This window comes from Chanodichthys erythropterus, chromosome 2 (genome assembly GCF_024489055.1).
Source record: "Chanodichthys erythropterus isolate Z2021 chromosome 2, ASM2448905v1, whole genome shotgun sequence".
NCBI lineage: Eukaryota > Metazoa > Chordata > Actinopteri > Cypriniformes > Xenocyprididae > Chanodichthys > Chanodichthys erythropterus.
The window spans coordinates 10,390,001-11,412,500 of NC_090222.1; the positions used below are offsets into that span (position 1 = coordinate 10,390,001).

A 1,022,500-nucleotide genomic window follows, 5' to 3' on the forward strand; every position below is an offset into this window, starting at 1 on the left:
TCTTGGTGCTTGCACACAATAACATACATATAGCATGGCCAGTTTATCTTGTTGTTTACTCAAGTAGTTTATCTGCTTTGCCCACAGAATCCGAAATCTGCATAACCCAGCCAAGAAGTTTAAGGTGGAGGCCAATGCAAATCAACTGTACCTTACTGGCACTGTGGTACTGCACAAAGATGTCAACATCGTAGTAGTGGAGGGAGGTGGGTGAATATGATTGGGAAATCTCTATTAAATGGGCTGCTTGATTATTGCAAAAATTATTATTGAAATCACAATTATTTAACATGATTATTGGTAGGTGATATGAAAGTCTTATTTCATGATATGTGTAATTTTAGATTAGAGACCATTATAAATACATTTATCGTTCTTACATTCACCACCAGAATGTCCACCTTTACAACTGAATACAAATACAAATTAAATATAAATAATGCTTTAGGTTTTTCAAGATGTACTAACAGTGGTATTTAGATGAGTAATGGCCTACAACAGAAACTGAATAAAGTAATCAAATGTAAAATAACACTGCTGTATACATTAAATATAGACTAATCCTTATTACAACTACAAAAGTTATTCATTCAAGCGCAGTGAATGATTTTATCTTTGTCTTTTGTTGTTTGATTAACATTAATCAAATCTCTGTGTGTAACTTTGTGTTGCCGTCTTGACCAGGTCTCTCTGGATGAAGAGATAGCAATATCTCAGTGGGAATCTCCTGGATAAATAAAGGATAAATAAATAGAATAAATTAATTAATTAATGACTGCAGCAGATTTATTAGGCTGCTATCACTTCCAATATACTGTTCCAACATACGGATCCAATATACTGTTGCACATGCATTTTCTTAAATGTTTACAATCACTTAACACATAACCAACTGTCTTAACGAGGATACTCACTAAAATATAATTTCGCAGTTTTGTGTGCAAGCTCTTTGGCTGCACTTACACTGGCACAAAAATGTTTATCTTCTGCTCACATCTGACACAGATCGGAATTAGTTGCACACATGTAAACACAAAAATCCACACAATCCAATTTTTTCGCATCAGATCTGAGTCACTTCCAAATGTGGTTTTAAATCCGATACATATCCGATCTCTGGACACGTGACCTACGTCTAAACACACATATCCGATTCCCATTGGAATTTCAAGACATCACAAGGCGAGGGCGACACTTTTGCTCTTTAAAAGGAAGTATAATGTTGTATTATGAAGCAGACGTGCTTGTATGCACTGGCACTGAAAATTCGCAGCTTTATTATTGAGGTGGGAACTTAATATGTCTAACAAAAGAAATTGTGCGCACACACATACATTCAGCAGCTGAATTTCAACCTTTGCCCGGTTAATTTAAAAGAGACCGCTGTGTTGTTTTTCTTATAAGACGAAAGCTTCAGTGTAGCTACTCTCCCTCGCTTGTGTGCGCTCTCTCCCTAGCTCGCTCCAATTCATTAAAAAAAAATGGAATTCTAAAACTGATAACTGTTTGTAAGATATATATATATATATATATATGCGCTGCATCCATGACACTGACAGCTGTTAACTTATCCATTCTGACAGGTAGCTAATCATGGCCACTCGACATGAAATATATAAATTTTAATAGCACGGCCATTCAAAACCCGAGGGTCTACCATGTGCATGTAAAACTATCAATGACAATCATTTTGGGGCAGGAAGCAATGTAAACACAGATATCGGATACCAGTCGCACCTAAATTCACTGTAAACACACTTGCCAAAAAAATCGGATATGGTCAAAAGATTGGATCTTTGCATTAAGACTTGCAGTGTAAATGCAGCGTTTGACCATTTAGGCGTGTATCCGAAGCACACAGTAGGCTATACACTGCTTATGTGCATTTCGATTATTCTCGGAGCACACGCATAGAAAGCTGCCAAGGGAACATTATCTCTTTTGCGGCTTCATGCACTTGTATTAACACTGTTTAATATCAAGCATGTCCCACAGTTTAGCAACAGTAGACTGCATTTTACAACACTTATTTATTCGGCTGATTTGGATGTTAAGTTTGGCTTAAGAAGGAATGAAATCGCACTGCTGTGAAGGAAAGGATAGGATGGTGGCTGGATGGAATGCAGCAGCGCCACAATAATCGTTTTACCTCGAGTATCTTGTTTTCATAGTTGTTGGAAAATCTATTACAATTAGTCGCACAGCCCCTAATCTCTATGGATGTTTTTTTTTTTTTATTATTTTCAGAATCATTATTTATCCCTTAATTGACTCCTTCCTTCTTGTAGGACCCAAGTCACAGAAGAAGTTTAAACGTCTGATGTTGAATAGGATCAAATGGGATGAGCCGAATTCCAAAAGAGATGGTAAAGGAAAATATGAAGACCAAACATTTATAATCAACCTTTTATGAGCTGTGATTCGGAGTTGACCCTCCATGTTTTTTTGTTTTTTTTTAAAGAGCCTCAGGATTCAGATGATGAGGGTTCCAGGAAGAATAATAAATGCACCTTGGTTTGGGAGGTAAATGCATACCCTTTTCATTCTTCTGAAAAGAACATTTACCAAAAATCATTCATTTACTCTCATTACTCACTCTTTGTAATAGAAACTATTTTTTGCCGTTTCATTCAAGTCAAGTCACCTTTATTTATGTAAGTTTATTTAAGTCTATGGTGACAGCAGCTACAACTACCAGAGGATGGCCAACAAAACACTCTCAGAAGGTTCACAACAAATTTACAATATGTCTGGGATATGTGGTGCTGTTAGCCGTTTTAACAGTCGTCAGAACTACAAATTTATTTGATCCCAAAGGAGTTAGATCGGCAGAATTATTGGCTTCATTCAGAAAGGACCACACCACTGGCAGCCAAACAGCAATGCACAACATTAATAACTGCTGGGACTGTAATTTACATAACATTATAATTGTATACAATATTGTATTAAAATATTGTGATTTCTAGTTGCTGTGTTTCGGCGTGTTATTACAGGATTAACAAATTCACAACACGAGCTGACTACATTACTTAGTTCAAGTACATGCGTGCATGATTTTGTGCAAATATAAGTTGTAATTTTATGTCTATCTTGTATAAATATATATGAATTACCCTATATAGGATGTGTTCCTTTTGAGTTAATTAACCTTCTAGCAAAGTGCTTCATTTTACGGGTGTTCACTCAGCGCGTGCAGCTCAAATAATACTGTTATCAAAATGAGATGATTTGAGAAAAAAAATCTGTTATTGTTTGTGATCCTTATTAATCAAACTATGCGTTGCTGAATATAATACGAGAACTAGTTATTAAAAATAATGCATTCATTTAAAAAAAAAAAAATTTAAGTTTTAATATTACTCTGTAAACATTTTAACGACTTAATCATTGCTGTTTGAGCTGCGCACGCTGAAGTTGAAGAGAATAAAAACTCATAAACTGAAAGTTAATTACCTCAACAGAACACATCCTATATAAAATAATTCAGATATTTATACAAAATGAAAATAATACTACAACTAGTATTTTCACAAAATCACACATATATGAACTTGAAGTAAGGTCATGGAACTCCGAAACACAGCAAATAAGCCCAAATAATTCACAACGTTATGTTACAAGTATATACGATTATAATATAATTTATAAGAAGACAGTCCCAATCATATTAATATTTTGTCTTTTTGAGCGTTCGCGCTAAAGCTATATGATCATCAGCTCTGTGGGTTATTAACCTCATCGAAACACATCCTTTATGAGAATAATCAGATATTTATACTTCATAAAATTAATATTACAAGTTTTATCTGCACAAAATGATGCGAATGCACAAGTGAAGTTTGAACAAGTTAATCAATGTTTAACTCCAGTAGACACGCTCTTCCCACAACAACACGCTGAAATAACAACATAGAGAATTCACAACATTTTATTACAATAGTGTTCTCGTTATAAAGTTATGTAAATTACAGTCCCAGAAGTTATTAATGTTGTGCGTTGCTGTTTGGCTGCCAGTGGTGTGGTCCTTTCTGAATGAAGCCAATAATTCCGCTAATCTAACTCCTTTGGGATCAAATAAATTTGCAGTTCTGACGACTGTTAAAACTGCTAACAGCACCACATATCCCAGACATATTGTAAATTTGTTGTGACCCTTATGAAAGTGTTTTGTTGGCCTTCCTTTGGTAGTTTTAGCTGCTGTCACCATAGACTTAAACAGAGCGTGCAGCTGTGACCGGACACAAATATGGCGGCGGGCATAGCGGAAGTGATGTATTTGAAACCCATGGATAGTGTTTTATACAATACAGATTTTCAGAGCAGCTTTACATCAATAAACAGCAAAAATAATTAACAATGTTGACCATTTCATGGTTTTATAGCTATATAAGTAGACACTGTAATATGAAGTAATACAAAGTAATACGTTTTTCTTCTTATTAACCCTTTGTGTACTTAAATGTATCAATTTTATTCCTCAGGGTACAGCAAAGGAACGTAGCTACGGGGAGGTTAAGTTTAAGCAGTGTCCAACGGAAAGCATGGCTAGGGAACATTTTAAGAAGCATGGCACCGAGCATTACTGGGACTTGGCTCTGAGTCAGAGTGTTCTGGAGACAACTGACGACTGAGATATAGACTGAACTCTGAAGAACAACAACAGAGGACGCAGTGGCATGTGGACCTTGTACGCTTTTTTTTTTTTTTTTTTTTTTTTTTTTTTTGAGAGGGAGAGGGAGAGAGAGCGAGAGAAAGGTGGGATAGACTTTGGCAGAGGCAAACATGTATATGTAAATATAGTTTGAGTGTGTAAAAGGATGATTGTGTTTTGCATACCTGCAGTACAGGTGTGAAACAATGCAAGACTTCAGAATGAGCTAGGATGTTAACCCCTATGCGCACTGCTGCAAAATTTTACAGTGGTGGCAGTTTGAACAAGGGTGGACACTGGTTTTGTATCTCTTGTAACAGTTTTATAGTGTAGGCTGTGCCGTCTTTGATCACATGTTATTTCTACCTTGGATCCATCTTGTTTGAATGCAGCATCATGTGCTCTCACCATTTTGATGCAGTCTTTTCAGTAAGTAAGCCTCACTCCTGAAATAAGTTAAATGACACTGTGTAGTTTGTTACTGATTGACCAACATGTTTGAGTGCAGATTCTAGAGCATTGGTTTCAGTATAACACAAAAGTGTTGATTTTAGTATGGCTGAAGAATGGAGAAGTTTCTTTATTTTGATTCAAATGTCCAATAGAAAGTAACAGAACACATGGCAATTTACATTTATGGCACATTTATTTTTCATGCTTATTTTTCCCCCCAATTTCATGTCAAGAAATCAAATGCAAAAAGTGCAACCAACCAAATGTTGATCATTAAAGCTTAGACAAAAAAAGAAAGTTCTTGTTTGTTTGCTGAGAGATTTACTTCATTTTATATATAACATAATTTCAACAAATTTAAAAGACACCAATTTTAATAAAGAATACCACCTGTGATTTTTGATTTGCACAGCCACAGTTTATTGTATTATCTCATCATTATCATTTTATCATTGTATTATCATTCCCCAACAGACCAAGCATTCCTGTAGAATGGTGCATACAACAAATTCATAAGGACAATTTGTAAATAGTAAATACGCTTCTGCTATCCAAGTGGTCAGGTTTAGGGCTTAAAACCAATTCCACCAGTAGTGGGCAAGCACTTTCTCAGTGCAAATATGTATATCAGAGTCCATGAGAAGTATAATCGAGACCTTGTATGTTTTTACAACAGAAATTATATTTGTTGTGATTGCCCTTTAGTAGATGGAGGAAACCCAACCGTTATATAGTGATTTGTTCAGATTAATATTCAGCATTAACAAGCTCAAGTGTTCATGTACATCCAGGCTAGACATCCTGGCAGTTCTATTAAACCACTCATACTGTCTCTTCTGGACCCAGTTGTGATCACATAACTGCTAGTTTAAAGCACTTCCAGAATTCTTGCACTGACTGTAGTGAATTTGTGCAGATACTTAAAACTTACATGTACACTCACAGACTAACACTCCAGCACACTTTGTCCCCACTAGAGACTCTGCCATTCTGCGATTGGTCAAACATGAAGTCTGTTGCTGGGAATTGGTTTGGTTGTAAAGCCAGAGGATGCATAGGTTTTTCTAGCATTAAAGTCACTATGAAATCAAAATTGACAATTCTTATTTTTTATGGAATATTACAGATTTGATTATAAATTGTTTATCCATGCAATTAAATTCATGAGCTTGTATAATCTTTAATCAAAACTTCCCCTTCCTCTTGAAACAACATCACTTCTCTTCTCTGATGACATGTTTAATGGTTCAGAACGAGACAACCTGTCACTCACATGAGATCACAGCAAGAGCAAACGACAATGACCAACAATGAATTCCCGATGGACAAAATCAAGTCATGCCCTATGTTTTTTGTTGTTCGGGAAGTAGTTTCACTCATACAAACCCCAATTCCAATGAAGATGGGACACTGTGTAAAACGTAAATAAAAATAATTGCAAATAATTTAGGTATTTCATCATCTACAGTCCATAATTTTATCAAAAGATTCAGAGAATCCAGAGAAATCTCTGCCTGTAAGCGGCAAGGCCATAAAATAACACTGAATGCCCGTGACTGCATTAAAAACAGACATCATTCTGTAAAGGATATTGCCATGTGGGCTCAGGAACACTTCGGAAAACCATTGTTAACACAGACCAACAGTTAACACAGTTCGTCACAACATCTACAAGTGCAAGTTAAAACTCTACCATGCAAAGTGAAAGGCATACATCAACAACACCCAGAAACACCACCGGCTTCTCTGGGCCCAAGCTCATCTGAGATGGACTGATGCAAAGTGTCAAAGTGTGCTGTGATCTGACGAGTTCACATTTTAAATTGTTTTTGGAAATCATGGACATTGTGTCCTCTGGGCTAAAGAGAAAAAGGATCATCCAGATTGTTATCAGTGCAAAGTTCAAAAGCCACCATCTGTGATTTTATGGGGGTGTGTTAGTGCCCATGGCCATAGGTAACTTGCACTTTTGTGAAGGCACCATTAATGCTGAAAAGTACATACAGGTTTTGGTGCAAAATATGCTGTCATTCAAGCAATGCCTTTTTCAGGGACTTCCCTGCTTCCCTGCCTGCAGTCCGGACCTGTCTCCCATTGAAAATATGTGGTGCATTATGAAGCCCAAAATACGACAATGCAGACCCTGGACTGTTGAGCTACTGAAGTTCTACATCAAGCAAGAATGGGAAAGAATTCCACTTACAAAGCTTCAACAATTAGTGTCCTCAGTTCCCAAATGCTTTAAAGCCATTAAGTGTTGTTAAAAGGAAGGTGATGTAACACAGTGGTAAAAATACTCCTGCCAGCGCTTTCAGAATGTGTTGCAGGCATCATATTCAAAATGAGTGAATATTTGGAATCTATTAAAGCTCTCTGGGTTCCAGCAAAATCAGCAACTAGATCAGGGGTGCAAAACTCCTGGAGAGCCACAGCCCTGCAGAGTTTAGTTCCAACCCTGCTCCAACACGCTTCCCAGATAGCAAGCAACCATTCAAAAAATGTTAAGTCAATGTTGATGCATCAATGCCAATTGCATTGATGAATTAATGTTAAATTTTCAAAAAAAACAAAAAACATTCTAAGTTGTTGATACTATATCACTGCTGTCATTATTAAAATAAACAAACATAATCATTGGGTAATATTGTTGAATCAATGGTCTCCCTTGACCAGGTCTCCCTGGAAGAAGAGTTTATGATATCTCAATGGGATTTTCCTGGATAAATAAAGGATAAATAAATGGTACAGTGTAATGTTGTAATCACTTTTGTTCAAACATTGAAAATACAACTGAAATATTGTCAACATTAAACAATGTTGCCATCTGAAACAACATTACACTTCTAACTACACTTCAATGGAACATCAACAAATTCCATTTTTTTACAGTTTAACAATGACAAAAAGACAAAAGATCATTCTTTAAAAAGGACAAAAGTCTACAACCTTATATATAATTTTCAGGAATCATGTCCAACGGTTCAACTTTTAAAACTCTGGCTTACATTAGACTACTGCCTTTTTTCCTTTTGGTTCTCTGAAATCTGAAAAAGAAAGTAGGATGTTGCCAGAGTATGTCAATTTAGTTGTCATGCTACATTCAGGAACGTTAATATGTTAAACAATATTATTCACTTTTTTTGTTTCAATTGCTCAACACAAAAACTTTCTAACTATGATGTAAATATTATTACATTGTTTGTTTATTTATTTATTCTATTCAAAATTAATGCTTCCATATCTTTCTTCCAATTCTACAATTAACATTTGTAAATGGAAGCACTATGGAAAGGTTGTTCAATCTTTTAAGCTGAGTTTATCTCCAATCATAATTAAACACACCTGAACCAGCTTATTAAGGTCTTTAGGATCACCAAAAACTTCCCAGCAGGTGCGTTGGAGATGAACACTGCACCTCGGGCAATTACTCAGGACTTAACTATGAACCACGAATATGTGGTATTATATGTTATTGATATAACATTAATCTATAAACTATATCTCAGCTCATTTTTCCATGAATCTATAGCATTCAAGTGACAACTTTATCCTGTAAAATAACAGTGCTGAGTTATTTTTTTATTTTTTTTTTTTCAATTATAATTTCTTTAAAGCTGCAGATTCACCTTATTTAGAAATAAGTCTCTTTAAATTTCACAACATAACATTTTGTGATTATTTCAGCGGGAACAGGCTAAACTAAATGGGGATCTGTTACATTCCTCATATTTAATACTAATTCAGGAATATGAATGATAACCTGATGAAGTAATAATGCCTAAACCAAACTCCTAGTTGATTACAACAAATCGAGTAAAGCACTTGAAAATGCCCATTGTGGTTTGAAAATGCCCGACTGATACCCCACTGGGTAACACCTAGCATTCCACTGATACATACTTTTGTGAGCTGCTTTGAAACAATCGGTACTGTATAAAGCGTTATATAAATAACGCTGACTTAACTGACTTAACTTGATCTTGTGGTCATCAACAACAAATCAATGTTAGTCCAGTATTTCTGTCACCAACCATGTGTCCTGCAGCTTTCATCAAAATTTCAATTCTGATACTTTAAACATTGAAATGTCAATCTTAACCAAAATTATGATTTGGATGAAAACTCAGCATTAAATCAGTGTCACCTTGTTATCTGGGATACTTGATAGGTTTTCAAATAATCCTAAAAGGCTTGATTAGATGGATCAGGTGCATTTACTGTAATTAGGGTTAAAGTTAGTAACTGAGTTTTGTACCCCTGAACTATGTAACCGCAGGAACCTTATTTGTAGAAACCCCCATCCTTAAATAACATGACCCAGGTATTTTACCTCACTTTGGAAGAAGCAGCACTTCTCCAAATTGGCTTTCACTCTTTCTATCTGTAAAAAGGACAGCAAATACTCCAGGGCCCATTTATCAATAGTGTGCACAAACATAAGTTTTTTGTTGTTGTTGTTGTTTCACACAAAGCACCAACTTGTACATATACAGTGAGGAAAATAAGTATTTGAACACCCTGCTATTTTGCAAGTTCTCCCACTTAGAAATCATGGAGGGGTCTGAAATTGTCATCATAGGTGCATATCCACTGTGAGAGACATAATCTAAAAAAAAAATCCAGAAATCACAATGTATGATTTTTTAACTATTTATTTGTATGATACAGCTGCAAATAAGTATTTGAACACCTGAGAAAATCAATGTTAATATTTGGTACAGTAGCCTTTGTTTGCAATTACAGAGGTCAAACGTTTCCTGTAGTTTTTCACCATCTTCAATGCTCTAACTGTGGGAAGGAGGTTGTTCCCCAAAATCTCGCAATACATGGCCCCGGTCATCCTCTCCTTAATACAGTGCAGTCGTCCTGTCCCATGTGCAGAAAAACACCCCCAAAGCATGATGCTACCACCCTCATGCTTCACAGTAGGGATGGTGTTCTTGGGATGGTACTCATCATTCTTTTTCCTCCAAACACGTTTAGTGGAATTATGACCAAAAAGTTCTATTTTGGTCTCATCTGACCACATGACTTTCTCTCATGACTCCTGTGGCTCATCCAAATGGTCATTGGCAAACTTAAGACGGGCCTGGACATGTGCTGGTTTAAGCAGGGGAACCTTCCGTGCCATGCATGATTTCAAACCATGACGACTTAGTGTATTACCAACAGTAACCTTGGAAACGGTGGTCCCAGCTCTTTTCAGGTCATTGACCAGCTCCTCCTGTGTAGTTCTGGGCTGATTTCTCACCTTTCTTAGGATCATTGAGACCCCACGAGGTGAAATCTTACATGGAGCCCCAGTCCGAGGGAGATTGACAGTCATGTTTAGCTTCTTCCATTTTCTAATGGTTGCTCCAACAGTGGACCTTTTTTCACCAAGCTGCTTTGCAATTTCCCCATAGCCCTTTCCAGCCTTGTGGAGGTGTACAATTTTGTCTCTAGTGTCTTTGGACAGCTCTTTGGTCTTGGCCATGTTAGTAGTTGGATTCTTACTGATTGTATGGGATGGACAGGTGTCTTTATGCAGCTAACGACCTCAAACAAGTGCATCTAATTTAGGATAATAAATGGAGTGGAGGTGGACATTTTAAAGGCAGACTAACAGGTCTTTGAGGGTCAGAATTCTAGCTGATAGACAGGTGTTCAAATACTTATTTGCAGCTGTATCATACAAATAAATAGTTAAAAAATCATACATGGTCATTTCTGGATTTTTTTTTTTTAGATTATGTCTCTCACAAAGACCAAATTTAATGCAATTAAATTCAAATAGGCTGAAAGGGGTATAGAAAGTTGTCTTGCTCCTATCATTCTCAGCCAATGGCACCTAGTTATGCCCATTAGCTATAGATCCAGGGTAAAAAACCACCTGTCCTCAGACAGAGCAACTAGGAATCCTGGTGCATTCTGCTAATCACAGTCAGAGGGAGGAATATGTTTATACCTTTGTTATATAGGCACATTATTAACTAAGGGTATTTTATGAGCTATAAGTTAAGTACATCACAAATCTCCCTCATGAGATACAAACACTATGGAATATTTATACTGCAGATCCCTTACCTGTAAAACTCTGAATGATTGACGTTGTCTGTTCTGTCTACCTGCCTAACTCAGTACCCCTACAGGTAAACTAATGACTTATAAAATACAGTGGGAATAGATTGAATGGGAATTGGCTGTAGTTTAGCAGGACCCTTTTTTTTTTTTTTGACTGCTATAGAAGGATATATTTCAGATATCCTGAGTTGGGGGGCTATTCAGGCTAGATATTTTTAAACTTTGTAGCTATGTCTGCAGCACTGGATGTACTTAGATAGATATATTATTTTCACTTCAAATAAAATGCTACAGCTTTTAATTTTTCACCATCCAATGACAATTCTGAAAGTACACGTGACAGGGCCCTACTTTTGCAATAGTAACAAATGCAACTTTAACAAGCATTTACAAGTATGAAGATACAAATTCCGATGTATAGATGTGTAATTGTCAGCCTTTGCTTTCTGCAACAGACTGAAGTCACCTCGTATATAACATGCAGTTGCTTTCTGCTAGCCGTCTGCTAGCCGCCTCACGTCACAGAAATCAAATAATTCACAGCACATATATTATCACATAGAGACTGTGTCTGTATCTCGAACTAGTAAATACAAAAAACTTCCGAAACCTTTTAAGGGTAAAAATTTAATTGATGTTCAAAAAATGAAAATCACAGATAAATCAGATAAACAAATGATAAAGCTTGGGTTACTGAATATTAGATCTATTTCTTCAAAAGCACTTATTATAAATGAAATTATCACAGACAATAAACTAGACCTGCTGTGTTTGACAGAAACCTGGCTAAAACCAGACGATTACATTACTTTAAATGAATCTAGTCCTCAAGGTTATGATTATCGACACAATCCTCGACAGAAAGGCAAAGGGGGAGGTGTTGCTGTAATTTATAGTAATATATTCAGAATCACTCAAAAGAATTTCAAATATAATTCCTTTGAAGTGATGGTGCTTTATGTAACATTATGTAAGTTGACATTTGTGCTGGCTACTGTATACAGGCCACCAGGGCACCATACTGACTTTATCAAAGAATTTGCTGATTTTCTATCAGAGTTAGTACTGGCTGCGGATAAAGTCCTTGTTGTTGGTGATTTTAATATCCATGTAGATAATAATAAAGACACATTTGGATTGGCATTTGCAGACATTTTAAACTCTATTGGAGTTAGACAACACGTGTCAGGACCCACTCATTGTCGTAATCATACCCTAGATCTAATACTGTCGCATGGAATTGATATTGATGCTGTTGAAATTCTACAGCAGAGCGATGATATATCAGACATTATCTAGTTTCGTGTATAATACAATTAGCCAAGGCTGCAAAACCACCACCCAGCCATAAATATTGTAGAACCATCACGTCTACCACTAAAGATTGCTTTATAAATAATCTCCCAGAGCAGTTTCATCGCCATAGTATACCTGACAACTTAGAAGAACTCGATGCTGCAACAGAAACTATTGGCTCTCTCTTTTCCAGCACATTAGATGCAGTCGCTCCTTTACGTCTAAAGAAGATTAAGGAAACTAATCCAACGCCGTGGTATGAAAACAAAACTAGAAGTTTTTCGCCTTTCGTGGAAAGAAAAAATGATTGAGTACAGAACGGCTATAAGAAATGCTAGATCTACTTATTTTTCAAATCTCTTAATAGAAAACAAACATAATCCTAGGTATTTATTTGACACAGTGGCTAAATTAACTAGAAACAGAGATTCAACTGCTGACGTTTCCATAGAGCACAGCAGTAATGACTTTATGAACTTATTTACTTGCAAGATTGATAATATTAGAGAGAAAATTAAAAACATGCAACCGTCTACAGTTTCGCTTCAGACAGTGCACTGTAGTGTCCCTGAGGTAAAACTAGAATCATTTGCCACTATAGGAGAAGAAGAATTATCTAAACTTATAAAATCATCAAAATCAACAACATGTATGTTAGACCCAATGCTGACTAAACTACTGAAAGAAATGCTTCCAGAGGTCGTAGGTCCACTTCTTGATATAATTAATTCATCTTTAACACTAGGATACGTGCCAAAAACCTTTAAGCAGGCTATTATTAAACCTCTTATTAAAAAACCTCAACTAGATCCGAGAGATTTAGTAAATTACAGGCCAATCTCGAATCTACCTTTTCTGTCAAAGATACTAGAAAAGGCAGTTTCAACACAACTGTGTTCCTTTTTAGAAAGAAATGGAATCTGTGAGGATTTCCAGTCAGGATTTAGACCATACCATAGTACTGAGACTGCTCTCGTTAGAGTTACAAACGATCTACTCTTATCATCCGATCGTGGCTGTGTTTCTCTATTAGTGTTATTAGATCTCAGTGCTGCTTTTGACACTATCAGTCATAACATTCTTTTAAAAAGACTTGAAAACTATATTGGCATTAGTGGAATTGCTTTGGCATGGTTCAAATCGTACTTATCTGACCGTTATCAGTCTGTAGTAGTTAATGAAGAGATGTCGTATCGATCACAGGTTAAATATGGAGTACCACAAGGCTCAGTACTAGGACCGTTGCTTTTCACTCTGTACATGCTGCCCTTAGGAGAGATAATTAGGAAGCATGGTGTTAGTTTTCACTGCTACGCTGACGATACTCAGCTCTATATTTCCTCGCGCCCTGACGAACCTACAAATTCACAAAACTAACAGAATGCATAGCTGACATTAAAAACTGGATGACAAGAAATTTCTTATTATTAAATTCAGAAAAAACTGATATCCTAATCTTTGGACCAAAAACTTCCTCACGAAAAAACCTTGAATACTCTCTAACACTTGACGGGTGCTCCATTAAATCTTCGTCCTCAGTTAGGAACCTGGGTGTGCTCTTTGATACCAATCTTTCATTTGAAAGTCATGTTTCTAGTATCTGTAAAACCGCCTTCTTCCATCTAAAAAATATATCTAAATTACGACATATGCTCTCAATGACAAATGCGGAACAGCTGGTTCATGCATTCATGACCTCAAGACTAGATTATTGTAACGCTCTACTGGGTGGTTGTTCTGCTCGGCTTTTAAACAAACTACAGTTGGTCCAAAATGCGGCAGCTAGAGTTCTTACTAGAACCAGAAAGTATAACCATATTAGCCCAGTTCTGTCAACATTACATTGGCTCCCTATTAAACATTGTATAGATTTTAAAATCTTGCTACTTACTTATAAAGCTCTAAATGGTTTAGCTCCCCAGTACCTAAGTGAGCTCTTAATGCATTATAGTCCTTCACGTTTATTGCGATCTCAGAATTCAGGCCAGTTGATAATACCCAGAATATCAAAATCAACTGAAGGCGGCAGATCCTTTTCCTATTTAGCACCTAAACTCTGGAACAATCTTCCTAGCATTGTTCGGGAAGCAGACACACTCTGTCAGTTTAAATCTAGACTAAAAACACATCTCTTTGCTCTTGCATACACATAACACATTATCAATACATTAACATTTTTCAAATCCGTTAAAGGATTGTTACACTGCAATAATTAGGTCGGCCAGAACCGAGAACATTTCCTATAACACTAGATATACCTGTACATCAGAATAAGAATGGCATCTACGCTGTCTCTCTGCTTATCCTGAGGTTTGCCGGGTGCTGGATCCAGGCTGTATCCAGATCAGATGGAGAACCCGTGTCTGGACCTGACTACAACGTAGCCCAGGAGACAATGGGCCTACAGACCCAGTTCTGGCTGCATCTATAATTCAGATTTTTAATCCCCTTATCCGCTTACATATATTTATATATAATCTATTTTTAATCTCTATAATAAAAATGTATAATTCAGATTTTGATCTCCATATCCATTTACATATATTATATATATCTTCCAAGGGGTTTTTTCCCTCCTAGGACTTTTTTCCCAGTGCTAGCACGCTGGGTTTTTCTCCTAGTGGGTTTTTTCCACCCCTGGGAGTCAGCCGACATTGGCTTAATGTAGCACCATCTTGTATATGTTACATATTACCACGCTTGGTTGTACAGCTTATTTTTAACCACTTCCCTTTTTCTGTGCTTCTAATATGTAAAGCTGCTTTGAACAATTACCAATTGTAAAAGCGCTATATAAATAAATTTGACTTGACTTGCTTTCAGCTAATAAAGGAAAAATACAGCAGTTTTCTGGTGTTATCATTGGTTTGGGCAGTCTTCAGCACTTAAACCCGGTAACATAGTACACCTTGGTGAGCTCAGATGCACTGTTTGAACAAGCAAAGAGAAGATACCTTCCAGGACAAGGCTGAGAATGTGGACCCTAAGGAACAAAACATTCATTTTTATAGTGTGTACTTAACTACTGGCAAATCAGCCCTGTTGTCCAATAGTATCTGTTGTCGGCACCGCCTGCAAATAACTGGATATGAGGTACTGTCTAAAGACTTGTCTAGAGGGAACTTCCAAAGACGGTTCAGATGTCATGTAACAGAGATACACTTTAATGTCATTAATATATTAAAAATTTTAATATACAGTATATTAATGTATACAGTTTGTGTGTTCATTGAGCATTACTGATTATTATTGTAAAGCTAATGTCAGTAAGTTAGTTTTTATTTGTTATTTATTGTGTGCAACATCTTAGTATAATAATAGTATTATCTGCTAATACCATAACATTAAATCTGATTGGTTTGCATTGGTGACGTCATATGCAAATTATATGCGGACCGTGAGACCTGCACTTGGACCATTGTGCGGACCACTGGGAAAAAAGTTTGAGAACCACTGATGTATATATATTATGTGGTCATTGTAAATGAGTGCTCTTGAGGACAAATGGTGAAGTTGCATTTCTGTTTTTTTCCCCTCCCAAAACTGATTTTTAATATTAATATTAAAATACAATATAAAATAAAATAATAGTATACATTTTTCCCCCTCATTATACTCTTTGTTTGTTTTGTTTTTTTCTCATTGATGTTTACACCACGTTGTAGATTAATTCCGAGGTTGCTATGTCCGTGTATTATAAATACAGCGGCAGAAGAACATCTCTGACGTCGGCCTTTTTTTTAAAATTCGTTCTTAAACATGGGTAGCTCCGATATTTGGGATTGTTAGCGCACGTTGATGCTAAGAGCATTATATGCATGCCTGTCAATCAACATTAGAGCGCCACTCTCAGGCTGAATAACGCAAGGATGTTAGACCTCTTCAAAGGTGTGTCTGCATGTGCTCAGCGATTAGAATATAACGCTTTCAAAATGTTTGTCATTAACTAAAGCTAAGACCCGGAATCTGCCCTACCTAAAGTTACGGGCAGGATCCGCTACTGATGCTTGGCTTCTCCTTGTTTGTTGTTTGTTTGGCGAGATCTGGCAACACTAGTTTCACAGCCGTCAAAAGCTATTTGGACCCAGGGTTGCCAGGTTTTAACAACAAAACCCTCCCAATTGCTACTCAAATCTAGCCCAAAACTAGCCCAGTCGTGTTTCAGGGGGGTCCCATGGCAAAAATCGCGTTTTTGGCGGGGTTTCTCTATTAAAATTAGAATCCCAGGGGCTAAATATCATGTTATTTGGGGTCGCTTCAGCCCGCGGACATGAAAAACATCCCGCAGCAACAGTGTAAAAGTAGCTCAATTCCGCGGGAAAACCGCGGACTTGGCAACACTGTTTGCACCCCATATTATGCCTAAATTCAACTCCATTATTATACTCCAAGTATATTAACGTATATCCCATTCATTTCACATTGTAAATTACATGTTATTTTATAAAGTGATGAACTTTGTATGAAATATCAACGTACAATAATTTAATTTTTTTTATGAAACCATGCCACTTTTTATTCAGGCGTCTACAGCGGGCAACTGGGGCCCTTGTGGGGTCCTCAGTCAACGTGCTGTGGAACGTTTGTATGCGCAATGAACTGATGGGCTTGTTTTGGTTGCACGTTTTTATATATTTGGAGGGACGTGTACAATTCCGCTGATATTATTGATGATGATGCCGGGGGAGAACCAGGCCAAAGCCGGAGGAATCGCCTCTGAAGCAACTTCTGGCACTTGTCAAAACTGTACTGTTTTAAATCAGGTGAGAAGTTTATTCCTCAAACTAACATTCTGTCAAGTAGTTATTTGTTTGCTTAATTGTTTACCCCAGTAATGATGGTCATGCCATGAGAATTAATAACTAATAATTAACCACATGAAGGTTGAGTGGATCAATACGTTATATATGTTGTTATATTACATCTGTCTTAGTCACTGTTGATTTTAATATACAGTCACATCGTATGAATGTGATTTCCAGTTAGTGGCACGCAATTGATTACTTGCTATTAACTTTTTAATTTGGTATTTAATGCTGGTACCAGTGTCGTGCTTTATTTTTTTGATGAATTGCCTTATTCGTGGTTCTGGCTGGTCATTACAAGTAAAGATGATGCTATATCTACATTTTCCAGAGCTTAGATGAATATGTGGCTGCTTTGTTAACTCTCAAGCAGAAGATCGTCGACACAGAGTGAGTGCATTATTTATTACTATTGTTTTTAATTATATTCAATTATATTGCATCATTCAAGATGTTTACCTTACAGCTAAATTTGCATGGCATCATTTCAGTACTTGCAAGGCAGCAAAAGAATTGTATGATAGTATGAATATTCTGACTTTGGTTTTTCTGCAGCATCAGTGCTGCTCTGTTGTCATGACACTCAGCATATTGTTTTCTGCCTATTAAAAATAGAAAATGTTCAATTTAGTATGCAAATAGATGCGAAACCCAGTTACTGAATTACTATGCCAATATTGCAGTGACATTTGAACATTGATCATTCAGTGGCAGAGCCATCATGTGGTTCATGTAACTCTCAATAGTTCTGTTCAATGCAAGATTCCCAAATTTTAACCCTTAAATGCATACCTCGGGTCTTTAGTGACCCAGGACGTCATTCACTACCCTCCTCCTCGTTCATTTTTTTAAAGTTAGGCATCAACCTTCTTGGTATTCTTCAATCAATTCATTATAAAGAATATAACAAGAAAAAAATCATAAAATTATAAAAGAATGCCTATTTTTGTATTCATTTTTGTAAAAATTGTATAGGGTCGCAAACGACCCGAGGTGTGTATGAGTGTACATATATTTTTTTCTGCACGACAATAATTGCATCTTAGATGACAGAATAAGTGCAATTCACCTTTATTCCACAAGGTGGCAATGTCTGATACACAATGCTGAAGTGACGACTCATTTAGACAGAAAACGAAATAATAAGAAAAACATAAAAAGGCTCAGCGTCACTGGATGGATCTGGTGAAGCTGTTAGCGAACGAAATATTGATTTTGAAGATGTTGAAAATTATATAGTTCTGAGAATGTTTAAGATCGCGAATGGGCTCATATTCCCCTGTATACCTGTGTCCCCTGAACACAATGTAGAAAACTGCGGTCTCTAGTCGCCACAAGCTCCAAAAACAGCAACAAAAACAAACTTGTGCAGTCTGGACCACGAAACATAATAAACAGTGCTCCAGCCAATAACCGACAAGAATGATTTGGGGGTGGAGTTTTGGGGATAGTGCACGTGCACATGAAGGGGGGTGTGTAGAAGAGAAGCATAAAGAGGGAAGTTCGAATTATGTGATCTTGATATGGCTGACACACGACCAAAGAGACGACGTTCTAATGAACACGTGGAAAATAAAAGAGAAAAAAGGAGAAGGAACGCGGAAAGTCCCGAATTTACATAGGAAAAGCCTTTGAAAGGTGGCGAGAACTCCGGCGGCAGAAGGGCTTCCAATCCGCGTTCATGACTGTTTCAGGAAGCACGGAGGGGAGGGGGAGGAAGAGGAGGATGAGGGAGGGTCTAGCTAGCCTCTGTTTTGTTTGACAACACTTCGAACGTCAACAGGAAGTTACTCCACCCAGGATCGCGTAGAGCACCTTTAATGTACAAAGAGTTTGAATTGAACATGTTTGTTAAATGTCCAAATTTAGTAATGGCAATTGAATTGCAAAAGTTATGTTAGGGTTAGGGGGTTTAAATGTTTAGAATGTTTAAAGAAATATATTTACATGACTTTTTTTGTAAGTAATGTAACTAATAATCAGGTTATTGCTTAATGGCAAACATGAACATGTTACTTGCTGACACTGTCAAATAAAACTATAACAGTATTGTCTTCTAGTAACTTTCACATTTTTATTTCAGCCGTCTCTTGGGTGAATACAAAGAGAAGTGTGATGATATCCTTTTTAAAGCTATATAGACAATAACATTGTTCTTGATTTTGGCGTGCTGTCTGTTGCTTTACTGATTCATTTTATTGTAGATTTGATTGTAGTTGTTGGGTACCTGTTTCATGCAACATCTCATGAGCAAGAGTACTGTTTGAATGTGAATATATTTGCCCAGTTCATTTTCCCCCTTATCCAACAAAATTGGTTACACAAAAACATAAAGTAAGTGTCAAACTTTTCAAGTTTACAAGCTTTTGTATTTGACTATATCAATGGCATATATCCTTTTCTGGTTCCTTAAAAATATTACTCTGGGTAATTTAATTATTCCGTTCAAGCTCCAATATGGGATTTCCATTTCCTATTCCATGAGTGCTAGTGAAACGTTCAAACCTGAAGTGAGAAAAAACACAGATACTCCAACTCTAAAAAGAAACTATGCTTGACAATCGCACTCTGCTACCCACTCTGTATCACTCACATACACTGGTCAGGAGCAGTGAACACAAAACTTGAAAATTAACATTTTTCTGAATCAATTTTTGTTTTCCTTGACAAAAAGTCACAGCTTCAGAAATCACAGAGGTAAGACCTTATTTTCTTTTCACTACAATTGTGTGTAATAGATTTACTTTTAGGAGACCTTTATTTTAAGTAGCTTATCAAAGTGATTTACAGTACACATTTACAAGGCTGTTACCAGAACAGGTGACTGAGAATACGCCATGCATGTGCACTGATTCCTCAGTATATGGCATACCCCTAATGACTGCAAAGACATTTTATTTATGTTGCAACTAAAGTAATGCAAAGCTAAAATGCTGCTCTACAAGTACATATATGCTCAGTTGCTACAGAAAAGTTCCTTAATACAAGCACAGGTAATTTGCCATGCAGTATAACATTTAGTAATTTAGTAACATAGGAGTTTTATAATGTGCACAATAGCCTAATTTTCTACAAAATAAAGGTGGTTGTGATTTAAGTATGTTGACCAACTAAATGTGTATTTGAAGAATGCCTTTGAAACATGGTGATGTGTTTTTCACAGAGAAAGCAGCAAACTGCACAGACAGCTGGATGAGGTGCTACTGAAGCTTGAGCCCTTGGAGAAACAAACAGTGGAGTATGAACAGATGAAGACAGAGCTGGAGAAAGTTAAGGTTTGTGTTCAACCACCCAAATGTCTTGCCTTCACTAGAGTTCATAATTCTAATATTTCAGTAATCACTACCAATTCTAGTGAAATTCCCTGATTCTCGTTGCCAAGTTCAATACAGGTTAAAAACTCCCCCCTTTATTTAAAAAGATAAATATTAATATAAACTAGGGCTGTCAACATTAACGCATGCAATTATTTTTAAATCCTTAAAATAATTTAACGCAAATAATACATATGAATTACTGAAGCACGTGAAATTGCATCATTAACAGTTTGTCATGCAGTTAGATCTTAGAAGTTGGGAGTTTATCACACTGAGCATCTACAATACCTGTAACCCTGGTAGACGCAAATTTCTATTCTAAATCTTCAACCTGATTCCGCTTCTCTATTTGCGATCAGATCATTTTTAGCCCCTAAACTGTAAATTTCAGTCCAGTGATCCAGTAAGCCAGTTCATTCAAACAATTAGTAAAAAAAACTGTGCTAATCTAAAGAAAATCAGGCTGATTACAGCAGAGATGGTAGATGGAATAGAGACTTGAGTTGTGTTGTCAGTGAATTATTCATTCCAGTGTGTTTCGATTTAATACACGACCTCTGTCATATTCTGTCATTGTTTCTGAAGAGCGTGAGCGCTCACGCATCGCGCTGTGTGATATAGGCCTTCAGACTGAACGGAACATCAAAACATCCCAATGCTGTATGGCCAGATGATATGCAAACTACGTTTCTAGGCTGGATAAAGCAAACCAGCATCTCGCTAGTAAAGTTTTGATGGATGAGGATTGCAATCAAGGTAAAAATGATTACGCTGACGTACAGGAATCGTACAGTAAACGTGCGTGAGTCCATCAAATTGATAAGCATATATTGTATGTGCTCTCTCGACGCACTGATTGCACATTGTATTTATGCACAGACACATTTCAGCACATTCACATTGTTTCCACACACAATCAGGATAATGTTTTTATTGGTGTATGTTGCTGTGTTTAGTATTTCTGAATGGAATCGTGTACTGTAGTAGGCATATGCAGTCAGGTCAAGGCAGTTATTTTTTGGCATCTCCATTTGGTTCTGTTTATTATTGAAACTTGACATGTCTAAAATATAAACAAGCTCAAAAAAGCTTTTTGCCGTTACACTGTACACATACTGTACGCTGAGTTCTGAAATTATTTTTTTTGTGCAATGTTTATTTTTTCATGGGTGCTTTGGTGTGTATAAATTTATGAATTAAATGGACTCATTTGTTTTGTTTTTGGTTGTTTGGTTTCCTTTTGGAGCCTCTAAGTCAGTGGTCTCAAACTTAATTCCTGGAGGGCCACAGCTCTGCACAGTTTAGCTCCAAACAGCTCCAACTCACACCTGCTTGGAAGTTTCTAGTAATCTTGAAGATCTTGATTAGCTGTATCAGGTGTGTTTGATTAGGGTTGGACCAAAACTGTGCAGAGCTGTGGCCCTCCAGGAATTGAGTTTGAGACTAGGGCTGCACGATTAATCGCATGCTATTCTCATGCGCATTTCGTCAGTAAAGCCGGTTCCCTGATTACCGCTAAATCGCCATCACCTGCTTTCAAATGAAGCGGCATTTAATAGACAGAGCCGTAGATCACTGAAAAGCCACGCAATATCGCGTTCATATCGCAGATGAATCGCCTGCGATAATGAACGCGATATTGCGTGGCTTGTCTGTGAACTACGGCTCTGTCTATTAAAAGGCGCTCCGTTTAAAAGCAGGTGATGGCGATTTAGCGGTAATCAGGGAACCGGCTTTACTGACGAAATGCGCGTGAGAATAGCATGCGATTAATCGTGCAGCCCTATTTGAGACCACTGCTCTAAGTGTTTCCATGCATTTTTAGACGTGACCTTTCTTTAGTGAAGCACTGTGGAGAGCCGCTTCTGGGATGCTTCTGAAACGTGCCGTGACGTCTGGTGTAAACACAAGCATTGAGTAGCGTGACTGCAGACGTGTGCAGTGTAAGTTAGGGGTTATATTTTGCTGAAACTTCATCGTCGTGAAGAGCGCAGTTCATGTGAACATGTGAAAGGCCACTATAGCTGCATCACCATTTCTCCAACTACGGGCTTGGCCACGGGTCAAATAGAAAATGCGCACTGCATTAATTGCACATTAATAAAATCAGTGCCGTTAAAATTAATTTGTTACAGCAACTCGGCTACGAAGTGGTAGGCCATGTAAAATCAGAGAGCGCGGTCAGCGCATGATGAAGTCACCAACTTTCTACAGACCTCCAAAGTTTGTGTGGCCTTCAGATTAGCTCAAGAACAGTGGGTAGAGAGCTTCATGGAATTGGGTTTCCATGGCTGAGCTGCTGCATCCAAGCCTTACATCACCAAGTGCAATGCAAAGTGTCGGATGCAGTGGTGTAAAGCACGCCGCCATTGGACTCTGGAGCAGTGGAGACGTGTTCTCTGGAGTGACGAATCATGCTTCTCTGTCTGGCAATTCAATGGATAAGCCTGGGTTTGGCTGTTGCCAGGAGAACGGTACTTGCCTGACTGCATTGTGCCAAGTGTATTGTTTGGTGGTAGGGGGGATTATGGTGTGGGGTTGTTTTTCAGGGGTTGGGCTTGGCCCCTTAGTTCCAGTGAAAGGAGCACTTAATGCTTCAGCATAGACATTTTGAACAATTGCATGCTCCCAGCATTTTGGGAACAGTTTGGGGATGACCATAAAGGTCCATAAAGACAAGGATGAGTGAGTTTGGTGTGGAGGAACTTGACTGGCCTCTACAGAGTCCTGACCTCAACCCGATAGAACACCTTTGGGATGAATTAGAGTGGAGACTGTGAGCCAGGCCTTCTCACCAATATCACCCGCCTGACCTCACAAATGCGCTTCAAGAAGAATGGTCAAAAATTCCCATAAACACACTCTTAACACTAGAAGTCCCAGAGAGCAGCCATTTGGCTTTTCTACCTATAAAACCCGCAGGACAGCCGATGGGCTGGAAGTCTTTAGGCTAATATCCTTAATCAGCTGTGAACAGTTGCTTTTGTTATGTAAACAATGTGGGGCCATGCTGAGCCACTTCAAGGAAACTTGTGTTTCACTTTGCCATCTTAGGGAGAAATCAACACATGTTTTTTTTTTTTTTCCTTTGTTGCTGAGATCTATTGATAAAAATAGTACAAAATAAAATAAAGAAACCAACCATTTGTACACATATTTACAAATAATATTAAAAAGTGAGTGAGTACATTCCAGCAATCACTCACAATCCTGGCACTGCCTGGCAATATATTATAAATACATTTTGTATATATTCATTATATATTAATCTTATATTTGAAATACATCATAAGTCCATTTTTAAAAGTGTTTGAAAGATGGGTTCAAGTGTACTACAAGTGGTAACTAAATACATTTTTCTATACAGAGATAGTATGTTAAAAGCACATTTTAGTTCAAATTCATGGAGTCTCAAAATAGCACAGTTGAGTACACTTAGATGTTCTTAAGATTATCTTAAGAAGTACTAAAGAAGAGCTTTTAGTATATTAAGTACAAAATAAGTGCATGGAAATAGAGCACTGTACATTATGGAAGTGTAAAAGTGTACTAAAATAAAGTGTATTTTACTGCACTTTTTTTTTCCACCTGGGTAGACACTCCAACACTTTCCGTTTGCATTAAGATTATTTTTATTACCACACTGGCAGATACTGATCATTTTACTTAAGTAAAATGCACTTTAGATCCCCCCAGGAAACAAGACTAAATATCATATATAATTTTCTCATATAGAAAATCCATCTTGATTTAAGATTTTTTTTAATTTTACTTGAAATAGGATAAAAAAATACTTAGTATGAAAAGCATTTTTGCAGTATGAATGAGTGAGTTAACTTTTTAAACATCACTTGCACTCCCTCATTTCAGGGTTAACATACTCAGAGTTTTCACTTAACCTCCTTTCTGAAACCGGCCCATGGTCAATCAAGTTCTCTGCTTTTAGCAGCCCTCCCTCCCCCACACATACAAACAAGCCACCAGCAACCATTCACACACACACCCCCAACCCCCCTGCAGATTGCTCAGGTAATGACCATATTTACACATGAATTGATGCTAATGATAGCCAAAAGACTAGCCAGTTAGCATCCACTTGGCTAAAGGAGGGTTACAAATCTCTGGGACTTCTAGTGTTAAACCTTGTGGAAAGCCTTCCCAGAAGAGTTGAGGCTGTTATAGCTGCAAAGGGTGGGCCAACTCCATATTAAACCCTACGGAATAAAAATGGGTTGTCATTAAAATTCATGTGCACGTAAAGGCATGCGTCCCAAAACCTTTGGCAATATAGTGTACATATTCCTAATATTGTGTTGGTCCCCCTTTTGCTGCCAAAACAGCCCTGACCCATTCAGGCATGGACTCCACTAGATCCCTGAAGGTGTGCTGTGGTATCTTGCACCAAGATATTAGCAGCAGATCCTTTAAGTCCTGTAAGTTGCGAAGTGGGGCGTCCATGAATCTGACTTGTTTGTTCAGCACATCCCACAGATGCTTAATTGGATTTTGATCTTGGGAATTTGGAGGCCAAGTCAACACCTCAAACTCGTTGTTGTGCTCCTCAATCCATTCCTGAACTATTTTTGCTTGGTGGCAGGGTGCATTATCCTGCTGAAAGAGGCCACCACCACCAGAGAATACAGTTTCCATGAAAGGGTGTACATGGTCTGCAACAATGCTTCGGTAGGTGGTATGTGTCAAAGTAACGTCCACATGGATGGCAGGACCCAAGTTTCCAAGCAGAACTTTGCCCAAAGCATCACACTGCCTCAACCAGCTAGCCTTCTTCCTATAGTGCCATGTGTTCCCCAGGTGAGCGATGCACACGCTCCCGGCCATCCACGTGATGTAAAAACAAACAAAAAAAGTGATTTATCAGACCAAACCACCTACTTCCATTGCTCCGTGGTCCAGTTCTGATGCTAACATGCCTACTGTTGGCGCTTTTGGTGATTGACTGGTCAGCTTGGGCACCCTGACTAGTCTGCGGCTATGTAGCCCCTATACGCAACAAACTGCTATGCACTGTGTATTCTGACACCTTTTTATCAGAACCAGCATTCTTTTTTTTTGAATAATTTGAGCTACAGTAGCTTGTCTTTTGGATCGGACCACAAGGGTCAGCCTTCTCTTCCCATGTGCATCAATGAGCCTTGGCCACCGATGACCCTGTCACTGGTTCACCACTGTTCTATTCTTGGACCACTTTTGATAGATACTGACCACTGCAGACCGGGAACACCCCACAAGAGCTGCAGTTTGGAGATGCTCTGACCCAGTCATTTAGCCATCACAATTTGGCCCTTGTCAAACTTGCTCAAATCCTTACGCTTGCCCATTTTTCCATCTTCTAACAGCTTTTGAGGACAAAATGTTCACTTGATGCCCAATATCCCACCCACTAACAGATATCAGTGTTATTCACTTTACCTGTCAGTGGTCATAATGCTATGCCTGATTGGTGTGTATATATATATATATATATATATAATAAATACTTATTTCGGGTTGACAAGATTTCTCGTCGAGGTGAAAAGCTGTCTCATGATATTGCCATGACAGAGTGTGAGGGTGAAATTAGGATAGAATATGCCACTGCTATATTTACATTACGTTCGTTTTGGTTTTTATATAAATAAAAATTTTTTTTTACTTCGGTTGGATAACTGTCGCTTCAGTTCCATCCAGCTCATCCAACACAAGCTCATCGTAATTAGTGCAGCAGGAATCAGAGTTCAATGTTCACTTGATGAGAGTAAATGAAAAGATGACTGACAAGACCATGGCAGAGGACTCGTTGAACAACAAAGCCTGAGCGTCTGACAAATGTCTTATCTTGTAGAATGCATGCTCAGCACCACCGCTCCCTATTCACAGAGTATGCGCAATTGCGAACATGATTTCAGTACCCCACATTTTGAAATCCGCTCCCTGATGCATGCAAATACCTCCCAGTATGAAAACTATCTTAGGCTGGGCTGTGTAGTTGTAACCATCTCTCAGCTCTGTATCATGCTTGAAGAAAAAATTGGTCTCTATTTGATGACTTTGACTATGGTTGCACTTATTGTTTTCTCCTTAAGACTGAGAGAAAACTGTTATTCATTTTTATTTGTGCTGTTTTTATTTCTATGATCAGTTTGTGGAAAGGTTCAGTTAGGAGGTCAAAAGTTGTAGTAGCTCATAAATGATGTACAGTTCTAAGGTCTGAAGAGACTCCTATGAAATCATGCAGGAGAAAAACCAGTCAGTTGAGTTTGTGGCAAAACCTTTTTACAGTGTTTATTTTCTTTTACTGCATACTTCATACTCAGAAAGTACAACTGAAATGACATTCATTACAAGATGATTAGTTAAAACATTTTTCAAATGCACTTGCAGGCTATTTTTCTAAAAATACTGTGTAAAAATCTTGTTCTCGTGAACTCTGTCTCGTGTCTCGTCTCGTGATCTAACTGTCTCGTCACACCCCTGTATAAATATTAAGCAGGCTTGCTGTGATAGTCGTTGTTACCAATGTTACACAGTGTTCGGCTGTACACTAATTACTTGCCCACTGCCCCACTGTCATTTTGCTTTTTTTATAGAAATAAAAACCATTTAGTTCAGTTGGACAATGAACACTACAATTATAAACTAAAATTGTCACTTCACTTTTGTAAAAAATATAAAGCAAAACATTAAATGTGCAAAAAAAGTAAGCTACTAGCATTTGTCAATTTGCAGCAGCAGCAGTATCGTTTAATTGCCTAGTCTCACACATCCCTAGCCAAAAAAAAAAAGTTTCGCATTTTCTCGATCTCTCTCATGAGTAACGTTTTTTTTTTTTTATTATTATTGAATTAAAGCCCCGAATAGGGATGGGCATATCAAGCAAATAATATTCGATAATCGTTGGGAATTATTCAATTATTATTTGAAAATCACACCCCTCCCCCGCAAACACACACTCATGTATAGGCTACACACACATAAACGGCGAGAGAGTGGGGGAGAGACCATTCACGCTCAATCTTTTTTTCACAGCCATTCATAAAGGTGTGGAGCAGAGCGAGTGTTTTCAATTAATTCCCAAGTTGAGCTTCCATATGAATTAACTGAAAACACTTGCGCTAGTGGACATACACCATTATGAACTTGTTCGGCTAACGCTGAATTGAGCAGACACGTTTAGTTTTTAATTGTAATGTTTTTTTTCTTACTGAACTAAATGATGGTGCCACGGTGATGATACTCATGTTGCGGCTGAACACTGACTATCGCAGCAAGCCATAATGATTTTAGGCTGCCTAAAGGCGTTATAACATATTGTGAACAGCCTGAATGACGGCACTTATATGAACATTAATTTTAATGTCTCTTTTATGTCACGCAAGTCTAAAGTGTGCATATGAGACAATGTGTTCTTCTGTTGTCTGAGAGTTGATTAACAGCTTTTAGGTGTGCACCACTCTCTGGTTGCATGAATGTGTCACCACCGCATCAGCAGCGAAAGCATGGGGAATTTTTTAAAGACTATAATATTCGATAGATTCGAAGACACAGCATATTCAATATTCTAGAATTAAATTGACTAATCGAATACTCGGAAAATGTGACATCCCTAGCCCTGATATACTTGCGGTGAAGTTATTTCACTCTTTGCTTAGAAGTAAAAAAAAAAAAAAATTTGAAAAACTTTTTACAGCTCTATAGTGGTGAGAAAAGTGGTTAAAGGGGACCTATTATGCAAAATTTACTTTTTGGTAGACATAAACCCTATAATGATAAAAATCCAACCACTCCTTTTTTTTTTTTTTTTTTTTTTTTTTTTAATCCCCATAAATCATAAGCAGTTTCTCAGAACAAGCCATTTCCAGATCCCTGGCAGTGTGTCACATTAGACACAGGCCTCGTCAACGAATGTTGACAGACACTGCCGTTTTAACATAGAACCGCCCTGAGTGAGTTCACAGCAAGTTTGCAGAGTCCGCTATTGCTGCACTGACGAGAATGTCTCCCAAGCATTTTAGATGTTCTGTAGCTGGTTGGATTAATCCGCATAGCTCTCTCCATTTACTCACTAAATCTGAGCCGCTGAAGACGAGGTGGATTAATTTTGTTTTAGAAGAAAATGCTCCCTCAACTCAACCGAAATTCATTTATGTCTGTGCAAATAATTTCACACAGGATTGCTTTGTGAGCGAATGTCAATACAAATGGACAATACAAAACAATGGTTGTGCTAAAAATGCGTTACTCATGGATGGATCAGTAAACTGTTTGTGATCCATCTTACAGCCTCCAGAGTGATACTGGATATGGCATTAATGAAGGTGAGAGCACTTCATTACAGTTCATCTGAATTGATTTACAAATATAAAGTTCACCAGTTTATTAAGCACTACCCAGAAAGGCATAAGGTCTTTATAAATTTGTTTACTGTTAGTTGTAATGAGTGTTTCTGTGTAATTTACTGTGTATGTTGATGATAATGCAAGGGAGAGAGGGAGAGTGTTTATAGATAATATTTTAATGCAAACTTGCACTGTTTTATTAAGCTCTTACAATGATTTTCTAGAGTGAAAACAGTAGGGCTGAAACGATTCGAGTTACTCGATTAACTCGATTACAAAAATTCCTCAAGGCAAAAACTCTGCCTTGAAGCCTCGTTTAATTGCTATGACGCACACTATACACGCAGGGATCTGATTCACACGGACCGTTGTTCAGTGTTCTGGAAGCACACCATAGCATGTGACATTTTGAATTTAGTTGCCGCGATGGCGGAGAGTAAAGATAGATATGTTTAGCTTTGATGTTTTTAAGTAGTAAACGTATTCACGTTCAATTGTAAGAGAGTATAGCCTAAAAAAAAAAGAACCCCTTCTCACACACCCACACACACACACACACACACACACACACGCATGCACCCTCATCTCTCTGTATTGTTGTCTAACTGTATTGTTATATAATTGTTGGCACTGGCACTTATAAACACTAAATAGGTAAAAATTGCAATAAATAGGCTTAGTTTTTGGGCTTCCGCTCTGGCGGGCGTACGAATGGCAGCATAGATAAACGAGCTCCCGACTACAAAGTTGATTAACCCTACATACCTAACTTGAAATTGGGAAAAAACTGAATTCAATAAGAACAGGGTATTGTTAGGCATAAAAGATGCCCAAAAAGCAAAAGAAAAGTACGTTGAATAATACTGATCGACCTGTGGAAGATGAAGACATATCGTCGCAAGCTAGTTGGAACATGGAGGATGACGTGCAACAGGACGCTAAAGAGAAAGACTATAATGCCAAGTGCGCCCAAATACTGAAGGAACTACGCGATTTTAGAAAAGATAATAAAGAACAACTTCATGCGGTGAGAGAAGATTTGAACAGTATTGTTAAAAGAATGGAAGAGGCAGAGGAACGGATCGACTCGGTGGAGACCCGATTGCAAACATCGGAGGAACTGCTAATGGAGTTAGCAAAACGTCAAGCTGAAGTTGATGGATTAAGAGGGGCGCTCAAGGCGTGACAATGTCAGAATATACGGGGTGATTTAGGGCGCCGAGGACAACGCCCTATCGATAATTAGCTTTGTGGAGTCTTTACTCGAGAAAGGCTTGGCTCTCCCCTCGCCAACAGCGCTGGGAATTGAGAGGGCGCTTCGCGCACTGGCCGCTAAGCCTCCCGATGGAGCTCCGCCTAGATCATTCGTGGTCAAGTTTGCAAGGTACCATACAAAGGAGGATATAATTAAACGAGCATGGCAAGCGAAAGGGTTTGAATTCCAAGGAAAAAGGGTTCACCTAGACAACGATTACGCCCCAGAGGTACAGAGGAAACAAAGAGAATACGCAGCAGCAAAGGCGGCGTTACGGGAGAATACCATCCGATTCCAGACGCCCTTCCCGGCCAAGTTGAGAGTACACTACAGCGGCGGGACAATGACTTACAACTCGGCACAGGAGGCAACGGAGGATATGGTGAAGAGGGGGTTGCAGGTGAATTTAATTAAAAATCCCGTCTCCATCATGGAAAGAGTAAAACAGCAGACTTGGCGAACAAGCGGCGAAAAGGGGAGAGAAGACGTTATGCAGGATTAGTTCACTTTTAAATAAACTTTTGCTTATAATTTACTCACCCCCATGTCATCCAAGATGTCAATGTCCTTCTTTCTTCAGTCGAAAAGAAATTAAGATTTTTGATGAAAACATTTCAGGATTTTTCTCCATATAATGGGCTTGAATGGGCACCAGACCGTTCAATGTCCTAAAGACAGTTTCAGTGCAGCTTCAAAGGGCTTTAAACTATACCAGACGATACCAGACGATGAATAAGGGTCTTATCTAGCGAAACGATCAGTCATTTTAAAAAAAATTAAAAACGTTTACGTTTTATAAGCACAAATGTTCGCCTTGCTTTGTTCTCGGATGAGCGTTCGTGACGTCACGTAATACGCAATTACGTTGAAAAGGTCACGCATGACATAGGCGGAAGTACAGATTCGGTGTTTACAACTTGAACATGCAAATACTAACCCTGAGTCTCGATCAGCTCCCTAGTTACCTAGGTCGTGAATCAGTATGAAAGTGAATGTGGCTGATTCCCTGATCAGTGCCCTGACTACTGAACTAGGGAGCTGATTGAGACACACGCCGTTTACAAAAACAAGGTAAAACAACTAATGGTTCTTCCATCCTGTGTTGTCAGTACCATCAGACTGTCATACCCTTCTCCATCAGAACAAAAACACCTCTAAAGGGGGTCGCACACCGGACGCGCGAGCTCAATTTTGACTCGACTCCTGATAGAAGAGCTGCACAATGGGAGTGTTTTACGTCAACAGGGAAACATTAAATATGCTTTAATATTTCGCACTGATGTTAGTGTACATGGACAAATGGCACAACAAAGCAAAAAGAAAGAAAAGGCTACGTTTATTATACATTTTTAGACTTTATTCAAGCTGTTAAACTAAGAATGTAAAACTGATGCATCTTGCAGCACAGGGTGAAGTCAGTATGTACATTAATGGGAAATATAATATACATTTAATTAGGGCTGTCGCGGTTAAGGAATTTCCCTTGCGGTATTTTTGAGTGGCTCAATAGCGCGATATGCGGTATTACCGCCATATATAATATAATATAATATAATATAATATAATATAATATAATATAATATAATATAATATAATATAATATAATATATGAGAGAGAGAGAGGGAGAGAGAGAGAGATAATCAAGGAACTTTGCTGCCGTTCCATGGCTGCAGCAGTGCAATGATATTACGCAGCGCCCGTGAGCCCCTGCTTGCACAGGGAACGTGCCTTGCAACCATGGAGACGTTTGTGAGAGACACTGCGTAATATCATTGCACTGCTGCAGCCATGGTACGGCAGCAAAGTTCCTTGATTATTACGCCTGAATGAGAGTATAGTTCCTAGCCATATCAGCCTAGAAAATCGCAACTTTTCATTTTCTGTCGGTCTTAGTACACGATTTAACTACAGAAGAGTCAAGTTTTAAATAGGAAAAATATCAAAACTCTTTGGTCATTTTTGAGCGCGATGCCAACGGTCTAATCAGATTCAATGAACTATGCTAAGCTATGCTAAAAGTGGTACCGCCAGAACCGGAGATTGGCTGAATGGATTCGAAAACGGTAAAACTCAACTGTTTAACTCTAGGGGAGTTGGAAAATGAGCCTATTTTCAAAAAAAGTGGCGTGTTCCTTTTAACGGGTGTGCGGCTTGTGATGTTAAGTATACAGGAGGATATTATACACAAGAGAATCTATGCAGAGTATTAAACCGATTTAAAGCTATGACTTTTAATGTAAATGGATTGGGCAACCCCATTAAGAAGCAAAATCATGACTAAATTGAAAAAAGAGGAAATAGAAGTAGCTTTACTTCAAGAAATCCACTTGTCACAATCTGAATATGATAAACTTAAGAAATGGAGATTTAAGCAATTTTCATCATCATGCTCTCAATGTTCTAAAAGAGGGGTGGTAACATTAATATCTAATAAGCTACATTTTGAGTGTATACAAGAAATAAGGGATCGAGAGGGTAGATTTGTTTTGATTAAAGGATTTTTACAGAGAACCATGGTTACGATTATTAATGTGTATGCCCCACCCTTTTGGAGTGGAAATTTTACAAACATATCTTTGAATTGATTACGGTGGAGGCAGAGGGCACTTTGATCCTGGGGGGAGATTTGAACATTAGACTTAATCCCTCCTTAGATTCATCTAATCCTCGCATATTTAGGCAAAATAGAACAACAACAAAAAGTGAAGTTAATGATGAAAGATTTGGGGCTTCAGGATGTTTGGAGAAAGGTGAATCCGTCAAAAAGGGACTTTACTTTTCTCTCAACCACATTCTTGTTATTCCAGGCTTGATTATTTTTTTATGTTTCAGAAAGATTTTTTATAGAGTGTTAAATTGTAAAATAGGAGTAATGGACTTGTCGGATCATACCCCAGTATATTTGGAAACAATTCTAAGTGAAGAAAAAAGAGAAACCTCTTTGAGGCTGAATACAAGTATTTTACATCCTATGAGGGAACAAATTAGAGAGGATATAAAAAATTATATGGATGAAAATGATAATGGGGAAGTTTCTCCTATAATTTTGTGGGATGCGCTAAAATCGGTCTTAAGGGGGAAGATTATTGGATATAGCGCTAATTTGAAAAAGAAAAGGAATGAACATTTAAAGAGACTACAGGATCAGTTAAAGGTGCTGGAAGATAGACACAAAATTACTTTGAATACAAACTTGAAAATAGAAATGAATAAAAAAAAAGAATGAAATGAATAATTCTTTCAAGTGAAATAAAGAAAAAAAATGACATTTTTAAGGCAGAGTTACTACGAAGCTGGAGGCAAAGCATCCAGACTATTGGCTTATAAACTAAAGAAACAAGAATTAGAAAATACCATTCACAAAATAAGAGATCCCCAAATAATATAGTTTGTAAACTGGACACTATCCAACAGGCCTTTTTTGTTATTTTACAGCCAATTGTACGCTCAACCCAAAGTGGATGAAAAATGTCAGATTTTCTCGATAAAATAATTTTTTACCAGAACAAATTTTTGACCTCAGAAATAACAGAATTGGAAATTAAAAAAGCGATTTCGAACTCTAAATCTAATAAAGCACCAGATGGCTTCCCCTCGGAATGGTATAAGGAGATAAAAGATCTCTTGATTACGATTTTGAAAACCTCTTTTAATTATGTCTTGACAACTGGAATAATACCTCCCTCATGGAATGAAGCATCTGTTTCCGTGTTAGCTAAAGATGGAAGGGATAGTTTGGAGTGTGGAAGCTATCGCCCTATTTGTGTGCTTAATCAATATTATAAAATATTTACACATATTTCTAAAAGACTTGAAATATTCTTCCTCAGATAGTAAGCTTAGATCAAACCGGTTTTATTAAACAGCGACAGACACAGGATAATATTCGTCGAGCATTGCATATAATTGATCATGTAGTTAAAAATCAAAGTAAGATGTTATTGATAAGCCTCGATGCAGAAAAGGCATTTGATCGGGTTAATTGGACATGCTTGTACAAAGTATTAGAAAAATTCGGGTTCCACCAATCATTCATAGAAATAATTCAAGCCCTAAATAAATCTCCAAAAGCGAGAATTAAAGTCAATGGAGCTCTATCAAAACCATTTGAATTAGAAAGAGGAGCGAGGCAGGGGTGTTCAATAAGTCTGTTATGCTTCGCTATTTTTATTGAGGCTTTAAGCCAAGGAGTTATTCAGAACAGTAATATCACAGGAGTAAAGATGTTTGGTCAAGAACATAAAATCTCGCTCTTCGCAGATGACGTTTTAATTTACCTGACAAATCCAGATTCCTCTTTATTTAACCTATTATCTTATTTGGATTCATTTAGCGCTGCTTCTGGATACAAAATCAATATTCCTAAAACTCAGATTTTTTGTTTTAATTACAAGCCCAGTCAGATAGTATCCTCTAAATTCCAGTTAAATTGGGACTTGGATTATATAAAATATCTAGGGGTGAATATACCAAAAGATTTATCAAAACTTTATGATGTAAACCTGAAGCCCCTATGCCAGAAAATAAATAAGGATATTAGGAGATGGGATTTACTTCCAATTTTGAGCTTTGAATCACGCATTGATACGGTTAAAATGAATATTTTGCCAAGGCTGCTATATTTGTTTCAAACACTTCCAATCGCTATTACCGATAAGTAGTTCAAAGACTGGGACAAATTAATCTAAAAATGTGTTTGGCAAGGTAAACAGTCCAGGTTAAAGCAAAGGATAAGGGGGTCTGTCTCTGCCCTGTTTTAAAGACTATTACACATCAGCCCAGTTGAGGACCCTGATATGTTGGTGCAACATAGATTACCATGCTAGATGGAAAGAAATAGAATTAAACATGTCTAGTGATCGTCCAATTCAGTCTATACTTGGAGACAAAAAAATAATTAAGGAGCAGATCGAAAGAGTCAATCAGTGGATTTCTTTACCCTTAAAACTCTGGTTAAGATTTATAAATAAAAACAACTGGCAAGAAGAGATTAAAGTATTGAGATGGGTGGCTCATGACCCTGATTTTTTTTACCCAATAAATTAGATGGAACATATAAAGGCTGGCCTGGGCTAGGCATAACGTCCTATAGTGCATTTTTCAGTAAAGGGTCTATAAGAGACTTTCAGTCAATCAAGAGACAATATCAGGTAGATAACAATGACTTTTTTAGATTTTTGCAAGCCCGTCATCACATACAAGGTTTCATGACAAGAGAGAAAAATGTCTTTGATTTACCTATTCTTAAGATTTTCATCAAGGTCTAAAATTGCTTTCGAGGATTTACAAGGACCTCCAAGAGTTAAAAAATAAAAATACGGTTAGTATTAAACAAAAATGGGAAAGGGATTCAAATCTCTCAATATCTGATGACATTTGGTCAAAACACTGTGAATTTCAATGGAAAATCACAGTTCAAATACATGGAGGTGTTTTGGATGGAAGAGCCTGTGCATATGTTATTACTCCCGCACAAAGCTCTCATTACAAGGGCACCTCAAGTTGTTGGAGAAACTGCGGGGCCCAGGGGGCGAGCCATTTTGACTTGTTTTGGTCATGCCCATTGTTAAAGAATTTCTGGACTACAATCCAGGCTGAGTTGTGCTCTATCTTCAAAATGCAAATGACATTTAATTGGGACAAACTATTATTTGGCTTTTTGTACACAGTAGACACGAATAAAGAGACCAAACGTATATTTGGTATGTTGAGTTTAGCAGCACGGAATGCTATCACAACGAAATGGTTGACTCCAAATCCCCCAACATTATGCTGAGTTCAGACTGCATGATTTTAGCCCCCGATTTTGGCTCGCCGACAGGTTTTGAGAAATCGCCGACAAATGCCCGAAATCACTGTCACTCGCGTGAACGAGCACCGATTTGCCTATCACGCAGTGTGAATGAGCAAAGACGCGAAAACTACATCGGCGATGACCGACAGCCAATGAGAGAGCAAGATACAGAGCAGCGGGGGAGTTCGGGGAGGAGTTATAGACCACAATATCAGCAAGCATGGCTTCATTCACATAAACATTACAATTCTATCAAATGGAAACAAAACACAAACATTTGCTTGACCATCCGCAACAGCAGCACATTGAAAAGTTATGTATTTATAGGCTAGTGACAATGCCCCAAATTTTTGAGATACCCCTACCGAAGGTAGAACTAAACCCAACAATGTTTTTCCTCATCTCTAAGGTGTCCCATATATGAAATGGATTCTTGGCTAAAAATATTTCACTGCTAAGATTGTTAAATTAACAGATATTGTTATACACCCCAAAACCAAAAAAAAGGACTAAAATATAGCCTGTCCGTATGGGAATTAAGGCATATAAACTAGTGCAGATCAATCACACAAGCTCTGAGAGCTTTGAAACTTGACATGTTTGTAGTCAGGAAGTTGATTAAACTACTAGAAAAGACTGGATGTGAATAACTTGATGTATGGAATAAATAGAGACATATAAACACATACCTAAAATAAGCGGACATGCAAAAATTGAATATTTATGCAGAATGTTTTCATTTACTTTGTGTTTGCTTTGCCAGATATTATCATAGAAACACATATGATGACTTGTTGGAAAGGTGGGGTTGTGCTGAATCCAACAATATCAAATATGTAAATATAGCATGACAAATCAGGGTGTTCTGTCACTCAATGTATGATGTGTCCAAAATGAAAGAACACTGGACAAAATAGTCTCAAGTCCAAATCAAGTCCAAGTCCACATTATGAGTGGTGAGAAGAATGTTGAGAAATTCATTGTTACTGCAAAGTATGTTACATTAGGTAAGTGCTGATCTATATTTATGATACATTTAATAATTATACATTTCATAAGGCACAGTATACTATACAATTCATATGAAACACAGATCCAATTGAATCAGGTTAACTCTGGAATGAAACACCTTTATTAAAATATGAATATCCACTTGAATTTTGTTTTGGTCATTACTGAATAATGGAAAATAATATTGTTAGCTTTTGTCTGTCCAGACCAGCAGTGGGCAGATGAGCCTACACTACTTACTTCACCCCATTGGTGTGATCTTTAAGTAAATAAGAACAAGATATTAGATATATTTTAGTTTTTGATTGGTCTAGTGAGTTGACTACTGTTAGGCTAATGGTAGGATCCAGCTAGCTACTTGAATGTCTTTATTGATATCTTCATAACCAGACAAGTAAATCATTACAAATATTATGTCAAATGAAAAGGCTGACCTAGCCTAATACAAGTAGCTAAATAGCTAGTTGTAGCAACTGCTTAGCCTAGCTAAAAAAAATACTTAGCCCTCTGACTAATGTTGCATGTGTAATTCAACTTGATTTGCATTTCAATGAAAATTCTGAAATTTATATCATTTTTCCTTTTCACTAGTCTCTTGAATTATGGAGAATGTCTTACAGACAATGGATCCAAAGCTTTGTATAATTTGTGGGAAACATTTTGAAAAGGGCAAGAAAAAAGATCCCTATGTCCAAAACCCCAAAGTAGAAGGCCTCCAATGCATACTTGCCCTTGCTCAGCAGAGAGATGATGTCCATAAAACTCTGGCTTCATATACAGATGACATACTTTCTTCCAAAATCAAAGTTTAATATCATATATCATGTAAAGTGAACTACTGCAGTAAGACAAAATCAGTGAGCAGCAGCAAGTTGCAATTGTTGAGTGTGAGAGCACATCTGCACCAAGAAGGCTGAGTAGGGCTGATACAACATCATTTAAAATACGGAAAGATTGTTTCATTTGTGGGAAGGCCAACCCTAGACCAGAACCTCTGATAGCCATTTCGACTGGTACAGGCGCAAGTACCAGAGACAAGGTCCTTCGGGCAGCTTCTGAAAGGCTTGATGAAGATGTACATCTTCGAATTCTTTCATGTCCAGATCTCTTTGTATATGATGCCAAATACCATAAAATGTGCCTTGCACACTACATCTCTGAAAGAAATATAGCAGCTGCCATATGAAGAAAAGAATCAGAAAAGCAGACCAATGTCAATGACAAAGCCTTTATTAAGCTCACTGAAAACATTGATAAAACAGTATTGTCCAAATATATGAAAGTGAGGACTCTCAACTCTTTGACTGATAGCTATGATAAAATACTAAAGACCATTGCTGTGGAAGAAGATGTGTCCATAGTTCAACACAAGAAATATAGATCCTGGAAACTAAGGGAAAAGCTGATACAGCATTACAAAGACAGGCTTGTATTTGTTCCACGTCCAGGACAGTCAGATCTGATCTGCTCAGATAGTATGACCATAGGTTGTGGACTGAGGGAAGCTGTTAAACTCACAGAAATAACAGTAGACTGTGAGACAACACTTTCACAGACAAGTCAGAGTCTTTCCAAAATCCAAATATTACACAGAGCTGCAGACATATTGAGGAAAAGCATGGAGCAGTTAGAGCACGACAGTCAGGTGGTGTCTACATCCCAACTGGCCTCACTGGAGTCATTGAACATGGAATTGTTGATGCAGCCATCGACAACTTTGACCAAAATGAAGACACCCTGGATGGGAAGCGTACAACTCATGCTATGGCGTCTGGCAAAATCAAAAAGAACAAAGAGCTTCCGGAAGCCAGAGAAAAGAAACCAGTGTGTAACCTTCAAGGATATGAAAACATCAGTTGGAGTCAGCATATCTATAAAGGTTCACATGGACTCAGATGTGCTTTTTCGAAGATTACTGGCTGTCTCCAAGCAAAGAGAGGTGTCCATGGAGACTGTGATGTCTCACGAACTTGTAGCTGTCCCACCCTTTTTGTTTTATGATGATGGAAGCATGAGGAAAACAACAAAAGCTGACCTGGCCAAGACACTTGAGGCTGTTGTTGAAGAGACGCAGCAGCTGCCAAATGTTAAAGAACCATCAGGATATATCATTGATGGCATGGCTCTTCTACAGAGTCTCAATGATTCAGCCTTTCAAACGTTCAATGACCTGGGTGAGTGTGTCTGGAAAAAGATCACAACTTTAATGGGAAAGGAAGGTAACAGCTGTGTCGTTCTAGTGTTTGATAGATATGACCACCAACACTCAGTCAAAGATCTTGAAAGACAAAGAAGAGGCACCATTCACACCAGCAGCACAAACACATATCATCACAGGGAAAACAAGTGTTCCAAACTACAGAAAATACCTCAGGATCAGCAGAAACAAGGCTGCTCTATGTAACTTTGTCAGCACCTACATCGCCAGTACTGGGCCAACGAGAATTTCTTTAGGGAACACGATCATCTTGGCAGGTGGCTTTGAAAATGGTCAGGAGGTTAAGAGGGTTAGCAAGTCAGGCTTTGACTCCTTGAAAGATCTTTACAGTGACCAGGAGGAGGCTGACACAAGGCTGGTGTTACATGCAATAAACCTTACAGTCACATTCTCGTCTAATTGTCAAATGTGATGATACAGATGTACTAGTTTTGCTTCTGTACTATTCAAGCAATAGGATGTTTGGATCCTTAGCAGTGTTTATGTACTCTGGACATGGCCTTAAGGAAAGATTCGTCCCTATCTGTTCGATCACTCAGAAGCTTGAATTAGTGCTTTGTGAGTGTTTACCTGCATGCCATGCCCTCACGGGTTGTGACACCACAGTTTGTACAGAATTGGGAAGGCCACTGCCCTCACAAGACTGAAGACCCATCTTTGTGAGTTACAGGAAATTACCAAATTTGGTCTCTCTGGTAGCCTGGAAGAGGCTTTGCCTGTGGCAAGAAGGTATGCCCTCCTCCTGTATGGCCAAAAGAAAAAGGTGGATGGGCATCCTTGCACCAACCTGGATGAGCTTAGCTTACGCTAGCATCTACCACAGATTTGTCAGCAGCAAATCTACCCCAACAGAAGATGCCTTCCAGCAACATGTCCTGAGAGCCTTGTACCAAACAGCAGTGTGGCATCACAGCCACCTGGCCAAACCTCTGGAACCCAGTTGGCAGAGGATGAAGGCTCAGAGAAGATGAGTGCATTGAACCTGTGATGTTCCAGAAGGCACTAGCACCTAAAGAAGTCAGAGACATCACCCACCTCTACTGTAAAGATGGAAACTGCAACAATGCCACAAAATGCCAGTGTCTTTCAGTGGGCTTGACCTGCACAGAGTTTTGCTCTTGCCCTTTCCCAGACTGTCCAAATATGACCCACTTTGTCACTGATGACAATGTGGATGAGTGACAGTGGTGTGTTGCAGTTGTAAAATCATGGGGGCTGACCTCAGAATGGCTACCAAAATCAGTTCATGTTCCAAATGGTTGCTGCTAGGAAAAAAAAAAAAAAAAAAGCCTCAGAAGACAGGGCTCATTCCACCACAGAGTGTTTGTTTAGTTAGATTGCCATTTGTTTGATTTAAGACAGTAATTTAATTTGTATTGTGTGAAGTTAAGTTATAGTTTTATTAAAAGGCTCATTAAGGTCAAACTGCAATCCTGACTTCTGGTCTCCTGTTTGTGCTATGGTAAGGTGTTATCTTTCGATTTCAATCTTTGTTTCCATATAGTACAAGGTGCCATATGAAATATTTCATAATTAGATGTATCATTTGAATTTCTCAACATTCTTCTCACCACTGATAATGGGCTTTGGACTAAATTATGTCAGTGTTCCATTTTCATTCATTTTGGACATCTCATACATTGAGTGACAGAACACCCTGATTTGTCATGCTATATTTACATATTTGGTATTGTTGGATTCAGCACAACCCCACCTTTCCAACAAGTAATGAAATATGTTTCTATGATAATCCCTGGCAAAGCAACCACAAAGTCAATGAAAACAGTTTGCATAGATATTCAATTTGTGCATGTCCGCTTATTTTATGTATGTGTTTATATGTCCCTATTTATTCCATACATCAAGTTATTCACATCCAGTCTTTTCTAGTAGTTAAATCAACTTCCTGACTACAAACATGTCAAGTTTCAAAGCTCTCAGAGCTTGTGTGATTGATCTGCACTAGTTTATATGCCTTAACTCCCATATGGACAGGCTATATTTTAGTCCTTTTTTGGTTTTGGGGTGTATAACAATATCTGTTAATTTAACAATCTTAGCAGTAAAATATTTTTAGCCAAGAATCCATTTCATATATGGGACACCTTAGAGATGAGGAAAAACATTGTTGGCTTTAGTTCTACCTCCGGTAGGGGTATCTCAAAAACTAAAGCACTTTTTGACCATTTGTCACTAGCCTATTACCTCCAACTCTTGTTGCAGAACACACAATCCACAGTCTCCCCAACCATAGCCTCCTCCATATTTTTCTTTTCTTTTTCTTATATTCGCTGCAAATCAGTGCACAGGCAACTCGTATTGCAAGCTTCTTGCGGGCTACCGTTTTTAATAATAATAATAATAACGGTCCTGCACCAGTGTTAATTTCGTTGACGAATAATTTTCGTCAACGACATTTTTTCACGGACGAAAACGAGACAATGACTAAATAAAATGCGTTTTGAATTACTAAAACAATGACTAAAATCTACTCTAATTTTCGTCAACGAATAAAAACGATTTGGGAAGATATCCAGTCAGAACTGCTGTCCTGTGTGGAAGATGCGCACATTTGAATTATGTGCTGATCTAACCGCGGGAAACGCGACGCTGTTGCGTGCTCTACAGGTTCGTGCAGCAGCACATCTGACTGATGCGCAATTAATGAATAGCGCACATTTATGCCATGCGATTCCTTATGAGCTGATGTTGATGAATTATGACTGTTTACTACACTATGTTTATATGGTAGCATGTTTTTTACCCAAAAATGCATATTTATCTCCCTCATGAGCAGCTTGCTACAGTGCATACTGCAGACATTTCAGAATAAGAGTCACGGTGTATTTCGGGATGGTTTATACTTATTATTTTTTTCCTGGTCATTATTGTTATTTTTATTAAAAAATAAACTGTATTTAATTTAATTTCTGTTTAATTCATAGTAAACCACTGTATCTTCTGTCACAGGAAGGAAAGACTAAGAACATTATTTGACACATTATTCAATATATTTTACAAGTATAAGGGTTATTATTAACTAAACCTAAAACCAAAGAAATCTTCATAACTTGAAATAAACATTAACTGAAATAAAAGATAAATATATAAAAATGTAAATTTAATAGTTTCTAAGCTTTAGCATAACATGAGGTATTAAAATAAACAAAAAATAAAAAGTTATAGACATTTAAAAGCAAAAACTAAAAGACATAAACACAAAAAATTACTAAAACTTTTAACTAAAATTACAATGAAAGCAGGAAAAACTAAAAATCAAATCTAATAAATTTTTTTAAATGAAATCTATATAGTAGCCTACCTCAATGATAAGTGTGTCAATCCCTGAAAAGTACTGAATTTTGCTCTTTCACGTGTTTTTGCACTTGAACGGTCAAAACGGGAATATCAGATGTGCCTATATCAGTGTATTGGATCTGTGGAAGCATTTTTATTGGAAATGCTTAATGCTTACAATTTAACTAAATTAGATTTTATTCGACTAATTGTACTGTAGGTTTAGTCGACTAAAACTAGACTAAAACTAAAACAATTTCCGAAGACTAAAATATGACTAAAACTAAATGGCATTTTAGTCAAAAGACTATGACTAAAACTAAATCAAAATTTGCTGTCAAAATTAACACTGTCCTGCACGCGTGATATCGTGTTGTTTCCTTGTCACATCTCACATGTGTTTGGTTGTGAAACGTAGTTTGCATGCCAGATAGAGTTGTTGGTGATTCTTCCTATTGTAAAGTCATGCAGTGTGAAACCTTCTGTCGCCGATCCATCGTGCAGTTTGAACACAGCAGCGACTGAATGCTGGCCAAGATAGTCATGCAGTGTGAAAAGAACAGTGACCCGACTGCTTTGAAAATCGTGCAGTCTGAACTCTGCTTAAGATGACTGGCATCATATTGTATATGCAATATTTAACATGGAGAGGATTACTTTTCAGAAAAGGCTTCAAAAAGTCTATTTTGACAACATGTGGAAGAAATGGAGAGTTTATATTCTGCATAGAAGACCAGATTTGGTGTGATTCAGTGCTTTTCCTGTAACTGTATCAGTGTAACCCTGTAATATGTACACCCTATGTTTATTTGTTCATTTTGTTTGTTATATTCACATGTAAAATCCTTGAAAAAAACTGAATAAAAAAAAAAGGCTTAGTTTTGCAGCCAAATGTTAGAGTTGGAACCAATACCTGTTTTATTTTTTTTATTTTTTCAGAAATAAAAGCCAAATGCTTGATCATTTTACAGCCACATCATTTTCGCTATGCATTATTTGTTTTGGTTGTTTAAAAGGAAAAAAATCAATCGATTAAGTGCTAGATTAATCGATTACAAAAAGAATCGATAGCTGCAGCCCTAGAAAACAGACGCTTCATGTGAAGTATTCTATGAAGACGATTCTTGTGTGAAGTACAATAAACGTTATAAAAAAAAATTAAAGTGGCAATTTTAACATGCTATAAAAAATTATCTGTGGGGTATTTTGAGTTAAAACTTAACATACACACTCTGGGGACATCAGAGACTTATTTTACATCCTGTAAAATGTGGAAAAATACGTCCACTTTAAGAAAGCATCTGATCACCACGGACCAATGGTAGCTTGAAGGTGTTTACCAGACAACTTTTTGGAAAGTTTGCTTTGGCAAGCTACTTCCTAAAACGAACTCCAAACAAACTTTCTTTTAGCCTAATATTGTTCGAAACTAATGTCACTGTACACTGTTTGTTCTGTGCTTTTGCTTGAAGTATATCTGGGCCTTTAATGGCTCGTTTTCCCCACCCGCAGTACCTTTACTTGATAGGCGTGGTGTATGCCGGAAAGTAGCGATTGACGTCATTTTTGCGCAAAGAAACATGCGACATTGTAAACGACAGTGGAGGACATACAGCAGATCTTGTTCTTGCTTCTCTGCATGTGGTTGTTTGTTTGCTGCGCGCCAACGTTGTTGCAACGTTATTGTTTCAACTATATTTAAAAAATGGCGCCTCTTGTGTTGTCATTTCCCTTGTAGCACGCACAATCAACGTTCCTCAGTGAGTCACCCTTTAAGTACCAAACTACTGTGCTAGGTACCCCAACGCAAGGGTCCCAAAAAAGTCTTATTAAAGCTAACTAACTGGACTGGAAATACGCTATTTCTCTAAATATACTAATTTCTCTTGTCTTTTTGCTTCTTTATACAACAGGCTGAATTGAAATTGTATCAGCAGAGATGTGAAGATTTCGACAGACTGAGAGCTGAAAGTGCTCAGACACTTTCCCTGTAAGACCACTGTCTGCTGTAGTATCACTGTTAATTAGTTGCTCTTGTGGTGATGTTTTCTTCTCACAGTATTTATCCTTCTCTATTCCCAGGAAAGAAAAAGCTGAAGAATCCTTAAGACAAGCAGAGGGTACATGCATCACAAATTATTTTAGGATAAGATTAGAACAGGGCCTAGATGTCAAGAATGCTGATCATATTAATAAAAAACCAGATGATCAAAACTGAAACCAGCCTTTACTGTGATGAAAAAATAATGATTTGTACACTCATTTACACAATTCCTGGAACATATTTATGTTGCCCATAAACTTGTAATTGTACCATTTTCACAGACACTGTGCAAAGGCAAAACCTAGAGAATGAGAAGCTCAAAACAGAAAAGAAGTCACTGAAGGAGGATCTACAGAAAACTCAGGTTAGGTTCTTTGAAGTTACCTCTGTGATTAAAGCATTGGTCAGTTCAAACAAAAGCTGTGCATTGTTTTTCTGATTTTTAATAATGGTATTAAAGTGGAATACTGCTTCTTAATGCAAGTTAATGTATCAGTACCACCTTAGATTGGCTCTAAAATAGCAGTTAATGGTAACACTTTACAATACGTTTAATTTGTTAACATTAGTTAATGTATTAAATAACATGAACTAACCATGAGCAATACATTTGTTTCTGTATTTGTTAATCTTTAACGTTAGTTAATAAAAATACAGCTGTTCATAGTTTGTTCGTTACTTCACAGTGCATTAACAAATGTTAACAAATACAGGTCTTGATTTAAATAATGTATTAGTAAATGTTGAAATTAACATAAAAAAAGATAAATAAATGCTTTCGAAGTGCAGTTCATTATTAATTCATGTTAACTAATGAACCTTATTGGAAAGTGTTACTGAGTTAATATACCGTTTATTTTTTTTATTTTTATTTATTTATTTTTTTTCTGATCCATTTTTGGGTTTCTTTATTTCAAGGATTCCCTCAAAAAATATGTTCAAACTGCTGAGGAACATGAGAATCTCAAGTTTGAGAATGCCAAGACACTGATTATGTAAGTCCATTCAGACTGTTATAGACATATTTGTAATTGTTCACAAATCACAATGACAAATGCTTGAGTCCATTTGTTATTGATGTATACTTTAAAAGGATAGTTCACCCAAAAATAAATGAATCCCATGATTTACTCACCCTCAAGCCATCCTAGGTGTATATGACTATCTTCTTTCAGACAAACACAATCAAGAGTTATTTAGGGGGTTAATAAAGGCCTTCTGAAGCAAAGCGATGGGTTTTTGTAAGAAATATTCCATATTTAAAACTTTATATACTAATAATTGGTTTCTGGCAATGGCCATACGAGAGTCTAGTTCCGGCAGAACCCCCGAGACCCAATGCATGACATATTGACGAACGTGGAATCACAGAAAGATGGAGAAAAACACCAGTCGTGAATTAAGTCTAAAACAAGAATTTAATTTTTAAAGAGAAATGTTAAAGGATTTCAGTATAAGAGAAGAGGAGCTTCAGTTTGTTGCCCAGCCCTTTTTTTTTTCTTTTTTTTTTGAACCGTGAGAGGAGTCTACTCTCAGCCAGTTATTATAGTTTGTAAAGTTTTAAATATGGATATTTTTCCTACAAAAGCCCATCACGTTGCTTCAATAAGCCTTAATTAACCCCCTGGAGCTTTGATTATGGATGGATGTACTTTTTGGGCTTCAAAATCTTGAGCCCCATTTACTCCCATTATAAAGCTTAGAAGAGCCAGGATATTTTTTTAATATTGTGATTGTGTTTGTCTGAAAGAAGATGGTCATATACAGCTAGGATGGCTTGAGGGTGAAGTAAATCATGGGATAATTTTCATTTTTGGGTATACTAACCCTTTAAAGGGTTAGTTCACTCAAAAATGAAAATTCTGTCATTTATTACTTACCCTCATTCTGTTCCACACCCGTAAGACCTTTGTTAATCTTTAGAACACAAATTAAGATATTTTAGTTGAAATCCTATAGCCCCGTGAGGCCTCCATAGGGAGCAATGGACACTTCCTCTCTCAAGATCCATAAAGGTACTAAAAACATATTTAAATTGGTTCATGTGAGTACAGTGGTTTAATATTAATATTATAAAGCGACGAGAATATTTTTGGAGTGCCAAAAAAAACTAAATAACAACCTACTTAGTGATGGCCGATTTCAAAACACTGCTTCATGAAGCATCGGAGCACAGATGAATCAGTGTGTCGAATCTGCTGTTCAGAGCGCTAAAGTCACATGATTTCGGCCGTTGGCAGTTTGACACGCAATCTGAATCACGGAGCTATCGGATTTCATCTAAAATATCTTAATTTGTGTTCTGAAGATTAACGAAGGTCTTATGGGTGTGGAACGGCATGAGGGTAAGTAATAAATTACAGAATTTTCATTTTTGGGTGAACTAACCCTTTAAGTTTTTGTTAGTGTTGAATTGAACATGGTAGAATTGATCTTCAGAGAGAAAAAAAGATTGAATGCATGTTTTTTTTCTTCTACTTCTAGGAAAGGAAACCTTGAGAATGAAGTTTTGGTGCTGAAAGGTTTGTGTTAGTGATCTGATACATTAATCATATTAAGCTGCATGAATGAAATTTTAATTCTGCTTTATTTTTAATTAATTTGTTTAACTTATCTGAATATGGACTATCACAGCATATTAACACAATATTGGATTATTTTCTAATCTTCTTACCTATGTTCCAGTAAATGGTTTTGTGCACGGTATAGATTGGAGATAAAACCTGAACTGTTTATTTGTACACAGAGATAAAATTTCAACAAGAGAATGAAATTGATGTTGTAAACAATGAGAAGAGAAGACTTGAAGAAATGCTGTACACAACACAGGTTCAAATTTTGCTAAAATTATTTTTTATCCTCTAGTGAAATATAAAGTAAAAGGCAAGCCATAATCATTCATTCTGTTTATTTTTGTTATTTGTTTCTTTACTGTTTTCAGCAAAGGCTGAACCAACTTGAGAAGGAGTTCAACAAAGGTATGAGTTGTGCATATGTATATCTAGTACGTACACTTAGTATATTATTTGTTTTCAGTCATTAAAATAAAATTATTTTTATCTTAGAAAAAAAGAGTGTGTCTTCTCAAACAGATGCGGAGAAACTAATTGATAAAGGTATGGGTTGTTTAAAACTGTTAGACTCTCCATTGTTCAATTAAATGCTTGGATATTTAAAAGAAAACATCTGGAATGCATGGCAATTGATAATGTTTCCTTTTCAGGCAAAGTCAGAATGCTGCTGGAAGAGCTCTGGCATTGTGTGGAAACTTCATCCAAAATGCAAGAAAATTTGTTCAACGATGGTAATCATTTTTGTTGATTGAGCAAAATTTTACATTGCTGAAATGTATCCATTATCAAGTCACCAAACTTAATTCTGATGAAGAGGCAATGCATATTTCTTTTACAGGAGAAGAGGCAACACCCTTGAAAAGCGAACTTACAAGAATACCTTCTCAGCCACTGTTTAACAGTCCTTTAGGAAGACAGATTTCCCATCCATCTCCAGGGAATCCCAGTCCAGAAACTCGGTTGCAATCTTCAAAACACTCCTCACCTAAATCACCTCCAGCTATCAGTAGGCCTAAATCATCACCTCAAAATTTGAAAAAGCAGAATAAAGAACAACAGTTCAGTACACCAAGTAGAAAGAGGAAAGTAAGTTCAGATGGGCTTGAAGATGTGAACACTTGGACTGATGATGCTAATAGATCTTTGCTAAACGAAATGACGGATCGAGACTTCTTACATGAAGATTACTGTATGGATTTGCATGACATTAAAGAGTGGTTCAAGCCTTTGCCCACAGCTTTATCACCTGTGCATAGCCCCTCAATAGAGCTGGTAAGTGAACATTTACATTTCAATTACATTGTAATGCTCAAGTGATTAAATTGCAGTGCCATTACTGTGGTTTTTCAGATATGTGGAGTCTTGGTCTTTGACTTGGCAAATATTAAAATACATCTGAGTTGAATTTGACTTTACTTCAATTAACTATTTGTGACTATGCTTGGGCTTGAGATGATAACTTCTAACAAATAATGCCTTCTGAGACTTTCTATTGAGATCAGTTTAGATAAGTTGAGAAAGCATCAAATGTGCATTGTCGAGAAAAAAATATATGTGAAGTTTCATACCAACACCTACACCAGATTTATTTTCAGCCCACAGAAATTGTGCTGTAGAAATTCACAATACAAGTCATTTGTAATTAACTGAAATACTGACAAAAAATGTGTCATCTCAAATGTATTGGTATCCATGGAGATTCAACAATCAACAGTTGTTGTTGCCTAAGGCAGTTAAAGTGCCCCTATTATGGATTTTTGAAAATTACCTTTAATGTAGAGTGTAACAGCTCTGAGTGAATGAAAACATCTTGCAAAGTTTTAAATTGTATTGCCCGCCCACTTATTGTGCACGCAGACGCCAGGGAAAATATTTTTTTCAACAATACCACAGTAGTACAATCTTTTGTTGTGTTCTGTTTTTTTTTTTTTACTGACCACTGCTTCTCAAACCCTTGGAGAGGTTAGCACAGGATTCACAAAACGATTGGTCTTAAAATATAGGTCAGTGCCAAGTTTATTTGGACCAGCTTGCTCCTCTGAATCTCAACCTGTAAGTATGATTAATAATTGATGTTTGTTTTCTAGCAATCATTCAAAATTCGTAGTTTTGTATGTTATGTTGTGTAACGTACACCTCAGTCTGTCTCCTGTTAAGCGGCTAACTCGTGTTTCTGTAGTTCTGCTATTCAGATGTGGGTCCAATATTGTCTAAAAATGAGTCGATTAATGCAGCTTGTCTGTCTTATTATTTGGGGTAATGATCAAGGATGGAGCACGACTTTCGTTTACAAAGTCTAATGCATTATCAGTGCATTATTCACATTTGTGCTTGGCTAACGTGGGAGGTTACAACATACAAAGCAAACTGCTTTTTCCCTCTGTTTTTATTATTATAGTAGAGTGGAGCGTTCTCTGTATTGTAATAGGATGTTAAGATGCTAGTCCACACTCTTAACTAGTTCAAGTATTATCACTGTAAACTGTAAACACCCATTGTAATGTCAAACAATGATATAGCCATTTTTCTTTGTTAATAGTTATGAGGAAAAAGTCTGTACACATCTGGCCTAAATGTTTATCTTATGTTGGAGGTTTTCAGCCTCGCTTGGCATTCTGACATAGCTCCTACTGGAGCACCTACATAAAGTATAACAGTGACGCTGCTATCATGTCTTATAAATAACTAAGGTGACACTTACCATATAGAAACGTCCTACTCCAGTCATGATTGTGAATCAGTTTCTTGTTGATCGACTACTTCAGCCGTTTCATCGTCAGACTTTGGCTCTAATTGATATGGTAAAATCAATGCTATCTTTTCTGTCCATACATTGTATACAATGTCTTGCGAACTGATAGCTGTCATTCAGTTATGGCAATGGGCATGTGGTGTGTGCAGTAGACCAATCACAAAGGATTGGGCCATCTGTCCAATCAGAGCAGTGTGGGCTCACGGAAAGGAGGGGTTTAGAGAGACTGATTCATTGAACTGCTTCAAACAAATCGTTTACCAATCTTTGGTGAACTATGGTGAAAAAAATTTATATTATGAGAAAAAAAAGTGGTTTTGACCTTGCATGCTTGTAAACCTTTTGTAGGAGACTCCCAAAACAATATTAGGAACCTCAAAAAAAGCATAATTGGGGCACTTTAAAAACTTTTAATACTAGCTCGTAAAATGTAATTGTAATAATGTTCCTGTATGGCCTGTAGTAGTTAAGAGGTGTAGTATAACACTTTTAATTTGTTCTTTCAGGTCAGTGTGAATGACAACCAACCAGTGTCCGATACTGAACAGGAATATCAATTAAATAATGGAAAACCAGAAGCACTGTCAAGCTTACAAGAAGATATTCTTCAAAACAACGCACAATTAGATCCCTCATATATTGAGAAGTCATTGCTAAAAGAAGTGGAAGAATCCTCTGTAATTTTGTCCCCAAACACTCATGCAAGATTAGCTGTGTCTGTTGATAATTTAGATCTTGAAAGCCCTTTGTCTGACAGCCAACACATGGAGGTAGAGTATGTGTTTGAAGTAACACATGGCTGTGAGGCCAACACTCAGAATCAAACTGCAAAGCCAGGTATAGAATATGGACACACTGTGGAAAGTTCCTTAGAAAGTGACACCACACAAACTGTGGTAGAGCTTCCACTGATGAATCAGAATGGTGACAGAACACAATTGGAGGATACAAAAATCACGAATAATCTTAAAAATATGTTGGAAAACTCAGATCCTCAGCAGGATATAAAATCTGAGATAGACAACAATTCTATTGAATCTGCAGAAAGCAAAACTCAGGTACAGCCCAACGTGACATTGGAAGCTAATGTCAAGAGCGTTTCAACACTTGATGTGAATAATAGTAAGTTAGACAGTATTGACAATAAGGAATCAAAGAGTTCTGTACCACTAGAAATTAAGTCTAAAGCAGATATATCAACGCATGACATTCATAACAGAATAGCTGACAAGGCTGGTCAGTCTGAAGATGTTGCTGAGGATAATGGTTCAATGCCTGCAGAAGATCAAAAAAGTTTGGATGCAGGAGAAAATGGAAGTGCATCCCCTTTAGGACCCTTAAAGGCTGAAGAATCATCATCAGAAGATGAAGGATTTTTTGGTTTGAAGAGAAAGGTTAGGGGTGTTCACTCAAGATCAGAAGGAAGAATCTCCTCAGAAGAATTGGACAGTGTTTCTGTGAATAAGCAGTTTTCCACTGCAAAGCAAATGTCCAGAGATGAGCCTCAGGAATTGCTTTCTGAGAATGGAGCACTATCTCACTCTGGACTTTCCACAGTAATCATGCATTCTGAGGATGAAAGAGATGCTGAACAGCCAGAAAAGGACAAAACAGTTCAAAATTTGTGTAAGTTACAGAGTCAAGAAAATAACCCTAAGGATGGTAAAGACAATGATTCTGTGATCCCAAGAAAAACATCAGAGCAAATAAATAATGCATCTCAGCAGGCCGAGGAGATGTCAACTGATGCCTATAGCCCTGGTGTCTCAAATTTGGTCAGTGATGTTTATAACCACAAGGAAACATCAGGAGATTCTGCAGTGGGTAGTCTTGAGGATACCAGCGCACCATGCCAGAGTACTCTGGATCCAGAATATGCTACCTTTGAAAAAGGTGAAAATATTTCACTTGTTCCAGGTCTCCACACCAATATTCATATTACACCAACCTCATGTTTATCTCTTGGAAGGGTTCGAACAGAGATGGGTCCACCCCTCCCTCCAGTTGTTATGCCACTGACTGCTACTCCTCCAAGGTTTGGAAAAGGTCATACTCCTTTAAAGCCTACCTCAGTATCCTCAGGATTACCAACAGATGGACCAAAGTCTCCTAAGATGATATTGTCAGTGCCTGTTATTGATTCATCTCTTCCAGTTGCCTCAAAAATGTCTCCATGCTTGACCACTCCATCGCCGTCTTGTGGAGTTCCCTCCTCACCACTTCAGTTTGGATCAGCAACTCCAAAACATGCTGTTCCAGTCCCTGGAAGACTCCCATCATCTGCCTTATCCTCCTCTCCTCCTGCTGCTTCTCAGGAAAATTCCATGCAAATGCTGGATACTATGTATCCCGACCTCTCTGCACGAGCCCGCACGTTAAACATACTCCGTGGGAATGTAAACCTGAACCGAGCTGGCAACGAGAATGGTACCTCCCCTCCGTCTGTTAACCAGATATCAGGAAATAAAACAATCAGTTCTTCATCTACTGCCTTTACCAAAACAGAGCAGAAGCCAAAAAAGACAGGAGTGAACATGCTTTTGCCAAAGAGTGCTAAAAGACTCAGACTTGATAACTGCTCTCCTGCTCCTCCTGGTGTTGCTTTACCTGCAGAACAAGATCAAACGGTTATTAAAACGGAGTCTCTCCAATCTCACCAAGAAGTACAAAGCAATCAACAGAAAATTGAGAAAAAGCCAGATAACACAATTGACAAAAATTGTCAGATCTCAGAAGCACTGGCCAAAGTTGGAATGTCCTGTTTTGATGTTTTGCCTGTTGTTAAGAGTCATGTGTTCCTTGGAAGAATATCTCAGGTGCCAATTTTGACTGATGAAGAAAAGGCTGTAATTGCTGATTTCTGTGTAAATCAGGTATGCTTTGTGCAATTCGGATGTTTTTTCTAGGCAATGCAGTTTTGAGGACATTGATGCACACCTTTGCATTTTTTCCCTGTTTCTTTAGTCTTCAGCAGAAAAGCTGATGTCTGCCATCTTGACTAAACTAAAGACTGAGAGGAGCATTCTGAGTTGTGAAAATATACAAGCTCTGTGTAGAGTCTACACTGGGATATGTCGCCAGATAGGGGACTATCAGAAAGCCCATGCCTTTGCATACAACATCCTTAAAGAGGGTGAGTTTACAGCAACTTTTCCCATTATTTTTATATTTATATGGTATGTTTATTAAACGTATAATTTTAGTTGTCAAGCCTTTATGTCAGAGGTTCTCAACTCTGGTCCTCAAGGTCCATTTTCCTTGCAGAGTTTAGCTCCAACTCAAAAACTCATCTTCCTATACCTTTCTAGTAATCATGAAGACCTTTAGGGTTGGAGCAAAACTCTGCAGGAAAGTGGACCTTGAGGGCCACCGTTGAGAACCTCTGCTTTAAGTGTTGGTATTACTAAACTTCAGTAGACTTTCAGAGACATGGCATGTCTCCATTTTCAAGTTGTTGATTCAATCTGGATTCTTTACTCAGATTTTCCTGATGCCTCCAAGCTAATTTTGTTCATGGTCACAACATGGCCAAGTGTTCTTTTCCATGAGACCTCCTTGTGCAAAGCCATTCATACAGTTGCCAATCTTAAATCAGAAGAAGAAATTTTGGATTATCTAACTAAATATCTACACTGGGATAAGGTATGCTTCATTGTCCATTCTTTTGCTTGCAAGCTCTGATGGCTAGAGCTAACAAACTTCCATGATTCATTCCATTACCAGTATTTATTACAAAACCTATAGATTCTGTAACTTCCTGACCATGATATTTTTTTTCCTCTGGGCATTATATATATAAAGAAAGGGCACACAACAGTATAATTGTGTACCTTTCAATTCAGTGCATGAAACTAATCATTTAAATAATTTAAGTTGCATTTTAACTGTTGTCCCTAATATTTCCTAGAGTCCTCCTGATGACATCCATAAATTGATCAGCGACACACTGAAGGCACTTCAGGAAGACAAAGCTTTGACATTCCAGAAGCAAGATCGTCATGGTCACGACCTTTGCCCAACTGCTTGGGAATATATATATACCTTGGATCTCTTGTGTACACATATGAAGTGGAAGTGGACGCATGATTATGTTATTGGGTATATTTATTAACCAAGTACAGAATGTTAAATAATTTAAAAGAATGGATAATCACTATATTCTTAATAATATAGAGAGGATAATTAATATGTTTATCATGACTATTTTTTAATTAAACAGCAAAGAGCTATGGCCCATTATGAACACTTGGGTGACACAGTCAAGGCTTCAGCAATCCCCAATCCGTGATGTTTGTGTAGCAGCTGTTTTGCGATTGATTGGTAAGTTATTGAATTTGCATGAAGTGATTAATGCTGAAAGTACTACTTTAATTTAAAGTAATATTAAAATATATTTTTTATTATTTATTTTAATATTATAAAATTAAAATTAAAGTAATGAATTAAATCTAATTAATTATTATACAAAATATTTAATAGTATTTCATAATATTTCATTCTCCTTTTTTTATTTTTGCTTGATGGTTCATTTTATAACAGCACTACAGGTCAAAATGTCATTAACAGTGGCATAAAGTCTCACAAATCACAGCCTTTTAAAAGATTTGTTGAAACAAGATTTGTTTTTTTTTCTTTTGTTTATCATTTTTCTTCTGTATTTCTCCAGGACGACTTGGTCAGTTAGGAATGAAGCAGATGCTTTCCAAATCTGTCCAAAACGTTGCAAAAGCTATAAACCTCTTTGGAAAACACGGGATAACAGAAGGTACTGGACTTCTATTAATAAAGCACAACAGTAATAGCAAATTAAAGATATTTTAATAAAACAATGGCTTACCTAAGTTATGTTTTGAAGTTGTGTATAAATCTACAGCCTTAGGGTTAACAACCCCACACCATGCATCACAATACAACCATTTGTTATATGATTGTAGGTGTGCCCAAGGAGGTGCAGTTGTCTGCTGTCTATGCCATTTATGACCTGGCACCCTGCAACCCAAAAGATGCACTGGAGGCTCTGGCATCATGGAGAAGTGAAACCACACAGCCAGTACCCTCTGCAGTGACCAGCTGCATCACTCAGATCGGCTCCTTTTGTCGTCGGATTAAATCCTGATTTTTTTTTTTAAACAACACATAAGCTGTGACTGTTCTCTGGTTTTGCTCTGTGACCTGACAGAATGTGTGTTCATTGGTTACAGAAAAAACAGAAATGATGCCATTCTTGTACATTTGTGTATATTATGTATGTAGATTAAAGATATTATGTTTATACCATAAAGAACATTTGTATTTAACTTGAAAATGTGTTTTTGACTTTTGTTTTGTCAGCATGAATATACAAAAAAAAAAAACATGGAAAGATTGTATGTTTTTTTTTTGTTTTTTTTTGTTACAAATGCTTTTGTGCTTGGAATATCATATTCTTGATATATCTGTTTTTGTCCTGATCTGATTTGACACAAGACTGTGCTTCCTTTTGTAATGTACCCTTTTTTAATTTTAGTTCTGATCATTTTCCTTGCAGGTTTTGATTAAAAAAAAATAGTAAGAGAACCTTTCCTAAAAATTTCAGTGAGTATAGAAGTGTTTTGGTTAATAACAGACTGAAGGTAAATCTAGTTGACAAAGCATCTGTGTTATCTTTCACAGACTTGACTTACAATTTCAACTGCAATATACTGGAATCAGTAAGCTGTGGTGGTTATCACTACGGTCCAACAATACATTTGAAATCTTTTTAAGACATTTCTTTAAAGCCGCTATTATATTCGCTACTTTGAATCTCCCCACTGGAGACTCACTTAAGTTATATTGCAGGCTGAGCCACAATTTTTGCCTTTGGTCTCATAATTTTGTCATGCTAGGCTGCTTTAATTTCATTAATACTGGTTAACATAAATACCATGACCTTTTATAACCGTAAAATTAAGGCTACGTGCTAAGCCCTGTGACAAAATATTATGGCAAAATCACTTTTTAATATTTAAAAAAATATACATTTTATATTTTAAGATTGTAAGCAATTCACCAAACTGCAAAACCTAGAAAATGCTTGCATCGCTTTTTTTCATAAGGTTGGATAAATGGGTGGGGAAAAGGGGGTGTGTTACGCTTCCAGAAAGAGTTTAAATTCCCAGAGACATGCGCACTCCAGTCGAGATTCCCTGTGCGCCATATTGGAATGATCTGGATTCAACAGTTCGCTAATAAACAGCTTACGCAGTGGAACTATCTCGGTTTCTTTTAGTATTTCCCGGGATTTTTAAACTAATACTCGGTGTCTCACACATTCACGTCTTGTCTTGTAACTCTCGAAGACGCCTGTCTGCCCAGAGGCGAGAGAGTGTTTGTAAAATTTGTAACGGCGAAGTTGGATGGATCCCCGGGTGGCTTGGATTCAGCCCGAACAGAAAGGACCTGCCAACGCTTTATGGATGCGCGTATGGGAAACCTCGCAAAGGCGAAACCACTGTCACACGCTGCGGGTGAACACACCTGCGTTGGCGGCCGGTTTCATAAAGCAGTTAACGTTGGTTCCCACCAACACAGTTGTAAAACCTATTAACAATTGCACCAATCAGCCTTGTAATGATGGTGGTGCCATGAGATCTCCTTACGCATGTTCTGATCCTGCACCTCCGTATGTCACCCCTGTTGAGGTCAACGGTTGTGATTCTTTATCACCTTTATCTTCAGGAGATTCCGAAAGTGACAGTCCGACATTAGATTCGTCATCTACTACTGGTGACGGTATGAGCGCAAATCCAGCCAAACTTCACTTTAACTTCACTGAACATATCCACAATGTCAATAATTGTTTACAACAACAGCATTATCAGCGGCTACAGACTCAAATAATGATCGATAACCAGCTTAAAAACCATGCAGGACTAAGGAGACATGACAATAAAGCGAGCACATATGGACTGAACTACTTTCTGTCCCACTCTAATGACCGTTATTTAAGTGGGACCCCATGGGCAACCAGAAGATACAGTCTAGGTATTAATGGGTAAGAGCACTTTCATCAATATTGGTGACACTTTTCATTGTAGTTTATGACTTTTTATCTTTTATTATTATTATTATTATTTATTGGTTAAATATTAGTAGGTTGGAAAACTTTGTCAGTTAGTTGTGCATGGGCCTTTGCTAAATAAAACTTATTTAAGCTCTAGGTAAGTAAGTGAGTAACCTTTTGGTCTGTGTTAAATGAGCCAACAAGTCCAGAGTAATGTGACAAGGAGCCAGACAAACAAATAAGCAAGCAGAAAGTCCATAATTTTGGGACTGAATGCATTTAGGATAATAACATTTACAAGGAAAACTTTTTTTTTTTTTTTGTGCCACATTGTTGTGCAATCAAAGCTTTTGATCGTTGCCCTTTGCCTCAAAAATGGCATCCCTGATGCAGGTCTGGGAGGTTTAGAGGGTCACAGGGTTTCAGAGCATCAAAACTGATAACTGAATAAATCTTATTTATTCACCCTCATGTTCCAAACACAATTCACAGTGGAACACAAAAAGGTTATGTTTGAAGAATGTCCTGGCCACTCTTTCCATATTCTTGATATATATGCCCTAGCTCTCAATGTGAGCTTTTGGTTTCATAAATGGAGTGCTCTTTTGAGTCAGCTTTTTCAGCAATATTAATTGATCCAGTTCACAAAAATGGTCTTAAAGTCCACGTGAAACTGAACTTGCGATCAACTGTACTTATTTCCGGGTAAAACTGAATATTGATCAATGAAAAAAGTCCTCATATTCCTTACAATCTCTGTGTGGTTAAAAGATGTTCTGGCCAAGCCATCAAACTGATGTAATCAGAGAAGGAAAGTCATTCCAGAGATTAAACAAATTTTCAGATTTAATTTGAAGATTTCATATATATTATATTATATTATATTATATATATATATATTTTTTTGTGGATTTACTTGAATTGGTGAATTGTTCATGACCAGACTAATAATATCCACTAACAAAATAAATGGAGTCAATTTTGATTTGATGTGGAATTTAATAATTTGTTCACGATCCGGCTCTCAAGTTCATAATATGCCTAAATGAGTGTTTACATGCATAAAGTCTGTTATTACAATAACTGCTAAAGACACAAAAGTGACATTCACATTTAAATTCACTTAGTTAGCATTGTACTCTTAACCCTTATACAAGTTGTTGAGTAAGCTTTATCCCACACCTTTCCATTACTTAAGTTATCTGGTCTTTTCCATGCACATGTACACTCTATAAAAACCTATACGAATGTCACTTATTCATTAAGGCACTTATTAATTGTTTTCTGGCAGAAATATATTTTGGTCCCGTTCCAATACCCACACTTGCGGTCTTTGCACTTGACCACTTGACTACTTACATGATGTATTTCCTGTATTTGGTCCAGGTGTTAAAGTGGGCATGAAGACTGCAAGTGTGTGCAGAAATTTAGATTTCCTGATGTAAGAAATTTACAACATTGTTGTAAAAATGCATATTTTTACAGAGCTTTATTTACACTTTTACTCTTATTTTAATTTTCAGTACTTTAAATTTTAGCAGTCTCTATGTAATAGGCAACACAATTTAGTAATTGTGGTGCTTCTAATTATTATATGATAAAATGCAGTTGCAAATGTTTTACAAAATACACAAACTTAACAGTGCACCAATAAAGTGTGCAACACTTTACATTTTGCTGCTGAATTAAATGCAATAACTAATTTAACTTTACTTGTAGAGTTTTCCTTGATATTATGCAATTTCGGGACACGAGTTCCTACAATGAATTATAGTATTTGCCCTCAAATACTGCTCTGAAGTGTGGATTTGGTGTGCAGTAAGGACACTGTCTCAAGTCAGAAATGCCAGAAAAGTTCAGTCTTGCGCATTTACTTCCTGGGACAGGACCTTTCTCTCACCCATGCTGTCATGCATATTATGAGCTCTGATACACATAAGATAAAGATATATATATATATTTTTTTTTTTAAGGGAAACCTGGGACAGACATATTTCTGTACTAATGCTGTATACATTTTCTGAGATTTTTACCTGGTGTCTGTTCATACAGCTCTAGTTTCATGTTATTCATAGGTCTTCAATAGGAAGCAAGTTGTTTTAAGGATTGTGATGTTTATCCTCCCCAGCCTGCATGAGGAGATTGTGGATTTTTATAATTTCATGTCCCCACGCCCAGAAGAGGAAGCAATGAGGAGAGATGTTGTCAATCGTATTGAAGCTGTAATCAAAAATCTGTGGCCTACAGCAAAGGTGAGTCCAGACCCAGAAGAGAGTACAAGTTGCTGTTTGACATTGGCGGTTTAAAAAAAAAAAAAAAAAAAAATTATATTTTAAAAAATAAATTATATTTTCCCCCATGCGGCTCTGACATTGACAATTCATCTTCAAGGCGACAAACAGATAGATGGCAAACACAAAGATTCATTAAAGGTCTAAAAAGACTAAAGGTCCTCTTCTGTTCAGACATTTAGACAACCCCTACCTCAGAAAACTAAGTCATTGAAGTGTGCTAGAAAAGGTGACCATGTTTCATAAATAACTTTTTGAAACTTGGGCAGTGAATTTGCTATTTTAAAGCTTTTAAAAGTGTTTTAAAGAGAACCTGCAATTTAATCTTAAGAAGAAGAGTGAACATTCAGTCTTTGCTTTCTAAAAAGTTCTCTTTTCTTTTGAGTGTCTGTCAAAGATTGCAGTGTAAACCGCACATAATAGTCGATTGCCAGGTCTTTTTTAAATGCCATTTCATCTTTCAGGTTGAAATATTTGGCAGCTTCAGTACAGGACTCTATCTTCCTACCAGGTATTGTATATGGTTGTTTACATATGTTTGAACTTGCAGTGATAAATGGAATTATTTTATTGTTATTGTGTGATTGTGTTCCTAATTGCAATATGTAGTGATATTGACCTGGTGGTGTTTGGAAAATGGGAACAACCACCTTTGCAACAGCTGGACCAGGCACTCAGGCAGAATAACGTTGCTGAGCCCTTCTCCATTAAGCTACTTGACAAGGCTACGGTTAGTCATTATCAACCTTGTTCTTCTGTGAGCACCTCAAGGTCAAAGTCTTTGCCATTTTAAAAGAAGTGTCTTTTTTTTCTTTTCTTTTTTTCTTTTTGTGCAAAAAAGTTGCTGAGTTCAGACTGAAACGATAAGGGACCTATTAAATGTTTGTGTTGTACTGCATAGTTGCGCTCTTAATAAATTGCACCTTTTTTTTTCTTTGTTTTTGGGTTGTTTACTGCTGACTAGAAAAAATAACCGTAATAATTCCAATACTAAAAATAATCTTCTTCCTAAGAAGAATCAATTTAGTAATCAGAGTCTTTTTCTGTACAGGTACCAATAATTAAGCTGACTGATAGAGAGACAGATGTGAAGGTAGACATCAGTTTTAATGTCGTAACTGGTGTCAAAGCAGCACGGTTTATTAAGGATCATCTTAAGGTGAGAGATTTGGTGCTGTAGAACTGAAAGCATGTACTGTAGTCACTAAATCCTGTATTAAGAACTGATTTGCATTAATATTGAATGTCTTAACCTGGCCACATATGAAAATATAAATATTTGTGATTGAACATACTATGTGCTGCAATTCTTTTATTTCCTTTTTAAATGTAGAAATACTCTGTGTTGCCATACCTGATCTTTGTGCTGAAGCAGTTTCTGCTTCAGAGAGATTTGAACGAGGTGTTTACGGGTGGTATCAGTTCCTACAGCCTCATTTTAATGGCCATCAGCTTCCTGCAGGTGAGGCAGCAAGAAAAGTTGATCGGTATCTTCGTGTTGTAATTTTGCGCATACCCCTTTTCCAGACGGTTTTTCTGTACTGCTAATTGATATACCATTTATCCTCATTTTGCATTGAGCCATTTGTCTGTAATATTATAATGGTATTTATATAGCATCCCTTGGGAAACCTGACGTTCTTGATCCGATATACAAAATTGATTGATTTGGTCATTAAATTGTTAGAATTAACAGACATTGCCTTTTGGTGTTTTTCAGCTCCATCCCAGAGTAGACTGCAGAGCTTCTAATATTAATTTGGGCATCCTACTCATCGAGTTCTTCGAATTGTATGGACGGCATTTTAACTATCTGAAAACAGGCATCCGTGTGAAGGATGGAGGAGCATATCTGGCCAAAGAGGAGATCATGAAGGTCATGGAGAAAAGATACAGACCTTCAATGCTCTGTATTGAAGACCCAAACTTACCAGGTACGAGGACAAACCACCATAGATTAACCAGGTTTATCCCCTTGCAATGAAGTAAACTAGTCAGTCAAATTTACTGACTGATTCTTGATGTTTAAGATGTGACAATCAAAAATGCAGTTTTGTGCTTGAAGGGGCACAGAGTACAGCTACAGAATGGCCAAAAAAATCATAGTTTGAAAAGCTGTATTAATGCTTAGATTTGATGATTAAACTAACAGTAAGCTTTTTAATTAAGGATTTTCTGTATGTTAGGAAATGATGTTGGCCGGAGCTCTTACGGTGCCATGCAGGTGAAAGAGGTGTTTAACTATGCATACCTCATCTTGAGTCATGCTGTATCTCCACTATCGCGCTCCTACCCCAACAGAAATATGGAAAGGTAAGTCCCAGATGAGTAAGATGATAAAGGAAAATGGCAGCCACAATCATTTTTAGCCAATGACATTTACAACAAAGACTTAAAGGGTTACTTGACCCAAAAAAGGAAATATGTCATGATTTACTCAACCTTATGCTATTCCCATTGTTACATTTCATCTTCGGAACTCAATTTAAGATATTCTTAATGAAACCTGAGATTTCTGTCCCTCCATTGAATTTCCCTTCTACCAAAATTTTGTCTCTTCATATTTTATAAGGAAATCTTAAAGGGTTAGTTCACCCAAAAATAAAAAAATATCATTTATTACTCACCCTCATGTCATTCTACACCTGTAAGACCTTCATTCATCTTTGGAACACAAATTAAGATATTTTGGTTAAATCCGATGGCTCAGCGAGGCCTGCATAGCCAGCAATGACACGTCCTCTTTCAAGATCCATAAAGGTACTAAAAGCACATTTAAAACAGTTCATGTGAGTTCAGTGGTTCTATCTTAATATTATAGAGTGATGAGAATACTTTTTGTGCACCAAAAAAACAAAATGATGATTTTTCAACAATATAGTGATGGGTAATTTCAAAACACTGCTTCGGAGCTTTACAAATCGAATTAGTGATTCGGATCTCCTATCAAACGGATAAACTGCTGAAATCACGTGACTTTGGCACTCATAGTCACTGATTTGATTCGTAAAGCTCTGAAGCAGTGTTTTGAAATCGGCCCATATAGATATTGTTGAAGTCGTTATTTAGTTTTTTTGGTGCACAAAAAGTATTCTTGACGCTTTATAATATTAAGATAGAACCAGAGAACTGTTTTAAATATGTTTTTAGTACCTTTATGGATCTTGAGAGCGGAAGTGTCATTGCTGGCTGTGCAGGCCTCACTGGAGCCATCAGATTTAATCAAAATATCTTAATTTGTTTTCCGAAGATAAATGAAGGTCTTACGGGTGTAGAATGACATGAGGGTGAGTAATAAATTACATCATTTTCATTTTTGGGTGAACTAACCCTTTAAAAGAAATCCATACGAATTGTGATTTAATCCAAGTCTTCTGAAGACACTTTATATGATGAACCGATTTAATTTAGCCATTTATTTACATAAGTATTGAATAATGCACATAAAGCACAAAATACGTTAAACACAGAAGCTTCCATTTACCATATTTGGTGTGCTCCAAGTATGTGCATCTATTTGGGTGTGGTACAACATAAGAGTGAGTAATTGATTACAATTTATTTTTGAACTATCCCTTTCACTTGTTTTGAATGTTAACGTGTAATCAGATAGGTTAAAGAATTATTACCATCATATTGTAAATATATAACTACAAATGTTCAATATCTTATTTCCCTTCAGAAATTAGTTTTTGGTTCTTTAACATGATGAACTTTTCCGTGCATTGAAGTCTGTCAGCCTCAATTTGTTGGAGAAATAATTTTTTACACTTTCAATCTTAAGCACATTGGGACGCATCATTAAAGTGACCCCGGAAGTAATTAACTACAGGCAGTGGATCATTCAGCAGTGGGGAAACAGACACAATGCCAAAATTATTGACATTAAAAGTAAGATATAAAATATTTTTAAAATATTTTGTGGAAAGTATGCTTTCCTTTTTTCGTGATTTTGACAATGTTTCTGGTCATTTTAGTCCAGAATGGTGTAGAAGACTTGGAACAGACCTCAAGTGAGGAGCAACAGAGAGACTCCTCATCCCCACACAGTGCAGACTCACCTGTGTCCCTATCTATCCTTCCGCAGCATTCTTCATCATCTTCCTCATCTTCGTCTGTGTCCTCGCTGTCTGGGAGTGACATTGTAAGCTCCTGTTGTAGTTTCTTGACCGTACAAGACAACTTATTAAAGGCACACTTCTGCATTAAATCCATTGAGTCAACCTGTACAAAACCATAAAGTTTGCTGTTATTTACATTGGCTTTGTAATCTGTCATTTAAGATTTAGTTGTCTTTTCGTTCTCTCTCTCTCTCCACCTCCACCCCTCTCTCAGGATTCTGACACACCTTGCAAAGCTTCAGTTCTTCATGATGCATCTGGAACTTTCCTGTACTCCAGAAGTCAGGTAAGGCCAACATTCCACTGATTTTTATTCAATTTGCAGAGTCATTAGAGAATGAAAGGGAGTCAATGGCTGCGTCCGAAAGCTTAGGCAGCTGACTTGTTGTCTTGCTTCCCTATCAGGCAATGCAGACAGTGTTTGTGAATGAAGGCACCTCACGAAACTGGGGCCGTATTCACAAAACATTTTATCTTACCACTAAGAGTTCTCCTAAATAGCAGTAAAAGTTCTTAGGTAAGAGTTTCCTCTTAGAACCTCTTCACAAAGCTGCTGAGAATAGCTTTTACGAAGGAATGGAGAGAAATCTTAAGCTAAGAGAAAGGACGTGGTTGACCTTGTTGCTATGGATGTCAACATGCTTAATAAATATGCACACAGTGATTGGCTGATAGGTATGGGTCTCTGTCAGTGATTTAATCATAGAAATATTGTAGAACAAGGTGTACTGTGTTGGCATATTCAATTAAAGATTTTAAAATAAAAATGTTAACAAATAAAATGTTTAAAATAAAAATGTTAAAATGTTTTAAACTGCAGGCTAAGTGTCACTATGTCCTAGTGTTCTGACAAAATACATTTTTGCTTGTTTTAAGTTGGCCAGTGGAATTCCAGTTGTAGTCGTAGTTACTCGTGCACCGTTTTGTATTCACTCTTCCTGTTTCAGTCACACCCATTACCCAGCAAACAATGTATGGATGTACAGGTATGTTTGACTATGTGGGACTACAACTTGTTATTTTGCATAGACTTGCTCCTGGATGAAAATACTGGTATTAAATTACCGGTTATACTGGTATTAAATTACTGGTATTAATAGTAAAGTTAAATTGAATTTATTGACAGTCCTACTTTAATTTTTATCAATCAACTTGGGTTGTTTGTGTTGCCTTAAGTATTGATAAATGCTTACAGCAGGCTGGTATCATACTCAACCTACTTAAAATACTAATTTCTTGTTTCAGAATGGCCAGAGGTTCAAGGGGCCTCCACACACTGATTGTTTAGAGCGTAACACCATGCCTGGACATCATCCTCAGTATGGCCGTAACAGCTGGCGTCGGCATCGAAGGGACACTGTTCCCATGAGCCTCAGCAGATAGTGCCAATCACTTGTCCACCACTTCCACTTCTGCCCAAGACAAAGATAGTGGTTTTATAGGTCAAAGGTAACATTTCTGCTTAAGATGGGCGCTGACTGAAATTGCACTTTTAATTTCTTTAGTCCAGTGCTTTTCCTGTGACTACACATTTAAATGTTTATTTCATTTTTTTTTTTTTTTTGTATGATAATGTCTTATACCTTTAGTTATTTTTTCATCTCTTGCTACTGCTTTGCAGAATATTTTTGATAACATAAGTCTTGTTGCAGCACCGCTAGGCTGTGATTGCTTTTGTATTGTAAATCTTTACGTAAAATACTATCTTTGTGCAATATATTTTTTAAATTTGATTTTAGTTCAATTTTAATTTTCTTGAATTGAATGTAAATTGACATTACACTATGGATCACATGTGGTATTTTAGAATGTTCAAATCCATATCACAACCAGTTTTATTGTTGGGATTGTGGTTTTGTGCATATTAAAATCTTGTGTGTACTACATACTACTTGCTCATTTGTTGGCCTTTCAGACATGCACTTAAGCTTGTGCCAGCAAATGGGTTTAGTGTTTGATTATTTACTCTGTATCAAAATCATCTCCCCTCTCAGACTTGTATACTGACATTCATGGTGAATGACTTGAATATGCACTGTCTTAGGTTAACCAATTAGTATTCTTTGTTGGTTGGTTGTTTGTTTGTTTGTTTTTTTGAAAGATCTGATAAAGGACATACTATTTTTTTTTTTTTTTTTTTTTTACAATTTAATGGGTTTTTAATTGGTTCCATATTTACTTGCATTTGGCATCTTTTCCCCACCCTCAGATGCATGTAACAGTCTAAATGTAGTCCTCTTGGACTTTTTATTCTGCCACCAGATGGCGACTCTACACCCACAAAGTATCTCTTATTTTATTTATTTATTTATTTTTGCCGTGAATCTCTCCATGCTTGTACAAAACATTTCACGCAAAATATTTTTTGTTCCATAACACCTTTCGACAAGATTTGGCACTTGATACATTCTTGCATTAAACCTGATCATAGTTTCTAAGGCCTCTCTGATTAAAACAAACTCCCATTTTCAGTATGATCCCAAAGCCAACTCTTAATTTTGCTATATGCTCTGAAAATGCTGGAGGTTTGAGCTCCAGAGAGGTTTATTGTTACATGTGTCTTGAAAGGGGAGAAATTTGTACCATTGCAGTGATTTAAATCAAGAAATCAAACACTAAAGGATCTACAAAGAGAGTCCTCTCACCTGAATACAGGTGATGTTTGAATGTAATGTATGATGTGTTAAGTTTAACACTTTTTTTTTTTTCCAATATACATTTTTATGTATGTTTTGTACTCGAGTTATTTTTAAAATAAACATCTTAAACTGCTGGTGTGTTCTTTATGCCCCTTTTCTGATTGGGGTTCAAGCACGTAGCACTGAAACTCTATGGTAATTGTTAAAATTTCCAAGGATCAGCATTCTTCCCTAAAAATGATCAGGCAGACTTGAAACTTTGATCACCAAGGCTCGCCCCAATCGGCCTGACAGGGCGCTACAGCAGTGAAAAGTACGAAATTGCTCATAACTCATAAACCGTTAGGCATAGGCTCAAGTGTCATATATTCAAATATATTCTATTGAATCCTTGGCTCAAGATGGTCAAAGTGCATGACTAATTTGATCATTGTGAGTCTTTCTAGTCCTAGGTTTTTGGCCCAATCGGAACCAAACCAGTGCAGCAAGATTCTCTGGAGCCTGATTGTCAATTTTCAAAGAAATTTAAGTTTAGATTCAAGGGTCTCTAAGGGCTGACAAAATGTTTGAAGTGGACTGAGCCACTTTTACTAAAATGGCTATAACTTGTGAACGGAATGAAATCTTTTCACCAAACTCAGAACACATGTAAGAGCTCATTCACGTAAAAAAAGAGACTGTCCACTTGGTGGCGTTATAACATGGAAGAAAAAATTAAAAATGGCTTCACCTGCAGAACCCTAAGTCTGACTTGAAAATAGGCATGCAGTGTCTTTGTCCTAGTTTCCGTTTTAAAAACTTTTATGGACATCGGGCTATAGCTGGCACTTTAACTGTTACAAAGGTGAAAAAAGCTTTTAAAAACCATGTATTTCCTTAATAAACTGCCTGTACTTGCTGTAAATAGTCTTTTCCATCCAAGCAATTATATGCTTGCTGCATAAAGTATGCTTAAAGGCCTTAAAGCGCTTGAACCCTGATTATTGCAAACACACGCACACAAACGTTATGCAAACTGTTCTCATCTCAGTTGCTATCTCAATACAGTTATATTAAGACAGTTCTAAGGCTGTGTGTATGGTCAACACCTTTAAGGACTGCCCGCTGAATGCCTATAAAATACCATGCATAGCTCCCTTAGTCAGACTGCAGCTACCAACAGCACATGTTCTCAATAAAGAATTTTGCTGTAGATATAACCAAGTCTCCTGGGGCCCGTTTCAATAAGGAGGTTCAACCAACTCGGAGTTAAAACTTGAACTCTGAGTTGACTTACCCTGAAACGGAAAACCCAGAATTTCACTTGACCTGCTTTCTGAAATGGGCCCCTGGTCTTCACTTCTGAGATTTCCAACATCATCAATGAACAACATTGATTTTGTTTATTTAGCAATTCAAGCACAAGCACATATGCATTCATTTAAATAAATATGCAAGTAATTTAAAGAGGTTTTAGAGTATGTAACTTCAACTTTTCATGTATTTTTAAAATAATTATGAGAGTGGTGCCCTTATTTTCCTTTGAGTAGCATCCCTGAAAATATCTGTGCACTGCCCACACATGAGAAAAGTACAAAGTAGTATCTATATATAGTCAAACCAAAAATTATCTAGATATTTCTTATATATTTTTACTAGTGGGTGCAGGACACTATAGTTCATTTATGTAAGTGAGGATAGCAAAATAAAGTAAACTGTGATATATTACCCAAAAATTCTTCATACAGTGGAATACCAGTAAAATTGATAAAAATTTGGAACCATAAATTATTCAGACACTTTGAACTGACCATGTTTTGCTTAAGTGTTATCTGACATAATCAAGATTATTTTTTTCTGACAGTTTAACCCTGAGATTTTGTCATATTTTATTACCATTTTTTTAAACTATATTGAATAAACTGTATTAATGAATGAAAAGTTCAAGGTGTCTAATACTGCAAAAGTGTAATATAGCCTACAGTCAAACCAAAATTTATTCAACTTAACACTAGAAGTCCCAGAGAGCAGCCATTTGGCTTTTCTACCTATAAAACCCGCAGGACAGCCGATGGGCTGGAAGTCTTTAGGCTAATATCCTTAATCAGCTGTGAACAGTTGCTTTTGTTATGTAAACAATGTGGGGCCATGCTGAGCCACTTCAAGGAAACTTGTGTTTCACTTTGCCATCTTAGGGAGAAATCAACACATGTTTTTTTTTTTTTTCCTTTGTTGCTGAGATCTATTGATAAAAATAGTACAAAATAAAATAAAGAAACCAACCATTTGTACACATATTTACAAATAATATTAAAAAGTGAGTGAGTACATTCCAGCAATCACTCACAATCCTGGCACTGCCTGGCAATATATTATAAATACATTTTGTATATATTCATTATATATTAATCTTATATTTGAAATACATCATAAGTCCATTTTTAAAAGTGTTTGAAAGATGGGTTCAAGTGTACTACAAGTGGTAACTAAATACATTTTTCTATACAGAGATAGTATGTTAAAAGCACATTTTAGTTCAAATTCATGGAGTCTCAAAATAGCACAGTTGAGTACACTTAGATGTTCTTAAGATTATCTTAAGAAGTACTAAAGAAGAGCTTTTAGTATATTAAGTACAAAATAAGTGCATGGAAATAGAGCACTGTACATTATGGAAGTGTAAAAGTGTACTAAAATAAAGTGTATTTTACTGCACTTTTTTTTTTCACCTGGGTAGACACTCCAACACTTTCCGTTTGCATTAAGATTATTTTTATTACCACACTGGCAGATACTGATCATTTTACTTAAGTAAAATGCACTTTAGATCCCCCCAGGAAACAAGACTAAATATCATATATAATTTTCTCATATAGAAAATCCATCTTGATTTAAGATTTTTTTTAATTTTACTTGAAATAGGATAAAAAAATACTTAGTATGAAAAGCATTTTTGCAGTATGAATGAGTGAGTTAACTTTTTAAACATCACTTGCACTCCCTCATTTCAGGGTTAACATACTCAGAGTTTTCACTTAACCTCCTTTCTGAAACCGGCCCATGGTCAATCAAGTTCTCTGCTTTTAGCAGCCCTCCCTCCCCCACACATACAAACAAGCCACCAGCAACCATTCACACACACACCCCCAACCCCCCTGCAGATTGCTCAGGTAATGACCATATTTACACATGAATTGATGCTAATGATAGCCAAAAGACTAGCCAGTTAGCATCCACTTGGCTAAAGGAGGGTTACAAATCTCTGGGACTTCTAGTGTTAAATGCCTGAAATGACAAAAAAAAAATATATATATATAAAAAAAAAATAATAATTGTTTATATAAATGATTAAAGTCAATTGAGTGATTCTATAGTCCCCTATGACCCATATACAGAAATTTCCATGTCTACATACATTCCTTCTACATTCCTTCTACATACCGCATTGTCTGTGAACCACACAGAGGCGCTCTTGCTCTGCAGTTTGAAGCATTGCTCATTCCATGCAACTGAGAACACTTTGAGTTCTTTCCTTCATCAATGTGGCCTCAAGCCACTTTCATTTCATTTTATTAAAAATACTCTTAATCATCTGTCATAGGGAAGTTACCTAAATAATAGGTTAAAGCATTGCATGTCCATCCTCATTTACATCTGTTTACCTCTGAGTCTTATTCTTTATTCTGTAATTTTACTAAAAGCCATGCTGAGCCTGTTAATTGAGACACAGCCATTGAATGTTGCCTTTAAAAAATTTGGCCTATATTACAAAACTTCACAAGGTAATCCAATCAAACATCAGTCAGGCCAAAGCACAGACAGTCTGCTAGTGTCATAGTGCTGTCTCCTCTGCCTGGAAGCATTAATCTCAAGTCTATTATTAGCTCTCTTTACACTGAATAATTAAGCATATTAAAAACTTGTTCTGTGAAACAGTAAGACATGACTACTTTCCAATAAACGTTTTTCTAGGAAAAAACAAGTTTTCTAGTTTGTGAATAAGGGAAAAAATGCATTGTCAGTGTATTAATTGTATGCATCAGTTGTTAATTAGATATTTAGATGTGGGCATTGCACTCTAAAGTGGAGACACATTTCTGGGGTTCTCAGAAGCGAAGTCATGGCTGGGTAAGCATCTGTTGTGGTGAACAGAAGCTGCAACAAATTATATATATGGTCATATAATTAGAATATCGTGAAAAAGTTAATTTTTTTATTGTAAATTATTTTTAAAAATTATTATTTAATTTTTTTCAAATTTTGATGATTAGAGCGTACAGCTCATTAAAGTCCAAAATCCAGTATCTCAAAATATTAGAATATTTCCTAAGATCAATCAAAAAATGGATTTTAAAAATAGAAAAGTTCAAGTTCTTTAAAGTATGTTCATTTGTACACTCAATACTTGGTTGGCAGCACATATTACAGCAAATTACTTGCTCCAGCACAAATTACTACATCAGTGAAGTGTGGCATGGAAGTGATCAGCCTGTGGCACTGCTGAGGCACTATTGAGCCTTCAGATCAGCTGTATATTGTTGGATCGACTGTTTCTCATCTTTCTCTTGAAAATATCAGGGGTCAGGCATGTTGGCTGGCCAATAAAACACAGTAATATCATGGTCAGCAAACCACTTGGAAGTGTTTTTTGCACTGTGGGCAGGTGCTAAAGTCCTGCTGCAAAAGGAAATCAGCATCTCCATAAAGCTTGTCAGCAGATGGAAGCATAAAGTGCTCCAAAATCTCTTGGAAGATGGCTGCATTGACTTTGCACTTGATAAAACACAATGGACCAACACCAGCAGATGTCACGTTCCCCCCAAATCATTACTAACTTCAGAAACTTCCCACTAGACTTCAAGCAGCTTGGATTCTGTGCTTCTCCAGTCTTCATTCAGACTCTGGGACCATGATTTCAACATGAAATGCAAAATGTACTTATCTGAAAAGAGGACTTTTGACCACTGTTCACTATCCAGTTCTTTTTCTCCTTAGCCCAGGTAAGAAGCTTCTGACGTTGTTTCTGTTTCAGAAGTGGCTTGGTAGTCCTTTTCCTGAAGATGTCTGAGTGTGGTGACTCTTGATGTGCTGACTCTGGCTTCATTTGACTCATTGTGAAGCTCTCCCAAGTGTCTGAATCGGCTTTACTTGACAGTATTCTCAAGCTTGTCGTCCCTGTTGCTTGTGCACCTTTGCCTACCCAATTTCTTCCTTCTAGTCAACTTTGCATTTAATATGCTTTGGTACATCACTCTGTAAACAGCCACCACATTCAGTAATGACCATCTGTGACTTACTCTCTTTGTGGAGGGTGTTAATGATTGTCTCCTGGACCATTGCAAAGTCAGCAGTCCTCCCCATTAGTGTGGTTTAAAAGAACAAGAGATACCCAGAATTTATACTGTAGGGATGGTCATTTAATGAAACTCAAATGTAAATATTCTAATATTTTGAGATACTGGATTTTGGACTTTCATTAGCTCTACACTCTAATCAACAAAACTTAAAAAAAAAAAGAACTTTTTCACGATATTCTAATTATATGACCAGCACCTGTAATATATATTATGTGTATGTGTATGTGTATGTGTATGTGTATGTGTATGTGTGTGTGTATGTGTGTGTAGTTTCACAATAGCGTTTCTATGACTTTTCCAAAAGAACTTTCCAGAAGGCACTCCCTCAGGTGTTGTATTAAACACACACAGAGCTTAGACCAGTTTTCTGTAATACCATATAATATACATACACAGCTAGGCCTACTTCAAGGTTGGTTGAGCAGGATGTTTCCCCAAAACATAAATTGTACTTTTCTCTCAGTGAGAGGTACAGAATCATTATTCTTGAGTGTCTGAAGATAAAAAGGAAAATAAATGCTTTATACGCTGAAGGAATCATTTAAATAATTTAATATTTAGAAGGATAAATATTGATTAATAACTTGATTATAAACCACTCAAAAGATATATATTGAAGTGGCAGTGAATTCCAGAATCCACCCCTTTCATCGCCAACTGGCAACTCAAGGTTTTGAAATACTGTTAAGTAAATTGGCAGTGGGCGGAATCACACGGACCAAATCAAAAAAAGACATTCTGACACGGAACACGCATTTCAAAGTAGAATAACTGGCTGTAGCAATTTTTATTTATTATTATTATTATTATTATTATTATTATAGAAAGTATTTGAACTTAGCATGTTTCCTAAATCTTAGCAAACATACTATAGTATTTGTATGCTTCAGTACAGTCAAAAAATGTAAAACAACACCTATAATAATTGCACGGGAAACAGAGTGTTATGATACAGACGGCACGGAGACAGAAGTAAAAGCAGGTATAGTGGTTTCTTAGAGAATCAGCAATGAGCAGGTGAGTAAATGGAAGATGGAGGGTTTCAATGAGAAGGTAGAGATTTGATACTGTCCTTGTAATTGCAGATGGAGTTGGTAGTCGAGGAGATGGAGTATGGTGGACGAGGAACACTCACACACACGGAAGGAGGAACACAGGAGGAGGACTGGAGACAACGGGGCGATAGGGATCGCTGGTAGCAGGTAAGTAGCAGGTAAGTTGCTGGTGGAGTCCTTGAGGTTCGCATACATGAGTCTGTACAACAAACGAGACCAGACAACTGGTGTGTGTGTGAGTGTGGGTTAAATAGTGCAGGTGATTGAGTGACTGATGATGTGCAGGTGTTGACGATCAGAACTCTGGTGATTGAGTTCGTGGATACTGACGGGAGGTGGAGCCTGACGTGTCTGTGACACAGAGATCCGATAAATTATTCAGATACAGAAGCCACTTGATGTTGACAAGTGTAATTGCACCATGTCCTGATTGGCTGATGATCTGAACTGCTTGATCAGATTGCGGTGATCACATTATAATGCCAAGTTTTAAATGCAACCAGAAAAGTCTGGTAACAATGTGCAACAAAATGGATTGTGAAAACATTATTAATTATTGTTATTATTATTACTATTATTATTATTTTATTTTTTTTATTGCTAAACATCTTAAAGATTCCACAAGAGGTATGCTAACATATGAGCACTGTAGATATTTATGTGCATATCTCAATGGATTAGAGTAGGCTACAAGGCATGGTGACAACGCACCTTCAGGTGCTTTATCATTGTTGCCCATGTTATCTTTGGAAACATAAAAAAATGAGTCATCAACACAAACTGTTCATGCAAACCCAAGCAAAGGATCTATTATGTTTAAATGCAACATTTACAAAAACATTAGGCTTAATTAGTCAAATGTACCCAAAATACAGAAACAAGAAACAATGAATTAGCTGAAATGTATGCCTTCCAAGAACAGCTTTCTCTTTGTATTCTGAATGCAGCTTCCCTTGTCCTCGCTTCCTGAACAAGCTAAGTTAGCTGTACCTGAATGGCTTTCTATTCAATGATGCATTACATTTTCTAGTCCCATACATGATAAATCTATTCATTCTTTGTTAATCTTTCATTGAAGGGATTATGAGTCACAGTCGGACTTGGGCTACATGGAGGAGTAATGGAGTAAACCCACTTATAAAACAATTTTTCAGGCTTTAATTCAAATTATGTAGGTTACATTACTTGAGCATTAATGTGGTTCTTTTTTGGAAGTTTGTTCAAAAGGCTGTCTATATACGGGGTTCTTTTTATAACGTTTATGCTTGTAATAATAATGTTGGCTTATTTTATAATGGAAAGAGCTGTCACTTGCATTAACAACATGACAAATGTAGTGAGCTACATCAGCTATCAGATGCCTGATTCAAAAGACATGAATATCAAGCGTAGCTTCAGTTCTGGCAGGTCACGTCAGTCTAGTTCGCATCAGGTGACTCCCAGGTAACTCACATCTATCTATAGGAATACAACACCTATCACAGCATCCATTTATATGCTTCTCAGTATTATCAACAGCTAATGCATTTCTCAGGAGCTACTTACCCTCCTCCATCCCCAGCTCCTCCTCTCTTCAGTCAGGATTCGGCCTTCTGATTCCCCTGAATCAGACTAATTTTTGAAATGTGTACATGTTAAATTTTTGACATTAATGGTATCTGCACATCTTGGTTCTGTTCTGTTAACCCTAGGGGGGTTATTGCTGCTCTCCCTGCTCTTATCCATGCTAGGCTGCATGGATGTGCAGGGAATTATTGCACAGAACCATACCGACAATACAAACTGCAATTATCAACCATATCTGACGATAGTGGTCCTGACAGAATTTACTTTCAGTGAATAATGACCTCTCTTCTCTCATATTTAAGGAAATAACAGTAAGCTCTGGGCACACAGCTGTTCCATGGGAGTTTTGGAGGGAATATTTGCCATTTACTTTTGTTTACATTCAGTCTTACAATCTTACTCTTAAGATAACCCTCATTTTTTTACTTCTCAGGATGGGAGCAGAGCCTCATCAAGCCCAGTAATGACACATGCACAATACATGTAATTTCAAGTCAAGTCAAGTCAAGTCACCTACATTTATATAGCGCTTTTTACAATGCAGATTGTATCAAAGCAGCTTTACATTGATAACTGGTACATAATTTTTGCTGAACAGCAGCTCTTCAAGAATAGTGTCAATGCAGGCAGATCAAAGCACTGTTGAATAAATGTCAAGAATACTGCTGAATATCAAATGTCAAGTCAAATGTGAAGTGTCCCCAACTAAGCAAGCCAAAGGTGACAGCGGCAAGGAACCCAAACTCCAACAGGTGACATCAGGTGGCAAACAAATGGCAAATAGGTGTTGAAATGGAGAAAAAAACCTTGGGAGAAACCAGGCTTAGTCAGGGGGCCAGTTCTCCTCTGGCGAACAGTGCTTTCTTACGAATCAGGTTACTATCATAAATCTGATAGGATCGCAACATTCAAAGTCTTTATTTCAGTTCCATCCAGTTGAGGATGACTCAAGACTCTGAGCTCTATGAGTTTGTCCTTTTTGCTTTTATTTTCGAAATATTCTTGCTGGTATTGATGGAACACTGTGACTTTTATAGAAAGCATGAGCATAATTCAACAGGTCACCTAAATTCTATGTTTAATTAGTGGAGCTTGTTAAGGCAAGCAACTCCATTATATTTAGCATAATTTGCTGCTCATAGCATTTGAACATCTATAACCATCTTTATGTTTTTAATTTCATTGTTGGTCATGAATGAAACCTATAAACTCTTAACACCTTAGCAACTGCATACCCTGGTAACTACTGTTCCACCCACATTTTTTTTTTCTTTTCATATAAGGTACAGAGTCCCTACAACATAACATCAAAATAAGTGTAGCAACATTTCCCCCCAAGTGCACATTGATTTATATGTATAAGATATACATAGGCTTTTATCACATGATGTAGATTAAATTGAGAATTTCACAAGATACCGCATGAAGGCACGGTCTGTGCTATCATGTGCAGAATGAGTGTGAGTTGACTTCAAAGGTGTTTTTCAGTTGATGTTGCTCTGTTGCTCTATACAGTGCCTGTATAGATTTTCCATTTCCCAGAGGAAATCTAATGAGGGAAGTTTACATTTGAACAAAATCAGAGAAGCATAGTCAGCAAATCAGTAAGCTTGACAGGGTGGTTTAGAAACTTGAACATGTCTGTGTAAGAACTGTGGCGGTCTATAACCTTGCTGTGATGATAGCTTACATTTTTGTTCTTTTGCTTAGTGTGAGAGTACATGCAACAAGAAAAGCCATTCAGCAAAAAGATGTAATTACATAAACCTAAAGAATGAACTCTAATTTTGCAGTCTAAGTTATACATCTTTTAAATCAAGTAGCCTAATTTACTGAAGAGTTTCTCTAATTTGTTTAGAGCATGTGTCAATTACAAGGTCCGCGGGCCAAACACATGATTTACTAATTCGTTCCCTTGATTTATTAAATCGTGCGCACAGGTGGTGAGTAAAACTGCTTCAAATGTCTGTTTTTTTGGCAATAGGCGCCTAAGTGCATATAATGTAAATAACACAAATGTAGTGAATTCATAAATTCATTATTCATCATTCACTATAGGTTCATTATAGTGATTGAAAAATTATCCAGGGATAATGCGATGGTGTATTGTGTGTGTTTAAATACATTTGTTTTGCTGACCATTGATAGCTTCAGCTTACTCAGTGAATCTTCTACAGTCATCAAAGTTCTGAGAATGACAAAAATATACATTTTCACAAAGTGTGCTGCTTCAGTGTTTTTAGATCTTTTTGTCAAATATTATATGGTATACTAAAGTATAATTCCAAGCATTTCAGAAGTGTCAAAGGCTTTCATTGACAATTACATTAAGTTTATGTAAAGAGTCAATATTTGCAGTTTTTCAAGACCTCTGCAATTTGCCCTGGCATGCCATTCTTTATCCATGGCTGTGTTCTTATGCAAAATTGTGAGTGAGCCCACTCCCTTGGCTGAGAAGCAACCCCACACATGAATGGTCTCAGATGTGAGTGCATCTGCACGTACAGTGAGGCAAAGTCTTTTGGAGGATGGCTTGGTGTCAAGAAGGGCAGCAAAGAAGCCACTTCTCTCAAGGAAAAACATTAGGGACAGACTGATATTCTGCAAAAGATACAGGGATTGGACTGCTGAGGACTGGGGTAAAGTCATTTTCTCTGATGAATCCCCTTTCCAGTTATTTGGGGCATTCAGAAAAAAGCTTGTCCGGAGAAGAAAAAGTGAGTGCTACCATCAGTCCTGTGTCATGCCAACAGCAAATCATTCTGAGACCATTCATGTGTGGGGTTGCTTCTCAGCTAAGGGAGTAGGCTCACTCACAATTTTGTCTAACAACACAGCCATAAATAAAGAATGGTACAAAAACATCCTCCGAGAGCAACTTCTTCCAACCACCCAAGAACAGCTCAACAAGTGAGCTAGTGCTGCTTGCCTTGTTATCATTGTAATAGAAAAAAGTTATGAAGATGTGGTCTACATCAATATCCAGAAATTTAAGGGAAGATTATTTCGATATGAGACATGATGCATAGTAGATTACATTAAATAGTGGTTTCATCATAAAGCAAGCATTTAAACCATATTCAAGGCAAAATACAATATACAAAACACACTAGTAATATAAAAGAGAAAAGTCAATTTCATCAGCATTTATCAAGTTCCAGTATCTCTTGTGTCATATGGTACTTCTCACGTATGATGCTGTCCACTCTCCCTCCAAAGAGTCTCTTTGATGTTCAAGAAAAGTGTCATTCACTTTCCTGGCTAGCATAGAAGTGAGAGTTTATAATGACTTGTTGGAGATCGTTTTCTCTTAGAGCCTTGCCAGAAAGTTCTACTTGGGCCCTTACTTTGATGTTACCTATTGATTCCTCAGTGAGGGTGGGGGAGTTTAAGGTGGGACACAGCTCTTAGTCCTGTCGGACGCTACAGACATGATTGACCTGAACTCAAACTTGGGTCCTACCACTCCACACCACAACAGGCAAAGGTGAAAGGAATTTGTATAATTAGCCTTTGCCAACAATACGGGCTATTTTCACTTACCATAATTTATCAGATACATTGTTCTTTCCCTTTCCTACTGGTCAAAAATGTTTGATATAGTGTTATTGGCAGTTTTTAAGCCCAGCACCTGGGTGAAATTAACATAGAAATAAGTTACATGTTATATGGTCAAAATCAATTAACCTAACCACCAGAAAGTACAACAAAAAAGCTTATTTAATACTTTTCAGCAGAGACAGTAGTCCATAATGCCATGTGTAACCCGTTCCTGTGTTCCTTGACATCAATGGTCAAAGTGCACCATGTTAAATGCTGACCATTTAAAATCTAGCAAATATGGCACATTTTGACATCAATTTCTTTCTTCTTCTTCTTCTTCTTTTTTTTTTTTTTTTTCTCAGAGTGAGCTTAAACAAGCCATTGATGTCAATCCTGCTTCAAGCCTATGCACCTTGTCCATTCTAGAGCCAGTGCCTGTCATCTAGTCTTGGAGCCAGCACTTGCCAAACTGACTATCCTGGAGTTAATCTCTACCACCACTTAATTGCCCACCTCTAAACCCCTTCCTCCACCACTGGTTCTGTTTGGCTTGATGGACTCCCTGATTCTACCCAGAGTCCTTGCCTTTTCTATCCAGGGTCCTTGCCTTTTCTCTTCCACTGGTTCTGTCATAGAACTGGCCCTACCTCTTGGCCTTCTATACCACCTGGACTTTTTTTAGGTGTTGATTGTGGATGCCAGGATCCACACATTCCTGTGTTTCTTCCTGTCTTTAACATGCTCATGGATTTTGAGGCTATCTGGTTTAGATACCCGTTTTCTCTTGTGTATATCTTTGGTTTAATATAGTTCTTTGTCAGTTCATGTTTAATGTAGTAGTGTTTTACCTGCTAGTTAGCTGTAGCATTTGTGGTTCTGTTTGGATTATACCTTCTTAATTGTTCTTATGTGATAAAGGCCTGCGCTTAGATCCACACCCCAACTTCTTGCAACAGTTGCACATAGTAACTGAAAGTACACATTTTTTGTATGAAAGTGACAAATCTGCCTTTGCATTCACTCCTGGTGAAGAGAGAGATCAGTGGAAAGAGGAACAACAAGCTGATTGGTAGTCTAATACAAAATGGACACGAGGAGCAAACTTCTTCAATGGAAAAAAGTCAGTATAGTTTTATTTTTTCAACCGTTCTTTTGGTGACTGTGAGAGAGAAAGAGGTGAAGGAAATGGACAAGAGAGAAATTGGTAAATGATATCAGTTACAGTCCTGAAAATTACAAACACATTGATATACAGTATAATGTTTAGACTTATGTAAGCAACAATCATTACATAACATGTCAAATTTGAAGTATCCAAAGAAAACCTTTGTTTTCTGATCTTCTTTTGCTGCCTGCATGGTGAAAGCCTGCTGGGGAACCAAATTATCCTTCATGGGGTCATTATTGTTATAGGTATTTGCTATAACATAAAAAAAAAAAAAAAAAAAAAAAAAATATATATATATATATATATATATATATATATATATTCAGGTGCACTTTAAACTGATCCACAGACCTTTTTCATTGTGTAAAAAAATGTAAATACACCTCTACCTCTCTTAAAAACTGACAAAAAAGCACGCATGGTTTTACATATTTTCCAGGCTATAGTATTTGTTATGTAACTGCATATGAGAAGAACATAATACCTACTGCAAATGACTGTTTTTCATTGATTTAATAAGAAAAATGGAAATATACCCACACACAAAATTAAATTTTTAAATTAGGGTATCACATAGCTTTGTGTATTGTTTGCTTAGCAACATGCTAACATCATAATTAATGGATCTATTTCACAGAGTTTAGAATCTTGTTTTTAAAATATGTCAGTCTTTCTATTTTTGACAAATTTATATTTGCTTCATTCATTTAGCAGGCATTGTAAAACCAATAAATCATCCATTATGATCTGCCAAACGTCTAACATGGTAATGCTATTTATAGACTTGCTGTTCCATAGACTTTTTTGAGATGCAACTACTTGCTAACTCTTCACATTATTTTCTGTTACTGTTGTCTTTTAGACATCTAGTTGTTTATTTTATTATTTGTGTCTTGTTTATTTTATTGTTTGTGTCACTTGAGAGACATTTCTGACGTTGAGAAGTGTGAAAACAGTACATGCTTTGTAGAGAAAAAAAATCTTGCGGGCTGTCTTTGTTCATGTAAAGGAGCAGGCAGGTGCAAGGAAATGATTTTCCTGTCATGCTGTCAGCAAGCCGGCCAGCTTGGGATCTTCTCTCTGAATGTTTATTTTCACTGAAAACTCAGATGCAGTGTTTGTGACTTAAAGTTGGAAAAAAAAACTAAGCAACCCAAGTCAACCTAAGCATGGATACACAAAATTCATACATTTTTAAATTTTCCTGTCATTGAAACCTTCCCACATAGAGTGAGAAAAATGTTAAGGGTAATAGGTATGTAAATCACACAGATGATCTGTTTCATGTTTGACAGTATATGTGAATATAAAGCAGGCATAGACAGAGATAAAACTGGCTGTAATGTGCTCCTTTTTCTATAAGCTTGCTGGGGGATCTAGGAGTGACAGGTAATTGGAACAGTGCATAATTAATTTTTCTATAATGAGATTTCTTTCATTCTTGAGTGTCAAATTGAGGAGAAAGTGTTGTTGTCAGAGAAGTGTCCATAAATTGATTCATTTGCTGTGGATAACAGAACATGGCTATTAACAAATAGAATACATCAGAATTCTTGGCGACTGCTTCAACCCAGGCAGGAATTATTACAAATACTAAATAATTTCCAATAATAAATAAGTTTTTGTTGTCTCAAAAATATAGAATGTAGTAATGTATTCAATAAGTATCTTACATTTTCCTGTTGCGAGCTACTCATAATGTAATAAAGTGTAGGAAACATAATAAAATCTTTTGTTTTGAGAATTTGAGAATCTGATTACATTGCTCTGTCATTATGTTATAGTAATAATAATAATAATAATAATAATAATTTGTTACATTTATATAGCGCTTTTCTGGGTACTCAAAGTGCTTTACATATGGAAGGGGGGGATCTCCTCAACCACCACCAATGTGCAGAATCCACCTGGATGAAGCGATGGCAGCCATATTGCGCCAGAACGCCCACCACACACCAGCTTATTGGTGGAGAGAAGACAGAGTGATGAAGCTAATCAGTATATGGGATGATTATGAGGTCATGATGGACAGAGGCCAATGGGCAAATTTGGCCAGGATGCAGGGTTTTTTAATGACCACAGAGATTCAGGACCACGGCTTAACATCTCATCCGAAGGATGGTCCTTTTTTTGACAGTATAGTGTTCCCATCACTATACTGGGGCGTTAGGACCCACACAGACCACAGGGTGAGCACCCCCTGCTGGCCTCACTAACACCTCTTCCAGCAGCAACCTAGGTCTCCCATCCAGGTACTAACCCAGCTTCTGTCTTGGGCTACAGGGTAATATGGCTGCTGGTGGTATGAGTTTGCTACAACACCAGATGGAACTGCAAAAATGATTTCTATAAACATAGCTTCTAAACATACTTCACTAAAGCCGCGCACACACTTAATGATTGTAAGGCCGATTATGAATGTAAATTGATACTTATTGCGTTCAGTCTGCGATTACTGTCGGTGTTCAAATTCCATGTGTAATTATATAAATCTGCTTCAGTCGCAGGAAACAATCACTGTATGTTAAGCACAGTCTTAGAATGTTTAAGCTAGTCATTAAATGTGTGCCCGGCTTAACATCCTTGTCTTCTCCTAAAAAACTTCTGCTTCAGAACTTCTTAATGGCACAGGTGCAAGTGTTTGCTTTCACTTAATTAAGAATAGAATCCTAGTGTAAACAGGATAGTAAGATTGTAAGAAATAGTAAGATTTGTATGGTATGCTGTTCTGAATTTAGCCTTTGTTTTAGAAAGAAATTACCCTTGTTACACCTCCCTTGCCTCATACATGGCATTGTGAAGTCTGTATAGGAATGAGACACAAAAGCATGATATCATATAACATTAACATTTCAAACAGTGGAAAATATGTATGATATAGTATCTTAGTTTAATATTACTCTTGATAAGTTACTCTTGATAAGACACGTGCAATCAAAGGAGTCTAACGTGGCCACTCGTTTAAACTTGAAATCACATAGTGTACATTTAGAACCATAATAACATTCTAACACCATATCATTTCACAACGTACTAGTTTGGCACTGTAATGTGGGGTTAACACCGCAAAAGCAGTGCTAACCTTGCTCTGCATGGTTTCATAACCCCCCAAAAAACATTGACCCCGCTTCTAAATTACAAGTGTGAAACGTTCCTTTACCCAGAGTTAAAAGCGATGTTTAGAATGATGATAACCCGGGGTTAAGTGCAGTGTGAATAGCCCTAAAGAGTGTAACTAGCAGGTTGTGTCTATTCAGGACTGCAGGCAACTGGTACAAAAATGTTTTACAGAACAGTTTACAGTGTCCAAAGATGTGCAAACAAGTTGTGTTCCTCTGAGACTCCATGCACCAGCTTAGCAGCTTCCATTTAGATGAATATGAGTGTACATGGATATCTGTCCAGACAAAAATAATAACACTGGTTGAGCCAGAAAAAAAAATACACTCATCAACTTTAATGATAAGCAAAAGTGTAAGGAAACTGATTGGAACAGGTGTTACAGTGAAATAACCTCTTGTGACATGACACTGTCTAAGGCACTAAACCTCTCACACAGGACTCAAGTCGTAAAATCACAATAGCTGCAATCTTTAAATTAGCAGACTCAAGGAATCTACTTAATATGTATCTCCACAGATCTTTAAAAATAACATACTGAATAAAGAATAATGGGCAGTGATGAGGTTGATCAATATGTGCCTGTTGTGTTATATTGTAAGAATGATTCTCTAAGGACAAGATGGCTTTCTACTTTCCTGTCACTGTCTTATCCATATTTTTTATTTATTTACCCTCGCTTTCTAGCTCTGCTCCAAAACCTGGCTCCCTAGCTGTCTACTACCTACATACAGCTTCATTTTCACCATCATGGAACCTCATAAGTTAATGATCAGGAATGTTCTGCAAATGCAACTCAAATAGTGCACCACACAACTAGTGAATTGGTTCTTTCAGGTAGTTCATGTAAGTGAACTGTTTAAAAAAGAAACAATTCACCAATCTCTGTCTGTGCAGAAATCCCAGTGCATCAAGTTTGCTTTTTTTTTTCTTGTGAAATATTTAGGTAAATGATGCTCTTGATGAAGTTTTGAAATGACATTATACATTTTTGTTTTTGTAAATGTGTAAATGTTTCTATTCTGTCACCGAAATCAAGTCCCATTTATTCAAAACCATAACTGAGCCAGAAGCTCTGTCCAAGGGAATGGACAGAAATCTGACCAAGTTAAAAAAGGCTATTGGAGTCCAGTGGTCTGCAACAGTGCACCTGAGCACTGCAAATTGTAAAAATATATAGCTAAATATTCATTTCAACCAGTGCTCTGTTCTCACTGTCACAGGCTGTTCACACTGTCACTCCAAATCTGATTATTTGTGTATTCCACAGGAATCTGATCTAAAATGATTGATTGTCCACATTGTGTATCACAACTGTTCAGATCCAATTTGTGTGTCCCATGCTGCTCTTTCATTTTCTGGAATATCTGCATTGGTTTCTATGGCAATGACATTGCGTTACAGACAAGATATCTCATTTACAACATGACAATGTGTAGCCACTGTGCAGGACTACTGCGTCTTCTGAGGCAGCGGCAGAAACGTAGGAGGCTGGTATGTGTGGCTTTATTCTGTGCTGTTTTCTCCGTCAGTTTCAAGACGTGTTTCCTATATATTGTCATTTTCTGCTCGTCCAACACACAGCATGTTTTCTATAACAGTGTCTGCTGTTTACATTTTACTTGGTGTGAGAAAGTCACCAAACCACATGTTTGGTGCTCAATCTGATCAGAGCAGTCAGACTGATTTCCAGAAATGTGATTTGAATAGGATTTCAAACATATGAATTTTTTGCCATACACATTTGATAAATCTGATCGGATTTGGACTAACAGTCTGAACATAGCCTAAGTATCCCTATACTGTTTTATTTACCCAGAAACTGCTCTAGAATTAAGAGAGAGAGAGAGCGCAGCCAGAACAAATTGGATTGAAACACAAATTGATTCAGACCATTTTTACAGACTTGTTTGGCCAATTTACTGAAAAGCACCAACTGAAAATAATTATTCATTTTGTGAATGATTAATTGGCATAGCTAGGTCTGATACAGGACACACATCATAATTGCTGAAATATAAGGGAAAATGCTCTCAGGTCAATCAGAATGTTCACACAACAGAACAGAAAAAACAAAACAAACAAACAAAAGGTATTCCTAAAAACAAAAATATGTGTCAATTTTTTGGTTATCAGTAAGTAAACATTTTGTATATCTGGCTGGTAAACATTTTATTTTTATCTGACCTCACCCTACTTGAAATCATGAGTAGCTTGGCAAGCTGAAGTTTTAAAGGGTATTAGGATATTACATTGTTGTTTGGCTAATGACACAATAGCCTACTCTAATAAGCATTTCACGAGTGCGTTTCCTCATAGAATCTTTAAGCTTATAAGGTTAAGTGTATTTGGCTTGCTGTCCGCTGTGGAGGGGCTCAAGAAAGCAGCTTCAACTCGAGCTTGGATATACACCCCAGGGACTACTAGTGCCTAGAAGAGGAATACAATAGATGACATGCCTAAATTATGCGGTGGAGTTGGGGAGGTGGAGGGATATCGAAACAACTGATGCCAGTAGCTTCTTATATGCTCTGGTCGTAGTTGAAAGATTAGGGTTCCCTCCTCTTGAAATTATGTTTAAATTTCACTAATTGATTTTTTTTTTTTTTTGGTTTAGATCATTTCATCTGGCATTTTCAATGTTGGGAATATCACATGATGTAGATGACAAGAACTGCCCAATAGTTTACAATAGGGGTTTACATCTAGGATACAAAAATGAACAGATCATTTTAAACAAACTGAAACAAATAATAGCAATCACAATTTGTTTTGGACAGCACTCTTTCTCCACACTTGTAACCAATGGGTTGTTTGCACATGACGTCACAGCAGCAGCGCTAATGAGTCTGGAGGGCAGGGAGTGATGTTTCTAGGAATCCTATCAAAAACTCAAAATTCGCATGTTTTGCGACGTTTATGGTTGCTCAAATCGATAAAATCGAGAACCCAGAAGGCGTGTATAGCGTTTACATAACTTATACCATTTTTTATAACTTATTTCGTTTTTTAACTTTAAAAGGTGTCGCCTTTTAGCGTTTTGCGTCTGCTGATACTTAAATGAATATGGCTGCTTACCTTTTTGACTTGGTTAAATATTCACATTCTTCATGCTATCGTTTGCAGGGAGGAGAAGATATTTTATCCTATTTAATTATAATTTGGTATTTTCACTTCAGTTTTGTAGTTTTCTGTTCACAATGTTGATCTGGTTACTATGAGTCACGCGCTGCTGCTTCAGCCACCTTATGGTAGAAAATGTCCAAATAAAATAAATGTGTTCAACAAACTGACAGAAGTCGATCCATTTATTTGTTGGAAGCGTGCAAATGTAACTAGTTTTAATGTTGTTTTTGTAAATATTCACTTTCCCATATTACGGAGGAGAATCGGAGGGTTATGTTCAGGACATTTATTTCAACAAATGACAACCAAAATCAAACCCATAGAAGCTCGTGAACAGTTTTGAAGTGGCTGTGTGCAAGTTATAATCATTCACAAGCCGAGTGATCTCTAAAACATAATGTTAATTATTACACAAAAACCAAATACAAAACTCAGCAAAGTATGTGATTATTTTGAGTGAAAGGCAGTGGGTTTATTATGACATTATTACATTTGCTAGTCGTCTTTCCTCGCCTTCTCAACCAAGCGAAAATTGTATTTCCGTCCATTTTTTTCCACGAACGATATCGTGAGTTCCTATTACAATTCTCGATTCAGCATAAATGACCTACAATGGCGAATTTTTTCACAATCACAACAGAAAAAATACAAAAATACAATACAAAATACTGCTCTAACTTCACTAGCAGTAGGCAGCGCAGAACCCAGACTGAACGGCGTGACGGCAATTCACATCTTCTATATCTGCCTCCTCGATGGCAGGAAAGTCTTTTAATTCAGCGGAAAAGTCGCTCTTCTTCATAACATAAGGATTGCGTCCAACATATGTTGTGATTTTCTGTTTATACCTTTCTAAACCAGCAAAGAAAGGACTTTTCCCCATCTCTTCCATTCTAATTTTCACTGCTTGCCCTCCACCTGAATTTCGCGCGTCACCAGAACCACGTGATTGCAAACAACCTATTCTTGCCATCTGTCATGAGTGACCTTCAGAGGTGTCAAGTAACGAAGTACAAATACCTTTCGGGTATCTACTTTACTGGAGTAATTATTTTTTCAGCCGACTTTTTACTACTCCTTACATTTTCACGCAATTATCTGTACTTTCTACTCCCATTTTAAAAATAGCCTCGTTACTCCTGTTTCATTTCGGCTTGTTTTCATTCCGGCTTGGAAAAAAAAAAAAATATTCAGATATCGCGCCATCCGGATAGAGTGTATTTGATTGTGGTTGGATGAGAAGTATAAACATATACCATTCTGACACCCTATTGGTTTGTACGCGATCCATCACACCTGCACATTACACGTCACACTCCAGCAAGGTGGAGGACATTGTTGGGGGTCGTTACTCAAAAACGATTATTTCTTAATTTGCGGAGGACGAAGAGAAAGCACCCGTTTATAGCCTAAATGAGCCAGTAGTGGAGAAATAATAACTTTTAAGCTAGGTAACGTTAGTTCAGTAGAGAGACGTTTGAATAAATTAGCATATTCACCGGTTTTTAACCTTTTTTTTTTTTTTTAGCGCGACCCTTTTTATTTGTGTTCGGTGAAGTGGAACAGTGCTCTTGCTGAATGGCACGGAATTGCACTACAGACTATTGTACCTTTTTATATGTTTTTTTTTTAACTGTATTTTATTTTTTTATAACAAACAAGCTGCGATGTCACGTTTCCAGTGCTTTGTTGTGTGTGGGTGCGTGTGTGCGTGAGGCGCGGGCGCGATTAGTCTTTGCAGGGGACTTGCCTCATCGTCATGGCAACGGTTCGTTAACAGGTCAGATTACGTCAGAGTTTGTTGCAGTTTGTTGGATGCTTAGACGACCAAATAAACGCCGATTAAACATGTTCAGTCAAAACAGACTCCGACCAACGCCAACAGGGTTATCACCTATCCAACAAACTCCAACAGACGAGTTTGTTGGCGTTTGTCGGTGCGGTGTGAACTGTAACAGCTGAAAACTACCCGCATTTGGCGGGTGTTAATGTCAAGCCCTGATTGTTACTAAGCCTGCCCTGGGTATACCAAAACTACCCGTATGTTTTTTTTGTCCGTTGCCCTCACAGATTCCTGAAGTTAAGCTTAGATGTACATTTGCATTCCAGTAAAGGTCATTGATGACTGAAGTTTGACTTTTTGCACCATTACAATACTTATAAGCAACTAGTCATCATATCTTCCACTCCACGAAACACATGGACTCAGTAGTAAATGTGGTGCTCTAATCTATTTGCATTGTACTAAAATGCATTAATTTTCAATGGGCATATATGCAGCTGAAACGGGTAGCCTAGTGCATCCCAAATTTTTCATTAACATTTTAATATAACATTAGTCATTATGGCCTTTAGAAAAATGTTTTTTTTGAGGAGGTGGAGTGCACAACAGGCCCCTGTGGCACGGCCTAAGCTTTTGTCCTTAATGGCATTTTTTTCCCTACATTACTTTTACTTTTATACTTTAAGTAGTTTTGAAACTAGAGTAAAAAGCTTGAGTTGATACTTCAATTTCTACAGAAGTATTTTTAAATCCTAGTATCTATACTTGAGTAATGAATGTGAATACTTTGGACACCAGTGGTGACCTTCCCAAAGTGCTTACGTCATGCGAGAAGTCATGAACTCAACCTCATAGCAGAACTGGACTAAGGCGAGCATTTGTACTACATTTGACTGCGATGTGACAAATTTTTTAGTTAAAAAGTATATCTTTTTTTTTTTCTGAAAATGACTGATCATTTCACTAGAGAAGACCTTTTTTTGTCAGCTGGGGTCATGTGGAGCTCTTTGAAGCTGCCTGTTATGGGCCCAATTGGCCTAGGGGAGGATCGCAACAGAAATATATGGTTGGTGGGGAATGAATGTGCAACAGCAGATAAAACGGTCTCCAGGCCCAGAATGGCTACAATAACCCCAACAACCATGGTAAATTGCAGCAAAAGAGAGTAGTTTTTATTCAACAAAAGAATAATGAAAAGGGTATTGTTATGGATGCTGGTGCTTTAAAGATGAAACGTTCCCAGAGATCCACAACAATGAGTATTTATTTACAAAACGAAGGAGAGCAGCAACACAACATCACATATGACAACATTAAGAAGAGACAAGGAGAGAAGGGAGTGAGTCCATATAAATAGGGAGTGCTGACGAGGGAGTCCAGATGTAGATGGTCAGTGATGATGGGGAGATGACGAGGGAAGTGAGTGCAGGTGTGGAGAAGAGGAGGAACATGGGAAATGAAGTCCGGGGAACAAGGGATCTGTGACAGGTATTAGCTTCAGAAGGGGGCAAGGCCAAAATAACAAAGATAAAGCTAACTCCTCCATAACACAGACACAGTCAAATCATTTACATAATGACCAGTACAATCTACCAAGAGCAGTGCAAATTAGCGTTGGGTCGCAAAATAGGCAGAGCTAATGCTCATCAGGTGCAGGTCGACACAGGAGCAACTTGTTACATGTAATATATGGATAACGGCTTCCTCTGGCATTCCAAAAAAATTAATACGAGTGGAAAATATATTTGCCCTTCTACCATGCGTTCTCTGTTCTTTGCGGTATCTCCTAGCAGCAGCAATTGCAGCCATGTCGCAAAATGGGTTAAGACATACTTTTTTGGGCATTAAATAATGGCGCAAATTGACTAGCTCAAGCATAACTAAATTGCGTTGCATTTAAATACTCTCCTCCCATAAATTTTGCGTCTGAAAGTGAAACTCCCACAAATGCATATGCAACAAGGTCAGCCGCAAAAACAACTCAGTCCAAGCCTTTTCAGCGCTAATTTTTCACTGCGTGTCTTTAGTAAATCCTGACAGTAGTTTTTTAAAACCAAAGTGGGTTTGCGTCGGCGCAAGCTGTTAGTAAATATGGCCCTTAGGCTCTGGACGTAACATAAATATGGATTTTGGACCATCAAATCTGGTCTACGTTGGGCACCATTCACTTGCATTAGATGAAGAAACCTCCTAAACCATAATTTTTCTTCAGTTGAGGAAAGAAAGTCATATATATCTTGGATGGTCTTGGGGTGAGTGAAGGATTTTTGGAGTGAACTATGTCTTTAAGCTTGTTGCCTTTTGGTTGAAATTGTGTCTGCATGTGATGCCTTAAAGTACCCCTGTAGTCAATAAGTGAATACCTTAAAACTCATCTTTGATCACTAAAATTACACATTTAAACATTTTTTTCCTGTAAAAAAAAATTTCTTCATGAATGAAAATAGCTAAAATGTAACTCTACACCATTGCTTGATTTAGTATAAGCGGATCTGTGAAATATAAGCCCTGCCTCCACACACTTACAGATCAACTGGGGATCATGTTATCTGGGGACATGCACAACAGTTTTTGAAGTGTCAAAGTGGAAGTTGCAAAGGCAGTCAATGGAAGGAAATCTGACAGCATTCTGTCATCAAAAATATCTCAATTTGTCTTCCAAAGAAGACCGAAAGTCTTACGGGCGTGGAATGATATGAGGGTGAGTAATTAATGACAGAATTTTCATTTTGGAGTGAACAAACCCTATAATGTGTTTTAATTTTGCGACACACAGTCCATGCCCACATTATTTTGTTACATTTGTTTCAATGGAATTCGTACATTAAATAAAGTATTTACACTGTGTTTTTGCAGTGTGTGTGTATTTGAAGATTATTTTTATGATGCCTAGTTTGTGGCCTAATTTAAAGGTAATTTAATGGCATTCATGCCATATCATAATTACTGTAATCACGAGATTCTAGCTCGTAAAAAGATTCTGGCTCGTAAAAAGCGTTCACGTCCTCGTAGACGCCCTCGTAATTTTGTTAATTTTCTTAAAGCTCCCAAGTGTACCATGTGGCCGCTGTACCAACTGACCACTGTGGATTCACTTAGGCGCTGATCGTGGTGCCATAGAAACGCATAATTCCTAGTCCAAGTGTTGTCATCTCAAGATTACGGTAATTACGTGGTGGCGTGAATGCAGCATAAGTTGAGCAGCAATATTGCTGTGGTTAAAGGGACATGTCAAGCATTAATTAATTAATTTATTTTAATGTTGCTGTGGAATTTGTTAAAGCATAAAGCATACAGGACACTCCATAAATATTCCTAAAGAGTGGTAAGAAGTGATAAGCCATAGCTATGCAAATATAATTTAGTGACATACAGGTGATCCAGTGAATTACCCAACAGCATTTATTTAAGGGAATGTTCTACAAACGTATACATTAGCTAACAGGTATTAAAGCAATAATAACAAAAGAAAAAAAAAAGGAGGCAGGATAAATGCACTACATGCATGCAGGGCAGCTGTATTTGCCAACTGTGGAAGATTTGCCAACTGTCGAAGGTCTGCCCACACAATCCCAATGGTACCACCTTCCACATTCTGTACATTCAATCTAAGGAAAGAAGAACAAACAATAGAATAAGTTACATGTTAATGAAGAACAGTTACTTGTGTGTTTTGCAATGTATATGTATAAATTGTTCTAACCCATTGGTCAGTTTGGCCTTCATGCCAATATGCTTCTCTCCACATGAATGACAGAGCTGTGAAAGGTCATCTATAATATGTAGAGGGAGTCATATCATGCCCTGAAAAATGTATAAATCAATGTAGTCTAAGCTATAAAAATGTAAAGGATTCTGTGGCGACCAGGGCGGGCGAGAGCCGTGAGGGAACGGCACGAGGCCGGTGACGCAAGTGATAACGAGCATCACCTGGGAGGCGCACCGGCCTTGAGTCTCTCACGGAGGAGCTCCAGGAGCATAAAAGTAGGAGCAACGACTGTGAAGGACGAGAGAGGACCAGGCCTGGACTTTATGTTATGTTTTATTATGTTTGTGTGGAGTTGGTGGGCCTGGGTTTATTTGTGTTTGTGCCATTGTATTGTGAATTGATTGGGTAGTGGTGGGCTAAGGTGAAGAACTTTCAGACACTGACTGGTGGAGCTTATTGGGGCTGACAGACCCTTTGTGAAAATAAGAGAAGGAGGACTGGCAGGAGATGGAAGAGTGGCAGGACATAGTGGGCTGGCCGGAGGAGCAGGAGGACAGGCAGGAGATGGAAGAGTGGCAGGACATGGTGGACTGGCCAGAGGAGCAGGGGAGGAACAGAAGGCCTGGCAGGAGATGGAAAAGTGGCATGACATGGTGGACTGGCCGGAGGAGCAGGAGGACTGGCAGGAGATGGAAGTGTGGCAGGAGCAGGAGGACGGGCAGGAGATGGAAGAGTGGCAGGACATGGTGGACTGGCCAGAGGAGCAGGGGAGGAACAGAAGGCCTGGCAGGAGATGGAAGAGTGGCAGGACAAAGAGGACTAGCTGGAGGAGGAGGAGTGAGAGGAGTTGATGGGATCCATTTTTTTGGAATGTGAGGCTTGGGCTCCTCATACTTTATGTGATCCACGATGAATTTCATTTTTTTTTCCTTTCGTTGAAACCACATCAACATTTTTTTCTTTGATTTTAACAATAGTAAATGGACCAAGCATGTCTGGGTTCATTTTTCTACCCTTTCTGTTCTCCTCTCTCACATTCCTCACCAACACTTTATCCCCAGCCATGAAGTTGTCCTCCTGCCCTCTTTCCATCTTTCAATTCTATACTTTTTTCCTGACTAATTGTGATGTTCTGTTTTACTGCTTCCATTGCCTCAGAGAGCTGCTCACTTGCAACCATGGCTTCCACCTTTCCATGAAAGATCTAAGTAAGATCTAAGTAATTATTCACATGTTTCAAGATCAAATGTCATTAGAAAAACAAAGTACACAAATAACTAACCTCATAATCCTTTGGTACCTGACATGGATACCGTGCCTTTTTCCCAATATTAAATAGTAGGGTAAACTTTGTTATAAGTTGTTTTTTGTTCTTAGCGTGAACATTGTTGCATTTAGATGCAGGTGCCACATTGAAGGATTTTTCCCAACCATTTTTGTCAGGCTTCTGGACATTAGCAATTAAAATAAATTATGAAAATCATAAATAGAGAAAATCAATGTTCAAAAACTACTGAAAACGTATGTATATGTAAATTACCTTTGAATTGTGCCATGCATTCTCTCAACAGGGCCATTTGTCTTTGGATGATAGGGAGAACACAGACTCCTGTTAATGCCTAGTGTTACATGTGCCCTGGATATGAACTCCATTTCCCACAATCCCCCACCTAGAAACCAATCATGCACTCACACCTGTTTCCTATCAGTGACCCTTTATAAGCTGCACTCACACACACACTCATTGCTAAGTATTGTTTAGCCTTGTTTTCGACCTTGTCTCCTTGTCTCCTTGTCTCCTTGTCTCCTTGTCTCCTTGTCTCCTTGTCTCCTTGTCTCCTTGTCTCCTTGTCTCCTTGTCTCCTTGTCTCCTTGTCTGTGTTTTTGACCCTGGACTGTTTCTTTGTTTGATGATCGTTTGCTGCCTGCCTTGACCATAGCTTGTGTTTGGATTACTCTCTTGCCTTGCCTTCTTGTTACTGTTTGCTGGTGTTTGACCTACTGCCTGTACGACTACGCTCATATTAATAAAGCCTGCATGTGGATCTCCAACTCTGTCGTCCCATCCGCTACGTTACACCTAGTATCACACAGGCTAAAATTGACCTTTTAAGAAAAAAAAAAAAAGCATTTTCAGATATTTATTATGGTCATATCCATTTATTTTGACTTGATTTGTGTTGAACCAACCTTGATGACAAACTCTCTTAATTAATCTGTTAAAAGGCACTTCGGTGCTCCAAATTTGTAAAAAAAAAAAAAAAAAAAAAAAAAAATCATGACTAAGGCTATTACATATTAAAAGTTTGTTATATTTGCATTTTTGTGCATACAACTATAGGATTGTAAGCCATCTTCTCCTTTATTTTCCTAGTCTGAGGACACTGAGCTATCTGAAAGAAGAGAGGAGGGCCATGACCATTTTAATTGAGTTGTGTTTAATTGAGTGTGGTAAAAAACTAATATATTTATAACAATTAACTTACCCACTTGCGGATGTCTTGTTCCATGTCAGGAATTATAAGAATTATGGCATTTGTTAGTTTTCTCCACTCCACAATGTCCACCAAGAGGGCCTGCATGGAATTCCATAAAGATATTGTGTGCCTCCTTGGGTGAGAGGACAACTTTAGCTAAATGCTGACTCTTGTCCTTTTTTCTCCTGCAGATGTAATGCAGCTCTCCATCTAATGTAATCATGTTATATTAGTAAATAAAGGTCACAGTTGGATTACCTTTTTATTGTGAAACAAATTTAACACACCATTACCATTCATTGTGAAATTTTCATATCTTCTGTTTATATAATTGTGCTCCTTTCTTGAGCAGCTATCAGGATATTGGTTATCCTGTAAAATGTTTTTTTTTTTTATTTCTTTGACATCTATTTGCTGTGACTGTATATGTCCTAACATCAAAGACACCAGTTACATCAATGACACTTAATTTATAGACCTTTTCATCTGTTCCTAATTGTTAGCAGACATGAGCAACTGAAAGCACATGATGTGCTGAATTAGGAAAGCAAATATGTTAATGAGATTGGTGCCAGTCAAATGAAGAGAACTGGCATAATTCCAATTTATATTACATAAAAAGAGGCCCACACCCATTAAATTTTATTAATAAAACTGATAGACCATTGTGTCATATTTTTTAGTTAAAAGAGGTCAGCAAAAAAGTAAACAATAAATCATTTCCTATTCTAATAGTTGTTTTGGAGAGGGGCATGGTATTCATGTGAGGTGACAAATGATTAGAGGTTAGTGATGTATGTGAATATGAGCCATAGAGAATATTAGCAATATTTGTAATAATTGTCATCATCACTATATGTTCTGCTTATTTCAGTTATGAAATTTGTGGTTGCCAGTCAGAGTTTTGCACAGGACTTTAATACAAAAGGCAGTGGAAGCTGGAAAAAGAGCCCAGAAGCCAGTAAGGAATAGCATGGTTTATTTTTATTTGTTAAATATGTGTTAAACACTTTATGATGTCACTTTGAAATTGAAATCATGTCATAAATGTGCCACATATAACTCTTATGAGTTGTGGAAAAATGCTGTTCTGTGTTCATCATGAAGAGTTTGACTTTGAATCCTGCACAGCTCATCACATTTCTACTGTCAGTAAGACAAGCAGTGTGGCGAGAGACCAGTGTGTAGTGCGTAAAATGAAAAGCAAGAATCCTGAACTCAGAGAATTTACTGAAGACAAAGTGTTCTCTACATGTCCAATGCAAGACATTGGATTTACAACATTCAAGTTCATGCTCCAGACTGAACATAATGTACAAAATATTACTATTTAAGCAAATATCAAATTCATTTATTTTAAATGATTATATGATTCTAAGAAGATGCATCATTACATATAGAATTGTTCTAAACAGAGTTCTCTTTTGTTATTTTAATCATTTGGAAAAAATAAAACTTCATTTGAAACAATGTGATCTTAATTCAGCCAATACAAAATGTTGATTTCAGATCAGTCAAAAATCCAGGATGAAAGTTTGCAACCAGAATGAACATTCCTGGAGTTCATTAACATAGTCACACACCTTGTATAATTCCATATAAGCCATGCAATCATAATATTAAAAGAACAAGAATTCTTCCATCTTCAAGTTTGAATTTTATCAAGACGTCTTAGCTTCATTCAACTAGAACAAAAACAAGAGGATAGAGGAATAATTTGTTCACCAGTCAAGCAGAGCAGATTCAAAATTAGTTTTTGTTGTTGTTTGTTTTGTTCTAAATAAATCTGTTGAAAATGTTTCAAGTTCATGAGATAGTTACCTTCATGACCCAAAAAGCATAGCTGCTTAATGTTCAGGGAAAAGGATACAGAGGCGTCAGAGGTTGTACAAGCAAGAGATCTAAGATAATAAAATCAGCAGAGTAAAAAAAAAAGTGTTTTCATATAAATATAATAAATCAATTCTAAAGTTATATATTCAAATCAATAAATACAACTTGTTGAAAAAAATGACTTTGCAATTCATGTTTCCTTTAAGTAGCCTACTGCTACTTTAACTTGCTAAATCTGTTGTTATTTGTGATAAGAACACATGACAACACACTAAAGACACAATATGATACATTAATGTTGATACATTAATGTTGATACATTAATGTTGTATGTATCAGAATTTTAATGCGTTTTATGTATCACTCTTTACAACATCGGACACATAACAATAATTAATATGATTAGTCTTTTGCTTGACTAGGTTATAAAACAGCTAATAATGTGTTGCTAATGTTACACAAACCATGTTCTCGTTTGCCATCTTAGTCTGCCTAAAAATCAGTATCCTTAGAAATGCTTTGAACAACTTAGAATGTCAGAAAGGCATGTAGTTCATCATAACATCGTAATATACATCATATACATAATTCGTCCGCTATTTTGTTAACACGATTTTTCATATCAACAAAAAAAAATATACAGGGATAACCTGGCTTCTCTTGAGACTCCCCTGCTTCAGAGCATAGTTAATGATATGCTAAAGCCCTTTTATTCTTTCAGTCTGATGTTTTGTTATGAAAGCTTGACATTGTGAGGAAGAGGAAGAAGCCACATGGCCCTATGGCCAGATTGTACCAATGATGTGACATAATGGAACAGCTGCAGTGCTGCTAACAGACTCCTGACTGCAACTCCAGTCACCCTCATTAATACACTCTCTATTATCGACAGTGTCTCTGGGCCAGTCTGCAGTTCAACGATTTGTCGGATTCACCATTTCGCTCTCTGTCTCTTATTGCTGTGCTGCTGGTAAGATAAACCCCTAAGGTAGCTCATTTGCAAATCTATTCTCAACAAAGCAAACGTGCACACGCACTCTGTTTTCCACTTTGAAGTTTTTTTTTCTTTTATCTATTATAAGACATTTTGTCTATCTCTTTCACTCTATTTTTTCACACATTCTGTGTGTATGATTACTAAGTTGTGCAACATCAAATAGTTTAAAAGGATGACTAAGAGGTAACTCAGATTTATATGCACAATGGTAACAAAAATTCCTAGAAATAATTTGTCATTCATCTTTTTTAAGCCTCATGAGTAGCTCTTGTGATCCTTGTGTTGAGTCTATCAAGTCTTGATTATGGTTGAATATATTTAAAAAATGTAATGTAAGAAGATGATATGTCACTGAAAAAAAATTAATTATTTACTCTGATGATTAAACATAACATGTATAAAATGTCAAACATGTATATGAATGTTGCAACTGTAATGCTTGATGCAGGGAAGAGCAGATGCAAGTGACAGGAGGGGACAAGACTGGGGACTGGTTCTGTGGCAAACAGGTCAATTAGTAAATCCTCCAGTGCCAGTTCCAGGATGGACATGGGGCAAAGCTCTAGCTCCATGAAGGACTATTCGGGGATGGACAACTCGAACACAGGCAATAAGTAACTATAGTGATGAACACAAACACAGGGATGGTGAATGCTGAAACAGAAGAGCAAAACCATATCAAAATAAGAGTCTCCACACACACACACACCCACCCACCCACCCACCCACAATTTGGCTTGCTGTCCACTGAGGAGGGGCTCGATGAAGCATCTTCAACTCGAGCTCTGATACACCCCCCAAAAAGTGCAGAATAAATTTGGGACAGCAAGTTGGATGGTTGAAAATGCTTAAGGATTTAATGTATATGGGATACCCAGATGCTTAATGCTTGTTACCCCCCCAAAATGAGCGAAAGATTAAAGCGACATGAAGAATAGAGTTGAGGTGAGGAGTGGCACTAGTGTTTCCTATGCCGGAACACAAGGTGGTTGTGATTAATTGGCCTGGAGTCATGAATGAATACTGCTGCGGCAGTGATATTTAATGAGGTTCCTGTGGGAGCTGGGCTGGAACGCGTCGCCCTACTATGTCCACCATGTGGAGCTATGAGCAGGCTTCTGCTGCGGAAATGTTATTTAAGGAACTCTGTCGGGAGCTTGCGTTTATTGCTGCTGTGTGAGTTTGACTAGGATGCATCTCGCCGCTGCACTGCTGCGGCAGTGACTTCTAAAATTACTCCTGCGGGAGTGTTTTTTGGGACTGGAGGTTTGAGTACGTGGTTGGAGAACGTCCCGCCGCAACGTCTGCAACATGGGGGCCCATGAATTCAGAAGTACATGGGGCCCCCAGCTGCCAACAGGGGGGAAGGAGGTTCTCGTCCCAAAAGGGAAAACGGGCCACTGATATCCAGAGCGAACCTGCCTGCCGTAGAAAAAGGGAGCCTACGGTATATAGATAAAACGCAGAGCTACCGTCCTTCCAAGGTGGTTTGGATCACATAAGGACATGAGGGCCCACTGCAATCCTTATGGGACATACGATCCTTGGTACCTCCAGTCCGCTTGTTCAGATAGGAGGGCCCACACTGTGATCCGAACGGGAGAGCCTCCATGGTTAAGAACATGAAGAATCACACTGCGATTCAGAAAGGGAGAGCCCCCACGGCGCCTGAACGGAAGCTCACACTGCGATTCGACCGGGAGAGCTCCCGCTGCGTTTCGAAGGAGAGAGCCCCCGATAAAATAAACGGGAAGCTCACTCTGCAAGTCGAACGGGAGAGCCCACACTGCAAGTCGAACGGGAGAGCCTGCACAGTATCTGGACGGGGGAGCCCACACAGCAATTCGAATGGGAAAGCCCACTCCAGGAGTGGTAGCTAACACACATCCGAAAAGGGAGAGCTCTCACTGCATCCAGATGAATATGAGCCCTGCGGGGCTTGGTAAGCGGGGAGATGCAAAAATAGTAGGGAGAAGCGGTCCAGACTCAGAAAGATGCTAGTGTTTGTGATGTAGAACTGATCGAACATATGTTGTTTTAAAGGCGGGGCATCGACCAATCATTTTAATTTGGTGTTCGGATAGGCCCCTCTGGGCTGCTGTGATGGCTGCACCTTTGCAGAAAGATAAGAAAAATGGATGGTTACAAGGTTGTCTGGTGTTTGGCTGAGGGGGATTGGTTTTGTAAACCTTTGATGAGGAGGGATATCTGGGGACTTGAAGAGTCGGGGCACTGTTGGCCATGGATGAACTTGGAGAGCAATGTATGCCACTGAGGTAGATTTTGATTGTTCCTGAATTAAATTGGTATGATGGAGGTAAGAGATGAAGGATACTGAAAGGAGGGAAAACTCCTGGAAAGCTCTGTGGAAGTTTTTTGAAGGAACTCCAAGCTGTCCAGTAGGTTTGGAGTGTTCTGAGAGAAACGGCTTGCAGTATGGTATTTGTGGATGCGTTATGAAGAGGTCTTGAGGGAATGGACCAGACGAATGAGAGTTCTGAATCAGGAGGAATTGAAGTTGATTGGAGTCTGCTTCCAGAGCCAATGTTCTAAATTTGAAAAAGAAGATAAAACATCTGTGATTTTATTTTGGTGACCTGGGATATGTTCATCTATGATGATGAACTGGTAACAGGCGGAAATTCTAAGGGGCAATTAACAATTCGGAACCCCATAGATTGGCTGTTACTACTATGGGATACAGGTTTATGAGAATGATTGCTTGGTCTATGTTGTGGTGGTGGAGAATTCATCTAATTTGGTTACTCCAATTGGGCTTATGCGGAATAAGGTGGAGAATCAAAATGGGCCGATCATGAATCTGGAATCTAGTTCTTTTTGATGAGGCCTTCCACTATATCAGGTCCAGCTGTTGCAGATTATAAGTTATTGCAGATCAAGCTGGAGTCAGGTATACTTTCCAGACTGCGGCTGAAATGTTCTGTCAGGCCTGAAAAAAGAACTGGTTGGAAATTGTCTGGATGGTGTCCATTTCACTAACTAACTGGGAAATGATTGAAGAAGAGAGAGGCTGCTCACTTAGCTGCAAAGCTTGAGGTAGATATAAAAATGACTGCTCCAAAGGAAGAAGATCAAATGTCTGCACCTGATGGAATTAGGGAACAGTTATGGGTTGAGAATGTTGGTTGTTCCATGTTAACTGCGTTGGGAGGAGCTGGAAGAGGGACTGCTGTTGCGAGAGAATGGGCTGGCAAGCGGCTCAGACCTGAAGAAGTGTTTGGTGTTGGAAAAAGATGGATGCTGGGAGGAGGGCTCCATTACTGACTAGTGTCCAAGATGGCTGAAGTGAGAGAAAGGGGTTGGTGGGCAAAAAGAGTGTTGAGATCATTTGCGGAGACAACCTCATGCTAGGATCTGTGCCAAGAACAATGTTAGAGGAAATTGGGGAACAGAAGGGAGGGGAGGAATGAGGTAAGTTGTAAACGGATAGAGGGTGAGGGATGACTAGCGGAGGCAGCCTCACGCTAGGATCCGCTTCCTGGGTGAGCAAGAAGTAACCATCTGCGAGGGCATCCTGGCGCATGGGTTTATCATGATGAAGATTGAAAAAGAACTGAAAAAGCAGAAGTAATTAGTGATGTTACATATGAAACTGAAGCTTCAAATCTCATATCGAATACACAGCTCAATTATAATGAATGCATATGTTTTCAGAGGAGCGGTGATAAATGAAAGACGTCTCAACTATCTTTCCAGTCACATGAATGCCGTGCGTTTCAGAATGTTGAACCCAGACCACTACTCTACAGGTTTACGGAATTTAAAGTTCATTTACTAATATATATATATAACATTACAGTACATTACATTACATGATCGTACATTCTGCCATAAAGACAGTATAAAACCCTATCATAATTAGAGCATGATTTACTTGCATCAAACTCTGTTAGTATTTTTATTGTTATATTTAAGTTTATTGCAACACATTAGTATGGAAAATATATTATCAGAAATCTACACGTTTAACATTGCCAGGCTTTAATTTGCTTAATGGAATGACTGAGCTGTACATCTATATTCTTTGGCTGCACTGGCTGGTTTATGGCTGCTGTAAATGTATTTATTTTTAAAAGCTTCAAGATTCAAGAGGCTTCATTTCATAATCCATAGAAAAAAGTAAAGTACGGGAGACAGGAGTAAGTTTGGATAGTTCTTGCCTGAGGAGTGTAGCTGCATATGGGAAGAGCTGGAAAAGCGGGACTGTTTTTGCGGCAGCTGTTGTTGATCGGGCGGAAAAACGGCGGACGAGGAAGTGCGTGCGGCGGCAACGGACTGTGGATTAGCGTGCTGTAAATGTTTATGTTCAGGACATCAGGTCAGAAGAGAAACTTCTGAGTCTTGCTTTTATGATGCTGAAGTGTTTGTTGGAACTGTTGTTAGAACTAAAGAAGATCGTAGAGTTTAGCTTTTGATGATCTGCGGGAGAAATTAATTCCAGAGCTGGAGAGGACTTGACGTAGGCTGTTGGCGGACCATTTGAAATGGGTAGAATCAGTGTATTAGCGGCGGTAGAATGAAGAGATGAAGTCTGTGAAGAAGACAGATGAGGCGCAGTTAAACGGGCGATCCTGAGCGTGGAGGAGAGAGTGGCTATCCGCAGCGTGGTCTGTATGAGCACTCAGAAAGAGCATCCGTGTTTGGATCTGTGAGATCCGATCTTACGCGAGATGTGACTGTTGGTGTCTCGGGGAAAGTTCGTCGTCTGAAGGGGGATGGTGGAATTTCCGTGGTGTTGGACATTGTTCAGTACGGCACTACCGGATGCTGAAACAGCTGAGACTGAAGAGAGGTAAGCAGCTGCTTATATGCTCTGGCTGTTGATTGGAAGATTAGATGGGCTCGCTCCTCCCTAAATTACGTTTAGGAACTTCACTTAATATAGAGGCCTCCCTTTGCAGCTCTAACAGCTTCTACTCTTCTGGGAAGGCTTTCCACAAGATTTTGGAGTGTTTCTGTATTTTTTTTTTTTTTTTTTTTTTTGATCCAGTAGAGCATTTGTGAGGTCAGGCACTGATGTTGGATGAAAAGGCCTGGCTCATAATTTATTTTCCAGTTCATTCCAAAGGTGTTTGATGGGGTTTAGGTCAGGGCTTTCTGTGGGCCAGTCAAGTTCTTCCACACCAAACTCATCCAACCATGTCTTTATGAAGCTTGCTTTGTGCACTGTGGCACAGCCATGCTGGAGTAGAAAAGGGCCTTCCCCAATCTGTTCCCACAAATTTGGAAGAATAGCATTGTACAAAATGTCTTGGGATGCTGAAGCATTAGGATTTCCCTTCACAGGAAGTAAGAGGCCTGCCCAACCCCAGAAAAACAGCCCCATTCTATTGTAAAGATAAACAATTATTAAATTAGTTAATTTTCTCTATAAAGCAGTTCTGTAGAAAACAATGATGTCATCATCCAGCACAGTTCAGTTCTCATCCAATAGTGTTAGTGTGTTACATGTGCCCTGGGTCCATGTTCATCAACTTGGTCATATGAACTCCATTTCCCACAATCCCCCACCTAGGAACCAATCATGCACTCACACCTGTTTCCCATCAGTGACCCTTTATAAGCTGCACTCACACTCACACTCACACACACACACACACACACATTGCTGAGTATTGTTTAGCCTTTATCTGACCTTGCCACAGTGTTTCATTGTCCTTGCCTTTGTTTTTGACCCTGGACTGTTTTCCTTGTTTGATGATTGTTTGTTGCCTGTCTTGACCATTGCCTTTTATGAGCGTAGTCTTACAGGCAGAGGTCAAACACCAGCAAACAGAAACAAAAGAGTAATCCAAAACATTCCACCTTTCTTCAATGGTTTTCTCTGTTGTTTCTGAGATCCATTCTGCTTTTTCCTTTTTTTCTGGGTCAAGGCTTTGAAAATATAGATGATTATTATCATTGTTTTGTCTTCAAGGATGGCAAACCGGCTCCTCAGAGTGAAGCCAAATTCTCTCTTTATGAGAGGGTGTTAAAGTTTTGATGTTTCAAAGCATTCTCTTCAGTTTTCACCTTTTCAGCTTTGCAATAAGGTCACTGTGGTCACTGCAATGTATGTGTTTTGCATCACCAGTACATCTTTCAGAGAATGCCTCCATATGTACATATGTACGCTGAAAATCTTCACTGTATGTACATGTATAATAAAATGAAATTACAAAACCCTTTCTCTTTTTGTTAAATGTCAGTAATGATCAATATCCATTATTAAAGTATAAGTATAAAGTAGCCTATAAGAACCTATACAATAAGAAATAAAGACAAGCAAACAATTCAGTCAAATGTACAAAGTACAACTATCTCAGGGGGGACTAAATGCCATTAGGTGGGAAAAACTGTAATTTGCACTACTGCCAGCTCAAAATAAATGAAAAGAACCCTAGCATTGGGTTTTTGTTGCTTTTTCCTGTTGTACCGAACTCGTATCGAACCATGACCCCAAAACCGAGGTCTAAGTACTAAACCGTGGCTTGTACCTTTACACACCTAATGGCTAATCCTCCTTGATGGTTATTATCCTGTCTCCATAACCCGATTATGGTTTCTCCTGTGTTGAGTTTCTGTTTTCCAGCGTCAGTCCAACTTGATTCTATAAAAGATTGTAACGAATAATTTCACTCACTGCTTTGCCAACTTTCCAGTTTGGAACAGTTTGTACATTCTAGCAACCAATTCTGATGTGAGATCTGGGTGTCAAATATTCTGCTATCAGGGTGGGGGCTTCCTCTTGGCTTTGACCCCAGCCCTTCATTGGTCCATTTATCTGGTCTGTTTCATTTTGATATCCATTGTTATTCCATTGCAGCTCAGATATCCGTTGCAGCTCAGTGTGGACAGCAAAATTACCTGAGCCTGATAAAGTAGTATTTATATATAGAATATATTCATGGATTAATGTCATTGCAACCAAATTAGTCATGACTTTACAATACGGAATTTCACAATAAAAATGTGTTATTAGCTTTACAATAAAAAGCTTATTAAATAATTACAGTTTTAAGGACTCAACATTTCATAAAATGATAATTGACAAATTCCTTAAGGATCATCCTTCTGCAGATGTGTATTGTGTAATTCAAAAATCAGTTGTCCTCTGTGGGTGATGTCCTGCAATATACACAGTACCCAAGTGAACAGTTATTTTTCATCATAATTGTTACTATATATAGTGTATTTTAACATGGTAACCGGGACTAGGACCAACGCAAGGTTTAAAAAATTAAATAAATAAATTTTGAGGTTAACTAACAAAATTTTATTAAACATAACAATGTTATTAATGTGTTATTAAAATGTGTAGTTGAAATAAAAACAAGATCAGTTCAAAACCTAAAGTAGCAGAGCAAATACAGTAGCAATAAATTCATAGAAGATTAATGGCAACCTTTGTGATAGACTGGACTTGGCTCACTGCTTTAAGCTTTTGAATTGATTGATTAAATTTGAAACACTGTTTCTCCTTTCACAAATTAAGTTTATATATAAGTTTATATATCTTATATGTCTCAGTCTATAGTGATTGTATGGCATCTCCACTATAAAGCCCAGTGGTCCTGAGAACCTTTGGAAGTATTAAATATTCAGCACTGCAGAGACTGATACCACAGATAAGTGCCTTCAGTGGTAGTTAGGCACAACATCCTGTTTAGCAGCAGGAGAGTCCACCAGCCTGACATGTAAAGTAAAAACTTGTGTGAACAGCTGGGTTCCAATATTTGTCCAAATGGTATCCACATCATTCAGCATAGGCACAATGAAAAACACACATCAAATGAAAGAGAAAATTCCTTTCACTCCTGTCTCCTCTAGAGACATTGCCTCAAAAGGCTAGTCAAAAGACAGATTTTTGGAGCATGATTTGAGCTTTTTTCCCCAGAGCAATCATTTAATGGACAGCAGTGATAGCTCACCCCAAAAATAAAATTTTACCCATTCCTCCACATCCTCATACATACCTCTGCTTCAACAACCCCAACATCCGTTAATGCCCTGATGCCCCAGATCGTCATGCACACTTCGCAACACTTGTTCCTTAAAACACCCTGGCAACAACAGTTGCTGGCAGCTCTCCTCAGAAGGGACATCTACTACTCGATACAGCAACCCATTTCGTTCTTTTATGAGGCTCCACTGTTTCAGAAAGCATTTCATAGACCTAGACAGAGATTCCAGGTGAACTGGTTTCTTTTTCCTATCCCAGAACCCTCGAAACACCCGCAGAAGTCAAGTCAAGTCAAGTCAAGTCAAATTTATTTATATAGCGCTTTTACAATTGGTAATTGTTCAAAGTAGCTTTACAAATTAGAAGCACAGAAAAAAGGGAAGTGGTTAAAAATAAGCTGTACAAACAAGCGTGGTAATATGTAACATATACAAGATGGTGCTACATTAAGCCAATGTCGGCTGACTCCCAGGGGTGGAAAAAAACCCCTAGGAGAAAAACCCAGCGTGCTAGCACTGGGAAAAAAGTCCTAGGAGGGAAAAAAACCCTTGGAAGATATATATAATATATGTAAATGGATATGGAGATCAAAATCTGAATTATACATTTTTATTATAGAGATTAAAAATAGATTATATATAAATATATGTAAGCGGATACGGGGATTAAAAATCTGAATTATAGATGCAGCCAGAACTGGAACTGTAGGCCCATTGTCTCCTGGGCTACGTTGTAGTCAGGTCCAGACACTGGTTCTCCATCTGATCTGGATACGGCCTGGATCTAGCACCCGGCAAACCTCAGGATAAGCAGAGAGACAGATATTAGCGTAGATGCCATTCTTATTCTGATGTACAGGTATATCTAGTGTTATAGGAAATGTTCTCGGTTCCGGCCGACCTAATTATTGCAGCGTAACAATCCTTTAACGGATTTGAAAAATGTTAATGTATTGATAATGTGTTATGTGTATGCAAGAGCAAAGAGATGTGTTTTTAGTCTAGATTTAAACTGACAGAGTGTGTCTGCTTCCCGAACAATGCTAGGAAGATTGTTCCAGAGTTTAGGTGCTAAATAGGAAAAGGATCTGCCGCCTTCAGTTGATTTTGATATTCTGGGTATTATCAACTGGCCTGAATTCTGAGATCGCAATAAACGTGAAGGACTATAATGCATTAAGAGCTCACTTAGGTACTGGGGAGCTAAACCATTTAGAGCTTTATAAATAAGTAGCAAGATTTTAAAATCTATACGATGTTTAATAGGGAGCCAATGTAATGTTGACAGAACCTTGGAGAGAAGTGATAGCTTCTTCTCCAGCCTCCAACACACTAATTTACCTCAACCTGCTGCATTCAACACCCTTCAATGCAAGTTCTGGTTCCAAGGTGGTACCTCGCCTTATCACAACGTAAATTGCTACACACTCATTCCAGTCAGCATCTGGATCAGGTTCAGGCTCCCCTGCAAACTCCTGCCTAGACAGAGCATCAGCTGCAGCGTTACTCTTGCCGGGTCTGTACTTCACCTCGAAGTTGAATACCGACAGCTGTGCTACCCCTCTGTTCGATGGCTCCTAACTTGGCAGTTTGCAAGTGACAGATTATTATCCGTAATCACCTAGAACCAAGACCCAATTAAGTAGCCACAAAATTTCTCAACTACAGCCCACTTAAGAGCCAGTAGCTCGAGCTTCATGCTACTGTAATTATGATCATTTCGCTCTGCATTACGCAACCTACGGCGTATGCAATGACCCTCTTCTCGTCACCCTGTTTCTGGTACAGGACGGCTCCTAAGCCATTCTGGCTTGCATCGGTTTTGAGAATGAAAGGACAAGTGAAGTCTGCGAAACCAAGCACATTCAGCAGACCACAGAGTGCTAAAGTGACGACCACTCCTTACACACCTGCCTTCACTCAAGCAAGCATTTACTAGTCATGTAAGGGTCCATCAACCCTCGATGAACTTCGTATAATAGCTGCAATATATATATATATATATATATATATATATATATATATATATATATATATATATATATATAAATTCTCTCATCACATCTGACTGAGACCACTAGAACTGTCATTTGTTTTTATTTCAAATGTAAGGCACACATTACTCTCTCTGCATGACTCTTTCAGAAAGAGAGAGTAACTAATGCATTTAAAATGAAAACAAATCTATGCTAAAAAATCTGTATCAGTACCATTGTGCCTGGTTATTTGGTTAAAATCTGGATATGGAAAATAGAATAGTTTAGAAGAGGTATTAGTTCATTCTGGTTCTCAAACCTGATTGGCTGGGAGGTCTTTCCAGCCATGCAATAGTCTACCAATATTGCCACAGGAACCATTTATAGGTTCTATAAAAATATGGTGGGCTTGCTCGTCTGCTATGACACTCACTCTGAGAATGCTGACAGAGGAGTGATTCAAATGGTGTTGAATCATAGACTGGGTAAACCCAGCCTGATCTGCTGGTGATTTGATTTCGCTCGGCAACTCAGTCTGGAAACCCGTACATTCATTTCTACTTCTTCTATTACACTTTTGCGGGAACCAATAACAGACTGGCTTATCCACCTTGCTCGCTATTGGCGGATATAAAACGATAACGATAGAGAAGCGACGGCAAGCACGATTGTCAATCCAATTCCTTTTAACCTCTTGACGATGCTGAATGACTTCTTTAGTTTAGCAAACAAATCGCTCAAGTGGGTGTAAATACCACTCACTTTCATGTTTTTTTTTTTTTTTTTTGCACAACCTGCAAAAATTGCTCAATGCCATTGCTGCTTCTGCAAACCGCTGATCAATGCTACAAACCAAACTAAACCTGTCTGGAGTTTTCGTGTCACTCTGCAAAGTGTCACCCAGATCGTTGATCTGATTGGTTGAAGGACTATCCAATTGCGTGAATAATGCTCGTTGATCACGCCTCTTGTGCAGTAGAAACATACATACAGACTCACCAGACCAATGTTCAATTTTAAATTGAGCTTGGTCTGGTGATAGCCAGAGAAGTTGAATCACTCCTCTGTCAGTATTCTCAGAGCGAGTGGACGAGCAAACCCACCATATTTTTATAGATACTACTGTTATTTTGTAATGTAATGTAGTGTTAAGAGTTTTTTAGACAAGAATGTAGTTGTAAACATAGGGCCTATTTGAAAATTTGTTTAGATACTTTCGGAGATGTGACCTCCAGGCCGTCAGCGACCGTTCAGCACTGATGTACGCGCAGAGAACAGCTTCATCTCAGCCAGTCGAATTTGCCACTGGCTCTTATGTAGATAGCGTTTAAACATGAGGTATAATTAATTTTGGGTATATCAAAGGGGCAATCTTTGGTCTTATTACAGTTTTTCTCAATTGCTAACATACAATTCATGAAACAATTCACCATTTTCTCACAACTATGAACACAATCTCATAACTTGTGCAAACATCAAACTTCCATGTCAAAATCAAATATTTCAGTCAAAAACTTCAGTCAAACTTTGGCCTCAGATAACACACAAAACCTGCAAATACACATACTACTTTCCTGCTGTCACAGACACGTCAGGTTCCAACCTCCACCAATCACAACGCACGCCATCTCCCGAGTACTGATCACCGCCACCTGCACCTCATTATCTCACTCATCATCACCAGTATAAAGCACACACACACACAGCACTACTTGTCCGGTCTCGTTCGCATATACACAGTGTAATGCTTACCTCAAGGACTACTCTTCATATACTTACCTGTCTCCAGCGTGTCTCCTTCCCATTGTGTTCCTCGTCTGCTGTGTGTGTGTGTGTGTTTACACCAACTCCATTGTTCTCCAGCGATCTCCAGTCTTCAGCATTACTCCAACTACAAAAGAAAGGACAGTAATTATCTCATTCATATCTACTCCACGAATTCCAAGTATCTGTTCACTCACCTGTTTCATCCATTTGCTCTGCTGTGGTTAAATAAACTCTACATTACCTATTATGTCCGTGTCCGTCTCCAGTGTACTGTAACACCTGCCCAGCGAACACTAGTGAGATCAATTCATAACACTGTAGCAAAAATATCTTATTGGTATTCAAAAATAATTTGGCAGCTCAGTATCTCAGTATCTCAGCTCAGTATTACAGTATACAACATAAATGAAAGAGTGCAGATAGAATAAAATGCAACAATGAGTCAAGTCAAGTCACCTTTATTTATATAGCGCTTTTTACAATGCAGATTGTGTCAAAGCAGCTTTACAGTGATAACTGGCAAATAATTTTGGCTGCACAGCAGCTCTAGAAGAAAGTGGTATCATTGTCCAGCTTAAATAAATTCAGTATTGATTCATTCCATTGTAATAATCAATAGTTATTAAATTAGTTAATTTATCTATATATCAGCACTGGAGAAAACAGTGATGTCATTGTCCAGTGCAGTTCAGTTTACATACAATGGTGTCAATGCAGGCAGATCAAATACATTGTTGAAAATCAAGTGTCCCCAACGAAGCAAGCCAAAGGCGAAGGCGACAGCAGCAAGAAACTCAAACTCCAATAGGTGTCAAAAATAGAGAAACTAAATCTTGGAACAAACCAGGCTCAATCAGGGGGCCAGTTCTCCTCTGGCCAACAGTGAACAGTGCATGATTATGATTCAGGCAGCATTACAGTTCACAAGTCCAATTGGGATCGCAACAGTTAAAATATTTAATCCAGTTCCATCTAGTTGAAGATCATATTCATCCTGCCGGTATGGGACGGATTGTTGGGAATCTGTGCCACTGGCTGCCGTGTTGGTGAGGCCTTCACAGGGGATTATCTAGTTGACACAATCTCTGCTGACACTTCAGGGATGTGTTGAGGTCGTGTCTAGGCGCAGGTCCTCCATCTGATCTGGATACGACCCGGATCCGGCTGATTAAGGTAAACCTCAGGATAAACAGAGAGACTAATATTAGTGTAGATGCCATTCTTCTTCTGATGTGACGAGTACATTGGGCGTTATAGGAAGCATTCCTGGTTCCGGCTGACCTAATTTATGCAGCCTAACAACCCTTTAACAGATGTAAAAATATAAATTGATGTGTTATGTGTATGCCAGGTTAAAGAGATGCGTTTTTAGTCTATATTTAAACTGACAGAGTGTGTCTGCTTCCCGAACAATGCTAGGAAGATTGTTCCAAAGTTTAGGTATAGAAGAAATAGAAATAGGGTAAAGAAGAAATTTAGAAATAGAAGAAGGATCTTCCACTTACTGTTGATTTTAATATTCTAGGTATTATCAACTGGTCAGAATTTTGAGATCGCAATAGACACGAAGGACTATAATACGTTAAGAGCTCGATCATGTTACGGATGCTGGTAGAGATGAGGCTGATACGGATTTCCACAATACGAATGATACGTTTATTCAACAGAAAGCAGGAAACACCAAACATACATCTTAACAAAACAGAGAACGGACCAGGAGTGAAGGGAGTGAGTGCAATATATGGGGAGTGCTGACAATAGAGTCCAGGTGCAGGTGATGAGTGACGATGAGGAGCTGACGAGGGAAGTGAGTGCAGGTGTGGAGAACAGGAGGATTCTGGGAAATGGAGTCCAGGGAAACAAGGGATCTGTAACAGTACCTCCCCCTCCCGGTAGGCGCGTCCTCGCGCCGTAGATGTAACAACCGGGAGGGGGGCGGGCGCCCTGGAGACCTCAAACCGGAGCAGGGGGATGAGTAGACTGGAGTGGAGGTCTCCAGGGCGGGCTCAAAAGCCATGGCGGGTCAGGGGTTGAAGGCAGCCATGGCGGGTCAGGAGCCGAAGGCAGCCATGGCGGGTCAGGAGCCGAAGGCAGCCATGGCGGGTCAGGTGCAGCGGGCAGACATGCAGCGGGCATACATGGCGGGTCAGGTGCAGCGGGCAGCCATGGCGGGTCAGGAGCCGAAGCCTTCGAGGCGTTGAGCCCAGGCGTCGCTGAAGGACTGGCGGGTGATGGCGGAACCGAAGGCTCCGCCGACCGAAGCGCAGCCGGGACTCCAGAAGGCCGCAGTAGAAGCAGTAGGACAGCCAACAAAAAGAACACCGGGGGGAGTGAGGAAGCCAACTGAAACTGAGGGACGGAGTGACGGAGCGGAGACGGAGGAGTGTAGTCCAGAGGGAAGGGCAGGCTGACGAGTGCACAAGGTGTGAGTGGAGGCAGGATGGATACTGGTGACGCTGGTGGACTGATGGGTAACGGTGGAGCAGAGGGAGGTTGGAGCCGGGGTGTAGGTAATCGCCCAGAGGTCCGAGGTGGAGATCTGGGCGAGGGGGCTGGAGGTGAAGGTTCCGTGTAAACATAACTGGATGGAGGTGGGAGAGGGAGGCAGGGAGGGAAAACAGTCTTTGGGCTGGAGGGTTCAGACACACAGTTCATAGGAGCAGCTGGCTCGGCGGCGGAGACTGGCGCTGCTGGCTCGGCGGCGGAGACTGGCGCTGCTGGCTCGGCGGCGGAGACTGGCGCTGTTCGCTCGGCGGCGGAGACTGGCGCTGTTCGCTCGGCGGCGGAGACTGGAGAACTTGGCTCGGCGGCGGAGACTGGAGAACTTGGCTCGGCGGCGGAGACTGGAGAACTTGGCTCGGCGGCGGAGACTGGAGAACTTGGCTCGGCGGCGGAGACTGGAGAACTTGGCTCGGCGGCGGAGACTGGAGAACTTGGCTCGGCGGCGGAGACTGGAGAACTTGGCTCGGCGGCGGAGACTGGAGAACTTGGCTCGGCGGCGGAGACTGGAGAACTTTGCTCGGCGGCGGAGACTGGAGAACTTTGCTCGGCGGCGGAGACTGGAGAACTTTGCTCGGCGGCGGAGACTGGAGAACTTTGCTCGGCGGCGGAGACTGGAGAACTTGGCTCGGCGGCGGAGACTGGAGAACTTGGCTCGGCGGCGGAGACTGGAGAACTTGGCTCGGCCCAAAAGTCTATAAGCCAGGCCGCATGACTGGGCGGCTTGTGTGAGGCTGGAAGATGGGTACTATCCATCCCCTCATATCCAATTAAAATCCCCACAGGCACTGGAGCTGGCTCTGTGGGGACTGGAGCGGGCTCTGGAGATACTGGAGCGGGCTCTGGAGATACTGGAGCGGGCTCTGGAGACACTGGAGCGGGCTCTGGAGACACTGGAGCGGGCTCTGGAGACACTGGAGCGGGCTCTGGAGACACTGGAGCGGGCTCTGGAGATACTGGAGCGGGCTCTGGAGATACTGGAGCGGGCTCTGGAGATACTGGAGCGGGCTCTGGAGACATTGGGGCCGCTTTCTTCCTCCTCCTCCGCTTACTGGGCCCAGTAGCGGAATATGGGTCCAGCCTGGGGCAGGCAGGGAGTTTGCTGGAGGGGTATGCGGAGGAAGCCGGAGGTTGACTGACTGGCCCGGCCAACCGTGTTTCTGGATGGACTGGACGACAACACTGATCCTGAACCTCTTCTACTAAGAATTTGGAGCCATTCAACCACAAAATTAAATTGATAGTATCGCTTAAGGAGAAACAAAAAACAGGTTCATCAAAACGGATAGTGTCGTCATCCAATCCATCCAAAAACAAGGAGATCAACTGAGCATCAGGCCAGTCAGACAAGAAAGCAAGCTCCACGAACTCCTCCACATACCTCTCCAGCGAACGACCCACCTGTAGGAGCCCGATGAGGCGATCGCCGGTTGTCAGGAGAGTGAGAGGCGCTGGAGGAGCAGGAGCCAGGGAGCTGGTGGAAGTCTCCATTTTTTTTTTTTAGTGGAAAATCCGGTCGTTTGGGGTCCGTTCTTCTGTTACGGATGCTGGTAGAGATGAGGCTGATACGGATTTCCACAATACGAATGATACGTTTATTCAACAGAAAGCAGGAAACACCAAACATACATCTTAACAAAACAGAGAACGGACCAGGAGTGAAGGGAGTGAGTGCAATATATGGGGAGTGCTGACAATAGAGTCCAGGTGCAGGTGATGAGTGACGATGAGGAGCTGACGAGGGTAGTGAGTGCAGGTGTGGAGAACAGGAGGATTCTGGGAAATGGAGTCCAGGGAAACAAGGGATCTGTAACAGATCAGGTCTATACGATGTTTAACTTTAGGAAAAAATATTTTCATTTCACTACCGTAAAGTGATCTTACAGGAGATGAAAGTACATGAAGTAGTTGATCTTACAAGAAGAAGAAAAGTTCAAAAACCAAAGAACTAAATATGAAATGTGTATGCAATACAGTACAGTATACTGTCAATTACAGTAATACATAATTAAATAAATAAATTCACCATCCTCTGAACCTTCAGCCAAATTACATTACAGTATACAATACTATAGCAGTTTCTTAGTCTTCTGACAAAAGGCTTTCTCTACCTTCCTTAGGCAGTCTTCTCTCAGTTCTGCAAAAATACAGGAAATTAAAAAAATAAAATAAAATAAAATAAAAAAATAAACGGCTACATATAAATTTGACAGTCTTAATGATGTACATGTGCTACAGTTTACAAGACACAGAATAGTGAAATTTCTTTCATACAAAGTACTGTATGTGTAAGTAGTATAAAACCCTGTCAATGATTCTAAGATGCAATTGCTAAAGCACATTCACCTGTGCACCTGTTTATATTATCCCGATATCCCCAGATTCTGATTGGTGTGTTATCCTTTTTGCTGCTGAATGTTTACTGATCAATAAATGTGTGCTATTTGAGTTTACATAGTGACACTTGAGTTAGTTATACTATGTGTTTGTGTGTTGGTGAAACCACTGTAAAATAATACCATTTTTGTGTAGAGTTTTGTAGCAATCATTAAGAAAATTGGAATGTGTGTGAAAACAAGTGAAACACGTTTATAGTTTTGAGAAAAGTGTCTTTGTTTTGAGAATTGAATAATTGGTTTGGGGAATGAATCAGTTATAGTGTGTTAGCAATTGAGAAAAACTGTAATCTATTACTTGTTCCAGAGCTAATAGATTTGGCTCAAGGGCTATATTAAGTTTCATAACTTTATATTTACATTGAAATGAAATCCTGTAAAATTACTAACTAGTGTCAGGGTTCTGGTGTGTTTTAGTCAACACACACAAGGAAGTGCAGATACAAAGTCTTTAATCAAAACTCAGGAGACAACAGGAGAATAAAACAGAGGAGATAACTAGAGAATCAAACTAGCATGAACACACTCTAAATAAAGACAATACAGGACAAAGAACTAGAAGATTAACAGGAAACGCAACACAATGAAACCTTAATGAAAAGAGAACATACATGTGACAACCAGAGCACTGCTTTTGTACATTTGACTGAACTGTTTGCTTGTGTTTATTTCCTATTTTACTTCTTATACTGTCATAATGGCTATTGTTGTTAGTTTAAATATTATTGTTCAATAAATAATTGTGGCGACCAGGGCGGGCGAGAGCCGTGAGGGAACGGCGCGAGGCCGGTGACGCGAGTGTTAATGAGCTTTATGGGAGGCGCACCGGCCTTGAGTCCCTCACGGAGGAGCTCCGGGAGCATAAAAAGGAGGAGCGACTACTGTGAAGGACCAGGCCTGGACTTTATTTTATGGTTTATTATGTTTGTGTGGCCGGCAGACGTCCACGAGGGTCTGCCGGCATTACTTTCGTTTCGTTTCGTTAAAGTTTTGTTGAATGTTCGCCGGTTCATAGATGTGGGAAGAAGAAGGCGGCGTTCCCTCACGGCTCTCGCCCGCCCTGGTCGCCACAATAATATTTTATATTAGTAACATTCCATAATTTTTGGTATTGAGAGTCTGTTAGTGATTTCAACTTCAGTGAAAGTCTTTATGAGTGAGTGAGTCAGTCACTCAGTGGCAAAGATTGAAACAAGGAAACAAGAACATTGTTTTTAATTTAAACAGCATCTTACAAGACGCAACTGACAAATGTATTGACTATCACTGTCATGGGAATGTCTTAAATGTTAAAAGGACAAAGACAAAGATATCACTTTCCTCAGCAGACAATCAAACTGATTTTGTGATTATGAATATAAGATTGACCTGAAGAATGTCAGCTAGATGCGGGTAATATACACTCGCTCAGGCGATCTCTCTCTCATAATACTCTACATAAGTTTTAATTAAGTGACTCAACGTTCCTTCGCTACTAGTTCTAAAGTAACGTTGTAGAATTAGTAGCGGAGGCTTGGTCTCAACTGTTAAACTGTCAACTTGAGATTTGAGTCTGTGATTGAAGGAAGTAGTTCCTCACAAAAAAGGGTTTTTAAAGACAATCCGTTGTCGATTCTTATTTATTTACACACGTGTGTCATTGAACTATTGTAAAAATGCAATATCACACCCGTAGCCATATGGCTCTATATAAGCAGGGCTGTGATTACCTGCGGCACAGCCCTGCTCATATAGAGCGATATCACACAACTTTCATATCAAAATGAATATGAAGTATATCCCCCAAGAACATTAAAGCAAATAAAATGGCCATCCTGGCAGCCAAACAGTAGTTATAATAACACCAACAATATAATCAAATACATCTGTCTTAATATTAAAAGTATGAAGATTAATAAAAATAAATAAACATTTACCCCTATTCATGATCAGAATTTTTATTTTTTGTTTATTCTATTTTCCTAAACATTTTATCATAAGTTTTTATGTTACATGTTCCTTTTTTTATGTCATGCCATATTTCACTGGTGCCTCATCTTGCAAAAACAGACACCCCTGAGTATTACACTACTTCACAGTTCATGAGAACTTTATTGCAAATGATTCCAAGAAACCCATTCAGACACTCCCTGAGTGCATGCAATGATAGTTGCTTTGGTGATTTCTCAGTTTTAAGCACATCAGTAATCAATAAACACATAAATTATGGCATGCTGGGTAGCTTGTAGCTGAAGGTTTTTTTCTACCAATATATTTTACTATTGTTATTGACTGTTTTTTTTTTTCTTCCTCTTTGTGTTTAGTCCACAGGGTAATCTTTAACTTCCAGCATAAGCAACTGCAGCTGTGAAAGGTTAATAGCATTTCCAAAGACAGCTCCATCTACATAGATGAGTCATAAAAGTTTAGACAAACCACCTGGTGCTGAGTAGTGAACTATGACCATGGAGACTTGAAAAACAAATCACTATTGATTGGAATAGAATTAACCAGTGATCATTCCTTTATTTAGATATTGAATAATTCAAAGAGCTACATCTTATTTTGTATGCTCATATACACCACACCTTTGATCTGAAAAAAAAAGAAAAAAAAAAAAAAAGAAATCAAGGATTAGTTATGGAGATCAGTGTACAGCATATTAATCTCTGAGTGTTCTCATTCACAATGCCAGTTAATGTACATGAAAGTACATGTGCTGTAATTTATTTTTATGTTACATTTGTAATCTATAGGGTACAGTGCCTTACCCATTTTTAGTTTGCAACCTAGTTTGAGTCTGTCAATTTTAAAATCAGGGAAACTGATATTTCCTAGTTATGAATCTCTCTATGACATAGAGAAATACATAAGAGTGTCATGACACCGGGTTCTCCCTCTCCCACAACATGCTGCTCACTCTCCATGAAGTTATGATCACTCACACCTGATCACTCAATCCTGCCCTGCAATTTAAACTGATCAACTGCACACCTTACCCCCCAGAACCAGAAGAGGAACTTATGCAAGTGGACTGACTCCTTTCGGTCAACCCCATACAGTATGTACAACATTGATACTCACTATACCATCTCATTTCTAGTTCAGAAGGCCCCACAGCCAACATTATTCTGGGGCATCCTTGGCAGCAACACCACTCTCCCTGGCTCCCATGGTCTGGTGAGGTGCTAGCATGGATCTGTTTTCAGGAGTGTTTGCATCTAGTTTTATCTTTTATGCTGCTAGCTACACACTGCAAAGTTTCTGGATTGAAAACCGTAAATAAAGGAAATTTTTGACAGTGATAACCATAGCGATGGACATTCCTTTTGTGTTAATTTAGGGAAAAGCAGTAAGTGGTCACTATGACTAGATTATTATTTAATTTTTTTTAACTAGGGTTTATTTTTCAGTAAACAATTTGTATGTCACTATAGCTGTTCTGTTTAGATCATGTCTTTATCATGTCATTTCGGAGAGCAAATGAAAAAATTTTTTTTATATATTTTGATTATCGTCAACATTTGTAAAAATACTGAGATATTGAAATATACATTTTAGCTATATTATCCAGCACTATACCCAAGTCAGTACAGAGCCTTTAACAAGAGCTTAGTGAAGTTCACCAAGCTGGACACGGAGCGCTGACAACCTTGTTCAGATATGTTGAACCTGGTTCATCATTATCTGTATTGACAATATACTCATTTACACCCAGAATGAGAACGAACGTTTGTTTTTTTGTTTTTTAGGGGTGGGTTATGCAGGAGGGAGGTGAATGGAGCTGTGATCAGGCTGTAGTTACCAACTAATTGTCAATAGAGGTTTGCAAATCCTAGGAATTGTTGGAGTTCCATTTCTTTCCCCTCTCAAGACTGATGTTATAGCCAAGAAACTGGATCAAACAGACGATGCTCCCGCAGCCTTTCAAGTACCACCTCCACATGTTGATGACAAAAAAACAACAACAGAACTTTGACATTGGCTATTGGGAGTTTCTTGCAATCAAGTCAAAGTTTGGCTCTAGGCTCTGTTCTTCACATGGTTTGACTTCATAATCTCATATTGTCAAGGAACTAAAAAGAGATGGATGCCCTGTCTCATCTCCACTCTCCTGAGTATCCTTTCCCTGAGCCTAAGACCATCCTTCCTCTGGCAGTGGACCCTGATCAAATCTCAGAAGCCATCATACGCCCTCCGACACACCCTTATGTATTCCATCCACTCCTACCTGGGCTCTGGTCACCCTGGCACTCATCAGTATATCTATGTGGCGACCAGGGCGGGCGAGAGCCGTGAGGGAATGGCGCGAGGCCGGTGACATGAGTGTTAATGAGCTTCACCTGGGAGGCGCACCGGCCTTGAGTCCCTCACGGAGGAGCTCCGGGAGCATAAAAAGGAGGAGCGACTACCGTGAAGGACGAGAGAGGACCAGGCCTGGACTTTATTTTATGGTTTATTATGTTTGTGTGGCCGGCAGACGTCCGCGAGGGTCTGCCGGCATTACTTTCGTTTTGTTCTTTGTTTATTTTGAATTAAAGTTTTGTTGAATGTTCGCCAGTTCCCGCCTCCTTCTTCCCACATCTATGAACCTCGTTACAATCTCATTCCTCCAAAATTGCTACTAGTGGCCCCACATGTCCCAGGAAGTCCCACCTAGAGATGGTTTTCATCATCAAACTCCCTGCATCACATGAATTCACCTATGTCCTTGATGTTGTGGATCATGATGTTGTGTCCCTCCTCCAACCAGCCACCAGACTGATCCCTTATAGTGCATCCTCTGCTTCCAACCACCCATTTCCCTGATCAGGAGAGCCATCAGAGGTTCCAGCTATAATCCATTGGTTCAAAGAAGAAAGAGGGTCTGGGACTCATGTCCCTCATATCCATCTGACTCTCATCATTAATAAAGGTGCTGTATGTATTTTTTGACTCTACTAAAGCATAAAAATAACATAGTATGTTTGCAGATATTTAGGAAACATGCTAAGGTCACATAATTGTTTCTCTGAAAAACAAAGCTATACAGACAGTTATTCTGTAACATTTTAGAATGCTGATCCTTCATTAATGAATAACTACACAGGAACAAATGAGTAATAATACATTATTAACACTCAAGTAACTACTATTAACTAACAAGAAACTCTGATTAATGAATTGGTAAGAGTGTGCAGATGAATGTGGTAGTTCACTATTAGCTAATAAGTAACTACTGTTTTTTTCATATCTCACAGAGAACAACTAGGAACTAATATATACAGGTTCAGAATTAACATGAATGATGCATAATGTATAATTAATTCTAAAGTAAAAATGGACATTTAAAAATGGATGTGTGTAATTTACATTGTACAACATTGTAGTCAAGTTATGTTTACCACAGTCTTTATTTTACGCATAAATCGAAAACCCCATAAAACCCTATAAGAAAATCTCAAAGGAACCAGCAGCAGGCGAATTAGTCTTCTGGGTTCTGATGTCATAACTGCACCACTCTATGAAGAACGCTAGGTTTGAAGGACTTCAAAAAACAGCCTATGATGATGGGCTGTCAATCGCTGAGATAAGGTGCAGTTTGCCTTGTGGTTTCATTGCTTATGCTTTAAATTTGATCATTTCTATAAGCTACAGAATATGTGGAAGACTGAATCGATGAATGACTAATATCATAATAAAAATGTAATAATATAATATTCTGAAATAGTGACAGTAAATATGGGGGAACCCCAACTGGTTCCCCCTTCAAAAATACTAAATGCATGATGCCCTTCTTTCCTGTATTATCACCTACCGTAAATAAACCCTGCAATTATGCTCATCTTCCATGCCTGTGTCTGTTGAACTCTGACAACAGGCTGTTACTACTATAATGTTCAACAGTTATTGACACATACTAGCATTTGATAGAGACAGATGGTATGCAGTCAGGCTTGGGCCTGATTCAGGGAGAAGGACGCCCCTGCCATGCAGACCCCATCAGGGAGATAGAGGGTATGGCACTAAGGGGACGCTGGGTACACCGTTGAGCCTTTTGGAGATGTTGTGGGCTTCAATCAACGAAACGTCGATGAAGCAGGGTGCCCACCTGATGACCCCAATGACATACCTTATCCTTCTTCTGTTTTTTTTTTCTTTCCCTCACTCCATACTGACAGTTTCTATCAAGAGTTTCCTACTTAAGGGATTGAAACATCTAGTTCTATTAGCTTTACTGTCTTTCATGAAACTGAAAGTTCAGGTCCTGGTTACATCATGCATCTTCTAGATTATTTTTATTATGTATTTGTTGTTTGTATTAGCATTGTTCCTGTAACTCTGTAAATGGTCAAGAATTGTGCCAGCAAAGCTAGAGTCGTGGGTTTGATTCTCATGGAACTTAAATACTAAAATATATGACATGAATGCACTGTAAGTTGCTTTTAAGCATTTGTAAGATTAATAAATATTTAATTATTATGGTTAATACCAATGACTTAAATTTAAACCTGGAAAAAGATACATGTGCTAGTCAGTGTGAACCTTCTCTGTGAGTCATATGGTCACATTAACATATTCCCAGTGATTAAAAAAAAAAATGGCTAGAGCATATGCTGTAAATTATGGTCTGTCTTTGAACAGAAATCCTGAATAATAAAAAATGTTTTTAATTAGATTTTATTTCAGCTATTGATTAAAATGAGTCACACATTAATATTGCAATTATACAGTGTTGCAGTGAAACAGCAGTATAAAATAAAAAACCACAAAGCTGCGTGAGTGTAAGTATATTTATCTCTGTAAGCCTGCAAAGGCCGACCCGACAAAAGATGAGTAGACATGATCATGAGTGTAATGATCCTCTAATCATGATATTTTTATTTTTTTACATTTTTTTTCAAAGCTTGGGTTTTTCCTATATACTAAATGGGCTGTGTTTTGCATAGTTTAAAGAGCTAGTTCAAAAATAAAAATTCTGTCATCATTTACTCACTCTTGTGTCATTCAACTACCACATTGACGCTTCCAAAAGTTTACAAAGATATTATAAAACTAATCCATATGAAATCCAAATTTTCAATTCATATGGATTAGTTTTATGATCTCTTTACAACCTTTTTGAAGCTTCAAAGTGGTAGTTGCGTAGACTGTCAATGGAGGGACAGAAATATCTCTGATTTATTAAACATATGTTCATTTGTGAAGTCTTATGGGTTTGGAACGACATGAGGGTGAGTAAATGATGACAGAATTTTCATTTTTGGGTGAACTAACCCAGATAGCACTATAGTGTTTGTCCTGATGTGGGCCGGATCTGGGCCGACACTATGTTGCTGTCTGGGAAGCCTTTAGTAGTAGGTGAAAGTTTACTGTCAGACACTGAGGGGCAGTTAGTCACTTATATTCATGGTCTGGGCAGCTTCCTGTTAGAGCATAGGGCAGCATATTCAGTCATGTTTCACTTGCAATGCAAAAGCTGTTACAGATCCCTAGTTCCCCTGGACTCCATTTCCCAAGATCCTCCTGTTCTCCACACCTGCACTCACTTCCCTCGTCATCTCCCCATCATCACGGATCACCTGCACCTGGACTCTATTATCTGCACTCCCTTTATATTGCACTCACTCCATTCACTCCTTGTCGGTTCTCTGTGATGTTAAGTGTATGTTTGGTGCCTCCTGCCTTGTTTAAGTAAAGAAGTATATGTATTGTGGAAATCCGTATCTGCCTCGTCTCTCTACACCAGTACACGTAACAAAAGCATCTCAACAAACATTATTACTAGGACCGAACTTGCCTACCCCTGACCAATATTTTATGTTTTAAAGTCATGCACCCTCTAGCTGGCTGTCCTGTTGTCTTTAGGGGTGCAACTTTAGTAAATTAACCTTTGGGCTGTATTTCAGGGAAGTGACAAATGACCTATATAGGCGTATTGGTAAGAGAATATGTTGGTTTTCTCTCTTTCTCTCTCTCTCTGACTAACAGGAACATGGAACGATTCCTACTGTATTCAGCAATTTTGTGTTCCTCAAGTAAGATGTCTATGATTTTAGCATATTTGTTTACTAACTCTTTATATTTTATTTTAGATAAATGAACCCAATTATATTTTCTGTGTCTGTGTGTTGATATCTATGTGAACTGTGCAAACCCTTTGGTCATTAAGCTCATGCAATTGAATGAGGGTCGACGTGACACCAAATTCTGAGAAGACAAGCAGCCCCCAGCTATGCTGCAATCACAGTGATTGACTGTGTCATTAGTACATGTCGGGTTTTCTAAACCCTGACATTCTTATTAACATTCAGACAGTTCTCACTATGCTCCTTAGTAAAACAAATTACTCAGACCTAAGTTGCACAAAACAATAGCTGAAGTTTTAAATTTTATGAATTTTGTAATCAGAGAACCACAAGTTTTCCAGTTTATAATATGAATATCCATTAAACAGAATTCAGAAACACCCATCCAAAGAATCAATGATAACTGACTCTTTGAAATCATCTACTTGCACCGTCTTACCTTCAAGTGAGAAGATTTTTTTTTTTTTATAAATATTGTTTTATTTTTTCCTCTCCAAAATGCATATTTCCAACTCATAAACAAAGATGGCAGTACATTTATAGGCTCTTAAACTGGTGTACATTTGCATGATTTGCAATGATTTTTCTGTCCCCAGCATGCAGAGACCTTTTGGAAGGTCTCCATCTGAGCCTTTTTTTAAAGATTCTATTTATAAATGGCAGGTTGTCTGAGAAGAAGAAAAGGACACTTATTGACTGTGACTTCTTTGTGGTATTCTTTCTCTTGTACTTGTTGCAAAGCTCACCAGTATGACAACCACCTTAAAGTATAAACAAAGAAGCTGGGCGAAGGAAGAAAGCTGGATCTAGAAGCTGTCTAGGGAGATGGGGGTGGAGGTGGTAGAGAAGAAGGAGTACTGTATGGAAAAGACAAGTGAAATTAATCTATGCCTCTAATGCAAAAGAGTTCAGAGCTGTAGTTTGTGTCATCCTAGGTAGTTTTATTGTTTTATTTGTGTATAAATTTGTAATTTGTAATTCACACACCACAATACAGTAAACTCCTAGTAATTTTAGCAGATTTGCATCTTAAAACATCAAGAAAATCATTCTCCCAGACTATCTAAGCAGGCTGTACAACTCCTGGTCTAGGCTTTTGTTATCTCTAGACTAGACTATGGTCTTTTAATCTGCCTTGCTGCATGCAGAAAGCAGATCTCTGCAAATGATCCAGAATGTAAATGCAAGTTCTTCAGCACAAGAGTACTTATTACACCTCTCTTTGTCTTGCTTCACTAGTTGCCAGTGGCATTTCAAGGCACAGATGCTTGAATTAAGACTATCCATTGTACCATCCTCTGTACCCTCCTCCTCTCACGTGCAAATCTACATTGCCTCCGGAAGTCTGCAGTCAGTGAGTGAGTGGTGTCTCATGATGGTACCAAAATAAATTACTCTCCCAAACTTCCAATGTTTTTTTTTTTTGTTTGTTTTTTTTTACAATACTTTTATTGTGCATTTTGGAGCTTGGCAGCATAAACTACTATCCATGTCCTTGTATGTAAAACAGACACTTTGACATTATACCTTAGAACTTAGTTTGTGTTCCACAGAAGAAGAAAATATAATGCAGGGCTTAACTTGAGAATCAGTAAATAATAATAAAAAATATTCCTTTAATTTGATGTACCAATAAACCTGGCACATCATCTTGATAAAAAACTCTTTCCACCCCTCCATCTGTGTCTGGCCTTTCTCGCTCTGTCTTTCTCATTCACATTTGCTTTCTCCTTCTCTCCTTGCCTCAATCCAGACCCTCCCTCTCCCCATTTTCTCTCTCTCTTTTTCTCCCTCGCACATACATACTCGCACACGCACACACACTGCCTCCTTTCACTCTCACTCTGCCAGTCTGCAGTTCAACATGTTGCCTGCGCAATGCTGCGCTCCACAGTGGAAGCCATCCTGCCGGTGTACCGGCCGCGCACCACAGCCCGAGCGTCAGTGCTCCATCTGAAGGACCTGTGTGAGGAGGAGCGCGACCCTCACAAACCCCAGCCACCGTCCGACAGAGAGGAACAGCACGACAGCTCCATGTGGAGGGAGGCCATGCGTAAGCGGAGCTACTTGCTGGAGAGGGGCTCCCGGACAGGAGGAGATGTAACAGGAGGAGGAGGTGTGCGTGGCCAGGGACAGAGGTCCCCAGACTGGCTGTATGACTCGTACTATCTTATGAGCCAGCAGCACCCACTTATTGTTTTTCTGCTCCTCATTGTGATGGGTGCCTGCCTGGCTCTGTTGGCTGTCTTCTTCGCCTCTGGGCTGGTGAGTGTTTGGAGACTGGGGGGAAGGTGACTGGGAGAAAGGCAGAAAACAGTATTTACATGTAGGTTGGTTGAGGGAGAGAGCTCTGTTGATACTGTACTGAGCAAGTGACACAGGAAGGGGTATATAACTTATAATTTGCTTATTTCTTTAAGGGTTTTCAAAACAGTTAACAATACTTCTGCAAGCCCACATCTGAAATGTTTTGCACAATGTGTATCAGAAAATACTTTTTTCTGTGTCCAAAAACATAACACTTTAGAGGAAGTTCCAGCCAATCAGCTATGTTTGTACTGATTGCTGGAACCATATGTCTCTGTTTACCTTATGCAGTATGTAATCTCTCTCTTCAAAGCATCATTTCTGTGATTCATGTGAAAGTCATAAAGAAGCAGCAGGGAGTAATCAATGTTTGGAAGGAAAGGAAACACGTTTGGAAAATCATGGGTCATGGGTAATTAAGCAGAACAGATTAAGTAGAAACTATTAACCTGTCAACAGTAAAGCTGTTTGCATTTTTGACTCATATTCAGTCTAGCTCAGCTGAAGCAAAATGGAAATCCCTGAATTCAAACCTATTGTTTAATAACATTCTCTATAATGCTTTTAATGAGTTCTTAACCATTAGCTGTGTAATTTGTATTTTATGGAAAACAGAAGAAAAATGTTAGCTTCTTTTGGTTGAATTAGGTTTTATGTGCAGACAGATGTTTGAGTTTTGTGCTAATACCTCATAATATCAACATTAATTCATTTCAAGTGTTTGAAATTTCAGAAGATTCTATAATTGCCACTTGTAGATGAAGCAGAAAGGGATCATGGAACCGAGGAGAAATAGCAGCTGTAGTGTTGTCAGGATGTCTGAATCATAGTTTTGTACATATATTGCTGGCTCACATGCTAAAACAGTTTACACAGGTTTTCCCAGAAGTTTTGAGGTATTTCCATCACCATTTGATTGCCTGAACTAAAAGCAGAATTCATGTGGACAGGATACATGAGCAGGGTGCAGCCATGCTGTCCAAAATTTCTGTTTGCTTTTCCTTCAATTTTAAGGCCAAATAAATTTTAAAATATCTATAAATCTATAGGAAAATATAAGTGGTATATATTTCACACGATTAAGTCAGCTCTAATGCATTAGGGAGATCAGGGAGTGAATAAGTAAGCGACATTTCACAGTATGACATCAACCTCTGTGTAGATACACACTCTCAGTGCGTGCGCTACTTTCTCTCTTGTGTTTTGACTGCCTGACCTAAATCTCACATCACAGTGGCTGTTGAGCCCGCCTTGGGTTGCCGCAATGCTCTCTGTGACTCCCATGGTTGCACATATCACACGTACCGATTGTGAAAAAAGCCTTGGAGCACGATTGCACTCTCAGGGCATTTTTTTTTTATAATTTTACTCTAAAACCCTGACGTTTTGCTCCCCCCATGACCTGTTTTCACTCAGCCTCACACATCCGATAAGTGGCCACAGGGCTAACGTTCCCCCTGCATGCTTTGTGGCATTTAGTAGAAGACCTTGCTTGTGGGTTTTGGCAATTGCAGGCTTGTTCTGTGTCCTCTATGATAAAATAGATAGGACTGTGCTACCATAACATCTTGATGTTGTAATGGGGAGCCTACATCTACCTTGATAGAATTTCCCTCCAATTTTTATCAGGGTTTCCATTTCTTATGCATTTCTGAAAGCTGGTTGGCATCAATTATGCATGAGTCTTAGGCAGTTTTCCCATGCTATTAGTGGTTTTGTGTGTTCTGGCTATGAGTACTTCAATGCTGGATTTGGCGGCAACAGTGGGGATTATAGAAAAGAGAAGAAAATGTTGTCGCTGTGAAAAAGCCAGACGAGACACCATCAAAATCACACCATGTCATATCTAGCCTGACACCCTGACTTTTAACAATGATCATTTTAGAGGAGTGTCGATATAGTGGTGACAGCAGAGGTTTAGTGTTGCTCTTAAGTGAGAAAATGATTGCAGAAAATGCTGCTGATAATCAGGCTGTTTCTTGCTGTCTTACTTTGTGACTGTAATTATAATGCTATGGGGTGACAAGGCTTTTCACAGATATCCTGGGCTCTTTAAACACTGAAACCTTAACAGGCTACTGATTAGAGCTTGAATCCATTTAGATGTTTCATGTGTACTGCTGTTTCATTTTGAGAATGTTGAGTCACATTTTGGTGAGCTGTAGACAATAGTGCTGTTCCAAAACCCGAGCTTCTGGAGACAACATTGCATGGTATTTTGATCTACGCACAATGTTTATTCCAAATGATAGGAAACTTAATTATGCTGCCACCTTGTTTTAGTCAGACAGCAAGACAGCATCCCATGTATCCCAGAATGCATTGCAACAAGCTTGTGAAAAAAAAAAAAAATCTTGTTGACAGACAAGGTAAAAACAAAAATCAATATTATAAATGAATGCATATTGCATTCAATACCGAATAATCCCTACAAAATATAAAACAATTGTTTAGTATAATTAAAAGTGGATTTGTTTATCAATAGTGTGTATGTGTGTGTGTGTGTGTTATGTAGAGATGTACAATGTATTTTTATTCTAATTATTACAGGAACAGCTGAAATCTGCCATGCTGGTTTCTATAGTTCCATGAAGTTTTGCATGACTTCTCTCCATTAGGGGACTAAAAAAATTTACATATTATAATATTATAATTTCACTCATCACATCCCCCCCCCCACCCCCCTTTTTTTCCCCTTTGCGGGTCCTGCTGATAGAAGTGAGAACTGTTAATGGGGCAGTGGGGGGCCCTTACCAGACCTGACCAGCCAGGGAACATCTGGGACAAACCATCTGCATTTTCGTTGGATAGACCAACCCAATGTTTCACCACAAAATGGAAAGCCTGAAGGGCTAGGAACCACCTGGTGACCCTGGCGTTGATGTCCTTTGCCTTAGCCATTCACTGAAGGGGCATGGTCTGTCACCAGCGTAAAGGATCTCCTTCTTGTCCACGGCATACCGTGTTTCCGGTGGGATGAGTTTCCTACTAATGTATGTCACTGGATGTTCAGATGCTGAACGCCTCTTTGGCCTCATGGCTCCAATGTATTTTGTCTGGCTGGCCCTTCTTGGTCAGGTCTGTAAGGGGACTGCTGAAGGCTGTTTTCTGTTTTCCTACTCAGAGGTACTTGCCAATAGCCCTTGGAAAGGTCCAGGGTGGAGATGTAACGCGCCTTTCCCAGCCTCTCGATGAGCTCATCCACTCTGGGCATGGGGTAGCTGTCGAACTGCGAGACTTCGTTTAGCTTCCTGAAATCGTTACAAAAACGGAAAATCCCATCTGGCTTAGGGACCGTGATGATCGTGCTGGACCAGGGGCTATTGGATGATTCAATTACTTGTAGTTGGATAATTTTCTTCACCTCATCCTCAATGGCCTGCAGTGAGATTCAGGGACTCTGTAGGGCCGTTGCCGGACAAGGACCTGGGAGGTGTCCGTATCTGATGACCAGGGATTCCAGCTCCTTCCACTGGGCCCCGCAAGATGACTGCCGAGATCTATTATGGGATCATTGACTTCGGCTATCAGGGCAATTGGGGAAGCTTCTCCAACCCATCGTTTCAGGAGACTGATGTGGCATAGTTGTTCCTTCTTCCTCCTCCTGGGCTGACGCAGCCGGTAATTCACGGGTCCCATCCACTCGACAATGGTGAAAGGGCCCAGCCAGGTAGCTAAGAACTTGCAGGCAGAGTTGGAGACCAGGACAAGGACTTTATCACCAGGCTGGAATTCCCTTGGCTGTGCTGGCCGATCGTACAAAAGTTGTTGGGCATGCTGGGACTCAACGAGATGTTGTTTAATGAGGGGCATCACTCTCTCGATGCGGTCTCTCATGTTGTGTATATGCTCAGTGAGGGAATGGTGAGGGGAAGGTTGTTGTTCCCAAGCTTCTTTAGCTACAAGAGTCCCCTGGGCTGATGGCCAAACAAAAGTTCAAACGGGGTTAACCCTGTTGAGGCCTGAGGTACCTCTCTGATCCCGAACAGCACACGTGGCAGTCACGCCCATCCTCGGCAACCACCCTCTTCAGCATCTGCTTCAAGGTTTTGTTAAAATGCTCAACAAGCCCATCAGTCTGAGGGTGGCAGACAGAGGTCCAAAGATGTTTTGCCTTCAAAAGATGGCATAGATCGGCCATGACCTTTGAGATGAAGGGTGTGACCTGGTCTGTGAATATCTCTGTAGGGATCCCTACCGGGCTACACAGCAGAAACAGTTCCTGAGCTATAGACACCTAGGTTGCTCGCCGAAGGGGAATGGCCTCCGGATAGCAGGTGCATAGTCCACAATGACCAGAACATGTTTGTGTCCTTGAGCAGATTTAGGCAGCGGCCCTTCCAAGTCCAAGCCAATACGGGTAAGTAGGGATCAAGGGGGCTGGAGCTAGTTTCTTTGGAGCAGTTCTCTGACAGGCTTAGCAGGCTTGGCAAAAGCGACGAACATCCATATTCATACCCGGCCAGTGGAATCGGTCCCAGAGACGTTGAAGGGTATTTTCTGCAGCTAGATATCCAGCCATAGGATGAGAATGGGCTAGTGTCATCAGCAGGTCTGTCTTTCCTTTTGGCAGAACCAGAAATTTTCTTCGCCCTGCCCGATCACCACACAGTACAACATGCCATTTTTTATTACAAAGTGCGGGGATAGGTGAGGTGGGGTAGGCATTAATTTCCATCCACTATTCTGACCTGGTTCCAGCAGTGCTTTAGGCGGTCATCCTCTCGCTGATCCCTACCCAGGGATCCTGAAAGCCTGAAAGATCCTGAAAGCTCCACTGCCTCCACGAGTTCAGCCAGTGTGGTGGGGTTGGTTAGTCCCACAGCTCGGCATTGAGGGCAGGGAAGGGAACAACCGATCCACGGTGACTCTTTCTACTACCTCTGCAGCTGTAGCTTGGTTGGGCAGCAGCCAATGCTTAATAAGTCGAGCAAGCTGTGTGGCCTGAATGTGCATAGGGACACAAGGCTCAAAAGTCCATTCATGCACTTTCTGTGTGGCACAGACTGAAGACAGCCCCACACAGCCGAGGATTTCCTTCTTCAGCACAGCAAAATCATTTGCCTGGTCCGTTGGGAGGGAAAAATAGATCCGCTGTGGCTCTAATACGAGCAGCGGAGCAAGAAGTTGTGCCCACTCGGTTGTTATCACCTCGAAATTGTGGAGGAATGCCTCAACATCATCCTGATCCGACATTTTAGGGAGGATTTGCCTCGCTGAAGATCGTCTTTCCAGCGGTTGTCTCTGCTTGTAAACGGACCAGCTCTTCAGCTATATGTGTCTGGCTTGCCACCAGCATCTCTGACAACTACTGCTGTGGAACCGATACCTCTGGAAGGTGTCTGATAATGTCTCCCACGCTGGGGGAAGCCTCTGTGGGGGCTTCAAGTCGCAGTTCTCCGGAGTGCATTCTCCACCAATGTAGCAGGTTCCTGAAGGGAAAGAGGAGAACAGACAGAAGAAAATCAGTTCAGCCCGGAGGTTGTATTTATTTACAAGTGAGCAAGTGCAAGGAAAGTAGACCAGCGGATGCTTGACAGTAATCCTCAGGTCCATATCTCCGTAAAGTAGTGCCTCTTTTAGTGTTTCCAGTATGAGTGTCTTTGTGATCCAGGTGAGTGAAGGAGAAAGTCAGCTGAGCAGACAGTGTTCTGCCTGTTTGGAGGTCTGCTGGAGGAGAGTCCGTAACACCAACCTCCTGTTAATCGCTCTCTGGCAAAGAAACACAAGTATTAGGTTAATTTGAGAGAAGAATCTCTACCTCTTCTGTCTCCACATGCGTTTTTATCACTGTCCTGCAGATTCTTCAGTTTTCCAGCATCTTTTGTATATCTGAACCCTTTCTAGCAGTGACTTTATAATTTTGAGATCCATCTTTTCACACTGAGGACAACTGAGGAACTCAAACACAACTATTAAAAAAGGTTCAAACATTAACTGATGCTCCAGAAACAAACACGATGTATTAAGAGTCGGGGGGTGAAAATTTTTTGAATTTGAAGATCAATGTAAATTGTACTTAATTTGTCTTCCGGGAAACATGCAAGTATCTTCTGTTGCTTCCAAAGGGCAGTGCTAAATGGAAAAAAGAGAAAGATAAAAAAAATAAAATAAAAATAAGACAAATTTGGACATCTTCCTCCTGTTCAAAAGTTTTCACTCCCCCAGGTCTTAATGCATTGTTTCCTTCTGGAGCATCAGTGAATGTTTGAACCTTTTTTAATAGTTGTGTTTGAGCTCCTCAGTTGTCCTCGGTGTGAAAAGATGAATCTCAAAATCATAAAGTCACTATTGGAAAGGGTTCAAATATGCAAAAAATGCTTGAAAACTGAAGAATCTGCAGGACCTGGAGGATTTTTTCTGAAGAACATTGGGCAGTTTTACTGTTCAGGACAAACAAGGGACTTATGAACAACCATCACAAAACAAAAAAAAAAAACAGCCGTAGATCATCCAGGTAACGACACAGTATTAAGAACCAGTGGTTCACAAACTTTTGAACGGGGCTATTTTAATAAAATAATTTTTTTTTCTTGTCGACTATATATAAACTTCTTTTATTTAAAATATCAAAACAGAACCAAACATAGCATCAATCCAAAAGATAAAAAAAACAAACAAAACATTTAGCCACATGCCCTTCATGCATACTTTGTTGAGTGTTTATAGGGTTAAAAAGTTACAGCTTTTACCATATTCAAAAAACCCTGCATTGACATTGGAATGTTCACGTGTTTATGTGTATGTAACTCAACTAATGGACACCTAAATGGCTAAAAGACAGAACAGTCACTGTCAAATTACCAACCCAAATAAATGCTTTTAGCTGTAGTACTGTTAAGAGAGGATGCTATTAGACAGACACAACCCTAATTCTGTGTTGTCAGTAAGGTCTGTGCTATATTGGATAAATATCTAAAACAAACTTAAGTGCAGAACTCAAGTCACTGATGAATACGGTTACTTATATCTGACTGTATTACTGTCAGGTCCATATCTTTCATTAGAAGTCTGCATAGCTTCAGTTTTATTGCAACTGGTTTAACAAAGAATCCACCAACAAAGTGAAATTATCCTAACAAACAAGTAATGCTCTACTGAGTCACATAGTTGCTCTACTGAGTCACATAGTTGAAAATAAACAAACACTTTAATAACATTAGGATCCTTTGGAAGGTAATGTTATTTTTCGTCTAGTGTCCATGTAACACGTGAGTGGGCTGGGTTAAAGAGGCAATGATGAGGCTGTCTTTGCTGGCAGTCTTGTGCCGATGTATTCATTTCTATTATGCATTAAAAATCCGGAAGTAGAAAATAAGTTTTGGCAGCTTGGTTTCAATAAAAGTTTTTGGAGTAACAAGGATGTTTTAAGTTCTGAAACTAAGGCCTTTTTTGCACTAATAACGATAACTTTAAAAATAACAATAACGATATTAGCGTCCACACCAATGCACAATATCATTCTGTTTATAACCGTACTGCAAACCTTACATCATTTTTCAACCCAGGGACATTGAAAAAACTATATTTGCTTCTTGCATGTTTCATGACAGTTTCAAAGTTTCATGTCCTGTAAGTTGTGCTAAAAGCATGTTCAGTTTTATCCGTGTTGTGGGGCAACCTCAAATCTTATTCTGAATTAAAAAATGAGGACAAACAAAACAAAACAAAAACAAAAACAAAAAACAAAATAAATATGAGAACATATGATAAATAGTACTGTATTTTTTTTTTTACATTTTCTAATTGTATTTAATATTCTCACTTTCAGCCCTGCCAGAAATTTGCATAGCACCAACACAGCCCCTCCCCCCAAAAAATAATTCCTAATGATGTTTTATTTTTTACTCACAGTGTAATTTTAATTAAATATAAGAAAGTAATTGAAAAAAATAAAATAAATCAAAGTTTAGTAAATGTTTTAATGTGCCTATAAACAATGATTTTGATGGGGGAGGAGTCTACTGACCCTATGCTGGGAGTGTGATTGATTGATTGACACGCACAGGCGAATCCGGCGTTATGATTTGTCCGACAAAGCAGTCAGGAAAGTTAATAGATTACCGTCAGTGTTGAAAACTTGACTTGAACTTGAAAAATGGTGTGTACTGACGTCTTTATGCGGTTGAAACAACATTCCTGATGTTCATTTATGTGTATTTAATGCTATAATAAATGAACTATTAGGAAGATATGATCGGTTCACGAGCCACTTGAACTGAGGCACTACAGCAATCTGTCACACCGCGTGAACCGGAAGTTGCAAACGACTTTTCTCCAGTGCTGTGACGTATTTCCAAGTGAAACGGAATATTGAATAGAGGGCAGAGTTTTATTTTAGCGCTCCTCCTCTCCATCTCTCGCTCATAGCAGACTAACGGTCGGAGGGGAGTCTATGTTTACAACCCAAGCCGTCAAACTGATGTCATCTGAGAAGGGGCACCGTTGCAGAGGGGAGGAGCATTTTCAGATTTTGATTAAATATTACGAAGCCAAACAATTTTTTTGTGTGGATTGACTTTCACGGATGAATTGTTCACCACAAAACTAGCAATTTGAGCTAACAAAATAAATAAGGTCAATTTTGATTTCATGTGTACTTTAAAGCAGCATGGGCTGGCGCTCTCAAAACGGTAATTAACGTAACATTTCTTTGAAAATTACACAATTTGAAATGTGAGACTTTGTTTTATATCAAAAGTAACCTGCTCTGTCTTGTCTGTCGATGCATTGTCACTCAGTGTCCTCTTTGCTCCGCGATTTAGTCTTGTGAATGGTCAATTGGACCGAATTCTGTAAACTTATTGCTTATAGCAAGCTTATAGCACGCAATTCCGAAAAGTCAGGATGAGAAATGTAAACTTGTAGTTGGGAGAAAAAAAGAATTCTGAGATAAAAAGTTGCATTTAATATACCATGCTATCAGGAAGCTGAGGCAGGTGACGGCGGTGAGTAAATTGAGTTACCACTCCCACTTCTGGTAGTTTTACCAAGATTTCTTATCCCGTGCGAACTGGCAATTATTATTATTATTATTACAGACGTCTTATGGTAAAATTACATTACTCTAGCTACCCTTGTACAACTAATCGCATCCGAATACATAAGTCTCCTGAGATTAAAGAGAACAACCACTGAGCAATGAAATATTCCTATAATGTAAATAGAGATTGCAACATGACAACAAGGCTGTAACCATGTCATGAACATTGGTGGGGACCATTTTTTAAAAATTATTTCTATAAAGCATAAAGAAATAGATAATTGAAGTAAAACTATTTTAAACTATTTGCAAATAATATTGGCATTAAAATTTACTCGCATGTACTTTTATTTGTAGCCTATGCCTATATGTCAAAACATAAAACGTTTCTGTCACACTCATGAATTACATTTCTAATTATTGGGCCATTTCTAATTATTGGGGGTGGGGGACTTGTCTACGGCCCTGCAAGGCAATAAAAAGATGTTCTGTTTCTTCCACCACATTCTCAGTTTTGACTCAGTTTCTCTCAGATATTTCTCAGGTCTCATTACTTTTATTTCTCCTAAGGACTTTTAGGAGAAACATCTGAAATGCTGTTGATAGTAAAATGAGAGATATATGAGAATCACAACTAAGTCTCCTGAGCTGAGGAGTATTTTTTCCCTCTGGCGGTCACGGCACGACAGTACAATTAAAAGTTAATTTTGGAAAAATACTTAGTAAAAATCTTTATATTAAAGGTACAATCTGTGATATTTTTTCCGCTAGAGGTCGCTAGAAGCCTATTCAAAACAAAGGCGTAGTTTGATGACGCAAAGTTTTAGAGCGGAAACTTGGGACATGTGGTCTCCATCTCAACGGACGGTGCAAAAGAATAGAGATTGGAGTCTGGAAGAACTCATGTTCGTGATTGCGATTATTAACGTTACTGTAGTATGAAGCAGAGCAGGAGCGAGTGTTGCGGGAGCTGAACGAGGAGCTGGAGCGATTGATCAACACACGCCTCACGAGTAGCGGGACTTTTATTATGACACATTCGCCGGCGCCGCTTCCGCTTTTCCGGTCATGAGTTTACGGGAGCTGTCCTTGTCGATAGAACCAGCGGCAGATGGTAAACAGTAATTATGTTCCATAAATAATTAACACAATCCACCATAAAACGTGCAAGAAGTAAATAAGGAACTGCTTGAAACAAGCTAACTTAGTGGTTTGCTGGACGCTAGACTCCACTTCCGCATTTGTCCACGGCACTGTTGTCATGTGGTTTCTACGTCAGTAAAGGCGTTAACAAAGGTAACTGCGTCATTGACAGTCGACTGCACTGCCCCGTGTCACTGTTTAGAATGGGAATTTCTCATGATTTACAAGTAATTGAAAACATTAGAGATAATATTAGTAATCAGCTGGACAAAATATATAACACTAGCCTAGTGGTTTTTGGATATTTTACTGCAAAAATTTTACATATTGTACCTTTAACTGGCTTTCTGTTAATAGACACAGTGGATGACAACTGTCTGTGGTCTACCATTGGTTTACATAATTGACAGTTTATTGTTAAGTGATTAATATACACCAAAACAAAAGATAACATGTAGGCCTTCATCTCAGAAAACACATTATTATTATTTTTGTCTTTCATTACATAATGGACTCAGACAAGCTCAGCAAAGATTAGTTTTCCATCAGTTTTTTTCATGAATTGGAATGTGCGCAAAGGGTTGAGGGTAATTTAAGGACGTGAAGGATACACTTGATGCATCTTTCAAAATGAGCTGAATGAAGGACACAAAATGAAGGCTGCCTTCAAAGGATTATTCAAATTAAAACTGCCTTCAGTGGTGTTTGATGACGTGGCTGTGGAGATAAGCAGCCTTCCGATTGAGAAGCACCCCTTGCTTTCTCCTGTCCACTGTCAATCCCACAACTCAACGCTGGAGCATGAAGTCCCATAGGAATGAGTTGAAAATGTTCGACATGTCATCAAGCTCTGTCAAAGGGCCTCTCAATTTAAAGAAGTAGATTAGTGTTTGATTATGGATGGAACTAAACTCTGCAAGAATTGTTGAAACCTATTTCAGGAGATGCTTTTATCCAAAGCAACTTGATGTCAGTAATACAAGCTAAAGCAGTAAATGCAAAAGAGACCACATTGAAGTCGTGTTACCATACCAAATTTCAGTACAGTGTAGCAATGCTGGAACAAGTGCATTACAGACTTAAGTAAGTAATCATTATTAGGTAACACTTTGCAATAAGGTTCATTTGTTGCATTAGCTAACATGAACTAACCATGAGCAATAAATTTGTTACTGTATTTGTTAATCTTTGTTAACGCTAGTTAATAAAAACCCAGCTGTTCATAGTTTGTTCACGTTAGTTCACAGTGCATTAACTAATGTTAACAAATACAACTCTTGAATTTGATAATGTATTAGTAAATGTTGAAATTAACATTAACAAAGATTAATAAATGCTGTTGAAGTGCAATTCATTATTAGTTCATTTTAACTAATGCATTTAACCAATGAACCTTATTGTAAAATGTTACCTATTATTATTACTTACAACCTACATTTAATATACTTAATGTGTAATTATTTTGTGGTGCTGCTTATAATTATTATACATTATATTTGTTGTTATAACCACTGTGTATTGTTAAAAGTAACAGGGACACTGTGTATCCTATAGAGGAAACAAATTAACCAGCAAAGGTCACTGAAAGGTCACTGCTCAGTCCCTCAGTTTCACAGCAGAATCTGTAGGGTTTTGGGTTGACAGGCAGTCTGTAGTTTATCTGATCAACTATTATCTAGTGGCTGTCATGCAGGTGCAGTTGGAAGGCGCAGTTAAAGGTCTTTTTGTAACACTGCAATCTCTCTGCAGGATATCGAGGATCACATCGCCTTTGTAATCACTGTCCCCACTGCGCTGGCTATTTTCCTCACTATCTTTGTTCTGGTCTGCATCGAGTCTGTCTTCAAGAAGCTGCTCCATGTTTTCTCCTTGGTGATCTGGGCCTGCCTGGTTGCCATGGGTTACCTCTTTATGTTTTTTGGAGGAATCATCTGTCCCTGGGATCAGGTAAGACAACTGTGTTATCGGCACCCTAAGGTTGTTTTCATTCATGGGCCTTTTACCTGATGTATCTCAAATGGTGTATTCTTGAGAACCATTGGGAAAGAGTAACACTAGAGTGACTGGAGGGAGAAATAATACAATACTTTAGTCAAAAAGGAAGGGGTATGTGTACTGGTGTATAAGACAGACCCAAGTGAGCAAATGAAAATCTGATTTAGAGTCACCTTTACTAGGCAATTTAGCCTTTGTCAAGACAGCTGCTTTCCTGTGATGAATAAAAATGATTTTAGGATAGAGATCTAGAGAATTCTTATTCAAAATGAAAGAAATCCAGAAAGATAAGGGTGGTTCTGCAACTACGGGCATTTTTAAGTCCCAGTAGTGAAATTTAAGGTTTATGTTACAATTTGTCATCTAAAGCTTCATAAATGTAAACACACAGTGTCATTACGCACCTTGACTTAAAAAATAATGAATGAATAATATGATTTAATTAAAAATTATGAAGCATTTATAGGTCCAAACACCATTTTTGCTCATGTCCCACACCTGTGGTTTCAGTGTTGAGATGTGTAAAATTAGCTAATTCTTTTACAATATGACATTATTTCAAATGAATTGGTTTCATATAAATGTTACTTTACACCATCTTAAAAGTTATTTTTTGTTTACTAATCATTAATATTTTTTCCCCATCTAAATACACCTGTCCCACACTTTTGAGTCCTTACTGCAACACTGAGAAAAGACTCTTAATATGACATTTGTTCAAAGCCAAACAAATCTAGTTTCTATGGAAACAGAAGTTAGCATGTGAGCACATGGCTTACAGACTGGGCCCACCCCCATTAGGTCACACACAAGATCCAGAAAACTAAGATAAAAGTAAAGTAAAGTATTTATTATGTGTCCTTAACATTCAGCTTAGTAATTGTGTATTTTGAACTACATTTTAAAAATTAATTTATATTACTGTTGAATACATGTATATGTGGTGCTAAAAGTGTGATGTATCAGACCTTGCTAACTGCTAGTTATCAGAAATATTAGCAAAAATGTGATTTCTGCAACATGTCTTTACTGCAGCATTTTTAGGTGTTGCGGTGAAGACCTTGCGTTTCGGTAGAGACAAATTCAAGTTAAACTCTAATATAAATATAAACATGCCATTTTTGCAACCCTAGATAATACCAAATTCATCTAATAAGATGACAGAAATGCAGTGACGTAATGAGAAATGACCCTAACAGATATGAATAGTTATGGAAAAAGAGCATTAAAAAAAAAACAGATAAACTTACAAATCAGAAAAGAAGACAGTGGAGGATTAACAAAAGAAACCAGAGGACAAAACAAAATACTGAAGGCCTCAAATTAGTTTGTTATTATAATATAAGTTCATAAAAGTATTAGTTTTTGAAACAAGAAAATCAGTTTAACCCAGTCTATCCTGCAATACCTCTACAGTAACCCATTGTTAAGGTTACATTATTAACATGCGTCATTAATATTGTGTCCTTACCGACACAAGCTGTCATTATCACAGCAATGATTTATTTTAATTATTAATCAGACTGTTTGCAAAACATATTTTAACCATTCACTAGAGATGATTTACACATTAAAATTACAATATTTGTCATAAAAAGTGAAATATTTTATCTTTGGCGTGTATTAAAACAATTGGTATCTAAGGTTAGCATAAAAATTTTCCATGGCATAAAGAATATCATAAAATCCCCTATTATTATTATTATTATTATATCTGTATTTACAAAAATGGACAAATCTTCAAAAAGTAACTATGTAAATGTATTAAATTATTATAGAAATTAAAAAAGAAAAGTGTATAAGATTACCGTTATTGTAATGTTGCAGATAAGGACATTTTGTAAGAAGAAGAGATGAAAACCATAAAACCTGTCAGTCTTATAATAAGAGTGGGTGGGAACTTGAACAATAAGAGTGTAAAACACTTCCACAGACAAATCCAAATTAAACCCTGCGGCTCGTGACGACACATTGATGTTCTAAGACGCGAAACGATCAGTTTGTGCAAGAAACCAAACAGTATTTATATCATTTTTTACCTCTAAAACACTTTTTTTTTTAAAATTAGGAGTGTCAAAAGTGCTTGTAGTTGCAGAAACACCCATATACAGAAAATAATTCAGTGGAGAACAGGGAAGGGAAAAAAAGTTATTTATTTATTTACATTATTTTGGGGGGGCTAAATTTCATATCAGCAATACTATATCACCCCTAATACCAACTCGCATGCATATGACTGCAGCTTATTTTGTATAAACCCTGAAACTCTTCTGATCAGTCAATATTGGGAAGCAAGAAATGGCATGTCGAAATCTTTTATTAATTTATTTACTGAATCTATTCTACTATGTCATATAATATGTGTAATGTCAAAGCAATTATAACCCATTATATTTTTTTCTTTTATCTTTGAATTATGATTGACCATGTCAAACGTCCAAATGCATGTCCAATCCCTGTTAAAACATATTATTATGTCAAAGGTGTAAACTTTTTACTTGACACGCACATCTTACAGACTTCTAATATAAAATGTGAATTATTCAGCTTTCTCCTCTCCTTCTAATGATGATTATATAAAGTTTATGTGTGCAACTCCCATGGCAGCTGAGCCACCCGCATGTTTGACCTGCATGTCCAGTGAGGATAATTGTGTTCAACATTAATCAAAATGCTGCAAATGTGTGACTAGACCTGGGAATTCATATAGTAATCAGAAGTCTGCCCTAGCTATTCTAAACTTTCCTATTAAGGACGAACAATTTACTCCTTAAGGAAATAAACAGTTGCCATTAAATGGAGAACATAAGCAGCTAATGACTTGCTGTATTAAAATAATACCCATTGTTTGTCACTGACATATTGTATCTCTGGAGTGGGCGGCATATGGGGAAAGACAAACAAGGCAGATGTCAGACGTGTAGGGAGGAATGACTTCCTGTGTGAGTCAATATCTCTGCTTGGTTCCAGATTAAGGGCTGATAGGGCAGTTCTCAGTACATAGACCCTATGTGAATTCACTAAACAGCAGTTGCACCACTTAAAGGGATACTCCACCGTTTTTTCATATTAAACTATGTTATTCCCTTAACTAAGACGAGTTGATACATACCTCTCTCGTCTCAGTGCGTGCACTAAATCGCTCTGTCTTGCGGCAAAACTTTGTTAGCACTTAGCTTAGCCCAGTTCATCCAATAGGGGCCAAGCAGAGAAGCTACCAAACACCTCCACGTTTTCCCTATTTAAATACAGTTACTCGAGTAGTGTAACTCGACCTAGGACGGTGACACAAAACAAAACGTTGCGCTTTTCTAAGCGTGTAAAATGGATAACTATATTGTATGGCGGAATACCATAGCAAGTGCTCGGGAGCACTTTGACTTGGCGCAGTAATATCTTCACTCGTGAAAAGTCCCCCGCTCCCTCTCCTGTAAAAGTCACGTTGGTTCTATTGACGGAAATGAGAGGGAGGAGGAGAGAGAGCGGGGGCCGGTGAGAGGACTTTTCACGAGTGAAGATATTACTGCGCCAAGTCAAAGTGCTCCCGAGCACTTGCTATGGTATTCCGCCATACAATATAGTTTAATATGAAAAAACGGTGGAATATCCCTTTAAAATATTTCTGCAAAAGTGTGTAATACTCACTAACTACTTACAATTCAGCTTAATTAGCTGCTGAAGACACTATAGTGCTGTGCCATGAGTATTTAAAATTCTTGATGCATAGGTTGTTTGCAGTCACCTGGTTCTGGTGATGCGCAAAGTTCGGGTGGAGGGCAATAAGTGAAAATTAGAATGGAAGAGATGGAGAAAAGTCTGTGAAAAATGTCGCGATTGTAGGTCATTTATGCTGAATCTAGAATTGCAACAGGAACTCACATCATCGTTCAGGGAAGAAAATGGACGGTGTAAAACCTTTTCTATGTGTAAAAACACTAAGGGAAGCAGGTTGATGGGAAGACGCCTTATAGCAAATCTAATAATGTCACTCATTAAACCCACTCAATAAAATAATCGCATAGCTGAGTGTTTTTGAAAGTTTTGTATTTTGATTTGGTTTAATAATTAACATTACATTTTTTTTTTTACAATGAAGACCTCCTGATTCATTCACTGTACAAACACACGCACACATGTTTCCAGTACAAACACAACATTTTACTGTTTGCATTTCTATGCTCACATACAAACCTCAGATAGGAATTTTTCTGACAAAATTAAATAACATTTTAACCAGAAAATAACATAAAAGCCATAAACTTTGATTATCCATATCAGCAATATAAACAACACAGGTATGAGGCTGGACAATGGATTAAGTGGGGGCTGTGGTTAACTATCAGAAGTAATGGAAAAACAAGCCAAAATGAAGAAGCAGCCGGTGAGAAGCAGCAGTCTTGCAGCCCAGTTACTGGTCTTTCATTGGGAGCATCAACCTGTGTCTTCTCTCCTTAAGAGTAGCAAACCTGTTGATAATTTTATCATGATCCAATTGCTCAACAACATCTTTCTCGATGGCCATAACTGCCAGCTGATGGAGCCTGCTCTGACCCATTGTTCTCCTTAGCCAGTTGCGGAGACGGCGAAGAGCACTGAAAGACCTCTCGCACGAACAGCTGCTAACAGGTACAGTGAGGGCAACCTGGATGACAGATTTCAGTGATGGAAACATTTCAGAATCCAGCAGGTTATAAAGTGAAACCATGTCCTGTGGAGCTGCACCAGCTTACTTTTTACGTGTCAAAAAGTGCCTTGCTACCATGACTTCATCTGTTTTTAAATCAATGTTGTAATGGTGTGCTAGTTCTTCCAAATGTGACTCAGACAGGAAGTTTTCAGACACTGGACTGCATGCTTGCAGTACCTGCAATACCTTGAAGCAATAATTTGAATCAACAAATACACAAATGAGAATTTGCATATTTTTGTTTTCAACCCCACTGCAGTTGCTGTATTGATGGCAGAGAGGCAATCAATGATGGCAGGCAGATTTTCAAGCACAGCATTCACTGAGTGAAGCTGGCACGCCCACCGTGTGTTGGACAGCTGCACCAGTTCACATGGTTGCAATCCTAATTTTGCTTGTGCTTCTATAAACTTGTGGTGGCTGACCAGGGAAACACTAAAAAATGAATACAAACTTTCCAGCAGGCTAAAGAACTCTGCGGCCTCAGTAATCCCTCTGCAGGTGTGGCACAAGACAAGATTCAACTCATGGGCATAACAGTGAACATATATAGCCTCAGGGTGCTTCTCCCTGAAAAGAGACCGAACACCTCCAGCTGCTCCACTCATAACTGCTGCTCCATCGTATGTCTGAGCAACACACTTTAACTGAGCAATTCCTTCTTCTTGTAATTTTCTTTCTAATGCCTCAGTTATTGACTTTGCGTCGAAACTTCTCAGCTCTGTCAGGGACAGGAATCTCTCTTTAATTGTTCCCTCAGTGACATACCTCACACAAATTGCTAGCTGTTCTGTGTGTCCATCTCTGGCCTTGTCCGCCATAATGGCAAACATTTTTGACTCATGCATTTCTTTGATAAAAGTTGCTGTCACCTCTTTCGAGCAGCACTCTATCATTTCATTCTGACTGACAGGGGAGAGGTATTTGCTGTTTGATGGGGCAGTGTAATGCTGCCAGAAAGGATCAAACTTCTGCAAAAGCCCCATGCATTCCAAGAAGTTGCCCTTATTATGACTTTCTGCTGTTTCATCATTACCCCTTAATGGTAGCCCTTGCTTCCCCAACATGCAGGTCACAGCCACAATACGTCGCATATACTCCCTTCTTTGTCTAATTTCATCAGCATTTGCTGCTTCAATCTGCTGTATACACTTCCCTGTAATGCACTAGCCTTGTAACTTTTCCAGGAGACAATACAATCCTTGTGTGACTGAGTCCCCTCATGTTTGTGAAATGCTTTGAGTGCCTTTTTCCATTTTTTGTATCCACTACTCACAAATACATCATGCTTCAAGTTTTTACCAAAGACACGGCAAGCAAAGCAGTAGGCAGAATCTGTCTTCTGTGAGTACTCAAGCCAAGCAAAAGTTTGAAACCAGCTTGGGTGGAATGATCTTTTTTGTAAGCCAAAGTTCTCCTGGGGATAATAGTGTAGTTTTGGGCCTGTGTCCTTTTCACACTGATCTAAAGGTGCAGCTGCTGTCTGTGCTTCATCTGACATTTGTTTCTCTGTATGTCTGTCCTCTCTCTCCTGACTCATGTCCTCCTCTTCTTCATGCTCTCTCTGTCCCTGTACTGTGACAATCACGTAAATATAGTTTGGTAACTAAAGGAATCTTAAGTTCATTTGTATTTATTAACTGACCAGACAAATTATCCAAAACAACTGTTCACTTTCTCACCTCGATCATGATCTTGCCCTTTCTCTGATGTGCCTTCATCAATCTTCTCTGCCTCCACTTCATTCACTTTTTGCACTGACTTTTCTGAGAAACCAAAAAAATTATTTCAGTTCAGTTGACTGAAAGACAGTTAATAATTTCTTGTTGAGTGTCAATAATGTCAGTAGTCAGGACATTTGTGTTTATCCTTTGACGATACCACTGCTTTTTCTTATAAAATGTACAAGGAAATTGGCAGACAATTAAAACAATGTCAGGGTTCAATGACTGAAATGAATCCTGGGAACACAGTGGTATTGTGTGTGTGAGAGGCTGTCTACGTTCTATTCTCACCTGACTGTTGCTCATTTGCAGACCTACTCCCGCACGACAAGAAAAAATGTTGTATATCCATCTACAATGAAATATAAATTATTTTAGTTTTTTAGCTTTTTAGCCTTTATAATCAACAATACGGTTGGATATTCATAAAGTCACCCCATGAAAATTGATGTCATTTTAAGTATTTTAACTAACCAGCTAATATTCATTAAGAATATAGACAAACCATATATTAATGTAATTGTCTATTGGCAATATGATTAATCTGTTCTATATTTATTTCTATTTATTAAAAATAACAACATGAATCAATTTGCCACTTCTATAAATCAAGTACAAATCTAGTATAAATAAAATCAAGAAAATCAAAAATCCTTTTACTCTACGCTTACTCTAATTTATGTATCATGACACTCCTCCTGATTCATTATTACTTAATACAAAACTATATTTAATAATACAAAACAAAATAACTCCACATTCTCTCTCTGGGCCATCTAGTGCTTTCAGACAATGATGTGTGTCATTTCTGTGCATGGCTGCATAATGTAATGTCAAAATACATTATAATATGTCTGTAATTGTAAATTACGACAAGTAAATTAAGATAAATCATGATCGTTTTCTGAATCTAAAGTATGTTTTCATGGGTGTTAATCACTTCATTTTTGTAGGAATAAAAAACAACTATCACACAAGGGCTGAAGGTGAAAGCAGCGAAACGTATTGGTATTGGATGAGAAACCGAGCCGTCCCGTGTGCTCCCAATGCTCCAATAACATTACATTATGTAATGCGTTGCCACGCTGTGGGGAACGTCACACGTGACTCGGTGTCTGAAAAACCAACTATCCAACAACTCCAATGCTCATTGGCCGGCGACAGCCTATGACGTCATAGGGGCGCGACCCGGAAGTATAAAAGCGCGCCCGCGGGAGCAGTCATTATCTTTTCGTCTTTCAGGGACTGCCTGTGTCTTGCCACTGTCCGTTTCTCTAATTCAAACTGTGATTATCTCAAACTATGTCTGAGGGCAAAAGTTTTAGGAAGTGTGCGGATCCTTGTCCGAGGTTTCTGACCCCGGAGGATCCTCACACCCTATGTGTGTTATGTCTGGGAGAAGAGCACGCACGGTCGGCGGTTGAGAACACTGGCTGTGAGCTGTGTGAGCGTTTTCCCATGAGAATGCTCCGTTCCTGCCTGACGCTCTTCTCGAGGGGAGAGACGTCTGCACCTGTGCCCGGTGGATCTGGTCCTGCTCGTGCTGAGGCCGAGCGGTGGCTGCATTCATGGGGGTCACAGGTGGAGCTCGCTGCTAAGTTTGAGAGAGGTGTCACGGTCTCTCAACCTCAAGCGGCGGCTGGCGGGGATGAGCTTCTGGATGACGATGATGCCATCTCCTTGACATCATCGGATCCAGGAGCGAGTGCTCTTCTGGCTGAGAGCCCCCGAGAGCAGGAGATGGCTTTGGAAGAGGGAGAAGTGACTGAGGTTGCTTCTTTCCCTTCCAAGCCTCCCTGTCCAGCATATGTGGAATTATTGGAGGTTGTGGAACGCGCTGCAGGCAGGCTGCAGCTGCCGTGGCAGCGCGTCAGGAAAGAGCCCGTTCGTGGCAGATTGGACGAACGGTTTCTATCCGACCACAACCCTATAATTCCTGCGAGCCTTCCATTCCTTCCTGACCTACATGTTGAGGTGGGGAGGGCATGGAAGAACCCATACTTGGCCAGGATTCATTTGCATCAGCGGGGGAATTTCGCTGATGTGGAGGAATTGGGCCAGCATGGGTATGTGTCGATGCCCCCCATTGACGAGACGTTTGCCAACTATCTCGTCACGGGTAGCGCGCCGACACTGAAAGCTCCGGTTCTGCCGTCTAAACCCCTTAAGATGACATCTCGTTTGAACGGCAGAGCATATGCTGCTGCGGGTCAGGCTGGTGCTGCTTTGCACACAATGGCGGTGTTGCAAGCGTACCAGGCTGACCTGCTGAAGGACCTGGATCAGGGGCAGGGTTTGTCCCCTGATGCGGTGGCTGAGCTTCGCCAAACTACGGATTTGGCTCTCCGTGCCACTAAGCAAATGGCCGCCTCGATTGGAAGATCGATGGCGGCTATGGTGGCTACAGAGAGGCACCTTTGGTTGACCATGGCGGACATCGGGGAGAAAGAGAAGGGCTCTCTCCTCGATGCCCCGGTCTCGCCATCTGAACTTTTCGGCGGTTCCGTTGAGACGGTCGTTGGAAAGTTTAGGGAGGCGAGGGCGCGCTCAGCAGCGTTTAAGAGTTTCATACCACTCAGGTCCGATTCTGGGCCCAGACAACCGGGAGGCTCTGGTCCGCCTCGAGCCGAGGCTCAGAGGCAGGGTCAGAGATCCAGGGTCGCCGCTCGAGCACCTCCTCCACCTCGGAGTAGGTCTCAGAAGCGGCGGGATGCGAAGAAAAGGAGAGGTGATCTGAGGGAGGTGATCGATTGGTGGCGTGATCAACGCCGCTGATTGCTCTCCTCTCTGGGCGAGGGAGGATTTGGTACTTTCCTTCGCCCCTTTTCTTCGTCCTCCCGGGATATGTTTTTAATTTTAATCTGTGCACGTTCAGGATAACACCTTTGAACAGTCAGGCCGGTGGCCGGCCCATGATGAAACTTTTTCTGAAGGCCGCCTTCTGGCTTGATAGTGATAAGGTTCGTAGGCTTATGGAACCTGGGATATCATTCTTCTACTATGAAAGAACGTGGAAGGAATCTCTGGTCTTCGAGCCGTGGGAAGGTAAGACGAGGTCGGATTTAATCGCTTAAATGTTCGACCTTATTTTTATTCCTGTATTGTTTCCTGAATGTGTAACAGTAATTATGTAATGGGGGTTTTTGGGCAAAAAACTGGAGTGTTGAGACTGACTGAGCGAGCCACAGAATGGCTGCTGTTCAGTTTTCTCTCTGTATGTTCTGCCGTTCGACTGTTGTCAGTATAGTTTGAGCTGGCGCTCATCACTTCAGTTTATGCGTTTGTGGCGTTCCTAACTGGCCGCCCAGCGCGATGGCTGTGATCTTTGCTGTATTTCTTATCTGAATTTCGAGGTAGAGATCAGGCTTATTATAGCGCCTGTTATTTTGAATAGGCCTGTATGTTTTTGGCCAGGCTAGAACTAAGTGTATGTATGGTGTATGTATAATTAATTCCCATATGTATTTTAGTTTTGGCCTTCTCCTGAGGGAGTGGCTGAATTTTTTGCCCAGATTATCCCATTGCTTATGTAGGTGCAACGATGAGTATAACAGCTAGGTTTTTAGACTGCTTTGTTAGAGACCTGATGCTGTTTCTCAGGTGGTAGGCCCTTATCTTTGCGTAGATAAGTTTATGCTATTAATGTTGCTAGGCCCCACTCTCTAGAACATTCATGCTGAGAGGAAAAAATATTTTCTTCCGAGCCACTTGATATTTTCAAGTTTGAGTTGACTATGCCAGCATTTTAGCTCTGTCCTCTAAGGCTTGGAACAGATTTGAGAATCTGTAGCAATGATTTTATTTTTTCTCTCTGTCAAATGGCGTGTATTTCAAAGTTTCCTTTGAGTTCTAGACGCTTGCCCTACATTTGGTATGTGAGCTTGATATGCTGCCACAGGTTGGCACCCGCTTATGATAGTAGGCCTTCTAAAAAGCAGCCTCTATGTAAGTGTTTGGTGAATCCTTTCCCCAGTGTTACTGAGTGCATTACCTGTTGGATTGCATACTCAGGGTAGCTAGATCACTTTTTGAGAAAAGTTAGTATCTGTCAGCTCCCTTTCAGTTATCTGTTTATCAGCTATATTGCATATAACGGTGATTGTAGGCTAGACTGTTCAGCCTCCTTCTAGTTAGCAATAGTTTTATACTGCTGTGTAATAGATTTCAGTCTGCTCACATACTGTTTTTTGGTTTTACATTGCTTCAGGCCCTGCAGCATGTTGTTTGAGGTAGCAGGCTCAACTAGCCTCCCTTAAGCCATGTTGGTTGTGTATGGTTCCCTTTAGTCACAGAACTTAGGGTACTTTGCCTGTTTGGAAAGTGTAGCCTAGCACAGGTAGCAGTTAGCTTCCCATAGTTTATTGGGTTAGAGCTGGTTCCCTGTAGCTTGGTTCCCTGGAAATTCACGAACTGAAGCCACGTGTCATTGAATCGGCAGGCCCCTTCAGGCCTCCTTTTTAGTTTACGTGTTGGCACAGATTGTGTTTTTCTGTGCGGCTCTGGATGAGATGTCAGTAGTGAAACCTTACTGAGGTTTGGTTTAACCTATTGTTGCCTCTGAGTCGATGATTCTAGTTGAGCTAAGAGCCACCTAGCGCTTAGGTTAGATCTTTGTGCTCCTGGAAACGGCCACGAGACTTAAGCCATGTGTCCTGAAGGATGCTAAGCCTGCGGGCCGCCTTTATTGGACATACTGGTGTTTGTTTTGGGTGTATTTCTCCCTGAGAACTAGTCATATACACTTTTGCTGGCCAGGGGCCCAAGTGGTAGATTCAACCCCCTCTTTTGCGGGTTGTTTACCTGGCTTGGGACCTAAACACTACCACGAGCTGATGCCACGTGTTTGTTGAGGTTATAGGCCTTCCAGGCCTTCCTTAATACGTGTTGGCGTACGCTGTACTCCTCTTGTTTAAAGAGTAAAAAGTGTTTTTTACTGAGTACACTGCTTGTCGGTTTGTGTTGGGTGGATTATTTAGGAGCACTGTGCAGCTTTCCCACAGCTGCCATGGAAGTTATCTGTCTCTGTACGTTAGACAGGTTTTCAGAAAGGCGTTTTACTAAAACGGGTCGTTTCTGGAGTATACTTCTGTTGTCATGTTGTAAGTCCCTCCCGGGCCTCCATGATTATATGCTCTTGGCATAGTCTACCTGTTAGGTGAGCTCTGCGCTTCCCCCTTGGGGTTGAGTTTGGTAATAGTGCTTAGCTCCCTAAGCTGGTTATGATGGTTAGGCCTTCATCAGGCCCCATCTTTAGAATCAGCCCTAGGCTGGTTTGTGCTCCCCTTTTGCAGGGTTTTCAGCGCACAGCCTCCTCAGTGCGTTAATTAAGCACTGGGTAGATCCTAGGTGAGCGGATTATCTCCCCTCGATATGAGGGTTCATAGCATTCAGCTGAGTTCTGCTCTCCAGGATGCCCGTCTCTACGCGTGGGTCTGAGCTGGTTTCTGCATTTTTGCAGTCACTCTTACCTATTTTCTTCTTCAAGAATGCATTCTAGAGGCTCTGTATTCAGACAGGGTTGGCCTGGGCTGAGTCTGTTCCCATATAAGACCGGCTCGGCCTCCCTGGTGGCAATGAGGGTGACCCCGTTCCCCTCAAGAGTGGCTGGCCGAGGTTCCCTTTGGTTCCTTGGCCACATTCCCTTAAAGGGACCACTTTTTCCTTCGGGAAAGTGGGTCCCGGATGCCTTAGCGATTTCTTTAGGCTCTATTTTTTGAGAGAAAAAGGTAGTAGCCTTTTGGAAGTTCAGCTTGGGCTGTTGGCCAAAGGGAATGCTGTCACTGACAGCCTGGTGTGACCCGAGGGGGAGTTGCTGGGCAGTTTGAGAACTGCCTTGAGGTCTTTGCCTCAGCCATACTTTTTTGGCAGGCACTCTCCTTAAGCATGGCGGCGTTGGTATATCATTCCCCAAAGCGTTGCAACGCAGAGTTGAGTTCCCTTCGAAAGGGAACGTCTCAGGTTACGTATGTAACCATGGTTCCCTGAGACAGGGAACAAGACTCTGCGTTCCTTTGCCATGCTTCAGGCGGCCTGCTGGGCAGTCCCTTCAAGACGATGGATAATGACTGCTCCCGCGGGCGCGCTTTTATACTTCCGGGTCGCGCCCCATGACGTCATAGGCTGTCGCCGGCCAATGAGCATTGGAGTTGTTGGATAGTTGGTTTTTCAGACACCGAGTCACGTGTGACTTTCCCCAAAGCGTGGCAACGCAGAGTCTCGTTCCCTGTCTCAGGGAACCATGGTTACATACGTAACCTGAGACGTTTTTTTTTAAAGGGGACTGAAGCGATCAAAAATTTATTAATCAAATATTTTTTTAGGGGGGCTGGGCAGAAGTTTAGTGACTTCAAACCTGTTCACGAGCTTCTAAGGGTTTGATTTTGGTTGTCATTTGTTGAAATAAATACAAAAAAATTCAGTGTGTCATTGTCTGTCCGCTGAATGTGACCCTCTGATTCTCCTCTGTGGCCATATGGGAAAGTGAATATTTACAAAGACAACATTAAAAAAACTACAGTTACATTTACACCCTTTCAAAGAAATGGATCGACTTCTGTCAGCTTGTTGAACATATCTTTTTTTATTTGGACATTTTCTACCATATGATGGCTGAAGCAGCAGCGTGTGACACTGTTTTCACGGTAAACAGATCAACATTGTGAACGGAATTCTACAAAACTTAAGTGAAAACACCAAATTATCATGCAATGGGATAAAATAGCTTCTCTTCCCTGCAAATGATAGCATGAAGAATGTGAATATTTAACCAAGTCAAAACCAAAAAAGGTAAGCAGCTATCCATATTTATTTCAGTATCAGCAGATGCAAAACGTTATTAAAGGCGACAACTTTTAAAGTTTTTTTTAAAGGCGACAACTTTTAAACTTTTAAAACTTTTTTAAAAAAATAAGTTACGTAAACAATCAAAGCTCCTTCTGGTTTCTTGGTTTGATCGATTTTAAGCAACCATAAATGATGCAAAACATTGATAACATTGGATGTTTTTTCAGAACATTTTTTTTTTTTACAGATAATGAATGGTAAAACAAAGAGCCAATCACCCAGCTAACAAAAATATGTTTTAAGACCTTTTTGCTAATGTTCCCAATCCCATTAAGTTATGAAAATGTTATTTGTGAATGTTTTCTGAAGGTTCAAAATGTTCAGTTTTTGTAAATGTTTGAAAAATGTTTTTTCCATTCTGCAAACATTTTGGGAAAGTTACTTTTAAATGTTCTTTGAACATTCTGAAATGAGTTAACATTAAAAAAAAAAAAAAAAAAAAGTTAGACAAATGTCCAACTAAAACGTTTTAGAAAAAAAAAAAATCTATGTTTGAACAATGTCATGAACAATGTATAAATGTTGTTTTTTTGTGCTTTGATTTTGAGAGCATTATTAAAGTCCAAATAACTTTGAACAAATGTTATGTTAATGCTACTGAAAGTTCATAAATTTGAGAGAACCTTGCCAGATCATTAGCCAAAGTTCTGAGAACGTTCCCGGTTACCTGGGCCAATCAGAATTCACTCGACATTAAAGTGGCAGATGACATAACTGCAGTGCACGCTTACAATAAACAGAACTTTATGCATGTTGGTGTGGATGGACACTAATATAGTTATCTTTATAGTTATAGGTGTTCTTGGTATTTTACATGTTGTCCTAGGCAGGTATAACAAAGCCACATGCAGTAAAATGTATCTCCTACTATGCTGCGTTCACATTAACTGTGATAAAATCACAGAGGATTCGTCTCTGAGCTAGTGGCTTCTAGGGGGTCTTACTCAACTGTGGTATCCAACTATATCAGTCTGCAGATGGCTCTCTGTTCTCCCATTGGTAGTTGGCTCATCGGTTTAGTGCTTATTAGCATGAAGTTCTGCTCTGCTCAATTTTTGCATTACCAACAGTTACTTCTGCTTGTTGCCTGACTCACATTGAAAATGAATGATTTCCTGTTGCTTTGTTGTGTTATTCGCTGGCAGTGTGAACCCCCTTTTACTCTTCAAATATGTATATTAAACTGTTAATGTTATGATGGGAGACTCAGGCAGGGGATCCAAATGCAGCGTTTTATTAAAGTTAGAGTGGTCGTACAGGCAGAGTCAATCAGGAGCAAACAGGAACAGCAAGGGACAGGCAGGGTCGTAGTCAGGGAACAGGCAGTAGATCAAAAGGCAGGCAGATATCGATCACAGTCCAGATAACAATACACAGGTCAAAGGCAGATGGCAGAGAATCATAAACAGGGAACAGGCAGGATCAGAAACAAGCAGGCAGACATGATATAAACGCTCGGAATTACAACAACAGTTAACAATACTTTGCGGTGAGGTGGTGTGTGTGGTGTCAGTGTAGTGTGCTAGGCTGTATGTGGCAACAGGTGATTGGTGTGGAGTGAACATGTGACTGACAGAGAGGATTGCATGAAGTGTAGTCCGGGAACTGACAGGAGCAGATGATGATCATGACAATTAAATTAATTGTGGAAGTTTAGATATTTTATAAGAAATCCCTCAAGTTCCATAAGGAAGACTATAGTAATTATCCTGTCTAAGCATTTTAGCTGAGAGAGTTTACAAACACAAAAACTGTTCTGATTGGCTGTGTTTTGTTATTGGTTGTGACACACTCAATTTTTGTGTTTAATAAGGACAGGCAAATTATTTGTCACTGGAATCTTGTCACATTGTTTCTGGTTAGGTTTTTCACAAAATTCACTGCTTTTTAGCTGTCACAATTAATGTGGCTCTATTACTGCCTGTGGAAAGCAGAACAAATTGTGGACATTTTTTAGTGATCATTGCAGCAGTAATTCATGAAGTGATGGAGAACAGCATTATAACTGGGCATATATCCCAAAACGCAGTGCAGACAAGCACACTTTCAGCATTGTAAAGAGTTGACGCAGGTACCAATGGTGGAGTGACACTGCACTGTAAAAAATGAATGTGATTTTAACAGTAAAATATTGTAAAAACACTACGGGAAAAAAAATTGTAAATAGGTTAACAGTAAGTTCCCGTATTATATATACAGGGATATACCAGACATTTATGCAATTTTCACAGTAAAATGCTGTACATTTTACAATTATTATAAGTAAAAAAGACAAAATCAATGTATAATTTAGTCAAAATCTGTAAACTGATGTTCCCACAATTCCCTGTGTGACACTCCACATTTGAAAGTATTTTGTTTAAATAATCATGTTTCTTAATAGTTTTTGTTATCAGTCATGTACATTAGGGTTTTATGTTACATCTTCTGTTGTTTAATGAATGTTTATTGCATAATGTAAGTGTTGTGGGTTACCATGATGGTGTTTTGCGTTTGCGTGAATGACTCTTTGCACCTTCTTTATATTAGTATATATACTTCAGCTTGTGGAAAAGCTGCATGTGATGAAATCTGATTCTTCATGTGGCTTTCTATTTTACCACCTGCATTATTATGATGCTTGACAGTATATGTTAAAGGTACAAAACATATTTTAGTAGTAATGTGCATTGTTGACTTTACTGGTTTACATTCAAATTCTCTTATATTACAGATTTATACTGTACATTTTACAGTTTGTTCTGTAAATGTTTACACAGTTTTTCTGTATTTTTTACAAAATTATTCTGGGAACCACAACTGCCAAATTTTTTTTGTAAAAACTACGGAATTTTTTTTTTTTTTTTTTTTTACAGTGTGTATAGTACTAATAAAGTGCGCCATGTCACTGTAGTCTGCTGGATCCTGCACAACCTACATGTCTCTGATTTTATCTAGTGTAGAGTGTCAGTGTTCTTGATTATGTCTATGTTAAGCGAGAAACACTTTTGTTATTATACAAAATGTAAAGTAAAAAGTGTCAATTTTTTTTTTTTTTTTTTGCTATTCAGTCCCTCTTCCCTAAACTAATGGAATTGGCTGAGTCAGTTTTGCTGTAACTTGTTTTTGGCTATGCACATCTTGGCATCTAAAACAAATGCATTCAACTACAGTATGTATACATGGAGGTGGTTACAAATCCAGTTTCAGCTTTAATCTCAAAAAGTTCTGCTCTCTGGGACAGTCTGCTGCAGCACAGTAAACTTTAAAATGTATGAACGCACATTTTCTGCGATCTCTTGGCACAACAGCCAACTGCCAGTGCCAGCTGCTGCTGGAATCCTTTATGCACCCCAGTGATGGTGGAAAGCATGAATCCAGACAACATTTCTGCACATAATGGCTCCTCCCAGGTGTCAGCTCACAGCAGTGCACACATTTTTGATAATTACACCTGAAATTGCATCTGAAATGCCAAGTGGAATCATGGATCTATTCTGCGCTTTCTTTTGTCTAAGCTCCCTTCATCCTAAGTCAGATGCGGTGAAGACAGGTCACTGAAAGGACTCCCCTCTCACTCAATTAAAATAACTGCCACTAATGTTTGGTAACCGTGGTATTAGTTAATGTTGCAGAGGGCATTTAATTTCCCTAAGAAATGAGATGACAAGCCAAAAGGCAGGTAATTAATTAGGTTCTTTTGTAGGGAGGTGACAATGAAAAACAATAAATCAAATGACGATTAAAAGGTTGCTGCTGAATCTACATTCTATTTCATTTAGATTACAAAGCTCATTAAGATGTTTGGATGCTCTCCTATCTCTGCCGTTTGGAAACATTGCCATTGTTGTTAGCCTATGATCCCGCCGAGGCTGAAATGCATAGTCATTTCCCAGTGACATTACTTAACAAAGTTAACAAATGTTAGTTTAAAGACTCATGAAATGCCTTGATAAGCACAGTTTTCTTTCATGTATTTACTTCTTTTTACTTCTTGCAGTGGAAAAATTTGGATATCCTCATTGCAAGATGCATCATCAAATATTTTTGTTCCGCTTTTGTAGTAGATGGCTTTAATTTATTTAATTTAGGAGTAGCCTCCACTACAGTAGCATAAAGATAGTACTAAAGCTAACACACTGGACTGGTCCTCAAAAGAAACTCAAAGTTTTAATTGTATGGTGTATTTAAAAGCTTTGGCTTGATTCTGCTGTTGTTGTGTGTATGATATGCCACAGCTAAAAATACTAGCCTATAACTAATACAAATTTAAAAAATTATTAAGGACAAGAAGTAAACAAAGATACAAATGACATAAACAGTGCTTTTCAGGTAGGTCGATTAGTAGATTAGGCTGCTGTCACTTAATGCATGGATCCAATATACTGATACTGTAACACATGGGTTGTCTTTCTCAACTCTTTACATAAGCTGTAACCAAGTATGTTTACTGAATTACTCACTGAGAAAACATCCCAAACTGTGTGCGAGTAACTTGTGTGTGAATATTTAAATTTGCAAGGCTCAAACTTTAGTGACAATACAATACTGGCCCATCAACTGTCCTGAACGTCGTTCACATTTGCACTGGAATAATATTATCACAGGACCTCAGTGTTCTGTGAAATATGGTAGGTCATTTGCGGGGAAAATTTTACTAATTACAGACAACCTCTGCAGTTATTACAAATGACTAAAGATCACCAGGTAAAACTAATCCTGTGTGAATGGGGCCTAATACTCACTTAATATTCAACAATATTACTGATCTGCCTGCATTTACACCATTGTATGAGAACTGAACTGAGCTGGACGATGACATCACTGTTTTCCCCAGAGCTGCTGTATAGATAAATTAACTAAATGAATAACTAATGACTTTTACAATGAAAATGAATGACTACTGGACTTACTTGATCTGGGCAATGTCACTACTTTCTTCTAGAGCTGCTGTACACCTAAAATTATGTTCCTGCTATCACTGAAAAACTGCTTTGAAACAATCTGCACTGTAAAAAGTGCTATGTAAATAAAGGTGATTTGAATAGTCCCTGTAAATGTTTAAAATACCTTACAACCCTATGAGAAACATTTAGGCCGGGTTTCGCAGACATGGCTTAGATTAAGCCAAGATTAGGCCTTAGTTTAATTTGGACATTTAAGTGGCTTTTATAAATGGGCCTTAAACAACAACAACAACAACAACAACGAAAAACATTACTGTTGTGCATCATATTCTCGTTGCTTTATAATATTAAGGTTGAACCACTGTAGTCAAGTTGACTATTTTAATGTTTTTACTACTTTTCTGGACCTTGAATGTGGTAACTTCGTTGGTTTCAATGGAGGATAAAAAAACTCTTACAGGTGTGAAACGACATGAGTGTGAGTACTTAATGACAGAAATTTCATTTTTCCGTGAATTAAAAACCCTTAAAGCCTTGTCTGTGGAACTGCGCATTACTGTCCGAATAGGGCTTAACACCATACACTCACTTTATCACAAACACCACGGTGAAGGTTTTATGTTAATCCATCCATCCCATATCGATAATCATTTTTCCTTTGGAAAAAAAAAATCACCTGTTAAAACTTTTCTCCACTGATCTGAGGTGGTTTTTTGCCACATACTGGCAAAGAGTAAAATGTCTGTTTTAACCCAAAGGTTGACTGACAAGTGAGTAGGCATTCTTTCACTGTTGTTCGGGTGCATGAAGACAAATTTTCGTTTACACTACAAAGCAATTTGGTCATGTGTTTTATTGACTTCCTCTGTGTTTTAAGAGATCTGATCACAAGACCACGTTTACAGCTTTATTTGGCACTGAACACTTCGGATGAGCCGAGGCGAATGTTAATACCAAGTTTGATCAGGGTCCAAGAGTTAAACTTTTCACAGTCCTTGATTCACCAACCAACAAAGTCTCTAGTGTACCCCAGAGCTGAGCTGCTGCTGTTTTAAATGCAGAGAAGCTTTTACGTCATCTGAGTCGTGCTGGCTGCAGGGAAAAGAAAAGAGTTACGGATTATCCTCCATCACAGTAAGGCTTGATACTCTGCCACAGTCTACAATAATTATTTTAAGAGTCTGCTGTATATGTTCTCAATAAATTGCTTAGGATAACTTCTCAAAAAGCCTCTCAGATAATGTATTATATGTATTACAGTATATGTATAAAATAACAATTGTGTTGTAGATTTAGATTATATAAATGGCACACAATATTCCATCCAATGGTAAATGTAATAACTTTATTCATTAAATATCCATTTTTTCATTAAATTGGTTCCCAGTCTCTGATTGTCTATTTCACTTTAGTTTGATTAGGAATAGCAATTAGGAATAATCCAATCAGAAAAAGCTGATTATGTAGAAGGGATGTATATTATTCTTACACTCTAAAAAATGCTGGGTTAAAAACAACCCAAATTGGGTTGAAAATGGACAAACCCAGCGATTGGGTTGTTTTAACCCATCTGTTGGGTTAAATGTTTGCCCAACCTGCTGGGTAGTTTTATTTAACCCAACTATTGTTTGAAAATGACTATGTGGCTGACTTAAAATGAATCTAAAATTAAATTAAAATGTTCATTTATTAAACATATTAATAAATGTTAATTTTGTTGGGTTCATTTTAAGTAAGCAGTACTGTAATTTTTAAACAGTAGTTGAGTTAAGTAAAGCTACCCAGCAGGTTGGGCAAACATTTAACCCAACTGCTGGGTTTGTCCATTTTCAACCCAACATGGGTTGTTTTTAACCCAGCATTTTTTAGAGTGTAAAGACCTAAAATGATGGTCTCTACCTTGTATCATTAGTACTTTCATACATCACTCAATCCACTTATTTGCAATTTATAAATTGCTTTAATCAGGAACAAACACATTTCATCCTATTTTTATTCAAGGCAGCTAATATGACAAGCCTCATCCACATGTTCAATACCATGACGGTTTTACAGACAGATCTTATTGAGAATCTGCCCCAGTCTTAATAAGTAGATTCTACAGACAATAGTCTGGATGGAAAAATCAATACTTACTTAGTTATATGTCAAGCACTAAAATCACAGGCAGAAAGACAAGACCTATCGATGATATGGTACATAAAAGAGTGCTCTTGCTTTGACCTAAAGGAGTATCCAGCCTCACTAACACTGACACACTAATCTCATACAAGTATAAAATGTATGGTTTACTCTCTCTGTGCAGAAAATAACTACCCTGTGTTGATGTTTAGTCCTTGTGCACTGCTTTTCCCTTCACTCTGTTTCTGAGCGTCAAAGTGGTAACTAGGAAACCTTCTAAGTAAAGGTCAAGATACTGGTCACGTGTGCCTGAGCAAGGGTGATGTGCTTTCCATCAAACAGGCTCTTGTATGCATATTCCTTGGAGCTTTATGGCTGTTGACATCTGCTTCATTATTTGGTTGGTTTTGTAGAAAACAAGCCATTTCCTGAACAAGATTTGGCAGATGACCAAAGCTACCCTGAAGATTTCAATTAAACCACAGGAACTGCATTTTAGTTTATAACTGTTGTAGGTCAGGAAAGGAGGTTTGGGGGTTTCCAGTGGAAGCTGAGGACATTAATATAGTGCGATTATAAAAATCTCATTAAGTCAGTCCTGGAAGTCCTGGAAACACACAGTTTTCCTCCATCTTCATGGTTTGCATAAATGGAGTTGTATGTGGTGAAGAGAGATGTTTCTCAGCAGGGGATGTCATATAGTGTTGTTAATGTCTTGAGATTGGCTGAGGCAACTAGTACCGTCTAGTCTCTTAATGGCTAATCACGTTATCTCTGTGTGAGGTTCATGAGATGTTTGGTAGAGTAACAGATATCATTTGGAGATAATTGTATAACCTAGAAGTAAAAAAAAAAAAAGGCACTTGTAGAGAGAAGCGCCAATATTAGCTGTGGCCAACAGACCACTATTACTGAAAATGAAACAACTATAATATCACACATGAAATGTCACATTTACATTAAGCATTTGACAGATGCCTTTATCTAAAGCAACTTACATTGAAGGTATACATTTTACTTTATTTCATGCATTCAAATAATATACATTTTAGTTTGTGCATTACCTGGGAATCAAACCACTGACCTTGTTGTTGCTAGCACAATGCTCTACTGTTTGAGCTACAGGAATGCAATCCTGCTATGAGGTGAGATAAATTTAAAACTATCAGAAGCAACTGATGTGAATTATTTGCACACAATAATTAAGGGTGCAAATAGTGAATGAAATTAAGATTGAAGTGCCAATACTGAAATGTCAATTTCACTCTATTCTTTAGGTCATTATAGATGTAATTAATTTTTGATGGATTTTCATAGGTTAGGATTGAAAGCTTGGGACAAGGGTAATTCATTTATATAATGATCAACCTAGTAGGACATAAAAGTGCCTGTAGTTGAAGAAAGATCCATGTATAGCAGTTATTCCTTTGAGGTTTCTAAATGAATTGGAATTACTTCTTTAGTTTGAGCATCACTATAATAAACAGCTGTTCTCAGAAGTGCATTGAAAACCTCCCGCAGATTCACTAGGCAGCCCACAGGTCAAACGGAGCGTAATTCAGATTGACATTAACTCTTGATTGCTGCCGTCATTACCTTATTGTGAGCCTGTTTCAATGAACACAGCTGTAGACGCTATACTGTCTGACTCTGCAAGCCACACATGGCAAAATAATAAAATTTGAATATCTTTTCAAGAGTAATGTATATTTCTTCATAAAAATGCCTGACTTCAATCGCTGTGATGATTCCTGATACAAATTAGTTCAGTGCAGATGCTGTGTGAAAAGACTATGCCCAGACAAAGGAAACAGTAAGTAATTTTATATGCTGGCCCAGTAGAACCTGTATGATTGTGTTTTGTGAGGAACTGAACCCAGTCTTTATGTATTATCGAATATCTAATTAATTTAACTGGAAAGTTTTCCATGACATCTAATAATTTTGGGGTGAGCGTCTGAACATGATGAATCATGGGTTACTCTTAAGGTGATGATACAAGGGGCAACTTTTTGAGCATTGTTTGCCGAGCGATGTTGTTGTGGGCACTTTCCCATTGTTAATGGGCAACAAATTTCTCTCTGGATATCCATATCCATATATTAACAAGGGGAAAGTGCCCAAGCAACATCTTCTATCTGGTGAATCAGATTAGATTTGTTGCCCATTCTCAAATCAGATTAGATTTGTTGCCCATTCTCAATGGGAAAGTGCCCAAGCAACATCTTTCGGCAACATTACTCAAAAAGTTGCCCTGTATCATCACCTTTCAGGGCTCTAGAGTGCAACCTAATTTCTCAGTGGTGCGACAAAAAAAAAAAATCTGAGGTTGCACTGGTGCGACCAGCCATTCGAGGGAAAAAAAAAAGTCTCTGCGACTCTGAAAGTCTCCCTTTGGTTCAACAACAGACACACATTAGGCCCATAGCGTGGTCTAAACCAATCAGAGATAGTGAAGGGCGGACCCCCCCTCTGATTGGCCATGGTCCAGATATTTCTGTACCTGTGTGTTATGACTGAGAATAAAGATGATGAGATGTTTCCTCAGTGATGGCATTTACTTGTATCTTTTTATGTTAAACACACTTATTCACAACAGGTTGGTCATGGTAATGAATCTACTTCCTTTTGTGTTGCAAATAATTAATTTATAACTATATGCAAAGTTTCCTTAAACATTTCTCATTCTTTTTCTCACTATCAGTGAATAAAACATGAATGCAGTTGAGTATACTCGTACCAAAACAAGGTGAAAATCATATTAAAGGTGCTCTAAGCGATCCTTGTTGACGTTGGAAGTGTTGTCAAACAAAACAGAGGCTAGCTAGACCCTCCCTCCTCCTCCTCCTCCCCCTCCCCTCCGTGCTTCCTGAAACAGTCATGAACGTGCATTTGAAATGGAAGTAGCTTGCGTATTGGCTGGAGCACTGTTTATTATGTTTTGTGGTCCAGACTGCACCAGTTTGTTTTGGAGCTTGTGGCGACTACAGAGACCGCATTTTTTGTGTGTTCAGGGGACAGGCAGCTAGCGGATAGTGAAAAGATGTTTGCTGTATGTGACAAAAAATGTTTTGGCCTAAAAACATGTGACATCGCTTAGAGCACCTTTAACGTGACACAGCCATGCTTTAGGCCCGGCTACCATGTGCAAACTTAATGAAACTTTTACTCTTTTTCAACTAATACATACACATGTCCTCAACATTCAAACTTGTTTTCGAACTGCATTATAATCACTTTAGTGGTCCAAAACCTGAGAATAAACAGAGAGAAATAACCACGAGATGATGAGACGTTTCCTCAGTGATGGCATTTACTCATATGAGCAGCTCACGCGATCTCACCTGAGAATGTTTGCCTGTATGGAGAAACTCTTGTGATACCGTCTGAGAAAGCGAGACATGAGCAATCGATATCAGATTAATGGATCTACTACAGACATTACTATAACGTAATTACTATTAACAGCAAAAGAAGAACTTGATTCATCCAAATGAATATAATAATTTGTAGGAATAAAATGTAGTCTTCCTCTCCATAGACCAGTGTATACAGATGGATCTAAGACAGAGAATGGTGTGTCTGCAGCAGCAGTGTTTGGTCAAAATATTTTTAATATCTGTATTCCAAGCGAAAGATAAATTTTTACTGCTGAAGCTTGTGCATTGCTCCTGGCTTTAGAACAAGCAGATAGAACACAACAACGAAAATGTTTAATTTGCACAGATTCTAAATCTTGCCTCCAAACTCTTGAATCTTTTAAAATCCTATAATCCATCCTATAATAGTGAAGATAATAACAAAACTTTTATTTTTAAAGGAAAAATATTTTGATATTATTTGCTGCTGGATTCCAGGTCATATGGGACTATTTTATAATGAACAGGCAGATGCTGCAGCAAAGAAAGCCCTCTCTTTGAGAATTACAGACTGTCAAATTCCTCCATTCGATCTCAAACCTGTGCTAAACTTGTATATATATATCAAAAATGGCAAATGGAATAGAACAGTTGTGTTAATAATAAGTTACATGAAGTTAATCCAATCATACATGAAAACTGTTTTGTAAATTTCATTTTTGAGCGTAGACATGATCAGACTGTTTACACAAGGTCAAGTTATGTTTATTTATTTATTTATTTATTTTTAATGTTGTTCTTGCCCTGCTGATATGGCAATTAAAATAAATAAACAAACAAACAAACTCAGACTAACGGCTCTTTTTTATAAACATTACATACATTACAAAATAAAACAATGAAACGATTAATTAATTGACTACTTCCCCGTTCCATTTTCATTTCTTTTAACCACAAACAATGTTAAAACGAAAGTTACTTTGTATATTGAACAGAACTATGACCGTATTAACTGTCCCAATGTTAATCACTGCTGAATAGTGATGAATACTATGAATATTATGAATACTTAGTGTGATAAATACTATGAATACTATACACAGGGCCGCATTAAGACTACAAGGGGCCCCTGGGCTTTACCTCTTGAGGGGGCCCTTCATCCACCAGCACTATTACCTACATTCAGGGGTTAAATTGGGCCGGGGCCGTCCGGGGCTGAGCCCTGGCACATAGGCTTACGAGGGCTCGGCATACGCTTGTCCGGGACTGCGGGACAAGTGGAGTTTTTGAAGTGAAAGAGAATTTTACTTGCCTGACCAGATAAGTAGCTTGATTAAAATGTCAATAACAACCAAAACGCGAGAATGATTAATCTAGCTTAGTGGATGTACTGGCGGTGATATTGCGCTGTTGAGGATCATGTAACCTCTTGAGGAGAATTCAAAACAAATGAGCTCTGTTCACACAAAGAAACTCAGTTATCATGTTGCAATAAAAATTCAATGGGGTTTAGCTTGCTATTTACGACATATGATAAAGTTAAGCATCACACGACCGAAAGTGCTGAATTCCTGAATATCACCTCGATTGAAATTGACACTAATTTCATACAACAATTCAATAAACAAGTAGTTAATATCAATCACTTACGTTTTAGATGCAATATGCCTGTTTTTTGTTCTGTTGTAGCAGCGAAAATAGTTCCAAACAAAGCAGAAGCAGCGCATCTCGCAGCTGCGCTCAGCCGTTTTGAATGATTCAGCCTTTTGAACAAATCGGTTGGGTGAAGATTCAATCGCCCATTCATAAACAACTGCTTCATTCTTGATTCAGAGTGAATCGTTTGAATAAATGACTCAGTGGCTCACTCATTAAGACGGTCACTTGTCGCCATCTACTGGCGGTTTAATTTCATGTTTAAAAGTATAAATTTCCCACCAACATTTCTTATTTGTTTATTCAAAAATATTTAAAGAATCTCATAACATTATTGAACGCAGTTGTACTTTTTCAGTGTAAATTATTTAATTTGGTAACAGCCCTAGTGTCTTACTATTTTAATTTATCAAATGTAAGAATATGAAATAAAAGATAAAAGATTTGCATAGTAATACAATTTTTTATTTTTTTTCCAGACAAGCTACTTTTTTACTCTGACAAGTAAATTACCAATTTAGTTGTCCAAAGGACAAGCACGAACCCAGGCTTAATGTCGAGCACTGTATTTTGTATTTATATTCTGTTCTTTAATGGTAGCATCACTTATATTTAATACTGACACAAAGGAGAAGGCACAGGCCTACAGAAATATTTTATTGTCATCAGATGTAGCTTTCACACTACCAGCATCTATAGAATGATTTTGATCAGCATTTTATTGTTCATAGCAGAGGGCTCTCTCAACTTGTTATATTTTACAGTTTGTCAAATGATACGATTTTGAAGTCTTTGCATACACATGCACCACTCGAAAGCCTGAAACCACAGAGCCCCCCCACATAACAAATCCCAATTTAACCCCTGCCTACATTCACTCAATCTTCTTAATCACAAAGTGCAAGTTATCAGCCTTTTATTTTGCATGAATAAATGCCATTACCAAAACATCCAAATCTATTGGTCTGTTATAAAATATAAATATCACTGCATGAACTACATATTGGCACATAGTCTGAACTATTTGTACAGGCTACTCATTTCGAAGGCTGCATCCTCCAGAGGTCGCATTTGAAGGCTGTATACGTCATTGAGGCCGGCTCATTTAAGAAAAACAACCGTTGGATTGCAAAGTAAGAAAGAAAATACAGCATTTTGCACCTCATGAGGAATAACCATCAATTTTATTATGGTTACTTTTCTTAAATAAGACATCCTTAATGATGTATGCAGCCCTTCAAATGCGAGCTCTGGAGGACGCAGCCTCTGAAACGAGATGCAGATTCGAACAGTAACAAAGGCGCCAGTTTTACCATTTCAATTCCAGTGTGAGTCCTTGTCTTTTGGAAGTGCATGCAAAGTGGATTTGCTTTTGCACCGTAAAGATGTCATGTCAACATGTCAACAACACAAACCAAACTCTTCCAGTCTCAGCTTTTTGAAGTCTCAGTCTTCCAGTCTCAGTGTTTGAAGGCGGGCCAAAATAGATGTTGTTCACGAGCAACCGGCTGCCATTACACAAATTTTTACATTGTTATGTAGGTTTGTAACAGGAAGTGAGACTGGAATTGCTCATTTCGGCAGTTCAGAATCAATTAATTCTTTAAGGCAAAAATTAGGCTACTTTTTTATCCTGTACTTTGATCTTTAAAACAATGTGACAAAAACACACGCAAGTTCTACCCAAATGTTTAATGTCATGATTGTTACCATCTATTTGCATTAGTTTATATCCAGCTGGTTGCTTTTATTGATTCGTTATGCAGCAAAGTTGCATAATTAAAACTAGTGTCATGAGAAAGCAAACTGTATCGTCATGCAGCAGACATATCTAAACAAATCAGAAATGCATTTGATTTCAGTTCTCTGCAGGGTTCAGTGAGTGAAGGGGCGCACATCGGTCGAGAAGCGTAGCGACGCACCACGTCTTTAAAATTCGAACACATTGTTTTCTTTGGGGCTGTTCACACAGAACGCGCTTTTCTGCGTTACTTTTTCTTTGTTTTTCTATGTAAACATGCGCTAGAAGGACGTGCAGAACCGCTGCGCTCGCGTCTTGATGCATGACATGGCGATCTAAAGCCATGAATCAGTTCAGCTTAAAAAAAGTTTTAAAAAGCGTCTCGAGACCTTGCGGTTTCCCCCATTCCACTGCCCGCGTCTCGCGTTTTTCAAAGCAAAAACGCGTTGTGTACGCACACAGGCAGCGCCACTGGGTCTGTCCGCGTTGTCCAGATACTGATAGCCTACTTAGTTGCTTGCTGACGCAGCGCGTCGTATGAACTTCACGCGCAGAACAGCACATGTATTCATATCAAAGCGATGTTAAAGCGACAGTCATCACATTAGAAAATGCGGTTATATTTTTTCCGGCATCACCGGGGCCCTCCCTCACCCGGGGCCCTGGGCTTAAGCCCAGGTAAGCCCGTGCATTAATGCGGCCCAGACTATACATTACATGTGTATGTTTGAAAATGCGTGTGCTGCAGTCAGACAGAGAGAGGTGAGTGGCAACGATTGACAACTTTTTCGTTAACAATGTTAAGTTAAGGCCTGATCCATCCGAATCATAACCAATGCTCTGACATGCAGCCATCAACCTCCCAGTCAGGTTATGTCAAGTCCTGGCCCGGAGACGGCATTAGATAATGAGCCACATACACTCGGACTCGATCGTATGTGGCTCATAAGTAATTATATAATATAATAAATATAATATAATATAATATAATATAATATAATATAATATAATATAATATAATGTAGCCTAATATAATATAATATAGAGAGAGAGAGACAGTCCCTCCAGAAAAACGCGGGATTTTTTTGTGATTGTTGTGGGCTAAAATGCTTGATTATGCGGCACGTTTTGTTAAAAAATGCGATGGAATATGCGGGATATTTTTGCAATTTTATGCGATGAAATTGCGGGAACTTGCAAAAACTGCGGTTTGATGAAAAACAGAAAAAAATAAAAAGTGATTCCCCCAACACCCTGTTCTCACTAGGCTACTACTTTAATGTAAAGAGTAATTTCCTATTACTTCCTATGATAAGCAAGCATACTAAATCACAGAATATTTAAGTTTTATTTCAGACCTTAATTAACACATGGCTCAAACTTAACATTGAGTCAAACGTTCTGTAGCTTTACAAAAGGAATATGAGTTTGTAGAAATGCGCTATATAAAATAAACGTATTATTATTAATATCCAACAACTTCTATAAAAATGAATAAATAAAATATTTTTAAAAATGTGCGCTTCTTCCTGCCTGCTTCCGCTGCTGCTTTAACCATCCTTGGCGGTGGCAAAGTGAAAGTGGTTTTCCAGCATCAACACTGAGTTGCACGGAATGCAAAATATTTTGCCCCCACTGTCATGTAACACACCGGGAAACTGCTTTGCGCGGTCTTTTGCGCTTATTTTTATTGGCAAATGAGAATGATTTGTGTGCTTCATCATGGTTTCATGGTTTGCAGATGATGTTCACGTCGCGTAATTACGTCACTTCACAAGGTTCCCATGGCAATAGGGGGAAAATAATGGCGCTTTACTAGTGTGAAGTAAACGCAACATTTTTCAACTTTCTGCTAAGATATATGTGACTTTTTTGAAACGAAAATGCAGGGATTATGAAATCATGCTAGCCCCGCATATATTTTGCTTGCTGAATTCGGCAATTTATGCGGCGAAAGTGCGGCGTATTTGAAAAAATGTGACCCCCGCATAAATATGCGGACTTTGGCTGATTATGCATGAAATCAGGCGATCGCATAATCGCGTTTTTCTGGAGGGACTGGAGAGAGAGAGAGATATAGATATATATAGATTTAGATATTTAGATCTTTTTATTCCCCGATCTACATCAGCATCAGGGAATAACGTTAAAATCTCGTTCACTGGAGAGAAAGCTTCTTACATGTAGCCTACACAGGGAAAGTAATGGTAAAAACACTGAATTGACACTGATATAAATGCAGCTTTTGTGTCTTTGTCAGCTTTTCTGCATCTATACTGGCCCTGATGATCATCACACATTCACTAACCGCTTGCTCCATTTCTGCAAATCTGTTTTTATGAATGAATTATGACTTAATAGCCCTTGCTCTGGTCTTCGTAAACAGCCGCTAGTGGCACCTGCTGGTGAATCATGCATCGGCACGCTTTTCCTGCAGTTCCTGGATGTGAAATGTTGAATTTTCTGCTGAATTTGAACCACAAATTTGAACCAGCGAATTTGTAAAGTGAAATAAAATGGACCAAAAATTGCTAGTCGAATATTATAGGTTGTATTTTTAAACAATGAATATTTTGGAAGTGAAATCTGAAAGGTGAATATAAATTACTGAATTTTTATAATGAAAATGTGTGTGAAATGTTTTGAATTTAAATATTCTTAGCTTAAATATAAGACCATGTTGAATTTCAGCCCATAAAAATGCAAGCCTTAAAAATACAATGCATCAAAATGCAGGCACAGTTATGCATTTTTTTTTTTCTATTAGTGCAATTCAACAAGCTTTTTATTTCAAAAACATTTGGCATTAATTTACTTCCATAAGTTCTCCTCTGGCTAACGAATAAACACCTTTTTTAATGAACACAGTTAGTGATGCTCCGATTGGTCGGCCACCGATCATGATCGGCCGATATTGGCTAAAAATAGCTTGATCGGTGAACCCCAAAAGTGCCGATCAAAAAAGCCGATCATGTGACGTAAATTACTCGCGCGACTTTTTCACACGTGCATGCAGGGCGCACAGATACACAACAGCAGAGCGGAGCTTGTCAGTGGCAACATGAGTTCTCCCGTCTGGAAGTTTTTCAAAGTGTCCAATAAAGACGTAGTTAGCCGTTTGCAATGTATGTCGTGATGAAATCCCTCGAGGTGGAAGCAAGCAACGTCATTTTAACACCACTAACATGATTAGGCATCTTAGAAAACGGCATACAACTGAATATGCAGAGTATGAGAAACTAAACCAGCCGAAGCCAACAACATCCCCATCCCTCAACCAGCCGACTGTGAGTGATGCATTTAAACGACGTGATAATAACAGAAAAAAAACTTGCCATAGTTTTGTCCTTTGTGGCATTAGCCAGTTTTGGTGTAACAAGTTTTACATATAGCTGCCAATTATTAAATGTAGGCTAATCAGTGTTTTAAGAGGCTACATCCCATTAAGCTGATCTGATGTGTGTTGGTCTGCCTAACCCCTCTTTGTTTGGAATAATTTTATGTTACTCTGCCTTATTTGGGAAAGATGGCCTACAGTAGCCTTAAGTTATTTCATTTTTGGTAATCGGTGATCTGCCCCAAAAATGCTCTAAACACCTGCTGACTATAAACACAGTGATTATGATTGAGCATCACAAATCAGAAATCAGATTGTGGATCGGTAGCATTCAGATATTTCATCCAGTTCCTTTTGCTTGAAGATCGGATTCATCATGCCAATATTGAGATGAAGCTGGTCATAAGTCTGTGCAGAGGACTTGTCTGGATCTTGTGGTCTTTGCTTAGCCTCAAATATCTCTCCAAAGTGGATTTAATGTGCGTTATGGGCACTGAGCTTTGCCGTTTTTCAGACCTGGGACATGTGTACTTACTTTCAGTTTCATACATTTGCTCTCAAGTGACCAAGTGTGGGAATTGGGACAGGCCCTTTGTGCAGGGACTACCTATGTAATGGTATGTTGTAACTAGAATTATTGTCACTGGACTGTTTTGTTTTTTATATTGTTGAAAAACAATGTTTAGTTTTCTGGATTGGGTCAAGGGATCTAAAATATATTGACAAAATGGTAAACATTTAACAAGATATCGATATGTTTATGACATATATTTATGAAATTCATAAATATTTTACCTTTCTATAGCTCTATTCTCTATAGATGCTATCAGTACATCCAGTACATAAGTTTCAGCATCTACCCAAATGTACAAAAAAATGTTTTTGTACCTGCAAATGTTACTTATGGATGTCTTCTTATAAATAATTAGAACAGGCTGGCCTGTGTGTAGGTCTTTGTGTGCTAGCCCTGGTGTCCATGGTGTTTCCCTGACTATTTCCTAAGATGCTGTGATAAGCTTTGAACAACAAGATGAGATTGAGATGAGATCCCTTAATTGATTGAAGGAAACAGTCACAAAATATTTACAGCATGCCCCGATTTTTGAAAATTACCTTTCATTTAGTGTGTAACATAGCTCTAAGTGAATTAAAATATCCTGCAAAGTTTTAAATATGAAAGTACACCGTCTCTCAAAAGTAAGAGTTACACGAGTCATTTGTAAAACAAATCCCAAGCCGTTTCGTTGTGACGTCACAACGAAACATTAGCATATTGTCCGCCCACTTATTGCGTGCGCAGACGCCAGGGAAAATTACTTTTTTCAACAATACCACAGCAGTACAATCTTTTGTGTTGCCGTGATTTTACTGACAAAAAAACTTAAATTAAAATTTAACGCAGGATTCACAAAACGCTTGGTCTTAAAATATGGATCAATGCCCAGTTTATTTGGACCAGCTTGCTCCTCTGAATCTCAACCTGTAAGTATGATTAATAATTGTTTATATTTTCTAGCAATCGTTCAAAATTCATAGTTTTGTATTTTATGTTGTCTGTAAGTCTGTAAGTCTGTATGTCTCCTGCTAACCGGCTATCTGTCTTATTACTTGGAGTAATGATCAAGGACGTAGCACGACCTTTGTTTACAAAGTGTAATGCATTATCAGCTATTCATGTTCGTGCTCGGCTAACACGGGAGTTTACAACATAGTTGTGGGATCAGTTCACTTGCATAACTGTAAAACAAACAGTTTCTTCCTCTGTGTTTTTATTATTACAGTAGAGTGGAGCTCTATCTGTATTGTAATAGGATGTTAATAGATGCTAGTCCGTGCTAACTAGTATTCTCTCTGTAAACCGTAAACACCCATTGTAATGTCAAACAATGATATAGCCATTTTGTACTTTGTTAATAGTTAAGACAAATGTCAAATGACAAAAGTCTATGTACACATCTGGCCAAAATGTTTATCTTATGTTTTCAGCTTCACTTGGCGTTCTGATTCTGGCAGTTACACCTACATAAAGTACAACAATGACGCTGCTATCACATCTTATAAATAAAGCAAACTAAGGTGACACTAACCATAGAAAAACGTCCTACTCCAGTCGTGATTGCGAATCAGTTTCTGGTTGATCAACTACTTCAGACGTTTCATCGTCTAATTGATACGGTAAAATCGATGCTATCTTTTCTGTCCATACATTGTATAAAATGTCTTGCGAATTGATAGCTGTCATTCACTGCGGTGCGCGCAGTAGACCCATCACAAAGGACTGGGCCATCTGACCAATCTGCAGTGTAGGCTCATGGAAAGGAGGTTCTTCGAACTGCTTCTAATGAATCGTTTACAAAACATTGAGAACTGAGTTAAAATTAAATGTATATTATGAGAAAACGAAAGTGTTTTTTGACCTTGCATGCATGTAAACCTGTTGTAGGAGACTCCCAAAACAATATTAGGAACCTTAAAAAAGGCATAATAGGGCACATTAAAATACTCCTACCAACATTCTTGGGTCTGTCGTACAAAATGCAGGTGATTGTACAATAATTGGAAAACCATATTTAGATTTTTCCATGTGAAAATGCCATGAGAAAAAAGTACACACAAAAAAAAACTTTTTTAGTTGTGATAACGCAATGACACATGCTAAATTGTGCTGACCAAATTTTTGGCCAGGCTGTCATACAATGACATTTTAAACGCATGGAGAAAAAAAAAAAAAAATTGATAAATGATTCTGTTATAGTTAGGCCTCCATTAATGTTATGGCTATCAGCCCGATAATAAAATTAGGCTTATATATTAAAGCTGATAAATAATGGATTATTTGCTTCAGCTGAGAGACTTCAGATGCGCACTGTTGTCCATTATTGTTTTGAATTGATTGAAATATTATTGAAATAACTTTGAAAAGGGAAATACAGTGAACTGCAATATGTGCAGCGCAAGTCTGCTATATAGGCAACATGCGCAGCTCAAATAGCAATGCACAACATTAATAAGTATGATTGGGACTGTCATATACATAACATTATAATGAGACATTATTGTAATAAAACTTAGCAAATTCTTTGGGTTTAGTTCAGCGTCGGCACCACAAGAGGCACCACTGTGCCCCCTTACCTCTTCCCCATCCAAGCATTTGCATTATTTAGGCATTATTTTATTTCTCACACTTTAGATTAGAGTCCAATTCTCACTATTAACTAACTACAACTTTTGCTCTTGTCATTAATTACTCACCCTCATGTCGTCCCTAACCCGTATGACCTTCATTGATCTTCGGAACACAAATTTAAGATATTTTTGATGAAATCCGAGAGCTGTCTGACTTCTCTATAGACAGCAATTTTACTACCACTGTCAAGGTCCAGAAAGGTACTAAAGACATTGTTAAAATAGTCCACGTGACTATTATGACTTTATTCAATAATCTCTTTTCTTCCATGTCAGTCTCCTATGCAGTTGATGTAGTAAACACTGTGCAGCGCTTCCATGCTCTACGTCAGAACGCCGATGTAACAAGGTTAGTAGATGTGGGAAGAAGGAGGCAGGAACCGGCGAACATTCAAACAAAATTTAATCCCAAAATAAACAAAGAACAAAACGAAAGTAATGCACAAACACACAAACACACAAATCCACACAAACATAATAAAACATAAAATAAAGTCCAGGCCTGGTCCTCTCTCGTCCTTCACGGTAGTCGCTCCTCCTTTTATGCTCCCGGAGCTCCTCCGTGAGGGACTCAAGACCGGTGCGCCTCCCAGGTGAAGCTCATTAACACTCGCGCCACCGGCCTCGCGCCGTTCCCTCACGGCTCTCGCCCGCCCTGGTCGCCACAGCCGACTCATTAAGGTTTTGAATATTAAAAATATATATAATATTTTCCTCATATTTTGATCATTTGATCAAACTTAGAGGTCATAAAAAGGGTCAAAAACAAATGTACAAGGTTTGAAGTCTTATCTGGTTTGTAACAGGAAATGTTGCCCACATTTTAAAACAGAGCAGGCACGATCTTGCATCTCTAAATATTACCCACCAATATGATGCAGAGCTGGACTGGGCCTTCTCTATTTGTACAAAACACCATTTTCATTTTATGTTTAAATCAAATGGATCCCTTATCCTGAGCCCACAAAGACCTCTCTGTCTCCCTGAAGTGGGAAAGGGGCTTATCTGCTGAGGCCAGGCCAGCACCCCTGCAGAAAGGAGGGTTCAGGGAAGGCTCTCTACTTACAAATGGCTACAGCCAACCAGAGCAAAGTTGAAATCAGGACACAGACATGTGTGGACATCAGCCAACACTGAGCATTCAATTAAGTCTATTTCTTAATTTCAATTGTTTATCTAAGCTATCTAAGCTAATAATTTTTGCTGAGTATTTCTTCTGTTGGACAGTTCAGCTCACATATTTCCTTTAGGGAAGTGTAGTTAACAACATTCATTAGTGAATAATAGGGCTGCAAGATTTATCGCACAATATGAAAAATAACATTGAACTTAAATTTGATTATTGCTCCAAATGCTAATCCATCTGAAAGCACTTGAGTTTGAGTCACTTATAACGTACATTTGAAAAAGCAACATGCGTCAAACATCTTTCCAGACATGTGAAGCATTTATTAATATCTTGTCCAACAAAAGACAACATTTAATAACGTTTTTACTCCAAACTCACGTAACGGAAGTTGAGCATCCTTCTGTGAGATGATGTGGCTTCTTACACAGAATAAGGCAGTTGTGTGTTTATTAGTCATGTTTAATCAATCAGAGCATTTCAATCTTCTGTTTATTCAGCTACAGCGATATGACGTGTGTTTTCTGGCAAGAGTGCCATCTGACTTTCAGATGGAGAAGCATTTAATACTGATCACAGAAACGTACAGCTCTGACAAGCTGCGCATAAAATAATCACAGTCTTTGCCAAATTGTGTGTTTTAATCACAATAAATCATGCAGCTCTAACCAGAGTAAAGCAAAGTTAGTAGACTCCTTTATTCAAAGCGACCTACATCTAATACACTTCATCAGTACAAATGGGAAATGACCTTGGCATTTGTTAATGCCATGCTCTAAAGCTTCAGGATCTATTGCTAATGATGGAGTGGAATTATCTTTTTTATCATAGTGACTGTATTGTGTATCACAGTTAGAGGTGTGGAATATAATAGTTTTTGAGATGCATCTTCATGACCTGACCGAATCTGCATGAATGATGCATAAAAATAAAAGAATCAACTTTTTTTTTTTTTTTTTTTTTTTAAGTCATATTCTGTATGCTGAACTGTTTTATTGTAAATTATTAGTTATTGTCTAATGTTTGCAGATAGGAGACATGGCAGAGGGAGAGAATCAGCCGGTGCTTAAAAATGCTCCTAACTTCTTAAAAGTGGATTTGGGCACATTTGTACAGTCTACACATACATACAGTAGATAAGGTGAAACATGCATGAATGAGAAAACAAACTGCAGGACTAAAACAAAACGAATGCAGCAATAATCATTTGCAAAAACTGGATCCAATGAAGTGACATTCTCCTACCAGCTGGAAAATAAATACAAAAGCTGTAAGAGAAAGAGTTTGTAAGTGTGTATTATTTATAAAAGAATTGGAGGACGAGATGCATTGAGAATCATTTATAATCAAAAGTTAATCACTGAATCTTAATTGGTTAAATTGTGAACATTCACACCTCTAATCACAGTTGTTATTTTTATTTATTTTGCTGAAAATTCAACACAAAAATTACTTATACAATAATAACAATGTGGTCATATGTACTTTAATAATTCAGTGAATTAAGGAATTAAATATTTAAGTACATATCACTTGATTATTTTCTCTTTGTGTTATGTTGGGTGGATGCCAACCAAAAGATCTATAAATATCAAGAATACCCAGATTACAGACCTCTCATTAGCCAGCTGTACATACGCATAAATCTGCGTTATTCAGAGAAACCTCACAGCTGAAGCTATAAGGCAGCTTTTCTTACTCTTTCACTATATATGATGATAATATATTTAAGATTAAATTAAATCGTATTATTTATTAATTTTAAAGTATAATATAACATAATATAGTATAGTATGGTATAGTAGAGTATAGTATAATATAGCATAATAAAATAATAATTGTGTTAAGATAAAGTATAACTTCTTAAGGCTGCACAGAGAAAGGGCTTTTTGCATACATGTGGTTTCAGTTGTTCCTACAATTTTTCATATATTAAGAATTAATTTTAGTACAAACATTTTTTGGTGAATCATGATTTGCTCATGAAAATGCTCGTACGCAGATTTCACTTAGTGAATGAGACCACTTGTCTTTTGGCAGACAGCTTTGATCTGGGTGGTATGAATGTTTTTACCAGCTGAAAAACAGATATTCAGACAGGATGTCTGTAATTTGTTTTATGGACCTGCTGCTAGTTATTATGATGAGATAATACAAGACACCGTCGAAAATGGCTGTCCAGAAATGGATCAAAAGTGCGACCATTTAAGTGGTCATATGTACTGGCACAGTTCCCAGGATACTCAGTTTTATGGCTGTATTACTGTTCAGAATAAAGGTTACTCTATCTGTGCCTTCTTTTTTCAATCCCCATTTGCCCTGCAACATAATTGAGTTACCAGTGTTAGATTTCAGGGCTCTAAAGTAGCCCACAGACCAAAACAAATTACATCTAAATTTTAAATGATTACTGCAGCTCATTACCAAACCTAATGGAAACTACTGGTTAAGAAAATTGCGTACTGGGCATAAAACAAGACGTTGTGGCATTATAAATATGTGCTGCTTACTCAATGTAAATCTACATAAAAAAGGAGGTTGTCTATTGATGACAATAATCAGAAACATGTGCCCATCCAAGTTGATTGCAACTTCCAAAAGTTGCAGTTGCAGAAATCACCCGTTCACATCTAAATTTGGTCAGTCCCGTCGAGTCTACCTTCTGCAGATTGTGTTTTAAAGGCATAATTTACTCCAACATTATTTACCTACTTTGATGTCACTTGAAATTATGAAATTCTGTCTCATCAAAAGAAAAAAATAACACATAAAAAACTTTAACAATAAAGTAAAATAAATAAATCTTGTTTGTTATACGTCATACTCAAGGTACATATAATTTCATATCAGTTTCTCTGATCCGTTGCACCCAAGATTTTGCATATGTAGTGCTTTGCATTCCACTGTAAAGATGCCAAAAAAACACCATTTAGCACTTTTACTGCATCATAACCCATTGCTTTCAGTGTGAAACCTTTGCCATCAATATATGTTATATGTTTGGGTATGCTTTTCAATTTGAATAGCTGCAAATTTTTTTGTTACATTACACTATTATATTGTTTTTTTTTTTTTTTTTTGTTTTTTAGCACCTAACCTGACCCCAGCTCTAGATCTTAACAGTAAAAATAGTCACAATCATTTATTCAATAAACTTCAAAAATTACAAATGTTTCAAGGCCAATATAACAATATGCAAATCCTTCACAAATTAAAAAAAATTGCCACCATGTTATGCCCGCTTTAATGTGAAATGCCATTGGCTCTTGTGTGTCTTAAAACCTGTTATGATATGCTAAAGTTGAGATTTATCTTTTGAATTATGTGGCTGCGTTTACTCTGACACACAAGGCATTGATACTGTTGATATCAGGAACAGTGTATTGATATCAGGAACAGTGTATTGATGCAGTAGGTTCCCATTGAAAACAGAGGGTTACCAGCTATTTTGGCAAACATACACTATAGGGTGCTTTCTGCTTCTGTATAGTGACATGCATTTCTCTTGGACATGCACAATAACAAATGGCTTGAGAGCGAGAACGGATTGTTTGAAAATGTGAGAGCTTGCAAAAAAAACAAGAACAGTCTGACCCACAATATAATTCTAATTGCAGCGTCCACAGCTGCCATCAGTACACCCAAACTGAATGCTAACTAGCTGAGTGGGAAACACACAGATGAGCCAAAAATCTTTTGCCTACCTGCCTAATATGCTGTTGGTCCTCCGTGTGCTACCAAAACAGCACCAACCCGCTGAGGCATGGACTCTGCAAGAACCCGAAGGGTGTCCTATAGTATCTGGCACCAAGACGTTAGCAGCAGATCCTTGAAGTGCAGAGTGTGATGTTGTGACACATTCCTCCCATAACCATCATGAAATGGTTCAAAATTTAAAATTTTGTGTAACTTGTGCCATAGTAGGCCTTTTGAGCCAATAGTTTTTCCTTTTTCTCTCGCTTTCTGTGGATCACCTGCAGAATATTTCTCCAGTGGAATTTGCAAATTTAATTTGTACAGCTGGTATATTTTAGTGCCAAAGTACAGCAGTCTGCTCGATCCTGGAGATCCGTCTGCTGAACTTTAGCTCAAAGAAAGTGCAGTTTGAGAATAAACCTTCAGAAAAGTGTTTTGTTGCCGAGGCAACAGACTGTAGTCCTGTTGTGGAACTGAACTCATGCACTGCACAAGCACAACTGTATACTGCTTGTATCTAGTCATTTTGTCTATGTCTGAATCAGTGCAGGACAAGGCAAGACATTTCTGTAGGTCTGTTTTACAAACTTTGGGTTCTAATGGCAGCTACTTCAGCAGTGGTACCATTGGGTTTACTTCATTTGAGACAGTGGTGGGTCAGCAGTCAGAGAATTTGGACTGTTAGCATCTCACTATGTAATAAGGGTTACACACAGATGCTTTTGGGTCCTGTTGATTCAACCCAAGTTTTTCACTCATTGTGTTTTGCGTCTGTCACTTGAAGACAATGGCTCTGTTTACATGCACCCAAATAATCCATTTGTAATAGGGTTGATGGCTCAATTGGATTGAAAAACATTCATGTAAACACCCTAATCGATCTGATTGAGCTCGATCCAAATGAAATTTTGATCGGATTGGAAGTGGTGGTTTATTCCTTTTCTAATCTGATCCAACAGCAAAAAATGACCATGTAAACGCTTGAATCCGACTACTTTCTTAATTGTATTCAGAAGTCTCCGGGGCACATGCGCAGTGCAATGTTGACACATTATGTAGTGCGCACGTTCATGTTCACGTTCACGTCTTTAGTTGTAAAATCGTTGCTGATTTATGAATGCCAACAGAGCAAAAATAATGATGAGCTCTGTTGGTGTCACGGTCATGGTTGTCTCCGCAAGTGTGATTGATATGACGTCACACGCAGAGCATGTTCGCAAAATTTTTAATCGGAATGTACATAAAACACATATAAATGGATATTTGAATCAGATTACAATGTTTAGAGTACATGTAAACTGATCTGCAATCGGATTCAGTTTATTCAGATTGATGAAAGTTGGTGCATGTAAACATAGCCAATGATGACAGACGCCTCATTAGTAGGACACAGTTTTAACAGGTTGTTAACCCAGTTTTGTGGGTTAACTTGGCATTCAAACTCACTATACTAGAAGTGTTGCTCCTTCTCAGGCGTTATATAATGGTGCATCTTTGGAAGACATTTGTGTGTTGTCAGATCTGTCAGATTTTATAATCTGGACATAGACTTGGCTTCCCAGATTTTATCTGTTTGAACAGGTGTCAGGTTTATATTCTTCTATTAGTGTGTGCATATTTTCATGGGCTGATAAACTGTCACTTTGCTGTCACTTTGTAGTATGTTATAGTGTTAGTGTTTCTATAGCAGCAGCTACTAATGCAGCATAGAGTGAATCCATGAAAGGGAATGTCTTGATTACTTATGCTACCCTGGTTTCCTGAGTAGGGAATGAGACGCTGCATAGCTCTGCCATACTCTTTTGTTACTGCTGTGATTCCTTTGTAGAAAAATATGAGAAGTTATATATGACAGCTTCATAAACTTTTCCTATTCAAAAAAAAGAAAAAAAAACTTTCTTTATTTGAAGAATTTGTTTTGTGACACGTTGGTAGATTTGTCATGTGCATTTAGTCCTGTAAAGTGAGTGTAGATATTGAACTACATGAAATATAGGTATGATTTTCTTATTTGATATATTACGCCCACATAAGCTTTTCCTCTCAATGTTTAGGAAAAGTTGTTACAGTTTCCTTTCAATATTTCACTTGTACTGCATCTGCTAGATGCGGTGGGGAAAACTCCTTTTCTCCGATTACTGAAGCCTTATTAAATCACTTCAGTGAAACTGCACGAAGACTGGTTTGTGTGTATGTAATAAAACAAACCAACGACTGCACTGTGGAGCTGCGCGAGCCTATGACGAAGCAGCCCGCCGAAATGTGTGGGGCATCTGGCTATATAAACGGGCGCTTTGCATAGGATCTGATTCATTCTCCTTCAGCGATGATGCTCACTTCTCTTTGCTGGAACTTCAAGAATTGAAGCCGACTCGCCGTTCTCAAGCAATGGATCAAGCTGAAATTCTCTTCCCATTCTCGCCAGATTGATCGCCGCTCTCCCTGCAAGCTGATCATCGCGCCAAGTTTAGGCTAGTTTAACAGAGCATATTTCTGAGCAAATTTACCTGAGGCATTTTTTCAAATGTCGCGCCGCTCATGGTGCTCCTGCAGGGCACCCCTGCATGCTGATGACGGGCACAGTGAGTGCGTTTCATGTCTGGGGAAATCCCACACATAAACTGCACTCACTGAGATGAACTGCTCTCAATGCGAGCATGAGTCTCACCTCTCTGCGCTCGTGGATCACTTTGTTTTCAGAAAGTGGCTCCGCCCCTCAACCAGGAGCCTGTGAGGAAAAAACAGTGCACCTCTGCCCACCCACCACCATCGGGTGGAAGTCGAAAGTCGCCCACCCTTCTAAGCCGTGTAGGATGACCTCGGCTCTCGCCAGATGTGCATACACCTCTGCCGCTCAGGCAGCCTCTGCTCTTCACTTCATGGCCGTGTTGCAGGTCTTCCAGGCCAAGCTCCTCCGCTCCATGGACGAGTCTGGAACTTACCGCTTTCAGAGAGCTGTGCAACGCGACTGACTTGGCCCTGTGCGCCACGAAAGCCATGGTCCAGGCTATCGGCAGGTCAGTGGCCAGTTTAGTGGTGCTGGAGCTGTCTATTTTGGGACAATGCAACAAGTTCCACTATAGACATGTGGGATGTGATGGGCGGACACCTGGAATGCTACGACCCAATGACATCACCACAGCAAGAAAGGCAGGGATTAGTAATCCCCTCCCCAGTGGGAAGGAATAAAGGCTTTCCCAAGTGAACAAATACTTCTGAGTTCTGAGTTTCTGACCTGTCGAGGGAAGAACAACAGCACGACCAAGGTTATACTCTTGCGAGTAAATCTTTCACCGCACAGACCTTCGAGCAGCCCAACTGCTTTAGCAGAGGACATTGGCTCCTGACCTGCATAACTCAAGTACCTCCATCCTACAGAAGATCCTGCGGACCGACCACCATTTGACCTACAGTTCTCTCGATTACACAAAGACCTCCAGGAACTGTTGGAAAGCAATCCAGTCTCTCCCCCTGCAAACGGAAGGATACCAGTGGAAGACTTTTCCTATCGCCGGACTGATTACCCGACCAAATGAAACATAAATATAAGCTAACCAAACCTTTTCTCAAAGGCCTTGGCATTAGGTTGTTGCTATATGAGATTGCTATTTGTGTAGAGACTGTTTATCTAGGGTCAGCGTATACAAATCGATACATCAGACACGTTATTTGTATTCGTAGTAAATGCTTATTTACTATTCCAGAAAGACCACAATTGACTCCCTCATAGACTGCTAATTACCAATTAATTGCTTCGTCCAATCCATTGCTCATGTACTTGGCATTCAGTTTGTTAAAGTCCATTTGTGTAGTAGTTTGTAGTTTCTGCTTGATTATTGATTCAATTTTCTTAGTCATTTTCCTTAGTAGTATTTAGTGAGTGTGATATTTTACTCTTGTATATCTTTTTGTTAATAAATTCATTTTTATTGCAAACTGTATCATTCTTGTGTTCAGTCAACAATCTTCCATGATTGTTCTTTATTGTCAAGGTGAGAGTCCTTGGCTGGTGCCCCGAAATATAGGACTCATTATTTATATTAATCATCATACAAAATATTAATATTAATATTTAAGACTATAAATAACTACATTTGTGGTGCCCTCGTGTGTGGCTAGTCCAAAATCACTACAGTGATAACTATGGTTCAGTTAGCCCATGTTGATAGATGCTACAGGCCAGTGGTGGCTAACATCGGCCCTGGAGAGCCACAGTCATGCAGAGTTTTGCTCCAGTCCTAATCAAACATACCTGAACAAGCTAATCAAGGTCTTAAGGGTTATTATAAAGCTACAGGCAGGTGACTTTTATTAGGTTTGGAGCAAAAAGTCTGCAGGACTGTAGCCCTCCAGGACCAACATTGGCCACCCCTGCTATAGGCTAATATTTATTTGGACAAAAAACATTTAGAAGTAGTGTTTAGTCATGAAATGTGTGACAAAATAATATATTTTAAATAATCAACATACAAATATATAAGTAAATTATAGATGTTTTGAAAGTCTTTTCCCTGTGTTCTACCTTTCATGTCACAGCTCAGGATATGCACCAGCCAAGAAACTGTCATTGGTATAACTCTCTTGTCTCTCCATGTATTGACATCTCTTTGGTGACAGTTCTAATTACTGATATATAATTAAGATCAGTCATTCTAACACACTAAAAACAGAATATATTACCTATACATATTCCTTAGTGTAGTGGTACAGTTAATAATTTATCACACAGGTACTTATTTAATGACCTACAGTAGAGAAAAAGTTATTGTTTACTTCAAACACAAGATGGAGGTAGTGCGAAACGTGTCCTGGTAAATGTTAAACAGTTCAGAACCTCTGTAAGATGAAAACATTATTATTATTATTATTATTATTATTTTATTATTATATGAGGCATGTTAGCATATAATTTTATAATATTGTTTAACTGCACTGTAATAGTAATTTACGTTCTCTTTACAGGAAAATGAAAAATATGGGAACGCTCAGAGCTTGTGATAGCATCTTGAATTATAGTACACGTTCCCCTAAAAACAAAGAAAAAAAAGAAAAATCTGATTAGATATACTCATTTGAAGAAGCATTAAATATCCTTCCCACTTTAAAAATCCTAGAAGAGAGGTCCATTTCACAAAAAGAAAAAAAAAATAAGAAGATGAAAGTCAGTATAATCACTCAGTCAGTATAATATACTCTTTTACTCAGTCAGTATAATCAAACATTTTGTATAAAGAAAAAATATTGTTCCTAGAAGGATGGTTTTTCCAACATTCATAAGTGACCACTAGTGATGTTTATAATCAATTTTCTTCTCCATTAATCTGTGAACTTTCTGTTAATTAAAATTCAGCAGCTTATCAAATATTGATATACTTGATATATTCTCACTATTCAGCTACTGCTTTGCAATATACATCAATGCCACATCAGATGTTAATGATGTGTGATAAGCAAAATAATTACGATGAATGATGAAGTAAAAAGTATCAGGGGAATTACTTGACCTGGAATACCAATAAGACAAAAAAAAAAAAAGTAGACAAATACATGCTAATCAGGCATGTTAAAAACTTTTGGTAACACTTTACAATAAGGTTGTATTTGGTAACATCAGGTAATGCATTAATTAACATTAAATAACAATGAACAAACCACTCTGCCTCGCTGCTCAGAGTGGTTTGCATCTGTAACTCAGTATAGCTTTGTTTTGAATCTCTTACTTTTATTCATTGTTGCTTATATTATTATTACCTTATATATAATATTGCCTACCACATTAATCTGACGTCGCTAGCTTGTAATCTTTGAATCTAAATCAATGTTACAACGCGTTTGCATCTCGCTAGCTTGTTAATAGCTAGTGTCATCAGTCTCTCGTGCACTCCTTTTTCAAACGCGTTCATCAAACAGCTGTGGTGACTCGGAGTCATGTCATCCTCTCCTAGCATTGTTACCTGTTCCATTTGTCACATGTTCAGCATAGCTCTCTGTCAGCTACGAGGGATTTACATGTCATAAATAATAAGAAATAGTCAGACTGACAGAGAGAATCTCAGAATTGGAGACACGCATCCAAACTTTAATCGAGGGTAGTAAGAATGCAAGGGCTTCAGATACTGTTTTGGATGCGACTAGCTTAGTGAACTCTGTACGTTGTTCTGTTCCGGCTGTAGAGTCCGCGCAGCAGGGCACTTGAGCGATTCTATTACACGGAACGTGAAAATAGAAACACCAGCCACCATAGTCACATGTTTGCCGACATCAAAGCAAATTTAAAAGTGTTGGCTAATGCTAATTGTAAATACTCTAAAATTATTATTCAAGTCGGCACTAATGATGTTCGACTTCGCCAGTCAGAGATCACTAAAATTAACATTACAGAGGTGTGTGAACTTGCAAGTACAATGTCAGGAGAAGTAATTTGCTTTGGTCCCTGTTCCTGTTCGTCGGAGTGATGAGATAGTTAGCAGATTATCATCACTCAATGGCTGGCTGTCTAAGTGGTGTCCACAAAATAATATAGGTTTCATAGACAATTGGAAAAGTTTTTGGGGCAGACCTGACCTGTTGAAAAGAGATGGTATTCATCCCTCTTGGGATGGTGCTGCTCTTCTCTCTAGTAATATGGCACATAGTCTTGGAACTGAAACATGACAAACTGGGGCCCAAGTCAGGAAGCAGACAGACTGGCTAAACCGACCGTCTGCTAGCTGCCTCACGTTACAGGAGTCCGATAATTCCCAACACATAGAAACTCTTACACCCAGATATTATCACATAGAGACTGTGTCTGTACCCCAAATTAGTAAAAACAAAAAAAAACTTCCAAACCCATTTAATGGTTAAAATTTAATTGATGTTCAACAAATAAAAAATAGAGATAATAATGATAAACAAATGATAAAACTTGGGTTGTTAAATATTAGATCCCTTTCTTCAAAATCACTTATTGTAAATGATATTATCACGGACAATAATCTAGATGTGCTGTGTTTGACGGAAACTTGGCTAAAACTTTAAATGAGTGTAGGCATTAAAACTTTGGCTAAAACTTTAAATGAGTCTAGGCACTTGGCATTACTTTAAATGAGTCTAGCCCTCAAGGTTATGATTATCAACGCAATCCCCGTCAGAAAGGCAAAGGGGGTGGTGTTGCTGTCCATGCATATCCATGTAGATAATAAAAATAAACTCATTGGGATTGGCATTTGCAGACATTCTAAACTCTATTGGTGTTAGACGTGTCAGGTCCCACTCATTGTCGTAATCATACTTTATATCTAATATTGTCACATGGAATCGATATTGATGCTGTTGAAATTCTGCGGCAGAGTGACGACATCTCAGATCATTATCTAGTCTCGTGTATACTACATTTAGTCAAGGCAGCTAAACTGCCAACTGCCCTGCCATAAATACGGTAGAACCATCACTTCTACCACTAAAGATCGCTTTGTAAATAAAAATTTTGTGGACAGAGAGAATGATTGAGTACAGAAAGGCCTTAAAAACTGCTAGAGCAGCCTATTTTTCAAAACTTTAAGAAGAAAATAAACACAACCCTAGGTATTTATTTGATACAGTGGCTAAATTAACAAGAAATAAAGCTTCAGCTTCTGATGTTTCCAAAGAGCACAGCAGTAATGACTTTATGAACTTCTTTACTTGCAAGATTTATAATATTAGAGAAAAAATTATAACCATGCAATCGTCTACTACAGTATCGCGTCATACAGTGCATTGTCGTGTCCCTGAGGAAAAATTCAATTCATTTACTGCTTTAGGAGAGGAAGGATTGTCTAAACTTGTTAAATCATCAAAATCAACATGTATGTTAGACCCTATACCGACTAAGCTATTGAAAGAGATGCTTCCAGAGGCCATAGATCCTCTTCTTAATATTGTCAATTCATCTTTATCGCTAGGACCGTCCATGCCAGCGTGATGAATACGATCAACTGGATGGAACTGAAATAAATACTTGATGTTGCGATCCTCTCGGACTAATGATAGCATCCTGAGTCATAACAAAGCACTGTTCGCCAGAGGAGAACTGCCCCCCCGACTAAGCCTGGTTTCTCCCAAGGTTTTTTTCTCCATTTTAACACCTACTTGCCACTTGTTTGGCACCTGATGTCACCTGTTGGAGTTTGGCTTCCTTGCCACTGTTGCCTTTGGCTTGCTTAGTTGGGGACACTTGACATTTGACTTGACATTTGATATTCAACAGTCCTTTGATCTGCTTGCATTGACACTATTCTTTAAGAGCTGCTTTGCAGCCAAAATAATGTAGCAGTTATCAATGTATATAATATATAAATATATAAATAAAGGTGACTTGACTTGACTTGAACACCACCTGTATTGTAATGTGTATGTATAGTCTGTTTTGGTTTCATTTTCACTGTATTCTGTTCCTGTTTTGCCTGAGATTCTAGTTAGTGTCCCCGGCTGTTAATTAGATTCCACATACCTGTTTTCTGTTCACCTTGATTACGTTCCCCATGTATAAGCACTGAGTTTCATTCTGTTCCTTTGTCTGGCATCGTCTGAGTTTTACGTGGTGGTTTATTATTCCTAGTGTTCTCCTACTACATGCTCCCTGTGTGGATTCATTATTAAATACTGTCTTTTGTAACTCATTGTGTGCTCACTCATACAGCCACAGTTTGTGACATGTATACAGTTAATCTTTGTTTTAATTTCCCAAAATATAAGCTTTATAAAATGTACAAAATGAACACATTTGAACAAAAAGTGGCAAAACAATCTTGAAATAAATGCAATAATTTACACAGTGAACTTGGTAATTATTCATGTAATATGGTCTTGTGTTTAAGCACTAGACACCTGACCTGTTATGCGTTTCCCATACAAAGATGTAACTTGCTGATTAACTATAGTATGATGCATTGTTGGAGAAATAGTTGTGACCGTTTCCCTTAACTGTAGTAATAAGGTCACACCTCTATCGTTTGAACCAGGGCAGCGTTTCCTAAAAGCATTGTAAGCTTAAGTTGATCGTAGCTCCATTGCCACCAATGGAGCTACGATCAACTTAGGCATACAGTGCTTTTGGGAAACTCTACCCAGGTTGGTTCAACAATATAGGACTGTCATTAATGATGTCACGCAAGTGCTAGAGTAATAACTTCAGCTTACTAATCGATTCAAGATCAGAAACAGAAAGCCATTCATTTTTTTTAATCATGTTTACATGCAGTATGTAACTAGCATATTCCCATAGCTCATAGCATAATGTGGGGCATTCAGTCAGCAGCTTTCTCTACTGTAATTCTATCCACAAATTTGCAATGCTGTTTGGAGCTGGTTTTAGGAAATGACAAATCATTCAACCTAGATTTTAGTAATCACAGAACTTGAATGGTTGTTTTACATAATGTACGGCACCATTAAGCTAAATGTGGGGGTGGGGGGATGGTGGGGGTTACAGCTGTCCCCTTTCAAATCGAGCACTGGCTATGACTACATTTTTTTGCTGATTTGAGCATCCAGCCTGATACAACAGACATTAGCTCAATGTTTTGCTCAATTTGTTTGTTTGACCAATGGCAGATGTAGTGTTCATGAGACCTGTTTGAAAAACAGTGGTTTTAATTGGGCAGTTTGATGCTAGTGGCAAAGGCAAAAAAGTACACACTTCAACTTTCATGAAGTTTTATTGCTTTAAGGAGAAAATATACATGTAGTCATCATAAAAAAATATTTCACTGGTTTTGAAAGCTTTTAGAATCTAGCAAGATTAATGCTCTTCCCAACATTTATTTGTCTTAAAACCACATAATTTTACAAATAATTTGCAGTTTGATGGCATTCATCATTGGATTGGACTTTGGATTTTGTTCAGCTTACAGCCAAATGAAATGTCAAGATCGTCGTATCACAAAATTACAATTCAATTACAATTCTTTATCGATTAACTTGATGTTAGTGAAGGTGGGATAGGCGGAATCACGCTGAATGACACACAACAGAAGCGTTCTGTCGCTCGCTTGATCAGTTCTCCTTGCACCTGAATAGTCAAATACACGCACACACAGATGTCAAAATGCCAATTGTGTGGAGTATCTCGTGTGAATACAGTCGGTTATGGCTTAAGAGGACGTAAACAGGTGGGTAATAACTTGATATGTGTCAGTATATTACGTGCATGCATTCAGCAACCCAATTAAATACCTGTCTGTCATTAATGTTAATCAAAAAAACAAAAGATGTTAAATGTATACATGTTAAATAAACCTACTGCATCAGATGTTTTTTTTTAAATTTACTATTGTTTTTGTAATTTGCTTTGTTCTTTTATATAGGCTAACAAAAATAACTTCTCATATTAGCCTATGCTCATATAAGTAATAAAATAATTAATCTAGTTGTCAACACATCAAATACATGAATAATTTATGCACCAATCAACAGAAGAATAAATAATAATAATAATAAAAAAAAAAAAAAAAAACACCAGCCCAAAAAACAGTTTCCCTTTTTTCCCTATTTCATAATTCTTCTTATGTTGAGCTGGCCTGTGCTCTCCATATAGAACTGGCATAATGACACAGCCTGACCGTGTAAAACACACTGCAACGAAAAATAAAATACAGTACTGGGTTTCATAACTCAGGTGATAATTGTTTCCCAGTGAAAAGACCATTGATTGTGGCAAGTAAACAATAAACGTCATGACAAAACTGTTAATGATTGTACGCAGGGCTCTCTTCTTCTGTGGATGTACATTACTTTTTCCAGAAGGATTGGTTTTCCTCAGAGCTTGAAAAACGATGACATCACAGAAACCAATGACAGGCAGGGAAATTAACAAAGGTGTACACCCTAAAACAGTGAAATAGATCCAGGAACTGGAGGCTGCGAGTGATCTAAAACCAATTATATAAACAACCAGATTATAACAGAGATTATCTTCCAAATCAAGGCACTTCTCTTGTTGGTCATGTAGATGATGGGATGAACCACAGCAAAATAATAATCTCCACAGACACAAGCCATGAAAAGAGGTCTGCCAGATACGGTTAGTGAATACATGAAGTTACAAAACCATTCAAATTGTATGTTGTGCCAGACCATGTAATTAAAGACACTAAATGGGAGGATGCTTAGGTAAGAAAGATCAATAAAGGTCAGATTAAACACAAAGAAGTCATTAGAGAGGTTTTGTCGGTGTCTTTGACAAAGTTCCTGAAGTACCATTGGACAATGGCTGGGAAACCAAGGAGTAAGCAAACAACAGAGAAACCTGACCAGAACAGAGGACCAATAGGCTGTTCAGTGCAAAAATAGTCCTTGGTGACATTTGAAATATCTGATGAATTCTGAATGGATGATAATATCTCTGCCAGCATTTTTAGCATACAAATGTCTTGTTTATTTCCCGAGCTGAATGGAGAACATCCCAGTGAGACTTATTGTGTTATTGTAAAAGTTTTAATAACCATTACTGTGTCCAATACCTTTTAAAACTGCACTGCACTGAGATTTAATCTACAATGCTGTTTTAGTTAGCATGAATTTGTAGATTAAAGGCTACTAAATTGTCTGATCTTAACTCATTTGTGTCATCATATTTCAACATTTTATATGTAAAGAAATTACATTTTTGTCTTGCCTCAAAGAAGCCAACTTGTAATTGAGAGACCATGAAAAGCAACAAGCTTTGGTTGTGAGGAATATGTGTCACAGGTGTGTACATTATTCAAATCCCTTCTAAAGTTTTGAATATGTAGTTGCTAAATCAAAAAAAAAACAAAACAAAAAAAAAAACTGTCAACTGTACTACATACAAGTAATTATACTATTCCAGCCAATCAATCAATCAATCAATCAATCAATCAATCAATCAATCAATCAATCAATCAATCAATCAATCAATCAATCAATCAATCAATCAATCAATCAATCAATCAATCAATCAATCAATCAATCAATCAATCAATCTACAAGTTCATAATTAATATCATTAATGCATAATGTATAATTAATTCTAAAGTGAAGGTAATGGTAACCCACTAGTAATTACGTAAGTGTCACTACATCATTCAGAAGAAATGATTATTTGGATCAGTATTCTAAAGCGAAAAACATGATAACTCCCTAGTAATTACTGGAGTCATTGCAAGCTTTCAATGTTTTTGTAAGGTTTTGGATAGTAATTCCTTCCGATGGATTTGGTAACACTTGAGTCATTTCTAGTGGGTTTCCATGATCTTCAATTTAGAATACTGATATAAATAATTAGTAATTCCTTTAGAAGGATGTAGTAACACTTGAGTCATTACTATCCAAAACTTTACAAAACCCTCAAAAGCTTACAATGACTTCAGTCAATATTAGGGAGTTATCATGTTTCTCACTTTAGAATACTGATGCAAATAATTAGAAATTCCTTCTGAAGGGTTTGGTAATATTTGAGTCATTACTAATGGGTTACCATGATCTTCACTTTAGAATTAATTGTATTTTTGCATTAGTCACATTAAGTATGAACCTGTATATAGTAGTTCTTAGTAGTCCTCTGGGAGGTATATATATAAAAGAAAAAAAAAGTATTTCTTGATTAGCTAATAGTGAACTACCTCATTCAACTGAACACTATTAATTACTAATTCATTAATCAGAGTTTCATGTTAGTTAATAGTAGTAAGAATGTTAATAGTGTGTTACTCATTTGTTCCTAGTTATTCATTAATGACAGAACAGTAGTCTAAAGTGTTACCAGAATATCTTCTCTTACACAAAAAAAAAACAAGAAAAAAACAAACAAACAAACAAAAAACAACGGTAATGTAACGAAGGGGGGCTCATGGTAAGATCCATTTGCAGCTTTATTGAAGTTAGAGTGGTCGTACAGGCAGGGTCAGACAGGAGCAAACAGGAATCACAAGGAACAGGCAGAATCGTGGTCAAAATACAGGCAATGGTCAAAGGCAGGCAGATATCAATCACAGAACAGGATAACAAGGCAAGGGTCAAAGACAGGAAGACAGGAACAGACAGGAAAACAGGATAATGCTTGGAATTGACACACATGGTAATCAAGACTTCGCGATTGGATGGTGTGAATGAGAGTCCTTTTATAGTCCAGGTAACAAGCTGCAGCTGGGTGTGGTGATTAGTGAGGAGTGTGTACATGGCTTTATGTGGCGACAGGTGATTGGTGTGGAGTGAACATTTGACTGGCAGGGAGGATTGTGGGAAGTGTAGTCCGGGAACTGACAGGAGCAGACTGTGATCATGACAGGTAACACTTTGTTTTACCTTATATAACCCAGTATTTTCTTACATAACTATTCTTCAAGTTAAGTTTTTTTTTTATTTATGTATTTATTTTTTTTATTGAACTTCAAGTTCAAGTATATTTTCCAAGTACTTTGTGTATTAAGTATACTAATATCAGTATATTTTAATGTGTACTATGTGTACTAAACTTTGCATTGTTATGGCTTTTCATGTTATTGCTCCCTTAAGATGAATCACTTGTTGTATTCCTCATTTGTAAGTCACTTGAAAGTGTCTGCTATATAAGTACATTTAAATGTAAATGCACTGTGGTGAACTTCCAACATGTTGCTAAGTAAACAAGACATAAATATCATGACTCTGCTCAAATTTAATTTGAATTCTCCTAGCAGGTAAAATGGAGAAACCTTTTTTTGTACCATAACATTTTGTATTTTTATTTAGGTCTACCCAGAAATAAATATTATCTTTTTTTTTCCCTTTTCAGTTGATCTTATTGTGGTTAATAAGACACTATACTGTGTTTTTTTCTACTGTAGCATAAATTAGGATAATGGTTTATGATAAATGAAGTTGTTGCAAACACTTTATTTAGATGTATATATGTCACAAAATCGGTATTGTATTTGTACAGTATAAGAGTCAACACATAACATATATTATAATTTGTAATGTACACAATTCCAATGTATAACAACAAATGTCTATCTTCAAGTAATTTGGCTATTAACCCCCAAATGACGATTTGTACATTCATTATTTTCCGACAAATTCAGTAATGACTATGACTATAATTGTAAGACCATAAAGATAGACTAGGAAAATCTATTTCCATTCCATTTTCATCTCCTCATTTTTATTTTTGCTACAATATGTTGTATGTTGAGCTGACCTATGCTCTCCAGATACAGAAATGGCATAATGACACCTCCAGAGACAGTGGAACATATTGCAATAAAGATTAAAATGCAGTAGTACATATCAAAACGTATTGGTAAATTGTGTCCAAATGAAAAGATAAGTACTGGTGGCAAGTAAGCAGTGAAAGTCAAGATAAAACTGTTAATGATGGTACGCAGGGCTCTCTTCTTTTGTGGATGTATATTACTTTTCCCAGAAGGATCGGGTTTTCTCAAAGCTTGTAAAACTGATACATCACAAAAACCAATCACAGGTAGGGAAATAAAAAGAGGTGTAGATGTAAAAGTAGTGGTAAAAATCCAAGGATATATGACCAAAAGGAGTCCAAAACAAATGATAAACAGCCAGATTGTCACTGCAATTACCTTCCTGATAATGGCAGTTCTCCTGCTGTTGATGTAGATGATGGGATGAACCACAGCAAAATAATAATCTCCACAAACACAAGCCATGAAAAGAGGTCTCCCACATATGGGTAGTGAATATGTGAAATTATTAAAGAATTCAAATTCTGAGTTGTGCAACAGCATGTAGTTATAGACACTGAAAGGCAAGCAAATTAGGAAAACAAGATCAATGATCGTCAGATTAAACACAAAGAAGTCATTAGTAGAAATGTTTTGTCGATGTCTTTGACAAAGTTTCCGAAGTACAACGACACTGGCGAAGATTCCCAGAAGAACACAAAATGCAGAGAGTCCTGACCACAACATGGGAACTGTAAGGTGGTCACCGCAAAGCGTAAAATAGTTCCTGGTTCCATTTGAGAAATCTAAAACATAGTGATGTAAAGATAACATCTCTAAATGCATTTTAACATAGGAATCACACGATCTGCATGAAGAAAGAAAGAACTCAGTGAGACATTTGAAGTTAGACTGATCTGCTGAGGACGATTAAATCTACTATACAGTATTTAATTTATTTATCTTACCTCAGTGATGTCTATAATAACTAAGAGATGCGACGAGAGGCAACAAGTCTCAGTCATGAACAAGGGCTGAGAGGTCTTACTTGTACACATGTATCCCTTGACTGTGAAGTTTTAAATATGGTGCAATATAACACCAGAAAAACAAACACTGCTCTGTCATCACTGAAACAAAAGTACACAGCACTGGAGGAGAAAAGGTCTAACACATCAATGTTATCTAATGACAGTTCACAATGCCTGTATTTCTATCTATCTATCTATCTATCTATCTATCTATCTATCTATCTATCTATCTATCTATCTATCTATCTATCTATCTATCTATCTATCTATCTATCTATCTATCTATCTATCTATCTATCTATCTATCTATCTATCTATCTATCTATCTATCTATCTATCTATCTATCTATCTATCTATCTATCTATCTATCTAATCTACACTGTAAACCCTAATGCTCAAAATGCTTAATTCGTTTGAGTAGGACAAACTTAAATTAAACAAAGCATGCTGGGAATTAGAAATCTGCTGCAACTAAAACAGTTTAGTTTACTTGAAATATGTCAGTGCTGTGAACTCAAAAGTAAAAGAAAGTTTTAAATACTCATAACTGTTAATTTAACTGAACTAATTTCAAGTAAACTAAACTGTTTTAGTTGCAGCAGATTTCTAATTCCCAGCATGCTTTGCATCAGACTGTCTAAATGTTGAAATAAAGTGTTATTTTGTGTGTTTTTGCATAAGATTAACATAGGGAGACATAAGTTAGTGTTTAATGTTGTGTTATGTTGGGATTGACAGGGGGTTCTGTTATGTTAGTTTTGTAGGGTTACCATTCTGGTGAAGAGTAGACCGTGTGGTTAGGTTGAGGATGGGCTGCAAAACTTTTAAGACCACATATACTGTATGTTGTTTGATTATATACATGCAAGTATATATTGACAGTCTCTTTGATAATTATAATAGCATGTGTTTTTTGCTAACTAACATTTAACCAAGATTTGAATGTGATGTTTATGTAAATTAACTATATGTACTTGAGTAGGGCGAGGCTGAGAACTGTGGGAGCGAAGGAATGCCAGTGATGTGATTGTTAATGAGAGACACCTGTGCACCACACTAGCATTGCTCCACTTCCATGGCTCTCGGCCCCGCCCCACTTGTCACAAAAAAATTAAGTTCTACTAACTTAAAAAAAAAATAAGTAAGTTAACTTAAATGTTTTGAGGTAATAAGTTTCCTCAAATGTTTTGAGTATTCTGAACTTATTGAGTTTTACAGTGTATCTATCTATCTATCTATCTATCTATCTATCTATCTATCTATCTATCTATCTATCTATCTATCTATCTATCTATCTATCTATCCATCTATCCATCCATCCATCCATCCATCCATCCATCCATCCATCCATCCATCCATCCATCCATCCATCCATCCATCCATCCATCCATCCATCCATCCATCCATCCATCCATCCATCCATCCAATTGACAGTTCAAGAAGGAAACTTTTTATTCTGCAAACCATAGTTTTATTTCCCTAAAATGAAGGGGAGAAATACAATAGTGTGACCTACAGGTTATTTAATCTGTTTATATATTTACAGTTTTTAACATTTAAATAAATTTTAAGGGGTTGTGAAACACTAAAACACTTTTTAGATATGTTACTAGATATGTATGAGTTACACATATAAGACAAGAAGACAGTCATGTCATGGATTATTTTTATTTTTGAGTTTGGAAAACTATTATTATTATTATTATTATTATATTATGGACTGTTTTCTTCCGGGTTTAAAATCAATATTGGGGTGAGCATAACATGGTTGTATAGTATATGCTGTGGCCCTTGAGACTTGAGGAAACCTGCTTTAGTGCAACAGATGAAAGGTGACGCATTGTAACGTGTAGTGCTGGCTGCTTATAGGGGCTTTCGCACTGAATAGTTGTAGGAACTAGCCACTAGTTCCCGAGAATTAATTTCTCCCCCAGGTCATGATCCTGGTTGCATTTGCACCGGCAATATGAGGTCTTTCAGAACTCTGAAGTGGATGACAGTGGCGTCTTTAAGCGCGACATTTACAAACGCTAAAAACCAGTGGATGGAGGATGCCGTGATCGGAGCTGTGTTTGTTGTGTGTTGTGGGATTCGTGATAATGGAGATGGAATGTAAATGCATAATTTACGCGACTGAAAGAGCACAAAGTGGGGCTAAGAGACGACATCTCCTAAGACAACTTTCAGTGTTACATATCATTGAGGCGGAGAAAAGAACATAACCCTGCAGACAACAGGTATATGCCGTTATCGCTGTTTTCCATGTTCATGAAGTAAATGTGTTTACATGGCTTTTTAAAATTGCCGGTGTTTGACATGCGTTTGACCAATCAATGTACACTTATGTCACGGATAGTTCCTATAGTGTTGGTTTAGACCCTACTCTGAAGTAGGAGCTAATTTATTTCCCCCAAAAGGAGTTCCTAGAACTAAAATCGTTTCTAGTTTCTGTGGTGCGAACACTGCAAAATCCAGGTAATTCAGCCAATAGTTCTAAGAAATATGAAAATGTGCCAGTAATGTGACAGTACAATTATTTTGAATTTGTTGAGTGGAAAAATAAAAAACAGTGTTTTTACAATTTATAATCTATAGTGAATTACTTTTTGAGTACCTAATCCTATTCACAGGTGTACATGAATGTTTTATGATAATCCTAGTTCTGTCATGACAACTCTCAGAGTGTTTGGCATGGTAATAGTTATGACAGTGTTGATATGTTTGGTCTTGGGATAATAGATCTGCTACGCTGCTGCTGCTGTTATTGCTGCTGCAGAGCAAGTACGAGACTGTGAATAAGTAAGATATGCTGCTGCTGTACAATTTAGTGAAGGTGGAGGGTTTCTGAGCAAGCTGCAACTGCTGCAGCAAATGCCAAATAAGCATTTAAAGATTCAGGAGCGAGCTCATTGGCTACTGATACAGCAGGAGCCAGTTAGCTGTGCTCTATAGAGAATGATGTGATTGCAAGCAGATTTAGTTAATGACCTATTAGCCTGCACCATCTAGGGTTTCATGATAGAACTTTGTATTTTTTAGTATGCCGGTGTCACTGGAGGCTTTGTATAAACAAAATGACTTTATATAATCATAGTTAAACCAACACAATGGAACTCTAAACAACATATCAATCATCAGTCTTGACAACTTGTCACCCACAAAACAGAGAACAAGAGACTGATAATGCTCTACTGAACTCAATTCAACACTGCATAACACTATCAACAAAATCACAATTATAGGGGAAACCAGAGTGAGTTGTCATTCTTTTTTTTTTACTCTAGTGAATATGTTAATACTCCAGGCAGGGTTTTATTTTATTTTATTTATTTCATTTCATTTCATTTCATTTCATTTCATATAGGCACATATCTGAGTCCTGCCTACAAAATAGGGTTAGGGTTTACATTTTTTATTGACCTGGAAGAAGCTCAATGAGCATATGCTGTAGTAGGTCATGTTATGTGTTTAGTTGTTTAAAGGTTTTTCAGCCAAATTTAGCACAAAGCAAAACACACAATTTCAAAGCTTTATTTTGGCCAGTTGATATGAAACTTAATCAATCACAAATAAAAGTACAACTTTTATAACTAACACCTGACATAACCAAAAATAACCACATTTTTTTTTTTTTTCCGTAATGTTTTACTGTCTCTTGTTCTGTTTATTACAGGTGTCATTCTTCTTGTTCATCATCTTTATTGTATACACCATGCTTCCCTTCTCCATGAGAGATGCTATCATAGCCAGCGTGCTCACCGCATCCTCTCACACTGTTGTCCTCAGTGTCTGCCTCTCCTCTACAGTCGACCATGTGGAGCCCCTGGTGTGGCAGGTGAGCGCTCTCCCGTCTGTCTTGCTATGTGCGTGCCAAGAGCTGTGAGCTTTACACTGTGAGCCAACTGCTTAAGTTTGCCTTGTCGGTTGAGACCATTGCCAGTTGCTGCTTGCATGTAATTGTGATAGTGTGTCTGTGAGAACAATTACGTATATGCTTCAGCTAGTGATGCTTTTTGTTAATAAATTGGATGCCTATTGTCATATTGATAAATTAATTTTAAACAACTCTGGGTGTCTTGATAATATGATTGATATTCATATATAATTCATGCAAATTACAGTATCAGTCTTAATTAAGGTGACCAGACTTCTGAAATAAAAAAAGGGACATAAGATAATTTCTAGTTCAGTGGTAAATGTAAGGGTTAAAAAACTAGGACAATTTTAGTTACTACACTGAATGCTGTAAATAAATGTCAAACAAAATTAAATTGATGATAATTTGCATCATCTAAATAATGCAAGTACTTTCTCTCTTTATTGCATGACATTTGTGCAAATATGAGGCCTTTTTTTTTTTTACATATACATTTTTCATACACAAACATGATCCTCAGTGAACTTTAGACACAAAGGTAAAGTTGATCTAATTATGTCATTTTAAAGTTTTTTTGTGAAACTTTTAACAATTAATTTAAAATTACACTTATTTAACAATATACATATGAAATGTATATTGAATTAGATATTATTTTAGTGTGAGTGCTCCAGCTGAGGAAGGCCATCCAAAACATTGAGTGTCCCCAGAAAACGAGGACATCTGTTGACCCAAGACTAAATATAACTATCTCTATCTGTAAATATTAGATGAGACTGACTTGGTATAATGTTCCTTATTTAGGCATTATCATATGCTAAAAATCAAAGTCATTTTGTTTCAATCTCTTCTTATTTTCCTTGTCGTGAACCACATTACACATAAAATCCAGAAAACTAACTTGCTCCCATCTTCAAATAAACACATAAACAAGCAAATATGACCTCTCAGTAAAAGCCAATTTCTGTAAAGTGCACACAATAGTATAATGTATTTTAAATTTTGTGTAAAAGGTCAACATTTATATGAACAGTAACCCTTAATGAACCCTTAATGAATTTTCCATTTCCATTGTCCTTTTACTGTCTAAGACTGTCTCACTATTGCCAAATACTGTTTCTACTCCTTATTTCTCATACAGTCTTGATTTCTTTCCCTCCCTTTCATGCAATGTCTTTTGGTCCTGGGTAGAGAGAGTGTTGAAAGCTGTGCATTCTGTAACATTTGGAATGCCCCAGGCACAAGACTGAAAGGCACTTTGGCAAACTGCTGCTAGGCATCTTTGGGAAAGAAAAAAAAAAAAAAAAACAGTTAGCAGCGAGAAAAACATTAGCATGCCTCCGAAGTAGCAGTTTTGTGCATATCATGTGAACTTGTGGGGAGTGGGGACTGAAGTCCAATGTATAAAAAAACAATAAAACCTTTATTAGGATTATTACTATTACACGCACATATATAAACAAAATAATAGTAATAATAATAATAAACAAATTGTGTGATCTGTTTTTCAGCAACAACTCAGCTTAAATTAAAGTTTGAAAAAATGTTAATAATAATAATAATAAGCAAATCAACAGTAGTAGCAAATAAATTATTCTGAAAATAGGTTTACTGCATTGTTAAAGTTGTAGAAATGGAAACCATAAATTTGGTTGTGTTGTAACTTCTTTTAATAAATGTGACATTAATATGAACAAACAAACAAATGAACAAATAGAATTTTTTTTTTTTTTTTTTTGAGTTTAAATTCTTAAGTGGAAGTTGAACGCATTCACTGGACAATGTTTTCTGTTTTCTGAAATAGAGAAAAAGTGTGACTCTGTCCTTCTCTGTGAGGTATTAGTACACCAACAGTGAGAGAACAGATTTTTGCCTCTTTGGGCACCAGGGTGGAAAGGCTCTCATAGAACTGTGCTAGAATCTCTGCAGCATGTGTGATCTTTCTGCCTACTCTTCCAGTCAGCATCTCAATCACTGTACCTAAAGCCACATTTGGCGTTATAGCTAATTGCAAGAGGAAAGTGTCACATTACCTAATATTTTCCCATCCCAGCTCTTAAACAGAGATATACATGAACAACATCTCTTGTTCAGTTTCATTTATTAAAATAAGGTAAAGCAATACAATTTTTAAACATTTTGTCACAACTTGTAATTTCATCAAAATATATTTAATAGTGAAATTTACTCAATCCATTTGTGTTGAGACTACATAAATAAATTTTTGTTGGCATAACTAACTGGGCAGTGGATCTGTAGTTTCCAGCATGCTTTTCAAGGGACTGCATTAGGACAGTTTTCGCTTTCGCTCCCGTGGCGTCTGTCGTTGCTATGCAACCATGAACTGTGCTCTGCAAGATGACGAGGAAGTATCAGCAAAGGATTAATTGATTTCTAGCCCTTGCATTAGCTTTACTAGATATATTTATGGAGATGAGGAATAAAACCCGGCCAAGCTTTTGATGTTGTTACGGAAAGGCCAAAGCTGATCAGTTGGTTCTTGTCACATGACCTGCGGTGCACTTGAGGCATTCTGAAAAGCATATAGGTGCGCTTGGAAACATTTGAAATAACGAACATTTGAAATAGCATACCTACATTTGAAATAACGAACTGTGAACTCTAACCCAGCCGCGAGTCCTAAAGCACCAGATACAGCTTAGCAATAGGAGCGTCTCACACTCAGGTACAAAAACAGTTTCAGCCTACTGGTTATAGCCTAAATGTGGCAAGAATAAAAGATAAAAATATTACTCTTTTTTTTTCTCTCCATAAAAAAAAAATATTGGAATTGGAATCCAGAATCGATAAGAACCGGATTTGGTAAGCAGAACCGGAATCGGAATCCTTAAAATTAAAAAAAATTACCCCAAAATTTAAATTATTCCATGATTTATTCACCCTAAAGCCCTCCTAGGTGCATATGACTATCTTCTTTCAGACAGACACAATCAGAGTCACTTCAGAAGTCACTCTTTTGACATAACTTGATGTGTACGGCCATTTGCCGGAAGTTAGTTAATTTCGTTTATAAAGTTTTAAATATGGATATTCAAGGCTTCAGAAAGCCTTTATTAACCCCTTGGAGCTGTATGAATTACTTTTATGATGGATGGATGTACTTTTTTGGGCTTCAAAATCGTGATCACCATTCACTACCACTATATAGCTTGGAAGAGCCAGGATATTTTTTAATTTAACTTGTGTTTGTCTGAAAGAAGATAGTCATATACACCTAGGATGGCTAGGGTGAGTAATTAATGGGATAATTTTAATTTTTGGGTGAACTATCCCTTTAATGTTCAGTAATGTTGGACATTTAGAAGAATTTCTGTAATGTATTTGAATTTTGTGGTTAACTTTCTGCCGAGGAGCGGTGCTTGTGCTTGCTTAGGCTGTGGGCAGCTATACACTGCAAAATTTTTCGTTGTAAATTTACAGTAAATAATTGGATAAATTTTGCATGACTTTCACAGTAAGGATTACAGCAATATACTGTGAAATATACTCACAGCAATTTACTGTAATTTTATATCTGTGATATTACAATGCATTGTTGTAAAAGCACAACTGTATACTGTAACTTCACAGCTTCAATGATAAAGCAATTACTGTGATATTACAGTACATTACTGGGGAATTACAATCTTTTGCTGTACATCATTACAACAAGGCCCTGTACTTTTACAGTGTGTACTGTGAAAGTAATGTACAAGTTGACAATAATTTACTGTGAATTTACAATCATTGTACAATTAACCCCCTCCCCCCAACAAACAACTCTGAGGTAAAGTCAACGTTAGCCCAATGGCATATTTATTAACAAATAAATATTTTTCAATGTACAGCAGATGCCAAGAACTTCAAGAGTTCAAGAAATTAAACTTTCTAGTCATAAAAGCCATCTTAAAATGCAGAAAATGCAGAGAAATTGTGCAAACTTGCAATTCAACTACCTGTTCAAAATTCAACTATTCAACTAGCTGTGTCACAATAACAGTAATGGACAGGATGGGAATGATGCCTTCATGGCAAGATAAGAGAGCAAGGGAGAGAGTGATGAAGGAATGTCGTAAAGGGGTCAGGCGCTCCTCTCAGTCTCAAACATTATAATGAGTCCACACGCAACAGCATTGTGTAAAAATCTTGTAGTGCAAAGTTGTCTTGAAAAATTACAAAAAGAACAAGGCTACTCAAAACTGAGCCTGACAACTACCGCTGTAAAAAAAAAAAAACTATGATGCCCACTCAAAGTCAAAAAGTTTCCTCAAAAGGGTGCTCACTTGAGGGTTCATTGTTGTCCGCTTCTTGGTCTTTGAGCCTCTTTCAGGATTGATGCCCAGGAAGCACCTGTTAATAAGCAAAGATAGTTTCAGTTTTAAATAGACTTGCAGTATGTATTGCAGACAGCATTTATCAAGGTGTGCTTTTTGCTGTGCTTTTTCCCTACATCAAACCCTAATAGATTTATAATCCAAACTTGTTAGATCTTACTCTCACCATAATTGTTTTTTGCCATTTTTAGCCAAGGTGCCTCAGGTTAGGTTTGCATCGAAGATCCAGCGGCAGGATACTCAAGGTTGAATACGTAATAGCTGCTGAAGAAAGCAACTACTCCGTGTAAAAAGAAAGGGTGTGGGCCCATCACGACATGTCCCTCGATGGATATAAGCCATCCAGACGGCTTCATCATGTCACCTGAAATGAACAGATACAACATTATGTGTTATGAGCACTTTGCGATCTGCTTAAGAGACAAAGGGCTATACAAATGTAATTCTTATTATAATTAATATTATTTATTGTGGTCATGTAGATTTCTAGAATGAAAACAAAATAATGAGTTAGAAATGTTGATACTAGATCAAAGTAACATTACCTTGAATGATCAAGCAGGGGTTGCCGGGGAGTTCTGCAGTATTGACGTTCACAGCAGTGGCACATGGCTGTAACATAGTTAATACACAATAGCATGGATTTAGGATGAAGGATAAATATTGTTCATTGGTCAGAGGTAGTAAATCATGCAAGGTAAATGTTGATAATGTAATCATTTTGCATTTTAAATATTTGAATAAAAAATCTTACATCAACTTCAAGCATCAAGCTCTCTTTTGGCTCTTTGAAGTACAACATTAGGAGCAGCAGGATGCAGACAGCCTTGTCAGAGTCTGGATCATAGCAGGCCAGAACATCACAGATCTTGGGGTTGGGGTTGCACAGTAATCCAGGATGGTCTGTCCTCATCTGTTTTGTGTGCTGAACATAGTTACACACATTCTCAGACACATGGTCACAGCCAACAAATTTACAGTTGAACATTGTGGTGCATGTTAACTAGTCACCTACCTAATCTTTTTCTCCTCACTCTTAGCCTGACACTGAACAGGATAGTTAGCCTCCCCCTCTGATGACCTGGAAAGAAAAAGGAGAAATTACACAAAGGCAACCAACAATAAGAATTTCAGTTTGAATGCAGATTATGATCATTGATCGTAATTTAATTTTAGCCATATGTCAAAAATTATAGTGGTATATATTGTTTTTTTTGTAGCACTTTGAGATTGCTCTCTCAATGTAAAGTGCATTTTAAACTTTTACAATTATTATTCATTCATATCAGGACAAGTGGGAACCCCAGTGTTAAAACCCTCCCGTTGTCGAACACGACTTACTCCAGTTAGCTCAGTCATGTTGTAATTAGGATATCCGCTGGAAAAATATTTTTTCATGGACCGTTATTAAAGTTAAACAGCTAACGGTTAGCCCTGCTAATCTATGATAACCTTGACTAATTACAAAAATGTGCACACATAAATAGTAATGTTTGTCCCATCATTGGTTTTATAAACTTTACAAACACCAGATTTGTTTAAACGGTGATAGTGACATGCAAAATTATAGCGAAACTCTCGTCATTACTAACATTACTACTATTAGCAAAAGCTGTGAGAGAACTTTCAACAATTCCGGGCACTTGCTAACAAAATGTTAACTGTTGTAACGTTAACTAGGATATCCGCTGGAAAAAAAAAAAAATTAATGGACCGTTTGAATCACTAAGTTATTAAAGTTAAAAAGCTAACGGTTAGCCCTGCTAATCTATGATAACCTTGACTAATTACAGAAATGTGCACGCATAGATTGTAATGTTTGTCCCATCATTGGTTTTATAAACGGTGATAGTAACATGAAAAATTATAGCGAAACTCTCGTCATTACTATTAGCAAATGCTGTGAGAGAACTTTCAACAATTCTGGGCACTTGCTAACAAAATGTGAACTGTGTCATGCGATAAACGTTTATTTGAAAGTAAATATTATAATTATATTAAAATAACATGGGTGTAAGTGATGCAAACTCACCTTCTCATTCAGCCCGGAATAGAAGAGGGACACGACGGCGCCTTCAGTTCAAAACCAAACAGTTCGGTTATGTCATGTGACTTCCCAGTGCATATTTCAATACAATATTTCACTGTAATAATACTGTTTAATGCTGTGAAATCCTTAATTTTTTTCACTGTGTTGCTGTGATACTACAGACCTTGTTGTGATATAACAGCAGGTTTTAGATTGCAAGATTTTACTGTAAAATAAGAGTTAAATGCTGTAAAATCCAAGGAAACTGTAGTTTTTACAGGTATTCATTGGGATATTACAGGGAAACTTAATTACAACAAGTTACTGTAAAATAATACTGTTAATTATTGTGAAATGCTGGTAATTTCTAACAGTGTATGATAGTTATGGTATGAGTTTAGTTGCTTTACTCAGTGGGTAATAACCATATGTCAGTACTGACACCAGTTTTTTATTTAGTATACATTGAATATAATGATGGATGAGAAATAGTTTTGTTCAATAAATTTAACTTAAATTAAGGAAAACTTTTCCACACAATTTGTTTAGGTTGGCACAATAGGAATGATAAACATGCAAACTATTTTAAGTTCATAGAACACAAACTATTTTTTTTTATATATATTTTTTTTATATTTCTTTTGGTACTAAATATTTAGGTTCAGTGAAACACTTGTACCCCTATCCACACATGGTAGAATGAGTGTTTAGGGCATAGAATCAGTCAAAGTTGTCTGTTAAAAAATTACAGATTTGATTAGGAAATCTCTTTCATAATTCATCAGAGGGCTTTGGTGAAACAGGGTGGACTTCTGTTCTAAGCATACTTTCTAATTTCATCATGATTCATGAAATCTGTGCTCAAAGATATCATAGACTTTAATATTAGCACACAGGCCACATAGACTACTTTAAGATGTTTTTATTTTTTTGTGTGTGTGTGTGTCATTTTTGAAGCTTGACAGCCTTGCTTTCACTGCATGAAAGAGAGAGAACATCTTCAAAACTTTTTGTTTTTGTGATTCACGTACAGTAACCAAGAAAGCGCAAAGTATACTTCTTTTTTATGCATATAGCATATACAGTTAAGCTTGTAGCCTTTCAAACTGTATAATTTATTCAATAGTGAGCATGAATGCTACGGAGCCCCTAAAGGGGACGTGGTGGTGGAAAAAAATTGGGATGGGAGGACATTTTTTTTTTTTAAATCTTTTGCATTCCCTCGCAAAACTTTTGTGTTCCCGCACAAAGATATATATGTGTTCCCTCACAAAGATATTATCGATAATATATTATCAGTTAATATGATTGTAAATAGCTGCATTTGTGTTTAAACAACGTTTAGCTCAGGATTTACTGATCTGGGAAGTTCGAATCTGTGAATATATTACCAATCAGGGACGTGCACAGGGGGGTTGCTCAGGTTGCCCGGGCAACTGCCCATATGCCCTTCTCGACTCACGTTGCCCTTCCGAGGTGGAAAAAAATAAATAAAACAATCGTACAATGGATGCAGAATTTCACGTAGGCCTAGATAAAATAAATAAATAAATAAAAAAAATTCGCAAAGCCTCATTCACTTCCATATTCGGGCACCCGTCCGAAAGTGAAAGTCAGTAGGGGAAGGGCAAACTCTGTTTAAGTGGCTGCAGCACTGCACGCGACCGGCACCTGAGCTGAGCCTGCATGAGCGGCACTAGAAGGAGATTGTTGCGGTTGTCGAGTGAGACGACTTAAGGGCCTTTCACACAGGACGCGGTATGAAACCCATTCATTTCAATGGCTTGCGCTGCGCGAGGAAGGCGTCGGCCAAAGCGCAAGGGCAGCGCAGCGCAGCACAGCTTCCGCGCACGCCGCGGTCAAAGTTCAAAATAGTTCAACTTTTGCCGCAGCGCTCTGTGACGATTACCCGCGCGGCCAGTAGAAACGGAGCATCTAAACAATCGGAAAGGAAAATGGATGAACAGCTATTTACTGAGTTGTAATTTCCAGAGCTATACAATACAAGTTTGCTGGTCGTATAGTGACATCGGGAGAAAAGCTGTGTCATGGAGACATGACAGACACTGTCAAGAGCTGCTCTCTTTCTTCTTCTTACAAGCAGGGCTATTGCTATTGCTCACTTCTTAGCACGGCCCGGGACATATACTTTACTGCTGACCGAAAGGTGGAACAACAATCAAATGACTATGTATAAAACTCCCGCTACATGTTTGGAAAACTCCGCCTACTGTGCTCTGGCCAGCCCAGCGGCTGCGCAGCCCATGCCGCGTCCTGTGTGAAAGGGCCTTTAACATGGTCGGAAAGGTGAGTAAGGTTATAATCGTTAACGAAAACGAACGAAAAAAAAGAAAACTAGGTGGGAAAAAACATTGTCGTTAACTGAAATAAAAATAAAATAGAGGCATTACAAAAAAACGATAACTAACCAAAACTGTAATGTGTGTTTGGGAAAACTATTTAAAATAAAATAAAATTATAGATTAAATGTCCTTAGTTTTCGTCTTTGTCAATGTCTTTCATAGAGCAAACGTTCAGCTGCATTTCATTTCCCTGCGTCTCTCACTCAAGCGTCTCTCTCACATACTCGCGCGCGCACAGCCCCTCCCCTCCGTGCACACCGCGCCTCCATGAGAACGAGTATTGGAAGCAAGTTCGCGAAATTTGGTATCTCGTGAAAACCTTTACACAATCACACATTAAAAAGTGGTATACAAATATTTTTAATTCTGAATATAATTGTTTTCAGTGTGTTAATGTCGACCCGAGAAGCGATTGGGGAGTGCCCTTTTTTTTAGGTCAGAGCAACTGCCCCTCAAAATTCCTGTGCACGTCCCTGTTACCAATAAAAATGTCTTTGTATTATTTTAAACTAAAGTTGCGGCTATCTCATAACCCCCTCAAACAAGGGCACGCAGGTGTCTGTGGCCGTTGCTGTCTCCGGTATTTTGTTGTTGTTCCGTCTCTTTAGTTTCATTTTCTACTGTGAAACAAATGCCCGGGCCATAATTAATTACAAGGTCAAAATTCACATAGCTGAAAGTCTGCTAGACTGTTTTAATACTGGGAATGTCCAATTTATCCATCTTTACAAGCTCAGAATCACAGAAAGAATGCCTGAATACCTGGATTTCTGACCTCTCAACATTTTCCAAATCTGATAAGTTTTTTGAAACCTTTTATTTTGTATGATGCCTTCAGGTGCTGAATTAGAATGACAGTTTTGTCTGTATTGTGTTACAGAGTTGTGATAGTTTTCTGTCTCAGTGATGCTCATGGTGATTTGATTGGATCTGATCTTGGTGTCACTGGCTGAAAAGCATGGTTAAATTTCATTGTGGTTTAGCGTTTCCCCGTGGGGCGCTCAGCAAATAACATCTTATGCACTTTAGTGTGTAATGAGGATGGTAGAGCCCCAGGTTTAAATGGGTGTTGGATGGGAGGACAGCAATACAATCCAAATGATGAATGGGTTGATGCAATTTTAACTGAATGGATACTGCAGAATGCCCATTTAATTTAATTGCAAATAATTATTTGACCCTCTCCATTTTCAATTCCTTTGACCTACACGCAGAAATACATACACTTCTCATACACTTGCAGCAATAAGGAACAGTGATATGTTGGGACCTTCTCAGATTTGTGAGCCAAGTGGATTTTAAATTCAATCTGCATCTTTCATAATTAAGTTGAACAGTAATTGTAGATAAAAATGTTACAACTCTTACAACAAATTAACAAACCAATATGGCTTTATTAGGTATATTGCATTGCTGCACAACTTAAAGGGGTCATGAATTGTATGTGCAACATATTTTGAGTCTCTTTCACACTGGTAAGAAAAAAACCAAGGTGGTATCGCCGGCGTGACTGCCGACCCAAGGGAGTTGATGCAGTTTTGTTTGACATTTAAAAGAGTTTGTTTTGTTGGTCTTTGTGGTTACTGAAGAGTGGTGCTCGTGGTTATTTTGTAAGTAGCTACAAGAAGATATACATTACTTTGATTCTGTGAGTAATGACTATGTTAATGTAATATTTCGCATGTTCATCAAATTTACATGCTAAATAATTCATATTACATCTTAAATACTGTCAAAATAATTGTAATTTTAACTGTTAAAGACTGTAAAATGCTACAGTGAAAATGTCTCGGGTTACGATGGTAACCCTGGTTCCCTGAAAACAGGGAATGAAACACTGCGTCCTGAGACACTATTGGGAAACGCCTCAACGTGACTGATGTCTGAAGCACGTTTAATCATGGCAATCATATTGGCCGGCGACAGACTATGATGTTACTACTAGCATGACCAGGAAGTATATAAGGTGCACCTAGAGAACATGTCATTCACTTCTTCGTCTGAAGGGATTGTGCAGGCAGCCCAGAAGCATAGCACATGGCACAGTCGTAACCCAAGACATTCCCTTTTGAAAGGGAACTCGCACTGCATCCTGAGACACTATTGGGGAACGAAATACCCATGCCGCCATGCTGAGGGGAGTGCATGCCAGTAATGGGAGTTTCTACTGAAGTGCCAGAGCCACCCCCCTTCTCGTCACAGTCTAGACTGTCAGTGACAGTACTCCCTACAGCCACTCCCCGAGTTATAAACTCAATGAAAATGTACCTTTGCAGAGTAAACAGAAGGACTTGGTCATGGCTGTTCAAGGCTTGGAACCAAAATCTCCATTCTCTTTTGAAAAGAGGTTTCCTTAAGGGAATATGGCCATGGGTAGAAAGACCCTGGACAGTCACTATTAGGGGGTCATACGTCAACCCCCAGAGCCACCAGGGATGCTAGCTAGCCAACAACCTGTCTGTTTCTTTAAACAGAGTCTCACAATAAAGAGACTGGCCTCCTGGGGAGCACGACTCAGCATACCAACCCTTGCAAATGAGGGGAGTTACAACGCCCATCCCAATGAGGTTTCCCAGGATCAGGAGTCCCAAAGCACTTTGGAGGCTGGGTACTCTACATAAGACACTAGAGAGGGTCCTCCAGCTCTATTAAAAAGAGATGATGTACCAGGGAGGTTGCAGAAAGCCCTTGACCTTTAGACCAGCCTCAGGGAGCATGTACCCTTCGGAACAACCCTCTAAACAAGGGTAGTACTGATAAAGATCAACTGAAAGGAAATATTACCCAAGCTCTAAGGCTACTTCCCAAGGAGGCTCCTGGGGGGCCTACAACATGATCTCAGTCTGCAAAGCTACAGTATAGGGAACCAGGTTACTAAAGTGCTAGACACCTAGCTCTACATGAAGGGACTGCTGTCGAGGAGGCCCAGAAAGGGCCAACCACGAATTTAGCTTCAAGCATCTTACATAGAACCCATTGGCTTGGAATACTCTCATATAGCCCCAAGCTCAACATAAGGACCCTTAAACCAAGGGGAGTACATATCTCACACAACCAGACTATCAAGGAAGCCTTAGATAGGCCCAGTACTCAAGAATTGTCATGGGCATGAGCTTGGGGCCAATGCTTAACACTCTGAGGTCTGAGGTATCGCCGGCGATACCACCGCGTTTTTTTTCTTACCAGTGTGAAAGAGACTCAAAATACTCTGTTAATGTTGCACATACAATTAAGAGTTATACACCATTTTAACACTCTGAGGTCTGAGGGTATCGCCGGCGATACCACCGCGTTTTTTTTCTTACCAGTGTGAAAGAGACTCAAAATACTCTGTTAATGTTGCACATACAATTAAGAGTTATACACCATTTTAATCTGTGGAATATCTTCTTTTATTTGTGTACACTCAGAGTAAAAACAAAATGTGCTTTTTGTAAAATAAAGAAAACTAACATGATGCATGATCTCTCGTCTCCCTCTGAAGGAAGTCCAATCTGATAGTTCTCAGAAAATGAACTGTAACTTAGTGAATACTAATCACAAAAAAATTAGACTTATATCTAAAAAAAAAACGTTGAAATGTCAGGTTTTAAATCGTGTAAGTAAAATCGAAAACAAACATTCTGTGTTTATGTAATCTGTATGAAAAGAGAGCCATGTCAGAAATCCGTGATTCAGCTCAATATCCACTAATGCGGCCACGCCCACAGAGGAAACGCTATTCAGACGCAAATTCTGAGTCAATACATGCATTCATCATCTCAATTGTGTATTTATTGTCTTGAAAAGTGTTTTGAATAGCCATAGTTAGCGACCTCTGTCCTCTGTTAGTTCGGTTAGTTCCTGTATTGCCTATTCTTCTTTAGTGCTCAGGCATTTGTGGACTAAAGGTGTACAGAGCGCCCTCCGGCTGCAAGTATGAATTGAAAATACAGTATCCAGCACTCATAGTAATGACAATAAATCCTGAATAGATATTACTCTTCTGTATAGAAAATTGACAAACACATGAGAATCCATCAATATTTCTCCAAATGTGCATGCTTTTAAGCTAAAAGCCTATATGAAATGCCATAGAGGTAACATAATTGTTCAGACAATTTGCATCACAGAAATACATTATATTTTAAAGAATATAATAGAATACCATTATTTCAAATTGTAATAATTGTAGTAGATGTCCCAAAAAGGGACCGGTAGAAGGGGCGCGCACGCGCTAAGCAGTTCAGTAAAAACCAGTCTATCGCATCAGCTGTGTGTGTCGTGGATTTATTACTACATGGTGTCAGAAGATTTGATATAGTAATAAAGGGACACTGGGCGAACACGTCCGATATTCTTCCGATGCCCGAGAAACGTTTACAGATTACAAAGAACTTTGCATTGTTTACATCATGACTGAGAACGAAGCGCCAGCTCGCGTACACACGGAGAGTTTTCATGTCAGCGCTCCTGATAAATTCGATTGTACCGATGGCAAAGATTGGCCGAGATGGATCAGACGTTTCCGAAGATATCGTGTTGCGTCAGGATTGAACAAGAGAGATGACGAATTCCAGGTCAATACTCTAATTTACTTTATGGGTGATGAAGCAGAGGATATTTTAAATGCTTCCACTTTAAATGCAGAAGAAAAGCTCAACTACACAGCAGTGGAGAACGGTTTCAATAGCCACATTGTGGGGAAACATAACGTCATCTTCAAGAGAGCTAAGTTTAATATGCATAAACAAAAACCTGGCGAGTCTGCGGATAGCTTTATAACGGCCATCCATAAGCTAGCAGAACATTGTAATTTTGGACTTTTGAAAGACAAATTAATACGTGATCGCATTGTCGTGGGGATAAGAGACAGAACAGAAATATGCCCAGGTGGAGAAAGAGGCATTGGCAGTAGCATGGGCTTGTGAAAGGCTCAGCTCATACCTGATTGGCCTTAATTTCACTATAGAGACGGACCACAAGCCATTGTTGGCACTTTTGGGGACAAAGGCATTGGATGACTTGCCTCCTAGGGTTCAAAGATTCCGTCTAAGACTTCTGAGATACTCATACAACATAGTTCATGTCCCAGGCAAGGCATTGGTCACGGCTGATGCACTGTCAAGAGCCCCAATAGTCAGAGAACTATTAAGTGAAGAAAAGGAGCTGGAAAGAGAAACACAGGTTTTTGTAGATGCAGTACAACACTACTTGCCAGCTTCAAAGTTAAAACTACAACAAATAGCAGAGGGAAAACAAGATGACACGATCTGCAGGCAGCTGATTGAGCATTGTAAGATGGGGTGGCCAAGACAGGAGGAACTAAAAAAAGACATAAATCCCTACTGGATCCATCAAAGTGAGCTGCACATTGCAAATGGCCTCTTGATGAAGGGCCAAAGAGTGGTAATCCCAGAGAAAATGCAGACAGAAATGTTAGCCCGGTTGCACGAGGGACATATGGGTATATCCAAGTGCAGGGCTCGAGCACAGCAGTCAGTGTGGTGGCTGGGCCTAAGTAGCCAAATTGTTAAAATGGTTGCGCAATGTGAGATATGTTTGAGACATCAACCCCAGCACACTGAACCTATGATACCATCCCCATTACCCAGACTGTCCTGGCAAAAACTTGGGGCTGATCTGTTCTTCCAGAAGGGCACAACCTACCTTCTTGTCATCGACTACTTCTCAAGGTACATTGAAATTGAGAAGATGCCCATCACTACAGCTAAAGGTGTAATACAAGCACTGAGAGGCCTGAGCTGAAACCAGGACAAGCAGTATGGATCTCTAAATTGCAACAACCAGCAACTGTGCTTGGCAAGGCAAATACACCAAGGTCCTACATAGTTCAGGCAGAAACAGAGGAACTTAGGAGAAACAGAGCCCACCTTCATGCTCAACCAGAGCTCTCTGTGCCAGCACCAGAGGTCTCAGGGTCACAAAGGGACACTACAACAGTTCAACCAGAGCTCTCTGTCGGAATGCCAGAGACTGCAGTGCCTAGGAGAGAAACTGAGGTGGAACAGGTGCCTGAAACAGCATGCACAGAGAGAGTACACCTTGAGAAAAAGAGAGAGCCTACAAGAAGACAAGTGAACCCACCAAAGTGGCTTAGAGACTATGTTCCCTGAGCCAATCATAAGGATGTCAAAAGAAGAAAAAAAAAAGTGCACTTGTATTCTAACATGTTTACTTGTTCTCAGAAGATATGTTTACAGAGATGTTCAAAAGTTAATGTTGCCCCTGAGGAGGGGAGATGTAGTAGATGTCCCAAAAAGGGACCGGTAGAAGGGGTGCGCACGTGCTAAGCAGTTCAGTAAAAACCAGTCTATCACATCAGCTGTGTGTGTCATGGATTTATTACTACAATAATATTTCACAGTATTGCTGTTTTTTCTGTATGTTTGATTTACACCATGATGAGATTCACATGATCACAGAGGGTTTTTTCACAGCCTACCTGACTGAAAGGCCTCATTAATATGCAAGTCATTTCAGGTCATTATTATGTGATTCTTTTGTCTTCTCAGGTGAGAATCACCCATTATACACGAGGATTCATGCCTCCACGCATACTGTGTTTCTTGACCAAAGATGTTTTAGAACATTTAAATCTCTCTATTGTTTTATATGAACAAGCAGGCAGCAAAAACTCTAGTCTACAACCTCAAATACCCAGAAGTCTTGTGAACAAAGATTTAATATATATTTTTTGGCTTTATTTCAGTGACTTAAGTTTTTTGTTTTTTCAATAACTACGCATAAACGTTATTCCTTCAAAAACACAAACATGTTCCTCACATATTATTGTAGCCTAGTTTGTGCTGAATACAGTGTAATGACACTTTTTCCATTAATATGTTTATGCAGTGGTGTATAAAGTACTCGAAAACCATACTTGAGTAAAAGTATAGTTATCTTACCAGAAAATGACTTTGGTAGAAGTCAAAGTCACTGTTTAGAATGTTACTTGAGTAAAAGTTTTAAAGTATGTGATATTATTTGTACTTAAGTACGAAAAGTATTTTTTTTATATATTAAACGTACTTAAGTATTGAAAGTAAAAGTATAAGTAAATGTAAAATACAAAAGGAGCAAAAAATATTAAAAATTGTTCTATACACAGTTTGAGCAGCAAGATTGTGTTCAGTTTTAAATCTTTCTTACATTTTGTTTCTTTGAATTTAAAAAATGCTAAATGTTTATTGTGTTTTTTAAATATAAAAAATACTAATATATTAATTATACATTGATCGTTCATGTTAATTCATAGTGCATTATAACTAATGTAAGAGACAACTTTAAAATGTAAAAATGTAAATGATGAAATTAACAATGAACAATACTTTTATAAACCTTTAATTTAGAAATGGACTCTAATTGTAAAGTGTTACCATTTCATAACAGCCATGCTTAAAACTTACCATCTTTACACACAAAATATAGCATGGGTCTATTATATGTACACATTATTTGCCTCTATTTTAGAAAACTTGATGATGATCTAATCAAAATATGTGTTACAGTGCCAATACAAATAACAAATCGAATACATTTCTGATAAATATTTCTGTCGCTGCATGATGATGATACAGTTTAAATATGCAACTTCGCTGGATAACGAATGCATAACAGCGAACAAATGGATATGATGCAAATGAATGGTAACAATCGTGACATTAAACAGTTGGTATTTTTGTCACATTAGTAGTACCTCAAGCGGTTAAAACAATGTTAGCCTCGACGGAGAACATACTACTGTTCTCCACTAATGCAGCATCTAACTAATTACTTTATAATAATATGAAAACATGTACTGTAGTGTACACTGTATAACATACCGTTTTGTTGTTCGTTTTAAATCCGTTTTTGAAGTGTCCCGCTCTGTGTAGCGCGCAGCCTCACGTCACGTGTCAAAACAAACTATACGAGGCATCAGTAATAGTTTTTATTTTGCCTCTAGAGGCCGCTCTCATACTGTATAATGACAGCGCACTCTTCTCTGCCGCTCCAGCAACGGATGCAACCTGTATAATGAAATCAACCGCGGTTGTGCGAGCACTTGCTTGCAGTCTGTGTTCTTCCAACTTTATTTTGTAGTAAGTAACGAAAATGCTTTGGGAAAATGTATCGGAGTAAAAGTATACATTTTATTTAGGAAATGTAGTGGAGTAAAAGTAAAAGTTGACAGAAATATAAAGACTCAAGTAAAGTACAGATTCTCTCAAAAAATACTTAAGTACTGTAACGAAGTATTATTACTTCGTTACATTACACCACTGTGTTTATGAACAACAAAACGAGGCTGTGAAGGACAGATGTACAGTGTTTACAATGGCACACCGTGTATAAAGGTCCTAGATTGCTATTTTTACAACTCTCTACTTTTAAAACTGCTATATGGATTTTTTGGCTGCTGTTTTTTTTCCCCCTTTTTTTCGGAAAGACATTTCATCTGTATGTAGTTAAACAACAGTACTATCCATTGAACGTGCTGTGTTTTATTCTTCACAGCCTCATTTTCATGCTTGTCAAGAATTAAATATGGCGCTACTCTGACTAATGTCAATAACCAGTGTTGAATGTATGAATGCAATGGCAGGAGTTTTGTTCAGCACGACTCTAGCGAATACTCTCATAATCAAGAAAGTGACACAATCCAAATATGAGGTTAATTATGCAGTTTAGATGGTTTCAATGATTATAACAGGAGTTTTGGCCAAATAACAGAACTCATGCTGAACTAAAGTGATTGACAGCTCCAGTGCCTAATGAGAGCATTTTTTTACATTTAATGCTATATTTTTAATACATTTTATACTTTATAATTTAATGCTACTAAAAGGAAAAATGTACATATGACTGTTTAATTGATGGTTTTATTTTGCTGATATGAAAGAAATAAACAGCACAAATACACATACTTACATATCAAAAAAATAATTTATTACAGATCAGGCTTCAGAATGAACATTTACGTACATGTTGTGGAATCATAGTCATGTCCATCTTTCACTAATAGTATGTTTGCAAAACTTGTGTTCAACTGTGCTATAAATAATTATGCCATACTGACATGATCAGGCATTGCAGTGACAATGTTCTTCCACAACTAAGAACAACACAATATTTGTAAAACTTAGCAGGCATCTAAATCTATTTTTATTTTTATAATCTATATTTCTCAGATTAGTGTTACAGTAGCATTTTGCAGTTGTGTTAAGTAACGTCTAATGTGATCCAAAAGCTCCTGTCTGTCTTAAGTTTTAATCCTTAGAATAAATCTAAGCTCTGGATCTACGAATAAACTATCAGTCATTTGCACTGTGCCTGTAAATAATTCTGCACTTAAGAGTGTTGCTGTCACAAGCATTTTTGGCTATGTCAGTTATATTAAAATAATAATCGTCATGTATGTTGTTAAAAGTAGATACATTTTTATAGAGGTCATAGGTCACTGAGTTCATGTATCACTATTGTGTCTCTAGGTAAACCACTTCACTGTGAAAAGCTCCAGAGAAGCTGTGAAGTGTATTGTACAGAAGTGCTAAATGATGAATAACTTAGTTGGCTATTTATCTTTTTAATCTTTTCTGCCATGTAAACCAACAATCGCTTGCATCGGTGGCCAAGATTCTAATTAGTATTGTGAGAACAGCATTAGCATAATGTAATGACTTGCACATAATAGTAATGATGGTGTGTTTAAAATGCAGTTGGAGTATACAGGTGACAAAAAATGAGAGTCAGGATGTTCTGGTTGGTGTGATCTTTAGTAAGATTCTTTACCAAAACCATTACTTGTTACCATTATAAGTGATTGTTTATTTGGTTCAGTATGGGTGTTGGTGAAAATAATTTCATGATATGTCCTGTATATGAATTCATCTTACTGTGAAAGCTTTGCATTATCAAGAGATGTCCAATGTCTAGACTATCGTTAACTAGAATAAACCAGTCTGGAAAATGTATAAAGTAATCATATTACTAATTTTTTATAATTTTATATTCACACCTCACACACATCTAGTTTGGTTTTCAAATATGTTCTTAAAGATTTGACTCACTGTCCACACTGATCAAATATGCTTAGACACTGTTATCAATGTCATACTGTACCTTGTGAGTTCAACTCCATGATATTGTAGACAGAGCAGAAGCAATTTTCTTTTCCCCACAATGATATTAGTTCTTAGCTGTTGTATAAGAAGTTGTTGTATTAACATCATGCTGATGCTTACATCATCACCACCATAGCAACCATTGTAAATAGTGAAATTGACAACACTGTCTAAACATATTTGTTCAGTGTGGACAGCCATTCAAATCTTAAAAAAAACATATTTGAACATGAAATTAGAGAAACTAGTGATATGATTACTTTATCCATTTTCCACCTCATTTCCTACAGTAAACAACAACTACAACAAGAGCTGTTGTCATTGTGGGAAAAAAAGAATAACTTTTGCTTCTGCTGTGTCTATAATAACATGGAGTTGAACTCACAAGGTACATGAAGGAACAGAGCAACAGCAACTGACTCATTCATTCATTTACTATTCACTACTCTGTGTCACGTCATGTCTCATAGTTCGCTGAAAGAGGAAAGAGAAAATGTGACTCGCTGTGTCCCAAATAAGAAGAAAAAAAAAAACCTACTTGATCAAACTTTGATCAGAAAAGAAAAAAAAAATCAGTAGATGTCACACACTTGTTACGTGTATACAGGGAAGGAAAAGCAGCTTTCCTTTTTTATTGGGAATCTAATGTCTAATTGAGGAAATGTTCAAACAGGCTGCCATAGTATGAATCTGACAACAGTGATTTACCATGCTATAAAATACAACACCAACCAGTACATCCTGACTAATTTTTTCCTCACCTATACTCTAACTGCATATTAAACATCATTACTACTATATGCAAGTCATTATATTATGTTAATACAGTGCTCACAATACTAATTAGAATCTTAGCTACCAATGCAAGGTTTATGTGGCAGCAATTGACAGCTGATTAAATCCCATCCATCCATCCATCCATCCATCCATCCATCCATCCATCCATCCATCCATCCATCCATCCATCCATCCATCCATCCATCCATCCATCCATCCATCCATCCATCCATCCATCCATCCATCCATCCATCCATCCATCCATCCATCCATCCATCCAAAACAATGTGACCTCATGAGTATGTATTTTATATAAATATTTACTTACTGTATGCTTGCATATACAATAAAACATACAATTTTGACATGGAATTAATTGGTTGATACAATTGTATTTATGATAATTGAGATTTCTCAATATACTGTGACTCAAAGTAATGACCATAAAATATGCCAAAAACGTAACATAAAATAATCATAAAAGTAATCCATTTTTATTTGTGCACTGTAATCCAATTTTCAGAATGCATATGAAGTTTATTTAACAATTTTGGGAGGAACACATTCAGATAATCCAACAAATCAGCATGAGAGGAAGCCTATATATATATGTAGCCTTCTCTCAGCTCTGTTCCACAAGTTTTCCAGCATCCCTCCACCACCCCAACTCCTCACTCTCGGCTGGTTCCTATCCCAGCCAGGGATATCGCGGGGAGTACTCCGGGTTTGGGCCAAATTTCGAGCTCGAGCCCTCCCCTCACACAACATACTAAATATGCATACTTTTTAGCCTGTCTGATTATATATGCGTGTAAAGTAATGAAATTATTATTTTGTTAGGAACAGACCCAAATTCAAGCCTAAATTCAAAGATCGTCAAATCAATTTTAAGGAGCTAAAAGGTTTGACTTCCGGGGCGCAACGCTGCTCGTGCGACTCGTGACACAGGCTCCTGTTGTTTGTTTGTTTTGTTTGATTAGTTTGAGTTTGTTTGTGTGTTTCGTTCCGTTTCGTTAATTTATAAGCTGTATGTGAGATGGATAATTTTTTGGCAGTTCTGGGCCTTGTGGTGTTTATTTCTCAACCGATAATGGCCTTGTGGACAATGCCGACTGGAGTAAGCATATCGCCACCTGTGAAAAATCTGGTGTATCCGCGTGGACTTCTGATGGATCTGCGATTGCATGCTGTTGCACCATCAACGGATTCAGAACTTTTCAAAAGTGTCCCAAAGTGTCTTCTGGTTGACTACAGATGGAGAAAGACTGGCATGAAGCGACGGAAAAGGGGCTCGAGAGGACGAATAATTAAAAGACTGCGGAGAAGAGGTAGTAGATTGCCCTTGCCGGCCATGATCTTATCAAATGTTAGATCCTCCGCATTGATCAAGTATGATGAGGATTATCGACGCACAAGCCTGTTTACAGAGACATGGCTGTCCCAGGAAACAATGGATTTTAATTTAGATGGATTTACTTTTATTCGGTTTGACCGCGACACTATAAAAACTCAGAAAACGATTGGTGGGGGTCTTTGTATGGCTGTGAACAACAGGTGGGCAACGAACTTTACGATGAGAGAAACCGATTGTTCAAAACATTATGAAATGACGGTGGTTTCCTTTCGCCCTCATTATCTCCCCCGCGAATTTACCCAAATAACAGTGATATTGGTGTACGTCCCAGGTCCTGATTTTACGTTGGCTGCCGAAAGTATTGCTGACACTTTCAATAATATTGTAAGCAGAGTTGGAGATCAGCCAGTGTTTCTGCTTGGTGATTTTAATCGTTGTGACGTCACTACACTTCTGCCGAACTTGGAGCAGTATGTCACGTCTGTTACCAGGTTGGATAAAACATTGGACTTGTGCTTTGGAAATATACAAGGCGCCTACATCTCCAAGGCACGTCCACCTCTCAGTCGATCTGACCACAATACCGTTCTGCTCTTACCTCGTTATAGACAAAAATTAAAAACTGAAAAAGTGCAAACTAGGACTATTCAGGTATGGGATTTTGAATCTACTGAAACACTAAAGGGTTGTTTTGAAGCTACAAATTGGGATGTATTTTCTAAGGACTGTGAAAGTGATGTAGATATGCTTAATGCTTCAATATCTGGGTATGTTGATTTTTGTGTAGACACTGTAATTCCGGTGAAATGTGTGAGATGTTACCCTAACAATAAGCCCTGGGTTACAAAAGATCTTAAACATTGTTTAAATCTTAAAAAAATAGCTTTCTTAAATGGTGATGAATTTGGTTTTAAACTCTTACAGAAAGAATTAAAACAAAAAATTAAGGTAGCTAAACAGGAATATAAACGCAAGGTTGAGGAAAAGTTTACAATGGGTAATGCACAGATGGCCTGGCATGGTTTAAATATCATGATGGGGAGAAATCAGAAGAAACACAATATCCAGTGCCCTGATCCTGTCTGTTTTGCTAATGAATTGAACCAATTTTATGCTCGTTTTAATAACAGTTTTTTAGATGAGCACTGGACTCCTACAGAGCATCCTGATTTACCACACATGACAATTAAGGAACAAAATGTGGAGAAGGTTTTAATGCAGGTTAAACCAAAAAAGACATCTGGGCCAGATGGAATAAAGGGCAAGGTATTGAGAGAATGTGCAGTTCAGCTGAAGGGGGTGTTGACACAACTCCTTTAGCTGTCTCTTGATTTGGGCGTTGTTCCGCAGGCCTGGAAGGAATGCACCATCATCCCTTTACCAAAAAAGGCACATGCTAAGCAGCTTGTGGACTACAGGCCAGTGGCTTTAACATCTGTGCTCTGTAAAGGCATGGAGAGAGTAGTTTGTCAGCAACTCTCACAAATAGTGTCTGGTAAACTTGATCCGTTGCAATTTGCTTATCGAACTGGACGTGGAGTTGAGGATGCCACTCTTACTCTGTTGGACAGGGCGGTAAAGCATCTGGATTCGGCAAATTCATGGGTCAGGATTTTATTTATGGACTTTTCTTCAGCTTTTAAAACAGTGAACATAAACACACTTTTAAGGCGTCTGGAGGAATTATAAGTGCATCAAACCTTGATTTTATGGATTAACAGTTTCTTACAGGATCGCCCCCAACATGTCCTGGTGAATGGTAGAAAGTCTGGAAATGTGGTTTTGAAAACTGGTCTCCCACAGGGATGTGTTTTATCCCCAATTCTTTTCTCAATTTACACAAATGAGATAACCTGTTATGATGAAAATTTGATGCTCTTAAAATATGAAGATGACATGGCACTAGTGGGATGTGTGAAGGATACCCAATCACTGGACAGTTATTTTAACTTTGTTAATGCCTTTGCATCGTGGACTGAGCAGAGTTCCTTGCAGCTTAATATAAATAAAACTAAGGAAATGTGTTGTGGGGTTAGCAATGCATGTACACTTTTTAAACTTTTGACAATTAATGGTGAGGTAGTTGAACAGGTGGGATCTTTTAAATATCTGGGTACAGAGATTGACTCCCAGTTTATGTTTGGGAAACATTCAGATAGTGTCTTTAAGAAGGCTTACCAACGTCTAGGCTTACTGAGGAAACTGAGAAGTTTAAACATTGAAAAAGACATTTTGATAGTTGTGTATAAATCTCTTTTTGAGTCTGTGCTCACTTTTAACATGGTGTCCTGGTTTAGTTCTATCTCTGTTAAATGTAAGAACAAACTTTTAAGGATTATAAATATTGCTGGTAAAACTATTGGAGCAAAGCAAGTATCTCTGTCTGACCTTTATACTGTTGCAGTAAAAAGAAAGACTTCCGCCATTTTGGCAGATACATCTCATCCACTTAATAGTTCATTTGCAGTACTTCCATCAGGTAGACGGTACAAAGTACCCCTGATTAAAAAGGCCAAGTATAAGAAGACCTTTGTACCGACAGCCACTGATATTTTAAATAGGATTGTAAGATGAGTTGTTGTTGTTGTTGTTGTTGTTGTGAAGTTTTTAAATTATTGTTTGTCCTGTTGTTGTGTTAATGTTTTTTGTTGTTGAGCCTTGTCTGAAGACAATTTTTTTTTGTACCCCTGTGGGGCTAGACAATAAAGCTTTTGAATTGAATTGAATTGAATCCTGCAATGGTTACAAATTCAGATTTTGCCACATTAAAGGTCCCGTTCTTCGTGATCCCATGTTTCAAACTTTAGTTAGTGTGTAATGTTGTTGTTAGAGTATAAATAAAATCTGTAAAATTTTAAAGCTCGAAGTTCAATGCCAAGCGAGATATTTTATTTAACAGAAGTCGCCTACATCAAATGGCCAGTTTGGACTACATCCCTCTACTTCCTTCTTTAACCCTTAGGGGACTAAGCCCTTTTTGGTCTGTTTTCTCTATTTTTACATTTCGGCTTATAAACCATATGTAATGATGATGGACCACCATGTATTTGGTATGGATTCAGAAGACCCTAAGCTATAATAAGCATGCATGCAATATGTTTATAAAGGAAGTATGAGTGAAAAATTGTACAATAAACTAGAGAATTTCAAAAACGAAAATGAGATTTTTCTCATTTATTACTGAAAATCCTACCTCAAACAACAATAGTGAAAAGTTTTTGACCCAAAAATATATTTTTCAAACCCTTTGCTTGACAGAAATGGGTTAATGTTCAATCAAATGTGTAAAGAACAGTTAAATAATTAACTTTATTTACAAACAGTCCTAGGCGTTTTTTTATTTTTGGGACTAAGCCCTTTTTGGTCTGTTTTCTCTATTTTTACATTTGGGCTTATAAATCATATGTAAAGGAGATGGAACACCCTGTGTTTGGTATCTATGGATTCAGAAGACCCTAAGCTACCATAAGCATGCATGTAATGTGTTTAGAAAGGAAGTATGAGTGAAAGAAAATGTACAGTAAACTAGAGAATTTCAAAAACGAAAATTAGATTTTTGTCATTTATTACTGAAAATCACACATCACAGAATATAGAACAAAAAAAATATATTTTTCAAACTCTTTGCTTGACAGAAATGTGTTATTGTTTAATCAAATGTGTAAAGAACAATTAAATAATTAACTTTTTTTACAAACAGTCCTAGGCATGCCGGTGTAAAAGCTGTCTGCTCCAGATTTCTCCTCGTCACTTTCCAGTAATTGTTCCAGAGCTTGTTCTGCCGTAAATCTTTTACTGCTTGCCATTTTGATAAAACAATTCTGTAATAATGCTATATCTCTCTCTAATTTATCTCTTTGTGCTCACTAATACTCAGATCGCTCTCTGTAACACTCCGATCGCTTTCTGCTTTCTCCACCTGATGCTGATTCTCCGATCGCTTATTGATTACACCCGGCTGCCGGTCTTTTACTATAGGCCAGCGAGCTTTTACAAGGCTACAGCAGAGCTACAGAGTCCTCTGAATGGCTAGAATACATCATGGTAACCTTCCTCTGATTGGGTTAGAAAATATTCCTCCCAGCGGCAATTTTTACATTGGTTGTTGCGTGTTGAATCTGCCTAACATAATCGTTTTCATTGGCCTGTTTACGCAGTGGTATTGCGCAATAACGGAAGCGCGTTTAATATACAAACTGGATACCGCTGTTTTCAGTGGAATCTGAGGAAGACGGAAAAAAAGCATCTCTCTAGCATTAATAGTTTTTGAGATAACTACACATTTGTAAAAGTATGCCATTTTGGGCGGTACCGCCCAATCCGTCCCTCAAGGGTTAATGACGTCACTAAAACAGTTTTTTGACTAACCTCCGCCCACAGGAATACACAAAAAAGGGGGCGTGGTCTTGTTGCGCTCCCACAGAGAAGAGCAAGAGTTGCGTTTTTAGAGTGTGTTTGTCGCCATGTCGTCGAAACGGTGTTATTTTCATCCCGCAGTCCAATCACCTTTGTTTGGCCTTCCCAGGGACGCTGTACTTAGAGATCAATGGTTACAATTTATGTTTAACTCGGTTCCCGAAAATTATAATTGTGGTATCCATACTGCAATAGTTAATGTTGGACTGCAGTGCACATAATGGCCACAAGAGGGGACTATGTTTATGTATATGGCTGTTTTCCATATGAGGTACTCTTCTGAGTGAGTGCTAACGTTGTACATTTTCTGTCGCTGCTTGTGGAGATTAAAGAGTTCAGTCTCTCGGGAATTATTGTCTTTTGTGTTCATTCGGCACAACACCACAATAATCCACATGTAAAACTACGTGCAGCACACGTTATGGTAACAGGCGTGACCTTTCCGGGCAAGGAGCGCTAAGCTGCTGTCGAATCACAACACAGGAACTGCTGGCACAATCAGAACTCGTTACGTATTTTTGAAGGAGGGACTTCATAGAACAAGGAAGTCATCAGCCCGTTTTTATGACGGTGGAAACAGCGGTATACAGATAAGTAAATTATTTGAAAAATACTGTGTTTTTTTTTTACACGCGAAACATGAACACATGTTATATTGCACACTATAAACACAATCAAAGCTTCAAAAAAACACGAAAAACGGGACCTTTAAGAAGCGTTACGGCGCTTGTGTAAATCCTATACATCAGTGATATCAAATGCTCATTGACTCTTAAACACTTTATCACCGGTTGTGACTTGAATTAAATATGCACACCTTTGCAGAGTGCATCAGGAGTTTCAGCAATTAACAACTTAATTTCTGCTCTGTACCTCACACACAAATATTGTATACCACCATACAAACACATTGTTATTTGGAGTATTTTGGTACTACTTTTTAAAATTTATTTAGCAATATAAATTATGGTGATTACACTTATGTAACACAGTTCGTAAATGGGAAGAAGGAGGCGGGAACCGGCGAACATTCAACAAAACTTTAATCCAAAATAAACAAAGAACAAAAACGAAAGTAATGCCGGCAGACCCTCGCGGACGTCTGCCGGCCACACAAACATAATAAAACATAAAATAATATCCAGGCCTGGTCCTCTCTCGTCCTCCACAGTAGTCGCTCCTCCTTTTATGCTCATGGAGCTCCTCTGTGAGGGACTCAAGGCCGGTGCGCCTCCCAGGTGAAGCTCATTAACACTCGCGCCACTGGCCTCGCGCCGTTCCCTCACGGCTCTCGCCCGCCCTGGTCGCCACATACCCCCATCGCCCCTCGCAGGCCGGGGGGGTACTCCCGAGACTGCGCTCTACTCCCCCCCGGGGCCTGCCGCTTGGTCCTCAGCCTGCCGAGAGGCTCTTCTTCGCGGTGCCATGCGGTGGCACTGGACGCTCGGTGGACGGCCCGATCCTCGACCGCCTCCTGGCGGCCGGCGATGGCTCCTCCGACTGAGGGCAGCCGGCAGCGAGTCCCCCGTCCCCTGCTCCTCCCCTTCCTGCTCCGGCCCACGGCAGACGGCGGCGACTCCTCCGCTCCCTCCAGATCCAGGACGGCAGCCACCCCACCTCGTCCCAGGAGCACGGCATCCGGGTCTCCGTCCCACCTTTCACAAGGCTCCAGCACCACCGCCTCGGGCAGCCTCTCGCGGTCTTCACTTCCGCGCTGCCCGAACTCCGCAGCACCGCGATCCCCCTCAGCAGCGAGGGCTCTCCGACAGCATGTCCCTCCTTCCTCCTGGGTTTCGGCACCAATGTAATGAGGTTAGTAGATGTGGGAAGAAGGAGGCGGGAACCGGCGAACATTCAACAAAACTTTAATATAAAATAAACAAACAAAACGAAAGTAATGCCACACAAACATAATAAAACATAAAATAAAGTCCAGGCCTGGTCCTCTCTCGTCCTCCACGGTCGTCGCTCCTCCTTTTATGCTTCCGGAGCTCCTCCGTGAGACTCAAGGCCGGTGCGCCTCCCAGGTGATGCTTGTTATCACTTGCGTCACCGGCCTCGCGCCGTTCCCTCACGGCTCTCGCCCGCCCTGGTCGCCACAACTTACATTTTGTAAAAAAAAAGAAAAAAAAAAAAATCTTTATAAATTTTTTAATTATCTTTAAAAAAATATCTTTATAAAGTATATTTTTAAGAAGTGGTCATTCTTGTGTTTGGAGGTAGGATTGGGATTAGTTAGCTCAAAAATGTTAATTGCCTGTTTCAAATTTAACCCCTATTATGTTTTTATATTATTTTTATACTTTGTATACAAATTGTTTAGGTTTGGGAGTAGAGTTAAGAGATCTAAATCGTAAATATGTAAGTATATAAATGGTAAAAATTACAAATATATTTATACGTTTCTATACCCGTAATAATGTAATAATGCACTTTTTAGATATTGCTGATACATCCATATAGAATGTTTCAGTATCTATTCAAATGTGCAAACACTCAGCATGATTTTAAAAACAACACATTCCAGCACCACATCACCTCTTATTTAACAAACGATTGAATTGATTCCCTGCTGGTCAACTGGAGATGTTTCATTTGTATTAGTTAATTCCATGCCATGAAATGTTTCAAAAAGTGGTGGGGACATGTCCCACCCACAAATTACTCCTATGTTGTTTGTTTTGTTTTAGCATGTTGCTTATTAGAAGGTTTATCTTAAATATATTTTCCACAATAATAGACTGGTCTGGGGGGAAAATTCTCCATGAACAGTTATGTAGAAAAAATAAATGTAAAAAAAGGCATCAGAATTTCTGTTTCATTCAAAAGGATTAAATATATTACTTCACAGGCATCCATCCATCCAGTAAAGAATTTTCTCTCTCCAAGCCAAGTGGGTAATATGCTAATGCCGTGATTTAATGCTAATGCACTCTTCAGAGTGACACACTCACACTTGGGAAGTGTACACATACTTTGACCTGCTTGTAGATGTTATTAAACTTTGCTTCCTTCGAGTTCCACTTGTCCAGATTATTTAACACAAGGGATGAAGCCATGCTGGCCATAGAGTGCTGCAGTCTGTGCTTCTTCAGATTACTATATCAAGATCACAAATTGAGTTTTGTTTCACCTAGACAGCACTGAGATTAAATGGAGAGCAAACACAGTGCCTGGCTTCTGTTTTTTTTTTTTTTTTTTTTTTTATAATTTTCAAGATCTGCCAAAACCTTTATTCAAAATTCAAGAGATCTACTTATGAACTCAAACAAACAACGAAGAAAAAAAAAAAAAAAAAGATTGTAAACCACAGATTTAATGCGCTGTGAAAACGTCTCAGGTTACAGATGTAACCCTGGTTCCCTGAGTAGGGAACGAGACGCTGCGTGGAACGCATTGGGAACCTTCTGCGTGATATTGTCACTGAAGCACTCATGGAGTGGAGTGGAGCCAACATCAATGTTGTAAAACCTGACAAATGTGTGCTGGCATGACCATCCAACTGCATCACATTTATCATTGATAGATACTCCCGACATCAAAGCTTTTGATGCAGCCATACCTCTGGTAGAATGGGCACGAACATTAAATGGAGAAGGCCCCCTTTTCTAGGGGACCCATAACAGACAAACAGCTGATCTGATTTACACCACAGGGCAGCTCTGTGGACGTAAGCATCCAAAGCCCTTACTGGGCAGAGCAGATTCAATTTTTCCTGATCCGATGACTCGAAGGGAGGAGGATAAAAGGCCTGGAGCCCAATGGGACCTGGAACATTGGTAGGGACCTTTGGGTCCATTCCTGTAGCGAATTCAAGATATGAAGGAGCAACAGAAAATGCTTGTAAATCTCCTATCCTCTTCGAAGAAGTGATAGCCAGTAGTAAAATGGTTTTCAGAGTGAGGAACCTCTCAGGAACCTCCTCTAGTGGTTCAAAGGGAGCCTCATCTAGCCCTTGTAAAACCACGGCCAAGTCCCAGGCCGGAACCCTTGTGCACACTGGAGGCCTCAACCTCAATGTGCCACGGAGGAAGCGTGTGACGAGGGGGTCTCGACCTACCTAGGAATACCCCTCAAGAGGAGCATGATAGGCTGAGATAACCGCAACATAAACCTTCAAGGTTGAAGGAGATAAGCCAGAGAATTTCTCCTGGAGGAATCTTAGCACGGAGCTAATAGAGGCCCATAGCTTCCACAGTTCTGGGCGGGGATGTATTATCGTGCCGCCCGCTTGTGACAGGAGGTCCTGTCTGAGGGGAAGCTCCATCGGGGAGCCATCTAGTAGGGACACTAAGTCCGAAAACCATATCCTGGTTGGCCAGAAGGGGGCTACCAGTATTAGGCTGGCCCCTTCCTGGCGTACTTTCTCCAGAACTCCTGGGAGCAGAGCGATCGGGAGAAATGCGTACAGACGCAGCCTTTGCCCTTCTGTACCATAGCATCCAGACCCAGAGGTGCTGGATGTGTGAGGGAGTACCAGAGAGGACACTGGGTTAACTCTCCCAAAGCAAATAGGTCGACTTCCGCTCAACCAAAGTTTTTCCTTAGGAGATCCACCCCCTCTGGATGGAGTCTCCACTCCCCAGGCCTCGGCCCCTGCCTCGACAGGGCATCTGCTCCCACATTTTGATACCATGGGATGTAAGCTGCCCTCAGCGAGTGCAGATTCCCTTGGGACCATAGGAGGACCCCCCTGATGGTTTATATATGCGACCACTGACATGTTGTTCGTGCGGACCAACACATGGTGGCCTCTCAGGTCCGGGAGGAAGTGTCTCAATGCTAGAAACACCGCCATCATCTCCAGCCGATTTATGTGCCAGGAGAGCTGATGGTCCTCCCATAGACCCTGAGCTGAGCGACCACTCATGATCGCCCCCCAGCCCATGAGGGAAGCATCTGTCGTAAGCATTACACGACGACCATAAGTCCCCAACACAGGTCCCTGGGACAGGAACCAGGGATTTTTCCACATGGCCAGAGCACGAAGGCATCGCCACGTGACTTTGATGATGCAAAAAGGATTGGAGAAAACCCCCTGGTCCTGAGCCACCACTGTAAGGGTCTCATGTGCAGAAGGCCAAAAGATATCACGTTGGACGCAGGTGCCATCAGACCCAGCAGATTCTGGAACTGCTTTACAGTGAGTGACTGGTCTAACTTCAGAATGGAACTCACACGAGCAGGAGACAGATGTGCCTACATCGTGGTGGAGTCCCAGACTACACCTAGATAATTGGTAGTCTGAGCCGGAACTAGCACACTCTTTTTGGCATTGAGACAGTGAGACAGAACAACATCTCAATGTTGAACTGCCAGTTGCTCTGATTGAGCTAAAATCAACCAATCATCATTGTAATTCAGTACGCGGATGCCCTGGAGTCTCAACAGAATGAAAGGCCGAACGGAAGAACCCTGTATTGGTAAGCTTCGCCCCCGAAAGCAAACCTGAGGAACTTCCTGTGAGAAGGATGGATGGACACATGAAAGTATGCATCTTTCAGGTCTATTGCCACAAACCAGTCCTCAGACCTGATCTGTGGAATAATATGTTTGAGTGTAAGCATCTTGAACTTGAGCTTTTGTATTGAGCGATTTAACACACGTAAATCTATGATAGGACGTAGTCCCCCATCCTTCTTTGGAACAATGAAGTAGCGGCTGTAAAAGCCTGACAGCTTGCTGGGAGGAGCTCCTTTTCGCAAGAGTGTCATATCCTCTTGTTCCATAACCAGAGACTGCTCGGGGGTCACCACAGTGGGAAGGACCCCGTTGAATCTGGGCGGGCGAGACCTGAACTGAATTCTGTAACCCTTTTCCGTGGCCACCAAGGCTGCCATAGACCGACCGATTTCTTTGGCCCTCTCTTTGGTGGCACGGAGAGCCAGGTCAGTTGCCATCCAACCGTACTGTTTCAGCCCCACAATGTTGCTGTAGACCGAAGTCTGGGGGCTGAAAACGCGATACTGCACTGGCCTTCTCCACGACCTCGACACCTCGGTGTGGAGGTTGGGGAAGAAAGGCAAACCCCGACGCTGGGGTAGTGACCCGAGCGGGGAGAAAGTGCTCATCCAGCTTGCTTTTCAGTCTCGCTTCTGCCCGCTCTGCTGGCCAATCAATCTTTAATTTGGCCACAGCATTGGTCACTACCTCCAGGAGCTCCTCGTATGCTGGGGAAGAGGATGGCGGTTCCTCTTCCCCAGTCTCGATGCTCACCACATCAACCTCCTCGGAGGAAGAGAGCTGAAGCATCAGTGCCTCTCTCTGGGGGGAAGAAACCGCTACGCGTGCTTCCACCGCCTGAGAAGAGACACTGGGGCTGGCAGGTAAAGGGCAAGATAAGGCTGGGCCCGTCTCAACTCCCTCTGCCAGCTCCATTTGCGAACCCCATGAATGAAGTCGGCGCTGTGCCTTGGCAACATCCTCTTTATTATTAAAGAGTGCCCGGTGTGATCGCAACACTCTGAGGGTGAGCTTCTCACAATGAACACAGACAGCTCCCTCGAGAGCGTGAGAGTGTACACATTGTTTGTATCGTCTGCCTTCCGCCATTTTTCAACGTGTCTTATTTCTCACAATATATATATATATATATATATATATATGTATATGTTTGTGTGGTGTACTGAAACTCTTGTTCTCAGACGAAGAGATCTTCTCTTTGTGGCAATATAGCGAGACAAACAACACCAAATAAGACACACAAGATAACATAGAGTGCTTGCTGAAGACACAGAAGCTAGCGTTCTCTGCATCCGGGTATGCTTTATAGTTTCCTGGTCCGTGACGCCACCTGCCTCTGACGTCTCGCTACGCGATTGGTTTGATACATGAGTGCTTCAGTGACAACATCACGCAGAAGGTTCCCAGTGCATTCCGCGCAGCGTTGACAGTTCCCACGAAAGGGAACTGAGGTCAAGTCAAGTCACCTTTATTTATATAGCGCTTTTTAAATTTTTTACTTTTTAGATTGTGTCAAAGCAGAAGTCACACAGAACAGAGCGAAATATTATTTCACATTAAGATGAGTAAACTGTTTAATAAATGTGACTGAAAACATAATGTCATTGATATAACAACATAAGTGTTGATAGTGTTGTAGGCTACACTTCAGCCAAGGGATCGATTGCTCCTGTCTGCCTTGCTGCTGGTGTTTGCGTCTCCGCATAGCTTTGTTTTCTCTTACTTTTATTGAGTCTCTTACTTTTATTCATTGTTGCTTATATTATTATTGCCTACCACATTAATCTGACGTCACTAGCCTGTAATCTTTGAATCTAAATCGCTGTTACAACCCGTTTGGATCTCGCTTGTTAAATTGTCATCAGTCTCGCGCGCTCCTTTTCAACGCGTTCATCAAACAGCTGCGGTAACTCGGATCAGTCTACAGTGGTAACTCGGATCAGTCTACAAACACGGTGAGTCATGTCATCCTTTCCCACTGTTATCTCCTGTTCAGTTTGTCACATGTTTAGTGTAGCTCTCTCTGTCAGCGACGAGGGATTTACATGTCATAAATGTAGGGAAATAGTCAGGCTGACAGAGAGAATCTCAGAATTAGAGACACGCATCCAAACTTTAATCGAGGATAGTAAGAATGCAGGGGCTTCAGATGTTTGACAGAAACCTGGCTAAAACCAGACGATTACATTACTTTAAATGAGTCTAGTCCTCAGGATTATGATTATCGACACAATCCTCGACAGAAAGGAAAAGGGGGAGGTGTTGCTGTAATTTATAGTAATATTTACAGTATCAGCCAGAAGTCTTTCAAATATAATTCCTTCGAAGTGATGGTGCTTTACTTAACATTATGTAAGTTGACATTTGTGTTGGCTACTGTATACAGGCCACCAGGACACCATACAGACTTTATCAAAGAGATTGCCGATTTTCTATCAGAATTAGTACTAGCTGCAGATAAAGTCCTTGTTGTTGGTGATTTTAATATCCATGTAGATAATAAAAAAGACTCATTAGGATTGGCATTTATAGACATTCTAAACTCTATTGGTGTTAGACAACACGTATCGGGACCCACTCATTGTCGTAATCATACTTTAGATCTAATATTGTCACATGGAATCGATATTGATGCCGTTGAAATTCTGCAAAGTGACGACATCTCAGATCATTATCTAGTCTCGTGTATACTACATTTAGTCAAAGAGGGTAAACTAAAATAAATATGGTAGAACCATCACTTCTACCACTAAAGATTGCTTTATAAATAATCTTCCTGATCAGTTTCATCGCCTTAGCATACCAGACAGCTTAGAAGACCTCGATATTGCAACAGAAACTATTGCCTCTGTCTTTTCCAGCACATTAGACTCAGTTGCTCCTTTGCATTTAAAAAAGATTAATTAAATTAATCCAACACCATGGTACAATGAGCACACTCTGGCCCTAAAAACAGCAGTTAGAAAAATGGAGCGCAGCTGGAAGAAAACAAAACTAGAAGTATTTCGCATTTCGTGGAGAGAGAACAGTACAGAAAGGCCTTAAAAACTGCTAGATCTGCCTGTTTTTCAAAACTTTTAGAAGAACATAAATACAAACCTAGGTATTTATTTGATAAAGTGGCTAAAATAACAAGAAATAAAGCTTCAATTTCTGATGTTTCCAAAGAGCTATCTCAAATCTCACTTTTCTGTCAAAAATACTAGAAAAGGCAGTTTCATCACAACTATGTTCCTTTTTAGAAAGAAATAGTATCTGTGAAGATTTCCAGTCAGGATTTAGACCATACCATAGTACTGAGACTGCTCTCATTAGAGTTACTAATGATTTGCTCTTATCATCAGATCGTGGTTGTATCTCTCTGTTAGTGTTACTGGATCTTAGTGCTGCATTTGACACTATCGATCACAATATTCTTCTAAACAGACTCGAAAACTATGTTGGCATTAGTGGAATTGCATTGGCATGGTTCAAATCATACTTATCTGACCGTTATCAGTTTGTAGTAGTAAACGATGAGATGTCATATCAATCACAAGTTAAATATGGAGTACAGCAAGGCTCAGTACTAGGACTGTTGCTTTTTACTCTGTACATGCTACCGTTGGGAGATATCATTAGGGAGCATGGCATTAGTTTTCATTGTTACGCTGATGATACTCAGCTCTATATTTCTTCACGCCCTGACGAAAATCACCAATTCGCTAAATTAATAGAATGTATAGCTGATATAAAAAACTGGATGACCAGTAATTTCCTACTACTAAATTCAGGAAAAACAGAGATTTTAATTTTTGGACCAAAAACGTCTTCACGCAATAATCTAGAATACTGTCTAACACTTGATGGCTGCTCTGTTAAGTCTTCGTCGTCAGTTAGGAACCTGAGTGTGCTCTTTGATACCAATTTTCATTTGAAGGCCATGTTACTAGCATCTGTAAAACTGCATTCTTCCATCTTAAAAATATATCTAAACTACGACATATGCTTTCAATGAAGAATGCAGAACAGTTAGTTCATGCGGTCATGACCTCAAGGCTAGATTACTGTAACGCTCTACTGGGTGGTTGTTCCTCCCGCTTGATAAATAAACTACAGCTCGTACAAAATGCAGCAGCTAGAGTTCTTTCTAGAACAAGGAAGTATGACCATATTAGCCCAGTTCTGTCATCACTGCATTGGCTTCCTGTTAAACATCGTATAGATTTTAAAATCTTGCTAATTACTTACAAAGCACTAAATGGTTTAGCTCCCCAGTACCTAAGTGAGCTCTTAATACATTATAGTCCTTCATGTTTATTGCGATCTCAGAATTTAGGCCAGCTGATAATACCTAGAATATCAAAATCAACTGCAGGCGGTAGATCCTTCTCCTATTTGGCACCTAAACTCTGGAACAATCTTCCTAGCATTGTTCGAGATGCAGACACACTCTGTCAGTTTAAATCTAGACTAAAAACGCATGGCATACACATAACACATTATCAGTTTATATTTTTAAATCCGTTAAAGGATTATTAGGCTGCATAAATTAAGTCAGCCGGAACCGGGAACACTTCCTATAACACCAGATGTACTCGTTACATCAGAAAAAGAATGGCATCTACGCTAATATTAGTCTTTCTGTTTATCCCGAGGTATACCGTAGTCAACCGGATCTGGGCCGTATCCAGCTGAGACCATGGACCGGTGCCATGACACGACCACAACGCAGCCCTGTATCAGTATCAGCAGAGATCGAGTCAACTGGATCATCCATTGTGAAGGCCTCATCGACATGACAGCCAGTAGCACAGTTCCTCAACAGATCGTCCATACCGGCGTGATGAATACGATCCTCAACTGGATGGAACTGAAATAAATACTTTGATTGTTGCGATCCTATAAGACTTATGATAGCAACCTGATTGTAACAAAGCACTGTTCGCCAGAGGAGAACTGGCCCCCCGACTAAGCCTGGTTTCTCCCAAGGTTTTTTTTTCCTTCATTTTAACACCTATTTGCCACTTGTTTGCCACCTGATGTCACCTGATGGAGTTTGGGTTCCTTGCCGCTGTCGCCTTTGGCTTGCTTAGTTGGGGACACTTGACATTTGATATTCAATAGTATTCTTGACATTTATTCAACAGTGCTTCTGATCTGCCTGCACTGACACTATTATTTAAGAGCTGCTGTGCACGCTACCAGTTATGTACCAGTTATCAATGTAAAGCTGCTTTGACACAATCTGCATTGTAAAAAGCGCTATATAAATAAAGGAGACTTGACTTGACTTCATTTATAAATAATTTATGTTTTAGTGCTGTCAATGCGTCAATATTGTAGATTTCAGTGTCTTTGGAAACGCAAGTAAATGTAAGTGTGGTAGAAACACACTTTACGTAAAAATACATATGAATACTCATGATATCACATGGCTCTTCCCTTCTGTAAGTTTGTTGTCCTCTTGATCTTAACATTTCTTGAAATTGTATGTGTCTGTGTAAACATCTGTGAAAAGGCAGAGAGCACAGGTGCTTAATGAGCCTCAAGCTGAAATCCATGTGCTTTTCAGGATTAACCACAATCTGGGCATGTTTGCTTAGATTACAAAATAAAAAGCTTTAGTGTGGTGTGAAAATTGAGGCATGACCTCAGAGTTGTTTATTGATTTTGTAAAAGGTATTAGGAAAGCTTAAGGAAGCAGCAATGCCTTTTTACTTGCCTATGTTATGAGTCAGATTCTGGAGCTAAATGCAATCCCTAGAAAGCCATAACATCTAGCAAAACTATGGGAAGTAAATGGCAATGTAATAGCATTACTAACGCTAATAACACTATTCACATTAAATTAAACGGTCCTATATCATACTGTGAGGTCATGAAAATTCAATCTTAATGACATTCAGTAGCACTGCTTCTGATTTAGTCCTTTTAATGAGTTTCAAAATCCACTCAAAGCATATTCCCACATGCTAGCTGAGATAATCTGATTATAGTATTTAACTGATAGATAGGTAGACTCTGTCTCTCTTGCATCATTACCGCTGAGTTGATCTCAGCACTTACAATGAAACAGTTTATTTTTCTTTGTGTCCTTTTACTTAACCCTCTGGGCAACAGGTGTCTGCGATCACTTGCATTTTCCCCTGATATCAGTGGAAAGAACTTAAAATACTCTATAATTTCTGTCCCCATCACCTCAATAAACAAATCATCAAGCTTTGCCAGGTTACTCTACTTTTCATTGAGTTTGAAAGAAGAAGTTTTTTTTGCTCTGTAATATAAAACATAATACAATATAAAAGTAATATGATTTTTTACACTGTAATATGATTAATGTTACAGTCTAAGAATGTTTAGGCTAGTATTTACTGTGAAATACTGTTTGCAAATATTAGCTCAAACATAGATGTTTATGTGATAAACAATAATAATTTACTTTCTAAAAAAAACATGTTTTTGTACTTTTTGTATTTACCATGCATAAACACCATTTTCTCAAAACTACAAACTTTTGCATACATGATGCTCACATTGAAGCATAGTTTGTGCTGAATACAGCTTAGTCAGACTTTAGCAATGAAAATGTTATAAGTAACTGAAAGAAACACAAATGTCAGAGCATGTCAAAACATCTCCACAGCCAAGATAGCACCTCAGACCCAAGAGGGTTAAATATTTTCATCACGTGCCATTATTTCAATGCTATGACGTTCCCACAAGTTAATACTGTATGTCCATTTCGGGTCAACGTACATCAGAAATAGAATGGAGCATCTGTCTTCCTTTCAGTGACTCGTTGTGTTGTACCACACCACATTCAGTGTAGACGGCCCAGTTTAATGAGTTCTGTTGGTTTTTAATCAGTAGGAATGACTTCTCATTAAAACAATATGGTTAATGAGTGATAACAATACAGACAATTTTAGTAATTCTCTTTATGCTCTGCTAAAGACTTTTACTCATGAATAAGGCAAATGGCATATTTGCAATATGTTAACTGGAAGGGATATGAACAGAATTACTTTTAAAATGGGCTTTTATCTAGGTTTGACAGCCATATTTATCTGGTTTTATCTGAGTACAGATAGAGATACAAATAATTTTTCCATGGCTGCACAACCCTAATGGTTTCCCTCCCTTCTGCTGATTGTAAATCTTAGGACCTGATTGTGTTTAAAAGCTTAGATTTAAGTAATATTATGTTTTCAAACCAACATGAACATGAAATTGTGTCTAAAGAAATTAACAGTTTTTGTTTATTTGTGTGTTCATTTTTCTTTTCTTTTTTCTTTTTTAGCAGAAATATGTTTGAGATTTGTGATTGTCAGGTTTTTACTCCCTTCAAACTAAAATTGTCACTGTTTCATTACATCATTGTTGAAAAAACACTCTTATCAGAATAATTTCTGTTAAGCTTGTGTATATTTTTTGTTGAAGCTGTTAACTTTATAAGCAATATCTCATGGGGTTTTTTCCTTTGTGTTTTATATAATGAACACTAGAAGGTGCTCTAGGCATATGCTTTCCTTGATTGGTTGTCTGTGGATAGAAATGTATTGTCGTTGAAAACAAAAGTAAAAGAGTGACACACATTCCATGCATTTTACTAAATGAGAGTTCTGTGTCTTTATTAAAATCAACACATTTTTTTTTTTTCTCTTTCAACTAGCCGCGACCCACCTGCAATTACTTGGAATGTTATTTTGTATTACTTGGCCGGCCCAACCCAGCAGATTATCTGATGCGGATATAACCGCGATCCGAGCGGCTCCGTTTGAGGCCAGCAATCAGTAGGGCCAGAGTGAAAGCGATCTTTTGGGCACAGAACTCCATTTTCTGCAGTGGGGATGGGTGGAGCAGTTCGAGAAATGACACAGGACGGGAAGCCGCAATGGTAAAGGGGTATCTGAACATGTTACTGTCTGTCTGAGTTTTTTCAACACTCAACAGCCGGAGGCGGAACAAAATTTGACGGATGCGGCATCTATACTGGATCACTTCTCTTAGGTCTTGCTTCTTTTTCCTCATCTCGCACCTCCTGCGTGACTTTCTCTTCAGCAGAGGAGGGGCATGAGCCACAATGCTGGCCTTCTTGCCCTGTCTTTGATCCTCAGACCGAGACGGGTGAGGCCCCCTTGTCTGTTTGGGTGTAAACTTGGACCGGCGCGGTATATAGATTTTAAAACTGGCCGAGCGAACTTGCCGACCGCCACCTCAGTAGATGTGCCAAACAATTTAGAGGACGAAACTGGCGCATCGAGAAGAAAGCCCTTCTCTTTCTCGCCGATGCTGGCCAGGTTCACCCACAGGTGTCTCTCCATGTCCACCATTGCAGCCATCAATCTACCGATCTAGGCAGCTGTCTGTTTAGTGGCCCTGAGAGAGAGGTCTGGCAACTGCCTCAGGGGAAGGACCCTGACTCTGGTCCAAGTCTTTCAACAAGTCAGACTTACCAGGCTGACTTGTTGAAAGACTTGGACCAGGGTCAGGGTCCTTCCCCTGAGGCAGTTGCCAGACCTCTGCCAAGCACTGCCATAGTGTCCAATGCAGCCCCTGCCTGACCCGCTGCCGAGTATTGTACGCCCAAGTGAGATGTTGTCTTATGGGGCTTGGATGGCAGGGCCAGAGCTTTCAAAGTCGATGTTTACCCCAGTGAGAGATAGCTCGCAAACATCTCATCAATAGGGGGCACTACTAGCTAGATAGAAGAGGCCCACGGGAGAGCCTACAACTCCAAGCTACACTCTGTTCAAGCCATAATAAATCGCTTTCTTACTGTACTTCAAACAAAACCATCCCTAAAGAAAAAGATGAGGATGACATGTTCTCTAGGCGGCCTTTTTGAACCTCACGGTCACACTAGTAGTGACATCAAAGGCTGTCGCCGACCAATACAATTGTTGCGTTTTAACGCGTGCTTCAGACACCGCTCAAACGGAGTCATTACGCATTAACGTCCTAGGATGCAGTGCTAGTTCCCATTTGAAAGGGAACTGTTATGTTTGCTCTTGAAATGTGACAGTGAAAACAAAAATAGCATTTCTTCTTTAACACTCTGAGGTCTGAGGTATCGCCGGCGATACCACCGCGTTTTTTTTTCTTACCAGTGTGAAAGAGACTCAAAATACTCTGTCAATGTTGCACATACAATTAAGAGTTATACACCATTTTAATCTGTTGAATATCTTCTTTTATTTGTGTACACTCAGAGTAAAAACAAAATGTTGTGCTTTTTGTAAAATAAAGAAAACTAACCTGAAGCGTGATCTGTCATCTCCCTCTGAACAAAGTCCAATCTGATAGTTCTCAGAAAATGAACTGTAACTTAGTGAATACTAATGACACAAAAATGAGACTTATGTCTAAAAAACTTTGAAATGTCAGGTTTTACATTGTTTAGGTCAAATCAAAAACAAATATTCTCTGTTTATGTAATCTGTATGAAAAAAGAGCCATGTCAGAAGTCCATGATTCAGCTCATTATCTGCTAATGCGGCCACGCCCACGGAACGAGCGCTATTCAGACGCAAATTCAGTCAATACATGCTTACATAGTCTCAATCGTGTATTTATTGTCTTGAAAAGTGTTTTGAATAGCCATAGTTAGCGATCTCTGGCCTCTGTTAGTTCAGTTCCTGGAGAGTCACATGACCTGTTCTTCTTTAGATTAATTTGTGGACTAAATGTGCAGAGAGCGCCCTCCGGCTGCAAGTATGAATTGAAAACACAGTATCCAGCGCTCATAATGATGGTGATATTACTCCTCTGTATAAAAAATTGACAAACATATGAGAATCCATCAAGATTTTTCCAAATGTGCATGCTTTTAAGCTAAAAGCCTATATGAAATGCCATAGAGGTAACATAATTGTTCAGACACTTTGCATCACAGAAATACAATATATTTTAAAGAATATAATAGAATACCATTATTTTAAATTGTAATAATATTTCACAGTATTGCTGTTTTTTCTGTATGTTTGATATACACCATATGATGAGCTTGAGACATGATCACAGGAGCTGATTATTATGCAAGTCATTTCAGGTCATTATTATGTGATTCTTTTGTCTTCTCAGGTGAGAATCACCCATTATTCATGATGATTCATGCCTCCACACATACTGTGTTTCTTGACAAAAAGTGTCTTACATATTGTTTTACATGAACAAGCAGGCAGCATAATTTTTACATCATTCTGAAGTAAAAACTCTAGTCTACAACCTCCAATACCCAGAAGTTTTGTGAACACATATGTAATTTTTTTGTCCTTATTTCAGTGACTTAAGTTTTTTGTTTTTTCAATAATCACGCATAAACGTTATTCCTTCAAAAATACAAACGTGTACATACAGTACATATTTCTCACATATTATTGTAGCCTAGTTTGTGCTGAATACAGTGTAATGACACTTTTTTCCATTAATATGTTTATGAACAACTGAAAAAATGTCAAAACTTCTCCAGGGCCCTGAAAATCCTCAGACCCCAGAGGGTTAAGGGTGACAGTTCTATGGAGTTTGATGTGGTAATATATTTCTGTTTTGTTTTTTTTGTTATCACTTTTACAGTTTATCATCAAGTGGAATAACTGGTTCCATTACACTCACTCTTTCTTTTAATACACAGTCGAATCTTTACATTTTAGACCACATTAGTATCTATTTATTTAAATAGATTAATTTTCCATCCATCAGTCAGAAAGCATCTGTTCTGGATGTAATCCCACTCATGTCAGAATAATAAGAAGCTTCGCTACCTCTCTGAAAGCAATGAATCATCCATGATTTATTCATAGGCAGCTGGTGAATGTTGTACATCTTTTACAAATAAATTATAACAGTGTTTGTTTAGTACAGCTCACTGGCCTTCTCGCATGCCTGCAGATAACATATGGACATCAATATGCTGTATGAAACTTCTCACAAATGTGTTTTGATTTGTTCAAAAGAGTGTTTGAAAATAAAGCCTTGCTGTGGTTAGCCACTGTTAAAATTAAGTCTGTTCACCAGTTAAATATCCAATGATTTTTGCTTAAACTGCTTTGATTTGTTACAGATTGGACATAAGCTTGAATAACTTGTTAGCATTTTTAAAGAAATAAATGTGTAGTTTACAATTTTAAGATTTTATATAAGCATCTTACATGTCCAATTAAAAGTCCACATTAATATACCCTCAACCATTAGAGTCAAGGGACGCAATGAATATAGTTCTGAAATTTCTAAACATACCAGGTGGGCTTAGAATAGTACTGGCATCATCATCTTCCTCATCTAACTCATCTTCACAAACTAAGAAGAAAAATTGCAACTATTTGTTAATTTATTGTCACATATTCACTTGTGTTACTTACTACACTCCACCTTGCTGAATAGTCATGTTTATAACATAGTAATAGAGTTTTTAGGTAATTTTAATGGTAGTTAATGGTTATATTCAAATGAATCTGCCACAGAAAATAGTTGCCAGTGCATTGAGGTTTGTATTAAAGTGATTAAAGTGAAATCTCTAACAAAAATGGAGCAAAACGAGAGCTCCCTCCTTTTTTAAATTCACTGGCATAGGCTTGAAATTTTTGTTGGTTTATTAAAAAAAAAAGAAAAAAAAAAAAGGACAAAATAAAATAAATGTGGGATTTGAAGCCAGGACATTCTACAACAGTAGAGAAAAACATGAACAAAAACATGACACAAAACCGATTGTGTCTTGTTGTCTAAACTACTAACAGTACAAATTTTCCCCCTCACCTATACCCACAAAAGATTTCTATTTTATCTTTCTGAAAAGAAAAGAAAAGAAAAGAAAAGAAAAGAAAAGAAAAGAAAAGAAAAGAAAAGAAAAGAAAAGAAAAGAAAAAATAAATACAATGCAACAAAGAAGTAATTCAGAATCACATTCAGATAAATTGATTTGATTTTGTGTAATTTTAAAAATGCAAGTAATAGAATATTCTGTTTTCTTGAATCAATTGTGTATGATGTTGTGCTTTCTGACACTGTGGCTGGCTCTTTACTTTCATTCCATCCATGTCAGTTGCTGATGCCTTTTGAAGTTTTCACGGTTCCAAGTGTGACATCCAAGATGAGTTTGAGACTCTTTCTATAGCGACCCAAATGAAATGGATGTCCAAGAGCAATTAAAAAAAAAAAAAAAAAAAAAATCTCATGGAGCTAAGCCTTTGATGCACTGTTCTCATCCAACTGTTAAATAGTAAGATTTAAAAAGATGAAGGAACCGAAGAACTTTACCACTGGGGTGGTAATTGAACAAGGAAGTATGAAAGAGCAGTGAGAAAAAAGAGGTGTGAACACTAACAGTAGGAAATATTGGGGACTTAAGCACTTCTCTCTGCTGCTAATACTGACTACAATAACGAAAGTCCTCTCCCTGCTGAACATTTGATTGGGTTAGCAGAGCTCTTGTCAAAAATTATTCTCCAAGAGCTTTTTGAAACTGGAATGGAAAATCGAAGGAGCTATAGTGTTGTATTAGAAGTGCATACATAAGCTGGTGTCAATTAAATATTTTTTGACTGGAAATTGATTCCTTTGCACAATCCTGCTCCACTGTTCAAAAGGACATGGTTACTGTGCATTGCTTTTATTGCCTTAGATTGAAATCAGAACGTTTTTTTTTCTCATATATGTGTTTGTATAGAGTGAAGTTCAATAATCTGAGACTTGCATCTCTTAAATTTTGTATTTAAAAAAAAACAAAAAAATTATATCATCAGTATAACAATTTCAGAAATATATATATATATATATATATATATATATATATATATATATATATATATATATATATATATATATATATTTTTTTTTTTTTTTTTTTTTTAATTACATCTATTGTAAACATGTAAAAATCTGATTGTCCAAGTTTTTTGAAAAAATGTTCCAATTAAAGATCATTTTGTGTGCATTAATGGAAGCAAGAAAATCTGACCTTCAGTCTTAATTCATCTTGGTAGAAGTCAAATTTGACAAACAAACAAATAAAAAAATAGTGCAGATTTGTAAATTCTTGTGGTATCATCCTAAAATATGTTCAATTGTTCATTTTTATTTATTTTTTCATTTCTCTAGATCCTGGCAAATATCATAATTTTCATATGTGGGAACCTGGCAGGAGCATACCATAAACACCTGATGGAATTGGCGCTAAAGCAGACATATCAAGACACCTGCAACTGTATAAAATCCCCCATCAAACTGGAGTTTGAGAAGCGTCAGCAGGTTCAGTATCAATCTTGGTTTACTTTCCATCAGTTCTGAAGTCATGATTTATCAGCTGGTAATGACTGAAATTGAAAGGCCTGCCAAACAGTCTCAAAAGCTGAGATATTCCATATTTCCTTTGGCAAACCACTGAATGCTGATGGTGACTTAACATTGAGGAATTCAGGAGTGACCTGTGTCTAATACTGGAATACCGGAAAGCTTTTGTGTTATGTGCCAGATTGCTGAGAGAATGACAGAACGAGATTAGATTAGTGTAAAAATAATAGTCCCTCAAACTCCTATGACGTATCAAACAAACTTAATGTTTAACATGCACATTTTTGCAGATGTATTTATATATTTGAAAGTTCATTATATGTGTATATTGTACATTGCATGAAAGCTAAATGTTAAGTTTATTATGGCTTATTTTGTAAAGTGAATCAGAGTATATGGATGTAATTTTCCTTTTGACAATTCCTAGTTAGCCGTATTAAGAAGTTTTTACAGTGTTTTCATGTAACTTCAGGAAGAATGACTGATGACTGGGAAACTTGTTGGGAAACCAGTAAATTAAAATATCTATTATACTAAAAATAATTTCATATTAAACATTTAAAACTCCAGAAAAACTTTGGAAGAAATCAGTCCAGACCAACTTTATCTCTAAATTCACTGGAAATTAGACCATATAGGTTTCAATGCCCCAGGTGACATTTTTTGATCAGATTCAGATTTTCTTTTTTAAATAATGTATTTATGTATTTATTTTAGGACTACTGTCAAATGATTGCACCACCACCTAATCAGTTTTCAGTGAAAATTAATTAGTATGTTCAGTCTGAACTCAATCCTGCTCTGTAACCTGACACAATCATAGCAATCCTAACATATTTAATACTAATTATACAGCTATGTGGAAAAGGGATTTTGGATCAAATCTGATTAATGGGCAGCTACTGTACTCGGCACAACGCTGCAGACTTGGTCTTAAATGGCAATGTGTAGACTCATAGGAAGGCCACCAGGGATAAGGGTGCTATTTGAGATAGGACTGCAAAAACAAACCAAAGTGGTGTTGATACTGACAGCAATTTGCAGTAACAAAGTGACCAGAAATCATTAATTTTCAAATGCTGAATTCTGATATCAGCAGCCACTAGCGATGTGAAAAATGTTGAACTTTATGCAAATATGCAGTAACCAATGAGAGGACAATGCAGTAAAGCTGATTTACAGGGACAGTTCACACAAAAATTTATATTTTGTGATCATTTACTCACCCTTGTGTTGTTCCAAACCTGTATGAGTTTTTTTCTTCTTTTGAACACAAAAGAAGATATTTTAATCCTCTGGAGTCTGAGGCTGATTTGGGGCCTGGAAAAGTTTTGACATGCCCTGACATTTGTGTTTTTTTCATAAACATATTAATGGAAAAAGTGTCATTACACTGTATTCAGCACAAACTAGGCTACCATAATATGTGAGGAACATGTATGTACATGTTTGTATTTTTGAAGGAATAACGTTTATGCGTGGTTATTGAAAAAACAAAAAACTTAAGTCACTGAAATAAGGACAAATAAAAGTATATTAAATCTGTGTTCACAAGACTTCTGGGTATTGGAGGTTGTAGACGAGAGTTTTTGCTTCAGAATTATGTAAAAATTATGCCGCCTACTCCTTCATATAAAACAATATATTGATTTAGTTTTTGTAAAACACTTTTTGTCAAGAAACACAGTATGCGTGGAGACGTGAATCATCATGAATAATGGGTCATAATTTGGCATCATGTCTCAGCTCATCATAAACAGAATGTTGGTGATGGTAGCCCCACCCCCACCACCACACACACACACACACACACTTTGGATGTCAGTGGCTATTGCAGTAGATCCTAGATTCATCATATAACACATTAATTAATGGAAAAATAAATAAATATATATATATATATATATATATATATATATATATATATATATATATATATATATATATATATATATATATATAATGATGCATTTGTCACAGCACAAATTAATTTGTATGTCTTTTATGTAGATCAACTCTTTGACTACCAATATTCTTTATAATATCTTCTTTTGTGTTCAACAGAAGAAAGAAACGTTTACAAAAGGTTGTACAGGTTTGGAATAACATGAGGGTAAGTGATGACAAAATTTTAAGATTAGATTAGATTTACACATCTTTTATCAGTTATATCACAATGTTTTTGAATTTGATTTGTTGCCTAGACTTTCACCCATAATTACTTTGTCTATATGTTTGACATTAAGTTCTCCATAGGTTCCCTTTAAAATACTGCAAACATTTATGGTCTCCTTCTCTCAGCCCAGTTGTACCGAATGGAAACCAGGACACTTCTGTGATGTTGGCTTTCAGCTCCCAGTTTAGACAGGGCCACAAAGGCAGATGGTGTGACTGAAACCCACTGCTGTCTCTGTGAAGTCTAAAAGCTGCTGCTGGTGTATTGGCTGTCTTCCATCAGACTGTGTGCTCTGCAAGAGGTCAAACATTGCCTCTCTGCTCTTCTCTGGATTAACCTCTTAAGAATATCCTCTCAGGCTGTGGGTGATGAATTGTGCTTTCCACAGCTCAGTGGTCTCTGCTACCACTGCAGCATTTTGTGCTGTTGTTGTTATTGCAGTAGATCCTAGATTCATCGTATAGCACATTAATTAGTGGGAAAAAAAATGGATAATGATGCATTTGTCACAGCGCAAATGAATTTATATGGCTTTTATGTAGATGCTAATAAAATTATCAGGATTTTAAAATGATTTTTATAAGTTCATTATGGTTGATTAGGGGAAATGTACCAGACCTATTGGGCAATTAACCTTCTCTTGCGTGTAGCAGTCAAGCTATCATAAGCTTTCATAATGACCCTCCAGACCATCCCTGTTAGATCTAATTAAACTCATTCACACTTTGTGCCTAGTGGGGAAATCGTATACAATCTCAAAATGAATGTGGTAATCTTGGTTTTACCTTTTCAAAAAAGTCTGCCGTAACCCAATTATATCAATCCCAGAAGAATATCACATTACAGATGCCTCTGAATCGTGGATTTTCACATCTCCTGTGAAAAAGTGTGAGCTAAAGTATAATTTGCTTTATGAGATCCAGGAGGGAAGGCTAATATAGCAGAACTAATGTGCAGCAGGATCTTTCTCGGCTGCGTAAATGTGGATTAACCACCCCAAAGATTTGGTATTGCTTAATATTAATTTTTAATGCTGCATTATAAAAGTTATAGAGTTTATTTATTGTTATAGATACTATTGTACGCAGCAGACGAACATTAACGTTCCAAAACTTCAAAACCTGTTGAGATGCCTCTCTGCCTATTGTACATACACTGAACAATGGTAACCTAAAAATGGTAACATCTAAATGAACTGGTTTGGTTTTATTTAAATCTAAAAAATATTATTTAGCATTAATGAATCAACCTAAATACATTCATTTATACCAACAAAACAGTTTTAATAGGTTAAATCGGATAAAAATTGCTCTTTATGGTAACAATTGCACTTTTTATGTTAACAAAATCTATTGACCAGAAAGTCTTAACAGGTATCATAACAAAGTTATGTACCTTTTGGAATAACCTTCATGTTGGGAACATGCCTACTGCCTTTAAATGATGCAGCTTTCCAGGTTATTGAACAGATCATACTATAGGCTAAATAACACATCATGCATTTTTATCACTTATTCCTTTTCAGTCCATTTTTTTTTTAGAAGACTGTGAGCAGTCTTTTATGTAATGTAAGTTTTTATATCACAGTCAAGTCTCTGCTGCACATATTGAAGGGTCAAGCCAGACAAGAGTCTATGAGATATAATTATCTCACTTCCCCGGTGTGGTGTTTTTTGCTATAGGAACGTCTGTTGCTGTCTCTGCTTCCTGCTCACATTGCCCGAGTGATGAAAGCTGAAATAATACAGAGACTACAGGGGCCGAAGTTTGGTCAGGTGGAAAACACCAACAACTTCCATAATTTATATGTACAACGTCACACCAACGTCAGGTACGTCACCCCATACCACAAAATGAGAATTTCTCACTACAGTCACACTCATGAATTATGATGAAGTACAATAACCCTAATCATGAAGTTGGAGCAACAGACATTATCTGCAGTATTGCTTTGTCCACAGACAAATCTACCTAATGTCTTGATAAAAGAAACATACACTGTACATACTGTACAAATAGCTATTTCAAAATAAACAAATCTCTTAAAATTAATTACAGTATGTTTGCTTGGGTTTCCTTTCCCTATGTATAGATAAAACTATATCAAAATGATTCCAGTTCGCATATATCTGTGGAAACGACTAATTTTTCTGTTTTATGTGGGCCAGACAAGTAATTTGGCAATGTCACTTTCTAAAAAAAGACTAAGCATCTGCACATACACATTCAAATGCACAAATCTATAGACAAAACACGTAAATGAACAGCAAGAATGCATTAAAAATCTTGTTCTGTTTTCAGTTAAAAAGGTGTCATTTACGAGTAATCAAACAAATTACTGTTTCCCCCATTACAATGCAGTTATCGTTGCTGACAGTAAAATGTGGCATTACTATAATTGAGCTCACTGAAACGGTTTCATCTTAGTAGGCTCTTTCTCAGTCATAGGACTTGCAAAGTTTTTAGTACAGGTTAGTCACAATACACAAATACAATTTTAAACTGATAATAATGTACAATGCTCTGTGTGTGTCTGAATCAGAGCATACGAGTGGAACGCAAGCTCAAACCAGAATACCCTTTGTGACATGCTGGATCGAAAATATGTGAAATACGTTTTTTTCTAGTCGACTAGTAGTTGTTCATTTAAGCCATTAGTTGACTAATCATATTTATATTAATTTAATTTCTTAAAATACAGGAGAGAATAAACCATAATAATGAGCGTTTATAGGCTATATAGCACTCAAGCACACACATAAAGCTTGCCGTTAAGAACTGGCAAAAGTAATGATTGTGAATGTGACAAAAAAGCAAGGAGACATTTTAATTGTTTATTAATGAACTAATGTTTCTGAGTCAGTGTCAGCTGAGTAGATGAAGCTGACATTGTTGACTCTCATCATCTCCGCATGGACAAGCTTAGAGAGAGAATGCACAATTCATTCGGATTACATAATCAGAGAGTAGCCTATTTCTTTTCATTTTGAATTATTTCATTTAAAAGTAAAAATTTCAAGCTTTCTATAGATATATTTCTCATTTCTGTGAGGCAAGCAGCCTATACACTGAGTTTTGGTTCATTTAGCCTATAAGATGCATGTAATGTATAGATTTGTTTCATGTTCTTGTTTCATGTCTTTTTTTTTTTTTTTTCATGTTGCCTGTCTGTGTCATGCTTCCCTTGCTCCTCATGTGCTCCCTTAGTCAATGTGTCATGTGCTGATTGGTTGTTTATGGTCATGTGGTTTCTCAGTTCTGTTCTGTCATTGGTTGCCTTGTTCCTTGTGTCACTTGCTCATTGGTTGTCTTAGTCATGTGTTCACTAAGTTCATGTATTTAAAGCCATTAGGTGTGTTCGAGCTCATGCATCGCCGCACAGACCGATCGGCGGCTGACTTGAAGCAGTGCATGCCGGTAAGAAATTTTGTCTGACTTGAGACAGCGCCGACACCATGTGACTGTGACGTATGGCTTCAACGTACCACGAGAACGATTCGAGATCAGCCGCCTGAGGCAGCCAGCGCAGTTTCTAAAGAGGAGCTGCACAAGCTCTGATGACGACACAGCTGTTTCACGATTGGCCGGATTCACCGCATGACAACGATCACGTGTGTTTCGTGTTTATTGTCACGCCTTCAGTTCCAGTAATGCTCAAAAATCTGTATTTTTCTATAACAGTTAAAGCTTTTTTCATGTAGTCGTGAAGTTATATGGTGTCATGTTTATCAAAATAAAACTGATCAATAACGTAGATCCCACTACATTGGCATTTAAATAATATATGCTTATGTTGAACTTTATTCTTGTAAAAACAGACGCTGTAAGCAGTACATAAAGTATTGAATGAAAACGTCTCTGAAACATCAGTGTATTAGTCAAATATTGCATTTATTTCACTCGCAGCGCGAGCGTCACTACGGGAAGCAGAAAGTATCCGACTTCATGTCTCCGTTTTCAGCTCCTCCCTGACTGCACGCGGATACTCTCGCCGATCGGTTGCATCCGGCCGCAGCCGATGTCGAACACACCTATTGTCGAACACACCTATTGTCTTCCATGTTACTTTGTCATGTATTGATAATGTAACCCTGCTGTTGGTGAGTGTCACTTTCAAGTCTGCTCATTGTCAATCTGCTCAACAAGTCTGCTTATGTTGAAGTTGGTTGCTTTGTTTGTTTGCTCACTATTGGATTAATAATCTGCACATGGGTTCATCAACTCGCCTTCAGAGGACTTAATCGTTACAGAATACACAACCAACAATATGAACCCAGCAGTTTCTCTGCTTTTGCGCCTCCGCCAAGGAAACAAGGCCATAGAGGACTATGTTCAAGACTTTTGTGAACTTGCTCACCTTGTGGATTTTAACGATGTTGCTCTAAAAGACATTTTTCTTTTTGGGTTAAATTAACCTGTTCGTTCACGGCTTCCAGGGGAATATACAGACCATGCCCTTCTGTTAATTGGATCCTCATTTACTGTAGGAATTGCGGAAGAGGAGCCCCGCAATTCTACAGCATCCACCACACCAGAGTTTTTCCACACCCCGACCATCATGTTTGGGTTTATTCATGCCACACCAGGGCCTGTTCACGCCATGCCTGCCAAGCCAGGGCCTATTCATGCCATGCCTGCCACGCTAGAGTCTGTTCACAACATGGTTGCCATACCAGAGTCCTTGATCAAGATGGCCACCACACCTGTGTCTTCAGACAAGATGGCCACTCCGCCTGTGTTTTCAGACAAGATGGCCGCCCCGCCAGTGTCTTCAGACAAGATGACCGCTATGCCAGAGTTTCTTCACGTTATGCCTGCCAGTCTAGAGACTTTTCACATCATGCCTTCCCAGCCAGAGACTGTTCATGCCATGCCTGCCCAGCCAGAGGCTGTTCACATCATGCCGGTCAAGTCTGAACCTGTTCACACTGTGCCTGCCACGCCTGAGCCCTCAGCCGAGATGGCTGCTCTAGAATGTGCAGCACTTACAATTGTAAGCTATCCTGTGTGTATAGGCCACACACACGCCTCCACACCAGAGCATCTCCACATCATGGCCCATGTCTGCCAGTGCACCAGGACCCTCTGCTCCACATCCCAGGTCCGCCAGTGCACGAGGACCCTCTTCTCCATGGCCCAGGTCTGCCAGTGCACCAGGACCCTCTGCTCCATGGTCCAGGTCCGCCAGCGCACCAGGACCCTCTGCTCCACTGCCCAGGTCCGCCCACGGCCCAGGACTGCCTCTGCTCCACGGCCCACTGGCGGACCTAGTTATAGTTACTAGTTACTTTTCACAAATAGTAACTGAGTTAGTAACTGAGTTACATCATTATAAAAGTAACTAATTACCAGGGAAAGTAATCATTGCATTACTTTTTATTTATTTATTTTCAAATATGTCAAATAACTTGGATGCCCCCAATATTAAGTATGTTAAATGAATGAAATGGACACTAAATAGAAGAATTTATTTTTTTATTTTTATAAAACACTGTACACTAATCCACACTATTTTAATGTTGCTGTGGGACAATGTGAGAGACGCCTATCAAATTCAATACATTATTGTAAAAATTACTTTATTACTATAGTGGAACAATAAAACACAATAGATGGTTTAGAACTTTTAATGTTTATTGCACAGACCACAACTAGCCAACAAATAAGTCTAAAAATAAATTATGCTTCATCCGACTTGACTCATGATTCGCTCTTGCTCACAACATGAAATTTCTCTGTACTGTACTATACATGTAGCCATTAAAGAAACGTATTTAGTTTCATATTTATGTTTAGACAGGCCTATTATAATGTTATTTTTTTAATTTCATCTATTTGATTATGAAAAATGAACAGCATGAATAAGACAGGATACATCATAAGAGGCACAATATATCAGAAGACATAAAATGGGTCAGACATGATTTTGACATTGACATTCTTTCCCTGGTAATTAGTTACTTTTATAATGATGTAACTTAGCTACTAACTCAGTTACTATTTGTGAGAAGTAACTAGTAACTATAACTAATTACTTTTTTAAAGTAACGTGCCCAACACTGTTACTAATTAACTATTTTTACAATGGAGTGATTAAATAAAAAACCTATCTAGCTCGATAATAACTTTTTCCTAGAACTGCTGTAAAGCCAAAACAATCTCTGTCCATTAATTTTCCTATTATCACTGTGAAACTGCTTTGAAACAATCTGTATCGTGAAAAGCGTTATATAAATGAAGATGACTTGACTTGACGACATTCTGTAGTTGTTATTAAAAATTGATGCAGGTTTGAGCTCTTTGACTGTGCTGAATAATGAGCAGAATAATTTTCATCACTTCTGCTTGTACTGTATGTCATTGAACTTTATTTGCTCCACCTACCATCTTTTTAGAATGGTGGACTTAATTTTCTAATGAAGTATCATGTCCATTCAAGTTCCAATGTCTTACATTACATTTTACAAAAGTCTTTAAAGGACTTTCTTATTTAACATGACATTTTTGAGTATCAGAATTCTTGCCGTTTATTTCTTAAGCTTTTATTCCCTGTGCAAAAGAAGTATTAGCAGGACATCTCTTCTATGTTTGTAATGCACTAACATGAAAAGGTCAGAGATTAAAAAGAATACAAAATAATTTGTATAGCACAAAGCCTGAGAAACACATTCTGAGTGTCCTGTTCTCGCTGTGGTTCATTCACATGAAGTAATTAAACATTTTCAGATGCATGTAAATATAAATCTTAAGTATCTATGTCATTTTCCTTTCCTGTGTCACACAAGTGTATATTCTCTTACAGTATTTTGTATGCTGATATTGTTGGATTTACCCGCTTGGCCAGCGATTGCTCACCTGGAGAGCTGGTCCATATGCTGAATGAACTATTTGGCAAATTTGATCAAATTGCCAAGGTAAACTGAATCTGAAAATGAGTCACTTCAGTCCAGTAAGAGACATGTGCTTTATACTTGTACTTGATACAGATGCTAAGAACTTTACCATTTCATTCTGGAATGGAAAAAAATTACTTACTACAACTCAAACCAAATGTTGCAGATTAATTACCAAAAGTTGCTCTTATCAATATGTTTTCTGACTGTTGAAGTCTTTGATTGTTTCTGTGTTTCAGGAAAATGAATGTATGAGAATCAAAATCCTAGGGGACTGTTATTACTGTGTATCTGGCCTTCCAGAGTCTTTGCCAAATCATGCCAAAAACTGTGTGAAGATGGGACTTGACATGTGTGAAGCTATCAAGTAAGTTCAGCCCCACAAGTCTGCTTTCAGTGGTTCTCAGCTGGTGTTGTTAATATTAATTTAACATTTGATCCAGTACTTTCCAAATCTCACTTCTGCTGTTTATGCATTTTTGACATATTTTTGGGCTTATGTAGTTCATGGTCATTTTCATACATTTTACATGCTTATTTAGAAATTGTACAAAAACAAATTTGTTTTCTTTGATTTTTACAATAAATATTGTTGGTACTTGAAGATTCTTTGCCTCTGATTAGCTTGAAAACATCTGTCCTAGTTTCATTATAAATTCTGCAAATCTGTTCACGCTTTATCTCTGAAAAACAGCACTGTGAACACCTGGCTGTATTGCACATTACCACAGGAGATTACAAAATATATAATTTAAATCATCATTCTATTTCTATTTACTTGTAACTCCAATTTGCATAAAATTAAAAGCTTTTCATTATACAATAAATAGACTAGGTTTTAAGCAAACTGTGTGCATACTTGTTCTATTACTATGACAGCTTTTAGGCAGAGTCAGTCCAGCAGCAAAGCTTCTATTCCAGTCCTATAATCCTCAACGCAGAGGGGCTGATTGGTCTCGGCCCAGTGCTGCTGTGAAGGACATGATACCTGGCTGTCCTGATAATGAGTTGGAGGCCTCAGAGGTCAGACTGTGGAAAATGACTGGTGCTCAGTCTAGACGAGAGAGCTGTCTTTCTCTTATCTCTACCTGTTCTGCAGAAGCCTGGAAGAATGAAATCTCTCTATTAGTAGTTGCAGGCAAAGTGGTGGAAAATATGCTGTAAATTCCTGTTAAAGGGACAAACTGATTGCAGGGAAACTTGCCACAATTCCAATGTCAATGTATAATCAACCGAAAAAAAAGAAGTTAATAAAATTCTATACTGTATGTTTTGAATGCTCAATCTAAGACACTGTGTAGACTCACTAAAGTTTTCATCATCTTAAACCAAGGGCTAATAATTATTTTACAGATCAGCACCATTTTAAAGGAATAATTCACAAAAAAAAAATGAAAATTATGTTATTTAATTACTCTCATGTCTTTCCAAACCATATGATTTTTTATTTCTTCTGTTCCCTGCTGAAAACATTCTTTAATAAATTTACAAAATCATATAGTGTTAAATTCAGACTAGCACTTAGATTCCTTATAGATCTTATCCTCTTTTGTAACTCTTACCCCCGGTTTCACAGACAAGGCTTAAGCTAGTCCTAGACTAAAATGCATGTTTGAGCTGTTTTAACTGAAAGAAACTTGCACTGACATATCTTAAAATATGTCAGTGCCATTGTTTTGTCCCAGAATTTCAGTGAATAACAATGTAAATTTTAATCTGTCCCTACATGAAGCAATTGTACCACTTGAAGACATGTGCTGCATCCCAATTCGCATACTATCCATACTAAATAATATTTGAGATTAGAGTTATGTGTCCCAAATTGTTGTTTGTTGAAATGAGTATTCCAAAGATACCCAGATGGTTAGAATACGAAGTGCAGATCCATGTACATTCTAACAGCTAATATTGCCCACAACCCATTGCTCGTTGGCAAGGATTGGATTAGAACTGCAAACACAAATAAAAAGTGTTCAAAAACTACAAACATGGCTGATGCATGAAGGTTAAAGCTGCAGTCCTTAAGTTTTGCCTCTTTGTCTATCTCTGTTTGAAACCTGCAATTGCAGTTATCTGCAGAATTATCATCTTTACATGGGTTGTGCCTCAGCACGACTCCTCAGCATGAATGAATCTAATGTTTGCTGTCAGTCACCGCACCGGTGTGGATACTGTACTTCGGAATCTCAGATTGTAGTCTTGATGTATGACCAAAGTAAGAATTTTCACCAGAAAATGTCATCTGAACAAGTAACATGTCTGCCACTTTTGTTCTGACCAACTGAGGGGGAAAAAAGAATTATAAATTGCGCAGATGATTGACAGTTTAAACGGTGACAGGATACACATAACTAGCAACAGAGCTGCCCGTTAAAGACACAATTATGACGAAGCAGTATGTCCCAAAGCTTGCCTAATCTCTTGCTACAACCCAAAAGTATGTACTTTTTCTTCACAAAAACATACTTTTAGGGCATAGTATAAGTAGGTGAAATGGGACACAGCAATGGAAAATAACATAAAATACATAGGGACTAATTTTGTTGTGCTTTTATAGTGCTTTTTTCGAGCTTGACATCCTCAGTGTCCTACTCACATTTGTTGTATGGAAAAGAGCAGCTAGGACATTCTGTTAAATGTCTCTTTTTGTGCTCCACGGAAGAAAGAAAGTCATGGGTTAGGAACAACAGGATGAGTAAATGAGTCATTTTCAACAGGATCATGCTCACCACTTTTGATGCATCTTGTGAATTGGTGTGACAAAAACGATCAAAAGATCTTGCCTTTTAAAAGGTCATAGCTATGTCTCTTGTCTAAATGTGTTTCTAATCATGTTAAAGCATAAGGTTAAATCAATGCTCTGATGTGTGATGGGATGTGTTTTTTTCTTCTTCCTTTTCTATACAGGAAAGTGCGAGATGCCACAGGAGTGGACATTAACATGCGAGTGGGCGTTCACTCTGGAAACGTTCTCTGCGGCGTGATTGGCCTCCAGAAATGGCAATATGATGTCTGGTCTCATGATGTGACTTTAGCTAATCACATGGAAGCAGGTGGTGTACCTGGGTAAGCCGATGTGGGATTTTTATGTAATTGTATGCTTAATTTCTGCTGTTAATCATAATTATAATATGCATTTTTAGTTTGTAGAAGATGTACAATTGTTAAAAATCTGGTGAGAAAACAATAGTAATCGCAAGTTCTTGATGAATAGACGAGTCCACATCACCTCGGTGACCCTTGAGCACTTGAACGGGTCATATAAGGTTGAAGATGGAGATGGCCAGGAACGTGATCCTTATCTAAAAGAGCATGGAGTTGTAACTTACTTAGTGATCAACCCAAAGGTATGAAAAACTCTAAAGAAATGAACAGTCGCTTTTGTTAAAGCCCTCTTTCAAAACTTTATTGCTAGTGCTGCTGTCCTCTTACAAACACTTGTGTCAGTACATATTATGTTGCTAAGTTGTCCAAAGTACTTACTAAATACAATTGAGTAGGTTTGAGTAAGATTTTCTAGACTGTGGTCTGTTTCTGTGGACTGTTTTTCCAGGGAGAGAGAAAGAGTCCTCAACACCACTATAGACCCAGACACACCATAGACGGGGCTAAAATGAGAGCTTCAGTGAGGATGACCAGATACCTGGAGTCCTGGGGTGCAGCCAAGCCTTTCGCCAACCTTCACCACCGAGACAGCATGACCAATGAGAACGGAAAAATCAACACCGCTGTGAGTCTCTCTGTGAGACACTTTTTTTTTTTTTTTTTTTTTTTTTACTAAGGCCTAGATTTTTTAGTGGAGACCCAACATAGTCTTTATCAGTAATTGCTTATTGTACAAAAGTAAATAAAATGTCCTTAAATCATTTTTAAAATGACCACTGACAATTTTGAAAGCAGAAGTTTGATTTACCTTGATTTATCTTTTGATGTTAACATCAAAGACTGTCTGTATAACAAAACTCTACAGTATTTTGGCAGCAATCATTTGTATTAACCATATTATCTAGAAGCAGGTACATTTGCTGCCAAAATACTGTATTTTGATTAGACAGACATCCTTTGATGTTAGGAACATAAGAGGTTTTACTATTCTAACTATGCACGATTATATAGTTAATTATATTATTTTAATTTTTGCATATTTTTTCTCCATTTTTGGTTCAAGACCCACCAGGTCAGAACCACCATTTTACATTACATTATTTATTTAAATACATATACAATGCATTTCTTAGGGTGTGTTCACACTTGTAGTTTGGTTTGTTCATTTGGTTAATAAATAAATAAATAAAAACATTTAGTCCTGGTCCGATTAGCGTTCAGATTGGAAATTTTATCACCGAACCAAAAGATACCTAACCTAAAGGCATAGGGATACGTTCACAACCTGATTGATTGGATTTTATGATGTATTGCCTATTTTGAGATGGAACATGTGTGTGCGTAGCTTGCATATGATGGTATTTTGGCCAGCTGGGAACCCGTGAAGAGCTTATAAAATGTGTAAAAGGGTCAAAACAGCGGCGGGAATCCCTCCGTCATACACACAAACGATCTGCTGCGTGGAAACGCGCGACAATGACGAGAAAAAACGATATGCGTGAGGATTCTGTCCTTTTTAGGGTCTCGTTCCTTTTTTTGGTTCGTTCACATGTCCTTGGTCCATGTTGCGTTCATATATCATTCGAACCGCACCAGAGTTCGTTTGGTAGCAGACCGAGACCCATCTTTTCAGTGGTCTCGGTCCACTTGTTTGGTGCGCACCAGGGTTTGGATGGCAGTGTTCACACATGTTCAAATGAACCGCACTAACATAGCAATCTCACCAGGGTTCATTTTAATTGAACCAAACATGACAAGTGTGAAAACACCCTTAAATTCTGGCACAATTGTGGCAATTATAACTTATTTGCATAATTATTAATTAAATCAAATAAATAAACAATGTAAAGCAGTCACAAGAAACTTTTGTTTTTGTGTCTTTTGTTATTTTATTGAGATGTCCCTACTGCTAAGATTACTCACCACCTACTCCTTTCTTATTAACAGGATGTCCCCATGGGCCAGTACCACTTTAAGAGACGTTCAGAGAGGTGATTTAAGTTCTGTATCATGTTCCAACAATCACATTATTCGAGCCTACTTAAAGGCAGTTAGGCTACAGAAAAACCTAGTGAGCTGCCAAATACTGTATGTATGACACATGATGCTGCCTTAGAAACAAGGCAGCATCATTTAGATGCCTACCTACTAGAACCTGCATTCATATGAAACCATAAAATGCTACCTTCATAGACATGTTTTGAATTTTGTAATAGATTGTAAATATATACAGTACGAGCAATATGTATAAAATGGTAAAGATATTTTTTTATATATCATAATTTATGAATGCATGAAAAAGAGCCATTTATAAGTCAGTGTCCTCTTCAGAACAAAATCTCAGAAGAAGCGTTTTGAGGAGGAACTCAATGAGAGGATGATTCGAACTTTCGATGGCATCACTTCTCAAAAGTAGGTCATCTCATATCTCAGCTGTATTTATCCCTGATGTTTAATGTTCCAGTTCTTTGTGGGTTGGTTTTATCTATCTATATCTTTTTTATTATTATTATTTCCATAGACAATGGCTTAAATCAGAGGACATTCAGAGAATATCCTTGTTTTTCCACAATAAAACATTGGAAAAAGAGGTAAGCATTGATACTTTGCAAGCCAATGTTTACCTGCAGTGTAGTCATTCATAGTTCATCAATAATACTTCACCATATCAATAATTGAAATACAAACCTGTTTTCACTGTCATTTCATTGTCTGTTTTCACCCACAATGAGACAGAATGAGATGAATCAGTCAACTAAATTAAAAAAGACAGAAGAGTTAGATGCTCTATGACAACAGTGTGTCTATTCCCTTCAGTATAGAGCAACGACCCTGCCGGCCTTCAAATATTACATCACCTGTGCCTGCTTGATATTCTTCTGCATTTTCATCGTGCAGATCCTGGTCCTGCCAAAGTATGTTCATTCATCCTCTGCACATGTTTCACCGTGCATGGCAACACAAGAAAATGTCTAAAGAGAAAAGGGTTTAAACAATGCATAAATATAAATTTGTTTAACAATGAATTCTTCATTTTTCTTAACTTTTGTTTCTTTCTAGTGCAGAAAGCCTTTATTTAAGGTTTATTTGTTGTGAATTAGACCTGTCAGGGTAAATTTGTTGAATTTGAGTTGGAGATGTCAGAGTGAATTTGTGAGCGAGAACACCTGTTCTCACTCTCTTCCGTTTGTGATTTAAGACATCATGTGCTCTCTGTCAATTTCAGAACTGCAGTATTGGGAATATCATTTGGAATGTCCTTCTTAATTCTGTCTGTGATTCTGCTCATTTGCTTCACTGGCCATTTCTTGGTAAGTGCCAATAGAGTGTTTATTTTGTTAATAATGTCAACACGGTTTTAGCAAGAGTTGACTCATTCATTTCACACAAGACAATTACATTAAGTTAGGTACATAAAATTACAATTTCACATGCTGTTTGTTCATTTTAGAAGAAATACATTTGTCTGCTACTGTTTGGAGCATTCATTTAAAAGAATATACTTAAGTGCGAACTGAATGTAATGTTTTTGGGCACTCAACACTGCATGTTGTTTACAATGAAATGAAATGTTGTTAGTTAAACTTAAGAGGGCTTATTATTAAGTAGTACATCATTAGTACATTATATATAAAAAAATGCGTTTGAATCGTGTTTATTCTCCACCATGACCATGCGATAACCTTGCGTCAGATGAGGATGTTATACAGATTTCCTAAGGCATACCACAATAATACAATTCATCCCACCACATAATTTAGTACTGCAGCAATGTAATATATGTTCTATTGTATATTTAAATAATTGTATATAATAAATTATACTGAAATATTAGTTTAGACTTTCTTTCTAATCATCTTTTGAATTCTATGAATAAAAGATTTGACTTATTTTATCTGTATTATTTACATTTGTGTTGACCAACACTAGCATTGCAATAAGACTGCCTCCGCCTCTTGGCTCTGGATCCTTAGATCCTCTGGAATCATCGCCAACAAGCCCTGGCCACGCATCACCCTCACCATGGCGACCACAGCCCTCATCCTGATCATGGCTGTCTTCAATATGGTATGTCAACCACAATGATACAGGAAATTTCATATGAATACTTTTGTGCTTATGGTCATACAAATAAGACACTGAGATGCTTCCTAATTGGATCACACACATTACATTAGGGGCATTGACCACAGGAGTCTGACATGCGTTATTGCGGAGTTTCTTGGCAGAGATCTGTGTCCATCTGCGCTCTGACTGTAGAGAGCAGTTTGGCCTCCAGTTTTGGCCATTCCATTTGTGGCATATGTCACTGTTTGTAAACAAACATGAAACAAATTTGTCATTGCTAATCTTGTATTTTTCTGTCATATAGGTGGGGGGAAAAAAATTCTCAGAATTTTGTAATAAACTATGATTTGTCCTATACAGATATACCTTTCAAAAAAACAAATAACATTTTATTACATCTGAATCAGTTGATTAAATACATTAATTTATTTTTCATTTTATAATTAGGAGCAAATAAAGTCACAAATCACGACCGAAATTGTGAACATTGCTGACTTATGTATATATAAAATATATATTTGTAGTATGTTTGCCATTGGGATTTGAAAAACATAATTAAGATTCTACAATCTTAAGATTTTTCATTTCCATATAATATAATTGAAATGAACAGCAGGTTGCTTTAATGTTGCATAAATGTTCAAAACAAAAAGCATTCATAATATTTCAATTATTTCTTCCAGTTCTTTGTAGAAGACAACCTAACTTCCACAGATGCTGTTTATAATACATCAAATGAGACACTTCTTCAGCCTGATGGGCATCGCCTACCTTACCTGGACAAGAACACATTCTACCTTCCTGTGAGTTGACTATAGTGCTCTGTCTTTGTTAGCATCTTAAATAAAATCAAACCTCTTTGTCAAGCTCTTCTGATGCACCTCCAAACTGTTTACAAAATATTTAGATACACTCAAAAAATATTTTTTGTTACTTGCTCAGTTTACTTAAAATAATTTAATACAATACAGCTCTTGACACAATGACTTAATTTAGTTTGTGGATGCTTTGCATGGAGGGTAAATGTGGAAACTTAAGTGTGGTTTTATGTGTTTTTGAGCAAGATGAGAAAAGTGAGACTTGTTTTATTAGAATTTTTGTTATGTTTAGCTGTGGTGGTTACCATTGTGGTGAAGACTGGAGCTTGTGCTTAGTTTGAGAATGAGTATATTAGGTAGTACGTACAATTTATTTTTTTCTTCTCCCCAACGATTATACACATTTATGGCCAAAAGTATTGTCAGTGACACTAATTTTGTGTTTTGCAAAGTTTGCTGCTTCAGTATTTGTAGATTTTTTCACGTTTCAGTGCAGTACTGGAAAACAATGATAAACATTTCATAAGTCTTAAAGACTTATGACAAAACATGGTCTTTTGACAAAAACATTCAATATATGCAAATAGTCAATATTAAGAGCAGTGGTTCCCAAACCTGTCCTGGAGGACCCCCAGCACTGCACATTTTGGAGTTTGCACAGTCTCTCTCATCTAACACACCTGATTCAACTCATCAGCTCATTAATAGAGAAAGCAAGACCTGAAGTAGGTGTGTCAGATAAGGGTGACATACACAATGTGCAATGCTGGGGGTCCCTCAGGAAAGGTTTGGGAACCACTGATTTTGAGTGTTGACCCTTCTTCTTCATAACCTCAGCAGTTCACTCTGGCATACTGGAGATCAGCTTCTTTGCCAAAGCCTGACTGATGGTGATCTTCTTGCCTTATTAGTGCTCAGAGTTGTGGACTTCTGCTTATCCAGTCGCCTTTTGAGAATCGATCACATGTTCTCAATACGCTCTAAAACAGGGGTTCCCAATCACATTCCTGGAGCCTCCCCAACACTGCACATTTTGCATCAGAGAAAATAACGTCGCACCAATCTTCTGCTGTCCAATGCTTCCTGTTTCTTCCTGCAGAATTTCAGTCTATCCTCGATGTTTTTCTTGGAGAGAAATGGATTCTTTGCTGCCCCTCTTGAAACCAGGTCATTGTCCAAAAGTTTTGATCTCACTGTGCAGATGCTCTCATACCTTCCTACTGCCAATACTGAGCAAGGTCTGCACTGGTGGTAACACGATTCTATGACCAACTCCTCAGGAGGAGATGGTCCTGGCACTTGCTGGACACTCTGGGACATTCTGAATCCTCCTTCGCTGCAGTTGAACCTCTCTCCTTGAAGTTCTTGATGATCCAGTAAATGGTTCTTTCAGGTGCAGTATTCTTTGCAGCAATATCCTGGCATGTGAGTCCATTTTGATGCAAAGCAATTATGGCTGCACATCTTTCTTTGGAGGTAACCATTGATAACATGATGATTGGGAACACTTATTTTATAACAATCAGTCTGCTCTTATAATCCAGTCAGAATGATAGAGTGATTTCACCTGACAAGTCCTTGTTCACACTTTCCCATGTGCTGATGATATGATTAGTGAAATGATGGCTGCATCCGAAAATTTAGGCAGCTGACTTGTTGCTGACAAGCAATAATTTTGCAATTATTTAAAATGCATATGACCTCTCTGCACAATAATCTAAAACTGAAGTAGCAAACTGCTAAACACAACATTTGTATCACTACCAATACTTTGGGCCATGGTTGTACATAACACACATACAATAACATGCATTGTGTAATAGCTAGTTACTAGCTAACTACAAGGTTTCATTTGAGTTACTTAGACATGTCAAATTGTAGTTTACTCAGGCCAGTTTTTGCTAAACTAGGTAGTTTACATTTTAATTTGAATAAAACCTATTCCCAACATGTGGAATAACTGTCAACAAATTAATTTCAGCCAAAGAGTTATCTTTTAAGCACATACTGTACTCTATTTTTTTCCTATGCCATGGAAAACTATTCCGTGTGGAGGTCATTTTGCTTGTTGTTATAGGATTAATGCAGCTTAACACAGTTTTTCAAATAGGGATTTAATTACCTAATTACACAGTACTGAAATCGTTCTAATATGGCTTCTCTCTCTCTCTTTTTAAAATTTAAAATTTTGTTTCATACATTTTGGAAATAAGTTTTTACTGGTACTAATACACACTGCAGTTAAAATCTGGCAGATTTTGTGCAAAAGCAGTTTTCAAAGTATTACATAAGTGTTTACTATTTATTAAAATGCAAAGCTTTTTTTGTGGATAGATAGCATCTGGTTATATTTTTGATTTAAATATAGTTTGTTTAATAAGAACATAAGTGTTGTTGTTGTTGGTGATGTTTTTTGTTTGTTTGTTTGTTTGTTTTTACAGTAACAATACAATGTTTATGATTTCTGTATTTTTCTGCCATTAGTATTTTATCTACAGTTGCATTCTGGGTCTGATCTCCTGCTCAGTGTTTCTGAGGATCAACTATGAGCTGAAGATGCTCATCATGCTGACAGCCGTGGTGCTTTACAACATCATCATACTTCAAACACATGCATCCCTGCTGGATGAGTACAGCAAGTTCCTCTACAAAACAGAAATCCAGGAAAGGTGATAGCTTGTTAAATACACTTGGTATATGTATAATGGGGTTCTTTCAGGTCTATCCTTTTTTTTAGGTCAGTCATGTTCTTCCACACCAGGCTCAGTAAACCATTTGTTTAGGATTTTGCTTTGTGCACAGGGGCATTGTCAAGCTGAAACAGAAAACATTTCTCCTCAAACTGTTAGAAGTACACAGTTATCCAGATGTCATAGTATATTCATTTGTTTTCAGTGAATTTCCCTGGGGCCTATGGAGCCCCTAAAGGGACACTGAATTATTGTGTGCTCACGAGAAACTTTCGCATGCGCTCGAGAAGCTTTTTGCATGCTCTCAAGAAAGTATTACAGTCTCTGGATTATGTATACTAGGCCTATAACCTATTTCCTTTGTGCACCACTGCCATTTTATTATAAAGAAAACAAGAGTATAGATGTGCATTAATTATTAAAGATCTATTTGCTCAAATTTTGTCTTTCTTTAGGGAAGTATACCTCCTATACCATGGCCAGTTTTAAATCCAAAATCTGAGCACCTTTTACTGTGTCAATCTGTTTTTATGGACCTTTGAACTTGGCAAATGCTCACAGCCCTATTGAGGCCTAGGGGCCCATTAGGTAGAAGGAAGTGTCCAGATACAGTACTTTTGGCCATGTAATGTAGAATGTATGTTGCATACCATAATAATTGTACCAACATGAAATCTGGCATATTGAGTAATATATTGTGTAAAATATTGTTTTGTTGTTGTTTTTTACTGTAAGTTAATGTTGTCACTTGTTAAATCTGATCTGATATAGTAATCATAGGTAACCAGTAACCATGTGTATACCTCAAACTATCATAATTTTTAGTGTAAAGCAATTCATACAATTATCTAAAATCTCTTGATGTTTAGGTTCTTTGTCCCAAAACTAGTCTGACAAAATGGATTTGCTTCACGCACTACAGTTTTCTGAGGATTATAGATTTTGTTCTAGAAATCAGAGATGGATGTTGAAAAGACATCACTGTGAACCAGCACAGACACTTCCTGTTAATTGACAGCTGGGGTGGACATGGTCTGCTGGCCATCCTGGGCTGTAGATAGCATGATTTGTTACAAAAAAAAAAAACAACAAAAAAAAAACAGTGATGCTGACAATCCTTATATCTCTGTCTCTCTGTCTCTCGTCAAAACAAGGCCAGGAGTTCTGAAAGACTTGAAAACAATGGGCTCTGTGTCTCTCTTTATATTCTTCGTCACCCTGCTTGTTCTAGCTAGACAGGTGAGTGTTCGTTTTATAAGCCAAATCATTCATGAATTACAACAGCTGGTGAAATAGGAATCATGATGTTAAACATTTATTTGCATATTGAATGTATGTACATTTTAAATGCACTTTCCAGTGTTGAGCCACAATTCAGAATTGAAGAACTAGCTTCCTTTCTCACAGAAAATAAGGTGCCCAATTTGAGGGATTGTACAATTCACAGTTAGTACTTTAAAACAACAGCAATTATAATGTTTATTGTAATATTCCATATGTTGATGAAATGTAATGACATATTCTTACAGCAGTTATGAATTTCTTTGAATTCTATTTCAATTCTACTTTCCAATTTAGCACATTCACATTTGAGTTACAGTTCTACATCCTGAATATAAAAGTATAAACAAAGAATGAAATGCTACATGTGGTTGAGGAAGGCAGACAAATTGGGCAAAGATATCTGTTTTTTGCCATAGCTTCTAAAGGATTTTAGCCAAGAGAGACAATGCAGTAAAACAAATGTACCACAGGCAATAAGTGTTATTAAGAACATTGCAAAATTATATGCAAAAGTTATTTAAAAGTTGCTATTGATAATACCCAGAATGAACATTCTTCTGCCAAGTAATGCAGGTAAACAGTGTAAGTTAACTGTAGGCTATTAACTTGCTGCAGTAATATAAAAGGTTCGGCCATGGGTATGTGTTTATCTGTAGCTTTAAATATGGCTCATACAATGTAATTTTAGAGCCATTATTATTCATTCCATAAAATATTATACTCCATTCTATTCTCCTGACACAGTTTAAATATGGTAGTCCTTTGTAAAGCAAAATTTGAAATTCATACAGAAATAACAATGTATAAAACACTGCTTCATTATTCCTTGCTGCTGCTAGAGATTGTTGATATTAGTAAGAGGGGCATTGTCCTACAAGTAAATATTTTTGTAACACGGTTCGTAAATGTGGGAAGGAGGAGGCGGGAACCGCCGAACGTTCAAACAAAAATCTTTAATATAATAAACAAAGAACAAAACACAAACATAATAAAACATACAATAATGTCCATGCCTGGTCCTCTCTCGTCCTTCACTGTCATCGCTCCTCCTTTTATGCTCCCGGAGCTCCTCCGTGAGAGACTCAAGGCCGGTGCGCCTCCCAGGTGATGCTCGTTATCACTATTCACCGGCCTCGCGCCGTTTTTTTATTAAATGTATCACAATTTATCACACAGAACTGACACTGATTTCATGGGTGTTTCAGTACATGTAGTTCATTAGTATTACATGTAATATACAGCGTGACCAAACATATAGTCAAAACTTGTTAGTTACATTTTTGTTTGTTTGGGTGGTGGTGTGATAGTAAAAACAGGAGATGGACAGATTGATATTCAGGGCCACTCTCTTCAGGGTGTTTGTCCATCCTCTCTCATTCATGTAATTTCAGACAAGCGTGTTGATTTAATCCACTTCTTTATTAGTCTGTTTATTACCTTCATGTGGCTTATGTTACAAAGCGATCACAGATCCCACTCCATTTATTAAAAGAAAAAGAGTGCAGTTTTCTATACCTACTTGCAATACATTTTAAGAACCCTTAGGGTTGAATCGTGGTGCTCTTAAACCAGACAAATAAATGTAACTATAATTAATGTGTTGTTTTATTTATAGTTTATATAATATGTGGTCACTGTATGAAGCTTGTTCTCCTTGTTGATCAGTGTGACAGTAGCATTTTGCAGGAAAACATACCCTTTATTTACCATGTATATCTGCATTAATTGGTTTTAAATAAAACATAAGCAATGCTACATTTTTCTTATTTAAACACACTGTGTAGACATTTACAGTGCAGGTTGGAAAAAAAAAATGTGAGTTCATACTCTAATGACTAGTATGAACAGTATGTTAGATAAACTCAACTTTGCAGGATTGGTTACTGGATTGATATGAAACATGGGAGACAGTAATAATGGTATAATTTAAAACTTTATTTATAGTTTATATTCATTATTATTAGAAGTAATCCTCCAAGAAATGAAAGCCAATGAAGACTAGGTACAAAAATATATTTCAAAGTAGTGACTAATTCCAAGAACATATACATTAGTGGCAAAAGGCAAACTCCAGTATATAATTATTTAATAATGTGTTTGATTTGTATTATGTAAAACAAAAAAAGCTAATTGAATACAATGTAATCAGTTATTAATATTTTTATTTAAAGGATTAGTTCACTTTCAAATAAATATTTTCCTGATAATTTACTCGCCCCCATGTCATCCAAGATGTTTATGTCTTTCTTTCTTCAGTCGAAAATAAATTAAAGTTTTTAGTGAAAACATTCCAGGATTTTTCTCCATATAGTGGACTTTAGTGGAACCCAAACAGTTGAAGGTCAAAATTACAGTTTCCCAGATGATAAATAAGGGTCTTATCTAGAGAAACCATCGCTATCGCAATAATTATATACGTTTTAACAATAAATGCTCATCTTGAACTAGCTATGGAAAATGAGCAGTGGTTTCTCTAGATAAGACCCTTTATTTACCTTCAACCATTTGCGCTCCATTGAAGTCCACTATATGGAGAAAAATCCTGGAATGTTTTCATCAAAAACTTTAATTTCTTTTCGAGTGAAGAAAGAAAGACATGAACATCTTGGATGACATGGGGGTGAGTAAATTATCAGGAAATTTTCATTTGAAAGTGAACTAATCCTTTAAGGGAGACCTTGTTTTTGATTACAGCAGGCATTCTCCTAGGCATTAACTCACTAATCTTTGTGGATGTGTTATGCTTAACTTCTTTCCAATCCTCCTTAAGTTTTTCCCAAAGTTAAGATTCATTGGAAGATTTGCATGACTTATCACAATTCAGGTTCATAATTTCCCAAAGGTTTTCAAGGTCAGGTGACTAACATTTGCTCTCCAAACAGATCCTTCATACTTGGCTACATTGTATTCAACAGGATTCCCAAGAATTAGTCCATTTTCAACGTGCCAGCAACTTTTGCATTTGGTATTAAAACACTCCAGTCATCCCCTACAAACATACCTGAAACCAAATTTTTACTTGTCGGACTGCAGAACATAGCTCCAATCTTCCACACTCCAGTCCTTATTTTCTTTGGCAAATGCAAGTTGTATTTTGCAGTAGATAAAACTAATAAATGGTTTCTTTACTGGTACACAACCTCTCAATCCAACCTCTTGTAGCCGTTGGATTACAGTCCAAGATGAAATTTGAGGTTGGAGGTCCCGTGCAGGAGTTTAGAAGCTGTTTTGAGGATGCGATTTTCATCTTCCTGTCAAAATGCTTACTAGTCTTCCTTGACCATTCTCAACACATTACTATCTGCATGGTACTGGTGTCACTGCTTTGAAATAATTCTGTGTACATTGTGACCATTCACATGTGAGCAACATCCAAAACCAACTGACCAGATTTAGCCATTTCAACAATGTCTTACAGCTCCTTCCATCTGGCCATTTTCACTTAAACCCACAAAATAACATCTAATAATATAGCTAACACTTCTCACATCATCATTTATTGATTTATATGCTGAGAATAATGAGTGCAAGATTGGTATGACCACTTGGCCAAAAATGACGACAATTCGCTATGTCTCATTGCGTCATTTGAAATTGAAAAGTGGAATACGTACTTTAGTTTTACACTCCAGGCACAACTTCACAACATCCATACAAAATATTTAACAAAAATTCAATATAAAGTTTGAGTAAAGTATTTTACACAATATAAAGTTTGAATAAAAAATTTCTTAGGTTGGACTTCACTTTTTGCTACTACTGTATCATGTGCAATGAATAAGAAAGTGTGAAATACACAAAATAGGCGGAGGGCCTGATCTTCCAGAATTATGGATAGGATCCAGAAAGGGAGTTCTGACCTTGCTAAAATCATTTAAGTAAATTTTTTTCCTCATTAATGTACACACAGCACCCCATATTGACAGAAAAACAGAATTGTTGACATTTTTGCAGATTTATTAAAAAAGAAAAACTGAAATATCACATGGTCCTAAGTATTCAGACCCTTTGCTCAGTATTTAGTAGAAGTACCCTTTTATATGTATATATATATGTATATATATATATATATATATATATATATATAAATATATATATATATCTATATATTTTGGGGTGTGTGTGGGTGTGGTTGTGTGTGTGTGTGTCTGTGTGTGTGTGTGTGTACGTGTACGTGTACGTGTACGTGTACGTGTACAATTCTATTTTGTAATTTTACATTAACAATGTAATGTTCTATTTATCAAAACCAAGTCAATCTCAAGTTAGTCTTTTAAGCATTCTTTCTACATTCATTCCAAAATAATAACTAAAGGCAATAATAATTTAAACAATATATTTTATTTGTGTATTGATGTTTTTCTTTTTAATTGTCAACTTAGGCTATTTTGGATCATCAGTCATGCTCCATAAACACTGTCTGTCACAGACACGAAGATGTATTTTTAATTTCACCAAGCTGATTACACTAAAAAAAATAAAAAAAAAAAAATAAAAACGCAGTCATTGTGCTTTCAGTCCATTGTTACAAATGATTTCGGTTTCTGTTCTTTGGATTTTCTGCTCAAAGAATCTAGACAACATGCACTTGCTGTTTCCACACTTTATTATGCAGCACAACCATTTTTAACTGGGATATTAATAAGAGGGTTTCATCAGCACAACATTTCTTGAGGATAATGTGACACTGAAGACTGGAGTGATGGCTGCTGAAAATGGAGCTTTGTCTTTACAGAAAAAAATAACATTGAGATATACAGTATCTCACAAATATGAGTACACCCCTCACATTTCAGCAACCATTTGCTACTGGATGTTAGACACATAGCGCTCTCTACCTTCCGCTTGAGGATGCTCCACAAGTGCTCAATAGGGTTCAGGTCTGGAGACATACTTGGCCATTCCATCACCTTCAGCTTCCTCAACGAGGCAGTTGTCATCTTGGCGGTGTGTTTGAGCCTGAGGTCGTTATTATGTTGGAAAACTGCCGGAGGACAGTAAATCTATACTGCTATATAATCAGAACATTGACTACTCTAAAATATATCCAAGTTTCATTTCTATAGTATTGTCCCTTGAGAAGATATACTAAAATGGTTGCTGAAATGTGAGGGATGTACTCACTTTTGTGAGATACTGTACTACAATAGAAAACAGGTCCTTTAAAAAGTTAATAATATTTCACAGTATTACTCTTTTTGACTGTAATTTTGATCAAACAAACCCAGCCTTGGTGAATATAAGAATCTTCTTCCAAAAAACAAAGAAACAAAATGCACCGTTGATGAGATTGATGGGGCCTGCTCATGTTTCAAATGCATTATTGTGTATATGTATGTGAGTGTTGTGTGTTGAGAATAAATATAAAATATAGATGCTCTGTGTGGTGTTTGTAACTGAAATAGCGCTGTGACCTCCAGTCTCTTTACCTCTGTGTCCTCTTGTAACAGAATGAATATTACTGTAGGTTGGATTTCCTGTGGAAGAACAAATTCAAGAAGGAATGTGAGGAGATAGAGACCATGGAGAATCTCAATCGCGTTCTGCTGGAGAATGTTCTGCCAGCCCATGTAGCAGAGCACTTCCTGGCCAGGAACTGGAAGAACGAGGTGAGAATGTAGATGGAAAGAACAACTTAAGATCTGGACTGTACTGCAATTTATATACTGTTTGTATTAGGAGGTATGCATCCAAATTTATAACATGTTGAAAATAGTCTGAGATTCTGTACTTCAAAGGTACCACAATACTATAGTAAATCAGGAAAAAATAGGACTTCTTACAGTGCAAAGTTGTACTATGTCCTAATACCTTCATACATCATGCTTAAAAGTACATACTTGACCAGCGTAAACAAACTTGTGATATGATTAAAAGCACATCCAACTATAACTTGAATTTAGATGCATAGTGCTTGACAACTGCCAGGAGTTGTTTTCTTCTAATGCTTTGAAAGAAAATAGGTTGAGATTACACTTTTGAAAGTCACTTTTGAATTACAGTTTGAAAGTCAGTCTTCATACCCTGAGCTTCCTTTTCCTCTGTGAATGACAGGATCTGTATCACCAATCATATGACCTGGTATGTGTGATGTTTGCTTCTATCCCGGACTTCAAAGAGTTCTACACAGAATCAGACGTAAACAAGGAGGGTCTTGAGTGCCTCAGACTACTCAACGAGATCATTGCAGACTTTGATGAGGTAACGTATCGCTTCATGTATTTTGTAGAAAAAAAAGCTCCTTTTTTACTCTTGAACTTTTTCCCATTGAAGTGTACTTTGAACTTACTGTCGTGTGTAAAGTCTGCTTGTTTGCTATGGAATTGCATTCGCCCATGAAATTCATATTATGTCAAAAAAAGAAATGTTATTACCATGATGTAGTCCTTTTTCTCAAAGCAGTTGTGATGGTTTGTTTGATGTTAACTCTGCTATGGTTATGTTGTCCTTCCTGTGTAGTTGCTCTCGAAGCCAAAGTTCAGTGGAGTGGAGAAGATAAAGACCATTGGAAGCACATATATGGCAGCCACTGGGCTTAATGCCAGCCCGGGGCCAGAATATACACAGGTATCAGGAATGTATAGAATCAGCCAATAAATAGTCTTGACTTTGACTCCAAAATTTTACAAGAATTAAAAGAAAATTATATTAGATATGCGAAGAAAGTCGTTCATTGTTTGGTAACACTTTATTTCGATAGTCCACTTTAGACATTCTACTAAATATAAGTAACTTTGGAACTACATGTCAACTGCCAGTAATTAGAGTATTAGTAGGCTGTCTACTTAATATCTGCTAACACTTTAAATTGATGGTCCCCCTAACAGACATTCTACTAACTATAAGTAACTTTGCAAGTGCATGTCATTTTATTCTATTATAGGGTTAGTTCACCTAAAAATTAAAATAATGTAATTTATTACTCAGCCTCATGTAGTTCTACACCCATAAGGCCTTCATTCATCTTGGGAACACAAATTAACTTATTTTTGATTAAATCCGATGGCTCAGTGAGGTCTCTATAGACACTAATGTCATTTAACTTCTCAAGATCCAGAAAGGTACTCAAAACTTATTTAAAACAGCTCATGTGAGTTCAGTGGTTCAATCTCAATATTATAAAGCGACAAGAGAACTTTTTGTGCGCCAAAATAATGACTTTTCAATGTTATCTAGTGATGGGCGATTTCAAAACACTGCTTCGTATCTTTTGTTTTGAATCAGTGATTCGGATCGTGTGTCAAAATGCCAAACTGCTGAAATCATAGAATCATAGAATATGTTTGAATCATAGAATATGTTTTGAGTACCTTTCTGGATCTTGAGAAGTTCAGTGACATTGCTGTCTATAGAGGCCTCACTGAGCCATCGGATTTAATCAAAATTAACTTAACTTGTGTTCCGAAGATGAGCGAAGGCCTTACAGGTGTGGAACGGCATGAGGGTAAGTGATAAATTACATTATTTTCATTTTTGGGTGAACTAACCCTTTACCCCTAACAGTCTACTAATACTCTAATGAGAGTTAGTTGACATGCAGTTGCAAAGTTACTTATAGTTAGTAGAATGACTAAAGTGGACTATCGCAATAAAGTGTAACTCCCATTGTTTTTGCTGTTCATGTTTGTAGGAGCATGACCGGCAGTACATGCACATTGGTACCATGGTGGAGTTTGCCTTTGCACTGGTGGGGAAGCTTGATGTCATCAATAAACATTCCTTCAATGACTTCAAACTCAGAGTTGGTGAGTGAAAACAAAAAAATATGATTATTTGTCTAAAAATGCTGTTTTAAGTGCCTTTAGGTGTCTTTATGCAATATATTATGTATTATTTTAAAAGAGACAAATAATATTGTCTCTTCGTTTCAATTGGACAGCAATGCATTGAGTTTTAAACAAATGTTTTCAATATCATTAGGATATATAAAAATGAATGTAATATTTAATGATCTATTAGCATTTTGAAGAATGCAGATTTATTTGCAAACTTATATAAAACTCTATTAAACTGTGTGAATATCTATGCATATTTTAGTCTATTGAACCATTTTCACAGATTTAAATCTGAGACCTAAAGAAGGATTATTATTTTTTATCCTCTGGTGGACAACATTAGTATTACAGCCTTCATCTATCATTCCTATTGATATAAATGGCGAACCTTTTAATAACTTTTCGTCAGGGGCATCACTAGATGGTGGATACTCAATTTTGTGCAAATCAGACAACAACAGCCAATATAGGACAAGTTCAGTTGATTTTTTTTTTTTTAGGGAAAAAAGACAAAACAAAAAGGATGACGATGACAGTGATCCAAAACACACATCTAAATCAACAAAAGAATGGCTTCAGCAAAAAAAAAATAATAATAATAATAATGGACCAGTCAGAGCCCAAACCTAAATCCTATAGAAAATCTATCTACGTTCAACACGTATGCACATAGTTATTCCACATTTATATGCTTCTGCCTGTTAAAAGTTACATAGAAATGCTGCTGTGAGCATGTAAGATATGCTGCTGCATAAACAGATATACATAAATCCCATAGCAGATCTTGGCAGGTGGAGCTGGGGGAGGTAGAGGGTTTCAGAGGAACAGCACACTGCAGAACTAGCTTACAGCAAATAATGAACCAGACTGTTTAAATGTTGATCAAGCAATCTCATTGGCTGTAGGATCAGCAGAGGCCAATCAGCTTGTGCCATGTGGCAGTGATGCAGTTGCTTGCAGATTGCATCTAAAGGACCTATCAGCCTGCGCCCTCTAGAGTTTCGTGAACTAGATGTCATTCACAGTAACCTGTATTTAATCATCCAACTGCAGGTATTAATCATGGACCTGTGATAGCTGGGGTGATCGGAGCTCAGAAACCGCAGTATGACATCTGGGGCAACACAGTGAATGTCGCAAGCAGAATGGACAGCACAGGAGTGCTGGGAAAAATACAAGTAAGATAAGATGTTTTTTAATCTACCTTATTTGTGAAATTTATAAAATATACACAACCTTATATTACTTCTTGTTTATTTACAATCTTTAATGTGCCTCAAGTCCTTTTAATAGATATTTGATTAGAGGTAAAGTAACTCTCCATGTAAAACCAGTGTGATTCTAGATAGAAAAATTGCTCATGCTTTGAACAATGTGCAATGACTCATTAATCCATTTAATTCCTTTGTGTGCATGTGTGTGTATTTGCAGGTTACAGAAGAGACGAGTGTTATCTTGCACACTTTAGGCTACATGTGCACATGCAGAGGAATTATAAATGTGAAAGGGAAAGGAGAGCTCAAAACATACTTCGTCCACACTGAGATGAGCCGGTCTTTATCCCAGGGGAATGTAATGCCATGAATCATAGCATCACATGAGCAATGAACTGTAGACATCCACAAACAGGAATAAAAGAGACGTTTGTAAATAATTGTGCCTAGTCTTTAGATGCACGAAACATTGGATGTATTGAAGGTGATACCATTTCTACCGTATCTCATAGACAAGGTCTGAGCACAGGGTACTGTAAATATGGTAGCAATTATTTTGTAAGAAAATCAAATATAACAAAAAGTGTTTTGATGTTTTATCACCATTCTTTTTCTTTTGTAAAAACTTCATTAAACTTTATATGTACTTGTCTTTCTGAGGGCATCTTTATTTTTATGATTGACATTAAGGGTTTTTGATATACTGTAGGGCAGATAAGCTAGTACTTTTCTGTGTTGCGTCACTGACATGCTGTGCATGATATGTGTGACATATTTACACCATTGGCGTATAGATGTAGCTTTGGACAGTAGCGCCATATCCCTATGAAAGTTGTGAATGTAATATAGTATTCTATGTTTGTATGTCTGTGTCATGTTTTCATTCATAATGAATATTTCCCTTTATGTATTTCATTAACATAAGGTGCACTGTGTAGTTGCACCTTCTATGTGAAATGGTGCTGGAACACTGCCGTCAAGTCCTGAGAAGTGTTTGTACATTTTCTCTATTGCATAATTGTCCCAAGTGGATAAAATATCAGCTGTCAGTTGTAGTTGGATAAATGAAGGAGGTCTTAAAGTGGCCGTATCTTTGGCTCTAAACTGCGCACAATAACTTTTTCATTTTAGAAGTTAAGACAGAAAATGGATGGATCTTGTTAATCTAAGTGGGGTCACAGGGAACTCAAACCATAAGCAGGGAAACACCCTGGACAGATGTCAGGACAGTCCATCACAGGAATTGTGGGGGAAACTGGAGTACCCATGCCAACACAGAAAGGTCCCCTGGCTCAGCCAGGACTCAAACCAAGGACCTCTTTGCTGTGAGATGACAAGATGTTGGCTTAAAATGATTTTATGAAATTAAATTTCAATGATAAGATAAAGAGCTGTACAATACCATTTCTTTCAAGAGTTTTTATTAAAATCAAACTTTTAAAATGTCTGTTACAAAGATTAAAAACAGCATACACAGAAAATGTCACATTTCTGTATTCTATTTTCCTGGGGACAGTTCCACAAAGCTTTAGTAACTTGAACCAAGCAGCTGTGATCACAATGATGTCTCTGAATCATTTCCTGTCTCTGACATTTCAAATTTATAGAGTTTAGAAAACTATGCTTTATTTTTAAAGATGGACAAAATTAGATTCTTTATAATTATGCATTCGAGATGTAGATTTCCATCAGGTCCACTAATTTGTTCCACTTTGAATGATATTTTTGTACGCTGCTTTAGAGTTCATATAACGTCTAATAATAGTAATTATATGTTGCTTTAGATATATTTTAAAAAAGCATTTTCATTTTAAATGAATACATAGATTTTTCTTGTTGTGGACCTGTAGACATTTACTTGCACATTGATATATTAGCTATTTTTATTTCATTCAGCTAGTTTAATTACAATGATCTCATGCTGTTTAAGTTTAGATTTTTTTATATTGTTCATAAAATTCTATTCATCATAAGCTAAGTCGATCATGTTCCCATGAGAAGACAATCACATTGTCTTCATGTGACAATGTAATTTCTTGAGAAATAATTAAAAATGTATTTGAATTTGTCAACTTGCAATCAATCCAATAACCCAATTATGAGTTAATTCAACTTTTTGGCTCTCAAACATGATTTATGTTTTCTGTTAGAATGACATTTGACACAAAAAATAATTTCAGTGACTGAATAATCTTATACTCTCTTAAGTACTTATTTTGAAGTACTTTGGGAGTGCTAAAAAAAAAAGTATGCTCTATATAGTATGAATGTGTGTGACAAGAATGTAATCTGGACACACTATATTCGCCATGTTGTCATTATCATATAACATCAGTTGCATCACTTCGCTGGCATTCCTAAATTCTCTCCTGCTGCCTCATGGGATAGTAAAGTGCCCATTATATGCACACTTCAGAATTTCGTCTGAACTGAAGTAGTTGGTCATTTGAGTACTTTTTGTCTACTCTTTTTTTTTATTTTTTTTATACTGTGAATTAGGACATACTTTTTTGTCACATACTGATTTTCGCCTTAAGTATGTGATTTTGGATGCAGCCATGTCTCTTTAGCAGAGATTAAAAATAACTCCGAATCTTTTCTCATTTTCTGACATTAGTTTTACACCTGTTATACGGCATCCCAGAATAAATGGTGTTTGCTGAAGAGGATGAAAATGGTCTTAGGTGAACTCTTCCACAGCTCAAACCTTGACTTGTACACACAAGACTGTTTACTGTAGGACAAGCATGAATACGCTTCAGCTGGGCTGTTAATCAGCAGGCTTACGTTTGGCCTTTAATCCACAGGTTCATGCATTTAAATACGAGACACAGCAGATGGTCTTGAGAGGCACTCAGAAAACCATATGACGATGTACAACTTGACAATATTTATGATGGTTTAGGTGTCAAGGCTCCTGCTGTGATTCTTAGAAACCTTATGTATGGTTCTATAGAGAGCTGTACATGTTCTAATCAGGTGATCAGGGTAAAGTAAAAATACCAAAAAAAAAAAAAAAAAAATGATCAGAAAGCCATCAGTGGACTTTTGTGTATAATAATTTTAAAAGATGATTATTGGTCACACTTTGAATTAGGGTCCAATTCTCACTATTAACTAAATATTAACTATGTCTTTTGCCTCAAATTCATAATTACTGCTTACTATATTAATACTGTTAATAATTACTGTTAGTAAGGTAGTTGTTGAATTTAGGAATTGGGTAGGATTAAGGGATGCAGAATATGGTCTTGAGGAATAAGGCATTAATATGCTTTATAAGTAAATAAGACGACAATATTCTGTAATATGCATGCTAATAAGCAACTAGTTCATAGTAAGAATTAACCCTAAACTAGTGTGATCTGATTATTTGACATCACACAGGAGGGCCACTCCTCTCAGGATCCAGTATTCTGGAGGGTGACTGGTTCTCAGGTCAACAGCTGCGATGTAGTTCAGGTCTGTTCGAACAGGTTTCTTATATATTGGACTTGAATACAAGCGAGCATCTTTGACACCTGAGAAAAGATAACGATTAGGTTCATATACAAAATGAATGCAATGGCTCCACGCTTTTACTACAAACACATCTATGGAAGCTTGTTTCTACCATGGAATGAAAAGTAAGGTAATTGCTACTTTTTCCATCTCACAATTCTGACTCATTTTTCTCAACTTTTTTTCTCAGTATTGCAAGTTTAATGTCACAATTCGAACTTTATAACTCACAATTGCAGAAAAAAAAAGTCATAATTGTGAGTTCACACTAGCATTCTACTATTTTAGCCAGATATAGTTAGAAGGTATACTGTATACTGGTTATAGGTAGGATTATTCTTCAACCAACAATTGTATATTGTAAAGGAATCATATAGTTGATGTGAACTATAATGTTGGTCCACAAAAGGGTACCACACAACATGCCACCTTTTTTAGTTTTCATCTCTTCCTTGTTATTTCTGATGGAACTTCAGAAGGTTATCCATTTGTTTTAAATTGCAGTTTTATTTGAAAGGGAAACATTTAAAATAAAGGAGTAGAACAACAAAATGCTAAGACAAACAGCAAACATTTGGTAAAGTATTGAAGGATACTTAAAGAGATTCCAAGGTTTATAATGGTTATGAATGGTAATAAAAAAAAGAAAAGAAAAAGAAGAAAGAATCGATTTGACTGCTGGGGGTTAATAAAGTTAACTTCCGCAACGTAGTACACAATGCCATGACATTCTACACATATTACATTTTACTTTATAAGGTTTTAAAGGGGAGGGTCAATGCTATTTCATGCATTCTGACTTATTTACACTGGCCATGTTTAGCATGAGAATGCAACTCTTTAACAAAGTTTCAAAACACGAGTTGGATGTATTTCTGTGCCAAATACACTCCTTCTGGTTTCGGAGAGTTTTTTTCAAGTATGGCCTTCCCTTTTCTACTTACGAAAAAAAATGAAACTGGTGCCGCGTTCGTTTCGTAAGTAGAATAGGGAAGGCATAGGACATACAGCGTAAGCGTTTTGGAGAATGCAGAAAGCGGAAGCACGTACAAGCTGTTAATTTGTGTATATACAGCATATACAGTTGTATTTTTTTTAAAGAAAATGACCAATCGTTTCACTAGTTAAGACCATTATTCCTCATCCGGTATCGTTTGAACCCCTTTGAAGCTGCACTGAAACCAGAAGTGCACTATAAGGACAATAATCCTGGAATGTTTTCATCAAAATCCTTAATTTCTTTTCAACTGACGAAAAAAAGACATGAAAATCTTGGATGACATGGGGGTGAGTAAATTATCACAAAAACTTTATTTAAAAGTGGTCTAATCCTTTAAACAAATGCATTGATTCTCTTCAGAAGGCCTTTATTAACCCCCTGGAGTTGTATGGAGTCTTTTTTTTTTTTTTTTTGTGTCTTCAGAATTTGAATTACCTTTCACAACCATTATAAACCTTGGAGGACTAAGGATATTTTTTAAATATATCTCTGTGTTTGTCTGAAAGAAGATAGTCATATACACCTAGGATGGCTTGAGGTGATTTTTGGGCTAACTGTCCCTTTAAAGCATTATCAAAGTATTCTATTTATATATAAAACTCACCATTGTTCTCTGCATACATCCTGACCACAGGCATCATCTCAAACAGTACTTTGGGTTTGGAATCAATGAGCTTGCAATTCCTGCGGTCCCATCCAGCCCCTTCCAGGTAGAGGCCATAGACATACACCCCCTCTGAAGGAGGCTGTGTGATGTCATCCTTCATCCATTTAGTAACTTCATTACACAGAACCATACGGTCCAACGCCCACCCCTTGTTAGCACGAGTGATCTCCTGTCAAATTAGTGATATGATTAATGTGTAGATCTGCTTGTAACAGAATAGAATAGAATAGAACTGAAAAGAATTATATATGTATATGTGTATGTGTGTAAGTAATTCAATACAATTCACACAAAATGTGTTGCAATTCCACTCAAACCAGATTAAACATGCCTCCCCTGCCCTTCAATTAAAGCAACAAATCCATGCAGATTGCATGAAACAAGGTTCTTTTAATGTATTGGAACAGTAAAGACAAAATTGCTCTGTTAGCTATGCTGTGTATATATATATATATATATATATATATAAAAATAATGAAGCATTTTTAGCTCTGACTGATATGAAGCATCTGGGTTCTTTCCCTAAGTGTATTCTCAGATCTGCAGGTGCTGGCACAGAAACACAGCTGAGAACAGAAAACAGGATTCTTTTAATTAATATTGGGCACACATCCTGTTTCATGCAAGCTGTTTACCCCCAAGACATTAGCCAGAATGCACACCACTGCGCTGTTCCCTCACAGCCCAAAACACTTCTAAACTCACTATTATTGATTCCTTTAGGGATAACATACATGTTTGAGTGGCAGATGAGTTTCCAAATGCATGTTTATGGAACGTTTAACACAGATGTCTGGCATAACGTTATCATATTTGGTGTAAAACATCAATAAAATTCAAACAGTATGCATCAATATTCAGTTTAATCCAGTAAATCCTGACATACAAAATAACAACCAGGGGCCATATTCACAAAACATCTTAAGGCTAAAAGTAGCTCCTAACTTGTCGATTTAGGAGAAACTCCTAAAATAAGGACTGACACGCCCATTATTTTTAAAAGTCCTAAATTTTTGCTCTAAGAGTATTTCACAAAGCATTTTAGTGCTAAAACTAGCTCCTAAGTCTGTGAAAAGTTAGGAGTAGTCAAGAGGACTCCTAAGTCACTATAAGACCAAATCACAAACACCCAAAGACACTGTACACCATTGAGGCAATAGCAATAAAGCCTTGGGTGCTAAACCTTTTCTTCATAAATGCAATACATTTTGATTTATAGATTTAAATTTATGATGAGACGCCAAAAATCTTTAACAAATAAATATTGTTTGATTACCTGTGGCAGTCGTTTTCATGAGTTCATATTTACAAATAATTGAATAGAGTAAAAAAATAAATAAAAATAAATTTATTTGGTGAGCTGTCCAAGGGGATCGTGGGCTCCGAGCTTGGAATTTAGCCCAAACCCAAAGTTCTCCCTGTAACCCCAGCCGAGAGGGAGGGACAGGTTGGCAGAGGGATGCAGAAAACTGTCAAAGTAACTATAGGCGAGTCGGCTCTCATCTGTGTATATATTCCTCCTCTCGAGATGATTAGAAAGACCGTTTGAATGTGTTTCTCCCAAACATAATTTGTCGCTTGAATTCTGCATTCTCTTGAGTTGAGATGCAGACATCCAAGAGGTGGACAATTGACTGTATATACTAGTTTAATTAGTGACACTTAGCCTACATTTTAAAACCTTTATTTGAATATGGCAACATTTTTATTAAAAAAAAATATTTGTTTGAATAGGGCAACATTTGTATTTTAAAACCTTTATTTTAATATGGAAAGTGACAGCTCATTCTACAATATTTCTATGATTAAATCGCTGACTCCTCCCCCATCAGCCAATCACTGTGTGTATACTCCATAGCAACGAGGTCAACCCCGCCCTTACTCTTAGCTTAAGACTTAAGTCTTTTCCTTAGTAAAAGTTTGTCTCAGCACTTTTGTGAATAGGTTTTAAGAGAAAACTCTTAGCTAAGAACTTTTAATGCTATTTTGGAAAAAACTCTTAGTAGTAAGATGTTTTGTGAATACAGCCCCAGATTTTTTAAAAATGGAACAGTTTATTGAGCCTTTAGACAAAATATTTGTAAAAAATCTTTAAAATATTTTTAATATTAGGTTTGACATGGCTCATATAGTATGATATTGTGAACATCACACTCGAGGGGGGGGGAAATATTCAGAGGCCCAAACTGAGCAATTAGTGCAGTTGCTGATATTTATATGGCCAAAAAGTAAAATAAAATTCTGAGAGCTGATAATCAGTTTTGGGGGTAATTTTTTTCACATACAAGTTACTTTATTTCACATTTATTGACTGACAGCTCTCCTGTCCCCATGTTGAGAGAAATAAAGTCCACAGGTGTTGTGTGCACTGTGTAAACATGATGGATTTCTAGGCCCTTTTTGGTGTTGTGCTAAATATTTGTATTAAGATGTCTTGTCATTGAAAACCAGCGTTCACACTCTTTTATTCGCGTCTCATTCATCATGTCAGCATTCTGCTGTAGTTCTGCTGATAAAAGCATCGCCCGTGGCTTTAAATGGGATTTTCTGTGGCATGTTGCTATGCGAAGGATTAATGATGCATAACAGTCACACCTGTTATCTGTTGTCCTGGATTGATTAACAAAAAACGTGTCGTAAATTTATGTGTTCTTTCAGATAAGCCATGTAATACACTTTATGTATTTAATCTCACTTTATTAACCAATGTTTTTGCTGCTGACCTTCAATGATCTAATTCAACCATACTAATAAGCAAAAATGACTTTAGATTAGATTTAGAAATAAGAGTGTTGATCTTTCTTCTCCTGTATCCTATTCTTTAATCCAGAATGGCAGCAAAGCTGAAAGGTTTGTTTGAGCTGTGTGTGTGTGTGTGGGGGGGGGGACATAATGATTAAGAGATGTATGTACAAATAAAAGTTCCTCAAAATCATAATTTACGGCAAAACCACATTTGATATATAATTTTAACATGTATTTTCGAAAACATGATTTATGGATAATCAAATAATTGTTTATAAAAGTGTTTCTTGAAATATTGCTAACAGTATAAAAAGGATTTTTATGTTTTTCAGCAGGCATGTTAGATAGTGCACAACAGGTTGTTGCAGCAAAGTTTTGATCAAGTTGATAATATGAAGGCTTTAGAAATGTGCATGTTAAATATAGATATAAAGACACTCTAGGCGTTATAGGGTTAAAATCTACCTCATAAAGGACGCAATTAAAACTTGTTGTAGAGGAAAACAGATCAGATCAGCAGATCAGGAGGGAAATGAGTACAAGTATACATTTAGCAGAAATGTTCATGTGATAGTTACCCACCTGTCTCATAGCTGTCAGGAAGCCCTGTGGGTTGAAGAAGCCTGTCATCCAAAAACAGTTGGGTCGTCCCTCAAAAATCCACGAGTGGAACTGCCGGTTACGCTCCAGCAACTCTGTGAACCAAAACCCCAATGTGGTAGAAGCCCAGGAGGCCTGCATACAGACACAGACACACACATAGGCAGAAAGTCAGCTGAGCAGAACCACAGTTAACACGTACAAAGATAGAGTGACACTTAGCAAATCCAGATCTTTCAGAGATGCTTGAGGCATATGGCTCACAGTTGAACTCGACACACACAAATACACACAATATAAGGTTTTCACCCTGCTATGGGCTAAGCACTAAAAACCACCATAAAGTAGATCAAAGAGATCTTTGTGTGAAGATTTTAATGTCAAATATGTCTTTACCCGAAAGTTAATGATTATGACAATGACAGAGGGAAAGATTTTTAGTGAATAACAACTTAAATGTCTGTCTGTACAGCACAGAATGCTGTTGTATGGCTTCAGAAGACTTGAAATATAGACTACTTTTATAGGATTACTTTTATGGTGCTTTTATTGTGATGTTTTTGTCCTTTTTGCCATGAAAAAAGTATAAACATTCCTCAAAATTTCCCTTTTTGTGTTCCAAGGAAAATGTTTCATATGTTTAGCTTGAGACAAAAAGACCATGGATACGCTTTTGGTATGCCTACACAGTGTGAAAGTACAAAACAGGGCATATACACGAACAAACAAATGCAACAGGCACTTTAAATTCACACGTAAACGCATGTGTGCACATGCAGGGTAAGTTACAGCCTGATTGCTATTCAGGAGGCATTTTCAATTAGCACATGATTTGCTCAGCTTGAGTAGCATATGAAAAGCAGAGTTAAATAGAGCTGTTGTGCTGCAGTTGAAATGATGAGGTGTTTGAGAAATTTGAGCCCAACACCTCTGGGTTTGATGTTTCACATTCAAGATGATGCACTGGTCCTTAGATCCAATAACCATTTCAATTACAGCTCATAAAAGCTTAACAATACAGTTTACAGGACAATCATTACAATACATAATTTCATAAACTAAAGGGAACATAAACGGGAACATAAGTACAAATACTGTGTTGATTTCAAGATGTTATTTATAAAACACATATAAATAGCTTTTATGATCTAATAGTATTAAAATGATGTGTAGAAGTCATTGCTTTTTTTTGAGAAAGAATGTCCAGAAAAATTAATTTCATTAATGTCATTCAGAGTAACCAATATAAAGAGACCATTTTGGATCGAGTCAATATCATGTGACAGAATATGTCAACATTTATACACACGCAAAGGACCAAATGGTTGTGAAGCAACCATGGAAAATGTAATATTTTAAAAACTCGTACTAAATATAAAATGTTTGATTGTCCTTTTGCTAGCTAGCAAACTAGCTAGCTAGATATCAGCTTGTTAGCATTGTTTGAAAATATCGTCATTCGGTATAACCAAAAGTGTTATTTTGGTTAAACCGAATGACTTTTTTGGTGACAAATTTTGTCCATCTGGAAAAAAAAAAAAAAAATGACAAAAGCAGTGTTAATTGATTATAAAAACCACATAATCTCATTGTTAACACTTAATACAACTTCAAAATTAATTATATCTCCATTAGTTTTTTTTTGTTTTTTACACTTTTAAAAACCTTATAAGTCAATGACCCATATACACCATGACTGCACATTAATAAAATTATATAATCTGGTAATTGAACTTGAATGAACTAATTCTTGCGGCTTTCTCTTAAAGTACAGATGCTATGTGCAAATGTCATAATCTAATATATCGGGCAAATCATTATATTGAACTTCCTCACATAACAAATTTATGGGCCATATGAAATCTGTTGAATTTTTTTCCAAATGAATGCATACAATGTAACAATTTAATTAATCTTTTAAAATGTAAAATTTAAAATGCCACAAAATTTGAACAATTTCTTTAATTTTGGGCAAGCAAAGTCTGCACTCTTCACAGTTTAAATTAAAACATGGATGAAATATTGTGAGATAATGTGATATTTCTTGAAAACAATGTTTTAATAAACTGTATTGATATTATTGTTGTCATTATTTTGAGACGTACAATAGTAATATTTATTTCATAATTTCTTTGAGTTAAACAAAACATTTATTTTGGCAGGTTGTTGTGAAGACCTTTGAGTTTCTGTGTGTATCTGGTGATTGTTTTATCAAATTAAATGGTAAAAAAAAATCTTTTGAAGTGAAGTTCATGTGAAGTGTCCTCATATAGTGAAACGGCAGACGCTGAAAGCACCTGAAGCATCATGCGTCCTTGAGAATGTGTAGTAGTCAAAACTGTGCCGCTCATTCACACATGCAAAACATGCATATTTAAATGGGATCATATTTAAATAGCAGTTTAATATTCACAGACACTGGTCCATATCATAATTTGATTAAGTGTATGGTCATACTTCATCCAAATTGAGGGTTTTTTTGTTCTTTATGTTTATATAAAACCAAGACTGATCACTAAATTTATCATCTTTCTATTTGGAAACTTGGTTACAGCAGTGAGTGAAAATAACAAGTTGAATGACCTCAGCAGTTGACTGCTTCTAGTACCCAAAACTGGAGAGATATTTCTCTGGTGCATAAGTATTACACATCACATATGTTATTCTAGAGTGATATCCATCATAAGAAAGCAGATGAAAGATGCTTACAATAGCACTCAATCCCAGTTATTTCTATTTCAGTCACAGTAGCATACACACACACACACACACAAGTGTGTACTACACAGGGAACATTTAATCATGTTGTAGCAATTTCAGTTAAAGGTTTAGTTCACCTGAAAAATGAAAATTCTGCCATTAATTACTCACCCTTATGTTGGTCCAAACCCGTAAGACTTTCGTCCATCTTCGGAATGCAAATTAATAACTTTTTAATGAAATCTCAGAGCTTTCTGTCCATCTATAGATAGTCTACACAATTGCAACTTTGACGCTTCAAAAAGTTCATAAAGAAATCGTAAAACTAATCCATATGAATTGGTTTAGTCCTAATTTTCTGACTCGATCATTTATATGACGAACAGAATTAATTTAAGCTTTTACTAATATAAACATTGATCAGAGAACATAAACAGAAGCTCAAGTGAACCTGAATGACCCATGAAAACAAACCTCTTGCAGAAGCTCAAATGTGCTGCGTAACACACACGAATGAACCTCACTGGTTATGCAGCATAGCATGTTTGAGCTTCCGGAAGAGGTTTGTTCTTGCATGTTTGGTTGACTTCTGTTTACGTTTGCTGATCATAGTATTTATGTGAGTAAAAGCCTTAATTAGATCTGTTCATTATCTGTTCACAGCAGTCTAGTCTCTTCAGAAAATTTGGACTCCACCGCTCATTTCATGTTGATTAGTTTTCAGATCACTTTATGAACTTTTTGAAGCGTCAAAAGTTGCAATTACGTAGGCTGTCTATGGAGGGACAGCTCTCAGATTACATCAAAAAGATCTTCATTTGTGTTCCAAAGATGAGTGAAAGTCTTAACCAAGGAAATAATTGCACATTAAATCGGGACATTCATAGCTACACTAGCTATTTTGGCTCGTAACTCATTATTTAAAAAAGGTTTTTGGTGTGTACATTGTATGTCCAATAAATTTCACACATAAAAGGCAGTCAATGGCCTCTAACCTTTTTCCAGCGTGCAGGTATTCGGGCGTCATACATGCAGTCCAGCGCGTCTCGAAGGTTCTCGCTCATTATGATGGTTCCATCGATGGCCAGCTTCAGGTCACTCAGCGTGTTCCTGACCAGAACAATCACTCTCTGCATGCGATCAATCTCCTGCCGCAGGAAAATGTTCATGGGCTGGAGGGGACCCATGCTCATCAATCTCTCTCTGACCTGGATAAATAAAGAAATTTTAATGAATAATGAAGATATAGCTTTACTGCTTCACCAGCATGATCTACACTCCCAAACTGGCTCTTTTAAATGACAAAAGTGCTTTTTTATACCACATATTTGGAAAACTTATCCAGTTATAAAATTCTTCTCTATCAATTACATGATTTCCTGCTACCGTGATCAACAGAAAATGTACACAAACACTCTTTTCAATGAAATTCAGTTTACTGTCAGCTTTGTGTTGTGATAGCTTAAATGTAAAGAGCATCATGACATAATTGGCAACACATTTTACATCTGGTTAAACAGGACGGTAGACGCAGAAGGCACAAAGTTATTTACATGTAGAAAGTCGTTCTTTTTCTATTGTTAATAATAGTTTCAAAATTGCCAGAAAGCAGGGCATGGGTTTTATATATTTTAGAAAAGATCATGATTGAGACAAATCTGCTTCTCTGCAGTCTGCTGTGAGAGATAATGAAAACAAAAAGCCAATGTGAACCCTAAGGCACATTTTTTTCCCTGCTGCTTGTTAATTGGCGGATAATCAGAGGGGAGTAGCAGCCAATTACTCCCTATATGTTTCATAAGCACCTGCAGATGGGTTTTAGAACATTTGTAAGTTCCAAAAAAAGACAAATGCATTAGTGCAGACAGTCTGTGACCTCACCACCATCCGTCAACCCTGAGAATGTCCCCTCAGGACTCAAACTCCAGACAGTAAAGGCCATTTGCTCCCATTGGGCTCTGAGTTCTCTCTATCATCTATACAAAATTTTGCAGCATCACTGTTGCCCAGTCTGAAGCTTTACCTCGAATGGTACAAAATCTGGAGGCAGTTTCTCCAGCATGTCATCTGCTAGCCGACCCACAATCGCCTCCCTGGTCTCTCCCCCTCCGCTGGAGCTGTCTTTTGGTTGGATACTCAGGATAGTGTCTAGTACATCCTTGGCGAGTTTGCTTTGGTAGGTGATGTCTGCATTTGGGTGGAGGCCGAACACCTCAGGGGTGTCATATGTGGGGAGACACTTCACAAGACAAAAAAGAAAAGAATTCTTAGACCTAGTTAAAGGAATGTTCTGGGTTCAGTATGAGTTAAGATGTTGCTTACAGAGCCACATTGGTTACCAAAGAGTATTTTTTTTATTTGTAAAAAAAAGTAGTTAAAGCAAAAGCACATTGGTATGAACATTAACACAATTGTCAAGACCATGTAAAGCTGGTAAACTTTTATCATTCACACAAGGATACAAGAAAAGGAATGGGAATCAAAATTTAAATAGGTGAAAAATATGTTCAGAATAACTAGTTAATCCACCTAAAAGTGTTTAAAAGGACAATTAAGCTCTATACACATTTTTTTTAAATGAATAATTCAAGTATTTTAAACATGTATAAGCTCCACATTTCTCCTTTAAAAATCACCAAAGTCTACCATTTACTTCTTGTATAAGAGTCAAAAATTTCTGTGGTCAACAAACATGTCACAAATGCGTTTGTGCTTAACTTGTATTAAATTCAAAATATTCCTTTAAAATGTATCCACAGAGACATGATTCAGTAATGCATGCAAAATCTTAATCATAGTCATAAAGTCTGGTCATATTCCATTGAGGACATGGACACTAAATCAGAGTTGTATTTTCTAAGACCAAAAAAGCTCCAAAAGGATTAAAAAAAAAAAAAAAAAAGAAAGAAAAAGAAAACTTTGACCCCCTGTAACCTTCCATTCTCTCTATTATTTAATGTTTTTGCTGCAGCAAACTGCAGTCCTCACTCTGCAAACCTTTCATTTCTGATTTCTGTAATAGTACTTATAAACCAATTGTGTTAAATACACAATAATCACACAATAACTAGGTTTATCATCAATAAATCCAATTAGTTTCAATCAAATTCATTAGAACTAACGGCATTTTGACTTGTTCCACACCTATTTAAACCTTTAAACAGATTAAATTAAATTCATATTTAAATGACTCCAAGCCATTATAATAATTTCATTTTGAAGATATGTTTATCTAAATAAAATCAAATAGATGCAATTACTTAAACTATGCTAACTTTTGAGTGTATGAAGGTCCATTTTTGGATTCTTAATTTAAATAATAAAGAGATACGCGTCTTGTGATCAATTTTCACACGATATCAACAACCATTATGAGAGCTCACTCACATTAGTTTGGAAAGCATCTTGCATCAGTTTTAATAAATGGATGAATGTTTTCCCACATCTCTCTTCCCTTTTGAAGAGCAATCATCATTAAAGATGTTTATTAGTTGATTAACACATGCATACGGCATTGTGTACCAGCAATACAAGTCATCTCGCATTATACATTCATTCATCATAATATTCATTCAACAAAAGCTTCCTGTAAACAACATGTGCTTAGAGATTTTATACTGAACATCTGAATGCTAGTGGGACACACATTTTTTTTTTTCTCCCTTCATTCTTTTTTGAAGCAAAACATCTTACATGTTTCTTCGGGAGCTTTTGTGTGTGGTTTCATACACTAATGATGATAAGCTCATTGCGTGTTATATAATGAACAATGCTGTGGCGTGTATGATGTGAGTGCACAGACCAGCTCTTACAACCATGTCTGAGAAAATCTTCCTGCTGTGAGTTGGGGCTAAAAACATCCATCACAATCAGCTCAGACAGAATAAAGATCAGCCGTACTCTGCCGGCAGCTGTACTATTTCTCTCATGAGGACGCCACTGCTTTACATGACTCACTGGCATTAATGTACAACAGGAATAAGGCCAGTGAGAGGCTGGTTATGTTCCTCTTGGCACCAGAAAGAATATTATAGTGTATAAATAGAGGTAGTGTATATATGAAGCTTTGATAGAGCTGTACTATTTTCATGACTGATGAATAAGCTTTATTCACTGTGTTTGTTACGTTACGGATGATTAAAGATGGGCCATTTTTTGTTGTTCTCATTGTTTTTATTCTGTAAGTATAAAAATGCAAACATTTTTTTTTTACTTTTCTTTTGGTCTTCTACTTTTTGTCAGCATACACAAACTGTGCCAGATGCGACTTGGGTCATGAATATTAATTACTATGTTATGTTCACCCCAACTCATTTGCTGAAAGGGGGATGTATAGTGGTACCATTTACTGTCTGCACATTTGTCAGAGACTTCTGAGAGAGAGGAAAATAAGAACTTGCACTAAAGCTGAAATTAACACCTTTGTAAAGAAAATGAACTTGAAATGTACATTAAAAGCTTATTATTGTAAATGTAATTCAGCTTATGCACTTCTATCAAAAAGGTACTTTGCATTATGCAAAGCTGCTGCATAATTTATCTCTTGAGGAGTTGCAGTAAATTTGTTTCTGTTTGGAGCAATTTGTAACATTACCTGACATAATTTTAGTATTTTAATGTTGTTGTTGTTGTTGTTTAAACTAAGGATTAGTACTCAGTATTGGCTGATATTATTGTAAATGTTTATTGGAGTCACACAACTGTGGATCTTAACCAGGTAACAGCCCACAGTGTTGTAATACACCATTGTCTATCTGCCAACACAGTCTCACCTCAATTTCTCACCTCCATCTAAAGTGACAAAACCTGTAGAACAAATAGTACCGACTCCAAAGAGAGAGACTGAGCAGTTTCATTGAAACATTTTATCTCACCTGAACATATTGGAGATACTGGTCCACACTATTGCATCTGGGGATGCAGTAGCCTTTGTAGAAGTGGAAATCGGGGCTGAACATGTTCTCATTGAACCACACCTTCGCAAATGTGTTCAAGAGGCGCTTGTCATAGTCATCAGTCACCCTACCGCCATACTGGATCTCGCCGATCATGTATCGTACAGTGTTCCAGGATACGCCCTGTAAAAATACTCATTCAAATTAAAATGCCAGGTGCTGAGTCAATTTGGCAACTTTTTGCATAGACCCTTGACAAAGATGACACAGTAAATCATAAACAATAACTTTATGTAAAAGGACCTTCTCACAGAGGTGGAAAAGGTTATGTTCATGTAATACTTCAATAATAAAGCAGTGGAAAGACATAACACAAATCCAATTTAAAATGACTCCCAAGTCCTATGTTGCTTTAAGTTTATGTGGCATAATTAAAGGTGTATAATTATAGAACCGATTAGCTGAAATAAACATTACAAAAATTTTCTGAAATAAGCTGATGATGTATTTGGCTGATTTCATTTTGCTAATTATTAAGATCTAGGAACACAGCTGCTCTACAATGCAACTCTCACCTTCTTGATGTCCATATCATCCAGGTGATTCTGGACAAACTGTATGGTTGCATTGAAATCTGCCTGGTTGAACTCATATGGGATGTTCCAACCCAAAGGTCCATATTTTCTCCTCTCTTGGACAGTGGAATGGAGGAATGCCACCCCATACAACATGGGCCTCCACTGTACCATGTTACTCACATCTAGAAGATCCTGACTGATACCTGGAAGAAATTATTAAGCATTACCATTTTTTAAGATATTGATTTTTTTTTCATGATCTTATAATGAGGCTCCTAATAATAATAATAATAATAATAATAATCATCATCATCTAGTCCAGATTTCTATAGTTTCATTAATGTTTCAAATCTATTAGTAGCTTCAAGTGATGGTACAATCTTTCATCAGGCAGAATAAACAAAAACAAAAAAACACCCGAGACAGCCTGAGGTTGACATGGAATCAAGTCCATATGGAAAACTGACAGCTGAATAAAGACTAAATATCCAGAGAGGCCAGGCTCACCTCCATAAGTCCTTTTAAGTCCGGCTTTCAGTCCCTGTGGAGGCTCATTGGTGAATTTGATTGACATTTGCAGGAGAGTGATAGGAAAGTGTTTGTGGACCTCAGTGGTCATCCACAGTCTGAAGGTATCATGAACGCTGTCTGTCTCTGTGATTGTATCCATCAGTTCGTCCATAAAATCTAGACCCAAATGACAGTTTTGAAGTAAAGCCCAGCCTCCCTAATAGGAAAAAGAGGAGTATAAAAAAAGTAAGATTTTGTTTTAGGGAAAGTTCTCAGGTATATAGACTTTACTAAGAACAAATATAGATAAGAAGGCCATAAAATGGAATTGCAAAAATTATTATTATTATTATTATTTATTTTATTTTTTTCAAAACATGCATCCCAAATTCTCCCCTGTCTGCCATTAGTGGAATAGACAAATATTGTGGCTCCAAAATCACAGCATTGGCTGAGCTAATGTTGCTGTATTTTTCTGTGTCAGAATACACAAACAAACAAACAAACAAACAAACAAACAAACAAACAAACAAAACACAGAGTCATAGTGTTCACACTTGGAGAATCAAACCATGAATGGCTTACTTATTGCTGTCTCTGCATATTAAGCTGAGATAGAAGTATTTTAACATTAAAAATGGTTGAATATAAACATACATTAGCCATGGAGTGCTGCAGAAGTTTGCGTGCATGAACTTCCTGCCCCTGACCCATGGAGACATAACGAGTCTCAATTCTCTGTCGTTTGCCCAGGGCGATGATAGAGTCTGTTGGGTCTGAACCCATGGACAGGAAGCAGATGAGAGGAGTGCGGGGGTCTGACTCCTCCCAGGTCTTCTCCAGGTCCAGAATCACTCCCTCAGCATATCTCTCCCCCATTGAGTGCATGATGTACTTTCGTGCCTTTCAATTACACATGGGAAAACAAGTAATTAGCCTGATACAATTAAAAATCAAGTCATATTTTCATAGCACTTTATACAATACAGATTGTTTCAAAGCAGCTTCACATAGTAGCAGTGTACACAAACAGGGAAATATAAAATCAAACAATTATGAAATTATTTCAATTTCAGCTGTAAAATAGCTGTAAGGCAGCTCTACCAAAGACAATATACTCCAGCTCAATCCAGCTTTTGTTTTCATCTGATAGTATAAGTGCAAAACTGATATTTCTAAATGTTAATTTTCTTTTTTAAGCCACAACTGAGCAAGCTAGGTGGAAAGGAACCAGCTGATTGTAGTAGAGAAAACCAGGCTCAGAAAGGGGACCAGTTGTAGCCTTGCCTAAATGATGGATATCCAGAGAGTAAAGAAATACTACACACATACACAAGTGTTACATCCACCGGCTGGACCTTCTGCCTGTTACATGGATTATCATTTTTGATTGCCCCAAAAAAATAGACTACAAGAATGAAATATTTTTGGGATGAAATATGCAATGTGAGAATTTTCATGACAAATTTAAAAACAATTTTATGGCTTCACTGGATCCACTAGCTTTAAAAATGGGTTCATTCATACCTGAGCGATGGTTCTATCTGGACACCAGGATCGAATAAGGAGCAGCCGCCTAAAACAGTCCAGAGCCTGGTCATATGCATTTGGGATTGGTTCTTCCTCTGGTGCCTCTCGATCAAACCAGCTCTTCCACTGTTTCTCATGACGCCCAATCTGTTAATATTTGTGTATACAAAAGTGAGTGAATCTGGTACTACTTTGGACAGTTGACATGAAATCATTTTGGGAAGCTGTCATGTTCTATGGGGTGCTACAATTAATCTCACTTTTTAGTTATATTTTAATTTATAAAAGAACAAATAACATTTGCTTTATAAATATTTTATGAATTCATATTATTTAATGTCCCACATATGACCTTAAAAATTAAAATCATCATTTAGCCTATTACTTTTTAGTGTATTATCTGTATGATGTTCTACTCTGAACACAAAATATTGTTGAAGAATGTTAGTAGTCCATTTGACTTCCATTGTTTGAACCAAAAAATAGACACTGAACCATTTCTCAAAATATCTTCTTTTATGTTACACAGATGAAAGTCATACAGGTTTGGAACGACATGAGCATGAGTAATGATGACAAACTTTAATTTTGGGTTAACTAAACCTTTAATATATATCATATAGCATCTAAAATGAAGTGGTTTTTAATTAAATTATTCGTCAAAAACATCTTTGTTGTGTCTTATCAAAGACTAAACATGGTGACACTGGGAAAGCATGGATTTCTGGTGTGTCATGATTGTGAAATGAAATCTTGTGTGTGGATTAACAGTATTTCTGTAGTTGCAGTGTTCTGGAAATGGTTAATTAAACAAAAGGCTTTTAATCTGGTTTCTTTCCACCACAAGTAATTGATTTAGAGTTTGCCAAAGTGAGCTCATTTCACACTGCACTGAGCATGAAGTTCCCCTGTGCAGTCATGGCCTGCCAATCAGCCGTCAGAGTGAGTGGTCGTGAATGCATTTGTGCCTGTGTATGTGTGTGTAGACCAGATGAATCAAATATTGACATGTTTACTGCAAAGAGGGAGCAGTGAAGGATTTAATGAGGAAGGGGAGCTCAAAGCGACAGATACTGTATGTGTGTGTATGTGTTCCATGTGTCTGATCCTTTAAGAAACCATGTGTGTATAAGTATCTGACCACACACCTGATCTAGAATGTCAGAGAACTGCCACAGTTTGCTCAGCTCCACCAGGTTGAGCCATGTTATGTCCAGGATCCACTTTGCAGCTTTGGGTGGACAGGCTTTCAGGTCCAACGAAGCACCTCCTGGGTGGCATCAAAAAAAACATATCACATGAAGTGCTGCCTTGTCTTTATTATGAAAGCAGAATCATGAATTTTGCACCAGAGTGTAGGAGATTTGAGAATTTCTTAGTTATATTTATGTTTCTTATTAGCTTTTATTTTTTGAAGATCTTATTGCATGTTGATGAATATGTTTAGAATCAAATACTAACTAACTTACTACTGCTCAATTTTAGCTGTATACAACACTTAGAATTAATTGTTAATATTGTTAAAAGTTATATTCTCATAATATGCTCCAGAAAGAGTTAGTCACTTGGGTCTTGGGCCAAACCAAGTCCATCCCTCTGCCTAATTCCTAAGACCTTGAGTAGGTTCAAGACCTTGAGTAGGTCTCTGTGATTCTATATAGAATAGCAGATTTGCTTAAATGTTTTTAAAAATTTCCAAATTGTCAAAATGGGAGAGTGTAAAAGCTGGCATTTGCCTGACATGAACACTGTTTTGACTTGGTTTAAAGCATGTAGTCAGACAAAAGATGCAATACGTCATGGATGTAGTCACAAAATCAGCTCTTCTTTCGAAGTCCAGTGTCAAAGGGGTCATGTCTAGTTGCATCTAAGACTGTTGTTAATGCCAGATGGAAATATTGCCCCGGTGTTATCTTTTTCTGAGTGTAGTTGCTACAAAAAGGAAGCATCTTGTACTTTCTAATCACGGAGACGAGCATGGTGAACGTGATGTATCAGACATTTTTTCATTTGTTCAATAATTTGGTTTCACTTTATTTTGATGGTCCCTTTAATACATTCTGTTGACTAAGTATTGTTGCACATACATGTCAACTAACTCTCACTAGCGTGTTAGAGTATAATACACAGGAAAATAGGCGAAATTCACAGAATAAGAGAAAAAAAAATTTGTTTCAGCTTTGGATGTGAGAATCAGAATGCAAAAAATATAGTCTTCATTTTTATAGAATACTGTCATTGAAGACGCCCTTTGAAGCTAAACTGAGACATTTATGTTGCAAGTCAGAGACTGGGCTGATGAAACCTGCAATGATTAGTCTACTATTAAAGCATGAATTTGAGGTAAACGGTACATAATATCCACATACAGTATGCAGTTCATAGGGGACACACATAGTCATATTAATATTTAAACCTATAACATTGTACATAACTTTTAAACATTTTTTTTTATCTCACAATTCTTTTATATCTCCCAGTTCAGACTTTATAACCTGCAATTGTGAGTTTATATCATGTATGCATTTAATTTCATTATATTTTACCATAAGACCAGCAGAGAAGTGAATTGTGCAGCTCTCTCGCGAGAAGTAAATCAAACTGACACTCTTACGGTGTACATTTTAGGACATCCTCAGACCTCAAACAAACGAAATTTCAGACTGAAAGTCTTCAGGTCTCAGGTGATTATGTCAGGTGTCAGGTCTTGTACAATTAGGCATCAGACGAAACAGCCTCAGACTAAAAGGCATCAGACGAAACGGACTCAGATAAAAAAGCATCGGATGAAACCGTCTAAGACTAAAAGGCATCATCCTTTTAAAGGCATTGGATGAAACGACTTAAAAGGAAGCATATTGCCCCGCCTCAATGTGACATCACATGTACGCAGTTTTCAAACACTAAGTCAGGGGTATCCAAACTCAGTCCTGGAGGGCCACTATCCTGCAGAGTTTAGCTCCTACCCCAATTAAACACACCTGAACCAGCTAATCAAGGTCTAATTATGCATACTAGAAATTTAGCGAGGTGTGTTGAGGAAATTTGGAGCTAAACTCTGCAGGACAGTGGCCCTCCAGGACCGAGCTTTCCCTTAATTTTCATAAGGGAAATAAAAAAAATAAAATAAAATATCAAGATATTAGACTGTGTTGTTATAAGCACAGCTGATTTGTGTACAGAGGTTACCAAGGAAACGGCTTCATTTCTGCTGTTCCAGTGCTACTGTCAGAGAGTCGATTACATTTTTAATCAGTTCACTGTTTTTCTGCATGTGGCACACTTTCAGGTCCACAATTAATTGCAAACTCTGGATCAAACCGGAGTTGACGGAGAATGTTTATACTGAAAGTTGTGAGTCCTTTTAAACCTGATCGGAACCAGGTTGGATTTATATGGATGTGTCGCCTCTAAACCTACTCTGAGTTTGTTCAACTAGCTTAATGCAACAGGCCTCTGTTGTCTGTGCCTCCGGTGTTCCTAATTGTAGTTCTCTTGTCTATTGTCGTTTGTTGTTATAGTGGCCATTTATTGAGTTTTGGGTGGAGTCTTGCCTTGTTTTGAATATCTTTAACTGAAATATTGACTAGCCATTTTTGTAAGTAATAAAATCTCTTATTTTCTTGTAGTCATGTCAAGTCACCTTTATTTTTATAGTACTTTTTACAATGCAGATTGTGTCAAAGCAGGAAAATAATTTTGGCTGCACAGCAGCTCTAGAAGAAAATGATGTCATTGTTCAGCTTAAGTAAGTTTAGTATTGATTCATCTTGTCTGTTTTGCAAATAAAATATCTTGTGATGATCTCAAGAAAAGCTCATGTATTATAGGGAAAAAGCAAGACAAACTATAGGGCAGCAAAGAGACGGATCTCACGAGAGTGCATTAAAGAGCAGAATGGTATTAACTGGCTTGATGTGCACTGCCAGCACAGGGAATCAAATCGACCTTCTGGGTAATCGGCCACTTCTCTGACCGCAAGGCTACCTGATCTCTCAGTGATTAAATTTTTGGATCTGATGCTTTTACGAAGCAAAACCACATGAACCAGAATGATAATCATATAGTAGTTCATCAATCTACAGACTAACCAAGGACTCCTCATGAACAACATGTACAAATCACAAATTGCAAAGAGCCATTAAATATGATTTTGGACAGCATGTTTGTTACCAAGGGGAAAAAAAAAAAAAAAAAAATTCACAAAAGCTTCTAATGGCAAAACCACAGTCTGTTCTCTTCATAGTCTCTTTTATTGTGCTTTTAATTTGAGATCTCAGTGTAACCAAGTATATAATTCATAAATTACCATTGCTTGTTGCTGTATATATGAATTTGTTCTTGACCGTGTGTTAATGAGTGTGTTAATGAATTAGTTAAGAAATTCTGGGTCCAATACAAGTTACACTGACAGCATCTGTGGCAAGCTATCGTTGACCACACAGAATAATTTCTACTCATTTCTAAGTAAAACCAAAAAAAAAAAAAAAAAGTTGTTTAAAATGACATACTTATGCAAGTCATTCCATAAGAAAAGCCGATTGTTAGAGCACTTATAAAAATAATTTTGTACAAAAATATGTGCAAAGATAACAGTAGAATATCAAGAGTAGACCATCACAATAAAGTGCAACTAACTAAGTAACTTTACAACTACATGTCAACTAACTCTCATTAAAGTATTAGTAGACTGTTAGGTTAGGGTTCAGATTAGTAGAATAAGAGAATCTTCAGAATGACAGTAAATTCACTAAACATCAAGTCACCTAATATATTGAAAAATTATATAATAAAGCTTTTCAAAGCAGCTTCAATAGAGCTTTAATAAGCATGAAAATAAACAGTGATGCAGACTGCATCAAGACAAATTCAAATGTGAGTCCTCCTCTGGCCAAGTGAACAGACAGAGTGTGATTTATTCCAGGCTGCATCACAAGTCAGTTTGTAGACTGATGGCATTCAAAATGTTTCATCCAGCTCCTTTTACTAAAAAATACATTACGCCAACATTTGGTGTGGGGACATGGATGGTCATTGATAGACCAATGTTGTGATCCCAAACCTTCTTATTATTATTTTAATTAAAGCACAAATTCAGTAATTTATCACTGATATTCCTACCTTCCCCTTTTTACATTTTATGTTTGAGCAAACTATTTAAAAAATGTAAGAACATGAACATTAACTGTTTATTTGTTTTTGTTTGTTTCACAGTTTTTGCTCATTTCCTGTCAAGGTGGTTTATCAATACTAAAACATTTCCTGCCAGACTTCTTTGCACATGAAAAACACCGTCCCAAACTTTACAGATTTGTGAGACATCATCTTGGCCAGAACTGGCAAGGAAAACATTCTTGATTATTGATATAGTTGCAAAGTTACTTATAGTTAGTAGAATGTTAAATTAATTCTTGAAATTTCCATAACTTAAAGGAACACTCCACTTTTTTGCAGCAGTGCAATGATATTACGCAGCGCCCGTGAGCCCCTGCTTGCACAGGGAACGTGCTCACGGGCGCTGCGTAATATCATTGCACTGCTGCAGCCATGGAACGGCAGCAAAGTTCCTTGATTATTACGCCTGAATGAGAGTATAGTTCCTAGCCATATCAGCCTAGAAAATCGCAACTTTTTATTTTCCGTCGGTCTTAGTACACGATTTAACTACAGAAGAGTCAAGTTTTAAATAGGAAAAATATCAAAACTCTTTGGTTATTTTTAAGCGTAATGCTAACGGTCTAATCAGATTCAATGAACTATGCTAAGCTATGCTAAAAGTGGTACCGCCAGAACCGGAGATCGGCTGAATGGATTCGAAAACGGTAAAACTCAACTGTTTAACTCTAGGGGAGTTGGAAAATGAGCCTATTTTCAAAAAAAGTGGAGTGTTCCTTTAAAGGACTATTTAGAAATATTGTTAACATTTCGACACCTACTTCAGAGAGGTCCATATTCATCTATATTATTCGTTCATGTCTTTATGTTTGCTAGATTTACATGGTCACAACAGGAGTTAAAATATTTTATATAACATTTCCTAGTATGTGATTCTCACCTCAATCTCATGTTAGAGTGTAATGTTTAAAGTCTTGTGGCTTTTGAAATATGGTGTATGTTATATTGTACTGAACCTGGAACATTCCTTCAAAAAATGCACATATTAATCTATATTAATGCACAGTATGTCTCAATTCATGCAAGTATGCAACACAATGTACTGCATTAGCCTTACATAATACGTACTGGCTGTCAATCTCACAACGGTGTCACAAGGCACCTCTGTGTTTCTTTCATAGCACACTAATAGATGTAGAAGCCTGGCTCTGATGTGTTCCTGCTGCTCAGTTCTGACTAAACCTGGCACTCCAACAGACTGCCTTAAAACCTGCCTGTACCCTATTAATAATGGATATATAATAATAAAAAATGAGACAGTGTTTGAACTTGTTATATATATTCAGGAATGTTAGTAAGACAAATGGATTATTCTCTTATTGGAGAACTTAGAAAATAAAGAAACTAAAAGGTGGAGGAGACCAGGTCAAAAAAACAAAAAACAAAACAAAAAAAAGAGACAGAGAGAATGACTTGTGGGAATCAGGTTGGTTTCTGACCTTTAATAAGGGTCAGGAACTCCTCGTGTTTGACCCTGTTGCTCTGCATGTCGATCTTGAGAGTGAGCAGCAGGGTGAACAGGAACTTATGTTCTTCATACAAACCCCGAGCTGCGTACCTGTGCACCTCGAAGGTCATGTACTCGATGATGTTAGCGATCCGCTTGCTTGTAATTGGACTCTTTGAGGACCTACTCCCCAAGAAAAAGACACAAGGTTGCAATTTATGTAGAAGCTTATTTACTGCACTTTCACATCTCACATGGAAAATATGATCAACAGGCATTAGTTTATAAAACCAATATCATTTAAATTTACATTTTAACATCACCCAAATTAATATTCCATGTTGGGGCTTATGTAGCCACAATATCGGCTTGAGGTATGGGCCCTAAATGGGTTTGTCCACAGGCTCCATATCGGCCCCATCTGAATTAGCCCATATGAATTTCATATAAAGTCTGACTAGGGTTAATTCAGAACCGACATTTAACAATTGGACAAAACCATTTGGGGCCCATACCTTAAAGGATTATTTCATTTTCAAATGAAAATCACCCCAAGCTTTACTCACCCTCAAGCCATCCTAGGTGTATTTGACTTTCTTTTTTCTGATGAACACAATCGGAGAAATATTAATAAATATCCTGATGCATCCAAGCTTTGTAATGGCAGTAAGCTTTACCAAATGAGCATGAGCTGAAGAAAATGTCTCCATCCACATCCATCCATCATAAACATATTTCACACGGCTCAGGAGGGGTTAATAAAGGCCTTTTGAAGCAAAGCAATGCGTTTGTCCAAAAAAAAAATTTATATATCTAGTTGTCAAAAGTACTGACTTCGGTACCTAGTTGGTACTGAAATTTTAAAAACGTGATGCTTTGAGCACTGTTGAGTGGATACGTACACTTCTGATTTGCCATTAGCTCATTGGATATGTCTGTGATAGGCTTCAATGATCAACGCTGTAAAAACTTTGTAAATTGTCATCAATGAAGCTCTTCACCAAGCACTTACACAGATATACACAGGAGCATTTACAAACCCAATTCCAAAAAAGTTGGGGCACTGTACAAATTGTGAATAAAAACAGAATGCAATAATGTGGAAGTTTCAAATTTCAATATTTTATTCAGATTACAACATAGATGACATATCAAATGTTTAAACTGAGAAAATGTATAATTTTAAGGGAAAAATAAGTTTCATGGCATCAACACATCTCAAAAAAGTTGGGACAAGGCCATGTTTACCACTGTGTGGCATCCCCTCTTCTTTTTATAACAGTCTGCAATCGTCTGGGGACTGAGGAGACAAGTTGCTCAAGTTTAGGAATAGGAATGTTGTCCCATTCTTGCCTAATACAGGCTTTTAGTTGCTCAACTGTCTTCGGTCTTCTTTGTCGCATCTTCCTCTTTATGATGCGCCAAATGTTTTCTATGGGTGAAAGATCTGGACTGCAGGCTGGCCATTTCAGTACCCATATCCTTCTACGCAGCCATGATGTTGTAATTGATGCAGTATGTGGTCTGGCATTGTCATGTTGGAAAATGCAAGGTCTTCCCTGAAAGAGACGACGTCTGAATGGGAGCATATGTTTTTCTAGAACTTGGATACACCTTTCAGCACTGATGGTGCCTTTCCAGATGTGTGAGCTGCCCATGCCACACGCACTCATGCAACCCCATACCATCAGAGATGCAGGCTTCTGAACTGAGCGCTGATAACAACTTGGGTTGTCCTTGTCCTCTTTAGTCCGGATGACATGGCGTCCCAGTTTTCCAAAAAGAACTTCAAATTTTGATTTGTCTGACCACAGAACAGTTTTCCACTTTGCCACAGTCCATTTTAAATGAGCCTTGGCCCAGAGAAAATGCCTGCGTTTCTGGATCATGTTTAGATATGGCTTCTTTTTTGACCTATAGAGTTTTAGCCGGCGAATGGCGCGGTGGATTGTGTTCAATGTTTTCTGGAAGTATTCCTGAGCCCATGTTGTGATTTCCATTACAGTAGCATTCCTGTATGTGATGCAGTGCCGTCTAAGGGCCCGAAGATCAAGGGCATCCAGTATGGTTTTCCGGCCGTGACCCTTACGCACAGAGATAGTTCCAGATTCTCTGAAACTTTGGATGATATTATGCACTGTAGATGATGATAACTCTGAGAAACTCCTTTCTGATATTGCTCCACTATTTTTCACCGCAGCATTGGTGGAATTGGTGATCTTCTGCCCATCTTGACTTCTGAGAGACACTGCCACTCTGAGAGGCTAAATTGCCAATTGACCTAATAAGTTGCAAATTGGTCCTCCAGCTGTTCCTTATATGTACATTTAACTTTTCCGGCCTCTTATTGCTACCTGCCCCAACTTTTTTGGAAAGTGTAGCTCTCATGAAATCCAAAATGAGCCAATATTTGGCATGACATTTAAAAATGTCTCACTTTCAACATTTGATATGTTATATTTTATTCACAATAGAATATAGATAAGTTTATGAGATTTGTAAATTATTGCATTCCTTTTTTATTCACAATTTGTACAGTGTCCCAACATTTTTGGAATCGGGTTTGTAGAAGCAGCTGACTAATCGCAGACCAGTCCATTGATAGACGCCTGCTTTCAAATGCTCCCGCTTTCAAATTCAAACACCTCCGTATGCTTTCAAATGCTGCCATGTATTGATCATTGTAGCCTGTCAAAGATATATCCGATGAGCATGCGAACACACTGGCCAATCAGAGATGTTTACGAATCCACTCAACAGCGCTCAAAGCATCACACTTTTTAAAATTTCAGTATCGATAGTACTTTTGACAACTCTACCGGCTTTCCCTATTTTACGAAGAAAACTCTAGCAGTTCAAAACGCTTACACTACTTCCTATGCCTTCCCTATTCAACTTACAAAAAAAGTGTAACTGACGTGATGCCAGTTTACACTTTCTGAGTAACTTGAATACAGAAGGTAGTCTGGCGGAAGCTAGATATTTGACTTCATAACTTGTTAAATATGGATTTTTTTCACTTCAGAAGGCCTTTTTTAACCCCTTAAGCCTTTTCTAATCCTTTAAGCCTACACTGGCCCCATCATGAAATGTTGGCTGGGTGAAGAAGACTGAAAAACATGCCATTTTGTCTTTAAAAAAAAATTAAAAAATGAGGTATAAAATAATAAATGAGTTTTACTTTGCCAAGGACAAGTCGAACAAGCCCAGGAACTGGCGCAGGGAGCTCTGATACATCACATTCACCATGCTCATCTCTGTGATCAGAAAGTACAAGATGCTTCCTCTTGTGGCAACTACACTCAGAAAAAAAAGAGATAGATATATTTACATCTGGTATTAACAGTACTCTCAGATGCAACTAGACATGACCCCTTTGCCATTGGACTTCAAGGGAAGAGTATCATTACGGTACACTACACGGTACATTATAACATATTACTTATCCAATTTGGAACCTATTTACACTTTAATTTAGTGTTGTCCACTTGTGATTGGCTCATCTGAGATGTATATTAATTAGGGCTGCTGAATTTAACCATTAATTTAATTAATTAGTTATGGAAAAATATCATGTTATAAAGTACTTACCAAGAGTGCAAATGTGATAGTGATTTTATACAACAGTTTAATAGATAAGAATTTAATATTGTGTTATATTTTAGACAAAAAAAATTAAATTGTCTGTTTTTGCTCAATTTCACCAGTGAAAATTACCTAAAGCCAGACCAGAACTGTTGCGTGTCTCCGAGCAACACACAGCTGTGTTTCGTTTTTAAAGGAATCCGTATTTTGAGTGACTCAATTGGTTAAACCAATGGTCCATAAATTAGATTAATTAATCAGCACATCATGTAATTAATTAGATAAAAAAAATATATATGGCTTGACAGCCCTTATATCGGTACTGGGTGTAAAATTTATCAAACATTAACTATTTACAGAAATCAGTGAGTTTAACAGATTGTGGTTATTCTGATAATTTACTGTATACATTGTCACATCTTAAGACTAACAAACTAGAGGAAGAAGAGATGAATCAAAATTTTCTATGCATCTTTGAAAAAAGCCTTAAAGGAAAGACAAAGCTCTAAGTGCCCACCAGGTCTATATTCCTCACGGGCCGCATTGATCTGGATCTCAGTCTCAGCAGCGATCTGGAGTTTCTGTGTGACCTCCTCTGCAGTGCGTTTGGTGTTTCCCAGCACTATGATAAGGCTCTCATCATCCACCAGCGAGCCCTGCGTGCTGGTCAGCCTAAAAAGTAGATTATCCTCCAGTTCCTTCATTTTACGTTTATTGGCCGTCACATCCTCTAGCAAGTCAGTCCGCTCCTTCTCCAGTTCCTGACAATCCAAAAACATCACACAGTCATTTCTCACCACACAAACAGCTTTAAGTCAATTCACTTTATTTATTTAGTGCCTTGGTTGTTTCAAAACAGCTTCACAGTAATAAACAGGAAATTAACGATCAATAAATGTAAACCTCATCAAACAGGAGACAAATTAAAATTCTGCTGTAAAGCAGCTCTATAGAAGACAATAGTGTCAATATTCAGCTCAAGTCAGGTCAGTGTTTATTTAGCTCAAATCAATAACTATGTAAAAGTTATTATAAAATGAGCTCAATTCACCTATATGCAGCTCTAGAGAAGATACGTATTATTCAGCTGAAGTTTTAGTCAGTTCAATGTTGATTCTATTCAGTTCAAACAAGTTCTTTGCAATATGAAATTTATTTTTTTTCACAGGCATTATTGATTAACTGCCTTTTTTGTCACATACAATGTAAGCTTTAATTACACATACACATTAAAAAGTCACCCCATTCAATGAAATGAAAGATTTAAATTATGAAAATATTTACAAATAATAATAATAATAATAATAATAATTATTATTATTGTTTAAAATATAATTTTTGGGGCTGTACAGCCCTGATCCATTTTCCATTCAGGCTGATGCTTTTGGAACCCAGCCAACCCAACCCAAATATCACTCTGTCAGGTGAGAATGAGTGATGAGAGGAGGACTTAGTCGCAGAGTAAACAATAGGCTTTACATTGTAAAAATAAAAAACAAAAACAAAAACAATACAGCATGAGGAAAACAGTCCAGGGCATACACAAGCCAACAAAATGGAACCCGGTGTAGGAAGGCAGGGCCAAGGGGTAACAGGATTACATGAACAGTCAATTTTTGCTGTGGTATTGAAATTGTAATAGCTTAATTAATATAATTTTAACAGCCTAAATAAACAGTAATAAAAAAGCAAAAGCACAAATAAATACAATGCAACAAAGATAAAAATTAAATAAACAGTGCTTTTCATGCAGGTCTAACAGTAGGTTTCAGGCACAGAAATTTAATAAAGTAGGCTACTTAAATAAATAACACTGCATAGTACATAGTACATCCTTTTTAAGAGCAGTGACTTATTTTTTTTCCCTTTTGTTTGGTTTACATTAAAAACGCAGACAGCAGGATGCTGTCACTTTAAGATCAAATGCACAAACGGATCATAAATTTTCTTTCTTAACTGAAGACAACCAACTATGTTTACTAGGATACTCACTGAGACTGGCATTTTATGTAAATATGTTCGTTCAAGCACAGGAAGGCATGAAAGAGAGCTTAACTTAGTATCCGAGCACTGTTTGAGACACAGCTTTCAGGGCACGTGCTTTGGATGTTTTGGATGTTGAACTTCCCACAGAGCTCGCCCTTTGGTGTGTTATAGTGCTTTTATAGTATTTTTAGGCCTTGTGAACACCTACTGTATATGCTGTGAATAACCATAACAAACAAGTACAAGATAGGGACTGTGTCCAAAATTGCCCCCTGTACCCTTAAATAGGGCAGTATTTGAGGGGACAGACATTTGTAATTGTGTGTGAAACCATAGTGGACATTATCGAGTGCATTCAGGAAGAAGTAGGGAAGGAAATAAGGAGGGTAACGAAGATAAGCAGGTGGGGAAATTGAACTAATAACAAGGTAACAGGGGGCAGGCACAAGACAAAAGACAGACAAGAAGAGCACATGGCACACAGAAACTAAGCACATAGCAAACAAACATGCTCACACAAACAAGGTAAGACCGAAGAGCACATGGCAAACGTCTCGGGTTACGTCTGTAACCCTGGTTCCCTGAATAAGGGAACGAGACGCTGCGTAAGCGCTTTGGGAACGCCTCTGCGTGTTACGTCTTGAAGCACTCGTGAAATCGAACCAATAGTGTGACGGGACGTCAGAGCGGGTGACGTCACGGACCAGGAAACTATAAAGCACCCTTGAGAACAAAGAACGCCAGCTTCTGAAATAGGGATGAAGCAGACGCTCACAGGCGTGCTGGGAGTATGGCTAAGCTACGCAGCGTCTCGTTCCCTTATTCAGGGAACCAGGGTTACAGACCTAACCCGAGACATTCCCTTTCATGGGAACATCAACGCTGCGTAAGCACTTTGGGAACGCTATCCCAACTAGGCCATAAGACCAAATGCATGTCTGTTATCTTTCAGGACGACAGTACTGAGGACCCTGGAGTGGAGCCCAAGTCAAGGTTATAGAACCTAATAAAGGTATGCTGAGACGACCACCCAGCAGCCTCACATATGTCATTGAGGGGGACCCCCAACATCAAAGCCTTTGAGGCAGCCATACCCCTGGTGGAATGTGCCCGGACAGCCAACGGAGAAGGCTGCCCGGAGGACTCATAGGCAAGCGAGATGGCCTCGACCACCCACTTACTCATTCTCTGCTTGGACGCCGGACCTCCTTTGTTAGGAGATCCGTAACATACAAATAATTGTTCAGATTTTCGCCACAGGGCAGCTCTGTGGACATAAGCGTCTAAAGCCCTCACTGGGCAGAGCAGATTTAGTTTTTCCTGATCCGCATTTGCAAAAGGTGGAGGACAAAAGGCCTGCAGCACAATCGGCCCCGGGACACTTGTAGGGACCTTGGGAATATACCCAGGTCTAGGATGCAGAAAAGCCTTGACCATTCCAGGTGCAAAGTCTAGACATGACGGAGCAACGGAAAGTGCTTGTAAATCTCCAATTCTTTTGAGAGATGTTATGGCCAGAAGAAATATGGTTCCCTTTCGTGGGAACTATCGACGCTGCGTGACAACGCATTGGGAACCTTCTGCGTGATGTCGTCACTGAAGCACTCATGTATCTAACCAATCGCGTAGCGAGACGTCAGAGACGGGTGACGTCACGGACCAGGAAACTATAAAGCACACCCGGATGCAGAGCACGGTAGCTTCTGTGTCTTCAGCAAGCACTCTATGTTATTGTGTGTCTTATTTGGTGTTGTTTGTCTTATTTCATATAAACAAGTCACGATATCTTTGTCTGAGGACAAGAGTATCTCACACCAATCCATATATATATATATATATATATATATATATATATATAAAAAAGACACGTATTATGGCGAGAAACAGCAGTTGAATGGGAGTTGAGTAAGCCTGGGCAGCTCTCGAGGGAGCCGTCTGTGTGCACTATAAAAAAAAAAAAAAAAAGAAACTCGCTCTCAGAATACTGTGTTCCAGTGTTCCCCGCGGATCGCGGAAAAGAAGCCATTCATGGGGTTCACAAATGGATCTGACAGAGGGGTTAGAGACGGGCGTTGCCCTTTCTCTGCCCTTACCTGCCAGGTTCAGTACTGTCTCCCAGGTGGAAGCACGCTCTGCGGTTTCTTCCCCGGGTTGAGGCACCGGTATTTCACATGCCAGCTCTGAGGAGGTGGATATTGTGATATCGATCTGAGGACTCGCCACCTCACACACATCGTGTTAGGGAGTGGAGCATGCACGTCAGTTCAAAAACAAAGCAGCTGACGGTTCATTCATAAAAATGTCCCGGAGTGTAAAAGAAATGAACTAGCGGGAGTTTTTATCTCCACTCCTGTTGGCTTTATTCTCGAGGGAATAAAAGTCTAACACGAGGCTTAGATCTCGCGTTTGCCGAGGCAGCGCGTGGATTAAGCCTGCAATAAGGAATATATAGCTCGAATCTCGCGTTTGCCGAGGCAGCGCGTAGATTAAGTGTGCAACAAAAAATATACGGCTCGCTCGGATCTTGCGTTTGCCAAGGCTGCGCATAGATTGCGTGCACGTAGTATATATTGTATATAATGTTTATACATAATATATATATCTGGAGGGAACTGAGTAGAGGGGAGTTTCCCTTTCTCTCTTTCCCTATAATACCTTGCAAACTATTACGAGCTATAATTCTCTTTGTATTCTAATATATTCAGCCTGTCATTTTTGACTGTTTTGGGCTGCATTTAATTTAAGGATTAAATGAAATATTGAATACATTAAATTCTGAGGAATTTAAAAGAAAAGGGTGTCACCACCCTTGCTCCCCCGCAGAAAGCTTGGGGACCGGGACAGGTGACACAGCTGAAGTCCTTGTGAAGTAGGACAGATCTGCGGACTGTTATTACCACCAAGAAGGCTTCAAAGAGGTCCTGACATCTGTGGGCCAGGATCCATGAGGGCAGCCCCCTCCGGAGGGGGTCCTGTGTTAGAATATCTGACACCCGTCCCCCTTTGGCGCCCTCAGGGGGCCGTTATGCTAACCCTGCCACCCAGTGTGCGTCAGGGCACAACGGTCTCCACCGACTCTCCGAGGAGAGCCGGTTATGACTTGATTCGTCTGTTTTCTGCCGGTGCGCCGCTCCAGAACGTTGAATCGAGTGCTCAAAAACACCAGAGGTCAGTCTCGAGAGACTGGTTCCCTTAGTAGATTTTATGGTAGAATGGAAACTTCTACCGAATATATCAAAATGGATGCTGCTCATCAGAGGGTTACAGGGTCTCGCCCGCCCAGATTCAATGGGGTCTTTCCCATAGTGGTGACCCCCAAGCAGTCTCTGGTTATGGAACAAGAGGTTATGACACTCTTGCGAAATGGAGCTATAGAAAGGGTTCCTCCTCCCAGCAAGCTGTCAGGCTTCTACAGCCGCTACTTCATTGTTCCAAAGAAGGATGTGTCCTATCATAGATTTACATGTTAAATCACTCAATACGAAAGCTCAAATTCAAGATGCTTACACTTAAACAGATTATCCCACAGATCAGGTCCAAGGACTGGTTTGTGGCGATAGACCTGAGAGAGGCATACTTTCAGGTTTCCATCCATCCTTCCCATAGGAAGTTCCTCATGTTTGCTTTCGGGGGCAAAGCTTACCAATACAGGGTTCTTCCTTTCGGCCTGTTATTATCACCCTGCACATTCACGAAGTGCGTGGATGCAGTGCTGGCTCCACTGAGACTCCAGGGCATCCGCGTACTGAATTACATAGAAAGTGATTCTAGCTCAATCAGAGCAACTAGCAGTTCAGCATCGAGATGCTGCTCTGTACCACATGAAAAGGCTCGGGCTGAGGCTGAATGCCAAAAAAAAAAAAGAAAAAAAAAAAAAAAAGAGTGTGCTAGTTCCGGCTCAGACTACCACTTATCTAGGTGTAGTTTGGGACTCCACCATGATGCAGGCACATTTGTTTCCTGCTCGTGTGAGTTCCATTCTCGCAGCCGTGAAAGGGGTGAAGTTAGGCCAGTCACTCACTGTAAAACAGTTCCAGAAACTGTTGGGTCTTATGGCAGCTGTGTCCAACGTCATACCTTTTTGGCCTTCTGCACATATGACTCTTACAGTGGTGGCTCAGGACCAGGGGATTTTCTCAGAGGGGAAATCCTTTTCGCATGATCAAAAGTCGCGCGGCAATGCCTTCGTGCTCTGGCCATGTGGAAAGATCCCTGGTTCCTGTCCCAGGTACCCGTGCTGGGGACTTCTGGTCGTCGTGTAATGCTTACGACAGATGCCTCCCTCACGGGCTGGGGGGCGATCATGAGTGGTCGCTCAGCTCAGGGTCTATGGGAGGTCCTGGAAGGTGTCAGACAAGTTCTTGACACTTAAAACTATCTTTCTCCTGGCCATCTCTTCTTTGAAGAGAATTGGTGATTTACAAGCGCTGTCAGCAGTTTGCACCTGGTATGGTGAAAGCCTTTCTGCATACCAGGCCGGCACATAAATCGGTTGGAGATGATGGTGGTGTTTCTAGCATTAAAACACTTTCTCCCAGACCAGAGAGGCCATCACGTGTTGGTCCGCACGGACAACACGGCAGTGGTCTTATATATAAACCATCAGGGGGGTCTGCGATCTTGCCAACTTTACTACTTGGCCTGTCGGATCCTCCTATGGTCCCTAGGGAAGCTGCTCTCTCTGAAGCCAGCTTTCATCCTGGGGTATAAAGGGAGCAGACGCCCTGTCGAGGCAGGGGCCGAGGCCCGGGGAGTGGAGACTCCACCCAGAAGTGGTGGATCTCCTATGGAAAAATTTTGGTCGAGCGGAAGTCGACCTATTTGCTTTGGGAGAGTCAACCCAGTGACCACTCTGGTACTCCCGAACACATCCAGCACCTCTGGGTCTGGATACCATGGTACAGACGTGGCCGAGGCTACATCTGTATGCATTTCCCCCGATAACCTTGCTCCCGGGAGTTCTGGAGAAAGTACGCCGGGAAGGGGTCAGCCTAATACTGGTTGCCCCCTTCTGGCCAACCAGAATATGGTTCTCGGACCTAGTGTCCTTACTAGACGGCTCCCCAATGGAGCTTTCCCTTAGACAGGACCTCCTGTCGCAAGCGGGCGGCTCGATAATACATCCCCGCCCAGAACTGTGGAAGCTATGGGCCTAGCCTCTGAGGGGGCCAGGCTCATAGATGCTGGTCTTCCAACTGAGGTTGTGGAGACCATCCTTAACTCCAGAGCTCCCGCCACGAGGAAGCTTTATTCCTATAAACGGAATTTATTTTCTGCTTGGTGCAGACAGAATAATATGGACTCTGTCCACCCTCCTATCAGCTTTGTGCTAAGATTTCTCCAAGAAAAATTATCGGAGGGCCTATCGCCTTCAACCTTGAAGGTTTACGTTGCGGCTATCTCAGCCTTTCATGCTTCTCTTGAGGGTGGCTTCTCGGTGGGTCGAGACCCCCTCGTTACTCGCTTCCTCTGTGGCACACTGAGGTTGAGGCCAGCCTGGGACCTAGCTGTGGTATTACAAGGGTTAGCTGAGGCTCCCTTCGAACCACTCTCACTGTAAAACAGTTTCAGAGACTGTTGGGTCTGATGGCAGCTGCGTCCAACGTGATTACTATTGGCCTTCTGCACATGAGACCCTTACAGTGGTGGCACAGGACCAAGGGGTTTTCCCTGAGGGGAAACCCTTTTCGCATGATCGAAGTCACGCAGCGATGCCTTCGTGCTCGGGTCATGTGGAAAAAGCCTTGATTCCTGTCCCAGGGACCCATGCTGCCGCCATGAGGAAGTTGCATGCCTACAAATGGAATTTGTTTTCTACCTGGTGTAGAAACAATAATACGGACCCTGTCCTTTCTTCTATTAGCTGTGTGCTAAAATTCCTCCAGGAAAAATTCTCGGAGGGCCTATCTCACTCAACCTTGAAGGTTTACATTGCAGCAATTTCAGCATAACATGCTCCTCTTGAGGGGAATATCTCGGTAGGGCGAGACCCCCTTGTCACATGCTTCCTCCGTGGCACATTGAGGTTGAGGCCTCCAGTGCGCACAAGGGTTCCGGCCTGGGACTTGGCCGTGGTCTTACAGGGGTTAGCTGAGGCTCCCTTTGAACCACTAGAGGAGGTTCCTGAGAGGTTCCTCACTCTTAAAACGATTCTTTTATTGGCTATCACTTCTCTGAAGCGGATAGGAGACTTACAAGCACTTTCTGTTGCTCCTTCTTTTCTTGAATTTGCTCCAGGAATGGTGAAAGCATTCCTGTATCCTAGACCGGGTTATGTCCCAAAGGTCCCTACCAATGTCCCAGGCCCCATTGTGCTTCAGGCCTTCTATCCTCCTCCATTTGTATCTGTGGATCAGGAAAAATTTAATCTGCTGTGCCCAGTAAGGACTTTGGATGCTTATGTCCACAGAGCTGCCCTGTGGCGTAAGTCAGATCAATTGTTTGTCTGTTATGGGTCCCCTAAAAAAGGCGGCCCAGCATCGAAGCAGAGAATGAGCAAGTGGGTGGTCGAGGCCATCTCACTTGCCTATGAAGCGGCCGGACAGCCTTCTCCTTTGAATGTTCGCGCCCATTCAACTAGGGGTATGGCGGCATCAAAAGCTTTGATGTCAGGAGTTTCCATGGGTGATATATGTGATGCAGCTGGATGGTCATACCAGCACACATTTATTAAGTATTATAACTTTAATATCGGCTCCACTCTGGGGTCCTCCGGGTTGTCAAGATAACTTTGACAAGTGTTTGAGCTACGGCTCAGTTGGGATTGCGTTCCCAATGCGTTGTCACGCAGCGTCGATAGTTCCCATGAAAGGGAACGTCTCGGGTTACAGATGTAACCCTGGTTCCCTGAGTAGGGAACGAGACGCTGCGTCTCTTGCCGTACCCCTGCACACTTGTGAGTGCTTGCTTCAGACTTATCCAGAAGCTACCGTGCTCTGCATCCGGGTGTGCTTTATAGTTTCCTGGTCCGTGACGTCACCCGTCTCTGACGTCTCGCTACGCGATTGGTTAGATACATGAGTGCTTCAGTGACGACATCACGCAGAAGGTTCCCAATGCGTTGTCACGCAGCGTCTCGTTCCCTACTCAGGGAACCAGGGTTACATCTGTAACCCGAGACGTTTTCAAAGTGAGAAACTTCTCAGACACTTCTTCCAAAGGTTCAAAGGGAGCCGCAGCCAACCCTTCCAACACAATGGCTAGGTCCCAGGACGGAGTTTTTGTGCGTACCACAGGCCTCAGCCTCTGAGTAGCACGGAGAAAACGTATGACTAAAGGGTTTCTACCCACAGAAACGCCTTCTATTTTAGCGTGATAAGCAGAAATCGCTGCAATATATACCTTCAATGTAGAAGGGGTTAAACCATCCGAGAATTTTTCTTGGAGAAATTGCAGTACATGACTGATGGAAGAGTGGAACGGATCCACCTGTAATCGGCTACACCAAGTAGCAAACAGCTTCCACTTATACGCATAAAGTTTTCTCGTGGATGGAGCTCTGGAGTGGAGAATGGTCTCTACAACCTCAGTTGAGAGACCAGATTCTATGAGCTCGGCCCCCTCAGGGGCCAGGCCCACAATTTCCATATCTCTGGGCGGGGGTGAACTATTGAGCCGCCCGCTTGAGACAGAAGGTCCTGCCTGATTGGAATCTCCATAGGGGAGCCTTCTAAGAGGGATACTAGATCCGTGAACCATATCCGGGTCGGCCAGAACGGGGCTACCACTATTAGACGGACCCCGTCCCGTCGAACCCTCTCCAGAACTCCGGGGAGCAGAGCAATCGGGGGAAATGCGTACAGGCGCAGCCTCGGCCACGTCTGTACCATTGAGTCAAAGAATACCACAACGGGCAATGAGACGTCTCTTTCGAGGCAAACAAGTCGACTTCTGCGCGACCGAAATTCTTCCATATCAGCTCCACCACCTCGGGGTGGAGCCTCCATTCCCCGGGCCTCGGCCCCTGCCTCGACAGGATGTCTGCCCCCACATTTTGATGTCCCGGGATATGAGCTGCTCTCAGAGAGAGAAATTTTTCCTGGGACCATAGGAGGATCTGATGTGATAATTTGCACAGCTGGCGAGACCTCAGACCCCCCTGATGGTTGATATAGGAGACCACTGACATGTTGTCTGTACGAACTAACACATGATGGCCCCTTAGGTCTGGGAGGAAGTATTTGAGTGCTCGAAATACCGCCATCATCTCCAGCTGATTTATATGCCAGGAACGATGATGGTCCCCCCAAAGACCCTGAGCTGGGCGACCACTCATGATCGCTCCCCAGCCTGTGAGAGACGCATCCGTCGTTAGCATTTTGCGACGACAAGGAGCCCCCAGCACAGGACCTTGGGACAGAAACCAGGGTTTCTTCCACACTGCCAAGGCACGAAGGCACCGCCGCGTGACCTTGATTGTGCGAAAAGGATTTCCCCTCGGAGAAAACCCCCTGGTTCTGAGCCACCACTGTAACGGTCTCATGTGCAGCAGACCAAAAGGTATCACGTTGGAGGCGGCTGCCATCAGACCTAACAGTTTCTGAAACTGTTTTACAGTGAGTGACTGGCCTAATTTCACCCCTTTCACGGTTGAGAGAATAGAATTCACCCGGGCAGGAGACAGATGTGCCTGCATCGTCGTGAAATTCCAAACCACCCCTAGATAGCTGGTAGTTTGAGCTGGAAGAAGCACACTCTTCTTGGTATTGAGTCTCAACCCTAACCTTCTCATGTGTGACAGAACTACATCTCGATGTTGAACTGCCTGTTGCTCTGATTGAGCCAGAATCAACCAATCGTCGATATAATTCAGCACGCGGATGCCCTGGAGTCTCAGCGGAGCCAAAGCCGCATCCACGCACTTTGTGAAGGTGCGGGGTGAAAGAGATAGGCCAAACGGAAGAACCTTGTATTGGTAAGCTTCGCCCCCGAAAGCGAACCTGAGGAACTTCCAATGTGAAGGATGGATTGACACATGAAAGTACGCGTCTTTCAGATCTATTGTCACGAACCAACCTCTCGAGGCTGGTCTCTGGTGTTTTTTGAGCACTCGGCTCGACGCCCTGGAGCGGTGCGCCGGCAGGAAGAAGTCGAATCAAGCGCTGACCGGCCCTCCTCAGAGGGTCGGTGGGGACCGCTGCGCCCCGTAACGCACGAGCAACGGGGTTGGCAGAACGGCCCCCTGAGGGCGCCGAAGAGGGGTTAGTATTATAGATTTTAATTTTACAAGACCCTCTCCGGAGGGGGCTGCCCTCAGAAGTCCTGAACCCCTGGCATCAGGACTTCTTCGAAGCCTTCCTAGCGATAATGACAGTCCGCAGATCTGTCTAACCCCTGGAAGGCTTCGCTTGCGTTGCCCTCCCCGGTCCCCAAGATCTTTGCGGGGGAGCACGGGTGGCAACACTTTGTTTTTGTTGCGCTCTATGCGCAGTCGAGGAGCTTGTAGACGGCCGAGGCTGCTCCCGCTCAGCAACCTCGGCAGAGCGGCGAGGGAGGAACTTTTGGAAGGCCGCCGACTGTCTTTTTGCCTCCTGGAACCTCTCGACGACAGATGCAACCGAGTCGCCGAAGAGGCCCAGGGGAGACACAGGTGCATCTAGAAGCACAGACTTATCTCGCTCTTTTATGTCTGACAGATTGAGCCATAAATGTCTCTCCGTGGCCACCAGGGCTGCCATAGAGCGGCCTATTGATTTCGCCGTCTCCTTGGTGGCCCGGAGAGATAAGTCGGTAGCCTTCCTGAGCTCTTGGATCGCATCAAAAGTCGCCTCGCCACTCTCGTCTATCTCCCCCAGCAGGTTGGCTTGATATGCCTGGAGGATGGCCATAGTGTGGAGACATGCGGCCGCCTGACCTGCTGAGGCATAAGCCCTGCCCACCAGCGCTGATGTTGTACGCAGGGGTCTGGTGGGCAAAGTCGGGGATTTTAGGGACGATGCCGTCTCAGGCGAGAGATAGCTCGCGAGCGTCTCCTCGACCTGAGGCATCGCCCCATAACCGTGCTCTTTACCTCCTACTATATTACTATATAGAGTGGTTTGTGGATTGTAAACACGAAATTGTGCTGGCTTATGCCACGATCTCGACACCTCAGTGTGGAGATTGTGGAAAAACGGCAATCCCCGGGGCTGAGGCTGTGATCGGGCGGGGAGAAAGCGCTCATCCAGTTTGCTTTTTGTTTGCGCTTCTGATCTTTCTTCTGGCCATTCTATTTTTAACTTTGCCACCGCCTGAGTCACAACATCTAAAAGCTCCTCATGAGCTGGAGATGAGGATGGCGGGTCCTCATCTCCAGCCCCGACGCTCGCTACATCCATCTCCTCGGAGCTGGATAAGAACGCGCGGCGTGATCGGAGTACACGGAGCGTTAGCTTTTCACAATGTACACAGACAGCTCCCTCGAGAGCTGCCTGTGCATGCTCCACTCCCAAACAAGCAACGCACATCTCGTGTGTATCCCCGCCCGAGATGAAGCGAGGGCAGGGATGAACACACTTAACAAACTGTTGCTTGCTTGAACTCGCCATTTGTGTCTTAATATATATATATGTATGTATATATGTGCTTTGGTGAACTAAAATACTCTTGTCCTCGGACGAAGAGATATTTTGTTTGCTGTTTAAATATAAAGGGACAGACAACACCAAATAAGACACACGATAACACAGAGCGCTGCTGAAGACTTCAGAAGCTGGCGTTCTTTGTTCTCAAGGGTGCTTTATAGTTTCCTGGTCCGTGACGTCACCCGCTCTGACGTCCCGTCACACTATTGGTTCGATTTCACGAGTGCTTCAAGACGTAACACGCAGAGGCGTTCCCAAAGCGCTTACGCAGCGCCGATGTTCCCATGAAAGGGAACAAAATTTGATCTACCATGTGCTCAAACAGAAAACATGCAAGACTGATAGAAGTGCACAGAACATGGATGTCAGGACTCCGACACTCAAACTAAACTAAGACTAGACCATCAGGAAATACCATTCCATGAACACCCCAAACAAAACAAAAAAACTGTGCGCTCACATAAAAAAAAAAAAAAAAGATAGGGGTGTCAGGATCCAGTCATCACGGGTCTAGAAAAAAACTAGAACCTGACAGAACCCTGACACACATTGTATTAACATACTGTAATATCAATTTCTGTTTTATCTTACACTTATTTAGGTGTCCTCGTTATAGTGGTATTATACATTTAAGTACTTAAAAATATCAACTAATAACATGCACTAATTATGCATACTTGACCGTTATTACCATAGTAAGTACATGTAACGTGTAACAGACTAAACTAAAGTGTTTATTATTCTAAAACATTAAAATGTGATTATGCAATAGTGATATATTTCTATCCTAAATTATTCTTTTACACATATTTTAAGTGATCACTTTTAAATCAATGTTTATAATTTACATTGCTTCATCTTTTCAATGAAAACATTTACAAAAATAAGATTGAGATAGCACAAATTTATTAAAACTTAAATACATTATTTGTTATAAAATGTTTAATGCATTTTACAATATTTTACAACATTTTAGTTGAAATTACTTTGAACCTTCAGGGTTTTAAAAAAGGTCAAAAACATATTGAAAAAAATGTGAATTTTAATGGAACCAAGCAACATCAAATGGGTTGTCAACAGCCATTTCCTGTTTCTATTCTTTCTACTAAAAAGAGTTCTCTGTCAGAAGTACTTGAGTGGAAATATTCTTTAGAAAATATGTAGTACATGACAAGTCAAAGACTTATATTTTCGTCAATGCACTGAAGTAAGTCTTGAAATGACATTCACTGGTCTGTTATTCATGCTGCTTAGCCATGAGCCTGAGTAAAAAACATAATTTTCTAGCTTCAGAATAGCATGATAGTGTATTATGCAGTAAATTTTGCTCGGTTAGCTTTTGAAACCCTTTTTCTTTTTCTTTTTTTTTTTTTTTTCTGCTGTCCAAATGTCCCTTTTCGATATTAATAGTCTAAAGTCTAAAACACAGTTCCCCATCAGGCAGAGATGACTAACTAGCCAGAGGCAAGGCCATAAAGCTATTATAATTCAGATCAGTGCTGGGCTTGGCGACATGTGGATCTGTACTCTTATTACGCTGAGTGTAAAACATGTCAGCCCTTATTCCTGATTGACAAATCAATGTCCAACAGTGAATATGTTCTGAATGGCACTTTAATTTTCTCTACCTGGTAATCTGCAGGTGCTACCAAAGCCCATCTGACTGTGCTAGGCTGAAATGAGCCGAGACTACAGCGATTCTCCATAATGTGCAGTATTGCAAGATTCTGTGGCTTTGATTCTGGTCTTTTATGAGCTTGACATACAGTAGCTCTGGGTAGCTCCAATTTAAGGTGCCATGCACATTTCTTTCATACCAAACACCATAAAACACTTAAAACACCAGCAGTGTATGCGATGATAAGACTTGTTTTTGAATTGTTCATCTTTAATTTCATTTTGAGAATAAAACTTGTTCGTTTTAGCCTTAAATAAGAAGAAACTAACAAACAATACTATGTCACATTTATTTGTATAGCTCTTTTCACAATACACATTGTTTAAAATGTATAATCTCTTCATGTCTCACTCATGTGAAGCGATATATACTATATTATTGCCCAGCTTTAATCTGCCAAGTGTGAGACATGAAGAGATTTTTATATACCACATGTATGCAGCTAAAGTATTAATATATCAAGCAGTTGAGATAGCTTTTGAGTGCAAATTGTTTAAGGTGATTGTACAGTATATATCTTTATAAAGTTGGATATATTTAAAGGGTTAGTTCACCCAAAAATGAAAATTATGTCATTTATTACTCACCCTTATGTCGTTCCACACCCGTAAGACACCCGTTCATCTTCGGAACACAAATTAAGATATTTTTGATGAAATCCGATGGCTCAGTGAAGCTTTACAAATATTTTGTTTCGAATCAGTGGTTCGGGGCTTTATCAAACTGTCAAAGTCACGTGAACTATTGGAATTTCAAAACACTTGTTGATGAACAAAGCCTCGTTTACTGAAATCGTGTGATTTTAGCGCTACGAATCACCGATTCAAAACAAATGATTTGTAAAGCTTTAAAGCTTCATGAAGCAGTGTTTTGAAATCACCCATCACTAGATATTGTTGAATAAAGTTTGTTTTTTTTGGCGCACAACAGGTATTCTCGTCACTTAATAATATTAAGGTTGAACCACTGTACTCACATGAACTGATTTAAATATGTCTTTAGTACCTTTCTTGGCATTGAAAAAGGAAATGATCTTGCTGGCAATGCAGGCCTCACTAAGCCATCGTATTTTATTAAAAATATCTTAATTTGTGTTCTGAAAATGAACGAAGGTCTTACAGGTGTAGAACGACATGAGGGTGAGTAATTAAAGACTGAATTTTCATTTTTGGGTGAACTAACCTTTTAAATTAGTTATAAATTTTACTTCTAATATAAATGAGTTGTATTAAGGGTTTTTTATGTTTTACTTGAAAATGAAAAAAAAAAATTATATATATATATATATATATATATATATATATATATTAAGAATGAATAAATATTTTGCAGGGAATAATTTTTGCAGTGCTGAGGAAGAAACAGCAGAGATTTGTGAGATTAGTCTCTGTTACTATGTTGAACGTTAGTGGTCTTTCAGAGAACAGAGATTCGCAATTCACGCTCTTTGTCCAGTGACCCTAAAAATGACTGAAGCGCTCTCTCCCTCATGCTTGTCTGTCATAGAAACATCACTGGGATGTTAGTTTTTTTTTCTTTCTTTTTTTTCCATTTAGGACCATAGGGACACCAGCCTGAGCCATGAGAAACACCAGCCTGCTACTGAATAAATCATGTCTTTGAATTCACCAACAGAAGGTTTTTAATATACTTCTCTAATTAATGACTTAAAACTTTACATTGCATGTCATAGCCTGCATTATCTAAAATTACAATACAATTAACCTACAAATGTGAAAAACAACAGTCAATTTGTCTTACAAAAAAAACACTGGTCAATTAAAACAATGACTTAAACAGGAAGCAGAAGCCATTGGCCTCTGGCCATTTTGGCAGTAGACTGAACAAATGCTGAAGTGGTGAGTAGTACTTTGGCTAGTGGCCACTTATCTTCCTTTCAGCAAGGACTAATGGGTGAACGTTACATCACCTAATTAATATTCATAAGCAAAGTTATAAAGGTATAATAGTGCCCCCAACACACATTTTAGATCATTCCTACACCCATTTTTTTGCACATATGAGTTGAAAGGGCCCATACCTGTTTCTCAGTGAGAATAACTCTGCCCAGTAGCTGATCTTCCAGACCCCTCATAGTAACAGTGAAGTCGATAATGGACGTCCGTGCACTGATCTCAGGGGTGTATGCTGGATTAGGCAGTTTGGTGGTCACATAGAGACGAAAACCCTTCATTACATCCACTTCTTTATCACCTACTTTCACCTGATGACATTAATGAGTCAGAGAACAGAATTAAAACTCCAGGTGAAAAGCTGCTCTGGCATAAAAAATAAAAACATCTGGGGAGTAAAGACAAACTAGAGCAGGAGTGTCCAATCCTGCTCCCGGAGGGCCACTGTCCTGCAGAGTTCAGCTCCAACCCCAATTAAACACACCTGAACCAGCAAATCAAGGTTTTACTAGGCATAAAAGAAACTTCCAGGCAGGTGTTGGATGCATGTTGGACCAAAACTCTGGGGGACAGTAGGCCTCTGGGACTGAGTTTGGACACCCGTGTACTAGAGGATAACAGAGCCCCAACTCAAGATGCTTCTATCAGAATACTCTTAGAGAGAAAGTACTAAAGATAGTTGTGTTAATTACCTTCCTAACATAAAAGGTGTTGGTGAAGTTGTTTAAAATAATATGCCAATTATCTCAACAGTGAGAAACTCATTTTATTTCCGTGCCAATTAGTGGAAATAGTGATTATACAGTGGTTTGACATGTATAAAACGATGTCAATGTCTCTCATTCGGTCTCTGCTATAAAAAATGTGTGATCAGGTGTTTGCACCTCTGTATTTATAGAGCTAGTAGTTAAACCTGTCAGAGCACTCGCCGCTGCTTGCTGTTTTCACTTTTTTTTTGAACGTGTGAGGCAGCTGCTGTGTGTGACGGTGAAGAAGCGTCACATTTTTCAAGTGACTGGAGATTTGATAATGAGATCAAGGAAAGATGCCCGAAAGATCACGGCTGTCACTCACAATCGTGTCCTACACAAGCAGTAAACAGCTTGAGCAGCTGATGTCATCACCTTGGCCAGGAACTAAAACAGCACAGAAACTCCAGACTTAATTATGAACTATTCGTTCAGACTACTTGCTATGTCCTGCTTGTTTATGATTTTGTACGCTTTTGATATCTTTCCAAGTAAGCATAATGAAGGACAAAAAATACAGCTCCAATTTGTTTTCTCTATAATTTAGCTTTGAAAATAATGAGGAAGAGCAGAGGTTCTGTACAAATATTTTCTCAAGCTCTCTCACTCATTTCTTAGTGAAAATTTAATGAAAAATATGGCAACATCTTTCTTTGTTTTTCTTCTTTTGAAAATCAATGGAACTGCTGAGGACAATGATGTTCCCTTTAATGACAACGCCCCTATTTTCTTCCCTATTTGTTGATTTATATAGGCGAACTGTTCATATAAAAAAGACAGGAGAAAATACATACAAATAATCATTATGTTTTTGTCACTTTCTATAAACCGGGTACAAAATGAAACCTGAAACTCTTTAATGTAAGTCAGTGAAAAAGGTGCATAACCTTCCGAAATGTTGACTGATCAAACTCCTCTTTTGCTTATTGAGCTCCTCTAACAGTACCTTATATGTGGACCCAGTCTTGATGAAGTTCTTCTCCAGGACATTGTCCAGGGCAGGATCCAATTCCTCTCCAACATCCTCAATCAGTAGGGGACGCCCTAAGGATAAACTGTCCTCTAGATGGTTTCTGAAGTATTTGTGATTCAGTGAGGTGATCTGTGAAAACAACAGAACCTCATTACTGACCCAGCTCAAGTTCTGCTACTGGGGAAAGCTATTACCAGAGTAGGAGGTGATTTGTTATGAGGTCATACCACTGAAAAATTTGTCTGACCTCTTAAAAAGAAACCATGTATCAGTGCAAGCTGTGCATATTCAATTAGATTTCAACATGAATACAGGCCTTTTACTTTTAATTCTGCAGATGTTTTATATATCAAGTTATTCTTTACTTCTGACACTTAAAAAGTATAAAACAGTGTAGCTTCTCAGTATTTTCAGTAACAAGCTACTTTATTCATTGACCAAGTAGCATGACAAACTGGATGTCTGTGTAGCATTTTATGTATTGTTTTTAGCAATATATGCTGCTGTTCATCACTATGTTATTTATATACAATATACAAATGTATTTAAATTCAGTAGTTTTTATTAGTAATTGTAATACCTAACTACTTTTCAGATAGGTAGCTCGGTTGTAGTTACAGGCTACTTACAATAAATGAGTAGCTTGACGTGTCTGCGACAAATTAAACACTGAAGAACCACATTGTACAAAGTCATATTGTTATTAATGTACAAATCATTCATTCTGAGTGGTTACCTGAAGCTCATTCTTGGATTCTTTGTTCTTAATCCAGATCTTTCCCTGGGTCTGGGGGTCAATCAGCAAGGGAAATCTGGCAGCTTTTGTAACAATAATCCCATTCTGGATGGACAGGTCATCATTGGGCAGCCCCTGTAGATTCCATTCGCTTACCGTGGGAGCGTCAATCAACATCTCAGTGAGATTCAGATTAGTCCTAAAAGGAATTCGGCGGGACTTCATTTCTCTTTGCCAATCAGTGAGAAGGAGGTTGCGGAACTCTTGGTTAAAAGGGCCCGAGTAGGACAGGAAGGCTGTAGCCAGCAGTACATCACCTGAGCATGGATAATGTAAAATTAAATAATAAAAAAAATATCATTGGATTTTGAAATTTTCTGAAGTAAATATGAGTAGTACTTCAGTTACAATAATCTTGCACTTACAATTCTACAATTCTATAATTCCACCCCTCGGTACTCGGAACCTTTTATATCGGTTCCATTGTCAATTTTCCTGGCAAAAACTGTCCTAACAGTAGTAATTGTAATAACACAACACTACTCTGGATAAGAACACTTTAGGGAGTTGCAGGAGGCTGCTTAAGGGCCCAAGTCAAAAGAGGAAAAAAAAGGTAAAAAAAAAAAAAGTATAACTCTGTTATAATTCCGGTTCCTAGATATGGCTCAGGTCAGAGTATATAGAGGGGTGTACTACTTTGATTTGAGCCAGTAATTAACAACCATAGCAACACCCTAGCAACTACCCAGATGAACCTAACAACTGCATTGCAATGCGATTAAACCATATACAGTAGCAGAGACCTGGCAATTACCCATATCCTGTAGAATTGTACGTTTTGTAGGGTTATAGGATATTTTTGCCTGTTTTATCATCCACTAGGGCAAAACTGTGTGTTGGATCAATTAAAAAAAATAGCAGGAAGTTGCATTATTTGAGTTAACTTTTACGTTCATAGCACAAATGGTACAGATCGAGTTATACACAAACCTTAAACGTGAGTAATGTTTAAGGTTTGTTCAAACCCTTAATTTTAAATTTGAGCTGCAGTAGTAGTGATGTTTACCTCAACAAACAATGCTAATAAGCTCTTCTGATACAATATCTTGGCTTTGCAGTTTCTATTCAAAATTTTTATTTTAATACATGAGAATTCATTCTCAGTTTCTGTAAAAAATAATTCTTGGCAAATAGACATATATTGGACTGAAAGCTTATCACTTACGAAGAAGACAACCCAGTAATGTTAGGTTAAAAACTCTAAGACCCCAAAAGGTAGGGCTGAAAATTCTGGGGAAAAAAATGCCTGAAGATTTTATGTAAAAACCCACCAACTAGTCGTTTGGTCTGAGCAGCAAACTCTTTACTAAGCTGTGTCCAACGCTCTTTCTCTCCTGCCAGCCCACTGATCAGACTAGAGGCGGTTTGCATCTTGTGTCGACAGCGTTCTGCATCCTCTAGTAAAGTCTGAGAGAGAAAGAGAGTGAGGAGGTAAGAAAAAAAGTTTAATTCTGTGACTGTGCAGCTGGGTGCTTGCTCACATTTATTGACTCTTATCAAGAGTGAGAGTGTCAATTCAATTGAGTGTCATTTAATGTGACCTAACAAAATTAATTAATAGTGTCAGGCAGTACAGAGATTGTATGCATGGTATAAAATAAATAAATAAATAAATAAAACTTAAACCATTAAAAACCTTAAAAAAACCTTGAAAACCTTAAATCACCTTTAATTTGCATAAAATGTTATTGTATCAAAGTGTTACTTTACATTTGATACTCTAAACTGAATCTGTGAGAACTAATATAACGCTATCTTATAGCTAGCCTTTTGTTTGTTTTTTGTTTTTTTTGCATTTTAATGTTGAGCCTTTTATTAGATATGACGATGAAAGGTCATTCACAGGAAAATTAGGAAAATAATTACAGTGTTTAAAGTCAATTTGTAATTTTATTCAAATTCGTTGGTTTAAGTAAACATCTGTTCTCTTAGGTATGATCAGGCCTGATATAAATCAACCCCAAAGGATCAGTGAGTTACAAGCTGTTAATCACACAATTATAAACTAAATTATGAAGTGTTAGGAAGGCTCGTTAATACATTGTGAATTGGAACATTGATGTTTGCTTCAAACCATTTATAAAGTTAGTATTAATTTTGTAGAGGCACACAGAGTACAAGCCTGAATGATTCATCTGCAATATGGGTTTAGTTTGTATTTATAAAATTGCTCATTACATCCAATTTTATGCAAAAATGCTAATGAGTGATTGGGTATTTACTTCAGGCACTAAAAGACAGCTGATTCACCATTTTTCACAGAATAATTAGAGAGATAATTAGAAAATTCTGGATTGTGGTTCTTTGGGCTACAGCTGGAATCTTGAATTTCCCTAAAAGGGATGAATAAAGTATTTATTATTATTATTATAGATCAAATAAGAAACTCAACAAACATTTTGTCAGTGATTTCTTTGATCTTTTTCTTTCTTTAATTTAAGTTTGCTGATCAAAACCCCTGTTTTTAGATTATTTGTGTCATGATAATGAAGTAGCTTTAGGTGTTTTCGCCATGCCGTAATTACCATAATCACAAGATGTTGGAATGGGAATTTTCTGAGAGCTCCGACTTTTCTGAGTACCACGCGACTGCTGTACCACCTGACTGCTTCATATTGGTGTTGATAGTGTTTCCATAGAAACATTTTCAGTCTGAGGATGTGACCAGCTCCCAGTATAACACAATATGTTGTCATCTCGCAATTACGGTAATTACGACATGGCGTGAACGCAGCATTTGACGTTAAGCCAGGGGTGTCCAATCCTGGTCCTGGAGGGTGAACGCCATGCAGAGTTTAGTGCCAGCCTGCCCCAACACACCTGACTGGAAGTTTCTAGTAATCCTGAAGACCCTGATAAGCTGTACCCCTGCCCTAATCTATCTATCACAGTGGTTACCTGTTTCTCCATCATGGCTTTCTCATACTCAGCCTGAACTACATCCAGCTCTGCTTGCTTAGCATCCAGTTCTGCCTGGGCTGTCTGGAGGTCCACATTAGCTATGGTCAGCCTGTTCTCCTGCACTGCCAGATTAGCCTGAGGGTGATGGAGAGAGTTGTGAATGATCCAGCTCCTGAAAAACTGACAATTACAGCAAGGATTTCTAATAGGAAACAAGAAATAATTTTCCACTGAACAAAACGTTTTGGGTTACGAGTGTAACCCCTGTTCCCTGAGTAAGGGAACGAGACGCTACGTCAATGACGTGATGGGAACCCTCTGCATTTTGTGTTCGTGAAGCACCTCTGTATCCAACCAATGAGAAGATGTGACGTCAGAGGCGGGTGACGTCACGGACCAGGAAACTATAAAGCATACCCAGAAACAGAGAACGCCAGCTTCTGGAATATGTCTGAAGCAAAGCGCTCCAGGTATGAAGGAGGTACGGCAACGCGACGTAGCGTCTCGTTCCCTTACTCAGGGAACAGGGGTTACACTCGTAACCCGAGACGTTCCCTTTCGTGGGAACTATCGACGCTACGTCAATGACGTGATGGGAACGCTGTCCCAACTACGCCGTATCTTCAAGTGCCTGGCTGCTATCTTGCAAGACCTATCTTGCTGCTATCTTGCTATACCTCTTGTAGAATGAGCTCTAACGGCTAAGGGACATGGCTGTCCCACTGCTTTATATGCAAGTGAGATGGCCTCGACCACCCACTTGCTCATCCTCTGCTTGGATGCTGGGCCCCCTCTTCTAGGGGACCCGTAACATACAAATAATTGATCTGTTTTTCTCCACAGGGCAGCTCTGTGGGTGTAGGCATCCAGCGCCCTCACAGGGCAAAGCAGATTACGTTTTTCCTGATCCTGATTTTCAAATGGTGGAGGACAGAAAGCCTCCAGTACAATGGGACCTGGGACTCTAGTGGGGACCTTTGGCACGTAGCCCGGTCTAGTATGTAAGAAAGCCTTGATCATACCAGGCGTAAATTCTAAGCATGATGGAGCAACTGACAGTGCTTGCAAATCACCAATCCTTTTCAAGGAAGAAATTGCCAACAGAAAGACTGTTTTTAGTGTTAGAAATTTATCTGACACTTCTTCTATTGGTTCGAAGGGAGCCTCAGCTAACCCTTGGAGCACAATAGATAAGTCCCAGGTCGGAGTTTTTGTGCGCACCGCAGGCCTCAACCTCAGTGCACCACGGAGGAAGCGTATGACTAGGGGGTCTCGACCCACCGAGGAGCCCCCTACAGGGTTATGATAAGCCGAGATGGCTGCAATTTATACCTTCAATGTTGAAGGGGTTAAGCCTTCTGAAAATTTTTCCTGAAGGAATTGTAGCACACAGCTAATAGGAGAGTGGACGGGGTCCATATTACGCTGGCCACACCATGTGGCGAACAGTTTCCACTTGTACATATACAGCTTCCTCGTGGAGGGAGCTCTGGATTGAAGGATGGTCTCCACAACCTCGGTTGGGAGACCAGATTCTATGAGCCTTGCCCCCTCAGAGGCCAGGCCCATAGCTTCCACATTTCTGGGCGGGGATGGAGAATCGTGCCGCCTGCTTGAGACAGGAGGTCCTGTCTGAGAGGAAGCTCCATTGGAGAGCCGTGAAGGAGAGATATTAGGTCCGCAAACCATATTCTTGTCGGCCAGTAAGGAGCCACCAGTATTATGTCGGCCCTTTCCTGGCGAACCTTGTCCAGAACTCCCGGGAGCAACGAGACTGGGGGAATGCGTACAGACGTAGCCTCGGCCACGTCTGTAGCATAGCATCCAGCCCTAGGGGTGCTGGGTGCTCCAGAGAGTACCACAGAGGGCACTGAGTTGACTCCTCTGTGGCAAATAGATCGACTTGAGCTCGTCCGTAGACTTTCCATATCAACTCCACCACCTCGGTGTGGAGTTTCCATTCCCCCGGCCTCGCGCCCTGCCTCGACAGGGCGTCTGCTCCCACATTCAACCGCCCGGGAATATATGCCGCTTTCAGTGAAAGGAGTTTTCCCTGGGCCCACAGGAGGATGCGGCTGACCAAATTGCATAGCAGGCGAGACCGCAAGCCCCCCTGGTGGTTGATATATGAGACCACCGTAGTGTTGTCCGTGCGGACCAACACATGGTTTCCCCTCAGGTCTGGGAGGAAGTGTTTTAGAGCTAGAAACACCGCCATCATCTCCAGCCGATTTATGTGCCAGGAGAGCTGGTGGTCCTCCCAGAGACCCTGAGCTGAGCGACCACTCATGATCGCCCCCCAGCCCGTGAGGGAAGCATCTGTCGTTAGCATTACGCGACGACGAGGAGTTCCCATCACGGGTCCTTGGGACAGGAACCAAGGCTTTTTCCACATGACCAGAGCACGAAGGCATCGCCGCGTGACTTTGATCATGCGAAAAGGATTTTTCCCTCGGGGAAAACCCCTTGGTCCTGAGCCACCACTGTAAGGGTCTCATGTGCAGAAGGCCAATAGTAATAACGTTGGACGCAGCTGCCATCAGACCCAGCAGTCTCTGAAACTGTTTTACAGTGAGTGACTGGCCTAACTTCACCCCATTCACGGCCCCGAGAATGGCATTCACACGAGCAGGAGTCAATTGCGCCTGCATCGTGGTGGAATCCCAGATTACACCTAGATAATTCGCAACCTGACTCGGGACCAGCACACTCTTTTTGGCATTGAGTCTCAACCCAAGCTTCTTTATGTGTGACAGAACAACATCTCGATGTTGAACTGCTAGTCGCTCTGTTTGAGCTAGTATCAACCAATCGTCGATATAGTTCAGTACGCGGATGCCCTGGAGTCTCAGCGGAGCCAGCGCTGCATCCACGCACTTCGTGAACGTGCGGGGTGATAGGGATAGGCCGAAAGGAAGGACCCTGTATTGGTAAGCTTCGCCCCTGAAAGCGAACCTGAGGAACTTCCTGTGAGAAGGATGGATGGATACATGGAAATAGGCGTCTTTCAGATCTATTGCCACAAACCAGTCCTCGGACCTGATCTGTGGTATAATCTGTTTGAGTGTGAGCATTTTGAACTTCAACTTTTTTACAGATCGATTTAACACACGTAAATCTATGATCGGACGCAACCCTCCATCCTTCTTTGGAACAATGAAGTAACGGCTGTAAAAGCCTGACATTTTGCTGGGAGGAGGAACCCTCTCTATAGCTCCTTTTTGCAAAAGCGTCGTAACTTCTTGTTCCATCACCAGAGACTGCTCTGGGGCTACCACTGTGTGGAGAACCCCATTGAACTTGGGCGGTCGAGAACCGAACTGAATTCTGTAACCCTGTTGTATCATGAGCAGCACCCATTTCGAAATGTTCGGGAGACGTTTCCATTCTTCCATATATTCTACTAAGGGAACCAGTCTCTCGAGACTGGTCTCTGGTGTTTTTTGAGCACTTGGCTCGTTCATCTGGCGCGGCGCACCGGCAGACAAACGAATCGAGCGCTGACCGATCCCCCTCGGAGGATCGGTGGAGACCGCTGCGCCCTGACGCACGCTGGGTGGCAGGGTTGGCAGGACGGCCCCCTGAGGGCACCGGGGTAGAGTGGGCGCCCGAGATGATAATTGAATTACCCCGGAGGGGACTGCCCTCAAAGGTCCCAAATGATTGGCGTCAGGACCTTTTCTTGGAAGCCTTCCGGGAGATAATGACGGTCCTCAGATCCGTCCTACCCCCGGAAGGCTTCGCCTGTGCTGACCGCCCCGGTCCCCAAGCTTTCTGCGGGGGAGCCCGGGTGGCCACACTGGCTTTCTGCTGCGCCCTGTGCGCCGAGGAGCTGGCTATCGGCCGAGACTGCTCCCGCCCAGCAGTCTCGGGGGGATGAGAGCGACGGGGAGAAGCTTTTGGAACGCCACTGACTGTTTGCGTGTCTCCTGAAACCTGTCGACGACAGATGTCACTGCGTCGCCGAACAGGCCAGCAGGAGACAGCGGCGCGTCCATCAGGACGTTTTTATCCTTTTCTTTGATGTCGGATAAATTAAGCCATAGATGCCTCTCCGTGGCCACCAGGGCTGCCATAGAGCGGCCGATTGATTTGGCCGTCTCCTTGGTGGCCCGGAGAGCTAGATCTGTTGCCTTTCTAAGTTCCTGAATGGCTTCAAATGATGCTTCCCCACTCTCATCTATTTCCCCCAGCAGGTCGGCTTGGTATGCCTGCAAGATAGACATAGTATGCAGGCATGCCGCCGCTTGACCTGCCGCCGAATAAGCCTTGCCCACTAAGCTGGAGGTTGTTTTTAATGGCTTAGTGGGCAACGTCGGGGTCTTAAGGGACGATGCAGACTCGGGAGAGAGATAGCTCGCGAGCGTCTCTTCCACCCGAGGCATCGCCCCATAGCCGTGGTGTTTCAGCCCCATGATGTTACTGTATAATGATGTTTGGGGGCTGTAAACACGGTATTGAACTGGTCTCTTCCACGACCTCGACACCTCGGTGTGGAGGTCGGGAAAGAACGGCAGACCCCGGCGCTGGGGTAGTGACCGCGTTGGAAGAAATCTTTCATCAAGCTTGCTTTTAGGTTGATTTTCCCTTTTTTCTACGGGCCAGTCTATGTTTAACTTTTCAACTGCCCTGGTCACTACCTCCAAAAGCTCCTCGTGCGCTGGAGATGAGGATGGCGGTCCCTCATCTCCTTCTTCGGCACCCTCCACATCAACCTCCTCGGAGGAAGACATGTTGAGTGCCGGTGTCTCTCTCCGGGGGGAAGAAACCGCAGCGCGTGCTTCCGCCACCAGAGGAGAGACACTGGGTTCAGCAGGTAAGGGGAGCGATAGGGCAGGACCCGTCTCTCCCCCCTCTGCTAAATCCATTTGTGAACCCCACGAGTGCAGCCTTCGCTGTGCCTCAGCAGCAGCGGGACCGGACCCACGGCGTGAACGCAGCACTCTGAGAGTGAGCCGCTCGCAGTGCACACAGACAGCTCCCTCGAGAGCTGCCTGTGCGTGCTCAACTCCCAGGCATTTTACACACATATCGTGTATATCCCCGTCCGTAATGAAGCGCGGACAGGGAGGAACACACTTAGTAAAGTTTTGCTGCTTTTCCGCCATTTATATATATATATATTTGTCTTATTTTGTGACTGTGAAACTCTTGTCCTCAGACGAAGAGATGAGTGTATGCAATGTGCAGGGACAAACAACAGTAAATAAGACAGACAAGATACAGATAGCGCTTGCTGAAGACAACAGAAGCTGGCGTTCTCTGTTTCTGGGTATGCTTTATAGTTTCCTGGTCCGTGACGTCACCCGCCTCTGACGTCACATCTTCTCATTGGTTGGATACAGAGGTGCTTCACGAACACAAAATGCAGAGGGTTCCCATCACGTCATTGACGTAGCGTCGATAGTTCCCACGAAAGGGAACCCCATTTTTTTTTCCTTCTTTTTTTTTTTTCTCTCTTTTTCCATAGTTGCACACTTGTGAAAAAAGATCAAGAGATCTCACCTTCAAAGGAAGCACTTCTTTATTAATAGAGAAGAAGGCAGCCATTGCTTTGGTCCAGGAGCAAAGACCTGCAACATTGCCACACACCCTCTTGGCTGTTTCTATGTTATAGTCTACCATGTCAAAGTACGGAGAGAGGAGTTCCACTACCTCCTCATTGATGGTGTCTTTGGGGAATTGCTGCAGGACAAAACAATAGTTGGAGTAACACATTCTGTACAGAATACATTACATATTTGAAACTCTTGAAAATGACAATATTATTTTATATTTGTTGCTCAGTTTTGAGAAGATACAGATCATGCATGGAACCTTATCTTAAAATCAAACAGTCAGCCTTTAAAATATGTTCTAAGATATATCAGTATTGAATGTGTGAAAGATATTGTATTGATTAGATGTCAGAGCTGAATGTTGGCGAGAAGGCCTGGATCGCAGTCTCCACTCTAATTTTTCCCAAAGGTTCTAACGGGTTGAGGTCAGGACTCTGCAACCCCACACCATAATCCCCCCTCCACTAAACTTTATATTTGGCACAATGCAGTCAGGCAAGTACCGTTCTCCTGGCAACCGCCAAACCCAGATTTGTCCATCGGATTGCCAGACAGAGAAGCGTGATTCGTCACTCCAGAGAACACGTCTCCACTGCTCTAGAGTCCAGTGGAGGTGTACTTTACACCACTGCATTCGCCACTTTGCATTGTACTTGGTGATGTAAGGCTTGGATGCAGCTGCTCGGCCATGGAAACCCATTCCGTGAAGCTCTCTACACACCGTTCTTGAGCTAATCTGAAGGCCACACAAAGTTTGGAGGTCTGTAGCTATTGACTCTGCAGAAATTTGCCGACTTCTGCACACTGTGCACCTCAGCATGTGCTGACCACGCTCTGTGATTTTTTACGTGGCCTACCACTTCGTGGCTGAGTTGCTGTTGTTCCCAATTGCTTCCACTTTGTTATGATACCACTAACAGTTGACTGTGGAATATTTAGTATTGAGGAAATTTCACAAATGGACTTATTGCACAGGTGGCAACCTATCACGGTACCACACTTTAATTAACTGAGCTCCTGAGAGCGACCCATTCTTTCACAAATGTTTGTAGAAGCAGTCTGCATGCCTAAGTGCTTGATTTTATACACCTGTGGCCATGGAAGTGATTGGAACACCTGAATTCAATGATTTGGAAGGATGTTCCAATACTTTCTATTAGTAATTAATCTAGTAATTAATCTAGTAATTAATCTATTACTTGTTCCAGAGCTAATAGATTTGGCTTATATTAAGGGCCCATCCACATGGAGGCGAGTTTAGCTGTATACGCAAAAAATTTGTATCGAATAGGTGTTTCGTCCATACAGATCTGGTATTTTCAGAAGGTGAAACTGCTATTTTTTGAAACCGGGTCCCAGAGTGCATAAATCTGAAAATGACTCCTTTGCATTTTTGTGTGTACAGCCTATCCGTATATTTTGTGAAAAGATGATGTCATCACCCCACATGTCGACCCTAGTCAGACACCGCTAAAAGCACAAAACGGCAACAACAACAACAATAGAGGACTACATGCTTGTGTTTGTGCCGCAGAAGCTACTGAGCCTATTAGCTTTACTAAAATAAAGCTTTATTTCTAAGCTTTACTAAAGTTTGTATAGGCCTAGAGTGTGCTAGGTTTATGCGCATGCTCCAAGTCTTATTTTCCATTTTTAGTGTATCCCTGTGGCAGAATTACAGCACCACATACTGATCTGGCATGTATACTACATCGTTTTGAGTCGGTTTCAGTGGTTTTGTGTGTACACAGATATTTCTTGAGATGAGGAAAAAAAGGATTGGATGGGCAAAGTTTCATAACTTTATATTTACATTGAAATTAAATCCTGTACTAACTAGAGCACTGCTTTTGTACGTTTGACTGAACTGTTTGCGTGTGCTTATTTCTTATTTTACTTCTTATACTGTTATAATGGCTATTGATGTTAATTTAAATATTATTGTTCAATAAATAATGTTATATAAATAACATGCCATATTTTTGTGGTATTGAGATAGAGTCCGCTAGTGATTTAGATTTCAGTGAATGTTACATTAATATGCCATTAGATGGCAGCAAATACTGTCTTTATGAGTGAGTCAGTCAGTCACAAAGACTTCTATATTGAAATTGACCGAAACAAGGAAACAAGGACATGTTCTTACTTTAAACAACATCTTACAAAACGCAACCGACAAATGCATTGACTAGCGCTGTCGTGGGAATGGCTTTAATGTTAAAAGGACAAATATATCACTTTCCTCAGTGGACATTCAAACCGATTTTGTGATTATGAATTTAAGACTGACCTGAAAAATATCAGCTAGATGCAGGTAATATACACTATCTCAGGCGATCTCACTCTCATAATTCTCTACATGTTACAGTTTCAATGAAGCGACTTAACATTCCTTCGTTACTAGTTCTAGAATTAGTAACAGAGGCTTAGGCTAAACTGTTAAACTGTCAAACTGGTGTATAAACACAATATCACATGAGTGAGTAATATAGTAATATACATACATATATTAAGAGAAGGTATATGTATATAGAATAAATTTATACATATATATATATATATATATATATATATATATATATATATATATATATATATATATATATATATATATATATATATATATATAAAAATTCTGTTTTTTTAAACTTTCTATTCATCATAAAATCCTGTGTAGATTTGATTATTCACTAGGAGTCATAATTACTTCAATTGGACAGATTGCTTTGTTGTCACAATGGGCTGATATGGATGAAAGAAGCCGTTTTTTAATGCAAAAAAACTTTGACTATATATTATGTTACATCACCTAAGGAGGAAAAAAATAAATAAAAAGAATGGTCCAGGTATCTGGTAGACTTAATACCTGTAGACTGCCCAAGAAGTTCCCAGCAGTCATGAGTTTTAGTGACTCTTGCCAGGAGGGCATGGTGCAGTTTTTCTCAGGATCAATTTTCACCGTGTTCACTCTCCTCTGGAAGAGTAACAACACACAGTCCATAATACGCATGATGAGGTGGGGCGGTCTGCCCAGTGTTCGCACCGTAGCAATGTCTGATGGCTTTATGGTCTGTTTACAGATAAAAAGGGAGAGAAATACAGCATCTTGTTAGCATTCTGACATATGAACTAGTAGACAGCAGTTCTGTGCATATCTGTGTATAACTTATTTATCCGAGTGGCAGATATTATGGCTCATGGTTAAAAAGTTCAGCACACATCAGCTTAATGAGCAATTCATGATGGATTTATATTTATGATTAAGTAGAAAGATCATTTGAAGCTGTGGGAAAGAGGGGGATGAAGCAGGAAGGTGTATGTTATAGTGTTGGTAGCTAAGGATGCGGTATACAGTAAATGGTAATATAAAGGGTAAAGGAGAGAGTGAATGGGAGATGATAGAAAGGGAACTGATAAAGAGAGGTGTGATGAAACACTGAAAGGGAGAAATAAGTATGGGAAAACGCAGATGACAGATGTGAAAGGTATAAAGGAACATGGTTTGCACTTTATGGTAAATAATGGCATCTTTTATGTTTAATATTAAGGGGGGAGTGGTTAATTTTGCATGTTTACATCTGATAATGGACATAATGACATGGTGGCTTATGAAGTCGATGAAAAATTAATATTCAGAATGGACAGAAAGCTAAACAATGTTTTTTTTTTTTTTTTCTGTAGTGCTCGTAAAAAGTGATAAATTATTTTCAAATACATAGGTTCCCTTTCGAAAGGGAACTTGCTCTGTGTTTACCGTGTTTACCGTCACTCGTGACAGGTGTCCGAATGCCAAAGAATCACACAACTCCAATCCTAATGGCCGGCGACAGCCTATGACATCATCATAGCGCAAACCCGGAAGAATAAGGGAGTGCTTGAGGAAGCAGTCGACATCTTCTTGTCTTTCGGGACTGTTCTGTCTATGCCATTATTTTCAACACAATAAGGAATTACTCTATATATGCTTTGCAAACGTTCAGGAGAATGTGTTCATCCATGTCCCAGGGTTTTTTGACACTTGATTTACACATTTCTGGCATTTTTTCTGTGTGTTTGTCTATTGTTTACTGTGAGCGTCTACCTATCGGGACGGTCTGTTCTTGTTCGACAATATTCCCGAGGGAAGAGGTGTCTGCATCTGTGCCTGGTGATTCTAGCCCCGTGTGTGCTGAGGCAATACGGCGGCTGCAATCATAGGGCTCGCAGGTGAGCTCTTTGGGAAGTTTGAGAGAACTGTATTCTCTCTCTCGGCTTCCCCGGGGCTGACTAGGATGAGTGGCTGGATGACAGTGACGTCCGTGTTTGATGTCATCACGTCCGATAGCGAGCGCTCCTCTGGCTGCTGGGGTATGTGTTTACTAATATTAAATATTGTTTACTGTGAGCGTCTACCTATCAGGACGGTCTGTTCTTGTTCGACAATATTCCCGAGGGAAGAGGTGTCTGCATCTGTGCCTGGTGATTCTAGCCCCGTGTGTGCTGAGGCAATACGGCGGCTGCAATCATAGGGCTCGCAGGTGAGCTCTTTGGGAAGTTTGAGAGAACTGTATTCTCTCTCTCGGCTTCCCCGGGGCTGACTAGGATGAGTGGCTGGATGACAGTGACGTCCGTGTTTGATGTCATCACGTCCGATAGCGAGCGCTCCTCTGGCTGCTGGGGTATGTGGAGCTGCTGTGTTTTTTGGACACGCTTTTTGGCGGGCTGCAGCTGCCGTGAGAGCACGTTAAGAAAGGGGCCGTGCACGGATGGCTCGACGAACAGTTCCTTTTTATTCTTGAAAGTTGCAGCTCCCATAGACTTTTCATTCCTTCCTGATCTCCGCGTTTGAGATCGGAAGGGCTGTTCAGATATGGATATGAGCCAGACAGACGGAAGGAGGAAGAAGTGAGAGTGAGATGGGTGATCGATTGTAAACACCTTTGCGTTTGTAATCGATCCCCCAGCTACTTAAAGGGTGGTTTATATCTACCCTCTCCTCTTCTTCTTTCACCTCCTACATATATATATATATATATATATATATATATATTTATATATATATATATATATATATATATATATATAGATAGATAGATATAGATAGATATAGATATAGATATTTATATATACATTTATATATACAGGTGCTGGTCATATAATTAGAATATCATCAAAAAGTTTATTTATTTCACTAATTCCATTCAAAAAGTGAAACTTGTATATTATATTCATTCATTACATACAGACTGATATATTTCAAATGTTTATTTCTTTTAATTTTGATGATTATAACTGACAACTAAGGAAAATCCCAAATTCAGTATCTCAGAAAATTAGAATATTGTGAAAAGGTTCAATATTGAAGACACCTGGTGCCACACTCTAATCAGCTAATTAACTCAAAACACCTGCAAAGGCCTTTAAATGGTCTCTCAGTCTAGTTCTGTAGGCTACACAATCATGGGGAAGACTGCTGACTTGACAGTTGTCCAAAGGACTACCATTGACACCTTGCACAAGGAGGGCAAGACACAAAAGGTCATTGCAAAAGAGGCTGGCTGTTCACAGAGCTCTGTGTCCATGCACATTAATAGGGAAGGGAAGGAAAAGATGTGGTAGAAAAGAGTGTACAAGCAATAGGGATAACCGCACCCTGGAGAGGATTGTGAAACAAAACCCATTCAAAAATGTGGGGGAGATTCACAAAGAGTGGACTGCAGCTGGAGTCAGTACTTCAAGAACCACTACGCACAGACGTATGCAAGACATGGGTTTCAGCTGTCGCATTCCTTGTGTCAAGCCACTCTTGAACAACAGACAGCGTCAGAAGCATCTACAGACAAAAAGGACTGGACTGCTGCTGAGTGGTCCAAAGTTATGTTATCTGATGAAAGTAAATTTTGCATTTCCTTCGGAAATCAGGGTCCCAGAGTCTGGAGGAAGAGAGGAGAGGCACACAATCCATGTTGCTTGAGGTCAAGTGTAAAGTTTCCACAGTCAGTGATGGTTTGGGGTGCCATGTCATCTGCTGGTGTTGGTCCACTGTGTTTTCTGAGGTCCAAGGTCAACGCAGCCGTATACCAGGAAGTTTTAGAGCACTTCATGCTTCCTGCTGCTGACCAACTTTATGGAGATGCAGATTTCATTTTCCAACAGGACTTGGCACCTGCACACAGTGCCAAAGCTACCAGTACCTGGTTTAAGGACAATGGTATCCCTGTTCTTAATTGGCCAGCAAACTCACCTGACCATAACCCCATAGAAAATCTATGGGGTATTGTGAAGAGAAAGATGCGATATGCCAGACCCAACAATGCAGAAGAGCTGAAGGCCACTATCAGAGCAACCTGGGCTCTCATAACACCTGAGCAGTGCTACAGACTGATCGACTCCATGCCATGCCGCATTGCTGCAGTAATTCAGGCAAAAGGAGCCCCAACTAAGTATTGAGTGCTGTACATGCTCATACTTTTCATGTTCATACTTTTCAGTTGGCCAAGATTTCTAAAAACCCTTTCTTTGTATTGGTCTTAAGTAATATTCTAATTTTCTGAGATACTGAATTTGGGATTTTCCTTAGTTGTCAGTTATAATCATCAAAATTAAAAGAAATAAACATTTGAAATATATCAATCTGTGAGTAATGAATGAATATAATATACAAGTTTCACTTTTTGAATGGAATTAGTGAAATAAATCAACTTTTTGATGATATTCTAATTATATGACCAGCACCTGTATATGTATTATGCATGTATTTATACGCATATATATATGCGGTTTTCGGTTTGATAGTGAGAGGATTTTTTAGGCTTAAAAGAACCCTAGATTCTATCCTTTTTCATGTAAAAAAAGGGAGTATTAGGATCTTCGGTCTTTTAGCCGCAGGAACATGAGATGGGTCTATATTTTATGTCTTTTAAAGTAAGACTTTGTTTTCCTGTATAGTTTTTCTAAACATGTAGTTTATCATGAGGCTGGCCCGTCTCGAGCTGAGGCTCTGAGCCAGGGCCAGAGGTCCAGTATGGCCGCTTGGGCACCTCCTCTTTTCAGAGCGAGGCACAGAGACGGCTGGACTCGAGGAGGAAGAAGCAGGTTTGAGGAGGTGATTGCAATAGCATCTGTGATCGATTCCCTCTCGTTGCAGGGGCAACTTTGCATTTGCCCTCGCCCCTTCTTCCTCCGCCTCCTGAGTTTGAGTTTCTCTACTTGCTCAGGTGCTTCTTTTACAGTTAGGCTGACGGCTGGGCCTTTGATATATTTTTTCTAAAGGCCGCCCTCTGGCTTGAGAGTGAAATTGCTTTTAGGCTTAAAAGAACTTTTGATTTCATCCTTCTTCATGCATAAAAATAATGTTCTTCTTCGTTCTTCGAGCCGCAGGAAGGTAAGCTGGATCTATATTTTTATGTTTATAAAAAGTCTAGACCTTGTTTTTCCTGTATACCTTTCCTGAGCATGTAGTCAGTAAAGTTAGAAGGGGTTCTTTGGGCAAAATAACTGTAGCATTAGGTTGACTAGATTTCAAAACATGCAGGCCGCTTTATGGCTGCTATCTTGTAGCCTCCTATGTTAGAGTAGCTTCTCTAATACTAGAAGAGTAGCTTAGCTAATACTTTAGTTTGGTTTGAGTTAGCACTCGTCACTTCAGTGCTTCATTTTCTCCTCATATTTGAGGGATTCAAATGAAGCCCAAGCTTTGCTTGGCCCAGTAGGCCTTAGCTAGTGGCTAGGCTAGAGCTAGGTTTAGGTGTTTGTTTGTTTGTTACATCACCCTTTTTATAACTGTCCATGTGAGGTTGTATAGTTCCTAGCCCTTTGAATTATGTTCAAGTTTGAGGTTACGATGCTAAATATTTTAGCTCTCATTCTCTAGGGTTCATTACAGATCTCAGATCTGTTTTGTGAAACATTTATCCTGTTTGGCATGTATTACAAAGCATTTTGTGTTTGCTTTGGGGTTCTAAGCTTTAGCCCTACATACATACACTACCGTTCAAAAGTTTGGGATCGGTAAGATTTTTAATGTCTTTAAAAGATGTTTCGTCTGCTCACTAAGGCTGCATTTATTTAATTAAAAATACAGTAAAATCAGTAATATTGTGAAATATTATTACAATTTAAAATAACTGTTTTCTATTTGAAAATATTTGAAAACATAATTTATTCTTGTGTTGGCAAAGCTGAATTTTCAGCATCATTACTTCAGTGTCACATGATCCTTCAGAAATCATTCTAATATGATGATTTGCTGCTCAAGAAACATTTATTGTGTACAGATGTACAAACTATTTGTGGTCAATATTTTTTTTCAGGATTCTTTGATGAATAAAATGTTCAAAAGAACAGCATTTATTTGAAATATAATCTTTTGTTACATTTTAAATGTCTTTACTGTCACTTTTGATCGATTTAATGCATCCTTGCTGAAAAAAAAAAAAAAAAAAAAAATCTTTAAATTCTTAAAAAAATAAAAATAAAAATTCTTACTGACTCCAAACTTTTGAATGGCAGTTTATAATGTTACAAAAGCTTTGTATTTCAGATAAATGCTGTTCTTTTGAACCTTCTATTCATCAAGGAATCCTGAAAAAAAAGTATACAACTGTTTTTAACATTGATAATAATAATAAATGTTTCTTGAGCAGCAAATCATCATATTAAAATGATTTCTGAAGGATCATGTGACACTGAAGACTGGATAAATTATGATGAAAATTCAGCTTTTCCAACACAGAAATAAATTACATTTTATATTATATTCCAATAGAAAACAGTTATTTTAAATTGTAATCATTTTTCACAATAAAACTGTTTTTACTGTATTTTCATTTAAATAAATGCAATCTTGGTGAGCAGACAAAACTTATTTTATAAATATTAAAAATCTTACAGATCCCAAACTTTTAAACGGTAGTGTATGGGAGCTTACTCTAAGTGCTGCCACAGGTTAGTGCCAGTTTCTGTGATAGCAGGCTGTGATTAGCCTCTATCTATGAACGTGGTGTTTTGTTGTACTCCCAGGTTAGAGTTTGTGTTTCACTGAGTGCATCACCTGTTGGATTGCACACTCAGATTGAGTGTAGAGAGTCTTATTCTGGTTAGAATAGTATGATCTCTGTAGCTCCCAGTTGATCATGACCACAGCAGCTGTTATGCACTTGCTGTTAGATTGTTGCCTCTTTATTGTAGCCTCTTTCTTAATACAGCTTGCTTTTCGGGCGCTGTTGGTTTGCGATCATAAGTTTGCTCACGTATTTTAGCACTGCCTCAGGCTTATGCTCACGTTGTTTGAGGTGGTAGGCCTTGTAGGCCTCCTTAGACCGTGATAGCATATTCATGTGTACTGGGTACATTGCCTGTTGGAATGTGTAGGCTTAAGCTCAGGTTGTGTAGCTAGTTACCCACAGTTATCATGTAGGATCTAGAGCTGGTCCCTTTTGAGCTTGGGCCCTGTTATGGCCATGGCCTGGCGCCACATGGTTCTGAAAGTAGTAGGCTCTGCTAGGCCTCCTTTTTGGTTTCATGGTGGCCCATGGTTATACTGAGACTCTTCCATGGTTGTGTCTTGCTTTCTAAATCACACCGCCATCGGCCATGCCTGCTTCTGTTAGAGTAGGCCCTAGGTCAGGCCTCTGATAGAGTTATGTAGCAGTGTGTACTCCTCATTTAAGTATTCGAGTACTTGGCCTACTGGCTGGTTTTGGTCAGGTAGCTACCAATGGCTGATGTCATGTGTTTATGGAAGTAGAAGGCCCCTCAGGGCCTCCTTTCAGATTGCATTTTGGCAGAGTTGTTGTGTTGGCTTCTATTTTGACTCATCACCATGGATGGGTCGTGATTGCCACTAGCTGACACCACATGTTTATGAGTTGTAGGCCTTTTTAGTATCATGGTGGAGCTTGGCTTTGTGCTCCTCTTGCTTAGAGAGTAAAAGGTGCTTTTATCAAGTACATTTTCTGAGTGGCTTGCCTCTCAAGTTGAGGTTGTGCATTAAACCAACTGTTTGTTTGGGTTTATGCATTTTCTTCCTTGAGCATGGTCTCCTTTAGCTCTAGTTGAGCTAAATATTTACCTTGTTTTTTACTTGGTTCTATTTTGCTCCTAGAACTTTAGTGGCCGCTAGCTGACACTGTGTGTGACGGGTAGGCCTTCATGGCCTCCTTTGAGAACATGCTGGCATGTACCCCTTTTTTGTGTTTTCTTTGATATTCCTCTCTGAAAACAGTAAAGGGATTTGTGTTGCTGGCTGGCCAGGGCTCCGGCTGATTCATTAACCTCCTTTGTAGTCGGTTTGTTCGGCCTGGAGCTTGATAACACTGCCACGGGCTGATGCCATGTGTCTGCTGAGGTTATAGGCCCACGGGGCCTTCTTTAGCGCGTGATGGCGTATGCTGTACTCCTCTTGCTTAAAGAGTAAAAGGTTCTTTACCGAGTACACTGCTCATTAGATTGTGTTGGACGCTCGTGGGCACTCACGGTACTTAATTACTTGGTGGTCATGCTTCCTGCATGCTATGTTTCAGGTGCATGGCCTTACGGGCCACCCTGGAATATCACCTTATGTATTAAGTTTCTGTGGAATGTTTAGTTCATTTGTGCGAAATTTAGTTATGTTGTAGGCCCTTTTTCGGCCTCCATGACTATGTGCCTACATTATGGTCTGTCTGTTAGGTTGAGCTTCGTACTCCCCTTTGGGTTGACTGTGTAATTGTGCTTAGCTCCCTAAGCTGGTCGTTGGTTGTAGACTTCCATGAAGTCTCCCGTTGAGACCGGCTCTTAGGCTGGTTTGTGCTCCCTTGACCAGGGTTTTTCTAGCGCACACCCTCCTCAGTGCTTTTATCAGCCACTGAGTAGATCCTAGGATGAGCGGATTATACTCCCCTCAATACGAGGGTTTATAGCGCTTAGCTGAGTTCTGCTCTCCAAGATGCCCATCTCTGCGCGTGGGTTTGAGTTGCTACTGCTCTTTCGCAGTTGCTCTTACCTGCTCTCTTCTCTGAAGAATGCGCTTTAGAGATTCTGTGTATCAGATAAGGCTGGCCCAGACTATGTTTAGCTTTTGCTAGATTAGTACGGCCTCCTTGGTGGTGCTGAGGGTGATTTTTCCCCTCTAGTGACTGGCCGGGGTTCCTTTCGGTTTCCTGGCCACATTCCCTTTAAGGGACCACTTTCCACGGAATGCTGGTCCCAGATGCCTTGAGTAGCTTTGGAAGGCTTTCTGCAGAAGGCCTCTTTTAGGCTCAGCTTGGGCTGTTGGCCTTAGGGAATGCTGTCACTGACAGCCTTGCGTGACCCGAGGGGGAGTTGCTCCCGGCTTTTCTCTGGAACTGCCGGACGTTTGTCTAGTCATTTGGCATGCACTCTCCTTTAGCATGGCGGCGTGGGTATATCGTTCCCCATAGTGGTAAATGCAGAGAAAGTTCCCTTTCGAAAGGGAACGTCTCAGGTTTATGTATGTAACTAGTGTTGTCAAAAGTACCAGTACTTCGGTACCAAGCCGGTACTGAAATTTTGAAAATGTGACGATACCCGCATTTCTGTAGTACTGGTAGTACCGAGAATCCGGGTATATTCGGTACCCACTGATTGGTCTGTGCCAGTATGTATGTGAATATGACACGAGTGAAGCACAAAGCTTTGTTTACAAAAGAATTAATCGGTTAGAAATTAGATGTGACATCGCATCACAACATTTAGGTTCATGACGAATGAGAGAGGTTTGTGAGTCCATATATTTAAGCTTTGTATTCTTTTTTGCGAATCGCGATCTGGTCACCTGATTATCAGAGAATTTAACAATATTCCATTAGTTATTCCAATGAACATGCAATCTCTGTTTTTTTTTTTTTTCTCAAATCTTCGCTCATGCAGGGGATTATAAACGTTTCTTTCTTTCTTTCGTTCGCATTTAGGCCTATTAGGCTATTCGCATTCTTTACTGTGGTGAAGTAGAAAAAACACTGTAGGACAGAAACCTTTTTGCTTGCACATTTTTGTCAAGTTTATTTGTCTATAGCGCGTTTCGTACATGCCGGTGATTTTTACTTTCGTTTTCTCTGGCAGCACTAAATCAAACATTACCTGAATGTCTTGCCCCTGCAGAGGATAAAACTCGCTCTTCAGACCTTTTACAACAAGTGTCAGTTGCTTGTAACATCAGGAGATAACATGAAGATATTATTAAAGAGAAATGGTCTCTTTCCTGCTTGTGTCCCTCATCCCTCTCAAAGCGCAGAACAGTAGGCTATATTAAAGACTATAATAGCGGGACTTTGGCTATATGACACATCTCTGAGTGGAAATACAAAAACAAATGTTTTTAAAATAATATTTAGGCTAACTTTTCTTATAATTTAGGTTACCATTATTTACCACTATTTATTGCATAGTTTTACAGTGTGTTGTTTCACTGACGGAATAGCTAAAATAAACACGCACGTCTGTTACCCCTGTTGAAAAAACCAGCATATAAAGTCAAGTCAAGTCACCTTTATGCATATGCTGGTAAGGAAGGTTTTGAAGCTGGTATGCTGGTTTAAGCTGGTTTATGCTGGTCCATATGCTGGTCCAGGACCATTTTAGGACCACCATGGACCAGAATAGGACCAGCATAAACCAGCTCAAACCAGCATACCAGCTTCAAAAACTACATTATCAACATATGCTCGTTTTTTCAACAGTACAAAATATGTTTAAGATTTTGTTATATATATATATATATATATATTTCAAAATTAATTTTATTGACATAGCCTATACACACACACACACACACACTCCAAATCATATTTAATGTTTTTAAAATACGCTATATAAAATAAGAAAATAGTTCCAACAGATTTTTTTGAAATTGGTACCGAGAACCGTAAAATTTTCATGGTATCGGTACCGACTACTGGAATTTTGGTACTGTGACAACACTATATGTAACTATGGTTCCCATTCAGTCAGTCACGTTGAACATTACGTCGATACTGATGTAATGGTGTCTCGCTTGGGAGCCCAATCACCTCCAAAGGTACAAAACGAGCCAATGGGAATTGGCCAGTGAGATTCACATGCCGGACCACACCCCCGGCATCCGGTTATAAATAGGACCGGCCTACTCACTTTCATCCATATTTTTGCCTAGGAGCTGAGCAGTTGTACAGCGATCGCTCTTCCACTTCACGTCTACTGAGAGTAATTTTCTGAGCAAATAATAGCAATTTTAATTGCTATCGGGAGAACACTCCGAAAACAGAAATTTTAATTGCTATTTTGCTTGCAGCTCATCGAGGGATCTCTCTGCCGGTGTGATGGCGCATTCTAGCGGTGTTTGCATCCAGCTTGCTGTTTACACAGGGCAGCATTCACCCGTGGGCGCTTCTGCTGTGAGTATTTCCCTAAAAGAGCAAGCACGGCAGTGAGCGTCTTTTTAAAGATGCCTCTCTGTCCGTGCATTCCTGGATGCGGTCGTTTCCTGGTTTCATCTGACGGCCACGATCACTGTCTCACATGCCCAGCATGTGAATACAGCGTTCGTGGGTGATTCATGTTCTCAAGCGAGCATGATCACGTCGACATGCAGGTCGTGACTCTCCCTTATCGTAAAGGTTTGCGTCCCCTTTGTTGTTGCCCAGCCGCCGCTTGTGTGTAAGAGCACAGCCGCAGGTCTGTTCAACACTTGGATTGCGTGTCTTGAATCGTGTCCCTAACAGGCTTCCAATCAAGTTGCATTCACCCCATAATTGGTTTGCAGTGATTGACCTGAAGGACATGTACTCTTGTTCACGTCAACAGACCGTGTTGCGCTCTGCGTCGAGGGTTGAGCATACCAGTATTAGGTCCTCCCTATTTGGCTGTCTGGTCACACCGCTCGGATTGCTGCATATGACAGTGCTTCAGCACTTGTTACATAACCGAGTTCCGAGGTGGGCATGGCACCAGGGCACGCTCCGTGTGATCATCACACCAAGTTGTTGTCGTACATTCAGCCCGTGGTCGGAACTTGCTTTTCTACAGGCCGGAGTGCCCCTAGTACAAGTGTCCAAGCATGTTGCTGTCACAACAGATGCCTCCACCACCGGCTGGGGTGCCATATGCAGTGGCCAGGTCACTGGCATATCAACTGCCTCGAGTTGCTAGCAGTACTCATTGCCCTGCTCCGGTTTCGACCACTGCTGCACGGCAAGCATGTACTGGTCAACACATCAACCTAGCGTACTCAACGAGGCGAGCTTATGCCATGAAGTGGAGTCTGTTTGCTGAGTGGTGTTCCTCACACCGGGAAGACCCCCGGAAATGCCCGGGCAGTGCCGTGCTTTCCTTCTTTCAAGATGGTTAGAGCGGAGGCTGTCTCCCTCCACCTTGAAGGTCTATGTGGCCGCCATCGCAGCACATCACGATGTGGTCAATGGCAAGTCACTAGGAAAGCACAACCTGATCATCAGGTTTCTCAGAGGCGCCAGGAGGTTAAATCCCCCTAGGCCTTGCCTCATTCCCTCTTGGGACCTCTCTGTCGCCCTCACGGGCCTGCGGATAGCTCCCTTCGAGCCCCTTGAGTCAGTTGAGCTGAAACTTCTGTCTTTGAAGACAGTGCTCCTGAATCTGCAAGCAAGCATTTTCGGTCAGCGATTCGTGCCTGGAATTCGGGCCGGACTACTCTCAGGTTATCCTGAGACCCCGGCCTGGATATGTGCCCAAAGTTCTCACCACTCCCTTCCGGGACCAGGTGGTGAACTTGCAAGCGTTGTCCCCGGAGGAGGCAGACCCATCCCTTGCTTTGCTGTGTCCCCTTCATGCCCTGCGCGTTTACAGCTCTGAGCAGCTCTTTGTCTGTTTTGGGGGTCAGCAGAAGGGAAAGGCTGTCTCCAAACAGAGGTTGGCCCACTGGATAGTGGATGCCATCGCCTTGGCGTACCAATCGCAAGGCAAGCCGTGCCCCCTCGGGTTGCGAGCTCACTCCACTCGGGGTGTTGCTTCTTCCTGGGCGTTGATGCATGGTGCCTCTGTTGCAGACATATGCAGAGCTGCAGGCTGGGCGACACCAAATACATACGCGAGATATTACAATCTCCAAGTGGAACCGGTGTCCACCCATGTACCATCTACTCGTAGATAGCCACGGGTGTTTGCTTGCTGTGCCATTTCCCTCGGGAGAGGGAATGCGAGCACTTCTCCCGCTCTTCAGTTCAGTTTCCCATAACGGTGAACCCTGTGGAGTTCCTCCTGCATCCTGCGGCAGCCAAACATGGCAGAGGCGTCCGACACTAGGTCCAGTACTCGTGTGTATGCCCAATTGGTCTGCCCTTGTACTGGGCTAGATGCCCATATCCCCGCGGGTAATCCCATGTGTTGTCCACGGTACAGTTTCCCTGATGGTAAACCCGTGTGTCTTTCCCTGGGCGGATTCGCTCTGCCCTTTCTCTGACTGCTAGTGTGTTCCTCCCGGAAGGTAGGACCTACATCAGAGATCTTCCACATGCGTTACTGTCCTCAGGCCAGTCCATATGTGTTTTCCACACATTACCTCCCTTCGGGCAGGGTGTGGTCTCCGTAGCTTTTCCCTCCTTGGGGAACGCTTTCCTGGCATTTTGGTCATGGCTGAAAAACGTGGGAATTAAGTCCTGAAGCACTCTTCCCCTGGGGTAAGGAACAGCAGCTTCGACCTTCTCCATTGTATCGTCCTGTCCTGTCCATCCCACTGGTATGGAAGACATTCCTGGGCTTACTCTGGGCGCTGAAGGGTTACGAGTATGGGCCGCACTTGCATTTGGGCATGCTACGGCTTGCCAGCATCTGCCTCCCTAACACTCGTAACGTGGTTTAGTTGCTATGGCGCTTTCCATTGGACCCCATTACGTCAGTATTGATGTAACGTCGAACGTGACTGACTGAATGGGAACATCTAAGTTAGGATTAGAGTGGTGTGATTCTTTGTCATTCGGACACCTGTCACGAGTGATGGTTCTCCATAGCGGTAAATGCAGAGTCTTGTTCCCTGTTTTGAGGGAACCATCGTTACATACGTAACCTGAGACGTTTTAGAAGATCTATTTAAACATTTTTCCCACAGTGTTCTTAAATAGAAACCAACAATAATAAAAAAAGGTAAAATTCTCATTCCTTTTTTATTTGTATTTGTAAATTATAGTTTTTGTAAAAAAATGCATTTGATTAAACATACACTGCCATACAAAAGGTAGGGGTCAGTAAAAAAGAAAAATAAGTCACCTAAGGTGCATTTATTTGACCAAAAATACGGTAAAACAAATATTGTGTAATATTATTACAATTTAAAATAACTGTTTTCTATCATAATATATTGTATAAAATGTATTCCAGTCATGGCAAACCTACATTTTCAGTAGCCATTACTCCAGTCTTCAATGTCACATGATCCTTCTAAAATAATTCTAAGTTAGTTTGGATTATCAGTGCTGAAAAACACTGTGCTGAGGAAACCATCATGCTCTTTTTTTCAGCATTTATTTTATATACAAATATATTTTGTAACATTATAAATGTCTTTACTGTCACTTTTGATCAAATTAATGCATCCTTGCTGAATACAAATATTAATTTAATGGCAGTGTAGCTATTAGTATGATAGCATTAGTATTGTTTTCAATATATGCTATATGCCCCTAAAACCTTTCAGAAGCTTCCACTGAAGACAACGTAGGACAGTGTTTCTTAACTGTGGGTGTCTGGATGAATAATTCAAAATGTATAAAATATCTGATTAGAAAATTATGCCAAATAAGTACAGTAATATTGTAACATATTACATATAAGCTATATTATTTATAAGCTATAGTGGTAATTTAAATGTATTGAAATTATAGCTATTATTTTAGTAACACCGACTTACTCTAAAAATGCTCTGCACTATTAAGAACATTTAGAAATCTTAAGAAAAAAAGGAAAGAGTCCCAAGAATGATGGGATACATTATGGACAGATACATGGGAAGGACGGAGTGGGCAGGTGGTGGAGGGAAGAGGTGGGGTATGTGTTTGGGTGGTTGTATGATTGAGTGGGTGTGTGGGGTTGGTTAGAGGCGGCTGCTGTCAGACCCCTGCTTGCTACGATACCACCTACAGCAACCCTGCCATCACACGGTCTATTTTTACACCCTCATAGGCAGCATGTAATTACGCAGAAGCTGCAGGCACTGAAATGCCCCACGAACATCGCACTCCTCTCATTCTCTCCTCTCCTATGCTACCGTGTAATCGCTCCATATTGTTCCTGACCTGCAGTGCTGCCTCAGCCTCTTCCAGAGCAGGCCTGGCTGCCTCCAACTTCTCTTTAGCGATGGCCTTGTCTGCAGAAATGCTGTCAACTATGGCCTGTGCTTTATCTTTGACCTTTTGAACTTCAACTTTGACCTTTTCAGCAGCCTGAGCTTTCACGGTCACCTCCTTCAACACCTGAAACAAAAATGAGAAAACACTAATATTGTAATTTCTGTAGCATTTCACGCTATAATTCTATAAGTCTGAGGCTATTAATTTATCATCCCAATGTTTCAGAGCTCAGTATTGATCTTTAGTTAGCCTGTGACTAGCAAGCAAGTCTTAGACTGAATGGATGGATGTAGCACGACAGATTTCATGTAGAATACATAGAATGAAATGTATTTTTGTAGTCCTTTTACAGGAAAATGTTTCTTGGATTACTATAACATACATAAAGTTAAAGTATGAAATGGAAGCAACATTTCTTTCTTCTGTATTGTAACATACAGAGTTCAGCGTAAATGAGTACACCTCCTCTGAAAAGTAACATTTTAAACAATATCTCAATGAACACAAAAACAATTTCTAAAATGTTGACAAGACTAAGTTTAATATAACATCTGTTTAACTTATAACATGAAAGCAAGGTTAATAATATAACTGTTACAGATCCCTTGTTCCCCTGGACTCCATTTCCCATGATCCTCCTGTTTCGTCACCTGCACTCACTTCCCTCGTCAGCTCCTCATCATCACTCATCACCTGCACCTGGACTCTATTGTTAGCACTCCCTTTATATTGCACTCACTCCCTTCACTCCTCGTCCGTCTTGAATGTTATTTACTGTGTATGTTGGCGTTCCTTGCCTTTGTTTGATTAAAGTTCTATGTTCATTGTGGAAATCCGTATCAGCCTCATCTCTACACCAGCATATCATAACAGAAAGACGGACCGAACACGTTGGATTTCCACAGGGAAAAAAAAAATGGAGACTTTCCCCAGCTCCCTGGATCCAGCTCCTCCAACGCCTCTCACCCTGACAGCCAGCGATCGCCTTATCGGGCTCCTGCAGGTAGGACGTTCGCTGGAGATGTATGTGGAGGAGTTCGTTGAGCTTGCTTATTCGTCTGACTGGCCTGAAGCAGTTTTGATCTCCCTGTTTTTGGATGGATTGGATGACGACACTATCCGTTTTGATGAACCTGTTTTTTGTTTCTCCTTAAGCGAAACTATCAATTTAATTTTGTGTTTAAATGGCTCCAAATTCTTCGTGGATAGGGTTCAGGATAAGTGTTGTCGTCCAGTCCATCCAGAAACACGGTTGGCCGGGCCAGTCAGTCAATCTCCGGCTTCCTCCGCACACCTTTCCAGCGAACTCCCTGCCTGCCCCATGCTGGACCCATATTCCTCTACTGGGCCCAGTAAGCGGAGGAGGAGGAAGAAAGCGGCTCCAGTATCTCCAGAGCCCGCTCCAGTATCTCCAGAGCCCGCTCCAGTATCTCCAGAGCCCGCTCCAGTATCTCCAGAGCCCGCTCCAGTATCTCCAGAGCCCGCTCCAGTATCTCCAGAGCCCGCTCCAGTATCTCCAGAGCCAGCTCCAGTGCCTGTGGGGATTTTAATTGTATTTGAGGGGATGAACTGGCCCTCACCAGTCTCCGCCGAGCCAAGTTCTCCAGTCTCCGCCGCCGAGCAAGCCGCGCCAGTCTCCGCCGCCGAGCAAGCCGCGCCAGTCTCCGCCGCCGAGCAAGCCGCGCCAGTCTCCGCCGCCGAGCAAGCCGCGCCAGTCTCCGCCGCCGAGCAAGCCGCGCCAGTCTCCGCCGCCGAGCAAGCCGCGCCAGTCTCCGCCGCCGAGCAAGCCGCGCCAGTCTCCGCCGCCGAGCAAGCCGCGCCAGTCTCCGCCGCCGAGCAAGCCGCGCCAGTCTCCGCCGCCGAGCAAGCCGCGCCAGTCTCCGCCGCCGAGCAAGCCGCGCCAGTCTCAGCCGCCGCCGAGCCAGCTACCCCTATTATGAACTCTGTTTTTGTACCTGCCAGCCCAAAGACTGTTTTCCCTCCCTGCCTCCCTCTCCCACCTCCATCCATTTATGTATGCACTGCACCTCCTCCTCAAGCCCCCTCGCCCAGATCTCCACCTCGGACCTCTGGGCGATTACCTACACCCTGGCTCCAACCTCCCTCGTCTCCACCATGGCCCATCAGTCCTCCAACCTCACAAGTCTCCATCCTGCCCCCGTTCACACCTTGGTCCCTCGTCAGCCTGCCTTCCCCTCTGGACTGCACTCCTCCGTCTCCGCTCCGTCCCTCCGTCCCTCGCTTCCAGTTGGCTTCCTCACTCCCCCTGGTGTTCACTTTGTTGTCTGTCGTCTGTGTTCAACTGCGGCCTTCTGGAGCCCTGGCTGCGCTTCGGTCGGCGGAGCCGTGGATTCCGCCATCTCCCGCCGGTCCTTCTGCGCCGACTGGGCTTGACGGCGTGAGGACGTCAGCTCCTGACCCGCCATGTCTGCCCGCTGCACCTGACCCGCCATGTCTGCCCGCTGCACCTGACCCGCCATGGCTGCCCGCTGCACCTGACCCGCCATGGCTGCCCGCTGCACCTGACCCTCCATGGCTGCCCACGACTCCTGACCCGCCATGGCTGCCCACGGCTCCTGACCCGCCATGGCTTTTGAGCCCGCCCTGGAGACCTCCACTCCAGTCTACTCATCCCCCTGCTCCGGTTTGAGGTCTCCAGGGCGCCCTGGAGTCCAGGGGAACAAGGGATCTGTAACAGTACCTCCCCCTCCCGGTAGGCGTGTCCTCGCGCCGTAGATGTAACAACCGGGAGGGGGAGGTACTGTTACAGATCCCTTGTTCCCCTGGACTCCATTTCCCATGATCCTCCTGTTTCGTCACCTGCACTCACTTCCCTCGTCAGCTCCTCATCATCACTCATCACCTGCACCTGGACTCTATTGTTAGCACTCCCTTTATATTGCACTCACTCCCTTCACTCCTCGTCCGTCTTGAATGTTATTTACTGTGTATGTTGGCGTTCCTTGCCTTTGTTTGATTAAAGTTCTATGTTCATTGTGGAAATCCGTATCAGCCTCATCTCTACACCAGCATATCATAACAATAACCTAGATTACACATTTTTCAGTTTTACTCAAATTAGGGTGATGCAAAAATGAGTACACCCCACAACAAAAACTATTACATCTAGTACTTTGTATGGCCTCCATGATTTTTAATGACAGCACCAAATCTTCTAGGCATGGAATGAACAAGTTGGCAACATTTTGCAACATCTATCATTTTCCATTCTGCAAGAAGGACCTCTTTTAGAGACTGGATGCTGGATGGAGAGTAATGCTCAACTTGTCTCTTCAGAATTCCCCATAGATGTTCGATTGGGTTCAGATCAGGGCTGCGTTTCCCAAAAGCATTGTAAGCCTAAGTTGATCGTAGCTCCATTGGTGGTAATGAAGCTACGATCAACTTAGGCTAATGATGCTTTTGGGAAACGCTACCCAGGATGTGTTTAGGATCATTGGCATGTTGGAAAAGTGCACAACAACCAAGGGTACAGAGGGATAGTAACATCTTCTCTTTCAGTATAGAGCAGTACATCTGTGAATTCATGATGCCATCAATGGAATGCAGCTCTCCGACACCAGCAGCACTGATGCAGCCCCACATAAGGACACTGCTACCATCATGTTTCACTGTAGGCACCATGCATTTTTCTTTGTAATCCTCACCTTTGCGACGCCATACAGTTTTGAAGCCATCAGTTCCAAAAACATTTATCTTGGTCTCATCACTCCAGAGTATAAAGTCCCAGTAGTCTTCATCTTTGTAAGCATGGGCCCTGGCAAACTCTAGGCGGGCTTTTTTGTGCCTGGGCTTTAGGAAAGACTTATTTCATGGACGGCACCCATGCATGCCATTCCTCTGTAGTGTACGTCATATTGTGTGATAGGAAATAATTACCCCAATATTGGCTTTCTTTAGAACTTGCATGCCGATTTTCTTCAACCCTTCTCATCAGAAGACGCTCCTGTCAAGGTGTTAACTCTCTGTGAGATGGTTGCAGTTCCTTTTTTAAATTTTTGTACCACTTTGGCTACAGTATTCTGACTGATAATTAAAGCTTTGCTGATCTTCTTGTAGCCTTCACCTTTCTGGTATAAAGAAATTATTTTCTTTCTCAGGTCTTGTGACATTTCTCTTCCATGTGGTGCCGTTGCTGACAGCATGAAATGGGAAGGAGTTTTAACACCCTTTTATAGTCAACTGTCTGCTGGACACCTGTGTAATGAATAATTAGACTCACCTGTGGTTGAATTCTTGTTAAATTAGACATTTGTAATCTAAAATTTAGCTTTGCCCCAGAGACTTTCAGTGGGGTGTACTCATTTTTGCATCACCCTAATTTGAGTAAAATTGAAAATTTTGTTCTCCAAGTTATATTCTTAACTTTACCTTCATGTTCTAAGTTAAACAGATGCTATTTAAACTTAGTCTTGTCAACATTTTGGAAATGCTCATGTCGTTCCAAACCCGTAAGACCTTCGTTCATCTTCGGAACACAAATTTAGATATTTTTAATGAAATCCAAGAGTTTTTTTATCCTCAATAGAAAGCAATGAAATTACCACACTCAAAGTCCAGAAAAGTAGTAAAACATCGTTAAAACAGTCAACGTAACTACAGTGGTTCAACCTTAATGTTATGAAGTGATGAGAATACTTTTTTTGTGCAAAAACAACAACAACAAAAAATAACGGATCTATTTATATTGTGAATTTGGTAATTTTGTTGCTTTCTATTGAGGATAAAAAAAAATAAATAAAAAAAATAATAATAATCAAAGATATCTTAATTTGTGTTCCGAAGATGAATGAAGATCTTATGGGTGTGGAATGACATGAGGGTGAGTACTTAATGACAGGAATTTCATTTTTGGGTGAACTATAGTATAGTAAATATATAGTTATATATATAGTAAAGTTACTATATATATATATATATATATATATATATATATATATATATATATATATATATATATATATAATATAGTAAGGGGACTTGATTCTATGCATTGGTTGTAGCATTTTGAAATCTAGGCATTGCACTCAAAAGTGGAGGCAGAAGATTGAGATCTTGAGGGCACATGGTTTAAGCGCACTAAATGACAGGACTAAAAGTCCAGCATATGTCACCAGAGAGAAGTCTGTTGTTTTCACCAGAAGGTCCAGCTATGATATTTTGGTTAAATATTATGAGGTCAAAACATTTTTAAAAAATGAAATGATGAATTTTCAGACTACTTCAGCTGCGGCATTTCATGTGACACTAACACAAAAACGGACTTCATTCGCGTCAATGGAAAGCATATTCACATTATATATTTTTTTTGTCTGAATCATTCCCTATCCTCTATATATTGCACTGTGTGCCATTCACCATTTAGAAAAGTGTACAAAGTGTACAAATTAGTAAATGGGTGAACAAATTAACATTTTCAGCTGCAGCTGCAGTGAGCAGTGATGTTATAAAAATCTGAAAATCTGTGATATATTTTAGCGGAAGTGAGAGACTAAGTTTTGAATGCTTATATCCCCTAAATGCGAATTTTGTCACACACCAGCTTATACATAACCTTAAGGCTAACATAATAACACTGAATGCTAAAAAACTTAATTTTGATTTCAGGGGGACTTTAATGGCAGTTTTTACAAGGTGAGAAATCGTCTTGGGTTATGTTTATAACCCTGGTTCCATGAATAGGGAACTTCCAGAAATCAAAGCCTTAGAAGCAGCCATACTCCTGGTTGAATGAGCCCGGACGGCCAAAGGTGAAGGCTGCCCAGCAGACTCATAAGCGTGTGAGATGGCCTCAACTAACTACTTGCTCATTCTCTGCTTTATATGCAGGACACCCTCTCCTGGGTGACCCAAAACAAACAAACAGTTGATCTGTCTTACGCCACAGGGCAGCTCTGTGGACATAAGCATCTAATGCCCGAACAGGGCAGAGCAGATTGAGTTTTTCCTGATCTGGTGTAGAAAAAGGTGGAGGACAGAATGCCTGCAGCATAATAGGACCTACAGTATTAGTAGGGACCTTGGGCACAAAACCCGTTCTTGGGTGAAGAAAGGCTTTAACCATGTCTGGAGCAAATTCCAGACATGATGGAGCAAGTCTCCAATTCTTTTAAGAGACAAAATGGCCAGAAGAAAGATGATTTTCAAAGTGAGGAACTATTCAGGAACCTCTTTCAATGGTTTGAAAGGAGCCAGGGTCAGACCTTCTAATACAATGGCTAAGTCCAAACCCGGTGTTCTAGTGCGCTGAACAGGCCTCAACCTCAACGTGTAACGAAGAAATCATGTGACCAATGGATTTCTCCCTACAGATGTTCCATCAATGGGTGAATGGTAAGCAGAAATAGCTGCAGCATACACTTTTAAAGTAGAAGGGGATAATCCAGTGGAGAATCGTTCTTGCAAGAACTCAAGTACAGGACCCACAGTGCAAAGATCTAGGTCTAGATGATGCTCTTCACACCAAGAAGAAAACAGTCTCCACTTAATGGCATACAATTTACTCATAGAAAGAGCTCTGGATTGGAGAATGGTCTCCACCACTACCCTGGCATCCACTCCAAGAGGAGCTGGATGAATGAGGGAGAACAATAACTGACAGTGTGTTGTCTCCAGAGATGCAAACAGGTCCACTTTTGCATGACGAACTTCTCCCAAAGGAGTTCCACCACCTCGGGGTGAAGCCTCCATTCCCCGGGCTTCAGGAAACTGAGCTGAGCGACCACTCATGTTCCCTCCCCAACCCATGAGGGAAGCATCCGTCGTTAGCATTACACAACGACAAGGAGCTCCCAACACAGGCCCTTGGGACAGGAACCAAGGTTTTTTTCCACATGACTAAGGCACAAAGGCATCGCCGCGTGACCTTGATCATGCGAAACGGATTTCCCCTCTGGGAGAATCCCTTGGTCCTGAGCCACCACTGAAAAAAGGTCTCATGTGCAGCAGGCCAAAAGGTATCACATTGGACGCTGCTGCCATCAGAGCTACTGTAACAGTCTCTGAAACTGTTTTACAGTGCACTCACTGGCCTAGTTTTATTGCATTCACAGCTAAGAGAATTGAAGCAAGACGAACAGGGGAGAGCTGAGCCTGCATGTTCTTCAAGTCCCAAATCACACCCAGAAAAGTGGTCATCTGAGATGGAGTGAGCACACACAGTTGAGCCTGAACCCCAACCTTCTAATTTGGGTGAGAACAACATCTTGATGTCGGACTGCCACGTGCTCGGAATGAGCCAGAATCAACCAATTGGCAATATAATTCCATACGCAAATGCCCTGCAGTCTCAGAGGAGCCAGAGCTGCATCCATTCATTCCGTGAAGGTGCAGGGTATTAACCTTGGCCGAAAGGAAGTACCCGATATTGGTTTGCTTCGCCCCTGAAAGCAAACCTCAGGAACTTCCTGTGTTGAGGATGGATTGATACATGAAAATATGCGTCTTTGAGATCGATCGTCACAAACCAGTCCTTGGATTTGATTTGTGCCGCAATCTGTTTGAGTGTGAGCATCTTGAACTTCAACTTTTGAACTGTGTGATTCAAAACGTGCAGATCTAGAATGGGATGCATGAGCCTGAACTGTATTCTGTAACCCTTTTCTGTAGTTTTCAGCACCGATTGAGATATATTGGGCAGACATTTCCATTCTGCCAGAAAATCTACTAAGGGAACCAGTTTCTCTGTTGGGTGATCAGACCAATGTCCTGAAATGGCGAAACGGCAGGAAGCAGCTGAAGCACACGAAGTGGCAGGGTTGGCAGAACGGCCTCCTGAGGGCACCAAAGAGAAGCGGGCACCTTGTAATGAGGTGAACTCCTTTTCTCCCCGGAAGGGACCACCCTCAGAAGCCTGATGCCACCGGCATCAGGACTTCTTCGCCGAAGATAATGACGGTTCTCAAATCTGTCTTTCTCTCTGAAGGCTTCGGCTGTGACCCGGAACCCCATCCACCTTGTTTCTGTGGAGGAGCCCGAGTGGTGACACTGTTGTGCTTTTGACAGACAACAATAAATATGACAGAGACAGATACACAGAGCGCTTGCTGAAGACACAGAAGCTCTTTGTTCTGGGTATGCTTTATAGTTTCCTGGTCTATAACGTTACCCGCCTATGACATTCCGTCATGCTATCGGACAGTTTACACATTTGCTTCATAACGCAATCACACAGAGGCGTTCCCACCACGTCTTAACGTAGCTCGAAGTTCCCATGAAAGGGAACTGTGATTGTATCAGTTACTTCGATGATCAGTGGTGCAACTCTGATTAAACTCTGTAAGACTGACAGAAATACTCAAATAACCGGGGCCACTGATCGATTAAAAATCAGCATCTTGTGCCATGGGAGCCATTGTTTTAAAGAGTATTTCAAACTATATTATAACATAGATCTATATCAAAGATCTATAATAAAATCTCTATATCAAAGAGTATTTAATAGCAGACTGACTTTTAAAAACATGTTTGGATTGGATTCTTGAAACCCGATTCCAAAAAAGTTAGGACACTGTACAAATTGTGAATAAAAAAGGAATGCAATAATTTACAAATCTCATAAACTCATATTTTATTCACAATAGAATATAGATAACATATCAAATGTTGAAAGTGAGACATTTTTAGATGTCATGCCAAATATTGGCTCATTTTGGATTTCATGAGAGCTACACATTCCAAAAAAGTTGGGACAGGTAGCAATAAGAGGCCGGAAAAGTTAAATGTACATATAAGGAACAGCCGGAGGAGCAATTTGCAACTTATTAGGTCAATTGGCAACATGATTGGGTATAAAAAGAGCCTCTCAGAGTGGCAGTGTCTCTGAGAAGTCAAGATGGGCAGAGGATCACCAATTCCCCCAATGCTGTGGCGAAAAATAGTGGAGCCATATCAGAGAGGAGTTTCTCAGAGAAAAATTGCAAAGAGTTTGAAGTTATCATCATCTATAGTGCATAATATCATCCAAAGATTCAGAGAATCTGGAACAATCTCTGTGCATAAGGGTCAAGGCCGGAAAACCATACTGCCCGTGATCTTCGGGCCCTTAGACGGCACTGCATCACATACAAGAATGCTACTGTAATGGAAATCACAACATGGGCTCAGGAATACTTCCAGAAAACATTGTCGGTGAACACAATCCATCGTGTCATTCGCAATTGCCAGCTAAATCTCTATAGGTCAAAAAAGAAGCCATTTCTAAACATGATCCAGAAGCGCAAGCGTTTTTTCTGGGCCGAGGCTCATTTAAAATGGACTGTGGCAAAGTGGAAAACTGTTCTGTGGTCAGACGAATCAAAATTTGAAGTTCTTTTTGGAAAACTGGGACGCAATGTCATCCGGACTAAAGAGGACAAGGACAACCCAAGTTGTTATCAGCGCTCAGTTCAGAAGTCTGCATCTCTGATGGTTTGGGGTTGCATGGGTGCGTGTGGTATGGGCAGCTTACACATCTAGATGTCGTCCATCTAGATGTCATCTCTTTCAGGGAACAACAACATTCCTATTCCCTTAAAACGAAACATTTTCTCAGTTTAAACATTTGATATATTCTGTTTTTATTAACAATTTATACAGTGTCCCAACTTTTTTGGAATCGGGTTTGTAGAAACTGTAATGGAATGTATGTACAGAATAGGTTTTACAGAAATGTGCTCTCCTGAAGAGTTGGTTAGATTTTTTTTTTCAATAAATCTTTGTCAATATCTGAGTAAATAAACTGTTGTAGTCTTGTCCCTGTACAACAAACCAAGAAGTGCAATATTGCCTGAAAATTAAATTTTTGGAATGATGACTCAAGCAATCAATCAAATATAGAGTGAAGTGGATAGGGAGCTGACACAGCCCTGAGGGGCCTCTGTACAAATTGACCTTGGCTTTGAGAGAGTTTTGTTGACCTTTACCATCTAACTATGGTTACACATGATTAATACCGTTTTAAAACAGAATGAATTTGAAATTATATTTGGGGAGACAATTGTCTGGGTCTGGGGAGACCGTTAACAACAAATACACACAGATGCTTTCTACATGCTTATTTACCATATCAGCCTTCTCGTTGGCTATCTGAAGTTCTTTCTCCTTCACCTCCAGCTCTTTGCTGAGGGCAGCAACAGACTCAGAGGCCTCCTTGAGTTTCTGGAGGCCGGTGTTCATCCTAAGGAAACAATACACTTGGATATTAAAATCTATGATACATGATTCCAGACTCCACATCACTTTTTACAGAGAGTCACGGGGAATCCAACATGAATGGATTTTGCCTACTGATAATGCTGTTTATTTGCACACACTGTTTGAGTTATTTTAGCTCAGAGTTCATAAAATTAATTATGCAAATCTAGAAACAATGCAAAAGCACCCACAAAATCTTTCAGTAGGTTGTGGAAGATGCAGCAGATTACTGCAACATGGCGTACATTGCGGGCATCACTCCACAGCATCCAATCTGTCATCTCCTTTCCATGGTCAATGATACTATAGTAATTATGCAAGGCAAATAATGCTGAGTTTTTGAATAAGGTAGAATTTCATAGTTTATTTTACATAGAAAGGTGCCACGTTTGGACTTAAAGGATTAACTACGACTTTATTCAAATACACAAAGTGCAACACTATTTCAACAGCAGGTTTAGCTTCTGGTTAAAATAACATGCAAGTTTTAATACAGTGCACAAAATTGGTGCAACTCTTTATTAAATTCGACCCTCAGAGTCAGGGCATGATACAATATATTTATAGCTTTTATGCAGATCACTATATATTATTTTCTATATATTTATTTTCCTTATTAATTTAAGCTCTTGTTTTCTAGTTTTGATGATACTGACCTTTCGGCAAGAGTCTGAACCTCTGAGTGCTTCTCTTTGTAGATGGTTTTGTAGTCGTGGATAAAAGACAGGTAGGATTTGGGTGTGACATGTGTGGAACGTCGGTACCGCTGAAAATAATCTGCACATTTTTCTGCTACCCCATCCTGAAAAGAGCCCATGCAGTGAACCACTTCCCCCTTTACCTCAGGAGTGCAGTCTATGTCATACATGGACAGGAAGTGTTCTGACACTGAGGAAAAAATAAACAAAAAGCCATTTTGTATTATTTCTTTGCACAATACATAAGCTGTTTATCTAGCAATGGCCACAATCATATTCATTTTGCAACGACTGATTGCTGTGATGCTTTTCTTGATTGTCTTTCAATACATTTAAATTATTGCTTGACTCTCCGCTACATCAACCCTCCTGTTCCAACAGAGCAGAAGAGCTGTTTTCTAAAATATGTTTGATTAAAATTATTTGTGGAACATTTTGTGCTATTCCTAAATTACTTGTTTTCTGTCTGTGTTAAAATGTAGGCACACAAATGTACTTAAACAATAAATCATGGTGGCTATTTTCAGATTATAAGCATTATAAGACCTTGGTTTAAGTGTTGATTTTTACAGGTAATCTGGTTTTTGGTTGGTTAGCTTCAGCGGTTAGACCTTGTTAAAAAAATGCTGGGTCTTCATTGTCAGTCATTCAAAAATAGTCATGTATTCTGACCCCCCCACCACCCCCCCCCCCCCCACACCCCCCACTCCCCCAAGTAATATTCAAATCAAAAAAGGGCATTATTTTATAGTAAATGTTTCAATAGTACCAATTTTTTAAAGTTCTTGATGTATTAAACACTTTCCCTCATTTTTTTTTTTTCATTCTTATATATCACTTTTTTAATATCAGTCACTTCGAATTTACAGTAATAGGTTAAAAACATTTCTGGAACTGATTACCCATGAAGCAAAGGGGTCAAAACGGTCCAAAACTATTTGGAACAGTTGGAAAATATTGGCAGTTTGTCAGTCCAATCCATCCACGCACTATATGCTCCATTCTAGTTTTTGTTTGATTCAGCACAAAATGTGCTGCATTCCCTCATAGACATGAGATATTTTTGATTAGGGCATCAGAATCACCACCAGATTTTAGGGACCCCTTGGGTATGTTGGACCTCCTTGATTCGGACATTTCAAATTACTGACCTGCGATCAGAGCATCTTTGGGCCAGCGGCTAAACCAGTCCATGGTGCATCCTGAAATAAGAGCTGGAAACTTCAAAGCTCGATTACGGAACCTCTCCCCAACTGGAGAGAAGCAGAGAACCACGTGAAGGTTCTGCCTCACTCTGCTCATAAAATAATCATGTAGGTTTTCATTCGTGGGTGGTCGCCGTGGAAACTCTCGCTTCATGACTGGAATGAGGTCACTAATAATCTCGTCGATCTCATCTCGAGCAAACAGATTGGACACCTGTGGCAGAGAGAATATTTCACACCTCATTAGATTAAACCTAGCCCTGGTTTCTATGGGAATTTACGACAAATGTACAATTTTGACATAATGACACACCTGAGGGGACAAAATTACTCCTTCTAGAGAGGTAAGAAGATGTTTTAAATGTCGTTCTCTGAATCACTTAAGGGAGAGTTCATCCAATATATATATATATATATATATATATATATATATATATATATATATATATATATATATATATATATATATATATATATATATAGCAGAAGTGTATTCATACTCGTATCATTCCAAACCTGCATGACTTTGTGGACGACAAAAGGAGACATTCTGAAGACACTGCTCTTTTACAATAAAAGCTTGTTGCATATTTTCGTTATGTCTGAATATGTTTAAGACTGAATGAGATTTGATGTTGGTTTGTTCTTGACACAAATCTATCACGTGCCATCAGAAGACTTATGTTAAATTCAGCTCAGGCTATATTTTTCAATATTTTTGCAAAATGCAAAATTTTTTTTAATAATTTTTAAGAAATATTTTTTTTCCAGAACAGATGAATGAAAATATGGCAAAGATTTATTATGTTGGATTTTGTACATATCACCGCAGTTCTGAATTGAAGCTTAATGCTCAATCATGAAATCATGCACTATGGTAAAAGGTGATTTGAGGTCATAACATTATTGTGCAAAGAGCCGCATTAAAACAAATCTGTATTAATCCATAATCTGGCCCTGTAATCATAAATGTGTGTAAAAACGATTAAAAGGGCTTGCTGTTTCACTGACTCTAGTGTTAATTTCTGTTAGAAACTGCAGTGATATATACGTATTTTTGACACAGGTACGTTTTTCCAATGAGCCTGTGTTGGTTAAATTGGTAGCCCCTGGTTATTGTATAGCAATACATGGCAAGGAGCAGCCTGAACATTCTTCAAAATGCCTCGTTTTGTGTTCCACAGAAGAATGTATTATGGATTCAGAGAGTGAGTAAATGATCACATAATTTTTATTATGTAGTAATTTGTTCCTTTAAGGTAATATTCATTGGAAATTAATTCATTGAAATCAGCAAAAATAAAACATGTAACAAAATTGCCTCAAATGAATTCTCTGTGAAGCATTTGGGGTACATTCGAGTTAGGATCTTCCAGGTGGTGGTAACCATTTACTTGGGTTGATCACTGTAAGTAAAGTGTTTTATTTGTATTTGGATAATTTCATGAAAATGTCCTCCTTTTACTTTACTTTTACTTTAGCAGCATCACCTGAACTATTCCAGTATGATTTTATTTTTATTTTTATTTTTTTTAAACAAAGAAGTTAACATGTTTTAAATAGGAATTCAATTAGGAATTTTTTTTTTTTTTTTTTTTTTTCCATTTTAGACCACATTTCTTTGTTTTATATTGTTAGAAACACTAAAACTTATTTTCTCAGTTTATTAATCCCAGAATTGCAATGTGGTCTGAAACTCCTCCACTGTATAAGACAATGTTATTTTATTAGAACAGTCTACAACAGTCTGTTAGGAAACAAAAAACTCTCAGAAGGACTACAAATGGATTAGTGCATGACTGGAACCAGGCAATATTTTACTTAAGTTTGGCCACACAGTCCTCCTGCTGCATGACAGAGTACCACAATCTCAGTCTCACGGAAATACAGCAATTACCATGAGATAAAAAAGCTAGAGTCTGTCTAGTCATGTCTCTTAAAGACTTATCTTGCTGTTCTGCTCCCTTTTCAGAATCTTGGATATTAACTTGAACTAAACTCCATTTGTTATTGCATCTGTCTTCTGCATTGACATCCAAGTCTCGCCTCATCAGTTTCCCAACTAAACCCCAAGATCCTCAGTATAACTGAGGGCTTGTGTGTTTCATTAATATTCTTGAGCAGGGCCATCTCTCCCCGGGTCCTTGAGTGCTCTTCTCCTCTGCAGTCAATTTTCTTTATGTACTTAACAGCCTGATTAATGAAATAACAACCTTCACCAAATCTGGCTGACCAAAAACCTTTCTAAGACTTTATGACAGTTTTAAAAACCCCAAGAGGTGCACCCTGCAGCTGAATTATAGCCAATTATTCTCATACCCCATTATTTATTCAGCGATGGTGAGAAAGACACATTGGACCATAGTGTTAATTAAACACATTTAGTCATTTGTAAAGCTCTTTATTCTTCCTAGTGCTTATTCTCTTTGGCTACCTACTTTTCTCTCTCTGTCGTATAGGTCCATATGGAATCTTTTCCCACAGATCTCCAAAAATGTTCTGTAGATTTTCACAGAATTTCTTTCAGTAGATTCTACACATCTCCTACCCCTTGTGTTTTTGTATATGAAATATTATGCAAATTAGATTATGCTTTTAGCTACCATAAAAACACATCCTTAAATTAAACACATTTTAACCATGTTTTAATCCATTCCCGAAGAGTTATTACACATGTATCCCATCCTAAATCAGCACAGACAACACACTCTGCATGAAAACCTGTAATAATGCATGCAAGATGGCAAAATATGAAATACAAAACCATATGAAAATGTACAACTTTTACATGTTTTTTTCCCTATAAATTAGATAGCTAGGTTTAGGACTTTGGTTATGTTTAGGTTTACTGTAGGCCAAACTATTTTTTTGCCTATGACTTCTCATCAGCGACTTCTCATATATTGTGTTCTGCGCTGTAAAAAATGATTGTGATTTTAACGGTAAAAGACTGTAAAAATGCTACTGTGCAAAACAGTTAATTGGTTTACAGAAAGTTTCCATACTATAATATGGTGAATAACTGTAATAGATCTAACCATACATTTAATGTAATTTTACAGTTAAATACCATTAAATTTACAGTTTTTTTGGAAAGTGAAAAATAACAAGTCATTGTATAATTTACAGCGGCTGCATCCGAAATTGTGTACTTTTATTTTTTGGGGGGGTTTACCATAAATTTATGATTTTTTTTTTTTTTTGTACAGTGTGTAAAAAACAGTTATGAACTGTAATTATGACAATATAAACCTTTAAATTATATGTTTTTGAACTGTAAAATAGACAGTAAACTAAGTGCTGTCCCGTAAAACCTTAAAAGTTCTGGCAACCACAGCTGCCGATTTTTTACCGTAAATTTAACAAGGATTTTTTTTACATTGTGTGTCAGTTTGACCTGCATCTTATTTTTGAGTTGATAACCTGGTGTGTTTTTTCAAATTGTGTGACTATTTCTCATTCAGGGTCATGAACACACCTGCAAAATTTCAACACTCTAAAGTGTTGTGGAATGTGCATATGACATTTCTATTACAATTGAGATGTTAGTGGGTCAATTTGACTTGCAAATTACATGGTTAGGCAGGTGCACAGACCTAAAATTGTGATCATAAACATCATGCCCAGTTTCACAGACATGGCTAAGATTTAAGCCAGAAGTACATCTTCTGTGCATCTTGAGACAGAACAGTGGCACTGACATATTTTAAGATAGCTAAAATCAAGACAGTTAAGACAGCTTAAACATCCATTCTAGTTTGGGACTAAGCTTAAGTCTTCTCTGTAAAACCGGGCACATGTTCTCAAGTTTACTTTGTAATGCACAATAAATATTAATGTTAAAGGTTTCTGTTTTTACATGATTCGAAATTAAAGATCATACCCAGAATTTTACCCAGTGCCCAGATTTTGCACAGGAAACCTCAACATGATCAAGTAAGTATATTTAAAATAAAATGCTGAAAAGTATATGGCCTCAGTCTCAATCAACTTAAAGGAATAGTTCACTCAAAAATGGAAATTCTGCCATCATTTACTCACCCTCATGTCGTTCCAAACCCACAAGACTTTGGTTAAACTTCAAAACACAAATTAAGATATTTTTTAATGAAACCTGAAAGGGTTCTGTCCCTGCACTAAAAGTACAGATAACCAAAACATGAAAGATCCAAAAGTTTATAAAAATGAATCTATATGAACCGAGTGGTTAATTTAATTTAGGGTTTAATTTAGGGTTTTATTTACATCTAAACAATTATCGGCACACATACATATATCACATCACATATGGTAAACATGGAAGCTCAAACATGTATCTTGTGGGTTTGGAACAACATGGCAGTGAGTAAATGAAGACAGCAATATTCTATTGGAACATTTTACTGAAGTGCTCTGTCTTTTTCAATAAATGTAATCTAAATAAACAGTTTGTCTATCCAACTTGTCCCTCTGTCCACCTTCAGCTCTGCAGAAGTGCAGTGCTTTCCCCTGAGGTGCGGTCATGTTAACGCAACACCTCCTCAGTGCTGCTCTGTTTGTTTCAGTGTGATGGATGGTTTCCACAACAAGTGAGTGCAGCCAATGCTCTCTGGCAGGTGTTACATTGCAGGCTGCAGAGCTGCCATTTTTTCCTCTCTTTGACAAACCCATCTGTCTCTCTAATATGAAGCAATGCATCCAGTGCCTTACAGATCCCATTTATTTGTGTGTCATTACCACATAGAATGAGCTCTGTAATTTGTCAGCAGACCGGGCATCATGCTCCCTATTTTCATTATACAACCTCAGGAAATCTGACTTATTTGCAGTAACATAAATGCTGAGTTATAGGGGGCATACCTTGTAACCTTGGGAACACATGTAGCTTGGCTAATTTAACCATGCGTTCTAAAAACAAAATGGAACGGCTCAGAATGGATGCTGTGGGGCTTGTGGGGAAGGGTGTTCCTATAAGCTTGATGTCAGAATGTTTCTCTGACCTCTCCTGATGAAAGGACGTTGTTCATGTACTCCAGGAAGGATTCATCCTTGATCTCGTTGTCAGTGAAAATAAAGCTGACGCCTTTGCCCTGTTGTCCAGCACTTCTGTACAAGCCCTTCAGGTCCTCCATCAGGTTAGGGGTGTTGTAGGAACTACAGAAAAAAAAGAAAAAAAAAAGTTTAGGCATGCAAATCAGCAGTCTTTATTCCTCTGGTATCCTAAACCCATGGAGTATATATTTAAATAAAAATATATTTTATTTGTTTTCTTGCACATCATCATCAAAGAATCATGAACATACAAATGTGTTGTTAAATTATCAGTTAAAATTTCAAAATCTTCATATGATTTGAAACTTTTTATAAACTCAAACTGAGTGAATCATAATCATGTATTCTTAATCTATACCCTAGCTCATCCTCAATTTTAGATTTGAGTTCCCTTTTCTTCTTGGCATCCTTCCTGTCCTATAACTGTGTTCATTTTTCTGAACACATGAAACAAATTAAAATTCTGTTGTTTATGAATAAATACAATTATTGTTACAATTAGTATGTTACACAGCATATGCTGTCAATGTCCATAAGAAGGCCCTTTTAATTGAAACATTTTTTTTAAACAAGTGTTTTCTGTATAATGAAAAAAAATGAACTGATATGTTGCCATTTCACAACACCGTACAAAAAAGGAACCGGGTGTGAAAAGACTGCCTGGATACAGAGAATTGCGAGCAGCTTGTGTTTTGAAGGCAATAAGGTTAAATCCGTCTGTTTTCTCTGGAGACTCTCACACATAGTTTGAGATCAACTACAGATTCATTCATATTATTATCAAATATAAGCTGCAATAAAAATCTCCAATTACGAAACTGCCAAAGTCTTGCTGCTATCATCAGACAGCAAATGAAGAAAAGCACTGTGGAATTACAGGTGGCTACAGGCAAAACATTCAATTCCTCAGAAAATGATTCCTTCCAAACCCTCAGTGTCAGAGATAAACCTATATTATATATATATATATATATATATATATATATATATATATATATATATATATATATATATATATATATATATATATATATATGTACAGTGGGTACGGAAAGTATTCAGACCCCCTTACATTTTTCACTCTTTGTTATATTGCAGCCATTTGCTAAAATCATTTAAGCTCATTTTTTCCCCCTCATTGATGTACACACAGCACCCCATATTGACAGAAAAACACAGAATTGTTGACATATTTGCAGATTTATTAAAAAAGAAAAACTGAAATATCACATGGTCCCAAGTATTCAGACCCTTTGCTGTGACACTGATATATTTAACTCAGGTGCTGTCCATTTCTTCTGATCATCCTTGAGATGGTTCTACACTTTCATTTGAGTCCAGCTGTGTTTGATTATACTGATTGGACTTGATTAGGAAAGCCACACACCTGTCTATATAAGACCTTACAGCTCACAGTGCATGTTAGAACAAATGAGAATCATGAGGTCAAAGGAACTGCCTGAAGAGCTCAGAGAGAGAATTGTGGCAAGACACAGATCTGGCCAAGGTTACAAAAAAAATTCTGCTGCACTTAAGGTTCCTAAGAGCACAGTGGCCTCCATAATCCTTAAATGGAAGTTTGGGATGACCAGAACCCTTCCTAGAGCTGGCTGTCCGGCCAAACTGAGCTATTGGGGGAGAAGAGCCTTGGTGAGAGAGGTAAAGAAGAACCCAAAGATCACTGTGGCTGAGCTCCAGAGATGCAGTCGGGAGATGGGAGAAAGTTGTAGAAAGTCAACCATCACTGCAGCCCTCCACCAGTCGGGGCTTTATGGCAGAGTGGCCCGACGGAAGCCTCTCCTCAGTGCAAGACACATTAAAGCCCGCATGTAGTTTGCTAAAAAACACCTGAAGATTCTCTGGGCTGATGAGACCAAGATTTAACTTTTTGGCCTTAATTCTAAGCGGTATGTGGGGAGAAAACCAGGCACTGCTCATCACCTGTCCAATACAGTCACAACAGTGAAGCATGGTGGTGGTAGCATCATGCTGTGGGGGTGTTTTTCAGCTGCAGGGACAGGACAACTGGTTGCAATCGAGAGAAAGATGAATGCGGCCAAGTACAGGGATATCCTGGAAGAAAACCTTCTCCAGAGTGCTCAGGACCTCAGACTGTGCCGAAGGTTTACCTTCCAACAAGACAATGACCCTAAGAACACAGCTAAACTAACGAAAGAGTGGCTTCACAACAACTCTGTGACTGTTCTTGATTGGCCCAGCCAGAGCCCTGACTTAAACCCAATTGAGCATCTCTGGAGAGACCTAAAAATGGCTGTCCACCAACGTTTACCATCCAACCTGACAGAACTGGAGAGGATCTGCAAGGAGGAATGGCAGAGGATCCCTAAATCCAGGTTTGAAAAACTTGTTGCATCTTTCCCAAAAAGACTCATGGCTGTATTAGATCAAAAGGTTGCTTCAACTAAATACTGAGAAAAGGGTCTGAATACTTAGGAATGAACTTAAATGATTTTAGCAAATGGCTGCCATATAACAAAGAGTGAAAAATGTAAGGGTGTCTGAATACTTTCCATACCCACTGTATATATATATATATATATATATATATATATATATATATATATATATATATATATATATATATATATATATATATATACAGCTATGGAAAAAATTAAGAGACCACTTAACATTGATTTCTGAACTTGAAGTGGTCTCTTAATTTTTTCCATAGCTGTATATATATATATATATATATATATATATATATATATATATATATATATATATATATATATATATATATAAGGAATCACTTGACAGATGGCTCCCTGCCTTTCTACAGACCTTAATGAGTAGCAGATATTCCCACTTTCAGTTTTAGTACTGAATTATCAAATGCATTGGAAGAGAGAGGTCTGAATTGAAAATGTCCAGTCTCATTGTCTGAATTAGACTGAACGGTTGATTGGATGTGGGATCTTTCCTCTTTATAGTCTGCAACAGCAGAGCTAAATTGGAAAGGGGAGGCCAAAACACTCTTATACAAAGATACCATCTACTGGAGTACAACTAAACTGCATTACACAAGAAAATGTGCTTAATGTGCTTTATGACTTTTGACATTTACATAAAGGAAAACAAAAGCACTGTTATTACAGTGACACATGTTTATTACTGTGCTATAAATGTGTTATTTACTAAGTTATTACTGTGTAATTGAAAAAGTTCCATTGTAAAGACTGTCTAGTGAAGACGTGAAGGCTTTCTACCTGTGATGATGTAGAAATTAAAGTACTCAAACAATAGGACACATGAAATTTCATCTGTCTCCCTGAAGGGGAAAAGTGAAGTTGAATAAAGTCTATAAATATAAGCTATAATAAAGGCTATAAATGATTGAGTATGCGAAGGTGACTCACCGAGTGAGTGTAATCTGGAAAGTCTTGTAGCCAGCAATAAAAGACGCTAGTCTTGTCAGACTCTGTTTTCCAGAACCCCCTACACCGACCAAGAGGGCATTTCCCCGAGGGGTCCTGATGATCCGAGAAATCTGTGGAAAATGTGTGTAAGACAGAGAAGGAGAGAAAGACAGATGCCACCTCATTACTATGCAAAACGTTTATACATACACTTTACATGAAAAAACTCAGAGCCCTTGTTTGTACTCTAAAGTAGAACATGTCTGGTTCCTGTAATAGACACAGAAAGGCAATTGAAATAAAATACATTTCTTGTGAGTGCTACAGTTCTCTTTTTCTTTCATGGTAGAAGGATGCTAATAGCATATAGCAAGGTTATTCTTTTCAGCAGACACAGATGAATTGTTAAAATCATTCTGTTTTTGAACCCTGAAAACATTCTCATGATAACAAGGGCAGGATTACCAAACAGACCTTGGTTCGGCCCTGATGATAACATCCTTTGAACGCAGAGATACAAGAAACATAATTGTAGTAAGATACTTAATGTACCTTAACCAGATGAATCATGGCATCCCTGAAGAAAACCAAATCCATGCCTGCTCCTCTGATGCTCTCATTGTAATGACTTAAAAACATGTTCAGCCTCTCCATTAGACTATCAAAAGATTTGATAGGCTCATATACTTTTGGCATGTCGAAATCAGTTTCCTCTGGCTCCTCACCTGTTCAGATATAAAATAACACATACATCCTTGATTTCATTCCAATTCAAAAGAGAAACTGCCAATCAACTCTCTATTACATCATATGTGGGTGGGTCCTTTTTAGGTAAGTTCAAAGTAACTTTAAGGACGGTCAGTTAATTTGGTGACCATCTTGGTTATGGCAGAGGGATGTTTTTTTTTTTTTTTATGTTAAAAACAGTAAATAACAATGCTATTATATGCCTGGAACTTTATTAGATACACCTGTTCAACTGCTCGTTAATGCAAGTATCTAATTAGCCAATCGTGGCAGCATTTAGGCGTGTAGACAGTCAAGACAATCTGTTGAAGTTCAAACTCAGCATAAGAAAAGCTGAGAAAGCTGATTTAAGTGACTTTGAATGTGGCATTGTTGTTGGTGATAGACAATAGACGGTTACAGATTCATTCAGATGATATGTTCAGAATTTGGCATAAAAAACATGAACGTATGGATCTGTGCTGCCTTGTATCAACAGTTCAGTCTGGTGGTGGTAATGTAATGGTGTGGGGGATATTTTTGGCACACTTTGGGAAACTTAGTACCAACTGAGCATCGTTTAAAACCCCACAGACTACCTGAGTATTGCTGCTGACCATGTCCATCTCCTTATGACCACAGTTTACCTATCCTTCTGATGGTTACTTTCAGCAGGATAACGCACCATGTCACACATCTCAAATCATTTCACACTGGTTTCTTGAACATGGCAATGAGTTCACTCAAATGGCCTCCACAGTCACCAGATCTTATGTATCTAATACAAATGTACTATGTGTATCTAATAAAGTGGCCAGCAAGTGTGCATATATAATTAACTGCCTTAATTCTTCCTTTTTTATTTATTTTTTGTTTTGTTTTTGTATCTATCTGATCATTACCTGTGGCCTCAGGTGCATCTCTGAGAAAGTCCACAAAGTACGAATCCACCCCAAGATCCACCACCACTCGTTCTTCTTCCCCAAGCTCTTCTTCCACCAGCTTGGCCAGTGTGTAGTCAAACCAGGCCACATCCTCTGGGGCAGTAAACCGGTCAGCGATAACACGTTTGCATTCATGCTTCCACAGCTGTAGTAATACCTAGGCCAATATTTCAAACACAGTTGTGAGCAATGTATGTAGGGTTTGGTAGGGTTTCAATAAAAGAATGCTGGAAACAAAATGTTTTTTTTTTTTTTTTTTAACGTTTGTTTCCATTGACAGTTCTAAAATGTCTATATTTTTACTTTATTCATACTAAAGTACTCTGACAAAGTTTCTGCTACAGACTTTTTAAAAGAATAATGTTTTGGCCAAGGTACACTGCTGTTTAAATTTTTGGGATCGGTAAGATGTTGAATGTTTTTAAAAGTCTCTTATGCTCACCAAGGCTGCATTTATTTGATTAAAAATATATTGTGAAATATTATTACAATTTAAAACAACTGTTTTCTATTTTAATATATCTCAAAATCTTTTGAACATAAAAATAAAAATGATATATAATATAAATTAATGTTATCAACACTCTTAAAAATAAAAGTTCTTTACTGGCATCTGTGGTTCCATTAAGAACCATCAAAGTCATTAAATTATATACAATTTCCATCCCTAGGTGTATGTAAACATGGTAAATATGGTATTAAGAGTAATCATGGGTTACTAAAATTTCATTGAGTTTATCTCACTGAGTGTCTAAATAAGAACAGAAATGCAGTTTGACTCACATCAGGCAAGTTGATGACCTCTGCAGTCACGCTGAGCATTCCCTGCCAGATGCGGGAGAGGTCACGCAGGTTAAAAATGTAGTGGAAGTTGGCGGGAGTGGGCAGCATTTTAACCTTTGTCATTTGCCATAGTCTTCGGGTCAGTGGAACCAGCCTGACTACTGTGTTGCGTACTTCCTCTGAAAATCCCCGTCGGGAACAGTAATGACCTGTGCCTATCACCCCTGCAGCAGAAAATGATACATATGAAAGTGAATGAGAAAGGGTTGAGCTATAGCAGACAGGAAGCTCACAAAGGTGAAGGACAGAATGAGTAAATGTGACCTTCATGAATGATAGAATTCTGAGCTGAATAAGAATCACAATTGTCACGAATGTCAATATTACTTAAATATTGAGGTGTTTAGGCTAACCTACATATGAGCATGAAATATCACATCAATAGAAAAAAAAAAAAAAAAACTTCAGCCAAGCAGGGAACCACTAACAACAGCCCATAGTCAGAATCAATATGCATTTACAGAATCGGTTCTGCTTAAGCAAAGCTGTTGATAACCTTGACTAAATTAAATGAGATGTGATAAATCCTTTCTCCGATCTAAGAAGCATGGTCCAGATACTTCCTTTATGTTTCTGCCTTTCATAACATATTATAATGCATGTCTAAATGCATAATTTGGCAGATTATTTTAAAATATTTCCATGCCATTTGTTGTTTGACTATCTCATTGGATTATTACAATACTTGCAAAAGGAATATTTGGAAATGTGATATTAGCGATATTAGCCCCTGGCAAACAAAATGTGCAAAAAAGGTCCATTGTCTTTTGTCAATATTCTAGTAATGTGTGAAGCACAGCTCACAGAGAAGTCCTTTTCAAACAAGCAGCTTTCTGTTGTCATCACTGTGAATTTGTGTGACCAATTTAAACCCATTGCAAAATCTGTGTGGGGAAATCTTTCGCCCTCATGCAAAATTCCTAATATTGTGAATTTCTATTGGCTAGATTTCATTGTCAAACATTCGCCAATCAACCGTAAATGTGACCTCAACTTAAAGCAAACAATATAAAAGACTATTCACTTAATCAAGAATACGGAAGCAAAATATTGCTTGGAATAGGATTTCAAATTAGACTGAAATTTTGCAGTGTACTGAATACTGATAAATAAAGACTCTCTGTGATTGCCTCAAATTCACCTTTACATTTGTAGATTTTAAATCTATGGTAGTAAGGCAATGGATTTTTGCTTAAATCTTTTGGCCAATACACAATACTAACCAAAGATCTTGTCTATAGAGGCATTGGAAGGAAGAGTACAGTTGAAAATAGAAAACTGCCTCTTCAGTCTCTGGGGGATGTCATTTCGTCCCCCTCCAGGGTGGATCATAGCCGCCAAAAACTGGATATCCACAATGTTGGTGAACTCTCCTGGTTTCTCCAGGTTAAAGAAGCCATTTTGCTCCATCAACTGCCGAACTATTTCATTGGTGACCTTTGAAGAGAGGAATTCTGTGAACATATTTCTTTGTCCAGACTTTGCAAACCGAGTCCACATAGAGAGAGTAAATGTTTTAGCACCCAGTGTACTAAATGAATTATGCAAATAAAGCATCTTAATATATGATCACCGTTTATTAGATCATAATTTGATGAATGACTGTTGAAATATCTAAGAGAAAATGTACACAACTGTCTCCCTTAAACAAAATAATGTTTTCCACATTACATACATTTTATAAGGCAAATAATGATGCATTTTTGGAATAAGCTTAATTTCTTACAGAAAGGACAGAAAAAAAATGACACGTTACTTAATTTGAAAGAAAAAAAAAAAATTGATTGGTGGTGGTTAGTGAAAAGGATGCAGGTGTTTGCCCTGAAACTGTTTAATGAATGCACCTGTGCTTCTTGGGTCTGAAACTTCATAAAGGTACAAACATATAAATAGTGATTCTTAAGTCATGGAGCAGCATTTATTCAGCATCATTGTATGCAATATCTTACCTGGTCGCCCCACTCATTGATCACAGGCATGTTGATGTCGTCAATAAAGATAGACATTTTCTTCCCTGCCGGAGGGCCATAAGTGGTTCCCATTCGTTTATCAACATAACTCTCCACAGAGCGCTAAAAAGTCACAGACACCAAAACAACCAAATTCTGTACATGCTGATTACTCACAAACACAACCAGCAGCTCATAAATTAAGAAGCTCAGATGAGATTTGGATCAATAACTCAGTCAATAACAAAGCAGGGAATGTGATGAAACATTAGCCAGGCTAAATAACCTTTAACACCTGAACCTGGGGATTGTAAAGCATACTGATGCAGTCATCATGGGTTTCTTGGTGTAACATTTGCCCAAACACTTAATTAAACATGTATATACAATACAATGGTGTGTGTATGCGAATGTATTTACCACTATTATTCAAAGGTTTGGGGTCGGGTAAGACCCCAAACGAGCAGCCATTACTAACACTAGTCTTAAGTGCCACACGATCCTTCAGAAATCATTCTAATATGTTGATTGGGTGCTTAAGGGCCATTTGTAATTATTATCACAGTTTAAAATGATTGTATTATCATTATCATGTATTATAATTACAATTATACTAACAATTATAATTATAATTAATATTTTTGTGGAAACTTTTGGATACGTTTTCTGTATTAATTGAACAGAAAGTAAAAAACAGCATTTATTTGAAACAGCATTATTTGTAACAATATAAATGTTTTAAAGTCACTTATGGTTAATTTAATGCATCCTTGCTGAATAAAAGTACTAATTTCCCTCTATACACAGTAATATGCTATAAAACTTTTAAGAGTATCATAGAACACACTGCACGCAAAGATCTAAACATAGTAGTGAAGAGCAGTAGCAAATAACTAAATATTGCAGCACAGGGACTGACTGATTATTATTTTAGCCTAAATGAATTGAAAGAATGATATACAGTATATGAGACAGATGACCTTTTAGAAGGGTTTTATATCTAACTATAACTATATTTATATATAGTTAGTTCCTCCCCAACAGTGATATTGTATTCAATTTATATTTCATTATAAATGCAATACAACACAGTAATAAAATATGTGCAGATTTCATAGAAAGTAGTTAGTTTATCAAAGATACCACAATATTAGACATGTTTTGGGAGAAAACACTGTCTTTGTGTACCTGAAACATTAGAGGTGTGGTGGCAGAGGAGAAATTGAGACTCTTGGCAGTGTGGGATTCTGGGTCATATTTGGACATGTAGCCTTTGATGATGACGGTTTTGGCAGTGCCCTGTTCTCCTATCAAAAGCACAGCCTGAAACACATGAAGAAAACACGAGTAGACTCCAGAGAGGGTGACCATCTGTCCTTGTGCACAGCTAATCAAAGTGCTGGCAGCACAGGAAAAGTCTTGATGACAAACAAAGTAGCTGTCCATTTAAACAAGCCTCACTCAGAGAAATCAATAATGCAGCACTGCATGGTATCTTTGCCAAGAACCTACACTAGAAAATACAATATACAATCTATTGACTGTTTTGTTAGATCCAAAGAGTTTTATATTATGTTCTACAATTGCATTCCAATTTACAAAGACACAGATAACATCAAAATGGTGCTTGTTCTTGTCGCAGAGCCAGTGCTCGATAGGCGTTCAGTCAGGTTTCTGTGGAAGCCTTGTGTTTACATTGTCTAGAGAATTGAATAAATACATAACTACGTACTGTATGCATACCAACAAACATAGCATTTTTCAGTCTTTTTTACTGCTAGATTTGAGAACATATTATATACAGTACATATATAGACCATTTGGTGTTTGCAAAAAGCGATGACTTATTTTGGGTAGAGCCTACCTGGTGGCAGAAAATGACAGTTCTGTAGTAGTAGTCGGTGGAAGCCACAGAATAAAAGAATAATTAAAAAAAAGTTAATTTGCCCCCGGTTTCACAGACAAGGCTTAAGCTAGTCCTAGACTAGAATGCATGTTTAAGCTGTTTTAACTAAAAGCAACTTGCACTGACATATCTTAAAATATGTCAGTGCCATTATTTAGTCTCAAGATGAACACCAGTAATGTTTTTTTTCTAGTGAAAGTTTATAAAAGCTACATAAATGCCTTAATTGAACTAAGGCCTAATCCTGGCTTAGGCTAAGACCTGTTTATATCTCACAATACTGACTTTTTTTCTCACAAATCCAAGATTATATCTCACAATTCTTAAAAGGAAAAACAGAATTGTGAGATATACTCATTATTCTGTGTTTTCCCTCAGAATTACGAGTTTATATCCTGCAATTTTGACTTTTTTCCCCCTCAGAATTGTGATATAAACTAAAAGCGAGTTATAAATTCCGAACTGGGAGATATAAACACACAAATGCAAGAAAATAAACAGAACTGTGAGATAAAAAATGTTATGATTAAAAGATATCTATGTAAAATGTTAATAGGTTTAAATATTATTTCATGCTGTGACTGTAAGGCTATGAATGTTCATCTGAACTGCATATGTGAATATCATGTAGACTTACTGTTTACATAAAATTCATACTTTAAAAGTAGACTAATCATTGCAGGTTTCTTAAGTCCAGTCAACATAAACGTCTCCCAAATGGTCTATATGTACTGCATATATATATATATATATATATATATATATATATATATATATATATATATATATATATATATATATATATATATATTTGACAATATTAACTAGATAGAAAAGTTCATCAAGACAAACTATGGCCAACAGCCATAAAGTTTGAAGTAGATTTAAGTCAGAAGGTTTCAAGTTTGAAGTAACTTTAGGTAGGTAGGTAGGTAGGTAGGTAGGTAGGAAGATAGACGTTTAGATAAAACGTTTTACTTACAAGTCAAATAAGAGTGAAAAGGCTCTCACCTTGCCCTGCTTTGCAATGGTCTGGATGAGGAAGTCAGTGCGAACATTGTCTACATTGGGCACCAATATGGAGCCATACTCCGGTGTAGAGTCAGGTGGGTAAATATACTCTTCCACTCTGGTATTCCAGTGAATCCAATGTCCTGCAAAACACACAATTTCCAATGTCAGCACTGTGACTAGAGCATCTTGCATGAACCTTTATTAAAATTCCATAATGAACAGCCAATATGTTTTATAATTAAATAGGGTTATTAACCCTGGCTCTGACTAACAAGTGGAGTTTTTGCCATGAAAATGTAAGGGCTGAGAAACTTGCTGGCAATTAGGCATCTATTTGAATTGCAAAGTGTACAATATTTTGCGACAACATTTCTAATGGAACTTATAAACCAGAGACATTTGGGTCTAAGCTATTTTGTTTCAAGCATCAGCTGTGAAAATAACATGTCAACCTGGAATATACTCATATTGTTGTCCGCCAAAAAATGCAGAATAAAGCAATCAAAAACAGCATTGGTTTTAAACAGAACAATCTTGAGTGTCAGATTTGTCTGGAGGCAGACTACAGACTTCAGATTCACTATTCTCCATATACCTGCAAATTTTCCTCTCTATAGGAAAAATGTCACAGTAAATGCTCCCAGCATACTTTCTTCAGCCAGTCTTACTAAACTAGCTTTCCTTGTGAAATACCAATTGGAAAAGTTGATTAGTTAAAAATATAAATAATATTTAATATCTAAATAATAATATTATATAATAAATAATATTTTAAATCTAAGAGTTATATCTAACTAGAACCATAATTTATAAAGACAGGTAAAAATGAAGCAAATAAAACACAGAAAGAGCTGTGTGACTGTGTTAGATACCATCATTAGTGACGTAAAAGTCGAACATAGTGTCCTCGCTGTGGGGAGGGATATTGGGAAGGTCCAGGCGGATGTTGTCATGGTGACGGAGCCATTGCTCCATCTTCATTCGATCATCCAGTTCCAATAGAGCTCCCACACTCCACATCAGAGCGAAGACATACAGACGTTCCATGTGCTCACGAGACAGCTCCCCTCCCTGCTCCTGATGGGTTACATCATCGAAGACATCATCAAAAGGTTTGTCAAGGCATGAAGGCCTGTTAAATTTTGTTTTGCACTCATGAAACCAAAGAATAGATATTATGCATCATCAGATATATATATTAAATAAATAAATAAATAAATAAAAAATCGAAGCCTTTATTGTGAACTTCTGAAAATGCTCAGTATTCCCGTAAGACCACTGAATATGTTTTGATATATTTTGTATAAGAATAATGTGCATAATGTTTCATTTGCTGTACATTTTTCCATATGTACTAGATTGGATTTGCATTCATAACCATAAGAAGATTATAAAAAATTAAGTCTGTCAATCTGACAGTGGCAGTAAACAAATAGCTAAAATCTACAAAACTGGGTTAATGAGGATGACAGCTGTTGAAAGTACGTGAAAATAATAAAGTTAAATATATTTTTAGATAAACAATGACCCTGACCCTATTTTTAAAGGGATCATTAAAATTTAGAAAAAGAATTAGATGTTAAATTCATTCCCCATGCAAATCTATCATCTTGAGTCAATCCTGATAATTATGAAAAAAAGCTTCACAGTCAGGATTACCAGCATACTAATACACTACCATTTAAAAGTTTGGTGTCGGTAAGATTTTTAATGGTCTCTTATGATCACTCAGGATGCATTTATTTGATCAAAAATACAGTAAAAACAGTAATCTTGTGAGATATCATTACAATTTACTTCTCAAGTAACATTTCTTATTATTATCAGTATTGAAATAAGTTGTTACAGAAACTGTGATTCCCTTTTGAAAGGGAACTCTACACTGCGTTTGAACGCAAATGGGGAACGTCATCACGTCGACCAGTGTCTGAAAGCAATTATCAAATCTCACCAATCCTATTGGCCGGCGAAAGCCTATAACGTCATTATAGACGTTACCTGGAAGTATAAAAGGAGCACCTAGAGAAGCAGTCAGTATCTCATCATCTTCAGGGACTGTTTTTTTTTTTTTTTTTGTCTGATTGCGATTACTTCGAATCTGGTTAGAAATTACTATGACTCTGACAAATGTTTCAGGAAGTGTGTGGATCCGTGTCCCAGGTTTCTGACACCCGGTGACATAAACAATCTGTGTGTTTTCTGTCTGGGGGAGGAACACGCAAGGACAGTGCTTGAGGGTGCTGTCTGTGTGAATTGTGAGCGTCTGCCTATTAGGACGCTCCGCTCTCGTCTGGCCCTCTTCTCGATGGAAGAGGGTCCGACATCTGTGCCTAGTGGTTCTGGTCCTACCCGTGCTGAGGCAGAGCGGTGGCTGAAATCATGGGGCTCTCAGGTGGAGCTCGCTGAGGAATTTGAGAGAGGTGTAAATCTCTCTCAACCCGAGGGTGACGAGTCCTCTTGTTGACATCATCAGATCCAGCAGTGAGTGCTCTTCTGGTGTCAAACCCAAGAGAGGAAGCAGGTGAGCCTGCTGAGACTTCAAAGCCTTCCAGCCATGTGTATGCAGAGCTGCTTGAGGTAATGGAGAACACTTCTGGCAGGCTGCAGCTGCCTTGGGAGCGTGTTAAGAAAGGGGCCGCATGCGGACGGCTTGACGAGCGGTTCCTTTTTTGGCCATAACACAACAGTCCCCATGAGCCTTCCCTTCCTTCCTGATCTTCATGTTGAGATCGAGAAGGCATGGAAGAACCCAAACTCGGCTCATATTCACTGGCATCAGCAGGCTAATTTCATGGATGTTGAGGGATTGAGCCAGCATGGGTATGTGTCGATGCCCCCTATTGAAGAGACGTTTGCAAACTATCTTGTCACAAGGCGTGCTCCGACACTGAAAGCTCCGGTCCTGCCTTCCAAGCCCCTTAAAATGACTTCTCGCTTGAATGGCAGGGCATACGTGGTAGGGGGTCAGGTTAATGCGGCCTTACACACCATGGCGGTGTTACAGGCCTACCAGGCTGATTTGCTGAAGGATCTGGAACAGGAGCAGGGTCTGTCAGACCACAGATCTGGCTCTCCAGGCCACTAAACAAACTGCTGCCTCGGTTGGTAAATCGATGGCAGCATTGGTGGCCATGGAGAGACACCTGTGGCTAAACATGGCTGACATCGGGGAGAAAGAAAAGGGCTTTCTTCTCGGAAGTCCAGTGTTGCCTCTCAGGCACCTCCTCCTCGGAGCAGGTCCCAGAGAAAGCGGGACTCCAGGAAGAAAAAGCAGGATCTGAGGGAGGTAATCAATCGCAGATGCCAGCAGTGTCAGTGATTGATTTCATCTCCATAAGGGTAGTTACATCTACAGTTACATCTGGCTTGATAGTGAAGAGATTCTTTTAGACTTAAAAGAACCATAGATTCCATCCTTTCCATGATGATGAGTCTCCGGTCTTCGAGCCGCAGGAAGGTGAGCTTGGTCTATATTTATATTATAAAATATATTGACCTTAAGTTTCCTGTATAGTTTTTTCCTGGGAATGTAAAAAAAAAAAGAAAAAAGAGAAGGGGAATTTAGGGCTCTGAAGTTCCATTAGGTTGGCTAGAACGATTTATTTCTGGTGTTGGCAAACAAAATGGCCGCCTTTGCAGCCACCATATGGTAGAGTAGCTTCTCCTCTGGTCATAGCTAGAGTTTGTATTCGAGATTAGCACTCTTTACTTCAGATAGATCTATTTATAAATGGCAATGCTTAAACACTGCCACTGGCTGACGCCTGTGTCTTTCTGGAGTAGCAGGCCCTGTTTGGGCCTCCTTCAAGAACATGATGGCGTAGGTTTGTACTCCTCTTGCTTAAAAAGTAAAAGGTGTTTTTTACTGAGTACATTGCCTGGTGGAATGGTAGCTCAGGTTGAGTTAAACTAGTTAACCTTACTGGAGAGTTTGGTTATCATATTTGGCTCCCTCAGAGCTTAGAACACTGCCACAAGCTGATGCTACGTGTCTTTCTGGAAGTCGTAGGCCCTTTTTTGGGCCTCCTGCAGAGCATGATGGCGTATGTTTATATTCCTCTTGCTTTAAGAGTAAAAAAGGTGTTTTTACTGAGTACACTGCTTGTCGGATTGTGTCTGTGGGATGTTGCTTTTCAGCAAGCAAGCTGTTCTAGGTGTGTGGCCTTCACAGGCCATCCTTTAAGCTCCTTCAGGCCCCCTGGCTACATTCTACATTTCTTCGAAAAGATGTTTGGTCCCAGAAGCCTTTGAGCGGCCTTGGTAGGCCTTCTGTGGAAGGCCTCTTTGAGGCTTACAGTTTGGGCTGTTGGCCATAGGGAATGCTCTCACTGACAGCCTAGGACCCGTAGGGTGAGTGGTTCCTGCATTTCATTTGAAATTGTTAGTCCTGACGTTTGTCTGGCTATTTGTGCCATGCACTCCCCTCAAGCATGGCAGCATGGGTATATCGTTCCCTATTTGCATTCAAACTCAGTGTAGAGTTCCCTTTCAAAAGGGAATGTCTTGGTTTACGTATGTAACCATGGTTCCCTGAGAACAGGGAACGAGACACTGCGTTACCTGCCATGCATCGGGGCTGCCTGCTGAACAGTCGCTTCAGACGATAAGGTACTGACTGCTTCTCTAGGTGCTCCTTTTATACTTCTGGGTCACATCTATAATGATGTCATAGACTATCGCTGGCCAACAGGATTGGTGAGATTTGATAATTGATTTCAGATACCGGTTCACGTGATGAATTTCCCCATTTGCGTTCAAACTCAGTGTCTCGTTCCCTGTACTCAGGGAACCATGGTTACATTCATAACCCGATACTTTTTTTTTTTTTCAGGGTTCTTTGATAATTAGAAAGTTCAGAAGAACAGCATTTACTTACAATAGAAAACTTAAGAAAGTAAGGAAAGTTGGACTAACATAAGTGGATACTGCTTTCAGAAACAAATGCATTCAAGGCCAGTCAGTTATACATGAATGTTTCCTTTTAACTACAGCCTGAGGTGTTAATTTTCTTCAACATTCAATTCAAATCAATGTTTTGTGTTATGGTCCTTCACACAAATGTTTCAATTATATAATCATTTGCAGGTTGCATTATTGGTGCTCTATACACACTGTGTATGAAAGAATTACATAAAGCCCAAAGTGCTTTTGAAGGTTAGAGTTTTTTTTTTTTTTTTTTTTTTTTATAGAGCCAGTGGGTAATGCATATTCGGCTCATGTTTAATTCTCACAGAATGATGACAATAGGTGTGGTGACAATAGGGCTGTATAATGTGTATCTTATAGCTAAATGCTTTACAAATGACAATGCAAGTGATAATGTGTGACATTTACTGGGGACAGTTCATCATAATCATTGTCATGACTTTCAGATAAGGCTAAAATCGGCATGGGTTGAATGTCAAAAATACATGTATTGAGTAAAACTGGTCAGGACTTCAGTATATTTATATTCACAGATTGATTTAAACTTATTCTGCTTATACTGTATCAGATAATAATAAACTTACATATTTTATTTTCTTCAGCTGATCAATGAACATTCAATATTTCAGTTTAGTGACGGCCGCTGTCAAGATAAGTCAAATCTCATGCACTGCATGAAATGTAGCAAATATTATTTAAATATCCATAATGAACCCATAATGAATCTCATCAAATGAATTTGTGTATGTGGCGAAATTCTTTATGTGACATCACCACCACCCTCTTCGTGCATAATATTTACACAAGTGAATTCGCTCATTCATTTTTGTTCATTCCTTTCTCAGGTAGTGGACTACATGGCATCCACTATATAGGAATAGTTTATAAGGGGATAGGGAAAATTTTTCTACAAGCATAATGGACTGTATTTACACTAATGTATACAGCAGGGGTGATCAATTAAGTTCCAAGAGGTCTACTCTCTGTATTTTCTTAATACTACAATACTTTTTGAAATAGTCATAACTTTCTTTGTGGACAGCAGTTTTAGTGGTTGGCCTCTTCTGATTCTGCATCCAATGAGATTGCCTGCTCAACATTTAAATAGTATTGCTGCTCACCACTATATCTGCGCTACTCTTTATGCTTGTAATGTCTTTAGCTTGTCTGGCTATCACCAGTCCAAGCTCAATTTAAAATTGAACATTGGTCTGGGGAGTTTGCAATACTTTTCTACTGCACAAGAGGCGTGATCAACGAGCATTATTCACGCAATTGGATAGTCCTTCAACCAATCAGATCAACAATTCGGGTGACGTACTTTGCAGAGCGACGTGAAAACTCCAGACAGGTTTAGTTTGTATTGGTTTGTAGCATTGATCAGCGGTTTGCAGAAGCAGCAATAGCATTGAGTGGTTTTTGCAGGTTGTGAAAAAAAAAAAAAAAAAATTAAAGTGAGTGGTATTTACACCCACTCGAGCGATTTGTTTGCTAATCTAAAGAAGTCATTCAGCATCATCAAGAGGTTAAAAGGAATTGCCGTCGCTTCTCTATCGTCACCGTGTTATACCCGCCAATAGCGAGCAAGGTGGTTAAGCCAGTCTGTGATTGGTTCCCACGAAAGTGTAACAGATGAAGTAGAAATGAATGTACGGGTTTCCAGACTGAGTTGCCGGGTGGAATCAAATCGCTGGCAGATCAGGCTGGATTTACCCAGTCTATTCTTTAGCAGGAAAGAGAAGCAACATGCAAAAGGGTTTAAGAAGTGCATCTGGACCTAGATAAAAGAATTTGAGGATATAGTTCCGAAAGATCATAGACATAAATGTCCCTGAATGCTTGTGGTGTGTACATCTCTGTTGTTTTGACATGCTGCTCACTTGAACTATAGAAACTATGTACCTTGGTATACAGTGTATGTACTAACCACTGCACTACTCTGTTCTTTAATGACATAAGCTGAAGTTTAAAATCTTTATTTTTGGATTGACAGGTTAGTAGGCAGTCTTTCATTGTTGCAAAATCTGGGTTAATGAGGACTTTTGACAACCTTGGGCTGAATGAGTCCTTGCAGCATGTTTATGCACTGCATGATGATGAAGGCCTCCAGCATCTCCATTTTATACTGCAAAGATTGAATGCTGAATCGATAGAGCTCAGGGAAGGAGGATGAAAAGAGATCCCTCAGGACCACCCCTTCCTGAGGGGAGCGATTCTTCAGCCAGCCCTAAAGGCACACACACAAACACACCAATGAAAACCCTGCTAGGAAGGACACAAACAGAGTGGGACATCTTCACATAGAAATGAAATGAACTATCCTTTAGAGCTCAAAAATAGTTTTGTCCTACTTCTCTATCTTTCTCTGGCTCACCTCCTCATCTACTCTTCATGCACTGAACAGTTGAACACTTTGAAGTCTGTTATAAAGACAGAGAGAAATCCCTTGGGGATTTTAGACTTCATTAATTCAGAGTGGAGTAAAAGGAATAACTGGCAGAGCCACTGGTTTCTACATTCATGGTTCTGTAGATGCCTTTTTTTCACTTTTATTATGCAAATGTGAAGGGAAACATTGTAGATTCTGGTTGTTCTCTTCAAACTTGGTTAATGTACCTAATTTATGTAACACAAAAAGGAAAATGTTTTCATAATTTACTCACCCTCATGGTATTCCTATTCTCAAGACTTTCATTCAACTTCGAAATACAAATGAATACAAACTGATTTCTGTCCCTCCATTCTCCCAAAACTTTAACGCTTCAGCTGTTTAATCCAAGTCTTCTGAAGAGGCATAATAATTTTATATGATAAAAAAAATTAAAGTAGGCTTTTATTCACATTTAAACATTCATCAATGCACATACAAAAAGCATATTAAATATGGCAAGCAAATCTTAATCTTAAGTCTTGGTTGGTGCATGCGAACAAATGAGGTTTGTCACGTAAGCATGTGTGAGATTCCACAGCAACCACTGACGTTTGTTCTCGTGTGTCAGGTTAATATGGTTGACCTGACATTGAAAATATTTGATGTTCACTATGTATGTGCGTTGATTAATGTTTATATGTGAATAAAAGCATAAATTAAATCTTTGAAACAACATGAGGGTGAGTAAATGATGAAAGAATTTGTATTTTTGCATGAACTAACCCTTCAAGTTAAACACAGAGAATATTCAGAAAAAAAAATAGACAGCTTAACAGAATAGTTCACTCAAATATTCTGCCAACAATTGCTCGCCCTCATTTTGTTTGAAATCCACATGATTCCAAATTTTTTGATATCCAAGGAATATATATATATATATATATATATATATATATATATATATATATATTCCTTGGAATTATGCGTTCCTATGGCAACACTATCAACGCCTAAATTAATCTGCAGTGGTGTTGAACACAAAAGAAGATATTTTGAAGAATGTTGGTAACCAAACAGTTGATGGGCCCCACTGACTTCCATATTATGGGGGAAAAATACTATGAAAGTCAATGGGACCCATGAACTGTTTGGTTACCGACATTCTTCAAAATATCTTCTTATGTGTTCTACAGAAGAAAGAAATTCATACAGGTCTGGAACAATTTGAGGGTGAGTAAATGATGACAGACAAATTTTTGGAAGAACTATACCTTTAATGAATATTAGCTGGTTATTTAAAATGATTTGAAATTAAATCAATATTCAGGGATTTAACTGACAAGTAGTGTAGAGCCTACTGTATTGTTCATGCCTACTAGTATACAATACTAGAATACTTGTATTCAAACTAATACTCTAACGAGAGTTACTGACATGTCGTTGCAAATTAATGAGAGTTAGTTTATATATAGTTACAAAATTACATATAGTTGATGTCTAAAGTGGACTGTCAATATAAAGTGTAATGCTGAAATTATCTAAATATATAATACCTAAAAATAGTATCATTCAGTACTAGTTTGTCATCACCCACCTCCAAAATAGGGCTCCAATTAAGGACAGAAGAGCTCATAAACACCATTCCATTACGGGACACTGTGGCCGGGGAGGCGTTATCGATGTTGTGTGGCTCAAATACAATCTTACAGTTGGGAGCCATTGGGATGCGGTCACCATTGGCCAATGTCAGTGTGCGGTTATCATCCAGGACTGAGTTTAGGTTTTCAATCCATATAGCATCAACTGGCCCATCAAGAACAATCCATATGTGTTCCCCTGAACACAAACCATGAAGTACAAATGAGAAATGAAATAAAATACGGATACAAAGCATAATGGCGTGGCTTCCATCAATCAATATGATCAGTGATTGACATTTGACATCTTATGGCTGACAGCTTTGCCCATTAGTGTCTAAAGCCCTATTTAATGTCTGTTCATTGATTTAAAAAGCTCAGTCGATAAGTTTCAGCATGTTGTTTCCATTTAAATGAAACATTCTCTTTCATGTGTTATAGATCTCACTGCCTTTTTCGTAAAGGGGATAGTACACTCTTGGCTGTTTGAGAGGTTTTTCCAACCACTTTGGAAACCATCAGCTTTCTTACTCAACTGACCAGACAAAAAAAGGCCTGAGGGGCTCTACTGACATATATTAAAACATTTGCTCCCTCAAAAAAAAAAAGTGTTTTTCAGACGAGACATGCTAAGTATGCTTAATAGTTTTAATGGTTGATGCTTTAGTTACTTTGATATATCTAATAATCCAGACTGTCCTCCAAAAAACAACAACAACCCTATAGGTCATTTTTCAAGCACTTTATCATGACATATATTTATGTTTTAAAGTCATGCACCCTCTAGCTAGCGTAAAAATAATGATCACATGATTGCATATTGTTATATATTGCAAGGCACTGCCAATTGAGCTACACAAAACCCAAAATATGATAACAGACAAAAGGGAACAATGCATTAAAATGAAACTGTCCTGTTGTCAATAGGGGCACAACTTTAGCAAACGCTCCTATGGGTCGTATTTCAGGGAAGTGACAAACGACCTATATAGGCATATTGGTTGGAGAACATGTTGCAATAATCACAGGAAAAAGCTTGGTAACACTTTATTTTACAGTGTCCTTGTTACAGTGTTGTTATAGTAAAAACAGTAAATTATACTTAATTACATGCAACTAACTCTAAACCAAACCCTAATCATAATTACTTAATTGAATAATTACACTGTAACAAGGACACCTTAAAATAAAGTGGAACCAAAGCTTCCACTGCTTATGTATATATATATATATATATATATATATATATATATATATATATATATATATATATATATATATATATATACATAAGCAGTGGAAGCTATAAATATATATATATATATTTTTTTTTTTTTTTTTTTTCCAACAGGTGATCTACCTTTCTTTGCTCTGAGTGTTTTCCTCCAGAGAGTGGAAAAGATTCCATCAGTCCAGTCGTTGGTTGCCACATCGAGTCGACCAAACATTTGAGGTGCAGTTATAGCTTTAGGGTTCATACGCATCTCTCTGTGAGGTTGGCCACAATCTAAACATGCATTTACAGTCAAAATCACACAATAATTAAAAATGTTTACTATTTACATCACAAATGAAATGGTGATGGTGCCCTTGTCCACTGTAACATTATGGCCTAGTTTTTGTGGCTAATGTCTAATTCTCACCGGTCATGGCCTTCATTAGTGTATGGATGCAGGTTGTTTTTCCTGCTCCACTGGGTCCTAGTGCCATCATCCCATGACGAACTCTTTGAGTCTCATATAGCTGAATGACCTTTAACCTCCATGGTGGGTGATTGATAAGACCAGCCTCAGTTACCTAGTAGAATAATAAAGATATAAATCTCTCTTTTGATTCCCAGTGCTCAACCAAATAAATGTTCAGATTCATATATGATCATTTTTTTCCAACCTGTTTGTCTATGGCTGATTCCAGATGAGGGTATCCTGCTTTATCCAACTGAATTCCAGGGAAAAGATCTTCGATCAAACTCAGGAACAATGGCTCATCCTCATCAATCTTAAAGGACAAGTGTCATTCCATTGTTATGACAGATGCTTTTGTAGATGCAGATGCAGTCATGTGAGAAAACTGTCTGTATGTGCGCTGACACTCTTACCAATTTGGACAGGTTCATGTCTCGCAGAACTCTCATGACAATAGTAGACTCTGTGTCATTAGGATTAGCCCGTTTTGCGGCACCAAGAGTGCGCAGAACAGACAGAATATTGCGCAGGCCGAAGTCATAGTGGACCTAGAAGTGAAAAGGAAACACAGCTCAGCAAGACAAAAAAAGTTATAAAGGTTAAAAACCCAATATAGATCTATGTTAAGTCACCTGAAATTGCTGAAAATTTTCTTTCATCCCTGATTTAAGTCAAGTCACCTTTATTTACAGAATAATGATTAACTGATACAAACAGAGTTCAATTCTGCTATAAAGCAGCTCTTAAAAGATAATAGTAGTTTATAGGCTTGCTAAATAAGTAAGGAACAATTAACAATGGGAATACTTGCGGTCACAACACAGTGGCTGTTACACCTTGGGTGTGCATTATTTTTCTAATACTGTAATTCAATGGCCCCAGAGTCAATCATTCTGCTTATACTACACTGTAAGAACTAACAGTTAAATGTACAAAATAAAAAATGAGTTAACTGCACTCTTGTGTTCCTGAAAGTATTATATTACTGAACAAGTTTTGAAAAATTTGAAGTCACCATTATGGAGATCGGTAGCAGCAGCATCTCTACTAACAGCAGAGCTGTAAGGTTAATTACCTTGATACTGAGAAATGTCGTAGTTTTGCAGATTCAAAACTGTACTGTAGCCTATGTGTTTGAATGGGAGAGAGAATGTAATAAAGTGAGTGTGCTTTTCATAGATAATAAACCGTAATTTTATGGAGAAAACAATTTTATCCTTTTGTTAAAAAAAATATCCTTTTGTTCATTATATTCATTTGCCTGGTGTCTTTGTGGGTTTTGGTTCATTTGCTGTTGTAAGCTGTAAGTACATTAGAAATAACTAAAATCATTTGGCGAAGTTATATGGAACTATAATGCGTCCAAGACCTGCCTTAGTTGTGGAAGTACCTTAGCTGTACCTTAGCTGTGCATTTACTGGAAAATAATAGCACACCTTGTCAACCAACAAGAATCAAGCTTTCAACAGTATAATATACTTTTTACACATGCACTTGAAGACCTTAAAGTGACTGAACCCAAATAATCACACAATTTTAGTTTGAAACTGACCCTTTGTTCAGCTTGGTTACCACTGTTTCTGTTACATATACTTTATTTCACAGTACACACTTCTCAAGATGTATATAAAAATTTTTAATCAAGATAAAAAAAATAAATAAAAAAAAATATGTGCATCCCTGGGTACCTTGTGCTATTATCAGCAAAGTTCCTCAGCAACACTTTACTGTATTTTCTAGTATTTTCTGTAAATCTAGTTCACAATGAGTGGGGAAGAACTGACTGGAAAATCAGAATATCTGATTATAAGTCATGTAGTACATTGTTACTAATGATAGTCACCTGTTTAGAGAGCTGCTCCTCACACAGTTTGTACAGAGTGAAGAATTTCCTGGCCAGCTCAATATTGTCAATGAAGCCACAGCTTGCCAGTTTCACTCTGATAATGATCTGTCTGTCAGGAACCATCATCGCCACTGAGCGGAAGTTAATTTTCAGATTCTCTGGAAGTTCCTGTCTTCCTGCGTATCCAGGATTCTGTACAATAAAAAAGAGAGAAAATAACAACCTACTGTATATTAGGGGTTGCACCAACTAGTCAACTAGTCGACTTTAATGCTCTGCCATGACTCTTGACATAGCTTGACATAGACTAGTCAGTCGCTGGTCCTTTAGAGCGTGCAACAGCATAAGGAATCTTTGAAGTCCACATTTACGCTCCATTTCCAAAATGACAAATAAATGCATACTCTGCAAGCACTCCACAAGACGTGTGATTATACCATCTGGATGCTCGAAATTGAACGGGACACGTCCCCCCTACATTTCAAAATCTAAGTTTTGTCCCCCTCACTATTTCCCAATGTCAGATTTTGCTTTGTATTGCCTGCCCATCTCTGCCGATTTCAGAGTCTCCAAATTAATCCATTCTGCAACTTTTAAATGCATAATTAAATTTTTAAAAACGAAATTATAGGCTTAAGTGCAGGTTCCGAAAGTTGGTCGTTTTGTCGCTATGGTTACACACACACACATACACACACGCACGCACCGTAAATTGCGCTCTTTTATATGGCAAAAGTGGGAGACAGAGCAAAATAAGTAGATTAGCACCAATTAAGTTTTCGTGCACTATATTCAAAGTCATCTGAAGCCATTCCATAGCTTCATGTGAGGGACAGAAAAAAAAAATCATCGATAAGTTCACGGTCAGAAACTCGTCTTCACTCCGCTACAGCTGTCAATCATTCAGCATTTAAACAGCGCGTCGCGTTCGTTAACGACAGTCAGCACGGTAAAACTCTCCAATATGATATATTCCCATTATAATACTTGATATGTAGATAAAGAGCTGTGGATTTGCATAAAATGACTTTATCTTGCTGGAGTTTATTGTTGTTTCTGAACGATGTCATCATTCTGGCTACAGGATGTCTGTTAGATCGCACAACACAAGGACTATGAATTCGTGTCACACGCACAATAACTGGAATTTAAAAATGAAAGAAACATATGATTAATAAACTGTTAGATACAGTCAGATGTACACAGGGATTCTCTTTGTACCGTGAACTTTTCAATGCGCAGCACAACTGCGCGCTCTGACTCGATATTGCTTCAAGCGCATCATTCTGCACCCGGGATGTGCATTAGCGTTTTTTTTTTTTTTTTGCTGTTTTGAAGCGTTTCATATTATCATGGTTTTGCACACTGAAAGATTATTAATAGCCTATTTTGTTCTGTCGTATCTATAGCTTGTTGCCCCATTAAAAAGCTGCACAATACATTTAAAATAAGCGTATTTTAATGTTACATTAATATAAATATATAATTATTTACATATAAATCTAATTTCATAATACAAATAGTAATTTTAAACTTTTTATTAACATTTGGATTTATAAAATTACTGTGCAAAGTTTTTAGGCTAGAATATTTTTTGCTGCTGAATTATATACTCGCCTAGTTTACTTATTTATTTATTGGTCAGCTTATGAATATATTTTTATTCATTCGTTATTTTTCTCTATAATGAGATATTGTGTTTAGTGCATTCTGGATTGGTTAACAAATCAAAGATACAGGCTCCCACTACTAAATTAATTCAACAAAGGTAACCTCTTTTGCTACATATTTTTAATGGTTTAAATGTATACTCTACATGTTTGACCACTTATGAACTATCATTTAGCCTACTACATGCTGTGTACGTGACTAATGTGCCCTACCATCACCAATAAATAAATTACTTTTAGAGCACAAAATTGTTTACAAGAGAACAAATCTCTTTATTGATCTAGTCACGTATTTTTGCTCTCAGAATACACCAGATGTATGCATTTAAATTTAAAATGTACAAAATTTTCCTCCGGGGGGGCATGCCCCAAGAGGAACTGATGTCCACCCACCACAGTCTCACAAAATACTGTGGGAAACACTGCAATCCGTTCCCAAAAGTAATTAGAAATTAGCATTTAAGTGCTTTATATATATATATATATATATATATATATATATATATATAATCCGGGGAATGTCCCGGATTTTCCACGAACCGCCCTGGCATTTACTGTCCCCCCCCAGGTTCAAAAACGCTCCTACGCCGAGATTGCACGTATTAAACAGCTTATTTAAACAGCGCGGAAATGTATTGTCAACACAGTTCTGTTATTTCTCAATAAAATAGCTTAGAAACTGAAAAGATCTAGCATATATTTCTTAGTAACTAAAACCCACAGCTTCACTTTTAGTAGATAGATCCTGCCAGGTAGAATTGATTCACACACGCAATTGGTCTCTCACTAATGCATTCATATAAATCTAATCCTTATTGTGTTACTTCGCCTGTATCTGATTTAGAACGGGCAGGAATCTGTGGAAAAATACCGACCCAAAGACAAAAGAACTGATAATAATGAGCTGTTATGTAGGAGCAATAGCCATGTGGGCAGAACTGTGACTTATAGCTGTGCCATAGCAAGGCAACGTGTTCGAGACTCAGCTGTCAGCTCATGGTTCAGGCTTATTTGTTCATTAATGACGTCATCAGCGACAAGTCGACATCGACTTGACTTTCATCACACTTTAAAAAATCTGAAGTCGTTCAACCCCTACTGTATATTATTTGTGTTATGGTTAGGATGAAACTGTAACCTTTCATTTCATTGGGTCTTGTCTCATGTAAGTCAGATTTCCACATAGTCTTTCAGATTTATCTATAAATAATTGTATCCGCAATATGTTCCACTTGTTTCATATATAATGAAAAATAATTAAACTTTATTAAGAGTAAATGGTGTCACATTGTACTGTATCTAATCTGCCCTTTTTTAATGGTAAAATGCATGGTAACACATGGCTTTAGTGGTTTATTGCTTTTATAAAGTTCAACATATTGCTGGAAACGACAGTATGTTAAGAAAAAGACAGACAAATAAAACATTGCAACTTGGCACATTAATATAGAATACAGCGGTCCCACTTTATAATAGGTGGCATTAACTACTAAGTACTTACTTTTAAATTAATCATTTGATACAATGCACCTATTGTGTACAAACATGTTTTTACATTGAACTTGTATTTTAAAAATACCTGCATCCAATTACATCTGTAATTAGTTTTAGTAATTACATTTATAATTACACTATTGACCCATCCCTTACACCTTAAACCACACTTAAACCAACCCATAACACCAAACCTGTCCCTAACTTTACCCGTATCCACCTCAATAGCAACAAAAGTGTTTTGCAATACAATATTGTGGCGACCAGGGCGGGCGAGAGCCGTGAGGGAACGGCGTGAGGCCGGTGGCGCGAGTGTTAATGAGCTTCACCTGGGAGGCGCACCGGCCTTGAGTCCCTCATGGAGGAGCTCCGGGAGCATAAAAGGAGGAGCGACTACAGTGAAGGACGAGAGAGGACCAGGCCTGGACTTTATGTTATGTTTTATTATGCTTGTGTGGCATTACTTTCGTTTTGTTCTTTGTTTATTTTACATCAAAGTTAAGTTGAACGTTCACCAGTTCCCGCCTCCTTCTTCCCACAACTACTAACCGTGTTACAAATATGAACACAATAAGAACGTTAAACTTATTGTTTGATGTAAGTACATGGTAGTTAAGGCCACCTAATATAAAGTGCGACCAATACAGCTATATAGATGTGAGGTCACAGGTGTGTGTATTAGCTTCAGTGTTACTGTAAAAGAATGTGCAAACTACTGCAATACATTTCATGTCTACCTTTTATGAGTTCCTAGCACCTAAGTGTTAAAGAAACTGTAAAATCTCTGTGAGATGTGATATTTCAAAGAAGATATAAATGCACCAGCTCACCATCGTGAGGAAGATGCCAAACTCAGGGTTCATCTCTACATTATCTCCATCAGTAAAGATGAAGTTCTTGCGCCGTTCTTTCTTGCAGGTAAGCACAATGGCAATTTGTTGAGCCGCCACTGAGAGCACCGGCAGGTCGATACGGTTAAACTCATCAAAACATCCCCAGGAGCCAGACTGAGCAAGACCTAAAAATGGAAAAATAAATAAATAAATAAAATAAATAAAATCATCCCCAAGTATGCAAAAAGCAAAACATGAACACTATGATTAAATTACAAAATCAAAGCAATGGGTTTCTCATGTTTAATTTCACACATCATATCATCCAAAGATTGTTTGTTATAAGTAATGAATTAGGGATGATTGCTTACAGAGATCACACATTGTAAGGCATATATTCTATTTTGGTTTTGTTTTCACTCTGTTTGCTCTGTTCCTCTTAGCCTGAATTCCTAGTTTGTTTCCCTGGCTGTTAGTTAGTTTCCACGCGCCTGTTTCTGTTCTCCCTGATTATGTTCCCTATGTATTTAAGCCTTAAGTTCTTTCTGTTCAGTGTCCAGTATCCTCTATGTTATGTGGCTGTGTTTACGATTAGCTCCTGCAATCTCCTGAGTATTCTGTTATTGGTTTAATAAGATCATTTTTGTTTCTCAACTCCTACTTCATGTGCGTCATTACAGCCACCATGACAGAATATCGGACCCAGAAAAGATTTTTGGTTTTGGTTTTTTCTTTCTTCCCTCCTGAGAAATGAACCTACCTGCCATTCAACTGCTCTGCCTCAAGCAGAAGGACCATTCGCTGGAGGACCACACTAGAGATTAGTTGTATTTGACATTCCTCACTCACTATCCGGACAGCTCGCTCTGCATTTTTTGCACCACCAGCCTTAGCGAGCAAGTCCAAGTCCAAGGCACGCCTCTGAGGGAACAGTCCTTGAGATGATTTCGCCACATTTGTGGAGTGGGTGCTGGTAAATAATGGATCAGCTTTCACAATCTGCCCAGAGGAGGACATCACCAGCCCTACTCCGGACACAGAGCCGAGCTAGCCATCACCCCGCTGCACGGATATAATGCCAGAGCCCACCACAGACAGAAAGCCCAAGCTTGCGCCAAAGAAAAGGACTGAGCCAACCATTGCCCCGGAACATGAGCCCCACTTTGAGTCTGACCTGGTGTGTGAGTTGGTAACATCATGTGCCGCCGTGAGAGTACTAGTGGAGTTTGAGGGAATGAAGGAAGACCATGCCTACACTCCCACCACTGGGGGTGGGCTGCTGATGACCTGTGCAGTTTATTATTAAATGGAAGAAGACGTGTTACTAGTTCTTCCATCTCCACTGGTCCCATCCAGCACAAAGTGTCCCCGCTGGTTCTGTCCAGCTAAAAGTCTCCTGTGCTCCTGCTGATTCCACCCAGCTCAAAGTTTCCTGTGCCCCCGCTGGTTCCACATAGTACAAAGTCTCCTGTGCCCCTGCTGGTACCGCCCAGCTTGAAGTTTTCTGTGCCCATGCTGGTTCCGCCCAGCTCAAAGTCTCTTGTGTATACGGAGTTCCCGCCCAGCCTCACCTCTCCAGCATCCTCTTCCAAAATTAGCCAGTTACTCACCCCACCCCTGCTAGTTCCTTTCAGCCCCTTGATTCCTCCTCTGACACCAATTGATTGTGTGGATTTGTTTTGGGTCTTCTGGTCTCCAGTTCCACCCAGTCAAGAGGATGCCCTGGCTCTTCCTCCAGCTGTCAATCTCATCACTCTACCTTGGCCTGTCAACCTGTCAGCTCCTCCTTGGCTCCTCCCTCCCTTGGATACACCTGCCTCCACAGGGCTTCCTCTTCCTTTTGGCTCCGCCTTTGTCAGATGTCACCCTGTCTGCGCCATGGACATACAGGCCTTCAGCTACGATTTGTCCCTCCACCCTTTTGGCTCCATCGGCTTCTGCCTCTGGCTCCTTCTTGGTCCTCAGTCCCACCGGCTCTGCCTCAGTTCTTTGACCCCATGGCTCCAACTCGGACACTCGTCACTGCAGCTTCACCTCAGCCTTCCAGGGCCATCGGTGTTGTCCGGTCTCGCTGGCTATTCATCTACATCAGACGTCAATTGCCCCCCTGGAGTCTTCAAACAAGTCTCCACCATGGCTCTTCCCTCCCTCGACTCTGCTGTGGGCCATCATCCTGGTTGCGCTCTGGGTTCCTGCCTGGCTACTCCTGCTCCTGGGTCCTCCCACCATCAGCACCATCCTGGTTTCTCCTGCTACATCTCCTCTTGTTTCCTGCCCTTCTCTAGCCCCTCATCCTCCTCCAGAGTGTACTTAGTGTATACTGTAAAGTGTATATTCTGTTATGTTATGTTCTGTTTTAGTTTCATTTTCACTCGGTTCCTTTGCTCTGTTCCTGTTTGCCTGAGTTCCTAGTTAGTTTCCCTGGCTGTTAATTAGCATCATTGCAGCCATCGTGACATGTATTGTCATTATAATTATATATATAATTATATATATATATATATATATATATATATATATATATATATAACATGGATATGCTTTAATTTAACTTGCAAGAATAAAGCAACATTTGTTTTTATAATGTGCATTGAGCACATATGAATGGCACCTTTGAATATTCTGCCCAAGCCTCTGAAGTCCATCTGGTCAGAGCAGTTAAATACCACCACATATTTGCCCAGACAGCGGCCCATGTCCTTAGTGGTTTCCGTCTTTCCTGTTCCCGCTGGCCCGGCTGGGGCTCCACCCATGCTCATTCCTAGAGCTTGAGCTAAAGTAATGTAGCATCTGGGAAATATATTGAAAATTACTTTAAAATCATGCAGTTATGATTTTAGGAAAGAAAAATAACATATGCACTGCAAAGAAAAATATTTAAATTGGAAAAAAAAAGAAAAAAAAATTATATATATATATATATTATATATATATATATTAGTAATGATAATCTAAAGTTATTCGCCATTGTTAATAATTTCACTTATGAAAAACATCCAAACACATTACAGTAATAATTTTGGGGAATATATGCTTAATTATCATGAAAAAATAAAAAAAATAAAAATAAATAAATAATAATAATAAAAAATAAAAACACAATGGTCCTAATCTTCATTTTCTTTATTCATAATATAATTTCTTATGTTCATCCTTATGTTGGGCTTTTGTATTATTTTGTTCTGGGCAGAATTTATAATTGTTCAATTTATGAAAAATCACTTCTGCTTTGTAATTATACATAAATAGCCCCACAGTAAGAAAATAGAGGCAAAAAAGCTTGTAATTGCTAGCAGCACCTGTCAGTGAGAGGAGTGATGACCAGCCTGTCGGTGCAGCCTAGAAACTCATTCTGATACACGAAAGCCACATCAGTGATGTTGATCATCATCTTATCAGAGTCCTCATTGAAGTAAAAGCGACATTGCTTCAGCCATTCAAAGTCTGTAGGGCTTTTGATGTGCAAACGACACTGTGTGACAAGAACAGAAATTCCACTGAGATTAGTTTTTGCTGGGTGTTTTTTTTTTTTTTTTTTTTTTTTTTTGAGTTGTCTCAAAGGGATGTACAAGAATGCTTAAAACTCTCTGTGGGATGTGACACTCAGTAATTTGGCATTCAGTCATGAGATATGAAAACATCCATCCTTGCCAGTTGGCTTATCCAAATTATAAGAAAGCTGATTAAAGTTAAAAAAATTAAGAAACAAACCATATTAAACCCAAAGTTGACTGCAAGGGTAATTTGGGTGCCTGTCATTAGCTTAATGATTAACTTTAAAAAATTAGGTTTGTTTACCAAAGGATAATAAAGTTCTAAAATCCTAAAATACAGAACTCAAATGCAACTACCAACAATGTTGAGACTGAGAGTTTATTAGAATAATAATGAGGCAGGATCTTAAATTTTTAAGTTTTTACTGGGCAACTATATAGCATATATTATATAAACTGGATGAACAAATTCTGGCACTCACCAAATCATCAAAGATGTCCCTCTGGTGTACGTGAATGGTGATTAGAGTTTCATACTTGGTCCGTTCAACAGCTCCAAGGTCCTTTGTGGTCATGTCAATTAAATTGTTGAGGAGCTCAAGAAAAAACTGGTTGGTTTTAGCCATGATCTTACGGTCATATCTGGCATTGCTCAAAGCATCCTCAGAATCCTTTGTCCAGATCATCTGGATTCCTAGTAAACCAACCTAAACCACAGAAACCAGTAGTATGGTTTATATACTATATTTTTTGATCTGCTACAAATTGTATCAATGTCATTATTTTGAATACCTGAGCAGGAAAGGAGTCCAAAAATTCGATCAACTCAAAACCAGAGTCTTGAATGGCAAGTGCAGCCTGACGGATGACAAGGTGCAAAGACCTCTGGGATTCTTTCAGTAGTGCATTAAGCCAGACCTCCACATTGCCCTCCGCTACGACAGGCCTGTCCAGCTCAAGTGTCTCACCCTCTCGTGATGATATTGCCAGAATCTTATCATACATCTAAAAGCAAATCCAGTGTTGGTTATTTTTGAAAAGCAGATATTTTCAAGTAAATGTTTAAAAAATAATGATCTTGATATATCAAATTATGGCTCATATAGCATGAAAAAGGAAAACATAGAGCTCATACTCGAGGTGGAAACAAACATCTCAAATTTATTCAGGGGCCCAAATTAAGCAAAAATATGGTGCATATTTATGTTGCCCTAAAGTAAGAAATTCTAATAGCTTGTAATATTACTCAAAAGCCTGATGGATTATATTTGATACTCACATTTTAACATGATGTTTCTCAAAAAATATATGGATAATCAAGTAAGCCTAAGTTACTTCAGTACAGTGTTTATCTTGAAATATTACAATATAACAATATAAAAGTTGTTCTTTTTTACTTTATAAAAATGTATATTGATTTCACAGCAAAAAAGAGACGTGTACCATGACATGAAAAGGGATAAAGCGTTAGAATTAGATTAAAATGCCTTTTATTGGCTAAAAAGTACAAACTATCAATCAGACAGACAACAGTAGACATGTAGTAGATTGTGTGCATCAGCAAAGTTTTGATCATGTTGATAATTTACATGCCTAAGAAATGTGCATATCAAATATGAAAGTAGGCTTTATAGGTTAAAGTAGTGATCACCTTTTCATGGAAGCGGACACATTTGATGTTGTCAAAGATGTTGAGCAGATGAGCCTGGATGGTGTGCGAATCAGATGCTTGGCCCAAAATCTCCAGCAGTGCAGGATCTGATACAAAGAAGAAACGTGGAAACAGCAAACGCTTTTTCTCCAGATACCTGTAAAGCAGAAGACAAGCTTAAAATTAGCTGCACTATAAAGAGCAGTCAAAACTTGGCAAACTTGTTTATCACAGATTTTTTTCCCCCAACTCAACCTAGTTGTGTCACCTGTGACAAAAGAACTACAAAGTTCATCTTGCTAAAGAAACTAACTATAAAACTGCTGAATCCTGATATAAGGACTTGACTGATAAACAGATGTGTGATGTACCCTGTGAGAGATTTTTGACACATCTCCAGCTGTTCCAGCAGGTGAGGCAGCAACTGACCCATAGTCTCATCTCCCACACACGACTGGACTACATTGGGCATCTCATGAGCTCGAGTCATGATTTTCACCCAGGATTTATCAATGTTGGAGAAGCGCTTTGCCTCCTAAAAGAGAAGGTTTCACTTAAATTTGTTAAAAATTTCACAGTAAATATTTAACTCCAGGAAAACATTTGTGGTATCTGTAATTTCACAAAACAAAACATCTGTAGTATCTGTGGTAACAAAGCAAAACAAAAGACAGGTTATAAAATGGAGATTCTAAAAAATAAAAATCATATGATCTTAAAGCAAAAATTATGTATTTAATTGTAATGACATTATTTCAAATGTAAAGTACATTTATAAAGTACAGTTTTAAGTATATGATTATAAGACATTTCTTACATTTTTCTGTTTTGGCAAGAAATATGATGGACATATCATTGTAAGATTTATCTAAAAAAATGTCTTGTAACATTTTTATAAACGTGTAATACATAATAATATTAATAAATGTCCAACACAACCAAGGCAAATGTTTCACTAAGCAGAAAACTAAACAATATTATTCATAAAAATAAACATATTTACTGTATATTGGGTAGTTGTAAATATGTACCAATACATTGAGCTATAATGCTCATAAAATCAAAATGTGTCATGAGCATGCCATGTTCACCCACTCTTTTCCCCATTGTTTCTTCACTTTAAACAAAATGGGCAAAAACTATGTGTCAGTGTATGGGGGTAAGACTGAATTACTGATATTATTACTTTTGGCAGCTGTTTGGCTATGTCTCCACCAACAAAAACAGCCTCAAGGTAAATCCAGAGGTTTTGTACAGTCATCCAGTTCTCAATGATATCTGTTGTGTTGGAGAGGTTCTGAACCCACTTCTGGATCTGGGCTTTGAACGGTGTGTTGTATCTACAGAGATATAAGACACAAGGTCGGGTGCATTAGAGGATATGCTAAATAACTGTCCTGATTCATTCCATTTGATTTGCCTATTCTTTATTAAGTGTACTACATTAAGTTACAACATGTACATTTAAATGTAAGTCAATTTGCAAAATTCATGAGTGATTTTTTTTTTTTTTTTTTTTTTTATCAATTCATGATTAAATCATTCATTTTCACAGGAATAAGTAAATAACACAATACAAGAAGTTACAAAAACTGCATGGATAGTAGCATTTTGTAAAGAAATTAATTGTTTATCTAACGGCTCACCTGTTACTCATAAGGGAACCAAGCACCATCAGGCTGTCCTCCATGTTAGTAATGATCTCAGATGTACTGTCTCCTCTCAAAAGGAGCTCGCCTCTGGTTTTAAAGTGAGCAAAGGTAAAGGTCTTGTTGTCCCATTCCGAAATTACTTGCTTGAGTTTCTGCTCGATGTCACGCTCCTTCACAGCACTGATACAGATATCCTGCTCAAATGGATTGTAACAGTTATGATTCAAATTCTTTACTAATTCCTCTCTAAAAATGGAGAACTTTAAGGCCAAAACTACAATCTAATCTATCTATATCTATTGAATTAAAAACTAATTCTGACCTCGATTTCTTCTTTGTACTTCAGCAGTGGGGCTTCCATGATGTTACGGAGCTTGAAGTTATCAGTTTCAACCTCAAAGGTGTGACCTGTAACCTCAGTAATCCTCTTCCAGTGGCGTGTCATCATTGCTTTGTTAGTCATTAGATCAAGCAGGGGGCAGCACTCACTAAATTCGTCAATAGTTTTTTTCAAATCCAGAAATGCCTGCCACTCTTTCAGGGCCCGTGGCAGCTTACGACACCTACAAAAAAAATAAAATAAATAAATAAATAAATAAATAAATGATATATATATATATATATATATATATATATATATATATATATATATATATATGTGTGAAATCAGACACAGTGAACACAGTGACACAGTGAACTTTAAATCACATAAATTTTATATATATATATATATATATATATATATATATATATATATATATATATATATATATATATATAAATATATATATATATATAATTTATGTGATTTAAAGTTCACTGTGTCTGATTTCACATTTAAAGATTTACTATTAAAAGATTTATTATTAAAATATAATTTATTATTAGCTTTGTAAAATGTTGTCCGTATATGTTGACTGCATATAAAGTAAATCTTGCTGACTGCATATAACTTTTTCTGTAAACTATAAAGATGTTCATACCTACTCTATTGAACTCAAGTATCCTTTAAATTGTATCAGACAGAAAACTCTCCCTCCATTCATCCTATTATTCTGAAATGATTATTGCATTACACTGGTACTTGCTCCAGCTGACTTTAATTTAAGTCCTTGACAGGCATGGAGAATGAATCTATTCTCTGAGAAGCTTCTGCGATTACCCAGAACAGCCCCGCACAATTGAAATCCCCTGGTGCCTTCATGCTTTTCAATGTAACTTATTACATGACTGCCAGAGAGAGGGTCTTCAGAAATTTAGTTTGACTTCTGTAACCTTCTCACCTCGTCTGAAAGTCAAGAAGTTCATTGTTGATTCTGTCAATGTGGATGTCGGCCCATGAGATGTCATAGTAGCCATTCACTGTATCAATGACACTGTTGTAGAGTCCATAGAGCTTTTGGAGAAGAGTCAACTGCTTCCTGATCTCAAGCAGCTGAGGATGCTGGGTAACAGGTAGGCCAAAGAGTTCCTCCCCACCTGTGTATGTGATGTACTTGCGGAACAGGTTGTCAAAGCGATTCTGTGAAATGCCAGATCATTTTAAAATAAATCATCAAACCAATGATTAATGTATATGTAGGGTACAATGTGGCAAAAGGAACACTGGAGTAAAAGGCACTTTGGATTTTATTTTCCTCTGAACCACTAGATGGCACAAAAACTTACCGCAGCTCTTTCCAAAACATTCACTTTTCATGATGCACATGAAAATTTGGCTGATACTTGACGTGATCGTGGACAGCAGATCTGTGCTAATTTGGTCTAATTTGATTTGATGTAAAATGTAGATTTAAGTAGCAAAAGATAATCGCTAAAATTACTGAACATATTTTGAGACAAGGGTTTTCTAAATGATATTCAGTTCCATTTCCAAATGGAACTCAATGCTGCATAAAACACGGTAGGGGAACATCTCCACAGGAACTGGTGTCTGAAACACATATCCAATCTCGGCAATATCATATTGACCAGCGACAGCCCATGACATCATAACAATGTAACCCGCATGTATAAAAGGGGTGTCCAATCAACATGGCATCTGCTTATCGTCTTCAGGGACTGTCTTGTGTAAAGAAATATCTGGCAAAATAAAATGCACAGAGAGGATTTGTGTCCTCGCTATTTGACACTAGATCACACACATGAGCTGTGCGTCCTCTGTCTGGGGAAGAGCAAGCATGGTAAGTTCTTGATGGAGCTGCCTATGCAAACTGTGAGCGCGCTCCTTTAAGAGGATAGAGAGGGTGAGACCTTGTGGCCGCAGGTCGAACTGTTTTAGGTCTGTGCCCGGTTGCATAAAGCACCTTAAGTGTAATTTTCCCTTAAGATCACCCTTATGTTTCCCTTAAACTTAAGGGTGTTGCAGAAAATAACCGTTAAGTGTTACTTAAGGGTTTCTTTAGGCGAAACGTCATAAACCCTTAAGAATTTCCCTTAAGTATATATTTTTCACTTAAGTAATGCGTAAGTGTTGCATAAAGCCCCTTAACCTTCATTTCCCTAAGTATATCGTAAGGTTCGTAAAACTTCACCTTAAGTGTTACACAGAGTGAGCAGGATCAATCCAAGTCGTATAACGTGCCACGATCGGCCGCTTTATATGATAGACAAATTGTACTTTAGCGGTTTATTCACATAAACATTGATGAAATATAACATATCTTATTATCTTATATGGTCAACGGAAGCGCAAACGTGCGTGCATCACACGCAAAAACAAACCTCATTGGTTCTTGCGCGCACATTTGAGCTTCCGACACAGCCGTAATCATATGGATGTCTTTCAATAAACGGACATAAATGATGAGAGAATATTAAAAATATCTTTATTTGTTATCAAAAGATGAATGAAAGTCTTATGGGTTTGGAACGACATGAGGGTGTCAGGGTGAGTGAATGACGGCAGAAATCTCAATTTTGAGTAAACAATCAATTTGAGTTTCTCGTCTCTTTCATATTTGGTTTTCTTTTTTGTTTTCCTTATCCATATTATGTTGTTTTCTGTGAAAACTTACCACGATACGTATTAACAAATAACGTGTCCATGGCAACAGTAGAATTTTTTAACGGCAAAACCTGGGATGCTGTCGTTAAACACTTAACGGTTTCCCTTACCTAAGAGAACAGTTTAAGAGATTATATGCAACACCCTTAAGTCATTCCCTTAGTTAAGGGGAAATCACGCCTTAAGTGTCATACTTAAGGGAAAAACTTAAGGTGCTTTATGCAACCGGGCACTGGTTACTATTTAAATACTAAAGTATTTCTTTTAGACCACTGTTCCCTGTGTAGGTTTTGTGGAAGGAATATGGGTATGTGTCAATGCTTCCGGCTAATTATCATAATAATAATGATAATAATAATAAATGTTATTATTCAGCACTTTTCTTGCAAAAAAATAATAAAGGGAGTGGACATTGACACTGAAAGCTCAGACTCTGCCATCTAAGCCTCTTATCTCGCTTAGATGGCAGGGCATACGCAGCAGCGGGTCAAGCTGGTGCTGCTCTGCACACAATGGCTGTGTGGCAGACGCACCAGGCTGAACTGCTGAGCGACTTAGACCTGCGGCATTCAAGACATGCATGCTGCTAGGTTTGAGTCCTCAACCAGATAGGTTGGGCCGTGGACGGGACCAGAAGGCTCCGTTCTTCAACCACAGGCGCTTCTTACATCAGGCATGTGGCTGTTGGTCTGCTTTTGGCTTTGACAGTGAGAAGATCCTTTCAGGCTTGTAAGAGTGAGGACACCATGTTTCTATGGTGGAGGTCGCCACCCTATGGCCGCAGGTGGAATGGTTATCAGGTCTTGTATCTATTTGAAATAATAATGTATTTCTTTAGACCTCTGTTCCCTGTGTAGGATGTGCTTGGGCATTCATCTAAATTAGGAAGGACGTTTTTATTTTTATTGTATCTATTGTAAAAATATAATAATTAGGGCCCTGAAGTTCCATGTTGGTTGACTAGTACAATTTTTTAGAGAGAAAGAAGTACCATTTGGGTCTTCTTTGGTAAGAGTGTTGGTTTTTGCTTATTGTATGTTCTCTGGTGAGACCACACTCCTTTGTTTTTCTCTTTATTAGTGAGTAAGCTGGCCTCCTCCCACTTGAGAGGGGATTTGAGGCCGCTGCTCTGTTTCAGGCTGGCCCTCTTCAGGCCGCCTTGATAGCCACCTCAGGGTATAGTAGTTTGTCTCCTCTCCTATAGGTTTGGAGGGATGCTTTTGCAAAGAGACAAACACTTTGACTTCAGATTAAATGTCTAGTGTTGGCCCACGGGGCCACCTGATATTGTTACCTGGTTAGCGTCACTCATCCTAAGATTAATTTAGGATAGCTAAGGATTTTTGGTATTCTTTAGCCACCTTAGCGGTGTCATTTGATTTTGACCCCTCTCAGCTGAGAGTTGCTGTTTAGAGGCTGCTGCTCTGAGGAGCACTAGGTAGATCTATGTGCTATGGGCTGGCCCTCACCCGGGCCACCCTGATAGCTCGCCTAGGATAGTACTAGGGATAGTGAAGGTAGTCTGTTTTACATTCCAGCTCTGACCCCTCATTAGTGAGTGTAGGTTCCCTTTTGTATCCCTAGTGCTGGCCGCCTCTCATTTAAGAGTTGTTTGGCCAAGGCCCGCCCCCCTTCTACATGGTGCACATTGGTGTAGGGGCAGAATAGATGGTTCCTTTTTCTATTGTGATTAGTAATGCTTGCTGCGGCCTGCATTTTGGAAGTTGAGCTCAGGTAGGCCCTCACTAGGCTCCTCTTAAGCCCGCTGAACTAGCATTCAGAAATTGTGTCGAGTGTGGGTGGTTTTTCTATGGAAAGCCCCTATTCCCCTGGGGCTGAGTACAGATATTATTTATGTCATGATGGAGTCTTTGTGGTTGGCCTCCACCCTGTAGTTTCTCAGGGTTAGGCAGATAGTACTACCTTGTAAACAAGGTGTTTTCTGAGTGCTTCGCTTATAGCTCTGTTATCTGCTCTGCACCATTGTGGCTCAGTTCGAGCAGTATTTGACCTTCACTGCGGGCTGGTCATTTAGTACGCTCCCTTGCTCAGCATTGCCACGAGCTGACGCCCGTGTTCATCTAGAGTAGTAGGCGCAGGTGGGCCTCCTCTAGGGCATGTTAGCGTATGTTTGTACTCCCCTTGCTTAAAGGGTAAAAAGTGCTTTGACTGAGTACACCGCTCATTGACAATGTGGTAGGTCCCAGGCATTGTTGAATAGTAAACTATCTCTGCTGCTAGACTCGCTATAGGGTAGTAGGCCCTAACAGGCCTCCTCTCACAGTGAGTTCCCACCATGCTGGGCCCCTAGCAGCCAGCACTTGTTAGGCCTCCCTGTTAGCAGCCCCAGTAAATGGGTTTTCTGGTAGCTATTTCTTATGCCGTCAGATAGTAAGTCTTAGCAGGCTTCTCTGTGGTCAGCCCCATTAGTGTGGATGTTGTAGCAACAAGACATGCTCCGGGTAGCTGGCCTTAACTGGGCCTCCCTGTGAGCGAGTCCCCAGCACTTTGGTATGTGAAAGCTCAGCTAGCAATGATTTGCTTTTAAATAAGTAGGCCTTAAGAGGCCTCTCTGTGAGTGAGCTGCCTTTTGTGTGGGTATTATTTAGAATGGTTTAGCCACTTAAAACTGGCTACCAGGCAGTCAGCCTTGATGGGCCGCCCTGGAGGCTAGTCCCCGGCAGTAGTGGACTTCAGATTGCAGGCCTTACCAAGCCTCTCTGAGGATGAGTCCCCAGCAGTGTGGGCATCTGGCATCCAGCTGTTGCTTGTTTTCAGTTTGTTGGCATTAGCAGGCTGCTCTGGAAGACAGCAGGCCTCCCTGTGGGCGAGCCCAAGGTTGTAGGTGTTGGACAGCTAGCTAGCTATTTGCTATCAGGCTGCTGGCCATAGCAGCTAGTTTTCAGGCAACAGGCCTTCACAGGCCTCTCTGAGAGCCAGCCACTAATGAATAGGTGTATGGAAGCTAGCGATGGCCACAGTCAGTCACGTTCGCCATTGAGATGCGTGGCCATAGTAGGCCCCAATTTTGAGGTGAATTTCCCACAGTGTGGTTACTTCTCCAGTCTAGACTTGATACCAGTTGGTTGGCCAGCAGCTGGGTCCCCAGCAGCTGGGTATTGGTCAGCAGGGTCTTGTTATCAGGTGGTTGGCCTTCAGGCCTCCCTGAGACTGCACGCCTCTGCGTGTTGCTGGCTTGGCTAACCGTTTTTTCACCTTTGTTTCTAGTTTATAGCCTGGTCGACCTGATAGGTCGAGCTGGTACTCTCTTTGCTCTGAGATTGGGCTTGAGTACTTAGCTTCCTAAGTCTGGTCAGTGGTTGAAGGCTTCTTTCAAAGCCTCCCAGTTAGATCAGCTCTTAGGCTGTGAGCATTCCCCTTGCGAGGGTTCCTATAGAGTGCATGGCCTCCTTAGCGCCTTAAAACATAGGTGCTTTGTAGATCCTAGGATCGAGCAGAGTAACTCTCCTCAATTGCAAGGGTCGATAGCACTTCACTGAGTCCTGCTCTCCAGGATGCCCATCTCTAAGATCCAGTCTGAGTTGGTCTACTGCCCTTTCTGCAGTCCCTCTTTCTGGATGTCTCTTCATGAGACTTCTGTGTCTAGAGGAAACAGACAGGTTGTTGGCAGACTAGGTTACTAGTTCAGCTAGAAGCCAGATCAGCCTCTCTGGTGGCATTCAGGGTTGATTGTGTTGAACTAGCTGGATTGAACTTGTCACTGCCATGCGTGGCACGCACTCCCCTCAGCATGGCGGTATGGGTATATCATTCCTCTAGCATGTTTTATGCAGAGTTGAGTTCCCTTTCTGTCCCTGAGGACAGAGAATGAGACGCTGCGTCTCTTAGCCATGCCTTGGGGCCCACCTGCTTACAGTCCCTTCAGACAATAAGCGGATGACATATTCTTCTTCAGAAAATTAGAATCTGGCGACACGCTGACATGGCATCCATTTATGGTTTCAGTGACATACTATGCTACATCGCAACATCATCATGCTCAGCCAATCGCCGATTGGCATGTATAAACACATACTTCAGGCACTGGCTCACATGGAGAGTTCCATCCCCTCACATATGTAACCTGAGGCATAAAAAAATTATACTTTGTACCAACTGAATTTTTATTTATTTTTTTATTTATTTAAAGCCGAACGTATTTGTTTTTCTCATATTTATGGCCATATTCCAGGAGGACAAATCCAAGATTCATGAGGCTCAAATTATGAAGAATGGTTTAGTGGGAGCATGAAGAATCATTTTCACACATAAATTGGCACCTCTGTGTCCAGACCTTAAAGGTGCCCTAGAATCAAAAATTTAGTTCAGTACATGGAAATGACATACAGTGAGTCTGAAAAACCATTGTTTCCTCCTTCTTGTGTAAATTTCATTTGTTTAAAAGACCTCAGAAGAACAGGCGAATCTCAACATAACACCGACTGTTACGTAACAGTCGGGAACATTAATATGTACGCCCCCAATATTTGCATATTATTTAAACAAAATAGTTTATTTTAATTTTTCTATGGAGTGTTATTTGCTTCTAGGCAAACTGAACAAAACAGGTTTAAACCAGAAACGTCTCAGGTTACAGATGTAACCCTGGTTCCCTGAGTAGGGAACGAGACGCTGCGTGGTAACGCATTGGGAACCTTCTGCGTGATGTCGTCACTGAAGCACTCATGTATCTAACCAATCGCGTAGCGAGACGTCAGAGATGGGTGACGTCACGGACCAGGAAACTATAAAGCATACCCGGATGCAGAGCACGCTAGCTTCTGGATAAGTCTGAGACAAATGCTCGCAAGTATGCAGGGGGTACGGCAAGAGACGCAGCGTCTCGTTCCCTACTCAGGGAACCAGGGTTACATCTGTAACCTGAGACGTTCCCTTTTGTGGGAACTGTCGACGCTGCGTGGTAACGCATTGGGAACGCTATCCCAACTGTGCCGTAGCGGCAAATACTTGCCAGGTTATCTTGGCAGAACTGATTACCCCGGAGTGGAGCCGACATCAAGGTTATAAAACCTTACAAACGTGTGCTGACATGACCAGCCAGCCGCGTCACAAATGTCACCGATGGAGACACCTGACATCAAAGCTTTTGATGCCGCCATACCCCACGTAGAATGGGCACGGACATTCAGAGGAGAAGGCTGTCCGGCCGCATCATATGCAAGTGCAGGAATGCTTTCACCATTCCTGGAGCAAATTTAAGGTATGAGGGAGCAACTGACAGTGCTTGTAAATCTCCTATCCTTTTCAGAGAAGTAATAGCAAGTAGAAAAATAGAGTGAGGAACCTCTCAGGAACCTCCTCTATTGGTTCAAAGGGCGCCTCGGCCAACCCTTGTAAAACCACGGCCAGGTCCCAGGCCGGAACCCTTGTGCGCACTGGAGGCCTCAACCTCAGTGTGCCACGGAGGAAGCGAGTGACCAGGGGGTCTCGACCCACCGAAAGGCCACCTACAAGGGGAATATGAAAGGCAGATATAGCCGCAACGTAAACCTTTAACGTTGAAGGGGATAGGCCCTCCGAGAACTTTTCTTGGAGAAATGTAAGCACGTGGCTAATAGAGGCGTGGACAGGGTCCACATTAATACGTCTGCACCAGGCAGAGAACAGATTCCACTTGTATAAATAAAGCTTCCTCGTGGCGGGAGCTCTGGAGTTTAATATGGTCTCCACAACCTCGGTTGGGAGACCAGCATCTACGAACCTGGCCCCCTCAGAGGCCAGGCCCATAGTTTCCATAATTCTGGGCGGGGGTGTATTATCCGGCCGCCCGCTTGTGACAGGAGGTCCTGTCTGAGGGGAAGCTCCATTGGGGAGGCGTCTAGTAGGGACACTAGGTCCGAGAACCATATTCTGGTTGGCCAAAAGGGAGCCACCAGTATTAGGCTGACCCCCTCCCGGCGTACTTTCTCCAGAACTCCCGGGAGCAAGGCGATCGGGGGAAATGCATACAGACGCCGCCTCGGCCACGTCTGTACCATGGCATCCAGCCCCAGAGGTGCTGGATGGGTGAGGGAGTACCAGAGTGGACACTGGGTTGACTCTCCCGAAGCAAATAGGTCGACTTCCGCTCGACCGAAATTTTTCCATAGGAGATCCACCACTTCTGGGTGAAGTCTCCACTCCCCGGGCCTCGGGCCCTGCCTCGACAGGGCGTCTGCTCCCATATTTTGGCGCCCTGGGATGTAAGCTGCTGTCAGGGAGAGCAGCTTCCCTTGGGCCCACAGGAGGATCTGACGGGCCAAGTAATAAAGTTGGCGAGACCGCAAACCCCCCTAATGATTTATATAGGCGACCACAGCAGTGTTGTCCGTGCGGACCAACACATGATGGCCTCTCAGGTCTGGGAGAAAGTGTTTCAATGCCAGAAACACCGCCATCATCTCCAGCCGATTTATGTGCCAGGAGAGCTGATGGACCTCCCATGAGCCCTGAGCTGGACGGCCACTCATGATCGCCCCCCAGCCCGTGAGGGAAGCATCAGTCGTAAGCATTACGCGACGACCAGAAGTCCCCAGCACGGGTCCCTGGGACAGGAACCAAGGATCTTTCCACATGACCAGAGCACGAAGGCATCGTCGTGAGACTTTGATCATGCAAAGAGGATTTCCCCTCGGGGAGAATCCCCTGGTCCTGAGCCACCACTGTAAGGGTCTCATGTGCAGGAGGCCAAAAGGTATCACGTTGGACGCAGCTGCCATCAGACCCAACAGCCTCTGGAACTGTTTTACAGTGAGTGACTGGCCTAACTTCACCCCTTTCATAGCCATAAGAATGGCACTCACCCGAGCGGGAGACAGATGTGCCCGCATCGTGGTGGAGTCCCAGACTACCCCCAGATAAGTGATAGTTTGAACCAGAACTAGCACACTCTTTTTTGCGTTGAGCCTCAGCCCAAGCCTCTCCATGTGACGCAGAACAACATCTCGATGCTGGACTGCCAGTTGCTCTGATTGAGCTAGAATCAACCAATCGTCGATGTAATTCAGTACGCGGATGCCCTGAAGCCTCAGCGGGGCCAGAGCCGCATCCACGCACTTCGTGAATTTGCGGGGTGATAACGATAGGCCAAACGGAAGAACCTTGTACTGGTAAGCTTCGCCCCCGAAAGCAAACCTGAGGAACTTCCTGTGAGAAGGATGGATGGACACATGAAAGTATACATCTTTCAGGTCTATCGCCACAAACCAGTCCTCGGACCTGATCTGTGGGATAATCTGTTTGAGTGTAAGCATCTTGAACTTGAGCTTCTGGATTGAGCGATTTAACACGCGTAAATCTATGATAGGACGTAGTCCTCCATCCTTCTTTGGAACAATGAAGTAACGGCTGTAGAAGCCTGACAGCTTGCTGGGAGGAGGGACCCTTTCTATAGCTCCTTTTTGCAAGAGTGTCATAACCTCTTGTTCCATTACCAGAGACTGCTCGGGGGTCACCACTGTGGGAAGGACCCCGTTGAATATGGGCGGGCGAGACCCGAACTGTATTCTGTAACCCTTTTCTATCATGAGCAGCACCCAATTTGATATATTTGGAAGTAGTTTCCACTCTGCCAAAAAATCTACTAAGGGAACCAGTCTCTCGAGACTGGTCTCTGGTGTTTTTTGAGCACTTGGCTCGGTAATCTGACACGGCGCGCCGGCAGAAAACCGAATCAAGTGGCCGGCCCTCCTCGAAGGACCGGCGGGGACCGCCGTGCCCTGACGCACACTGGGTGGCAGGGTTGATGGACTGTCCCCCTGAGGGTGCCGAAGGGGAGCGGGGATTAGATGTATTTTTTCCCGGCTTCCTCCGGAGGGGACCACCCTCATTGGGTCCTGACCCACAGATGTCAGGACCGCTTTGAAGCCTTCCTGGCGATAATAACGGCCCGCAGGTCCGTTTTGCCCTTGGAAGGCTTCTTGTGAGCGGACCGACCCGGTCCCCAAGCTGTTTGTGGGGGAGCTCGAGTGGCCACGCTCACTTTCTGTTGCGCTCTGTGGTGCGCTGAGGAGCTCGTGGACGGCCGAGGCTGCTCCCGCTCAGCAGCCTCGGGGGGGATAGAGCGGCGGGGGATGAACCTCTGGAACACCGCTGATTGTTTTTTCGCCTCCTGGAACCTCTCGACGACTGTATTTACAGCGTCGCCGAAGAGGCCCGCAGGGGACAGCGGCGCATCGATAAGGGCAGCTTTGTCTCGCTCCCTTATGTCCGAGAGGTTCAGCCACAAATGTCTCTCCGTAGCCACCAAGGCTGCCATAGACCGGCCGATTTCTTTGGCCGTCTCTTTGGTGGCACGGAGAGCGAGATCAGTTGCCATCCTGATCTCTTGAATACAATCATAAGTGGCCTCCCCGCTCTCATCAATCTCCCCCAGCAGGTCTGCTTGATATGCCTGAAGCAGCGACATGGTGTGTAGACATGCCGCCGCCTGACCTGCTGCCGTGTATGCTTTGCCCACCAAGCTTGATGTTGTTCTTAAGGGCTTGGTGGGCAACGTCGGGGCTTTTAGTGACGATGCCGACCCGGGCGAGAGATAGCCCGCAAGCGTCTCTTCAACCCGGGGCATCGCCGCATAACCGTGCCGTTTCAACCCCACTATATTGCTATATACAGACGTTTGGGGGCTGAATACGCGATGCTGCACGGGCCTTTTCCACGACCTCGACACCTTGGTGTGGAGGTCCGTGAAAAACGGCAAACCCCGACGCTGGGGTAGCGACCAAGCGGGCAGAAAGCGCTCATCTAGCTTGCTTTTTGGTTTCGGTTCTGCCCGCTCTGCTGGCCAGTCAATTTTTAACTTGGCCACAGCCCTGGTCACTACCTCCAGGAGCTCCTCATATGCTGGGGAAGAGGATGGCGGGTCCTCTTCCCCAGTCTCGACGCTCACCACATCAACCTCCTCGGAGGAAGAGAGGTGAAGCGCCAATGCCTCTCTCCGGGGGGAAGAAACCGCAACGCGTGCTTCCACCGCCTGAGAAGAGACACTGGGGCTGGCGGGTAAAGGGCGAGATAAGGCTGGGCCCGTCTCAACCCCCTCCGCCAGCTCCATCTGTGAACGGCGCTGCGCCTCAGCTCGGCGAGATCTCAACACCCTGAGGGTTAGTCTCTCGCAATGCACGCAGACAGCTCCCTCAAGAGCTGCCTGGGCATGCTCAACCCCCAGACAAAAAACGCACATATCGTGTGTGTCCCCATCAGGAATGAATCTGGGGCAGGGATGCACACACTTCCTGAAACGTTTTTCCTCCGCCATTATAATTGTCTTATTTATATATATATATATATATATATATATATATATATATATATATATATATATATATATATATATATATATATATATATATGTGTGTGTGTTTGTGCAACTCTTGTCCTCAGACAAAGAGATAGTGTAATGATACGGGACAAACAACACCAAATAAAACAGACAAGATAACATAGAGCGCTTTGTTGAAGACACAGAAGCTAGCGTGCTCTGCATCTGGGTATGCTTTATAGTTTCCTGGTCCGTGACGTCACCCGTCTCTGACGTCTCGCTACGCGATTGGTTAGATACATGAGTGCTTCAGTGACGACATCACGCAGAAGGTTCCCAATGCGTTACCACGCAGCGTCGACAGTTCCCACGAAAGGGAACCATGATTTTTGACCAATATAAAAATGCATGTTAAATCTTTTTTGTTTTTTTTTGTTTTTTTCAGTGTAGTTCAGCAGTTATTTTACAAATATTTTTCCAATTAGCCAAACAAGTATCCAATATAATGAAGTTATATTATGATAGTACTTATTTAAATATTTAAATCATGTTTATGCAAACAGCCATTGTAATTTACAGGATACTGTACCTGAAACATAATAAGCCTATCACTGGCATCCTGGGGAGCCAATCCAACCACCATGGGACCATCCTAAGGATTTGATGTGCACAAAACCAGAGATCACATATGAACATATTGTTAATTTATGATAAACAACCACTTTGTTTTCCCTGTACAGTGAGAACATCAGTTGTTTCAAAGAATCACTCTGATATTGTGGCTTGATTTCTGGCATTTTATATTACAGAACACCCACAGGAATATAAATACAGGAAAACAATTCTGTTTGGGCTTGAAACCATAATTGCCTGAGGGATTGTCTAAAAGCAAGAGAAGTGGATGGATAGATTTTACCTTCCCCTCAGGACTCACCCTGTCATAGTCATGGTAGAAGTACTGGCAGTCTTCCACAAAGGTCTCAACATTTTTGATGAGTTCTCCTCTGAAGTTTGGTTGGAGGGACACCAGCTCATTCTGCACCTCTGTGCTGCGGGAAAGCAGTTTCTCCCAGGTGTACCGAAGTGTGTCCACTTTCTCTGCTTCCTCTTTGGCAATCAGTAATCCATACTTATGTAGCATGGCATACGATTCCTGCAGGCCAACACCAGGGAAAAGAGACACTGCACTAATATCATAGGATAATACATAAATGTTTTATGTTTTGTACCCATTATTAACTAAAATTAATAATGTACCCAAAATTAATAATAAACTATTTATGTATTGTTTTCCCACTCTGATCTCTCTCTATATATGTATATGTATGTATGTATGTACGTATGTATATATTTATTTATTTATTTAATTGGAACATAAGAGAATTTTTGTAGGAAAAAAAACCCACAAAAGTCTGTTCAGCATACATGTTATACATACTTATATTCCAGATCTTCTGTAATCAAGTTGTTTGAAATAACTTTTTTAGGATTTGGGCAGCTGTGGTCACCATGAATTATTATTACATGAAAAAGAGCTGTGTAAATATTTTTGAAAATGTGTGTAAAAATGTTTTAAGTGGAATTTTTTCTGTTTATTTGTATGTACCTCAATTGGACCAACTTGAAAGTCTATGGAGATCTGGTGTTCTCTGATCTCTTTGAGTGTTGCCATAGCGATACGAATATCATCCAAGTCCTTAATCTGCCTGTTGAGTTTCTTGCTCGCCTCATCTATAAAAGTGAAGATCTGTTCCATCTCCATGTGATACTTCCTGTTGCAATGGTGACCAAAATCCACCATCCAGCTCTTTGTCTCAGCAGTAAGGGCCAGCTTCAGATCCGCTGTGGGTAAGTTCAGCGACACACAAAGAATAAAGGGGCTTTTTGTAGCTTGATAAACATAATAATAATAATAATAATAAAAGCAAATTCTTTCCTCCAAAAGCTGTCACCAGCACACTGCTACTTATACATAAAGGCCTTGCTCACTGTTTACGAAATTCTCGTCCGGAATTTTCGCATGTTAAAAAATAAGTACGACCTCACATTATGTCAATCACGTTTACACACTGCTTACGAAACTTTGGTCCGTCATTAAAAAAATCAGATCGGGTTAGATTTTCTGCATTTTTCACATCTGTAGCAAGCATTTTGAAAGGTAATTTGACAGTTCAAAGCTAACGTACAAGCGAACGCCAAAATCCAGAATGGCGTCTGACAAGTTGATCCACTTTGTCTCGCAGCACAAAGCTACTGTACTGATTTCAAAACAAAGGGTGTAGATAGATTATACAATATTGTGCTCAAGTTAGCTAAACAATAGCTTGTTGATAATGTCCTTCATCCATTTGTAATGAATAGTGCTAATGTTAGTCCCAGCCAGGGTTTATTAATTCAGTAACTAGCATGCAAACCTGGTCACCTAAATGACTGCTTGAAGACTCCATTTTGCATTGTTTGCAATTTTTTTTCTGCAACAGATGAATTAATACGCAGCGGACTTAGTGTGCAAGGTTTCTGTGTGTGACAAATTTTTAGGATGACAAATACGAAAAAACGCATACGAAAATTTCTGACTCAGTGTGCAAGGTCCTTAGAATATAATAATAGAATTAGAATACAGAATAATAATTAAAGGTACACTATGAACTTTTGGCCTGCTATTAATTAAATAAAACAAAATTGCATGCATTTTATTTTTATTTTTGTTTTGGTTGTGTTTGGTTTATCTGTTCAAATAAAATACCTTACTTGCCTGTTGAATAATAAAAACGTCATCTCAGCGTCACCTTTACAACAAGTCCCTCAGTTCTCGCTATCTCCGAAAAGCCAAGCCAATGTTGATTCTTGTTTTATTACAAGCTCTGTGGCTGCCGTGTTGGCTTTGTGAATGCCTCTTGGCTTTCTGCTAATCTCTCTTTCACTATTAGAACTTAGTTTTGCCAGATTCAGAGACTGTTTACCTGTATATAATGCCAGAGCTCCTACTGAGATAGACTCAGGCTCTGCATTAATCTCTAGCTCCAGGTCTCTGTAGTACAGGATCTGCGACTCAAATTCAGAAAGAAGAGGGTTCCCCTGGATGAATTTCTGGATGGTTTCCTCTCTATCTTTCTTCCAGATGTGGTGATAGAGGTTAAATCGATCCAAAGCATTCATTATGTCCTGTTTAACAGTACAGGACAAGTAACACACATTACAGATCATAAACAACCGCATGAAGCAAACATATTCAGCAAAGGCTATATAACTAAGCTATAGGTATAGCTGTAAATATAAGCTATAACTAATTTGTGTTTACAGTAATAAACTTACAATAGAAGTCTATGGGTCAAGGCGTTCAAGGGGGTTTAAATGCAGATATGTGCAGCTCTTTTTTTTTTTTTTTTTGTAAAAGTGCAATATTGATTCTACACTACATTTTTATTTTATGAGGTCATGCTATTTTTGAGGTACAGTTCTGTTCTAGGTCAGATGATTTTGGTTATGCCTTAATTGACACAGTAATTCCTGCAGATAAAGTTTATTATATTCATTCTAGAATCTTATTTGATGACATTTCAGATAAATAAATAATATTTGAATTTTTTAGTCTGTGGGAAATTTTCTGGCTAATTGATTTATAATAGTCTAGGACAAAAATTCTAAAATAAACAGACCTTCTTGGTGGAGTTGATGGACGTACTAAGCACAGAAACCAGCTTGACAATCTCTTTGTTCTCAGAAATGCTTTTGTGGTAGTTCTTGATTTGGATGGGAATGACCTGGTTTGCAGATGCCGATATATCTGAGGTACTGCCTTCAGAGGGAAAAAATACACAAAGAAGAGTAATTCAAGTTAATAAACAAGAGCAGAGAGGAGCTATAAGAGAAGAATATCTCTGCAAAACAGAAATATTATCTTTTTGCCTCAAATCAGTTCTATGAAGGACCCTTTATCTCTAATCTATTTTAAGGGATGAAAGATTTACAGGCAGTGCTGCTTTATTAAGGTTGGCAGAGATATGCTGTTGTGGCACTGCTGTACTCAGTCAATTTTGTGTCAGTTTCCCTATTCTGAGAGTGAGCAATAGAGAGAAGATAAATAATGTGGATAAGATTGTTATCGTGACACTAGGGACATGTCACCACTTCATAAAATCACATCCACTGTCTGCATTCATTATCTTTATCTCTCCCCCAGTTTCATTTATCAAATGGTTAGAGATCAGCTTATCCATCCAGAGCTTCAATTTTCAGCCATTATAAAGACAAATTTTAAACTGACCAAGGACCTGTTAGTTCTTGATTTGCTCTGCTGAGCTGTGTAATTATAGAGCGTGAGGAAAAGTCGTACCGCCGAGGCTGCGATAGGTTGATTCACCGTCTTCTGATTCACTCTCTTGGCTGTTCTGTTTCAGAGCGGCCATGCGTCGCTCACTCATTTTCCTCTGTGACAACAAAAATATTAAAGTCTGACATTTTGCATATATTGCACTCAAATAAAAACAGCATCGATTTGGTACTGCTACTTATAAGTTCACACCAGTTCAAGAAAACTAAATAGTTAAGTATGAGAACAAAAGGTGAATAAAATACTAGGTAAGGTAACAATAGGCTACTTAAAGTCAGCACAAAATAGCCTTTGAAATCCATTTTACTTCTATAATGTGACATTTTCAAGTGAAACAGGGTTTTTAAACAAAAATAAATGCAAGGTTGAACTTTTTAATCAAGGGTTGAAAAATAAGAGGCCTTGGTGACAGCTAAAAACGAAATGTGTTTCAGGGCACCTTTTAATGATAGACTATGAAGAGCAAGAGCAACATTTATGTCAGGAAAAACATGATTAACATGGGATGCTTAAACAAACACTTTTCAAAGTGACTGCAAATGATTTAATGCTAATTCTGCACATTAGCTGAATAGAAGTTAGTAGTATAATGAAACCAGAAAGAAGGGGACATACATAAAGGAAACATAATAGAATGCTACATGCATGACGTCACATCCCGGAAGACTAATCCACCACTGGTTCCCTCAAGACATCAAAAATGCAAATTTTGAACCTGGTATGTTTATTTTATAAATGTATGTTTCTAATAAATAACTAGATACGAAAGATTGAACTTTTGTAGAACAAAATGTCAATTTTTCGGCAAAGTTATATTGGCTTTATTTTACTCATAAATTTAAAAACCCCATAGGAAAATCTTGAGAGAACCAGTGGTGAATTAATCTTCTAGGTTTTGACATCATCCCTGCTCCACTCATAGTCAAAGGGTTTTAGTTATGTCACAGCCATGGAGTATCATTTGCTAGCTGGTGGTACTGCATAAAGAGGGAGGGATATTCTCTTTGCATAGAGCATTTAATTAGACAACCATTTGAATATAACACTGAATGCAATATGAGTGTTTCATGTTGATTCATTCTCCCGAATGGCTATTCAGCCTGAGTGGCTATTTAGGGTAAATAGTGTTTGCACCAAGTATAAATATCAACAAACAGCATATTGTTTATGTGCAAATAATGATAGATGCTATCCACACAAGTGTAAAATGAAGAAGTATGGTATTGTACTAATCAAGGTTGGTTATTTGCACTCAGTATAAATAAACAAAGCCTATTTTTAAATGTGTATTTGTCTTAAAAGTTAATTTAGTCAGGTTGCCTTAATGCAAACACACATGGACTATAATCCACAAAAGTCTACTTTGATTTTTTTAAGGTCTTTAAGAAAGTGTCATGATCACCAGTGAGAGTGCCCTTTCAGCCACTAGAGGGCACTCCATTCCGGACTCTCGTTTCCACCCATTGCATTCACTACATTACCCATAACGCACTCCCCGGACTCATTATCCTTTGTTCATTGCACCAGCTGTTTTGTATCACATCATTAGTGTCTGTCTATTTATACCTGGTTTGTTTCTGCCTTTGTTTGTGGTTCTTTGTTTAATGTCACGTACTTTTGTTCCCTGGTTTTCTGTTTTGCTTGTTTACTGTTTTTTGTATGGACTGACTTTCTGGATTTGGATATTTGCCTGTTTTTTTTTTTTTTTCAATTGCAAAGTACGTGACATTAAACAAAGAACCACAAACAAAGGCAGAAACAAACCAGGTAGAAATAGACAGACACTAATGATGTGATACAAAACAGCTGGTGCAATGAACAAAGGATAATGAGTCCGGGGAGTGCGTTATGGGTAATGTAGTGAATGCAATGGGTGGAAACGAGAGTCCGGAATGGAGTGCCCTCTAGTGGCTGAAAGGGCACTCTCACTGGTGATCATGACAGAAAGTAAGGCAATTTTGATTTGAAATGGAAAAAAATGTTTCACCTTTTTATTATTGGGGGAAAAATGCCTAAGGAGACAAGTGTACAAACAGTGACTCATCTCTGTATAATATAGTGCAAAAAAAAAAAAAAAAAACCCACCTTGGAAATTCTCTCCTTGCTCCACTGTCCAACTCCTTTACTGACGCTGACTACACAGTCCACAGCTCTGTTCAAGGCTTGCTGAACCTCATCTAGCCCTGGAACCATGATGATGTTTGGGATGGCTAAACACACTCCCACCTTAAAGATAGGCTGCAGCCCACTTCCCTTCTGCCGACTAGGGGAATCTGCTTCTGCTGCATGGGAAGTGAAATTTATTAGCAATGAGCTAGAGCTGACCATCCAAGTGATTATATTAAGCTTCACGCTTGGAAAAAAGAATAAATGTGCAGTCACATTTTCCAATGCTTTGTGAAATTAGTCATTCAGATATGAATCCGCACAATCATATTTTCATAAGAGTGTGAAAACGTTCCCCACACAGACTTCACTCATTTTCATGTTGGTAATTTGTTGCACTGATCAACAGAAAGCTGCTTCTTTTAAAAGTGCTTGTGCATGAGCTGCACTATGCTACCAACAATAGACATTTTTTTGTCTTTTTTTGAATTTTTTATAATTCATAATTCAAACAATTTTTGGAATATACTAAAAATGTATTTGCTAAAGAATTATTAGAAAAACAACAAACCCAGAAACTGCATCAGTGATGTTGCGTGGATGCGCTTGCGTAGAGTCTCCAGGGTGTTACGCGTCAGGCGCAGTAATGCATCCACATTCCGATGGTTAAAATGAGAAAGCAACTCCTTTGCCTCCTCCTCCATTACCTTCATCAGATCCTTCTTTTTCTTCTTTCTCACCAGTGGGGAAGAGGGGCCAATGCTAGGGGCCGTGGTGCTACGTGACAAAAGACGACCCTCTGATTTACATTCCTCCTCTCCTTTGATTAAATAAAACAGAACATGGTGTATTCAACATTACACAAATTTACTTAATGATATCAAACAATCAATCAATCAATCAATCTCTCTCTCTACCTCCCTCTCAAAAACAATAAAGAATTATTTGGTACTTGATTTGTTTGTTTGTTTTTTGTTTGTTTTTTATTGTGATTTTTTGTGGTGGCACTCACCGCTTTTGATTGTAGCTATATTGTTGAATGATTAAGCTTTTAATATCTTGATATCAATATTTTTAGTAGTAACTGTTTTATCCAGCAATTTCATAGATGTTTATTGGATTTATATTTTTATACCTATTTTTTTTTTTAAATGGCAAACGAAGATTCACTTGTCTGGACAAGCTGCACAGGCGTACTTGAAGTATGGCACTGCAAGGCATCGTCTCATTCCACATCTCGGGGAACTTATATACATAACCCTGAGATGTTCCCTTTCAAGGGAACATCAACACAACACCATGGTGTTGACACTATTTAAATTACAATACACACACCACCATACAGAGAGGATGCCTGCATCACTGGTTGTGAAGAGTTTGCAGAAGCACAAATCTGTAAATACAGGAAAGACTCAAACGAATAGGACCTGAGACCCTGGGGTTGAGCCCATATCCACATTATAAAACCTGATGAATGTGTGCGGAGAGGACCAGAAACATCTTGTAAAGAAGCTCATCTTGTGGAATGGGCCCTGACACCTGGAGGCAAAGCAACACCAAGCGCCTCATAGGCAAGGGAAACTGCATCCGAAACCCAGTGAGATATAGTCTGCTTGTAAGTGGCAGAACCTCAGATGCACCCCCCCCAAAGCAGACAAGGAGTTGATCAGATTTACCTGCCTGGACTACACTAAATTGTTAAGCCTCACCTGATTCTGAGTTTCAAATGGTTGAGGGGAGAAGGCTTGAAGAACAACAGGATGAAACGGTGATGAAGACACCTTCAGGACGTAATCCAGCCTAGGGTGCAAAATCACCTTGACCAGTCCATGAGCAAAATCCAGGCAGGAGGAGGCAACTGACAGGGACCGCAAGTCCCCTACCCTTTGTTAGAGAGGTAATAGCTACACTAAAGCCACCTTGAGAGTCAGAAGCTTTTCTGAGGCTGACTCACTCGAAAGATCCCATGAAGGACTTGGTCTGTAGATAGGCCTCAGCTGTCTAGCACCACAAAAGAAACAGGACACCAGGAATTTTTCCCCACTGACACCCCTCGATTCTGGTTGTGGCAAACCAAAATAGCGGCCACATACACTTTGAGGGTAGCGGGATCAGTCCAACTGAAAGATGCTTTTGTTAAAACTTCAGTACTGAACCAACCGGGCAGAATGGGGCTACTTATATTAGCCATAACCCCTCCTGACAGACTCTCACCAGAACTCACAGGAGCAGAGCAATCGGGGGAAAGGCATACAGACGCAGACGCAGCCTCAGCCACGTCTGTACCATGGGATCCAGCCTCAGAGGAGCTGGAGGATTGAGAGAGAACCAGAGGGAACTCAGCCTTGCCTCGACAGGATGTCTGCTCCCATATTGAGGTGTCCTGGGATGTAGAGCAAGATCTGTTGCACCAGCCTGAATAGGGGGTGCAAACTCAGCCGGCACTGGTGATTTTTGTAAGTGACCACCGAAGTGTTCCATCCGCACTAACACATGGTGAGATCTGGGAGGAAGTGACTTAGTGCTAGAAACACAGCCCTCATCTCCAAGCAGCTGATGTGGCAAGAGAGATGAGGCTGGGTGTCTGTCCATGACAGTGCCCCAACCTGTGAGTGAGGCATCCACCGTGATGATCTTGTGATGGCAACCCAAGGTTAGACAGCAACCCAAGGTTAGAAAAGGGACCCAAGCTTAGAAACTGGGCACTCCACCATATAGAAAGGGCAGAAAAAGCTTGGCGTGTGACACTTAACCACCATCTCTTGTGACAGGGCTAGAATGAGCCAGTCATTGATGACGATTTAGTACAAGGATGCCCTCGAGTCACAAAGGAGCCAGAGCTGCATCCACCCACTTGGTGAAAGTCTGAAGAGACAATGCTAGGCTGAATGGAAGGACCCGATATTGCTACGTTTCCACCCCCAAAGGCGAACCTCAGACACTTCATGTGTATAGAATGTTAAAGTATGCATCCTTCAAGTTTATCAAGATAAACCAATCCTCGGATTGAATTTGAGACATGTTAAGCTTGTGTGTCAACATCTTGAACATGTAAATCTGCAGAGTATGATTCAAGAGATGAAGATCGAGAATAGGACGCAACCCCCCATCTTTTTTTGGGTACCAGAAAAGTGCTGACTGTAAAATCCTGAGTCTCCTTCTGGGAGGGGAACACGTTCAATGGCCCCTTTCCCCAGGAGAGACTCAAATCTCTGCAAAGGCAACGGAACCTGCTCTGGCTTCATCGTAGTGGGGAGCATGCTGTTGAAACACAGAGGATGATATGTGAATTGAACTGAATAGGGTGAGCCACAGGTTCCTCTCCGTAACCACCAAAGCAGCCATAGAATGGAAGATGGCAAGACAAATCTGTGGCCCTGTGGAGCTCTTTCAAAGCATCAGGGTTTAAGCCCTCAACAGTGTTCAGTTCTTCTTCCAGATTGTGAACATGGGCAGAATGCCAGGCTCTCCATGATCTTGAGATCTCAGGAGGGATGTCAGGAAAGAAGGGGAGGTTCATTTTTGGTGACTAGGCCACTAGGCTAGCAGTGTGGATAATCATCTCCCCTGAGAGCTGATCGAGCATGCTCCTCTCCCAAACAAAGCACACTGTACAACAACTTCTGTCCATCATCCCCAGGGAAAGAATTTGGACACGGCAAAACACATCTCCTAAACTTAGACATTTTCTTATTTTTTTAACTCCAGACAAAGACAGACAGTTTTGCACATACAGTGACAAACAAAGCGGCTTCTGAAGACAAGAAGCTGGTGACGCTGGTGTTATTTATAGACTTGATCAAGCACGACATTGCATCACCTGACTGCATCCTTGGCCAATAAATTGGTACACGTGACTCACACACAACAGCTCACGCTGGTGTTCTCACCACCATGACACGGCATCAATGTTTCCTCAAAAGGGAACTATATCTATTGAAAAAAATATCATTATGGAAAGCCAATTTTGTCTATGTGCATTAGATAAAAATGGCCAACACATTACCCAGATAATACATCCATGGTGAATTATTCTGTTGTTTTATATTTTATCTAACATTTGATATATTATGGGTTTATTGTTTTGGATTTTTACTAAACCATGAAGACCTGTAACTCTCATATATCTGTATTCTCAGAGGCAAGTACATTTTTTGTTTTGTGCATTTTCACAGCTACTCAAATTTATGGATAACATACCTAATTTATCAAATTGAGTATTTTTGTTAAATTAATTGAAATTGATGTATTTGGCATACATTGATGACAATCTGTGTTAATATGGTTAGGAAAAAATCCAGGTAATTTCTAGAGCAAACTGCAAGGAGGATCGTCAGCAGATCTCACCATCACTGTCCATCTGTTCCACTTTACTCTCTGTCCTGCTTTCATCACGGTTTCTCTCTTCTTCCTCTTTCTGCTCAAACTCCAGTAACATATTAATCAGCTCATTGGCTGCCTCCTCCACCAATGAGCTTTTGGTATGCAGCATTTGGGCTCCTTTGATGCAAAGCTCCTAGAATGAAAAATACATTGGATGAGTATGATCAGATTAATTATTTCTTCAGTCAGAAAACTTTGCTGGTCTGGTCAAGACATGAAATTAGGGTTAACAAAGATGTAATAGCAAATGGTAGCAGTAACAAGACACCAAAATAAACTCATAATGTGTTTATGCCCCAGTGACAGTTATGTTTAGGGATGGATCTTCATGCTTACCAAAAAAAAAAAAAAAAAAAAGTTTCTATATGAATCACATTGTACAAATTCATATAAAATCACTATCTCACAAAACAGTTAGGTTTTCTGATTACATAAGGTTGTGAGACTCCTATATTTTATTTTCTGGATTTATTTTACAAGGGGAAATAATTTAGCCTCACAATCCTTTGAAAAATAACCACATGTTGCTAAGAATACATTTGCTTTATGTATGTGTGTGCACCTTAGTAGTCTGAACAAACTCCTCGCAGGTGCATGGCTCATCTTCAGGCAACACACACAGTGTAGCAGTGCTCATTTCCTGCAAAACAGCATCGATTCTAAACTCCACAAGGTCATTCACTCTGTGCAGCAGAAGTTCAAGGTTTTCTGTGAACCAGGAGAAAGAACCCTTTCATTTCAGATATCGAATCATACTGGGCACATTTACAAGCATTTTATGTACACTACAAGGACAAAAGTATGTGGACATCCCTTTGTTCACACAGATGCTTGTGTCTAAATGGGACCAAATCCTGACACGTATGTTTCCTAGTAATGCAGAAAGCCTTCCGAGAAGTGTGGAAGCTGTTATAGCAGCACTGGAAGGACCAGCTTCCTTTTAAAGGGATAGTTCACCCACAAATGAAAATTTTGCCATCGTTTATTCAACACATGTTGTTCCAAACCTGTATGAGTTTCTTTCTTCTGTTGAACACAAAAGAAGATATTTTAAAGAAGGTTGGTATCCAGACCTTTGATGGCCCCCATTGACTTCCTTAGTTTTTTTTTTTTTTTTTTTACTTGTTACCAACATTCTTTCTACTACAAATATCTACTTTGGTGTTCAACAGAAGCAAGAAACTCATACAGGATTGGAACAACTTGAGGGTAACTAAGTAATTACAACATTTTCATTTTTGGGTGAACTATTCCTTTAATGCAAGTGGACTTGAAATTAAATGTTCAGCAAGTTTTAGGGTATCTACATACTTGTGGCCCTTTACTGTAGTGCAGTGGTTCTCAACTCCAGTCCTTGGGACCCACTGCTCTGCACATTTTGTATGTCTGGAGTTGAGAACCACTGCTGTATTGTATGTTACTGATGTGGTCATAAAAATCAGCTGTAGAGTGGAGTCTCTCACCGAGTGCAGCAGTGATCCGATTAAGATATTTCTCTATGTTTAGGGAGGTCCAATTGAGGGAGGTCAGTCCAGGCAGGATGGCCTCATCTACTTTAGTAACATGTGGCATGAGCAGTTGTTCAAAGGCTGGCTGGATCTTAGACCTCACCCTGGAGTTTTCTGACACCATCAGCTGAGACAAGGAACATATAATGCAAAATCACACAAAAAAAGAAAATGACCTTGTCAGTAAAGCTACACATTCCAGGGCACCGTACCATGCCACTCACCTGATAGACTTACTTGAATGGTTTGATTTCAGGATGAAAGACATTGAATTGCTACTAGCACAAAATGTGAACAGTGATATCATATAAGCATTATCACATAAACATTAAATAAAAAACAATAATAAATATATAAACATTGATCAATGCACATACATAAAGTCCAAAAAATATGGTTAACGGAATCTCAAATGTGCTTGCTTGACATGAGAGAACCAATGAGGTTTGTCCTCATGTGTCACTCAAGTATGTTTTAGCATCAAGCAAGTACAGTTGAGCTTTTTTATCATTTTTGATATTCTCTATGCAAAGTTAATAAAATTAATCAAAACTAAAACCATTAAAAAACTTGTATTACTTAAAATAACCTTTAACTGAAATAAAATCTAAAAAAAAGCAAACATTTTAATTTCAGCTAGTTATTATGTTCATTGGTTTTGTGTTCCTTTCCTGTTTTTTAAATTTTTTTTTTGTTTATGAAATTTGATTTTGAAGTGCGTTTTTGTTCCCCTTGTTCCAATGTTTATTATTTCCTGTGATTTAGTTCCTTTTTGACTTAGTTTCCTTAGTTACCCTTAGTTACCAAATATACTCTCTATTAGTCTCACCTGTTCCTAGTTAGCCTCTTGTTTGCCTGTGTATACAGTATATACCCCTGTGTTTCAGTCTTAGTTTGTCAGTTTGTCTTTATATCAATTTGTAAATCTGTTGCATCTCCTATGAAGGGGGTGGATACAGTCCCTCTCCTTGAATTATTATTATGACTCACCTGTGACCCTTACCAAAGTTGCTTACGTATATAGAACAGAGTGTGTCAAAGATGACTTTAAATAACATATTTTGCTTAAAGAACAGAATAACATGATCTCTTAAGACTTGTTAAGACCTGAAGACATAAAAATGAATACTGTACATTAGGGGTGTGCAATATTGACTGAAAAAACAACAACAACAACAACAACAAAAAACTTGTTATATCTTAATATTTTCAAAGTTGTTTAAAAATTTTCAAAGTTTGTTATTAACATAATTAGATTATATTTTGCTGACTGTGTTTTTGTGCTGGTACCATGGCTGGTTTAGGCCTGTTGTGGACAGCTGACTCACAAAGACATTTATATTATTCATACTCTATGTGATGGTTAGTTCACAGCATTAACAGAAATTAACATTTTTAAGGGGCAATATTTACCACCATAAATTGATTTCTAGGAGCATTTACATATAAGGTCATATTTTTCTAAACTTATTAGATGTATGCATCACCTTTTATGTAAAATTCTAACATTCAAATTAAATTAAATTAGAACAATAACACAGTGTATGGCTGTTATCAATCAAACAAAATCCATCTTTGTAATAGGTGCAACAGAAGCATCATCAGAAGTGTCAAATATATTTACACTGCATTTACAATTAATCTACATAAATGTAATTCAATATTGTTTAAATATGAAATTATCTGTAATATTAATCACAGATCTAAACTTTTTAATTAAATGTACTTAAAATAAGAAACTAAAACTGCCAGTAGGTGGCAGCAAGTCACTGTCTTAAGGGTGAGTCATTCATTCAACCGATTTGTTTAAGGCAACGGCTGATTCACTCAAGAACGTCTTTATTGAATGGGTCAATGAAACATTAATTACACTGATTTGACATGTACTGTAGGTGCAATGTTACTTACAGTCAACAGAATATCTAAAGGGGACCATCAAAATAAAGTGTAACCCTATTTTTTTCTATAATGGGATGGTATGTTCTCGATGAAGTAATCCTGACTGATTACTTCACTAATACATAGCAACAAAAGTACTAAAGAGTGGACATAGTGCATTGTGTTATACAACAAGGATAGATAAAAAAATAGACATACCTGAAGTTTATTGTAGTTCTTTTTGAAAACATCCTTTTTCTGCTGCAAGATGGTTGCAAATGGTGGAATCTCAAGTCCCATTCCTAGCATGCAGTCTGTCTCTCGAATCTGGGTCAGGATCTGGGGGTCAAAGTTCACATGCAGCTCCCCGGTTTCTGGACTCTTGACCAGCAAAGAGGCTTGCAGCCCCACTTTAACTGCTTCAGTCTATAGTAAGATAAATATGAAGAAAAGTAAAGAAATGAACAGTTACAGGGTAAGAAATTTAATAATTTAAAAGCATCACTAAGTGATAGTGGCACATGAGCAAAAAGCTAAATAAGTCTAAAGCAAGTAGTCAACAGCACCTTATAGGGTGCAACAGTCGGGTTCCAAAAGTAAAAACTCAATTCATTTTCTCCATAAGGAAAATGATTTTGAACGGTAACGTATAAACCTTTAAAAAAAGCCATACTGAGCTAAGAGATTATTAATCAGTGGTATTTGCTTCTGCTGAAGCCATCGGCCTGCATTATTTTGGCTTATTTTTAAAAATAATCATGTTTAACAGTGGATATCTGGTGAAAAACTACAGTACCGATGATGCCTTACAGAAAATTCTTGAAATAAACAACACATGCCAAAATAACTACCAAAAGACTGCGAATGACGTAATCGAGTTGATCTCTCTACACTCTCAATGTTTGTATATATATATATACATACATATATATATATATATATATATATATATATATATATATATATATATATATATATATATATATATATATATATATATATATATGCATGTGTTGCTTATTTCAACTCTCTGATTGGTAGAATTTTCTGTAAGCCATCATCATTTGTTTTTTTTTATATATATATAATCAATATTTTGTAAATGAGTAGGTTTATATTTCTCCATTGTTTTTAAATTGATTCTGCAGTTCGCAATGATTCATGTAACTGTAGTTCTTTTAATTACTAAAGCTGTTACAGTAAGTGCACAGTCTCTGTACTGTTGTCTATTTGTCCAATTTTTAAGAACTTCTTTGCTTCATATCAAAGTTTGTAGTGTTATGATTCACCTCATAGCTGGTTGGCTTGGTTCATGGGTTATAACCCTTTAATGAAGACTTTTTTTTTTAATTCCTATGGGAAAAATTAATGGGAAAAAAACACTTCCGGAACGAACACCACTGAAAAAGGCGCCAGGCACTGTTGCAAGTCACCTACCACTTTTTACAGTGCAGATTATGTCAAAGCAGCTTTACAGTGATAACTGGTATATAATTTTGGCTGCACAGCAGTTCTAATTGCACTCTATTTTGAATTGATAAGATAACTGACCTGTGCCATCCAGCTCTGATGATAAAGCACTTCAAACTCCAGCAACACCTTGGCCACCCGATTGTAATTTCGAATGATGGGCTTGGCATCTGGAGTGCAGAGTATCCCAGGAAGCTGCTGGAAAAGATCCATGGGCTCTTGGATGCGGCTGTACAGCTGCCGAGCCCACACAATCTTCCCTGCGATTGGAGGGAGGTCTGGAGCGATCGGGGGGTCTGTTTTCTGTTTGGTGTAAATTCGAGAGATCATCTCAATGTCCCTGCCAAAGTTTTGCAGAATCTTCTGGTACTTCTCACTGATGCCCAAGTCTGGGATGCCAAGCCTGGTTAATATGAGAAAAAAAGAAGAAAAAAAAAGAGGTCAGCAAGTTTGTGTTTTTGTTTTTGTTGTTGAAAAATTAATTGATTTCATTAAGAAAAGATGTATTAATGTATCATACTGTAAGTGACAGTAAAGACTTTTGACATTGTCTCAAAAAAATTATATTCCAAATAAATGTTCTTTCAAACTTAATTTATCAAAGAAATCTGAAAAAATCATGTCATCATGTTTTCCACAAAAAATATTTTCAACTGTGATAATAATAAGAACTGTTTCTTAAGCACCAACTCAGAGTATTAGAATGTGTGAAGAATCATGTGAATCCTTTGCAATCAGAGGAATAAGTTACAATCTAAATATATATATTAAATAGAAAACAGTTATTTAAAATTGCAATAAAATATAACAATATTACTGTCATTTTGATTAAATAGATGCAGCAACAACAACATTTAAAAAAACACACAGACCCCAAACATCTGAATGATATATAACCCCTGTTATTTCTGTAAACTTAACTAGGCAAAAAAAAACAGATATTACCTTTCAAATTTCTTGAGCACATGTAAAGCCCGCTCAGTATTTTGAATTTTGTCAAAGGTGTTGTCCATGAAAGTTTTCAGTTGGATCTAGAAAGAATATTTAAGAATAAAGTATAAGAAATTGTTTTAAATAAAATAAAAGTAATAAAATAAAAACTACAAAACTAAAAAGATTCTTACATGTAGTTCACTAGTTTGTTTACAAAATTCATCATAGTCCTGATCAAAGTCAGTCCTTCTTTGGTCCAGGAAACTGTACTGTTTTTTCTTCATGGTCAACACAATGGCCTGGACATACAGAGGCCAACATAATTAGTAATATCAAGGAAACGGACAGCTGTCAGAATGTAAGATTGGAATAGAAATGGTTCATCTAAAAATGAAAATCTATTATTCTGTCATCCTTTATTCACCCATGTGTAAGTGTTTACACTGCTTTTTTCATTAAAAAAAAAAAAAAAAACAGTAACCAGTGGCTATCAAGCTCTTAAAAGACTAAAAAGGACTACAAAAGTAGTCCATACAGATTGTGAGCTAAATTCCATGTCTTCTGAAGCCATGTGATAGTGTGAGATATATTTAGGTACAATATATTTAGAGGGCAAGGTTTACTATTTTTATAGTGCCATTTTGGAAATTTACAGTCCATAGAATATGCTTTCTTTGCCAAGTAAAGCATGAGTAACACTTTAGAATACTGTTCCATCATTACTGAATAACTACACAGGAACAAATAAGTAATGCATTATTAACACACTGGTCAATACTATTAACTATCAAGAAACTCTGATTAACAATTTAATGATAGTGCTCAGATGAATGTGGTTGTTCACAATTAGCTAATCAGTAACTACTATATTTTTTCATACCTCCCAGAGAACTACTATATACAGGTTCATAATTAATTATAAATAATGCATAATGTATAATTAATTCTAAAGTGAAGAACATGGTAACCCACTAGTGACCCAAGTATTACCAAATTCTTCAAAAGGAATTAGTAATTATTTGGATTATGTGCATTATTCATGTTAATTATGAACCTGTATATAGTAGTTATTAGTAGTCCTCTGGGAGGTATGAAAAAAATATAGTAGTTATTGATTAGCTAATAGTGAAATACCACATTCAACTGAGCACTATTGCTTACTAATTCATTAATAATAAGATAAGAGTTTCTTGTTAGTTAATAGTAGTGTTAATAGTATGTTTCTCATTTGTTCATGTTATTCATTGATGCTGGAACAGTATTCTAAAGCATTACCACAGCATGAATCTTCTTGAAAATGCCTTTTGTGTTCCAGGTTGTATGGGCTTGGAATAATATAAGAATAAGTGTGAAAACTGACTATTGGCTCTTGATAAAAACAACGAGCAGATCTTGTACCGAAAACATTCCCAGTTGGAAAGATAAATGTTCAGTCGTTTGCTACAACAGCACTCAGCTGTGTGCACCAGAACACCTTAAATGCCCAAAAGGAGCAGTTTGTTGTAAAATATTAATTGACTCCTACAGACTGTCAACTTTCACAAAGAACAGGAGTTAGCAGTAGATCTTTATCAGCTTTTGTTCAATTATTCAGTTCTCCTGGAGCATGGAGCCCTCTGGGTCTGAACTTTGTTTCCATGGACACAAAAATGAATAAATAATCTTGTGACTGGAATAAAGAGATGCGATGAATGTTAATGGACTCACAGTACGACAATACTAGGTTAAAGCTACAGGTAACATTTGCCATTTCATGCAAATCCAGGACCAGCCTGCCAGCCAAAATCACGTAATTCATCATTATAAAAATAACCATAATACTGATGTCAGATTGGCATGAAAGGTCAGATTCTACTTTTAAGCTAAAGTTATGTTCCCAACCCATGCAAGTTAACAATTCATAATGAGACATGCAATATATTAAAAACAAGTTACTCCTTCACAGTTACCTCCCATTTCGCTTGCATATCTGCAGTCTGTCCACAGGCGGCAGCAAACAGAACAAATACCTCTTAAGTTAACAATGCTAATTACAGTCAGAAAATGCTTACACACTGAATCAAACGTTATCGCAATTTTACTCATTTGGAATGAGAAGCAGTTATTTATCCTTGTGTGTATATTCTTCCCTTACTGGAAATCTGGATTATGTTCAACTATTATGGAAATACATAGATGTAATCATTTGGAGTACTACAGCAATGGCAAACTATTCAAAAGTGTCTCACTTTAATGGTATTCACCCTATGAGACTTATTACACATCATCATTATGAACAGTACATTACAATCATCTTAATAAATTCTAATTATACCCCCTATTGTGTATAATATAGCTCTTGTGAATATCTTACAATGACTGCACAGACTGAGGTGTTTGACTACCTTTCATTAAATCTCAGGTTATACAGTTCATTTAGTTCACTGACAAATGGCTCATCCAAATTAAACATTTATATGTCATTAAAGTAGACAACCTATCCTTACTTCAGTAATTACAGTATTTTCAGGGTATTCTGAGGATATGTTCTTTTGTCTTCTGTGCAAATCTAAAAATAGACCACACTGATTACTATGTCATTGCCATGATACCTGAAATCTGGTTGCCATGGTTTCCAGTCCCTCAATTTTGGAGTCCTGAAGGGCATTGTAGGTGGTAATGGTGCTAAACATGTTTAGGATTTTGTTCAGCCGTCGCTGAAACGTGTCAAACTTGCCAAAGATGTACATCTCGCTAAAGTCAAACTGACGCTCCGACGGATTCTCCTCTAGCTTCTGCTTGGTTTTTTGGAAATACTTCTGGTATTCCTGAAATATTGAACACAAATATTTACATTTTATTCATGCAGTAGACACTTTTTTTTCTAAAGCAACAATCAATAAATTCAATATATCTATATTTTCAACTACTATTCCACTACTCATCCCAAAAGAAATACACTATTAATCACTACTTGTGTGTAACTTATTTGTTCTCTTCTTGTGTTCACATTTCCTACAAGGGATGCACATCAGAGCCTTAAAGATAAGATAAAATCTGGCATAAAATGAAGGCATGGCAACAACGCTCTACTACAACAAAACTTCCTCTTCTCTAAAGCAGGCCAACATGGCCTCACCCCCTTTGTTGCATGTTCCCGGGGACAGGGTTTATGTAAATATTGGGGTTTGTGATCCGATCGTCCAAAATGCATCTTAATACCATGTGTAAACAGAGCCTTAAAGTGTTGTGTTCAAAGGCAGTGTTCAGCAAATGAACAAAAAGAAGCAAATGAAACCACTTTAATGTGAAGCTCGCATTTTTTGCTAAATGAAAATAAAGTTTATTAAGCTGTTTAAATCTAGAAGCCTAAATCATCCATTTTGATTTAGGACTACTTTTCTAGGTATAAAGTCATTTCCATTTCTGGGAAGTTTGCAGATAAAGTTACAGAAAGAGTTGGTTTGAAGAGTTTATTGGCTTTACAAGTCAAGACATCGAAGTTGAAAGCTACACTCTAAAAAATGCTGGGTTAAAAACAACCCAAATTGGGTTGAAAATGTACAAACCCAGCGATTGGGTGGTTTTAACCCAGCGGTTAAGTGAAAAGTTTTATTTAACCCAACTATTGTTTAAAAATTACTATATGGCTGGCTTAAAATGAACCCAAAATAGCTTGGTAATAAAAATCAGACACATAATTACTAGAGGCAACAATAATAATCAAAAGGTGAACATTTATTAATAAGCAATTTAATAAATGTTTATTGTTTAATTATTATTCATTAAACATATGAATACATGTTAATTTATTAAAAATATTAATAAATGTTCATTTTCAACATACTTTGGGTTCATTTTAAGCAAGCAATACAGTCATTTTTAAACAATAGTTGAGTTAAATAAAATGTAAAAAAGTGAGGCTCCCACACTTCCTCCCCCGCACCACCGGAGGGAGCCCTCACTGGAATACTGATTTGTTACCATTCGGACTACATTTCCCATAAGCCCTCATTCCTGGGACTGACTGCGCACACACCTGCACCACATCACACTCACACGCTATTTAAGCAGCAAACACACACACACACTCACACGCTCATCGCGAAGTCCTGATTTGCCCCGGTGATCATTTCTGAGCGTTTTTGTGGATTGTTATTCTGTTGCCGATTGGACTGTTTATCTCTGTGTGATTCTCTGCTGCCTGCCCTGACCCTTGCCTGTTTACTGGACTGTGTTTGTTTGCTGCCTGCCCTGATGCCTGTCCCTGTTTACGTCTCTGTCTCAGCCCTTGCCTTGTTGCGGTTGCTATTAATAAAAGCTGCAAATGGATCCCCTCTCTGTTGACCCTTCATTACATAAAACTGTCCAGTAGGTTGGGCAAACATTTAACCCAACCGCTGGGTTAAAACAAGCCAGTTGCTGGGTTTGTCCATTTTCAACCAAACTTGGGTTGCTTTTAACCCAACATTTTTTAGAGTGTAAGATAGCTATAACTAAATAAAATCACACTACACATACAGGGCTTAGATTATGCCAGGATTAGGCCTTAGTTCAATTAGGATATTTAAGTAGCTTTTACAAACATGCCTTAGAAAAACAAAAAAAAAACAAAAACAAAAAAAAACATTACTGGTGTGTATCTTAAGACAAAACAATGGCATTGACATATTTTAAGATATGTCAGTGCATGTTGTTTTCTATTAAAACTGCTCAAACATGCATTTTAGTCTGGGACTAGGCTTAAGCCTTGTCTGTGAAACCGGGGGAAAGTGTTTAAGTCTTCTGGCTATGTGTTCTTCTTGTGTTAATCTCTCCCTACAAGGGATGACCATCAGAGCTTTAAAGCTTAGCAAAATCTGTCTCCTGGTAAAATGGGATAGACAGATATAGGAGAAGAAGCTGTGGATGAAGGTTAAGTGTCGTGTTCAAAGGCAGTGTGTGTTTAGCAGATGTGCTCCTAGTTTTTTTTTTTTTTGTGTGTGTGTGTGTGTGTGTGTGTGTGTGTGTGTGTGTGTGTGTGTGAATGAATGTGTGTCATTTGTTATCCTTTTACTCCTTACATTAAAGGCCAAGGAAAATGTGACACATTTTTCCTTTTAAAAATGCTTTGGTATCTGGACCTTAATCACTTTATATAAGCACATCCTCCAGCTAAATGTCACATTGTACCTGATTCAAGCGAATGGCAGCTTTGAGTTTCTCAGATACCACTTCCTGTGGCTGATCCCATATGGTTGCCGAGCCATTATTTGTGATATAGGCTTTACAGGCGGTGATCATTTGATTTGTAACCTAAGGAGATAGATAATATTTCCAGTTTAAAGTATTAAGTCTGAAATTAAATTTAGTTATCTTGGGTGTCAGCTCAATCTTACCTTGACAAAAAGGGAGGTGATCTTCTCTGAAGTGTTGTAGTAACGAGAGATGCTATGGATCATACGGATCGCATTTATGAGCCCAGGAATAGCTTCTACCATGGACACCTATATAAAGAACACAGCTAATATCACAGGGTGTAAAAAACTCTTTATAAACTAGATACTGTATCACACACATAAAAAAAAAAAAAAAAACATCCTTGGTTGGCCCATTTTTTTGTTGTTGTTGTTGTTGTTTTTTTTTTTTAAAGTAATGCTTTGTGTTTAAACCTGTTCAGTTTATTCTTTATAAAATAACAATAAATAAAACAAACAATTTTAATACTTGATGATTTTTGCTTGTTGATGTGCAGAACGTACTGCTAGCTTTACTGACTGCAGAAGTAATCATAGGTTTTGTTCAGTTTTCTAGTGGTATTTTGGTTCCCTTTCGTGGGAACTATCGACGCTACGTCGAATGACGTGATGGGAACCCTCTGTATTTTGTGTTCGTGAAGCACCTCTGTATCCAACCAATGAGAAAGACGTGACGTCAGAGGCGGGTGACGTCACGGATCAGGAAGCTATAAAGCATACCCAGAACAAAGCACGCTAGCTTCTGTTGTCTTCAGCAAGCGCTATCTGTATCTGTCTGTCTTATTTATTGTTGTATTGTCTATCATACACACTGTGGTCTCTTTGTTCGAGGACAAGAGTTCCCAAGCACAAAATAAGACACATATATATATAAGAATGGCGGAAAAGCAGCAGTTTAGGAAGTGTGCTCCTCCTTGCCCGCGTTTCATTGTGGAAGGAGACACACACGACATGTGCGTTAAATGCCTGGGGGTTGAGCATGCACAGGCGGCTCTCGAGGGAGCTGTCTGTGTACACTGCGAACGGCTCACCCTCAGAGTGCTGCGATCGCGCCGGGCGCTCTTTGAGGAGGGCGCTGGGGCGAGTGTTCCTCGCGGGTCTGGTCCCGCTGCTGCCGAGGCACAGTGAAGGCTGCACTCGTGGGGTTCACAGATGGATCTAGCAGAGGGGGAAGAGACGGGCGCTGCCCTATCGCTTCCCTTACCTGCTAGACCCAGTGTCTTTCCTTTGGTGGCGGAAGCACGCGTAGCGGTTTCTTCCCCCCGAAGGGAGACACCGATGCTCAACGTATCTTCCTCCGAGGAGGTTGATGTGGAGAGCGTCGATGAGGAACCGCCAGCCTCATCCCCTGCATATGAGGAGCTTTTGGAGGTGGTGACCAGGGCAGTAGAAAAATTAAATATTGACTGGCCCGCGGAGAGACCTGACAGTAAACCAAAAAGCAAGTTAGACGAAAGGTTTCTCCCCGCACGGTCACTACCCCAGCGTCGGGGTCTGCTGTTTTTTCCCGACCTCCACACCGAGGTGTCGAGGTCGTGGAAGAGACCGGTTCAGTATCGGCTATACAGTCCACAGACATCTTTGTATAGTAATATTGTTGGCCTAAAACATCATGGCTATGGGGCGATGCCTCGGATCGAAGAGACGCTCGCGAGCCATCTCTCGCCTGAGTCGACATCGTCCCTTAAGACCCCGACGTTGCCCACCAAGCCTCTAAAGACAACTTCCAGCTTGGTGGGCAAGGCTTATTCGGCAGCAGGTCAGGCGGCTGCATGCCTTCATACGATGTCAATCTTACAGGCATATCAAGCCGATCTGCTGGGGGAAATTGATGAGAGTGGGGAGGCGATTTGAGGCAATTCATGAGCTAAGAAAAGCAACAGATCTAGCTCTCCGGGCCACCAAGGAGACGGCCAAGTCCATCGGCCGCTCTATGGCAGCCTTGGTGGCCACGGAGAGGCACCTTTGGCTCAATCTCTCTGATATCAAAGAAAGAGATAAAAACACGCTCATGGACGCGCCGCTGTCTCCTGCTGGCCTGTTCGGCGACGCGATGTCAACCGTCGTCGACAGGTTTCAGGAGACACGGAAACAAACAGCGGCTTTCTCAAAAATTATTCCCCGCCGCTCTCATCCCCCCGAGGCTGCTGAGCGGGAGCAGCCTCGGCCGACAGCCAGCTCCTCAGCGCACAGGGCGCAACAGAAGGCCAGTGTCGCCTCCCGGGCTCCCCCACGAAAATCTTGGGGACCAGGTCGGGCGGCACAGGCGAAGCCTTCCGGAGGTAGGACGGATCTGAGGACCGTCATTATCTCTCGGAAGGCTTCAAAGAAGAGGTCCTGACATCTATGATGCAGGATCTCTCGAGGGCAGCCCCCTCTGGGGGGATTCGGATATCGGGTCCTCCCCAGTGCCCTCAGGGGACCGTCCTGTCAACCCTACCACCCAGTGTGCGTCAGGGCACAGCGGTCTCCGCCGATCCTCCGAGGAGGGTCGGTTAGCATGTAATTCGTTTGTCTGCCGGTGCGCCGCGTCAGATAGACGAGCCAAGTGCTCAAAAAACACCAGAGACCAGTCTCGAGAGACTGGTTCCCTTAGTAGAATATTTGGAAGAATGGAAAAGTCTCCCGAACATTTCGAAGTGGGTGCTGCTCATGATAGAACAGGGATACAGAATTCAATTTGGTTCTCGACCACCCAAGTTCAAAGGGGTGCTCCCCACAGTGGTAACCCCAGAGCAGTCTCTGGTGATGGAACAGGAGGTTACGACGCTTTTGCAAAAAGGGGCTATAGAAAGGGTTTCCCCTCCCAGCAAAATGTCGGGCTTTTACAGCCGCTACTTCATTGTTCCGAAGAAGGATGGAGGGTTGCGTCCGATCATAGATTTACGTGTGTTGAATCGATCCGTAAAAAAGCTGAAGTTCAAAATGCTTACACTCAGACAGATCATCCCTCAGATCAGGTCCGAGGACTGGTTTGTAGCGATAGATCTGAAAGACGCATACTTCCATGTATCCATCCATCCTTCTCACAGGAAGTTCCTCAGGTTTGCTTTTGGGGGCGAAGCTTACCAATACAGGGTTCTTCCCTTCGGCCTATCCCTCTCACCCCGCACGTTCACAAAGTGCGTGGATGCAGCACTGGCTCCGCTGAGACTCCAGGGCATCCGCGTACTGAACTTTATCGACGATTGGTTGATACTAGCTCAAACAGAACAATTAGCAGTTCAACATCGAGATGTTGTCCTGTCACACATGAAAAGGCTTGGGTTGAGGCTCAACGCCAAGAAGAGTGTGCTGGTCCCGAGTCAGGTTGCAAACTATCTAGGAGTAATCTGGGATTCCACCACGATGCAGGCGCAGTTGTCCCCTGCTCGTGTGAGTTCCATTCTCTGGGCTGTGAATGGGGTGAAATTAGGCCAGTCACTCACTGTAAAACAGTTTCAGAGACTGTTGGGTCTGATGGCAGCCGCGTCCAATGTTATTACTTTTGGCCTCCTGCACATGAGACCCTTACAGTGGTGGCTCAGGACCAAGGGGTTTTCTCCGAGGGGAAATCCTTTTCGCACGATCAAAGTCACGCGGCGATGCCTTCGTGCTCTGGTCATGTGGAAGAAGCCTTGGTTCCTATCCCAGGGACCCGTGCTGGGGACTTCTGGTCGTCGTGTAATGCTTACGACAGATGCTTCCCTCACGGGCTGGGGGGCGATCATGAGTGGTCGCTCGGCTCAGGGTCTCTGGGAGGACCATCAACGCTCCTGGCACATAAATCGGCTGGAGATGATGGCGGTGTTTCTCGCATTGAAACACTTCCTCCCAGACCTGAGAGAGCACCATGTGTTGGTCCGCACGGACAACACTGCGGTGGTCTCGTACATCAACCATCAGGGGGGTTTGCGGTCTCGCCTGTTATCAAGGTTGGCCAGTCGCATCCTCCTCTGGTCCCAGGGAAAGCTCCTCTCGCTGAGAGCAGCTTACATCCCCGGGCGGTTGAATGTAGGAGCGGACGCCCTGTCGAGGCAGGGCGCGAGACCGGGGGAATGGAAACTCCACACCGAGGTGGTGGAGTTGATATGGAAAACTTTCGGTCGAGCTCAAGTCGATCTATTTGCCACAGAGGAATCAGCTCAGTGCCCTCTGTGGTATTCCCTACAGCACCCAGCACCTCTAGGGCTGGACGCTATGCTACAGACATGGCCGAGGCTGCGTCTGTATGCATTTCCCCCAGTCTCACTGCTCCCGGGGGTTCTGGAGAAGGTCCGCCAGGAAAGGGTCGACCTAATATTGGTGGCCCCTTACTGGCCGACCAGGATATGGTTTTCAGACATAATGTCACTCTCCCACTAAGCGGCTCTCCCCTAGAGCTTCCTCTCAGACAGGACCTCCTGTCTCAAGCGGGCGGTACGATTCTCCATCCCCGTCCGGAAATGTGGAAACTGTGCGCCTGGCCTCTGAGGGGGCAAGGCTCATAGAATCTGGTCTCCCAACCGAGGTTGTGGAGACCATACTTCACTCCAGAGCTCCCTCCACGAGGAAGTTGTATTCATATAAATGGAAATTGTTCGCTACATGGTGCGAACAACGTAATTTGGACCCTGTCCAGTCTCCTATCAGCTATGTGCTACAGTTCCTTCAAGAAAAGTTTTCAGAAGGCTTAACCCCTTCAACACTGAAGGTTTATATTGCAGCCATTTCGGCTTATCATAATCCTGTAGGGGGTTCTTCGGTGGGCCGAGACCCCCTAGTTATACGCTTCCTCCGTGGCGCACTCAGGTTGAGACCTGTGGTGCGCACAAAAACCCCGACCTGGGATTTGACTATTGTGCTTCAAGGGTTAGCCGAGGCTCCCTTTGAGCCAATAGAAGAAGTGTCAGATAAATTCCTGACATTAAAAACCATCTTCCTACTGGCCGTTTCTTCACTAAAAAGGATCGGCGATCTACAAGCGCTGTCAGTCGCTCCATCATGTCTAGAATTTGCACCGGGCATGGTTAAGGCCTTTCTACACACTAAACCAGGCTATGTTCCCAAGGTGCCATCGAGAGTCCCAGGTCCCATCACACTTGAGGCGTTCTGCCCGCCTCCATTCACAAATCCAGATCAGGAAAAGAAAAATCTGCTTTGCCCTGTGAGGGCACTGGATGCTTACGTCCACAGAGCTGCCCTGTGGAGGAAAACAGATCAGTTGTTTGTGTGTTATGGGTCCCCTAAGAAAGGGGGCCCAGCATCCAAGCAGAGGATGAGTAAGTGGGTGGTTGAGGCCATCTCACTGGCGTATGAAACAGTGGGACTCCCATGTCCCTTAGTCGTGCGTGCTCATTCCACGAGAGGTATGGCGGCATCTAAAGCTCTCTTGTCCGGAGTCTCTCTGGACGACATATGTGGTGCGGCTGGATGGTCATCCCAGCACACCTTCATTAGATTTTATAATCTCAACTTAAATGTTACTCCGGGTGCCAGAGTTCTACAAGACAACAGCCAGGCATTCGGAGATACGGCGTAGTTGGGATAGCGTTCCCATCACGTCATTCGACGTAGCGTCGATAGTTCCCACGAAAGGGAACGTCTCGGGTTACGAGTGTAACCCCTGTTCCCTGAGTAAGGGAACGAGACGCTACGTCACGTTGCCGTACCTCCTACATACCTGGAGCGCTTGCTTCAGACATGTTACAGAAGCTAGCGTGCTTTGTTCTGGGTATGCTTTACCCGCCTCTGACGTCACGTCTTTCTCATTGGTTGGATACAGAGGTGCTTCACGAACACAAAATACAGAGGGTTCCCATCACGTCATTCGACGTAGCGTCTCGTTCCCTTACTCAGGGAACAGGGGTTACACTCGTAACCCGAGACGTTAGTACAGAACAAAAAATGTATCAAAAAATATGATACATGTTTTAAAAAGACATCTTGATAAACATTAAGCTCTCTTTATTTATAGTATGTAAGCTGTTTTGAATTTATTTATCTTTTTATCTTAAATCAAATTCTACTTTCATATTATAGCTAATTTTTGCTTTTGTTTATGGAGAAATGATTTTTTAAAAAGCAATATATACATACTTTATATTGGCCTACATTAAGTAACATTTTGGCTTATGTCTAAAGAAAATATATTGATTAAGTATGGTCTATTTAATAAACTTTTTTTTAACTTTATATGGAAAATAAATATTTGATTAATATAAATATTAATACTATTAATATTTATTGATTTTCTCATATAGATGCATTTTCTAAATTCTCTACTCATGACTGTGATCAGTATGATTACAGATAATAATGTTGGGCATAATCTGTAACCAGTTAAAATAAAACTGTTAAAATAACAAATTTAGTAACCGTAGCAGAACAAGCCTTACAGGGTTGCTGTTGTACAGCGGGTCACAGAACTTTTCAAGGGTGTACAGGTACTTCACATTGTCTTTGGCCTCATTTGCTGCATCAGTGATCCTGATGTCTAGTTCTCGCCAAACCTGCAGAGGCAAATAATTTATGGGTGAAAATTATACCTCAAACTGTAAAAACAGATCAATCAAAGCGTTGAAAATTAAAAAAAAATAATGGTGACTTCTTCAGTGATACTGAAAAAACAATTAAAGGAACATTTACCTCATAATTTCACAAAAACACAATTATAAAACACATTTTCCTCCATATTTAGCATAAAGTAAATGTTCCAGTAACTGTCTCTTTCACCCAGAAGCAAATTACTATTTTAACTGATAATATAAACCGTCAAATAACCTTAATGAGTTTGGATTTGGCTACAATAAGAACCCCCAGTACAGCTTTGACCTCAGGGCTCTTCAACTGGTCCAGCAGGTAGTTAAAACGGGACATGCGTTTCTTCCAGTGGTCAAGCTCTGCACGGGGGCCCAGGTCATCTGCCTCTTTCCTTAGCTGGTCACTCTCTGCAAGGACCTTAAGAGCACAAGACACTATGGTTGAAAAGTGAATACAGCATATAAAACACATCACAAAGTTAAAACTTCGAGAAAGCTCTAACGTTTCATAATTACAAGAACACATTGCATATAATAAAGTTAAATAACTACATTGCATGTAATAAAACAAACTAAAATGCATGTTCAAAGTAACAGATTTGAAACCTGTTCGATCTGTTTGATCCAGGTTTTCATGCAGGCTTCGATCTTCTCCAGAGCCTCTGTGCTGTTGGCCACGGCTGTGTAATCTGAAGGCCCTTTTAACGTCTTCAAGTCAAAAGTTTCACATTCTTGGAGGTTTACCTGGAATATCAAACAGTTTTTACAGATGTTACTTTGGGACGTGGGATGTCAATTGAATGTTTGAATGATTTCTGATGACACTGGGACACTGAAGACTATAGTAATGGCTGCTGAATATTCAGCTTTCCCATCACAGGACTAAGTTGCATTTCGAAATATATCAAAAAATATTCCACAATATTACTGTTTTACTGTGTTTTTGATCAAATAAATGCACCCTCGGTTAGCATAAGAAACTTTGGTCACACTTTAGATTAGGGTCCAATCCTCACTATTAACTAACCTATTAAAGGGTTAGTTCACCTAAAAATGAAAATTCTGTCATTAATTACTCACCCTCATGTCATTCCAAACCCACAAGACCTTCATTCATCTTCGATCTTCACAAATTAAGATATTTTTGATAAAATCCGATAGCTTAGGCCTCCATTGACAGCAAGATAACTAACACTTTCAAATACCCAGAAAGGTACTAAAGACACATTTTAAACAGTTCATGTGACTATGGTTCAACCTTAATGTTATGAAGCGACGGGGATACTTTTTGTGCACCAATAAAACAAAATAATGACTTTATTTAACAATATCTAGTGATGGGTGTTTTCAAAACACTTCTATCAAACTGCCAAAGTCACGAGAACCACTGAAATTTTGAAACGTTTTGAAACACTTATGACGTAACGATGCCTCGTTTACTAAAATCATGTGACTTTGGCAGTTTGATACATGCTCCAAACCACTGATATGAAAACAAAAGATTTGTAAAGCTTAGAAGCTTCATGAAGCAGTGTTTTGAAATCGGTCATCACTAGATATTGTTAAATAAAGTTGTTATTTTGTTTGTTTGTTTTTGGCACACAAAAAGTATTATCTTGCTGTCAGTGGAGGCCTCACTGAGCCATCGAATTTTATCAAAAATATCTTAATTTGTGTTCCAAAGATAAACAAAGGTCTTACGGGTGAGGAAAGACATGAGGGTGAGTAATTAATGAAAGATTTTTCATTTTTGGGATGTAGAATGTGGTCATGCAATTAATATGTGCTACACAGCCAACATCCTAGAAATACACATACTAATAAGCAACTCGTTAATAGTGAGAATTGAACCCTAAAATAAAGTGTTATCGAAACTTCTTTCAAAAACATTATAAAATCAAAATTATTCCTTTTGTCTGGTAGTGTGCACTTTACAAAAGAAGTAAATGAAGCAATCCACTTTAATGTGAAACTTTCATTTTTGTCTGTTTTTTAGTAAACATAAAAATAAATTTATATTCAGGCTGCCAAGCTGTCTAAATCACTTTTTGAGGTAGGGCTAAATTTTTCTAGGCATAACATCTGATCTCTGGTAACCTTGCAGATATCAGTAGTTTATCTGCATGACAAGGTTATACCATTGGAGTTGAAAGCTAACTATAAGACAAAAGGGTCACTGTGATTTTGCCAAGTAAGACATGCTCCAAGATCAATATATTTTATTGATCCTGGAACAACATTCCTGTCTGAAAATTTAGACCTTATCCCTATCCCTAGACCTAACACTACCCATAATCTATCCCTAAAATCAGAGGGAAATTATAGGTGAATAACACTGACGTAGAAGCACCTAACCCCGGTTATAAGCCTAAACTTGATAAACTGTAAACTCAAATGTGATTAGTTGATTGGAATGTTGATCCATGGAACATGCTGTACTTGGTGAAATTATGTTCATCAAGACAAAAGGTAGTGACAACTAACTAGTCTCATGTTACCACAAATACTGTTTCCTAGCTATGCTTTTGAAAGAATGTTTACTGCCTGACCCTGTTGTGTACATCCGTTTACAGTAAGTGTTTATTTATTTATTTGATTTTTTCTGGGCTAATGCCACAAATCCTGTTGTGAGAACCCAAAACATTCTTTTAAAATGATCAACCCCCTCCCCACCACAATCCAAGATCGTATAAATCAAGAAAAATGATCTTGATGGCTGAAAGCTTAAAAGAGGTAAGAAAAATAGGTTCAGATTTCCAATATTTCATCTGCCTGACCAAATCCACCAACCAATTCATTTTTGAGAGTTCATGGATCAATATAAAACTAGAATGGAGTATGTGCAATCCGTGAGTGTGTTTATGTTATTGTAAAAGTGTGCCTCTCTCTTTGTCCTTTTGTATTTGTGAGACCTTTTCCTGCAGGCTCTCCTGTGCCCCAGCTAACACAGAGACAAAGCTGTCCAGGGAGCTAATAAAGTCTTGTTTGACAGCCTGAGCCTGCGGGCTTGCTAGCTCTCCCCAGCCGTGGTTCATCTTCCTCAGAGTGGGGATGAAGATCTCTGACAGCAGCTGCTCCATGCTCTTCAGCAGACCAACACCCGTTGTGTCCAACATGTTGAAGTTCACATCCTATGAGAGCAAACAGAGGAGAAAGGATGAACACATACACAGGAGACTTGTGTTGTTGTTGTTTTGATGACATATAAGAAAAAAAATATTACACACAGCAAACAGTCATTTAAAAAAAGGAGGCATAACCTTAATAAAAAGTTCAAATTAAATATTATATAATTAATTTTATATGAGGTTTGTCATGCAAATCTGTTACCAAATGTCAATCTTGTTTTTTTTTTTTTATTTACTAGCAAATTTAGTATAAATTAAGCTATAAAACAGTAGTTACAAAAATGTTGGTAATTGGTAATTTTTAGAAACAGTACTAATATATATAAATAAATTGGTAATTGTTGAATACAGTCGAGATTATTTCAAAATACGGTATTTGATGATATTAAAACTAGTTACTTTATAGCTAGTTTGATTTATGTTAGATAAATTAAACTAGCTATAAATTCATCTGAAAAACACCTTTTGTGCCTCTAATGCTTAAAAAAGTCATAAGAATCCACTGTCTACTCATATGGAATCTACCAAATAATACTATATGATGGTTTAAGCAAGAAATATGTACAGGGGAAAAAAAAAAGACATGATCTTTTTATTGACATGGTTAACAGATGGTGAGATTTTTCTGGGAAAACCTTAGGGGCTGCTTTTCACACATTTTCTCTTGTTTCTGTTTACCCTGTGGATATTCTCTGATGTGATAGGCTTGGAGGTGTTTGCCCGGGTGAAAAATACACAAATGCCAGTGAGGGCCACATCTGTGCCTTCCGTCACGAAGACCTTGGCTTTCTTACCACGACTCACTGAGGAGGATGTCGCTACCAAACAAAGACACAAAGACAAATTGATCATTGCTGAAATCTTAATGCATGTCTAATTAGGGTACAGTGTTACAGCATTATTGCATTTTTTCAACCCAGGTTCACTGGCAAAATTTGCCTGTGGTGACATCTCTGCAAAATGATATTACTTTGCATTTTGGATGTTTTGCGACACTTTCAAAGTGAAATATCTACGTAGCCTTAAAGTGGAGTTCAGTTAGATCCAGAAGAGCTGAATGGGAATCTGGCAACATTTTATTACGTTGAATGTATGTATCATGGCAGTTTGAAATAAATCGATAGAGTTCAACAAAAGCAATGTGAGATACAAATGCATTTGCTGAGGTAACTATGCCTTTTTGACGTGCTTCTACAAGTCTTTGAGCTCTTTTATCATGACAGCATTTCAGGGGACTCAATACCTGAGTGCTAATGCAATGCTGTACCAGGTGAGCTGTTGAGCAAGTTTTAGCTAGAAACTGCAGTGATTCAGTGATATGTATAGGTACGTTTTTGGAGTTCTGCAAAAATCTCAATTTTAAGTTTTTCCAATGAGCCTTTAGGTTGATTTAATTTTTATCATTACTTTTTTTGGAATTTGAGGTGAATTATGACATGGACATTATTGTGAGATTCACAGGCTTTACTAACCTGCATCCACAGGCTCTGTGTCTTGGTAGTATAACATGAGGTGAGAAAGGCCATCAACAGCAAAGAATTGCTCCATCCGGTCAATCTGAAAGATCAGGCAGAACATTGTTATAATTAAACTTGTGTAATCACTATATTAACAAATGTTAGCAGTCTATGACTTCCTGACTATGAAATGTAAAGAACATGCTCTTCAAAACCAAATTAAGAATGTTTGAAGTGTGTATGTGGAATATTGTTAACCTGTGTGCCCTCCAGTATTGCATCTTCAACTTCAGCCTTCTCCAGACCAACACAAGAGGACACAATGCTGAGAACATAGTCATGTCTGCTGTCCAGCTGTGCTCTCTTGGCCTCACGTTCTTCTTTCAGCTTTTGCTGTGTGATAAGAAGATGTACCCACTTTAGAATACATGAGGAGTGTTATAGTCACAATTTGACCATTTATTATTTGTGGTCTATTAATATCCAACAGATGTAGTAGGACACTGTAGTACTGTAGGAGTAATTTTGATTTATTCCAGAAATCTTGCAAAATGAAACTTCAAATGTCATGATATATCATATCATGAATTAAGATTTTTAAATTGTGGGGTGAGCTTAATAAAAGCTTAATAAAACATTTGTAAAATCTTAATGGAACAAGGGAATGGACCATTAAGTTTATGTGATTTGTATTCATAAATTTAAGCATATTTTCATTTTTATAAATACAAATCACATAGACTAAAGTGGTCCATAGTAATGGATAGTAATGACAGCAGTATTTGGGATAGTGATTCTTTGTTCACAAAAAATAGAAAATCAATGAAAAAAAAAAAAAAAAAAAAAAAAAAAAAATTTTAAGAAATAATGCAAAGTAGAACTTTTATGATATTGACTCTTATATTGGAGCTGAAAGGTTTAAATAAAATAAAGAAATTTAACATTTAGAAACCATAGTAGTAACTATAATTTATGTATAATTACATGCAACTAACCCTAAAACAAACTATATAATAAGTACATGAAGTTCTTAAAATGACACAGTACTTAAACTTAAAATTAAGTGTAACCAAATTTACTTAAAAAGGGAAAACAATTAAAGGAACAGAAAAAAATTTAAAAAATTAAAAAAAAAAAAAAAAAAAAAAAAAAGGGTAATATAACCTTTAAACTATAATGAAGCTCTTCTTGTTTATATATTCTACAGGACAGGAAAGAACCGAAGAACCACAAATAATGAATTCAATAACATCAACATACACACATAAATAAGATGTTCTAAAGTCACAATATTTTTAAATGTACATATATCAATGCAGTGTCATGACTCTTTCACTGCTTAGGAGACTGAGATCTTAACTGAGATCTCTCAACATTGTTTTAAATCTGAGCACAGACAAATGTTACAAACTGTAACATGATACAGATTTACATATATAGAAAGCAAATGAAGCAGCATCAGAACATTGAATCATACATACTTTTAAAGCAGTGATCTGACTGTTTGAGATTATCGATGACTGCAATTCTGGCTTACATCCTCCAGACTTCTGTTCATGTATGTTATCCATGAAATCTTAGATGTAAAGTTTGTCAGACTATTGTAGCTTTATCTTCATCCAAGCAAACAATGAGTATCAGTCACAGCCCAGTGGATATCGTTATATGTACATCCAAGTGTAGAAAAAATACAAAAAAAGCAAAAATTTTAATTGGACGCTCTCCAAGTAAGAAAATTGTCATCCAGACTGGACTGCCCTAATCATCTGTCCAACTGACCTTCACAGTATTGTCGTTGTATCCCGACTTTTCTCATGACAGTAAAAGCTGAAATGTTTAGGGTCCTTTGTACAGATTAGAATACAAGAAAGACAAGTGAACAAAGCCTTAAATGGGCAGAGCAGACTGGGCCCCTCGTCAAAGCTGTGAGACAGTAAAAGTCACTTGGCTGGGGTGCTAGGTAACACTGTAAAAAAACAAAAATGAGCCAATAAACTAAACAACATTTTGTGGGCCGGATACAGAAGCTCAAGTTTGCATGCTTTGGTCTTTCTGAGGATTTGAAAGACTCTTACATCTAAGAGCCACTTTCTTGAAAAATCGTTTACTGTTCTGATACAATGTAAATGTCTACTTTCTACTTTACAACAAAAGTGTAACCCAGCATTGGAATCACACCAAATGTGCATTGTGATAGTAATTAAGAAAATCTGTTTCAATCATCAGAAGCCTTTAAAGGATTAATTCACTTTAAAATGAAAATTACCTCAAGCTTTACTCACCCTCAAGCCATCCTTGGTGCATTGTATATGACTTTCTTCTTTCTGATGAACACTATCGGAGTTATATTAATAAATATCCTGATGCATCCAAGCTTTATAATGGCAGTGAACGGGACCAATGAGTATGAATCTAAAGAAAGTGCATCCATCCATCATAAACATACTCCACACGGCATCAGGGGGTACGCCTTACGTATTCAATTTATGAAGAAAGTGTAAAACTCTAACAATTCAAAATGCTTACACTACGTCCTACGTCTTCTGTATTCAAATTACAAAAAAAAAAAAAAAATAATAAATAAATAAATAAATAAATAAATAAATAAATAAATAAATAAATAAATAACTGACGCAAAGTCAGTTACGCTTTTTTCGTAATTTGAATACGGAAGCCGCACTTAATAACTTGTTAAATATAGATATTTTTTCTGTTCATCAGAAAGAAGAAAGTCATATACACCTAGGATGGCTTGAGAGTCAGTAAATCTTCATTTTAAACTGAACTAATCCTTTAACATGATACAGCACTTTTTTAAGCACTTTCACTTGCCAAAATGTTTCTATATATGATGAAAAGTCTCAAATTATTGCATAATACTTTCATGTTTAATAGGCTGTTTCATTTTTTTCTAGTGATAATGTACGGTTACAAGCTGTTTAATTCATAAAATTTAATGAACATTAAAAATGAATTCTAGATCAAAACTAAACAAACTAAATCAAAAACTAATCAAAACTAAATCCATAAAATTCCATGATGGGAACCCCATAAAAGGCTATTAAATGCCTGACAGAACCCTTTAAAGTTCTATATAGAACCTTTTCTTGAATATTATCATAATTGTTGTTTAAATGATGTGCATCCGAGCATGTCACTCATAAACCAAACAAAAACATGCCTTGAGTGTCCATGCATTCATTCTGTGATGTAGCTAATTAGAATGCAGTTAGAATGACTCCAAAATTTAAAAAAAAAAAAAAAGTCCCTGTATGAGTTTTGGTCTTATGTGATAAACTGTAGTTAAACAAACGCGACATTGATTTTATAAAACAGTTCAATAAATAATAAGTTAATATCACAAATTAGACTTCAGACAAAATATTGTAAATATTGTCTGTTTTTGCTCTATTTCGCCAATGAAGATAGTTCAAAACAAAGCTACGGCAGAACCGTTGCCTGTGCTGCTTTTTTGTTCCACGCAAATTGAAAGAAACTGGTGAATCAGTCAAAAAGACAGTCACAGTTCATTCCTGAATTAAATCAGCTGTTTTAATGAACAAGTTCCCTCAATGATTCACTCATTAAGAGACATTAAGAAAACATTAATCTCATAGCATTACTTATTTGTAAAAAAAAATAAATAAGTGAAAATGCATTCATGACACCTCTGAGCTGCATTAATGCCACTTCAGGTGCAGCTTCTGTGCCACCTCTCTTTATGGCTCATAAAATGTGATTGTAAACAGCCCTATAGTGTCTCGTTATTCTAAATGAATAACATTCATAATTCATAAAAGATGCTTGTGTTCATTTATTGACAAATTATACAATATCTAATTAATATGTCCTTAATTAAATTTCTTATGCCTTCTCAGCCCTTGATCATCACAGGTTTCCTATTGGTGTCACAAAGTTGTTCCTTTTACAACACTGTTTAAGAGACTGCAGTGAGATAGGTGCCTCTGAGACATAAATAACCATCTGGAAGACAGATACCAGCATTCAGCCCTTTTAATCTTCTTGACATTGTACTGTCCCCATGCTTTTCTCCTCTACCACTCTTCTGCTGCAGAGGTGGCTGGTAGGAGCTCAGCTTAGCACTAAATTTTTCATGCATTTTATCTTGGTAATGGTGAGCTTGCTTTGAATACCATTTACAAACCTAAACACTACATCATTTAGATGTCTCCCTTACTAGACACAATCAGCATTTCAGGTCTAGTAGCCACAGATATGAAAAGCATATATTAAGCATTGGCAACTGTTGCTTATTATTATGAGATATGTCAGTATGATACGAACATAATCACATGCAAATTAAATGACAGATGCAACAAGCAGCATGTCTTTGTCAGCATTCTCATACATGCAAACACATCACTTTTTGTCGCATCAGCTTTTGCAGGCTTTGCATTTCATATCATTGGAGATCTTGCAGTGTTATGGCATTTGTGTTGGTATAATGACAGCACAATGGCTGATGGGGGCCCATATAAGTTAAGAGAAAAAATGTGTAAAATATGTACAAAAAATATTACAATATGGAATAAAATAAATTGTAAAGTTATAATTTATAGAATGCATTTACACAGCAAGAAGAAAAGAATTGTCCTTGAAAGAGGACAACTACAAGAAAACATTTTGCTATATCAGTGCAAGTGAAAGTTAGCTTATAGTTAGAAGCTATACAGCGACTCAAACATGTAAGCTCACCTCACATAATCAGTTTTAAAGCTTTATCTGTCAATTCTAAAGCATATATTTATATTACATATTATCTGTATATAATTACATTTATTTGTACTAAATGCTTGTATATATATATATATATATATATATATATATATATATATATATATATATTACTTATTAAACTAAAATTAAACAGGGTATAAAGATTATACAAAAATAAATATAATTATAAATCATTATTATAAATTATTATAATTATAATTAAATAATTATAGTAGGTTAGCCGAGGAGAATAAGTTACTATGGTGATGAACACCGTTACAAGCCAAAAACCAAGATGCCTAAAACCCTCATGGTGCCTAAAACCCAGGTTTGGCACAAACTAAACTGAAATATACCTGGCTGTACACCTAAACCGGCTTCATGGTGTGCCTTTTTTTTTTTTTTTTTTTCAATTTAGGAAGGTGGTTCCTCACAAAGGTATCATTATATTTTTGAATCTGTGGCATCAAAACATCTTCAACTATAGGGTTTGAAACTTAAGTGAGACACTATATGCAGAGCCTCTTTAAGGCGAGCCTCCAAGGTAATGCACTGGAGACAAGATGCGTTTTTTTTTAATGGATGTCATAGGAGTAGAGGTTTCAGTATGCTGAATAAATTGCTTTTTTTTTATCACATATTGAATTGATGTCCACAAACATGTTTGCCATTAAATATTTATTATTGGAGTGATCTATATTTTAAGTTTAAAATGACAAAATGCTGTTTTATATGAGAAGTCACATACAATATTATGACAAATAATATTCAGTTTACGGCACTACTCATTTATTTAGAATCTGCCAACAATCACACTAATAAAGTCGTAAGACCCATGAAGTGATTCAATGACATCAAGCCTATATAATGTGATTGTTTTATGAGGCATACATGATCCAAGTTGACTGTTACACTTTCTCCAATGTTAAAGGATTAGTTTCCTGATAATTTACTCACCCCCATGTCATCCAAGATGTTCAGGTCTTCCTTTCTTCAGTGGAAAATAAATTAAGGTTTTTTGATGAAAACATTCCAGGATTTTTCTCCATATAGTGGACTTCAATGGCCTCCAGATGGTTGAAGGTCAAAATAACAGTTTCAGTGCAGCTTCATAGCGTTCTATAAATGCTCATCTTGAAATAGCTCTCTTCTTCTTCTTTATTAGAATTTCTTTATTAGAAGTGTATTACTGCCCTCCACAGGTCAAAGTTTGAACTAATTGTTATATACTTGCACTAGCATATTGTATATGACAATTTAGTTCAAACTTTGACCTGAGGAGGGCAGTAATACACTTAGCAGTGTCTACACTGCCAGAATTCTAATAGAGAAGAAGAAGAAGAGAGCAAGATGAGCATTTATGGTTAAAATTGTAATTTTTTTTTTTTTTTTTTTTTGAAAATGAGTGATGGTTTCTCCAGATAAGACCCTTATTTCTCATCTAGGATCATGTAGAACGCTTTGAAGCTGCAATGAAACTGTAATTTTGACCTTCAACCGTTTGGAGGCCATTGAAGTCCACTATATGGAGAAAAATCCTGGAATGTTTTCATCAAAAACCTTAATTTCTTTTCGACTGAAGAGAGAAGGACATGGGCATCTTGGTTGACATGGGAGTGAGTAAATTATCAGGAAATTTTTATTTGAAAGTGAACTAATCCTTTAAAGCCACAGAAGTTGGCATCTCCTCATCTCCTCAAAAAGATCTCTGCAATAGCATTTACACTAACAAACCCTTATTCTTAGTGACACCGGTGGCCGTTAAAGGGTTAGTTCCCCCAAAAATGAAAATTCTGTCATTAATTGTTCACCCTCACGTTGTTAGACACTCGTAAGACCTTCGTTCATCTTTGGAACGCAAATTAAGATATTTTTTGATGAAATCCGAGAAGTACTGTGTACGACTCGTCCATAGACAGCAATTTAACCACCACTTTCAAGGTTCACTTTCAACAGTCAACATGCCTGCAGTGGTTCAACTTCAACCTTATTTTTATGAAGTGACGAGAATACATTTTGTGCCAAAAACAAAACAAAAATAATGACCTATTCAACAATATCTTCTCTTCTGTGTCATTCTCATACATTGTTTACATTCAGAGCTTCCAGGTTCTATGTCAGAACGCAGGCTCAGCGTTGGCAGAGGCTGTTCACATGAAGAGCAGGACACATTCGTGTGATGCTGATGCAGGAGCCAGCCAGTAATGAGTCGGCGTTCTGAAGTAAAACCTGGAAGCGCTGAACAAAAACAGCGTATGAGAATGACACAGAAGTGAAGATATTGTTGAATAAAGTCATTACATTTGTTTTGTTTTTGCACACAAAAAGTATTCTCGCCACTTCATAAAATTAAGGTTGAACCACTGTATGCCTTTAGTACCTTTCTGGACCTTGAAAGTGGTTAAACTGCTGTCTATATTAAACCTCTCAGATTTCATCAAAAATATCTTAATGTGTGTTCCGAAGACAAACAAAGGTCTTACGGGTGTGGAATGACATGGGGTGAGTAACTAATGACAGAATTGTCATTTTTCTGTGAACTAACCCTTTAAGTGAACTGCAGCCAGCAACTTATTGCTTGTGCTCGAACATTCATGCTGCTGTAAACATTGTGTCAATAGATGAGGTATTTAAAATTACAATTTAATATTTGATTATAATTTATATGGCTATGTGGGACTATAGTTTGAATTAATTTGCCCTTTTCTTTGCATGACACATTCATATCACAATACAGAATAGCTCTTTCGGCATTATCCTTAGGATTGTATAAGCATTCATTTCATGTGTCATTGAACAGAAGAGAGACTCTCAGGAGCGTGCATAACCGTCACATCCTTTTGAAATGTACTGACTCCGAATCCTTTACATAAAAATCATTCTACAGGCTTTCATAGTCAGGGAAGGTCACTTTTTTATGTTTTCTTACACGCTATTCACACATTAAAAAAGCGATTAATACATGAAATGCCTTATCCTCTTGTTGTTACAAGAGATCTACTGTATGTCTCTAAAGTGTGCTGTTGCTTTGGACAAAATTGTGAGATAAATAACTTCTTTCATACTTAACCAATCACCTTTGACTTACCACTGCCAAAGAAACATATTTAAGTCTTAAATGTCACAGGTAACAGACTCTGAAGTCCAGTGAAGCCATCTGGATGAAGATTTATAGTGCAGCAAACAGGGGCCAACAAGCCCGGGCAAGAAGACGCATACATTGCAATTGACCTGTAGAGCTAATGGGAGCAGTCATCTAGCGTGGGAATGACCAGACCAGTGCTACCTCAACCATGACTGCCAAAACAAATGGAAATAAATGATAAGGCCTGAACGCCAGCCGTGACCTAGCAACGCAACACACAAGACAAATAAAACAATAGAGAAGGAAGATTTTCCAGATGAGCATCGATCTGCAAATGATTGTGACAATTCATGCCAACACAGAGTGGTGTGCCACTCATGTTCAAGTGAATTCAGAGCAGCAAACAGAACATAATCATTCAACGTCTTCTGAGATCTTGTGAATTCTGAATGTTCTGAATTGTGTGATCATGAGGTGCCACAATGGAAGAAAAATTGAAGCACACAAAAAAAAGAACCCTAAATGCACTTTACATGCACTGCTTTGCAGTTGATTTGCAGTTCAACTTTGCAGTTGAATTTTATTGCTGCTTTTTAAAAAGCCCCAAAAAATAAAATAAATAAATAAATAAAAAATTAACTTTTTCTCTCAATACTTAAAAAAAGTGATTATAGAAAATAAACAATATGTATGAATGTAAGTATGTATGAATAATCTCATCATGAATTTGGTACAGAATTTAACTAAAACCTATCAGATGAATAAAGATTCATTTTCCATTATGAAAGACAAGAAAACCATGACAACCTTTCCAAATAAGGAACTTTCAACTCTTTTGAGAAGTTTAATGCCTTCAGTGTAAGTTGTTTCTGCTTGGTTTGTTATCATTAATTAAAAAGTTAATAAATTGGAAAGAGAAAATTGTTAAACATATATGTCACGCCACTTTTAGCTATGGATGTTGTTCTGTTGTGATATTTGAAAGACTGCAAAACTAAGAAGCAAAGTTTCATCTTACCTTGTTTTGCAAGTCAGGTGTACGAGGCAGCATTTTGAGCCTGAGTTCAGCCAAGTGCTGAAATAATTTCCAGTTTAACACTGCATGAGAGCTGTGTGGTATGTTAAAGAACTAAAATATTGTTGTACCCTTCATTGGCTCTTTATCTAGTCTTCTGGTGTTGGGTGATCACCTGTCCTCTGTTTGGTCACAGAGGAGGTCTTGGACCTTCTCAGATGTCAACTATGAAGCTAAATAGGCCATTGTTGTTAAGTCTACAGTTACAGACAGAACTTCAGGCCTCGAAAGGATGAGAGGCAATATTTACACCTCCACACCACTTTATTCATCAGTGAGAATGACAATACAATCAGCTATTCATTCATATTGTGAAGGGGCATCTATGGATTGCCCTGGTAACACTTGACCATTCACATCTTGTTGAACTGACTCACAGGCTCATGAATGTGAATGAACTGTATTCTAATCAGATAGAAACTAGGACTTTATTATTTAAAAGCTACAGGAAATAAGTACGATTTATATAACTGACAATTGTAAAAACATTAACTTCAGGTTACTATCATATATATCTAAGCATTGCTTCATATCAATGAAAAAATATATATTATATATATATATATATATATATATATATATATATATATATATATATATATATATATATATAATATATGGAAAAGCTGAATTTTCAGAATCATTACTCCAGTCTTCAGTGTCACATGATCCTTCAGAAATCATTCTAATATGCTGATCTGCTGCTCAATAAACATTTATGATTATTTTCAATGTTTAGAAAACCATAGAAACCCAGAAAACCATAAACGGGAAAGTTGTGTAATTTAGCACAATGATAGAGGACATTCTTCAATGTGCCCATAGCAAATTTGGAGTCTCTAACTCGATCTCTCTAGCGCCACCACCTGTCCAAAGTTGCACTCATGTTTATGCTAATAACTTTTGAATCATAAGGGTAAGAAACAAAATTCCTTGGCTCAAGCCGATTCCATTGCACCTTATGACTTCATTTTTCGTAATGATAATTTGTCCGCCATGTTGAATTTAGCAAAAAAACTACTTTTTCGAACTCGTCCTAGACGCTTTGTGCAATTTTCATGAAAATCAAATCAGATCATCTTCAGACCATGCTGGCAAAATGTTACTAAAAGCTTTGTGATTAACCCAACCATTCTTGAATAACACACAAATTTAATGTAGAGCACCCCAAATAGGACTCAATGCTATATCTCCGCAACGCTTTATCATATTCAGACCAAACTTGGTACATGTCATCACAAGCCTGACCAGAGGCAACATGCAGTGTTTCGGCGCAGTGCCACCTACTTGTCCGGGGATACAAAAAAAATGGCTATTTTTGCTTATAATTTATATAGATAGGTTTGTCCAAAAATCATGTAGTCTCATTAGATTTGAGGAGTCATGCTGATTCGAATGATATCCAATTTTTCCATATCGGCCATTTTGAATTTCGTATGAAAATGCTGTATTTTATGAATGCATTAGCCTATCGTTACGAAACTCGGTTTGGGTCATCAGAATGATGCCCTGAAGACGCCCGAGAAGTTTCAGAGCAGCACCACCTAGTGGAGAGACTTTGGATGTGATTGACTTATTTTCACAAGGAGTCATCTCCTTAGATTCCTGAATCCTTGCCGAGTCCAATGATACCAAACATGCTCGGTTTTGCCTTATGGTTTGTGCGACGTGGTGATTCAGAGCTTAAAAAACCTATATCTTCGAATATCTTCGAATATCTTCGAAACTGTTAGTCTGACAGAGATGAAACAGGAGGAAAGACGGAACCTTAGTTTATTTACAACATGTATAAGACCAAATGTCAAAATTTTGATAGGAAGTGGCAAAAAAATCAAAACAAAGTCATCCATGGGTCATTTTTTATGTTCTCATACATATAAATGTCTATAACTCTATAATTTTTACCAAATTTGAAACACATATGTATGGGCTCACTCTGAGGACACATACAAAAAGCGGTGGGATTGTGCCTCTTGGTGGCATTATAATTGAACAAAACAAAACATGTAATTGCCGTTAACTACAATACAGTATTATGATATAAAATGCTATATTTTATGAATGGATTGGTGTACCATTACAAACTCAGTATGTGCCATCGGCACCATGCTCTGAAGGTACTCAAAAGGCCTTCAGACAAATATTGTGGTCAAATGTTATAACGAAATAAAAAATAAAAAAAATGCTAATAGCTTTATATAAATGTGGCCTATTGTAATGAAACTGGTCTTAATTGATTCCATGGGTCATGCTGAGCACACTGATGCCAATTTTGCCAAAGTCAGCAAAACTTCCTCTCCACCACTTTTACCTCCACCAGACAGTTGGTCCAATTTTCACCCGAATCAAATCGTATCATCTTCAGACCATGCCAGCAAAAAGTTATGGATTTCGTTTTGATAGACCAAACCATTTTCATATACTACAGCAACGAATAAGAGGCTTGACTGTTGAGTCTGTATCTCTGCAATGCTTTGACATATTGACACTAAACTTTGCAAGTGTCCTTGTCACCTCACTCTGACCATACCGCATGAATATGGTCAGAAAAAAAAAGAACAGCATATGCTCTTGTCAACAGGTATGAAATGTTCTATTTCTGAAGTAGGCAAGTGCTTGCGCTACTTCTGACGCAAAGAACAAATGCACTGCGTCCGAAACCGTGTAAGGTCTGAGTAGGTACTATCTGAATTTACTTTAATAAATACGTTCTATTTCTATATAGTATGAATATAAGTGGTATGAATGTAATTTGACATACTACATCCGTCATTGTGTGCAAACACTGCCTGCAAAGTCATTGCCTGATAAAGCAGCGAGGAAACAAGTCAGTTGCCTAAGCTTTCAGATGCAGCATAGTAAAGTATGCTATCCCATGAGCCCATGGGTGTCGATTAATGAATGGAAGTGAAGGGATGCAACTGAGGATGGTAGGACACGTAAAGGTACCTTATGAAACTGGTTGATCTAATGATCTACATCAAAATAGCGCAAGCTTTGGTGATAACTAAGCGAATATTTAATTAATACAATAGTAATTTCTCACTAAATGACATCCAAATGGAAACTTTGGTCAAAAACATACATTTACACACAAACTACTATGTATTTGGACATGCTACACTTTTGGCATACTGTTTTTCACATACTATATAGTAGGGAAATATTTGATTTCGGACACAGCGATGGTTTTGCAATGGTCGCTTTGTTGTGTCCAGTGTAGATGGCCTCGAGCTGTTGTGGTGCGGTGTGACAACTGTTGCGTCCGGTATAGTCACAGTGTTAACAAAAAAATTTATATTAGCTAGTCAACTGCCCTTGTCAAAAGTCCAGAGGATGAAAGTAGTACCTGAAGTGACAGCATTAAAGGGATAGTTCACCCAAAATCATCATATACACCCTTATATCATTCCAAACATATAAGACTTTCGTTCATCTTTTGAACACAAATAATAAAGTTAACCTCTTTAAAGACAGTTAAAAAGCTTTTTCAGCTAGGGTTCAAAATATTTCTGCGAACACTAAGTTGGTAATAGGGCAATTCCAGCGTTATGGACGTGACATTTGGAGTCAAAACTTGAAATATAAATGCTCAAAGAATGCATTTAATAGCAACATATTGAACCGTCTATTTATATATTCATAATCCCTTACCAAAGGAGTCCAGACATTAGAAAAATGTCAGTCTACTCAACTGTTTTATTTTTTAGATGAGGGAAATATACAGCGTTACGGACGTGACAAAAAAAGTCACTAAGTTTTGGGTGACAACATATTTTTTAAGAATTCTGTGAATTACATTGCGCAAACCAAAAGTAATACTGCCCACCGAATAAAGAAGGGTTGGCTCTCCACAGAGCATAAAATAATAATTTTATTTCATTTTTCGTGTTCGCATTAATGAGGAAAAAACAACGTTACGGATGTGACAGTTTTCCGTTACGGATGTGACCGGTCTGAAAGCGGCACAGAAGACTGCTTTAAAACTGCTTTAAAACTTTCACAGAGACCTCAAGCAAGCATGTACACCACCAAATATTGAAATCTGGGATACCAGTATGGTAAGACTCCACAATTGATCAACTTTTTACTAAACTTTATACAAATGTAACGTTATACTCTGTATTGCAAAAGGTTATAGATTAGACCTATTTCTCATGTTGACAAGCATGTGCGTTGTTCAAGAATCAATTTAGAGACCATGATTTTCCTTCTTACAGAACTGCATGCTAAAATACATTGACAAATATTAATGTTTATCATAAAGCAGTTTAAAATCGCATGTTTTCCCCACAGTCAGGTGAACCGATTGACACTATTGCCAATCGCAATCATGTCAGTTTTATGTTTTGTGTATGAATGACCACACGGTTTTTTTCGTCTAGTTTTCAGAGTTTAAAGCGGAGTCTTGAGTCAAAATGATCAAACTTTATTTCAAGTCAAAATTATTGCAATCGTATTATTTTCATTTTGTTTGATCGCGCGGATTGTGATCATTATAGGCTAGGCTATTCATTTTTAACCAACAGGTAACGCGACATCCCAATTCCCGAGGGAAGTGTCCTATGAGACACAATGCTCTTCTATAAGTTGTACTGTATCATATAGGCCTACCTTTTGATGTTCATATTTCGTTCTCTGGCAAGAGGAAGAGAAGATCGGTTCATGTGCGCCTGATCCGCCGCTTACAGGCGCTGCAGAAGCTAATCTGTCACACGCCGTAGGCTATTAAAGAGCGACATCTATTGTTTAATTTTTGAAAAAAAAAATAATAAAATCGACTGAATTTGAAAGTTAAACCTTTTTCATATTAAAACTAACAAAGCACAAAGAGTATTGCGATTATTGGGTATGTTCTGATATGGTAAGCCTGAAACAGATGATAGCAATATAAAGAAGCAAACTCATAGGATTTAATATGAAGCGTCCGTAACGGTCACGTCCGTAACGCTTATTATGGTTGTTCACAGCAACGTAGTGAAATGAATTGTTGATCCTAATAAGCATAAACATAATTTAGCTTTGCATATAAAGTTTCAAGTTATTTGCATTTATAATTGTTATATGACATAAACTTAATCATTAAAACGTTACGGACGTGACAGAGCACTGAAGCGTCCTGACCTCTTTATTCTAGCCCTTATAAATTCATCAGGCAGTGCTGTTATGACTAAATGAGTGTATTTATTTCTCAGGCATGTATCCATCTTTCTACACAATGCTTACTGCTAAAATTAAAGTTTAAAAAATGGGGTCTTTGATCCCTTTTTTGAAAGCATGAAATATGGTTGGTTGAAAATTTAATTTAAGCATTGTTACTTACCACATATATTGTGGATAAACAAGGCAATTTTCTTAAAATTTCTGTTAGAGCACATTAATACAGTATATTACAGACCTAAATGGACAATTTAAAAAGGGTTTTGTTCTTTTGGTTAAAACTTTTTTTTTTCATAGTAAAGATGACCTTTGCGTGGAATTGCCCAATAATTCATTGCTTTCTGAACCCAGTGCCTGCCATTCCACATACAACGACCAAATGAGAGCCATCAAACTCATACGGTACTATCCATTCATGATCACAGAAGACTGTGTGCCCACATGGGCAGTCTGAGCGTTTGATACCAGGAAAATGATTGCGAAGGTTTGCATTTAAAAGCAGTTAGGTCATCAATATTTCACAGTGGCTATGACTGATTTTTTTTTTTTTTTTTTTTACTGGATCTTCCTATTACTAGGGGCTTGTGTAAGAAGAGCCTCCTGCTGAATTATGCAGAGGATCTGCAAGCTGGCTCTCCAAGTAGAGAACACACAAGTGAACCCCATCACATACACTTTTACTCACACACACACAAGCAGAGTCCAGTCCACTTATTATCCAGAAGTACTGACTCAGGCTCTAGGTCTCATTAAAGGCCACTCTTAGACCTTCTCTTAAAGAAAAACTTTTGTGCAAGTGCAAAAACCAATAATGCTTATCATCAGCACAAACAAGAACAAGGGTAAAGAACATTTACATGAAAATCGATCTTTCTAAGATACCGCTAACTGCATAACTGTAGGAAATCAAAGGTGATTTGTCATTTAGGAAAACTTGCTCTCTGAATACAAAGCTTCTATACCAGAAATCCCATTATGCATTTCAGCTGATGCTTGGGCATTCGTATTGGGCAACATATTGGTGTTGTACCTAAAATGAACAGGTACTCTCATTCTGTCTGTCACTCAGGCTACAGTAATAAACATTGGGTTAAAGATTAAATAAACACGCACAGCACTTCACTCTAGTTTCATGGAGGAGGAGTTCAGTCTACATTAACATAATATTTCAATGAATATTTTTAATAATAACCCACAAAAAACATAAATATTTCATTTTTTTATGAATTTCTACAATTTGTCCAAAAAAAAATATATACCACCAATTTGCCAAAATGTAAAATAGTTATGAATTGCAATCAGAGTGCGTTGGCTCTTCTGGTAATTCCAGTGAAAACATATCTTAATGTTCCATCATACAATGACATTCTAGATAAAACAGTAGTGTGCTGCAGTACACTTTTGGCCATACTGTAGTGTATAAATATTCATTCTTCTAAAACCAGATTATTTTAGCTATATGCTGTCCACATTGATTTTACAGCTATGTACTGTCAATTGTCTCTATTGTGTCATTTTTTTCTTCAGTGGCCAAGAGAGAGAAAGCTCTGCCAAAAAAGTTGGGACGCTGTACAAATTGTGAGTAAAAAAGGAATGCAATCCTTTACAAATCTCATAAACTTATATTTTATTCACAATAGAATATCGATAACATATCAAATGTTGAAAGTGAGACATTTTGAAATGTCATGCCAAATATTGGCTCATTTTGGATTTCATGAAAGCTACACATTCCAAAAAACTTGGGACAGGTAGCAATAAGAGGCCGGAAAAGTTAAATGTACATATAAGGAACAGCTGGAGGACCAATTTGCAACTTATAAGGTCAATTGGCAACATGATTGGGTATAAAAAGAGCCTCTCAGAGTGGCAGTGTCTCTCAGAAGTCAAGATGGGCAGAGGATCACCAATTCCCCCAATGCTGCAGCGAGAAATAGTGGAGCAATATCAGAAAGGAGTTTCTCAGAGAAAAATTGCAGAGTTTGAAGTTATCATCATCTACAGTGCATAATATCATCCAAATATTCAGAGAATCTGGAACAATCTCTGTGCGTAAGGGTCAAGGCCGGATGCCCGTGATTTTCGGGCCCTTAGACGGTACTGAATCACATACAGGAATGCTACAGTAATGGAATTCACAACATGGGCTCAGGAATAATAGAATAATGGTGCGCGTGCTTAAACTTTTGGTGTGAGTGCGAAACCTGCGGGAATGACTAAAATTATGCTTAATACAAGCACTATTTAACCGGAGCGAATGAGACGAGAGAGGAGGCGCCCGCGAGGGCGTGTGTCACTTCACTCACCCAGAGCCGTTGAAACCGGTTGAAACCGTGACAGAGAAGAGAGCGAGAACGCGCAGTTGACGTTATTGCCTGTACCGCTGGTAACAAAACGGATTGGCTGGGAATCGGTAAGAAGTGAGACTGATCGGCATAACACCGATCGATATATACTGTATAAAACACCAGCAAATTAAGAAAACATAATCAGTTTGACAACACATGAACTGCAAATACTCTCAATGCAATAAAGAAACGCTTTGCAAATATTCACAATACAATACAGAAATGGACTGCAAATACTTACAGTGCAACCAAATACAGAAACGAGCTGCAAATACTCTCAATGCAATACAGAAACGCGCTGCAAATACAACACAATACAAAAACGGGCTGCAAATACAATGCAATACAGAAACACACTGCAAGTAGCCTACTTACAATGCAACCAAATACAAAAATGCGCTTCAAATACAAAACAATACAGAAACGAGCTGCAAATACAATGCAATACAGAAACACACTACAAATACAACGCAATACAGAAATGCACTGCAAATACTCACAGTGAAACCAAATACAGAAATGCGATGCAAATACAACGCAATATTGAAACGCAGCGCAAATACAATGCAACCAAATACAGAAATGCGCTGCAAATACTCACAACACAATACAGAAACATGCTACAAATACAGCACGATACAGAAATGTGCTGCAAAAAACTCACAACACAATACGGAAATAGACTGCAAATACTCACAACGCAATACAGAAAGGGGCTGCAAATACTCACAACACAATACAGAAATGGGCTGCAAAGACACAATACAGAAAGGGGCTGCAAATACAGCGCAATACAGAAATGTGCTGCAAAAAACTCACAACGCAACCAAATACAGAAAGGAGCTGCAAATACTCACAACACAATACAGAAACGCACTGCAAATAGCCTACTCACAACACAATACAGAAATGGGCTGCAAAGACACAATACAGAAAGGGGCTGCAAATACAGCGCAATACAGAAATGTGCTGCAAAAAACTCACAACGCAACCAAATACAGAAATGCGCTGCAAATACTCACAACGCAATACAAGAAAGGGGCTGCAAATACTCGCAACGCAATACATAAACGCACTGCAAATACTCGCAACGCAATACATAAACGCACTGCAAATACTCGCAACGCAATACAGAACCGTGCTGCGAATACGCAATATACAGGTAGAAACGCAGGGCAAATACTCACAACACAATACAGAAAGGGGCTGCAAATAGTCACAACACAATACAGAAGCGTGCTGCAAATATGCAATATACAGGTAGAAACGCAGTGCAAATACTCACAACACAATACAGAAACATGTTGCAAATAGCACAGACCACAATTTGCAGAACACTTGTTGTCAATTAGCTGGTGTTTTTTTTTTTCTCTCTCCACCAAAATGTACACCATCATGTACATGGTGTACATTTTGCTGAATGACAACGTGAAAGGTATTATATATTGATCATTGTACAATATAGCCTATTATTGAGTGAATATCATATTGCATGCAGGCCTATTACACACAGTACTTGCACGTTTGGACATTTCCTACATAATTATGAGTGTCACTGTCTGAAGATGTACTGATATTTTCCACCAGACCAAAAATAGCAATAAAGATTCTATTCTGTTCAATTCTAAATTTTGCCACGGAGTTTTGCTGCCATCTAGTGATTTGTAAAACATTGCAATAAAAAATGTAGTTCATTTATTTGGAGCCTGAAAGGTTCTTCAATATGCGTTGTTTTTCCCCCCTTTCTCAAACTTCATTAATCAGCTTTTAAAACAGAAGTAGGCCATAAGCTTAATTTAAGAGCCATAAAAGTGTGCAAATTGTTTCAAAGCCTTTCAAAAACCAGTAAAAAGATAGTCTGGTATGCTCAGAAAGAAAGAAAGAAAGAAAGAAAGAAAGAAAGAAAGAAAGAAAGAAAGAAAGAAAGAAAGAAAGAAAACATAATTCTTCCTTTTTTTATTTAGATGATTACACATACACACACACACACATTAATAATAATAATAATAATAACAACAACAACAATATGTGTGAGGTGATAAGAGTTAACTGAAATGAAGCAGACCTGCATCTCCTTAATGTTGTCCACTGGAGCAGAGGGCTGATGAGTTCCTCTGGATCTGACGTTCGACTTCACTGTCCGGTAACTCAAAGCCATGATCTTTTGCTGACCTTTTAAAAATTTTATAGGTTTGTAAATCTCATCCTAAAGCTGAACTATGTTTTTTTCCACGCTGTAGTATCGGTGTCCAGAAGGATTTTAGTGTGTACCATGCTGTGACCAAGCTATAAATTGTTGTTGGCAGTTGCCATAGAGATGCCGACGTCAGGGGTAAGGTTTTTAGGGGTAAAATGAAAGTGCCCCGGCCCAGTGAGTTCAGAGAACAGGTCTCACTTCCACTGCATTGATCCCGTAAATCGAACACGAAAATACCCCCACTCCCCTTTATACGGCTTTAAACTTTATTAGTAATGTTTACAGCTCAAGATATTTTCGCCGTGTTAACAATGTTATGTTCAGGAATGTGGGAGGTGAATCATCAAAACGCAGCACATTTGTATAACACAAACGTATATCAGATTTAAAGTTTTAAATAAATCCGATTTTAGAAATGTGCCATCAACGACTGAAAGTTGTGGGGGTGCTGACTGTGATTGTGAATCGTCTTGAGTTCGTGTCTTGCTGCAGTTTTTCATGAAACAAGAGGGCGCTATTGTGCCACTGTAATTCCTCCGCACTTTCACTAGAGGGCCCAATTGTTTCAGTTCTCACACCATTTCATGCATGTTACATCGTATCATTGGGAAAGTGAACATATGGATGAACGTTGAAACAGTGTTGCAGTGCTGTTTAATATAAAACAACATCTTTGCGCAGGTGGATGAATATACAGCTTTTTGATATAAAATAGATTTATTCCGTGTGAATTACACATCAATAATAGGATATAGGCCTACTTGTGGGTTCCAGAAGCAGATGATGTTAATAATCAATGCTTAAAATGGTACACAAGCTTGTGTGTTTATGGCAAAATTAAAATCTTTTTTTTTTAATTGTTTATTTATTTATTTATTTATTTTTTATTGAACTTAGTTTAGAAAAATATACCAGTGAATATATAGGCATAATGTGTTGTCTCAAAACTTCTGTTGAGATAAAAACATTTCTCTGTTGTGACTGTTGAGTTTAATTTAATTGCAATTCAGTAAATTGCAGTGAAGCAAATTTGTTTACTATTTACTATATATTATTACTATATAATCGCATATAAATATATTATTTACTATATACTATATACTGTTTTTTGATATATTTACTAGGTCAGTATGGTGTAATCAGCATACAAACATTTTGTTATGATATGACAAGAAAACATACAGAGACTGTTCCATTGGAACCTCACGAATGTGTCAAGCACAAGTCTGAAACTATATGTTGACCTTTAAATGAAAATTACGTAGCAAAAGGCCCTGATAGGCATATGCATGACTCAAAAAAAAAAAAAAAAAAAAAAAAGAAATCATATCTGTAAAAATGTAGCCTATATTACATTTGAAAACTTTTTTTTTTTCCTTTTTTTTGGGGGGGGGGGGATATAAAAGGTCAATGGCATATAGCCTATTCAAGTTTCAAGAAAAGCATTTTACTATTTTTACTTGACATTTTTATTAAATCAAACTTTTTTTTGTAAAGAAAAGAGAGGTAGGCTATAATGTTTTTTTTTTAATGGAATGTATGGAACCAGCATCCTAAAAACGGCATTTTTAGGCTACAGCTGGTGATATAGCTGAGGTGACCTGTGGGGGGTGTATGGGGAAGTAGGGGATTCCAGGAGACCCCCTTCCTGAAGAAGACCTCCCCTCTCCCTCATCCTCCTCCTCCTCCTCCTCCTCTCTCCCAGCTGAAACTCAGGAGCGCCGCCGATCGGTACCGACACCTCTCCAGCGAGCTAAAGCCAAGATGGAGGGTCCGTGCTCAGCGAGTACAGGAACGAATCCCCACACGCCACTCTTTGCTTTTCAATGAAGAGGATTTATTCCCGATCAGTAACTTTATCTCGGAAAACCGACGCTGATCCGTTTGTTTGCGGAGTTTTGTTGAGGGAGAATCATTGATCCAAGGATGAGTTCAGGGGAGGGAGAGGACACATCTAAGGAGGCGGCCGACATAGCGGCGTTTTTTAAATCCGGTAAGTGGAGAAGAGAGGGGCGCGCGCCTCGGTGTTTTTGTGATGATGACCCGCTGATCCGGATCCCGGTTCACCCCAATGATGCGTCACCGAACAGATCGTAGTACCATAGATCAGATTTTTTTTTTTTTTTGAGATGTTGATGATGGTTAGCTACTGTGAATCCGCAGACGTGAATTTATTGCCAGATAGAGTTGGCAGGTTAAGATATATGAGTGCTTTTATATCACATTTATTTGGGATATGACGTTACATTTCATTGTGCGCGAGCCTATTCATAAAACAAGTCAGTTAAGAGATTTGTTTCTTAAAAACTGTTGTCATGCGTCACTGTTTATAAGCGTGATGTTTGAGTTCAGAGTGAGGTGACGTCATAAAGCTTGGCTGAAGCAGCTATGTATTTGTAACGGTGCTGCCATGTCAGTCCTGTCATGCATCTCAATGATGTCATGCATCACCAGCCCACTGCATTCAACATCACGTTAATACACCATTACCCTACATTTCACTAACTGCACATTTCACCTTGATGGTGTGAATTTTGAGCTCATTTATGCACCACTTTGGTTGGGTTGTTGCAGTCAGCTGTTGCTGTGATTTGTGTCAGCTGTCTCTGCAGTACCAGGTGCATCCAAGGAGGGACTCTGTAATGGGCCATGGATACCCTAAGTGACAGCAGGAGTCTTACAATATCACAATCTCTCTTTTCTCTCTGTTTCAGCCTGTTATCCAACTTTATTGTGAGCAGTAATAAGGCATGATGTTTTAGTGCATGTGCTACAAAGGAATAATGTATAGGGAATAATGTGGTCATTGAAGGTAGAGGAAATTAAAGTATGAACGCCCTGGGGCTCTCAAGAACTTAGAAAATAGTCATCAGTCATGGTCATGGATTGTTTAAAGTCACATTACATCAGAAAATGAGTTTGAATCATATTTGGGTCTCACTTGAAATTTAGTCAGAGAACAGTAGACTGAAGCAAACATGATTTGATAACAATTGTGTAACAATGAAGTCAAAATTTAGCATTATATTAATGTCTAAATATCACAAATGTGACCCTGGACCACAAAACCAGTCATAAGGGTAATTAAAAAAAAAACCAAAAAAACAAAATTGAGCTGAATAAATAGGCTTTCCATTGATGTATGGCAATATTTGGCTGAAATGCAACTATTTGATAATCTGGAATCTGAGGGTGCAAAAAAATCAAAATACTGAGAAAATCGCCTTTAAAGTTGTCCAAGTGAAGTCTTTAGTAATGCATATCCACTCACAAAAATACTTTTTTGATATATTTGCGGTAGGAAATTTACAAAATATCTTCATGGAATATGATCTTTACTTAATACCCTTATGATTTTTGGCATAAAAGAAAAATCAATAATTTTGACCCATACAATGCATTGTTGGCTACTGCTACAAATATACCCACCTCAAGGTAGTTAATTTAGTTTGCAATTGTATGATTTAAGTATTACATAACCATGCAGAAATGCTTATTCATTTGAATGAATACTTCACAAATGAAAAATTGGACTCAACTGTTTTCAATTTTAGTTTATGGAACTTGATGGAAGCAACGCAGTCAGGCATCAGTGCAAAAACAGCAGATTCACATTATATAATATAAAATGTCAGTCTCTGTGCTGAGTTTAAGTCACATGTTAAAGACCCGAGTCAGTTAAGGCTGGGTGTTCATTTTTTACCAATATAGAATACTTCCAGAAGCTATTATCTATGTTGATTAATAAATGAATTTGCTTATATACAGACTAGGGGTGTAACGGTACACGTATTCGTACCGAACCGTTTCGGTACAGGGCTTTCGGTTCGGTGCACTGTGTACCGATGCAACATTGCAACATTGTAGCCTAACCACCAATAATCGCAATAAGCTCCGCGTTTTGTTACTTTCGATAAGAATCAAAGTGTCATCTTCAAATTCTGTCCACGAAAATTACATGAAATTAAAACAGAAAATGCCGTTTTTACCCTCTTTGATGCGGCGTGACATCACTGTACAGGCGCCTCAGTTCAACCGGCAGCGCGAGCACGGAGCGCGATCATCTTTGCCTCTTTAATACTAGTTACAGAATGAAAGTACATCTGAAGGTATGTTGAAAGATACAGTACAACTTACTGAAATGGTCATATCTCTTGTAATCGCTAAATCAGTGTTTCAATTGCGGAAAGGCGTCAACAAAACAGCTTGTAAACAATATGTCATGTAGCATTTACCTCAGAAAAGCCATACTTCGGTAAAGTTGGTTTTATATTCGCACATTCGGACATCCGTATTCAATAGCCTTGTCAGTCACACTACATTGGACATTCAGTGGACATTCACAAGTAAATATGGCATTAAAACAATACTTGCCTATTTTGATCGATTGTGAAAAATGTTGTAAGTTGACAATCGTTGGTTGTCAATATCATGTCGCTGCTTAAAATTCGCAAACATTAATTTATTGCACATTTATTGGAAAGTCTGAATTTATCAGAAGTCCGAATGTGCAAATATAAAACCAACTTTACTTAACTAAAAGCCATTCAGTGTTCACAGCTTGTTAGTTCGCTAGAGTAATGAACTCTTTCGCTTAATATATGCACTCTATTAGCCAATATATTCATTATATTTTACTGAACCTTTTATTGATGTCTTGATTATTTAATGTATGTTTATATAAATCTGTCATGAAAATGACAACCACTGTGTAGAAATGATTATATTTCAACAACGAATTGGAGTAAAAACATTTAGAAGTTAATGCAAAAACTGCCTTAGGTGCATCTTACATATTTGCATACAATTTGTTATTTGAGTGTTGATTATTTTATCTAAAAATAAAAAGCAATTGAATTTAGGCCAATAGTTTGGGCTCAGTTGTTAACCTTTAATATTATAGTATAGCATAATGTGCAAGTAAGGGCTCCTTACATACTAGTTTATAGCATTAGCAAAGATATATTTTTTTTATCCTTAAGAAACTTTGTTTTAATTTAATATATTTAAAAACAAACAAAAAACAATTTGTTCAGTAAACCACTGTTTACAAAAAAAAGATGCAATTTTATGTTTAGTTTTCTCCCCACCAAACCGTACCGAACCGTGACTTCAAAACCGAGGTACGTACCGAACCGTGAGTTTTGTGTACCGTTACATCCCTAATACAGACTGTATAGCAATCATTGGGTGGTTGTCTTTTTTGTGGCAGTTTGCCGTGATTAACACAGCATTGACCCCTAATAAGTTGATTTACTTGCTTTCAATACAGTGTTTGGTTATATCACTTCATGGTTCATGTAATTAATGAAAACTGCTTATTTGCGCTTAATTGCTGGTTTGTTCATGTTGTATTATGATCTGAATGTCAAGAACCAAGTGTAAGATTCACTCTTCCCATAAAGCAGAGCAAAGTCTTTGTATCCGGGTGTCTATTTTATAGCACTGCAGCATCCTAGAGCAATGTTTCAGAACGAAGGCCTCTCTCTCTGACTCCTCCAGTCGGTCTGTTAATTGCCCCACGCCTGCTCAACACTCAAGTTTTGGCACGACGAGCTTTCTCTCTGGCAGTCTTCGTGTTAAACACATTTTGTGTTTCCAGAACATTGGATGTCTCATCAGTGCCCTACTTAGTCACTGAGCTTTGAATGCAGTCTCTCTGGGGCAAGACGCCCACCTAAAGAGCTTTTGTTCGGTTTTAAGGACTGTAGCAGATCTTGCACACCAACTTTGGCCTGCATTCTGAACTACCTTTTGATGCTGAGCAAAGAAAATGGCTCAGTGTTTTGCTAGAACCAGCACGGAATAGTGATGATGGTCTGTTCAGGCGGTTAGAGGCATCCTTGAGTGGAGTGTGTGGCAGATGTGTTTCAGAATATTGGACGAGCTATAGTAATTTTTAAACAATAGTTGTGTTAAGTAAAACTGCCCAGCACGTTGGGCAAACATTTAACCCAACCGCTGGGTTAAAACACCCAGCATTTTTCTTTTTTTTAACACTGTAAAAAAAAAAAAAAACACGGTCTCTGTAGTCGCCACAAGCTCCGAAAACGGCAATAAAAACAAACTGGTGCAGCCAACAACAACTTTAGTAAACGCTCCTATGGGTCGTATTTCAGGAAAGTGACAACCGACCTATATGGGCGTATTGGTTGGAGAACATGTTGAGAATGAGGCATTAATATGTTTTATAAGTGCTAATAAACAGACAAAATGTGAGCTAATAAGCAACTAGTTAATAGTAAAAATTGGTCCCCAAACTAAAGTGTTACCAAAAATTAATTTCAGTGCATCACAAATGAACAGTTTTTTTTTTTCCATCTGTATTGCTAACAATTTATGACATTTAGAAGCCATTAAGATCTACAGATGAATGAACTAATTCACATCCTATTAAGGGCAACTCAACCTGTACATAGTACAATGTGTACTATGTAACTTGACACATACATAAATAGCAAGTGTTGCGTTAGATTGTGAACCATGTTACATCCGTATCTTCTGACTTGAAGACACAGCTCTATTCACACACTTGTGGGATGATTGAGGTTGTCATGACATATTCAGCTCACTTCACAATGTGGCAGAACAGCTGAAGGCTGGAGCACACAAAACCTGAGCCCTCCCTCAGAGTCTACCAGCAGCAGACCACTTCCATAGAAAATGTTCCCATCTGAGCTGAGTTACTCTTTTCAACCCTTTTCTGTTGTGTCTCATAATTGGCACCCCCAAACCTCCTTTGAAGTCTGTTGCAATATAGAGCGAGAAATTGTGACTTCCGAACCCATGATTCTCTGTTGTGGTGGCACTGTGCCTTTTATGAGGAACATCTCAGGGGGTTGTTGCACTATCTTTCCAAATTTGTAATCACTCAACACCCTGTTTTTTTAATTAAAGATTCAAATGAAGTGTGAATAGCTACTGTGGCCTCGTTCTGTAAAGGAAAGGATGTTATTAAGCTAATGGATGCCAAACATTAAGATATTATTTTCGCTACCTCCGATACTGAAGTGACTTTTTGACTTCAGATAAAATGATTGCCATATGAAAGCTATAGTTTTCTCAATAATTGTGCCACTTTGCCAAATGCAGACTAATGAAATTGCTCATTTCCTGTACTGGCAATGTTTGACTTGAAGAGATCTGTCATTTCTAAAATCATTCTCAACTTACGTCTTTGTATGTGTAATTAGAGGTTAGCTAAAAGTGAAGGGAGGATTGTGGTTTGGGATATTTCCTAACATTGCCTCACTTTGATCAACTATAAAACATAATTACATTGGAGAGAAACATGCTATTTGAGACAATTACACATCTGACTATCATGATATGAAAAATGAGATCAAATTTTCCCTTCTCATGGTCACTTTATGTTGGTTTGTGGATAGTGTTAATGTTATGGATCATAGCTGCTTGTCTAAAGTAATCACTCCACTATAAATCCACTCAGAGAGTGCATAAGATAATTTAATGCCAAAGTGTGTAATTTCTGTGGCACTAGTGTCACCAAGTGGAATTGCAAAAAAAAATATTGTTTTCAAAACACTTCCCTCATCTGCCAGTGGTTTGAAAAACAGATAGTTCCAATGAAACTGTATTGGTTTAGCCAATAGTGGATGTTCATAACAAACAATAATGAACACACAAATGACAAAGTTGTCCCACATCAAGAATTCAGTCACATGACTGATACAGGGACCTGTGGGGTAAAATATCCATAAACACTGCAGCACATACCTGTCAATTTTCCATTTGTTCCAAACCACAAATATTTAGATCTCCTCTCAAATTATGTGAACAAACTGCAAGTTTTGAGCACTTGTGGTCCATATCAGCCGTGGCTCGTCTGTAAGGGCAGGAAATATTCATCCAAAATATAGACCTCCATATAAACAGAATCAATAATAAATTGTAAATGTGTTCAGCATTCTGCAACAAATATTCTTTGGATTATCTAGATGTGACAGGCATGTATCATGATACTAAGCCCTGCCCAGCTCTACAGCACCCCACAGTTTTCCAAAGTAAATCTGTGGTGAAAAATGGAACTGCAGCGTGCTCTAATTTATAGCCGTAGACCTTTTTCACAGCAGCATCATCTTTTATTTTTTAATGGGAATGAAAGTGAGGCTGTGAGGGATAGACATACATCATTTCAGTGGGTTGAACTGATTGGGTTGGGTTGAATTGTTCTGCTGACGAAACACTGCAAAAATATCTTTCCAAGAAGTTTCAGTAGACAAAAAAACTCCAGACAACATGAGCTGTGGAAAATTATCAGTGATCTCAGAGCTTTATACAGCTTTTTACAGTGCGTGCCATTGAAAACACTGTAAGTCTATCCCTCACAGCCTCGCTTTTATACCTGTAATGACGCTGCTCTGAATAAGGTCTATTGGGGCAGATTTCAGACTGCCCTGCTTATTTTCACGTTACCTTACGTAAACCTCGCACCAGACCCATCAGCTTCAGCTATGTGTGTATTAGTCTGCATCAGGTCAGTAACTGTTTTTCCTATGTGGAATATCGTATCAAATTAATGAGAGTACAAACCCGATTCCAAAAAAGTTGGGACACTGTACAAATTGTGAATAAAAAAAGGAATGCAATAATTAACAAATCTCATGAATTTATATTTTATTCATAATAGAATATAGATAACATATCAAATGTTGAAAGTGAGACATTTTGAAATGTCATGACAAAGTATTGGCTCATTTTGGATTTCATGAGAGCTACACATTCCAAAAAAGCTGGGACAGGTAGCAATAAGAGGCCGGAAAATTTAAATATACATATAAGGAACAGCTGGAGGACCAATTTACAACTTATTAGGTCATTTGGCAACATGATTGGGTATAAAAAGAGCCTCTCAGAGTGGCAGTGTCTCTCAGAAGTCAAGATGGGCAGAGGATCAACAATTCCCCCAATGCTACAGTGAAAAATAGTGGAGCAATATCAGAAAGGAGTTTCTCAGAGAAAAACTGCAAAGAGCTTGAAGTTATCATCATCTACAGTGCATAATATCATCCAAAGATTCAGAGAATCTGGAACAATCTCTGTGCGTAAGGGTCAAGGCCGGAAAACCATACTGGATGCCTGTGATCTTCGGGCCCTTAGACGGCACTGCATCACATACAGGAATGCTACTGTAATGGAATTCACAACATGGGCTCAGGAATACTTCCAGAAAACATTGAACACAATCCACGGCGCCATTCGCCGGCTAAAACTCTATAGGTCAAAAAAGAAGCCATATCTAAACATGATCCAGAAGCGCATGCGTTTTCTCTGGGCCAAGGCTCATTTAAAATGGACTGTGGCAAAGTGGAAAACTGTTCTGCGGTCAGACAAATCAAAATTTGAAGTTCTTTTTGGAAAACTGGGACGCCATGTCATCCGGGCTAAAGAGGACAAGGACAACCCAAGTTGTTATCAGCGCTCAGTTCAGAAGCCTGCATCTCTGATGGTATGGGGTTGCATGAGTGAGTGTGGCATGGGCAGCTCACATATCTGGAAAGGCACCATCAATGCTGAAAGGTATATCCAAGTTCTAGAACAACATATGCTCCCATCCAGATGTCATCTCTTTCAGGGAAGACCTTGTATTTTCCAACATGACAATGCCAGATCACATACTGCATCAATTACAACATCATGGCTGTGTAGAAGAAGGATCCGGGTACTGAAATGGCCAGCCTGCAGTCTAGATCTTTCACCCATATAAAACATTTGGTGCATCTTAAAGAGGAAGATGCGACAAAGAAGACCTAAGGCAGTTGAGCAACTAGAAGCCTGTATTAGACAAGAATGGGACAACATTCCTATTCCTAAACTTGAGCAACTTGTCTCCTCAGTCCCCAGACGTTTGTAGAATGTTATAAAAAGAAGAGGGGATGCCACACAGTGGTAAACATGGCCTTGTCCCAACTTTTTTGAGAAGTGTTGATGCCATGAAACTTAAAATCAACTTATTTTTCCCTTAAAATGATACATTTTCTCAGTTTAAACATTTGATATGTCATCTGTGTTGTATCCTGAATAAAATATTGAAATTTAAAACTTCCACATCATTGCATTCTGTTTGTATTCACAATTTGTACAGTGTACCAACTTTTTTGAAATCGGGTTTATATAAATCCTTTAGTTTAAACGCGCTTTTGTGAATAGCCTTTATATAGTTCTGTTGTGCTTTATGTTTGTTCTGAGAAAAGACATTCTTTTCCTCAACAGAATTCCTCCACAACTCGTAATATTCTAAAACAACATTCTGAGGCAATAAATAGTACATTAAATGATTAGTCCATTTTCAAATGAAAATTACACCAAGCTTTACTCACCCTCAAGCCATCCTAGGTGTATATGACTTTCTTCTTTCTGATGAACACAATCAGAGATATATTAATAAATATCCTGACACATTCGAGCTTTATAATGGTGGTGAGCAATACCAACGAGTATGAGCTGAAGAAAGAGCTTCCATCCACATCCATCCATCATAAACACAGTTCACACGGCTCTGGGGGGTTAATAAAGGCCTTCTGAAGTGAAGCGATGCATTAAAAAACGGAACTGGCATCGCGTTAATTACGCTTTTTCTGTAAGTTGAATAAGGAAGGTGTAGGACGTAGTGTAAGCTTTTTGAACTGCGAGAGGTGTTGCGCTTTCTTCTTAAGTTGAATACTGAAGGCGGTCTGGTGGAGCTAAATATTTTACTTCATAACTTATTAATTTTTTATTTTTTTTTTACACAAATGCATTGCTTTGCTTCAGAAGGCCTTTATTAAAGGGTTAGTTCACCCAAAAATGAAAATTGTGTCATTTATTACTTACCCTCATGCCGTTCAACACCCGTAAGACCTTCGTTAATCTTCGGAACACAAATTAAGATATTTTTGTTGAAGTTCGATGGCTCCGTTATGGTGCGTTCACACGCACCATAAGTGTGTGACGTCCCGTGAAAACTATGAATACCTAAGCATCCTGGAGCAGATCAGGCACAGTGCCCAGAGTCCAATTTATTTAATCCGAATTGCAAGCTTGTATACGATAGGCCGTGTTGTTAAGCATAGCCATTATGGCTTGTGAAGTATAAAGCCTTGCATTATGTAATATTATGAAGCCCTGATGAGCAAACATTATCTTATCATCCTCCATGCTATTGCTGTAATGTGGTCACCACAGATCCAGGATTCTTTTCGACCTGGGAAAATAATTTCAAGACTAAGGGAAGCAGTGAACTTAGATATTGGGTGCCATTCATGTAATTATCCAAAAAATGTACTGTGGCTGCTGCACCACATCAGATGATAATACCATGGCAATGAATGATTATGACATGACATACTAATATTATTCTGTTAACATGGTACTACTAGGTACCTCAAAGAATACAACTGTGCTTTTGTCCAAAAATTGGATATATAGGGTTTCATAGGCGCCGATTTATGTTTCTGCCAGTGGGTGCCCAGTTTTATTGTATTATAGATAAATCTGCACTTAGTATTCGTATTTTTTAATGGTCTTGTGGTAGAATTTTTGTTAATAGAGTCAGAGGTTCAGCCGTGCACTAAGTTTCAACCGTGAGGTTCAGAGGTTCAGCCGTGCTCTAAGTTTCATGGGTTCGAATCTGCCCTCGTATAGTTTTTTTCTCGTTAAGTTTAAAGAAGTTCATTATTGTTTGTATATCAAGAGCAGGGACATGTTTGTGTGCATTTTGTGCATTCCCTGGAAAGAAGAGTCAAGCGATAGATTGACGTGCATGTCTGAAGACACGAGCCACAACGTTCCTCAGCAACAAGTTTCAGCTCTAGTTCGCTTCTTCTTTAACTCAAATTAACATCAACTAAATGTTTAATTTGCATTATATCCGTGCAGCGAGGTGAGAATTTCGACCCAAAAGAACATTCTTTTCACGAGTGTTGTCGCGAGTAATGCTCTCGCTGATATCTGATGCAAGGAGAGTTTGAGTTTGAGCGGGCGCATGTATCTGATCGAGAGCAGAGCCGTTTGTGCTTGCGCTTCACTCGGATGCGCTCTCGACGTTTGCTATTAAAATATCGCTATAGAAACAATAAATAAACTATAAAAAGGGTGAAGATCGTGTCTGAAAGCTCCAATCGATTTTTATTGTTTAAAATCAATGGAGAATATCTCGTATTTTTCTCTGGGTGCTCGACCATTTCTGTGGGTGCTCCAGCCCCCGAGTATGTAGGGTTTAAATCTCTTCATTTGCTGTTCACTTCAGTGTTATTTTCAGTCGGCTGTGATTGAATGTAAATGCAGGAGAGCATTATGGTCCATGAATAGACAATGCTGCTTTGTCATCTTTTATAATTGGAAGAAGATTACTTCAGTTTACATCTCTCGCTCTCCATCTCTTGAAGGAGTTTAGAGTACATTGTTTTTACAATGAGGAACAGATGTTTTAGTGGAGGATGTTGTGGATGTGTTTATCTCAGAGTTGCGTTTTGAAATGAAGGCAGATGAAGCCAGTGGGCTGCCCAGGAGAGGAAGTGATGCATACGCAGATGCTAAAAAGTTTCCTGGTTTCTTTTAAAAGTCAAAACCACAGTCATTCAAACACTGTGTCCTGTGTGGGCCAATTAGATAAATCTTAAAGGGTTAGTTCACCCAAAAATGAAATTTCTGTCATACTCACTCTCATGTCGTTCCACACCGGTAATACCTTCGTTCTTCTTTGGAACACAAATTAAGATATTTTTGATGAAATCCAAGGGTATCTGATCCACACATAGGCAGCAACGACATTGCACGTTTTGATGTCCAGAAAGGTAGTTGAAAACATGGTTGACTACTAGGGATGTCCAGATCCGATCACGTGATCGGAAATCGGGCCCGATCATGTGGTTTCAGACTCGATCGGAATCGGACATTACCTCCCGATCAGGACTCGGATATATATGTATTAGGGGTGCAACGGTTCTCGGTAAAAAAATCGATTCACACGGTTCTCCACTTACGGACCGCACTTGTAATGCAGTCCATCTCGAATGACGACGCATCTATTGGTTAATATGTTTTGTTTAAAATAGCAACGTGGAAAACAGACAGAGTTCAGATAATGTATGTTTCAGTCGATGGATGCACAAAACGTTACAACAACGATAATCAGAAAGCGTGGACAAAACAGTCACTCTTTGTAAACTGTTAACTGCGAGTGCAGTCTGCTCTAATGTCCAGTCATTTACGCCGTCATCACCCGGGTGTTGATAGCGCGCGAGCGCAGGTGAGACCTGAACAGCACACGTTGCTGTCTGTTTTTAAACTAACTCATTCTCTTTCAAGTCTTGCGCTTCGGCGGCCACATTCATACAAAAATTATGTCAACATGCCCGTCCTAGCGAGTATCCTAGCAAACATAGTCGGTTATGTCTTAAGTGAACGTATATTAGTCGAGAAAGACAGCGCATGTGGAACAGTATATGTACTGGATCGTGCATGTCTTAAAGGGAAAACAACTATTCCTGCTGCCTGTATTTAATGTTAAATCAAACAACAAATAACAAAGAAATTACTCACTGCTCTTGACTGAATAGTTTTTGTAACTTCAATAATGATGAATCTTTATTTATTTTATACAGTAAAGATAATATGCAGTGATATTTTATATTTGATTACTATTTGAAAACTGTTAGATACCTGAAAAACCTGAAAAGCACTGTTCCTGGATCTGTTTTTCGCTCTTCTTTATTCTTTTTTACGTAGGCTATTAAGTATCGGATCGGGACTCGGTATCGGCAGATACTCAAAATCAAATGACTCGGACTCGGACTCGAGGGCAAAAAAACGTGATCGGGACATCCCTATTGACTACAGTGACTACAGTGGTTCAGCCTGTTATGAAGTGACGAGAATACTTTTAGTGTGCAAAAACAAACCAAAAATAACGACTTTATTCAGCAATTTAAACCGTTGTCATACGTAGTGAACTCAGTGCAGGCTTCCTTGTTTACATCCGAACGCCAGCTCAGTATTGGCCGAAGCTGAACACGTGAGCAGCACGACGAATGCATGTGATGCTGACACAGGATCCGGCCTTTAAAGGGTTAGTTCACAAAAGGGTTAGTTCCAAAATGAAAATGATGTCATGATTTATTCACCCTCATGTCGTTCCAAACCCGTGCTGCATAACACGTGAGAATGAACCTAATTGGTTCTTGCACATCAAGCAAACATGCTTGAGCGTTAATTTACCATAACTAATGTGTGCGATGATGAATGTTTATATGAGAAAGAGGAAGTAAACGATGACAGAATTTAAATTTTTGGGTGAACTAACCCTTTAAATGAAGATTAGATGAAGACTATGTTATCTGAAAAAATAATGAAGATTACAAAAAATATCCCACTAAATTTTCTACATTAAAACAACTGGCAGCTGTGATTCCCAGATATTCACCGTAAAAAAATACTCTGCCAGTATATTATAGATGCCTGTTACTTATGGACATATATTTCATTAAGTGGTTTTATTTTAATATACCTGTCTACACTGTATGATGCTTTACCATATACAGAAAAAAATGTTAAATGGTGTTTATATTTTTATGATAATATATCAATTATATTACCATATAATTTACTGTAAACAACAGGAAAAGGACCCAGAAGTCTCTGTGTGACACGTGGTCACAAATGTTTACAGTTTTTTTTAAATAATTTTGGTTTTTTATTGTGTCGCCTCTATAGTGGTTATCAGTACTTTTTAAGAAAGAAAAAAGAACAAGTCATACAGATGAGTAAATATTGACAGAGTTCTCATTTTTGAATTTAATTCATTTTATATTAAAAGAAATAATGTGTGAAAAGGTTTTGTCTCATTGTGTGTGTGTTTGCACAAGCTACACAACAACAAAAGCTACTACCACAGGTGCATTCACCTAAAAACCTGTTGGGGTAAATCAGTCATTCCTACCTTGAGGTCTTTGCCCTTGAGAAGAGACCACTGGGGCCTGAAATTAGCTACGTTTACATGGAAACCTTGTGTTTTAATGAATCCGAACATAGTATTTACATGCACGCTAAATAAAGTGATTGGGTTGATTGCAATTATATGTCTGATTCTGAATTGATTTTTTTTTTTTTTTTTTGACATGTGCACACTGCACGAATATACAAAGTTTTCTGCTGTTTGCTCATTCTTATACAATAGCTTCCTTTCTTTGTTTTAAAAGAGCAGACTTAATATTTATCTATTATGGGTAATAATTAGGAGACGATAATCACATGAAGCTTTGTGTCGTGCTGTTTTATTTATCAAGCAGTAAAAAGGCCTTTTCCCATGCCCAAAACTAATTGAAAGTCTGAATCAAGGTGTTGTGAGACATTGTCCTGCCCACTTAAAGGATTAGTTCACTTTCAAATAAAATTTTCCTGATAATTTACTCACCCCCATGTCATCCAAGATGTTCATGTCTTTCATTCTTCAGTCGAAAAGAAATTAAGGTTTTTGATGAAAACATTCCAGGTTTATTCTCCTTATAGTGGACTTAAATAGCCTCCAAACGGTTGAAGGTCAAAATTACAGTTTCAGTGCAGCTTCAAAGGGGTTTAAACGATACCAGATGAGGAATAAGGGTCTTATCTAGCGAAACAATTGGTCATTTTCGAAAAAAATACAACTGTATATGCTTTATAAACACAAATGATCGCCTTGCACATGCTTCTGCCAAAACTTTTGTATTCTTCAAAAAGCTTACGCTGTATGTCCTACGCCTTCCCTATTCTACATACGGAAAAAACGGAAATTGGCGCTGCGTTCGTTCCTTAAGTAGAATATATTCTACTTATACCCTATAGGGAAGGCGTAGGACATACAGCATAAGCTTTTTGAAGAATATGAAAGTGCGGTTTTGGTGAAAGCACGTGCAAGGCGATCATTTGCTTAAAAAATGACCGATCGTTTCGCTAGATAAGACCCTAATTCTTCATCTTGTATCTTTTAAAGCCATTTTAAGCTGCACTAAAACTGTAATTTTGGCCTTCAACCGTTTTAAGGCCATTGAAGTCCACTATGAGGAGAATAATCCTGGAATGTTTACATCAAAATCCTTAATTACTTTTTGACTGACGAAAGAAAGACATGAACATCTTGGATGACACGAGGGTGAGTAAATTTTTAGGAAAATTTTATTTGAAAGTGAACTAATCCTTTAACAGACGACAAGAGGAAGGAGAATTTTACAATGACATGACAGTCATTTACATCACTTTATTTAACAATAACGTCATCTCGTTTCGTGCATCATACATCATTATACCATTTCTGTCATTGCACATGCACAGTACTTTCCGGTTTCAGTTTTCAATCCGATCAAGTGTTGACATATCCTGTTGAATGGATTTGAAAAGGTTTAAACCACACCTTACAATCCGAATGAAATTTTAATCGTATTTGGCCAGTTTGTTTCCATTGACATGATTACATGTGACTTTTTCTATTCCGACTACAATACTAGTCTGATTACAATCAGATTATTAGGGTCCATGTAAACACAGCTTGTGTTACTAGTACGATTACAATCAGATTATTAGGGTCCATGCCATATAACCCTTATCTGACTAAGAAGTGGTACATTTTCCAGCAGGTGCTTCTAGATCAGCACTGACATTTGCCATGTAATATTGAGGTTAGGGTAAAGGCCAAGAGTTCTGGTGCAGTGTCGGTGAGGAAGAGCAGCTTATCAGTGCCCTCAGTCCTCAGTGTGTAATAAGGGAGGATTTTGGCTTAGCTGTATCAGGGGGTCGACTCTTTACAATCAGATCATATCACACGGTCTCAGCGGGATACTCAATAGGCAAGAGACCATACTAAATGCAAGCCACAGACTGAAGCACACACATGCCGGGATGTTTTATCTGGGCAAACACTTGCAATGGTTAAACCTCATTCATGTGTGAATGCTTAACTTGATATTTTAAGGTGTTTAAGAAAACACAATGATCAACTTGTTTACAAAATGCCAATAAAAACAACAGGATAGAAATACACAGAGTAACAGGATGGAACAAAGCAGAATGGAAATACAGAGCAATTGCCATTGCTCAGTCAGGGATTGAGAGTTAGCCAGAAGGTGTCAAGGTTGAGGTTTATTCTGATAATATTTGATGATAACCATATTATCAAATCAATTGTTTGATTATAATCATACATTTCTTCATTTGTATCAGACAAGGTGTGGAATGTTTTTAACGTGAGACAAACTAGTAGAAAACATCACATAAAAATAATCAAATTGTTAATACTTTCACATGTTTGCAGCTTTTTTTTCCAAATTCACCCTTATTTTCACTTTGATCTGATATTGTGATAAAAAAAAAAGAAGTCATATGATTTCCATTTTTATGAAATTGTTTTATCCAGTATATTAAAATATGATGAGGACGTGACAATGCATAACAGAAATGACTTCATACTTAAGATAGTTTCAGTCAGATTATTTAAATCAAAATAGATTTAAAGCAAACTTTGAATATTAAATTTAGCTATGCTTTATGGTTTTCTAACCTCTGATCTTTCCTCTTCCTCTGTCACACTTATGTAATGTGAATTGTTCTTTAATTATGTGTTAGACTATACTGTATGTTTCATGATGTAAAAAGTCTTCAAAGTCTAAAACTTCAAAGTGTCTAGGAAAAGATTGAGGGTGTACTTTATCTAACCCCTTTCTTTCTCTTTCTGTCTGTCTCTGTATTTTCAGAATGCTCTCTTCCAAAATGCGAACCCAAGCTTGAGTTACCCAGTCACACAGGTAAAACAATGTTATTGCTGGAATTTATTTGGTTGAGAGCTGTCTTTTTTCTGTTATTGTGCCATAAGGTTTATGGGTGCTTACATTGTTTTAGTTTGCGTCATAGCTATGTTTAATTTTTTCAAGTTTAGCCTATAATGTTTTTGAAGTGTTTAAATCATGAGTCTCGTTTTAGCTATTAGCATTGGTTAAGTTTTTGGGATATTGTAATTAATGTATCATTTATATTAGGTTGCTACACATCATGTTTGGTTTCAATTTTTGTTTGTTTAGTTTCAAAGTCTTGAAATCAAGGTTTACCTGCAAGAATACAAAATATTGTTTTTTATCTGTGAGGTTGATTCGGTTAAGAGCATTTTCAACACTAATGAGCTGATTGCACATTTGTCTTTTGGCTGGTTTAATCTATTGATTTATCTAAATGTGTTTATTTGCTTTCATTAGGTCATGTCACATTTGGTTCCAGCAGGGTGAAACTAGTTTTATTTATTTATTTATTTATTTATTTATTTTTTACTCTTGTATTGTGCCTTTTTAAACTGCAAATGGAACTAACCTGAAGTTGAAGATGATTGATCTAGATTAAGTTCATTGAACTAAATTATTTTATTGTACTCAAAGTCACATATATGTGTTATCTGCAAAAGATTGAACACTTTCTAGGAAATCAGATCTTTATATTAGGAAAAAGTTTTTTTTTTTTTTTTTTAATCAGGCTGTCAGGAGGTTCTAGGACACATTTGGGAAGTAACTATACTTGACCCAGTTACGTCTAATATTAGTTGAACATTTGCTTGTCCCAAGATAATATTTTCCGCAGCCAGCCGACACAGTTAATATCTGGTTCTCTGTCTTCACTGTGCTCTAGAGCCTTATTATTATTATTATTATTTATTTATTTTTTGCTTTTCTAGCATGGCATGTTATTTCTTGCCATGTTGTGGGTCACTTTCGAATGTAATACAAAACAAAATACAAAACTTCTAATATTTCAAGAATAAATTGCTGAGGTTAGTGTAGAATTTGCCATGTTGGTTATATGAGCTATGCTGTTTATCTCATTGACGCTCAAGGTGCATGGAAAATTTTTGTGAGTGGCGTGATCTAAATCAGTTCAATAAGTGTGTCTAAAAATAACTGGGGGTGTTTCTCACGTTCATCCCCTATGACACCTTTCAAATGTGATGTTATTAATTGTTATTAAATGTTATTAATTTCAAGCTGTGTGTCTTTCCTAATCAGCTCCCTACTAACTAGTGAAACTCAAAACTACAGCAATAACCACAGAACAAATACAAATCAGTGTAGACAAGTCTTCAAGTATTTTGTTTCTGCTAATTACATTAACTAAATAAAATAAACTCATAACAACAAATGAGGAAACATTTTTTTAAGTCTAAAACCTAGCAAATAATAATTTAGGTTGCTGACTGTAGGAAAGTGAGCTCTGCCCTGTTCCCAGCAGTAGACTGCTCATTCTCTAATTGGAGATTGAAGTGTATTAGACCCATGCCGAGATGTGCCGGAATCTGGTACGTTCTCAGATCCGGAGGGAGTCACTTGCACAATGGACATCTCCAGGGGAAGTCTTTGTGCTGTCTGCCAAAGTCCTCGACATGCTCATCACCGCCAATCAGTCCCACCATAGTTACTGGCCAGTAGAGTAAACTTGAAGGCTCCAAGGGTTCTTTAGTATCCAAAACCTTAAAACACCTCTTTCAGATGGATACACACATACACATCCAAACATTCTGGCAGGCTTCTGTCCAAACCAGCTTTCAAGCAGGTTTAAGTCCTATACAAAGATGTGTTGATGTTTTAAAAGATCTAGTTCACTTAGTTTTACAGATAAAGCAATTTAAAGAGTGGACAGGAAGTTAGTGAAACATACTTTTGTGGTTATCTGAGGTTAGAACATTTCTGAATGGCCGAATGTGCCAAAAGCAAGGTACTTGCTGTTTATGTGAGGGCAACTGTTCATTTAATGGTAAAATGTGCAGGTTTTGCTGTTAGCTAGAAGCACAGTGAAGAGCAGGAAGGAAGTATAAAGAACTGAACTGACCAGAACACTTGGCCACACCAGCTAGAGACATCTTCTTCTCAGCAGCATTTATAAATAGCTGACCTAGTCCAAGTGGACTATTTTCCAGGTTGCCTCTGAAATAGGGCTTGTGTATAACCAATAGGTAGCATATAGTTTTTAGATGCTGTTTAATAGAAACAATTATTGGACCACAAAGCTTTCCGTTTAACTCTTGTCCAATGACTAAATAAAAAAATGGACAAAATCATGGACAAGAAAGGACTTCATTAACAGTGTATGAAACCGATAAGATCATGGGAATTACCAGAGTTTGAAGCAGAAAATAATGGTTCTTCCTCCTTGGATGGTTCAGGTGAGGAGAGTCCATGGTACTTTCACATTTAATCGGTACTCAACTCTGTTGCAGAGTATTTAGATAAAGGGTGCGTGTGATGTACCATTTTTTTTTACATTGTTAATCAATTAAATAAATTTCAACCTGTTGTCAAGTGTTCACTGTGGCAACATATGCATTAAATTTCACATTTATGTTTAATGTTTTTGGCAGTTCTTGGCAGATATCAGTGGAGGTGATAGAGCAGATTAAACGTCAAGATTAAAAAAAAAAGCCGCGAGAGTCAAGAGATACTGTGCATTACACTGATTTTACTATGGTTAAGGGTGCCAAGTAATAAGCGTTCATAAGCCTGATTGTACAATGTTCACAGTTTTAGAACTGTGTAAACCCAAGTGTGAACAAGCAAATTAAAATAAATAAATAAATAAATACAATCCCAAATCGTTCTGCCCTAAAATGAGGGTTCACACACAAAAAACAAAACAAAAACAAACAAAAAACCTTCAGGTGTAAAATAAATAAATAAACAAACAAATAAAGTCTACACACCCCTGTTAGAACAGCTGGTTTTTGTGATGTAAAAAAAAAATAATAATAATAATACAATCTTATCAGAACCTTTGCACCTTTAATAATATATTATAATAATAATAAAACATTATAACTATAACTAACTGCATAATTTTGCATACCCCAGAACTAATACTTAGTTAAAGCACCCTTTGATTTTATAACAACAGTCTGTCACAGTTATACTTAGTTTTTGGTTTCATTTTCATTGCATTAAGTACCTGTTACGTCTGCCTTTGTTATCTTGTTAGTTGTCCTTTGTTCTCAGTTTCCTGCCACTAGTTTGTCTCCTTGGCTACTCATTAATTAGATCCCACCTGTTTGTATTTAGGGGCTGTTTACACAACACTATTTTCAACTAAAAACAGAAAACTTTTATGCGTTTTGGACGTTCATACATGATAACGATGTTTTGGTGGCCTGAAAACGCAAACTGTTGAATACGGGTTTCAAATTGGAAGTTTTTGAAAATGCTACTATTGTCATCTCTGTGTAAACTGCAAAAATGTGAATCTGTGAAAATGGTGACGTCATGCACATGCATATTATGTGTTTAGACTATCCACCTTATTTTTCAATAAGGAAGTAAGGTGTTTTCTGTGAATGTACAATACTTATGATTTATTAGCCGTTATAGGGAAATAACGAGAATATCAAAGTGCAGTAATAAAAAAAAAAATAATTGGATAGGCATGCATCTTTGGCACAAAAGCTCTGTAAAAGAACATGGAACATGTCTTTCTTTACAAAGTGACATTGCCAACTACTTGTCTGGCATGTGTAATACAGCGCTTTTAGTCATTTTCGTGGATCCGTGTGAACGGGGATAGTTTTGATAACGTTGTCATCTGAACAAAGAAAAAAACTTTTCAGTTTTTAGTACATTGTTGTCGTGTAAACGTACCCTTAGTTTGTTATCCTGTGTGTATATAACCACTCTGTTTCAGTTCCTCATTGTCTGGTGTTGCCTGTGCTTGTGCATACTGTTACTTCGACTTATCTGTTGTTTTATTAAAATACTTATCTATTTTGAACTACTGCTACTATCTTCATCTTCTTCTTGGACCACAGAACACGACAGAACACCAGACCTCCAAATATGGATATTGCAGCTATTAATGTAGTTCCAGAGTACTAGTCCATAATCTAGATGAGTATGTAGAGAAATTTTTTAACATCTGCCACCAAGCAAGGTATAATGACATAACCCTAATGGAGGGCTTCAGGAGCAGGCTGGATGATGAAATCTGCTTCCTGATGCCCCAGGGTAATACCTGCTAGACATTAGCTGAATACATCAAAAGTGGAAGAGGAAGTGGAAGATACCATCACCATTGTTCAGCCCTACCCCGCACACATCACTGAAACAATTCCAGAGCCCAGCCAGTCATCAACCCCTAACACAGACATTAAGCCAGATCCCACCACAGACTGGGAGCTTATACCTGCCGCGATGAATGAACCAGAGCCTACTATGTGGACTGAGCCAACCTTTGCCCTGGAGCCTGAGCCCCACAGTGAGTTTGACCAGATGTGTGAGCCAGCTTCAGCATGTGTCATCCTGGGATTACTGGTGAAGTTCGAGGGTAAGGAGGAAATCCCTGCCCACCATCCCACCACTGAGGGTGAGCTGTTACTGACCTCTGCTGGTTAATTTGAGGAAATTAATATGGACATTCTGCTGAATCTCCCATTGCCACTTGTCCCACCCAGCTCTAAGTCTCCTATGTCTCCATCATTGATGCTGGTCTTGCCCAGCTCTGAGTCTTCTGTGTCTTCTTCACCACTGGTCCTGCCCAGCATAAAGTCTGTTTCGTCATCCTGTAACATCTATGTCATCGTTGTTGATCCCACCCAGCCTCCCTCTCCCGCCTCCACATACTGATTCAGCCAGTCCATCAGCCCAGCTTCTGATGGTTCCTTTCAGACCCTCGACTTCTCCTCTAACACCATTCTGTTGTGTGGATAAGCCTCAGGTCTTCCGATCTCCAGTGTCACCATAGACTCGTGTAGCTAGAAATTCAGACTGATGGCAGAAGGTCTGGACTCTATCACAGCTTTCATTGGCCAAGGACTGCCCAAGAGGACATTTGACTGACATGTAACGCAACCACAGTTTGTTTTGTTACATGTCAGATTTAGGGGCGTGAAAATGTAAAGTCGATGTCCCTACAATGACAGACAGGCGTGTATCTTATAAAGTATTCATTCAAGAACGTAATGTAAACATGTTGAAGCGGTTTGGCATCACGGCATTTGTTTGCAAACGGACCGTTAAAGAACACGACACACATGTCTCCCGGACATCCTGTAGAATTCAACCAAGCAAATGACAACTTCGAAACTCCTGAAGTGTTTCCAGTTAAGTGTGCCATATGCATCAGACGTTCAGCCAACAGTCTGTGGGCATGGCGTCTGAGGCTGAGATTATTGTCACCCGGGCAAGTGGATCCCGGCTCCGCCTCCAGATGCTAATACCGTCACTCCACCTCAGTCCATCAACCTGTCGGTTCCACCTTGGCTTCTATCTCCCACGGCTCCACCAGATACTATCATCCTCCCTTGTCTCTCCGGCCCTGTCTCTCTCTGCTGTGCTCCATCTCTCTACCCCTTCTGTTCCACAGAGCTTCACCCTCCCTCCCGCTCCACCTTGGTCCTCAGTCACACCGGCTCCGCCTCAGTCCTCAGGCACTTTGGCTTCACCTCGTACGGTCATTGCTGCAACTCGCAACTCGCCCGGTCCCATCTGCTCTACGTCTGGGCCCTGGGCTCCACTACCATCGGCTTTATCTTCATCAGTCATCCCCCTCGTGTTGCAAGCCAATTCTCAACCATGGCTCCTCCCTCCATTGACTCCGCCGTGGGCTGTCATCCTAACTGTGCTCTGGATCACTACCTGGCTACCTCTGCTCCTGGCTCCTCCCACCATCATTGCCACCCTGGTTCCTTCCACTGGAGCTTCCTCCTTCATTGGCCCCTTGTCTGCCTCCCAAGCTCCCACCCTCCCCCCACAGTTGGACGTTTACGGTGCAAAGTCACGCTTTCCTGGGAGGGGTGTTCTGTCACAGTTATTAGTTTTGGTTTCATTTTCATTGCATTCAGTTCCTGTTGTTTCTGCTTTTGTTATCTAGTTAGTTTTCCTTTGTTCTCAGTTTCCCACCACTAGTTTGTCTTTACCTTGGTTAATCATTAATTAGATCCCACCTGTATTTAGTTTGTTATCCTGTGTGTATATAAGCCGTCTGCTTCAGTTGTCTGTGCTTGTGTACACTGTTACTTTGACTCATCTGTTGTTTTATTAAAATAGTATTAAAATACTTATCTATTTTGAACTGCTGCTACTCTCTTTGTCTTCTTCTTGGACTACCCGTGACACTGTCTGGATAGGAGTCACATCTTGTCACATCTTGACTTGGGAATATTTTTCCACTCTTCTTTGCAAAAAACATTCCAGACCTGTTCAATTCCAAGGACATCTCCTGTGCACGACCCTCTTCAGCCCCCCCATAGATTTTCTATAGGATTCAGGTCTGGGCTGATTGCATATATATTTATAATTGCATAGATATTCTTGAGCACTTAACCACATCCCTATCCTAAATCTAAACACTCCTCAAATATATAAAACATGTGTCAGGCAGATAATAGTGTAGTCACAGTAATTTACTGCAAAAACTCACAAGAGCCAAAGGCATTTCATATCAAAGCTGATGTAACATTTCTTCAGGCAGCAATTTTACATCAGTACACTGATCATAACTCAGAAGTGTCCCTTTCTGGTGTCTAATTCAATCAAAATATCATTGTCTGATGGTCAGTATATACCCCCATTTTTATCAATATGTGTGAGATTGTCTGTAATAACCCCATGCTGATTTCATGCATTACACCATCTAAGATTTCAATCATATAGGCTACCTATATACTGTACTCACCTGTTTTCCAGAATCTTCCTTAAGGCAGAAAATACTGAGATATTTACTGAAAGTGTTACTGGACAGTTTATGCATGAAATTGCATTATGTAAATGACCCTGCCTGCTGTTTACATAGCACCCTGCAGTTAGCGCAGTGTGGGCTAATTCTAGTGTGTTTACTCAACGTAAACAGGCAATATAATTGTCCTCCAAGGAGTTTGCTTGGAATTGTGCTTAGAATGGAATATCAAGCCTGCTTATCTTATTCCCTGAATAAGTTCAGGTTATTGAGATGTTTTATTAGCATTTTTCCAGTGTATTCCAGTTTTATGGTGATAATTTCTTTCTGTTTGACATTGCTAATGTGATATAGATAATTGTCCAATTAATTAAAAGGGTGGCAGAGTACCTTCTAAAGTGGTGGGTCCAAATTATAAGCATATTCATGTCAATGTAATATACAGTATATCAATTAAATAGGTGATAACATTATTTATGTATGTATCAGTCTATTCTCCGTTTAGCAGTAAAATTACTATACCTGTACATGATCCTATTAAATGTTCAGCATCTGGAATCATGTTAAATATCTTTTAACTTAATTATAAATTATAATATATCATAAATTTGAGCATGAATATTTGAGATTCCTTTAAATATGTCTGTTTTTTCTGTTTTCTTCCCAGAATGAATGAATACATTAATTTGTTATCTTCCAGTGAAACATTCACACAAGACCTATAAGCACATGACACTGCTGCCTCTTCCTCGAAAGCATTCATGCAAGTCAGCTGGGTCCATGTCTCTGGTGCTCAGATCACCACCATCTGATCAGCCCTGCCCCCAACCACCTCACTAACCAATCAGATCAAACTGAGAATAGCTCTCGCCCAATGGCAAACCATGAGATCATAATGGGTTCTGTCACAGAGCTGCGTGCAGGGCCCCTTGTATTGACTGTAGGAGATGAGAAGGGAAGATGGCAGTGAAAGGGAAGGGAGCAGAGAAATTATAGCCCTGGTTTCATCAAGACTGGCCTTACTACAGCTGCTGAGTGTGTTTATGGCTGGAGATTTTTGTTGGATGCTTCGGATAAGGAATAATGGCCTTGCAGATCCTCTCTGCAGGGATTTGTAAGTGATGTTTCTGTGATACCTGCTGTGACTGTGCAGTTTGTTGTGTTACTGCGTAATACAGCGTCATACCTAGGGATTGCGTTTGGATTTGTGCCACTCATATGCTCTTGATTAATGTTTCAAATACAGTTCACTGTTGATTACCCATGATACCCATGTCCTATTTCAAAATAGATTGCATGCTTACAGTCTATCTCAGTGTCTTTGATGGGATCAGATTTGGAATTTCTTTGTGTAAAATACTGGATTTGGTGTGCTTTAAAATAATGTGCATGCTCTTATGTAGCCTATGCAATTGCCTTTATAACAATAAATAATATCTTCATCTCACACGTATGTAGCAGTTACATCTCCCAGATTATTCTATATGCTCAGTCTGCTGTGAGTAACTAGTGAGGATGGACTGGTCTTTGGTTCCCTGAGCTATAAGTGTCCTTGCTGGGTTCTATGTTTTCATTGGCTAAGGCCTCAGATGCCTGTACGGTATGCTGCGGTGTGGTTAAGAGGCCGTTAGAGTAATTTGCCTATTTGATTTCCTCTTCTCAATGCCACATGTTTTCAGTTAAGCAACACAAATTCAAGTTAGTGTTTCTTTACAAAATGAAACATTGGTTGATTGTAGTTTCTTTAAGACTGAAAAGGTTTGACAAGTTTTCTTTCCACTTCTTATTGAAATGAGGAGTTGGGGTGGAAGTAATCAAATTAGGAGCCTATACTACTATTCAATCATGACGTCAAATTTTACATTGGGAAATTTTATTTTATTTATTTATTTTATAAGAGCTATTTTGATTCATTGTTGGTCTGTGGTTGGCATTAGTTTAATAGTCTTTCGCATTTTGTTTTACAAAAAGTCATACTTCAAATGTAAATTTTACAGTTTGTTACATAAGTAATACACTGGTTGTTTGATTCATCAAGAACATAAACTTATCAATTAAATCTTTTTGGAAGTTGTTGTAGTCCTTGTGTAGCAACTTGTTTTTGTTTTGTTTGTTTTTTTTCTTTCGAGGTATTCACATTCCAGGTATTACAGTGTGTAATTTATAGACTACAGACCTTATTTTACTATAAAATAACAAATCACAACAAAAGACATAGTGACAAAGCATTATGTTACATGATATTTTCGAAGAACAGTGGAATTTATGATTTTTGGGGATGGATGGATGTTATAAACTGTGCAACTTCTTTAAAAAGGGTACATTTAAAACAGTAACAAAGCCCAACAATTTTTTTCCCCTTTCAGACATGTTTTTTCTTTCTTTATTTATTTATTTATTTTTTATAAATAAGACCTTATCTTGGCACCTGTTCGTCAAGGTGCTCCGTTGGAAACACTCCAACTCCCTTTCAACAGAGCCGATGTCTTGGCAAATCTTAAGATACCCTAGAGAGCAAATCGGTTCAAAACATGGCGCATCCATCTGCACATACTGTCAAATGTTATATGTGTGAAGATGCAATGATGCATCTCATTAAAGCCGGGAAGACAGAACAAAAGTTGATATACTATTATTATATTCCAGATACTGTATATAGAGTTAATGCAAAAAAAAAAAAAAAAAAAAAAATGATCAGCAATTGATCATCATCGTCAGCATATATTTTTAATCACGGAGTAGTGCATATGAAGTTAGTGAATGCTTTGAATTCTCTTCTCAGGAAATCCCAAAACCTCACATGCTCTAAATATTTTATGGCGTTGTCAATATCCATCCATATTTTAGAGGAAATTGTACAAATCACAGAATGCCAAACCAGCAATTATCGGGTTACACTTTTGGAAACTCATTAAGGTTGTCATACTTCCTCCATCTTCTTTCTCTTAACAAACAAAGAGAACCCATAGGTGCTTTACTGTGTCTATGGTGTATTTACTGTTTGACAATATCACTTAGGAGATCATGGAGCTTAGAACAGTCCACTAGGGTGGGATGTACCTAAGATGCTCTCCTATGATTGTGGTAGTATTGCATTAATAATCTGTGAAGAAAAACAAATCAGCCTGATTAGTTGCAAACTTTAAACAATATTATAGCCCATCTCTAATCTGCTAAATGCAACAATAAGGCATAAACATATTAAGATATCATAAACATGAACATCATGGTTTTCTGTAAGCATTATTTGAAACAATATTGTGAACAGATACATTTGACACTTGACTTCTCTGATGCCTATCCCAAGATTCTGTGATCTCTGGGCAGAAGTCCTGCATAAAAAAGATTTTTTTATTGCAGGTATAATCAAATAAATTCATTAAAGTTAAACATTTTTTTTTTATTTTTTTTTATTACATTTTTAACGGTATCATAAATCAAGTAGGCTATTTAACAATTCATATCAGTACAACAACATTGAATTATTATTTTAATCAAGTAGTGTTTTTTAATCAAATAAAGAGTTTCACAGTAAAATGCAGTGGACACAACTTATATAACTGTTTGATGTAAATAATAGTATAAAGATATATACTATTAGTGTGTATATTCAACTTGTTTGTGTCACTCCAAATATACTTTCACATTCAGTGTATGGTGTGTTATAAGAAGAGAAGTGTTCATATTCATAGAAACCATTGGGATATTGTTCTGTCAGAGTTTTTAGGTGTCTAAAGCTAGGTTCACACTGTACGATATTGGACACAATTTGGCCATCTGAGAAAAAATCTCATCCTCGGCCAAAATCTGAAGTCTTTGATCGCTAGTTTGACATGTTCGCCGACAGCTGATTAATGACCATTGCGATCAAATTTGACCTCAGATTAAATTCTGTCAGTGTCAGTAGTTTTGAGGCACAGAGTGAGTTCTCCTATGACAATCGTCAAATCATAAACCAATAGGACCGCAAAACCTGATGACGCAATTAGTGAGATAACAACAAACCACTTTTTCTTTCAGTTTTCTTTTTAAGAAAAACCATGATCAAAATTTGTTTGCTAGCCACCAACGTGTCACAGATTGTAGATGTAAAACTTCTTGCGTGTATCTGTTTTTTAACGCGTCTTGACTGCTTTACAGTCTGACATTAATGACAACTGAGATCCTAAAGTGTGACATGGCTTACAACGGGGATCATTTTTGTACAGTCTGTTAAAGCAATAGTCATAAAGAACTAAAACGTACTATGTGAACCCGGCTACTCATCTCAGATGGCCTTTTTGGCAGGCTGGATTCACCCCCCAGATATCCATATTTTATTTTATTTTATTTTATTATTTATTTATTTTATTTTTTTGAAAACATGGACACCTAACCCCACACATTACCTGCATTGCAGGTTTTTACAACATTTTTTTTGTAAACATGTTTTGATTATTCATGGGTCTCCATGATATATTTTGCAAGTCTCCATAAAGCTTTCCCTGTGATTTACCACTTTAATTGCATCGTTGTTTTTTGAAAGAAAGATTTTTGCTCTTGGAATATAGTGTGCTTAGCAACTCGCCACCCAAGAGACTTTGCTTATTCGATCCATGTTTTTATTATCTATTCTAAGCAACAGAATAGGCTTGTGGGTAGCGTAGTTCAAAATATGGAGCCATAATACAGTACATGCTGACACCTGCTGGGGGACTCTGCCTACAGTTGTTTAAAACTAGAGTTTCTTTCTCAACATGAGATTTTTAAGTGTCATATGAGAATGTTGCACTTCACTGTAAGCATGCATATGCAATCTTTTTGTGCACAATGATATCATAGTTGGCAAAATGATAAATATCATGTGATATTTAAATATAAATCTGGAATATGAGCAAAGTTCAAACATACTGTGGTATCTGCATTAGAGTAGGTTTTAAAGGAGTGTCTTCTGCATGAAGTCTATATTTTGGAGGGTTCTGGGGTGGAGTTTGGGCAGTTGTGGTTGTGCGCTGTATGCCTGCATGGAAACCCAGTTTAGAAGACCTGCAATTAGCAAAAATAAGAGCAGTGCGTCCAAAATTAGGAGCAGAAGACACACTTCTCTCTCTCTCTCTTGTCCTATTTTTCAGAGTCTTTCAAGAAATTTAAGTGAAATAAAGAAACTTTTGCTCTTTGATGATGCTGATTGAGATTTAAAGGATTGCCGAGCTCATTAAAGGAATAGTTCACCCAAAAATGAAAATGTAATGTTTATCTGCTTACCCCCAGGGCATCCAAGATTTAGGTGACTTTGTTTCTTCAGTAGAACACAAATGATGATTTTTAACACCAACCGTTGCAGTCTGTCAGTCGTATAATGCACGTCAATGGTAACAAAATCTATGAGAGTAAAAAAAAAAACATGTACAGACAAATCCAAATTAAACCCTGCGGCTCGTGACGACACATTGATGTCCTAAGACACGAAACGATCGGTTTGTGCGAGAAACCGAACAGTGCATATCATTTTTTACCTCTGATACACCACTATGTCCAACTGCCTTGAGCGCGCACACGGCATGGTGCGTGAGGTGTGTACGCGCTCCGGCATAGTTTACGTAAGCGGCGGAAGTGATCGCTCGCGCGTATACGTCACTTATGGTTTACACAGTGCACAAACATTGTACGCATGACGGCTAATCAAAATGGTACTTACTTGCGCTTATCCGGATTGTTCAAACCGACTTAAAACTAAAAGATTACGTTCTCTCGCGCAAATTCATTCGGAAGTGGTGACTTTCCACATATTCCCAACTTCTGAGCCTGCTCGCCTGAAGTTATGGTTGATTGCTCTTTGGCTGGATATCAAAACACCCATTAACGTACTAAAGTTGTTGAGGGTCTGCAGCGATCATTTTTCCCCTGATGATTTTACATACCCATGAGAGGATCACGTACGACTTAAACCATTAGCTGTGCCTATGGTTTTTCCACATCCAACTGAGGTATGTGAATAAGATCTTTGTATATGTCCTTTTTATTTGTAAAGCTGCCCTCATGAAAAGTAACAAAATAAAATGAAGTAATAAATGTAATAAAACCATGTTATTTAGTGGTTTACTTCCATTTGTATAACAACTGTTGTACTACAGGCACCATGTTTAAACTACGCCAGAGCGCTTACACACCTCACGCACCGGATTACGCATGTTTAAGGCAGTTGGACATAGTGGTGTATCAGAGGTAAAAAAATATATACACTGTTCGGTTTCTCACACAAACCGATCGCTTCATGTCTTGGGACATCAATGTGTCACCACAAGGTGCAGGGTTTAATTTGGATTTGTCTGTGCATGTTTTGTTTTTTTTAATCTCATAGATTTTGTTACCATTGACATGCATTATACGACTGACAGACTGCAATGGTTGGAGTTAAAAATCATCATTTGTGTTCTACTGAAGAAACAAACATCTTGGATGCCCTGGGGGTAAGCAGATAAACATCAAATTTTAATTTTTGGGTGAACTATCCCTTTAACGATTTAGAACTTGTAGAATCCTGGAAATTGAATATTTGACTGGATTTGTACTTTGTCCGAAGGTCTTTTTTTGATTGCACTGCATGCTTTTGAAAACAACATAGAATTTTGATGTAGTGTGTACTCTAGAGGAAAATACTTGTTCAGCCTACACTTCAGCTCAGTGTAGCATCTAGATAATAATGATATCAATATCACAATACTGGATAGGCATTAGGAAGAGGCCTTACAGAGAATTCATGTAGAAATATAGACAATGCAGTTTTTTTCATTACCTTCCTTCCTTCCTTCCTTCCTTCCTTCCTTCCTTCCTTCCTTCCTTCCTTCCTTCCTTCCTTCCTTCCTTCCTTCCTTCCTTCCTTCCTTATTCATTCATTCATTCATTCATAAATCAGTGGGTCAGTGGGAATGAATGTGCACATTGGGACTACAGACCAGACCACCTCCATAGTACAAGTGCGATAGACACACTTGTCGAAGTGACAGTCTGTTCCCAGTGTCACTTGAGAGGACATCCCATGCGCAGCTTAAGGACTAATGGATTTATGAATAAAATTACTGCTACCAATTCTCTCATTGTGCCCTCCTTGCATGTGAATCTATTTACACAGAGATAAGACAAAGACTAAAGAGAAATAAAACACCATGGACCCCCTACTTGGTGAAAATTAGATAAGTCTCCTGAAGGCTTTAGTCAGCTGGATATATTTGTTGACTACCTCAAGGCTATTGAGAATTGAGTTCAGCTAAATCACTAGTTGCTAGATTGAGTGAAATTATTTGATTGACAACTGAGGGTATGTTTAAACGACAATGATATTCTAAAAACAAAGGTTTTCTTTTGTGTTTTCGCATACAAAGGACAACATTGTCAAAACAATCCTCATTCACATGGATCCGCGAAAACAACTAAAAATGCTTTACTATGCTGCCAGGCCAGTAGTTGGCAATGTCACTTTGTAAAGAAACACTACGCCTATAGACTGAACACACATTACGTGTGCGCATGACGTCACCATTTTCACAAATTTTAGTTTTTGTAATTTACACGGACATGATAATGGTATCGTTCTCAAAAAGGTGCACTTTAAAACCCAAAAGTTTGCATTTCCAGGCCCCCAAAATGCCATTGTCGTGTAGATGAACGGCCAAAACACATACACACAGACAAAGTCTCTTATGCTCACCTATAGTGTTGTCAAAAGTAGTGTCTATAAAGTAGTAAGTAGTCTATACTTAAATTTAAAAAATGATTACAGAAAGAAAGTCTTACCCCAAATTTTTGATTGGTAATATAAATTGAATGAGGGACCTGAGCCATATCTAGAAGCCAGAATATCATAAAGACATGGTCTTGCACTTTTTTTGACTTAGTGTAACCTAGCAACCACCCAGAACACCTTAACTGCACATAAACATATTAAAACCTATTTGGAACAACTCAGGGACTGTATAGCAGCATCCTGGCAACCACTTAGAATGCCCCTAGCATCATGGCAAAAACAACTCTAGGAGTCTTTATGATCTTTATGGTTGTGAGTTGACAGAGCTTAAGTCAGCCCATACTTTATTGAGATGCTTTGTCTTTGATTTGAACTGAACTGAGCCCCAAGGCTCTTTCAGGACTATGAAAAGTCTCCTCTCTATTTATGAAGTATATGTGTCGAGATTGAGAGCATTGCATTGGTAACGACACTTGTGCGGTGTTTGCACCCACATGTAGTCTGGGATGTGGAACTGAAATGCACTTCTGATGAAACTGAATTCACTGACAGTAGTGGCTGGTAAAATGTTTATACCCTCACTAACTTTTGTTCATCCAGGTTTACACTCACTTTTTCTTCTTCATAAGCTGAAAATCAATTACTCATACTACTCATACTTCCAACAGCAAATGCCATGCTCCAAAATTTGAAATCTTCTCAGCAAATGAGAAGCTTGAAGGTCTCACTTTGGTTTTCCACCAAAATAAAAGCTCTTTGGTTTAAACATTTGAAAACAGACATTAAGAGCCATAAATATTAACAGTGTAATTTTTCTGTCATTCTATAAAATAAAATTATTATTATTATTATTATTATTATTACTATGTTCATTTTTTATTTAACACTACAATAGTATTATTACTATAATATTATGTCTTTATTGGTTTTATTTTTTATATAATAATAATAATAATAATATGTCCCAACAATGGTGTCACATATATGTTCTGTTTTGACTGTTCCTGTTTGCCTGTGTGCCCTGTAATTTGTCCCAGTTTCCTAGTGTGTTTGATTAATGATTCTGTTCACCTGTTGTTTGTTAATTATCTCATTTAGTCTGTGTATATATGCATTAATATGCGATCACCATGATCCGATCAAGCAGATCGGATCATTAGCCAATCAGGACACAGCGCATTTACATTTGTTCACATTAAGTGGCATCTGTATCTGATAGATACACTGAGTGGATTTCTGTTTCCCTGTTTCCCGCATTTTCCCTGTATTTAAATTAGGCGCCTTTGAAAGGCAGATGCTTTAAATGGCTTCATAGCGTAAAACAACTTTCACTTTAGCCTCTATCAATGCAGTGCACACAGCACAGAATGTTTGTGATTTATTCAATAAAAGTAAAATCGATCACAATTACTTAATCTACCAATTTAACTTTCCTGACATTAATCTTGTATAATGAAAAGATGGTAATTATTCAGACACATTTCATGATTGAAAGGAGCATGCAAGCATTTGTATTGTTTGTGTAATGTGTAGCCTAGAAAACATCAGAATCTAAACACTTTGCCTTAAAGAAATAAAAGAACGCACATCACATTAAAGAACATTAATATGACATATGACACTAGATTGAGAGTAAAGACGATACAAATTAGATAATGTTGCACAATTAAATTGAAAAATCACACAAGATATTGTATAAGTCTAAATAAAGATTTACGTTTATTGTAAAATTTAGAGAAGATTTCTTGTCAAAACTGCATCTGTCCATTCATTTCTGACAGCCACTTGGAGAGACTGGGCTGGGATTTCTGTCGTTGCTCTCTGAATGTATATACGATGGCTGGATTGCATTTACATTACACTGAGATCCAATCACAATGCGTCCTCGACTACCTCCGAACCAGAACACGTTGATCGGATAACATTCCGATCACAATTGTGTTTACACTTGTCTTTTCAATGTGTATGTGGACAACATCCAGATACAGGTCGCATGTTAATGCCAAGTGTAAACGCAGCCTTTGTCTTTGTGCGCTTTATTCTCCTTTTTTCCCATGCAAGATTGGGTGCGGTCATTTGTAATTTTATTGTGCCTGGCTTCCAGTGTCATTCGCTTCCAGTTATTTTTAGCTGTACAAAAAACCTTACTTCTGCGTTGAAAAATAAGGTCGATACAACCACCCGTGACAATTGGTTTACTTAAAAGTACATATTTTAGTGCATAGTAAAAGCCACAATCTGCATTGTCTTTGTCCTTTCATCATCTCCGTTCCCATTTCTCTTTTTTTTCTTCTCGAGTTTCATTGTTTGTTTTTTTTTGTTTTTCTTGACGTTAAAGTGGCCACCCCTACTGTCCTGTGTAGGGATGTACTGAAATGAAAGCGAGAATTCACTGAACCCGACAATTCAGGGTGGACTTTGCCGAAAGCTGAAACCAAAAATGCTTAAAAAAAAAAAAAAAAAAAAAAAAAAACGTATTATTTTAATTTAGCTTTTTTTGTACTATTAATATTAGACCTTTTAATGAAATTTTATAATTTTAATAATACTGAATTAAATAAAAACAAGCCAATAAAATAACCACACTTTAACACACTAAAATTGGACAGAAAATACATTCATTTTAAATATCAATATATTATTCTTAATTCAGTTCTATGCAACAGAATCAGATTTAACAGATAGATTTTTTTGACCAATTATCCAAATGATGTACTATAGGAGCATGTGAGCAGAGCGTAGCAAAGAGAGAATCAGTAAACAAGAGGGTAGCGTCATTTTACCAGTGTTGCCCAGCACGGCTATACCACACCATGTTATAGCACAGTGGGGCCATTGCAAACAGAAACAAATAAACAACTACATTGAAATTTCATACACATTATTTGAGTGGACTTTGCCTTTCCTATGAGCATGAGCGTTACATGTGTGGAGTGTTTGCATGGGCCGTGAGCAACTGACTGAGCACATGCATAGAGGAATATTTAGCAAAGCGTCAAAACGCACAGTGATAATGGTTAGAGCAAGAGTGAAACCTGAGCACCAAACACTGAGGGGCGGAGTGGGGCAGCACATATTTTCGGTTCATATGTTCAGCTGTTTTCTCTTTTGGCCAAAAACTGAAAATGCCATTTTCAGCCGATAATTTTCAGGCAGCCGAAATTTCAGTGCATCCCTAGTCCTGTGCTTCACTGTTGACTGTAAGGGAATATATTCTTTGCCCTCCCTGGCTGGACTGCAATGACAGGACAGCTCAAAAAATGACATCCAGCTCAGTCAGGCCAATGTAATGTGTTCTTTCTCCCAGGGCAGCAGCATGCTCAACACCATCACTACTCTTACTGGCTGACATGTCCCCAGGGTAATGTTACATACATGCCTGTCATGTAAGAGATGTAAACTGAAATATACTGCTATATGTTGTAATGGAGTTCTATGTATGTGCTGAAAGAATGTAAGCAGCTCCTGTCATAAATGGAATGCAGACAAGATGGGATGCAGGGTGATGTCATGTAATTTGAGATGAGGTTGACAAATACAAATCACAGAATGAGTTTGGAGAGAAGGTGACATTAAAGTGAGCAAGATGTATATCTTATGATAAATTATATTATTCAGCCTCATATATCAATATTTATGTGTTTGCTTTGAAAGGCCTAAAATTGTGTTTTTTTTCTGATTGAAATCATCATTCAGACAGCCATTTTAGACAAATAAAATACACTTTTAATAAGTGATATATTAAATATATTAATAGATTAAATGGATGTTATCCCACACTGTTTTACACTGAAATAACACAAGTTCATTTACATGTTAGTAGTAGCAAATTGCACACGCGGCCTCGTGAAGGAACACAGACTGGCTATATGACACTTTCATTCAAGCAGAATTTCACATTGAACATCACTAAACTCCAACATACATGTTTGTCGGTGTTGTCAGATCATCAGCACTTTTTTGCAGAGCATGGTTTCCTGGCAAATATTTGCATGGACTTATTTTCTTGGCATCTGGCAACCCCAAGCAGGAAAGATAGTGAAGGCTTGTTAGCAATGCAAGATAAAAAAAATAAATAAAAAAAAACCTTTTCAGGACATATAATCAGTTGTACGATTTTTAAAGGGTTAGTTCACCCAAAAATTAAAATTCTGTCATTTATTACTCACCCTCATGCCGTTCCACACCTGTAAGACCTTCATAAATCTTCGGAGCGCAAATTAAGATATTTTCGTTGAAATCCGATGGCTCCATGAGGCCTGCATGGCCAGCAATGACATTTCCTCTCTCAAGATCCATAAAGGTACTAAAAACATATTTAAATCAGTTCATGTGAGTTCAGTGGTTCTATCTTAATATTATAAAAGGACGAGAATATTTTTGGTGTGCCAAAAAAATAAAATAATGACTTATATAGTGATGGCCGATTTCAAAACACTGCTTCAGGAAGCTTCGGAGCACAAATGAATCAGCGTGTCGAATCAGCGGTTCAGAGCACCAAAGTCACGTGATTTCAGCAGTTTGGCGGTTTGACACGCGATCCGAATCACGATTCGATACGCTCATTCATAACACTCCGAAGCTTCCTGAAGCAGTGTTTTGAAATTGGCCATCACTATATAAGTTATTTATTTATTTTCTTTGGTGCACCAAAAATGTTCTCATCGCTTTATAATATTAATATTGAACCACTGTACTCACATGAACTGATTTACATATGTTTTAGTGCATTAATAGATCTTGAGAGAGGAAATGTCAATGCTGGCTATGGAAGCCCCACTGAGCCAACGGATTTCAACAAAAATATCTTAATTTATGTTCCGAAGATTAACGCAGGTCTTACGGGTGTGGAACGGCATGAGGGAGAGTAATAAATGATGTTATTTTCATTTTTGGGTGAACTAAGCCTTTAATTAATCGAGATTAGCAGAAAGTACCACAATTAAAATACAATTAATCATGCAGCCCTAATATGTAGTTTATTTCATCAAAGCAGTGAATAAGGCCAATCCACACTGCAGAAGCACAAATACATCAACAAATGTAGTAGCCAAGGCAAGAAAAATACATTACTTTTGACTTGTTTACTTTGCCCATCTTTGACAAGAACTGTGAGAAAGAATTGTAAGCCACAGGGGCTTGTTGTTTAAATGTATGCACACAGCTGGCAGTTTGTGAAAATAAAAGTCCTTCTGTAGTGTCAGCAGCCTGGTATTCTGCTGCGACATTTATGCTAGCTGGTGTTCTTTCTCTTAGAATGAGCATTTTATTCTGTCACTGCTTAAGTTGTTTATCCAAGGTGGTTTAGAGACTTGATACTGTTGTTGTTTGACAATTGGAGATTTTGCAAACATTCCTAACACAGAGCCTTGTGGAATCTCCCTTGTGGGAAGTCAATATCGAGGACTTTGGTTGAGAAATCTACTGATACACACAGATGTCTTTTGCAGCAAAGACTTTGGACAGTGTTTTCTGACAGTGAGCCTCACGTCACAGGCAACTCATTGAACTCTTCTGAGAAAGTTGGTAACTGCATCATCTTGTGATGGGGTACTTGGGTGCAAAAGGACAAACTAATCCCATTGTGGCATCATAGTGGTTATAATTAAACAACAGTGGGTTTTACACTTGGTCACCTGCTCAACGGGGTGGCAAGAGTGTTATGTTTAAAGTGGTACTAAAGTGGACCAGGGGGTATTTGGGGATTAGAACCAAAGGCCAGATGAGTAACACCACCGAGTATGGAATAGTGCAGCTGTGTTCTTGTGCCCATTCTGCTGTAACCACATTGTAACCCTTCTCAGCTCAACAGTCGTCCTTTCCCTCACTCTTTTTTTTTTTTTTTTTTTTTTTTTTTGTTGGACAGCTGATTCAGCCTGTGACTGGCAACATTCTCTGGTTATTTTAGACACAGCACTTGTGACCTCAGACTGCACTGGACTGTTATGAAGACACCCACATATCCGTGTGCCAAACCTCACTACTTGTACCTTGAGACAAAGACACAATCATATTGTATAAATTATATGATTTATGGGGTGATTTGAGTCATGGCAAGCCTCACAGTTTTGTTTCGCTTTCTCTATGTGGGCTTTGTGAGAAACAGGCAAGGACGACTCACTGAGTGGTGTCCAGCATTTGATAAAGGTAGGTCAGAGCTTTGTTACAACAAGCTTGTGAACATGAGAATCTTGTGCATGCTAGTACAACAAGTTTTAAACATGGAAATGTTCAGGGAGATGATGATTGTAAGAACAATGATGATTTGAGCAGTGGTAGATCAGTATATTTGCCTGGCTAATTAATCTGCCTAATTAATTCAAAATTAGCATTTTGAAATGATTGTATCAGATAACACTGTGCTCAATTGGTTGATTAACAACATGGAGAATGCATTGTATCTGTGCATGTATGTCTACATTACTGTATACTGGCCATCAACCACCCTGCTCTCTCAGAGTTCGGTTCATTTGGATGATGTGAACGCTGTTTTCCAAACTCAAGTCGGCATAAAAAGGGTGGTCTAGGGTATGGTTCATGTGAACTCTGGTACGGTTTGCTGCTGATATGAATGCAATTGTACTACATTGCAGAAGTGAACCTCTATTGATGATGTATGATTCAATAAAACTGTCTGGTTGTGTGTTTCTCACTCACTTTCCTGACAAGTGTGACTGACACACTGCAAGCAGAGAGAATATATATCTAATTTCTGCTCTCCTTTTGCAGAAATGGACTTCTGCGTTCTTTAGAACATTTGCCGTACATTCACAGCAGATAGATGCAAGTGTTGTTATGTGCCTATGCTTTGAAAACAAAGCCAAAGGTTCAAAAACCAAAATATAAAAGTGAGGTGAACACTATGCATTTTGCCGCCTTCTCCTGCATCATTGTTACCAAGCAACAGGGGTAAACAACTGCTGCTTTGATGATGCAAATGCACAATGGTTTGGACCCAAATAATATAATGTAAACACAATCCAGCCAAGGGAGAGGGGAGCAGTCGAACTCTGGCTCGGACCAGGCAATCGAACCAAATGTGAAAGCACCCTAAATATTAGCATCAACCACTGGGAAAGCGATATTGGATAACCACTAGCACTGAGCATTCAATATATTATTAAGAGAAATAAATGGAAATTTGTTAATTCAGTTGTTATAGCTCAAAATGTAAAAAAGAAAAGGGGTAGCTAAACTTCCAACTACCTAAGGCAGTGGTCTCAAACTGCCGGCCCGCAGGCCATTTATGGCCCGCCCTCCCCCTCTACCCGGCCCGCAACTGATCTCAAAAATAAAACATAATCCGGCCTGCTAAATTATTATTATTATTTTTCTCTCCAGTTGCTACCTGTCTGATATGCAAAGAAAAAGTCGCCGTTTTATGGGGGCATTCACATATCACGTCACATAAGCGGCCGCGCCGCATTTTCCTTCTTTCCAAAGCGCTTTCGCTCCAGTGGCGTCTGTCGTTGCTATGCAACCATGAGCCGCGCTCTCAACCGCGTCGCTTCTATTATGAGCGCTCTTGCCCAAATTACAGTAAAAGCACTCGACTTTAAGTCACAAGCGTCGATTTAAACCACCGAAATGCGTCCGATGCAGCCATTAAACGTTACCGATGTTCAAACGGCATCTTGGACAAATGCGCTGCCAGGTGTCTGTCAAGAAACAGAAGAGTGTACAAATGTATTCAGGGATTGTATTTGTTCAGTACAGTGTTGGTCAGTGCAAAATTTTTATGTTATTTAAGCTAACATAAAGTAAGGGAAAATACTTCCACTAAATATTAAAAACTAATAATGTATGTAACAATGAGAGATTTTTATTTTTTGGCAAAATAAAGTTGATTCAAATTAAAACAATATCTTTACAAATCACTGGTTCCACAAATTTCTGATTAGTAAATAGACATAAAACATCAACTGATAACTATTATCCAATCAAATAAAGGTCCTTTAACCTCAGAACTGTTCAGCTGAGCTAAATCTCAACAGTGTTGATGTTCAGATAAAACATCAGTATTAATAAGTGCATAACCATTCAATAAATGGGGTTTTGAGATTTAGACCTTTTGTGGTCAAGAAAAAACAGACATCTTACTTTACCAGATCTTAATTCATCTTATGGTGCATTCACACTTGTAGTTCAGTTGATTTGTTTAGTTTGGTCTGGGCCAAAAAACAAAACAAAAAACAAATTAGTCACAGTCCGATTAGCTTTCAGATTGGCAATTTTATTACCAAACCAAAAGAAACCAAACCTAAAGGCATAGGAATACGTTCACAACCTGATTGGCCTGAACATCCAAAACAACGGAGGTAAATGCGCCTGTTGTGTGTGCGTAGCCTGCATATGATGGTATTTTGGCCAGCTCGTGAAGAGCTTATAAAATGTGTAAAGGAGTCAAAACAGCAGCGGGAATCCATCCGTCACACACACACAAATGATCTTCTGCGTGAAAAAGCGCCTGATGACTGTGATGGGCAAACTCACGACTGTGACGAGAAAAAAAAACGATATGCATGAGGATTCTGTCCTTTTTAGCATCTCATCTTCCTGTTTTTGGTTTGTATACATGTATTTGGTCCATGTTGCGTTCACATATCATTCAAACCATACCAGAGTTCTTTTGGAAGCAGACCAAGATCCATCTTTTTCACTTGTTTGGTGAGCACCAAGGTTTGGATGGCAGCGTTCACACGTTCAAATGAACCACAATAATAGAGCAATCGCACCAGGGTTCGTTTTAATCAAACCAAAAATGACAAGTGTGAACTCACCCTTATTTGTATCTTGGTAATATTATTGTTTTACACTAAGTGACATTAGACCATTATCTTCTTTCATCTCTTAGATTTCCTTACTAGAATCCCTTTTGCAAAGCTTTATATTTGCTAACCTAAAATCTCCATGATGTATAAACCCTGCAGGCCCCGGTGGATAAAATTCACTCTTATTTTAAGAAGTTTAAGTTATTTCTAAGTTGTTATGTAGCTTATCAAAGTTACTTGTAATCAAGGCAAATACTCAACATGAATGAGCAAATTTGTGCATAAATCTTGTACATAAGCAGCACTGCTGCAAGATGTTTGGCAAGTGGGTGCACAAGGGGTTTGAGAGTTAACAGGTGGATTAGAATCCATCAGCAAAACCTATTCCATCATAAATCTGCACACTACGAGTGCTTGCCAGTCTTCAGAGCCCCAGAGCTTTAGAACACACACAGGAACACCAGTAAATCTTGCCTGCTGTAGGGGACACAAAGTGAAAAGCTGCAGTGAATCAGACTGGCAACACCCTCTTGTGTTGTTTAGGCCATTAGTTTAAAAGCTTACTTTACCAAAGTCTACTCTTCTTTCCCAGAAACTCAGGGAGCAGATGCAATATCTGTAGTTTGATGGCTATTATTATACATGTAAAATGGGAACATTTTTGAATAGCCACTCTTGGCAATATGCTCAAGCGGGATCGAGACTCATCCCACTCTCAGGTATTCTTCTTCTTCTTAAAAATTGTCACATTTTATGTCACATTAAATGTGATTCGTTAGAGTAGAAACTGAAGTATGACAGTTCCTTCCCTAAAATATTCCAACAAGACCATTGTTGTGAGCACTTTATTTATTTATTGTATTTATTCCTTTTTTACTTACGTCTTTACTATAGTGATCTGCGTTAAGGTTCATTACTAATTGCACAATCTTTGTACAACCCACAACTCTAGAATTGCAAACTTGTCTAGTTATTCCTTTATTTACATATACAATGTAGGTTACATGGTTATTTATCTGTTTTTATGATGCACAAATCTGGTATACTATGGTCTCAGTATATTATGCTTACGACTGTTCCTAAAGTTTTGTCTTAAATAGGTAAAAATACATTTTATGCATTTTTTATGGCATTTAGCACCATTTTCTTGGAACAATTTCTTTTATTATAAATAAATAAAATGTATAAATATTTATTCAATCTCATTTCCACATTTTCTTTAACATTATCCAGTGACTGTTGTCTCTTTGAATCTCTGGAAGCAAATGTAATATCTGTAGTTTGTAAAGATTCTGCAAATGTGTTATGTGGCAGGTTCGAAATTATGACTCCTTGCTGTTTGCCAGTCGTCAGATTTAAGGGCTTTAGGAAATATGATTTGTTAGAGTAGAGACTGATTATTGTAGTTGTTTATTGTAAAATCGTTGAAGCATAAGAGGGCATTATTGTAGAAGAACAGCTCGGATTAATCAGGTAGACCTGTTTTGTTGGAAAAGTAAAAGGGCGACTTAGATTTTTTTTGCAAACCCACGTGGAGCTCTCTTTTATTTTTTACGATATTTTGGGTTTGACTCAGACTGACTTTGAAACATTAACATTACTTCACACTACTTCAATTGATTTTCTTTCAGTCAACAAATGTAAATCAAAATACGATTTTTGTGACTTGTTTCTGTAGCAAGTCTGACTTTCCATGCTGATCAGATATAGGCTTATACCAGCTTCTCAATGGCTGTCTAGCTCTGGGAAATGAAGGCCATTCGTCACAAGGATGGCAGTGTGAAATGAATTCATGTCTGGGGAATTTTTCCTCAGTTCTTGTGTCATATCTAAAGGACATGTATTTGTGCAACCCTGTCTCAACATGCCTGGTGCTCCCCTGTTGAGACTGTGAGCCATCGTAGAGTCTCACTGGTTGTAAAACAACAAGCAATCAAGACTTGTGAACAAGGCCCATAAAAGCGAGGATGGGAATGGGTCAGTAAAGGTTGCCAATGGAGAGGCAGAAGAGAGGGGGAGAAATGCAGCCCATAAACGGGAGAATGGGCCGAGGGATCCATAACTCATGCGAGGTGGGGACTGTGTTGGAAGGCGCTGAAGTGTGAGAGAAATGAGCTGGCGTTAACTCAGATACCTTCTCAGCCATCTCTCACAACCACAGAAAAATCCAAAATATAAATGCGAAGTATAATTAATTGTTGGCAGGCAACTCTGATGGCTTGCATTATGGCAGCTTGAACTCTACGCTGAATTGCTGATGTAGACTGGGAAGTCTTTATAGTGTGACTAGAACATTGTGGTCGCATCTAGAATGAAAAATTACTTGGTTTCTTTTTCCTCGGATGTCAGTTAATATCGTATTTTTAAAGGTGTGGTTAGCCCACTGCAAATGTTAATACCAGTAAATCAAGATTTAAGTGAAGCGAGAGAAAGTTGCACTATGTTTTGAAACATGATTCTCCTCAAAAGTACTTTTAATGTCGGAAAAATGCGCTTGAACAGTACATCGGAAATGGTTACTATGCAGCAGATCAAATCATTCTGATTAAATACAATAGTTTTACTGTCAAAAAGTGGTCTATTCTTCTAGTGGTAAAAGAGTCTTCCAGCACTAGAAAAAAGTTAAATTCTGATCTAGGTTGGACTGTGATGGTTTGGTGATGGTCTAGTTAGTATAGCCATGCTGCTCAAAACAAAAATTTGCCATTAATCAAATTAGCCTTACTTTTTACAGTACCATGTTGAGAACAAGATGTCGACCAATAGTGGATATTGCTGATACCAATAACTAAAATTGAGAAATATGGCTGATAGCTGAATAGTCATATTTTTTTAAAATAAATAATATAAACCAAAATTTTCCACTTAAAGTTGCAGTCCACAACTTTTTTTGGTTAAAAATTATCCAAAATCAATTTTTGAGCAAGTACATAACCAGCCAGTGTTCAAAACTATCTAATTTTCTTGTCTCGATTCACAACGGTAAGCTTATAATAATGTTTTATAATAAGAGCGTCATAGCAGATTTCCGCGGGAAATTTGAGCATGCAGCAGTTCCTCTGTGCGTCATTACGTCACGTCCGTAAACAGAAGGAGTCCCGTTCAGGCTAGTCAGTTTTATCATGTGAGGATGCTGCTTGTAGCAGATCATTTATAGCCTTTTCAAACAGCAGCTTAAATAATTAAACTTAATTTTTTAAAGATCCAAACGACAATCATCAGTGACAACTGGAGATTCAGCCATAGTCAAAAAGCAAAAGACTTTGGACTGTGGAGTGGCTACAGAAATTGAAATCTACAGGTAACACTAATATTTACATTTATTCATTTGGCAGACGCTTTTATCCAAAGCGACTTAAAAGTGAGGAATACAACAAGCGAGTCGTCATGACGAGGCTAATAGACATGAAGTGCTCACAATAAAAGTTATAGGCAGTGCTCAGAGTATCATAAGCTACAATAGAGAGGATAAGATAAACATAGTCACGCAATATGCACAATATAAACATAATATACACATAGTCACGCAATGCTGATGTTGTTAACATTAACAATTTGAGAACAATATAACAGTAATAATAATTTGCACGGTTTGGCATGACTCGAGCTAAGCGATCGTTAAAATTAATCACTATTGGCAGCATTATTTATTGTAGGCCTAATGCTTTTCCCCTCAGTTGGTCAGAACAAAAGTGGCAGACATGTTACTTGTTCAGATGATATTTTCCAGTGAAAATTATTATATTGGTCATAATTTTTTAAGACATAGAATCTGTGATTCTGAAGTTCAGTATCCACACCGGTGCAGTGACTGACAGCAAGCATTAGATTCATCTGTGCTGACGAGCTGTGCCGATGCACAACGCACGTACAGATAACTGTTCCGCATATGACTGCAATTGCAGGTTTTAAACAAGAGATGGAGAGAAAGAGGAAAAATCGCAGACTGCAGCTTTAATTAAATAAACAATAATCAATCAATCAAGCGATTTGATCATCAAAAGCAAAAACATGATTAGCATTTTTCACAAAACATGGTCGATATTATCATGATGAAATGATTAACAAGATCTACTACACAAACAGTTTTGTTTTGTGCGCTCATGTTTAAATCCTTACTTTAACAAATTGGATCACCCTTAATCCCGAAAACATACTGGATCTTATATCTATTAGTCACAATGGTGAATTAAAAAAAAAACTAGTAAGCATTCAAAGCGTCCTCTTTACTTTACTGCATCAAACTTTACTGCAACCATACAGTTCTCCAAAGCAACAATTAATTAATTATTAAATTAATTGTTTTAAATGGTTGACTTAGTTGACTTATTGTACCATAACTATTGTATTGTGTACTGTATACATACCTTGGCTTTTTTCTGCTGCGTTCTAAATCCAATTTTTCATGTTCAAAGCTTGGTTACTTGTTACAACAAACTCCACGCGGAGTCCATGACTGGTTTTATTACACCTCAGAAGACACTGTTACACTGTAAAACCCCAAAACTTGCAACTGTAGACAAGTAGAATAGAACTGAATAGAACTGTAGTCTTATGTCTGTGCATGGAAGATCTTGGAGGAATTAAAAACTATCACAAACTTTCGCCATTTCATTTTACAGATAATGATAGTTCGACAAAGCAACGAGTAATCGGTAAAGACAATATAGGTTAAACTCTAGTGAGGACATCCAATGCTGGTGACCAAAATCCAGAATCCAGGATCAACATATGGCCCTGTCATCATCAGGAAGATCATCCAAATGTGACACTAGCCTTGGAATGTAGCTGCCAGGTTTGCTTAAGTAAACAATGGGGGTGAAGCTTGAGTAGTTCAATGAAGAGGAATGTTGTTATGGAGTTATAGGGCCTGTATGTCTAGTAGCAGAAATTAGTCATCAAATTGTAATATAATTCGTAAATTAGTGGTCACCTGATATATCTCATAGGCTAATAAATAGTTTATAGTTGATAGTTTAAACAGACTGCTTCAACAGAGATACTTTGGAAAGTATTTTCTTGTAGTAGGAGTTTCTAGAACTACTGATCTGGAAACTGAATCTTCACCTCCATCCCCTTTTTGCTCATGTAGACCTTAGGACAGCTGCATGCTAATACATCTCACCTCATTCCATCAGGTATGTCTCTGAATTGACGTGATTGATGTGGACTGACAGAATGAGATGTGAACCCGCTTGGTGCACAGAGGAATGGCCGAGGACTGGCCTGCTTAATCACAATCCCCAAAGCTGAGAAAGTGGCACATCCTTACCTCTGAGGCTGGCCTATATTTAGACAGGAGCCAAAAAAAGGAAATGTAGCCTAGCACCAGCCAACATACACACAGACATACACACAGCCAAAAGTTTCCATCCGTGCATGATTAAAGTGGAGGCCCATATTGCCTGCCTTGTTTTGCCAGAACCTCACAGAGCATGAGAAGTTTCTCATATAGAAGACCTCCGACCGCACTGGTCAGGTTCAGTCAATATACACTGTTCAGTCATTTTGTTTTCATTGTGGCTTAAATTGGCAGAATCATTTGAATCAGTCCCAGAGTTTTGTAAATTAAGCTGCAATGGCTGGTGTGTTTATTTTGCTACATTATATCAATCTACAGTGGATTATGTCCTTCAGTCAGTTTTGAAAGTTGAATGACAAGCATGACAGAATGACTAAGTGGGGTCAGTCATACTGCCAAAATTGCTTACTTCCAATAAAAATAAACAAATAAACAAATAACTTAGCGATTAGAACCTTCTTTTTTTTTTATTGCCACTTAAATGCGAGCTAGTGGAATTTGTTCCTGCAAACTAACTGCACTCTTATGCTTCTTATACTTCTCAACCAAACCATAACTTGGTGCATCTTTAAATCATCCAGCTTTTATTAATGATATTCTAATACCGAACTAGTTTACTGCAGTGTGCATCAAGTGTCTCATACTAGCCACCAATCTAATGCACGGAGTAACTTTCAACATACTTAAATGTATTTTTAGTATGATTGTTTTGACCAAGTAAAACAGCGCTGTGTTACCCCACAATTTTAATTTGTCAAATAAAGTGACCTGTATGAGTAGTAATTCAGCACTTGCAGCTATTTCATTAGAATTAAATAAAATAATGTGAATGTAAGTGATCAAATGTAACTGTAACAATGTTTAAATTCAGGTATCCCTTTTGTTATTTTTTTGAATAAGCGACCTCTAGTTGCGAAACATACATACTGCGTCTTTAACGGTCACAGAAATGTAATTTCCTTTAACACTGAAAACTGAAAATACCTCTTTGTAGTTAATGACCGTAAAGTGTTCCATTCTAAAATTCATATACTCCATTTCAGAGTACAGAGTGTATAGTGTAAAGCCCAAAGTAAACTTTAGATGAACAAATCCTTTCAAACTCCCTGTTTACACCTGGATAATCTCAATGCAAACGGAAAACAAGATTATTTGGAGTGTCTATTACTAAGTGCGAATTTACAGTAGCTCCGCCCACCAGTGTCACACAAGGTTGCAAACGATACGTGTGACTGATGGCTTCAGTGGTGTAGGTAGTAGCGCAGTGGGCGCGGAGAACTAACTTGTGAACGTAAGAATTAAACTTGTATGGTCTTTTTCTTGGGCGCTCTTGCCATGGTGAATCGTAATATCGGAGCTCTATTGATCATGGCTTTTCACAATCGTAGTGTACGCGCTTAACTCAGTCAGCTTACTCAGAGTTGATTCAACTAACTCAATTCAGCTGTTCTGAAACCGAAAACTCAGAGTTTCCCATCTCAGAGTAAGTCAACTCAGAGTTCAAATTTTAACTAGAGTTGGTTGAACCTCCTTATTGAAACAGGCCCCTGGTATTAAGATGTGTTTTGGTCGATCGTATCACAAGTAAATCTCGATTTGCAATAGGAAGAATATGGAGCGATTCTGATATTTTCTGATGTATCACAATTCTCTCTTGAATAGTACATCATAGTGTATTATATTTGTCTATGTATTTTCTCTCTCTCTCTCTCTCTCTCTCTCTCTCTCTCTCTCTCTCTCTCTCTCTCTCTCTCTTTGAATGTAATGATATGTCTTTGAAGAGACATGCAACTTTTTGTATCTTGGTATGGACAAGATGAGTCTATCATAAATCTTCTTTGATTTTCATGCCAGTACCACCCATATAATGATATCATGCAAATCATTGGCTGTAAATTGAAAGGTCAGTGGCAAAAAGTGTCAGAATTGACATAGTCTGATACCCTTTGACAGCCACTTGAATCCCTTTGTGGGATTCAAACCTGCAACCTTTTGGTTACCAATTGAGATAATTAACCGCTAGGCTGAACCACAATTCTATTCATTGCATGCACTCTGTGTCATTGAATGCTTGTCAAGTTCACACAACAGGACACAATTGGGAATTTTGCCTGTGAACTGAATATTAACCATATTAGCCTTATTTACTCTGTATGGCTATTGTGAATGACTTGTGACTAGCTGAATGACTAGTCTGGGCATCATGTTGTACTCAGGAGAGCAGCGTGACTCTTCCCTGCTTATAGCTCCAGTATTACTCCCTTTGTTGAGCTATGCAGTGATGGTGTTCAAATTCAGTTTTGTCATTAATAATGCATTACAGGACCCCAGGGTTGATTGACAACTTGTATTTCACGCTTGGCAGACCAGTTAATTTAGGAAGCATTAGCAAAGCTTATTGTTATTTTTACTCTGTTATGTATGAAACGAACACTGTCCCAGACTGTCAGAGGACAGTTAGGTGATTTTGGACACATCAGACAATAAGTGTCATTAAATCAGCTTGCCTGCTGAGTGATATGATGTTAATCCCACGGTCCTGTTGTTGTAGGATATTACGACAGCGGGAAACCCTTAAGTTTCCTTGAGCTTGAGCTTTCCACACAAGCTTTACCGGATTTGGCACAGCTTTTCAGCAGAATTAGATATTTCTTTCAGATTGTGTTCTTTTAGCTTTGAACATTGATGACAACTAAATATTATGATTGTGCTCCGCTTGTGGTGTCTCCTATTACTGATCAGCACTTTTTGTAACGTCTCTGTGAATAGTGTAAATAATGAATGCTGACTCTTTTTTTTTTTTTTTTTTTTGTGACTCCTTTTTTTGTGCTAATACAGAATAATATTTTTGTGAACTACCCTTTTTGGTAAGGTAGTTTTTCCATAGCAATGTTGAGATTTTGAAGGTTTTTGGTGCTCTACCTTTGGCTGTTGTAAACCCAACTATTCTTAGAACATGTATAACACAATCATTTGTGGCATGACACATCACATATGATCAGAACATATTTGATGAATTATAAACATTTCTGGATTTTGGACCAATGAGATTTCACAGTGGGCAGTATCCTGTTTTTAGTATCCTGTTTTTAGAGGTATCTTTTGTTGATTTATTATGTTGTGGCTTGTTAAGCTGGTTATGGGAAAGTTGTATTTAAAGGTGCCCTAGAACCAGTTTTTTACAAGATGTAACATAAGTCTAAGGTGTCCCTTGAATGTGTCTGTGAAGTTTCAGCTCAAAATACCCCATAATTTTTTTAACTGCCTATTTTGGGGCATCATTAACTATCCACCGATTCAGGCTGCGGCCCCTTTAAATCACATGCTCCCTGCCCCCCGAGCTTTCGACTATAATACAGTGCATTTACAAAGTTCACACAGCTAATATAACCCTTAAATGGATCTTTAGAAGATGTTCGTCATGCATACTGCATGCATGCATCAGATCATGTGAGTATAGTATTTATTTGGATGTTTACATTTGATTCTGCTTGAGTTTGATTGTGCTCTGTGGCTAACAGGCTAATGCTACACTGTTGGAGAGATTTATAAAGAATGAAGTTTTAAGTGTTAATGCATTATACAGACTGCAAGTGTTTAAAAATGAAAATAGCGACGGCTCTTGTCTCCGTGAGTACAGTAATAAACGCTGGTAACTTTAACCCCATTTATCAGTACATTAGCAACATGCTAACGAAACATTTAGAAAGACAATTTACATATATCACTAAAAATATCATGTAATTATGGATCATGTCAGTTATTATCGCTCCATCTGCCATTTTTCACTATTGTTCTTGCTTGCTTACCTAGTCTGATGATTCAGCTGTGCACAGATCCAGACGTTTATTCTGCCTGCCCTTGTGTAATGCCTTGAACATGAGCTGTCATATGCAAATATTGGGGGCGTACATATTAATGATCCCGACTGTTATGTAACAGTCGTTGTTATGTTGAGATTCGCCTGTTTTTCTGAGGTCTTTTAAACAAATGAGATTTACACAAGAAGGAGGAAACAATGGAGTTTGTGACTCACTGTATGTCATTTCCATGTACTGAACTCTTGTTATTCAACTATGCCAAGGTAAATTCAATTTTTGATTCTTTAAAAAGTGATTTGTCTGTAAAGAATATGACTAAGGCTGTGTCTGCATTAATCCCGCTAAAAATGGTGTGCTTTTTTTCGATATTTTCTCCAACCATATAGTGTTTTCCAAAACTTGCTTTTTAGATAATATAGCTTTCTCAGCCCCAGGCAAAATGTTATGCAAACTTTTTTTTTTTTTTTTTTTTGAAAATAAGACAAAAATTGATTGAATTTGCATTAATTCTTGTGCTCACTGGAGACTGACAAGTAGATAGCAGGCACAATAATGGCAGTACAGCCCTTCTTGATTGTTTTGGGTTGAATGGATCACATGATTGTGTCTCTAGAAAAAAAAAAAAAACAAAAAAAAAAAACAGTTTACTCGTTTTTTACTTTCAGATTTTTCAAGTAAATTTCAATTAATACAACAAAATGTCCTGATACAAATGATCAATAAAACTTCAGTTTTACATATCTAAGTGGACTGAACACAATGACATAAGGTTGTGATAAAATGTTCAGCAATTGTGTTGTTTTAGCTTATTTTAATTAGGCAAATTGAACAAGCAGTAATTTTGTTTTCCAAGTGCATGACTAAACATGCATCTTCAATTTTGAATACCATGTTTTTTACAGTCCACACTACAATGCAAAAACAGCTTTTTAATGTTTCTACTTTTGAGTGTTTTTACTGGAAAAAAATGCTGTCTCAGTGTGGACGGAATGTCAAAAATGTTTTCAAATATACACGGATATATACTGTAGCCTAAGTGTTATGTGCAGTGTTGGGCACGTTACTTTAAAAAAGTAATTAGTTATAGTTACTAGTTACTTCTCACAAATAGTAACGGAGTTAGTAACTGAGTTACATCATTATAAAAGTAACTAATTACCAGGGAAAGTAACTATTGCGTTACTTTAAAAAAAATAAAAAAATAAAAATAAAAATATGCCAAATAAATTGAATGCCCCCAATATTACATATAAGTCTAAGAATAAATTATTCTTGATGCGACTCCTGACTCATGATCCGCTCTTGCTCACGACATGAAATTTCTCTGTACTGTGTTGGTAGCCATTAAAGAAAACGTAGTTTCATATGTATGTTTAAATAGTCCTATGTTATGTTTTAAATCCATTTATTCGATTATGAAAAGTGAACAGCGTGAGTAAGATGCATTATAAGATGCGCAAATATATCGGGAGACATGGAGTGGGTCAGACACGATTTTAAACACTTCATTAAGTTTTGCTTTATAGAAAGCCTCTCTTTAAAGTGAATTTCGTTTTGTAAAAATTGTATCTTAATTTTAATCAATGTTTCATCAACCAGTTGCTTGGATTTAATATATAACAAGCAAATATAGCAGACAATAAAATCATGACATGGAAGCGCGGGCGCGATCACTGGCGCATGAACTGGAGCGCGTCTTATAGGCTAAATGAACCGAAACTCAGCGGCTGCTTGCCTCGCAGACATGAGAAATATATCTATAGAATGCTTGAAATATCTACTTTAACGAAAATGAAGTAATTAAACAAGAAAAGAAAGAGGCTACTCTGATTATGTAGCCTAATCCGAATGAAATGTGCATTATCTCTCTAGGCGCGTCCATATGAGCAGATGATCAGCAATGAGAATCAGCAATGTCAACTTCATCTTTGCAGCCTACACTGATTCAGAAAACATTACTTTATTAATAAACAATTAAAATGTGTCCTTGCTGTTTTTGTCACACTCATAATCATTACTTTTGCCGGTTCTTTATGGCAATTATGCCTGCCCTTGAGTGCTATATAGCCTATATTATGTAAACGCTCCTTATTATGGTTTATTCTCTCCAGTATTTAAGAAATTAAATGAATATAAATGTGATTAGTCAACTAATAGCTTAAATGAACAACTACTAGTCGACTAGAAAAAAAAACTAATTTCACATATTTTCGATCAAGCATCAAAAAGGGTATTCTGGTTTGAGCTTGCGCTCAGCTCGCATGCTCTGACAGACACACACACAGCGCATCATACATTATTATCAGTTTAAAATTATATTTGTGTATGACTAACCGCAGCACACACCAGAGAAAAAAACTTTGCTGGTCCTATGGCTGAGAGAGAGCCTACTCGGATGAAAACCGCTTCAGTGAGCTCAATTATAGTAACGCGGCATTTTTTTGGTCAGTAACGCTAACGGCGTTGTAACGGGAGAAAAAGTAATTATTTTGATTACTTGTTACTGAAAAAAGTAACGGCATTAGTAACGCGCGTTATTTATAACGCCGTTATTCCCATCACTGGTTATGTGTGATTGAGTAATGGCCTGTTAAGCCCGGGATACACTTCACGATTTTTGGCTGTCCCAGACGAAAGAATGCCATCCTGAAACAATCGTGGCGATTTCTGTGATCATGCATGGCTCTTAATCAGTGGTCCTATGTCGTACAGTGAGAGAGGTTCAAAGACGGACGTTTTCCCAGTCTTGCAATCAAAGATAGCCTATGATCATTTTCTGACAGTGTCAGAAATTCAGCATGATCAACACACAGTGTGTTTGCTGCTACGACCTACGTCTACTGACCAGTCAATAAAAATGCAACATGAAATCAACGCGACATGGTGCTAAAACTTAAAACTTCTTACCTCAAGCTCTTTTCCCCTCTTCTTTTACCACTTCCTTTTTATTTTCAGCACACATAAAATCTGCAACTGTCAAAGTGTGATTCAACATGGTGTTTTAACTCAGTACCAGTACCCAAAAAAGGGACATGGTTCCTTTGTATTAGGGTCACTGGAAATGCTAGAGTGTTGGCAGAGGACATGTAAGCTGAATGTAAATGAGTTGCAGAAATAGAATGCATAGTCAAGAACACACACATTTATTTTATATATATATATATATATATATGTATGTATATATATATATGTATATATATAGCAGTGTTATGTTGGATTGAGATGAGGTCACTGAAGAAGGGGGAGTGACACACAAACCCACACGCATACAAACAGTGTAAAGGTTATACGAATATTGGATTGTGATGAGGTCATTGACGTGGGGGGAATAAAACACACACACACACACACACACACACAATTCCCCGGATACTACTACTGCACATGCCCCAGCCATTATTTCTCTCTGCAGACAACCTTAACCTAACGCCAGGAAGCAGTGGCCAATTTAGCCCAATGACATAATGCGTTATGATGGGCAATCAAGCCTGACTTCTGCTGACTCCCTCATAAAGCTAATGAAATCAATAGCAGTGTGAAAATGTGCACTGCGCCCCTATGCCTTCCAGTTGGATCACTAATACAGAATAATATTTTTACGCAGTTTATGTATTCGTCTCAATATAAACAACTTGCTATTCAAGAAGATTAACTAAGATAACTGAACTATAGGAACAGGTTTTATTATAAAAGCATTCCATTTTGGGATGTGATAGTCGACTTCATAAAAATAAATAAATTCAGACAAACACTGCATACGCTTGGCCTTTAAAGCTGAATAGCAATATGTTGACCCAGATACAGTGATTATATTTACCAGGCTTCAGTCTTGTTTACTTCTTTTTGGTTCAGGAAGAGCACAATCTTTATAAAGGTCTTGTACAGCTGAATAAAGCATAAAATCTATGCTAATCTTCAGTATAGTGATCTTAATCTTATGTTATCAGGATAAAAAATGTATAATTTTTAAAATTTGTAAAAGATAAGATAATATGTTATGGCATGGTTTAGTCTGCTGTCCCCATTGTGAACTGTACCATTGTATTGAGTGTGGATTTGGACTCTGGCTTTAAAGAAAAAAAATAGTGAAAAAAAGGCAGTTGCTGCTTCCTGTGGAGATTAACCTCCAATTAACATTCACATTAATATTCACCCACCCAGTCCTGCCGATTTGAAACCCAGCCTCCACTCTCTATAACACAAAAATAGAGTGAATAACACCTGAATTGACTTAGCCTATTTATTTATGCATTAGCGTTTTTTGTTTGTTAGCTTGTTTGTTTTCTGCTAAAAACACTTTTAGATCATTTAGATTTAGATTGACCAGGCCAATTAATTAATTTGACCATTTCGAGATTATTGGCATTTGTAAATATATAAAAATGCCAGAATGACCACCAGAAGTGCCAGAAGTGGAAGTTATTCTTATGCCAGTTCCAAAATTCTACCATTGTTGTTCTTCGTACAACGATGTTGTACTTAAATATTTTTTTTAAATTATTTTTGAGTAAATAGAGAGAGAGAGAGAGAGAGAGAGGGATACAGAAAATATGCATTAAATTGATCAAATATGACAATACAGACATTAATTTACAAAAAAAAAAAAAAAAAATATTTGAATGCTGTCCTTTTGAGCTTTCTATTTATCAAAGTATATTGGAAAAAATGTGGCTTCCACAAAACATATGCATTGTTGATAATAGGGATAATAGGAAATGATCACCAAATCAGCATATTAGAATGATTTCTGAAGGATCATGTGACACTAAAAACTGGAGTAGTGATGCTGTAAATTCAGCTTTGCCATAAAAAGGAATAAATTACATTTTAAGATATATTCAAATAGAGAATTTTAATTATATTTCAAAATATTACTGTTTTTACTGTTTGTTTGTTTGTTTGTTTGTTTGTTTGTTTGTTTGTTTGTTTGTTTTAAATAAGTGCAGCCTTGATGAGCTTTAGATACCTCTTTCAAAAACAAAAATGAAATTTGTACAGTACATATAGATATTAATCAGATGTTCAACAAGATGTTTAAAGCAGAACACAGTGCTTTCCAGATGACTTTATGTCCCAGTTATTCTTTAGATATGTTTGCCAGTTTTTTTAATGCAAGATTTTGACACTTTTTGTATTGAGGGAGATTGGTGTCAATGAGTACACATTAGCATGTTATATGTGCACATGCATTGGCAAAGCTGTGGATGAATTAAGATCTTGCCATCTGGTGAGTGGGCGGGGGAGAGAGAGAATGAAGATCAGTGTTGGGGAGGAGAGGGTGGAGCGGGCATGTGTCTCTGACTGGGTAGGCCATGACATACAGCACTAAATATGTTATTAATGGCACACCATATAATTAAAGACATTTAAACACATTTAAGTAAATAAAAATCTGAATGGAATAATACTGGGCATGTTTCAGCTATTATCCTGTCATAATTGTAGGTTGCTGATTCATAAATGTAGACTCATCAAGCTATGGATAAATGAAATCATGTGTTGCTTTTCCTGTTTACAAGTTGTGTGAATGAATGTGTTTGTCATCATGTGCTTTGGAGACTTACCAGCTTTTGAATCCTTCCAGGGTTCCACAGAAATGAAGACATGAAGGCCATTGAAGTTCTTCCAATCCTTAAGGAAAAGGTGGCATTCTTATCAGGTAATAATAATAATAATAATAATACTTTTATTCAGCAAGGAGGATGTAAAAAAAAGTATGTAAAAAAAAAAAAACAGTAAATCAATTATAGAAATTTCTATCATGAAACTCTAGATGTTGCAGGCTGATTGTTGAAGTCCTTAACCCAGTCTGCTTGCAGCACAGCTGAATGGCTTCCACTGTATCACTGATTAGACACGCAATATCGCGTTCAATATCGACGGCGATATATATCGATATTGAACGCGATATTGCGTGTCTTATCAGTGATCTACGGCTCGGTCTATTAAATGCCGCTCCATTTGAAAGCAGGTGATGGCGATTTAGCGGTAATCAGGGAACCGGCTTTACTGACGAAATACGCGTGACAAAAGCATTCGATATATCGCCCAGCCCTAATTGGTAGTAGTGGCAAGTTCTGTACTTGCTCTGCAGCAGCAGCTAAAATCAGTAGCAACAGCAATATTTCCAATATTGATAATAATATTAATACTAAGAAATGTTATTTAAGCACAAAATCAGCATATTTCTGAATTATTTCTGAAGGATCATTTGACACTGAAAACTAGAGTAAATGTTGTTGAAAATTTACAGAAATAAATTACATTTAAATATATTAAAATAGAAAATTGTTGTTTCCCACTACAAATAATCAAGCCAACACAGTCTTTAATAACACTTCTCAAGATGTTCTCTAAGATGACACTGAACAATGAACAGAGGAAACAAAGTGAAACTAACGTTAACACAACACTGTTTTCACCTAAAAATGGAAAACCTTTTTTTGCGTTTTGCCAATTAATTTACATGACAGCTGTGTTTTGGGGGCCTGGAAATGCAAATTTTTGAAAGCAGCTTTCAAATTGCAAGTTTTTGAAAACAATACTTTTATCATCTTTGTGTAAACAACAAAAATGCGGATCTGTGAAATGATCATGCACGTTTGGCTCGAGTGTTCTGTAAAAGAATAGTGCTTTTCACACTTGAAATGGTTAACCCTGGGTCATTCTAAACCCGGGTAAATGAAATCCTGGGTTATCTTGCTGCACGTTTCACACTGCTCAAATTTTTTTTTTTTTTTTTTTTTTTTTGTTAACCCGGGGTTAACAATTAACCCTGGGTATTCATAAGCTGACGTTTCACATTGTACATTCCTACACCCTGGGTTAACATTCTTATTTGCATGTTTGCGGTGTCAGTGTCATTGATTGGATAAACGCAGCACGTGACCTTTTTACATAAGCTCAAGCGTTTTGCAGCCTCAAATTGCCGACAATACCATTGAGTTTATACTGAATGGACATTTCGAACTATAAAGCTAAGAACAAAATGTCTCTTCTTCACTCAAATTGTCGCATTTTCAGTCAGCATTTGACATTTACAGCGATTTTAGTCGTGAATCCGTATGAACGGGGATTGTTTTGAAAGCGTTTTCATCTAAAAACATCTGACATTCGTTGCCATGTAAACGTACCATAAGGGTTTAAATACACAGACAGAGTAATCAAAGGAAGTACGATCAGGTGAGAATCACAGAGGACTCAGGCAAAACAGAATGAATGTGAAGCCAAAACAGAAGATTGTTACAATTACATTCTAAGTCATTTATTTAGAAGTGTTTGCTTCTTATCCAAATGCCTGGATTTCTATGAATATTAACAAGAGGAAACTTATTTGCAGTGACAGTCTTTAACACTCTCAGATATATGAGCTCAAAGGCAGAGCAGCATCACTGGGGAAATGCAGTGAGTGTTTAGCTGGCTGCTGACCCAGATAGCTTACGAACATCTTAATCTTTGGCAGGCCAACTTGCTTATCGTCAGCTCAGCTTGCCTAAGTAGAGATAAAACTCATTTCCAATTTTGCCCTTCTTCCACCTCTGTACTTCAAAGAGATTTTAATGGAAGTTGGTATGGAATAACGATATGAAGCAATGATATTACTCTATTAGGCATCATATTCCGTATTAAACAAAAACTGCAGGTAGTCAAAGAGTTTTACTTTAAGAGTTTTGTGGTCAGCCATGATAAGTAGGCCATGGTGTTCCAAAGCATCACTATATACAGTAGGTATGCCAGTTGGACTCAATTTTGTTTCGACATGAGACATTGCCCTGCTTTACTAATGCTTGAGTGACACAGATGTTGTAGTTCCAGCCAAACAAATTGTGTTTTTATTTGACCTGCAGGTGGAAGAGATCGTCGTGGAGGGCCAGTCCTTACATTTCCAGCCAGGAGTAACCATGACAGAATACGACAGGAAGACCTTAGACGACTTATTGCGTACCTCGCAGGCATCCCCAGGTACTACTTGTGTTTGTGCATCTTTGTGTCAGTGTGAACATTATTATGCAACACAATTCATAGCCATAATAGATCAGGTGCAGCCAGTCGAAACATTGAGGGATTGATTCCAAGGGAGCACAGGCATGGAAGCCAGCCAGCAGCTGGAATTGTAAAGTTTCGGTTCAGTCACCATTGTGTTCACCTTAACAGCTCAAGGAAAGATAGTCCTGCATTTGATATACAACCCCAACACATTTTGTAAAATGCAATAAAATTAAGAATCTCTAATTTGTTAATTTTCTTTAACTTTTATTTAGCTGACAAAAGTACAAATAAAAGATTTCCTTATTTTTACTGACCAGCTTAATTGTATTTTGTAAATTTAAACAAATTTTGATTTTGATGGCAGCAGCACACTCCAAAAAAGTTGGGACAGTGGCATGTTTACCACTGCGTCACATCACATCATTTGGCAATTGAGGATACTAATTGTGTCAGTTTTGCAAATTGAATTTTTGCCCAACCTTACCTGATAAAAGTCAGCTGCTCAGCAGTCTGTGGTCATCTGTGTCTGATTCTCCTTTTCATGATGCGCCATAAAGTTTCAATAAGAGACAGATCTGGACTGCAGGCAGGTAATCAAGCACATCTCTTCTTCGGTCTGGAGTGTCTAAGAAACCACTGTGATGAAGCACGTGCAGAATGAGGCCTGGCATTGTCTTGCTTCCCTGGAAAGTCATCTTGATGGCAGTATCTGTAGGTCTCTGTACAATCCCAATATACGCCTCATCATCAGAACTCTGCACCATCTCTGCATACGGTTGATGTATAGCTTTCTCCTTTAAATTTAAAATGTATGCGGTTGTTTTGAACTTTATATTAGTCAAAGAATCCACGTTTTCCACATTGATATTAGTAAGAAATGTTACCTAACCACCACATTAGCATATTTAAATGATTTCTGAATGATCATATGAGACTGAATCATGTGAACAGCTGCTCAAGGAAAAATAGACATGCATTTTATCTATTTTTGGCCAATTCATTTAAAATTGCCCTTTCAATAAAAGTGTGGTCACATTTACCATTGTTCTTTGAATTTTCACCGGCAAATCCAGTCATTTTAATAGGAATACATGCGATTAGGAATTTCTCGTGAAGGGGTTCGCAGCAGGTTCAGTTGGATGTGTGAATTCACTGCATTGACAAACAGAAAGTGACTTTTGTGTGAGTGGTGCTTCATACATCTACACTACTGACAATAGACAATTGACCTTTTTTTCTTAATTTTTGTCACCTTTGGGTTCCTTGCTGCTGTTGCCTCTGACTTGCTTAGTTGGAGACACTTGATATTCAACAGTGTTTTTGATCTGCCTGCATTAAAACCATTGTATGCAAACTGAATTGACGATGACATCGCTGTTTTCTCCAGAGCTGATGTATAGATAAATTAACTAAATTAATAACTATTGATTTTTACAACAAAATGAGTCAATACTGAATTTACTTAAGCTGGACAATGACAGCATTTTCTTATAGAGCTGCTGTGCAACCAAAATATTTGCCAGTTATCATTGTAAAGCTGCTTTGACATCATCTGCATTGTAAAAAGTGCTATATAAATAAAGGTGACTTGATTTGACTTTTGTTGTGCTCACTTGGGTGTTCAGATGTTTGCTAAGGTTGTTACTAGTGTGTTCTGGGTGGTTGCTAAAGCATTGCTAGGGCATTGCCGGGTGGTTTGCTGCACTTATGCTAACTGGTTGCCAGGGTGTTCTTTGCAATTGCTAGGATGTTGCTAGGTGGCTGCTGGGGTGTTCAGAGTGGTTGCTATGGCATTGATGTGTTCTGAGTGGCGTTGCTGCTAGGGTGTCTCAGAGTGTTGCTAGGGATGTTAGTCAGATCATATGGTGCTTTAGAGGGTTGCTAAAGTGTGTCTAGGTGGTTACTAGAGTGTTGTGGTTAGTTGCTATGGCATTGTTAGGTGATTGCTAGGGTGTTCACTGTAACTGATAGTGTGTTGCTAGGCAGCTGCTGGGGTGTTCTGGGTGGTTGCTATAGCATTGCTAAATGGTGTTCTGGAGGGTTACTAATGTATGTTTCTAATGAAATGAAAACTACTGCTCAAGGAAACACCTTCACTTCTTGAACGGAAGTTTTCATTTGTTTAATTTAATTTGTTTTCATATCTATATTCATAAACACACGTCATGCCTGTGGCAAGGAGATGGCTAAGCTTTTCCCAGTCTTAAACACTCTACTGCATAGCCGTTCTCTAGCAGCCACCGAGAACACCTTAGCATTGCTGTGGTGAGTTAAGGATCATTTGCATTTGAGTTAAAGTCTAGTTAATGTATTTATTTATTTATTAATTTTGTGAAAATTTTTTGGTTTTAATTTTTGGTTTTGAAGCTTCCAGTTCTCTGGTTTATTTAGACATCACATGGCCAGTTTGTCTTTTCCCTGCTGTGTCCTTCTGTAGTTAGCATTGATTTGACTCAGTGAAACTGAACCAGCTCCACGTGAATCTCTGCTTTCAGCCAGAGGGTTCCAGCTCTGCACAGTTCAAAACTTTATGTAGGTTATCATTTGCCTCAGGGTTCTTCCAAACTTTACTTCTGTTATGTTGTCCATAATCACTGTGTTTGAGCCACACTGAATAATACATAAATTAAATCTCAACTTCTCGATGGCAGTAAACACATTGGGCCTCATTCATGAAACTTTCATAAATATATGAGTAAATTCTGAGTAATTTGCGCATAAAACAGACATCTTCCTTATAGAAAACTCTGCTCCAGATTCACAAACGTTTCGTAAACATCAGATTTGATAGTCAAACGTGTGTATGTTAATGAATTCCAATCATTCGTAAACAGGACGCGAGTGCACGCTCATTTACAATTAGCATAATCCCAGCCTATGAATTACAACTGCGTAAATTACGTGTCCATGAACGCTGTGGAATCTTCTGAATTCCCTCCTCTGGTTTTGCTCCAGTAAACTGCATAAATGCTAAAGAGACTAAATGGCCATATGCCTAACAATAAATATTCAGTTAACGTGTGCCCGCCAAAGCATTTTTGACAAGCTAAAAAAATGTCAGGTCCTCCTCTGAAAACGGCCATCTGGTGGTGTTTGAGACCACTTTGGAGGTGCAGCATTTTTCCAGCTAAGACCCTTAGGTTGTTATGATGATACGGAATATGCCAGGCAGTAATGTGTTACTAGTATCTCATTTTGAAGAATATCACTCAATATAAAAATGCATTAACCAGCAATAGTAAGTTCTCCATTGTTGTTCAGTTGTTGTAGAATTTGTCCCACCCCTCCTCCACTGTGATTGGACGGCTGGGTAAAAAGAGACAGTGACGAGCGCTGTCAAAAAACAAAACAAAACAAAAAAAAACATATATATACATGAATGAGGTCCATTCTCCACTTTTGCACAGAGTATATGACAGTTTGAAAATAAATAACACACTTTAAAGGGCATAAAATTTAGTAGGGGTGATAGGGACATGTCCCTATACCAATATCCAGTGACTACTGATTTGTCCCTAGCAATAATTTGACTGCTTTTATGTCCACACCTTTTACGTCCCCACCATAAAACCTATGTCATTCCTTACTTCTGACCCTTTGCTTGGAAGTGCAGATATTCAGTATTATGTTGGAGACACAGATGTGGCCCCTGGTTAGGAAAACAAGCGTTTAGAGAGGGAGTGTATAGACGCTTACGGTTGTTGGTTTTGGTGTCTGGTGTATATCAGATAGCCAGGGGTGTAGATATGTTGTTTGGCCTGAAACTGCAGACTTCAGGCCACACCGGTTGTCCTCCATCCCTCTTCCATTTCTTTCCTCCTTCCATTTCTTCCCTCCTAAGAATATTCTCTCTTCCTTACTCTTGGGTTCTCATTCTTTCAGACTGTAAATTAACATTCCTTACCTTATACAAGTTAAGCTCCATGCCATCAATTACCACATAAAATAATTATAACTTGTCCATCAATTAGAGATCAAACCCAAAATGTGTGTATAGTATTGCCCTTAAAATGGATGTGTATAGGGCAAGGCATTGCACCAGGATAAACGTCTAAACACAGACTGTTTTGAATGTACACCCATAAGACTTTTACGTTTTATGTGTTGATATAGACTAGTATAATAAAATCACTTCTATTCATTATTTTAACTCATATTACTATATAAAACAATTTTCACATGATGCAATGATAACATCAGAGACTGTTTACCGTTTACAGAGACAAATTCATCCACAGGAATTACACACAACATTCATCCATTGAGAAAATTAGTACCGACACTAAAATAGCGATTTAAAGAACATTACTTCAATTAATATAAATTAAAGTTTATATAAGCACTTAAAATTACAGGCATGCTTTCTTGCTTATTTATTTATGTAAGTAAGATTTGTAACTACTTTTTAAAAAACAAGTCTCTTATTGAATTTTCAGCAGCCATTAGCTACTTAATATTTTTGTTATTTTTCAGGATTTTTTGATGAACAGAAAGTTTGAAGAACAGAATTTGATTAAAATATAAATCTTTTGTAATATTGCAATTTTTTTACTGCCACTTTTGATCAATTTAATACATTCTAAAAAATAAACAATTGTATTGAACCCATACTTTTTAATGGTAGTATACATATATCACCCCACGTCGTGTTATCCCCTTCTCTTTTCTCTCTGTCTCACTCATCTTATTTCACATCATTATTCCATCATCTTTCACTCTTCCTCCCCCTTATCTCTTTCTCTCTCTCACTCTCTCACAGAGAGGGAGGTCAGAATGACTTTGAGTTGTTCAGTGCTCATTCCTGTTTAAGAGTCAGACCAGCGAAGTGCAGCTGTGGATATGAAAACACTCTCGAGTTAACAGGCTGTTTTTCAAGCTAGAGAGCTCTTTAGTTAGTATTTTATTTGTTTATTTTTGTTCTACAGCAGTTTTCTGTCAATTTAGCAAGAAGGATTTCTTTTACCTTTTACATGTTATATGTGGGTAAGTGTTTTTTTTTTTTTTTTTTTTTCTCCATGCAAGGTCCCTTCACATTATATCTGATGCACTAAATTATTTAAATCGAGAAGGATTTGTAGATATCTCTGAAAAAAGCGTCTCTCATTTAGCTGTCCCTAATGATGTGAGTGTCAGCAGTTTGCAGAAGAGCTGATGCTGTGTTTTATTTGTTTGTGTAGTGAGGAGGTGAGCAGACATGGATTCACGGTCATCGTGGATATGCGAGGATCTAAATGGGACTCTATCAAACCTCTGCTGAAGATCCTACAGGAATCGTTTCCTTCCTGCATCCACGTCGCTCTCATCATCAAGCCTGACAACTTCTGGCAGAAACAGAGGACGAATTTCGGCAGTTCCAAGTTTGAATTTGAGGTAAGCACTTTAAACATGTTAATGTAATGTTAAAGAAAGTGACAACAAATTAGAAGTTATGTTTACATTATATTCAATAAGATGTTGTTTTGGATTTTTCTAAAATCTGTTGTCTGAGATTACATTTTTTTCAAGGAAAAATTAAAGGAATAAAAATAAAGTGATAACAAAATCTATTTATGTTTTACTAGAACATTCCATCTTGCTGGTGTGAAAGTAGAGCTGTCAAAATTACCTCTGACCTATTTCATCAAACAGCTGAGAGGAAGACGCATGCAGTAGTGTTATATTTAATCTGAAGGCTTAATCTCCCAATGGAGGTTTCTTAAATTAACACATCTAGTGCAGCACAAGCTTAAAAAGTTTTATTATATTGTAATATATATGTAATTGATACATATTAGGCGTTTATAACTGCATCACAAATATGATTTGAAGCTGTTTACACCTAAACACTGGAAAATACATATAATTGCATCAATATAATGCAGTCCAGACTGTCTTGAAGTTCTGCTCTCTATCCACCACCAAGTCTCAAGTGTCCACTATCCCCTCATGTGTCTGCTGTTGTCTCTAATAACATGACCTGAGCTGCAATCTCTGGAATGTTTTTTCTGGCTCCTTTAAGTAAAGTGTTCAATGTAACTGATCCAATAGGGTTTGCATTCATCATCCAATCAGAGTTTAATTGCAATGTTGTTTTAAATAATGATTGCAGCTTCTTGGAAACCTCCCACTGACACAAGCGATCCATTCAGAGCCCAGAGCTGCCAAAGTATTATCAGAGGTTGCAGTGATCTGTTTTGGTTGTTGTAAAGATGTCACATCAAAAAGCACACCCGCATGTAAAATAATACATTGTGATGGTAAATTGCAAAAATGAAGACAATTGGCCAAAAATGTATGTATATGTCAAGACTTGTGGAAAGTGCAGAGATATCAATAGCAAAATCAAGCAGATATCAAAATAGAATTCAACAGATATTAAACATGATTTCAAAACCTAGTGTGTTGCCTACTGATTCTGCAATTCAGTGTTGTTATAGCTATATTGTTTTAACTAAAACTGAAATAAAACAGTTCTAATTTCCAAATTTCAGTTAGGATGCTGTCTTAAAATATTTAGTTAATTTTAACTTCCTTTCCTGGGGCAGTGTTATTGTAGTATAATTGAGATACTATTATAGCTGTTATTAATATTTTGAATTAGTTTTATATATTTTCCCATATATATATATATATATATATATATATATATATATATATATATATATATATATATATATATATATATATACCCAAGTGTCCTACTTTCATCCTTTCAGACCATCATGGTGTCCCTTGAAGGTTTGACCAAAGTGGTTGATCCTTCCCAGCTGACTCCAGACTTTGAGGGCAGTCTGGATTACGACCATGAGGAGTGGATCGAAGTCCGAGTGGCCTTTGAAGACTTCACAAGCAATGCAGCTCGCATTCTAGCCCGTTTGGAAGAACTCCAAGACATGGTGTCCCAGCGGGACCTGCCGTCAGACCTGGATGGGTCTCGGCGCGCTATGGAGGAACACGCGTCTCTAAAGAAAAAGGTCACTAAAGCTCCCGTTGAGGAGTTAGATGGTGAGGGTCAATGCCTGCTTCAACGAATCCAGTGTGGGGAGAAAGGCAGAGGAGATATCCAGGGATTAGCTCCAAAAGTCCAGGCACTTCTTGATAAACTTCACGGCACACGCCAACATCTCCACCAAGCCTGGCATATGCGCAAAGTCAAACTGGATCAGTGCTTCCAGCTAAGACTCTTTCAGCAGGACGCAGAGAAGGTATGAACATACTATAGTATATGTGAGGTTTAATAAGGACAGAACTTGACAGGTTAGGACAATAACATATAGAAGATACAACATACAAAGATAATTTTTTACTTAATATTTGTACTCTATTTAATTTCGTATGATATTTCAAGTGTTCTATATTTTATATTCTTTAAGTGCCCCTATAATGCTATTTCAGAGTTTCCTAATTTTGTTTTGGAGGTCTCATACAATAGAAATGCATGCATCAAAGGTCAAAAAATACCTAAAATACATTGCACATCACCTAATTTCTCAGAGTCTGAAAACTTTGTTTGTTCAAGGATTATGTCTCTCTAAACCCCTCCGAGTCCGCTGATAGACACCTGCTTTCAAGCTCTCCTGCTCGCGCTTTTAAAACGCTTTCAAATTCAAACAATTCCGTGTGCTTTCAGACTTAGCTGCGCATTGATCATTGAAGCCAATCACAGACATATCCGATGAGCGTGTCAACACAATGGCCAATCAGAGGTGTTTACGAATCCTGTCAACAATGCTCAAAGCATCATATTTTTTAAATTTCAGTACCGATCAGTACCAAAGTCCGTACTTTTGACAACTCTAAAGTAGATGTTGTTCATGGGCAGCCATTGAAGGCCATAGGATGGCATTATGCAAAAGTTACACATTATGCAAATGTCACTCCGCCAGTACCATGGAACAGTAAAGGAATCACAGTCAGTAATGGAGTCAGTGTTCAGGTTTGCATGGTACCAAGTTACAAAGGAACTTTTTGGTAGTTTTTGTTGGTGATTATATTTTTTTTACATTGGTACAGTCTTGTAAGGGAAAAATTGCTGTAGTGTTTATATATGCACAACCAAATTGTTTTTCAGGGGATTCTGTTAAAATGCTGCGATCTTATATATTGTTAGAATGACAAAGAGGACTTTATCACATGGAGACAACACAGATATATTTTTGTTACAATACTGTCGGATTAACATCACATTCTAATGGATATATACAGTACAATATAAACCATAACTTACACGTACACTACCATTCAAAGGTTTTGTGTTTTTAAAAAAGTCTCTTATGTTCTCCAAGGCTACATTTGTTTGATCAAAAATACAGTAAAATACTGTATTCCAGTCATCAGTGTCACATGATCCTTCAGAAATCATTCTAATATTCTTCCTTTTTTTTCAGGATTCTTTGATGAATAGTAAGTTAAAATAACAACATTTAATTTAAATTAACATAATTGTATTTTGATCAATTTATTGCATCCTTGCAGAGTAAAAGTATTAATTTCTTTAAAAAAATCATAATGACCCCAAACACTTGAATGGTAGTGTATGAGTAAGCACAGTTAAATGTTATACCAGTCTGTATACAGTAATATAAAAGTGTTAAGATAATAAATAATGATTCAGAATTTCTCTTAAAAAAAAAAAAAAAAAAAAACATGGATTGATATGATTGTCGACTTATAAATCCAAAGATAAGCAAGATTGAATACAATCCTTTTAAATAGAAAATGACAAAATCCTTTAAAATTTCAATTAAGTCGTGTTTTGAGGATTTATTTATTTTTTTTGATAGTGTGTGATAGAGTGATAGAGAGTTTCTTTATGAGAGTGTATTGAAGTATAACATCAAAACAATAGATATATTTTACAGTTCATGCCTTCCATTTTTCCTCTCAACAGATGTTTGATTGGATTGTCCATAATAAAGGCCTGTTCCTGACAACCTACACAGAGATAGGAGCCAACCATCAGCACGTGCTGGAGCTGCAGACCCAGCACAACCACTTTGCAATGAACTGCATGGTAAGACTGTGTCCAGTGGTCCAGCAGTAATATCTGTCACCACCTGAGGCATTGTAACAGTGCAGCTTGATGTGTGTTACATCATTAATATGATGCGTTCTTGTACACGTGCCCTGACTTACTTAGTCATGCAAGAATGAATTTTGTGTTGTCATATAGTAGTCATGTCAATATATGCTTGAAGGGTAGGTAATCCCACTGGAGAACAGTCACATATCGGTACATCATGTGTGTGTATGGTCTTGGTAAACCCTACATTGTGAGGACCAAACAAATGTCCCCACAAAGATAGTAGTACCAGTATTTTTTGACCTTTTATACCTTTTATACAGTATAAAAATTACTATGGAAAGTCCCCATAAAACATGGAAACCCAATGTGTGTGTGTGTGTGTGTGTGTGTGTGTGTGTGTGTGTGTGTGTGTGTGTGTGTGTGTGTGTGTGTGTGTGTGTGTGTGTGTGTGTGTGTGTGTGTGTGTGTGTGTGTGTGTGTGTGTGTGTGTGTAAGTGACCCTGACAGATTCGTTAATCACCCCCAGTAGATTTCAAAGGGAGAGAGTTTCACAAGAAAACGGCATAGAATCAATCACTGATTTTCCATCTCTATGGTCTCATCTGCCATCTGCCCATCCATATCTAAATGTTACTGCTGTCCAGCCAATAGGAAGAGTCTGCAGCATGTGTCTGCATGCAGTGTGGCCTCATACAAATGACCAATGTAGTTTTAAATGTTTTCACATTTTGTAAATTCATAGGGAATGTTTTTTTTTTTTTTTTTTTTTCCTCAAATTTGAAGGGGATAAATGTGGTAACACTTGTATATTTAATTAATAAGTCATTAAACAGTAATAATGCTTAATAGACCAGTAGTTTAAATGCATTGAATATATATATAGATATATAAAAGAGATTAATCTTTTAAGTCATTAATTTTAATGGCTTCTGACTAGATTTTTACATTTTTGGCTGAAAATGTAAGTGGTAACTGTCCTTGCAAAATTATAGCACACATTGGGCCTCATTCGTTAAACATAAAAAGAATTAATTTTTGTTTAAAACATTTGTAAAGCTATTCTAATGTACATTTTTGCATTCGTAAAAGTGTTAATTGATCCCACCCTCTTATAAATGGTGCATACAACATTGTTGCATAATTTATCCATTTTGACTTCTATTTCAGCTGTAAAGTAGCTCTATAGTGTGATTATACAGCTTCAATTAAGTGCAATGTTGAATATCAATTTAGTTCAATGACAGTGCTGATGTTGCAAAATTCATAAATTATTAAATTCAGTTCAGCTATAAAGCAGGAGACAATTCATAGTTTTCAGACATGTGAATGGCACGGAGACCTGGAGGGTAAAACATGCATTGAACCGCAGCACAGGCCTGTAAATTTTCCATCTATTTCAAGCCATTGTTAATTAGATCATCTCTCAAATGAAGAAAAAGAAAAATATGAAAATAAAAGGAGGTTTTGGGCAATTGTGATCCATATACAGCACCTGCCATAGTATTTCAGTCACTTAAAATAGTGGGACATTTTAAAAAGCTTAACATGAAAAACACTTAAAGGGCCTAAAGAGTGATATTAAAAGATCATATTCATACAGCTTATTGATGATGCACACTATATACAGATGAGCAGATGAGTCCAGTATAAGAATGCAGCATGCTAAACGGTTAAGCATTTTCTTTATATATCTGTTTTTTGTTTTGTTTTGTTGTTGTTGTTTTTTTTTGGGGGGGTGGGGGATGAAAATGCTAAACGGTTGCATTTATTTTCTGGAGTCCATCTACTTGCCTGTGCATAGTATGCATCATTAATAAGGCGTCCATTGAATTTCATCTTTTAAAATCACTGTCTTACTACATCAGTCCTTTGCACAAACCTGGTAAAAACAAAAATGGTGAGTGATGGAGGAAAGCCTTGATATGCGTGAGCAAAATTAATGAGCTGTTGTAGTGATCTTGCACTTGCACCCTGTTTACGAATGATTGGAATTCATTGACATATGTTTAACTATCAAATCTGGAGTTTATGAAGCATTTTTCTAAATCCGGAGGAGAGATTCTGTGCACACTAATACACACTAATTAATACGATTGATTGCACTTATTTTTGAAAGTTTCATGAATGAAGCCATTTTATTAAAGCGCTCAACAGTGTGCTATTGATTTGTGTATTTATATATATATATATATATATATATATATATATATATATATATAAGTATGGAGCAAGTGTTAGTCAATGCAACAGAAATTATTCATGTAGTCCTAACATAAATGGTTTAAGTTAACTTAAGATTTTACAAATTTTATTTCATGTAACGTAATTAAATTGAGTACAAATGACAATTTAGTAAAAATCTAAAGACTTGTGTTGTTTCAGCTTATTTCATTTAAATAAACTAAGCAAACTAGCTAGAATCTTTTTTTTTTTTGTAGATCTTGAAAAACATAACAACATAGAGTTGGAAATTAACTAATGTACAATTAAATGCAGCTAATGTTCTCCACCCGTAAATATTTATATAACTTTTAAAGTTATGAACCTTTCCAATTAGGATGTTTTTATAGGTTGTTATCAGGCTCTTTGTTGCTCCTTTGTTAGTGTGTTAGGTTTGGCTGAGTATGCTAAATCACATGTCCTGCCTCAGCTGTGAGAACTGACTACCCCCTCTCACGTTGCTATAACTGTGCAGAACTTAACGGATGAAATGCTTTGTCAACTGTTTACTTTGGGTTAGCCTGACTGTCGGGCAGCCTGGGGCACTGCAGGCACCTCTTCAGGAAGTCCTAGGAGCCTTATTTCCTGCCTGATATGAGGCATGAACGGATGTGAACACTTTTTACCTTAACTTGGTTCAAGTGTCAGTTGGTTACTCAGTTGATAATTACTTGATTAATGCATGTTTTGTGTTTATCGGATTCTTTGTTATTTCACACAAATGGAATACTCCTCTCTGATCTCTAATGTTATGATCACTGGAAACAAGCTTCTTTTAGTATTTTAAAGTCAAAATGAAACAGAAGTTGCAATAGTCTTCTCTATTTTTGATTTCCCTATTGTGATGTATATCTGAGTGAAATAGCTTTTGGAATGAGACAAAAATGTAGGACGGGACTTGATTTTATCCATGGGAATTGATTCGATCACAGGAAGTTGCCCGTTTGCAGTCAGTTTTGGAGGATATTTAGTCACACCCTCCGCCGACACATGTGTCATGAAGATGTCGTTGCGAGGTGGAAGCAGTGTTGCCAAGTATGTGGTTTTCCTTTGGAATTGGGCTACTTTAACATTGCTGTTGCAGGTTGTTTTTCATGTCCGCGGGTTGAAGCGACCCCAAATAACATAATATTTAGCACCTGGAATGTGATTTTTTTTTCCAGGGGAACCCTGATTTCACCCCCCGGATTTTTTTCAGGGGACCCACCCTGAAACTAGTTTTGGGCTAGTTCTGAGTAGCAGTTGGGCGGATTTAGTTGTGAAAATGGGTGGAAGGGAGGTTAATGTTGTTGATTAAAGATTACGAGGGCATATGAATTTTTAAACAATAATAATGTGCATGGTTGAATTATTTATAATAAACACTGCAACATTCTGTAAAAAAAAAAAAAAGAAAAACGAAAAAAAGAATTGTCAGTTTTGATTTAATGGTGATCTTTAATAATCAATAATGCTATATGCTGATAGCCCACCCCCTAGTGGACTCCAGGGTCACTACATTTTAATAGCCTGCAGCCAGGTCCTGTGGCATTTGTATTGATAGTAATTCAATAGGCGATTTATGGAGATGTTAATGTCCATCGCATGGCACTCTGGGAGCCTGGTTGTAACCTTTCGTAATAGACATGCTTAAGCAGCTATGTCATTGAGTTCCAGGGGTAATGTCACCTGAGCGGAACGTTATGCTTGTCAAGTTGTAAATGAACTCAGCCCCCACTCTCTTATGAAAGACAATCTGGAGGACAACATGTAGAAAACACTCCTCTGGCTAAAGGCATTTTACTCATGGCTGGGTAATCTCCCATCATGCTGGTGTATTGATTAGTCCCAGAGACATCCAGAGGGAGATATAATGTTCCAGGCACTCCTCCTCTAATCTACCAGTCTTTGTAAGAGAAAAAAGGCTTTGCATACTAATATTAAACCTGGGATTTATGTGTGTCTGTAAGAGTGAAGGGTGTACTGTCCTTGCGTGACTCTCTCTGTTTAAGTATATTTCAGGGTCCGGTACTGCTATGAAGTGTTTTTTTTTTTTTTTTTTTTCATGTGAGGAAGGCTTTTGTTCTATGGTATGTGTGTCTTGGCTGTAATGTAATCTGTGTAAATGTAGGTAGAGCACTTCCTCCGTCTGCACACAACATGTGTTTTTCTTGATTTCTGTTTTAGGGGTCAGAAAATTAACTTATTTCTATCCAAATATAGTTAATGCAGATGTTTCACTAGAATACAAATGAAAACCAATCAAACACTAAAAAGTTTATTTCCGTGCTGAATTATCGTTGGACTGGGAGCAGCAGTGTGTTTTCTTATGATAGGTATTACAACAAAACAGAAAAGGTGAAGAAAATAAACAATACAAATTTAAAAGGGAATGTGTGTAAAATTAATTAAACAAAAATATACATATTTAACTATATATAGGCAGACACTACTTTGTAAAAGTGTGGGGACAGTCAGATTTTTCTCTTTGAAATACAGTACAGTCCAAAAGTTTGGAACCACTAAGATTTTTGTTGTTTTTAAAAGAAGTTTCATCTGCTCACCAAGGCTACATTTATTTAATTAAAAATACAGTAAAAACAGTAAAATTGTGAAATATTATTACAATTTAAAATAACTGTTTTCTATTTGAATATATTTCAAAAAGTAATTTATTCCTGTGATGCAAAGCTGAATTTTCAGCATCATTACTCCAGTCTTCAGTGTCACATGATCCTTCAGAAATCATTCTAATATGCTGATCTGCTGCTCAAGAAACATTTAATGTGTACAATTGTACAAAATATTTGTGTACAATATTTTTTTTTCAGGATTATTTGATGAATAGAAAGTCAAAAGAACAGTGTTTATCTGAAATCTAATCTTTTGTAACATTATAAATGTCTTTACTGTCACTTTTAATTGATTTGTTGCATCCTTGCTGAATAAAAGTATTCATTTCTTTAATTTCTTTTCAAAAAAATAAAAATAAAAATTCTTACTGACCCCAAACTTTTGAACGGTAGTGTATAATGCTACAGAAGCTTTGTATTTCAGATAAATGCTGTTCTTTTGAACTTTCTATTCATCAAGGAATCCTGAAAAAAAAAGTACACAACTGTTTTCAACATTGAAAATAATCATAAATGTTTATTGAGCAGCAAATCAGCATATTAGAATGATTTCTGAAGGATCATGTGACACTGAAGACTGGAGTAACGATGCTGAAAATTCAGCATAGCATCACAGGAATAAATTACTTTGTCAAATATATTTAAATAGTACACAGTTATTTAAATTGTAATAATATTTCACAATATTACTGTTTTTTACTGTATTTTTAATTAAATAAATGTAGCCTTGGTGAGCAGACGAAACTTCTTTTAAAAACATTAAAAATCTTAGTGGTTCCAAACTTTTGGACTGTACTGTAAGTTTATACATTTTATATTCAGCAAGGATGCATTAAATTGATCAAAAATGACAGTAAAGACTTAAATAGTTTTCAAATAAATGCTATTCTTCTGAAGTTTCCACAAAAATATTAAGCATTTTCAACTGTGATAATCATAAGATATGTTACTTGAGCATATAAGAATGACGTCTGAAGGAATTAAAATGTGTAACAATAGAAAACAGTTATTTTAAATTGTAATATTATTTCACAATTTTACTGTTTTTATTGTTTCTTTGATCAAATAAATGCAGCCCCTGCTTCCTTCAAAACTATAAAAAATACTCCAGATAAGGGAAAAATCATACAGAATGATGTTTTTTGAAAATGTAAGTGTAATGCTTTCTGTGATGGGTAGGATTAGGTGTAGGTTGAGGGTTAGGGAATAGAATATACAGTTTGTACAATATAAAAATCATAATGTCTATGGAATGTCCCCATAAAACATGAAAATCCAACACATTGTATACTTTGTTTTGTGTCATTTCTGCCTTAAACAAGAAGCTGAAATGATGAGTTCCTCGGGTTCTGTAAATTGTGTAAATCGTACAAACTGATTTATCTGATGTGCCCTCCATGTAAAAAAGTCAATTTTACTAATAAACCACATGCTGGTCATTGACATGACTATAGCACCCATTATGTTTAGCATATGTTAAGCCAGAGGTTACTTTAAGCTGCTTTAGATTTACATGAAAATGAGTTAACAGAAGCTCTTAATTGTTTTCATGATGAAATCCGCAAGGTCTGTGATACATAACAGAGGGATTTGATGAATTTGTGTTTACTGGTGCATGTCTATCTTCTCTGAGCAGCTCTGAAACCAGGCTTGGGGTGAGGCTATACAAAGTTAATATAACTATTTTCCATCCTGACTTCTCTGGTAGAAATACAATTAATTTATGCATGTGGGCACCAGTGACTTTGGATTGGCTTATCTACATATGCAGGTTACATTATTTAGAAATAGTCATCTTTAAATTTAAATTTTTGGTCAAATTGACAGCAGATTTAGCTGGTGTGCACATCTTCCAGACATCATAGAATTATTCACCGTTGAGTGTATATTTATGTGTCATATGCTAATGTATTATATATGGGTTCACAGTATAACAATTTCAGTCTTGATATATATGCTTATCTGATATAGACCATTAGGGTGGTTGCAAACAGCGATGACATGTTTTGCGGGCGAAGCCTACCTCGTGGCAGAAAGTGATGGTTCTGCAGTAGCAGTCTATGGAAGCCACATAATAAAAGAATAAAAAAGTAACTGCAAGATTATATCTCGCAATTCTGAGTTTATATCTCACAATTATGAGAAGAAAAATCTGAATTGTGAGATTCACAATTCGTTATTCTGTCTTTTTTATTTCCCACATTTCCACATTGTGAGTTTATTTTGCTGTCTTTTTCTTTAGAATTGTGATATAAACTCATAATGTGAATTCTAAAGTCTGAATTGGGAGATATAAACAACTGAGCTTACGACTGTAACCGTGGTTCCCTGAGAAGGGGAACGAGACACTGCATATTGTATGGATGCTATGGGGACGCCATCAACGTATCCAGTGTCTGAAGCACGTGTAAAAACATTCCAATCTTATTCGTTGGTGACAATCCATGACATCATTAGCAGAGCACTCGGAAGTATAGGAGGGCACCCGTAGCACACGTCATCAACTTCTTTGTCTGAAGGAGACATGCAGGTAGACCCACTGGCATGACAACAAGACACAGTGTCTCGTTCCCCTTCTCAGGCAATCACAGTTACAGTGGTAACCTGAGACTTTCCCTTTTGATTTGGAGCTCTACATTGCATCTTGAAAAAGATTGGTCCAACATAACAAGGAGAATCGCTTTTACTTTTTTTTTTTTTTTTTGGGCAAAACCTCTACTCTCTAACCTGGATAACTGAGAGAAAGGAGGGCAAGGGATGCTACGTAATTATCCAAAACAGATGGAGAGGGACACCTCACTCAGTCCTACGGCTCAAAGGGCAGCTTACCAAAGGGAGCCCCGTTGTCTTTCTTTTACTGCAACGGCTACCTTCACTGATAATGCTGCCCCTCCAAAGGGGAGCCTCGAGAAGCTCAACCCCGAGTGCCACAGGGGAGTCCAGCCTTACATTTAGACCCTTGAAATCTGGGGAGGCAACTCAAACCATGCTCTAGTTAAAATAATTGTCTAGAACCTAAAAAAGAAGACGAAAGCTGGAAGATGAGAGATGTTATTTCTTGTCAGCATTTGGGTCTTTACTGAAGCGCTTCTTATTAATAATTTATTTGAGATCCTGCCTCTTCTTCGTGTCTCGCCTCCTCTGCGCTCAACTCCTTGAGGGAGAAGGAGCATGAGTTGCCACGCTCTCCCTCTGGCCCTGCCTCTCGTCCTCAGACTGTGGCGGACCAGAACCCGGTATTTCCTGAATATTGCCAACTGTGCCTTCACCTCTCTAAACTTTCCGAACACTGTCTCAACAGATGTGCCAAAAAGTTCAGAGAGTGAGACTGAGGCATCGAGGAGAAAATTTCTTTCGTTCTCCCTGATGTCTGACAAGTTCAGCCACAGATGCCTCTCCATAACCACCATCACTACTGACCGTCCACTGCATTTAGCAAACTGATAGCATCATTGTTTGTTTAGGGGCCTGCAAAGCTAGATCCGTGGGGTGTGCAGTTCAGCAAACACTTCAGGGGACAGTCCCTGGCCCAGATATTTTAGCAGATCTGCCTGGTAGTCCTGCAACACCGCCATACGCCCTGCCGCTCAATCGCAAGGTGGTCTGAAGCAGCCTGGATGGCAGGGCAGGAGCCTTCAAAGAGGATGACTCACCCTGGAAGAGATAGCTCGCAAGCGTCTCCTCTATGGAGGGCATCCTCACATTTCCCTGCTGAGCTAATCCTTCCACATTCGTGTAGTTCAAATGATGAAATTTATAAATTTGGGCAGAATACGGCTTCCACAAATTCTCCACTTCAGCGTGGAGGTCAGGAAAGAATGAAAGGCTCATGGAAGGGCAAACATGGCCTAATAGGAAGCAATTGTTCAGCCTACCACGAGAAACATCCTGTTTTCACACCCCCAAGCCAGATCCAATCTGGCTGTGGCATGGGCAATGACATCCGTTCAATTCCCTGTATGCAGAGCTGGCAGGTTGAGAAGACTTTCCTCGCCTTCTTCAACCACATTTGTTTTCTCTTGGCTGGATGGTGCTAGCAATGTGCTATCTGCTGGATCAGATGACTCGAGAAAAAGCACTTCCTGATTGAGCAGATTGCTTGAGCCTGCGATCAAGGTCCAAGAAAGAGCCAACCCCTTTTTGAACTCCTCAGCGAGCTCAACCTGCGATCCCCACAACTGAAGCCTCCGCTTTGCCTCGTAAACAGCTTGGCCTGAGCTGCAGGTTGCAGACACTCAACAATCACATCCCTCAAGAACAGGGACAAACATGAACGGAGCTTTCTCATACTAAATTTCTCACAATGGCTGCATCAGATCTCTCGAGCACTGAATCACAGGTTGTGCATGTCCTCAGGTGTCAAAGACCTGGGATTTTCAATTATCCTGCCTTCACCATGTGCTAACATACAAACGGCCCCTGAAGACAAAAAAAGCTGATGACGTGTGCCATGGGCATCCTCTTACACTTCCGGGTGCTCTGCTAATGATATCACGGACTGTCACCAATCAATCAGATTGGAGTGTTTTCACATGTGCTTCAGACACCGGATACGTTGATGGTGTCCCCATAGCATCCATGTAAGACACATTGTTGCCATTCGAAAGGGAACTCTCAATTGTGAGAAATTTTATTTCAATGAATACTATGAACTGCATATGTGAATATTATGTAGGGCTATTGTTTACATCAAATTCATGCTTTAATACTAGAGTAATGGTCGTAGGTTTCAACAATATGGTGTGTCTGTTTAATAGCTTGCAACATTAATGTCTGCGTTTAGCTTCAAAAGGTGTCTTCAAAGATGATATTCTATAAAAATGAAGATTGTCTTTTTTGCATCCTGATTCTGACATCCAAAGGCACAAGACATTTTTTTTCTTATTCCATAGACTTTGCCTGTTTTCCTCCACATGGTACTGCTGTTTTTCTGCCACCACAATGCACTCGCAACTGCAGTGACATAACTATGACATCTGCTCCCAAATGGTCTATACAGTATATGCTTATATCCTTCTAATAATGGCTGATTCACATCAACACCAATAACAAAAATTTAGAAAATTACTGATATAGTTGTGCATCCATTGCATATCACATTTTATTAGGACTTGATTTAAAGCTAAGGGTTGAAAAGTTTGTGTGTGTGTGTGTGTGTGTGTGTGTGTGTGTGTGTGTGTGTGTGTGTGTGTGTGTGTGTGTGTGTGTGTGTGTGTGTGTGTGTTTTCTAATATGCATGTGACTGTGTTATTGCTCCAGGTTTTCACGTGCATGGACATGACTGCTGCAGTTTATTGTTGCACGCCAAAACCCCCATAAGGTTTTCATCTGACAGCTCTCTGTGTATTGATCCTGTACCCTTTTGAATGCCTCTGGGCTGTGTAATTAGTCCCATGTGAGGAAGCAGCATGGTAACTAGAGCGCTGTGTTCCACCAGCACTCTCATGCACTAGACTTTATTTCTCCCTAAAGAACGTACATAATTCAGACACTCCCATTACATCAGAGAGCAAACACTTCTGAAGCATATTAGTATGAAAATGCTAATCTAGAATCAGATTCCACCCCATACAGTACTGATCATCGTCACAGGTGATCATAGCAGTTTCTCTGATTATGTGATGTATTTCCAGGTGAAACAGAACATTTAGGTGGAAATAATGTAGGGTGGCACTTGATTCTATCCATAGGCATTTTATTGGATAGTGTAAAATTAGGCTATGGTATTACTGGTTAAAAGTTAAGTTTAATGTTAAAGCTGCAGTCCGTAACTTTTTTTGGTTAAAAAATTATTCAAAATCAATTTTTGAGCAAATACATAACGAGCCAATGTTCAAAACTATCTCCTTACCTTAGCTCGATTCACAACAGTAAATATGTAATAATGTTTTACAATACGAGTGGTACTGGTGGGTTTCCGCTGGAAATTCGAGCATGCAGCCGTTTGTCTTTGGTCATTACATTACGTCTGTAAACACAAAGAAAGGAGTCCCAGCTAGTAGCTATATCTTTTAAGGATGCTGCTTCATAGCGGATCATTTATAGCCTTTTCTCACAGCAGCTGAAATAATTAAACTTATCATTTTGATGGCAGATTGTAATCCAGAAAATCCAAATGACAATCATCAGTGACAACTGGAGGTTCACCCATAGTCAAAAGCAAAAGACATCAGACTGCAGAGTGGCTAGAAATTGAAATCTACAGGTAACGCTAATACACACTAAATACACATAGTCACACAATGCTGATGTTGTTAACATTAATTTGAAAACACAGTATAACAGTAATAATAATTTGCATGGTTTGGCATGATCCGAGCTAAGCGATTTAATCACCATTGGCAGCGTGATTTATTGTATGCCTAATGCTTTTTTCCTCAGTTGGTCAGAACAAAAGTGGCAGACATGTTACTTACTTGCTCAGATGACATTTTCCAGTGAAAATTCTTATTTTGGTCATACTTCCAAGACGTAGAATCTGTGTTTCTGAAGTACAGTATCCACACCAATGTGGTGATTGATAACAAACATTAGATTCATCCGCACTGAGGAGCCATGCCGATGCACAATGCATGTAATGATACATATAACTGCAATTGCAGGTTTCAAACAGAGATGGCAACAAAGAGGCAAAATGTACAGACTGCAGCTTTGTTTTTTAAGTTTTGCCTGGCCACTAAAAATATCATTCATTGATCTTGTACATGCATTACAAAGGTAAACATTTGGTTTTCTGTGATGTGTTTTTTTACTGCAAATTGCACTGATTTGTCAAAAAGCTATCTAGCTAACATAGGAACAATGAATTGAAATTACAAAAATCACTTCTGAATCTCGGAAGCATCAGTAAGAATATGTTGAAAACTACAAACCAATCAGCCATCAGTTACAATGACCCTTAAAGGAATGAAAACAGAGAAATATTTTGGTTGAACACATGCTTAATCATAATTGAAACTTGAAATCCTTTTTAATGGAAATACACATACTGTTCAAAAGATTGGGGTCGGTAAGATTTTTAAACATTTTTTAAAGAAGTTAATTATGCTCACAAAATCTGCAAAATACAGTCGAAACCGTAATATTGTGAAATATCATTACAATTAAATGTAACTCTTTTCTATTTTAATATATTTTATATACATTTCATGTTATCTGTATCTAAAGTATTTTTAGTGCTACCACAAGCTATTTGTTTAAATCTTAAGCTCAGGTTCTTTTCTTTTTTTAATCTATTAAAGTACAAATGAAATCAAAATGTATCTTATTTATTTTGTTAGCTCAAATTGCTAGTTTTGTGGTGAACAATTCATCCGTGCAAGTCAATCCACACAAAAAAATAGTTTGGCTAATATTTAATCAAAATCTGAAAATGCTCCTCCCCTCTGCAACGGTGCCCCTTCTCTGATAACATCACTTTGACGGCTTGGGTTGAAATCGCTTAAAACACTCCCCTTCAACCGTTAGTCTGCTATGAGCGAGAGATGGAGAGGAGGAGCACTGAAGTAAAACTCTGCCCTCTATTCAATATTCCGTTTCACTTGGAAAAACATCACAGCACTGGAGAAAAGTCGTTTGCAACTTCCGGTTCACATGGACTTTAAAGGTGCCGTAGAACATTTTTTCAAAATATTTAATATAAGTCTAAGGTGTCCTCTGAATGTGTCTGTGAAGTTTCAGCTCAAAATACCCCATATATATTTTTTATTCATTTTTTTAACTGCCTATTTTCGAGCATCATTAAATATGCACCGATTCAGGCTGCGGCCCCTTTAAATTCTCGTGCTCCCCGCCCCCGGAGCTCGCGCTTGCCTTAAACAGCATAAACAAAGTTCACACAGCTAATATAACCCTCAAAATGGATCTTTACAAAGTTTTCGTCATGTAGCATGTGTAATCGCGTAAGTATGGTATTTATTTGGATGTTTACATTTGATTCTGAATGAGTTTGATAGTATGCTCTGTGGCTAAAGCTAACATTACACACTGTTGGAGAGATTTATAAAGAATGAAGTTGTGTTTATGAATTATACAGACTGCAAGTGTTTAAAAAATTAAAATTAACGACAGTCTTGTTTCCGTGAATACAGTAAGAAACGATGGTAACTTTAACCACATTTAACAGTACATTACCAACATACTAACGAAACATTTAGAAAGACAATTTACATATATCACTAAAAATATCATGTAATCATGGATCATGTGAGTTATTATTGCTCCATCTGCCATTTTTCGCTGTTGTTCTTGCTTGCTTGCCTAGTCTGATGATTCAGCTGTGCACATTCAGACGTCTTGCCCTTGTGTAATGCTTTGAACATGAGCTGGCATATGCAAATATTGGGGGCGTACATATTAATGATCCCAACTGTTACATAACAGTCAGTGTTATGTTGAGATTTGCCTGTTCTTCAGAGGTCTTTTAAACAAATGAGATTTACATACGGAGGAAACAGTGGTGTTTGAGACTCACTGTATGTCATTTCGTGTACTTAACTCTTGTTTTTCATCTATGCCAAGGTAAATTCAATTTTTAATTCTAGGGCACCTTTAAGATATTTTATACCAGTTTAGCATACTAAACTTCTGTTTGCAATGTTATATTCAGTTGCAATGTTTTCAGTTGGTAAAGCACACAACAACATTTATTTAATTGTCTGAAATGGGTAGACCTAAATTCTGACCATTATTCTTCCTCTTGGCTTAAATTCTCATCCACACACATTCCAGAGCTCTGGCTGAGGTCCTTAGACATGTGTGTCTGTGGTCAGACAAGAGCTACTCCTCCCTGCAGAAGCAGCTTTGAGTGGACTGCTGTTTATACAGTTTCCACACAGATCTGTCACAACCATTCATCATTTGTTTTGAATGATAATATTAAAATAAAGTAACATTTTATGTTTTGTAGCATTTTTTTTTTTTTCCAATTCAGCCTTCAAATTCAAAATTCACTGTTTTGATTTGTTTTAGCTATTTCATACCCCATTTATGATTAGCATAAATGTGTCATCTTAAAAAGCAACCCATTCAGGGGAAGTGATGCAGTGTATATAGCACTCAGGGATTCTTTTGGTCTCTTGCAGAATGTGTATGTGAACATCAGTCGGATCATGTCCGTGGGGAACAGGCTGCTGGAGTCGGGCCACTATGCAACCCAGCAGATTCAGCAGATCTCAGGTCAGCTGGAGCAGGAGTGGAAAGCGTTCGCCGCCGCGCTGGATGAGAGGAGTGCGCTGCTGGAGATGTCTGCTAACTTCCACCAGAAAACTGACCAGGTAAGGCCTAAATGTGCTGACCAATACCTACAGATACGTTGAGCATAAAAACAAATGTATAATGATCACAGTTGCACACAGATAAAGTGTATTTTCAGGGAAAATTTATTTTGATGTTTTTTTGCCACAAAATGATGTACAGAAAGCACATGCTCTCTTTCTCCCGGTCTCTTTCCCACTCAAACACACACACACATACAGTACGGACACACAGTCGCACAGAAACGTGTTGTCAGCACTGCTCTGATGATTTTATCAGTAAAATAATTTAGCATCTTAAAAGCTACGTGGCATTTCTCACTTGGTAATAGGTAATAACTGTGCTGTTCTTAAAGCAGATAAACTTACAGTTTCGCTATTAGTAAAGACGCTTCTGCCAAACATGTTGAGAGACGCAAAGACTCAGGTATTTTACACATGCTTAATCTCTCTCTCTCTCTCTCTCTCTCTCTCTCTCTCTCTCTCTCTCTAATAACTGCATTAATAACTACTTTAATCAGCTATTAATGGCTCAAGCCTCCATTAGTAGCTCTAAAATTACGTTTTGCAATTGAGGTTTGGGATGGGATGCATAAGAAATTAGTCCTACACACAAGCGTTTTAAGGACAAAAAAACCTGAAAATGTCTTAAAATACAACTTCTGAACAATGTCTTGAGGTGTGGTAACCATAGTATAAGCAGAATAACTGACTCTGGTCCGTTGCATTATTAGAAAATAATGCACACCCGAGGTGTAATAGCCATTCCGCCTCATGCTTTGGCCGCATTACCACCTCAGGTATGCATTATTTTCTAATAATTCAACGGCCTGTCATCAATTATTCCTTACATTTATAGAGCAACAAAACAAAAACTACTACATCTATCACTTTGTATGGCCTCCATGATTTTTAATGACAGCACCAAGTCTTCTAGGCATGGAATGAACAAGTTGGCGACATTTTGCAACATCTGTCTTTTTCCATTGTGCAAGAATTACCTCTTTTAGAGACTGGATACTGGATGGAGAGTAATGCTCAACTTGTTTCTTCAGAATATCCCATAGGTGTTCGATTGGGTTCACTTTCACTTTCACCCTGTTCTTCTTTAGAAATCCAACAGTTGCCTTAGATGTGTGTTTAGGATCATTGTCAAAGTGCATGATGACCAAGGGCACAGAGTGAAGTTAGCATCTTCTCTTTCAGTATAGAGCAGTATCTGTGAATTCATGATGCCATCAATGAAATGCAGCTCCCCGACACCACCATGTTTCACTGTAGGCACCATGCATTTTTTTTTTTTTTTCTTTGCAACGCCATACAGTTAGCTACAGTTGAAGCCATCAGTTCCAAAAACATTTATCTTGGTCTCATCACTCCAGAGTATAAAGTCCCAGTAGTCTTCATCTTTGTCAGCATGGGCCCTGGCAAACTCTAGGCAGGCTTTTTTGTGCCTGGGCTTTAGGAAAGGCTTCTTTCATGGACGGCACCCATGCATGCCATTCCTCTGCAGTGTATGCCATATTGTGTCACGGGAAATAGTCATCCCAGTTTGGCTGTCTACTTCTTTAGATAACTGCAGTGAAGTTGCATGCCGATTTTTTTCAACTCTTCTCATCAGAAGATGCTCCTATTGAGGTGTTAACTTCTGTGGACGACCTGAACATCTCTGTAAGATGGTTGCAGTTCCATCCTTTTAAAATTTTTGTACCACTTTTGCTACAGTATTCTGACTGATAAGTAAAGCTTTGCTGATCTTCTTGTTGCCTTCACCTTTCTGGTGTAAAGAAATGATTTTCTTTCTCAGGTCTTGTGACATTTCTCTTCCATGTGGTGCCATTGCTGACAGCATGAAATGGGAAGGGGTTTTAACACCTTTTTATAGTCAACTGTCTGGTCTAAAATTTATCTTTGCTCCAGATACTTTTTTTAGTGGGGTGTACTCCTTTTTGCATCACCATAATTTGATTAAAACTGAAAATTTTGTTCTCTAAGTTATATTATTAACCTTACTTTCATGTTACAAGTTAAAAAGATGTTATATAAAACTTAGTCTTGTCAACATTTTGGAAATTGTTTTTGTGTTCATTGAGATATTGTTTAAAATGTTACTTTTCAAAGGGGGTGTACTCATTTAAGCTGAGCATTGTATATAAATAATTACTTTGATACATGAAAGTAAATTACTAAAATGTACATAAATAAACAACATTTTTGGTGCACTAAATACAAACAAAATTCCAAGCAACATATTGTTCAGATGCGGATGTAGTAGCAAAATATTCTGTGTCTGGAATGGAGAGGAAAGGGTTAACCAGCCAATTTCAGTTGCTGATTAAGTATGTATGCTGGGAAGGGCTTCCGGTTTTTACAGAATGCTGTGTTGGTTATACTTCACATTTAAAACTGTTACACCAAATGGAATCCAATGAAGCTGCAAAATAATGATTCCAAACATGTTTTACAAAAACTCGTGCCACCCCTATCATCCCTCTCCTGTTATTCAAACAAACATGTTTGAGGAGCTGTGTGTTGATATTTTTGACCACTCAGAAAAGTAGACAAAAATAGACTGCATATTTGTACAGAATTTATTTTTTTTACCTAATCATAGTAATCATTCCTGTCTGTGGTAACAGATCACAGATGTACAATATATTTGGCCATTTCCAGATAAGCAGTAACAGGATATTCTTGTCCATTTTCTAGTATATGAGCAACATGGACTCATGGTGTAAGGCCTGTGGAGAAGGAGAACTTCCTTCTGAGCTGCAGGACCTGGAAGACACCATCCACCACCATCAGGGTCTCTATGAACACATTACCACTGCCTATTCTGAGGTATGAATCTCTTATATCCATTACAGGAAACACTATGCTCTGCAGTAAAAGCTTTTTGCTTGCTTTGTTGTGCTGGTGCAGAGTGTGGACTTTCTCCTGCCAAATGATACACAGACATGCTGATGTGAACATGAATAGTCATACATAAATTGCATAGCAGATCTAGGCAGGTGGAGCTGGGGGAGGTGGAGGATCTCAGAGGAACTCTGATAGCATGCTGTAGAAACAGCTTACAGGAAACACTAAAACAGTCTATTTAAATGTTGAGGAAGCAAGCTCATTGGCTGAAGAATCAATCAGATTGCATGGGAAGGACCTATTAGCCTGCGCCATCTAGCATTTCATGACTTAAATATTCAAATGAATGATTTTCTTCTGTGTATAAGATCTTTAGGTATTCATGTGTATTACCTGTACATCCTCAGGTAAGTCAGGATGGCAAAGCCCTACTAGATAAGCTACAGCGTCCTTTGACCCCAGGCAGTGCCGATTCGCTGACGTCCTCGGCTAACTACTCAAAGGCAGTGCACCATGTCCTGGATATAATTCATGAGGTTCTGCACCACCAAAGGCAGTTGGAGAACATCTGGCAACACCGCAAACTCCGTCTTCACCAACGGCTACAGCTCTGCGTCTTTCAACAGGATGTCCAGCAGGTCAGACACTTATTCGTAACTAACAATACTTTATACACATACTTTTGCAAATACCATTGGTACAGATTCAGTGGGATTCATTTAATCATTCTTATTTGTGAAGTGAGAGATGTGCAGATTGGATGAGGTGTCAGAGCGTTTCACTAGACATGTGTGCGGATTTTTTTTTTTTTCACTCTCGCCCACTTCCCACAAGTTTCATCCCCCACATGCATGTTCCCGCTGAATTTTATTTCCTCCTCGCAGTGATTTTGTTCTGCCATCTCTTGCACATCATATTTTTTCCATTAACCCAAAACAGACTAAAAGATTATATATATATTTGCATTAAATTGATTTAAAAGTAACAGTAAAGACATTTACATTTGTAATGTTACAAAATATTTATATTTAAATAGTTAATCAAAGAATCCTGAAAAAGAATCGCAGCTTCCACCAAAATATTAAAGCAGTGATTTCAGCATTGATAATAATAAGAAATGTTTCTTGAGCAACATATTAGCATATTAGAATAATGTCTGAAGAACATTAAAGACTAATGGCTGCTGAAAATTCAGCTTTGCCATCACAGGAAAAAATTCTATTTTAAAATACATTAAAATAGAAAAAAAAAAAATATTGAATTGTGATAATATTTTACAATATTTTTACAATATTTCTGATGAAAATAAATGCAGCCTTCATGAATATAACAGATTTATTTATTAAAAAAAAATGAACAGACTGAAACTTTTGTGTATATCCTGAAATAAACCTTAAAACAATTTTTTATTTTTATTTTTTTATGCAAAAGTTATTGATAAGTCAGTTTAACATTTGATTTATGCTTATTCAGATACATTAATGTCTCACAGTGTGGGCGATTGTAAAAAAACAAAAAAACATCTTTAATATAAGTTAATGGTACAAAACACAAACTGATTACAGAGTTTGTGTATGAATATATTTGACAATGTAGTCCTGCTCACAAATGAGGTGGATCTGATTGAATCTCTTCTTCTCTTTGTCTGAATATCTTTATTGAAAAATGGCAGCATCTGAATGCCTGCGAGGCATCGTTATGTTGAATATAAAGTGAGTTCTTGTCTTGTCTTGTTTAAAATAGGATTTCACTACTCAGTTGAGAATAGAATATAAATTATATAAAGGGAGATTTTAGGCACCACTGCAATAAATTGTTAAAGGGACAACAAAAAAATTCAAAAAAAAAAAAAATGAAAATCTGCCATTACTTAATCACTTTCATGTCGTTCCAAAACTGATGTTATTTTTTCTGTGAAATAAATAAAAAGAGAATTTTCCACATACAATGTCCACATACAAAAATGATAAAAAGCACTATAAAAGTAGTGCATATGGCATGTGCGCTCTATTCCAATTGTATAGACTACTTTTATGGTTATTTTATTGTCCTTTTTGGTGCTTGTCACAGCCTCTGGTCACTATGAACTGTGGTTTTATGGTGAGGATCTGTATAAAGATTCTTTATTTATGTTCCAGAGAAAAAAAAAAAAAAAAAAACAGCATATGGCTTTGGAACAACATGAGGAAATGTAAAATGAGAATATTTTTTTCTTTCAAGTAAGACATTTTAAATGAGTAGTTAATCCAAAAATAAAAATTCTCCCATACCTTTTACAACAACATCCAATTGCGTCTCTCTATCTCTTCCACTCTCTCTCACACACAGTCTGCCCCACACTGTGTTCCTACTTTTTTTTTTTAAACTTAGTCTTTTTCTCTCAGACGCATTCAGTATCAGTTGTCATGGTAACCGTGTTCAGCAGCCTCATTATGTTCAGGGTTTGCCCCATAAAATGATGCAGGCATAGGGGACCTCTAAACCTTCCAGACATCTGAAAAAAGAAACGTGAGCAGGAGACTCAACATCTGCACGACAAATGATTTCTTCTAATCACACGCGCACACACGTGTTGACAGATGCCACCACACACGCAGCTCTGAATGTGGCACATTGAGCCAGATCAAAGGTGGCATAATGAAATATGCATGAGTAGAGGACTCAGTGTGTTTCGCAGTGTGCTGTGGCGTCTTTTGAGACAGGTAGGAAGCTTGCATACTTGGATATGAGACGTCTGTCTTAGAAGCTCCATCTTGCAGATTTCAAATGTTTAATAAAACATTTAATACTCACTTAAACGCATTTGTAATGTGTTTTTATTAGTAAAATCTTGAATATGCATTCAGATGCTCATGCAAACCTGTGATGAACAATAGATAATACAACATTAGTGAAATATCCATAACATACACAATTATTGAACTCCAACAACACCATCAGAGCACACACCAGAGGCTCGCTGGCTTAATCTGCAGGATGACCTCACTGTGTGTATGGTGCTGATGTTTACAGAGGTGTTGAGCTGTCGCAGTGACTCCTGCTGCTTTTAGGTGCCCCCTGGTGGTTTTACACTGGAAATGCAGTAGAAGTCTTTTGTATTGATGAATTTGATAGATGCATTTAAAGTATGTATATATATATATATATATATATATATATATATATATATATATATATATATATATATATATACCAACATATAGCACCAATGCGCTTCGGTCAACCCGAGTTCGAGTCCCGGCTCGTGGTCCTTTCCCAATCCCGTTCCCCTCTCTCTCTCCCACTTCGCTTCCTGTCTAATCACTGTCCTATCATAATAAAGGCAAAAAATGCCCAAAATAAATATTTTTTAAAAAAAAAGAAAAGAAAAGAAATTGCTAGAAAGGGCCATACATTTTGTAATGGCATTTATCCTGTAATAGTGAATAACTGGAAATGGAATGGAAAATTAATTTGCAGGGTTCCCATAGTCACAGAAAATCTGGAAAAGTTCAGGCAGTGCTAAAACTGCAATGGTGTTATTATTTTATTTTATTTTATTTTAAAGTCCTTATCCTAGAGTCACTAGCAACTGGAAAAGTCATGGAAATTCATTGCCAGAGTTTCAAGATAAAACCTGGAAATATTAGGAAATTTTAAAACTGATTCCCAGGCCTTGAAAAGTTATGGAAATTGATTAAATCTTTCAAAGTCATGGACATTTCTGTAGAGAATATGAAAAATTGTCCTTTGTGTGATCTTATTGCAATGATTTTTAAAAATCTACATCCTAGACCTTAAAGGGTTAGTTCACCCAAAACCTTCGTTCATCTTCGGAAAAATGATTAAGATATTTTTGATGAAATCCAAGAGCTTTCTGACATCTGATAGACTGCAACGTTAATACCACTTTCAAGGCCTAGAAAGGTAGTAAAGACATTGTTAAAATAGTCCATATGACTACAGTGATTCAACCTTAATGTTATGAAGCGACAAGTATACTTTTATGTGCACAAAAACAAACAAAAATAATGACTTTATTCAACAATTTCTTTTCTTCCATGTCAGTCTCCTACGCTGTTCACATAGTAAACACAGTGCAGCGCTTCTGGGTTCTACATCAGAACACTGGCTTATCTGTTGTGAAGGATCATATTCTTCTGCACAGTCATGCAGATCTGAAGCACAACCAAGCAATGTTCTAACAAAATGCATGCAGTTTTGTTTTTTAACCACTAGAGGGGCAAAAGTTACATAGTGTACCTTTAATTAATTAAAAAAAAAAAATAGGTCCTAAATTTATACACTACACTTTGATTACATTTTACATTTTTCAGTTGTTTTGTGCAGTTTCACATTTGTGTTGACATACAATCCTCAGCTGAAATATCTATTTATAATATCTTGACTCATTAGGATTACTTTTATGATGCGGTAGGTTTTTCTTTTGACCCTCTCAACAACATTTGGTTATGTTCTTCTTTATGAATGTCTTCTCACAGGTTCTAGATTGGATTGAAAACCATGGTGAGGCATTCTTGAGTAAGCACACAGGAGTGGGGAAGTCTCTGCACAGGGCTCGAGCATTACAGAAACGTCATGAGGACTTTGAAGAAGTGGCTCAGGTAAGGAGGAACAGATGTAAAAGTATCGCTTTGGCTACTGTCCATCTGGCTATGTACTGTTCTCCTCCCTGATTCAAAACTATTTAGGCCACCTCAGAAATGAGTCAAATGCATATTAACTTCCATACTGCTGCATGTTTTACAGAACACTTACACGAATGCAGACAAACTCCTGGAGGCGGCAGAGCAGCTGGCTCAGACTGGCGAGTGTGACCCTGAGGAGATCTACCAGGCCGCACACCAGCTGGAAGACCGCATCCAGGATTTCGTAAGACGCGTTGAACAGCGCAAAGTCCTGCTCGACATGTCTGTGGCCTTCCACACTCACAGCAAAGAGGTAAGTCTTGGAAGAGAGTAAGAGTGGGTGTTGGTGGGTGTGGATATGTGTTGGTTATGTCTGTATTCTGCTCGACATAAATGTGTTCCAGAATATGATTTAACATTCACAGTCTTTGACAGTTTCCTTGAAAAATACAGGACAAGTTTAGAAAGCTTTAATAATTGTGGTTATCACACATACTCCAGATACATATTCAGCCACAGTACTCATGTGTTTGAACTTCACCCACAATATTATTTCATTCATTCATTCAATCGTTCATTCATTTAAATATTTTGTTTGTAATGTCTTCACTTTCAGAGATAAAAGTACAATTGTAACATTGCCTTCCTGAATATTATGTAACAGGTATACAAACAGTATGTTTGAAAATGTACTTGAAAAATACAGGTCAAGTTTTGAAAAGGTTTAAAAACACCTGATTCAGTTCATCAGCTCATTGCTAGAGACTGTAAGACTTGAATTTAGTGTGACCTGGAGACATCCAAAATGTGAAGCACTGGTATAGTGGTTATCACACATGGTCCAGAGACATTGAGTCTTGGTGCTCACGTGAGTAATATAGGTTTGAATATTCCTGAATATTATGTAACAGGTATACACACAATCTTTGAAAATGTACTTGAAAAATACAGGACAATTTAGAACAATTTGTGAAAAGATCCTTGTGGGGAGGAAAACAGAATATAAATTATACAGAATTACGTTTCTTGAAAATGTGCAGGAAATCTAAAATTGTTAGGGGATTAGAGTTTGGGGATTGGATATACAGTCTGTACAGTATAAAATCATTATGTCTATGGAATGTCCCCATAAAACATGAAACCTCAACATGTGTGTTTGTGTATGTTAATGTCTTCACTTTTTTTGTTCCATTGTTTCTGTACTATACTGTTAAAGGGTTAGTTCACCCAAAAATAAAAATGCTTTCATTAATCACGCAGCCTCATGTCGTTTCACACCCGTAAGACCTCCGTTCATCTTCGGAACACAAATTAAGATATTTTTGGTAAAATGGCTCAGTGAGGCCTCCATTGACAGCAGGACATTCAGTGCCCAGAAAGGTTCTAAAAACATATTTAAAGCAGTTCATGTGACTACAGTGGTTTAACCTTAATGTTATGAAGCGGCGAGAATACTTTTTGTGACTTTTCAACAATATTAAGTGATGGCTAATTTCAAAACACTGCTTCGAAGCTTTACGGATCTTTTGTTTTGAATCAGTGGTTCGGACACCAAAGTTTATTCTCGTTGCTTTATAATATTGAGGTTGAACTACTGTACTCACATGAACTGTTTTAAATATGTTTTCTGGGCATCTTAAAGTGTTAATTATCTTGCTGGCAATGGAGGCCTCACTGAGCCATTGGATTTCATCAAAAATATCTTAATTTGTGTTCTGAAGATGAACTAAGGTCTTACGAGTGTAGAATGACATGAGGGTGAGTAATAAATGACATAATTTTCATTTTTTTGGGGAGGGTGAACTAACCCTTTAAGTGCGCTGTAACTTTTCTCTGTAGGGCTTCCACAACAATTTTACTGGTTGACTAGTCAGTGGATCACTGTTTATATTATGTAAATGACATTCCGATATGCTCTGCTACTTCTGCACCTTTTTCTGCATTGACATAGAGTGTGTTAACTGAGAGATTGTCACACCTGAGATGATGCAGATGAGAATAGGAAAGGTGCATAACTGGATTTATGCCACTGTAGTTTATGTCAAACTTTAAACTCATACCATATCAGATGTCTGTAGCACAGTTCACTTATAATATATTTCAACAGCACAAACCTCAGTTCTACTCAATTTTCACTTTCATGTAATTCCAAATATATTCTGCAACTACAGGTAATAATACAAAGCTAATGACATGCAGCTACACTGGATTGCAATTTATGGACAGAAGAATTTTCCTTCTGCTGTTGCTACATAGGACTAGCACAACTGAAATTATGTTCCACAACTATAGTCGACACAGACCACACATTCACTAGGAGCAGAACTAACTGATTAGTCAGTGCAAATTATTTGAAAATATAATATCTTGCAGTATCCCACTTGCAAATATTAAACATGATCTGTGCTGTGGTTAGCGTATTTTAAACCTCAAATGTTTATCATTTGTCTGTTTATTCAGAACTCTTTCCTCCTGGTCCATCTATATTCCAAAAACAGTGAATGATAATGAGTAGACAGTGCATACATGATTCTTGACATACTTAATACGAACAAACAATGCTTTCTTTAATGTCTCCATATGGCATAATGTTAGCCATCTGCTATCCGTAGAAGGCTGGTTTATGCAGACATCTTTGTTTCTGAGAGTGTGTTTTATAACAGGATGAGTAATGCTAAAAGGGTTAAAGGCTGTAGTTTTGGAAAAAGAGAAAGGTGGAGATGGAAAAAGACAATGGGGAGGTGTGGAAAGACGGAGCATGGCCTGCTGTGGCAAGAGATACACTCTTTGACATGCCAACACAGGCAGATGGCTAATCCTGTGAGCTCACACAAGACGAAGGCCATTCACAGGAAATAACAACACCAGCCGTTCGGTGGCAGCCTAAGTGCGTATGGCTGTTTGTCTTGTCATGTTTGTGCATTTGGACATTTAATTTTAGAACAGTTGTTGTTTGTTTGAAGACCCATGGATCTACACAGTTTACTGATTGGTTCATAACATTGTAAAGTTTCTAATCTGATTGGCTGGTAATGATGTCACTCTTCTGCAGCTATGGACATGGTTGGAGGAACTTCAGAAGGAGTTGCTGGATGATGTTTATGCTGAGTCAGTCGAGGCGGTGCAGGAGCTGATCAAACGTTTCGGTCAGCAGCAGCAAACCACCCTGCAGGTCACTGTCAATGTCATTAAAGAAGGAGAGGATCTCATCCAGCAGCTCAGGTACTGGCCAATGAGAAAACATCAGTTAAGTAGTAAAAGGTGGCATTCACTTGTTGTGATGAGAATTCTGACACAAACAGAAAACACTTATGCATGTCATGCCACGGCATCCCATTGACGTCTGTTGTATTAATTATAATTACTAAACTCTAACACCACAGATGCTTTTTTTCTATTTTTGTGAATTTTGTTAGATTATTTAGTCATTATTTAGTTTGATCTTGTGGGGACCGAAAACCAACGCAGGTTTTTCAGGTTTTATTAATAGAGCAAATTTAGCAGGCTACAAAACCATGCACATCACAAACACTATAACAACTTACAAACAATGTTGGGGGTAACGCATTACAAGTAACTTGAGTTACATAATCAGATTACTTTTTCAAGTAACATGCATTTACTCATCTTACTTGCACAAAAGCACTGAAAAACAGTGAAGTGCAATCTCAGATTTTTCATGCAAACCTGTAATAATTAACTATATTAAATTACACAAATATACTTTATGTATTTAATCTAACTTTATTAACCTTTTTTTCTGCTCTCCTTCAATTATCCAATATAACAATACTAATAAGCAAAAATTACTTTAGATTTAGAAATAAGAGTGTTGAACTTCCTTCTCCTGTATCCTATTCTTCTTTAATCCAGAATGGCAGCACAACTACAAGGTTTGTTGGAGCTGCGCCCTCTACTGTACAGGTGTAAATATGCATTTCCTTCAGCCTGATACTTATTAATTTCACTTTTGGTGTCAAAGGGCCTTAAAATTTGCAAAAAAATATAACTTTTTTTGTTGTTATTAAAAAACAAACAAGCCCAGCCCAGGTGAGAAAAACCATTACTTTTCATAAAAAGTAATTAAGTAACACAATTAGTAAATTTTTTAGGGAGTAACGCAATATTGTAATGCATTACTTTTAAAAGTTACTTTCCCCAACACCGCTTACAAATCTGTTATAACAACTTATCTTATTTTGAAATACTGTGGTGAAACACCAGCAAATCTGTTACTGTAACACTTCCAATATTCATTTCTAGATCTACAGAGATTCCCAAATTTACTGTTGAATTTTGCAAAACGTCTGTTTATCATAAAATGTCTGTTTATCACAGCTGACGCGCAACAAAATGCTTCATGAAAAATAAAGTGCAGTTGATGAACGAACGACAAGGAAGCACAAAAAAATGAACGTACAGTACACAAGAGTAAATACAAAGTGTTTGTTGTTAGTCGCAAACAGCACAGCAGCTCCAGACAATCAAAACCCAGTGTTACTCACATGAGTGGTATCAAAGGAGCCTCCACGTCTGTTTTCAGGCCTCGCCTCTTAGCTCTCTCCAGCGTTGGAAAGTTTTGTCTATAAACACGGTCCTAAAGCATTTTGCCCAGACATAAACCTTCATTCCAATGATATTCTTTTGAGCTCTTGTCCCCATCTCTCGTTCTGCAGTTTTTTTTTTGGTTACACTTTATTTTACAGTGCCGTAGTTACATTGTAATTACTTAAATAAGTACTGAGTACTATTAATTAACTACATGTACTTACTATAGAGATATAGTTAGGGTTAGGGTTTGGTTTAGGGTTAGTTACTTGTAATTATGTATAATTTACTGTTATTACTGTTGTAAGTACATGTAGTAACATGTAACTACAGCACTGTAAAATAAAGTGTTACCTTTTTTTTTTTTTTTTTTCTTATTTTCAAATCTCCCTCTTGCTCGTACTCTCTCCTCGAGTGTCATATGCCCCCTAATGCTGATTGGTTAGACTAACTTCCAAACAGTGTATTTGAAATACTACTGAGTCCACCTTTAATTGACCCGTCTCCTAACATGCAGAGACTAATTAAACTGTTGTAAGAAGATGCTTCATTGAAGTCGTATGGTATATTTTGCTGCAGATCTTGTACTCATACTTGTATGCTCTTATTTCTGACTGCAGGGACTCAGCAATCTCCAGCAATAAGACTCCTCATAACAGCTCTATGGCTCACATTGAGAGTGTCCTGCAGCAGCTGGATGAGGCTCAGGCTCAAATGGAGGAGCTGTTTCAGGAACGGAAGATCAAACTAGAGCTTTTCCTCCAGCTCAGGATCTTTGAACGAGATGCAATTGACGTAAGTCCACACTTTACAACATGACCGTTTTCTGACCGTTTTCTCCCAAATGATAACCTACTGATTTTGTTGTAAACAGTGGATCTGAAGAGTCAAGACAAGACAAGTGATTTTCAGTTGATGGGTTGCAGGTAGTGGTCACCTTTAGCGCTATATTTTTATGTATTGTATCAAAACAGCTTTACAGGGATAAAAAGGAAAAATAATGATGCAAAAATAATACAATTCTGCTGTAAAACAGCTCTAAAAAGAAAATAGTGTCATTTTTCAGCTGAGGTCAATTGAGTGTTGATCCAGTTCAGTTCAATAACTGTGTAAATATCATCAAATATGAAATGAGTTCAATGCAACTATAAAGCAGCTAGGTTATAGGGTGTGGTTATAATTCCAGGCTGCATCACAAGTCAGATTGTGGATTGATATAATTCAGAATATTTAATCCAGTTCCCTCTGCTTAAAGATGCACCACACCGGAATTAAGGTGGGGAGGAGTTGAAGCTGTCCATAGGGGTCTGTGCAGAGGACTTGTCTGGTTCTTGTGATCTTTGCTGAGGATCTGTGCTGATGGCTGTCATGTCGATGAGGTCTTCACAGGGGATCTGTCTCTAGGGCACATCTAGTTGTCATGATCTCCGCTGACATTCAGGGCTGTTGTGCTTGTCACTAGGTGCAGGTCCACCATCTGATCTGGATATGGACCAGATATGGCTGAGTACGGTAACCTCGGGATAAGGTTGAAAGAGAGAGAGACCTATATAATAGATGCCATTCTATTTTAAGATGTAAAAAGTACTGTACATCAGGTGTTATGGGAAGTGTTCCCTGTTCCGGCTGACCTAATTTATGCAGCCTAATAATCCTTTAACAGATTTGAATTATAGAAATGTGATTGTAACGATCACCGTTCTAATAAAACGCTGCACTTGGATCCCCTGCCTGAGTCTCCCATTCGTAACAGAAGACTTCGCCACACCAGATCCAGCAGCTTCGGTGAGCTTTTACCAGTCTCAGCATGGACCCAACAATACAACTGGTCAGCCTCCGCCAAGGTACCCGTACCCTCGAGGTGCACATTCAGAACTTTTTGGATATAGCTTATTTATCTGATCTGCCGGACTGTGCCCTCATAGACTTCTTTGGTTACGGATTAAATGAACCATTGAGGACTTATCTACTTACCAATGGTCCCCGTGGATCGTTCATGGAATTCCTGGACTTTGCCCTGCTCGCAGTTGGTTCGACTTTCACTGTGGGTGTCGCGGAGGATTCCGACACCACGGTGAATCCCGTAATGGCTGCCATGCCCGAGAACACGCACAAAATGGCGGCCACAACCACAAGTCACGCATCCGCTGATCGCCCAGAGAAACGCCACGTCTCCGCTGATCGTCCAGAGCAACGTTGCGCCCTCGTTGATCGCCCAGAGCCACGCCACGTCTCCGCTGATCGCCCAGAGTCACGTCTCGTCTCTAGATCAGCCAGGGAGCGGAGAGGATTGCGTTCCAGTGTGGCTGATCCGCCGCTGATTTCAGTCCGAGCAGCTGGCATCTCCAAGTCCTCGCCGGCCGCTTCGCTCTCAAACCAGCCGGCCGCTTCGCTCTCAAGCCAGCCGGACGCTTCGCTCTCAAGCCAGCCGGACGCTTCGCTCTCAAGCCTGCCGGACGCTTCGCTCTCAAGCCTGCCGGACGCTTCGCTCTCAAGCCTGCCGGACGCTTCGCTCTCAAGCCTGCCGGACGCTTCGCTCGCAAGTTCGCCGGTTGCAACGCTCTCAAGTTCGCCGGCTGCAACGCTCTCAAGTTCGCCGGTTGCAACGCTCTCAAGCGTCCCGGACGCGATGGACAAAGTGGCTGCCTTGCCAGTGCCCTCGGGCAAGATGGCCGCCCCTGCAATGAGTAAGGATGTAGGGGGCGTTCCAGCCAGTGAGTCCATTCCAGAGGCCGCTCCAGCCAGTGAGTCCACTCCAGAGCAGCCTGCTCTCCTGGTCAGTCCTGTCTTGGCCCAGAGGGCTGTGCTCACTTTTTATGTTTTGGCTGTCCTGCGTGCGTTGAGGATAAACTCGAGCTCTATGGACTTTGGAGCAGTCTGCCAGCCCGAGCAGCCCGCTGTCGTCCCAGAGCAGCCCGCTGTCGTCCCAGGGCAGCCCGCTGTCGTCCCAGGGCAGCCCGCTGTCGTCCCAGAGCAGCCCGAGCCTGCTGCCGTCACAGAGCGGCTCGCTGCCGATCTAGAACAGCCTGTGCCCATCCCAGAGCTGCTAGCTCTCCCTGACACGGCCACGGAGGCCGTCACCGAGCTGCCCGCTCTCCCTGACACGGCCACGGAGGCCGTCACCGAGCTGCCCGCTCTCCCTGACACGGCCACGGAGGCCATCACCGAGCTGCCCGCTCTCCCTGACACGGCCACGGAGGCCGTCACCGAGCTGCCCGCTCTCACTGACACGGCCACGGAGCACCCTTGGTCGGCCCTGCCACCACCGCTCAGGCCATCTGCCCTGCAGGCGCCACCCGAGCTCCTTGCCCATGAACCCGCCAATGGGGGGGGGCAGTATACCTAGGGGTGGGGAGCTTGTGGGTGGGGACCCTGCCCGGCCACTGCCGTCATTGGCCTTTGAACAATTATGGCCGTTTATGGACCCTAACCTGCCGTGGTTACCCAAGCCACCTGACCTACTGTGGTTACCCAAACCATCTAACCTGCCATGGCTGCCTGACCCGCCTGACCTGCCGTGGTTGCCCGAGCCACCTGACCCGCCAAGGAGTTATGGCACTCCTGACCTGCACTGGCTGCCCGTAGCACCTGACCCGCCATGGTTACCCGTGGCGCCTGATCCACCATGGCTACCCTGGAGCCTGCATTGGAGACCATGGTCCCGCTATAGCTCCAATGTACCCACCCTCCCTCCCTATTCGTGCCTTTTACGTCGCGAGGACGCGCCTTCCGGAAGGGGGGCGTTATGTAACGATCACCGTCTGCTCCTGTCACTCCCCGGACTACACTTCCCACAATTCTCTCTGCCAATCACTTGCACTCACTCCACCAATCACTACACTAATCACCACACCCAGCTGCCATGCATTACCTGGACTATAAAAGACTCACACACTCATCACCTGATCGCGAAGTCTTGTTGTCACTTGTGTCACATTTCTGAGCGTTTCCTTGTATCCTGTTTGCCTGTCTGTCATTGATTTTGCCTGATTCCTGTTTTACGACCCATTGCTGCCTCCCTCGATCCTAGCCTGTACCCTGACTACGACTCTGCCTGTTCCTTATTGCTCCTGTTTGTTCCTGTTTGACCCTGCCTGAACGACCACGCTCACTTCTAATAAAACGCTGCACTTGGATCCCCTGCCTGAGTCTCCCATTCGTAACAGTGATAGTGTGTTGGATGTATGCTAGGTTAAAGAGATGGGTCTTTAATCTAGTTTTAATGACAGAAATGTGGCTTTCAAATGAAAGTTTGTTGTCAAATAACACACCCAGGTTCCTAACTGACAAAGAAGACTTTGTCTTCAGAGCAACCATCAAGTGAGAGTATTCTAGGTTATTGTGTTTGGAGGTTTTTTTTTTCCAGGATTTAGTAGCAGGAAATCACTAGTCATCCAAGTATTATAGTGACCGTGCATGCCGTTGGTTTACAATTTAGCCACTGTATCAAATGAATATGTAGGGTTGTGTTTGTTTTCTTCTAAGGAAGTCGCAAAGTAAGCAGATCTAGCAGTTTTTAAGGCCTTTCTGTAGACAGAAACACTATCCTTCTACATAATGCAAAATACTAGGGGCATATTTAATGATGCCCCAAAATAGGCAGTTAAAAAAATTAATTTTAAAAAAATCTATGGGGTATTTTGAGCTGAAACTTCACAGACACATTCAGGGGACACCTTAGACTTATATTACATCTTGTGAAAAAGCATTCTAGGGCACCTTTAAAGTCAAGATGTAACAACCTATTTAATATTTCTGGACCCGCTTTATATTTGTGTCTTTAACTACTGTGTACTAACATTAAATTAATCATTTAATGCAATGTACTTATTGTGTTCATACATGTTTTTTCACTGTACTTACATGTAAGTACTTGCATGCAATTGCATTTGTAATTAATATATGCAATTATACAAATTGTTTAGGCTATTAAGGAAATGTAAGCTTACCAAAGACGAACTGTTATTTTAAATAAATGTTCATTTAAAAGTAGCCTACTCCTGTGTAATGTGTTACAATAACATCACACTTAACACTGAGAATTTAAATAATTTTAATCTGACAATCGAGTTCAGGTCGGGTACGGATATCTAAATCAGAGAAAATCATAGGTTCAGGTGGGTGGCGGGTGGATGATTTATTTTTTAACAGTGAATCCGCAGTGAATTAGAGCTGATCCGCACATCTCTACTGTTGACCCTTCATTTACTCCTTAACTTACTCTTAAACCTAACTATACTACAAAATCTATCCATAACCTTAACCATATCCCACCTCAGCTGCAGCAAGCTGCACAGGGCTCATTTGTCCCTCTGGCTATGCCTTGGTCACTCATCATCCTAGTTCCAGCATGGAATTCAGGGCCTCCAGCTTTGCCTCAGCTCTCCACCCCTTCAGCTCCATGAGCTCCTCCTTCTCTCCAGCTCCACCTTGATCCTCACTCCCTCCAACATCTGCCAAGCCCCCATCTCCACCTTGGTAACCGTGAGCCAGCGGCTCCACCTTGGGCTTCCAAGCCATCGATATTGCCCTGGTCCATCGTCCTCTCAGCTCCGCCTGGCTCTCCACATCTTCTGACTGCCTCCGTCTGTCGGTTCCCAGGTTCCGCTGGGACCGTTAATCAATGCTCCACCCTGGCTCCTCCCACCATCAGATCTGCTGTGGTGTCTCCCTCTACCGGCTCCTCCAGGTCCCTGTCTGTCAACAGCTCCTCGGTCACCTCCTAAACCCTCTCTTGCCCTCCACAGTTGGACTTTAAGTTACAGTGTGAGGACACCCCTTATGGTAGAGAGGAGTAATGTCACATTTATGTTCTGTCATGTGGACTCTTTTGACATTCTGTTCTGTTTCCCCGCTCTGTTTGGTTTCGGTTTCCTTGGTTATTTCCTTGTTTGTTTCCATAGTTACATATTAGTCCCATCTGTTTCCTGTCTCGTTATTTTCACCATATATATATTCTCCCCGTTTTGTTCTATTCCTTGTCGGTTATCATTTTAGTTTATATGAGGTTAGTGTGTATATTCTCCTGAGTGTTTTTGTTGTATCAAAGACTATTTCCATTAATTATCGTGCCATTATTAATCATCCATTATGTGTCGTGCGTGTTGGATTGCCACCACAGCATGACACAGAAAGCCCATTATCCTTTGCGATTGACCTTTGGTGGCTGTGTTTTAAATGTTTTGTTCATAGGAAACCCTATATGATGTAATCAGAGTGCACAAAACGAGTCAGCTTTTGTAGTAAAAGTGATATCGCTCTCTGTAACATAATCCAATACAGATCAAGGAGTATCATATTCCAGGGGGAGCTCTGAAAGTGCTCACGTTCCACTGATACTTTGCTGATAGATTAGGTAAAACCAAGAAGACATTGTATAGACAAAAAGCATGCAAATATTGATGCCTTCACAACTTGAAATCTGTACAAAGACAGCATAGGTGGATGTCATGTATGACTTCCAGTATATATGGGATGGTAGGTGACGATTGTAGATGAACTCCTCCTTGTTGCACTTAACATTATTACTCAGAGCAGGGCGGGTTGGCACTGTCAGTCAAGGGGGCAGGGTGCCAGAAGGTACAGCAGTGGGTGTGTGATTTCCCAAACGCTGCTCCCACACGTTGAAGAACAAATTTAATTCTTAAAGAAAATGGTTGTGTTCCCGCTGTGTTCCCATCAATGCTTCACTCAGAACAGTGGTGAAAATGCTCATGTTAATTAGTGAAGGAGGAATTCTCAATCACACAGCAGTGCAGAGTGAGTAACTTTTGACGAGAGGAATGTGGGAGGATAAGTTGTTTAAATTATGTCTTTAAACTTTACCAAATCACTGTGAAAGTGACAATTGTTGTTTTTATGAACTTAAGCACTGTTTTTTTGTTGTTTTTTTTTTTATTTCTGTATTGTTGTTGAGGAATAATTTTGTGTGCTGCACTGTAAAGTTTTGAATAGATGCTCTGTATGACGTGATGTTAGAAGTGTGGATATTTGCTAATTTATTGGCTGAAGTGAACTGCTTGCCAAGCGCTTGTTCTCTGATTCATGTTGCTCATGTTTTTACCCACCTGTTGTCAGGGCAACCTCTTATAGCCTATTAATTTGTTGATTTTCTCTTGCATGTTCAACATAATTTCTGGGAATATTTCATTTTTAATAGTCAGCCAATATGCTTTCACAGCAGATTACGAAAGCATAATAGTCAGTTAATTGTACATGTATCCCTCAGCTTTGTTTTCATTATTAATTTTGTCTTAATCTTAACTAATTATAATATGGTCTGCCTAAGGTCCATTTACAGTACAAGTATAATACATTTTTTGAATACTTTATTTTATGTATTTTTAAATATTAAATACTGCTTCCAATATTTGCTTTTTCAGACTAATACATTGAATTCAAAATGTGTTATTTCAAGGGTATGGTCACTGATACATTATGCATGCTTCATTATGGTGTTGTTGTGTGGATTTGTTGTGTAGGTCATCTCAGACCTGGAGTCATGGAATGAGGAGCTGTCTCAGCAGATGAATGAGTTTGACACTGAGGATCTGACGCTAGCTGAGCAGAGACTGCAGCATCACGCTGATAAAGCTCTCACTATGAACAACCTCACATTCCATGTCATACACCAGGGACAGGAACTCTTACAGTACGTCACAGAAGTCCAGGCCTCAGGTGAGCAGTCATATAAAACTATAGTAGCATGTAAATAATACTAAAAATGTATCCAAAATACAGTAAAACAATAATATTGTCAAATGGTATTACAATTTAAAATAACTGGTTTCTATCTGAATATATTTTAAAATGTAATTTATCCCTGTGGTGGCAAAGCTGAATTTTCAGCATCATTACTCCAGTCTTCAGTGTCACATGATCCTTCAGAAATCATCTAATATGCTGATTTGGTACAAAATTATTAATAATGATTCTTAATTTTATCAATTTTGAAAACAGTTTTTTTTTTTTTTTTTTTTTTTTGTGTTTGATATTTTTGTGGAAAATGTTTTACTTTTTTCCATTTTTTTTTTTTTTTTTTTTTATGAATAGAAAGTTCAAAAGAACAGCAATTATTTGACATTTAAATGACTGAATGGCACTGAAGACTGGAGTAACGACTGCTGAAAATTTAGCATTGCCATCACAGGAATAAATTACATAAATTATACTCAAATAGAAAACAGTTCTTTTAAATTGTAATAATATTTTACAATATTACTGTTTTTCTGTATTTTATGATCAAATAAATACAACATTGGTGAGCATAAGACATTTTACTCAAAACATTTAAAAAATCATAATTATTCCACACTTTTGAGCATTAGTATGCATTTGATGTCTTTCCATGAGCCGTCTTTGTGTCTTTGTATAATGGTTTTGAAAGCGAACCTTTGCGGTCATCACGTGAGGCATCAGAGATGTGTGTGTGTTAGTGTGTCAGTCCAGAGCAGGCTTAAGGGGGTGGAGAGGACGCAGCCAAACGCTAAACTCTAAAGCCAAACACAGCAGGTTCAACCAGACACCCTGCAACCCTCCCTCCCTTCCTCCCACCCGGCCCTGTAATCCTATAGACTCACACTGCCTAGCAAAATCACTGGTCAAACACACACACACACACACACACAAGATTTGACATCTGACAGCACGCACAGATACCAGAGAGCAAAACGAATCCTCATTTTACTAGCATCGTTTTGTGGAGGCACATATACAAACGCAAAGCTGGAGTACTCTCAGAGTTTCAGCCCATTGCAACTCTGGGCTACGGGTGTAAAATGTGAGTATGTCTGTGTGTGTGATAACGTGTGTGCTAAGAATGCTAAGACCCAGATATCTGCGCTTCTGTATGCTGATTGTGTTTTATCTCAGTTATTATTTTCAGTGTTGATTTAGCTTATTTTTCCATGTAGTTGGTGACTTTTGATTTCAATTTTGATTTCATACTAAAGACAGTAGGAAATCAAAATTTACCCCATTTACTTCCTGCATATTTTAGGTCATATTGTGTGTGATTCATCAGTGCACATTATTCTAAAGAAAAAAACAGAATGTAAAAACTTTGTAACTTTGTCAGTTGAAACTAATAATATCATAGTAATAATAAAAATATTATCATCACTAACAATATCTGCAATCTAATCAAATCCCTATATATAAAATCAAATATTCCAGCTGACATTTCGCAAAATGTCACATTACAGAAGTTAAACACATTGCAAATGTCTTTTGATGCCTTTAAAGCTGAAATGTGTCATTCCTGAATCTACCCCCCTTAATACCCTAACACAACCCAAATCCAAATTTACAGTTCCACCCCAAAATCTCACCATTGATTGCATTAATGTCGCTGTGCCTGGCTTGCCGGGATGCTGAGCAATTTTGATGGCACCAAAGAGCTAAAGCACTACTTAATTGTATAGTTGTCCTTGCATATTTTAGTTCACGCAGAAATGCCAATGTCTTTCCAACCCTGTATGGGAAGATAAAATAAGATATTTTAAGAAATGTATTAGTATTACAATGGAAGTCGATAACCAGAGGTTTCAAACATTCTTCAAAATATCTTCTTTGTGTTATGCAGAAGAAGAAAGTCATAAATGTTTGAAACAACATGATGGTGAATAAACGATGCAAGAAGTTTCATCTTTTTAAACTGGGATTAGACAAAGAACAATTAGGGTAATAATTCACCTGATTCCTTGTTAAATTCCCATAATTTAATTAGAGTTTCAAATAAATCAAATATGTGTGATCCTCCTCCTCTCTCCTGTTTATTGTGGCCTGTCTAATGCCTGTGTTCTTTAATCTGGTCTTTGTCTCGTCCAATTGATGTCTTGGCCAAAAATTACCGGCACACTCAGGCTTGATAAAGTCCTCATACTAAAGTCTACTGACGGATTACCAACATATCCTGCTTTTGCATGTGGTGCTATTTCTTTTTTTATCCAGTTGATATTTCCTTTCCTTGATCTGTGAAAGATCCCATAATTAAACTCAGGAAACCTGTTTAAAACATGTTCATGTGATATCATGTCATGTCATTAAATGAAATACATTTTTATATTATGAATATTTTGTAATATATATTTTGTAATATTTTTCAGTTTTTCATTGTCATGATTCTCATTAGATCTTCTTTACAGTAATGCATTATTGAAAATCATCCTATCTGGACAATATATGGTCACACTTTAGATTACGGTCTAATTCTCACTAATAACTAACTATTAATTATGACTTTTGCCTCAATAAACTCCTAATTACTGCTTATTAATAGTCAGTAAGGTAGCTGTTAAGTTAGGTATGGGGTAGGATTATGGGATGTAGAATATGGTCATGCAGAATAAGGCATTAATATGTGCTTTATAAGTACTAATAAACAGCCAATATCCTATTAATAAGCATGCTAAATGTTACAATCACACCTTCCTGGATTCCAATTCCTAGCATCCTCCTGTTCTCCACACCTGTCTTCACTTCCCTCATCTGTCTTCCCGGCATCTCCCCGGATTCCCAGCACCTGTTTGTCCTCATCAGCACTCCCTTTAAGTTGGACTCACTCCCCGTACTCCTTGTCGGTTATATTGTTTGATACATGTGTGTTATGCTGCTTGTCCGTTCCTTGTTGACATTAAAACCATTATTATTGTGGATTCCCGTACTCACCTCGTCTCTACAACACAGCATGCTAACACTAATAAGCAACTAGTTAATAGTGAGAATTGGACCCTAAACTAAAGTGTTACCCAATATATGTACATATCAGCGTTATGTTAGTATCATTGATAATCTATTATTGTTTGTTGATATTTTTAATTTAGATGAGATAGATCGATAAATGGATAGACAGACAGACAGACAGATGGATATTGTATGTCCTTTAAATGTTTAATATATTTTTTCATTGAATGAAATTTGACCTAAATGTTTTTACAAATACATCACATAAATACATCACATAAAGGAAAACAACTAAATCCATTTTGACAAAAGCTCAATTTATTAGTGTCATGGGAGATTATTTACACCCTTGTTTTCTTTCAATTATGATTATTTATGCTGTCTTTCTATGTCAAGGTGTGGAGTTGTTGTGCGACCGCGATGTTGACATGGCGACGCGGGTGCAGGATCTGTTAGATTTCCTGCATGAGAAACAGCAGGAGCTGGACGCAGCCGCAGAGCAGCACAGACGACACCTGGAGCAGTGCGTGCAGCTCCGCCACTTACAGGCCGAGGTCAAACAGGTAACGTCTTTCTGACTGACTGACTGACTGACTGACTGTCTGTCTGTCTCTATGTTCCCCCACCCACCAACTCAAGAACTCACTTGGGCACATACATGCATGCTCATGTAAGCATGGATTTAAATTTCAGATCATGATACAGCTTTGTCAGCAGAGAACAAAACAACCACTGTGTGATATGTTCCTTCTAACGCTCCGCCATATTTAATGTGCCATGATTAATTATGCAATAGAGATTTTATTTTAGAGGTGGGAATTTCCTCTGTCTGTACCTGAGCAGTGACTCATGGGCTATGAATGTAGGCTATACAGAGGCTGAAAATCAGACATTACCTTGTACACTAATACTTCTGACGCCTTGTTACATATCTTAGGTTTATTGTCTCACGATGTAGGTTTTTTTTTGTGGGTTTTTTTTTTTTTTTTTTTGTGTGTGTGTGATGTAACTATGATAGGTTGTGTCTCCTTCCAGTAAACAATGATAATTAAGCTGTTTTGTATTGTTTTTTGATTAATGATTTTTTTTTTTTTTTTGATGAATGAAATATTTTAATTTTATTCAATAAATACACTGTCATTCAAATGTGTTCGTTTAAAACTCCAGAATTATTTTTAATATTCTGAAAGATTCTTAGACTGCTTAAATAACATCACGTAATATTTCAATATGGCTTCATGGTAACAATGAATGTAATTGTATATGATATAAAATATATAACAATAGATATATAATGTCATATTTTTAAATATAATGGTTTTGTTATAATAACATGATGATTATCTCTAAGGTAGACAGCTAAACTAATAACCATGTCATGTCAAAAAAAAAATGAAAAATTCAGCCAGCTGTTTGTTATCTTGTCAATTTTTGTGCCTTTAGCCCCCAAATACATATATAGCCTTTACCTCAGATACAATACTTTTTATATATATTCCTCAGTTATTAAAAAAAATACTATGAACAAAACTAAAAATCATTAAAGCTGCTAGTTTAATGTCAATATGTCAAAGCATTGCAGAGATACAGACTCAACAGTCATTTTGGCATCAAGCCTCTAATTCGTTGCCGCGGTATATGAAAACTGTTTTGTCTATCAACACAAAATCCATAGCTTTTTGTCGGCATGGTCTGAAGGTGATACAATTTGATTTTGGTGAAAATTGGACCAACGGTCTAGGAGGAGATTGTAAAAGTATGATTTTAAAGAAAATCAAAATGGTGGAGACGAAGTTTTGCTGACTTTGGCAAAATTGGCATCAGTGTGTTCAGCATGACCCACGAAATCAATTAAGACCAGTCTCATTACAATAGGCCACATTTAAATAAAGCTATTAACATTTTTTTTTTTTTTTAAATTTCATTATAACATTTGACCACAAGGAAGCACGGTCTCAAAACTTTTTGAGTACCTTCAGAATATGGTGCTGATGGAACATACTGAGTTTCATAATGGTACACTAATGCATTCATAAAATATTTTACTTTATATCATAATCCTGTATTGTAGTTTATGGCAATTTCATTTTTTGTTTAATTATAGCGCCACCAAGAGGCACAGTCCCACCGCTTTTTTATGTGTCCTCAGAGTGAGCCCATACATACGTGTCAAATTTGGTAAAAATATCTAATTTTGTTTCAGAGTTATAGACATTTATATGTATGAGAACATAAAAAAATGACCCATGTAAGACTTTTTGATTTTTTTTTTTTTTTTTTTTTTGCCACTTCCTATCAAAATTTTGACATTTGGGTTTTGACACTTAGTTAACCAACTTGGGTTCTGTGTTTGCTACGCTGGTTTCGTTTTGATTGGACTAACGCTTTCGAAGATATTCGCGATTGTTTTTTAAGTGCTAAATCACCACGTTGCTCAAACCATAAGTCGAAACCTAGCAAACCTAGTGAAAATAATTCAACCACATAAAAAGTTATAAGCATATACTAAAAATTCTCCATTAGGTAGCGCTGGTCCGAAACTCCTCAGGCTCCTTCAGGGCATTGTGCTGATGACCCATACCGAGTTTCTTAATGATACGCTAATGCGTTCATAAAATACAGCATTTTAGCACAAAATTCAAAATAGCAAATTCAGATTAGCATAAATATTTGGACAGGTGGTGGTGCTAGAGGCATTGAGTTAGAGACTCCAAATTTGCTATGGGCACATTTCAGAATGCCCTCTATCAGTGTGCCAAATTTCACAACTTTCCTGCATACGGTTCTATGGGCTGCCATAGACTTAAATGGCAGAAAAATAATAATAAGAACACTAACGATTACAATAGGTGCCTACACACCTTCGGTGCTTGGCCCCTAATTAGACCTTTGTCTCATAATATATTTGGTCATTTTAACAATTCTTATTTGATACATAAATTTATAACATTTTTGAACTACTAACAACTACTGATACGTTAAGCTTTATATAATGTTTGTTAACAACTTGTTAATGCTGCCATTTTAATATTGAGTGAAGTACAGTTGGTCAGTTTTGAGTGGTGGCTCTAACTACATAGATGGGCTGATGGGAAAGAGGGCAGTTTTACAGCGCTGGACACGCTTAAAATGAGAAGGAAAAACTAGGCCAAGAGGAGCAGCTGGTGATCTCATTTCATCCTTTCATTTATTTATTTTATTATTTTTATATTTAGTTTTGTCTGGACTACTCTAGAGGAAAGGAATGATTAGAGATGTCGAGGAGCCGGGATGCCCGTGTGGTTTAAGGCCTGACACGGCCACAGAGTATTTGAGTGGGTGTGTGGTGGTTAGTAGACATGTAATCATGTTTTTTGGCTTTACAGGGAAAATATGGGGTTGGGGGGTTGGGGGGGTGTGGGGGGGGGGGGGGGGTCGTGCGTGCCTGTGTGGCAGATTTCAGTGTGTTTATTTACTTTTATGCAAGAAGTATAATTGCGTTATCTGTCACTGTCGGTGTACCAGCACTAAAGCAGGTGTGTAATGTGTGAGTCAATGTGTCAGGAATCAGTATGGAATTTAGGCCTAAAGGTGGAGTCAGAGAACATGTCTGTCAGTATGAAATATGCTCACTTTCTGCACTGATGCAACCCACCTGTTTACAGCACACCAGAAGTTGCCTCTGCTCATTTCAGAAAACAGCACTTTTTGATTTACTGAAAAAGGCAGCATTGTACACTTTGTACTGTTTTTCCTTCTTCAGTCCATGTTAGTCAAGGTTTCTCGCACAAAACCAAGAATTTAGTTCATCCTCTCTTTGACCTTTAGAATGAAACAAGCTGTTCTTTTTACAGTGCCTTTAAGACTTCTATATGTAATTGACCTCTTATTTTGTTTGGCTAACCTTTTTACAAATAAAATGAGTATCATTGACCTGAACTCCTGTACTGAATAGGCATTGATAATGTGTAGACTTCAACATTTCTTTCAGCTACCAAGTGTAGTACACTCAGCCCATTTAACATAGTTTACCATGTTTCAAATCCATTCAACAGAATCCTGAAGTCTGCAGATTCTGCCTGGGCCTGGGCTGGGTTTCCCAATAACGATGTATCTTAGCTCTTAAGAGCGCTTTCTAAGTGCGAGGTTACGAACGCTCGCTGCAATTCCACGTGCGTTTCCCAAAAATGCCCTTAACATGAACGCGCGAGAACGCGCTCTACGTGCTACTTAAGAGTCGCTGTCCGTTTCTCAAGTGCTGAATATTACCTTATAAAATCGTATCCTTTAACGTTTAACCTAATAATCGTCACCTGATGTGGTTTAAAATAAATAAATAAAGGTACCTTTCAAAAAGATTAAATTAATGTTCTTCTGGAGGAGGTAGAGCTAAACAAAGATGTAATTGTCAGACGATTTCTTTAAGCTATATATATATATATATATATATATATATATATATATATGAAGACTTCAGATGCAAAAGCCTATAAGTGCCGTCTGAAATGTTCTTCTAAAATGAGCATTTTTATCAAGCTTGTATGTTTAGGTTCAGTAATTTCACTTTAATGGCAATTAATAGGTCATTTTCTTTTCCATTAATGTGAAATAACTGAACATAAACATAGGCCTACAAGCTTGATAAAACTGTTCATTTTATAAGAAAATTTCAGATGGCACTTAGAGGCTTTTGCATCTGAAGTCTTCATATATATACACACACAGTCAAACCACAATTTATTCAGACACCTTGAACATTTCATTCATTATTACAAATTATTCACTATAGTTTTTTTTTTTTTAATGGTAGTAAAATATGACAAGATCTCAAATAACACTTTAGCAAAACATGGTCAGGTCAAAGTGTCTGAATAATTTTGGTTCCAAATTTGTATCAATTTTACTGGTAGTCCACTGTATGAAGAATTTTTGGGCATAATATGTCACAGTTTACTTTATTTTGTCATTCTCACTTACATAAATTAACCATAGTGTCTATATTTAACTTAAATTAATTATAGTTTATATATATATATATATATATATATATGTGTGTGTGTATGTGTGTGTGTTTGTGTGTGAAATCAATCAAACTGTGATTCAGTGTTTTTGAAGTTAATATCTAAACTTGTTTATGTTTTAAAATTTAGTTTATAGTTATAGTTATAGTAAAGTCAGTCACTTCAGAAACACTTGGAAGAACTCCTATAGTATTTCATAGAGCTTTAGGCCATAGGTGGTAGGCCTATATAAAGCCTATATAAAGGGTATATAGGGTGACAGTAGTACAAATTATGTACTTCATCTAGCCAATTTCTACAGGTGTACAGACAATTTTTTTATTGCAGACATGTTTTATCAGCACTATTTATGACATCATGTGTATTTTTATTTTTTTATTTTCTTCCGTTTTCTTTTCATATTAAACAACAAAGAGGATTTAAGAGGAATACAGTCAAAACCTTAGTTATGTTATACACATTGCACTTGAATAAAGGTGTAATCTGCCGGTTGTCCTGTAGGTGACCTCATAACTCTGTCTTCTTACGATGCACTTAGGGCTTAACGATTACTCCTGAGCACTCGTAGATCTACGATCATTTTCAAGTGCAACTTAAGTTACGATGCTTTTGGGAAACAGACCTTAATATTAAGATCACTCGTACGATCGTTTTTACGATCAACTTAGGCTTACGATGCTTTTGGGAAACGCAGCCCTGGTCAAGTGTTAAAGGGGACCTATTGTGCCCTTTTTCAAAGTCTTGATTTTATTTTTGTGCTATATTGGAATAGGTTTTCATGCTTGAATGTTTAAAAAGCACAGTATCTTTCACATATTTTACATAATAGCAGCGCCTCACTTTTCAGTCTGCCAGTAACGCTCTTCACATTCCTGTCTCTATGAAGCCTCTCCTTCCAAAAAGTGCAGTAGGCTCTGATTGACAAAAAACTTTTTTGACTATGGAAAATCCTGAAAATCCTGTTTTCCATGGCATGCCCCCTTTAAATCCTTCCGTTATGTATTTCAGGTCCTGGGTTGGATCCGTAATGGGGAGTCGATGCTCAATGCGGGTCTCATCACAGCCAGTTCCCTACAGGAGGCAGAACAGTTACAGCGGGAACATGAACAATTTCAGCATGCTATTGAGGTACCAAAAAGCTTTTATAAACAACACACATTTACTTAGCTATGGAAATGTGGATGTACACAATGACATACTGTTTTATTTATTTATTTATTGTTTTGTTTTGTTTTTTGTTTTGTTTCGTTTTGTTTCGTTTTTTGTTTTGTTTTGTTTCGTTTTTTGTTTCGTTTTTTTCTTTTGCTTTGTTTTTTGTTTGTTTTTTTGCTTTTTGTCTTTTTGTTTTGTTTTGTTTGTCTTTTGTTTTATTTTGCTGTCACTTATGGTAGTCAGAGTGTCTTGCATCAAAAATAATTGTAATTTTCTATAAATATTAGTCATTTTTGCTTTCTCTTCTTGTTTTCACTTTCTGTTTCATTTTCCTTCTCTCTTCTTTCTTTGCAGAAAACCCATCAGAGTGCATTGCAGGTGCAGCAGAAGGCAGAGGCTCTGCTACAGGCCAATCACTACGACATGGACATGATCCGTGACTGCGCAGAGAAGGTGGCGTCTCACTGGCAGCAGCTCATGCTAAAGATGGAAGACCGCCTTAAACTGGTCAATGCCTCAGTGGCTTTCTACAAGACATCAGAGCAGGTCAGTGAGCTTGAATTTATAGTGATGCTGTGATGGTTTGACCTCAGTCTCTTATTTCTTTTAGCGCATATCTGTCTATAATATGTTAAATATGTTTAACATTTTGTTTATTTTAATGTTTTTTTCTAACTTAGCTCTATATTGTGGACATCATTTTTAAACCATATTAGAATTTAGCCAAATCCTACTTGTAGTGAAGTAATGTAAAGGTATGTAAATGACATTAAAAACATTAAATTACAAAATACTTTCATAATTACGAGATAGAAAGCTAATATTAAGACATAGCATGTTTTAATTATGAAGTGTTTAATTTGATTTTATTAGTTGACAATATGACATAAATCAAAATTATGTAATTATTATAAGATAAAAAGTCAAAATTATGACAAAACGTTGAAAGTATGAGCTGAAATTAGCTTTTTATTTCATAATTATGACTTAGTAATGTATAATTTTGACTTTTTATCTCATAATTTTTACTTGTGTCATAATCATTATTTGCCTATATAATTTTTTTTTTCTTATGTGGTGGAAATCAGGGGTGTGACTTGAGATTGAGTTCACGAGACGAGACAAGATTTTTTACACACCATTTTTAAGAAATCCTCAATGGCGAAATACATGACTAGAAAAAGTAGTCTGCAGGTGTATTTGAAATGTTTTAACTAATCATCTTGTAATAAATGTCATTTCAGTTCTACTTTCTGAGTGTGAATTATCATATGCAGTAAAAGACAACAATACTTAAGTACTGTAAAACGTTTTGCTACTAATTCAACTGACTTCTCTTATGTATGATTTCAGTCTCTTCAGGCCTTACTGTACATGATTTATGAGCTTCTACAACCTTTGACCTCCTAACTGAACTCCTTTCCACAAACTGATCATAGAAATAAAAACAGTATAAATAAAAATGACACTTTACAATGAGGTCTCATTTATTAACATTAATGTATTAACCAACATCAACTAACAATGAGCAATATATTTGCTACAGTATTTATTAATCTTTGTTTATGTTAGTTAATAAAAAATAGTCATTCATTGTTAGTTCATAGTTCACAGTGCATTAACTAATGTTAACAAATGAACCCTTACTGTTTGTGCTTAATAAGATTAAGAGAAAACTGTTATTCATTTTTATGGTAACACTTTACAATAAGTGCAACCATAATCACACTCTCTCAATATTCAAAGTGCAAATAAAACCACATTTTTCTTTGATACAGAGCTGAGAGATGGTTACAACTACACTGCCCCGCCTAAAATAGCTTTCATATTGAGAGATATTTGTATTCGGGAGCCGCTTTCAAAATGCGGGGTATTGAGATCGCGTTTGAATGCGCGCTTATGTTTACTTTCACTTTCAGCGATTGCGCGTAACTCTGTAAATATGGAGCGGCGGCGTCCGTTATCCAACTGAATTAAATGTTTTTTTATTTAAATACAAAGCAAAATGACAGTGGAGGCGTAATGTAAACGTAGCGGTGGCATATTCTTTCCTAATCATCCTAACACTCTGTCATGGCAACAACATCACGAGACTACTTTTCGCCTCGACGAGAAATCTTGTCACAGTTTAGTCTCGCGAGATCTCGTGACACCCCTAGTGGAAATGTAATTTTGCATTTAAATTTCCAAATAATACTGTTTATTTTTGCTTATATTTATATGTTTACCTACATGTGTGTGTTCTGCAGGTGTGTAGTGTGCTGGAAAGTTTAGAGCAGGAATATAAACGAGAGGAAGACTGGTGTGGAGGGACTGATAAACTGGGACCAAACTCGGAGTCTGATCATGTGACTCCCATGATAAGTAAACACCTGGAGCAGAAAGAGGCCTTCCTCAAGGTACCGAGTGTATACACACATGCACTCAGATTCTCTAGTAGCATTCTGTTCATTCTGACATTAAAAATTTGATGCAAATTTACTGACTCTTTTTTTTCTCTCTCTGAAGGCATGCACACTAGCCAGACGCAATGCTGATGTTTTCCTCAAGTACTTGCACAGAAACAGTGTGAATATGCCAGGAATGCTTGCACATGTCAAAGCCCCTGAACAACAAGTGAAGAGTAAGACTACATCCTTATTTTAAATGCCCTTTTATGATTGATTAAAAAAGGCCAAAAATTAAGTTCAAGACTGAAGTTCACCATTATTTGCTTTTTGATTAGCATGTTGTATTGTTATAAATCCAGGGTTCAGGTACAGTATGTTCTGTGGTTCTGATTCTGTCTTTGTGTCCTACAGACATCCTAAATGAGCTGCTGCAGCGGGAGAACAGGGTTCTGCACTTCTGGACCATGAGGAAGAGGAGGCTTGACCAGTGTCAGCAGTATGTGGTGTTTGAACGCAGTGCCAAACAGGTCAGTACCAGCCCAATCAAAAAGAGCCTCCCTTTTGGCTCAGCATATAGTCTGGTCAAAATTGCGGTTTGTTTTGGTCAAGCGCCACAACAACAAACAACTTAGAAAGGGATGTTTTTTTAGGAGGTGCATATAATGATGGGTTCAAACTTCACAATATCTTTGTGTTACAATAGTCACTGTTTCAGATTATTTAATTTTCACTCCTAAATTCTTGTGTCATAGACAAGAAACATGTCAGACTTCATGTTGTTTCCCCACCAATCATAATTTGCCATCTTTAACAATGTGCGGGATGTCATCGAGAAGGCAGAACTAGCGACTGACTTCCAGAAACAAGAGCATAAACAAACAATGTCATCAGAAAAGCCCAAAAATAAGAAAGAAAACCTGACAGTGGACACATTCCTGGATTACACAAACAGTATGGGCTGTCAATCATCCAAAGACAATTTCCACAATGCTTTCTTGCATTGCATAATAGTACCAATACCATTGTATCTCTTTCATTTCGCAATTTTTGAAAGCTCTGTACGGAAGAGCTTTTGTGCTCCTATTGGTCAGATTCACCGATATGACAAAACCCGCTGTGGAGGGTTTATTTTTGTATGCTATTCTTTCTGTCGCTACTTCCTAAAGTGTTACAAATGCGACATTGGTTGTCATCCACTATCACACACTATACAAGATAAAACTTGTAATTTTGTAAACATTTACAAATCACCACGACACTTTATGTCATATGGATTGTCCCAAAATCTGATATCTGATAATCAGACTGATATTGTGTAGTCTGAGACTGAAGCTACCACGTTGAGTTGAAACGTTCTCTTGCTTGTACAGACAAAACAAAAATAAAGTGAAAAATGTCATTTCTGTATAAGTATTGCTTTACAGAAAATAAAGAATAAGATATTTTATTTAGTAGTAGGCCTCCTTCAGTCGTTACCGACTATGGAAGATGTGCCCAGTCGTGAAGTCATGTTGACATCTTTAGAACAGCGCCGACTATGGCTGACGAGGCCAATGCGGGAGAGACAGACTCTGCCAAAGCAGATGCATGTATGTCTGGCTTTGGTGGTGTCATCGAGAGAGTGACCTTTATGTCTAGCTCTCTTTTCCTCCATTAAGGTTTGGATGTGCTCTTCCCTGAGTCTAAGTTCTAAAGAACACTACACCACCTATTGTGTAGAGCTATATATATATATATATATATATATATATATATATATATATTATTTATTATTATTATTATTATTTAAAGTCAAAATAATGACTCTCAATTATCAATTTCAATTTCTAATAATTTAGATTCATAAATTATGAATCTCAATTATCAATTTCTGTCTCATAATTTTGACTTTATATCATAATTATGATTTTTTTATGTCGTTACTTAAACTTATGTCAATTATGTCAGTTAATTTTTTTCTTTTTATGTCATATTTTGTATTATTGTATTATATTTTGTTGTTATTAGTATTATTAGTAGTATTTTTAGTAGTAGTAGTAGTAGTTCTTTTGACAATTTCGAAAGCTAAATTAGCTATAAAAAAAAAAAAATATATATATATATATATATATATATTACAGGCATGTAAAACAGAATGTGAAAATCGTAGTCCATAAAAGTGACTGACAATGATCATTTGTAACCTCTGGCTGGCAGGTACTTAAATTTCTACAAGAAAACATATATAAACACATATATGTATACATAGACAGATGGTAATTTCAACAGATATAATCCAGCCACATATCAGTAATGATAGTGTTGCATTTCTGTCCTTCTGAAAGTAATAAGGTCTGACATACTGGGAAAGTGTGGTGCTAGACACCAAGGTCATGGGTTCCTTTCCCAGGAACCAGACATAATGATTTTTATCTTTAATGCACCATACAGCGTACCATACACCATATATAAATGTAATTTTTCAGTTAAATATCTCAAACCTGTGCATCCTGATTTCAGAATATTGCAAAAATGCAGCCAAACAAAGTGGAGCTTGAAAAGCTTTTATGCATCATACATCTATTCTGAGGCTGAGACTAGCATTATGAAAATGTAATAGATTTAAAATTTGAATAGAGTAAGAAAATCTTCACTTTCTTCAAATATCAGTTTCACATACATCAATTCATTGTCAAGAAATTCAGTTCAACCCTACTGTCTATTCGAGAACAAATTATTTTATATCTTACACAATTGACTAGAAGCTGCCACAGACCGCAACAAGTATTTCTGGAGTCTCAAATAACAGAAGCACATCAGGTCAAGTGTTCAGTGGTTTGTGTGACTGCTATATAAACTTGACAGAGGTTCAACTGTCATGTATCACATACTTTAAATCTTGTGTACTTTATTTGTATTTATATATTTAAATATTTTGCCCTTTTATGGTGAGAAAGAATCTGTCTAGAAAAAAACTAAAAATGGTATCCTAACTTTTCTGAAGTTGTCTAAACTGTGTCCATAAATCCATAAATACAGTCTAGAGTTTCTGGAAGTCTGTTACTGAATGGAGTTTCTCTCTTCATTTCGCTTTTAAGCATTTTGTAATTGAGAGGAAGGACTTAAGTTTGACCACACAGTCCATTGCTGCTGTAGTCATACTGCAGTTCTCACAGTCTTGTGTCCCGATGTTGTCCCCGGCACTTTGAAAAGTTCCTCTGTGGCTCAGCCACTACCAGTCAGAAGTTTGGAAATATTACTATTGTTAACGTTTTTGAATGAAGTCTCTTATGCTCATTAAGGCTGCATTTATTTCAGAATAAATATAGAAAAAACTATAATATTGTGAAATATTTTAAATTTAAATTATTAATTTAAAATTAATTAATATACTTTAAAATATAATTTATTTCTGTCATGCAAAGCTGAATTTTCAGCATCATTACTCCAGTCTTCAGTGTCACATGTTCCTTCAGCAGTCATTCTAATATGCTGATTTGATACTCAGTTATTATCATTGTTGAAAACAGTTGTGTTGCTTAATATTTTTTTTGGAACCTGAGATACTTGTTTCAGGATTCACTGATGAATAAAATGTTAAAAAGAACAGCATTTATTCAAAATATAAATCTTTTCTAATAATATAAATCTTTACTATCACTATTTATCAATTTAACACATCCGTGCTGAATAAAAGTATTAATTTCTTTCAAAAAAAAGAAAGAAAAAAAATGACTGACCCCAAACTTTTAAACAGTAATGTATATTGTTACAAAAGATTTCTATTTAAAATAAATGCTGATATTTTTTAACTTTTTATTCATCAAAGAATCCTGAAAAAGTATCACAGGTTATAAAATAATATTAAGCAGCACAACTGTTTCCAACATTGATAATAAATCAGTATATTACAATGATTTCTTAAGGATCTTGTGACACTGAAGACTGAAGTAATGATGCTGACAGTTCAGCTTTGCATCACAGAAATAAATTATATTTTAAAGCATATTAAAATAGAAAATAATTTTAAATTGTAATTATATTTCACAATATTATTGTTTTTTTTTTCTGTATTTATTATGAAATAAATGCAGCCTTAATGAGCATAAGAGACTTTGTTCAAAAACATTAAAAATAGTAATGTTTCCAAACTTTTGACTGGTGCTATACATACAGGGAGTGCAGAATTATTAGGCAAGTTGATTTTCTGATCATATTTTTTTTCCAAGCACATTTTACCAATTCCAATCCACATCAATATTAATAACTACTATTAATATTGTTTTTAATCATTTATAAGTGATATATAATTGTTCATGAAGGCTGGAAATGAAGAATGCCCTATATTCAGGTGTGCAGAATTATTAGGCAGGTTTTCTTTTACAGATAAAATGAGCCAAAAAAGAGATTTAACTCAGACTGAAAAGTCAAAAATTATTAAATACTCATGAGAAGGACGCAATACTAATGTAATACTAGAAATTGCAAAGTTAAAGCATGACCATTGGACAGTGAAATGCTCATTGGGTCAGCGGGGTCATACAAAAACAGTTGGAGAAGAAAAGACACGTTAACTGCAAAATAATTAAGAATTAAGGTGAAGAATTAAGTGTGAAACCACCAGGAACCCTTTAGTCTCCAGCGCCACCATTTCCCAGTACTGAAACCTATCTGGAGTCTTCAGAAGTGTGAGGTGTCAGGATCTCAGAGACTTAGGTTAGGTGAAGAATCCTAAAAAATGACCCGCTCTTAATAAGAATCACAAGCTGAAGTGTTATAAAATACATGAAGACTGGGTTTTTATAGGCCTTATAGACAGACAGCTTGAGAGTGACTCCTGAAGGACCAGCACCACATCCTCTTGTACCACTGTTTGAAGAATTTATCTTCCAGAATCTGGCAGTAAGTTTTGGAAGATCATTTAGTCCATCTCTGCAAGATGGACATTTCAGGATAAGAGATGGACTAAAAGTGAACTCCCACACCTTACTGCCAGATTCTGGAAGATAAATTCTTCAAACAGTGGTACAAGAGGATGTGGTGCTGGTCCTTCAGGAGTCACTCTCAAGCTGTCTGTCTATAAGGCCTATAAAAACCCAGTCTTCATGTACTTTATAACACTTCAGCTTGTGATTCTTATTAAGAGCAGGTCGCTTTTTAGGATTCTTCACCTAACCTAAGTCTCTGAGATCCTGACACCTCACACTTCTGAAGACTCCAGGTAGGTTTCAGTACTGGGAAATGGTGGCGCTGGAGACTAAAGGGTTCCTGATGGTTTCACACTTAATTCTTCACCTTAATTCTTAATTATTTTGCAGTTAACGTGTCTTTTCTTCTCCAGCTGTTTTTGTATGACCCCGCTGACCCAATGAGCATTTCACTGTCCAATGGTCATGCTTTAACTTTGCAATTTCTAGTTTTACATTAGTATTGCGTCCTTCTCATGAGTATTTAATAATTTTTGACTTTTCAGTCTGAGTTAAATCTCTTTTTTGGCTCATTTTATCTGTAAAAGAAAACCTGCCTAATAATTCTGCACACCTGAATATAGGGCATTCTTCATTTCCAGCCTTCATGAACAATTATATATCACTTATAAATGATTAAAAACAATATTAATAGTAGTTATTAAGATTGATGTGGATTGGAATTGGTAAAATGTGCTTGGAAAAAAATATGATCAGAAAATCAACTTGCCTAATAATTCTCCACTCCCTGTATATACATATATATATATATATATATATATATATATATATATATATATATATATATATATATATATATATATATATTTTTTTTTTTTTTTTTTTTGATCCCCATACAATTAAACCTGTTCTAAAATCAGTTACTTTTGTGAAAAGATTGGTTTCATAATGAGCTAGAGCACTTTTAAAGATCTCACTCCCTCTTGTGGACAAATGAGAGTAGATCATGCATTCATGCATGCCCACACACCGGTTTATTTATATATCCATGCCCGGACTTCCCTTTTATATCTATAGTTAATAAAAACTAATTATAAGTTCTATAAACTAAACCTAACCCTGTTTTGTGCTTTTACTGGTGTTCTTTTGAGGCCATTTCCAAATACTTTGCTCCCACAAGGTTAGAAAATCACTGCTGCACAAACACATATTCACATTTTATCCTCTAAGCATCTTTTTTTTACAACAACCAACCAACTTAGACAGAGAGGGCCGGTTTGAGGAGGTGCATCTAATGCCGGGTTCAGACTACACAATATGTTTGTGTTACGATAGTCACGGTTTTCAGATTATGTGATTTTAACTCCTAAATTCTTGTCATGGACAAGAAACATGTCAGACAACATGTTGCTTCCTGACCAGTCATCGTTTGCCATCTTTAACAATGTGCGTGATGTCATCGAGAAGGCAGAACTAGCGACCGACTTTCAGAAACAAAAGCATGCACACATGCACATTTTACATTTTATCCTCTAAGCATCTTCTTTGACTTGTCATTTTGACATTTGTCTGCAGGCTTTGGAGTGGATCCATGATACAGGAGAGTTTTACCTATCCACACACACCTCTACAGGCTCCACTATACACCACACACAGGAACTGCTGAAAGAACATGAGGAATTCCAGATTACAGCCAAGGTATGTCTCAATATATAAGATAAATTAGTATTTAAGGACAGTTTGCTTTTGTATTTTGCTAGATACCCATAAGATGAATCAGAATGCTTGTACAACATTCAGACCATAATCTGTTGTCCTTTTATTGTCATCTTTTATCCACCCTTGCGTTGTTCCAAACCAGACATTGATTTTCATCGCAACTGAAAAGAAGAATTATCTCTTAATGTCTAGAGTGCTCTTTTACGTAATAGAGAGTGAAGCTGTTTTGTAAATACTGAAAATGTCCAACAATCATGCCAATAAAGCTTTTAGTCTATGGATGTTGTTCCCTCATAGGATCTCATGGCCATTCTCATGTGTCTTTTTAGTTATATCAAAGGTATAAGTTTTGACATAAGTTTTAAAGGTCCAGTGTGTAATATTTAGGAGGATCTATTGACAGAAATGCAATATAATATACGTAAACTATGTTTTCATTTGTGTATAAAGACCTTACATAATGAACCATTATGTTTTATTGCCTTAGAATGAGCCATTTCTATCTACATACACTGCGGGTTTCCTTACATCGAATTCGCAATTTTTGCGCCGCCATGTTTCTACAGTAGACCTAAACGGACAAACTGCTCTACAGAGCGCGTTTGCTTGACTGGCTACTCTATGTTGTCTCAGACAACAACATCTTTGTCTTGTGTTGGTCACCGTAGCTTCTCTATGTGCTTCGAGAGGGAGGGGTGAGTGGTGGACTGACCTATTGGTTGCAATTCGCAACCTCATCGCTAGACGCCACTAAAATTTAAACACCTTTAAGTTGGAACTTCCATGAAACAGAAGTTGTGATAGTATTTTTCTTTTGCTATTTTGATGTATATCCGAGTGTAATGGCTTCTCGAACAAGAAAAAATGTAGGGCAGGACTTGATTTTAGTCCATCGGGAATTGATTGAATCAATCGTTGTGGTTTGCTGTTGGTCAATCTCATGTGAGTGACAGGTTTTCCCGCCCTCATGCCAGTGAACATGTCATCAGAGAAGTGAAGAGATGTCGCTGTCAGAGGGAGGGGAAGTTATTTTGATTAAAGATTACGAGGGTATATGAATGTTAAAAAAAAAAAAAAAACGTGATGTACATGGATAAATCATTATAATAATTATTGCAATATTACATAAAAATAAGAATTGTCCTCAAACTCAAAAACTCTAGATAATACAGGTGACATGTAGGTGAGTAAAAGATGACAACACTTTAATTTTGGGTGAACTATCCCTACAGCTTCATCCAAAGTTATTTTACAACTGTGATTCTCAGCACGTCACAGGTTTATTGACTCTCCACTCCTTACAACAAATCACAATACACCTCCCAGATGATGTTTACACTCTGATTTGTGTCTCTGTGGAATCATTGCAGGTCTCTCTCAAAATCTTTCTCTCTCTCTCTCTCTCTCTCTCTCTCTCTCTCTCTCCAGCAAACCAAAGAGCGGGTAAAGTTGTTGATCCAGCTGGCTGATGGTTTTTGTGAGAAGGGCCACGCCCATGCGAGCGAGATTCAGAAATGGGTCGCCTCGGTGGACAAACGCTACCGTGACTTTTCCCTTCGCATGGACAAGTACCGTTCCTGCCTGGAGAAAGCGCTCGGCCTGTCCACTGACTCCAACAAAGCGGTGAGAGGGCTGTGAGAGTGGGTGTGTTGATATGGCCTACATGGCTGGAGTGTGGATGAACAATATCTTTGCAGTAAGAGTCGTTAACCATGTTAATATATGAAAGAATGATGATTTATGACCATTAAAACATTTCTTTTGGGTTTCAGAGTAAAGATCTGCAGTTGGACATCATTCCAGCCAGTGCTCCTGGTGCAGAGGTCAAACTCAGAGACGTCAACCATGAACTCAATGAAGAGAAACGCAAATCGGCCCGGAGAAAAGAGTACGTCTTTTAAACCTGATTATATGATAAGAAGCCAATGGCAGGAAGTGCTAAAAGGGAAGGGTTAATGCTTCATTTGAAGAAAGTCTACCTTTAGTATATTTTGTTTTGTAAAGAAACACCCTTGAGTATGCATACTAAAGTAAACAACTAAATGTTTTCATTTTGAGGGTTTGATACCAGATTGAAACCCCTCCCAGAGGCATTGTGCTTTCAAACAAATGTTGACAATAGGTCTCTGTTGCATTGCCCTCTTTCAGGTTTATAATGGCGGAGCTCATTCAGACGGAGAAGGCATATGTAAGAGACCTGCGGGAGTGTATGGATGTAAGTGTTGTTGTCACAATCTGCTCCGTACGGACCAACATTTAGAGGGTGTGGTACACCAATGTCCACTTTGGACAGATCACAAAAGCCCTGTGCTATAAATGTATTCACTGCAGTACAGCCCAAAAACAATCCAGTTTATCCAGGAATAGCTACTGTTTGATCTCATGAAAAGATCTGAGTGTCATTAAAAAACTGACCATGTTTATATGCACATTTTTTTAATCCAAATTGGAATATTCATGAGCTTTGGAATACACATGTAATCATATTCCAAAAATAATACATGTGCATTCTTTTTCCTCTATTCTCTTCTGGGAAAGACTGTCAGTGATGCATTTATTATGATGCATTTTGATAATTCTGCACAGTAATTTAAACAGCTAATTTATTCTCATTCATATCCAGGACAACAACATCTCCAAGGGTGCTTTAACCCATTTGTATATTGATTTTTGTATAGTTTATGTTCCTTTAATTTCTGTTTGTTCTATTGTAGCACCCAGAATTACTTTTATTATGTAAATATTCAGTTAAAGTGCATGTTTTGGATAATATTGTGTTTATGACCCAGAATTCTGATTAATATAGGTATATACCACAAGACTTTGTCAAACAGTCATTTTTAAAGTGTTAGTTCACCCCCCACCCCCCCCAAATAAAAATTTTGTCATTAATTACTCCCCCATATGTTGTCCCAAACATGTAAGACATTTGTTCATATTCAGAACACAAATCTTTTTAATGGCATGTGAGAGATTTCTGTTGACACTGACAGTCTAAGTCTATGCAACTACCACTTTCAAGCCCCAGAAAGGTAGTAAAGACATCATTAAAGTAATCCATGTGACTCTAGTGGTTTAACCTCAGTTTAATGTAGCGACACAAGTGCTTTGTTTGTGAAAAAAAAAAACAGTTTACCACTTTATTTACAAAATATTATCTCCCACAGGCATTCACGAGAGCACCATGACGCATGTGTGCTGTGTTGACACGAGAGCAGACATTGTTGCATGAACATGTTGGAAATTAATATCTTGTAAATAAAGTGATCTTTTTTTCTTTTCTTTTTTTTTTGCGCAAACAAAACACTCAAGTTGCTTTATAAAATTGAGGTTAAACCACTGGAGTCACATGGATTACTTTAATGATGTCTTTACTACCTTTCTGGGGCTTGAAATTGGTAGTTGCATAGACTGTCAATGGAGGGACAGAAATCTCTCAGATTTCATTAAAAAGATCTTCATTTGTATTCCGAAGATGAACTAATGTCTTACGGGTTTGAAACGACATGAGGGTGAGTAATTAATGATAGAATTTTTATTTTATTGGTGAAGTAACCCTTTAAAAGAAATTGAAAATCTATATTATTATTAAAACTGTAAAAACACGCTCAAAATTGACTGACTAAATAAATGTCCTGTTTTATTTTGTTTTTAGGACACATTATTGTAAAAAGAAAATCATAATCAATGATGTTTTAATAACCATTTAAATCAAATTACAGTAAATATGATGACAATTATTATACTGAGAGAATGTTCTCCATTTCAGAAATTACTTTTATTTTCTGTTGACATAATTAAGGCTGTGCAGATAAGAAAAATAAAATTAATATCAGAGCCAACTATTCAGATTTCTGAAAACATTCAGATAAATAAATAAAAGTCCGTATTTCCAATTTCAGAACTATGTAAACACTGAAATATGGAAGTTTTCTTTAATTGTTTAATAGTATTAGTCTGTTATCACATTGTTGCAGAATTCTAAGTGTGTGTGTATGTGTGTGTGTGTGTGTGTGTGTGTGTGTGTGTGTGTGTGTGTGTGTGTGTGTGTGTGTGTGTGTGTGTGTGTGTGTGTGTGTGTGTGTGTGTGTGTGTGTGTGTGTGTGTGTTTCAGACTTATCTGTGGGAGATGACCAGTGGTGTGGAAGAGATTCCCCCAGGGATTGTCAACAAAGAGCACATCATCTTCGGCAACATGCAAGACCTATATGAGTTCCATCACAAGTCAGTGAACCTAATGAACTGCAGTTCTTAGAATTATTTAATTCTGACTTCCTTTATTTACCATTTCCCTATGCCCTTCTTTGTCCATTTTTCAGCATTTTCCTTAAAGAATTGGAAAAATATGAGCAGCTTCCAGAGGATGTGGGTCACTGTTTCGTCACATGGGTGAGTGTGTCAGTGCGCTAAAGATAACCTGATCAAGAAGTTTACTAGACTAGTTTAGCATTATGACATTAACAATGACAGTAATGACAATAAATTGACAAGTTGACAATAAATCAGATAAATAAATCAATAAATTAGAGTATATATCTGGGTTGCACTGTATTTTACAGTACATACACTTACAGTACATACAAAGTACTTAGTACATACAAAACTTGCTTGCAGTACCCAAGTTCCGTCTATCTAGTGTGGGTGGTAGGGCTTTCAGCATATCAGCTTCTAAGCTCTGGAACAAGCTACCACAAGACCTTTGTGATATCTCTTCTCCTCAGACCTTTAAAACTGCCCTCAAAAAACACTTATTCACCTTATGTTTTGTTAATTGATTGTCTGTCTCAACTTTCCAGCACTATGCTTGTTTTTTGTAAGTTTAATGTAGATTAACCTTCTTGGTCTGTTCTATCTGGTTGATTACATGTTGTATACTGACTGTATACTTACATGTATTCATATTATATAGCAACTTAGTGTAAAGCGTCCTTGGGTTCCTGAAAGTTGCTAAATAAATAAAACATATTATGTTATTATTAATATTATTATTATTATAATACAAAGAAATCACTGAGTAATATACATTTTGGTTTTGGTTTAGTGTTAGGTTCAGGGTTAGTACCTAGATATTATAACAAATACATACTACATACACTACCTTTCAAAAGTTTAGGGTCAGTAGAATGTTTTTAAAGAAAGATTAGAAAAGATGCATTAAATTGCAGTAATCAGCATATTAGAATGATTTCTGAAGGATCATGCGACAGCGGTAGTGATAGATGTTCATGGACTATTGTAACTGTAACTGATTCCCTTATTGTCCGACGGTACAGTAGTTGAAGGGAAAATAACCGGTCCTTATCAATAGAACCAATGATTGATCACATTTTCAAAACTATCACAGCTAATTACTTCACACAAATATTTATTTCACTACTCTCTTCTCTTGAAGTGTCTCTTGAATCAGTTTTGATTTAATACTTTATGAAAACAGTTTATCATTTTAAAAGAGACTTTTATAAGTTAAAATGGAACATCTTCATTTTCAAAATGTAAATATTTTTAATGTTTTTTATGTTTAAATTATTTGCTGTTTTTTGTTTTGTTTTGTTTTTGTTTTTTTTCCAGGCGGATAAGTTTCAGATGTATGTGAATTACTGTAAGAACAAGCCTGACTCCACTCAGCTGATTCTGGAACATGCAGGGCCCTATTTTGATGTGAGTATTAAACAAACTAATCAAAAAATTCTTTACATGAGCATAATTAAAGGGCATATGATTCTGTGTAAGAATCCCTTTTATACACTTGAATCTAGAAAATTTAGTTTATTCAGATTATACAACACTTTTTGTGTGTATTTCACAAAGAATGTGGGTGTTTATATGAATATGTATGTGACATTGTGTTTTTGCCACAGTATTATTGTGTGTGTCCATTAATGTGTATATGTATTGCAATGTGTGTTTGCGTAAGGCTTCTGTGATCTTTTGAGCAGTTCTGTTCTTGAGCTGGTAGGTGGAGGTCTTAGAGAGAGGGCACTTCCTGTGTGTCTGGGGGTGGGTGGGGGACTAGTGATGCCTCACTATTAAACTGTTGCCAGGCGATCAGAACAGACGGACTCTTCTTTCCGTGCTGAGCTCTGATGAATTGGCTGTAGCCTTGAGCTCTGCTTTTGCAAAATTGCTATCAAGAAGCTATTAAGAATAAAAAGGCTAAAGATAAATGTGTGTTTGAAAGAGGTTTGTTGTTTTTGATTAAAAGTCTGAATTGTGTTTGTGTGTAGGAAATCCAACAAAGGCACAGGCTGGCCAATTCCCTGTCATCATACCTTATTAAACCAGTTCAGAGGATCACCAAGTATCAGCTACTGCTAAAGGTGTGTTTCTACTATACTTGAAACAATTTCAGCAAAGATGACATACAGATTCTACAAAAACAAAGCAAAGAACAGATACAAGTTGAACACAGACTTGAACCAAACCAGACTAAACCCAGAAACACCATAAACTCAGCACAGACTAAACATAGAACCATCACAGACCCAGCACAGAATAAACATAGAACCATCACTGATTAAACAGAACCATCGCAAAACCAAAACAGACCCAACTCCACCACAAAACAACAAAAGTCAAACACAAATTGAACACAAAACAGAGACCTTACTCAAACCAAAATTTGGGTCCAAAAGGTAAATTAGCACAAATGAAGATGAAAAATCCAGCATTGCTGGATACCAGCATTTGCACACTGGGACCAGCATGGGAAGCTGGTTGATGGTTTGCTGGTCCACAGCATGGAAGTGGATGTGCTGATGGACCAGCATAAGGTATGATTTGCACGCTGGGACCAGCTTGGAATGCTGGTGTGCCGGTGGAACTGGTATGATCCCAGCAAGACCACAACAAAACTTGTGTATGTGTTACAAATCATGTTTCTTAGTGCGTGTTCATAGTTAAACAAAGAAACAAGCACACAGCACAACAACTGCAATTGACTCACACCCTCATAGATCTGAAATCAACTGCAAATAAAATCAAAAATATCTCACCAGAGGATGCTTAAACAACTCAAAAAAACAGCAATACCATCTTCACTTATTATAAACCTGTTTGGCTTTTTTTTCTTTCATGGAACATGCACAAAAGTTGTTGAAATCAGTTCGAAATCGTCATTATGGTAATTAGTGTTCTTAGTGAATACTAATCACAATATAGTGACTTCAAACTGACTTCAACAACTTTTACATTTATTCTCTTTCAGCAATTATCTATTGTCTATCACTATTGTCTACAATATTTCATGCTCCTGACTGCAATGACATACCTTTTACTATGTGCACTAGATTTTGACACGTGTGATTCCAAAAGAGGATGAAAGGCTTAAAAACAGGAGCTTTCAATTTTGAACTGTCATTATTAATGTTATTAACTGTACCATTGAAAGAGCTCTTCTCATAAACCTTATTATTGAACAAACTGCTTATGATTATATTTTATTTGCCATATTTATTTGTTTTCATATCTCTAAATGTTTTTGTTTTGCAGTATACACAAGCTCTTTTTAACTGATTTGTGTATAGATAATTTGAATCAGGAGACAAACCTTTGATCCTTTGAAACGTTTTTCCAGTCTTACAAAAATCCATGGTAAAGCACAAATTTTTCAATGTATGTCTTCAAACGTACAAGTACAATTGTAATGTTTGTCCATAGGAACTATTGACTTGTTGTGAGGAAGGTAAAGGAGAAATTAAAGATGGTCTGGAGGTCATGCTTAGTGTGCCCAAGAGAGCTAATGATGCCATGCACCTCAGCATGCTTGAGGGTGAGTAACACACATACACACACACACACACACACACACACACACACACACACACACACATCCTGTTAAACCAAATTTAATTTTAACCACCTACTCTCTGCCTCATTTCCTCCCAGGTTTTGATGAGAACATTGAGTCTCAGGGTGAGTTGATTCTGCAAGAGTCATTCCAAGTTTGGGATCCAAAGACTCTGATCCGTAAGGGCAGAGAGCGGCACCTATTCCTCTTTGAGATGTCCCTCATTTTCAGCAAGGATGTCAAAGACTCCAATGGCAGAAGCAAATACCTCTACAAGAGCAAGCTTATGGTATGGGTTTTCTTTTAATTTTGTTATCAGTTACTTTTAAACAAATGCTTGTTTAATTACAGATTACAGATGGCCATACTTCATAATAGACTTAATTATTTAATGTTTGATATAAGATTTTTTGCTCTGCCTAGACCTCAGAACTAGGGGTGACTGAACATGTGGAAGGAGATCCATGTAAATTTGCACTCTGGGTTGGACGGACACCTACCTCAGACAACAAAATTGTCCTAAAGGTATGATTCGCATTCCAAATTGATACGTCATCTAAGATGTTTTCAGTTGTTTCAGTAGAACTGTCACATTTTTGGCTTCTAATAAATGTTTTCTTTGCTTATCAAGTTTATGTTAAAAAAGGCTGTCCCTGACCTCAGATCGAATGTGACTTCCCATTAGTCTTTGTTATAAAATAAAAGAGAATCACTCATCTGAGGGTTCCTAAAATAGATCAGATAAGTGGATATGTTTTCAAGTTTTGAATTTCCATGTACTGTAGCTCTGGCTTGAGTCATGCTATTGTATAAAATGATTTTGTTAGACTTTTAAGTACTTTAAGTAACGACTTATGTAACTTGTGTTTCTGAATGGTTGCCCTACATCTCTGCAGACATCATTGAATCATTTAATGAATCACGTGTCACGCCATGTGTTCTCACGTATCTCACATGTATGCTGTCATGTTAACAATTTTGGCTTACAGTTTAAAGCATTAAACATTGTTCCCACCTATTTTACTTCTGTAATAATCGGATGTATTCCTAAGTAAAAATGTAGGATGAGAATTAACTTAATACTTTACGAATGGATTGAATCATGATTGAGTTTCTATGACAGGTGGCAATGGGTTTGTAATCTAAAAGGAAAGTACATTTAGAAACAGAGCAAGTAGATTTGAAATATATTTTGATAAAAGATTAGAATGAGATTAGAATGAATTAAACAGGGTTTGACTTCATTTCAACACCGATCGCCTGTTATTTTTGTAACATAGCTGTAGGCTTTGACAATTATAATAACTATTTAAGTTTGTTGTCTAAATAGAGGTTTGTTAATGTTTTGTTGTATTCAATGCACCTCCAGGCTTCCTGTATTGAAAACAAACAGGATTGGATCAAACATGTACGTGAAGTTATCCAGGAGCGTACCATCCATTTACGGGGGGCACTCAAGGAGCCAATCCACATTCCCAAAGCCACTGCAACCAAACACAAGGGCAAACGGTATGTCAACCAATCACACCAGTCCATAGCCTGATAAGCATGTATGGATCTCTGGAACTTAGAATACACTCCAGCTAAAGAAACTCATTTTATGCATACAAGTATGTTGTCTTTGACAGCAACTGTCAAACCAGGGTGAAAAAGCTTTTCTTTGGTCAGTTTGCACTTTTAACTTTATATAATTTTGGATAACAGGGATGGAGAGGACCTAGACAGTCAGGGTGATGCAAGCAGTCAACCAGACACCATCTCCATCGCTTCCCGCACCTCCCAGAACACACTGGATAGCGACAAGGTGAGTGTGAAAATCTGTCTACCTTATTCTCACAGTGCCATGCTACATCTGGCGTATAGCTCTGGTGTTTTGGTGGCATGTTTAGACCTGCAGAATTTTCAGACAAGGAAAATGGTTTAATGTCTGTACTGAATGTTTTAGCCTCACCCTAAATACAAGATTTGATGGGTTTTACCAACTTTAACTTGCTAATTTGGTTTAAAAGCCTTTTTGTGCCATTACATTCAAAGACTACGGTAATAAGCTTACAGTATAATAGCTTCTAAATCAAGTCTAAAATCAAGTTCTTGAAAGAACAAACATTGTCCAAACCCATAAGACTTCCGTTCATCTTGGGAAAAACACAAATAAAGATAATTGATGTACATCAATTGAAAGTCTATGCAACCCAAATTTGCACGCAAAAAGTACAAAAACACATTGTAAAAGTAATTTGTAAAAGTAGGTTTACCATATTTGATGAGTTCTATGTATGTGCATTGATCTATGTTTATATGTGAATAAAAGCTTAAATGAAATCTTTTTATCATATAAAGCAATCATGTCTCTTCAGAAGATCAATTTATATGGGGTATTTTTATAATGTCTTTTTGTACTTTTGAAGTGGGGGATTTTTAGTTCCATGGACTTTGAAGGGATGGACAAAAATGATGAGAGAATATTAATATATAATAGTTCATGTTAAATGAACATAAATGTTCATTTGTGTTCTGAAGATGAATAGTAGTCTTGGGTTTGAAAAAACTTAAGGTTGAGTAAATGACAGAATTTTCATGTTTGGGTAAACTAGCTCTTTATTTAATTTCTGAGTGCTTGTGAAACACTATGACCATTTTAAGCTTTACCTTTTGCCATCTTGAACAGATTTGCATACCAATTTCTTCATTGTAGTGCCTATGACATCTTATCATCTGCCGTCCAATCTTTACAAAACAAAGTAAATGGATTTCTGATGTTCAACACTATGAATGCGCTAGTGAAGACACCAAACTAGAAATGCTTTATATCTCTGCAACCATTTGTAATACTGGCACACAATGTTGCATGTGTCATTGTAGCAATGACAGCACCACATCAATTGTATGACAGTGAATGAACGTGTGGGTGTGTATATATATATATATATATATATATATATATATATATATATATATATATATATATACACACACTTGTAGCCACTTATCCTACAATCATCAATGACTGATTGCATGCCATGTTTACACCATCTATGTGGTTGGCCCCATTATTGCTGCTTGCAGCTATATTGTATAAATGGCATTTATTATCAGATGGATGAACATTCAGTTCTTCATTGAAACTTCTTGATCTGATCCAAAGATTTAAAGAACAGAATCTTATTTTTGTTCTCCTGAATACTGAGCTGCTGGAAATTCAGTGAAATGTACCTGAGCAAAAAAAAATAAAAAAAATACAAACAACATGCTTCATTCATCTCTGTCAAGGCTATCTCAGACAAAAGGCTGCACCACACTGGCTTGTTTACAATAAAATTGATTTTAATTATGAAAAAAAATCACAAAGAACAGTTTATTTCAGGCATTCGATTTTTGTAGCATTGTCCACATATGGGTGATTCTTCAAATAGGGCCACTTTCACTTCTTCAAATCTTGAAAAATATGTTCAGACTTATTCAAACTATGATTCTTATAAGTTAAAACATATCACATGCCCTGTAGTAAAGATCTGATCATCACCTTGATAAGGTGGATTTTGATATGATGGTGATTATGTGGGATGGTGTGGATTTTTAGTTAGATAATTAAATGTTGGATTGTTTCTAAATACAGTTCTCAAATTATAATCTGCGGTTTAATGACACTTACTGTAATAATGTTTCTCATGATCATTATATAAACGTCTTAAAATTAATTACACTCCTGTCACTATGCAGTTGTGGCAAAAGTGACTCCACAGGCCCATATTAAGCAAATATAATCTTTTGTCTGTGTGTGTGTGTGTGTGTGTGTGTGTGTGTGTGTGTGTGTGTGTGTGTGTGTGTGTGTGTGTGTGTGTGTGTGTGTGTGTGTGTGTGTGTGTGTGTGTGTGTGTGTGTGTGTGTGTGTGTGTGTGCGAGCATGCGTACGTGTGTGTGTGTGTGTGTGTGCATGTTAAAAAACAACACAAATTCTGTTAAATGTGTGGCATGGTGGTAATGATAGCATTATTGGGGAATGTTTTTGTGATAAAGTCATTTATCTATAGCTCTTTATACAATACAGATTGTTTCAAAGCAGCTTCACATTAAAAACTGTAAAGCAGCTCTAGTGCCATTATTCAGCCGAAGTTAGATCTACTGTATTTTGTTTCAATTCAGTTGAATAGCTGTGCCATTGTTGCAAAGTTTATAAATTATGAAACAAGTTCAATTTAGCTACTATATAAGCAGCTCTACAGAAGGCAATCATTTCATAAATAGTGTTGTATAAATACTAAATTAACTGAAACCATAATTTTTCAACTTCTTAAAGGGTTAGTTCATCCAAAATGAAAATTCTGTCACTAATTTCTCACCCTCATGCATTTCCAAAGCAGTATCTTTTTGATGAAATCTGAGCTTTCTGTCCCTACAGCTACGCAACTGATACTTTGACGCTTAAAAAAGTTCATAAAGAGATCGTAAAACTAATCCATATGAATTAAGAGGTTTAGTCCAGATTTTCTGAAATGACACAATCACTTTATATGATGAACAGATTGAATTTAGGCTTTTATTCGCATATAAACATTCATCAACTCACACATCAGTTGTGGGTAAACAGAAGCTCAAGCATGTTTGCTTGACGTGCGAAAACCAATGAGGTTCGTTTGAGCTGCCCAAGAGGTTTGTTCTCATGCATCAAGCAGGTTCGGTTGTCAATGGAGGGACAGAAAGCATTCAGATTTCATCAAAAAAATCTTCATTTGTGATCCGAAGATGAAGGAAAGTCTTACGGGATTGGAACGACATGAGGGTGAACAATTAATGACATATTTTTCATTTTTGGGTGAACTTTCCTTAAACATTTAAGTAAAATAACATTTATATAAACATTTAGATAACAGGGAACAGAAAATTTCTCCTAATTGAAGAATCAACCATACAAGAAGTTCGGACACAGTGGCGTCCAGTAGTTCCAACATTCCTTTAATCTGATTATCAACAGACGTAATGAAGATTCCACACTGGGGAACATTGCTTTGGTTGCTTTGGATTTAGCAGCACAGACGCTCATCTTCCCACTCACAGTCAGAGCTCTCCTCTCACTCGCCCTCACACATGTGCATGTTTTTGTCACCGATATGTATTGCGAGCCTCCTACAGCAACACATGTTACATGCTGATACTCTCTTGAATCTAAACACACTTGGATTCACCATCTTTATCTTTCTCTGTCTCCATTTCCTGTCTCTTTGTGACATACACAAATACGTAAAGAGTATCTCGCTGTCACCAAATTCACTCATGTACCCTGACGACCCCTCACAAAGGCTCACTGTTTTAACCATCTTAATGCACACAGAGCCCTCTCAGTTCATGGAGAGGTGAAAAGGTGAGGCTCCCAGAAGCAGACGAGTTCCTGCACGTCACTTCTAATAAACATTAATTTGCCTCCTGCTCCTTTAAATCTTGGCACATTGTGTCCGTCTCTGCCTCCTCTCCCTTCCTCCTGCCAGGCGTCACTCCTTCAGACTGATTCCATCTCCGTGGCAATGCGAGGATGTGTCAGCAGCCTTCAACCGCCTGCCACTTTACCTCACTGGAGTCCTGAATGCTTGAGCTGTAGATGAACTGTAGATGAGGTTCATTTTGATAAGAAAAAAGGAAAGCAATGTCATTCTCTCTTCCAGATTGAAGGATATGGAATTGTCGGAGTTAGGGGTTTTCGACTCAGTGATGTTTAACGCATAAGGACGTACTAGAAGGTGTTGTTTTGGTAGAAACATGGCATGTAAAGGTTCGGGATCAGTGGCTCACCTTTTGAGCTCTTTGGCAATGCCACATTACCAGTGGGTATGTTTGTTCTGACTTTAGACTTTAGGTCACTTTTGTTGCCTTTATCACAGATATATTTTATTATTATTATTATTCTATTGTGACATTTATGTCTTCCTCCACAGTTGTCCGGTGGCTCAGAGCTGACAGTGGTCATCCACGATTTCATGGCAAGTAATGGATCGGAGTTGACTGTACGTAGAGGTCAGACGGTGGAGCTTTTAGAACGGCCCCAGGACAAGCCCGACTGGTGTCTGGTCCGCACCACTGACCGCTCACCTGCCCAGGAGGGCCTGGTTCCCAGTTCCATGCTTTGCATCGCCCATTCCCGCAGCAGTATGGAGATGGAGGGAATTTTCAATCATAAAGGTAAGATGGCTTTCCTGTTTTCTGCAGATTGTGTTGGGTTAGATTTGATTGTATAAAAGTTTTGGGTTTTTTTGGATGTTCATACTGGCTCTGGGTTGTGTTTCCAGTACAACAACGTAGCTCACTGTTTAACTACCATGTTATGATGCATATGTAATTATCTAGTCACAACCGTTTAGGGAAATTGTAAAGAAATAGTCGCACATCTGTAGTTTGAGGACTTTTTCACTATTTTTGTTCCCTGTCATTTGGCTTTATTTGTTGTTTGATTCATTGCGCGTTCCCTCTTACGTCATACCCTGGGGTTCCCTTACGCACATGCGCATTCTTCAAAAATGCCACTGATTGTTGACATTCTAAAGTATATACTGTAGATTGTAATATATATATATATATATATATATATATATATATATATATATATATATTAGTGCTGGACAATGATTTTTCTGTGATTAAATGTTAATTTATGTGTAAAATTCAATGAGTTCAAAAGTTATGTATTGCACATTTTGATTGTAAAAGTACTGCTATATGAACAAAGGTGCAATAACATTTGGTTTGCAAACATAAATATGGTGTTTTTTTTTACAGCAGTATTCCCTTTACATACTAGCAGTTAAAATATTTCTTGTAAATCTCAAATTAAATAAAAATGCAAAGCTGTTTGCCACTGCCAGGGCATTAACGTTTTGTCTAATTTATTATAGGAAAACAAGTTATGCTCAGAGTCCAGAGCCTCGATCATAACATTATAACAGGCACCTTCCAAACAACAACAAGTTAACATTTATATATATTTTTTTCTTTTCCTGAACAGGTACTAGCAGAAACATTTTTCTTTTATCAGTGAGCAGCATAACAAGTCTATGTTCAGTAAAGCATAGCTGTGAATAAAAAAACTTTGATTTTGTATTAATGTTAGGGGTGTCACAAGACAGGTAGCTCATGAGACGAGACGAGACACGAGATTGAGTTCACGAGAACGAGACAAGATTTTTACACACTATTTTTAAGAAATCCTCAAAGATTGAATACATGATTAGAAACATAATCTGCAGGTGTATTTGAAATGTTTTAACTAATCATCTTCTAATTAATTTCAGTTCTACTTTCTGAGTGTGAATTATCATATGCAGTAAAAGACAACAATATTCAAGCGCTGTAAAACGTTTTGCCACAATCTGGCTTCTCTCCTGTATGATTTCATACGAGTCTCTTCAGACCTTATTGTACATGATTTATGTGCTTTTACAACTTTTGTCCTCCTAACTGAACTCCTTTCCACAAATTGATCATAGAAATAAAGAGTATAAATAAAAATGATAAAACTTTACAACAAGGTCTCATTTATTAACATTAATGTATTAACCAACATCAACAATGAGCAATATCTTTGCTACAGTATTTATTAATCTTTGTTAATGTTAGTTTAACATAAAAATAGTCATTCATGGTTAGTCCATGATAGTGCATTAAGTAATGTTAACAAATACAACTTTTGATTTTAACAATGTATTAGTAAATGTTGAAATGAACATTAACTAAAATGGTGTAGAAGTATTTTTCTTCCTTAGTTCATGTAAAGTTAACTAACATTAACTAATGAATCCTTATTGTTAAGTGTTACCATAAAAATAAATAACAGTTTTCTTTTAGTCTTAAGTGCAGTCAATAAGTGCAACCATAATCAAAGCACTCTCTCAATATTCAAAGTGTAAATAGAGACCAAATTTTTCTTAAAGCATGATACAGAGCTGAGAGATGCTTACAACTACACAGCCCAGCCTAAGATGGCTTTCATATTGGAAGATATTTGCATGCATCAGGGAGCAGCTTTCAAATGCGCGGTATTGACATCGCGTTTGAATACGCGCTCGCGTTTACTTTTACTTTCGCGATCGCTCGTACTCTGTAAATATGGAGCACCGGTGTCCGTTATCCAACTGAATTAAATGTTTTTTTTGTTTGTTTGTTTGTTTTTTTTTCTATAAAAAGCAAAACAACAGTGGAGGCTTAATGTAAATGTAGCAGTGGCATATTCTTTCCTAATTTCACCCTCACACTATCACGAGACTGCTTTTCGCCTCAACGAGAAATCTCATCACAATTTAATCTCATGAGATCTTGTGACACGAGATTTCATCACACCCCTAATTAATGTAGATCAGAATTTGTGCGTGCAACAAGTAAGATCTGCATTTGTGGATCACGCCTGCTACCACTTGATGGCAGTATATCCAGCTAAAACAGACAACGGCAGCGTAATCAAGCATTCTTCCCCATATAAGACGCTTTAAGTAGCTTAAGAAAGTGATATTGAAGCACCAAATTCAGTACACACCTTATAAATAAAACACAGAATACCTTGTACAGACAAGCATATATTAACTCAAAACGCACAAAGTTTCACATCGAATGTTTCCTCGTTATAAAGAAAACGATTAATATAATGCATTAAGACAGTAGGCTAACATTAAAAGGTATTATTAACACATACTTTGTACAGACAAGCAGATTAAATCAGGTTAAGAACACAACACGAGAAGTTAGGCATTTTTCTTCCATAGAAAATCATTCTAAAATGCTGACATGTGCTATGGCGCGTTACATGTTCAAAAAGATGTAGTCCTAAACTGAGTTTTAATATCACCGTCTTACTGCATTAAGCCATGTTTAGTGTTTTCTTTTGATAACAGGTTTTATGGAAGGAAAAAGCTTAGTCTATATGTACAGACAAGAGCCTAAGATGAATGCGACGAGCAAAGTTTCACGCTAAAGGCATTTCCTCCCTTATAGCACCTTTTAAAAAGAAAACACGTATGCGCTCATTGGTTGAGACGCGTGATGATACAAGTCCAAAGCCAGTACTGATCAACATCCTACCCCTCCTTCAACACATTGTTTGTCTGTAAGCAATGGACTTTCAAAATAATAATTTGACAAAACTGCGTTAATGTGCAATAAAATAATTTTCGGTGTTAATCAATTAATTAATACGTTAACGCGATAATAATAACTTACCCAGCCCTACTATATATATATGTATCAGTGGCGAGCGGTGACTTTTTTAACCGGGTATGCTGTGTGGTGCGTCATGTAAATAAATGTGGCCAATGCAGTTACGTTGAATTGGTTTATAGCTAATATGCGAGACGCTCACGTTCTCTCTAGACATTGTTAGTTTACTCATTTGCTTGCTCATGACAAATAGCAACACAGCGAAAAGTATTTCTAATATGTTGGAACTTTTATTGAGAGTAGCCCATATTTACCTGTGGGGACGTGCCTTCACAAGCACCTGTAAGAGCTTTTGTGACGTTTGAGTCGATGGAGGCGCAACATGCGAAAGGTGTGTTTGCAAAATATGCTGTATTTTTGTAATCCGCTAGGTGCCGCTAGTGTTACAGAAATGACATACTTCACCGTATCAGTTTAGGACACAGATCTAAATCAGACACTACAAATAAAAAACACCATGGCGTCAATTTAAATGTATGCCACAAGTACCTTTTAAATTAATTATTAAAAAAAAGTATAACAATTAGTATTAGCAGCCTATTATAAACAAAAAAAAATGTAATTATAATAATTATAAGTAGGCTATTATAAATATAAAAAAATATATCAAAAAAATTAACATCCTTAAACTATTTATAAGTTTTCATTAAAAAAATCTCTATGGAGAAAATGAAATACTATGAAAATAGTTTTAGTTACTATTTTTTTCTCCCATTTGGCTAAGTCTAGTTAGTTTTGTATAAAATAAATTGTGATTTTCGGTGATCGAGATCTGGCAGCAGCTAATTTTTCCTCTTGGGCGAGCGGTCCGCTCATAGCTTATCCTACCCATGTAAACTCGCATAGACCAGCAAACCAATGAGAACACGGGACAATGATGACGCTCCATAACAAAAGCGCGAAGGCACAAAAGCTGCTGTAGATCAGCTTACCCGGAAGTCTCCGTAACTGGCAGATTTAGGGAAAATTACCGTCGTTTGGCAAATAAATTAATTACGGACAGTTATATATGCATTACCAATCATGTAGGCTTTATGGTACACATGAACAAGGGATTTAATAGTAATTTATAATGTTAATATTAGTTGCCGAGTCCACGAATGGCTTGGGTATGCAGAGCATTCGCAGCTTATATGGACCGCACACCACTGAGATTATATATATATATATATGCAGGTGGGAACCAGGGAGGATGCTGGGAAATGTAGTGAAGGAACAGAGGCAGATATGGTGACTGTGACAGTACTACTATTGTACAATAGAATGTACTTATTAAATTAATATAATAATAATAATAATACAATTTATTTAAACATTATTTAAGGAATATAATTTTTTTGTCCATGTTTTAATTTAGTAATCTAATTTATTATCTCTGTCATGCAGCACTTTGCCAAAAAAAAAAAAAAAAAATTAAAACATTAATTAAATTGTAAGTTTTATGGATTTGTTTTTGATAATATATTTGTATTAAATTATAAAAAGAAAACCTGTTTTCATTCATTTAATGGTCATTTTAACTGGTGATGATAATAACTGATTGTTTAATACTGTATACCATGAAACCATGTTATTTTCTGAGAATGTTACAACCCTAGTTAACTAACAATGCTTTTGGGAAACGCACACCTGCTTAGATATGGAGTCAGATCAGGATGAGATCATGATTTAGAATGAGGTTTATTTAGGGTTAAACTTCACAGAGGCTGCACAAACTTGTATTTGTCAGTGTTTTGAGTTTTTGGCAACTCTGGGATAGTTTTTGGTTTTCCTCTCCAGTCATGGGAAGAGCTTCTGTGTAAATGCTTGAGGGATTACTTGAAGACACGTCAACACGCGTCTGGCCTTCCAGCTGGTCTTTTTTGTAAGAGTTGTTAGGTAACCACCTTTGACTTGATAGGAATCTCAGTTTTTAACCAATCTGTTTGATAGTATGAAAGGATACGAATGTTTTTTTTTTGGGTTTTTTTTTTTAATCTTATTTACCTCATGGATTTATTTTATATTGGTGGTTTATACAAAATTGTATTTTAAATGATTACAGATACAGATTTCTAGCTATGTGCAAGATTAACTATTAAATATAATGAACCAAAATTACATCTGATTATCCTAATGGGGGTGCCAGATATTGTGTGTTTTCCCTCAGGAAAGATGGATCAAAGGTGTGTACAGGTGTGCGTGTCTGCTCTTGATTCACCCTGAACACAAATAAAATTTTAATTGCAGTCCAGCTTTGCTCTTTCTTATTAGGGTTGAAGTGTGTTGTGCATGCGGTAACCATGGTGATGGGTTGTGTCAGTTGATGAACAGGGTTGCCAGGCTGCAGGGGATTTCCCATATCCATGTACACAGGACAGTTAATGTGATCTTGTGATTTTGATCATGTGCTTAAAACCAGCCATTTTGTAAACAATAATACAGCATACTAGCGTTCAAAAGTTGTTTATTGAAAGAAACAAATACTTTTATTCAACAAGGACACATTCATTTGATCAAAAGTGACAGTAAAGACATTTATATATTGCAAAATAAAAAGAACAATTTTGAAAAAATGCATTTTTTTTTTTTCATAAACAAATCCTGACAAAAAGATGTATTATAGATTCCACAAAAATAATAGCAACACAACTGTTTTCAACATTGATAATAATAAGAATTGTTTTGTTTGGGGCACCAAAACAGCATATTAGAATGATTTATGTAGAATCATGTGACACTGAAAACTGGAGTAATGGCTGCTGAAAGTTTGGAATAAATTACATTTTTAAAATATATTAAAATAGAAACCAGTTGTTTCAAATTGTAATAATATTTCACAATATTATAGTTTTTACTGTGTTTTTGGTCAAATATTGTAAATGCAGCTTCAGTGAGCATCAGAGGTTTCTTTCAAAAACATTATAAAAATATTATCAACACCAACTTTTGAACATTGTATTTTATGTCTTTATTTTTATCATAATATTCACCATAATAAAATGCTTTCTAAACATTTGCAACATTTTCAATGTGACCTATTTCAGAAAGAAAAAGTGTTTGGTAGGAAATAATTTAGACGAGACTTGATTTTATCTTTTGGGATTTGACTTGTGGATGGTTAGCCGTTATATATTGATTAATATGGTTTTTTGTTTGTTTGTTTTTTTTTTTCCGCCCATGTGGCCTTGGTTACATTGGAACAATAGAAACAGCGGAGAGGTTATTTTTCCATCACTTTTTTTTCTTACTTGAGAACATTAAGAACATGCCTAGGGTCCATTTTAATTTTTGTTGTATTTAAGGTTGTAATGATATTGTAGGACTTAGCTCTGTGGTGAGAGATTGGATATGAAAACATTTATGACGACTCAGCATAAATTCATTTTGGAGCTATTTTATTATTAATAAGTATTTAAGGATTTAACTATAGTAAGTACATCAGCTGCAGTTTGTCAGTTCCTCATGATCAAAGATGTGTAACATGGAATTCATGGTGGTTAGTCACTGCTTTTGAAAACTCTGAATGGACCATGATTTGTGACAAAGAAATGATTACAAAGGAAGAGCATGTGGTAAAACTAAGAAGGTCACCAGGCAAAGATTTTTGAGGTCACCCACACAAGGATGACTGGGCAGCATCTGAGAGAAGATCATTAGTGTGTGCAGGGTGTGGTGTTCAGTTTGGAGAATTCTGGGAAGTTACTGAAACTGACTTATATTTAACTCTTGATGTAGTTAGAAAATGCTGCTCAAATGTTGTCAAAAAGTATCCTATCTATCTATCATCTATCTATCTATCTATCTATCTATCTATCTATCTATCTATCTATCTATCTATCTATCTATCTATCTATCTATCTATCTATCTATCTATCTAGATCTTACAATTTCTATCTATCTATCTATTATCTTAAAATTTCTATCTATCTATCTATCTATCTATCTATCTATCTATCTATCTATCTATCTATCTATCTATCTATCTATCTATCTATCTATCATAAAGACCAACAATGAATACCAAGGACATAATCAATGAAAAGCTTATAAAAGTATTATAACAGTCATATTGGAATTAATAAGTTGCACTTCATTTCTATCTTTTTGTAACTACATCACAAGTTATAAAGTCTCATACCTGTGTCACTGAAGTCCATTTTTATGACATCATTACAAGTAGACAAGCACCTTTCCTTTGACAGAGGTCATGGGAAATTTCAAACAGCCGGTTCTCTTACAGCAAGGACAATCAGTATTTTTAGAATGTGAAATAGGAACCGTCATAACTCATGATGACCAGTGTATTCAACCTCTTCAAATTGCTGCCCTGACTATTTTGTTAGCTGAAATGTTCAAGGTATATTTTAAGGCAGCTGGTGTGATGCAACGTGTCCAGAGGGGCTAAAAAAATCGGACTTTTACCATGAGACCAGAGCAGAATCCTTAGCAGAATTTTGATTAGTTCTGGCATAAGCATTTACGGATCTGCATATGTGTAAGTGTGTGTGTGTGTATAGCAAAGGAAGCAGTTTGACTGGCCACAGACCAGCTACTGTTAAGCAGCCAGATGCTTAAACAGGGAGATCTTTGTAGCCACCCGCTCCGGTGCAGCCTGTAAGAGAGGCAGCCATTTGTGTAGGTGATATAGAGGCAGTTGATGATTTTCATGCTGTGACCTGATATTGGCCAACCCCGTCAGTCGCACTGTATGCGTTAAAACTGTCATTTCCCACTGGGATGTATTATTACTACGTTCCCAATAAAAAATGCTGAAAATGTTCAAACAGGTCAAAACTTGACTGGTGTTCTGCCGAATGCCATCATCCACATGGCATTTTCATCAATCTACATAAAAGACTAGCTGTAACATAATTTTCTTTTCTTTTTTTCTTTTTTTTTTTTTTCTTTTTTTTTCATTTTAAAAATGTAATTGGTTAAATCTCATAATTCTATCAAGAATCATATAATATATTTACCCAAGATCAAGTGAAACCGTAATCAGAGATTCCACAGTCCTGGAAAACCACAGGGAATTTAAAAAATGTGATTTTCAAGCCTAGAAAAGTAATGGAAATTATTACAATCTTAAAAGTGCATGAAAATGTCATGGAAATTTCTACAGTCATTATATATATATATATATATATATATATATATATATATATATATATATATATATATATATATATATATATATAAAATCATGGAAAACTCATGAAAATTCATTATTCAAAAAGAGTGTGGGATGTTGTGTAATTCAAGTAAATCTAGTTTTAATTAATGTGTAGATGTGATATGAATCTGGCGGAGAATTTTCACAATGCAAAAAAAAAAATGTATGGTCAAAAAAAAAATATGGTCAGAAAAATTTTTATATGCACAATATATGAAATATATTGGATATGTCCTTTTTGTGATTCCCCCCATTAGATAATAATAAGCTGAAACAGTCTCATTTTGAGAAGGCTTGTAACTCTGACTCTTTCAGAATCACATCTTTCATATTAAAGGATTGCAGGTTACACCTCTTTCCTCTCTTTGAGTCTTCTCATCCGGTTTTCCCTTCCTCCCTCTCTTTCATTCTGAGCATAACTTAGTCACAGCTGTGCATGGAACACCAAACCTCCTTCTTTCTCCATCCCCCTTCCTCTCTCCCTCTCTCTCTCTCTCCCTCCCTTTCTTTCATAGTCCATCACTCTCTTCTCAGCATTATGTGATAAAATGCTTTCAGTTTAGAGGAGTTAGTGTAGTTTGCCTCTTCTGTCCGGATCACCTCTTGGTATGGCACATGGAATACACTCATTTTTATCAGTCAGGTCACTCTGTCATATGGGTTCAGCTTCAGGACGCTCAGAGAACTGCAAGTATTGGCTGCTGGATTTGGGTACGTGCCTCACAGGACAACAACACTCTCAGAGCTGAATTCAGTCGTCGTAACTCAGCTTATTATAGTGCAGTTTTTTTATTCAAAAGGTTTCAAGCATAAGGTTGAAGGAGTGTAGGGTATGTTGATATGCAGGTTTATTTTAAGGATCACAATAGGTGCTTGTAAGAAACTACATAAAGAAATAGTAATTTTTATTATCGTCTGATTTTATTAAATCCAAATTAGATTTATATTTAATTTATTGATCATTAATGTATAGTACTCAGCATCTGATAATGATAAAGCTTGATTGTTGATTTATTTAGCTGAACTTTCTCTGTTGTTCCTGTGCCTGTTTGGTGTTGAAGTCTGCTAGTTTTATAGATGTTCCTTTGTCTATAGAATGTTCTTCATAATAATTCAGTAACCACAATGTCACTTCAGTGTAAATTTTCTACACAGAGTTGATTTTGAGTGACCAATCAGCATTTAAAAGTTGCACAGTAAAACTGTTTGCTTTCATATTTGCAGATCCAAATTAAATAGATAAAATATATATATATTTTTTTTTTTCCAGATCAATTATTTTATTCAGATATGCATTAAAATGCAATACAGTAAATTGAAGGGGGGAAAAAAACTCTATGATGTTTTTAATTTTTGAATTAAAATGAATTTTGCCATTTTTTGGAAGCATAAATTCAAAAATATACAACTGTCCAGAAGAAAAAAAAAACATAATTATTAAAAGAATTAAATTCTTAAAAAGAAATAAATGATTGAGTAGTTTATCATTTTTATTTTTTTTATTTTTACAAAATTATTAATATTTGAAAAATCAAAGTCATGTGGTAACTATATATATATATATATAGATATAGATATAGATATATAGATATATTATATATATAAATTAACCCTTAAACGCATACCTCGGGTCTTTATCGACCCGGGACAACATTCACTACCCTTTCGCTCATTCATTTTTTTAAAGTTACCTTCTTTAAAGCAACAGTTGTCGCACCACACCGCAACAGAGGTTGTCTTCTTCTTTTATTATATTATAAAAGAATGTATGTTTTCGATTTTTTTTTCTGCTAGTGACCCGAGGTATGTAATAGTGCAAGTATATATTTTTTTTGCACAACAGTAATTGAATCAATATATTGACTCAAAAAGTGCACTTCAACTTTATTCCTGTAGGTGGCAATGTCTGATACACAATGATGACGTGATGTTTCACTCATAATTACTGTAGGCATAAAACAAAAGAAAACATGTATCATAAGCAAAACTTATAGTATAAGAAGAGAGAAAACCAGCAGCACTTGTGGCACGGAGGGGTCAAAACTAAAAATAAAAACAAAAAACTATATATTTACCACTCCATGCACCTTGTTGGCTGTGAAGTTGCACCAGACTAATTACATTATTCTCATAAGCAAAACTTGAAATGGATAAGAGATTCACTGCAGATTAAATACTGTATCAGAATTAGATATTATCGTCACTGTCACTTGATGGTGGATCTGGTGAAGAAGCTGTCAGCATTCAAGATATTAATTTTGAAGATGTTGAAAACGATACTTTTGAGAATATGGTTGAGATCTAATATGAGCCAGAAGCTGAATGTACAGGGGAAATGAGATCTGTTGAGGACAGTGATGGTGGTAAAAAGCAGATATATCTGTGTCGCTAAAGACCCAAATATGTAATAATGATTGGCAAAACTTTCATGCATTTAAGGGTAAATTAAAGGGTAAATACTCAAATTTATTCAGTGGGTTATTTCTTTTTTTATGTAATGATTGGATGACATTAAATATTTTTCGATATTTAACTTGAAAATAGAAAAATAGTGAAAAACAAAAATAGTATAGACATTTTTTTGAAAACCATATGAAACCAACATGGTTTCAACAACTATTTTAAACTATAAAAGAATTTTTTTCTTTTTTTATCATGGACACTGTCATTTGTCATTGCCCCAAAGAGCACAGGAACAGAAATTCATAATGGTGGTTTTATTTGTCTTTTGTTCATAAGCTGTATTGATTTAGTTGTTATGTTGGTGTTTACATGCTCTGGGTCAAGGCGCTACCTGAATACAGTCTGGAAAGTCGAAGATTGTCAGGCATATGCAGCAAAACATTGTGAAACCTGTGCATGTGTTTGTGAGTCTTTATTATTTATTCAGACATAAGAGGCTCTTAGAGAAACAGACTAGATCTTTCTCAATATTACCCATCAGTCTTTGAAGTGAGAGGCTTAAAGTATGAGAAAGCATCAATCTGTCACACCTCCAGCATGTGATATCACACCCCTTCCTAATTAATGAACGTTACCTCAGTTGGGACAGAAAGTTTCTTTAAAAATAGCTTTTAAAGAAGTTTTCTTTAAGTTTTCAGTGTTCAGTGTTTATATATGATTTATATATGGTATAATGTACAGATCACTGTAAGGTTCCTATGAGGAGACAGTCAGACAAATACACAGTGTCCTCTACAGGGCTCTTTTCTGTGGCACTGAAGGCTCGGTTTGTTCAGGTGTGAATTTAACGACAGTGCAGGAGGAATGAATTTGTAACAGAACAAGAAACATACACCACATTCACCACTGATATATCTAGGAACAGCACCCAAAAATCATATTCAGTTATCATGCTGTTATGTACTGTATATTGTCAAAAGTTTTTCCAGTCAGAAGAATTTGTCAGAAAATTTCTGCTGTGGATATTGTAAAAACCACACATGTCTTTGTTAAACTGACTTATTTAAGGTTCATATCCTGCTATGAAGGTTATTAATTAAGACGGTAACAAGCACACACTCACTAAATTGTGTGCTTTGTGTCAGTGTAGCTAAACACAAAATTGTGCTGTTAACAACCAGTTCGAAAATAATTTTGCTTGTCCACACCGGTCTGTTACTCAGATATTATCTGTTTTAGATAAACCTGCCCAAAAACTGTTAAAAAGATTAGACGGTTCTTGTCTAATTGGACAGTTCTTGGCCAGAATAAGCCACAATAAGAGTTTATTCAAATCCGTTGTGAATCAGTTCAAACGAGTCAGTGCAATCAAGTAGTTCACAATGATTCATTTGTGGACATCAATAGTAATATGATTTCAGTTAAGAAATATCCATTAATGAAATAGAAGTGTTCATCAGAATTGAAAGATTTTGGACTTTGTTTACCAGGTGTGGCTGTGTGTATAAATACACAGAGTGTGAACCATGACAGAGGGGTCAAACTAGTGTCAACTACTTGAATATACTGTCCACAGTGAGAGGACAAACTACTGAGCCTGACAGCTGAGAATTCATATATACAACATATGAAAGAGTCAAGTTAAGTCATCTTTTTTTATATAGCACTTTATACAATACAGAGTGTTTCAAAGCAGCTTTACAGGAATAAAAAAGAAAATAATCAATTATCCAATTTCATAAAATATAAGACAATCTCAAAATTCTACTGTAAAGCAGCTCTACAAAGACAATAGTCTCTTTTTTTTTTTCAGCTCAAGTCAGTTTAGTGTTGATTCAGTTCAGTTCAAAAAGTGTGTAAAGTTCATCAATTATAAAATGAGTTCAATTCAGCTATAAGCAGCTCTACAGAAGAAAATAGTCGTTATTCAGCCCAAGTCAGTTGGAAGTTATAAACTGTACATGTATTTTTATAATCACAATCAATAAAGATTTATTTATTAGCTCATGAATTTCCCACTCCTCCCTTGAAGATCGTTCATCAGAGGCCTTGAAGGCATTTTTTCTGCACATCATTAGACTTAAAAAGAATATCTTATGCAAGCTTTATGTAAGGACGTACTCTCTATGGAGCAGAGAAAGGTCTTTTAAGAGGTTTTTGCAGTTTCAGTTTTGAAGAGGGCTGAAAACAGAAACATCTCTGAAGTGAAAAATAGAGCTATGATTTGCATCACTTTGTGGTGACAAAAAACAAACAAACAAACAAAAAAACACTCACAATAAACCCCAGAATAATTAGCAACTGATAGTCAGATTTGACTTTTAACATATACTTATGATTTAACATATACTTATGTTATCATTTTAGTTTATTATGTAGTTATTATATAGTTATAATACAGTAAACTGTGGTACAGTGACATTGCAGTAATTCAATTTTTGAAATTACTATGTACAGTGGCCCCGAAAATATTTACACTTGAAACCACGTATAAAAGTATTTGAATATCTTTGTGTTATATAACAAAATCATTTGATCTAAATGGCATTTATGTAAAATAAATAAGTCAATAAATACAGCACAAAAGAAAGTTGTTTATCATATATTGATACAAAATTTGGAAACATAACTTTCTTGTTGTTTATTTATGGATTCATGTATTTATTTATTTCACTGGCTTTTACTAAAAATATCCTTTCCATGCATAAACAAGTAGTTAATTCTGAGAAAATGGCATCATTTGTTTGGTGATGCCACTTGATTTAATAGTAATAATAAATCAATAAAATATATATTTTTTGTTTTCATCCAACGCTATATGTCATTTAGACATTTTATTTGTGATGAAAGTAAAACACTAAAACACTGACTGGGCCCAGGAAGACATATAAACACCATGTCTCTCTCTCTCTCTCTCTTTCTTTGAAGACACGCTCTCAGTCTCCAGTAATGAAGGAGGACTTTCGGGCAGTGCCACGCTGCAGCCGGGTCATTTGCAGAGCTCTCCTGGACCCAAACGGCCCGGAAATACTCTGCGCAAGTGGCTGACCAGTCCCGTCAGACGGCTCAGCAGTGGCAAAGCAGACGGCCACGTAAAGAAACTCGCACACAAGCACAAGAAGAGTCGAGATGTTCGCAAGAACGCAGACACCGGCTCACAGAAAGACTCAGATGACAGTGCTGCCACACCACAAGATGAGACCATAGAGGAGGTTGGTGACCAGAAAATCAATACAATATCACTCACAAAACCATTACTTTTGGCAGGCTTTTTAAAAAATCAGCATTGAATTGTGTATCAATTCATGTATTATATAATTGTATGTATGCATTAATGTATATCATTCGAAAGTTTGGGGTCAGTAAGATTATTATTTATTATTTAAGACAATACTTTTATTCAGCAAGGATGAATAAATGAATCAAAAGTGACAGTACATTTTACATTGTTACAAAAATATTTCAATTAAATGGATGTTCTTTTGATCTTTCTGTTCTACAAAGAATAATGAAAAAGTATCATGATTTCCACAAAAATATTAAGCAGCACAACTGTTTTCAATTATTATAATAAGAAATGTTAATCAAGTACCAAATCATCATATTCAAATGTGGGTCTTGTGACACTGAAGAATGGAGTAAAAAATACAATAAAACATACAATAAATAAAATACATTCCACAATATTAGCTTTCACTGTATTTGTGATCAAATAAATGCAGGCTTGATGAGCATAAGAGACTTTCAGAAACATATTATAGACCCCACACTTTTGAATGGTATATTCAATTACATATACAATTATTTACTGGTTTACTATTGCAACAGTGAAAATGGTTAAAACAGCTTGCAGACAAGTAAATGTCTATGGGTAGTTTGTTAGTTGCCACTCATGTCCGGGTAAATACATTTGAAATACCAATGAAGGCAGAAGTAAATGTAGCGTTCTGTCTGTTTTTAAGTGTTGCGCTGTATGATTTGTAACTGTCTAAGTGTTATTTATGTCTTGTGGTTTCCAGTGTAGAGCAGTTATAAATACAGTGCATGAAAGATAACGGAAGCGCTGGAGATATTTTGGTATAAAACTGTGCCACAGCTGTCGAGCTGTTTCATAGCTTTACAATGTTAAGTCTCTCTTTCTCTCCTTTCTTTCTCTTTCTCTCTTTCTTCTGTCCTCACAGAGGATGAGAAATGAGGGATTAAGCAGTGGCACTCTGTCTAAGTCTTCCTCCTCAGGGATGCAGAGCTGTGGTGAGGAGGAGGGAGAGGAAGGCCCAGACTCTGTTCCCCTGCCGCCCCCTATGGCTATCCAACAGCACAGCCTTCTGCATCAGGACTCCCAGGAGGACAAGGTAACTGCCAAAGCCTGTGCGAAATGGATGGTTTTTGATATCTATTCTGATTTGAGATTATATTACTTTTTCAAACCTGCTATTTTGGACTGTCTACTATGATTATGTAAATAGTTTTTTATAAAGTCAACATGAGATCACATCTGGCTCTGTTACGTACGTAACTTAAAACACATTCTCAGTCATATTGTGCAAGATTCACAACTTGCTCCACCGCACCAGTTTCAATACAACTTTGAAATGTTACCTAGGCTGTGCAGACTATGGGTCAGTATTAACTAACAGCTAAATACACTACTGTTGTACATCTTACAAATAGTTAATGCAGTCATTTAGTGCAGATTCATGTAATGGCAAAATAAAGATAGTTTAAAAAGAATAATTACCATTGGGATACAGTGAGATGCTCTTGAGGTTGAGGGCTAATTTTCTGTTTTGCATAGAAACGAAAGTAGAATGTGTTGCACATGCCATTTAATAATGACTTTAACCTATGGTAATGATAGCTTAGAAGAAGACCAGTCAGGCATCTCTAACTGCTGTCTTTTTTCTCTTTGTTTCTTAATGTTCTCCAGCATTATGTTGATTTCTGTTCTGCCTCTGTTTTGTCTCAGTTTCCTTATCTCTCTATGTAGTCTTCTCTCCTCCAGCCTTCTCCTTTTCTTTCCTTCTCTTTTTTCTACTTTTATACTTCATCCTTACATATTTTCCTTTTTGTCCATTAATTTGTTTGAATACTCCACACGTCCTCAGCTGTGCTTTGCCAGAACATGAGGTACAGACTCAGTAGCATTCTGACTTCTGACTGTTATAGCCTGTGAAAGCCTTTCTGTCCGTGACCTTTCATGTGCTTCTTATTGGAGTATTCAGGAGTGTGTACATGCGGTGGGCCATGTGTGCACTTACTCTTTACCCAAAACAACCCAAATCTTCCAAACCAAAGTTCCTACTTCCGTTCCCCCCACATTAGCCCCTACCACACTGAAATCAGCCCCTGATTGGCTGGCGAATCCAGAAACCACACTCATTACCATATTTGGACTGGAATGTTTCCGCCTTCAGTCAGAACACTACAATGGTGAGCATCACTGCAGATTCACATAATAAATGAATACTGAAGTCTAGTCACTTATGTAACTATAACCCAAAAGGGAAATCACTCCACTTAATAAACTAGTCTTCATGGGGAAAAAGACAGGTAGGGCATTTAACATGCAAATTAGACCACTCAGTTTACCACCAATAAATAATCAATTGATGAGTAAGCGGTATATTCCTGTTGAAAACAAAGCAGTGGAAACAAGCCTAAGGTGATAGCCTTGCTGTTTCCCATTCAGACCAAAATGGTTTGATCATTTTTTTGTTTAGTTTTGTTTTGTTTTGTTTTGTTTTGTTTTGTTTTGTTTTGTTTTGTTTTGTTTTGTTTTGTTTTGTTTTGTTTTGTTTTGTTTTGTTTTGATCATAACAATTATAATAGTCCTACCTTTGTAAGATTCTAAATATTTTTACTTGTTTTCTTTTTTTACGTAGGCTACCTCCCGTCTGTCTGGACGTCCCAGCAGTTCAGAGACACCGAGTGCGGCAGAACTGGTCAGCGCCATTGAGGAACTCGTCAAGAGCAAAATGGTAGGATATCACAGAGGTGTTTCATCAAGTCCATCTTTTTACATTGAATATTTTTGTACTGTCCACTAAATTCTTTTTTCGCTTTCTCAGAGTCTGGAGGACAGGCCCAGTTCTCTCCCTGTTGAGCAAAGAGATAGCAGTAGTCCTTCCTGCATCCCATCGGATAACTCCTTCCTGTCTTCCTCCTCTCCCATTGATGAGATGGATGAACGCAAGACTGGCTTCCTCAAGAGACGACAGTGTGTCCCTCTCTTATTTTCCTCAAATATTTCTTCTTTGAAATTATTGTTCTTGGTGTAAATGGGCCTTAAGACTGCACCAAAATCGAATCTTGTATGTGAAACCTTGTAAGTGACTGACTTGGAATATGAATCACATCAGGGCTTCATCTCTAAACACAAGTGTTGACACTTTGACCTCTGCATGAATAGTTTTGCACAGGGTTGCATAGAGGTTTTTCAAAAAAGGCGGGAATGGTACATAAATAAACGGCAAAAAGAGCAAAAGAAGATGAATAAGGGAAAAAAGTTAAGGACAGAAAAGAGTCGTACCGACTTCATGCATCATAGCAAGTAAAAATATCTCTTCAAACATGAGTCATTTTATGACTCCTTACTGTCTTGGGATGATCTTGTTGAATTTAATAATTAGTTTAAGAAAGGTTCAGGATCATGTAGAACATTGATAATACATTACGATAAATCGTGTGAATTGTCTCGTGTTTGCTTTAAAAGGTCAGTGGCAAACTGGGTCAAAGCTATAGTCTGAACTTTGAGCATCACATTATAACGCTTTAGATTGGGTTGCACTGAGGGTTGCATTGAGTTTAATGCATTGAGGAACATTAGCTATGTTTCCATCCAAAATTGCAAATTTAACTTATGCGCAAATTTGGAATATCGCATAAAACACTTGTGAATAAAGCACTATTTCCACCCAGTGAGTCTAAGAGAACAAAATCATCGCTTCCTGATAAACTGGTGCTAAATATCACTGAGAAAAGTAGGTGAAGTCACTGTATATAATAATTTTCGGATATAACGAATTACTTGCGCCTTAGAGCACACAGACGAAATGCAATAAACGCAGTTGCTTTTAGAGGCAGATGTCATGTGCGTTTTACAATTTATACGCTTCTTGGCATTTCCATCCAGCGTTTTGTAAGTGATATTCCAAAATGCGCAAAAAAATAGGTGGATGGAAACATAGCTTTGAGTTGTGAAAGGGTGCATAGGCAGCATTGATTCCAGTAGAGTACAATAGAGTACTATAATAAGCATCAAAAATATGCAGCACACTCAAATATAGCATACATTTTAATATGATTTCTGTATTAGAAATATTTTTACAGATAAAAAATAAAATGTTTCTTTTCAGTCAACCTGCCATCTTGGATTGTTTTTGGTTTGAATATAAATGTCCTATGTTTTTTTCTTTCTTTTTTTCAGTTATGTACTGCTGGAACTGGTTGAGACAGAGAGAGACTACGTGAGAGACCTTGGTGCGGTCGTGGAGGTGGGATTATTTTCAGTTCTTTTAACAAATACTGCAGGGAGATCACTATGGTGACCACATGTAACCGAACACATTAATTCAAGTAAACATAATTGGCAGCTGCTGTCAGGGTTAAGTTCTGTTTGTTCGGTACTCTATATCTATTGATCACGTGATCTGTTAAGAGTGTCTCTCTGAAAGGAAATAAGAGTGGTTGGATTTGCTGCTTATTCAGAATTATGGCTCAGTGAGATCACAAGTTTTATGTCACTGTCTACATGGTAACCGTACTCATGTGTTCCGGCACCTGCAGGGCTACATTAGCAGGATGAAGGAGGAGGGTGTACCCGACGACATGAAGGGCAAAGATAAGATTGTCTTCGGGAACATTCACCAGATTTTTGACTGGCATAAAGAGTATGTGAAAATGATGCACTTCTCTTCCATCCACTCAAATACTGTATTAAGACAGCCTACTTTAATGTCAATGTAAAACATTAATGTAAACCTCTGATCTTTGTAGCTTCTTTCTTGGTGAACTGGAGAAGTGCTTGGAGGACCCTGATAGACTCGCACCCCTGTTTATCAGACAGGTATGATATGATTCATTGTGGGCTTTCACTCTTTCTACGAAAAACACCATAAGATTACATGGTGCACCTGTGTTAAATTCAAAGGTGATGTTTGTATTTTCTGTACCATTAGTGCCACTAAACAAAATTGTTGTTTTCAAACAGATTTCTCAGATTTTCTCAAACACTTCTTCCATTTACTATTGGTTAGCTAAACAGAAAGTACCGCCCCGAACTTACATAACTGGTTGAGCCAATACTGTTGCTGTTTCATTCTGTGGCGTGATTCCCAAAAGCTTTGTTAGCCGATTGTAGTTATTTTAGACTAGCTTCACATGAGGGCACCACATATTTAGTTATTCATGATCTTAAATATTAATATTAGTATTTCGTATTAATATTAAGTTTAAATATTAACTACTGAATTGATAAAGTGCAAAAAGATTGATAAATGCAAGTGAATGAGTTGGATATAAGTTAATTTTATGGAAAGATAAACTGTCATTTCTCTAAAAGAAATAAAAATTCAACAAATAAACCGAGAGATTATTTGTTATTAACTTATATCAGCTATGCAAAATCTAATGCAAATTAGATAATCATATACTGACAATATACACTAATGCCAAGGTCTCTGGAAAGAGGTTTGGTAAGTGATATTTATTTATTCACTTTCCAAACCAATATCAGATTAACCTAGGCATCGTGCTGAAAACATAAAAGCCAAACATCACGGGGTTATGTTGAAATACCTATGCATTCATATTAATAGGTAAGTTTGTATATTTTGCATGTACACAAACAGCACTCATTAAGTATATACAATTCTGTTAATAGTAATGGAGAAGATTTGCTCCATTTTGTCCATTGTGTGTCCATTTTTATACATCTCTTGTGGCTTCAAGCCACACGGCAAAACCTGTCTGGTGAGTGGAGTCAGTGGCCGTTCACACCTCAGGTCTCAAGTCTGAGGGACTGGGGTGAACAATGCAGAAAATGATGATAGGATTAGTCTGTTCAAATGACATGCTAATGTCATCATTCTTCCCCTTGCACAAATGGTCAGGGTGATTGTCTTTGCAGGCTTATCTCCTAGTCCATCTAATTCCTTTTTTGTGGAACTTATTTTGAAGGTGTAAGTTTTGGAGTCCTGTGCTTTTCAATATAGCAGATGAAAGGGGACTATTGATGCAATGGGGGAGTCTGCCCTCATGTCTGCCTGCTGATCACTACACAACTATGGTCGAAATTCCATCATTACCAACATAGTTCAATGATTCTTTTTGCACACCAGGGTGACTAGGAGCATGTGTGTCTAAATTGTCCTAATGCACAGTGAGGAGGAAAGTTTGAGTGGCCAAAGACTCTCCAAGGATCACAGCTGAAGAATTGCAGGGATTAGTTTAGTCCTGGGGTCAGAAAGCCTAAAAAAATTACCAAACAGCACCTACATCACCAAAGGTTTTTTGGGAGGGTTTCAAGAAAAATCCTCCTCCCTCATCAAAAAACAAACTCCAGCATACATCCGAACTTCATATGGGACCTGCTTCTTGTCACGGTTGCAAACACGGAGACGAGAGACAGATCCAATTGCAGGTAATTTATTAGGGAAATCCAAAATCGTAGTCCACAACAAGCATGGGTCAAAAGCCAGGGATCAGTCCAACAAAAACAAAAACAAAACACGGGAACAGGAAACAACACAGACCGGGGAATGTGAACTGAAAACTCCAGGAAGTGAACAGAAACAGACAGGGTATAAATAGACAGACACTAATTAAGTGATACATGACAGCTGGTGGTAATGAAGTGATAAAGGGATAATGAGTCCGGCAGTGCGTTATGGGTAGTGTAGTCAATGGGTGAAAGAGTCCAGGATGGAGTGCCCTCAAGTGGCAGATAGGGCACTCACACTACAGATCGTGACATTACCCCCCCTCAAAGGAGCGGCTACCAGACGCTCCACCAGCCAAAACAAAAACACAGCTCAGGAGGGTGGTGGACAGGAGGAGGATCAGGGGGAGGGATGGCGGGTCAGATCCAGGGTGCCCCACAGATAGCCTGGGCGGTGCTGGAGGAACTGACCAGGCTGGTTCCAGCGGTTCTGGAGTCCTGGCTGAGAGCCAGGGTGGCGCTGGAGGAACTGACCAGGCTGGTTCCAGCGGTTCTGGAGTCCTGGCTGAGAGCCAGGGTGGCGCTGGAGGAACTGACCAGGCTGGTTCCAGCGGTTCTGGAGTCCTGGCTGAATACCAGGGTGGCGCTGGAGGAACTGACCAGGCTGGTTCCAGCGGTTCTGGAGTCCTGGCTGAATACCAGGGTGGCGCTGGAGGAACTGACCAGGCAGGTTCCAGAGGGTCTGGAATTCTGGCTGATTGCCAGGGTGGCGCTGGAGGAACCGGCCAGGCTGGTTCCAGCGGGTCTTGAGTCCTGGCTGATTGCCAGGGTGGTGCCGGAGGAACTGACCAGGCTGGTTCCAACGGTTCAAACGGCCTGGGCAGTGGCGACAGGGCAGAAAGCCTGGGTGGCGGCGGCAGGGCAGAAAGCTTGGATGACAGCGGCAGGACAGAAGTTCTGGGCGGTGGCGGCAGGGCAGAAGGCTTGGACGGCGGCAGGGCAGAAGGTTTGGATGACGGCGGCAGGACAGAAGATCTGGATGGCGGCAACAGGGCTGGCCAAGGGTGCTTCGTGGCCGTATCAGGGAGAACGAGCAGCTTGGTGACAGCCTCCGTGGCCGTATCAGGGAGAGCGGCCAGCTCGGTGACGGCATCCGTGGCCGTATCAGGGAGAGCGGACAGCTCGGTGACGGCCTCCGTGGCCCAATCAGGGAGAGCGGAGGACTCAGGGACGGCAGCGGGCTCGGACTGGAACTGCTCTGGGACGGCAACGTGTTCGGACTCGGGCTGCTCAGGGACGGCAACGTGCTCCGGCTGGGGCTGCTCTGGGACGGCCGCGTGCTCAGGCTGGGGCTGCTCTGGGACGGCCGCGTGCTCAGGCTGGGGCTGCTCTGGGACGGCCGCGTGCTCAGGCTGGGGCTGCTCTGGGACGGCCGCGTGCTCAGGCTGGGGCTGCTCTGGGACGGCCGCGTGCTCAGGCTGGGGCTGCTCTGGGACGGCCGCGTGCTCAGGCTGGGGCTGCTCTGGGACGGCAACGTGCTCCGGCTGGGGCTGCTCTGGGACGGCCGCGTGCTCAGGCTGGGGCTGCTCTGGGACGGCCGCGTGCTCAGGCTGGGGCTGCTCTGGGACGGCCGCGTGCTCAGGCTGGGGCTGCTCTGGGACGGCCGCGTGCTCAGGCTGGGGCTGCTCTGGGACGGCCGCGTGCTCAGGCTGGGGCTGCTCTGGGACGGCCGCGTGCTCAGGCTGGGGCTGCTCTGGGACGGCCGCGTGCTCAGGCTGGGGCTGCTCTGGGACGGCCGCGTGCTCAGGCTGGGGCTGCTCTGGGACGGCAGCGTGCTCAGGCTGGGGCTGCTCTGGGACGGCAGCGTGCTCAGGCTGGGGCTGCTCTGGGACGGCAGCGTGCTCAGGCTGGGGCTGCTCTGGGACGGCAGCGTGCTCAGGCTGGGGCTGCTCTGGGACGGCAGCGTGCTCAGGCTGGGGCTGCTCTGGGACGGCAGCGTGCTCAGGCTGGGGCTGCTCTGGGACGGCAGCGTGCTCAGGCTGGGGCTGCTCTGGGACGGCAGCGGGCTCAGGCTGGGGCTGCTCTGGGACGGCAGCGGGCTCAGGCTGGGGCTGCTCTGGGACGGCAGCGGGCTCAGGCTGGGGCTGCTCTGGGACGGCAGCGGGCTCAGGCTGAGGCTGTTCGTAGAGCATCCTCCAGGCACGCAAGACCGCCAAAACATAGAACGTGAGGACAGCCCTCTTGGCCATCACCGGACTGATAGGGAGAGCATGCCGTACTGGAGCGGACTCACTGGCTGGAGCGGACTCACTGGCTGGAGCGGGCTCTGGAGTGGACTCACTGGCTGGAGCGGGCTCTGGAGTGGACTCACTGACTGGAGCGGGCTCTGGAGTGGACTCACTGGCTGGAGCGGGCTCTGGAGTGGACTCACTGGCTGGAGCGGGCTCTGGAGTGGACTCACTGGCTGGAGCGGGCTCTGGAGTGGACTCACTGGCTGGAGCGGGCTCTGGAGTGGACTCACTGGCTGGAGCGGGCTCTGGAGTGGACTCACTGGCTGGAGCGGGCTCTGGAGTGGACTCACTGGCTGGAGCGGGCTCTGGAGTGGACTCACTGGCTGGAGCGGGCTCTGGAGTGGACTCACTGGCTGGAGCGGGCTCTGGAGTGGACTCACTGGCTGGAGCGGGCTCTGGAGTGGACTCACTGGCTGGAGCGGGCTCTGGAGTGGACTCACTGGCTGGAGCAGGCTCACTGGCTGGAGACTTCCTTCTCCTCCTCCCTTTACCGGGGTGAAGCTGAGGCTCAGTGCCCACCTCCCCTGTGCCTTCTGAATCGGATTCCCGGGCTGGAGCATGCACACTGCCTGGTTGACTCGGTGAGGTCCATTCTCTCCGATGGCGGAGATATGCGGCGAATCTCCAGAAGTCTAAAATCCGTATCCCTTCCATCTCACATTGAGGCAGAGGATCGTCAAGGCAGCAATTAAAGAAATCCTTCAAAGCCGCATCATTGTACCCCAGCCCCACCGCCATCGTCCAAAAGACCTTGGCGAAGCATCCTACCTCCCATCCCTCTTGGCGTAGAGCCCTCACCGCCCGCAGTTGATCCAAACGCTCCCTGGTATTGGCTGGAGGAAGGATACGGAACCCCACACTGCTGGATCCTTGCATGCTGGAGTTTTCTGTCACGGTTGCAAACACGGAGACGAGAGACAGATCCAATTGCAGGTAATTTATTAGGGAAATCCAAAATCGTAGTCCACAACAAGCATGGGTCAAAAGCCAGGGATCAGTCCAACAAAAACAAAAACAAAACACGGGAACAGGAAACAACACAGACCGGGGAATGTGAACTGAAAACTCCAGGAAGTGAACAGAAACAGACAGGGTATAAATAGACAGACACTAATTAAGTGATACATGACAGCTGGTGGTAATGAAGTGATAAAGGGATAATGAGTCCGGCAGTGCGTTATGGGTAGTGTAGTCAATGGGTGAAAGAGTCCAGGATGGAGTGCCCTCAAGTGGCAGATAGGGCACTCACACTACAGATCGTGACACTTCTATAGTCAGATGAAACTAAAAAAAGAGCTTTTTGGCAGCAAACCCACCAGATGGGTTTGGTGCACACAGGGATGAAAAGTACCCCATGCCCATGGTTAAATATACTGCTGGATCTTTAATGTTGTGGGCCTATTTTGTTGCTGGAGGTCCTGGACATCTTGTTCAGATACATGGTATCATGGATTCTATCAAATACCAACAGATAAAAAATCAAAACCTGACGGCTTCTGCTAGAATTCCAATAATGGGCCATGGTTGGATCTTCCATCAGGACAATGATCCAAAACAAACATCAAAACTGAGCAAAAAAATAAGCTTCTGTCATGACCATCCCAGTGCCCTGACCTGAACCCTAAAGAAAATGAGTGGAGTGAACTGAAGAGAAGAAGCACCAACATGGAGCTGGGAATCTCAAGGATCTGGAGAGATTCTGTATGAAGGAATGGTCTCTGATCTCTTGTCAGGTGTTCTCCAAACTCATCAGGCATTATAGAAGAAGACTCAGAGCTGTTATCTTGGCAAAAGGAGATTGCAAAAAGTATTTAATAATAGGGTGCCAACAATTGTGGCCAACGTGCTTTGGAGAAAAACCTTTATTTCATAATGTGATTTCCCCCCACATTCAATTATTTTCCTTCAATGAAAGGTTATAATTTTGTGAATTTTTTGAATGAAAGATATACACATTTCAATCAACATATTTTAACTATCTACAATCATCACCATTTTGATAAGTGCGTATATGCATAAATACGACGTGAAGGTAGTGTCCGACAATTAATTTCTTTTGTTAAAATTAACTATAATAATCTTATTGTCATGTTCTAAGTTGGTTTTAGTTCCTGTACTCTTAGTTTGTATGTTCTTATTTCCTGTGTTTATTTTCTGTTTCCTTTGTTCCTTTGGTTTCCATTGCTTCCATTTGTTTCTATATTAATAGTTCATTTTTCTTTGTTATTTAGTATGATGATTAAGTTATGATCTTCTATGTCTGAAATTTTGTTTTGGCTACAGGAACGAAGACTGCACATGTACATTGTGTACTGCCAAAACAAGCCAAAATCAGAGCACATTGTTTCAGAATACATCGACACATATTTTGAGGTAAGACTCAAGTCACTGTTTATGTCCTGCCTGACATTTAAACATGAGTCATGAAAAGTGAGACAGACCCATAACGACACTCATGTTTTATTTGTATTTTCATCAGGATTTAAAGCAGAGGTTGGGCCATAGGCTACAGATCACAGATCTACTGATTAAACCAGTGCAACGGATCATGAAATACCAGCTTCTGCTGAAGGTCAGGCAGGGAATTTGCAAAAACCAATGTAGCCATTCCTATCAGTATTACTGACCCATACAGCCTCATGCATATTTAAAGAATAGATGACTTTGAGAAAAGATCATTATCTAGTTTTATTCTAACAAAATTGTTCTGATTCCATAATTTTAGGATTTCCTCAAGTTCTCCAAAAAGGCTGGTTTGGACACTGTTGAATTAGAGGTAAGTGTTATTTGTTGACAAACCACCTAGCAATACCCTGCAACCACCTTAGTAATACACTGTACTGGCAAATTTTACATAGACAAGCACCAGTCATGTTTTCTTCAGAAAAATGAAAAATCTAGTTGTTACCATTGCTGTAATTACATTCGTTCTCTCACAGAAAGCAGTGGAGGTGATGTGTGTTGTTCCTAAACGCTGCAATGACATGATGAATGTTGGACGCCTCCAAGGATTTGATGTAAGATGCATTTCCTTTTTTACAAATGTTTGAGAGGGTGTAGGTGGAAAGTTAAAAGCAGTTGTATATACATAAATTAGCAGGAATTCCTTTAAGTCCGATTCAGCTAAAAGGCAACCAGTCAAACCAAGTATGACGGTGAATTTTCATTATTCTGTGAAAATAGTTTAGATGCCTGACAAAATTCACATTCTGAGCAAACACTGACCTTTCCTCCAAATAACAAACATGGGACATCACACAATATTTCGAGCTATACAGCATAGAGAGTCTTGTTGTGAATTAATGTTTATTATGCTAAAAATTCTGATTTAAAGGGTTAGTTCACCAAAAAATGAAAATTCTGTCATTTATTACTCACCCTCATGCCGTTCCACACCCGTAAGACCTTCATTCATCTTCAGAACACAAATTAAGATATTTTAGTTCAAATCGATTGCTCCGTGAGGCCTTCACAGGGAGTAATGTCACTTCCTCTCTCAAGATCCATAAAGGTACTAAAAACATATTTAAATCGGTTCATGTGAGTACAGTTGTTCAATATTAATATTATAAACCGACGAGAATATTTTTGGTGCGGCAAAAAAACAAAATAACGACTTATTTAGTGATGACCGATTTCAAAACACTGCTTCAGGAAGCATCGGAGCATTATGAATCAGTGTAACGAATAATGAATCAGATCGCGGTTCAAACCCGCCAAACGGCTGAAATCACGTGACTTTGGCGCTCCAAACTGCAGATTCGATACACAGATTCACTGTGCTCCGATGCTTCCTGAAGCATTGTTTTGAAATCGGTCATCACTAAATAAGTCGTTATTTTGTTTTTTTTGGCACACCAAAAATATTCTCGTCGCTTTATAATATTAATATTAAACCACTGTACTCACATGAACTTATTTAGATGTGTTTTTAGTACATTTATGGATCTTGAGAGAGGAAGTGACATTACTCCCTATGGAGGCCTCACGGAGCCATCGGATTTAAACTAAAATATCTTAATTTGTGTTCCGAAGATTAATGAAGGTCTTACGTGTGTGGAATGGCATGAGGGTAAGTAATAAATGACAGAATTTTCATTTTTGGGTGAACTAACCCTTTAAAGCATGGTCACATTTCGTAGAAAATTTGCGGGTACATTTTTTTACACCTTTGCTGCCATGTAGAGTTGTCGAAATACCGACTTAGGTGCCTATCGGTACTGAAATTTTAAAAATGTGACGCTGTTGAGCAGATTTATAAACACCTCTGATTGGCAATTGTGTTGAAGTACTCACCGGATATGTTTGTGATTGGCTACAATAATCAACACACAGCACAATGAACCGTGAACACAATGGCCAATCAGAGGTGTTTATCAAAGGCGTTCAAAGCGTCACATTTTTAAAATTTCAGTATCGACTAGGTACCAAAGTCTGTACTTTTGACAACTCTATTGCCGTGTGTTTATGAAGCACTGCTCACACAATAGTTATTTTCAAACCAAGCAGTTTTCTGTTTGTCAACGCTGCAAAGGATTAAGCATTGTTTATTTATTGTTCATTATTGTATTATTTTGTGTTCAGGGTAAAATTGTAGCCCAGGGTCGACTGCTTCTCCAGGACACATTTATGGTCTCAGACCAGGACGGTGGTCTCCTTTCTCGCATGAAGGAGAGGCGCATCTTCCTCTTTGAGCAGATAGTTATCTTCAGTGAACCTCTGGATAAAAAGAAGGGCTTCTCAATGCCAGGTTATCTTTTTAAGAACAGCATAAAGGTGTGTAGACAGAACCACTGCTGTAGAAAACACTGTGCTCAAGATACAGCATAGCAACCAAAAGCATTCATCTCATTCTTCTTCTTTTATCTATCTCTCACTACTCTGCAGGTCAGTTGGTTGGGTCTAGAGGAAAGTCCTGACAATGACCCTTGTAAGTTTATTTTAACCTCAAGGTCATCGACTGGCAGTACAGAGCACTATGTCCTCCATTCCTCCAACCGAATGGTTTGCCAGGCCTGGATCCAGCAGATCAGCAGCATCCTGGAAAATCAGAGAAACTTCCTCAATGGTAGCGCAAATTTAGAGTTTCCAACAAAGTTACAAAATATTAGGTTATTGGTTAAATATCTGTTAACCAAAAGGTTGTTGGTGTTAAGCCCACAAACAAATCTTAAACTCAGGTTGGTCCAGTGGGATTGTTCCTGTAATATGTGCTATATAACTATATGTTGCTTTAGATCAGGGGTGTCCAAATCTGCTCCTGGTGTGCCAGTGTCCTGCAGAGTTTAGCTCCAACCTGCCCCAAAACACTTATCTGGAAGTTTCTTGTTATCTTGAAGACATTGATTAGCTGGTCCAGGTGTTTTTTAAATAGGACTGGAGCTAAACCCTGTGGAATAGGGTCCCTCTGGGTGCAGGATAAGAAAGGATAGAACAGTGTTGGGAACATTCAGACATTATGTTTGAAACTCAGCTTTAAGACAATCTAGTCATTTAGACAATCTAGCGACTAGGTCGTTTTGAAAATACGCTGTTTGAAGACTCTTAATGTTCATAGCTTTACTCTTTTACTTTACAACACTAGATACACCTTTGTCATTGATGATTGAGTTATAGTATTTAACATAACTTGTCTCTTGTTGTCCACTCAGCACTGACTTCACCAATTGAATACCAACGGAACCATGTTGGGGCAAGCAGTCTTGGAGGACCCAGCAGCAGTGGTCTTCCAGGGGGTAGCAGCAGCTCTTCCATGGGTCCTGGCTGTGGCTCCCGATCCCGAAATTCCCGAATCCCTCAACCTTCCTCTCGTCTCCCTCAGCCTGTGCAGCATCACCACGCCCCCGCCCCAGATGACCGAACTTCAGGTACGTGCCCTCTTCCTCACAAGGACCTTAATGGTGAGGTTCCTAGGATGCGGGTCCTGGAGAGCCCCTTGAAGGAGCTGCGCGAGGAAGCCCAATCAGGGACACCCATTCCAAGAACTACAGCCGCACCCCTATCTCTCACCCTAACGAAGCCTCGTCTAAGAGTACCCTCGCCCGTTCTCTCCCCCTTGAACCCTCAGAACTTTACACTTTTCACACCAGGCATCCAAGCCCAGAAGGGCTCCCCGTTTTGGGCCTCGATGCCTGCTTCTCCCACTGGCAGGCCTGGCTCGTACACAGAGCAGAGTGACACGTTGAGTCGCAACCAGTGTCAGACTCGCAGGCATTCAGCCCACAGTAAGGAGTTGGACCGCATCAGTACTTGCTCCTCCACCAGTGAGCAGTCCCTGCACTCCACTCACAGCAATGGGGTAAGAGCCAAACTCTAGCTCCTGGCTTTAGTGAGGCCTAGTCCTGCTTCACCTCCACCTCCAGCTTCATACTAACCCGCTGGGGTGCGCAATTGTGCGTTGTCCTGGAACTAAAAGAGGATTCTCACAGGCTGTTGTGGATATTAACTGGCCTGGTTTGACTGTGCTGAGCAACTAACAACGTACACTGTTAAACAGGATAACTTCTCAAGAGTTTCTCAGAAACTCTGTGCATCCATTGACTATCTCTGCTGATTCTATCTGCTTTGAACTGGCAGGATTTTTTTCCTTAACTGCCCGTAAAGACCTAATATGCAAGCATTGGGAGCACGTAAACCAGCCAACTAACATTTACTAACACTTTTTTTTTCTTTTTAACCTGCTTACAGCTATTTTGACAGATTTCAATTGCTTTTTGAGACATTTAAAAAAAAAAAAAGCATATCCCCATAACATTCCCTGCGGACTTATTTTCTATTGAAACAAGAACTTTGGGTGGGACATACAAAAGGGTTTGTCCTTTAAAAAAAAAAAAATAGGCTTTAGTTACTTCACAGCCATGAACAGTGATTTACTACTTGTGAGTCAGAAGCAGGCCATATTAGAGTAAAGGATATGTTTTCATTTTTTTAACAGAGCATTTTATAGGACAAAAATTGTGGGTATTCCCAAAGTGCAGGATGAGTCATCAATATATTTTGCCTGTTTCCTGAAAAAGAAAGATTACTGTTAAATGCGTTCAAATATATTTTGTCAACTTTTAGCAGTCCACTGGCATATAGATGGTCACAAAGTTAAAATACATGGACTAAAATCACAAAACTCCAATATTTATTTCATTATGCAATAAAGATAAAAATAAAAGATTGTTGGCGATTCAACACAGTTCACCATGTTCCAAGTTCCGACGACTATCAGTAGGAGCATAGACATTGTAACCTACAGTACAGCATCTGGGCAGCAAGTTATGTGTGAACTGTCAGTGTGAATGACTCTTTAGTGTCACTTGAAAAGAGGATCTTGTAATTAAAATGATTTTGCTTTTTAAATAATCTTTTCCTTAAACTGCTCTCACTTGCTTCATTCTTGCTCTCTTAAATGTCCAGCTCACTAAATGCCTTCAACATACTTCACATTCAAACATAGTAAATAAAATTTAAATTATGTAAAAATTGTGTTATGCTGACATTTTGCTTATGTTTTTGCTCTCAGAGTGAAAGCAGCAGCAGCAGCAGTGTGTCGACCATGTTGGTGACCCAGGACTATGTGGCTCTAAAGGAGGATGAGATCAGCGTATATCAAGGAGAGGTTGTGCAGATATTGGCCTCTAACCAGCAGAACATGTTTCTAGTTTTCCGTGCCGCCACAGAACAAGGCCCAGCAGCTGAGGGCTGGATCCCCGGCTATGTTCTGGGTCACACCTCCACCATCATTCCCGACTACCCAGACGGAACCCTCAAGTAAGGATTGGTTATCAATTGTTATTTAATACAAATAGACTAATTAGTCAGAGCTAGAATGAAGAAGCACCTTATGGTTTGACTTTTTTTTAAAAATGGTTTGGTATGCACAATATCAGCATTGTAATGTTTGCAAGCTTAAAGGTAATTTTAGGAGAGGCTAGCGATAGCGAGCTAGCTTTGAAAGCATAAGACCCCACCCTCCTTTCAGAGCATCTCCAAAGCCATCTTCCAAAACACACATATTACAATAATAATTAACATAAACAACTTAAAGAGCAATGACCTGTACCACCTGATTGCTGCAGATTCATTTCGACGTTGATAGTGTGGCCATTGAAACGCATAAATTTGAGTCACAAACCGCCACTAAGTCACTAAGATGTCTCTTCCAAATAACGGTAGTTATGGCACAGATGTAGCATAAGCTCATTGTTTTGGTTCAGGAGGAACTGTAAAACATGGCTGCTGTTTTGGTTGCGGTGCTTGTCACTGGTGTCTGTCTTAACTCTGCATAGTTGTCACACCTGGTTGTAAATACACGCATGAAGATGATGATGACGGGTCAAACAGTCTTTAATAAATCCACAGGCAAGTAAATCCACACCCTGGCAAACAACGAAGCACAACCATACACTGACGATACCGGAAAAGGTGAACTGAAAACACATGACTTATATATACACAGACAAACGAAATGGATAACAATACACAGCTGACAGTGATGATGATAATGATCAGTAACCATGGGGACAGACTAGTGGCAAAAAAGTGCAAAACAGAAGTCCAAGCAGGGTGAATTGGGTGACAGTAGCATGAAACACACTGATGACGTATGATGTCTGCGTGAGCAGGGTGTGCTTGGGTATGTAAGGGTACAGGCAGGTATGACATTCTATCGGTCCGAGGGATACGATTGGACGAACATTTTATGGTCCTACACCTTCCAGAGATGATATAATAAATACAATACATTTAGACCACTTAACTTAGTGATTGCCATCGGGATGTGAAGAGACTTTCAGCAAGCATAACAAAAAATGTTTTTGAGGCAAATCAGCTATCTTGCCTTTAATAAAGATAATAGAAATTTGACTATATGGTGTCACATGGCCTACAAGTAAATGGCATGGAGTACTAATTGTGTCAGCTACTTTAAAAACTTTGACAGCAAATGTCTTATGCCTTAAACCAGGGGCAGCCTTAGCAATGTGTGCCACTATAGACACATGAAGGTGTAATCACTGACACGAGAGCAATTAAAGCATGAAAAAAGTAGTTTTTTTGACATGGGTGACAAAAAAGCACAGTTCTGGATATTTGCTTTATATTAAGTGGAAAAAAATGGGCATGTTTTTCTTTCTAAAAATGTATTATATTATATTATATTATATTATATTATATTATATTATATTATATTATATTATATTATATTATATTATATTACACTTTATTTTAAGTTGTTACAGTGTAATTACACAAATGAGTAATAGTAGTATTAATTAACTGTACTTATAGGGTTAAGGTTAGGGTTTGGTTTAGGGTTAGTTCCTTGTAATTATGCATAATTTACTGTTTTATTTAATATAATTACTATAGTAAGTACATGCAACTACCGTAATATTATATTATATTATATTATATTATATTATATTATATTATATTATATTATATTATATTATATTATATTATATTATATTATATTATATTATATTATATTATATTATATTATATTATCAAATAATGTGCACTGATGAATTTTCACAATAAAACAAAGAGTGTGTATTACAGTTTTTTTTTTTTAAATGCTTACACAGTTCTTGAAACTATAGCTCAATTTCTCAAAATTCTACATACAAAACCACAAAACACATACACAACATGCAAAACATCACACATATCTTGAAAAAGCAAACACTTTATTCAAAAGCATTTTAACTCATCTAAAAATGGTATTTTTGAACTTTACACACAGACATACAATGATTACACATACACGCCAAACTAAACACGGATGTGAAAAATGTAAAACACTACTATCTTGTGTCTTTTGCTTGTTCAGTGTGCAGTGGAGTGCACAGGAATTTGTCAAAGCACTCACACGTACATGCATATGCACAAATACACTATATATACAGTATGTATTCACAGCTGATGAACTTTATATATAATATACACGCACACACATGCATACATATATGTAAATACATATATAAATATATACTGTATTTACACTATAAACAGAAATGCAAAATGATTTAGGGTTATTTTAGGGTTTAATTCTCACTTTTAACTAGTTGCTTATTAGCTTGCATATGACTGGTATATTGGTTGTTTATTAGTACTTATAAAGTACATATTAATGACTTATTCTGCATGACCTTATTCTACACCCCTTACAGTTTTTTACAATTGCTAAGCACAATTTTAAAAACAAGTCTCATTTTGTCAAAACAATTCACAGATCCACAAACACAAGTAGCAGAACACCTCAGTTATTTTGCAAAATGAAACACTTCATTCAAAACTTTACATTAATTTAACAAAACCCAACTTTGACACCATATGGAACACACATGGTTCATATATTCTTGTACACTTGTAACTTTTATACTTTTGATTTTTTTTCAGAGATATTGTTAGCGTAATATACTTAAATATATTAACAAAAAAAAAATACACACAAGATTAGTACTGCACATTGATGAAAATATTTATCTTTCACCACATTGTAAAACCATTCAATACATCCATGCCTTTTCAAAGGTTACATTTTGCACTGAAAAAAACAATAAAAAACTCCTCAATGGGTTTAAGGAAGGGACGGTATGTCCATTTGGTCTTCTGCTGTGATGATTTTGTGCAGTCTGTCTAAAATGTGAATATGTTGCCATGTTGTAAGGGCATAAGTTGGCATGCTGGTGGAGGACCCTATTCTGCGTGATTGCAAAATACATTGTGATGTTACCACCACATTGTCTTGGGATATTCAAAATAGCTCTGTGGCCAATGATGTTTCTCCCTCTTCCTCTTACTGCAACATTGCCTTCCATTTTGTTGAAGATACATAAACTCACCTTTTTCCTATTTCCTTTTTATAGTACTTGCACCTGATTGTTGAGTTTACAGTTAAGCACCTAAGTGTCTGCACACCTGACTGCTGTGTTTGATCAATTGGTTTATAGGGGTGGTATTTTAGACAGCAGTGTCTTGAAATGGCAAAGAAGTGACATTCTGTTAGATTTCTGTGTCTAATGTAAAGAAGTGTGTAGTGTTTTGCAAAAAGTGTGAAGCTGAGAATGTGCTTATAGTTGTGCAGATCTGGGCTAAGGTTTTGCTCCTTGAGTGTAAGGTTTCAGTAACTGTGTGTTATTTTTAATTTTAGTGTGTAAACAATCATAAAAAACTGTAATCCTACACAATACCTAAACTTAAATGCTACAAAAACTACCTTACTAACTATTAATAAGCAGTAAATTAGGAATTAATTGAGGCGAAAGTTGTAGTTAATAGTGAATAGGTGTTCCTTATACTGAAGTGTTACCATAATTTGATTGAAAGTTTTGATTATTAAATGATCAATTTATGTATATAATTTAAGTGTTTTCACACATGATCACTGGGTGTAGGTCATCAGTAAATGAGTGTGACATTTAAATGGCAGCGTTCCCCAAATAAAACAAAAAAGCTGTTAGTTTAGAATGATGTGTGTAATGTACAGAATTGTGTTTAGAGATGCAAAAAGTTTGTTTTACAATAGCAAACTGAGTTTAAAGCACGTGATTTTGCAGACTTGGTCTGAAGATTCGGTACATGAGTGAATGGTTTCACTGAGTGGGCCTCAAGTACCACTTTTAGTATGTAAACAGCTTCATTTTGAGATTATGTTGACCATTAATTTACCACAAAGGCTGTAAATGTGAAAACATCTACTTTATAACTTACTTGGAAAAGATCAAAGTTTTTAAAAGGATAGAGACATCTTGTTTGTCATGTAGTATTTATAGTCTAACTGCGAATTAGCTGTCTCAAAAACAGTGCTATATTTGTCATTCAGGAAGTCTTCATCGTGGCACACAGCTCTCCGCATCAGACGAAAGTCTGAAAAGAGAGATAAAGAGGGCAGAAAAGAGAGCAAACCAGAGAATGGCTTTCGCAAGTCTAGAGATGGACCCGCCAATAAGGTTTCTGTAAAGGTACTGTCTTAACAGTCTAATGATTCATTATGTAATCATTACTTATGTCATTTCATGGTTTGACAAATTCTACATTCTTTTTTCTTTTTCTTTTTTTTTCAGCTTTTGAATCCCAACTACATTTATGATGGTAAATCAGAATATTGTTCTTTCGTTCTTGGAAATCTCTCTGAATATATCAAATCAATTCATGTGTCATAATGAAACAACCAAATGACTGTAAGTTTCTGAATTGCTGGCAGCAGTTCCCCCAGAGTTCATTGTCCCCCTGAGTGAGGTGGTGTGTGACAGGGGTGACAGTGTTACTCTCCGCTGTAAGATCTGTGGGCAGCCCAAAGCCTCGGTCTGCTGGAGAGGGCCTGACCAGAGCACTCTCAGCAGTGGTGGAAGATACACACTCACACACAGGTAATGTCATGCAGTTGGTGCAGACAGCAGGTGGCGCTTTTGCTTTATGTTTTCTGCTCGACTGCATTGTGAGGGAAAAAGAGTCATTTTGCTACTTTCATTATGACTGTTTACAGAAAGAAACATGTTACATGCTAAATATTTCTGTGCAGTATATGTATATATATATATATGTATATGTATGTGTGTGTGTGTGTGTGTGTGTATATATATATATATATATATATATATATATATATATATATATATATATATATATATATATAAAATCTTTTGTTAAAAAGCATATTGGTTACCAAAATAAAAATAAAAAAGCTTAGGAAAAAAAAAAGATTTGTATAATGTGAATATATAAGTGAAAATGTAAAAACGGATAAAAACAATCAGAATTTTTATTACAAAATAAACCCTGACAGGGTGATCAGGATTCAGGTGTGAAACATCTCTCAAAAGGTTTATTGTACAATAATGACTGTATTGTTCTGCTTATTACATGACTTGCAAAATAGGTTGTAATGAATGTACATGAAAAACTGGTTTTACCCTCTACTTTTATTTTACATAATTTCTTGGTTCATTTGGGAACATTTTATTGATAAAGATTTTTTTCCACATAATTCCACATAATTTATTCCACATAATGTCTTGGTTCATTTGGGAACATTTTATTGATAAAGATTTTTTTGTTGCCTTAGGGCAACGTTGTGCAACAGTGGTACAGAATCATAAAGAAAATTATCATAAGACAATACTCAATTCAAAATCATAAATCTTTTTCAAAAATGTCAAGAAATCATTAAGTAAAAAGGGGAAAACACTTAAAATACATTGGATTTGATACAGGCATAGGTTTGTATCATGTAGTGTGTCATGTCACATGTAATATATTTCATGTAATAAGATTTCACTCCGTGTGAAATGTGAAACAGAGGTGTACGTTACACTTTTTGCACATCACTCTGGGTGTTCCTGCGCACACATGAACCCTGCATTTTCCCTTCTTGTCACACATTATTTGCCAGTGTGAGGTACTGTCCAAGACATCCTTGAAAGATACCCCTTATTGCACAACAAAAAACTGAATTTCTGAACATGCAAAAAAAAAAAAAAAACTTAAAACCTGACAAAAGGTTTCTCTACACCTTCATACACACTCACATATTTTTAATGTACAGTTTAAATAAGACAATGTCATTGCCTTCTTCTCACACCATGTGCTCCTCTGACCATGTGTCAGAAAAGGAAGTCGCACCTTCAAATGGTGCTTGATAGTGACCATTCTGATTGGTTGCAATCATTTAAAAGAAACATGTATATGGCTTAAGAAACCTTTTCATTGCCTGAGGGCAATGCTGTGTTGTAGAGGGTTAATAAGTTGAACATTTATTTTACTTAATTATGTAGTTCTGTAAGGATAATAGATTTTATAATGTGAGATAATTACCCTTGGACAATAATACTTGATGAATGAATGATCTGGGGTGCGTTTGCAAAACAAACTTGCTGCTTAAATACCATAGTATGATGCATAGTTGAAGAAATCAACTAGCTAGACACGACTGTTTCTGAAATCGTATTGTTGCAAATTTGTCGTTCAACCACGTTGGTTAATAATGTCACGCAGGTGGTGGAGTAATAACTTCTTTCAATGAATCCGTTTGAGATCGAATTAATCCTAGATTTTTTGCTATAAATTTCTGACATGCCATCTGAGGATTGTCATTTTTCTCAGTTATTTTGCTTGGTAAAACTTTAAGGTAACACTTTATTTTACAGTCTCGTTGTTATATATGTTAAATATAGTTACTATTGTAATAAAATTATAAAAATTATAAATTATGCATAATTACATGCAACTAACCCTAAACCAAACCAAACCCCAATCCTAAACCTACAGTTAGTTACTTAATATTACTCAGTACTTACATATATAATTACAGTGTAACAAAGACACCCTAAAATAAAGTGTAACTCACTTTACAATAAGGTCCATTAGTTAAAATTGAATAGCTGGATTTGTTAACAAAGATTAACAAATACAGTAACAAATATATTATGTTAACAAATGAACATTTTTGTAAAGTGTTACCTTTTGTATTTATTTCCAGATTCAATCATAGGCTCATTCTTACATGTCGGAGCACAAAATCACATGCACACTCTTCAAAAACTAAAAGACATTTGTATATATTCAAAATGAAAAATATAGTCAGCTTGTTTGTTTTAACTCCACATGCCATGCAAATAAGAAACATCGCTTCTAACCACAGGTCGAGAGCTGTTGTTCCAACCACACAACTGTTTGTGAATGTTATTACGGCTATGGGAAACTTACCCCTGATTGACCAATCAGAATCTTGTAATGCAGAGAAGCTTGTTTTGAATAGACAGAACAATGCCGGTTTTGCAGTTTAGTAATTTTTGTCTCCTAATTATTTACTTTTTGTTCAGTGAGACAGGGGAAGTGACCCTCCGTATCTCACCTGCCACTCTGGACGACAGTGGCACCTACACCTGTATCGCCTCTAATGACGTGGGCTCAGTGACATCATCAGCCTACCTCAGAGTGCTTGGTCAGTTGATTTTTGTCCACACTGCTCAACACAAAAAGTTTAATTATAGTAGTCGAGTCACTAACTTTGTTGGTTTTTCCACAGGCACTTCCCGTGACGGTATCCTCTGGAAGGATAACTTTGAGTCCCTCTACACTGAAGTCATGGAACTGGGGAGGTACTGTACAAATTAAGTACTCTCACATACTGAATTAGCTAGATGAAAATAAAACATACTTATTTATCTTTAACGTCTGAAACCAGCTAATGTTTGTTTTTCTGTCCATCTATAGAGGCAGGTTTGCCGTCACTAAGTGGTGTGAGCAAAGAGGAAGCAGGCGATCAGTGGCTGCTAAGCTAGTAAATAAGAAGCTAATGCGTCGAGAACAGGTGGTTCAAGAGCTGGGTGTCCTACAGTGTCTTCAGCATCCTCATCTTGTGGGCCTGCTGGACACCTACGAGACCCCAGCCAGTTATGTTCTCATCCTGGAGATGTACGTCGACTTGTTTTCTTAATCTGTAACAATATAATCTTCTCGCACGCAATGCACATGATAATACTGTCAGTTTATTTAGGAAAGTGTGACTGTTTTTTGTAACACATGCTGTAGTAACACATTTTTTTTTTATTTTTTGCATATCAGTGGTGATCAGGGTCGTCTCCTGGACTATATTGTTAGCTGGGGGAACTTGACAGAAGAAAAGGTGTCTTTTTACCTACGGGATATTCTAGAAGCTTTACACTACCTTCACGCATGCAGGATTGCTCATCTTGACTTGAAGGTGGGCCTCTCCATTGAATTATTCTTAAATACATTTGTAGATCATTTGGGGAAGCAAGTGGGGGGCCTCGGCACATTTCCAAGAGAGCTGCAAGATGGCTTCAAATGTTTTTAATGAAGACTCAATAACTTATAAAATCAGCTAAAACATTTAAAAAATCAAGACATATTTCTTATTTTAATGTGTTCCCTCAAAAACCTGAACCTTAAAAAAGCTAAAAAAAAAAAAAAAAAAAAAAGACACAATAAAAGTTTGACTTCTAGACCTAAACATAGAAATTTATATAATAAATAAAAAATGTGGTAGATATTTTAAGCTCTAATATATTTTATCAGAGAGACATTGCTAAGAAATTGCAATTTGTGGACAAAAAAAAATGCTTTATCCTGTAGTGACAAATGACAAATATTTTTTTTTTATTACTTATAATTATTTTACATTTAAATTTATTTATTTAGCAGGCACTTTTTTCAAAATGATTAATGAGGAATACACCAAGCTCATCTTAATAACGAGAAGTGTTAATAATAAAAAGCTTCATACATTGTCTAAAATAATACAGACTAACAAGGAGGAATTTAAGCAATAGTGAAAGCAGAAGAAGATGCTTAAAGAGTCAGCAGGATACAGTAAAGTGCTTACAGAGCTTAAAACAAGCCTACACCATGCAAATGTCTGAAATCGAAACTGCAGGACAGTTTATAACAAGCATTTCAAATACCAATAACTTCTAAACAAATCAATGCATTAAGAATAAAAATAAAGAGTAGCATAAATAGATCCTTTATTGCAGCAAATGTGAATTTAAACAATAGAAGCAGGATTTAAGGGATTATATACATACATACATATATATCTATATATAGATATATACATAAAGATATATATATATATATATATATATATATATATACATTTCATTCATTAATAGAGTTTATTCACTATAGTTTAAAAAAAGTTTAATAAAATAAGATTTCAGAGTTAAACTGTGTCAGAAAAAAATATTCTTAATTATGTCAGATAACACTTAAGCAAAACATGGTCAAGTCAAAGTGTCTCAATAATTTTTGGTTCCAAATTGTTATCAATTTTACTGGCAGTCCACTGTATGAAGAATTTTTGGGTATAATATGTCACAATTTACTTTATTTTGCTATCCTCACTTACATAAATGAACTATAGTGTCCTGCACCCACTAGTAAAGATATATCAGAAATATCAAAAGTTTCTGAATAATTTTTGGTTTGACTATAGATATAGAGAGAGATAGAGAGAGACCATATAGTTAATTATTTAATAAATGATGACAGACAAAGAGAATCCCAGTACAAGAGATTTATCCAAAAGGATACATTTATTCTATAGTATGACTTAAATACAGGAATATGAATATATACATATTTAATTGCCCATATTTTAATTGAAGATGTCATAATAGCATCACTATGAATTCAAGTTGAATGATTTCACTCAATTAGCCTTTAGTTCTTCATGAAAAGCTAAAAATAATAATATTTGTAAGAACATGTCACTTTGCGCTTTCTGGGTCCCATCTTTGGGGGTGTCCCATCTTACCCTATATAACTATTGAATAATTAAATTTTGCCAAATATTTTGTTTTAAAGACTACTCGAAATTTTGACCTGTGAATTTAATCATTCTAAAGTCAAAGATTCTGTATAATCTATGCTATATTTTTATGTTTTGCCTTGTCAGGCATCTATTTTTCATCATTATCCCATACTTGTGTGTCTTCCAGCCAGAGAACGTCTTACTCGAGCAAACGTCAACCCAGCCTCTAGTCAAACTGACGGACTTCGGCGACGCTGCACATCTCTCCAACACCCCATACATCCACCCTCTGCTGGGCAGCCCGGAGTTCTCCGCCCCTGAGCTGGTGTTGGGTGAGCCAGCGGCTCTGGTGTCTGACATCTGGAGTCTAGGCGTCTTGGCCTACGTGATGCTCAGCGGGGCGTCCCCGTTCCTGGACGAGAGCGTTGAAGAGACCTGCCTTAACATCTGCCGCCTCGACTTCAGCTTCCCGGAGGACTACTTCCGCAGCGTGAGTCAGGCGGCGCGGGACTTCGTATGCGTCTTACTCCAAGGCGAGCCTTGCAGGCGTCCCTCTGCACAGGTTTGCCTCCGCGAGGAGCCTTGGCTGCAGCCAAACACGGCCTCCGGCGCAACTCGCCTCGACACTTCCAGACTCGTCTCATTTATAGAGCGGAGGAAACATCAGAACGACCTGCGACCCGTTGCCAGTTTCCGATCATTCCTGCGTAGTCGCCTACTTAGCCAGACCTGAGAGAAACGTAGAGAGGAAATCTAATAGTAATCATGTTCTCCTGCAGATCTGTTAAAAATATGGAGGAAGTCTGGTGAAAATGTAGATCATGAATAGGAAATATGCTGAAATCTCATCCTCGTTTTAGAGTCATTCTGAAATGGTTCTGGGTCTCTGTTACTGTAACTGCTGCTGACAAATCTCTGAAGTCCCCTTTCCAACCCTTCAAGAAATCATTTCAACTACATGTTCTTTCTCTCTTTGTATGAATGACACTTATAAGAAAAAAAAATGTGAATTAGGAAGGGGGCAAGATTTTTTGAAGGTTGTTCCCTGAGCCAGAAAGGTTTAGCCTTGTGTTCTGACAGTATTCTCATCAGGTTGTTTCAGTGGAGTACTGTAATTTGAATAGCTACATTCAGGAAAGATTACATTTTGTATAAACCATGTATAGAAGCACAGTAAAGATGATATCTTTATCCTGAACGTTTTGGAGAAGAACAAAATGCTTATTTAAAGGGAAATAAAATTGGTTAAATTATTGTGTTCATCTCGAGTTTCATGTTTGATAAGCATACAGTCATATTGGAAATCAATCATAACAAATGAAACGCTTTTTAACAGCTGCAACTCTTATCAGACAAGGGGAGTAAAAGATAAGCTTTTTGTTTCGATTCACATCTGTCTATCAGCCTTATGTTGTAAATAAACTGGACCTGCCTTCATTCATGTTCATTTTGCAGTGTTTGAAATACTTTCTCATTGGCTGATCATGACCAGTTAAATTACAAGCTAGAAAACCGCAGAAGGCAGGAAGCACCAGTAACCAGAGCAAATGTGCACTCTTTGTAATTCGTTGAAATGTGCAATGTTGGGGCTTTTACATTTTGCAGCTATTTATAATGATTCGTGTTAAATCGCCATCGTTAAGTACATGTATCAGCCACTGCGAGTTGAGATATGTGTCTGTGGCTCTTTTGCTGAGTTTTCTGTGTTCAGTATTATTTTGTAAGCTTAAGCTTCATTGGTGAAAATCATTTGTGTCTTCGTCACACTTTCGTTATGAATGTCATTATTTTGAATTGTTATACCAAAGTTAATCCTCATGTACCTAAATGCTTCTTCTCCCTGTTTGGTGGTTATAATTTGTAACAATAAGTTATGAATGCAATTCTGACTCCTAGAGCAGGAGTTTACATGTATTGATCGTTGATTTATTTATTGTGTCTTGTTCGGTTTTTGTTAATCGAATTTAAGTAAGTAGTGCTTCATATTGTCAGATTATTAGGAAGTTTTATTTCCATATCTGCTCATTGTAGCAGTAGTCTGTTAATGTAAGGTTGCATGACTAAATGACAATAATTATTATTTGTTTTCAGTTCACTTTGTTTTAAATACAATGAGATGAATTGTTCCCATGTACTACATCTGTTGTACAGGGAGAGAGTACCAAGTTAATGGCCTCCAAATTGTGGGTTTGAGTTTAAGAGGCAAGTTACAGTGGACTAATTGCCCAAAATAGCAACTGTTATCTCTTGTCACTAAAACCTGCAGTTATTTTATTGCTGAATATAAAGGAGGTAAATAATATGTTGGGACAGTAATGTTTAGTATGACTTTTCATGTTTTATTTAAGTTAGTTTCTCATAATGTATAGATGTACAGACACCATAAAAACTTGGACGTAGCGACACCCTGTTTTTTACATAACAATGTCATTTTGAATGTTTTTGACTCGATATTAATTTTGCATGTACATTTCTTTGTACAGAAACCATACATGTTTGCACATTCTGTGCTGTACATAAGTTACTTTACCCTCAGTTATTTTTGAGATTAAACATCTGAAACATTTTATTCGTACAACTAGTCTCCAGTGTCTTCGTTTAACACTTTTTGCTTCCACATCTGTAACTCACTGAATTTTTGAGCTATAGAGTGCTCAAACATTCATATTAAGTACCCACATTTGTTCACTACAAAATGAACCAATTCAAATCTCTGCAAGAAAATCACAGCTCTTATAAATTGATGTCAAATACATGGTGTGCCTTTGTTATAATCTACCCCACTATTGGGGTAGGTTGTAACACATGTTGGGCTAGGTTGCAACCAAAAACAGGTTTATTGAAACAATCCAAAAGAACAATATAAAACAATGCCTCTATTTCTGTGACTGACCACAGCTCAAATTCTCTTACTGTTTGTCACATTTGTTTGTGTGCATGTGTGTGTAAATTAGTCTACTAGGACAAACTTCCTAATGGTATTTATACTTAATGAACTGCAGTGTGCCTAAAAAAATTACATTTCTGAGTGTATGTGTGAATATTCTCAGAGTAAAAATGGTGACAAATGAATGCAGACTTGGTGGGCCTAGAGACTGCATACTGTAGGGCACATTTTACCCATGCTTCATTTGGCTCGAGTTGCCAAATGGCTCATAAAACATAAACTTTTTTGTTGTCTGAGGTTCATCAGGTTTACACTTATTAAGATGTGTTACAACCTACTCCACCTCTGTCAGACAGTGTTTAGCTAGCTGTATTAGCATAATAGTTAAAAATTAGCATGTTAAAAATTCATCATATTTTGCCTGAGAAAGTACAATTTAATCTAAGTTATATGATTTTATCTGCAAAAGTTTAAGTACTAAACAAAAACTTTTAGTCAAAAAAAAAAAAAAAAAATAATTCTTGCCATTTTTTTTATAACATCTGCACGTACGCTACCTATGCATTAATGTCCTTTCATATAGGACCTCCACCCCGTCGCATATAACGTGCATCTACTGTTCTAAGGATTCATATTTTTACATATTTCCTGTCTGCGTCTCTTGAGGCTCACTCACCCCATGTGAAAACCATCCTGAGCGGCTGAGGAAACAGGCAGGTGTGAAAAGCTGCATCTGCAGGTGCCGTGAGATCCCAAAACAGATAAATGACTAATTAAACCTCCCCTGATCTTATCAGCATGTGCTGAGACTGTACAACACAACTGTACATATCGAATATGATGTTATAATAAAGGCTATATATATATATAGCCTATATATATATATATATATATATATATATATATATATATATATATATATATATATATATATATATATATATATATATATATTTGCAGAACGAAAAGAATCTCAAAAAACCTTGCACGCATATTGATTTTATTACTTTTAACCAGACACCGCACTTTCGCTTCTTTTTTTTTTTTTATAGAATTTTAAACCACAGTTATTATGCGCATGCTGGTTTTTGACATAGGCTCGCTAGTAGCTACTGTTAAGAAATTGCCTACTTTTAAAACATTTATCTACAGGAACATTGGTAAATAGATCAAATATAAAATAGATCAAATTATTAATGTGTGTGTCTCTTTGTAAGCATGTATATAGCTGTAGCCTATTTAAAAAAGAAGAATGATGCCTTTTCTAAAAACGTTCGTTTCTTTATTCAAGGCTGTTTTTACACTTGCAGCCTTCTGTGGTTGTTTTGTTTCTGATTGTGTGAATATAACTGCTTTGTTTTTTATGAGGTGTGAGCAGACGTATCGAGTAAGCTATGAACTGTGGCTAAAGCTGCTCTGCAGGCTCCCACACATTACGGTATGTTCCTCTCATGAAACGCAATGTCGGACTGTTTTCAAGTTTCAAATTTGACTTCGACGTAAAAATAATTCCATTTCGTGGCCCAGCCCAGGCTTTAAGGTGTCAGATAACCAGTCGAATAAATTGAAATGATGTCAATTCAATTTTGAGGTTGAAAATACAACTTCAAATCCAAACTTCAGTAGGCTGTGGATAAAAAAAATTCCCCTCTCGCACAGCTTTCTAAGAAATCATGAACAGTTTCCGTGACTCATTTTTGTCTTTTGCTAATTGTCATTTAAGTTTGAAATAAACTGTCTGGTGACACGGTCGTAAGTAAAGGGGTTTTTATACCCCTGTCAGTTTAAAGAATGGCTTTGTAGAGCTGATAGCTAGACCACCAGGGGGCGACCTTTGACTATAAAGAGGTATAATCTGCACCTAACCTGATTATCTGTAGCCCTATTTGATATAGTGTCAGTGTATTAAAAACCTATGATTATGCTATATTTGTGGTTTGTGACTGTGGTCGTGATTTGATCAGATATACTGAATCACTGATATATTACCTAAGATAATAGGTTATACAAAGTTCTTGATTTTTCTCAGTAACTTCAGTCTCTGACAGGACATGGAAACAACAGAGTCAAAGGTATTTTGTAGCTCAGAATTTTTCCAAATGCCTATTCAGTCAGTTTAAAAGGTAAGAGTGTTTTTTGTTATCTTAATGCATTTTATTTTTGTGCAAAATAAAGGGACAACAATGTACTTATGAAACAACTTTTTTAAGTCTTATATAATAAAATAAATAATAATAATATTAATGCTTTGTATTGCTTACATTTTACTTCTTACTAAAACATCAAGCAAACATCTGGTGACAAAATAAATGCATGTTTTTGTGATATTTGGACTTTATCAAGTTTTAAAATCCAAATTTTACTAAGTGGAAATAATTCAGATCGGTCTGTGTCATTTAAATAAAATGACAAATCACTCAAGCAAACTTCCTGATTTGTCTTGTACTGAAATAATCAAAAAGCTCATTCCTCAAGAGAGTGAATTTGCAAAAACATGTGCATATAAAATAATTGCATATCAAATGGAAAAATTGTTATTAGTATACTTCAAATAACTGGTGTAGCTTACTAATGTAATATATTATTTATTATTTAGAACTTTGTTAATATTTAAATACTAGTATTTAAGTTATTTAAATGCATGCCATTTTTAATGACTAAACTTTTCAATAATCATAACTATAACTGTCAAATTAGCTAGTGTAAAATTATAGAAAGCAAACAAATATTGTTAATAAATTAAATCTTCAATGTCAAATCTTTATGTAAAAATAAATGCAAAACTGACAATGTATTTTATATAGAAACAAAATATTTAGAAATATGTTAGAGTGTTGAAACAATTTTTATATATTGCTTGTTTACTAAACCAAAAATCAAAATTTAATCAAAAATTAAATCAAAAATCAAAATACATACATTTGAGGAACATAGATCAACTGATTGTTCACCGTGTTCATTGTCAACTAAATATATATCTATATATATTTATTTCACAGCCTCAAAACAGTATGGATTCAATGTGGGAAGCAGGTTTGCTAACATAATGTAAACATATGTATTGTGAAATTGCCAATGAAATAAAAAAATCTTTTTAATAAAGTGTTGGCTTCATCAGCTTCCAACCTGTTTTTACATAGAAAACCTAAAGGAGGCGACACCTGCATAATCACAAACATACTACAGAACTTTGTGACCAAAAATGACTTTCAGTTCAACTGCAGAGAAAATCCCCTTGTAGCAGTGAGAGTTTAATTGAAGTCTTAAAAAACAATATTTTTACACATAAATTTATTTATAAAACAAGATATTCCTGATCCTGGATGTTGATTTGTCTATGCTGTATTGCTAAATCCTAAAATATAGTAACATGTTTTATTATCGATCATATCAATGTGCAGCACACGTAACGGATCTTGATTTTTGTTGCATACCAACATTCTGTAATGTTAAGAAATGTATGTTCAACTTCTACCACATGTACACAATGTTTTTCTGCAGTTGGATATGATAAAATTAGCTGCAAGTGTGTCCCAGCACTATGAGTTAGTGCACTGTCAGGACTTCTGCATCCTCACGTGAAACTGTGCCAAATCCAATATGTGGATAATTCTACTGTGAAGTGGACGCTGCAGACGAGCGGGAATAAGCTGATAGGCCTATCATTTTTCCACACTTATCTACAAAGTCCACGCCAAAGGGAACCAACAGAAAACGCCTTAAATGCCTTGTTTGTATTCATGTTAACAATTTGTTAAATCATTTTAGCAACATGCCAATTCATGCTAGCAGTGTGCTAAAACATGCTATCAACATGCTAATTCATGCTAGCTATATGCTAACTCATCTTAGCAGCATGCTGATTCATGCTAGTGATGTGCTAAATCATGTTAGCAACATGCAAATTCATGGTAGCATTGGGCTAAAAATTGCTAGCAACATGTTAATTCATGCTAGCAATGTGCTAAATCATGTTAGCAACATGTTAATTCATGTTAGCAGTGGGCCAGTCTCAGCCTCAGATGTCACGCCCATGGACCATTGGCTGAACGTCTGATGCATGGCACACTTCACTGGAAACACTTCAGCAGTTTCAAAGTCATCATCTGGTTCGTTGAATTATACAGGATGTCCGGGAGATGCGTGTGTTGCATTCTTTAACGGTCCACCTCGAAACAAATGCTGTGACACTAAACCCCCTTGTGGAAAAAAAAGACGCTGTCATGTTTACAAGCGCTTAATTGTCACATGTCACAACACTGAATTAATAATTTATAGATGCACGCTGGTCTGTTATTGCAGGGCCATCAACTTTACATTTTCATGCCCCTAAACATGACGCGGAACAAAACGAACTGTGATTGGTTGCATTACATGTCAGTCAAACGTCCTCTTGGGCGGTCCTTGGCCAATGAAAGCTGCGTAGAGTCCAGACCTTCTGCTGTCAGTCTGAACAAGGTCTGGCTACGTGAGACTAGCAGTGGGCTAACACATGCTAGCAACATGCTAATACATGTAAGCAACATGCTAAATCATGCTAGCAAACATGCTAAAACGTGCTAGTAACATTTATTTTTACTTTCTCTGAGTAAAACTTTCAAACTTTAAGCTATTCAAAGTTATTAAACTTTCAGACCTGGCTTTGTCAAGCCAACATCAAAGTTTGTCATCAAACTTTGCACATCTTTTTTAGTTATCCCTGTAATCTCCTGAGTATTTCTGAGTTGGATTTTTTGGATTCTTGGATTCTCCTGCATCGTGCAGTTATTACTGCAACCCAGTTACTATAACTGACCTTGTTGCTGTTCTCAACGGTGTAAAATTATCACTCTTATCACTAAAGCCATGCATCTTTATTAAAGGTGTTTATTCTTACAAAATACAGTTCATCTAATTATAGTATTAGTAAACAAAAAAGCCACTAAGAGTAAAAGCCACTTTTTTCTCTTTATCCAAGTAAAACCTTATTAGAATTTTCGGTCCCACTTTATATTAAGTGGCCTTAACTATGTATTTAAATCAAAAATAAGTACACTTTTTCTGCTACTGAATTGGGATACTGGTAAGGTTAGGGAAATGGACGGGTGGTATGGATAGGTTTAAGGGTAGGGGTTAGGTGCAAGGGATAGGTCAACAGTGTAATTATAAATGTAATTACAGAAATTAATTACAGATGTAATTACATGCAGGTGTTTTTCAAATATAAGTACAATGTAAAAACATGTATGTACACAATAAGTGCATTGTATCAAATTATTAATTTCAATTTAAGTACATAGTATTAAGGCCACTTAATATAAAGTGGGACCGAATTTTCTTCTTTTTTTTTTTTAGGATATATTATCCTATAAGGATAATAATAATTTTCATCAAAAACCTTAATTTCTTTTCGACTGACGAAAAAAAGTACATGGATGACATGGGGGGGTCAGAAAATTATTAGGAAATTTTAATTTGAAAGTGAACTAATCCTTTAATCCTTCCTACATACCCTTAAACTTACCTCAGTTGATCTGAACTCAACTGAAAGTTGAGGTTATCTGTTTACTTATCAGTAAACTTTACCAGGTATGTTGTATAACCTGCTTTCTGGAAGAGCTACGGAGCGACATTGATCCGACACAACCAGTTTACACATAAGGACACGAACAATGGAACACCAATGACGCATACCCAAGTGACACAAACCAAGCCTTAAATAATCAGGCACCATTCTCATTGGCTGCCGCTCATGACAATCAACCAGTGCTAAGGTGGGGCTTAAACTTTTCTTCCATATTTTGTACTAATGCCTTAAAGATTATCTATTTGCAGCATTATTGGTAAGGTAACTTCTGGTATATGGTAACTTATGTTTCCCTGTTTGTCTAACACAGTAAGAACACCTATGGTTCTCTGATTATGAATTATACAGCTGCAATACTGAGGTAAGACCAAACGTTATCTCAAAATATAGTTCAAACAACAGAAAATAAACACTGAGACTGACAAGAGTCTATATACACTATCCTGTTTTAAAAACTATAGATTTCTTTATGAAAGGCTCACAATAATCAAGACATAAGACATGTCATGAGTGTTGTTCTGATGAAGTTAAGACACATTTATTTATATAGCACATTATACAATAGATTGTTTCAATTCAGATTCACAGTAATAAAATAAATAAATAACTAATTTTGAAATAAATACACTTTCAGCTGTAAAGCAGCTCTAAAAAGACAAAAGTGTCATTATTCAGCTCAACTGAGTTCAATGTTGATTCAATTTATTTCAGTAACAGTGTGAATGTTGCAAAGTTCATTAGCAAATAAGCAAACTCAGTTCAACTATAAAGCAACTCTAAAGAAGATAAGAGTGTCATTATTCAGCTCAAGTCAGTTCAGTGTTGATTCAGCTGATGATAGTACAGTATGTTAATTAAAGATCCATTTGCACTACATAGTAAGTTTAATTTTTGTCATGAACAGGACCACTGCACAGCTTCCATGGACTGAGATGGTGACCAACAGCACCCTTGATCTAAATTACTATGCGTCATCCAGGTGAGTCCATATCACATTTTTTAGTTAATAGTTGGAGGAGCTCTGCTTTGCTCATGGTATTTTTTTTTCCTGTTCAAGTGTGAATGGACAACATGCTGATGATGACAACTATGATGACTACTATGATGAAAACATTGATCAGTCTGCATTTTCCTGTAATTATGGAGATCATGGAGCTACCTTCCTCACTTTATACTCCCTGTTTTTTGTGGTGGGCTTTCTGGGTAACACACTTGTGATCTGGGTGGTCTTGATGGGTGTGAAGATGAGAAGCATGACTGACATCTGTCTCCTGAACCTGACTATAGCTGACCTGCTGCTGGTCTCCTCTCTTCCCTTCCTGGCACACTATGCCAGAGACCAGTGGATCTTTGGAAATGTCATGTGCACTATGGTCCTCAGTGTCTACTACATCGGATTCTACAGTGGGATATTCTTCATTGTACTGATGAGTGTTGATCGATACTTAGCTGTAGTTCATGCTGTGTTTGCCTTGAGAGTCAGAACAAGGACATATGGGATCTTAGCCAGTATGGTCATATGGATCATTGCTGTTTTTGCATCCTTTCCTGAGTTGACGTACTTCAAAACGACAGACTTAAATAATCAATCTTATTGTACATATTATCCAACAGATTATCACAGTTCTAATCTTCAAAGATAATTGGTATCTTTAAAATGAATGTCATTGGTTTAATTCTCCCACTTATTGTGATTGGATTTTGTTACTCAATGATTCTGAAGAGACTCCTGACAGTTCGCTCTTCAAGGAGGCAGGCCATGCGTCTAGTTATTGTGGTGATGGTGGTCTTCTTCTGCTGTTGGGCTCCATACAATCTTGCAGCTTTTGTGAAAGCCTTAGAGATAAAAGAATACATACCTCATTCCTGTGAGAGCAGTAAGGCAATCACTCTAAGTCTGCAGATCACAGAAGCTGTGGCTTACTCACACAGCTGCCTGAATCCCATTCTCTATGTGTTTGTGGGAGGGAAATTTAAAAGGCATCTTTTCAGACTCCTGTACAGGACACCCTTAAGTAGATTGCAGTTCATGAAGCGTTATATTATACAGGCCACAGGATCTGTTTATTTACAGTCCGCTAGTGTGGATGAGAGATCCGCTGCAGTGTGAGTGGAACATTAATTGGAGTAGGGAAGGGATTCCCAAAGTGTGGTACGCGCACTCCCGGGGGTACGCGAGCTGCCACCAGGGGGTGCGCGAGAGGAAAAATGTAATGGCGGTCTGTTTTTTTTAAGTGGGATTTTTCCATACAATAAAAAAAAACATGAACAGTAAACATTTCCTTTGTAATCACTTTTATTTTAAATAAAAAACTATAATTTATTAGTTTTTGATAGAAACGTAGAAGAAGACAGCTGCTGTCTTCTTCTACACCAGTGGTTCTCTACGGCCCGTCACGAATGTAAATGCGGCCCGCGATATGCCGACCACAATAGAGTGCCCCAGGGATGACGCATTTTTGTAGGCAAAACCCAGAAGCGAGTTAGCATTTTAGGACTTCCGGTTCCAACGCCGTAAAGTCTATGGGTTTTTTGAATGGGTTTTTGCTAAATCGCCTGAAATAAGGTCTGTGGTTAACAAAGCCTCTAAATACTTTCACGTTTTGATCTATGACATAAAACACACCAGTTATAACCCACTTGTGATTTTTTAAAACTTTTACTGTGTCTTAAAACCGGCGGTTGCAAACAAATTGCTAAAAGGGACTACTTCCTATGGCGGGGACTTTAGACGTCATCATGACAAACAGGACATTTGGACAGTATTGCTCATGAAAAAGTGGATAAGTATTCATACACAGCGCGGATCATAATCAGTGAGCATGTTTTTAAATAGAGTTGTTTTCTAAATAAAGTTTGAGTACGCTTGGCGGTGACGACGTTGATCCGCGACCATGGTGTGCTGTAGTTCGTTTATAGCCTACTGTTAGCTTTTTATATCTGACGACTTTATTTAGGCTTCAAAATCTATAAATGTTGTGTTAACTTGTAAAGATTATCTTGATAGACAAAAAGTGTAAGTGTCATAACCCTTTTTTAAACACAGAGCTTATTTTCTGCGATTTTTCAAAAGTCTATGGGAAAAATGAATAGGTTTTCAGTCGAGGGAACCCGTGCGCCGCTAACTTCCGGGTTGGCCTACAAAAACGCGTCATCCCTGGGGCACTCTATTAAAAATAAATAAATTATAGCATTACAATTTGTTTTGGGTTTTTTTTTTTTAATTTAAATTAAAGTGAATTAAATAAATAAAAATTAGCTATAATGCTTCATTTGTCATATAAAATCATTTTGGTGAGCATTTATTATTTTCAGACATCAGGCAACGACGAAATCATTGAAAACACAAGTGCTCGCTTTGGAAGAATTCAAACAGTTGCCATTATTTTTGTAAATTTTAACCTCAAAATGGTCAAACTTGTTATTAGAGGAGAAAAACTAAATGTGGAACATACAAAGAAGGAACACATGTAAACAAGAAGAGTCGCAGCATCAGCAGTAAAGGTAAGAAGAATGGAAGAATCAGTTTGCTATTAATGAGCGAGATGGGCAGCCTTCCTGTTTGCTCTGTATTAAAGTACTAACTTGACAAGCAAAACCTTCAATTTCAAAAGACTGAACTGTGAATTCGATGTGTTTGTTTGATGTATTTTAAATCAGTAAAAATAACCGCATCAGCGCACCGCGGCTGGAATGAGCCCAACTCGGCCGCGACGTGACGTGACAGAATGCTTGTTATCATCAGAGATTGTAATTACAGTGCGCTCAGTGTTGTTTGTAAAAAGAGCTGAGTAACATTTTCCTAAGGCGTTTGTGTAAATGTTTGGTGGCTATTGCGATGCTGTTGAAGAGAGTCATACAGTCATACAGAATTAAATAGCAACTTCAAGTGATTGTATATACAGTTTGTGTGTTCATTGAGCAATACTATCTGATTATTATTGTAGAGCTAATGTCAGTAAGTTAGTTTTTATTTGTTATTTATTGTGTGCAACATCTAGATATAATAATAGTATTATCTGCTAATACCTTAACATTAAATCTGATTGGTTTGCATTGGTGACGTCATATATAAATTATATGCGGCCCGTGAGACTTGCACTTGGACCATTGTGCGGCCCACTGAGAAAAAGCTTGAGAACCACTGTTCTACACACTGCTCTTCTTTAAATTCACTGCAGGCTAGCGTATTGCTGCAATGTTTCTTTTACGTGGCTGAAAATAACCGTGCTTTCTTTTACTGAGCCTGTGTCTGTCACTCGTCCTCTTAAAAGTGGAAGCTTGTGCGTAGCTTTGTTGCATTATGTGAAGTTCCTAAACGTAATTTAGGGAGGAGCGAGCCCATCTAATCTTCCAATCAACAGCCAGAGTATATAAGCAGCTGCTTACCTCTCTTCAGTCTCAGCTGTTTCAGCATCCGGTAGTGCCGTACTGAACAATGTCCAACACCACGGAAATTCCACCATCCCCCTTCAGACGACGAACTTTCCCCGACACATCAACAGTCACATCTCGCGTAAGATCGGATCTCACAGATCCAAACACGGATGCTCTTTCTGAGTGCTCATACAGACCACGCTGCGGATAGCCACTCTCTCCTCCACGCTCAGGATCGCCCGTTTAACTGCGCCTCATCTGTCTTCTTCACAGACTTCATCTCTTCATTCTACCGCCGCTAATACACTGATTCTACCCATTTCAAATGGTCCGCCAACAGCCTACGTCAAGTCCTCTCCAGCTCTGGAATTAATTTCTCCCGCAGATCATCAAAAGCTAAACTCTACGATCTTCTTTAGTTCTAACAACAGTTCCAGCATGCCAACAAACACTTCAGCATCATAAAAGCAAGACTCAGAAGTTTCTCTTCTGACCTGATGTCCTGAACATAAACATTTACAGCACGCTAATCCACAGTCCGTTGCCGCCGCACGCACTTCCTCGTCCGCCGTTTTTCCGCCCGATCAACAACAGCTGCCGCAAAAACAGTCCCGCTTTTCCAGCTCTTCCTATATGCAGCTCCACTCCTCAGGCAAGAACTATCCAAACTTACTCCTGTCTCCCGCACTTTACTTCCTTCTATGGATTATGAAATGAAGCCTCTTGAATCTTGAAGCTTTAAAAAATAAATACATTTACAGCAGCCATAAACCAGCCAGTGCAGCCAAAGAATATAGATGTACAGCTCAGTCATTCCATTAAGCAAATTAAAGCCTGGCAATGTTAAACGTGTAGATTTCTGATAATATATTTTCCATACTAACGTGTTGCAATAAACTTAAATATAACAATAAAAATACTAACAGAGTTTGATGCAAGTAAATCATGCTCTAATTATGATAGGGTTTTATACTGTCTTTATGGCAGAATGTACGATCATGTAATGTAATGTAATGTAATGTACTGTAATGTAATATATATATATTAGTAAATGGACTTTAAATTCCGTAAACCTGTAGAGTAGTGGTCTGGGTTCAACATTCTGAAACGCACGGCATTCATGTGACTGGAAAGATAGTTGAGACGTCTTTCATTTATCACCACTCCTCTGAAAACATATGCATTCATTATAATTGAGCTGTGTATTCGATATGAGATTTGAAGCTTCAGTTTCATATGTAACATCACTAATTACTTCTGCTTTTTCAGTTCTTTTTCAATCTTCATCATGATAAACCCATGCGCCAGGATGCCCTCGCAGATGGTTACTTCTTGCTCACCCAGGAAGCGGATCCTAGCGTGAGGCTGCCTCCGCTAGTCATCCCTCACCCTCTATCCGTTTACAACTTACCTCATTCCTCCCCTCCCTTCTGTTCCCCAATTTCTTCTAACATTCTTCTTGGCACAGATCCTAGCATGAGGTTGTCTCCGCAAATGATCTCAACACTCTTTTTGCCCACCAACCCCTTTCTCTCACTTCAGCCATCTTGGACACTAGTCAGTAATGGAGCCCTCCTCCCAGCATCCATCTTTTTCCAACACCAAACACTTCTTCAGGTCTGAGCCGCTTGCCAGCCCATTCTCTCGCAACAGCAGTCCCTCTTCCAGCTCCTCCCAACGCAGTTAACATGGAACAACCAACATTCTCAACCCATAACTGTTCCCTAATTCCATCAGGTGCAGACATTTGATCTTCTTCCTTTGGAGCAGTCATTTTTATATCTACCTCAAGCTTTGCAGCTAAGTGAGCAGCCTCTCTCTTCTTCAATCATTATTTCCCAGTTAGTTAGTGAAATGGACACCATCCAGACAATTTCCAACCAGTTCTTTTTTCAGGCCTGACAGAACATTTCAGCCGCAGTCTGGAAAGTATACCTGACTCCAGCTTGATCTGCAATAACTTATAATCTGCAACAGCTGGACCTGATATAGTGGAAGGCCTCATCAAAGAACTAGATTCCAGATTCATGATCGGCCCATTTTGATTCTCCACATTATTCCGCATAAGCCCAATTGGAGTAACCAAATTAGATGAATTCTCCACCACCACAACATAGACCAAGCAATCATTCTCATAAACCTGTATCCCATAGTAGTAACAGCCAATCTATGGGGTTCCGAAATGTTAATTGCCCCTTAGAATTTCCGCCTGTTACCAGTTCATCATCATAGATGAACATATCCCAGGTCACCAAAATAAAATCACAGATGTTTTATATTCTTTTTCAAATTTAGAACATTGGCTCTGGAAGCAGACTCCAATCAACTTCAATTCCTCCTGATTCAGAACTCTCATTCGTCTGGTCCATTCCCTCAAGACCTCTTCATAACGCATCCACAAATACCATACTGCAAGCCGTTTCTCTCAGAACACTCCAAACCTACTGGACAGCTTGGAGTTCCTTCAAAAACTTCCACAGAGCTTTCCAGGAGTTTTCCCTCCTTTCAGTATCCTTCATCTCTTACCTCCATCATACCAATTTAATTCAGGAACAATCAAAATCTACCTCAGTGGCATACATTGCTCTCCAAGTTCATCCATGGCCAACAGTGCCCCGACTCTTCAAGTCCCCAGATATCCCTCCTCATCAAAGGTTTACAAAACCAATCCCCCTCAGCCAAACACCAGACAACCTTGTAACCATCCATTTTTCTTATCTTTCTGCAAAGGTGCAGCCATCACAGCAGCCCAGAGGGGCCTATCCGAACACCAAATTAAAATGATCGGTCGATGCCCCGCCTTTAAAACAACATATGTTCGATCAGTTCTACATCACAAACACTAGCATCTTTCTGAGTCTGGACCGCTTCTCCCTACTATTTTTGCATCTCCCCGCTTACCAAGCCCCGCAGGGCTCATATTCATCTGGATGCAGTGAGAGCTCTCCCTTTTCGGATGTGTGTTAGCTACCACTCCTGGAGTGGGCTTTCCCATTCGAATTGCTGTGTGGGCTCCCCCGTCCAGATACTGTGCAGGCTCTCCCGTTCGACTTGCAGTGTGGGCTCTCCCGTTCGACTTGCAGAGTGAGCTTCCCGTTTATTTTATCGGGGGCTCTCTCCTTCGAAACGCAGCGGGAGCTCTCCCGGTCGAATCGCAGTGTGAGCTTCCGTTCAGGCGCCGTGGGGGCTCTCCCTTTCTGAATCGCAGTGTGATTCTTCATGTTCTTAACCATGGAGGCTCTCCCGTTCGGATCGCAGTGTGGGCCCTCCTATCTGAACAAGCGGACTGGAGGTACCAAGGATCGTATGTCCCATAAGGATTGCAGTGGGCCCTCATGTCCTTATGTGATCCAAACCACCTTGGAAGGACGGTAGCTCTGCGTTTTATCTATATACCGTAGGCTCCCTTTTTCTTTGGCAGGCAGGTTCGCTCTGGATATCAGTGGCCCGTTTTCCCTTTTGGGACGAGGACCTCCTTCCCCCCTGTTGGCAGCTGGGGGCCCCATGTACTTCTGAATTCATGGGCCCCCATGTTGCAGACGTTGCGGCGGGATGTTCTCCAACCACGTACTCAAACCTCCAGTCCCAAAAAACACTCCCGCAGGAGTAATTTTAGAAGTCACTGCCGCAGCAGTGCAGCGGCGAGATGCATCCTAGTCAAACTCACACAGCAGCAATAAACGCAAGCTCCCGACAGAGTTCCTTAAATAACATTGCCGCAGCAGAAGCCTGCTCATAGCTCCACATGGTGGACATAGTAGGGCGACGCGTTCCAGCCCAGCTCCCACAGGAGCCTCATTAAATATCACTGCCGCAGCAGTATTCATTCATGACTCCAGGCCAATTAATCACAACCACCTTGTGTTCCGGCATAGGAAACACTAGTGCCACTCCTCACCTCAACTCTATTCTTCATGTCGCTTTAATCTTTCGCTCATTTTGGGGGTTAACAAGCATTAAGCATCTGGGTATCCCATATACATTAAATCCTTAAGCATTTTCAACCATCCAACTTGCTGTCCCAAATTTATTCTGCACTTTTTGGGGGGTGTATCAGAGCTCGAGTTGAAGATGCTTCATCGAGCCCCTCCTCAGTGGACAGCAAGCCAAATTAGCTAACCTAATATCCTAAAGATTATATGGGCAAACGAACTCGTTAAGTGAAGTTCCTAAACGTAATTTAGGGAGGAGCGAGCCCATCTAATCTTCCAATCAACAGCCAGAGTATATAAGCAGCTGCTTACCTCTCTTCAGTCTCAGCTGTTTCAGCATCCCTCCACCTCCCCAAACTCCACCTTCATTTCAGGTACCTTGCCCTATGTAATCACATCCTATATTTATTCACTGGGGGGTGTATCAGAGCTCGAGTTGAAGATGCTTCATCGAGCCCCTCCTCAGTGGACAGCAAGCCAAATTAGCTAACCTAATATCCTAAAGATTATATGGGCAAACGAACTCGTTAAATTGAAACTTTGTTGATGTTGTTATTGTCATGCGTGTTCTGGTTATTTGCGCATGATTAAACATGAGTCTTTATATGGTGATAAAACAAAGCTTTGTTGCGTTTTTTTTTTTTTTTTTTTTTTTTTTTTAAGTGGGGATTGGGGGTGCGCCAACCCGGTTGGGACATAGAAGGGGGTTCACAGGAAAAAAAGTTTGGGAACCGCTGCCTTATAGTGTACTTCAATAGACCCCAAACGGTTAGAGTCAAAAGGGCAAAATTACAGATTTCTTTGGATGAATACATTTCTTTCATCTTGGATGACATGGGGGTGAGTAAATTATCAGGAAATTTTAATCCTTTAAGAACCACGTCATTAGAATAAATGCTTTATGCTGTTTGCACAATTGACTTGCCGAAGATTAATAATACTATGTCTTTTCTTCCTTTACTCTTTAGGTATGAAGCTGAGTAGTCTGTACATGCCCAGGGATAAGAGAGTTGAAGTGGAAAGTTCATTTTATTTGACCCACTGGAATACTTAAAGAAATTAATAAAAGGGGCCCAATTTTCACCCATTTGTGGGTCTAGTGTGATCACCCATGTGGGCCCCATAAGGTTTTTGTGTGTAGCCCACCCCTGCCCCATTATTAGCACCCATTTGGGACCCAAGTGAGCCCATAAAATGAACATCTAAATGGCCCCACTTAGAGCCCACTGTGGACCCATCATGTGCCCCTACACTCTAAAAAATGCTGGGTTTATTCAACCCAAATTCGGGTCAAAAATGGACAAACCCAATCGTTGGGTTGAATTTTTAATTACATTTTTTTAACCCAGCAGTTGGGTTTGTCCATATTTGACCCAAATTTGGGTTGAAACAAACAAGCATATTTTAGAGCATATGAGCTAACATACATGTGGCCCATGTGGAGCCAGTGGACAAATTTCTCTGGGCCCCATTTGGGTTGCCCATGCAGGGTCCAAGTTAAAACCATGTCAAAAACCCATATGGTGCCCATAGAAATGTTGGCTGGGAACATAACCTGCTAGCTGCACGCCTTTAGGCTTCAGAGGTATTTGGCGCATACTGTACGTACCCTTTCTACAAGGTTCCAGTGGGTGTGACTGCACAGGTTTAGACATAATATAATATTATATAATTTATAAAACATTATTATAACTTAAACCAATGTTTGTTTGTTTTTTCACCTTACAATAAATAAATAAATCAAATAATAATAATGGCAGTAATGGAGCCCATTTTAAAATATTCCATCGAATTCCTAAAGAGGCTTACAATCTGGTCCACAAAGCCTTTGGCTGAGAAAGATCTTAAGCAAAGAAAGGTTCTGATTGGTGTGTGATACATTTTGACTCTTAGTGTTTCCAACTGGGTATTTGTGTGCTGAAGCTGTGCTGACTTGAGTGAACAATATTGAATGCTATTGCTTTCTAAATGACCACATGGTCTAGGCAATGAGAAATGAAGAGATTTGTGTCAAGAGTTTTGCAGTGACAAATTTTAGTTAAAAAGCCTGGTTATAATGTTTAATGTTCAACTGAGAAAAACTGTAATGGATACACTTCCAACTGCCAAACAAGTTGCTGGGGAGGAGGTGTTGTATTGTACATCAAAGACAATGTTCCATGATATCCTGTTCTAATGTTCCAGACTATCTAGAATGTCTGTGGGTGAAGGTGAGACCTTCCAGGAATATACTGTATCTGCTGTTGCTGTGTGTATGTGGTGTTTTCACCACCACAGTTACCACATTACCAAATTGCCTCATTTGACTTGCTTCATACCATGTATCCAGGCACTGGACTTATCATTGGAGACTTCAACTATCCCAGAGTCCATGATGACAGGAGGTGAATAAGGCAACCTGTACCAATAATAAAAAATCGTTCTTTCTTAAAATCAATCTTTTATAATACGATCTTTCCTGAAATTGACTGATATTTCTCTATGAAAACAGTAAAAACATATTCTTCAGACAAACCATGGATCTTTTTGCTCTGAGTCATTTAAAGTGATTTGGTCTTCAAGTCCCTATAATGAGAGGCTGCTCACAGCAAAGTCAATGGGTGGACATCCAGCTCCCCCTCTTTGGATGTAATGGGTGGAGTTTGAAGGTCTAGCCACACCCTAACCATGACCCTATCCCTAAACATAAAGTTAAAGTTAAAGTTAAAGCTCCACCAATTCGGTCCACAGAGGTGGAGCTGGACCAGGTCAAGCTCTAGCCATTGACTTTGCTGTGAGCAGCCTCTCATTATAGGGAGCTGGACTCATTTGGCTCTGCAGTGAGTACCATTTGCCCTCAGCATGTTTTCATCTACATAGGCTATGTGCGCCTGGAGTAAGCAGTTCCTGTCTTGCACAGTTCTTTGAACGTAGACCTAGTTAAAAGTATGGAAATGCTGTTATAATCATACTTGGTCACATCAGAGAACACCAATCCCCTATGTGGACTCCTAAATGATTATGGATTTTAGAATTTAGCTTTGTAATATGAAATGTTAGATTTTAGAGAACTAATTTGTATATTTTACATATTTGTCTATTTTTGTATTATTTATTATTTTTTAAATTGTTCTTAAATTGTTGTTCTACTTAGTAATAATGTTTCATTGGAACAGTAAAATACAGTTGGGGAAACTTGTTATTATTTTTGTTTTGTTTTTGTACTAAAAAGTAACTTGTATATATAGCTATGTCAGCAGTTTTTAAATGTCTCTCATAGTTGTACAACTTGTAATTTCCAATGTAAATGTCATAGCCTTTGTTTTTGAGTACTACATGTTCACTTTTACCTGTAGTGTCTATAACTCTTGTGAGAAAACTTTCCAAACTTGCAAAAAGCAAAAACACTAAGTACCAGTTTCAGTGGGGATAGTCCCACAGAAGGTATCAGTATGTTATTATGAATGTCCTGTGAATGAGTGATGTCTAGCACATGATGATTTGACTGGCTAGTAAAGATCTATTCACTCGAACTGGTCAGATATGAGAATGCTGCACATAATTTCATTAGAAGGGTCGCAGTGGGAATATTAGACTGAATCATAATGTCCGCTATGATGACAGTCTATGTATGGTCTACGTGAAATCTGCTCATCATGGGAGAAACATAGCTGAGCACTATTTGAATCATGTGTTTGTGGAGGAGTTTAGTGGCTGGGGTCTGTGGTTAAGCCAATGACCTAGTTTCTATCGCCTTAGCACTAGATGAGTTTAGAGCTGTTTTTGTAATTTGTTTTACTACAGATAACACAATTTATCTGTTTTGTGAAGAGTGCAGTACATTGTGTGCTGCTATTTTGCTTCACAAAGTTGGCCATCGCATCACTATCACTCATCACATTATTTTTAACAACTCATCAAAGCTTACATGTTCTTACTTGTGACTTTTGCCTGTTTACTGGTAGTTGTCCAAATTAAACTTTAAAAATGTGAACATAAATGCCCCAATGTCCCAAAGTAATTTTTTGACCTTTATGCTAGCAAATACATTTACAGAAGCAATCCCTGGGGAGGATAATTATTTTACTTTCCTTGATCATGATCATAAATAAATGGTGCAAACTGAATTTGTGTTTTTTATTTTTTTAATTTTCAATTTTTCTGAATTTCAAAATGGTTGGTTTTATGAGATGCGTAATTTTAGAACTTATTTACACAACATTTATTAATTTTAACATTTACTAATGCGTTATTAAAATCAAAGATTGTATCTAATACAACCTGAGCTAACCTAAATCAACAATGAACAGATGTATTTTTATTAAAGATCATTAACAAAGATTAATGAATAATGTAATGTTTTGCTTATTGTTAGTTTATTTAATGCATTTATTGACGTTTAAATAATGGGACTTAATTTTAAAGTTTTACTGACTACTAACTTTACTTTGTTGCTGCTCTTCAGTAAAATGATCACCAATGAGAGTCACACACTTATATACATCTTTATTAAAGGTATTTATTTTAACAAAATATAGTTCATCTCATTACAATATTAGTAAACAAAAAAGGCAGAAACAGTAAAATATATGTGTACATGTAAAAATTCATATAGCTGCTAGAAAACAACCAAAAATTCTAAAAAAAAAAAAAAAGAAAGAAATCTAAATACAAATATTTGCTCAAATAACACTATGAGGCTTGTGCATGTTATTGTATGATCCTGTTGAAAAGTTCTCTCTATATACAGTTTTGGAAAAGAAAACAAAAATGTGCTAAATTGTGAATGTGTATCAGTAGATATACTGGAAAGGGAACCTTTTTCTATCTATCCAAGTAAATCCTTATTAGACGTTCATATCCAGTCACACTGCAGCGGATCTCTCCTCCACACTAGTGGTCTGTGAGTAAACAGATCCTGTGGCCTGTATAATATAACTCTTCATGAATTGCAATTTACTGAAGGGTGTCCTGTACAGGAGTCTGAAAAGATGCCTCCTAAATTTTTCTCCCACAAACACATAGAGAATGGGATTCAGGCAGCTGTGTGAGTAAGCCACAGCTTCTGTGATCTGCAGACTTAGAGTGATTGCCTTACTGCTCTCACAGGAATGAGGTATGTATTCTTTTATCTCTAAGGCTTTCACAAAAGCTGCAAGATTGTATGGAGCCCAACAGCAGAAGAAGACCACCATCACCACAATAACTAGACGCATGGCCTGCCTCCTTGAAGAGCGAACTGTCAGGAGTCTCTTCAGAATCATTGAGTAACAAAATCCAATCACAATAAGTGGGAGAATTAAACCAATGACATTCATTTTAAATGTGCAATTTATCTTTGAAGAATGATAATTAGTTTGATCATTTGTTGGATAATGTGTACAATAAGATTGATTATTTAAGTCTGTCGTTTTGAGGTATGTCAACTCAGGAAAGGATGCAAAAACAGCAATGATCCATATGACCATACTGGCTAAGATCCCATATGTCCTTGTTCTGACTCTCAAGGCAAACACAGCATGAACTACAGCTAAGTATCGATCAACACTCATCAGTACAATGAAGAATATCCCACTGTAGAATCCGATGTAGTAGACACTGAGGACCATAGTGCACATGACATTTCCAAAGATCCACTGGTCTCTGGCATAGTGTGCCAGGAAGGGAAGAGAGGAGACCAGCAGCAGGTCAGCTATAGCCAGGTTCAGGAGACAGATGTCAGTCATGCTTCTCATCTTCACACCCATCAAGACCACCCAGATCACAAGTGTGTTACCCAGAAAGCCCACCACAAAAAACAGGGAGTATAACACAGGGATGAAGATAGCTCCATGATTTTTATAAACACAGGAATGTGAATCCAAGCTTCCATTATAGTAATCAAAATAGTCATATGGTGCTTCAGTATCAGCACTTCGTCCATTCACACTTGGAACAAGGGGAAAAAAAAACAAACAAATCTATAAGCAAAGCAGAGCTCGTCCTTCAATTGTGACTAATAAATGTGATATGGACTCACCTGGACACTGCATAAGAATTTAGATCAAGGATGCTGTTGGTCACCATCTCAGTCCATGGAGACTGTGCAGTGGTCCTGTTCATGTGAAAGAGAAGAAGAAAATGAACACACTGTAATATCAGCTATTATCAACTATCAACTGAATCAACGTTGAACTGACTTGAATTTGAGCTTGAGCTGTCATCAATAATGACACGGTAACACTTTACAATAAGGTTCATTATTTAACTACATTAGTTAACATGAACTGAAATAATGAACTGCACTTTTTTAATTTTTGTTAATAATAATTTCAACATTTACTAATACACTATTAAAATCTTGTTAACATTAGTTAATGCACTGTGAACTAACATGAACAAACAATGAACAACTGTATTTTCAATAACTTACGTTAACGAAGATTAGTAAATACAGTAAGAAATGTATTGCTCATGGTTAGTTCATGTTACTTAATACAATTACTAATGTTTAACTAATGAACCTTATTGTAAAGTGTTACCAATTTTACTTATAAACTGTAGAGTTGCTTTATAGTTTTTTGAGTTTGTTTCATAACTAATGCACAATGCGACATTTACACTGATATTCAACTAAACTGAATATCAGTGTAAATGTCGTGTAATATCAGTGTAAATATGAGTATCATATTTACACTGAATATCAGTGTAAATATCAGTGTAAACCTTGTGTTCCTTGTGTTCCCCGGTAAAGTCACTTTCAGGGGATTTCCCTCAGTTAATTTCACATTCCTTGGGGACCATTCACACCATACAAATTTATAATCAATAATGTGAGAATTTCATAAAGAAATATATTGGTTTTAAAACCTGAATAACTTGTGTAGCCTGTTCATAGACTGTTTTATGTCTTTTCCATTTTCTCCACTGTCCTATTTTTGACAATTATTTTACTGTTGTTTGATTGAGAGATGAAGTTTGGTCTTACCTCAGCAAGGGAGCTGTAGAATTCATATTCAGAGAAACAGAGGTGTTCTTACTGTGTTAGACAAACAGAAACAGAGAGTATTAGCATATAATGCTGCTAATAGATCATCTTTAAGGCATTAGTACAAATGTATTCACAAACAATGTGTGGCTGCGCTTTGGTAGACAAATTGGGAAAAGATATATTTACATTATTTACGTTTTATTTTATTTTGGATAATCATTTGGACAATGATGTGAGGCCTTATGTGACAGAAGAATTAAATAAGTAGTAAAATGCTTTACTTGGTAACACTTAGGGCCAGATTTAATAAATAGGGCGAATTAGCATGAGAACGTAATCCCATATAATTATCGATAGGAGTGGACTTTTCTGTGGGTGATTTACTGACAATGCGTATATTAAAGAACATGGATGCAGCCAGTTCATTTCTATAATGACCAACGCAGTCTTTCAAGAGCAAAATTCACATAAGGACCCAAACAAGCAGAGTCTATGATAATCAGGTGCATGTATTCAACTAACACATGCTTTTTTGGGGGCGTTAAATAATGCCGCAAATACCAGTAAATTGACTATCATTAACCTTGGTAGGCTAAATCATGTTGTATGATTCATTTAAATACTCTCCTCCCATAAAAATTGCATCTGAAAGGGAAACTCCTACAAATGGAATAAGGTCAGCCCAAAATAACTGCAGTAAATCCTGTAGTTTTTAATTGCAAAAGAGAGTTTGCGTCGGCGCAAACTGTTGGTAAATTTGGCCCTTAGGGGCCATATTATATATAATAAAGCTAACTATTGTGAATTACTATATTAATACATATTTACATCACAAGTTGTATACATTAAAATAAATATTTTATGAATTAACAGAAATTAACAACAAACAATACAAAAATTAACATTATCCTATAGTGTAATAAATGCTATTGGGGAAAAAAATGATTAGTTTATGGTACCTAATGCATTAATGGTAACATATTGAAATTTATTATAAAACATTACCCTATACTGTTTACAGTAGTATTACTGTACTGCTGATTATAATCATAGTCATCAAAAGAAGAACATGAATAAGAACATGATTAACTTTTTGGCATCTTTTTTTTTTTTTTTTTAAGTGGGCATGCTTTAATAAATTCAATTTATTTGTACAGCACATAAATATATATTGCACTTAAATATATAATATATGCTGAAACTTTATTTTACAGTGTCCTTGCTACATATGTTATATGTATTTACTATAGTAATAACTATAAATGATGCATATTTACATGCAACTAACCCTAAACCAAAACAAACCCTAATCCCCTATGGTAAGTATGTGCAGTTAATATTAAAGTTGTTATTAAACAACATGCCTTAAAACCCCCAGTGAGAAGCTAAAGGTGAAAAGTGGCAGTGGCAAGTCCACCGCTTCAGACAAATACATACAAAGCATAGATTATTGTTCATTTGAACCACATAATATTGATGATAATGGATAATATTGACTAATTTCTTGCTTAATTAAATAATTAATATGTTATTAACTAATTTGTATTTAATAGTTTTATTTAATACAAAACAGTATAAAAGTATAATATATAAATGAAAATTTGAAATACCAAAGTTATCCAACCACTTTAATGAATAAAGTCTATGAATGATTGATTATCGTAAAAAATTACATACCTATGAGCATTATGAGCATCGATCTGTGGTGCAAACCACCTGTGACATTCAGACTTATTCTGTAACATTTAGTGTTTCCAACAGCTGGTTTACCAACCTTAAAAAAAAGGTGTGAAACCATAACCCTTTCTATACCATTTAAAACTCATGCGACAGGTTTGCAATGAAAGTGGGGGCTAGGACTTTAACTACAAATTAACACAAAGCGAATGTTTGTGCATATTATTTTAAAAAGAGGTCAAATAAAAAAAAGTGCTTGCCAGGAATACTCACAAATGTGATAACTGGTGTTGCCCTCTGACCTTCTGAGCAAAGAAGGGAAGTTGAGATGAGAGATAAGATCGTATCATATGAGATCGGTCAAAAAAAACATGATCTATTATAGTTTTTTTTTTCTTTTTCTCAGGGTATTGGTTTGTGACACTTCCTCTATATAGGTAAACTGGGGTATAGGGGCTTTGCAGATTGCAGAACTAGTTTCATATTGGCTGCAATAGCAATGACCCGATTGGCTCCCACCATGTTTCGACTACAGTTTAGAGGAAATTACATCACTATACATCTGTTCTGTTTTTTTTTTTTTTTTTATGTGAAAAGAAAAAACAATGTTGCAGCACTGCAATATAAATTTCATAGTGTTTTAATGTTTAAAAAAAAAATAAAAAAATCCTATGCTAATAAACAGCGAGTAAAAAACAATACTCAGCATTGCAGGTAGTCAGAACAGCTGAGCAATAAGTGTTAGAATGTGGTTTTACACACTCCACACACAACCAACCACTTAAAAGTGCTTTTAAAAGGGATGTCAAATACTCTATATAAACAGATGCATCATAACTTCTGTAGTAAGATAAGTTTTTTATCATTAGATAACATAAAGATTGAGATCTACACCATCTCAATTAGTAACACACTAAAACAGAAAACATGAAACCGATTGAGGGGATGAAAGTCTTTTGTGGGTTCTTGTTTGCCTTGCAAGCCTTGTTTAACTCAAAGTTAGTTCAGTTCAGTTAGTTGTGAGGCAGAATGTGTGCTTAGTCTCAATAGTAGCATATGTAAAAATGTAAAGTGTAAACAGATTTTTACATTTTCTGAAGAAACATTAAAGTTTAAATGGTGCTTGCTTGTATATATAAAAATCAGGGTGTTCTGGTCGGTTGCAGGTGGTTCTTTACAGGTCCAAAAGAGCCCACCCTCAAGTCTCATATTTCATTTGTCTATATATATGATTAAATATGACTCCCCCTTCAACACAATGTTTAGGCCTGTTTAATCATCCACCAAGCAAAAATTGTAAGCCTGATCACTTCAGAAGAAAAAAAAAAGCTCTTAGCAAGCCACATGATTTGAGTTTATAAGTTTATATTGCTCAAGTCACATGACAAAATGTAATACTTAGGGCAAGGGTTTTGTTTAAATCACTAACCCCAAGTATGAGCAAAAGTAATAGTGATATTAAACAAATATGTTTTAAACATTTTAACATTTCTGTGCATCTTACAACTTAAGTGAACTAGCTGTTACACAGGAAACATTCAAGTCCTTTTCGTACTGTGATATTTACCTTGCTATTGTTTCCCCTTCCTTCTTTCCAATCATTGTGGTGCGTCTGTCTTTTTGCTTAATAAACAACCCATTAAAACAAAAACAAACAAAAAGATGAGTTAAAAAACAAAGACAAAATGCAGTAAAATAGAAAAAATGTAATAAAATAAAATCAAAAATCAAATGAAGATATTTCGAGTCAAGAAAATATTTAAACTTTAAAATGTGTCTTGAACACTTAAACTGTATTTGTATATGTATATGTTTTTCACACTAAAATGTAACAAAAGAAATGCCAAAATTCAATGTAAAGTCACCATGAAATCAAAATGGACTCTTTTTTTTTCCTGCCTTTTTTATGGAATTTTGCTGAATTTATTATAAATGATTTATATGTGCACATCATTTTTTTATTCATGGACCCTCATAATCTTTAATCAAAATGACTTCCCCTCCCTCTTGCTTGCAGTGGCATCTCTTCTCTTCTGATGACGTGGTGCAAGAGAGGGACAAGCTGTCACTTACATGAGATCACGGCAATAGCAAATGACAATGATCAAACGAACAAATTTATTCCCGATAAAAAAAATAAAGTCCCGCCCTATATTTTTTTCTTGTTCGAGAAGCCATTTCACTCAGAAATACGTCACAATAGGAAAGAAAAGACTATCAGTAGTATCTATCAGAATAAGTCTGAATGTCACAGGTGGTTTGCACCACAGATCGATGCTCATAATGCACATTTTTTTTGATAATCAATAATTCATAGACTTTATTGTGATTTTACCTACCCGTTGCTCGTGTACTGCAAATACAGATGAATGTTGTTCATTCTTTCAGGTCTTCTCCTTCGACCACTGTTCATCACATGAATAGTATTGTCTGCTAGAGGGCTTGTGGAATGGGTTACCACAGCCTCGCTGCTGAGTGGTTTGTACAGCTTTTCCATATAGCTTTGTTTTGAATCTCTATTTACTATAATTCTTTGTTGTTTATGCTAAATATAACTTACTCATCACCTTATATCTGATATTGTCTAATATTGCCTATCACATTAATCTGACATTGTTAGATTTATTCGCTATAGCTAGCACATCCATGCTTACTGTCTATTTTTTCTCGCGATCTCCTTTTTCTATGAGTCCATCAAACAACCATGGTCAGCTGGAATCAGTCAACAAACACGGTGAGTCAAGTCATCTTCTCCTGTTATTGTTACTTGCACTGCAAATGCAGGGAAATAGACAGGCTAATGGAAAAGATTTCATAACTAAAGACAAGCATTAATTGAGGACAGTAAGAATGCAAGGCCTTTAGATACTGCTTTGGATGTGACTAGATAAGCAAGCCCCATTCATTATTTGGTTCTGGCTGTATATCCTGTGCAGCAGGGCAATTGGGTGACTGTGAAACAGCAAGACCATTCTGATTTTGTTCCATTCTGATTAGGTTCTCTTCACTCACTGATGCACCCACTAAGAACCCTGTTGAAAGTGCCCTATTTATTGGTGATTCTATTACACAGAACGTGAACGTATTTCATGACAGAAAATGGGACTTAAGACAGGATTTTCTTTCGCAGTGTTTTTCTTTGCTTTTTTTTTTTTTTGTCTTGTCTCCCTCCTCACAAATGGACCTCCCTGCAGTCCAACTTCTCTGCCTGGAGCAGAATGACCGTTCACTGGAGGACCATACAAGGGACTTTTTAGATCTGACATGCCTAATTCTCTACCCAAACCTCACTCCTTCCAGTGAACAGTCCCAGGATTTCACCATGTTTGTGGAGTGGGTGCTGGTGAACAAAGGATCAGTATTCACCACTGGCCCAGTGGAGGACTTCACCAGCCCCACTCCAGACCCAGAGCCCAGTCAGCCATCACCCGCTGCATGGACATGACGTCAGAGCCCACCACAGATGCACGAGCCAGTGCCAGATACAAAGACTGAGCAAGCCATTGCCTCAGAGCCTAAACCTCACAAATTGCATCGTGGGATTACTATATTACCGCGCAGAATAATATAGGTTTCATAGACAATTGGAAAAGCTTTTGGGGCAGACCTGACCTGTTGAAAAGAGATGGTATTCATCCGTCCCGGGATGGTGCTGCTCTTGTCTCTAGTAATATGGCACATAGTCTCAGAACTAAAACATGACAAACTGGGGCCCAGGACAGGAAGCAGACAGACTGGCTAAACCGACCGTCTGCTGGCTGCCTCACGTTACAGAAGTCAGATAATTCCCAACACATAGAAACTCTTGCACCTAGATATTATCACATAGAGACTGTGTCTGTACCCCGAATTAGTAAAAACAAAAAAACTTCCAAACCCATTAAATGGTAAAAATTTAACTGATATTCAACAAATAAAAAATAGAGATAATAATGATAAACAAATGATAAAGCTTGGGTTGTTAAATATTAGATCACTTTCTTCAAAAGCACTTATTGTAAACGATATTATCACAGACAATAACCTAGATGTGCTGTGTTTGACAGAAACCTGGCTAAAACCAGATGATTACATTACTTTAAATGAGTCTAGTCCTCAATGTTATGATTATCGACACAATCTTCGACAGAAAGGAAAAGGGGGAGGTGTTGCTGTAATTTATAGTAATATTTACAGTATCAGCCAGAAGTCTTTCAAATATAATTCCTTCGAAGTGATGGTGCTTTACGTAACATTATGTAAGTTGACATTTGTGTTGGCTACTGTATACAGGCCACCAGGACACCATACAGACTTTATCAAAGAGATTGCCGATTTTCTATCAGAATTAGTACTAGCTGCAGATAAAGTCCTTGTTGTTGGTGATTTTAATATCCATGTAGATAATAAAAAAAGACTCATTAGGATTGGCATTTACAGACATTCTAAACTCTATTGGTGTTAGACAACACGTATCGGGACCCACTCATTGTCGTAATCATACTTTAGATCTAATATTGTCACATGGAATCGATATTGATGCCGTTGAAATTCTGCAGCAGAGTGACGACATCTCAGATCATTATCTAGTCTCGTGTATACTACATTTAGTCAAAGAGGCTAAACTGCCTCCCTGCCATAAATATGGTAGAACCATCACTTCTACCACTAAAGATTGCTTTATAAATAATCTTCCTGATCAGTTTCATCGCCTTAGCATGCCAGACAGCTTAGAAGACCTCGATATTGCAACAGAAACTATTGCCTCTGTCTTTTCCAGCACATTAGACTCAGTTGCTCCTTTGCGTTTAAAAAAGATTAAGGAAATGAATCCAACACCATGGTACAATGAGCACACTCGGGCCCTAAAAACAGCAGTTAGAAAAATGGAGCGCAGCTGGAAGAAAACAAAACTAGAAGTATTTCGCATTTCGTGGAGAGAGAAAATGACTGAGTACAGAAAGGCCTTAAAAACTGCTAGATCTGCCTATTTTTCAAAACTTTTAGAAGAACATAAACACAACCCTAGGTATTTATTTGATACAGTGGCTAAATTAACAAGAAATAAAGCTTAAACTTCTGATGTTTCCAAAGAGCACAGCAGTAATGACTTTATGAACTTCTTTACTTGCATGATTGATAATATTAGCGAAAAAATTATAACCATGCAACCGTCTACTACAGTCTTGTGTCAGACAGTGCATTGTAGTGTCCTTAAAGAAAAATTCAATTCATTTACTGCTTTAGGAGAGGAAGAATTGTCTAAACTTGTTAAATCATCAAAATCATCCACATGTATGTTAGACCCTATACCGACTAAGCTATTGAAAGAGATGCTTCCAGAAGTCATAGATCCTCTTCTTAATATTGTTAATTCATATTTATCGCTAGGATACGTACCAAAAACCTTTAAGCTGGCTGTTATTAAACCTCTTATTAAAAAACCACAACTTGATCCTAGAGAATTAGTCAATTACAGGCCGATCTCAAATCTTACTTTTCTGTCAAAAATACTAGAAAAGGCAGTTTCATCACAACTATGTTCCTTTTTAGAAAGAAATAGTATCTGTGAAGATTTCCAGTCAGGATTTAGACCGTACCATTGTACTGAGACTGCTCTCATTAGAGTTACTAATGATTTGCTCTTATCATCAGATCGTGGTTGTATCTCTCTATTAGTGTTACTGGATCTTAGTGCTGCATTTGACACTATCGATCACAATATTCTTCTAAACAGACTCGAAAACTATGTTGGCATTAGTGGAATTGCATCCTGAAATCATACTTATCTGACCGTTATCAGTTTGTAGTCGTAAACGATGAGATGTCATATCAATCACAAGATAAATATGGAGTACCGCAAGGCTCAGTACTAGGACCGTTGCTTTTTACTCTGTACATGCTACCATTGGGAGATATCATTAGAAAGCATGGCGTTAGTTTTCATTGTTACGCTGATAATACTCAGCTCTATATTTCTTCGTGCCCTGACGAAAATCACCAATTCGCTAAATTAACAGAATGTATAGCTGATATAAAAAACTAGATGACCAGTAATTTCCTACTACTAAATTCAGGAAAAACAGAGATTCTAATTTTTGGACCGAAAACTTCTTCACGCATCGTCAGTTAGGAACCTGGGTGTGCTCTTTGATACCAATCTTTCATTTGAAGGCCATCTGTAAAACTGCATTCTTCCATCTTAAAAATATATCTAAACTACGACATATGCTCTCAATTAAAAATGCAGAACAGTTAGTTCATGCGTTCATGACCTCAAGGCTAGATTACTGTAACACTCTACTGGGTGGTTGTTCCTCCCGCTTGATAAATAAACTACAGCTCGTACAAAATGCAGCAGCTAGAGTTCTTACTAGAACTAGGAAATATGACCATATTAGCCCAGTTCTGTCGTCACTGCATTGGCTTCCTGTTAAACATCGTATAGATTTTAAAATCTTGCTAATTACTTACAAAGCACTAAATGGTTTAGCTCCCCAGTACCTAAGTGAGCTCTTAATACATTATAGTCCTTCACGTTTATTGCGATCTCAGAATTCAGGCCAGCTGATAATACCTAGAGTATCAACTGCAGGCGGTAGATCATTCTCCTATTTGGCACCTAAACTCTGGAACAATCTTCCTAGCATTGTTCGGGATGCAGACACACTCTGTCAGTTTAAATCTAGAGTAAAAACGCATCTCTTTAACCTGGCATACACATAACACATTATCAATTTATATTTTCAAATCCGTTAAAGGATTATTAGGCTGCATAAATTAGGTCAGCCGGAACCGGGAACACTTCCTATAACATCAGATGTACTCCTTACATCAGAAATAGAATGGCATCTATGCTAATATTAGTCTTCAGAGATCGAGTCAACTAGATCATCCATTGTGAAGACATCATCAACACGACAGCCAGTGCCACAGTTCCTCAACAGACCGTCCATACCGGCGTGATGAATACGATCCTCAACTGGACATGACCACAACGCAGCCCTGAAGTATCAGCAGAGATCGAGTCAACTGGATCATCAATTGTGAAGGCCTCGTCGACACAACAGCCAGTGCCACAGTTCCTCAACAGACCGTCCATACCGGTGTGATGAATACGATCCTCAACTGGATGGAACTAAAATAAATACTGTTGTGATCCTATCAGACTTATGATAGCAACCTGATTGTAACAAAGCACTGTTCGCCAGAGGAGAACCGGCCCCCCGACTAAGCCTGGTTTCTCCCAAGGTTTTTTTTTTTTCTCCATTTTAACACCTATTTGCCACTTGTTTGCCACCTGATGTCACCTGATGGAGTTTGGGTTCCTTGCCGCTGTCACCTTTGCCTTGCTTAGTTGGGGACACTTGACATTTGATATTCAATAGTATTCTTGACATTTATTCAACAGTGCTTCTGATCTGCCTGCATTGACACTATTATTTAAGAGCTGCTGTGCAGCCAAATTATGTACCAGTTATCAATGTAAAGCTGCTTTGACACAATCTGCATTGCAAAAAGCACTATATAAATAAAGGTGACTTGACTTGACTAGTGAAGGTTGAGGGACTGGAGGAAGACCCTGCCCACAGGCCCACCACAGATGGTGAGCTGCTGCTGACCTCTGTAACATATGATGACTTAAAAGAGGATGTTTGCAAGAATCTCCAGCCCCTGCTGGTCCCCTCCAGCTCAAAGTCTCCCATGTCTCCACTGGTCCTGTTCAGCTCAAAGTCTCCTATGTCTCCACTGCTTCCGCCCAGCTCGAAGTCTCCCACCTCCTATTCCAAAGTCAGCCAGCCTGTCAACCCCACCTCCACTGGATCCCGTCAGGTCCTCCATCATTAACTCCAAAATGGTGCATGGATGTGCCTTGGATCTTTCATTCTTCAGGTCTGCCTTAAAAAGAGGATCCTCTGGCTTTGCCTCTAGCCGTTGAGCCCATCTCTCCATCTTGGCTTGTTGACCTGTCAGCTCCACCTTGGCTCCTCCCTCCCTCGACTCTACCAGGGACTATTGTCCATACAGCTCCACCGGGCTCCCTCATCCCTCCGGCTCCGCCTTGGTCAGACGATGCTCTATCTGCGTCATGGACTTACGGGCCTTCAGCAGAGATTCATCTCTCCACCCCTTCTGCTCCGTCTGGCTCCACCTTCCCTCCGGCTCTCCAGAGCCATTAATGTCATGTGGGCTCACCTGTCCTTCACCTCCACCTGGGTCTCTACATCCATTGGCTTAATCTCTGTCAGCTGTCCCCCTGGTTTCATCAGCCAAGCCTCCACCATGGCTCCTCCCACCATCATTGCCGCCCTGGTCTCTATCTCTGTCGTCTCCCCTGGTTTCCTGCCCTTCTCCTGCTTTGCATCCTCCTCATGATGTATGTTCTGTTTTGGGTTAGTATCATTGTATTTTGGTCTCGTTTTCCCTGTTCTGTTTTGCCTGTGTTCCCTAGTTAGTTTCTATGGTTGTTAATTAGTTTTACACACCTGTTCCTTTTTATATTGATTGCTCTCTCCATATACATTTTATAAGCCCTGGGTTACCTTATTTCCCTTATTCAGTATCATCTTAGTTTTACGTGGTGGTGTTTATGTTTTTCTCCTGTGATCTCCTGAGTATTCTGTTTTTGTTATCTATTTTCATTGTGCGCTCTCTACAACAACTATTTGTGACAATTGGAGTGCCACTTGGCCAGTCATATTGGAGGCCTGGAACAATCTTTTGAAATAAAGTGTATTGGTGAATACTACTGTATTACTGTAAAAGAGGTGAATTGGTTTATCATGCATTTTGTATCAACATTTTGCACATTTCCTTTTGACTTCTCAGGATGCAGCCTATCATCATGTTTTTCCTTTGATCGTTCCAGAATGTGGTCTTAACCATAACATTTGCATGTAGATAAAATCACATGTACCTCACAATGAGGAAGTGGTTGAGTGTGATCACAAAGTCCAATCAGAAACATCAATGAATGAACTTGCATTATGGGTTGCATCAGATATTCGATATATACTGTATGCTGTTGATAGATTTTTTGATAAATATTGAATTTTATAGACAGAAATTAAAGTAGTTAGAGTTATTAATCATTTAGATTTGATTTTGTTATTACTATAAAATACTTTAAATAATGTCTCATTACTGTATGTGTCAACAGTTTTGGGACAGTTTTTATAAAAGTTACTGTCTGATTAAGGTTTTCGTTGCGTAGGTGCTACTTGAAGTATCAATGTCATGTCAGCAGTCTTAATGTACTGTTTGCATCAGAGCCAAAGAACACAGGAAATCCACCTCACTCTGCAGAGCATATCTCTGTGGCTTTCCGCTGTAGCTTTTAAGGTAAAGACAAAGGTTAGGGTGAAGTTACTTCTCTGAAGCGTCGCATTTCTGTTCACAGTTTTTTTTTCAATAACTTGAAAAGCTTGTGAAGCTTTACACATAAAAATGTAAACTAAAAGGGAAATTATAAACCTAAAAAGTTTTATAATCTAAAAAATGTAATTAATTTAAATATATTCTATCAGGTTTTTATTAGAATTGTATTAACAATAGTTATTATTGAGTGGATTGGATATTATGTTGAAATCAGTGACATACTGTATATATAGTAATGATATATGGTTTGAAAATATACCCCCATAAAGGTAATAAAATGCCCCTGAAAATCAATTCCATGGTGCAAATCGTTAGCCTCATAGCATAATTGCCTAAGTCATTTTTTGGCCAAATTGTGATATCTGCCTTTGAAATATGATCTGGACAATTATGCTATGAGGCTAACGAAATATTGCCCCTTAATGAAAAGGTTAATTTCTGCCATGGACAAATGGTCAGAATTATATCATTCAGTATACTGTGAGGCAATCTAGTTAGTTTTGAGATAGTGTTGTTACTGAAATGTTTTATGTTAATTATTTTTGAGCTGTTCGGTAAGTGTAGGCGTGTATGTGACTGTAATGCCATATGTGTTAGGGAGGGCTCTTGTGGTAAGAGGTAGCATTACAATATTACAAACTTTTGAAACAAATTTTTATTTATTTATTTACATATTGATAAACATCTTGAAACATTTATCAGTGTGTAAGTAGTTTAGGCAAAAAATGTAACACAGACATTAGGAATATGCAACATTACAGACATCAATCCAGTATAGACTACATTCAAAATAAAGTTCCTCCATATATTAACACTGCTCTCGCATATCCTCTTTTAGCCTATGTGAGGGGACATGTTTTATTTTGTTTGGTTTTGCCCTCAAAGGGTGTGTGTGTGTGGTTGAGGATGTTGTTTCTTTTCCTGTGGTATTGACTGCTGTAGAGAACCAGTCATTAAATTTGTAGCAGGTCATGTCATGAGAGTTTAGAGATATTGAGGAACAGATGCTTGTAGGTGACATACTTTGGCAAATATGAAATTATTTGTAAATTCCTTACATTTAATGCATCAGTTAATTTTGAAGCCAGCGTGAAATACAGGCACTAGTTTATTACTTTTTTTTTTTTTTTTTTTTTTTTTTTAAATAATGATTGTTTTCATTAATTGAGGTAGAATAATTTATATGATATTACCATCATTAAATCAACAAATGGTATGTTCCATAGTGAAATACATGTATGAAGATTAACATATTTATATTTACAAAAACAAAGCAAGATTAAATGATAAGCACAATATTTACAAAACAAAGAAACAGCACTAAAATATTCAGAAACAATATCGTTGATCTTATTGCGTTAAAAAAAAAAAATTTAAACGTGCGTAGTTTTGTTGGGAGATGTAAAAAAAAGTGCTGTGTTGGAAGTTTCATTCTCTGAAACTTTTGATTGTGTAGATGTTGACTGGTAGGTCTTCACGCATCTTGAAAACACACTTATAAGGCATTTCCTGAACTTTTCTCCAACAAAAGCATAAATCACTGGATTTACAGAGCAGTGTGTGAGCGCAATTGTCTCTGTCCACTCCATGGCCATGTTGACATTACCAACAGCCTCACAGCTAGATAGAATGTCAAAGTCCTGCAAGGTTTTCAGAAACACCACCACGTTATAGGGCACCCAGAAAACCACAAACACGATGACAATGCCTAAGATGAGCTTTATTGCCCGATCCTTTTTCGAGTTTTTTGTCTTCTTCACAACCATCAGGACTCTGATGTAGCAGTACGCTATAATAGGCAAAGAAATGAACAGTCCAACTGCATTTTCACTAAAGTTACGGAAAAGTTTCCACTTCTGGGACGACCCAGAAGGATAAATTCGCTGACAGTTGGTGATGTTATTTTCTGTGACCATTGCTGCGAAGATGGCCTCTGGAAGGGCGGCACAGATCGAAACCATCCATATAATGAGACTCGCCACAATTCCATAACGCAACATCTTTGCTCCCAGCACCGCAACGGCATGTACAATGACCAGATAGCGATCCACGCTCATCAGGGTCACGAATAAGATCCCACTGTAAAATCCCACTTGGTATGTACCTGCCATAACCTTACACATTTCGTTGGATTTTAAGGAGTGGCCCTGAGCATAGAGAGCCCAGGAGGGCAGTGAGAGGACCATTAGTAGGTCTGACAGGGCCAGATTTAGCAGGCAGAGATTTGTCATATTTTTCACATGCATTTTTTTCAAGAGGACCCATAAGACGGTGATGTTGCCAACAAGGCCAAGCACAAAAACTATGTAGAAAATGGCTGCCTTGATGTTTGAATTCAGGTTTGAATTATCAGTTTCGCATGGGGTTTCCGTTTCGTAGTAATCGTATGTTGTATCCATCCTGTAACAAACAATAAATGTTATTTAGTGAAATATGAATGTCAATTGATTTAAAATATCAATATTTGCTGAGGGAAGATAATAAAAATAGAAAACAAAAAGTGGCTTGTCTATGTATTGTTTTAAATTGTCATAGTTTAATTTAATAATTCATTTTTATACTTGGTTTTGATTATACGTATTTATTCATAATTATAATATTTATTATAATTAATTATGTTTTACTGCCATTTTTACTCAATATCACTATAAAAGCACCCCATTTTTTAATTAGTTAAAGTTTCTGTTGTTCTTGAGCACAATGAACTAAACTAGTAAGATCCCACTTTTGTGGACTAAGACCACTCATTTGACTCTATCATGCAGTGGTTTATGATGCTGTTTTTTGAAACCACAGAGAACAATGAAACAAACGTGCGATAATGTCATAGTGTGAAAGTAGGTGTCAGCAATTATAATGCATTCATTAGCAAATCTTCATCATGGGGACTTCTGTAAATCTGGAAAATGAGAGTCAGAAAGCATGTGGAAATTTACATTTGCATAATAATTTGTAGAGAGTAACTAAATTCCATTGCTTTATCATTAGCGGCTGAGGTTACTCTTTATTTTGACGGTCCACTTTAGACATTCTACTAACTATAAGCAACTTTGCAACATGTCAACTAACCCTTAGAGTATCGGAAGACTGTTAGGCTAGGGTTAGATGTTAGGGTTCGGGTTAGTAGAATGAGTTGACCTGTAGTTGCAAAGTTACTTATAGGTAGTAGAAGGTCTAAAGTGGACCATCAAGATAAAGTGTTAACATGGCTGTAGATCAGACAAAGTGTTTTCTATTTTTCTTCCAATTTGTTTAATACAAAATTTGACCATGAAAACAATTTAAAGGTGCCACTAAACCAAACCTCAAAGCTGTCACATGCAGACCTCATTTTCTTTTTCAAATATTAGTGCGTAGAGACAGGAGGTCGCAGTATCCTGTTTAACCACATGCTTTCTGAAACGTCCCACCACAATCCCACTATAACACCATAGTGCCTGTGATCTCATCTACAAATTTTGTGAATTACAGTACTTGCACAGTACAAAACAAATAATTAACAAAACCTCCAAAAACTGAGTAGACATCACTTGTATGTGACATAATTGCATAGACAACATTGAATGTAATATATCAAACTGTTTTCAAGAAACAGGGGTTACATTTTAGAACCAATCTCCATAATTTATCAAGATTTGTCCTTTTTTTAAATGCTGGATCTAAACACAACATGATAAAAAATTCAGTAAATTAAAAAAAAATCAGTTTACCTGTATGATTCAGTCATTATGACAAATTACTGTCACTCTTGTTGTACAGATGTTGAGACTTATGTGTTCATGGAGGCAAGTCTCACACTCTTTCTGTAAAAAAAATCACACTCTTTCTGTACATTTGCCTTCAGCAAATTTCCTGTAAAATGAAGCCTCTGCATGTGTCAGTGTGCTTTTCTGCATATCTTGCACGGCAAAGGTAACGTGAACACATTTCCTGTTTGAGTTAAGCAAGTTTTGGATGCTCAAAAGAAATTCCCGACGAGATAAAACAATAAATAAATGAGTCATTTAAGTCTGTGATGGCTGCTGAATGAATGCTAATATCTGCCCCCACCCACGTCTTGAGGACATTTTATATAGAAAATGTTAAAAACCAGTTCCATCCCACACCAATGACAAATATGTCAAAAAGACCAATATCTGTGCTCTTTTCAGCTTCAACATTGAGTCAGTTTTCAGGAATTGACAAAAATAAAGAGCAAGTGCAAAAATGAATTAAGTGTAAGTTTCGAGAATTTTTCTTTTTCCTGCTCATCATGGTATTTATTATAAAAACAAATGTTTTATATGCAAGCCTATCAGTTTTCCTACATTGCGAAACTTTTAGTTTTACAAATGAGGACAATCTTTAAAGGTCCCATTTTTCGTGTTTTTTTTGAAGCTTTGATTGTGTTTATAGTGTGCAATATAACATGTGTTCATGTTTCGCGTGTAAAAAAACACAGTATTTTTCACATAATTTACTTATCTGTATACCGCTGTTTCCACTGTCATAAAAACGGGCTGATGACTTCCTTGTTCTATGAAGTCCCTCCTTCAGAAATACGTAACGAGTTCTGATTGTGCCAGCGGTTCCTGTGTTGTGATTCAACAGCAGTTTAGTGCATCTTGCCCGGAAAGGTCACGCCTCTTACAATAACGTGGAGATGCATGCGCTCAGTGTTATTGTAAACATGTCTTTAATTTTACCCTATCAATTTGAGCCGGAATCAGACCCGCTGATTGGACTGCGGGATGAAAATAACAGCTTTTCAACGACATGGCGACAAACACACTCTACAAACGCAACTCTTGTGTATTCCTGTGGGCGGAGGATAGTCAAAACACTGTTTTAGTGACGTCATTAAAGAAGGAAGTAGAGGGATGTAGTCCAAACTGGCTGTTCGATGTAGGCGACTTCTGTTAAATAAAATATCTCGCTTGGCATTGAACTTTGAGCTTTAAAATTTTACAGATTTTATTTATACTCTAACAACAACATTACACACTAACTTAAGTTTGAAACATGGGATCACGAAGAACGGGACCTTTAAGGAATGAACAAAACATTTTTTGGTAACACTTTAGAATAATGGTCCGTCATTAATAAGTATCTATGCAGGAAGTAATTCTGGACTAATGACTAGTACTACATTAACCCTTCAGCTACTACTAATAAATATAGAAACAAGCTTAACTAATCAGTAAGTAATATCAAAATTAGTTCCTTATTAGCTAATCAATAATTAGAGAATAAGATTGGCATCATTAATAACTAATAGGTAACTATGATAAATTATAAAGAATTACTAATTAATTACTAATCACAACATTAAAGTGTCTGAGATGTGAGCAATTGTCTTTTTTTTTTTTTTACTCTCAAAGTGGTCATAAAATGCATAATTAATTACTCAAGTGTTATCTAGTCACTATGCAGCAACTACTAGTGATCAGGACCATTATTTTAAAGTGAAAAACATCTTATAATGGTCCAGATCACTAGTAGTTCTTGAAGAATGACTAGGTACTTGATTAATTAGTGATGCATTTTATGACCATGTTCTGAGTAAAAAAAAAAAAGTCTTCAAGAACGAAAAAATGTTTTATACTTTAAAATAATGGTCCAGATCACTAGTAGTTCCTGCATAGTGACTAGGTAACACTTGAGTAATTTAAGATTTAAGTCTTGTATGAATCAGAACATGAAATCACAGGTGTTGTACCACAGAGAGAGGGAGAGAGAGGGTGAAAAAATCCACATTCAAACCAAAATATCGGACTTTCTGTTGGTCAGAGCTAATGACTGTAAATTAGAGAGTTGTATGGCTTCATGAGAACCGAGTTTGGTGTCTGTAGGTTAAACTAACCCCCCACTTTTTTCAAAAGGTGGTGCTATAGAGGCCCTCCTTCCTGCCCGTTTCTGACGCTTTGCCCATGTCTACTGGATGACAATCCTGACATATGAGTCTAGTTTCATGCAATTTGAAGCATGCAAAGTTTCTCAAACCCATCCAAAAACAAATATTGAAGTTTGATCTGTTGCTATGGCAACAGTGTTTGAAAAATATTAAAAAATATTTTTACAGGTCTACATTCGTTGTCTTGACATTATTCTAATGAAGTTTGAAGCAAACTGGGTAAATCTTAAAGATGATCTTAAAGATTTTTGAAAGTAACACACTTCCTGCTGCCAGTTGGTGGTACTATAACTTTGACTCACACAATAGTCACATCCATGTGATCAGCCTCCTACAACGAACACACAGCTGAACATATTTCCTGTTTCCCTTTTCTCGCCGTAAATTTGTTGCCTTGCCACGGCCAAACCGTCTGAGATATCAAAAATCTGCTTGCAATTCTACATCCTCAATGTCTTGACTTCATGTTGACCAAGTTTGGTGGTGATTGGATTAATCATCTAGGAGGAGCATATCAAATTCCAGAGCATGCGTTTTTCAAACAACCCATAATGGCTGACTTCCTGTTGAGTTGGCATATAACTTTGAGCATGAAAAGTTGTTAGGCCCAATGAGGTCTATATGTGTACCAAGTTTCATACAAATACATGCAAGCGTGTTTGATATACAGACCAAGTTTTCGGACACCATTCAAGGAGGCGCTGTCGAGCCCCCCTGCCACACCCTGGTCCCATCCTTTGCGGCATCCTAATGGCCACAGATTCCAATGTGTTTGCCAATTTTCAAGAGTTTTTGAGCACGTTAAGGCCCCCAAAAGCCCCGGATGACAGAAAAATAATGCGCCTGAGTGGCTTGGGCCCTAAAAATACTGTGCTATTGACTTTAGAACAGGTTTTTGTTGGTCAGTTTTCAGTTGCCTCAAAACAGAAACACACCAACATATGCACCTGAACACACCTCGTTTTCAGACATGGGCGAACAGATGGTCGCAAGTGATTTTTGCTGAAACTTTTTTGCGCAATGCCATCGCATTTGAATGAGAATGGAATATTTAATCTAAATGTATAGGTTTAACAAAATGTAAACCGAGTTTAGCCAAGGACTAAACAAAGGGGGGTGGTAATGGGAAACAAGGACGTGGGACAAGAGGAGCACATGGCAAACACAAAAGGTGTATTGGACATCGGCTGCAGCTGGATGCTACCGATCAACAAGAGTAGCCACGTGCAGGCGGGGAGGAGTTGAAAGGCTTGTCCGATCTGCATCGGTGCTGCACAGACCAATCGGTGTATGACATCAAATTCGAATGTCACACCGATAGGACTGCACAGCTCTGACAGAGATTGTATATAAAAGGATGATGAGAGGGTCTGTATCTCTTACCATTGGAGAAAGCGTAACGGCTAACTTAACCATGTGCGGCACCTCTCAGCCTATATTTGTAACGGCAGTGACATAAGTGCCTGCCGTACATCAAGAGCCTTAACATTAGCCGTTACATTTTTTTTGGCTAAAGGTTGCAGTCTTGCTTTCCAGTGGTTTTGACTCAACATCTATTGTTCTATCTGTTAAACAGTAATGCGGCACATTTGCTGTTGCTAATGCCATAAATGAGTCCTACTGTCACAACATTCCTTAGTCTGCCTTCTCTTAAAAAATATTAATTTTTATCAATCTAAAACCTACATATATTCCCCAATGAAAGTATTGTTTAGTGTAAAACATTCTGAAGATTAGTGAACAGGCTGTCAATTAATTAAATGATTATCGATTTCACAGCTGATATGAAATAAATGCAAGATTTGACTGATACACCGATGTTTCAAAGACATTTCATTCAGTACTTTATGTACTGCTTACAGCGTCTGTTTTTACAAGAATAAAGTTCTATACAAGCCAATACTATTTAAATACTAATGTAGTGGGGTCTATGTTTTCATATGACGTTATGGGAACCCTCTGCGTGATTGCGTCGTGAAGCATTTCTGTATCTACCTAATGATAAGACAAGACGTCAGAGGCGGGTGACGTCACGGACCAGGAAACTATCCACCTGTTTCCGCAGGGCACTACTGTAAAAGAGAACGTGGGTACAACTTCTGGTGAGGTGGCGGAAGTAGCATACCAATGGTATTTAGTGTGCTAATTAGCGAAGAGGCTAAGTGTTTTTTGGATCATTGTTTACTTTGCAAAGTTGCAAATCTTTATGAGAGATGTCGTTACGGCGCTCAGGGACAACATCTCAGTTTAGTACATTAGTTAATAATATCACAATGCAATAAACAGTTTTCGTGCCCTTAATTGCCCTTTACTTTACTGACCTTCCACAAAAGTGCTGCTGCATGACTAGAGCATCCTGACCCTGCAATACATGAACAACCTGCTGTCTGTACTTCACCTGTCACTGATGCAAGCACCAAAGCCATATGATGTTATATTATTGACTTCTAACGTGTCATGTGTGCCAGAGCCAGTCGCGTTTCCACTGTCATATATGCTATGCTAAAGGCTACTTATGTTAACCTTAACGATAAATACACACGTTTATGGAAAATATCAGTTATATGAATCGTGTATTTATTTGGTTTAATGTTTTATCTGTCTCTTCCCTGTGCCTGGTGATTCCTGACAAATGCGTATCTTTCACAGATTCACACTCTGGTTAACTCGTATAACTCATAACTCCTGTTCCCATTTAGTCGGTCACGTTTAACGTATGTCGGACAGACCGATGAATAGGAATCTCGCTAGAGAGGCCAATCTACTTTGAGTGTAACTACAACGAGCCAATGCCCATTGGCATGCAATCATATGCATCAGCTGCTCGCCTCGCAGCGTGGGTATATAATGAGCAGCAGGTGCGTTGCATCTTCAGGTTTTCGCTGAGGAGCCAAACCAAACAGGCGGCAGCATCAGCAGGACAACGACTGTGGCGACGGGACATACGTCAAGGAACGAGGGTTACCTTTGTAACCGAGACGTTCCCATTCAGTCGGTCACGTTCGACGTACGTCGGACAGACCAACGAATAGGAATCCCTACCAAAGCGCCACAGGAGCTGCCCTCTTCAAGCGCTCTGTTGTAAGCCACCTGAACCCCCTTGCCTGAGGACAGTGGGACAGGGCTAACACTCAGAGGTTAAGCTGCTTGGTCAATATCAGCTGCTCGCCTCGCAGCGCGGGTATATAATGAGCAGCACGTGCATTGCATCTTCAGCTTTTCGCTTCGGAGCTGAACCGTCGTAACAAACAGTGGTGTCTACGAGCGAGTGTTTGTCTTCAACGAGTCAGATTTTTTGGGAAAATCTGCTCTTTGTGTTGGTGCAGGCGGACAGCACTGCAGCAGGACCGAGCTCTCTTCTTTATTTTCTCATTTCTTTTGTTTTGCCTTTTTAAGAGAACAAAGCCTCAGTTTTAAAAAGCCGTTCTTACGGCTGGTGAACGGTGCGCTTTTGAACGCTTAAGAGCTGTTCTCACAGCTGGTAAGAGGGCGGCTACAAGGAGAGAGTGCACACGACAGGCTGCACTATCCCCTGTCTGTGCTGCAGCAGTCATTCCCCTGCGTGCTTCGGCACCTAGTCCCTAAAAGAGCTTACACAAGTAGATTTGCGTCTTTTTAAAGATGACATTCTACCTGTGTGCTTCTGGATGCGGTAGTTTCCTGTCCTCACTGACGGCTGCGATCATTGTTTTACATGTCTGGGCACGTGCTGAAGCGATGCTCGTGGGTGATTCATGATTTCATATGAGAACATGAGCACATCGACACGCCGGTCGTGAAAGTTTGAGTCCCCTTTGTTGTTGGCCAGCTGCTGCTTGTGTGTAAAAGGCACGGCAACCCAGTGCTCGCTCGGCGCTCTAGATGCACGGTTCCCTTGCCTAATCTCATTGTAGAGCCCTCTCTGGTGCACCAGAAGAGGTCTACTTTGCTGATATGGCTTGGGTGACATGAGGTTGAGGGGTTTCTTCGGGGAACCAACCCCCTAGGGCCCCTCCCTCTCTAGCGCATTGCAAGCTGTGCAGTTTCTGGATTGGATTGCTGGTCCTTTTCATAGGGGAACCTATTTGATTGCAGAATCGGAGAGAGTGCTGTTTTGTTCTGGAAATGAGGGTGACTTACCCCCTGAGGTACTTAACACCATCACTTCGGCACATGCAACATCTACAAGACGCGCTTACACCTCGAAGTGGAACTTGTTCGTCGAGTGGTGTTCTTCTCACCAAGAAGACCCCGAAGATGTTGGATCATGAGCCGTGCTGTCCTTCTTGCAGCAAGGTTTGGAGCGTAGGCTGTCCCCCTCCACCCTCAAACTCCACACTGCTGCTATCTCCGCTTACTACGACCACTTAGATGGCAAATCTGTTCGTCAGCATGACCTGGTCGTCAGGTTCCTTAGGGGGGCGAGACGGTTAAATCCTCCTCGACCTCCCTCCATACCCTCTTGGGACCTTGCTCCTGCAGTCTTTTTCGGTTGACGAATCGTGCCTAGAGTTCGGGCCGGGTGATGGCCACGTGGTACTGAGACCCCAGCCTGGCTATGTGCCCAAGGTTCCTACCACTCCCTTCAGGGATCAGGTAGTGAGCCTGCAAGCGCTGCCCTCGGAGGAGGCAGACCCAGCTTTGGCTTTGCTCTGTCCAGTTCGCGCCTTGTGACTGTACATAGACAGAACTCAAAGCTTCAGGACCTCAGACCAGCTCTTTGTCTGTTACGGAGGCCAGCAGAAGGGAAAGGCTGTCTCCAAGCAGAGGATGGTCCACTGGATAGTGGATGCCATCGCCCTGGCTTACCAAGTCCAGGGCATGCCCTGCCCGCTCAGGTTGCATGCTCACTCCACGAGAGATGTAGCATCCTCCTGGGCGCTGACTCGTGGTTCCTCGCTAACAGACATTTGTTGAGCTGTGGGCTGGGCGACACCTAACATGTTCGCTAGATACTATAGCCTTCGTGTCGAGCTGGTCTCCTCCCATGTTCTCGCCTCAGGTCAGAGGCACGGAGAGGCCCCGGCTTAGTGTCGGCTTGCTTCGCTACATGCGTTCTTTTGCTCCAGAGAGTGGCCCATCGGATGCTCCTGTGGGCCCAGGGAAAGCTCCTAGCTTATATTCCAGGGCATCAGAATGTGGGAGCAGACGCCCTGTCGAGGCAGGGGCTGAGGCCCAGGGAATGGAGACTCCACACCAAGGTGGTGGAGCTCATTTTGAAATATTTCGGTCAAGCGGAAGTCGACCTATTTGCTTTGGAAGAGTCAACCCAGTGTCCACTATGGTACTCCCTAACGCATCCAGCACCTCTGGGTCTGGATGCTATGGTACAGACGTGGCCGAGACTACGTCTGTATGCAGTTCCCCCATTCGCTCTGCTCCCGGGAGTTATGGAGAAAGTACGCCAGGAAGGGTTTCGGCCTAATATTAGTGGCCCCGTACTGGCCAAACAGGATATGGTTTTCAGACCTAGTGTCTCTGTTAGATGGCTCTCCAATGGAGCTTCCTCTCAGGCAGGACCTCCTGTCTCAAGCAGGTGGCACGATAATCCATCCACGCCCAGAACTATGGAAACTGTGGGCTTGGCCTCTGAGGGGTTCATAGATTCCGGTCTCCCAACCGAGGTTGTGGAGAACATCCTTCACGCCAGAGCTCCCTCCACGAGGAAGCTATATGCATATAAATGGAAGTTGTTCTCTACTTGGTGTAGACAATACAATATGGACCCTGTTCATTCATCTATTAGCCTTGTGCTTCAGTTTCTCCAAGAAAAATTCTAAGAAGGGTTATCTCCTTCAACTCTGAAGGTTTATGTGGCGGCCATCTCGGCCTATCATGCTCCTTTGGGGGATTCCTTGGTAGGTCGAGAGCCCCTTGGCATACGCTTCCTTCGTGGCACACTGAGGCTGAGGCCTGCAGTGTGTACAAGAACTCTGGCCTGGGAATTGGCTATAGTGCTAGAAGGGTTAGTTCGAACCACTAGAGGAAGTTCCGGAGAAATTCCTCACCTTAAAAACCATATTTTTATTGGCAATCTCATCTCTTAAAAGAATAGGAGATCTACAAGCACTTTTGGTTGCTCCTTTGTGTGTGGAATTTGCGGCTGGTATGGTTAAGGCTTTCCTACACGCTAGACCTGGCTACGTGCCTAAGGTCCCCACCAACGTCCCGGGTCCTATTGTACTCCAGGCTTTTAGTCCTCCTCCTTTTGCAAATTCGGATCAGGAAAAACTCAATCTGATTTGCCCAGTTAGGGCTCTAGATACCTAGTTCCACAGAGCTGCCCTGTGGCGAAAAACAGACCAACCGTTTGTATGTTATGGGTCCCCTAAGAAAGGGGGCCCAGCATCTAAGCAGAGGATGAGCAAGAGGGTGGTCAAGGCCATCTCACTTGCTTACGAGGCAACTGGGCAGCCATCTCCACTAGTTGTCCATGCTCATTCTACCAGGGGTATGGCGGCCTCGAAGGCTTTAATGTCAGGAGTTTCAATTAATGATATTTGTGATGCAGCTGGATGGTCATCCCAGCACACATTTATTAGGTTTTATAACCTGGATGTAGGCTCCACTCTGGGGTCTTCAGTTCTGTCTACAAGATAACAGACAGGTACTTGGTTTTACGGCGTAGTTGGGACAGTGTTCCCATAACGTCATATGACATAGCGTTGACAGTTCCCATGAAAGGGAACGTCTCGGGTTACTTGTGTAACCCTCGTTCCCTGATGCTACGTTGCATTGCCGTACCCCTGGTATACCTGTGAGCGTCTTGCTTCAGCCATAATCCAGAAGCTAGTGTTCTTTGTTCTGGGTATGCTTTATAGTTTCCTGGTTTGTGATGTCACCCGCCTCTGACGTCTCGTCTCATCATTGGTTAAATACAGAAGTGCTTCACAAAGCAATCACGCAAAGGGTTCCCATAATGTCATATGACGTAGCATCTCGTTCCCTATTCAGGGAACCAGGGTTACACAAGTAACCCGAGATGTTTTTCAACGGCTCTGGTGCAGTTGCTCTTGAGAAACTGCGCTGACTGACTCAAGCGGCTGCTCTCGAATCGCTCTTGCGGTATTTTGAAGTCATACATTACAGTCACATGGTGTCAGCATCTCAAGTTGGACAAAATTTCTTAATGGCATGCACTGCTTCAAGTCAGCCACTGATCGGTCTGTGCAGCACTGCTTCAAGTCGAACAAGCCTAATCAAACACAGAGCCATGTGCTCAGAGCAACATTAAACAAAAACAACACAGACAATACTGTCAGGGTAGGAACTTGACAGACATACATTTACATCCCCTGTTTAGCAAAATCGATAGTGGTGTTGGAAAGGAAAGTGGAAGCCAGTCCAGCCGAGGGCGCTAACAGACTGTGTTATTGTACAACTACCCTAATTACCTAATTATGGAAGATAGGAGTGGGAAGTAGGGAACAGTGACTTCCGCGATCGATGCTGGTAAAAGGCCAGATCTGCAAGATTGAAAAGGGATTTAGGAAGAAATAGAGGGAAAAGTTGGTCAGAACATCGCGAGTCTGGTAAGGGAAACAATAGTAAGAAAATGAGAGCTAACTGACATGAGAAACAGAAACCTGAGAATTTAGAGAAATTACATGAAAATGACTGGAAAGTTATAATTGAGTTTAATCAGGATGGTGGACACTAACACCCAATCAAACTTATCAACGCGATTGAGAAGGAGATTGGAAAAATGAAATTTGCAAGGTTTATGAACAAGAATACTGACACATGCAATCAGTAAACAACAACAAGATAAGATTCAAAGTATGTCTACACTCCAAGGTGAAAGGATGAAGGCTCATATCCTGGGAGCAATAGCAAAAGTGAGAGAAGTTATCTCAGGAGTTCCACTAAGTATGTCAATGCAAGATGTCAAAAATTAGATTCAGGGAGGCAAAATAGTTGAGGCTACAAGGTTAAAAACTAAACGAGATGGATCGTTAAAAGAAACGCTATCTGTGGTAGTACAATTTGAGAAAACCCTCCCTAGTTCAGTTCAAATGGGATACATGAATTACAGCGTGAGGGAGTACATCCCCAAACCACTCAGATGATACAAATGTCAAAGAATGGGGCACACAGCACAGCGGTGCAAAGGAAAGCTAAGATGTGCTAGATGTGGAGGTCAGCATGAGTATGGTAAATGTGAAAAGGATGCAAAGGTTAAATGCTGTAACTGTGGAGGGGAACATAGTGCTGCATTTGGTGATAGAATTAAGGCTATTGTAGAGGCAGCAGGGAAATTCCTTAATATGAGGGATGTCAAAGCAGATCAGATACATGCATTGTTGACAATAACTGAAAATGGAGAAAACACACAATCCTTATAGCTAACGGTCAAGAATTTAAAAAGCTCATTCATGAATTGGATGTTGTCCCAGATGTAGTATGTGTACAGGAAACTTGGTTACGAGCCCAACTAGATTTTGTGATGCCAGGGTTTATTTTTGTAAGGTGTAATAGAGCTAATAACCAAAATGGTGGAGGGTGTGTTACCTTTATTAAGGATAGGTTGGCTTATAGGGAGATTCCTGGTCAAGGAGATATGGTGTGTGTAATAATGGAGATCTGTAGTCCAAGAAAAGCGGGAAATGTTAAGTTAATTAATTTCTATAGTCCATGCAAAAATATGGATGTAAACAAATTAAACGAAATAGCAGGTATTGTACCTCCGTGAAGTTGGCACCCCATAAAACGAAATAATCCCCAAAACGTTGTCATTCGTTTGTGCTATGTTTGTGCTGATTTGTGCCACAAAAACGAACGTTTGTGCTGGTTTGGTGTTTCAGATATTGAACATTATTTTTTTGATCGTGTGACATCATTCTCCACCCCATGTCGTTCCAATCACTTCAAACCGGTGCCATTCGTTTGTGCTCGATTTGTGCTGGTTTGTGCCGTTAAAACAAACACTGTAACTGTTTTCCTTCCACAGATATAACAAGTATAATTCAGGAGCTGTGACGTCACCCTCCACCCCACTTTGTCTAAATCGCACGAAACCAGCGTCGTTAGTTTGTGCTCGATTTGTGCTGTTAACTAAGACCTCTTCTTAAATATAATGAAAAAATGTTTTATGAACAGTTATGTAACTCTCTACCTCATGCCATTCAAATTGCTCCAAACCGGTATTGTTTGTTTGTGCTCGATTTGTGCGGTTAAAAGAATCCCTGTTATTGATAACCATTTTTTTTTTTTTTTTTGTAAAAATATGAAAAAACCCAATCAATTCGCCCAAAATACTCTAATTTGTTTGTGCTTCGTTTGTGCTGGTGCCAAAAGTTTAGTTTGTGCTGCTTTGGTTTTTAAAATATTAACCCTCTGGTGTTCCTATTTTTGAGTCACACTTGTGCTCTTCGCGGTCAAAAGTAATATATCCCAAAGCCTACACATTTAAAAGAAATAGTAGGAGCAATGTGATTTCAAATTGAGTCTGTTTGCTTTCCTCATTTTCAGTGTCAGAAACAGAAAGCTGTGCAGCATCAGTCTGTGTAATTCCTTCAATTCATTAGCCTACGTCAAGAAAAACAACTTATTTCATTGTCTACTAAACCAAATCAAAAAAACAAAAAAAAGTCATTTGTTTAATTTTAATTTGATTTTACCTGACAATAAACAAAGACAAATAACTTTTTTTGTATATAAGAAACTGAAAAGTGAGCTTTAAGTTTTTTTTTTTTTTTTTTTTTTTTTTTTTTTTTTTTTTTGGTTTATGGGTAAAATTTAAATTAGTTTACGCTTTAAAATTTGTTTTGAATGTGTGGGCAGCCCCTAAAATACTCATTTTAGATTTATGTGGTCAAACAACATTGAAGAATTTTTTTATTTATTTCTATTTATTTTATTCTTAAAAGGCCTATAAGAAAACGTACTCGGTTACTAACGTAACCTTGGTTCCCTGAGATACGGAACGAGTACTGCGTATGGGGAAAGGTCTCCTTTTTCTCCGTTATTGAAGCCTTTTTCAATAACGCAGTGTAACTGCATCGTCATTGGTTCACTCATGAGAAGTTGTTGAACCAATGATGGCACGGCGTAGCTGCGCAAGCCTATGGCGACAAAGCGCGCGAAGAAACCCGCCAAAACGGGCGGGTTTATAAGCGGGCATTTCACCATGGGATTTCAGGTCATTCAACTGAAGCGGCGACTCTGAAGCCGCAGCCCTGTGGCACAGCATAGAACACAGTACTTGTTCCGTATCTCAGGGAACCAAGGTTACGTTAGTAACTGAGTACGTTCCCTTTCGATACTTCACTCGTACTGCGTATGGGGAACGAATTCAACTACGCTGTGCCACGGCAGGGAATGACTGAACTTGTCTTGGACACCGCAGGGAACCAGTGGACAAGTGAGAAGGCTGAAGCCGTCGAACCCGAGCGTTACACTTGCAAGGGGAGCTAACTCCCAAAATGGCGTGAGGCAGAGCTCGACAGAGGCCGCCGTTTCATACAGAGAGGACCCGAGCTTGTAAGGTCGGGATATCCAAGTTATAAAATCTGACAAAAATGGACGGCGAGGACCAGCCTGCTGCCTCACAGATGTCTTTAACCCTCTGGAGTCTGAGGCTGATTTGGGGCCTGGAGAAGTTTTGACATGCCCTGACATTTGTGCTTTTTTCATTTGTTCATAAACACATTAATGACACAAGTGTCATTACACTGTATTCAGCACAAACTAGGCTACAATAATATGTGAGGAACATGTATGTACATGTTTTTGTTTTTGAAGGAATAATTTTTATGCGTGGTTATTGAAAAAACAAGTAACTGAAATAAGGCCAAAAAAGTATATTAAATCTGTGTTCATAAGACTTCTGGGTATTGGAGGTTGTAGAATAGAGTTTTTGCTTCAGAATTATGTAAAAATATGCTGCCTACTCCTTCATATAAAACAATATATTGATTTAGTTTTTGTAAGTCACTTTTTGTCAAGAAACACAGCATGCATGGAGGCGTGAATGATCATGAATAATGGGCCATTTAGACCTGAGAAGACAAAGGAATCAAATAGTAATGACCTGAAATGACTTGCATATAAATGAGGCCTTTCAGTCAGGTAGGGTGTGAAAAAACCCTCTGTAATCATGTCTCAGCTCAATTTAAAATAACGGTTTTCTATTATATTCTTTAAAATATAATGTATTTCTGTGATGCAAAGTGTCTGAACAATTATGTTACCTCTGTGGCATTTCATATAGGCTTTTAGCTTAAAGCATGCACATTTGGAGAAATATTGATGGATTCTTATATGTTTATGTCAAATTTCTATACAGAGGAGTAATATTTATTCTATATTTATTCTATAAATCATCACTATGAGTGCTGGATACAATTCATACTTGCAGCCGGAGGGCGCTCTGTACACCTTTATGCCACAAATCCATATAAAGAAGAAGAAGAACCAGGAACTAACTGCATGTCTTCTAGAGTTCGCTAACCATGGCTTTGACATCCAGATAAACACTTTTCATGACAAAATGAAATTAAATACACGATTGAGATGATGAATGCATGTATTGCCTCTGAATTTGTGTCTGAATAGCGTTGGCTCCGTGGGCGTGGCCGCATTAGCGGATAATGAGCTGAATCACGGGCTTCTGACATGGCTCTCTTTTCATACAGATTACATAAACACAAAATGTTTGTTTTCGATTTGACTTGCACGATTTAAAACCTGACATTTCAACGTGTCTTCAGACATAAGTTTAATTTTTTTGTCATTAGTATTCACTAAGTTACAGTTCATTTTCTGAGAACTATCAGATTGGACTTTGTTCAGAGGGAGACGAGAGATCACGCATCATGTTAGTTTTCTTTATTTTACAAAAAGCACAGCATTTTATTTTAGTGTACACAAATAAAAGAAGATATTCAACAGATTAAAATGGTGTATAACTCTTAATTGTATGTGCAACATTGACAGAGTATTTTGAGTCTCTTTCACACGTGTAAGAAAAAAAATGCGGTGGTATCGCCGGCGATACCCTCAGACCTCAGAGTGTTAATAGAGACTCCACTGGACCAAGCCCACGAGGAAGCCATTACTCTAGTTGAGTGGGCTCTGACTCTTATGGGGCAGTCAAGGCCCATAGAGGAGTAGCAGAGAGCAATAGCGTCGACTATCCAACGCGAAAGATGTTGCTTTGAGACCGAAGACCCCTTGGTTCGGCCGCCAAAGCAGATAAAGAGCTGATAGGATTGCCGAAAATGGCCGTGATCGCTCGATGTAGGTCCTCAATGCCCTGACAGGGCTCTTGCTCATCCGACGAGGGAGGCAGCACTGAGAGGGAAATGACCTGTGCGCTGAATGGGGTCGAGAGCACTTTAGGGACGTAGCCATGCCTGGGTTTTAAAATGACTTTGGAGTCGTTGGGCCCGAACTTGAGGCATGCAGGGCTCACGGAGAGGGCCTGCAAGTCGCCGACATGCTTGACAGATGCTAATGCAAGTAGCAGAGCGGTTATGAGCATCAGGTGAGGTCAGCTGAACGCAGTGGCTCAAAGGGGGGCCCAATCATGGGCCACCGCATCTTCCTCCTTCGAAAAATAGATTGGGCAGTGAGAGTTGTCATCTGAGGTGAAGAGGTCTATCTCTGTCCTCCCAAAGATCTCCCAGATAGTGAGAACCGTCTGGGGGTGGAGCATCCACTCATCTGAGGGGACATTGCTCCGAGACAGCATATCTGCTCCCAGATTCGTTCTTCCTGGTATGTGCGTCATCCTGAGCAACCGCAACCTTGGTAATGCCCATTCCAGAAGGCGCTTCGCCAGTGCGCATAAGCGGCTGGATGAAAGACCGCCCTGGTGATTTATGCAAGACACCACTGTCGCACTGTCCGACTGGACTAGGACATGACGTCTCGTCAGGTAGGCCAGAAAAGAGTGAAGGGCTTGAATCACTGCCAGCATCTCGAGGCAGTTGATGTGGAGATGGCTCTCCTCGTGAGACCACGAGCCGAAGGCTGGTCTGTCCTCGCAAAGAGCGCCCCAATCGTTGGACACATCTGTCGAGAACACCATCCTTCTGAACACCGCCTGCAGGGGTACTCCATGACTGAACCAAACAGGGTTCGTCCAGGGTTTCAGAGCTGCCAGACAGGCCTGAGTGACCTGATACAGAGGCGGCCATGCCGCCAACCGTGAGGAGGGACCCGGTATTTCAACCAGTATTGCAGAGGCCGCATCCATAGAAGGCCGAGCTGGAGAACCTGGGAGGCGGAAGCCATCAGCCCTAGCATCCTCTGGAAAAACTTCAGAGGGAGCTAGGCTTTGTTCCTGACTGAAGCCGCGAGGTGCTGAATGGCCAGGGCGCGCAGCCATCATACGGACAGAGTCAAAAACTGCTCCCAGGAACGAAATATGTTGGCTGGGGAGCAGTGAGCTCTTGGCAAAGTTTACCCTAAGTCCCAGGCACTCCAAGTGGCTGAGGAGCATGGATCTGTGATGTTCTAGCTCAGCTGGCGACTGGGCCAGAATGAGCCAGTCATCGAGAAAATTCAGAACCCGGAATCCCATCTGTCTCAGTGGGGAATGTGCCATGTTCATGCACTTGGTAAAAGTGCGAGGAGCTAGGGACAGCCCGAAGGGAAGGACTGTATATTGGTAAGCCATGCCCTTGTATGCGAATCTCAAGAATCGCCTGTGATGGGGGCTATCTGGATGTGAATGTAAGCATCTTTCAGGTCCGGTAAGCAGAACCAGTCCTCAAGGTTCAGGAGTCTGAGGTCTAAGATGGGTCTGAGACTGCCATCTTTCTTGGGGATGAGAAAGTAACGGCTGTAGAACCCCGATTCACTCTCTGAGGGGGAGACTATTTCTATAGCTCCTTTCCTCAGCAGAGACATAACTTCGGCTTGGAAGACATGAGTGTCGTCCGTGTTCACTGAAGTGGGAAGCACCCCGCTGAAGCGCGGGGGCCTTCGGGCAAACTGCAGAGAGTAGCCTTGACTTATAATCCCCAGAATCCATTTTGACACTCCAGGGATGGCCTGCCAGGCCTCGGCCCGCGAGACAAGGGGTTGAATGGCGTCGGATGACGGGCCGCCAAGAGGGGGCCCATACACCGGCGAGTGTGGAAGAGGAAATGTCCTGTTTCTTTGAGGAGATAAAATATTTATTGTGTTCGCCATAACAACGCAGTTTTGCATGGTTTTGCACAACAGTCGTGGGCCCAGTTTGCACAACATCCACCGAGGTGAGAGCCGAGTAAGCGGGCTGAGTAAGGGGCGCGCCACGACTTTGTCAGCTCATTGTGGATCTCGGGAAAGAATGGAGCTGAGCATTGGCGAGGGGCCTGGCGGCGTCCCGGCAGGAACCACTCATCTAATCTGCTCCGCGTTGGCTCTTCTGGCGAAGCCCATCCCAGGCTTGCAGTCAATGGGCTCCAGTGATGGCAGGTGGGTGGGATCTTCCGAATCACCGGCCCATACTTCCGTTTCAGAGGCCGTGAGAGACATGGTGTCGTCAATCAGCTCTTCCTCCGACCCGCCGAATGAGATGAGGTCGCTTGCTTCAGCGGAGGGATGCAGCTCAGGGCAGGAGAACTGGACGGGGGACTGCTCTCTCATGCCCGCTTATATAGCTATAAGCCCCGCCTGTTTTGGTGGGCTTCTTCGCATGCTTTGTCGCCATAGGCTCGTGCAGCTATGCCGCGCCGTCATTGGTTCAACAAGCAGCTAATAGGTCTATTTTCTATGATGATTCCATATTTCTTTGAAATATGAAACTGTTTTTCTTGTTGTTGGGTTTGTGTGTGTGTGTGTGTGTGTGTGTGTGTGCTTTTGTTTATATTACATTGTGGAGACCAAATATTTTTATAAACAAGTGTAAAGTTAGTAAGCTAAAAGTAAACATTTCTTTAACCTTTTACTTGAAGACTTAAAATAGCCTCATTCTTCTGATTCTTCATTCAGGCTGGTGAGGTTATTGTCTATAACTCAATGACTTATATTTTAAAAACCTAAGCAGCACAAACAAAACTTTTACCTGCACAAACCAGCACAAAGAAACAAGACTATTTTGGCCAAATTTGGAGCATGTGGGCGGCTGAGTGACCTGAGAATGACCTATAATAGTTATTTTAATATTTTAAAAACCAAAGCAGCACAAACAAAACTTTTACCTGCACAAACCAGCACAAACAAAGCACAAACAAACAAGACTATTCTGGCCAATTTTGGGGCATGTGGGCAGCTGAATGACCTGAGAATGACCTATAAAAGTTATTTTGGTAACACTTTAGAATAATGGTCCGTCATTAATAAATAACTATGCAGGAAGTAATGCAGGACTAATGAGTAGTTCTACATTAACACTTAAGCTACTACTATTACTTAATATAGAAACAAGATTAACTTAACAGTAAGTAATAACAAATTTAGAAGATAGTTCCTTATTAGCTAATAAATAATTAACTAATGAGATTACCATCATTAATAACTATTAACTAACGGACAAATTGTAAAGAACATTATCGTGTCTGAGATGTAATCAGTCATAATTTTTACTCTGAATATAGTTATAAAATGCATCATTAATCACTCAGGTGTTACCTAGTCACTATGCAGGAACTACTAGTGATCAGGACCATTATTTTAAAGTGAAAAACATATTTTTTCACTTTAAAATAATGGTCCAGATCACTAGTAGTTCTTAAAGAATGACTAAGTACTTGAATAATTAGTGATGCATTTTATGACCATGTTGAGAGTAAAAAACAACAATCTTCAAGAACTACTAGTGATCTGGACCTGTTACGATCACTGCCTGTTCCTGTCATGTTCCTGTTCACTCTGGACTCCATTTCCCATAATCCTCCCTGGCTTATCACCTGCACTCACTCCACAATCACTCCACACTAATCACTACACCCAGCTGCAGCTCATTATCAGGACTATAAAGGACTCACACTCACACCACCAGTTTGCGAAGTCTTGATTCACCCTGTGACAATTCTAAGCGTTATTTCCCTGTCTGTCTGTTTGTTACTGTTTCTGCCTGATTCCTGTTTTACGACCCATTGCTGCCTGCCTCGATCTTTTGCCTGTACCCTGACTACGATTCTGCCTGTTCTTTATTGCTCCTGTTTGTTCCTGTTTGACCCTGCTTGTACGACCACGCTTAACTTTAATAAACGCTGCATTTGGATCCCTGCCTGTGAGTCTCCCTTCGCTACAGGACCATTATTTTAAAGTAAAAAAGATGTTTTTCACTTTAAAATAATGGTCCTGATCACTAGTAGTTCATGCATAGTTATTTCTAACACTTGAGTAATTAATGATGCATTTTATGACCACGTTGAGAGTAAAAAAAGACAACTGCTCACATCTCAGACACTTTAATGTTGTGATTAGTAATTAATTAGTAATTCTTTATAATTTGTCATAGTTACCTATTAGTTCTAAATGATGCCAATGTCATTCTGTAATTATTGATTAGCTAATGAGGAACTATCTTATTCCTAAATTCGATATTACTTACTGATTAGTTAAGCTTGTTTCTATATTAGTTAATAGTAGTAGCTGAAGTGTTAATGTAGTACTACTCATTAGACCTGCATTACTTCCTGCATAGTTACTTATTAATGACGGACCATTATTCTAAAGTGTTACCGTTATTTTAATATTTTAAAAACCAAAGCACAAACAAAACTTTTACATCACAGATTATTGCGACGTTTTGCTGACGTTTTGTGTTGGGTGCGGGGCTTTTAATGCCACAAATCGAGCAATCGGTTTGGAGCAATTTGGATGGCATGGGGTGGAGAGTTACATAACTGTTCATAAAACATTTTTTCGTTATATGTTAAAAGAGGTCTTAGTTACAATGTTTGTTTTAATGGCACAAATCGAGCACAAACGAACAACACCGGTTTCGTGCGATTCAGACAAAGTGGGGTTGAGAGTGACGTCACAGCTTCCGAATTCTATTTATTATTACTAAAGAGGGGAAATGGGTACAGTGTTCATTTGAACGGCACAAACCGGCACAAATCGAGCACAAACCGGCACAAATCGAGCACAAACGAACAACGAAGTGAGGCCCCCCGGCTTTTAAAGCATCGTGTTTTCTTCTGGAGCATCAGTGAATGTTTGAACCTTTTTTAATAGTTGTATTTGAGTCCCTCAGTTGCCTTAAGTGTGAAAAGATGGATCTCAAAATCATACAGTCACTGCTGGAAAGGGTTCAAATATGCAAAAGATGCTGGAAAACTGAAGAATCTGCAGGACCTGGAGGATTTTTCTGAAGAACAGAGCTCAGTTTAACTGCTCAGGACAAACAAGGGACTCGTGAACAAATATCACAAAACAAAAAGGCAGTCGCAGATCATCCAGGTAACCACAAGCAGTATTAAGAACCAATGGTTGCCAAACTTTTGAACGGGGTCATTTTAATAAATTCAGCTATTTTTTGTCTTGTGGACTATGTGTGAACATATTTTTTGTAAAATATCTTACTCAGGACAGTACTAAATAAAAAATAGCATGCATTTTGTATGATCTCTCTTATTTTGATAAAATTATTCACATTTTCACAGATTCTGCAAGGGGTTCCCAAATGTTCGCATTTCACTGTATGGTCTATGTTTAAAAGAATGAGTGGGAAAAGGAAAGATGTTAAAATTCCAGCTTTGATTGATGGAGAAAACGAGGTAGTGTCTGACAAAGAAAAAGCAGTGGTGTTGGGTAGGGCATTTGTTGCAGTGCACAGTGGTAATCACCTTACGGAAATACATAAGGAACAGATAGAACTTGCATTGAGAGAAAATGAAGATGTGAAACTAAAGAGGAAGGATGGTTTATCAACATTAGATGTGGAATTTACAATGTCTGAACTCAACATAGCTTTGCTAGGCACTGGATATACAGCTCCAGGACAAGATGAATTATATTATGCCATGTCCCAACAGTTGCCAATAGAATCATTTAAGCTAGTACTTAGACTCGTCAATAAAATATGGAGGGATGGAATGGTACAGAGTTGTTGGAAAAATGCAGTTCCCTTTCAGTCGGTCACGTTCGACGTACGTCAGTAGTGACCGACGAATTGGGATATCGCTTAGAGAGCCCTATCATCTTCGTGTAAACTAAAACAAGCCAATGGAATTGGCGTGCGATATTTGCATAATGCGCACCGCCCCCGTCAGGTGTATATAAATAGGAAGCAGATGCAATCGCATTCTGTCTTTCGCTTCGGAGCCATTCACTGGTGTCCTGTTTTAGAAGACTCCTTTCTTCGTTTGTTTTATGCTAAAACATTGCCTCAGAAGAGGATTTACAGCGAGCTTTCAGTGCTGGTGAAAGGGCACGTTCAGCGAGGTCGCGAGTCTCCGGGGAGCTGAGCTATAAGCTCGAAAACTGCTGTTTTCACAGCAACACAAAGAGTGTGTGCGTGTGTAGCGATTTGGGCCGGTTCCTCGGTGTGTCAGGGAGTGGTGTACCTGACACATCGCGTCGCTCCCTGGGTGCTTCAGCACGAGTGAGTTGACTTCCCCTTCTAAAAGAGCTTTACAGACGAACCCTGACAGTATGTCATTTCGTCTGTGCGTTAATGGGTGCGGTCGTTCCCTGGTCCCTGCTGATGGGCACAATCGTTGCATCTCGTGTTTGGGCATTCTGCACGCTGAAGCAGCTTTTGTGGATGGTTCATGTTCCCATTGCGGGAACATGACTATCGCGATGCTGAGGTCGAGACTCTCCTTCCTGAAGTCTCAGGAAGCGGGGGTCCCCTCTCCTATGCCGCGTACGACCGTTTTTTCCGGCCCCGGGAACCGGAATGACGGTACGGCGCTGTATAGGAAGGGTGACCTGAGGATTACGGTCGAGGCTTCCCCGCCGAGCGGAAACGCTCCTCGGGCCCCTGCCGCCTCATCAGCACCGCAACCCATCGTGCCACCGTTGGTTTCCGCTGGGCCCTCTACGGACTGTCCAGCCGTTACCTTTGGTGTGCCGGCGGCGGATCGGATGTCGATCGCTGCATCGGAAGGTGAGCCTGAGTCCTCGGGGGAGGATTCGGACGCGCTGCCGCCCGGGACGGTAGCGTTGCCCGAGTCGGATCCCGAGCTCACGGCTGTGCTCTCCCGGGCCGCCTTGTGCGTCGGGCTTGAGTGGAACCCTCCACCCTGTCCCGGCCCATCTCGGTTGGACGATTGGTACTTGGGGGGGGGTCGCGCTGGTCAAATCCAGCGTCCCACCCCAATGCCTTTCTTCCCGGAGGTACACGATGAGGTGACCAGGTCTTGGCAAGCTCCGCATGGGGCTCGTACAGGGCCTGGTCCCTTGTCCGCCTTCACCTCCCTGGACGGCGGGCTAGCCAGGGGGTACGCGAGGATCCCGCCAGTCGAGCGGTCTGTTGCGACGCAGTTGTGTCCAACGGCCGCTGGCTGGCGCGGTAAGCCGCGTCTCCCGTCCCAGGCCTGTGAATTCTCAGCCGGTCTGACTGAGAAAGCTTACAGTGCCTGTGGGCAGGCTGCCTCTGCCCTGCACGCGATGGCCCTTTTGCTGGTCTATCAGGCAAAAGCGCTGTCGCAGATGCCCCAGGAAGGTCCTGACCAACAGCTGCTTGGGGAGCTGCGCGCTGCCACTGACCTTGCCCTCCGGGCAACGAAGGTGACAGCGCGTTCTGTTGGCCAGGCGATGTCTACTCTGGTAGCCCAGCAACGCCACCTCTGGCTGACCTTGGCAGACATGAGGGAGACCGACAAACGTCGGTTCCTGGATTCCCCCGTGTCTCCGGTCGGCCTTTTCGGCGACGCGGTGGAGAGCTGTGCCCAACAGTTCTCCGCTGCACAGAAGCAGGTTGAGGCTATCAGACATGTCATGCCACGGCGGTCCGCTGCTGCCTCCACCCAGCCGCCCGTGGCTCAGCCTCAGCCCGCTCGTCGCCGAGGGCGCCCGCCTGCGTCTTCCTCCGCCCCTGCTAAGTTGGCAAAGCAGCAGCCTACACCAGCCAAACAGCAGGGTGCCGGTCGCAGACGTGGTGCCCAGCCCGTCTCTGCCAACCAGGTGGCAAGCGGTCGGGGAAAACTCGGCCTGGAGACGGGCGACCTGGAGCGGAAGGTTCCTGCCCTTTGGGAGAGTATTCCATCTGCTCTCCCACCCCCGGAGGAGGGCCGGGGGGATTTTGTGGCGGCTGTCTATCTACCGCCGCTGGCTCTCCGGAGTCCAGCGGTACCCACTTTGCCACAAAAAGAGCAGTTTCCTCAAACTCCAGGTCACAGGAGGGCGCGTTCGCCAGTGTGCCAGGCCCCGCCTCGCCACTCGCAACCCCCTCCCATTCCGCCAGTAGGCGGCAGTGTGATGGCGCAGACCGCGTCCCGTGCGCCGTCTCCCATTCGCACTGCTGCCTCGCAGAGTCCGACCTCACTCCGGGCCGCTTCCATGCCGTCCGAGTCGGGTCCCTCTCTGCCTTGCTGCCCCACCCCCGGTGCGTCTGTGGTGCCTTTGGTCCCGCTGGCTCGGAGTCTGGAGGCGTGGATCACGCTTCCCAGCCCGTCCCGCTGGCTCATTCGCACTGTCAGACTCGGCTATGCGATTCAGTTCGCCCGGCGTCCCCCGGTTTTCAGGGGTGTCCACTTCACTCAGGTGTCGTTGGACAGTGCACCTGTTCTCCGGGCGGAGATTGCTGTCCTGCTGGCGAAGGATGCAATCGAGCCGGTCCCTCCAGCCGATATGAAGTCGGGGTTCTACAGCCCCTACTTCATTGTACCGAAAAAGGGCGGTGGGCTACGGCCAATCCTGGATCTGCGCGTCCTGAACCGGTACCTTCACAAGATGCCGTTCAAGATGCTCACGCAGAAGCGCATTTTCGAATGCGTCCGTCCCCGGGATTTGGTTTGCAGCAATAGACCTGAAGGACGCGTACTTTCATGTCTCGATTCTGCCTCGACACAGACCCTTCCTCCAGTTTGCGTTCGAGGGTCGGGCATATCAGTACAAAGTCCTACCCTTCGGGCTGGCCCTGTCACCCCGCGTCTTTACGAAGGTTGCGGAGGCGGCCATTGTTCCCCTCAAGGAACAGGGCGTTCGTATTCTCAACTATCTCGACGACTGGCTGATCCTGGCCAGCTCGCGAGAGCAGTTGTGCGAACACAGGGACATGGTTTTAGCTCACCTCAGCCGGTTGGGTCTTCGGGTCAACTGGGATAAGAGCAAACTCGCCCCCGGGCAGAGGATCTCTTATCTCGGTCTCGAGCTAGACTCGGTTGCACGGACTGCGCGTCTCACCGAGGCGCGCGTCCAGTCGGTGTTGAGCTGCCTGAGTTCGCTCAAGCGCAGGACAGCGGCTCCACTGAAAGATTTTCAGAGGCTCCTGGGGCATATGGCATCTGCAGCCGCGGTCACGCCGCTCGGATTGCTTCATATGAGACCGCTTCAACACTGGCTCCGCGGCCGGGTCCCGAGATGGGCGTGGCAGTGCGGCACGCTCCGTGTCCCCGTGACACCGAGCTGCCGTCGCACCCTTGTCCGGTGGTCGGACCCTTCGTTCCTGCGGGCCGGAGTACCCCTCGAACAAGTGTCCAGGCATGCTGTGGTCTCCACAGATGCCTCTGCCACGGGATGGGGGGCCACGTACAACGGGCATGCAGCGGCAGGTCTTTGGACGGGGCCTCAGCTGCATTGGCATATCAATTGCCTCGAGTTGCTAGTGGTACGTCTTGCGTTGGCCCGCTTCAAGAAGCTGTTGTCAGGCAAGCACGTTCTAGTCCGCTCAGACAGCACTGCGGCCGTTGCGTACATCAACCGTCAGGGTGGTCTACGCTCCCGTCGCATGTCACAACTCGCCCGCCATCTCTTGTTGTGGAGTCAGAAGTATCTGAGGTCCCTTCGGGCCACTCATGTCCCAGGTGTGCTCAACCGTGCAGCCGACGAGCTGTCACGGCAGCCTCCACTTGCGGGCGAGTGGCGGCTCCACCCCCAGGCGGTTCAGCTGATTTGGCAGCATTTCGGCGAGGCTCAGGTAGACCTGTTTGCCTCCCCAGAAACTGCCCACTGCCAGTGGTTTTATTCCCTGACCGGCGGCACGCTCGGCACGGATGCCCTGGCACACAGCTGGCCCCCGGGTCTGCGCAAATATGCGTTTCCCCCAGTGAGCCTTCTCGCACAACTCCTGTGCAAGGTCAGGGAGGACGGGGAGCAGGTTCTGTTAGTGGCTCCATACTGGCCCACTCGGACCTGGTTCTCAGACCTCATCCTCCTCGCGACAGCCCCTCCCTGGCCGATTTCTCTGAGGAAGGACCTCCTGACTCAGAGACGGGGCACCCTGTGGCACCCGCGTCCCGATCTGTGGAACCTCCACGTGTGGTCCCTGGACGGGATGCGGAGGTTCTGAGTGATCTCCCGCAAGCGGTTGTAGACACCTTCACTTCCGCTAGAGCTCCTTCCACTAGGAATCTCTATCCGTTGAAGTGGAACCTGTTCGTCGAATGGTGCGCCTCTCGCGAGAGGACCCCCGATCATGTTCGGTCGGATCCGTGCTTTCCTTTCTGCAAGATGGGTTGGAGCGAAGGCTGTCTCCCTCCACCCTCTAGGTGCATGTTGCCGCTATTGCCGCACATCACCATGCAGTTGTGGGTAAGTCCCTGGGGAAACACGATCTGATAATGCATGCTTTTTCGGTCGACGAAACGTGCCTAGAATTCGGGCCCGGTGATTCTCACGTCATCCTGAGACCCCGGCCTGGATACGTGCCCAAGGTTCCTACCACTCCCTTCAGAGATCAGGTAGTGAACCTGCAAGCGCTGCTCTCGGAGGAGGCAGACCCAGCCCTAGCTTTGCTCTGTCCCGTCCGCGCTCTGCGCGTTTACGTGGACAGAACGCAAAGCTTCAGGACCTCAGATCAGCTCTTCATCTGTTACGGAGGCCAGCAGAAGGGAAAGGCTGTCTCCAAGCAGAGGATGGCCCACTGGATAGTGGATGCCATCGCCTTGGCGTACGAATCCCAGGGCGTGCCTTGCCCGCTCGGGTTGAGAACCCACTCCACCAGAGGGGTGGCCTCTTCCTGGGCGCTGGCTCATGGCGCCTCGCTGACAGATATCTGTAGAGCTGCGGGCTGGGCGACACCTAACACATTCGCTAGGTTTTATAGCCTACGTGTAGAGCCGGTATCCTCACGTGTACTCGCATCCACTAGTCGGTAGACGTGTTGTACCCACTCTAAGTGTCGGCTTGCAATGCCATTCCCACCACTGGCCGGATACGTGCATACTTTCTCTCCAGTCGTGTTCCCCGCTTGGCGAACCCTGTCGAGTTCCTCCGCCTCCCCCTTCGGCTCGGACATTGCGGAGTGTCTGATGCCAGGCCTACATCCGTCGCTGACGCTGTCTGTTGGCTGGGGCCCATATGTCGTGACCCCTCTACGGGAGCGGTCCCATATGTGTATTTTCCACGGTTTAAAACTCCCTACGGGCCGAGTCCGTGTCTTTCCCTTAGCAGAGCCAGCTCTGCTGTCACCTGTCAGATGAGTCTCCCCCTAACCAGGTGGAGCCATCCCAGGGACTCCATATGCGTACTGCCCCCCCGGGCCAGTCCATGTGTGTATTCCCACGTAAACTCCTCCCCCATGGGGTAGGTAGTGGTTTCCGCAGCGTCCCTTACGGGTTCGCTTCCCCAGTGTGTCTAGTTTACTTAGTGGGTAGTGGTTAGACAGCAGTAGACTCTCTCGGTGTAAGCTCGCCCCCTTCACCGCCAGCCGGTGCTATGGGCGGCTGAGCTTGCGCTGGGCACTGGAAGGGGTTTCGTAACTGTGGCGCTTTAGTTGGGATCCCAATTCGTCGGTCACTACTGACGTACGTCGAACGTGACCGACTGAAAGGGAACGTCTCGGTTACGTATGTAACCCTCGTTCCCTGAAGGAGGGAACGGAGACGTACGTCCCGTCGCCACAGTTTCTGTACCCTCGCTGTAGCGCGGACACCAGTTGTCTCCTCAGCGAAAAACAGAGTGCGATTGCATCTGCTTCCTATTTATATACACCTGACGGGGGCGGTGCGCATTATGCAAATATCGCACGCCAATTCCATTGGCTTGTTTTAGTTTACACGAAGATGATAGGGCTCTCTAAGCGATATCCCAATTCGTCGGTCACTACTGACGTACGTCTCCGTTCCCTCCTTCAGGGAACGAGGGTTACATACGTAACCGAGACGTTATATTACCATTTAACAAACCTGGTAAAGATCCAACCAACCCTGGTAATTATAGGCCCATAGCGCTGACTTCTCACTTATGCAAATGAATGGAGCAAATAATAGTTTGCAGGATTTCACATGTTCTAGAGCAGAGAGGATTACTGACTAACATACAGTGGGTACGGAATGTATGTACGGAATTTTTCACTCTTTGTTATATTGCAGCCATTTGCTAAAATCATTTATGCTCATTGTTTTCCTCATTAATGTACACACAGCACCCTATATTTACAGAAAAACACAGAATTGTTGAAATTTTTGCAGATTTATTAAAAAAGAAAAACTGAAATATCACATGGTCCTAAGAAATTTAGACCCTTTGCTGTGACACTCATATATTTAACTCAGGTGCTGTCCATTTCTTCTGATCATCCTTGAGATGGTTCTACACCTTCATTTGAGTCCAGCTGTGTTTGATTATACTGATTGGACTTGATTAGGAAAGCCACACACCTGTCTATATAAGACCTTACAGCTCACAGTGCATGTCAGAGCAAATGAGAAACATGAGGTCAAAGGAACTGCCTGAAGAGCTCAGAGACAGAATTGTGGCTAGGCACAGATCTGGCCAAGGTTATAAAAAAAATTCTGCTGCACTTAAGGTTCCTAAGAGCACAGTGGCCTCCATAATCCTTAAATGGGATGACCAGAACCCTTCCTAGAGCTGGCCATCTGGCCAAACTGAGCTATCGGAGGAGAAGAGCCTTGGTGAGACAGGTAAACAAGAACCCAAAGATCACTGTGGAATCAAGGGAAAGATGAATGCAGCCAAGTACAGGGATATCCTGGACGAAAACCTTCTCCAGAGTGCTCAGGACCTCAGACTGGGCTGAAGGTTTACCTTCCAACAAGACAATGACCCTAAGCACACAGCTAAAATAATGAAGGAGTGGCTTCACAACAACTCCGTGACTGTTCTTGAATGGCCCAGCCAAAGCCCTGACTTAAACCCAATTGAGCATCTCTGGAGAGACCTAAAAATGGCTGTCCACCAACGTTTACCATCCAACCTGACAGAACTGGAGAGGATCTGCAAGGAGGAATGGCAGAGGATCCCCAAATCCAGGTGTGAAAAACTTGTTGCATCTTTCCCAAAAAGTCTCATGGCTGTATTAGATCAAAAGGGTGCTTCTACTAAATACTGAGCAAAGGGTCTGAATACTTAGGACCATGTGATATTTCAGTTTTTCTTTTTTAATAAATCAACAATTCTGTGTTCTTCTGTCAATATGGGGTGCTGTGTGTACATTAATGAGTGAAAGAAAATGAACTTAAATGATTTTAGCAAATGGCTGCAATTTAACAAAGAGTGAAAAATTTAAGGGGGTCTTAATACTTTCCGTACCCACTGTACAAAGTGGATTTTGGGCATACCACAACAGATGCTTTAGTAAGAGTAAGTAATGAGGTGGAAAAGGCATTGAAAATGAAAAAGCTGATGACAATTGTATATTTTGACACAGAGAAGGCTTACGATACTATGTTGAGAGAAGGCCTGCTTATTAAACTAAGTAGAATGGGTTTTGGAGGAAGATTATATAATTGGATTATGGACTTTCTAACAGATACGAAAATTAGAGTGAAAGTTTGATCAGAGGTATCCATGGAGTTTAATGTAAATAATGGTATCCCTCAGGGGAGTGCAATCAGTCCTGTCTTGTTTAACATTATGATAAATTACATGTTTGTAAATTTAGATGAACATATCAAATCAACTTTATATGCGGATGATGGGGCCATATGGATGAGAGGAAGGGATATGGCATATGTGTTAGAGAACATAAGGAAAGCAGTAAGAAAAGTAGAGAAGTGGTCATATGAATGGGGTTTTAAGATATCAACAAGTAAATCCTGTTACATGATGTTTACAAACAAACGCAAGTGTCATGATGGAAAGTTAACATTATATCAGCATCCAATGGAGAAAGTAAATTAATTTAAATACTTGGGTTTGTGGTTTGATAGTAAGTATACATGGAAATCACACATAAAACAATTAGAAACAAAATGCAAAAAAGTTATTAATTTACTGAGAGCTGTGGCTGGATGTGACTGGGGCGCAAACAAAAACTCACTAATTGATATCTATAGAGCATGCATGTGTTACAGATCCCTTGTTTCCCTGGACTCCATTTCCCAGAATCCTCCTGTTCTCCTCACCTGCACACACTTCCCTCGTCAGCTCCTCATCATCACAGATCACCTGCACCTGGACTCTATTGTCAGCACTCCCCATATATTGCACTCACTCCCTTCACTCCTCGTCCGTTCTCTGTTTTGTTAAGATGTATGTTTGGTGTTCCCTGCTTTCTGTTGAATAAACGTATCATTCGTATTGTGGAAATCCGTATCAGCCTCATCTCTACCAGCATCCGTAACAGAAGAACGGACCTTAAACGACCGGATTTTCCACAAAAAAAAAATATGGAGACTTCCACCAGCTCCCTGGCTCCTGCTCCTCCAGCGCCTCTCACTCTCCTGACAACCGGCGATCGCCTCATCGGGCTCCTACAGGTGGGTCGTTCGCTGGAGAGGTATGTAGAGGAGTTCGTGGAGCTTGCTTTCTTGTCTGACTGGCCTGATGCTCAGTTGATCTCCTTGTTTTTGGATGGATTGGATGATGACACTATCCGTTTTGATGAACCTGTTTTTTGTTTCTCCTTAAGCGATACTATCAATTTAATTTTGTGGTTGAATGGCTCCAAATTCTTAGTAGAAGAGGTTCAGGATCAGTGTTGTCGTCCAGTCCATCCAGAAACACGGTTGGCCGGGCCAGTTAGTCAACCTCCGGCTTCCTCCGCACACCGCTCCAGCGAACTCCCTGCCTGCCCCAGGCTGGACCCATATTCCGCTACTGGGCCCAGTAAGCGGAGGAGGAGGAAGAAAGCGGCCCCAGTGTCTCCAGAGCCCGCTCCAGTGTCTCCAGAGCCCGCTCCAGTGTCTCCAGAGCCCGCTCCAGTGTCTCCAGAGCCCGCTCCAGTGTCTCCAGAGCCCGCTCCAGTGTCTCCAGAGCCCGCTCCAGTGTCTCCAGAGCCCGCTCCAGTATCTCCAGAGCCAGCTCCAGTCCCCACAGAGCCAGCTCCAGTGCCTGTGGGGATTTTAATTGTTTTTGAGGGGATGAAATGGCCCTCAACCCCAGTCTCCTCCGAGCCAAGTTCTCCAGTCTCCTCCGAGCCAAGTTCTCCAGTCTCCTCCGAGCCAAGTTCTCCAGTCTCCGCCGAGCAAGCAGCGCCAGTCTCCGCCGAGCAAGCAGCGCCAGTCTCCGCCGAGCAAGCAGCGCCAGTCTCCGCCGAGCAAGCAGCGCCAGTCTCCGCCGAGCAAGCAGCGCCAGTCTCCGCCGAGCAAGCAGCGCCAGTCTCCGCCGAGCAAGCAGCGCCAGTCTCCGCCGAGCAAGCAGCGCCAGTCTCCGCCGAGCAAGCAGCGCCAGTCTCCGCCGAGCAAGCAGCGCCAGTCTCCGCCGCCGAGCAAGCAGCGCCAGTCTCCGCCGCCGAGCACGGTTCTCCAGTCTCCGCCGCCGAGCAAAGTTCTCCAGTCTCCGCCGCCGAGCAAGCAGCTCCAGTCTCCGCCGCCGAGCAAAGTTCTCCAGTCTCCGCCGCCGAGCAAAGTTCTCCAGTCTCCGCCGCCGAGCAAAGTTCTCCAGTCTCCGCCGCCGAGCAAAGTTCTCCAGTCTCCGCCGCCGAGCAAAGTTCTCCAGTCTCCGCCGCCGAGCAAAGTTCTCCAGTCTCCGCCGCCGAGCAAAGTTCTCCAGTCTCCGCCGCCGAGCAAAGTTCTCCAGTCTCCGCCGCCGAGCAAAGTTCTCCAGTCTCCGACGCCTACGAGCCCTCAGCTCCAGCCGCCGCCTACGAGCCCTCAGCTCCAGCCGCCACCTACGAGCCCTCAGCTCCAGCCGCCGCCGCCGAGCCAGCCGCTCCAGCCGCCGCCGCCGAGCCAGCCGCTCCAGCCGCCGCCGCCGAGCCAGCCGCTCCAGCCGCCGCCGCCGAGCCAGCCGCTCCAGCCGCCGCCGCCGAGCCAGCCGCTCCAGCCGCCGCCGCCGAGCCAGCCGCTCCAGCCGCCGCCGCCGAGCCAGCCGCTCCAGCCGCCGCCGCCGAGCCAGCCGCTCCAGCCGCCGCCGCCGAGCCAGCCGCTCCAGCCGCCGCCGCCGAGCCAGCCGCTCCAGCCGCCGCCGCCGAGCCAGCCGCTCCAGCCGCCGCCGCCGCCGAACCTACTGCTCCTATGAACTGTGTTTTTGAACCCTCCAGCCCAAAGACTGTTTTCCCTCCCTGCCTCCCTCTCCCACCTCCATCCAGTTATGTTTACACGGAACCTTCACCTCAAGCCCCCTCGCCCAGATCTCCACCTCGGACCTCTGGGCGATTACCTACACCCCGGCTCCAACCTCCCTCTGCTCCACCGTTACCCATCAGTCCACCAGCGTCACCAGTATCCATCCTGCCTCCACTCACACCTTGTGCACTCGTCAGCCTGCCCTTCCCTCTGGACTACACTCCTCCGTCTCCGCTCCGTCACTCCGTCCCTCAGTTTCAGTTGGCTTCCTCACTCCCCCCGGTGTTCTTTTTGTTGGCTGTCCTACTGCTTCTACTGCGGCCTTCTGGAGTCCCGGCTGCGCTTCGGTCGGCGGAGCCTTCGGTTCCGCCATCACCCGCCAGTCCTTCAGCGACGCCTGGGCTCAACGCCTCGAAGGCTTCGGCTCCTGACCCGCCATGGCTGCCCGCTGCACCTGACCCGCCATGGCTGCCCGCTGCACCTGACCCGCCATGTATGCCCGCTGCATATCTGCCCGCTGCACCTGACCCGCCATGGCTGCCCGCTGCACCTGACCCGCCATGGCTGCCTTCAGCCCCTGACCCGCCATGGCTGCCTTCGGCTCCTGACCCGCCATGGCTGCCTTCGGCTCCTGACCCGCCATGGCTTTTGAGCCCGCCCTGGAGACCTCCACTCCAGTCTACTCATCCCCCTGCTCCGGTTTGAGGTCTCCAGGGCGCCCGCCCCCCTCCCGGTTGTTACATCTACGGCGCGAGGACGCGCCTACCGGGAGGGGGAGTTACTGTTACAGATCCCTTGTTTCCCTGGACTCCATTTCCCAGAATCCTCCTGTTCTCCTCACCTGCACACACTTCCCTCGTCAGCTCCTCATCATCACAGATCACCTGCACCTGGACTCTATTGTCAGCACTCCCCATATATTGCACTCACTCCCTTCACTCCTCGTCCGTTCTCTGTTTTGTTAAGATGTATGTTTGGTGTTCCCTGCTTTCTGTTGAATAAACGTATCATTCGTATTGTGGAAATCCGTATCAGCCTCATCTCTACCAGCATCCGTAACAGCATGAGGTCATCAATCGATTATGGCTGTATAGTTTATGGTGCAGTAGCAATAACATCACTAGAAAAAAATTAATAGATTACAGTACAGAGCATTACGTGTATGCATTGGAGCAATAAAATCAACACCCAATATAGCTGCAAACAGCTATGGCAGGCCCAAGCCCGGTTGCACCACCAACCTGGTGGCTTCAGGGCAACTGTTCACAGCGGGCAAGAGGCATTTAAAAGGGGTAAACATAAAAGGACTATGTCAAAGTTATTTGAATACACCACATTTACAACAACCACATTCATAAGATTTTGATGAATTCAGATGAATTTCATGTCATAGAATGTCATAAGTCAGTTTCAAATGAGTGCAGAATATCATTCTAATTTGCCATGTCTATGTTTTTCTCAGACAACCTCCATAAAAATTCCAGAGCAAATTATATACTGTTATTTTCTCAAACTCAACAGTGGTCTGAGAAATCTTATCCAGTCTAATGTGAATGTCTGTGTCTGCGAATTGCTGATGTTGTATAATCCTAACAATTCTCATCATGTATTTTTAGACCTCCCTGAACTATTGTTTGTGCACCAGTCTTATGCTTCAAAAGCATGCTTTCAATTAATTTCAATATAAGATGAAAAAATAAAATTAAATTAATTAATAGAGCCAAATCACAGAACTTGCAAAGACGATTTTAATATCAGTGTCAGGTAATAGTAAGGTACATGTCAAAATTTTTCTGCTCACTTATGCACATTTTAAACAGCCACTTTTACAAAATTAAGTGAAATTTACTTAAATAGTGATTTTTAATAAATTTGAATTATATCAACAAATAATTAATTTAAAGACATGCGTTGTACATGATGTTTGCAAACACGGCACATGAATTTCTATAACATCCATGTCGAGAAAACACACACTCTCCTTTGTAAAATTAAAACAATACAAAACAAAACAAAGATTTACGTAAGTTGCAACTCAAATAACATTTAAAAAGTAGTCCTGTCCAAATAGAGATGTAATGTCATGGTTCAATTTCAAATGAGTGTGAAGTTATCATTTGCAGTTCAATATTTTTATAAGTTCATCAAAAAATGGGTAAACACACACAGGTTTGTATTTCTGTCTTAGTGAGGACATTGCATAGACTTCCATTGATTTTAAATCGGGTCAATGATATTTTCTATGACCTAACTCAATCCCTACTCCTAAACCTACCCATCACAGAAACATGTAACCATCACTAGATTTAAATAAAACATATTTTGGTTGATTTATAAGCCATTTAAAATAGTGAGGACCAGTCAAATGTCCTCACTAGTGGGTTGTGAAAGTATTCCACAAAATAAGTGAGGACATTTGGTCCTCACAAGTATAGTCAAAACAGGTACAGAGAGAGACACAGAGAGAGACCCCCGCCCTACACACACACACACACACACACACACACAAACACACACACTCTCTCACACACACACACACACACACACACAAAAAGAGTCAGACTGAGGGAGTGACGGTGGAGGGGGTACCACAGAGAGATGGAGAGAGAGGGTGAAAAAATCCACATTCAAACCAAAATATCAGACTTCCTGTTGGTCAGAGCTAATGACTGTACCTTAGAAAGTTGTCCAGCTTAATGAAAACAATGTGTGTACCGAGTTTGGTGACTGTAGGTTATACTAACTCCTCCACTTTTGTCAAAAGGTGGCGCTACTGAGCCCCTCCACCACGTCCATTTCTATGGCTTTGTCCATGTCTACTGGATGACAATATTGATGTGTGTGTCGAGTTTCATGCAATTTGAAGCATGTTAAGAGCCTCAAAAACACTCAAGAATATTATTAAAGTTTGACATGTTGCCATGGCAACAATATTTAAAATATCAAAAATCCTGTCACAGGTCTACATCTGCTGTGTATTGACATTACACTGATGAAGTTTGAAGTAAATCAGGTAAAATTATCAGAGTGAACTCAATGCATTTTGAAAGTGACACACTTCTTGCTGCCAGCTGGTAGCGCTATAACTTTGACTCACAATAGTCACATCCATGGGATCGGACTCCTTTAACAAACACACAGCTGAAGTTCCATAAACATCAATGTATGCAGACATTATAACCCTTTTCTCGCCATAAATTTGTTGCCTCGCCATGGCCAAACCGTTTGAGATATCAAAAATCTGCTGGCAATTTTTCATCATCAGTGTCTTGACTTCATGCTGACCGAGTTTGGTGGTGATCGGAATTATTGCCTAGGAGGAGTATATCAAATTCCACAGCATGCATTTTTCAAACAACCCGCAAAAGCAAACTTCCTGTTGGGGTGGCGTTTAACTTAGAGCATGAAAGTTGTTAGGCCCGATGCAGTCTATATGTGTACCGATTTTCATACTTATACGTGCAAGCGTGTTTAATATATGGACTAAGTTTTCAGACTTTGTTCAAGGGGGCGCTGTCAAGCCTTACTGCCACGGCCAGGTACCAGTTTCTGATGGCCGCGGATTCCAATGTGTGTGAAAAAGAATCCTTAAGGGAACAAAAGGGCCCTTCACCATTACATTGGCTTGAGCCCTAATTAATGCAATTCCTATAGAAGCAGGAGAGACTCCTCTGAAGTTAAGAAGGGTAAAACTTGCATTAGCATATTGGATTCGACTGAAAGGAAGTGGGGAAGAAAATCTAGCAAAGGAGACAATTCAGGATTGCTGGGAGTATTCCAAGTTTCAGGGACATGGGTTTGAATGGACTGGGGAAAAGAGAATAAGGGGAATATGGATTGGAGGACTTGGGTTTTCCCATGCTTACCCCAGTTAGTAATATTCCACCATGTTTTTTTACTGAGGTAAAGATAGATTTTAATATACTGGAAAAGAAAAAAGAATAGGGAATGGAGGAAATGGGAGTCAAAACAAACCTTTATCTAAGAAACAGTTATTATAATTATCTCAAAATTTATACAGATGGATCAAAGAACAAACAGGAATGTGTGGGAATTTGAATACATATCCCAGAATTCAAAATTAATATAACAAAAAGATTATCTGTTCAGTTATCTGTATATACAGCAGAAATCGTAGCAGTCATCATTGCATTACAGTGGGTGGAAGAGGTCAGACCTGATAAAGTGGTATTATGCACAGACTGTCATAAAAGCATCCAGTCAATGGCATTTGTCCGAGAAGATCTGCTTATAGAACTACATCACAGTTTGTTAAGGTTACATTAGGGTGGCATAGATGTTCATTTTTGTTGGGTACCAGCACATGAGGGAGTGAAAGGAAACAAGAATGCTGACAAACTAGCAAAAGAGGCACAACAAAAAGAAATAACAATTCCCATTCCACTTGGGAAAGGAGAAGGAAAATAGTCAAGAAGAAAGGTATTGAAATATGGCAGAAATGGTGGGAGGAAGAAAGGAAGGGGAATTCATAAAATACAAAAATCTGCCAATATTAAAAATTATAGGGAAAGTTCCAGGCGGGATGAAATTATAATGACAAGATTGAGAGTGATCACACAGGACTTTTTAATGGGAAAAAAGAATAGTGAAAATTGTGAAAGCTGTGGGGTTAAAGAAAATACTGATCATTTTATATTACACTGTATTTTATATGAGGTGGAAAGACGGGTGTTTCAAGATAGGGTTCAGGAGGCAGAACGGGAGTGGAATCTGAAGGGGATACTGGGCACAGAATGAGAGGGAGAGGGGATAAGAAGTACCAGGAAGGCTCTATTTAAATTTGGTTGATGCACAGAATTTGAGAACAATTAAATGACATGATGTTACACACTCCTGTTCGGTAGGTGGCAGTATGCAGCTTGAAATTGTTTGCAATCCGCCAAAAACCAGATGAAGAAGTTCTCAGACGGAAGTTGTTTTTAGTTTGTAGTGGAGCGGCATGCAGAAGGAAACCAGTTCTTTAAGTGTTGTTCATACTGTTAAATCTTGCTTTGGTGGATTTGTGCATATAGAAAACTGTAAGTATCACTATATTTATAAATTATATGTTTCGTGAGGATGAGTAACTTTATCTTGCATTCAGGCTGTTTACTGTTCGCCATTGGATGACTGAATGACGCAGCATTTTCTGTTTTCCGTCAGTTTGTGATGGATAAAGTTAATACTAACATTTGCGTCTTGTATTGTAATTAAGTATTGTTAAGTATTTGTTGTTTTGCTCTAGAAGGAGGACTATTTACTGTTATTACTGTTAAAGTGATTCATATGACGTGTGGTACAGTTTGATCAATTTCAATTTCAATTTCAAATACTTTATTTATCCCTGAAGGGCAATTCACAAGATCACGCAGAGTAACAAACCATGTACATCAAACACAACGCAATAAATAAGTAACACAGTATAAAAAAATAAATAAATTAAAAAATAAAAAATAAAGGTAAACCTAGCGATCAGGATGATTGAGAATTTAAAAGCTGAACCACTTTAGGAATGAAGGTTGCCTTCCTCCTTTGTGTCCTACAACCTGGACAACAAAGTCGTCGCCCTGAAGGGAGCCACTCGAATTCAGAAAACAAGGCGTGTGATGGATCATTTAAAATCCTGCCAGCCAACTTGAGCATTTGCTGTTCATTTATAATGGAAAGAGTCCTAATAGGAAGTCCAATAATTTTCGAACAAACTCTAACTGTACGCTCCAAGCGATTTCTGTTCTGAACACTGATAGAACGAAACCAGCAGACAATAGAGAAAGTAATGACATTTTCAATATAAGAGTAATAGAACAAAGAGAGAATATACTTATTGACCCCAAAAGAATTAAGCTTCCTTAAGAGATACTGCCGCTGCTGACATTTCCGAAGTATCTCCTCTGTATTGGAAGTAAATTTCAACAGGTTATCAAATGTTGTACCCAAATACTTGTACTCCTCGACAATCTCAATAGGGTTTTTGTGAATAGTAGTAGTAACTGCTATAGCCATCTGCCTCTGCTTATTGGAAAAAGTCACTACCATCTCTTTAGTCTTATTCACATTTAGTTCCAAACAAGAGTTATCACACCATTCAACAAATTCATGGAGAGCTGGACCATGCTTCTGTGAGGAGCCTGAAAGTAGAGACAGTAAGACGGTATCATCAGCAAACTTAATAAGATGACAGTTGGGATGAGTAGACCTACAATCATCAGTATGAAGAATAAAAGCAGAGGTGAAAGGACACATCCCTGTGGGGATCCCGTAGATGTATATAGAAGATCAGAGAGAGTATTATTAACTAGCACTCTCTGAGACCTATTGGTCATAAAGTCAATTATCCAACGAATCAGCTGGTCCTCCAAATAAAAGCGACTGGCGAGTTTCTCAGCAAGAATGTGAGGCTGCAGAGTATTGAATGCCGAGGAAAAATCAACAAACAAAAGTCTTGCTGTGGTGTTAGGAGACTCAAGGTGCTCATGAACAACATTTGTAATAAAGACTTTTGAATCATCAACTCCTCTACCTGTGCGATAGGCAAACTGGAGTGGGTCCAACTGTGTGTTAGTGGCTTTACTAATAAAGTTCTTAATAATTCTCTCCATTGCCTTCATCACTAGAGAGGTAAGAGCCACTGGCCTCAAATCGTTAAATACTTTGACAGAGCTCTTTTTCGGTATCGGAATAACTGTGGAGTGTATCCATTTCTGTGGAACTACGGCACTAACCAAGGAGATCTGAAACAAAGTCTGTAACACACCCCCTAGTTGCTCCGCACAGAATTTTAAAGTTCGGCCAGAAATATTATCCGGGCCGGGTGCAGATTTAACTTTAGTTTTCTTAAGAGCTCGCACCACCTCCTCTGTACTTATAGTAAGGGCAGAGTCCCCAGATTTCAAAGTCGAGATGATTGTTTCCAATTGAGTACTATTATCTGTCTCAAACCTGGTATAAAAAGAGTTGAGGTCATTAGGAAGAGATGTTGGGCTGCTACCAGCAACCTGAATGTACCTGCAGGCATTAGGAGCACTATTAACTGCTGCCATGTTCTTAAGGCCTTGCCAGGCTGCATGGAGGTTCCCCTGAGTGAGTGTTTGCTCAATCTTACTCCTATATTTCCGTTTGGCAGCTTTAATAGCACGTTTGACCTCTGTATTAACCTCCTTTTTTTCAAACCCAGAGCCGGTGTAAAAAAGTCTCTTTTTCTTATTTAAAATTGCTTTAAGTTCCTTAGTCACCCAAGGCTTATTGTTTGGAAAAATGGTAACCTTCTTAGTAGGAATGATACTGTCCACACAAAATGAAATGTACGATGTCACTATGTCCACTTGCTCATTAATATCAGTAGATGGGACTATGAGCGTGTTCCAATACGTTGTTTCAAAGCAACCCTGTAGCCTGTCAACGCTGTTGTTTGTCCATTGTTTAACATACTTTACAACCTTCTCTGCCCTCTGTATAATCGGCAAGTATTTTGGTGCAAGCAATACAGTATGATGATCAGCAGAGCCGAGTGGTGGAAGAGCGATGGATTTATATGCACCGGGAATTGAGCCATAACATTTGTCTAGTATTTTCCCCAGACGAGTAGTACATGTAACATATTGATGATAACCTTTAAAGGATTTTTCTGCCAGGCAGTGGTTAAAATCGCCCAGTATAAATTTCGGGGAATCAGGTGATATTAATTCCAAACTGTCCAATGTGTTCTTAATATGCTCTATAGCTATAGTCACATTCGCTCTCGGATGAATATAAACCAATATAAAAAAGAGCTGTGGAAATTCTCTGGGCAAATAAAAAGGGCGTAGAGAAATAGCCAAAAGTTCAATATCAGTGTTACACAACTTCTCCCTTACGACAGTTGTTGAGCACCAGCGTGCGTTCACATAAAAACAAACACCACCGCCATGCTGTTTGCCCGTAAGCTCTTTGTCCCGGTCAAGTCTTAAGGGAGCCCCAAATCCATCTATGTGTAAACTGTCATCATCATCGTTCTTATTCAACCATGTTTCAGTAAATGCTAAAATAGAAGCAGTCCTATACTGATGCATGTAGTTCACGTTAGCTTGCAGTTCATCTATTTTGTTGCGTATGGAGCGAACATTAGCCATAATAACTGAGGGGAGCGATCGATGCTTGCATTTCTCCCGTTTAAGTCTGGCTCTTATTCCTCCCTTTTTCTTTCCCCTTCTCGTTACCTTCATATTCCGAGGAGATTTCATTTGAATAGATGACCCATTTCGTGTTATTTCCTCTGGAATCCTTCCTGCAACAGGTGCCTGATGAGAGTAGAATTGCAGCCGCAGCAGGAAATCTCTTGGATATGCGAGTCGAAGATTCTCCGGGAGATGACAACCCGTTGATAAACACCAAACATGCTCCAAAAAAATTAAAAAGTATAAAAACAACAATGACCAAAAAAGTCTTTTGTAATCCATATCTTCGCCGATCGATGTTCCAAAAATAATCCGTGTAATTAATTAATTGGCGACCATGAATACATAGGTAGCCACGCCAAGTTGTAGATTAAATGTCCTTGTCAGCGTAACCTGATCAGTCTAAATAAAAATAAAAATAAAGTAGAAATCCTCCTGACATACAAAAACAAACAAGCAAACAGACGAAAACAAAAAACAAATGAAAAACAATAAAAAGTTAAAAGTTATGTTACTCTACAAGCCAACCGGTCAGCCACACGAGCAGCGACCCGGATATCATTGATCATGACCTATAACTATTCACTATCATGTCATGATGCTCATTCATATTGTTTGCATAGTTTTCTTTAAGAGCATATTATTGTTTATTAAATATATTTCTATTACAAGACAATAACTATTGACTGTACTTTGGTTACTGAGTAATGCTTGTTGTGACTGTACTAAGAAAATATATTATTTATTATTTTTTCCTTATGTAGAACCAAATCTCTGTCCAGCTGTTTCCTGAAAGAAGCCAGCTTGAATAAAATGAATATAAATGGAGAACAAAGACTCGTGCATTCTAACAGATGCCCAACAGAGATCATAACTCCAAACTAGCAACAAAAACTTAATCCTTCAATACAAATTGGTCCTTTGAGCCAGAGTGGTGATTACTGTGGATGAAAACGGCTCATGCTCCATCAGACAGAGACTTCAGACCAGATGATGTTTGACCCTGCCGCCAAAAGAATCCTTCTGTCTGGCTAAGGGAATATGAGGTTGATTTTCCACGTCCAGTGATATTTGACCAACCCAGTCAACATTTCTTGGGAATGAAAGATAGTGGAAAATTTTATGAGAGATCTGCAGAGATGACGCCGCTCCCCCAGCGGTCCATTCCCCACAACTGGATCAAAGAAGGCATGGAAGGAATACCTTCAGCTTCAGCAAATGTTCCCCTCTATGAGAGCACCCCAACACCATCTCAGCATACCTCGCCCATGTTAGAAATTCTTCAGCAGCTACAGGAGGTTAACAGGAGTCCATTCGACATTGCATATGTACCTCACCTCATCATTCTCTGCAATTAGTACTAGAATATTCTCCCAGTGTCAGAATGAAGCAAACTGTAGCTGTACCTCAGTCTGTCCATCAGTCAGCTATTGAAGATGAGGAGGAAGACTGGCCACCACCACCTCCCCCTGTGACATCAGATGAGAGACCAAACCAGCCCAATCCTGAACACAGAGTCATAGATGTCCTGGAGGAGCTAAAGGAATGCATTCTCAAACTAGAATTGAAGCAGTCATCTTCTCCATCCACACCAAACTATCAACAGCCAGATGATGACACAGGACAGTCAGAATCATGGTCAGATCCTAGTGATACTGCTGTACCTCCATTGCCACCTCAGAGAGACTGCAGCTTCACTGATGCATGACCATGTAGCCAGGCGAGATCGAATAGAGGCCCTAAGCCTTCAATCCCAGACTTCACATGTGATGACCCCAGAGAATTTGCAAGACTACAAATATCCTTGGAGAATATTCTCCCTCCTGATGCAACTGAGAGGTTCAAATACCAAATTTGGCTCGACCACTTCAAATTTGAAGAAGCCCTGTTAATCGCTGACTCTCAGTAGCTCAGTAGCTCTCTGTAACCCTACTCAGAAACCATGGCCTCTCTCTCATTCAGCACCATGGCCAGCCTCACCAACTGGCTTTAAGGAGAATCACAGAGTTGATGGATGGGCCCATTATCCAATCAGGAGATTCTATGGGATTCTGTAAATTTGCACTGAGAGCTAGAGCGCTGGTTGGAATGCTAGAACAGCTAAAGCAGGAAGGCGTCATTGAACTTCAGTGCGGATCACATGTGGCCAGACTAAGCAGTAAGTTGCCCCAGGATCTCAGAGCTAACTTCAGGCGATACCTTCATCCATTAAAGAGAGGAGTTCCTTCCCTTTTGGACTTTGCAGAGTGATTGGAATATGAGCTACAGATCCAAGAAGGTGAAGATGCATTTGATCTGACTAACAAAGAGGCAGCTAAAAGACAAAGAGACCACATGAATAATGGTAAAGGAAGAAACAGACCAATGACTGTGCTCTTGGGCCTTACCCAAACTACATCAGAAGCATCTTCTGTAACGAAGCCCCCCTTTTGCAGTTACCTGAGAAGTCCAGACTGTACTCCCCTTACTGCTGTAATAACCTGCACAATCTTGATGACTGTTTTAATTTCTCTCATCTTACTAAGCAGCAGCAGAAACAGTGGGTTATAAAAAACAGCCGCTGTTGGAGATTGGCCGCAGCCACCAAGCAGCACAGTGTCGTCTAAGAGTCAGCTGTAGCATCTGCAAAGGCAAGCATCTGAATGCTCTTCATGATGTAAACACCAAAACAGGAGAACAGTCAAAAGGGGAAGACTAAAACTAAGTGCTGAAAAACTTTGTGGACTTGAGAATTCCTCTACTGACATTCATTATTTAGACAGAAAGGCTGGATGCAACCAAGTCCTTCTCAAAGTCAGTAAAGTTCTCCTGCATAACAGCAGTCATACCCTCAAAACTTACACTATCCTAGATAATGTATCAGAGCGAACCATTCTTCTCCAGGAAGCAGCAATGAAGTTAAAAATCCAGGGTCCCTCAGAGAGCCTAACACTAAGAACAGTGTGACAAGACCTACGAGTGATACAAGGTTCTTCTGTGTCCTTCACTATCTCACCAGCCAGCCAACCTGAGAGATTCTATAAGTTCGGGGGAGCTTTCACTGCAGCTTAGTTGGGTCTAGCAGAGCACACATACCGGTGGAATGATTGCAGCGCAAATACAGATACCTGTGAAAATTGCCCTTGCCAGAGATCAAATGTGCCCAACCCCTTCTTCTCATTGGATCAGACTTTACCACACTTAATAAGTCCAATCCAACCAATAAAAGGTTAGGACCACCTGGAGGGCCCGTGGCAATAAAGACCAGACTTGGCTGGACGCTTCAAGATGTGAACAAGGACACAATAAGGACACTTCCCTACTAAGTGCTTACCACTGCGAAATAGAACACAGACATGCTTGTTCATGGCAAAACACTGTCTCCATCAGCTGAACTGCATCACAATGTGGAAAAGCTTTTGCAGCTTGACATCTTGCCATACAAGAATGAGAAGTTGGTCTTGACAGGATCAGATAGCAATGGAAATTTTGCAGACAAAGACAGTTTGAGTGAACATAAATGGAGTAAAGCAATATGCCACACCTTTACTAAGGGTGAAGTCCATGCCAACTTTGTCTGCCTCACCAACTTCAGTCCTTGCTAACCTAAGGAGTACAGTAAAGCACCTCATTCAGGATCCAGACCGTGCCACAGCATACAACTCAGAAATTCAGAAACTTGAACAGGCAGGATATGCCACAAAAGTGAGTCAAGAAGTGTTGGAGTCATTTAGAGGGTCATGGTTCATCCCACATCATATGGTGACTCGCAATGAGAAAAACAGAACTGTGCTCAAATGCTCCTTCACCCATCAAGGAAACAATTTGATTGAACTGCTCCCGCTTGGTCCCAGTTTGAGCTCTTCCCTGGTAGGCATCCTGCTGCGATTCAATGAACATTCCACAGCTGTCAGTGGTGACATTAAAGGTATGTTTCATCATTTGAGGCTACTCCCTGAGGACAGACCACTCTTACGGTCCCTGTGGCATGATATGCAGAGAGACAACCCTGCTAGTGTGTTCGAATGGCAAGTCTTGCCATTTTGGCACTTCAGAGGCACATCACTGATCACAGTCAAGAACAAGAAGAGGTGCATGATACTGTCAAAAAACACTTTTATATAGACAATTGGCTCCAGAGCTTCTTTTCCTCTGAAGCAGCTAAAGCATTGGTCAACAAGTTGAGAGAGCTACTGGCTAGTGGAGGCTTTGAATTAAGGCAATGGGCTTCCCGGATGTCATAAGGCACCTTCCCCCAGAAATGCTGTCGCAAGATAGTGACCAGTGGCTCAACCAAAGTCAAATGGATCCACAAGAACCTGCTCTGGGACTGTGCTGGAGGTGTGGTTCAGACACATCGACATACAAGTTCCATTTGCAAGAAGCAAGCCCTAGAACCATGAGGAATATCTACAGGGTGCTGGCCGGCCAGTATGACCCACAAGAAGTCCACATCTTCTGTGATGATTCAGAGCGGGCCTACGGGTGTGTTGGATATTTATGTTCTGAGCATCCACGTGGTCAAGTTCAAGTGTCATTCATGACTGCCCGATCGCGAGTAGCTCCCAAGAAACTGCTTTCAATGCCCAGGCTGGAGCTGTGTGCCGCTCTTACTGCCGTTCAACTTGCCCAAGTGTTGCAGAGGGAACTAACACTGAACATCGCTCAAGTTATTCTGTGGACACACTCAACTACTGTTCTTAACTAGCTCCAGTCTGATTCCTGTCACTTCAAGGTATCCGTAGGGACACAGGTTGCTGAAATTCAAAAGCTGACTAATAACAGAGACTGCTGTTATATTGACTCCTTGAACAACCCAGTTGATGACATTACAAGGGGGAAGACCCTACTGGAACTGGCAGGTGAAAAAAGATGGACCAAAGGACCTTCCTTTCTGTGGCTCTCACCTAAAGACTGGCCAAATACCCCAACTATCCCCAGAAAGGAGGATACAGAAGAACTGTATACAGTTAATACTTGAGCTCAGTTTTCACTGAGGTGAAAACTTTTGAACAGGATGATGTCCAAATTTTTCTTATTTTATTGAAATAATCATTGCTTTTCATTTAGTACTGCCCTCCGGAAGCAACAGAAGATACTTGCATGTTTCCCAGAAGAAAAAATAAGTACAATTGACCTTGATATTCAAATTCAAAAGTTTTCACCCCCCAGATCTTAATGCATCGTGTTCCCCTCAGTTGTCCCTCAGTTGTCCTCAGTGTGATAAAATGGATCTGAAAATCATACAGTCACTGCTGGAAAGGGTTCAAATATGCAACAAATGCTTAAAAACTGAAGAATTTGCAGGACCTGGAGGATTTTTCTGAAGAACAGAGCTCAGTTTAACTGCTCAGAACAAACAAGGGACTCATGAACAACCATCACAACACAAAAAAACAGTCATAGACCATCCAGATAACCACACAGTATTAAGAACCAATGGTTCACATACTTTTGAATGGGGCCATTTGAATAAATTCAGCTTTTTTCTTTTTTTTTTTTCTTGTGGACTATATGTAAACATCTTGTATGTAAAATATCTTCCTCAGGACAGTACTAAACAAAAAAATAACATTTTGTATGATCTCTCTTATTTTGTTAAAGTGTTTCACATTTTCACAGATTCTGCAAGTGGTTCATATACTTTTTTTACAACTGTAAATGGAGAACAAAGACTTATGCATTCTAACAGATGCCCCACAGTGTTCATAACTCCAAACTAGCAACAAAAACTTAATCCTTCAATACAAGCGATATGGTTATGCTCACGTGACACTGCAGTTGTTCTCCATGAATCAAGCATTCTGTGTTAGTTTTCATAGTCAAGCTCCGCTTTCAGGTGATTGGCAAATTCCACCCCCACCCATATCAGCTGATCTGAATTCTATGGACTCAATTGGCAACTCTCAAATAAGGTGCATTACTTAAACACAGCTTTCATCTGTCTGCTTGCTTGGCTGCTTTCACTGCATGCTGCTTGCAACCCACCTCCTCCCCCAGCTCCTCCTTAAACTGGTTTAACTTAATCTTTGTTCTCTGTTCTCAATAGGGGGATTTCGTGCTGTTCTCCCAGTTAAAAAAAAAATGGGAGGTTGTCCCCAGAAGCTGTTGCTGTTCTCAGTCTTAGCTTTCATGAAGCTCATGAAAAGGATGGGGAATTTAGAACAGAGCCATACCGCCAAATCTAACTTCAGCAAAATATGGCAATAAAAAATTGACTGAAAAGTTTGTCTATGGTAATTTTTTTGACTTAAGGGGCCATGACTGAACTAAAGTTTATTATTTGCATATGTTTTAAAGCCTTGTCAGTTAAACTTTTTATTTCACATACTGTACTGACTTTTGCACACTAAAAAAAAAAACAAGCTACTAAAAACTGAGGCATAAATCTCTCCTTTAAATGACCCAATGCTTCCTTAATCCTCATGTTTATGTTGCGGGTCAATATTGATTTCTGAGTTGTCGGAAATACCGGTGTTAAACTATGTTTTTTTTGTTTTTTTTTTTGTTTGTTTGTTTTGTTTTTTGTCCTTGACATTTTATGACTTTTTCTCATTTAGGGTCATGAACATGCATGCAAGTTTCAACACACTGATGTGTTTTGACATATACACACATAATTACTACTATATTTGGACAGAGTCCGTACCTTCTGCCATAAGTCTGAAGGGTCCTGTCCCGAATGGCACCCTAAACACACTCGCAGTCTTCACACTTTCATCACGTGATGCTGCTTTGACTGAAGTCTGCCATGGAGCTTGCACCAGTGCGGGCTCAGCAAAAGTGCGCATCGAGGGAGCATATCGGTCGCAAATGGGGGTGCTCGCGAGCACCCTTCTGAAGCTTAAAATTGACAAATGGGACACTCCACGGTCTCATGGACTTAATGGGCAGCCATTGTTAGTCCACATGACCAAAAGTGCATAGAAGTGTGCCATTTGGGACAGGGCCAAGGTCTGACTAGAAGTGGCCCAATTACAATGAGAAAAGATATTGTCTATTAATTATTATTATTATTTCATTCTAATGCTAAAACTGTGTAAGACAATTACTCTAAAAAAAATGAATTGTTGGGTTTACTTAAAAAAGAAGGGTCAAGTGGTTTCACACAACTATATTGAGTAATTTGTACAAATAACAACTTTGAGTAAATACAAATCATTTGAATGTCACTGTTACATAATATTTATATGTGAAGTTTACTTAATAATGTTGTTTATTACGTAAGGTGAACACATTTATTGACTTAATTTACCTTATTAAATGAACTTTTTGCTCTACAAAATGCACTCATTGAACAAACACAATTGAACTGAGAGCAGGAATTCTATCCTAAACATGCATATATGAGGCTCACAGCCTAAACACAGGCAACACTCTTCTGCGTAATGGTTATCACAAATCATATAAAGCCACAACATCAACTCAGCACCAGAGAATCGTAGCCTCTAATATTTGGATGGCTTCTATTTCTATTATTTGTTTGAGGCAGTGTACTGACCAGCTACCTAGCAACTATGTATGACACCATACCAAGTACTTAATAATATCCTCCTAGCAGCCACCCAGAACACCCTAGCACCTGGAGGAGCACCCACACATACACAGAAAAAACATGCAAACTATACACACAAAGTCCTCCTGGCTCAACCCTGCTTGCCAGCGACAGTGCTAATCTATTATTATGTCTACAAAATAGAGAAAATCATCCAGGTTTTGAATTAAATGAAAGTGATAATATTTCTGGGGTGAACTATCCCTTTAAGACGGATTTGTTTTGTCACTAGCCTATCCACTTTACTTTTCAACGTGAAAGTAAGCTACTTCCTGTGATTGTGAAAGACTTACGATTCATTTGCCCATTTAGGTAAATAACTAGAAGGATAAAAAAAAAGTGCAGTACAAAATGAAACTGTTTGTGCTACGAACAAGTTAAAATAATATTAAAACAAATAGAGTTTGTGACATCAAGAAGTATAACAGTAAAGTTAAACAGGAAGTATAAAAAAAAAATCTTGACATCAGAAGCTTGCACATTTGAGTTAAATGTCTCTCATTTCTGAGTTAAATGTCTCTCTCTCTTTTTTTTTTTTTTTTTTTTTTTACTTTTGAGGAGTCTTGTTGTACTTCACCTGATTGTACATGGAGGCAGCGCACATGATGTGATATAGGATGTTGGAACATCATCTAGTGGTTGATCTCACAAACTTATCTGTGGTGATCCAGCAGCAGAAGAAACCTTTCATCTTGCTCAGTATAATCAAGTAGCAAACATAGACTTTAATGCACCTCACCACAATACCACCCCCCGAAGTGTTTGCCCACAATCTTTTTTTTTATTATTATATCTAAAATGAATGACTAACCTCAAACACTTTCTTTTGATGAAACCTGCGTATTTAAAATTAGTTTTTAGTTTAGAGGACAACATAATTGGGAGTTTAAAAAGAAATGTGTAAGTGGGTGTATTATTAAACAAATGATCATAAACTGGTCAATAAAGTAATATATTAAACAAATGATCTGGTACTCCTTCTCCATCTGCCCCGTTAAATAAATGCATTATCTGGGTATGTCAAGTGTTCTTCTTCTTGTTGTTGTTTTTTTTTTTTTTTTTTTTTTCTCAGTGTGAGCACAGTACTTGCACTATTACACTACAAAATGGCTTAGAATTGTGCATAAGTATGTGAATTGGGATACACAATGTGGCTACACATGCTTCGTAGATATAAACACTTACGCAGATGTGGTTTACAACTATGCATCAGACTTCCTCTCTGACAGACAGACGGGCACAACTGCACATAATATGATATGTCATAATTCTCATCATAAGTACTTTAAGGAATTCTACCTCAAAGTTTTTGTTGTTGTTGTTGTTGTTTTAAAAAACATTTGGAGTATTTGTAACTGTGAAAGTTTTTTTTTTTCCAATATAATACTTTAAAGACATAGTACAATCAGGGCAATACATTAATTAAAAGTCTTTTATTAAAAACACTAAAAAACAAAAAAGCAAAACTTAAAATACACTTAAACTAAGAATACAATTTCTTCAAGAAAGATTTCAAAAATTCTGAAAATTAACGCTTTTTTAACACTTTTTAACCCCTGATGCAAATACAAACAGTGGGTTTATTTAAAATTGCTGATGAAATCATTCATATCACAACTATTGTCGTATAATTTGCAAATCTCCTATATTAGCAATATACACGCACAAGGAAGAACATCTTAGCAACAGTGTCAAATTCTGCATTCTCCTGCGTAACATACATCATTATTGTCAATCAAAATTGTGAAAAAAAACAGAACAAAGACAACTTTCTAGATAAATTTCATACCTTCAATAAAAACGGGAACTTATGTATGGCAAAAATATGAGCTACTCTGAATGAAAATAATTCTCTGGAGGCATCCGTTTGCTCTATGCAATTTGTGTAGAGGAATATTCAGAAGATCTGGAGAAGACTGAGCTTCTGCGTTCAGATAACTGTCGAGAGAAATTTGTGCATTGGCTGAAGCACAATGGAAACTGCTCTTTTAGGACTTTAAGAACCGCTCCTCTGAACTTCTGTCCGGCAAAGGCATAGATGATAGGGTTGAGGCAACAGTGGCTTAAGGCGATAGTTTCCACCCACTGCATGGCAAGGTTTAAATTACTATGCATTTTGCAAGTAAACAAGTAGCCTTTCCCCTGCAGGAACATGAGAAACATGACAATGTTGTATGGAGTCCAGAAGATAAAATAAACTGCCACCACAGCCAGGATGAGTCTGATGACTTTGTGCCTTTTTTGTGATTTTATGCTGAGCAGAGTGGGGATGATCCGGGAATAGCAAAAGCTCATAATAATCAGAGGGATAATCAAGCTCAGTAAGTTCATCTGAAGGTAAGTAAATGACATCCAGGCTGTACCTTCAGGAAAATCTGATCCACAGGATTTGACGTTTATCTTACTATCCTCTTTGGCAAAAATAATATTAGGAAGGGATGCAAGCAGACTGAGTATCCATACAAATGAGGCGAGAATCAAACCCATTTTTGGAGACCGATTTCTGGAAAGGATACTGTGGGCATGGACGATGACGACATAGCGATCCAGTGTCATAAGGACCATGAAGAAGATGCTGCCATAAAGACCAATCGTGAACAGACCTGTTATGGTATGACACATGAATTTGCCGAAAATCCACTCGTCTATGGCACCATGAGCCCAAAAAGGGAGTGACACAAGAAAGAGTAGGTCAGATAGGGCTAGGTTGAAGAGGCACACATCTGTCATATTGGATTTTTGACGGTATCTGATCAGGACCCACACTACCAGGCCATTTCCAATGAAGCCAATGATGAAAACTATGCTGTACAGGGTGGGGAGGAAAACCTCACTGAAGGCCTTTGTGTTGCCATTATTGCATGGTGTTCCGGAAGTGTCTTCTTTGTTATAGTAGTCTTCATAGGCTTCTGACACTGTATTTTGGAGGGCACACAAAGAACACAATGATAAGTCATAAAAATATATAATATATAACATACTTATAAAATATATGATATATTTATAATATAGTATATGTATAATATTCTTAATAATATACTTAATAATGTATTCTGAAACCTTAACATTGGTTCAACATTTCTTTAGTTTTAAAGGTAGTCAAAATAAAATGACACCACATGCAGGAACTCATGACTTGAATTTTAGTTTGTGTTTTCATGACATCTACTGGCCAGAGTATGATCTCCTTTCAGCATCGTAGGCTACGTGTTGCAAACCGACGATGTAAGTGTCTAGTCGGAATGTAATACTTTTTCATGTTTAAATACCTATCATATTAATGCTGTTTATTTATTTATTTTTTTAATAAATAGCGGTTTTTGCCATTTTAATTAATGTTGTGACAAAAATCACAATAATAATAAAAAAATCGAATGTCATCATTATAATTAAGAACAACTTTATTATTAATATTATTATTATATTTATTTATTATATATATATATATATATATATATATTTTATTTTATTTTTTTTTATGTAGCATAATTACGCTGAATAGATTGTACAACCTACCAGCAGTCCCTGGGTCCTCTGTCATGTCTCTTGGTAATGATAGCTGAATCTGTGAAATTTGTGTGATCTTGTCTGTCAAAAAGCTTTCAAAGCACAGGAGGTGCTATTTCCTGAACCTCCCACAGGCGGGACTTCTCAATAAAAAGCTACGTAGCCTATGTGTAGTTACACTTGAATGGCATTAAAAAAGTTCACACTGCTGTTTGTATCATTAAATTAATTCATTTGAAATGTGGATGTAAGTGCAATATGCCTACACACACACACACACACACACACACACACACACACAGAGAGAGAGAGAGAGAAAGAGAGAGACAGAGAGAGAGATATTCTGCATTTTTATATATTGTATATAGAGTGGCCAGCGATGACTTTTTTAAAATGAGGCCCATGCAGTGGTTTAGAGTTAATATGCGAGACGCTCGCGTTGTCAGTGTTTATTGACTCATTTGCTTGCTCGTGACAAATAGCAACACATCGAAAAGTCTTTCTAATATATTGGACCTTTTTATTGAGAGTAGCCCATATTTACCTGTTGAGACGTGCCTTTGCCTTCACAAGCACCTGTAAGAGCTTTTGGGATGTTTGAGTAGGATGACCACCTGGCTATTGTTGCAGGACAATAGATGTGATTTTGCGGGACAATGCGGGACATGTGTGAGACAGATAAATTTAATTTACAACTGTTATGTGAATATTGATTTACATTCGTTGGCACACTTGGCCGATTTTTTTTTTTTTTTTTCTATATAATAATGTTGCGCTTCTGGCAACATTACATCCTGGAGAGAAGACAATTCTAGATTCACGAGTGCACATGCAGGAGGATGACAAAGTTTGAGCACGCACATGTAATAATCTGAGCGAGAGCGCGTCAAGCTTTGCTCGAGAAGGATCCGCCTGTGAGCGGAGAGATTCCTGCTCGCGCATTTGATGCGCTCTCGCGTACAATAATGCCCTCTCGACATTTATCAGTATAATAACACCATAGAAGCCCCCTTATATTAACTATTAACATGAGATAAAGTCATGTATGAAAATTGCAATCACTTTTTTTATTGGTTAAAATGAATGGAGAATATGTCGTGTTTTCTATAGGTGCTCGACCACTTCCGTGGGTGGCGCTCGAGCATCCACGGCATCCCCGCATATTCGTTGGAAATATTTGCCATCATGCAGGGTGGATTAGCTAGTACATGCTTTAATTTGGGCAGCTCTTGAGGTTTTATCCAGAGATGAAATCCTTGCTGGTGTAGCTGTGTTTATCGACTTTGCCGAGGCCCGCACTTATTCGCTGTCCATTGTCATCAGCAGGAAAACCTCTACAATTGCGTTGGATGGTTATTTTTAGCTAGAACATGACGGCTGCACATATAGATTTTTAATTGCCAGTTTGTATATTTCCTATACTGTGGTATTGTAATTTCAGGAATGAAAAATAAAAGAATACATGCATAACTGAATTGCGGACACTAGCCTAAATAACTGCGGTCAAGCCAGCCGCCACCCAGAAATTAGCGGTCAATCTAGCCGCCCATATTTCGCTGTTTTCAGCGCATACACTTGGTTTTACGGTAAGACCTATCTGAATGTGATTTCTCATTCATTCATTTATTCAGTCAGTCAATCAATCTGTATGAATGAATAAAAATAACTAATATATATATATATATATATATATATATATATATATATATATATATATATATATATATATATATATATATATATATATATATATATATATATATATATATATATATTTCACAGCTCAGTTTCACCTGAAAATGATAGTAAACCTCAAAGCCTGACATTGTATGCTGCTGAATTCCAAAATTAAAGCCCTCCAACACTCATACGCTGTTTTGTCCATACATTGTGAAACTGAATACATTTCACAGACCTATTTTACCTCGTGTGGAGAGGACACCTTATCACAGTGTTAACGGCACCGTTTCAGCAGGATATTCTGATGTGGTATTCCAAAACAAGAGCCCCCCCCCCCCCCCCCCCCCCCCAAAAAAAAACTCGTGTGTCATCTGTTTTGACTATACATTCAGAAAGTTATACATATAAAAGTCCTAGTTTCCACAAACCAAATTCACCTCAGATGGACAGTACACCTTGTCACGGTGTCAACTACATAGTTTCAGGACATTCTGATGTTGTATTCCAAAACAGGAGCCCCCCAAAATCTCACATATGCACTTTGTCTGTACATTCAGAAAATCATTTAAAAGAAAAGCCCTAGTTTCCACAGAACAATTTAATGTCAGATGGGGTGTACACCTTATCACAGTGCCAAATACACCGTAACAATACATTCTGATGTTGTATTCCAAAGTAAGTGTATGAAGTTTTCTCACAAACTTTGGGTTTGGGGGGGCTCTAATTTTGGAATACAACATCAGAATGTCCTGAAACGATGTAGGTGACACTCTGAGAAGGTATATTCTCCATCTTAGGTGAATTTGTTTTGTGGAAACTAGGACTTTTCTTTTTATGATTTTCTGAATGCATAGACAAAATAGCACATAGATATGAAATTTGGGGGGCTTTTATTTTGGAATACAACATCAAAATGTCCTAGCGGTGTAGTTGACACTATGAGCAGGTGTACTGTGCATCTGAGGTGAATTTGGTTTGTGGAAACTAGGACTACAGCGCATAGATATGAAGTTTGGGGGGGCTTTTATTTTGGAATACAACATCAGAATGTCCTGAAACAGTGTAGTTGACACCGTGACAAGGTGTACTGTCCATCTGAGGTGAAATTGGTTTGTGGACACTAGAATTTTTATTTTTATGATTTTCTGAATGTATAGACAAAACAACGCATGGATAAGAAGTTTGGGGGGCTCTTATTTTAGAATACAACATCAGAATGTCTTGAAACTGTGTAGTTGATACCGTGACATGGTGTACTGTCCATCTGAGGTGAAATTGGTTTGTGGAAACTAGGATTTTTATTTGTATGATTTTCTGAAAGTATAGACAAAACAGATGACACACGAGTTTTGGGGGGCTCTTATTTTAAAATACAACATCAGAATGTCCTGAAACGGTGCAGTTGACACTGTGAGAATGTGTCCTCTCCAGCTGAGGTGAAATTAGTCTGTGGAAACTAGGATTTTATTTTTCATGAATTTCTGAAAATATGAGCAAAACAGCAAAGACATGAGTTTTGGGGGCTCTTATTGGAATGCAACATCAGAATGTCTTGAAACGGTGCAGTTGACACTGTGAGAATGTGTCCTCTCCAGCTGAGGTGAAATTAGTCTGTGGAAACTAGGATTTTATTTTTTATGAATTTCTGAAAATATGAGCAAAACAGCAGAAACATGAGTTTTGAGGGGCTCTTATTTTGGAATGCAATATCAGAATGTCCTGAAACGGTGCAGTTGACACTGTGACAAGGTGTACTGTCCATCTGAGGTGAAATTAGTCTGTGGAAACTAGACATTTATTTTTTTATAAATTTCTAAATATATGAACAAAACAGCACAAACATGAGTTTTGGGGGAGGGGCTCTTATTTTGGAATGCCACATCAGAATATCCTGCTGAAACGGTGCCGTTAACACTATGATAAGGGCCGTTTCTCAAAACCAAGTTCGCAAACTTTGGACTCGCGTCCTTGGTAGTTAAGATTTGGCAAGTTCGACTCAGGAGAACGAACTCCCGTGGGAGGGAGAACACAAGTCCGGTGATTCTGCAAATGGAACAGCAGCGTTCTTGATAACGTCACTCAGCTCGCTCTGGCTTCTCCGGTTATCTCTATGTATATTTTAGCCAACAATAAAACGAAATTTATTATAAAACACCACTCTGCCTCTGTTCGTTTTATTTAAAAAACAAACAAAAACATATAGTCTCAGGCAATGATTGATTATCTGCAATGTGCATATATATATCAAAACGAAATATTAAACAACCCTGCCTCTATTTCAAAAATATTAAATGTAATACTATCTGTGCATACTCTGATTAACTTCACTGTAATAAAATGAAATAGGCTATAACATAAAACAAAACCATGTCTCTATTTGTTTTATGTCAGTTTTAATGATCAATAATAGCCATTATAAAAGGTTTAGTAGGATACCAAAGTTAAATAGCCATATATAAAGTTACGAAACGTCACGTCACGTTGCCCTCAGCCAAAACGGAGCCAACGGCAAACGTCAGAAGGACTAGCCGAGGTAAGGCTGCTCTCGGCTGGGCACATGAGCGCTGAGCGTCCGGTGATCGCCTGGATCTCACAACTCCGACAACGTCAGATCAAATTGTCAGAAAGGCGCAATCTTTATCAATAAACCTCAAATTTTTAGGTTTAAACCAGCAAATTGTCGCCTGAAAACTCTTAAAACTACATATCATGACATAAAAACTGTTTAAATTATGCGTGGTTTCTCCTTTACTACGCTTGCTGGTTAGTGAGATGCATTCTGGGATACCTAGCTGTCTCAAGTCTGCACAAGTGACCTCTCGATGCATCCTCGATAAAAGGGGCGGATCAAGAACACATCCGGGAATTTGAACTGAACTTGGCTAGATGCGAACTTTGAACTGGAACAGTACTTGGACAGCGACTGATGACGTTTCACAAGTCCACGAGAGCACAAGTACAGACAAGTACGCATATAGGCCAATTTCACACTCCCGGGTTTTTGGTTTCCGGAACGATCCACGCAGTGTAAAAGCTTTTCCGGTTACAGTGATAGATAGCCTCGATCAAAACCAGCTCGGGAATCAAAGTCGTTTTACGAATTAAATGTCATGAAAATGTTTGAACGTTCTGGGTAAATTATTGGTGAGACTACAGAGCTCTCATTAAGAGCTAAATTTAATAAATAATTTGAAGTGATGGCGGTTAAACTGGTTATATTCTTCGTGTATGTTTGGCGCGGCTCTGCATTATCGCGCTCCATGTGCTGTACAGACGGTGCCTGCGTCTCAACGTGCACACTATCCATCCTAAATAGTAGTCTATGTGTAATATTCAGTGCTATTTAGGGTGGATATGCACATTGGGATGTATAGAGTGCTTTTAGCGACGTGCTGGGGAAATGATCAGCTGGAAGCTCCCTTATCACGCAAGATCCTCTGATTCATGAAACGACCACTCGCACCCTGATATTTCTGGATATAAACCTTACAGTCTGATATAAACACTTCAGTCTCTCACTCATTTTCCTGTCGTCATCATCTTAAAGTGTGTATTATGCACAGTATTATTGTGCTGTTACAACATTAATGCAAAGACTGATAGTTGTACAATGTGGTGTTGGAAATTAATTAGGTCTTAGTTTAATCATTTTAATCGATCAGGATTAGTTATAACATGCTTGAATGTGGGATGATGCCATATGAGATTACATGCTATATATATATTTAAAACATATTAAACTCACGACAATATGTATGTCGATTTTATATCCCCCATATATTGGGAGTTTTTTTTTATTATTAATAAATTATATAAATAATGTTCGTCGTACGTAATACGATCGGGGAAATTGCTGAATGAGTAGCTGCGTAGCCTTTACTGTATGACAGCTGGTAATATAATCCACCTGCCGGTAAATTCAACGGTCTTAGCGGCCGTACAAGCTACAAACCAGTAGAAAATAATTTCTTTGTAGATTATACAAAAGCGACTTGGAAAACAGACAAAACAGAAAAGGTAAGAAGCGATATTTGCGAAAAGAGCATATCAATCTAATAGCAGACGCATAGCGGAACTAACTTTACCCTGCGTCACGTGATTTCCGATTCTTGTGAAAAAGGCCTATTGAGAAACGGCCAAGGTGTCCTCTCCACACGAGGTAAAATAGGTCTGTGAAATGTATTCAGTTTCACAATGTATGGACAAAACAGCGTATGAGTGTTGGAGGGCTTTAATTTTGGAATTCAGCAGCATACAATGGCAGGCTTTTGAGATTTACTATCATTTTCAGGTGAAATTGAGCTGTGAAATATATATATATATTTTTTAGTTATTTTTATTCATTCATACAGATTGACTGACTGACTGAATAAATTAATGAATGTGAAATCACGTTCAGATCGGTTCACATACAGTCTTACCGTAATACCAAGTTTATGCGCGGACCACGAAATATAGGGGCGGCTAGATTGACCGCTAATTTCTGGGTGGCGGCTGGCTTGACCGCAGTCGGAAACCTGGCCTAGTTAAAGTTTTCATAAAAAAAATCCCTATGGAGAAAATGAAATACTATGAAAATAGTTTTACAGTATGATAAAACTATTTTTATCATACTGTATGTGTGTGTATATATATATATATAAAATACATGTCATTATACAAATTTGTGTCCTCATAAATCACAAACACACACAAATGCAGAGCATTTGCAAATGCTCTGCATACCCAAGCCATTTGTGGACTCCGCAATTAATATTAACATAAAGCCTACAGGATTGGTCATGCGTATGTTACTGTCTGTAATTTATTTATTTGCCAAACAACGGTAATTATCCTCAAATCAGTTATGGAGACTTGTAAGCTGATCTACAGCAGCTTTTGCACCCTGGTGCTTTTGTTATGGAGCGTCATCATTGTAGCATGTTCTCATGGGTTGCTGGTCTATGGTGTTTTTCATAAGCAGGATAAACTGTGAGCAGATCGCTCGGCGAAGAGGAAAAATTAGCTTCTGCCAGATCTCGATCACCAAAAATCACATTGTATTTGATACAAAACTAACTAGACTTAGCCAAATGGGGAAACAAATCATAACTAAAACTATTTTCATAGTATTTAATTTTCTCCATAAAGAATTTTTTTATGAAAACTTGTCAAAACTTGTTTAAGACAGTCCTACTGTAACTAGGCCAATCAGAGAATGTTAATTGATAGTCTGTGCATTTGTTAAAAGTCAGTTTGCATAATTTGAGAGTAATGATATTTTTAATTTATTATAGCCTTCTTATATTTATTATAATATTTTTTTTTAATTTATAATAGGTTACTAATACTTATTATGTTGTACTTATTTTTAATTATTAGTTTAAAAAATACTTCTGGCATACATTTATTTTAAATTGACGCCATGGAGTTTTTTTTATTTGTGTCCTATTTAGATCAGTGTCCTAAACTGATTCATTTAAAGGTGAAGTATGTTGTTTGTGTCAACACTTTGCAGATTACAACCACTTCACACATTCACCAACACCTCCTGCAGTTCCCCTCCAACCCCTCCTGCTATTCAATCTGTGCTTAAGATCTGTGTGGAGGGCGTGAGCTGAGTTTTCAAATAACAGATGACTAGAAAAGCTTCAGGCCCAGACAATGTTTCACCTGCCTGTTTAAAAGTCTGCACTGACCAACTGGCCCTCATCTTCACACAGGTCTTTAACAGATCACTGGAGCAGTAACGTTCCTTGCTGCTTCAAACTCTCTACCATCATTCTGGTTCCCAAAAAAACAAAATCACTTGACTTAATGACTACAGACCTGTCACTCTCACGTCTGAGGTCTTGAAATCATTTGAGAGACTGGTTTTGGCCTACCTGAAGGACATCACTGGAATGACTCCATAGACATACGCCTGTAAGCGCAATACCAAAATCTATGTAAATTTAGTTGATATTTATTTATTTATTCATTCATAATATTGTACTGTTCATAATCTGTAAATATATTTATTATGATTAAACCTAACTGTGTCTTCATACTTTGTATATTTTTTGTTCTTAAATGTATTACTATATTTCTTGTTGTTGTATTTGTATTTATACATGTGCACTGGAAGCTTCCTGTTATTGCTGCCATGCGGTTTGAGTTGGCGTTCCATCAAGCTGATTCCTAAATGCCTGTTTTCTTCTTCAACTCAAATTTTCTTCTTCAACTCAAATTTATAATCTATTATTTTTCTCTTTATCCTTTTTTTATCATATCCCAGACATTATTCTAAATAAAAAACAATTGGATTGCCTTGATATCCCTAGTTTTATCTGTCTTCCTGAACATCTTCGTGAGAAGGAACGCAATGCTTTGGTCAGTGGAGAATCATCCGTCACATCCACGCTACTCCAGCTAAAGGTAAGGTGCACATTCACTGCTTTCCTGGTGCTCCTGTTCTCGATGTCTTTGCGCAGCTACCCAATGATCCTGACTGGTGACGAGAGCTTCGGAGCTGTAGTGCTGCATGTGGGGGTGAACGACATCAGGCTGCGGCAGACGGAGGTTCTGAAGCAGGACTTCAGGAGCCTGATCGAGACGGTACACAGCGCATTGCCCGTGACAAAGAAGACCATTGTGTCCGGACAATTCCGAGGTACTGTCGCGGACAAGACAGGTTTAGTAGATTATTTGCTTTAAGTCAAGTCAAGTCATGTCAAGTCACCTTTATTTATATAGAGCTTTTTACAATACAGATTGTGTCAAAGCAGCTTTACATTGATAACTGGTACATAATTTGGCTGCACAGCAGCTCTTAAATAATGGTGTCAATGCAGGCAGATCAAAGCACTGATGAATAAATGTCAAGAATACTATTGAATATCAAATGTCAAGTCAAATGTGAAGTGTCCCCAACTAAGCAAGCCAAAGGCGACAGCGGCAAGGAACCCAAACTCCATCAGGTGACATCAGGTGGTAAACAGGTGTTAAAATGGAGAAAAAAAAACCTTGGGAGAAACCAGGCTTAGTCGGGGGGCCAGTTCTCCTCTGGCGAACAGTGCTTTGTTACAATCAGGTTGCTATCATAAGTCTGATAGGATCGCAACAATCAAAGTATTTATTTCAGTTCCATCCAGTTGAGGATCGTATTCATCACGCCGGTATGGACGGTCTGTTGAGGAACTGTGGCACTGGCTGTTGTCGATGAGGCCTTCACTTTAAATTAATGTCTTGGTGTAATGAACAGAAGCTGCTCTTTGTAAATATTTGTATATTGTCTGGGAGCGACCTAGGCTGTTCCGTGCTGATGGCCTGCACCCCAGCAGTACCTGAGCAGATCTTCTGTCAGACAACATCTCCAAGATGTTACACACCGTATGACCAAGTCAAACCTCAAATCACTGTCCCTGATTAGCTAATTGACCTATTGGCATCAACTGCCACCCTCATTCCTCTCAAAGAAATTAACTTTCCTCAAGTTAATTTCTTTGAACTTAGCATATAGGACAATGCAAGCCACCTATTGCACCTCCAGCCTTTTTTGTGACATCACAGAGAATGTGGTAAAGTGGACATAAGGATTTTGTAGTATAGGTACTACTCTAACGAAATAAAATAAATAAATAAAAATCACTGTACCAATTGTTTTTAATGAACCATTGAACTTGCCATATGAAACAATGCACACTGAGCCATATTTTCGTTGACCCATGAATGAGATGTCAAATCGACCGGATGTTGTGACTCAAACTGGCAAAAAGCCTTTAAGTATCACCCTGGGTACTGTCTTGCCATGCCCTTGGCAACCATGTCCATAGGGCAAGACTTATGTGTAGTCATTCTAGGCATGTGCTGCTCGCATGTCCAGGAGTGGCTTTGACACAGCCTCAGATGTCACGCCCAAGGACCACTTGGTGAACGTCTGATGCGTATGGCACACTTAACTGGAAACACTTTAGGATTTTTGAAGTCGTCTTCTGGTTGGTTGAATTTTACATAATGTCCAAGAGAAGTGTTTTCTTTACTGGTCTGCCTGGAAACAAATGCATTGGCGCAAAAACACGGTCGAATGTACTAACAGTGAAATTAACGAGAGGTCTCTGTGAATACAGTAAGAAAACAATGGTAACTTTAAAAACATTTAACAGTACATTAGCAACATTTTAACAAAACATTTAAAAAGACAATTTACAAATATCACAAAAAATATCATGATATCATGGATCATGTCAGTTATTATCGTTCCATCTGCCATTTTCGCTAGTGTTCTTGCTTGCTTACCTGCATGACGTCTGATGATTCAGCTGTGCACAATACTGCCTGCCCTTGTCTAATGCCTTGAACATGGGCTGGCATATGCAAAAGTTGGGGGCGTACATATTAATGATCCTGTCTGTTGCATCACAATCTGTGTTATGTTGAGATTCGCCTGTTTTTCAGTGGTCTTAAATCAGATTTTTAACTTTTTAATTAAGGGAGGCGACAGGGTGAGGTGTTGTGCTTGTGCATGTGCGCTCAATTTTATGTTAATTGGGATGTACAAAGAGAATATTCATGGGATCCTGCATATAGATTATATATAAAATGAGCGCCCACATAGGTACAGCTACAATAAACTTCATAACCCAAACTGCAACTGCACTGCCTCAGATGCGGCAGGGGAAAAAAAACACATTTGCTGGTCAAAAACTTTGTAACTTCATTTGAGCTTGATTTTGATAAATGTTAATAATATAATGACACATGAAAGTATATGATCATAAAGCCACAACATCAACTCAGCACCAGAACATCATAGCCTATATTTGGATGGCCTCTATTTGTTTGAGGCAGTGTATTGATAACATACCAGCTACCTAGTAACAAAGTATGACACCTACAAAGTACTTAATAACATTCTAGCAACCTCCCATAACACCCTAGCACCTAGAGAAAACCAACAAAGACACAGAGAGAACATGCAAACTACACAGAAAGGCCTCCTGGCTCACCCTGGGCGGCCTGCTTGCCAGCGACAGGGCTAATCACTGAGAGGACATAAACAGTCAAAACATTTTTTCTTCTTTTATCTTCTTTTGTGTTCCACAGCATAGAGAAAATCATCCAGGTTTGGAAAAAAATGAAAGTGAGTAATGATAATATTTCTGGGTTGAACTATCCCTTTAAGACCTATTTGTTTTCTCACTAGCCTATCCACTTTTCAACACGAAAGTAAGCTACTTCCTGTGAATGTAAAAGACTTCTGTTTATGTACAAAAATAAAAACGCATTCAACTTAAATGTCATTTTTTTTATTAAATTTTTTACTTCACTTGTTTGTACATTTAGGAAGAGCACATGATGTGATAGACAATGTCCTTATCTGTGGTGATCCAGCAGCAGAAGAAGCCTTTCATCTTATTCAGTATAATCAAGAAGCAAACACAGCCTTTAATGCACCTCACCACAATACCACCCCCCTCCCCCCAAGAAGTGTTTGCCCACAATGTTCTTCTCTTGCCTCTTGCCAGCATGACTAATAACAATACAACCGAATACCCATTATATGTATCTAAAATGAATGCCTAATACCTCAAGCACTGTCTTGATGAAACCTATGAATATTTAAATGAGTTATTAGATTACAACACAATAGGGAGCTTTAAAAAGAAATGTCTATTAAACAAATGGCGAAACTGTATCACTATGTTACATCTGTCAGCCGTGGTACCCTTAAGTACCAGCTGATGGCAGCCTTGTCCCTCATTGTTTCCACAGACTGTTATTCTCTGACTTCATTTCATAGTATCCCCTGCTCATTATTAGTTATTCAGTTATGCTCAATTATTACCTGGTCTATTTAAATGCCTTTTGCCCTTTATTCTTTATGAAGTCTTGTTGGTTTTAGTTCTTATTTTCCATTGGCATTTTGAGCAGTTCTGGTGTTCTTTTTGTCATGGATTTCTTGTTCCTGTCTGCCCTTCATGGAGTCTGTGTACAGACTGATTAAATGTGCTTGACCCTCTGCCTGAGGTGGGCTAAGACCTTGGATTATAACTATTATTAAACTGCATTTGGATTCTCACTCCTTCTGCTGTATGCCTTCATTCCACCAAAACATTACACACTATACTCTCCTATCTTGAGTGAGATTTATAAGGTTATTTTGTGATTCAGCATTGGAGTCTGGTACCCCTTCTCCATCTGCTATGTAAATGAAGCTGCAACTGTTGAGTTCATGAAGTTTCTAACACTTCACGTTTCATCCCCCCATAAATAAATGCATTATTTGGGTATGTATAGTGAATCTCTTTTTTTTTTTCTTTCAGTGGGAAACACAGTACTTGCACTGTTTATACTTCAAAATGGCTTAGAATTGTACATAACTATGTGAATTGGGACGTACAAAGTGGCTACACATGCTTCATAGATATATAAATGATATATAAACACTTACGCAGATGTGGTTTACAACTATGCATCAGACTTCTTTTCTGACGGACAGATGGCCACAATTGCATATAATGTAATTCGTCATAATTCTCGTAAGTACTTTAAGGAATTCTTTTTTTTCTTTTTTTTTTAAATAAAACATTTACCCCTGGTTTCACAGACAAGGCTTAAGCTAGTCCTAGACTAAAATGCATGTTTGAGCTGTTTCAATTGAAAGAAACTTGGACTGACATATCTTAAAATATGTCAGTGCCATTGTTTTTTCTCAAGATGCACACCAGTAATGTTTTTTTCTAGTGAATGTTTATAAAAGCAACTAAAATTTCCTAATTTAACTGAGGTCTAATCCTGGCTTAGGCTAAGTCCTGTCTGTGAAACCGGGCCTTAGAGTATTTGTAACTGTGAAAGTTTTTTTCCCTATATTAAAAACCATACAATCAGGACAATACATTCCTTTATTAAAAAACACACAAAAAACCTTAAAAGCGAAACTTAAAATACACTTAAACTTAAAATACAATTTCTTCAAGAAAGATTTCAAAAAGTCATAACTGAAAAATTACTGATTTTTACAGAAAAAATTACTGATTTTTTCTGATGTAAATACAAACAGTGGTTTTATTTAAAATTGCTGATGAAATCATTCATATGACAACTATTGTCAGTATCATTTGCAAATCTCCAATATAAGCAATATACACGCACAAGGAAGAACATCTTAGCAACAGTGTAAAGTTCTGCATTCTCCTACTTAACATATATCATTATTGTCAAGCAAAATTGTCAAAAAAACAGAACAAAGACAACTTTCTAGATAAACTCGATACATTCAATAAAAAGGGGAACTTATGGATGGCAAAAATATGAAAATAATTCTCTGGAGGCATCCGTTTGCTCTATGCAATTTGTGTAGAGGAATATTCAGAAGATCTGGAGAAGACTGAGCTTCTGCGTTCAGATAACTGTCGAGAGAAATTTGTGCATTGGCTGAAGCACAATGGAAACTGCTCTTTTAGGACTTTAAGAACCGCTCCTCTGAACTTCTGTCCGGCAAAGGCATAGATGATAGGGTTGAGGCAACAGTGACTTAAGGCGATAGTTTCCACCCACTGCATGGCAAGGCTCAGATTACTAAGCATTTCGCAAGTATACAAGTAGCCTTTCCTCTGCAGGAACATGAGAAACATGACAATGTTGTATGGAGTCCAGAAGATAAAATAAACTGCCACCACAGCCAGGATGAGTCTGATGACTTTGTGCCTTTTTTGTGATTTTATGCTGAGCAGAGTGGGGATGATCCGGGAATAGCAAAAGCTCATAATAATCATAGGGATAATCAAGCTCAGGAAGTTCATCTGAAGGTAAGTAAATGACATCCAGGCTGTACCTTCGGGAAAATCTGATCCACAGGCAGTTTTGTTGTTGCTTGTCTTATCCTCTTTGGCAAAAATAATATTAGGAAGGGATGCAAGTAGACTGAGTATCCATACAAATGAGGCGAGAATCAAACCCATTTTTGAAGACCGATTTCTGGAAAAGATACTGTGGGCATGGACGATGACGACATAGCGATCCAGTGTCATAAGGACCATGAAGAAGATGCTGCCATAAAGACCAATCGTGAACAGACCTGTCATGGTATGACACATGAATTTGCCGAAAATCCACTCGTCTATGGCACCATGAGCCCAAAAAGGGAGTGACACAAGAAAGATTAGGTCAGATAGGGCTAGGTTGAAGAGGCACACATCTGTCATATTGGATTTTTGACGGTATCTGATCAGGACCCACACTACCAGGCCATTTCCAATGAAGCCAGTGATGAAAACTATGCTGTACAGGGTGGGGAGGAAAACCTCACTGAAGGCCTTTGTGTTGCCATTATTGCATGGTATTCCATGACTGTCTTCAGTGAAACTATAATAATCATAAAAGTCTCCTGTCATTTTGGAGGGCACACAAAGAACACAATGATAAGTCATATAATATATAATATATTATTACTTTTGTCAAATTTTAGTTTGTGTTTTCACGACATCTACTGGTAAGAGCAGTGTCTAGTAGAAATCTTGTACTTTTTCATGTTTAAATACCTATCATAATGCTGTTTTAAATGTTTTAATGGTTTGATTTTTTTTATTTTAATGAATGCTTTAAAAAATCACAATAATAATAAAAAAATCTAATGTACTAATTATAATTAAGAACAACTTTATTATTATTCTTATTGTTGTTATTTTTAATGTAGCATAATTATACTGAATAGATTGTACAACCTACCAGCAGTCCCTGAGTCCTGTGTCATGTCTCTTGGTAATGATAGCTGAATCTATGAAATTTGTGTGATCTTGTCTGTCAAAAAGCTTTTACAAAGCAAAGGAGGTGCTTTTGTAAATTGCTACTTCCTGAACCTCCTACAGGCGGTACTTCTCACTAAAAAGCTACGTATTTGCACTTGAATGGTAGGTTATTACAAAAGTTCACACTGCTGTTTGTATCCTTAAATTAATTTATTTGAAATGTGGATTTAAGTGCAATAGGTAAAACTGCACATTTCCAGTAGGCTATTTTAAGTATCTTCTTTTTACTTTTACAACTACAAATATTTCAAAGTGTTAAAACGCCCTTTTAAGGTTACGGTGCAGCGTTATCTGTCATTCTGGGAAGACAGACAAACTTGTTCAGAGGCAGTGGTGGTTGAATCAGCAGTTTTTTTTATTTTAATTTGTTATTTAACATTTATCAAACTCCTTTTTTTGTACAAACAGAAAACTGTAATGGGTCCCACATATATAGATTGACATTAGTGACGAGTTTGATAAGGTTTGACCCATAGACTGTAAAAAAAAGTTTGACCTACGTATCCAAGGATCCTTCTTAAACGGACAGAGGGCGGGGCGTATTAACGGCGAATAGCCAACCAGGCAGACCGCAAAAGAATAACAAACGCTAGGGACGCTGGGAGTAAACACGCTGAATATTAAGTTATGGCTTTTGTTGCAGATTAACGGTTAACACGATGAAATAGCATGTCTTCATTAGCCATTACAATACACATTGGTATCACAAAAATCCTAATGATAATTACGTAAAATAGATTTGTATGTTTTTATAAGGACAATAAAATCGGTAATGACAAAAAACAACATATTGACTGTCACGCTAATGCGAACTGTTCTTTAGAGAAACGTTTTTAAGTGGTGAGATTCAATTATTGAAAGTCTTACTGTATAAACTGTTCTCTCACTGTATCATCAATATACTGTTCTCTCGGGCGCGCTCTCGCGCTCAGAATTCCAAGCTGCCGTTGAGCGCGGGCTCGAGAAGCCGCGGGAACGGCGCTGCCTGGTGGACGGATTAGAATAGAATTCAGAACTCCTGTGCCGTTGATGTCTGCCTAGGGAGCCGAATGAATCCACGTAAGTATTTCAGTGTTTTATATTATGGAGATATTTCGTTGACGATATTCATTTTGTTTAGACGCGCAACTTTTATGGCAAATTGCTGCGTTAAACTTTTACTGTATATGTTAGTAACGTTAGTATCTGTCGTGGCAAGTGAAATATTTGAATGCCTTCATTTGTTTTTCCTTTTTTAAAAACATAAGTGTGTACATCAAACACTTGCCCACATTTAAGACAGCTGTAAATGGATAAGTCGTTCTGTGACTGTGACACATTGGTGCTGCTCAGTTGTGTTTTTTTGTAAAAGAGTTTTATCCTTGTTCTGCTGAAGTGTATTTTCATGTTCTTTCTTTAAAGGTGACACTCTTGTGAATGTTTTTGAGTGATATGCCAATGTCCCCGCCTGGACGTACGAGTGAATTGTGTTGATACAAAACGGATTTAGTGTATGACAGATGAATTTGGGAGACGCTACGATCAGACCTCCTGTAGGGTGAGTGTATTACTAAATGTTTTCCTGGATTTCAGTGATATAGCCACCTCTCCACATTGATGTACCAATAACAGTGACAACGAATCTATCTATCTATCTATCTATCTATCTATCTATCTATCTATCTATCTATCTATCTATCTATCTATCTATCTATCTATCTATCTTGTTAATAGTGTGCCTATTTTAACAATTTCTCTTTTAAATCTGATCTATCCACTGGTCAACAACACCACAAACAAAAAAGTTGACATGGCATTTGGCTTGTTGGTATAAAAGCTCTATTCTAGCAGCTACATGAGAGGAGAGTAACCAGGAAATGAAAACAAATAACTGCCTGTTCATCTGCCAGAGTGATGCTTTGTATTCCACTTCTCTCACCCTTTGTCACCTCTGCTTTTGACTCAAAAACTCATTATTCCATTTTACTGAACAACATGTTTGCTTGGTTTTTCTACATCGAAAATAAGTACCTTAAACAGAAATTGTGCTGTATATTTGGTATTAATATAGTAAGGCATAATGAGAAGTGTAAACAGGTGTGACATAAATTCCTCTGCTTTCTCACAGAAACTTCTGGTGATGGTAACATATCTCAGTAGCCATTTAAAAGTTAGCCAGTGTTCTCTCTCTGACAACAGTCTGCTTTGTGGATCTCACCCACAGCCCCCCTTTCCTTTTTATGTAATCAGACCCCATTACATAGCTAAAGCAGTGGATGATTGTGGTTATTTAAAGCTTTAACAGTTGTTGAGCATTCTCACTGCTATCTTCTCATTACTGTAGTATTACTCATATATATGTATATGTTTTGAGTATCCAATAAGATTAAGGATAAAGTAATTTTTGTTACATTCTTGGTCTAAGCTTTGATATTATGCAATATGTTCATTGAGGATAAAATGGTTCAGTCTTTTAAAGCACACCTTTTACTCCAATTTAGGTCTTTAGTGTGAATATGTGAGTTTGAGGTTACTAAACTCACAATTTCTTTGAGAAATTTGAGAAATGTCTTTTGTTAAATGTTTCTTGTCTAAAATGGCTATTTGAGAGCTGTGTGATTTTATTTATTTATTAATTTATTAATTATTATCTCACAAATCACACAGGACAGTTGTCTTTTCTAAGCTTTAATGAAGCATTGATTTAATCATATCTATAAACTCCTCTCTGTGGAATTAGCTGTTCACACCAGGTTACACTTTATTTTGATAGTCTACTTTAGACATTCTACTAAGTAACTACATGTCATTGTCCACTAACTTCCATTAACTTGCAAACATGTCAAGAAACTCTCATTAGAGTATTAGCGGACTATTGGTTAGGGTTAGTAGAATAAGATGACGTACTCGCAGTCAAATTACAGTCCGTACTAGAATGTTTGTTGGGGACCATCAAAATAAAGTGTAAGCAAATATTAAGCAGACATCCTTCTAATACTCTGGTAGTTGACAGGTAGTTGCAAAGTTACTTATATTTAGTAGTAGAATGTCTAAAGTGGACTATCGAAATGCTGTTTCATAAAAACATGTTACCATAGACCAGTGGTGCCAAAAATCTTTTAAAATTATGCAGGCCTACCCCCTGAGGCATTTAACATCCTTCCACTTAGACTGCAGTTACACCTTTTCCATTAAGATACAATTTTTGCCCCCTTAAATTGATTTTCCAGTGCATTTTTTTATATTTATAAATAATGTTTTAAATAAAGTAAGTCACTGTCATAATTAGCGAGCCATCAAGTCATTCATTCATTCAATAAAGAAGCAAGTAGCTGTGTTTATGAATGGGTCATTGAATCATTGACTCTCACGATTCGTTCAATGTTGCAGATTCATTCATGACACATCGCTGCGCTTTGTGTTGTAGTTCTGCTATGACTTTTTGTTGAAACTCAATACTGTTTAAAATATACATTACCACCATTTTTTTTTTTGTTGAACTGGACAAATTGCTTTCTTGCTCGTATAATATAATATTACAGGGCTTTATTTTTTAAAAATATATAAAAAATATTTTTAAAATTACAAAAATATTGTTAACTATATCATATAATAAAATATAGTATTCATTGTTACTGCTGTAATATAATATTACATTTTTATGGGATCTCCTTCAAGGCTTTCAGATTCTTTTGTTTTTTAATATTTTTTCACTGCGTGAGAAAATGGACGTGTGGCACGAGAACAGTGTCAATTGCAGGGCACACAAGTCTTGTTTTTGTATTGAAGAGAGTTTGAGTCCACTTTTAAATCAAATTTTCCTGATAATTTACTCACCCCCATGTCATCTAAGATGTTCATGTCTTTCTTTTTCAGTCGAAAAGAAATTAAGGTTTTTGATGAAAACATTCCAGGATTATTCTCCTTATAGTGGACTTCAATGGCCTCCAAACGGTTGAAGGTCAAAATTACAGTTTCAGTGCAGCTTCAAAGGTTTTTTTTTTTTTTTGCTTCAAAGGGCTTTAAACGATACCAGACGAGGAATAAGAGTCTTATCTAGCGAAACGATCGGTCATTTTCGAAAAAAAAATACAACTATATATGCTTTATAAACACAAATTATCTCCTTGCACGTGCTTCCGCTTTCCGTATTCTCTTAAATGCTTACGCTGTATGTCTTACGCTTTCCCTATTCTACTTATGGATTGAACGTGGTGCCAGTTTCGTTTTTTTTTTTTTTTTCCGTAAATTGAATAGGGAAGATGTAGAACATACGGCATTAGCATTTTGAGGATTATGGAAAGCGGAAGCACATGCAAGCTGTTAATTTGTGTTTATAAAGCATATACAGTTTTATTTTTTTTGAAAATGACCAATCATATCGCTAGATAAGACCCTTATTCCTTGTCTGGTATCGTTTAAAGCCCTTTGAAGCTGCACTTCTTCTGCATTTCTTTTCGACTGTAGAAAGAAAGACATGAACATCTTGGATGACATGGGGGTGAGTAAATTATCAGGAAAATTTAATTTAAAAGTGGACTAATCCTTTAAATAGATCTCTAGGCACAGTCTATATTTGTGTTCATGCTATTAAGTGGTAAAACCCCACTTTTACAAAGGTACATTGTCGAGAATGGCAGTAATACGCTCGATTTGCTAAGGCAGCATGCTCTTCACGAAACCTAACATATGCACGCAATTCAATTTTATGAACCGATATGGGTGCACTGTTGGTTACAGTGTTTACTTTTTTCGTATTTTGCACAATTTCTTTTTTTGTAAAACAAAAAACAAAAAACAAAAAAACAAAAACACACACACCAAGGATTTGCCATCTAAGTATTAAATTTGCCATCCAGTATAAATTTGTTTATTTTACAAAATTACTACAAATTACTTTTTCATATTATTTTTTTTATTTAGTAAATATTATATAAAATAAATTATTAAATTAAATTGTTTTAAATTAATTTTTAAAATACATTACTAATTAAATAGTGTGGTATCAAATCAGCTTTATATTGGCCATCGGTCTCCCTGCTCTCTAAATATTAGCATTGGCATTGGTCATCAAAAAATAAGTATGGAATACTCTGAACAAGTCTCAGTATTTTTTCCCCTATGCTTTCCTTTTGCATGTAGGTGTTTCACTCTTAATTAGAAGCTAATTGTTTTCTTGCTCTATGAGGAATTCTTACTCCTGCTGGATCTCATTGTACAATTAATTATTTTCCATTGATATGCACAATACATCAGAATGCAATGTGCACACAGTATAGCAAAATGAATTTGAAAAGCAAGGTAGAAAAAATGATTGTCTCTATTCTACTACAGGTCACCTGAAGTCCAAAGTGAGTTTTTTAGTTTTTATTGACTTTAAGGCCCCTTTTCAGGTAAAGACTTTAAAGGTCCATTCAATTAGTTTTGGGAGTTTTGTGTTTAGCCATGAAGGTCAAACAGTATTGAAACAATGAATCGAATGGCAATCAGGGTTTTTCCTGGTTCAAAATGAGGCAGAGATGGTAAAATCCTGATCACGACAGAAAAAAAAAACACTTTTATAAGCACGTATTTTAGGTATTTTAATATTAAGAGAATAAGATTTGTATTTTGAGAACACTATCATATATATAGTATTCCCCATAGGATTGTGCTTTTTCTGTGGTGGTTGTACCTCTGTCCCTCCCTATAGGGGACAATTTTGAAGGTAGAAGGTGTGCTCTAGGCACATGCTTTCCTTGATTGGTTTTCCCTGAATAAAAATGCGTTGTCGCTGAAAACAAAAGTAAAAGAGTGACGCACATTCCTTGCATTTTACCAAATGAGATTTCCGTGCCTTAATTAAAATCAACACATTAATGATTTATCTCTCATCCACCCGCAAATTACTTGGAATGTCATTTTGTATTACTTGGCCGGCCCAACCCGGCGGATTATCTGTAGGGATTAGCATTTCAAGCAAAAATAATATTTGAAGATCGCTGGGAATTATTCGAAAATCGCACCATTCACGCTTTCAATTCTTTTTTTTCCACGGTCATTCATAACGGTGCGGAGCAGACTGAAAACACTCGCTCTCCGCACCATTATGAATGCCAGTGCGGCCGTGAGCCTTTTACTTTCACTTTCAAATTAGCGCCAATTTGGTAGTGGCAATTGCTTGAATGCTGGGTTCATTGTTAATTCTATTGAAAAACACAACAACAAAGCAGTACAATGACAAACCCGCTTAAATGGACGCTTTTACATTTTGATTTGAAACCAAAACTTCTACCGTCATCTTGTCAGTCAAGAGTGAGGCGAGGTGAAATCTGACTGACTGTTGCTGATTTGTGCTGTGACTCATGTGCTGCCATAATGATTTTAGGCTGCCTAAACGCGTAATAACATATTGTGAACAGACTGAATGACGGCACTTATGTTAAAATAAATTTTAATGTCTGTTATATGCTACACAAGTCTAGTGTGCGTGTGAGCCAATGTCTGTGCTGAATGACAGCTTTTAGGTGCATTATTGGCAGCGTGTGCCACCCTCTGGTTACAAGTCACCACCACCACATCAAATGGGGATTTTTTTTAAGACGATAATCGCACAACCTATTCGATATTCTACAATTAAATCGATTATTCGAAAATCGTGACACATCCCTAATTACTTGATGTGCATATAACCGCGATTCGCACATCGCTTTCGTGTGCTCTCGCAGAATGTCCTGAGCGGCTCCATTCGAAGCAAGGAAGTTGTAGGGCCGGAGTGAAAACGATCTTTTCGGCACGGAATCCGGCGGATGGGCGGAATGGTTCGAGAATGGACACAGGCTGGGAAGCCACAATGGAACCGTGGTAAAGGGGTATCTGAGCATGTGACTGCCTGGCAATATTTTTATCAAATATGAGATTTGAGATAAAGTTTAAGCTTCACTAAGCATATTTCTCTAATGACATCTAGGTAAAGAAAGACTGTTCAACAACCGATAAATCATTTTAGCATTGATTTTGCGATGTGTGAATGTGCGAAAGTCACATCCCAGCATGTGAGATGTCAAGTATAGCAGAACTGTATGCAATGCAGTTTTTTTTTATGAGAGGATAACAAAAAATAAATGCATTTTATGTTGGATGTCACATTGTCTTAACAGAGTTATACATGACTTAACATGAATAAAAGCACAGCATAAAATAATGCTGGATCATTTACACCAAACCAAAGCAGGATCATAGCCACCTCTGACATAATAAAGGCTAAAGTGGCCATTATAGTACAGCTTTTAATGTGGCATTGTGCCTTCACGCAGAATTTAGAGCCGGCACAGTGCCTTCACTGATCAGCCTTGACTCATCAGTATAAAGATATTGTAATATTGCTGCTCCTAAACAAATTGTTAGGTCAGTTTTTACTCTCATTTGGCACTTGGTGTTAATTTCTAAGTACAACCTTTCGGAAACTACGATTTTTGTGTCATCAATGTCAGCTAAACCCAGTTTTAAATTAGGGATGCACCGATACCACTTTTTTGGAGTACGAGTACGAGTACGAGTACTTGCATTTCAGTACTCGCCGATACCGATACCGAGTACTTAATAAAAAAAAACATGATTTCAATTTACAGGTAACAGCTTTAGTCATATAAATTTAACAAAAAAACAAGGGACTAGTTTGGAATTAAGAACATTTATTTAAAATGAAAAGCATGTTGTATGCAAAATATTACAGAATAAATAATTATAAAAAAATAATTAAAAAGTGACAGTGCAACTCAAGTATTTTTTTCAGTTTGTTGTAAACTCTGCCGCTTTGGACAACACAAGGGGCATTCATAAACATCTTTTTAGTGATGTTTAGCTATTTAGTGCACAATATTTGGATAAATATGTTTATGTCGTTGCGGCGTGAAACTCTCGTCTATCCACTGGGAGGTTAGGCTAATTAGCGACACGGGGCTAACACTGCTTGTCCAAATATCCGTGGTGAAACTAAACGCAGAGGAGGCTTGCAGTAGGCTGTGGATATGTTTTTTCACGGAGTCGTGTAGTTTAGGCAGCTCTGTGTCAGTCATGTAGCGGCGGCTTGGGACATCATATCTGGGCTCCAAAACATGGAGGAGACGCAGGAATCCCACATTTTCTTCCTCTGAGAGTGGCTGGTCACTCAATGCAATGTACTCGATAATTGCTTGTGTTATTTTCACAGCACGTGGATTGTCTCTGGACATTTTCTCTCGTCTTGCAAGAGTTTGCTGCAGCGTGGGTTGTGTTGGTTTAGAAGCGTGGGTAAACTCTTTGTACTCATTGTCATGTTGGGATTTTAGGTGCTTGATTAAATTACTTGTGTTAAATGAGCTACCTTTTGAGCCTCCTCTGGACAATTTCGCTGAGCACAATTTGCAGTCCGCCTTTGTTTTGTCGTCTTCATTCACTTTGAAATAGTTCCACACGGCTGACATGTTGTCTCGCCTCGCCTTCTCCCCGCTCTGAGCTGCAGCCGGGGCGGAGCCTGGGGGCGGGCACTCGGCGCCTTTGATTAACCCCTTACACGCCGCTCAAACATAGACATTTCTCAGACCGTGGTATCGGTCCCCGGTATCGGGGGACTTTTAACGAGTACGAGTACTTTAGAAAATGTGGTATCGAGGCCGATACCAGATACCGGTATCGGTATCGGTGCATCCCTATTTTAAATTAATAAGATAAAAAAATAAAACAAATTGTGGTAGGTTGCTTTGCATGTTGGTCAGACAGTCTCTTTAGGCAGTGTCTAAGTAGGCAGTTCATGGCCACAATAATATGCTGCATGCCAACAACCTTATGCCAGTAGTGAAAAGTCTGGCTATGCAAGATTAGATTTCATGAGATCTGAATACTCATTGTTGAACCCATAGTCCAGAGTACTTCCATTGACACCACGGGCATAAACCTCATTTGTTTGCCTCAGTGCACACTGCAGCTCATATTTCTGCTTTCCTATGTCAGCCTCCCTGTCACTGGTGCTTAAAATAGAGCCCATAACAGATAATCCTGTCTATCAGCTGTACTAACCACTGCATCACTACACCCTTCTCCCTGTTCACACCCACCACAATCCTCACTGAAGCTTGTAGACACACCCAACATTTAAATCATCTTCCATGTCTAATGTTCTGATTATATTTCAATTTTTTTTTTTTTTTTTGAAATTATATTCCTTTTTAATACTTAACTATAGTTAAAAATGCTTCACACAACTCACAAATGAGCGTGTCTCAGAGGCTGAAAGATGAGAGACAAGCTTTGCATATCTGGCAGCAGCACATGGTCTCTTAATATTAGCTCAACAAATATACCAGCTCTCTTGGCACAAGCACGTCTGTGTGGTCTGTTAGTGCATCACCAAATGTGATGAGCTTGACCAACTTCATGTTTGTTCACGTGAACTTTCCACACTGAATCCTTCTTTTTTGCAGTAGACTGTAGGTAATGTAAGATCACAGTGGAAAACCAAGATATTTTTAGTTAGGCAAGTAATCCTAACTCACTGAAGTCTGGCTAACTTATTTAACCCTGATGGGAATGAGAAATTGTAGCGTCTACGTCTTCTTTGGGCTGGGCTGATCGTCCTTACATTTTAGCTTGTTATGCCATTACTATTTTGGGAATCTGCTGACAGACGGTGTTTTATGAGAACTGTTCAGAACGCAGTTCAACAGCCTTTATAGTGGAGAGCAACACAAGTCTACAAGAAAGTTGGTCCTTTATCCAAGACTTGTCTCAAAAGTCATCTCATTACCCCATAATTTGCTGTTTTTCAGACAATGTTGTTTCTCATAGGATCAAGGTGCAGTAACATTGGGCTAATTTCAGATGACATTTTTGCATCCTTGCAGGGCATTGTGGAAAGGAGATACTGTGTGCAGTTGTTCTAAACAAAAATGTAAATAAACTTTTCACACAAATTAAAAATTAAAATTATAATAATGAAAAAATTGCTACGCCATAAAGGCAACATTCTGACAGTCATGCACTGCACCCTTAAGTGTACTGAAGTGTTCTGCCCTCCAGAGTGAATAGGGCATAGTTATGTTTGCTTTCGAATGGAATTCGCCCATTAAATATGATTGTAGATCTTTGCTGTGATTGATCCTCTGTAACTATAGCAACTTCTACAGATAAACTGTATAAGTTGCTGTAGAAGTTGCTAAATTTACTTCATTTGTCATGTACTATAGATGTGCTACATACATCTATAGTACATGACAAATGAAGTAAATTTATTAGTGCAGTATCTGAGTATCTGAGACCTATTCCTAAATCATTCAGTGGCTCAGGGTGTTTGGAACGAACTAATTATTATTTCTTGCTTTCTCCGCCCATCCTCTAATCCCATTGGAGTTATTTCTCTCCCAGACTTAGCCTGAGCAAATGCTGTTTTTCTGCAGTTTACCCAGACACCTGCTTTCCCCAACACCTGCACCTGCTTGCCTTGCATTATGATTATTGTATATTAAAGGGTACATAACACACACAGTTTCTGCCAATCTCATGTTACGCTTGAGTAGTAGAGCATCCTTCATATCTCTGAAAAGTCTTTAGTTTTATCATATTTAGAAAAGATTGATGCGCTGTACTTAGTCTTTCCGAAACTCCTGGAGGCAGGCCGTGGGCAGAGCTTAAGAGTCATGAGCACGTGCAGCTTTTGTGTAGAGATTGTCTGCAAGCTGCGACATCATTATAAATAAAAATGGAATAAAAACGTTTGTGTTGTTTACATTATAATATATGCACTTCCGCGCTGATTGCCAACAAAACACAAACATTTGATGCAGTTTTACTCACCGCCTGCGATCTGCAAATCCAGCATCAAACTGGGACTTGTTTACAAAGCATTTATCACCGAAACAAACAAACATATGTGCACAACTCCGTTGCTGCCCTGGAAAAACAAACTACATCCACTGTTCCCTTAACGCTGGGTTCTTTGGGAAGCTGAAAAAGGTAATCTTTCCCTCACAACCAAAAACAGACTTCTTTGGTGACATTTTTGAAAAATATCTCAGCTTCCGTAACCCAAACGAAGCACGTTAATGGGCTCTTGCTCTCTCGCTCTAGGTGATATGTGCGAACGCTTATCAGGGAGAAGTGCCCATACAAGGAATTCCGCACTTTATTATGTGATACAGGGCCAAACTCGGAAAAAAAACTTTCCAAAACATATCCGAAACTGGAAGGAGTGTATCTAATGTATCTAATCGGGTGACCGGATCGCGATTTGCAAAACAGAATACAAAGATTAAATGTATGGACTCGCGTACCTCTCTCATTCGGCATGAACCAAAATGTTTCCGTGGCTTCGATGTTACATTTAATTGTTAACCTATTATTTATTTTGTAAACATAGCTTTGTGCTTCACTCGTGTCATATTCATGTAAATACTGCCACAGCCCTATCAGTGGGTACAGAATATACCCAGATTCTCGGTACTACCGGTACTACAGAAATGCTGATATTGTCACATTTTCAAAATTTCAGTACCGACTTGGTACCAAAGTACCGGTACTTTTGACAACACTAGATCCAGCCAATACTGAGTTGGCATTTGGACGTAAACAAGGAAGCCTGGACTGAGTTCACTATGTATGACAACGGTTCAAATTGTAGAATAATGTCATTATTTTTGTTTTGTTTTTGCACACAAAAAAAAATCTTGTCACTTCATAACATTAAAGTGATAGTTCACCTAAAAATGAAAATTTAATGTTAATCTACTTACCCCCAGAGCATCCAAGATGTAGGTTTCTTCAGTAGAACACAAATGATGATTTTTAACTCCAAACGTTACGGTCTGTCAGTCATATAATGCATTGAAACGGTAACACCATCTATGAGAATAAAAAAACAAAACAAACATGCACAGACAAATCCATATTAAACCCTGCGGTTTAGTATCCGGATCACGAGCCACAGAGTTTAATTTGTCTGTGCATGTTTTTTTTTATTCTCATAGATGGTGTTACCGTTTCAGTGGTACCGTTTAAGTGTCAAGTAAGTTTCATTCATAATGTTTCTCCTTTAATCTGATATCAAATTTCATACCGTATTGTCCCTCACAACCGGTAGTGTAACAAGCCTATAAGCAAGCTTAATTGTTATATACTAGTTTGACATGACATGACAAAAGTTTTGTGTAGGTTGTCAGAATACTCCCTCACCTTGCTAATCTTCCATGTGGACATTTCTCTGAAACCTCCACAAGCGCCACAGAGAAAACAAACGCATGCAAAACCTGAGGTAAAATGAAATGATTTTGTTTTTTCTGCTCCTGATATACACTTTTCAAAATAATATATAAATTTTAAAATGTAACCTTAACATGACGGTAATTTAAATGTAGGCTTTGTAAAAATATAAAGCTAAACATTAAATGTGCAAAAAAAAAAAAAAAAAAGTAATAGACTCTTTTCAGGTCAACTAGCAGCAGCAGTATCGTTTAATTGACTTGTCAACTAGTCTTGCGCATCTCTAGTCTCTGCTTAATAATGACTCTCTTTAGATCTGTCCATCTCAAAGTATGTTTGCATTATGTAATCTAGGGCTGGCCGATTATGACCAAAATCACGATATGAGTAATTTATATCACGATATGAGTAATTTTATATCACGATGACAATATATATCACAATATAGTTATTTTTGCTTCAAATAAGATTTTTATGTTATGAAAATGTTCCATATCATTGAAATGTAGTAATTTTCATCAATTTCAAAATAATAATAAAAAAAAAAATACTAGCCTAAAAAACTCTCAAGCTCTTACTGAAGACAAATAAACTGTGATAAAGAAAGAAAACAAACTACAATAGAACAAAGACGGACGAAATAGACCTACATGAACAAATTTAAAACACTACAAAATGTATAAAGTAATTAAAAAGTCTTTACTGTGTAAATTAAATATACATTTATTCTTATTAAAGTTACAAAAGCAAGCAGTAAGAGAATTCTCTTTTTTGCTGTTTGATTAGCGTTAATAATGACAGCAGGTAAATTTGGATGCTGTCCCTTTAAGACTGACTGCACCGATCCATTAACTCGAGCCTTGTCTTTCTCAACTGTACCTTCACTTAAGACATAAATGGCCATGTTTACTTGCAAATACGTGGTCACTTTGACACATAGGTATGTGTATTTAACCGTTCAAGCCCAATTAGTCAGCAAAAGGCACTCAGTTCAGTCCTCACACGCTCTATGAGCAGCAGCTTCATGCGTTTATAACTCTTTTAACATCAAGCACATCCCGCTCTTTATATTCTCATTCATGCATTTCATCACTCTGAAGTGTCAGTAGTGCAATATATTTACATACTACGATATACATACAATATAGCAAAATCTCTAACGATAGACATTTTATTTCGTGGTAACGATATATCATCATATTGTACAGCCCTAATGTAATCGTTGTGAAAGAGAGGAATATCCAGTTACAAACTAATTACCCAATTGTAATCTCTTGGAGGCTGAATAAGACACTAGAGGCCAAAGGTGTCAAACATCAACTCTTGTGTAACTCATGATCATAGTAGATCAAGGCTGAAAACTCAGCAGATTTCTGCAGAATTGGAATATCTGTTGGAATATATTCATAAAGTTCTAAACATCTTCTGTGCCTTGATCTCATCTTTGTTTAATGCATTTTAATTTTTACTTTTAAATTGTATTTAAATGCATTCTACACATTTCCACAAGCAAATTCAGTCTGGACCTGTTCATGTGCAGACCCACAGCTCAAATTTCCACTGAAGTTCTATATATATCTATTATCTTGCGTGTTTATTTGTTAAAGGTGCATTCAGTAGTTTGATGCTAATTTAAAAATCATCACATGAATCGTCATGCTCATTGGCTGCCACCTCTGTAGTTATTATTGTGCTTTACCTGGGGAGACAATGGGAGAATAAGTACCTGTACAGCCGAAAGCAGAAAAGCTCTGAAGTCAGAAGACAGAAAGACCGATTCGAAAGATTTGATGACTGGAAAAAAATCCTGACAGGAAAGGCAATTGTTATTGTGTTCTCTAAAACTCACTAGTATTAGTGCAATTCACATAAAAAATTAGAGATGATCATGCTGATTCACATCGATAGCCTGTAAGTGCAGCATCTAACGCCATTGTGGCATCGGCTCAGGTATATTTATTTTTCCATGTTCTTTACTCAAATCACTCACATTGCGGACGGTGTGCATCAACATCAGCGTACTGTACTGTTGATGAAATCACAGAGACAGTTTCCAAACTCATAGACAAGTCAGGTAGCTGAACACGGTGAATGTTAAAAGCAGTGAGCAAATAAACACTGGTTCCAGAATTGTGCTTTGATCTGAACCTCATGGGTCCACAGTTTTTATTCCTAATTTCTGTGCAAAACATTGTAAAGATGAAAGTTATAAAGGCAAGCAAAGCAAGCGTACCACATCAACATTTATATAGCCATTGATAGTGAAATATTATTATTATTATTATTATTGAACCTTATATTGAACCTTGACAAAGTGCAATATTTATTTATGACATTATGATTTTGAGCATTTTGCCTTTATTAGAGAGGACAGTATGAGGAGGGATAGGATGCAATAGGACTGAATAGAGGGGAACAGGATCAGGGAAGAACCTTGAGCCAGGAGTTAAAACTCAGAGTACATTATTCTTAGTGATCATGAGCAAACTACATACTCCTCTAATACTCAGACCCTAATAAGAGCATAGGTGGATGGATCATCCCGTGACGCACAGCAGATGGTGGGAGAGTGAGTGAAGCTCTGGCTAAATCCATGCATGCGTTGGATTAAGAGCTAGTTTAAGACGGAGCCAGAATAGACAGCTCGGGAAACAACCCATTTGTTTTGCACAATTCATTTCTCAGTGCTTTTGCTCAGAAGGCCTTAGTCTATTGTCAGTGTTTCCCACAGGATTTGTGAGACTATGGGGGTGGACATTTATGTTATTATTATTATCATAATTATTCCAAAGACAGTAATATATTACTATTGAAATGCAACTGTAATGTGAAATAAATGTACATGAAACACTACAGTAGTAAACTACAATAATCTTCACAAGAGAAGACTAATTTGAAAATTTTAATAGGTTCTTTGGCTCATAAATATTAATCATGTATGCGTTTGCTCAAACGTATTTGCTAAAATCAAAAAGTGTGTTGTGACAGGTAAGCACTAGCGAATGAAAATTGCACATTGGGCTTGCACATTAGTTCCACCCACTGCTAAAAAAAGTATCCAGTAGTGCTGTCATGGTACCAACATTTCAGTAGTTCTCCATACCAATTTCTGTACCAGAGCAAAAACTGTTGAATTGAGTACTTTAAAAAATGTTGTCCTGTTTTGTTTTGTCCATTGGTAATCACTTTCAATCATCGCAGTTTACAATTCAATCTTGCTTATATTATCAGTATGCTGTAATAAGCTGAAGTGCCTTGTAATAATAAAAAATGTTAGTATTAAAGTTTCTTTACTGTAGTTTTCTATTAGTTTTTAAACTGTGGTATAGCTGACTGCTGAATTAAAAAGGTAGTTTAACTGTTGCTCTACTACTTTAAAGTGTCAGTGACTGTGGCAAGATACAATTTCAGGCAGATTCCTGAAACTGGTGTATAAAGATGCATTTGACTTTGAGTCACCTTTTTTTTTTTTTAACTAGGAGTACTGTAGCACCTTACTGAAAATTTATTCACAGTTATTCACATTTTCCCTCATTTTGACTTTATTACTGACAAATGCTCTTGGTAATAAATAGACTTAACATACAGAAATTAAATATATTACGGAGTGGAAATAGCTACTAAGTCAATAAGTGCCCCTCTGAAGCCACCTACTGTTTAATTTAATGTCTTTTTTATTTTTAAATAAGAGTGAGTTGTCCTACATCCTTTAGTTTTATAAATGGAGATAATCTTTGAAGGATGAACAAATAATATTTTGGTCATCACATTAAAAATAACATTTAAATATGATAACAGAGTTTTGAAGTGCTGGAAAAAGATGTGTGAAGTACTTGAAAGCATTTGACTATTGCTGTCACAATTTCATAGTTACAGTTACTACTACCCACGGTACACATACCTTTCAAAAGATACCAAAACCATGCACATACTCCAAATGGTTCAAGAACAGCATGCAATTAACTTTGGGTTGGCCTTTTTTAGGCGTTTTTGGCAAATTTTACAGGAATGCTTCTCACTAGATCTCACAGCGATGTTATTAATTTTGTGGTCAAAATCAAATGCTTTCTTCAATAGATCGCCCAGCTCTGTGTTGTAACAGTGTTGCGTGATCAAGATCGGCCTGTGAGTAGCCTGTGTTGTCTATTATTGGTCAGAACTGATAAACTGTCCGTGAAGCACAAATGAGAAGCGCAGTTTCGTTCTGCTTTCATTTCGTTGCTATATGATGTTGGGCAACGTTGTGCGACCGCTAACAAAATTTTGGTCGCGTTGGCAGGAAACATTTGGTCGCAGTCTAGAGCTCTGCTTATATAAAACTTCACCATTGACTGTTTAACAGGATCTTAAGATGCTAGTGTTAAATAATGATAATTCAGATGATTCAGCTCAATCCAATTCCTGCTGCACTTCCCTGCTGAAAAATGGTTTAAGCTGTAAGCAGCTGGTTTTAGCTGGTCTCCCAGCCTGACTTAGCTGGTCAAGCTGGTCTCCCAGCCTGGGTTATCTGATGTTCAGCTGGTTTAAGCTGGTCTCTCAGCCTCCCAATCTCCTAGCTCACCAAAACCCCTCTAAAACCAGCTATGACCAGGCTGGGAGACCAGCTAAAACCAGCCTGACCAGCTTAGGCTGGTTTTAGCTGGATTTTTCAGCAGGGTTGTTCTTATTTTTGCCATTTTGGAGACAGAATAGCACTTTTCCCCATCTATTCTTTCGCTCTCCTTCTTTCCATCACCTTTTTCTTGTCTCTGGAGAGAGTGGGTAATTGGCCCCAGAGCCCCAGTGTGTGTTTGTACCACAGGGCCAGAGTTTTCTGTCTCCCTGGAGAACGGACTGTGTTTGTTCCAGCAGCCATGGAACTTAAATACTTGCTTGCTCTCTCTTTCCATCTGTGGGTGTTAGGATTGAGAAAGAACTGCATTGTGGAGTAGACTGAGGGCATGAGGAGAGTCCTGTTATGTTATGTTATGTTATGTTGTGGAATACCCAGTTACCTCAACAGTTTTCTTCAATGGAGTAACTTGATATTATTATGAAATATTTTTTTAAAGATTTTCATCATTTTGGCACTTGTATTTTCTTATTTCAGAGACTGTGAAAAGATATGGCAAGGAGAAAAAGGAAGAACAGACTCAAATTGGCTGAATAAGCAGCATGGACAGAAATCTTGTGACAGAGCACCAGTTTTACACTGACTAAGTTAAGGGGTGAAATGGAAATTCTGTTAATTGACTCATCCTCATGTCTTCTGTAAAACACTTCTGAAGAATAGATTATATTTTTTATTGTTTTTTATTATTATTATTTATTTTTATTTTTTTGTCCATACAATGAAAGTCGATGGGGCCCAATGCTGTTTTAAACCCCTTAGACATTATATGGATATATAAATAGTGTTCTGCAGAAGAAATAAGTGCATACAGGTTTGGATTAGGGCTGCACAATATTGGAAAGAAAAAATACAGTGCGATAATTTGTTTTTCTGCTATATATATTGCGATATGAAATAAATTCACCATATTATTTGAATAGCTCTATGTGGAAAGAATGAATAATTCTAGAATTATTAGGGTGATTTAAATGAAATAAACAGTGCTTTATATTTTTCAGGTAAGTATTCAGGTGCAGAAAATCAATAATCAAAGTAAAATAACACTGCAGTCTTCACTGTATAAATTGAATATAATTAATCTGTGTTAAAGCTGCAAAAGTGATTTTCTCTTTGTATTTTGTTGTTTGTTAACATTCATGACACAGAAAGCAGCAAGCCTGCTGTCACTTTAAGACAGAATGTGTGTTTCCATAATGATACATCTGTTTTCTTTGTTTGCGTTATCTAAGCCATAAGCAACTGTGTTTACAAGGATACCCGTAGAGATGGACATTTTGACATAATTTTGTGTGTATGTGTTCGTTCAAGCACAAATAGATGCGGAAGTGAAAGAAATTCGGTTCCCTTTCAAGTGAACTTTTTTATGACCTCACATAAAAAAAAACCACTGGGGTTAAGGCTCAATTCCAAGTATAGTGTGCTCGTTCCATCTTAAAAGACCACTTTTTAGGAGTAGTGTGGGATTCTACATCAATGCGGGCAACACTTTCCCCTGCTCATATCGAGACGATACTAGTAGCCATAAACAAGCTAAAGCTAGTCCAATCCATCACTGTGAAACAGTTTCAGAGACTGTTAGGCCTCATGGCGGAAGTGTCCAACGTGATACCTTTTTGCCTGCTGTACATGAGACCTTTGCAGTGGTGGCTCAGGGCTCAGGGTTTTCCCCGAGGGGCAGCCCATTTCGTATGATCAAGGTCACGCTGCGATGCCTTCGTGCCTTGGACGTGTGGAAGAATTGTTGGTTCCTGTCCAATGGCCCAGTGTTGTCGGCTTCTTGTCATCGCATAGTGCTAACGACGGATGCCTCTCTGACGGGTTGGGGAGCGACCCTGGACAGACGCTCAGTACGAGGTCTGTGGAGGGACCATCATCTCACTTGGCATATAAATTGTTTAGAGTTGATGGCAGTGTTTCCTGCACTGAAACATTTCCTTCCAGACCTCAGGGGTCACCGTGTTCTAGTTCATTCAGACAATACATCGGTGGTGGCCGATATAAATCATCAAAGGGGTCTGCGATCATGCCCACTTTGGAAACTGGCACATCAGATCCTGTTGTGGGCCCAGGGGAAGCTTCTGTCATTGAGGGCTATGTACATCCCGGGGTCAATGAATCAGGGGGTAGACATACTGTCGAGGTCCGGGAATGGAGGCTTCATCCCAAGGTGGTTAAGGTGGTAAAGTCTCTATGGGAGAAGTTTGATCAGGTGGAAGTGGATCTCTTTGCGTCTCGAGAGACGACTCACTGTCCACTGTGTCAGGTTTTCCCTGACACAGCCAGCCTCTTTTGGGTTGGATGCTCGACCTGGCCGAGGGTACGTCTGTACACTTTTTCCCCGATTGCTCTGCTCCCTGGGGTTCCGGAAAGAGTTTGCAGGGACGGGGTCAGTCTGTTGCTGATAGCCCTGTTCTGGCTCGGCCAAGTATGGTTCTCGGTCCTGGTAGCTCTCCTTAATGGCCCTCCTATGGAAATTCCGTTCAGGAGGGACCTTCTATCTCAGGCGATGGGATCAATCTTCCATCCATGCCCACAACTATGGAAATTGTGGGCTTGGCCTCTGAGGGGGCCCAGCTCATAGATTCAGGTCTCTCGACTGAGGTTGTAGAGACCATCCTTCAATCCAGAGCTCCTTCCACAAGGAAACTCTATGCTTTTTAAATGGAATCTTTTCACTTCTTGGTGTGGAAACCATCAAAAAGTTCTTGTTAACTGCCGAGTTGGTACAGTGCTGGAGATTTTGCAGGAGCGGTTCTCTGCAGGGTTATCTCCGTCTACCTTAAAGGTGTATGTGGCGGCTATATCTGCCTACCAAACTCATTTGGGTGGTATGTCAGTTGGTAGAGACCCCTTAGTAGTTTGTTTCCTTCGAGGCACTTTGAGGCTGAGGCCTGCAGTTCATACGAGATTACCATCATGGGATCTGGCTATTGTACTGGAAGGCCTTTCTTTGGCTCCCTTTGAGCCCATTGAAGAGGTATCTGAGAAGTATCTAACTCTGAAAGTTCTCTTCCTCCTTGCTATTACGTCTCTCAAGAGAATTGGAGACCTGCAAGTCCTGTTGGTTTCTCCTTCATGTCTAGACTTTGCTCCAGGAATGTTTTTTATTATTATTCGACAACAATATTGCATTATACATTTAATTATAGTCATCATCACATGACCAGCATTTACGTTGGGTCTCGTCTTGTTTTCGTCACGTGAAGGTTCGTTGACGACGATATTTAGTGTTAATTTTAGTTGACGAAAGTAACACTAATTTGGATGTATATCTGGTACAGTACATGTCAGTTTTTCTTAACCACCCCCAACCCCAACTTTTTTAAGTCTTGTATGCTCACCAAGGCTGCATTTATTTAATCAAAATACAGTAAAAACAGCCAAATATTTTTACAAATTAAAATAATTTTATTTTAATATATTTTAAAATTTAATTTATAACATTGGTAGGCACCTTAAGCACATAACCCCGTCTCAGATGTAAGAATGCTTTCACCATTCCTGGTGTAAACGGGGCACAATGGGGCAAACAACAGGACCTGGAAGTTTCCTACTCTCTAAAAAGGCAGGAACACACCAAGCCGACGGTCGGCCGTCGGGCAGTTTTTGTTTGTTGGCCGACTAAGTTTTCTCAGTGTGTTCCGCACCGTCGGCTGAAGTTGGTCCTCGTTGGCTATTTTTTCAGCCAATTCGAAATGTTGAATCGGCGTCGGAGCTCGTGGGTCCATTGGGCCATCTGATCATTCTGATTGGCTGTTCAGATACTGCCACCTGCTGGTACGGAAAGGTATTTCATCTTGCGCAGGCGCATAACGGATATGCTACTTGGCTGTCGGCTGTTTAGTATTGGTTTGGTGTGTCAGGCCAACTTTGGACACAGACGCTGCCGATGTGAGCCAACCCCGCAGTCTGCTTTCGTCGCCACTAGTTCGTCGGCGTCGGCTTGGTGTGTTCTGGCCTCAGTCAGAAACTGAAACAGTTTCAATTGGCTATAGAGAGACCTTCCAACACAACAGCAGATCCCAGGCCGGTACCCTCATGTGTATAGCAGGCCTCAGCCTCAATTCACCACAGAGGAAAAGCAATGGTTTCCTCCCCAAAGACTCACCCCCTAAAGCCCAAAGTATACTTCAGCCATCTGTGTCCGCACATCGTCTGCATGACCTAATTTTCATCTTTAGGAGGGTGCACGTACAACAGCGCATGTGCGAGTGACTTGAGTGCTTGAAAACAAAGCCCACTAGATAAACCCACGTCTTTCTGTGCTCTCGTTCAAGTACGTAAACTTTGAAAGCCTTGCATGCTCAATTGTGCATGAGATGGACTGGAAAATGAAGTATACCTGGGTCTTAAAGGTACGTCATAAGCAGCTATGGCCACCACATAAACCTTTAAGGTAGAGGGGGATAACCTTGCTAAGAACCATTCCTGCAGGACCTCTAGCACTGTACCAACAGGGCAGTTAACTGAGTCCAGCTAACGATCCTCGCACCATGAAGTGAACACTCTCCACTTCAGGGCATACAGTTTCCTTTTGGAGGTAGCTCTTGAGTGAAGTATGGTCTCAACAACGTCTCGGTTACAAAGGTAACCCTCGTTCCCTGAAGGAGGGAACGGAGACGTACGTCGGACAGACCGACGAATAGGAATCTCGCTAGAGAGGCCAATCTACTTCGAGTGTAACTAAACGAGCCAATGCACATTGGCATGCAATCATATGCATCAGCTGCTCGCCTCGCAGCGCGGGTATATAATGAGCAGCAGGTGCGTTGCATCTTCAGGTTTTCGCTGAGGAGCCGAACCGGATAGGCGGCAGCATCAGCGGGGTACAGCGACTGTGGCGACGGGACGTACGTCTCCGTTCCCTCCTTCAGGGAATGAGGGTTACCTTTGTAACCGAGACGTTCCCATTCAGTCGGTCACGTTCGACGTACGTCGGACAGACCGACGAATAGGAATCCCTACCAAAGCGCCACAGGAGCTGCCCCCTTCCAGCGCTCTGTTGCAAGCCACCTGAACCCCCTTGCCTGAGGATGGTGGGACAGGGCTAACACAGAGAGAGTCGATCACTGCTGTTCCCCAAAACCCATTCAGTGAGACTATTGGATAACGCTGGGAAAGCGTACCCTTCGCTGGGAAAGGAACGCTGCGGAAGCCACATCCTTCCCCGAAGGAGTTATGTGGAGAAGTACATATGGACTAACCCTGTAGGGCTGTGCTACATATGGAAGAGCTGGGGTGACTCCAACCCGATGAAGGGTAGGTTCTCCCAGAGGGAAAGACACGGGCTTCGTTTAGGAGCAACCGTGGAACCAACCATATGGGATCCCCGTAGGGTCACACATATGGAACCCAGCCTAAACCCGGTTCTCAAGGATACAACGGAGTATAGGCCTGGCGCCAGACGCTCCGCCACGTCGGCTGCCGAAGGGATATCGGAGGACTCGACAGGGTCTGCCTTGTAGGGACTCTCTGGAGAAAAGAAGCGCATGTAGCGCAGCAAGCCGACACTAAGCCGGGGCCTCTCCGTGCCTCTGACCTGTGGCGAGAACATGGGAGGAGACCGGCTCGACACGAAGGCTATAGTATCTAGCGAACGTGTTAGGTGTCGCCCAGCCCGCAGCTCTACAAATGTCTGTCAGCGAGGCGCCACGAGCCAGCGCCCAGGAGGATGCGACACCTCTCATGGAGTGAGCATGCAACCTGAGCGGGCAGGGCACACCCTGAGCTTGGTAAGCCAGGGCGATGGCATCCACTATCCAGTGGGCCATCCTCTGCTTGGAGACAGCCTTTCCCTTCTGCTGGCCTCCGTAACAGACAAAGAGCTGGTCTGAGGTCCTGAAGCTTCGAGTTCTGTCTATGTACAGTCGCAAGGCGCGAAATGGACAGAGCAAAGCCAGGGCTGGGTCTGCCTCCTCCGAGGGCAGCGCTTGCAGGCTCACTACCTGGTCCCTGAAGGGAGTGGTAGGAACCTTGGGCACATAGCCAGGCCGGGGTCTCAGTACCACGTGGCTGTCACCCGGCCCGAACTCTAGGCACGATTCGTCGGCCGAAAATGACTGCAGGTCCCCTACCCTCTTGATGGAGGCCAATGCCACCAGCAGCAAAGTCTTCATAGAGAGAATCTTTAAGTCTGCTGACAGCAAAGGCTCAAAGGGAGCAATCTGGAGTGCTCTGAGCACCAGAGTAAGGTCCCAAGAGGGTATGGAGGGGGGACGAGGAGGATTTAACCGTCTCGCCCCCCTAAGGAACCTGATGACCAGGTCATGCTGACCAACAGATTTGCCATCTATGTGGTCGTGGTAAGCGGATATGGCAGCAGTATGGACTTTGAGGGTGGAGGGGGACAGCCTACGCTCCAACCCTTGCTGCAAGAAGGAAAGCACGACTCCGATCGAGCATCTTCGGGGATCTTCTCGGCGAGAAGAGCACCACTCGACGAACAGGTTCCACTTCGAGGCGTAAGCACGTCTCGTAGACATTGCACATGCCGAAGTGATGGTGTTAACCCTCTGGAGTCTGAGGCTGATTTTGGGCCCTGGAGAAGTTTTGACATGCCCTGACATTTGTGCTTTTATCAGTTGGTTATAAACATATTAATGACAAAAGTGTCATTACACTGTATTCAGCACAAACTAGGCTACCATAATATGTGAGGAACATGTATGTACATGTTTGTGTTTTTAAAGGAATAATGTTTATGCGTGGTTATTGAAAAAACAAAAAAAAAAAGTAACTGAAACAATACCTAAAAATGCATACTAAATGTTTTTTCACAAGACTTTTGAGAATTGTATATTTTAGTGTAGAGTTTTTGCTTCAAAATGATGTGGAAATGATCCTCCCTACTCTGACACATAAAACATTGTATTGATTTTAAATTTCTAAGACACTTTTTGTTTAGGTAGGCCATATGCGAAGAGGTGTGACTCTTCATGAATAATGAAGTGATTTACACCTGGGGAGATTAAGACCCTGCCCCTAATGAGCCGCATAATGAGCCATTCAGTCAGGAATGTGACTGAGTCAACTAAGAAAATGCAAAGACAAGACATATCATTGTTTTTTTTCTTTTTTATTTAAAATAAAGTTAACAATATAATCCACATATAAACTAGGGTCAAAGGCACATTTTTTGTGTATACAGGCAAATAAAGGTAAGGTTTATAAAAAAAAGCCCACTTTTACACCCTATACATAACCTGCTTGATCACATATAGATAATCTTTGCAGCCCAATGGTCAGTGAGAGGTGGTGAACAGAGAATCTGAACAGTCACACATCTGTGTGCCATTTTTGAAAACAGTTCAACTGAAGACACAAGTAAATGTCACATGCCTGGCATTTCCAAGGTGTGTCTTGCTTTTTACCAAGCTGTACTTTGCAAAGCATGCAGTTCCGATGACCAGCGGTGGCATTATTCCTTGCATCTGATGTCAGCTCTGCTCCTGGAACCGGTACATGGTCACTTTTGGTCCGTTTTGGAGCTGCTTTCTGTGACGACACACCACAGAGCTCTGCAAATATATTATCATCAAATATGAATCTTATTAATATTATCATCAAATATTATCATCAAATATGATGATTTGCTACTTATGAAACATTTCTGAACAATTGTAAACAATAAATGTTTCTTGAGCTGCAAATCATCATATTAGAATGATTTCTGAAGGATCATGCGACACTGAAGACTGGAGTAATGATGCTGGACATCACAAGAATAAACGACTTTGTGAAATATATTCAAATAGAAAACAGTTATTTTAAATTGTAATAATATTTCACAATATTACTGTTTTTACTGTATTTTTAATTGAATAAATGCAGCCTTGGTGAGCAGACGAAACTTATTTTAAAAACATGAAAAATCTTACAGATTTCAATATAGGCCTACCATATAGTGGGTAAAAGTGTACTTACTCAACTGTGTTGCTGCGTGCCCTCCTAGTGGGAATTGCAGGTGAATGTGAGAGTGATGGATCCACATTCCTAAAAAAAAATGTAAAAAAACCCCTGTTATTATTAGCATATAAGATAATACTCTCATACCATTAGCTATGCATAACTGACAGGAAAGTAACAGGTATACAAGCATGCTGTATATGTCTGTCAATTGGCCATTACCGGACAAAGTGTGCGAATGTGTAAACGTTTACAGTCTGCTATATCAGTTAGCACATTTAGCAAATAGCAACATGTTCGCGCATTTCACAACCAAGCATATTTTAGCACATTCACGCCTATCATATACGGTACTTAGATACGCTATATATATATTTATAGATAGATGTAAATATAAGGCAAATATAGATGTACGCTTGTATATAAAAAAAACACGTCAAATAATTTGAGTATATCAACAGAAAAGCATTCTATTTATAAGCATTTTTATGAGATAAAGTTATATATATATATATATATATATATATATATATATATATATATATATATATATATATATATAGATAGATAGATAGATAGATAGATAGATAGATAGATAGATAGATAGATAGAAGTAAATATAAGGCAAATATAGATGTACGCTTATATAAATAATTTAAGTAGGCCCTATATCAACAGAAAAGCATTCTATTTATAAGCGTTTTTATGAGATAAAGTTATATATATAGTTATATAGATAGATGTAAATATAAGGCAAATATATGTACGCTTATATAGAAAAAAAAACACGTCAAATAATTTAAGTAAAACTAAATCACTTACTCATCAGAAACTGTATCTTCAGCTGGATCAAGTCGCTCTTCAAAATGCAGACGTTCATCGTCAGAGTCGTGTTCTTCTTCCGAGGAAAGAGTGAACTTCCTCACTGTCCAGGACCATCTGAAGAGCCTGCTCACCTGTGTAGTGTGCCATCTTCCAAACGCGAAGGACAGCGAATGAATCTGATGAAACTTGATGCTTTTTAAGACGCTGTTAGGGGCGTTTACAGTTTGCATAAATCGCCTCAGCACATTATCTTATGAATAGAGCGCTCTGCGCGTGGGCGGGCACACATTAAAGATAATTAGGTCAGACAGGAGAAACAGTACCTCTCTTTACTTTTATACTGATTACATAAAGGGAGAATATTTGTTTTAGAATTTATTTGTTTTGTTTAAAAGTAGACACTTAAAGCTTTCCAAAGACATATCTCTCATGTCCATGTAGCATGTATAAGCCATCTATTTTAGTTACTTTTAGTGACGTTTTAGAACGATGTTTGCAGAGACGGAGACGGCAGGACAGCACACCCTGTATATTTTATTTATTTTTAAAAAGCACAAAGTTTTATTTTGATTGTGAGTGTACACAAAAAAAAGAAGACATTCTATAGTTTCAATTGATATATTACTTATGTCTCTATGACAAAAAATGACGGAGTATTTTAAGTCTGTTTTGCTGCAATGTGAAAAAAAAACTGCAAAACGCGCCGGCGCGTTTTTAGACCTCAGAGTGTTAAGTACCTCAGGGGATAAGTCACCTAGAACCTCCGCATCCCGTCCAAGGGACCAGACATGGAGTTTCCAGAGGTCTGGACGCGGGTGCCAAAGATTGCCCCGTCTCTGAGAAAGAAGGTCTTTCCTCAGAGGGATGGGCCAGGGAGGGGCTGTCGCGAGGAGTGAGAGTTCTGGGAACCAGGTCCGGTTGGGCCAGTAAGGCGCAACTAACAAGACCTGCTCCTCGTCCTCCCTGACTTTGCACAGGGTCTGTGCAAGTAGGCTCACTGGGGGAAACGCATATTTGCGCAGGCCCCGGGGCCAGCTGTGAGCCAGTGCATCTGTCCCGAGTGTCCCCTCGGTCAGAGAGTAAAACAACTGGCAGTGGGAGGTTTCTGGTGAGGCAAACAGGTCTACCTGAGCCTTTCCGAATTCTCTCCAGATCAGCTGAACCACCTGGGGGTGGAGTCGCCACTCTCCTGGCAGCGCAGCTCGTGATAGCTCGTCGGCCACACGGTTGAGCACACCGGAGACATGAATGGCGCGAAGCGACCTCAGATGCTTCCGACTCCACAGGAGGAGATGGCGGGCGAGTTGTGACATGCGACGGGAGCGTAGACCACCTTGACGGTTGATGTACGCAACGGTCGCAGTGTTGTCCATACGGACCAGTACATGCTTGCCCTGAAGCAGGCCTTTGAGGCGGCTCAGAGCAAGGCGTACTGCCAGCAACTCGAGGCAATTGATGTGCCAATGCAGATGGGGTCCCGTCCAAACCCCTGAGACTGCATGCCCGTATTACGTGGCACCCCAGCCAGTGGCAGAAGCATCTGTGAACACCACAGCATGCCGGGACACCTGTTCTAGGGGCACTCCTGCCCGAAGAAACAAGGGGTCCGACCACGGACTGAAGGTTCGGCGGCACTCCTGAGTGATTGGCACCCGGAATGTGCCGCGCTGCCACGCCCATCTCGGGACTCGGCCGTGAAGCCAGTGCTGAAGCGGTCTCATATGAAGCAGACCGAGCGGTGTTACAGCCGCAGCAGCCGCCATATGCCCCAGGAGCCTCTGAAAGAACTTCAGTGGGACCGCTGTCCTGCCATTGAATGTATTCAGGCAGTTCAACACTGACCGAGCACGTTCCTCTGTGAGGCGTGCTATCTGCTCGACCGAATCCAACTCCATACCGAGAAAAGAGATCCTCTGCACCGGGGCGAGTTTGCTCTTTTCCCAGTTGACCTGAAGCCCCAACTGGCTGAGGTGTCTGAGCACCAAATCCCTGTGTTTGCACAACTGATCCCGGGACTGTGCTAGGTCGTCAAGATAGTTGAGAATGCGAACACCCCGTTCTCTCATGGGAACAAGGGCTCCCTCCACGACTTTCGTGAAGACGCGGGGAGACAGGGCCAGCCCGAAGGGTAGGACTCTGTACTGATATGCTCGACCTTCGAACGCGAATCTCAGGAATGGCCTGTGTCGCGGAAGAATTGAAACATGGAAGTACGCGTCCTTCAGGTCAATCGCTGCAAACCAATCTCGGGGACGGATGCACTCGAAAATGCGTTTCTGCGTGAGCATTTTGAATGGTAGCTTGTGGAGGCTCCGATTCAAAACTCGCAGGTCCAAGATCGGTCGTAACCCGCCGCTTTTCCTGGGTACAATGAAGTAGGGGCTGTAGAACCCCGACCTCAAATCGGCTGGAGGGACCGGCTCTATCGCGTCCTTCGCCAGTAGGACTGCGATCTCCGCACGCAGGACAGGGGCATCGGCATCTTTCACTGTAGTGAAGAGGACGTCCCTGAACTTGGGGGGAGCCGGGCGAACTGAATCGCAAAGCCGACCCTGATGGTCCGAAGGAGCCAGCGAGACGGACTGGGGAGCGCTAACCCGGCTCGCAGAGACCGTACAAGCAGGACCAAAGGGACCACCGGTGTACCCGCAGCAGGGCAGCGAGGTGGAACACAGGGACGCGGCTCGGGGGGCTCTCTTTGTGAGGCGGCCCGAAGCGGCGTCACAGTGTGCTAGGCAACACTTACCTGGCTCCACGGATGGACAGAGGGAGCAGTCGAGGCTTTGGCTGCCCGCTGCTCGCTGCTGTCTGCTGGCGACAGAAGAGGGGGATGAGAGTGGTGAGGTTTTTCTCCTCCCACTGCTCTCCAAACCCTCTTCAGACCTGGAAATGGAGGAACTGCTCTTTAAAATTTGGGTACCGCTGCCTCTTGGGTCAGTGGCGGAACAGAAACAAACCCAATAAAGGATTTACCACCTGGCCCTCCTCCAGGGGTGGAAGAGCAGCCCCACCCATCTCTGGGTCGCCCGTCTCAGGGGTGATTCTCACCAACCAGTTAAACAGCTGCAGAGACGGGAGGCGTCATCTCCCCGCAATGGATACAGCAGAGCCTGCTGGGCCGGAGTTTTTTGCAGGGGACGACACCCTTGGCGACGAGCAGACTGAGGGGCGGCCCAAGAGGAACTCAATGGTTTGTCATGGGAAGCTCCCCTATCCGCTACTAACTGAGGAGAACCGCTGGGCTCAGTCCTCGACAGTGTCACCGAAAGGCCACCTCGTAAGATGGGAGCATTGAGAAAGCATTTAGCTTGACAACCTCTCACACCTCACAAGGTAAGCCAGGGGGCACTTCTGGACCACGGAGGTGGACATCGTCTGGCTGAGGGCCTGCGCCGTGACTTTGATCACGGTTAGTCAACAAGCGCAGCTCAACCCCAGCACAGAACTACCCTCATGCAAAAAGAGTGCCTTGGCCTCACATGCAGGGTGGGTGTGGTCTGTGTACAGCCACCCCATCCAAGAGGGTAGTGAGAGAGGAAAAACTTATGCAGATTGGCACCTTTGGCATTCCATATTTATGGCACCAATATACCCCCATACTGCCAAGTTTTCCATGCACATCTGGAAGACCCAGGAAAGCATGGCTGTAAACTCTGAATCTGAGTCAGCATAAGCACACACCATTACAGTGGGCAGCGTCACCCTCATTTCCAGAGCATAACAGCACTCTCTCCGATGCTGCAATCGACGTCTGTCCCTCAGCTGGAGCTCTGAATGAAATGCTAGGTTCCCCTATGAAAAGGACCAGCAATCCAATCCAGAAACTGCACAGCTTGCAATGCGCTAGAGAGGGAGGGGCCCTAGGGGGTTGGTTCCCCGAAGGAACCCCTCAACCTCATGTCACCCAAGCCATATCAGCAAAGTAGACCTCTTCTGGTGCACCAGAGAGGGCGCTACAATGAGATTACGCAAGGGAACCGCGCATCTAGAGCGCCGAGCGAGCGCTGGGTTGCCGTGACAACCCGCGCTGCAGCCCGGCAGCTCGACGGCACACGACACGCAGAGGAGCGAGAGGTTTGCTCTCGCTGATCTCCGCGGTCTCCCAGAGTGTCGGGCAGAGCCGCGGCTGTGCTTTTACACACAAGCGGCAGCTGGCCAACAACAGAGGGGACTCAAGCTTCCCGGAGAAAGAAGAGTCACGACCGGCGTGTCGACGTGATCATGTTCTCATATGAAAACATGAACACCCACGAACATCATTTCAGCACGCGCCCAGACATGCGAAACGGTGATCGTGGCCGTCAGTGAGGACAGGAACGATCGCATCCAGAAACACAAGTAGGATGTCGTCTTTAAAAAGACGCGAATCTACTTGTGTAAGCTCTTTCAGGGACTTTACTCTTTTAGAAGTGCTGAAGCACGCAGGGGAACGGCCACCGCAACACAGACAGGGATTGTGTGCAGCCTGTCATGTGCTTTCTCTCTCTTTGAAGGCGCTCACTCTTACCAGCCGTAAAAACGGCTTTTCAGCGCTCAAAAGCGCACCGTACCGGCCGTGAGAACAGCCTTCTGACGCTGTCAAACAGCTATTTGCTCAAAAACGGCAAACGAAACAGAAAAAGAGAGGACGTCGACCCCGCTGCTGTGCTGTTCGCCCGCACTCGGAAAAAAAGAGAAGTTCAACCAAAAGCTTGACTCGTCTTCTAGCAGACACTCGCTTGCAGAGAACAGGAACAACACCGTTCGGCTCCGAAGCGAAAAGCTGAAGATGCAACGCACCTGCTGCTCATTATATACCCGCGCTGCGAGGCGAGCAGCTGATGCATATGATTGCATGCCAATGTGCATTGGCTCGTTTAGTTACACTCGAAGTAGATTGGCCTCTCTAGCGAGATTCCTATTCGTCGGTCTGTCCGACGTACGTCGAACGTGACCGACTGAATGGGAACCTCAGTTCAGAGACCTAAATCTGTGTTGGGCCCCCTCAGAGGCAAATCCACAGCATCCGCAACTCTGCGAGGGTTCACGCCAAATGAGAGAGGTACGCGAGTCCATAAATTTAAGCTTTGTCATCTTTGTATTCTGTTTTGTGAAACGTGATCTGGTCACCCAATTATCAGAGAATTTAACAATATTCCATTCGTTATTCCACTGAACATGGAATTTATGTTTCTTTTCCCAAATCTTCACTTGCGCAGGGGATTATAAATGTTTCTTCCTTTCGTTCGCTTTTAGGCCTATTATGTTCGCATTCTTTTCCGTGGTAAATTAGAAAAAAACACTGAAGGACAGAAACCTTTTTGCTTGCATGTAAGTTTCTATTTAACTTAGTTTGCGCTTGTATTCTTTATAAGTTGCGTCGAGTTTATTTGTATAGCGCGTTTGACACACGCAGGTGATTTTTAGTTTAGCTTTCGAAGCACAAATTAAACATAGCGGTAAAGGATAAAACTCACTCTTCAGACCTTTTACAACATGTGCAGGAGATAACATGAAGATATTATCCCACATCACTCTCAAAGTGCTATATGATGCATCTTTGTGTGGAAATAAAAAACTAATGTTTTTTAAAATGATATTTAACCGTCTTATTATTTAGGTTACAATTATTTACTGATATTTATTTCATAGTTTTACAGGCTGTATTGTGTTGTCTCACTGACAGAATAGCTAAAATAAACACGCACGTTTGTTACAAAATGGATGTTTGAGCATTTGTTTATTTTGTTTATATTTCAAAATTTATTTCATTGAGGTATAAAGGCCTACACACACACACACACACACACACACATACTCCAAATGTTTATATGTATGCTTACCATCATATTTAATATATTTTTAAAATAGTTAAATAAAATACTAAAATATTTCCAACAGATTTTCCTGTGGTACCAAAATTGGTACAGGGAACTGTACAATTTTTATGGTATTGGTACCGACTACTGGAATTTTGGTACCATGACAACATTAGTCGAGGTCTTGAGGGATGATGCCGTGTTAGGGAACAGTTCCACTTTAGGCATTGCCCCATACCCGTGCTCTTTCAGCCCCCTTATATTTGAGTAGTTTGTGACTTGGGACTGTAAAGCCTTTATAAATTATTTTTCCAACATTTTTTCCAGCCAACTATTGATTTATGGAAATTGAATGGCTTTCTTGAGATAAATGTAATATCACGTGGCTTATTGTTTACAAACTGTTTTTTATGTCTTTCCCCAAACATGAAAAAAGGGGAAGAAAAAAAAAAAAAAAAGAAACCTTAAACATGGATGAATTGTTCTTAACAAGATCAATAACAATAGATAGGGTGATTCCATTCATGCCTACTTTAATGTTTATGTGGTGGGGTATACAGTCACAACAGATCACAACAGGACAGCTTTTACAAGTGTTAGTGTCGTCAGTACGGTAGCATTTCTTTGAGCTGTTTATAGCTCCTCAAAAGACTGAGAAGTTTTAACCTCAGCAATAAAAGGGTGGGGCTTTCTGCTAGTGAAATGGCACTGTAACCAGAGATCAAGGGCAGATGCAGTGCCAGCAGGCTTCGTGCTTAGCAACGGCAAACAAACGCTTGTAAAGAGTTGAATGTCCCTCCAGATTCACCAGGCATCTGGGTCATTCACTCTTTACATGAAGCTATAATCATAAATTTGCAGCTGCTTGGGTATAGGCTCTCTCTCTCTCTCTCTCTCTCTCTCTCTCTTCTTGGGTATAAAAATAGGTTGCTATGTGAACACCATGGCTCCCCAGAGGCATGTGCCTGTTGTTACACCCTGCTGATCTGCTGAGGGTGAGGGAACTCATTTCCTCAATGGAGCAATGCACACCAAAACTCAAGGGGTAGGCGATGCGACATGGACTATGACTGTGAAAGATTTAAATCTAACAAAACTGTTCAGTCATTTCTAGACCTTTTGTTGATAGAAATGACTTGGTGTATTTTAAAAGGGCAACAAATATGGGTATATTTAAGGAACTTTGTGTTAAGTATCAGAATTATTCAAGCTAAATAAATGTCATTGCTTTTGCTTGCCCTTTAAAAGGCAATAGTAAACATGTTTAGTCATTGATCTCTGGAAATAATGACTTAAATGGATCCACACTCACAATGGCCTAACCTGAAAGAGAACAGCAAACACTTCAGGTTGAATCCCATTGTTTGCTCTGTGCTAAAACAGAAAAGCCCAACAGACAGCAGGATTAATGTGGCCTAATAAAGGTGCTATTGTTTGCTGTGCTGTTCAGTTCACTAGAGCATGTGCTCAGGTCAGATCTCATGTCCCATTTACACATATATCCATTTATTTAACACTAATTAATCCATAGAAATTTAGCCAGATATCTTTTGCTGAGTAATATAATGCACAGTACTCTAGAGTACTCTGTACTGTGCTCAGTACTTTTTATTCTACATGCACAGTTTACTCTTATGAGTAAATGCATTTATTTAATGAAAGATAACATTTTTTCTAAGCAAGAAGGAAGGTTTGAAATTATGAAACAAGTGTTTAAATGAAGACCAAAAGTATGTTCACTTCCTTTTCTGTTTGCCAAACATTAGTGGAACTAATGTCCATAGTTAATGTGATGAACTAAAACTGTGGTTATTAACTTAGTTTTATTATCAAGCCATACCCGCAAACATATAATAATTATATCTGGTATATGCAGTCCTGAACCCTCAGCAGCCTTTAGTCTACATGACATAACAATTGTAGACAAGAACAGCCTGTGTTTTACCCATTTCCCTAGATACTTGAAGTCTATAAATAATGTTTTGAGGTTTTCCTGTTTTTATATGTTGTCAGCATAGTGGACAGAAATGGCATTCTCTCTTGAGTAACTTGAGTAACAGTTGATATTGAATGATTTATTTAGCCAGCCACTGTGTAAGACATCACTGAAAGCATTATTATGTTTTGTTTAGGGCTGCATCGGCTAAACAATGAAATCTTTGAGGAGGTGGGGGTGGGGTTAACCCATTTGAAAAATGGGAATGTCACAGAGCGAGCAACAGCAAAATAATTTCACAACCCAGGTCGTTCAATGCTTGGATGCGTTTAAATGAAAAGCTTCAAATAAGATCATAAGCATAGAGTTTAAGGTGGGTGGATGTCACGTGCTTTGATAGATTGCATGTGCTGTTTAAAAATTTTTAAAAGTTACCCCAATGCATAAAAAAAAAACTTTTAATGTTATGTTTTTGTTTTTTATGCAGTATTTCCATTTTGCTAAAATGAGCAACATATTTACAGGGTATTTTCAACATTTACAGGAGCTAGCTGTTGATTTTATTGCATTCCGAATGCAGAATTTTAGTGTTTTTCTCCCACCAACCTCGTAAAAATCCAATGGCCGAATTACCTACTGTCTTTTGACAAATGCCAAGGTCTGATTCCACATCTCTGAGTTTACAAGAGGAGATCATTTCAAAATTCACCATTTAAACCCTTTTTGACCACTGCAGAACACTATATGATAACTGTTGCTTCAGTGTAATTTGCATTTTAAATATGTACTTTTATTACTGAAATGCTGTAAAGTATTTACAAGAACAATATTTCATCACCGGTCCACCTCAGCGAAAGGAGAAAGGAAAAAAAGCACATAAACATTTAAAATGGGCCATTACAGCAATACAATTTTAAAATGTATTATATACAATTGTATACATAAACCAATCAGCTTTATGTTTATGTTAACAACATTTTATTAGATTAATTTACTAGTGAAAGCAATATATTGTTTTCCCTGCAGATGATTGTGTTAACTGGACCATGGAGTCTAATGGACAGCATGGGTGGTTAGGTGGGAGTTTGTTTGGGTCCTGATTTGGGTCATGTAGTCATTCATTCCAACTGATCCGTTAATCGGGCTGTTGATCCAACAGTGTGTTGAAATAGGCAGGTTTGTGAAGGGCTATTCCTTTAACATGCACAGCTGATTAGGCATGATCTCAACTGCAGAACAATCCACATGTGATTTCTGAATATGTTGTAAACTTTGTTGTGTAATCTCAGTAGCTATCACAGGTTCACTTAGTCTGTGCCCCCTTACTGTCATTTTCATAGCAGTGTAAGTGGAAATTGTAAAGGTTCCTTAATTTAAAGTAGGAATGTGCAATATATATATCATCTACGATAGTATCCTGATTGTTAACAATGTGTGATCTAACAATATAGAGTATGTCCCTCACTTTACAAAAACACTCCTAGAGAGTGTAGCCATGTGACTCCGCCTCGTCCAGTCTGTGGCATGGAATCAACACAGAGGTGAATGGCGAGTCAAAACTGACGGAACACGAGCGGTGCACAACGCGCATACACTTTGCTAATGTAATCTACACAGATGCAACAGTTATTTTTGCAAATCATATGTTAAACTAAAAAAATATTAACACATGAGATGACGGAAATCATTGTGGTGTGCCATGAAGATGTGAAAAAACCTGTTTAACCGACGCTATTTTGGGTGGGTTTCTCCCATCCCCATACAACACAACTTCTCTGTCGTTCACTGCTCTTACAAGAACATCAGTCTCCTCGGCTGTGAACCGCTCCTGGCGTGCGCCTGGTAAATACGCCATAATAATAGCAATCCATAATGGAACTTGCGCACCTGCTTTTAAAGGGAATGTTGGATGACGCTCTGATTGGTTTATTTCACGTTACGCCCAAACCACACCTATGAATAATGAAGCTACTTCAGACCAACCCATTTTAGATTTGCGCCGGGCGCAAGAGCCATTTATCCCGCCGGGAAAATAGCAACAGCGCCGAGACCCGCCCACAAAGTTACTTGCGCTTCACGCTTTGACACTTGCGTTTCAGATCGTTAAAATAGGGCCCTTGATGCTTGATGAGATTGACTTGGTTTTGATAAATAGAACATTACATTGTTAATGTAAAATTACAAAATAGAATTGTATTTGGTTTCTTTTTTTTTTTTTTTTTTTTTTTTGATGTACTGTAAAGTAATGTTCATTTAACAAGGAAGATTTGTCAACTTTAAGAGTAATGCACATGAATTTACAATGATTCATAAAAAAAAAAAAAATGTGCCTCATTTCAGAGCACCACTGCACGCCACTGATATATATATGGCAGTTTTCCCCATGGTATCGAAAATGTCTTTGAATATCAATATTTTTCAAGGTATTGTATCAAAGTTAGAAATTTCAGTATCGTGACACTAATGCATACAGGAAATTTGCATATTGTGCGCACCATAAATATTATATACTTCAGAAGTAGTTGGAGGAGCAAGTTATAGAGTGAAAATGTACCAGTCAGTGCAGTACTGAAAGCTAAGTCATTTCTAAAGGAGAAAGTCAATCAATTAGTAACCCAGTCGCAGTGAAGGCTCTGTGTTTGGAGCTGCCAGCTGAGAAGCTGAGAGTTTCCTGCTCTCCCAGGGAAGCTGGCTCTTGCCTAAAGAGCTCTTTGTTGGACAAGGTGTGCGATCTGAGCAGCCACTGAGCTCCGTACAAAACCACACTTTCAAAACCTCCTGTTCCTGTCAGCACCGGAGGTGTGTTCTTCCACACTTCACGCACATAACACACACATACGCACATAAGAGCACTATCCCACAAGGTGCCAAGATTTGCTACAAGTCTGCCTTTCTTGAGCATAACTACTGAGCATGACTTATAATTTGAAGAACTATTGATAACACTTTACCTTATGTATGTTGCATTTTCATAAATAATTATATTATAATGTATTATAATTTTGTAATAAATATAATATACAAATGTGCATGGTATAATGCTTCATTATAATGCCTTAAAGAGATAGTTTACCCAAAAATGAAAAATCTGTCATCATTTACTCACCTTCATGTTGTTGAGCAAATTTTCAACACAACTGTAAAAGAATGCTGTGAATTATTTAACCATACTCAAAGTACTCTCAATTAAGGTTGCACGATTATGACAAAAATCATAACATGATTATTTCCTTGAATTGAAATTGTAATTGCGATTATTATTTTCTAAGATTATCACAATTTACATTGAATGATGTTTTGAATAGTTTATACCATTGTTTGAAGCAACTGCATGCCATATTTTTATATATAAAAAAAAAAAGCTAAAAACACTCTTATTGTTTTTTTAATTTTTTTATTGCTTTTCTGTAGCATTAAGCCTCAAATGTAAACTATACATTGGTTTAGTTTCTTCTTTAAATAAGAAAAAAAATAAAGTAAACATATGCGTGGTAAAATAATTGGGGCTTTCGCATCGGGTTGTTCTAGGAACTTAGTTCTAGGAACTTGCCACCAGGGTGGTTCCCCAAGAACTAATGTTCCCCTAGGGCCATTTTCTGGGTTGCATTTGCACTGCCAGTAGGAAATCTGAAGTGATGTAAACTGCGCTTGTTGTTGTGATCTTTATTTTGACGATGTGGCAGACATTTATTTTGATGGTGCTGAGAACAGCTCAGCTCAGCCAGAGCCTGAGCTCACAGTGCTCCCATTCTCCATCTTCATTAGTTTACGTTTAGTTCTTATTAGTTCATCTGTTTAACAGTCCTGTTATTAGATAGAACTGTTATACAAAGAAAGTAGACAGTATATTAAAAAAGTATTAGCTTTTGCCATGTGGCTAGATGAGCAGAAATACATAATCATATTTTGCTTCGTCTGCTCAAAGTCACGCTGGATTTTCTTCTTAGTGTAAGGTCACGAGGTCCATCTGTCACTGTTTTCTTTACTGTTTGTAGAGTTAGTTCTTGGAGTAAATATATAGGCTGTGTATTTTTTTTAAAATAGCAGGTGCTTGATTAAGCAGTGTACCCTTACATCACTGGTAGTTCCTTTTGTTCTGGGTTAGACCTTTTATACTCTGAATTAGACGTGATTAGCTTCTCACAGCGTAACATGCTGTAAACACACCTCTTAAGCATGCAGAATAATGTAAGTGCACTGTAAAAAATGACTGTGATTTTAACAGTAAAAGACTGTAAAAATGCTGCGGTGAAAAACTGTCAATTGGTTTACATACTATATACGGTGAATAACTGTAATAGATCTAACGGTACATTTAATGTAATTTTACGGTAAAATACCATTAAATTCACAGTTTTTGGAAGTGAAAAATAACAATTCATTGTAAAATTTACAGTGAAAAACCATAAATTGACATTCCCACAATTCCCTGCGTGACACTTCTGATATATTTTCATTGAAATAACTCTTAGTTTTTCTCATTTTTTTCTAATCAGTTATGTACATTAGGGTTTTATGTTACAGTAGGTGGACAACCAAAATGGGTATTACCGCCGTGCATACCGCCGCCGCAGGGCCGCGGCGTTAACTGAAATTCAGTCGCGTGTAAAAAACTACCGCCAGGTGGCGCAAAGGGACGGATTGGAAAGTGACTGTAATGATAAAATGTCGGTTTGTAAACGGAGATGAAAGGACGAAGTAAAACAACAACATTACAGTATAACCTTTTAACATCCTTAAAAACCATTAGAAAATTTAAAGTGAGAGTTAATTTCAAAACGTGGGATAGTCTTAGGCTACTCTATGCATCAAAAATTAAAAGAAAGACCTTTACACAAAATCTTACTGCATGCTATTGTCATTAAACAGTCATTAGGCATATACATATACATATATATATATATATATATTAGGAGCACACACACGGATTATAAATTTAATATTTTCATTCTGTAATATTTTCATTCAGAACGGTCCAGCATTAAGACCGCATTAATAGCAATAATTCTTATTTACTGCTATTGTTCTTGATTTTTTTATATAGGTATGCTATGTAATGTTTAGTGATTTTGATGTCGCAGACTAAAATACCGGCAGGAATAAATATCTAGGCAAATTTACTAATTAAAACCAAAGGTGTTCATCTGTGATTGTACATCAAGAGCAAGGACACGTTGTGTGCATTTTGTTTTGTGCTTTTACCAGACCGAAACGCTCGATTGTCTGTGTGAAAACTGCGTGTGCACGAGCGCCAAGAGAACTGATAACAGCAGCAACGAGCACTAGCCATGATTTCAGAAACAACACGTTCCAGCGGATAGATCGCCTCTTATTTAACACAGACCTAACAGTTATATCTTATCGAATTGAGATATTTCTTTCTTTTTAGGTACAATTATTGCTGAGTTTAAGTTCACTTTTGAGACGTTTCAGATTCTCGCAGAGAGACAGCTGAAAGCGCACCCTGTTTGTTTTATTTTATTTTATTATTCAAAAGTACAAGGTTTTGTTGTTATTGTGAGCGTACACAAATAAAAGTAGACCATTCGTAGTCTTGCATCAATCTGTAAGCTATCGCCCAAAATGACGGAAGGCCTGTTTTTGTTTCAGCTGTGATGAGGAAAAAATCCACCATAACGCGCCGGCGCTTTCGTCGGCCAGAGGGATAAAAATGTAGCCAATTTAGTTTCATATTTATATTTAAATATTGGGCTATTGCCTGTTATTTTTAAATGAATAAATTCCACCTATGTTCATTATGAAAAGGGAATAGCATGACGGATGCGCACTGTCGGAAGACAAATGCAGCGGGTTAGACATAGTTTGACCACTTCATTAAGTTTTGTTTTATAGTAGCTAAGTCTTTCTTTAAAGTGAATTTCGTTTTGTAGAAATTGTATTTTAATTTCAATCAATGTTTTATCAACCAATTGCCTATAGGTATTTAATAAATAGGAAGAAAACCAAATGTAGGGCCTTGAATAAGGCTGAAGCAATATAGGCCTACGTCTTTCTGTTTTAATTAAATTTATTTATTACTTTATTACATGTCTTTATTACTTAAATAATTGATAAGATGTTTTTGGTCGAACAATATATTTTAGCTGGTCTACTTAGACACACATTTGCGTAGTGGCTTATTGTGCAAACTTTTTTTCCTACCACACGCCAAACTCATAACATTTCTTGCAGATTTATAAAAAAAAAAAAAAAAAAAAAACACGACGCTCCGACTTTTACAAAATTCCTCCTCGCTCCAGTCAAAACTTCGCACATAGGCTACTCTGCTCGGCAGCAGCAGACGCTGGCAAACGCGCGGGGGGAGGGTCGATCCCATTCGGAACTTCTGGAGTGGAGCGTGAAAAACTGCAAAACACTGCAAATCTCCATAATACAAACAAATAAAGAAACTTACTGCAAATACTCATAACAGAGTCTAACAATTGTGTATTTCGTCAGCTTATTTCATATGATCAGATCAGGATGATAAAATTAACAAAAAGGTCTGTCACGCGCATAGCTTAGGCTAATATTTTGAGTCTCCCGCCCTCTGGATTAATGGCTTTGGTGACAAACATTTTACACAAAGCGCCCTTCCCCCATCTCAAACTTGTCAAGCACCACTGCATACATACATATTTCCACACCAATTATACTCTAACAGAGTCTACTAACTACGTCATTACTAAGGTAAAAAGGATTCTGATTAGTTAAGAGAAGATAGACAAAATTAGAAGTTTTCCACACATGGTAAGATGGTAAGAAGCGTATCTTCAGGCGTCAGGAATCTGACGAGGGACCCCTGGATTTAGGGACTGGATGTCCCTTTAGGGTCATGAGGTGGCGTCTCTCTGTCTCCAGCTTGAACTGCCAATTTTCCGGACCTGCACAGATTATTAGCACACATACACAGCTTCACAGCTTCTCCAAGGTTGAAGTCAGCCCAGGCTCCAACTGTAAACAGGAACATTTCTCAAAACATAAGATAACATGTCCTAGTTCTGTGGAGAATTACGTATAATATTCATCTTTATTCTTTAGAGAAGTACATGGAGACAGGATAACACTGTGAAATGAGAAAGAGTCACGTAGTCCAGCTACTAGGGTGACCTTTGTGACCTAGCTGTCCAGGGTGTTAGAGAAACATGGATCTATGGCTGGACATATGGTGAAAATGTCTCCAAATGGACAGACAAAGACATTGATATCAGCAGAACTTCTGAAAAGAATATTTCAACAGCCACATAATCATTCTATGGTTGTATGAAACAAATCACTCAAATCAGTTAATAATAAAAGAGGTTACATATTGATTATTGATTATCACTCTTATTATAATCACTCATGTCAATCATTCAAAAAAGGATATATATAATATAATATAATATAATATAATATAATATAATATAATATAATATAATATAATATAATATAATATAATATAATATAATATAATATAGTGAAGAGGCAAGGGAATTTTGATTGTCTCCCTTCACTACACAGCCCAGCCTAAGATAGCTTTCATATTGGGAGACATTTGCATGCATCAGGGAGATTGAAATCGCGTTTGAATGTGCACTTCTGGGTGAACTACCTCTTTAATGCATTATCGGGGCTCAACATTAAGGATTTTTTTTCTTAGCGCGATCATGCCAGTGGTTCAATTTTTTTACTTGCCCTTCCAAAAAAGTACCGAATATAGTTCTCTTTCCCATGTTCTGCACATGAATGTTTAAATTACCTTAAAAACACAATAGAAAAGACTAACTTTTGTGACGATGCAGCACTGCCCTAATCAGGACATCAAAGATCTGTCACCTGTCCCGAATGTCTTTCATGCTGGCCCCGGCCCATCGGGCAGTCATCCTGATGTCGAGTCCTGCATTATAATGAAGTCTTATACCATAAACATTTGTATGTTCTGTTAAGTAATTATACGTTATAATATAATTATTTATGAATACCTTTATAATCCATATATTCAGCCTTGAAGCAGAGTTATAAAATCTCTTGAAGTTTCAGACACTTCCTGTGTTGTCTCATTGAAATCATTGTGTTTTACATTCATTTGGTCTGTTTTCGAGTAGTTGGTCATTCCGGGGCAGAGGGCAGTCTTCGTTGCATAATCAGTGAATGACACAACAGCGTGTTGATAGCAGGCATTTTGGCACAAGTCTTTATAAATCATTAACTGGATGTACTCGAGGAGTCGAGGTCCACGCTTTTTGGCATTCTCACATGCTCACTCTCAGCTGCCTTAAAGTGTCTTCCAGGACCATAGAAGCTCCATGTTCCAGTAGCTTGCCTCATGTGTGCTTCCTGGATTTGGACTACAGACAAGACTCTCACGGCTGCTTTGACATAGTAGGATAGTTTTATCTACTGCTAATATTTGCACTGTGGAAAGAGAATTTGCTTGAACGAAACGAGCTATTGTCAGTTTTCAGTATATTCGGGTGTTGATGTGGAAAGTGAGAGGTTTTGTGGTATGATGTTTTGGGCTTAGTTTATGAAGTAAGAGTGAAACATGATTTTTTTTTTTTTCTTCAGAGTGTGTTAATGGTTAACCTGTTAACGTGGTAGAGCAGCGGCGACCCATTTCTATTTATTTATTTATTTTATTTACTTCATAAGTAAAGTAATCTTTATTTTTATTTGTATAATAGCCTTTATTTAATCTTGACAAACTGTGTAAATCATTAGAAAGTCTTTTTTGACGTCTGTTTAAATATCTTACTATGACAATATTTTTATTTATTTTTTTAAATTAAAAAATCCATGCCTTTAATATGAAATATGAGCTTCTTACGCATCTACTGAGGAAAAAAAACGAAAATTTCTGTACACTTCTGTACACAAATCTGTTTACTTCAGATTTAGAGAGGAGTTAGAGAGGAATATTATGATTTAATAGTTTTTCATTCATTTTATATTTTTTTACACCCTCAAATGTCTTGTAAAGAAATTTACAATTTTGTCAGATCGGTGAACTGTTAGAACATACTAGTCAGTACACATTTATAAATTTCTATGTACATGGTTGAGGATTATCTGAAGGTATTCCTATTAGATCATATATATATATGAAGAAAAGAGAATATAATATATAAGACAGGCAATATATATATAGCCTGTCTTGTCCTCTACTTCATTATGTAATATCAGCAGATAGTTTTTTATGTTGTGCTGTTATGGAAAGGAGGGGTTCAGTCTAATCAATCAAAGCTATCTTGTATCAGGTTTGAAAAAGATAGGCCTAGTATGTTTTATTATTGCAATATGACATAACATATTATCACATTGACTTAAGGATTGTAACTATAATCAAAACATTGATTACATTTCCTTAAATGTACATTTCCTTGTTTATTACATCAAGATGATCCTATAGTACTTCATGATCTTATAGATAAACCTGGCATGTTCTTGAGTAGTCTTTTACTGCCCAACCATCTGAAACACTGATCCAGTGCTTAGATGATCAAATGCTTAGAAATATATATATTTTTTTCTAAACTGGTTGTCAATCGTTATACTGTAGTTTTTTTTTTAATGGCCAGTGCCAATTACTGGATAACAGAGTGGCTGAAAACTGTACATAAAACAATACACATAATAGACAAATAGACAAAAAGATATATTAACTAATATATGATACATTAAAGGGTTAGTTCACCCCCCCCCCCAAAAAAAAAAAGAAAAAAAATGTCATCAATTACTCATCCTTATGTTATTCCAAACCCATAAGACGTTCATTCATCTTCAAAATTAAATGATTTTAAATGGAATCTGATAGATTGCTGTCCCTCCATTGACAGTCCATGCAACTACCACTTTGTTGCTTCAAAGGGCCAAAGGGCTATCCGATCGTGAAAATGCGAGGTGTAAAAAGTGCTCCGAAATGCTTTAGGGAAAGATTTAAATCTGATCACTCAAACCATTTCAGGAGGTGGTCTAATACACATTCCAGATGAAACTGGACAGGTATAAATGGATCTGGTTGTTGAAACCACATATGTAAATTTTACTCCTTCCAAAATGTTAAAAAATAAATGTATGAGAGTGCGTTATAGAGTGCTATATGACATGTACACGCAATCATCTTCATTAAAAGTGGTGAGATTTAATCATTTATATTCATTTTGTGGAGACACATTTATGTGGCCACGTGTAAATGGAACTGTTTTTAATAAATCAGATAGCTATCCAATCAGTAAAAATGCATGAAGTAACCAAGTGTAAAAAGGCCCAAAAAGTTCATAAAGAGATCATAAAACTAATCCATATAAATTGAGTGGTTTAGTCCGAATTTTCAGAAGATACTGAATTGCTTTATATGATGAACAGATTGAATTTAGGATTTTATTCACATATAAACATTCCACAAGCATAAACAGAATCAAGTCGAGAATCAGGCGAGTATATGATGATAGAATAGTAATTTTGGGGAGAACTAACTCTTTAACTATGTACTGGATTAACTAATATATTATTGGGCATTATTATAAATATATATTTTTATTATAATATTATAAATGCATTTCTAATGGTTTCAAGTACAGAGTTATATAATTGTCTGTTGACTTATGGATATATTGTCTGCCTTAGCAGTATTTAGGCTAATAAGTGATTGTTTCTTGTTTGGGTAATTGATATGCTGCTTAACAAAACATGCAGTCAAATTAATACCAGAACTAGTGTTATGATACAACACATTCTCACTCCCAAGGTGTCAAATATTGCAACTTGGCAGGAGCACTGCACAACACTCTGCTGCTTCCAAAAGAACCCGCTGGTGTTGTACTGACACATAGCAGGGCTTCTTCAATCACTTCACTACTTGCACTTATGGATCATTTTATAATTACTAAGCAAAACCTCTTCATGCTTTTATGTTTTCCAGCATATGTATTTCCGTAACATTTCTCATTAAACTTCATACATACTAATAATTTTTCTAGTGAACTAACATGCTGTGGACATGCTGTTTTATTGATGTCTTTCCGTGGTTGAAACACTGGTTGAGAGATTACACGTAAACTAAGCATAGATCATCTGTTAGTCTTATTCTTTGCTTTTTCCTGTTGTGGCGGATAGCAAACAGCATTGCATTACCGCACACCCCCTTGTGGATTGGAGTGTGGATCGCATGTGATCGACTGTATTCGTTGTCGGCCTGCATGCACTGAACTGTGATGGGACAAATGCATGTACTTTTACAATCCTAATAGTCACTGTTGCTATTTTCTTTTTTCACTTCAATAGAACTTTTTTCCCTTCAAAATACAATACAGTTTGGGCCATTGTTGTGGTACTGGTTATTTAGTGTCTGAGCTTAGAATTAACCTTCATTGCAATACTTAACTTGATATTTGCAACACTTAATCATCAAAACGAATGCTTACTTATTGCTCTTCTGAATTTATTCGACAGGAGGAGAATGAAGGCCAAGGCCCCCCCTCCACCTCGCCCTCCCCAGCCTGCCCCCCGAAAGATCTTCCGTAATGCCGTTCCTGATGGAGGAGGATCTTCAGGGGGAGACAGCAAGGAAAACATGCTTCGACCCTCTGTAGATCTCCATATCAGTTTGCCTTCAGGGTACCAGACCACTGTCAATGTGGATGGCAGGTGAATATGCTCATTCTACTGACCTTAGTCTAAACATTTCATCAAAACATTTTATTTTTAGTATTGGTTGGTAGCTTAATGTTGGTACGGTTGACTGAATAGAGTTGGGACAGGAAGTGTACACAGTGGCATTGTACATAGTGACCTTCAAAAACAGCTAGACAGAGTGCAGCTGATGGAAAGGAACGTAACACATCTTGAGACAAGAACCAAAGATGTCCATTTGCTGCTTTGAAAGAAAAACCTTCTGAATAAATGGACATAAATCAAAGTGTTTAATTATCCATGCTCTCCCATATTTAATTACTTGGTGAAACAAAGCTCTGGCATTGAAAGATAAAGTCTTTAAGGGGACCTATTATGCAAACTTTTATGTGGTGTTTAAACATTGATGTGTGTTCACAGTGCATGTAAACAACCAACCTATAATGAAAAAAATCCACCCACTTCTTTTTTTTATAAAGCTGTATAGAGTGGGAGCTGTATATTCTACTACCCCGCCCATGACAGGTGACGTTGTACCCTATTAGCTTATCCACCCTGAGTGAGCCGCACATAGTCCGCCATGTTTGTTCCCTCACTACAGTACCTATTGATATAACGTCTGTGCTACAAAAACATTACAAATGATCTGGTTTTGGATGTACCAATTAGTGTTGTCACGATACCAAAATTTTGACTTCGATACGATACCCAACTTAAATATCACGATACCGATACTTAAACGATACTATGGCAAAAACCTAAAACAGCAGGAATAGTAAATAAATAACATATGACAGAACTTCTTTCTTCACCAGTGTGCAGGCTGATAATTCCGGATGCCATGAAGTTAGAGTTAGACTTAATATATTTTTTAATGTTTATTATTTTCATGCTCAATAAAATTGTAAATTATTTGCTGTTATGCTTTTTTTTATACATTTAGGTGTTTTTGACAGTAAGATTATTGTAAAAATTATATTACTGTAAATAATTAGAGCAATGTTATTAAAGCATAAATTGGTTTAAAATAACTGTATATACCCTTCACATATTTGTGTATTTTTTAATTAATTTTATTTTTGCAACCAGATATCACTTATTAAACTTAGACTCAATAATACACCTCTTTGCGGAGGTCTGCTTGCACGAGTAAAATAAATAAATAACACTCATTTAATGTTTGAGAGCATAAACATAATGCTGGTATCACATTCACTAACCTGTCGCTCTTTTAAGATTCTTTGTACAAATCGGGATAATTGACGGCAAGATGCTTTTGACTCCCTTCGCTTGCGTTATTTTGTAACATCTTTTGCAGACGGGCTTTGTGGTGTCCGTGGGCTTGCCCTGGCTGTCGGCAATGTAAGTAAAGTAATGCCATATTTCGCTTCGTTCCTCTGCTTTCTCAATTTGTGGACGGTCTGCAAGAGCACCTGTATTTGCAACCATACCTCTCGTTCCGTCACCATAAAAGCGCAATTGAAAGGAATAAACACGCACTCAGTGTGCCTTAGAAGCAGCGCGCTGCACGCACACTGGCTGTCACACAATAGGAAATACAGCTGGCACTCAAAGTACCGGTACTAATAAAATGAAGAACCGGACTGATTTTAAAAGCAGGGTATCGCGATACCTTTCTAGTACCGGTATATTGTGCAACACTAGTACCAATGAACATAAGAGTGTCCAAAGACTCACAACATCTGTGCCACTGAAGACACAGTGGATGAATTTCATGTATGAAGGAAATGTGCTGAAGAAATTAGGTAAAGTCTTTATTTGTGCAAATCATTTTATGGCGGACTGCTTCGCAAACGATGGTCAGTTCAACATGCTAATCAATAAGTTGAATAAAGTTAACTCCACAACAACTACATAAATTCATTTTGGTTGTGTGAGATTCTCCAGTTTTGTTGTTGTCGGAGTATCCAAAGCATGAGCCGTAAAGGCTACAGCCTCTTCTGGAATGGGGACGGGGAGCAGCAGCTTATTTGCATTTAAAGGTACACACATGAAAATAGCATGTTTTTGCTGACACCCAAATAGGGGCAAATTGGACATGCTATTATAAATGATCTGTGGGCTATTTTAAGTTGAAACTTCACAGACCCATTCTGGGGACACCAGAGACTTATATTACATCTTAAAAAAAGGGGGCTTAATAGGTCCCCTTTAAATATCTTAAAAGGTCCTAGAAAAGTCTTAATTATCATATTAAGAGGTCTTAAAGGGGTCATGAACTGTGTTGGTTTATTGTTTTATAAATTTGTTTCCTGGGGTGCACTTATAATGTTAGTATGCTTTTTACATCCAAAATTGTTAGAATTTATAAATAAAAGGCATTTTTCCTACCCTGATTTTAGCCCTCTAGTTTGAACGCTCTGTTTTAAGGGGCGTGTCTGCTGTGATACTTCAGATACTGTAGACGCCCACTGCTGTGATTGGCTGACATCTTTGCATATGAAATAGCCAAGTATTACTCTCTCTTTTAGCACGTTTTTACTATAACAGAAGGTTAACTAATCATAAAAAAGTGTTGCATTATATTTTAATTTCTGCACACTAACAAATGCTTTCATCTTCACCAACAGTGCAAACACGATATAACTAAGAGATTTGTTGAATAAAACAGGAGTTTTGCACGCCAGTCACTGATAAACTCGCACTGTTTGATTGACAGCTTCAGCTCGTGCTGCTCCAACGATTGCAAAGGGAGCTTTCTTTGATCGCTTTCTTTATATAATTTAATCACCGTTAAATAACAGACTATTTTCATCCCCTAAGAGAAACAACGCAAGTTGACATTTAGTCACGGGTTTGATCTACTGACACAAAGGACATCTGACTGTAGCCTACATGAATCATTACATATCAGATCAGGCATTAGAATCAATTAACGCAGTTGCTTACATGTTGTTGCGTTACTGTCGAGTCCAGGCACTGCACAATATTTTGTAATCCTCAACGGCATGTTTATTGCTTGGTAGCTCGATCTGGTTTAGCACCACATAGGCCTATGTTACTTAGGCTGCCTATTCTATTGCATGCCATGCGCGAATCGGTGGGCGGGGCTTAACAGGCAGGGATGAAGTAGGCGTTGTTCTACTTCTGCAGAAGGGGTGCTTGCTGCCCTTTGACGTCATAGATCCATTGGTGTCCATTGAAGTCCACTATATGGAAAAAATCCTGGAATGTTTTCATTAAAAATCTTAATTTATTTTTGACTGAAGAAAGAAGGACATGAACATCTTGGATGACATGGGGTGAGTAAATTATCAGGAAAAGTTTATTTAAAAGTGGACTAATCCTTTAACCATTATATTTCTGCTGTTCTAAAAGTGCAACCTACTGTCAGAGAGTACTTTCATGCAGCTGGTGCACTGAAAAGGAGCTAATGTGCACACTAAAAATCTAAACAATTACGGTGAAAAATAAGTAATAAATAAATACATATAATCATTTATAATTTTGATCTTCCATTTTCTTAAAAATGGTTTAAAGGGCGAAATTTTCTATCTTATAAAACTTTGATTTGAAAAGCACACTTTGATTTCTACACAAGTTGGTTTATTCTATGTGGATGTAAAAAGCTGTATGTTTCTACTGTTGTCTTGCACTAGTCTAGTAATTTTTATTTTAGTTTTGTTGCGATTGGCTGTACTTTTACAGCTACCTGTGCTTCGAATGTAAATCCCCCACTCTTGGCTTTGAGTGACTATGATTTATGTATGTTTGACCCTTGGCTTGATTTAATTAAACATACTGAGAGTATGGGCTGCATACAGCAAAACAATACGCCCTTAAAAAAATAGTTTTTTTTTTTTTTTTCACAGGGTGTGTTCACAGAAGACAGTGGTTTCCACAACCCTGTAAATGTCTTTTGGGTTTTTGTGGCTCACTCTGCTGCTGTTAAAATACTGGCTTTATTCAGTTACAAGATTATAACCAAAACTTGATAAATATAAGAATCTTCTTTTAATATCTATATATTTATTTTTTTAAGTAGAAATTAAAAAAAGAAATAAATATAATAAAAATAGGATACAAATAGGAAAATAGGGCATCAGTGTTTATCTCTCACATCTGTCACATTTCTGTGTTGATGAATAAGTGTCATAAGAATAGGCATTTATAGTCAGATGAATCATTCAGCACATCTGAGCAACATAATGATTACATTCCAACATATTGGACTTTGTGTGCAAATTTTGTGTGCAAATTCGGACATACACACACATATTGTAAAGGTGGGTTATAGGTTTAAAGTCAGTCTGCTCAAAGGCCATATTGGTAAAATTCTTACAAGCAGCTGTTATATAGTTAAGCAGGTACAACTTGAATGGAGAAAGACTAAAATATCCAAATTTTTTAGTTAAAGTTTTACTTAAAAAATGTGACAGATTACCAATTAAATCTGTGGTATATCATAACATTAACAATAAAACAATACAATTAGGTTTTTTTTTTAAGAAGAAGAATTTTTACGCAGCTCTCCAATTAAAGCCAGAGGTTGAATCACATCAAATAACATCAAAGGCCCTATCATACACCCGGCGCAATGCGACGCAAGTGTTTTTTGCTAGTTTCAACCCGACGCAGTTATCATTTTCATGTCCAGCGCCCACATTATTTAAAGGGTTAGTTAACCCAAAAATTAAAATTCTGTCATTAATTACTGGATTTTTATCAAAAATATCTTAATTTGTGTTCCTAAGATGAACGTAGGTCTTACGGGTTTGGAACGACCACCGTCATGTCGTTTCCAAACCCGTAAGACCTACGTTCATCTTCGGAACACAAATTAAGATATTTTTGATAAAAATCCGATGGATCAGTGAGGCCTCCATTGACAGCAAGTTAATCTACATTTTCAATGCCCAGAAAGGTACTAAAGACATATTTAAAACAGTTAATGTGAAAATTAAGTTTTTAAATAAGAAAAGCATTTTTTTGCAGTGCAGCAATTTTGTTCAATTATCTGTCAATGTTTGAAAACCCTTTAACAGTGCCTGGATAGCAATTTTTGGTAGATGCAGGTTGGATTACTGACACATGGTTAGTGAAGCCAAACATTTAAGTCCAGCATTCATGTAGCAATTTGCTGCTTTACATAACACCTGTAATTCAAGCTGACTCTCTCTCTCTCTCTCTCTATCCTCTCCATCATCCTATCGCGGTCCTGTCTGCATCACATGATGTAATTACAAGTCTAAATCGTCAAGTAACTCTATATTTCTCTGTCCTTATGTGTCCTCTTGTCTCTTCAGAAAAGCTCTGATGGATTTGTTGGTGGATCTATGCAGTCAGTACCATCTGAATCCAGCATATCACACTTTGGAGCTGCTGTCACCCGATGCTCAGCCCATCAGTTTCAAGCCCAATGCCCTGCTGGGTGCTCTGGATGTCTCGTGCGCCCTGATCAAAGAACGAGTGCTGGAGGACAAGGTGATCCGGAAACCTCCACCCAAAGTGCCAGAGGTGAGTGTCTGAAACACAGTGTGTTATGGAAGTTTTTGACCTGTCTGAACTTTTGAAGATCTTTAAATTATAGACAGACAGCAGCAACTGTGATGACATGTGTTTCCAAACTAGATGCACTACTGACGAGACATCACTACTGTATACAAACTTTGTATTGTAAACAATTTGGTTTCTCATTCAACCTCATCAGCCATATTGAATGCTCTCATTGTACAAGCAAATGTTGTCTTCATTGCAGTACTTTTTTAATGCTCGACAGCAGGGACCTACAGTGTCACATGAAATGCTTAATCTAAAACTGTTTTAAATGTTTTACAATTCTTGTATAGTTATTAGACATGCAGTTTTTATGATCTACTTTCAAATGAGCAAATACTTGGAATATTTGTACCACAAGACTACTGAAGTGAACTGTATGAAAATAATGATTACAAATAGTGAAAAACATAATCTTACTCTTGTAATAATGGTGACGTCTTGTTCTGACTATATGCATCAGGAAGGTCGTGTAATCATAAAAAGGGTTCGAGCAAAGGTACAGTAAGTCTTTCACAGAATCTGCTCTGAGTGTGTTCTCTCTATTTCTCGAGTGTCCTTTTCTCCTCCCCCTCATGTGTGAATATTTGATGAGAGTCTTACCTTTAGTTACCATGCATTATTTCTTCCTCAGCCTGGCTGACTGGCCTCTCTCTTGCTCTCTCTCCCTCGTGTCTGACCTCTGGGCAGAGTTAGAGTCTCTGACCTCTGATTCTGCTTGAACAACAGTACAATCTGTCAATGAATTAAAAGCACACTATACATAAGTATGGATGCGTATAGAAAGGGAATGGTAACTTTTCTTTTTAATGTTTGTAAGGATAACAACAATTCTAGTAGAGATGGCTCAGGATGGTCTACCCTTTGGTTAGTTATTGTAAGTTGACGACATGAGCAGGCTGTTATAACTGTTATACTGGCTCAGAGTCAGCACACTAAACCCCTTTCTCAGTCAAAGCTCCACTGCTACATTGCAAAATTAAAATAACACTAAACCTTTAACATTATCATTAAAATCACATTTACATGAATTCGTGTTTTTATATATATTTTTACCCCAAAAGAGGGTGTGGTACATGTTTGGGGTGTGTTCACATTTGGCAGGTTTGGTTAGCTTAAAAAGAACTCTGGTGTGGTTAGTGCGGTTCATTGAATAAGTGTGAGCGTTGCCATCTGAACCTTGGTGTGCACCAAACAGGCAGACCAAGACCCACCGTTTCGGTCCGCTTTCAAAACACACTCTGGTGCGGTTCAATTGAAATATGAATGCAACATGGACCAAAGACACCTAAATGGACCAAAAACAAGATGTGTATGACCCTAAAAATGCTCAAGCATACCTGGTTCTTGTTGATATAGGAGCTATGTTGCCCATTACAGTTCGTTACAGGCATCGGAACCGTCATCTGATTTCATTTAATTTGTGTGTGTAACAGAGGAATTTTTGGTGCTGTTTTGACTCCATTACACATTTTATAAGTTCTTTGTGAGTTCTCAGCTGGTAAAAATACCATTAAATGTACGGACATACAACGAGAACGTTTAGCCCAGCGCACAGCATTGTTTTGGATTGTTTTGGAAACATCATAAAAGCTGTTTTTTTTTTTTCTCTCTCTCTTTTTTTTTCTTTTGTATCTTTAGGTTTTAGTGTAAACATTAACTGAACCAGGACTAAATGTATAATTTTTTGTTGAGAGAGCTGAACTACAAGTTTGAACACACACTTATAAGTACTGTAGAAAAATATTAAAATCATTGATGTACAGTTACATTTATATTACTTTTAAATTTTACTTGGAAGAACAATGAGACAAATTTGGGTTCTTAGATTTTGCAGGTTGATACATTTTCATTAGGGCTGTGCTCAGAATATCGATACAACGATACATCGTCATGAACTCCTGACGATGCGCGTATCGATACAGCAGCTGCCGTATCGTGTCTGTCTTGCTTTTAAATCTAGCAAATCACGTGAAGTCAATCGATGCTAGCAGGCAACGCAAGCAGACATTCACGTTTCTGTGAGCTTTCATTCGTAAATAATCAACTGTTTTGTCGCGGATGTGAACAGGAAATGCGCTCTCGAACGGAGAAACACGCGATCTCCAAATCATCGATCAAAACGTGCTAACGTTTTAGGACAGGTCGATGGTAAGTTATATAAATCATGCCCGAACGTTAGCGTTTGTCAATCATCCAAACCGTCCATTCAGAAACCGAGAAACTTGGAGGCTGATCTCTCAGGTTGACGCGCGAGCTGGCTTGACTGACGTTTTCGTGAGGATATAGTTTATGGACTGTTTTGATTTCGGTAATTACATCTAGAAAGGTAAAAGCAGTGATGACATAATAGAGATATCTGAAAGCGAAACGAAAGTGATATTGGCCTCTTCCAGTGGGGAGGATGCACGAGGGGAGACCTGCGCATTTAATTGGTATGTGTATACTGTAATAGTACTGCATTTACAATGCTTATCAGTGGCATGCACTTTGATCGTGAAAGTGAAAGTGCTCTTTGCGGTCACATCGCATCATGTAAATCTTGTTAACATTAGTTAATGCACTGTAAACCAACATGAACAAACAATCAACAACTGTATGTTTTAATAACTAACATTAACAAAGATTAACTAATACAGTATGCATTGCTCATGGTTAGTTCATGTTAATACATTATCTGATGTTTAATAAATGAACCTTATTGTTAAGTGTGTATTGTAAACTCATGTAGCCCATATTTTGTAGACCACGTTAATAAAAACGTATGTTGTTCTAGAACATATTTTGAGTTGATATCCAAAAAAATCATTTACACAGATGAAAAAAAAACAAAAAAAAAACAGGCAGTATAGACATTATTATAATATTATAGCCGATATAATTAACCAACTTAGTTTTCTTACAGTCAACTTACTGTTGTCAGTGAAATTAGTCATTGAGCTTTGTTGATATGCTTCAGTGTCACTATTGTCAATTCAGTTACTGAGGGAGTGACTTTAAAAGCAAGCTTTTAAAATAAGCTTTTTTTGTGACAATTTTTTAATATTTAATTTAAATCATTGTTTTTTTTAATGACAAAAACAAAATAGTTTTTCAGTTATCACGACTGTTATAACACTGGTTATTCAATAAACACATATTACTGTTACTAAACTCTGCTCAAAAGAAATTTAAATTCTAAATTGAACCATATCGCGATACGTATCGTATCGTGGCTTTAGTATCGTGATGCGTATCGTATCGTGACATTGTTGGCGATACACAGCCCTAATTTTCATCAAACAATAACTGACAGGCCCCCAATTGAAGACCTTTGATTTAAGCTATTAGTTGCCCTGGAAAACAGTTAAATATACAGTGCTTTACTGCTTTGTTATACAATGATATTTAACTGATGAATGCTACAGTTAACCAATTGTAATCAAGTGTTCCATGAAGGGTCATGACATTCAGTGTATTTATCTTATCAATATCTGTTAGTAGCACTTTAAGACCATATAGTCTTTCAGACAACCCATTTGGTGATTTTGAAATATATACATACAGTACATGTGTTTAGAGATAATGTTGTAGTTCAAGTGATAAATACTGCATTAACTGTCTAATCTGCCTTTCTACCTACTTAACTCATACTAACACAAAGACAGTGGACATTTTCAGTTATCATTTTCTGTTTTTTAAGTGTTTTTGAGTGTGCAGTTTCTAAATATATATACTGCACGTTGTCTTACACCCATATAAGTCTGAGAACTTGTGACAGAATGAAGTAACAGTTTTTCTCCAAGTGGGATTACACTTTAAAATGTGAAACAAAACAGAATAAGTGTTGCTTACTATTTTGTGACACTTCAGTCTTTTCTGGTATGTTCTTGTTTGTCCTCATGACAATGCACAGGAAATGGCAAACATTAAGAATCTCCTGTGCTAACCTTGATTAACAGTAGGTTTTTTACTTTAGCTAGGATGAAATTTAGCTGCCTCTGAGATAAAGTTTTTTGGATGTTTTTGAGCAATATTAGTATTTGCACAATGTGATTTATTGGTGTTCGATGGAACTTATAATTCAGTTCTCTGAAAAAGATTTTCTCTAAGCAGTGTATTGTGGTTGGTGTGACACTTCCTCTACATGGTACTGCAAACATCTGCATATAGTCTAATTTAGCCCACTGCTCATGTGAAACTTCAGAGATCTGTGTTGCATCTTATCTTATCTTGATCATGCAAATGATTTTAGCCACAGGATTGGGTTTTCTACCTCTGTCATTTACAAGAAGAGAGTTTCTGAATGTCTGGTATTATGCTGGTTTTGAATTTTCATTTTCCCTCCATTAAAACAATTTTTCTAGATTAAATACAACATAGCTGCTGTCAACATGCACCCTTATGTTGTGACTGCCTGCTAGGCTTTTTTTTTTTTTTTTTTTTTTTGCGCATAAATGCAATTCCAGAGATTGATTACAATTCAGCTTACTTGCTGATTAACAGCATAAAGCTAAAGTTGTATTTAACTTCTTTAATATTCCTTTTTAAGGCAGATGATTAAGGATTTAAATGGATAGTTCACCCCAAAATGAAAATTCTGTCACCATTTACTCACCGTCATGTTCTTCCAACCCCTTTTGCATTACTTTCTCCTGCAGAAAATAAAATATATATTTTTTAAAGAATGTTGGTAACCAAACAGTTTTGCTTGACAATTGACTATCATTGTATGGACAAAAAACAAACAAAAAATGTCAAAATCAAAATGTATTCTTATGTTCCACAGAAAAAAAAGTCATACAGGTTTGGTATGACATGAGGATGAGTAATGACAGATTTTTTGGGGTTGAACTATCCCTTTAATACATATAAATTACTCTTTAAATGAATTACTCTCATGCTTCACATGTCTGTTTCTCTCATCACATAGAAAACTGTGCGTTTGGTAGTGAACTATCATCACAGTCAGAAGGCCGTGGTTCGAGTAAATCCATTGGTCCCCCTGCATACCCTGGTGCCTGTGATCTGTCAGAAGTGCGAGTTTGACCCTGCCCATGTCCTGCTGTTCAGAGACAATATCAGCCACCAACAATTGGAACTGGTCAAGTCTCTGAGCGAGTTGGGTATCAGGGAACTCTATGTCCTGGATCAAATGCAAGGTATGAGATAAAAAAAGTCAGGACACTTTTTTAGGTCACTTAGACCCTGTTTACACCTGGTTTTAAAGGGATAGTTCACCCAAAAATGAAAATTTGATGTTTATCTGCTTACCCCCAGCGCATCCAAGATGTAGGTGACTTTATTTCTTCAGTAGAACACAAATGATTTTTAACTCCAACCGTTGCCATCTGTCAGTCAAATAATGGGAGTGAATGGGAACTTGGATCAATAAGAATCGAAAAACCTTGCATAGACAAATCCAAATTAAACCCTGTGGCTCATGACGACACATTGATGTCCTAAGACACGAAACGATCAGTTTGTGTGAGAAACAGAACAGTATTTATATCATTTTTTACCTCTAAAACACCACTATGTCCAACTGCGTTCAGCACTCGCTTAGTGAGGTCTGATCGCGCTCTGACAATGGCAGTAATGTCTCACGCTTATACTTCAATGAGTGTGAGACATCACTGCAGTTGTCAGAGCGTGATCAGACCTCACTAAGTGAGTGCTGAGTTAAAAATCATCATTTGTGTTCTACTGAAGAAACAAAGTCACCTACATCTTGGATGTGCTGGGGGTAAGCAGATAAACATCAAATTTTCATTTTTGGGTGAACTATCCCTTTAAGTTTTTTTGTCGGATCAGGTCACAAGAAGACAAGGGAAACACATACACCTGGTGTTTTGCCAACTTTCGACCACGTCGGTACTGATTTCATCGAGGGGAGGGTCTATGGGTGGTTAAATGTATGGGCTTTTTCAGATCATTCGATCTAATGGACGAAATAAGCTTGCACAATTTGCATATGCAAGATTGTGTGTTTGAAATCAGGAATGCCAAGACAACATTTGGTTTGTACATTTATCGTCTTCAAACCAAACTTAGCTCTTCAGCTGACGAAGTTGAAATCCTGTCTGGTTAGTGCGTTTCCTGTAATGTTTACGCACTTGTTCAGTAGGTGGAGAGTATGCATCTTTTGTGGCTGTTTAAACACATTTTAAGCATCTACTCTATGAAAGCAATTCAGTCAAATGCATTTTTGACTAGCTCTGGAAGTGGTCAAAAGTGGACAAACTCAAAATGTTTCAGACCATGTTTACACCTGTATTTAGCGCCATCCACTTGTGATCGGATTGACAAATCACTTTTTAATACCAGGTGTAAACAGGGCATTAGATATGCTAAAATTGGTTCTGTTCTTCTGAATCCAAAGTATTTAAACTATTAAGTTTCATTTAAAATAAGTAAGCAATTTGAATTTAGATCAGCAGTTCTCAACTGGTGGGTCACTGGTCTAGTTGTGGACAGCATGGCAACATAATACTAAAAACAATTAATAAAGTGCAACTAAAAAATTTTTTCTAAGTGGGAATGGCAAGATAAATAGGTTTTTATGTCACTTAATATGGCTAGAAAATATGACTAAAAAACAGTATATGGCCCAGAGATTGTTTCAAAATGCTTTATATGTTTTTAAAAATAAGTATCTTATGTTTCCAAGGCTGCATTTATTTGATGAAAAATACAGTAAAAACCACAATATTGTGGAATATAACAATTTTAAATAACTGTTACATTTTAATATATTTTTAAATGTTTTATTTATTGCAGTGATGTCAAAGCTGAATGCTCAGCCATTAATCCAGTCTTGATCCTTCAGAAATCAGTCTAATATGCTGACTTGGCAAAGTAGAAGCAGAATTATTATCAGTTTAAAGTGACATTTTGTAGAAACTGTCATGCATTTTTTCCCCCACAGTTTTCTGTTATGCATTTTTTTTCTTGTTCAGTCACACTCTTAGATCTTTCCACTTACTGTATTTTTGTTGAGGCAGCGTAAGAGTTTAGTCAGTTCTATTTTTACCTAACATACTCGTATAGAACCTAAAGGCTCTAAAAGCCTGTGACATTTCACTGTCTGAGCTTTGAGTCCTTTACTGTCTAGCCAAGAGTAAAAAAAAATATGTCTATTAATCTCATTTCCTTTCAAATGCTCTGCTGGTTTGATTGTTTTCAGTTCTCCAGCCTAAAATGGCTTCGACACCTGCCCTGAACTACTCAGGTACTGATGTACATGACTTTGACTGAATAGTCGTCATAGTGCCTTTACAGTATATGGTGTTAAACTGTCTTGCGCTGAGAGTCTGCTTCCTGTCGCACACATTCTTGAACTTTTTTTTTTTTGGTCGATAGAAACTAAATAAGACATGCAGTGCTTTTTTTGTTTTCATGTTTCATGCTCATTGTTACTGTCATACTTACATTCTTACTGCATTTATGTTGTATTCAGAAAGACTGTTCCTTGTCCTGCTGATTCTTCTTTAGGTTTTGTAGCTGTGTTAGTGTTCCTTCATCTAAATGCGTTGACGTAAAGGCTTTGCAGAAGTGTAGTGCCATCTAATGTCAGAATTTTGTACTGCTTTTAGTGCATTGCCGCGTATAACACTTCCTGTTCCATTTATTAATTCAGATTGTATACATGTTAATAGTTATCAAGGAACTGCAATATCTGGATGTTTCTTTATTGATTCCACAAATGTGAAATATCTATTTAAAGTCTTAAATTCTTCATATAACAAACTGTCTTATACATGCTTAAATGTTGGACACTGAGTGACATGTTCGGGTGTCTTGCAAGTCAGCACTTAACATACACCATTATACACTGTGTGTGTATGTGTCTGTTTGGATTATTCCAATGATAAATATGCTATATTTATGATTGATTTACACTACCAAGTTTAGGGTCAGTAAGATTTTTTTTTTTTTTTTTGTAATGTTTTTAAAATCTTTTATACCCACCAAGCCTGCATATTTTTTAAAAATGTAATTTATTCCTATGAAAGCAAAGCTGAATTTTCAGCAGCCATTACTCTAGTTTTCAGTGTCACATAATTTTTAGTGCACAAGAAACATTATCATTTTTTTTCAAACAGTTGTGCTTTAAATTTTTGTGGAAACTATATATATAGTAAAATATAAACTATATATAGAACATTCAAAAGAACAATATTTATTTGAAATAAAAATCTTTTGTAACACTGTAAATGTCTTTACTGTCTCTTTTGATTAATTTAATGCATCCTTGCTGAATAAAAGTAATAATTTCTTTAAAAAAAATCTTACTGACCCCAAAGAAGGCTAGTTTATGTCAAATATAAGATTAAAGTTTTATCTTGTCATTACAATAGCTGAGTTGCTTTGATGTTGCATTTCATTTGGACAGAACCAAAGCCTAAATCCTAACTCACTTAAAACTTTAACGCTACTGTTTTGCTGACATTCAAGCACTAGTATTTATTCTGCATATGCTATTCTTGTAAATACCATAACCCATTATTCTCCTTAGCTAGCTCAAAATTAACCACTCAAAAGTAACATTGCTTGACTCAGTTCTAGATTATAATAATAGTAGCCCCTGTGTGTTTGTGTAAGATGCTGAACGAATATGTTTCTCTTTCAGCTGAATCTCTTCACTCCAACAGCCTGAGTGGATCAGATAAAAAGGGTCTGCTGGGCTTCCTCAAGTTTAATCGCAGGAAATCAAAGGTAGAACATAGGCTCACATGTGCACAAACCTACACATACAGTACATTCGTTCATTCATATTTTTGTCCGTATAAACCTTGATGGTGCTGTATGTTTGAATGCTGCATGTCGTATAGCAACAAACACCTGAATCCATGGATATGCTGGAGGAAACTAATACATGTCGCAAAATATCCTGAAAATGAAACGCTTAATTGTTATTGCAGTGTTTATATCCTGCACTGCATGGTTTTCATGGATATTGTGAGTCTGCCTGCTATGCTAGTGTTACATTCCCATTTCAGACTGAAGATCAGTCCTCTGAGGACATGGACAGTCTTGATGATGATAGTGTTGTTGACAATGCAGACACTAACATTAATGTAAGTACTAACCTATGAACTCCACTGTTCCTTACTAATCATCTCTCACTCTCATCTCTCCGCCTGCCACATTTTTCAAACTTTAACACAGTTATACTGTCTGCTGGTTAATTCTTCTACATTTCATAAAATTGTTCATTTGTTCTTTTCAGAACTTATGTGCCAAATAGCACCACACTTTTTTGTGGTTAATTTGATTGGAAATTTACTTTTATTACATCAGTGAATGATCTCTATTTTTAATTACAAAAAAAATAGTTCTTCAGACCTGCCAACATGTACGCATTTTGCGTACCAAGTACGCATTTTGACCTCAAAGTATGCTGGTACGATTTGTCACTCTATACTACGCAAAAACCCGGTGAGTCCTCTGTGCGCGCGTACTAGTACTCAAATCCAGCAAAAGAAAGAGTTTGACCAATCATATCGCTGGGTTCATTTCCCCAAATAGCAAGCGGGGATAATTGACAAATGCATACGGCCTATCAATAAAAAGAGACCGCAAATCGACAGCAACACAAAATCCCGCGCGATCCTCCTTCCACTCTTGCAGTCTCAGTGATTCTCAGGCGAGGACAGTACAGCAGTCACAGTACTTCTGACTCCTTAAGGTAAACGGGTATAAAATGCTCAAGTAATGTTGAACAACAAATCTAAATAAAATTGAAATCGCTATATAGCTTAGTGATTATGAAAGTGCTGTGATGTGTAACTTATACTGACTGACAAGAGCGAGTCTGGAGAAACAGGCGTTTATTTATTTATTCTCAGTGTTGAGAAACGTATAGCCTACATGTGTTGTGTTATTGTGTTAATACTAACTAAAGTACCTAATTATGTTACATAGCCTACTTATTTTGTATGAAAACTAGCATATTTAAAAGCACTGTTGTCTCAGTGCTGCGCAAGCTCTCTCTCATACACACAAACGCGCGCGAGCACAGAGAGGGAAGAAACAGGCGTTTATTTATTTATTCTGTGTTTTTTATAAAAATTCCACACTACAAAAAAGAATAGTTCTGCACCAGAAATTAGAATGTAAAAAAAAAAAGAAAAAAAAAATATATATTCATGAATATATATTCATTTATTAATTTTATGTAATAACAACAACAACAATAATAATATATCTATATTAATGGAAATTTGTGTCCTTATTCATTCATTCATTCATTCATTCATTCATTTATTTCAATAAAAATTACAGAATAAGTGTGTTTCAAAAATATCCATCCAGAAGTTTCCATCTAGTATCACCACTAGGTGTCAGTAATCACTTGGGCAAAAGTGTAATCTCCAGCAGCGCTCACACAGAATTGATATAGAGGATAAGGTTTAAATTTGATCTACATTTTATGTACAAGGTATATCTACATTTTATGTACATTTTTCTACAAGGTTTTCTTAAGTTTTCCTTAAGTCACTATCACTGTTCAAACTTCATTCAGATGGATAGATCTCAGAGTTCTCTGCTGGTACTTTCCTGCTTCTTGGATGACCCTTTTGTGATATTACCCCAATGCAAACACACACACACACACACATGTACGTACATACGTACGTACGTACGTCCATACATACATACACATATGTTTGTTTCAACATATATGTATATATGGTTGTTTGCCTAACCAAACCCCTACCCCTAAAAATCGCAGAAATGTGCAAAAACACTAGATTTAAATCCTACTTATAAGCCTTTTTAACTAGTGAGGACCAGTAAAATGTGTTCAGTAGTTGGTTGTCATTATATTTCACTATATAAGTGAGGACATTTGGCCCTCACAAGTATAGTCAGACTCAAACCTGCACAAACTCTCTCTCTCTCTCTTAGTTATCTGAATGGGAATATTTCATAGACTACTATTTTTTTTTTTTTTTTTCAGGTAGTTATAAATACTATAAAAAAAACTAACCCCAACAGAAAACTTTATGAATTTACAGTATATAATAATAATAATAATAATTTTGTTTTCAAAAGGAGGATTTATCAGAGTACGTCCCCAAAAGGAGGTTTTATCAGATTGACTTTTGGGTACAAATGTGTGTCGAATATATGGTTAAGTAGGTATACTCACACACACTTAAACTTCCAGAGATTTTATCTCTACACCCACATTGCTCTGTACATCTTTTTGCTTCTCTCTGAGAAACATACTGTGTTCTTAATGACACTCAGACACATGCGCTTAACAGCCTGGACGTCCATAATTCATCTTTAATATGCCAGTTATTTTATGTCAATCACCCTTTTTTATGAAGGGCTCTTCCCTGCTCTTGATGCTCCCCCCCCTGTAATTGCACAAGTTCAGGTGCACGCTATTTACAATATCACAGAGCCAAGAGCCATTTTCAACACGTCGCAGTAACTGATTTCCGATTATATAACCTGCTAATAGCCATTCCCACTTTGAACATTCCGTTCTAAGGGCAGAGAGGGGTGAGAAAAAAAAAAAACGATGGAGAGAACGCCAAACTTTTACAGGGAGGTTGTGTAGTCCAATGAAAGCATGTGGCCAAGATAGGGGAGCTGCGATTATTTTGTCTTTGTACTTTTTCCAGATGTTAGTGTGTTTGTTTGTGTAGGTGTATATGTATGTTTGTGCCGGGTTTTATGTCTAGTTTGGATCATATGTCTATTTGTTACTCTTTCTTCTCAAGTCAAGCTGCAAGACTGCATACCTTCCCTCTCTCCCATTCCAACCAACAGCTGAGCTCTCACTCAAACACTCATGCAAGGTTCTAGAAGATCCGGTGTCGTTCCTGTCAGTGTTTGCCAGATCTCTCTGCTCTCTCTTAAAGGAACATCCCCTCTGTCCTTTTCACACCTCTGTGTGTGTTGTTACATATCTCTGCTTTTCTACTTTTGTTTGTAAGGTGAAGTGTGTAATTTTTTACATTAGCGGCAACAAACAAAATTGCAAAAATAATGTTTGCTTTCAAACAGATTTCCCAGACATTTCTACCGCCGCTTCCAGTCCAAAATTGTTAACTAAACAGGTAGTTACACCCCAATCTCATGCCGTTGATTTAGCCAGTAGTTGAATGTTGGACTACTCAAACAAATAAAAAATCTTGTGAAAGAACCACAGTGTTAAACCTCCATCAGGAGCTGAAGAATGGCTGTTTGTGCCAGAATGGGTGGTTCATCCAGGGCACCATACAAGCTAGAACCGCCACTGGTTTGCAATGTTTACAGATAAGTGATATCATTATTTGATCTTTTGATTATGTAATATGAACAAAAACAATACAAGTGTGTGTGTATATGTATATATATATATATATATATATATATATATATATATATATATATATATATATATATATATATATATATATATATATATATATATATATATATACAGTACAGTCCAAAAGTTTGGAACCACTAAGATTTTTTATGTTTTTAAAAGAAGTTTCGTCTGCTCACCAAGGCTACATTTATTTAATTGAAAAATACAGTAAAAACAGTAATATTGTGAAATATTATTACAATTTAAAATAACTGTTTTCTATTTGAATATATTTCACAAAGTAATTTATTCCTGTGATGCAAAGCTGAATTTTCAGCATCATTACTCCAGTCTTCAGTGTCACATGATCCTTCAGAAATCATTCTAATATGATGATCTGCTGCTCAATAAACATATAATGTGTACAATTGTACAAAATATTTGTGTACAATATTTTTTTTCAGGATTATTTGATGAACAGAAAGTTCAAAAGAACAGTGTTTATCTGAAATCTAATCTTTTGTAACATTATAAATGTCTTTACTGCCACTTTTGATTGATTTAATGCATCCTTGCTGAATAAAAGTATTCATTTCTTTAATTTCTTTTCAAAAAAATAAAAATAAAACTTCTTACTGACCCCAAACTTTTGAACGGTAGTGTATAATGCTACAGAAGCTTTGTATTTCAGATAAATGCTGTTCTTTTGAACTTTCTATTCATCAAGGAATCCTGAAAAAAAAAAAGTACACAACTGTTTTCAACATTGAAAATAATCATAAATGTTTATTGAGCAGCAAATCAGCATATTAGAATGATTTCTGAAGGATCATGTGACACTGAAGACTGGAGTAACTATGCTGAAAATTCAGCTTTGCATCACAGGAATAAATTGCTCTGTCAAATATATATAAGTAAACAGTTATTTTAAATTGTAATAATATTTCACAATATTACTGTTTTTTTACTGTATTTTTAATTAAATAAATGTACCCTTGGTGAGCAGACGAAACTTCTTTTAAAAGCATTAAAAATCTTAGTGGTTCCAAACTTTTGGACTGTACTGAGATATGTGTGTGTATATATATATATGAAGAGTTCATTTGCAAAAACCGATAAACGCCATTTTTTTAAAAAATGAACTAAGTGCTGTGCATTATTCTCCATATATAGCACGTTCTGTACCCTAAATCCATTTTGTCAGAAGAGCCGGTTTTGCCCACTTTCAGGCATCGCAAGTTCACGTTTTACAGCAGAAGCCGACAAGCGCCCTTGTTTGTGTACAGACAGAAACCGATAAGTCCGTTTTAGCGAATCAGCGCGCAGTATTCAGGTCAGGTGACAAGGCTTCTAGTCACTTCAAAAAGACGCGCTAGCTGAGGGAAGTTTTATCAAAGCTGACTAAAAGTGATCGAGGTTTTTAAATTTTGACTCCTGTAAGTCCTTGTACACCATACACGACTTACATGCTGAAAAATTGGTTGTCCTTTTGCTTGTGTGTGTGTGTGTGTGTGTGTGTGTGTGCGCGCGCGCGCACGTGCGTGTGTGGATGAGTGCGTGTGTGTGTACTTGTGTGCCGATCTGTGTGTGTGTGTGTGTGTTTGAGAGAGAGAGAGAGCGAGAGAGAGCGTGCGTGTGTGTGTGTGTGTGTGTGTGTGTGTGTGCGTGCCGATGTGTGTGTGTGTGTGTGTGTGTGTGTGTGTGTGTGTGTGTGTGTGTGTGTGTGTGTGTGTGTGTGTGTGTGTGTGTGTGTGTGTGGGTGTTTGTGTGCACATGTGTGTTTGAGAGTGTTTTAAATGCAATTACTTGGGTTTTGTTTAACTATGAAACATGAAATGTGGAGTTATCTGCTTCTGCCAAAAAACGAATGTTGGAGTTATCTGCTTTTGCTAAAAAACAAACTTTTAATATATATATAAAACATACTTTCAATGAATTTTAATTTTTTAATTTACATGTATTTTTTAGAGTTATCATTACTTAATCAAAACAGCCCAACTGCAGTTTGATTGTTATTACTTTGAATGCACAATAAAAAAAACATGATTTGTGAGAATTCATAAAAATGGAGTTATCTGTTTTTGCAAATAAACTCTTCATATATATATATATATATATATATATATATATATATATATATATATAAATATATATACACAGTGGGTACGGAAAGTATTCAGACCCCCTTAAATTTTTCACTCTTTGTTATATTGCAGCCATTTGCTAAAATAATTTAAGTTCATTTTTTTCCCTCATTAATGTACACACAGCACCCCATATTGACAGAAAAACAGAATTGTTGACATTTTTGCAGATTTATTAAAAATATATTTAACTCGGGTGCTGTCCATTTCTTCTGATCATCCTTGAGATGGTTCTACACCTTCATTTGAGTCCAGCTGTGTTTGATTATACTGATTGGACTTGATTAGGAAAGCCACACACCTGTCTATATAAGACCTTACAGCTCACAGTGCATGTCAGAGCAAATGAGAATCATGAGGTCAAAGGAACTGCCTGAAGAGCTCAGAGACAGAATTGTGGCAAGGCACAGATCTGGCCATGGTTACAAAAAAAATTCTGCTGCACTTAAGTTTCCTAAGAGCACCTCCATAATCCTTAAATGGAAGACGTTTGGGATGACCAGAAGCCTTCCTAGAGCTGGCCGTCCGGCCAAACTGAGCTATCGGGGGAGAAGAGCCTTGGTGAGAGAGGTAAAGAAGAACCCAAAGATTACTGTGGCTGAGCTCCAGAGATGCAGTCGGGAGATGGGAGAAAGTTGTAGAAAGTCAACCATCACTGCAGCCCTCCACCAGTCTTGGCTTTATGGCAGAGTGGCCCGATGGAAGCCTCTCCTCATTGCAAGACACATGAAAGCCTGCATGGAGTTTGCTAAAAAAAAACACCTGAAGGACTCCAAGATGGTGAGAAATAAGATTCTCTGGTCTGATGAGACCAAGATAGAACTTTTTGCCCTTAATTCTAAGCTGTATGTGTGGAGAAAAGCAGGCACTGACCCAAGACAATGACCCTAAGCACACAGCTAAAATAACGAATGAGTGGCTTCTCAACAACTCTGTGACTGCTCTTGAATGGCCCAGCCAGAGCCCTGACTTAAACCCAATTGAGCATCTCTGGAGAGACCTAAAAATGGCTGTCCACCAATGTTTACCATCCAACCTGACAGAACTGGAGAGGGTCTGCAAGGAGGAATGGCAGAGGATCCCAAAATCCAGGTGTGAAAAACTTGTTGCATCTTTCCCAAAAAGACTCATGGCTGTATTAGATCAAAAGGGTGCTTCTACTAAATACTGAGCAAAGGGTCTGAATACTTAGGACCATGTGATATTTCAGTTTTTCTTTTTTAATAAATCTGCAAAAATGTCAACAATTCTGTGTTTTTCTGTCAATTTGGGGTGCTGTGTGTACATTAATGAGGAAAAAAAAAACTTAAATGATTTTAGCAAATGGCTGCAATATAACAAAGAGTGAAAAATTCTGATTACTTTCCGTACCCACTGTGTATATATATATACACACATATCCAAAGGTTCCATAGTTTATTAAAAACTATGCTCGCAACAATTGTGCTCTCAACAGTTCAGTCCAAATTCACGAAATGAATTGGAATTTAAATTGATTCTTGAATTCTCAGTTCAGGACATAGCCTTTGTCACATAATGAAATAGGAGAATGAATTTTAACATCATACAAAATGATACTTTTAATGTCAAGTGTGTGTTTTTTTTTTTTTTTTTTGCTTCTAGAAATTCACTAGTGTAAAACTTAATACTTCTCATTCAAAGATCTACACAATATGTGCACTTGTTAATTTTACTAATGAAAGCTGTATAAAACACAGAGAATAGGGCCATAATTGGATTATTTATTCAAATGAATATATTTCTGCTTTCCCCATTCTTTTATTTTCTTTCTCTTTACCTACCCTCGCTTGCAGTTCTGCTTCTCAATCATTACACAGTTTAACTACACATTATGCTAAGTGTTGTACAGATTTATACATTTGGGAATACTAAAATCATAAACTTGCATAGCAGGTTAAGGAATCAGAAGATATCAGCAAATTGTTGTAGTTTAGTGTATATCTTGAGACCCTCCCTGTTAACCGTGTTCTCAGGGCAGCTGTTTTATGGTTTGTAAACGTGGGGTCATGGCCAGGGTAATGCCCTCAGAACTCATCCATTCTCCAGGAGCAGGTCGTGACATTTCCAGCCCAAATATTATTGATTATTGAGTTCCATCACTGTTGTAGATATTGCTACTCCCCTGTTTCTTATTTCCTTGCAAATTATTAAAGGATTAGTTTGATTTAAAATGAAAATTACCCCAATCTTTACTTGCCCTCAAGCCATCCTAGGTGTATACGACTTTATTCTTTCTGATGAACACAATCGGAATTATATTAATAAATATCCTGATGCATCCCAGCTTCATAATGGCAGTGAACAGTGAAAGGGACGTCGCGTCAGTTTTTCTCATAAGTTGAATACGGAAGGCGGTCTGGCAGAAGCTAGATCTTTTACTTCAAAACTTGTTAAATATGGATATTTTTCTTACACAAATGCATTGCTTCACTTCAGAAAGACTTTATTAACCCGCCCCCCCCGGAGCCATTTGGAATACGTTTATGATGGATGGATGCACTTTCTTGAGCTTTCTTGGACGCATCAGGATATTTATTAATATAACTCCGATTGTATTCATCAGAAAGAAGAAAGACATATACACCTAGGATGGCTTGAGGGTGAGTGAAACTTGGGGTAATTTTCATATTAAAGTGAACTAATCCTTTAAAGGGCACCTATTATGCAATATTCACTTTTACATGGTGTTTGAACATAAATGTGTGTTGGCAGTGTGTGTACACAACCACCCTATAATGGTAAAAATCCACCCACTCCTTTTTTTTTGTAATTCCTATAAATCATAAGCAGTGTTTCAGAACAAGCCGTTTGCAGATTCTGGGCAAAGTGACATCACTTTGCACAGGCCCCCGCCACAACTGCTGACAGACTCGGGGGTATTAGCATAGACCCCGCCCTGAGCGAGTTATACACAGTCCGCCATTTTCTCCAGGCTGGAACAGCTGTAGCTAAAAGAACGTCTCGTAAGCAAGGTGTTTTGTTGATGGGTGTAAGACAGTCACCATGTACTAATGACATCAGAGCCGCTGAAGACGTAGTGGATTAGTTTTGTTTTTGAAGGGAATGCACCCCCATATACCTAAATTTGTTTATGTCTGAGCAAATCATTTTAGACCAGACTGCTTTCTGAACTGTCAATACAAAGGGACAATAAAAACACAGGTTTTGCAAAAAACTTGTTACTCAAGGATGGATCACTACCAACTGTTCGTGATCCAGCTTACAGTCTCTGGAGCGATACTGGTTACAGCAGTAATGAAAGGGAAAGCACGCACTTTATTATACAGTAATCAATCAGAGTTGATTGATAAAGCTTACCAGTTTATTAAGAACCCCCCAAAAAAGCATAAGCTCTGTATATATTTGTTTACTGTTAATTGTAATAAGTGTTTCTGTGTAATTTGCTGTGTATGTTGATGGTAATGCAAAGGAGAGAGAGAGTTTATGGATAATATTTTAATGCACACTTCTTGCACTGTCTTTTATTAAACACTTACAGTGATTTTCTGGAGAAAATGGAGGCTTCATCTTTTGTGTGAAGTGCAATAAACATCATAAAACTCAAAGTTTTGGCCATCATTTGGATGGGGTCTGCTACAACAGTCTTGTACTAATAATGAATAAAAAGCAAGATGACAACATAAGTTATAACCATAATTAAAGTAAACAATACCTGTTCTATTTCCATGCAGCATATATTCTCTGGCTCTGTAGGCATTATCCGGTTCAGACTGAACACAGTTTCTGACATTAGTGCGTTTTAAAATTATTTATTTTAACTACCAAAGCCTAACTAAAAAGTGATACTTTATTTCAAGCCCATCACATCATTGGAATTCCTATACTGTACAGTACTTATAATTTAATTAGTTAGAGTAAATTCAGGTGGTATCACTCACATACATGCTTTGTAATAGTTTATATATGGGGGAAAAAATGGTTTCAAAATAAATGTTTTAAAACATTCTAAATAATGCTGGTTTAATTTTATGATATTTTTATTTTTAAGATATTTATAAAGATATTTTGCATTACAAAGTTATATTTATGAAGATAAATATAATTATATCAGTAGTAAGCAATGAGACCCACGTAGCAAATATTGTAAAGGGTGCTATTTCCTAAGAAAGGCTCATAAACATGAAAAGTAATGGCTATTCAACCTCATTTCTCTGTACAATGCGCCTTCATTATGCATACACCTTGTCATTTGCACTAAGCTAGCCTCTACTTTCTCTACTTTGCACTTATATTTATAGACATATTGCTAAACGTGTAATTGTATATATCTTAAAGTTTCTCTCTTTGTTATGCTCAGGGTATATCAAGTGGCTCCTGTGTGGAGACCCGTCCTAGCACTCTTGGTCAGTCTCAGTCTGTGATGAACATCTCCAAGATGTCCCCGAAAGTGGAATTAAAGAAACGCAGAGCTCCAGCACCCCCATCAGCTCCCACACAGACTTTACCACTAACATCACAGGTTTGAGCAATGACACACACACTAATCATAACCACTGACACATATTTACACAGTCTAAATAATAATTCGTTGGAGTAGCTGTCATTTTAGGTCTTTATTTTTTAATTTGTTTTTATTTTTTACTAACAGTTCCTGTGCACTGTACAAACCTGTGATTGTATTCTCTGCTCTGTTAATATTGTAGCTTACAGGGATGTAAAACTTATCATACATAAGCAGTTACACAGTTTAACGGATTGCTATAATTGCAAAACCGCATTGGAATTGAACCTCAAGAACCAAACCATCCAGCTCTGAGATGATTCACAAAGAAACTGTCACATTAAAAACTTTAATTTGCAGCAAAAAAATTTAATGAAAATCAGAAAAAAATGTATAGATGCAATGCTGGCTAGATCCAAGAGCATGATCCAAGTGCAATAAGGTTTATTAAAGATATAAAAGAACCCAAATACACAAAGTAATACACTGGGAACTCCGGGAACAGATAAACGAAACCGAACTAAGCTCACCAACAAAACAACCTTGGAAGAACAAGACCTGACAATGAACACAGGAAAAACTGGGGTTTATATACACACAGGGTATTAGAATAACAAGACACACCTGGATGCAACCAGGGAACTAATCATAAAGAAAAATACAAAGGACTACAAAATATGGCACAGGAAACTGGAAAAAAGTTCCAAATAACAAAACACAAGATACACAAAACTGTATGTAACAATAATATGTAACAGTAGGACTGAGTAACAGTTGATGTGCCCTATTGACTTCCATAGTAATGAAATAATGCGCATGAAGAATCATTTTCACACATGAACCTTTGAGTCCAGACCTTAAATTCATCAAGTCTTCGGAATGTGCTGGAGTAGACTTTACAGAGTGCTTGACTTTTGCAATGTCAATAAGATGTTGACCAAAAATTGATGCACCTCTTGATGGAAATAACATCACATTTAGGTGCATCAATGCATCAATTCATGCTCCCTCCCAACCATTCTTTTACAATTTGAGTCTGATGAATCTTGACATTGTTTGAGAAATGAAAGCTACACACTTCATCAATTAGGGTTAGAAGAACTCTTGCTAAACATATAACAAGCTAGAAACATAATAATCACTGTAATAATGATCCAATCATAGACTCTTAAGCAGTTGCCTTTTTAAATCCAAATTTTTTTTTTTTTGACCAGGCAATGTATAATAATAATACAGTATAATTCCATCTATGTTACATGCAAGAGTGAGAAACATCATCTCATCTTGATATCTTGATTGACATTTGCATCATTCATTTGTAAAGAGATCAGATGAAATAGTGTTGATGTGTACTAATGTACATATGTTTTCTTAGTTCCAGTATACTTTAAGTAGTATGGCAGTTTGAGGTTTGACCACATGAGTGCAGTCATATAATGTCTGCCTGGCTACTGTAGATCTCTCACAGGTTTTAAGCTTAAACTTTTACCTGGTCAAACTATAGAGCAAAATCAGTGACTCAACAGTGCATTTTGTATCTTTTCTCATCTATAGAGTTGTATATTTATCAAGATGAACCTGTAGAATTAAATTAAATTTGTTAAGTATTTAAAAACATTGTTTTGGTCTTTTGAGCCTGATGCAAATAGTGAATGTTCATCATGTGTTCTCCCTCTGTACACATAGGATGATGATTTTACAATGGGCTGCTTTAAGAGGCTAGAGAAGGTCATCTCACCCTTATCCTTTCATGACATCATCAGAGCCCTTTGGTAGCTCAGCTCATGAAAATACTCTACACTTGAGGCAGAGACCTTAAACTACTTCTCTGGCAAGATTTTGGTAGGAAAACGATAGCAAGTGATTCGTAACCCTTAAAGGACTAACTTGTCCAACAATGACCCTCATAAAACATCATATAGTTTTTTTTTTTTTTTTCCTCAAAATGACATAACTTATGACTGTAATAGTTTATGAAAGGTGATGGCAGTCATTGATACCTTATGGCTATTGTCACATTCTTTTGCATAGATTACTGTATGTAGCATTTACACACTGTAAAAATTTACAAGGGCCACAAAGTGGTTTATTTTTCCCACATCCCTCCTTCTTCCCAAAAAGATCTGACTGTGGCCCTGTAACGCTAACTGACACTCTGGTCTATTAGATGTGTTTTCTGGACTTTTCTCAGCGGTGGCTGGATTTATGACTGATTAGGCAACACTGTGGAGGTCTAAATGTGACCTGGAAATAGGGAGATAAAAATAAAACGGTCACAACAAAAAAGTGCGGTATTGACGCGAGACCACACTGTTACAGTACAACTCTCCTTCTCTATGTTTGTAAGGAGGGAGACATTGTGTTTTGTTTAAATGATCCCTTTTGCCAAAGCAAACCTCTTTATGGATGTTTGTTTAGGTTTATTTTGAGGATCAAGAGTGTGTTTAGTGTAAGAATACTTGTTCTTATTTGCATCTTAGTTTTTTTTATTTAAAAAAAAGAAAAAAGAATATTTCATTTTCCAATATTTTTGTTGCTTCTCATGTGAGAGAAGAGAAATTTATTTAAAGTCAAGAATTGTAAAAATAATAAACACCAAAGCGCATGGTCTGAAGTGCATGGCATTTAAGGCATGTCCAAATGCTCTTTTGCTAGTTTAACGACGGAAAAAAAATGTCTAAATGTCCCTATTCTCTTAATGAGTCATGGGTGTGTTTTGGGTATAATTTGCAATAAATCAGTCTCATCTCCCATCCCTTTTAAAAACCAGTTGTACTTGCACCATGGTGGATTCACTATTTACATGGTGAAATTTGCAAGCAGAAAGACTGAACGCTTCTCCAGAGAGGAATCCTTTTATTTTTATTATTAAAAATGTTTGTCTGCTGCTGTGCGTCCCTGTGTGTATAACAAGCAGGGTGTACGCACTTTGTGCACCTGCCTATAGGTGCATATTCATAACGCTCCCTTTAAATAACAACAAAATACTGCGCCATTGACTTAAGACCAAGTTTTTATTGGTCAATGGCACAGTCATTTTCAGTTGCCTCAAAATAGCAACACACCAGCAATGTGCCTGAATACACCTCGTTTTCAGACCAGCACGCCCATGGGCGAACAGATGGGCATGAGTGCATTTGCTATTTAAACAACATTGGCATTGCGCCGGGTGTATGATGGGGCTCTTGATTTACACAAATACTGACAACAGTAATCTTCGTCAAATTTTTTTTTTTTTAAATCTGAAATGACTCTGCATCCTTACACACACAACAAGAGTCCAGCGACAAATGTTTCTTTCTGTCCACACTGAAAACTCATTGGACCAAAATTACACTTCTAAAAATGCTTGCCACTGAAATATTTATAATACTTGGCCATACATTAATTTGTTTCCCTCTTTCTTCTTTCCCCCAAAAATGGATGTCACCACTGTGATGCTACAGGGATGTTTTGGGTGGTTGCTAAAAGTTTTCAGTGTGGGCGGGGTTACCCAGAATCAGAAATAGATGCCAAGTGACCATTAAAACATGTTTAATTCAAAAAGGTTTATGTGAGGGAAAGGTTTAGGTGTAGGAGATTAAAATACAATTAGCTTGGTATAAAAAAAAAAAATAATAAAAAAACCTCAATAGATTGAAAACAAACATGTATGTGTGTGTAGTGAACTGTGTGTGGTTTCACCATAAAAACGGGTTAAATTCAATATTCCAGCTCATGACCAGGGTACAGGACAGCATAATTAAATAGTACAGGGTTCTCAAAATTCATCACAGGCCCAGCATTCCTCAGGATTAAGAGGGGAGAGACCTGGGATTTGAGATCTCCATATATAACTTATTAACATGTAAGAGGCCATGGAAAGATTACAGGAGACTGTGTGGTAAAGCATCTCAGGTTTATTTGCAATAAAAGGAATAAGCAAAGAAAAGTGTTCATTTTATAAGCTTATGGGTTATCACATTGCACTTGTCTGCTGAAAAGTGCTGATAAGTCTGCTGAAAATTTCATTAGCTAAGATAACTTTTTATGGGTGCTCTGTTCAGTGCCTGATTCAAAATGATTGAAATTATTACTACAGGGTATTTAGTCTTTTTCCTTTAAAAGACATGTCACATGTGACCTTTCCAGTGTGATTACGTAATGCGTGACACATTGCAGAGCTAGTGCAAGATGAGCATTTGCGGTTAAAAAGTATATAATTTTCATTTTATTTTAGAAAATGACTGATCATTTTGCTAGATAAGACCCTTATTCCTTAGCTGGGATCATGTAGAGCCCATTGGAGCTGTAATGAAACTGCACTTTGGACATTCAACCCATTGGTAACCATTGAAGTCCACTATATTGTATGGAGAAAAATTACTCCTGGAATGTTTTCCTTAAAAACCTTAATTTCTATATTTAACACAGAGTGAAAAGTCAAAAATTATTAAATGCCCATGAGAAGCATGAAATACTAATGCAATACTAAAAATTGCAAAGATAAATGCTAATTGGGCCAGCAGGGTCAGACAAAAACAGGTGGATTAAGGTGAAGAATTAAGTGTGAAAATATCAGGAACCTTTTCTCCAGCACCACCATTTTCCAGAACTACAACCTAACTGGAGTCTCCAGAAGTGCAAGGTGTCAGTATCTCAGAGACTAAAGTTAGGTAAAGAATCAGAAAAAATGACCCCCACTTAATAAGAATAACAAGCTGAAGTGTTGTAAAATACACAAATATTGTTTTTTATAGGCTTTATAGACAGACAGATTGAGAATGACTCTTGAAGGACCAGTACCACAACCTCTTGTACTTCCAGAATCTGGCTGTAAGTTTTGGAAAATTATTTTTATTCCACATCTGCAAGATGGACTTTTCAGGATAGGAGATGGACTAAAAATTAACTCCCACACCTTATTGCCAGTGTGAAGTCTAGCTGGTGAATTGGCATGATGCTCTTCATCTAAACTGCTAAAGACCGTGATTCTGATAAACCATCATAGTCTTTCTGGTGCTGTTAGGGAAGTCTTACTGGTTAAGCTAGTTAAAGGCATACATTTCCCAAAAATGAAAATTCTGTTAGATAAAGGCATATGTTTCCCAAAAATGAAATTCTTTCATCCTTTACATACATTCCTCTATGACACCTCTCAAAGTCTAAAGTCTTTTTCTGAAAAACCCTCAGTGGGTGATTGCATACATGCATTTGCACATATGCATCAGAACAACCTAGAGCACGCTGTGTTTCTGTGTGTTTGCCGCTCTGAGCATTATGTAGGGGAAAGTTGAAACATTGGAGCAGGGAGATGAATGACCAGCCAGCCTGCTGTGAAATGTAACCCAATGGCTCTGTGTCAGTGCGGTGAGACCCTGGCCTTCATAACCTGTAATTAAGCACTCCTTCTATTCCTTCTCTCATCCGCTCTACATTAAAACTTTAACATGCCGGAGGAGTGAAATCATACATTTTGCTTCCCGGTTGTAGATTAAAGGTCAGAGGTTAATTGTGTGGTGCACACACAGATTAGGAGTCCCTTGAAGATCCATGTATTATGTACATACATCATAAAACATAGACATGATTTTTATTTGACTAGGCCTACAGTGATTCTGTGCACTTTTTGAAACCTTTTCTGCATTTGTACTGAATTGTAATCGAATTGAAATCTGCCTTAAATATGTCTTTGACTTTAGCTATGCAGACCTGATTTGAGAATTCCTTTTTTAAATTCCAATTCAATTCTAATTTAATTCAAATTAAAATGAAATAGTAAACATTAAAGGAAAATTTAAATATATATAGTATATATTTATATAACTTCTCTAAATATAATTAATAATTTTTATTTTTACACAAAAGCTATCACACTATTGTTTATGTTTCTGATTAAGGAGCGTATATATAAATTATTAAAAATGTATATAAACAATACATTGTCAAATGGACAGTCAGTCAATACCAAACATTCATTTTATCTAATGGACATCACTGAAAATAATGGTTACTTACAGTTCAGTAAGTGAGTCAGATGTTGATTCATTATTAATTTTGAAAGATTCAGTTCAATAAATAACTTGCCAAGTGATTCAAACTAACTTGTCTAGGTAACGCTTCACAATAAGGTTCCATTTGTTAACATTATTTAACTACATTATGACCAACAATGAATACTTCTGAAACATTTATTATTTTTAGTTCATATTTATTTCAACATTTACTACTGTTTTCTGTCACATATGCTACTGAGGTTCACCAAAGCACAGGACTTGATGTGGGTGGCAGCGACCCATCAACAGATTGACAAGTGTATGGTCGCCATGGTTGTTTTCACACAAGGAGCATCAATTAACCGGCAAAATAGGTTGTTTGCACATGACGTCACAGCAGCAGCGCGAATGAGTCTGGAGGGCAGGGAGTGATGTTTCTATATAGGAATCCTATCAAAAACTCAAAATTCGCATGTTTTGCGTCGTTTATGGTTGCTCAAAACGATAAAATTGAGAACCCAGAAGGTGTTTATATCGTTTACATAACTTATACCGTTTTTTTTATAACTTATTTCGTTTTTTAACTTTAAAAGTTGTCACCTTTTATAGCGTTTTGCGTCTGCTGATACTTAAATGAATATGGATACCTGCTTACCTTTTTGACTTGGTTAAATATTCACATTCTTCATGCTATCATTTGCAGGGAGGAGAAGATATTTTATCCTATTTAATTATAATTTGGCATTTTCACTTCAGTTTTGTAGTATTCTGTTCACAATGTTGATCTGGTTACCATGAGAACAGTGTCACGCACTGCTGCTTCAGCCATCATATGGTAGAAAATGTCCAAATAAAATAAATGTGTTCAACAAGCTGACAGATGTAGATCCATTTATTTGTCGTGTAAATGTAACTAGTTTTAATGTTGTTTTTGTAAATATTCACTTTCCCATATGACCACGGAGGAGAATAGGAGGGTCACGTTCAGGACACAGACACGCTGTATTTTTGTATTTATTTCAACAAATGAAAACCAACATCAAACCCATAGAAGCTTGTGAACAGTTTTGAAGTGGCTGTGTGCAAGTTATAATCATTATCAAGCTGAGTGATCTCTAAAACATAATGTTAATTATTACACAAAAACCAAATACAAAACTCAGCAAAGTATGTGATTATTTTGAGTGAAAGGCAGTGGGTTTATTAAGTGACATTATTACATTTGCTAGTCGTCTTCCCTCATCTTCTCAACCAAGGCAAAAATTGTATTACCGTCCATTTTTTTTCCACGAATGATATCGTGAGTTCCTATTACAATTCTCGATTCAGCATAAATGACCTACAATGGCGATATTTTTCACAATCATGACAGAAAATCAAAATACTGCTCTAACTTCACTAGTAGAAAGGCAGCGCGATATAAACAAACCCAGACTAGAAGTCCTGGTCCTTATAATGATTCTGATTCCACTTTTAAAGTTCCTGTTAGATCAGGCCTGGGTTTTATTCACATGAATGTGAGAAGTTTGCTTCCAAAGTTAGACTTGGTGCGCATCTAGGCAAAAAATGCAAGTCCTGATGTCTTAGTATTATCTGAAACATGGCTTAATAAGATGGTTTCGGATAAAGCAATAGACATTGATGGTTATACTGTTTACAGGGCTGACAGACCAAAGAGGGGAGGAGGGGTAGCAGTTTATGTGAAGGATAGATTTGAAGTTACACTATTACTCTCTGAATCTGTAGTTAAAAAATATGAATTACTAGCTTTAAACCTTATTGTCTCTAAGAATTTACATCTTACTGTAGTTGGATGCTACAGAATAGGGTTGCATTGGGTTTGGGCTCCCGCGGGACCCAACGCAAATCTCGCGGGAGCGGGCGGTTTTACCTTTGCTGCGGGCGGGAGTGGGTGGTCAGAAAACTTTGCGGGAGACCCGTGGGGAATGGTGGGATTTGGTGTGTAATAGAAACGGAGTCAACAAATGAAGATGATGAGAAGAAAATTAAAGCGGCTCTTTACTTGACAAAAGCAAAGCAAGTCAGACACTTGGAAACAATTCTTAAAATTCGCCCGTTTTATTTTGAGCATTTTCGCATGATCTAGTGCACTGTCAGAGAGGGCATTCAGTGTGTGTGTGGGCGGATCATGGAAGAAAGACGCACAAGTCTGCGACCGCAGTCAGATAGCAATATTCTTTTCCTTCAGTAAATTATATGGAGTATTTTTGTTTTAACGGTTAATGTTTTATAACGCTAATTAAAAATACCCAATGTTTTTTATCACGTGTGGTGCTTTGGTTTTGCGGCTACTTCATCTTATTTAAACGCAATCATGTTTAAAGTCTGTTATTCTAGATGTTAACTTGAACTTAACAGAGTATTTGTTTAGGCCTATTTTCAAAAGCTTTGGGAGAAAGTCCGCGGGAGCGGGCGGGTTTGGAGACAAACATGGCGGGCGCGGGAGGGCGGGAGTGGAACACGCGGGTTGCGGGAGCAGGCGGTCCTGGTCAGACATTCAGCAGGAGCGGGCGGGTGCGGGTTGAGGAAATCAGTCCCGCGCAGGGCTCTACTACAGACCTCCATCAGCTAGTAATGATGCCATTTCCTCTCTGATGCATGCGGTGACTTCTCTAAACTACAAGGAGCTTGTATGAACTGGTTTCAGTTGGCATCTGATAGTTTTAAAACAATCTGTGACACCTTGAACCTCTTTCAGTTGGTAGACCTAACTTAAAGGATCACAAAAAGTCACATTACTTGATCTCATTTTTACTAATGCTCCCCATAAGTACTCTTTAGCCTCTGTATTTGCCAATGATGTTAGTGACCACTGCGTCATTGCCACAATCAGAGATACCAAATTACCTAAGCACAAGCCATGTATTATCACGAGACAATGTTTGCGTCATTTTAATGAGCAAGGTTATCTTTTTGATGTAGCACATTATAACTGGGACAGGATTTTTCTTATCCCTGACGTTAAATCTGCCTGGAAATATTTTTATGATGGCTTTATATCATCTGTCAATAAGCATGCCCCTTTTAAAAGATTTCGTGTCAAAGGTAGGGATAATCCTTGGTTTTCTGAAGCCCTATCTGCTCTTATTTGCGAGTGTGATGTTGCTTGGGCTAAAGCTAGACAAACTGACTCAAGTCCTGATTGGATCTGCTTCAGGCAGCTTCGTAATAAATGCACAGTTGCTATCAGAAAAGCTAAGGCTGATTATTTTGCTGCAAATGCTGCTAATTCAAATAATCCCCAAAAAATTGGCAGAACATAGAGCTGTTAACAGGCAGTAAAAACATTTCTAGCTTCCCTTTGTGTATAAATATGGTTCCCATTCAGTCGGTCACGTTCGACGTACGTCGGACAGACCGACGAATAGGAATCTCGCTAAAGAGGCCAATCTACTTCGAGTGTAACTAAAATGAGCCAATGCACATTGGCATGCAATCATATGCATCAGCTGCTCGCCTCGCAGCGCGGGTATATAATGAGCAGCAGGTGCGTTGCAACTTCAGCTTTTCGCTTCGGAGCCGAACGGTGTTTGTTCCTGTTCTCTGCAAGCGAGTGTCTGCTAGAAGACGAGTCAAGCTTTTTGGTTGAACTTCTCTTTTTTTCCGAGTGCAGGCGAACAGCACAGCAGCGGGGTCGAAGTCCTCTCTTTTTCTGTTTTTGTTTCGTTTGCCGTTTTTGAGCAAATAGCTGTTTGACAGCGTCAGAAGGCTGTTCTCACGGCCGGTACGGTGCGCTTTTGAGCGCTGAAAAGCCATTTTTACGGCTGGTAAGAGTGAGCGCCTTCAAAGAGAGAGAAAGCACACGACAGGCTGCACACAATCCCTGTCTGTGTTGCTGTGGCCGTTCCCCTGCGTGCTTCAGCACTTCTAAAAGAGTAAAGTCCCTGAAAGAGCTTACACAAGTAGATTCGCGTCTTTTTAAAGACGACATCCTACTTGTGTTTCTGGATGCGGTCGTTCCTGTCCTCACTGACGGCCACGATCACCGTTTCACATGTCTGGGCGCGTGCTGAAGTGATGTTCGTGGGTGTTCATGTTTTCATATGAGAACATGATCACGTCGACACGCCGGTCGTGACTCTTCTTTCTCCGGGAAGCTTGAGTCCCCTCTGTTGTTGGCCAGCTGCCGCTTGTGTGTAAAAGCACAGCCACGGGTCTGCCCGACACTCTGGGAGACCGTGGAGATTAACGAGAGCAAACCTCTCGCTCCTCTGCGTGTCGTGTGCCGTCGAGCTGCCGGGCTGCAGCGCTGGTTGTCACGGCAACCCAGCGCTCGCTCTGCGCTCTAGATGCGCGGTTCCCTTGCATAATCTCCATTGTAGCGCCCTCTCTGGTGCACCAGAAGAGGTCTACTTTGCTGATATGGCTTGGGTGACATGAGGTTGAGGGGTTCCTTCGGGGAACCAACCCCCTAGGGCCCCTCCCTCTCTAGCGCATTGCAAGCTGTGCAGTTTCTGGATTGAATTGCTGGTCCTTTTCATAGGGGAACCTAGCATTTCATTCAGAGCTCCAGCTGAGGGACAGACGTCGATTGCAGCATCGGAGAGAGTGCTGTTATGCTCTGGAAATGAGGGTGACGCTGCCCACTGTAATGGTGTGTGCTTATGGTGACTCAGATTCGGAGCTTACAGCCATGCTTTCCTGGGTCTTCCAGATGTGCATGGAAAACTTGGCAGTATGGGGGTATTTTGGTGCCATAAATATGGAATGCCAAAGGTGCCAGAATCTGCATAAGTTTTTCCTCTCTCACTACCCTCTTGGATGGGGTGGCTGTACACAGACCACACCCACCCTGCATGTGAGGCCAAGGCACTCTTTTTGCATGAGGGTAGTTCTGTGCTGGGGTTGAGCTTTTGCTGACTAACCGTGATCAAAGTCACGGCGCAGGCCCTCAGCCAGACGATGTCCACCTCAGTGGTCCAGAAGTGCCCCCTGGCTTACCTTGTGAGGTGTGAGAGGTTGTCAGGCTAAATGCTTTCTCAATGCTCCCATCTTACGAGGTGGCCTTTTCGGTGACACTGTCGAGGACTGAGACCAGCGGTTCACCTCAGTTAGTAGCGGATCGGGGAGCTTCCCATGACAAACCATTGAGTTCCTCTTGGGCCGCCCCTCAGTCTGCTCGTCGCCAAGGGTGTCGTCCCCTGCAAGAAACTCCGGCCCAGCAGGCTCTGCTGTATCCATTGCGGGGAGATGACGCCTCCCGTCTCTGCAGCTGTTTAACTGGTTGGTGAGAATCACCCCTGAGACGGGCGACCCAGAGATGGGTGGGGCTGCTCTTCCACCCCTGGAGGAGGGTAAGTGTTGCCTAGCACACTGTGACGCCGCTTCAGGCCGCCTCACAAAGAGAGCCCCCCGAGGCGCGTCCCTGTGTTCCACCTCGCTGCCCTGCTGCGGGTACACGCTCCCCAGTCCGTCTCGCTGGCTCCTTCGGACCATCAGGGTCGGCTTTGCGATTCAGTTCGCCCGGCTTCCCCCCCAAGTTCAGGGACGTCCTCTTCACTACAGTGAAAGATGCCGATGCCCCTGTCCTGTGTGCGGAGATCGCAGTCCTACTGGCGAAGGACGCGATAGAGCCGGTCCCTCCAGCCGATTTGAGGTCGGGGTTCTACAGCCCCTACTTCATTGTACCCAAGAAAAGCGGCGGGTTACGACCGATCTTGGACCTGCGAGTTTTGAATCGGAGCCTCCACAAGCTACCATTCAAAATGCTCACGCAGAAACGCATTTTCGAGTGCATCCGTCCCCGAGATTGGTTTGCAGCGATTGACCTGAAGGACGCGTACTTCCATGTTTCAATTCTTCCGCGACACAGGCCATTCCTGAGATTCGCGTTCGAAGGTCGAGCATATCAGTACAGAGTCCTACCCTTCGGGCTGGCCCTGTCTCCCTGCGTCTTCACGAAAGTCGTGGAGGGAGCCCTTGTTTCCATGAGAGAACAGGGTGTTCGCATTCTCAAATATCTCGACGACTGGCTCATTCTAGCACAGTCCTGGGATCAGTTGTGCAAACACAGGGATTTGGTGCTCAGACACCTCAGCCAGTTGGGGCTTCAGGTCAACTGGGAAAAGAGCAAACTCGCCCTGGTGCAGAGGATCTCTTTTCTCGGTATTCTCGGTCGAGCAGATAGCACGCCTCACAGAGGAACGTGCTCGGTCGGTGTTGAACTGCCTAAATACATTCAATGGCAGGACAGCGGTCCCACTGAAGTTCTTTCAGAGGCTCCTGGGGCATATGGCGGCTGCTGCGGCTGTAAAACCGCTCGGTCTGCTTCATATGAGACCGCTTCAGCATTGGCTTCACGACCGAGTCCCGAGATGGGCGTGGCAGCGCGGCACATTCCGGGTGCCAATCACTCAGGAGTGCCGCCGAACCTTCAGTCCGTGGTCGGACCCCTTGTTTCTTCGGGCAGGAGTGCCCCTAGAACAGGTGTCCCGGCATGCTGTGGTGTTCACAGATGCTTCTGCCACCGGCTGGGGTGCCACGTACAACGGGCATGCAGTCTCAGGGGTTTGGACGGGACCCCATCTGCATTGGCACATCAATTGCCTCAAGTTGCTGGCAGTACGCCTTGCTCTGAGCCGCCTCAAAGGCCTGCTTCAGGGCAAGCATGTACTGGTCCGTACGGACAACACTGCGACCGTTGCGTACATCAACCGTCAAGATGCACTGGCTCACAGCTGGCCCCGGGGCCTGCGCAAATATGCGTTTCCCCCAGTGAGCCTACTTGCACAGACCCTGTGCAAAGTCAGGGAGGACGAGGAGCAGGTCTTGTTAGTTGCGCCTTACTGGCCCAGCCGGACCTGGTTCCCAGAACTCTCACTCCTCGCGACAGCCCCTCCCTGGCCCATCCCTCTGAGGAAGGACCTCCTCTCTCAGAGACGGGGCACTCTTTGGCAACCGCGTCCAGACCTCTGGAAACTCCATTTCTGGTCCCTGGACAGGACGCAGAGGTTCTAGGTGACTTACCCCCTGAGGTACTTAACACCATCACTTCGGCACGTGCATTGTCTACGAGACGTGCTTACGCCTCGAAGTGGAACCTGTTTGTCGAGTGGTGTTCTTCTCGCCGAGAAGACCCCCGAAGATGCTCGATCGGAGTCGTGCTTTCCTTCTTGCAGCAAGGGTTGGAGCGTAGGCTGTCCCCCTCCACCCTCAAAGTCCATACTGCTGCCATATCCGCTTACCACGACCACATAGATGGCAAATCTGTTGGTCAGCACGACCTGGTCATCAGGTTCCTTAGGGGGGCGAGACGGTTAAATCCTCATCGTCCCCCCTCCATACCCTCTTGGGACCTTACTCTGGTGCTCAGAGCACTCCAGATTGCTCCCTTTGAGCCTTTGCTGTCAGCAGACTTAAAGATTCTGTCTATGAAGACTTTGCTGCTGGTGGCATTGGCCTCCATCAAGAGGGTAGGGGACCTGCAGTCATTTTCGGTCGACGAATCGTGCCTAGAGTTCGGGCCGGGTGACAGCCACGTGGTACTGAGACCCCGGCCCGGCTATGTGCCCAAGGTTCCTACCACTCCCTTCAGGGACCAGGTAGTGAGCCTGCAAGCGCTGCCCTCGGAGGAGGCAGACCCAGCCCTGGCTTTGCTCTGTCCAGTTCGCGCCTTGCGACTGTACATAGACAGAACTCGAAGCTTCAGGACCTCAGACCAGCTCTTTGTCTGTTACGGAGGCCAGCAGAAGGGAAAGGCTGTATCCAAGCAGAGGATGGCCCACTGGATAGTGGATGCCATCGCCCTGGCTTACCAAGCTCAGGGCGTGCCCTGCCCGCTCAGGTTGCATGCTCACTCCACGAGAGGTGTGGCATCCTCCTGGGCGCTGGCTCGTGGCGCCTCGCTAACAGACATTTGTAGAGCTGCGGGCTGGGCGACACCTAACACGTTCGCTAGATACTATAGCCTTCGTGTCGAGCCGGTCTCCTCCCGTGTTCTCGCCTCAGGTCAGAGGCACGGAGAGGCCCTGGCTTAGTGACGGCTTGCTGCGCTACATGCGCGTTCTATTCTCCAGAGAGTCCCTACGGGCAGACCCTGTTGAGTCCTCCGGTTACCCTTCGGCAGCCGCCGTGGCGGAGCGTCTGGCGCCAGGCCTATACTCCGTTGTATCCTTGAGAACCGGATTTAGGCTGGGTTCCATATGTGTGACCCTACGGGGATCCCATATGGCTTTTTCCACGGCTGCTCCTAAACGAAGCCCGTGTCTTTCCCTCTGGGAGTCACCCCAGTTCTCCCATATGTTGTACAACCTACAAGGTTAGTCCATATGTACTTATCCATATAACTCCTTCGGGGAAGGATATGGCTTCCGCAGCGTTCCTTATCGCATGTAAGGCTACGCTTCCCAGCGTTATCCAATTGTCGCACTGAGTGGGTTTTGGGAACAACAGTGATCGACCCTCTCTGTGTGAGCCTGGTCCCACCGTCCTTAGGCAAGGGGGTTCAGGTGGCTCACGACAGAGCGCTGGAAGAGGGCAGCTCCTGTGGCGCTTTGGTAGGGATTCCTATTCGTCGGTCACGTTCGACGTACGTAATGGGAACGTCTCGGTTACATAGGTAACCCTCGTTCCCTGAAGGAGGGAACGGAGACGTACGTCCCGTCGCCACAGGCGTTGTCCTGCTGATGCTGCCGCCTGCTGGGTTCGGCTCCTCAGCGAAAACCTGAAGATGCAACGCACCTGCTGCTCATTATATACCCGCGCTGCGAGGCGAGCTGCTGGTGCATATGATTGCATGCCAATGTGCATTGGCTCGTTTTAGTTACACTCGAAGTAGATTGGCCTCTCTAGCGAGATTCCTATTCGTCGTTCTGTCCGACGTACGTCTCCGTTCCCTCCTTCAGGGAACGAGGGTTACCTAATGTAACCGAGACGATTCCTCTAGTATCTCAGAAAAAAAGCAAATGCTCAATTGTTTTAATAAGCATTTTGTTGCTTCCGGTTTTCTATTTGAATCTCAAAATACTACATGTCCTGATTCATATTTTATTATTGCAGATAGTCGTTTCAAAAAGCAGGAGTTTAGATTTAAACAAATTACAAATTCAGATGTTTATAAAGCACTTAGATCACTGGACACAAATAAATCACCAGGTCCTGATTGTGTGGAACCTATATTTTTGAAATTAGCTGCAGATATTATTACTTCCCCTTTAACTTACATTTTTAATCTCTCATTAAATTCTGGTGTCGTTCCAGAAATTTGGAAATCAGCCTTTGTTGTTCCATTGTTAAAAGGAGGAGATCCTGCGGTGTTAAACAATTATAGACCAATTTCAAAGCTTGTGTTTTAACAAAGATTTTAGAAAGTTGTATTAGTGAACAGTTAACTTGTAATTTGAATACAAACAAAGTGTTGTCGATTAATCAATCTGGGTTCCACAAAAAAACACAGTACTACAACAGCTGTTCTGAAAGTTATGAATGATATTGTGGGATCAATTGATAATGGTGATTTTTGTGCCTCTCTTTTTATTGATTTATCAAAAGCTTTTGATACGGTGGATCACAAAATATTGTTGCATAGATTGAAAAGTGTTGGTCTATCAAGGTCTGTTATTCTCTGGTTTAAAAATGATTTATGTGGAAGAACTCAACGTGTACAAATTGAAAGTAATTGATTCCCTGGAGACTGTTAAAGGTGTTCCCCGAGGATCTGTGCTGGGGCCTCTCTTATTCACTATTTATATTACTATTCGATTACAACATTCAAGATGCCAACTTTCATTTTTATGCAGATTATACTATCATGTACTGTAGTGCTTCTTCTGGGCAGCATGCCCAGTCTGCTTTTGATGTCATCCAGTCACGGCTTTCCAGTTTAAAACTTGTTCTGAATAGTGGTAAAACCAAGTACATGTTATTTTCAGGTTCGAAAAAACTTGAAATTAATTTAATTTCTCTACAGACCCTGCAAGGTACCATGATTGAATTAGTAAAATAGTACAAATATCTTGGAATCATTGTTGATGATGCTTTATCTTTTGGTCCTCATATCACTCAAATGAAGAAAAAACTGAAAATTAAGCTCGGGTTCTATTTTAGGAACAAGTTTTGTATGTCATTTGATGCAAGAAAGCAATTAGTTTCTTCTACTTTTTTATCTGTACTTGATTATGGTGATGTAGTGTATCAGTTTGCTCCATTATATCTTCTCTCTTTAGATGCTGTTTACCATGGTGCTCTAAGATTTATATCAAATTGTAAATCTTCAACTCATCATTGTACCTTGTACAGTAGAGTGGGTTGGCCCTCTCTGTTTAGTAGGAGAAAAATGCACTGGTACTTAATCATCTATAAAGCCATCTTGGGGATGTTGCCCTCATATCTTTCCTGACTTATCCAACAGAAAACTGTTAAGAAATATTTTCTACGTTCACAAAAATGTTTTAATCTTTTTGTTCCATTTGCTAAATATGAACTTGGTAAGAAAGCGTTTGTGTATGCAGCCCCGTTTGATTGGAATCACCTTCAATTGAAATTGAACTTAAAAAATTAGCTGTCTTTAGATCAATTTAAAATAGTCATCCCGGCAAATGGAAGATGATGCAGTGAAATGTAATTGTTTTTAATTTTGTGTGTATGGTGCAAATCTGTGTTGAAACTAATTGTATTGCTGCTCATTTTGGCCAGGTCTAAGAGTGTAAAAGAGATTTTTAATCTCAGTGAGCCTTTCCTGGTTAAATAAAGGTTAAATAAAATAAATAAATAAATAAATAAAAATAACTGAACGCAGCATGACGGCAGCTTCACATCCTCTATATCTGCCTCCTCGATGGCAGGAAAGTCTTTTAATTCAGCGGAAAAGTCGCTCGTCTTCATAACATAAGGATCGCGTCCAACATTTGTTGTGATTTTCTGTTTATACCTTTCTAAACCAGCAAAGAAAGGACTTTTTCCCCATCTCTTCCATTCTAATTTTCACTGCTTGCCCTCCACCGGAATTTCACGCATCACCAGAACCACGTGATTGCAAACAACCTATTGATTTCAAGTAGTGGAACATGAATAGTTACAAAAAGGAGGCACTTGTTAATCAAATGCTATAACAGTCAATGTTGACCCATTTCTTTTGTCCTCAACATACAGAGTGTGAATATGTCATGTAGTTCAATGTTTTTCTCACCTCTGACCCTCATTTGAGCATGCATGTACCCAGGAACATTCCTCCTAGGCTTGTTAATTTCCAACATACTGTAGCTTGTTTTTGATTTCATGGTTCACACATGGATGTGACGGTTTTGGGATAAACCACACTGTTTTTAAATAAATTGATGCCAGAGCCAATCAGGAGAAAGGTGTGGAGGATTGAGAATGGAAACACCTGAATAAAAGAGGAAGTGGAAGGAGCAACGACAGGTAGTGAGTGACGTGTTGAGTTGCAGTCAGAGGGCGACCAACAATAGAGGCTGCTGAGTGGAGTCGCGGGGCGTTTGAATTATGTGCACGCTAGTTTGTGAAGATCAGTACAGGCCGGAAAGGGGAATTATGTACCTGCTGCTTTGATGGATCTTCTTGGCACGGACGAGAGCTGGGTCCTATCACTTCCGTGTTTGTCTGCTTAGCTCGTTTGATCCTTCATCTCTAATGCTGTCTGCAGAGCGTTGCCTGGCCTACGAGCTGGCATTCTACCTCAGGTCTTCAGTTCATTGAATAAAGAGGAATTAATTGCTGCATTGCCGCATGTTTTTTTGCCGTGAATGAATTCCTTTATATTAATAGACATCTAATTGTGTGTAACTGGTGGTTTGAGTTATCCTGGGTCAAACAGTTAATTCAATGTGGTAGATTTGAGTCTGCCTGGCACCCGAATTGGCAAAGATTTTGAGGAATTAATTTCATTAATAATTTAATTCCAATAGTTAGGGTACCACCGTTACATGGAATTGTACTGGAATTTAGTTGTTCAAGCTGGCTGCTGGTGTTTCAACATGCCAGCAAGCTGATTCATGTACAGTACAGCACATTTTTTGGTGGCTTTATTTTCTTTAAAACGGATAAACTACGATGTTTGCAGTTATTCGATTCTTAAATACTAGTCTGAATTTTTTTATGTCTTTACAAACCAGTAGTGCTCTACTAAGCTGTATTTACCAATCAATATATACAAGCTGATACAAAAAAAGACAGAAAATTACCTCCTTTTAAAGGGAGAGTGGTTCCTTTTTACTACCTGTTTTGTCTTTGAAAATTGAGTTTAATACTTTTGTTTGTCTCCTCTGACAAGTTTCTGAATTTGACAGAAATTTGATTACATCTGCACTGTAGGGCTGTGATTCACCCTTCAATGATGTAGATTTACATCAGTGCGCTGAGAGGAACTTGTAATGATGTCATGTTTTAAGTTATAGCTTTGTTCAAACTTTATTCTACTTTATATATCTTGTTCTCTGATCTAAAATGGCCGCCAAAGGAACTTTACATCCTTCTATTATATCTCTCCCATCTCTGGGCAAGTTTTCTTTTGTTTACTTTCATATACATTAGCAACTCATTAAGCATTTTTTTCCTTCTATATTAGTGGTGCCTGTTAATGGAAGCATCACTGTTGCTATTGTCTATACTTATGGTTTGGGATTTTGTCGAAGAGTGTTATTACTTTTCTAAATTATCAGAAGGAGGGACTCAAGTCATATACAGTGACCAGAATATTGTAGGTCATTTTTAAACCTGGAATTTACATGGTTTTCCTTTATGGATAGTATAAGGATATTGTTTTAGCCAGATCTCATTTACACCTTACACCAAAAGGAACTAAGATGTGAAGAAAAGGGGAGACACTTTTTAAAGTGCTCTCTTTGGGGAGAAACCAATTTCCAAGTATAATGCAGGGAATAATTCCATAAATAATTGGATATTGGTGTTTAAATTGGGTGCAAAAATCACAAGATCGCAGTGTCTGTTGTGCCAAGAAACCACAACATATCGTTTTTACAGTAATGGCTCAGTCCATCAAAGTGATGTATAAGATTATTTGGATTGTAGTGTCATTATATTTCACTTACATTGCTGAAAGTCAATAACAAAAAATAATTTGCATTTATACACTTGAGGTCAGAATGATTTTTTAAAAATGTTTTTGAAAGAAGGCTTATCAAGGCTGGATTTATCTGATCAGAAATACAGTAAAACAGTAATATTGTTAAAGGAACACTCCACTTTTTTTGAAAATAGGCTCATTTTCCAATTCCCCTAGAGTTAAACAGCTGAGTTTTACTGTTTTCGAATCCATTCAGCCGATCTCCGGTTCTGGCGGTACCACTTTTAGCATAGCTTAGCATAGTTCATTGAATCTGATTAGACCGTTAGCATCGCGCTTAAAAATGACCAAAGAGTTTTGATATTTTTCCTATTTAAAACTTGACTCTTCTGTAGTTAAATCGTGTACTAAGACCGACGGAAAATGAAAAGTTGCGATTTTCTAGGCTGATATGGCTAGGAACTATACTCATTCCAGCGTAATAATCAAGGAACTTTGCTGCCGTATCATGGCTGCAGCAGGCGCAATGATATTACGCAGCGTCTCTCACAAACGTTCCCTGTGCAAGCAGGGGCTCACGGGCGCTGCGTAATATCATTGCACTGCTGCAGCCATGGAACGGCAGCAAAGTTCCTTGATTATTACGCTGGAATGAGTATAGTTCCTAGCCATATCAGCCTAGAAAATCACAACTTTTTATTTTCCGTCGGTCTTAGTACACGATTTAACTACAGAAGAGTCAAGTTTTAAATAGGAAAAATATCAAAACTCTTTGGTCATTTTTAAGCTCGATGCTAACGGTCTAATAAGATTCAATGAACTATGCTAAGCTATGCTAAAAGTGGTACCGCCAGAACCGGAGATCGGCTGAATGGATTTGAAAATGGTAAATCTCAAATGTTTAACTCTAGGGGAGTTGGAAAATGAGCCTATTTTCAAAAAAAGTGGAGTGTTCCTTTAATATATAGTTTTAATTATTGTTTGTTATTATTTTTACAATTTAAAGTAATTGTTTTCTATTTTAATATATTTTAAAGTGTAATTTATTCTTGTGATGCCAAAGTTGAATTTTCAGTAGCCATTACTCCAGTCTTCAGTGTCACACGATCCTTCAGAAATCATGCTAAAATGCATCACTTCTTATTATCAATGTTGAAAACAGTTGTAGTACAGTTTGATTAAAGTTAGGGTAGGCAATTTTGGAGAGGCTAGCAATAGCAAGCTAGCTTTGAAAGCAAAAGATCCCACCCTCCCTTCAGAGGACATTGTATCATTGGACAGAAATTTTTTAAAATTTATTTATTTTTTTATAAATATTTAGACCACTTCTATTAACGATTGCTATCAGGATATGAAGAGAGTTTCAGCAAGTATAACAAAAAGTGTTTGTAAAAAAAACCTTTAATAGAAAATTCAAAAGAGCAACATTTATTTAAAATAGATTTTTTTTAACAATTAAAAACATCTTATCTGTCACATTTGATCAATTTAATCCATCCTTCATCCTTGCTGAATAAAAGTCATAATTTCTTTCCAAAACAATAAAAAAATCTGACTGAACTTTTATTCTAGACCACCAAAAATGTGCATTTTCACCAGGCTTTTTATATGGGCAAGTATGATACAAGTGTCTAGTAGAGACATAGGAGTAAAAAAATCTTAGCAACCACATAGCAACACCCTGAAGTACAATACATTAAAACATATACATTTGTTCTCTGTTCCTCTATAGATAAGCCTCGGCTCTCCGTCCACACACAACCAGCTAAAGAAGCGTAAGGCTCCAGCACCTCCACCCACACCGGACCCCAGTACACCTGAGCCAGTTATTTCCACCTCTGTGCCTAGTGCACCTGTGCGAGCCCCCTGCATCCCGGTGCCAGTTGAAAGGACCCTGCTGCCAGCTCCCAGAGCCTCAACTCCAGCTAATGACTCTGATCTAAGCCATAGTATTGAGGATTCAGAGCCGGCCAGGTCCATCTGCAGTAGCTCCAGTGGTGATGATGCAGCTGCAGGATCCAGCAGCAGCAGTCTTGCTGAAGAACCTATCACACACCAGGCTCACGTGATAGCTGCATACAACCCATCTACACCAGAACCTGAACTAGAACCTGAACACAAGGAAGAAGCAGCTCCTCTCACTATGCCAGAACAAGAACCAGGTCCAAGTTCAGAGGATCCAACACCAAAAGACCCAGAGGTAGAGATGGAGCTAAAAATGGAAGAGATGGAGAATAACCGTAATAGTGGAATAGGTAATGTAACAATTTCTGTTTCTAGAGATATCCATAAAAAATTAGAACATAATTAGAATTAACAGAATTAGAGAATTAGCTGTAACCTTTCCAGCATTATTACAGCTCTTTATACTGGCAAACTGCCGATGCTGATTTGCTGGTTCCTGTTCAAAATATGACCTATAAATGGAAAGATAATGTTAAATTGGCCCCAGAAGCAGCATGTCTGAAAGCGCATGCTGAGTTTTTCATCTGCTCACCATCTCTTTCGCTTACTCTCCCACACTAAATCAGTTTAATATTGAATCTGGAGTGTGAGGGGGGGACAACAGGTAAAAAAAAAAAAGTATATAGAGTTTTCATGTTCAGCTCCAGGCCATCTTTATAACACATCACTGATTTCTGAGAGCACAACATATAACCCCTCAGCCAAGATATCACCCTTCCTTGTAATATACAGTAAACAATGTCCAACGTACAAATAATGTTCAAAGGATACTTGGTTTTTACGCATTCAGTAGTTTGTGAAGTAAATTCTGCCATCAGCATAGTATCAGCATTTTTTTTTTTTGTTGTTCCACAATTTGGCCATGTTTCACTGTTGAAAAATTAGTAGAAGAGGTGGAACAAAAACAACAATGTCCGCATAGACATGTTTGTGTGAGGGGGTTAAGAGCAGCAACTCTAGTATAAAGATATTGTATCAGTCATAACTTCTGAAAAGAAATAGCACAGACACTGGTTTAAAGGTGAAACCTTTAATTTCCCATTTTGAAAAGAAAACAAAGTGTGGTTATTATGGAAAAATAAATATTTGCTTGAAACAACAGCTTTTAGGGTAATTGATCCACCCTTAATTAGGAAAAGGTTTAATCAAAGATGGCTGCAGGTGAGGACACCTCATGTGCCAAGAGAGACGAGTCTGCACAATTGGCATTATTTCATTACTCTGTCAACTCTTCTGAATCTTTTCAATTAATAAGACATGAAATTCAAAGCTTTGATCTACACTGCTGTTTCTTTGGATGGGGTGAACTACAGTGAGTAATGTTTGTAAAATGCTCTTGCACAGCTTTTAATTGTAGAACAGTAAACAAATGGATCTGTCTCCATTTGCTGGGGAGAAAGAAAAAAAAGAACAAGTCTTAACATTGAAGAACTGTGCATCTTACAAAGCATTGACCACAGACTTTGATAAAAAAAAAAATAAAAAATACAAAGTTTCAGTGTAAAAGCTAAAAGGAGTATAGAGAGGGATGCCATTTATTGGTTCCTCCATGCTCAGTGTCTCCTAAGAAGCCAGTTATGGGAATAAGATTAATCTGCACCTACAAAAGAGGCTGCACCTACAATATCCTAGGTTATTTCGTTGCTTGTTTCACACTGTTTACACTTTACCCTCACTAGGTAATATTTCTTGGGTATTCAGGTTTCTAATTTTTCATTTTATGATATTTATAACATTAAAAATTTGCATATTCATGAGGTTAATAGCATTGATTAGACAACATTCAACACAACCTATTTTAATAACAGCTTGTCTATCTTTGGAAAAGTCAACTTGAACTGTAAATCCGCTGTGAATGTCCCAAGATGCTGCAAAAACAATATAGCTGAAGATTGTTTTCTATCACTGTTTGACATTTTAAATCTCAGAAATAGTACAAAGTGCATGTATATTTAATGAAATGAGCATTGGGTTAGTTTATGATTGTTTTTCTGTAGCTTAACAATTTGGCCTAACACGTTAGCACAGCATTGTTTCACACTTTGTGCATTTAAAGGGTTAGTTCACCTAAGAATGAAAATTCTGTCATTAATTACTCACCCTAATGTCGCTTCACACCTGTAAGACCTTTGTTTATCTTCGGAACACAAATTAAGATTTTTTGATGAAATCTGCGAGGTATATCACTCATCCAAAGACAGCAATATAAACAACACTCTCAAGGTCCAGAAAGGTGCTAAAGGCATCGTTAATACAGTCGACGTGACTACAGTGGTTCAACCTTAATTTTATGAAGCAACGAGAATACTTTATTTGCGCAAAAACAAAACAAAAATAATGACTTTATTCAACAATCTCTTCTCTTCCCTGTCATTATCCTTACGCAGGTGACAGAGTATGCACAGTGAAGGCTTCCGTGTTTACATCTGAATGCTGGCTCAGTATTGGCCAAAGCTGCACACGTGAGCAGCACGACCATGCGTGTGATGAGTTCAATGAGTCGGCATTCTGACATAGAACCTGAAAGCACTGGATGCAAACAACATAGGAGAATGACACAGAAGAGAAAATATTGTTGAATAAAGTCGTTATTTTTGTTTTGTTTTTGCACACAAAAAGTATTCTTGTTGCTTCATAAAATTAAGGTTGAACCACTGCAGTCACGTCGACTGTTTTAACAATGTCTTTAGTACCTTTCTGGACCTTGAAAGTGTTGATTATATTGCTGTCTATGGACGAGTCATATACCTCTCGGATTTCATCAAAAATATCTTAATTTGTATTCCGAAGATGAACGAAGGTCTTACAGTGTGGAACAACATGAGGGTGAATAATTAATGACAGAATTTTCATCTTTAAGTGAACTAACCCTTTAAGGGTTGAAAGGGTTGAAACTAACCCTTCAGGGTTAAAAGCGTGCCATTTCAAAATAGTTGATTTAAAATGTTTCTTAACCCAGTTGCCTTAACCTGGGGTTAAAAAAAAAAAAGAAACCCAGATGACAGCATAAAGGTAAAAAAAACCATTTTCTTATGTGTTTTTTTTTTTTTTTTTTTGTCTCTTATCACTCTCACTGGATCAAACCATAACACAGTGAGCCAAATTCTCAGCTTCTTTTTACAGTTACTCTCTTCCACTACTATATATACACTATATTGCCAAAAGTTTTGGGACGCCTGCCTTTACGTGCATATGAACTTTAATGAAATCCCATTCTTAATCCGTAGGGTATAATATGGAGTTGGCCCACCCTTTGCAGCTATAACAGCCTCATCTCTTCTGGGAAGGCTTTCAACAAGGTTTAGGAGTGTGTTTATGAGAATTTTTGACCATTCTTCTAGAAGTGCATTTGTGAGGTCAGGCACTGAAGTTGGCGAGAAGGCCTGGCTCACAGTCTCTGCTCTAATTCATCCCAAAGGTGTTATATTGGGTAGAGGTCAGGACTCTGTGCAGGCCAGTCAAGTTCCTCCACACCAAACTCGCTCATCCATGTCTTTATGGACCTTGCTTTGTGCACTGGTGCGCAGTCATGTTGGAAGAGGAAGGGGCCATCCCCAAACTCTTCCTACAAAGTTGGGAGCATGAAATTGTCCAAAATGTCTTGGTATGCTGAAGCATTAAGAGTTCCTTTCACTGGAACTAAGGGGCCAAGCCCAACCCCTGAAAAACAACCCCACACCATAATCCTCCCTCCACCACACTTGGCACAATGCAGTCAGGCAAGTACTGTTCTCCTGGTAACCGCCAAACCCAGACTCATCCATTGGACTACCAGACAGAGAAGCCATAATCCTCCCTGGAGGATTCGTCACTCCAGAGAACACGTCTCCACTGCTCTAGAGTCCAGTGCCGGCAAGCTTTACACCACTGCATCCAACGCTTTGCATTGCACTTGGTGATGTAAGGCTTGGATGTAACTGCTTGGCCGTAGAAACCCATTCTATGAAGCTCTCTACACACTCTTCTTGAGCTAATTTGAAGGCCACACAAAGTTTGGAGGTCTGTAGCTATTGACTCTGCAGAAAGTTGGCGACTTCTGCGCACTGTGACCCCGCTCTGTGATTTTATGTGGCCTACCACTTCATGACTGAGTTGCTGTTGTTCCCAATTGCGTCCACTTTGTTATGATACCACAAACAGTTGACCGTGGAATATTTAGTAGTGAGGAAATTTCACGAATGGACTTATTGCACACTTATTGAATTCACTGAGCACCTGAGAGTGACCCATTCTTTCACAAATGTTTGTAGAAGCAGTCTGCATGCCTAGGTGCTTGATTTTATACACCTGTGGCCATGGAAATGATTGGAACACCTGAATTCAATGATTTGGAGGGGTGTCCCAATACTTTTGGCAATATAGTGTATATATTCTGTCAGTATTTCACCTTTTTAATGCAAGCAGCAACTGCATATGCAAAAAAAAAAAAAAAGGATATAAATCTATATATAATTCAATTTAATAACATCACCTAAAAGATTTAGGACATGAATAATGAGTCAACACAGTAAATAAACAAAAGTAGATTTTGTAATTCATGTCCATTTCCCTTTCACTTTGGCCCCTCATAGCAGGGGTTTTGTTTTTATCTTTATTGGTAAAAAGCTTTATTAGGTTTGATTTAGATAACAGCCAGGCCCATCAGTGGGCCGATAGGAGGGGAGTAGTAAATTTATACTCGTCTTAAATCTTTCCAACATATAGATTACAATCTGTAAGAATTTAGTGTTAAGAAAATGCCACTCTAATCTAAAGATCAAAAACTCCTTACTGTGGCCTCGGTACAAGCATTACTACACTGCTTTATCACTGAGCTCATTTGTCACAGTAATTCAGATTATCATGTCTAAAGAGTTAATATCAAGTGATTTTTCATGGTCAATTAAATGATAGAAAACTCTGAATTTTTGCAGATTTTGTAAGTGAACATGTTTGATGCTTTAGATATTTTTTCAGTACTGCCATTTCCTGACAGCAGAGAAAGTCTTTATTTCAGTTATTTAAGTTTTATATATTAGGATCGGTAGTATTTTATTTTTTTATTTTTTTTTATAAAGTCTCTTCTGCTCACATAGGCTGCATTTATTTAAAGCTGCATTCCGTAAGTTTTGCATCTTTGTTGCCATCTCTGTTTGAAACCTGCAATTGCAGTTGTTTGTGGAATTATCTTTTTTTTTGTGAGTTGTGCCTCGGCACGGCTCCTCAGCGTGGATGAATCTAATGTTTGCTGTCAGTCACCACATCAGTGTGGATACTGTACTTCAGAATCACAGATTGTAGTCTTGAAGTATGATTTAAAGTAGGAACTTTCACCAGAAAATGTCATCTGAACAAGTAAGTACATGTCTGCCACTTTTGTTCTGACCAACTGAGAAAAAAAAAAAGCATTACAATAAATCGCGCTGCCAATGGTGATTAAATCTAACGATCGCTTAGCTCGGATCATGTCAAACTGTGCAATTTATTATTATTGTTAAAATTTGTTCTCAAATTCTTAATGTTAACAACATCAGCATTGCGTTACTATGTGTATTTAGTGTGTAGCATTACCTGTAGATTACAATTTCTGTACAGTCTAATCTCTAACAATAATTTGTCATACCATACAATCCGCCATCCAAATGATAAGTTTAATTATTGCAGCTGCGGTAAGAAAAGGCTATAAATGATCCGCCTCACATGCGATATAGCCTTCTAGCTGGGACTCACTCTTTCTGTTTACAGACGTGATGCAATGATGCAAAGACATGCTTGAACTTCCAGCGGAAACCCCCCAGTACCACCAGAATCATAAAACATTATTACAAGCTTACCGTTGTGAATCTGCTAAGGTAAGGAGATAGTTTTGAGCCTGAGCACTCTGGAGAAGGTTTTTGTCCTGGATATCCCTGTACTTGGCCGCATTCATCTTTCCCCCGATTGCAACCAGTCGTCCTGTCCCTGCAGCTGAAAAACACCCCCACAGCATGATGCTGCCACCACCATGCTTCACTGTTGTGACTGTATTGGACAGGTGATGAGCAGTGCCTGGTTTTCTCCACACATACCGCTTAGAATTAAGGCCAAAAAGTTATATCTTGGTCTCATCAGACCAGAGAATCTTATTTCTCACCATCTTGGCAAACTCCATGCGGGCTTTCATGTGTCTTGCACTGAGGAGAGGCTTCCGTTGGGCCACTCTGCCATAATGCCCTGACTGGTGGAGGGCTGCAGTGATGGTTGACTTTCTACAGATTTCTCCCATCTCCCGACTGCATCTCTGGAGCTCAGCCACAGTGATCTTTGGGTTCTTCTTTACCTCTCTCACCAAAGCTCTTCTCCCCCGATAGCTCAGTTTGGCCGGACAGCCAGCTCTAGGAAGGGTTCTGGTCATCCCAAACGTCTTCCATTTAAGGATTATGGAGGCCACTGTGCTCTTAGGAACCTTAAGTGCAGCAGAAATTTTTTTGTAACCTTGGCCAGATCTGTGCCTTGCCACAATTCTGTCTCTGAGCTCTTCAAGCAGTTCCTTTGAACTCATGATTCTCATATGCTCTAACATGCACTGTGAGCTGTAAAGTGTTATATAGACATGTGTGTGGCCTCCTAATCAAGTCCAATCAGTATAATCAAACACAGCTGGACTCAAATAAAGGTGTAGAAACATCTCAAGGATAAACAGAAGACATGGACAACACCTGAGTTAAATATACGAGTGTCACAGCAAAGGGTCTGAAAATGTCAACGGGGTCTGAATACTTTCCGTACCCACTGTATATAGAATATATAGGATTAAAAGGGTTTATTTGTCCTTCTCAGAAAGAATTAAGTCAGAGTCACAAATCTCTGCAAATTCTTTCTGATCGTAAAAAAAAAAAAAAAAAAAAAAAAAAAGATCTTATTAGTTTTCCTGTGTCCTGTAACAGGACACCTGGTTCTGCCTGTGTGTTAGCTTCATTTTGGATGTTAGTTGCAGTTTTGGAGGATGGATTCACAGAACTTTGTTGGGAGAGTTTTCTGGATTATACATTAAATATAATTAATAATTGTGTGTCTGATTGGTCCAGACGCTACACAATAGGGCAGTTAACTGGGTCCCACATTCGAGATCAACACTTAACTCCCTGAGGTCTGAAAACGCGTCGGCACGTTTTGTAGGATTTTTTTCACATTGCAGCAAAACAGACTTAAATTACTCCATCATTTCTTGTCATAGAGGCATAAGTAATATATCTATTGAAACTATAGAATGTCTTCTTTTATTTGTGTACACTCAGAGTAAAAACACAATGTTGTGCTTTTTGTAAGATAAAGAAAACTAACATGATGCGTGATATCTCGTCTCCCTCTGAACGAAGTCCAATCTGATAGTGAAAGAAAAATGAACTGTAACTTATGAATACTAATGACAAAAAAAATGACCTTTTATGTCTAAAGAAATATTGAAATGTCAGGTTTTAAATGCAAGTCAAATCAAAAACAAACATTCTGTGTTTATGTAATCTGTATGAAAAGAGAGCCATGTCAGAAGTCTGTGATTCAGCTCATTACCCGCTAATGCGGCCACGCCCACGGAGCCAGCGCTATTCAGAGGCAATACATGCATACATCGTTTCAATCGTGTATTTATTGACTCGAAAAGTGTTTATTTGGATGGTAAAGCCCTGGTTAGTGATCTCTAGAAGACATACCGCTAGTTCCTAGTTCCTTTTCTTCTTTATATGAATTTGTGGCCTAAAGGTTTTCAGAGCGCCCTCTGGCTGCAAGTATGAATTAAAAACACCATTCCTGAAATGTCCTCTTCTTCATTAGAATAATTTGTGGACTAAATGTGCACAGAGAGCGCCCTCCGGCTGCAAATTTGAATTAAAAACACAGTATGCAGCACTCATAGTGATGACAATAAATATTACTTCTAAGTATTCTAAGTAAATTTGACATAAATATATAAGAATCCATCAATATTTCTCCAAATGTGCATGCTTTTAAGCTAAAAGCCTATATAAATGCCACAGAGGTAACATAATTGTTCAGACACTTTGCATCACAGAAATACATTATATTTTAAAGAATATAATAGAATACCATTATTTTAAATTGTAATAATATTTCACAGTATTGCTGTTTATGATGAGCTGAGACATGATTACAGAGGGTTTTTTCACAGCCTACCTGACTGTCATGTCTGTATTATAACGCCCAGCCCCAAAGTGGACAGTGCGTTGTATCCTGGAACGTGAACAGATCCACTTCTGCTTGGCCGAAAACCTCCCATATACACTTCACCACCTTGGGGTGAAGTTTCCATTCCCCGGGCCTCAGCCCCTGCCTTGACAGGATGTCTGCTCCTAAATTTTGGTACCCCTGGAATGTATACTGTTCTCATGTAGAGCTGTTTTCCTTGGGACCACAGGAGGATCTGCTGTGCCAGTTTGTATAGCATGCATAGACACAGATCCCCTGATGCTTTATATAAGAGACCACTGATGTGTTGACTGTGCAAACAAGTGCATGATGTCCTCTCAGGTCTGGGAGGAAATGCTTTAATGCTGTGAAGACAGCCAACATTTCCAGGCAATTTATGTGCCATGAGAGATGATGACTCCTCCACAGACCCTGAGCTGAACGGCATTCATTAACCGCTCCCCCAGCCCATGAGGGAAGCATCTGTCGTGAGCATGAAGCAATGACAGGAAACCAGGCTTCCTCTATATTATCAAGGTGCAAGGACCTTGATCGTGCAGAGTGGGTTCCCCCTTGGTCTTGAGCCACCACTGCATGGGTCTCATGTACAGCAGGCCTAAAGGTTCACGTTGGACGCAGCTGCAATCAGACCCAACAATCTCACAGACTGTTTGACAGTTAGTGACTGGCCTAGCTTTATCTTGTTTACGGCTGTGAGAATCAAACCGATACAAGCAGGAGACAGACATGCCTGCATCGTCATTGAGTCCCACACCATGCATAGAAAAGTGGTTCCCTGTGCTGGAGAAAGCACACACTTCTTGACATTCAGCCTTAACCCCAACTCTTTCTTACTGGTGAGGACAACATCTCAATGCCAAACCACCGTCTGATCAGATTGTGCTGAGATTGTTGACATAGTTTAACATGTGGATGCCCCGGAGTCGCATCCAGTGCTGCATCCACACATTTAGTGAAAGTGCAGGGTGATAGAGCTAAACCGTGAAAAACCCAATTTTGGTATGCTTCACCCCTGAAAACGAACCTCAGGGACCACAGGAACCCTGTGGAAGGATGGATATGTAGAAATATGCATCCTGAGATCTACGGTGACAAATCAGTCCTCGGATCTGATTTGAATCACAATCTGCCTGAGCGATTTAGATGGTGCAGCTCTAAGATGGGACGCAACCCCCCATCCTTCTTTGTACAAGGACAAGGAGCCTGTTAACGGCTGGGGCTGCCCCCCATATATGCCTTACCCACCAGTGCCAAGTAGTTCTAACTGGGGGATGACGCCATGATAGGACAGATAGCTTCCAAGTGTCTGTTCCACCCTTGGTATTGCCCCATACAAATTTTCAGCCCCCTATATATTTTGAATTGAGAACTGAAAAACGGAGCTGAAAAGGGTTTAATCCACGATCTTGAATTCGCATGGTGGAGATCAGGAAAGAATGGAAGGCCTCGACATAGGGGTTTTTATTTTGATGACAAGAAAACTTTTGGCCGAGCGCCCTGTCTCTCAGCCAGCCATAATGTTTCACTTTGCCACAGCCTGAATTAAATCTTCACAAACTCCTTATACACAGGGAATCGAGATGGCAAATCTTCAATTTCCCCCAACTCGATGCTCAGCACATCCGTCTCCTCTGAGCTAGACAGCTGCAGCACCTTGTTATACCATTTAATTTTGAGAAATTAAATGGTATAACAAGATGTTCCAGCTGTCTAGCTCCGGGGAGGCGGATGTGCTGAGCATCGAGTCAACCAGACAAGTTAACACAGTCTGGATGAAAGGTCGAACTAATACATGAATCTAACTGATCACAGTCAGATAAGTATTTTTCATTTAATTCCTCAAAATTGAATACAGCAAAAATATCAACCAGACATGACAACACTATCTGGATGAAAGGCTGAACTATATTAGAATAGTTTCAGTGTACAATAAAAGAATCATAAATTCATAGCTTGCAACACACTACACTTTATGGACTAATCTATGCGTTGCCTCAGCAAATGCGAGATCCAAGCCACTCGATTCTTTATTGCATAGTCTGTTTTTCCCTTGAGAAAAAAAGTCAACAACGGTGGGAATTTTTATGAATGAACGCAGACCTCCCTATTTTCATATATATATATAAAAATATAGAGAGAGCTGACCATGCATGCTCCTCATAAGCAGGAGATGAGGGTGACAAGTCCTCAGTTCTCACATATCGATGCTCAGCATATCTGCCTCCTCAGAGATAGACTGAAGCACCGGGATCTCTACCCATTTCTACCGATGGCTTCCAATCCCATAGAGAGAGTGCTGGATCCCCCAGGTGAAGAAAAGGCCCATTTCTAACCTCTCTGTGAGATTTGCATTTGCAAACCCTGCAATACCAGCTTCCATCTTGCCTTGGCAGCAACGGGGCTGGTACTGCGAGGAACGCAAGCCTAAACACCCTCCTCAGTGAGTGACAGAAGGGAGTGGAGCGTGCAAAGCGATAGTATCTCGCAACGCTCACAGTCAGCGCCCTCGAGAGCAGACAGAGCATGCTCCGTTCCCAAACCAACAACACATAGATTGTGTGTATCCCCATCCGTAATGAAACGAAAGCAGGGAGGAGCACACGATCTAAACGTTTGTTTGCTCGCCATAGAGTGCTTGCTGAGGCACAGAAGCTAATGCCAGTCATTCCAGATGTGCTTTTATGCTTTCCTGGTTTCCCGTTCGTGACGTTCCGTCTCGCCATTGGACTAGTTGACACAAGTGCTTCAGAAGCAGTCACACAGAGGCTTTCCCAAAAGCGTGATGCAGCGTGAGTTCCCTCGAAAGGGAACAGTTGTGTACATTTTTTAATATTTAATATTTTTTTAATAGAAAACAATTGTTTTGAATTGTAATAATATTTCACAATATTACTGTTTTTACTGTATTTTAGATCAAATAAATGCAGCTTTTGTGAGCAGAAGAGACTTCTTTCAAAAACATTAAAAAAAACTTACTGATCCCAAACTTTTGAACAGCAGTGCGGAGGTGATCGCAACATTCTCACTAGACAAAGGATGCTAGGAAGGGGGAAAAAACAGATGCTGTGTTAATTGCATTAAATATTATTAATACACTAAACAGAAAATATTAATTACAGAAAATAACATGTTTTGACAGCCCTGACGTGTACTGCGTGTGTGTATATATGTGTATATATATATATATATATATGTAATTGAGTCTAGCTTTTGTTCTGTTAGCTGCTTAACTGGCATTGCTTAGACTGATATATTATTCACTAAACTGAATGCTGTCCCATCTCTTCCCAAAACACCCCACAAATATTATTTCTCTTTAAACTCCTGCTGGCGTTTACCTCCACTGGACAGGGACAAGATTATGAGTAAACATTTAGATGTCACATCAGGACTGATGTAACTACACTCATGTTGTTGCTGCTCCTCGATTTATTCTGGTACATCCAAATGACTCATAAGCTGACTACCTCAGGCTCTGGATTTATGCTTTGTGTATAGCATTGATAATATATACAGAGCATTGCAAAACCCTTAACACAATCTCCGAACACTGGCATTTTGTTCCAAAAAACTGAAACTAACTGATTATTTAAATGTTACATAGTTGTATGTAAAAAAAAATAGAAAATTGATAGAACAAAAAACAGAACACTGATATATGTTGTTTGCTTTAGTATTCAATTCAATTTATGGACTTAACCATTTTTTAATGTCGTATTAATGGTTTATTCAAGGGAAATTGTATCTGTCCAGATTTTGAGAAGTTGGACTAAAAGACCTAAAAAGGTGATTGGATTTTCACATCATCCAGCATGTATATTTGGCCGTGATGTTGAGCACTTGCTCCAAAAGACAGAAGTGACGTGTATTTAATGCTTCAAATATTCATTCGCACATTGTGTCATGTACAGACAAGGAGATGGACAGAAACTTTATCTCAACTGTACACTAATCTAGCTTGATTAAAACTGCATGCAAACATACTGTAATGTGGTATGGTCACTGTTTGCAGCAATGGCAGTTTCTAAGTTTTTTAAGCAAGTACATAGCAGCTTTGCAGACTGTTTTGGTGTAATTTTTTGCCTATTTTGGGTATTCTTTCAGTTTGTTCATGTTGGTCGGAAGGCTTTTATACAGCACAGTCGTCAGATGAACCACTGATTCTAATTTGGATGAAGATCAAGGCTTTGACTGGGCTATTTCAAGACATTCACCTTTATGTTCTTTGATCTTGTGTTTGGTATCTTTGTTCTAGAGATGAACTTTCTACAAAGTCATTGTTCTATTTAACAACACAGTCCACTTACTGCTAATGAGAGCAAACCCACAACATGATGCCATCACCACCACCATACTTTACTCTTTGTGGTGTGGCCAGTGATTTGCCCCACACACCCTCCAATTTTGGTGCACCTTTGTGCTCAGTTATTGAACTCTGTAGCTTCTTCAACATGATCTTTGTCCTCCCTATGTCCTTTCCTTCCTGCTTGAACAGGGCATTCACTTTTATGCAACACAGGAAATGAAAGCTTAAGCAAAAAAACGTTTCAGTTTTTTTTTTATTCTAAAGAAATTTTTAAGGGCAAATTAAGAGGGGAAAAAAATCCATCTATAAAGAGAGATTTATGGTTTAGGTTATACATATTTTTCTGAGGAACTGCAAATGTCCTGGAAAGAGAAAAACCTGGAAAAACCAGTACTGGAAAGAGGTCCTGGCTCAGTGTCTTTGTTTTCTACCCAAAAACTAACCCAGTTTATTTATTCATTGAAGTGTTTGGTAATTAGCCCAGTATTCTAATTAGGTGGGATATAAAAAAAAAAAAAAAAAAAAAAAAATCAGGGAGTTTTTCTCTTGACTGGAACTTAATGTTCTTGGACTAAAGAATGCTCAGAAACAGACCAGCAATATGTAACGACAGAATAAGAATAAGTAGGTCCCACTGCTAAAGAGCCTCATACTCACAGAATTATTAGGATAGACAGCAATCAATTGCTACAAAAGACAAAACCCATTGCAAGAGGTATCCCAGGTCACCTCCAACCTTTTCCCTTCCTTTAGGGAGTACTCCCAAGATGCCTCTTACAATCATGTACAGATCACTCCTCAGTGTAGGTCCCATACTTTTAACTTTAACTTCAGATCCTCTTTACAGCTCTCTGCTTTTTTTTTTTTTTGTCTGACAATATTTTTTCATCAATAGTATTTTTTTTCTTGAGTTCTTCTCCTACAGATCTGCAGCCTCAATGTACTGTAGATCCTCATTTTTCCCCATTTAGCTTGGTTCCTCTTTTCCGTTTCTAAGCTTCTCAATGTGTTTATGGTTGAAGATGTCACTTTGTCAACTTTGCGTGTGTCTGCACATAGTAATTCTGCAAACACCTGATCTGTGACTTATTTCCCATAAGATCATGGTTCACACTGTGCTCGCTATGACAGGTTACAAAGGAAGTTCTCATTGCAACACATGATTTCCTATTTACTCTGCCTCTCTTTGAGGAGAAATTGATTTGACAGCAAACCACCTCATCCAGCTTGTGTTGTAAGAAGTCGTATTAAAAAGTTTGGACTTCTGTTTGGATACAAATTAGTTATTCTCATTGAAGAAAAGAACTCTGGACTGGTTTGCAATGTTTTCTTAAAACACATTTAATATTTGGCATAGCTGAAGTATTTGGCATGCTTTTCTGCCGAGTTCTATTACACAGTCTCTGTTGCCAAGACTTGATTAGATTAGAAGAATCTTTCTTAGATTAGAAGAAGCAAAACCTTATAATGTACCTGTTAACTCAAAAGTGAATACCAGTTACATGATAAGGAAGGCCTCACATTGTAACTACAAAGGAGTTAATTTTAATTTAGGTCTGTTTAATTTATACAAGGAAATCTGAGGATTTTAGTGTGTGTGTGTGTGTGTGTGTGTGTGTGTGTGTGTGTGTGTGTGTGTGTGTGTGTGTGTGTGTGTGTGTGTGTGTGTGTGTGTGTGTGTGTGTGTGTGTGTGTGTGTGTGTGTGTGTGGGTGGGTGTGGGTGGGTGTGTGTGTGGGTGGGTGTGTGTGTGTGTGTACAGGGATAGAATGTACAGTTTGTTCAGTGTAAAATCCATTATGCCAATGGAAAGTCCCCACAATTCACAAAAAAAAAAAAAAACGTGTGTGTGTGTGTGTGTATTACAAGGAGAGGGTGACTTATGAGGACATTACCCCATGTCCCCACAATTCACAAAATCAAACGTGTGTGTGTGTTTGTGTGTTTTGCTGTCTAAATTAAATTGTGAATACTTATAAAATGGATTATTCTGTCTCTAAAATTTGATTTAAGCGACTTTTGATGCCATTGAAAAACCTCTGACATGTGGCTATTTCGAGTCACTCAAATATCTAAAATGAATCTAAATAATATTGTGTAGCCTTTTCCAGGACATTGTGTTCCAGTGTTCCCCGCGGATCAGGTCCCGCTTCTGCTGAGGCAGGGCAGAGGCTCCATTCATGGGGTTCACATCTGATCTGACAGAGGGGATCTGACAGAGGGGTTAGAGACGGGCACCACCCTTTCTCTGCCCTTACCTGCCAGGTTCAGTGCCGTCTCCCAGGTGGAAGCACGCTCTGTGGTTTCTTCCCCCGGGTTGAGGCACCTGTACTCACCTGTCCAGCTCTGAGGAGGTGGATATTGTGATATCGATCTGAGGACCCGCCACCTCACAGTCACACACATATCATGTTTCAAAATCACATGTTTATAAAAAAATCAATAGTGAACAGCAGTTTGAATCGCGTTTCCCCCTGGGCTACACTACAAAGCGAGCGGGGATACACACGATTTATGTGTTGTTTGCTGGGAGTGGAGCATGCACGTCAGCTCACAGCTGACAGTGACAGTGTTCATTAAAATGTCCCGAAGAGAAGTATGCACTAGCGGGAGTTTTGTAGCTCCAGTCCTGTTGGCTTTATTCTCGAGGGAATAAAAGTCTAACGCAAGGCTCAGATCGAGTTGGATTGAGTTTTCATTAAAGAATATAGCTCAGATCTCGTGCTTGTCGAGGCAGCGTGTGGATTGAGTTTTCATTAAAGAATATATAGCTCCGATCTCACGTTGCCGAGGCAGCGCGTAGATTAAGCTGCAAGAATGAATATAAGGCTCGGGTCTCGCGTTTGTAGAGGCTGCGCATAGATCATGTGTCCGTAATTATATATGTATTTATTGAGGGATCTGAGTAGACGGGAGTTTCCCTTTCTCTCTTTCCCTAAAATACCTTGCGAATTATTTTGAGCTATAATTCTTTTTTGTATTCTAAATTTATTCAGCCTGTTCAAAAAAAAAAATAAATAAATAAAAAAAAAAAAAAAAAAAATATATATATATATATATATATATATATATATATATATATATAACTGGCTGCATTTCATTTGAGGATTAAATGAAATATTGAATACATTAAATTCTGAGTAATTTAAAAGAAAATAAAGGAGACCATTCTGCCAACCCTGCCAGCTTGTGTGCTTCAGGGCGCAGTGGTTTCCAGTGTTCCTCCAAGAAAGAGGAGGATTTTAGAGCGGTCAGTTCAGATGTTCCCTGCCGGTTCGCCGTTTCAGGGCACTGGTCTGACCGTTCATCCAAAGAAAGTGTCGCCACCTGTGCTCCCCCGCAGAAAGCTTGGGGACAGGGACAGGCGACACAGCTGAAGTCTTTGTGGGCTAACACAGGTCTGTGGACTGTAATTATCACTAAGAAGGCTTTGAAGAGGTCCTGATGCCAGTGGCGCAGGACATTGGAGGGCAGCCCCCTCCAGAGAGGGTTGGGTATTAAAATACTTGGTACCCATCCCTCTTTGGCGTCCTCAGGGGGCTGTTCTGCTAACCCTGCCACCCAGTGTGCTTCAGGGCGCAGCGGTCTCCACCAACCCTCCGAGGAGGGCTGGTCATCACTTGATTTGGCTGTTCCTTGCCAGTTTGCCACTTCAGGGCACCGAGTCAAGTGCTCAAAAAACACCAGAGGCCAGTCTCGAGAGACTGGTTCCCTTAGTAAATTTCTGGCAGAATGGAAACTTCTCCCAAATATTTGGGTCAAAATGGGTGCTGCTCACAATAGAAAAGGGTTACAAATTCGGGTCTCATCTTCCCCAGTTTAATATGGTCCTTCCCACAGTGGTGGCCCCCGAGCAGTCTCTGGTAATGGAACAGGAGGTTATGACGCTCTTGCAAAAAGGAGCTATGGAAGGGGTTCTCCTTCCAGCAAGCTGTCAGGGTTTTACAACCAATGCTTCATTGTTCCAAAGATGGATTGAGGGTTATCCTACAGATCAGGTCCGAGGATTGGTTTGTTGTGATAGACCTGAAAGATGCTTACTTTCATGTATCCATCCATCCTCAACACAGGAAGTTCCTCAGGTTTGCTTTCGGGGGCAAAGCTTACCTGTACAGGGTTCTTCCCTTCGGCCTTATCACCCCGCACATTTACGAAGTGCATGGATGCAGCTCTGGCTCCACTGAGACTCCGGGGCATCAGCGTACTGAACTATATCGACGACTAGTTGATTATAGCTCAAACAGAACATCTGGCAGTTCAACATCGAGATGTTGTTCTGTCATACTCTGTGCTGAGGCTCAATGCAAAGAAAAGTGTGCTGGTTCCGGATCAAATTACCAACTACTTAGGGGTAGTTTGGGACTCCACCACGATGCAGGCACATCTGTCTCCTGCTCGTGTAAGTTCCATTCTCAATGCCGTGAATGGGGTGAAACTAGGCCAGTCACTCACTGTCAAACAGTTTCAAAGACTGTTGGGTCTCATGGCAGCTGCGTCCAACGTGATAACCTTTGGCCTTCTGCACATGAGACCCTTACAGTAGTTGCTCAGGACCAAGGGGTTTTCTCCGAGGGGAAATTCTTTTTTAGTATGATCAAAGTCATGCGGCGATGCCTTCGTGCTCTGGTCATGTGGAAAAAGCCTTGGTTCCTGTCCCAGTTTGTATGCAGTGTGAGCGCTAACCACGCCAGAGCACAGAACAGCTACTACTTTTGTGTATGCTACTGTCATCATTACAATGGCAAACATTTTATTACTACTTTGATAGTACACTTTTCAATTAATGTAATTAATTCGAGTGTATTTGTATTTTTAAAAGACCTGGCACTCACCTTATTGAAGAACAGGAATTATAGTTTGCAAGTAAAGCTGCAAATTCCTCCATTAACGTCAGCTGCCTTCGTAATAATCTTCTGATACGAGCAAGTGAAAATCACTGCGCGGCATAAATGATAAATCTATTAGGCAGTATCTTAGCAGAAGTGCTTTTCTTCCTGTTTTCTTCCATACAAAAAGTTGCATCGTATATGACATAAGCGTGCCCTGGCCTGGAACGTTAAGTGCAGTATGAGTGCAGGCCAGCGGGGGCGGGGGGACAGTCGCGCTCGGCCTCAAGGCAAGTTCAAGGAAACCATGCCTAGTGTGAGTATACCCTTAGTGTCTCATTATTATGAGAAAGTTTTTCATAATGAGTTAGTATGTCATAATAATGAGAAACTTTCTTGTAATGAGATGAGAAACTTTCTCATATTAATAAAAAATGTTATCATAATAATGACTTTCTCAAAATATTATTTCTATGTATGTGCAAAGCAGTAGACCAGAAGGGAGTGGCATGTTAGCAACATTGCCAGGTCGTGGTGTTGATGCAATGGGAATACTTTCAGAGCGTGCTGGTGTCTGAATCGTTGGTCTAGGATGAAGTCAGGTGAAGCAACAAAGTGCATAATCAATGTGCGCCAAACTTTCAGTCTGTCTGACTTTAGAACAGGAGTTGGGAAAAAAAAAGAAATGTCAAAGTTTAAGAGATGTGTTTTGCCATGCCCCCATTCATTCCTGGGGACGATGGACACGAGCTTTGTGTTCTTTGTTTAGGAACAGAACACGTTTGATCAGCTCTCGAGCATTACATCATTCATTGTTGGGTAAGGCTTATGAGGCAATCAGGTCAGACTGGTGGGTCTCTGCACACCATGGCGGTGTTGCAGGCCTACCAGGCTGATCTGCTTGAAGAATTCGACACCGGTGAGGGCATTGGCCCTGAAGCAGTGAAAGAACTATGCAGGGCCACAGGGCTCCCAGCTCAAGGAGAGAGGAACAGAAGGCCAGTGTTATGGCTTGTGGGTCCCCTCATAGGGATTGGTGCGAAGCTCTCAGCCCCAGCTTGCAGGAGGCAGACCTGACCTCAGAACTGTAATTGCAGCAAAGCGTGCTGATAAGAAGAAGTCCTGATGTCATATGCCCCCTAGAGGGAGGGAGAGTGGTTTCTTTCCATCATTCCACCTCTCTCCCCCATCACCTTCCAGGAATCTCTGCGCCACCCCCGTCACCTCTGATGTTTCAGGGAGTTCCAGGTGGGGTTTCCACTCCATCCATTGTGTGAGTTGGTGGTTCGACATTGAGATGATGTTCTTGCTTATATCGAGAATGTAGGTTTGAGACTAAAGAAGAGTATTGTTTCACCATGTCAGAGAACTACGTTTGTTGGGGTTGTTTGGGATTCGACCACGATGCAGGCACAATTGTCCCCGTCTCGGGTGAATTCTATTCACACCATGGTAGGCAGTCTGAGGATAGGCCAGCAGATCTCCATCCGTCAAGTCCTAGTGAGGGTCTGTCAGGAGGGCCTTTGTTTGATATTGGTAGCCCCATTCTGTCCGGCCCGAGTATGGTTTGTGGACACTCTGTCTCTCCTGGAAGGCTCTCCTTGGGAGATTTCAACCAAGATGGACCTTCTGTCCCAGGCTCGGGGGACAATCTTTCACCCCTGACCAGAGATTTGAAAACTGTGGGTCTGGCCCATGAGGGGTACCAATTCAAAGATTCTGGTCTCTCTACTGAAGTTATTGATACCATTCCCAATGCTAGCGCTCCCTCTACCAGAAAGCTGTACTCTCTTAAATGCCTTTTATTTTCATCATGGTGTCAGCAACACCATCTTAACCCAGTTGATTGCACAATTGGTTCACATATTGGAGTTCTTTCAGGAGCGTCTGTCAGCTGGACTAACCCCCACAATGTGGCCATTGTTTTGACTTGCCACAACCAGATTGAGGGTTTTTCAGTCGGAAAACATGTCTTGGTGTCCCGTTTTCTGCATGGTGCCAGATGGCTGAGGCCAATCTGCAAACCATGGGTTTCCTCGTGGGATCTTTCTGTGGTACTTGAAGGGTTGTTTAACCCCCAGGGGTCTAAGGGTTTTTGGGGCCCTGGAGAAGTTTTGACATGCCCTGACATTTGTGCTTTTTTTCAGTTGCTTATAAACATATTAATGGCAAAAGTGTCATTACACTGACCTTGAAACTCAGCACGAACTAGGCTACCATAATAAGTGAGCAACATGTATGTACATGTTTGTATTTTTGAGAGCATAATGTTTATGTGTGGTTATTGAAAAAAAAAAAAAATTAAGTCACTGAAATAAGGTCACAAAACAAATACTAAATATGTGTCCACAAGACTTCTGGGTACTGAATGTAGAAGCCTAGATTTTTTGCTTCAAAATGATGTGATAATCATCCAGCCTGTGAAAATCATTCTCACGCAGGTGTTATTTATAGAATTGATTACATACTTCGTTGCATCACCTGACTTCATACTAGGCCAATGATTTTGCATGTACTAAATGTGACTCAGACACCGGCACACTCTGAAGGTGTTCCCGTTGCGTCAACACCATGACAAGGACCAGAGATGTCATTATTATGATAAATTTTCTCATTATTACGAGAAAGTTTCTCATTATTACGAGAAAGTTTCTCATTGTTATGATAAAATCATTTTTTTACTCAAGTGTGACAGAAACAGGCTTCCATAGATGTTAGGGATAGGTTATGGGTAGGGTTAGGTTTAGGAGTAGGGATAGGGTTAGGACATTCAAATTTTCAGACAGGAATGTTGTTCCAGGATCAACAAAATATGTTGATCCAGGAACATGTCTTACTTGGCCAAATCCCAGTGACCGTTAAAATGTTGGCATTCATGTTTCTGTTTTATAGCTGCAAGTTCAAAATTTTGTGGTTACCACTATGGCAATCATTGCAATTTTTGGAGTAACTCAGAATGATAATTTAGCTGATTCACTCCTGCATTTAGATGCGGTTGTCACTCCCAAAACTTGCATTTGTTCGTTTTTTGTTTTGTTTTGTTTTTTGTATGTTTCTGTGTGTATGTATGGGGCTGGAGTATGCACATATTTTTAATGCACCAAGTTGCTTGGTGAGTAAACAGTCTACAAACAGGTCAGTGAACTATATATATATCACATAGATAAAGCCATTTTACAAAAACACTCATGGTTGTGTTACAGTGATTTTATTATATATTATACTTGCAAGTGCTTTTAGAGGTTTACTAAAATTCAGAATGTAGCAGTATATACTAAATATTACATTATAATCAAGCAATATTTGCCTTTTTCCTCTCTTTCTTTTCTTCTGCAGTCTATTGCTGTGCACCTGTCTCCCTGCGCTCTGGACGCCGGTGAACTGATGTTCATCCCTTCTTCACCTTTTCTTTTTCTCACCTTCCTCTACCTGATGGTTTTCTATTCATTTGTGTCTGTCTTCTTTCCACACTATTCTTGTTGCTTGCCTTCTATGCTTAGTTACCTAAAGCTTACAGAAAGCCAAGATGTGAGACTCAAGAACTTTTTTATTTGTCTGTAAATATATGCCTTTTTTATTGAAACTGATTAGCTTGAGAAGACAGATGAAGGGTTGAAACCATACAGCATGGTTAGAGTTACAGCCTTGGAGCAATGTTCTTTATTTACATTTGTTAAAGCAGCTTAAATTGATCTTTGAAAATGGTTTGAGGGATATTAAAGCATGTGATGTAATGTTCACAAGTCAATGACATGTTTCAAACCTCATGCACACAGGTGATGTACAAGAAACAAGTCTTGTTTTACACTGTTGCATGCTGGTTTGCTCATGAAGGAAAACGTATGTTCTGTTTTGTTTAAACCAGTATTGCTAGCTCCTTTTTACCACCATGTTTATCATTCTTTTTATGGGTAGGTAAATCACAGATTTATAAAGGGCAACAAAAATAAAAAATAAGAATGTCTTTGTTTACACTTGCTCAGCTTTAAATTAGCTTGACTGAAGTGCTAAATGCTGTTTTGATTTATGGATTTGCCCCAAGTAAAAAACTTTTTCAGATTTTGTGCACTTTATGTTTGTTTTTAAGGGTCTGTTTGACATATTCTTATTAAATGATTTGAGATGTGTCTGCACTTCTAAGTTTTTATAATTCAGATTACAATTATCATCTCGTGATCTCAGCTGTGATGTGATTGCATTAAGAGGTTGTCATCCCATTTCATACTGGATTAGTCAGGAGTTTTATGTCATTACATGACGCATGCTATTCATTATCTGTGAGGATTTGTAGGGAGTGGCCTTAGCAATTATAACATGGTTAACTGAAGTAATACCAGTACAGTAAATATAATATGGCTTCAGGAGATATGAGACTTAAAGGTCAATGACTTTGCACCTTTTTTTTTTTTTTTTTTTGGTGGGTTGGTTAAATTAACAGGGTAATACAATTGTCCTTCATAATGAAGGTATTTTCACATTTTATTGTATGACGAAAAATAACCCACTCATGATCAAAAAGGTGGTTGCTAACAAGTTGCTAAATGGGACTACAGAGACATTGTCAGGGACATTAAACTTCATCACACCGAACAGGTGAACTCATCTACGCAATAGTCCGTTTTCACAGCCTCGTTGTGTTTAATAGCTATTCTACACACTTTCAGGGAAAATAGTTTTTTAATATAGACTGAAAAAGTTGGTGGAAGCTTGGTGGTGGTGACATTGAAGTCTAGCTACCGTGGTGTTGTTTGTTTGGTAGTCTAAGGTTAGCTTTTTATTTCTGGTAATTGTATTTAGACATCAAAATTCATAAAAGTTGTGTCCATTGGTGAAAATGATCTTGATTACCAAAATGTGAAAATATCGAACTTTTGTTGATGAGAGTTTTTTTTTTTTTTTTTGTGATAATTCATAAGCCTATGGAAAAATCCTATTGGGTTTTTGTCGAGGGAACTAGTGTGATGCTAGCTTCCATGTTGGCCTGCGAAAATACATCATCCCTGCAGCATTCTACTGAAGAGATGGTTTCTGCAGAGTGCAGACCCTTGACTGTGTGTCATGGTCAGTAATTCTTTTAAAGATAATTTTACCTTTTTATGTCTAGGTAAGATTAGTTCAGCTTGTAAAATGGCATGTGGTGCAACGTTTCGCATGTTTTTCAAACCAGTTCAAAACTATTGAAACCCAACATAAATACAAGAGCACATTTCTAAAAACTTGACATTTGTGCTTTAAACTGGATTTTTAAAAGACTAGTTTAAGTTGTTTTGTTATTATGTTTTATTACTATTATTTTTAAATAAACAATGTTAGTGTAACGAAGCTGGACTCAGGCAGGGATCCAAATGCAAAGCTTTATTAAAAGTGAGCATGGTCATACAGGCAGGGTCAAAAGGGAACAAACAGGAACAGCAAGGGACAGGCAAAATCGTGGTCAGGATACAGGCAATGATCAGGACAGGCAGATATCACTCACAGGTCAGGAAACAATATACAGTCCAAAGGCAGGCAGCAGGGGATCGTAAATGGTAAGCAGACAGGATCGGTAGCAGGCAGACAAGATAATAACGCTCAGTAATGTACACAATGTTAAAACAAGACTTCACGATGAGGTGGTGTGTGAGTGAGTCTTAAATAGTCCAGATAATAGGCTACAGGTGTATGTGGCAAATGATGATTGGTGTGAAGTGTGCATATGACAGGCAGGGAGGATTATGGGAGGTGTAGTCGAGGAACTGACAGGAATCGTGACCGTTAGTCACTTTATTTATATGTGCACCAATAATGCAATTATTTCTCATAATCAGAGTAAGGTCTTAATTGCAGTCAGATGTTTACATGACACGAGCAGAACTCTTTATTCCAGTTTACATGCAGTTTTCATCACTTTGATTATTCGCTAATAAGTATGGTTACTTATCCATGCTTAGATACTCAGATAGGTATACAATAAGGATGTTAAAGGGTTAGTTCACCCAAAAATGTCATTAAGTACTCGTCCCGATGTTGTTCCACACACGTAAGACCTTTGTTTATCTTCGGAACACAAATTAAGATATTTTTGATGAAAACTCAATATGATTTTTATTACTTTTATAACAACAACAACAAACAAACAGCAACAAACACCCTCCCCACCCCCTCCCAAAAAAACAAAACAAAAAAACAAATTACAAATGACATAAATGTCTAGATTAAGTACAAAGAATAAATATAACTCATACAATTGGAGGGATAGAAATCAGCACAAAAAAACATAGTATAACAGATGTATTACTATCTTTAAGTTCTGTTGGAGGAAGGGACCCCAGACCAAAGAAAAAATAATAGACTTTGCTTCATTAAGCCATATTTTTTCAAGGTTTAAGACAGACACCATCTCAGCCAGCCATTTCTGAAAACATGGGGAAGCAGTGGCTTTCCAATCCCTTAATATAATTCTCTTGGCCACAACCAGAGGTTGACCGATAAGTTGACACCAGCCTCCTTTTCCCAGGCTACCCTGAGATAATCAGAAGATGTATTCAACTGCGAAGAGAACAGGGAAACAAATAGTGAAACCATATACCTAGAGTCTGGTGCTCTTCAAACTAGGTTATAGAAACAGTGCTTTTTATGCTGAATCTTATAGTCAGAGAAAGCCTACCGAACATAATGCTGAATCTACAAGTAACGGAAAAAAATGAGAATGAGAAAGATGAAATCTACTAAGAAGGTGATCAAAGGAAGAAAAGTGATCATCTGTGTATTTTTGATGAAATCCAAGGGTTTCTGACCCACACATAAAAAGGTAGAAAGGTAGTTAAAAACATGGTTAAAATAGTCAACATGACTACAGTGGTTCAACCTTCATGTTATGAAGCGATGAGAATAGTTTTTGTACGGCAAAACAAAATTTACGACTTTATTCCAAAATTTGAACCATTTTCATATGTAGTGAACTTCCTTCCGAAGTATTGCGTCATATGTAGTGAACTCAGTGCAGGCTTCCTTGTTTACATCCGAACGGCAACTCAGTATTGGCCACACAACGCATCCATGTGATGCTGACACAGGATCCGGCCAATAATGAGCCGGCATTCGGACGTAAACAAGGAAGCCTGCACTGAGTTCACTACGTATGACAACAGTTCAAATTGTTGAATAAAGTCGTTATTTTTGTTTTGGTTTTGCAATGAACGACATGAGAGTGAGTACTTAAAGACAGAAGTTTCATTTTTGGGTGAACTAACCCTTTAATGGCCATTGTTTCAGTCTACTCACATCAAATTCAAAATACATTTTTGTATGAATGAATCACTGGTTGTTAGTTGATCAGTAAATGTTGTATAAACCAAATGCTGATTCTGAATATTGCAGATTTGTAATATTTTTCTTAAACTCTGTGGTCAGTGCGAGTCTTCACTGCAGGACATTACATAACTACAGTTTATTATAAGCCATTGCTTTGTGCTATTAATTTCTTAGGAATTAAGAAATTTAATTAAATGCTTCTTATGGCTCCTTGCTAAGAATGCATCTAATGCCAAATTGCTCTGGAAATAAACCAAAGATTGAGTACAGAGGGACACCACTATGATTTGTCATCTGGGAAGATCAACTTGTATGGTTTTGTTTTTTTTTTAGTAAGTTTTTTACGTACATTTTTTGTTTGTTTGTTTGTTTGTTTGCACGTTGGTCTGTTGGTGAGATCTTTGCATGGGTGTGTTTGTAAGCAAGATGTCAACAATATCAGACTTAGTAGTGTGGTTCTGATTTCAGGAAAATGTCTAATTTTGTGGATGTGACAGTGTTTACTCATGACACAAGATGCCATGTACCACTAATCGATAGTGAGTGTGTGTGTGCGTGCATGCACATAAACTCTCTCTGTGGTTGCAGCTGGCGTATATATGAGCTCTGCTGGGAAAGGGTTGGGAAACAGCTTGTGAGTCACAATGAATCCAGGAACAGGCCTCTCTTCAACTTAACTACCAAACCTGAACACATATACACACACACATTCACAACACACCGAGTTCATCCTGAGGTTCCTCCGTTAAAACTTCCCTCATTTCTTCTGTCTGTTTTGAATATCCTGAAAAAGGCAGATGCATTTATTGTAATAACAGATGATTATGTGAGGGATTTTAGGGTTTAGAGAATGGGAGAGAAATCAGAGCTAAAGTCATAAAGGGGCATCAGAAAGAGATAGAGCAGTTTGAAGAATAGGACGTTGTTGGGACACACATATTTGCACAAACAGTTTCTCGAGAACAAGTGAGTTATGTTTGGTTTGTTATTTTTGGCGTTAATCCATGACCCACATTCCATTTGATTTTATTCACCATCTCATTTTTCATATACAAGAAACAGAAAACACAGATCAGATCTGTTTAGGCCTAAAAAGAGCAGTTATTTATTATATGTAGAGCAGTTATAGCAAATTATTTTTGGCTTTGTGTATGTCTTTGCAAAACTTTAAAAGGGGGGTATCACACACAGTTTCTGCCCATCTCATGTTAATCTTGAGTACCTATAGAGTAGTAATGCATCCTTCATATCTCCAAAAAGTCTTTAGTTTTATCATATTTATAAAAGATAGATACGCTGTACCGAGTCTTTCTGAAAAAAGCAGAGCTCCTGGAGGCGTGCCTGCCGTGGGCAGAGCTAAAGAGTCAAGAGCGCGCGCAGCTTTTGCATAGAGATCGTCTGCAAGCTGTGACATCATTATAAATAAAAAAGGTAACAAAAATGTACGTAACAACACACAGACATTTGATGCAGTTTTACTCACCACCCACGATCTGCAAATCCAGCGTCGAACTGGGACTTGTTTACAAAGCATACATCACCGAAATTCTGGGAACAAACAAACATAGGTGCACAACTCTGTTGCTGACCCAGAAAAACAAACTTCATCCACTGTTCCCTTAATGCTGGGATCTTTGGCAAGTTGAAAAAGGTTATCTTTCCCTCACAACCAAAAACACACTCCTTTGGTGACAGGAAGTGCGTCTCATTTCAGAGGCTGCGCCCTCCAGAGGTTGCATTTGAAGGTTGCATAAATCATCAAGGATGTCATATTTGAGAAAAGTAACCGTAATAAAATTGACTGATATTCATTGTGAGGTGTAAAATGCTGTAATTTCTTTCTTACTTTGCAATCTAAGGGTTATTTTTCTTAAATGAGAGTGCCTCGATGATGTATGTAGCCTTCATAGGGTGCAGCTCCTGAATTCGGACACAGCCATCGTTGAAAAATCTCTGGGCTTCCATATCCATAATGTAGCACGTTGATGGCCGTGCTCTTGCTCTTTCTCTGGGTGGTGTGCGTGTGCACGCTTTTCAGGCTCTTATTACTTGATAAAGGCCATACCCTAAAAAATTTGGCGAAACATGTCCACAACCGGAAGTATATTTGGCACAGTCATACGTCCAACTCGTGTTTTGAAACTGGCCATGTTTAGCATGAGAATGCAACACTTTAATAGTATAAATAAGTTACAGCCCCTTTAAGATGCTAAGGTGTTCTAAGTGGTTATAAGTGTTTTTTCCATAGATACAGTATGGCTTGAGATGGCTCCTTCAAAGTAATGTTTTGTCCATTTCTTTGTCTGAATAATGAAAAAACAGCACACCATTTTATCTGCTTGCATGAAACTTTAATGAAATGCAAGGTTTCGACCAAACAAGGTCTTCATCAGGCAATAACAACAAATATAAAAGGATTTTATATTCACGTAGCAAATCCTCACACCTAATAAAAGACAAGTGCAATCAGCAAACTAACCAATCATTCAATAAGCAAAAATACATTAAACAATCAATGTAATGAAAGACATCCAAAATGCACAAATGCAATTCAAACAACAACCCAACATTTTATTGTCTGCCAGGCATTAAAAGCCCATTCACATAATTAATAGCACACCTCTCCTCAACAAGCTTAAACAAATGATCCAGGACAAGTAATGATCTTAAGATTAATTCTTAGGGTAAAGTCGGGCACATGTGGTGTTTTTAAGTTACATTTATTTATATAGTGTTTTATGTGAGTATACTGCTGTATGCACACAGGTAAAGTAGGATGTACTGTATATCCAACTTTTTATATATCACTGGGCCATGGCTTGTTAGACTGTACAATATGATTCCAGTGAGATCTTGGGTAGAAACCATGGCATACTGTGCAACATTAACTCTGTTTTATGTCAGACGCACAATGTATGACATAATGTAGCCAAGACTTTTGTCCCATATTGTCACATTGTAGGAGCATTCAATCAATCGATGGTAACACACCTATTGATCAAAGATTTTGCCCTACAATGAACAATTCATGTAAGGTGGCCAAAATTAATTCACCTGAACCTAATGTTGAGGACTGCATCATGATTGCGCTAATTTTGATAGTAAATAGTCTTTTCCCTTTTATCCTTTCCTTCCTACATGCTTGCTTTGCTTGCATACAGGCACGTTTTGCACTAATTCTGTTCTTTTGGTTCTGGTGACTTGATGAAGCATGTTACATAGTTAACCCAATCTGAAGTACTGACCCATTATGGCAGGGTTCCTTCAATCCGGCCTTTTAGGCCCTCTGCCCTCCAAAGTTTAGCACAAACCCTGAACAAACACACCTGCCTGTACATTTCTAGTGGCTGTGTCGGAAAGCTTAGGCAGCTGACTTGTTGCCTCAGTGTCCTGTCAGGCAATGACTTTGCAGATAGCGTTTGCACACAAAGATACCTCACAAAACTTATTTTGGACAGGCTTTGGAGGCAGCATAATGATCTAATGATCTACAACAAGTAAAGCGAGCTTTGGTGACAACTAAGGAAATATTTAATTACTACAATACTAATTTCTCACTAGAAATGACTGTCTAGAAGTTAAAGTTGCATGAAGTTGGTCAAAAACATACATTTACATACAAACTGTCTATCAACCGCATTTTTCAAACGCCATGATCAGATGAAGGCATCTCAGTAGACAGGATGTGTCTCAATCATTGGTTTGGACATGCCTTGTTGTTCCCTTTAGAAAGGGAAGTCGCATTGACCCTAGGGGTCGCTATGGGGAATGCCTCCGGCATGCCAGGTGTCTGAAGCATAAGTCTAAACACGACAATGAACTTGACATTGATAGGCGGCAGGCTATGATGTCACCACAGGTGCGACCGTGAGTATAAAAGGGCACCTGGAAATAATGCCATCCTCTTTCTTGTCTTCAGGATACCGGTTTGTTTGAATGTGTGTTTATTCAAGACAAATCTAGGATTGTGGTGAGCACTAGCACTAGCACTAGATTGTGGTGTCCGCTTCTAGAGCTCAGCTACATTTGCTAAATTGTTAGGCTCTCTCTGAGCCTCCTTGGCTACTGCAGATTTTTTCTGGCCTCCTCTTCCTACCGAGTTATTTTTATTTATTTCTATTATTTAGGTCTTCGCTCTCCAGAGCTCCACCGGGGTAACAGTTTAGGTTGAAGGCTCTCTGTGCACCTCCTTGCTAGACATCCTGAGTGTGGGGCATTGTTAGGCCTCCTCTTGGTTAGAGCGCAAATAATAGCCGAGCTCTAGAAGCGGAGGCCTCAGCATAATGACTAAGTCGTCAGGCTCTCTTTGAGGCTGCTTGGCTAATATGAGCGCTGTTAGGCCTCCGCTCGTTTATGAGAGTTGTTTTTATTTAGGTCTCTTCTCTTAAGAGCTCCGCCACAATAGCAGGTGCGGGTTGTAGACTCTTTGTGAGCCTATTTGCAAGATATTCTGAGTGTAGAACGTTGTTAGGCCTCACGATGGGAGAGTTGTTATGCTGAGGCCTCTGCTCCTAGAGCTTGGCTTTAATTAGCTAAGTCGTCAGGTGATCTGTGAGCCTCCTAGGCTAATTTGAGGCCTAGGAGGCCAGGCCTCTCAATTTAGAGAGTTGCCTTCTCTGAGGCCTCCACTCTCTAGAGCTCCACTCGGGTTAGTTACGGGTTGCAGGCTCTCTTTGAGCATCCTTATGAATTGTCCTGAGTGTGTATGTTTTTAGGACTCCTCTCGATAGGAGAGTCATCATGCTGAGGCCTCCGCTCCTAGAGCTCGGCTATTATTAGCAAAGTCGTCAGGCTCACTGTGGCCAATAAGGCATTCATCTCTTCAGCTTGGCAGCATGGATATTCCCTAGGAAATGCAGCATGAGTTCCCTGCTTCAGGCATTCCTGCTCGGCCTCCTTTAGACAAGAAGTGGATCACACCTGTGGTGATGTCATAGGCTGCTGCCTGTCAATGTCGAGTTCATTGTCATGTTTAGACTCCTGGCATGCCAGAGACATTCCCCATAGCAACCCCTAGGGGACAAAGTGTCTCGGTCCCTATTCTCAGGAAACATGGTTGATGCTTTCCTGCCTCCATATGCTGCCTGTGGAGGCAGTATTTTTCAGCTTTTGGGTACAGCCAGTAACTTGATTAGCTTGTTTAGGCATCTTAACTCTGCAGGGCAGTGGCCATTCAGGACCAGATTTGAGGAGTTCTGCATTATGGCATTAATGACAGTGACATTTTATCTCCCTTTCAGCATGGCTGCATTCAGCTCATGAGTCTGTGTCAGAGAGGATGGCAGAGCAGGAAGTGGAAACAGTGTCCGTGGCCAGCAGTGAGAGTTTTGCAGACCAGGGCTATGCGGCATCAGAGGGCATGGCCGAAGAGTCCGGCCCAGTCTCTCCTTCTGAAAGGATACAATCTGTGTCCCCTGTGGACATCATGTCTCTGAACAGTGGCACAGCTATGCCTGCAAAGCAGTCCAAAGATTCTTCCAGTGACAGTGATGAGGGTTGTGCGACCTGGGGTTCCAGAAAAAGGTATGCACATGTACATGTTTACTCTAGCTATAGACCACCACAACAAACAAAAACCCTGTTCACAACAACACAAAAAATTTGGTCAGAAAAATACCTAAATGGTTGCCCAGTTTCTTCGTAGTTCAAATGATAAGTATATATTAATTAGAACGTCTCCATTAATACATTTGGTCTGAGCAGACACATTAACAGCCATTTTAAAGTTCATATGTTTAGCGCACCAAATATCACACCAGGCCTTTGTATGTATATTTCTGGCATTCTCTGTAATTTGTTCTCCTGAAAAGTCAAGCTACATCCAGGTTTTTGCTACTCCAAGATGGCCTACCACTGCAGACATAAGGGGTGGGAGAAAAAAAAAAAAACATTACGATGCATCACAATTCTCTCTTGAATGATTCTGATTCTTACTTTCATCGAAACTCAGCGAGTGAACCGCTGTAGAGGCGGCGCCACGCTCGGTGCGTCATCGACAGTTATATAGTGTTAGGGGAGGGGCTATGCTCAGGGGACGATGTGCGTCATTAGACCCCCGTTTTAGCTCCGCCCAAAAAATCCTGAGCAGAGACTTGGTGAAAACTGTTTAACGCTCTAACTTCACAATTAAGCATTACTCAATTCACACACTTTGTAATGTGTTTTAGCAATACATTTGTAACATTTATAAAGTGTTAAGAAAGAATTGTCAGAATTGACTTTACAGGGACTTTAAGGGATTAAACATACAAGACAAAACATCTGATATGATTTGTTTTGGAATCAGGTTGTGACTCCAAGAATCTGAAAGGATCAGATCATGCCTAAAGATTCCAACCCCCTGCTTCCCTGCTGGTACTATAGTTTGGCTGGTCAACTGGTAAACCAGCTTGGACCAGCCAACAAGTACTGTAGCTACCATCTTAGAGTCAACATGAAATGGCATTTTTGACCCATCTTGTTAATTGAAATTTGCTTCCCTTACCCCAAGTGAAATAGAATATTTAATGAGAAAAGTGGGACCAGATCTCCAAACCAGATTCGCACCAGAATAGAATGCAATTGTTTATTAGTAGCCTGAAACAATGGCTAAATAGATATTTGGCTATTGGTTAAAATTTACTGACATTAATTGGTTAACACTGTATGATGTCAGCAGAAAGGTCATTCAGAGGTGGAGCAAGTTATTACACTTTGATAAAAGATTATAAAGAAAAGCATTTTTTTTTCTTCTTCAAAATAATGCGCATTGCTGAATCTTGCACAATAGGAGCATTAACGTGTATTAAGAAAGTAAATAGGTCAGATTTGAGTGATAGGGTCATCTTGATTTTAAGCTGGTAGTAGCTGGACTTTCTAGAAGGGATTGGTACAAAAACAGTGAAGTAGAATGAAACATGGCTCTGAAACATTTTACCCACATATTTGAGTTGGATTTGTAATGGTTTTATGTTTCAGATATTTTAAATTTAAACTACAAACAGTTATATTCACCACACCTGATCTACCACACATTATTTGAACTCCATAAGATCAATATGTTCATTGGACTTTTATTTCTCTGCTGGACAGGAATCGAAAGCTTTCCCAAGCAGAGAGGAGACAGAGCAAAGGATTTATCTCTCTCATTCTCTCTGTTTACCACTATCAATTCATTCCCACAGTTTAGCCAGTCTCACGTTTATCCTTTTCCAGCCAGCCAGTGTTCCTCCAGGGCTGACTGAGGAGTCTGGCTTTTTAAAACTTTGCTTTATGGAGCTGAAAGTGCTGACTGTTATCCAGATGTATGTGTGTGGATTCTCCGCCAAAGCCTGCAGCCTCACCTCAAGCTTCTCACTCCGGCTCTGTCTCCACTATAGAACTCCATTCTGTCTTCTCACGCTCTTTTCTTTTTCCAGGAAAGGGCTATTAGTTTTTCCACTCGGTCATCTGTAAAAGCAGCCTTTTCCAAGGGTGTTAAAACACACATTTTTCTAGGCTCGTGTTCTCATCTTCACACCTCACCCAATCATTTTATAATGCCTGGTGAATGTATTTAAATAATGTGATTGTTTTTTGCCAAGTACAATGAGAGCTCAGGAGTTCTGTTCGGAATAAAGAGTTGGAATTATTAACAGGTGGAATTCTTATTGTTGATAAACCTGAAATGAACACATGATAAAGAGTTCCACCTCCCGTCTAATATTGTAGATCTTATACTGTAATGTCATGTATATGTTATGAACATTGACTCAAACCTTGTATGTGAGGCACAAAATAAACCTAATAACTAGACAAATATGCAATTTATTATTTACTCTTATACAGAAATGCAATATTACCTTGAGTATCGTTGATACTAGGGACAGCTTTACTAAATTTGGTCACTTCTTTTACTTGCTTGTTACAAATACACAACCAGCTGAGTTGATTTCTTGATTTCTCAGTACTGGAAATATTCAGCGAGGACAGCAGTCAATCAAGAGACAAAATGGATATGAAGAAGATCCAGAGATTACCGCACAGATACACCTCACTCTTGCCGATCTAGACGCAAATCTGGCAGGTAAATTACTCATGGATAAAGTTAATGATTAAGGTTCAACCACTCAACTTTGCTTCATCATTAATACTTTAAAAGGGTCATGAAACCCTATGTTAGTTTTTACCATAGTTTTGAAAAATACTACAAAATGGGGTGTGGTAAGCTGCGAGTGGAGGGTGAATACAGACAACATAATAGCATCTTCTGATTCAGACAGTTTTATTTCACTCTCATACAGTGAATATTCCCTCAAATGCATGCTGAAATTCACCATTACATGCAACAAAATGAATACATGCAATCTCACTGTACATTACTTGCACATAAATATTCTGTGACAGCTATAATTTAATGCACAAATAAATGCACTGCTGTTTACATTTGTACTCTGCATTAAAGTCTCATGAATTATTATGAGATACTGGTGAGTCATCTATGTATTATAGGTTTAAGAAAACGTTACATCATGTGATGTTGACAATAAAGGATTTAAAACTGAAAGACAAAAATATTGCAAAAAAGATTAAAACAAACCAATTTTCTCCTATATTTAGAATTAACGGATGCTAAAGTTGTCTTCTATGATGTGCAGCAAACATACCTCTGTTAAAATCTCAGAAAATGTATTCTAGTGTTTCATGATCCTTTAAAGATTTTGTTCTACCAGTTATCCATTCTGTTAATTGCTAGGAAATAATTTAGGTAAACATGTTCCTGGCACTTTAGCTGCCATACCATGAACACTGTTAGCCCTATGAATTACTGATTTATTTATTAACTTGTTTTCCCTGCATTTTAGATATTAATCACTCAGGAGGAGCATCTGTGTTTGTGGATGATGAAATACCTGTGTCCATTGTTGACATGGACATTCCAGTTACAACCATTGATGACATTCTTGATGATGACCAGTTCAGCACAAGCGAGTGTGAGGCAGAATTGTTGAGCAGCACGCAAAACATCACCAGCCAAACGTGTACCCCATGTGAAGCTATCAAAAACAAAAACAACAATGCCTGCCTGACAGAGGAGAAACACAGAAGTTCATCTCCAGACATAGACAAGCAGTCAGAAGTGACTACACTCACAGTTATTGAGAAAACCACAAGTGCATCTCTAACCAACAAGAAGTTGTCACAAGACACTAAGCGCATGGACAATATGGAACAGAAGGCAGTCTTCAGCTCAGAGACTAAGAGTAAAGCTGAAACTGAAGAACTAAAGAGTCAGAAAAACATTGTATCACAGAAGTTCCAAAGTTTTGTGCGTCCGGCTGTTCAGACCGTTCAAAAGGTTCCTGACGAGAGACTCAAATCTGCACCTATGGTCCAGAGGTTCAGTACAGAGCCTGCTTATGAGGACAGGACAACTATTACCAGAGTATTGACAACTCAGGGTAAGATCACCCAAAGTTCAGTTTCTCGCTTTGGAATGAAAACCTTCACTGTCATCCCTCCAAAACCGGCTGTGTCCCAGACCAAGCCTACAGGCTCTTTAGTCCTAGGTGCCATTAAGATTGATGAACAGGGCAACATGGTTACAGGAAAACAGATTTCCACTTGCCCAGCAAAAAACAGCAATCCCGATGTGGATACTAATACAGAAAAATCCCCATTGGACAAAGCCAAAGCCTTTTGGAGCTCCACAGAGAAGCAAGACCAATCAACTGTGACCAACCAAGGACCCATTATAAACAATAGAGATACTGATGTGTTCAAACCCTTGACTGTGTCTGGAGTATCTAAACTTTCACTGAAAACACCTCCCGAGGAAACACACAAAGAGGTCATTATATTGGAAAGGAAGCCTATATCTGTCGTGGCAAGTAAGCCTTCATTCCCAGAACCTGCAGAGAATCACTCTTTCACAGCTGAAAGGCGTGATCTCTCTTTTCTTATACCCTCCAGAAGAACCTCCAGCCAATACGTTGCTTCTGCCATTGCAAAAAACAATAGCATTCCCAATACTAAAGTAGATATCATGCAGGCACCATCAGAGTCCAATGTTAGTGTCAAAAAACCTGTCAATCAGCTGTTAAATAATGAGGTTAGACCTACAAACATACACAAACCTGCTTCCACTTTCAAACCCACTGAAAATTCTGTGCCTTCTTTTGGACATCTTAAATGCCTGCAAAATTACCCCAGTCATGTTGCAGAAAAGCCGGCAAGTTCTGAAAGGATAAGCAGTATTGAAAAAGGCACTCTGCATGGGGAAGACAGAAACAAATCTCTGGACTCACATCCCTTGAATAACAAAATCCCACTCTCAACACATGTGTCTGCTCACATTAAACACATGGGATCTTCCTCTGAAGAAGCCACATCAATCAATAAGTTCCCAGACACCTCCTCTGCTCAAAAGACGCCAATAGAAACTACACTTACGAAGAAGCCAGAGTTATACAAATCTGAGGTTCCAGCTGAACCAAACCAGGGTAAAGTGTTTGGACCAGTTAAGAAGTTCAAGCCTGTTATTTTTAAGCCTGTCCAAAAGGAAACTTCTATCCATAGCTCTCTAATGAAGGCCATTCAGTCTGGAGAGGGCATTGAACGCCTCAGAAAGGTAAACTGTGAGTCACAACATGAAAGAATATTTATCAGCTTTTCTGGAACGTCCTGTTAAGTAGGGATTCTTAAAACATTTTTTGTTAAAGTATAATATAATATCATTATATTACTTTTCATATTGTCCAGGTATCTGACATATCTACCAGCTGCACATTTAAGAAGCCATCTTACAATGATGCAGAGAACGAGCGTTCTGCACTTCTTTCAGCAATAAGAGCTCCAAGCAATTCTTCCAGACTGAAGAAGGTAAGCTAAATATTAGTAAGACTTAAGGCACAGTCACATAGCAAAATTTAATGGGCAAAAATTGTCAGTTGTGTAGTGATGTACTAAATAAAGCTCACACAGAAGTCACTTTCAAACAAAGCAGCTTTTTGTGACTATCTCAACCCATAAACGAACCTCAACCCATGTGAAAGAATTTCCAGCATCACATAAAATTCCAAGCTGATTTCTACTGAAATTACTGGGTTTCCCCCTCTAAATTGCTCTAAGCAACAGTAAATGTAACCGTACCTTAAAGGGTCATGAAACCCCCCTGTTTTAGCCTGGTCGTTCACACCTCTGAGCTGGAAAAACTCTGTAAAAATGGGCGTGTAAAGCTCTGGAAAAGTGGGAGTGTAGAGGGGAGGAAGAGGGGAGAGAATAACCAATGAAACAGAGACATACAATACACTCATTATACAGAATAATGAATGTGAGCACGGAGAAAAATGACAACAAACTCCCAAGCACAAGGGAGAAATGCACAAGAATGTTTAAAAGGGTTAATAATACTCTCATTATGTTTACGAGCACTACAGTCTCATGACGCATAGTTTAACACAGAAAGAATAAAGACATGTTTTTTTTTTTTTTTCATTCTCTAAGTCTTTTGTTCATCAGAATAATCATGTCATCGCGTTCAGATACACGTATCAGTGTCCAGTGTGCACATATATTTCATTTGAAGAAGACTTGATGAAATATGTGTGCATACACCGTGTTGGTTCATGTTTGGTGCAGGAGAATGTGTAAAATACGTTTATAAAAACTTTAAACACGGATACTTTATGCTCTATAATCCACGTGCCTAGAGTTGTTAAACTCATCGCGGAGCTCCACGCTGAAACCGAACATTTGCCCACTCCACATGCATGCATATCATAACAATCGTATTTTTCATGTGTTCGTATTCAAACTTTAGTTCTGACCACATCACGGGCAAAATACCAACAACACTCATCTGCTTGCATATTTTTCATTTGTGCTGGTAAATTAACAGCAAAACAAACCGCCTGCACCAAAACTTCAGCTCTGGTCACGTCGTAGGGAAACACATTTTTGTTGTAGCACTGAGGAAACAAACACAACAACAGAGACAGTGGCAAGAGAAGTGATACTTCCTCATGCATAATACCGCAATTATAATCTTATGCATACTACAGCACAGTGATTGGATTGAAAGAGATTTTTCTTATGAATAAATGCAGAAACTGTTGACTTCAGCATGTTCGACCAGCCCATACTTGGAGCCAACCAGCACTCCGGATCTTGACAGTAGTATACGATGACGTCAGATTTTGTGACGTTGCTCTGACTTTGCTTTTCAAACTGGAAGACAGAAATTGCTCTGAAAAATGCAAAAATAACACATTTCAAATTATTAATTAAATTAATGAGTACCTTTAGTTTTTTCAATGATGCGCAGCCTATACATATCTGTTCACAGTTAAAAAAATGTGTTCTGGGGTTTCATGACCCTTTAACATGACTTACAGTGTAACACAATTAAAGCATGGACACATGAGCAAAATTTCACTTTAAAACTAAGCAGCTTTCTGTTGATCAATGCAGGGAATTTGCGTGATCATCTTGAACCCGATGTGAAGTTATCTCCTATTGTTATAACATACTCAGTTACGTACATAACCTCGGTTCCCTGAGATACGGGAACGAGTACTGCGTATGGGGAAAAGCTCCCTTTTCCCCCTTGCTGAAGCCTTTTACAATAGCGCAGTGAAAACTGCACGTCTATTGGCTCAAAGGAATGAAACTCTTTGAGCCAATGACGAAATAGCGCGCCAACAAGCCCGCCAAAACGGGCGTGGCTTATGGCTATATAAGCCGGCATTTCGCCGTTGGATTCAGTTTTAGCTCAACTGAAGCGACGATACTGAGCCGCAGTGTCGGGCCACGGCATAATACGCAGTACTCGTTCCCATATCTCAGGGAATCGAGGTTACGTACGTAACCGAGTACGTTCCCTTTCAATACTCTCACTCATACTGCGTATGGGGAACGAATACAATCACGTCGTGCCGTGACAGGGAACGACAAAACACAACTTGAGCGCCGAGGGGCCCAGAGGATATGTGAAGGGCTGAAAGCCATCGAACCCTGTACACAGGGGCCAGGAGGCCCCTGAGAGCGTGTGATGACGGTGCTCAGGGAGGCTGTCTTTTCACACTGAGAGGACCCGAGCATGTAAGGTCGGGATGTCCAAGTTATAAAATCTGACAAAAGTGGACGGCGAGGACCAGCCGGCCACCTCACAGACGTCTTTGAGAGAAACGCTACTAGACCACGCCCAGGATGAGGCTATGCCTCTAGTGGAGTGGGCTCTTACTCTTATGGGGCAGTCCAGGCCCATAGAGGAGTAGCATAGAGCAATTGCGTCGACTATCCAACGCGAGAGGCGTTGCTTTGAGACCGGAGACCCTTTGGTGCGGCCGCCAAAGCAGATGAAGAGCTGGTCTGACTGCCTGAATGCCCTGACGGGGCAGAGTAAATGCACCTCTCGCTCATCCGTGGAAGGAGGTAGCGCTGAGAGGGAAATAACCTGGGCTCTGAACGGGGTTGAGAGCACCTTGGGGACATAACCATGTCTGGGTTTTAGAACGACTTTGGAGTCGTTGGGCCCAAACTCAAGGCATGCAGGGCTCACAGAGAGGGCCTGCAGGTCGCCGATGCGCTTAACCGATGCTAGCGCAAGTACCAGAGCGGTTTTAAGCATTAAGGGCCGAAGGTCAGCTGACTGCAGTGGCTCGAAGGGCGGACCCTTGAGGGCTGCAAGGACAGTGGAAAGGTCCCAAGAGGGAACGGTAAGTGGTCTAGGGGGATTAAGCCGCCTAGCGCCTCTTAGGAAACGGACAACGAGGCCGTTTCTGCCCACCGTCTGGCCAGCGATAGGTGCGTGAAATGGCTCCAATGGCTGCAATGTAGACTTTGAGCGTGGAAGGGGTGAGACCGCTATCCAGCCGCTCTTGGAGGAAAGACAGTATCTGGGATACGTCATTCTCCACAGGGTCGACGCTGCGCGTTGAGCACCAGTCAACAAAGACAGACCATTTCTGGGCGTAGAGACGCCTGGTGGACGGAGCTCTAGCCTGAGAAATGGTATGTAAAATGTTCCCGGGGAGGCTTAGCGGCTCCCATCGAGGGACCATAGGTGCAGAGCCCACAGCTGGGGCTGGGGGTGCCAGATTGTCCCGTTCGCCTGAGAGAGGAGGTCTCTTCTCAGGGGTATAGGCCATGGGTCTCTCGTGGAGAGCCTGAACAGCTCTGAGGACCAGGTTCAGGTCCTCCAGAGTGGGGCCACCAGCAGGACTCTGTGTTTGTCTTCCCTGATTCGTCTGATCACACAAGGGATCATTGTGATCGGGGGAAAAGCATAGAGGAGGAGCCTGGGCCAGGTCTGGGCCAGGTCATCAGTCTGTTTTGAAAAGAAGGTTGGGCGGTGAGAGTTGTCTTCTGAGGCGAAGAGGTCAACCTCTGCCTTCCCGAAGAACTCCCAAATCTTTCGTACTGTTTGAGGGTGGAGCATCCACTCGTCTGAGGGGACGTTGCTCCGCGATAGCATGTCTGCCCCAAGGACTTGCCAGGAATGTGTATCGCTTTGAGCGACTGCAACCTGGGCGTTGCCCATTTGAGGAGGCGCTTTGTCAGGGCGCAAAGGCGGCTGGACGAAATGCCTCCTTGGTGGTTTATATACGACACGACCGTCATGCTGTCCGACTGGACTAGGACGTGGTGTCCTTTCAGGAACGCCTGAAAAGAGTTCAGGGCATGCTCTACTGCCAGCATCTCGAGGCAGTTGATGTGCAGATGGCTCTGCTCGCGAGTCTACGAGCCGAAGGCTGGTCTGCCCTCGAAAACGGCGCCCCAACCCTTGTTGGAGGCGTCCGTCGAAAGCACCTTCCTTCTTGTTACCGCCTGAAGGGGGACTCCATGCTTGAACCAGCTGGGGTTCGTCCAAGGTCTCAGGGCTGTAACGCAGGCCTGATTGACCCTGATAAGGAAGCAGCCGTGCCGCCAAGCATGTATTGGAACCCTGAGTTTCAGCCAGTGTTGCAGAGGCCGCATTCGTAGGAGGCCAAGCTGCAGTACTGGGGAGGCGGAAGCCGTCAGCCCTAACATCCTCTGGAAAGTCTTCTGAGGGTAACAGGCGTTGTTTCTGACTGATGCCGAGAGCTTCTATGGCTCCCTTCTGTAGCAGAGACGTCACTTCTGCGCGGAGGACATTAGCGTTGTCCGTTTTGACCGAAGTGGTGACCACACTGCTGAAGCACGCCGGCCTGCGGGCGAACTGCAAGGAGTAGCCGTTGGATATAGTCCCGATGACCCACTGTGACACTCCGGGGATGGCTTGCCAGGCCTCGACCCGTGTGGCCAGGGGTTGAATAGTGTCCGCTGACAGACCACTGTGCAGGGGTCTTAACCCCATCCTCTTTCTTCCTGCGTGATCAGGAAGACGGCGGAAGCATTGGGTCCAGCACTATCTTAGGACGGGGACCCTGGCGTCTCGGGAGCGTGGAGTGTTTCGCTGGGCGGGCCCGTAGGCGCTGCTCCTTGGGTGGCGCTGGTTGTGATGCGGAAGGGGCAGGCTTGCTCTGAGGCTGGGTCGGCGCAGGTTTGGACCGACTTGCAGCAGAAGAAGAGCTGGAGCGCTTCGGCAAGAAATGTTGCATTGCCTGGGACGATTTCTGCGCGGCCGAGAAGCGCTCGGTGAACCCCTCTACGGCTGACCCGAAGAGACCTGAGGGCGAGACAGGGGCATCTAAGAAGGCCATCTTGTCTGCGTCTTTGATCTCTGTGAGGTTAAGCCAGAGATGGCGCTCCAACACAACCAGGTTGGCCATGGACCTGCCTATGGCCTGGGCCGTGGTCTTCGTGGCGCGCAGGGCCAGGTCGGTGGCGCTGCGGAGGTCACGGAAGGCATGCGCGTCGATTCCAGACTCGTCCAGGGAGCGGAGGAGTTTGGCCTGGAAGACCTGGAGGGCGGCCATTGAGTGGAGCACTGAAGCCGCTTGCCCTGCAGAGGAGTACGCTCGGCCGGCAATGGCGGAGGTCGTGTGGCAGGGCTTAGAGGGAAGGGCCCTCTTGCTCTTCCAGCCCACGGCAGCAGGCGGGCAGAGGTGAGCTTCTCACGGGAGCCGTCAACCGAGGTGAGAGCCGCGGGTGAAGAAGTGCGAAGGCGGGCGGAGTAAGGGGCGCGCCAGGACTTCGTGAGCTCTGAGTGGACCTCGAGGAAGAAGGGCGCAGATCGCTGGCGAGGGGTCTGGCGGGGCCCCGGCAGAAACCACTCGTCCAGCCTGCTGCGAGTCGGCTCTTCAGGTGTGGCCCATTCCAAGTCGAGCTCCTCGACGGCCTTGGAAAGGATACGGATGAGCTCAGCGTCCGATCCAGGCCTGGAGTCAATGGGCTCTAGTGACGGTAGGGGGGCGGGCTCTTCGTCGCCAACCCACTCCTCCGCTTCAGATGCCGCGAGCGCCATGGAGTCGTCGGGCTGCTCATCCTCTGAGCCGCCGAAGGAGATGAGGTCACTCGCTTCCGCTGAGGGACGCTGCTCCGGGCGTGCGAAGAGGACGGGAGACGGCTCTCTCACCGAAGAGGGAGAGGTCGGCGGGCGCTGGGCTGGCGTAAGCTCTCCCATCTCCGATTGCTGAACTCCTCTGCCTCGCTGTCTTTTCCTTGCCGGTTCGCAGGAGGAAGAAGACGGGAAGGTGTGGGAGGCGGAAGCGCTTTCAGTGAAGAAAGCGACCCGAGCGCAGAGAGAAGCGAGACTCATGCACTCGCAGTGCGGGCATGAAGTCTCGGTGGGCGCGGCGTCAGCGTGGGGCTTGCCCAGACATCCGACGCACTCACCATGGCCGTCGTCGTCCTGCAGAGGGGCTCTGCAGGTGCCACAGGCGTGGCGCGGCATACTGGGACGCCGCCGCCATAAAAACGGCGCTTGGGGGGGGCTCTTTTAGGGCGGTATAGCCATAAGCCACGCTTGTTGGCACGCTATTTCGCCATTGGCTTGTGCGACTACGCCGCGCCGTCATTGGCTCAAAGAGTTTCATTCCTTTGAGCCAATAGACATGCAGTTTTCACTGCGCTATTGTAAAAGGCTCCAGCAAGGAGGAAAAAGGAGCTTTTCCCCATAAGCAGTATGAGTGAGAGTATCGAAAGGGAACCGAATTTTCAACCATAACATTTTGCCATCCAACTGTAAAGTGTCATGAAACCCCAAAACACTCATTGAAAAAACTAAAGGTACTTATTAATGTTATTCATAAGTGAAAAACAGTTATTTTTGCATTTTTCAGAGCGATTTCTGACTTCCTGTTTGAAAAGCTAAGTCGGAGCAACATCACAAAATCTGACGTCATCGTGTGTTTTCGGCCAAGTATGTATGGACATGGTCGAACATGGTGACGTAGACTGTTTCTCGACATATATTCATTACATAAAGCTCCTTTAATCCAATCACTGCGCTGTAGTATGCATAAGATTATAATTTTGGTATCATGCATGAGGAAGTATCACTTCTCTCGCCTCGATCTGTTGTCATTCAGAGACATATCGATGGTGTTCGTTTCCTCAGTGCCACAACACAATGTGTTTTCCTGCGACGCTACCAGAGCAGAGGTTTGTGTGCATGTGGATTGTTTTGCTGTAATCTACCAGCACAAATGAAAAATATGTTTGTGCGAGATCGCATTACAGCAGAGAATTCAAATGTCACAAAAGTGTGGCTCATTCACCTCTGCCTGCTCTATCTGCATTCAAACACGCTAGCCGTAGGCTCTGTTTCCTTCAGCACAGCAAGTGTGTTTGTATTTTGCTCGCGATGCGGTCAGAACTGAAGTTTGAATACGAACACATGAAAAATACGATTGTGAATGATAAACACGCGGAGCGCGCATATGCTCGGTTTCAGCGCGGAGCTCCGCGTTGAGTTTAATAACACTAGCCACGTGGCACATAGCTCATACAGAATAAAGTATCCGTGTTTAAAGTTTTTATTTCACACATTCTCCTGCACCAAACATTAACCAGCACGGTGTAGTTATGCACACATATTTCATCAAGTCTTCTTCAAATGAATTATATGTGCAAACTGGACACTGATACAGTGGTGTAGCCTATCTGAACGCGACACGATCATTCTAATAGACAAAAGACTGATTTTGAGACTGCAGTGCGTAATGAAAGTAACGTAGTCCATTATTAGCCCTATTAAATATTCCTTTGCATTTTTTCCTTGTGCTTGTGAGTTTGTCATTTTCTCCATGCTCATATATTAATATTCATTATTCTGTATAATGAGTGTGTTGTATGTCTCTGTTTCATTGGTTGTTCTCTCCCTTCTTCTCCCCCCTCTACACTCCCACTTTTCCAGAGCTTTACACGCCAATTTTCACAGAGTTTTTTCAAGTCATAGGTGTGAACGACCAGGGTAAAACAGGGGGGTTTCATGACCCTTTAAAGCACCTTTACACAACTGAAAATATCAATATTCACGTAGGGCAATTTCTCTAGCACTGAAAGTCCATCAGACGAAATTCTTAATTATACAGATTCCAATTAAGATTAAAATTACATAGAGCAATGGTAAATGACCACATCTTTACATGGTAGACAGACAGCTTCATTGATTAAATTGTTGGGGGTCGCCAATCACTGTACTGATGGGTGGAGTGTTTGTTTGGGAAACCTGTTTAAGAATGTTGTTTGTTCATTTTTCAAAAATACAAAATTGATTTACATGCAGCCTGTTTGCGATTATCAGTTAACTATAAATGCCTCTTCGTTGTTGTGCTTCTAGACCAAATCAGGAGCAGCTAAGGAGTTGGAGCAGCTCAAGAAGGTTGAGGAGGACCGAAATGTCCAGAGAGATGTTTTCTCACGTCCTCCTACTTCTCCTCTTGCTTTTGTGCCACCCCCACCTCCAGCTTTCTTTCCTCCACCACCTCCTCCTTCAGCTCCAGCCAAGCCCCCTCTAGTGCTGCCTGCTGGAGGAAACCCAGAGGCGGCCCGAGAGGCTCTTCTGGATGCCATTCGCTCAGGCTCTGGGGCTCAACGACTGAGGAAGGTAAGAGGCTCATTATTGCTCTCACTTATGAGATTTGAGTTAAATTTACTACATTTGGTATTTTACTATTCTTCCATAAAATTATAGACAGTAACACAACAGGCATCATCATACAAAAGTTACTATAATTATAATAAACAAAAACACATTTTCGGTAACTTTTTAAAAACCATATGGATGCATAAAATGTCTTTGCTATGCATTTGCTAATTTCATACTTATTATTTTAAAGGCAAGATATATGATGATAGGTTGAATATTTGGGCAAAATTTCAAAGAATTTTGTAATGTGAAAAATAAATAATATGCAGAATATACACTACAGTTATTTTTAAAGAAATTAATATTTTTATTCAGCAAGGGTGCATTAAATTGATTAAAAGTGACAATAAAGACATTAATAATGTTATAAAAGATTTCTGTATCAAATACATGCTGTACTTATGTACTTTCTATCTATCATCAAAACACTCTGAAAAAAAAAAAAATAGTTTCCATAAAAATATTAAGCAGCACACCTGTTTTATTGTTAAATATTGATAATAAGAAATTTTCCTGATAAAAAATTTTGCTTCGCTGTCACATGAATAAATTACATTTTAAAATATGTAAAATAGAAAACAGTTATTTTAAATTATAATCATTCAAAATGTTAGTGTTTTACTGTATTTTTGATCAAATAAATGCAGTCTTGTTGTGCATAAGAGAAGTGTATTTTAAAAATATTATAATAAATATTATTAAACTTACTGTTTAAAATATTAAAAAATATTAATAATTAAAAAAGTCTTTTTTTTATGTGCATATTTGGTCTGTACAGTTCACACACATCTCCTTTTAGTTTCAAATGCAAGTGAAAAACTTACACTGTCAAGCCCTTTCTTTCCAATTTGACATCATTTTTTTGGTACTACTGAATGACAGGTGCAAGAGGATGATCACACAGAATGTGTTTTTGCTCGTAAAATCACACAACACATAATAGTACTGCAGTTACTGTAGTACACAATAGCGACTGAAGAGCCATAGAGCTGATGAATGGAAAAGAAGGCAGGGTCTCGAACTCAAGACTTGGCGCAATTGTCAGATGTCCATCTAGCACATTTACATAGAAATACAATTAAAAGCAGCAAAACTTACCGTAAACAGCTCTGACAGAGCATTATGACTGGCCCACAGCAAAATTCTTACGTCAGCACATTCTGAACTCGTACGTGCTCATACTGGTAATCCTATTCTTTGTTCACACATAGCGTAATTTACTGGTAATGTTACAACCTCTCGTTCTGGAAAAATGCCAGAACTGATTTACCTGTATTTTTTTTTTTTTTTTTTTTAAAGGTCCTGTTAACACATGATCTCTAAATCTGTAAAGAGTATATGTGTAAAAAGGGCTAATGGCAACACATTTGGAAACACAAAGTATTTGTCTCTTAAATAAATGACACAAATATTACAAATGAAGACTTTAAATTTTACAGGTCCCTGTCACACAGACAAGACGGCAAGTAAATGGGAGACTTGGAACCATTCAGGCAACATCAGCACTTTCTAATGGACACTGAGCCTTCACTGGATCACTGTTTGGGTTTCAGGAACCGCCAAATCTGGTGTTTTAGCATTTTCTGCAAAGGCATTAGCATAAATGTTAACACAATCATCACAGCCTTCTTTATTTATAGTGATATGCTGCTTCACATCCGTGCCAATACTAATTTGCTTAGTTTCAGGCAAATTATGTCCTGTTACTGATGTGTAATATTGACATTTGAAGCTCTTTGTTAATGCTGCTTGGAGTTTTTTTTTTTTTTTTTTTTCCATATATGTCTGCCTGACTTCTATATTTCTATCAGTATTATACCTGAATATATTATACAGGTATTTGCTGTTGCATCAGTATAAGTTGGTGGGTTGCATCCACCTGCCAGTCACAACAGTCTTTGGCGATATGCTTATTGATTTATCTTTTTTTAAAGGAACACTAGGTGATAAAATGGAAAACACTGAGAGATTTTTATTTAATTGTTATTATAAAAATGTTTCTTTAAATGTTTTATTATTTTCAAAATATGAATTTTCAAAAAATGACCATTCTACTATTTCTATTAGAAAAGTGGACTATTGACAATGGACCACTCTTGACAATGATTTTTAAGCATTTAAGATACACATGTCGTATATTTGACCAATACTAATGCACTTTTTTGTAAAAACTGATTATTTTGAAAACACTTATAGATTATTTTGAAAGCCTTATAGATACTGTATGATTGGACATAATGTAATCAATAACTTTTCACCAAACTGCTGAACAACTGTAATGTTGAGCTGTCATGGTGCTTTAGCTCTAATTTATTTCTTTGGGAAAAGCATACACTACTACATTTAGAGTAAATTGTTTAATATATTTACACTTTTTTTTTTTTTTATGTTGTTCTTATTTAGCATTATATGACAGACCTGTACGGTTGTAATCTTATTGAATCAATGACTTGGGTATGCGCGAGTTGGAAATTGTGTTAAAAACATTATACTAAAATAGTACATTACAAATCTGACACTAAAGCAAGAGATTTTTAAGTAATTCTTTTGTAATGTTTTTTTTTTTGGATTGCAGCGCAAACTGAATCAAACTTGTACATCAATAAACTATTGATTCATGAATTTTGCAGTCTTTTCATTTTACATCGCTTGCAGTTATTTTGAGGAATGACAATGTGTATGCATACACTCTAAAAGAAATGATACCATTGTATTTTTGCAGTGTTTGTCATGGCGCTGAGCTTTTAGGCTAAATAAAATAAAGCAACAAGCTGCAAACTAAAGTACAGAAGACTCAAAATAACACAAGTTAAATAAGAAATGAATTGTAAAATGTCTGAAATATTCCAAAAATAAATTTATATTCATTCCAGTTTAAGATTGTGACAAGTGTGACCAGTCCAATCTTAAACTGGAATGAATATAAATTTATGTTTGGAATAGTTCAGACATTTTACAATTCACTTCTCACACTGTGACCAATATTCTTGCTTCTTTACATGTTTACGCTTTAAACAGCATGGTACCCAATCACAAAACTGTATATGTTTCACAGTATGTTATGTTAGGTTTACATTTCAAACAACTTGCCAGCATAGGACAACATTTTAAAGAACTAATACAGGATTTTGAAGGTTCATGTCCTGTGAGGAAAAACTGGCTTGTCATGCAAGATTATATACCTCTTTCACCATGTCTCTGTTTATCACTCAACTTGTTCATCTTGTTCTCCAGCTGTCTCTGACAACGGTTCTGGCATATGTTTGGACAGTCGCCATGAAACCGTTATATTCTCCATATGATGAACAAAACTTTGACAATAAAGGCTCTCTGAGACAGCCCTTACTGGCTTGGTAGCTTAAGGTTGATTAAACAACCGATAATGATGAGCAACTTTGAGGCTGATTGAAATGATAAGCTTTAGCTACAAAACAGATGGATGAGGATTTCATGGTTTCACCTAAGAATTTTCCTAACCCTTAAATCACAGTGGTTTCCACGATTAAGAAATTCACCTCTCAGAAAATACAGAAAATTTACTGGCAGAGAGGTGTGGAAATCCTGTGATCTCTAAAGGTGATTTAAAAGATACAATATTTCCTCCTATAATGGTATTATTGATTCTACAACATTCTTTAGTGCTCCAAATGCCTGTAAGTGAACACTTTGGCTAAAATCAAACAAATTTAAGTCATTTCAGGCCAGATAGCCAAATGTTTTACAGAAAGTTAGCTTAGGTCTGCTTAGGCTGAGGTCTGCTATCTGATTTGAGCCCGAGGGAACCTGAAACAGGTTTAGCAAGGTTTTGATTGGTTTTGTATGGTATCTCAAAATTAGATAGCACAGCTTAATGCCCGCACAGACCTCTATCAAAGGCCATTCCCAAACCAATGTTTATGAAGTTATACCAGAGGTTGATACTCCTTTACTGGCAATGATCAGATCAGTCTTCAGATGGATGACAACATCAGAACTCTCATGACTCACAAAAACATCCTAGTAAGTCTTTCTTGTAACTAGCATTAATTATGAACTCTTACAAGATATTAATGGACAGCCAACTCATAGCAGACACCATCAATTGCAGTTTCGCTCAATCCACATCATAAAGCAGTGTTATTTGTTATCCAGGCATTTTATGGTGTATGATTTGTATGTCTGACAAATTGTAATTTAGACCCACTAATTTGTTACTCTCTAAGTGCATGTTTAAAAGTCTATTTACGTTTGATGGGTGCAAAAGTTTTCAAAAATATCAAAGAGAGGCCTGTTGATATGCACTATCGTGCCTCATTTGGCATCGTAAACCACCCTCTCTTTCCTATATTAATGTGTTATTACATATTTTGGCAGAACCCATGTGCTCTGAGGGTTGTGGGCTGTCTGTCTCTGGGCAGGCTCCTCCTCGTCTTGATGGGGTAATCCCCTCTATGGTGGATGGCAGTAAATTCTTCCCCTCCCACAATCCCTCTGTTGGTCAGAATTCCGGCTCGTTTGTGGCCATTCTGATATGTGTTACGAAACTGCAAAATGACTGTTTGCTTCCAAACCAGGGCAGCCATTAGTAAAGAAAAACGAACTCTAGAGAAATTAGATCAAAGGTCACAGTGAATATATACATGCATTTAAGATAGAGAGGCATCATTATTGTACAATAATGTATGGAAGTGGATCAGCAGGTATTCTAACGTGGAATTCTCATTTATAGATTTGACCCATGGAAATCAGATAGGACTGAGTTTATTTGATATTTAAGAGATTGAATTGTTTGTAAGTATATTTGGTTAAGGAACATATGTGATTTACAGTGGAATAGGGCACAGATTTTTATGTCTTTTATACAAATGAGCTTTCACCCAAAGTGTCTGGATGCACTGGGCGGTAAAACAGATGCCCTAAAGAATATCTTGGGAGTAAACAACATGGAAGGAAAATAAAGGCTTTTGTTTGTTTTTCTCAAGGCAATGACAGAATCTGTCATTGATTGTTTCTTAAAGGTACACTATGTAACTTTTGCCCCTCTATCAGTTACAAAAAAACTGCATGCATTTTGTGGAAGAACAATGTTTTGGTTGTGCTTCGACTGTGCGGATGATAATGCTTTACAATGAACTCTGTTAGAGAGTAACATATGGCAGTTTATCTGTTCAATAATATACCTTATTCACCTGTTGAGTGATTAAACAAAATGCCATTTCTGCCACTTTTACATTTCAACTGCCTCAGTTCTCTGAAAAGCCAAGCCAACGTTGGTTCTCCTTGCATTGCGAGCTCTGTCGTGTTCTTTTTTTGCCAGCAGGCTTTCCTCCGTTCTGCGTTTTTAAAAAACAAAACAATAACAGGTGATTCCTTGGAGGATCAAGATGTAGCATGCTCCATGTCAACCTTTCTTGCTAATTCTGACAACTCCCACACCATACATGCGTCAAAGTAGCCGGAGCAACTTTCCTGTATTTACGGATATGATGAGACACGCACAGCCGAGTGTGTGCAATTTCCAGTGAAAACCATCCAGGTCTAAATTATAAATACTTATAAAAGGCTTACCATAGTGAATCAGGATAAGACAAAATCACGTTTTGGAAGAAGGATTAATGATGTATTGACTAAAAAATGTGTACTGAAAACTTGAATTTTGTTATTAAAAATATACTGAAGAACAACATTTTTTCTTTGTGTGAAGAACAATCTAAAGAACCTTTTTTTCCCCCTCTACACTCTAAAAAATGCTGGGTTGTTTCAACCCAAATTTGGGTCAAATATGGGCAAAGCCAACCGTTGTACAAAGAACCTTCACTCTTAAAAATTCAAACATCTGTGATTTCCATCTGATATGTCAAGTCTTTGTATGTGAGACTACCTATAGTTCTAGAATTCTAGCATCCACTTCTAAAAATAAAAATTATTGGTTAGAATGTGGTTCCATGAAAAACCTTTAACATTCATGGAACATTTCATTCCACAAATTCCACATAAGAACTGATCACTGAAAGGTTCTTTATGGAACCTAAATGGATCTTTTTGGCATCACTGTGCTTTTTTGGAACCTTTACTTGGTGGAAAGGATCCATGGATGTTAAAGGTTCTTCATGGAACCATAGATTCCAACAAAGAAGTTTTATTTTTAAGAGTGAATGCTAGAATCCTAGAGAACTGAGTAGTTTCATATACAAAGGCTTGATACATCTGATGGAAATCACTGATGTTTGGATGGGTTTATGGAAAATTTCTGACACAAAACTGGATCAAATTATATTTGGTTGAATAACTTAAGTTTAAAGGGCCAACATGCATTTTCAGAATGGTGGCTTTTTGTTACATTCAAAGGCATTGAGTCTATTCTTAAAATTAGTGAAAGCTTACCATAAATGCACATTTAAAATGTACAATTTATCTTCCAAGAACTGATGTCGCTTATTGTAATCCTAGACATACACATTTTCTATGTTTCACAAGACATTTATCTCTAGTTCCGAAAAACATCAGCATCCTATAGATTTCAAGAACCCAGAATATAATACACTGATCTGAAGAACTTAATCTCCAAAGAATCATATAGCCAACCCAAGAACCTGAAATAACAACAACAACAAAATGGTTCTTAAACTGTTATTTGCTAAATGTTCTTCAAAAGATATTGAAGAACTTGTAGTGTATAACATTTTCTAAGTCGTGTAATATCTTGTGATTGAGAATGCATTGGCCTTAGCCTTGCTTTCTGATAACTACTGTGTACCCATCACAGTCGGAGCTATTAGCTATTTGATTTAACAGGTACGCTTATCACTTATACCTTTATGGTGAAGTAAATACAAAAAAACAAATGTAATTTTAACCTGAAAAAAGGTAGTTCAGGCAAGAATTAAAAAAACTAAGTAAATAATAAAGTAGTACTCAATTTAAGCTTGTAGAAATTAAAGTGTAAATATCAACATTATAAAATTAAAGGGTTAGTTCACCCAAAAATGAAAATTCTGTAATTTATTACTTACTCTCATGCCGTTCCACACCCGTAACACCTTTGTTAATCTTCGGAACACAAATTAAGATATTTTAGTTGAAATCCGATGGCTCCGTGAGGCCTACATAGGGAGCAATGACATTTCCTCTCTCATGATCCATAAATGTAAATTTAAACATATATAAACACATATTTAAACATATATAAACACATATTTAAATCAGTTTATGTGAGTACAGTGGCTCAATATTAATATTATAAAGCAACGAGAATATTTTTGGTGTGCCAAAAAAAAAAAAAAAAAGCACAATGAATCGGAGCACAATGAATCAGTGTATTGAATCTGCTGTTCGGAGCGCCAAAGTCACATGATTTCAGTCTTTGGCAGATTGACACGTGATCTGAATCATGATTCGATATACTGATTCATCATGCGCCGATGCTTCATGAAGCAGTGTTTTGAAATCGGCCATCACTAAATAAGTCGTTACTTCTTTTTTTTTTCGGTTTTTTTGGCGCACAAAAATATTCTGATCGCTTTATAATATTAATATTGAACCACTGTACTCTCATGAACCGATTTAAATATGTTTTTAGTACCTTTATGGATCTTGAGAGAGGAAATGTCATTGCTCCCTATGAAGGCCTCACGGAGCCATCGGATTTCAACTAAAATATCTTAATTTGTGTTCCAAAGATTAACAAAGGTCTTACGGGTGTGAAATGGCATGAGGGTGAGTAATAAATAACAGAATTTTCATTTTTAGGTGAACTAACCCTTTAAGTAAAACTACTCAACTTTTCTAATACTGGTGTTCCCATCACGCACTGGGCCTTGAATAATTAATGAGGTAGATTTTTCTGTTTTCCAGCTGTTTTTACACTGTTTTAAAATTTTGTGGTTATGTTTAGTAACTTGCGAAAATTTTTCGAAATTTGGAGCTCATTTTCTACTCAAAATGCCACATTCACACTCAAAACGATTCATCGAAAGTTACCGTCATTTTGTATTGTGTACCAAGTACTGAGGTCTCTGTGTTCAGCTGCGGCGTTACTTCTAATATGAAGATATATCTATTGTATTATTTACTTAGATGTTTCTAAGTTGAGCATACACTTTAAAAGCATGGTTTAATTCAGTGTTATATTGTTTGAGTAAAATATATTTGCAAAAGAAACTTCAACAAAGTAGAAATTACTCAACCTTTTACTGGCCAAGTTAAAATTACTTATTTTCTGTGTTAATTTGACTTATCTTAAGTAGAGTTACTTAATTCCATATTTGAAATTTACTTAAAGAATATGCGTGCAAAAACTTGTTAAATTTTACTTATTGTTTTTTACAGTGTACTTACTGAGGAGACATGATAACAGTCTGCAGGACAACAGACTTCTATGTGCTTGAATGGGCAAAATAATTTGTAATGGGGTGTAATTTTAAAATGAAATGTTTTGCCCATTTTTTTTTTTTTTTTATAGTGCTTTGTCTAAATGAACTGCTTTGATAATACTTTAATAGGTTAAAAAAATCTCTTTAGCACTGAGGCTGTTCTTTAACAAGATTGCATGTAATGGCTGCACGTCCTGGATATCTAATAAGTGAAATCATCATATTCACAATATCAGTCATGCAGAGCTTGGTCATCATAACAATGCTCACATGGGACTAATTTTGAGATAACATTTTTTAATGGCATATTATGCAGGCACAAAGCCTAGCTTAGTCAACACTATTGATGTCCCTCTGCTCACTGTCAGAAGGCTATTCAAATTTAAACTCACTTGGGAAAAGCTCCAGTAACCTTTTATACTGCATATACCCTCATTGTGGTCCCAGGAATGGACAGGATAAGAATCGAAGTGCAGCCTATTAGGAAATGCAAAGATTTGTCTATTAGAAACTGGTGTTAAATATATTTAAAATGTTTAAGAGTTTAAAATTGTATCCAATACATTGATATATTATGTGGACATATTAATTTACTGCATTTTAGGAAAAAATATTTTATGGATTTAATTGTAGTAGGCTAACTATATTTTAGCAGAAACTATTCTTGTTATGGTCATTTTTATTAGTAACCTTAATTGTCGTTTCACAGTCGGAAAAACAGCCAAAATAAAACGTGAAGAGAAAGTTGCTCAATGACCTTTTGTACACGGCCCAAATATCAGAAACAATACGATTGGATTAAACCCATGGGCACGTGGGCACTCATTTTAATTGCCAAAAACATAATACAACGTTAATGTTTAACGAGTAGAGGACAAAGAATTCTATGTGAAACGTGTTTGTGTGTGTGTACACACAGCCATGTTCTCGGTAATGCTTTAACCGTGTGTGCTCAGAGCCGTGTCACGCGCTCAGCTTATTCAACGCACACATTGGTTCGCGCGGGGGTCTGGCCAGAACGCGAAACGCTAGTGGCTGATGACGGGGTGGTGTTGCCCTGGAGAGGGCGGGGTCTGGCTTGAGTAGGCGGAGACTTTGGATACTGACAGCCTCCAGCGCACGCACACATACATACACACTTACACATTTACAGTGAATAAGACACGATTCTTCTCCGCTAAAGAAAGGTAAGCGATGAATTTGAATTCTCTTTCCTATATTGTTTCGAAACGAGCGTTCACCTAAAACTTTAATCTGTGAGTGTGCACTGGGAGGAAAAACGGGTGTAGGTTGCCCTAAAGAACTTGTGAGTAAATAAGACCAGTGGGTGAGAGAGGGCTGAGAGGTGTGGCTTCTGTCCTAGACTCCTAAAGAGTAAATGAAACTTCAGTGTTGTAGCAGCAGAATCACATTTTGTATAGCAATAATACACAGCTTTGTAATATTTACGCTGTAAAAATGTTTTGTCAGATCACCTAAAACTGACTGCACGTGGTAGCATCTAAATTAAATGGTCTTATTCGATTCAAAATTGGAATTGATTGAGAGCTCTTACAAAACCCTTAATGATTAGATCGGGTGAAAAAAAAATAAATAAATTATATATATATATATATATAATCAAGGTAAAGCTGCCTGTTACCACTTTATCATAATACAGTAGCCTAACACATATACAGAAAATAACAGCAGAATAAGTAACTAGATACGTCTGGCATGTAATGTGAACGTGCAAGTGATGAAACCGTTCGTAATCTTAATGCGTGTGTGTATAATTTCATATACAATTTCATATTTATAATTCATAGACATGTATATCTTGGCAGACGATTCGAGTATTTTTATGGTAAAATATTACTAAAATTATGTTTTAAAACGTATAAAATTCGTTGCCCCTCACTGTATGAAAAAAAACCATATATATGTTTTACTTAGGCTACATTTTACAGTGACAAAGATATTTTTAACAGCTTAAATAGAGTGGCATTATTTAATCATATACAGTTAGGAAGTGTGAAATATGCAATCACCAAAATACAGTTCTGTAATACTTCATAATTGTATTATTTATTTAATTATTTATTTATTTATTATTATTAGGGGCCTTGTGTTCTTCTTCTTCTTCCACTTAATAAGTCTATGGCAACCCATAGAACCATATGGTAAAAAGTTGTGAAATTTGCCACACACATAGAGGACAGTCCAAACATTAACCATAGCAATTTAGGAGTCTCTAACTCAATCCCTCTAGCACTTTCAACTGTCCAAATTTTCACTTACCTTTATGCTAATAACTTTTGAACCATAAGGGCTAGAAACAAAATTACTTGATCCATTGGCACTCTATGATATATAAAAATAAATAAAGAAATAAATAAAAGTGATTTTTTTTTTTTTTTTTTTATAACTTCAGAATGTCAAAAATCACAAAACTGGTCTCTTTAGATTTGGTATAGCATGCCGAGAAAAAAATTGCAAATTTTCCCATATCGGCCGTTTTGGGTAGCAACCTTTTTTAATGTTGTCATAAAATGCTATATTTTATGAATGCATTGGCATATTGTTATGAAACTCTGTAAGTGTCATAAGGACCATGCCCTGAAGGTACTCAAAAAGGTACTCAAAAAGTTCCAGGGCTGCGCCACCTTGTGGTCAAAAATAATAATGAAGTTTCCAAAAATGCTAATAGCGTTGATTCATTTTGCCAATTGTAAAGAAACTGGTATTAAAGGTGCCCTAGATTCAAAAATTTAATTTACATTGGCATAGTTAAATAACAAGAGTTCAGTACATGGAAAAGACATACAGTGAGTCTCAAACTCCATTGTTTCCTCCTTCTTATATAAATCTCATTTGTTTAAAAGACCTCCGAACAACAGGCGAATCTTAAAATAATACAGACTGTTACATAATAGTCGGGGTATACGCCCCCAATATTTGCATATGCCAGCCCATGTTCCCAACATTATGAACGGGATTACACGTCTGGATGTGCACAGCTGAATCATCAGACTAGGTAAGCAAGCAAGGACAATAGCGAAAAATGGCAGATGGAGCAATAATAACTGAGATGATCCATGATATCATGATATTTTTAGTGATATTTGTAAATTGTCTTTCTAAATGTTTCGTTAGCATGTTGCTAATGTACTGTTAAATGTGGTTAAAGTTACCATCGTTTCTTACTGTATTCACGGAGACAAGAGCCGTTGCATTTTCATTTTTAAACACTTGCAGTCTGTATAATGCATAAACACAACTTCATTCTTTATAAATCTCTCCAACAGTGTAGCATTAGCTGTTAGCCACGAAGCATTCAGAATCAAATATAAACATCCAAATAAACACTGTACTTACGCGATTAGACATGCTGCATGACAAACACTTTGTAAAGATCCATTTTGAGGGTTATATTAGCTGTCTGAACTTTTTTTTATGTTGTTTAAGGCAAGCGCGAGCTCTTGGGGCGTGGAGCACGAGATTTAAAGGGCCACACACCCTGAATCGGCTCATTTATAATGATGCCCCAAAATAGGCAGTTAAAAAAATTTATAAAAAAAAAATCTATGGAGTATTTTGAGCTGAAACTTCACAGACACATTCAGGGGACACCTTAGACTTATATTACATCTTTTAAAAAAAGTTCTAGGGCACCTTTAATAGGTCATGCTGAGAACATAGATTTTGCCATAGTCACCTAACTTCCTGTCGTCATTTTGATTTTATTTTAAAAAAAAATACTCTTTTTAACTCCTCCTAGATGAGAAACTGGCGCCGCGCTCGTTCCATAAGCTGAAAAGGGAAGGCGTAGGACATACAGCGTAAACTAAGAATACGGAAAGCGGAAGCACGTGCAAGGCGATCATCTGTTTATATAAATCAGTTGTATTTTTTTAGAAAACGACGATCGTTTTATTAGATAAGACCCTTATTCCTCGTCTGGTATCGGTTAAAGCCCTTTGAAGCTGCACTGAAACTGTAATTTTGACCTTCAACCGTTTGGAGGCCATTGAAGTCCACTATAAGAAGAATAATCCTGGAATGTTGCTTTCATCAAAAACCTTAATTTCTTTTCGACTGGTGAAAGAAAGACATAAACATCTTGGATGACATGGGGGTGAGTAAATTATCAGGAAAATTTTATTTTGAAAGTGGACTAATCCTTTAAATCATATGTCTATTTACATCAGTTAAAATGTTCATACGTTAACAATTTGAACTTGGATAACAAATGTTTCCGGTGAAATTAAATGGGTTAAAAACAAAAGGTTTTGTATTCCGTCTGCTAAGGAATACCACAAGGTACCGTTCTAGGTCCTATTTCATTCTCAGGAGGTTCCTCCTCTGACGGGCTGAGACTGAAGACACAGTTCAGATAGAGGATGGGGGTGGGTGGGGCTATGGGAAGAGGAGGAGTTGTTTGGTGTATACTGGAGAGAGTCAGCTAAGAGATAGATACGTTATGGATGCGTGCATTGGGATATCAGAGATCCAGAAGCAGGAGCAGTTATGGCAAAGCAGTCTTGTAATACTCTGTGTGCATTTAGCTCTCTGTGACTGGGCTGACACAGGGCTTTACACACGCGAGACACCGGTGAGTTCTGGTTCATGAATGCTTTTAAATGGGTCCACGATGATTTAAATCCCTGTTTAAAGAGCATGACAAAGTTAAAAAGCTTTGAGTGGTGATTCATGAATGGTGTAGTGCTGAAGGAGTGTCAAAGGGGTTGTGTGTGTAGATGAGAGTGGCGATGGTTTGTATTTAAAGTTATCTGCTTATTGATAATCCAATAATACAAGAGGGAAATGTAATGTAGAAACATGTTCTGAGTTCTTGAGTTATATTCTGAATTAAATATTCACATATTTAACTTTCTGGCAACCTTTATTAGGCAAGCTATTCACTAAGATTGAGCTGCTTCCTTAAATGTAAAACCAAAATATCTCTAAAATATATTCTTTTATACTGAATACGTCCTAAATTTTTGATCATTGCTATCACATACCTGCTTGCTGTAGTTAATTTTCATGCTGCAGTTTCTTATAAAAAGTGTTCATAATAAGACATTGAACATAACTGTAAATATAATGGAGTCTTGTTCTTATAATCAGCTTTTTATTGATATAGTATTGATATAGTAAACATGTTATATCATTTTCTGTGATTTGGTTAAAGCAATGTGATGTGATGGTTGTCTAGACTGATGCTTTTAACTGGACTTTTTTCGCTTTTGGGATGAGGTGACATTAGACCTACAGAAGGAACACTTTACAGTACATTGTTACACATGTGTTTATAGAATTAATTACAATAGAAATAACACTGATATATATATATATATATGCAATTGTATGCAAGCTTTAAAAATGATTACACATTGAAAGGATAGTTCACCAATTCTGTCATCAATTACTCATACTCATTCATCTTTGAATCACAAATGAAGATATATTTAATGAAACCTGAGATAATTCTCTCACTGTTTAGGCTGTAATTCTCATATAAAAAGTGATCAATGCACATACATAGAGCACATATGGTGAGTTCAACCATACATGCTTGATGTGTGAAAACAATCCTCATTGGCTTGCGTGTCAAGCAAGAGCATTTGAGCTTCTTACTTCTTTACTGTATTTGATGTGCTTTATGTATATGTGTCAATCAATATTTTAATATAAAATTAAAAACCTGTTCTTAAATTTGTTCATCATATAAAGTGATCGTATCTCTTCAGAAGTTTCGGATTAAGTTACTTTTAGTTTTTGAAGCATCATAGTTTAGGTTTAATAGAGGGACAGAAATCTCTCAGACTACATTAAAGATATCTTGATTTGTGTTTAAAGAATGTTCAAAAGATAAACAGAAGTCTTGGGTTTGTAACGTCATGAGGGTGAGTAAATGGAGACAGAATTTTCATTTACTGTAATGGGTTAACTAACTAAATCTTATTTATGTTATCACAAACACTGTACAGTATGCCCTGCAGGCCACCCCAATTATTTGATAATAGAAAATATTCCATTCAGCTGCATCTTTTTTTGATTCAGGTCTATATATAAAAGCCTATAAGTGCCAGAATTCTCAAATAGCATCTGAATGTCGGTTCTAGCCTTTCTTTTTTTCCTTTAATACTTTAAAGCAGGGGTACTCAAGTTCAGAGGCCAAGAGGGCCGCATTTTAACCAAATGAAACGCAAAGGGCCACAAATTATAACTTGGATCGTAAGACTTTTATTTAGGCCTACTTAAGACAATATTTGTAGTTTTACTGTTTATTTACTAAAAGTGCAGTTTTTAAGGTCTGGCTGTTGTTCACTGGCTGATGAGAGTTTGTCCATAAGACGAAAACATTGCACTTTTTTTATAGTCTTTTTATACTCCATTGCACCTTTTTAACACTTTTTATAGCACCTATTTATACTCAGAGAATAAATGTTTTATTATTTGTATTATTATTACCTACCTTTTAATTTGGTCGGAATCCAAAAATCTTTTTTCTTTTTTTTAATGTTCAATCACAATTTTATGAATTATCTAACTATAACCAACGTTGTAAACATGATAAATAAGATATTCTGCGTGAGCTCAATGATGTGATGACAGATCTGTAATGGGAGCGCTAACTGCTTTCTGTTTATAACACATTGACATTAAGAATAAAAACTTGGCAACTTACACACTGCAAAGTTTGAAGAATGTCAACTGCATTTCATCATGGAAAAATAAGGTTACTTTGTTTTTTACTTGCGCGCACAGTCTCGAGCCTTTGATGGCGTTCACGAACACAAGTGCTCGACACATGCGCAATAGAGAGATTCATGCTTGTCTAGTCTTTTTCGCTCAAATAGTTACAATAAAATGTCTTTGTACTTGTTTAAAATTAGAGTTGCTGGTATCTTTTAATCCCCTCAAACGAGCGCTCTTCAACACGGTCGGCTATTGTGTTTTTTATTACTCTTGTTCGGTCTTCTCCGTTTCTTTTCAGACTGAAACAACAGCCCGTTTCAGTGCTGACACCTTGTGGACAAACTAAATTAGTGCAAAAACTATTCAATGCGCCTTCAGTTTATTGTTCTTTGCGGTTAGAAAAACTGTGCTGCGCGCGTACGCTATACGCGTTCTCTGCTGATGATTACAGCGTCACGCGCACTGTACGCCTACCCTTGTGTGCGTGTAAAAAAACGAAGTAATATTCACGCTAATTTTGAACGCAAATTATAATAAAAGTACATTTATATGTAGCATGAGGCGGGCCACAAATTTAATGCTGACGGGCCGCCTGTTGAGTACCCCTGCTTTAAAGGGTTCATGAACTGCAGTTTTATTATTATTATTATTATTATTATTATTATTATTGTTTTATAATGTTCTCTGAGGTCCACTTATAATTTTAGCAAGATATTATTATACAAATTATTATACAAACATTTTCTTATATAAATATTTTGATAGGCGTGCCGCATTCAAGTCTTAGAAGTAAATGCCCACTGATATGATTGCTTAACAGTTTTGCATATTAAAATACACATGTGGAATTGTTTTGAAAACTTCTAATGTTGAAAATTGGCAAGCGGCGAAATTTAATCAATACACATTTGAGCCAGAGTCTGATCCTGAAACAGAAGAAAACAAACCTACAGTACACCTTAAATACAAAAAGATGCTCCAGTCTGCGACAGTGTGGTAATTAATCATGTTAATTTATATTTATACATGTGTATTTGTGAGGTAGTTATTACATTGTTAGTGTTCATCCGAAGACACTACAGAAAGTTATTTATCTTGTTAAACCTTTGCCAATTGTGAAACGTTTATGCCTATTACATGTGCTTTATAAAGGCCCATTCACACCAAGAATGATAGCTATAAAGATAAAGATATAAAATCATTCTACCTATAAAAGAATAGCACTGTCCACACCACAGCTATAACGATATACAGTAGAGAAACGATATTGTTTTGATCACTTTCAAAATGATTTTTTCCAAACTATTGAATGATAAAACAAGGGCTTGTGAATTTAAAATGGCAGACGACATTGTGGAGAAGTTAATCGCCGATGTCCAGAAAAAGCCACCACTGTTTGACAAGTCAAACCCCCTTTTCAAGGATACTTTAAAGAAAATTGATATATGGAAAATAATTGGTCATACCCTCTGAATAATTGGTGAGAAGTATTAACAATGAGCTCATTATGCCAGGCTAGCAAACAGTAAATTATCTTGGGTATCCAGCGCTAGTTTCAGCAACATTGTCTTGCTTCCTTTGAAGTTGCAGTGAAAAAGACTAGTTGTTGTTTTTATTCCACTATATTGTCTTAGTCAGGTAAAATTCATTGTTAGATTAGATCGATTACACTAGCTATTCACTCGAAACAGCATGCTAAGGACACCTGCTGGTTAAAGCCATGTAAATGCAACAAGAAACAGCAAAAACATGTTGCACACACTTTGAAACTATTGCGTTGATACATTGGTGTGGACGCAAATATGGTTATCGCTAGAGTTATCGTTATAGTTATTGTTCTTGGTGTGAACGGGCCTTGGTTGTGGCAAATTAAGTTTAAAGTAGCTTACTTGGAGTTACCACATTTATAGTTGATAACTTATGGTGTTTCGTGTAAATAAATTATAAATTAATGTACCATCTTTTGTCACACTGTCATTCTCATTGTTTATCATTTTCAGTAAAGTGAAAAACATATACCATTGTCAATTACAGTGTCATTTTTTAAATAAAATGAAAGAGATTATCTAAATGGCTGGCTATCAGTACTCTGTAGGTGTTGCGATCTTCAACTATAAAAATAATGTTTATCAACATTTGTGACGAATGCCAAGACATTCGTCCACAATTTGGCACTACCTCAGAGGCATCTCTATCATTTTGTTCCTTGAGTAATCTCTAATGAGACAATGATGTTGAAGTAGGCGCTGATTTTCTTCTGCAGAAGCGATCTTTCGTTGCACTATGATGTCATACTGAGACAAAATATGAAACAAACCATTTTGTTTGGTTTCAATAAAAGTTGTTTTTGGACTATCAATGATGTTTTGAGTTCTGAAACTTACAGAAAGTTATATATATATATATATATATATATATATATATATATATATATAGAATGATGACCTCTTATATATCAAGGATCAAGGAAAATTTTAATTTTCAATTCATGACCCTATAAAAAAATTCCATCATATGGACAAAAAGGTCTTGACTTTACTCCAACCACAAGATACTTGCTGCAGAGGGCATTGATCATGAACCTCATGGCCACCACTTTCAATGACCGGTCGACTTCATGGACACATTCCATTCTATCTTGCGTCATTTTGCTATCATTCATAGTTTCCTATACAGTGTTAATACCCCCGGACTGAGGCGAGGTTGTGACACTATAGACCCAAGCCTGGACACCATAGTTCAGCTTGTGAAAATCCCTGCTGTTCATTCATTCAACTCTTATGTACATTGAGTTAGTGATTCATAAGGGATGATTATGGTACTGTGGTCAGAGCGATCTGTCCCTGTAGTTAATGATACCACGTTGTGCTGGATCAGGCTGTCCGGTGCATAATGAACTAAAGTTTTATGCAACTCATCATTGGTGTGCTTACGTCTTTCTTCTTGGCTTGTGCTGCATTTTCTTTTTTCTTACTTCAGTACTGGATGAGATCTTCTTATTTCTGTTTCTTGTATGTCCTGGAAGTTTTTGAGGGATTGCATTTTTCCAACCCTACTCAAATGTTTTTGTTCTTAACTAAACTGCAATTTTCCCATCTTTAGTATCAACATTTAGTCATTTTACAGTTGTCATGGTGAGTTTGAGCCAGAATTAGTATTGCTGTGATTATTATTCTGCTGCATGGAGGCTTACTCAATGTGTCTTATTTTGCAGTCATGTTGTGTTAGAATTACTGTAATTACTAGATAACAACTCAGTGATTCTACTTGTAGGAAATGTTCTCAGATTCATTTCTATGGCAACGTTCATAATGCCAAAATGGATCCATGTGTCACTTGGTTGTTAATGACTACAAATTACGTAACCACTGTGTTAAATCTTATACTGCATATGAAGAGCATTTCCTGTCTAACCAGCATCAGATTCTTCTAAATTACATAAATTAAGCTGTAAATTCAGATGGAAACCCTTAACTCAATGTAAAACATGTTTTGGATGTGTTCATTGCCAGAATTAAAGAACGAACAAATTTAGCCCACCCATACAGCAAGCATGCACAACTATAAGAGCTTCAGTCCCATTCTTCATTCAGATTGCATAAGAGCCTGTTCCTCATTGACCAATGAATCTCTCATCCAATTAGTGATTGTCCATGTTTCCAAAAGCTTTTCTCCCTGGTTGCCCATTCAGCCATACTGATGACATGACGCTTTCTTATAGCGTCCTCTGCTCAGTGGTTCCAAAATAATGGAGTTGCCCATTAATAAAGAAATCAGGATGAGCAACTGAGGTGTGACCGTTGTGCTGTCGACCAGTGCCTCATTTAGAAGATTCACAAGAAAAAAAAATGGGAATACTGAATTATTTTCTGAACATTTTATGATTTAGCACTTTTAGATTATTAAGTTAAATTATTAGTCCACTTTCAAATAAAATCAAATAAAATTAAAGTAAATTAAATTTCTAAATAAAATGTTCCTGATAATTTACTCACCTATTCAACTTACGGAACGAACGCGGCGCCAGTTCAGTTTTTTTCCGTAAGTAGAATAGGGAAGGTGTAGGACATGCAGCGTAAGCTTTTTGAAGAATACGAAAAGCGGAAGCACATGCAAGGTGATCATGTGTGTTTATAAAGCATATACATTTGTATTTTTTTTCGAAAATGACCGATTGTTTCACTAGATGAGACCCATATTCCTTGTCTGGTATCATTTAAAGCCCTTTGAAGCTGTACTGAAACTGTAATTTTGACCTTCAACCATTTGGAGGCCATTGAAGTCCACTATAAAGGAGAATAATCCTGGAATGTTGCTTTCATCAAAAACCGTATTTTTTTTTTTTTTTTTTTGACTGGCAAAAGAAAGACATGAACATCTTGGATGACATGGGGGTGAGTAAATTATCAGAAAAATTTTATTTGAAAGTGAAATAATCCTTTAAACACTGATAATGTATTCATTGTGTTTCCACTTTTTGTTGTAATAACTGGTGCTGCTGGTTCTTGCTAATCTTTTGCTAAAGTATATGTTATTGCTTGTCAAGATTAATGAATAAAGTAAATTAATACATTCCCTAGATTCATTCCCAAGGAGTTGCAGGAACTTCCAAGCCCTGGGTCCAAGATTCTTGACCCCTGCAACTTGTCTTTGGTTAATTGTATAAAAGGAAACAATACTTTTGATGAGTTTTTGTTTATTAAATAATTGTTAAACACCTTTATTATTTGTGCCAATTACATGCAGCTCATTTTTTGTTCAGATCTCTGATAATGTATTTATCAGACCCTGCAGACCCTCATGAATGTGTCAAGGTCAGAAGTCTCTTAAAATATCTGATAATTTGATCTTTAAAGGCAAGTTTAGTTCAGTTGGAAAAACATTCAATTCAAAAGTCGCATCCATTGTAAATGTGGTTGTCAATTCCAAAGACTGATTGTTAGAGTGAAATGAAGCCAGACATCACCGCTCTGTTGCTATAGCAAAGCATGTTTGTTTTGGGAGATAAAGTTGGCAAAGCGCCCAATTTTTGTTCTCTTAGTATTTCTGTATTTAATAACCTACATGTATATACAAGCATCATAACACTGAGCTCATTCTTTTGTAATAAAACATTTGATTGGGACTGAGTAGTGATCTGATATCTTGGAATGTCAAAAAAAGGTGCTATGGAAACTTCTTCTTCAAGAGATATATGAAAGGTGTTAGGGTGAGCCCAGGAAAGCTTCCCTACATCTGCAGCCTTAAATAATGTCTTCTGTATGTGTGTTTTTAAAACATAAAATCATGGATATGAAAAGTGTGAAAGGAAAAAAAAAAGAAAGAAAAAAACTGACCCAGATTTGCTGTCACAAGTTAATAATGTAATAATAAGCACTCACTCTGATACAATGAAGTCCCGATGGAACAGGACATTTCTCCACAATTTCCACATTCTCACTTTAAATAATACATGGTCATGCCAGTGTCTAGTAGCCCTAGTCCACATTCTTTGCAAATATTAGTTTAGGATATAACTTAGGCCTTAGTGTTAGTGATCAGTACTGCTCCTGGAAATCAAAAATTTTAGGTGAAGTTCGTGCTGAACCAGCTGGAGAAGAGCTGTGTCACAATGCACATATGTAAAGGTGCCCTAGAATTTTTTTTTTTTTTTTTTTAAAGATGTAATATAAGTCTAAGGTGTCCCCTGAATGTGTCTGTGAAGTTTCAGCTCAAAATACCCCATAGATTTTTTTTATTAAATTTTTTAACTGCCTATTTTGGGGCATCATTATAAATGAGCCGATTCAGGGTGTGGGGCCCTTTAAATCTTGTGCTCCACGCCCCAAGAGCTCGCGCTTGCCTTAAACAACATAAAAAAAGTTCAAACAGCTAATATAACCCTCAAAATGGATCTTTACAAAGTGTTCGTCTTGCAGCATGTCTAATCACGTAAGTACAGTGTTTATTTTGATGTTTACATTGATTCTGAATGAGTTTGAGGCTATGTTTCGTGGCTAACGGCTAATGCTACACTGTTGGAGAGATTTATAAAGAATGAAGTTGTGTTTATGAATTATACAGACTGCAATTGTTTAAAAATGAAAATAGCAATGGCTCTTGTCTCCGTGAATACAGTAATAAAATATGGTCACTTTAACCACATTTAACAGTACATTAGCAACATGCTAACGAAACATTTAGAAAGAAAATTTACAAATATCACTAAAAATATCATGTTATCATGAATCATGTCAGTTATTATTGCTCCATCTGCCATTTTTGCTATTGTCCTTGCTTGCTTACCTAGTCTGATGATTCAGCTGTGCAGATCCAGACGTTACTGCCCTTGTCTAATGCCTTGCATAATGTTGGGAACATGGGCTGGCATATGCAAATATTGGGGGCGTACATATTAATGATCCCGACTGTTACGTAACAGTCGGTGTTATGTTGAGATTCGCCTGTTCTACTGAGGTCTTTTAAACAAATGAGATTTATATAAGAAGGAGGAAACAATTGAGTTTGAGACTCACTGTATGTCATTTCCATGTATCGAACTCTTGTTATTCAACTATGCCGAGGTAAATTCAATTTTTTAATCTAGGGCACCTTTAAAACGTTGCAGGTGATAGCAGCATATACCTTTGAGTAAGTTGTTAGTTTTTGACATTTAGCACATACTTACTATATTATTTTTGAAAATGTCACTGTTTACATTTATTTCTTTGTATATTTTGATTTTTAATTTCAGTTTAGTTGTTTTGTTAGTTTTAATTGTTTATAAATCGTTTTTATTTAGTTGACACCACACATTTCCATCTGCTTATGAAGACACTTTGTTTGTTTTTATTGTTCAGTTTAATTTTGGTTTTATTTCAAACTGACATATTTCAAATAAGTTTGCTAGCTTTTGTCCTATAGTTATTAAAAATAATAACTTGGTGTTTACACCACAGATGTCTGCTTTTGCTTCCCAGCATTTAATTTAAATTTAATTAATGAGTTTAGTACAACTGGAAAAGCCAAAGGTAAACTGTATCTTCCAATTGTGCAAGGGGCTTTTGGAAAAACTGCATAGCTGAAAAAAGCATGTATGCCCACTTGTAATCTTGAATTGAGCTTGAGTCTTAATGCAATGTTCACTTGAAAACTACAGAATGGTATCTTAGAGAAGGGTTGAAACTAAACTCTGAAGGAAAGGAAGATGTCCAGTAACAGGATTGTTGTAAGATAAACTGTTCCCGGCAGCAGACCAGAATGCTGTATCCTAGTCACTATCTGAATATGAACTGTTTTCTTGGTCACTGCAATCTTGTGGAACAGAACATGTTTTTTTCTTTCTTTTTTTCTTCTTCTTTTTTTCCCACTAGAGTTAGAATCTTCTTTTTTTTGCCTTCCATCTTTTCCTTGATCTTTATACTGTAGGTTTTCCAGGCCCTGAACCAAGGAAGTATCCCTAAAACAGCAGGCTTCACTGTGGGGAAGTTTGATGTGTTTGGTTAGGTTAGGTTTGGCTAGGTTCAACCAAACGCTTCTTAGAAGTTTTCATCTTCATGTATAAGAAAGATTTATGAAACGTGTGTGTCATTCTTCATTGATGCTCCTATGTCTCCTGTCATGGTAAGTCCTATTGAACTTCTAGATTCCTCTTTGTGGCCTTTCTTTTAATTAATATTCTTTCTTGGACACACAGCTTTGGACTATGGCCAATTAGATTCACAGTCATTGCACATTAGTTACAATGAGCTTACTTGCTTTGCATATAATTTTACTGATATTGCTAAAGGATATTGTTTTATGACTGTTGAGAAAATGATACTGGTTCTTGATGACTACTTTAGGCAGTCTTACAGTTGAGACCTGGGGCGGTTGCATAAACCACTTAGACTAGTCTTAAAAGTTAAGACACTAATGTTTTTCTTGAAGAGTGGTCCTAATTTTTTAAAGTCCGTTACATAAAAAGGTAGATTGGTGTAATTTGAATTGGAAAAATAACTTTGATTACCCTTTGGCTAACTGCAAGTTGGTCAAACTAGTTTTTAAGACACAGTCTTAATATAGTGACTAAGTTTATGCAACTGGCCCCAGTTCATTTGAGTTCAAGTCCAGGCTGAGACCTGAGTGATCAAAATAATATAGGGTTTAAATCAAATGGTAAGATTGATAGTCTGAACCTTCCTGATGTAATCAAGCTTAAAACATACCTTGTTTTTTTTGTTTTGAAAAATTGTTTGAAAACAACTGTTTTCCTGAACTCCAAGTTCCATGCATTAAGCCAAAATAAAAAAAAAATAAAAAAAAAATAAAAAAGCAATTAAAACTTTTTTGTTCCCATTTGAATAGTAACTTCAACACTGCGTCATGGCGTTGATGCTATGGGAACTCTTCTGCTTGAACCGGTGTCTGATTCACTTGGCTGAGTGTATGGCATGATCACCAAGACAATAAATAGATGCCTGAAATGCACGTTTAGCTTCATTGTCTTCAGGAGCCACATGTCTGTTGAGCGCATGTGTTTGTAAAACAATTGTAAAGTGTGTGTGAATTTAAGAATAGGAGTTAATCGGAGTTCCTGTAATGGCAGGAACTAAAAATAGGAGATGTGTGATGCTGTGCCCCCTCTTCATTATGAGGGACGACCTGCACGATATGTGCGTTATAATAATAATAATAATACATTTTATTTATGGGCACCTTACGTGACACTCAAGGACACCTTACAAGTAAATAAAACACATAAAACAATTTAGATGCAACAATTAAAAAAACAACAACAACAAAAAACATAACATGTCGCCTGCATAAAAAGATGTGTTTTCGAACAAGATTTAAAAGTAGAGAGAGTCATTATTGCGAATGTCCTGTGGAAGCAAGTTCCACAGATAAGGAGCAACATAACTAAATGCTCATAGAAGCCAAACGCATGCGAGGAAGAACTAAGGAGAATGTAGGTGATGATCGAGGGGGAGTGTAAGTTGAAAGTAGGTCCGATAGGTATGAAGGAACCAGGTTATGCAGTGCTTTGTAAACAAGAAGCAAAATTTTGAATTCAATATGCTGTATAACAGGAATCCAGTGAAGTTGTTGAAGAACAGGAGATGTGTGATCCATCTTAGGAGTTCTAGTGATAATTTGTGCAGCTGAGTTCTGCACTAACTGTAACTTCTGTAAAACTTTGAGGGGAAGACCATAGAAAAGAGGATTGCAGTAGTCGATATGTGAGGTAACAAGAGCATGAACCAAAGTAGCAGTGCTCCTTGTTGAGAAGACAGGACGGAGGCGATTAATGTTACGGATGTGATAGTAAGCCGTCCGAGTAATCTTGTTAATGTGCGCTTCAAAAGACAAAGGATAGCCCCCAAGCTTTTAACCTGCGCTGAAGGAGCAATTGTAGAACATCAATGCACAAAGAGAAACTGCTGGACTTAGACATATTATTTTTTGTACCTACAAGAAGTATCTCTGTTTTACTACTGTTAAGCTTAAGAAAATTACTTGAAAACCAAGCTTTCACATCAGACAAACAGTTACAAAGAGAGGATGGAGGAAGTTCACAAGTGGGTTTTGAAGATAAATAAAGCTGGGTGTCATCTGTGTAACAGTGAAAATGGATACCATATTTCCTAAGAATATTCCCAAGTGGCAATAAATAAATAATAAACAATAAAGGACCCAGAACTGATCCTTGTGGGACACCTGTAGTAATATTTGATCATTTAGATTTGAACTGGCCTAATTGAACAAATTGAGTATGGCCGGAGGGATATGATGTGAACCAAGGCAAGAGGAGTACCAACAATTCCAGTGGACTGCAGTCTGTCTAAAAGGATTTCATAAGAAATAGTGTCAAACGCTGAAGTTAAATCAAGAAGAATTAATATAGATCAGAGTCCTGAGTGAGCCGCTACTAGTAGGTCATTAGAAATCTTGACAAGGGCAGTCTCAGTACTATGATAGCAATGTTGTTCATAAAGGTTGTTCACTGAAAGATGATCATTTTGATAGAAATGTCAAGTTAGAGATTAGACAGAAATTATCAAAATTATTTGGATCTGCACCTGGCTTCTTGAGTACTGGAGCTAGTATTGCAGTTTTAAATAAATAAGGAACAGTGCCAGAAATTAGAGAAGAATGAATGATCTCAGTAATAAAAGGCAAAAGAACTGTCAGTCAGATTTAGCTGTAGTGATAGCAGTTGTGTAGTACAGCTAAAACAGCTAAATCGCCATCACCTGCCTTCAAATGGAGCGGTATTTAATACACAGAGCCGTAGATCACTGACAAGCCACGCAATATCGCGTTCATTATCGAAGGCGATTGATCTTTGGTAATGAACGCGATATTGCGTGTCTTGTCAGTGATCTACGGCTCTGTCTATTAAATGGCGCTCCATTTGAAAGACGGCGATGGCGATTTCGCGGTAATCAGGGAACCGGCTTTACTGACAAAATGCGTGTGACAATCGCATGCGAAATATCGCCCAGCCCTAGTTGGGGTGCAGTTTTTGATGGCTGCCCAGCTCGTGGCCTATGGAAGGACCCTCATATTTCTTAGCATATAAATTGCCTCAAGATGAGTATTTCTAGCATTGAAACACTTCCTCTCGCAATAGACCTTTTTCACATTTCCGGATTTCTCAGAAGTGGAAGTCGTCATAGTTGGGTAAAATTCTATAGCGGTGAATGAGACAATACATTAAATATATTTTTTGTGTTTCCATTTGCTCAAATAGCAAAATAAAATCTCCACAATAGAGTTTTTACAACTTTGAAAAAGAGAAAAAAAATAGAGAGCAATTGATAACGGCAGTCAGAAGAGAGAAAGATGTCCTTTTTAACGTCACTCCATAGCCGCTGTATTAGAAACGCTCACAGCAGCATTAACTAGATTTTTGTAATTTGATGCAAAGGTAATATAATACTAAGTATAGTGTTATAAATGTACATACATTTAAAAAAAAAAATTAAAATATAAAAATGGGATACCATGGGTTAGTCCACAGACAAAACTATGGTAGTCTCTTACATCAATCACCAGGATGGGCTGCGTTCGAGCCCCCTTTTCAGGCAGGTACAGCAGATCATGCTCTGGGCAGAGACAAAACTTCTCTCCCTGAGGGCAGTTTACATTCCAGGGCATGTCAATTTGGGGACAGAAATCCTGATGAGGCAGGGGCTGAATCCTGGGAAATGGCAACTACCCACAAGTGGTGGTGTCAATATGCCAGAGGTACTTCGCGTTTTATTAGAGTCCTGGCCTGAATACATGTATATGCCAATATTCAGTCATAGCGCCACCTGCAGGCAACAGGAAATGTCATGTTTTACACTGTGATTAACTCCTCGATGAGATTTAACAACATCATATTTGGCCAGTCTAATATTAAGGTCTTAGCGATGTAAAATTGCAAAGATCTTGAGTTTTTGTTGAACAGTGTGTCCGTGTCGGCCTGATGTTTCGCCATGAAACAGGAAGCTGTTGTAAATCATACAATGTCCAACCTGCCCCAAACTTCACATGTTTGATAAGAGTCCTGGCCTGAAGACATCTACATGCAAATATTCAGTTAGTCATAGCACCACCTGTTGGCAACAGGAAATAGCATGCTTTACACTGTAATTCAATTGGTGAAACACATTTAAATATGCCACAAAGTACACGTTAAAGAAACACGTTAAATCATGCAACACTTGGCTAAGTGCTAATGTACGCGATTAATGCCACAAAACAGGAAGTTGTTGTAACTCATGCATACAATGTCCGATCTGCTCCAAACTTCACGTTTGAGAAGAGTCAGGTCCTGAACACATCTACATGATAATATTAATTTATAGTAATAGCGCCACCCACTGGCAACAGGAAGTGACGTTTAACACTGTGATGCACAACTAGCAACAAACTAAAATATGCAATTGAGTGCTAAAGCATTCTAATATCACCATGAAACAGGAAGTTGTTGTAACTCAATGTCCAATCTTCCTCAAACTTCACATTTGATGGCCTAAAGACATCAACATGCCAAAATTTAGTTAGTCATAGCACCACCAGCTGGTAGCAGGAAGTGTGGCAAACACAAATGACTGATGTAGTCCTCTTATATTTATATGCTTAACTCTTTAAAGGTACAATATGTAACATTTTTGCAGTAAAATATCCAAAAACCACTAGGCTAGTATTATATATTTTGTCCAGCTGATTACAAACAATATCTCTAATGTTTTCAACAAACGTTACTTGTAAATCATGAGAAAATTCCCTTTCTAAACAGTGACACGGGGCAGTGCAGTCGCCTGTCAATGATGTCAATTACCTTTTTTACCGCCTTTACTGACGTAGAAACCACATGACAACAGTGCCGTGGACAAATTCGGAAGTAGTGTCTAGCGTCCAGCAAACCACTAGCTTGCTTCAAGAAGTTCCTTATTTAGTTCTTGCACGTTTTATGGTGGATTGTGTTACTTATTTATGGAACATAATTACTGTTTACCATCTGCCGCTGGTTCTGTCCACAAGGACAGCTCCCGTAAACTCATGACCGGAAAAGCGGAAGCGGCGCCGGCGACTGTGTCATAATAAAAGTCCCGCTGCTCGTGAGGTGTGTGTTGATCAATCGCTCCAGCTCCTCGTTCAGCTCCCGCAACACTCGCTCCTGCTCTGCTTCATACTACAGTAACGTTAATAATCGCAATCACGAACATGAGTTCTTCCAGACTCCAATCCCTATTCTTTTGCATCGTCCGTTGAGATGGAGACCACATGTCCCAAGTTTCCGCTCTAAAACTTGTCGTCATCAAACTACGCCTTTGTTTTGAATAGGCTTCTAGCGACCTCTAGCGGGAAAAAAAATATCACAAATTGTACCTTTAAGACCTACGGGAGTGTCGGAGAGCCAATCTGAACATAGGTAGCACAATAATTCTTTTTGCATACAAAAACAGATTTTACACGTTTAGATCAAGCCTCCAACATGCTCCTGTTGCTTTGTTTTCACCCTCTAATGAGTGTGAGTAATATGCGTTTACAACAAAAACAGCGCACGGCCACTAACTGAATACAATAGACTATGTAGATTTCAAGTGTCATTTTTGCTATTAACTTCGTGAAAAATGCACAGATCATGACACATGAAAATGGCACATCACTATTTACAATAGATTTTCACAATTAATGAACCCAAAATCAATATGATCTATTGCGTTGATCGAGATAACTCACGGAATTATGTAAGATACTTGGCTAAAAACATGTCTCTTCATGTCATCTTTTCGGGATGCAATGTATATACAATGTTCCCAGAACGTCCATGCTTGTTTTCCAATGTGAAATAACAAAAAATAGGTATAATTTTAAAGCGTTGAACTTGAAACTCAGCTTTTTAATGCATCTAACCAGTTTGATAAACTCCTAATGAGTGCTGAGAAGTTCCTCTGAACCGTCCGTGGACGCCATCTAACTGCGAACACATGAATAATCATATTTTTCAAAAGTACTGCCTTCATTAACACAAAATTGGTTTCATTTGAAAGCTTAGGGTCTGATCTTTACAATGTATGTAGCCAACTCGATTAACTCGTAAATAGTGCTGAGTTATTTGCTGATAAATAGAAAAAAAAAAAGTTTATTTATCTAAAAACAAATTCGTAGATTTCACGTAGCATTTTCACTCATAACTTCAAGAAACATGCACAGATCATAGAATGACATTATTATCTACAGCAGATTCTCACGATGAAAATGAGCCCAAAATCAACACAATCCGTCGCACTAATCACAAGATATTCCTCGTGGAGTAACAATTTTAAAAATGCTCAGACGGCGTAACAAAAAGGCAACCTTGGTTCCAAATTCACTTCAAAAGTTAAATTATTGCGCCATTAGATGGCGGCAAAGTTTGTTTTTATGAGTAAGTCGCAAGGACTTTTATATTGAAAGTAACTGAAACCAGGTTGTAAACCAGGAAGTTTTTATTTTTTATTTGTTTTACTTTAAACAACGCAACCGACAAATGCATTGACTAACGCTGTCATGGGAAATCCCCTTAACTGTTAATAGGACAAATACAAAGATATCTTTTTCCTCAGTGGACATTCAAACTGATTTTGTGACTATGGAAATAAGATTGACCTGAAGAACATCAGCATGCAGAAGGTAATACACTCGCTCAAGCTATCTCTCTCTCATAACACATAATAGAATGAGCTTCAATGACGCGACTGAACGTTCCTTCTTTAATGGCTCTAAAGTGATGTTTTAGAATTAATAACAGAGGCTTGGTCACAACTTTTAAACGGTCAACTTGAGATTTGAATCCGTAGTGGAAAGGAAGTAGTTCTGCGCAAAAGTGTGTTTTTAAAGGTGCAATATGTAAGAATTTTAAAGTAAAATATCCAAAAACCACTTGGCCAGTTTTGTTCACTTGAGTACTTGTCTTACAATATCTCAAATGTGTCCTACTATTTGTAAATCGTGAGAAAATTGCAATTTTAACTAACGTTAAGGCTCCGGGACGTGTGAGGAGTCGCCTGTCAATTGCGTCATACCCGCGCTATCCTCGGTTTCCAGTTTTATTTTGTAGAAACCATGGAAACACCAAAGACGCTTTAATATATTACATGTTTTAATAGACAAGGGAACAACTGTTTTGATATATTTATAGACAGAAGACTAGTTATTGTTATATAGCTCAACACGTTTAGTCTTATTGTTTATATCTAATATTCTTTAATTTTTGCGAGTACCATGCTTTACCATGCCTCAGAGAAAAAGTATTTTGTGAAGTAACTAACATAGCATAGCAGCTTTAGTTTAGTTTTAGTAGCTGTAATACAGAATTTTCTCTATCATACAATATGTTTTAAAATTAATTGCATGCCATTTATCAACACAAGCTATCCAGCATTTAATATGATATTCTAAAATCGATTTAGCTTACTGCAGTGTGCAACAAGTGTCTCACAGCAGTCACCGAGTGAATGCACAGAGTAACTTTATAACATAATTTTCAACACACGCAAATGTATCTAATATGAAAAACAGAGCTGTGTTACCTCATACTCATGACCAGAAAAACGGAAGTGGCGCCGGCGACTGTGGCATAATAAAAGTTCCACTGATCGCTGCGTTTGTTGCATTCGTCTCTCATTAACAGTCTCTTCAGCGGCCTCGTTCAGCTCCCACATCACTCGGTCCTGCTCTGCTTCATACTACAGTAACGTTAATAATCGCATTCATGAACATGATTTCTTCCCAAGTCCTATCCTGATTATTTCCACCGGCTGTGAGGTGAAGACCACATGTCCCAAGATTCCGCGCTCAAACTTGGCATCATCAAGCTACGCCTTTGTTTTGAATAAGCCTCTAGTGACCTCTAGTGGACAGAAAATTCTACATATTGCACCTTTAAGACACTCTGTTGTTGTCTCTTATTTATTTAAACACTTGTGCAGTCTAACTGTTGTATAAACGCAACATCACACTCATAGCTGTATATCAGCACGCTGTGAGCCGTGCTCATATACAGCCATATCGCAAGGCTACGAGTATATATATATATATATATGTGTGTGTGTGTGTGTGTGTGTGTGTTTTCAGTGTCATATATTTATATGATCCCAGTAAATAATTCTAATATGCTTAAAATAATAATTCAAATAACGCTTATTATTATTATCACAGTTGAAAACGGTTGTGCAACTCAAACTCAAAATCAAATTTCATGGTCAGTAAGAAATATTTATGGCTCGTAAATTCATCCACCATTTTTAGACAATCAATTTTTGAATCTACTGAAATCCTTCTCTTCTGTTAAGTTTTTTGATCAGAAGCTAATCAGTACAAAAACAGATTAGTGTTTAATCTGAAGTGGGAGGAGTCAGAGAGGAAGGGGTGTGGGAAACAGCTTATAAATATTCATGACTTGCTGCATTTGGAAGACCCCTTTGCTTCTGGACACACAGCTGGACAGAGCAGCTCACATTCCAATGTCCCTCCCAACCAGGCACTCACTCTCTGTCACCCTTGCTATCTCTCTCTTTCTCACTTTTTATTGCTGTCCTATTTTCAGCTTGTCACTCTCATTGCTGCACTTTGCCCTACAAATCAATGCATGCCATTTTGCGGCTCTCCTCCCAGTACCCTATGTGGAAAAAATGCGCTCCCAGCATTCCTGAAGAGATGGTGCATTTTAGCAAATGGTCTCCAGAGTATTTCTAGGATTTTGCATGGGAATGATGGAGTGGGCCAGAACAAAATTCTTTCTCAATGATGTTTATATATTTAAAATGATCACGGCATTTAAAGTTGATCTTGTTTTCAATTTACATGTCTACAAACAATGGTAAAACAAAGGTAAAATATTTCTGTTACAATCAAAAACTGCATAGTACCACCAGTAAATATATATTTTTTCCTGTATTGGGAAACAACGCTTATTTGAAAGATATCTTTTGTAACATCTTTACTGTTTCTTTTGATCAGTTTAATGCGTCCTTCCTTGCTGAATAAAAGTAGTAATTTCTTAAATAAAATCTTACTGACCTCAAACATTTGAACAGTAGTTATAATGTTACTCAAAATATAGGTAACACTTTACAATAAGGTTCATTAGCTAACATTAGTTTACTACATTAGTTATCATGAACTAATAATGAACTGCACTTATACAGCATTTATTAATCTTTGTTAATGTTAATTTCAACATTTACTAATGCATTATTAAAATCTTGTTAACATTAGTTAATGCACTGTGAACTAACATGAAGAAACAATGAACAACTGTATTTTCATTAATTAACGTTAAAGAAGATTAGTAAATACAATATCAAATGTATTGCTCATAGTTAGTTCGTTAGTTAATACTTTTTTTTTTGTAAAGTGTTACCAAAATTTTATATATATATAAAATCTTACTGACCCTAAATTTTGGAACAGTGCTGTATGTCTTATCTGTTTTGTGAAATGATAGACTAAGTAATTTTATGGTTGTCTGTGGGTTTGGGATCATTTTTAGATTGAACAGCTAAGTAAAAACCACACTATGCTTAGTAACTTCAGTAAGGTGCGTGTGTACCCCATGGCTAGCTGTTTTTATACTGGACGGCCTATAAATATCGCAAATATTTTCATGTGTGCCCCATTTAGAAAGAAAGAGAGTTTTTAGCCTGTAGAATGCAGGGAATTTAGGATGGGTGCCAAAGCACCAAATACGTTTGAAAGTCAACATACAGTGTATCCCAATAGAAGAGTTTATTGCAGTGAGGCTAATTTCCACCTTTCCCTTTATCAGTATTCCATATTACGGTTATTTATTCAATGCATTTTGGCCTAATTTCAGAAATTTGTGAAAAGGTTCTCTTTACACAAGTCATCTCATGTGGCTGTGTGTGTTTAAAAACTGCTTTTATGGTATTCAAGTGCCACATTCCTTTTCACTGTGTGTATTCTCCCTAGTGCGACAAATCTCTGTGCATATTTTAGGGCATAGTTGTGATGTTTTCTGAATTAAAGGATTTAGTGTTCCATTTCTGCTCCATGTCGTGGATGAATACAAGTGATGAGATTACTTTTATAATGTGAGAACTGAGTATTACTGAGAGACATGCTGTGAATGTGCAGATGTGTTTGGGAAGAGTTGAGTTGAGCTGCAGCCAGGTTCTCTCATTCTGTAGCTTTAGATTGCGTAATATGACATGCCGCCTCCCTCCCTTCCCGCTGACAGCCTTGCAGTGGTTTTATGGACTCTGACAACCACACAAAGAAGCTAAAATTCTTTCTGGAGCTGAAGACAGCCCTTGTGGAACTGTGTTACCAATCTGAAGGTAGACCTACTAGTGTCAATTATTGCCATGATATTTCACCAAATAATATTGCAGATTTAACTGTCTGCCATGTCATTCCTTAAAGCCAAAGGTTATACATAGATATTTCTCAGATTAAGTATTATGGAAAGATTTGATTTTAAACATATCCATAATTAGTTTAAAACAGATTTCTTGAAGTTTGGTGGACGGACAGATGGACGGATGTCCCATTGTAATTGCATGAAGAAGAGTGACAAGTGTTTAGAATATCTTCTTTTGTGTTCCTTGGAAGAACTGAAGTCATAGATGTTTGGAACAATATGATGGTGAGTAAAGGTTGTCAAAATATTTTTTTCCCATCCTCAAGACTTGCTAAAGAAGAGATCTCTTCAGAGAACTATTGGTACAGTTTCAATAAGGATTTACTTTAAATAGATGGTGGCTGGTGGAGATCCCAAAGGCTTGGCCTTTGCCTTTGCTTTAGGGCTAATCACTGCTAGACATTAAAGCTCTCCTTTTACTGAGTAAGCACACATGAACCTCTTACCACAATGCCCAACAAACCTATCATGCCGTCATAGCTTACAGTACAATTCAGCTTTTGTGCTAGAACAATCTGTAGAACAAACAAACAAGCCACACACAGAGCGCCATAGGGGTCAAGGCGGGGTTTATATCCCCTTTGCACTCTTCTGTTTCTATGTTTCTTCCACGCTCTATGCCTAAAATCATAGATAATAGGATGTATAACAGAAACATGGTTGAAATAAAACTCTGAAAACATACATATACATAAATCACTGCAGTTTCCAACTGAAATAAACACTAGTGGCAGTAAAACACCAGCAACTTTTATTCCTTTTTCACACAAATTATGATTACAAGGGCAGATTAATAAGGATTTTTTGCGCAGTTACTTGCACAAGACTATGTAATGACCTCAAAACTCTTTTACCATATAGTGCATGATTTGTAAACGTATTGTCATGTTTGCATAACATAACCAGCTCCATACAGTATGTATGGCTTTTCAGACATAGTAAACATGCTCAGTATCTCACCTGGTACAGCTTGCGATGCGCAGCGCTCTGGTATGAGTCGTGAAATGCAAGTCCCGACACTCAATAATGGAGTGCAACGACTTGTACAAGCAAGATAAAATGTCATGGTTGCTTCAGCAAATGCATTATCTCACATTTGCTTTTGTTAACACTGTTTGTTGGCTTAAGGATAGTGTTCAGTTTAGATGGTACCTTATTTTCAAACACAATAGCATTAACCTTTCAGCCCCATTCACCAGACACTTCATAATAATCATCTTGAAAATGTAAAAGATACAATGATTATCATCCAAAAAGTGAGAATGGTTTCTGTTGAATTGTCTGGAAGGTGAACACAGCTTAAGAGCTTTGACCTTTGACATTTTAAACAGGATTCCTTGAAGACACCAACAAACAAAGCAGCTTATTTCCACCAACCTCCATGGTAAAAATACAAAAGATCTGTGAAAAAGGTATACAACGACACACTCAAAAGTTTATTGAACCAACATCCAACATTTTGATGATGAGTTTTTTTCAAGGTACCTTGACAAAGTGTGCAGATAATTATCTTTTTCATAGTTTTCTTCCCTAACTTGCTCCTCCAAAAGGTGTGTGTTTACTTGAATATCTCTTTAAAAAATACAAAAGATAACATTGTGGTCTTCATTTTTTCCCCACCCTTCATAAATGAGTATTGAGGCTGTTTCCCCTGGCACACCTGTATTTGTGACAACCTTCTTGGCTCCTCTTACTGTGACTTTCAGCTGCTCTCCATGGTTCAATGCCACATTTACTCAATTTTGAGTTATTTTTGCAAATTTGAGAACCTTTTTCTCATGCAATGTGCTGTATGATTGATGTTTGGTTTGTTTAATTGAACTGAGATGGGAAAGGGCAAACACGTACACACACACACACACACACACACACACACACATATATATATATATATATGAAGAGTTTATTTGCAAAAACAGATAACTCCATTTTTATGAATTCTCACAAATCATGTTTTTTTATTGTGCATTTCAAGTAATAACAATCAAACTGCAGTTGGGCTGTTTTGATTAAGAAATGATAACTCTAAAAAATACAGGTAAATTAAAAAAATAAAATTCATTGAAAGTATGTTTTATATATATATTAAAAGTTTGTTTTTTAGCAAAAGCAGATAACTCCAACAGTCGTTTTTTTGGCAAAAGCAGATAACTCCACATTTCATGTTTCATAGTTAAACAAAACCCAAGTAATTGCATTTAAAACACTCTCAAACACACATGTGCACACAAACGCACACACATACCCACCCACCCACGCGCGCGCGCACACACACACACACACACACACACACACACACACACACACACACACACACACAAACAAACAAACAGATCGGCACACACACACACACACACACACGCTCTCTCTCTCTCAAACACACACACATACACACACACACATACACACACACACACACGCACACACACACACACACACACACAGATCGGCACACAAGTACACACACACGCACTCATCCACACACGCACGTGCGCGCGCACACACAAACACACAAGCAAAAGGACAACCAATTTTTCAGCATGTAAGTCGTGTATGATGTACAAGGACTTACAGGAGTCGAAATCATAAATCCTCGATCACTTTTAGTGAGCTTTGATAAAACTTTCCTCAGCTAGCGCGTCTTTTTGAAGTGACTAGAAGCCTTGTCACCTGACCTGAATACTGCGCGCTGATTCGCTAAAACGGACTTATTGGTTTCTGTCTGTACACAAACAAGGGCGCTTGTCGGCTTCTGCTGTAAAACGTGAACTTGCGATGCCTGAAAGTGGGCAAAACCGGCTCTTCTGACAAAATGGATTTAGGGTACAGAACGTGCTATATATGGAGAATAATGCACAGCACTTAGTTCATTTTTTTTAAAAATGGCGTTTATCGGTTTTTGCAAATGAACTCTTCATATATATATATATATATATATATATATATATATATATATATATATATATATATATATATATATATATATATATATATATATATATATAATTAGGCCAACGTGTCTTGGCAAACAATATGTTCGGATAACGTCTTTCTCTGGCATTCCAAAGAAATTAATACAAGTGGAAAATATTTTCACGCTCTCTGTTCTCTGCGGTATCACCTCCTAGCAGCAACAATCGCAGCCATGTCGCAAAATGGGTTAAGACATACTTTTTTGGGGCATTAAATAATGGCGCAAATACCAGTAAAGTGACTAGCACAAACATTAGTAAATCACATTGCGTGATTCATTTAAATACTCTCCTCCCCTAAATTTTGTGTCTGAAAGGGAAACTCCTACAAATGCATATGCAATAAGGTCAAAACCATGCAAAAACAACTCAGTCCACACCTTTTCAGCACTAATTTTGCACTGCGTGTCTTTAGTAAATTCCGACAGTAGTTTTTTAACACCAAAAGAGGGTTTGCGCTGGCGCAAGCTGTTGGTAAATATGGCCCACTGTCTTTAAGTTGTTTCTACATTCATTTGGAGAGTAACTGTGAAATTATTACTATATAAAAATATTAAAAATTTGATTAAAAACAATGTTCGAAACAATGTTTCGATTAATTACAGAAAAAAACCCCTGTGATTAATTAGTTAATTTTTTTATTCGATTGACAACACTAATATAAAAATATATTAATTTTTGTGTCAAAGATGAATAAAAAGCTTACGGGTTTGGAACGACATGAGGGTAAGTAATTGACAGAATTTTGGGTAAACTATTCCTTTAAGGTGTCCAAATATATGATAGCACCAATAGGTTTTAACCAATATAATGTTTTGACATTTAGGTTCAATATTCCCTCATTCATAATTTCAGATTTTTTATCTGTAGATTTTTCCTCATATTAAAATTTGTGTTCCTCAACTTTTGTCTCTCTTTCACATAAATAGCAATAATAATAATAATAATAATAATAATTATTATTATTATAATGGGGCACTCACTATTCCCTCAGAGACAGATCCCTGCTGAGGTGTTGCTGGCTCCCCACTTCTCTTTTTTAGCTCCATGGCTGACTGAACCGAGGCATTGAGAGATTGAGGAGTGCAATTCAGTGCTCAGCAAGCTTCTGAATACTGATTCTGAGTCAGACACATTGAATAAATTTAGATACCAAAAGAGGAGCTGTCAGACCTGCATGGCCCAGAGGTCAAACACATGATTAACGGTGATGACATCATCCCTTGGGGCTGCCTAACTCTTTTGTTGCAGGATTGGACACTGAAACGTGCAGACCTGACTCCATTATGTAATCCCAGGAGCTGAGAATAGGGCCTCTAAAATCAGCCCAAGCTAATGGGAATGTTAAAGTTCCACGATGTAACTTTTTTTGCTTGTAATTAAAGGGATAGTTCACCCAAAAATGAAAATTTGATGTTTATCTGCTTACCCCCAGTGCATCCAAGATGTAGAGGACTTTTTTTCTTCAGTCGAACGCAGATTATGATTTTTAACTGCAACCGCTGCCGTCTGTCAGTCAAATAATAGCAGTGATTGGGAACTTGAACAATAAGAGTCGAAAAAACTTCCATAGACAAATCCAAATTAAACCCTGCGGCTTGTGACGGCACATTGATGTCCTAAGACACGAAACGATCGGTTTGTGCGAGAAACCAAACAGTATTTATATAATTTTTTATCTCTAATACACCACTATGTCCAACTTCGTTCAACTTCCGGTTAGTGAGGTCTGATCGCGCTCTGACAACGGAAGTGATGTCTCGCGCTCATTGAAGTATATGGGCGTTTTTCACAATGCGTTTTTTGACCTCACTAACAGGAAGCTGAACAAAGTTGGACATAGTGGTGTATTAGAGGTAAAAATTATATAAATAATGTTCGGTTTCTCGCACAAACCGATCGTTTCATGTCTTAGGACATTAATGTGTCGTCACGAGCCGCAGGTTTTAATTTTGATTTGTCTAAGCAAGTTTTATTTACTGTTATAGTTGAAGTTCCCATTTACTGCTATTATTTGACTGATAGACGGCAGCGGTTGCAGTTAAAAATCATAATTTGCGTTCGACTTGGATGCACTGGGGGTAAGCAGATAAACATCAAATTTTCATTTTTGGGTGAACTATCCCTTTAACAAACTTTAAATAATGGGCAAGTACATAATAAATCATCAAAAATGTTTTTGCCTTAACCTGAATCACTATGGTAGGCCTATAATAATGATTTATATTTTGGAGTGGTCCAGATGGATTTCATGAGAAACTGCATGTATCCGTCATTCGACTGTGCGTGTTTACATCATATCTGTAAATTAATTAAAGAAGATCTACTAGGCTACTACTATATGCAGTGGAAGGTCTCATAGTGGAAGCCACAACAAATGAATCTCAAATCAAAATTAGCAAGCAAAAAGGGGAAGAGACAGTGCCCATAATAAAAGACAAGAAAAATAAGAAGACTAGAAATAGTATGGACCACCTGAGCTTTCAACCACAATTTAATGACTGCTCAAAAACATCAATGAGGGTTCCAAATCTACTGAAGTATCCACTGTCAAACTTGAAACTTGAAAAAAAAAAAAAAGAAAAAAAAAAAAAAAAAAAATGACTACGGTTAAATTCTGAAGGTTGACAACCACCCACAACACCGTAGCAACCTCATAATGATACCCTGGCAGGCATTACTTGCTAAATTGTTTTTTAATTTAAATTCTATTTTTTTATTAATAAATTAGTGTCAGATGATAACTAATGCTTGAGCTCTTCAAAGCCAGGTGGATTCGATTTTAACTGTCAATATTTTTATCAATCATCAGCTGTAAAAAAAAAAAAAAAAAAAAATCGTGAAAGTGATTCCAATGAGTCACAACTTGGTAGTTGGTAGTTGTGGTAGATAATCACACGCACGACGAGGAAGACGGAAGTTCAAATCAGTCTTTAATAATGCACAAGTAATCCAGATAGTGACTGGCAGGAAAAAACACAACCAATACATAGAACAATACCTGACAACTTACATACACAGGATAATGAGGGGAACACAGCTGGAGGAGATGACAATCAAACAAGTAACTATGACAAAAACAAACAAGGGAGGGAGAAACAGTGTAAACGAAAACAAAGTTCAAACTGGCTGAGTCTGTGACATGATATTGTTCCTTTGTATTGTTATAGCTGTGGTGTGAACTTCTTTATCAATCAGTCAGTCAATCAGTCAGTCAGTCAATCAATCAAATTTATAGTGCACTTTAAAAACTGTATTTAAAAACACATTAAATATATAAAAAATGAAAGAATAAAATATAAGCAAAAAATAACAAGCATAAGAATACATGTATGTATAAAAACTACATATCATATGCCTGTGAGTAGGCCTTAAGACATCATTTAAACATCTGTATACTGGCCACAACTGAAAACACACGATCACCTTTGCACTTAAGGCATGTGCCGATCTTGTGAAGGGTTGAATGTTTAACAGATTCCCTAATGTACTCTGGAGCCAAACAGGGGTTAAACGGATTGTTGTTGATCCATGATCCATATGGACCAGGACCCACGGTTCGGCACGCAAGAAAACGAGAAGTATGTGTATCATTATTTTGGATCCGTGCATTCGGTCTTAAAGTGACAGCAGCCTATAGTCAAGTCAAGTCAAGTCATTTCTGTACCTGAAATGAATACTACAGTTAGACCTTGTGGCGAGCAGGGCAGGCGAGAGCTGTGAGGAAACGGCGCGAGGCCGGTGACGCGAGAGATAATGAGCTCCACCTGTGAGGCGCACTGGCCTTCAGTCTCTCACGGAGGAGCTCCGGAAGCATAAAAGGAGGAGTGATGACAGTGAAGGACGAGAGAGGACCAGGCCTGGACTTTATTTTATGTTTTATTATGTTCGTGTGGCCGGCAGAAGTCCGCGAGGGCATTACTTTCGTTTTGTTATTTGTTTATTTTATTAAAGATTATTGTTTAATGTTTGCCGGTTCCCGCCTCCTTCTTCCTTATCTACGAACTTTGTTACATTGGTGCCGAAACCTGGGAGGAAGGAGGGACATGCTGTCGAAGAGCTCTCGCTGCTGAGGTGGATCACGGTGCTGCGGAGGTTGGGCAGCGCGGGAGTGAAGACCGCGAGAGTGTGCCCAAGGTGGTGGTGCTGGAGCCTAGTGACAGGTGGGACGGAGAGCTTGATGCTGTGCTCCTGGGACGAGGTGGGGTGGCTGCTGTCCACGAGGGAGCGGAGGAGTCGCCGCCGTTCTCGTGGGCCGGAGCCTGCTACCGTCTGCCATGAAGGGGAGGAGCAGGGGACGGCGGACTCGCTGCTGGCTGCCCTCAGCCGGAGGAGCCGTCGCCAGCCGCCAGGGGTGGATGAGGATCGGGCCGTCCACCGAGCGTCCAGTTCCATCGCATGGCACCGTGAGGAAGAGCCTCTCGGCTGGCTGAGGACCGAGCAGCAGTGTGTCTGGGAACCGGACCAAGAATTTCTTTTCTCTCTTTTTCGTCTTTTCCCTCTCTCGTTCTGTCGCTCCCTGTGCTTCCGTCTCCTTTCTCTCGTCTCATCTGTCCTTACCCCCAGGTGCTGCGGCCACCGAGACAGGCCCCGGCGGGGAGTAAGTGCCGTCTCGGGGTACCCCCCGGCCTGCGAGGGGCGATGGGGGTATGTGGCGAGCAGGGCAGACGAGAGCCGTGAGGGAACGGCGCGAGGCCGGTGACGTGAGAGATAATGAGCTCCACCTACGAGGCGCACCGGCCTCGAGTCTCTCACGGAGGAGCTCCGGAAGCATAAAAGGTGGAACGATGACAGTGAAGGATGAGAGAGGACCAGGCCTGGATATTAGTTTATGTTTTATTATGTTTGTGTGACCAGTAGATGTCTGTGAGGGTCTGCCGGCATTATGTTTAACGTTCGCCGGTTCCTGCCTCCTCCTTCCTTATCTACGAACTTTGTTACAGACCTTATTTAGGCTATATAGTATTTATCTCTGCTTGTATTTAGTGTATTTGCTCTTATTTTTTAACTGACTGTTCACTTGCCTTTAATAATGTTTTAACTTTATTAGTTAGGCAAGTAATTTTTGCTGTGGTATCAGAGTACTTCAATTGTGCTCTAAGTAATAAATGGAAAGCAAAGTTAACCCCATTCCCAAATTATTTTTTTTCTTGCTGATCTGAAAAATTATTGATCTGTGACTCAGTAATATGTAAATGATCCGAAGTCAGTAAACAGTAATATGATCCGAACCGTGATTTTTGTGATCTGTTAAACCACTAGAGCCAAACCATGGCTTTAAAAGTAAACAACAACATTTTGAACTCGATTCATTGCTTAATCTCCTTAGTATTTTAAAAAAGTTGTAACCTCAACAGAGATGACTGACAGACCTTTGCATATAAAGCATTACTATAATCCAGTCGCGAAAATATAAAAAGATATTTACCTTTTCAATATCATTTCTTGATAAAACTTATTTCAGTTTTGCAATCCTTATTAGTTGAAAGAAACTATTTTTTCCACCTCATTAATTTGAGGTCTGAGTCAAAAAATACACACAGATTAGTTCTTATCCATTTTATGCAGGATAAGAACCTTTATTGGAGTACACACCATGCTTTCTTCTTTTTTTTTTTTTTTTTACAATTTCAGTCTTTTTGTTATTTAAAAATTGGAAATTGGAATTCATCCAGCATTTTCAGATGCATTTTCCTGCTTTAAAAAGAAAATACAACTGCATATCACTGGCATAACAATGATATGAAATGCCATGTTTATTAAATATAGAGCCCAACAGCAACAGATAAAAGAAGAAAAGCGGCAGCCCTAGGTATCAAATAAGTTATAGGAGCAGAAGATGAATCCTGATTCCAAATCTTTACTGCTCATGTTCTGCCCTCCAGGTAAGAGCGGAACCAACATAAGTTCTCTAATTTACTCCAACACGCCACTCAAGGTGCTCAGAATGACTCAGAATGACATGATCCAGCATGTCAAAAGACAAGGCAGGCACAGTTTCCATGGTCAGCTTCCAATAAAATGTCTTGTAGCACCCTGATGAGGGCAGACTCAGTGCTATGGCTGGTTCTGAAACCCGACTGAAACTTATCAAGGATCTTTATTCTCATCAATTAGAACAATTATTTAAACTTTATTGTTATACTGTAGTAATAGTCATCATCCTTGGGGTAAACGGGCCTTAAAGTGTAAAGTTTGCAAACTCCAGTTCATGGGTCTTCTAATGTTTCTATGACTTTTAAAGTTTCAAAATGGTGAAGCAGCAAAATAAATACATACATTTAAGCTTGCTAGACTACATAATCCTACCCTCTGAAAATAAGGTACCTTTATATGAGTGAAAATATATAATTTTGGTCTCAGTGGAAATGTTCACTATTTGGAACTCCGTATGATCTGTTTGTTTAACATGTTCCTTCTCTCCTCACATTGCAAGTCAAGTTGCTTTCTCAGTGCCTTGAGTTTAAGGAGCACAATCTAGAGATTGTTAGCTCAGATTCTGTATTTTCCTCCTCTCGTTCTTGTTGTTTACTGACCCTGTGGAACTATTTGGGTTAAGAAGTGCTCTGTGCTATATTGGTAGTAGCCACTTAGACTCAACTAAGAAAGAGATGGCTTTTTTTTTTGTTTTTTACCTTGAAGAAACATTTGATGTAACATTTTTGTTTTGGTTTAATTTCAGACTCTTTCCTCATCTATCTGAGGTGGATGTGATATCTGAGAGAGACATTAAAGAACATATATCATGGCTGTGGCCGGATGTCCGGATTATTTTCTACACCATCCAAATTACCAGGTAAAAGATTGTTTATGCTTTTCTTTTTACATTGTTTACCCACCCTATACATTATTCTTGTCATTGTAACAAACACACTAGATAATCTGTCCTTGCCTTTAAACTGTAAAACACAGCCAGATTACAGCTAAATGTTCATGCAGTATTAGGCAGTTTTCCTTAACAACCTTCTTTGGTGTTTACTTATTAAAGTAATTAGTAACTACACTAAAACTACTAGTCAAACCTATGTGCCAACATTGGCCAAATTTCCTTGGAGTGTAATTGTAAGTAATAATATATAATTATTTACTAAAGAAGAAGAAATATTGAATGATAATGTCAGTGGACTGCTTGGGGCATTTTTTTGTTCAGAGCTGCCCTTTCCTGACTTGGGATATATCAGCCTGTTCTCATTGTTAATACATATGTATAAATATGTAACTTTCAAAGACACATAATATACATTTTTGTACGCTTAGAAAGGTGCTGAAACGTACAATATTGACATTTAAAAACGTAAAAAATACTTATGTTTTTTTTTTCAGCAAAATATCATAAAATATATATGTATAAATTCCTTTTTATCTTTTTGTAGATAAATGTAAGATCCCTAAACCCCATCCCGAACCTAAACATGCCCATTTTATACAGAATGTTAAAAGAAAAAAACATAATGGACAGAAATGTGTAGGAAAATGACCATTTTAGTAAAAATATAACATTTAAATGATATTTTGAGCCACTAATCCCACACCTACCCCTAAACCTACCCATAACCATTTCTTAAAACTATGAACTAGATAAAAGAATAACAGACAAACAAGCGTAATCACAGTAATTTATTTATTGCGAAAATATCAAAACTGGTACTAAAAGTAGTTAAAAGTCGCAGTCCTCTGTGGCGGTAATAGTTTTTTTTATGGTACAGAGCAGAATTTAACTTATTAATCCATGAAAATATGAATCCGACTTCTCTCCATGAGGGCGCACACTTATTTCAAATGTCAGTCCACTGAAACACAGCATGTCACAATCTGTGATGAAGCAGGTGAGAACCAATGAGCATTCGATATCAGTTCCGTAAACCATGTCGTAAAGGTTCTCGAGGGCACAACTTTCAAATTTGTATCATAAGTCATACGAGGCTTACGATATTGCATGTGAATATAGTCACAGCTTTTTATAAAATCATTATTTATAATACTAATCTTAGAACACAGTTTGTTATGAAATGTTTATTTATTTACATAACTTCTATAAGCTATAGTCTATTTTCATATGTGTGCTGCACAGTGATATACACAGTAGTTTGGTGAACAGGTGTTTTAAACTATCGCTGTTGATATACCATTTATTTTACCATGCATTGAATACTGTATTGATCAGCAGAAAAACAAAAAATATTCTGTAAAAACTAATAGTTGACTTGCTCAAGGAAGTTTTGTATGGTTTCTGAGAGCATGTGAGAGGAGGATAAAGTGGAGGGCTTCTGTGTATTTTGAATGTACCTGTCATGAGCTGTAGATTCAGAGTCTGAGGATGAATGAAAATGGGGTTGCAGTGAATGGCTATTGCATCAGTATGCATTCCTTTGGGCTGAGCGCATTGGATTCACATGGTGTAACCTGACGTAAGAGCATCTAAATTCTAGCCTCACTCAGTGGAGTAACTGGCTGGTTTTAAAGGGTTCTCCACGGTTGCCATTGTTTACAGTACATCCACGTGCAGCAGTTCAAAACCAACTGTGAAATTTCAATCAGGCCAAATCACCTTGTGGAGATCTGGCATTAGTACAGCTTGATTATAAGATCTTCTGGGGGACACCCAATGTCTTGCAAAATACCCAGACACTCTGAAATTAAATTAACTTGTCCTTTCAATGATCAAAGAATATAAGAATGTATATTTTTATTTTTTTCAACTAATTTTATGTTTCATAGGTACATTTGTTAAATCACTTTAAAAACTTTCTACAATTTTTAAGTTTTTAATTTTATCTTATTTATTATTTTTATTATTATTTTATTTTATTTTTTTATATATATTTTTACTTTAATACATAGCCTTTGTAATTTTACCCTTATAGGGCCTGTCATTATTTAATGCAACCCAGGCTCATTTGAAAAATACAGCATTTCTGAAAAAAATATATTAAAGTTGCTTCTTGCATGTTTTCACTTTCAAAGAAAAATCTCCAGTAAGTAGCCCTAAAAGCATGTTCAGTTTTATCTAGCTGAACGTGAATCTGGCAACATTTTATTATCTTGGTTGTATGTATTGCGGCAGTTCAGAAATGAAATGTTCACTGAGTGGTTAAATGCTTTACCTTATTTAAAAAAATAATCTAGCACCTACATTAAACTATACCCAATAGTGTTAACAGAAGCAAACAGGAGATAAAAACACATTTGCTGAAGCAAACATGCCATTTTAGTTTGCTGCTACAAATCTTTGAGCTCTTTTATTAACCATAATAGAGACGAAAGCTGACAAAGAGCAACTGAAAATAAGTGCTATATGTACAGAGAGAAACACTAGGGACTAAACAAGATAAATAACAAGACACAGGTGTAACACATAAAGTCAAATCAAACATTATGGCAACAGGTGAACAAAGACATGAAGCTGATCAGAACACAGTGCAAAACCAACTCAAAGTCCTAATAAAAAGGAGTGGAGGTCCGAGCCGCAGACGAAAGCCCGTAAGTCCGTAGCAAAGGCAGAGTGAAATATAACGAAGGCAGAGCTGGAGGGACGAGGAAGCCTGGTTGAACCGGAAGGACAATAGTCCCAGGTGGAGCAGAGGGAGCACGGAGCCAAGGTGGAGCCGAGGGAGCACAGAGCCAAGGTGGAGCCGACTGGTCGATGGGCCAAGGTGGAGTAATGGGCTTGGAGTTCAAAGTGGAACTAGAGGTTCAAGACACCAGGGCAGACTGGCAAGCAGCTAGCCCAAGGCAGATCCAAACTGCAGAGAGGAGCCGGTGAAAGAGTCAAAGGGTTCCCTGCTGGTGGAATGACCTGCCTAACTCAAAGCGAACAGCAGAATCTTTAGCCATTTCCAAGAAACTTAAAAATCTTTTTCATTAACACTTGACTCAGTAATACTAACACTTTCCATTATATCTATGATATATTGCTATGTGCACTGTGCTGGACTAACAAGGACGTACATATTGTTACTCTTTTGTTGGTTCAAATGCTTGTATTTTTCTCCTCATCTCCTCATTTGTAAGTCACTTTGGATTAAAGCATCTGCTAAATGATTAAATGTAAATGTAAAGGGCTGAAGGTAGCCAGCAGAGACAGGGCTGAAGAACTGGATAGCATGGGCAAAGAGTTACAAGATGATCTCCTTGACCATGACAGGGCAGGCAGAGAGTTCAAAAACTACCTCCTTGGTCGATATGGAACAGGCAGAGAGTTCAAAAACGGCCTCCTTGGCTGATACAGGACATGCAAAGAGTTAAAAAATGGCCTCCTTGGCTGATACAGGACAGGCAGGGAGTTCAAACATGACCTCCTTGGCCAATACGGGACAGGCAGAGAGTTTAAAAAAGCCCCCTTTGCTGATATGAAACAGGCAGAGAGGTCAAAAACAGCATCTTTGGCCAATACGGTACAGGCAGAGAATTTAAAAATGGTCTCTTTGGCTGATCTGGGACAGGGAGAGAAGGTGGGAGTGGGAGGCAGGGTGGGAACATCACAGGCCACACTGACATGGTGCTGGGCAATGAAACGGGCATGGTGCTAATCCTTTCACTTTCCTCTATGATTATAATGGGGTTCAAGCTCAGCACACTAACATCAACCTTGGTAGTATGGGCAGGGCTCCACTCCATACCCACATATTCTATTAGAACTACCACAGGAACAGACATAGGGACTGGCTCACACACCTTGTCAGCCTCAACTTTTTAGCTCGGGCTCCAGGATGAACTTGGCCTTGGGGGTATGCTTCTTGATGGAAATGATGGCTGGCTCTCACATTTGGTCAGACTTGGCCTTCCACAGCTCTGGGTCTGCGATGGGCTCTGGCTTTATGACATTTTGTACATTTGACAAAAATGTACTAAAATTGGAAAGGTTTTTTCTTTGCATTTTTCGTGTACAGACAACACAATTGTCAAAACACCTCGCATTCACACAGATCCCTGAAAATGACTAAAAATGCTTTATTATGCATATCAGGCTAGTAGATGGTGATGTCACTCTGTAAAGAAACACTATAGATTGAACACGTAATATGCATGCACACAATGTCACCGTTTTCCCAAATTGTTGTTTTTGTAGTTTACATGGAGACGATAACGGTATCCTTTTCAAAACTTGCACTTTGAATCCCATTTTCAATTGTCGCATAAATGAATGGCCAAAATACATACGTTTTTATTTGAAAACTGTGTAGTGTAAACGGCCCCTCAAAGTCCAAAACACAGGCAAAACGTGGCATTATCGTGACTCGTATTTCACGGGACTGCTCCACATCACATGTGCAATGCTGTATCATGTGAGCTACCAAGCAAGTGTACTATGTCAGAAAAGCTAAATCAATGGATCTGGTTCATGCACTATGGTAAGTGTTTTGAAGTCATAATATACAACCCGAATTCTGGAAATGTTGGGATGTTTTTTAAATTTGAATAAAATTAAAAATAAAGGACTTTCAAATCACATGAGCCTATATTTTATTCACAATAGAACATAGATAGCATAACAAATGTTTAAAGGGAGGAATACAATGTTATCCAAACAATGTTCCTCAACGTCAAATTGCAAAGGCTTTGCAAATCTCATCATCTACAGTGCATAACATCATCAAAAGATTCAGAGAAACTGGAGAAATCTCTGTGAGTACGGGACAAGGCTGAAGACCTTTATTGGATGCCCATGGTCTTTGGGCCCTCAAATGACAGTACATCACTCATCGGCATGATTGTGTCAATGACATTACTAAATAGGCCCAGGAATACTTCCAGAAACCACTGTCTGTAAACACAATCTACTGTGCCATCTGCAGATGCCAACTAAAGCTCTATCATGCAGAAGGAAACCATATGTGAACATGGTCCAGAAGCGCTGTCATGTCCTGTGGGCCAAGGCTCATTTGAAAAAATTGACTGTTTCAAAGTGGAAAAGTGTTCTATGGTCAGAGGAGTCCAAATTTGACATTCTTGTTGGAAATCATGGACGCTGTGTCCTCCGAGCTATAGAGGAGGGAGACCTTCCAGCCTGTTATCAGCATTCAGTTCAAAAGCCAGCATTTCTGATGGTATGGGGGTGCATAAGTGCATATGGTATGGGCAGCTTGCATGTTTTGGAAGGCACTATGAATGCTGAAATGTATCTAAAGGTTTTAAAGCAACATATGCTCCACTCCAGATGACATCTATTTCAGAGTAGACCTTGTGTATTTCAGCAGGACAATGCAAAACCACACACTTCAGCTATAACACAGCATGGCTTCATCATAGAGGAGTCAGGGTGCTGAATTGGCCTGCCTGCAGTCCAGATCTTTCATGTTGTGCATAAAATTGTAACATTTCTCAGTTTAAACGTTTGTTATCTATGTTCTATTGTGAATAAAATATTAGCTCATGTGATTTGAAAGTATTTTATTTTTCATTTTATTAAGGATAAGGATAAACTTTATTTGTTCCCGAAGGGAAAAGTGCTAGAGTGTTACTCTGACCATACAATAACATGACAGTTAAACAGACAGTTAAATTCAAATTTAAAAAATGTCCCAACATTTCCAGAATTTGGAATACTGTCACTAGTGTTCATTTCAGCTGGAAGCTGCATTGAATTGTATGTATTGATACGTTTTTGGTGTTTTGCAGAAATGTAGCTAGAGGCATGTTTTTCCAATGAGCCTAGGTTGGAAAATTGTTGATCTCAATTTTAATTGCACCACAACGAACAATTTTGCCAAAAAAGTGTTAGTGTATTTGTTTAACAACAGTCAGTATCAGTGAAGATCATGCTTGTGATGAAATATGAGATGTGATGTGTAAAGAAAACAAAGGAAAATTTATGTGAATATCACTTTAAATTTAAATGTCAAAAAAGGTGTTATTTGGTCAAATTATTTTGTTTATATTTATAATAAATATAAATTATATATATTTATATTAAAAAAAAAATTGATCATTTCCATCACAAATGAATTATGATTTGAGATATTTGTTTATGCAGTTTTTAAAAATAAAAGCAGAAATGAAACTCTGGGTTTGGGCCAAATTCCGAGCTCGGACCCCTCTCCTCAGACAGCACACCAAATACACATATTTTACACTATATCTGATTGTTTGTTAGTGTGAACTTGTGAAAGAGGGTCCAGCAGACTATACCACTTAACATTTTTTTATGTATTTGAGAGGAGGAGGAATGGTAGATGCTTTTAGATACTGGTTAATAAAATGGAGCTGCCCTCAGCATCCGTTTGTGCCTGTGTCTGGTAAGTAAGTGGGATTTTGGGCCGGGTTCCAAGCTTGGCTAATACAGGAGGACTGGAGGCCTGCCACAGCACTTCGAGGAGAGCTCCCTAACTACTGTTTTAAAGGAACTGCTGAACTGGCTTTTATTGAGCTGGGCCTCTCGCCTTTGTTCTTTCAATTAAGATGATGAGCTAATGTTTGAATTGCTCTGAGAGTGTAAGCCCCTTCTTTCAGGATCTTCATTAAGCGTGCGTAGGCTTGAATTGAATAAAAATGTAGCGCTAAAGGGAGCGTTACTCTAATGTACTCTGTTTTCCTGAGCATCCATAATTAAAGAGGTCTTGATATAATAACATGATAAATCAAGTAGGGCTGGTAAATTAAATTGATATGCAGAATATTAAGCAAACTGTGGTGGCTGCTTTTGAATATATTATGCGATCTATTCCATTTTCCGCTTTTTTTCTTTTTTTTTTAGCTTAGAGGATGTTATTGGTCAGAGCAATATAACTTTTGCCAATTGAAGATGAACTGCTCCAGAAATGTGGATTTGTCATTAGCCTACCAGCCATATTGTCTTATTCCTCATACTGCTTTAGCCATTAAAGTGCCTGTTGTTGGAGTGGATTGGTATTTTCAGAGCTGTAAATTTTTTTCGCCCAGAGTTTTATAGCTGCTTTTAGAGTGAATTAAGACAACATATGGTTCCTTGTTCCTGGAAGTCAATATTCCTGTTCTTGGTATTTCTAAGAACTTGGGGATTCAGCATCAAGGTCTTTTATGTTCCAGACACTTTCTCTGAACTGAAGTAGAATATTTGAGAACCTAGTGGGTCTGGCACATGAAAAGACAATATTCTAATATTGCTTTATATTCTCAAGAAAATCAAAGAAAAAAAAAACAGTATTCATTGACAGAGGGATCTAAGCCATATCTAGAGACAAGAATATCATAAAGACCTGTAAGCAACCCCCTAGCAACCACTTTTATGTTTTAATTTCTTGTATTTCTTATGCCTTAATGCTGATACATATATTAAAACATTAGATGGTATAAGCATTGCATTAAAAAGATTGGGATCAGTAATTTTTTATTTATTTATTATTATTATTATTTTTTTAAAGAAATTAATACTTTTATTAAGCAATGTTGCATTCAATTATTCAAAAGACCTTTACATTGTTTGAAAAAAAATTCTATTTCAAATAAATGTTGTCCTTTTAAACTTTCTAATTATCATAGAATCCTGTCAAAATAATATATCAGTTTCCAAGAATGATTTCTGAAGGATCATGTGACACCGAGTTGACTGGAGTAATAGCTGCTGAAAAATGAGCTTTGCCATCACAAGAATAAATTGCTTTAAATAGAAAACAGGTATTTTCAAATGTAGTAACATCTCACAACATTTACTGTTTTTACTGTATTTTTAACCAAAGAAAAGAAGCCTTAGTGAGCATAAGAGATTCAAACATTAAGACATTTTAATGACCCAAGACTCTTGAACAGTAGTGTACATCTTTATGACTCTGTGCTTGTTCCTCTTGTATTCAATATTTATGCCACAATCTGTACACCTAACAGACCAACGCACAGTGGCTGTGAGTAAAAAGTAAAGTACTTTATGAATGTGGGTCTGTTTTCACAGGGTAATCCGTCCTGCCAGAGGAATTCACAGTAGCTTGACCGTCTGAGGATAAGCAGGGCTGAAATATCACCTTTTGTACCTTAAGCATTATATTTATACTGCAGGTTTGAAGGATAACCATATCAGTACATTAAATGCTTGACTTAGCCATGTTTATATGTTATGAACCTTATGCTTTAGAATATACAGAACATAAGCAGGTAAAGTCAAGTCAGGTTGGCATTGTAGGAGATTTATGAACCTTAATAAACACCTCATGGATATATATTGCATTCACCTGTTAGCAGCAACTTGATCTATGTACAACAGCATCTGAATGGTTATTACTTTACATCACATGTATTTTTGGGGAGAAATTAACCATAACACCATTGAATAGTTCCCTTAAAACATAAGATGTATGTTGTTTTACAACTTGTTTTCACACATCCCATTTCTTAAGGTTTATAAAGAATATTCTTCATTGAAACTAACGTCATCTTGATAACCAAGTACATAAACTTCAGAAAGAAAAATTACACCACAACTGTGACAGTCATAATTTGTGTAAAAATGAATATACTGATTTCTTTTAAATATTCAAATTATTTATATTTAGTTATTTTGTAGATTATAATACTTTGATAAATTGAAATAATAATAATTAATGTTTATTATAGTTTTATTATCACATAGCAATATGTTTATTATTATTATTTATTATATATATATATTTTTAAGTCATACATAAAATGTATTTGAAAAGCAAAACTAAATTATGAAGGAGTATTAAAAAGTTAAGACGTTTTATTTCAGGCAATGCAGACCTATACAGTAGATTATTGTCTCAGACAAATTTAAAGCATGATATTAGAAGTCTTAGCTCTGTCTGGGCCTTCTGCTGAGATCAGTCAGACAGAACCACGGTGGCTTCCCTCAATACGAGTATGGGTGGAACTTAGAATGGATCAGTCACACTTGGCTAGCTTGAACCTCCACAAATGCTTGCATACACACAGGCTTTTTGCCCTTTAGAACATTTCAGTATTTTAATGCCAAAGTCCAGGCGTATTGCTTTAGAATTAACTGTTAGACTGCAGGACACCAAAGAAGAGGCTAGAATTCCGTGTATGTTCAAAGACTCCATCTGATCATATAAAACACCTTCAGGCCTTTAGTTTTACAATGATACATGATTAAACATTATGAGAATTCTTACAGAAAAAAAGATTGATTGCTCTCTCAAAGCCAATCTGATGTATTAGTGTGGAAATAAAAATAAACAGTTTTATGGACATTCTGTCAAAGCATAAGGAAGTTGTATGAACAAAACTGCTCTGAAACACAGGTTGAGGATCCAAATGCAGTTTTATTAGAGCAATCCAGAATTCTAATCCATAAAAGGCAATAGGTGAAAACACAGGGCAGATAATCCAGCAAGACAACAGGGCAGAAAAACACAGGCAAACAGGGAAATCCAGGTAACCAGGCAGAAAGTCAAAACCAAAACACAGGTAACCAGAATAGTGCTCAGAATTGCAGTGTAATAACAAACAAGACTTGACAAAGAATGAGAAAACACACAGGACTTATATAGGCAGAGTTAACATGGGTAATGAGAAACAGCTGAAAGTAATCAGGCATAATGGATCCAGGCAACACATTATAGGAAATGCAGTCCATGATGAGATAACAAAGACAGAAGGAGTACCCTCTGGTGGAAATCAAGGACACTCCAGCTGGCAGGCTTAACACAAAGTATACTTCACTTTTTACACGTACACAAGGGTCAGTGTACAGTGCACGTGATGCAAATTTCGTCATCAAAATAGTATGCGCGTACTGAACGTACAACACTAATTTTTGTACTACTGTGCATACTTTGTATGCACAGATCGCAAATTCACATTTAATTTTTTTTAGTTAAATTAGTCTTTAAAAGCGGCCTCCTTGGCTGAGACTCAGGAACTTAAAAAGGCCTTTCTGGCCAAGACGCAACAGGCAGGAAGTTCAATAATGGCTTCTCTGGTCATAACATGGCAGACAGGAAGTTCACAGGCGATCACCGTGGTCATGTCAGGTCCGACAAGAAACTAAGGGACAACCTCCGTGGTCATATCAGGGCAAACAGGAAACTCGGGAACAACCTCCATGGTCGTGTCAGGGCAAACAGGGAGTTCATGGGCAGACACCACCGCTTTGGGGGAAACTAGATCAGGTTCCACCACCTCTAGAGAAGCATATGCATCCCAGACACATAGAATGGCCATCACTTTAACAGGGAGTACAGTTGATGGAGGCAGAACCTCTGAGACCCCCAGACTTGATACCACCACAGAGATGCCAGCTGTCGCACCGACATCAGCGGTGTGTCCGCCAAACTTGAAGCCAGTCTCAAATGCCTAGGGACCACCTTGGTAGCTTCAAGTGCAATGTTTATGACGGCCGCAATCTCTGGCGTGGCGTCCATGATGGCTGGAGACTCTTGCGTGACGTCCATGATGGCTGGACACTCTGGCCTGGTGGCCATGATGGCTGGAGACTCTGGTGTGGTGGCCATGATGGCTGGAGATGGTGTGATCCTCGAGGACTGTCACAGATCAGCAAAGATTGTAAAGGTTTGCTGAGTCAATAGGAGATGAAATCAATGAGAGCAAAGTCTGGGAGATCAGTGAAAATAGCAATGTCCAGAAAGTCCTTGATATGGTCTTCAAGTGAATGAGTTCCTTGGCAAAGGCCAACTTGGGTGACTGTTGGATCCATAGAGGCAAAGTGTTTTGTGATTAAACTGCTCTGAAGTACAGGATGAGGATCCATATGCAGCTTTATTAGGTCAATCCAGAATCATAATCCAAAAAACAGGCAATAGGTCAAAACCATAAACTGTAAAAAAAAAAAAGAAAAAAAAAGAAATATGGACGTAGTGTCCGTGACATCACCCGTAGGTTTCTGAAGAGTATTTTGAAGCCTAAAGTGGGCCGTCGCCATCTTGGCATCGTGTTACTCTCGGATAACTGAAAATGGGCAAAGAGGTGGGACGTGGTTGGAACTGAGTTGCCTGGTTGCTGAAACCACGCCCGCCTAGCTCTACGTGACCAAGTTAGCTCAGGCTTAGGAGCTATCTATCTGTCTTAGATACTATCTAAAATATTAATAAAGATAACAAGTTATAGTGGCTGAAATTAGCTGAGGTAACGTGAAGGCTCATAGATAGCAGACAAATGGCTAGTATAGTGACAGCAGCAGCAATCCACCTGTCACTCAAGTGGCCACGCCACCACCCACAGGTGTCATAAAGGACCTGTATAGACCAAAACCACATTTTGTACCAGGCTGTAAACATGTTTTTCTGCTGTAAAGTTGGGCATTTTAACATGGGGGAGACACAGATTTGACTCCCTTTTGGAGCCTGTCTTTAGCAGCCAGTCAATGAATTGCAGTTTAAGTCACTTCCGTGTTGGTTTCAAGAGAAACCGCATGAGGTTGTTGCTTGGTCAAAACACAGGGCAGATAATCCAACAAGACTCAGAAAGTTGGGTCAGAATTGCAATGTGACAACAAACAAGACTTCGCAAAGAATGATAGAACACACAGGGCTTATATAGGCAGAGTTGATGGATGGATAATGAAAAACAGCTGAAAGTAATAAAAAGTCTGGGTAATGAGTTATGGGAAATGCAGTCAATGATGAGATAACAAAGACGGAAGGAGTGCCCTCTGGTGTAAGTCAAGGGCACTCCAGCTGGCAGGCATTGAAAGTATGAGCATACAAAGAGAATTATTTTGGAACATTCAGAAATGAATGAAAATGTTGATTCTTCTTGAATTTTTTGGATTCCACGTTAAACCAGTAATGTGAATGTTGGTGCTGAAAAATGAAAAATGGGAGAAAAAATCCTATAGACTTGCATTGAAGGTGGGACCTGAGCCATATCTGGTCCAAAACTCTTTTATTGTTTTTGTCATGAAAAATGCTCATAATAAACATTATCTATGATGTTTATCATCATCAAGATATTGATCTAATGTATATGACAAAAATGTCAACAACAACTGTTCCTTTTGCATTCAACAATGATACCAGCAGCACAGCTGTAAGTGTGCGGAATCCATAAACACTTAAACGCATTTACATAAGAAAACAAAACAATCTTGCTCTGGTTCTGGAACATTGTACATAGCATTCAGAAGCCATAAAACTACTGACGCTCTACAGCCACATCACAGCCAGATTCTGGGTTTTGTGGTCTCGCTATGAGAACCATTTCCAAATACGAGAGTGCCACAGGACATTCTGTTCTCATCTCGTGCTGTGAAAGCTCCAATCAGCGCTGAAAGAGATATCCCACAATCCTTGATCCTACTGCGCTCAAACTGAGCTTTTTTTGTTTTTGTATGCCATCCAAGAGTTCAAAGTGTTCCCCTCTGGTGAGACAGCAAAGAGTCTCTGTTATGGAAAGGAGTTTTTGAATCGAGTCGCCACCTGTAGTTTACACACGGAGAACGTGGCTCCCAGCTGCCAGTTGCTTTAGATCTTGTTCCTTGAATACAATGGCACAGTTTCAGCTTATCACATGGCAGGGCCGCGTCTGAACGATGCTGTTTTTCTCATAGCCTGTAAACACGCCCGTGACCCTCCCCAGATACAGCAGGGGGGCATCCGAGGACAAGGAGAGGGCCTCCTCTCATCTCTTTCATCATAGATTGGGCAATTGCATCATGGAAGTTCCCTTTGCTGAAAGAGGACGGGAGAATTTTTATACATAGACATACATGTGAACACGCATTGGCCCTTATAGACACATCTGACGTGGTTAGAGCTGTCTGATATTGTATGTGGACTGTAAATATAATTTTCTTAATCAGTATTTTTGTCTTGTTTTCTAGTAAACAAAATTAAATAAAAAAAAATGTCTTAGATAATAAAACTTGTTTTTCAGACTGTACTGAATTAAGATTATTTTTCTTACCCCATTAGAATTTTTTTTTTCTTTTTTGAAACATAAGCCTAAAAAAAGCTTTGTTAAATATGAAAGCCTTTGAGATAAGAAAAATAAACTGATATTTTCCTTTATGGACATTAAAATTAGTTCCAAAGTGTATGCTTGTGTGTATGTGAGTGAGTGAGTGGTGTGACTAATGTAAAAAAATGCTTTTAGCATGACCACTTTATTGGCTTCTGTCTCAGCAGGATAATGTAGAACGAGCTGCCAATCACAGACAGGCAGATCTGATTGGACCAAGTTTTCAGCAGTCAACCAATCGGAATTCACCCAGCCATCAAGGTCAGTGAATTAATAATTTGCATGTGCACTTCATAAATTTCTTAAAATAAGATTCCCTGGCTCTGATATTTGTAATGACTGTACATTTTTGGGTTATGGTGTGTTTTTTTCCTTCAAAATTTTCTTAATATCCAAAACAGAAGTAAATAGTTTTTAATATATTTGCGGAATTGCTCATAGTTTAATAACTCACCCGAAATTAACAAGTGTGTATGTGTGTGCATACTTGATTATGGGCGGGAGCCGTCTGTCTCACACACTTGGACTTGGGTGGGGGCTGTCTGTCGTAGATGCCTTTTATGGTTGGAGACTTGCTCATTAAGTTCAAACTGGGATCTATATTCAGGCCTCTTCCGCTGTAAACACTCCAGCAGTTCAAAGGCTTGATTTGTTAAGACACAGGGTGCCACTCATTAAGCCTCCAACTTAATTGTGCCATACAAAAATACAGAGACATGATATTTGGAGCATGAGATTTAAGCACAATATCGCCTCAGCATGGGAGGTAGAGCCTGAAGTTTTTTTTTTTTCTTTTTCTCTAAAAGTCTGATGCTGTCATTGAAGTAAATGGAGCAGAAATTCTCATCCAGGACTTTTCAGAGTACACCGCAAATCCTCACAGCTGTGACTACACTAAGCATTTGGTTGTAATACCCCTTAATATTTCATATTGGTCTTTGTTGAACACAGTTATTTTCTGTTGGTTAATGGATTTTTTAAACATGGTTCTGTAAACATTTATTCAGACTGTTATCTGACCACTCTTATTACACATCTAATTGAATGAATGTATGAAAAGCTAAAACAAAATTGAAAAGCATGTTCCCATGCCTATTCTTTGACCCTGTCGTTTTCATACTCCATTGAATACAACAAACTTTGACAACAAAGGTCTTATTTTGGGATGCTGGAATGCAGCTAAGAATAGATGAGAAGCATTTGTTTGTCAGATCTCAGATTGAGGCCAGAACTGGATTATGAAATTTATTGAAACTGAGGTGCTTGAAAGAAATGTGAAAGTTTTATACATATTGCATTTTTAGTAAGAATGCATGATTTGAATGGATATTATTAGGCTGGATTATTTTTTGTTGGATTGTGGAATATTTTGATTGTGGCAGTGATTTTTCAGGTTGGTATAATCTCTATTGTTAGATTATATTTATCAGTAATATTTCACTGGGACACAGCTGTATTTCACTGCAAAAAGGATTTAGCAATGCCCTGTATCCTACCATATATATATATATATATATATATATATATATATATATATATATATATATATATATATATATATATATACGCGTCCAACTCCCACGCTGGAGACCCAGGTTCAAAGCCCGCGCAGAGCGGGGCGAGTAGGACTGCTGGGTAGAGGGGTTGCATTGGTGCCGTGAAATATTGAAGAGCAGAGATACAATTGTAGACCTCTTGGAGTGTGTAGACTGCACCTCCAATAGTCTATGTAAAGTGTGGGGCCTGGTACCATTCCATTCTTAATCACTTCCTAGGAAGAGAAAGATTTTCTGATGCACTGTATGCTGATAAGCCTTTTGGTGCTGTTTTCACAGGTATGTGTTTTATTCGAGTTTGTCATGTTCTGTGTTGAAATATTAGCCCCAGCTGAGTGTTAGCTATTAGCACATGTGTGTTCTAAGCTCACACGTGCTCTCCTGTATAGCTGCGCCATCTTAAGGTTGCGTTCTTCTCTCCTCATTTCATTTATATAAAATATGTAAAATGATGGTTACTTGAATTTATATTTTCACTGTATTAATGTGAATTGTCTGTATTAGTGTTTTATATTTTATTATCATGGATGTATGCTTTATTTAGAATTTATATATGTGTTTGTGTATAAGCTACGATATTCACCAGAGTTGCCAGTTATCAAAAGATCAGACTCTGTGTGACTACACCAGAAGTGACTTGTCCTGGTCTGCTTTAAAGAAAAGCTAAAAACAAAAAATTTGTTAAAACCAGTACACAATATTGACTTAAACCTTCAGTAACATGCCACATTGACTTTCACATCAACTTTGCTGTCAAGTAGTTTACATAATTAGATATTCTTCACATATGTAGAAATATATCTGTCAGCTTTTCTTTTCTGGAAGGAAAAACTGAAAAGCAGATAGATGTTTAACTTAGATTTTATTAGAATTTCAAACAAAAGACTGGGGCAAGCCACCTGGCTCTGAGCAAACTCAAAGAGGGGCAAATTAGAAGAGGTCAGACTGGCATGGATCAGGCCAGAGAAACTTGTCTGTACAGCAATCAGATCCAGATGGGAGATGAGAGAAGAGTCAGACAGGTTTTACTAGGTGGATAACAGCATAGACCAGGCAAGTCATTACCAAGGTTAGTGGTGAGCAGAGATCAAACATGGGTATACAGTCCAACAATGTATTCAGCGCCAATAGATAATACACTGACCAGAACCAATAATGAGAGCGAGAGTCAGCACCAGGATGGGCAGTCCGTTGTGTTCTGGCAAAACTGAAACCACAACAATAACTGGGCAGAGGGCAGTGATGTATGCGAAACAAAAACTAAACCAACAGACGACCAATAATCTCGACAAGACTAAGAGAGATGCACGTGTGAACATGAAAGGCGCAATATAAAGTGGGGAAATCAAGAGAGGGTAGAAAAAGCTGAGACAATGAACAGAAGGGGCATGGGGAGACCCCAAGACAGGTTTGACACGGGAGCACGGAAGACAGGGTGGACACGACAGAGGGAGTGGGGTAGCCGAAGCTGCACTGCTGCCGGAATTATGACTTTAACAATGGGGTATGTCCTTGGATGCCACATTACTGGCCAGAACCCTCATTGGCAGGTGGAGCTACCTGGGTGCCACCCTCCCATGGTGGTCTGCAGCTCTTTTAGTGCATCCTCTGGACTGGACCAGCACCTCCATGGCTTTCCTCCCAGAGGTGGCAGCACTGGATGAAAGGTACCCTGAGAAGAGAACAGAGGAGGTTGATAACCCAGGCAACACCTGAATGGGTCCACTCAAGGACACCAGCAATGAGTTGTAAGCATACTTAGCCTACATCAGCTGCTGACTCCAGGTATATGGGTTATGGGAGGCAAGGCATCACAGCATCCACTCGAGATCAAACACGCTCAGTTTGGCCATTGGTCTGTAGATGGAATCATGAGGACAGACTGAGTAAGGACCTTGGTTTAATTTCTCAGCCGAAGAGTTTTATTGGACACAAAGCCACATCAGCAACAAAATATATTTTCACTTCGTTTTATATGTTAATAAGTCTGTTTGATTTTCTGTGCTAACTATGCACGATTATATGGTTATTTGCATTTTATTATTTGCATTAAAAAAACCTCATCCATGAGGTTTCACCCAAAATTGAAACTTCTGTCATCATTTACTTCGTCTCATGTCTGCAGAACATAAAACCAGTGTTCTTCAATATATCTTCTTTTGTGTTCTGCAGAAGAAAGAAAATCACACAGATTTGAGTAAATGAAGACAGAATTTTCCTTTTTTGATGAACTATCATGTTAATTAATTGCTAGTTGAGATATTTACTATTTCTGGGCTTGAAACTGGAAGGCAGGATCGGACCACAGAGTTATTCAAGGTATTCCTTTGTTGAGGTCAGTGCCTCTCCTACACCGCATAGTTCTGATGGACCCTTGGGCAGCAATATCCAGGGCATTGTATTCTTTAGAAGAAAGAACGGTTTTAGTGTGGTGGCCGGACGGGGCTTATAAGATTATGGAATGTGAGGTATATGAAACTCACTGATTAGATTGATGTTTCCCAAGAACAGGCTGTGAGCTCCATTATTATTTTTCGAGATTATCCCTCTCTATTTATGCTCTGCTGTTTGACTGCCAGGGGCATTTTTACCTATAATTCTCTCTACTTTTACATTTTAAAAAACTACTTATAAAAAACTGCTTATTGCAAGAAAGCTGTTTAAGACATGTCGTCTGAAACCTGTATGACTTTACTCTGGAATGGCAAAGAATATATTTTGAAGAATTTTGGTAACCGAACAGTTTTGGTTACAACTGACTTCCATTGATTGAAAAAAAAACACTGAGCTAGAAGAAAGGAAGAGAAAAAGTTGCAACGTGATTGTGAGTAAATGACAGAATTTTAATTGTTTTAGTGAAATGTCCCTTTAATCCATGTATAAATGCGTCACCATCAGTAAATTATTTTCTCCATATATCACGTTTCCCTTTAGGTGAAATTCTGCAGGTGAATTGCAGTCATCTCAATAGGAATCCACATGATTGAGAATTTTATGTGAGGGACACTTGAGGAAAAAAAATGTATCTGTGTGAATTTTACATCAGCTTCAAGTTTATTAAACTGTTAACTCTCAAATTTGCTGCGTTTACCAAAGCTGCTGGATTTGGAAGTGACCACTGAATAAGCAGTGCTTCATGCATCACTACACTATTGACAATGGACATACCTTGCCTGCAAATTTTTGCCAAAGTTTTGCTAATATGACTCCACTTTTAACCTGTGACATCATGTCATTTCATGGCAGAAATGAAATATATTGAGTGAATATTGACTTCAATTCCACCCTTATCCTCACACTAGCTATTGTATGACCATAGCGGATTAGTTATATAGACACATTTTTTTGTGTGTGTTTTTGTCCTCTTTGGAACTTGATTCAAGATTCTGTCACCTTTCACTTTATTGTATATTGTACATATTGGAGAATTAGGATCAGCACTGCATACATTAACTATCAAAAATAAAACTCAGGCTCATATTTTCTTCTCCCACTCCTTCTCTATATGAATCCCCCACCCTATATATTTCCCTCCCTGTCCACCCCTCCTGTATGGTGCTTATGAAGGCACTGTATTGTTTAGCCAACATGGGAATGCTTTAGAGTGCTGTCTATATCTGTGAAAAGACTAGCTCCACTGCCTCCTTACACATGTATACATCCATGTGTGTGTGTTTTTGAGGCACATATCTCCCCCCACGGGTCTTTTATAGGACGTTCCTGCCCAAGCGACTCCTCCTTTCCCCTTTCAGTGCTCCTGTCTCTTTGTTCACTCACAATTTGCATGCTAATTGTCACCAGCTGGATGGTCTAATGGACTCAGTCATAAACATGGTGCTATAAAACATGGTGCTTTTAAAACTTTGTCTTTAACAGTCTTTGGCATAAGTGAATCAATTTAACCACTTTGTCTTGGGCAAAGAACCAGCAGACTCAAAAGTAGATTAGCTTAGATGTATTTTGTCACTGTGCCACTAATGGAACCAGATACACTGTGATAAATTAGCTCATGCACACCACTGCTAAAGTGGACCCATATGAAAATCAGTGTCATATCAGGGTGTGTATCACCCCTTACTAATCATTGGAAACTTCCATTTTTAATACAAATTATTCTAAAAACCTTGGGACATTATTTAAGTAGACAAATATCTTATGTTGTGTACACACTTTACAATTTTAGCCCTGATTTTCACTCGCTTAGAGTTTTGTGGTAATCACCAACAAATGCCCAAAGTCGGTGCTCATTTACAAGAGTAACAATCGCATAATGTGTATTATCAAAGACACAATATGAGAGAAGAGCCGATGCATTGCCAATGCCGTGAGATGTTTAGATGCAAAATATCTGGATCTGTCCGCAGTGTGAAATGTGTTTTGAGAGAGCAAAATACAGGGCAAGGGAAAGTTTAGGGACAGAATCATAGACCTGCAAAAGAACATCAGCAAGTATGGCTTCTGCAAACAACCATTCTCTCCTCTGTATTCTTCTTTTTTTCTTTTTCTTCTTTTCTCATTTTAGGTCTAACCAGCTATATTTAATGTTTGTTTTGGTGCTGTTGTTAGAACACATCTGTGACTGCTTCCTAATGTGATCCAAAAAATTATAGTCCAAGGCACACTTCAGATTTAAATGATTAAAAAGCCTTTATACAACTGGCTAATTCATATAGAACACTTTTTAAAAATACATAATGGGGTTTCATTAACATATGCCTTCTTCAAAGTGCAACCTACAAACACATCAGTGCTTCAGAAAAGGGCTCTTACCCAGAACAGAAAATTTGGACACACCTGTTAAAATGAAGTAGCACACAAAGATAATATCAGAAAAATGTCTCAGGTTGCGTATGAAACCAGGTTCCATGAGAAGAGGAACGAGATGCTCCGTCTTGGTGTTTATGCTATGGAGAACGGCATCAGTGTGACCGGTGTTTGAGGCAAGTTTAAACAAACACCATTAATCATTGGCTGAATGCAGTCCATGACGTCACATGTGGAACGCCTGTGAGTATAAAAGGGTGCCTGAGTTACATGTCATCAACTCTTTTGTCTGAAGGAGCGAACGTCCCTACCATTATTCAGGAAGGGAGGCAAACAAGAGAAGGACATATTGCAGTTTGCCTAATAACTCTCATAAACCAGGCTCTATACCCCAAGGTAGCCACAGGGGGGGGTTAAGGCCCTACCCCAATGTAACCGGGGCAGAGCAGTTCATACCCTGACTTGCCTGTAGAAGCACGCATCTAAAGTAGAGCGTATATATCTCTACTTCAAAACCCAACAATAGTTGGGTAGGGAGGCAAAGAAATAGAAGGAAGCTTCCCACCATTATTCTGTTTACCTTTGCATCAACCCTAGGGTTGTGAGGCTTAAGCATGGTTCTCCTCAAGAAGTTAACAAACATAAACTGTGTCCATTATAAGTTTTAAAAGGCAACTGGATTTTGCAACTCTGTACACCTCTTTAACCTTTCGATTGGAGAAGTCACACAATTCCATGTAGGCAGAACCCATCTTCAATGTCAGCAGGGAGGGAGCTTACAGCAAGAGAGAAAAATGTTTCCTCTATCTCTGTTAAATACCCTTCCTTTAACCCTCAAGGACCCCCAGAGAGGGATATATATCCTGAAACGCTGCTCTGTAAACTTATCTACGACCGCCACACAGGCCGACTGAATCTTTTGACAAAGATTTTCACTTTCTCCTTATCACAGATGTCTATTGGCTGGAGATCGGCCGGATTTCATGGTGTGCAGGGCCCCACAGATTGGTCTTGATTCCACATATGCCTTGTCATGAGCCACAAGGTGGTAAGCAGAGGAGGCAGACTTATACTGTGCTAGCAGGAGAAGCCCAAAAAGGAAAGAAAAAAAAAAAACTTTTGTCAGACTCCTTCCTATGCTCCGCCTACAATCCCCACGACCCATCCCGCCCTGCCATGTTGGCAGCCACGGGACCCAAACCACTAGTTAAAAGACTCTCGACTCTCATCACTGTAGACAGAATCAAGCAATAACAGAGCCTCCTACTACAAATGCATTGCCATGATTGCCTCCAAGTGCCTTGAGAGCTGAATGCGTTCTGTGCAAATGCTAGGATCTTATCCTTCAGGAGAAAATCAAGCAAGAACAGAGCTTCCTACCACAAATGCAATATAATGAGCGCATCCAGCTCCCTTGAGAGTTGAACGCGCTCCAAAAAACTCTTATCTTATACGCACATGCAAACAAGTGGCTCCTGAAGACAAAAAAGCTGATGATGTGTAACTCAGGTGCCCCATATATACTCACAAGCACTCCACACATGACGTCATTGAATGCTATCTGCCAATGATTATTGGCAATTTTTGCCTTAGTGCCTTAGCCTTGGTATTCCCTTACAGCATCAACACCAAGATGCAGCATCAAAGTTCCACTTTGAACCACTAGGTGGAGTACATCCAGTGCTAGTCTCCAAGGACACCACTAGATGGTGTCACAATAGGAAAAAGATAAATACCCAACAGAAAAAACAAACAACAACAACAAAAAAAGGTATTTACCACATAGAAATTAAGAATAAACAATTTCACCTGAGGCCTATGTAAACAGGGCATACATGTGTAACAGTTGTATAGTAGTAATAGATACGGTATGACAGATTATGTCAGTGTCAGGTACAACAACAACTTAAAACACAAACAATTTAATTGGCACAAAACTCCCATTATAAACAACAAACCTTTCTATGCTTAAACACACTGTGTTGACAAATACCCCATCCATATTTAATCGCTCTGCACAGCTGCACTAGTCACTTTATTTTCCTCATTCATTTGAAATAAATAGATTTTCATTACACATATCATATATGAGGTATAAATTGCTATGACTTTTATCTGTTATATATTTAAATATGTTCATACGTACAGTAAGAACATATTTAAATATATAACTGATTTCATTGGTAAGATTTTTTTAATGTTTTGAAAGAAGTCACTTATGCTCACCAAGGCACCATTTATTTGATCAAAGATACAGAAAAAGAAGCAGTAATATTGTGAAGAATATATGCTGATTTGGTTCTCAAGAAACATTTTTTTTAGTATCGTAGTTGAAAACATTTGTGCTGCTTATTTATTTATTTATTTTATTTATTTTTGTGGAAACCATAATACTTTTTTTTTTTCAGGATTTTTTGATAAATAGAAAGTAAAAAAAACAAAAAAAAAAACAGAATTTATTTGTAATAGAAATATTTTATTACATTAAAAATGTACTGTCACTGTTCATTAATTTAATGCGTCCTTGCTGAAAAAAAAAAACCCAACATACTAACCCTAGTCTTAGACTAAAGCATATCCACTTAGGTCATAATTTTACTCTCAATTCTTTGGAATTAATTGGTTCTTGACTCTGATCCCAACCAGCCAAGCACCAGCTATGGCGCTACCACCATTCTGATGGGAAGTGGCAAACAAGTTGGCAGAACTCAATTCACCTCAGCCTAGAATTTAAACAGCTCTCTTGGCTATAATCAGATTCTGGCACTGCAGTCTGTACTTTTACAAATACTTTTAGTAAAAGTTTAATCAGCTGATTTCCCACACGGTAATAAAACAGAACATTTGATGCAGTGATCCCATGGCTGCTGAGTCAGTTTGCATTGCGTTCTTCACTCGCTGAATGCTGAGTACTGACTGTAGCCGGCGGGGCTGGAGGAGCTGTTCTCCTGAATCATTCATGTCTGAGAGACATCCGGGATGAGTCCCAGTCCCTCCTCACGGGCCTCTACCTGAGAAACATGCCAGATTTAAATTTTAATATTTTCTTTAAAAATAAGCTTTTAGAATTCAGTGCCTCTGTTTTCTGTTTAGAACTGTTTATACTAAGGCTTGTCTCATATCCTGAGGAAAGGTTGAAGGATATGTTCATGTATTTGCTGTCTCCAGGATGTCTCTAAATAATTAACAGTTAAACTTTTTATGTCTACTTTTGTCTCATCCCTAAAAGACCAATCTGAATTTCTCAAACCTCTCATTATGGACCAAACAGTTACTTTTTAAAGAATACCCTGCTCATTCTTTTCATTTTAATGAAGGTGATGGGACTGTCAGTACTTAAATGTATCACAAAAATGGTCCATAACTCATTCTGTGACTCATTCATTGGAGTATATGAGAGATGTAGCAATGTCTGATTCATGATTAGAAACTTGAAATCTGAAACCGTATTTAAGGTTAAATGTTTGTAAAAACATTAACAAAATACTTAGATATACTTAGAAATAGATCAAAGCTGAAATACTAAAGCATCAGTATGATGATGTTAATATTAACATTGATTCAATTTGTAAAACTGATTCGATACCCATTCATAAACGTTGAAATGCCTGCTGGGTTTTAATGATCTGACCCAGTTCACAAAAGCGGTCTGAAGGATCAATTACACTTACTATGAAATCAAAATGGGCACTTCTTTCTTTTTTTTAATTTAATATTGTAGTGTTTATTTTAAATAATTTATCTGTGCATTATTATTATTATTTAATTCATCTGCCCTCTGTTAGCAAACAGTTGCAGTAAAGGTGAGGGAACTATTTGATATAACTATTTGCAGTTGTATCAAATTTATTAAACACAAACTCAAAACAAAACACTCTTGACTAGCAACAAAAGCAGAACAACCGGTATATCATGACGATAACTGACAATGAACTGATAGAAACACAGGGCTTAAATACACAGGTGAATGAAACTAAATTAACAACAGGTATAACATAACCAAATCAATGATAAACCACAGCAACAAACTGAAAACTAGGGCTGTGTCTGAAATTGCCCTTATATCCTTAAATAGGGCATTATTTGATGGGACAGCCATTTGTAGTGGTGTCCGAAACCATGGTGGACATTATCGAGTGCACTCATTCAATCCCACAATGCACCGCAATATTGTGTATAAATTCCTTTTTAATTAATTATTATATTGTTTAACTAAGGTTTATGTATAGTTTTCATGACAGAGTTTAAAATAAATCTTTTAATTAGGGATGCACAAAACATCGGCCACAATATCGGTATCGGGCGTTATATGTTATATTACATTTTTAATATTATCGTTATCGTCCCGATGAGAAAATTTGAAAAATTTGATAAATAATTGAATATTTCCTTCAGCCGAGACATTTCAGATGTGCACTGTTCACAATTATGGTTTTGAATTGCTTGAAATATGACTGAAATCACTTCAGAAAGGAAAATACAGTTAAGTGCAACATATACAGCGCAAGTCTGTCATATAGGCTCCATAAAATTTTAATGAGAACATTATAATTGTGTGCTTGGGACATGGATTTTAATGCTGAGACTTTTGTTTTTGTAATCAGGCTTAAAAAATTATATAAAAATTTTGAGTTTGGTTTATCGGCCAATATATCGGTTATTAGCTTTCAAATATAAAGAATTGTTGGTTATCGGTGTCAGCCAAAACCGGTGCATCCCTACTTTTAATTACTACTGGAGCTGCCAATTTGCTAAATTTCGAATAATTATTAAATAGCAAACATAAAGTATGCAAAAGCAGCAGCCCTTCCGGTGCACTCAGTGTCCGAATTTGCTCGCTTGTTTTTATTCACTCCCTCAACTATATTAGTGGACTAAATTTGGGAATAGTGAATGAGGGTATAGGAGGCGATTTCGGACGCAGTCTCAGAACTAAAACACTCCCTTTCACCCTCTTAATCTTTAATCAAAATAACTTCCCCTCCCTCTTGCAGCGACTTCTCTTCTCTGATGATGTTTACTGGTGCAAGGGCGGGGCAACCTGTCACTCATATGAGATCGCAACAATAGCAAACCACAATGATCCAATCAATTCCTGATGGGCAAAATCTAGTCCCGCCCAATATTTTCTTCTTGTTCGAGAAGCTGTTTCACTCTGATATATGTCAAAATAGGGAAGAAAAGACTATTGCAGCTTCCGTTTTTATTGCGACTTTATTCGGTCACAATGTTGTTGAAGATGGTCTGTGTGTAACAATCAGTTTGTAACATAAAGCTTCAGAAGAAGAATATAGCAAAAGAGTTGCAGATATTTTATGAAACTTGGAACTTTTGACTCTTTTTTTGGAACTTAACAGCTTTTTTTTTTTTCGTATTAACTGTAATTGCAAAAAAAAAAAAAAAAGCGACCAGTACAATGTTCAGAAACTCATCATCTTCTTTTTTTCTTCTTGAAAAAAAGCTATATAGGTTTGAAAAGATATTAAGGTGAGTAAATGATGACACAATTTTCATTTTTGGATGTATTATTCCTGTAAACATTTAGTCAAAGTGTTGTTATTGGGATCTACGGTAACACTTTACAATAAGGTCTCATTTGTTAATATAATATAAGTTGATGCATTAACTAACATGAACTAGCAATGAGCAATACATTTGTTACAGTATTTATTAATCTTTGTTAATATTAGTTGATAAAAATACAGTTGTTCATTGTTCATGTTAGTTCACAGTGCATTAACAAATACAACTCTTGATTTTAATGTATTAGTAAATGTTGAACATTAACTAAGATGATTAATTAATGCTGTAGAGGTATTGTACATTCTTAGTTCATGTTAACTAAAGCAGTTAATTAATGTTAACTTATGAATCCTTACTGTAAAGTGTTACCGGAACTACTGTATCCTTTGGTGAATTGTTTTTGAATTTGATATTCTAACAGAGGTTAATTTATGTTTGTAAGAGTCTCTGCTTTACAAATCATCAGGTGTTTTTTTGTTTTTGTTTTTGTTTTATTTGAGTGCCTAAATAACCCCAATCTGAGACAGTTATTTTCTGAAACGTACACCTACCGTCACATTGGTGCCTAAATTTGTAGCTATGCCTTAGTGAGGCTGGTTGAGAATGGACAGTGGATTTGCAAAGTCCAAAAAAAGTAAATTGGCTCTTTTGGTCAAAAAAGGAAGCCAACTACAGATTAGAATTTGTCCTGTGTAATTTGTTTTGATTTTTGTCCACATGTTTGTTTTGGCACCCTCTGCTGGACATACAAAAATATGCCTCTTTTTCCATTACAGAAGGCCTAGTGCATGCACATTGCACTGTCCTGTGGAATAGTTTACACAAAAAATCTAATTATTTACTTATCTTCATATAATTGCAAATCTGAATGAATTCCTTTTTTTTCCGTGGAATGCGAAAAGGGAATAAAAAAATCCGATAGTAGTTCATAAGTCTTTTATTCCAAGTCATTTGAAGGTATAAAATAGTTTTGTGTGAGAAACAGACTATTTTAATGAAGTCTAAAAAAATTGGTGCATTTCACAAAACCAGTATTGTTCATTATATCATATGACTTCAGAAGACTCTGAATATAGCACACATTTATAACTACTTTCATAAAATTTTTATGATACTTTTATTGTGCTTCCATTTTGAAGCTTTACACCTTTAATTACCATTAATTATAATTCGATGGAAGTGAGTGACCAGGATATATGTGAACTTGTGCCTGAGGTTAGATTTTAGATTTAATGTTAGTGCACATATTTAAACGGACTTATTAAAACTGCATTGTGGTTGATGTTTGCCAAAAATGTGGTGGTGTTTTGTCATGCTGATAAGCCATATTCAATTAAAATATCCTATCAATCACAGCTCTCTAGAGCATAGACCTGTTTGTCTGGTTTGGGTTCAGACTGGGGACAGAGTGATCACAGCCTAAATACACTGTTAAAAATTGTCCTGTTAAAAAACAGTAAGTAACTGGCAGCACGGTTGCCAGCAAGTTACTGTTAAATTAACAGTGTCTTGCTGTTGTTGAAATTTACAGTTTGTTACTGTTTTTGTAAATACAGCATAAAGCTGTTATTTTCTACATTAACAGTAAATTACTGTCAAAAGTATTAACAGTTAATTAATGTTTATTTGCACTTTTTAACTGTAAGCTACAAATGTTATTATATTGAGAAATGGACTGCTAAGAAAAAAAGGTGTAACTATTTTTCTAGATATTTCTTTGATTTTATTAATTACCCCTTAGACGTCTTGTTTTAAAACCATAATACAATGTACAAATATATCCTTTGAAACATTACAAATTTAACACAATGCAGAGTAACTTCAAAATGTGCTTTATTAAAACTTTGAAAAACTTGAAAAATAAAGCCACTTTAAATCACAAAATATTCTCAAAATTACTTACCCCCATGCCGTTCCACACCCGTAAGACCTTCATTCATCTTCAGAACACAAATTAAGATATTTTAGTTGAAATCCAATGACTTAAAGAGGTCTACGGTTATCATTGAAATCCGATGGCTCCGTGAGGCCTTCATAGGGAGCAATGACATTTCCTCTCTCAAGATCCATTAATGTACTAAAAACATATTTAAATCAGTTCATGTGAGTACAGTGGTTCAATATTAATATTATAAAGCGATGAGAAATTTTTGGTGCGGCAAAAAAACAAAATAACGACTTATTTAGTGATGGTCAATTTCAAAACAATGCTTCAGGAAGCATCAGATCATTGTGAATCTGTGTGTCGAATCTGCAGTTCGGAGTGCCAAAGTCATGTGATTTCAGCCATTTGTCGGGTTTGAACTGCGATCTGATTCATGATTCGATAGACTGATTCATAATGCTCCGATGCTTCATGAAGCAGTGTTTTGAAATCGGTCATCACTAAATAAGTCATTATTTTGTTTTTTTGCCGCACCAAAATATTCTTGTCGGTTTATAATATTAATATTGAACTGATTTCGATGTGTTTTTAGTACATTATGGATCTAGACAGAGAAAGTGTTATTACTCCCTACGTAGGCCTCAAGGAGCCATTGAATTTGAACTAAAATACCCTAATTTGTGTTCTGAAGATTAATGAAGGTCTTACGGGTGTGAAACGACATGAGTGTAAGTAATAAATGACAAAATTTTCATTTTTGGGTGAACTAACGCTTTAAGTCCATTAGCTTCTTAAGTAGACTGGCAACCCGAGTGTGATAAGTCTTGTCCACCCTTGGTGCCTTTTTCAGGATTTATTCCAATGAAGTGTCTGAAAAACAAATGCATACATTCAGAATTAGTGTGGGTAAAAGTTTACATAACGAGAATGTGAATAGAAATTAAGGTAACACTTTACAATACGGGTAATATGCATTAATTCATGCTTAACTAATGCACAAATAATCAAGTTAATGTATGACTTATGAAGAACTAAACCATTAATTAATGATTACTGCATCAGCAACTAATAAAGTTTCTATATGTTTAATAGATTAAGTAATCATTATATTGTTATTAGTTAAATGTGTCATAATATATTAATTCCCTAATAGCATATTATATTAACTAATAATGTAAATGAACGTGTTAATTACCACAATCGGTCAAAGCCATGCATTTCAACTTCCAGTTGTCTGCTTTAAATAATCTTTAGCTAATGATTTACAAAGGTATCTTGTTAAGACTTTACTTGTTGAGGCACATGACTATTAACTAATTCAAAATTAATTCAAAACCCATAACCACAATGACATATTACTTAAACGGTAAGTTCACCCAAAAATGAAAATTCTGTCATTAATTACTCACCCTCATGTCGTTTCACACCCGTAAGACCTTTGTTGATCTTCGGAGCATAAATTAAGATATTTTAGTTGAAATCCGATGGCTCCGTGAGGCCTTCATAGGGAGCAATGACATTTCCTCTCTCAAGATCCATTAATGTACTAAAAACATATTTAAATCAGTTCATGTGAGTACAGTGGTTCAATATTAATATTATAAAGCGATGAGAAATTTTTGGTGCGGCAAAAAAACAAAATAACGACTTATTTAGTGATGGTCAATTTCAAAACACTGCTTCATGAAGCATCAGATCTTTGTGAATCTGTGTGTCAAGATCCATTAATGTACTAAAAACATATTTAAATCAGTTCATGTGAGTACAGTGGTTCAATATTAATATTATAAAGTGACAAGAATATTTTTTGTGCGCCAAAAAAACAAAATAACGACTTATATAGTGATGGCCGATTTCAAAACACTGCTTCAGGAAGCATCGGAGCATAAATGAATCAGTGTGCGGAATCATGGTTTGGATCGTGTGTCAAACCGCCAAACTGCTGAAATCACGTGACTTTGGTTCTCTGAACTGCAGATTCGACACTTTGATTCATTTATGATTTTGAAATCAGCCATCACTGAATAAGTCGTTATTTTGTTTTTTTGGCGCACCAAAAATATTCTCGTCACTTTATAATATTAAAATTGAACCACTGTACTCACATGAACTGATTTAGATGTGTTTTTAGTACATTAATGGATCTCGAGAGAGGAAATGTCATTGCTCCCTATGAAGGCCTCATGGAGCCATCGGATTTCAACTAAAATATCTTAATTTGTGTTCCGAAGATGAACGAAGGTCTTACAGGTGTCAAATGGCATGAGGGTAAGTAATAACTGAAAGAATTTTCATTTTTGGGTGAACTAACCCTTTAACAATTAGTCATGTGCCTCAAGTAAAGTCATAACATAACAAATATTAATAAAAGTCTTGAGGGCTTGGAATGACATGAGTGTGGGTAAAAGATGGCAGCATATTTATTTTGTGTGAACTGTCCCTTTCAGTGTTGTACAAAAGCATTTACCATGTTTGCTGAAATACAAAAGAAAAAAAAAGAAGAAAAAAAAACACCCTTAGAGGCTTATGTAATAAAATAGACTGGTTCTATACATACCAAGGAGTATCAGTCGAGGAGTTGCAGGTTGTTCAAGTGTCCTTTCTACATCAGCTGCAGTGGAAGAGGCCTAAGACACAGTTACAATGATGAGGACAGACTCAATACACTAACAATAATGCCTGTAATGTATGCATTTAATTTTTAAATTAGGAAAGAGCATGTCTATTTCAGTTGTTAGGACAATAATACCATGATAGAACATAAACAACAACAGCGAGTCAAATTGGACAGTCTTTGGGCACGAAAATCTCAACAACAACAAAGTCTCCACTGAAATAAAATGTCATTTAGCCTACTGTACTGGGCAAAGTAACATTACAATACAAACCATCAACATAATAACTTACTGAGTAATGTAACGCGCAACTTATTCTATCAAGCTAACCTTGGTCGAAGTAATCCAAAATACACCCAACGCTAAAGAAGCAAAACAGGAACAAAAGAAGAACTCCCCTCATAATACAGTTATGTACAAATTAGAACAAGCTTACCCAAATTTGCAAGCACAACGTTATCGAAATCAAAGTTTTGTCTAATATAAACTAAATGTAGGCTATATTATCCAATAAATGAAAAGATCTTAAGCTAAAATTAGCAAACGAGATGACGACAATTTCAGCGCGTTAGAAATAACTTACATCGATATTACTTTGTTGCTATGATGTTAAAGGCTTACTTTGCAGAAGAGTTTATAGTATATCATATTTGAAAAACTTGTATAGGTATACATAGTGAACTCACCTCGTACTCGGGAAATATATGAATCCGAAATTCAGCTCCACTCTGTGACGCAGTTTGCACGGTTGGCAGGTTTGGCACTGAAATGGACGTATAAAACAGTTACAAGCTCAGCATCCACAATTATTACAGTTATTTGCACAGTTATTTGCAATTGCAAACGTGTAGCCTATCTTGTGTAAAAGGAGCAAGGCAAAGGTGCACTCACCGGTTAAATCACAGTGTAAAGACGGATAAAAATCCAGATGTGTTCGCTGCAGTTTTCAGTTCCAAAAATACTGTTAAGTACTGTTTTCTTTCCTTTGTGGAATAAATACGGTAAAATGCTGTTAAAATTTGTGTATGTCATTTCACCAACCGTAAAAAAACAGTAATGCGCTGCTTTTTAATATAACAGGATTATACTGTTAAAATTTTGCCGTAAATTAACAGCAATTTTTAACAGTGTACTCCTAAAGTCAACACGAAACACGAAAGATTAACTTTTTTATCAAAAATGAAATAACTGACTCTGTTTCTTACTTTTTAAATTATTTTTAATATTTTTAATCCTTTAACACCACCAAGCCATCTTTTTTGTTTTTTTTACACAGGCCCAAGAACTCTGTCTCTTTTACCCCATGGGGTGACTTCACTCTCAAACCTCCCCACTGTGCTAAAGCCTCAGTGTGTGAATGTATCTTATAGCTCTCCAGAATCGCTAAGTAGAGAAGGGGCTTACCTGTCTCTATTAATACATAGGGATCAGCTGATTATCTGATGGGTTTTCAGAAATAGGTCTTGCAGAGGGCACAGGTAACTCAGCCTTTGGGTCAGGAGAGGCCATTTAATCAATTTCTTCTAGATAAGGTGTTGTAAATAGGACAATTTTGACAATTTTTGTTACCAGTTTTTTTTTTATGTTTGCTGTTGTTCATATCTCACCTCACATAGGTAAAGCATATAAGTCATTTAAAATAAAATAAAAACAGATGCACGATCCCTGCATTATTATAAATATTAATTTCATTATAAATAGATGTGTTAGCTGTGAAGAGCATCTAACTTTGTGTTAATAGATGTAATGAGCATGTGGCTATATATGAAATTAATGCCTAAGAGCAGGACAGTTACCTATAGGTCTGCACATCCCTGAACTTCATTGTGAGTTTCTGAAATTGTAGATCGCCCTCTAGTGGTGTGATTATGAAACATCTGTAGTTCCATATTATCCATCTTTTATATATATTTTTATATATATATATATATATATATATATATGATTATTTGATGAATAGAAAGTTCAAAAGAACAGTGTTTATCTGAAATCTAATCTTTTGCAACATTATAAATGTCTTTACTGCCACTTTTGATTGATTTAATGCATCCTTGCTGTATAAAAGTATTCATTTCTTTAATTTCTTTTCAAAAAAATAAAAATAAAAATTCTTACTGACCCCAAACTTTTGAACGGTAGTGTATAATGCTACAGAAGCTTTGTATTTCAGATAAATGCTGTTCTTTTGAACTTTCTATTCATCAAGGAATCCTGAAAAAAAAAAAAAAAACTGTTTTCAACATTGAAAATAATCATAAATGTTTATTGAGCAGCAAATCAGCAGATTAGAATGATTTCTGAAGGATCATGTGACACTGAAGACTGGAGTAATGATTCTGAAAATGTAGCTTTGCATCACAGGAATAAATTACTTTGTCAAATATATTTAAATAGTACACAGTTATTTTAAATTGTAATAATATTTCACAATATTACTGTTTTTACTGTAATTTTAATTAAATAAATGTAGCCTTGTTGAGCAGACGAAACTTCTTTTAAAAACATTAAAAATCTTAGTGGTTCCAAACTTTTGGACTGTACTGTATATATATATATATATATATATATATATATATATATATGTGTGTGTTTATATATAGATATATATATATATATATATATATATATATATATATATATATATATATATATTTGTATATATATATACTACGATTTTGCTTGAAGACACAACCTTTTAATGAAGGTTTTTACCTTCGTTTTATACTTTTCTGATAAAAGGTAACTAATTATAACTAACAGATGTGATATTTAGGATATTTTCTTCCTCTTTCTCTCCCTACCAGAGGATGACGTGGATCTAGAAGCTCTAGTGAATGACATGAACTCTTCCTTTGAGAGTCTGTACACTTCTGTGCAGACTGAATCCACTCCACTTCTGCTCAATGGCCAGCCACACCGACCCGCCTCTTGTCACACACATGCTCAGGCCACCTCCCCACACCAGAGACTCCAGCGGTCCCAGCCTATGCACATCCTCGCTGTCAGGTAAAAACTCACTCTTCAAAATGCATGAATGTCATTGCATTAACCAACCAAGTGGTGTTTATTTTAAAGAAAGACATTTAACAGGTTTATAGGTCTGAAATTATAAAGCAATCAATATAGAGTTCAAAATGTACTTGACACTCTGTGGTTGTTAAACATTAGTAGAATTTGTTGATAGTTAATGTGATAAACTACACTTGTGGTTACTCTGACAGGAGACCTATGTGAACTTGAGGTGAAGTGACTTCATATATCCACTAAAAATCAACTTGGGACCAATTGCACAAAAGTCATTGTGAAAAATGATCAGAAAAGTTAATTTGGGAAGAATTTAGTTTTCAGATGATACCTACTTTGATATTGTGTTATTTAAAGCAGCAACATTCAGACATTTTTAATTATAGCGTACAGTAAGTGTGCACACAGAGCACATTTTGCTCTAAGAAATACCAAAAGCAGAGCAAAGTACATTAAAACTTCAAAGATTTTTACACAACAATGGCTTACATGAAGCACACACTCTGTGATCTTTTCCAGCTTGGCTTTCTTTGTCTCAATCAAGAGTGGCACAATTGTTATTCCATTGCTCTGTTGCACTGAAACCTTTGAGAATAAATGGTTTCCATTTAGTGAGTGTGTTTTAGCCTCTCAGCTACGGATCAGAGCAGGAAGTTGAGCATAACGAGCTCGTGAACGAGGGTTCACTCTAGCAAAGGTTCACTCAGAGGTTACCATTCAGACTTCAGCTCTGAATTCCATATTACACACTCCCTCATGCTCTCAAACCTACGGCACAAATGTCTGTGTGTGTGTTTCAGCTTTTCTCTGAAGTCCCCACTTCAAAAGGACTCCCTGTCTATTGCCAGCTTCAAAAATTGGCCCAAATGCTAATGTTGCCCAAAGCCGCCAACAATTCGAGGCTGACAGTAATACTTTTGGCTTAGAGACAAGGTTTCATGTTTGTAATACAACCCTATCTGAGATTTTGCTTTATTCCTCCAGAAGGCTTCAGGAAGAGGAGCAACAGTACCGAACGTCCTCTTTACCTGCCATCCCCAATCCTTTTCCTGAGCTCTGCAGCCCTGCAAGTTCCCCTACGCTCAGCTCTGGCTCCTTACCTCAGTGTCAGCCCTCAGGCAAATATGTAAGAGACCTTTTCCTCTCTCACTGCAATTACTAGTTTACTCAAAAAGTGGAAATTCTGTCATTATTTACTCATGTTGTTCCAAACCCACATTATTTTCTCTCTTCCATGGAACACAAAATGAGAAATTCTGTAGAATCTTTTGTGCAACACATTTTTTTTAGAAATCATAGTGACTAAAGTGCTCCAAAAACCACACACACACACACACACACACACACACACATACACACAAAATAAGTAATGTGCAGAAAGATTCTTCAAAAAATGTCTCTCCTTCCGTGTTTCATGGAGAAATCATGGTTACACTTTATTTTATGGTGACGTTGTTACAGTGTAACTACACAAATACATACTGAGGAATACTAATTACTTACATTAACTTAATAAAGGGTTAAGAGTTAGGGTCAGGGTTTGGTTTAGGGTTAGTAAATATGCATAAATGACTGTTATTACTGTTATTACAGTGTAATTACGTCACCTTCAAATAAATTAGCAAAATCAACAGCACACTTGGTTGGAATGACATAAGCGTGAATATACATCTAAGTACTAAGTAATAAGTAACAAGCCCCGGTTTCACAGACAAGGCTTAAGCTAGTCCTAGACTAAAATGCATGTTTTAGCTGTATTAACTGAAAGTAACTTGTACTGATATATCTTAAAATATGTAAGATCCATTGTTTTGTCTCAAGATGTACACCAATAATGTTTTCTAGTGAACATTTATAAAAGCTTCTGAAATACCCTAACTGAACTAAGGCCTAATCCTGGCTTAGTCTAAGGAAACTGGGCCTACATGTACTTAATTTAGTGTTAGGATTAGGGTTTGGTTAGGGTTACTTGTGTGTAATTATGAATAATTTATTGTTATTACTATAGTAACTACATGTAACATGTGTAACAAGGACACATGGTAACATTTTATTTTGATGGTCCCTTTTGAACATTCTGTTGAATATAAGTAACTTTGCAACTACATGTCAACTAACTCACATTAGAGTATTAGTAGACTGTCTGATTAATATCTGCTAACTCTTTATTGTGATGGTCTCACAACCACCAATCTATATAAGTAACTTTGCAAGTACATGTCAATTTATTCTAACCCTAACTCTACCAGTCTACTAATATTGACTAATACTAATGAGAGTTAGTAGACATGTAGGTACAACATTATTTATAGTCATGTGTTAAAGGATTAGTTCACTTTAAAATGAAATTTACCCCATGATTTACTCACCCTCAAGCCATCCTAGGTATATATGACTTTCTTGTTTCAGATGAATATAATTGGAGTTATATTAATAATCACCCTGATGCTCCAAAGCTTTATAATGGCAGCACGGAAACCACCTGTTTGAAGCTCGAAGAAAGTGCATAAATCCATCATAAACATACTCCACATGGTTCTGGGGGGTTAATAAAGGCCTTCTGAAGCGAACTGTTGCATTTGTGTAAGAAAAATATCCATATTTAACACGTTATGAAGTAAAATAACTAGCTTCCGCCAGAACCGTTTTCCGTATTCAACTTACGGAAAAAGCATAACTACGTTGCGTCAGTTGAAAAAGAGGTCTGAGGTCTGACGGTATCGCCGGCGATACCACCGTGGTTTTTTTCTTATCAGTGTGAAAGAGACTCAAAATACTCCGTCAATGTTGCACATACAATTAAGAGTTATACACCATTTTAATCTGTGGAATATCTTCTTTCATTTGTGTACACTCAGAGTAAAAACAGAATTTTGTGCTTTTTGTAAAATAAAGAAAACTAACATGATGCGTGATTTCTCCTCTCCCTCTGAACGAACTCCAATCTGATAGTTCTCAGAAAATGAACTGTAACTTAGTGAATACTAATGACAAAAAAATTACACTTATGTCTAAAAAAACGTTAAGATGTCAGGTTTTAAATCATGTAAGTCAAATCGAAAACAAACCTTCTTTGTTAATGTAATCTGTATGAAAAGAGAGCCATGTCAGAAATCCGTGATTCAGCTCATTATCTGCTAATGCGGCCACGCCCACGGAGCCAGCGCTATTCAGACGCTAATTCAGTCAATACATGCATTTATTATCTCAATCGTGTATTTATTGTCTTGAAAAGTGTTTATCTGGATGTAAAAGTCATGGTTAGCGATCTCTAGAAGACATGCAGTTACTTCCTGTTTACTTGTCTTCTACAGATGAAGTTTAGATGATTTTTTGTTTCTTTAGCGCCCTCCTGCTGCTGTATGTATTGGAAACTCCATTCATGGAATAGCCTCTTCTTCTTTTAGATGAATTTGTGGACTAAAATGCACAGAGCGCCCTTCAAGGATGAATTGAAAACACCAGCGCTCATAGTAATGACAGTGAATATTAAATAAAAATAACTCCTCTGTATAGAAAATTGACATAAGCATATGAGAATCCAATATTTCTCCAAATGTGCATGCTTTTAAACTAAAAGCCTATATTCAGACTCTTTGCATCACAGAAATACATTATATTTTAAAGTATAATATAAAACCATTACTTTATATTGTAATAATATTTTTCTGTATGTTTCATATATCATAATGAGCTTGAGACATCACAGAAGGTTTTTTTTCACAGCCTACCTGACTGAAATGCCTCATTAATATGCAAGTCATTTCAGCTCATTACTATCCAATTCTTTTGTCTTCTCAGGTGAGAATGGCCCATTTTCAGTGGTGATTCACGCCTCCTTGCATACTGTGTTTCTTGGCAAAAAGTGTCTTACAAAAACTAAATCAATATATTGTTAAATATGAAGGAGTAGGCAGCATAATTTTTACATAATTTTGAAGCAAAAACTCTAGTCTACAACCTCCAATACCCTAAAGTCTTATGAACACAGATTTATTATACTTTTTTTGGCCTTATTTCAGTGACTTAAGTTTTTTGTTTTTTCAACAACCACGCATAAATGTTATTCCTTCAAAAACACAAACATGTACATACATGTTCCTCACATATTATTGTAGCCTAGTTTGTGCTGAATACAGTGTAATGACACTTTTTCCATTAATATGTTTATGAACAACTGAAAAAAGCACAAATGTCAGGGCATGTCAAAAGTTCTCCAGGCCCCAAATCAGCCTCAGACTCCAGACGGAAGGCTTAGGGCATAGCGTAAGCATTTTGAACTGCGAGAGGCGTTACACTTTCTTCGTATGTTGAATATGGAAGGAAGTCTGGTGGAGCAAGGTTTATGATGAATGGATGCACTTTTTTAAGCTTCAAATAGGTGGTTTCTGTGCCATTATAAAGCTTAGGAGTATCAGGGTGATTATTAATATAACTCCAATTGTATTCATCTGAAAGAAGAAAGTCATATTTAGGATGACTTGAGGGCAAGCAAATGGGGTAAATTTCATTTAAAGTGAACTAATCCTTTAAAGGACCATCAAAATAAAGTGAAACCTAAAGTGCTACCTTTTTTTTGGGAATTATTCTGTTAATCATTCTGGGCTGCATTTCTCAAAATCATAGTAAGCTAAGTTGATCATAGAGACTGATGATTGGTGGCAGTGGTTGTATGATCTTTAGGTTCAAACATTTTGAAAAGCACCTCAAAGATTTTTTGACATGTGACTTGAGATATTCGCATTGTGCCATATTTGAAGATTTTAGATTTTGAATACTGTAAGGACAAAACGTGTTGAAATGTGCTGAAATGGAGTTCAGTGTGGTGTATTGCTTTAACATATGTCTAGACACTGGTTTCCAGAGAAACAGGTCACTTCCTGTACTGTGTGACTCATGTGCTCTTACAGTAAGACTTACAGCTTTCTTACAGTTGTAATAAAAAGTTATGTCCACACGAATGTTGCCTAAAACGTATTCATATATTTATCCGAAACAAAATAATATCCTTTTCTGATTTTTTTATGGGCTTTTAGTAGTTAACGGGAGAGGACAGATGGGAAAAGGCAAGTAAATATTGAGAAAAGAGAAAAGTTGCGATCAGGAAATGAAGGAAGACTGATTTAAACTACTTAAGTTGCTTAAAAGGACCAACGTGCAGCGTATCTAAGAATGTGCCAAATGCACTGCAATAGCAGACCATTTTGTTGCATTTAGGATAGTCTTATGTGTGCATGTGTGTCTGTGATGATTTGCCGGCACCTGTAATTATTTGTATACATCATGCATACATTGTTTGGATATCTGTGCGTGTATGCGTGAGAGCATCTGTTGTGTGGGTGGGTGTGTGTATATATATAGCTATCTCTGGAACCCTGGCTGTCATATGTGTTCTGACTGAGGCTCTGATATATTCCTGGAAAGCCCTGTCAGTGCTCCAGGCTAACCTACTCCATATGGGGCCACGGTCTGATACCGTAACATGGCCCCATGTTACCGTAAAAATCTCTGCAGACATTAATCAATTACCCTAATCCCTCTGTCTTTACTTTTATTGTCCTGTGGATGAAACCCAGTAGGGTTCTAAATGCTAGAGAAGGCTTTTGGTCTGTCCAAAAGAAAAAAAAAAAACAATCTGGAAGAACGCCTGGAAGTCATTTAAAACAGCTGACAAATCTTCAGTGACTGATGTTGTCCATAAATATAATCAAGACATCAAGCACATTGCCTGTTGTTTGTATGTGAAATGCATGTGAATAGCAGACATTATTTTGGAATATGGGGAAATGAGAACATACTTGTTGCAGGGCACTGAAACATGTGACGACACTGTGTTAACAAAGGATGCAAGTGGTGCATCTCAATGCATCAAAACTAAACCCCTATTTCAACCCTGCAAAGCCAGACATATCATAGATCTTTTTTAACTGAACAGTTTATTAAACCTTTTAGACAAAATATATATATATATATATATATATATATATATATATATATATATATATATATATATATATATATATATATATATATATATATATATATATATAAAAAAAAAAACATATATACATTTTAACATTTTACAGTAGTGTGCAGCTTGGAATTTCCAATGTATCAAGTCAATGCATCTCGATATGATGCTGGTTGGTTTCAGTGTAGACACAATGTGAGGATTGAGGAAGATTGTGACAAATTTTGAAGACATTTTAGCACATTTTAAAGTTTCTTTCTCCCTAGTCACATCTATTTATGACTTTATTATGTCATGTACAGTAGCCCAAGCATTTTTGGGCCTTTAAATGCGTGTGTGTTTCTTTCTTTTTTTTTCATTCACAATAAATCACCTCTTCACAATAAATGTGGACATTTAATAAATTAACCATTTGGAACTAGATCTTCATGTCTTCTCATTTTAACCAAGCCCTGACAGAAGAACGGACCTAAAAGAGTGGATCTACCAGATGGTCCTCAAGGCTTTAGAGCGAACTCTATAACTGAGTGGATCCAATTTCACAGTGGATGACATGGAGGAAGATTCAGCACAGTGGTCCCAAGTCCAGTGGTTCCAGAGTTCAGTGGTTCCAGACTTAGGTCTCAGCCGCATCTGCCCTGGTGCTCGCTTGTATTGATCTGGAGACCCTGGAGTGCTCTCCCACCCACGCTCCCACCCCTCCACCAATCCTGCCTGGCCTGCTGGGCTCTCTGGTTCCAACCAGTTCCCTTCCTCCTCCACTGGTTATATCTAGTTCCCTGGCTTCATCTCTGCTATTCACACCCAGCCTCCTAGCTCCTTTGTCTTCATTGGTTCCACCCTGCCTCATAACTTCTTATTCTCCACTGACTCCATATAGCTCCCTGGCCCCTTTTGACTATATCCAGTTCCCTCGCTCTGCCTCCACTACTGGTTCTGCCAGTCCCTTGGCTCTGCCTGGACCCTCCATTCCTTCAGTCCCACCGGGGTCCTCCATACCTCCAGCTCCACTGTTGTCCTCACTCCTACTAGCTCCAACTCAGTATCCCAAGCCCCCAGCTCCACCTTTGTTCTCGGATCCTTTGTCTCCACCTTGCCCCTCAGGTCCTGCATTGTCACCCTGGTTCTCCAGCCCTCCGGCTCTGCCTAGGTTTCCAAGCTTTCTGACTCTGCCTAGTTCTTCCATCTCCCTGGCTCCATCTTAGACTGCTCCACCTAAGGCTCCGCTATGGGCCTTCATCCCTCCGGCTTAGTCAGGACATCCCACTCTGCTGGTTCAGCCATGGCCTCCTCCACTGACTACCCTATGGACTCTTCCTCTCAGGGATCCTTGCCCTCCTTCCCACCCTCTATGGTCATCGTTATCTAGGTGTAGTTTTTGTTAATGGTGCCAGGAGGCACCTACTGGAAGGGGGGTGTGATGCCATAATTTATTTATTATTAGTAAACATATATTTATTATGGTTCTTTGTATTTAGTTTATGTTAATGATGTCCATTTGTTGCTTTGGTTACTTATTTGTTAATTAATTACCCTCACCTCATGATTTTTGGGGCCACAATACGATTTATTCGGTTCTCAATTTTAAACCGATTTTGATATCTTTTATTTTAATTTATACGCCCTCATCTCCTCTCTTTTCTCTTCTCTGATGACATGTTTACTGACACGAGGGCAGGACAACCTGTCATATGATATCACAGCAATAGCAAACCATAATGATCCAATCAGTTCCTGATGGACGAAATGAAGTCCCACCCCACATTTTTTTTTTCTTTTTCATGTTCAAGAAGCTGTTTCAGTCAATAGACACTCACAAGTTTTGTTTTAATGCTGACTTGAAATGTAATATCAAATTAAAGCTGCAAGCAGCTATGAAAGGGCCCTCGCACCCATGCCACCGCCACCTGGTTTCTAGCATATTTGGTACTTCATGACATATTTAAATTTGCTTCTAGGAGTGAATTACAGTATAAAGCATGCCATTTCATGTTGCCAACAGGTGGCGCTATGACTAATTGAATATTTGCATGTAGATGTCTTCAGGCCAGGACTCTTATCAAACATGTGAAGTTTGGGGAAGGTTGGACATTGTATGCATGATTTACAACAGCTTCCTGTTTCATGGCGAAACATCAGATTTTGTCAGGCCACCACAGACATGCCCTTCAGCGAAAACTTTTCACAATTTAACATCACTAAGGGCTTAAGATTAGACTGACCAAATATGATGTTGATCTGATTAAAGCTCTAGGAGGAGTGTGTTAAAGTACAACGTCTGAAAATGGCAAAAACTGCAAAAAAAATTTGCTGAGAAAATTCAAAATATCTCACTTGTTGGGTTTTCAGATTTTGCACCCAGGGATTTTTTTTGTAGACACTGTTATGTGTCTACCAAATTTCATACTTGTACAGTATATGAAACGTAGAGCTAAGGGTACTTAATTTAAATGTTGTAGATGGCGCTATTGAAACATTTTGCCACACCTAATTCTGAAACCACTTCTAACGCATGTGCAACGCTTCATGAGTTTTCGAGCATGTTTAGGCCCTCAAAAATGCAATTCATTGAAGAATAATTGACAGAGCAATTCCAATAGTGTCCTCACACCATCTGTGCTCAGGCCCTAATAACACACTAAAGTTAAAATGATAATCAGGTATTTTTCATGTGCTTTAGTATATCTGTCTTTAAAGACAACATAAGATTAAGAAAACATAATGATTTAAAATGTACTTTAAATTGAATCTTTTCATTTCATTTCAAGTTTTCATTTCATTTACAAAGTGCTTTTTTGTACTTTAGTGTGTTAAGAAACATGAATGAAAGTGTGCTCTCATTAAGTACACTTAAGTGGCCTTTTATTTTATTAATATTATATTATCTGCAAGTACAGTTTAGACACCTTAGGGCACCTTTAATACAATTAAGCACACTTTTTTCACAAGGGTGTGCTTTAATATAAATGCCATTTTGAAACTATTAATTGCTATTTATGCTGTTAGTTTCCTACTATAATACTTAAGTTTGGCATGTGTATCCAAGTACACTTTGGCACTGTGGTATGTGTATCTGCAGAGCATTGTATAGAGGCAAAATAATGCATTCTGAAAATCATGTGTGATATGAAGCTGGTTTCTGGACTCTTTTACATGTTACCTTCCCACAGCTGCCTCTGGTTTACACCCCCTGGATAGTTTTTCTGAAATGCACACTCAAAGAAGTGCAGATGTCTGTCGGCCTGCCCGCCTGGTAAGAAACAAGACGTTTTGTGTTTACAGAATTTTCCGAGCTGCGGGCGATTTCTGACAGGCCCACATTGCTCTCCCAGGTCCCACGCGGAAGGCACGCGAAGAGTGCTTCCACAAGCCAGCAGGCCATTTGATGGCATAGCATGGCTCTGCATATTCAGAAATTATAGGAATTGTATGTATCCTACACCTGAGTCAAGTTTAAAGTTTATTTGTAACAGACTTAACAGGGTCCATTCCATTCTACAATCTTCCTCCCTTAACAGAAACACAACAGCACAGCAAAAGAGAAGGAGATAGAGAGAGAGTTACACGTAGGCTTTAATCCATTTAAAGCACTCACTGACATCAGGCTCTGGCACCCACTGAGAAGGCCTGGAACTGAAATAAGGAGATGAGCAATATGCTTAATACTATCTTACCTCACTTTAATGTGTTGATGCATTTATACATAGGGTGAGGTAAGCGGCTGGAAATAACCCAGAACTGGGAAGGGCTTGGAGTCTCATCAAGCCCACACAATATGGCAAAACTTAAGATAGAATGAGGAGAAGTGCTTACAGTGTTGGATTTGGTGTGGTATGGGCAGAGGTTGTCAATTGGTCTGAGGTCATTGTGTCTTTTTCTGTCATAGCAGGAGGTGATATTTAAACAAAAACAGACAAGCAAGGGGGGAATTGTTCTAAATATCAGAACAGGTAATCACAGCTGTGCTGATATTCAGACCAACTGCACGATTGGGAGAGTGATACTGATATCCGGAGTGTAATACTGATAGTTAATACTTTCTTCTGAGGAACACAAAAGAAGATACAGTATGTTGAACAGTGCAAACTATTTTTGTCCATAAACTGAAGAATGGGGTCCATAACAGCTTTGGACCCGACTCACTTTCATTGTATGGACAAAAACAGATTTAAAAATGTCTTCTTTTGTGTTTCACATTAAAAAGAAAATTATAGAGGTTTAGAATGACATGATGGTGAGTAAATGATTATAAGTTACCTTTTTTTAGTTAACTATCCCTTTAATAATGCTTGACAATATCACTTCAAAACTCATGTGTTGGCCAAAACTCATGCTTACATCGCCAATCAAAAATGCTGCTTTGTTACTTTGTTAAATGTATTTGTATTGGCAAAGTTTAAAATTCTTGTTTTGGTGCAATGATTACATGGTACATTAGTAGGCAATCATTTGATGTTGTGACGCATCAATATTTACAGTACATATGAAATGCAGCTGTATGCATCCCTGACTGTGATTGCAGTGATCTGATCATAATGAATTTTCCAAGACACATTGCGCCTTGTTTCCATTGTAGCTATTCCAGGGGTTGCGTGTATTGCTCAAGGACACAACAGTGGTAACTCAAATCTTGCAGGGTTTGAACCTTTAAACTTTTGCCACCTCATTAAGGCTGTAGTAATACCCCCATGCATGCCATGTTATGTATATGCATGTTAACCTTACCACTCACCCAGACATGTCACCCTATGATGCTTTGGATCTTGATTACAGAGAAGTGCTGTAATCCATTTCTTGATCCTCCAGCTTTGTGCACTAAACTCACAACTGGTTCAGCTAAAGATGAAGGAGGGTTCATGGTCTTAAAGGGTAAATAATACATCTAGTATTATGAGGAGCCCCAGGCCTCTGTTTGTTCAGAACAGAGTTCCATGTTTGTTTCATATTTTGACAGACAAAAGTACTAGTGTAAGAAATATGTCCACTGTTTTTGAGACATTTTACCATAGTAGATTTCCAAAAAAAAAAACATAGTGGTATAACCATAGTGCCATGTCCAAAATTCCATTATAATACCACAGTATGTTGATATACTGTAAACTGTGGTAAATGGTACTGACTACAAGATTCATATACTATGGTACATTGCATTCCATTGAACTCCAAAGAATACTGAGGTACAACTAAAATGGTATTACCATACTACCATTTCCTTAATACAGTGCTCAGCATAAAATAAGTACACCCCCTTTAAAAAGTGAGATTTTAAACAATATCTCAATGAACACAAAAACAATTTCCAAAATGTTGACAAGACTAAGTTTTATATAACATCTGTTTAACTTATAACATGAAAGTAAGGTTAATAATATAACTTAGAAAACAAAATTGTCAGTTTTACTCAAATTAGGGTGATGCAAAAATGACTACACCCCACTGAAAGTCTCTGGAGCAAAGCTAAATTTTAGACTACAAATGTCTAATTTAACAAGAATTCAACCACAGGTGAGTCTTATTATTCATTACACTGGTGTCCAGCAGACAGTTGACTATAAAAGGGTGTTAAAACCCCTTCCCATTTCATGCTGTTAGCAATGGCACAACATGGAAGAGAAATGTCACAAGACCTGAGAAAGAAAATAATTCCTTTACACCACAAAGGTGAAGGCTACAAGAAGATCAGCAAAGCTTTATTTATCAGTCAGAATACTGTAGCAAAAGTGATACAAAAATTTTAAAAAGATGGAACTGAAACCATCTCACAGATACGTCCAGGTTGTCCACAGAAATTAACACCTCGACAGGAGCGTCTTCTGATGAGAAGGGTTGAAGAAAATCGGCATGCAAGTTCACTGCAGTTATCTAAAGAAGTAGAAAGCCAAATTGGGGTGATTATTTCCCTTGACACAATACGGTGTACACTGCAGAGGAATGGCATGCACGGGTGCCGCCCACGAAAGAAGCCTTTCCTAAAGCCCAGGCACAAAAAAGCCCGCCTAGAGTTTGCCAGGGCCCATGCTGACAAAGATGAAGACTACTGGGACTCTACACTCTGGAGTGATGAGACAAAGATAAATGGCTCTAAAACTGTATGGCGTCGCAAAGGTGAGGAATACAAAGAAAAAATGCATGGTGCCTACAGTGAAACATTGTGGTGGCAGTGTCCTTCTGTGGGGCTGCATCAGTGCTGCTGGTGTCGGGAGCTGCATTTCATTGATGGCATCATGAATTCAGAGATGTACTGCTCTATACTGAAAGAGAAGATGCTACAATCACTCCATGCCCTTGGTCATTGTGCGCTTGACAATGATCCTAAACACACATCTAAGCCAACTGTTCTAAAGAAGAACACTGTGAAAGTGATTCAGTGGCTCCTGATCTGAACCCAATTGAACACCTATGGGGAATTCTGAAGAGACAACTTGAGCATCACTCTCCATCCAGTATCCAGTCTCAAAAAGAGGTCATTCTTGAAGAATGGAAAAAGATAGATGTTGCAAAATGTCGCCAACTTGTTCATTCCATGCCTAGAAGACTTGGTGCTGTCATTAAAAAAACAAAGAACTAGATCTAGTAGTTTTTGTTGTGGGGTGTACTCATTTTTGCATCACCCTAATTTAAATAAATCTGAAAAATGTAATTTAAGTTATATTATTAACCTTACTTTCATGTTATAAGTTAAACAGATGTTATATTTAACTTAGTCTTGTCAACATTTTGGAAATTGTTTTTGTGTTAATTGAGATATTGTTTAAAATGTTACTTTTCTAAGGGGGTAATACTCATTTACGCTGAGCACTGTACTACTGTACACTGTACTACTACAAAAAAGTATTGTGGCAATACCATGGTACATTGATGTTATCATATGGTAATACTATTGTACATTGGAATATAACACAGTACTGAAATTTGTGGGTATCATGGTACTTTATTTATATGGCACACCATGGTACTTCCAAGAATACCAAAACACTACCATTATACATATCTAAATTACCATGTCCAGAAAAGCAATACCATGGAACTTTTTTTATTGTAAATTACACTACGATTCATGTTGGTACCATTGCAGGGTTGTTATGTGACATGTTACTTATAAGATCAAGCAAAAATTATGAGCTCAGGTCTGAGCTGTGTGTAGGATCCTGAAAGGTTATTTTGAGAAATGTGTGTCAGGTGTTCCTATTATAGTACAGCTAGCTAAATTACATAGCAAGTACTCTTAACACCTAAGTGTATTACAGATAACTTTTCACCCTCCCAGTCACCTGTGTCATGATGCTGTCTGTGCTGGTTTAAGCCGCCAATGTGTGTGTACGTGTCACATCACACATACAGGTGAGCTCCTGGCATGCAGAGTGGATTTAATTCTCTCTGCTGGGTTGATACCAGTCACAACAGAGCTGTTGACAGATACTGGCTTGGAGACTGTCCAGGTTGTGGTTTAGTCTAAGGCTTCTCCAGAGCCATTTTTATCCTTAAGCCCACTGAACAAGTCGCAGCCTGCCTGGATTACTGGCTGCTAAGTACAATTGAGACCGAGAACAGTGATTTAAACTGTTCATTTAGAAGGGACACCAATTAAAACAAGCTGTGGAGGACACACTGCTAAGATACTCATGCTGTCTCTCTGATGTGCACTGCCATAAAACACTGTCCTAAACGTCTCTGGACCCTAGTGTACCTGAGGAAAAAAAAGAAAAGAAAACAAATGCAACCTGATTCCCTGACCCAGAGACCGCAGCACCTGGGGCTTCCTGAGCATGGCCTGTTTTCACATTGTCACCTCTAAATATCATACGTGTAAATTTTATTAAAGGCAGGGTAGGCAATTTTCGTAGAGGCTAGCAATAGCGAGCTAGCTTACAAAGCATAAGATCCCACCCTTCACTTCAGAGCGTCTCCAAAGCCATGCCCCCTTCAAAACATATGAACGCGTAAAGCAGGGAGCAAACAAAAGTGCAACGAAAGATGGAGTTAAACTATCTCATGTCTCATAGCAAATAACATTACAATAATAATGAACATAAACAACTTAAAGAGCATTTACCTGTACAACCTGATTGCTGCAGATTAATTTCAGCGTTGATAGTGTTGCCATTGAAAAGCATAAATTCGAGTAACAAACCACTCCGATTATAACTTCACAAGTTTCCATTTCTTCCAAATTACAGTAGTTATGGCGTGAAGGCAGCATAAGCTCGTTGTCTTGGTTCTGGAGGAACTGTAAAAAGTGGCTGCTGTTTTGGTGCTCAGTGGCACACGTCTATCAAAATCCCTATTCGCCTTGTCGTAATAGGTCTAGCTGTATTATACATCATAAACAGAAGAATCATTCTTTATTTTTCTCTCTTCTGATGGTTTTCAGCTTTCTCTTTTTGCAAAATGTATAGTTGTATGGTGTATAGCGATATGACCCAGCACCCAAAAATACTATCAAAACACTCTAATGCAGCTTCCATTCTTCGTGAACGATGGATAAAAAAGTGCACAGGAAATAAAAACCTTGAAAAAATTATATACGACCTTGCCAAATCCTGGCCAAATTATGGAGATGCCGATTTGCCTGGTACTAATATTATCACAGGTTCTGCAAATTTTTACTTTACAAATTACAGACATGGCCGATTTGCACGAGATTAAGATCACAAACAACCTCTGCAATTATTACAAATGACTCACGGTTTTGGTACGGTTCAGTATGTGCTATGTTTGGGGAAAAAGGACTACTGACAAATAAAAATAAAGAAAATAAGAACAAATAAACTATAAGCAACAGCACAAATCAATACAATAGAGCAAAGATTCAAATAAAATAAACAGTGCTTTTCAGGTACAGAAAATGAATAAAATAATCAAATATAAAATAACACTGCATATTATCTTCACTGTATAAATTAAATAAAGATTAATCATTATTTAGTTACAAAAGCTATTCAGTCAAGAGAAGTGAGTGATTTCTTTGTCATTTTTGTGGTTTAATTAATATTAAATACATTGGCAGTAGGAATAGGCTTCTTTCCCTTTAAGACATAATGCACGATCCAGTACATATACTGTTATACATACTCTTTTTTTGACTGTTATACGTTTACTCAAGACATAACCAACTATGTTTGTTAGGATACTTGCCAAGACGGGCATGTTAACATAATTTTTGTGTGAATTTGTCCGTTCAAACGCATGTCTTCTATCTGAGATAATGGGCGTGCGCGATTCGGATGAGCGCACACAAATCTTCTCACAGTGCATGCGAGTATTCTTTCATGTCTTGCTTTTCAACATTTAAATTAGCAAGGCTTAAATGAGTTTAGTTTAAACACACATAGCAACATGCGTTGTTCAGGTCTCACCTGCGCTCGTGAGGCTTCAACACCCAGGTGATAAAGCCGTAAATGACTGCTCATAAATCAAGCATACGGCACTCGCAGTGATCCAAGATTACAGAGAGTGACAGTTTTGTCCACATTTTTTCATCATCGCTGTTGTAATGTTTTGGAAAGCCAGAATGTGTATTCTTCTACTGAAACATACATTTTCTGAACTCTGTCTGTTTTACACGTTGCTATTTTCAACAAACCATATAGATGTGTCATCATTCTAAATGAACGGCGCTGCAAGTGTGTGCTGAACTGTAAGTGGAGAACGGTACAGTTCGATTTTTTTATAGAGAACCATTGCACCCCTAATATATACATGTTAATACATTTAGACCACTCAACTTAGTGATTGCTATCAGGATGTGAACAGACCTTCAACCCGCATAACCAAAAATGTTTCTGGAACAAATCACCTACCCTGCTTTTAACATTTAATATAACTTTAGAATTTATGTAAAACTAGATGTCATTTCTGTGTGGCTTGACACACCATTTTACTTTCTTTTACTTTTCTTCAGAATTTGCCTATTGTTTGCCATTATCCACCTCCTGAATGACATCAGTTACCCGATGTCATTTTATTTATAATCATCAATATATAATATTAATTAATGTAAAATATCATGTAATCAACAATTTCTGCCTATTCCTTATATTAATACAATTAATTATTTTACAAATTATGTAAAAGAAAAGAAAGAAGAAAAGTTAAACATCATGTTTAAGCTGTTACATTCTTATTATTGATTATGTAGACACATTTTTTCTTCAAAATAATGTGCACCAATGAATTGTTCACAATAAGACCAAAATTTCATGTTCAAAAATGTATAAATCTAGACTGAAAGAGATCTACTGTAGAGATACAGCATGTACTTTTAGAATTAATATCTGCATATGATTCTTAGCGCCTCGCTATCTTCCTTATTGTTTAAACTCTCCCCGTACACCATGATTTTGCCCAGAACTGCTTTGTCAGCATTTTGAAGACTTAAAGCTGAGGAGCTCAGAGCTGTCAGCATAGAGCAGCTGGATTCATATAGGTCATGCATACAGAGTCAGACTTTAGGCTCTCATCTGGAGTGCAGGAATTTCAGAGGGGGGAAAAATGCTCTCTGTCCTCCTTTATCAGGATGCAAACATTTTAATAAAAACATTCAACTAACTTTATTTTGTGCAGTAATTATGTTCAGTAAAAAAAAAAAAAAATAAAATAAAAAAAATTAAACTTTCCAAACTGTAAGTTTGCTGAAATGTTTTTGGAAAGATGTTTCATCAAATCAACAACTTTTTACCTTATAACCTTACATTCCTGTCAATGGCACTATCCTGACTAAGGTCTATCATGAAGGCTCAGCAAGACAGAGTCGATGGTAATTTACTGAATTCCATGTTTTAATTTGGAAAACACTTTCACCTTTGGCCTTATTCTACTGCTGGCTCAGTTTGAGAACCTCATTTCAGTTGGCTCCTCACTCCATTCAATCGCCAAGTACTCTTGTTACTGATGGTTTGGAGCTAGACCCTTCAAAAAGGTTCAGCTGTATCAAAGGCCAAGGGTTAATGGTTATTTCCTTGGGTGCAATTTAGAAGAAAAGTAATTTATGGAAAAATATAAAGCCATATCATACCAACATTCAGTGTGTGGCTAGAAAATATTTCAGTACTTATTGGGACAAAGAAGTGTGTTGTATCTGAAGATGATTGAGTGGACTACTTGCACAACTTTGCATTCTATTTAATACTGCTCTGGAGTTTCCAGTAACAGCATTCAATGCACATACACACAGACAGTTACTCATGAGAACATCTCAGGTTACTTGACTGTAACACGGTTCCCTGAAAAAGCAGGAATGAGATGCTGTGCTGATTTAAGCGCTGTGGGAAAACATCTCTGTTTGACAGGTTGTTAACACGTGTGGCAAATACGGCAAGAATTTGGCTTAAATAACCTCTGATGATGCGCTCATGAGGTCATTTTTTCTGAAGAACGTCCTGGACACGCCCTCAGTGTGGAAATGAAGTGCAGCATCTCATTCCCGCTTCTTCAGGGAACAGTCAAGTAACCCAAGACGTTCCCTTTCAAAAGCTACTCTTAATGCTGCATTGATTTAAACACTATGGGAATGAGAATACCAACGCCGCTGCACTGACCCCTCAAGGTTGTATAGTGTGTGTGTGTACAAAGATGAGAAAGGCCTCAGACAAGGGCTTGGGATGTCGACTCAAGGACATGAGAGCCCGGAGTAACACGAAGATCCAAACCATATGGTCTAAACCAAACCAATCTAATAAATGTGTGCAGAAAGGACTGACCTGTCGAATCACATACTTGCTGCAAGGGGCCGCCTCTTGCCAAAGCCCTGGAGGATGCAAGCCCCCTGGTAGAATGAGCCCTCACACCTAGAGACGAAACTTGACCATGCGCTTCTTATGCTAGGGCGATACCATCCCTGACTCAATGTAACATAGTCTGCTTCGTGGTGGCCGCCCCCCAGTTACAGCCCCCATGACAAATGAACAGCTGCTCTGACTTGCGCCACTGGCTAGTGCGGTGGACATAAATCTGAGGAGCACAAACTGGACACAGTAAGTCTCTGGTGAAGTGAACAGCGGAAGGCAGAAGGCTTCAAGAATGACCGGGTGCATGGTCGAAAAAGTAACCTTTGGAAGGTAATTGGGATGAGGGTGCAAAATAGCCTTGACTAGTCCAGGGGCAAAGTCTAAGCAGAATGGCGAAACCGGCAAAGCCTGCAAATCTCCAGTTCTCTTTAGTAACGATATAGCCATAAGGATAACCAACTTAAAAGTCAGAAGTTTAACTGGCACTGACTCTAGTGGTTCAAAGGGACCATCGAGAAGCCCCTCGAGGAACACGGATAAGTCCCAAGAGGGAACTTTCACCCTGGCAGGTGGTCTCAAACGCCTAGCTCCATGAATGAAGCAGGCAATCAGAGGGTGTTTCCCTATTGAAACCCCATCTATCAGAGCGTGGCAGGCTGTGATGGTAGCCACAAAAACTCAGAGAGTACATGTGCCTGCTGACAGCTTCTCCTGCAGAAACTCCAGCACTGAAACAATCTGGTAGTGAACTGGGTCTGCATGATGCATAGTACACCATTTTTCAAAGACGCGCCACTTAAGGGCGTACATTCTTCTAGTGGAGGGAGCCTTAGCACTCAGAATGGTCTCCATTACATCCACTGGAATTCCAGCATCTCTTAGCCAGTCCCCCACAGGGGCCAGACATGTAGGTTCCAGAGCTCTGGCCAGGGATGGAGTATCGTCCCCTGTGCCTGAGACAGGAGATCCCTCCTGCTCTGTAAAGCGATCCATCAAGGAGAGATATTATTTCTGAGAACCAGACTCTGTTCGGCCAACAAGGCACTATCAACAAGAGGCATGACCCTTGTTGTTAGACATTAGACAGGACTCCCGAGAGCAGAACGATCTGTGAAAATGCACATAGACACTTCTTGGGCCATGCATGGGCCATGGCGTCCAGACCCAGGGGGCCTGGAGGATTCAGTGAGAACTAAAGGGGATATTGTGCTGTTTCCTGAGAAGCGAAGAGGTCCACATCTGCTTTGTAAAATCTTTCCCAGATCTGACTGACCACATCGGGCTGGAGCTTCCAATCCCTGTGTGTGACCTCCCAGCTGGACAGTAAATCTGTCCCCACATTCATGCTTCCAGGAATGTAAATCATTCTGAGGGACAGGAACTTGTCCTGAGACCAAAGCAGAAGCTGCTGTGCTAGTTTGTTCAAACGGCACAAATGCCGTCCACCCTGGCGATTTATATAAGTGATTACTGCCATGTTGTCCATCTGCACCAGGACATGGTAGCCTCTTAATTGCCAGTGGAAGTATTTCAGGGCCAGAAATACAGCAAAGCAATTATTTGCCTTACGGGGGATTGGCCTTCGGATTAAATCCCTTGGCTCTGATCCACAACTGAAATGTTGGCCCAAAGCAATAACAATGGATGCGGCTGCCATAAGACTGAGAATTCTTTAAAAGTGATGGAGTGTAACCTCCTGACCTAGCCTGACATTACTTAGGGTGTTTAAGATGGACTCGACTTGTGAAGGAGACAACCATGCCCTCATAATGAGCAAGTCCTATATGACCCCAAAATGCATTGCTCTCTGGGCCAGAGAGAGAATGTTTTTCTTAGCATTGAGCCTCTACTCTAGAGTTTGAAGATGAGCTAGGACGATATCTCGATGTTGTAGCGCAAGTTCTTGAGACTGTGCGAGTATCAACCAGTCATCTACATAATTTAAAATGCGGATGCCCTGCAGTCGTGAAGGAGCCAGTGCTGCACCCATGCATTTTGTGCATTTGTGGGGTGACAAGGCTAGGCCAAATGTAAGAATCCGATATTGGTAGGCTTCACCCCCGAAAGCGAACCTCAGGAACTTCCTGTGTTGTGGCAGAATTTCTATGTGAAGATACGCATCTTTGATGTTGATCGTGGCAAACCAGTCTTTGTGTTAAATTTGAGACACAGTCATTTTGACCATCAACATTTTGAACTTGAATGTTCTGAGAGAAGAGTTCAGTCCTCGAAGGTCTAAAATCAGACGCAACCCCCCCATCTTTTTTAGAAACCAAAAAAATAACGGCTGTAATAACCTGACTGTCTGTCTGAGAGGGGAACATGTTCTATGGCCCTGTTTTCCAGCAGAGTTTGCAATTCTTGTGTCAGCAAATGCACCTGTTCCAGTTTCACGGTAATGGAGACCACACCATTGAAATGCAGAGGATGGTGCGCAAACTGAATTCTATATAGTAAATAAATATATTTCCTCACTAGCCTGCAGTGGTTGTCTAGTGCTTGTATTCTTATTTAACAGTGTTTTTTTTTTTCTTCTCTGAAAAAATGAATTTGACTGATAAAAAGGATTGCTTGTCTGCGGTGGTGCTCTTATTGGTGCTCAGTCTTTTAAAATAGTTGAATGAATGAATGAATGAATGAGTGGGCACATGTAAATGCCTTAAATAAATTTAACAATGTTAAATATTAAATTAATCTTAAACAGTAATGCACTGACAGCGCTACAACTTTGAATATTAATTAATAATTTTGGCATAAACATAGGGCTGGGCGATATATTGCATGCAATTGTCACGCGCTTTTCGTCAGTAAAGCCGGTTCCCTGATTACCGCTAAATCACCATCACCTGCTTTCCAAAGGAGTGGCATTTAATAGACAGAGCCGTAGATCACTGATAAGCCACGCAAAATCGTGTTCATATCGCAGATGAATCGCCTTCGATAATGAACGCGATATTGCGTCGCTTGTCAGTGATCTACGGCTCTGTCTATTAAATGCCGCTCCATTTGAAAGCAGGTGATGGCGATTTAGCGGTAATCAGGGAACCGGCTTTACTGACGAAATGCGCGTGACAATCGCATGCGATATATCGCCCAGCCCTACATAAACATGTAAATTACATACAGAAAAATTATTGACAATGAAAAATGACATAATAGTGATTAAAATATTTAATACAAATAAATAAAGGTATGTACTGATCTTATTCATCAGGTCTCACACACTTCAGCATTGCAGTTACTAGTTTAGACAAGCACTGTCTAAACTAGTTTTTTTTGTTGTCATGTATATGTTTACCAGCTGCTGCTTTCTCAGATCGGCTTGAGATTGAAACTTCATGTTCCGTTTCCGAGTTTGGAAAGTTCTTTACACAGTAATCATCAGAATATATCTTCTTACATTTTTAAAACTTTTTGGGGACACTCATTTTAAGCAGCATTTAGCTAACTAGGTGCCTAGAACAAGTTAAAAAAAATATACATAACTGGAAATAAATGAGTTGTACTATTTCAAAACAGAAGAGTGTCACAAAGCTCAGTGCAAGTAGTTAGTTGCTTTACCATTATTTGTTCTCATCGGCAAACATGATATTTGACAAGGTGGAAAATGAAATATATGACCCTTTAAACCAGGGGTGGGGAACGTTGATCCTGGAGAGCCACTGTCCTGCAGAGGTTAGCTCCAACCCTAATTAAACACACCTGAAGGTAATCAAGGTCTTCAGGATTACTAAAGTTACAGGCAGGTGAGTGTTTTTTCAGAGTTGGAGCTAAACTCTGCAGAACAATGGCCCTCCAGGATCAACGTTCCCCACCACTGCTTTAAACCAATGTGATTGATGTGGTGCCTGAGCAAGACAAGCCAGTCTTTTGAAATGTTTTATAGCTTTGTCCCACTTCACCATCTGTTTATGAAGAACAACCAAAGAATCCCACTGCCTGTGCTTTTGACCATTTCTCATTCCTAATTTATAACGTTTATATAATGTTTTTTTTGTTGTTGTTGTTTTGTTTTTTCAAAAAATGAAACTTCTGTCATCATTTTTACTCAATCTCATTTAGTTCCAAACACATTTTAGCTTTTATTATTCAGTGGAATACAAAAGAAGATATTTTCTGTCTTGATTACCTATGTAACCATGGCTCCCAGAAAAGGGAATGAGACGCTGTGTTGAAACACTGTGTTACCCGCCTATGAAATTCCATCTTTTGGACTGATTCCATACGTGCTTCACAATGCAATCACGCAAGCACGAGTTCCCTTGAAAGGGAAAAATGTTTCAGCTGTTTTGGTCAATATTATGAAAGTCAATGATCTCTAACAGATTGATATTTGAGTATGAACAGATAGAAAGTTTATTCACTCTCAAATCTACGGAGCACCCTAAAGCCGAAAACACACCAAACCAATGTCAAAGAACTAGCAGTGACTAGCAGTGACTAGTGTTGTCGCCTTACATCGGCTGCGTCTCGACCAAAAAGCTGTGCTTGAACACACCAAAAGGACTAAAGGAGACTGTGAACTAGGGCTGTAACCATGGGCGAGCACCCCTAAAAAGGAGCTCAGCACCCCTAAAACTTGGAGTAAGAAATGTTATTTAAAATTTTTGTTCGTCTTTTACAAGGTTAAATAATGTCCAAAACATATTCCGTAGTTTGTGGTTTAAAATGTATGTGTTAAGGATGAAAATGAAAACATCCCCCTTAGCAAATGGTGTCATCCTGTTCTCTTCTTCTACTTCTCCTCTGTACCTGCACCGCTCAGCACGACCGTCATCCAGCGCGAAACACACGCAGAGTGAGAACCCGTTATGTAGTGTTGTTAATCAACTAAGTTGCTTCAAAGCTGTCTCACACTTCTTTCCTTTTCCCTAGAGTTGTTCCGATTCCGAAACCATATCGGTGAGTAGCCTACTGGAGTCAGTATAAAAAAAATATCCCCCCTGGGTGATGCTACTCCTCAAACCACCAATAGAGCATATAAAATACCAAAAATATAAATCTTTTTTTAAAACATCGGCAAGTAAAACGCTGAGTTTATATAGAACTGTCTCTTTACGACCACAACAAACGGGACACTTTTCAGACACGCGTTCCAACCTCACCTCAGCGCCAGGCGCAATCAAACGAGGGAGCTCCAGTTGAACAACAGTGAACTGCGTCAGATGAGATGTTGTCAGACTATGTCGGTAAAACTCAGAAAAATTAACACGACTGTCCAATCAGCCGTTATACTGTGCTCGTGGCGCGCACTAAAGAATTGCATGCGCAAATGCGCCGGCGCGCGCTGCATAATTACTTTATTATAGCTTAAATAAAGCGCAAAAGAAACTGCGAGCAATGACCGTCGTTGTTCTGTTGACTTAACTTACATTAAGTCATGAAATTACCAAACATGCGATTAAAGCTGCCTCAAAACTGTGCATGCATGTATATATGTGGACATGGTTTTAAAGCTATTGTTATCCAATTTGTTGGCCTTAAAACGTCTTAAAATGCACATATGTACACCAGGGAAATCTAAATTTTCTCGGGGGAACATGCTCCCGAACCCCCCTAGCATACTACATTTTCTGACCTCGGTAAATAAAACCCGGCGTGCGGCCCCGCTTATATTATATCTAATGAAATCTGAGGTAAACGTGAATTTCTCCAAATGTGCGCACTTTTGGACTAAAAGTTTTGTGTGTATGCACTGTGATCAAAAATAAATGCGACCAAACACGATTGAATTTGTGTCTCGTTATTCAATTAATAACTAGGCTAAAATCTGGATTTTGGAGTAAGTTGAATCAATGTAAAAATGATAAAGTTATTTTTCAATAGACATATTTTTTGTTTTTGTGTGAAAAGAGGGTGGGTGGTGGCAGTGGGGCTCATTGGGTGCTCAGCACCCCTAAAGCTCTGACCCTAGAATCACCCCTGGCTGTAACAATTCCTCAATTAAATTCAAATGTTCGATTTAAAAAAAAATAAAGAACATTTGTTGTACAATTCAATACATTATGTATTTTGACAATTTTGTTCAATAAAACATACGATGAATTGCTTTTGATACTTTACTTGAATCAATTATTGTATTATTGCTATTATATATTTAATTTAAGCCATATGTGTAAGTGAATGTGTTTTGTTGTGTAAGCACCTTTAACCCTCTGGGGTCTGAGGATTTTGGGGGCCCTGAGAAGTTTTGACATGCCCTGACATTTGTGCTTTTTTCAGTTGTTCATAAACATATTAATGACAAAAGTGTCGTTACACTGAAATAAGCATAAACTAGGTAACAATAATATGTGAGGAACATGTATGTACATGTTTGTATTTTTTAAGGAATAACGTTTATGCATGGTTATTGAAAAAACAAAAAAGTCACTGAATTAAGGCCAAAAAAAAAATAAAAAATTAAATCTTTGTTTACAAGATTTCTGGGTATTGGAGGTTGTAGACTAGAGTTTTTGCTTCAAAATGATATAAAAATAATCCTGCCTACTCGGTCATATAAAACAATATATTGATTTACATTTTGTAAGACACTTTTTGTTAAGAAACACAGTATGTGTGGAGGCGTCAATCATCATGAATAATGCTGTGATTCACACCTGAGAAGACAAAAGATTAGCATAATGACCTCTAATGACCTGCATATTAATGAGGCCTTTCAGTCAGGTAGGCTGTGATCATGCTGATAACAGGATTAATGTCCACTCTTGACAAAAAAACATGATTTTTGTGATTTCATGCATGCACATTTTTTTGCGCATCATCTGATGAAAATTTTGCATAGGCCTATGTCAAATTACAGTACCAGTCAAAAGATTGGACGCATTACTAATGTTTTTAAAAGAAGTCTTAAGTCTCAAACCAAACAATGGTTTTCTATTTTAATATACTTTAAAATATAATGTATTTCGTCTGAACATTCCTACCTCTATGGCATTTCATATAGGCTAATATATTTGTTATGTTATATAGCCTAAATGTTAATGTGCAGTTGACAAACTATTCATCATTAAAAAGATCTAAGACTCAAGCTTCACATTTTGACCTCTGTTTTACTCTTAAAATCTTATATTGAGCATAATTTCTTAATATGATTAAAAGCATACACATTTGGAGAAATATTAATGTATTCTCATATGTTTGTGTCAATTTTCTATACAGAGGAGTAATATTTATTCATTATTTATTGTCATCACTATGAGCGCTGGATACTGTGTTTTCAATTCATACTTGCAGCCGGAGGGCGCTCTGTGCACCTTTTGTCCACAAATTACTCTAAAGAAGAACAGGCCATGTGACATTCCAGGAACTAACAGAGGCTTCCAGAGATCGCTAAGACGCAGCGTCTCACGCCCTCGCTAATGTTTGCTTATCTTTAAACTCATTATTCGTAACTTAACTCTCTCCTAAACTTATCTAAAGTGGTGGATTTTCTAACTTACTGATCTATTGTGACTATGCCGAAGGCAAAAGCGGTGCAGACCGACTCAAACGCTGAGGCGGTCACAATGGCGTCCCTCACCCACCTGCTTGACTCTCACTGAACCGCCATCTCGGAGGACTTCAAACAAACTTTTTCAGCCCTTGAGACCAAGTTGAACGGTGTCATAACTACCGTGACAGAACACGCTGAGAAACTTGAAATCCTTGAAAGTGAAGGTGACGCGCGAGAGCTATGCCTGAAGGCTGCCAACGAAACTATCACCAAGCTCCAGACAGACCATGCTAATATATATGCCGGCATAACAACATCAGGGTCATTGGTGTACCTGAATAAAATTTCTTATAAAAATAAATTAAAGCAGATTATAAGAAAGAGCAAAAGATATCATTATACAGAACTACTACAAAAGCTTCACAGGGGGACTGTAGGAGGTCATGGAATGTGTTAAATGAAGTTCTCAATAGGAGACATAAAACGACTGCACTACCTGCTCTTGGTGATGTCAAAGCTGATCTTGCACAGAGTTTTAATAATCATTTAACTTCAATCGGTGTAAATCTGTCAAAAAAGATAAGTCAACCCAAGGGTGTCACTTTTAAGCATTTTCTTTCTGGTAGTTATATTCATTCATTCTTCATGACACCAACAGACAGTACCGAAGTCCTCAAGATCATTTTAAACTTGAGGAGCTCATACACCGCTGGTGTAGATGGAATATCTAGTAAGATCATGAAGGCCATTGCGAACATCATTGTGGAGCCACTGGCTTATTGTATTAACCTTGATTTATTTACTAGTATTGTACCTAAAATGGCAAAAATCGCTAATATAATTCCAATTTTTAAATCGGGCAATATAAATGATATGAATAATTATCAGCCCATATCAATTCTACCCCCTTTTTCTAAAGTAATGGAGAAGTTAGTATAAAACAGACTTAGTGGCTTTCTTGATCAATTGGATATTCTTGTTCCCTCTCAATACGGTTTTAGAAAAAAGAGCACAACCTGTATGGCAATATTAGACCTAATTGAACAAATTAATGACTGTATTGAAGAGCAGAAATGTGGTATTGGTATTTTTTTGGGCCTATCAAAAGCCTTTGATACCATTGATTCTGATATCATAACACTGTGGTATCAGAGGTCTAGCACTTAAATGGTTCAGAAGTTATCTATATGAGAGGGAACAGAATGTCAATGATTATAACTCTACTTGTAAGCCCATAATCTTGGGGGTCTCCCAGGGCTCCATTTTAGGGCCAATCTTATTTATTCTATATATAAACGATTTTGTAAATTCATCAACATTATTTCATAAATCATCTTTGCAGATGACACAAATTTGTTTACATCACAAAGTAATCCAATTATTTTACAAGATATAGTCAATTCAGAGTTAATCAAAGTTGACTCTTGGTTTAAATGTAACAAAATGACATTAAATGTAAGCAAAAGAAATTTTATTATATTCAAATCGACCAAGAAAAAATTACTTAACACTGACCACTGCCTGATTAAAATAATGACCAATTGATAAAAAGATTGTATTCCGCTTAATTCCTGGGGGTCCTCATTGACGAATCTCTTACCTTTTAATGTCATATTGATCATCTTGTAAACAAAATATCAAAATATGTTGGCTTGTTTTATAAGATACATTCTTCCGTTGTCTGCCCTACTTTTGTTGTATAAAACTCTATTTGAACCACATCTTAATTACTGTAATGTGATATGGTGCAACACCTTCACAAGTCATCTTAAAAACCTTGCATCATTACAAAGGAAAGCCATACAGGCTCTGTCCTGGTCAGAGATAAATTCTCCTACTCACCCTCTATTTTATCGCCTCGAGTTACTAAGACTAACTGAGCTGAATAAATATCAAAATGCCTGCTTTATGTTTCAAATTGTTAATAATCTGAACTCTAGATTGAGTAGCCTTGTTCCTATCTCCAGCCCCAGCACACATAGAAAACGAGAACCAAATCACTCATATCTGGAAAATATTGCCGACATGTTCGCACCAGTATGAGCGTTGTCTGTAGGGGGCCGCAGCTTTGGAATGGGATTGATGATGGCCTTAAGGTGTTGCCCTCTATCTCCAACTTTAAAAGACAACTAAAAAAATATTATCTATCAACCTATATTTAATATATAACTGTCTTTTCATGGTCTACTGGGATGTATGTGTATGATTGTATGTGTATGTTTATGTATTTATATGTCAGTATTGGTGCTTTCAGTTCATTAACCATTGTCTGGTTACAGGTGGAAACTGTGTACCTTGTTTGTTCCACTTCTATATTTTTTTCTTTTTTTCATAAACTATGGGCCCCCACCTATAAGCTTTTTTAGCTTCTTTGGGGGACCCATTTCACTATAACAAATTCGTATTTCTGTACCCCTGCTGTATTATAGAATTTGCTGGTAGTGGTATTTGTGAATAAACTCTAAACTTATATACAAGACTAACACTTTTTAAGACAATAAATACATGATTGTGACGATGTATATGTGTATTGCCTCAGAATTTGCGTCCGAATAGCGCTTGCTCCATGGGCGTGGCCACATTAATGGATAATGAGCTGAATCACGGACTTCTGACATGTGTCTCTTTTCATACAGATTACATAAACAGAGATTTTTTGTTTTCGATTTGACTTACACAATTTAAAACCTGACATTTCAATGTTTCTTTAGACATAAGTCTATTTTTTTTTGATTAGTATTCACTGTTACAGCTCATTTTCTGAGAACTATCAGATTGGACTTCCTTCAGAGGGAGACGCTTGCTTACCATTTTGAATATCAATCATGCTGATCATTTTCTAGATTCCATTTGGCTCATGTTATTATGTAAATATTTGCGCATTCAAATGCTCATGTGAGATGACGTAAAATTATAATAGCTTTCTGTCTGTATCGTCTTGACTTCTTTGCTCACTTTTATTGCTTTGGCTTTTATTCTCATGCACTGACTCGTTCTCTGAGCTGAACAACCAATTAGAGTTTTCTCTCTCACTGACAGCCCAACACTGATTCAACATGCTGAATTGGCTCAAAAAACTCTGACAGCATCCGACTAGAGCCAATGGTGGGGAACACACCGAAAAACTAAGCCGACTGATGCTCAAAACTGGCCCAACATTGCCTGATGGCTGACCTTCGGCTTGGTGTTTACCGGCCTTAAGGGGACATGAGGATGTAAAAAATATGAGATGGAATTAAAAAATAATATTTAAATAGTAATAGTATTGAAATATGTCCAAAATACCATGTCCGGAAAAGCAATACAGTGGAACTTTAAAAAAAAAAAAAAAAATGATTATTACAATTACAATATAACTAAAGTTTTAACAATACATATTCACATAAAATGTCATCTAAATTGAGCTCAAACATCTTTCAAGAAATAATATGGTTATGCCATGGTACCTTTGGTATCATTGCAGGGTTGTTATGTGACAGGTTACTTAGAAGATCAAGCAAAAAATATAGCTGCGAGCAGCGATGGCGGGCCCAAGCCCGGTGGCACCGCCACCCCGGTGGCTTCAGGGAAACTGTGCACAGCGGGCAATAGGCACTTAAAACGGTTAAACATCAAAGGACTATGTCAAATTCACTCCACATTTACTGCACTACAAGGTGCCGTTATAGAGTCCCTCCTCCCTGCCCATTTTCAAAGGATTACATGTGCCAAGTTTTAACATTATTCTGATGAATTTTGAAGCAAATCAGGTAAAAATAAGAGGGTGATCTCAATGTATGCTGAAAGTGACACATTTTCTGCTTCCAGTTGGTGGCGCTATGACTTTGAATCACAATAGTCAAATCCATGTGATCAGCCTTGTACAACGAAGACTAAGCCAAAGTTTCATCAAAATCAATTAATGTATGCAGAAGTTATAACACTTTGTTTCCCTTTTCTTGCCATAAATTCGTTGCCTCGCCACGGCCAAACCGTTTGAGATATCCAAAATCCGTTTGCAATTAAACAACTTCAATGTGTTAGCAACAAGTTTAAAAAAAGCTTGGTGTAAATTGGATAAACCCTGTAGGAGGAGTAGTATAAAATTCATAGCCTGTTTTTTCAAAAAATTAACATTCAAACCAAAATAGCTGACTTCCTGTTGGTCGGAGCTAATGAATGTAAATTAGAAAATTGTCCGGCTTGATGAGAATAATATGTGTACTGAGTTTGGTGACTGTAGGAAAAACTAACCCCCCCACTTTTGTCAAAAGGTGGCGCTACTGAGCCCCTCCACCACGCCCATTTCTATGGCATTGTCCATGTCTACTGGTTGACAATATTGATGTGTGTGTCGAGTTTCATGCAATTTGAAGCATGTTAAGAGCCTCAAAAACACTCAAGAATATTATTACAGTTTGACCTGTTGCCATGGCAACAATATTTCAAATATCAAAAATCCTGTCATAGGTCTACATCTGCTGTGTATTGACATTACACTGATGAAGTTTGAAGCAAATCAGGTAAAAATAAGAGGGTGATCTCAAAGCATTTTAAAAGTGATACACTTCTTGCTGCCATTTGGTGGCGCTATAACTTTGACTCACAATAGTTACATCCATGTGATCAGACTACTACAACCAACACACTCCTGCAGTTTCATAAACATCAATCAATGTATGCAGAAGTTATAACACATTTCCTGTTTCCCTTTTCTCGCCATAAATTCGTTGCCTCGCCACGGCCAAACCGTTTGAGATATCCAAAATCCGTTTGCAATTAAACAACTTCAATGTGTTCGCAACAAGTTAAAAAAAGCTTGGTGTAAATTGGATAAACCCTGTAGGAGTAGTAGTATAAAATTCATAGCCTGTTTTTTCAAAAAATTAACATTCAAACCAAAATAGCTGACTTCCTGTTGGTCGGAGCTAATGAATGTAAATTAGAAAATTGTCCGGCTTGATGAGAATAATATGTGTACCGAGTTTGGTGACTGTAGGAAAAACTAACCCCCCCACTTTTGTCAAAAGGTGGCGCTACTGAGCCCCTCCACCACGCCCATTTCTATGGCTTTGTCCATGTCTACTGGTTGACAATATTGATGTGTGTGTCGAGTTTCATGCAATTTGAAGCATGTTAAGAGCCTCAAAAACACTCAAGAATATTATTACAGTTTGACCTGTTGCCATGGCAACAATATTTCAAATATCAAAAATCCTGTCATAGGTCTACATCTGCTGTGTATTGACATTACACTGATGAAGTTTGAAGCAAATCAGGTAAAAATAAGAGGGTGATCTCAAAACATTTCAAAAAGTGATACACTTCCTGCTGCCAGTTGGTGGCGCTATAACTTTGACTCACAATAGTCACATCCATGTGATCAGACTCCTATAACGAACACACTCGTGAAGTTTCATAAAGATCAATATTTGTATTAAGACGTTATAACACATTTCCTGTTTCCTTTTTCTCGCCATAAATTCGTTGCCTCGCCACGGCCAAACCGTTCGAGATATCAAAAATCCCCTGGCAATTTTTAATCATCAGTGTCTTGACTTCATGCTGACCGAGTTTGGTGGCGATCGGATTAATCGTCTAGGAGGAGTATATCAAATTCCAGAGCATGCGTTTTTCAAACAACCCTTAATAGCTGACTTCCTGTTGGCGTGGCGATTAACTTAGAGCGCGAAAGTTGTTCGGCCCGATGAGGTCTATATGTGTACCGAGTTTCATACTAATACGTGCAAGCATGTTTAATATATGGACCAAATTTTCAGACTTTTTTCAAGGGGGCGCTGTCGAGCCCCCCTGCCACGCCCGGGTACCAGCCTCTCCGGCGTCCTAATGGCCGCGGATTCCAATGTGTGTGCCAATTTTCAAGAGTTTTTGAGCATGTTAAGGCCCCCAAAAAGCCCCGGAAGACGGAAAAAAAAAAAAAAATAATAATAAATATAGCTGCGAGCAGCGATGGCGGGCCCAAGCCCGGTGGCACCGCCACCCCGGTGGCTTCAGGGCAACTGCGCACAGCGGGCAATAGGCACTTAAAACGGTTAAACATCAAAGGGCTATGTCAAATTCACTCCACATTTACTGCACTACAAGGTGCCGTTATAGAGCCCCTCCTCCCTGCCCATTTTCAAAGGATTACATGTGCCAAGTTTTAACATTATTCTGATGAATTTTGAAGCAAATCAGGTAAAAATAAGAGGGTGATCTCAATGTATGCTGAAAGTGACACATTTTCTGCTTCCAGTTGGTGGCGCTATGACTTTGAATCACAATAGTCAAATCCATGTGATCAGCCTTGTACAACGAAGACTAAGCCAAAGTTTCATCAAAATCAATTAATGTATGCAGAAGTTATAACACTTTGTTTCCCTTTTCTTGCCATAAATTCGTTGCCTCGCCACGGCCAAACCGTTTGAGATATCCAAAATCCATTTGCAATTAAACAACTTCAATGTGTTAGCAACAAGTTAAAAAAAGCTTGGTGTAAATTGGATAAACCCTGTAGGAGTAGTAGTATAAAATTCATAGCCTGTTTTTTCAAAAAATTAACATTCAAACCAAAATAGCTGACTTCCTGTTGGTCGGAGCTAATGAATGTAAATTAGAAAATTGTCCGGCTTGATGAGAATAATATGTGTACCGAGTTTGGTGACTGTAGGAAAAACTAACCCCCCCACTTTTGTCAAAAGGTGGCGCTACTGAGCCCCTCCACCACGCCCATTTCTATGGCTTTGTCCATGTCTACTGGTTGACAATATTGATGTGTGTGTCGAGTTTCATGCAATTTGAAGCATGTTAAGAGCCTCAAAAACACTCAAGAATATTATTACAGTTTGACCTGTTGCCATGGCAACAATATTTCAAATATCAAAAATCCTGTCATAGGTCTACATCTGCTGTGTATTGACATTACACTGATGAAGTTTGAAGCAAATCAGGTAAAAATAAGAGGGTGATCTCAAAGCATTTTAAAAGTGATACACTTCTTGCTGCCATTTGGTGGCGCTATAACTTTGACTCACAATAGTTACATCCATGTGATCAGACTACTACAACCAACACACTCCTGAAGTTTCATAAACATCAATCAATGTATGCAGAAGTTATAACACATTTCCTGTTTCCCTTTTCTCGCCATAAATTCGTTGCCTCGCCACGGCCAAACCGTTTGAGATATCCAAAATCCGTTTGCAATTAAACAACTTCAATGTGTTCGCAACAAGTTAAAAAAAGCTTGGTGTAAATTGGATAAACCCTGTAGGAGTAGTAGTATAAAATTCATAGCCTGTTTTTTCAAAAAATTAACATTCAAACCAAAATAGCTGACTTCCTGTTGGTCGGAGCTAATGAATGTAAATTAGAAAATTGTCCGGCTTGATGAGAATAATATGTGTACCGAGTTTGGTGACTGTAGGAAAAACTAACCCCCACTTTTGTCAAAAGGTGGCGCTACTGAGCCCCTCCACCACGCCCATTTCTATGGCTTTGTCCATGTCTACTGGTTGACAATATTGATGTGTGTGTCGAGTTTCATGCAATTTGAAGCATGTTAAGAGCCTCAAAAACACTCAAGAATATTATTACAGTTTGACCTGTTGCCATGGCAACAATATTTCAAATATCAAAAATCCTGTCATAGGTCTACATCTGCTGTGTATTGACATTACACTGATGAAGTTTGAAGCAAATCAGGTAAAAATAAGAGGGTGATCTCAAAACATTTCAAAAAGTGATACACTTCCTGCTGCCAGTTGGTGGCGCTATAACTTTGACTCACAATAGTCACATCCATGTGATCAGACTCCTATAACGAACACACTCGTGAAGTTTCATAAAGATCAATATATGTATTAAGACGTTATAACACATTTCCTGTTTCCTTTTTCTCGCCATAAATTCGTTGCCTCGCCACGGCCAAACCGTTCGAGATATCAAAAATCCCCTGGCAATTTTTAATCATCAGTGTCTTGACTTCATGCTGACCGAGTTTGGTGGCGATCGGATTAATCGTCTAGGAGGAGTATATCAAATTCCAGAGCATGCGTTTTTCAAACAACCCTTAATAGCTGACTTCCTGTTGGCGTGGCGATTAACTTAGAGCGCGAAAGTTGTTCGGCCCGATGAGGTCTATATGTGTACCGAGTTTCATACTAATACGTGCAAGCATGTTTAATATATGGACCAAATTTTCAGACTTTTTTCAAGGGGGCGCTGTCGAGCCCCCCTGCCACGCCCGGGTACCAGCCTCTCCGGCGTCCTAATGGCCGCGGATTCCAATGTGTGTGCCAATTTTCAAGAGTTTTTGAGCATGTTAAGGCCCCCAAAAAGCCCCGGAAGACGGAAAAAAAAAAAAAAAATAAAAAAAAAAAAAAATAAAATAATAATCCTTAGAAGAACAAGAGGGCCCTGCGCGAATTTTCGCTTGGGCCCTAATAATCCTTAGAAGAACAAGAGGGCCCTGCGCGAATTTTCGCTTGGGCCCTAATAATCCTTAGAAGAACAAGAGGGCCCTGCGCGAATTTTCGCTTGGGCCCTAATAATCCTTAGAAGAACAAGAGGGCCCTGCGCGAATTTTCGCTTGGGCCCTAAATATAGCTGCAGGCAGTAATGACAAGACCAAGCCCAGAGAGAGAGAGAGAGAGAGAGAGAGAGAGAGAAATCCACATTCAAACCATAATATCTGCCTTCCTGTTGGTTGAAGCTAATAACTGTAAAATAGAAAGTTAGACTAAACAAGAAAGACTTAATGAGATCAATATGTGTACCGAGTTTGGTGACTGTAGGTTAAACTAACCCCCCACTTTTGTCAAAAGGTGGCGCTATAGAGGCCCTCCTCCCCGACCATTTCTCAGGCTTTACCCATGTCTACTGGATGACAATCCTGACATGTGTGTCGAGTTTCATGCAATTTGAAGCATGCTAAGAGTCTCAAAAGCATCCAAAGCAAATATTGAAGTTTGATCTGTTACTATGGCAACAATGTTTTAAAAATATCAAAAATCTTATTACAGGTCTACATTCGTAGTCTTGATATTATTCTAATGAAGTCTGAAGCAAATCGGGTAAAAATAAGAGGGTAATCTCAAAGCATTTTGAAAGTTACACATTTCTTCCTGCAAGTTGGTGGCACTGTAACTTTGACTCACAATAGCCACATCCATGTGATCGGGCTCCTACAACGAACACACAGATGAAGTTTCATAAAAATCAATCAATGTATGCAGAAGTTATAATACACTTCCTGTTTCCCTTTTTCCGGCATAAATTCATTGCCTCGCCACGGTCAAACCGTTTGAGATATCAAAAATCCACTCGCAATTTAGCATCCTCAGTATCTTGACTTCATGTTGACCAAGTTTGGTGGTGATCGGATTAATCACCTAGGAGGAGTATATCAAATTCCAGAGGATGCGTTTTTCAAACAACCCATAATAGCTGACTTCCTGTTGGGATAGAGCATAACTTAGAGCACAGAAGTTGTTTGGCCCGATGAGGTCTATATGTGTACAAAGTTTCATACCAATACGTGCAAGCATGTTTGATATACGGACCAAGTTTTCAGATCCCATTCAAGGGGGCGCCATAAAGCTCCTGTGCCATGCCCAGGTCCCAGTCTCGGTGGCATCCTAATGGCTGCCGATTCCAATGTGTGTGCCAATTTTCAAGAGTTTTTGAGCACGTTAAGACCCCCAAAAAGCCCCAGATAGTGGAAAAAAAATAATTCTCCTTAGAAAAACAATAGGGCCTTGCGCCTTAACCCTTGAGGGACGGATTGGGCGGTACCGCCCAAAATGGCATACTTTTACAAATGTGTAGTTATCTCAAAAACTATTAATGCTAGAGAGATGCGGTCTTTTTTGCCGTCTTCCTCAGATTCCACTGAAAACAGCGGTATCCAGTTTGTATATTAAACGCGCTTCCGTTATTGCGCAATACCACTGCGTAAACAGGCCAATGAAAACGATTATGTTAGGCAGATTCAACACGCAACAACCAATGTAAAAATTGCCGCTGGGAGGAATATTTTTCTAACCCAATCAGAGGAAGGTTACCATGATGTATTCTAGCCATTCAGAGGACTCTGTAGCTCTGCTGTAGCCTTGTAAATGCTCGCTGGCCTATAGTAAAAGACCGGCAGCCGGGTGTAATCAATAAGCGATCTGAGAATCAGCATCAGGTGGAGAAAGCAGAAAGCGATCGGAGTGTTACAGAGAGCGATCTGAGTATTAGCGAGCACAAAGAGATACATTCGAGAGAGATATAGCATTATTACAGATTTGTTTTATTAAAATGGCAAGCAGTAAAAGATTTACGGCAGAACAAGCTCTGGAACAATTACTGGAAAGTGACGAGGAGAAATCTGGAGCAGACAGCTTTTACACCGATGGAGAGGCCTCGCTTTGCTCACTTGCATGCCTAGGCTGTTTGTAAAAAAAAAGTTAATTATTTAATTGTTCTTTACACATTTGATTAAACAATAACACATTTCTGTCAAGCAAAGAGTTTGAAAAAAATATATATTTTTTGTTCTATATTCTGTGATTTCAGTAATAAATGACAAAAATCTAATTTTCGTTTTTGAAATTCTCTAGTTTACTGTACATTTTCTTTCACTCATACTTCCTTTCTAAACACATTACATGCATGCTTATGGTAGCTTAGGGTCTTCTGAATCCATAGATGCCAAACACAGGGTGTTCCATCTCCTTTACATATGATTTATAAGCCCAAATATAAAAATAGAGAAAACAGACCAAAAAGGGCTTAGTCCCAAAAATAAAAAAACGCCTAGGACTGTTTGTAAATAAAGTTAATTATTTAACTGTTCTTTACACATTTGATTGAACATTAACCCATTTCTGTCAAGAAAAGGGTTAGAAAAATATATTTTTGGGTCAAAAACTTTTCACTATTGTTGTGTGAGGTAGGATTTTCAGTAATAAATGAGAAAAATCTCATTTTCGTTTTTGAAATTCTCTAGTTTATTGTACAATTTTTCACTCATACTTCCATTATAAACATATTGCATGCATGCTTATTGTAGCTTATGGTCTTCTGAATCCATTGATACCAAATACATGGTGGTCCATCATCATTACATATGGTTTATAAGCCGAAATGTAAAAATAGAGAAAACGGACCAAAAAGGGCTTAGTCCCTTAAGGGTTAATGGCTTGGGCCCTAATTATGGCATTCTGTGTGCCTAAAGCCTAAATTCATTTTTTCATCATATAAAGAAAATTTTGGACTAAACCACTCAAATCATACGGATTAGTTTTACGTTTTTTTTATGAACTTTTTGAAGCATCAAATTTTCGGTTGCGTAGGCTGTCTATGGAGGGACAGAAAGATTTTATCAAAAAGATTTTTATTTGTGTTTCGAAGATGAATGAAAGTCTTACGGGTTTAGAATGACATGAGGGTGAGTGATTAATGACAGAATTTTCATTTTTTGGGTGAACTAACCCTTTAAGTTCACTGGAAAGTTTTCATCAATTTATTTCCATTAAAAATTTTATGGAAAATGTATGAGGCTGTCTGTCAAGGCCCAGAAACATAATAGGGATAAAGCCGAAAGTCTGACCGTGTTCAATTGCAAATTTAATAATGACTCTGGAGCTCTTGTATAAGACTTTGTCAAGTGAATTTATTTGTAGGAGACTCCCAAAGGACAACAGATATCCACTTTAAGCTCCCACATGTAGCAATCCATGCTACAGATAAAGGTTAAGCTAGTGGAAGTCGACCCAGCTTGCATCAAACATATCTAGATTTCATCACACATCAATCATTGTATCTTTGTGTGTATCCTTTAACTGTGAAATGGATCTCTGCCATCCAAGAGAATGGCCTTTAGTTCTTCTGGTTATGGAGAGGAGGAGTTAGAGTCTGGGTGGCATGAATGGGAAGAATCAGTACAGTGCTGCTTGCCCTGAAACGACTGTTAAATCAAAAGTAATGATGTCATTCTTTTTGTGTGCTGGGTTTTCGTCCCCAAAAAGACAATAATCTGCTGTTGGGCTGAATGAGTGGCCCTGCAACCCAAGGACACAATTAAACTCCCTGCTCCTATTGGGGAAATATTTGGCTCTTCTTTGGTTTGATCTCAGTTGGATGCCGCAGGCTAAAGAGGCTGTCCATTCAGGACTGGATTGTTAGTGCCGACGTGTGTGGCTTAGAGCAAGATGAGGGGCCAAAGGATCGGACAGCAGGGATTCGTCCACACTGATAGTGTCCGTGTGATCTATATTTGCCCCCCTTCCTTCACTTACTGGCCCAGATGAAAAAGAAAGCCTTTTCCCAAAGAAATACTGTTTAACTCTTTCCCTGCCATTGACAGAATTTTCCAGCTTTATGTGTGTTCACTGTTATATGCACAATTACGCAAGAGTACAGAATCTCCGAATCAAAACACAGACAAAAAGGGAGCAAAAACAAGCGATAAAAGCATTGCTTATGCACGCTAGTCTTTGGGGAAAAAATGTGATTTTCTTAGCTTTTTGTTTAAAATGTTGTTTCTTTTATTAAACTTACCCACATTCAAGTGTTGATAAAAAAGAGTGCATTAGGGTAAAATGAAACTTTTTGTTGTTGTTTGTTCGAAAAGCAGAGGCTCTGTTCTTTCTTTTGATATATTGCATATCCAGATATTCATTCAGCAAAATATTCTGGGGAGCATGAAAGTTTTGTGAAAATTGTCAAAAATGATGTTGGTGACTAGAAACTTTAAAAAAATGCTGTGAAGATTTAAGATTTAATATATGGGTAATTATGGCTCAGAGGGTTGATACAGATGCTGTATTGCCATGTACTGATTATGTGTGTGTGTGTGTGTGTGTGTGTGTGTGTGTGTGTGTGTGTGTGTGTGTGTGTGTGTGTGTGTGTGTGTGTGTGTGTGTGTGTGTGTGTGTGTGTGTGTGTGTGTGTGTGTGTTTCTTTTTGTCTGTATTCTTTTTTAAATAATATCTTTCATCAGTCATTAGCAAAAATTATATAATGTTTAAAAGATTATTAGTTAAAGGACATTCTAATATGAATACTGGAGTCCAAAAGTGTAAAATACTAATGAAAGTGCTTCCATTTTACAATTTTTCTAATAAAATAAATAAATGAATAAATAAATTCAGCATTACAATTTGAGAGAACAGTTGAATTGAAAAACTGAACTGAATTTCAGAATTTTGGTATTTGGCATTTGGAAGCAAGGAAATCTTTTGTAGAAAGATGGTCATGGTCAATGTCTTGAATGTGCTTATTTTGCGATAGTGACCTAGAAATAGTGCAAGAGAATAATGCAAAAATAATTTAATTAATAAGCCAATATATTAATGTCATTACATTGTATTACTTAATGACATTAATATTAGAATTATGAAAGGTTTTGAAAATTTATGTTTTTTTTTTTTTTTGTTTTTTTTTTGTTCCCTTTAATTTTGTCCTCTCCTCCTTTATATGGGGGTGTTTTGATGATGATCAGTTGTTTCTGTGGTTCATGGAAACCTCAGTGTTTTGAAGACTACAGTCAGAGCTGTGAAGCAAGCTCAGCACTTTTTGGCCCACCAGAGACTGCACTGTAACCAAAAGGCAGCACTGGGTTATTTTAGCTCAAGGTTAATCATATGGTCGCAGTTACATTTTTGGAGTTGTGTCATCTGATGGGAGTGTCCAAGACAAAAACGCTGTCTTTTTAACAGTAGATAAAAGACATCAATAAAGTCTGTTAGATACTTGTCAGTGCTACCCAATAATAATGGCTGATAAATATGGTGACAATATTAAAAAAACGAAAAAAAGTGTAATTATTGGCGTTACGTTTTAAGATATTTTAGAGGTCCTGTATTTCATTAAATTATCAAAGTATCAGTTGTTTGTGAGCCTTCCCAACAAATTGTCCATGAATAACCATCATGCCCATTCATTCACATGCCCCCTCAGATTTTTGAGCCTAGTGGATTAGGTTCTTTTTTAGATTAGGGTTTTTTTTAATACCAGATTATTGTAGTTAAATGAAAGTATTAGTCTAAAACTCTAGCAAAATCACTCATTCAAATAAATTTTAAATTTGGTCAGTCCAATTGAGCCATACTCTGTTATCATCCACCTACTCTAATGTCGCTCCTTTTCTTTTCTTTTTTTCCTTTTTCTTTTTTTCCCTTTTTTTAGCACAAAAGGAGTATTAATGAATATATATTAAGGCAGGATTTGTTAAACTCAATTTGACACAATAATTAGACAACAAAGAGCATTTGATGCTTGACTCATGAATCAGCAGCTACCCAGGCAAGCAGCCAGGAGTGATAAATGGGCTAGCTAGAGTCCCATGGTTGTCTGGCAGTGTTGTTTAGAAAATGAAAGTCCTCTGATTGTTTTTGGTCTGGTTTTGTCTTACTGTCTCATTAGAGGTGAAGTCAGGCCTCAGCACTCAACACATAACAACTCAGAGGAGGAGTCTGGTCATTAAAAAGGCACTTGTAGACCTGAGGGGAGGATGGAGGGGGAACCTGTCATGCTCATCAATGGATGACTTACAGTCAATCATTTTCCAGGCCAGAGGAGGATAATAAGGTTGCAGGACCAGTGATGACAATAGCATCTTCCTCAAAAAGCATTTTGAGGTCATCCCGTTGGACTAGATTTTTTCTTCATGCATTTGTACACATTCTTCAACAGATAATTTATAACAAACATCTTGTAAAATACATGGTAAATAATAGGGTACAACAGGACTAAAGGCACACCTTAAGGAAAAGTTGCCTTTTCACTGCAATATATTATTGCATATATATATTTACATTTTGTCCTCAAAGTTGATGATTTAGATGCAGGAAAAAGGGCAAGCATAAGGATTTGAGTGAGTTTGACAAGGGCTAAATTGTGATGGCTAGATGACTGGGTCAGAGCATCTCCAAAACTACAGTTCTTGAGGGGTGTTCCTGGTCTGCAGTGGTCAGTATCTATCAAAAGAATAGGAATGAAGCCAAGGAATGAACAGTGGTGAACCGGCGACAGGGTAATGGGCAGCCATAGCTCATTGATTTAATTTAAATAATATTGTTCAATAAATAACATTTTATATAAATAACATGCCATATTTTTGGTATTAAGAAAGAGTCCGTTAGGGCTTCAGTGAGAGTTACATGAATACACCATTAGATGGTGACAAAGACTGTCTTTATGAGTGAGTCAGTCGCAAAGACTTTTATATTGAAATGGACTGAAACAAGGAAACAAGGACATTGTTTTTACTTTAAACTTCTAACGAGATGCAACTGACGAATTCACGAATCATGGGAAATCCTCTTAAATAGATATCGCTTTTCTCAGCGGACATTCAAACTGATTTTGTGATTTTTAATATAAGATTGACCTAAAGAATATCAGATAGATGCAGGTAATGCACTCACTTAGTCGATCTCTCTCTCATAATACTCTACTCTACATACTGTATTACAGTGAGCTTCAGTAAAGAGACTCAGTGTTCCTTCGTTGCTAGTTTTAAAGTGACATTTTAGAATTAGTAACGGAGGCTTGGGCTCAACTGTTAAACTGTCAACTTGAGATTTGTATCCATGGCGGAAGGAAGTAGTTCCTCACAGAAGAGGGTTTTTAAAGACAATCTGTTGTTGTTTCTTATTTATTTACATACTTGTGTCATGTTGAACTGTTGTATAAATGCAATATCACACTCATAGCCATGTGATATGGATCTATATCAGCACGACTGTGATTACCTACAGCGGAATCACAGCCGTGCTGATATCGAGTGATATCGCATGGCTATATATATAATATATATATATATTGAACAAAGAATCATAAAAGTAGTTAAAAACCATATGAACATTAATTAGTTAATAAATAAATAAATAAATAAAATCACTGTTTGTACCAGATTTGGTTTATTTTGATAGATAAAATCTTTTTTTTTTATTTAATAAGTACATTGTCATTAATTTTTTATTTTTTTTTTCATTTTAAACATATAGAAGAAAATATAAAATTCTGAAAGCATCATAACTGCTTGAAAGTCTTTTTAACCCAAATACCATGCTTATATATATATATTTACAGTTATCAAAAAACTGTTGATTTAATTACTTTTAACAAAACTGAAAATTATTTACAAGATCTTTGTCTCAAAATATATTTGGTAACTTTAACGTTTCTCATTTTTCAACAGAAATCTATAAAATTTTAAGAAACAATATTAGATCAGCTTAGACCAAAATCGACTTTGTGTTGACACCCACAATTGTTGCATTAAGTATCAGCCAAATGCTGGCCAAAAGTTCTGGCAAAAGTGAATCAGACATATTTTGATTTGTCAAAGCATTTCAATCAAATTTTCAGCTGCCAATGAATGTGTACCGATTTTTTTTTTTTTTTATTTTTTTAAATAAGCCTCAAGCTGGCAGCTAACTACTTTTAACCAGTAGTGTGACATGTGTGACAGAAATTTGTATTTCTTCTGAATCCCTGCTTTAAGCCCAAACAATAGTAAATCAAATTTTTATGATTATCTAAACTTTATCTGCCATTCTAAACTGTTAAAAAAGTACTACTTTTTTTTCAAACTCCTCCTAGGCCATTAGTCAGACCTTCAATAAACTTTGCACACATCAGCTCTAGACCATGCTGGCTAAAAGTTATCAAAATAATTTTGATCTATTAAACAGTTTACTTGATACAATTTATTATGTGACCCATTATTACTATTATGTCTATATCTTGTGTGCACAAAGTCCAAACTTCTCAAAATTTTGTACATATGGAGAACAAGTCATTCTAAGAAAACAGGAGACGGTAGAGAACAGCAGTGGTAGAGAACTAGGACATATCACAGGAACAACAGGTAAGTAATCAACAGGTAAGTAGGTCAGGCGAAACAACATTGTAAGGCTGACGAGACCAGACAAGGGAGTGCTGGAGAAGTGAGTATTTATAGGAAGTGCTAGTGATGAACAGGCTTGCAGGCTGGAGAGGTGTCTGTTGCGGACTCAGGAAATGGAGCGGTGTTTGGAGCGGAGTCCGGGACTGGAGTGGGCTCGTGGCCTGGAGCAGACTCCGGGACTGGAGTGGGCTCATGGGCTGGAGTGGACTCTGGGACTGGAGCGGGCTCTTGAGCACCCTCAAGGACTGGAGCAGACTTTCGAGCAGACTCAGGGACTGGAGCCATCTCTAGACTCTCAACGAGGAAATGAGTCACCTCTGGACTCGGGATGAGAAAGGGAGTCGCCTCTGGACTCGGAAGGAGGAAGGGAGTTGTCTCTGGACTTGGGGCGAGGAAGGGAGTTGCCTCTGAGTCAATCAGCCACGGGTCCTCCATAATTTCAGGAGAGGACTGAGGCATGGCAGTGGCCATCTTGACCAAGGGTTCGGGCGTGGCAGCGGCCATCTTGACTCAGGGTTCATGTGAGGCAGCGGCCATCTTAACCGAGGCCTCAGGCGTGGCGGTGGCCTTTTTAAAGGGTTAGTTCACCCAAAAATGAAAATTATATAATTTATTACTTACCCTCATGCCGTTCCACACCAGTAAGACCTTCGTTAATCTTCGGAACACAAATTAAGATATTTTAGTTGAAATCCGATGGCTCCATGAGGCCTCCATAGGGAGCAATGACGTTTCCTCTCTCAAGATCCATAAAGGTACTAAAAACATATTTAAATCAGTTCATGTGAGTACAGAGGTTCAATATTAATATTATAAAGTGACGAGAATTTTTTGGTGCGCCAATAACGACTTGTTTAGTGATGGCCAATTTCAAAACAATGCTTCATCCTCACCTCCACTGATAGTGCTGAGCAAAAGGACTATGAGAAGCTCCCTCCTCACAAGGAGGCCATCGCTGCACTCCTCTGCCTGCCCACAGTTCTGGGATGGAAAGCCAAGATTGTCCATCCATCCAAGCCTTGCAGTACCACCTCAGCCCTCAGCTTCACACCGTGGTGGTCATCCAGGTTTTTAAAGACAAACTCTTCTGGGTGTGGTTCAAACTTCGGTTCAGGACAACAGAACTCATGTACTCCACTCCGAAATGCAGTTTCTGCTATCGAAGGGCACCATAGAAATGGTCCTTCCAGAACAGCCACTATTTCCTCATTCCAAAGAAAGATGGTGGGCTCAGGCCCATCCTCGACCTCAGGCTCCTGAATCACACATTTATTAAGCGGCCATTCTGAATGTTGACTTTGAAGCAGATCCTTGCACAAATCTGCCCAGAGGACTGGCTCTTATCGGTGGATCTGAAAGATGCTTACCTTTATATCCAGAGCGCCCCTCATCACTGACCGTTCTTGAGATTCATGTTCGAGGGGGTGGCTTACCAACCTATAGTTCTCCCATTCTGGCTGTCTCTGGCTCCAAACACTTTTACCAAGTGAATGTCTCTCTCCACTCAGAGACAGATGGGAATCCGCGTCATGAGCTACCTCAACAACTGGCTAGTGTTGGCTCGGTCAGAGCACGAGCTCTGTGCTCACAGGTCACTGCAATGCAGCCAAGAGCTTCCTGTCTCCCAGCAGGTGAGTCATTTTCCTGGGGAAAATTGACTCGGCCAAGAAGCTTTCCAGATTTTGCTCTGCATGATGGCAGCCACCTCCTCTGTAGTACGAATGCGCCAATGGGTACCATTATCAATTTGTATTATTCAAATCAGTTAAATGATTGTTTGGCTGAATAAATTAGGTCAGCCGGAACAGGGAACACTTCCTATAACACCTGATGTACTTGTTACATCTTAAGAAGAATGGCATCTACACTAATATTAGTCACTCTGTTTATCCCAACTGTAGTCAGCCATCTCCGGGCCGTATCCAGATCAGCTGGAGGACCTGCGCCTAGACATGACCACAACGCATCCCTGAAGTGCCAGCCGAGATTGTGTCAACTAGACTATCCCTATGACAGAACTGGATTAAATATTTTGAATGTTCCATTCCAATCTGAATTCTGACCAGTAATGCTGCCTGAATCATAATCATGCACTGTTCATTTGTTAGCCAGGAGGAGAACTGACCCCCAGACTGAGCCTGGTTTCTCCCAAGGTTTTCTTTTCCATTCTGTCACCTGATGGAGTTTGGGTTCCTTGCCACTGTCGCCTCTGGCTTGCTTAATTGGGGTCTCTTAATATTCAACAATATTATTGATCTACCTGCATTGAGACCATTATATGAGAACTGAAATGAGCTGGACAACTGAGCCATCACTGTTTTCAACACTGAACTTAAGCTGGACAATGACGCTATTTTCTTTTCGAGCTGCTGTGATTATTTTTGCATTATTTTCCTGTTTTCACTGTAAAGCTGCTTTGAAACAATCTGTATTGTTAAAAGCGTTATATAAATAAAGGTGACATAACTTGATATGCAGCTCCTGCAGTATTGGCTGAAAGCCAGAGTCCTGTTCCACGGTTGGCATCAGGGATGTTTGCACCTCAAGGTGGACCATCGTTGTGACAAAGCTGTGGCCCTTTGGAAGGACTTTCACCCATATCAGACAGGCATCCATTTGGGACTGACCTCCATATGGAAGGTTGTCACGACAGATATTTGTGAGATGGGGAGCTCTGTGCGAGGGCATCCCAGCATTCGGCTCCTGGTCCAGCCTGGAGAAATGCCTGCATATCCACAGCCTCAAAATGATGGCGTTTTTTCTGGCTCTCAAAACCTTCCTGCCAGCCCAACAGGGGTACCACAACATGACGATGATGGCCTTCATAAATCGCCAGGGCGGCCTCAGGTCATGGTCTCTTTACAAGATAGTGAGACGTATGGGCACAGTGCAATCTGGGCTCTTTGACGGTGGTGCACGTGCCCGGCATGTTGAACCAAGGGGTGGTCATGCTGTCCTAGTGTGAGGTGTCTCCAGGGGAATGGAGGCTTCACCCCAAACAGTTGAAATGATCTTGGGAGATCTTTGGGAGGGCAGAGGTAAACCTCTTCACCTCAGACAGCTCTTATTGCTCAATATATTTTCTCTCAGCATTTGCAGCTCCTTGTAAGGGTGGCCAGTACTATAGCGGAGGCCAGAGTGCCATCTACCTCTATATCCTTAAATGGTCTGTCTTCTGACTGGTGTGCAGTCCGGAATGAAGACCCATCCACTTGCGATGTATCAGCCATTCTGTCATTCTTACAGGAGTTGCTGTATAAGGGGCGTACCCCTTTCACGATCAAAAGTATATGTGGCAGCCATCGCGGCAAATCACACCCTGGTGGCCGGTCAGTCTGTAGGAAGGAACAACTTGGTCGTCAAGTTCTTAAGGGGAGCCAGGAGACTTAACCTGCCTTGCCCTCATACTGACCCGATCTAGGACCTGTCCACGGTCTTTAGGGCCCTTTAGGCCCTCCGTTTGAGCCGCTCCAAGTGGTTAGATTGTGGTCCCTGTGGGGCCTTGGGGGAAAGTATTGCAGGGGGTCTTTGGATAGATATATACAACACAGTATTTACATACATACTTTTTAGAACATAAATTAATCTAACGTGTAAATAAACTGGTAGATTCTCTTTAGATGTGTAAAAAAAATTACTGTGCAGTAAAGCTCCACATGATAATGATAAGCCAGTTTGTCACTGTTCCCCAGTGTTTTTCCCCAGGGTTTTCACTAAAGTTTTGCATTTTACATGGCATGCACCCATTGGTGCTGGACCAACTTACCTCCTGTTTTAACTGTTGTGTGAGAGAAAAAATACAAGTCTGATCTCATATCAGAAGGAATGGATACATTCGACCGAGTCAAAAACAGTTGTCTGTTCAGCCTGTGTGAATCAGAAACATGAGCGTACTGGAAAACAGGAAAGAGGAAAGACAGGAAGTGTGGGTGGAACTTTAGTCTGGAACTAAAAGTTAACACCATTTCTTTCCTGTAATCAATGGCTGGAAAACTAGGTGTGGTAATATTTGTTTATTTCGGTAATGCCAATTATGTTGCAATCTTGTATCATCACTTACTTGACTTACATGACTTACCAACCTGAAGACATTCATTCTTGCAATATGTTTTTTTTTTTTTTTTTTCTTTTCACGACACTGTCAGGAAAAAGGCTGCTGCATCACAATAATAATTGTGTTATGTAACGTAATATGTCTATTTTGGGAACATCTCAAGACTGATGCATTCATTTGCTCATAGCAGTCTGATTGCTAACTAATATTTGTTTTTCCTAGTAAATAAGAGATTTAGCTATGCTTTAGAGGCTCTTCGGGGCTCTGAAAAATAACAATGACGTCCAGATTTGCAATGGAAAAAGTTCCTGTGTTGTTTTAGACCATTTTGGAAACAAACACTTGTCAAAGTTGTAGCCTAGCAGTTAGGATATGTGCTCAGGCACATAATGAAAAAAGAAGAAAAATTCCAATTATGTCATCATTAACTCATCTTCATGTAATTCCAATCCCATTTGACTCCACCCCCCCCCCCCCCCTTCTTTTCACAAGCAACATAGGTGTGTTCTGTCAAGCCACAGAAAGGTATCATAAAAGTAGTCCATATGACTTTTATGTATGCCAAGTGTTTTAAAGCCATGCAATAGCTTTGGTTGGTTATTCACCGAAAATCTTGTCCTTTAGCTCTCAAAACGTATTTGCATTTTCACATATTCAAATTTAGTAGGCGTACAGGTGACACAAATTTGAAACTAGTTACAACACTTCCATTACTTCTATCAGGGGCAGGGTCATCATCAGGGAGAGGGATAGACCCCTGTGGATTAGTGTACTCATTGGGCTCAGAACGGAGGGGGCCAACTCACAAAAATTTTATCCCATACCCTATCAATTTTAGTGACTGCCCTGATCAGGGTACACCCCTGAAGAATGATCAGCTTGACCTTTGCACATTGGTTGCTACTTGGTCCCAGAGTTACTGTTTTAAATGGAAAATTAAACTCTTAAATAATGATTATGTCTCAAAATGTGGTGGGGATGAATTCAAGTCATGGCCAGTTTAGTCTTAATGGTATTCCCCTGACAAAAAAAGAAACACTTCTGGAAGATGATGGAAACATGTACTGACAAACTATTATATCATGTCCAACAGTCAACACGTGGCAATATGGGTCAGTAGGGTAATGATTGACACACTGTACATTGCATGACATGGCTGCAGCTTATGACACTATGAGATAATGTGCAGACATATGTGACCCAGTCTTGTCCCCGCTGAATGCCTAAATGGTAGAGTGATGAGTGAAAGAGTGTAGAAGGAGGAGGAGAAGAGGAGGAGCAGCCAAGCCAGCTGGTGCACTGGAGAGTTTGCATACCTTTTATGTTACCACCCCTACTGACTCTTTCTTCTGGACTGCTTCCAGTACTCCCTCCAGCCCTCTATCCCCGACTTCCTCTTGCTCTCTCCCTTCCTCCCCACCCCCATAACTGAAATAGTCTCCTAAAGGATTGAAAAGGATTGAGTCATCCTTTCTGTCCAGTTTCCTGTGGTCACATAAAGTTAATTTTAGCAGGGGCAGCTAAGCAGATATGTGTGCAAGTGTCAAAATTGAGAGAGATAAAGCCTTGAGATGAAACTCTGGGTTCATTAAAGAGAAAAACTCAGTTCATTTCCACAGAAATGGGTGGGGCGTAGTCTCTTTGTGTCTTTGCGTCTTCTGTTGAATTAGCTGTCTGAAAGTTTGCGTCTGACTTCTTTCCTTGTTTGCGCGTGTTTAGGTTTGTGTGTGGATTCATGGGTCACCAATGAAAACGCTGGGGTTTGCTTTTCGTTTTTTTTTTTTCTGCTTTAGTGGAGGAATGTTGGCATAAAGTTTGACTGGGGGGAAGGCAGTGAGCGGCGTCTCAAGTGCTGGCATTTCAACTGTAATGAGTCTTGCCCTGTCGTGAGAGAAATTTCTGGCTTCGAACTACGAACTTCAAAGCTGGGCTTTTGAAAGTAAGAAAAACTTTCAACAAGTCCTCACATGAAAACTCGTTCAAGACTCTAGAAAGTTAAGGTTTAGACAGCCGAGAAGCTTTGCTCTGTCTGGTCCTATCGCCATCTCCACTTCAGAGGAAACAAACGAGCTGCTAAAAACGAGCCGCTCTCCTTTCAAGAGCAGAAAGAAACTGAAGCTATGCAGAAGGGGGGGAAGAAAAGTTAAGGCTGTGCGTGCGTATGACTGCGCGTCTGTGTATGTGTGCCTGTTGGTGTGTGTGCGTGTGTGAGGGGTGTGTGAGTGTGTGTGTGCATCTGTGTCTGTGTGGGAATGATTACATCAGCTTGAGCTAGCTCTATGATTGGTTAGGGAAGTGTGGTTTGATTCACTACCTAAAAGCCTGTGGCTGTAACCCTTTGTGAGGGGAACAGAGGCAAGTTGTCTGCCAAGCTGGAAACAGTGCCATCTGCATGCTCTGTCCTGCGCCAAAGCTAGACAGAGAGAGAAAGAGAAGGAGGGAGATTGTGACAGGTAGGATACACTGAGCCACTGACAGGAAGAAGCATCTGTGAAGCATCGGAACTGCTTTTTTCCTTTTTTTGGTCCTTTTTTCTCTCTTGTGGAGTTGTGGAGACATTCGGGGAGCGGGTTCATCTCTCAGTGTGTGGAGGAGGACACAGGCTGCTGGGGAAAATGCCATCGTGTTCTCCTGACTGTTGCCTGCTCAGGCCTGGGGAGGTAAGATTTCTCCTCAGCCCTAAACGCACGGCTCCTCTTGAATACTTCAGAATCCCTCTCCCCCTAGGCGACTGAAAGAGTCTGGGGAGTTGGTGTCTATCTGTAGTGGGGTGAAAAATAGAACCTGTAGAATGAAACGGAAAATCTAATATAGAGTGTGACGGGAACGGTTACATCTACAGTTTAAGAGAATTATGGAATTCGCAAGAGTAAATGTGGTGGAAAAGCTGTAAAGGTTGGCGTAACAGATTTATGAACGTGTACTGGGTGAGAGAATGTAGAAAAGATCTCAGAATGGGTGAGTGATGTTGCAAATTGGAATAGAGAATTTTCGAGAAAAGCTATTATGTGAGTGATGATGGGGAAACAATGACACAGGACTCAGTCAGTGTCGAGCACCAAACTATTTCAAATTAAACATTTTTCTTCAGCTTTTCCTACTTGTATTAGCAAGGATGTAGTCTAGACATGGAATTTAGATGTGAAAAGACCTAGATTTGAGCATTAATGGCTTTACACTCTGGGTCAAAGCCTCCGAAGAGTTTCAGATATTCCTTTTTTTAGTTAAAAGACAGAGTATCCTTATGTTACCTAAATTGTTGTTTGGTAGCACTATTTGATATTTGTTTTATTTACATTGGGGCTCTGAAAATAAAATTGTCCTGTGACGCAGTATAATTTACCCATATGTAGATGTGTTTTTCCAAATTAGAAATTCGTTTTTGTTCTTTCTCAACATCATTTCTAAGTAATAATCAGATTTTTTCATCTATTTCAGATCATAAAAATCTTCAGCGAGGACGGGATGGGAAAGATTGTGGAGATCCCAGCCGACATGACGGCACGAGACTTGTGCCAGTTTCTCGTCTATAAAAACCATTGTGTGGACGATAACAGTTGGGCGCTTGTGGAGCATCATCCAGCCCTGGGACTCGGTAACTGGCTTGCTAGTTTTCTAGGCTAGAGGGGATCGAGTGAATTTATAGAGCCATTTTAATGTGTCTGTGTGTGTGTCAACCACTTTAGATGCAGTAATTACAGGGTCTTTTGTGCTGGAGTTGAAATCAATGATGACCATGTAAGAGAAGAAGACAGACTTCCTTGATTCATCCTTTTGTGTCCTCAGGCTGATTGTAATTGATTAACGGTCGCCGGGGGGAATCCTGTCTCTCAGAGAGACATAACAGGAAGTTAGGTTCCCCAAGAGTAGAACTGGTACTGGTTCTGGAACTTTAGTCAAGCACAGCATTGTCATGTGTAGTTTTGTCTTGTGTTTTATGCTTAAGGACAAAATTTAAGATAAGATAAGATAAGCCTAGTGATTTTGCCATTCTAACTATTTAGAATTATATAATTAATTGCATTCTATTATCTATAGTTAGCATTGTATTTTTCCTTGCTGTCCACGACCAAATCAGAACAGAACTGCGACCCAACGGTTGAGAACTACTGCTTTTGTTCGTAGCTCTTTAAAATCAAACATGGTCAGTGGGTTTTTTGACATTGACAGTTGCTGTCAGAGTGCAAGTTGTGCGCAAATCTCTAGGCTAACGCATGCTGTGTGTTAATTGGTTACCTCAAATAACCTGTGGTGTGAACATAAGAGCTTGCTAGTAGAACTAAAGTCAGCCCAGGGCAACGAGTCGTACAGGAAATTCAGCCACCCGAGTATGTGGTCTGGACAGGATTTCGTTTTCCATCCCAACTATTTGTTTTGTTTGGCAAACAAATGGTTTTCTTTTTATTTTCAACGGACATCCTGCTCCCCTTTCTGTATCATCATTCTTTCTTCTTTCTTTCAATGTTCTATTTTACTTTCAGTTTCCCAATGAGTGTGAGGATACAACAGATGATTAAGGAATTCAGAGGAAATGTCGGGGAATTTTGAAACTGTAGCTTGCAAAATTACATAGCCCACTCATAATTTGAAGTAGTTAAACTAAAGTCAGTTAATAGTAGGTAGCTACTAATATATATTGTTTTACATATATAACTATCAGATATCTTTGTAATCATAGCAGTGTTTATCTGACACATAAGCAATGAGAATCTCAATGACAGCATTTGGTTTTTAAGATAATATACTCTAAATAATAACTACTAAAAATACATTAAGATACATTTGTATATCTAAGTTGAAAACATGGCATCATACACTAAACAAAAAGACATAAAAAATAATGTGCCTCACAGAGATTTATTTGCAGAGGAATCATTTTGGTCAGTCTGAGAATTTTCTGATTTTTTTTGATATGCTATTAGTTATTAGAAGACTAATATGTCTGAATGAACTGATTCACTAAAATGAATCAATTCTCCTCATTTCAGTGCTTACACATAAGAAAGGAGAGCCTTGAAAAATGTAGTTTTGTTAGTATTATTAAATAAGTTATTATTATCATTAAATATAAGTTAGTATTGATAAACTTGTTTACGGTAAACCCAAACTCTAAAAGAAGGCCTTGTGTTGGTATATTAGACATTTTGCTAGTTGTTTGTTAATTCTAGATCAGTCATTTGTCTGAAAAAAAAAACAAAACAAAAAAATCTTGTGTATTTTGCAGAAGGCTAAATATTTGCTATCCCAGAGACTATTAATAATCATTTAAATGTTTCTAATTAATGTCTGATTCACTTTTTCTACATTGTACAACAGTATCGACACATAAACATGCTCATTTTAAAACAAAGTTGAATGTCTCTCAGTTTAGACAAACGCTTAATTTTATATGCGAAACACAGGCTGCATTTAAAACGTCAAAGCAGGTCCGTTCCTCATTTGTTATGGATCCACTCTGCTAGAATAGCGTGAAGTGCGGTTGAGCGAAAGCATGACATCATCTCTCTGCAATGCCCGACTCTCTCCTTACTAAGCCAAATATTGAACGGCAGAATGATGGAAAAGCTTGTCACTCCTGAGTACTTCTGTATCTCAAAGCGTCATTTCAAGATGGATGTGTTGTGAGGAAAAGTCATAAACCAGATTTGTCGTAAAGTGGATTAAAGTGTGCGTAAATTGATACACATACAAAACTGTTTTGATTGGATGTTATAATTGCTAAATAATTGCAATGCTTTCTAGATACAGTGAAAAAATAGTTGTGTAGAAAGAAGCGTTTCATTTTTTATGCACTGTAAATGTGAAAATGTGTGGTTCTTACCATAAAAGAGTAGTTCACTCACCCTCATTTCATTTCAAACCATAAAACACACCCTTTCATGGCACATTAAAGGAGAATTCTTTTATAATGTGCTAGTTTTCAAGCTTCAAACAATACACAATGCTCTATAAAAACATCATAAAAATATTCACAAGACTCATGCACTATGTTCTTGTGAACATGTACATTAGCTGTGCGTGAAGAATAAACCAAATTTAAATAATTATTGGTAACACTTTATTTTACAGTGTAATTGTTACATGTAGTTACTATTGTAATAACTATAAATTATGCATAATTACATCACAATTAACCCTAAACCATGTTACTTAATTACTTAGTATTACTCAGTACATAAATGTAAAATTACAGTGTAACAAAGACACCTTAAAATAAAGTGTAACATAGCTAAGATTTTCAGCCATAATCAAATCTGCTTCAAACCTTCTATAAAACATCATAGTTGCTTCTGCTTTTTAACGAACTTTATGTTATTTTCTCTGGTCATTAGTCTCTTACACTTATCGCTTTGTATATTGGTAAGGATGTTTGTGGGGTAGGTTGAAACTGATCCCTCCATAGCTTCCTGTTGCCAAACAAGCTCTCTGACCGTCTCCACAGTTGGATGAGGAACATATATGAGGGTTCAGGGTCAGGTTTTTTTTTGGTTTTTTTTGAGTGGTCATGGGCAGCATTAACTCGCCACCATCCTTGAGATAATAGTAAAGACATTGTGAGAAAGGCAGAGAAACAGTTCTAAATAGAGATCAATCTAACATAAATCAAATGTAGGGTTTTTAGTCAGCAAGTCCCTGTGCAGGATAAGCTGAATGGGGGGTGGGGAAATAGAAGTGGGGTGGGGGGGGTTCTCTCCTCCAGACAAACTCTCTTTTCATGAGGCAGGGATCGCTCACCCTGTTTATTTTTTGTCTGCCTGGATGAATGCTAACAGAAAATTATGTCAATCAAGATGCAAATATTACACACATTTGAGAATTCGGTTACAAAGATGCTTTTTTTTTGGCACATGTCTTTCCACACATTTTCATAAGTATAATACCGATTTTGAAGTAAATGCAGTGTGTATGTGCCCTAATTATGCCTTTTTTTCCTCCCTCCATCAATCCACAGAAAGATGTTTAGAAGACCATGAACTGGTTGTCCAAGTGCAGACATCAATGACCAGTGAAAGTAAATTTCTCTTCAGGAAGAACTATGCCAAATATGAATTCTTTAAAAATCCTTTGGTAAGTTAATCCAAGACCTCACATGAACTATTTCATAATTAGGTTAAGATGATTGTAGATTATTTTTATTTCCTTGTCTTAGAGCAGGTGTCAGCAGGTACATAAGTAACATGACACGGATTATTGCTGAAGGAAAGCTCCTCACATTAATGGACTGTTTTCAGTCTTACTTGGTAGATGCAGATATCAAGTGACATGCTTCCAGTTCAATGAGCTGCTCTCACACACTCTCTCTCTCTCACAATCCAAAAGAAACCCATGCCTCTTACTATTTGGGCTGGAAATCAAACACTTTCATGAACATTCAGTGCTCTTGTAATTTCTGCTGGAGACAGAGAGGGGAGGGAAATCTGTGCTTTAAATGTAAGATTATTGCCGCAACACAAGTACGCTCTCAACTATATAATCTTTGGTAACGTTTTCTTTGGGCCTATTTAGTCTGTGTTTGTGCCTTGACTGATTGAATTGCATTCCATTTACACCCCGTCAAATAAATATAAACCAAATGATATCAGATAAACTATCAGACGTTTTTTGACTGAACTGAACATTGCACTTTAGAATACTGGATTCTGATTGGTCAGTGGCTGCATTTTGTGGGCAAAAAATTAGTGTTAAACTTATGCAACCAATTTAGTACACACCTCTGCTAGTTTTATATCGGGCTCTTTCTTCTCACATAATCAAATCATTTCACTTCAATATTTCATGTACATTTATTATTTATTTGAGAAGTGACATTGTACAAAGACAGACAATGTAAAGTCAGCTAATTATTACTGTAAAAACAACAACAACAACAACAACAACAACAAAAACCTCCAGGGTGATGCAAGACACACCAGCCTGTTGGCAATTATTTTGCAATAATAACTGACTGACTTTTAGTTGTTTGAAATGCAATGAAAACTGCTTATAGCATTATATAATGTTTTCAGTAACTTGAGTAACTTAATTCATGTTAGATAATCATTTAAAATGGCTCTACACTGTCACTGTCACATTTTTTTTTCTTTTTTTTTCAAAGCTTTGACTTGGAATTTCCTAAAATTCCTAGACTGGGTAAACCTAGCCTGATCTGCCGGCGATTTGATTTCGCCTGGCAACTCAGTCTGGAAACCCGTACATTCATTTCTACTGCTTCTGTTACACTTTTGCGGGAACCAATCACAGACTGGCTTATCTACCTTGCTACCTATTGGCTGGTATAACACAAGCGACGGCAAGCATGACCGTCAATCCAATTCCTTTTAACCTCTCAACGATGCTGAATGACTTCTTTAGTTTAGCAAACAAATCGCTTGTGTGTAAATACCACTCACTTTCATGTTTTTTTTTTGTTTGTTTTTTTTTTGCACAACCTGTAAAAATCGCTCGATGCCATTGCTGCTTCTGCAAACCGCTGATCAATGCTATAAACCAATACAATCTAAACCTGTCTGGAGTTTTCACGTCGCTCTGCAAAGTACGTCACCCGGATCGTTGATCTGATTGGTTGAAGGACTATCCAATTGTGTGAATAATGCTCGTTGATCACGCCTCTTTTGCAGTAGAAAATACATACAGACTCCCCAGGCCAATGTTCAATTTTAAAATGAGCTTGGTCTGGTGATAGCCAGACAATAAAATTCCTTGTGCAGGTAGAAAATCATAAGAGAAATTCGATGGGTGGCAGGCTTATGTTTTTAAAATAGTATATAATACTCTGTTGTTTTGTGGGCTTTTGTAACGAGGAGCTTTTAGAATAATTTCGAATAATTGCTTTTTTCTTTCATCCACCGTAACCAAAAAAGACAGGCCTTTTCAGCAGTCATTACGAAACCTTTCCCTTTGTTTTCTATGTGTAGAAGCAAAATGTTACACAAGCAGATAAATGTCTTTAATCTTATTGTTATATTCAATTATTTTTTTAATTAAATAATCAGCTATGGTCACTGTTTCAGAGCTATACAGGAATTAACTCTTATATAACTTTGAATTGATAAGGCTCAAATAGCTATGCATTTTAGATTAAATGGACGCTGTATTTAATTTTGTTAGAGATTATAAGGATTTAGTTTGGAATGACTGTTCTGATCATGTGCAAAGGCATATTACAATCAATATACTCCCTTGATATGCATGTAGTGAGCTAAAATATGTTTTTTCAACAGACCTTCTTCCCAGAGCAAATGGTTGCCTGGTGTCAGGAGGCCAATGGGACCATCCCCCCATCTCAGCTCTTGCAGGTAAAACATGGGCATGTGTTCTCTTTCCCATCACCCCCCGATCTAACATCAGCCCATACATTTTTTACTTTTTACAAGATAAGTGAATTTTCAAGTGTTCTCTTCTTTTATCTCCAGAACTTCTTAAACTCCAGCAGTTGTCCTGAGATCCAGGGATATTTGTATGTGAAAGAGATGGGCAGGAAATCATGGAAGAAACTGTATGTGTTTTTAAGACGGTCAGGATTGTACTTCTCAACAAAAGGAACATCAAAGGTGAAATGGCAACCCAAAATTTAAATTTTGCTTGGTTTCTTTCTAGCAAAAAAAAAAAAAAAAACTACTCATGACCACCTATTTTGTATAAAAGTAGTGTGTACAAGCCTTGTACAAGCCTCATGTACAAGCCTCTGTTAATGTCATCAGGTGCTGGCTAGAACCGACCCTTCCCCCATTTCTGAGTGCTCTTTTAGTGCCCTCTCCCCTCCTTATCCATTAGATGACATGAGCTGTTGGTTGATCTTTCACAGGAGCCCAGGCATTTACAGCTACTAGCAGACCTGGATGACAGCAATGTCTTTACAGTAATAACAGGGAGAAAGCTGCACAATGCACCGACTGACTTTGAATTCTGCATAAAAGTAAGTTTATGTGGTCTTTTATGAGAACTTAAAGTAGTCTTAGTTCACCCAAAAAAGGCTTAGTTCACCCAAAAATGAAAATTCAGTCATTTATTACTCACCCTCATGTCGTTCCACACCCGTAAGACCTTCGTTCATCTTCGGAACACAAATTAAGATATTTTTTCATAAAATCCAATGACTCAGTGATGCCTGCATTGCCAGCAAGATCATTTCCTTTTTCAATGCCCAGAAAGGTACTGAAAACATATGTAAAACAGTTAATGTGACTAGTGGTTCAACCTTAATATTATAAAGCGACGAGAATCTTTTGTTTCAAATCAGTGGTTCAGAGGACCAAAATCACGTGATTTCAGTAAACGATGTTCAGTAAAAGTGTTTTGAAATTTCAATAGTTCATGTGACTTTGGTAGTTTGATATGCACTCTGAACCATTGATTCGAAACAAAAGATTCATAAAGCTTTGAAGCTTCATGAAGCAGTGTTTTGAAATCACCCATCGCTAGATATTGTTTATTAAAGTCACTATTTTGTTTTTTGGCGCACAAAAGGTATTCTCTGCGCTTTATAACACTAAGGTTGAACCACTGTACTCACATGAACTGATTTAAATATGTCTTTAGTAGCTTTCTGGCCATTGAAAAAGGAAATGATCTTGCTGGCAATGCAGGCCTCACTGAGCCATCGGATTTTATCAAAAATATCTTAATTTGTGTTCCGAAGATAAACGAAGGTCTTACAGGTGTGGAACGACATGAGGGTGGGTAATAAATTACATAATTTTCATTTTTGGGTGAACTAACCCTTCAAAGCATTAAAAAGTAAAATGTTAAACATTTAACACAAATTCAGTTGTAGAAAGCTTTGATCATTTGATACTGTCTAAGGCAGAAAAGCAAAGTTAATTATTGGTTAGCAGAGGGGCTAATGTTGTGCATTATGATCATTTTCAGCCTAACAAAGTAAGGAATGAAGTGAAAGAACTGAGGATGTTGTGTGCAGAGGATGAACAAAGCAGAACATGCTGGATGACGGCCTTCAGACTCTTTAAGGTTGGTAGTGGAACCCCTTAAACTGGCTGATGAACCTTTGCCTTTTCCCTGGCTGATCTAGAACCTTCACCCTTTCTGTGATGGATCTAGAACCCACACCCCTTCTTTGACTGCTCTAGAACCTGTGCAATTTTCCTGACTGATCTAGAACATCTCAAACCTCCCTGTATTTGTTGTTCATTTGGAACCTGTCTTTTTGTGACAGCTAAAACCTACAATTTTCCTGACTGATCTAGAACCTGTACCCTTTCCTTGACTGATCTAGAATCAGCAATCTAGAACCCTCACCCTTTTCCAGACTAATCTAGAACCCACTGCCTTTCCTTCCCTGATCTCTAAAATCTATACCCTTTCATTGGCTTTTCTAGAACCTGCACACTTTCCATTGTTGATCTCAAACCTGAGCCTTTTCCCTTATCTAAAACCCATACACATTTTTAGTCTGACCTTAACCCACATCCTTTCCCTGACTGATCTAAAGGCTGCACTCTTTCCAGGCTGATCTAGAACCTTCTCCCTTTCCAGGCTGATCTAGAACCTTTCTTTGACTGGTCTAGAGCATGTATAACTTGTGTGCAGTGATGTTCTCTGCATCATACATAGATGCTGTATGTTATTGCGTTGTGTGCTGAAAGGAAAAATACAAATTAATTTAAAATAGTCATGACAATGTGTACCATACACTTCTACTAATGCTGCTCTCATAAGAGTATATTTGAGGAGAAAATCTTTGAATTCTTTGCGTGTGTAATGATTCATTTTAAATGCAATAAACTGTTCTCCACATTATGTTTTATTTTGATGTTTTATTAAAGAGTATCATTCTTTTCTTCATCTTTTTAACACTTTTTTTTTCTTCCTTATAGTATGGAATTTTGCTCTATCAAAATTACAAGATCCCCCAACAGCGAAAAACGTTGATTTCACACTTCTCAGCGCCTGTGGTAAGACTCTCGCTCCCTTTAACCTACTCCTGCATTCCCTTTCTCTTCATCTCTACCTCACAGATGGAGCATTAATCACACGTGTCAGTATGTGGGCCATGATGTCACATTATGGAATGATTGTTCAAGTGTTGGCAGTGAAGTTATTATTACAGCTTGTCCTATGGATATTATGCAATTCTGACAATTATAGAACAAATGAACACAGAGATGTAAAACGATTCTGATTAAAAAAAAAATATGTGTTAGCGTACAAAACAATCCATCCATGTTTATGTTATGCTTAAATGTTTTGATTATTGCATTACTTACTTGTTTATGACATGAAGACTAGGTAATGACCAAGTAATTATCAAAAGGCAACACATCTGTAATATGGCATACAAAGTCATTGTTGCTTCTGATCTTTTTTTTTTTTTTCAGAGGAGTGTCTCAGAGAACTCTCTGGTTGCCATGGATTTCTCAGGGAGGATAGGCAGAGTGATTGACAATCCTGTGGAGGCTCAGAGTGCTGCCATGGAGGAGGGACATGCCTGGAGAGTCAGTTCATTTTTGTTGATTATTTATTTATTTATTTATTTATTTATTTATACACACACTCACCGGCCACTTTATTAGGTACACCTTGCTAGTTCTTCAGAACTGCCTTAATTCTTCATTGCATAGGTTCAACAAGGTGCTGGAAACACTCCTCAGAGATTTTGGTCCATCTGGTGACTGTGTAGGTCATTTGAGTATAGTGAACTCAATGTCATGTTCAAGAAACCAGTTTGAGATGATTTGAGCTTTGTGAAATGGCCCGTTATCCTGCTGGAAGTAGCCATCAGAAGGATGGCTACACTGTGGTCATAAAGGGATGGACATGGTCAGCAGCAATACTCAGGTAGGCTGTGGCATTTATACAATGCTTAATTTGTACTAAGGAGCACAAAGTGTGCCAAGAAAATATTCCCCACACCATAACACCACCACCAGCAGCCTGAACCGTTGATACAAGGCAGGGTGAATCTATGCTTTTATGTTGTTTACCCCAAATTCTGCCGTCTGAATTGCCGTAGCAGAAATCTAGACTTGTCAGACCAGGCAACATTTTTCCAATCCTCTATTGTCCAATTTTGGTGAGTCCTTGTGAATTATGTCCTCGGTTTCCTGTTCTTAGCTGACATGAGTGGCACCCGGTGTTGTCTTCTGCTGCTGTAGCCCATCTGCTTCAAGGTTCGACATGTTGTGTGTTCAGAGATGCTCTTCTGCATACCTCGGTTTCAATGACTGGTTATTTGAGTTACTGCTGTCTTTCTATCAGCTCAAACTACTCTGGGCATTCTCCTCTGACCGCTGGCATCAACAAGGCATTTTCACCCACAGAACTTCTGCTCACTGGATATTTTCTGTTTTTTTGGAACAGAAGTTTCTGAAATGCTCACACCAGCCATTCTCGCACCAGCAAACATAATACATTTAAAGTCACTTAAAACACTATTCTTCCCCATTCTAATGCTCAATTTAAAAATTCAGCAGATCGTCTTGACCATTGCTGTGTTCGAAATTTCCCCCTATATCCTCATTTACTATTCCCTACAATAGTCCACTAATACAGTCCACTTGAAGGAGTGAATGAAAACGAGTGAGTTAATTCGGACACTTGAGTGCACCGGAAGGGCTTCTGCTTTTGCATAGTTTGTGTTGGCTTTTTAATATTCATTTGAAACTTGGCAAACTGGCAGCTCTGGTAGTAATGCAAAAAAAAATCTTAATTAAGCAATGTAATAATCAACTAAAAATAAATGTATATGATATTATGCTGTAGCCACATTGGGAAGTGGATGGATTAAATATTCAGCTGTGGGTGACATCTTCTGGTCAAACGTGGGATTCATGAATTCATTTTGCGTGCGGTGCAACTCTTGCAGTGTATTGTGGGTATACTCTAGCCGTTGAGTGCACATCGGTTGTACACTCATTGTGGGAGTGTATGAGTGCACTCGGTAATGTCCACTATGGTTTTGGACACTACTATAAATGGCTGTCCCCTGTGTAGAAGGCGATTTCAGACACAGCCCATGTCCACATGCCTAAATGCATTAAGTTGCTGCCATGTGATTGGCTGATTAGAAATTTACATTAACAAGCAGTTGAACAGGTGTACCTAATAAAGTGGCTGGTGAGTTTATGTATATATATGACATTCTATGGATGGGTGAAAGAAGAGATCATTAATGTATCTAAAGAGTGTTTACCAGTACAACACAGAATAATAAGTAATCAATAAGAAAGAACTGTAAAATTTGTCAATAGCATATTTGAAATACCATTTCAACTTGTAATCAATTACACTGTATAGACAAAATAATTGGGACACACCTCTTAATTATTGAATTTAGGTGTCACAATCAAACCCGTTGCCACAGGTCTGTAAAATCAAGCACCTAGCCAATGCAGATGCATATACACATATTAGTGGAAAAAATGGGTCATTCTGAAGAGCTCAGTGAATTCAAGCGTGGTACTGTGATAGGATGCCACCTTTGCAATAAGTCAGCTCATGAAATTTCATCCTTGCTAGATATTCCACGGTCAACTTTAAGTGGTATTATTGGAAAGTTAACTCGTTTTATGAACAGCAGCAACTCAGCCATGTAGGGGAAGACAACGTAATATCATTGAGTGCTGAGGCACATGGTGCATAAAAGTCACCAATGTTCTGCTGATTCCATAGCTGAAGAGTTCCAAACTTCCACTGGCGTTAATGTCAACACAGAAACTGTGCAGCGGGAGCTTCATGGAATGGGTTTCCATGGCCCAGCATCTGCATACAAGCCTCACATCACCAAGTACAATGCCAAGCATCGGATGGAGTGGTGTAAAGCACACCACCACTAGACTCTGGAGCAGTGGAAACATGGTCTGTGGAATGACAAATCACACTTCTCTGTTTGGCAGTCTGATGGATTAGTTTGGGATTCAGGAATACCAGAAGAACGTTACCTGCCTGAGTGCATTGTGCCAACTGTAAAGTTTGGTAGAGAAGTAATAAAGGTATGAGGCTGTTTTTGAGAGGTTGGGCTAGGCCCCTCAGTTCCAGTGAAGGGAGATATTAATGCTTCTGCATACCAAGACTTTTTGAACAATGCTATGCTTCTAACTTTGTGGGAAAAGTTTTTGGAAAGGTCCTTTTCTATTCCAGAATGGCAGTGCCCCAGTGCACCTAGCAAGATCTATAAAGACATGGTTGGATGACTTTGGTGCGGAAGAACTTGATTGGCCCGCACAGGGCCCTGATCTCAACCCCATCGAACACCTTTGGGGTGAACTGGAATAGAGATTGTAAAGCCAGGCCGTCTCGTCCAACATCAGTGCCTGACCTCACAAATGCTCTGTACTGGATAAACAGGCAATAATTCCTACAGAAACACTCCAAAATGTCGTGGAAAGCCTTCCCAGAAGAGTGAAGGCTGTTTTAGCTGCAAAGGGGGCACCAACTCCATATTAGTATCTATGTTTTTAGAATGCAAATGTCATTACAGTCCCTGTTGATGTGTCTCAATAATTTTGTCCATTTGGTGTAGCATGATGTAGAAATTTTAGAGTTGATTGATTTGTTTTTGTTTTTTTTTTTTTTGTCTTTTTTTCAGAAGAGAAGTCAGCGTATGAATATCCTAGGAAGTCCCAGCCCATTACACCCCTCATCATTAAGTGGAGGTACTTTCTAGAGCATTTTGACATCCTTGCTGAATAAAATAATTTCTTTAATTAAAAAAAATAAAACTTCTGATTGTATATGAAAGTAAAATTGAAAAACTAAATCTGAAACAAAAAGTTAAAATCATTACTATCATACATCGTTTTAATAAGAAAAGAAGATTAATTTCAGGTTGTGTAGATGAAATCCTTGCAATATAAGAATGTGAAATTCATGCTTTTGAAGGAAAGAAAGCATAAAATGTGCACAGCATTCTATATAGAGAATTGCTCACCATCATTCTTGTCTTAAAGGCATTTTGTATCTCCTCTGATCCAGTTATCCACAGAACTCAGCTGTGGTTTCATGGTCGTATTTCACGAGAGGAGTCCCACAAGATGATCCATCAGCAGGGCAGAGTGGATGGGTACATATCATAGCTCATTAATTATTCTCAAAAACATGCTGGATGCTTCTCTGTTCTATCTATGTCACAGATACTTACACATAATTGTTTTTTCTGCAACAGAATGTTTCTCTTGAGGGACAGCCAGAGCAATCCTAAGGCGTTTGTACTTACACTGTGTCACCATCAGAAAATCAAACATTTCCAGATTTTACCGGTGAGATTTTATAGTTTCTTGTACTCAGAACATGTAGCATATTAACTTTCTGTACTGATGCACATATGGCACTTCTTAAAATATTGTCTAGTATTCCTTGAAACAAAATTAAAATGCATTAGATTTACTGAATACCCCTTTTAACTTTCTGAGAATGTATGTGACAGGCAAAAAACACTCTTCTTAAGTAAGCAGATACAAATGCTTGGTCATTGCATTGAAAGCACACAGCCTGCCACACATAACATGCATTCTTGCTTTGCTGTGCCTGTAACAATCCTCAATACTCCATGAGCACAATAGAATTAAAGGGTTAGTTCACCCAAAAATTAAAATTATGTCATTTATTACTCGCCCTCATGTCGTTCTACACCCATAAGACCTTCTTTCATCTTCAGAACACAAATTAAGATATTTTTGATGAAATCCGATGGCTCAGTGAGGCCTCTATTGCCTTGCCTGGAAAATCCAGCCTCACCACTGTACTAGCGGATGAGTCTGGTCGGCCATTGAATCAATTCGATTTCTAGGGCAGAGCAAATATGAGCAAACAGGAAGCGGAGTAAACCAATCAGAGAAGGGCGGATATGACATTAGCAAAGCGACAAGAGAGTCAACAGCGAAAAGTAAATAATTAATGTGTTTTTGGTCATTTAAAACTGAATTCACGGCTGAATAGAACAAACTCTCTCGGGTCTCGCGTGTGCAATCTTTGTTGATATTGAAGGGACGTTCGCCGCACTAGAGTGACGCTGTTTGCATCACTGAAATAAATGAATCTGATTGCACGGTACGGTTTGGAGTTGACTCGAATCGCGACGGAGGGCGGACTGACCAGTTCTTGTAGAAGATATATCAGTCTGGCCTTGCCAGGCAATCTATTGCCAGCAATGTCACCAAACTTCTCAAGATCCAGAAAGGTACTTTAAAACATATTTTAAAACAGTTCATGTGAGTACAGTGGTTCTACCTTTTTTATTATAAAGCGACAAGAATTTTTTGTGCTCCAAATAAACCAAAATAACGACTTTTCAACAATATCTAGTGATGGCCAATTTCAAAACACTGCTTCATGAAGCTTAACGAATCAATTGTATCAGTTGTTCGGAGCACCAAAGTCTCAGATTTCGGCAGTTTGATAAATGATCCGAATCAATGATTCGAAACAAAAGATTTGTTAAGCTTCAAAGCAGTGTTTTGAAATTGGCCATCACTAGATATTGCTGAAAGTTGTTATTTTGGGTTTTTTTGGCACACAAAAATTATTCTTGTCACTTTATAATATTAAGGTAGAAGCACTGTACACACATGAACTGTTTTGAGTACCCTTCTGGATCTTGAGAGGTTCGGTGACATTGTTGGCAATAGAGGCCTCAGTGAGCCATCAGATTTGATAAAAAATATCTTAACTTGTGTTCCGAAGATGATGAACTTCAAAAGGTTGTGCCTTTAAACTGTGTTATTAATCAGGTATCAGGCTGTAAACATGTCAGTATGACTGCAATTGACATGCTCAGCAAGAATCTTTTCAAACTGTAGCTCAGCCAGGAGAAAACTGACTGCAGAATCATTTCAGAATGCATGAAACAGCATCTGCATATATAAAATGTTAATATAAATTACTGACTAATCGTCCCTTTTCCAGTGTGAAGAAGACGGTCAAATGTTTTTGAGCCTGGACGATGGCGCCACTAAATTCACAGACCTGATCCAGTTGGTGGAGTTCTACACGCTGAACAAAGGAGTTCTGCCTTGCAAACTTAAACACCCTTGCACCACTGTGGCCTTATGACCTCCATATGCCTGATTCCGCCTAAAGACACTAAAATACTTAAGAGGGCGTGTGCTGTGGTGTAATGCTGTGCTGCTGGGCTGGAGAAAAGCACACTGCGAGATCCCCTCTCTGTCAAGGAGAGAGAAAATCAAAACGACAAACACAAACAGGAACAGCAAGAAATAAAGGAAATAAAGCTTGTGTGTTAGCTGCTGATGAACCTCTCAGACACCTGCACACTCGATCGTGGCCAGAGCAGGTTCTCAGGACAATCATCCGGAGGGAGTTTTCAGGATCCGCGGTCTGAATTGTGCAGATGCGATAGTGGTTTGGGAAGAGCAGCAGAACACTCTTAAAAAAATCGCATATTTGATTTTATTTTGCACTCATGAACCAGGAACAAACAAGCTATGGCAATTGTTGCTTTCACAAATTAAGCAGGTTTGATTCTACAATGTCCTGTGAGATGTGGACAGCCGATTGGTTCATTCAGTACTGTGAAAAGACTTCTCCGTTTAAATTGTGCTTTCTATCCTTTTCACCTATAATCATTAGAATATTTAGACATTCTGTTTTTTTATGTGCTCATCGTCTTGAGCACACAACTCTCATTGCATAAATGCATTTGGCCTTTTTTTTCATGTTAAACTCTAGTTTAGTTCTTCCCCATCACAAAACATAACCTGCAGCACTCTCTACTGGCCATTCCAAGAAGTAACGTGTCACTCCTTCAAGGAATAGTTAACCTCAGAAAATTAAATTGGGTCATTTACTTCCCCTACTGTTGTACCAAAACCATATGACTGTCTTTTCCATAAACTATATTTCATAGACAGTTCATAGAGACCACAGCTTTCAGTTTACAAAAAGGACAAAAAAACATCATGAAAGTATTAAATGCAACTCATCAAGTCTTTTAAAGCCATATGACAATGTCGTATTCAAGACCAGCTCATCTGAGTTCAGGCCGAGACTTGAGTAGGTTGAGTATGAGTCAAGACCAAGATCTGAAGAGGGCCGAGTCTGAGTCAAGACAGAGATCAGAAGAGAGTTGAGTCTGAGTCAAGACAGAGATCAGAAGAGAGTTGAGTCTGAGTCAAGACCAAGATCATGAGTCTGGTCTTCATTTTGACATTCTTCTCCTCCGGCCAAGCTGGTGTCTAGCCTACTTTTGCTTCCAGAGTAAAGAAATTGTGATAATGATTCTTCAAAAAAAAAAAAAAAAAAAAAACAGAAATGAGTTTGTGAAGAAGGACATAAAGGTGAAAGAAATAATGCCCAAATTTTGTTTTTGAGTGAACTATTCCTTTAAACATGAGTAAACATGGCCTGACATCTTCACCACATCCTTTAGGAACGGTGCCTTGATTTTTAAGAGTCTGTTGAGTTCAGAGAAGAATAACCACTAAACCCTCTGCTGGGAACTTCGCCGTAGGTCGCAGTCTATCAGGAGCAAGATCAACAAGCTGGAATCTAACTGCTGTCATCTTTAGTCCTAGCTCCAGTCCGTTTTGTTGTTTCTGTTTTTCTCTCCATGTTTCGAAAGATTGTTTTGAGGACAGCACACTGTGAAGCCCGGGCTAAGAACACCCACAGAACAGCGGGGTTCAAATTTCTAATCTGCCTTGTCCATGGTACAACGGATGTGTAAAAAAACATTTTTCTGTACTTGTGATGCAATGTAAAGAAAGAGCCATGTTTTTAGTATGTACCTATATTGTATTAAACTAGATTGTGAGGGCATAGCCACCATGTCTCCAAGTTCACCCAGAGACCGGTACATAGATAAATGCAAATGACGCAATCATTTTTAAGTATTGCTTCAACAGATTTATTTATTTATCTGGATTTGATTACTTGAAATTTAGTTTCGTTTTTTTCTCAGCGCTGTTCGATAATATTCTTCCACATTTTTTTGTGAATTTTTCGGACCTCAATTAACAGGACCCCCTTTCTTGAAACTTTTAACACTAATTCTTCATCAACATCCCAATCTAGAACACAATTTTCATGGATTGTATGGTAGACATACAGTACATTCTGTTCTGTGGGTTTTATTGTTGTGTTACCTTACTTTCAATCCAACAGTGCAACCCTTGAACAGAATATTGTACATATATCCCTGACAGCTTTATTTCCATTTACGTTACTTGAACTATGGCGTCTACACAATTAAGGTCTATCCCTAGCAAATTTCCATACTGTTGTGAGTAGTTTTAACTGTCACAAAGTAACATTAATCTTTTTTTCATAGTTCGTAGATGTATTCTAAGACATATATATATAATTCATGTCCGTTCAGTTAAGTAAGGTATAATGTACAATCAGCCGGCTTTTATCACAAAAATAATAATAATAAAATAAAATAAAATAAAAAAAAATCTCAAAAAGCTGTTCCTAAAACAAAGGGGTTTAATTTGCAATAGTAACTGGCTTACTGTACATTATGCCACTCATTACAAGGTGTTACACGGTATCTATAAACTATTTGATTGCATGACATGGAAGAGATTGGCCAATCAGAATCAAGCAACCATGTAATAAGGATATGATATCAGTCTTTGTAAGATCAAGTAGTACTTAGATGATTAATGATTTATCCACAGAAATAGACTGCAGGGCTTAAGTCAGCGCTATTTTTATTCACTTGAATGTCTTTCTCATTGTCAGTTAAGTTAATTCAAGCCTTGTTTTAGGTTGAGTGTGTGTCATTGTTGATTTAGCTGCAGTTTGGGTGGGTCTTACGTTCACCAAAAGACACAAGCACATAAATGCATACACACACAAGCTTTGACATTATTGTCTTTATTTTTCAGGGTTTGATAAGTGAAGCTATACAATCAGCCAGCCAAGGACTAAACTAACTTTCAGTTACGAAGCTGATTGGTTAACATATTCTGCAACCAGTTTCGATGTACTCTTTTTCAAGTGTATCAGTATATCAGGATTTTTTCTGCCTGGTTCAGACAGATGGATGTATTGAGTTGTGACGGTATAGTTTTTTTTTTTTTTTTTTTTTTTTCTCTGAAATAATTTAAAGTGAAAGCATTATTTTTGGATTTTGCCAGAGAGGAAGTTGTAGGTTACCTAAAGTCTAGTTCACTATATGTTACTGGTGAACTAGGTAGTCTGAGTATCATTAGTGTTTAACTTACCTGTCAGTCAGTTGGCCGTTCAGTCTAAAGTGAGCAGAAAGTCTGTTCACAATCCAAATAGCTGGGGCATCCTTTCTGTGTTAACACCGTATTACATTACAATCACGTTGTCCATACAAATGTTTTTCATTTGCAGCATTGTTTCGTTTTTTAAATAGATCATGTAACATGTAGCTCAACAGGACACTATAGTTACACTCCATTCATGTACAACTAACTCAAGTTTGTAGATACCACACTGAATTTTTGGATGCAGATTTTTTTTTTTTCTCCACAATGGCATATACAATGAAGAAACTTGACTTATTTTAGTGCATTTTTATTATTTGGTTAAGTGTGTAAATATTGAATTTATTCTATTTTATGTTGCTTTGTCATGCTAATTGACCTTACAGAATATGTTTGCATCGAGCTGACAGGAAACTGGACTTTGAACTCTTTTAGTCATTGAAGGTCATTATTAAGCTAAATTGCTGTTTTAAAAACTCACTTATTCTCACAAATACTCTTATTATGAAAACGCTAACAAATTTATGCCTTGTAGATATTGTAGAAATGTTTCTTTAATATGAATCAAAGACGGAATTTCTTTGCATTTTCCCCAGTGTTGTTGAAAGGAGCTGGTAGCAGCATTTGCGAAATGTGTGATCTGTTGAGAGTTTATCATGAAAGAAATAAATGTCATTTTTATATTTAAAAGAAATGAATGTAACTGGGTTGCTCAGGGTTGAAGTGGAGGCTGTTTAAAAATGGTCCTGTGGACCACCAAGACTTCTCTGTATTTTTCTTTTTATTAAACTAACGGTGTACTTCTTTTTATAGAGTCTTTGACCACACTGTTGTGTTTTTTCTTTTCTTTTTTTTTTCCTTTTTTCTCTCTTGACGAATCTCTGGCCTTCAATATATTCCAGTTTCGTCTGGAATGACTGTAGGATTTGTATCATATAGCTTCCACAGTTTAATTTTTGGGTGAACTATCCAATTCTTAAAAGGAATAGTTCACCCAACAATTTGAATTCTGTCATCATTTACTCACCCTCAAATCATTGGACATTCTGCTAGATAACTCCTTTTGTGTTCCATGCAAGAATATGGAATGACACAAAGGCGAATAAATAATGACAGACTTTTAATTTTTGAGCGAACTGTTGTTTTAAAGCATATGTATATCAGGTGCCTCAAAACCCCACGGCCCATCCTCTCTCTCTTCACTAATGTCGACCTGAGAGGGTGTTCTTTCTCAGGTTATGGTTACTGATCGAGGATTTGTGACCATTTGTCACAAGTATAGTTGTGATGAAAGAGGAGGTCCTGCTTTTTATTACAGTGTTCATGTTATTGCATTATACATAAGTAGTCCTTTCTAATGAACAACATGTACTTAATGTGTAATTTTGTGGATCTCATTTTAATTTTTGCTCTTGTCATAGAAACAGTATAACAAATGTGACATGTGCACTGTAATGCAAAGCAGAACTTCTGTGACTTCTTCCACTGTATAGTTTATCAGAACCTTTACTAACAATTGGTATTTTTTTTTTTTTTTTTTTTTTGCTCAATGCAAAAAAAATCATGCCCATAAATGTAAGTAAAATAGAAATAAATATGGATCTATGTATTTCAGGGAATGAAACAAACAAACAAAAATATGGATAGAAAAAAATGTTTCTTCTTTTCAAAATCTGTACTGATAATGTGTTCTGTTTGGTTCTGTAAATAGCTGAATGGCTTACAAATTCTAACTGTAACCTTTTCAGGTATTTTTGTACAAATAAGGGACTGATATATTCTGTTTAGAATAAAGCATTAATTCATTGCAATATGTCAAGGTGTTTTTTGATATTATGTTAGGAAGCAAACATAACATACTTACATACATATGAATAAGTCACTAGCACTGGTAATGATCTGATTAGCATTTCAGTGTGTTAAACGTGTGTTGTAGGGCTTTGTAAGATGCTTATTTTAAGGGAACATGTGGATGAGTGGTGAGAGCAGCTTTCCTGTGTACAGCTGTAATATGTTAGATTTTTTCCCCCCTTGCCAAAACCCCTAAGTAATCTTATAGCAATGATAGTTTAAAGGGTTAGTTCACCCAAAAGTGAAAATTGTCATTAATGACTCACCCTCATGACGTTCCAAACCCGTAAGACCTCCGTTCATCTTCTGAACACAGATTAAGGTATTTTAGATTTAGTCTGAGAGCTTTCTGTCCCTCCATTGAAAATGTATGTACGGTATACTGTCCATGTCCAGAAAGGTAATAAAAACATCATCAAAGTAGTCCATGTGACATCAGTGGGTTAGTTAGAATTTTTTGAAGCATCGAAAATACATTTTGGTCCAAAAATAACAAAAACTACGACTTTATTCAGCATTGTCTTCTCTTCCGGGTCTGTTGTCAATCCGCGTTCACGACTTAGTTCTTCGTCCGTGTATTCGTGTTCAAATAAATATGGCTGAGCAAAAAAATGCAAGTCTTCCTCTGTGTTGAAATCCTTAGACATGTTTGTGAAGATTGTTTTGTTTACAGCGTGCATCTCCCTCAGACTGTAAATGAAGCTCGGGCGCACCAGATAACACATCAGCAGCGTCACTGCGGAGTTGTGAACGCGGATTGACAACAGACCCGGAAGAGAAGACAATGCTGAATAAAGGTGTAGTTTTTGTTACTTTTTGGACCAGACAAATTCAACAAATTCTAACTGACCCTCTGATGTCACATGGACTACTTTGATGATGTTTTTATTACCTTTCTGGACATGGACAGTATACCGTACATACATTTTCAATGGAGGGACAGAAAGCTCTCGGACTAAATCTAAAATATCTTAAACTGTGTTCCGAAGATGAACGGAGGTCTTACAGGTTTGGAACAACATGAGGGTGAGTCATTAATGACATAATTTTAATTTTTGGGTGAGCTAACCCTTTAAGGTTGCATTGCTTTACTCAGGTTTAGGCAGGGCAAGTTTATAGTACATTTTATGCATAGTATTTCATAGTGTTTACACAGGATGGATGGGTGAAAGATTAAAAAATATTCCTTTTTAATCTTATCAGCAATACAAATCATTTTGAAGGCTGTGTTGGAATTTAAAATGTGCATTACATTAACATAATTATTTTAATTCTGCTGCATCTCAAAAGTGAACTGTTCAACACATATACACAACAGTGAGCAATTCTCATAAAGGTTCTAAACAGAGAGTTGTGATCAGCAGATATTACACTACATTATATACAATAAGACTATATGCTGTATTATTTGTAGAATCACCTATTACAGTGTGATGCAAGCCATGTTCATGTCCACTAGAGGGCAGACAATCTCATAAACAGTAGGCCATTTCAATCATCCTCACCTAATGGTAGAAAGGTTTATTTTTCTCTATTTCAAATCAACTAAACTAGTTCTGTACATGAAATGAGTCCCCAGCAATGTGAGATATACATGACTGATGTGTCAATATACAGGATCTACAGAAGACTGATTTTAAATGGAATACCGATAGGCCTGTTTGAGTTTAACATGTAATTTAAAGTCCCCCTGTAGTCTTGTGATTTAACACCCTGTAATTTATCCCTTGAAACTCATCTTTGATCACCAAAATGACATATTTAAACATTTTTTTCAAAAAGTGATGCTTAAATGAGAATACTAGTGCATTGTTTATGAAGGCTATATCTTTAACACCAAGCATACAGTATCTCCAGACTCTGTTGATTTTCTCCTTGATTCTTTTAACTCAAAAGTACAGAATGTTATTGATAGCATTGCTCCTGTGAAAGTCAGGAAGAAGAGTGGCAGACAAAAAGCACCATGGAGAAACTCAACAGCAGTGCAAAATATGAAAAGACAATGCAGAAAAGCTGAGCCCATTTGGCGAAAGACAAAACTTGAAATCCACTATAACATCTATAAAGATATCCTTCATGCTTTCAATGTGGAACTAGGCAAAGCTAGACATAACTTTTTCTCAAATATTATAAACAGAAACTTAAACAACACCCGCACTCTTTTTGCTACTGTAGAGAGACTAACAAACCCCCCAAGTCAGATTCCCAGTGAAATGCTTTCAGACAGCAAATGCTGTGAGTTTGCTTCTTTCTTCTATGAGAAAATTAATAATATCAGAAAGGCGATCAGCACATCCTTGAGCTGCACTGGGGTAAAACAGATCAGATCACAACCTCAGAAAGTAGCTATTATGTCTGTTTTTGAAGCAATTGATGGTAAAATTTAGGAAGAAACAGTATTTTTTTTTTTTCAAACGTGTGTTTAACTGTTTAGAAGCAGATCTCCTAGAAGTGGTAAATGCCTTGCTTCTCTCTGGGACTTTTCCAAAATCCATAAAAACTGCAGTTAAGCCCCTCCTGAAAAAGAGCAATCTGGATAACACCTTATTGAGCAACTACAGACAAATCTTCCTTTCATAGGCAAGATCATTGAAAAAGTTGTTTTCAATCAGCTGAACAAGTTCTTAAGCTTGAATGGATACTTTGACAACTTTCACTCTGGTTTCCGACCGCATCACAGCACAGAGACAGCACTCATAAAGACAACAAATGATATTCGCCTAAACACAGATTCAGGTAAATTATCAGTGCTGGTTCTACTCGACCTCAGTGCTGCGTTTGACACTGTCGATCACAACATTCTTCTTGACAGGCTGGAAAACTGGGTTGGGCTTACTGGCATGGTACTTAAATGTTTCAGGTCAAACTTAGAAGGGAGAGGTTATTATATGAGTATCGGTGACCATAAGTCAGAGTGGACATCCATGACATGTGGAGTCCCTCAAGGTTCAATACTTGCACCCCTCCTGTTCAACCTATATATGCTGCCACTGAGCCAAATAATGAGAAAGAACCAAATTGCATATCACAACTATGCAGATGACACCCAGATTTACCTAGCCCTATCACCTAACGACTACAGCCCCATTGACTCCCTGTGCCAATGCATTGATGAAATTAAAAATTGGATGTGCCTAAACTTCCTTCAGTTAAACAAAGACAAAACTGAAGTCATTGCGTCTGGAAACAAAGATGAAGTTCTCAAAGTGAACATGTACCTTCACTGTAGGGGTCAAACAACTAAAAATCAAGTCAGGAATCTTGGTGTGATTTTGGAGTCAGACCTGAGTTTCAGTAGTCATGTAAAGACCGTAAATAAATCAGCATATTATCATCTCAAAATATTGCAAGAATTAGATGTTTTGTCTCCAGTCAAGACTTAGAGAAACTTGTTCATGCTTTCATCACCAGCAGGGTGGATTATTGTAATTGACTCCTCACTGGTCTTCCCAAAAAGACCATAAGACAGCTGCAGCTCGTACAGAACTCTGCTGCCAGGATTCTGAGCAGAACCCGAAAACATGAACACATCACACCAGTCCTCAGGTCCTTGCACTCGCTTCCAGTTACATTTAAAATTGATTTTAAAGTACTGTTACTTGTTTATAAATCACTCAATGGCCTAGGACCTAAATACATTGCAGATATGCTCATAGAATATAAACCTAACAGATCACACAGATCATCAGGATCAAGTCACTTAGAAATACCAAGGGTTCACTCAAAGCAAGGAGAGTCTGCTTTTAGCTGTTATGCCAGCCGCTGCTGGAACCAGCTTCCAGAAGAGATCAGGTGTGCTCCAACAGTAGCCACATTCAAATCCAGACTCAAAACATATCTTTTTATGTATGCATTTGCAGATTGAGCACTGTGCTATGTCCGAACTGTTTGCATTTTATTTTATATGTATTATCTTTTTATTCTTTTAATCACTTTTCCCATTTTTATTTCATTTGTAATGTATTTTATATATTTTATGTATCATCTTGTTATTTCTGATAGATAAGATATCTCCGGAAGGGGGATTAGGGCTGTGTGACGCAGTTTAAGGTGTCTTGGCAAAAGGGGAGATTGAAACTTTGTTTATCAGTTTGAAGTGCCTTAACAGGTTGCTAGACAGCGGTCCTGTCATGTGAGGTTTAGATCCACTCTGACGGACAACAACAACAAAAACTCCCTAAGACTTCCTAGCTCTTCTATCCAGATAGCAAAATTCTCTGTTTTTACTGTTATTTCTATTCCTTATGTTTTATTTTTATTATTCTTCTTTATGTAAAGCACTTTGAATTACCATTGTGTATGAAATGTGCTATACAAATAAAATTGCCTTTCCTTGCCTTGCCTAAAAACTTGATTTTCACTAAAGGGGCTATTTAAAAATTTAAACCAACAGTTGGTTTGATCATATTTGACCCAAACATGGGTTGAAACTATACCCAGCAATTTTTAGAGTGTAGTATGGAGTAAAACAAACAAACAAACAAACAAACAAAAAAATCATTATTTGTACTAATTGAGTTGTTCCATGAATATTCAGTTAAAAAAATAAATAAATAAAATAAAACATTTTTATCACCACACACTTTGGAACTACAAACCATCTTTTAGAAGAAAAAGTTGAAGAAAACTGTTCATAATTAGTTTTGGCAGAGAGTTTTGGCAGACATGCAATTAGCTCAGTTTCATCGCTAAAGGTTTTATTTTTATATTACAGTTTTATTGACCACATACATTGATTAATTGGTGGCTAGACCTGATAGATGTCTTTAATATATGGCTTTTGTCGATAGCTTTTCAAATAGTCTGCTTCTGTTCTATAGACTTTGGTTCCAGTGCTAATTCACTCAAGATGTGAGAGGGAAACCTGTGATCTAATGCAGATCTAATGACTAACTTTACAAGAAAACACATTTATTCCATCATACAATATATTATTGGCATATTGTTGAGTCATTTCAATGTGAAATGGCTGTAATCTGTACAGAGGCACTTCAGATGCCCCTAATAACTGCAAACTAACAGTTCCATAAAATATTAATATCTAAGACCAGGATAACCTGTATGAGATCTTACATATGATCTGGTATGTTAACCTTTTTTTTTATTCAATTGCTATATGTTAATATTGTGATAAAGTGATTAATGTGATTAGTGATATAATGGTCTGCACTGCACATCACAGAGGGGGTTGCATTTTTATGTAGACTTGTATTGGTCTGTATATCTGTAATTGTGGAAGTGTTTGTGGAAAGTGAACAGGTTCTCATTAACTCTATATGAATCAGCTCCTTTTGCCCTGCCTGTGTGCGCTCCTTTGAATGAAAGCCTCGTTCTGATTGGCCGTCTGAACGGTGGCAGGGCTGATAAACCCCCAGGCTTCCCTGCTGTTCCACATCACTCTGCTTTGCTCTGTGTGTATGTGTTCATATATATGTGTTTGAAACAAACAGAAAGCGCTTGAGGACCGACGAGAGGGACAGATCTTCTTTTTTGCCTGACACTGTAAGTACAATGAAAGCTATTAGAGGAAAGAGAGAGTTATTATGAGTGTAACACTTGTTGAGCGTTTAGAACACATTCCAGGTACAAGGTCCAAATACAGGACTATTATGGGATTTTGTGTGACATGCATAACTACTGAGGTCGATTGTCTTTAATTTCTCTTTCTGCATTTAGTTTTTTTTTTTTTTTTTTTTTTAAAGCATGTTGAGTTTATATTTAAAAGAAAAAAAAAATGTCACCAGTTAAATGTGATAAGTCAAATGTCAGCAGACTTTAGCTTTTACTAAATTATTACAACACGTGCTTCAGGTCAGCATTACATGCCATAAAGTATATATCTGCACTTGACAGCTCATAAAGTGTTTTCTGAGATGCCTGTAGCTTTACAAGTCAAAATCAGACTGATTATTAATGCAAGCTTTTATATGCAATTTTTCTTTCCTGAAATTTTTTTTAGGAACATTAGGATAATGAGTGATCCAACATGCTTCTTTGCATTTGCTGGGTTGTTTGTCTTCAGAAGTATATTCTTAAGTTTAATTAGCTTTATTTTTCATCAAGGACATTTGGGAATATATAGTAAAAATGCTAACAAAATACAAAAATAAATAAATAAAATAATAATAATAAATAATAATAATAATAAATAATAATAAATATATATATATATAATATATATATATATATATATATATATATATATATATATATATATATATATATATATATATATATATATATATATATATATATATATATATATATATAATATAATATAATAATCTTTTAGGCATAGTGCTAGGGTTTGTCAATGTAAGTTCATGATTTGTCCTCAAATAGCAAATTTATGTTTGTACACATGTGCAAAGATGAACAACTTTAATAGTACTTACTAGTACGTAATCAAAATGACCAGCCACCTTCTGGATGAGTCATCACTTGCATGCATGCATACACACACACACACACACACACACACACACACACACACTCACTGACACATCTCAATCCATTTGTATTATGTGGATTAGGGTGAAGAGATAACAGGCATACAAATAATAGTCACTGTCAACAACCCTGCTGATACAGCCAGAGCTCTTTTAGAACAATGCTTTCACCAAACTCTCTTTATGTTATATTTGCTCTATTCTATAAATTCAATTTTAAGGTCAAATTTAACAATTGTCTACATGTCATTGTGTGAAGACAATCAGTTTAATTATTTCGAAAAGTTATTGTGAATTAGCTGTGCCAGCATATGGTTAAAACTTTAGGTTGGAAAGTTCAGATCATTGTTCATTTTGTTATAGTGTGTATTTGGCAACCTGTGATGTTCTTATCAGCAGAATATTGTTACTCATGTGCAGGGATGATGGTTGATACTTTTTTTTCATATTCTCACGAATAGAATTAATTTGTGCGCTCTGTATGAAGTGCATTCATTATTTCACAAAATATGCTGCAAAGTTATTTTCATTTACTAAAATGTATAACCGTCTCATGTGTTTTTAACACAAAACTAGTTACACCACTTAATTAAGGGGGGATTCAGTTTGCCTAACCACAGATTAAGAAGGTAAAGATGCTCACAAAATAAATCAACCATTCTTTTATACAACCATGAAAACAAAAAATAGTCACCACACAAAGCGGAAATGCAAGAAAAAGACAAATCACATTCAAAACAATATAATGGATAGGTGCATTGCAGAAGTTGGGCAATAGGTTACACAGTTTTGTAATGTGAAGATAGTGGTGTGTGTGTGAGAGAGAGTCTTAACTGAGGGTATAAAGTTCATCAAACAATGTCCAAAGTAGTAGTTGTCCCTTAGATGATGATTAATCCAATTATTGACGATGAATTCGATTCAACCAATAATAGTTCAAGCTCCAGACGTTTCCCCATCAAGTGCAGCCATAAGTAAGCCAAAAACCACAAGCTTACATCCATCTGGGCTTAAAGTCCATATTGAGCTCTCACCATGCGGTGTTAAATTCACCGATAAAGGGTCCTTTTTAAGTTGAGCTTGAAATAGAACATTTCTCAACCAGGACATAGCACAAATGCAGTATAGCCATGCTTCCTACTGCTGCTGTTCTGCTCACTTCCTCTAAAACCTCACCTTTACTTAAGGAGCTCAATTAGGTGCTATAGCACCCCTAGCAGTGAGGAAGAAAACTGCAGACAAAAGACTTAGTAACAGGCTTGTCTGTTACATATCCCCCTCCTCATTAGAAGACTTAATACATCCATAAAAAGGTTTCAAATTTTGAACATGATAAGAATCAACAGTGTCCGGATTATCAAGGAATGAAATGGCATAATTAACTGGACCTAGACGTTTATGAACTTTAGCAGGGCCTTTCCATCTAGGAGACAGTTTTGCCATGACCATGACTTCAAAGTCCTGTTAATCCGTTCGGTGAGATTAGTTTGAGGGTGGTATGCTGTAGTTAATTTCTGGATAACTCCCCATTGTTTGCAGGCAAGACTTAGCAAATGGGATGTAAACTCTGCTCCTCGGTCAGATACCAAATAGACAGGAGTTCCCCACCTTGTAAAAATCTCCTCAACTAAAATACGGGCAATTTGTGGTGCTTTGGCCACTCTCAATGGAAAAAGCTCCACCCACTTTGAACAGTAGTCGACTACAACTAAAAGATGCTCATGTTGTTTAGAGCTCTTAGGGAAGGGGCCCATCAAATCCACACCCAGCATGTACCCAGGTTCTACCACTGGTGTTGATTGCAAGTAACCTGACAGCTTGGAAAATGATGGTTTATACTTTTGACACGTTTCACATTCCTTACAGTATTTCCATACATCAGCTCTTAAACTTGGCCAGTAAGCAACTTCCATCAGTCGTAGTAATGTTTTAAGCCGACCCAGGTGCCCACTTAAGGGATTTTCATGGGCATACTTGAGAAACTCACCTCGAAGACAAGCAGGTATTACTAGTTGGAACTTTGATCCTTTCCGACCGTCTGGGACACTACGAAAAAGGAAGCCATTTTCCAGGACATAATGCATTCGGGAAGGATCAGGATTGGGCTGGCAAGCAGCCTTGTTGCATAACTCCTGAATTTCTGGATCAGCAGACTGTGCAGTAGCAATATCAGACCAGTCTACCGGTAAGTTGGATGGAGTTATAGAAGAGCTGGTAGATTTGACCATAGCTAACAGATGAGGTGGAGTAGTCTCTAGGCTGCGTGACAAGGTATCTGGTACCACGTTGCACTGTCCCTTTCTATACCTGACGCTGAACTCATATCCTTGTAGACGAATGGTCCATCGCGTCAGTCTTGATGAAGGTTTGGGATGTTGGAAAACCCAAGTCAATGCAGCGTGATCTGTAATCACCTCAAATGGTCTGCCCTCCAAATAGGGTCTCCATTTTTCAATGGCCCACAACACAGCTAAACATTCCTTTTCTGACACGGAATATGAGGACTCTGCTCCATGAAGAAGTCTAGACGCGTAAGCAATTACATGTTCCTCTCCATCTGACTCTTGTGTCAAAACAGCTCCAAGGCCAATATCACTTGCATCTGTTTGGACCTTAAAAGACTTGTCAAAATCAGGAGGAGTTAAAACTGGAGCTTTAGTTAAGTCACTTTTGATCCTTTCAAAAGCCTCTTGACATGCCTTAGTCCATGTCCAAGTGGATTGCTTCTTCTTTAGAGCATGAAGCGGTGCAGCTTTTTCTGAAAAATTTGGTATAAATCTGTGATACCAACCTGCCAATCCCAAAAATCTTTGTACTTCCTTGTGTGCTTGTGGTACTGGAAAACCACAGATGGCTGCTACTTTGGCAGGATCAGTCTTAACACCTTCTCCAGATACAATGTGACCCAGGAAAGTGAGAGACCTCTGTACAAGGTTGCATTTCTTGAGATTCAAAGTCAGTCCTGCTTGAGTCAAACAATTGAAGACTTGCTTCAAATACTGTAAATGCTCCTGCTCATTTTTGGAATATACAACAATATCATCGATGTATACAAAGCAACATTGTCCTTTCATGTCTTTTAGCACATATTCCATTAATCTTTGGAAAGAGGCAGCTGCATTTTTAAGTCCAAAACGGAGACGTAAGAATTCAAATTGCCCAGCCAAAGTAACGAATGCAGTTTTAGGAATGCTTTCAGGTTCCATCTCAACTTGCCAGTAACCACTTTTTAAGTCCAATGTACTGAAAACTGAGGCTCCATGCAATGATTCCAGTATCTCTTGAATTTGTGGCATGGGGTAGCCATCTAAGTGTTTCTTTGTGTTAAGCCCACGGTAATCCACACAGAGTCGTGAACCTCCATCTTTTTTAGGTACAACCACCACTGGTGAAGCCAATGGTGACACAGAAGGACGGATGATGTTTTTATCTAGTAGTTCTTGAATCTCTTTGTTAATGAACTGCTGCTTATCGAATTACACTCTGTAGGCTCTTTTCCTGACCGGTACCTCGTCAGTGGTAATTATATGATGACTGACAATCTTGGAATGTCCAACTTCATGGGTGCAAACAGATGGCCAATCCTTCATCAAATTCTCCAACTGGGATTTAAATTGAACTGTGGTATCAGTGTTCATGATTAGCTGTTGAACAGATTGTGAAAGTTATTCAGATATTTTTGGAGTAGGTAAGGCAAGATAGAACTGCACAGAAGGTGAAGGAGATGATTCAGGAAATAGAAGAGGAAATAATTCAACAGAATCCCCATCATCGTTAAATGGCAAGCTGTACTGTGTGTTCTTGAAATCAAGGACAATTCCAGATGAAATCAAGAAATCCATCCCAAGGATAATCGGGACAGTCAAATCCGAAACTTTCATCACATACAATGTCAGCTTGAGTTGTTTACCCTGCAGATTACATTCACACTCAGACATTCCTATGGCAGTCTGCATTTGTCCATTTGCCAGCATAAAAGTTTGACCTTTACTTGACTTCCACTGTTCTCGATGATGCAACTGCTTCCAGCATGACTCTTGAATTAATGATAGCGTACTTCCTGTATCTACTACGGCTTGGAAAAATCTGTTACGAAGCAATATTGGTAAGGTGATCATTTTGAACTATGGTTGTACCGGTTGTTGGACACACTGTACTACACGAGTGTTAGCAAGTGATGACTTAGGACCTGAATCCTTATTAGGCTGGACTTTCTTCTTTTGAGACTCTGTGTTGACATTACTCCAATACCTTCTAGCTTCTCCAAAGTCTCTTTCAATTTGGGTACCAATTCTCACTAACTCTGCAACATTCTGTATTGAACCTCGTAGCAAGCTAGCCAACCGAGGGTTACAATTTCTCAGGATAGCTTGCAAGATTTCTCGCTCAGGCATATCCCGTTTCCATCTCAGACAGAGGGCTCTGTAATGGAAAGCAAAATCTCTTATACTTTCTTGCGCCCCTTGTTTCTTTTCTATCAGACGTCTTGCTGTTTCATCTTCATAATCTTCACTTAAGAAGGAACATAGGAAAACATCTTTAAATTCTTGCCATGTGTGAACATTTCTTCTTTCAGCAAGTCACCAGTCCTTTGCAGTGTCCTTCAAGACAGAGGTGAGAGAAGCTAACATTTCATAATCTGAAAGAGGTCGAATAGCTAGGTATTCTTCACATTGTTCTATAAATGCAACTGGATCATCACTGCTACCAAAACTCGGAAACTCTATTTTCACTGGAGGTTGGGAATTAATAGCCGTGGTGTTTCCGATAGTTGTTAGATGAGTTTGACTTTGTTGCACCTGATAGGTTTGATTTTGGACTTTATGAATTGGTGGGGCAACATACGGGCTTGGAGATGGCTGTATAGGAGTAGACATGTGAGGAATAAGGGACTTGAATTTGCTGTCAATTTGAATATCTCGTCTCTTTAGACAATCCACCATTGACTTCCCCAAATCTCTAATGCTAAATTCAAGTTTTTGTTGAATCCTTTCACACTCTCTTTCAATGCGGTAAGTCGGCTTTTCTTCCACTTTCCTGCATTTACATTCTATTTCAGACTGAGAAAAACTATCATTCACCTTTTTAACACAGTATTCCACTCGTGTCTCAAGGGTTGTGACCTGGCCTATCAATTGTCTCAATTGTTCTGCAATGGAAGCGTTTGGGGTGAGCTCATATCTGTCTACCACTTCAGGAGGTGGTGGTGGAAAAGGATCAACATCATCAATATCCTCTGCATCATCAACTGCTGCATTTTCCTCTTCAGAATCAATGTATAACTTTAATGTATTCTTTGATTGGTTCTCTTCTAACCCCAAATGGTTCACCGGTGAAGTCCTGAATGGGCTCATACTCATCCCCTGTCTCAGAGTGTTGGCTTGCCATATCCTAACCTTCTTAAACAGCCAATAAATGCAAGAGTCCCCATACGGGCCACCAAATTATAACCGTCTCATGTGTTTTTAACACAAAACTAGTTACACCACTTAATTAAGGGGGGATTCAGTTTGCCTAACCACAGATTAAGAAGGTAAAGATGCTCACAAAATAAATCAACCATTCTTTTATACAACCATGAAAACAAAAAATAGTCACCACACAAAGCGGAAATGCAAGAAAAAGACAAATCACATTCAAAACAATATAATGGATAGGTGCATTGCAGAAGTTGGGCAATAGGTTACACAGTTTTGTAATGTGAAAATGGTGGTGTGTTTGTGAGAGAGAGTCTTAACTGAGGGTATAAAGTTCATCAAACAATGTCCAAAGTAGTAGTTGTCCCTTAGATGATGATTAATCCAATTATTGACGATGAATCGATTCAACCAATAATAGTTCAAGCTCCAGACGTTTCCCCATCAAGTACAGCCATAAGTACAGCCATAAGTAAGCCAAAAACCACAAGCTTACATCCATCTGGGCTTAAAGTCCATATTGAGCTCTCACCATGCGGTGTTAAAGTCACAGATAAAGGGTCCTTTTTAAGTTGAGCTTGAAATAGAACATTTCTCAACCAGGAAATAGCACAAATGCAGTATAGCCATGCTTCCTACTGCTGCTGTTCTGCTCACTTCCTCTAAAACCTCACCTTTACTTAAGGAGCTCAATTAGGTAATATAGCACCCCTAGCAGTGAGGAAGAAAACTGCAGACAAAAGACTTAGTAACAGGCTTGTCTGTTACAAATGTAAACTGCTAAAATAAATCAAATATTATTTACCTCAATAAATAAATAAAAGCAAGAATCTAAATATTAATTAAAACTGTAGGCTAACACCTTATTTTACAGTTACATTTATGTTACATGTAGTTACTGTAGTAATATATTAAAGGGTTAGTTCACCCAAAATGAAAATAATGTAATTTATTACTCACCCTCATGTCGTTTTACACCCGTAATACCTTTGTTCATCTTTGGAACAAAAATTAAGATATTTTGATGCAATCCGATGGCTCAGTCAGGCCTCCATTGCCAACAATGTCACTGAACTGCTTCGAAGCTTTCTTAATCCTTTATTTCGAATCAGTGGTTCGGAGTGCCAAAGTCACGTGATTTCAGTAAACGAGGCTTTGTTTACATGATCCGAACCACTGATTCGAAACAAAAGATTCGTAAAGCTTCGAAGCAGTGTTTTTAAATCGGCCGTCACTAGATATTGTTGAAAAGTCGTTATTTGGGGTTTTTTTGGAGAACAAAAAGTATTCTCGTCACTTTATAATATTAAGGTAAAACCACTGTACTCACATGAACTGTTTTGAATATGTCTTTAGTAGCTTTCTGGATCCTGAGAGGTTCAGTGACATTGCTGGCAACAGAGGCCTCAATGAGCCATCGGATTTCATCAAAAATATCTTAATTTGTGTTCCCAAGATGAAGGTCTTATGGGTGTAGAACGACATGAGGGCGAGTAATTAATGACAGAATTTTCATTTTTGGGTGAACCCTATAATAATAATATAATGCACTTTAAATATAATATAATAATAATATAATGCACTTTAAATCATGCATAATTACATGCAAGTAACCAAACCATATCCTAACCCTGTAGTAATTACATGTAGTTAGTTATTATTAATCCGTACTTAGATTTATAATTACACTGTAACACAGACACCTTAAAATAAAGTGTAACCAAAAACTACAAGAGTAATAATACTAAAACAACTCTGAAAAGCTGTAGGATTGTTTACTGATCTACTGATCAGAATTCTTAAAATAAAAAATGAAATAATCACTGAAACTAATGTATTGTTGAGGATTTCCTATTTTATACCTTGAACGTGGCCTTTGGCTCTAGTATTCCTGTTAAGATATACTGAGAGTCATGTTGTCCATGAAAACAGTCTCAATCACACTAATATAATTACATCTCTCCTCATTTGAGGACATTAAGAAGAACCTACATCAGATTGTCTTTTATTCTCCCCACTGAAGGACTCCTCTCTTTCAGCCAAAACGATGGACGCTGCAGAGTTCCGGAGACGTGGGAAGGAGATGGTGGACTATGTGGCGGATTATTTAGAGAACATTGAGAAGAGGCAGGTTTACCCTGATGTGGAACCTGGATATCTGAGGTCGTTGATTCCCGAAGAGGCCCCGGAGGAGGCAGAAAACTATGAGGATGTGGTCAAAGACATAGAAAGGGTGATCATGCCAGGGGTGAGTCAGTACTAACCAGCTACAGTATGACCACATTTTCTACTGGTAAGATTTATTAAGGCTTCATATTTTAATAGGATGTTCTCTT

General features: G+C 38.7%; 14 protein-coding genes, 4 long non-coding RNA genes and 2 pseudogenes across 43 annotated transcripts in view; 9 read left to right on the forward strand and 11 right to left on the reverse strand.

Annotated features, from left to right (window-relative positions):
- prpf3 (PRP3 pre-mRNA processing factor 3 homolog (yeast)) overlaps window positions 1–6,253 on the forward strand; it is a 29,427-nt gene extending 23,174 nt beyond the window's left edge. Inside the window, exons 14-17 of one of the 2 annotated variants that reach the window (XM_067400836.1) lie at window positions 88–206; window positions 2,289–2,366; window positions 2,462–2,523; window positions 4,485–6,253. In XM_067400836.1, coding sequence (XP_067256937.1) covers window positions 88–206; window positions 2,289–2,366; window positions 2,462–2,523; window positions 4,485–4,634 — 409 coding nt within the window. In that variant the 3' untranslated portion in view covers window positions 4,635–6,253. The remainder of the gene's footprint in view (window positions 1–87; window positions 207–2,288; window positions 2,367–2,461; window positions 2,524–4,484) is intronic. The other variant, XM_067400828.1, reaches the window with a different exon arrangement.
- Window positions 6,254–17,047: 10,794 nt separating this feature from the next.
- Window positions 17,048–55,347, forward strand: ice1 (KIAA0947-like (H. sapiens)). The gene is made up of 22 exons (XM_067400849.1): window positions 17,048–17,229; window positions 17,603–17,661; window positions 19,355–19,389; window positions 19,950–19,968; window positions 20,435–20,546; window positions 44,414–44,490; window positions 44,583–44,620; window positions 44,826–44,908; window positions 45,463–45,539; window positions 47,029–47,066; window positions 47,291–47,373; window positions 47,486–47,522; window positions 47,610–47,660; window positions 47,768–47,848; window positions 47,956–48,389; window positions 50,376–52,742; window positions 52,834–53,002; window positions 53,351–53,511; window positions 53,777–53,967; window positions 54,089–54,189; window positions 54,536–54,634; window positions 54,804–55,347. Exons 1-22 carry the CDS (start codon window positions 17,137–17,139, stop codon window positions 54,983–54,985), a joined length of 4,587 nt encoding a protein of 1,528 aa, XP_067256950.1. The 5' UTR covers window positions 17,048–17,136; the 3' UTR covers window positions 54,986–55,347.
- Window positions 55,348–56,047: 700 nt separating this feature from the next.
- Window positions 56,048–66,042, forward strand: LOC137024663 (terminal nucleotidyltransferase 4A-like). 2 transcript variants are annotated; one of them, XM_067392462.1, is made up of 13 exons: window positions 56,048–56,884; window positions 59,022–59,145; window positions 59,649–59,695; window positions 59,794–59,914; window positions 60,236–60,343; window positions 60,518–60,646; window positions 60,905–61,118; window positions 61,371–61,497; window positions 62,969–63,075; window positions 63,162–63,328; window positions 63,520–63,591; window positions 64,182–64,291; window positions 64,551–66,042. In XM_067392462.1, the coding sequence occupies exons 1-13, from the start codon at window positions 56,247–56,249 to the stop codon at window positions 64,591–64,593; spliced, it is 2,007 nt and encodes a 668-aa protein (XP_067248563.1). In that variant the 5' UTR covers window positions 56,048–56,246; the 3' UTR covers window positions 64,594–66,042. The 2 variants fall into 2 exon arrangements, with proteins under 2 accessions (XP_067248563.1, XP_067248573.1); XM_067392472.1 differs by lacking the exon at window positions 64,182–64,291.
- A 56,282-nt stretch (window positions 66,043–122,324) lies between these two features.
- Window positions 122,325–266,664, forward strand: adcy2a (adenylate cyclase 2a). The gene is made up of 25 exons (XM_067392492.1): window positions 122,325–122,570; window positions 134,488–134,685; window positions 191,957–192,118; window positions 236,080–236,229; window positions 240,130–240,278; window positions 245,250–245,361; window positions 245,580–245,707; window positions 248,248–248,406; window positions 248,555–248,687; window positions 248,894–249,070; window positions 250,393–250,436; window positions 250,777–250,857; window positions 250,967–251,036; window positions 251,263–251,360; window positions 251,672–251,756; window positions 252,376–252,513; window positions 253,197–253,316; window positions 255,816–256,000; window positions 257,176–257,260; window positions 262,756–262,914; window positions 263,360–263,506; window positions 263,765–263,872; window positions 264,936–265,050; window positions 266,134–266,258; window positions 266,512–266,664. The coding sequence occupies exons 1-25, from the start codon at window positions 122,340–122,342 to the stop codon at window positions 266,662–266,664; spliced, it is 3,312 nt and encodes a 1,103-aa protein (XP_067248593.1). The 5' UTR covers window positions 122,325–122,339.
- LOC137024120 (P2Y purinoceptor 3-like) lies at window positions 183,605–184,470 on the reverse strand (annotated as a pseudogene).
- LOC137024128 (lysophosphatidic acid receptor 4-like) lies at window positions 187,207–187,998 on the reverse strand. The gene has a single exon (XM_067391301.1). The coding sequence runs from the start codon at window positions 187,996–187,998 to the stop codon at window positions 187,207–187,209; it is 792 nt and encodes a 263-aa protein (XP_067247402.1).
- Window positions 266,665–269,663: 2,999 nt separating the features above from the next.
- dnah5 (dynein, axonemal, heavy chain 5) lies at window positions 269,664–454,532 on the reverse strand. Of its 2 annotated transcripts, XM_067392504.1 has the most exons (80): window positions 454,414–454,532; window positions 436,202–436,336; window positions 435,959–436,043; window positions 435,165–435,304; window positions 434,271–434,489; window positions 431,965–432,102; window positions 431,600–431,776; window positions 431,215–431,328; window positions 425,000–425,107; window positions 424,794–424,916; window positions 422,234–422,449; window positions 421,592–421,618; window positions 419,834–419,941; window positions 419,655–419,740; window positions 418,791–419,112; window positions 417,459–417,665; window positions 415,317–415,488; window positions 414,416–414,561; window positions 413,818–413,986; window positions 410,042–410,290; window positions 409,450–409,646; window positions 407,368–407,461; window positions 406,691–406,830; window positions 405,995–406,196; window positions 404,638–404,873; window positions 403,966–404,184; window positions 403,621–403,683; window positions 392,052–392,290; window positions 391,091–391,331; window positions 390,763–390,962; window positions 390,303–390,456; window positions 389,488–389,651; window positions 389,117–389,273; window positions 388,258–388,470; window positions 387,948–388,172; window positions 387,271–387,443; window positions 386,583–386,761; window positions 383,969–384,156; window positions 379,972–380,166; window positions 378,542–378,676; window positions 378,334–378,441; window positions 378,087–378,240; window positions 377,804–377,950; window positions 376,401–376,642; window positions 374,486–374,662; window positions 368,382–368,586; window positions 367,507–367,649; window positions 365,778–365,912; window positions 364,590–364,712; window positions 363,864–364,077; window positions 362,581–362,804; window positions 361,756–361,954; window positions 360,680–360,852; window positions 360,128–360,258; window positions 356,693–356,846; window positions 351,660–351,927; window positions 350,467–350,698; window positions 349,679–349,793; window positions 339,563–339,739; window positions 325,210–325,413; window positions 322,291–322,470; window positions 316,783–316,920; window positions 315,156–315,291; window positions 313,825–314,141; window positions 313,062–313,217; window positions 311,495–311,677; window positions 295,745–295,988; window positions 294,824–294,938; window positions 291,635–291,825; window positions 286,169–286,290; window positions 285,018–285,167; window positions 284,148–284,393; window positions 283,488–283,707; window positions 282,978–283,183; window positions 282,382–282,585; window positions 279,531–279,746; window positions 278,503–278,715; window positions 274,790–274,942; window positions 271,400–271,631; window positions 269,664–269,815 (listed from the first exon to the last, which is right to left on the reverse strand). In XM_067392504.1, the coding sequence occupies exons 1-80, from the start codon at window positions 454,504–454,506 to the stop codon at window positions 269,664–269,666; spliced, it is 13,947 nt and encodes a 4,648-aa protein (XP_067248605.1). In that variant the 5' UTR covers window positions 454,507–454,532. The 2 variants fall into 2 exon arrangements, with proteins under 2 accessions (XP_067248605.1, XP_067248613.1); XM_067392512.1 differs by lacking the exon at window positions 421,592–421,618 and having other exon boundaries at window positions 406,691–406,836; window positions 407,371–407,461; window positions 410,042–410,287.
- A 1,740-nt stretch (window positions 454,533–456,272) lies between these two features.
- On the forward strand, window positions 456,273–630,102 carry triob (trio Rho guanine nucleotide exchange factor b). Of its 5 annotated transcripts, none has more exons than XM_067400860.1 (58): window positions 456,273–456,538; window positions 472,269–472,319; window positions 510,407–510,481; window positions 512,670–512,784; window positions 517,989–518,181; window positions 519,507–519,995; window positions 521,681–521,803; window positions 535,731–535,922; window positions 538,611–538,742; window positions 539,168–539,398; window positions 543,242–543,364; window positions 543,510–543,701; window positions 546,441–546,610; window positions 548,557–548,731; window positions 555,418–555,613; window positions 559,016–559,182; window positions 564,628–564,747; window positions 565,126–565,317; window positions 567,021–567,170; window positions 567,280–567,394; window positions 567,573–567,688; window positions 573,644–573,766; window positions 575,216–575,410; window positions 575,560–575,675; window positions 575,936–576,002; window positions 577,902–578,011; window positions 578,107–578,176; window positions 579,356–579,445; window positions 580,012–580,104; window positions 581,444–581,555; window positions 581,672–581,862; window positions 581,997–582,098; window positions 582,943–583,082; window positions 583,278–583,377; window positions 587,501–587,744; window positions 601,252–601,535; window positions 602,505–602,675; window positions 604,206–604,301; window positions 604,392–604,540; window positions 605,750–605,816; window positions 606,109–606,212; window positions 606,319–606,388; window positions 612,556–612,645; window positions 612,752–612,844; window positions 612,998–613,048; window positions 613,212–613,289; window positions 614,857–615,048; window positions 615,160–615,340; window positions 615,924–616,570; window positions 617,783–618,030; window positions 622,088–622,226; window positions 622,329–622,356; window positions 622,469–622,634; window positions 625,086–625,207; window positions 625,292–625,364; window positions 625,480–625,680; window positions 625,831–625,969; window positions 627,729–630,102. In XM_067400860.1, exons 1-58 carry the CDS (start codon window positions 456,472–456,474, stop codon window positions 628,272–628,274), a joined length of 9,072 nt encoding a protein of 3,023 aa, XP_067256961.1. In that variant the 5' UTR covers window positions 456,273–456,471; the 3' UTR covers window positions 628,275–630,102. The 5 variants fall into 5 exon arrangements, 3 of the variants coding, with proteins under 3 accessions (XP_067256961.1, XP_067256969.1, XP_067256985.1); XM_067400868.1 differs by having other exon boundaries at window positions 622,472–622,634; XR_010896419.1 differs by lacking the exons at window positions 605,750–605,816; window positions 606,109–606,212; window positions 606,319–606,388; ... (14 more) ...; window positions 625,831–625,969; window positions 627,729–630,102 and adding an exon at window positions 603,251–603,753 and having other exon boundaries at window positions 604,392–604,430.
- A 6,005-nt stretch (window positions 630,103–636,107) lies between these two features.
- LOC137024698 (C-C chemokine receptor type 5-like) lies at window positions 636,108–638,207 on the forward strand (annotated as a pseudogene).
- Window positions 638,208–648,825: 10,618 nt separating this feature from the next.
- On the reverse strand, window positions 648,826–653,359 carry LOC137024706 (C-C chemokine receptor type 5-like). 2 transcript variants are annotated; one of them, XM_067392533.1, is made up of 4 exons: window positions 653,203–653,359; window positions 651,250–651,300; window positions 650,302–650,376; window positions 648,826–650,210 (listed from the first exon to the last, which is right to left on the reverse strand). In XM_067392533.1, the coding sequence occupies exons 1-4, from the start codon at window positions 653,277–653,279 to the stop codon at window positions 649,148–649,150; spliced, it is 1,266 nt and encodes a 421-aa protein (XP_067248634.1). In that variant the 5' UTR covers window positions 653,280–653,359; the 3' UTR covers window positions 648,826–649,147. The 2 variants fall into 2 exon arrangements, with proteins under 2 accessions (XP_067248634.1, XP_067248644.1); XM_067392543.1 differs by lacking the exon at window positions 653,203–653,359 and adding an exon at window positions 652,930–653,161.
- A 10,034-nt stretch (window positions 653,360–663,393) lies between these two features.
- On the reverse strand, window positions 663,394–667,062 carry si:cabz01093077.1 (C-C chemokine receptor type 4). Its single transcript, XM_067392556.1, has 3 exons — window positions 666,972–667,062; window positions 665,997–666,857; window positions 663,394–664,686 (listed from the first exon to the last, which is right to left on the reverse strand). The coding sequence occupies exons 2-3, from the start codon at window positions 666,011–666,013 to the stop codon at window positions 663,660–663,662; spliced, it is 1,044 nt and encodes a 347-aa protein (XP_067248657.1). The 5' UTR covers window positions 666,014–666,857; window positions 666,972–667,062; the 3' UTR covers window positions 663,394–663,659.
- Window positions 667,063–713,846: 46,784 nt separating this feature from the next.
- On the reverse strand, window positions 713,847–715,861 carry LOC137024719 (C-C chemokine receptor type 2-like). The gene is made up of 2 exons (XM_067392570.1): window positions 715,825–715,861; window positions 713,847–715,223 (listed from the first exon to the last, which is right to left on the reverse strand). The coding sequence occupies exons 1-2, from the start codon at window positions 715,847–715,849 to the stop codon at window positions 714,181–714,183; spliced, it is 1,068 nt and encodes a 355-aa protein (XP_067248671.1). The 5' UTR covers window positions 715,850–715,861; the 3' UTR covers window positions 713,847–714,180.
- A 12,490-nt stretch (window positions 715,862–728,351) lies between these two features.
- Window positions 728,352–730,370, reverse strand: LOC137030563 (C-C chemokine receptor type 2-like). Its single transcript, XM_067400959.1, has 2 exons — window positions 730,183–730,370; window positions 728,352–729,841 (listed from the first exon to the last, which is right to left on the reverse strand). The coding sequence occupies exons 1-2, from the start codon at window positions 730,205–730,207 to the stop codon at window positions 728,799–728,801; spliced, it is 1,068 nt and encodes a 355-aa protein (XP_067257060.1). The 5' UTR covers window positions 730,208–730,370; the 3' UTR covers window positions 728,352–728,798.
- cobl (cordon-bleu WH2 repeat protein) lies at window positions 729,825–866,679 on the forward strand. 7 transcript variants are annotated; one of them, XM_067400897.1, is made up of 17 exons: window positions 729,825–729,946; window positions 731,195–731,321; window positions 731,664–731,799; window positions 774,961–775,155; window positions 780,408–780,618; window positions 785,570–785,798; window positions 787,823–787,867; window positions 789,269–789,354; window positions 789,639–789,716; window positions 799,436–799,597; window positions 820,287–820,809; window positions 850,368–850,650; window positions 853,053–853,171; window positions 853,950–855,715; window positions 855,847–855,966; window positions 863,795–864,061; window positions 865,543–866,679. In XM_067400897.1, exons 3-17 carry the CDS (start codon window positions 731,762–731,764, stop codon window positions 865,624–865,626), a joined length of 4,206 nt encoding a protein of 1,401 aa, XP_067256998.1. In that variant the 5' UTR covers window positions 729,825–729,946; window positions 731,195–731,321; window positions 731,664–731,761; the 3' UTR covers window positions 865,627–866,679. The 7 variants fall into 7 exon arrangements, with proteins under 7 accessions (XP_067256998.1, XP_067257024.1, XP_067257007.1 ...); XM_067400923.1 differs by lacking the exons at window positions 729,825–729,946; window positions 789,639–789,716 and having other exon boundaries at window positions 731,184–731,321; XM_067400906.1 differs by lacking the exons at window positions 729,825–729,946; window positions 787,823–787,867 and having other exon boundaries at window positions 731,184–731,321.
- On the reverse strand, window positions 753,568–756,504 carry LOC137024726 (uncharacterized). The gene is made up of 3 exons (XR_010895742.1): window positions 755,791–756,504; window positions 754,987–755,055; window positions 753,568–754,580 (listed from the first exon to the last, which is right to left on the reverse strand). It is a non-coding gene; the product is annotated as an uncharacterized lncRNA (long non-coding RNA).
- Window positions 766,941–771,628, reverse strand: LOC137030567 (uncharacterized). Its single transcript, XR_010896427.1, has 3 exons — window positions 771,492–771,628; window positions 771,296–771,406; window positions 766,941–770,411 (listed from the first exon to the last, which is right to left on the reverse strand). It is a non-coding gene; the product is annotated as an uncharacterized lncRNA (long non-coding RNA).
- Window positions 780,490–788,610, reverse strand: LOC137030572 (uncharacterized). Of its 2 annotated transcripts, XR_010896430.1 has the most exons (4): window positions 788,068–788,610; window positions 785,255–785,291; window positions 781,261–781,392; window positions 780,490–780,626 (listed from the first exon to the last, which is right to left on the reverse strand). It is a non-coding gene; the product is annotated as an uncharacterized lncRNA (long non-coding RNA). The 2 variants fall into 2 exon arrangements; XR_010896431.1 differs by lacking the exon at window positions 785,255–785,291.
- Window positions 866,680–873,541: 6,862 nt separating the features above from the next.
- On the forward strand, window positions 873,542–1,006,305 carry grb10b (growth factor receptor-bound protein 10b). Of its 9 annotated transcripts, none has more exons than XM_067400988.1 (17): window positions 873,542–873,641; window positions 906,677–906,790; window positions 920,025–920,121; window positions 939,008–939,209; window positions 940,212–940,353; window positions 988,734–988,890; window positions 992,248–992,363; window positions 994,517–994,591; window positions 994,709–994,846; window positions 995,101–995,211; window positions 996,165–996,263; window positions 997,130–997,207; window positions 997,631–997,747; window positions 1,000,840–1,000,906; window positions 1,001,226–1,001,313; window positions 1,001,416–1,001,509; window positions 1,003,155–1,006,305. In XM_067400988.1, exons 2-17 carry the CDS (start codon window positions 906,740–906,742, stop codon window positions 1,003,299–1,003,301), a joined length of 1,779 nt encoding a protein of 592 aa, XP_067257089.1. In that variant the 5' UTR covers window positions 873,542–873,641; window positions 906,677–906,739; the 3' UTR covers window positions 1,003,302–1,006,305. The 9 variants fall into 9 exon arrangements, with proteins under 9 accessions (XP_067257089.1, XP_067257142.1, XP_067257121.1 ...); XM_067401041.1 differs by having other exon boundaries at window positions 940,215–940,353; XM_067401020.1 differs by having other exon boundaries at window positions 920,028–920,121.
- LOC137024731 (uncharacterized) lies at window positions 934,266–938,678 on the reverse strand. Of its 2 annotated transcripts, XR_010895744.1 has the most exons (4): window positions 937,095–938,678; window positions 936,890–936,966; window positions 936,146–936,215; window positions 934,266–934,458 (listed from the first exon to the last, which is right to left on the reverse strand). It is a non-coding gene; the product is annotated as an uncharacterized lncRNA (long non-coding RNA). The 2 variants fall into 2 exon arrangements; XR_010895743.1 differs by having other exon boundaries at window positions 936,890–938,673.
- A 7,099-nt stretch (window positions 1,006,306–1,013,404) lies between the features above and the next one.
- ddc (dopa decarboxylase) overlaps window positions 1,013,405–1,022,500 on the forward strand; it is a 36,432-nt gene continuing 27,336 nt past the window's right edge. The window contains exons 1-2 of one of the 2 annotated variants that reach the window (XM_067401063.1): window positions 1,013,405–1,013,800; window positions 1,022,188–1,022,412. In XM_067401063.1, coding sequence (XP_067257164.1) covers window positions 1,022,212–1,022,412 — 201 coding nt within the window. In that variant the 5' untranslated portion in view covers window positions 1,013,405–1,013,800; window positions 1,022,188–1,022,211. The remainder of the gene's footprint in view (window positions 1,013,801–1,022,187; window positions 1,022,413–1,022,500) is intronic. The other variant, XM_067401058.1, reaches the window with a different exon arrangement.

Coding starts and splice junctions, on each gene's coding strand:
- ice1 (XM_067400849.1), top strand. CDS start 17,137: ATGATGATGCCGGGGGAGAACCAGGCCAAAGCCGGAGGAATCGCCTCT. Junction 44,621..44,825: donor ATCCTTAAGACAAGCAGAGG/GTACATGCATCA, acceptor CCATTTTCACAG/ACACTGTGCAAAGGCAAAAC. Junction 44,909..45,462: donor AGGATCTACAGAAAACTCAG/GTTAGGTTCTTT, acceptor CTTTATTTCAAG/GATTCCCTCAAAAAATATGT.
- LOC137024663 (XM_067392462.1), top strand. CDS start 56,247: ATGGATCCCCGGGTGGCTTGGATTCAGCCCGAACAGAAAGGACCTGCC. Junction 60,647..60,904: donor TGGCCATCAGCTTCCTGCAG/GTGAGGCAGCAA, acceptor GGTGTTTTTCAG/CTCCATCCCAGAGTAGACTG. Junction 63,592..64,181: donor TCCTGTACTCCAGAAGTCAG/GTAAGGCCAACA, acceptor GCTTGTTTTAAG/TTGGCCAGTGGAATTCCAGT.
- adcy2a (XM_067392492.1), top strand. CDS start 122,340: ATGTGGAGGGAGGCCATGCGTAAGCGGAGCTACTTGCTGGAGAGGGGC. Junction 251,361..251,671: donor CAGATCCTGGTCCTGCCAAA/GTATGTTCATTC, acceptor TGTCAATTTCAG/AACTGCAGTATTGGGAATAT. Junction 253,317..255,815: donor AGAACACATTCTACCTTCCT/GTGAGTTGACTA, acceptor TTCTGCCATTAG/TATTTTATCTACAGTTGCAT.
- LOC137024128 (XM_067391301.1), bottom strand. CDS start 187,998: ATGTTGTGGTCAGGACTCTCTGCATTTTGTGTTCTTCTGGGAATCTTC.
- dnah5 (XM_067392504.1), bottom strand. CDS start 454,506: ATGGCTTTGAGTTACCGGACAGTGAAGTCGAACGTCAGATCCAGAGGA. Junction 325,414..339,562: donor AGGCTGAGGCAGCACTGCAG/GTCAGGAACAAT, acceptor ATCTGTAAACAG/ACCATAAAGCCATCAGACAT. Junction 285,168..286,168: donor TCTCTGACATTCTAGATCAG/GTGTGTGGTCAG, acceptor AAATATTAACAG/ATTGGGCGTCATGAGAAACA.
- triob (XM_067400860.1), top strand. CDS start 456,472: ATGAGTTCAGGGGAGGGAGAGGACACATCTAAGGAGGCGGCCGACATA. Junction 567,395..567,572: donor CCCTGAACAACAAGTGAAGA/GTAAGACTACAT, acceptor TGTGTCCTACAG/ACATCCTAAATGAGCTGCTG. Junction 581,863..581,996: donor TCTACAAGAGCAAGCTTATG/GTATGGGTTTTC, acceptor TGCTCTGCCTAG/ACCTCAGAACTAGGGGTGAC.
- LOC137024706 (XM_067392533.1), bottom strand. CDS start 653,279: ATGATACGATCTTATCTCTCATCTCAACTTCCCTTCTTTGCTCAGAAG. Junction 651,301..653,202: donor CAACACCAGTTATCACATTT/GTGAGTATTCCT, acceptor TGTCTAACACAG/TAAGAACACCTCTGTTTCTC. Junction 650,211..650,301: donor AATTCTTATGCAGTGTCCAG/GTGAGTCCATAT, acceptor CCTTGTTCCAAG/TGTGAATGGACGAAGTGCTG.
- LOC137024719 (XM_067392570.1), bottom strand. CDS start 715,849: ATGACAGAGGACCCAGGGACTGCTG. Junction 715,224..715,824: donor AGAGGACCCAGGGACTGCTG/GTAGGTTGTACA, acceptor TCCAAAATACAG/TGTCAGAAGCCTATGAAGAC.
- LOC137030563 (XM_067400959.1), bottom strand. CDS start 730,207: ATGACACAGGACTCAGGGACTGCTG. Junction 729,842..730,182: donor ACAGGACTCAGGGACTGCTG/GTAGGTTGTACA, acceptor CCAAAATGACAG/GAGACTTTTATGATTATTAT.
- cobl (XM_067400897.1), top strand. CDS start 731,762: ATGAATTTGGGAGACGCTACGATCAGACCTCCTGTAGG. Junction 775,156..780,407: donor ACTGTCAATGTGGATGGCAG/GTGAATATGCTC, acceptor TTGTCTCTTCAG/AAAAGCTCTGATGGATTTGT. Junction 864,062..865,542: donor GGGCTCAACGACTGAGGAAG/GTAAGAGGCTCA, acceptor TAAATTTTACAG/GTCCCTGTCACACAGACAAG.
- grb10b (XM_067400988.1), top strand. CDS start 906,740: ATGGCTGTGGCCGGATGTCCGGATTATTTTCTACACCATCCAAATTAC. Junction 939,210..940,211: donor ATGCACATCCTCGCTGTCAG/GTAAAAACTCAC, acceptor TTATTCCTCCAG/AAGGCTTCAGGAAGAGGAGC. Junction 988,891..992,247: donor TCATCCAGCCCTGGGACTCG/GTAACTGGCTTG, acceptor ATCAATCCACAG/AAAGATGTTTAGAAGACCAT.